General features: G+C 42.2%; 4 protein-coding genes, 1 long non-coding RNA gene and 1 pseudogene across 10 annotated transcripts in view; 3 read left to right on the forward strand and 3 right to left on the reverse strand.

Moving 5' to 3' along the window:
• Positions 1-57,598: 57,598 nt before the first annotated feature.
• Positions 57,599-163,783, forward strand: KCNK2 (potassium two pore domain channel subfamily K member 2). The gene is made up of 7 exons (XM_075863333.1): positions 57,599-57,952; positions 66,410-66,720; positions 109,930-110,047; positions 133,712-133,872; positions 144,285-144,471; positions 145,487-145,626; positions 160,761-163,783. The coding sequence occupies exons 1-7, from the start codon at positions 57,946-57,948 to the stop codon at positions 161,076-161,078; spliced, it is 1,242 nt and encodes a 413-aa protein (XP_075719448.1). The 5' UTR covers positions 57,599-57,945; the 3' UTR covers positions 161,079-163,783.
• A 103,412-nt stretch (positions 163,784-267,195) lies between these two features.
• Positions 267,196-315,369, forward strand: KCTD3 (potassium channel tetramerization domain containing 3). The gene is made up of 18 exons (XM_075863334.1): positions 267,196-267,895; positions 271,185-271,238; positions 272,553-272,598; positions 274,913-274,986; positions 277,365-277,423; positions 278,343-278,423; positions 283,113-283,250; positions 289,005-289,095; positions 295,350-295,540; positions 302,190-302,305; positions 304,197-304,284; positions 305,151-305,267; positions 307,416-307,586; positions 307,769-307,924; positions 309,204-309,300; positions 310,092-310,276; positions 310,361-310,499; positions 312,264-315,369. Exons 1-18 carry the CDS (start codon positions 267,825-267,827, stop codon positions 312,814-312,816), a joined length of 2,427 nt encoding a protein of 808 aa, XP_075719449.1. The 5' UTR covers positions 267,196-267,824; the 3' UTR covers positions 312,817-315,369.
• A 6,071-nt stretch (positions 315,370-321,440) lies between these two features.
• USH2A (usherin) lies at positions 321,441-914,924 on the reverse strand. The gene is made up of 73 exons (XM_075863335.1): positions 914,428-914,924; positions 900,083-900,248; positions 884,730-884,865; positions 881,637-881,700; positions 877,966-878,257; positions 873,841-874,025; positions 872,278-872,499; positions 869,906-869,999; positions 850,411-850,606; positions 848,125-848,255; positions 842,860-843,055; positions 827,066-827,704; positions 815,683-815,869; positions 805,982-806,145; positions 801,694-801,852; positions 798,089-798,583; positions 789,430-789,684; positions 788,701-788,873; positions 786,606-786,750; positions 746,895-747,128; positions 703,390-703,520; positions 696,384-696,510; positions 693,122-693,223; positions 692,436-692,621; positions 692,215-692,345; positions 688,699-688,972; positions 672,280-672,483; positions 667,089-667,169; positions 665,597-665,782; positions 648,223-648,336; positions 637,988-638,149; positions 621,298-621,457; positions 619,604-619,769; positions 615,699-615,846; positions 608,147-608,298; positions 603,831-603,993; positions 586,042-586,221; positions 562,548-562,698; positions 562,279-562,421; positions 547,584-548,212; positions 534,459-534,787; positions 531,661-531,783; positions 524,067-524,230; positions 523,095-523,304; positions 518,970-519,172; positions 516,558-516,670; positions 485,767-485,950; positions 479,222-479,390; positions 467,530-467,751; positions 425,710-425,933; positions 424,257-424,461; positions 422,277-422,474; positions 420,653-420,804; positions 419,671-419,869; positions 410,657-410,764; positions 408,782-408,965; positions 405,894-406,051; positions 400,942-401,100; positions 398,761-398,923; positions 385,967-386,321; positions 358,304-358,528; positions 354,918-356,431; positions 354,213-354,513; positions 348,164-348,373; positions 347,245-347,483; positions 343,735-343,952; positions 341,459-341,635; positions 340,691-340,774; positions 333,475-333,719; positions 330,416-330,511; positions 327,601-327,672; positions 326,381-326,593; positions 321,441-322,697 (listed from the first exon to the last, which is right to left on the reverse strand). Exons 1-73 carry the CDS (start codon positions 914,922-914,924, stop codon positions 322,608-322,610), a joined length of 15,726 nt encoding a protein of 5,241 aa, XP_075719450.1. The 3' UTR covers positions 321,441-322,607.
• Positions 646,263-646,381, reverse strand: LOC142761452 (5S ribosomal RNA; annotated as a pseudogene).
• A 4,517-nt stretch (positions 914,925-919,441) lies between the features above and the next one.
• LOC142761408 (uncharacterized) lies at positions 919,442-937,502 on the forward strand. Of its 2 annotated transcripts, none has more exons than XR_012883635.1 (3): positions 919,442-919,518; positions 919,614-919,720; positions 937,236-937,502. It is a non-coding gene; the product is annotated as an uncharacterized LOC142761408 (long non-coding RNA). The 2 variants fall into 2 exon arrangements; XR_012883634.1 differs by having other exon boundaries at positions 919,456-919,518; positions 919,611-919,720.
• A 31,546-nt stretch (positions 937,503-969,048) lies between these two features.
• The window catches only part of ESRRG (estrogen related receptor gamma), a 660,741-nt gene continuing 656,358 nt past the window's right edge, over positions 969,049-973,431 (reverse strand). For all 5 annotated transcript variants that reach the window (XM_075863340.1, XM_075863336.1, XM_075863337.1 and 2 more), the window contains one exon: positions 969,049-970,850. In XM_075863340.1, coding sequence (XP_075719455.1) covers positions 970,606-970,850 — 245 coding nt within the window. In that variant the 3' untranslated portion in view covers positions 969,049-970,605. The remainder of the gene's footprint in view (positions 970,851-973,431) is intronic.

The raw sequence follows: 973,431 nt of genomic DNA on the forward strand, positions 1-973,431 counted from the left end.
GAGACTCGGAAACACATTTGTCTCCATAAGCCTATGTAGCGGTTCGTTGAGTTAGAAAGCAAATTGAAGTAGGTCAGCACAGGCTCACAAGGTGTACGTCTCTGCAGAATTGTCCCTTGATGGCAGCTTAGCAGTGGCTACGGAGCGGATGCTTATTTATAATGCATGGAGAGAGTCCTGAACACACTCTGTGCTGACAGCAGCTATTTATGGCGGTCTGTAGTCATACATTTACATCTTAATGTTTGTACAGTGGAGGAATCTTGGTTGCTAAAAACAATAGGACATGCAGAAATCTAAAATGTCATCAATTAAGGGGTTGTCTCACGGAGACAACCACTATCTCTATGCCCTATTATGACATTATGGTTCCCTGCATCCAAATGTCTGGCTAGAGTAGACTTCCACCGGCTGTGATATGAAAGAAAGGGGCAAACGGGTGCGGCATAGTACAGGCCCGACCATGACAAGGTATGGAGGATAGCAGATAGTGAAGGGTTAAAATGGGAACGTAAAAGAGGGGGCTAGGGGCGGAACAGGGATCAGGAGATAAGCAGTGATTGGTCAGAAAAAAAAGAGGGAGGGGAAAAGTGAATGGTACCTGGTAGGAGGGGTGAGAGGGAGGAGCCGTTATTCCCACCAGGAGCCAAGACCTAAAGCAGTCCATCGTTCTACCAGGGATATACCGTTTTGCTGACATCTGTCGTGACAAGATGCGGAGAAGTCCTGGATGACACTTGGTGGTTTGGGCCAAACAGCGTAATGGTGACCCCCTTTAATGAAGTGTCGGCTGAATGGTTGGTGTTGGTGCTCCCAGGGAACAGGTTCCGAAATTAACTGGAAGGAATTATCCGGACAGATTTGTCACCTCGAGTCGGCATGGTGCGACTGGGGATTCCGCAATTAGGTACTGCCTGGAAATAGTCCTTGTAAGACCTCTTCTGGGTACAATACTTCTCACTGTATTGTGTGTTCATAATGTTTTGTGAATGTAACATTATGTTTTGTATGATGAATAGTTAAAGAGGCTTTGTCATCACATGCCTTATCTCCTACATAAGGAGTTTGGCGCTGTAATGTAGGTGACAGTAATGCTTTTTATTTAGAAAAACGATCTATTTTAAACCACTTTATGAGCGATTTTTAGCTTTATGCTAATGAGTTTCTTAATGCCCAAGTGGGCGTGTTTTACTTTAGACCAAGTGGGCGTTGTACAGAGGAGTGTATGATGCTGACCAATCAGCGTCATGAACTTCTCTCCATTCATTTACACTGCACTAGCGATATAGTTATATCGCTATGTGCAGCTACATACACAAGCCCTAACATTACTACAGTGTCCTGATAATGAATATACATCACTACCAGCCAGGACGTGATGTTTATTCAGAATCCTGACACTTCTGAATCTTTTCTGTGAGATTCCAGCAAGGCAAGCGTAATCTCGTTTGAAATGACAGGTTACATCGTAATCTATCGAGATTACGCTTGCCTTGCTGGAATCTCACAGAAAAGATTCAGAAGTGTCAGGATTCTGAATAAACATCACGTCCTGGCTGGTAGTGATGTGTATTCATTATCAGGACACTGTAGTAATGTTAGTGTTTGTGTATGTAGCTGCACATAGCGATATAACTATATCGCTAGTGCAGTGTAAATGAATGGAGAGAAGTGCATGACGCTGATTGGTCAGCGTCATACACTCTCTGTACAACGCCCACTTGGTCTAAAGTAAAACACGCCCACTTGGGCATTAAGAAACTCATTAGCATAAAGCTAAAAATCGCTCATAAAGTGGTTTAAAATAGATCGTTTTTCTAATTAAAAAGCATTACTGTCACCTACATTACAGCGCCAAACTCCTTATGTAGGAGACAGGGCACTTATAATGTGGTGACAGAGTCTCTTTAATAAAGATTCTGCTGTGGCGTTACTTTTCCATCATCACATTGCTTTGTGAAGTGGTTATTTATATTGGGAAGTGGTATCGTTTCAGGCCGTTGAGTTATGGCACACTATGGCACAACGCCAGTCGTTGTAAGGTCTCAACGACACAATTTTTACTCACTTGAGGCAAAACTCTTGATGGTTCACCAATGGGTACAGTTTGTTACGGTTACAGAGTACAATTCAACATGAGTAATGGTGCTCTATACAGAGGCACAACTCTTGATGATTACAATTTAAGATGGCGAACATCGTGATTGGGCCTTGATATCTCTATTTGATATCTGTATTTTTACTTCCTAATTGTCGGGGTGTGCCTTATTTCTCTGAGCCTTTCTAAACCCTCCAGTAAGTGCCACTCACTCTCAGTACTGACAATAGTTCAACTCCTAATCAGGACCACAGCTCTACTTTTTGCCAAGCTTGTTCACACTTTTTGCCACACTCACTAACCCTCTAGTCTGGTCAGCCGTCGTCTACCCATGTTTTGGTGCCAACCTATCTTTTATATCCCTTAGACTCCTACCTTAGAAGCATTGCGGCGTTGCGCAAGTGCCGAACCTTCTATTGATGCCCCCCCATATGGGTTACCATATAGTGCCCAAACAATACAATTATATTGACAGAGGGGACTTTGGACCCCCTGGCATCAGGGCCTGGGACGGCTTCAACTTCGGCAACCCCTATTGTTATTCTGTGCTTGGTCAGACCCGGCATACATTTACAAAAAGACACAGATTGAATATTTTACCGGGTTCTATGATCTAAGTTCCGTTAAGTAGAACCGAGGAAGGGGGAGGGGATAAATTTGGGTGCTGCAGCCTCAATACATACCCTAAACACTGTTCGCTGTAAGCTGTGCCCCCTATAAATTATAGAGCTAAAAATTCCAAACCCTGTAGACCGTTAAAGATTCTTTTGGGCTCATTGATCCTCCTTAGTATGTTGTTTTAAAGGGGTTTTCCCATTTAGGACAATTACGACATATCCATGGGATGTGCCATAAATGTATAATAGATACGGGTCCCAGCTCTGAATCCTGCACCTATCTCCAAAACCCATCCAGGTGGAGAATCAATGAAGAGGCGTGCAAGACTCCCTCGGCTGTTTTCGCATCTTCCATAGGAATCAATGGGAGAGCTGCGCCCTGTGCGCACATGCTTCCCGGAGTTCAGATCCGTATCTATCAGACATTTATGACGTAGCCCACGGATATGCCATAAATGTCTTAAATGGGTATAACCCTTTAAGTCTTTTTTTTTTCCAGAGATCACAGCTTAGAGGGATCACTGACCCTAAATTGTCCTATTACGGCCTTCTGAATCTCTCCTAAGCCTATCACTACCCCATAGGTTTAGACTAATTTACTAATACAATTGGATTCTATAAGATTTACTGTACATATTTCTAAGTTTCAGGAATGATGAAAGAAATAGCGCTAAATCCATTATATATATTAATGTTTTTTTTCCCGTGTCTCTACGGCCGTGCAGTAAACACTATTACAGATCACATAGGAAAAGCAGAAACTTGTGACATGTGCAGTTCTAGATAAGAATTATTATTCAGATCACCATGTTATTAGCAATATGAGGATATGGCTGTAATTACTGCAAATCAGCATGGATTTATCTTTCATTAACTAAAAACGTTAACCCTGCGTATGTCAGTATGAATTATGCTGTCTAAGGGGCATCATGGAAAAAGTTTTTTTGTTTTTTTTACTCTCTTGCCAGTTATGTTATTTGGGCACAATTGACAAACAGATGTAGCCAAGTTTATCTTGACTTTGATAACTTGCTGCAGCGTGACATTACACAACAAAAACCATTGAAAAGTCATTGAAAAAATGTATGTATTGAACCCGTTAAGGGTCAAGTTAAAGATGGCTACATCTGTCGTATTGATGATGTACAATAATAAATATAAAAAGTTGACATCTGGTTTATATATTGTACAGATAGGCCCCATAGTAAGTAACAAAATTGGGTTGCTTCATGTTGTTTAAAGTGTGACTAAACTTTAAAAAACTTTTCACATGTCAGAAGTTTTGATCAGTGGAGGTCTGAGCACTGAGACCCCCACCGATCACTAAAGGGAAGTGGCAGAAGTGCTCGGGTGAGTGCTGTGCCGCTTAGTTTCTAATCGGCTTTCATCATAGAGGTGTACGGGCTCAATAGAAAGTCTATGAGTCCGTACACCGATCAGAAACAAAGCGGCACAGCGCTCACCCGAGCACTTCTGGCACTTTGTTTTAGCGATCGGTGGGGGTCTCAGTGCTAAGGTCCCCAACGATCAAAACTTCTGACGTAACTATGTCGAATTTTTAAAAAAAGTTTAGCTACCCTTTAAAGAGTTTTCTTTTTAATAGAAAGTGATGACATATCTCTAGGATATGCCATGAATTTCTGATTGGTGGGGGTCTGACTACCAAGACCCCCACTGAACCTGAGATTGAAGGGGCTGCAGCACTAGTTTAGCGCTTCGTCCCCTTCAGTCTTTCCCTGCAGAGCAGCAAACTACAGCCCAGCCCCATTCAATGCTTTCTTTCTATTGACTTTATTCTTAGTAATAGTCTATTCAGACATATATGTGTGCCTCCTCCTGAGGTATCATCTGCGGGGTGGCAATCATTACGGTCCGATAAGGTGTGCCAACCAGCTTTCCTCCGACTCTGAATGGCATACAATGTCAATCTTCACTGTAATTATGGCATTCTATTCATGAACCAGGAAGAACTGGATGAACAGTTTCCTCCCAGATAACAATATTTTGTTCCCCAAAGATGTCATTATAATTAATAAGCAACGCTGCCTGTACTTATAGCTGCACACTTTGGGAGCCTCCTGGAATAGTTCCTTAATACACGAGCAATTCTGCCCCTTCGTTTTAGCGATTGGTGGGGGTCTCAGTGCTTGGACCCCCACCAATCAAAACTTCTGACGTCAAAAGTTTGTTGAACATTTAGTTACCTTTTAAGTGGTTTACATGAAAATCAATGCCCACTTGCTGATCGGCCTACATTAAGCGCAAGTCAGTTAAAAGTGGAAATATAGAACGCCATTTATTACCCACCTTCATGTATCGGTGACATCAGGTAAACACAAGACACAACGTATATGAAAAGCCTTTACTCCACGTGAACGGATTCCAGTGAGGAATAGCACAATGTAGTTCCAGCGCTGATTCCCGTATACACAGCTCGGGTGTGGTGATCCCCATAACAACTGAGAAATGACTCGATAAACATTCTGCACACTCAGGAAATCAGAAGAGCAAATATACAAAGACATGTCGAAAACACCTTGCACCATAATATGTGGAAATTCACATACACTTAAAGGGAATGTTTGATTATTTTATTGCTCCAATGCATCTGAAATTAAATAATAAAGCGACTTCGTAAACTTCGTGTTTTTTTTTGTTTTTTTTAAATCTACCGTTTCGAGTACACAGCTCCTGGGCTGACCAATGTATGTGGATGGAGATGGACTACAAACCAAACGTGTGCAGTCTGAACCTGCAGTCATACCCCTTCCATCCGTCCCCTACGTCTTGCTAATATATATTTGGTTAACAAGAAGTAGGGAAAAGATGGAATGGAGTAAAAAGGGTCCCATAGCAAATATAAAAATGCCCCGACCCCCCATTATGGTGCCATTCAATACAGGAGATTGTTTTCCCCTCTACGTCTTTTAATGACCCTTGGGCCAATTCACCCTCCCCTTGTTTGCTAACAATTCAGAGGGGGGTCCTGCACAGGTTCTCGCCACCCAGTAGCACAGTGGATGGGACAAATCAGGGCTGGGGCCCCTCTCTCCAAGGGCCCTATAGCAGTCGTGCGGTTTGTCTCTACTGTATCTTCACCATGCAAGATCAGATTACACTGTTTGTAGTCTGTACTGTAACCATGGAGACACATAGGTCTGCATAGGAGCTGTTCACACAAAACGGTATATTTTTAATTAAGATTATTTGCAAAGTTGCTTCATTTTTTTTATTATAGACGCAATATAGCAAAAAAAAATCAACAACATAAAAACGATTGTGAAGGAGCAATATACCCTTTAACCCCTTAACGACATGCCACGTACATGTACGTGGCAGCCATTAAGGGGAAGTGTGGAGCGGGCTCACGGACTGATGGCTGTGTAATACAATACTGTGTCGATTCTGCCCATTTAACCCCGTAGATGTCGCGGTCAAGCAAGACAGCGGTAACTAAAGCATTAGAATCAGGGGGGGGGGGGCTAGGTCTGCCACATTTGTACTCTTATGAAGGGCATCATAGGGGACTGTAAGAAACACGATATACTGCAATATATTAGTATTTCAGTATATCATGTAAGTGATCAAATGATCGCTGGTTCAAGTCCCCTAGGGGGACTAATAAAGAAAAAGTAAAAACCCGGTAAATAAAAAAAATTTTAATGTTCCAAAAAAAAAGGAAAAATATTTAAGTTAAAAAACAACTCTTTTTCACATTTTGTCCCTAAAGTAATGTTAAAAAAATAAAAAACTTAACATAACTGGTATCGCCCCGTCCGTAAAAGTCTGAACAATTACAATATAATGTTATTTAACCCGTTCAGTGAACACTATAAAAAATAAAATAAATAAATAAAAACATTTAAAACACCCAAATTGCTGTTTTTGGTCATCTTAGAACCCCCAAAAAATGAAATAAAAAAGTGATCAAAAAGTGGCATGTACCCCAAAATGGTACCAATAAAAACTAAAATAAAAAAGTTATGGATCTGAGAATATGGTGACACAAAACAATTTTTGTTTTAGCAAATAGTTTGTTTTTTTTATAAAAGTGGTAAAACATTTAAAAAAAACATAAATTTGGTATCGCCGTAATAGCATCAACCCATACAATAAAGTGAACATGTCGTTTTTACTACCTGATGGACACCATAAAAACGAAACCCACCAAAATATGGTGAAATCTTAGTTTTTTTGCCTAATTTACCCAACAAATAATTTACCTTCATTTTTCCATTACATTACGTGGTGCATTAAATTGTGCCATGAAAAACGACAACTTGTCCCACAAAAAAAAAGCCCTCATACGGCTATGTTGACGAAAAACTAAAAAAGTTATGGCTTTTGGAAGCCGGGAAGGAAAACAATGAAATTTAAAAAACTAAAATAGGCCTTGTCCTTAAGGGGTTAAATAATAAACTGAGCATTTTATTGATTTAAGACATTTATTGCATCCCACCTCTACATCCAAATGCCCTGCATTGACATAGAGTTAAATGATACAATTATTTTTATTGATATATCTATAAAAAGTCATTAAACATGAAGAAAATTCTGTCTGCTTGCAGCCACCACTAGGGGGAGCTTAGGAGCTCATTGCATACAGTTTTATTATTGAGTTCAATGTAGAAACAGTATACAGTAAGCTCCCTCTAGTGACGGCTGCAGGTAAACAAAATGTTAGAATATAATTCTATGTCTATACAGAGAATTTCAAGCTCTGTACCTAAAACAAATCAGCACAGAATCTTTGACATATTTCGATCCAAGGGTGGACATTCACTTTCATAGGTTTGTATGATATTAGAAAATAGGATCTGCTTATAATCCAGAAACAACGTCTCTCTTGTCCATGGGCTGGTACTGCAGTATGCATTCGAATAGGGCTGAGCTGCAATACTAGAAACAGCCATAGACAAGGGTGGCGCTGTTTCTGGAGAAAAAAAAGGTTTTTCCAATCTCATACAAACCTTATTCTTTAGACTTTTATTGATAACCTTTAAAGTATCGAAACCCATGTAAAATACGCTGTCAGGGATTTGTGCCGCATGCTTCTTTTTTTCCACGCATTATATGATGAAGACTAAAAATCTGATGTATTAATGTTCCAGGAGCTCATAACTACTAATGCCTAAACCGGGGCCGCGTACAATTTTTGCTGAATGTTCTGGACATATTTAGAATTATATTGTCAACTATTAATGTTTCATTTGTTTGTCTCATCCAAATCCTTGTTTTTCGTTCCCTGACGTGGAAGCTGCAATAATAATTTGTTTACTTTTGGCTAATGATTGGTTTTGATTGAGGCTGATGGAAAATGCAGACAGCACCAATATTTCGCCATAATCTCAAGAAAATGTCACAATTATTCAAAGCAGCAACAACCGCAGAACATTAAGACTTTACACATTGATGTCTCAGACAACAAGCACAAGCTGTGCAAAGATTGCTGCAATTTATTATCAAGTGACTTTGCTGGAAACATTTTAGGCAATTATAATATAGAACATTGATGCATCGGTGGAAGGAGGAGGATCTGCAGGACATCGGTAGTTACATTGTAACAAACTACTTTTCTTTACAAGGATTTGATACATCAAGAGCCGTTACAAACAACATTATTGGCATTGCTTCTTAGAGGGTGTGAACACTTTTGCAACAATTTGTTCTTTTGCTTAAATGTATCTAAAATAATAATAATAATAATAATAATAATAAAAAGCTTTGATAAAAAATCTCCTAATATGGTAGATTTTTACTAATATATTTTTTTTACGAAGGAATGACATCACCAATAATATAAACATGGTCTTATGTCCATGCCTTAACCCCTCCCCCCGCAGCCATTTTTAATTTTTTTAATTTTCGCTTTTTCCTCCCCTCCTTCTAAAATGTATAACTTTTTTTATTTTTCGGTCGGTACAGCCGTATGAGGGCTTGTTTTTTTTTTGTAGTTGTAGTTTTTTCACAGCACCAATTATTGTACCATATAATGTACTGGGAAACTGGAAAAAAATCTTTGTGGGGTTGAATAGGACAAAAACAGCGATTCCTCCATTGTTTTTTGGGTTTAGTTTTTACGGCGTTCACCGTTTAGTAATAACGACATGTCACACTTTATGCTGCGAGTCAATACGATTTCAGCGATACCAAATTTATGTCATTTTTATTTATGTTTTACTTCTTTTACAAGGAAAAAATAACATTTGTTTTGTGTCACCATATTCTAAAAGTCATAAGGCGGGATTCACACGACCGGGTCCCGCCCGAGCCCGAGTATCGGCCGGTAAAATCGCCCATTTTGCCCGGCCGGTTTGCGTAAAGTTTTGCATCCGTTCCGGGCCGGGCAGATCTGGACAGTGACATCAGCGGCAACTCCTGAAGGGGAATCCCCATGTGTTCGGGGATTCCGCTTCAGGAGTTTCCCCTGATGTCACTGCCCAGATATGGACAGAGACATCAAGCGCTCTGTCCAGGAGCGGAATCCCGGAAAACACGGGGATTCCGCTCCTTCAAGGAGCTAAAGTGGGGCTAGCACATAGACGAGCGGGGAGATACCTCACTGCTCTGCTATAGTGGCGTCGCTACAGTAGTAGCAGCCGCAGCAGCAGCAGCTGCTAGCGGCGCCATGGAAGGTGTCGCCGGGCCAGGGCGCTTTTAACAAGCAGGGGAAGGGAGCCAGCGCAGTGCTCCCTCCACCTGCTGTACACCCCGGCCCTGCCACACAGTGTACAGCGTAGCCATTCGTCCGAATGGCATCAACTCCTCCTCCTCACATGCACTCTGCGCTGTGAGGAGGAAGAGATAGAGCGCAAGCCACGGAAAACCCGGCCATCACTCGGGACACATCCCGGTGATGGCCGTTTAATACCCGGCCCCATAGACTTCTATGGGAGCCGGGCGGCCGGGTACCCAGCTGAAAATAGAGCATATCCTATTTTTTCCCAGCCGTCAAAAAATCGGTCGTGTGAATAGACCCATTAGGGGTCTATTATTCCTAATGCAGCCGGGTGCCGACCGATTTATGAACGGCCGGCACCCGGCCGGGAAACCCTGTCGTGTGAATGAGGCCTAACAGTTTTATTTTTTCCAGTCGATTGAGCTGTGGGAGGGCTTATATTTTGCGGGTCGAGCTGCAGTTTTTATTGGTATCATTTTGGGGTAAATTAGACTTTTTATCACTTTATTTAATTTTTTGAGGGAGATGAGATTACATAAAAATAGCGATTCTGGCATTTTAAATATACTTTTTTCGCGTTCACCGTGCAGGTTTAAAAATGTTATGTTGTAAAAGTTTGGACTTTTATGGACACGGCGATTCCAGTTATGTTAATTTTTTTTTTAATTATTTATATTTTTTTTATTTATAACTGAATTTATATTTAACTGTGTATTACTTTTTGTTTTTTATTAGTCCCCCTAGGGGACATGAACAAGCGATTGTTTTATATACTGCAATACTATTGACCTTGAGAAAGATCCTGGACAGAAGGACGTGGGCTTAGGAAATCGAAACTTTTTTTCACGTATGTTTGGAGTGCTGCCTATTTTCTCAATATTGTATACCCAAGGCCTGCAGGTTGCAGGCTGTGGGCTTTGCACCCACCATTGACTATTATTTGGTGCTTCTCTGATTTCTGTATATATATATATATACAGTATATATATATATATATATATATATATATATATATATATATATATTTAATTACATATATATATATATAAATATATATATATGTAGATAGATAGATATATATAGATAGATAGATATTTTATTTATTGATTTTTTATTATTTTCTTTAGAAAATCGAACCCATATACACCAAGTAAGAACTATTTCTGTAACTTCATTGAGATAAATATTGTATTTCAGTCTAAATGAAACCTGTCTTACCGATTTCATGATTTCATGTATAATGCCCAAAGTAAAAGGATAATATTAGTAGTACATAACAATTAATATTTTATGTTATGCTGTAAAGGGAGTTGACATTTAGTTATAACTTCAAGACAAAAAAATCCATAATCCATAAATAATTTGACAAATATCAGAAATACTGTGTAGCACAAAACTTTAAGAAAAAGAAAAGCATATTTCTGGCACATGGGCTTTTTCAGTCCTGAGTAGGCAGAGCAGAAAGTATATAGTAAAGTAAAGGGAGCTAAAATAGATATAAAATGTGAACTTCAGGAGTGGGCCACCTCGTCCCAGACACTGGGCCAGACGAGTAGAATTCTTTAGTTGTCCCTCTAAGTTTCGGTGCACGTTTTGAGGAATGAAGTGCCTGTCCTTCCCCTAAATGGAATGGGTAGTTGTGTATAACAGACTGTAAAAAAATTGACATCTCAGCTCCTATGCAGATCTATGTGTCTTCATGGTGACAGACTACAAACAAACCCTGTCTGTAGTCTGATCCTGCAGTCACATATTACTCTCTTCCCTCTGACCATCAGCTTTTCTCTTACCTACAGTATAGTCAAAGGGAGTAGATGGAACCAAATGCTGATTAGATCACGCTGGGATTTTCTGCTCTGAGAGAGAGAGACAGGACTGCTTTATTCAATGTCAGCGCAACAACCTGTTCACAGCACGCTGCAGTGAAAACAATTAGTGATAAATTGAAACTTGTGTACAATACATTGGAATTTTGTATTTTATTTTAATTTCAGGGCAGTTTCTGTGTTTATAGTCATGTGACTCTAGGATTTGTGTTAAGATTCACAATAAAAACATGGTGACTTAGGGATTCTAGGGATTCTCCTGAAGCCGGACATCACTGAAAATTAGCTTAGTTTGTTCCAAAAATAAAGTCACATAATCCAGGGCAATTTCTCTAGAAGAAACTGATACCAGCACTGTAAAGCATGGTGGTGGAGATATTATGGTTTGGGGCTACTTTGCTGCATGGGGGCCTCAGCAGCTCACCATCATAGGACCCTAATCATACCAGTAGCACCACCAAGGAATGGCCAAGTCAAGGGTTTGGTGAGGGTTTGAGTCGGGATGTGCATGCAAGAAAACCCTCAAATATCAGGGCATGACCACACATGGCGGAATTCCTCCGCAACTGTCCGCATCAATGCCGCACAGAATCTGCGTTGCAGATTCTGCAGCGGATCTGCACAAAATGTGCAGAAAATTGATGCGGACTGGCCGCTGCGGACTGCAGGAAAAGTGCTTCTCTTCTCCCTATTCAGTGCAGGATAGAGAGAAGGGACAGCACTTTCCCTAGTGAAAGTCAAAGAAATTCATACTTACCGCCCGTTGTCTTGGTGACGCGTCCCTCTTTCGGCATCCGGCCCGACCTCCCTGGATGACGCTCCAGTCCATGTGACCGCTGCAGCCTGTGCTTGGCCTGTGATTGGCTGCAGCCGTCACTTACACTGAAACGTCATCCTGGGAGGCCGGACTGGAGACAGACGCAGGGAGTTCTCGGTAAGTATGAACTTATATGTTTTTTTACAGATACATGTATATTGAGATCGGTAGTCACTGTCCCGGGTGCAGAAACAGTTACTGCCGATCGCGTAACTCTTTCAGCACCCTGGACAGTGACTATTTACAGACGTCTCCTAGCAACGCTCCCGTCATTACGGGAGCCCCATTGACTTCCTCAGTCTGGCTGTAGACCTAGAAATACATAGGTCCAGCCAGAATGAAGAAATGTCATGGTAGTAAAAACAATACGCTCCGCAGCACACATAAGATCTGCGGACTTCATTGCGGAATTTGGACTCTCCATTGAAGTCAATGGAGAAATTCCGCCATGAGTCCGCAACCAGTCCGCCACTGCTCCACAACAGACAGAGCATGCTGCGGACACCAAATTCCGCTCCGCAGCCTATGCTCCGCAGCGGAATTGTACGCATCGTGTAAACGAACACTGCTAAATTAAAGTGAAAGTCAATGGAGAAACGGCTCCGCTGCGGATTAACGCTGCGGAGTGTCCGCAGCGGAATTTAAGTGAAATTCCGCTATGTGTGAACCCGCCCTCACACAGCGGAGATAATTCCCCATGGAGGAGTGGGAAACAAGTTCTCTCAGCCGATGTTGGCGACAGTTATAAGAAGCGGCTGAAGGAGTTTGTTTCTGTGAAAGGCATGGCTCCCAGCAGTCACACTTTTCAGAATTGTCCCATAAAAAAGGACCACAAGGGGCAAGTCCAATGCAAATGTACCTTTAAAAGTGGGTGCTTCTGTTAGGGTTTGTAGGCGTTTCCTGACGGATCGGGCGGATCTTAAAGGGGTATTCATAGAATCGACAATTATCACCTATACAAAGGATAAGTGATAATTGTCTGATCGCTGGGGGTCCCACCGCTGGGACTCCCACAGATCATGGGGGTCCTGTTCCTCCTCACTGCTCAACCACAGTGAGGAGGACATTAAATGGAGCGGCTGCCGCTCCACTCAGAGTTTCCAGAATGACGGAAACTGTTGAGTACAGCGCTTGGCTGTTTCCGTCTGTCCCATAACATTCTTGCGATTGGTAGGGGTCCCAATTATCACCTATCCTGTGGATAGATGATAATTGTCGATTCTGGGCCAACCTCTTTAAATCTCCCGCGAATTGGAATTCAAATATGGAAGGTCTGCCAAATGGAGCAATACCAGGGATAAGAAGGAAAGGAATTGGCATATCTGTAAAAAAAAAAAATGTTCATAAATTATTGAAAAGTGAACTTATTATTATTAAAATAACTTACAAAATCAGGAAGAACCAAGGGAATCTCACACCCATGGAAACATCTCATTAGTCAAAGAAGTAAAAAATACATTCAGTAAATAAAAAGTCTACGAACCTAAATTGATGAGTTTCCCCCCAGATGGTATAAAGTCATTCCGTCATCACCGTATAAATATTTAGCTTCTATTTATAAGCATGTGTGAGATCATAAAGCATGTAAACAATCAAAGCAAGAAATCCACAAAGGAAGAGCTCGGTTTTCTAATCATATCTGAGTAATGGTAAATGTTTTAGCAGATCCTGGAACAACACACATGTGGGTATTGTGAGATCTGCAACATCATCTGTTATTAAACTCCACAGTACTATAAACGGACGGTAAACCTAAAGTTATCCTCCATTTCCTGTGATGTTAAATGGAATCTATTGCTCTCTGTTATCATCCATTTCAGGCTAGCGACGGTCTGACTAGTGTCCTTCAATATGATTCCTATTTTATCTCACGTGTCTCTATATATTACATATGTACAATTGATATCAGCCGCTTGTCCTAGAATTCTTCACTATTATAAATTATGGAGTTTATATTTACTAGCCCTTTAAATATTAATTAGACATTAGAGAGGAAGGATTCTCTGAAAATAAGCTGATCACATGGAGTACTGCTGCTGGTACCACCAGCGATCAGCTGTAATCTTTGGGTCAACCTGATAGCAAGTATTTCATTTCTCTGCAGCGCCACCACAGGGAAAATAAAGTATTACATGCTGCCCATTGACATCAATGAGCTCTCCTTCTAATGCACAGATATGAAATCCTCCAGAGCCAGAGACACTCTCTGTAGCCACTGTGGCCGATAAATGAGTTTCCAGAATGTGGGAGTCCCCTCTAATCACTACTATTTATTTTCTTCAGTGTGCAAAGGAAGTCCTGGGCAATTACTTTATATACTGTGACTGGCATAGTCTGAAACACTTCTCCTGTCTTTTCAGTGGCTTAGGCGACTTCTCTGTTGCGCCATGCTTAGTGGGCACAGGCTTGGCGAGTAACAGTCTCTTAGCAGGCAGAGATCTTGGCGGGTTACAGTGTCTTAGCGGGCACAGGTCCTGGCGAGTTACAGTCCCTTAGCGGGTACAGGCCTTGGCGAATTACAGTCTTTTGCTGGGCACAAGCCTTGGCGGTTACAGTCTCTTAGCAGGCATAGATCTTGGCGGGTTACAGTCTTAGCGGGCACAGGCCTTGGCGAATTACAGTCTTTTACTGGACACAAGCCTTGGCGGTTACAGTCTCTTAGTGGTCACAGGGCTTGGTGGTTACAGTATTAGTGGGCACTGGCCTTGACGGTTACAGCCTTAGTGGGCATAGGTTTTGGCGGTCACAATCTATTACTGGGCAAAGGGCTTGGCGGTTACAGTCTATTACTGGGCACAGGGCTTGGCGGTTACAGTCTATTATTGGGCAAAGGGTTTGGCGGTTACAGTCTATTACTGGGCACAGGGCTTGGCGGTCACAATCTATTACTGGACACAGGGCTTGGCGGTTACAGTCTATTACTGGGCACAGGGCTTGGCAGTTACAGTCTATTACTGGGCACAGGGCTTGGCGGTCACAATCTATTACTGGGCACAGGGCTTGGCGGTTACAGTCTATTACTGGGCACAGGGCTTGGCAGTTACAGTCTATTACTGGGCACAGGGCTTGGCGGTTATAGTCTATTATTGGGCACAGGGCTTGGCGGTTATAGTCTATTACTGGACACAGGGCTTGGCGGTTACAGTCTATTACTGGGCACAGGGCTTGGCAGTTACAGTCTATTACTGGGCACAGGGCTTGGCGGTCACAATCTATTACTGGGCACAGGGCTTGGCGGTTACAGTCTATTACTGGGCACAGGGCTTGGCAGTTACAGTCTATTACTGGGCACAGGGCTTGGCGGTTACAGTCTATTACTGGGCACAGGGCTTGGCAGTTACAGTCTATTACTGGGCACAGGGCTTGGCGGTTACAGTCTATTACTGGGCACAGGGCTTGGCGGTTACAGTCTATTACTGGGCACAGGGCTTGGCGGTTACAGTCTATTACTGGGCACAGGGCTTGGCGGCTACAGTTTCAAATGTGCTTAGAACAACTCACAGGGCCTACGTGGCCTTTCTCTGGCTGAGTCTCTGGTCTCTCTCTCTGGCATGAGTCCACAGGCTACACCTGCCTGGAAGTGGTCCGTAGCCAGTCGCAGCAGACACAGGGCCTCTTTTCATCAGTGTCACTCATAGCAGCCGGTTCAGATCAAATTACACTGGTGCATACCGCCCAGCATCATCCCCAGGGCCTGCACTGTCAGCGACAAACGCTAGCACAACCCAACTCCTCTCAACAGACCTTTCTCCGTTCCAGCTGCACTGCCAGTCCCATGCGGTATCGGTATCTTGCACCTGACAGCTCGCTCCACTGTAAACTCTTCTATCCGTCTTACACTCCTTCACAGATTCACTCACCATGAGGCGCACAACAGCACCCCCTCAAATAGACCTTCTCCACCTCTCAACGGCGGCATCCGCACACATCACCAGAGCCCACCAACATCTCCCATGTACACACTGTTTCTCCAGGATAAACATGGCTCCACAATTAAAGATACAGTGCCAACATTACAAACATATCAACAATACAGTATAACATGTGCAAACAGGTTTAAGTGTGAGAAGATAAGACAGTCTTAAGTTCCGCCTCTCATGTAAAGGTACTTGTCAACATAACTACTAGTTTGTGCGTTGGCACCTCCGCAGGCGCTAATAACAGGCAGTAGATTATATTTAAGTTACTGCACAGAAGATAGACTTAAGCGTTAGTGTCCCTTTAAGACATAAAAGAGGCAATATGATAAAAAAATCCGAATAGTAATACTACTACTACAGTGTAGAAGCTGCTGCATGTTCTTGTTACTATGGAGATAAAATGTCTGCACTTTCCAGCAGTAGTTGCCTTCAAGCAGAATTAACTGTTGGGTGCACAATACAATCACATTTAGGAAATATTTGTAATAAATGTTAAATGTGAAGGACTTTATCTGTTCCAGATCTTTCGGTTTTATTTATTGTAATGATTAAAAGTTCTCTATAATTATGATCAATGCTAGAAGGATCACAAAGTATTGCAGAATTAGGTATATTATGCAAAATATGTGAATGGTGCAAAGCTGCAATACCAGATACAGCCTCCGAACAAGAGTGGCGCTGTTTACGCAAAAATACCTGTCATATCTGCCCTTTAAGGTGCCTTCACACACAGTTTTTTTTAGAAAAAAAAAACGTTTTCTGCACTTTTTTACTGGCGGTTTTTACAGCAAAAAATGCTGCGACCAGATGAAGCAAGTTAATGGGTAAATCTAAAACACCCTACGTAGTGTTTTTTTAGGTGTCATTTTCTTTCTTTTGTTTTGCATTTTCTGGGTTAGTAGCATTTTTTTTTAAATTGCTACATGTTTAGATTTTTTTTTTTTCCGGAATTTATTGGCATTTTTTTCCCCATAAGCCTCCATAAGTTTTTTTCCCACTTTTTAGACAAAGTGAATGTGTCAATGTGTATTTTACGGCATTTTTTTGTGTGCAAAAAAATGCCATAGAAAAAGCATGTAGCATTTTACTAAAAAAAACTTGACTTGTATTAGATGCAATGTTTTTTTTTATTTTTTTGAAAAATATGTAAAGTGTATGTGAAGGAAGCCTTAAATAATTAAATTTTGGATACCTACAGCTGCCACTAGGGGGTGCTAAACGCATACCTTATTTTTACCGATCCTATTAAACTCAATACTAGCTATATTAACCCTTCCCGGCTCCATGCTATAAATGTATCTTACATTTACGACGTGACATGGTGCATAGCAGATGTGCTCGTGACATCAGCCATGAAGGGTTGGCTGTGATTGACACCCACTGCCCCGCAGCCGCTGAAATTGGCTAAAAATTTGTTAGAGTAGCTATTTAACCCTTTTGATGTTGTAATCAATAGTGATCATAGTATCAACTAGGGCATTAAAATTGCCAATGCTAACTTTTTTAGAGAACGACAGCCCTGGACCCAAAAAATTAGATAAAGTTTAATTTAAAAAAAGGTAAAAGTAATGGAATAAACGCGACTTTATTAAATACAACATAAAAACATATACATATTTGGTATCCCCCTTAATCGTAATAACCCATACAGTACAGGTAATATGTAACTCATTATTCAATGAATGACGTTTTAAAAACAAAACAAAAAAAAGGTAATTTTTTCTGCATATCACTTAAAAAAATGAATGCAAATTAAACGCTGTGCTACATGTACCGCAAAATATTGTCAGAGGCATAGCTAGGTTCTCCAGCACCCGGGGCAAAGATTCAGTTTGGCGCCCCCCCCCCATCCTCTTTCCCGACATCTCCTTCCCCCTCGCCGTGTTTGTTTTCTCTACCAATCGACGTGTCATTTATTTTTATGTAACGCGAGCATAAAATTATTTGTACATTTCACAAGCAATATGGTTCTATACACAACACCAGAACCAAGCTCGGTACATATATACAGCCCCAGAACAAATACAGCTCAATTTAGTGCAACCCCTGCCGTATAGGTGTGTACTGCGTAAAACTACAGCTCCCAGCATGGCCCGAACAATGGTAAGGATATGCTGGGAGATGCCGTTTCACAAAAAATAAATCATATTATAATCATGCAGCATCCCAGAAGATACCCTTCTGGTTCCCTGTTATTTGTATGTCATGCATTGTATGTGTTTTACATGTCTTTATTATTTTTCACACAGTGTGCTGTTCACCAGCTGAAGAGAAGGATGAAGGTATCAGTGGGGAGCCACTAGAGGGTGCATTGTACATCTAGCATTGTTTGAAAAGGGGGTGGAGCCTGGCTACAGCCCTAGAGCCTCACTCTGACTCTGTCTCACAGTCTACACAGAGGAGTCGGGTCGTGTCTGTGAGGAGACAGACATGTCTGCTAGCTGCTCTGACACAGCAGATTAATACAATCCTTTCAACTGGCAACAGGTCTCAGCACCTGCAGCCCAATGCAAGAGGAGGAACAGTAAGGAGATTGTAACCAGCATATCATCTCTATCATCACCACAGCAAGTATTATTTAGCTGAAAAGCTGTCTGTCTGTTTCTGAGGAGAAGTCTATATAATATTGGGCCTCAGAACTCCTGCTGGCGCTGTTACCGGTTCTGCCGCACGCCACAATTAATATAGGAAGTGTCTATCAAGTCACTCAACTACAACCCTCATCACTGAGAAAAGTGAGTTCATTTATTACACACGCTGCTGGAAAAGTGAATGATTTCTAGATATAGCTGGACAATTGAAACCCTCATTGGTCACCCACTGGTCCCTTCTTCCCCTCAACTGTTGAAGTGGACAGAAGATAACGTGCCTCCATTTTGGAAGACTGTATAAAGTTCTTCAGTAAACGTGAGTTATTCAAATCCCCTGTGTCGTCTGGTCCCTGCACTGCATAACATCAAGGGCACCCCACATACCACCTTGCCAGGCGCACACATACTACTACCACCATCACGGGAGTTGCTACGGGGGAAAAGACTAACACCACCATCATCCATAGTGCAGCCCCCCTGTCACTGTGCCAGCCCGAGAAGGAGCGAGGGAGGAGAGGTAGAGATTCCTACAGATACCTCAGGCCATACACCGTGCACTTCACTACTGCTCCCATCCTCCTGGGAAGCTCTTCCTCGTGGTTGCTGCATATAAACTTTGGCGTCACGAACAGGATACGTTTAAATCTCATGTGGGCCCCAAACCAGAGAGACTTTGTCCCAAAGCCCTGGTCCCCATCGTACAAAGCTGCAACCGCAGCTGCAAGAGACTATTTCAGCCCCAAAAGGGGTTAAAATCACTGTTTCCCGGCAGTTCCAGCCCAAAAGGGGTTAATCCGCCATTTTACCTCACAAACTGCTGCGTCACAGTTCCATTTACCCGCTCCAGACAGGTTAACCTGCGGCGCCAGTCTAGCGCCACCATCTGGATGATTATAGGAACTCACAATATCCAGCACAGGCAAGAGGGAACGGCCGAAAACTGCTAGGCGCCGCCATCTTGGATGAGTGAAGCCTCTGCACGGCACCTCCACCGCGGATCCCCTGCAACCAGCAACTCTCCCAAAAACATCACAGGAGAGCAACGGAACAGCCCGGTAACAAAGTACAGCCCAGAGGGAAGCAACAGCATACCATCGGTGAGTCCCGATTCAATTGGCCATCAAGTTAACCCCTGCTGTACCACCACCGGTGCCCAATAAAAAGCCCGGGAGCATCCTGGACATCACTCCGGACCCAATAAAAAGTCCGGGAGCACCTTTAACAAGACCCCCGACTCAGTTAAAAGTCCGGGAGCGCCAATAATAGACATTGGAAAAATTTAAAGGGACAGTAACAATGTCAGACTCAAGTGACACGGAAGAGCCCGGTCTCAGCACGGTCACTACACCGGCCATGACAGAAAGAACAACACCTGCTGCAGCACCCTGCATCATGCCGCTGTCCATGCCCTACTATGCAGGGGCCCCATGGCTGCCCCACTACAAAGGTGAACCACACACCTTAAAAGACTTTAGAAAAAAGATGCTTGCCATGTTCCGCCTCTACCCCATTCCAGAAGAACAGAAGGTAGAGATCTTAATGGGACAACTACAAGATGTGGCCCTAAAAGAAGTGGAGTCCTGGCCACGTATCCAAAAGAAGGCTGTGGATCAGATCCTGGTCCAGCTACGTACCACCTTTGAGCCCAAATCCATCTCTGAGCTCCGGATGAGGTTCATGGACAGAGTTCAGCAACCAGGTGAGACACTCCGAAATTTTGCTCTTTCCTTACAGGAGACCATGAGGGCCATGATACAAGCCGACCCCCATGAGGCTGAAAAAGCAGACAGAATCCTGAGGGAGCAGTTCATTGAAGGAGTCGCCTCAGATTCCATGAGTCATCAACTACAAATGATGTCCGTCCAGAACCCTGACAGCACCTTCCATGAGTTTAAAGAACTGGCCATAGAGGTACTAGAAAGAAGGCCCAGAAGAAGAACAGTCAGGGCTACCACCCCTCTTAAAGAGGCAGAAGAGGAACCTGCCCCAGTAGCACCACATCCAACACCTTGCAAGCCCATCACCTACCAGGCTACACAGGCTCAAATCACAGCTGGAGGAGATCAGTACCAAGATCAACTGAAACTCATTGCCAAAAGCCTGGAGCAAGTCTGCCAACGACTGGAGAATCTAGAAGCCAGCTCTCCAGTAAAATGTGAGCTGCCAACATCTAGAGACAGTTATCCAAATAGTCCTAGCAAGGGCTACCGCAATAGTCCCAACAAAACGTCGACAGATCGCTTTGATGAACATGGGAGACCTGCCTGCAGACACTGCCATAAGATAGGTCACCAAGAACGTCAATGCTGGGCGTTAAACGGACGTCTCCCGAGGCAGAGGACCATTCCTCGGGAGGAGAAATAATAGGTCCCAAAGATCCAAAATGGCTGCCACGGTTTGTCGGACCTCGTCCAGAAGTTACCATCCGCATCAATGGAGTAACATTTGCTGCCCTCCTGGATACGGGATCCCAAGTGACAACCATCCAGCAGGCCGCCTTTGAACAACACTGGAGTAGCGAGATCCTGATGCAACCTCCAGAAGCCTGGTTAGACGTCATCGCTACCAACGGCCAGTCCCTACCTCTGCACGGGTACTGGGAGCCTACTGTCCAAGTGGGAGGAGTGCACTTACCTCAGCAAGGAGTCCTCGTGATCAAAGTTAAAGATCAAGGACAACCCACAGTAATTCTGGGAATGAACATCCTAAAGCACTGCTATGGAGAAATGCTAGAGGCCCTACGACAATCCGTCCCCAAGGCTTCCCAGGCTGCCCAGAAGGTAATACACAAGACCATCCGTGTACTGGCTGCCCAACAGCGATTCACCAACGCCAGAGGAGAGATCTGCAGAGCTCGCATCAAGGACCACCATCCAGTAACCCTAAAACCTGGCACAGAAACACTGCTATGGTGTCGGGCCCGTTCAGGCCTACAAGGACTTGACTACCAAGCCCTAGTGGAACCAATACCACTAGATGAACATCCAATGGTTATGGCTGCCCGAAGTTTAGTGACTGTGGTCGAAGGGAAAGTACCCATCCGTCTTCTCAACTTAGGAGACCATTCAGTAACCCTGAGGAAGTACTACCCTGTAGCACAGCTGTCCCAACTCAGTGTGCAAGACCTGGTGGACATTCCAACTGTCACCGCTAAACAGGCTGCACAGCAACTAAAGACGTCAGAAGAAGCACCAGTAACACCCTGGTGGGGAGAAATCCATGTGGGAACTGCAACAACACCTGCCTACCAGATCCAAGGAGTACTTGAAGTGGCTCAGGATAACCATGAAGCCTTCAGTAAGCATCCTCTGGACCATGGGAGAGCAAAAGACATTGAGCACACTATTCCCACTGGTACTCATCCTCCCATTAAGGAAAGACACAGGCCTATACCACCTGCCCTATACCAAGACGTGAAGCAGATGGTCCACGACATGAAAGAGGCTAAAGTCATCCAAGAAAGTCACAGCCCCTGGGCTGCACCACTAGTTCTTGTCAGGAAGAAAGATGGCAACCTTCGCTTCTGTGTGGATTACAGAAAAATTAATAACATTACCCACAAGGATGCCTATCCTCTTCCAAGGATTGAAGAATCTCTGACAGCCCTGGGATCAGCTGCCTACTTCTCTACACTGGATCTCACAAGTGGTTACTGGCAAGTACCAATGTCTCCAGCTGATAGGGAGAAGACAGCCTTCACCACCCCAATGGGCTTATTCGAGTTCAATTGCATGCCCTTCGGACTGTGCAATGCTCCTGGAACATTCCAAAGGCTGATGGAAAGATGCCTAGGTCACAGGAACTTTGAGACTGTGCTCCTATACCTGGATGATGTCATAGTCTACTCCAAGTCCTATGAAGATCATCTCAAGCATCTAGCTGAAGTGTTCCAGGTCCTAACCAAAAATGGCTTAAAAATCAAACCCTCCAAGTGTCACCTCCTCCAACCTCAAGTCCAGTACTTGGGACATATAGTGAGCGCAGAAGGCATAAAGCCAGATCCTGAGAAGATAGCTGCTGTCCACAATTGGCCTACACCTACCACTGTGAAGGAAGTAAGAAGCTTTCTCGGATTTGCCGGGTACTACCGGAGATTCATTCCTCATTTTGCCCGCATCGCTGAACCGCTACAAGAACTCTTGAGGGGGCACCCTAAAGAACACTTGAAGAGGAGAATTCCCATTAACTGGAAAGAAGAACAAGAAATTGCCTTCCAGTTACTGAAAAGATTATTGACTGAACCACCCATTCTGGGCTACCCAGATTACAGCCTGCCCTTCCATCTTTACACAGATGCAAGCAACCAAGGACTTGGTGCAGTGCTGGCCCAACAACAAGGAGACAAAGAAAGAGTGATCGCCTATGCAAGTAGAGCACTCAAAGGAGCTGAAAGAAACGATCAGAACTATAGTTCCTTCAAGCTGGAGTTCCTTGCATTGGTCTGGGCCGTCACAGAGAAGTTTAAGGACTACCTTGCCGCTTCTTCCTTCACTGTCTTCACAGATAACAACCCGCTAGCACACCTGAACACCGCAAGGCTGGGAGCCTTAGAACAGAGATGGGCTTCACGATTAGCAAATTACAACTTCGTGGTCAAATACAGAACAGGCAAGTCCAACATCAATGCGGATGCCTTGTCCCGCCTGCCTACAGGAGAAGACCCGGAGAATCCTGATGATGACAACCACAAAGAGGAAGTAGAGATGCCTGCATTCTACAACCGCTTTGCAGATCCTGATGCTATCAACAACAAAACCCAGGTACATTGTTCTTCCCAACAGGCCAAGAAGCAGTCACCAGAACAAGAACAATGGGCCCTGTTGCAAGCTGAGAGCAGAGTGATTGGAGATATCCTAGACTACCTGGATACCAAAAAAATACCCATTAGAATCCGCCGAGGCAACACAAACCCAGAACTACTTCGCCTTTGGAGACAAAGGAAACGTCTCTTTGAAGAGAATGGTCTGCTGCTGAGGAGAGTGCTGGATCCCATCACCAGTAATCGGCTGCACCAAATTGTCATCCCAAGGAGAGATGCCAAAGTTGTCCTTGAGGCATACCACAACAAGTCTGGACACTTTGGAGTTCAAAAGACAGAAGCTACAATTCGCAGAAGATTCTATTGGATCGGAATTAGAGGTGATGTCGAGAAATGGTGTCAAGAATGTACTGCTTGTGCCTTAGCAAGAGGAGAGAAGCCAAACCAAAAGGCCCCTCTGCATCCTATCGTGAGTCATCGACCGCTGGAGATCGTGGCCATCGACCATGTGAAAATGGAACCAAGTAGAACAGGATACACTTATGCCATGACCATCATCGACCATTACACCAAATTCACAGTCGCAGTACCAGTAAAGGACTTGACAGCAAAGACCACCGCTGCAGTCTTCCTAAAAACGTTCCTTCTACCCTATGGCTGTCCTGAGAAGATCTTGACAGATAGAGGTTCTGCATTTGAATCCCAACTATTTCAGGAACTTTGTCAGCTGTACAACTGTAAGAAACTAAGAACAACCGCTTACCATCCCCAAGGAAATGGGTTGTGTGAGAAGATGAACCAGATTCTGATTGAGATGCTCAGAACTTTACCGCCTCATCAGAGAGCTGTCTGGCCAAATCATTTGCCTGAGTTGGTGTACATCTACAACAACACTATGCAAGCCTCCACAGGTTACACCCCATACTTCCTATTGTTCGGAAGACAAGGAAAGCTGCCTTCAGACATTTCATTGAATGTGTCCGTTCCAGATGACTTGAACCCTCTACCAACCACAGAGTGGGTGAGTGAACACCAAAGACGCATGGCTGATGCAAATGAAATTGTTGAAGCTAGGATGGAAGAAGCGAGAAAGAAGCAACAACATGATTATGACCAACATGCTAATGCTAAACCCTTTCAAGTTGGAGACCTTGTCTGGTTGAAAAACTTTCAAAGAACCAGCAAATTGGACACTAAGTGGGAAAGAATCCCTTATACCATCAAGGCTGTCCCATACCAAGGAACAGATATCTATGAGATCCAAAGAGATGGTAAACAACCGCAAATTGTCCACCGTAACAGGCTTAAACTGTGCCTACAAGATCAACAGTTGCCTACCATTGAACAGGAAATATCAATTGGAGAACCAGTTGCAATTGATCTACCAGAAGTAACTGAAGCTATTGAAGCAACAACTACTGAGTCCTCAACTCAAGAGCAACACTTGGACATAAAGAACCCACTGAGTTGGTGGTTTACCCCAATTTTGTCATTCCTTGCACCTGATCCTACACCTACAGTGTCTACAACTCACACAGAGGACAGATCACATCATGTACCTGCTGTTGTTGTACCTGAACCTGTCAGGAGATCAGAGAGAACCACTAAAGGAGTGAAACCAGTTCGCTATAGGGATTGAATATAATTGCAAGTAGGGAACAAGAAAGACTCTTATGTTCTAGAGCCCCTTCTTCATTTCTTCATTTATTCCTATCCAAGTTAGGCCGAAGCCTACCAACCCTTGTTACGTTCAAGAGGGAATATCCCCATAGACTCTGACGTACCAGAGCCCCTCATATCCTAAGTGCCATAAACTGTTGGACACTGCCGCTCATCTTGACTTGAGACTTCTGCCCCTCATCTTCCAACTGTTACAGAAGAAATCTTCGCCCCTATTCCCCCTTCGAGAGTCAAGAATACAGGAATACAATGTTATTAAGATGTTTGCATTTCATGTTAACCCTTTTTACATCTTTTAGGCTGTTCATATCCAAGAAAACGACGAGGACGTCTTGTCTTAAGTCCGGGAGTATGCAGCATCCCAGAAGATACCCTTCTGGTTCCCTGTTATTTGTATGTCATGCATTGTATGTGTTTTACATGTCTTTATTATTTTTCACACAGTGTGCTGTTCACCAGCTGAAGAGAAGGATGAAGGTATCAGTGGGGAGCCACTAGAGGGTGCATTGTACATCTAGCATTGTTTGAAAAGGGGGTGGAGCCTGGCTACAGCCCTAGAGCCTCACTCTGACTCTGTCTCACAGTCTACACAGAGGAGTCGGGTCGTGTCTGTGAGGAGACAGACATGTCTGCTAGCTGCTCTGACACAGCAGATTAATACAATCCTTTCAACTGGCAACAGGTCTCAGCACCTGCAGCCCAATGCAAGAGGAGGAACAGTAAGGAGATTGTAACCAGCATATCATCTCTATCATCACCACAGCAAGTATTATTTAGCTGAAAAGCTGTCTGTCTGTTTCTGAGGAGAAGTCTATATAATATTGGGCCTCAGAACTCCTGCTGGCGCTGTTACCGGTTCTGCCGCACGCCACAATTAATATAGGAAGTGTCTATCAAGTCACTCAACTACAACCCTCATCACTGAGAAAAGTGAGTTCATTTATTACACACGCTGCTGGAAAAGTGAATGATTTCTAGATATAGCTGGACAATTGAAACCCTCATTGGTCACCCACTGGTCCCTTCTTCCCCTCAACTGTTGAAGTGGACAGAAGATAACGTGCCTCCATTTTGGAAGACTGTATAAAGTTCTTCAGTAAACGTGAGTTATTCAAATCCCCTGTGTCGTCTGGTCCCTGCACTGCATAACATCAAGGGCACCCCACATACCACCTTGCCAGGCGCACACATACTACTACCACCATCACGGGAGTTGCTACGGGGGAAAAGACTAACACCACCATCATCCATAGTGCAGCCCCCCTGTCACTGTGCCAGCCCGAGAAGGAGCGAGGGAGGAGAGGTAGAGATTCCTACAGATACCTCAGGCCATACACCGTGCACTTCACTACTGCTCCCATCCTCCTGGGAAGCTCTTCCTCGTGGTTGCTGCAATCATACCACCCATCATCTCGCTGCAGATCATACAGTGACTACCGTGCTGATTAGAGGCAGAGTGAACATTTACATTAAGTGACTCACCGGTGACGTCTCAGATTCTAGTTATTTTTCTCCATTTGGTCCAGACCTCTATGATGACTTCTCCCGGTCCATTTCTGCAGTTTGCCGCTCACATGTCTTCAGCTTCTCACTTTTCCAACATTTCTGCACCTATAAATAAATATAAAGTTATCATTATACCACACACTACGCCCCTAAATATAATAGCGCCATACACTGCACCTCTAATTATAATAGCACCATACACCGTTTCCTACACACACACACACACTGTGCCCCCTTGTAGATAGTGCCTGCCATAGAGCCCCCTGTAGATAATGCCCCCATATAGACCACCCCTGTATATAGTGTCCCACAAATAACTCCCCCTACAGTGCTCTACAGATAGCCCACCCCTGTATATAGCCCCCTGTAGATATAGCCCACCCCTGTATATAGTGCTCCACATATAGTGTTTCACAGATAGCTCACCCCTGTATATAGCCCCCCTTCTACATATAGTCCACCCCTGTATATAGTGCTCCACTAGATAGCCCACCCCTGTATATACTATATATGTGGAGCACTATATACAGGGGTGGACTATATGTACAAGGGGGCTATATACAGGGGTGGGCTTTCTGTGGAGCACTATAGGGGGAGCTATTTGTGGGATACTATATACAGGGGTGGGCTATATCTACAGGGGGACTATATACAGGGGTGGGCTATATCTACAGGGGGACTATATCTACAGGGGGACTATATCTACAGGGGGACCATATCTACATGCGGACCATATCTACCGGGGGACCATATCTACAGGGCTGGGCTATACACCGGGGGCTATATCTACAAGGGTGTGCTATACACAGGGGGGCTATATCTACAGGGGTGGGATATACATAGGGGGGCTATATACAGGGGGAATATATCTACAGGGGGCTATATCTACAGGGCTGGGCTATATCTACAGGGCGACTATATCTACAGGGCGACTATATACTGGGGTGGGCTATCTATGGAGCACCATATACTATATAGCCCACCCCTGTATATGGTGCTCTATAGACAGCCCACTCCAGTATATAGCCCCCCTGTAGATATAGTCCCCCTGTATATAGCCCCCCTGTAGATATAGTCCCCCTGTATATAGCCCCCCTGTAGATATAGTCCCTCTGTATATAGCCCCCCTATAGATATAGTCCCCCTGTATATAGCCCAGCAGATATAGTCCCCCTGTATATAGCCCAGCAGATATAGTCCCCCTGTATATAGCCCAGCCCTGTAGATATAGTCCCCCTGTATATAGCCCAGCAGATATAGTCCCCCTGTATATAGTCCCCCTGTAGATATAGTCCCCCTGTATATAGCCCCCCTGTAGATATAGTCCCCCTGTATATAGCCCAGCAGATATAGTCCCCCTGTATATATAGTCCCCCTGTATATATAGTCCCCCTGTACCTGTATATAGCCCCCCTGTAGATATAGTCCCCCTGTATATAGCCCAGCAGATATAGTCCCCCTGTATATATAGTCCCCCTGTATATATAGTCCCCCTGTATATATAGTCCCCCTGTATATATAGTCCCCCTGTATATATAGTCCCCCTGTATATATAGTCCCCCTGTATATAGCCCAGCCCTGTAGATATAGTCCCCCTGTATATAGCCCAGCCCTATAGATATAGTCCCCCTGTAGATATAGTCCCCCTGTAGATAGACACCACCCGTAGACAAAGTCCCCCCCACAGATACAGCCACACGTCTATTACAATTTAAAAAAAAAATATTTCAAACTCACCTTATTCCCGCTCCCACGCCGTCCGGCATCCATGGAGACCTGCTCTCTTCTGCGCAGGTCTCCAGGGGGTTGAACGCAGCGTCTATGAAAGGCGCTGATTGGCTGGGCAGGATGACTTTCCCTGCCAGTCAGTCAGCGCCTTTCATCGACGGAAGCGTCACTGGTACAAAAGGTACCAGTCGCTTCATTCGTGGAGAGGCGCTGAATGGCCGGGCACGGAACGTGCCCGGTCATTCATTGCTTCTAATTGTACCTGTGTCCTTGCGACACAGGTACAATTATAGTGCAGGAGGAGGTGACGCTGGCGCCCCCCTCTGAACTGCGCCCGGGACATATGCCCCGCTTGCCCCCCCCTAGCTACGCCCCTGATATTGTAACAAAAAAATTTCTACTAAAATGCTATGACTTAGAATGCAGTGGGGCGGAACAAAAAACGGTGTCTCCTTAAGATGTTAATATGCATGTAAGGCACTCCCCCTAGTGGTGGCTGGAGGCCGAACATTTTTTATCTTTTAACTCTGTGTGGAAGCCTCTCATGGATTTCTCCCTATTGAAAACACATGCAGGCTTGGCTGAGCTGAGCACGCATGTATATGGGGGAGTCGGGAGGAATAGTTGTCGGCTAAATAATCGTTCGGTCAACAGCAATCTAAAGTGTATGACCAGCTTAACTTGAAGCTCCTGGGCACTAATGCAAAATCTTTAACAGAGCCCCCACCTAGCGTATCTCATCCATTATGCTGCCTCTTCATTCCCCATATCTACACAGCTGGTCACTTCCCTTTCTTCATTGCCCTTGACTGAACTTTTCTCTGCCTTTATGGCACCCCTATTGGCATTGGACAAATGAATACATCTCAGTAGGAAAGAATAGCATCAGTGCAATCCCATTCATGCTTCTATGGTTACATTGAATTTCCCAGAGATCAGTGGGGTTCTTTTCTTTATTAAGTGGACCATCCATTACAAAAAAATACTCTCCAAAAAACTTGAAAAAGGCTTTTATAGCCGAAATGTGGCATCACTGAAGTAAAGACACGCACTGTGAACTGGAACTGCTTATTTGTGCCATGCCACTCCTTGGCAAAGGAAACAAAAAATAAAGAAGGGGATATGGGCCTGAAATTTGCTCCAGTGAATGATGCCTTTGACCGACTTCAGACGCAATGAGTTTTTCTTTTGCTGACTTATCGCCAATTCTCTGCAAAATCTTTTTGCCATTGATGTCAAACTTTGCAGAGGCTGAAATCTGCAACACAAACCTGGGGCAAATATTAAAAATTCCCCACTGGCTTTCAAACTAGCCGACTTCTGGCTTTGATGCAGTGACTGATGGCCACCCTTGGGGGGCACCTATAAGACCCAACATACAACAAGCAATTTCGACCGACCCCAGGGGCGTAGCTAAAGGCTCATGGGCCCCGATGCAAAGGTCCTTCTTGGCCCCCCCACCTAAACTTTTCATGGCCGATGGCCCGCAGATTCCAGGTGCATTGCTGGGTCTCCTAAGTGACCCAACGATGCAGCACTAGCAGCCGGGGGCATCACTAAGGTCTTAAAACTTCAGGGGAAAAAGCCCCAATACATATACCACCCCAAAAAAATTTGTGCATGTATATATATGTGTATATAGGAGACAGAATATCTATAGCACTATGACCCTATAGCTATGGATAGGATTAGATATAGGGCCCAGCAGACAGTATCACACATGATAGGATTAGATACAGGACTCAGCTCGCTGACATTGCGGCTCCAGCGCTGGACCCAGGAAAGGTAAGAATAATAATTGTTTTGCTTTTTTATGTGTTACTAATTATTTTTGTGTTTGTGTTTTTTTTTACACGTTCGGTTGTTGGACTACGTCGATAACAGCATTTTTTGCCTTTCCGTTGAGGGGTTAACCTGACGGAAACATCCGACAGAACCCTTCAATGGAAGAGCAACGCTGATGTGAACAGCGCCTTAGATACAGGGCCCATGTGCATGTGTGATACTGTTTGTTGGACCCTGTATCTAAGCCTAGTCTAAAATTACTGTCTGCTGGGGCTCTGTATCTAAGCCTAACACACGGTAGGCTTAAAAGGGGTTGTCCAGTCCCTAAACATTGATGGCCTATCCTCATTGAAGGCCTATCCTCAATAGCTCCTGGGACCCTCGCCAATCAGCTGTTTTGAAGGGGGTGCAGCACTCGTACGAGTGCTGCTTCCCCTTCATTTCCCTTACTCGCTCACACTGAAAGGCCTCATGCACACGACCGTAAAAACACGCGTTATTGCGGGTTGTAATTATGACCCGCAATAACGGGCTCATAGACTTCTGTTAGCCACGGGTACCTTCCCGTTTTCTCACGAGAAGGTGCCCGTGCCGTTAAAAAAATAGAACATGTTCTATTTTTCTATTTCACGGGCCGTGCTGCTATACTTTATAATGGCAGCACGGCTCGCAAAAGCGGCCGGCTGCCCGTGGCCGGCCGCGCCCGGCCGTGCTCGTAATTACGAGTCGTAATTACGAGCACGGTCGTGTGCATGAACCCTAAATCATTGAGACGTCCGTGTTGGCAAGTGACCGGAATGAAGGGGAAGCAGTGCTCGTACTATCGCTGCACCCCCTTCAAAACAGCTGATTGGCGGGGGTCCCGGGAGTCGGAGCCCGACCCATCAGCTTCAGCAGACAGTGATATTATTCTTACCCTACTCATCAGCAGCAGCGGAGGTCCTCACTCAATCCATGGTCGGTATGTTGTGCACAGCGCTGTGACGTGAGGACCTCCGCTGTGCTCTGGAAAGAGGGGGCAAGTACTGGCAGTTACTATAGTAACAGGGACCCATGCAGTTTATTACATAGGCCCCAGTTACTATGCCCTTTAATACATTGATAAGAACAGATACTACACTTGATCTTAGCCAAATTCCGAGAAGCGATATCATCTATCTATCTATCTATCTATCTATCTATCTATCTATCTATCTATCTATCTATCTATCTATCTATCTATCTATCTATCTATCTATCTATCTATCTATCTATCTATCTATCTATCTATCTATCTATCTATCTATCTCTAGTTTACAACACATGAGTAACAAATATAAATAATGCAAATAATTTCCATATTTAACCCCTTCCCGCTCCTTGACGTACTATTACGTCATGGCAGCTGTATCGTTCGCGCTCCATGCCGTAATAGTACGTCTCGGGAGTAACGGCCGTTTCGGCCGTCCTCCCGACACATACAGGAGCTGTGACGCTGCTGTCTTGTTCAGCAGCTGTCACAGCTCCTACAGCGGGGACCGATCGCTGTGTCCCCGCTGATTAACCCCTTAAAAGCCGCGTTCTATAGAGATCGCGGCTTTTTAGGGGTTAAGCTGCCATCGCCGGCCTGCTACGCGATAGCGGCTGGCGATGGTGACTATGGCAACCGGACACCAAACAATGGCGTCCGGCTATGCCATAGACGGAAGCCTAGTGGGTCCTGACAACGTCAGGACCCACTATGCTTGCTGTCAGTGAGTAGCTGACAGTTCTAATACACTGCACTACGCATGTAGTGCAGTGTATTAGAATAGCGATCAGGGCCTCCTGCCCTCATGTCCCCTAGTGGGACAAAGTAATAAAGTAAAAAAAAAGTTAAAAAAATATGTGTAAAAATAAGAAAATAAAAGATTTAAAAGTATTAAAAGTAAAAATCCCCCTTTTTCCCTTATCAGTCATTTATTATTAATAAAAATATATAAACAAACAAATAAACTATACATAATTGGTATCGCCGCGTCCGTAATGGCCTGAACTACAAAATTATTTCATTATTTATCCCGCACGGTGAACGCCGTAAAATAAAATAATAATAAACCGAACCACAATCACAATTCTTTGGTCACTTCACCTCCCAAAAAATGGAATAAAAAGAGATCAAAAAGTCGCATGTACCTAAAAATGGTACTGATCGAAACTACAGTTCGTTACGCAAAAAATAAGTCCTCGCACGGCTTTATTGATTGAAAAATAAAAAAGTTATGGCTCTTAGAATAAGGTAACACAAAAAGTGAATGATTGTTTACAAAACGTATTTTATTGTGCAAACGCCATAAGACATAAAAAAAAACTATAAACATCTGGTATCGCCGTAATCGTATCGCCCCGTAGAATAAAGTGAATATGTCATTTATAGCGCACGGTGAACGCTGTAAAAAAAAACGAAAAAAAAAACAATCGTACAATTGCTGTTTTTTAGTCACCACGCCACCTAAAAATAGAATAAAAACTGATCAAAAAGTCACATGCACCCCATGAAAACTACAATGGATTCCTCAAGGGGTCTAGTTTCCAAATTGGGGTCACTTTTGGGGGGTTTCCACTGTTTTGGCACCACAAGACCTCTTCAAACCGGACATGGTGCTTAATAAAAAAGAGGCTTCAAAATCCACTAGGTGCTCCTTTTGCTTCGGAGGCCGGCGCTTCAGCCCATTACCGCCAGAGGGCCACATGTGGGATATTTCTCAAAACGGCAGAATCTGGGCAATACGTATTAAGTTGCGTTTCACTGATAAATCCTTTTGTGTTATAAAAAAAATGGTATAAAGAGGATTTTCTTACAAAAAAAAAATGTAAATTTCACCTCTACTTTGCTCTAAATTTTTGTGAAACACCTAAAGGGTTCATAAACTTTCTAAATGCTGTTGTGAATACTTTGAGGGGTCTAGTTTCTAAAATGGGGTATTTGATAGGGGTTTCTAATATATGTGCCCCTCAAAGCAACTTCAGAGCTGAACTGGAACCTAAAAAAATAAATAAATGAGGCAATACTTCGCTTCTTACATTATACTGATAATGAGCAGCGCCCACCCTGAGATGACCCCAGTTTTGACCGTTTGTATAAACGGAGACCCCTATTAGACCGTTCCAGTGCCCGGTTTTCCCAAGCATACACCCCCGAGAAGTGTATTTCTATTGATGAGTCCCTGGTACATTTTAAAGGGAGGGTTCAATTCCGCCAGTACCTGCCGGGTAAGAGGGCAAGGTATGGCGTGAAGATGTATAAGCTGTGAGAGTGCATCAGGGTATACCTACAGGTTTAGGATATATGAAGGAAAGGCCACCCCCAAACCAGACTGCATCCTGGACTACAATAGGTACATGGGAGTGATGGACTTGTAAGATCAAGCCCTGAAGCCCTACAGCGCCATGCGGTGTGGTATAAGAAGCTGGCCGGGCACATAATACAGATGGCATTGTACAATGCGTACATGCTACGTCGATGTGCAGGCCAGACGGGAACTTTCCTGGAATTTCAAGAGGTGATTATCAAGAACCTAATCTCTAGGGACCAAGAAGGGGGGGCACCCAGTACTTCTGGAAGCGAGACCACACGCATCGTACCAGGGCAACACTTTCCAGGAGAAGTTCCCCGAACTGGCAAGAAGGGAAAAAGTCAAAAGAGGTGCAAAGTCTGCTATAAGAGGGCGATAATGGATGACACAATATATCAATGTGACACGTGTCCCGAATAACCAGAGCTCTGTATGAAAGTGTTTTAAAATTTATCATACATCCCTTGGTTTATAATTTACCCCAATTTTACTTACCCTGATGCACTCCACACAGCTTATCCCCCTCGTCTTTCCCCTCTGGGCCCTGCAGTGTGTCCAGGCAGCTGATAACAGCCACATGTAGGGTATTGCCATACCCGGGAGAACCCACATTACAGTTTATGGGGTGTAGGTCTTCAGTCAAAATGCTCACTACACCTCTAGATGAATGCCTTAAGGGTGTAGTTTTTAAAACGGGGTCACTTCTTGCGGGTTTCAACTGTACTGGTACCTCAGGGGCTTCTGCATACATGACTTCGCACTAGAAAATCCCCAGTAGGCCAAATGGTGGTCCTTTCCTTCTGAGCCCTCCCATGGGCCCAAACGGCAGTTTATCACAACAAATGGGGTATTGCGGCACTCAGAACAAATTGCGCAACAGAATGGGGTATTTTGTTTCTTGTGAAAATAAGAAATTTTCAGCCAAAACTACATATTATTTGAAAAAAATAATTTTGTTTTCATTCCCAGCCCAATTCAAATAAGTTCTGTGAAAAAACTATGGGGTCAAAATGGTCACAACACCCATAAATGAATTCCTTGAGGGGTGTAGTTTCCAAAATGGGGTCATTTGTGGTGGGTTTCTATTGCTTTGATACCTCTGGGGCTCTGCAAATGCGACATGGCACCCGAAAACCAATCCAGCAAAATCTGTACTCCAAAGAACACACAGCGCTCCTTTCCTTCTGAGCCCTCCCATGGGCCCAAACGGCAGTTTATCACCACAAATGGGGTATTGCCGCACTCAGGACAAATTGGGCAACAAAATGGAGTATTTTATTTCTTGTGAAAATAAGAATTTTTGAGCTAAAATGACATATTATTGGAAAAAATAAAAATTTTTTTAATTCCCAGCCCAATTCAAATAAGTTCTGTGAAGAAACTATGGAGTCTAAATGGTCACATTACCCATAAATGAATTCCTTGAGGGGTGTAGTTTCCAAAATGGGGTCATTTGTGGTGGGTTTCTATTGCTTTGATACCTCTGGGGCTCTGCAAATGCGACATGGCACCCGAAAACCAATCCAGCAAAATCTGGGCTCCAAAGAACACACAGCGCTCCTTCCCTTCTGAGCCCTCCCATGGGCCCAAACGGCAGTTTATCACCACAAATGGGGTATTGCCGCACTCAGGACAAATTGGGCAACAAAATGGAGTATTTTATTTCTTGTGAAAATAAGAATGTTTGAGCTAAAATGACATATTATTGGGAAAAATATATATTTTTTTAATTCCCAGCCCAATTCAAATAAGTTCTGTGAAGAAACTATGGAGTCTAAATGGTCACATTACCCATAAATGAATTCCTTGAGGGGTGTAGTTTCCAAAATGGGGTCACTTCTGGTGGGTTTCCATTGCTTTCATACCTCTGGGGCTCTGCAAATGCGACATGGCACCCGAAAACCAAACCAGCAAAATCTGTACTCCAAAGAACACACAGCGCTTCTTCCTTTCTGAGGCCTCCCATGGGCCCAAACGGCAGTTTATTGCCACAAATGGGGTATTGATGCACTCAGGAGAAATTGGGCAACAAAATTGAGTATTTAGTTCCCTGTGAAAATAAGAAATTTTGGTAAAAAATTACATCTTATTGGAAAAAATGTCATTTTTTTAATGTCACAGCCCAATTGAAATAGGTGCTGTGAAAAAACTGTGTGGTCAAAATGCTAACAACAACCATAAATGAATTCCTTGAGGGGTGTAGTTTCCAAAATGGGGTCACTTTTAGTGGGTTTCCATTGCTTTGATACCTCTGAGGCTCTGCAAATGCGACATGGCACCCGAAAACCAATCCAACAAAATCTGGACTCCAACAAACATATAGCGCTCTTTTCCTTCTGAGCCCTCCCATGGGCCCAAACGGCAGTTTATCACCACAAATGGGGTATTGCCACACTAAGGACAAATTGGGCAACAAAATGGGGTATTTTGTTCCCTGTGAAAATAAGAAATATTGATCACAAATGACATTTTATTGGAATAAATGACATTTTTTTCATTTCAGAGCCCAATTCAAATACGTGCTGTGAAAAAACTGTGCGGTCAAAATGGTAACAACAACCATAAATTAATTCCTTGAGGGGTGTAGTTTCCAAAATGGGGTCACTATTGGGGGATTCCTACTGTTTTGACACCTCAACACCTCTTCAAACCTGGCATGCTGCCTAAAATATATTCTAATAAAAAAGAGGCCTCAAAATGCACTAGGTGCTTCTTTGCTTCTAGGGCTTGTGTTTTAGTCCACGAGCGCAGTAGGGCCACATGTGGGACATTTCTAAAAACTGCAGAATCTGGACAATACATATTTAGTAGTGTTTCTCTGGTAAAACCTTCTGTGTTACAGAAAAAAAAATGAATAAAATTGAAATTCAGCAAGAAAAATGAAATTTGCAAATTTCACCTCCACTTTGCTTTAATTCCTGTGAAATGCCTGAAGGGTTAAAAAACTTTCTAAATGCTGTTTTGAATACTTTGAGGGGTCTAGTTTTTAAAATGGGGTGTTTTATCAGGGTTTCTAATACATAGGCCCCAAAAAGCCACTTCAGAACTCAAGAGGTACCTTAAAAAAAAGGCTTTTGAAATTTTCTTAAAAATATGAGAAATTGCTGTTTATGTTCTAAGCCGTGTAACGTCCAAGAAAAATAAAATAATGTTCAAAAAACAATGCCAATCTAAAGTAGACATATGGGAAATGTGAACTAGTAACTATTTTGGGTGGTATAACCGTCTGTTTTACAAGCAGATGCATTTAAATTCTGAAAAATGCAATTTTTTCAAAATTTTCTCTACATTTTGCAAGTTTTCACCAATAAACACTGAATATATCGACCAAATTTTACCACGAACATGAAGCCCAATGTGTCACGAGAAAACAATCTCAGAATCGCTTGGGTAGGTTTAAGCATTCCGACGTTATTACCACATAAAGTGAAATATGTCAGATTTGAAAAATGGGCTCTGAGCCTTAAGGCCAAAACTAGGCTGCGTCCTTAAGGGGTTAACAACTGAGTATAACACAAAACACTCATGTAACTAACTTATATTGACTTTATCGTGCTGCGCTGCTTCCGTAACTGCCATTCACATTCACTTCTATGGGAGTCACGGAAATAGCGTAGCTCAGCGAGCTTTGCTGTTTCCATAACTCCCGACCATCTAATCCACAAGTGGTCGGAAACCAGCGGGAGCCGAGAAAGACAGAATGGAGTTTAGGGGGCCCCGTTCTAGAGATAGGCAGAGGTCCCAGGGGTGGGTACCCGCATCTTTCTGACATTTATGGCATATCCTGTGGAAAAAAGCAGTGCTGTATAATTGTTGTTGTGGGATCCTATTGTATAAAATAGCATAAACAACTCCACTATTCCATAGCTCAAAAAAAAGTTTACCGACCTATAAGGACACGTATAAGGACACTCTTCTTGCCTCCGTCGGGCCATTCAAACCCTATGGCCATCGCCATTGTACAGATTGGAAAAAGGAAGAGGGGCGAGACTTGGAGATAAAAAAAATACGATACTCCCCTGGTCTCCTGTAGTGACGCATCCCTGACGGCGTCCTGAGATGAAGTCATTTTGGCCCATGTGACCACTGCAGCCAATCACAGGCAGAGAGGCGTCAAGGGGAGGTGAGTATGGTATTTTTTTTATTTTAGTGGTGGAAATTGCAAGTGCCCCGATTGCCCTGTGACTCACGGATTCAGACACGACAATCTGGACATTTACGATTAGCGGCAAATTTTGGAAAATTTGTTAATCTCTAATTCTCACCTACCTAAACTTAGCCAAGTCAATAAAATAAAAAGTTAAAAGAAAAATCTTCCTGTGTACGGCATAGCTGAATATAACTGCATTACATTATAATATGTAAAGTACATAAAGTCTCTGTGTGAAGCATAAAAGCAATTTATAAGAGCTCCCGATTTTACACTTCTAAAAATTAATTTGTTTTTCAAAGCAAAATCATTGAACACGAAACAAACAACCAATAAATAACATCAGACGGGAGTCTAAGACGTTGTGCAACAGTAAGTAAACAAATTATAGAGCGCTACACGGAAGGTGAGTAATATATCTATCGACAATGCGTAATATCATTCCATTTTTTACTACTAGTACGAGCAGTTAATAATGTGCATATTAACATATCACATGATACAAACGAATGTAGCAAATGATTAAAGCGGTTGTCCGTATTTAGCAAGTAAATGTTTTTTTAGAATGACAAACTATACATCTTTCCAATATACATTCTGTATCAATTTCTTACCATTTTCAAAATCTTTGCTACGTGTCATTGAATAAGGACCTTTATTATAGATAAAAATTTGTCCATGGTCATGTGATGGACACACAGGTGCACAGCTCGTTACAATACACTTATCATAGTTGTGTCCTGTATCGAGCCGTCCACCACATGACCATGAACCTGGAAGTAAACAATAAAACAAGTTGCCATTGAATGAGCAAGCAGAGATCCTGAAAACCATTAAGAATTGATAGAGAAAGTATATTCAAAAATTGTATAACTTTTTATTATACAAAGAAAGATATTTATTTGCTGAAACCAGAATATCTCTTTAAGACATAGAAACTCTTGCAACTAGACATTTTTAAACTCGAAATAATTGCTACAGTATGCCAGAACAATAATATAGAATAAAGGCGTTGTGCTAGATAAGATCCAGAAACAGCACCACACCTGTCCATGAGATGCGTCTAGTATTGCAGCTCAAATCCATTCACTTTAATGGAGCTGAGCTGCAATACCTGACAGAACCCATGGACAGATGTGGCGCTGTTTCTGGAAGAAAGCAGCCATGTGTTTCTAATTCCTGTACAACCACTTTAAACATATACTAAGTAAGGAGTCTTGCCAGAACAAAATTGATTCTTTAGTGTACATTAAAAAAGTTAAAACCATGTTTTAGTATCTTAGCTGTGGCGCAACTACCGCTCTAGCAGTCATAGCAGCTGCTACGGGGCCCGCAGCATGAGGGGAACCGTGCTGCCTGCGTATCTCCCTGCTCTGCTATTTACTAGGCTATAGGCCACGGTTGGCCTGCAGCCTATCAGGCACAGGGACAGGATCACTGTGTGATGATGTCACTGGATCACTCAGGCCTACCCAAGGATCCCGTCGGCATTGATTCTTTGGACCAGCTCCGCTCATCGCGGGAACAGGGCCCAGGTGACTATAACGTTTTTTGGTTTTATTTGTTTGGGGGGGACGCTATCTATAAGGGGTGGCTTTATGGCATTATCTACAAGGGGGAGGTGGGGGCGCTATCTACAGATGGGCTGTATGGCACTATCTACAAGGGGGAGGTGAGGGGTGCTATCTACAAGGGGGCTGTATGGAACTATCTAAAAGTGAGTGGTGGGGGCACTATCTACAAGGGGGTGCTGTATGGCACTGTCTACAAGGGGAGGGGGCACTATCTACAGGGGGAGCGGCACTATCTACAAGGGGGTGTGACACTATCTACAGGGGGGCTGTATAGCACTGTCTACAGTGGGGGCTATATAGCACTGTCTACAGTGAGGGCTATATGGCAGAATCTACAGGGGGCACTATGTATAGGGGGCACTTGAAACAGAGAAGGAAGATTGGATCCAGCGCTGATGTAGGTAAAAAGGAAACTTTTTCCAAGTTTTATTAGGTCATTTTAAAAACAGAATCGGCAGGATGATATCCTGAAGTGCAGAGAGAGGTTTCAATGGTATGAATAGCCTACGCGTTTCAGACGCGTCCTGCGTCCTTATTCATGGCTTATGTTAGGGGCACTATCAACAAGGGCGGGGGGCTGTGTGTAGCACACAGGAAAGGAGGGGCCCAGTCAAAAGTTTGCCATGGGGCCCTGTCTTTCCTAGTTAGTATCTTAGTTCTATATTCTCTTGAAGTCACAGGCCCAAAGCCTGAGGCTGCACTTCTGAGAGAGTCTAAAACCACGTACTGTATCCCCTCTGATTTCTGTCTGGACTAGTATTGTTATGAAGACCTAAGCAAGGCCGGGACAAAGGGTAAGCGGAGTAGGCGGTCGTCGAAGGTGCCATTGAACAGGGAGACACAATTTATGGACTAAAGGGGAAAAAAAAGAACTGTGGACCTTGTGTCTGAGTAGCTCATAATTCTGAATGACATACAGGTAACTGTACATAGATATACATAGACATATGTTACCCGCAGAGACATGACATGCATGTGTGAATACGCGCTGATCTGACTTCTATCATGCTGAACTTCAGACTAAAAGATAACCTACAATGCTATAACAAAGCATGGAGCTCCATGATGACACTGCGTCGTGGCCCTGTATCACGTTAAAGATCACCAGTCTCAATGCTTTTCCTATAAGGGGAAAACACATGAAAATTCAATATTCAACTAAGGCTTTGTTCACATCTGCGTCAGGGTTCCGTTCTGGCGTTCCGTCTGACCTTCCTGTCAGAACGGAACCCTGACAGTCTTAATATAAAAGCCACTGGAGTAAAATACGTCTAATTTATTCAGTGGTGCACACCTCTTAATAAATTAGGTGCATCTCTGGCTGTCCGTGCGCCAGAATAGGGAATTCTACGCCAGCTAAGAGCTGGCATAGATTTCCGTTATAATTTACGCCATTATTTGGTATAAATTATAGTAGATTTGTCAGACCGTGTGTTACCCCACCCCCATACGCTAGATTCCATCTACTTTTTAAAAAGTAGCAGAGGCAATGTAAAACAATATTTGCACAAATTGCGACTATTGATGCATTTGCCACTTTATGCGCTAGAAAACTGCCTTAGAAAAGTTATAAACTCCCCGTCAAATGTTTAAAGACTTTGCAATTAGCTTTATTTAAAGAGGGCCTGTCAACTTTCCTGACTATTCTGTTTGGGTAAATAACTGTTTCTTCATAACATAACGATTCTGTAAAAAATGTTCTAAAAAATCTACTTTGTGCCATTCCTCTGTTAATCTTCTTAGAAATGTATGGATAAATTAACAGCTGGGTTTTACCAGTTGGGGGTGTGTCCCTACACAGTTTGACAATGTCCAATCACTGTTCACAGTATCAGACTGCGCAGGGACACGCCCCTTTGAGAAGGGAAATGGTAACACTCAGTGGTCAATTTATTCATACATTTCTAGGAGGAATAACAGAGGAATTGCACAAAGCAGAGTTCTAAGAAAAGATGCTCCAGAATTGTTATTTCATGGGGAATAAACCTATTTACTAAAACAGACATGTCAGGAGAGGTGACAGACCACCTTTAAAGATTTGGTCCCTGAGCCAAGATCTGGGAGATCTTGGGGGCTCACGGATGTCCACTCATACAGTTGTCATTATGGACCACTCACAGTAATTAATCTCTATGTTTGAGCCATGCATGAGAAGCATAAACAAAGATTATTGGGTTAGATAAGTAACCCTAGCACTGGGTACATAGGTCACATAGTGTCTGGTGGGAAGTGTGGTCAGGTACGTTACCCGGTGTTGGATGGTAGGTGACATGGTATCTGGTGGTGAAGGGTTACATGCTGTCTGATGATAGGGGATTACTCTAGGTCTTGAGAGGTGAGGTATGGTTGGGTAGGTAAGTTATCTTGGGTTCAATGGAGAGGGTCTGGTTATTTTGTGTCTGGTGGGGAGGGAGAGAGGTTATTTGAGGTCTAGTAAGGAGGTGGGTATGTAGGTAACATGGTTTCTGGTGAGCAAGTGGATCATCATAGGTGTGGTGATTTGGGGAATGGATTGGTTACCTTGGATTTATTGATGAGGGAGCTTGGTGCTAATAATTAAGAGACAGTTCTAATCAGATACATTGTACATTTAAAGTAACTGGTAAGTGGCCAACGAGTAGCCACTTGGGTGCCAGGTCCTCTCTCCGAAATCAATACTGAATAGAGTCTAATTCCAATCAGAATTGTAGACCATTGGATATGCAGGAACTTGCCTGCTCTGCTGGAAGTCCAGAACCTCTGATTTGGTGACATGCAAGAGTCGGAATGAATGCTTCATGCAATACCCGATTACTATTTCAGTTAAAGGCTACTGTATTCCACCTTCGCAACCATTTTTTTTTTATTGGCCCAACTCATCTAAAATAAAAATTCAAGCCACTTTGCAAATAGTCTTGATTAAAAAGCTTCCTATAGGTTTATGCATAGATTTCACATGCAAAACTATGGGTTTCCATGGTAACAGACTACAAACAAATTGTGTAGTCTGCTAATTCAGTCATACTCTTCTACACTTACTTAAACTCCTAGAAAATTAGGGGACAGATGGAAAAGAGTATGACTGCAGAATCCGACCACACAGTGTCTGTTTGTCGTTACCTTTTGCAAAGATCTTGTTTTTGCCTTAGCACATAATATACTTTAATATAATTCTTCCTTGTGAAGATGTGTCTACTTTACGATTAGTTCTTATACACCACAATACAATGGATTCTTCAATTTAGACTAGAAGCACTTAGCATTACTTTCACCTTCCATTAAAAATGGTAATGAGATGGAATGTGTTAATTACAGGGATTTACAGGTAACAGGGAAACTGAGATGTGTAGAGTAAATTCTGGATACCTGAGGTTCTTCATACAAAGAAGATTGGTTTGTATACTATCTATCTATCTATCTATCTATCTATCTATCTATCTATCTATCTATCTATCTATCTATCTATCTATCTATCTATCTATCTATCTATCTATCTATCTATCTATCTATCTATCTATCTATCTATCTATCTATCTATCTATCTATCTATCTATCTTACGCTAATGATATGAGCTGCACTTGGCCTTCTCTCTGCGCATTCCAGTCACAGATCTGACAAGATATACAGCCGCGTTATTTCACTGTACAGCTAACAACTTACAAACTCCATGCAGATGTTGCCCTTGGTCAGATTTGAACCCAGGACCATAGATACCTCTGCAGATGAATTCAGCCACTATGTTATGTAAAACAAGCCAAAATATGATTTGTCTCCTTTAAAATTTGTTTGCATCAACCAATGTGTCTTTACCACAAAATAAACCTTCTGATCATAAATCACAGCGAAGCTGCTATACGCTGACCGAAATTTTCAAACACTCGATTTGCTCACAAGTGGAAATAAGTCAGCTGTACAGTGAAATAACGCGGCTGTATATCTTCAGATCTGTGACTGGAATGGACTGGAATGCGCAGAGAGAAAGCAAAGTGCAGCTCATATCATTAGGGATTCACACGAGCACATTATGTCCGTAATGGACGGAACGTATTTCGGCCGCAAGTCCCGGACCGAACACACTGCAGGGAGCCGGGCTCCTAGCATCATAGTTATGTACGACGCTAGGAGTCCCTGCCTCGCTGCAGGACAACTGTCCCGTACTGAAAACATGAATATAGTACGGGACAGTTGTCCCGCAGCGAGGCAGGGACTCCTAGCGTCGTACATAACTATGATGCTAGGAGCCCGGCTCCCTGCACTGTGTTCGGTCCGGGACTTGCGGCCGAAATACGTTCCGTCCATTACGGACGTAACATGGTCGTGTGAATCCAGCCTTAGGCTTTATTCAGACGAACGGGAAAAACGTCCGTGCAACGCGCGTGATTTGCACGCGCGTTGCACGAACCTATATGTGTCTATGGGGCCGTACTGACATGTCCGTGATTTTTACTCAGCGTGAGTCCGCTGAAAAAAAGTCACGACATGTCCGTTCTTTTGCCATTTTGCGCGCATCACGCACCCATTGAAGTCAATGGGTGCGTGAAAACCACGCATGCCGCACGGAAGCATTTCCGTGCGAACTGCGTGATTCGCGCAAGAGCTGTCAAAAGGATGAATGTAAACAGAAGAGCACCAAGTGCTTTTCTGTTTACAAACATCCAAACGGAGTGTCTTTGAGATGAGCGAACCCAGACAACCGAACCGAACTTCACCGGGTTCGGCCGAACTCGTTTTGGCCGAACCCGGCAAAAACATTTCCGGTACGCGACGTCAGGAGATAGTCACTGTCCAGGGTGCTGAAAGAGTTAAACTGTTTCAGCACCCTGGACAGTGACTTCCGATCCCAATAAACATGAACGTGTAAAAAAAAAAAGAAGTTCTGACTTACCGATAACTCCCGGCTTCTTCCTCCAGTCTGACCTCCCGGGATGACAATTCAGTCCAAGTGAGAGCTCCAGCCAATCACAGGCCAAGCACAGGCTGCAGTGGTCATATGGACTGCGGCGTCATCCAGGGAGGTGGGGCCAGATGTCAAGAGAGGCGCGTCACCAAGGACGCGTCACCAAGGACGCGTCACCAAGGCAACGGCCGGGAGGGAAGTTCTCGGTAAGTACGAATGTGTTTTGTTTTTTTAAACAGGTTGCTCGATATTGTGATCGGAATTCACTGTCGAGGGTGCTGAAAGAGTTACTGCCGATCAGTTAACTCTTTCAGCACCCTGGATAGTGACTGAAATCGACTAGCCTCATCTCTATGATGGCGGCTGCGCGAAAATCACGCAGCCGCGCATCATACACGGATGACACACGAAGCTGTCAAGTGGTTTTTGCGCGCGCAACACGCCACGTTCGTGTGAATCCAGCCTTAGAGCTTCGCTGTGATTTATGATCAGAAGGTTTATTTTGTGGTAAAGACACATTGGTTGATGCAAACAAATTTTAAAGGAGACAAGTCATATGTTGGCTTGTTTTACATAACATAGTGGCTGAATTCATCTGCAGAGGTACCTATGGTCCTGGGTTCAAATCTGACCAAGGACAACATCTGCATGGAGTTCGTAAGGTCTCCAAAGACATAATAATATATGAATTTGTTTCCTATGGACTTGGCGTGGTTGCTTGAGATTAGTTTAGGGACTGATGGTAATCTCTGTACAGTACTGCAGGATATGTTAGCACTATATAAGCAACAGGAAATAAATACATTTTATGCCAGCACAATGATTTGGCCAAAAACAATAAATTGATTCAGGGATCACTATCCAACATTTGCAGTCATATTGTCATCATAGTTTTCTAGGAACCCCCTCAATAGGTAAGCTCCTGGGTTGATGGATTGAAACACTGAAGAATCAGGTCCACGTAAATGCCATTTAACCACATACTGGAAATAGCAAAACAAGAATAGGGTTTGTTTACAAGCAAGCTAAGCAGCTGTTCTCAATGCCAAGCAGCAGCAGCAAAAGGAATTTTAAGGTGTATAAATAAAAAAGAGGGAAAAACCTGTGATCCCAATGTAGAGTAATATTTCCCTTATATAAATCCCTTGTTAGACTTCGTTCACATCTGCGTCAGGGCTCCGTTCATGAGTTACGTCGGACCTTTCCATCAGGGGAACCCATGAACAGAATTCAAACTGAAACAAGTGCGTTGGAACTCCGTTCATGGGTTCCGTCAGACCTTTCTGTCAGGGGAATCCATACACGGAATCCAAACGGAAACCATAGGTTTCTGTTTGCATCACCATTGATTTCAATGGTGACGGATCCGGTGCAAATGGTTTTCGTTTGTCACCATTGTGTAAGGGTTCCTTCATTTTGATGGAATGAATAGCGCAGTCGACTACAGTATTGATTCCGTCAAAACGACGAACCCTTGCACAACGGAGACAAACGGAAACCATTTGCACCGGATCCGTCACCATTGAAATCAATGGTGATGCAAACAGAAACCTATGGTTTCCGTTTGTTTCAGTTTGGATTCCGTGTATGGATTCCCCTGACGGAAAGCTCCGACAGAACCCATGAACTGAGTTCCAACGCAGATGTGAACGAAGCCTAAGATCACATCTCGAATATGGCATTCTGTCTTGGAATACAAATTGTAAAAGGGATATAGGAGAGGGATCAGAGACAGACGATTAATAAATGGGAAGGGAGGTCTGTCTTATAAGTGGAGGCTGGAAAAATTGGACTTGTTCAGCTTGGAAAAAAAAGACACTTTCTACGTGAGCTTATTGAAGAGGTATAAATATATGTGTGGTCAATACAAAGAACTCGCACATGATTTATTCATTCCCAAAAGTGTGCAAAAGACCAGGGGACATTCTTTATGTGTGGAAGAAAGAGGATTCAGGCATCAATATAGGAAAGGGTTCTTTACAGTTAGAGTAGCAAAACTATAGAATGTCCTATCCCAAGAGGTATGATGGCAGATATTATGTCAGCATTCAAATGGGGCTAGATGATTATTTACCGACAAATGGCATTGAGGGTTATAAATAAATTGGACAGCAAGAGGGAATGGGTTTATGCAAATGTTCTGTCTATGGGTAGTTTGGGGGAAGGACTTAAAATATCCTATGATTTAGTCAAGAAGTCAAGTGGTGCGCTAGCCTAAAGACAGCTGTAAGTGGGGAGAGGGGGAGATCCATTGTGATCAGTCAAAAGTGTCTTCTCCACTGAAGTCAATAGAAACACATTGAAAATTGATTGAAAAACTGATGCAAATTGATGTAATTTTGTGCAGGAATTGTCCAATCCATCACCAGGTGACTTCAGTGATAAAAAAAAAAAACTAATCCTCAATGGGACCACAAACTACTGTTCTCCTAAGCATAAGTCATATTTTTTGTCAGCCATAATGTATATATTAAAAACTTTTGATTAGAAAGATAAAGAATATTTGGATTATCTTTGGACAATGGCAGATACAAAAATCATATGGCCCATAGCAAAGATCAGAATGGACCACAACCCCTACTGAGACCTCTACCAAATATATTACGCCTCTATTAGTATTATTGTCTACCATTCCTTTGTGAGATCCCAAATTATGTGCAGATTCATTTTTATAATATATCTGTATTGGGGAGCTCTGGTTTTCTTGACAAATCATATAATTCCAGCTTTATGGTGTTACCACTAGGGGGTGCTAACTGCATATGGATGGACTGAAGCAATAAAAAATGGTTAAACAGAAGGGGTATTCCCATTTCATAAATTGATGGCATATTGCAAAAATATGCCCAACACTTTCTGAATAGTGATAGCCGCGCCAATCATAAGAATGTTTCGCTAGGATTACGCCGTAAAAGTTGCAACACTTGGTTTTCTGTTGTGGGTTTTGCACCCCCATTGAATTCAATGGGGAAAACTCACAACAGAAAATCAACAAAAACCCAGCATAAATTGACATCCTGCGAAATTAAATTCTGCACCGCAGGTCAATTTATTTACATTTATGCTGCGTTTTTTTCCCGCAGTTTGGGCATGAGATTTACTAAATCGTATTCACTTTGCTGCTACTGTAAATGCTGCGGAATTTCTGCACACAGTTCCGTTGTGGAAATTCCACATCGTTTACGCTATGTGGGAACCCGGCCTTAGGTTGGATTCACACATTGTGTATTTGTTCCAGATTTTGTTGCAGATCTATATGATGTTTAAGCCAAAGCCAGAAGTGGATCCAGGTGGAAGGAGAAGTATAAATTCTTCCTTTATATTTCCCCTTCCTTTTGAATCCACTTCTGTCTTCGGCTCAAAACGTTGCATTAAAATCTGCAACACAGGATGTCTTACTACCAAAACCCCCAGCGATCAGCTAATCTGTAGGTAAAACCATCAGGAACTGTTTGTTTCTCCTGCAGCACCACCACAGGCGACATATAGTATTGCATGGTGCACATTGAAATAAATAAGCAGTCTATGTAATGGTTAAGCTGGGTCCTCCAAAGCGAGAAACGCTCTTCGTAGCCACTCTCCACGCTAGTTGATGGATGGAAAAGTTATACATGTCCGCAGAACACGGGGCTTTACAACCTTGAAAATATCACGTTCTTGAATCATATAAAAAGGTCGTATTCACATCTATGCAGTGAGTATGTAAATAGCTTGACAAGCCGTAAATCAGGGAACAAAAAAAAGGCGAAAGTATTTCAAGAGCTGCCTAGAAATGGATGTAAGAAGTAGGATTTACCGCTGCCGGTAATGCTGCAAGTGTCACAAATACGACACAATGGAAATAACTCCGTCATGTTACCAGAAAAGCAGCTGGAAGGAGCCGTATTCTGTACTCAGCCCGGATTATTCTGCACAGCTGTACTCAAGAACTATTTATAATCATTCTATAAACGTCTCATCTAATGCTCCAAGTGAACTCACACATTGATGATACGGGCGGCGTGACCTCTCCGCAAAGTTCAGTGTCATACAGGGACAGGGGTGGTTTGCAAATACTAACGCTAAAATGTTATTGTAATATAGCTGTTTAAAGATTACCAACTATTCTGGATTATTGGACTTTTATAGAAAAGTGTATAATGCCACTCGTAAGGATAGAGGATTTTCTGGAAGTAAACACAAAAGAAAGTGTTAGGATAGAATCTTAGTTGTGGTAGGCTAGGGCTCGATAGTAACACGAGGGTTCCCCCCAATTCGTGGTAAAACCATTACTGCTATGCAATTTCAATGTTTCCCTATAGGGAAAAAAGTCAGAAGCAACCTTGTAACCATTGCAAAAAAATTGCGGTGGGGTGGTGATAATCCTACGATGTTTCCACAACCTCAGGCCTCATGCCCACGAACGTGTTTTTGCATCCGTAATTCACCCGCAAAAATGCGGTTGAATTGCGGACCCATTTATTTCTATGTGCCCATGCACACAATCGTGGTTTCCACGGTCCGTGCATTGGCCGGGAAACCGGACCGCAAAAAAATAGGACAAGTCATTATACAGTCCGGATTTGCTGTCCGGGCTCATTGAAATCAATGTGTGCACGGTCCGTGAATTGCGGACGGACCACTGATGACACTCCGCGGACCGTGTACAGGGCTACGGCCGTGTGCATGAGGCCTACATAAGAGGAATTTCCTGATTGGTTCTCTCTGCTCAGTCTTATGCACCTGTTTTGTAAAATTCCACTTTATATTGTATTTATGTGCTGGAATCAGGCACCGGATTATCAGACTGCCGGGATTACTGGATGCCGGATTATAGGAATTTCACTGCATTGCATATAAAGCAATTCCCTAAAATATTCTTATTATGAGAATCATTCCCATTACAAGATAAAATAATTTGAGAGTAAGCTTGCAGGCAAATCTGTTATCAGAATATAAAGGAGTCCTTCAACTAAATGCAGTGTGGCTCGTGGGCTTCTTTTATGCAACTCCTGACACCAACCTCATGACAAACCAGATTCCAGGATTCAGAGAGATTGCCCCTGATACCTGGCACCATCCCCTGTTGGGAGAGGACCATGGGAGAGACAAATGTATGGGCACTGTGTCTGGTACATTTGTATGGGCACTGCATATAACTACTCTGTGGGCACTGTTATGTGCCAAGAAGACTTTTTTGGATATCTGTATACCAGCACAACTGTTCAGCCTTCACTACTATATGGACATGACAATGTTGAATATCTCCAAGGTGGCACCAATGTGTAGGTACTCAGTACAGTCGTCATCTGAGAATACTCCACTTTTGTACCATTCATGGTCATCATTGGCATCACCAGGTCGGGGCACTCAGAGAACATACTGCTGAGATTGTAATACTGCTTTTGGAGGTGTGACCAGGGGAAGCACCATCCAAGGTGAGAACTTTGCCTGAGGTGGTACCCTTTCCTAAATGACAGGGCAGAACTTTGGTAGATATAAAGTCCATTCCATCACTTTCCTATGTTTAATTTGGGGAAAGGGGGGACAACATTCCACCGCTGGTACTGGAAGGGGTATTCAAGAACTTGTTCAAGGGAAACCCTTTGAAATACTGTATATTTTTGGGACACAAAAGAAAAGTGGATATTCAAATGTAATCTACTTGAACATGAGAAAATTTGTAAGCACCGTTGGTGGTGGGTCTATGTTACGTAACCCACACAGGAAAATGTCATGCCGAATAGCTGCATTGGTTACACCAATAGCTGAAAATGTTGCAATGGGTATACCTGTGCAAGCCGTTGGCACCATTGGCTCATTCATGGGCTCTCTTGTAATTAGCTGTCCCAATGTCCTATCTCATAAGCCTTTTGGTTTGAACCTTTCCTAGGGTGAGCAAACCTCTGAGGGACTATATGAACAAGCACCAACCAAGCTACAGAGAAGAGAAATAATACTGAAATGTCCCATTTTCCGTGCCAGGCCTCTATAATACGCCTTACGCTGCACATGTTGCTCTATGTTTATGGACTTAATGATGTTCCCAAATGTCAAGCACTTGAGAAACTGTATATGAGAATGTCATACAACAGTATTTCTTCCCAGCAAGAAGCTATACAGCCGTGTTCAGACTATTTAAAGATACAACAGCTGGCAGCGGACTGTCTAGAAATTGTTCAATGGAAAATTTTTCTTGTATCTGCGCTGAAATATTATATGAAATATCACATATCCAATGAGGAGGCGACTCACTGAAGAGTAGGACTTGAGGGTCACATTTTAAAGATGCTTACCTGAAGATTCACGCAGCACGTCTCTTCTTGTACCAGTGTAGATACTCATACTTTTAGCCCCATAGGTCCATAATCTCCACTTTGTTGTACAAAAATGTTCATGGATTTTACATTCTATATTTTTCATGTCTCATTTTTCTCCATTGAAGTTGCGACTTTTGAAGCGGAAATGATGCGATTCCACCGTTTGGTTTAAAATTAATAAAAAGCTTATACTTACCCCCGGCCGTTGTCATAGCGACACATTCTTCTGTTCTCCATGCAGTCCAGCCTCCTAGGATGATGTTTCAATCATACAGCCCATGTTGCCAATCAAAGGCTGCAGCCATCACATGGGCTGTAGTGTCATCCCAGGAGGCTGGACTACATGAAGAACAGAAGAAAGTGTCGCTATGACAACGGCCGGGGGTAAGTATAAACTTTTTTTATCAATTTTAAACCAAACAAAAAGTAATTTTTTTCATTTGCCGTTTTTCACGTTTTGCAACACTTGCTATTTGCTGCATCTCAATTTGGTTCAGTTTTTCAGGTGGAATTGCCTGCGGTTTCTAGGTCAGATAGGCTGCGTACTTTTACAAAGCGTATCCAACCCGTTGGGAACCCAGCCTAAGGCACGTGACCGTGCCCCTAATCATGGTTCGTGCTCCCATTGCAAAGTATGGGAGCACGAGCTGTAAAATGAAAAAATAGGATACGTCCTATTTTTTTACAGATGCTTTCCACGGCCCGGACACCTTCCCGTAAATATAAATTCCCTCAGTTGGAACCACACGGCCAACGTCTTATTAACAGTAAGGACAGACATCACATATATTATACCCATCCAGCAAGCTTTATTACAGGTGGTAGCGCCCGATCTATGTGAACGAGTCCTTACAGAGAACAGCAGTCTCCTCAAAGTTAAATGTAAGTTTTTGGTCTATGTTTTTTATTATATAACTTGCCTGCAAACAATGTGATCATAGTGTAGGCTCTAGGTTCCCAACCTGTGATACGTGTACTCCAGGGGGTACATGCCATGTGTCTAGGGGGCACTCACGTCATGCTGTACTTTTAGGGCATGCCCCCACGTGGCGGATTTCCTCCGCAACTGTCCGCATCAATGCCGCACCTAATCCGGGTTGCGGATTACGGCTGCGGATCTGCCCAAAATGTGCAGTAAATTGATGCGGACTAGCTGCTGCGGACTGCGGGAAAAGTGTTTCCCTTCTCCCTATCAGTGCAGGATAGAGAGAAGGGACAGCACTTTCCCTAGTGAAAGTAAACGATTTTCATACTTACCGGCCGTTGTCTTGGTGACGCGTCCCTCTTTCGGCATCCAGCCCTATCTCCCTGGATGACGCGCCAGTCCATGTGACCGCTGCAGCCTGTGATTGGCTGCAGCCGTCACTTAGACTGAAACGTCATCCTGGAAAGCCGGACTGGAGACAGAAGCAGGGAGTTCTCGGTAAGTATGAACTTCTATTTTTTTTTACAGGTTGCTGTATATTGGGATCGGTAGTCACTGTCCAGGGTGCAGAAACAGTTACTGCCGATCGCTTAACTCTTTCAGCACCCTGGACAGTGACTATTTACTGACGTCTCCTAGCAACGCTCCCGTAATTCCGGGAGCCCCATTGACTTCCTCAGTCTGGCTGTAGACCTAGAAATACATAGGTCCAGCCAGAATGAAGAAATGTCATGTTAAAAAAGCAAGACGCATCCGCAGCACACATAACATGTGCATGACAGCTGCGGACTTCATTGCGGAATTTAGAATCTCCATTGAAGTCAATGGAGAAATTCCGCTATGAGTCCGCAACCAGTCCGCCACTGCTCCGCAACAGACAGAGCATGCAGCGGACACCAAATTCCGCTCCGCAGCCTATACTCCGCAGCGGAATTTTACGCATCGTCTAAACGAACACTTCTAAATTTAAGTGGAAGTCAATGGAGAAACGGCTCCGCTGCGGATTAACGCTGCGGAGTGTCCGCAGCGGAATTCAAGTGAAATTCCGCCACGTGTGAAACCAGCCTTAATGTGCAGCGCAGTGCATGATCATAGCTTTGGGGGTGCTTTGATGTAATTTACTTGAGTAGGGGGTACTTGGCTTAGAGACATTGAGAAACATTGGTGTAAACTTCTCTAGTCATGGAACAGGAAAATCAGCCAGAGAGAACTAGCAGTATTGGGGGGTCGATCAAAAATAATAAATAAAAATAATTCCATTTGTGGTTTATTCACAGAGTCACTTGAGCCCTTTGCTATGAGGTCCTGATATTTCTAGTACGACTATGATATAAATAGTACTGCAATAAATCTTGGTCATAACTGGGCTGTTATTGATCCTGGTAATACAGTATATGAGTTATATATAGTGAGCAAGAAAATGTGTCCCAGCGTATGGACTATGCGCTGCAGCGGTGGCGTCACTGTGTTCTATATACTCATCCAAAGATTATTATAAATGGCACATTGTAGGTGGGGGCCCTTTTACTAGTTTTGCTGGAGATTCAAATTACCCCTGATACTTTTCCATCAATCCATGTCTTTTGAGCTCATAGATTAACTCAGTATTTGAGAAAAAATGGCCCTTAAAGGAGTTGTCTGAGTTTAAAAAAAGAGGGTTTGCTTAATTTTCCCCAGGAACAGGGCCACCCTTGTTAATTGACTGTGTCTAGTATTGCAGATCAGCCCTATTCAAGTAAATGGAACTGATCTGCAATACCAGACAAAGCCATAGACAAGAGTGGCGCTGTTTCCGGAAAAATAAAAAAAAAGAAGACCAGTTTTTCTGACCTTACACGGAAACTGTCAGCAAGTCCCATACTTCTATTTTATTTGCTTTGTACAGTATATAGCGTATTATGTAGTTATGCAATGAAATGACACTTAAAAGAGCTATGTCATTAAAAAAAAGGAACACTCCACCCCCGTTTCTATGGCCGATGGACACTTTCCCGTATACTTACGGGAAGGTACTTACGGGAAGGTGTCCGTGCCGTATAAACTTTCCCAAAAAAATAGGACATGTTCTATTTTTTTTTATTTTTTACGAACCGTCCTCCCATACTTTATAATGGGAGCACGAACTGTAAATACGGATGGCTGTCCACGGCCGACCATGCCTGTAATTACGGCTCGTAATTACGGGCATGGTGGTGTGCATGGGGCCTTAGACATGAATTTTTAACCCTTTATTACTATCTTCTACATCTCTTTTTCTCTCCTGAAATTTCTCACTTGTAGCATATTGTCCTGGTAAGACTAGAAATTCTATGAACGTCTGATCGATAGCATCCCCAAATGTGGTAGAGGTAAGTAGGACATGGTAAGTAGGAGATATGAAAATATCTGGGAGCCAATCCTTCACCAGGATTGTGAACCAATAACCCCTATTCTCAGGATCATGGCAATCCCAGTTGACCGCCACCAATCAGATTTTTTTGGCATGTCTATGTCTAGTTCAATATGCCATAAAACACTTTGCAAATAGTGTATGGCGACCTATGCATCTCCATGGTTACAGACTACAAAGCCTGTATAGTGGGATCCTGTAGTCATAACCCCATCTTTCCCTTATGTCTTGCTAAAATATATTTTGCAGCTTGCCAAGAAATAAAGAATAGATCGAAGGCAGTGTGATTGCAAGATCAGACTACACAGGGTTTGTTTGTAGTCATGGAGACACATGGGTCTGCATAGGTGTTGTGTACACAAAACGGTAGGATAGTTTTTGTCAAGACTTGTAAAAGTTTCTTCATTTTTTTTCATTCTGGATGCATCTGGTTGCAAAGGAGGACATAGCGTTTAAGCCATGTGCCTATCAGGTTTAACTGTTCTTAATTGGTTTCTAAAGCTTTATCAATATCGGCCATATTCACTTTAGATCTGTGTGGTTGTTTGCAATAGTCAACTCTGAAGGGGCACGTACCGTAAAAATATCTTTTTTGGTGCTATACGTTGAAGGATGCCCAGCAGATTTGGACCCTGAGTAAATGGTCTACATTTTTGGTAGCTCATTTAGCGCACGTTCAGACGTGGCAGAGTTTTTCCGCTGCAAATGTTGGTGCAGATTTGGGGTATTTACGCAAGGAATCTGCAGCTTCATTTGCATATTTGACAGGTAATTCAGACGTTGCAGATATCACAGCGGACTTGCTGTAGATTTCAGTTTTTGCATTGCAAAGGCTGAAATCCGCAGTGAAATTCAGCTTCTTCTCCGCAACAGACAGTGCATGCTACGGACGGAAAATTCTGCACCGCAGCCTATGGTCCGCAGCGGAGTTTTCCGCAACGTCTGAACTAACTTGCCTAAAAATGGATAGAAACAAATGTAAAAAACGGCCGCTGGAGAATTCCACAGCAATTCCGCCACGTCTGGCCGTGCCCTTAAAGGCGCTCTATTCTAATGTCTATTGTAGGGACTATTTAGTGGGAGCACCTTATGAATGCCCTCATCTAAATAGTGATAGGGATATTTTAACCGGCATCCTGGCTAACTCAGCATGACCCTTAGGCCGAATTCAGATGACCGTAGTTTACATGTAAAACAACGGCCGTCACACGGACCTATGTATTTCAATGGGGATGTTAACACAGACATTGTTTCAATGGACCGTGTGAAGGGTTCGTTGAAAAATAGAACATGTCCTATTTTCTTCCATTTTCACTGATCCCTCGATAGACTCAAGTCCATGGGGATCCGTGACAACATACCCCGTACGGGTGCAACTCGGACATGAAAAACTGTATGGCCAGGGAATCCGGCCTTATAGTTATTGTTCAGCTCCGGTGAGGTAAAACATTTTGTGGTTGTATTCATGGCGGAGTCCATCTATCGAGCCCTAGGAGGCTGTCTAGGATACTTGTTGCTAATACTTGTGTCTAATATGATAGTGGAATTTAAATCCACAGGACAATAACTTTTGGAGTCCTAAAGCAATGGTCACATTGCTTGGAAACACAAACAGATGCATCTCTCCCAAAACGGGAGAATTTACGTTAATCCGGTATTACGCAAGTAATTACTTTCCTCTAGATCATTCATGTTTTTGTATCTTTTTACTAGTTGACCATGGCCACATTATGGTGACCAATCCAGGAACCCAGCAACCATGAGGCCCACTATACCCTATGTATGGTGACAGAAACCTGGCAGGGCGTATTTGATTCCTTTTCACCAGTTTAGAGTTAGCGCTGGCAATGTTGAGGCACGGAGTCCAACAGGCCATACAGTCTTCACCAGGGACCACCACAAAGCAGTACGGACTAGTAAGAACCTGCAGGTAGCGGCCCCCTAACTGCCTCCTTAACGTGGCTAGTTGGTGACAGACAGATGACGGTATAAAAATGAAGTGCCAAATCGAGAGCCAAGAGATTAGTCAAATGTAGTCTAGGTCAGAGTCACTGCCAGAGGTTTGGAAACGAACCATAAGCCAAGGTCAGGTACATTAATAGACAATCACAGGTACAAGAAGAAGCGTGCTGGCGTCAGGGTGGAGCGACCTAAAACTCTTGCACCTGTTGGTATATAAAGGTAGTTCAGCAGAATCATGTGACACCAAGGGGAGGTCTTTTAATTTGAAGGTAGTTCCTCCCATTGACCACTAGAGGGAGCTCTGGTATGTAGCTTATCAGACTGACCACTAGAGGGAGCTCCGGAATATAGCACCGCGCGCCGACTACTAAAAGGGAGCTACAGCGATGGAATCGACTGAAATAAGACGTCGGGGTGAAGACGTGGGTTTACCTAGAATTTGGTACCGTTGGACACAGTAAGTATGGGATTGGAGACATTTTTATTATCCCATATTTTTTGCCTATAGATTTAAAATCCTGACCATACATTTGAGAAGCCTGAAGACCCAGATAGAAGACTGGACATTCTGCGGAAATGCTGCTCATATGGTCAACAAGAGGCAAAATCAACTTGATTTACAATAAAATATGTCAGCAAACTTCTGGAACCAGCGCAAGTGATAATGATAGTCAACACTGTAATCATAGCATACGCTCCTTTCATCTACACAACTGGTGGGCCAGAGCTCATATACAGTAGGGAAATCTTAAAGGAGCTGTCCCTTCTCGCTATCCCCTTTTTAAGAATTAAGTCGGCCCGGCGATCAATTGATTACTGTGGATCTCGCTTCAGAAACCCCTGGTAATGAGCATTGCGGATGACGTTTCATCCCATGTGACTTCTGCAGCAGCCTGCGATTTGCTGCAGCGGTCACATGGGATGAAACGTCATCCCAGAAGGCTGGCCTGGAGGAAAAAGCACAGAATCCTGGGTAAGAATAAGATTTATTTATTTTTGCGATTTTTGTGGTGGATTTGCAGCTTTTCCGCCGCAGAAATCGCAACGTCTACTATTTGTTGCGGGTTTTACCTCCCCATTGAATTCAATGGGGAAAATCCAAAATAAATAAGCAGCATTTACGCAAATTAATGGACAGGCTGCAGGTTAACAAACTGCACCCCAGGTCAATTTCTTATTTCCGCTTATCATTTACGCAGGGTGTTCAAATCTCATCCACTTTGCTGCTACAGTATTACTGCCGATTTTCCGCAGCGAAATACAATCCACAGGATTTATGCTACATATGAACTTACCCTAAGGCTGGGTTCACACACCCTATTTACAGACATAATTTGGGCGTTTTAGCCTCGAATTACGTCCGAAAATACGGCTCCAAAGCGTCTGCAAACATCGGCCCATTCATTTGAATGGGTTTTACGATGTTCTGTGCCGACGGTCATTTTTTTACGCGCCGCTGTCAAAAGACGGTGCGTAAAAAAGACGCCCGCGTCAAAGAAGTGCCTGTCACTTCTTGAAACGTAATTGGAGCCATTTTCCATTGCCTCCATGGAAAAACAGCTCCAATTACGTCCGTAATGGACGCTGCGAAAAACGCCTGCACATGCCATTACGTCTGAAATTCCGGAGCTGTTTTCTCCTGAAAACAACTCCGTAATTTCAGCCGTATCGGACGCTGCCGTGTGAACATACCCGAATGGGGCATATGGAAAGGAATTGTCTTTGTCAGACCTATGAGCTCAAAGTCACCAGTAAATATAATAGTTCTGACCTAATACACCCCCCACTCCATATTACTGATAGATTTCTTGTTCAGGAAAGCTGGATGGCAGCACTTCCTAGTATGAACTTTCTAATACATTCCCAAGAGGAGAAGCCAGCCACACAGTCACTTTGCACCTTGTAGGAGAGTAGTCCCAGCACCCAGTAGAGTGGATTGCTCCAGTGGAGGGAGCGCTTAGGGAAGCAGGTGCTGCTTTCTCAGTTCTCCACTATTTCTTATCTTCTATAATGCCTCCCTCCACATTGCATGCCTTGGTCTCCCTGCACCTGACTACTCCCCCCTCTCTCTCCTCCTCAGCACAGGATTTGCTGTATACACAGCTTGCTCTTTGTAGTTTCATTCACACCAGCCTTTCCTCCAGTGCTTTCATTTCTAGCAAACCCTTGGATCCTGCCTCAAACCCTCCTCCACCATCATCATCATCATCATCATAGACATCCTCTGACTCTCCACAGTAGCTGCTCCTCTCTCTCTCTCTCTCTCTCTCCCTCTCTCTCTCTCTCCTCCAGCATCTCCCTCTTTTTTTGCATCACTCTGTGGACTCTTCTTTATATACAGTCTCTCCAGTTGGTGATTTATTTATACACTACTATTCTTGAATGCAACAGCAACCCACAATCAAACAATGCCTTGCTTCCCAGAGAAGAACCTGCAAAGAGCCTGGAAATGAAAAGTAAGTACTGTCTGGGCAATGTATTTTCAATCAGCAGGTCTATAGTAGCAGCTACTGGGGAAATACAAGTACCAGAAAGCCCAGCAGGACATGCTTGATCTGCAGCACTGAAAAAATCTGGAGCTACAGGTTGCCATATACTGTATACATTGTATCACATTGTTACTTTGTATCACAATTCATAATAGGAGGGTGGGGGCTGTATGTAAACATTTCCATAGACTAGAATGTAAACAATGCAACAATGTTTCCATAATACAATTCAACAGGCTTTAACCCCTCTCTGTCCCATTCACTGCCCCTTGCTTGATACATAGTCTACATCAGTTCTATTGATTTTGCGAGTGCAACAATGTTTCCATTTTCGAGCTGAACCGGATTTAACCCCTTCTTGCCTTTTCAGTGCCACCCTGTTTTATACATATTGTTCGCCAGTTCTATGGGGTTTTTCTTTAACTAGATTTTGGCTTCTTGCTTTGAATGGATTTGTCTTCCTCTGTAACCTGTTATTTGCTGAAGGTGTGGACAGATGATACTGCTCCACCAGCTGGACTGGCAGGGATGGGCAGAGTGCAGGATTTGCATTGTGTGAGGGGGTTTTGGAATAATGAGCATCTGGGGTACTGGCTAAAATATTCAGATTTAGGAGAACAAGGAGAAGCAGCAGATTTCAGCTCCGATAATAATGCAAAGTCGTGTGTAAAGGATTTGTAGCATTCATGTATTATGTGGAATCAGTCTCATACAAACACATTACAGAAGGATATTTCCCAGTGCACTGGATGCAGAGTAATGAAGCATGTGCTAATGATGAGCATCGTATGGTGCCAGGGGCTGACAGCTGGGAAGTAATGGGACTTCTAACTGGATTAATTGCTGTCTGTTACTTAAAGGAGCAGAAAGTTCATGACATGGTCTCCTCCAGTATGTGCATCTATCTATCTATCTATCTATCTATCTATCTATCTATCTATCTATCTATCTATCTATCTATCTATCTATCTATCTATCTATCTATCTATCTATCTATCTATCTATCGGTCTGTCTGTCCATCTATCTGTAAACTGTAACTGTATATACCACCTAGCATTGAGATCCTGTAGATACAGCATTTTACAAAGTATTCACTCAAATCACCAAAAGCAGAAAGGTGACAAAAGCAATTCTTCCACCAAACAAATGAATATCATATATGATGAGATGATAGACTATTTTATTTCCACATCATTGATCCTTTTCTAAATGTAGAACAAAACATCCTGAAAACGAAAAGACAAAACCAAATTTTCAGACAGTGCTTGTAAATAGTCCTCCTAACCAGGTCCAGAAGTCATCAGGTGTAGCACAGTGCAATTCTGAAAATGTTGTGTCTTTGTAAATGTCACACTATTGGGACACAAACAATCTTTGCCCCCTTTATATCTATCCTCTGTTGTGACTTCATGTGAAGGAGAAGGAAATTACATTTCCCTATTTCCCTGGTTACTTTCCTGATGGTGCCCTCTTCTTAGTGTCACCAGGATATATTCAGTAAATCATTTTATAACTTTATCTATCTATCTATCTATCTATCTATCTATCTATCTATCTATCTATCTATCTATCTATCTATCTATCTATCTATCTATCTATCTATCTATCTATCTATCTATCTATCTATCATCTATCTATCTATCTATCTATCTATCTATCTATCTATCTATCTATCTATCTATCTATCTATCTATCTATCTATCTATCTATCTATCTCATATCTATCTATCTCATATCTATCTATCTCACATCTATCTATCTATCTATCTATCTATCTATCTATCTATCTATCTATCTATCTATCTATCTATCTATCTATCTATCTATCTATCTATCTATCTATCTCTCTCTCTCTCTCTCTCTCTCTCTCTCTCTCTCTCTCTCTCTCTCTCTCTATCTATCTATCTATCTATCTATCTATCTATCTATCTATCTATCTCTTATCCATCTGTCTCTAGTGCAGTGATGCTTGTGATCTAATTTTCTAATTTACTAACATGCAGATGTTAAAGTCCAATTTTCTAAGAAGCCCAGTTACCATGCTAGTGTGTTTTTGCAGTATGAACTCTTCTGAGGAATCCTATGTGACCCCTTGGAGGGGATGCAAATTAGCACTTGCTGTCATCTCTATCACTGCTTTGCAATACTTGGTTACAGAGCGATGAAGTGGGTGCCACATTGCTATGACAGCAAGCTGGCAAACTGGCACCTGCTACATCTCATCCAATACCATGTGGAATATGCTGAAATCTATAACCAAAGAAATGCAAGTCTGCAATGCTAATCGCTCTGCCGCCATGTTGGTCTACCAGTATCAGTCTTGGAAAGTAAATAATTGACTAAGGCGCCATGGTGACTTTTGGTAGCGCAACAGTCGCGTTAATATCGCAGGTTGACTGTTGTGCGACCTCATTGTTTCCAATGACTGGAAAAATCACAAATGACTTACGATAATAATGGAAATTTTGCGATTTTCGTGTGACTCCTGCCCAATAGGGAAATATTGAGGTTGCGTGATGGTGGCGGTTGTACCAACAGTGCCATAGGATGCTGTGGAGCCCTAACCTTAGTGTGGTTATCATATTTATTTATTTCCTATTGCTCATATAGCACCTTCATATTCTGCAGCGCGGTACAGAGAGCATCATCAAGCTATGGGCAGCTTTACTGTTCCCAAAAGGAAGGACAATCTTAATTCCTTATCTTAAACACACGCTGGGGCTATTTTCATCCTGGAAAACCCCTTTAATATTAACTCTGACTAGAATTGTTTTAATGGACACCAATTCTTGAAGTGCCACCAGCATTGGAATACCCCTAGTACAGTCACCTCATCATTCAAGGTTTTTCGGCTTTGCTGTCGCTGCACTGATGGAGAACACGTGCAGAAGAACAATTGTGTCGTAGCTGACAGCTCAATGTGTTGTATCTTAGCAGTCACGATCAATGGTTGAGGCCAGGGCTCTGTGTGCCAAGATAGATCTGTACCCGTAGCGAAGAGCTGAAGAATAGTCCTGCCTGGGTCACTGCATGGGTGAGCAGGAGACGGTTCAGAGTCATGGTGATACTTATTAAGTTAAGCAGTGAATTTCCCTTCCTTAATAGAATTTCACATCAACAGTCCTGTCCAAACACAAGGGAAGTCAAGTCGCGTTTTTTTAATCCGCAGCCTGTCAATTGTATTTGCATAATCGCTGCTTTTTTGTTACCAGTTTTCCCAATTGAATTCAATGGGGAGGTAAAACCTGCAACAAATAGCAGATGGTACGATTTTTGCGGTTGAAAAGCTGCGAATCCGCCACTAAAATCGCAACTCAGAAAAAATTTAAAATCTTATACTTACCCAGAATTTTGTGCTTCTTCATCCAGGCAGGCCTCCTGGGATAACTTTTCATCATATGACTGCTGCAGCCAATCACAGGCTGCAGCGGTCACATGGGATGAAACGTCATCGCAGGAGGCTGCAGGACGACAGAGGGACGCATCTCCATGGCTACAAATAATTATGATTTTTTTTTCCATGCTATTTTCCACAGCGGACGTTCTGGCCGAACTGCACCGCAATTTGGTGCAAATTTTCGGCCGGAATTCCCTGTGGTGCCCATGGTGGATACGCTTTTACTCAGCGTATCCGCCGTGTGAACATAAACAGTTTTTCGTCAGGTCGTTTGCGCAGCGTGCGGATGAGATTTATTCATACCTCATCCACCCTGCTGCTACTGTAATACGCTGCAGATTTTTGGCAATAAAATCCGGTGCAATCACACCCTGCAGATTTTGTTGCAGAAATTTTCTACGGCTAAAAATCAGTTCCATTCATCTGCACTGGTTGTTTCTGCAGCAGGTACATGGCTTTCTGCAAGTTCCATTCAGATGAAGGAAAACTGATTTTTAGCTGTTGAAAATTTTTTGCAACAAAATCTGCCACGTGTGAATGCACCCTTATACTGCCGCTCCCTGACTCATAATAGGAATATCTCAGATCCATCTCATGACTCATTTATAGACATCTCTGCAGCTGTTACCCTTCATAGTTTTGCAGTGAGCAGCAGCATTTACTCCGCAAACTAACAGATGGTGGTGGCTCTCTAAAAAATTATATTGCAATGGAAGGGAATGGACAAAAGTAATGTCAGGTGGAGGTGTCCAAACTTTGTTTCCATCACTCCTATAGAGTTTAAATGGAGCACCAGCGAGCATGATTGAATGCTCATTGCCGCAGTCGTGCTCTGAGCATGGGGATGGCGGTATGAGGGTCCGGACTCGGAGTCCCCCGTTCTAGTGATTATTGCAGCTCCCAGCAGTCAGACCACCACCAATCTAAGGGTATGTTCACACGGCAGCGTCCATTACGGCTGAAATAACGGAGCTGTTTTCAGGAGAAAACAGCTCCTGAATTTCAGACGTAATGGCATGTGCGGGCGTTTTTCGCAGCGTCCATTACGGACATAATTGGAGCTGTTTTTCTATGGTGCCAATGGAAAACGGCTCCAATTACGTCCCAAGAAGTGACAGGCACTTCTTTGATGCGGAGCGTAAAAAAAATGACCGTCGGCACAGAACATCGTAAAACACATTCAAATGAATGGGCAGATGTTTGCCGGCGCTTTGGAGCCGTATTTTCTGACGTAATTCGAGGTTAAAACGCCCAAATTACGTCCGTAAATAGTGTGTGTGAACCCAGCCTAACAGTTATCATCTTTCAAGTGGACAGGTGATACAAGTTTTTGTCTGGAATACCCCTTTAAGTGCATCTGCCAATTTTTTTTTTTTACAAAGGGTTAAAGGAGTATTCTGGTTTTATCAAAAAAAGCTTAATGCTAATTTTTTATATACATTCTGTATCAATTCCTTATGGTTTTCAAGATCTCTGCTTGTAGAGAATGAATAGGAACCTTCATTGTTTACTTTCTGAAAATCCGTCCTGCTCATTTAATGATCACACAGGTGGACGGTTCGTTACAATAGAGAACTTTGATAACTGTACTGTAACGAGCCTTGCACCTGTGTGAGCTTCACATGACCAGGTCTGATGATTCCCATTCAATAACTGCAAGCAAAGATTGACACATATATCATGATGCATAAGCCTTGGTTCTTGAAACTCAGTTGGGCTTTCTTATGTGCAGAACGTCTCTACACTGATTGCCCAAGAAAGAGATCATCTGACAGGCTCCATGACTCCAGAAGGAAGAAAATTGTTTACACGACATCTCACATAAAAACCCTACTCTGTACTGTGATGTGTGAAGGCTCTTTAAGGCATCAGACTTTGATTTACAGGGTAGTCACCTATAGGTGTCACTGTAGAGGCAGTATTATTCCTTCTGGAGAAGAGCTATTTTACATATCTTCCCAGGAAACACTGCCTCAAAGTCTCCCTAACCTTTGCTGGTTCTAGGAGAATCAGTATCTTTCATGTTTAATTTTTTGGGTCACTGTTACGTGCAGTGCTTGGAAAGTTGTTCATGCCAAACTACAGATCTGCATCCCATCAAAAGAAGTCCAAACCAGCTCCCCAGAAGACAGCAACAGTAAGAGTTGTCACCATTACAGTAGGAATCGGGTAGGAATAGGGGTTCATCATGAGGGTCAAATTTTTATCAGGGGTTACTCCATGGAAAAAAGGTTGGGAATTACTAGTATAAGGGAACTGCTGACAGATTTTTGGTCAATTCCCATAAGGCTCAATAGGGCCAGATGCTCTGCTATTGATGACTATGAAAACCAGCGAAGACTTTGTAACAAAATTGGCCATAAAATTTTCCTTCAACGTTATCTGGACCTAAAATGTTATGTCTTAGGGCCAACAGAGGACCATGGATGAACCTCTGAAAATGAGTGCTGCAAAACATCAACCATATAATGCAACTCATAAGTCAACCTGTCACCAATACAACAATCATCCCTTAAGGGGACATAATAAAGAAGCACCACCAGTAATTACTTTGATGGATTGACCCCCTAGAAACAAAGATTTAGCCACTGTCAGCATAAGTGAAGTCATTAATATGTTCTGGTCCAGTGTCGTATTGTAAATCCATATAATGATTTGAAGGGAGACTCAAACTCTTGCTGAATGTTAATAAAGATTGGATGCTGTCATGTAGAAACACATAAAATTAAGTGAATACAGTTATTACATGGCAATTCATTACAATCAATGTGTTATATTAAACTTGTCTCTGTAATATTAAAGTCTGAACTAGTTATCACTCCAGTATGTTCTATGTGGCAGGGATGGACTAACTGATTGGGCATTAGGGCAATGTCTATGGCCCGAAACCTTCTGAGTCCAATTGTAGAGGACAGTACAGGATCTGCAGGAAACATACATGAGATAAATGTTATTCAAGACATTGTGTTAAACTGTGTCAAGCGTATTATGACTATGGTTGATAAGTGGCCCAACCATTATTACACAGGGGCCCAAAGCCGTTCTATAAGAGGATGTTTAAAGAGGTTCTGGTACCTAATTTGTTTAGTAAATGCTTGTATTCTCCAACAATTCTGGAACATCTTTTCTTAGAACTCTATGTTGTACCATTCCTCTGTTATTCCTCCTAGAAATTCATGAATAAATGAACTATTTATCACCTTGTCAAAGGGGCGTGTCCCTACACAGTCTCACTCTGTCAGCACTGATTGGACATTGTCAGTCTGTGTAGGGACACACCCCCCAAGTGGTAACACCCAGTTACCACTTTTTTCATAAATTTCTAGGAGGAATAACTGAGGGACGGCAAAATGTACGGTTCTAAGAAAAGGTGCTTACAGAATTGTTATTTCATGGGGAATACAAGTATTTACTAAATAGATATGTCAGGAGTGGAGACAGGTCCTCTTTAATGATCTGAAGAAATATGCCTTGTCACTATTAAGGGCATGACCACACATGGCGGAATTCCTCCGCAACTGTCCGCATCGATGCCGCACAGAATCTGCGTTGCAGATTCTGCAGCGGATCTGCACAAAATGTGCAGTACATTGATGCGGACTAGCTGCTGCAGACTGCGGGAAAAGTGCTTCCCTTCTCCCTATCAGTGCAGGATAGAGAGAAGGGACAGCACTTTCCCTAGTGAAAGTAAACGATTTTCATACTTACCGGCCGTTGTCTTGGTGACGCGTCCCTCTTTCGGCATCCAGCCCGACCTCCCTGGATGACGCGCCAGTCCATGTGACCGCTGCAGCCTGTGCTTGGCCTGTGATTGGCTGCAGCCGTCACTTACACTGAAACGTCATCCTGGGAGGCCGGACTGGAGACAGACGCAGGGAGTTCTCGGTAAGTATGAACTTATATGTTTTTTTACAGATACATGTATATTGGGATCGGAAGTCACTGTCCCGGGTGCAGAAACAGTTACTGCCGATCGCTTAACTCTTTCAGCACCCTGGACAGTGACTATTTACAGACGTCTCCTAGCAACGCTCCCGTCATTACGGGAGCCCCATTGACTTCCTCAGTCTGGCTGTAGACCTAGAAATACATAGGTCCAGCCAGAATGAAGAAATGTCAAGTTAAAAAAGCAAGACGCATCCGCATCACACATGACATGTGCATGACAGCTGCGGACTTCATTGCGGAACTTAGAATCTCCATTGAAGTCAATGGAGAAATTCCGCCATGAGTCCGCCACTGCTCCGCAACAGACAGAGCATGCTGCGGACACCAAATTCCGCTCCGCAGCCTATGCTCCGCAGCGGAATTGTACGCATCGTGTAAACGAACACTTCTAAATTAAAGTGAAAGTCAATGGAGAAACGGCTCCGCTGCGGATTAACGCTGCGGAGTGTCCGCAGCGGAATTTAAGTGAAATTCCGCTATGTGTGAACCCGCCCTTAGAATATAGCATGAAGGATATATAATTAACAATGCATAGAATATACACAGAGGCATACACTGAAACGTAGCACAGATCAGAATAGGCCCCACTCTTAGAGCTCTGCCAAATTTACTTTTTTTTTCTACCATTTAATTTTTAGGTCAATTTTGTGATGAGTTATGTCATAATATATATATATAGTTACAGGTGTCAGATCACTGACACAGAGCTCTAAATCCTCTGCTTCCCCTCATACAGCCATAGAGAAAAATAATAACATTCTAGCTGCATGCCGCCACGGCTAGGGGGAGCTAAAGTTATATGGATTTATACTAATATTAAACATCAATGGGAACTGTGAGAATTTTTATGCAGTGAGCTCCCTCTAGTGGTGGCTGTAGGCAGCTAGAATGTTATCATTTCTGTTTGAGGGAAATCAGAGGAATTGGAGCTCTGTGTAAGCAGGGGAGACAGTTCAGTGTCAGGCCACGCGATCCCCATAGGCACCATAGCAGTCACTGACTATACAGGATTTTATGAAGAGCCAAAAATTTAATTGGATCTTACAATAAACGATATATCTTATGTTTTTTTTCTTAGTGGCAGCTCCTGATTTACTGGACCCGAAAGCAGCTGCTCAAAACACCAAACCAAGGCTTTCCTTCTCATCTAAACCCCCCATATTGTCTACCCGGGAGGAGAGGGACATCACAGTGAATGTGATGAAATGGAAAACCGTATCTACAGTTTTTCTTGTGGTTGTCCTGTACTTAATCATTGGCGCCACGGTCTTCAAAGCTTTGGAACAGCCCTATGAGACTTCTCAGAGGACCACCATCTTGATACAGAAGAACAGCTTTGTATCAGAGCACTCGTGTGTCAATGCAACTGAGCTGGAAGAACTTATTCAGGTAATTTTCATGTGATTTCTGCTTATTAAATATTAATACTGTTGGGACAGTTAGAAAATGCACCCGATTTCTGCTCAAAAAATTAATGCAAATTTATGCTAATGTCAATATAATCTACACAAAATAAATGTTGGTGGGCTAAAGCACCTTGGTGACATCCCAGTCACATGACCATGAGTGCACTGTACCATTTACCCTTTCACATCCAGTTTTTGGCCTACCTATAACGTATACGACGAAAACATTAAGGATAAGCTGTGACGGATGCCTAACAGTGTCGTCCATCACCTATAGACAATAATGGGATACGATAAACGCATGCGCCATGAACTCTCATGACCCTTTTCATGTTAAATGGATCCCATTATAGCCCATGGGTGACGGATGCCACTGTTAGTCATCCATCACCCATGGGCTATTTAAATGCCCATGACATATATGTTAAATGTGTGTCTGAAACATATGCTATACATTACTTATAGGCACCCATGTTAAAAAAAACATACTGCACGGTATATATCAGTGTACTATGCTATCCCATACCTAAAAGAAAGGTATACCGACATATACCAGCCAGACGGAGGCCAAAAGGACACACTTTTTACTCCGTCAGGCTAATGGCGCCCTATGGACACGTTTAGCATGTGCGCAGATACCGTAGCTTTCCCGACGTACATGGTAAATTTACATCACAAACATGATGTGAACATGGCCGTAGAGACGTCCTATTAGAAGACACTGCCGACCAGTAGTAGGAGGAGCGTGCGTGCGTGTGTCTCTGTTTATATCTTTATATGTGTGCACATGGTTGAGTGAACGCCTAAGGCCTGGTTCACATCTGCGTTCGGCTTTCCGTTGTTCTGCTGTCAGAGGAGCAGAACAAAGGAAAAACCAGAAGCGCCGGTTCCATTGGACAGCAGACACCACCGTGTCTATGGTTTTGGCGGAAACAATATCAATATAATTTACTGCGCTATTGTTTACGGTATTCTCGGACAGATCTACGACAAAGGCCCCTAACGGAGTCTCCAACGCAGATGTGAACAAGGCCTTACCTTAAAGTACTGGATGAATGTGCATACTCCTGGTCCTGGATCTCCAGAAGAATGAATGAATATTTGGCTCTGGCCATCTGAGTGAGGGAGGGCGCACTAGTGTCTAAGTGGGCATTTGCATGAGAGCACCATCATTGCCCACAATATGGCACTTTTATTTGAAGATTGTTTGGCACTGCTATTTTCATATTTTATGGTAATGCTATTTGAACACTATATGGCTTGGTTATTCATACCATATATGACACTATTATTATTTGCACACTGTATGGCAGTATTATATGTGCAATTTTTGCCATTATTATTTGCCCATTATATGGAAATGCTATTAGTTCACTATTGGGCGCTATTATTTGACACAATTGATCCTACTGCAATTCGTGCACTGTTATATGTGTATTGTATGGAACTGTTATATGTGTATTGTATGGCACTGTTATATGTGTATTGTATGGCACTGTTATATGTGTATTGTATGGCATTGTTATATGTGTATTGTATGGCGCTGTTATATGTGTATTGTATGGCGCTGTTATATGTGTATTGCATGGCACTGTTATATGTGTATTGTATGGCACGGTTATATGTGTATTGTATGGCACTGTTATATGTGTATTGTATGGCACTGTTATATGTGTATTGTTTGGCATTGTTATATGTGTATTGTATGGCACTGTTATATGTGTATTGTATGGCAGTGTTATATGTGTATTGTTTGGCACTGTTATATGTGTATTGTATGGCACTGTTATATGTGTATTGTATGGCACTGTTATATGTGTATTGTATGGCACTGTTATATGTGTATTGTATGGCACTATTATATGTGTATTGTATGGCACTGTTATATGTGTATTGTATGGCGCTATTATATGTGTATTGTATGGCGCTGTTATATGTGTATTGTATGGCGCTGTTATATGTGTATTGTATGGCGCTGTTATATGTGTATTGTATGGAACTGTTATATGTGTATTGTATGGCACTGTTATATGTGTATTGTATGGCACTGTTATATATGTATTGTATGGCACTGTTATATGTGTATTGTATGGCACTGTTATATGTGTATTGTATGGCGCTGTTATATGTGTATTGTATGGCACTGTTATATGTGTATTGTATGGCACTGTTATATGTGTATTGTATGGCACTGTTATATGTGTATTGTATGGCGCTATTATATGTGTATTGTATGGAACTGTTATATGTGTATTGTATGGCACTGTAAGGCTGGATTCACACGAGGTCATTACGTCCGTAATTGACGGACGTATTTCGGCCGCAAGTCCCGGACCGAACACAGTGCAGGGAGCCGGGCTCCTAGCATCATACTTATGTACGATGCTAGGAGTCCCTGCCTCGCTGCCGGACAACTGTCCCGTACTGAAAACATGATTACAGTATGGGACAGTTGTTCGGTAGCGAGGCAGGGACTCCTAGCATTGTACATAACTATGATGCTAGGAGCCCTCCTCCCTGCACTGTGTTCGGTCTGGGACTTGCGGCTGAAATACGTCCGTCAATTACGGACGTAATGACCTCGTGTGAATCCAGCTTTATATGTGTATTGCATGGCACTGTTATATGTGTATTGCATGGCACTGTTATATGTGTATTGTATGGCACTGTTATATGTGTATTGTATGGCACTGTTATATGTGTATTGTATGACACTGTTATATGTGTATTGTATGGCACTGTTATATGTGTATTGCATGGCACTGTTATATGTGTATTGTATGGCGCTGTTATATGTGTATTGTATGGCGCTGTTATATGTGTATTGTATGGCACTGTTATATGTGTATTGTATGGCACTGTTATATGTGTATTGTATGGCACTGTTATATGTGTATTGTATGGCGCTGTTATATGTGTATTGTATGGCGCTGTTATATGTGTATTGTATGGTGCTGTTATATGTGTATTGTATTGCACTGTTATATGTGTATTGTATGGCACTGTTATATATGTATTGTATGGCACTGTTATATGTGTATTGTATGGCACTGTTATATGTGTATTGTATGGCACTGTTATATGTGTATTGTATGGCACTGTTATATGTGTATTGTATGGCGCTGTTATATGTGTATTGTATGGCACTGTTATATGTGTATTGTATGGCACTGTTATATGTGTATTGTATGGCACTGTTATATGTGTATTGTATGGCGCTGTTATATGTGTATTGTATGGCACTGTTATATGTGTATTGTATGGCACTGTTATATGTGTATTGTATGGCACTGTTATATGTGTATTGTATGGCGCTGTTATATGTGTATTGTATGGCGCTGTTATATGTGTATTGTATGGAACTGTTATATGTGTATTGTATGGCGCTGTTATATGTGTATTGTATGGCGCTGTTATATGTGTATTGTATGGCGCTGTTATATGTGTATTGTATGGCACTGTTATATGTGTATTGTACGGCACTGTTATATGTGTATTGTATGGCACTGTTATATGTGTATTGTATGGCGCTGTTATATGTGTATTGTATGGCGCTGTTATATGTGTATTGTATGGCACTGTTATATGTGTATTGTATGGCACTGTTATATGTGTATTGTATGGCACTGTTATATATGTATTGTATGGCACTGTTATATGTGTATTGTATGGCACTGTTATATGTGTATTGTATGGCGCTGTTATATGTGTATTGCATGGCACTGTTATATGTGTATTGTATGGCACTGTTATATGTGTATTGTATGGCATTGTTATATGTGTATTGTATGGCGCTGTTATATGTGTATTGTATGGCACTGTTATATGTGTATTGTATGGAACTGTTATATGTGTATTGTATGGCACTGTAAGGCTGGATTCACACGAGGTCATTACGTCCGTAATTGACGGACGTATTTTGGCCGCAAGTCCCGGACCGAACACAGTGCAGGGAGCCGGGCTCCTAGCATCATACTTATGTACGATGCTAGGAGTCCCTGCCTCGCTGCCGGACAACTGTCCCGTACTGAAAACATGATTACTGTTTGCCCCGCTGTTTGCCCTCTGCATTTCCCTGTTATTTGTTCTTTGCGTTACCTTGTTATTGCAGTCTTTATGACACTATAATTTTATGCTCATCTTTGCATATTTTGATACTCATTAAAGAAAAAAAAAATTGACGTTTTTCATATGGCAGCCAATCAGATGACAGCTTTAAGGTTTCCTGTAGGATTAAGGCTATGTTCACACGGATTATAATGGAAACCACAACGTATTGGCAAATTCATCATACAATGAAGGACGGACATACCATTGGTGCAACCTGTGCAGCTGTACAGGGGGCCCACAGTCACCTTATAGCAGCCTTCTTCTCTCTATTATGGCTTATTCAGACGAGCATGATTCTCGTCCGTTAAAACAACACACAGCACACGGACCCATTGATTTAAATGGGGCTATTTACACATGCATCGTTTTTTACGCAGCGTGTGTCCATTGCATGAAACTCAGTGCATGTCCTATATTAGTGCGTTTTCACGCACATAGTCGCCTGTTGATGTCACATCCTTGTTCTGTCCGTGTTTCACGCATTAATTACATTGAAAAATAATAAAAGTGCTTGCAAGTGTGTGAAAAACACATGCCACAAGCAAAGCACACTGATGCAAAGCGCAACGCACACGGACAGATTTAGGCGCGTTTTTTAAGAGCGTAAGGCCAACTTCACATCGTGTTTGTGCTATCCGCTGAACGCATATGTTTTTTTAATAAAAACGTGGACCATTTTCTTTTTACGTCTGTGTTGTTTATAGCGTGTACGTTTAGCGTATTCTCATACGTCGGTATACATTTCTGTCCGTTTTTTTACCTAAACAAGTATACTTTTTTTTAAAGTGAACACTGATAGAAAAAAAAACCAAAAAAATCAAAACGGATAGATTTACTGTATGTAAACAGATTCAAACATATAGCATTACATTTGCATACGTCGTTCATTGAAATCAAGGCTAAAAAAAAACGTTACGTCGCGTATACTTTTTTTGAAGTACAGAATAGTGTAGCAGTACCTTCAAAAAACAGTATCCCATTGTAAACCATGGCAAACCATGGACTTACACAGTACAGTGTGATCTTGCGAGATCACGCTGTGTTGTGATGAAGTCCCACAGATACTTTAACTAAGTGTCAGGAGTGTGAATAGACATCGCATCCTGGCTGAAAGCGATGTCTATTCACTCTCAAGACACTTCAGTAAAGTTAATGTGGGTGTATGTGACAGCACAGCGAGATCTCGCGAGATCACGATGTGCTGCGATTACAGCTAGAAATGAATGGAGAGAAGTTTATGACACTGATTGGTCACTGATTGGTCAGCGTCATACACTTCTCTTTACAACGCCCAGTTGGTAAAAAGGTAAAAAAACGCCAAGTTGTCTAATAAGAAACTAATTATCATAAATCTAAAATTGTTCATAACTTGCTCAAAATTGATTATTTTTCAAAATTAAAACCACTGTTATCTACATTACAGCGCCGATCAGATTATGTAGGCGATAGGACACTTATAATCTGGTGATAGAGCTTCTTGAAGAAATTGATCAGCACAGAATTTTGGACCTAAAATAAACATGGGGAGGGAATTTAAGGGTATGTTCACATGAGGTCATTACGTCCGTAATTGACGGACGTATTTCGGCCGCAAGTACCGGACCGAACACACTGCAGGGAGCCGGGCTCCTAGCATCATAGTTATGTACGACGCTAGGAGTCCCTGCCTCGCTGCCGGACAACTGTCCCGTACTGAAAACATGATTACAGTACGAGGCAGGGACTCCTAGCGTCGTACATAACTATGATGCTAGGAGCCCGGCTCCCTGCACTGTGTTCGGTCCGGGACTTGCGGCCGAAATACGTCCGTCAATTACGGACGTAATGACCTCGTGTGAACATACCCTAAGAATGACTGTATGCCAGTATTATGGTATTAAAAAGTAGCAAATGATAGCGCACACAACATTTGATTTTACGCTGCCCCTACCACTTTAAAATAAAGAGGGTGGGACTTAACATAATAGGCGGGGTCACTCGGGGGCTTAAAAATTCACTATAATTTACGCCAGAAACTGCCATTAATTATAGTGGAAATCTAGACCAATTTGTCGATGACGTAGATTTCCCTTTCTGGTACGAGGACAGTAGAAGAAACAACAAATTTATTAAGAGGCGTGCGTCTCTTAATAAATAAGTTGCATCTTACTCCTGCGGGCTAAGAGTAGCATATGAAACGCCAGTCTTTGTAAATCTGCCCCAAAGTGTTAAAGGTGGACATTCACTTTGAGTGATAGCATTCCCATTTACAGCCATGTTGGTTGTCGGTTGTTAGCACAAAGAAACGGTTCCACGTAATAATCAAGCGACATTTATCTTGCGTCTGTGGCCAGGGAAGCTGCAACATTTACTAGTCACGCAATACATTTTAAAGCCTCATGCACATGACCGTAGCCGTGTGCATGGTCCGTGATTAAGGCACGGATGGCCGGAGCAGTGTCATCCGCGGGCCGTCCGCAATCACGGCCCGTTCACACACAAGATGTGCATTGAGTTAAAGGAGCCCGCAAATGTGGTCTGTAAACTTACATGTCCTATGTTTTTTGCGGTCCAGGCTCCTGGCCAATGCATGGACCGTGGAAACCACGTTTGTGTTTATTGGCCCATAGGATATAATGTGCCCTATACTATCTGCAATTTCGGACCGTAATTCACAGTCGTGTGCATGAGGCCTAAAGGCCCATTTACACTGGCCATTTATCGGGCAAAGAAGTGTTCATATAACGCTCATTGCCAATAATTGTCCCGTGTAAACAGGGCAGCGATCAGCAGATGAACGAGCAAACGCTCGATCATCTGCTGATTGTATAGTTTTAAAAAAGTAAAATATTATCGTTGTCGGCAGCGCATCTTCCTGTGTAAATCGGGAGACGCGCTGCCGACATGATAATAATGGATGGGGACGAGCGATCGGAGTAACGAGTGCTCGTCCCCTTCCATAGCTCCGCGTGACAGGAGCAAACGAGCGCCGATCAGCGAGGAGCTATCTCGTTGATCGGCGCTCATTGCATCGGCCAAAATTTTGCCCGGTGTAAGAAGACCTTAGGCAAACCTTCTCCAGAGATAACTTATGAAGGTCTTGAGCTCCAGCAATGGCTTCTACATCACTTTGTAACAAAGGAAAGAAAGACTAAAAGATAAGATGAATAATGAAGCACAAAGTAAGAGAAACATTGTATCATTTCTCACTATAAGTTGTGAAGTTGTAAATTGATGAATACAGAAGAAATGGAATATGATAATTTATGCTCAGATTAATTAAAGGCATATTGATTGTCTTTAATGGTTTAATGTGGAGCTGGATTATGGAAACTGAAACATAAATCACGGCATTTAGTGCAGTAATGGTTTTATAATAGTCTTTATAACTGGACAGTTGCGAAGAAAATCAGAACTGAGGCCCTAAAAATGTTTATATACTCTATACCATCCACAGGGTTGTACAGGATTAAAAAAACATGACTGCTTTCTTTGAGAAACAGCGCCACACCTGTAAATGGGTTGTGTCTAGTATTGCAGCTGAATGAATGTGGCTGAGCTGCAATACCACACACAACCTGTGGACAGGTGTGGCACTGTATTTGGAAGAAAGAGGCCATGTTCTTTTAATCTTGTACAATCCCATTAATCTTGATTTTCTTCCTGTTATAATCAGACGCTGTCCTACCACCGCTGGGCTCTCCATAACAGCACATTTGCCAAGCGACATCTTAAAGGGCCAGGCACACGTCAGATATTTGGCGCTCAGCCTGCACGGGAGGGCCATGATATCTGGTACAAGCAATCATAATCTCCTATTTCTTAAAGGCCCTTTTGTTTCAATGACAGCTGATATGGGTTACTATGGGGCATTGCTTCACGTTTCCTTTGCACTAATTTTGATAAATCTCCCCCAGTATGACTTGTGTGTTCATTTGAGGCAACATCTGTCTAATATTATATTTAAAGAGAGTCTGTCACTAGAAAGTCCATATTAAACTAGTACCAGGGTATTGTAGAGGACACTAACCTGTTTCTAACGTTTATTTTCATTTTACTGCCTCCTTTGTAGAGAAATACGTTTTATTAAGTTTATGCTAATGAGCATGAAAATAAACATTAGAAATAAGTTAGTGTCCTCTACAATGTGACAAATCTGCAATAATTAGAGACAGCTGGAAAGGGTCAAATACTTTTTTATGATCCTGTACAGATGTGTGAAGTGATATGATAAAGAAACAAAACATGATTTTGCGATACTCTGTCACGAGATGTCTATGCTATAGGCGCCTATGTGTGGCCACCCAGTGGTTGTGATGTGAATTGCAGCCTGTCAAGATTTTACAAGCATGTTGTGATATTGTTTTGAATTTGTTTGATGATCCTTAACCAAATTCAAAAAATGGTAATGGTGGACACATCTGTATGTACAGCAATTTCGTAGAATGCTACATATCTTTAAGTTTACTGGGAAATGAATGTATGATAGATGAATAATTGTATGTGTTGACTGCTATTGACAGCAGTGCTGGTGAGAGGAGACATTTCGATAATTCTTCTGTGTGACAGTCACAAGATGGCTTTGTATATAAAGAAACAAGTGAAGACGGTTTTCATTACATTCTCTGTAAACTCCCTGTAGATACACCTCATGAGCACTCAATGTAGAAAATTCTGCAATGAAAAATAAGTCCTACAGGAAAACATTTTAGAAGGAGGAATATGAGACATTTCAGCGGGTTCTGTCAGCTTTTATATCCGAATCATCATGGTATTTGGGATAGTTTTTGTCTTAATCTCAATCATCAACCAGATGCCCATTAAACTACAGACATCTGAAAGATGTCCTAGAATGTACTATCTCATTTTGTTAAAAGGGTTGCTCAAAAATAAACTGATCACAGGAAATTCCGCTGCTGAGACCCCAGCGATCAGCTGTGATCTGCAGGGAAAGCTGGCAGCAACTATTCCATTTCTCTGCAGCGCCACCACAGGGAAAATGAAGCATTACATGGTCCACATTGTAATCAGTTGCTGACAGGACATATATATAAAATAAAACATGAGAACACAATTAATGTTAAGTAGCCAAGAACAGAAAGTCAGACTGGGTACTCTACTGCCCGGCTGATCAATTCCTGGAGTAGGTTAAAGAAGAGTAAAGACCCTTCCTGTACCACTTGTTTATGACAGGTGCACTTAAGGTATTAGAGGTCGATTTTGACTTTTGATAAAAAAAAGTTGCACGCAGCCGTGACAGAAATGTTGCAGTAGTAGTTGCAAATTTATATAAGGAAAAAATGAAAGAAAATTCTATCACCTCTCCTGACATGTCTGTTTTAGTAAATAATTGTTTTTGCCAGTAAATTACAATTTGAACCATCTTTTCTTAGAACACTACATTGTGCTGTTCCTCTGTTGTTCCTCCTAGAAGTGTATGAATAAATTTACAACTAGGTGTTATTAGTTGGGGGCGTGTTCCAACACAGACTGACAATGTCCAATCAGTGCTGACAGAGTGAGACTGTGTAGGGACACGCCCTTTGACGAGAGGAATGGTAAAACCCAGTTGTCAATTTGTTTGCAAATTTATAGGAGGAATAACAGAGGAACGGCACAATGTAAAGTTCTAAGAAAATACGTTCCAAAATTTATATTGAATGGGGAATAGAAGTATTTACTAACATAGAGATGTCAAGAGAGGTGACAGGTCCTCTTTATGTCGTGATATAATTGAAATTATATTGTGATTTTGCCATGATTTGAACTCAATTATACAAGTCCCTGTGTAGCCTGGACCTCTAGATATATTCATATTTGTCATTATAGATAGCACAAAAGATACCATGGATAGTGGTCCATAATCTGGAACCCTTACATATATCTAGAAGAAGGGGCTCTGTTAAGCATTAAGCCCCTTCTTCTCATAGATTGGAGATCTCCATCTCTCTCTACATAGATATATATATATATACCTCCAGTGAAGCACCACTAACATAGCTCCCCTGCATAGCTGGGAGGTACAGAAATCCCTGAAATAGGAGTTGAAGAAGCAAGTTTCTCCATAGATTAGCACAAACCCATTAATTCTTTAGATTATTGGGGGTCCCGTCTCTCTTACCACCACCAATGATATAATATGCCAGGAGATCTTTAAAACTGAACGAACGTTTGGAATGATGTATGTCATGTTGTTGATTTTCATGTAATGACTAGAGATGAGCGAAAATATTAGTCGGAAATCGGATTCGGCCCAAAACTTTCAAAAAACTTGGTTTCCGACTAAACTAGAAGTTTGAGATTAGTTTTGGACGAAACGGCAAAAGTGGCGTGAAACATGAAGGAGCAGAGAGCAGGAGGATCACACGACACCGAGGACCAGGCTGGCTGGCCCATAATTCTTCTGAGCCAATCATGAGGGACTGTGGGTGTGAGGTCACTGTGATGACATAGGCGCTATATAAGGGACGGTGCCCTTTTTGGGGAAGAAGAAAGAGACCAGACAGCATCATATATGTGCCACTCCGCTAGCAGAAAAAGTTTTAAAAAAAGTTAAATAAATCAAATCAATACGGAAAAAACAGATGTGGATAGTGTGAGAAATCGAGTGCGTGAGGAGAAGAGAATAGAGAGTTAGATTTAATTATTAGCGAGATAGATTTAGGGAGAGTGACAAATAGTGTGATTAGTCAGGGAGGGACTGTCTCAGTCTACCAGACAGCAGCCATTTACTCAGTCACTGTCACTACTGTGCTTTCTGCAGTGCTGATGTGCTGTTACAGTGTGCCAGGCAGGGTCATAGGAGCTATATACACAATCTGTCTGTGTCACTGACTCGACTGCATTCCATTTGCAATTTTCGTGAACAAATTCTCACACAATCTATCTGTGCCAGAGTGATTTGACAATTTAGTGACTCCGCACTTGCACTCTTTTTACAGTGCCAGTCAAAATTGTCATTTTTTTTTTTTGCGCCAAATCAGCATTTTTACACTGCTGGTAATCATCACACGGCATTAAGGCCATGTTCACATCTGCGTTGGGTATTCCTGTTGTTTTTCTCCGAGAGAGGAGCAGGTCAAGGGAATAACTGGAAGCGACGGTTCCGTTGCCACATGGACACCACCGGAGGCTGACAGAATACTTGATTTTAATGGGTTCCATTGGGGTGTCCGACAATAACGCAGCATGTTGCTCTATTGTTTCTGGTAATCTCTGCTGGATCTGCGGTCGAGGCCCCTAATGGAGCCTCTAACGCAGATGTAAACCGGGCCTTAGGCCTCAGGCACACGACCGTGCAGTATTTACGGTCAAAAAATACTGCACGTAAGGTTCACGGGCGGCCCGTGGACTGTCACCCGCATTTGTGGACAGTGCTCACACTAAAAATTATAAGAATCGCATGGTCCGTAAATGCAAAAAATGGGACATGTCCTATTTTTTACGGGCCATTTCTATGACCCGGTCACACATCCATAAATATACGGGAAGATGTCCGTGGCCGATAGAAATGAATGCGTCAGTATTTTATCCGCAATTACAGATCCGCAATTGTGCATAAAAATTACGATCGTGTCCATGAGGCTTTAGGTGTGTATTTGAAAAATTAACGTACATTTGAATATGGTATTTAGTGCGGCAAATTAATTTCTTGCATCACACTGTTCACTCGCGCCATTTAGGTGTGTATTTGGAAAAAAACGTACAGTTGTATGTAGAAGGGAGCATGGAAATTTCACAGCCAGGGGACTAGACTGACCCTTATTCTTTGGGGGCGATGATGATGATGATGATGACAACGTGGCTGGCCAAGACCAACCATGACAGGCAATTGAGTCCTTGCCCACGCTGGAAAGCTGCATTCTTTCTTGCTTACATCCTGATAAGCGTATCATTAACATAAAGCCAAGGGATAACTATTGGATAGCCATGTTGATAGACCCTCGATATAAAAGCAAAATGGCAGAGTTTTTTTCCTGCTTCCCAATGGGAGGCTCAATTGGAGTACAATCAGGAGAAGCTCAGAAACCAGCTTACCACAGCTTTTGTCGAGCATTTTGTCGTCCCCTGTCCGTTCACAGTCCTCACCTAGTCAATGCTCCACCGCCTCTGCCAGTGCCACCCCTACAAGTAGCAGAAGAAGCAGCAGCCAACAAAGTATTTTTAACATGATAAAGCAGAAATTTTTTACTTCACAGCGCCAACCTGACGAACAGCAACAGACGGATATGCAACACCTGAACGATCAGGCATACCTGCAGTGTTCACCAACTCCGGCAGATAACCTCCGGACCTCTGACCCCATGGACTTCTCGGTCAGCAGATTGGACCAGTGGCAGGAACCGGCCCAGTTTGCCATGGGTGTGCTGTCTTGTCCAGCATCCAGAGGGTATTTAGCATGGTCGCATTGTGACACCGAAGTGGACAAAATTGTCCACCACAAGTGTAGAAAACATTAAATTTGTGAAAATAAATCATGAGGATTTTCACACATCTCTGGCTGATGCCAATGAATAGATTTGCCATATCTGAGAGTAAGGCACGGTGACTGGCTATTTATTACTGGGCCAATGATGCCACTGCCACTGCCTGCCTGTCCATTATGTTCCATTTACTGTATTGCTGCTAATGTGCTGCCATTACTGCTACCCCTACACGGCCAGACATCTCCTGTGGCATTGTCCGCATTATGTTCCATGCTGTACTGCCACTGATGTTGCCACTTCCGCTACCTCCACCATCACACAGCCAGATGTCTCCTTGTGTAACTTTAATATTGGCCATACACGTTAGATAATTGGTAGAATCTGATGATGTCAACAGGACCTGATGAGATCCTCCAGTGTGTATGTGGGCAGTCCTACTGGCCCCTAGTGAGAAAAACAATGTTCACCACACCATGATGAATTTTTACATCCGCAACCAGGGGGATTTCTTTCAGTTAGTAATGCTGGCAGGAGAACGGAGCTCTGATCCCTAGTAAAAATAACAGTAAAAGCTGCATAATCACCTCTACTGCCACATGTCAAAGCTTTTATATTGTATTATTTGTGAAAGTCTCATGTCTTGCTGCTGAATGGGGCTAGAGGGACTAGAGGGAACTGGGTGATGGAGACCTCTAAGCAATAACCCCTTTTGCCCATTATCCAGTGCAGTAAACAGCTCAGCAATAGCAGACGGGGACAAGCAGAGGACATTGTGTTCTCCTGCCACCCCTGCTAGCATTTTTCTTAATGGATTTTATAAGCAGAAGCAATGATCTAACCTCCATTACTTATGATTTTTTTTTTACTTACCCCGCAAAACCTCATAATCTAGACATTTAATTAATCCTATACAATTGGGATAATTATAGTTTTTTCCATTGAGTTCAAAATGTTTTATTCTTCAGATGTTGAATCTCTTCCTACATAATAACTTTATGTTTGATAGCAGTTGTTTAAATCTGTGATCCATGCTGAGGCATTAAAGTAGGGACATTAAAAATAAATTACCTACTTAACAAAATTCCATATGACTTTTCCATGTACCTGTTTTCTTTTTTATGTTAAGGCGGTTTTCTAACAATTGGAAACCCCCAAATAGGCAAACGTCATAATATTAAAAATAATTCAGGCATAGCTCCCAACCGTCCCGATCCGACGGGACAGTCCCCGTTTTTCACCGCTATCCCGCTGTCCCGGGCGGTCTGAGCAATGTTCCGCTCTGCCCCGGACCCTTCCTGTTGCCAGCCATGCCCCCCTGCAACTATGCTGCCTGCGCAGCAGTCTGCCTGGAGCGAGGGAGCAGAGTGTAGCAGACACACCAGAGCAGAGCACTGCAGAGGAAAATAAGCTAACGGACAGTGGTGAGTACACAGTTTAAACAATTTAGTGCCTGGGAACACTAGCGTTTCCAAATTCATAAAATGTATCTATCTATCTATCTATCTATCTATCTATCTATCTATCTATCTATCTATCTATCTATCTACCTACCTACCTACCTACCTATCTATCTATCTATCTATCTATCTATCTATCTATCTATCTATCTATCTATCTATCTATCTATCTATCTATCTATCTATCTATCTATCTATCTATCTATCTATCTATCTATCTATCTATCTATATCTCATACCTCCCAACTGTTCCGCATTCAGCCAGACAGTCCCACATTCCGGGCGGCCGGGGGTATGTCCCGCTGTCAAACTAATTCTGAAGCACGGAACCATCAGTTCCCTGCTTCAGAATTAGTTCATAGCGGAGGAGCAATTGGAGCTCCTCCCCTCGCCGAGGGCTCCCCGGGCACAGCGCTACTTTAAGCGCTGTGCTCGGGGAAGCCCTTGACGGTACTGTCCATTTATGAGCGGAATCCCGGCTAGAGTCGGCAACTGGGATTCCGCTCAAGTATTAGCCACTGACGTCACTGTCCATATATGGACAGTACCGCCAAGGGCTTCCCCGAGCACAGCGCTTAAAGTAGCGCTGTTTCCGGGGAGTGTTCGGTGAGCGGAGGAGCTCTCCCCGCTCTGAACTAATTCTGAAGCAGGGAGCTGATAGTTCCCTGCTTCAGAATTAGTGGCTACTCCTTGAGCGGAATCCCCGTTGCCAATGTTCTGGCCGGGGATTCTGCTCCTAGAGGAAACCCCTGAGGACATTGACGTCAGTGGCTCCTCCTGGAGCGGAATCCCTCGGCCAGAGTTGGCAACGGGGACTCACTCAACGAGTAGCCACTGACGTCACTGTCCATATATGGACAGTGACATCAGGGCTTCCCTCTAGTACCGGAATCCCCGGCCTATGCTCTGGCTGGGGATTCCGCTCCTAGAGGGAGTCCCAATGATGCTATCTACAGGGGGGTAGCACTATCAACATGGAAACTGTGGCACTATGTACATGGGCACTGTGGCACTATCGAGAGGGCATTGGCACTTTATATATGGGCACTGGCACTAGGGGCAGCTTTGGGGGTATTATACTGTTTAAGGGCAGCTAGGGGGCATTATACTGTATGGGGGAGCTATGGGGCATTTAAGCTGTATGGGTCAGTTATGGGGCTTTATACTGTATGGGGCATTATACTGTATGGGGCAGCTATGGGGACATTATGCTGTATAGGGCAGCTATGGGGCATTATGCTGTATGGGGGAATTTGTTTGGGCATTATACTGCATGGGGGCATCTGTGTTGGCCTTATACTGTATGGTGGCAGCAAGAGGGCAAAATACTGTGGCACTACCTACATGGGCACTGTGTCACTATCTACAAGGGCACTGGCACTAGGGGCAGCTTTGGGGGTATTATACTGTATAAGGGCAGCTAGGGGGCATTATACTGTATGGGGCAGCTATGGGGGCATTATGCTGTATGGGGGAATTTGTTTTGGCATTATACTGCATGGGGGCATCTGTATGGGCATTATACTGCATGGGAGAATATGTGTGGGCATTATACTGCATCGGAGCATCTGTGTTGGCTTTATACTGTATGGGTGCATCTAAGGGGCATTATATTGTATGGTGACAGCTATGGGGGCATTATTCTGTATGGTGGCAGTTAGAGGGCATTATACTATGTAGGGGCAGCTATTTTGTATTTTACTGTGTCGGAGGCACTATGGGAGCATGATACTTTGTGGGCTGAATCGGGTGTGTATGGGCGGGGATTGGGTGGGATTAGAGGCGTGGCTTAAAAGAAAAAAAACTGTCCCTCTGTGATACTTGAAAGTTGGGAGGTATGATTCAGGTGCTTCAGCCAAACGTTTGCAGACAGGTGCATAAAATCAAGCACACAGCCATGCTGTCTCCATCGACAAATGTTTCTAGTGGTATGGGTCGTACTGAAGAGCTCAGTGAGTTTACACGTGGCACAGTCATAGGATACCACCCTTGCACAAGTCAGTTCATGAAATTTCAGATGTAATAGATCTGCCCCGGTCACGTGTAAGTGCTATTATTGTGAAGTTGAAGCTTCTAGAAGTAACAACAGTTCAGTCATGAAGCGGTAGACCATGCAAACTCAGAGAGCGGGGTCACGGAATACAAAAATAAAATTTTATACAATTTTAGCTTCCTGCTTTGTGGTAACAGTTTGGAGTTCGGACCTTTCTTGTTCCAATGCGATTGTGCCCCTGTGCACAGAGCAAGCTCCATAAAGGTATGGGGTGAGGAGTTTGGTGTGAAGAAAGTCAAGTGACTGCACAGAGCCCTGACCTCATCCCTATTCAACACCTTTTGGGTAAATTGGAACTCCAATCCTAGACCTTCTAATCCAACCCCACAAATGCAATTTTAACTGAATGGACACAAATTCTAACAGACCCACTCCACATTTTTGGAGCTTTCCCAGAAGAGCGGAGGTCGGTTTAGCTGTAAAAAGGGGCCAAACTCGATATTAACATCCATGGTTTTGGAATGAGCTGTCCAACAAGCTCATATACTAGTAGGTGTAATGGTCAGGTTGCCGCCTACTTTTGGGCAGATAGTGTACTCACCTTAAAATTCTCCTCCGGTCAGCCATCACTGTCTTATTTTGGGCCTTCAGAACGCAACTATTTTTTTTGTTTTATTTTTTAATTACTTCATCCTGAGAGCCATATCTTAAATAATTATTTTCAGTCAAATAACAGCATTTTTTTTTGTATGGCACCATTTTGAGGTACATACAATTTATTTATTAACTCAAGTTTCTTTTGGGAAATCTAGCAAAGGATATAAAAGAGGAATTCCGCCATTATTTTGGAGGTTTTTTTTACGCTGCTAAACATGTTTTCTACGGGTTTCCAATATTGTGGTTGAAAACAGATACATAGTGGTTCAAGTCGCAACAGACTTGGTAGGTGCACGAATAGGGTCCCAACCCAATCGGAACAGAAGTATTCGGCACACAAGTATGAAGCTGAAGAAATCTTGCTTTTATTTGAATTATAATGCCAGTGGCTTAGTGCAATGTTTCGGTCGTAAATGACCTTCATCAGGCAATGAGCCGGCTGGGAACTTGTATATCCTGTAGTCAGCGCTCTGTTCAGTATGGCGGCTTACCGCTAGTATAGCTTTATAATTAAAATAAAAACAAGATTTCTTCAGCTTCATAATTGTGTGCCGAATACTTATTTTTGTTATTGTGGTTGAAAAGTCAAACCTTAGAAGACGGGGCAATACAAACCATGAGACTTTGCCGCCTGTATGGACCCTGTACAGTAGCAGCCGATACCTATGGGTCTGTATTATGGAGCTGCAGTTGGCACTGCATCCTCTCATATAAACATTGCCTCCATAGTACCTTCATAATATTGCATGCACTAGTTTATCTTGCAGCACATTTAACTTTAGGCCCCATTTACACGGCCGTGTTCGGTCCATTATATACAGACCGTGCGTTGGCAGTATTTCCCGGATGAAGAAGTTCAAGGAGCCGGGCTTCTATTATCATAGTTATCCATGATGCTCGGAGTCCCTGTCTACCCGTGGGAATGCTGTCACGTACTGTAATCATGTTTTCAGTATGGCACAGTATTCCCGCGGGGAGGTAGGGACTCCTAGCGGACCGTATCTCACGGTCTGAACACAACCATCTGAATCTGTATCCTCAGGATAGGCCAGGGTCGGGGTCTGACTCCCGGGACCCCCGCCAATCAGCTGTTTTGAAGGGGCCGCAGCGCTCGTACAAGTGCTGTTACCCTTCATTCCGGTCACTGTTCACACTGTGAATCGACACAGCAGTAGTGGTGGTTCACAGAATTACAAACATCTTCCATTGAAGTGAATGGGAGAAGGTTGTAATACTGTGAACCACCGCTACGGCTGTGTCAGGGATTCACAGTGTGAGCACTGAGGGAAATGAAGGGGAAGTAGCACTCGTACCAGCCTTGCAGCCCCTTCAAAATAGCTGACCGGCAGGGTTCCTGGGTGTCAGACCCCGAACCATCATATATTGATGATCTATTCTTAGACAGGCCATCAATTTTTATTGGCTGGAAAACCCCCTTAATATGTTGCTATTTTACGCCAGATTATAAAGTTATTACGAGAAGTTTTTCTAACTTCGAAAGTGAATTTGTTTAATTTTATTCTGCTATAGGAGTCCCTAATAATATTACCAAACAATAACTACAACTGACCGTACAAGTATGCCTAGTCAGGGCCGGATTATAGGGAGATCAATGGTGGAAATGCCCCTCGCCTCCATTATGTAGAAGCTTCCCTATGGTCACTAGTACTATAGACACCACATGGTAGTTTTTGAAGGTCTACAGTTGTTTTTTTTAATATAAGCTAGTTCTCCTTCTAAAGACACATGGGGACCCCCATACAATGTTTTGCCCAGGGGTCTCCATGGACCTTGATCTGGCCCTCTGCATAGTGCAAAAATGGTCTATTGCAGGATATTAATGGAATAGAAAGATAACCGCTTACATTTGTATTCTTGTCCTGTGCATCTTTTTTACTTTCCCGGTCACCATCAAGGACACGTTTTGAACCTCCATTATTCTTCAGAGTTCATTGGATGCTCTCATTCCCTTCTCATATTCACATTATTACCATTCCTGTGTTTTGTTCTCTACAGCAGTGTACATTTGTCTTTCTCGTGTCGTCCTCGCAGCCTCGTGCCTTCTGTAACTATTCGCTTCACCAGAGGCGTTTCCCGGCTTCATCAAATTCTGTGTTAGCGGAGACTCGTCTTGAGCTTGTCTCCCAGCGTCTTACTTCTTGTACTGTAATCTGTCTCTGATGCTGGAACATTCATTACTTGTCAGCTTCTCCGTGCTGATTTGTGACTCCTTCTACACTCAATATAAATGGAAGGTCTAAAAAAAAATTTAGGTTAGTTTTTTCTCTTTAGTACCTGTTAAAAGCGTTAAAGTAAAGCTCCACTGTACAATCTCAAAGGGAATCTATTGTCAGAAAATGTCAATTGCTTGAATCAAGATTTTACGTTACGCATTTTTTTTTCTATATTTTTCTTTATTTTTGTTTTCATGTCACTACCTATATTTATATTTAAATTTTTTTTATAATGTTGCTGTTGTCACACTGGTCTCTAAGCCCCGACTGTTCAGCTGGCGCCATGTACAATAGGGGCTGGGTCAGTAGTCATTATAATCACAGGACGGGATGAATGGTAAAAACCTCTTCTAAAAAGCTGGAGGCATCACATAGGTTCTACTGGCTAACATGGTACCAGATTATTTGTTGCTGTACATGATATAGATGGAGGCAGATAACAGGATTAAACCATTGGAAATAGGTGATGGGACAGCTCAGGTCCTCCTCCCTTCTCCCCCTCTCTGAACTGTGACTATGTCACTGGAGCATGCCCACTACATTCTCCCATAGAAGTTAATAACTTGATTAAAGGGCCTGTCTCCTCTCCTGACATGTCAATTTTAGTAAAAACAGTAGTGTTAAAAAAAATATATGTAAGTTTAAAAAAGCAAATAAAGCGCAAAATTATTCTAATAACTTTTATTTGCCTAAATTTAAATGCACTGGAAATCGTACACATTCAATTCCAAATCAAAACAATAACAACTTTTATCCAGTTTGCGTTAATCCTTTACAGAAAGTAAAGAAAAAGTAATATGAGGTTGTTCCAAAAAAAAAAAAAATAGAAGTGCCGGTATTTTTCTTTAAAAACTCCAAAATGTAATGTATAAACTGAAATAATGTTTCAGATTTCACTTTTCTGAAGTAATATTTGGTGGCATAACCTTTGTTTCTGAGAATTGTTTGACATCTGTGTTGCATGGAGTCGACCAACTTCTGGCACCTCTGAACCTCCAGTCCAGGAAGATTGGACGACGTTCCACAGTTCTTCTGCATTTTTGGGTTTTGCCTCATAAACCGCATTTTTTATATCACCCCACAAATTCTCTATGGGATTGAGGTCGGGGGATTGGGCTGCGACCCCATTACCTCAATCCTGTTTGTCTGTAACCAAGATGCTCTTCACTTACTGCTGTGTTTTGGGTCATTGTCATGTTGAAACACCCATTTCAGGGACATTTCTTCTTCGGCATAGGGCAACAGGATCTCGTCAAGTATTTTGATATATTCAAACTGATCGATAATCCCTTGTATGCGATAAATAGGCCCAACACCAAGGTATGAGAAACCTCCCCGTATCATGATTTTTGCAGCACCTTGCTTTACTGTCTTCACAGTGTACTGTGGCGTGAATTCCGTGCTCGGAGGTCATCTGACAAACTGTCTGCAGCCACTAGACCCAAAAAGAACAATTTTGCTTTCATCAGTCCACAAAATGTTGCGCCATTTCTCTTTGGTCCAGTCAATGTCTTCCTTGGCAAATTTTAACCTATTCAGGACAAGTCTTTTTTTCAACAACGGGACTTTGCGAGGATCTTGCTGGTAACTCGGCTTCACTTAATCGTCTTGTGATTGTAGCAGATCACTGGTAACTTCAGATCTTCTCTGATCTTTCTGGAGGTGATCATTGGCTGAGCCTTTACCATTTTGGCTATTCTTCGATCCATTCGCACAGTAGTTCTCCGTTTCCTTGCGAATCTTTCAGGTTTTGGTCACCACTTCAAGGCATTTGAGATCATTTTAGCTGAGCAGCCTATAATTTGCTGCACTTTTATATATGTTTTTCCCTCTCCAATCAACTTTTTAGTCAAAGTCGGTTTTTCATCAGAACAATGTCTGGAACTACCTATTTCCCCTAGTATTTCAGAAGGAAATGCACTATAACCAACATTTGCAACATTTGCCACCCTCCTACCTTAAATAAGGGCCAAAATTGACCCCTGTTATTCTACAGAATGAAGGACTTCACCAATTTAACTCACTTGTAAGATTTTGAACAAGCCCCTTTCAATTAATGATTTAATTCCTCAGAATGAGCGGCATGCATGTCCTAATTGTTGGCTCTGATTTTTTTCTACTACTCTACGACACTTACAAGTAAATTCTTTGTTATGTAGAAATATCACTTCTACTAAAAACATTGATTTATCAGGTTAATGATGTTGGACTGCTATTTTTTGGAACACTACACTACTTGTATTCTCCATGAAATAACAATTCTGGAAAATGTTTTCTTAGAACTCTGTGTTCCTCTGTTATTCTTCCTAGAAATGTATGAATAAATTGACAACTCTGTGTTACTATTTCTTTTGTCTAAGGGGCGTGTCCTTACACAGTCTCACTCTGTCAGCGCTGATTGGACAGTGTCAGACTGTGTAGGGACACACTCCTAACTGGTAACACCCAGTTATCAATTTATTCATACATTTCCAGGAGGAATAACAGAGGAATGGCACAATGTAGAGTTCTAGGAAAAGATGCTCCAAAATTGTTAATTCATGGGGAATATAATTATTTACTAAAACTGACATTTCAGTAGAGGTAACAGATTCTCTTTACTGCAGTATTCAAGTGCATAACATCCGGTGCCCGGGGGCTGCCGGATCAGCTGATCGGTGTGGGGTCTGGGTGTCTGACCTCCACCGATCATATTCTGATGAACTATCCTGTGGATAGGTCATTAGTTGTTTGTGACTGGACAACCCCTTTAAGTGGTTGAGGTCCAAGGAGGCTTGGTCATGATTGGTATAAAGGGGTTGTCCAACTGTTGAAGAAAAATTCTCTCAGTTGAAAACGTTTAAAAATAACATCATGTGACCGCTGTAGCCAAATAGGTCCGATGTAAACAGGGCCTGGCGGGGGACACGGAATATTGGCGCTGGTGGGTATGGGCTGTTTTGTTATTTGTAACACATTCTGCGGCTAATTTTTTTTTTTAATGACTGGACAACCCCTTTTTAAATTTGAGTCCATTCTGTGTCGTATACTCATGACTATGCAGCCAATCGCTGGCCACATATTTGATGTGCTGTCTGGGACTGTTAGTTATTTTCCATGTTATTTTATTCGTAGGTACTTTCAAAAAGTCTTCTCCGACACACGGGTCGCCAATATTTCTACTGGATCTCATCTATCTAGAGCATCTGTACATTTCTGATTCTTTCTATTATAGACCTGGATTACATTTAAGATCTTCTCCACATCTCTCTGATACTGTGCTATGTCATGTTTCTTGACTGCCGGACAGTTTGTTAATAATTGATCTAAGAAGGTAAAAGCTGTCCGCCACTTCAACGTCTTCACGGCCAACTCTAAAATTAGCCGCCTCAGATTTTATATCAGGTGTCATACAGATACAAGAGGATTTTAAGAACTGGAAATAGTGATGCATTTATCCGACCATATTATATCTAGATGCCAAATATCAATACAGTTTGTTATATTCTCAAGCTGCCACGTAGAAGACATCGTGCCAAGGCTTACGGGGGGCACAGCTAATGTTACCTAGCAACCCGTTGGAATGGAGTGTAGAGAATTGTTGACTCCTTGTTTCTCATAATCTTAAGATTTAATGATGGATCGATTTTCTATTATTTTCCATTGACTGAGTACAATGACAATGAGACATGTATGTTGTCCAGAAGATCATGATGATATACTGTATGTATTGATCTCCACACATTGATATATTCCATTATGTTGATATATGAAATCTATTGTTCTGTTATATCGACTCAACAATATAACGTTAAACAGACATTGACTATTATGTTCATTGTGTATCCTTGTTTCCTAGAGACAGAGTCCATATCACGTCTCGCCTTTATATAAGAGTATATATATATTTGTCTGGATTGGATAATAATTTATTATATATTTGATAAGAAGATGTAATTTTTTTTATTTTAGAAAAAAGTCATCAAGTAATAGTCATTGGTAGTTACAAATATTTCTGGGGGGGAAAAAAACATTGATCTCCGATCCATAAGATAAGGTCATCAGTGTGCGATTGGTGGGGGTCCGACTTCTGAGTCCCATAAGATCAGCAGAACAGAATTTTGATCTAGGCACAGTGGTTTTGTAGCTCAGTCTCATTCATTTATTCCAGAGACCACCTCAGCCCCTTAAGGCCCTATTACACAGGCCAATGATCGGGCAAACAATATGAACGCTCGTTCCTCATCATTGCCCTGCATAATCATGGCAACGTCCATCGGCTGATCTGCTTTTTTATGCAGAATTAAAAATCATCGTTATCGGCAGCACATCTCCCTGATGCGCTGCCAACATGGGGAAAATGTATGGGGACGAGCGATCGGAGTAACGATCGCTCATCCCTATACACAAGCAATCAACGAGCGCTGATCAATAAGCTGTCTTGTTGATCGATGCTCATTTACACGGCCCACGTCGGGCCGTTTAATAGGACCCTTAGTTCTGCTGATCAGCGGGCGTCCCAGATTTCAGACCCCAGCAATCACACACTGATGACCTATCCTAAAAATAAGTCATCAATGTATATTTGTGGAATACCCTTTTAATAGGATTTTCCCACATACATGGACCTTCTAACACAATAGGCAAAATGCGCCGTGTAAGAATATAAGCCCAAGCGTGTACCCGGATGCCGGTCCCCGGCTAGCATAGTCTGAATTTGGACTCGAAGACGATAAAGCAGAGCAGCGTAGCATAGTGGGACGTTTTACGGACGGTGAAGCAGAGTAGCACAGCGTAGGAGAAGTTTGGCAGCTGGCAGAAAAATCAATGACTGGGACCGTTATTTAGTTGGCGCAGGCAAATCTGGTGTGTGGAGTCTAAGGAATATCCATTCTTTACCCTTAAACCCCACAAGAAGGTATGGACTTTGTTGGTAAGATTTCTAGACCCCGGTAGATGAATGGGCTGCAGATGGCAGGTGTTTAGGGGTCTGGTTCTGTAACAGGTGGGCAGTGTCAGGTCCAGTAATCAGTATCAGGAGTGAATTTTAAGATCATGGCAGAGGTCAGTACACGAATAAGATCAGATTAAGTCATGTCAAGATGTCAAGATGACAGCAGGGTCAAACACAGGAAACAACAGAAAATACTCCAGGAAACTCACAACCAGGGCTGATAACCAAGCGCTGCATCACCGGACCGGTTCCCCTATAAGGTCCAGGAGAAATTGCATCACACGCCGTGCAGGGGCTCAATCCTGCAGCTGGATTGGCACAGCACAAGCAGAGAAGATCCAACCGAGCGCGTTGGCCCGAGGCTGAAAATAGGCCTTATTCATATGCAGCCTTACGTCCTTAGTTCTATGCTGTTTTTGATAATAATCTGGTGTTATAATTATTAGACAGCAAAAAATAGCAAAAACAATAATCATAGTAATAATAATAATGGTGCAAATACATATTATGCGTTTTAAAACACAACTATATTTATAAACATGTAGTTACATCTTACAAACCTCTAGATAGTCTTGACATTTTGGCACTGTAATGGGGGCACTGTATGGTGGTATTATTTGAGTACTTTATAGTGGTATTTGTGCTAACAGAATTTTGGACGATTGCATTATCTGGAGGTACTTGATCAAATTAATGTAAGATTGTACATACTATTACTTGTAAAACTTTAGCAGTGATCTATTATGCCATGTGCTCATGTGGATTTCTCTCTCTCTCTCTCTCTCTATATATATATCAGATTGACATCCAGAGTTTTGGGTTTGTACTCTTGAATAGACATCATAACCGCATTTAACCTCAAAATTGTGAGGGTCTTTGAAAATTGAAGCCCATCCTTGGACACTTTAGTGAACACCATAACTACAGATGGATAGACCCCAAGATTGGAGGAATAGATCAGGTGTGTCTAGAATCCAGGGGAGGCAACATGATGTAAAGATTAGCGCAGGTATAATGCAAACGGATTTCTCTACTTTAGGCCCCATGCACACAACCGTGCCCATAATCACGGCCCGCGATTGTGTGCACGGCCAGCCACTGACGACCGCACCCATTTTCGGGCCGTGCTCCCATACAAAGTATAGCATGCTCCATAATTCCCGACACGGTTCTACGGCACGGACACCCATCCATAGCGATACGGAAAGGTGTCTACGGCCAATAGAACTGAATGGGTCGGTAAAACCATAGTACTGAGCTCCTTTGTTCCAACCATCTACTAACCTCCCTAAACCTCATGTCTCCATCTCAGTGTGTGGCACAATCATAACTCCTAAGCACAATGCCCGCTGTCTCGGGGTTATTTTTGACTCAGATCTTTCCTTTACTCCTCACATTCAATCACTTTCACGCTCTTGTCATTTTCACCTCAAAAACATCTCCAGAACCCGCCCTTTTCTTACAGAGGAAACCGCCAAAACTCTCATTGTTGCTCTGATTCACTCTCGTCTTGACTACTGTGACTCATTACTAGTCGGCCTTCCCCTCACTAAACTCTCCCCTCTCCGTTAATGCAGCAGCCAGGCTCATATTTATGACCAACCGCTACACCAACGCCTCTAATCTGTGCCAGTCACTGCACTGGTTGCCCATCCACTTCAGAATAAAATTCAAACGTATTACTCTCACCCACAAAGCTCTCCACAGTGCTGCACCTCCGTACATCTCCTCCCTCATCTCTGTCCACCCACCTACTCACGCTCTACGTTCTGCCAACGACCTTAGATTAAAATCCACCATAATCCGAACCTCCCACTCCCGTCTCCAAGATTTTTCTCGTGCTGCACCAGTCCTCTGTAATGTGCTACCCCAGACAATCAGATTAATTCCCAAGCTCCAATAAGAGTATACGTATGCAGTCCGCAGCCGCGCATGCGCAGTCCAAGTGCTAATGCCGGTTGCACACAACAGAGTGCCACTCAGGCCGTTTTTCACTGCATCGCATCCGAGTGGCACCCGATAGTTTTCACGTTTCCATTCACTTTATTGGATGAATCTGACCCGACTCTCCGATCTTTCCACGGATCGCAAGAGTCGGCTCAGATTCATCCGATAAAGTGAATGGGTCCGTGAAAACTATCGGGTGCCACTCGGATGCGATGCAGTGAAAACCGGCCTGAGTGGCACTCTGTTGTGTGCAACCGGCATTAGCACTTGGACTGCGCATGCGCGGCTGCGGACTGCATACGTATACTCTTATTGAAGCTTGCACAATGCAGACAAACTGTAGTACCCTCAACTCAGTACTCCCAGAGGAAACTGCGGTGAAACGCAGGTTGGGGTCTGAGTGGGTGGTCTGCAAGGTGGAAACGTGTCTGGTCCGGGTATGTACTATTGATTGTGCCGGTACTTCTTGCGCTTCTTTTGTTTCTTGCCCATTGTGGCTTACTACTAATTTGCGGGTAGAGGAAATAGCTGCAAATGTACCTGTATTATATTTTGACTTATTGTCACTATTAGTGCTTTACATTGTATCTTGATTTATGTCTTGTAATAATTTTGCACAGTACCATCAAGTTTTTTACGTGATTTTGGGTTTTAGGAATATTACGCTCTTTTTGTATTTGATGTAATAATAAAGATGACATATTTGCTGATTTCATTGTGTAGTCGATTAATTTGTGTATCAGTTGTGGGCGTTCAGGGTACAGAATACTGTCGGAAGTATTTGCAGTACAGGTGGATTGATCGGGATATTTAAGACCCTAGCAGCAGCCTATCCCCTTGACATGACATGTGCGTCCAAATGCTCTTTGCGGACACCGCCAAGACCACGGGTTCTCTGGTTTACAGCTACACGACCAAGGTAAAAAAAAAACTCTTCCTCCCTTAAAGGGCGAGTACACGCCAAATTCTACCCAGTTTTCCCAGGGTACCTCCCTTTCCAATCCTTTCCTGAGCAATACGATTTCTCCTAACTTGCGAGTGAAACCCTGCATTATCGTTTGGCTGGATTACCTGTGATTCACCTGTAATTTGACCATCCCTGCCTGCCCTGACCTCTTGCTTGTTACCCATGACAACCCTCTGCTGCCTGCCCTGACCTCTTGCTTGTTACCCACGACAACCCTCTGCCGCCTGCCTTGACCTTTGGCTCAGTTAACTGTGAGTGATCGTCTGCCGCCTGCCCTGACCTCCATTATACCAGACTCTGCGTTCAGTCAGCCGTTTCTATTCCTGTTACAGGTATGACATACGGCCCGGTGCATTACTCTCAATCACTAATCAATGTATATATATTATTAATTTACTAGATGTCTGTTAATTGATTGTGAAAGGAGTGCTCTGTTTGGACAGCCCCTTTTTGATAGAAGGGTCCCTCAACAATAATCTCATCACAGGGTGTCCTACTGCAGGGATACTCAGTTATAGTCCATGGGGGAACCTGGCAGCAAGTGCGCAATTATCCTGCAGCGCCACAACAGGAAAAATTAAATATTACACAGTTCAAAATCAATGAGCTGTCTATATAACTCACTGACATGGCTCCACCAAAATGGGAAAAGCTCTTTGTAGCCGCTTTCTCCGCTCCCGCTAAAAGATGAGGGCCATGATTAGTGGACCTCTGTCAATAAACTCAGAATTCCCTTATAGGATGCTTGGACATTGTGTTTCTAAACCAGACAACTAATTTAATATGTTGATAAAACACGTAGGCAATATGCCAGTGTATGTGTGTTGAGGTGAGTTGGCGATGGGTTTGTGTAGGTGTATTTGGAGTTGGAGATTGCGTTGGCCGAAAATTCCTGGAGTTTACTGCTTACCTCTCCTCCAAACTTCCCTCTTAAAGCATTTGACATAAGGCATTTGTTCCCCCTTGTCTTGCATGTTTTTTCCCTGAAGCAGCATAATTTTACATGAGATCTTCATTGTGTCCTGTTTGTCTGGAAGGAACTAAAACAAGCCTGTTCAGCATAGAGAGGCAGACTGTTGTACAGCAGATAGAACCTCCTGTGAGGGTGAAAGGAAATGAAAACCACTAAATTACCGAGTAACAAGAATCACCGAGCTTCAATCACAAAATATTACTTAATGGGTAACTAAACTTTCAAAAAAACTTCTGACATGTCACAGTGACATGTCAGAAGTTTTGATCGGTGGGGGTCTAAGCATTGAGACCCCCATCGGTCGCTAAAATGAAGCGGCAGAAGCTCTCGGTTGAGCGCTGAGCTGTTTTGTTTCTGTTTGTCTTTTCTCGGACAGACGCGTGAGCAGTTTACTGGGTCATAGACTTTTTATTGAGCCTGTAGACCAATTGCTTGACATTCCGAAAAAAGCAGATCAGAATCGAAGCGTCTCAGCGCTCACCCGAGAGCTTCTGCCGCTTCATTTTAGCGATCGATGGTGGTCTCAGTGCTCAGAGCCCCACCGATGAAAACTTCTGACATATGACTATGACATGTCAGAAGTTTTTTAAAAGTTTAGTTACTCTTTCAGTCTGAATGCTAATATTATATTAACAGAAAACGGGCAGGGGAGTTAGGAGTGATTTTGGGGTCTCTTGTCTGAGTGCTGTTTTGTGGTGCTTAGAGAGTTTTCTTTTCTTTACATTCCCATTCACAAAGCATTATGGTCCTGAATTTGAGGACTATAGAATAGAACATTTATTTACCTCAGGATTCCTGTTTTAATACATAGACACTGAGTGCAAGTTAGGTTGAAACTGTTGCTTGCTGTGATAAGATAATATGTCATTTGGCCAAAACTGTATATTGTTAAGCTTGAAGAATGTGAGTTCTATGGAATATTTGAAATAATTTATGTTGGAAGGAATGATGTCTCAGATACAGGATGTAGCTTATCAGTCCTCAGCAGTATGTGACATCTGGAATGCCTGTGATAGCACTACATTTCCCATCATTACTCACTCAAAAATAGTTAACTTTTTCTATATGAATCTATCTCTATCTATCTATCTATCTATCTATCTATCTATCTATCTATCTATCTATCTATCTATCTATCTATCTATCTATCTATCTATCTATCTATCTATCCATCCATCCATCCTTAATGCTTGCTATATAATTTTGTTAAAGATACATTTTCTAAGAAGCCAATTTATGTATCCTTACATTATCTATCTCTTCCATACTGTAATATTATTAAAGGGGTTATCCACTACCGGACAACTGATGAACTATCCCCCGGATAGGTCATCGGTATATCATCGGTGCGGGTCCGACACCTGGACCCTGCACTGATCAGCCACTCCGGTGGCCTGCGGGCACCGGATGTTATTGACCATTATGTGATGTACGGAGCAAGGAGCAGTTGGCTCGGTACATTGCATAGTGGCCGTGCTGCAGAACTGCAGCTCTGCTCCTATTCCCTTGAACAGTACTGTAGCTCGGCCGCTAGTCTGTGGCTGGAGCCAACTGCTTCCGGCATGTACGTCTTGTGCCCGGAGGCAGCCGTTGCGGCTGGGTGTTGGACCCCCACAGATCACTACCAGTTGTCCGGTAGTGGACAACTCCTTTAAGTTCAATGTATAAAAAGTATACTGAGTAAACTCCTTCTAGTGGCAGCTGCAGACACATAAAATGTTATCAATTAAAGAGGACCTGTCATCTCTCATGAAATGTCTGTTTTAGTAAATATTTGTCTTCCCCATTAAATCACAATTCACAGTTCCTGGGTGTTACCATTCCTCTTGTCTAGAGATGAGCGAACTTATGAAAAGTTCGGTTCGGCAAGTTCGCCGAATTTCGTGCAAAAGTTCGATTCGGACCGAACTAGTTCTGACCGAACCTGTAATACAAGAAAGCCCCTAAAAATCGTGTATAACACTGTTTTAAAGCCCTAGAAGCCCTGTATAACACTCTTAGGTCACCCATGAGTGTATCCAAGTACTTTTGAGCTGTCTTTAATGCAAAGTTGGTGTCAAAGTTACGCCAACATGTATGGCTCTAGGAAAACGGATGGGACACGGAGATAACTAACAGAAACCACTGCACTTGTGCATGTTGTATGCTTAATGCATTGTTAAAAAAGGTACAAAAATTTACCATTTTAGGCGGCTGATGCCTGCCAGGGTTCATACATATAAGGTGGTAAAAGAAGAAGCAATGGCTTTTGACAAGCCCTCCAAAAATTGACCCTTTTTATTGGCAGATGCCTGCCGGGGTTCATCCATACATGGATGTAAAAGCAACAAGCAATGGCTTTTCACAAGCCCTCCAAAAATTGACCCTTTTTATTGGCAGATGCCTGCCGAGGTTCTTCCATACATGGATGTAAAAGCAACAAGCAATGGCTTTTCACAAGCCCTCCAAAAATTGACCCTTTTTATTGGCAGATGCCTGCCGGGGTTCTTCCATACATTGATGTAAAAGCAACAAGCAATGGCTTTTGACAAGCCCTCCAAAAATTGACCCTTTTTATTGGCAGATGCCTGCCGGGGTTCTTCCATACATGGATGTAAAAGCATTAAAGCAACAAGCAATGGCTTTTCACAAGCCCTCCAAAAATTGACCCTTTTTATTGGCAGATGCCTGCCGGGGTTCTTCCATACATGGATGTAATAGCATTAAAGCAACAAGCAATGGCTTTTCACAAGCCCTCCAAAAATTGACCCTTTTTATTGGCAGATGCCTGCCGGGGTTCTTCCATACATGGATGTAAAAGCATTAAAGCAACAAGCAATGGCTTTTCACAAGCCCTCCAAAAATTGACCCTTTTTATTGGCAGATGCCTGCCGGGGTTCTTCCATACATGGATGTAAAAGCATTAAAGCAACAAGCAATGGCTTTTCACAAGCCCTCCAAAAATTGACCCTTTTTATTGGCAGATGCCTGCCGGGGTTCTTCCATACATTGATGTAAAAGCATTAAAGCAACAAGCAATGGCTTTTCACAAGCCCTCCAAAAATTGACCCTTTTTATTGGCAGATGCCTGCCGGGGTTCTTCCATACATGGATGTAAAAGCATTAAAGCAACAAGCAATGGCTTTTCACAAGCCCTCCAAAAATTGACCCTTTTTATTGGCAGATGCCTGCCGGGGTTCTTCCATACATGGATGTAAAAGCAACAAGCAATGGCTTTTCACAAGCCCTCCAAAAATTGACCCTTTTTATTGGCAAGGGTGAGTAGTAGCAGCACATTAAAAGACACTGGACGACAGTCACAGGACAAAGCCCTGTGGTGGGGCAGGCCTGCTTGTAGCAGACGGGCGGCAGTGGAGGTTTATTGGTGGTAGTAGTCGAGGTAGCCAACACAGACAGCAAGGGTGCAAGCAGTAGTAGCAGTAGTAGCAGCACATTAAAAAAAGAGACTGGACAGTCAGAGGAGGACAAAGCCCTGTGGTGGGGCAGGCCTCAGGCCTGCTTGTAGCAGACGGGCGGCAGTGGAGGTGTATTGGTGGTAGTAGTCGAGGTAGCCAACACAGACAGCAAGGGTGCAAGCAGTAGTAGCAGTAGTAGCAGCACATTAAAAAAAGAGACTGGACAGTCAGAGGAGGGCAAAGCCCTGTGGTGGGGCAGGCCTCAGGCCTGCTTGTAGCAGACGGCAGTGGAGGTGTATTGGTGGTAGTAGAGGTAGACTAGCCAACACAGACAGCAAGGGTGGTAGGACTGGTAGTAGCAGCAGCACATTAAAAAAAGAGACTGGACGACAGTCACAGGACATAGCCCTGTGGTGGGGTAGGCCTGCTTGTAGCAGACGGGCGGCAGTGTAGGTGTATTGGTGGTATTAGAGGTAGCCAACACAGACAGCAAGGGTGCAAGCAGTAGTAGCAGTAGTAGCAGCACATTAAAAAAAAGAGAGACTGGACAGTCACAGGAGGACAAAGCCCTGTGGTGGGGCAGGCCTCAGGCCTGCTTGTAGCAGACGGGCGGCAGTGGAGGTGTATTGGTGGTAGACTGGTAGTAGCCGAGGTAGCCAACACAGACAGCAAGGGTGCAAGCAGTAGTAGCAGTAGTAGCAGCACATTAAAAAAAGAGACTGGACAGTCAGAGGAGGGCAAAGCCCTGTGGTGGGGCAGGCCTCAGGCCTGCTTGTAGCAGACGGGCGGCAGTGGAGGTGTATTGGTGGTAGTAGTCGAGGTAGCCAACACAGACAGCAAGGGTGCAAGCAGTAGTAGCAGTAGTAGCAGCACATTAAAAAAAGAGACTGGACAGTCAGAGGAGGGCAAAGCCCTGTGGTGGGGCAGGCCTCAGGCCTGCTTGTAGCAGACGGGCGGCAGTGGAGGTGTATTGGTGGTAGTAGTCGAGGTAGCCAACACAGACAGCAAGGGTGCAAGCAGTAGTAGCAGTAGTAGCAGCACATTAAAAAAAGAGACTGGACAGTCAGAGGAGGGCAAAGCCCTGTGGTGGGGCAGGCCTCAGGCCTGCTTGTAGCAGACGGGCGGCAGTGGAGGTGTATTGGTGGTAGACTGGTAGTAGCCGAGGTAGCCAACACAGACAGCAAGGGTGCAAGCAGTAGTAGCAGTAGTAGCAGCACATTAAAAAAAGAGACTGGACAGTCAGAGGAGGGCAAAGCCCTGTGGTGGGGCAGGCCTCAGGCCTGCTTGTAGCAGACGGCAGTGGAGGTGTATTGGTGGTAGTAGAGGTAGACTAGCCAACACAGACAGCAAGGGTGGTAGGACTGGTAGTAGCAGCAGCACATTAAAAAAAGAGACTGGACGACAGTCACAGGACATAGCCCTGTGGTGGGGTAGGCCTGCTTGTAGCAGACGGGCGGCAGTGTAGGTGTATTGGTGGTATTAGAGGTAGCCAACACAGACAGCAAGGGTGCAAGCAGTAGTAGCAGTAGTAGCAGCACATTAAAAAAAAGAGAGACTGGACAGTCACAGGAGGACAAAGCCCTGTGGTGGGGCAGGCCTCAGGCCTGCTTGTAGCAGACGGGCGGCAGTGGAGGTGTATTGGTGGTAGTAGTCGAGGTAGCCAACACAGACAGCAAGGGTGCAAGCAGTAGTAGCAGTAGTAGCAGCACATTAAAAAAAGAGACTGGACAGTCACAGGAGGACAAAGCCCTGTAGTGGGGCAGGCCTCAGGCCTGCTTGTAGCAGATGGCAGTGTAGGTGTATTGGTGGTAGTAGAGGTACTAGCCAACACAGACAGCAAGGGTGCAAGCAGTAGTAGCAGTAGTAGCAGCACATTAAAAAAAGAGACTGGAGAGTCACAGGACAAAGCCCTCTGGTGGGGCAGGCCTGCTTGTAGCAGACGGCACTGGGGTGGATTGGTGGTAGAAGTAGTAGCAGCTGCAGCACCAACAGCGGCACATTAAAAAAAGAGTGGACAGGACAGAATCCCATAGTAGCAGGCGGCAGTAGCAGGCGGCAGCAGCAGCAGCAATGTAAGATCTAATCAGTGGCATCAGGCACAGGGGTTTTAAAATCCTCACCGATCCACGCTTGATTCATTTTCAGAAACGTGAGATTTTCCAAGCTGTTGGCGGACAATCTTGTTCGCTTAGGGGTGACGAAGCCCCCTGCTGCGCTGAATACCCTCTCTGACGCTACACTGGAGGGTGGACAAGACAGTACACCCATGGCAAACTGGGCCAGTTCTTGCCAATGATCCAATCTGCTGACCCAGAAGTCCATGGGGTCTGGGATCAGCATTTCTGACGGAGAAAGGGCACAGTCCAAGTACGAGTGAACCTGGTTGTTTAGGTGCTGCACCTGGAGATGGTGAACATCCCTTTGGTGACTAGTGCTACGATGTGTGTCAGGTCGGGGTATTGGATGTAAAAATGTTGTCATCATATTTTCCAAACTGAATTGGCTGCTGCTGCTGCTGCTGCTGCCGCTGCTGCCACGGCTGCCGCCTATTGCAGAGGTAGCTCTGCCAGAGGCGGTGGAACGATGAGACAGTGGGGAGCGGAGAGTGGCCCCCCGGTCAGACATGCTTGCAGCGGGTGTCTGCCGTTTGAAAGCCATGACAAGCTGGCTGCATAGCTTCTCTCTATAATAAGCCAATTTTGCCTCCCTCTCGGAAGGCGCAAAAAACTCCCCCATTCTGGCTTTATACCGAGGGTCTAAAAGTGTGGCTATCCAGTAGTCATCTCTTTGCTTCATGCTAACAATACGACAGTCAGCGCGCAAGTAACGAAGCATACAGCTCGCCATCCTGGCCAGCGTTTCAGAGGGCCCGGTTGGTTCCATCTCCGCCCCATACTGCCATGGTTGTCCATCATCAAGGTCGTCGTCAGACTCGTCATCACCACCATCACTGTCATGTTGTGCGGCTGCCTCGTCCCCTATCCCTTCCTGTGATTCCATCTCCAAATCCAGCTCCTCTTCAGGTCCTGTTTCCTCATCCTCCTCCTCCTCCTCAACATCCATAGCCAGATGTGATCCTTCCTCCATCCTTTGCTGAATCATCGCTGTGAGCGTTTGCTCCATAATGAATATCAGCGGCATAACATCGTTCATTCCGCTAGCGTCACGGCTCACAAATCGTGTGGCCTCTTCAAAGGGCCTCAAAACGCGACATGCGTCTCTAACCAGCTGCCAGTGCCTGAGCTCGAAATTACACTGGCTCCAAACGCTGCCCGTCTGCTGCATCAGGAAATCATTCACGGCTTTCCGCTGTTCGTACAGACGGTCCAACATGTGCAGGGTGGAATTCCATCGTGTTGGAACGTCGCAAATCAGGCTGTGTTCTGGGAGATTGTTTTGACGCTGCAAGTCCAGGAGGGCGTGCTTAAATGCATACGAACGTCTAAAGCGAACGCAAACCCTCCTGGACATGGCCAGCACACCCTTCAAACCAACATATGACTTTAAGAAGCGTGTTATGACCAGATTGATCACATGTGCCATGCAAGGAGCGTGTGTCAGGTGACCTAGACGCAGTGCAGCCACAACGTTCTTGCCGTTATCAGAGACAACATTGCCCAGTGTGAGTTTCAGAGGAGACAGCCAGCGTGCGATTTCCTCCTTGATGCACAGCAGCAGCTCCTGCCCTGTGTGGCTTTTCTCGCCCAGGCTCAGCAGGTGTAAGACAGCGTTGTGGCGCTTCACCTTGCACCTATGAAAAGAGGAGGGAGGAGGAGTGGAAGATACGCTGTGTCCTGTCGGGGACGGGAAGACCTCCAAGGAGGAAGGCAAGGAGGAGGAGGAGGAGTAGGAGGAGAAGGATGGTAGGCGCCTGGTGTCCGGAGTTGAACTAGAAACATACAAGCGTGGAGGTGGTAATGCCTGGCATTGCTGCGGTGGTGCATCGGACTGCAAAATATTGACCCAGTGGGCCGTGAAAGACATGTACTGTCCCTGCCCATAGTTGCTGCTCCACGTGTCGACGGTGGCATGTACCCTGCTGCACACGGATAATTGCAAGGACTTGGACACCTTTTCCTCCACATGCTTGTGCAAGGCAGGGACAGCTGTTTTGGAGAAGTAATGTCGGCTAGGTATTCGCCACCTAGGCTGAGCGCACGCCATCAATTGCTTGAAGCCGGCGGAGTCGACCAGGTGGTATGGCAGCGACTGCACCACCAACAACTTTGCCAGGTGTGAATTAAGCCGCACGACAAGTGGATGACTGGGTATATATTGTTGCTTATTGGACAACGATTCCGTAATGGATAACTGACGGGACATAGGAGGAGCACTAGATGACAGTGATGATGATGATGACAACGACATGGTGGATAAGGCCTGGCTACTACTTAGATGACAGGGACTCGGAGCAGCAGCAGCAGCGGAAGAGGGGTCTTCATTAGATGTACATGATGGTGGGGCATGTTGATTGTCCCACATGGCCTTGTGATGCCGTTCCATGTGTTTACGTAGAGCAGTAGTTCCTACATTGCTGCCCTGCCCACGCCTTACTTTCTGCTTGCAGATACGGCACTGTGCCATGTTTTCCTCCTCTGGGAAGGTACAGAAAAATTGCCACACGGCAGAGTACCGTAAAGAGGTAGTACCACGTCCACCACCACCACCACCACCACAACCACCCGAGCTTGCCCCTTGTCTGGCAGGCTTTTTTCGGGAACCTACACCAGCATCTGTGTCGCCGTCACCGGCTCCTGAGCTGACCCTACCGCTGCAACGTTTTGCAGATTGACTTCTGCCCCTACCTCGGCTTGGCTGTTTATCACATCCAGTGCCGCCACTACTACCCTCCTCCTCTGACGCCGTCATCACCTCGTCACCTGGTTCCCACGTCCTGTCTAAAACAACATCATCATCATAGCCTTCCTCATCATCCCCGCCACTTCTGTCACTGTGTTGTGAATGTGATGTGACATCATGGCGGGCTCCATGCCCCCCCTCATTACTGCGTCTGCCACCACGGCTACCACCACCAACACCCCCACTACCGCAGCTATGCGTCTCGGTCACCGCTTCCACCTCCACCACCGCCGCAACACACTCCGTTGGCTGACTCGCGGAAAACAAATCATCATCATCACTATGTTGTTCAGTATCTTCCTTCGCACCCGAGGAGATGTCTCTTAGGACTCTCAGGAAAGATGGCTTCCCGCTAGGAAGGGGGAGCGAAGACATAGATGATGGAATGGAAACGCTAGAAATACCTATATTACTACTGTCACCGTGCCAAGGAACTGTAGAGGATCTGGAATCCAACGAAACCTGGCTTGAAGCCAGATCGTCAGAGTCTTCCTGCTGAGATGACCGCGAGCCAGCCAACCAGTCCACAATGGCCGTATTGTCTAAAGTAACCCGCCCACCGGAGGAGATGGACAAGTCTGGCTTGCTGATACTACTACTAGCAGGCACATGGCAGCTGCTACTAGTGGAACTGGGCACATGTCTTGTGCCACAAATGCTGCTACTGGGTCTGGCACCAACAGATCCAACATTTGGACTGGAAGAGGAGACGGCATGGGTGTTTCTTCCTCTACCCCGTCCTTTCACAACCTTTTTTTTCCCAGACATTTCAGAGCCCCTTTTAAAAGCGTATTCACACACGGACACTGGCTTGGCAAATGGCAATGAATGAGAATTTCAATCAGCCTCGCTGCAGTGCACTCAGGGAATGCTGGGCCTTGTAGTACTACTAGGCTGCCTGTATGGCAAGTTGGATTGTTATTCCAGGGATGAGCCCCTTTTAAAAGCGTATTCACACACGGACACTGGCTTGGCAAATGGCAATGAATGAGAATTTCAATCAGCCTCGCTGCAGTGCACTCAGGGAATGCTGGGCGTTGTAGTACTTCTAGGCTGCCTGTATGGCAAGTTGGATTGTTATCCTGTTAATAACGGCCAGGGATGAGCCCCTTTTAAAAGCGTATTCACACACGGACACTGGCTTGGCAAATGGCAATGAATGAGAATTTCAATCAGCCTCGCTGCAGTGCACTCAGGGAATGCTGGGCCTTGTAGTACTACTACTACCACTACTACAAAGGCTGCCTGTATTGCAAGTTGGATGCAATGGGGATGAGCCCCTTCTAAAAGCGTATTCACACACGGACACTGGCTTGGCAAATGGCAATGAATGAGAATTTCAATCAGCCTCGCTGCAGTGCACTCAGGGAATGCTGGGCCTTGTAGTACTACTACTACCACTACTACAAAGGCTGCCTGTATTGCAAGTTGGATGCAATGGGGATGAGCCCCTTCTAAAAGCGTATTCACACACGGACACTGGCTTGGCAAATGGCAATGAATGAGAATTTCAATCAGCCTCGCTGCAGTGCACTCAGGGAATGCTGGGCCTTGTAGTACTACTAGGCTGCCTGTATGGCAAGTTGGATTGTTATTCCAGGGATGAGCCCCTTTTAAAAGCGTATTCACACACGGACACTGGCTTGGCAAATGGCAATGAATGAGAATTTCAATCAGCCTCGCTGCAGTGCACTCAGGGAATGCTGGGCCTTGTAGTACTACTAGGCTGCCTGTATGGCAAGTTGGATTGTTATTCCAGGGATGAGCCCCTTTTAAAAGCGTATTCACACACGGACACTGGCTTGGCAAATGGCAATGAATGAGAATTTCAATCAGCCTCGCTGCAGTGCACTCAGGGAATGCTGGGCGTTGTAGTACTTCTAGGCTGCCTGTATGGCAAGTTGGATTGTTATCCTGTTAATAACGGCCAGGGATGAGCCCCTTTTAAAAGCGTATTCACACACGGACACTGGCTTGGCAAATGGCAATGAATGAGAATTTCAATCAGCCTCGCTGCAGTGCACTCAGGGAATGCTGGGCCTTGTAGTACTACTACTACCACTACTACAAAGGCTGCCTGTATTGCAAGTTGGATGCAATGGGGATGAGCCCCTTCTAAAAGCGTATTCACACACGGACACTGGCTTGGCAAATGGCAATGAATGAGAATTTCAATCAGCCTCGCTGCAGTGCACTCAGGGAATGCTGGGCCTTGTAGTACTACTAGGCTGCCTGTATGGCAAGTTGGATTGTTATTCCAGGGATGAGCCCCTTTTAAAAGCGTATTCACACACGGACACTGGCTTGGCAAATGGCAATGAATGAGAATTTCAATCAGCCTCGCTGCAGTGCACTCAGGGAATGCTGGGCCTTGTAGTACTACTACTACCACTACTACAAAGGCTGCCTGTATTGCAAGTTGGATGCAATGGGGATGAGCCCCTTCTAAAAGCGTATTCACACACGGACACTGGCTTGGCAAATGGCAATGAATGAGAATTTCAATCAGCCTCGCTGCAGTGCACTCAGGGAATGCTGGGCCTTGTAGTACTACTAGGCTGCCTGTATGGCAAGTTGGATTGTTATTCCAGGGATGAGCCCCTTTTAAAAGCGTATTCACACACGGACACTGGCTTGGCAAATGGCAATGAATGAGAATTTCAATCAGCCTCGCTGCAGTGCACTCAGGGAATGCTGGGCCTTGTAGTACTACTACTACCACTACTACAAAGGCTGCCTGTATTGCAAGTTGGATGCAATGGGGATGAGCCCCTTCTAAAAGCGTATTCACACACGGACACTGGCTTGGCAAATGGCAATGAATGAGAATTTCAATCAGCCTCGCTGCAGTGCACTCAGGGAATGCTGGGCCTTGTAGTACTACTAGGCTGCCTGTATGGCAAGTTGGATTGTTATTCCAGGGATGAGCCCCTTTTAAAAGCGTATTCACACACGGACACTGGCTTGGCAAATGGCAATGAATGAGAATTTCAATCAGCCTCGCTGCAGTGCACTCAGGGAATGCTGGGCCTTGTAGTACTACTACTACCACTACTACAAAGGCTGCCTGTATTGCAAGTTGGATGCAATGGGGATGAGCCCCTTCTAAAAGCGTATTCACACACGGACACTGGCTTGGCAAATGGCAATGAATGAGAATTTCAATCAGCCTCGCTGCAGTGCACTCAGGGAATGCTGGGCCTTGTAGTACTACTACCACTACTACAAAGGCTGCCTGTATTGCAAGTTGGATGCAATGGGGATGAGCCCCTTCTAAAAGCGTATTCACACACGGACACTGGCTTGGCAAATGGCAATGAATGAGAATTTCAATCAGCCTCGCTGCAGTGCACTCAGGGAATGCTGGGCCTTGTAGTACTACTAGGCTGCCTGTATGGCAAGTTGGATTGTTATTCCAGGGATGAGCCCCTTTTAAAAGCGTATTCACACACGGACACTGGCTTGGCAAATGGCAATGAATGAGAATTTCAATCAGCCTCGCTGCAGTGCACTCAGGGAATGCTGGGCCTTGTAGTACTACTAGGCTGCCTGTATGGCAAGTTGGATTGTTATTCCAGGGATGAGCCCCTTTTAAAAGCGTATTCACACACGGACACTGGCTTGGCAAATGGCAATGAATGAGAATTTCAATCAGCCTCGCTGCAGTGCACTCAGGGAATGCTGGGCCTTGTAGTACTACTACTACCACTACTACAAAGGCTGCCTGTATTGCAAGTTGGATGCAATGGGGATGAGCCCCTTCTAAAAGCGTATTCACACACGGACACTGGCTTGGCAAATGGCAATGAATGAGAATTTCAATCAGCCTCGCTGCAGTGCACTCAGGGAATGCTGGGCGTTGTAGTACTTCTAGGCTGCCTGTATGGCAAGTTGGATTGTTATCCTGTTAATAACGGCCAGGGATGAGCCCCTTTTAAAAGCGTATTCACACACGGACACTGGCTTGGCAAATGGCAATGAATGAGAATTTCAATCAGCCTCGCTGCAGTGCACTCAGGGAATGCTGGGCCTTGTAGTACTACTACTACCACTACTACAAAGGCTGCCTGTATTGCAAGTTGGATGCAATGGGGATGAGCCCCTTCTAAAAGCGTATTCACACACGGACACTGGCTTGGCAAATGGCAATGAATGAGAATTTCAATCAGCCTCGCTGCAGTGCACTCAGGGAATGCTGGGCCTTGTAGTACTACTAGGCTGCCTGTATGGCAAGTTGGATTGTTATTCCAGGGATGAGCCCCTTTTAAAAGCGTATTCACACACGGACACTGGCTTGGCAAATGGCAATGAATGAGAATTTCAATCAGCCTCGCTGCAGTGCACTCAGGGAATGCTGGGCCTTGTAGTACTACTACTACCACTACTACAAAGGCTGCCTGTATTGCAAGTTGGATGCAATGGGGATGAGCCCCTTCTAAAAGCGTATTCACACACGGACACTGGCTTGGCAAATGGCAATGAATGAGAATTTCAATCAGCCTCGCTGCAGTGCACTCAGGGAATGCTGGGCGTTGTAGTACTTCTAGGCTGCCTGTATGGCAAGTTGGATTGTTATCCTGTTAATAACGGCCAGGGATGAGCCCCTTTTAAAAGCGTATTCACACACGGACACTGGCTTGGCAAATGGCAATGAATGAGAATTTCAATCAGCCTCGCTGCAGTGCACTCAGGGAATGCTGGGCCTTGTAGTACTACTACTACCACTACTACAAAGGCTGCCTGTATTGCAAGTTGGATGCAATGGGGATGAGCCCCTTCTAAAAGCGTATTCACACACGGACACTGGCTTGGCAAATGGCAATGAATGAGAATTTCAATCAGCCTCGCTGCAGTGCACTCAGGGAATGCTGGGCCTTGTAGTACTACTAGGCTGCCTGTATGGCAAGTTGGATTGTTATTCCAGGGATGAGCCCCTTTTAAAAGCGTATTCACACACGGACACTGGCTTGGCAAATGGCAATGAATGAGAATTTCAATCAGCCTCGCTGCAGTGCACTCAGGGAATGCTGGGCGTTGTAGTACTTCTAGGCTGCCTGTATGGCAAGTTGGATTGTTATTCCAGGGATGAGCCCCTTTTAAAAGCGTATTCACACACGGACACTGGCTTGGCAAATGGCAATGAATGAGAATTTCAATCAGCCTCGCTGCAGTGCACTCAGGGAATGCTGGGCGTTGTAGTACTTCTAGGCTGCCTGTATGGCAAGTTGGATTGTTATCCTGTTAATAACGGCCAGGGATGAGCCCCTTTTAAAAGCGTATTCACACACGGACACTGGCTTGGCAAATGGCAATGAATGAGAATTTCAATCAGCCTCGCTGCAGTGCACTCAGGGAATGCTGGGCCTTGTAGTACTACTACTACCACTACTACAAAGGCTGCCTGTATTGCAAGTTGGATGCAATGGGGATGAGCCCCTTCTAAAAGCGTATTCACACACGGACACTGGCTTGGCAAATGGCAATGAATGAGAATTTCAATCAGCCTCGCTGCAGTGCACTCAGGGAATGCTGGGCGTTGTAGTACTTCTAGGCTGCCTGTATGGCAAGTTGGATTGTTATTCCAGGGATGAGCCCCTTTTAAAAGCGTATTCACACACGGACACTGGCTTGGCAAATGGCAATGAATGAGAATTTCAATCAGCCTCGCTGCAGTGCACTCAGGGAATGCTGGGCCTTATAGTACTACTAGGCTGCCTGTATTGCAAGTTGGATGCAACGGGGATGAGCCCCTTATAAAAGCGTATTCACACACTGGCTGAGTAGTGAGTAGTGGATGAGCCCCTTCGATTTCTGAATTCCTGCCTTTTAGATTCCTAAAGCTTTCCCTTACTGCACAGAGATGCTATTCCTACAGCTCCTGTCTGTAAAATGGCCGCTGAGCTCCGTGCATAGACTTTTATTGCAGGCTTGAGCCCGCCCCTATGCTGCCTCCCGATAGGCTGGGAGAGCCGTTTGCAAGGCATTATGGGGTAGCCTGATGTCAGGTGATCTTCTGTAATCCTCCATTTTAGATGTAACATGTGGCAGGCGCCAAAATGTAGCCGGGTTCGGTCAAAACGGGTTCGGCCGAACCCGGTAAAGTTCGGATTCGCTGCGAACCGAACTTTTCCTGAAGTTCGGACCGAAACCGGGTTCGGTTGTCCCGGTTCGCTCATCTCTACTCTTGTCAATGGCACGTTTCCCTAAACTATCTGAGACTGTGAGCACTGATTGGACAGTGTCAAACTGTGTAAGAACACCCCCGAACTGGTAACACCTAATTGTCAAATTATTCAGAAATTTCTCATAGGAGTAACAGGGGAACGGTACAACACAGAGTTCTAAGTAAAGATGCACCAGAATTGTCTTATGGGGATTACAAAAATTAACAAAAACCAACATGTCAGGAGAGGTGACCGGTCCTTTTTAAAGTGTAGCTAAACGTTTGACAAACTTCTGACATGTCATAGTGACATGTCAGAAGTTTGGAGTGGTGGGGTCCGAGCACTGAGACCCCCACCAATCGCTAGAACTAAGCAGCTAAAGTGCTCGTGTGAGCACTCCGCCTCTTCGTGTCTGTTCGGCTTTTCCCGTAAATAAACGTATCGGTGTACGGACTCAATACAAAGTCTATGACCCCGTACTCCGATACATCGGCTTTCTGGAAAAAGCCGAACAGAAACGAAGCAGCTGAGAACTCACACAAGCGCTTCAGCTGCTTTGTTCTAGCGATCGGTGGGGGTCTCAGTGCTCGGACCCCCAAAAAAGCCAAACTTCTGACATGTCACTATGACATGTCAGAAGTTTGTGAAACGTTTAGCTACATTTTAACTTTGCAGGGGATTTGGAGCTCTGTTTCAGAGAAATTTAGCACCAATTCCTATGATGTTCATGTTCAGCACAGAATTTTTAACCTATTTAGAAAAAGAAAGCAAAATGGTATTTAAGGATGGATATTCACTTTAAAAGGGGCTTTCCCACCAGAAACTTTTATGATCTCCTAGATATTTTGCAAGAGTCGGTTTGGTCTGACGTGTGACCCTGGCACCATCCCTTGTGACCTTGGTGCCATCCCTGGTGACCTTGGTGCCATCCTTGGTGACCTTGGTGCCATCCCAGGTGACATTGGTGTACAATAGTTTGCAGCTATCACAGTCAGGAAGCCACATGTGATTATGACGCCAGTTTTCCTATATGTTCTCCAGTATCACCCGATATCATTTGTTTCATGTTTTCTAACAGCTTCCATTTCAACTTACAGCACATTATGGCGGCAATAAACGCAGGGATAATACCATTAGGAAACGCTTCAAGTCAGAACAGCCACTGGGATCTGGGCAGCTCATTCTTCTTTGCAGGAACTGTGATCACTACAATAGGTAAGAGCCTGTTTCATATATTTTATTATATCTTAAAGCCTATTCTCACCTTTGAAATCATTTTTTTTTTAATAAAAGTTTGTATTAGTCTGTTTGGTGCAACTTTCTAAATACTTTTTATTAAAAAAATAAATTATTTTGTTACATTCCGCCGCATTGTATACAGAGCAGCTGTATCGGGCGCTGAGACCTGAATCCGTCAGGTCCGCGTGAGCTACTGTTTAAAATACGTTTTTATGTCAAACTTTTCTGTATACATTTTTTTTATTTCATTTTAATTAAATCCTTAAATATTCCAGTTCAACTAATGCCATACAATTGGCTAACACTTCCTGTCACTTTTCAGCTTATGCTGTATACACTACGGGCAGGATTAGAATGAAATGTGACACCTAAAGCTGAAGGCAGATAACACAGGGTCACACTATTGACAAAAGGGGATGGTGGACCGCTTAACTCCTCCTCCCTTCTCCCCCTCCCTGCACAGGGACCTCTGCACATGGCATAGGAAGTCAAAAAGTCATTTTCACGCTTCAGCTGCTGTTGCAAAAAATGAGGCAAAATAGTTTCCAACTTAATTGGAAGATAAAATATAACCGATATACAGTCTAAAAATAAAAAGAGGTTTGGAAAATGGTTTTGGATCAGTCTAAATTTTTAATTACTAATATAATGAAGCGACGCATTCCCCTAAAGGCTGAATCCAGACTTCTTTTGCAGTGTCTAATTGGCATATACATACATAGGTCCTCCCATCCAGTGGAAGCAAAAAGAGTATCACTTTGACCTCCATTTTTTGGCGCTGTTCCTTACAGAGACATCCCGAAAAAAACGTATACCATACGGTATACTTTTTTTTTTAACATGGGAGCCCTTTGAGCAAAGGATGTCACTCTATGCCTATACAGCGGCATCCATAGGAGGTATACGTAGGGAAATACTCCCGGCGTATACCTCCAACGTACACTGCAAACTAATAGTCTCTGATAAAACGTGTTTATTTGGGTTATTTTATTAAATGGGGAAATTTACATGATTATTGAGTATTTTCTGGTGTAGCGATTATTCTGACATGACTGTTAGGGGGCTCAGTAGGGACACATTGATTATTTTTAATGCAAAGGGGATTTCCTTAATGACAGCGAGTAATTAGAGGTAGTTGATACCTTTATACCTTTTAGGCTCTGTTCACATCACGTTTCTGAACTACATTCGGCGTTTGAGTCAGGAAAGCTTCCAGCTCATACAATACGTATCCCGGACCCCATTCACCCTGCATATGCCAAGAGAGTTTACTTTTGCCGTGCCTGTATACTTTTTTAGTCTTTTTTTTTGCCTTTTCTTTTGCCTTTTTTTTTTTTTGCTTCACATTTTTTTGGGCTTATTTTTTTTGCTAAGGAAAAAAAAACCCTCAAAACTCAAACGTAATCCGGTCGTCACCATTCCGGCAGGTTTCCGGTTTTCTGACGGAATCAATAGCGCAGTCTACTCCGTTATTGATTCCGTCGGAAAACCGGAAACCTGCCAGAATGGTGACGAATGGAAACCATTATCGATGTTTCCGTCACCATTGATATCAATGATATCAATGGTGACTGAAACGGAAGCTGTGGTTTCACTTTCACTTTCCATTTTGGGGTTCACCCGACGGAAACCTCCGATGGAACCCCGGAACGGAAATGAACGGTGATGTGAACAGGCCCTTACTGATATTATATATGAGGAGGGGGTAGCTGAATTCCTAAAAAGGGAGATTAGAATTTCCAGACAGAGATTAAACTTCCAATTAGTATTGTTCTTAGGTGTCAAGTGTGATATATGAAGCAAAATATAATAGAACTAGTCCGGACACGTTTTTCTCAGAATATGTATAAAAACTCTGTCATTCAGGATAGATGCAGACATTTTGCCTTATTTGTCTCCTTATCGATAAGAATAAAAGACACGCATCTCTATTCAGAAGACTCCTCGATTCTATTTTGATAAGAATAGAAAGTTCTTCTAACAAAATACATTATATGTGTCCGTGTAAAACTTACAAAAAGTCTATTAGGCCAGGACCTAATAGGCTTCTGTGTATGGAAGACCTGGGGACCATTGTTAGGCCCCCGTTTGACACAGCAACCCATTGGTACGCCAAATTCGCGTTAGCGGTGTGCCAATGGTATAGCTGAGGGAGCAGAGTTGTATCCAATACTAAGCATTTTGAGCGAGGTGTCAGCTGTATAACACAGCCGGCAGTCGCAAGTAATGATGCCAACTCAGTTCCTAAGTCAGCGCCATCACAGCGTCGTCATGGTACTGCGACTCGTGTTAACTAACTAACATCGAGTCACGATGTATTATTACGGCGCAGAGTAAGAAGAGGTTAAAGGAGTTGTTAGATGGGTCAATTGACAAAATTATGATTGCAACGTTCTCCCCAGCGATCACTTCTAATCTGTGGGGAGACCTGGCAGGAAGTGTTTAATTTCTCTGCAGCACCACCACAGGAGAAATTAAGCAGTACACATTTCTCAGTCATATCAATGTGTTGTTTGTGTAAAACAGGACAGGACATGTCCCCCAGAGTGAGAGAAGCTCTTTGTAGCCGCTCTCCTCCCTGGCCAAGAGATGAGGATCTTGAACATGGGACTTCCTCCATTAAATTTAGAATTCCCTAATTGGGCACATGAAAATGGAAACTTTGTGCCCCCTCTGACACCAAGGCGCATGTGCGTCTGTTACCGCTGCACCCCTATTGCTTCACCCCCGGCTGATTACTCTTTAATAATTAATGTAGTGGAATTTCTACAAGTAATGTGGTCATTTTCCACACCGAGGAGAAGCAGAAGGGAAGTTTATGTGATAGTAGGGGAAGTAATGTGCTAGCGGTGGACTGAACTGCCATCCCGAGGTGCTGCTGTATTGTTTTCTTTAGAAAGGACAATCCATTCTGTAGACATACTGCGTCCATGGGAAGTCTGACATTTTTAGTAGAATAACACAGCACGAAGTTTCCAGAATCTAACGGTAACATTTAGTTTTTAGGATATAACGCTTTCAACTGGAAAAATCGTTAGTAAATAATTGATGGTTTTCCTCTATGGTATCTATGCCCTTGTTTCCTACCCGGTATCAGATTCTTGGAGTTATCACTTAATAGAGCTCCTAATTGTCGCTCCTGTTCCCTCTCTCTATTCCTCTACTAGTGTGCCAATCTTCACCGTAGTCCTGCTATACATGAACTAGGAAGAGCAGGATGAACATTGTTAAAGTTCTCACCCAGTTCACAAGGTTTATGATATTATACTGCCATACATTTGTGACTGAATCTACTAGATTTTTATGGAATAACTATTTATTATTAAACTCTACTATCAATAACTGAAAATTAAGTTTTGGCTGGAGAGTTGGCCGATACCTTCCCCCAATTAAATTTTACCTACTTAGGGTCCCCTGTTTGTGAAATGTGTATGGGAGGGTTTTGATTGTCTGCTGGGGTAGTCCTGTGGCTTTGTTCCATGTATAATAAAAAAAAAGAATTATTCGATTACTGCAATATTCACTATAATACTGTAAATACTGTGGATTTTTTTTTAACTGGACAATTTATATTTAGGTACACAAACATTTGTATTTCTCCATTATATCTAAAATGAAAACATGAAACAACTTTGCATATAGTCTTAAATATAAATATTCTGCCGTTTCAAGCATAGAGCTTCTATGCAGACCTATGTGTCTCCATGGTTACAGACTACAAGCAAACTCTGTGTAGTCTGTGCAGTCATGTGTTACAATCTTCTATCTTCCGCCCTCTTCTTCTGTCTGTAAGTTAACAAGAATGAGGGTCAGAGGAGGTGTTATTACAAATTCCTTTAACCAGAACTTGAGAAAGATACCGGGGATGCATCAACATCAATGATACAGTAAAGATTTCTAGGTTAGATAATAAATATAAAAAATATAATTTTTGTTATGAATGAGACTCCCATCATGGTTGAAGCATAGAATTCATATTCTCCTTACCCAGGGAAGAGCTCTCTCCTGTACTCACTGTTGTCCCCTGCTGAATAATACACATTGTATAAATACAATAATATCAGTACTATAATTCTGCCCCTATAGAGAAGAATATAACTACTATAATACTGCCCTCTATGTACAAGACTATAACTACTATAATACTGCCCCCTATATACAAGAATATAACTACTATAATACTGCCCCCTATGTAGAAGAATATACCTACTATAATACTGCTCCCTATATACAAGAATATAACTACTATAATACTGCCCCCTATGTACAAGAATATAACTACTATAATACTGCCCCCTATATATAAGACTATAACTACTATAATACTGCCACTATATACAAGAACATAACTACTATAATACTGCTCTATGTACAAGAACATAACTACTATAACACTGCTCCTATATACAGGAATATAACTACTATAATACTGCCCCCTATGTACAAGAATATAACTACTCTAATACTGCTTCTATATAGAAGAATATAACTAGTACAATACTGCCCCTATATACAAAAATATAACTACTATAATACTGCCCCTATGTACAGGAATATAACTACTATAATACTGTTCCCTATGTACAGGAATATAACTACTATAATACTGCCGCTATATACAAGAATATAACTACTATAATACTGCCCCTATATACAAGAATAGAACTACTATAATACTGCTCCTAGATACAAGAATATAACTACTATAGTACTGCCTCCTATATACAAGAATATAACTACTATAATCCTGCCCCTATATACATGAAAATATATCTACTATAATACTGCCCCTATATACAAGAATATAACTACTATAATACTGCTCCTATATACAAGAATATAACTACTATAATACTGCCCCTATATACAAGAATATATCTACTATAATACTGCCCCTATATACAAGAATATAACTACTATGATACTGCTCCTATGTACAAGAATATAACTACTATAATACTGCTCCTATATACAAGAATATAACTACTATAATACTGCTCCTATATACAAGAATATAACTACTATAATACTGCCCCTATATACAAGAATATATCTACTATAATACTGCTCCTATATACAAGAATGTAACTACTATGATACTGCTCCTATGTACAAGAATATAACTACTATAATACTGCTCCTATATACAAGAATATAACTACTATAATACTGCTCCTATATACAAGAATATAACTACTATAATACTGCTCCTATATACAAGAATATAACTACTATAATACTGCTCCTATATACAAGAATATAACTACTATAATACTGCCCCTATGTACAATAATATAACTACTATTATACTGCTCCTATATACAAGAATATAACTACTATAATACTGCTCCTATATACAAGAATATAACTACTATAATACTGCCCCTATGTACAATAATATAACTACTATTATACTGCCCCTATATGCAAGAATATAACTACTATAATACTGCCCCTATATACCAGAATATAACTACTATAATACTGCTCCTATATACAAGACTATAACTACTATAATACGGCTCCTATATACAAGACTATAACTACTATAATACTGCCCCTATATACAAGAATATAACTACTATAATACTGCTCCTATATACAAGAATAGAATTAATATAGTACTGCCCCCTATGTACAATAATATAACTACTATAATACTGCCCCTATATACAAACATGTAACTACTATAATACTGCTCCCTATATACAAGAATATAACTACTATAATACTGCCCCCTATGTACAATAATATAACTACTATAATACTGCCCCCTATATACAAGAATATAACTAATATAATATTGCCCCTATATACAAGAATATAACTACTATAATACTGTCCCCTATGTACAAGAATATAACTACTATAATACTGCTTCTATATAGAAGAATATAACTACTATAATACTGCCCCTATATACAAACATATAACTACTATAATACTGCCCCTATGTACAATAATATAACTACTATTATACTGCCCCTATATACAAGAATATAACTACTATAATACTGTCCCCTATATACAAGAATATAACTACTATAATACTGCTTCTATATAGAAGAATATAACTACTATAATACTGCCCCTATATACAAACATATAACTACTATAATACTGCCCCTATGTACAATAATATAACTACTATTATACTGCCCCTATATACAAGAATATAACTACTATAATACTGCTCCTATATACAAGAATATAACTACTATATTACTGCCCCCTATATACAAGAATATAACTACTATAATACTGCCCCCTATATACAAGAATATAACTACTATAATACTGCTCCTATATACAAGAATATAACTACTATAATACTGCCCCCTATGTACAAGAATATAACTACTATAATACTGCCCCTATATACTAGAATATAACTACTATAATACTGCCCCCTATATACAAGAATATAACTACTATAATACTGCTCCTATATACAAGAATAGAACTACTATAATACTGCCCCCTATGTACAAGAATATAACTAATATAATACTGCTGTCAACTGTACTCTAATTTATAGATAACAGCTGTCATCTTCTGGTCTTGTACATCTAGAAGCACACCAGTCCTTTTAATGTTATTAAGTGTCTTATGACGGTAATCGGGTGAACTATTGAGCACATTGATGATGTATACGGAGGAACCGGCTCATCTAATTGCAGTAGGCGCAAATCAATAACATTTGTTCCGCACTGTGATAAAAGCACAACCTCGTCATATTCCATTCATAAACCTGTGTGCGCTCCATAAATTATCAGACGAGTGTCGGACTTTAAAAACTAATAGATTTTCCTACTCTTACACTGCAATCAGCGCAGTAATCAATGTAATGCACATATGAGTCTTTAGTCACGAACATCTCAACAACTGTTCCCTGCCTTAATAAATCGTTTTGTCCCCATATTATTTTGTATCAGCAGAAAATTACAATTTTCATCAGGCTTTTATTATAAACATATTTTGGACGAAATGTTGATGATTTATTTTTTATGTTACAAGTCATATAAATGTTTTATAAATTATTACGGTTTTCACACTGGAAACCAGAGCACACAAAATAATCTGACATTTCCTGTTTTCTGCAGCTCACTTTCAGTTTTGCAGTGTAGACTGGGACAGAGTCAGCAGAGAGTGAGGATTTTTTGTACTTTTGGAGACCAAGGTTTGAAGAGATAGTAACACTATGCACATAGATATGGCCCTGTATGCAGTCCCCTGTTACTCCATGGTCTCTGGGGGAGAGCACTGTACTCCATCTCTAACAGGAAACCGTAATAGTACATGACATTTCTCTGTGACTGAACTTCCATTCATTGCAGCTGTCTAAAGCACATACTGTGTACCCTGGTGCACGGTCTACAAAGACCATAGAAGTCTTTTGGCATTTTCACAGGAAATTGGCATATCCACTGGAAATTTGGTATATTTGTGACAAATCCACAGGAAATGCCAAAAATGTCTGATAGATGCGGTTCCCAGCTCTGGGACCCTCACCTATTTCGAGAACTGGCCGCAGAATCCAGATGGAGACTAGTGACGAGAGAGTCGCTCATGCGCCCAGCTCTCTCCATTCTGTTCAATGGGAGTTACGGAAACATCCGAGCGAGACAGACCCGTTATCCACTAGTCTCCTCCTGGATTCTGCAAACAGTTCTTGATATAGGTGTGGGTACCAGAGCTGGGACCTGCATCTATCAGAAATTTTTGGCATTTCCTGTGGATATATCATAAATGTCTAAGATGAGAAACTCCTTTAATACAATACAGTGAAATCCAGTGACTCACCGGTGACGCCTTCTCAGATTGGAGAGGTTCACTTTTCCTTTTCTTCTTCATCCGGCCCAGATTTCCATGATGCCTCCTCCCAAATACGAATCGCCTCTTGCAAAATTGTATACAGAATACAAAGCAGCTGTATCTGAAAAAGTAAAAATTATTTTTAATAAAAACTAATTTGAAAGTTGCACAAAATACACTGACATACATTTTTATTAAAAAAGAAAAAAAAATCACTTTCAAAGGTTTACATAGCCTTTAAGTCTGTGACAAAGTTTATCTAGTGCATACCATTAACTCTCCGCTTTCCAGTGGTCACTTCCCTATTGAGTTTGACTTTTTTCTGACCTTTACATTTCACCCTTCAGGGTACTACTGCTCAAGTGAACGCATTGTGTGTGTGTGTGTGTGTGTGTGTGTGTGTGGGTGGGGGGGGGGGGATTTATAAAGCCCTCAACGCCAGTCCTCGCAGCTTCTAAAAAGTGGACGGGATCACCGCAGCAAAATAAATTGACTACAATTACATAATTGTAGCACAAATCTACTCCAGCTCATAGCAAATTAAGTGTATCTTACTCCATACTTCTTTAGATTAAAGAGGCTCTGTCACCACATTATAAGTGCCCTGTCTCCTATATAAGGAGATCGGCGCTGTAATGTAGGTGACAGTAATGCTTTTTATTTAGAAAAACAATCTATTTTAAACTACTTTATGATCGATTTTTAGCTTTATGCTAATGAGTTTCTTAATGCCCAAGTGGGCGTGTTTTACTTTAGACCAAGTGGGCGTTGTACAGAGGAGTGTATGATGCTGACCAATCAGCGTCATGCCCTTCTCTCCATTCATTTAAGGACAGAAGTTGTCAAACCAACCTGATTAGTTTTTATGAAGAGGTGAGCAGAAGCCTAGACAGAGGGGCCGCTGTGGATGTAGTGTTTTTAGACTTTGCATTTGACACTGTCCCTCATAGATGTGTAATGGGTAAATTAAGGACTATAGGTTTGGAAAGTATCGTTTGTAATTGGATTGAGAATTGGCTCAAGGTCTATATCCAGAGAGTTGTGGTCAATGATTCCTAATCTGAATGGTCCCCGGTTATGTGGTGACCCCAGGGTTCAGTGCTGGGACCACTATTATTCAACTTATTTATTAATGATGTAGAGGATGGGATTAATAGCACTATTTCTATTTTTGCAGATGACACCGAGCTATGTAGTAATGTTCAGTCTATGGAAGATGTTTGTAAATTACAAGCTGATTTGGACCCACTGAGTGTTTGGGCATCCACATGGCAAATTAGTTTTAATGTAGATAAATATAAAGTTATGCATCTGGGTAGCAACAACCTGCATGCATCATATGTCCTAGGGGGAGCTACACTTGGGGATTCACTTGTTGAGAAGGATCTGGGTGTACTTGTAAATCATAAACTAAATAACAGCATGCAATGTCAATCAGCTGCTTCAAAGGCCAGCAAGATATTGTCGTGTATTAAAAGAGGCATGGACTCGCGAGACAGGGATGTAATATTACCACTTTACAAAGCATTAGTGAGGCCTCATCTAGAATATGCAGTTCAGTTTTGGGCTCCATTTCATAGAAAGGATGCCCTGGAGTTTGAAAAAAATACAAAGAAGAGCAACGAAGCTAATAAGGGGACTCACCAAGGAGCAAATCGCCCAACAGGGCTCATTTACCGGTCCTCGGCGCAGGGTGACGAAGGGGAGAAGCCGCAAGAACCTCCCGGTCACTTCTGACACCTCATCTATCGGCAGGTACCTCCGGTCCGCGCTGGACGGAACCTCGCCGCGGAGCTCTTCTACTCCTCCTGCAGGCCACACCCAGACTCCGGCGCCTCATGGATACTTGCCGCCTCCTTCCTCCTCTGGTCAGGCACAGACCGGCAGCTGCTCTCGGGTACCTGGAGCCGTCATGGCGTCATCGGAGAAAGGTCAGTGCTCTGCAGACTTTCCAGGACCGGCTCCCCTGGTCCTGGTAGAAGACTTTCCCCCTATGCAGCCCCAGTCAGTACCCGGGCAGGGGGTGGATCATGTGGCACCGCCAGGCATGGCGGTTGAGGCGCCATCTTTTCCTGCCGTTCAGCGGCAGTCTCCCCCACAGGATTGGCTGCTGAGTCAGGGGACACCGGCCATTTTTAGGGGGTCACTCGCCCCATCAGTGGGACCAGGGGACCACCAGACAGGCCCGTCTCCGGGCCCCCCGCTATCTATGGAACGGACTCTGGCGGAGCTTTGGGAAATGGTGAAGGTGTTACCCACCAAATCCGATCTGGATGTACGCCTCTCCCGGCTGGAGGAGAAGCATGACAGGGCTATTGGCGCTGTTTCGTAGGAGGTGCGTGCTCTGACTGCGAGGGTGGAAACATTGGAGCGCCAGAACTCCATATCCTCTTTGGCCATCTCGGTCCTTTCACAGTCCTTGGCCACTCAAGCTTCGCAACTGCGGGACCTTTCTTTGCATTTGGATGATGTCGAAAACAGGGGGAGACGTAACAACCTGAAGCTGAGAGGTTTGTCGGAATCTATACCCCCAGATGGCCTTTATGATGCAGTGACGCATATTTTTAATAAACTCCTGGATCGACAACGTGATATGGCCATTGAAATGGACAAAGTTCATAGGCCGGCGGGTCCCCGGGCTAGAGATGGCAACCGACCGCGGGACGTTATATGTAGAATGCATTTCTATAAACAGAAAGAGGAGATTGCCCGGAGAGCCTGGGAGAAGGGGGCCGTTCCCTTCAATGGATCCGAGATTACCGTCCTGCCGGATGTCTCAAGACTGACACTCTCCATGCGCAGAATTGTCCGCCCGTTACTGGAGGCGACCAAGGCGGCGGGAGCTACCTACAGATGGGGCCACCCCTTCCACATCATCCTTCGCAGACAGGGGTAATCGTTTGCGGTTCGGTCGCCCAATGACCTAGAGGAGGCATTCCGTTTTTTGGAAATTTCACCGGTGCGGTTACCGGATTGGACTGAACCCCCGGCACCGTTCGCTATTAGAGGAGGACCATATCCCGATTTTGTTCATCATATCCCGCCTCGTCCCGGAGTTGAGATGCCCGAGTCCCGACCCTCAGGGCGGCATTCCCCACACAGAGTCTGTGGAGTCGGGCCAGTCAAACCTTTGCCCCCAGGGTGGCGATCCCCACGAAGAGATTGATCTACTACATCCTTCTTGTAGTTATTTGCACTTACCCCCCTTTTTTCGCAGGGTTCTTCGAGAGCAGAGAAGACGGCGCTGATGGTGTTATAGGGGACATTTGTACAAGATGCGGGTCAGAGGTTTTTTCCCCAGGGGGGGATGTTTCAACTGTTTAGTCACGTGGGGGAGGGTAGGTTCATGTGGTAGTTAACCTGGTGGGTCCGGGGTTTCAATGTACGCAATTTGTAATTTCTAGTTAATTACTGTATTCTGGTGACATTGTTTTACGCATCGCTGTCTCTCTTCGTTCCCCATTAGGGTTCTGTGTCGCTGTGTCGTGGTCGGAGGTATTCCTTCTGAGGACGACATAACTCACCTTGAGTAGTGGAGGAATTCTGTACTCCGAAATTAGAGGGATTGTGTTTTCTGGTAGCTCCGGTACTTCTGTTTCTGTACAGGGGCTTTTCTTTTTCTTTCTTTCTCCCCCTTACCACCTCTGTCTAGTCATCCGTCAACTATCATGACTGACTTTACCATTGTCTCACTGAATGCACAGGGTCTGAATATCCCGGAAAAGAGGTCCTCCATTCTCCGTCTTCTGTTGTAGAGGAGGGCGCACGTGGCATTCCTGCAGGAGACCCACTTTCTGGCGGACTGCATACCGAAGCTCACAGATTCTCATTATACGGAGGGGTATCATAGTGCGTCTCCTGATTCCAAGACTAAGGGGGTCTCCATCCTGATCTCACGCTCCCTCCATTGGGAACATGTCGAGACTCGCACAGATGTAGTAATGTTCAGTCTATGGAAGATGTTTGTAAATTACAAGCTGATTTGGACCCACTGAGTGTTTGGGCATCCACATTTTATGTCTGGAGCCCTTTTTGTGCCATATTTGTTCCAATCCAGATATTGCAAGTGTCGTTTTGGGAGGTAGGTCCCATAAGGTCGCTGCCTATGCAGATGACCTGCTCTTTTTTTATCACTGCTCCCAGGATATCCTTGCCCAACCTGATGGCGGAGTTGAGTGGATACTCAAAATTGTCCAACTTCAAGATCAACTACCAGAAGTCTGAGGCTCTCAATATCTCGTTGCCACAGACCCTGGTGACCGACCTGTCTGAGTCCTTCTCCTTTAAGTGGGCTAGAGATTCGCTTAAATATCTAATATCTGGGGGTCTGGCTTCCCGGTGATCTGTATCGCCTTTACGCGGTGAATTACCCTTCACTTCTTCAACGTGTGAAGAGCAATTTGGATTCTTGGACGTCGGGCACCTTTACCTGGTTTGGTAGGTGTGCCATATTTAAAATGAATATTTTACCATGGATCCTGTATCTCTTTCAGGCACTACCGATACATATCCCACGCCCGTTCTTTCAATCTCTGTTGTCCCTACTCCACAAGTTCATGTGGATCCATGCTTTTTCGTTCAAAGTGTGAGGGGGGTGTTGGTCTCACGGACTTTGTTTCTTACAATCAGGCCTCTCACTTGGCACGAATTTTGGAGTGGTTTAGGCACATCGAGATTAAAGAGTGGGTGTCCATGGAGCAGGTTTTTCTGGAAGTCCCTTTGCAGGCTTTACCTTGGTTGGGCAACCTCGTCCCCCTGGCGGCGCGGACACACCCGACGATCGGGCCCACCTTGGCGGTTGCGTCACGGCTCTTTCCCTGGAAAGAGATTTCTCTGTCTCCCTCCCCTCTGTTTCCGATTTTGGGCAATCCTGCATTCCCACCGGGGCGGGAAGGGGGCCCCTTCCAGCTCTGGTTGAGGGCAGGTAAGAGACATGCTGCACACTTTTTGCAGGATGAGATGTGGATGACTAGCGCTCAGTTGGAGTCTTTGTCTGACCCTGTCTCGTTTTCTACATGGCAGTCCACCCAATTGAGACACCTCCTTGCATCCTTATTTAATCCATCGGTGTACTCGCGAGATAGCTCCCCTTTCGAACTCCTGTGCACGGGTACGGGCACGGTGCGTCACTCGTTGTCCAGACTTTATGCTCTCCTGATCTCTCCCTCCAATCTGTCCACACCTTCTTATCTGCTTAGTTGGGAGAGGAACATAAGGATCGTCTGTTCATCATGACGCATAAATCCTCTATCGCTAGCAGATTTTAGGAAGCGGGGTTTAAAATTCTGTCACGATGGTATAGGGTGCCTTCCAGATTGCATGCGATGATACCGGCGGTCTCGCCGATGTGTTGGAGATGTGGTGACCATGTGGGTACAATTTTTGGGACTGCCCGCTTTTGACTGATTTCTGGTCTGAGGTATGGCGCATTTCCTCGAAATTTACGGATTTCCCCCTCCCGCGGTCCCCGGGCCTCTTCCTGCTCCATCTGTGTGAAGTGCCTCTGTCTACGTATCGACGCTAGGTTATTCGCCACCTGGTGAATGCAGCTAGAGCATGTGTCCCCGCACTGTGGAGACAGTCTCGTCCTCCGTCGGTGGGCATGTGGTTCGGTAAGATCCGGGAGATCATGAGAATGGAGGACCTCACGGCATCAATGAAAGGATCCCACGCCAACTTCCTCAAAACATGGCGTGAATGGATTCGATTTCAATCCTCTGTGGAATACAGGACCATCGTGGCCTCTTCAGCTTACTCATTAGGCCCAGGGTGCCAGGTCAGTTCTTTCCCCTTCCTCTCTTCTTTCTGTCCCTTCTTCTTTTTCGTTTCTCTTTACTGCTTTCCTGTTCTCTTACGGGTTATTATGCATGGCTGCGGGTTCAGGGTGCATACTAGAGTTTCTTTATCCTTATTGATTTAAGCGGTATATTGATCTTCTACAATCAATTCCTCAAGGGGTCTAGTTTCCAAAATAGGGTCATTTTTAAGGAGTTTCCCCTGTACTGGTACCTCAGAAGCTCTGCAAATGTGACATGGCGCACAGAAACCAATCCAGCAAAATCTACATGCCAAATAACGCTCCTGCCTTTCTGAGCTCCGACATTTGTCCTACCAGCAGTTTACGACCGCATATGGGGTATTGCCGTAATCGGAAGAAATTGCTTTTCAAATGTTGGGGTGTTTTTTCTTCTTTATTCCTTGTAAAAATTAAAAATTTGTACCATTTATTGTAAAAATATGTGATTTTCAATTGCATAGCCTAATTCCACAAAATATAGCAAAAAAACCTGTGGGGTCTAAATGCTCACTATACCCCTCGATAAATTCCTCGAGGGGTGTAGTTTCCAAAATGAGGTCACTTTTAGGAGGTTTCCACTGTTTTGGCCCCACAAGACCTCTTCATAGCTGACATGGTGCCTAAAATATATTCTAATAAAAATGAGGCCTCAATATCCTTTAGGTGCTCCTTTGCTGTGGAGGCCGGTGCTTCAGTCCATTACCGCACTAGGGCCACATGTGGGATATTTCTAAAAACTGCAGAATCTGGGCAATAAGTATTGAGTTGCGTTTCTCTGGTAAATCCTTCTGTCTTACAGAAAAAAATGGAATAAGAAGGATTTTCTGCATAAAAAATGAAATTTGTACCTTTCACCTCTATTTTACTTTAAATTCCTGTGAAAAGCCTAAAGTGTTAAGAAACTTTATAAATGCTGTTTTGAATACTTTGAGGGGTCTAGTTTTCAAAATGGGGGGTTTCTGGGGGTTTCTAACACATAAGGCCCCTCAAAGCCACTTCAGAACTGAACTGGTAGCTAAAAAAAAATTTTTGGACATTTTATTTAAAATATGAGAAATTGCTGCTTCTGTTCTAAGCCGTGTAACGTCCAAGAAAAAGAAAACAATGTTCAAAAAATGATGCCAACATAAAGTAGACATATGGGAAATGTGAACTAGTAACTATTTTCTGTGGAATTACTATCTGTCTTACCAGCAGATACATTTAAAATCAGAACCATGCTATTTTTTCAAAATTTTCTCTAAATTTTACTATTTTTCACAAATAAACACTGAATATATCGACCAAATTTTACCGCTAACATAAAGTCCAGCGTGTCACGAGAAAACAGTCTCAGAATTGCTTGGGTTGGTTTAAGCATTCCAGAGTTCTTAGCACAAAGTGAAATAGGTCAGATTGTCAAAACTAGGCTGCATTATTAAGGGGTTAATGCAATGCAGTTTTTGTTCCCCGGATAACCCCTTTAAGACTGGTGTATAAACGCCAGTCTTAATAAATTACCTCCATTGAGTGCTTCAAAATGTGCATTTATTACATCTTAAAGCTATATCATATGCCTAAAGAGGACTTGTCAGTTGTTTTAGTAAATAACGATTCATATTTTCTTAGAATGCTGCATTGGGCCATTCCTCTGTTATTCCTCTTACAAATGTATAAATAAATTGACAAGTGGGCGTTACCATTTCTCTTTTTCAAAGGGGAGTGTCCCTACCCAATATGATACTGTTAGAACTGATTGGACATTGTCAGTCTGTGTAAGGGCACACCCCCAACTGGTAACCCCAGTTGTCAATTTATTCATACATTTCTAGGAGGAATAACAGAGGAACGAAACAACGTAGAGTTCTAAGAAAATATGTTCCAGAATTGTTATTTCATGGAGAATACAAGTATTTTCTAAAACAGACATGTCAGGAGAGGTGATGGGTCCTCTTTAATCATGTACATAGTCAGTGTAGGACAAAAATATATATCGATGGGACCTGTAGAATGACTTTTATATGGACTTGAATCATTATGTCACGGAGATCACTGTATACGGTGCATCTGTTGGGTGTTAGTGTACACAGCGTGATAATGCTGACTGTGTATTGCTGGTTATATAACGTTTTTGGACGTTCTCGCTGTTTATATATCTCCCAAAGAAAAACACATGTGATTTATAATAAAATGTCCTGCATCTGTAATAACAGGTGAGTCATTGTGGCGTGATTCTGTATGTTTTACTTTATTCCTCATCGGAAATTGAGCTCGAAAATGCCTTACCCGCTTGTTACGGTCAGCCTGTCACATCAGTCAATCGCCATTAGTCAGAGGGCAAATCTGGTCTTTTCCAGTAATTTTCAACCCTGATAATGTATTTTTAAGGTAAAGTGCGTATTTTAACAAATGACAGGAACCAGGCTGGGAAAAATATTTTAGTATTTTTGGAAATGGTCGCTTTTTTTGGATACTCCCTTTACTAGCGTAAGCAATATTGTTAATAGGGAAGAGCAGGCATAGGTGAATTTAAAGGAATGTTTTGCTGGTCTATCAGGTGTTATCTGTGGGGGTCAAACCCCTGGGAACTCACACCAATCAGCAAAAAAAAAGGAGTCGGAGCTCTTGCTGGAGCACTGCGGTTCCTTCACTGCAGTACACAGCATAGCACCATCCATAAGCGTGTGGCTGTGTTTGGTACTGCAGCTTAATCCCACTCAAGTGAATAGGGATGAGCTAGGGTCCAGGTCCCATTGGTGAGAGAAGGGCCTCCACCAATCTTAATCCGGCTCTTGCTTGGAGTGGCAATGTGCTGGTGTTTAAAAGGTTTTGTGGGACTTTAATATTGATTGCCTATCCTTAGGATAGGCTATCAATAGTTGATTGGTGGGGGTCTGACTCTCGGGAGCCCCACCTATCAGCAGAATGAAGGGGTTGTACTATTGAGGTGTATGGACATCACTCTTGTATATTCAAAGCTGTTGAGCAGTTCATTATAGTTATATAAATTACCAGCGTAGACCTGTCTCTTTCTTTGGTTGAATCTTAAATTGATACCAATTTCCTAATGACATTTAAAATAATGGCTACTATTTCTGATACAATTATTTAAGGGATTAGTTATAGGAGAAGAAACTTAGGACTTAAAAGTTTCTTCCGGATTAAATGTTAGAAGAGTCGTCCTCCTGATTTCATGGCTTCTGAGGTTTTATATACAGGGAGTTGGTTTCCATTATTTTCGCTTCTTTAATGTTTAGTAAATTTCGTAAGAAAAATCCTACAGATCGGTAATAATATCCAGTAGAACGGATATGTAAGAAGGAGCGTGGACTGAGGAAATTAGGAATTGATGAATGGATAAGAAGCTCTGAGTCTTGGGATTGGAGAAGGGGAGACAATTTGGGATGACACACAAAGCTGAGGTCACAATTCTGGTTATGGAGGATCCGGACATTTTCTTCCATTTCGTTGGTGTCCCCTTGTAGATTAACAGTTTAATTATTATTTCATTGTATTATTTTGCACATGTCAGTAATCTTCTATTCATTACAGTACAACAATTCTATCATTCATGTGAACAGAATACTAATAAGAGGAAGAAATCATTTCATTAAAAATCATTCATGCAAATCAAATATTCACAGGCATGATGTGCGTAGAAAGAAAGAAAGAAAAATATAGTTTATATAGATATGAGACAGAAGGAAAGATAGATAGATAGATAGATAGATAGATAGATAGATAGATAGATAGATAGATAGATAGATAGATAGATAGATAGATAGATAGATAGATAGATAGATAGATAGATAGATAGATAGATAGATAGATATTAGATAGAGAGATAGATAGATAGATATGAGATAGATAGATAGATAGATAGATAGATAGATAGATAGATAGATAGATAGATAGATAGATAGATAGATAGATAGATAGATATTAGATAGATAGATAGATAGATAGATAGATAGATAGATAGATAGATAGATAGATAGATAGATAGATAGATAGATAGATGATAGATAGATAGATAGATAGATAGATAGATAGATAGATAGATAGATAGATAGATAGATAGATAGATATTAGATAGATAGATAGATAGATAGATATTAGATAGATAGATAGATAGATAGATAGATATTAGATAGATAGATAGATAGATATTAGATAGATAGATAGATAGATAGATAGATAGATAGATAGATAGATAGATAGATAGATAGATAGATAGATAGATAGATAGATATGAGATAGATAGATAGATAGATAGATAGATAGATAGATAGATAGATAGATAGATAGATAGATAGATAGATAGATATTAGATAGATAGATAGATAGATAGATAGATAGATATGAGATAGATAGATAGATAGATAGATAGATAGATAGATAGATAGATAGATAGATAGATAGATAGATAGATAGATAGATAGATAGATAGATAGATAGATAGATATGAGATAGATAGATAGATAGAAGACAGGCAGACAGATAGATAGATAGATAGATAGATAGATAGATAGAAGACAGGCAGACAGATAGATAGATAGATAGATAGATAGATAGATAGATAGATAGATAGATAGATAGATAGATAGATAGATAGATAGATAGATAGATAGATAGAGAGATAGATACTCGGAAAGCTGAGCAGTGTTGTACAAGCTCCTAGACTTTCTTTTGATTCCATACACCAATTGCTCAGCTTTCCGAGAAAAGCCGATCAGAAACGAAGCCGCACAGAACTCACTCGAGTGCTTCTGCTGCTTCGTTTTAGAAATCAGTGAGTGTCTCAGTGTGCGGACCATCACCGATCAAAACTTCTGACGTCACTATGACATGTCAGAAGTTTATTTGAAGGTTTAGTTACCCTTTAAATGCTGTAGTATGAGGTCATGTCCTAGATAAATGATTTGCTCGTTTGAAGCGGTTTTTTTGCAGCCATGGGGGAAAAAAAGCATCACATATCGCTGGCAATAGAAAATCTGGAGTTTCCCTTTAAATAATCTATTTGCAGTACATGTTTTATACATAATATGCATCGCTGGCTCGGATATTACACCAGAATAAAATGACAGCAGAAAGCACAGGCTGGAAAACTCAAACAAAATGGTCATCCCAGCGGGACAAATTCTTACAATGCAAAGAGAAAAGAGACATTTTACAAGTTGCTTCTATGAATATAAAGCAATAGAATTAAACAGATGTGAGAGCAAAATCTCCCATGAAGCCATAAAGTCATCAGGACTGTGGGATACACTGACAGAAACATATCATACATAAAATGATCAGAAAAAAGTGTTATATAAGTATATTCTCTCTGATATCTATCTATCTATCTATCTATCTATCTATCTATCTATCTATCTATCTATCTATCTATCTATCTATCTATCTATCTATCTATCCATCTATCTCATATCTTTCCACGCATCCATCCATCCATCTATTTGTCTATCTATCTCATATCTATCTTACAGGGCCGTATTTGCCACTGGGCACCCTACAGCAGTATGCATGGGCCCTTATTCTATATTCTTAGTTTGCTGGCCAAATCATAATGAGATATATATATATATATATATATATATATATATATATATATATATTAATATATATATATATATATATATATATATATATATATATATATATATATATATATATATATATATACAGTGAAGTAAATAAGTATTTGATCCCTTGCTGAGTTTGTAAGTTTGCCCACTGTCAAAGACATGAACAGTATAGAATTTTTAGGCTAGGTTAATTTTACCAGTGAGAGATAGATTATATATATATATATAAAAAAAAAAAAAAAATCACATTGTCAAAATTATATATATTTATTTGCATTGTGCACAGAGAAATAAGTATTTGATCCCTTTGACAAGCCAGACTTAATACTTGGTGGCAAAACCCTTGTTGGCAAGCACAGCAGTCAGACGTTTTTTGTAGTTGATGATGAGGTTTGCACACATGTTAGATGGAATTTTGGCCCACTCCTCTTTGCAGATCATCTGTAAATCATTAAGATTTCGAGGCTGTCGCTTGGCAACTCGGATCTTCAGCTCCCTCCATAAGTTTTCGATGGGATTAAGGTCTGGAGACTGGCTAGGCCACTCCATGACCTTAATGTGCTTCTTTTTGAGCCACTCCTTTGTTGCCTTGGCTGTATGTTTCGGGTCATTGTCGTGCTGGAAGACCCAGCCACGAGCCATTTTTAATGTCCTGGTGGAGGGAAGGAGGTTGTCACTCAGGATTTGACGATACATGGCTCCATCCATTATCCCATTGATGCGGTGAAGTAGTCCTGTGCCCTTAGCAGAGAAACACCCCCAAAACATAATGTTTCCACCTCCATGCTTGACAGTGGGGACGGTGTTCTTTGGGTCATAGGCAACATTTCTCTTCCTCCAAACACGGCGAGTAGAGTTAATGCCAAAAAGCTCAATTTTAGTCTCATCTGACCATAGCACCTTCTCCCAATCACTCTCAGAATCATCCAGATGTTCATTTGCAAACTTCAGACGGGCCTGTACATGTGCCTTCTTGAGCAGGGGGACCTTGCTGGCACTGCAGGATTTTAATCCATTACGGCGTAATGTGTTACCAATGGTTTTCTTGGTGACTGTGGTCCCAGCTGCCTTGAGATCATTAACAAGTTCCCCCCCGTATAATCTATCTCTCACTGGTAAAATTAACCTAGCCTAAAAATTCTAGACTGTTCATGTCTTTGACAGTGGGCAAACTTACAAAATCAGCAAGGGATCAAATACTTATTTCCTTCACTGTATAGCTTTTGTGCTCCCTGTGTGCGATAGAATATCAGTCAGCAAAGAATAACTTCAAATTGGAAGACTTTGCTTTGTCTAGGAATGATAAGCAGAGAAGATATTATTCTATGTTCATTGTAATTCATGAGTTTATAATGGAGTGATATAACAAGAAGATAGGGTCAGGACGTGTTATAGCTTCTTTTATGTTCGGTTGAAGAGATATGTTGACGATCGGTAACATTTCCTCGGTTCTGTAGTGGATTATGGGACTTGAGAACATATTTCCAGTTATTTGCTCAGAGATTCCCGTAGACGTGGCATGGAGAGCCCTCTTATAATGCTACACTCTTTATTTATCTATTGCATCTATTTCCTCATTATGCTGTATCTGTTCCCTGCCTGTTGTCTGTCTGGTCGCATCTTCCAGTGAAATGAATAGAAATAATGTTTTGCATTATTAGCATATTGGACGTCAAGTGGACATTACAACCTTAGGGTAGGCATGCCTTGCTATTGTGTAGGCAGGGCCGGATTATCATTGGTGCTCTTGGAGCTCCAGCTCCGGGCCCTACATTCCCCCTCGCTCAGGGGGGACCCCGGCCCCTGGCGACTTCCATATTCAATTGTACCTGCGTTCTTAGCATGCAGGTACAATTGAATACAATGACAGAGCTGCAGGGAGCTAGCGAACTTGTTCGCTATTCGCTGCAACCTACAGAACACAGGGATTGGATCCCTGCGCAGGCGCGATGACGTCATCGCTCTGGCGTACTCTTCAGGCCTAATGTAGGCTGGAGCTCGGTTCATCGCGGGAACTTCCCAGGCTCGGTGAGTACAGGTTTTTTTTTTTTTTCTTGGGGGCGCTATATGCAGGGAGGTGTGTGTTTCACTATCTACACCTAGAAGCATTGTCGTGGAGAACCCTGTGTTAGTTGGGTGGGGGGCCCCATCATAAATAACTGCTCAATACTGCTGCCAGTCTTAATCTGGCCCTGTGTGTAGGCATAGAAGGTACTGAGGCATTTCTATGGGAGTGACATACTGAACACAAGACTGAAAAACATAGAAAGAGAGGATTGAGCAAAAAGTGTTGGGGTCTACCATGATGGATTACTGTTTGACCAAATATAGCTTCCCATAACTTTTAACATGGCTGAGTATAGTTCAAACTTCTTCATTTTGTCCCATCTTACAATAAGAAGAGCAGCTCTGGAGGACAAACTTCTGATCTATCAAGTAGAATGTAAAGGGTGCACTTTAAAGGGTTATTCCCAACACAGAAAGTGAGGGCATATCACTAGGATATAACATAAATTTCTGATTGATTAACGTCTAACAGCCAGGACTCACAACGATCCTGAGATTGATGGGGCCTCAGCACTGAGCCCCTTAAAGGAACAGTGTCACCCCAAAAATTTTTTTAATATCAGTTAGATGTTAGCGTTTTATTAAAAACGTTTATATTTATTTGTGTGTTTGTGTGTTACTTTTTTTTATTTTTTTACTTTTTCTTCCCTATGGGGGCTGCCATTTTTTTTTCCATTTCTGTATGTGTCGATTAACGACACATACAGACATGGAATACGGCAGCTACAGTCCCATAGTGAATGCGAAGGGGGCCCGTTCCATCCACTATGGTGTACGCCGTCTGTGTGGGAACGGCGCATGCGCCGCTCCCACACAGTCCAAGTTGAACTGTGAGCCGTCCGGCGCCATTTTCCTGTGGCGGCTTCCGGCTTGTGCACTTGGAGCACTTGGAGCAGCGGCAGCAGACGGAGCGGACGGACCGGAGGGAGCGGCGGCGGCAGGAGCAGGTAAGTTAGGTCTGTGTATGTTCGTGTTTTACTGTGTGTTTACTAGTGTATGTAAACCTACTACACTGTGTGTTAGCTCAAAAAATGGCGACACACAGTGTAGGAGGTTTGACCGTTCAATCCCCTCGTTTCTCCCGGCACTAGCCAGGATAAAGGAGGGGGGGATTCTGAGAGCTCACTAGAGCGAGGGATTTTTTTCCAATTTTGCAGCATAAAGCAATGTGGTTGCTTTACCACATGCAATGCTGCAATTTTGGGAATTGCTCCATCTAGTGACCAGCACTGGGAAATATTATAAATTAGAATCTAATTTATAATATTTCCTTACTCGTGAAAAAAATACAAAAAATTAGAACAATGTTTAATCACCTATACACTAATTGTTTAACTAAAAAAAAAAATACATGTTTTGCTAGCAACACATTCCCTTTAAAGATTTTTTTCCTGCAGAGCAGTGCTCCCGGCCACCGGCTCTGCAGGGAACTGCAGCACGTCCCCGTTCACTTGGAAGGAGTTGTGCAGCAACTTTTAAGGGGACAAAGTGCTAAAGCTGCACTGAAGCCCCTTCAAAAAAACGTTGTGGGTTGGTTGAGCGCCTTCCCTCCGGGGAAAGCGGCATTTTCAGCTTTTTTCCGGAGGGTCACTTTAAGCAAGCCATAGACAGTCAAATGGGTCTGCCAATTTCCTGAACCTTTGTTGCAAAAGGGGCAGTGGCATAACTTCAGTATAGGAGGGGCATGGCATGGTCAGAAACATGTCACTGGCACGTGGCTGAAGATCGTATAACTGGCAATTGACTCTACAATACGCACAATAGGACTGGATTCTGGATGGGCACGAAAAGCCACCAGATATTTTTTATTATTTCTTATAGATTAATTTGTTATTATCAGTAATTGGCTGTAAATTATTACTATAAAATGGGGTTTATTTTATTTTGGTCTTTATATATGTTTGATGTTTTATGTCCATAATACTTATTGGTGATCTCAAGCAAAGCCAAAAAATAAGCAATGCCCTATGAGCTGAATAACCTGGGCTGCATACTGATACGATCGGCTTCGACATGCTATGATTTTTCTGCAGCGTCTGCCAATACCAGGTTGTGTGGAAGATCATTCCATAGTTCTCCAATGTTTATAATTTTCATATCTAGGGAATACATTCATTTTTTTTTCCAGCTGCAACGATTGACCTCGTGCCCTCTGTTATGAGCTGTCACATCATTTTGGTATGGACTATTCATGTATTTATGGATGGCCGTTTCCTTCATGTACTGATCTTCTAGCGTAAATAAATCTATTATGAACACTCTTCATGCCGATTAAAATGTGCTGGATCTGTCGCCGTTGACATAGAAAAAATCACGTGAACTTCTGATCGCCGTCCAAGCCCGAATTTAAATATTTTTTTAAAATTAATACATTTTTATTATTTCACTCTCCAGGTTTTGGGAACATCTCACCACGAACGAAAGGCGGAAAAATCTTCTGCATTATCTATGCTCTTCTTGGAATTCCTTTGTTTGGGTTCTTATTGGCTGGTGTTGGAGACCAACTAGGAACCATATTTGGCAAAGGGATAGCCCGAGTGGAAGATATTTTCGTAGTAAGTACAAACATTATTCTCTTATTGAAGTCTAAGGTTGGCTTCGCACACATTGATTTTGGGCAAAATGCCACGTTTTTTGTGACGTTTTATCCCCCTGGAAGTCAATTCTGCAATATAGAACGCACTATGTGTTTTTAGGTGCCATTTTTGGATTTTTTTAATTCTTAGTAAGCCCGGCTTTGGCATTTTTTTCCAGCAACTAGTTGCATTTTTCTCCCTCAGACCTCCATAGGTTTTTTTCTTTTCCTCTTGAATAAACACTCGTCAATGTGCGTTGAGTTTTTTAAGGTGTTTTTTTGTGGCGGTTTTCTAAAATATATTGTGTGTTGCAAAGCGGAATCTTTGCATCACATGATCTTTGAATCACATGATTTGCAAACGCCACATAAAAAAACCTTAATTCACTATTTGCAAAAAACACCACAAAAAAGCCATAAAAAAACACAAGTACAATTTTACTAAACAACTTTAGTTTTTTAAAGAGGTGTTTTTTTTTGTCCCAAAAAGCGTGGCACATAATATGTGTGTGAAGGAAGCCTTAATGAGTAGTATTTTATCTTTATGTGGATGACACCCAGCTATATACATCTTCTTGGGTTATTTCCTACTCCTAAGGCTTCATGCATATGACCATATTACGTCTCCTTTTCTCTTCTAGAAGCATTGCTACAGTGAACACACCTCTGTACATACAGCACCGAGCCTGTACAGCAGCATATGGAGGCTAATACGGCTCTGTACTAGGTAGCCAGTAGGTAGTGGCCTCCATCACTACCGTACCAGCTCCGTGTGCATGTCTCCGCTGTATGCATGAAGCCTTAAACACATTATTCAGTGTCTGTCATCTGTCTCTGCTGTCATGTCCTCTCTATATCTCAAACTTACCTCAACTTTACCTAAGTCTGATGTCTCCATCCTCATCTGTAACACCAACATCCTCCCTAGACATCCGGCCCGATACACAGGGCAGGAAATGGTGGATTGTCCACTTGTATGGGTCCTGATCAAGGGCTCCGAGTTGTAAGCCTGACCCTTAAACTTTAACTTTTAGTGCCATGAGTCGGTGACAGTGGAGTGGATCAGGATCCGCTCCACTGTCTGTACCGAGCCGACGAATCACTTCCTCTGTTGACCGCGCAATGAGTGACATCACTGTGCCAGCTGACAGCAACAAGGATGTGTGGAGTTTAGCCACGGTGGGACATAGCCTGCCAATCCACCGAGGCCGAGTAGAAGATCACCACCTCTTTTTCCATTTCATGGCCACTAGGTTATACAGCCAGAAAATGCCAGCAGGTAAGTGATTGTGTATACATGTCTTTGTATATACAGTAGGTATACACCATTTATCCATAACATTAAAACCACTAACAGCTGAATTTATTAGCATTGTCTGTACCTTTATAGGGGTGGAATATATTAGGTAGCAAGTCAACAGTCAGTTCTTGAAGTTGATGTGTTGGAAGAAGGAAAAATGGGCAAGCATAATGATCGGGCCAAATTGTGATATCTAGATGAATGGGTTAGAGCATCTCCAAAACGCCAGGTCTTGTGGGGTCTTCCCGGTAGGCAGTGGTTAGTACCTACCAAAAGTAGTCCAAAGACAGACCACCGGTGAACCCAACTATATACATCTTCTTGGGTTATTTCCTACTCTTAAAGCCTTGGGGGGTCCTGGAGGTGCATGAGAGAAGGCTAGACTTCTGTGGCACAAGCTTCGGAAAAAGTTACTGCTGGCTATGATACAAAGGTGGCAGAATACACAGTGCATCGTAGCCGCAGACCGGTCAGAGTGCCCATGCTGTCCACCATGAAAGTCTCAATGGGCACGTGAGCATCAGAACTGGACCATGGAGCAATGGCAGAAGGAGGCCTGGTCTGGTGAATCCCATTTAGTTTAACATCATGTGGACGGCCTGGTGCGTGTGCGCTGCTTACGTGGGGAGCAGATGGCACCAGGATGCAGTATGGGAAGAAGACAAGACGGCAGAGGCAGTGCAAAGCTCTGGGCAATGTTCTGCTGGGAAAACTTGGGTCCTGGCAGTGATGTGGATGATACTTTGACACGTATCACTTACCTAAACATTGTTAAAAACCAGGCACACCCCTTCATGGCAACGGTATTCCCTAACTGCAGTACCCTCTTTCAGCAGGATAATGCGGCATGCCACACTGCAAAATTTGGTCAGGAAGGGTTTAAAGAACATGACAAAATGTTCAAGGTGTTGACTTGGTCTCAGCATCTGTGGGATGTGCTTCAAAGACAAGTCTGATCCTCGGAGGCCGCACCTCCCAAATTACAGGACTTATAGTATCTGCTGTTAACATTCTGGTGCCAGATACCACAGGACATCTTCAGAGGTCTTGTGGTGTTCATGCCTCGATGGTTCAGAGTTGTTTTGGCGGCACGAGAGAACCTACACAATATTGAGCAGGTGGTTTTAATGTTATTTCTGATTGGTGTACAGTATATATCTATCTGTATATGTGTTTGTAGCCATAAACGGTATATGTTTGTATATGTGTATAATTCTGTGTATGTACTCATGTGTATATTTGTCTATATTGTCTTTAGACGAGATATGGCAGTATTATTTGAACAATATACATAGTAGTAATGTGCATGTGTATGTTTATATATATTTGGGCATGCATGGCGGTTTTAAGCTGGTTTATCATCACATTTGGAAAATCCGCTTTCTAAACATTTACTTAGAGAATGTTCCCGCTCTTTCTTGTGTTGGAGAAATTTTTTACTTTTGATTTAAAAAAACAATAAAAAAAAACAATAGAAAAGCAGATCTACCAAACATGATGTGATACCAGTCTTATGTGGTTATAATACGGCGATATTATTTACATGCGGTATTATTACAGCCATATCTATTGACACTATTGGGGTATGGTATGATTTTATTATTTGAGACATTTATGGCAGTATTATTTGGGCATAATATGATGCCATTTTATGAGCGGTGTATGGCATTATTATTTTAACATGGTAATCTATGGTGGTCTTATCTGGGTATATTATGACAGTATTATTTTAGCAGTAGATAGTGGTATCGTTTGAGCAGTGAATGGTGGTATTATTTAGGCAGGGTATGATGGTATTATTTAGCATGGTATGGCGATATTATTTGGGAACTGTTTGGTGATATTATTTAACCCCTTCAGGACTGAGCCTGTTTTGGCCTTCAGGACGAAGCCGATTTTTCAAATCTGACATGTGTCCCTTTATGTGGTGATAACTCCGGAATGCTTTTGCCTATCAAAGTGATTCTGAGATTGTTTTCTCGTGACATATTGTACTTTATGTTACGGAAAAAATTTGGTCGATAAATTCAATATTTATTTGTAAAAAACACCAAAATTTGAAGAAAATTTGCAAAAATTAGCATTTTTCTAAATTTAAATGTATCTGCTTGTAAAACAGATAGTAATACCACACAAAATAGTTACTAGTTAACATCCCCCATATGTCTACTTTAGTTTGGCATCGTTTTTTGAACATTCTTTTATTTTTCTAGGACGTTACAAGACTTAGAACTTTAGCAGCGATTTCTCATATTTTGAAGAAAATTTCAAAAGCCGATTTTTACAGGGGCCAGTTCAGTTCTGAAGTGGCTTTGAGGGTCTTATTTATTAGAAAGTCCCCATAAATCACCCCATTTTGAAAACTGCACCCCTCAAAGTATTCAAAACAGCATTCAAAAAGTGTTTTAACCCTTTAGGCGTTTCACAGGAATTAAAGCAAAGTAGAGGTGAAAGTTACAAATGTCATTTTTTTTTTACAAAATTCATTTGTAATAAAAAAAATTCTATACCACAGAAGTTTTTACCCGAGAAATGGAACTTATTATTTATTGCCCAGATTCTGCAGTTTTTAGAAATATCCCACATGTGGCCCTAGTGCGCTAATTTACTGAAATACAGGCCTCAGAAGCAAAGATTGTGGAAGATAGTGGATTTTGGGGCCTCCTTTTTTTTAGCATATATTTTAGGTACCATGTCAGGTTTGAAGAGGTCTTGTGGGCCAAAACAATAAAAACCCCCAAAAGTGACCTCATTTTGGAAACTACACCCCTCAAGGAATTTATCTATGGGTATAGTTAGCATTTTGAACCCACAGTTTTTTTGCAAAATGTATTTGAATTAGTATGTGAAGATGAAAATCTACTTTTTTTCTGAAAAAAACGTAGAATTTTTTTATTTTTTCAAGGAATAAAAGAGAAAAAACACCCCAACATATGTAAAGCAATTTCTCCCGATTACAGCAATACCCCATATGTGGTAATAAACTGCAGTTTGGACCCACAGCAAGACTCAGAAGGAAAGGAGCACCATTTGGATTTTGAAATTCTGATTTTGCTGGAATAGTTTTCAGTGCCGTGTCGCGTTTGAATTGCACTGGAGGGAACAAAATAGTGGAAACCCCCGGAAAGTGACCCCATTTTGGAAACTACACTCATCAAGGAATTTTTCTAGGGGTAAAGTTAGCATTTTGATGCCACAGTTGTTTTGCTGAATTCATTGGAATTATTCTGTAAAGGTAAAAATCTACTTTTTTTCTGAAAAAAGGTAGCCATTTTTAATTTTTACAAGGAATAAAGGAGAAAAAGCACCCCAACATTTGTAAAACAATTTCTCCCGATTACGGAAATATGCCATATGTGGTAATAAACGGCTGTTTGGACCCACAGCAGAGCTTAGAAGGGAAGGAGCGCTATTTGTCTTTTGGAGATCAAATTAAGCTGAAATGGTTTTTGGGTGCCATGTTGCATTTGCAAAGCCCCTGAGAGGCCAAACAGTGGAACCCCCCAAAAGTGGAAATTACACCACTTAAAGAATCTATCTAGGGATATAGTGGGCATTTAGACCCCACAAGTCTTTTGCAGGATTTATTAGAATTAGGCCGTGAAAATGAATATCAACATTTCTTCCACTAAAATGTTGTATTTTTTCAATTTCACAAAGGATAAAGGAGAAAATGCTGCCCAACATTTGTAAAGCAATTTCTCCCGAGTACGGCAATACCGCACATGTGGTCATAAATGGTTTTTCATTAGAAAGTAATTAACCCTTTCTGGACTGATCCATTTTTTTCTTTTCCTTTTTAGTTTTTTCCTCCCCGCGTTCCAAGAGCCACAACTTTTTTATTTTTCAGTCAATAGAGCGGTATGAGGGCTTATTTATTGAGGGACGAGCGGTCGTTTTTATTGGTACCATTTTTTGGTACATACAACTTTTTGAGCACTTTTTATTACATTTTTAGGTAGAGCCAAGGTGACCAAAAAACAGTGATTTTGCCGTTTTAAATGCTTTATTTTTCACGTGAGACGCTCCATGCATCACCCCCCCCCCCACACTACGACATGCTATGTTGTGGTGCGCGCAGGGGTTAATGTGCAGCGGATGGTGCAGAGTAAAAATTACAATTTTCCACTCATATGCCATTTTAGTGCACTACATGTTATGCCCAGTTTGTGCCACTGAAGACGAATACCTCATAAAATATTAAGGGGGTTCTCCTGGGTATGGCGATGCCATATCTATGGGCGTAAACTGGTGTTTGGGCACGCTGCAGGGCTCAGAAGGGAGGGAGCAGCATTTGGCTTTTGGGGCGCAGATGTAGCTTGGTAGTAGTTCTGTTTGGGGTTTTACTGGTGTCTCAATATATAATGTGGGGGCATATGTAATCTGTGCGGGGTACATCAGGGTACATGTTATCTGTGCGGAGTACATCAGGGTACATGTTATCTGTGCGGGGTACATCAGGGTATAATAAGAGGGTATAATAATGCAGTAAATAAATAATAATCCGCAGATATGTGGCCGGTGTCACACTGATAAATGGCGTCCGATCTTATCTGCTTTTGGAACACTGCACATTTTGCATCGCCATATTCTGAGAGCCAGAACGGTTTTATTTTTTTTCCACCGGAGCTGGGTGAGGGTTTATTCTTTGCGGGACAATCTGTAGTTTTCATTGGTACCATTTTGGGGTACTAGAAATTTTTTTGATCACGTTTTATTCAATTTTTTGGCAAGCAAGGTGACCAAAAACCATCAATTCTGAAACTGTTTTTTATGGCGTTCACCCTGGGCTATAAATTACCATTATATTTTATACTGCGGGTCGATACGATTACAGCGATACCATACGTATATAACTTTTTGATGTTTTGCAGCGTTTGTGCAATAAAATCACTTATTTATAAAATAAATTCTTTTTTGTGTCACCATATTCTGAGAGCGACAACTTTTTTTATTTTTCAGTCAAAATTGCGGTGTAAGGGCTTGTTTTTTGCGGGACGGGTTGTAGTTTGTATTGGTACCATTTTGGCGTACATGCGACTTTTTGATCACTTTTTATTGTCGATTTTGGGAGGGGTGGTAACCAAAAAATTGTGATTCGGGCAGTTTTTCGTTTATTTTTTTCGCGGTGTTCACCGTGCGGGAAAAATAATATTACAGTTTTATAGTCGGGGTCGTTACGAACGCGGTGATACCAAATATGTGTACTTTTTTTATCGTGTTAATTTTTTTCCTATAATAAAAGACTTATTATAGGAAAAAAAGCATTCTTTGTTTATGTCACTTCTAACTTTTATTTTTACACTTTTTCAAAACATTTTTATTATCTTTTTTTTACTTGTCCCACTAGGGGACACTTAGACTGGCAGCTCTGATCGCTGCTGGAACACATTACACTACACACGTAGTGTAATGTGTTGTAACTGTCATTGTGACGTAACTGTCACACTGACAGGAAGCAGAGGAGGAACGGCCGGAGGCTGATCCTCCGAGGCTTCCGTACATGGCAACCCGGAGGTCATTGTCTGGCCTCTGGTTGCCGTGAGAAGGATCGCCAGCCCCCGCAAATACATGTGGGGGGCTGCCGATCCGCTGTAAACCTCTTCAATGTGGGGATCGCAATCGACCACCGCATCGAAGGGGTTAATTGTCGATTTCAGCGGCGACAGGCCGCTGATCGGCAACAGGGAGAGCAGGGCTGACACCCTGCACAGTTAACCGCCGCTGCGGTGTAGCGCCGCGCGGCGGTTAACTGTCAAAGCACTGACGTTAGTGAACGTCAAGGTGCGCGAAGTTACTGCACACATTGACGTTCATTAACGTCAAGGTGCGGGAAGGGGTTAAACAGTGTTTGATACCATTATGTGAACAGGGTATTTTATTATTATTATTTTTTATTATTATTATTATTATTATTATTATTATAGTTTTTGGCCAGTGTATAGCAGTAGTGGTGTTTGAGTAGTAAATTATGTTATGATGAGCTCTTTATGACATATTATTTGGGCACTAGTGTTATAGGATATTTGGGAACTGTACAGAGATATTACTGGGGCACTGTACAGCAATATTTAGGTACTATAGGATACCTGTATATTATAGTGTTTGAGCACTCTATTGGTTTGGCATTGTTGGGTAGAGTTATAATATTTGATCTGGATATATGCTGTGTCCAGGGTGAGGACTGGACATGCCTCCTTCTCCTTGCTGAGCCCCACTACCTTCTCCTGTCTCCATATGCTATGAGAAGATGTGGACTGTGACGAGGACAGACACCTATCAGTGAAGGGTAGAAGTGATTTTATATTACTGTCAGTCAGTGAGAACCTGTGGGGGTGAGGTGACAGTGGGAGAAACCCAAGCTGAACTGCCACACCAGAGCCCATGAGTCTTTAGTTTCATCTCAGCTCACTCCCATTGTAGGACTTCTCCTGTGCTGCACCTATTCTGCGGAACTCACTGCCCCAGACCATAAGACTTGCTCCTAACAGTCCCAGTTTTAAGTGTGCCTTGAAAACTCATTTCTTCAAGAAGGCCCATGTCACAACGTCACAATGTCTAAACTTTATTTTGTCTACAACCATAATCCATGGCCCATACACAACCTGACCTAGTCCCAGATATCTCAACTTCACAATGCTGTATACTGAACTTGCTGCCCTTGTAATCACTCTGCACTTTATAACTGTGTTTGTTCAGATACTGGGTGGGTGCAATGTTTTTTATATTTTCATTACAAATACAAAGGGTTGGTCTTCTGGATAAAGTTAGCGCCATGTACCTATTGTGTTACACCTCCTGATCCATTTAGATTGTAAGTCCTGTCTCCTCTTGTCTCATTGTTTGTGCATTTGTTTTCCTTAGTGGTTAATTTACTTGTTTGTTGCTTCCCCAATTGCTAGGCGCTAAGGAATATGTTGGCGCTATATAAAGATTATTCTAATTTTTATTATTATTATTTTTATCTTTCTCGCTTACTCACTGAAAGAAAAAAAAGGTGGGTAATACATTTAGAAATTGCACTTCTACAGGCTGCATACAAAGCAGAGAAGAGTTTGGCTTCGGCCTTAGTACATCATAGCTGGCGGCTTATATATGTAGATGAGTGGTTGGGAAGGTTGTGCGAATATTTTTGGAATTGTTAAAGGGTGCGCTAATTATGTAAATGAAATTAATTATTAATCTTCTAGCAAATTTTGCCAATAAATACTTAAAATTTACTGCCCCCATTCTCTTGAAAGTGAACAGTTACAAAATAGCAGATAGTCCCACAAGATAAATGGTAGAAGGGTTAACTCAACCGTAAATCTTTCCTTATATCACGTATGGCCATCTACCTACAAAAGGTGGGGCACGCGCTCGCCATGGGTCTTCCCTGCTCCAGTTTTTGAGCTTTGGCAACTGGAGCTATTCTTCTGCCAAATCAATATCAGGGCAGGGGCTGACCTCATATAGAGACATACCATGTGAATGCTATGGGGCCCATGGTGAGAGAGACACCATACACATTATAAAGTTTATTTGCATCCACCTCTAGGGGGAGCCCACTGCATACAGATTTTCTCAGTTCCCATTAAGTTAAATTTTTGCTGTATAAATCCATTTGTTATTAGCACCCCCTAGTGGCACGTGCAAGCTGACAGAATTTAATAATTTAACTCTATTAGGGGAATGCATGAAGAGTGGTCTTTCATACCCCAGTCTTCAACTAAAGTTTATCGGCATGAAGTATGCCTCTTAATAAATTTGTCACATCTGTGGCTACCCGTGTGCCAGAAATTCAAATCTATGTCTGCTGTGAGCAAGCATAGATTTATGCTATAATTGACGCCAATTTCTGGCGTAACTTATAGTAGATAGACCCGTCCGATGGTGTACCATCCCCCTCCCACCTAACTCCGTCCACTGTTTAAAAGTAAAAAGTTCCCAATTTTAGCGTAAATGTGGTGTGAGCCAAAATGTGCAACTTTTTAATGTCACAAAAGTAGTGTAAATGGAAGCAGAAAATTTCGTAGCCCCGACCCTTATAAATAACTAATACCTTTGGCGAAGCTCTAAGTGGAGGGTGGGGTCCATTCTGAGTTTTATTATGGGACCCTATAATTTCTATGTATCAGGGAAATTAAGGTAATGGAATATAATAGCATATTAATCTGGGTATTACCAATATAGAGATATATTTAATCTTTACCCATAATGGACTCGGAGGCTTTGTATGCTAGTGTTGCTCTTTAAAGGCTACAAATTACAGAGGACCTGTCCCTAGGTCATATAAGTTGAACTGGTTAAATGACCTGAATAGCGCTGTGTCCCTGATTCCAGTGCAGTTTTTATTTTTTTCCTGGACTCCCTCGTTCCAGAGATATAGCCCACTGTTGTGTTGGCTCCATATGTGCTAATTTGCTGTAGTTAGCTAATGGGGTGGAGCTAGCTTCCCTGCCTCTGATGCTGACCAATCAGCACAAGGCAGCTTGAGGGTAGTTCACGCCCTGTTGGCTCTCTGGAACAGGGGGGGGGGGAGACAGAAAAACAGCGCTGGAATCAGGGAGACAGCACTATTCAGGTCTGTTAACCAGTTCAGCTTATATGACCTAGTGACAGGTCTCCTTTAATAGCCAACCAAAATCTATAATTCCCTTACTTTGCTGATTAATCCTTGGTTCGCCGGTGCAGACATTTCAAGTTTTAGCTGATGTCAGTATGATCTACCACATTATCCCGGTGATACTGTCTGAGTTCATATCCACATTCAACCCAAATCCATAGTACATATAAGTCCTCAAAGGGGATGTCTCTTCAGAGACAACCCCATAAAGTTTAGAGCCCCCGCGACGATAAGCTGACGTCTTGCCTGATGGAAGCCCCTTTTTCATGTCCATATGCCCTAATAGGACTTACGGACAGGGGTTGTCTTCTTTTTTATTTTGGTGAAATTTTTTTTTAGTGATTGACAGGGAAGAGTGATCCCAGTAGATGGACACATCTAACCAGCTGAGCATGGGTTGTACATTTAATATGACTTGGTGTTATGTAAGTGCCCCCATCACAATCTATGGTAAACGTTAACAGTTTTGTTTTATTTGTCTTCACAGAAGTGGAATGTAAGTCAAACAAAAATTCGTATCATCTCTACAGTCATCTTCATTTTGTTCGGCTGTATTCTGTTTGTTGCCATCCCGGCTATGATTTTCCAGCACATCGAGCACTGGCATACTTTAGACGCCTTCTACTTCGTGGTCATCACTCTAACCACAATTGGATTTGGAGATTATGTGGCTGGTAAGTTGTTGATATGTCATAAAGTCAAACTTTCCTGAGTGAAGACGCTATCCTCAATCCTTCTTTGGTCCATATCCGCTGAGAAAAAAAGAGTACGAGGCTGAGGAACTAACTTCCATGACCATTCTCTACATTAAAAGTAGACTTTGACAATCAGAACTAGTTTATGTTTTCTTATATACACTAGATTTATGTTACATTACGTTGATTTATGTTACATATGGGTTGTATGGCCTACATTAGACCAAATAACCTAAAATATAGGTGCCTTGGTTCCAAGAAAGGATGGGGTTGGTCCAATCCATTCAACTAAACCCCCATTGTTTCAAGCTACTTACCAGAGGAGCAATGGCCGTGTGCCCTAACCATACCCCCTACCCCCTAGAACAGATGTGTATACCCTTTTTTTATTTATTTTGAGCTCTGCTTTTATAGACACAGAACATATAATCAATAAGGACTAGTAATCCAAAATAGTAATAAACTCCAGAATCAAGTAGTATGGTCCAGCATCAGCTGAGACTCTGTTAACATTATGGAAGAGATTCTGCCAGAGGTATACCGCGGGAAATCCTCAAATGTATACCTCCGACGGAAGACTGGAGGTATACAGTGATATCTGTCGGCAATAGGCTCCCGTTTTCTTACTGTATAAAATGGCGTAATCTGCTGCTCTATTCTATACAGTGGAAAAAAACAAAACAAAGGTATGCTAGTGCTGGCTCGGCGTATGCCAATAGGACACTTTTTGGCATTAGCTAGATAAATTGGGCGCTATGGATACGTTTGGCGTATGCTGTGTGATCCTTCTGTACGTAGTTCACAAACATAATGTGAACACAGTCTGAGTTGTCCAGTTGGGGCATGACTCCTTCATCATTTTAAAGCATGGGACCACCGAAGGATCCTAAGGTTCTCTAGTGGGCCAGTCCAATGCTACCGACTACTGCTGTGTTCCACGGATGTGAACTTTTGCCTTCCTGTCTACTCACTTGGTTATCCAATCTTCTTCTAGGTGGTTCGGATATCGAGTACCTTGATTTCTACAAACCCGTGGTGTGGTTTTGGATCCTGGTCGGCCTTGCTTATTTTGCTGCTGTGCTTAGCATGATTGGCGACTGGCTGAGGGTGCTGTCAAAAAAGACGAAAGAAGAGGTGAGTTAATACCCAATAAGCAACATAAAACAATACAAAACCAAAGGGCAAGAGGGTCTAAAACCATTGAAGGAAATGAGGTTGAGTAGATGTCTTATACGTTAGATCCTCTTGTCTTCTTTGTAAATAGATACTTTGCCATAATAATCAATTTTACTTGTAGAATATTTGTCTCTTACTGATCTTTTATGATTTTCTACCTTACATGGGGCTTAACACACAATGGATTAGGGACGTCTGACTTGCTGATCCCATTGCTGCCTCCATCTGTGAATGAGAGGACGTGACCTTGAAATGTTATTTTATTTCCAGTATTCAATGGCATTGAAATTATTTTCATCTTAATTTCAAGGGGTTGAGATCGCTATTATGTACCACAAATGGAATGATGTTTCTTTGTTGCAAACCAATTTGAGGGAATAGCAATGTTAAGCCGTCCCTAGTGAGTGATAACAAGCATTGTAGGTATAGTACAGGATTATGTTTCTGTAAAATAGCAGGGGGTACGTTACAGATGAGGGAAGTGAATCTCCCGTTTCAGATAACATTTACAAGAAGCCACATCTTACAGCTGTAAAATCCGCCGTATACTTCATTACCCTTCTATGACCAGTCGTTTAGCTATAAACTGGGTTGGACTGGTCCTCCCATATGTATCGTCTGTGCTGCTGCATCGGGGCCCTATAGATAAGGGGCCCATGACCATACAAAAATGTAAATTCCTTTTGCTGTGTACCAGATTGCATGTAAGGAACTGTGTTAATGATTTATTTGGATCACAGTTACTGGGAAATTACAAAATAGCTTATAGATTGGCACATAAGTAAAGGGTTGGTTAATGAGGCATCGCTCTATGATGACCTTGTAGCTCATAGAGGGCAAAGGGCCCACACTTTGTTCTTGTACAGGGTCCCTCTTCTGTATATATCCACCTATGCCTCCAAGGGACCAAAGGGTCCTCAGCAGGTACTGTCACAACAGGGTCCATAATGTCCAGTAGCAGATAAACCCATCCAAAGATGTAAATAAAGAAGATCACTTGCTGATGGATATTTTACTGTTTGCTATCTCAGCTGCCTTACCTATCCTAATGGTGGTCATAGGACCCCAGTTCTCTAAAAGTGGGACCCAACCTATCAGGCATTTATGGCATATACTGTTGAATATATTAATGCCCCTTAAAGTGGTTGGCTGCTTTCAGACAGTCCCCTTTAAGATGCTGAGCCCCCATCATATAACTAATACAATCTGGTTCCGCGGTCAGGTCTCCGCCTGAATGGTTGTTTATCCTCTATGGAGCTCTATTGTTTCCATGGTTGAATTTATATAGGCTAAGCACAATCTAAGGTACACACAGTGGCATAAAGATCCCGGGTGCAGGATGTGCGGCCTTAACTGGGCCCTGAGGGGAAGGCGGCCTACAGGTGGTCATCCCGCATTCCCTCAGGCTGCCACATCAGGCGGCCTGTGCCATTGCGTTAGGACGTTATATGTGATGCAGCACACAACGTCCTGACACTGCCCTGCATCAGGACTTTAAATGCTCCGCGCCACAGACTAGGCTTGATGTGGCAGCCTGAGGGGATCCGTGACGGACCTCCTATTGTCGAGAAAAAAATAGAGTTACAGAGAGTAATGGCTTTTTATTTATATATGTATATATATAGCACACCAAAAAAATGTCACCTAAGCCGCTACATATAAATATGCATTACTGCTAAATCTACTTATAATAGGGAGGTTCTTAGCGCATATTTTGATCAAACTGTGTGAGCCCACCTGCCACATATATATATATATATACACTACCGTTCAAAAGTTTGGGGTCACCCAGACAATTTTGTGTTTTCCATGAAAACTCACACTTATATATATCAAATGAGTTGCAAAATGACTAGAAAATGTAGTCAAGACATTGACAAGGTTAGAAATAATGATTTTTGTTTGAAATAATAATTTTCTACTTCAAACTTTGCTTTCGTCAAAGAATGCTCCATTTGCAGCAATTACAGCATTGCAGACCTTTGGCATTCTAGCTGTTAATTTGCTGTGGTAATCGGGAGAAATTTCACCCCATGCTTCCAGAAGGCCCTCCCACAAGTTGGATTGGCTTGATGGGCACTTCTTGCGTACCATACGGTCAAGCTGCTCCCACAACAGCTCTATGGGGTTGAGATCTCGTGACTGCGCTGGCCACTCCATTACAGATAGAATACCAGCTGCCTGCTTCTTCCCTAAATAGTTCTTGCATAATTTGGAGGTGTGCTTTGGGTCATTGTCCTGTTGTAGGATGAAATTGGCTCCAATCAAGCTCTCCACAGGGTATGGCATGGCATTGCAAAATGGAGTGATAGCCTTCCTTATTCAAAATCCCTTTTACCTTGTTCAAATCTCCCACTTTACCAGCACGAAAGCAACCCCAGACCATCACATTACCTCCACCATGCTTGACAGATGGCGTCAGGCACTCTTCCAGCATCTTTTCAGTTGTTCTGCGTCTCACAAATGTTCTTCTGTGTGATCCAAACACCTCAAACTTTGATTCGTCTGTCCATAACACTTTTTTCCAATCTTCCTCTGTCCAATGTCTGTGTGCTTTTGCCCATATTAATCTTTTCCTTCTATTAGCCAGTCTCAGATATGGCTTTTTCTTTGCTGCCCTGAAGGCCAGCATCCCGGAGTCGCCTCTTCACTGTAGACGTTGACACTGGCGTTTTGCGGGTACTATTTAATGAAGCTGCCAGTTGAGGACCTGTGAGGCGTCTATTTCTCAAACTAGAGACTCTAATGTACTGGTCTTGTTGCTCAGTTGTGCAGCGGGGCCTCCCACTTCTCTTTCTACTCTGGTTAGAGCCTGTGTGTGCTGTCCTCTGAAGGGAGTAGTACACACCGTTGTAGGAAATCTTCAGTTTCTTGGCAATTTCTCGCATGGAATAGCTTTCATTTCTAAGAACAAGAATAGACTGTCGAGTTTCACATGAAAGCTCTCTTTTTCTAGTCATTTTGAGAGTTTAATCGAACCCACAAATGTAATGCTCCAGATTCTCAACTAGCTCAAAGGAAGGTCAGTTTTATAGCTCCTCTAAACAGAAAAACTGTTTACAGCGGTGCTAACATAATTGCACAAGGGTTTTCAAGTGTTTTCTAATCATCCATTACCTTCTAACACAGTTAGCAAACACAATGTACCATTAGAACACTGGAGTGATGGTTGCTGGAAATGGGCCTCTATACACCTATGTAGATATTGCATTAAAAACCAGACGTTTGCAGCTAGAATAGTCATTTACCACATTAACAATGTATAGAGTGTATTTCTGATTAATTTAATGTTATCTTCATTGAAAAAAACTGTGCTTTTCTTTCAAAAATAAGGAAATTTCTAAGTGACCCTAAACTTTTGAACGGTAGTGTATATATATATATATATATATATATATATATTCTGGGAGTGACTGATCTAGGAAGGGGTCTCATATGGGGGTGGGGGCTGATCTGAGAAGAGGCCTGGCACTCCCTGGTTACACTCCTGGGTGCAGAATTTATTGTTTTCCACTCTGCGTAAGTGCTACCAGTGGCGTACAGAAGAGAGGGGACCAGATAGCAATAATCAATACCGGCTGCCCATTATGGCGTCCCGGGTATTGCCTGATTCCTCACCCCCATGTTTGCTAACAATGTAGTTCCTCAGGAGAGTTCTGCACAGGTTCTTGCCACCCAGTAGCAAAGGGGATGGGACCAACCAAGGCTGTGCCCCCTCTCTCTATGGGTCCTATAGCAGCCGCATGCTCTTCCTCTATCATATGTACACCCTGGTGTGTTACCAAAGCGAGAATAAGCCAGTAGTAAACAATGAAGTAAGAACAGGAATGAACATCTTACGATGGATAACTTCTTGTCATGTAAGTTACTTATGAATACAGAATAAAAAACTGTATATGTTTTTGCCTATTATTTTCCTGTTTTGTACTGGCGGGTTTTCTAGCTCTTCCCTGGTTAATAATGGTCACATATGTATGAGGCAGCAGCTTTTTATACATGTTTTAGTTTGCAGTGTACAGTAAGTGCCAAGATGATTTGATGCGCTACATTTGCATTTCCACGGTGGCTGCTGTTCATCGCCTTATGTTATATATACACATTAACCGCTTCAGCTGGGAAATTAGCCTGAAATGACTTGATTGTAATAAAATGGGGTTGGCAGTGGCACAAATCTAAATGTGTGAATTAATTATGTTGCAACTCACACCAAATTGTGTTAATAAATGTGATGCTTGTTTTATAACTTTTTAAAGCTTTTTAAACATTTTCTATTGAGGGCTTAGGTAGTGTTATTAAATTACAAGATGAATAGATAAATTGGTGGTTAGATAGATAGATAGAGACAGACAGACAGACAGACAGACAGACAGACAGACAGACAGACAGATAGATAGATAGATAGATAGATAGATAGATAGATAGATAGATAGATAGATAGATAGATAGATAGATAGATAGATAGATAGATTAGATGATAGATAGATAGATAGATAGATAGATAGATAGATAGATAGATAGATAGATAGATAGATAGATAGATAGATAGATAGATAGATAGATAGATAGATATGAGATAGATAGATAGATATGAGATAGATAGATAGATAGATAGATATGAGATAGATAGATAGATAGATAGATAGATAGATAGATAGATAGATAGATAGATAGATAGATAGATAGATAGATAGATAGATATGAGATAGATAGATATGAGATAGATAGATAGATAGATAGATAGATAGATAGATAGATAGATAGATAGATAGATAGATAGATAGATAGATAGATAGATAGATAGATAGATAGATAGATAGATAGATAGATAGATTTTCTACCGTACTGTACACCACCCAAGTGAAGCTACAGAACAGGTGCATACCCCCTTTAATTCCATTGTAAACCCTGCTAGACCTCATGGGCCCTAACATTTTAGGGCCTGTTTCCACTAGATAATCCCCCTTTCATCTGGTGGGCGAGTCCGAGCCCTGGCCCAAGGTGGTGGTTTATGGTGTACAGCATGTTAGTTATCAGATGGACAATTTTTCATTTAATTGTCCCTGGTTGTACCTTTCCCCACCAATCCCTGGTGTTCTTATTCACAGGGAAACACTGGTAAAAAAAAATTCAATGCAGAAAGTTTCTTATTTTTTATATATATATTTTTTTTATTATCCACAAATTGCACCCACTCCCAAAATGGCACCCTAGCCAACCAACTACTGTGCCAAACCCACGTCCCACCTCTGCCCCTGTCCAACGAGAGGGGTCCACTGCAGAGCAAATGTAGGGGCAAATGTGGCTTCCCGTTGATACCTGATTACGGGGGGTTAGAGTCGAAAATCGGACTTAAAACAACCCCTTTATTGGGCAACACTAACATGAAACCTCAGGTTTTACTCAGTAGCAGTATCTTTTTGAACATGGACCATGGCGGCATCAGGCATAGAGTAGCACCACTAGGGACCACAGCCTTACCTGCAGGGACCAAACCCACATATCCCTTCATCTCAAGCAGTCTTGGAAACAGGGGACCTCAGTAAGGACAAATAAACTAGGTTAGCAAATCTCCAGCCAAACATGAAATTTCAGTTACACCATTCCCCATGTATTTGCTACCTACTTAGATGCTTATATTAAATTTCTCTCATTACTTTTGGGGGTCACTAATTACTTTATTATTATAATGACTTTCTACAGAACTACAACAAACAATAACTCATTGTAATCACTATTTTACATAGCTTTTTTATTCTACACGGTTGAGGCGAGCCACAGAAATGACCTTTCGGAATTGAATTAAATTTTTCGACTTTTTGTGACTTTTTCTGCCTTTTACTTAAATAATACAAGTCACATATTCTCTTAGTCTGAAAAGTGGAAGACAATCAGTTTGTGCTCCAGAGCTGCTCTTCCTGCTTTAATTGTGGACAGGAAGTTGCAACTATAGTCAACCATTTTGGAGGCTATCGGGGACTATTTTTGGTCACCCAGTCAAGTATACATAAACAGCTTTTTAACTTATAGTAGATTTTTCTGGTCACTGAGTCACCCAACTTTATACGGACATACACACACATTTCCCTGCTCTCCTCCCTCTGTCCTTTATCTATGTCTGTCAGACATACTAGTCCTTGACAATGAATTAGAATATCATTAAAAAGTAAATTTATTTCAGTAATTCAATTTACAAAATAAGTTATGAGCACAGAGGATGCAAAGAGGGAAAAAGAAAAAAAATTGTTCTGGTCCTCAAGGCAAAAATTGGCCTGGTCTTTAAGGGGTTAATAGGTTACCCTGAGTACAGGGTTGTCAGTTATACAACACGTATATCATAACATTGTAAAAATTCAGGCTGGTGAGACGCAGTCACAGTTTATTACAGCAATTCAGCCTGCTGTCACTCTTATGCCCCGCACTAGTCAGAGTCACATTGGGATCATACTGTATGTGCCTAATATCTGAAAGAATATACAGTCCACAAGAAATATTCAGTTCAGTGATTAATGTCCATCATGATCGAAATAGAACAGAAATCTTATGGTTTGTCCTTACAAATGTTACTGTATCAGTCTGGTCTCCATCACACAGCATGACACATCTGGTACCAGGCCTGGAGTGTATTGTGGCTCAGTGGCTCGGTGGTACTTCGGTTTCCTCCCACACCCCAAAAACATACCAATAGGGAATTTAGATTGTGAGCCGCCATGGGGACAATAAGTAAGGACCTCTGTAGCTGCAGAATATGTTGGCGCTATATAAGTAACAGAAATAATAAATAATTATCTAAAAACAACTAAAGAGGCAAGCCTGAAAGTGAAGGTCCACCTTTGATCATTATGCCTTATTGTTGGTCCAGAATTCTGTGGTGAATAATTTATTTTTATATATCTTTATAGTGGTCTGAGTTCCATTTTTCTGATATAGAGCTCCAAATCCTCTACATAGACATAGAGTTAAAATATAACATTCTATCTGCCTGTCCTCACCACTAGGTGGAGCATACTGTATTCTGTGTTATTATTGAGATCAGTATATATCAGTGTGCAGTTAGCTCCTAAGCTCCCTCTAGTGGTGGCTGCAGGCAGACAGAATGTTATGTTAAAGGGCAAATAAACATTCAACAAACTTCTGACATGTAATAGTAGCATGTCAGAAGTTTTGATTGGTGGGGGTCCCAGCACTGAGACCCCCACCAATCGCTCATGTTAGTTCTTAGCCACTTAGTTTATGTTCGGCTTTTTCCGGAAATCAATGTATTGGGGTACGGACTCAATGGAAAGTCTATGGGCCAGTACTCCGATACATCGGCTTTCCGGAAAAAGCCCAACAGAAACGAAGTGGCTGAGCGCCCACACGAGCACTTCTGCCGCTTCGTTCTGGAGATTGGTCTCAGTGCTCGGACCCCCACCAATCAAAACTTCTGACATGTTACTATGACATGTCAGAAGTTTGTTGAACGTTTAGTTACCTTTTAATAAAAGTGATTTGGAGCTTTGTTCTAGAAAAACAGAGCTTTGACCACTAGACATATTAGAATTTTTAGCCTATATAGATAAAAAAACAAAATTATATTTAAGGGTGAATCTTCCCTTTAGGGCTGCTATGCGGCTGGATAGAAGAAGGGTCCCAATTCAGGCTTTCCCCATGACTAGTGTGGACTTGTGCTATACCCCCCCATCTCGACAATCGAGGGAAATGTAAACCGGACCACACATTACATTGCCCTTCGCCCATTTAGATTTTTTTTTGCTATGATATATTTATGTTCCTTTATAAATATTTAGGTAAGTTATTATTCTCAGCAATTCTGCTAATATATATATATATATATATATATATATATATATTAGAGAATTGTATAAACAGTTGCATATGGATTTTTTACGTTTACCGTCACTGTAAGTAAAACAGACGTGTCCCTAATTACCAATTTTCCTTATTTTAAGGCTCAACAACAACAATTGAAGCATAGGGCCTATATCTATTAAAAACTGCTTGAGAGGTCATTGGTTATTCATTAGATTTTTAACTGCCATCTGGCATTGAGCTCTCACCTGCATAGGGGTCTATACACATTAGGGCGTCCATTGAACGTATAGATTGGGAAAAACTTCTGAAGTATTCAACTGTATGCCAACTTGGTCTCCAGGATCCCCATAGCAGCTGCGCGTTTTGCCTCTATGGTACATATGCCCTTGTTCTGCAGTCCGCACCTATCTTGCATTTCAGTCTCATACAATTTTTTTTTAATCGCATGTCACCTGATAATACAGAAACACCTGGAAAATAAAGTCACACCATTTTGACATTTGCCTGAGAGTCCATAATTTTGCGAGTATACTGAGATGTAATGTGTGTGTGTGTGTGTGTGTGTGGGGGGGGGGGGGGGGGTAGAAGGTTCCGGAATAGTAAAATTTCTGTTTCTATTAGAATGTTTCCAGTTTACTATGTAGTATTGTAGTAGATTATTATCACTATATTTTCTTAATTGGCCAGTGCAGTGATCCCATATTCTAGTATTAGGACGTTTTATTATAATACTGTACTTTTATCCTCTTATTATTTCCTCTACAAGACGTTGATGATGAGCTCGGCTGTTATCTCCTGATTAGCTGCCACTGATTTGAGACGATTATTACCATCATTCCACCCCACCTGTTGTGGTTTGGAGGTCTCAAGGCAATCTACTATCTTATTAAGTCTGAATGATGGACCCGGAAGATAATTATCACAGAAAGATCCAAAATGTAAATGCTCATCAGAAATGATGTCAGTAAATACTGTGACGTATTGCTGATAAAGTGGCTTATCCTATTTTTGAGAAATGTCTTCAGGGAGAAATTAGAAGTGGCATGAAAAGCCAAATTTTCAGATATATACCCTACCCTTTAATGTGAAAACCACATCTCCAACCGTAAGTAGTGCCACTCACCACTGCATAGCAGCACAACCTCTCAGGTATCTCCTCTGACTGCCCACGACACAGACTCTTCATTGCTGATTCTTTAGGATGACATGGCAAAGAGGAGTCTATAGGGCAGGCAATAGCGTGAGGCGCTGTATGGGATAAAACCCTACATCTCCAACAGCCCAGGAGCTCTCATCTTTTTCTAGGCGTTTCCTGGACGTTCCAAGAGAATAAGTAACACTGGTCTTGTTGCCCTAAGAAGCTATCTCTATCTATCTATCTATCTATCTATCTATCTATCTATCTATCTATCTATCTATCTATCTATCTATCTATCTATCTATCTATCTCTCCATCCAGTGTCAGACTGGAGTACCATGGGCCCACCAGAGGAAATAACTCTTGAGGCCCACGCGTCAGCTATATTGAAATAATGCGACCACACTTAATAGTGTAGTAAAACGTGTGTAGTAAACCAAAGACCAATATTACCACCACATAGTGACCAGGTAGTGGTAGACACCAGTCCTACATAAGCGCTCTGCAGACCATATAACTGAAAGGAGTTTTCCCATCTTAGACATTTATGGCATATCCACAAGAAATGCCAAAAACGTCTGATAGATGCGGGTCCCACCTCTGGTCCCCACAACTATCTAATTGGTGCCCGCTATTTCTTTATGGTTTTTTAAGGTGCGTGGATTCATGTCACAAATGTAAAAAACGTATTTAAGTGTGGAGTCATTGTAACCAGGGACAATATCTAGTCCTACAATGAAACAATATAAGTTTGGGTTGGAGTTCTCCTGTGCTGCCTCCTCAATATAACATATTTTTTTCTGTATTTTTTTCCGTATTTTTTTCCATCCGCATCTCAGGCACTTGTAGAATACTTAGTAAGGGCCATAAATGTATTTGTTTAAAGCATAATTTGATTTGATATATTCAGATACAAAAAAAAAAGTCGTTGTCATCAGCTGAGAGAACATTGGGTTCTATAAACAGAACGGCTTAAAATGAGCGAAGAGAACGTTTCAGAATTCATTACTATTAGAAAGCCGCTCTCTGTCTGCTCCGCACACTGAACGGCAATGCTGAAAACTCATTAGAGATCTGTAACTAAAGACGGCAGAATTTCTAATTGAAAGACTAATAGACTAGAAAATATAATGGATTCAAGTGCCACTACGTGGAGCGCATTTCACTTTATTGCAATATATTAAAAATTGTTTACAAAAATAGAAACCGTAGAATTTACAAAGATGTCAGCGATTGTTCCGAAACACGGTCTATGCCCACTGGCATTGTATAGTCCTTCTACCTTCTGGAGGCAAGGAGCCTTCTCCCTCCCTTCTTGCCCTTAGTTACGAGGCCTTTCATCCTTACAGGGACGTAGCTATAGGGGGTGCAGAGGTAGAAGTCGCACCCGGACCCTGATGCCAGAGGTGGCCCAAAGGTTTGTTTGCTGCATACGAAGACAACCAGGCCCTTTTACAGATTTTGCAAGGGGGCCCAGCAGCTTCCGGCTTCTCCTCTGCCTCCGTGTAACAGTTGTATTCATAGAAGGGATAACTTAAAGGGGATGTCCACTTTGAACCATCTTTTTTCGTTGGAAGGGTCCCCCCACAATATTTTAATCAGAGGGTGTGCCAGTGCTGGGAACCCGAGGTGTAATCTGTTGGGGAACTTGGTAGAAAGTGATCAATTACCCTGCAGTGCCACTACAGGAGACATGAAGCATTACACGTCTCCTATTGAAATAAATGCATTGTCTGTGTAATGACTGGGCGTGCTGAGTCCTCCAGAATGAGAGGCACCCTTTGTAGCCACTCTCTACTCTGGCTCAGAGATGTCCTGAAAGGGGCCTCTTTATATGAACTCAGAATTTCCGTGAAGGTTGTTTCTCACTATGAGACTTAAACAAGAATAAATGGAGCCATTGGGGTCTTGTATGCATTTTTGCGCTTGTCCATGTCCCGTGGGAATGGATTGACCATTGATTTACACAATGAATGTTCCTCAGTGACTCCACAGATTACCAGCCATGGAGGATTGGGTCATAATGTAACTATTGATAGTCACATTGATAGTGGTAGCCCAAAGACCATCACAATCATGATCTGCAATGACTGCAAGTGGCATCATACAGTCATAGCGTTACAATGCACTGCTGTATCGTGTCTGTATCTCTAGACGTAGCTCTATCCTGATGTGTAGAAAAGACAACAGACATTGGAAGAATATCAACTTTTATATCTCGATTAAAAACCCATTACTGCTGAGAAAGATACAAATAAATCTACCACAAGCAACAGTCTAGAAGAAAGGAAGCCTAAAGGACTTAACGCTAAAGCTTGCCGCGTGACAATTCAAATTAATGATCAGTATGCATGTTTTGACTGTATCATGGCAATTATTGAACGTTGGGCTTAGGTTTTTACATAGCAGCTGATCTAAACAAGCAGAGCTGCAGTATAAAGCATGAGGGATAAGGGCAGGGATGCATAACAGCTTGAACCTCTGATATCCCCACAATGAGACCTGGAGTAGATTTGTAACACCAGTAGAGCACACTGGGCACTGTGGTTTTCACCTGGAGTTACTGATTGGTGACTTTATGGGGTAGTGCCCTAATGGAACAACGCTAAAATGCAGCCGGGAGACGCAAGACTGAAGGAAGACTGATTGTAATATGTCCGTCATTCAACACTGATCTTTTGCTTATACATAGCAGCCATTCTGGGCTATCAGGGCTGCAGTGTAAAGCATTAGGGATAAAGGAATGTATAAGTTTGAGTCTCTGACATTATTAGACTGAGACTGGAATTGGATTTGTGACTTCAGTAGAGTATAGTGGACACTGTAATATAACTGGAATCACTGAATGGTGGCTTTATGGGGTTAACAGCCTAATGGAACAAGCCAAAAAGCACCTAAGAGTATATTGATGGTATTTTATATTGTTGTATTATTCCCGCATCACCGCCGGATCTCATATCGCAGGTGGATTAACATCCCACGAGGAATTATTTTACTGTACATAACGGATATGGAGGAACATTACATACGTGTTAATGAACCAAACTGTGAGCAAAATATGTACTGCTGACAATAAAAAATCTATTCTCTAGTGTAATACGCGTACGTTACCGGCACAGCTGATTTATGTCATTCTAATTCATTATATCATGTGCTTGAAGTTGCTGAAGTGCGGTTACATGAAGACCACATTTGTGTAGACACGCAGTTTACGGGGGCATCGATTTTATGAATGAATCTATAATGTGGTGTAATAAGGGGGATTCCAGCATGGTAACGCTATAGACCTCCTCCCTCTGGTGTATCGCCCCGATGGAGAATTGTTTGCTCCACAGCTCAGATATTACCGGCCTTTTCTCTGCTGACTTCTTCTTGGAATGACACTGGATACAGCTCTAGTGTAACTTTACGTTTTCTGGAAGCGATCAGATTATACTGTCCTGGCACAAGGAAGCACTCCTGGTCACTGTATCACACTAATTGGCAGTGTATACCATTAAAGGTTCGCCGTGTGGCACTCTCTAGGTGGAATGTATAGTCCTGTTTTAATGGACGCTGTGTGAGACTATTTTCTTGGCACTATTTAGCACTGTTTATCTGGGCATTGTAAAGTGATATCTGGGCATTGTACGGTGATATCTGGGCAGTGTATGGCACTCTTGATCTCGGCACTGTATACCGTATTTTTCAAGCATTGTTCCGAAAGAAAAAAATCTTGATGCGCCCCCTTAAATATTCAGTGTGGGTCCCTGTTGTTGACGTGAACTCATGATTTACTGTGACATTCATGTAGTATAATGTTGTGGCAACCTTGGAGGGTGGAGTAGCCAGGGAGCCCACTGTAAGGACCCCTTGACATGACCGTACCCATAATCATGGTCTGTGATTAGGGGCATGGACGGCCGTGGACAGTCACCCACCTTTGCGGGCCGTGCTCCCATTATAAAGTATAGGAGGACGGGCCGGAAAATAAAAAAATGGACATGTCCTATTTTTTACGGAAGCTTTCTACGGCCCGGACACCTTCTCGTAAATATACGGGAAGGTGTCCGTGGGTCATTGAAATGAATGGAACCGTATTTTGATCCGCAATTACGGTCCGTAATTGTGGACCAAAATTACGGTCGTGTGCATGGGGCCTTACTCTATTGTCCCCTTAAATGGGTACTCTGGTTTCTGCAAATGTTATCCGTAGTATATAAAATTTTTGAATATACTTTCTCTATCAATTCCTGATGGAGATCTCTGCTTGCTGTCATTCAATAGCAGCCGCCATGTTGTCTTACAAAGTGTTAGAAACGTGAGAAAACTGTACTTTATATCGTGGTTGTACTTCTTCTTTAAGAAATATGTTTTATTTTAATGGAAAAAAATGTAGATCCAATTTTGCAGTTATTTATCTTTATGTTCTGCGGAATATACATCAGTTTGTTTACCACTGTGTACGCAGAACAAATTAAATCCAATTTTCCCTAATGCATCAGTAATTCGCTTGATCAATCAGAATACAAAGTGCTCCCATAATGATGAAGTGGAGCAAGTGGTTAGAAAGGACGGAGAGAACTTCAATAAGACTTGATTTAATGTATTCCTGGATACAAAGTATTAGAAAAAATGATTTCGGATTACATCTGGCCTATGACTAAAACCTCTGCTGATCTTTACACTTCACTCATTAATGTACATTTACCCCGAAGGGCTAGCATGGAACGTAATACAAAGAACATGAATTTATTACATTTTGCAGTCATCTGCTCCAGGTCACCTTTCCAGAAATATGCAAATGCATTGATAGTTTTGCAGAAGACATTCAGGGTAACTTTACTTCTATAGAACTCGTGATCCAAAAAGTTGGAGGTCCCAGGAAGTGCCTAGAGGCAGCCGACCCATAAGTAAGGTCAGCACGGTGGTTAGCACTGGAGTCTTGCATCGCTGGGGTCTGGGCTTTGAATCCAACCAAGGACAACATCTCCGTGGAGTTTGTATGTTCACACCATATTTGGTGGGTTTTCTCCGGATTTTCAGGTTTCCTCCCACATTCCAAAAACATCCAGATAGGTTAATTAGCGTCCTAAGAAATTGCCACTTGTTCAGGTGCCTGGGAAATTAGATTGTGGACAAGGACTGATGTAAATGATGATGATCTCTGTGCAGCACTGTAGAATAACTTGCTTTACAGAGGGGCTATCAGTTATTTATTTATATTGCTTATATAGGACCATCTGAAGTTATATAGGGGACAATGTGCCGTTGATCTGAACAGTATTTGGGGCATACACTACAACTGTTAGAATGTAAAAATGTCAACTTTTTGCCCCATTGCAGCTACATTCCTATAAGATGAGAGATATTATTCCAAGCCGTGATATAGTGTATGGCCGGGACCTTAGGCACTGTCTAAATATAACATAATACACCATACCGTTTTATTCTAATAGAGGAAAAAATTTTGCATTTCCGTGATTGCTGACACCTTGACCCACTTGTCCTTTTTGGACAATCCCTTTTTTGTTAGTTTGGTCCCTCAACTATAACTTAGGCCCCATGCACAGGAACATGCTTTTGCGGCCGCAATTCCCCCGAAATTCCACAGGAGAATTGTGGCCCCATTCATTCCTATGGGGCCATGCACAAGACCGTGGTTTCCACGGTCCGTGCATGGCCCAGGAGCGCGGACCGCAGAAAGAACAGACATGACTTATTACGGCCAGGTTCATAGCAAATAATGGCCACGTCCATGTGCATGGCCTGCGATTTGCGGGCGGCTTGCGGGTGACACACTGCCCCCGGCCGACCCGAAAATCATGGCTGTGCACATGGCTACGGTCGTGGGCATGAGGCCTTAATCCTAAGGTGTCTTGCTTCTGGGATCACCAGTGATCAAATGGGTACCAGGAAAGAAGTGTTTAGTTCCCCTGCAGTGCCACCACAGGGGAAATTAAGCATTACTCAATTTCCTTTGAAATAATGGGCCATCTATGTATTGCATGCTCATACCAGGCCCTCCGGAGAGAGAAATGGGGTATCTAAACTAATAAGGTATTTGAAAATGGGTTTTCTAAACCAGGAAACCCATTTAATGACTCTTTTATGTTGATGAAACGAAACTCTTACACTTTCCACTATTTCTTTTTTGCTCCAGGTTGGCGAGTTCAGGGCGCATGCTGCTGAGTGGACAGCAAATGTCACAGCAGAGTTTAAAGAGACCCGGAGGCGTCTAAGTGTGGAGATCTATGACAAGTTTCAACGGGCTACCTCTATTAAGCGAAAGTTATCCGCGGAGCTTGGTATGAGTCCAAGTCAGGAAATGACGTCTTGCAAGAGAACCTTATCTGTCAACCACCTGACCAGCGAGAAAGAGGTGCTCTCCTCTATGACGAGAAGCGACAGCATGTATCTGAATGGTTTGACTCCGCACTGTGCTAACGAAGAGATCGCCATCATTGAAAACTTTAAGTAGCTCCGCCTACCGACTCCACTGTCGCCCAAATACTACATTTGCCATAAGTAAGACTACCAGCATTTTTAAAGCCTGCATGAGCTCGGAAAATGATATACAAAGATCAGTACTGTTAAAACTATCCAATATGTAGTTCAAAAAGACTCTAAACTCAACAACGTCTGATGCCTTTCGGTGCCCAGACTGTTTTCGTTTCTTTTCTAATGTGCCATAATACATGCAATGTTATATAATATAATCTTAATAATTTTGTTAAAAAAACCAAAAAGCTACAAATTTGGATCAGACTGGCAAATGGAATAGACAGTCCACGGACTATGTTTTTTGTAACTGGAGAAGTCGTTACGAGATACTGTACAGCCTTTAACCTAAGAAACTTTCGATCAGTGCCTTACTCCGCATAGACACACAACCTCCATAGCTGTTATTTTTTTAATTTAGGCCTGAGGAATGTATTTTATCGGCAAATCCATGTTGCTTGAAGAAGGCATACAATGGTGCCTCACTGCACTGGTCAGGAAAGGATGGAAGATGTCCGAAACTTTGAAGCCACAGCAGCCATTAGTGGAATGTTAAAGACCAGGAAACAATTTTTTTATTTTTTTTTATTTAATTATTTGGGAGGGGGTTATTGAAACCTCTATTTCTAAAATCAGTGTTGGACTTCAATGGGAAGCCATGGCAAGGAAACATGGTGTCATCATTGATCTCATGACCTAGACTTCTCCAGTGGTAGTCAAGGGTATGTATTACATAGGGGAGGCCAGAGGAAATTTAGACCCCCATATATTAGCCCCATACTCCTTCCCCATGGGTGTGGTATGAACCTTTGTTTTTTTGTTTTCACCCTCCTCTTCACGGGTATCCCAAAGGAAGGGAGAACCTTCTCGGACACTGTATTGCCTTTTTTTTTCCTACAAAGGGGTGAGGCAATGATTGCACCAGTCACCAGTAGGGGGGTCACATTTTATCTCTAGGGTCTCCTTTCTTCTATGTGTGCCCCTGGAAGTAGATTTTTTTTAGCAAGACAGGTTTATATAAAAATCATTGAAATTAATTTTATTTACTCTCAAGTGGCTTTCACAACCGACCAAAATCGAGATGTACATTTTTATTTTGATTGATCCAGTATAGTTATGCTGTTATGCCTCAATGTTTAGCCCACAGAAAGGGCTGCCTACATTAAGTTTAGGTGATGAAGGACCCACTTTTAGGCACAGAGAGGTCATGCTTATTGGTGTTTTCCTTTAATACCGGTAAATATTGTTTGCAACTCTGTGGTGCAATTTAAGCTTCGGCCTATGAATAAAAGGTCTTGACTAATAATAACAATTTATAAAAAAAATATTAAAATTTTCCAAAAAGTAATCAACAATACCGATGATGAAAGTATTCCTTATAAGCTGGTAAGTTTATAAGGAATATGTTACGTTTCAAGTTAGGAACATAAACTCAGTAATGTCATTTTTAAGGATATTATATTTAATCAGGGAAAACAATATAAAGGAGAACACAAACTGAACATTTTTGTAAGTTAAATGGAGCAAAAACCCCTAGGGTTTAATATAACATGTATTATGAACTCATTTTCCTATACTGTATTGCTGAATTCTGAGTTAATAGAGTGGGGGTCCTCTGTTCAGGATCTTCTTATCTTGTCCAGAGTGGAGAGCAGTTACAAAGATCGTCACTCGCTCTGGAGGACCTGTCCTGTTCTGCAATACACAGACGACACATTGATATGAATAGGCACTGTGTAATGCTTAATTTTCCCTCTGGGGGCGCTGTAGGGAAATTGAGCACTTATTGCCAGGTTTCTCCCCAGAATACAGCTGATCGCAGGGTTCAAGCAGGGGGAAACTTTGCAATCAGCATATTGTCAATGGTCTTCCTAACAAGTAGGGTTTGTCCAAAGTGGAGAACCACTTTAAGGAACACTTTGGCAATACTGATACACTGTATTATGCCTAGTGCAGGGACTGAGGGGGTGGTGTATGACTCAGGCACCGCATTGTATCCGTTTTGCCCGGAGTATTTTTTGTTTTTGTTTTGGATGACCCATTTTTATTTGCTCTCTTAGAGGTAATAGTGGAAAGGGGTCCCCTATTTGGGATCATTCTCTACTTGCCAGGATCCCTATGGAGGTAGGGGCCTAACTGTTGGGGGTGCAGAGGGAGCAGTTGCACCCTGAAACCTGGAGACTGAGGGAACCCAAAAGTACCCTGAAAAGTAACATTTTTGGGACCTTTTCTGTTTATATTATGCAAGTTTTTCTAATACATCCTGAAGAGATGATACTGATACTTTCACATGACAAGCAACAATGACGACAGACAAATGTATCCAACAGCTCCGAGTATGGACCGATGAGTCTCCGAGCAACAGCTTCATTGCAATAAGATGCAGTATGGGCTGTAGTATTAAGAACGAGCAATACCCACAGGGCAGAATACTGTTATTACCGCTTCTCTTTCTGTTTTGGCCATTTTTGTTTTCTAGCTCCTGTCTTTTAGAGTCAAGGCTTCCACGTACGAGGCTGAGCTAATAAGCACAAGGAACGTGTACAAATAGTAATGTAACTGCAGAGATTGTAACACACAGAATAAGAGCGCCTGTAGCTGGGACAATGTATTATTAGGAAATACAAAGTGGACATTGATATTTTCATGGAAGAGTTTTTAATTTTATTAAATTATATTTTACAAAAGAGATTATTTATGTTTCTGTTTCTTCATTTTATTATAGATACTGTAGTATTAGATATTATATTATTGTATTTTTTCCCCAGGAACAGCGCTCCTCCTGTCCATGGTCTGTGTCTAGTATTACAGCTCAGCCCCATCAACTAAAGCATAGATGTGAAGGCTGATGAGAAATATCTCTAAGGGCTCAATTATACTCACATATTCTTGGTCCATATTTTCTTCTGTAGTCATCAGAAATAAAAACAGATCTATCTATCTATCTATCTATCTATCTATCTATCTATCTATCTATCTATCTATCTATCTATCTATCTATCTATCTATCTATCTATCTATCTATCTATCTATCTCATATCTATCTATCTATCTATCTATCTATCTATCTATCTATCTATCTATCTATCTATCTATCTATCTATCTATCTATCTATCATCTATCTATCTATCTATCTATCTATCTATCTATCTATCTATCTATCTATCTATCTATCTATCTATCTATCTATCTATCTATCTATCTATCTATCTCATATCTATCTATCTATCTATCTATCTCATATCTATCTATCTATCTATCTATCTATCTATCTATCTATCTATCTATCTATCTATCTATCTATCTATCTATCTATCTATCTATCTATCTATCTATCTATCTATCTATCTATCTCATATCTATATATCTATCTATCTCATATCTATATATCTATCTATCTCATATCTATCTATCTATCTATCTATCTATCTATCTATCTATCTATCTATCTATCTATCTATCTATCTATCTATCTATCTATCTATCTATCTATCTATCTATCTATCTATCTATCTATCTATCTATCTATCTATCTATCTATCTATCTATCTATCTATCTATCTAATCTATCTCCAGCCAAACATGGCAAAGTTCCTGTTTACATCCAGACAGACCTAACACCTCTCACAGCTACGAATTTGTCACAATTGTATACAGTCTAGGTAATTATTTTGGAGTCATTCAGGCTGGAGATAGATTTATGCTGCGGATGTACTGTGTTTAGCTTACATAGAATTATCTTGACTGGAAATAATTGAAACAATCTGTAATACAATACAATACATACAGTTTTGGCCCATGTAAGCAAGAATTCACTGATAGCAAGCAAAGATCTTGCACGTTGCAGAATTTCCAAAAGACTTTCATCTAGACATAAATAAAACTTTATTGTGTAAAATCAGAAAATCCTTTTAGGCCTCTTTTACTCATAATTTTTTTTAAATGCTTGTAAAAAAAATACCCTAAATTTCAGCGTTTATCATTGCATTTTGTCCTTTTAAAATTATTTTAACATTTTGAACGTGTTGTTTTCTGTTCTGCAGTGAAGCCTATGGAAAAAAAATGGCGGGGAAAATTCCATACCTGTACATGCTGTTTTCTATATATCATTATAAACTATAAAGACGAAAATACCACAAATACCGCAGCCATATGCTGTGTGTGAATCCAGCCATAGGGGTAAATTCAGTCACATACACAGTGATTCTGCTTTGTAAATAATAGAATTAAAAATTCCAAACTCTGCAGACAGGTAGAGCTGTTAGGGATGTTCGTACACACAGCGGCCGTGCTCCATTAGTGTACGATGCAGTTTTCGGCCTTGCCTGCTTTATCTGTACGATCGGAGGAAAGGTGAGGAAACACGCAACAGCAGCAGTTGCATGTGGCCGAAAATCACACCCGTGCAGCTTTGCGGGTTAAACTCTGGTGGCCATTTACGTGGCCATCAATTAATAATTTATAATCTGCATCCACCGCATGTCGGCGTGGTTTTCGGCCACACGCGGCTGCCGCTATATGTGTCCTCACCCTTATTGGTGTAGTTGATCCTTATTGGTATGTTGATTTAACTCTTTCCTTTCTAGAGTGCACAGAATAGATAAAACACTGGATCCAGTATGTTGCTCTCTATGGCTGTCATGAAGTATATTACCCATGGTCGGCCTGAGATTCCTTGGGACCACCAAAGGTAATGATTTTGAAGACCCACCCTCCATCTATACAGAACATTTACACGTCTACTTTTACATTGTGAACTCTTATCATTGCACACACAGGACCTCAACCATAAGAAATAGACCCTTGGGGTAAGCGATCGGCTCAAGATAGGGTTGTCTTCTGCTGGACATTTGGGCCCATTATTATGTCAGAGCCTGGGACCTTCGGAGGATCCTCTGGTTCTGTAGTGGACCAGTCCAACCTGGATATTGCTGTCATAGTGTCGTTCATAGAGTCTTAATAGACTGAAAAGTTGGAGGCAAAAGCTTTCAATACATGTGTCGTATTTTTTGGCCGGGTTATGCTCCACCATTGTGACACATTGACCGCGGCCATGCGCCAAATATTACCCACATTCGGCCATAAAAACCCTACAAAAATACTCAAGTCAGCGCTCCTCTTCTCCCTTCTCCTGCTCCTTCAACCTTCTAGCGGCGCTCATACATGGACCTGACATCGAGCAGCGCCCTTAAATGCACCACGTCAATGTCATCAGTGATGCGTCGCATACAACGTCCTGATGCTGCCCGGCGTCAGGTCCTTATATGTGCTGCGCTGGAGTGATGAGGGAGCCGGATGGGAGAAGAAGAGTGGTTCGGTGAGTATATATATTTTTTTTCTATTTTATTTTAAAAATAATTTAACTGTGTAATGGGAGGGGCAGGGGTGGTAGTTTGGAGGGTAGCAAGGTAGAGGCCCAGAACAGGCCTGTACCATGCTACGTGCCATGGAGTGAAATTTATGCCAGTTAGGAGTTGGCGTAGATTTCCACTATAATTTACGTCAGTTTTCTGGGGTAAATTCTACAAAATTTGTCAGGCCGTGGTGGCCACGATCCCTTTCCTTAAAAGTGGCAAGAGTGGTGTAAAAAGGCTAAAAGTCGCAATTTGCACCGCCCTTTTGCAACAGAAAACTTGCATAGATGTGTAAATACATTGTGTGAGAGCATTGACGTGATTCTGGACACCTTAATTGCCCCCTCCCCCCCAATCATTATTTTCTTTGGACAAAACGTCATAGGGCAGGATGGGAAACAGAAATATTATTTTTCTTACATTACTTTTATGTATAAAAAAAACTTGAGCTGTTTTTTTTATTGTGCAAGCGATCCAACGATCGCTAGATCAAGTCACCTGATCTAGCGATCGTTGGATCGCTTGCACAATATTTTTGTTTTTTACTAGCTCCTATTAAATCTTTAATAGGAGAACAAACATGGCAGAACTGGGGGTCTTTTTCATCCCACATTCATGTCGAGAGGGGGGGCAATGTGCTGTCAGAGCGGACCGCACCCCTCTTTCTAATGGATTAGATGCTAGGGTTACTATTGACCTCGGCATCTTAATGGTTAATCGGCAGTGATCGGAGTTATGTTTGATCCTGGCCGTCGCATGAGTTGTCGAACATGGAGCCGATACACCCTGTGTATGGAGCGAGCCCTGGCAGTGTGCCCGCTCCATACTCCCCCTTACCGGCCCTGATGTAACCCTATGCCAAATTTCGGGAAGGGGTAAAAATGAATCAATATTCTGTGCTAAAATTGTCCTGATGTAAATAGAATTTGTATTAATAGTTTAAGAAATTGTCCGTAACTGGGAGTTACTCTGCCTGTAAAATAAGCTGAATTTTGCAGGAATTTGTGCACAATCAAAATACAAGCAGAAAACAAGTAATTTCTTATTTATGGCCTACGAGTCACAGCAGCTAAACAGGGACATATTAAGGCCTCAGCTTCTAAAAGTTTCATGTGGTTAATGTAGCATCCAGTTATATGAAAAATAAATACACACTGCAGAAATTGTAAAAAAAAATAGAGGAGCTTATTGAGCAACTAGAAAAGAATGGTTTCTTGAAGATAGACCAACAATGTAAAATCCTAGTAAACCCCTTAAAGGGGTTCTCTGCTTTTAACAAGCCCTACTTTTTAAGCTGGCCATACACTGTAGCTGTCAGCTGAACGATCCTTCAGCCAACAGCTATTCCTCCCGAGCCCGTACACATGAATGGTCGGCCAAGCGTGCATGTGTTTTCAATAGAGACTTCTCTGGCAGCGGCTTATCTTGTAGCGAATAAAATACTCAGACATGTTAAAATTCAACATGCCCGACCCTTCTGTCCCCCCAACATATGATGTCGGGGTAGAGTCGGGACGCAAATAAATGGTTGGCCAGATCGCCGGGTCCAGCCAACATACATATAATAAGTTTGGCCAGCCTTAGAAGTGTCCTTTGACAATAAGCTGATTACAAAGTCTCCCCCTGATGGGACACCCTGCGATCAGCTGTAATCTTTAAGGAAACCAGGCAGTAAAGGCCCTTTTACACTGGGCGATTATCCGGTAGACAAGCATTCATAGAACGCTCGTTGCCGATAATTGCCCTGTGTAAACACGGCAGCGATCAGCAGATGAAAGAGCAAACGTTCGATCATCTGCTGATCGTATCGTTTTAAAAAAAGTTAAATATTATCGTTGTCGGCAGCACATCTGTGTGAACAGGGAGACGCGCTGACGATATGATAATAAGGTATGGGGATGGCGATCGGAGTAACGGCTGCTCGTCCCCATACATGGTTCCGTGTGACAGGAGCAAACGAGCGCTTGTCTCGTTGATCGGCACTTGCTGCAGCGTAGAGAAGTCTATTAGCCCTCACAGTCATTGGGTATGAGATCACTGTCCTGCGCATATCTCGATTTTTCAGTCCACCATCTACAACCCCCAACATGAATCCAAAATAAATGGGATTCGATTGCACAAGATAAGACTTGGTAACTCGGTTGAGGAGAGATTGTTGGTATTTGTAATGATACTACGGATACATTTGCTGGCTTCGGCCTCCCCTGAGTATCAATTTATGGCTGAAGCTGAGACAATTCTATATTGGTAGGTGTAAAGTCTTCAGGCTAAAAGACAGACAGCTGAAGAGAACTGTCCATCCAGGCATCCAGTCATAAATAGTGAGAAGCAGGAAAGAACTAGCACAATACCATATCTGCGTCCACTGATAAAAAATACTTATTTGCAGAGTTTATACAACCAATGTAAGGCCCTGTTCACACGGAGAATGTAAGGCCCTGTTCACACAGAGAATGTAAGGCCCTGTTCACACAGAGTATTTTGCAGGCAGAAAAAATCTGACTCAAAATTCCTTCAGGAATTTTGAGGCAGATTTTGACCTGCCTTCACTGTCCTGCTGCAGTTTTCGCTGAGTTTTTTTCGTTGCGTTTTTCGGCCGTGGCCATTGAGCGCCTTGGGCAAAAAAATGCTAAAAAGATAGGAGACAGAATTGCGGGAAGAAAGAGCATGTCGCTAAACCCGCGAGCGGGAAGAAAAACGCCTCCGCCTCCCATTGAAATCAAAAGCAGGTTTTCAAACGAGGGTTAGTGGAAACGGCAAAATTGCGACTTTCTACATGCTTTAGGCCTTATTCACACGAGTGTGTCCCATTTGCATCGACCAAAAACGGGCCGTTTTTTATGCATATGACCGACTGTGTTCCGTCAGTATGGTTTCCGCGTGGCATCAGTTTTTCCCTGTTTTTTCTCTATGATCGCTTCCTGGTTTTAGTTTTTTCTTTCGGCAAATTTCTTTAGAAACCGATGCATGAAAAACGGAAAGCACACAGAAGTCGTTTGTGTGCTGTCTGTGTTTTTCAGGCACTCATAGACTTCAATGTTACACAAAAACAGACCAGGATAGGACATGCGGGGAGTTTCAGGCCACGGGCACACACACCATGAAGAAACAAGGACATGTGAACGGCCACATTGAATTGCATTGGTCAGCACACGGATGTGAAATACGTTTGTGTGAATAAGGCCTTACACATATTGTTACGTAAGGCAGGGGCGTAGCTAGGTTCTCCTGCACCCGGGGCAAAGATTCAGATTGGTGTCCCCCCCCAACTTCTTTCCCGACATTTACTTCTCCCTCAACATGTATGCTCTCTCTACCAATCAATATGGTGTCATTTTTTTTTTCCAACTTTTTTTTAATGTAACTCGAGCATAAAATAATTTGTACATTTTACAAGCAATATAGTTCTATAAGGGAGTTACCATAACAATAAATTAAAATAAAATTCATTAAAGAGGTCACACACAGCCCCCTTGTAGATAGCACCACATACAGCCCCCTTGTAGATAACGTCACACACAGCCCCTGTAGATAGAGCCACATACAGCACCCTTGTAGATAGCTCCACACACAGTTCCCTGTAAATAGCGTCACACACAGCCTCCTTGTAGTTAGCGCACACAGCACCCTCTTTTAGATGGTGCCACACAGCCCCCGTGTACTGTAGATAGGACAACACAGCTCCCCTTGTAGATGGTGCCACACACAGCCCTCCCTTGTAGATGGTGCAACACAGCCTCCCCTTTTAGATGGTGCCACACAGCCCCCCTGTAGTTAGGGCCACACAGCCCCCTTGTAGATGGTGCCACACACAGCCCTCCCTTGTAGATGGTGCCATACATCCCTCCATTTTAGATGGTGCCACACAGCCCCCCTTGTAGATGGTGCCACACACAACCCTCCCTTGTAGATAGCACCACACAACGCCCCCCTTGTAGATAGTGCCACACAGCCCCCCCCTTGTAGATAGTGACACACAGGCCCCTGCAGATGGTGCCACACAGCCCCCCTTGCAGGCGGTGCCACACAGCCCTCCCTTGTAGATGGTGCCATATAGCCTCCCCCTTACAGATGGTGCCACACAGCCCTCCCTTGTAGATGGTGCCATACAGCCCTCCTTGCAGATGGGGCCACATAGGCCCACTGTAGATGGTGCCACACAGCCCCCCTTGTAAATGTTTAACACAGCCCCCCCTTGCAGAGGGTGCCACACAGCCCCCCTGTAGATAGGGCCACACAGCCCCCTTGTAGATGGTGCCACACACAGCCCTCCCTTGTAGATGGTGCCACACAACGCCCCCCTTGTAGATAGTGCCACACAGCCCCCTACAGATGGTGCCACACAGCCCTCCCTTGTAAATGGTGCCACACAGCCCCCCTTGCAGGCAGTGCCACACAGCCCTCCCTTGTAGATGGTGCCATATAGCCTCCCCCTTACAGATGGTGCCACACAGCCCTCCTTTGTAGATGGTGCCATACAGCCCTCCTTGCAGATGGTGCCACACAGGCCCCTTGTAGATGGTGCCACACAGCCCCCCTTGTAAATGTGTAACACAGCCCCCCCTTGCAGAGGGTGCCACACAGCCCCCCTGTAGAAGGTGCCACACAGTCCTCCCTGTAGATGATGACACACACAGTCGTCCCTGTAGCTGGTGCCACACAGCCCCCCTGTAGATGGTGCCACACAGCCCCCCCTGTAGATGGTGCCACACAGCTCCCCCTGTATATGGTGACACACGTTCCCACCTGTAGATGGTGACACACAGCCCCCCTTGTAGATGATGCCACACAGCCCCCCTTGCAAACGGTGCCACACAGCCCCCCTTGCAGATGGTGCCACACAGCCCCCTGTAGATGGTGCCACACAGCCCCCCCTTGTAGATGATGCCACAGTGTCTTATAGGCTGCAGGCCTAATATGGCCTGTAGCCTAGTGATGGCAGAGCAGGGAGTTGCTCCGCCATAGTATTCAGTTGTATCTGCGTCCTGAGGACGCAGATACAATTGAACGTGGCAGTCGCTAGCACCGCACCCCCTGGTGCCAGCGACGACACCGGGCATGATGGGGGCCCGTGCAGCCCGGCCCATGAATGTAATGTGCCGGGCGGCGCTGGCCCCATAGCAGCAGGGAGCCCTGAGAGGATGGGACCGCTGCAGAGCAGCCATATCAAAACAGCTGATCGTTTTGATACAGCTGCTCTGCGGCACCTCCCTTCCCTACACATGCCCGGTCTGCCCCCCTAGCTACACCCCTGCGTAAGGTGGGTTAGAGGTTAGTCATAGTATTGCTGTAAAACTCTTGGCTGTCTAGTGGGGATAAGCAGTTAATATTTGGTATCTCTGGTGGCCTAGGTTGATGAAGGGGTTAACACTAAATATAATATAATAATAAAATATTATGGGGATTATTATATGGCTTCGGATGGTGACAGTTTTAAGAATGGTAGGCTTTTTATTTATTTTAAAAAGGTCCTCAATTCTTTACATTGGTTGTAGCTGCTTTTCTGATACATATCTTAATATCCCCTGCTTCCCTTCACACAACCATAGAATTAAAGTGGACCAGTCGTCTCTCCTGACATTTCTGTTTTAGTGAATACTTATATTCCCCCATAAAATAACAATTCTTTTCTTAGAACTCTGCGTTATGCCGTTCCTTTGTTATTCCTCCTAGAAATTTAGGAATAAATTGTCAGCGGGATGTTACCATTCCCCTTTACAAAGGGGTGTGTACCTACACTATCTGAGACTGTGAACCCTGATTGGACATTGTCAGTTTGTGTAGGGACACACCCCCAACTGGTAACAAGCAGTTGTCAATTAATTCATAAATTTGTAAGAGGAATAACAGAGGGACGGTTCAATGCAAAGTTGCTCCAGAATTGTTATTTCATGGATATACAAGTTTACTGTTTCTCTCTGGAGATTCAGTCATTATTTCTGGATAAAATAGTGAGCTCTCTGTAGTGGCATTTAACGCCACATGTTAGAGGTTTATGCCATAGTTTTCCGGGAAACCCCCCCCCCCCCCTATGTGTGCCCCTGACATTTAGTCATTTAGAGGTTACTCAAACAAATTATGTAGAACAGCAGCCTCCTATCTGTGGCTCTCCAGCTGTTGCAAAACTACAACTCCCAGCATTCCATCACAGCCACAAAGTGTCATGGCATGCTGGGAATTTCGCAACAAGTAAATAAGCAGATCACAAGGTATCCAACTACTGAGATCTCTAGTGATCAGCTGTAATCTGCGAGAAAACCCAGCAGGAAGTAGTCAATTTTCTTGCAGTGCCACCACAGGAGAAATGGAGCATTACATGGTTATTATTGGAATCAATGGTCTGCCCTGTGTAATGGAATCACTAGTTAAGCAACTCCCCAGAGTGCAAGTTATGGTATTGCTCTGTAAGCGATTCTCCAAAGGCAGCTGGAAACTGTCAGTGAGAAAGCATGAAAATAATCCGCTACCTCAAGTGCGTCACTACTCTGATCAGCATACGCTAAGGCTACACTATGGTCTTCACCAGAGCCCACTGCAAGGCAGGTTGGATTTGGCTGCATAGAACCCAGATTGCATTAACAGAATACGGTGTTGGACAGGAGGTGCAATGCAGGCAATACCAGAATGGAAAACCAGACAGCCAGAGGGTTAACAGCAGCAGAGTTCACAACCAAGAGGGAGTAAGTCCAAATCAGAAAACAGAAGAATGCCAGGAGTTGCAGGGGTCAAAACCAGCCGAGAGCAGAATGTCCAAATCAGTAAGCAAAGGGTTAATCTAAAGACAGAGCCGAGTCCAGTTCCAAGAAGCCAAATAGTCATGAGATACAGGGAGTAGCCAGGAGCTTGATCGGAAACTGCATACACAAAGAAATTCACAAGCAACAATGAAAGACCTGACCAGACTTAAATACTCCACCTTAGAATCTGATAGGATGAAAACAGAGAAATTAGATTGGCTCTGCAACCCAACCCAGAGTCGCCCAGAAGCTAGGCTAGTAGTCATGACAACCTTCAAGAAACAGACGTTTCCTAACACCCTGGTGATGGGCTGTCCTGGGTCCCCCAGAGAGAAAACCTCTTTGTTGCCGATCTCTGCTCTGACTAATTGGTAGAGGTCCTGATGGAGGAACCCTTCCTATTAACACAGAATGTCCTAATGGGGTATTTTAAAATGAGTTTCCTAAATCAGACAACCCCTTCCATGTGTATGTAAACCATCTTGTACTCTTTTGCTTTCTCCATAATCCAAATAATATACTTTCAGAGCACTCTTGTATATTTAGGGGCATTGCCTAGTGCAAATCTCTGCATTAATTGACCTAATTGTGCCAATGTGTAGGACTAACAATCATCTCCAAAATGAGCAAAAATACCCAAAAAATTGTTTGATGCCCACCAATACCTAGAATGAAAGGGCCGTGGCACCTTTGAATTTTCTCAGACAGTCAGGTGCACAGTTATAATGGATGCAGTAGTACCAATCACAGGGTCATGGTGCCTGAGGGGGCTCCAAGTCTGCCATACAAGAAGAAACCAGTATTATAAATGTCACAATGTAGGTTGGGGGTCCGGTTACAGATTTTGCATTAGCTGCTACAGTGAAAAACTAAACATCACAGGAAACCAATAACCCATTGAAATAACAATGGATGCACCCAGACATAAGCCCTGAGTAGGCAAGCCCTATCAAGCATGTATGTACCATAGAGGCATGTCATGTGGCTGTTATGAGGCCCTTGGAGAGTGGAGCCCAGTAGTGGTGTAATTGTTGGGGGTGCAGAGGTTGCAGTTGCACCAAGGTCCTGGAGCCCGAGGGGACCCAAAAGGTTCATTGCCACACATGAGAACACCAGAACTATAAATGACTGGTGATACTTCAGGGTACCTGTTTCAGATTTCCCATCAAAGCCCAGGAGCTTCAAGTTACGCCTATGTGGCCCAGTCTGGATGGCCCCATCAACGTTGATACTGGGTGGCAGGAACCTATGCAGGACCCTCTCCAAAAAAATAGCTTTCTTAGCAACCAATGGTAAGGGAAATTGACTAATGCATCATGGAAAGGGCATGGAGGGGAAAACAAATACAAGGCCCTTCAGTCCTGGGTGGAAAAACCTGGCCCCATAATGGGGACCCATTTTGTTATTTTCTATGGGGCCCCTTCTCTTCTAGGTATGATACTGACTAGAGTGTGTAACGTCCGCGGTCGCAGACCACACACTCCTATCATCCTGCAGACGTCTTCCTCCCAGAGATGCCAGCACATGCGGCCGTCCTGTCCTGCAGTGACCACTAGAGTGCGGACGTTATTTTACTGCAGCAGATACTTTTGACTTTTGCTTTCTGGCCGTCCTCTTCTCAAGGCAAATCAACTAAAAAAATAATAAAGGATATTTGAAATGTCTTTTACCCTAAAGGACTTTCTGAGTTTTCTTTGGGGATATTTCAAGTAGTTCTGGTACAAAACATGCTCAATTGTAACAGAATTATCCGTCTAAGATACAATATTACTGTGTCATGTAATAACAAAAGAGGAAACAAACAGCAGAGGAAGTGCCATATGGCCCGGATAATAAGAGAACACAGATGTCTGTAAATGCATTTCTCATTGAATGTTGCTGTTTATATCATTTTAAACTTAAAAATCACTTAGGAAAAGTTGAGAAAGTTTCTTTTGAGGTCATGAACTATTTGATTGGACAGGACACCTGTGATCTACAGACAATGGAAAAATTCCAAGTTTTTGCAAGAACTTCGCAATGAAAATTATTGGGTGGCACATTGTATTGCTTTATTACAGTACCAGGGCATAGGTTTTATGATCTGCATAGCCCCTGGTTATTCTATTAGGGTTACCATTTTTTAATTAAATTAACGGAATATAAGGTGTTTTAAAAAAAGTTGTTTTCTTTAGCAAACCCATTTGCAATAACCTATAAGGGAACTCTGAGTTAATAAAGAGGGGTCCCTGTGTCTCGTACTATCATCTGCGGCTACAAATAACATTTCTCTCCCTGGTGAACTCAGCATGTCCATGCATTACTTGGACAGCCCATTGTATTTGTATTCAATGGATACTGTGTAATGCTTAATATAACCTGTGGTGGCGCTGCAGGGAAATTAAACACTTGCTGCCAGGTTCCCCAAGAGATTACAGCTGATCGCTGCGGGTCCCGGCAGCAGGATACCCTGTGATCAGCTTATCATCGGGAAACATTTCAAACAAAAATGGGCTGTCCAAAACTGAAAACTCTTTTAACCCCTTCCCACATTGTCACGTACATGCACGTCATGGGACGGGTCACCTTCCCGCATTATGACGTGCATGTACGTGATGGTGATCGTGTGGCCACAGATGCTGTACCCGCATGATCACTGCGGGACTGCATGTACTAATGTTATCCCCATATTAAGTGTTGCTGATGCATCATTACCCAATTTAATAAACAAATAAAGCAACGAAACCTGTTTCTTGGAGGATGTGGGAATGGCCACAGCTTTATTTAACACAACCAAACATTTTTGTATCACATGGCCCTGAAGTAACCACTTAATTTATTCACATCTCCTGTGATGCTGCCCACTGTGAAGCGGCGCGCATGTAGGTTCTTCTCCGGATTTTACTCTTCAGAGCCTATCTCCGCCAAGAAGGATACCGCAAATACCTACGCGGTACTCCGACCACCCCACCACACAATGCCAAACCAGCCTCCACTCCATCTTGCAGACCCGACAGCATGATGTCGATCCCAATGTCATTTAAATGAACGCCGTCAGATAACAATAAGTCCCCATTGTCACCTTCCAACATCAAATGACGAATTGCTACCCCCCAATGGAACGAACAAACCTGGAAATACGAACATTCAACAGCCGTCTTGACCGCTCGATGGCCACAGCACTTCTAGCTCCTCGCCAATGAGTTCGTGCAATCACCTCGGACCAAACCATCACACAATCAGAAAAAAGCTGTTTGAAATGACCCAAATCAGCCTTGATAAGGGACAACAACTCAGACAATTTCACATTCCCCAAATCATTTCCCCCAACATGTATAACGAGCACAATTGGACCGCGGCATTCCCGACTAACTTCAACTATTAACGGCAACAGCTGAACCCACCTCAGCCCTCTGATACCTTTCCAGTGCACCTCGGCCGATGACACCCCAAGACTGAGGCCTAAAGGCCGATACTCAGCCCGACGAGCTGCCCAGAAAATAAAAGAATGGCCAATTAGCCATACTTGTGGCCGATGTTCTGAAATGACAAGGAAAGAATCAAAACAACACCAGATCAGGACGCACATAGGACCTATAACATGTTGAACTCCACCTACCCAGACGTTTAATATCTTCCTCCCCCATACCTAAAGCATTAGCCTCCGTGGCTGCCCCTATTCTAAACGAATGAGTCCAAAACTCAGAAGGATCAACGCCCAAATGCTCCAAACAAGACTTAAGAACGGCTCCAAATTGAAATCGAGTAAGCGGCAAAAAATTAGAATGTATCAAGAAAGGAACCCCATCAGCTCGAAAAGACAAAAACTCACGCACCAAACGAACTGGACAGAATTCACCACCCAATGAATTCACACACAACCAAACACCAACGCCCATCTGATCAGTCTTGGACCGTCTCACACAAACCCGAACCACTTTTTCCTCCAATAAAACATCCGCAAACAGAAGACCCCCAAACCGCTTTGCACTCGGTGACACCAATTCGCTCACCCGCAATGCTGCGAAAAAGGCCAAAGAAAAAGCAGTACGCAGCAAAACAGACTCATAAGGATCAAAGCAAACTGCCGGAACAACCGTCAGAATCCTTAGTAATAAAGCATACGTAATGGGCCTCCTAGCATCCTTCACAATATGCTCCTTCTTCCACCCCTTCAATGCCTGTCTAATAACAAACATTTTAGTCACATCAGTACAACCCCACAACTTCAACATAAACACAATACCAGTCAAACCTTTTGAAACCGTGTACACCGAAAAACCATTAGTACGCATCCGAGACAAATACTCCAACGTAACCTCATAATGCTGCTCATCATTTGTAGGAAAAACCCCGCCAGATAATTCCAACCACTCCGCCCAAGACTTATTATGGCTCCGCCATGTACCTGGTACCACAGAACCTTGAACTAGCCGGGCAAGTTCCCCTCGACCAGGGCCCCTAAGTGATCCGGGCAACGCTCCCCTTCCAGCCGTGCTCCCGGGTGAAGCTCTCGAAAGACCCCCATCTGCAAACGAGATAAGGCATCTGCGATTTTATTCTCAGCACCCGGCACATGTGTGGCCCGAAACCAAATGTTCCATTGCATGCAACGTAGAACTAGATGCCTAAGTAACGCCAAAACCGGCAATGATCCAGAAGACAAATTGTTAACAGCCTGCACCACTGCCATATTGTCCGTCCAAAAACGTATGCGACTATTCAACATCTTTGAACCCCACAATTCTACTGCAACCACAATGGGAAAGAGTTCTAAAAGTGTCAAATTCAATGTCAGACCCATACTACTCCAGCCCACAGGCCAACGTGCAAAACACCACTCCGCTCCGCTCCAAAAACCGCACCGAAACCGACACTGCCAGCAGCATCTGTGAACAGCTGTAACTCAAAACTGGAAACCTCCTCAGACTGACAAATCGCCCTACCATTAAAAGATTGCAAAAAAGTCTGCCACACACGCAAATCATCTTTCATATGCCTAGTGACACGAATGAAATGATGTGACCGCGAAATACCCCTAGTCGCCAATGATAGGCGTCTAGAGAAAACGCGACCCATGGGAACGATCCTGCAAGCAAAAACCAGCAACCCTAACAGTGACTGAAGATGCTTCAGGGTAACCTTTTTTGATAAAACGAATTCGTCAATGGTAGAAAGCAAACACGCAAGCTTGTCATCAGGTAATTTGAAAACCATCTCTTGCGTATCAATTTCAATACCCAGAAACGACAAAATTGAGGCCGGACCAACCGTCTTGTCCTCCGCTATCGGGACACCAAATTCGGACATTAAAATTCGAAAGGTTTTCAGCAAATAACCACATATTCCTGAATCACTTGGACCTACAAATAAAAAGTCGTCTAAATAATGAATGGCTGAAGAAATACCTGTCTTGAAACTAACTGTCCATTCCAGAAAGGAACCAAAAACTTCAAAATAGTAACATGAGATGGCACAACCCATAGGCAAACACATGTCTACAAAAAACTGCTCATCTAGACGACATCCCAACAAATGGAAACAGGCAGGATCCACAGGCAACAAACGAAAAGCTGACTCTATGTCCGATTTAGCAAGCAAGGCACCTACGCCTGCCTCCCGTACCAACCGCACAGCCACATCAAAAGACGTGTAAGACACTGCAGCCTCATCTCTGGAGATCCCATCGTTGACCGAATCCCCACGAGGGAAGGAAAGGTGATGAATCAACCTAAACTTCCCCGGTTCCTTTTTGGGGACCAAGCCAAGAGGAGAAACCCGTAAATTCATATAAGGTGGCTCCCCAAAGGGGCCCGCCATCCTGCCTAAAGACACTTCATTCAGCACTTTTTCCCGTGCCAAACACATGTTTTCTTTCACCGATTTTAAATTATCTGACAACATCAAAACCGAAGAAAAAACATGCGGAATGAAAAAACCTTCACTGAAGCCCCGACCTAACAGGTCTGCTTCCTGTCTCTTGGGATACCTGGCGAGCCACGGCTCCATCGCGAGAGCGCTCACCGGAGTTCTCCGCTGCACCGGCAGGACCCACCTTGGAAGGTTGTTTTGCCCGTCGGAAACAGCGAAGTGCGGAATGGGCACCCCCGCAGATGGAGCACTCATGACTAAACTTGCAGGAAGAATAGAACCTGCAATGTCCCTCATTGTAGAGCCAACATGCTCCTGTTGGGCGCTGCGCCGCAATACCGGGTGCTGAACCCGAAACTGCGACTCCTGCCTGAAAGGGCAGAGCCTGCTTTTGAGCCAAAATTAGCTGTAACCACACATCCGTTGCCTTTGACGCCCAACCAATGTCAGGCGTCAAAGCCAACCGACGGCGAAATTCCTCGTCATATCTCCACCAAGCTGCACCTCCGTGCAATTTGTGGGAAATGAATATAGTGTCTACATACACAAACAGTTCGGCCCCTTTTTCCGGAAAACGTTGACAAATGACATGAGCCAAGGTAGAAAAACCCTGGAGCCAATTGCCAAAAGTTTTCGCAACTTTTACCTTTTTCTCCCAACCTCTTTCGAAAACACGCTCCTTATCTATCGTCACATGATCGACCGACACCAAGGACCAAACATCCACAAAGTCATGTGCCCATATCTTGTCCTTGATCTCGGGCGACAGGTGAGTACCTAAAGGAGCAACACCACAAAACAGCGAATCACGGAATGTCAAGCCAGACATACTGGCCGCCCGCTCAGGCGGAGGCTGAGCCCCCCCTGGCGAAACCAACGGAACCGAAGCTCCGCCTTTTGTACACAAACCATCCAACAAGCTTTTTAATGCAGAAACTAAATCAATAGCAGATAAATCACCCTTAGGTAGCCATGCGTTCCCACATGGAGACTCACCGGAGAAGGGCGTCCTCGTCACTTCCGAGGGTGCATCAACTCTCCCAGACACCGGAACCACAGACAGATCCCCACCAGGTGGACAGGCTGAGGCGACTTCTGGAACTGGAACCAGCGAAGACGAATGACGATCCCTGTGCTCCCGACGACGACTCCTCGTGTATCTCCTTCCCGTGCGGCTGGGTGTACTGGCTCCCGACGACGACTGGGACGGCGAAGAAGATGCTGTACTGGAAGACACACTCCTACTCCGGGAACGGCGACGTCTCTCAACCTGATGGCATGGACGCCCGTGACCACCACGACGATGTCCTCTCCCATGCCGTCTCCTTCGCCGTCTGCGTCTCGCCGACACCGCACCTGGAAGAGAAAACTCCGAAAGAGAAACTGGCAAATCACGTTGCTCCGCAGACTGCCCGCACGGCAACAGATCACTGCTACCGCACGACAATCCACCCAGCGAACTCCTCTCATTCACAGTGCCTGTGCCTGGTAACCACAGGCCACTCATCGGCTCTCTCCCCAGCTCTGTGTCATTTCCAGAACCACCAGCAACTGCACACCTAACCTGCTGGTGCCTGAGGCCTGCGTCTCTGCTCTCCTGAGACCGCCCCCTCCAGCTCCCCTCTCAACCACGGCCTGCTGTGAGAGGGAGAAAGCTGTCGGGCCGGGAAGAAGAACCAGCGGTGCATTAATAACGGCCCCGGCTTCTGCGGCTGCTTGCGGCCTTGCACTGCCTGCAGCCCGGATGGGGAGAACTGCAGAAGCTCGCCCAGCCAGGGGAGTGGGTGGCACGACGTCGGGACCGGGTGAAGGGGAGAGCAGGCGACGGCGCCTCCGTCCCGCTCCTGAAGAGTGAACGGTGCCGGCCCGCCTCTGGGTGGCTGAAGGTGGACTGGGGCTCAAACGGTGAGGAGGCCGAGAAACCCGGCGCGGCCTACCTCTAACTGCTGACGCCGACAGGACTCCATCGCTGCTGACACCGACGACTGCCGCAGGTAACACCTCCTGCCTGCGATCCCCTGCCAGGAACACCTCCAGCCAGCTTGTACCCTCCGTGGCAACCCGCTGTGCCACCTGCCCCATCAGCTCATCCGCCATCTGCACTCCGGAAAACGCCCTGGACCCCAGAGGAAGATCTCTCACAGGACCAGACGTCTGACGTTTGCAGCTCCAGCAGGTAAGATGGTGAACTGCCCTTGACCTCAACTATTTATCTGCTCCTAACCCCTCCTCCATCCCCTTGTCCTACCAATCCCTGCTCCTGATTTTTCCCGCACTTTTCCCCCCCTTCTTTCCCCCTATCACATACAGTCCCAGGCACTTTCTCTATTTGATTTAGTGCCTCAAGACTCTGGCTGTTACTGACAGCCTGGCTCCCACTGCAATCTCGGCGGTTTAATCCCTTAAATGCTGTGGTCAATAGTGACCGCGGCATGTAAAGGGAACCTGTCACCAGCATTTCACCTATTGAACTTTACTTATCCCTCACTGGCCGCTGCTGTCAAAAGTTCATTGGCGTTATCCCCTCTCCTAAACTCCTCCTCTAACTGTAAATAACGGTCTGCAAACATTTTGCGCTTTTTATCATAATACTCCAGTGTGCCTTTGTGCGCACATACCAGGAGAGGACATCAATGCACAAGCGTAAGATTTTGTGTGCTGGGGGAAGGCAAGGAGCTGTCAATCAAAAGTAAGGAGGCGGGGTGAACTCGGAAAGACTAGAGGAATGAAGATATGACTCTTTTCAAACGAAGATAGAACTCTTTTATGCTCATTAGCATACGATGCGGGAACACAAAAAAACGGAATACTAAAGCTACGGAGTCGACTAAGAAGACAATTATGGTATGTTCACACTGCCTATTTTCGGACGTTTTTCGGGCCGTAAACGCCCGAAAAACGGCTGAGGAATCGGAAGCAGAATGCGTCCAAACATCTGCCCATTGATTTCAATGGGAAAAACTGCGTTCTGTCCCGACGGGCCGTTTTTTTACGTGGCCATTTTTCAAAACGGCCGCGTCAAAAAACGGCCACGAAAAAGAAGTGCAGGTCACTTCTTGGGACGTTTTTGGAGTCATTTTTCATTGACTCTATAGAAATCAGCTCCAAAAACGGGTGTAAAAAACAGCGAAAAACGCTTAAAAAACGGGCTTAAAAAACGTCTGAAAATCAAGAGCTGTTTTCCCTTGAAAACAGCTCCGTATTTTCAGACGTTTTTTGCTAAGCGCGTGAACATAACCTTATAGGTTATATAGAAATTATTTTTCACCCACTACCACCAGGTATTGCTGGTTTAATAGGTGAAATGCTGGTGACAGGTACCCTTTAAATATTTTTACAGAAGGAGGGGGCTCCCTGTGTCACCCATCGGCGATAGATGGGTGACAGATGCAGGGCTGATTCTAGGGGGTGGCAAACCAGGCAATTGCCCAAGGTCCTTGTTACTTTGAAGCCCCTGAGTCTGAACCCCCAGAAGCAACCTAAGAGTGGAGCAAAAAACCTTCTACTCCACTGTCAATTCCAGTAGTCGGCAGAATGTTCATTTACACTAAGCACTCTGCTCGACTATAGAGAGACTTGTGCGCTGTTAAATCACGACCGCACAGTGCTCTGCCGTCCCCTGCTTTGCACTGATCTGTATGAAGCATTATTAGCACACCACTGAATTGCTGTTTTCTTAGTGCATTGCATTGCAGGATTGTGTAGAAAATATATGGCAGTGTTTTGTAGGACCTGTATGGTAATATTATTTGTATACTGTACGCAGCTATTATTTAGGCATTGTATGGCGGGATTGTGTAGAAAATAAATGGCAGTGTTATGTGTGAACTGTATGGTAATATTATTTTTTTATACTATATGGAGGTATTATTTAGTCATTGTATGGCGGTGTTGTGTAGAAAATTTATAGCAGTGTTATGTGTGAACTGTATGGTAATATTATTTGTATACTGTATGGGGCATTATTTAGGCATTGTATGGTGGTTTTAATAGGACCATGAATGGCTGTATTGTGTGAGCATTGTATGGCACTATTCAGGTATAAACATCTATATGCAGCTTAGAAAATTAAGAAAAATACTTTCTATAAAATCAGCCTCTCACAGATGGCGCCAGTAATTTTTGTTGGTGGCCCTTCATAAATATGCTGGAATGAATACAAATATGCCAGAAAACTATTAGACTAGAAAAAGTACTAATTCACTTGGTAGATATCCCCCCTCATCCCTGGAAGATATATTACAGATTTTATTATATTCAAGTCATACTGCATATAATATGAGCCAATTATAACAGCTGATTTTTGCTTTTAAATTGGACATGGATTAAAACTGAGACATTGGTTAGAACAGGTGGCAACATTCACGCGATGATATCCTGTAATGGGATTTAATCTGTCACTTTCACGGATCACAGGAACAAACGCTCTGGAACAAAAGTGTTTAACACGGCTGATAAACGCTGTCTGAGTATATGGGAGTTATTACCAGAAAAAACCATTTCGAGGAAATCCTCCAGCTTCTGACCTCTAAATTGGTATAATAATAGTTTCTGATAAACTAATGCTTTGTTTTTATGAAGTCAGATGGGTCTTTCAAATACAAACACTCCATAGAGTTATAAAATAAAAGAATAGTGCTCAGATTTTCTCATCAAAGCCGTGCAACTCCTTGTTCCATTGGATTTTCCAAAAATAGATACATTTTGAATAACTTAGATAAAACATTCACCCCATTTTATAGGCCAAAGTCCTAAATTCTTAAAGACCTTGTTCACACAGAAAGGTTTTGGTTCCGTTTTTGATGCATTTTCTTTTATACAATACCTGAATTGGACCAAAAATAGAAAAACGATAAATTTTTTGGGATTCATTCGCATTTCACTTACGAAAATGTTACTAAAGCTGAGTAAAATTGGTCAAAGTAGTCACCCAAACAGCTGTAAAGGACTGTGTCTTCTATTACAACTCACTCTTATTCGATTTAATGGGGCTGAGCTGCAATACCAGACACATCCTAAAAACAAGAGTGGCGCTAATCCTGAATAAAAATTTTTTTTGTATAACCTCAGAATTCTTTGTAAAAATATTAATAATAATAATAAACTGGACTCCTACATAACTTACAACACGTACAACACTTTTACTATTTATTTATTTAGTTAGTTTTCTACATAGTTAGTTATTCAATATTGATATAAAAGTAGCACATTTAAGGGATTTTGTTATCATACAAAATCTTTTTAGATTTTGCAGAGGGTCATATATTTGCAGTGACCGCCATTTAAATTCATAGGTTACTATGCGTTACTTGGACAGGCTGGCTCTCCACTCTAGTTAATATGGGACTACCCCCCTATGACGTCCATGTGCCCTAATAGGACATATGCAATGGGGTTGTCCTCATGAGACAACTCCTTTAACCCTGGGCATTATGAGACCATATTAAATTTGAAATCCAAAGTTAATGAGACATTACATAGAAAAAAAATTCTATAAATTTGGTATATTTATTATTTAATTTAATCTTTTTAAATACAGATTCCCCGTAACATCGGATAAAATCTGTGATGATGAGTCCAGCCACTGGATCCATTTCTCTGTATAAGGACTTCTTCGATTTTGTGGCAACATTGGACCAGCTGAATGTGCCACTATTAGAATGCAGTGTCCCGGGCATTGTGACATCCTTGGAGCCCAGCCACCTTATGAAGACCAACTTGCTAATGGACCACCTGCATTGGCTGGGGGGACAGGACCTCATCAATGTGTTGAAATTCTTCTCAGTCATTGCATTTACAAGAACTGATGCTGTCGATTATCTGACTAACCTACTGATTGAGGATACCTGCAAACAAATGGTGTCGGCTAAGCATCGGAGTCATGGAGAAATTAACCTTTTGGTAAACATCGGCAAACATAGATTTGAATGCGTCATTCACTATCTCAAGACCCATCTGGAACGCCCAAGGTGTAGCACATTGAAGATACTGGCAGAAATATCATCTCAACATGCTGATAAATTTGTAAAACATCTCCCTGGGATTTTGACAAATGTGAAAACCATGACCGAGCTCACCATAGACAACAGCATTGAGATGGCCGTCTACAATCTCATGCGAAACTTCAGTGACTTCTTAGTGAACTACCTGAAGGAAAGAGAAGCGGAAAGAAAAGAATTTGCTCGCTGCATCATACTTATTTTTGATGTCATATGTGCCACATATCCGAGAGATCTTCATTCTTCAACAAGACCCAAAAAGAGCCCCCGACCAACCGGCATCCGTGATTGTGCGGAACCTGAAATCAGTGAAAGATTTGGTAAGACATAAGCCATGGCCAACCGTGAGATCCAATGACTTTGATTTCCACCATTCTAACCATATTCATCCAGATACCACTTACACCATCGAGGAAGGCCAGAATGCTATGTCCTACCATATCCAAGAGATCCTCACTGACAAGAAAAGACAAGAAGACATCATAAGTTACCTACTTCTACTTTTACAATCACCTTTCCGAGCAGCCAACTTTACCAGCACTTTGTTGTTCTCAGAGCTGCTCTACCACCCTGGGCTCACAGAGAAGAAAGTCATACAAAATGTAATGAAGACCATGATGGAGAAAACCAGAAGTTTAAGAGTCCTGTGTCAGAATCTCAACATTATACCACCAAAACCTATTAGTAAAATGGACGAGCATTGCTGCCCTGGACAGTTTATCCAACAAATGGAGGATTGTTGAATCACTGAGAGTGTACCCCGATCCAGAAATAAAGCGATTCCGGCATAAAGCATATCTAAGCTGTAAAAGATTTGAGAAAAAGACAGGTGACTTGAAAAGGAAATGACCAGACCCCAATCATAATTAGAGAGACATCAGTTTGAAAGTCCTTCAAGAGTTCTAAAGTAAGTCTGGTTTCATTTAATGGGTTTCACCATATACCTTTCATCCTGATTTCAGTGGCAGTGGCCAAATTACTTTCAGATTTAGGAATTTCTCAAGGACCATGTGTGTAGACCTTGTACTGAATGGCTACGGATCTGTATTGTGGACCCATCGGCACTCCGAGTGCTGCGATATGGTGCTTTTGATAGCTGCCTTGGTAGCATTGCTTCAAGGGAAAAATACTGCAGATTTTACGCAACAGATTTCATTTCAGAAAATCTGCAGCATTATTCAGTAGCAATGGAGCGGATAAGATTTGAGCAAAAAAGTTTGTCTTTAAATACGATGTGTACATTAAAGAGGCTCTGTCACCTCATTATAAGTGCCCTATCTTGTATATGATGTGATCGGCGCTGTAATGTAGATTACAACAGTGTTTTTTATTTAGAAAAACGATCATTTTTGACAGAGTTATGACCTATTTTAGCTTTATGCTAATGAGTTTCTTAATGGACAACTGGGCGTGTTTTAATTTTTCACCAAGTGGGCGTTGTACAGAGGAGAGTATGACGCTAACCAATCAGTGACCAATCGGCATCATACACTTCTCCCCATTCATTTACACAGCACATAGCAATATAGCTATATCGCTATGTGCAACCACATAAACACACATTAACGTTACTGCAGTGTCCTGACAGTGAATATACATTACCTCCAGCCAGGACGGGATGTCTATTCAGAATCCTGACACTCCTGTAGCGTTTCTGTGAGATTTACAGCAAGGCAAGCATAATCTCGTTTTAAATGTAATCTCGCGATTAGACATTCTGAATAGACATCACGTCCTGGCTGGAGGTAATGTATATTCATTGTCAGGACACTGCAGTAACGTTATAGTGTGTTTATGTGGCTGCACACAGTGATGTAATAAGATCATTATATGCCGTGTAAATGAATAGAGAGAAGTGTATGATGCTGATTGGTCACTGATTGGTCAGCGTCATACACTTCTCTCCCACTTGGTCAAAAAGTAAAACACGCCCAGTTGTCCATTAAGAAACTCATTAGCATAAAGCTAAAATAGGTCATAACTCCGTCAAAATTGATCGTATTTCTAAATAAAAAACACTGCTGTAATCTACATTACAGCGCCGATCACATTATGTACAAGATAGGCCACTTATAATGTGGTGACAGAGACTCTTTAAGTGTTTTTTTTCTAATTTCGAATTCAATTGGAAGTCCATCTTTGGTAATCTAAAATAAATCATTCTAAGTGTATTAAAAGAACAATAAACCTAAAGTCTATGTTGCTTGCATCTACAGTCAGAGGAGTGATATGAAGCTCCTGGGGCCCGAACTATTACATGCCGGGCTGAATTGGGCCTGGTCAAAACTGGCAAACACCATGAGGCTTCCCACTTTAAGGGTTCTACACCATCTCAATTATTAAATTCCCATTTCTTAAGCATCTTGTTTCTAAGGATGGGGATGGTACGTGTATCTTCTAGATATTCTTGGGATTTTTGGGGAGCCATTTATTGGCCACAACTAGACCTTCCTCTTCAGCTTTTATAGTATAGTACACATTCTCTAATTTATGCACCGTAGTATACATAGAAGAGAGGGAGCGCAAGAGAGGCTGCCCGATAGCAAAGATCAATCTGCCTCCCCTATGAAACTGTGTTTTTGCCATCACACACTTTTTATGACCCTTAGGCCAATTCCCAAACCGCTTGGTGCTAACACTGCTCCGGAGAGCGGAGTCCTTCATAGGATCTTGCCACCCAATGGGAAAGGTAATTGGATTAACTAGGACTGGGCCCCCTTTCTCCAAGAGCCCCATAGCCGCCACATGGTCTTCCTCTATGGTACGTACGCTCTCGACAAGCCATTATCCAACAACCATTATTCATATAAGAAGAAATATCCCATTCCTATGTAACAGGCCAGCTTTTTGTGACCCGTATCCTACACCAACTTTTTGCAACGTTTTTTCCAGCCATTGTATCACTAAGATTCAACAGATTGTGTCGGTGTAATGGATCATATTATTTTTTAAATTCAGCCATGACTGACTCCATTTACATTACAAGCACATTACCCCGTAAATATATTTTCAAAAATGTCAAGAGTTTTTTTTAGATAAACCTGATACCATCAATATATTTCAGGGAATTGTCTCAAGGCAAATACAACTCCATTTATAAAGTGCCAGGAAGAAAATGAAGCTATATATATGTCGTTTTATACAGTGGCGCTGTGGTAATGAAAATCGTTTACTTACAGTTAGGAATTGTTAATTTCACACTGTCGACATCACTATAGCAGCTGCGAGATCCATTATTACTCTATTTAAGCCGTGAAAGAGGAAACAGGGACCTGGAGGACATCCATCGTCTCGGGTAAAATGTTACTTAGGAGAAACTACTCAGATGTAGCTTGACTTTATTTCCCTGGGCTGTGATGTGAAAAACAGTTTTGTAGATTTTTTTTTAATTAAGTCGTATCCTATGGAATACCAATATTTGCTAAATTGCAGTAAAGCGTTCCATCAGGAGCTGACAAGGACACCCCCGGTTTGATTAAAACATAAATATCATTAAACATTTATACGTTGTTGCTCTGATATTCATTGATACTTTGTAGCAGCCTTCTCTGTTGGTAGCTAAGAAAATTGACTTCATTTGTAAGTCCATATTTGATAAACCTAGATCAAGGGCGTAGCAAGGGGGACTACCGAGGCATGTGCCCCGGATGCTGAGTGCCAAGGAAGGTGCCAACAGATCACTTTGCCGTAGCCAAGATATTTAGATACAGGGAAAGGGGCAACAAACTAAACCTTTGACCTGGTTAAAGGAACGACCAGCTCCAGCTCTGACTAAATGAATATATTAAGGAATATGTAAATAACACTTTCCTGATAGGTAAGTGTGTGTTTAAATCTGAACATACTAAGGGTCCTACTGCACGCCCCAATGTGAGCCGTGTAAACGAGCGCCGATCAACGAGACAGCTCATTGATCGGCGCTTGTTTGCTCCTTTCACATTGGGCTATGTATGGGGACGAGCGCTCCTTACTACGATCGCTTGTGCCTATACATTATTATAATGTTACTCCGACAACGATAATATTTTGGGCTGTATAAACCATACAATCAATGATCGGGAACGAGCGTTCTGTCAACGCTCATTTGCCCAATAATTGGCTCGCGTAAAAAGGGCCTTTAGTAAGATATTAAGGTGGAAAATAGACCTAAGTCAACCTATGTATTCTCCTGCAATGTTGATACAGAGGAAGCTAAAAAAAAAAAACATGAGGCAGTGGTCAGAATTCCCTCTCGACTCCGAATATGGCAATCAGAATAAATATCCGGATTAACTAAGTATTAGTTTCAAGAAAGGCACCCATAACCCTATTTAACTGTTTCAGTGACTTAAAGGGGTTATCCGGGGAGCAAATAAAAAAAATAAAACAAAAACAAACATGTCTAAAGTTATTTATATTACCACCTAATTACTTTCCCTGCAGTAATTCATATTTCAGCCTTACTCGCCCATCTCCAAAGTAATGCTGTAACATACAGACAGACTTCTAGATAGTAGTTTTTCAGTGCGCTCAGTAAACTACAGATCCCATCATGCACTCCGTTCCTCGATCTTATGTGTATCCCCGCCTACCGCAAGTACTGTTCACTAGCGCATGTGTGGGCTCTGTATTCCTGGTGCTCTCCACTCACATTGGCCACCATTGTCCCCAATGACAAAACTTTTTTCATTTGTGGATCAGTGAGTAACGTGCGCTATTGAATATAGCCAGCGACATTCTATAATTCCGGGTAATGCAGTCTAGGACACAGCTGTTGAAGAGGGGAGCAGTTTCCCCTTCAGATGTGTTGTTCCATCATCATCCCATGTGACCATTAGGGGGCTGGCACTATGATGTCCCTGTAGAAGTAATCCAGCCCTCTAGCCGTCAGAATCTGAAGGGAAGAATGTTTGCGGTCACGTGGGCAGTGTCGGTGGGTCATCACTGCATAGGGACTACAGAACTTCCGGTGACCCAGCAGTGTATTGCCAAACGGATAAACGTCATAGTAAAGCAAACACATGTACATTAGTAAGTGCGCCTATATTCAACATTTATTTCATTTTGAGAATATTTTTGCTCCCTGGAAAACCCCTTCATGACTTCATCTGGCAGAGAGTTTCATAGTCTCACTACTCTTACAGTAAAGAATCCACTTCTATGATTATGTAGAAACTGTATAAATAGATAAGAGAAATCTCTATATTGACCTGTGTTATATTTATACATATTATTAGGTCATCCGTAAGCTGTCTTTTTTACAAACAAAATAACCTGAATCTTGGGTGCTGCAGTACACCCAATACATTTATTACTTTGGTTGCCCAACTTTTATCCCGATCCAGCTCTACTATGTCTTTCTTGTGCACCGGTGCCCAAAACTGTACACAATTTTCCTCAGGCAGTCAGTCTAGTAGTTTATAAAGTGGTAAAATTATTTCCTTGTCATATGCAGCTTTCCTCTTTTCATCGATCCCATGATCTTATTTGCCTTGGCAGCAGCTGCCTGACACTGGTTTCTACAGTTAAGTTTACTGTCAACTAATATTCCCAATTTCTTTTCCATGTCAGTTTTACCCAGTGTTTTCCAATTTAGTGTGACATGTATTATTCCTTCCCTAGTGCATAACCTTACATTTATTGGTGTTAAACCTCATTTGCCACTTCTCTGTCCAAGTCTCTAGAGATCAGCACAAGAAGAGTTTTTTTGAAGGAACTACCAGTAACAGACCACTACACCGAGGAGAAAGATTTTTAGCACCCATGTAACACTGCTAAAGCACTTACTGATGTCAGAATTGATCAATTATACATATATTCACATAAAATGTTATTGAAAAATTCCAATGATGTGCATTATAAATAGAAAATTCTTTGCCTATAATTAAACTTTAATAATTTTCCCAGATCCCCAATTATTATTCTAAACTCTTACCTGTCATGCTCCCTTGTGGATAATGGAGGCAAAAAGGATAATGAGGCTATAGATGAAAATGAGAGGTAGGTATTTTTGTGGAAGCACTCCAATTGTTCCAATTGTTTTGTGGCTCAATGTGTGATCCAATAATCTTAAGTATACAATGGTCAAATTGCTGGATTCAAGAATTGACAAATTGTAAATTGGGAAGTTTTTTTTTATTTCTTATTACTCTTATAACCTATTGATTAAAATAACACTCATCTCTACTAAATACCCTTATTGCCCAGTGATGCAAATAAAAGGGGTGATGTCACGATGCGGGGTGTAGACCCACAGGACCGTACCGCGTAGCGTAACGGAAGCTGACCAAACAGGTAAGTACAGAGTCTATAGTCCAGAAAGGGTACCTGTGGCAACTTGGACAGCAGTAGGGAAGGCTCGACTGGGACCAGGCGGCAGGTAGACGTCAGGCGTGGCGTAGCAGAACAGGCGTGGTATGCCTCACAACACGACAACAGCTCAGCACGGTACTGGATCTGGATAGCACGGGAAACAGGATACAGGAACAGGGAACGCTTGGAAACTGGAAGACACTAGGGGACCATTAGCAAGACAAACTTTGGGAAATGAACAACGCTCAGGCGAAGAACAAGAGGGCAGGGCCCTTTTTATAGCCCATTAGCCTACTGAGCTAGATTGCAGACTTCCTGCAATATGGGCGCACTGGCCCTTTAAGGCCGTGCACGTGCGGGCACACGCCCTCCACGAGATGGTCTCTAAACCAGGAAGTGAGTGAAGGCGCCTCACAGGAGGATGACGCTGCAAGGAACTCAGATGTCCATGGCCACGGCCGTCGAGGGGTAAGTCAGAACGACGGGGGACGTGGCCATAGACGTTACAGGTGACATAACTTATTGATGTCCTATTGCTGTTTGGTTGATCTCAGTAATATTTAAAGAATTTTATTTTTTTTACATTTAGAGCTGAAACCAATAAAAATGGTAATTTCGAATATAAATTTCCTAGAAACCACATAGAACCCTAAGAGACAGAACAACTGGGACTGCTACTGGTAAAATATAGTTATTCCCTTGGCAAAAATACTGTTTAACCCAGTCATAAAAATAGGGACATAAGGGATGTATCTAAATGCTATAAGTAAGCATGCATGCTTATCAAACGATGCTATTTTTGGGCTTATACCTATTGGCCACTGCTTTCATTGCCAAAGTTAAAGGGGTTAAATGGGGACCAAAAATTATTATCAGTGTTCTCCCTGTAGTATATGAATACACCCGCTAATATACATTCAGGTGCCCCGCTGCGCTGATTCTGAGATTTTCATAGCGCTGCCGAGGGATCGGAAGTCTATTTGCACAGTCGTCTTCGATTATGATATGACTCTTCGTCATGTAACCGGCCCCACTGTACTCTATGTACAAGCAGGAGCAGTAGTACACCAAGTACATGGAGTACAGCGGGGCCGGTCACATGACAGAGTCGTATCGTCATCAAAGAAGACTGTACAACTAGACTTCCGGTCCCCCTAGAGCGCTATAAAAATCTAATAAAATCTCAGACCGGAATGTATATCAGCGCGTGTACTCACATACTGCAGTGACTACACTGATAATAATTTTTGCTCATAACCCGCATAACCTCTTTAACTATCTGGTCTTCCCTGGATACCTCCCTTGAATCCTAGGTTATGCCTAGTACAGGGCTCTCTGTGTCCTGCAACCGCCCCCTCTGGCCCTGAACTGGGCATAACATAGTGCATCAGTATTGCCCAGAGTGCTTCCGGGTTAAAAAGGATCTGTCAAATCTCCTGACATGTCTGTTTTAGTAAAGACTTATATTCCCCATAAAATAACAATTCTGCAGCATCTTTTCTTAGAGCTCTCCGTTGTACTGTTCCTCTGTTATTCCTCCTTGAAATTTATGAATAAATGAAAAACTATGTGTTATTATTCTCCTTGTCAATAGGGCGTGACCCTACACAGTCTGAGACTGTGAGCACTGATTGGACAGGGTCAGTCCGTGTAGGGACACACCCACAACTGGTAACACCTAGCTGTCAATTTATTCAACAATTTGTAGGAGGAATAACAGAGGAACGGCACAATGTAGAGTTCTAAGAAAAGATGCTCCAGAACTGTTATTTTATGGGAAATATAAAGTATTTACTAAAACAGACATGTCAGGAGAGGAGTCAGGTGAGGTCCTCTTTTAATAATGTACTATTGAGGAGCTAATTTTGCCTGAACATTTCATAAATTGTATTAATAATGACAATTCAGAAATCTCCTGGTTGGTTACAATGAGCCTTGATTTTTCTCTTGCTTCAAACATTTCCACGTTGTTTTTTACAATGAATCATTTACGTCATTTTAATTGGAAAATGCATATGAACAGATGCTTCGCTCTACAAGAATACCACAGGAGAAGCTCGTTCGCACTTGCCTACAGCCAATATCTGTTATCTATTGATTTAATGAGAAGTAACATTATGTTTACAGAACTTCTGAAATATTTCTTCATTGCTCTGGAGCAATCACGGAACAAGGTCTTACGACGTTGCCTAGAGCGCACGCTTGTTAATGAGCAGTGGTAGTACTATATGTCTGTATAGCCTCAGATACACCGCCATGATCCGCACTCACGCAGCTGAAAATGAAGTCTCATAAAGGGAGAAGTTTACGCTTATTTGATTGCCGCAAAACAAAATGGGTTTAGAAGAAATAGCCCATGGGGTTACGACAGTGGAAAAATTATATGAGACTCATGAAATCCATGTTACTAACACAATGTTGGTACCGGCGAGGTTTGGCATGAAATCTGCAGACTGCGTCATTAATGGAGTTGTCCGCATTGGACAATCCCTTTTAGTTAGAAGGGTCCCCTGATCACAGGGTTTTCCACTGCTGAAACCCCCAGCTATTGGATGTAATCTGTTGGTGAGCCCAACACAGCAAGTGTTCAATTTTTCTGCAGCGCCACCACAGGGGAAGTGAAGCATTGCACAATTCTCATTGAAATTAATGGACAGTTTGTGTAATGTGCGGACGTGCCGGGTCCTCCAGAGTGAGAGGTGCTCTTCGTAAGCGTTTTGTACTCTGGCTAAACAGGAACGGGAGGAATACCTCTAATAACTCTGAATTCTCTAATAGGGTATTAACAAATAGGTTTTTTTGAAACTAGAAAACCCCTGTAATCCTCTAAAGATGCACTGTAACACATTTTTGCCTTGGTATTCAAGTAAATGGGGCTGAACTGCAATACCAGACACAGCCCATAGACAAGAGTGGTGCTGTTTCTGGAAAAAAAGAAGATCTTTATTTCATATCTCAAAAAAACCTTTAAGGGTGGTCTCACACACAGCGTTTTTTGGAAAAACGCCACTGCAACTTTTTATGTCATTTTTTGAGACAAAGTAAGAAGTGGTTATAGCAGGAAGGAAAGTATATGTCTTTCCTTTATATTTCTCATAAATTTTGGATCCACTACTGGCTTTGGCTAAAAACTGCATGAAAACTCCTGTGTGCAAAAATCACCTTAAGGGTAAATTCACACGGGGCGGATACGCTGGGTAGAGGTACACAATGTATCCTCCCCGGCGGCCACAGGGGATTACGGACGAAAAACAGCACCAAATTGTGGTGCAGTTTTTCACCCGGAATGTGAGCAGCGGAAAACTGCATAATTAGCCGGTCTCTTGGAATAATGTTTCATCCAGGAGACTGCTGCAGCCTGTGATTGGCTTCAGCGGTCACATGGGATAAAATGTCATCCCAAGAGGCGACGTAATCGCTGCGATCCCGCCGCAAAAGTCGCAACACTTGACTATTTGTTGCGGGCTTTAGATCCCCATTGAAATCAATGGGGAAAACACTCAAAAATTTACCGGCGATTCCGCAACCACAATTGACATGCTGCGGCTTAAAAAAACACACCGCAGGTCATTTTGTGTGCGGAATCTCCACATATCACGTACACAGCGTGTGAATGAAATTTCTTGCTCTTTAAGATGTTTTGTATGTCGGATGTCTGCGTTTTGTTCTTTGTATAGAAAACATGAGTCTGCATTGCTCATTTAGGACGGATTCTTTGCAATATTATATATGTGGAAGCCAACAGAGGGTGATCTATATGTAGAAATGATAATTGAGAGAAAATAATAAATCTTAGGCACATTGTATCCATATGTTTTCATGTATATTTTAGGTTGCAGAAAATATGAGCTCATCAAATTGCAAAAGATCAACGTACAGCATTCAATCATTTTTAACGGGATATTTTTGTTTGTTCTTCAATACAGTAGGCCAAATGCTATCCCAGTTGATCTGCTACGACACGTTGGTACCACTCCCTATTAGAGTACCCCTTAAAGTATCCTCAGAATAGGTGATAATTGTCTGATTGCTGGGGGCCCCACCGCTGGGACCCCTACTGATTGCGAAAATGGGAGTCCCGACCCCCCCCCCCCCATTCCTTTTTACTGCTTGACCGTTGTGAGAATTACTTTGTTTATGGGAATGAGGGAAACAGTCAGGTACAGCTATTGAGTTCTATAGAAGAGTGGTGTAAGTATTCTCTGTGGTACGTGCAATAGTCGCTGTGCCGGGAGAGGGAGGAGGGAGGAGGAGGAGCTGTTCTCATTACCTATTGTCAACAGTGGATCCTGTGTTATCTGCCTCCAGCTTTATATTAGAAGCAACACCTTTCATTGTAATTCTACCCTCTGATGATTATGAGAGGACTAATGAGGTTGCTCCCAATCTTCACAGCAACAAGCTGAAAGTGAACGCTACAGAACAGGAAGTGTCCAACTTTCGTGAGAATTCAGTGACCAGTGTGCAATAATTATTCAGGATTTTAGTTATTATTGTGACATGGAGTGTAAGGGTGTGGGGAGAACCACAACCGAACCCTAACCCCTAAAGGTGACTTTGGTTTATATTTATATGTGTTCAGAAATGGTGGTGTTTTTTTTTTTGTGCACTGTGCCTATAATCTGTGGGCTATTGTTTCTGTTTTCATAGACAAACTTAGGTGGGTTTCTTAGTACCCAGATATCCCCTCTCTGCAGTTTGGGAGAAAAAATTTAATTAAATATATAATAATAAGTGTTACCCACTAAAGAACCCTAGACCTCCAAGGATATTAGATATGTACCCATAAAAACTGGACCTGCGTGAATAAAGCATTTCATTATTAATCCATTAGTCACCCCTAAACCACCAGGGAAACTAGTTATTAACTGTTAAGACACTAGACTCCCAGGGATATTACAGGAATACTATCACTAACCACTAAATCACCCAAAAATTTGTGAAGTAGAACTAAGTATAAGCGGGGGTGGAGGGGGAAGAAGGTGAGTATGGCCCTCTACTTTATGGAAGGTATGTTTTGCCATCTACTTTATGGAAGGTGAGTTTGGCAATCTACACTTGGAAACCCTTTTAAAAAATTCTGCATTTGGGTTTCCCTTTCCAAAGACAATGCAACATTAGCAAACATGGAAAGGATCTGAACGCCCTTCTTTCTTACAAGACAAGTAGGCCCTTCTATCTTGTGATGGAGGAGTGGTGGCCTGAACCGGCACCTCAAGGTTGCTTTGTTTTGATTTGTGCTATCGGAAGTCGTCACCTCCATGTACCCTGCTGGCTTCACGCATCCAATTTTATGGGAATTATGGTATTTCTCAAAAATATCACCATCGCAAATAAAAAAATAATCCTCTCCAGTAGTTTCATTCAAGAAAGAAATCCGCTTCTTGCAAGGTGGGTGGCAGCCTGACCCGATGTTACACTTCATGTCTCCGCTATATGCGGCTATTTTCTATGTTAGAGAAAGGTTTTAAGAGGCTGCTAACTACTTCTGACTGATTGTGACTCCCGATGAGTGGGACAAGGTGACACTACAAGCTTCATATTTCAGCTAATAGCAAAGTCCAGGTTTGAAAATGTATTTAGCCGGCCCGTGTGCGATATTTATTTGTACTTGAGACACAGAAAATGCTTTTGTCTGGCTCCTTAGGTTGCTGAAAGCTGTGAGACAATAACAGTACTTGAGATATTTTATGTTTTTTTTCAACAAAAGTAACTATAATACAAATATATGTGACTTCCTGGAAAAGCACATTGATGGCCCATAGAGCAAAAATGTGGGATTGATGGGAGTCTGACCCCCGGGACCCCACAAGTCAGCAGAATGAAGGGGTTGTGACCTCTCCAAAGTTTATCCAGATACGGTGGCCTGTCCGTACATGCGTCTGTGCCTGGTACTCCAATTCTGCAAGGAGTGTCTCTCCTTCTGGAGGACCAGGCCCGTCTGACCAGTTTACGAACAACCTATTATCTCCTAATAACTAGGCCTGAAAAGGCCTTAGAGGTCCTACGAATTACATTTATCACCTATCCACAGAACGGGGGTCCCGACCCCATGTTTTTCTCATTGCACGATCGCTGTAAGAAGGAGTTTGAATGAAGCAGTGGTCGCACATGTGCGCTGACGCTCCAATCAATGTATATGGGGATGTCGGAGACAGTCGGAGTACAGTCCTTGCCAAACCCAGACTCGTCCATCAGATTGCTAGACAGAAAAGTGTGACGCTGTTAATTATCTGTTTGTGCAGCGCAGCGATTCTAATACAAAGTGACGGTTAGTTTAGCACTCGCTACATCTGAGACCATGTGGATGCTATGAAGCCATGAGAGAGTGTGGGCCAAGCCTTGCTTAGTCCAATCCTATTCGCTACTGGCTGGTGCAGGATTCCCCACCCCTGAGGAACTGCATTGTTAGCACACAAGGGGGTGGGGAATTGGCATAAATAGTAATGGAAAGGGTGTGGATGGGGAAAAAAATACTAGGCTCTTCTGTCCTTAGGAGGGGGGGGGGTGGGACTGGTACCATAATATGGGGTTCATTTTGATCTTTGCTATTGGGCCTTTTCTCTGGGACATACGGCACTGGATTCAAGAAACTGTACAAAACCCTGGTTACAAAAAATTGGGTCAGGGAGAGGAGGTAAACCTGAGTTGGGGGAACCTGCTTCACCTGTCATTCAATCATTCCAGGGATAAAATATCCTCTTCTTCCACAGCAGCCGTCAGAAATCATTGTAAGCAGTGATAATACAGACAGAAGAGAACGGGCAATTGGTCTAAAATACTCCTGGGACTGCAGAAATTAACTTTCTCTGATAAAATGAATTATGTTCAAGAGCAGTACGATTATACTACAAGAATCCATATAAAGAAGCTGCTCAAGGGTAAATGAAGGTCATTGCAATGTGTGGAGGCACAAAAGAAGAAAAGCCCAAACGTAATGATATATTGGCTCCAATTTAATCAAGACATTACAGGGAGATTTTATATGGCTCCTGATTTATAGACATGATGGTTTAATAGTCACTTATTATTTTCTTTTCTTACCAGAACTCTGAACATCAAGTAATAGAAGCAGCAAATCTGTGACAGGGAGAATAGAAGGTCGGCTCTGTGACAATAGGAACACAATCTCCATTCCTTAACTTAATTTGATTTTTTTTCCTTCATCTCAAAGCATCTGATGTATTCCAAATTGCTCTCAATTCAAAGTCCTGTCCAAGTAACCATCAAAAATTTTAAAAAGATTTTAGAAAAAAATCTGGTGAAAACGCTGCTGGTTTTAGAGATTGTCTTCTAAGAAATATTTACCAAAGATGAGGTAAAAAAGACAAGTTCTGTGCCTTACACGTGACGTTGCTGACATTGGAGAATATTCAGGAGAAACGGAGCCACTCTACTCCATAGGCTATGCTGGGTATTGCATTCACTTGAATTGGGCTCAGCTGAAATACCAGACACAGCCATCGTTATTTCTGGAAATAATAAAGACCATTTTTTCTAATTTTATATAACCCATTTAGGTTTTTTTTGTTTTTTTTTATTCTTCCTTAAAGAGTATTGTTGCAATTGTTTACTGTGACCACGCGTTTTGAAGTCAGATTGACCAGACCAGCTGTGTACAGGTGTCCGGCCGCTGCGTGTTTTTAGCTCTCTGCTCCTTTGCTCGCAGCAATCACCCACCGGTGCCAATCTCACACCTGTCCTAGTCCTAACGTGGCTGATGATCCAAGGGAAGCCTTGCAAAAGAGGAATATACAAGTGACTAAATTCTGATTATGTAATATCACCGGCATTTACTGTTGCTGGTAAAATGTTTCGCATTTACGGGCTCACAACCATAAATACCGCAGGGCTAAGGGTCTACCGGCCTGAAGGCAACCATAACTACAGGTGATAAACAGGGTCAAAAAGAAAATTGACTACTCTCCCTACTGATGTGGTCAAAATATCAGTGATCGCAAAAGCAGACAAAACATATTTACATTGTCTAGTAGAGATAGTAACATATGTGTTTATATATATATATATATATATATATATATATATATGTACGCTTTATTCATAGTTTCAATCTCACATCACCATGAAGATGAATACTTTATTCTTATTTCATAGTCAACCCCAAAAAATGTGTAACTTTTTTTGCGGCACACGTTGACCTTTCTTATAGCATAAAAATGGCACCATTATTTTTCCATTTTGTCGCCATTATAAAGGGGAAAATATTGACAACATTTTAAAAAATAGCAAAGTTCCTTTTTTTTTATTTTTTACTTTCTATGCTAATGTTTTTGGTATAATCAATTACATTTACATGTGCACACGGGTGTAAAGAAGCCGGATACAAACATTAGGGAGAATATAGAGACCGCAAATAAAAATAAAGAGGGATGGGGTTATTTTTTGAGGGTTGGGGAAACATCCATTGTGCATGATGGGTGGGCATGTTATGGCATGGGACAGTGGCATTCTGGATATGGCTTCCAATTTATGATGAGTACCTGATAAAAGTGTGCTGGAAACTGGACTGGATATTGACTGGATATTATAATTATTAGTTATATATGATTAGAATATTATTATCACATGTATTATACGTTGTTGTTGTTGTTGTTGTTGTTGTTGTTGTAATTATTATTCATATTTTTATTATTATTCATGTATTATTGTATTACTATTTATTATTTTTATTATTATAATTATTTGTTATATTATATATGACTATATTATTATAATATGTATTATATGCTGTTATTATTATATTATATATTATTATATTGCTATTTGTTCTTTTTCATGGGAAGGAGAAAGTTGTTTATTTTTTTATATGGGAACAAGCCGCTTGAGTTTGGTGGTATATTAAGAGGTAGAAAACTCAATATTCATGAGCAGCTATTTAGATTAAGAATCAGAAATTAAATTCAGGGGAATAAAATATATTTATTATATTATCTGTGCAAACACAGCTGATAAAAACAATGCTAACCACTATGGATAATATATCTCATAACATTATCTAATATATGCTATCTAACTAATGGTAAATCGTTTCGCATGCTATACCCAAGTCCTCGGTGGAATGTGAGATAATATAGTGTTGAGCCCAATATGGTCACTGAGCGTGACAAACGTCTGGATGACAGAAGTAAATAAACATATTAATATGATATAACAGCTTAGCTCCGATGCGCCGGGCAGGGGGTTTTCCCATAGTAAAGGTTAAGCTCTTGTTGACCCCTCTTTTGTTAAGTGCCGGTTACTGGGGGATTCTTTTACTCCACAGTCCTATAAAATAAGCTTCCTCTACTGCGTGTGACCAGCACAGTCAGCTATTCCCACTTTACCGTTTATCCCTTCTGATTAATGTATCGAATGGAATTTCCCAGGATTGTAATGTCCCATAGTCCCGGGCATGGTCGGTCTCTCTCACCGATTCATGTATCCGTGTTGATGTTGCTCCTTTCCTTTCTAAGCAGCATGGCAGTGGAGGGATTAGTGGTTGCATGCCATGGGAAATTCCTTTATAGCAATGGGCTGGATAAGACGAATATTACAGTATACGTGTCAGGAATCTGCCTAAAATAGTCCTGGGGGTTTGTTTTGTAGAACATGAAAGACGGGTGTGTACATAGAGCAGAGTGGGCACCATCGCAAAACAAGAGGAAGCCTCCTGCTGGTGCTGGTTTATACAATATTCAAACACGAGGATTGTACTCAGACAATCCAAAGGATCTACCCCCCACTAACTGTGCAATTCTTCCTATATTTAATAGAAGAATTGATTATCAATCTTTATTCATATACATTAAAAGAATTATAACTAAACTATACCAAGAACATACAAAAGTGAATTAAAAAATTAATCCATGGACTCTCTTAATTTTGAAAACATGAATATTACATTTTGAATCTGATCGGCAGATATAGTTTATAGAGGAGAGAGGAGAAAGTGTTTACTTAAGTTTGTGGAATTAAAGTTAATGATCCACTTGGGAGGAATAACAGTCCATTTCAATGACGAGAGGCAGTCACTATATAATCTAAATATGAAAAAAAGATATACTAATAGTTGTCTGTTCGTTTGGGTACAACTGGAGGTATTCCTCCTAGAAGAATTCAGACACCATTTACTATGAATTATGTAAGTTAATGGATACTCTCAATATTGGAAAATGGAGGCATTCCTCCCAGTGTCACTAAATCATCAGTTGTAACAACCTCTTTGAGGCTTTATTCTTAACCTTCCACTGCTCATTCAGGCTAAAATAATCAATTTCAGCTGACTATCTAGGGTGTCCAAAGTGCTAGAGGAATTCCTCTTGAATTTATGAACATTGGAGATGTCTACTATGGTACATTACACACTCAGTATTAGAGGCATTCCTCTCAAAATCAACAAACACATGGAGGCATTCCTCCTATGGTATATTACACAATCAGTGCTAGAGGCATTCCTCTCAAAATCAACAAACACATGGAGGCATTCCTCCTATGGTATATTACACACTCAGTATTAGAGGCATTCATCTCAAAATCAACAAACACATGGAGGCATTCCTCCTATGGTATATTACACACTCAGTATTAGAGACATTCCTCTCAAAATCAACAAACACATGGAGGCATTCCTCCTATGGTATATTACACAATCAGTGCTAGAGGCATTCCTCTCAAAATCAACAAACACATGGAGGCATTCCTCCTATGGTATATTACACACTCAGTATTAGAGGCATTCCTCTCAAAATCAACAAACACATGGAGGCATTCCTCCTATGGTATATTACACAATCAGTATTAGAGACATTCCTCTCAGAATCAGCAGACACATGGAGGCATTCCTCCTATGGTATATTACACACTCAGTATTAGAGACATTCCTCTCAAAATCAACAAACACATGGAGGCATTCCTCCTATGGTATATTACACAATCAGTGCTAGAGGCATTCCTCTCAAAATCAACAAACACATGGAGGCATTCCTCCTATGGTATATTACACACTCAGTATTAGAGACATTCCTCTCAGAATCAGCAGACAGATGGAGGAATTCCTCCTATAGTAAATCACACACTCAGTAATGTTCCAATTAGAACAGCCATTCTCCCCTGATGATGCCATTGTATGTGGTGAAACATGTAGGGAGGCTTATTTGGGGACTGGCGCTTATAATACCAATGTAATACCAACACCATGGTTTAGCGACAATAGAGGGAGAGTCTGAATGTGTAGCTCTTTGGGAGGAATGCCTCCATGTTTGCTTATTCAGAGAGGAATATCTCTAATACTGAGTGAGAATTATTGGGGCAGCCTGAGCTCTGCCCCTGTCTTGTGTGCCCCATAGATACGACACGGGCTGCCTCTATGCGGTATATAGTCCTTTGATGAAAGAGAAAAGGCAAAAACAGAAAGCAAGGGGAAAATAATGGTATCCACACTCATTCACATCTGCGTCGTTCACAGTGGAAGCCATGAAGCAGTGCAGAATCCGTCATATGATAAATCCCAACTTCATCCAATGGACCCCATTACTCACAATGGGGACCCGCTGGGTTTTGTCATGGTGCAAGGTATAAGCTGTGGAGCAACATCTTTCACAATGAGGATACACTGTTATACCTTTGAAACATTGTACACTGACTGTGTCCACAACCTTGTACTTTATACCTATGTCTGTGATATCATACCCTAGCTCTACAGTTCATACAGATGGTCAGTATAAATTTCCACAGGATATAACATAAATGACCCATAGATGCGGGTCCCGTCTCTGGAACCTGCACCTACTGTATCTTTAGAATGAGAACCCCTTCCTACCTTGTCCTGCTGCTTCCATAGAAGTGAATGGGAGTTGCGGAAACAGTTTCCGCAATTGCGACTACTTCGTCGGACAGTGATCAGAGATCAGCGGAAGCAGGACAAGGTAGGGTTGAGGGTCAGAGGGCCTCGTTGTAGAGATGGGTGCAGATCCCAGAGGTGGGACCTGCATCTATCGAACATTTATGGCATATCCTGTGGATATGCCATAAATGTCCAAGATGGGAAAACCCCTTTAAAGGTGATAATCTAAATGTGACCATTGATCTTCCATGGGGGAAAATGGTCACGAAATGGAATTGGTCACGAAGAGCTACGGTATCATATCTCAACCCTTTGAAAATAATACCCGCCTCTAATACTTTTGCACTAGACGGGAAATACATTTCAGCTATAAAGTTCAACTGGTAAAGTGACACGGTTTTGATTTTAAGCTAATCGAAGGATGTCTAAAATGTCTTCACATCTATTAATGCTCTGCCAGTAGTGAAGATTTGCCTGTCGAGAGTCTAATCACTGTAAATTATTCATTACAAGCAAAAACTCAAGTGCCCTATAAATACAAAGCCGTTAACACGACCAGATTGTCCTGCAGTAGATTGGCAACGTATTTATTAAAACAAGCAGCATCTAAACCATCTTACCTTTACATTGGCTCATTTACCCCAAAATCAATGGTGCGGGGACGGTAAACAAACAGCAGAAGGCCTATGTACAAGAATTGTATATGGGTTCCCTCCTTGCATTACCATCAAAACCACGCAAAGGAATACTATATCATTTGTATTAAAAAATATATGTAATAAAATAAAACAAGCACACGCCACTCGCACATAGGATACATGCTGTACACGCCACTCGCACATAGGATACATGCTGCACACGCCACTCAACTCCACCCGCACACTGGACACATACCACACACACCATAGACACACTGGACACAAGTGCCACTCACACATGACATATACTCAACCACATTCACATACTTATACCGCACATCCACCACTCACACATACATGCTGCACACACCACTCACACATAGGATACATGCTGCACATGCCACTCACACATAGGATACATGCTGCACATGCCACTCACACATAGGATACATGCTGCACACACCACTCACACATAGGATACATGCTGTACACGCCACTCACACATAGGATACATGCTGCACATGCCACTCACACATAGGATACATGCTGCACACGCTACTCACACATAGGATACATGCTGCACACGCCACTCATACATAGGATACATGCTGCACGCCACTCACACATACATGCTGCACACACCACTCACACATAGGATACATGCTGTACATCCCACTCACACATAGGACACATTCTGTACACACCACTCACACATAGGACACACGCTGCACACGGCACTCACACATAGGATACATGCTGCACACGCCACTCACACATAGGACACATGCTGCACACGGTACTCACACATAGGACACATGCTGTACACGCCACTCACACATAGGACACATGCTGTACACGCCACTCACACATAGGATACATGCTGTACACGCCACTCACACATAGGACACATGCTGCACGCCACTCACACATAGGACACATGCTGTACACACCACTCACACATAGGACACATGCTGTACACGCCACTCACAAATAGGACACATGCTGCACACGCCACTCACACATAGGATACATGCTGCACACGCCACTCACACATATGATACATGCTGCACACGCCACTCACACATAGGACACATGCTGTACACGCCACTCACACATAGGATACATACTGTACACGCCACTTACACATAGGATACATGCTGTACTCGCCACTCAAACCTAGGATACATGCTGTACACGCCACTCACACATAGGATACATGCTGCACACGTCACTCACACATAGGATACATGCTGTACATGCCACTCACACATAGGATACATGCTGCACACGCCACTCACACATAGGATACATGCTGCACACGCTACTCACACATAGGATACATGCTGCATACACCACTCACACATAGGATACATGCTGCACATGCCACTCACACATAGGATACATGCTGCACACGCTACTCACACATAGGATACATGCTGCACACACCACTCACACATAGGATACATGCTGCACACGCCACTCACACATAGGATACATGCTGCACACGCTACTCACACATAGGATACATGCTGTACACGCTACTCACACATAGGATACATGCTGTACACACCACTCACACATAGGATACATGCTGCACACGCCACTCACACATAGGATATATGCTGTACACGCCACTCACATAGGATACATGCTGTACACCCCACTCACACATAGGCTACATGCTGTACACACCACTCACACATAGGATACTTGCTGCACACGCCACTCACACATAGGACACATGCTGTACACGCCACTCACACATAGGATACATACTGTACACACCACTTACACATAGGATACATGCTGTACTCGCCACACAAACCTAGGATACATGCTGTACACGCCACTCACACATAGGATACATGCTGCACACGTCACTCACACATAGGATACATGCTGTACATGCCACTCACACATAGGATACATGCTGCACACGCCACTCACACATAGGATACATGCTGCACACGCTACTCACACATAGGATACATGCTGCATACACCACTCACACATAGGATACATGCTGCACATGCCACTCACACATAGGATACATGCTGCACACGCTACTCACACATAGGATACATGCTGCACACACCACTCACACATAGGATACATGCTGCACACGCCACTCACACATAGGATACATGCTGCACACGCTACTCACACATAGGATACATGCTGTACACGCTACTCACACATAGGATACATGCTGTACACACCACTCACACATAGGATACATGCTGCACACGCCACTCACACATAGGATATATGCTGTACACGCCACTCACATAGGATACATGCTGTACACCCCACTCACACATAGGCTACATGCTGTACACGCCACTCACACATAGGATACTTGCTGCACACGCCACTCACACATAGGATACATGCTGTACACGCCACTCACACATAGGATACATGCTGTACACGCCACTCACACATAGGATACATGCTGTACACGCAACTCACACATAGGATACATGCTGTACACGCCACTCACACATAGGATACATGCTGTACACGCCACTCACACATTGGATACATGCTGTACACGCCACTCACACATAGGATACATGCTGTACACGCCACTCACACATAGGATACATGCTGTACACGCCACTCACACATAGGATACATGCTGTACACGGCACTCACACATAGGATACATGCTGTACACGCCACTCACACATAGGATACATGCTGCACACGCCACTCACACATAGGATACATGCTGTACACGCCACTCACACATAGGATACATGCTGCACACGCCACTCACACATAGGATACATGCTGCACACGCTACTCACACATAGGATACATGCTGCATACACCACTCACACATAGGATACATGCTGCACACGCTACTCACACATAGGATACATACTGTACACGCTACTCACACATAGGATACATGCTGTACACGCTACTCACACATAGGATACATGCTGTACACACCACTCACACATAGGATACATGCTGCACACGCCACTCACACATAGGATACATGCTGCACACACCACTCACACATAGGATACATGCTGCACACGCCACTCACACATAGGATACTTGCTGTACACGCCACTCACACATAGGATACATGCTGCACACGCCACTCACACATAGGATACATGCTGCACACGCTACTCACACATAGGCTACATGCTGCATACACCACTCACACATAGGATACATGCTGCACACGCCACTCACACATAGGATACATGCTGTACACGCTACTCACACATAGGCTACATGCTGCATACACCACTCACACATAGGATACATGCTGCACACGCCACTCACACATAGGATACATACTGTACACGCCACTCACACATAGGATACATGCTGTACACGCCACTCACACATAGGATACATGCTGTACACGCCACTCACATATAGGATACATGCAGCACACACCACTCACACATTAGACATATGCCGTACATCCAAAAGACCACTGCAGCCAGTCATTGACCTCAGCAGTGATGCTAGCATGTACAGCACATGACCGCTGAGACCAGTGATTGGCTGCAGTGTTCACATGGATGAACGGCATGTTTTCACTAGGTTCAGTAATGGAAAGAATTGGGTCTGGCAGAGGTTGACCATTCACAGAAGCGACAGCTGGAGGTTTCTCCAAAGGCGTCGTGGACAAATAGAGACGGTCTACTAAGGCCTGTTGGATGAAATTCGCAGCCGCTCCAGAATCCAGATAAACGGAAACAGAGTGTTCTCGCGAGATCACGCTATGACGTCACTTCCTCCCACAGGTCCTTCATCGCGTCGGACGAGCGAGGACACGCTGTGTGTCTGTGCACTGCCAGAAGCTGGGTGGTAACGAAGAGAAGTGGATGATGCTGATTCGTCAGCATCATACACTTCTATTCACAACGCCCAGCTAGTAAAACAAGTAAACACGCCCAGATGTTACAAACACAAGACACGCCCAGTTGGAAATAAGAGAAAACACGCCCAGTTGTCCATTAGAAAGGCTCATTTGCATAAATATAAAATTGCTCATAACTTGGCCAAAAATGATCGTTTAAAAAAAAAACAAAAAAAAAACGTTACTGTTCTCTACATTGCAGCACCAATCACATGCAATAGGAGATAGGGATTTGATAATCTAGTGACAGAGCCTCTTTAATAATATTTTGTATAAACGGAGATTGTTTCCCCCTCAAAATATTTCTCCACTGTCCTGACAAAAAATATATTCTCAAGTCAGGTACTGCCGGTCCACCCTCTTCTCCTCTATCCATCAAGTATTTTAACTTTATCCTGGGTTCCTTCCTCTCCAAATTAGCTCTCTCATTAAACTTTCTATGTCTTTTCTCTTATCCATATGGGACCGTTAATCAGTGGATACAACAACTGGGGTAATACTATCATTTTAATTACGGCCATTCGATCTGCCATAGAAGGGGGTAACCTATTCCATATCTTAATTTTTGGGTGAGCATTTTGTAGCGGGTGTCGATCCACGTAGGGTAGTCTCTTCAATCAACCCATCGGGTTGACCACCAGATCATAGGCGCAGAGGATTTAACAGGTGAGTAATGGCTGTTTTTTCATTTCTAAGCATTCCATGCAACTAGTTTAATTTCTCGGACAATCCTTGTAAGGAAATATTTATCGGGGCACAATGCACCATTTCTGGGCGCTGTATCCAATGTTTATCTGGACAGTCGTCTGGTTATTTTTCTGGACTTTGTATGCACTATTTACCTGGATACTGGGTAATAATTATGTGAGTTAGAAACAGGAGGACCTGCAATCTCATCAACATTGTCCTTTTCTCATAAAATATTCTTCTTGAGACATCTGATGGATTACTCTGAAAATATGGCGTAGGTGCCAATCAAGGTCCAAAGGTTGACATACTCAATGGCCTCCAGGATCTGAATTTTACCTTTTTCTTTCACTAACCCATTTCTCTAGGAGTCATATATAAAGGTTGGGTCTATGGAGCCCAGATGAGCTACATTAGCAACTTTGAAAGAGCAGCCTCAGAGACATTCAGCTCCAGGATGGTCTGTGCCTGATAAGTAGTGGTTCAGAACGCACTAGACGATGTAGGTGCACAAATATGGACCAAACCCAATCGTAGTCAAAATAAGTATTCGGCACACAAAGCTGAAGTTTAAGGAAGAAACCTTGATTTTATTTCAAGTGGTTGTAGATGCCAGAGGCTTAGTGCGACGCTTCGGTCATTCTGGTTGCTGGTACATCTAGTAGTTGGCGCTTTGTTCGGAATGGCGGCTGACCGCTGTAGTTGGCGCACTTGAAATAAAATGAAGATTTCTTCTTAAAACTCTAGATTTGAGTGCCGAATACTTGTTTTGGTCTGTGTCAGATGTTAGGGACGAAGTCTACAACTGGCCGGACCTATCTTTCCTTCGCTCTGGAAATATAGGACAGTCCACGAGGCAGCACATCATGTCTGGTCAATTCCCCTACTACTCAGTACACTAACATCTTCAAAAGAAAAGAAGAGGAAGGTGCAGATGTGACGTTCAGGTTAGGTATTTGCAGTATTGAAGTTGTATTGTGCTCTCCTTTGAGCACTGTGCAAAGGCAAACTCCTTTATTGGAATGATGTGTAGATGGTTGGTACTCTATTGGGGTGCGCAGGATTACTTTGTTGTGTGCTCACTTGGCTAGGTCAGCATTAATGAGTGAAATGTATACAGTACCTTAGGAAAATACAGTGTGAGAAAAAGATGATAACAGGAGCGCTCCCTAGAGTAATACCTTGAAAAAAAATGTAAACTAGTCTTCTCACCTTGTGAACCTCTTGGTTGATAAGAACATCGACTGGATGCAGTTGTCTCTCTTTTTGTAGATTATTGTTCTTCTGACACGGAGTACAGTATGTCTCAGGCTGGGGGATCTCTTTGCTGGACTTTGTTGTATGGTGGTGTACGTTCGTCCCGATTATGACCTCTGTTTTTGTAGCAGGAAGATGTCTTTCTTGTTTAGATGTTACTCCACGGGTTACCCAGCCTACTCAATCTTCAATGAATCAGTGACCATGTCCACAATTGATTACACAGGTATAATATAGATTTTATGAAAGTTCTTTGGAATTAAAACAAATTCTTTTTATGTATTTGTCTATCCATTTTTAGTAGAAATACAATAAATACATTGAGGTATGTTTTTATTGACATGTGTTGCTATCAGCCAGACAGGAAAAAAAATATAGATGGCCTTGGGAATCTGTAGGGGCAGCTGTTCTACAGGAAAGGGAGTGCAGAGACCCTACCAAACAGGACGAGGGGAGGAAGTCCATTGCCGGGCATCTGAAGGGACTTGCCATTAAACACCCAAAACCATTGTACTTCACCGCAGCGCTGCCAATCATGGACAAGGCTTCATTTTCAAGGACTTCTGGACAGTTGTCTTTTAATTGGATGGATCTTAAAAACCCCTTCTGGACAGTGGGGGATGGGAAGGAGGAGGTGTGGACGGATGACGTTCCGGCATTCTTAGATGGACATTAGTGGTTCATATCTGCTGCCTCTTTAGCTTCCAGACCTTAATCTGGCACATCCCTTTCCATGGCTGACGTTCTCGACACCAGGGCTTCCTCCTGCTGATGTTGTACGGTACATTCCCTTCAGTTCTGAAACAAGAATAAATAAAATGTCCTAGTGAAGAGTTGCTCTCTTGAAGATATTCCCCGTGACCCACACCAAGACCCTTTGTCTGCCAGGTAGGTAGATAGTGCGTTCTATGTTCAACTAAGTTAAATAAATTCACAAGTGAATCTGCTCAACTTTAAGATGCGGTTAACACAAATGTTTAAAAACGGGGACAGATAGGGCGCCAAGCGATGGTAGAATTTTATTTAAATACGCATTTCCGGCACGACTGGTCCCTTTATATGGTCTTAACCTGACGAAGGGACCAGTCAAGTTTAGTCCGGGACCAGTCCGGTCCAGAAACACAGTCAAAATAAAATGGGTTTTACTTTACCGTCCACGTGTGAAGTATTTGTGTTACCCGCCGCTTACCTATTTTTGAAGGGGAACTCCAAGAAAAATTTCTCATGCAATCAAAGGCGCAGTGCCCACCCAAACTACATCGCAGGATTTTATAAAAAAAACGTAGCTTTTATCTATTGGATTACTCCAATATGTAAAAGGCCAATATCACTAACAGCTCCGGGCTCAGCCAGCAGAGGTGGGGTCCGGAGCCGAATGGGACTCAAAGCTGCTGAAGGAGCAGGAAGTACATAAAGGGGATTTTCCGGGGGTCTGAATTCTGGGGTCTGAATACATTTTAGGGTTTGGTATTAAAGGGGTTTTCCAGGCTTTATAAAAATTGTAATTCAAACTGAAAATTGCACCATTTAGCAAATACCCACCTTCTAATTCTCTGCGGCTCCAGTGCCGGCGGTTCACAATCCCCTGCCGGCCTGTTTACATAGGCTGGACCAGTGATGTCCAGTATCGGCACATGATCGCACTAGTCAATCACTGGTCACAGTGGTCACGTGCCATACTTACTTAGATCACTTCTGCAGGCGATACCCTCCCTCTATACTATCCTTGCTGCAATGTTTTTATAGTGAGGACAGAATACAGGGAAAATCTGGTACACAAAGTGTATTCTGACTAACCCTGCCCCATGGCAAGCCATGCCCAATGAACCACGTTCTGTCAAAGGTACGCCCTGTCAAGTCCTGTCTCAATCCATCTGAAACCAAAGTGTCCCTAGAAAGAAATTCCAAATATTGTCAACTATGCTATATTAGGGTATAGTATGAAGAATCAGTGCAGTAGGGTCTATATACTACTATATACACAAAGCTGTAATGTGCCGAACATTGCAAAACACCCTTTTCATAAAAGAGCGTTAATTCCAGTCATGCAGTCACCCTGATGACCTTATACTGTGCCAATACTTGAGGTAGGTGTGCCCCTTTAAATTATTACTTGCAGCCAGAATTGGCACCGGGATCAGCTTATTGATGAATTCTTGAGGTCACATTTGTGTCTTGATGTCACCAGTCTGAACCAATCCCACGCCACTTGCTTCTTTATATAATTTTCAGGAAAAAAAAAATACCCCTAGCAATAAATACTGCATGTAAATAATATTCTCATTACAGTACAAAAACAAATAAATGGAAAAAGCGCCACATCCCTATTAGGTCCCGCGGACATCATAGAGGTGGTCCTTTAATTCCAGTCCTGCAGTCACCATGAAGACTTTGTGCTGTCAGTGCAGGCAGAATAAAGCTGACATGGTGACCATGTAATGTTTTATATGTACTACTACTCCCCGTACTGACTGATAGTGGAGAGAATGGACCAAGGTGAAGGATCCCCGATTCATCAATTCTTTAAATAGGGAATATGCCCTGAATACTAACCCCAAATTTATATGACATATATAGTAGGGCAGATTTACTATTCAAATTGAGCCAGAATTATGGGGTACATGTTGTGCGCCATATTTATTAATTGTTTTAGACACATGTTGCGGCGTGCTTGACAAGGGGCGTGGCCTAGAATAAAGGGGCGTGTCTTAAACTAAGCCAACCAAGAGGTGGTATAAGGAAGAGAAAAGTGTCTAACAAGTCTAGCAAAATCTATCATACAGCGTGCACCACTGTGATAAATTTGGCGCAGTTTCTGACTTCCTTGTATCAGTTTACACTGTGTAAAACTCAGATGGTTTTAGGCCCCATGCACACTAACTTATTTTTGCAGCCGCAATTCATTTCAATAGGCCCATGCACGCGACCGTGGTTTCCACGGTCCGTGCATTGCCCAGGAACCTGGACCGCAAAAACAACGGACATGTCTTATTACGGTCGTGTTTTGCGGTACAGGCTCATAGAAAATAATGCACACGGTCATATGCACGGCCCGCGATTTGCAGGCGGCCGCTGGTGACACTCCGTGGCCGTCCGAGCCACAAGTCACGGTCAATGCACCTCACTACGGTCGTGTGCATGAGGCCTTAGTAAATGTGCCCCATGGTAATACCAGTGACAGCTGCTCTTTCCCAGTGGGGTTCAGTCCTCCGCACATCTTCATCCAAGTCTCATCTTGTATGTGCCGGTTACTTTTCTCCTTATACCTGAGAAGTAACAAAAATAACATCAGAAACTAAAAAAACACAATTCTTGCAGACACTGAAGCGCCTAGGGAGAGTGTCAGGGACTGCAAGGGGTTAAGAAAGGATGGAACGGTTTAAAATAATGCCTAGGACCAGGATTGGTTAACAAGGGGTAAGAGGGGTGTGGTTAAGAAGATATAAGGCAGGGGTTTGGAGCAGAAAGCCCTCTTACCTTCAAGCTGCAGTGGAAGAAACACCTTTGCTGCTGCTGTGGAGATTCAGAGCGGGTTCCTTTCAAGAAGATGGCAGAAGAACTGTTGCGGAAGGTGGCACAGCGGGTAGCGTCGGAGGGACCTGCCTGGCTGGAATCCCTGCTGGAGGAAGGAGAAAAGCGAGGATCAGAGCGCGGCACGGAACAGTCGGGAGCGGCTACCCGAGGTAGGCCGCAGCGCGTTACACGCCCTCCGGTTCGACTGAGCCCTAGCCCCGTTGCTATGAGGGGTGCTGTGACTGCTGCAAAGTCATGTGGTGGTCCCAGCAGGTCCCCTAGGCCTAAGTCGACGGGCGCTTCGTCGGTCGACATAGTGCCCCCCTCCCCCCCCGCCCACTCGTCGCGCTGGCGTCCTTCCCCATGCCGGTAAGAGGGCGGCTGTTAAACCGGCACGGGCACGGTACAACCCGCCTCGAGCTGCTGATGCGGGCGCGGAGGCAGCGGTCGACTTTCGGGACAGTGAGGTGAATATGGTGGGCACAGGCGATTGGTCCGACATGGTCGCTTACCATGCGGCATGTTCACGGGAGCCGGGACTTGCTTCCGGTGCCTGGGTGCAGCCGGGGTCGGCGCCATCTTTCCCCGTGCTGTTCTCTGCGCAGCCAGAATTGGAGGCGGGGAGAACAGAGGCGGGACGTCCTGGCAGGCGCAGTGCGGCCAGGAAACAAGATGGCGGCTCACATAAAAAGAAGATGCCGGCGGGTTCGGGGAAGCGGGCGGTGAGCAAGCAGCCCAGCCAGGGGGCGGGGGCTTCTGCGGTGCCTGTCGCTTCTCCACCCCGGTCCCCCCCGGGCCCCTGTCAGCATGGGTCAAGGCCAGGGGGGAGTGTGCTAGGAAGGATAGGGTCGAGGGTGTTTTGGACTCTATTTGCCCTTCTCCTGCCTTGTCATCTTTTTCTCCTGCAGGTCCAAGGAGGGAGCGTTCCAGGCGAGGGAGGAAACGCCGGGCTGGAGGACATCGCCGGCACGGCCATCATAGACGTCGCAGATCAGGTGACGTGAAGAGGCGTGGTCGGCAGTATTCCTCGTCTTCCAGCGATGGATTCTCCTCCTCGTCGGCGACGACGTCTGCATCATCAGGATCGTGGAGGAGGTCGTCGCGGAGATCATCACGGCCGCAGAGACGCAGTCGACGCCGGGAGGTGCAGCGCTTGTCGGTGGATCGGGAGCAGCTGTCCCAGGTTGTCCCTCCCGCCGGGCCGGTGGAGGAGGTGCAGGCCGTGGTTCCAGTGCCGCGGCAAGTGGCTGAAGGACCCTCTGGAGTCGGTGGGACCTCTGGGAGCGGTGAGTCGGCCTGCGGTGACGCATGGCTTAATAAATCTAATGCATCGGGTGCGGATTTGATTTCTGTTTTAAAGGCCGTGGTGGCTGGGTTAAAAGTGAATGAGGGAACGTCGTGTCCCTCGGTGCCACCAGAGGGAGCTATGCCCCCGTCTGAGAAAGAGAATGCTTTAGCTAGTTTGACGTTTAGAGATTCATTGTTTTGCGGAGTCGCTCCTCTCGGGACTCATTTGTCAGCTGAGATCAAGGACAAGATTTTGAGGAATGAATTTGTGGATATTTGGTCCTTGGTCTCGGTGGAGCAGGTGACTGTCGACAAGGAGCGGGGTTTTGAGAGAGGTTCAGATAGGAAAGCAAAAGTCGCGAAAACGTTTGGCAACTGGGTACAGTGTTATGCTACACTGGCTCATGTTATTTGCCAACGCTATCCTGGGAAAGGGGCCGAGTTGTTTGTCTATTTTGACACAATTTTCAGCGCCCACAGGCTGCACGGTGGTGCGGCCTGGTGGCGATATGATGAAGAATTTCGGCGTCGTTTGGCTTTGTCGCCTGATATTAGTTGATCGACGAAGGCAACGGACGTGTGGTTGCAGCTTATCTTAGCGCAAGGGAGCAGGCAAAAACGCCCCTTTCCCAGTGCGGCCGCAGCGCCGGGCCCCGCCCCCGGAGTTGCGGCCGCTAGGCCCACGGGTGCCTGTTGGCTCTACAACAAGGGCCACTGTCGTTTCTTTGCCGCGTGCAAATTCCGACATGAATGCTCCATCTGTGGGGGCGCTCATGCGGCGCTCCGGTGTTTCCGGAGAGGTAAGCAGCCGGTTAAGGCACCTCCTTCCGGCGCAGCGGAGAACGCCGGTGAACGTGCTCGAGATGGGCCCATGGTTAGAGCGGTACCACAGGAGACGGGAAGCAGAGGTGCTCACTAGCGGGTTTTCGTTTGGTTTTGAGATTCCTTTTGAATATTCTGCGACATTGTCATTGGCTGACAATTTGAAGTCGATCAATGAGAATGTGGGCATTGCGCGGCTAAAATTGGCGAAAGAAGTGGAATTAGGGAGAATGGCAGGTCCATTCAGCGAGCCGCCGTATACGAATCTGCGAGTTTCCCCCCTTGGTTTAGTTCCAAAGAAGGAACGGGGAAAGTTTAGGCTGATTCATCACCTTTCCTTTCCTCGCGGTGGTTCTGTTAACGACGGTATTTCTAGGGCGGAGGCGGCGGTTTTGTATAAGTCTTTCGATGTTGCAGTAAGGCTGGTACAGGCGGCTGGACAGGGGGTGTTGTTAGCTAAATCTGATATTGAAGCGGCCTTTCGTTTGCTGCCGGTTCATCCGGAGTGTTTTCACCTGCTGGGTTGTTGTTAAGATAAAGGGTTTTACGTTGATATGTGCCTTCCCATGGGTTGTTCAATATCATGCAGTTACTTTGAGATGTTTGCGTCATTTCTAGAATGGGTAGTTCGTTTGGAGTCTGGTTGTGACTCGGTCATTCATTATCTGGATGATTTTCTTTTTGTAGGCCCGGGTGGCTCTGGGGTGTGCAGCACGTTGCTGAGAGTGTTTCGACAGGTGATGTCGCGTTTTGGTGTACCTATTTCCGAAGATAAGACGGAAGGTCCGTTAACTGTTTTGTCATTTTTGGGTATCGAAATAGATAGCGAGCGGATGATTTTTCGCTTGCCTGATGAAAAATTGGTAAGGCTAGTGACGCAAGTTGACCAGGTCATGGGGTCGAAAAAAGTGACGTTAAAACAGTTACAGTCGTTAATGGGACTGCTGGTGTTTGCTTGTCGGATAATTCCAATGGGTCGTGTTTTTTCTAGGCGTTTGTCTTTAGCCACTAGGGGTATCTTGAAGCCGAATCATTTTATCTGGGTAACCTCTTGGATGAAGAAGGATTTGTTTGTCTGGCATTCGTTTTTGAGTTCGTTTAATGGGAGGTCGGTATGTCAGGACGCGGAGTTGTCTAATGTAGACTTGGAATTGTTTACGGATGCAGCCGGAAGTGATGGTTTTGGAGCAATTTTGGGCCGAAGTTGGTGTAGGCCCCCTTGGCCCTCGCATTGGAGTGATTTGGGAGTTTTACGTAATTTGACGCTATTGGAATTGTTTCCTATTATAGTTGCAATAGAGTTGTGGGGTAGCGTGATGGTGAATAAGAGGATTGTATTTTGGACAGACAACATGGCGGTGGTGCATGCGGTGAACGGGTTGTCGTCTAGTTCATTGCCGGTATTAGCTTCATTAAGACGGTTGGTTTTGAAGTGTTTGGGTTTGAATGTGTGGTTTCGTGCAAAACATGTTCCGGGAGTCCGTAATGTGATGGCTGATGCTTTGTCTCGTTCACAGATGTCCCGGTTTCGGGAATTGCACCCGGCAGCTTTGGCAGAAGGGGAGTCCCCCCCCCCCTTCACTTATGGGCCCTGGTCGAGGACAACTTATGAGGCTGTTGAGGGGTTCGGTGGTACCGGCGACTTGGAAGAGTCATTGCAGAGCGTGGGATCGGTGGTTGGAGATTGCGGGGAATAACTTCCCATCACAGGATGGGTGTCACCTGGACGTCACGTTAGCAAGTTTGGTTCAATTACGTCAGGAAGGGGGTAGTGCGGCCACGGCGAGCAAGTTTTTAGCAGGGGTGGCCTTTATGTTAAAATTGTGGGGATGCAGAGATGTTACAAAAGAATTTGTAGTTCGGCAGTCTTTAAAAGGGTGGAAAAAAGAGGTGTGTTCCAGGGACACGAGGCGGCCAGTATCTTTTTCGCTTCTGGGTCGGCTTCTAGCCGTTTTATGTTTTGTGTGTCGGGATGAATATGAAGTGTCTTTGTTCGGCGCGGCGTTTTCTTTGGCTTTCTTTGCCGCATTACGGGTTAGTGAGCTGGTTCCGCACAGCGTGGGTGCAAGCGGTGGTCTTCTCGGATCTGATGTAGTGACGTTGGGAGATTCTCTCAGGGTCTGTGTGCGGAGGTCAAAGACTGACATGGTAGGGAGGGGTGCTTGGCTGTCGATTGGGAGGATTGGGGGGCAGGATTGCCCGGTAAAATGGGTCCAGGAATTCGTGTTGGTCCGAGTGCACGGGGCTCAATTCTTGATCCATTCAGGATGGATCCGCAATGTCGCGTTTTCAATTTGAGGCGATTTTTAAGGCCGGTTTGAAGTACCTGGGTTTGCCACCGGGCGAGTTTGGTACACATTCGTTTAGGATAGGGGCGGCAACTGAGGCGGATGCCTTGGGCTTGGATTCAGCGGCTATCATGCGTCTGGGTAGATGGCGTTCTAATAGCTATAAGTCATATGTGCGACCTGATTTGGTTTTAAAGAGTGTAAGCTGGAAGGTTTTCATAGTAAAAACGGTTCATTCGCTCTATAGGGGGGATCGGGTTGCGACACCAATCCCTGGAGGGGGATAATGCAGATTTGCTGGCGCCGGATGGAGTGCATCTGAATGATATCGGGCTCGATATCTTTTTATTGGACCTCTTGGATGGTGCCGAGAGAAGGGTTGGCGTTGCTTGGTGGGGGTGGTCGGGGGACTGAGTAGGTTTCTCAGTTCCCCCTTCTTGGCGGAAAGTACGGCAGATGAAGACGGACGTAGCACCCTACATGCCTGATGGAGACAGGGAGCATCGGCATTTCAGGAGAAGGAGAGACAAAGATATATATATATATATATATATGTCTTCATGCCGATGTTTGTAAATAAGAATAAAGCTGTGGCCACTTCCACATTTCCATAAAGAAGGTGTTGGTGTGTTAATTCAAAGAAGGATGGTTAAGGTCCTGGGCAGGTAAAGTGGATAATGGGTCCTTGCAGTCTTGCAGACACTGAAGCGCCTAGGGAGAGTGTCAGGGACTGCAAGGGGTTAAGAAAGGATGGAACGGTTTAAAATAATGCCTAGGACCAGGATTGGTTAACAAGGGGTAAGAGGGGTGTGGTTAAGAAGATATAAGGCAGGGGTTTGGAGCAGAAAGCCCTCTTACCTTCAAGCTGCAGTGGAAGAAACACCCGCCCTCCCTCCCCTGGTGGTGTTGGTTTTGTTTTTTGAAAAATTTTTCTACGGTTATATTCTTGTTCTGGCGTTTTTTCTGTTTTTTTCGTAGATGTCACAGCTGGCGGAAAGTACGGCAGATGAAGACGGAGGTAGCACCCTACATGCCTGATGGAGACAGGGAGCATCGGCATTTCAGGAGAAGGAGAGACAAAGATATATATATATATGTCTTCATGCCGATGTTTGTAAAGAATAAAGCTGTGGCCACTTCCACATTTCCATAAAGAAGGTGTTGGTGTGTTGATTCAAAGAAGGATGGTTAAGGTCCTGGGCAGGTAAAGTGGATAATGGGTCCTTGCAGTCCAAGTATTTCTCCCCATTTCTAAAAATAACATTTCCTGCAGGTGAATAATGAAAAATATAAAGCTATAAATATATTCAGGCCTATGTGTCTGTCCAGGGGGTCAGTGAGGGTCCTGCCTGTTATATGTGGGGAGGTCTTGCTGCACAATAATGGAGGGGAAAATGTCTGTACATCAATATAGATTTGTCTCTAGGAGCCCCTACAAAGTCTCAGTGAGGGCCCTGTCTGTTATACGTGGGGAGCCTGTATACAGCGATAGTAACACGCATGTCACTCAGTATAGATATTTTGGGTGCGGGTTCTTCGACCTCACTGTCCATAGTTTAATTAAACACCTTAAGAAAATGGATCATCACCAATAAGTTTTATATAAAGGGGTACTCCCATCTTACTATTTCTCTGGGACTCACACCTATGTGGAAAACGGAGGTCTCTCGCTGACCCTGTCCTGCTTTGTTCCCAGATCCCTGTCCCGTCTAATGGCTGCCGATTCCAGGTGGAGAATGACTTGGGAAAGGCCTCGCACGTCCCTCTCTCTATTCTGTTCTATGGAAGTTTCGGAAACAGCTGAGCGCTGTTGAACTGTTTGCGTGACTCCCATAGTACAGAACGGAGAGAGCTGCGTGCATGCGCATAGGTGGATATCACATAAACGTCTGAGATGGAAAAACCCTCTAAAGAGATTATTTAATTAAAGGGGTTGTACAGAATTAGAAAAATAGAGCTGCTGTCTTCCAAAAACAGTGCCACACCTGTCCACAGGTGATGTGCGGTGTGTGGACACCTTAGCCCTATACATTTCAATACAGAAAAGCTGCAATACCACACACAGCCTCTGGACAGAGGTGGCGCTTCCATTTGGGTCATAGAGAGAGTCTCCAGCGTGATACCCCCCTCTATGATATCTAAATACTCTTATAGGGCATTTCAGGTGTAACCAGAAGTTAAGGTGATACAAAAAAATATTCCATACATGAGATTTCCTTAATGGAGATATTGTAACAATAATTACTGAAAATATGTAACTGACTTTTTCCTCCATTGCAGGAATAGAACCCGAGAAGCGACGTTTTGGACTACGGAACAGTCGATCCTCCGGATGAAATGCTGTGTGGTTGGAGCGCAGTCCCAGGAGCGCTGGTGTTGATGTGCTGATCCATGTTCTTCTTATCTGGAGCTTGTATACAGAACACGCGATCCTTCTGGTCCGACCTACTAACATATATAAGCACAGCCTAAACACACACATAATGATATATAATAACATAACATTAACATAACATTACTATGTATCAGCCCTGATACGTCAGTCTCATCATATTTCTGGGGTCCCTGCACACAGGATATACGTTACCTCCTGTGATGATGTCACTTCCTGTATTTCCTGTATGACATGGCTGCTCTTCCTCTTCCCGTTTCCCTTTCTGATGTATTTCCTCTTCCTGTTTGATAAGATGTGTGCTGTCGCCTCCTGCTGTGTATAACACGAGATGCAACATGTCTTATAAAACATGTAAATAATATTCTCAGAAAGCGAAAAAGATTTTGTTCATTTCCATTCACATCAATGGTTATTTTTTTGCAGCCGTTTTTCTGAGCCGTACTTGTCTGTTTTTAGAATCAACTACAGGGAGATTTGAGATGTGGTTTGAGAATTTCTTTAATTTGTAAACCCCACCCATAAGGACAGCTATACTGATATACAGATAAAAAATGAGTCTCCAAGGCGCTGCTGCACGGGGAAGCAATGAGCATAAACGAAGTATCAGGTATAGGTGATTTATTAGAAACAGGGCTACGCGTTTCAATGCCGCACCGGCATCTTCATCAGGCCATAAAAGAAACATAACATCTGCACAGTTTAAATACACACTGAACAATTAAAAAACCCACCAATGTGACTGGGGTCAAAGTTCTCAGATGACGTCACGAATGAAAAGAAATGTAACAATTCACACGAGGCAATAGACGGTAAAACAGCGGTCAGGACCATGGACAGCAGCAATGTCAAACATACGCAACTGCATAGGAGGAAAACACATAGCCGACAAGACAATAATGGTACATAGGGTATAAAAATGTGAAATTGCAAAAGGGATAAATTATGATAAAATACACATAATGTTGGATTAAAAAATATATGACATTTATAAAAGAAAAACGAAGAAAGATCCAAATCTACAGTAAAACTTATATAAATATATGTGCGGCAATAAGATTACTTAGAAGAGAAGGCATCCAAATGGATGTTTAAATGATAGCATCCAAATGGATGTTGAAAAACATATGAATAATTTAGAAGGACAGAATGATGTTAACAGAATGATGTAGAAAAAGCTGAAAATAATAACATCCAAAAGAATGTTAAAAAAGACAGCGCATTTGTAGATAGAAAGACGGGCATAGAAAACTGTAATGGGAAAATGATAAACATAGCGATACAATAAGATACCATTAGAAACTGATGTTATGATGAGATACTATACAATTATGAAATACAATTATGTAATGATATACAGTTATGGAATCCAATGATGTAGATGCAGTACAATAAATAAATAAACGGATAATAGACATAAAAAACGGGATAAAAGGGAAAAGGATGTATAAACACCAACGTATAGATATATCATCAGGGGGCTGGGTAAGGAAAAAATAGAACCTAAATATAAGGGAGTAATAGGAAAAATAGGGTATCACGAAAATGAAGAGCAGGAAGGGAATAACCCTAATAATCTTTATTTAATTGCAAAAAAATGCCGCTGTATAGAAATGACCTAAAATTATGAGGCAAACGAATTTAAAGGAGTACATGGAGCTAGGAAGTGCAAAACACTCGCAAATGTGAGGAAAAAACGGACCCAAACGAACGGGCAAAGAAATTAATGTTGAATGGATAGACAAACTGTTTATAAATGATAATTAATCTAGGGAAGATTCAGTTAGATCATTTAGACCATATGGTTGTAGAGTCCTGAGTTTAAAAATCCAATAACAACATAAGGACAGCTAAGAAGCCTCAGTTATCAGCGAGCGACCCCATAATTAGACTAAGCAGAGTGCCCCCGCAGAGTATTGTCCCTTATACAGTGCCAGTATACTGCCCCCTCATAAACATCACTACCAGCAGAGACCCCTCAATAAACCATATTGCCAGCAAAGTGCCCCCAATAATTAGTGCCAGCAGACTGCCCCCAATAACTACTACAAGCAGAGTTCTCCCTCACAAATAGTCCCAGCAGAGCGCCTTCCTTTATGCAGCTACATCATGTAAGATCTTCCCTAGTTTGGAAGTCTCCAGGACAATCTGGGAGAGAAGACAAGTGTGATGTAACCTGGTTGCAGCGTGTAAATGTAGCCTGAAACATCACGTGCAGCTCCTAAGTCTATGTTCACATGTTACATATTTATTGCAGATGTCCATGGTCAAATTGACACAAAGTATGAATGTGAATAGGGTTATAGAAAACTCCATAATCTTGCAGCAGTAACAATCTGCAGTAGATTTTAATGCAAAGGAAGCACAGCCAAATATGCTGCAAAATCCACATGTAATATATGGAGAAATATTAGGCCTTGTTCACACAGAGTTTTTTTTTGGAGCGTTTTTTTGACGTGGATCGAAAACCGCACCAAAAAATGTCAGAAAACGAATCTTATTGATTTCAATGGGATGCAGAGGCGTTTTTCCCACGAGAAAAAAACACTCACAGGAAAAAGCAGCGTCAAGCCCTTTCTTCAAGCGTTTCCGTCTCTGGCCTCCTATTGACATCAATGGGAGGCAGAGAAAACGGTTTTCGCAGCGTTTTTTTGCCCGCGGTGCTCAATGGCCGTGGTCGAAAAATGCATCAAAAAAGCGTCAGAAGGAATTTTGAGGCAGAATTTTCCGCCTGCAAAAAACTTGTGTGTAAACAGGGACTTCGTGTCCACATGTGACCTACTGTATCCAATCACAGCTGTAATTCTACAGTCTATAGCTCTGTTCACATCTGCATTGGGGTCCCGTTCTGACGTTCCGTCAGAGGTTTCCGTCAGAACAGGACCCTGAGCAGACACAAACTGACACCGACGGAAACCAGGGGTTTCCGTTTCCATTACCATTGATATCAGTAGTCGACTACGCTATTGCTCCCGGCAAAACGACGGGTCCGGTGCACAAAAGAGTCAAACGGAAACCACGGGCAACGGCTCCGTCACCATTGAAATCGATGGTGATGGAAATGGAAACCGCTGGTTTTCGTCGGTGTCTGCTCAGGGTCCCGCTCTGACGGAAACCTCCGACGGAACGTCAGAACGGGACCCCAACGCAGATGTGAACAGAGCCCAATATGGATGAGAAAGGGGAGGTGGGACTACTCATTGTTTATTATGCCCTGATACTGAACTGGCATTACTAGTATTATACCCTGTTCTATGATCTTTACCCGCTGGAGTACCCCAAAGATGCTTGTACCACTGATCGAGGTGCCATGTGTTTTGTAGTAAAATTAAATTGGTATGTGATTATTTTTTTACGGTTAATATTTATTAAAAATTAGGTTTTAAAGTTTTTTGCCTGGCAGTGATAGTTTGATATTTGTCCAAAACCTATTTAGTTCCATTTTTCATGGATATTATGAGGTGGGACTACTAACCTGAGCAGTATGTACCTGCCGGGAGCTGCATGCGTCCATCTCATCAAGTCTCCGATCTCCTGGCAGCGCCACTTTGTACAGATCCTACAATGAAAATCTATGCAAAAAGTTTACACCAAAAAAACTGAAAATTCTACTGCGGAACCAGGATTGTTCTTTTGTGGCAGGGCTGCACCTCGCCCTTCTGCTGCCGGAGGTAAACAGTGAAATAGCGCCCCCACCATAGAGTGGCCATGTGGGGTAGAGAAAAGATAGCAAAGAAAATATAGAAAACCTTTATGTTTACATGTAGTAGAAATCTATTTAATACAAGTGAATAATATTTATAAAAATCTTGATCACATGCTGCGTTAATTCTGCAGTGTATTACTGATATACCTACCTACCTGCACTCATTATATTACACTCATATATTATATACCTACCTGCACTCATTATATTACACTCATCCATTATATACCTACCTGCACTCACTATATTACACTCATCCATTATATACCTACCTGCACTCATTATATTACACTCATCCATTATATACCTACCTGCACTCACTATATTACACTCATCCGTTATATACCTACCTGCACTCATTATATTACACTCATCCATTATATACCTACCTGTACTCACTATATTACACTCATCCATTATATACCTACCTGCACTCATTATATTACACTCATCCATTATATACCTACCTGCACTCATTATATTACACTCATCCATTATATACCTACCTGCACTCACTATATTACACTCATCCGTTATATACCTACCTGCACTCATTATATTACACTCATCCATTATATACCTACCTGCACTCATTATATTACACTCATCCATTATATACCTACCTGCACTCACTATATTACACTCATCCATTATATACCTACCTGCACTCATTATATTACACTCATCCATTATATACCTACCTGCACTCACTATATTACACTCATCCGTTATATACCTACCTGTACTCACTATATTACACTCATCCATTATATACCTACCTGCACTCATTATATTACACTCATCCATTATATACCTACCTGCACTCATTATATTACACTCATCCATTATATACCTACCTGCACTCATTATATTACACTCATCCATTATATACCTACCTGCACTCATTATATTACACTCATCCATTATATACCTACCTGCACTCATTATATTACACTCATCCATTATATACCTACCTGCACTCACTATCGTACACTCATACATTATATACTTACCTGCTGGCCCTTTAAGAAACGCCCTGGCCAGCGCGCACTTGGGATCTGGCTGCCGTGAGCAGGAGACATCAGTGGACGTTGGCGGCCTCGTGGGGGAGGAGGCTGTCAAGCAAGGTACAGGATGCAGCGACGGAGACCACTGGCAGGAGAGGGACCTGCCGCCAGCGTTACAATAACTTTACCCCAGTCCTCTGCAGTCCAATCAATATACTTAAAACAGGATGTCAGTCTGTCCTTGTTGTTTTTCTTGGAGAGAAGTGGCTTCTTTGCAGCTCTTCTTGACACCAGGCCAGCCTCCAAAAGCCTTCACCTCACTGTGCGTGCTGATGCACTGACAGATGTCTGAGGAAGCTCTGCACTGCTGTAGAACCGATCCCATAGCTGAATCCTCTTTAGGAGAAGGTCCTGGTACTTGCTGGAATTTCATGGACACCCTGAAGCCTTCTTCATAGCAAATGAACCTCTCTCCTTGAAGTACTGGATGATCCGATAAATGGTTCATTTTGGGGCAATCTTACAAGCAGCAATGTCCTTGCCTGTAAGGCCCTTTTGATGCAAAGCAATGATAAGCAAGTTAACGACATCTACCGGGATCCGTTATATGTCAATGTGGTGATGTATCTGGATGACATCAAGATTTTCTCACCCGCTTTGACTACACATTGGAAACGTGTTCGACAGGCCTTTCAACGGTTGCTGGAGAATAAGCTCTGTGCAAAGTTGGAGAAGTGGGTCTTCAAGAAATCTGCCCTTCCCTTTCTAGATTATATAGTCTCTGAAAAGGGATTGAAGATGGACACCAACAAAGTATCTGCTGTGTTGAACTGGCTTTGTTCTCAGGGTCTCCGTGCAATTCAACGTCTTCTGGGATTTGTAAATTTCTACCGGCAGTTTATTCCCCAATACACTTCATTACTGGCACCTATTTCAGCTCTTACAAAGAAAGGACTGAATGCCAAAAATGAGTCCCAAGAGACCAAATTGGCTTTTCTTCAACTCAAACAGTCTGTCTCTGCCGCCCCTATATTGCAGCATCCGGACGTCTCCAAGCAATTCTTCTTTGAGGTGGATGCCTCTACTATCGGTGCAGGTGCAAACCTGACGCAAAAAGGTCTTACCGGCAAGACTGTTACCTGCGGCTTCTTCTCCAAGTTATTTTCTCCTGCCGAGAAGAATTACTCTTAGAGATCTGGGGCTTCTGGCCATTAAATTTGCATTGGAAGAGTGGAAACATCTGCTAGAAGGGGTCATGCATCCTGTAATTATTTTCAAACCACGAATATTTGGTCTATCTACAGACCGCTCAGCGGTTGAATCCGCGCCAGGCCAGGTGGGCGCTCTTCTTTGCCTGATTTGAATTTCTGTTACATTTCCGTCCTGCCAAAAGGAATACTAAGGCTGACGCTCTGTCTCGGTGATTTGATGCCTCTGATCAAGTGAAACATATTATATCGATCCTTCTCGCATCATTCTGGTGGCTCCGGTCCTACTGAAGGATATCCATCCTCGTAAAACCTTTGTTCCCTCAGCCAGAAGAAGGACAGTGCATCCCTGGGGACATAACTCCAAACTGGCCGGTCACGCAGGAGTGCGTAAAACCAGAGAGCTCATTTCTCGTAAATTTTTGTAGCCAGCCATGGTCCAGGATGTTCAGGACTATGTCGCTTCCTGTTCCTTCTGCTCCCGGAACAAGACCTCCAAGTCCAGATCACCTGGCCTTCTTCTACCTCTTCCAGTCCCTGATTCTCTGTGGCAACATATTGCGATGGACATTGTGAGGGATCTACTCCTTTCACCCGAATGCAATACCATCTGGGTGGTGGTAGATCGCTTCTTCAAAATGGCACATTTTGATCTTTTGTCTGGTTTGCCTTCTGCTCCTCATCTTGCCGGTCTCTTTATACAGCATATATTTCGTCTGCATGTTCTTTCCCATCATATTGTTTCTGACCACGGTGTACAGTTCACCTAAAGATTTTGGAGAGCTCTGTGTGGCCTGCTGGAAGTCAAGTTAGATCTTTCTTCTGCATACCATCCACAGTTCAATGGCCAAGTGAAGAGGGTCAACCAGATCCTAGAGAACTTTCTACACCATTTCAGGCAATGTGTCCGCTAGTATCAATTGTATCAGTTATTACAAAATGTTTCTTCATATTTAAGTGTTTTATCTGCTCCTGGGGCGCAATCACCACCTCCTCAATTTGCTGCCTTCAGTCCTGGATTGCATCTACCAACTCCTCCACCTTACAAAGGCGACTCCAAGCCTTGTAGAGGATTAAATCAATGCACAATCCGTTTTGAGCTAGTAGCGCAGCAATTTGCTTCCGACCACGCTAAGGTAGCCAACATCTTGTCTCTACTGTCTGGTGAGGTGGCAGGCTTCACCTCTACGGAAAAGGACAGCCCCATCATGCTTGTTATCCAAGAATTTTTCACGACTTTTAAAAATGTCATCATCTGCTTCTTTGTCACTACTCCAGTAGGACAATATGCCATCCAGTTTTGCACATTATCCACAGAGTTACAGTGGAACATTGATTCTCTTGATGCTATGTTTTGGAAAGGTCTGGCAGACCGCATCAAGGATGAACAGGCCCTGTATTAACTACTGAGGTCTTAATGAAATCACGATAAAAAAAAAACACGTTCATTTCCAAGCTCTTTGACTAACTGCAAGGTGCTAAGATTTTCACCAAGCTAGACTTACGTGGTACTTACAATTTGATTCACATCTGTGAAGGGAATGAGGGGAAAATCATGTTTAACACTAGAGATGGAAACCATGAATATCTAATTGTGGCTTTTGGTCTCAGAAATCCCCCGGCTGTCTTTCAAGAACTTGTTAACAACATTTTGCAAGATCTATTATACATCTGTGTTTTGTTATATTTGGACGACATTTTTGTTTTCTCCCCAGACCACTATACTCATCGCAAGCAATAGAGTCTTGTTCTGCACCAACTTAGAGAGAATCATCTATATGCCAAGCTTAAAAAATTGCTTTTTGAGTGATCCAGACTGTCTTTTGTAGGATATATCTCTGATCAAGGAATTCAAATAGATCCAGCAGTACTTAAATTGCCTAGTCCCCATGGACTCAAAGCCATGCAATGACTTCCTGAAGTTACTAATTATGATCGACAATTAATTCCTAAATTTTCTTACCTGGTGGCACCCATCTCTGCTATCACCAAAAAGGGTTTCATTGCCAAAATTCGGACTTCTAAAGCTGATTCTGCTTTCCTCAGCCTTAAACAGGCCTTCTCCTCTGCCTTAGTTCTCCATCTTGGAGAAGCAGGTCTCATCTGTAAGGAGTGCGTGCTGTTCTTTTTCAAAAAAATTATAAAGCAAAAACGCTTTCCTGTGGATTCTTCTCTAATGCCTTGTCCCCTACCCAGAAAAATGATGGCATTGGAGATCAGGAACTCTTGGCCATAAAATTAGATCTCGAAGAATGGAGACGTTTGCTAGAAGGTGCTCATTATCCCATCACTGTCTACACTGACCACAAAAATGTATTGTATCTGCAAACGGCATATAGACTAAACCCTCATCAAGCAGGTTGGACTTGGCTTACCAAGTTGCTCTGGTTGTACGGTAATCTGGTTCGTAGTTGACTGTTTTTCGAAGATGGCACACTTTATTCCTCTGACCGGCCTCTCTTCTGCTAAACGTCTGTCTACTCTCTTCATTAAACACATTTTTCGTCTGCGATGACTCCCTAAGCATATCGTGTCCGATAGAGGAGTGACATTAACTTCAAAGTTCTAAAGGCCACTCTGCAAGTTGCTTGAAGTTAAGTTGGATTTTCTTTCCACCTACCACCATTAATATAATGGAGAATTGGAATGGTTCAACCAGGTTTTGGAAAACTTTTTCAGCAATTTTGTGTCCGCACTTCAAGATGACTGGACTAGTCTCCTTCCCTGGGCAGAGTTTGCTTATAATAACTACACCTGGGAATCCACACCTTTTTCCTTGATTTATGGACAGCATCCAAGAATCCCTCTGCCAGTTCCAACACTGTCCAAAGTTCCAGCAGCCAGTTTCACTCATGCTCAATTCTTGTACAAAGGGCAGGAGGCCAAGGAGTCTATAAGTAAAGGAGTAGGCCGATTGAAGGGAAATGCATACAAGAAGTATAGAGTTCCTCCACAATTCCACCCAGGAGACAAGGTCTAGTTATCCACCAAGTACATTTGTTTGAGGACCCACTGTTTTAAATTGGATCCTTGGTTTTCTACAAGCTCCGACTTTGAAAACTCCCAAATGTTTTCATGTGCCTCTTCCCAAGTCTCTGTTCCGGAATCACTTCTCCAAGAAGTTTCCTCGTTCTCCTGCTTCCTCCACTCCTGATAGAGAGTATGAAGTCAACGGGATTCTGGGCACCAAGAGGTCCAGAGGGAAGCTCCGGTACCTGGTCAATTAGAAAAACTTTGGTCTGAGGAGAAATCTTGGGAACCTGAGGAAAATGATCATACTTCATCTCTCCTCTGGAAATGTTGTCTTCACTTTCCCCACAAGGCTAAAAAGAGGGGGCATAAGGCTCTCTGCGGCTGCCATATACTTACCTCTACATGACGTCTTCTGGCTCCTGGCCACCACCACATACCTCCATCACTACGTGACATACACCTACTAACCCACACTTACTATATTACACTCATCCATTATATACCTACCTATCTGCACTCACTATATTACACTCATCCAATATATACCTACCTATCTGCACTCACTATATTACACTCATCCATTATATACCTACCCAAACTCACTAAGTTACACTCATCCATTATATACCTACCTTCCTATCTGCACTCACTATATTACACTCATCCATTATATACCTACCCAAACTCACTAAGTTACACTCATCCATTATATACCTACCTTCCTATCTGCACTCACTATATTACACTCATCCATTATATACCTACCCAAACTCACTAAGTTACACTCATCCATTATATACCTACCTTCCTATCTGCACTCACTATATTACACTCATCCATTATATACCTACCCAAACTCACTAAGTTACACTCATCCATTATATACCTACCTTCCTATCTGCACTCACTATATTACACTCATCCATTATATACCTACCTATCTGCACTCACTATATTACACTCATCTATTATATACCTACCTACCCAAACTCACTAAGTCACACTCATCTATTATTTACTTATTTGCACTCACTAAATAACACACTTCCATTTTACACAAACCTACCCACAACTCACTATATAATACTCATCCATTACAATTTATTTGGCCTCTTTAGGGCTCTCTTTGTTTTGGCCCTTTTCTAGGGCATCATCTCTTTTTGGCCACACGCAGGCACCATTTCAGTGGTCCTCGGGCACTATTTATACAGTCCTTACTCGGGAACCATTTCTATGGTCTTTTTCTAGGTACCATTTATTTTGGCCTCTTTAGGGCTCTATTTGTTTTGACCCTTTTCTAGGGCATCTGTTTTTGGCCACACGCAGGCACCATTTCAGTGGTCCTCGGGCACTATTTATACAGTCCTTACTCGGGAACCATTTCTATGGTCTTTTTCTAGGTACCATTTATTTTGGCCTCTTTAGGGCTCTATTTGTTTTGACCCTTTTCTAGGGCATCTGTTTTTGGCCACACGCAGGCACCATTTCAGTGGTCCTCGGGCACTATTTACATGGTCCTTCCTCGGGCACCATTTCTATGGTCCTCATTTGGGTACCATTTATTTTGGCCTCTTTAGGGCTCTATTTGTTTTGACCCTTTTCTAGGGCATCTGTTTTTGGCCACACGCAGGCACCATTTCAGTGTTCCTCGGGCACTATTTACATGGTCCTTCCTCGGGCACCATTTCTATGGTCCTCATTTGGGTACCATTTATTTTGGCCTCTTTAGGGCTCTATTTGTTTTGAACATTTTCTAGGGCATCTGTTTTTGGCCACACGCAGGCACCATTTCAGTGGTCCTCGGGCACTATTTACATGGTCCTTCCTCAGGCACCATTTCTATGGTCCTCATTTGGGTACCATTTATTTTGGCCTCTTTAGGGCTCTATTTGTTTTGACCCTTTTCTAGGGCATCTGTTTTTGGCCACACGCAGGCACCATTTCAGTGTTCCTCGGGCACTATTTACATGGTCCTTCCTCGGGCACCATTTCTATGGTCCTCATTTGGGTACCATTTATTTTGGCCTCTTTAGGGCTCTATTTGTTTTGACCATTTTCTAAGGCATCTGTTTTTGGCCACACGCAGGCACCATTTCAGTGTTCCTCGGGCACTATTTACATGGTCCTTCCTCGGGCACCATTTCTATGGTCCTCATTTGGGTACCATTTATTTTGGCCTCTTTAGGGCTCTATTTGTTTTGACCATTTTCTAGGGCATCTGTTTTTGGCCACACGCAGGCACCATTTCAGTGGTCCTCGGGCACTATTTACATGGTCCTTCCTCAGGCACCATTTCTATGGTCCTCATTTGGGTACCATTTATTTTGGCCTCTTTAGGGCTCTATTTGTTTTGACCCTTTTCTAGGGCATCTGTTTTTGGCCACACGCAGGCACCATTTCAGTGGTCCTCGGGCACTATTTATATAGTCCTTACTCAGAAACCATTTCTATGGTCTTCATCTAGGTACCATTTATTTGGCCTCTTTAGGGCTCTCTTTGTTTTGGCCCTTTTCCAGGGCAACATCTCGTTGTAACCTGTCATCTACAGCGTAATCTCGCGAGATTACGCTGTGCTCTGCTTTAAACCATAGACACATTAACGAAGTGCAGGGATTGTGAATAGACATCCCGTGGAATGTCTATTCACTGTCTAAACACTTCAGTATTGTTAATGTGTTAGTATAAGACAGCACATAAGGATCTAGCAGGATCCCTATGCGCTGCCTAAATGCCTAGCATGTTTCTCAATTTAAATGTATCTACTTGTAAGACAGGCAGTTATAACACACAAAAAATGTTGCTAATTAACATCCCCCATATGTCTACTTTAGATTGGCATCGTTTTTTGAACATCCTTTTATTTTTCTAGGACGTTACAAGGTTTAGAACTTTAGCAGCAATTTCTCACATTTACAAGAAAATTTCAAAAGGCTATTTTTGCAGGGGCCAAGTCATTTGTGAAGTGGCTTTGAGGTCCTTAGATATTAGAAACCACCAATAAGTCACCCCATTTTAAAAACTGCACACCTCAAAGTATTCAAAACAGCATTTAGAAAGTTTCTTAACCCTTTAGACATTTTGCAGGAATTAAGGCAAACTAGAGGTGAAATTTACAAAGTTCATTATTTTTTTCCAGAAATTCATTTTGAATCCATTTTTTTGTACCACAGAAGCTTTTACCAGATAAATGCAACTCAATATTTATTGCCCAGGTTCTGCAGTTTTAGGAAATATCCCACATGTGACTCTAGTGTGCTACTGGACTGAAGCACCGGCCTCCGAAGCAAAGGAGTACCTAGAGGATTTTGGGCCTCCTTTTTATTAGAATATATTTTAGGCACCATGTCAGCTTTGAAGAGGTCTTGTGGAACTAAAACAGTGGAAACCCCCAAAAAGTGACCCCATTTGGGAAACTACCCACCTCGAGGAATTTATTTAGGGGTGTAGCAAGCATTTTGACCGCCAGTTTTTTTGCAAAAATTTTTGGAACTAGGCCATGAAAATGAAAATCTACATTTTTTCAAATAAAATGTAGGTTTAGCTAATTTTTTTTCAATTCCAAAAGAACAAAAGTAGAAAAAGCACCACAACATTTGTAGAGCAATTTCTCCCGAGTAAAACAATACCCCACATGTGGTAATAAACGGTTGTTTGGACACACGGCAGGGCTGAGAAGGGAAAGAGCGCCATTTGGCTCTTGGAGCTCAAATTTAGCAGGAATGGTTTGAAGTGGCCATGTCGCATTTGCAAAGCCCCTGAGGGGACAAAACAGTGGAAACCTCAAACAAGTGACCCCATTTTGAAAACTATACCCCTTGAGGAAATTATCTAGGGGTATAGTGAGCATTTTGACCCCACAGGTTTTTTGCAGACATTTTTGGAACTAGGCTGTGAAAATGAAAATCTAAATTTTTTCAAATAAAATGTAGGCTTAGCTAATTTTTTTTCATTTCCACAAGGACTAAAGGAGAAAAAGCACCATAAAATTTGTAAAGAAATTTCTCCCGAGTAAAACAATACCCCACATGTGGTAATAAATGGCTGTTTGGACACACGGCGAGGCTGAGAAGGGAAAGAGCGCCATTTGGCTTTTGGAACTAAAATTTAGCAGGAATGGTTTGCGGAGGCCATGTCGCATTTGCAAAGCGCCTGAGGGGACAAAACAGTGGAAACCCCCCACAAGTGACCCCATTTTGGAAACTACACCCCATGAGAAAATTATCTAGGGGTACAGTGAGCAGTTTGACCCTACAGGTGTTTTACAGAAAATGTAGGTTTAGCTAATTTTTTTTTCATTTCCACAAAGACTGAAGGAGAAAAAGCACTGCAACATTTGTAAAGCAATTTCTCCCGAGTAAAACAATACCCCACATGTGGTCATAAACGTCTGTTTGGGCACACGGTAGGGTTCAGAATGGAAGGAGCACCATTTGGATTTTGGAATGGTTTCTGGGCCCCATGTCACATTTGCTGAGCCCCTGTAGTACTAGTAGTCATTTGTGTTTACGCCATTTTATGGGAGCAACACATCGGGCCATGTGTAGCAGTATACATATATACTCTATGTGAATAACGCAGACAATACATTCATATTAAATAGCCACCTACCTCTTGTAACTTACCTGTTCACCACATAGGAGTAGGACTGATGACATCATATGAAGACGCGTCATCTCTAAAAAGGGAAGAAAAAACAGTAAATAGATTGTAAATTTAAAAAGAATTATTCTCAGTTAGACCCCGTTTACACAGAGTTTTTTTGCAGGCAGAAAAATCTGCCTCAAAATTCATTCAGGAATGTAAAATCTTCCTGAAAATTCTTGCCGCTATTTTCGTGGCCTTTTTCGCTGCGTTTTTGGGTAAAAAACGGCTCAAAAAACGCTTTATTGGCCTTCCATCGATTTCAATGGGATGTCAGAGGCGGAACCGCGGCAAGAAAGAGCATGCCGCTTTTTTCTAATATGAGCCGCTGAAAGCCGCGGCGGAAAAAAACGCCTCTGCCTCCCATTGAAATCAATGGGAGGCGGTTTGGGACTTTTTTTGACACTAATTCTGATACGTTTCCGCACCAAAAAACTTTGTGTGAACTGGGCCTTACAGATGTGTTAACCCTTAACTTGCATCAAGTTATTCAATGTATCATAATACCAATTCAATACAATCTCGTGACATCCAGCAAAAAAAAGCAGACGTTAAACGTACACTTGTGTTTAACATGGGAGTCTTTGGGCGACATATGGCATCCGTCCGAGTAAATACTTTCTTTTACATCTTCGTTTAACATCTCGCGCCATAAATCTCGGTTTAGGCCCCATGCACATGACCGTATCTTCATCTATCCGTAAATACTGTCGGTAAATACGAATCCGTAGTCACCCGTAACTTATCCGTATATATATGGAACGATATCCGCAAATACGGTCTGTAGTGCATCCGTATTTGATCCGTATATACGGATACGTAAAAAAAAAGGGAGGCTGCAAATTATGTCACCAACATGTTGCTTAGGAACGCTTCTGTAAATACGGAACGGTTTACGGATACACATCCCTAGCCGTCCGTATATACGGAAGCGCCCATAGGCTTCTATGGGACAGTGGCAGGTTCTATCATTTTTTCAGCAAAAATACAGAAAGGTGTCCGTGGCCAATAGGAATGAATGGGTCCGTAATTACGGATGAAAAATACGGTGGTGTGCATGGGGCCGAAGACATAAGTTAAGGAAGGACACTTCTGTATTTATTTCCTGTTAACCCTTTCCTGTCGCTGCACTGGCTATTTATGTAAAGGAAAGGGTATTTAAATATGGCGCCTGCTCAGAAGCAGAGCGGGCGTCATAGCCGCTGGGTCTCTGCTGTGTAACACCGGCTCACACGCGGCAAGATGGCGGGAGCCGGTGTGTTCCTCTAGCAGCTGGCCGCATTGTGAACGCTCCCAGCCCCGCTATAGGAAGATTGCTATTAGGAGCTGCCTGTGGCCGGTCTCAATAACAAAGCACTGATTTCACCATAAACTGCAATACTGTGATATTGCAGTCTATGGCACAAGCGATCCAATGATCGCAGGTACAAGTCCCCTAGAGGGGCTAAAAAACAATTTAAAAAAATCCCTAGATCACAATATAAAAATAAACAAAAATAAACATAAACACATTAGGTATCCCTGCGTCCGAAAATACCCGAACTATAATAATATAAAAATATTTATCCAATACGGTGAACGCCGTAGCGTGAAAAAAGATTTAAAAATTCTGAATCGCTGTTTTTTTGCCACTGCAACCACCCACAAAATTGAATGAAGTGTTTGAAATGCCCGACATTCCCCAAAATGGTATCAATAAAAATCACATCTTTCCACGTACAAAAAGACGCCTTACGCAGCCCTGTACACAGAAATATAAAAAAGTGATTATGGGGGTCACAATATGGTGCAAATATTTTTTTTGAAATTAGATTTTTTTTTAAAGGTAATAAAACATAACAAAAATGATATAAATTTTGTATCACCGCGATCGTACCGACCCTCAGAATAAAGGTAACACATCACTTTCACTGTACAGTGAACACCGTAAAAACTAAATCCATAAGAAAATGGCGGACCTGCTTTTTTTCAATTCCACTCCATTCTGAATTTTTTTCCAGCTTCCCAGGACATCACACATAATATTAAATAGCACCATCAGAAAGTACAACTTGCCCCGTAAAAATGAAACCCACATATGGTCGTGTCAACGGAAAAATAAAAAAAGTTATGACTTTTTGAAGGCGGGGCGGAAAAAACATAAGTATAAAAACGAAAATCAGTCTGGTCCTTAAAACCCTTCCCGACATTTGACGTATCCATACGCCAAAGTTGGGTAGGGGAAGTAGGGAGCGGGCTAACGCAGTGAGCTCGCTCCATACGATGCGGGCGTCGGCTGTTTGTTACAGCCGACACTTCAGAGTAACTAGCGGCACCGCGCTCGAGCGCGATCCTGCTAGTTTAACTCATTAAATGCTGCGGTCAATACCAACCGCAGCATTAAAATCGTCAGAAAAAGGGGGGCGACCCCCTCTAACAACTCATCGCGCCCCCCGCAACGCAATCGCGGGGGGGGGGGTGGCGATGGTTGCTATGGCTGCCTGGGGGATTAATGAACGCCCCCAGGCCCGCCATCTTTGTACTCCTATTAAGACTTGCCTCCGGCCTGTCAGAATCACGATATACTGCAATACATTAGTATTGCAGTATATCGTGCAAGCGATCTAACGATCGCTGGTTGAAGTCCCCTAGGGGGACTAATAAAAAAAGTAAAAATGAGTTAGTTTTTTTTTGTGTAAAAAAAAATAAATTTAAATTAAAAGTTAAAAAAAAAAACCTTTTCCCATTTTCCCCCTAGAGCATAGTAAAAAAATAAATAAATAAACACAATTGGTATCGCCGCGTCCGTAAAAGTCTGAACTATTACAATATGTTATTATTTAACCCGCACGGTGAACGCCGTAAAAAAAATAAATTGTAAATGCCAGAATCTCTATTTTTTGGTCACCTCATCTCCCACACAAAATGAAATAAAAAGTGATCAAACCGTCGCATGTACCCCAAAATAGTATTATTGAAAACGACAGCTTATCCCGCAAAGAATAAGCCCTCATAACGCTTAATAGACGGAAAAATAAAAAAGTTATGGCTAAAATAAATTTTCTTTTTTACACTTAGGTTTTTACATGTAAAAGTAGTAAAATATAGAAAAAACAATATATATTTGGTTTCGCCGTAATCGTATTGATCCGCAGAATAAAGTTAACATGTTGTTTTAATTGCACAGTGAATTCCGTAAAAACGACGCGCAAAAAACAATGGAGGAATCGCTGTTTTTTTCATTTTCTACCCCACAAATAATTTTTTCCCCGTTTCCTAGTACATTATATGGCAAAATAAATGATGCTACGAAAAACTACAACTCGTCCCGCAAAAATCAAGCCCTCATAGGACTATATTGATGGAAAAATAAAGAAGTTATGGCTTCTGGAAGGTGGGGAGGAAAAAACTAAAATGAAAATCTGAAAGTTGTTTACGACGGGAAGGGGTTAAAGGGCTATTCCAGTTTCTGCAAATAAAAATTATTTTTTGTATAAAGGAAAGATATAACATTTTTCAATATACTTTCTGTATCCTTACGATTTTAAGATCTCTTCTTGCTGTCATTGAATAGTAATGTACATTTTTTTTTTACTTACTTTGGATAAAAATCTGTCAGATCCCAAAATTTAATTCAGACCCCAGACCAGAGCCCTAACTTAATTTAGACCCCTATATTAATCCCGTCTCTAGACCAGACACCTAAATATATTCAGACCCCTGACTAGACCCCAAATTCAATTAAGACACCCGACTCAGAGCGGCCATTAGTAGTATCTGGGCCCTACATATAAACACAACCTGTAGAGATATGAACATTATATACACAACATATATACAGCGTGGCTGCGGGGGGCGCTGCTCTGTGTAATGACGGCCATGTGGTGTAATAGAGTATATGGACAGGGGGTGTATAAAGCAGACAGACCCTATAAGTGAGCAGGTGAGAGGGGTAAAGACAAGGAGAATTGTGGGTAAACCAGTGGGCGGACAGGTGTGAAGCTCCACCCCCGCTCTCACCTGTCTTACAGGAAACCTCCGGCCACAGGTGAAGACTTCCCAGCGCTCCTGAATCCTCCGCTGCGGTATCTGGGTGACGTCTTTCTGTTCAGGGCTCGGCCGTTTGCTGTACTGACGTCTCCTGCCTCCTAATGCAGAAGCAGGAGGATCTGTCACACGGGAGGACTTGATGGAGGGGCTGCTCGGTCCTCTGGTCTGGACGCTGCTGCCGTCCCCTCGTCCTCGTTTCCATGGAGTGATTGTCACCCCCAGAGTCATGGAACTGCTGAATAGTGACGTCACTGGGAAGTCCTGAAGCTCCGGCGTCTGCAGAAATGGAGGGATCGCAGGTCCTTGTGCAGCTTCACTCAGATCCAGATAAGATAGAACCGCTCTCCTGCAGGAGTGTCCCCATAATCCAGCGCTTTTATTATCTCCCCTGTGGACATGTCCTGGCGTCTTCTTGTTATAGTCACCGGACGTCTGATTTACCCTCTAACGCCAGAAAACACTGAGATGTCGGCTTCTGATCAGAGTTATGGCGCTCTACCTGCCCCCGATATGTCACCTGAATGGCGCCGTTCTGGAGATCCCCCGCTGTCCTCTACTAGGCCGCAGCTGAAACCGGTAATAACCATGACAACAGAGCAGCTCTGCCATGAGCCACCCAGGAGCTCGTACAGGAAATATTACAACTGCCATTTGGTGTCCGCATGTAACACATAATAAAAAACACAACACCCTTTATTTTACATAAAACACAGCGTAGGAGGAGCCTGCCCTCAATCGCAACACGCCACTCACTGAGCTGAAGCCCGCCTGCCCCCCCCATTTCTCAACCTGTCACTAGGACAGCCGTGACCTCTGCCCAAAATTTATGACTGGCCAGCCCCTAAACATCCTGGTAACCTGCTGTCCAGCTAGTGCCCCCCCATGTGCCAGTTCACCCCACAGTGTAGCTAGTGGTAAACTCGCCGTGGTCCACCACTAAACCGCTCCCTGAGCTTTGGACAGCTGCGTGTATGGTAAAATAAAAAATCTCCTGTTAAATCCCCTGCTGCTCCAGCACCGATGACACTGTGGTCTCCCGCCATCCCTCGGCAGAGTCCTCATGCACACGACCGTATTCGTAAATACTGACCGTAAATACGGTTCCGTATTGCTTTATAGTAATCAGTAGAGATACGGAAAGGTGTCCGCGTTCAATGGAAGTGAATGGGTCTGTTTTTGCGGACCGCAAGGTTTTTACGGTCGTGTGTATGGGGCCTAAATCAGGAACTTACATTTATTTTTAGTCTACAATCATGTTGTTCATTTGCAGAATCCAAACACAAAACAAGAGCGGCATCTAGTGGACAAACAGCAGAATACAGGAACAGAATTCTCTGCTAATTTTTATGAGGGATAAGGCCCCAAGCACACGACCGCAAAAATCATCCGCAATTACGGACCCATTCACTTCTATTGTTCATGGACACCTTCCCGTATACTTTATATGGGAGAACCACCCGCAAACGCAAGAGCGGTTGTCCGCGGCCATCGGCCGTGTGCATGGTGCCTAATACAGTGGTCCCTCAACATGCAATATTAATTGGTTCTGGGACGACCATTGTATGTTGAAACCATAACTGTAATGGATCTGCCAGACACAGCTTCTGTGTCGACACCCGTGGTTAGTCAGTCTGTACCTGCTCCTAAGTCTGATAGATTGACTCCTTCTTCTACCACTCAGGCTGGGAGGCTGAGGAGTGGGAGAGCCTATCACAGCCTGGCCAGATGGAGCTAGCTCCCGCCCTCTGTCTATTTGTACCTTCATTTCCTGCTCCTCCTTTGCCTGTGATTCTGCTTGTTTCCTGGCTCTGCTGCTGCTGCTTGTACTTTTTGTCCTCCGCTTCATATTGACCCTGGCTTACTGACTACTCTCCTGCTCTGCGTTTGGTACCTCGTACACTCCTGGTTTGACTCGGCTTGTTCACTACTCTTGTAGCTCACGGTGTTGCCGTGGGCATCTGCCCCATTTCCCTTTGCTTCTATGTACCCTTGTCTGTTTGTCTGTCGTGCACATAGTGAGAGTAGGGAACGTCGCCCAGTTGTACGCCGTCACCTAGGACGGGCCGTGCAAGTAGGGAGGGACTGAGTGGCGGGTAGATTAGGGCTCACCTGTCTGTATCCCTACCCCGTCTTTACAATAACCCTATGGAAAACTGGTAATTGTTTCGAAGCCCCCAAAATGTCCTCCCGAAACAAGAAAAAAATGTGGATTGAAGATAAAATAAGCACAAAAATACAAATAAAGCATGAACTGTAAATCCAGTGGTCCCCCAAGTTACAATATTAATTGGTTCCGGGGCGACGATTGAAAATATTGTAACTTGAGACCATAAGGCCGGGTTCCCACGGGTCGGATACGATGCGTAAAAACTATGCAGCGTATGCTACCTGGAACTCGCAGCACATTCCGTCAAAAAAAAACGCAGCAAATTATGGTGCGGTTTTTCTGCCAGAATTTCCACTGTGGAGAGCAGCGTAGGAAAAACCCCAAAAACATTTATACTTATCCCCTTCCTCTCTTCTGTGCGTAGTCCAGCCTCCTAAGATGATGTTGCCGGCCATGTGACGCTGCAGCCTGTGTTTTTTTTTTCCTGAGTTGCGATTTTTGCGGTGAAATCTCTGTGATTCCACCGCAAATGTCGCAACACTTGGCTTTCTGTTGCAGGTTTTGCATCCCCATTGAATTCCCACCGCTGTCCCGCCGTCCCGGCCGCTCTGCAAAATGTCCCGCTCGCGCTGCATCAAAACAGCTGATCTCTGCTGACTGCAGCAGCGATCAGAAGAAGGCAGGAGTCTTGCGGCGGTGTTCTCACTGGTGTCGATGCTAGCCCAGGAGTGGACCAGTCCTGTCACCTGACCTGTCATCTGACCTCACCCACCGGTCAGGTGACTGGACTGGTCCACTCCCGGGCTAGCATCGACACCAGTGAGAACACCGCCGCAAGACTCCTGCCTTCTTCTGACGGTGAGTGAAAGCAGAGCGGAGAGTGGCAGCAGTAGGGGCGGCTACCTCTACTGCTCTCCGCAGAAAGTATAAGGGGCTGTGTGTTGCGCTGCCTACAGGGGGCTGTGTGTTGCGCTACCTACAGGGGGGCTGTATCTGGCGCTATCTACAGGGGGGGCTGTATCTGGCGCTATGTACCGGTGGGCTGTGTGTGGAGCAATCTACAGGGGGCTGTGTGCGGAGCTATCTACAGGAGGCTGTGTGTGGAGCTATCTACAGGGGGCTGTGTGTGGCGCTATCTACAGGGGGCTGTGTCTGGATCTATCTACAGTGGGGCTGTGTCTGGATCTATCTACAGTGGGGCTGTGTCTGGATCTATCTACAGGTGGGGCTGTATCTGGAGCTATCTACAGGGGGGCTGTATCTGGAGCTATCTACAGGGGGGCTGTGTCTGACGCTATCTACAGGGGGGCTGTGTGTGGCGCTATCTACAGGAGGCTGTGTGTGGAGCTATCTACAGGGGGCTGTGTGTGGCGCTATCTACAGGGGGCTGTGTCTGGATCTATCTACAGTGGGGCTGTGTCTGGATCTATCTACAGTGGGGCTGTGTCTGGATCTATCTACAGGTAGGGCTGTGTCTGGATCTATCTACAGTGGGGCTGTGTCTGGATCTATCTACAGTGGGGCTGTGTCTGGATCTATCTACAGGTAGGGCTGTATCTGGAGCTATCTACAGGGGGGCTGTGTGTGGAGCTATCTACAGGGGGGCTGTGTCTGACGCTATCTACAGGGGGGCTGTGTCTGACGCTATCTACAGGGGGGCTGTGTGTGGCACTATCTACAGGGGGCTGTGTCTGGATCTATCTACAGTGGGGCTGTGTCTGGATCTATCTACAGGTGGGGCTGTATCTGGAGCTATCTACAGGGGGGCTGTGTGTGGAGCTATCTACAGGGGGCTGTGTCTGACGCTATCTACAGGGGGGCTGTGTGTGGCGCTATCTACAGGGGGCTGTGTGTGGCGCTATCTACAGGGGGCTGTGTCTGGATCTATCTACAGAGGGGCTGTGTCTGGATCTATCTACAGGGGGCTGTATCTGGAGCTATCTACAAGGGGGCTGTGTCTGGAGCTATCTACAGGGGGGCTGTATCTGGAGCTATCTACAGGGGTCTGTTTCTGACGCTATCTACAGGGTGGCTGTGTATGGCACTATCTACAGGGGGCTGTGTGTGGCGCTATCTACAGGAGGGGGGCTGTGTGTGGAGATATGTACAGGGGGGCTGTATGTGGCACTATGTACAGGGGGGCTGTGTGTGGCACTATCTACAGGAGGGGGGCTGTGTGTGGAGATATGTACAGGGGGGCTGTGTGTGGCACTATGTACAGGGGGGCTGTGTGTGGCACTATGTACAGGGGGCTCTGTGTGGCACTATGTACAGGGGCTCTGTGTGGAGCAATCTACAGGGGGGCTGTGTGTGGCACTATGTACAGGGGGGCTGTGTGTGGCACTATGTACAGGGGGGCTGTATCTGGAGCTATCTACAGGGGGGCTGTGTGTGGAGCTATCTACAGGGGGCTGTATCTGGAGATATCTACAGGGGGGCTGTGTGTGGAGCTATCTACAGGGGGGCTGTATCTGGAGCTATCTACAGGGGGGCTGTGTGTGGAGCTATCTACAGGGGGGCGGTGTGTTGAGCTATCTACAGAGGGGCTGTGTCTGGCGCTATGTACAGGGGGGCTGTATCTGGAGCTATCTACAGGGGGGCTGTGTGTGGAGCTATCTACAGGGGGCTGTATCTGGAGATATCTACAGGGGGGCTGTGTGTGGAGCTATCTACAGGGGGGCTGTATCTGGAGCTATCTACAGGGGGGCTGTGTGTGGAGCTATCTACGGGGGGCTGTGTCTGGAGCTATCTGCAGGGGGCTGTGTGTGGCGCTAGCTATAGGGGGGCTGTGTCTGGCGCTATGTACAGGGGGGCTGTATCTGGAGCTATCTACAGGGGGCTGTGTGTGGCGCTAGCTACAGTGGGGCTGTATCTGGATCTATCTACATGGGGGCTGTGTGTGGCGCTATGTACTGGGGGGCTGTGTGTGGCACTATCTACAGGGGGGCTCTGGTGGATGATTTTTCCATTGACCGGTAGCAGAGTTACACAACTGGAAGAAAAAAAATCCCCATCAAGTAACTCTGCTACCTGTCAATTGAAAAGTCATCCACCACAGGGTCTCCCGCTTGACTTTCATTGTTCTCAGCCCTGTGGTTTGTCCTGCAGCCGCTGCCGCCGTGATGAGCAAATGTTATACCCAAGATAGGAAAAGTAACATAAAGACAATATAACCGGATCCATAATATCTGTGATATCCAGACAGTCTAGAGATCCGCAGTGAGAATGTGCGCGCGTTATTTGCAGAAGGATCTGGCCGTGATTTGATGTGTTGATGCCGGATATTGGGCGTGGTTAGGGGCGTGGATTAAAACGACCCTCTTTTCCGAATTCAAAAGTTGGAAGGTATGGCAGCTGTATCTCAAAAAGTAGAAAGTATTTTTAATAAAAACAAATTACAAAGTAAGGCCCCTTGCACACGACCGTGCCCGTAATCACGGGCCGCGATTGCGGGCACAGCCGGCTGCGGACAGCCACCTGCATTTTTGGCCCGTGCTCCCATACAAAGTAAGACATGTCCTATCTTTTGCGGTACACTTCTATGGCACGGACACCTACCCGTAGCGATACGTGTCCGTAATTGCGGCTAATTTTTATAGCCTTACACAATACACTCTAATACACTTTCTGTAAAAAAACAAACCTCTTCAGAAGATTACATAGCCTTTAACCCCTTAGCGCACCAGGACGCACCGGTACGTCCTGGTGCGGGGGGTAATGTTTGGAGCGCACTCTATATGCTGCGGGTGTCGGCTGTGTTTTACAGCCGACACTCAGGACTAACTGCAAGGAGCAGCGATCGCGCTGTTCCTGGATGTTTAACCCCTCAAATGCTGCTGTCAATCGCGACCACAGCATCTGAGGCGTTGGCCCCCTCCGACAGTTCATCGCCCCCCCCCCACCCGCAACAGATCGGGGGGTGACGATGGCTGATATGGCAGCCCAGGGGCCTAATGAAGGCCCCCAGGGCTGCCTTCACTCTGCCTCTGTTAAGCCCTGCCCGCGGCAGGGCTTAACAGATGCCTGTAAAAATTACGATATACTGCAATGAATTAGTATTGCAGTATATTGTACCAGTGATCTAGGAATGTTCACACGATTAACTAAATACGTCTGGAAATACGGAGCTGTTTTCAAGGGAAAACAGCTCCTGATTTTCAGGCGTTTTTTTAGCAACTCGCGTTTTTCACGGACGTTTTTGGAGCAGTTTTCAATAGAGTCTATGAGAAAACAGCTCCAAAAACGTCCCAAGAAGTGTCCTACACTTCTTTTGACGAGCCGTAATTTTACGCGCCGTATTTTGACAGCGACACGTAAAATGACAGCTCGTCTGCACAGAACATCGTAAGACCCAGTGCAAGCAATGGGCAGATGTTTGCCGACGTATTGGACGTAAAACGCCTCCATTACGTCTGAAAAGAGCTCGTGTGCACATACAATGTGGTAAAACAAAACTATTATTTTTTTAACAAAACGTTTTTTGTTTTTTTAAAGTAGTAAAATATAAAAAAATGTATAGAAATTTGATATCACCATAATCGTATTGAGCCACAGAATAAAGTTAAGTTGTTGTTTTTACCACACGGTGAAAGACGTAAAAATGGAACCCAAAAAATAATGGAGTATTCGCAGTTCTTCCCAATTTCAGCCCGCAAATAATTTTTTTTCTGTTTCCCAGTACATTATATGGTACTTTAAATGCTACCAATAGAAACTACAACGCCTCCCGCAAAATATAAGCCCCCACACCGCTCTATTGACGGAAAAATAAAGACGTTATGGCTCTTGGAATGCGGGAAGTGAAAAATTAAAATCAAAAATCAAAAAATGGCTCGGACTTTAAGGGGTTAAGGCAGACATGGGCAAACTACGGCCCGCGGGCCACATATGGCCCGTTAGGCTTTTTAATCCGGCCCGCCGAACTTGTCCAAATTATAGTAAAAACCTCCTTTTTTTCCCCCTTTCCCTGCAATGCCCACGTTTTCCCAATAGATGGCGCACTCAAAACACATTGACCGTTGTTAATGTGGCGCGTATTTCTCTTTATTTCACTTTAATTTTCACTTCGTTTCACGTCACCATTAAGCCCTTCAGCTGCAGGTAGGATATTTAATACAGCCTATGTCTGTGTGCTTGGCAACGATACACGTGTACTGTTTGCGCGTGAAGGCGAGGGTGTCCGTGGCGAGTTTGTAGAGCGCGCGGTCAGGACAATCCATCCATGATTTTGCGGAGTTTAACACAAGTAGATATTATTGAGCTTGAGTATTTCGTTGTGTAATAATATGTTTTGAATGTTGAAAGTGATTCCATTTTTCAATAAATGTTGATTTCTTTAACTTTGCACCTTCGATTGAAACTTATTAAAAACAGACGCAATCTTGATAAATCACAGTGCGTATGTTATTTTAATCTATTTACATTTCCTCCTCCCAGTATCTGCGAAATAGTATGTAAATGCCATATCTTGCATATTCCTTGAGACAAATTTATTAACTGATAAGGGCTATTTTTCACATTTGAAAGACAGTTAATAAATTGGGTTGTAGTGTTCTTACTGTGCTATGAGGTTTGCACACACTACATTTAATGCTTTAGTATATCCGGCCCAAACACTCCCTCCAAATGCTCCTGGCCCGGCCCCTCTGTCAAATTTTAGAACCCATTGTGGCCCGCGAGTCAAAAAGTTTGCCCACCCCTGGGTTAAGGCCTAAAATAGGCTGATAACAGAAATGAAACTACATATAAACACAACCTGTAGAGATATGAACATTATATACACAACATATATACAGCGTGGCTGCGGGGAGGGGGGGGGGCTGCTCTGTGTAATGACGGCCATGTGGTGTAATAGAGTATATGGACAGGGGGTGTATAAGTGAGCAGGTGAGAGGGGTAAAGACAAGGAGCATTGTGGGTAAACCAGTGGGCGGACAGGTGTGAAGCTCCACCCCGGCTCTCACCTGTCTTACAGGAAACCTCCGGCCACAGGTGAAGACTTCCCAGCGCTCCTGAATCCTCCGCTGCGGTATCTGGGTGACGTCTTTCTGTTCAGGGCTCGGCCGTTTGCAGCTTCACTCAGATCCAGATAAGATAGAACCGCTCTCCTGCAGGAGTGTCCCCATAATCCAGCGCTTTTATTATCTCCCCTGTGGACATGTCCTGGCGTCTTCTTGTTATAGTCACCGGACGTCTGATTTACCCTCTAACGCCAGAAAACACTGAGATGTCGGCTTCTGATCAGAGTTATGGCGCTCTACCTGCCCCCGATATGTCACCTGAATGGCGCCGTTCTGGAGATCCCCCGCTGTCCTCTACTAGGCCGCAGCTGAAGCCGGTAATAACCATGACAACAGAGCAGCTCTGCCATGAGCCACCCAGGAGCTCGTACAGGAAATATTACAACTGCCATTACCAGTGAGCGGAGATATTGGAGGAGATTTATTATTAGTGTCATGAGGAACATTGTACATAATAAACGACTTGTGACACGTTTCTCTTGTTTACGACACCTCATGACTGACATTTATAGGCACCCCAAAAAGTTGGACAGCTGCGTGTATGGTAAAAGAAAAAAGCCCATAGTCCCCTGGAAATTCCCCGCTGCTCCAGCGCCGATGACCCTGTGGTCTCCCACTAGTCTCTGTTTACTCAAAACCTGGACAACCCCTTTATTTGTGAGAATTGAGAACCTCCAAGAAAAAAGGCCGAAATAAATTATTTGTCTCATGAAGAACGGCCTCTTTTGCAATCAGGATATGATCACATGGAGTGTTTTCAAGCGTATTTTGGGGCGTTTACGCATCAAAAAACACCTGAAAAAACAGAACGCCTACAAACATCTGTCCATTGATTTCAATGGGAAATACGGAGTTCTGTTCCGATAGGGCGTATTTTTATGCCTCGTTTTCCAAAATAAGGGTATTCCTTTAATATGGAATATGCTGCGATCACTTTTTGTGTCATACCTGTTACCTCCGCTCTCTCCTAGTTCATTTCTATCCATGTTCAGTAGTGGGGAGACTCTGCAGCACCACTGCCGGAATTTTTTTTTTCTCCAAAAACCGCGCCATACCTGCCCACAGGTTGTGTGTGTCATTGCAGCCCTGCCTCTTTTACTACAATGAAGCTGAGCTGCAATACCAGGCACAACCCATGGACAAGTGTGGCGCTGTTTTTGGAAGAAAGCAGCCATGTTTTTCTAATCCTGGACAACGTCTTTAACCCTTCCCTGCCAAGATGGGAATCTCATACGTCCCGGCAGGAAGGCACCTTGGTAGACAAGGACATATCCTACGGCAGAGTAAATCAGGAACTAACAGAGTGAACCTGCTCCATACGATGCCGGTGTCAGCTGTATGTTGCAGCCGACACTTCAAAGTAACGAGCGGGATCGCGCTTGTTTAACTCGGTAAATGCCGCTGTCAATAGCGACCACAGCATTTAAATCGTTAGAAAGAGGGGGTGACCCCCTCTAACAGCTTATCGTGCCCCCGCAATGCAATCGCGGGGTGGCGATGGTTGCTATGGCTGCCTGGGGGCCTAATCTTTGTGCTCCTATTAAGCGCTGTCTCCGGCAGAATCACGATATACTGCAATACATTAGTATTGCAGTATATCGTGTAAGCGATCTAACGATCGCTGGTTGAAATCCCCTAGGGGGACTGATAAAAAAAGTAAAAGTTAGTAAAAATAAAGTTGTGTTTTTTATGTAAAAAAAAATATTTAATATTGAAAGTTAAAAAAAAAAACCTTTTCCCATTTTCCCCCTAGAGAATAGTAAAATAAATAAACATAATTGGTATCGCCGCATCCGTAAAAGTCTGAACTATTACAATATATCATTACACGGTGAACGGCGTAAAAAGAATTCAACTATTAATGTTTATGCTGCGGTTTTTTGCCGCAGCATGGGATTGAGATTTTCTAAATCTCATCCAATTTGCTGCTACTGTAAACGCTGCGAAATTTCCACACACAATTCCGTTGTGGGAACCCGGCCTAAGGCTATGTTCACATGGAGTATTTTGACGAGTTTTTTGACGTAGAAACCGCATCACAAAACTCGTCAAAAACGGCCCGAAAATGCCTCCCATTGATTTCAATGGGAGGCGTCGGCGTCTTTTTCCCGCGAGCAGTAAAACTGCATCGCGGGAAAAAGAAGCGACATGCCCTATCTTCGGGCGTTTCCGCCTCTGACCTCCCATTAACTTCAATGGGAGGCAGAGAAAGTGTACTTCACGGTGTTTTATGCCCGCGGCGCTCAATGGCCGCGGGCGAAAAACGCCGCGAAAAACTCCGCGAAAATCGGCGTGCATGGAGAGGAAAATCTGCCTCAAACTTCCAAACGGAATTTTGAGGCAGATATTCCTCCTGCAAAAAACTCTGTGTGAACATAGCCTAAGTCTACAATCATTTTGTACATTGAAAGAATCCAAAATCAAAACACAGAACTAGAGCGGCATCTAGTGGAGAAACAGCAGAGTGCAGGAACTCTCATATATATATATATGGGAGGAATGCATTAGGGAGTCTGAAAAAAGGCTGCTCTAGAAATATTATTTTATATATATATATATATATATATATATATATATATATATATATATATAAAAATAAAATAATATTTCTAGAGCAGCCTTTTTTCAGACTGTCCCTAATGCATTCCTCCCAAGTGCCCAATCACAATCCCGCATAGCCCCTGCCGACAGGGACGTAGCTAAAGGCTCATGGGCCCCGATGCAACAGTTCTAATTTGGCCCCCCCCCCCTGCAAACTCCTCATGGCCGACGGTCCGCAGCTTTCAGCTGCATCGCTGGGTCTCCTAAGTGACCCAACAATGCAGCACTAGCAGCCGGGGCGTCACTAAGGCTGGGTTCACACACCCTATTCACGGACGTAATTCGGGCGTTTTAGCATTGAATTACGTCCGAAAATGCGGCTCAAAAGCGTTGGCAAACATCTGCCCGTTCATTTGAATGGGTCTTACGATGTTCTGTGCGGACGGTCATTTTTTTTACGCGCCGCTGTCAAAAGGCGGCGCGTAAAAAAGACGCCCGCGTCAAAGAAGTGCTTGTCACTTCTTCAGACGTAAATGGAGCCGTTTTCCATGGACTCCAAGGAAAAACAGCTCCAATTTAGTCCGTAATGGACGCAGCGAAAGACGCCTGCACATGCCTTTACGGCTGAAATTACGGTGCTGTTTTCTCCTGAAAACAGCTCCGTAATCTCAGCCGTAACGGACGCTGCCGTGTGAACATACCCTCAGGGCTTAAAATGTCAGGGGAAATAGCCCCAATACATATGTGTCCGCCCAAAAAAAAAATGTGTGTATAGGAGACAGCATAGCATATCTATAGCACTACGACCCTAAAAACTATAGATAGGATTCGATACAGTGGATCAGCAGAGAGTATCACACATAATAGGATTAGATACAGTGGCTGAACAGACAGTATCACACATGATAGGATTAGATACAGTGGCTCAGAAGGCAGTATCACACATGATAGGATTAGATACAGTGGCTCAGCAGACAGTATCACACATGATAGGATTAGATACAGTGGCTGAGCAGACAGTATCACACATGATCGGATTAGATACAGTGTCTCGGAAGGCAGTATCACACATGATAGGATTAGATACAGCGGCTCAGCAGACAGTATCACACATGATAGGATTAGATACAGTGGCTCAGCAGACAGTATCACACATGATAGGATTAGATACAGTGGCTCAGCAGACAGTATCACACATGATAGGATTAGATATAGGGCCCAGCAGACAGTATTACACATGATACGATTAGATACAGGGCCCAGCAGACAGTATTACACATGATAGGATTAGATACAGGGCTCAGCAGATTGTATCACACATGATTGGATTAGATACAGGACTCAGCTCGCTGACATTGCGGCTCCAGCGCTGGACCCAGGAAAGGTAAGAATAATAATTTTGCTTCTTTATGTGTTACTGATTATTTTTGTGTGTTTGTGTTTTTTTACAGGTTCGGTTGTTGGACTTCGGATACGAGGACTTCAATGACGGCGTTTTTTTTATTCGTTTTTTATGGTCAAGTACTGGATCGTACCCGGCTCTTCCCAGCACCCCTGGTGGCGGTGGGTACCGGGGTAATAAAGGGGGTTAGTGTTAGCCTCTGCACCGGCTAACACTAAGCCCCGCCTTAGCAATGGATGCTGTCAATCAGCCGGCGGCCATTACTAAGGCGGTAGTAATATAGTTTAAAAAAAACACAAAGACATAGAAAAAATATTTTATTGAAATTAAAAAATACCCCACACAACCCTCATTAACCATTTTATTGATAATAAAAAAAAGCCATCATCGAAGTAGTCCTGGAATCCGACGTAGTCCAACGACCGAACCTGTAAGAAAACACACAAAAAATGATTAGTAACACATGTGGTAGGCTTAGATACAGGGCCCATGTGTGATACTGTCTGTGGGACCCTGTATCTAAGCCTACCACAAGGTAGGCTTAGATACAGGGTCCAGCAGACAGTAATCTTATACAGTATAAAATTGCTGTGTGCTGGGGCCCTGTATCTAAACCTACAGTGTGGTAGGCTTATATACAGGGCCCAGCAGACAGGCTCACGCATGGGCCATGTATCTAAGCCTACCATGCAATTGGCTTAGATACAGGGCCCAGCAGATAGGATCACACAATCTGTGATCCTGTCTCATGGGCCCTCTAAGCCTGCAAAATTGTAAGCTTAAAGGGGTTGTGCAGTCCCTAAACATTGATGGCCTATCCACAGGATAGGCCATCAATAGCTGATGTGTCTCCCGGGACCCGCAAACCAGCTGTTTTGAAGGGGCCGCAGCACTCGTACGAGAGCTGCTTCCCCTTCATTTCACTAGTGTGACCGGAATGAAGTGACCGGAATGAAGGGGAGCAGCTCTCGTACGAGTGCTGCAGCCCCTTCAAAACAGCTGATTGGCGGGTCCCGGGAGTCGGCCCCGCCAGTCAGGGCTAATCTTACCTTCCTCTTCAGCCGCGGCGGTAGTTCTGTCGTCTCGATGCTGTGCGCGGCGCATAGCGCTGTGACGTCATGCGCTGCACACAGCGCTTGACGTCAGGACCTCCGCTGCGACCTGAAACCAGGAAGGTAAGTACAGTCTGTTACTATAGTAACAGGGGCCCGCGGCCCGAGTTACTATAGTAACTTTTTATTGATGTGGTGCGGGGGGGCTGTGGGCACCCCTGGCTTCGGGGACGGTCGTAATTGCGACCGCTGCGACCCCTATAGCTACGCCAGTGCCTGCCGAATAGGAGCTCTTGCTACGTGAGAGTGACCATAGATTCATTGTGATTGGGGCACTGTGCTGGTGGTGTTGTGGGGGAACACTATTATTGGAGCATTGTGGGTGAAAACTGGGACTTGGCTATAAGAGTGCAGAGGTAGCAGTCGTATCTGGGTCCTGGTGCCTGCGGCGGCGCAAAGGCCCCTCTATCACATAAGAAGACACCAGTATTATAAATGGCACCTGGTAGGTGGGGGCCCTGTTACAGATCTTTCAATGGGGCCCATTACACCTGACTAGAACTGTTATTGCAGCTATCACAGTTTGGGTATGTGCACACGATAGCTGCCTTTTACGTATGAAATTACAGACTGTTTTCAGGAGAAAACAGCTCCGTCGTTTCAGACGTAAAAGCTCCTCCTCGCATTATGCGAGGCGTCATTGACTTCAATGAAGAACGGCTCAAATTACGTTGCAAAGAAGTGTCCTGCATATAATGTATATAAGTGTCCTGCATATAATGTATATAAGTGTCCTGCATATAATGTATATAAGTGTCCTGCATATAATGTATATAAATGTCCTGCATATAATGTATATAAGTGTCCCGCATATAATGTATATAAGTGTCCCGCATATAATGTATATAAGTGACCCGCATATAATGTATATAAGTGTCCCGCATATAATGTATATAAGTGTCCCGCATATAATGTATATAAGTGTCCCGCATATAATGTATATAAGTGTCCCGCATATAATGTATATAAGTGTCCCGCATATAATGTATATAAGTGTCCCGCACATAATGTATATACGTGTCCCGCACATAATGTATATAAGTGTCCTGCATATAATGTATATAAGTGTCCTGCATATAATGTATATAAGTGTCCCGCATATAATGTATATAAGTGTCCCGCATATAATGTATATAAGTGCCCCGCATATAATGTATATAAGTGTCCCGCATATAATGTATATAAGTGTCCCGCATATAATGTATATAAGTGTCCCGCATATAATGTATATAAGTGTCCCGCATATAATGTATAGAAGTGTCCCGCATATAATGTATATAAGTGTCCTGCATATAATGTATATAAGTGTCCCGCATATAATATATATAAGTGTCCCGCATATAATGTATATAAGTGTCCCGCATATAATGTATATAAGTGTCCCGCATATAATGTATACAAGTGTCCCGCATATAATGTATATAAGTGTCCCGCATATAATGTATATAAGTGTCCCGCATATAATGTATATAAGTGTCCCGCATATAATGTATGTAAGTGTGCCGCATATAATGTATATAAGTGTCCCGCATATAATGTATATAAGTGTCCCGCATATAATGTATAGAAGTGTCCTGCATATAATGTATAGAAGTGTCCCGCATATAATGTATAGAAGTGTCCCGCATATAATGTATATAAGTGTCCCGCATATAATGTATATAAGTGTCCTGCATATAATGTATATAAGTGTCCCGCATATAAGTGTCCCGCATATAATGTATATAAGTGTCCTGCATATAATGTATAGAAGTGTCCCGCATATAATGTATATAAGTGTCCTGCATATAATGTATATAAGTGTCCCGCATATAATGTATAGAAGTGTCCCGCATATAATGTATAGAAGTGTCCTGCATATAATATATATAAGTGTCCCGCATATAATGTATATAAGTGTCCCGCATATAATGTATATAAGTGTCCCGCATATAATGTATATAAGTGTCCCGCATATAATGTATATAAGTGTCCCGCATATAATGTATAGAAGTGTCCTGCATATAATGTATAGAAGTGTCCCGCATATAATGTATAGAAGTGTCCCGCATATAATGTATATAAGTGTCCCGCATATAATGTATATAAGTGTCCTGCATATAATGTATATAAGTGTCCCGCATATAAGTGTCCCGCATATAATGTATATAAGTGTCCTGCATATAATGTATAGAAGTGTCCCGCATATAATGTATATAAGTGTCCTGCATATAATGTATATAAGTGTCCCGCATATAATGTATAGAAGTGTCCCGCATATAATGTATATAAGTGTCCTGCATATAATGTATATAAGTGTCCTGCATATAATGTATATAAGTGTCCTGCATATAATGTATATAAGTGTCCTGCATATAATGTATATAAGTGTCCCGCATATAATGTATATAAGTGTCCTGCATATAATGTATATAAGTGTCCCGCATATAAGTGTCCCGCATATAATGTATATAAGTGTCCCGCATATAATGTATATAAGTGTCCCGCATATAATGTATATAAGTGTCCCGCATATAATGTATATAAGTGTCCTGCATATAATGTATATAAGTGCCCCGCATATAATGTATATAAGTGTCCCGCATATAATGTATATAAGTGTCCCGCATATAATGTATATAAGTGTCCCGCATATAATGTATATGTGTCCCGCATATAATGTATATGTGTCCCGCATATAATGTATATAAGTGTCCCGCATATAATGTATATAAGTGTCCCGCATATAATGTATATAAGTGTCCCGCATATAATGTATATAAGTGTCCCGCATATAATGTATATAAGTGTCCCGCATATAATGTATATAAGTGTCCCGCATATAATGTATATAAGTGTCCCGCATATAATGTATATAAGTGTCCCGCATATAATGTATATAAGTGTCCCGCATATAATGTATATAAGTGTCCCGCATATAATGTATATAAGTGTCCCGCATATAATGTATATAAGTGTCCCGCATATAATGTATATAAGTGTCCCGCATATAATGTATATAAGTGTCCCGCATATAATGTATATAAGTGTCCCGCATATAATGTATATAAGTGTCCTGCATATAATGTATATAAGTGTCCCGCATATAATGTATATAAGTGTCCTGCATATAATGTATATAAGTGTCCCGCATATAATGTATATAAGTGTCCCGCATATAATGTATATAAGTGTCCCGCATATAATGTATATAAGTGTCCCGCATATAATGTATATAAGTGTCCCGCATATAATGTATATAAGTGTCCCGCATATAATGTATATGTGTCCTGCACTTCTTTTGACGAGGCTGTATTTTTACGCGTCGTCGTTTGACAGCTGTCAAACGACGTCGCGTAAATGACAGGTCGGCGGCACAGTACGTCGGCAAACCCATTCAAATGAATTGTCAGATGTTTGCCGACGTATTGTAGCCCTATTTTCAGGTGTAAATCGAGGCATAATATGCCTCGTTTACACCTGAAAATAGGTTGTGTGAACCCAGCCTGACTGTGGCTGGCACTGTTATGGGAGTACCGTGGCTGGCACTGTTATGGGAGCACTGTAGCTGGCACTGTTATGGGAGCACTGTAGCTGGCACTGTTATGGGAGCACTGTAGCTGGCAGTTATGGGAGCACTGGTTGGCACTTTTATGGGAGCACTGGATGGCACTGTTATGGGAGCACTGTAGCTGGCACTGTTATGGGAGCACTGTAGCTAGCAGTTATGGGAGCACTGGTTGGCACTTTTATGGGAGCACTGGATGGCACTGTTATGGGAGCACTGTGGTTGGCACTGTTATGGGAGCACTGGATGGCAGTGTTATGGGAGCACTGGGTGGCAGTGTTATGGGAGCACTGGATGGCAGTGTTATGGGAGCACTGGTTGGCAGTTGGCACTGTTATGGAAGCACTGTGGTTGGTACTTTTATGGGAACGCTGTACCTGGCACTGCTGTGGTAGCACTGTGGTTGGCACTGTTATGGAGGCACTGTGGCTGTCATTTATTATGAGGGAAATGTCGTATTTAGTTGCACTGTGAATGTCCTTAAAGAAGTTGTATCATGAAGACAACCCATGTCCATGTTTTATTAGGGCATATGGACAATATAGAGGGTTCCCCACTCATGACCTCCTCAGTAAACACAACAGAAATCCGTTCTGAGTCGCTCCCACACTCATGGCCGTGTTGGGCTGGCGATGGCTTCACCCGCTAAAACCAGCTACTTGCCGAGGGTGCTGGGGGCTGGACTTGTGGTGAGAAAACCCCTTTATAAAAGCCCCGTAACCTCTCCTGACATCTCTGTCTTAGCAAATAATTGTATTCCCCATAAAATAATGATTCTGGAAAATCGTTTCTTAGAGCTCTGTGTTGTGCTGTTCCTCTTTTATTCCTTCTGGAAATTGACATGGGGAACGTTAACGTTATGCTTAATGCATTTCCAGGATGAATAACAGAGGAACGTTTTAAGGCAGAGTTAGAAAAAAGACGCTCTAGAATTGTTCTTTCATGAGGAATATAACAATTATGTCAACGTCTTGCCCCCTTTTGTCAAAATGTTATAGTTGAGACTTATAGAAAACTCCGTCATATGCAGCGTTTTATGAAAAACAACACTTTTTTTATTTTTTCAGACGTTTTTGTGGTAAAAAACAGTGCAGCCGGATGTGAGCTCAGAGTCAACGGGGAAATATAAAACACATCAAACACGGCGTTTATCTAATTGTGGCTCAATGGCAGCACGGCCGGCTTTGGCATTTTTTCCCAGCATTTCGCGCCATTTTTCTACCATGGACGTCCGTAGATTTTTGTTTTCCTCTACAACAAATACGCGTCAATGTGTATTGCGTCTTTTTATGCTGATTTGGTGGCGTCTTTTTGGAATAAATGATGTATTGCATAAAGGAATCTTTACATGATATTTTAATCACATGATTTGTAATGTAAAAAACGCCGCCTAAAAATACGCAGTTAGCAAAAAACGCCACCTAAAGCGCCATAAAAAACACAATCTACAATTTGGATTCACACACACAGTTTTGCTGCGCTTTTCATGGCGTTTTTCGTGGCATTTTTTGTGGGGTTTTGGTCAGGTGTTCCAGTAAAGTCTAGTCAAATATAAAATGTGCTACATACATCCGCGTTTTGGTTTGTGGCTTTTTTGAGGCAATATTGGGCTCAGTGGCGTTTTTTCCCCAAGCGCAGGTCGGATATGCTGTGTAAAAGTTGCGCAGGAACCCGCAATACATTCCGTTCGAAAAACCGCACCGCATTGTAGTGCGTTCTATCATACGGATTTTCCGCTGCAGAAAGCAGCGGTAAAAAACGCTCATACTTATCTAGGCTGTAGTTATGGCGACGCGTCCCTCCCGTGCAATCCGGTCTCCGTGGATGATGCTGCAGCCCATGTGAGCGCTGCAGCCTGTGATTGGCTGCAGCAGTCACATGTGATGCAACGACATCCCAGGAGGCAGGACTGGAGAAAGAAACAGAGACTTCTGGGTAAGTATGTTTTTTTTCTTTTCCCATAGTTGTGTAAACGCTGCGAATACGCCGCAAAAGTGGCAGCACTTGGCTTTCTGTTGCGGGATTTGAATCCCCATTGAATTCAATAGGGAAAACCCGCAACGGGAAAAAAGCAAAAACGCAGCATAAATTGACAAACTGCGGAATTAAATTTTGCACTGCAGCTTAATTTATTAACGATTACGCGGCAGGTTTTTTTCCGCAGAGTGTGCGTGACATATTCTAAATCTCATCCACTTTGCTGCTGCTGTAAACGCTGCTTAATTTCCACACACAATTCCGTGGTGGAAATTCTGCAGTGTTTACGTTACGTGGGAACCCGGCCAAGTCTACAATCATTTTGTACATTGAAAGAATCCAAAATCAAAACACAGAACTAGAGCGACATCTAGTGGAGAAACAGCAGAATGCAGGAATATATATATAGTCCTTTGTGGAAATTCTGCAGCGTTTACGCTACGTGGTAACCCGGCCTAAGAATTTTTTTGACAATTAAATTGCACCAAAAAAACGCTTCTAAAAATGCTGGCGTGTTTCAAATGTAAGGGTATGTGCACACACAAAATCAAAAGCGTCTGAAAATACGGAGCTGTTTACAGCTCCTAATTTTCAGAAGTTTTTTAAGCCACTCGCGTTTTTCGCTGCGTTTTTTACGGCCGTTTTTGGAGCTGTTTTTCTATGTAGTCAATGAAAAACGGCTCCAAAAACGTCTCAAGACTAGTGACATGCACTTCTTTTTCACGGCCGCTTTGTTACGTGGCCAATTTTCAATTCGGCCGCGTAAAAAACGGCCCATCGGAACAGAACGCTGTTTTTCCCATTGAAATCAATGGGCAGATGTTTGCAGGCGTTCTGCTTCCGATTTTTCAGCCGTTTTTCGGGACATTTACGGCCCGAAAATAGCCCGTGTGAACATACCCTTTGTATGATTTTATTTTTCTTCTGGCGTTGCAATTTTTGCGGAGTAAACGCTGTGATTCGGCCTGAAAAACGGCCGAAAATAAGCCGTGTGAACATACCCTCACATGTGATTTTAGTGCCATTTTTTACGTGGTCATTTTTTACATTCTTTTTTTATGGCGTTTTTGAAGTCCTATAGGGAAAAACTGCTGAAAAAAACACCGTACCCAGAGCACGCGGCGTTTCGAAAAAAATGCCACTGACCACAAAATTGCTTAAAAAACGGCACAAACCAAAACGCAGATGTATGTAGTGCATTTTATATTTTACTATAGACTTTAATGTAACATTTAAAACTGCATAAAAAAACGCAGCAAAAAACGCCATTAAAAACGGCACAAAAAATGCTGAAAAACGCTGTGTGTGAAACCGCCCTAATAACGCTGGTGTTTTGTTTTTTTAAATGCAGTTTAAATTGCCCGAAAAATTCTGTGTGAAGGAAGTCGAAGAAAACGATGTGTATTACGTGCGGACTTGATGCATATTTTTGTGCGGCAAATCCGCAGCATAATACAGGACCAACAAAGTAAATGAGGTTTCAGGAAATCTCATCTACACGTTGCCGGGTTTTTTTCTCCACGTAAATCGAACTGCGGTGCGTAATTTTAAATCCGCAGCATGTCAATTTATCTTGTGTTTCCGCTTGCGAATTGCTGAATTTGGTGCAGAAAATCCGCATAAAAACCGCAGGTAGAAGCAGGTAATTCCGCAAGTAAAATCCACACCTAATAGCACTGCTTTAGACGCGTTTTTAGGTGCGGTTTTTACATTTTGATGCGGAAATAGGTGCGTTTTTTTTTTTTTTTTTAGAAACCTGTAAGTTACAATTCGCAAGTGGAAATGCAAAATAAATTGACATGCTGCGGATTTTAAAATACAGAAAAAAAACCGCAATGTGTATATGAGATGACTTAAAAGCTCATTTACTGTATTACGCTGCGGATTTGGGAAATCCACGCGGTAAATCCGCACGTAATACGCATGGTGTGCATTTGGCCTTAAAGGGATCCTGTCATCAACATTTTACCTGTTAAACTCGCCGGACCCCTCAATGGCCGCAGCTGTCCAGAGTTCATTCCTGTTCTCTTCTTTCCTGAAGTCCTCCTCTGTCAGTAAATATAGTCGTTTAAACTTTTCCCGCCTTTTATGGTAATTATTTTTCCCTCTGGGATGCAGCTTCTTAACCACACCCACTGCCACCACCTGTCCGGCCCTGACTGGCTAAGGAGCTGTCAATCAAAAAGAAGGAGGTGGAGTCCACTCTGAGATGCTGGAGGAATGAAAACCTGACTCTTTTCAGATGAAGATATGACTCTTTTCTGCTCATTTGCATACGGCGTGGGACCACTGAAAAACGGAATACTAAAGCTACAGAGCTTACTTAGAACATATTTATAGCTTAGATGACAATGATTTTTCACCCACTTTCACCAGGTATTGCTGGCTTTATAGCTAAAATGCTGGTGACAGGTTCCCTTTAAGGGTTTTTTTTTAATGCGGTTTTTTTCTGCAAAAAAAAAAAAGTGTGTGTGAATGAGGCCTTAACATGTATACGCAACAGGTCTCCCATGTATACGCAATGATGAATGGAGGCTCCTGTACAGCCACTATTTCTCTATAGGGAATATATGGGCATTGTAAAAGTATACACCCCCCTACAGGGCCGGCCCTGGGATAGATGGCGCCCTGTGCGAAATTATCTTTCGGCGCCCCACCCCATCATTAAAAAAAAATGCCCCATAAAAAAATTATAATGCCCCTTTAGTGCCCCCATACAGTATAATAATAATATTTAATAATATAATATATTACAACCCCTTCAAGGACACAGTATTTTGTCCTCTAATTGTGCCCACAGTATTATGCCCCCTGTAGTACCCCTACATAGTATAATGTCAGCTTAGTGGCCCCCACACAGTATAATGTCCGCTTAGTGGCCCCCACACAGTATAGTGCCCCCCTGTAGTACCCCTACACAGTATAATGTCTGCTTAGTGGCCCCCACACAGTATAATGTCCGCTTAATGGCCCCCACACAGTATAGTGCCCCCTGTAGTACCCCTACACAGTATAATGTCCGCTTAGTGGCCCCCACACAGTATAATGTCCGCTTAGTGGCCCCCACACAGTATAGTGCCCCCCTGTAGTACCCCTACACAGTATAATGTCCGCTTAGTGGCCCCCACACAGTATAATGTCCGCTTAGTGGCCCCCACACAGTATAATGTCCGCTTAATGGCCCCCACACAGTATAGTGCCCCCTGTAGTACCCCTACACAGTATAATGTCCGCTTAGTGGCCCCCACACAGTATAATGTCCGCTTAGTGGCCCCCACACAGTATAATGTCCGCTTAGTGGCCCCCACACAGTATAGTGCCCCCTGTAGATTTTGCCATATAGCCTCCCTGTAGACAGTGCCATATTCTCCCACCTCCTTTTTGTAGATCGTGCCATACAGCACCCACACCTCCCCTTTGTAGGTAGCGCCACACAGCCCCCTTGTAGATAGCGCCACACAGCCCCCTTGTAGATAGCGCCACACAGCCCCCTTGTAGATAGCGTCGCACAGCCCCCTGTAGTGAGTGCCGCACAGCCCCCTGGTAGGGAGTGCCGCACAGCCCACAGCCCCCTGGTAGGGAGTGCCACACAGCCCCCTGGTTGGTAGTGCCCACAGCCCCCTGGTAGGTAGTGCCACACAGCCCCCTGGTTGGTAGAGCCACACAGCCCACAGCCCCCTGGTAGGTAGTGCCACACAGCCCACTGGTTGGTAGTCCAACACAGCCCACAGCCCCCTGGTTGGTAGAGCCACACAGCCCACAGCCCCCTGGTAGGTAGTGCCACACGGCCCCCTAGTAGGTAGTGCCACACAGCCCCCTGGTTGGTAGTGCCACACAGCCCACAGCCCCCTTGTAGGTAGTGCAAGGACTACAAAATGACCGATAGCTGGCGGGCAATAGACATTCAAAAAAGGACAACTGTGCAGGAGCACACAAAATACCCAGCTTTCCCAGATATCAATTAAATCTGTGGAAGTTAAGTTATAACTTTTATTTAGTCTGAGTAAAGGATTAATCCTTTTAGCTAGATTAAATAAAAGTTATATCTTAGTTTATTTCCACACTTTTTTTTGATACCCGGGAAAGCTGGGTATTTTGTGTGCTCTTGCACAGTTGTCCTTTGTAGGTAGTGCCACACAGCCCACAGCCCCCCTGTAGATAGCAACCCCCCCCTCCTTCCAGTAAAGATAGCGCCGGCGTAGCTCCCTGAAGGAGCGGAATCCCCGTGTGGCCGGGGATTCCGGTCCTGGAGCGCTGCTTGATGCCTCTGTCCATATATGGACAGTGACATCAGGAAAAACTCCTGAGGCGGAATCCCCGGTCACAGCGTTGCAGACGCTATGACCGTCGATTCCACTCCAGGAGAAGCTCCTGTCGTCTATGTCCATGACGTCATTGGCTACTCCTGGAATGGAATTCCCGATCATAGAGTCTGCAATGCTGTGACCGGGGATTCCGCTTCAGGAGTTTCCCCTGATGTCACTGTCCATATATGGACAGAGGCATCAAGCAGCGCTCCAGGAGCGGAATCCCCGGCCACACGGGGATTCCGCTCCTTCAGGGAGCTACGCCGGCGCTAGTAGACAGAAGAGCAGGGAGATACCTCCCTGCTCTGCTATAGTGCCTCCCTGTATAGAGATGAGCGAACTTATCAAAAGTTTGGTTCGGCTAGTTCGCCGAATTTCACAAAAAAGTTCGATTCGGACCGAACCTGTAATTTCCGTGCGCCGAGCATGCTACTGTCCAGGGTGCTGATAGAGTTAATGGGCTGCACTAACTCTTTCAGCAACCTTGACAGTACATGCTCGGCGCGCGGAAAATACAATTTTAATGTAATAAAAATAATACGTTCGTACTTACTTTCCTCCTGTCCGGCCTCCAGCGATGACGTTTCATCCCTTTCGCCGCTGCAGGCAATCACAGGCTGCAGCGGCGACATGGATGAAACGTCATCGCTGGAGGCCGGACAGGAGGAAAGTAAGTATGAACGTATTATTTTATTTTTTTTGGCATGTATGTATGTATGTATGTATGTATGTATATATGTGCATGTATGTTTGCATGTATGTTGGCATGTATGTATATATGTGCATGTTTGTATGTATATTTGCATGTATATATTTGCATGTATGTATGTATGTTTGCATGTGTGTATGTTTGCATGTGTGTATGTTTGCATGCATGTATGTTTGCATGTATGTATGTTGTCATGTATGTATGTATATATGTGCATGTATGTTTGCATGTATGTTTGCATGTATGTTGGCATGTATGTATATATGTGCATGTGTGTATGTATATTTGCATGTATGTATGTATGTTTGCATGAATGTATGTTTGTATGTATGTTTGCATGTATGTATGCATGAATGTATGTATGTTTGCATGTATGTATGTATGTATGTATGTATGTATGTATATATGTGCATGTATGTTGGCATGTATGTATATATGTGCATGTTTGTATGTATATTTGCATGTATATATATGTATATATGTATGTTTGCATGTATGTATGTTTGCATTTATGTATGTTTGTATGTATGTTGTCATGCATGTATGTATATATGTGCATGTATGTTTGCATGTATGTATGTTTGCATGAATGTATGTTTGCATGTATGTATGTCATGTATGTATGTTGTCATGTATGTATGTATGTATGTATATATGTGCATGTATGTATGTATATATGTGCATGTTTGTATGTATATTTGCATGCATATATTTGCATGTATGTATATATGTGTGTATGTTTGCATGTATGTATGTTTGCATGTATGTATGTATGCATGTATGTTTGTATGTATGTTTGCATGTATGTTGTTATGTATGTATGTTGTCATGTATGTATGTATGTATGTATGTATGTTTGCATGTATGTATGTTTGCATGTTTTTATTTTTGCATGTATGTTTGCATGCATGTTTATATATATATATATATGTGCATGTATGTAATTATGTTTGCATGTATTTATGTTTGCATGTATATTTGTGCATGCTTGTATGTATGTATGTATCTTTGCATGTTTGTTTGTATGTATGTTTTCATGTGTGTGTGTATGTATGTATGATAGTTTGCATGTATGTATGTATATATGTGTGTATATTTGCATGTATATATGTGCATGCTTGTATGTATGTTTGTATATATGTATGTATGTATGTTTGCATGTATGTTTGTTTGTATATATGTCTGTATGGCCATGTATGATACTGTCTGCTGGTGCCCTGTATCTAAGTCAACTTCGCGGCAGGCTTCTATACATGGTATAACAGTCAGTATCACACATTAAACTGAATCTAAGCCTACGACATGTTTTATTTCATTTTTTTTAAAGGTTTCGAGGACTACTTAGATGACGTTTTTTTTCCTACAATAAAATGGTTAATGAGGGTTGTGTTGGGGGTGCTTTATTTCAATAAAATATTTTATCTATATCTTTGTCTTTTTCTTTTCAAATTTTATTACTACTTTAGTAATGGCCGCTGTCTGAGTGACAACATCCATTACTAAGGCGAGGCTTAGTGTTAGCCGGTACAGAGGCTAACACTAACCACCATTATTACCCCGGTACCCACCACCACCAGGGGTGCCGGGAAGAGCCAGGTACGATCCAGTACCCGACCATCTGTTGTGATGGCCGGGCTCTGGGGCGGCCGCAGGCTGGTATTATGAGGCTGGGAAGAGCCAAAAACAGTGGACCTTCCCACCCTTGTAATGCTAGGCTGCTGCTGCTGTGTTGTATCTGGCTGGTTATAAAAATGGGGGGGACCCCACGTCATTTTTTTAATTTATTTTATTTTTTTTAAAAAGACATGGTGTTCCACCCAATTTATCATAACCAGCCACATACAACACAGTGTTATTAGCCTGGGAATGGACAAAACCAGTGGCCCTTCCCACCCATGTAATGCCAGACTGCTGCGGCCTTGTATATGGCTGGTTATTAAAAATGTGGGGGACCCGTCTATTGTTAAATTTTAAAAAAAAACGACGTGGGGGTCCTTCCCATTTTTATAACCAGCCCGATACAACACAGCAGCAGCAGCCTAGCATTACAAGGGTGGGAAGGTCCACTGTTTTTGGCCCTTCCCAGTCTCATAATACCAGCCTACGGCCGCCCCAGTACCCGACCATCACAACAGATGGTCGGGTACTGGATCGTACCAAGCTCTTCCCGGCACCCCTGGTGGTGGTGGGTACCGGGGTAATAATGGGTGGTTAGTGCTAGCCTCTGCACCGGCTAACACTAAGTACCGCCTTAATAATGGACGCTGTCAATCAGCCAACTGCCATTATCTAGGCACTAATAAAGCTTAAAAAAAAACACAAAGACAATTCTTTTTTATTGAAATAAGAAATCCCCAACAAAACCCTCGTTAACCATTTTATTAAAATTTGAAAAAACGTAGATCTACGCAGTAGTCCAACGAATCGAAGGCGTAGTCCAATCGGTACATCAAAATCTGCAACAACATAAAAAAACAGTTATCAATGTGAACAATACCAATACTTCTACTCACCTACACACATATATACACGCACACACAAACAAACAACCATACACAAACACACACATATATACACAAACACAACAAGATATACACAAACACACACATATACACAAACACACACATATACACAAACACACCCATATATACACAAACACACACACACATAAACACACACCCATATACACACATATACAAAAACACACACACACACAAACATCTACACACAAACATATACACAAATACACCCATATATACACACACATATACACAAACACATATACACAAACACACCCAAACACACACACACATAAAAACAAAAACAGACAAAGACACATACCCAAACACACATATATACACAAACACACACACATACACAAACACATACACTGTTTCTTTTAAATGCTGCTGGGGAACACGCTCGATCCACTATATAAGGCTGCGCTACAGTGCAGCATTTAAAAGAAACAGGATCCTGACCTGTCCATAGAGTTTAAAGCAGCACAGAGTATTTCAGGAGATGAGCGTGCGGATCTTGTGCGGGGTGGTGACTTGCCAATCATGTGAAGGTGTTATTGAGGACAGGAGTGGAGGAGAGGTAACAGACTGAGCTACGTAATTGTAAGAGCAGAGTTCACAGCAGCACAGAATCTGCACGCTCCTCTCCTGAAATATTCTGTGCTGCTGTGAACTCTGCTCTTACCATTACGTAGCTCTCAGTCTGTTACCTCTCCTCCACTCCTGTCCTCAAGAACACCTTCACATGATTGGCAAGTCACCACCCCGCACAAGATCCGCACGCTCATCTCCTGAAATACTCTGTGCTGCTGTGAACTCTGCTCTTACCATTACGTGGTGACTTGCCAATCATGTGAAGGTGTTATTGAGGACAGTAGTGGAGGAGAGGTAACAGACTGAGAGCTACGTAATGGTAAGAGCAGAGTTCACAGCAGCACTGAATCTGCACGCTCATCTCCTGAAATACTCTGTGCTGCCTTAAACTCTGTGGACAGGTCAGGATCCTGTTTCTTTTAAATGCTGCACTGTAGCGCAGCCTACACGACCGTAAAAACTCCCGTTATTACGGGTCGTAATTACGACCCCTAATAACGGGCTCATAGACTTCTATTGGCGACGGGTGCCTTCCCGTTTTCTCACGGGAAGGTGCCCGTGCCGTTGAAAAAGATAGAACATGTCCTATTTCAGGCCGTAATAACGGCACGGACAGTCCATAGAAGTCTATGGAGCTCTCGTAATGACGGGTGGCTACATGTGTGCACCCGTCATTACGGCAGCGTTGCTAAGCGACGTCAGTAAATAGTCACTGTCCAGGGAGCTGAAAGAGTTAACTGATCGGCAGTAACTCTTTCAGCACCCTGGACAGTGACTACCGATCAGTATAAACCTGTAAAAAATAAAAATAAAAGACGTTCATACTTACCGACAACTTCCTGCTTCCTCCAGTCCGGTCTCCCGCCCGTTGCCTTGGTGACGCGTCCCTCTCGACATCCGGCCTGACGTCCTGGATGACGTTTCAGGCCATGTGACCACTGCAGCCAATCACAGGTCAATCACAGGCTGCAGCGGTCACATGGACTGCCGCGTCATCCAGGGATGTCGGGCTGGATGTGAAGAGAGGGACGCGTTACCATGACAACGGCCGGGTAAGTATGAATTTCTTTAACTTTTATTACAGAAAAGGCTGTCCCTTCTCTCTATCCTGCACTGATAGAGAGAAGGGGCTGCCGATTAGTGCAGTGCTATTTTGCCGCCAAAAACGTGCCCGTAAATACGGGTGGAATACGTGTGACACCGGACCCGTATTTACGCCAGTATTTACGGGTGGGAAAAAATACGGTCGTGTGCATGAGGCCTTATATAGTGGATCGAGCGGGTTCCCTAGCAGCATTTAAAAGAAACAGGATCCTGACCTGTCCACAGAGTTTAAGGCAGCACAGAGTATTTCAGGAGATGAGCACGGCCGGCCACGGGCAGCCATTCGTTTTTCCGAGCCGTGCTCCCATTATGCACACGACCGTAAAAACACCCGTTATTGCGGGTCTTAATTACGACCCGCAATAACGGGCTCATAGACTTCTGTTACCCACGGGTACCTTTCCGTTTTCTCACGGGAAGGTGCCCGTGGCGTTAAAAAAATAGAACATGTTCTATTTTTCTATTTTACGGGCCGTGCTACTATAATTATAATGACAGCACGGTTCGCAAAAGCGGCCGGCTGCCCGCGACCGGCCGTGCTCGTAATTACGAGTCGTAATTACGAGCACGGCCCATAAAATAAAAAAATAGAAAATGTTCTATCTTTTTAACGGCACGGGCACCTTCCCGTGAGAAAACGGGAAGGTACTCGTGGCGTTATTGCGGGTCGTATTTACGACCCGTAATAACAGGTGTTTTTACGGTCGTGTGCATGAGGCCCCGTAATGACGGGTGGCTACATGTGTGTACCCGTCATTACAGCAGCGTTGCTAGGCGACGTCAGTAAAGGTCCAGGGTGCTGAAAGAGTTAACTGATCGGCAGTAACTGTTTCAGCACCCTGGACAGTGACTACCGATCACAATATAGAGTAACCTGTAAAAAAAAAAAGACGTTCATACTTACCGGGAACTCCCTGCTTCCTCCAGTCCGGTCTCCTGGCCGTTGCCTTGGTGACGCGTCCCTCTCGACATCCGGCCCGACATTCCTTGATGACGATGCAGCCCATGTGAGTGCTGCAGCCAATCACAGGCTGCAGAGGCCCTACAGCCAATCACAGGCTGCAGAGGCCTCTGCAGCCAATCACAGGCTGCTGCGTCAGAAAAGAAGGTCGGACTGGAGGAAGAAGAGGGACTCGTCACCAAGACAACGACCGGGTACGTATGAAATGCTTTTTATTTTATTTTTAATCAGCAGCCTCTTTTCTCTATCAGTGATTGATAGAGACAAGTGGCTGCCGATTTGTATAATATTTTTGACCGGTTTCGGTCAAAACGGATTCGGCCGAACCCGGTGAAGTTCGGATTTGCTTCGAACCGAACTTTTCCGGAAGTTCGGACCGAAACCAGGTTCGGTTGTCCCGGTTCGCTCATCTCTACCCCTGTAGATAGCAACCCCCCCTTCCAGTATAGATCGCGCCACTGTAGCTCCCTGAAGGAGCGGAATCCCCGTGTGTCCGGGGATTCCGGTCCTGGAGCGCTGCTTGATGCCTCTGTCCTTATATGGACAGTGACATCAGGGAAAACTCCTGAGGCGGAATCCCCAGTCACAGCGTTGCAGACGCTATGACCGTCGATTCTACTCCAGGAGAAGCTCCTGACGTCTGTGTCCATGACGTCATTGGCTTCTCCTGGAGTGGAATCCCCAATCATAGAGTCTGCAATGCTGTGACCGGGGATTCCGCTTCAGGAGTTTCCCCTGATGTCACTGTCCATATATGGACAGAAACATCAAGCAGCGCTCCAGGAGCGGAATCCCCGGTTGATATCTACAGGGGGGCACTATAGCAGAGCAGGGAGATACCTCCCTGCTCTGCCATAGTGCCGTCGCTACCGCTATAGCAGCTGCTAGCGGCGCCACCGCCCTCATGCCCGGTGCAACCGCTAGCAGCCGCTATGGCTGCTACAGCGGTAGCCACTAAGTGAAGAAGCGCCCGGGTGCGACTGCAGTTAGTGTGTGTATCCCCCGCTGGTAGTTGCAACGGCGCGGGAATACACACACCCGCTTGCCGTGCGACCGCACTGGCCCCCTATATATACATACATGACGTGATTATAGGTGTCTCACACCTGGCGGTCGGGAGCAGCGGTTACTATGGAGACAGCAGTGGCGGCCCAGGCTCAGGGATGATGGGAGAGGCCCGGCCTGTGGGTGACGCCGCCTCTTTCCAGCGCTGGATCCCGGAGCCGCCTCCTCCTCCACCTCCGGTGTTCTCCAGCCGGGACATGTCGTGCTCCGGGCGGCCTGACTGCTGGCTGTGCAGGAGCGGAGTCTCCATGGAGGAGTGAGCGGCGCTCCTGACAGACTTCCCGGGATAACCCTGCACCGCTAGTCCGGGGATCGCTGGGAGGAGACTGGAGGCCGCAAGTGACATGGCCGGGAACTGCAATAACTTCAACCCGGGCACCGGGGAGATCATCCAGCTCAATGTGGGGGGCACCAGGTACAGTCACGGGGGCCGGGATTATTATTATCCGGATTCATTCAGTGTCACACAGTGTTATATGATAGAAATACCTCACAAAGTAATGCCTGGCTACAATTGTAACAAACACTCAGCTGTGAGAAGTCTCAGGTCTCTAAAGATTCTCTATGTGAGCAAGAATGTTTCTATTCACTGACAGCTGGCAGACGTATCTAAATGTTGAGGAATTTAAACTCGAAGTCTGTTACAAAGTTGCACAACAGTCAATGTGGGGGGGGGGGGCTATTGCAAGGGCTTGTCCACACACAACGGAATTGCTGCAGAAAATGTCTGCATCAATTCCGTTGAAAAAATGCAGGCGTTCCGCTGCGGAGAAAAAACGCACCTTTTTATTGCATAAAATGGTGCGTATTTTGTTGCGTTTTCCCAATGCTGGAAGACGGTGACATCTCCTCTGAAAAACGCAGCAATTCTGGCCACTTTCCGCAGCAGGAATTGAAATGCAGCGGTACGAAAAATACGCATCGCAGGTGAATTTCTGCTCTGAGTTTTTGCGCAGCGTGCCGATGAGATTTGTTAAATCTCACCCACTTTGCTGCTACTGTATTCTGCTGCGTGCTTTTTCGCAATTCCGGATGTAAAATACGCAATTCCGCTTCGTGTGGACAAGCCCTAAAAGGGTTTTACGAGATCAGCCGCTCCGGCGCTCCCTGCTGCTCTTTGTAGATAACGCTGCGGCGATGACGTATAACCATGTGATTGCTGCATCCAATGACTGACCTCCGTGGTATACGGCACGTTATCGCTGCAGCACAGTAAACATTGAGCAGCGCCGGAGCCGCTGCGCTGGAACGACGGGGGATCTGTCCGGGGAGTAATGGATATTTTATTGTTTTATGACATTTATTCCCCGTCCCGCTCCACATTGGCCTGATTGGCAGAGACACCGCGTGGTTTTATCTGCGTTCTGTTTGTGTTTCTCAATCCACTCGGCCAGAAGCCGCCTTGGGCTACTTAGGCACGTTATGGAATTTGGTACAGAAAATCTGCACCGAGACCGCAGGTAAAATCCGTACTTAATATTGCGTTTTTAGGTGCCTATTTTACATTTTGATGTGGAAACCGGTGCAAATTTTGTGCTGCAGACTGTGATGCGTTTTTTTTTGTGAACTTTTCACATTTTCGATACGATTTTAAGTCCCAAATGCAAAATTAATTGACGTGTTGTAGATTTTTTAAAATCCGCTCTGCAGGTCAATTTACGTACAAAAAAATTCTGTAATGTGTAGAGAAGATTATTAGAAATCTTACGCACTTTTCCGGTACTGTATCACCATGCGGATTTCTGCAGCAAAAATCGCAACTAGAAGAAAAAGCCCGCGCTCCCCTCCCCATGCGCTCCCCTCCCCATGCGCTCCCGTCACCCTCCTGGGCTGGTCTGTGAAAAAGTTTTGTCCGATTTCTCCGCAGCAGCAAATGCAGCCTTAAAATATGCAGCAAATCAAGCACAATTTGGTATGGACTTTTAACCAAAATTGCCTGCGTAATCTGGGGTGGATTTCTTCGCAGCAAATCCGTCCTGTGTGAATTTACTGGGTTCCCGCGTAGCGTAAACGCTGCAGAAATTCCACAATGGAAGAGCCACAGCGGCGTTTACAGCAGCAGCAAAGCAACAACTCTCATCCACACGCGGCAGGAAAAATCTGCAGCTAAAACGTTCATAAATGGAATTTAACTCCGCAGCATCTCAATTTACGCTGCATATTCGTTGCTCTTCTGTTGTTTTTCCACATTGATTTGAATTGGGGGTAAAATCCGCAACAAATAGCCAAGTGTCTCGACTTTTGCGTCCGAAATGCTGCAATTCTGTTGCAAAAATAGCAAATAAGGAAAAAAAAAAAAATACAAGCCTTTTTTGTGTAAAATAAAGTCTATACTGTTGTCATAGCGACACTTTTGTTGTTCGTCCAGGCCGGCCCTTCTGGGGTGACGTTTCATCCCATGTGACTACTGCAGCGGTCATACGGGCTGCTGCGTCATCCAAGAGGCCGGACTGCAGGTCAACAGAGGGATGCATCGCCATGACAACGGCCTGGGGTAGGTATAGGTTTTTAGCGCTGGTTTCTGCAGCAGAGTTTCCGCCTGAAGATTTACACCACAATATAAAGTGTTTTTGTGACTTTTTGCGCTGCCCAATCCACTATTTGCCTGCGAACTTAAAGCGGTTTTCCATACGGTGTATAATACTAGACTTATAATCTTCCCTATGTACTTTACTGACAAGCTCCGCAACAATCCACGGTAAGGGCTTGTCCACACGTAACGGAATTGCTGCAGAAAGTTCCACAGAAACGAGCAAAAATTCAGCTCCGGAAAAAACGCACAATTTCCTGCATTTTTTACTGCAGAAAATGGTGCGGATTTTGCTGCGTTTTTTCACTCCACTTCAATTCAGTCCACTTTCCGCGCAGGAATTGACAGTCTAGTTTAAGAGTGTGTTCACACGGGCTATTTTCAGCCGTTTTTTGGGGTGTAAACGTGCTGAAAAATCAGAAGCGGAACACCTACAAACATCTGGCCATTGATTTCAATGGGAAATACGGCGTTCTGTTCCGACGGGGCATTTTTTTTATGCCTCATTTTAAAAAAACGCCCCGTAAAAAGAAGTGCATGTCACTTCTTGTGCTGTTTTTTGAGCCGTTTTTCATTGACTCAACAGCTCCAAAAACAGCCGTAAAAAACACTAGTTTGATTAAAAAAACGGCTGGAAATCAGGAGCTGTCTTCCCTAGAAAACAGTTCCCTTTTCTTCAGGTGCTTTTTGCTAAGCGTGTGAACATAGCCTAAATGCTAGGTGTAAATGCTGCCGCCGGTCAGTCCACGGTCTGGGGTAAACGCTGCCGCCGGTCAGTCCACAGTCTAGTGTAAACGCTGCCGCCGGTCAGTCCACGGTCTGGTGTACACGCTGCCGCCGGTCAGTCCACGGTCTGGTGTACACGCTGCCGCCGGTCAGTCCACGGTCTGGTGTACACGCTGCCGCCGGTCAGTCCACGGTCTGGTGTACACGCTGCCGCCGGTCAGTCCACGGTCTGGTGTAAACGCTGCCGCAATCTATTAGGATGTGAGATGACGGACCCCTCTGATTATCTGGAGAACGCGCTGTCCTCTGTACACGGCAATGTGTCGGATCAGTTTGATGCATTGGTTCTATATGTAAATTTAGGTCAATCCAGACTCTGAGAAGTCCCGGCCTTAGTTGGGCCTGAAATGTGTTTCTGTCGTGTTTAACCCTTTTATTTGTTCTTCAGATTCTGCACATCAAGACAAACCCTTATGTGGATCCCAGACTCCTTCTTCTCTAGGTCAGTAATCCCATGACTTCTAGCTCCTCCGGTAAATCTCACCTCTGTCATTCTCCAAGTATTTTTATACAATTTCTGCTGTTTGTATTGGAAATGACAGTAAACACACCTGACATGTAACGTTGTCCTGCGCTGCACGTGTTTCTGAGCACGTCGAGGACCTTCACCAACTGTGGAGGTGGATGTGGCTGCGCCCAGTACGTGGCCCTTCAACCAGACCTTTTGGGGGGGGGGGTCAAAAATAATTCTGCTATACTTGAAATCAAGGTTTCTTTTACCATCAATGACCCCTCCCTGACCGGCACAATAATTCTTATATAATGAAGGGGCCCTGAAGCTGGTAAGGTGGTGCTTTATAATGCTGCTGATTGGCCAGGAGGAGCTCACTATGGGGCCTATTCACACAGTGTAATCAAATTGCATTTTTTGCTGCTGTTTTTTTAAGAAATCACAGCACAGAACGTGATCTGACCGCACCGTGTGAACCAACACTAAGGGAAACCAAGCCCTGTGCATGTGAGGGAAGTGTGCCAGCAACCCATGCGCCATATGCTGGCTGTGGTACCGGTGCCATAGGTTGCTGACCCCCGGTGTAGCTTATAGTAATATATAAATGCCCTCCTTTGAATCGGTTTGGCATTGTTACAAATCCGCTTTATTGTTCTGGTATAATACCAGTATCGCCCACACAGGACACGTCCCCACTATCTGGGATTCATACTCCATTTCAAAGTTTAAAATGGCAAAAAATGTCCTAGTGTACATGTTGTTATTAGGCTATAATGCGAAAATCTAATCTGGCAATAGTGGTTTAGATCTAAAAAAGTGTCACGTTCTGGTTAGATGTAAAGATCGCTCTCGTTATAGCGGGAGCAAATTGCGCGCCAGTGTAGACGCCCGTCTGAATGTTGCGTTTGGAGGAACAAGAAAGTGACTTAACTCAGTTATTCGGGATAATTGTGCCCTGTTTACGCATCAGTTGTAGTTGGTTTAGGGGTTCCTGGCTTGGTTACTAGGACAGCGCCCCCTGTTGCTGAGTTTCCCTTTTCCATCATTTATCTGAATGGGACTTGCAGAAATCCAGCACAAGCTGCAGAAACAACATCCAAATGAATGGAACGGATTTTTAGTGGCAGAAATCTGCCGCGTGTGAATATACCCTTACTGGCTCAAGAAAAGTACAACGTCTTAGTGACGTGTTTGTGAGGAGGAGAACTAGACTTTCCGGGTGAGAATGTAAATGTTCTGACTGTGAACAATCGTTTTGTGTCTTGTCCGTATTGATGCAACTTTCTGTTATGATTTATTTTGCAGTCTGTTGAGTGGAAGGATTTCAACACTTCGGGATGAAACTGGAGCAGTGAGTAATATTCCTCCTTCTGGTCCCCCTTCTGGTCCCCCTTCTGGTCCCCCTTCTGGTCCCCCTTCTGGTCCCCCTTCTGGTCCCCCTTCTGGTCCCCCTTCTGTTCCCCCTTCTGTTCCCCCTTCTGTTCCCCCTTCTGTTCCCCCTTCTGTTCCCCCTTCTGTTCCCCCTTCTGTTCCCCCTTCTGTTCCCCCTTCTGTTCCCCCTTCTGTTCCCCCTTCTGTTCCCCCTTCTGTTCCCCCTTCTGTTCCCCCTTCTGTTCCCCCTTCTGTTCCCCCTTCTGTTCCCCCTTCTGTTCCCCCTTCTGTTCCCCCTTCTGTTCCCCCTTCTGTTCCCCCTTCTGTTCCCCCTTCTGTTCCCCCTTCTGTTCCCCCTTCTGTTCCCCCTTCTGTTCCCCCTTCTGTTCCCCCTTCTGTTCCCCCTTCTGTTCCCCCTTCTGTTCCCCCTTCTGTTCCCCCTTCTGTTCCCCCTTCTGTTCCCCCTTCTGTTCCCCCTTCTGTTCCCCCTTCTGTTCCCCCTTCTGTTCCCCCTTCTGTTCCCCCTTCTGTTCCCCCTTCTGTTCCCCCTTCTGTTCCCCCTTCTGTTCCCCCTTCTGTTCCCCCTTCTGTTCCCCCTTCTGTTCCCCCTTCTGTTCCCCCTTACGTTCCTCATCATACCTGTTTTCTGTCTTGCCGAGGACTGAGATGTCTAAGGCCATGTTCACATGGAGGAATTTGCAGGCAGAAAAAAATCTGCCTCAAAATTCCTTGACCTGCCTTCACTTTCTTTCCGCAGTTTTTGCGGCGTTTTTTGGACGCTGCCATTGAGTGCCACGGGCAAAAAACGCAGCAAGGAACGCTTTCTCTGCCTCCCATTGATTTGAATGGGAGGTCAGAGGCGGAACCGCGGCAAGAAATAGCATGCCGCTTTTTTTTTACTGTGAGCGGCTAAAGGCTGCCGCAGAAAAAGACTCCTCCGCCTCCCATTAAAATCTATGGGAGTCGGTTTCGGCCGCAGATTCCCAAGTCTCCGCGTCAACATCAGCGTAAAAAAACCTCAGTGTGAACTGGACCTTAGGATATTTTTACATGTGGCGGAAATGTCTGTGGCTGTTCCATAGATCTAAGTGAAGTCTGTAAAAATCCATGCACAAGCCGCCCATTCAGACGTATGGAACAGGATTTTAGTCGCAGAAATTTCTGCAGCAATATCTACCACGTGTGGACATTTCCTATATAGGGGTCGTCCATGACCATAAATAAAGATGACCTCCTTAGCGGTCACCTAATGTAATATTGCGCATGGTCAGTAAGGCCCAGGGACTGCAGGCGACAATGTCACATCATCGTATGATCTGACCGCTGGGGACCTGACGTCGTCTACAAAGCAGAAGTCTCCAGGATGATTTACAATTCCTTCAGAAGAGCATCCCGGCATAGCGATCAACTCATTATGGGCCCGGCTGCTCACCACAAGTCCAGTTGCTATTGGCGGCGAACATGGGGTCTATTCAAATGGGTAAAAGAGGGGGGTTCCCAAGTGGGGGAAACCCCTTTGTTGCCCATATCCCCTAATAGTTGGGACAACCCTTTTAAACCTGGCTTCACACAGAAACTACGATGGCAGCGTGAACAGAACCCCAGACATCCCCTTTGAATATATTAGATTTTTAAATCTATTCTAGGTTACTTTAGAAACATGAAAAACCCCTTTAAAGGTGTTATCTGGGTTATGATTTTTATTTTTTCTTAATGACATGTATTAACAAAAGGAGCAGCACTCACCTATCCTTTCCATAAGTGATCCAGCGCTGGCGCTCCGGCGGCACTCGGCAGTCATGTGGTGTTTTTCTGGCATTATGGCAGAAATACATTAGTCACCGCTGAGCCCTCTGATTGGCTGCAGCGGTCACATGGGAATGCCACCGCAGTGTCAGCGCTGGAACCCTGGCGGAGAGGACAGGTGAGTACTGATTCTTTTGTTACTTCATGTCATTTTCAGCCATTAATAAAATCTTTTCAGAACCTGGATATCTGTCCCCTTTCCAATTTACTTCTGTCACTTACACCGTGCCTTTCCCTTTCGGTAGACTGAGTAATAAAATAGAAAAAAATCTCCGGAGCAACGATTATATTGGAATGTATTGCCCTTTTACGTAAGGTTGTGAGCCCCCCTTTTTTTTTTTAACCTAAATATGTTAATAATCTATGAACTTTAAAGTCAATTTTAAAATGTAGATTCGGAAAAATTTAGATTGACTGAAAATTGCACTAAGAGCAGAGTCCTGGGGCTTCATCTTAATGAGTCTTTTCAATTTTTGTTCCTCTTATAGATATTTATTGATCGGGATCCAACCGCCTTTGCGCCCATTTTAAATTTCCTTCGAACAAAAGAACTTGACTTAAGGTGAGGCTACGATTACACTAGAGATTGTGTCTGGTCAGAACCGATGAAGAAAACTGATGCAAAAATTCTTTAGGCTTCATTCATATGGTCGCAATGTGGCCCCCGTTTGTTAGTCCATATTACAGCCTCGAGTCCTGGTTGGACTGCGGGTCTTATGACACGGACTAACAGCCTCATATGGACTTGAGGTCATTAGAATTGCGGTCAGGCCAGGACTGGCAGCGTAGTACAGAAACTTCAATGTGGCCGTCTGAATGAGGCCTACGTTTTTTAAAATCTATTTTTATAAATTTGTTGAGAAAAAAGGAATTTATTTAAAGTGTATCTCTGAAGTTTGGCCCCCAGAAAATAGAATATATGGCTTAACCATACAATTACAGCACTAAATTAAAGAGGCTCTGTCACCACATTATAAGTGGCCTATATTCTACATAAGGGGATCGGCGCTATAATGTAGGTGACAGCAGTGGTTATTATTTAGAAAAACGATCTGTTTTTACCACATTAGGAGCGATTTTAGCTTTATGCTAATTAGTTTCTTAATGCCCAACTGGGCGTGTTTTACTTTAGACCAAGTGGGCGTTGTACAGAGGAGTGTATGACGCTGACCAATCAGTGACCAATCAGCGTCATGCACTTCTCTCCATTCATTTAGTCAGCGCATAGTGACACTGCGTTGTTCACGATGTGCTGTCTTATACTGACATATTAACGTTACTGAAGTGCTTAGACAGTGAATAGACATTCCTTCCAGCCAGGACGGGATGTCTAGTCACAATCCCTGCACTTCGTTAACGTTTGTTTGGTACTTACAGCAGAGCAAGCGTTCTCTCGTGAGATCTCGCTGTAAATGACAGGTTACAGCGAGATTACGCTTTGCTCTGCTGTAAGTACCAAACAAACGTTAACAAAGGGCAGGGATTGTGACTAGACATCGCGTCCTGGCTGGAAGGAATGTCTATTCACTGTCTAAGCACTTCAGTAACGTTAATATGTTAGTATAAGACAGCGCATAGTGATCTTGCAGGATCCCTATGCGCTGTCTAAATTAATGGAGAGGAGTGCATGATGCTGATTGGTCACTGATTGGTCAGCGCCATACACTCCTCTGTACAATGCCCACTTGGTCTAAAGTAAAACACACCCAGTTGGGCATTAAGAAACAAATTAGCATAAAGCTAAAATCGCTCCTATCGTTGTAAAAATAGATAGTTTTTCTAAATAAAAAGCATTACTGTCACCTACATTATAGCGCCGATCACATCATGTAGGAGACAGGGCACTTATAATGTGGTGACAGAGTCTCTTTAACTTTGTTTCTACCGTTCTCCTGTCTGGAGTTCTCCCCATGGTCCTGTTGTACTAGTCATTTATGTTCATTCAGCCATGGCTGGCTGTGAATATGGGCGACGTAACTAAGGGAACTGTGGGCATAGCGGTGCCCGCGAGCCAGTCATACACTTGAGATGGCTGTCGAACGATCGCTCGACCGACCGCTATTCCTCCCGACTACCCCATGCATGATCGGCTTGACCAAGTGTGTATATCTTTTCAATAGGGAGAAGGGAGAGAGGATTCTGGCAGCGGCTTATCTACTAACAAACAAAATGATCGGGCATGTTAAGATTCAACATGCCCAAATAAAATTGGGGAACTAATAATAACGAAAAAACGAAATTCATTGCAGATAACAGACCTGATCTTGTGCATTTTTTTTCCCCCTATTTCAACTGTATCTGGGTGCTCAGGGGGCATGTACGGTTGAATTCAATGGTGGAGCAGGGAGCCGTCAGCCCCTGCTCCACCATTCACTATGTAGCATTCGCTGCTCATGGCTTGGCATAGACAGGCGCGTTGCAGTGACGTCATCACACCTGTCTGCGCCGAGCCGCACAGACCGGAGGAGCAGAGGGATCTCCTCCACTCTTTGTGGGAACAGGGATAGGGGAGTATTTTATTTTTATTAGGCACTATTGGGGCTGTGTGGGGCAGCTATGGGGGGCATTATACTGTGTGGGGGAAGCTATGGGGGATTTATACTGTGTGGCGGCAGCTATGGGGGCATTGTCGGTTGGATTTGCCGGGTCTCCTGAGGGGGATCTGATCCTTTGTACGGGGTCTTGACTGATAGAGGGGGGGGGGGATCAGACCGGGGAGACCCCTCCCTTTATTACATTAGACATAGGGATATTTATATACAAGGGTTTATGGATCTGGTTATTTGTTGAGGTCTTGGACCCTCCCCCACCAATCAGACTGATATATCTAACCGATGTTAACTGGTGGGAAAACCCATATTAAGCAATCTAAGGCGCCTCTAACCCCGGTGTACGGGAACTTCCTGTCAAACTTATCATATGTTCTCTATTGTTTTCCAGAGGAGTCAGTCTGAATGTTTTACGCCATGAAGCAGAATTCTATGGAATTACTCCACTGGGTAATTTTATTCATGTTATACTTTTAGGGGGGGGGGATCACTACCCTGTACAGATGTAGCAGAGTGGAATTTGTCATTTAACGTGTTATCCCCATCTTAGACAGACATTTAATGTCTGATAGATGTGGGTTCTGGTTCTGGCACCTGCACCAGGTAGAGGAGGAGTAGAGAGGTAGTAGCGGCTCTCCATTCACCTCTATGGGAGTTATAATAACAGCCGAGCACGCTTGCTCGGGTGCCCCTCTCCCCATTTTGGAGATCGGTGCGGGTCCCAGAGCTCGGACGCGCATCTATCAGACATTTTTCTGGCATATCCATTGTATAGGCCTTACATTTCTAAGATGGAAATAACAATTTTAGTGTTGTGTTCTGTGATAAATCACATAGTTTTAAGTTTACCGCAATCCTGTGCTGATTTAAAGTGATCGTCTCGCCACAGAATAGTCCTCTGGTCTGAGAGGCGGCTCCCGAGATCCCCAGAAGGTGCGGACCGCTGCTCATTTCACCTTCAGCGGCCGCTAGATTCTGTCTGCAATACTCACAGCCGTTGATGATGCCCATAAGCCCTAATAGAGCATATTGTAATTTCATAAAATATTTGCATTGGGGTTGCAGCTGCATTTTTCTGATTTTGAGTTCCCAATCTCTTCCTCCTCTTACATAGCCAGGAAGTTAAGTGATAAAATTCTGCCTGAGATCCGGGTAATCGGGGGGTGCAGTCACCAGCGGCCGTCACATTGAACCTCCTCACTCCTCATTGTCACTGATCTAGGAGAGGAAACTAAATGGCAAAATTATATTTATTAAGGGTTCCACATCGCCTGGATTGGATCTTGTATTTTAGATGGGTCGGATGCCAAATAAGTGACGTGAGTTGTGATCTTATATTTGTTACATTTCTTTGTCCTTTCCACCATAGTAAGAAGACTGCTGTTATGTGAAGAGCTGGAGCGCTCCTCGTGTGGCAGCGTGCTGTTTCATGGCTATTTACCTCCTCCGGGTAAGCGGATGTTTCTGTTGACTCTACTCTAAAAAGGATTTGTCTGCAATATAGATCTCTTTACAGTGAGGGCGTTTGTTAAATGTCTAAAAACACAATCTAATGTCACTTACTAAATTCCTCCTTGAATCACCTTTGTACGGCCTTGTTCACATCTGCGTTGGAGGCTCCGTCGCGGATCCGGCCGAAAATACCAGAAACAATAGAGCAGCATGATGTGCTATTGTTTCTGGTAAAATAATAGAAACCCAACGCAACCCATTAAAGTCAATGGCTTCCGTTGGCCGCCGGTGGTGTCCGTGGTACAATGGAAGCGGCGCTGCCGGTATTTCTAATGTTGTGCTCCTCTGACGGAGCAGAACAACGGAAAGCCTAACGCAGGTGTGAACCCAGCCTAAGGAAGGTGCTGTGGAGCCTGTCAGGGGACCCCTTTCTGCTTTTTTATATAGAACTCCCACCGCCCAAAGGAGACACAAATACTGGTCTTTTTTTGTTTTTTCTGAAAGATTTTTATAAAAATGTATTTTATTGAACAACATTTTTAATAGGGGAAAACCACATTCAAAACCCGGGTGTAGCGACTGGGCCCCCTGCACAGAACCTATAGCCGCACATCTCTGTATCATATGTGCATTCTGATTTATGAAAGCGAAGATTTTAGATTTGTTATTTACATTCAGTTCATTGGCTCAGGACTTCCCTGTACTCTGTATATTCTGTGTCCATCTTTTATTAAAGGTGTTTTCCAGCCAATAATTCAATGTCGCTTGTATGGGAGAAAAGGCTGCAATACCTGTGAATCACCACTAAATGCGTGTTGACGATTCACAGTGAGCAAGAAGAAATGAAGGGGATGCAGCGCCCGTACGAGCGCTGCGCCCCCTTCAAAACAGGTGATGGGCGGGGGTCCCCAATAAGTTCTAAGAAAAAAATCTCCAGAATTGTTATTTCATGGGAAATACAAGTATTTACTAAAAGGCCTTATTTACTTGTGTGTATGATTTGGGTCTGCAAAAAACCCAAAACCGACTTCTTATTTTGTGAATGTCCGTGTTGCGTCAGTGCGGTTTCCGTGTGGCATCCATTTTTCTCGTCCGTGTTTCTCCTCCACTTCCTTTTTTCACTTTTTTTTTTTTCTCTGCATTTCTTTAGCAACTGATCATTGAAAAACAGACCGCCCATGGATGCCGTCCGTGTGCTGTCTGTTTTTTTGTTTTTTTTGTTTCATGCCCCAAAAACTTCAATAGGCGAGTCTGGTTTGCCCAGATGAACCAGAATAGGACATGCTTTGAGTTTCTCACAAGGGACACCCTCTCTCTGAAAAAAAAACGGATGTGTGAATAGCCCCAATGAATCGCATGGATGTATTAAATTTAGCGTCTGCCTCGGCATCTTAACGTCATCCGAGACCGGCACTAAATTTGAGTACCGGAGGAACGGACGTCCTCGAGAATCCCTGCCACTGCAGAAAAACTACTTTATATACTGCTCCAATTTGATTTGAGTCTCCATGGGAAGAGACTTTGCGTTTTTTTCCGCTCGTGGTAAAAAAACTTGTCCGCCTCCCATTGAAATCACTGGGAGGCATTTTCGGGCGGTTTTTGATGAGCTTTGCGAAGCGGTTTCCGCGTAAAAAAAACTCGTCAAAAAACTCTGTGTGAACAGGGCCTAAAAGTTCTATTTTATGAAACTCTAGTCCTACTCCAGTGATTTAATTTCCTCAGGTCATCGACTGTAATCGGACCCGGTATACGGTCTTATTTCATATACAATAGTCATGTCTGCAGATCTTTTTTCCTCACATCTAGTGTATACGTTGGGACATTCTCCATTTGCTATATAATTGCATTGTAAAAAAAAAAAATCTATACTGTGGTACGTGTATTTATTATTTTTTTTTTTCTTTGCCGCAGCCATCTGTATGGAAGAGCGAGACAGGTTATTTTCCATACAGTAAAATAAATCAGACGCATACTGCCAGACTTGTTTGACGTACGGCGGTCCCATTATACCTTATAGTCACGTTTGGCGTATAGGTTTGAGCGTTCTACAATGTTTGCGCTGAGCGTCGGGGAAAAAAACAAGGAGTGAAGTTCCCACCAATAATCTAAAGTGTATGGTGGGCCGTCCGACTGTCCTGAGATGTTTGTGGTGAGGGAAACAACGGATTATTCATGTTGAATTTCAAATACCTTTGTTGAACCTGTGAGACAAGTTGGAGGTCCCTGTGAGACGCTTCTACCCCTTTCCCTACAGCATGTGTATGAGTACCCTGGTGACTGAGGGAGCCCCAAAGGCTCCTGTGCAACATGAGAAGCCTCCAGTGTTATATATGGCGCATGGTAGGGGGGGGTGTACCTGGTACAGATTTTGCATTGGGGCCCAGGAGTTCAAGTTATACCTCTCGGCCAAATGTTCGTTCTGCTGACAAATATTTCCTTTAGGCCAGGAGCGCACACACATGGTCGGAAGGGAATCACAAACTTCACGTGTGCATGCGTCCAATAAATAGTCATGTTTTGCAAATCATTCAGATAGATTCTCTGTATTGTCCTATTGTATTGACTACACCGCGTTCCAAATTATTATGCGAATTTTATTTTTCGCTGATTTTTCTAAATAGTCGATGCAAATGACAGTCAGTATAATCTTCAAGCCATCAACCGTTGGAGTATAATGCAAATTTTATTGAACAAATATCCTAATGATAACAGATTATTTTTAGAATTAAAAAACTCAAATTATTATGCACAACAGAAATCAAAACATTTTAAAGGTTGTAAAGAGAACTTTAATGGTAATTTGTTGAATTTGCAGCATCAGGAGGTCATATTTACAGAAATCAAAAGCTCTTTCAATCAAAAAAAACTGAACAGGCCAAGTTACATGTTAACATAGGACCCCTTCTCTGATATCACCTTCACAATTCTTGCATCCATTGAATTTGTGAGTATTTGGACAGTTTCTGCTTGAATATCTTTGCAGGATGTCAGAATAGCCTCCCAGAGCTTCTGTTTTGATGTGAACGGCCTCCCACCCTCATAGATATTTTGCTTGAGGATGCTCCAAAGGTTCTCAATAGGGTTGAGGTAAGGGGAACATGGGGGCCACATCATGAGTTTCTCTCCTTTTATGCCCATAGCAGCCAATGACACAGAGGTATTCTTTGCAGCATGAGATGGTGCATTGTCATGCATGAAGATCATTTTGCTACGGAAGGCACGGTTCTTCTTTTTGTACCACGGAAGAAAGTGGTCAGTCATAAACTCTACGTACTTTGCAGAGGTCATTTTCACACCGTTGGGGACCCTAAAGGGGCCTACCAGATCTCTCCCCATGATTCCAGCCCAAAACATGACTCCGCCACCTCCTTGCTGACGTCACAGCCTTGTTGGGACATGGTGGCCATTCACCAACCATCCACTACTCCATCCATCTGGACCATCCAGGGTAGCACGGCACTCATCAGTAAACAACACGGTTTGAAAATTAGTCTTCATGTATTTCTGAGCCCACTGCAACCGTTTCTGCTTGTGAGCATTGTTTAGGGGTGGCCGAATAATAGCTTTATGCACACTTGCAAACCTCTGGAGGATCCTACACCTTGAGGTTCGCGGGACTCCAGAGGCACCAGCGGCTTCAAATACCTGTTTGCTGCTTTGCAATGGCATTTTAGCAGCTGCTCTCCTAATCCTATTAATTTGTCTGGCAGAAACCTTCCTCATTATGCCTTTATCTGAATGAACCCGTCTGTGCTCTGAATCAGCCACAAATCTTTTCACAGTACGATGATCACGCTTAAGTTTTCTTGAAATATCCAATGTTTTCATACCTAGTGCAATACCTTGGTCTATTTCATGCTTTTCGGCAGCAGAGAGATCCTTTTTCTTTCCCATATTGCTTGAAACCTGTGGCCTGCTTAATAATGTGGAACGTCCTTCTTAAGTAGTTTTCCTTTGATTGGGCACACCTGGCAAACTAATTATCACAGGTGTCTGAGATTGCTTACAATGATCCAAAGAGCCCTAAGACACAATACCATCCATGAGTTTCATTGAAAAACAAATAATTAAATGCTTATGACACAAATCCAATGTGCATAATAATTTGGAACACGGTGTAAATGGACTTTCCTAAATGGAGTTGTGTATTAATTTGGATAAAATAGGAATTGAAGTATCGGTGCTCTTCGGTTCATGATCTGGTCCGGCCAATCTACTGCATAAAGTACAATAAGGGAGCATTCACACTGAACGCGTTCCTGGCGCATATGCTGAAAGTGTCCGTAGCACCCTATGGGAACGACAAATGACAAAGGAGCTGGCATGCGTTGGTATACCTTTTTTGTTTTCACTGTCTAAAAAAGCATTGCATATGTGGGGAGTATGTGTCCAACGCATGCCCTAAACGCAGTGCAAATAGACTCTAATCCTGCTGCCATTTTCTTCACTAGGTATAATCTATATTTAATCTGTATACAGAACCTCTTCAGAGACACGTACAGATTGAGTATAAATGTTGGCCCTTTTACGGAGCAAATGGCGATCTAAATTTGGAACTGGATTTTGTGACTAAGCCGGGGACACCAGCCTATTAAGAGGATATAGTAGTTATGTTCCAAAAGATGTAACTGTTGGGTGGCTTGAAGGTTAATGTTATCATTTTATATTTGTTCTTCTATGTTTTCAGCAATCCCCAGTAGGAAGTTGACTTGTGAAGCTGCTTTTTCAGCTGAGAATAAAGTGGCTCCGAGACCATGTGAGGTATCAGCCCCAGGAACTGCTGAACAGCCCACACTCTCTGGTGTAGAAGGAATGGTGAGACTTGGTAAGGGTTTTCCATTTCTCTATTCTTTATACTTGTTCCATGCCGTCTTTATGGTTCCTACTAAAGTGCAAGCGAATGAGACGGCATGAAGCCTCAATGGATTGTCCTGCCCGTGGGGCAGCATCACGTGCCGCTCAGGTTTTACAAAAACAGTTATGTAGAAATCTTTCATCTGATTTGCTGTTGATGATTTTGTGAAAACGAGATGTTAAAGGGGTTTTCCGAGCATTTTATATTGATAGCCTATCCTTTGGGATAGGTCCTCCATATCAGATCGGTGTGGGTCCGTCTCCCGGGACCCCTGCCGATCAGCTGACTGAAGGGGCCGCAGCGTTTGTCAATGTTTACCAGTCACAGCGCCATACACATTCGTAGCAGCTTTGCTTGGGATTTCAGCGCAGTCCAGTTTTCTTGAATGGGACCAGAATTACAATCCCAGGCACTAGGGAATGCCTGGGCCCCATCATTCAGCTGATCGGTGGGAGTCCCAGTAGTCGGACCCCCACCGATCCTAAGGATAGGCCATCAATATAAAATGCCCGCAGAACCCCTTTAAGAAACTCCTGTCTTAGTCTTTGGCACTCAAATATGGTCTACAATATTTAAAGTATAATTCTGCTTTTAAATAAAATTTGTCACCATTCGAGGCTGAATCAAATGTTTACTTGACTTATTTTGAGTTATTCAATGATGTGCTCTCCATTCATAGACATAATCCGGAACATGTGAACATGGCCTAACTGTAAGGCCCCATGCACACGACCGTAAAAATTCTCCGTAATTGTGGACCATAATTACGGGAATTATGGAGCATGTCCGTTTTTTTGTGTTTTACGGGCCGTCAGCAACCGGCCGTGTCTGCAATCGCGGGTCGTGATTACGGGCAAGGCCGTGTGCATGGGGCCTAAGCTGTGGCATCGCTGTGTGAGCGGTCCTGGGAGGGCTGTAGTGAAGCTTCTCTTATTACAGTTATAATATTGCAGAAATGGAGGAATCCCATGTCCTTGAGCAGCAATCAGATAAAAAAAGAACTGGTTTCCGTCAGGATTTTCACACCTAAGCACATAACCTTTATTATATACCCTGTGGCACAAGAATATTTTGAAATAGATAATGTTTTATATCACTGGGAAATCCATACTTGCAGGTTAAAATACCAGCTCCCATCAGACGACAGACAGCCCACAATGGCCGATATTTACTAATGCTGTCTAATAGTTAGGGCTCATGCACATGACCGTGTTTTTCTTCAGTGGGCTGTTTTTTGGTTTTTTTTCTACGTGGATAGCACTGATCCATTCATTTCTATGGGGGTCATGCACACCAGTGTTTTTTGCAGATTAGTCGTTCCGCAGATTACAGAAAATGTCCTATCCCTGTCTGTTTTTGTGGATTCTTGCCACCATTTAAGTCTATGGGTCTGCAAAAATAACGGACAGCGCACGGAAGCTGTCCTTCGGCTTTTCGCATTTTGCAGATACGTTGCTTGGAAACACTTGTAGGGTTCAACCACGTGACCTTACTATGGGTGCGGACTGCGGAAATACACTAATGTAAAATACGGACACCCGGGACGGTTGCGGAAGCAGCTCTGAGGCATTATGGACCCTAATCCAGACACTAGTAGCCATAGTTTGTGACCCAGTCAACGGCAACAGTGGTGTGCATGAGGACTTAGACTGTGTAAACTTAGACCAGGCAGTCACAAAATGTGCAAAATTTACCAGTGGTGCATGATGTATGATCATTTTGGAGCGTTTTGCGTGACCTGTTAGACACTTTTCACTTCCTGTGCCACCTTTTGATTTGGCGAATTTTGTGCCAGTTTTTGGAGCACTTTGTAAGCCAGTCCCCTTTCCCAAAAAGCCACGCCCACTTCCGGGACACTTTTTAATGAGGTGCAAACATCAAAATTGTGAGAATTTGCACAAACATTTTGCTATTTTTCGACACATTCTAGACCCAGACCGTAGTAAATCTGCCCCAATGTTTAACCCCTTGACGATTATCACGTACATTTATGTGATAAGCGTCATAGGGAAGTATGGAGCGTTCTCATGTGCTGAGCGCGCTCCATACGCTGCAGGTGTCAGCTGTGTTTTACAGCTGACACCCGGGACTAACGGCCAGGAACAGCTCTGTTCCTGGCCGTTTTACCCCTCAAATCATGCGGTCAATCACGTCTGCAGAATCTGAAACACTGAAAAGATGGGGGCGGTCCCCTCCGACAGCTCGTCGGCACCCCCACATCGTGGGGTTGTCATGGCAGCCTAGGGGCCTAATGAAGGCCCCCAGGTCTGCCTTTTGTCTGCCTCCTGTTAAAGAGGCTCTGTCACTACATTATAAGTGCCCTATCTCCCACATAATCTGATCGGTGCTGTAATGTAGATAACAGCAGTGGTTTTTATCTTGAAAAACAATAATTTTTGAGCAAGTTATGAGCATTTTTAGATTTATGCTAATTAGTTTCTTAATGACCAACTGGGCGGTTTTTTACTTTTTACCAACTGGGCGTTGTGAAGAGACATGTATGACGCTGACCAATCAGCGTCATACACTTCTCATCGTTCCACCCCAGCTTCTTTCACTGCACACACCGCGGGATCTCGCGAGATCACGCTGTGCGGTGAGTAAGTCCCACAGAAACTTTACCGAAGTTTTGGGAGTGGGAATAGACATCGCATCCTGGCTGAAAGCGATGTCTATTCACTCTCAAGACACTTCGGTAAAGTTACTGTGGAAGTATGTGACAGCACAGCGAGATCTCGCGAGATCATGTTGTGCTGTGAGTACAGCTAAACATGAATTAAGAGAAGTATATGACGCTGATTGGTCAGCGTCATACACTTCTCTTTACAACGCCCAGTTGTCTATTAAGAAACTAATTAGCATAAATCTAAAATTGTTTATAACTTGGTCAAAAATGATAGTTTTTCAAAATAAAAACCACTGCTGTTATCTACATTACAGGGCCAATCACATTATGTAGGAGACAGGACACTTATAATCTGGTGACAGAGCCTCCTTAATCCATGTCTCTAGCAGGGCTTAACAGAAGCCTGTGAAAATGATATACTGCAATACATTAGTATTGCAGTGTATTGTACCGGTGATATAACGATCGCTGGTTCAAGTCCCCTGGGGGGACTAATTCAATGTGTAAAAGTTTAATAAAGTTATTCGTAGTGAAAAAAAAAATAAGTTCTAAAAAAAAACAAACGCTTTTCCAATTTTTCCTCTAAAGTAATGTAAAATATTAACAAAATTTGGTATCCGTAAAAGTCTGAAGTATTACAATATAGCATTATTTAACTCGCACTGTGTACACCATAAAAAAACAAAAATGTAAAAGCCGGAAATCGCTGTTTTTTTGGGCACCTTAAAATGTGATCAAAAAGTTGTATGTATCAAAAAATGGTACCAATAACCACTACAAACTACAGCTCGTCCCGCAAAAAAAAAAAAGCCCTCACACTGCGCAATTGACGGAAAAATAAAGTTGTGGCTCTCAGAATGTGGTGAAACAAAACAATTTTTTTTAACAAAGTGTTTTTTTTGTAATAAAATATAAAAAACCTATATCTATTTACTATCACCGTAACCGTATTGAGCAGAGTTAAGTTGTCGTTTTTACCGCCCGGTGAAAGCCGTAAAAACGAAAACCAAAAAACGATGTAAGAATCACAGTTTTTTCCAATTTCAGCCCACCAATCATTTTTTTTTTTTCAGTTTCCCAGTACGTTATATGGTACTTTTAAATGCTGCCAATAGAAACGACAAATCCTCCCGCAAACAATAAGCCCTCACACCGCTCTATTGACCGAAAAATAAGAGTTATGGCTCTTGGAACACAGGAAAGTGAAAGACGAAAAAATAAAAAATGGCTCGGCCCTTAAGGGGTTAACAAGGGAAGTTTGACCGCATCATAAAACAGCCACTCTCACGCCGATCATCCAGGAGGGGAAGGGCTGCTTAGTTCTGTCATTCCACACAGATAAGACTCCTATAAGATGCCAGTCGCACGGTTGCATGTAGGGCACCATGCTGGCTTATAGCCCCTTAGACATGCCCAGCGCCTTCTAAGTGCTTTACACAAAGTACTGACAGAAAAGTATAAATGTTGCACATGTTTAAAGGGGTTCTCCAGGCTCAGCGTTGTTTTTTGTACTGATGACTTATCCACTGGATCGGTCATCGGTATATGATTGGAGGGAGTCTGACACCCGGACCCCGTACTGACCATCTGTTCCGGGGGCTGGATGCTATGCAGGGTCGGTTTCCGGAGGCAGATTGCTCCGTACACTGTATAGCGGCCTTGCGGGGTTACTCCAGCTCTGCTCCTATTCACATAGCTTGAGGGAGTCGGAATGGCTGACCAGTGCGGGGTCCGGGTGTTCGCCATCTGTATAAGAAAAACAGCCCCCAGCCTGGACAACCCCTTTAATGAGGGGGCACGCCTGCAGCATACGGTCAGCCAAGGGTGAAGCGAAAAATAGAAATATCATCACTGCTCCAAACTTTCTTGCACCCCGATTTCCTGACTGTGTGCGCGCCTAAACTCCATATGTCGTCGCACTCCGTCAGATGTTTCTGGTACTTTATGAACAGCTAAAATCCAGAGGCAGCCACTTCTTAAAATAGTTTTAAATTGACTCGTGTCTTTCCTGGAGATGCGCGACGCACGTCTGAATTATCCTGACGATTCTGTAGCACCCGATGATTTGATTTACCATGAAAAGAGATTGTGAAATTGACTGCAGTGTCTCCCTGCCCCGCTGGGTATTTAAACAGGTTTTGCCGTAGACCATATGTACAGCAGGGGCCAATGAAGCATTTGTATACAGAGCACAAGCCTCCGGTTATGTCGTCTCCGTCTTAAGACGTTTTACTTCCAGGAGAGAGATCGCTGCTCGCTCCATGACGCTTCTTCCTGCCGCCGACAAACAACTTTACATCTGCACATTGCACTTGTGACTGGTAATAACGATTCTTTCTAGCAAAATGCGGGCACCGCTGGCAGCAAACGAAGGGGCCCCCATTGTCAGCCTAATGAAGAGATCATGTTCCCTGTGACATTTGAGCACCGCCGTCACCGCAGCGACAGAATTCCGTTTTTTTTGTTTTTTTTTCATTCCTTTTATTACAGCGGAGGATAAATGCAGAAGCGACGTTTGTAAGAGCCGCACTTGTAGACATTGCCGTGTTTGAGCAAAACTCCGGTTATTAAGTATGGCTGGCAGTTTCTACTTAAGAGACTTATGATTTAGTGAGAGTGTCACTTTCAATAGCCCCATTTCACCGCAGGATGGTCTCATGAGTTCAGATTTGAGAAGCGGTGATGGATCAGTGATGGTGATGCAATTACAGGACTTGCCAGCCGCGTACCTGACCTGTAGATAAATGGAGGCAGCGTACACGCTCCCCTCCCCCTCCCCCACCCGCTCTGTACCTAGGTTGCATTCATTCCATAAAGCACGGCGTCCACCAATCTCATTTGGGAATCCAATTTCTTATCTATCTGGGGCATTCAATATGGCAACAGCACAAACAAACTATAACTTTACTTAATGAATGGGGGGGGCATAATGTAAAGTGCGAACTGCGCTGCTCATGATTAGGAGGCGGCAGCGAACTGCGCTGCTCATGATTAGGAGGCGGCAGGTAATATCATTTTTTCTTTGTGGATTTGCTGGGAAAATACTGCTGTGGCATTAAATATATATATATATATATTTTTTTTCCTGCCTTTTGTAGGATTCCCAGTGGATCCCCGGAAAGTACTAATAGTCGCAGGCCATCACAACTGGATTGTCGCTGCCTATGCTCATTTTGTGGTTTGCTACAGGTATGAATTATTCATTGCAATGCATTTTCTTCCATGTGTTTTATTTTTTTATTTTTATTTTTTTCTCGTCAGCCCCTGATTGTTTTTCCCAGAATGCACTGCGCTCCGTGGCTGCGCGGACCATTTCTCTTCTGAAATTAGCCGGTGTGACTGCGATCACCATGAACATAAAACGTGAGCAGGATCATCTGTTCAACTGCTTCACTTTTATATTAGATTGTAAAGAAGTCATCACTTTAAAATCTGTCTGCGGTGAGATAGAGGAATATGTACTTGTCCGGTTAATAATGTCATTTCCTACAGACGGGAAACAATCCCGCAGAATGATGAGCCTCCGTGCCCGGGGCTGCTGTATGATATTACCAACCGCAAAAAGTTACACGCTGGAAAAATACTTCCCCCTGTAGCTTCAATGTTCTTTTATATGTACAGTATGTAAATATCTTATTGGGTACTTAGAATTTGACACGTTTTCCCAACATTAGACTTTTATATCACCTGAAAGTTCCTATTGGGGTGCCCATTCTTGAGAAACGGCTAAGTAAGCTTATTCAGCTGTTTCTGCATATCCCATTGACTTTTATACACATGTCAAACTAAAACGGCCAATAGTCGAGTGGAAAAACTAATATAAGGCCCTGTTCACACAGGTTTTTTGCTAGGGAAACTGCGTCGAAAACCGCGGCAAAAAAAGCCGACATCAATGGGGGGCAGACAAAGCCTTTTTCGTGGCGTTTTTTGCCCAGGGCGCTCAATGGCCGCGGCCAAAAAACGCAGCGTAAAACGTGGCAAAAGGTGTGCAGGCAGGTCAAAATCTGCCGTAAAATTCCAGAACGCATTTTGAGGCACAGGCGTTTTTCTGCCTGCAAAAACTCTACGTGAACAGGGCCTAATCCTTATCCGTGATCTGCTGTACTATTACAGTGTTGGCACGTGAACCCTCCCCATGCCATCACTACCAGGTGTCGGTTGTGTATACATAATATGCCATTTAAGGCCCCTTGCACACGACCGTATTTTTCATCCATCCATCAAAGCTGTCCGTAAATACGGATCCGTAAGTCTTTTATAGTCCTCTGTAAATCACCCGCGTGTACGGAAGGGTGTCCGTAAATACGGTCTATAGTGCATCCGTAGTTACGGATCCACAAAAAAACAGGGAGGAATCTTGGGTGATCCCCTGGCGTCGCATAGCAACGCTTCCGTAGTCACGGACGGCTACGGGTGCACATCCGTAGCCGTCCATATTTACAGAAGCGCCCATAGACTTCTATGGGGAGTCCGTGCCGTAATTACGGACAAAAAAAGACGTTCTATCATTTCTAAGGCACGGACACCCATCCGTAAAAATACAGAAAGGTGTCCGTAGCTCATAGAAACGAATGGGTCCGTAATTACGGATGAAAAATACGGTTGTGTGCATGGGGCCTTACTCCTTGGATGTCGCAGTCCGTAGCAACTGTGTCACTTAAAGGGGATTTCTCATAATCATTCTTTATCAACTATCCACAAGATAGAGCAACCACTGGGACCACCACAGATTCTGAGAACGGCCTCACCTGGCCATTCCTGGGAGCCCCATAGGAATGGAGCGGTATTGCACATGCTCGGCCAACGCTTCATTCATTTCTATGGGGATGCCAAGCACTATCTTCCATCTGGGTGCTGATGGGTTGCCAAGGCAGCCAGGAGGACTAACAAAGGCCCCCAAGTTTGCCATGTCTCTATTTGCCTATTAGGCCTGGCCTAGAATAGGGTAATGGATCTCTGGTCAGTATTATACGGTCAGGCAAGATATAGTTCAATACAGTAGAATTGCAATGTATTATAGAAGCAATCACGGGTACAGCCCCTTTTTTTGTTTGTTTCCCTTATAAAGGTTGGATTCACCTACTCTGTTTTGCTGCTTTTTCGTGCGTATTTCGTGTTATTTTTTTTATGCTATTTTTAAAGAGTTTTTAATTTAATGAAATATAAAATATTACGCTGCGTTTTGGTCTGTGGTGTTTTTTGTTGCTTTTTTTATGATCGTTCGCTTTATTTTTTTTATTCAAAACACGGCATGCTCTGGGTGTGGTGTATTTTCTGGTGCAACATGCAGTATAAAAAGTCAGAATAAATCTGTGTGAAGGGGACCTTTATAAAGGGGTTATCTGGGATGTGAGCGTTGTTTTTTTTATTTTTATTAGGAGCTGGAAATGAAATAAATAAACCAAAAAGCAATACTTTTATATCCTTGCCCCGAAATCCAAAGCTGAGGCTCTGGCGGCACTCCCGGCGTTTTTTTAATTCACGTAGCATGTGACCGCTGTAGCCAATGAAAGGGCTGATTTTTATTTACTGGTGACAAATCTTATTTCAAGCATAACGCCAGAAATACAACATATTGCCACTGATCCCTCTGATTGGCTGCAGTGGTCACATGCTACGTGCATGTAAACTACCACTGGTAGTGCCGCCGGATCGTTAGCGCTGGATCGCCGCAGGCAAGGTAGGGAAGTATTGCTTTTTTGGTTTAATTAATTTCCAACACCAAATAAAAAAAAAAATACAATAATTCACATCCCGTATAACCCTTTTTCAAGTGCTTTTATTGTTAAAAAGCCGTAAAACAAATAATAAAAACGATACAGATCCAAAAAAAAAACAATGACAGAATTGACTATTTTATTTTTTTATTTTATAAGGCTCAGTTCACGTGTTGCGTAAATACTGCTGACTATCCACAACGTAATTAGTTGCGGAAAATCCGCAGCAAATATGGTAGCAGCAAAGTGGATGTGCTAAAACAAATCTCATCCACACGCTGCGTAAAAAACGCTCTGAAATTGACCTGCGGTGCGGAATTTCATTCATTCCGCAGCATGTCAATTGTATTTGCGTAAACGCTGATTATTTGTTGCAGGTTTTCTCCATTGAATTCAATGGGGAGGTAAAACCAGCAACAAATAGAAGTTGTTGCGTTTTTTTTGTGGAGGGCCCGCAGCGATCCTGCCGTAAATACCGCAACGAAAAAAAATAAATCTCATACTTACCCAGAAGTCTGTGTTTCTTCCTCCAGGCCGGACACCTTGGATGACGTTTCATTCCATGTAACCTCTGCAGCCAATCATAGGCTGTAGCGGCGGTCACATGGGATGACGTTTCCTCCCATGTGACCGCCGCTGCATCCAATCACAAGCTGTAGCGGTCTCCTGGGATGAAGCATCATCCCAAGAGGCCGGCTAAGTGCTACAGTTTTCCGCCCCGTGTGAACTCCGCCTAAAAGGGTGCTATTGAAACATACAACAAGCCCTCGTACTGCTACATTGATGGAAAAATAAAGTTATGGCTATCAGAATGTGACAATGCAAAAACTAGATAAAGATAAAACGCAATAATAGCGTTAGCACGTCATTTGTGCTGTGTGGCGAACAAAATAACTAAAAACTGGTGGAATAACTCCTCCCACAAGAACAAGCCCTCATTGCTATGTTAACGGGAAAATAACGTTTTATGGCTGGAGGAACGCATTCAGACTAAAATGTCCTGTCCTGCGTTACACAGACAGCCCATCAATTTGAATGAACACTGTGTAATGCTTTATTTCCCCTGTGGTGGCGCTGTCAGAAAATTCAACACGTACTGCCAGGTTTCGGCACAGATTACAGCTGATCTCTGGAGGTTACAGCAAGAAGATACTAGCGCGCTCCATACTGAGCGAGTATCGGCTGTATGTTATTGCAATGGGTGAATCTAAGATCGCTTCGATTTCACCCGTCTAACCACTACAATGCCCCGGTCAATAGCGACTGCGGCATCTAAACCGTTAGAATAAGGGGGCGGACCCCGTTACGGCCCTCTCTGACTGCTGACTGTTGTCATGGCAGCCTGGGAGCCTAATGTAGGCCCCCTGGTCTGCCATCTTTGCACCCCTATTAATCCCTGCCGGGGCATGTAAAAGTAACGATAGACCGTAGTATATTAGTATTGCAGTATATCGTGCAAGCGATTCAACGATCGCTGGTTCAAGTCCCCTAGAGGGACTTATAAATAAAATAAAAAAATTAATATATTTTTTTTGTACAAAAAAAATGAAAAAAAAATACATAAGTTCAAAAAAGCTTTTTGTTCCCTAAAGTAATGTTAAAAGAAATTAAAATTAATGTAACTGGTATTGCCGCGTCTGTAAAGTGTGAACTATGCTAATATAACATTATTTAACCCGCACAGTGAACATAAAAAGAAAAAAAATCATTTTAAATGCCAGAATTTTTGATCTCCGTAGCTCCCCAAAAAATGCGATCAAAAGTCTCATGCACCCCCTGAAAACGCTATCCATAAAAACAACAGCTCGCCCTTATACCGCTCAATCGACGCAAAAATGAAGTTATGGCTTTCAGGATATGGCGACACCAAAACGAATATTTTTATTTTATTTTTTTTGAACAAGTAGTTTTTTTTTCTTTATAAAAGTAGTAAGTTATAAAAAAAAAAAAAAGCTATATAAATGTGGTATCCACGGAATAATATCGACCCGTATAATAAAGTTAACATGTCGTTTTGACCGCACGATGAACGCTGTAAATACGAAACCCAAAAAGCAAAGGTGGAATCGCTGTTTTTTGCCCATATCACCCCACAAAGATTTTATTTATTTTTTTCTGTAAAAATGCATTGAAAAATTGCAACTCATCTCGCAAAAAAACAAGCCCTTACACGGCTGTTGACGGATAAATACAAAAATGATAACTTTTAGAAGGCGGGGAGGAAAAAACAAAAATTGGCTGCGTCTCCAAAGGTTAAAGTCATGGATTTATAGAGGACACGTTTATCAGACTCTTTATAAAGTGATGCCGCAAGTGTTATTGCACCTGCTGAATGGTGCCCAAATAGGAAATTATGGTGCCTTATGGCTGAGAGGCGCGGTACAGTTGCGGTCATGTTGCCTGTGTGCCATGTGGTGGATCTCTGCCATTTAGACCAGGAGGTGCTTTCTTTTATTTATTTATTTTTTACGGTGTCCCGGGGCACATCTGCATTGTGGGTTTTTCTCTTATTTCTGCCTCTGTTGCTTTTTTTCTGTGTGAACCTGGCCCCATAAAGGCGTCGGAAATGCTGCAATAACCGGTATGACATTGGTCTCAAGGACTAAACACATTCTCTATTTTGGGCGCATCGTCCGAGTTCAGTTTGGTAGTTTTGTCCCTCAACGATGTTTTCTATACGTTTTATATGTGGATGGGGTGAAGCCCTCGCTGCCCTTTTAATTCAGAAACATTACTGGCCAAAATATTTTATAAGTGTGAAATTGTCCGTTTTAGCATCAGTTTGACCGGCGGACGCGCACTTCTCATGTTCTTAACGGTGATAGAGTGAACACAGCGAGGTGTTTATTGAAATTTGTCAAAAATCCCGCTCTAATGCTTTTCAAATGGATTACCTGTCCGTCCACGCTCGCAGTTTCAAATTGTTTCAGTCACACTCAGGCACTCTCGTGGTGACTCAAAGAAAAATAGAAAACTTGGCACCTGACAAAACTTTTATTAATGGTCGGAACAGCATCGGGGCTAATGCAGCATCTCCATTTTTATTTTTTTTCTCTCTTTCTCTCTCCCCATATTCTTGACAGAAGGGACAAAATTGAGACGTCTTTGATTTGTGGCTAAAGAACAACATGTCTGGAGTCCTAAATAAAACGTAAAAACGTATCGATCCAGATGAGAAACTACACGAGCCTACTTTTTCAGCAAATTCATACTTTTGTGTCAGACCAAACTAGTTGCTGTAGCTGCTGTTCTATTGTCCACCGCCTTAAAGGGGTTGTCTCGCCACATGCAACCCCGTATAAATGGAGGTGTACCTGCTCCTGACACCCCCCGGCAAAATCTCTCTGGAACATCTTTTCTAAGAATTCTGCATTGTGCTGTTCCGCTGTTATTCCTCCTGGAAATGTATGAATAAATTGACAACTAGGAGTTACCATTCCTTTTTGTCTTTGGGTTGTGTGTCTGCACTGGGAGCACCGATTGGGCAGTGTCAGACTATTGGGAGGTATGATGTCATCACAATCTCTCAGTAGTGCAGCCCCGCTCTTTGGACCTGTAACGTCAATCAGTCATATCTCCGCATAGAAGTTTTGTTTTTTTTTGTTTGTTTGTTTTTTTGCTCCTTGTGTACAATGACTTAAGTTGTTCTGTTTCTGACTCTGTTTCGTCTGAAGAGAATTTCTCTTTTATAACGTGTAATGAACCTTTTTACTTTATCCTCTTCAGAATAAAGGAGTCCTCTGGCTGGCAGCAAGTTTTCTCAAGCCCCTATCTAGACTGGACTATTGAGAGGGTGGCGCTTAATGCAAAAGTTGTGGGAGGCCCCCATGGCGACAAAGACAAGATGGTGGCCATCGCCTCGGAAAGCAGCATCATTCTTTGGAGCATACAGGATGGAAGTAGTGGAAATGAAATCGGTGAGTCTTTTTACATGGCTGTTCAGATGCACGGCACTGTGCGTGCATCAAGAATTGGACTCTTCATTCATCTCCGGACACCTAAGTCAACACTGACGGGCATTCCGCTCATGTCGATAAATGACCAATAATGATTAAACTGGATCTAATAGACAGACTGGAGATGGGCTAATAAGACCCTGCTAACAGTACTATACATAAGATGTTGTCACCAGGGGCTTTTGTGTTGAATCTCTGTGTAGGGTGCTTTGTGTCAGTCCTTAAAAAAAAAAAAAAAAAAAAAAAGAGGTTCTACAGATGCTGTGGTATATATTATACAGTTGACTCGGCCTCTTTTAAAAAAGGAAAAGGGGGCATTGTCAATGACTGATGACCATCATGAAGCTCCCCGTGTAAAGGATGTACAGGCTGGATCAGGGAGGAAGAGTTTGCAGAGGAGCAGCTGAGGAAGAACAGATGAGAAACAGAAGGAGAGGGCTGTGGGACATTGCACTTCAGCAGTGATTATATAGATTTAGTGATTTAAATCCCCCGTCAACTTTCTCCGATTTCACTCAATGATTAGATAGAATGATGGACTGCACTCCTAGACAGGAATATTCAGGTGCTATTAGGCTGGGTTCACACGAGCATGTTACGTCCGTAATGGACGGAACGTATTTCGGCCGCAAGTCCCGGACCGAACACACTGCAGGGAGCCGGACTCCTAGCATCATAGTTAAAGAGGCTCTGTCACCACATTATAAGTGGCCTATCTCATACATAAGGAGATCGGCGCTATAATGTAGGTGACAGTAATGCTTTTTATTTAGAAAAACAATCTATTTTTACCACTTTATTAGCGATTTTTAGCTTTATGCTAATGAGTTTCTTAATGCCCAAGTGGGCGTGTTTTTACTTTCGACCAAGTGGGTGTTGTACAGAGGAGTGCATGACGCTGACCAATCAGCGACCAATCAGCGTCATGCACTCCTCTCCATTCATTTACACAGCAGCATCGCTTTCTTACTAGAACACGATGTGCAGCCACATACACAGACATTAACGTTAATCAAGTGTCCTGATAATGAATAAACATTACCTCCAGCCTGGACGTCATGTGTATTCAGAATCCTGACACTTCTGACTCTTTTCTGAGAGATTCCAGCAAGCCACGCGTAATCTCGCGAGATTACGATCTAAACGAGATTTCGTTTCCCTTGCTGGAAATCTCACAGAAAAGAGTCAGAAGTGTCAGGATTCTGAACACACATGACGTCCTGGCTGGAGGTCATGTATATTCATTATCAGGACACTTGATTAACGTTAATGTCTGTGTATGTGGCTGCACATCGTGTTCTAGTAAGAAAGCGATGCTGCTGTGTAAATGAATGGAGAGGAGTGCATGACGCTGATTGGTCGCTGATTGGTCAGCGTCATGCACTCCTCTGTACAACGCCCGCTTGGTCGAAAGTAAAAACACGCCCACTTGGGCATTTAGAAACTAATTAGCATAAATCTAAAAATCGCTAATAAAGTGGTGAAAATAGATCGTTTTTCTAAATAAAAAGCATTACTGTCACCTACATTCTAGCTCCGATCTCCTTATGTATGAGACAGGACACTTATAATGTGGTGACAGAGCCTCTAAGTACGACGCTAGGAGTCCCTGCCTCTCCGTGGAACTACTGTCCCGTACTGAAAACATGATTGCAGTACAGGACAGTTGTCCCGCAGCGAGGCAGGGACTCCTAGCATCGTACATAACTATGATGCTAGGAGCCTTCTCTTATACAGCGATTGTGGCAAAGGCCTGGGATGGGCCGAAACGTCTTTTGAAAATCGCCTGACAAAAAACAACATAACAAAGAGTTGAATTACTCTGAATAAAAAACAAATGATTTGAGAAAATCTATTTTCTACGTCCATCGTTTCTATAGAGTGCTTGGGTTTTTCTACTATACATCACTCAATGATTGACAGCCCTTTCTGTAAGTATGGCGCAGCAAGACCGCCTACCGGACTAGTCCGGCCAAATCCATGAGCGGCAAAGAGCCCTCGTGAGGGAGAGTCTTATGGATGTGGGTTGGTCCCTATTTTCGCATAAAGCAGCAGGGAGTAGGCGTGAGGTCTAATACTTTCCATAGCCAAGAGAACGATAGGAAATAAGAGCCAGGAAGGGAGTAAAGACCCTTTTTAGATCTCAGTTTTGGGGTCGTCCGGCCAATTAAAAATTGGACGAATATTATTAATTGGACATTGCCCTCAAAGCTTTAGAAGCAAGCCAAGCAACTCACTGCTCAGATAGGTATTGACCCTAGATGAGGGTTTGTTTACCAGCATTTACAGGATCCTGTCGTAGCTACTCAGTACATATCCCATCCATACAGAGCAGTCCACCCATGTAGCCACAGCCTGGTATAGGAAACGGATCAAAAACCCAAAAAGAAAAAAATATGTTTTCCAAAACAAACTCCTTGGCATAAGAATAATTATGTATAAATTGTATTAAATTTTATAAAAATCTATATTTTTTAAATATTTTTTGAAAGATTTCTTTTATATATCTCTTTCCTCTTTTCTTTAGAATATAATTTTTTTTTGAAAGAGGGGGGAAAAGGTTTGAATAAACAACATACTTTTTTCAAACCATTAAAATATCTCCTGGCCAGGATACCAACACATATGCTTATAACAATGTATATGGAAGTTTAAGCCTTAAGAATAAACATCGGGTTGGACACAAGAAATTTTTTTCTGTGAAAATCATGGACTCTCACTGAAAGATCGGAGGGGAAAACCTGACCGGTCTGGTTCAAAAATATGTTACTACTCATCACCATTCTAGGAAGAAGAACGCAATTGAAAGGAGGGAATCTCCAGTGTATCTCTACTCTGAATTACGAGAAACCAACATACAGATGAGTATAAAATGGATACAAAATCTACAATTTTGCTCACATTATGATTACCACCACATAAGAGGAACTGTTCTGAAGTGCTGAAGTGTTTAGACAGTGAATAGACATTCCACGGGATGTCTATTCACAATCTCTGCACTTCGTTACTGTTTCTGTGGTAGTTACAGCAGAGGAAGCGTAATTTCGTGAGATCTCGCTGTAAATGACAGGTTACAGCGAGATTACGCTTCTTCTGCTGTAACTACCACAGACAGAGTAACGAAGTGCAGAGATTGTGAATAGACATCCCGTGGAATGTCTATTCACTGTCTAAACACTTCAGTATTGTTAATGTGTTAGTATAAGACAGCACATAAGGATCTAGCAGGATCCCTATGCGCTGTGTAGATGAATGGAGAGGAGTGCATGATGCTGATTGGTCACGGATTGGTCAGCGTCATACACTCCTCTGTACAACGCCCACTTGGTCTAAAGTAAAAACACGCCCACTTGGGCATTCGGCAACTCATTAGCATAAATCTAAAATCGCTAATAAGATCGTTTTATTAAATAAAAAGCACTGCTGTCCCCTACATTACAGCGCCAATCTCCTTATGTAGGGGACAGGGCACTTATAATGTGGTGACAGAGCCTCTTAAGCATATGTGTTGGTATCCTGGCCAGGAGATATTTTAAACTGTGTACATCTTGTTTGAAAAAAGTATGTTGTTTATTCAAACCTTTTTCCTCCCTCTTTCAAAAAAAAAAGTATATTATAAAGAAAAGAGGAAAGAGATATATAAAAAAATCTGTAAAAATTTTTTATTTTTATAGAATTTAATAAAATGTATACATAATTATTCTTATCCCAAAGAGTGCCTGGTTTGTTTTGGAAAATATATATATATATATATATATATATATATATTTTTTTTTCTTGGTTTTTGAATTATTTTCTTCCGAAGCGGCACCGTGCTATATATTCATTGCATATATTGGGATTTCTATTAGGTATGGTTTATAACCATCTCTTGTTCTTAGCTCATAGGAAATGTATCACCTATAGTTTTTTTCCAAATTAAAACCAGACTGAAACATAATCCTTTTTTTATTTTTTTATTTTTTTTCTCCTCTGTTTTTTTTTTTTACATGATTACGGGGGCAGCCATCTTGCCTGAGCTGCTGTTAACTTCATTTAGAGATATGCTTTTCAGCAGCCACATGGACCATAGGAACCTGGGAACAGGAGGGGCCCATTGACTTCCATGGGAGAGTTTTCTCGGCATGTTCTGTGACCTGTACAGAGGCCACTGTGCAGGGAGGGGGAGGAGGGGAGCTGTGTCCATCACCTATTGTCAGTGGTGGATCCTGTGTTATCTATATAATATATAGTTATTACCTGTCAGTGTAATCCTGACTGTGATGATAATGAGAAGACTGCTGAGAAGTGATCTCTACAGAACAGGAAGGGTCAGTCTATTATGAATGGTGGATCCTATGTTACCTATATATAGGCGTTACCTGACAGTGTAATCCTGTCTGTGACCCTTCCTGTTCTGTAGAGATCACTTCTTAGCAGTCATCTCATTATCATCACAAGCAGGATTACACTGACAGGTAACACCTATATACAGATAACACAGGATCCACTATTTATAATATACTGACCCTTCCTGTTCTATAGAGATCACTTCTCAGCAGTCATCTCATTATCAGTCTGTTATGAATGGTGGATCCTGTGTTACCTATATATAGGCGTTACCTGTCAGTGTAATCCTGTCTGTGATAATGAGATGACTGCTGAGAAATGATCTCTACAGAACAGGAAGGGTCAGTATATTGTGAAGCTCTGTGGCCAGAGTGAGAACTGCAAGATTTTAGAATTATTTTTTTAATATAGATTATTACTTAGAAAATGTTTAAAAAAAAAAATCACTCAAAATTCTTAAAATATGTGTAACATAAATACTTGATTTAAACAATAGGTAATTTTCTGATGACACCTCTCCTTTAAAGGACCAAACAGTATTGGTAAGTTGCAGCAATGGAGATGCTAATCTCTTCTAGAGAACCCCTCTAATACTGATGATGTAAAGTCATCTAGTCGGGCTGAGTGTTGGCCGCACAGACTTGTAGACAGGCCGGTCACATTCATAACTGTAGTCAGAAGCGCCGTGTTTAGCAGAAGTTGTCTTCAGACGTTACCTGTGTGCCCTGAGGCCTTAGAGGATAAATTAATTCACCCGAACTAAAGCAGGCAGCTAAACAATGGAGCTAGCAAGCCGCAATAACTAAAGTCCTTTCAATATCTAAAAGTACATAAAAAAGAAATTGATCATCTGCTTTAATATCAGGTCCATTTCTCAGCGATGTAAAAGGGAATAAAGTTCTTTGGAGCTGGCAGAACAATCAGAACCGTGGGCACTGGGGTGAGATGCCGGGAAATTGCTTGTATCCACCGCAATTAGGTTTCCATTTTATTTAATAATGAAGTGCCTTTTTACTTGGATTTGATTGTGATGCTTGGAAATGATAGTTGTGGGGGCACAGAGGTGCTCTTCGCGACAACAAATCGTTTCTTTTACAGAATATGAACAAACACTTCAGACCTCGGTAACGGCATCTAAGGAAGATTACAAAGCCTGGCATCTCTGTGATCGAGCTGTCCCCTAGGCAGCCCGGCCCTTCAATATTACTTACTGAAGACACCACAAGCAGATTGCGGCTATAAGCAGTATTTTACGGAGAGGGCCCCTTAAGACAGGGACATGTCATTACTTATACAGTCTTCCTCCCTGCGGAGGGCAGTCAAGTTGGTTGAGACTAAGCAGGAGTGACACTTTAAATTCCTTCCGCCCATTCAAGCTGTCTCTCTTGATTTCCCTGAACTTCCTGCTTCTCTGGAGTAATCAATTTTACTTGTTTTCTCTGCTTTTTATTATTACTATTATTATTGTTTTTGTTTTTGCGGTTGCCGTCTGCACCTTCATGATACAATGGACACTTAATAATTCTCTATACTTAAGCCACGTGTTTGTATAGATAAACGTCTGTGAATGATATTGTGTCTTATGTGACGGTAATTGTATACAGGTTGACTTATATTGTGTGTGTGTGTGTGTGTGTGTGTGTGTATATAAATGTGTGTGTGTGTGTGTATATATATATATGTGTGTGTGTGTGTATATATATATATGTATGTATATAGATAGCTGGACTATCGTACAGAGCAAGCACCTTTTTGTGTCTCATTATTTCCTCATAGATTGTAAGCTCTTGCGAGCAGGGTCCTCACTCCTCTTGTTTGAACTGTAAGTTAGTTTTGTCACTCTGTAGTGTCTGATATGGTCTGTGCAATGTACCCTCTGAATTGTAAACTGCTGCCGAATATGTTGGCGCTATATAAAGATTTTTATTATTATTATTTATCTTTATATTTCGCTACACTGTTTCCGGAACTCAGGAGCTATGGAAACATCGCTCCCCTTCACTTCTATGGTCGGAAGTAGCCGGATCTGAGCGAGGTAGAACGGGGTTCAGGGGACCCCGTTCTAGAGGTAGGTGTGTGACCCGCATGTATGGCAAAGCCTGTGGTTATGCCATAAATGTCCAAGATGTAAAAATCCATTAATCTAGGTCAAACAAAAATCTGGTAGCCATGAGTCTGGCAAGGGACAAACCCTATCGCTCCTTGTTTCTTCTCTTATGTATTTTCCATGGGGTTTGTGTAATTGCTCGTGTATTGACCTTCTTCTTTTTTTTTTTTTCAGGTGTATTTAACCTTGGAGTGCCAGTGGATGCGCTGTTTTTTATTGGTAACCAGTTGGTTGCTACAAGCCATACAGGGAAGGTCGGAGTGTGGAACGCGGTCACCCAGCACTGGCAGGCGAGTACAATAACTACTGATACTATCCTGCACTTCTTCACACAATACTATAATGATTACATAATGAACAACTCTCCCCATAAATCGCTCTTCGTAAACATTTATTTAATACAGTCAAATTCCTGTAGACCCGCATCTGATAAACTAGAAAGTCTGATAACCCGGCACTCCCTTGCTCCACCCGTCCTCCCGTGACAGTTTTTTTAGTTATGATAAAGGTCAATGAGATACTTTCCAGTATTCTCAGTGGCCACCGGAAATAATGTGATAGCATTTGGTCCTTATGAATCCACGATCTCCAGTAGGGCTGGGCAATTATGACCTAAATCAAAATTACGATTAATTGAACATGTAACATCGATTACAATTATTTACCCACACCCCCTATTTGCAGGCTACGCCATTGAATTAATATGTATCCCCTGAGCCTGCTGTATACTACTGTATATAATATACCCCCTGACACTGCCCCCATACAGTATATTGCCCCATAGCTGCCTCCACACATTATAATGCCCCTATAGTAGCCCTCCACACAGTAATGTGCCCCCGCACAGTATAATGACCCCATAACTGCCCTCCACACAGTATAATTCCCCCATAGCTGCCCTCCACACAGTATAATGCCCCCATAGCTGCCCTCCACACAGTATAATGCCCCCATAGCTGCCCTCCACACAGTATAATGCCCCCATAGCTGCCCTCCACACAGTATAATGCCCCCATAGCTGCCCTCCACACAGTATAATGCCCCCATAGCTGCCCTCCACACAGTATAATGCCCCCATAGCTGCCCTCCACACAGTATAATGCCGGCCTTAACTACCCTCCACACAGTGTAATGCCCCCATAGCTGTCTACATAATATAATGTCCCCATAACTAACTTTCAAGCAGTATAATCCCCCTATAGCTGCCCCCTACACTGTATGATACCCCCAATAGTGCTTGATAAAAATACTAAAAAACATAACTCACCTAACGCAGTTCCAATGATGAGTGGAGGAGATCCCTCGGGTCTGTGCGGCACGGCGCAGACGGGCACAATGATGTCGCTGCCTCGTGTCCAGCGATACATAGTGATGGTAGAGCAGGGTCTTGAAGATGCAGATACAGTTTAAACCGGGAGAAAAATAATTGATAAAACCGAAATTCGCAAGATGACCGATTTTTTAATTGCGCTGAATATCGATTTATTATTAGATTAATTGTCCAGCCCTAATCTCCATCCACAATGTTCATGATTCCCCTCGTGTGGTGTCAGTCCCTTCTGCAGACTGAGGCCTCAGTGGTTGATTCCTGCCTCCCTTTAGGTGGTGGGATCACCGCATTACCCCACTTTTTAGGCCCCTTCACTCTTCTGGTACTTGTTTTCTTCTCCGTCTAAATCTTCTATGTATGATCTTCTGGCCTTGTTTACGGTGTAAATTTGGGGCTGTCCTGTGTCCCACTCTTTACCCAAGTAATGTTCATTGAGCCATTCGGGTAATCGATACATAACAGCGGATATTACAATTCAGTATAATCATCTTTGAAGATCGAGCTTTACTGTAATGTAATTTCACCTTTTAATGCTTTCGACCTGAAGAAACATCACCTCTTGTAGTAGCCAGGACACTATGAAAGAAACGCTTGCTTCAAATCTGCATCGTGGTTTCCATTCATTGAAACCATGACGCAGTGCTGGATCCAGTGTACGATAGAAACCACTGGCGCCTGACTAACCCCATTGACTTGGTTTCAAGTTTGACCAGAAGAATTGTGCTGCGTGAGGTGATATTCTTCCTATCCAATCTGGCAGAATCTGCGATGGAGGCTCCGAACAGAGCAACACACCATCCGTAATACCTGGACATGGAGTTATATGCAGATCCTTCCCTCTGTCTTCACAGGTACAAGATGTGGTTCCTATTACCAGCTATGACACTGCTGGATCATTTCTTCTCCTGGGATGTAACAACGGATCAATCTATTATATAGGTAAGAAAAGCAGTGTGTGTCTTCTTTCAATATAAAAAGTTCCATAACCCTTGTGTGGTATTTCTCTTTCGAACCCTTAATATCCCTCAGCTGGAATTGATGTTGCACCAATAGTCCCTAAATCTGGTCATACACTTAAGATGGCTGATGGTCGAACAGCTATTCCTCCCAACTTTCCCCAGGAAAGGTGTTTCGGACATCAATATAAGAAAGGGTTCTTTACAGTTAGAGTAGTAAAACTATGGACTGCCCTACCCCAAGAGCTAGTAACGGAAGACACGATGTCCGCATCTAATAAATGGGCTAGATGTTTGTTTACTGACTAATATTATTGACACTTATAACTAATCTGGCAATGAAAGACATGCATGTGTCTTTAATTGGTAGATGGGTGTAAACCTCTGGTAGTGACTTATCTCTTCCAGGAGCAAAGGATAGGGCTTGTTGAAATTCATTGACACCATCATAGATGTTTAGATAATTAACCGGTCGGGTTTGGCTGACATTCTTCTATGGGCACCTTTACATGCGTGGTCCTGGCTTGGGGGGTGGAGGGGTAGCTGATACTAGTTTATGGAACACTGGGTTTGCCTCTTTCATTCTCCGCCAGACACGTATGAATTGTAGAAGGCCCTGCCAAGGTAGAAGGCCCTGCCAAGGTAGAAGGCCCTGCCAAGGTAGAAGGTCCTGCCAAGGTAGAAGGTCCTGCCAAGGTAGAAGGCCCTGCCAAGGTAGAAGGCGCTGGGTGATGATTGAGACAAGAGAAGCATTTGGTGCCTCTATCAATGCCTTGGAGTACTAACTCATGTAATTAATTGGACATTAATTGGCTCCCCTGGTTATTTTATATTGTTCTCTCACGTCAGATATGCAGAAGTTTCCATTACGGATGAAGGATAATGATCTTCTAGTGACAGAATTGTATCACGATCCCTCCAATGATGCGATCACGGCTCTGAGTGTCTACCTCACCCCTAAAACAAGTGAGTATGATCTAAGCTGTGAAATACCCAGTAAACCTTCATGAAACACTCAAAGTTTAAAAATAGCCCTAATTTATAATGAGCCTTTTTTTCTGTGTAGAATTTACTATATGCATTTCATATTTTAGTCTTTTTATTAGCCCTGTATGTGCAGATTGTGGTTTGGATTTGTTGCGTGTTCCTTCTGATATAGACAGGCCACGTACTTTACAGATCTACTTCAATGAATGCTTAAAGGTGTTGTCCATTTTAGAAACTTTTTTTTTTTTTAATACACACTATTAGGGAATTCTGAGTTAATAGAGGGGGGGTCATATGTTCAGGATCCTCATCTCTTGGCTGAAGTGGAGAGCGGTTACGAAGAGCGTCTCTGGAGGACCTGTTCTGTATTATACAGACAACATATAGGTGTGAATGGGCACTAGGGCAGGGCAATTAATCGAAAAATAACTGAAATCGAAATTCATCGCAATTAACCGTTGTCATCTTGCGCATTTCTTTTTTTTTTTCCCTGGTTTCAACTGTATCCGCATCCTCAGGACGCAGATACATTTAAATCCAATTGTAGAGCAGGGAGCCGTAAGGTCCCTGCTCTACCATTCGCTATGCATCGCAGGACGCTCACAGGCATTATACAGTGTGGAGGGCAGCTATGAGGACATTATTCTGTGTAGCGGAAGCTATGGGGGCATTATACTGTGTGAAGGGCATTTATGGAGGGCATTATACTGTGTGTGGGTTATTATACTGTGTGGAGAGCAGTTATAGGGGCATTATAATGCGGAGGTCAGTTATAGGGGCATTATAATGCGGAGGTCAGTTATAGGGGCATTATAATGCGGAGGTCAGTTATAGGGGCATTATACTGTGTGCGGAGCACTATGGGGCAATATACTGTGTGGGAGCATGTCGGGATATATTATATACAGTAGTATACTGCAGGCTCGGAAAAAATATAAATTCTATGGTGTAGCATGCAAAAGGGGAGTGGCATTAAAAAAGGGGTGTGGCATAAATCACTGCTTAATCGTAATAGAGGTTACATGTTCAATTAATCATAATTTAGGTCATAATTGGCCAGCCCTAATGGGCGCTGTGTAATGCTTCATTTCCCCTGTGGTGGCGCTGCAGAGAAATCGAACACTTTCTCACAGATTTCCCCACAAATTACAGCTGATTGCTGGGAGTTTCAGTAGGGGGACGCTTTGTCATCTGCTTAATGTCAAGTGGCCCTTCTAACAAGAAGGGATTCTCCAAAGCAGAGAAGCCCTTAACTGGGCTAATGTATCAGCGCATATGGACAGAACTCCCCTCTGTAAGCCAGAGCAGCTCCCATGAGGTCGGACTTGACTTGGCTTATATTGCTATGTAATTCTACACTTCTTGCTGCATTGAATTGAGCTTCCACCCTTCTATAATCAGCCAATGGGGAAGCATCAATCTAATACAGATGGGACAACCCCTTTAATACCGAAGTCATACGACACGTTTAAAAAAAAAAAAAAAAAATGCATCCTTTCGTCTCACGGGAAGTTGATAGAAAAATAATTGACCACATACTGACAACCTATATGGTGTATTTGACTATATAGTCTGAGAAACTTTTAGTATTTGTCTACCCTGCTTCCAACACCCTGCAGCCAGAGTCCTGATGTCTGCGGCAGAGAGGAGCGTGCTAATATTGTTGGAGGCGGTGACCGGTCTTCTCTTGTGATAAGGGAACATGTCTGGAGATGCACATGACAGCAGCATCATTTCTGTGCTTGGGTAATGACTTCTCCACTGGTGATTGTGTCATTGGTGGATGGCATGTCATGGTGAGAAGAAATAGTGATGTTGAAAGTCGGGTATAAATCTAGCTTCATAATGTAGAATGCAAAAGATCCACACAGTTTGATCAAAATATGTTCCAAGAACATTTCGAAGCATAATAAATATAGCCGTGATGCAATATAAAATAATGTTTGCATATATCTCAGCGTCCGCAGGTCCGCAGGGTGCGGCTGTATATATGTTTATATTCTCCTCTATGATCTCCCTGATTGTAAAGTGATGATCATGTGAAGTATAGAACACTGTGGAGGAAACCGCAGCCATCTTAAAACATGTTACATCCCATAATGAATCTTTTTCTACTTTTCTGTATAGGTGTCAGCGGAAACTGGATCGAGATTGCTTACGGCACAAGTTCTGGAGCAGTCCGGGTGATTGTGCAGCATCCGGAGACTGTCGGCTCTGGACCACAGCTCTTCCAGACGTTTACTGTTCACCGGAGCCCGGTTACTAAAATCATGCTGTCCGAGAAACACCTGGTGTCAGGTACAGTGTCCAGTCCTCGTCCATTGTGCTGTATAATGTGCACAAAATCCAAGTATCCTGCCCATGTGAGCTTACAATCTGAAGACATTTCTATAATACATTACATGTGTGCGGAGTAAAGTTCCTGAGTAGTTTAACTACGGCAATTCAATGTTTCAATGTATTTTTGTGTTTTACTTTAGTTTGTGCTGACAATAACCATGTCCGAACCTGGACAGTTACTCGCTTCAGAGGGATGATCTCCACCCAGCCGGGGTCAACTCCACTCGCCTCCTTCAAAATCCTATCCCTGGAGGAGTCTGAGAGCCATGGCAGCTATTCTTCAGGCAACGATATCGGTATTATGCATATTTATATATTCGGGTATGTTCGCACTCGGCGTTTTCAGGTGTATTTCGGGGCGTAAACCCCTCAAAATACGCCGGCAAAAACGCTAGCTACACGCATACAAACATCTGCCCATTGAATTCAATGGGAAAAACTACGTTTAGTTCAGACAGGTTTTTTTTTTACGCCACTGTTTTAAAAAACGGCATCCAAAAAGTCGCCCTGTAAATAAGGAGCATGTCACTTCTTGAGACGCTTTTGGAGCGGTCTTTCATTAAGTCAATGGAAAAACATCTCCAAAAACGCCTCAAAAAAACCTTTTCGGCTACAAAAACGGCTGGAAATCAGAGGCTATTTTCCCTTGAAAACCGCTCCGTAATAGTCAGTAGTTTTTTATTGGACGTGTGAACATAGCCTTACACTAGCGGGTGGCAACGTTGTAGATGATCCTGTATAGTCACCTACTTATCGCTACACAATGCCCCAGGAAGATTCTGGTGCTGCCTAGCAAAAAGCAAATATTTATAAGGAAATGCAAAAGATTCCTCGTTTATAATAATGTGAAACTCCAATTACGATCCTCTACCTGATCCGACACGGGCGTGGAGAGGGGCTGGTGGACCCTTGAAGAGTGTGCGGGTCGTATTAATTACAATAGGAGCTGTGCACAATACTCTCCGGGCGTCGTACAGTTGTCTCGGTATCCGTGCCACCTATGGTGCACTAGAGTCTCTCTATGCCCGATGTCAAAACGGGTGGGAGATCGTAATTGGAGGTGCACTTTAAAGTTTTTCTTTACCCTTTCACTGCCAGGGGTTTTTTGAACATTTTGCACCTCTGGTAGCCAGGACACTTTTCACACTTTTGAAAAAAATAAAAAAATCTTATTAAACCCTCGTACCTATATATTTTCTCAATGTAGGCACCTGGCACATTGTCATAATGTGATCAGAAGCAGAAAAATGAACATAGCAAACTAATTAGGAAATTCCTGTACTCTTAACATCAAAGTGATCCCAGCAGATTATGTGGTAATATTTTATTTTGGGTTTACTCCCTGAAGGCTCTCTACCTGTGTAAGTGAGTTCTGTGTTGGCTCTTATGGCCATCTAATAGTCCAGATTATCTGCTAATCCTGCATTCATCTGGTCCCTATGATTCTGGAATAAAGGAAGTTCACTGTATGTAGAAAATGTGTGCACACGATTGCCCCGGGTTCATGCTGATTTAGAAAAGCATGCACATTTCATTTTGTATTTAAGGGAATTTAAAATAATAATTTTCTTCCAGGGCCATTTGGAGAAAGAGATGACCAGCAAGTGTTTATCCAGAAGGTGGTTCCCATCACGAATAAGTTGTTTGTTCGGCTTTCTTCAACTGGAAAAAGGTAACTGGCAGCGCGTGAGGTCGTTTTTTGTTTTTTCATAAACTAATAATAGAAGGAAAAAAAAATATTTTTCCCTTTTTGAAATCCCTACTTGTTGGGCTGAAATAAAAAATGACCGTCATATGGTCATCCGACGTTGCTTTTAGTATCAATTGTTTATTATATTTCCCATTTTTATATAGCACCAACATATTCCGCAGTGCTGTGCAGAGATTGTCCTCATTCATATCAGTCCCTATCCCTAATGGGGCTTACAATTGCATTTCCCTTATCTCCGATATAGGGCCAATTTCATAGGGAGTTATAAGTTTTTTGTTTTTTTAAATGTGGGAGGAAACTGGAGTATCCAGAGGAAACCCACCGAACACGGGGAGAACATACTCTACAGATTCGAACCCAGGAACCAAGTGCTGATCACGAAGTCCCCATCCTGCCGACAAACCTATACAACCATGCACAAAGATTGTCAAATGCAAAAAAAGTTAAACATTCAGGGGGCTCTTTTATGGTATCCAATTGGCCGACTGACGGCGGAAAAAAAAATCCAACATGTCAGATAATCTATGAGCAGTCAGTCTGTCGGATGAAAGAACATGGCGAATGCCTAGTAACGTGGATAAACCAATCCTACATTTGGCTGACAATTATTTTTTGTCTATGGCCAGCCTGTAAGATATTATCTGACTAGCGGATCAGTAGTAGGTGACTGGATAAAATCTGCCAGTCAGTCTATAGTTACCTATGAACAGACCAAAATATAAACATTTTGACCAAATATTCCCTTGTGCCAGAATCTGTGAAATCCAAGCAGTCGACTGCACAACCATCACGTGCTTTGCTGTCCGGGAATGTGAAGGATCCAGCCGGATGGGCTCCAGGCCGCGGCGCTATCTATTTACCGGACACTCAAATGGAAGTATTCAAATGTGGGACCTGACTACTGCAATGGATATGGTGACCAAGACTGAAGATAAAGGTACATTACAGAGCAGAAAAGGCAGCTTGGGCTGAAATCAATCTGCGGAAAGTCTTTTATTTTTATTTTTGTGCTTCTTTTTAGATGTCGGAGGCCCAACAGAGGAAGAGCTGCTAAAGTTATTAGACCAGTGTGACCTAAGTGCTTCCCGCTGTGCCACGCCGAACATCAGCCCAGCCACCTCTGTGGTTTACCAAAGTCGCCTTCGTGATTCTAGTTCCAGGTATTCTTGCTATTAATTTTTTTTTAATCCTATGTAGTCTTGCGGTGCAAAGCAGAACTGTGAATCGGTTTTTTAAGACCGTTATTATTACTATATTTTTAGTATATGTATCATTCTTAAACTCTGTTCACATCTGCGCTAGTACTCCCGTTATTCTGTTCCGTTAGAACAACAGAATAGCGGGAAAAACTGAAGAGCTGGTTCTGTCGAAAACTAAAACCAACAGCGCCCGACGGGACCCATTGACTGTTTGTCGGGCTTCGGTTCATTGTTTTGCTGAACAGAGTAGCGCAGCACGCTGTGCTATTTTGTCCATGAGAATTCTGTGATGGAGGCTCCTAATGGATCCTTTTTAGCACATTAGAAAACTCTTCTATAGTTTACAACTGGTCTGAAATGCAGCGGGTGACCTGGAGGTTTTCTTTTGCCACTAAAAATGTTTAATGCAGTAATAAAATGGACTACAACCGCAAACTGTTAACCATAGAAAAAACATGTAATATAAAAATAACCCCACTTTGTTTTTAGGTCCCCCCATTCTGTGATAATTTTATAATATATCTTTATAGCCGTTGAAGCGCCGTCCTTCTGACAGAGCTTCACATCACCTTATTCTCTTTGCAGCCATAGAGTGAAATGATAAAATTTGGGCTGCCTTCAGCCACCACTAGGAGGAGCTCATGAGTTAACCACATACGGATTTATTAAGGAGTTCAATGTATACATTATATCCAGTAAACTCCACCTAGTGGCTCAAGAGTAGAAATTCACATGCTCTGTAGATAAAATCTTTAGGAATTTCTACATAGCCCATCTGTCTGGGTTTCTATCATTTTTTTCTATTTTAAAGTAGTTAGTCTGGTTTAGGAAATCATTTTCAAATCCCTTATCTGGGAATTAATAGGAGTCCCCTGTTCAGGTCTGTCCTCTATAAACCAGGTTGCAGAGCAACAACATAGAGCATCTATCGCTCTGGAGGAACTGAAACATGTGGACATTACATGGAGAGCACATTGTTTTCAGTGGGCACCATGTAATTCTTTATTTCCCCTGTGGTGGTGCTGCAGGGAAATTGAACACTTACGGCCCTTTTACATTGGCCAATTATCGGGCAAAAAAAGTGTTCACAGAAAGCTCGTTCCCGATAATTGGCCTGTGTAAACAGGGCAGCGATCAGCCGATGAATGAGCAAACACTCGATCATCTGCTGATCGTATCGTTTTAAATACTGAAAATATTATAGTTGTCGGCATCCCTGTTTAAACTGGGAGACGCGCTGTCAACATGATGATAATGTATGTGGACGAGCGATCGGAGTAACGAGCGCCCGTCCCCATACGATCACCGAGCGGTCTCGTTAATCGGCGCTTGCTGCACTGGCCTAAATTGGCCGGTGTAAGAGGACATTTAATGTCCGGTTTCCCCACAGATTACAGCTCATCACTGGCTTTGTAATCCGTTTATTATCAAGGGACTCTTATAATAAGTAGGGATTGTCCAAAGTGACAACTCCTTAGAGGGAGAGAGATTTTCTCTGTTTTAGATGGGAGGATCATGTATAAGAAACTCCACAACGTATCCTTTATTTACTAATCTACATATGCACTAACTAAAAGGGTAAGTGCCTCGAGACCAGTGCCCATTGACTCGTACGGCTGGGATAAATCACAAAGTGCTAGATTTTGCCTTATTTGCTGCAGTTTTGTCCTCTATAACTAGATAGTTTATTTAGTTCTGATTAATTTTATTTTTTTGTGTCAATAGTTTACAACTTCAACATGAGACAATACATGAAGCTGCAACTTACGGCTCAGTGAGGCCTTACCGCGAGAGCCCTTTATTGGCACGAGCTCGACGTACAGAAAGCTTCCACAGCTACCGAGATTTTCAGGCCTTCAGTTTTAACAAAAATAACATTGAAAGAGTTCACCCTGAAAACGGGAATTTACCCATGAAAAATGAGATACGACAAAGCGATCATGAAAGCTGCTTATCTGAAAGTAAACCAACAACGGCTGAAAAACCATCCAAGTGTATGGAGAGCGCCGTAGAGTGCAACCGCAATCCTGAGAACACCGATGTCAGGAGGAGGATTGCGGAAGAAGAAACTGAACCCAAGTCTGAATCAAAGAAGAAAAGTGGGTTTGAAGGCGCGTTTCTCACCAGACGAAAAGTTTCTCAAGTTCCTCACTTAAGCTCATCACCCAGTGACGGCGGAAATGAGTCATCTGGTACTGCCTCACCGTCTCCTACCAAGTCCTCCACTTCACCACGCCGTAAAAAAAGCGACTCGTCATGCCAGGACTATGCAGTATAAAATCTTTAATGAGATATTTTTTTCACCAGGACAGGCCCTTTGCATTGATGATGACTTACCAATGATCTAATCATGCTGCACTAGTGGGTTAAACAATGACTACTAAACTGCTCGCAGAAAGCTAATCACGACCCCGCTCCACCATTAAGCTGAGTGGAAACGAGTCACTTGATGATATTCCCCGCAGCTCTCCTAAGAAACCAAAAATGCAGTCATTGACAATGGGGGGGTCTGTTAGTGGCTGCAATGGCTGGTTCTATTTAAAGGGGTTTTTCCAGGTTTAGATAAAGCTACTGTATGTGCACATACTTTATATACATACCCAGCATTGCTTTGGTCCATGAGGTCTTGAGGACTGTAATTGTATGTACTGGTCTGTTCGTTTATATACATTATGTCCATGTATGAGGTATGTATGTATGCCATAGAAGTTGGCATTATCAGTGCACGCGTTATATATGTTGAGAAATAGTGCTATTTGGGTAACCACGATGCCAGAGCTCTGAGTGACCAAATGAATGCAAGAGATATATTATTAATCGAGACAAGTGAAGCATGGAAAATTCATTCTATTGCCAATTGGCCCATTATCTCATTTTCTATTACGGGGCCATAATTCCCCTATTTAAGACATTGAAGGCTAAAGTACGGATCCATAATAGGAAAGAGAAAATGGCCAGTTGGCGAACTTGCTCATCTATTAATATAAAATGTCAGCCCATACCTCATCCCCTTTCTGAGGGCAGCATAGGTTAGAGGGGGAGAACAGGCTGAATTTAGGGATGTTGTTTCCTACAATTTGATTCAGCTGTTTAGATACTGCTGGAAAAAGCCTGTGCGTCCTGCCTCCCCCACCCACAGTCAGCTGAGTGACGGCGTTCCCTGTATGACTGTGTATATTGGATAAGCGTTCAGTCACGGGGGGGGGGGGGGAGAGCAGGGCTTTGAGGCTTTTTTTTTTTTTGTAATTTTTATTTTTTTTATGCGATACTGAATCAAATCATAGAAAACTATATACCCCCAATTTAAAGTGGTTTTCAATATTCATTACCTATCCACGGGATTGGTGATAAACATCTGATCGGTAGGGGTCTGACCGATGGGACCCCCACCGATCATGAGAACGGGCTTATTGTGCTGTTCTTAGGAGCCCCATACGAATGGAGTGGTAGTGCGCATGCTCGACCACCGATCCATTCGTTTCTTTGGGGCTGCCTAAGATGGCACTCGACAACCCCATAGAAATGAATGGAGCGTGGGTCAAGCGTGCGCACTGCCGTTCCATTCCTAAGGGGCTCCCAGGAACGGCAAGATAAGCCCTTTCTCGTGATCGGTGGGGGTACCACTACCGATCAGATATTTATCACCTATCCACAGGATTAATGATTATGGGAAAACCCCTTTAAGCGTCTTTAAAGCATCATAGAAGACCTGACAAATCCACTTTTAAAGGCAATATCACAACTGGACGGCCCCGGTCGATATGCAATATTGAGGTGTATAGACCTCCTAAATCTGGGTCCTATGCTCTGGACCACTTTCATTAAGCTATTTTCACATAGGTTATCACAGCCTCCCTCAGGGGTCCTGTCACTTTTCATGACAGCAACGCTAAAAACTATGACTTGTTTGACCGTGGGATCCGGCGTTCGACTGATCTTGCACTGCGGCATGGCTTCCGTTATAAACAAGCCATGACGCCAATTGCCTTCGCTAGATCTGGGAGCGGCTTCTGGAAAAACTTGGCCCTGTTATGTCTGACCTTGACTGTCTGTGCATTTAAATGGTTGCTATGTATTACTGCAATTCCCCATTAGTGTAGGGGAAATATATGGCTGCCCAAAGCTTTCCCTGGCCATATCGGAAACTTGGGTTAAGCACCCAGACCTGTGGCGCTCTGCAGATGTCTGGGGCGGCATCGAGCAGGAGTTATCCAGCTGAGACAAGACCTTTCAGGTTCACACTCCAGAGCACAGGTACACGGGCCGGATTATATTATAATACATTCTCGCTGACGGATTTCTGTCATCTTCTCGCTGACGGATTTCTGTCATCTTGCTGATGAAGCACGGCGGTATTCATACAACTTATATATTTATTCTATCGTTTGGAAACGGTTGTGATCATGTTATGATGGGCATGCTGCCTGGTTTGGGCTGGGCTGTCTTTTTGCAGCCGTGTAACTTTTCTAAGTATATACGTTTTTGTTTTTTTTTGTATACATATGCTAGTGAATAATTTATTGATCTATAGTTGTTTATCCTACTATTGGACACACTGACCGTACATAGGCATTTATCGGAAATATTTAAATATTTTTTTTTCTTTTATAGAAATCTATAGCAATATTTGCACGAGACGCGACATAGTCCTTTTATATTTCAGCAGCGTTCGCTCAGCGTGGCTTCTACAGAAACATTGCACTCTGGTGTTGTCATACACCGTCATCTTCAATGCACCCGATATCTTGTAAATGAACCATATAACATTTATTTTGACAGTATTTAATGTTCTAGATGAATGGAGCTGGAAAATAAAACAGACCAATGAGAATCTTTTTTTTTTTTTTGTTAAATTACCATAAAACCTTTATCTAATGGAGTGTGTATATAAATATATATATAATGTGTGAACATATTTTACAATGTGTTTGCGCTCGCTCTTTAACCATCCAGTAATGATATGATATATAAAAAGCTGTAAATGACTATTTCTTATCGTGCTCTTCTTTTTCCTTTCCAGGAGTTTATCAAGAAGAAGTGCTGATACGAGGCAGGTTAGAGATTTTTAGTGGTGATCGCGTTAAAGGCTTGTTTTGGGTTCTTAAAAGTTTTTACTAATGGCTGCAAATGTTCTGAAATAAAAAAAGCAACCAGTACTCACCTATGTTTTTCTTCAACGATCCAGCGCGGGCGCCCCCTAGTGATTGTTTACATTCAAGCAACATGTGAACCCTGCAGCCAATCGGAAGGCTCAGCAGTGACAAATCGGATTTCTGGTATCATGCCGGGAATAGAACACATGTCCACTAAGCCTTCTGATTGGCTGCATCATCGGGAGAACCAGAGGAGTGTCCGTGCTGGATTGCCAGGGGAAAAGGATAGATTAGTACTGGTTACTGTTTGTTTTTTTCGTTGTTTTTTTTTAAATTTCAGTCCATTAGCAGCCCTTGGTAAAAAATGATAAAAATCCGGATAACCTTTAAAAAAACGAAAACAAAAACGTGCAGATGAAGCAGAGCTGTATTTGTCATTTGGCCCAACTCCTAGTACAGTAAGATTCCTTGAATCCAGCGTCAATTGGCCTGAGGTGTCGGATAATCCGAAATTCTGAATCTTCAAACAGTCCTAGGATAGTATAAAAAATTTACTTAATGGAGTAGAGAAGTGAGCTCAAAAGAAAATCTTAACGGGGATGTGTGCGATTAGAAAAACTGGCTACTGTCTTCTAGAAACGTAGAAAGTGCGCCGCATGCTTTGTCTGCTACTGCAGCGTTGACTTAAATGGGGCTGAGCTGCAATACCACTCGCGGCTCATGGACGAGAGTGGCGCTGTTTCTGGAAGAAAGTAGCCATGTTTTTTTAAAATCTGATATAAAAAAAAATGACGACTGAACCAACAAATCAAAAGATACAGCAATCTGCTTCTGGTCTTGTGAAATTCAACTTATTGCTGTTCTCTGCTGGATTATCAGACTTTCTAGATGATCAGATGCAGAATGAAAAAATGTTTTGGTGTAATATTGTATTATCTGATATTTTACATAGGACTGCAGGCAAATAGCAACCAGTCAGAAGTCTGTAGTGGTTTGGAAAAAGGCACAGCCCGTGGATAGATCGCCTTCACGTGTCAGATTTTTGCGCGGGATGGATAGATCCGGCGGAGACGTTATTTATTGGATTCTGATACTACAGAGGCCTGATCTATATAAGATGGATAATTACCAGAAGCCCATTGTGAACGGTGGGGCAATAGGAGGGTAACCCCTTCAACCCGCAGATGATATTGGAAGAGGAGGGCACGGTCATTATAAATATAGATAGCGATTTAAAGGGAACCTGACATCACTGACCTCTTTAAATACAGACGTTAGCATGATGCCCTAAGAGTTATAATAATTGATATAATTGCACCCGCTAGTCACCCCCCAAAAGTGCAAAACGGGGGCTGAAAATAAGTACTTTTGGTTTCTTTTAAATTATAGAGTTCCATGATCTGTTAGTGGTTCTGATTTGCTGAAAAGGATCATGTGGTCAGGTCTCTGGAATCGTAAACCACGTCACATGGACTTTCTCTGGAGCACCGGCAGAGAACATGTGACAAGAAACGGTAAGTACGGCGCGGATGGGGGGGGGGGAGATTATTGGGTTCAATTGTGTCACCTAGTATAAAACCCTTAAAGGGTAACTAAGCTTTTAAAAAAAAAAAAATCTTTTGACATGTCAGAAGTTTTGCTCGCAAGCACTGAGACCCCCCACCGATCACTAAAACGAGGCGGCAAAACCGCTCAGGTGAGTGCTGTGCCTCTTCGTTTTGCTTTCCACCGAAAGCCGAATGAGCGGTGTAGCGACTCAGACTTTCTGTTGAGCCCATACGCTGCTCCGAGGAAAGCCGTTCAGAAGCGAAGCGGCACAGCGCTCACTTGAGCACTTTTTCCGTTTCGTTTTAGCGATCGTTGGGGGTATCGGACCCCCAAGGATCAAAAATTCTGACATGTCACTATGACGTGTCAAAAGTTTTTTAAAAGTTTAGTTACCCTTTAAGGTATCAAGATAATGGGGCAGATTTACTGCTGTGTCTAGAAAGTGTCAAATGCGTAAAATTTTGGCTCAGTTTGGCGCAACTTGGATGTTTGCACTTAACTAGACACTTTTTAAACGTGTTCCATATAGGGACGTAACTTAAAATATGCCAAAAAAAACTAGCACCAAATTTAAATAAGTGGAATAAGGAAGAGAAAAGGTCTAAGAGGTCATACAAAATGCGCAAAAGTTATCATGCAGCGCGCACCACTGTAATGAACTTGCCGCATTTTGTGCCTGCCTGGTCTAAGTTTACACGGTCTGACTAGTAGAGGGCACTAGTAAATGTGGGCAGTGTTATTATATGAAGAGGTCTGTCATTGTAAAAGGTTCCCCTTAAAGAAAAAGCAAGTGCGGGGAAAAAAATATCACATTTCTTCTACTTGTTTCAATTGCCGTCAGTATTAGGGTATGTGCACACACACTAATTACGTCCGTAATTGACGGACGTATTTCGGCCGCAAGTATCGGACCGAACACAGTGCAGGGAGCCGGGCTCCTAGCATCATACTTATGTACGACGCTAGGAGTCCCTGCCTCGCTGCAGGACAACTGTCCCGTACTGTAATCATGTTTTCAGTACGAGACAGTTGTCCTGCAGCGAGGCAGGGACTCCTAGCATCGTACATAACTATGATGCTAGGAGCCCGGCTTCCTGCACTGTGTTCGGTCCGATACTTGCGGCCGAAATACGTCCGTCAATTACGGACTTAATTGGTGTGTGTGCACATACCCTAAGGGTATGTTCACACGGCAGAACGCCTCCAAATATCTGCCCATTGATTTCAATGGAAAAAACTGCTTTTCGTTCCCATGGGGCGGTTTTTTTCATAACCGCGCGTAAAAAAAATGCCCCGTAAAAAAGTGCATGTCACTTCTTGAGACGTTTTTCATTGTCTCAATAGAAAAACAGCTGAAAATCAGAGGCCGTTTGCCCTTGAAAACAGCTCCGTATTTTACGGCCTTTTTTCGTTTGATCCCCTAAGGCCTGATCCACACGAGCGTATCCGATTCACACGCTTGAAAAAAGAGCGTGAATCTGGTCCGTGTGTTGCGTTATTCATCAGTGTGCTTTGCGTGTGGCATGCGTTATTCACGCACTCGCAAAGCGCGTCTTTTTAAAAAAAAATGTATATGTAGATTTTCAATTGAACTGACGCACAAATGCATGTGCATCCGTGTGTGGTGCATGTTTTCATGCACCCATTGACTTCATTGGGTGCGTAGGTTCGTGATAACACACAATATAGGACATGCAGTGAGTTTCACGCAGCGGAAAAATCATGCATGTGTGAATGGCCCCATTGAAATCAATGGGTCCGTGTGCTGTGCGTTGTTTCAACGCTCAGCACACGGACGTGATTCACGCTCATGTGAATGTGGCCTTAGGGTTTGTCCACACCTAGCGTAAATACTGCAGATTTTCCAAAACGTATTTCATTGTGGAAAATCTGCAGCGCACGGGCTTGTCCACACGTAACGGAATTCCGTTGAAAGTAGCAGACTTTCCGGTGCGGAAAAAAATGGTGCGTATTTTGCTGCGTTTTTTTCAATGCTGGGAGGTGGTGACATCTCCTCGGAAAAATACAGCAATTCAGTCCACTTTCTGCAGCAGGAATTGGCGGGCTGCGGGACGAGAAATACGCACCGCAGGTCAATTTCGGGTCGTAATTTTGAATGCGGCGTGTATGAGATTTGTTAAATGTCACCCACTTTGCGACAATTGTATTCTGTGTAATTTTCGATTTTCGTCCGCAATTCCGGATGGAAAATCTATGTGTGGACAAGCCCTAGTATGGTAGCAGCACTGTGGATGAGATTTAAACAAATCTTATCCACACGCTGCGTAAAAGAACTTTCATAAATTATCCTGCAGTGCGGTATGTTTTTTTTTTATTTAATCCACAGATTGTCCATTTCTGCTGCGGAATCGCTGGTTTTCTGTTATTGAATTCTGTGGGGAGATAAAACTTGCAACAAATAGATGTTGCGATTTTTGCGACAGAAAATCAAAACTCAGAAAAAAAAAAAGTTATACTTACTCAGACCTATGCTCCAGCCCGGCCTCCAGGGATGACTTTTCATCCCATGTGACTGCAGCAGCAGCAGTCACATGGGATGAAACATCCTCCCAGGGGGCCGGGCTGCAGGAAGTCACAGGGATGCTTCGCCATGACTACAAGCAAGCATAGGCTTTTTCTTTTTTACCTGCTGTTTTCCGCAGCGGACATTGGGGCCGAAAAACCGCACCACTATTTCCTGTCGGTCCAGGGCAGATACGCTGGGTACTTTTACGCAGCGTATCCGCCCTGTGTGAACTTACCCTTAAAGGATTTACTGCTGATGTAAAGATATCCAGTCTAGTTGCTCAGATCAAGTACTAAATGGGCTTTAGAGAAGGAATCACAAGAGTATCGCTCCCCCTCCCCCATGCTCTTCAGAATAGGACATAGAAATATCTTTTAGGTTTTTATTTATTTCGTTTGCACGTGTTTTGTGTTGAGGACAATATATAGTTAGGATGTCAATTATTTTAAAGGTTTTGTAATTGATAAAGTCAACTGCGTTTGTGTCACTGCCGGCCCAGTCTTCGTAGGGTTACATGTAATGCCTGTTGGGGCCACTGATTTTACTATAGACATTGAAGCATTGGTGTCATGGTGTGAAGAGATCAAGAACTTTCCAGACTGCACATTCGGAGATGATACGCAGGTAACTTTTCCCTATTGCGCTGAAGTGTCTTAAAATTTGAGAATGAAAGAAGGTTAAATGGTAACTAGAAATGTCCAGTGTCTTCTTACTGTATATCATTTTACTTTATACAAAACAATGACATAAATCATCGTTCTGAAATCTATGAATGTAAGGAGTGCTTGCTTTAAGTGAACATCCACCTTTTAACATCCGTATTCTGCGTTAAAGTGTAACTAAACGTTCAACAAACTTCTGACATGTTATAGTGACATGTCAGAAGTTTTGATCGTTGGGGGTCCAAGCAGTGAGACCCCCACCGATCGCCAAAACTAAGCGCCAGAAGTGCTTGTGTGAGCGCTGAGCCGCTTCGTTTCTGTTCGGCTTTTTCTGGAAATCAAGGTAGCGATGTACAGCCTCAAATACCTAAAAAAAAACGAACAGAAACTAAGTGGCTCAGCGCTTCTGCCGCTTCGTTATAGCGATTGGTGGTTGTCTCTGTGCTAGGAGTCCCACCAATCAAAACTTCTGACCTGTCACTATAACATGTCAGAAGTTTGAACGTTTAGTTATCCTTTAATTTCTTCATAGACTTAGAGATGAAAACATTTTGGCTACCTGCAGTCACCACTAGGAGCTTACTGCATATTGGTTATATAGCGAACTTATTAATAAAGCAGTATAAAATAAGCTCCCTCTAGTGGTGGTTGCAGACAGCCCAAATTTTATCATTCTCTATGTTTATGCAGGGAATTTGGAGCTCTGCATCAGAAGGAAAAAACGCTCTGGTTCCTATAAAAGTATGTGAAAGGGGTTGCCCCATGAAGGACGTTTACCATCTATCCACAGGATCGGTAATAAATGTCTGATCGCTGAGACCCCCACTGATCACACGAACGGTTCCTGTGCAGTCGTGCAATGAGAAGGGGTTTAAATGGAGGGGTGGCCATACATGTGCCCTGCTGCTCCATTTAATATCTTTCCATCAGCCCCATAGACATTGAATAGAGCGGCAGGGGGCAAGTGCGAACCCCGCTGCATTTAGTCGTCTCCTCACTGCGGTCATGCAATGAAGAGGAATGGGGGCTCAGGACCCCTGTTCTAGTGATCGATGGGGCCCAGCAATCCGATATTTATCACCTATTCTGTGGATAGGTGATAAATGTTTTTTGTGGGACAACCCTTTTAGAAATTTATCACCACAGAATTTTGGGCGTACTTGGGGTTTAAGGGTGGACGTTCTTTTTAAGTTAAAGGCTCAGTAAATACTCATGCTTATTTCCATAGTGATTTGGTTAAGTTCAAGCGTTCATCTAGGTTGTCTTGCCCAGGCCAGGAAGGATGGAGGTCATAATCTCTTGAGATTTATCTGCCTTCACATTAAAGTCCGATGTCTGAGGCGTCTCCTGTGGTTGTTTTTTCGTTATACTGGATCATAGTCTTTGGCAGCCACTATTGTGTTTGCCAGCATTATGTGTTGCTTCATTACTGCGTATTGCTTAGTCTCTGTGGTAATTTCTATGGTATCGTGGTGCATTGGTAAATTCCACTGTTGTTCGCACCATGTTCTGTACAGCGGTCACTATGGTTATCACCATGACACAGCGATGGATTGTTGAAGGCCGTTGTCGTGGGTTCATTCTGGAATAATGACGGATGGATCAAAGCCCTGCATTCCTTGGTCAGTGTGATCTATGTCATAGCACAATTATGTGTGGATAGGATATCTTCTGGGTAAAAACCACATGTTGGTAGTCGTTATGAATGGCTCCGTGCCAAATTATGTAATTTTCTTGTAATCAGCTGGTAAAGGCCATATTCACTTGGTTGCTATGCATCTTCTGGTAAAGGTCATATTCACTTGGTTGCTATGCATCTTCTGGTAAAGGCCATATCCACTTGGTTGCTATGCTTTCTGCTGGTAAAGGTCATATCCACTTGGTTGCTATGCTTTCTGCTGGTAAAGGTCATATTCACTTGGTTGCTATGCTTTCTGCTGGTAAAGGTCATATTCACTTGGTTGCTATGCTTTCTGCTGGTAAAGGTCATATTCACTTGGTTGCTATGCTTTCTGCTGGTAAAGGTCATTCACTTGGTTGCTATGCTTTCTGATGGTAAAGGCCATGTTCACTTGGTTGCTATGCTTTCTGATGGTAAAGGCCATGTTCACTTGGTTGCTATGTATTCTTCTGGTAAATCCTAAATTCACTTGGTTGCTATGCTTTCTGATGGTAAAGGCCATGTTCACTTGGTTGCTACGCGTGTTCTGGTAAAGGCCATATTCACTTGGTTGCTATGCTACAACGGTGTGTCGGTGAAGGCCGTGTGCTGCTTAGTCACAGTGCTGAAACTCTTTATAGTGCTGATAAGATCTTCATCGTCCATAAACTATGAATAAGAAAACCATCATTGGCTTATTGTTAAAACATGAAGGAAGACGCAATATGGATGTTTTTATAAAAACTAGGAATTTTATCATTTCAGTTATTTTTGGATAAACATTATTGACATACGGATGTAGCCATCTTTATCTTGACTGATAACTTGCTGCAGCGTGATATCACACAACAACAGCCATTGAAAAAGTCCAGATAAGGGCTCTTGCCACTGTGTATATAATGCGTTAAAAGTCAAGATAAAGACTGCTACATCTGTACGTGTATAACATTCTAATAATTTGCATGTCCTCCTCCTAAAAAGCAATCCGGTCAATACTTACATTTTGATCTGTGCTCAGTAATAACAGCCTGACACAATAGACCTATAAGCTTTAATGGTTCCCTTAAGGGTATGTTCACACGCAGTGAGCAAAAACGTCTGAAAATACGGAGCTGTTTTCAGGCGAAAACCGTTCCTGATTTTCAGAAGTTTTTTTTAACAACGCGTTTTTACGGACGTTTTTGGAGCGGACTTTCACTGGAGTCCATGAAAAATGGCTCCAAAAACGTCCCAAGATGTGACATGCCCTTCTTTGACGCGGGCGTCTTTTTACGTATCGTCTTTTGACAGCGACGCGTAAAATTACACCTTGTGGGAACAGAACATCGTAATTCCCATTGAAATCAATGGTCAGATGTTTGTAGGCGTAATGGAGCCGTTTTTTCATGCGTAATTCGAGGCGTAAAACGTCGAATTACGTCTGAAAACAGTGCGTGTGAACATACCCTCACTCTCGCTGCCAAGGACTTAAGTAATACGTCATGACTTTAAACGCTTGCTGCGACTAGAATATAGTGGCTATAGCTTAGATCCTGGCATCCTATTAAAGCCTTCGCTTTCAGATGATACCAAGCTGCAATATTCAAGGTGCAGCATTCGTTTGAAGTCAGGGAGCAGAATAAAAAGTTTTACCTCTTGTGCTGTGTCTGTGTGAGGGAGGTGGGAGGAGGCGCTGCAAGTCAGAGCAGGAAGAAAGATCACAGCCTGTCAGGCTGGGTTCACACACCCTATTTACGGACGTAATTCGGGCTTTACGATGTTCTGTGCTGACGGTCATTTTTTTTTACCCGCCGCTGTCAAAAGACGGCACGTAAGAAAGACGCCCGCGTCAAAGAAGTGCCTGTCACTTCTTGGGACGTAATTGGAGCCGTTTTCCATTGACTCCATAGAAAAACAGCTCCAATTACGTCCGTAATGGACGCTGCGAAAAACGCCTGCACATGCCATTACTTCTGAAATTCAGGAGCTGTTTTCTCCTGAAAACAGCTCCGTAATTTCAGGCGTATCGGACGCTGCCGTGTGAACATACCCTTACTGTCATCTCTCCCCCTGTGCTGCCTCCAGTGATGATACAGGAACCTTTCTTCATGTTCTCACCCCTCTTACCAAGGAGAGAGGAAATGTGCTCTCTAAGGGCTTATTAAGACGAACGGGATATACGTCCGTGCAACGCGCGTGATTTTGACGCGCGTCGAACGGACCTATATTAGTCTATGGGGCCGTGCAGACAGTTGCGTGATTTTTACGCAGCGTGAGTCCGCTGTGGAAAACTCACGACATGTCTGTTCTTTGTGCGTATTTCGCGCATCACGCACCCATTGAAGTCAATGGGTGCGTGAAAATCACGCGCGCCACACGGAAGCACTTCAGTGGGACGCGCGTGATTCGCGCAACAGCTGTCAAACTATGAATGTAAACAGAAAAGCACCACATGCTTTTCTGTTTACAAACATCCAAACGGAGTGTCGACAATAACGCAGCCGCGCATCATACGGGGCTGCCACACGGTGCTGTTAAGTGCCTTTTGCGCACGCAAAACGCCGCGTTTTTTGCGTGCGCAAAACGCACACGCTCGTGTGAATCCGGCCTAAATGTCACATTTAGTGGGGTTTGTTTTCCTACTAGAGGGGTGAGATGAGGAGTTACACATGTAATCGCATGTAGACATAAGTGATACGTATGAGCTCAGCACATCGTGTTCTTTTCTTTTTAGTAGGGGCTGTGGGTCTCCGGCTCTGCTTAGGTCAGTCGTTTAGCCACAAACGGAACTTTTTATGCATTTTTTACACAATGTTTCTGCAAAACTGCATGATGGCGCCCATGAGCGTAACGTGAATGGTGGCATTTTTAAAACGTGTAACGTGTCTACTTTCTTAAAATATATGGGTATGGTGTATATTATGGGTTTTTTTGTTTTGGTTTTTATAGTTCAGTCAAAAGTGTGAAAATTGTCGTGGCACGAAAGGTTTACATATTTTTTCTTATTATATACTTGACCGTCATCAAGCGTGCAGAGGTAGGCCTGATTTACACGAGCGTGTGCATATTGCGTGCGCAAAAGGCACTTAACAGCTCCGTTTTGACACTCCGTTTGGATGTTTGTAAACAGAAAAGCACGTGGTGCTTTTCTGTTTACATTCAGAGTTTGACAGCTGTTGCGCGAACCACGCAGTTCGCACTGAAGTGCTTCCGTGCGACCTGCGTGGTTTTCACGCACCCCTTGACGTCAATGGGTGCGTGATGCGCGGAAAACGCTGAAATATAGAACATGTCGTGAGTTTTACGCAGCGCACGCACGCTGCACAAAACCCACGGACTGTCTGCATGCCCCATAGACTAACATAGGTCCGTACGACACGCGTGAAAAGCACGCGCGTATATTACTCGTGTAAATGATGCCGTATTTTGTGATCGGAGTATGAAAACTAAGGTGAAATATCAATGGTGCTCCTAAAGAACGTACCTTGGTTTGTGTTTCGACCTTTTGTGCTTTTACATTTTCCAATGTGTGTATTGCAGATGTTTATTCTGTGATGGTTATAGTTGGCAATAAGGGTATGTTCACACGGCCTATTTACGGACGTAAATCGGGCGTTTTTGCCCCGAATTACGCCCGAAAATAGCGCCTCAATAGCGCTGACAAACATCTGCCCATTGAAAGTAATGGGCAGACGTTTGTCTGTTCACACGAGGCGTATATTTACGCGCCGCTGTCAAATGACGGCGCGTAAATAGACGCCCGCGTAGAAGAAGTGACCTGTCACTTCTTTGGCCGTAATTGGAGCCGTTATTCATTGACTCCAATGAATAGCAGCGCTAATTACGGCCGTAATGGACGCGGCGTTCAAGCGCCTGCACATGCCGTTACGGCTGAAATTACGGGGATGTTTTCAGGCTGAAACATCCCCGTAATTTCAGCCGTTACGGACCCCCGCCGTGTGAACATACCCTAAGGGTATGTTCACACGCTTAGCAAAAAGCGTCTGAAAATACAGAGCCGTTTCCAAGGGAAAACAGCTCCTGATTTTCAGCCATTTTTTAAGCAAACTCGTTTTTCGCTGCGTTTTTTTACGGACGCTTTTGGAGCTGTTTTTCAATGAAAAACAGCTCAATAAGTGACATGCGCTTCTTTTTCGTGTCCTGTCGGAACAGAATGCTGTTTTTCCCATTGAAATCAATGGGCAGATGTTTGGATGTGTTTTGCTCTCAATTTTTCAGCCGTTTACAGCCCGAAAAACGGCAGAAAATAAGCCGTGTGATCGTAGCCTAAAGTTTTCTATTCTTGACAATACGTTTTCTAAATGCATAAAGTTGAAACTCACTCGAAGGTCATGGAATAACCTCACACTTACCATTCCACTGTCATGGCCTTGAATGACACTATCCCATATGGAGCTGTCCACTATGGACTTCTTATCATGGGAAGCGATGAGTTGACTGGCACTACGGTACAAGGAATTCTCGGAGAAGCTGTGGCTGATCTGACTTTGGCTTGTCTTCCTAACCAGCATTGCATTGCGGCTTGTGTGACTCTCCACTCCGGAAATCTTTATGTCCGATATTCCCTAAATAGAGCATCAAAGTTTTAATAAAATGAATACAGCCCAGCCAATATAATAAGAGCGAGTACAGCGCAACAGGGTAGGAAAGGTCAGAGCCCAGATGAATTAGTGATGTCTCGGCCATGCAAAATAAACTTGTATTCCTTCTATCCGATGTGAGCGCCCCCAGACGGATTGTCCTCATCCGATCAGATGTTATGGCACATACTATTGTTAAGGGATTAGAAAACATAGCTACTTTCTTCCAAAAAGACTGCCACACTTGGCCGGAGATTGTCTGTGGTATTGCAGCTCAACCCCCATTCGCTTCAATGGGAATGAGCTGCACTACCAGGACTAACCCATGAACCGGTGTGCTATTTCTGAAAGAAAGCAGCCATGTTTTTCTAATCCTAATCGACCCCTTTAAAAGGATATTCCGACTATAAACCTCTATCTACAGGATAGATAATAAATGTATGACAGGGGTCCCAGGAAAAAAAAAATCCAACAGGAGTCCCATCACCAGTCCTCCCTGCGCAATCTTAGGGAGGAGGATTTTGAATGGAGCAGCCGTCGCGCGTCTCCTGCCGCTCCATTATGTGGGAATGGTGGAAATATCCCAACCCTCTACTCTACTGTCTCTGTCAGGCCCATAGACATTGAGTGGAGCTCCATTCAAAATCCTCCTGACTGCGATGGTGCAGTGGGGAGAGAACTCGGTTTCAAGAGATTGGTGGAGATCCAAGTGGTGGGGCCCCCTGCGATCATGTATTGATGACGCATCCTGTGGATAGGTAATAATGCATTAAGAGCCCATCAAACGTGGTGACCAAGTATCATGTTCATACGGTTCTGGTTGAAGGACATTAGTCCAACTGGTCAGGACAATATGTACAGTGCTAAGTTCTCCCTCGCCTTTTCCTGGTGCTGCTCACCCATGCATGGTCCTGCTTCACTTTGATCATAGAGAAAGGGGAAGGCAGAAATCACACAGTTCATGCGGAGTACAACACTGCACACGACTGTACCTCCAGGTGCATTGTGTAACTTTTTAGAGTAATTCGATTTGATGAACCAGATACATCGGCGACCAGATCACTCTAAGTGACGGAAGGACAGAACAAAGTTAATGACTAGACGTCACCATTGCAACACGATCATTATTTGCTCTACAACGTGCCACCAGCTCCGCCATCAAACTCCAGGATGGATAGAATTTTTTCCTCCTACATGACTTATTTGTGGGGCTTAGCACAGCTAATGATACAATCTTGCAAATAGACCGTTTCAGATAGGAATACAGTATCTGCAGGTAGCAAAGGCTGGGATTAAACACGAAAATTTTAGAACGATCCAGTTCACAAAGCAATTATTGAGAAGTTTGGATAAGTCTGTACACAGTACACCCAATTATTGTCTCTACATCTAAGTGGAGTCTGGGTTACAGAGTGAAGATCCTATAATATATTTGGGCCTATATTCTGCCATGGAATTTGACTGACCCCCCCCCAAGCTTTGCCAAACAAATTTCAGAAAAACATTCAATACACGTTTGATGGTCGGCTGAAATCGGTGAGTTTGGCCAGTGTGAATCTAATATGTATGGCCACCTTAGGACTTATTCACACATTTCGGATTTGGGCAGTACTTTGCATTAGGCTGGGTTCACACGAGCACATTATGTCCATAATGGACGGACGTATTTCGGCCGCAAGTCCCGGACCGAACACAGTGCAGGGAGCCGGACTCCTAGCATCATAGTCATGTACGACGCTCGGAGTCCCTGCCTCCCCGCGGATCTACTGTCCCGTACTGAAAACATGATTACAGTACGGGACAGTTGTCCTGCAGCGAGGCAGGGACTCCTAGCGTCGTACATAACTATGATGCTAGGAGCCCGGCTCCCTGCACTGTGTTCGGTCCGGGTCTTCCAGCTGGAAATACGTTCCGTCCATTACGGACGTAACATGGTCGTGTGAACTCAGCCTTAGTATTTTAAAGCCAACACCTGGACTGGATCCTAAACACAGAGAAAATAAAATAAAGATTTATACTTTTTCTCTTCTTTGCATCCGCTCCTGATTTTAAGTTCAAAATATTGATGCAAAATAGTGACCAAATCCGCAATGTGTGAATGAGGCCTTTTGATGTTCACACGCTGAGTCAAAAACGTCTGAAAATACGGAGCTGTTTTCAAGGGAAAACTGCTCCTGATTTTCAGAGGTTTTTTAAGCCATTTGCAGCGTTTTTCGCGCATGTTTTTGGAGCTGTTTTCAATAGTCAATGAAAAACGTCCCAAGAAGTGACATGCACTTCTTTTTCGCGGCCGTGTAAAAAAACGGCCCGTCGGAACAGAACACCATTTTTCCCATTGCATTCAATGGGCAGATGTTTGGAGGCATTCTGCTTCCGGTTTTTCGGGCGTTTACGGTCCGAAAAACGGCTGAAAATAAGCTGTGTGAACATTCCCTAAGGCCTCCTGCTCACGGCTGTTGTGTCTACGGTTTGTGATTATGGCAGGGACGGGCCGCGGAGTGTCAACCGGGGGGCATCCGCAATCACACACAAGATGAGCATTGATTTCAATGAGCCCGGACGTGCAGAATGTATAATGAATGACCTGTCCTAATTTTTTTTTGCGGTCCGGGCTCCGGGCAATGCACGGATCGTCGAAACCACGGTGGTGTGCATTGGGCCGTAGGAAAGCATGCAGTCTGTATTACATTGAGCTTATATGTTCCTGAGTTGTGTAAGTCCGTGCTGCTTATGTACAGATGCTTTAATAATCGTCTTATATTTCCTGACATGGAAATGATCTGAATTAGGGATAAATTGGATTCAAGGTGAGTGAATGTTTTCTCCAATATGCTTTTCGCCGGCCATTAGGATTTATTTGGTCAATCGATTTGCCCTGTTTGAGATTCACCAATGGCGATTTTAAAGGGAATGTGTCGCTAGTTAAACGGTTATTATATAAATGATTGGACATTGTTCTAATTTTTTCACAAGTCAGGAAATATTATAAATTAGATTCCAATTTATAACATTTCCCTGTGCTGGTCACTAGAGGGAGCAATTCCCAAAATTGCAGCATTGGCATGTGGTAAAGCAACCACATTGCTTTATGCTGCAAAATTTGAGAAGACACACTCGCTCTAGCGTCCTCAAACAATCCCCCCTCCTAGTGCCAGGAGAAAGGAGGGGATTGAATGTTCAAACCTCCTACACTGTGTGCCGCCATTTTTTGAGCGAATACACAGTGTAGTAGGCTTACATACAGTGGTAATCACACAGTATAACACGAACAAACACTGACATAACTTACCTGCCGCCGCCGCTCCTAGTCCTTGCTTCTAATCACATGTCCGGAAGCCGCGACTGGAAGTCGTCATCTAACTGTCCGGCCGCAGCTTCCGGTCCACAAGAAAATGGCGCTGGATGTCGCTTGGCCGTAAACCTTCCATTTGGACTGTGTGGGAGCAGCGCATGCGCCGTTCCCACACAGACTGAGTACACCATAGTGAATGGAACGGCTCCCGTTTGCATTCTCCATGGGACTGTATGCGCCGTATTCCATCTCTGTATGTGTCGTTAATTGACATACAGAGATGAAAAAAAATGGCAGCCCCCATAGAGAAGAAAAAGTTAGAAAAAAAAAAAGTAAAACACAAACACACAATTAAATAACATTTCTTTTAATAAAACACTAAAAGCAAATTAATATTAAAAAAAATTTTTTTCGCGACACCCAGAGAATAATATTGCTCCTCATTGTATGCTATGGCCGGTGAATTGTGAACTGTTCTCTCACCTCTACTGAGGATATTTTCTATCCTTCCTTACCTTTTCTGGATTGTTTTCAACACACATTGGTGGATTAGAGACTTGAGAAACAGGACATTTCAGAAGAGGTTGCTGACTACCAGAGACTGACCATTTCTAGGAACCAAGACAAGGCGAGAGACAGGAAGGAAAGAGACCAGAAGGGTTAAAGAAAGAGAAAAACAGCAAGAATTACTAGTGGAATTATCTCATAATGGAAGGATCCCCCAACCTGCCTCTTATGGGGACCTTGTATGTGACTCTACAATTGCTGGAAGCTTCACCCATCAGGTGCCAGGGAGTAGAGCCGCTCCAAAGTTTTCTGATCAAGATCCCGAATATAGGGCAGGATATAGTTAATCAGTCATTAGGCACTGAACATTGTCGCTGGTAATTGTCCCCATTGTGGGATTAACAACACAGGAATTTAATATTGCCACTTGGCACCAAATGTGGTAGTTGTATACCTGGCACCAGGTATATCAAGCATCACTAAGTGCACAGTATACAAAAAAACAACTTGACAAAAATATCAAATTAACAAGAGTCTACTTTAAAAGGACTTCACATGTCGCGTCATATTTCTAGCAGTATAGACAGTATCACTTTACGTCTGCGCCATACACATGGGCATATTACGGCTCATATTTAGCGCCAATGACGGAAACAGATCCTATTTTGTCATTGGCACTAAATCTACTGCTCTTGCACAGATCCTTAGACCACGTCCTATCATGCAAATATTTGAGGGTTACTCCACTTTCTCAATGCTTAGGCATACTCAGCAGGGGGCGACAATGAGCCCAGGAGAAAGTAATGAGAATATGAAATCTGTCACTTGAATGGGACAGGGCTGCAATACCAAACACAGCCCATGGACCAGAGGGGCGCGTTTTGTGGAAAAAAAAAATTGCTCTGTAAAGGACTACAGTGGAGGTAGTCATTTTGGTGCATTGCCTTTAATGTAAGTTAGATTTCTCCGCTGATTAAAGGAAAGCGCCGTGCAAAACTTGCATACAGGGAGATTCATGCAAACTCTCTTTGTTGACCATAGAAACCAATCACAGAGCAGCTTTCATTTTTTAAGAGCACTATAAGAAATTAAAGATGCGCTGTGATTGGTTTCTATAGAAACAAACCCAATTTTCTGTTAGGGAAATTGATAAAAAATTGTCTAATGGGTTAAGCCTAGTGCAGGGCCTCAGGGGGCGGAGCATGACAAGGCTTCTCTCTTTGCTATTCCTTCAATCCCTGTCATGCACCGCCCCCTTGGGCCCTACATTAGGAATAATACGTTTTGCCTAGAGAGTTCCTTTAATATAGAGCCTAGGGTTAAAGAGGATTAGTTACATAGTTTGTACGGTTGAAAAAAGACACATGTCCATCAAGTTCAACCAAGGGATGGGAAAGGGGAAGTAAAAAATTTCTACACATAGCAGTTAATATTTTTTTGTTCTAGGAAATTATCTAACCCTTTTTTAAAGCCCTCTACTGTCCCTGCTGTGACGGCTCCTGCGGTGACTATTCCATAGATTCACAGTTCTCACAGTAAAGAAGGTTTGTCGCCTCTGCAGGTTGAACCTTTTTTTCTCCAGACGGAGGGAGTGCCCCCTTGTTTTTTGAGGGGGTTTTACATGGAACAGGATTTCACCATATTTTTTGTATGTGCCATTCATATATTTATATAAGTTAATCATGTCCCCCCTTAGTCGTCTTTTCTCAAGGCTCAATAGGTTTAGTTCTTTTAATCTTTCCTCATAACTTAGATTCTCCATGCCCCTAATTAGCTTCGTTGCTCTTCTTTGTATTTTTTCCAACTCCAGGGCATCCTTTCTATGAACTGGAGCCCAGAACTGAACTGCATATTCTCGATGAGGCCTCACTAATGCTTTGTAAAGTGGTAATATTACATCCCTGTCCCGCGAGTCCAGGCCTCTTTTTATACACGACAATATTTTGCTGGCCTTTGAAGCAGCTGATTGACACTGCATGCTGAAATTTAGTTTATGATTTACAAGTACACTCAGATCCTTCTCAACAAGTGACTCCCCCAGTGTAGCTCCCCCTAGGACATATGATGCATGCAGGTTTTTCGTACCCAGATGCATAACTTTACATTTATCTACATTAAACTTCATCTGCCAAGTGGACACCCAAACACTTAGTTTGTTTAAATCAGCCTGCAATTCATGAACATCTTCCATAGTCTGAACTATATTACATAGCTTGGTGTCATCTGCAAAAATAGAAATAGTGCTATTAATCCCATCCTCTATATCATTAATAAATAAGTTGAATAATAGTGGTCCCAGCACTGAACCCTGGGGTACACCACTTATAACCGGGGACCATTCAGAGTAGGAATCATTGACCACAACTCTCTGGATACGGTTATCTGTCTTAATTCAAAAATAATCTGTCCCCGAAAAATAAATAATTATCTTATAAATTTAAAAAAAACGCACGCATTATGTAAATGGAACGACTTTCCAGAGGAGCTGGGTCAGTATTTTCTGACAAGGTGCTCCCGTCATGCCCAGCTCCTTCCCACAACATACAGTACAGACCCGCGAGATCTCGCTAGTTATCGGGATGACGTGTCTCTGATTATATAATTTATATAGGAGTTATCCATGTACAGTATATATAAGATATATATATCGATAACTGCTATATAAATACTTTAGACAGCTTTCGATTAGTCGGAGCTGCGTGTCGGGTCATTTACATTATGGTCGTCCATCTATTAAGAATTTAATTTTTTCTGTGGGCAAATTATTTTTCTCTAAAAACAGATAATGTAATCCTGGTGACAGGTCCTCTTTAAAGGGATCATACAGAAAAACATTTGCTTTCTTCCAAAAAGAGTGCCACTCCTATCCACAGGTTATGCGTGGAACTGCAGCTCAGCCCCATTCACTTCTATGGAGCTGAACTGCAATATCAGACGCCACCTACAAGCGTGCTGCTGATTTTAGAATAAAACATCCATGTTTATCTAATCTTGGACAACCCCTTTAAGGCCCCAATGCATTCTTACAAACCATGAGTAAACTCTCCAAAATTACTCAGTAACATACCGCGTATGTGTCACTTTCCGAGTAAGCACTGGCCGGGGACATCCGCTGTTGGAGTGGCACTAATGGCGGCCGCTCTCTTGGGAATGGCTGCTTGGTCAACTTCCTCTGCAGGATAAGTGACAGCAGAATGGCCAGCAGCACTAAGGCCAATGAAGCCATTAAGAGTATAAACCAGAGCTCGGTGTAGATGACATTCCCTCTCGCATCCATCCCATTTTTTGTGCTTGGATTTGATTGTTCAGGAGCTAAAGAAAGAAAGAGAGAGGAACGATCTTATACCCGTCACATTAAATTATATATATTTACTCTATGGACATTACCGACTTAGACTTTAATTAACTTGCAATGTCCATCGCACCAATCCAATTTATAGAACCAACGCAAAGCTAATTAAATATGTATTGGATAATCAAATACACATCGAAGCGTTCCGGTATTAAGGTGATATTGTTCTGTTTTGCGAAAAAGAAAAATCGTATTTAAATATTGAAACAGACCTTTTATTTACAAGAAATTTTTTTTTTTTTTTTCTTTTTTGATTTGCAGGGTTTGCTCTAATATTAGATTTGAATATTCTCAAATTTACATATAAAAGTTTAAAAAGCCAGGCAGTAATTCATATCAAATTAGAATTTCTTTGCCTTTATAAAAAAAAGAAAAAACTAATTGACAGGAAATTTGATAGAAATATTTTTGGGTCTTGGGTCTTCCAGCTGGACTCCATGCTCTGTTCCCCCCTCTACTATGAGCTCAGTTGCCACTTTCTGAAAGGAAGTCGGAAAAACGAATTTATAGATCATTTTTGAGTCTTCCAACTGGACTAAGGCTGTGCTTACATTCATTTTTTTCACTAAGATCGGCGTATTTGCCAGAAATGCTCTAGGCGATACACCAAACATATTCATAGGGCCCCGTGACCCAACGGATGCCAAAAGAGTGTACTTTTTGGTATTAACCGGGCCGCTATGCTTCAGCATAACTTTTATTTTACTGTACAGTAAAGCGTAGCCTAATGTGCTTCCCTATACAGAGGCATCCTGCAAAATGTATACTGCGTGGTACACGTTTTTTGATATGGGGTCCAATGGGTGACATATGCCACTGTATGCCTATACAGTGGCATACGTTGGAGGTATAGGTCAGTAAATACTCCTGATGGATTCCTCCGACAGAAGCCTCAAGCGCACTGTTATTTCTCTGCTCTGAACCTAATTGCCTGGGAAAAGATGAAGAGAACAGCTCCATAAGGGTATGTTCACACACAGAGTCAAAAACTTCTCAAAATACGAAGCTGTTTTCAAGAGAAAACCTCCTGATTTTCAGAAGTTTTTTTGTGCCACTCGCAATTTTCGCTGCATTTTTTACAGCCGTTTTTGGAGCTTTTTTCAATCGAGTCTATAGAAAACTTCTTTCGTGGCCGTTTTTTTACGCGTAAAAAAACGCTCCGTCGGAACAGAACTTCGTTTTCCCATTGAAATTAATGGGCAGATGTTTGGAGCCGTTCTGCTTCCGATTTTTCGGGCGTTTACACTGCCGAATATAGGCCGAGTGAACATACCCTAATAGGTTACATTGATATCACACAATCTGAACCAGCCCATGGTTGAGACTGTTTGGTATGATTTTACAAGCGGAGAAGGACATCACTCTTGTGGAATACACGTTGGCAGAGGTTCCCCAATTACTGCTTTTCGACAAAATATCTCCTGCTCTGTACGTTAAAATGATTGAAAAACGACATTTGTGCGACCATCGTACATTGTGAATAAACACAAAAAGGATGCAGAAAGGATGTGATATGTCACAAGTCCTCTGCAAAAGATAAAAGGATCTTGGACTTCCCCAACACTGTGCCATACGGCACCAGTGAGGGAAGGTTTTACATACTCTGGGGTCTGGGGGAAATGGCCGTCAAAAAGGATAAGTGATGATACTTTTGGCCACATCTTGTAAAGAAAAAGCGAACCTTAAAAAGAGTACATGGTGAATAAATAAATAGTGCCGGGGGGTGCGGCCCAACCTGGATGGAATTATAACAATTTTGAAAGTGATGAGGAAATATAACCGTATAATTATAAAAATGATTCATTCTCAGACCCTAACCAGAAGACCCAAGCAAAATAAAGTTGATCATGCTCAAAGTACAGTGCGAATGTGCCATATGTCAGTGCCCCCCCCCCCCGACACCTTCTCAGTCACCATTTCAGGAACTTGTGCCTTTACACTACCAAAACCTATGACTTCATGTGAGGGGACACCCAGTAACCTACAGTGGATGACTTTAAACTCACTGTATACAGATATCGGTGCCAGCCTCCACTTGTACCTGTAGCATCCATACCAGCGCCAGCCAACGACAGGAAGGCTTATAGTTACAAGCCAATCTTTTTCTTGTACATTTACATTCTCACATTTTCCTTAAAGGCTCTGTAAACCTTTTCGAACCTTTTTTTGTTTTTGTTTTTAAATAAAAATGGCTAACAGTGTGTTTGTTGCAACTTTCTAAATACTTTTTGTGACAAATTATTTAGACTTTTTGAGATACAGCTGCTTTGTATCCTGTACACAGAGCAGCTGTATCTTGCACTGAGACCTAAATCCGTCAGGTCAGCGGGTCTGACGGGTTCAGTAACAGGAGCCGCCTGTTATCGATCACATCTACGTTATGAACTCGTGGTGATGTGATCGGTAACCGCTCGATCTTGCGTGTCTCCTGCTGTCACTGAACCCATCAGTGCCGCTGACATGACTGATTCACGTCTCAGCGCAAGATACAGCTGCTCAGTATAGTATACAAAGCAGCTGTATCTAAAAATGTCAAAATAATGAAAAAAAAATATAAAGTATTTAGAAGGTTGCACCAAACACACTGACACACATTTTTATTTAAAAAAAATAATTCAAAAGTATACATAGCCTCTAACGTTATGTCATTACATCCTGTTGTTTCCTGAGTAACAAGTCTGTGCACCGTGGCGAGGCAGTCTATTGTATAGCAGATAGAATTTCATGTGACCACTTCAGTACATCTAGGTACATGCACCCCAGTAGTGGTCTCCCAGACAGGACGTTAATTGGTCTCACAGGCTGCATAAACCACTAATAGGGGAGCTGAGGGATGAGGAATCTATTCTGAATTGTACTTTCTATAATACTATATGTATGTAGTTACTGACTGCCAGCAATATACGGACCTATAGATGTCACTACAGCCGTATACAAAAGGTTCTAGAGAGTCTACACCATAGTCCTAAACTTTCTACTCAAAGTCCCGTTTCGTCATGACCCACAATTATTTTTATTATAATCCATAAAACTACTATGTCCCTATTCTTTCTGGTGCCCAAAGCTTAAATTCACGCTTACCCCTATTAGAAGCACTGGCAATTATCTCGAGTAATATTGCCATAGTATCACCTGCCTCTTAACACCGTAATGTCTGCCCTTGTCCTGCCCTATGCCGAGAAGTGCAAAATGTGAACAGCTGCCTGCCCCACAACCCCTTCTCCCTTATAAACTACTTATGAAATGTTCCGCATGAGCGGTCCCCTATTATTCTGGATTGCGGCCTGTCTCCTGTATGGCCTCAGATCCTATTATTTGTCGGTTATTAATCCGCACATATTTATTTTCTTTGGTTATGGCTCACTGCACATTTGCATCTCCATACATCGTCTTACTAATAGGTCATTATACCCCTCCTCACATCTCACCCAACATATGATTCTCCTCGTATTTGGACTGTAATCCGGATAATGTTAATACTGCTGATTCTTTACTGCTTTTAGGTTATTTTGTCAATCGAAAATCTACAGGTGTAATCGATGAGATTGGCATGTAAAGGGTTTACATAGAGTATAAAATAAACACCTTATATTTCGATATTGTACTTTATATTTGACTAAATTCTGCCCTCTATCCATATACAAAACCTGCCGATGCTGTATAATCACTAGGTCCTGCATTTGGGGCGACATTCCCCCAGTTGATTAGAAAAGGTAATAAGCAGATGTCCGTAATGTCACTTTCCCAGATTCCGTTAATTAATTCAGACCTCCAGACCAAGCCAAAAAAAATAAAAAATCAGATCCCAGACCAGGCCATATACTGTATTTAACTTTTCTCGCTCATGGCTTCTCTTCAGCTCCGGGTGCTGCTACACTGGATCCTGACACCATCCAGCGTCAGGACATTGTGGGCACCGCTACATCCTGATGGCGTCAGGACCCAGTGGAGCAGCGTCCGGAGCTGAAGAAGAGGGTAAAGGCCCTTTTGACCAATGATTGGAAAAACGAGTGCTCATATCACCAATTGCTTCAGATCATAGTCCTGTCCGCACTCAACCCACAACAAGCAAATGCTCGTCCGTTGACTGATCACGACTAATATGTGGCCAAAAAATGGAAGCGCATCTCCCCGTATAAACGCGATGTGTTGCCATCAGGACGCAAAATGTATAGGAACGAACGATCATATTTATGATCGCTCGCCCCCATATTTGCGATCATTGCTCCGCTTGAATGGAGCACTGATCAAGTCTAGTTTACCAGGTCAAGTATCTGCCCGTGTAAAAGGACATTTAGGGCCCTTTAACACGGGCCAATTATGGAACAATGAGTGCTCACAGAACGCTCATTCCCGATCATTGCCCTGTGTAAATAGGGAAACGATCAGCCGACGAACGAGCAAACCCTCGTTCATCGGCTGATCGTACCGTTTATGCAGCAAGAAATATTATCGTTGTGGGCACCACATCTCCCTATGTGAACAGGGAAACGTGCTGCGGACATGATGATAATGTATGGGGACGAGCGATCTGAGTAATGACCTCGTCTCCATACACAGCTGCTTGTGAAAGGAGCAAACGAGCGCCGATTAATGAACCGTCTCTATGATCGGCGCTCGTTCACACGGCCCGCGTAAGAGGACCCAAAGTCCACCGGCCAATATCTATAAAATTAATCCAAATTACAGATTTTTACTTTTTTTTTAAATGGGGATGGGGCTCCTGCTGTTACCCCTCCACATTCTGCGCCCAGGGAAAACGTCTCAGCAGACCCTCTCGCTACGTCTCCACAGAAAGAGATGGCATAACGCTAGGATCTGCCATTATTTTCTAGTCGGCGGGGCTCCAATTGACCAAACCCCCACAATCCTAGAAATGAAGATGCCAAAATACTAGTTTAGCGCTGCAGCCCCTGTACAGTTTTTCATTGCGCAGCGGCGCTCCCAGCCGTCCACTGTGCAGGGGACTGCAGCACGAGCCCATCCAGTGGGACAAACCACGGGGTGGAGAATTGACCCAAGTCTTACGGATAGGATTTGAAGGGAAGGAACAAACACCAGACCTGTTCTGGGAGGCAAAGTCCGGCACTATTACTGGGGCGGCCATTTTGATCTTTGCAAAGTGGACCCCTCTCTTCTATTTACGCCACTAGTACATCCCTGGGAGAATTTGTCAATCCTAAAGGCGAATATTGAACTAGAAGTGCTTATATTTTTTTTAATTTTAACGCTTTTACCCATTTTAACCTAGCGCCACCCCCCTTGGCATTCTCAGAATTTCGGAACATTCCCCGCTCATTTTTCTGGCCGGGTAGATCTGGGAGAAAAGCCTTTCATAACTGAGCGGCTGTAAAAGAGACTGATTCATGAGTCATGAAATGAGTACAGCTCAATCCTTACACTTAGTACAGAGGGATATGTCACACTCCCCCTACATGCCCACAAATAGAATGTGTCAGGCGCTGACTTACACACGCTCGCCCGCATCCTCTGGGTGAGTAATTTTAACCTTTATTTGGCATCTTCATTTACTAGAATAAACACCGGCTTCTACTACCGCACCGCACTTACTGATAGCACCACATAAAACAATGAATGAAGCCATAAAAAATAATGCAACTGGGCACGCACAACAGACGAAGGCCGATGTAATATCAGTCCGTGTCCTAAGATAGGATCTGTTAACCCCGTCAAGACCAACATATTATGACCCGTACCGGATTCAACTATTATTTTTTTTCCATTATGTTACGGCAAATTCCCATTTTTTTTCTTTTCTTTTTTATTTAATCACAGAGCAAATTTGTAGACGTTTATATAACTTAGTTTATCTTCGGTTATTTCTAACCTCCGCATTGTTATGGGGCACAGGGTGGGGTAAGGGCAGTGCTCCTTTTCAATGTGTGTATTCCCAATTATTTATTAAGATTTTGGATAGGGTGCCCCTTAAAAGAGAATCTCCACCTTTTAACACTGTGTCATGTGAAGGTCCAATATTATCCAGCATTATGTCCTGATTTATTTCTTAATATAACTTTATAGATGGCAGAATTTCTTTTCTGAAACAGAGCACCAAATCCACTGCAAAGTCACAGTTAAGCCAATATGCGTTTTTACGGTGTTGTAGAATAAGCCTTGCAAATGTGTCCCGTGCCACCCGGGGCGGCTGCGCAGGAGTGGGTGAGTTTGGGTAAATTCACACGTCTTTTTTTGGAAATCAGTAAAAAATCTGCTTTTGAAATGAAAGCGACACTTTTTTTTTTACACGTTTTTTTTAAGCGTTTTTAACACTTATTAGATGTTTTTTTTAATTAAGTAAATGCAAAAACTGCATAAAAAAGGGCACTTTTTTTATGCCTCCCATTTTAATGCAAGGTTCAGATGTAGAAACCGCTCCAAGATGGGACATGACGCTTGTTATTCCTGTGAGTGGACAAAAAACGCCTCTCCCTGCCATTGAAATCAATAGAGGGAGATTTGGTGCGTTTTTTGGCGCTGATTCAGACAAGGTTTCCAGGCACTTGGCGCATGATCCAGCTTAAGGTGTAAAGTTGTTAAGGCTCCACGTGTCACAACAACTTATTCAAGTCCCATCCCTTATTACCCTGTCCACATCTCCAGAACCAGCCCAAAACGATATTGTGTTCTATGAATGCCCAGACTAATGCCAACGGCAGCACTGACTTGTCCCTATATGTATTACTAACAACTGTCACCACATTAGGGTCACTCCATGTATGTAAATCAGAGGGGTCACATTATAGATATTCCACACCACAGGGCCACATCTGCCAGTCATGCAATTGGGGAGTCACCTAAAGGAGGCACGCGAGCTACGTGGGGGTCATACGTTAATAATCACGTGTCCAGTAAAATAGGAGCGATATGTAAGACATTCTTACACAACAGTCTAAGTGAATTGTAGAATTACCTAGTCCTGTGGCGGAGCTGTATTTCACTATTGGTGTGCTCACACTTCCCATGTCCGTTGTACATTTCACCTGAAAATAAAAAGCTGTAGAACAATAATACAAATGAAAAAAAAGTTAAATATATTTACCCAATTCTCCCATTTATGTGCAAATGTGCTAAAGTGGCAACTTCCATGGCTGAGGCCCCAGCTCCGGTCCCCCCGTATTCTCCATTATTATAGATATAGTATAGTATGAACCTGCGCTGCTTCTACAGGTATTGTAGCATTAAGTGCATCCGGGGGAGGGGGGGGGGGTCATGGGCAGTAGGGACAGGTTAAACATTGGGCCCTCTTAAGACTAGGGAGATTACCAACAAGCCACTATGCCTTGGCCAGGGTATTTAGATTCAGGACTAAGGCTAAGCAAAGTCCAGCTATGACTCTGCAGAAATCATAGGGCTTCATGGCAAAATTTAGAATGGGCCTCAATTCCCACTCAGAGCTTCACCAGATGGACATTAAACTTTAAAAAAAGGTGTAGTACACCATTACATTTTTAGGTCCATATTCTGTGCTGGTTGATTACATAATATATCTGTAAAGGGTAGCTCTGCTTTTCTGACTTCACAAATTATATAATTCTATCTGCCTGCAGCCACCACTAGGGGGAGCTACCTGCATATGGGTGTATACAGTTAGTATGAGTTGTATAAATCTGTATGCAGTGAGCTCCCCCTAGTGGTGGCTGCAGGTACCCACTATGACAGGGTCCACATAGACACTTACTTTTATCTGTGGTCTTCTGAATGTGAACACTGGAGTCCAGGCCACTGTAAACACGCTGCCCCCTCTCGGTTAAGACAAACTCTTTCAGCTGCCCATTAAGCTGGAAGCTTTGTTTCCAGTCCAAGAATATGGTGGTTACATTACTTAGAACATAAAAGTTTGTTTTGTAGACTGGTTCTAAAACAAATATCAAATCTAAGAATTAACAGTGAAAACACAATACAAAAAATAATTTCACATCGCCAACTGTTATTATTATAAGGCCTCTGGGTGGCGCTGTGCGATTTAGGAATGAACTGAAGCAAGCATGTCTCAGCACAGTGAAAGGAATTAGATGGTTCTGTTACTGTGACTGACTGCCAGGAGGATCTGAGAGAGGGAGGGTAAAATTTGTTGTCAGAAAATGCAGCCCCATGAGCGCTAATCCAGCAGTCAATGCAATGTACAAGTGAATGAATGGGTTAAATAGTTGCGACATGTATATAGTGTTTGGCAGTTCTGCACATTTTTCCTCTACATGAATGGGACGCTCATAGGGGAGTAGTAATGACAACTTGCATAGAGTCGACTCGCGGTGGAAGACTTCTCCCTTGAAGGCTATGTACACCTTTGAAAATATTATTTTTTATCAAAAAAAAAAAAAAGTCTATCAGTGTGATCGGTGCAACTTTCTAATTACTTTTTATTAAAAATTATTTTTACTTTTCCAGATACAGCGTCATTGTATCCTGTATGTATACGAGTGTACATTCTATCTATCTATCTATCTATCTATCTATCTATCTATCTATCTATCTATCTATCTATCTATCTATCTATCTATCTCATATCTATCTATCTCATATCTATCTATCTATCTATCTATCTGTCTGTCTGTCTGTCTGTCTATCTATCTCATATCTATCTATCTCATATCTATCTCATATCTATCTCATATCTATCTCATATCTATCTATCTATCTATCTATCTCATATCTATCTATCTCATATCTATCTCATATCTATCTCATATCTATCTCATATCTATCTCATATCTATCTATCTATCTATCTATCTATCTATCTATCTATCTATCTATCTATCTATCTATCTATCTATCTAATATCTATCTATCTATCTAATATCTATCTATCTATCTAATATCTATCTATCTATCTCATATCTATCTATCTATCTCATATCTATCTATCTCATATCTATCTATCTCATATCTATCTATCTCATATCTATCTATCTATCTATCTATCTATCTATCTATCTATCTATCTATCTATCTATCTATCTATCTATCTATCTCATATCTATCTATCTCATATCTATCTATCTATCTATCTCATATCTATCTATCTATCTATCTATCTATCTATCTATCTATCTATCTATCTATCTATCTATCTATCTATCTATCTATCTATCTAATATCTATCTATCTATCTAATATCTATCTATCTATCTATCTATCTATCTATCTATCTATCTATCTATCTATCTATCTATCTATCTATCTATCTATCTCATATGTGACCTGTCTATATGGATGCAATATTTTGGGTAATTAGTATGGCTGGCACTATTCCCTCAGATAAATGATGCCAGGCAGGTTCAGTATTTATGACTACAGCGCCCAGAGGACGGTACAAATTGATTAAATGTTTCTTTAAAGTGGGCTTCTAAGTAAGTCAATTATGCAGTTGTGTCACCCACTCATTTGTATCGCTTTTCTTTCAGCCATTAACTCGCTTCCCGATTGTTCCAAAGGAAAAAAAAATGTCGTCTAAAAAGCAATTTGTGAATAATATTTCATTTTACCAACTAATTAATCAATACTTCTGTAGACCGGTTCATTATCAAGGAGTGTTTCATTCATACCGTATCTCATGAAAGTAACTTTGTACTCATGCCAAGGACATGGCTATTTATCTCTCCAATCACAATACACATAGAAAATAATTACATGATCAATTATGGAAATAATAGTCCGATAAATACGAAACTTACATATCTTCATTCCAATGATCCGGTCACATACAGTGAGACCTCCCCGGAAGACCCCCAATAAAGACCAGATTTTTCTATGACTGATTTGCAATTACATTCTAGTCGAAGTACAGACTTCATTCAAAAGCCGAAAACCCACCGTGACCTGGTCCTGCTCGCACAGCTGAGAGCTTGTTACAGTGTATCAGTGTAGCCATCACAATCGCCATGTGCCCGACGCCTAAAATGACCCATCAAACACTCCTAAGGCTTTATAAGTTCTTACACTCTTGACATACTTTCTTTTAAGGTTGTAGATTTGACCCAGTCAGAACTGGTGCTCCCTTCTGCGTTGTAGCAAGTCACCCTCAGATTGTATGTGGTGAACGGCCGTAGAGCTAGCACTTCACAGGATTCCTCCTCTCCAGAATACTTCATTTCTAACTCTCCTTCAGCGCAAGATACTCCAACAGTTTGGTCCGACTGAGGACAGGTCTCTTGCGTGTGGACTTCATACCTGCAGCCAAAAATGGAAAAAAATATATAGTAATGGCGACATTCTTATCATAAACTACAATAACTTGATGGATAAACTTCATGCAATGATTTTATTTATCACCCATTCCCTATTGTCTAATATGGGCCATCCGATGCCTGGTCCCCAATGCCAGGAGGTGTAGTCCAGTGTTTTTTTGGATGCTTCGAAGCCAATTTCCTCCTTCGTAAGTGATTCTTTACCTTTTTAGCATTGGGGAACGCCTAAAGAAAAAAAATCTTAAAGGCTTATATACACCTTTAACCCCTTCCCGCTGCAGCCATTTTTCAATTTCATTTTTTTCTTCCCCACCTTCCAAAAGCCAGAACTTTTTCATTTTTCCGTCTATATAGTCCTACGAGGGATTGATTTTTGTAGAACGAGTTGTAGTTTTTCATAGTACCATTTATTCTACCAGATAATGTACTACAAAATGGGGGAAAAAATATATTTGTGGGGTATTTCTCCATTGTTTTTTGCGCTTAGTTTTTACGGAATTCACTGTACATTACAAACGACATGTTAACTTTCTTCTGTGGGTCAATATGATTAAGGTGATACTAAATTTATATCGGTTTTTTTTCCTATATTTTACTACTTTTACAAGGAAAAAACTAACTGTGAAAAATAAAATTTATTTTGTGTCGCCAAATTCGGAGTGCCATAACTTTTATATTTTCCGTCGATTTAACGGTATGAGGGCTTATTTTTTGCAGGGATAAGCTGTGGTTTTTAATTCTACCATTTTGGGGTACATGCGAGGTTTTGATTACTTTTTATTCCATTCTTTGTGGGAAATGAGGTGACTAAAAAATAGCGATGCTGGTGGTTTAATTTTTCTTTTTCTGACGGCGCACACCGTGCGGGTTAAATAATAATACATTGTAATAGTTCCGACTTTTACGAGTGCAGCGATACCAATTATGATTATTTATAAAAAAAAATTACTATGCCTTAGGGGGAAAATGGGAAAAGTTTTTTTGTTTTTTTAAACTTTTAATATTTATTTTTTTGCGCTCGAGCACGATCCCGCTTGTTACTGTGAAGTGTCAGCTGTAACATACAGCCGACACCCGCATTGTATGGAGCGGGCTCAGCTCTATACTTCATTCTTCAATAATAAAAACGTGTATCAGTGTGCTTTGTGCAACTTTCTAAATACTTTTTATTAAAAATTGTTTCTACTTTTTGAGATACAGCTGCTTTGTATCCTGTATACTGATCAGCTGTATCGTGCACTAAGACCTGAACCTGCCAGGACAGCGGCACTGGCAGTAGGTCCTGCGTGTCTCTGACACGCAGGATAGAGCTTCTATTGATCACATCTAAGTTCATAAGGATACAGTATACAAAGCAGCTGTATCTCAAAAATATTAGTCGTTTTTTTATTAATATTAATTAATATTAATTATTAATTATTTAGAAAATTGCGGAAAATGCACTGATAGAGATTTATATATATATATATATATATATATATATATATATACACACATACAACATAACAAAACACAAAAGTTTGAACAGCATGTTCCAACAAAATGAAACAAAACATGTATACAGGTGCAAAAAAGCCTGTGACTACAAATTTATGCAGCACACAAGAAAATGGTGACAGCACACTGCGAACACTATCGCCACCTAAACCACTAAATATAAATAAATAAATATGCATTACTGCTAAATCTACTTACAATAGGGAGGTTCTTAGCGCACATTTTGATCAAATTGTGTGAGCCCACCTGCCACGACAAGGCATCCTCTATTCAAGGGAACCTATGCTGCACATACACCCAGAACTAGGGCTAAGTCTACATATACTTGGAGATGGTAGGAACCAGCATTAAACTAATTAAAATCACCCAGGGCAGAATGGGAGGAGTGCAAGATCAAAAATGGAGGCAGTCACTGACCCCACATATATGGATCACAAACACAAAAGTTTGAACAACACATTCCAACAAAATGAAACAAAACATGTATACAAGAGCAAGAACACCTGTAACTGCAAATATACAGCACACAAGAAAATGGCGAGAGCACACTGCGAACACTAATGTAACCTAAGCCACTAAATATAAATAAATATGCACTACTGCTAAATCTACTTACAATAGGGAGGTTCATTTTGATCAAAATGTGCAATAAGAACCTCTCTACTGTAAGTAGATTTAGCAGTAATGCAAAATCTAGACAAGAACCCAAACCAGACCCCTAAATTAATTCAGACAAGCCATGGTGCTCAGCAATATGTACAATTCTTTGTGACAAGTGTGACGCTGTGTTTATTACCCTAGTATCCCGACCTGGTATATGAACCCTTGGTCCAAATCCCTGTACAGAATTAGAAAAAAGGGTCTAATTTATATTCAGAAACAGCACCACTCTTGTACATGGCCGTTGTCTGGTATTGCAGCTCAGCCCCCCTCACTTGAACGGAGCTCAGCTGCAATACCATACAGTGCCCATAAGAGCGGAGCTGTTTTTGGTAAAAGTTCCTACTCCCGTACAATTCTTGTATGGGCCCATGTTTATTGCTTTAGAATTCCTGATAGGTTCCTCGATGTTCACGGGCATAACTGTAGCCGTATAGCAGATACTAAGGGGTCCGCAGGCTGAAGGGCCCACCAAGGTGCAGGAACGTCATTCCTTATTGTGCAGAAAAATAAGGTTGTAGCTTTCTGCTACCTAGCACTCCTATGTGGGTTCTCCTTTGTGTAGAAGACCTGATATATGAATCCACGATCTGTCCCTTGATGGATTCTCAAGTAAAAATACGGTAGTTATGCTGCTGTTTGCATTACTACAGTTCAGCTACTGTCAACAAGGTGGGGGTGGGGCACTCCGGAGTTTGCAATCGGGCCCTATGAATTTTAGCTACACCTCTGACACTCGAGACAGAAGGAACTTGCAAGTTACCTACAAGTTTTAGCATTGATCATTGCATTAGGGCTTCTCTAATATTCTGTGTGTCTCCTTCGCAAATCTACCTAAATTCTAGAAAATTTTCCTTATGATCCCAAGGTTATCCACTCATGAAGATACAACTTTTTCATTGACTCCTTCCCCCCTCCCCTCCACATTATGAAAAATGTTCATAGTTCACCCTGTTTTAAAAATATATAGATTCCTTCACACATCCCAAAGACGAACAGCATGATATGATTAAAATCACCCTGCCAGCCGGTTAATATATCACGCGTTTGACTGAAATATGACATTTAGTTAATTAATTATAAGATATTTCTAAATGTCACAGAAATTAGGCACTTACCTTTGAATAATGCCATTAGGTGACCCCGGCGCGCTCCACTGCAGTGACACTGCCCTTGAAGTTTTGTGTGTTATGTGTGGAGGTCGCTGGTGGGAAGGTGAAGCTGAGAGAGTCGTCAGCCGAGATACGGGACCTTTACTACAACATGTCAGACATGTACAGGCCTCAACACCTATAGAGACATTAGTGAAGGGCTTCAGACCATGAATGGTCTGCTGGTTGGATGTTCCTTCAGACACCTATGGAAATAAGAATATGCGGCTGTTATTATCACTTATATAATGGATCAGAAGAAGATTGGATTGCTGGAGTGGCCGTGTAGGCTCAGGGGAAAGAATAATTATCATTAAAAGGGGTTCCCTATCTAAAAACATTACTATAGCGCTAGTATATATCTTCAATGTCCGATCAGTGGGGGTCTGGGACTCCCACCAATCACTAGAATGAAGTGGCAGTGGTGATAGGAAGGTGTCATGTCCATTAGGCCAAATGTTCAACCCATCATAGTCCATGGTCAGCCATGCTTTTTCCAGAGGCCACAAGGTCGGCCGTAGACTATAATGGGCCCGTCAATCGTCCTCCGGGAAAAACAAAGCAGAGACGTAAGGGGATGAAGTTGCACGGTTCTTTTCTATCGATCATTGGGGTCACATTGGTCAAACTCCCACTGATCATCACATTCTAGTGATATGTCATCAATTAAACACAACCCTTTTATGGAAATTTCTTACAAAATTAAGCAAAAAATAATGTCTCTATAAAACTTGCATCCCTTTTTTGGAGACTTTAAAATGGGACGGATAAAAGTTGACAGGGCTTCGGAGTGGAGCTGATGAAGGGATTTTTTCCTTTATTTTAGGGGTAATTGCCTTTGTATATGGATACAGTATCGGATAAATGATGAATGATACATGCTTACCACTGTGTCCTCTCCCATATCATTCCTATAGAACAGTCTGTAGAGAATAACCTCACCATTTGGCTTAGTTGGAGGGGTTATATTTGCAACTGCTAATGTTGAAGACACTTTGTGAAAAATGGGGGCCAGCAAGCCTTCCGGTGCAGCAGGGCCAGTCCTACAATGAACCCAGGAGCTGGCTGTTCTTCCAGCAGAATTCACAGCCCACACCTACAGCAGAAATACATTACATTACTTATAAAATAAGCTACAGCATGTATTATACTCCAGAGCTGTATTCACAATTCTGCAGGTCATCATTGGCAACAGACGACATACGCTATCAGACACACCCTTAACAGATTATTTAAAGGGGTTTTCCAGCCAATAAATATTGATGGCCTATCCTGAGAATAGGCTATCAATAGCTGATGGGTCGGGGTCCTACTCCCGGGACCCCCGCCGATCAGCTGTTTCGAAGGCGGTGCAGCACTCATATGAGAGCTGCTTCCCCCTAATTTCTATTTGCTCGTAGGAGCGCTGCACCCCCTTCAAAACAGCTGATTGGTGTGAGTCCCGGGAGTCAGACCCCGACCCATCAGCTATTGATGGCCTATCCTGAGGATAGGCAATCAATTTTTATTGACTAGAAAACCCCTTTAAGGTCATATAATGCAGGGGAACAGTTTGCTTATTCAACATCAGATTACTGTACAGTGCCTGGTGTAAAGACGTCAACTCCCAGAATGAAAATGACCACAGAAAGCTCTGTGCAGACAAGGAATTCTGGGAGATTTCAGCTCTGTAGTCTGTAGAATGTACAAAGGTATAAGGAAGCTTTCCTTCTAGGCGTGGAGCAGACTCAACTCTACTATATCAGTGCAGATGTAGCAGAACTGAGTTTTACCTCTTTACAGCTGCGTTGTTGGTACATTATGACATATTAGGCTTTCTTGGAGTCCTATGGAAAACCACATTGTAATATCACAATTAGTTGTGTCAAATGACAAAATCAGCTCTGCTACATCTGTACTCCATATGTGGGATTATTACACCGCATTGTATTGTACATACTAGTTGTATGTAAACTGGGGATCCCAGACAGCGTTTAAAAGATATTCAGTCATCAGAATTGTCTGCATTATCCTACCAATAGAAACCCAGTGATTTGCGGAGTAAATAAAACTCAGCACTTATTAAGCATATTTCCACCAAATCTGCATGAAAATTAAATTTTGCTTTCATCAAGGAGCGAATAAACATATGGAAGAAGGTGTAATCTTATTTATCAAAAATCATTTGTATAATTAAACACGAATATTGCAAAAGGTCAGATGGGGTCGGGATTTGCATGAGTAAGTTCTTTGTAGGATGTCACTTGCATTAGATGCAGTATATGGATGGGAAGGTTTATAGGGTTAAATTAGGCTCAATAATGGCCAATTACACAGTGATCAATCAGGAAGATTGATCTAAATGGCAATACAAAACGACTGCCTAAGCGATTTTCTGAGACATATTCCTTAGTAAGCTTTTGTGTTTCTGTAGTTTTTACAGCAGCTTGAATGGGTTTTATTTTCATTCCTAACTTTTTGTGTTACTTTGTTTTAACCTATATGTGATAGTCGCTACAAGTGCATTATACCAACAAGTGAAGACATAGTGGTGTCCGACATCATGATCTGTCATCACACCTATGCAAAAGTAGACACAAAAATCATAGGGTCCCAAAACAAAATTCAGAATGGGCCCCGCTCCCCAAGAGAGGTCCGTTAAATGTACTACACCTTTATTAAAGTTAATGTGCACAATTCTGTTTTTAGGTCCACAGTTCTCTGCTGATTAATATCTGATTTTATATGTTTTTTTCTGGCTTGATAAATTTAATTATTCAGGCTGCATAGAGCCACCACCAGGGGTAGCTACCTGCATATGAATGTATATAGCTGTTATTAAACTCAATGAGAGAGCTCCTACTAGTGGCATCTGCAGGTAGCTGCTATGACAGCGTAGGGGGACCCAGTTCAGTGCCAACTGACCTCCCTGGGCCTCATAGCATTCGCGTGCCTTGTACATATGGAAAGTATTGTACCTTAACTTATGCATTGCCCATTTATAGTACTTCTGCCCCCTTGTGTGGCACAGGGGCCTTTGGGCCGTCTCAGTCAGGATTGCCAGGTGTGACTGCAATCCCAACCCATAGCTTCACATATGCCTGTTAATTGTAAGGAGCAACTCCAGTCGCAGTTGTTATTAAAGGGGTTTCGTATTATAAGGATCGATGGCATAGTGCAAGGATATGTGATTTATGAGATCCCCATCTATCACAAAAACAAAGGTGCCCCTTCCCTTTTTCCCCAGACACAATGTCGACTTTGTCCATGCTCTAAAGGGGGGAATATATTAAGATTGGCATTTGAACCTCCAATCTTAAACTAATTTGCGTCGGCGGGAAATTCACCAAATTTATTAAGTACATTACACCTCCTAAGAAATTTGGCGTATGTTTGGCTGTCTGTGCGTCAGAAATGCAAATCTACATCTGCTTAAGGCAGGTGTAGATTTGCGCCATAACGAACATTAGTTATGCCCCGCCCCTCCTGCTAAACCCCACCTCCTTTTTCTCGCCACTTTTGTGAAGTGGCCAGAGAAGTAAAAAGTCAAAACTTTTAGCGCAAATAGGATTTGTGCAAAAATGTGCAACTTTTTAATGCTCGATAACAGGTGTAAAGCTTTTAATCTATTCCGCCCATAGTCTAGTATTGCAGGTCAGCTCGACTCTCTTGAATGGGCTGAGCTGTAATGCCAAACACAGCGTGACGTTGTCTAGTCCCTACATGTTCATGATTAATGGGGTCCTAGAAGTTGGATCCTCACCAATCACATATTAATGGCAAATCCTAGTAATATGTTCAGGTAGCTGACCTCCCTCTATTACGTCCATTCGTCAAAGGCTTATGTTACAGGTTTGTCTAGCTGGGGTAACCCTTTTAAAGGTTCTATAAACTCTAGAATATCTAGACCTACGGTAGTTTTTGCATTACGGGACTCTATTTCTTTAGGGCCCATTGTAACGAATGGCCCTATTACACCGGCCGATTTTGACCGATGCAGCGAGCACCGATCAACGAGACAGCTCGTTGATCGGTGCTCATTTGCTCCTGTCACAAGGAGCTATGGATGGGGACGCTTGTTACTCTGATCGCTCGCCCCCATACATTATTATCCTGTCGGCAGCGCGTCTCCCTGTTTACACACCAAGATGTGCTGCCGACAACGATAATATTTTACTTTTTTTTAAAACAATACGATCAGCAGATGAACGAGCGTTTGCTCGTTCATCTGCTGATCGCTGCCCTGTTTACACAGGGAAATTATCGGCATCGAGCGTTCTGCCTGATAATCGCCCAGTGTAAAACCCCATTAACCCAATCAGATCTGCAGCCCATTCATAGTAGGAAGCATGTACACAAAGTACTAAGTAGAGATATATAATAACAATACATTATCCATCAACAGCAGCTTGTTGACTGTCTCCATGTTACCACAGGAGATTGTTCTTTTATGCGGCATACGGCTTCATACAGAGTCCTTACGAGTCCGTATAACTGACTTATAAGCACTTGTGCCGCATTAAGTCCATAGCAGGTTGTTAGGGATCTATACAACGTAAATCATAATACTGTTGTGAACCCTGAGGCTCTACATTGGGTGCCTACGGCTCCGTACTAGGGATCTATAAGGACTCTACCATACAAGGTCCTTGGTTTTCGGTGTACATAAAACTTAAGAACATAAAAACTAAAAAGAGCAAAAGATACAAAAGTACAAAGATAGTAAATATTTACTATATGGCTCTATAACCAATGATAATCTAAGGAGGAGCTTCACTTAGATGAAATAAAACTACACATAATAGAAAATAAAGAATTTTACAATAAGTCGACATTCCCATTACTTAGCATTGTAAAACAAGTGAGCAACACAAAAAAAACTATAAAACCAGTACAAATAAGGGAATACAAAACACTTAAGGCAAGTCATTTAATAATCTGTTTCCTATGGGTGCGTAATGAAATAGTTATGGTTTTCCCACGAGAGCGATAAGGACATATTAAAAGGTCTTTCCAATATCTTTAATAGCTAAGGGCAACAGCTGATTCAATAGATTCGATCAAAATCACCAGTTCTTCAGCTGCCGGTGATTTATCTCCCCTGCTCCTTCCAGTCATCACTCATCTTAGTTTGCTTTTCACTGCTCATAAATTATGCCTCATAAATAAAAATACACAATCAAGGAAATCATATCAATTCATCCACAGTGAATAAATAGCTGCCCCATAGCACTTTCCCCGGTGTCTACTCAACAGACCTATTTTATATTTCATGCTAGCAGTTCCTAATGGCTCCGGCTGCGTCCGGAATATCTGTGTGCAGGGACAAAAGAAAATAATTTGTTCTTATGGATAATGATAAAATGTTCCAAATTAGTTAAAAGGTGGAGAAACATCCAACCTGTAAATGTAAATTTGCATAAAATTTGAATTTGAACAGGGTTTACCCCACCAATAAGATATTAGGTAAAGGTTTGGGGTCAGAATGACCAAACTGAAGACCAGAGGATCCTTTGGTGGTACAATCCAAAGCCGAGCCCATGAGGTCCAGCATTAGGCAAACTTGTAGCTGAAGACAGCAGAGAGGACGACTGGCTGATGGGGTTTACCACATATTTACAGAAGGTTATATCACAAATAATTTAGTCTTTGATAACATGAACATTCTACGTGCAATGATAAAAATATCATGGCTAGCACTTGTTCTGTATAGGTGGGTAGTGGTGGCCCCAAAACACCCCAGTCTGACACTGTACACTTCAGCCATACCATTAAAACCACTGATGGGTGAAGTGAATAGGAATGACTATCCCTTTATAGGGGTGACAATGGGTGAGATATATTAGGCAGCAAGTGATCACTCAGTTCTTGAAGTCGATGTGTTAGAAGCAGAAAAAATGGACAAGTGTCAGGATCTGAGCGACAAGGGCCAAATTGCGATTTCTAAACATCTAGGTCAGAGCATCTAAAAAATGACCGGTCTTCTGGGGTGTCCCTGGTATGCAGTGGTTAGTATCTACCAAAAGTGGTCCAAGAAAGGACAACCGGTGAACCGGAGACAGGATTATGGGCACCTAAGGCTCATTGATGCGCGTGGGGAGTGAAGGCTAACCCCTCTGGTCTGATCCCGCAGAAGAGCTATGGTAGTGTAGCAGAAATTGCTGAAAAAAACTCTGCTGGCTATGATAGAAAGGTGTCAGAACACGCAGAGCATCGCAGCTTGCGATGGGGCTGCGTAGCCACAAACAGGTCACATTGCCCATGCTGGCCCCTGCCCACCTTCAATAGCACCTACAATTGGCACGTGAGCATCAGAGCTAGACCATGGAGCAATGGAAGAAGGTGGCCTGGTCTGATGGATCTTGTTTTTCTTTTACATCATGTGGATGGCCGGGTGCGTCACTTACCTGGGCAAGAGATGGCACCAGGATGGACTATAGGAAGAAGATAAGCTGCCGGAGGCAGTGTGATGCTCTGGGCAATGTTCTGCTGGGAAAACTTGGGTCCCGACAGTCGCGTGGATGTTACGTTGACACTTTCTACCTACATAAACATTTCTGAACACCAAGTCCACCCCTTAATGGTATCGGTATTACCTAATAGCAGTGGCCTCTTTCAGCAGAATAATGTTCCCTCCCATACTGCAAATATTGCTCAGTAAATGGTTAGAGGAACATGACAAAGAGTTAAGGTGTTGACTTGGCCTCCGAATTCCCCAGATTTCACTCCGCTGGAGCATCTGTGGGATGTGCTGGAAAAACAAGTCTGACGGTTTCAATGTTATGGCTGAAAGATGTAGATGTCCTATATGTAAAGAGGTTGTCTTCTGTTGGTTGCCATTTGCCCTATTAAAGCAAATTTATTTACCGAGGGGAGATATCACATTCAAATTCCACTTAAATAAGCTAAATAGCTTAATTGCCCTCTCGACCATCTGAGAACAATGGACGTCATACCTGATACTCATACTCTGTGTATGGCAGCAAATCCGCATCCTGAAATGACAATGCGGACCCATTGAAGACCAAATCTGTGGTCATGATTTCCTTTATTCTCCTTCGATAGACATCATATCGTATGATTTTCCCATTTGGGTTTTTGGGACCATTCCAAGCCAGTAATGGAGCTTGGTTGTTTTTCTGTACATCAATTATTGGGGCAGGTTGTGATTCTGGCAGAGCGTCCAAGGTATGACCAGTCACCCACTCACTAACAGCACATCCAAGCAGAGTGCAGGCTTCAACTCTTGCCTCATACCTAAAAAACATAAAATTGATGTTGTGTTAATATATATATATATGCATCATTAAATATCAGGAGAAAGCAGAATGGGGACAATTAAAGTCATAGCTCTAGGTTTCCTCATATGGATGTTCTTGTGGACATGAAATAAAACTCTTTGCTTTCTTACTGCCCAGTCCTAATGTTTTCCAGATACTTATCTGAGGATAACCATAGAGTTGAAACATGAAGCTCCTGGGTCCCAATGTAAAATTTGTGATGGCGCCTTCCCTACCATGGGCCCATGGACGGGCAGATATCTCACTTTCAACAATGGTTTGGAAGACATCTGCCCATCCTTAAGCCCAACATGGACATCATGTTGGTCATTTCCACATGCTATCTATGTCTAAATCCATCAACAATATGTTTGAACTTACTGGGTATATGGTTTCAGGTCCTTTATCACAAATGAGTGGTCATTCTGAGAAATATAAGAGCTGTTAAATGTATACTGTATAGCCTTCATTTCAGCTGGGTGATGAACATGAAGAGTATAATTAAGTATGTGTCCATTAGGTTTCAGAGGAGCTTTCCAACTTATCAATATCTCTTGAGCACTTTTTCCATGAAGTCTAGGTGCTTCCATACCAGAAGGTGAGGACGAATGGGTCTTCATATTTGCAGGTGCGCTAATACAACTCCCCTGGCTATTGCTGGCTTGTATAGTGTAGGAATATTCTGTTCCTGGTTCCAACCCAAAGTCATGATAGTGGGTTTCCAAACCAACATAAGTCAGTTGACCATCTCTACGTAGCTCATAGTTTGTGATTTCACCATTAGGTTTATCTGGACTTTGCCATGAGATCTTAATGGACTGTGCACTGGTAACGGTAAAACTTGGTTCTCTTATGTGTGACGGAGGAGCTTCTTTTGTTCTGACCAATGTATTCGAGCTATTCGTACAGCCACCATTGGTGCAGGCAACCAGACTAATATTATAGCTTGTGAAGGGTTGAAGATTGGATATGACTATTGATAATCTTGTCCCAGCAAAGCATGTCTCATTATCAATTTTGGCAATGTATTTAGTGATTTCCCCATTCTGTATTGGTGGTGGAGACCAAGAGACGTTGACTTCTGTTGCACTAAGGGCCTCAATTCTCGGTGGATTTAGTGCACCTGGTGGACCTTCTAAGGTTCTCATATGTGTAGGATCACTAATGGTACAACCTCCTAATGTACAGGCTACTATGGAGTAAGTGTACTCGGAATAAGGAAACAAATCATCATCTGTATAATTCAATGTTGCATAGTCAAAATTAAAGGGTAACGTTATATTATTTTTCTGGAGCTTGTAATACAATATCTTCCCATTGTCTTCTTCTGGCTTGGTCCACTGTATAATGATATGGTTGGGATTTTGAGTACCATAGAATAACTTAGGCGGAAGAATAAAAGTGGGTGCTGCTTGACTGGTTTGACCAAGTGTCCATGTACTATCTGTGTATCCAACAGAGTTCCATGCACGGACTTTATATTCATAATCCGTCCAAGGTTTCAGTCCTCCATCTGTATAGGTAAACACCATAGGCTCCATGTTCACCTCACTAAAAACAACACTTTCAGCCAAGTTTTTGCGGGTCCCCAAAGCATTTTCCTGTGTGGACCTTTTAATGATATCATATTTTATGACTTTTCCATTTGGTTGTACTGGAGGTGACCAGTTTAGTTGAATGTGGGTAGCATTAAGTAATTTAATTTGGGGTGGAAGCTGAGATCCTGGAGAAGCTTCTTCTGTCTGGACACGATAAGGGAAAGTCTGGGTGCAACCGGCTGCGGTACATGATTCAAGTACCAAGGTGTAGACTGTAAAGGGTTCAAGGCGACTGAACAAATATTGTTGGGATAGGCCACTGTATTCGAGGTTGCCATCACTATATACGTTATACATCTGAAAAACAAAAACATTCATAATGTACAGGTAAGACTAGATCATGTTCCCCTACCGAAGTGGTCATTATTGTTCCATTGATGTATACACGACTTTATGTATGTCTTCCACTGACGAATCCATAAGCTAGGCATGGTTATGTTACCCTATTTTTGCACAATGTGCTGTGACTTCCACATCTAGTTAAAGTTGTTTTTTTCTAATATAAATGTCTAGCAGTGTGTTTGGTGCAACTTTATAATTACTTTTTATTAAAAATGATTTTTACTTTTTGAGATACAGCTGCTTTATATCCTGTATACAGAGCAGCTGTATCTTGTGCTAAGACCTGAACCCGTCAGGCCCGTGGGACTGACGGGTTAGGTCAACTTAGATGTGATCGGTAACAGCTCGACCCACTGACACTGAACCCGTCAGTCCCACTGACCTGACAGATACAGGTTTCAGCGCTCTATACAGTTTCTATCTTTACAGAATACAAAGCAGCTGTATCTGAAAGAGTCAAGATATTTTTAAATAAAAAGTAATTACAAAGTTGCACCAAACACACTGATCAATGGTACACTGTACACAACTTTAGTAAACAGACATCAATGATCATTTATACTCCTGATCGACTTTACATATCTGACTTAAGCTGGTGATAGATCATTGATAACTTCTGGATGAGAGAGAGCAACTCATCTAAGGGGACAAATGCATGAGCTGGTCATAAATTCTCCAATTGGTAAATTCTCTCCGTATAAGAGATCAAGGTTTTCCGACAGTCCTCATACACATGAGCTGGTTGGCATATCCAACCAAAAGCAACAGGATCCGCCAACATTAAAGTAATAGGGCACCAGCTAGTCACCTATGCAAATTACTCATTCGTTGTTGGACAATTGCAATTCTGGACTTGCTTCTTATTTTTATGAAAGATCAAAATTCCTGAGCTGGGAAAACGTCCTCAGAAGAGCCAGAATGATGGAAGTTAATCCAGCAAAGAAGCAAGAACAGTCTGGCAAAGTTATTTCTCAAGGGGGCACGAGACTGGAACAAGTCGCAATACACAAGGACTGTTTGGACTTCACCTCTCCTGACATGTTTGTTTAAGTAAATACTTGTATTTCCCAAAAAATAACAATTCTGGAGGATCTTTTCCTAGACCTCTGCGTTGTGCTGTTCCTCTGTTGTTCCTCCTGAAAATTGAATAAATTGACAACTCAGTGTTGTTATCCCTTTTGTCAAAGGGGCGTGTCCCTACAAATCTCACTCTGTCAGCACTGATTGGACATTGTCAGTGTAGGGTAACAACTGGTAACAACAGGAGGAATAATGGAGGAATGTAGAGTTCTAAGAAAATATGCTCAAGAATGACCATTTCATGTGGAATACAAGTATTTACTAAAACAAATATGTCTGGAGAAGTGACAGATCCTCTAAGTAGGCCCATCAAAAAACAAGATGGCTTCCATTAGCAACAACATTAACTATCTTGGGAAACGGGAAAAGTTTAAGGGCAAATAGCACCCTCCAATGGTCAAGTGTGGAAGTGCAGCATACATTGTTCACAGTGAAACAGCAGCCACTAGTGGTCAACTATGAGAAAAACATAAGGTTGACACAGGGAGATGGCATATGAAGAACAAGAGGAGATTGATAAGTCAAGTGGAAAAGTTTAGGAAACCGGAAAGATGGTAGGTTTCTTAAAAAAGGACGAATGTGGGAAATGTTTTAGAGTCGAGATGCCAATAATTGAAGGTTGTGGGACTTTTAATTGAGAGAGCAGAGTTATAAGTTACGTAATAAGCGGCACACTTTACAAGAAGGGGTTAATGATGTGTATCTACAGTTATGGGAACAATCTTCATTACAGAAATAATACTTTACCACCAATACTCCGTTTGTTCTGGCGGGCTGAGACCATCTGAGGAGTAATGCTCTGCCATTCTCTGTCTTGTCCACGGTGAAGTTAAGGGCATCCGGTGCGGCCTCCCACGTCTTGATGGATATCCACGTACTGGACACGGTCCCAGCGCTATTGGTCGCCTTAATACAGATGTGGTACAGTGAAGAAGGACGCAACCCAAAAACTTCAGCCTGATATGTCGTTCCCTAAAACAAAGACAGACACAACATATAGGGATTACACGCGGATCTAACAGTTCTTTACAATGTAAATGTTTAGCGAAATTGTAATTTATCAGTGGGATTATAAAAATGAAACTTTCTGCAAAATGTAAGGGCTAAGAAGGAAGAAGGGGCAAAGTGTCACCCAATAGGAAGCACTTCAACCAAAATGTGGATCTAGTAAATAGTCAAGAAAAACTATGAATTAGATAAGTAGAAGGTGTGGGTTATACCATGTATAAGAGGACGCCGGTCATAGCCCCTACATGTGTGAGCTCTGCTACATCTTAAAGGTACAGGCCTACATAGAACAACCACATATTGCCTGAGCAACAAGGTTCTTTGAATCCTGTTTATTTGTGTAGGTTTTTGTGGTTTGCTTTTTTTGGATGTGACCCGGACTGATTCTTGACTCTGTCTTGACATCGCTGCCTGCCCTAACCTGTATCTATCTTATTATGTTGTATGAACTCTGCCAGTCCTGACCTCGGATTTGTACAGCTACGAGTGTACTACCTCACCACGGAATTACTGTCTGCTAGCAGTCAGCGAGACTACTCCAGGGACATGACCTGGGGAATCCCTGCACAATATCCATACCGCTGTGAGTTGCGTTTTAAGGTGAAGATTGCAAAATCCCGTAGACGCCACTAGGGGGAGCTTACTGCTTACTGTCTTATTATTGAGTTCAATGTATAAATTGTATGCAGTAAGCTCCCCCTAGTGGTCGATGCAGGCAGACATAATTATATCATCTAACAATATGTCTATATAGTGGATTTGGAGGTATGTATCTGAAAACAATATTAAGAAATTAATTCAGCACAAAATTTCTAACCTATTTGCATTATTAAAAAAAATGGTGGACACATTAAGCTGATCAACGTGCCAGATTCCTTTTATCAGATCTCATCATTCATGCTGTGGTTCCTGTGGTTCTACTCCTGGTATGGACCCCTGGCCTCACACCGGAATATGGTTTTGTCTCATCCACCGGCTCGGTACTTCTTGATCAGTGGCTGATCATCATTAGGGCGAACCGCACATGACCGCACGGGCCCCCTCATGCCCGGTGGCATCGCTAGCACCGGAGGGGGCCCGGTGCTAGCGGCAGGCACATTAATTTGTATCTGAGTCCTCAGGACTCCGATACAAATTAATATTATAGGCTGCAGCCACGTTAGGCCTGCAGCCTATAAGGCGCTGGGAAGACTCCCTCCGCAGGCCGGCGTGATGAGGTAATGCATCACGTCGGTCTGCGCATGCGTCTAGTCTGGAGGATTCACATGCGTCCAGCTGGTGCGGCCGCCACGGGGTAAGGTAACTAAAATATATATTTTTTTTTTAGGTGGGGTAGCGCTTTGTATATATTCAAGGAGGGGGGGGGGAGTGCTCCGTGACACTATATACAAGGGGGGGGGGGTTCTCCGTTACACTATATACAAGGGGGTGGCCCTATATACACAAGGGGGAGGATAGCGCTGTGTGGGTCTATATACAAGGTTGAGGGTAGTGCTGTGTGGGCCTATATACAAGGGGGAGAGGAGCACTGTGTGACACTATATACAAAGGGGGGGAGTGCTCTGTGATACTATATCCAAGGGGGGGATTTCTCCGTTACACTATATACAAGGGGGGCAGTGCTGTGTGACCCAATATACAAGGGGGGAGGGGAGCGCTGTGTGGCACTATATACAAAGGGGGGAGCGCTGTGTGCACTATATACAAGGGGGAGCGCTATGTGGCCCTATATACAAAGGGGAGCGCTATGTGGCCCTATATGCAAGGGGGAGCGCTGTGTGGCCCTATATACAAAGGGGGGAGTGCTGTGTGACATGTACAAAGGGGGAGGGCTGTGTAGCACTATATACAAGGGGGCTGTGTAGCGCTATCCACAGCGGTATGTGTGTGGTGCTATTTACAGTGGGGGCTCTGTGGCGTTATTTACAAGATGGGGAGGGCTGTGTGGCGCTCTCTACAGGGGGGCTGTATGGCGCTATCTATAGGGGCTGTCTAACGCTCTCTACGGGGGGAAGTGTGTGGTGCTAGCTATAGGGGGAATGTGTGATATCTACAGGGGGCTGTGTGGCGCTATTTATGGGGGTGTGTAATATCTACAGGGGCTGTGTGTATGTGGTGTTACAGTGTATGGTATTATTATATTCAGGCGTGCAGTGTTTGGTGCTATTATATTTAGGGGCACAGTATGTGGCACCATGATAATTTTACTTTCGTTTATAGGTGTGGAAATGTTGGAAAACTGAGGAGCCGAAGACATCTGAGTGGCAAATTCTGCAGAAATGGGTCATGGGCGGGAGGAGTCGTCATGAGCTTTGGACCGGATGGAGAAGAAAAGAGGAAAAAAACTACTAGAATCTGAAACGTCGTCACCTGTGAGTCACTAGATTTATGGAGAATCTGTCACCTCTCCTGACATGTTTATTATAGGAAATCCTTGTATTTCACAAAAAGTCCTTCTGCAGTCCAGGACTGATAGACAATTCTCCTTGTCAGGAGGATGTGTCCCAGCACAGTGTGACACGGTCAGTATGTAGGGACACAGCCCTGTGACAAGGGGAATCGTAACACCCATTTGTTAATGCTTGCCCAAAAAGGTAGTGTTAAAAATAGTTACGGCGGGGCAGGGCCGCGGTGCGGAAGGGGGTCCCAAATTTGGGTAACAGCCCAGGGCCTATGATCTACTTAATCCGCCACTGTTCCCGACTACTAATCCGTTGATGACCCCTGGCTACATTCCTGCCTTCTCTATAAGTTCTTTTAGACAACGCGCTCCCTGCCAATCAGTGAATATTCTGAGGACTGCGACGTGGGAATCCGAGTGGAAAAGTCCATACTGTACCTCAATTAAAAGGGCTGTCTAGTCATAGGAAATTGATGGCTTGTCTTGTCCTTCATTACATGGACAAACCGGTAGCGCCTTAGGCCATCAACATCTGATCAGTAGAGTCCGACTCCCGGCACCCCTGCTGATCAGGTGTTTTGAATAGACCATGGCGGCGCTCGTACGAGCGCTGCTTCCTTTTCATTACTCTCACTGCTCATACTGTGAATCGCCAACACACTTGTAGCGGCGGTTCACAGTTTTACAGTCTTCTCGCATTCATTTAATTGGGAGAAGGCTGTAATACTGTGAACCGCCATTACCAGTGTGTCGGCAATTCACAGTACGAGTATATAAGGTGTTGAAGGGGAAGCAGCGCTCATACGAGCGGCCCGGCCCCTTCAAAACAGCTGATCGTCGGGGGTACCGGTAGTCTGACCCTCACCGATCCGATTTTAATGGCCTATCCTGACAGTAGGCCATTCATTTTTTTGGGACTGGACAACTTTAAGGGTGAAGACCGAAAGCGTGAAGACCGGGGAGATTCCTTAGACTCCGCACCCCAATCTACCCAGCACTAAACCGATAGTGTCTTAGAGGATCCACTTCTCCGGTGAGAAGCACAACAGGTCCTGTCAGCCAGAATTAAAATATGCCCAGAATTTAGAACTGGTGTATATATCATTATCCTGGACACAAGACAAGCCATGAGCCGGTCTCTTCACAGGCCTCATAACTCTGGCTATTCCGATGTAGCCAAGTTGATCTTGACTCCGATACCTTGCTGCAGCGTGATATCACACAACACAAGCCATGAGCCGGTCTCCTCACAGGCCTCATAACTCTGGCCATACAGATGTAGCCAAGTTGATCTGGACTCTGATACCTGGCTGCAGCGCGATATCACACAACAAAAGCCATTGAAAAAGTCAAGTTAAAGTTTCTTGACACAATGTATTTAATGCGTTAAAAGTCAAGATCAAGATGGCTACATCTGTACATCCATAGACTCGTACAAAGCAATAATTGCGAGACAAGGTCACTGTAAGGGACAATACAAACAATTATAGTTCTACAAATATGAAGAAATTGAAATCTCGCATCTCCTACAGTTCATCACTTAAGAAACGCTCCACTTTTTGCAGACATCTTAATCTTTCCGGTAATATGATTAGTAGCTTCATGAAAAATTAAAAATGTATTCTGTGCACATTGAAGGGAATAGCTCCGTATGATGAATGGTTTGTTTACAGTGGAAACTGGACAAACACATGGAAGATGAATAATGTACAAATCATATAGAAGGGGGTCTGGACGGGTCTACAGAGGAACAGCGGCCGCGACTGGGAGGCGTCTTCTGCAATGCAAATAGTAATCACCTCTAACAGATTATATATAAAGCTGCCAGTTGCCTGGGGAGATTTTAGAAGTATCTTTTACTAGAAGAAACATGGTTAGCATGTGGGCAATAAAGCAAAAACATATGCATATTGTCAATAGCAGCACCTGTTCAATTACGTTTTATTCCAGCGTGGAGAGTTCCTTTCGGCCCCTAGGTGGCAATACTATCAAATACTTTTTGCAACCCGAGTACTTAATGATTAACAACTCTCGCTCACTTATCTAACACACTCAAGGCAGCTATTAAAACACAACAAAACTGATTTCATTATAGATTCTTTTAATAAACATTTATGGCTTCTAATCTTCAAAAAAAAAAAAATATATATTTTTTCTGGAGCCTCGGTCACAATTCGCTTAAAATGTGTAATGAAGAGTTACGAAGAAGGGGTTCAAATTTAGAAAATTCATATTAGAAATCAAATTTTGGTGGCGAAAAATTAAGCTGTGCGCTGTTAGGAAGGAGAGAGGCTTTATGGTGATTAGACAAGGACTAAATTGATAGTTTTATGGGCGAGGGACATTTTATAGCTTGGTTTTTTAAAGGGCGTCTGTCAGCCGTTTTTAACCCCCCCCCCCCCTTCATTCCCAAATTGCTAACAACGCTATATGGGTAATGTAGAAAAAAGTTTAAACATATCTATATGGCTGATCATACTGCTGGTAGAACTGAGAAAACAAAGTTTTAATCGATGATACGCCGTATGCTAATTAGATGGCAAGTGTCCGCTGGGCGCTCCTTAACCATGGTCGTGTCCTGGTTTCCGCGACCGGTCTTCTCTGCTCTTGAGTGACGATCGCACGTCATGGGACGCAGGGGACTACTATAGCTAGAACAGCAATATCTACACACAGAAGGATTTCATTTGAAAAATTGTTCGGTTTTGAGTGATCTAATAGCAAAATGTTTTATTTAATTGTGGGACTAAACCTTGAAAGAAATTGTCTAGTTTTGAAAATCCATTTCCATATATAATATTAGGGAATTCTAAGTTAATAGGGGGGGGGGGGGTCTGATGTCCAGGATCCTCATCTCTTGGTCATAGTGGAAAACGGTAACAAAGAACATCTCTCTCTCTCTGGAGGACCTGTCCTGTTCTGTATTACACAGACCAACCATTGGTTTGAATGGACACTGTGTAATGCTTAATTTGCCCTGTGGTGGCGCTGCAGTTAAACACTTATTGCCAAGTTATTATTTTTTTTTACAGTTAACAGCTGATCACTAGGAACTCCAAGAGGGGGACGCTTTGTGATTATCTTATTGTCAAGTACCTGTTTATTATCTAGATATATCTATTTCACATCTATCTATCTATCTATCTATCTATCTATCTATCTTCATATCTATCCATCTATCTATCTATCTATCTATCTATCTATCTATCTATCTATCTATCTATCTATCTATCTATCTATCTATCTATCTATCTATCTATCTATCTATCTATCTTTTCCTTTCGCACTGGTAGTAAAGTGATTTTTTTCTTGACGTCCACACTGAATAATTTTTCTGTTCGTCACAGAGACAAGAACGGTGGAGAAATTTTATTAATGGTAAAATGAACTTGCTAGATAGAGAATGGCTTTGAAATGTCCATTTCTCCATATCACTGGCCATGTGTTTCTCCACTGTAGTTTTGGTTCCACTTTATTTTTATTAAAATGATTGCTCTGATTCCCCTCCAGATTACAGCTCCGGCATGAGTTGTGGGGGTTATGGTTTTAAGAGCCGGGAGAAGCTACTGGAACTGATCACAGTGTGAAGTGGAGCCAAGCCATTAACTTGCACGGGTCCTAATTCATGATGAGATACAAAGTGCCATCAAGGACTCCAACTTTGGATGATTATTTTACTTCTATGAAGAACAGAAATTCAATGTTTAATCACACCGGTACAGTTAAACTTGATAATCCACACAAATGTCGACTTAGGCCACATTCACACGAACGTGTTTTTGGGGCCGCAATTCCCCCGAAAATCCACGGGAGAATTGCGGCCCCATTCATTTCTATGGGGCCATGCACACGACCATAGTTTTTGCGGTCTTTGCATGGCCCGGGAACCCGCACCACAGAAAGAACGGGCATGTCCTATTACAGCCGTCTTCTGCGGTCCGGGCTCATTGAAAACAATGACGGCGGCCATGTGCATGTCCTACGATTTGCGGGCGGCCCACGGCTGACAGTCCGCAGCCGGCCGACCCGAAAATCACGGCCGTGCACATGGCTACAGTCGTGTGCATGAGGCCTTAGATGTGTAATACATATTAGAAATTGTCGCAAATAACCAGGTGGCCTATTTAGGAATCATTCCGAAATGTTTGTTCTTGTGACATGTACATCATGGGGCATGGCCAAACAACTCGCAATGGTTCCGCCAAATTTATTATGGACTGGCACCATTTTTTTGCTGCACAATACTGGCGTATGTGTACAACAGCCATGAGATAGTATGACATGAGACTTTTTTGTAGTATGCCGGGAGACGCCCCAGATGTATTAGGCTGGATTCACACGAGCACATTACGTCCGTAATGGACGGAACGTATTTCGGCCGCTAATCCCGGACCAAACACAGTGCGGGGAGCCGGGCTCCTAGCATCATAGTTATGTACGACGCTAGGAGTCCCTGCCTCGCTGCAGGACAACTGTCCCGTACTGAAAACATGATTACAGTACGGGACAGTTGTCCTGCAGCGAGGCAGGGACTCCTAGCGTCGTACATAACTATGATGCTAGGAGCCCGGCTCCCTGCAGTGTGTTCGGTCCGGGACTTCCGGCCGAAATACGTTCCGTCCATTACGGACGTAACATGCTCGTGTGAATCCAGCCTTATGCAGCAAGCGTCATCCTGATAACTATGGAGCATTTCACGCCAGATTGGATGATTCACTCTCCTTCCTACGACACTATTGATACATTTGCCATTTTTGTGAGAGAGTCTTGGCCCACCGGAGGATCCTCTGGGACTCTGGCGGGCCAGTCTAAATCTGAGTGAAGGTCACAATCATGAAGTTTGGCAGGACCACCCATGAAGATGCATGATGTAACCAAATAGGGATCTGCGGGGAGTATTGTCTACTGTTACAGGAGTTGTCTGGCTTAGAAAACCCATTGTCATACACCCTATTAGGGAAATCTGAGTTAATAGGGGGGGGGGCCTCATTTTAGGATCCTCATTTCTTGGTCAGGATGGAGATCAGTTACAAAAGTGGTAACAAAGAGTGTCTCTGGAGGATTTGTCTTGTCCTGTATTACACAGACAACCTATTGTTTTCAATGGGCATTGTGTAATATTTCATTTTCCCTCTGCGGGCGCTGCAGGGAAATTGAACACTTGCTACACGGTTTTGTCACCGATCACATCTGATCGTTAGGGCTCCCAGTAGGGGGAGACTTTGTCATCAGCTTATTGTCGAGGGACCTTTCTAACAAGTAGGGATTGTTCAAAGCGGAGAACCCATTTATTAAAACAAATTACAGTTAATACATTAGTAAACAACAATTCTACTTAGAAAGAACATAAGGATATAACTGTAAAATATGGTAGACAATGATAGCTTAGAGGAAGGCAATGTCCCTGGCTGCTCTGTTGTGGACATGAGTGGCGTTAGGTCAAAGAGTTTCTGTTCGCTGGAAATTATCAAAATGAGAATTGATCTCTAAATGTCAATAGAGCTCACGTTGGTGACTTACTACAGAAATTGGGCGCAGGGAGAGACCTGCCGAAAGTATTCTGGTCATTTTCAATTTATCCATCTGCTGGCACAGCATTCTTATTCAGCCTTATCAATGGCTTCACTTTCAATTATACAGCATAGAAACTTTCCTGTTATGTGAAGTTGTAGGAAGAGCAGTTTGGTTTAATATAATATAAATGGTTTATAAAACAGAATAGGCAGTGGCACAGCTCTTTTACAGGGAATGTCTCATCAAAAAATGACATATTATTTTAATTAAACATTTTGTTTTTAATTTTGGTGGTTGTCTATTTTTTATGTGAGTATCCATATAAAATATTACTAAAATATTCACATTTTTATACTAGTTACTGGAGCACACACAATAAGGGGAAGTTTCCTTTTCACTTGCCAGCTTTGCTGTGTAGACTGGGAGCTAATTAGAGGAGTCATCTCATTATCATTAGAAGGCCAGAGATTGAATGACAACTTTATTATATTACTGGGAGCCACGATAAGGCAGGATAATAACAAGATACACACAAATAAAGCTCTCTATGCAGCTCCCCTGTCACTCCCTGGTCTCTGGGAGAGGGGGCTAAACTCCATCACTTCTCTGACAATTAACTCCCATTCATTGCAGCTGCCATAAAGCGCACACATCCTGCTGCACTGTCTATATAATAAATACAGGAAGGAAGTGTGTGACTCAGATACCTCTCTCTCGGTTCTTACCCAGCTTTTCCAGAATCAGATATAAGTAAAAAAAAAAAAGGTCAACTCTCACTAGACAGACTAGGACAACCTAATACTATTTCATATATATGCCCATGTAAATGTGTGCAAGATCACGTGTAGATATACACACAGGCACATATAAAATAATACACACAGTCATAATAAATATAAAAGGTAAAAAAATATCTCAATATAAAATCTGGAGTCTGCAGCAGAAGTTTGGCCGTGATGTAATTAGGATAACGCGTTGATAAAGTACATGTGATCTAAAGCTTTTACCTGAACACATAGCCTAATGTCACCAGCATAATGTGATACTTCATTTAGAATATTATGTCGTAATTTTAGGCAAAGGCGGCTTTTTTTTTTAAGTAGGCACCAGCTGGAGAAACTTAAAAACCCCTCTAAATGCCCAGTCAGCAGCTCCCTGGAGGTCAACGCTGCTTAAGCTATTAGAAGGTCCTGCACATAACAAGTAGAAATAAAGTCAGACGTTCAAGTCTCGCAACTGCAGAGAACAGCAAAGGAGGCATCTCCAGCCGCAACAAGGTAATGTGGCCCAGGAGGACACCATGATAGAGGACGACCACTAGACAATTTAATAGATCCAACTGTTCATGGTATCAAATTGCTTTATATTGACAAACTGTCGTGTTGCTATGTGCTTATACGACACCACATCATAAAATAGTTATAAACTACAAAACGCATTACACATCATGTCCTTCGAGAACATTCCCCCGCCCCTTTCCAAAAATCACAATATCAAATGTAAATATATGTCTGGGTTCTCCGCTTTGGACGATTCCTACTTGTTAGAAGGTTCCTTTAAGAATAAGCTGATCACAAAGTGTTTCCCAGCTGGGAACCTCAGCGATCAGTTCTAATTTTTGTGGAAACCTGGCAGTAAGTTTTACATTTCCCTGCAGTGCCACCACAGGGGAAATTAAGTATTACATAGTGTCCATTCAAGCCAATGGATTGTCTTGTGTAATACAGGAAAGGACGAGAGAGAGGGAGGGAGAGAGAGAGAGAAAGAGAGACCATGCCTGCCGACCATCTCGTTTTTTTGCGGGATTGTCTTGCAAAACGGGCCTCAAAAGCGCTGGGCTTATGCAGATGAGTCCCAAAATGGGTGTTTGTGGGAGGTTTAGTGAACCATCTTTTGTGGTTAGGGGGTGGGGTTTATAATGTCCTGTAAATGGGGATTTTAATGTTAATAGATGTAGTTGTTCATACTTCTCAGAGTCCTGAAGAGTAATGCCTTGGTCCCTCATCATAGTCCAAACGGTGGGATTCTTCCATCACACGTAGGATTCTCTGGTAAGTCCATACTGAAGGTACGGAAGTTAACTGTAGTCCTAGTTTAGAGTAACATTTGGCTTAGTCCTTAGGCACGCAGAACGGGCAGAGCCGCGTACAGGAGGCTGTACAGCAGTTTACGGAGATACAGGGACCCGGTGTGCTGCCGCATGCTGCTCTGCGGGGCGCTGTATGTTCAGGATACCTCCGTAATACGCATCTGATAGGACATTACATCATTTTTTTAAATCGGAGGTATACCGGGGTACAGTAGGGCTCCATAGAGTTCTATAGGTGCCGTATTATACCTCGGAGGTAATTCAGTGTTGTGCATGAACCCTTATTCTTAGTCTAATAAATTCATAGGTTATTAGCACAGACCTGGCCATTCTTACATCCCGTTTAACTTCCCTCCATTACGTCTAATGCAAGTTTCCTGCCCTTGTTTCTAACCAGTATTCAACGTGCCAGCAAGCCAATTAAAGTGTTAATTCATACTTCACGTTCAGTGCGACGCTCTTTAATAAGCCGCTCTGTAAATTAAATTCTCATAAAACGACTTTGGCAATGGCTTTAAATTTTAATCCTAACGAGCGTTTTTTGCATTTCCGACGCCTTCCTCATCATCAACGATTTGGGTTCAAACATCCCTGACGATGAATCCCGACAGCGCTCAGCGACTCCTCCGATGGGTCTCTTGTATGTGGAGCATAATTATGTTTATGCAATTCTGACTGTACTTAATGACGGAGTAACAGATTGTAAAACACGCGGTTGGCTTGTGTGGTTTTCTTTTTTTTAAAGCGATGTCCTTCATGTAACAGTAGTTAAGCGTGGCAGAAGGACATCGTTAGGACTATGGTTAAACTGTAATTTACGCCATTAGGAAGGCAGGAGCAATTTTTATTGTCTGGCAATTTTCTTTGCTGAAATATTTGGACCATATGGTTTCATTTGTGTAATAACCTTAATTTCAGCACCCTTCAAATCAGCCTTCGTCTTGTTCGGAATGACAAAACATGGTCTGGCGGAAAAGGCAACTGTCTATACTTAGAGAGCGGAGATTAATAACGTGTCAGGTCCTGTTTTTGGTGAAGGAATTCGAACAGAAGCCAGATGGTATCTCCAGAAATAACTGTCAGGGGTCCCCAGCTTATCAATACAATATATTAATATATCTCCCTGTGTTGTTCCTCAAGGGGACAGCGTGCAACATCTGGAGAGATTGGGGGGACCGCCAAGAAGAGAGCGGATACCTTTCTATTCTTTCCAGAATCAAACAGAGCTCAATTAATTTTTCATGTAGACTTGATAAGTGTTTCATAATGAGCTGCCGGCCTTGACGGATTTAGGGCCCTGGCAGTTCGGGAAGCCTGGGCTATAGCTGTCCCCATTGAGTCCACTTTTTGAAACCAATCCATTCATCAAGTTTTTTGGCATCAACCTGAGATCTCGGCTCAGCAAGAGATCAATAACATCTGAAATATAGAAATATATAAACAGGGGAGGCTGCCACTAATGGGCATGGATTATCCGGCCGTGACGTTAGTAATTGCTTTAGGACAAGAAAAGTGTTCATTTCGTTGTTTTTTTACGAAAAATAATGAAATAAAATAACAATAATAAAAAAATAAAAAACACAGAAAATAATTTCCAAAAATACATTACCCGTCCTCCGAAAAAATATAAATGCTGATTATTATTTATTATAATTTATTTTTTAGGACAATAAATGCAAACAGTTTATTTTGCTAATTATTTTATGTGCTTATTTGTTTATTACAATTTTTTTTGGCTTTATTTTGTGATAATTATCAATGTACAATACATTTACTAATTGTATATATCTTTTTTTAATATTTGTAATATTTTTGCTGAGAAAAGTATATTTGTGTTAATTATTATGTTTTTTGAATTATAGCTTTTTTTTTTTACAGAAAACAGCAAATGTATTATACATGATATTATATTAAGGATACATGGAATGATATTTTATAACGATTTCACATATTTATGTGTCTAGTATGTTTATCATTTTATGCACAATATTTTGTGAATATTTGTGCGTGAACATTATTTTATTGTATCATAAATAAGCATTTCCCTTTAAATAAAAAAAACAAACAAAAAAACCCAGTACATATAAATTATTGAGTCAGTTCTTTGACCATGTACACATTTGCATAGAAAGCCCCATTTTAGTCTCCCCGCAGCAAAAACACCCCGCCCACCCCCTGCCACTGAGCGCCCTGACAACCGTACTACTTTTTATGAAAATTAAGGTTAGATGTAAATTTGTTGGAGTTGGAGCTCCATTTTTCCCACATAGAGCTCCAAATTCCATCACAATGTCATAATATTAAATGATAACACTCTGGCCTGCAGCCACCACTAGGGGGAGCTCATATGGATTACCACAGCTACTATTGAACTCTATGGGATCTATAATAATCTCTATGCAGTGAGCTCCCCCTAGTGGTGGCTACAGAAAAGAACTCTAGGTAACTTGTATAACAACCTCTATTGCAGCTGTAATGGTGGCCATTTTGTTTGTTACGCAACTTTCCGAGAATTAAAAATAAATAGAAAAGGCTGAATAGCATTTTTAAAACTGTTTTGCACGAGGACACATTATTACCTTCCCTGACATCACTTAGTGCTCTACAGGTATTGGCCCCCTTTTTTACGCATCCCTCCATTTTGAGAATATGCTGGGCGCGGCTTTAAAGTCCTAAAAGTTGTACATTTTTTAGCAAAACAGCCGTTGCATTTCCAGCATGTACAGTACTCCCGATACCTAAAATGCACCAGATTATCATTGGAGCTCCAGCCCCTTTGGCTAAAGGGGGGGGGCCCCCAGTAGTCCCCGCTAGCCCTCACATAGATCTGACTGCGCTGGTGAAGAAAGGTAACCATCAGTCCCCCCCATTAGGCGCTTTTCATGTAATGCAGTCGACATAATGACTTCATGCTGCCTGTGTTGTTGCGCTGGAGCCTGCCTGGTAAGAAGAGGCCAGGCCAGCATCACTAAAGGACAAAGTGGGAACAGGGAGAGGTGATTGTGCTTGTTGCGGTGTGGGGAACTATATATAGGGGGCACTGTGGCACTATTTGCATCTGTCGCATTATCTAAAGGGGCACTGTAGCTGTATCTACAGGGAGCATAGTGTGTGGCACTATCTACAGGGCGCACTGTGGCACTATCTACACCAGGCATTATGGCATTACCTACACAGGGCACTGTGGCATTATCTACACCAGGCATTACGGCATTACCTACACAGGGCACTGTGGCATTATCTACACAAGGGAATTGTGGCACTATCTACAGGGGGCACTGTGGCACTATCTACAGGGGGCACTGTGGCACTATCTACAGGGGGCACTTTCTACAGGTAGAACAGTATGTGGCACTATCTACAGGGGCAATTTCTACAGGTAGCACAGCGTGTGACACTATCTACGCTGGTTTTTAAGCTACGAGTATTGGTCAGCACATATCCACTAGCCTAGAGTCTGTAATATAAAGGGCTACGCTAGTGGGTACGTGCAGACCAATATTCGTAGCGTAAAAAGCAGAGGGTAGCGGGAGCGTAGGGAAAATACTGTAATTTAAAAAGTATGCATTTGGAAATCCTCCTTTAAAAATCCTACATTTGCCCCTGTATCTCTCTCTTCTATCTATCTATCTATCTATCTATCTATCTATCTATCTATCTATCTATCTATCTATCTATTAGAAAAAAAGAAGAGCAGCACATACAGTATAAACGCAAAATATGCGTAGTTGTGTGTGCACAAGCCTTAGGACCTCAGACACCAGTCCCAAATATGCATTTCCATATCTAATCTAATCTATCTAATATCTATCTATCTATCTATCTATCTATCTATCTCATATCTATCTATCTATCTATCTATCTATCTATCTATCTATCTATCTATCTATCTATCTATCTATCTATCTATCTATCTATCTATCTATCTATCTATCTATCTATCTATCTATCTATCTATCTATCTATCGAATATATTTATTGTGCATATACAAACATTTACGAGACACATTCCTCTTTCACACATATGTCAATGAGACCTGATAAGTGCCAGTTTACAAAATATTCTAGATGAACATTTGGTCATACATAAATATATAAAACTCACTTGAGAACCTTCAGAAACACAGCCCAAAATAAAACATTAACACAAAAATATCTGACAAGCTCTCATCAGAGGAGTTTTCCTAATCTCTGCTCCGTTTACTGCTTCAGGCCTCATGAAATTCTACATTATACTGCAGTCCTGTGCTGAAAACTAGTTCCGGATTATCAGATTTTCTGGATTAAAGGAGTTTTACATTTCACTAAATGACACTGCAGAATATTAGACATACACCCCTCCGCCATTGGCTATTATTACATCTGTAGTAATATAGGAATTCAGTATCTGGAAATGAACATTACAGTCAGATAAAGTCTTCGGACCTGGAAAGTTGACTTGCTTCCAACCTTATACAAATTCCCAATTTCGATACCAGTGAGCACCAAATCAGCTTTCTGAGCTATATGACCACTTGACCACTTGCTCAATAAGACTGGCACCGGGATGACACCTTATTTCACGTCCCGCTGCACAGCTATCAGCCGACGACAACTTTCAGCCACAAACGACCTAAACCTGATTTGAACCGGTGACCCCCAGGTGAAAGGCCCCCTCTCTCGGTGACAGACCTCTAAGTCATCCATCCTGCCTGCGAATTGTGCTTCTTAATTGTTTGCTTTAGTGGACATTATAACTACGCACGGCTGAACCTGTTGTGACCTAATCTGGGCCCAACATAATTGTTTTTTCAGAATGGATTTGATTTACTAGGTCCCTATGTGAAAGAATTCAGATCCTATGTAAGCTTCCAGCACGGGGTCAACATTTATCCCGGTTCTGTCAGAGGTCAGAAATGTAATATCTACAGTTTAGCAAGCTTAGCCCCAGTCAATAGATCGAGATTTATGACATTTATAACAGATTAGATTATTTCATGTGTTTTCTTGGAGTTGAACTTGTAGTTAGGATGTGATGAAGAGGTCAGAAGAGTCCCTTTTAGCAAATGAATGACATAACTCTCAGCAGCGTGCTCCAATTTAGTATATAATAAAGTACTTAAAGAGACAGTACACCTAGAAATGAATGAGAAGGGGAAAAACAGGCAGCAAACACCTATATGTTAGTCTATAAGAATTTCTATGAGCTCCTTAAAGTGTCTTGCAGTGGTTCAACATCTCTTGATATTCTCCTATAGTATCTTACAAGGTTTCCATTACAAACTAAACCAAGAAGAGGGGGGGGGGGGATTGTCAATGCAGGAAACGGTCTCCCAATATTCCCCTTTTAATTCTATGTCATTTTTAGGTCTAACATTCTGTGTTGAATATTTTTTTAATATGTCTTTAAAGCAGCCAGTGCTCCGTTTTCCTGATACAGAGCTCCAAATCTCTCTAGACTTAAAAGATATAATTATGACTACTTGGAGGCACCACTAGGGGGAGCTTATGAGTTTACTGCTTACTGTCTTATTATTGAGTACAATGTATATCAGTATGCAGTAAACTCCTACGCTCCCCTAGTGGTGGCTCCATGCAACTATAACTTTCTCATTTATCTCTATGGCCCACGTTTCAATATTGGCTTATTCTGTGTCATTCTTATTTTATTTTGCAACAAATGTATCAAATGTTGCAAGTTATTTGTTAGATTTGTCAGATTTTATATTGGAGAAGGTGTGGTGCCTTTGGTTTAATATTGTGGCTAACATTTTATGCCAACTTTTTCTGCCTCCTGGCTGTTTTTTTGTTACTTTTTAATAAACTACATTTTATAAATATGAACAATAAGTAACTCCGCCCATAACCACGCCTACTTGGCTAACATGAGTCATAAAATGGCAAATGTGGCGCAAAAAGTAGCTCTTTTTTAATGCAAATACAGTACTTAATAAATCAAGCGCACGCAGTATATGCCATTATGTCCACTGAAAATGTGCCAGAATTGGGGTGCACGGAGCTTGATACACGGGATTAGGTCTATGCTGAGGATTTGGAGCTCCGACCGCTGTGAAGTTTTAAGTAATTAATCAGTGCAGAATTTTGGATCTATTTAAATTGTGTTCCTTTAAGACCAAGAATCAAGATGAGAGGGAAGAAAATGTGTTTGAGTTTCCAGTGGAACGAAGCCAATTAACTATAAATGGATCAGTGTTAAATAATTATTAATTAAAACAAACATCATCTACACCTATCAATATGTTAGGAAAACAGAGAAGACAGCGTCTGATTTGACCCCGAGTTTCCCCTTGCATGCACGTCGATCATTTTAATAAATTACTTAATTCCCTGCGGGCCACAGTTCTCGGTGTTAACAGATGGTTCATATGAAATCATCAGCAATTTCTAAACAACCAGAACAAACATAAAATGATAACTGTGAACAGGGACACTGTCATAGGGATTGAAAAACATCTATCTATCTATCTATCTATATATCTATCTATCTATCTATCTATCTATCTATCTATCTATCTATCTATCTATCTATCTATCTATCTATCTATCTATCTATCTATCTATCTATCTCATATCTATCTCTCTCATATCTATCTTTCTCATATCTATCTCTCTCATATCTATCTATCTATCTATCTATCTATCTATCTATCTATCTATCTATCTATCTATCTATCTATCTATCTATCTATCTATCTATCTATCTATCTATCTATCTATCTATCTATCTATCTATCTAATCTATCTATCTAATCTATCTCATATCTATCTAAGGGTATGTGCACACGCTAGCTGGCTTTTACGGCTGAAATGACAGCCTGTTTTCAGAAGAAAACAGCTGCGTCGTTTCAGCCGTAAATGCTCCTCCTCGTATTATGCGAGGCGTCTGTGACGCTCGTATATCTTGAGCTGCTCTTCATTGAGTTCAATGAAGAACGGCTCAAATTACGTTGCAAAGAAGTGCCCTGCACTTCTTTGCCGAGGCAGTCAATTTACGCGTCGTCGTTTGACAGCTGTCAAACAATGACGTGTAAATGACAGGTCGTCTGCACAGTACGTCGGCAAACCCATTCAAATGAATGGGCAGATGTTTGCCGACGTATTGTAGCCGTATTTTCAGGCGTAAAACGAGGCATAATACGCCTCATTTACGTCTGAAAATAGGTCGTGTGAACCCAGCCTAACAGAAAAAAAATGGCGACAGCACCCTGCAACACTAATGCCACCTAAACCACTAAATATAAATAGATATGCACTAAAGCTAAATCTACTTACAAATAGGGAGGTTCTTAGTGCACATTTTGATCAAAAAGTGTTAGCCCACCTGCCACGACAAGGCGACCTCTGTAAGGTGGGAACCTACGCTGCACATACACCCAGAACTGGGACTAAGCCTACATATATACCTGGGGATGGTAGGATCCAGCATTGAACTGATTAAAATCACCCAGGGCAGAATGGGAGGAGTGCAAGAACAACAAGTGGAGGCAGTCACTAACCCCACATATATGGATCACATAAACAACAAAAATGTGAACAGCACATTCCAACTAAATGATACAAAATGTGTGCAGGTGCAAGAACACCTATGACTGCAAATATACAGCACACAAAAAATGGCGACAGCACACTGCGAACACTAATGCCACCTAAACCACTCTATCTATCTATCTATCTATCTATCTATCTATCTATCTATCTATCTATCTATCTATCTATCTATCTATCTATCTATCTATCTATCTATCTATCTATCTATCTATCTATCTATCTATCAATCATCAATAATCTATCTCTCAATTTCTTATCTACCAAGCTATTTCTTGCTTTTGTATTTCTCTTTCTGTTTGATATCTCTGAATAGATAATAAATAAATAGATAGATAGATAGATAGATAGATAGATATGAGATAGATATGAGATAGATATGAGATAGATATGAGATAGATAGATAGATAGATAGATAGATAGATAGATAGATAGATAGATAGATAGATAGATAGATAGATAGATATGAGGATAGATAGATAGATAGATATGAGGATAGATATGAGGATAGATATGAGGATAGATATGAGGATAGATAGATAGATAGATAGATAGATAGATAGATAGATAGATAGATAGATAGATAGATAGATAGATAGATAGAGAGATATGAGAGAGATAGATATGAGATAGATAGATATGAGATAGATAGATAGATATGAGATAGATAGATAGATATGAGATAGATAGATAGATAGATAGATAGATAGATAGATATGAGATACATAGATAGATAGATAGATATGAGATAGATAGATAGGTAGATAGATAGATAGATAGATAGATATGAGATAGATAGATAGATAGATAGATAGATATGAGATAGATAGATAAATAGATAGATAGATAGATAGATAGATAGATAGATAGATAGATAGATAGATAGATAGATAGATAGATAGATATGAGGATAGATAGATAGATATGAGATAGATAGATATGAGATAGATAGATAGATATGAGATAGATAGATATGAGATAGATAGATAGATATGAGATAGATAGATATGAGATAGATAGATAGATAGATATGAGATAGATAGATAGATAGATAGATAGATAGATAGATAGATAGATAGATAGATAGATAGATATGAGATAGATAGATATGAGATAGATAGATAGATAGATAGATAGATAGATAGATAGATAGATAGATAGATAGATATGAGATAGATAGATATGAGATAGATAGATAGATAGATAGATAGATAGATAGATAGATAGATAGATAGATATGAGATAGATAGATAGATAGATAGATAGGAGATAGATAGATATGAGATAGATAGATAGATAGATAGATAGATAGATAGATAGATAGATAGATAGATAGATAGATAGATAGATAGATAGATATGAGATAGATATATAGATAGATAGATATGAGATAGATAGATAGATAGATATGAGATAGATAGATATGAGATAGATAGATAGATAGATAGATAGATAGATAGATAGATAGATAGATAGATAGATAGATATGAGATAGATAGATATATATGAGAGAGATAGATAGATAGATAGATAGACATAAAAAAAATCATCAAAACCCAGACGCGCGGCTTAGATCTACAATAATAAAAAAACAATCGTGTATAAAATATTGATGTAAAACAGCCGCATCTTAAATAAATATTTTAAAATGGGTTTAACCGTCGCGCAAAATGTATAATAGGGAGAAACGCAGAAGGAAAATGCCGGATTTATGTTGTGAATAAAGTGGGAAATTAACTTTTGCTGAGGCTGAAATCATTTAATTTTTTTTACTGCACAGGATTCTTACAGGGTTTTACTAATTCACAGCCAGCAGTTTTGTTGTAATTTTTTTGTGTAAAGCACGTAGAACGGACACGGACGCGGGGCCCTCGCACCACGGAGCACTGAAGTGGTTATCACCCATCAAGGTAATTACTTTCAAGTTGAAATAATTACTCTATCAATGTTAATGGTTTTTCAACTTCAATAAAGCACTCACCTGCCGATAATCACGGCTAACCTCGTGCTCTAGCGCAATTCCCTCTCTATTAGGAGGTTATAATACAGCTGATAGAGTGGTCACTTGTCCTGAACAGCTGCTGAATTTCACTTTAGTCTTCTATGAACCATAAAAAAATGAGTCATCAGAGTATAATTTGCTTGTAACAAGCCCTTGAATGGCAAAAAATGCCATCCCTAAGCTGAGGTGGGCAAACCTGTTGTGTCTGGATGGGACCAAGTAAGGAGCGCTGTGTCCGTCAGTCCAATTGACTGTCTCCGTCAGTCCCTTGGTTGTTTCTGTCAGTCCTATAGACTTTGAATGGAGCGGCATCGGGGCATACTCAACCGCTGCTCCAATTAAACTTCTCCTCATTGCATTTGTGTAGTAATGATGAGTGGGGGGCTCAGGACCCCCATTAATGATCGGTGGTGCCTCCAGCAATCGGACATTTATCACCAATCCTGTGGGTCTTGGGACAACTTATTCAAGCTATTGAGTTGTTAAAAAATTCTATTGTTTGTTATGTCCGGGTGTAGAGGGTGCAGAGGTACCAGTTGCTCCTGGGTCCTGGACCCTGAGGGGGCCCATAGGTCCCTCTGCCATATAAGAAGACATCAGTATTATGACTGTGGAGGGCTACGGTACAGATTTTGCTTTGGTATCCTTCTCTAGGACAAATGAATAACAGTTATAACCGAGCTTTCACAAGGGTTGTCACCCAGCTTTACTAGGGTCCAGAACGGCAAGCCTGCAACGGTGAAGGGAAAAGGAGGGATCATTGAATAGTTCATCAGATTTGCTAATGAAAGTTTTGGAAAAGCTTGGTGGGAACCTTGTTAGGGGGCTGTAATCACTGCCAGATTTGCTATCACCCAGCTTTCCCACAAACAAGATAATATGGGTGCATTTTAGTTTTAGCCTGTATTCACACATCTTGTTTTTTCTGCTTTTTTTGATGCCGGTTTTGTAAAAAAATTACCGTAAAATATTTTATTAGAATTGTTACAAGAAAGCCTAAAAAAATCACAGCATAAACTCCATGTGTGAAATAACAGCTTGAGATAAGGGGACAATGTAAGCAGCTCTATTTTTTTTTTAAATTACGCATCATTTTCAAGATCTCTGTTTGCGGTCAGTGAATGTATAATTTCTTGTTTCCATTTAGAGGCTGTAAACCTAAACATACCTATTACTTGCTACAGCTGAGAGGTGGATATAATTGTATCCAGTCTACACAATGCTCTGTGAGCTAAATAGCCTGGACTCCAGACTGATACATTGCAGCAAACTACCAGGGAGATTAGTGCAGCAATTGCTCATGGATTTAGCTCACGGAGCATTGTATAGACTGGATTATCCACTTCTCAGCTGAGAGCAGAACTAGTTCTGTACAGGTTCTCAGCCTCTGAATGTAAACAAGACTGATCTTATTTACTGGCAGCAAGCAGAGATCTTACAAATTTTGTGGAATTGAAACGGATAGCAAATTAGAAAGTTGCAGAACTTTTAATTTTACAATGATTAATAGGGTATCATAAGCATTTATTGAATATCCACCAGATATTCCATGAAAGACTGATAGGTGTGATTGTTAGAGGTGGATCTCGCACCTATCAGGCATTTATGGCATATCCCGTGGATACGCCATAAATGCTTCCGCTCCATAAATATGTCATAACACTCTCCCCTCTCCTCTCTATGTTCCTCCTCCAGGTTTTTCCAGTGAATTAATTGCATCGCTTGATCTATGGCATCATGGGAGCGAAAAGCTAGATTTAGGTATAAACCCAATGAAACTCTATATAGGGGCAGATTTACTACTCAAAATACGTCAGACTTCTGGTTTAAATTGCGGCACAATTCTGGCGCTTATGTAGTTCGTCAAATTTATTTCCTGTTTTAGACACTTTTTAACCCTGCTAGAAAATGGGGCGTGGCTTAGGTGAAAAGAGATGGTCTAGCAGAAAGGGGTGTGGCTTAAAATGTGACACATTGCACCAAAATTAGAGGACAATACTGGAGGAGGCTCAGTTCTGTCCTACTCTCACCCCTCTAGCTCTCCTTATGGTTTCTCTACTGCAGTCCTGGGCTGTCTGTGTGATGTCCAGACTTGGTAAGCGTATGGGTATGTTCACACGGCCTATTTTCGGTCGTTTTTCGGGTCGTAAATGCCCGAAAAACTGTCAAAAAATCGGAAGCAGAACGCCTACAAACATCTGCCCATTGAAATCAATGGGAAAAACGGCATTCTGTACCGATGGGTCGTTTTTACGCGGCCGTTATAAAAAACGGGCGCGTAAAAAAACGGCTGTGAAAAAAAGTGCAGGACACTTCTTGGGACGTTTTTGGAGCTGTTTTTCATAGACTATTGAAAAAAGTTCCAAAAACGGCCGAAAAAACGCTGCGAATAATGCAGCGAAAATCGCAAGTGGCTTTAAGGATATGTTCACACAGAGTTTTTTGACAAGTTTTTTGGCGCGGAAACTGCGCCGCAAAACTCGTCATAAATGGCCTGAAAATGCCTCCCATTGATTTCAATGGGAGGCGGAGGCGTCTTTTTCCCACGAGCGGTAAAACCGTCTCGCGGGAGAAAGAAGGGACATGCCCTATCTTCGGGCATTTACGCCTCTGACATCCCATTGACATCAATGGGAGGATGGGAGGCAGAGAAAGCGTATTTCGCGGCGTTATATGTCCGCGGCGCTCAATGTTCGCGGGTGAAAAACGCCGTGCAGGGAGAGGAAAATCTGCCTCAAACTTCCAAACGGAATTTTGAGGCAGATTTTCAGCCTAAAAACGTCTGAAAATCAGGAGCTCTTTTCCCTTGAAAACAGCTCCGTATTTTCAGACGTTTTTGATTCAGTGTGTGAACATACCCTATGTGTGATGTCTGTGTAATGTGTGTATATACGGTTGTTTATGCGTGCAATGGGTAGATATGTATGTGTAAAGTGTGCATATGTCATTTGTGTGTAACATGTATATATATATATATATATATATATATATAAATCTCTGTGTGTGTGTAGTGTATATGTATACCGTATGTGTGTAATATTATTGGAATCGCATATATTCATGACCATGAGACCCCTACCTTGACAAAATCCTTCCCTCAACTCTGTTTGTGAGTACAGTATGTAGTGGTATTATTTATATGGACAGGATATACAGTAGCTGCATTATTATATACACAGTATATAGCAGCATTATTTATATGTACGGTACATGGTGGTATTATGTATATGTACAGCGTATTGCTGCATTATTTAGAAGTACAGTGTATAGCAGCATTATTTATAAGTCCAGTGTATAGCAGCATTATTTATATGTATAGTACATGGTGGCATTATTTATATGTACAGTATATAGTTGGCATATTTATATGTATAGTAAATGGTGGTATTATGTATATTTACAGTATATAGCAGCATTATATGTACAGCATATTTCTGCATTATTTATATGGACAGTATATGTCTGCATTATTTATATGTACAGTGTATAGCGACATTATTTATATGTACAGTATATGTCAGCATTATTTATATGTACAGTGTATAGCGGCATTATTTATATGTACAGTATATAGCAGCATTATTTATATGTACAGCATATTTCTGCATTATTTATATGTACAGTGTATAGCGACATTATTTATATGTACAGTATATGTCTGCATTATTTATATGTACAGTATATGTCTGCATTATTTATATGTACAGTATATGTCAGCATTATTTATATGTACAGTATATGTCAGCATTATTTATATGTACAGTATATGTCAGCATTATTTATATGTACAGTATATGTCAGCATTATTTATATGTACAGTGTATAGCGGCATTATTTATATGTACAGTATATAGCAGCATTATTTATATGTACAGCATATTTCTGCATTATTTATATGTACAGTGTATAGCGACATTATTTATATGTACAGTATATGTCTGCATTATTTATATGTACAGTGTATAGCGGCATTATTTATATGTACAGTACATAGAAGCATTATTTATATGTACAGTGTATAGCGACATTATTTATATGTACAGTATATGTCTGCATTATTTATATGTACAGTATATGTCAGCATTATTTATATGTACAGTATATGTCAGCATTATTTATATGTACAGTGTATAGCGACATTATTTATATGTACAGTATATGTCTGCATTATTTATATGTACAGTACATGGTGGCATGATTTATATGTACAGTATATAGCTGCATTATTTATATGTACAGTACATGGTGGCATTATTTATATGTACAGTATATAGCAGCATTATTTATATGTACAGCATATTTCTGCATTATTTATATGTACAGTGTATAGCGACATTATTTATATGTACAGTATATGTCTGCATTATTTATATGTACAGTATATGTCTGCATTATTTATATGTACAGTATATGTCAGCATTATTTATATGTACAGTATATGTCAGCATTATTTATATGTACAGTATATGTCAGCATTATTTATATGTACAGTATATGTCAGCATTATTTATATGTACAGTGTATAGCGGCATTATTTATATGTACAGTATATAGCAGCATTATTTATATGTACAGCATATTTCTGCATTATTTATATGTACAGTGTATAGCGACATTATTTATATGTACAGTATATGTCTGCATTATTTATATGTACAGTGTATAGCGGCATTATTTATATGTACAGTACATAGAAGCATTATTTATATGTACAGTGTATAGCGACATTATTTATATGTACAGTATATGTCTGCATTATTTATATGTACAGTATATGTCAGCATTATTTATATGTACAGTATATGTCAGCATTATTTATATGTACAGTGTATAGCGACATTATTTATATGTACAGTATATGTCTGCATTATTTATATGTACAGTACATGGTGGCATGATTTATATGTACAGTATATAGCTGCATTATTTATATGTACAGTACATGGTGGCATTATTTATATGTACAGTATATAGATGCATTATTTATATGTACAGTATATTGCTGCATTATTTATATGTACAGTATATGTTGACATTATTTATATGTACCATATAAAGCTGAATTACTTATATGTACAGTACATGGTGGCATTACTTATATGTTCAATTTATAGCTGCATTATTTATATGTACAGTACATAGAAGCATTATTTATACGCATGGTGGCATTATATATATGTACAGTATATAGCTGCATTATTTATATGTACAGTATATAGCTGCATTATTTATACGCATGGTGGCATTATTTATATGTACAGTATATAGCTGCATTATTTATATGTACAGTACATAGAAGCATTATTTATACGCATGGTGGCATTATTTATATGTACAGTATATAGCTGCATTATTTATATGTACAGTACATAGAAGCATTATTTATACGCATGGTGGCATTATATATATGTACAGTATATAGCTGCATTATTTATATGTACAGTACATAGAAGCATTATTTATACGCATGGTGGCATTATATATATGTACAGTATATAGCTGCATTATTTATATGTACAGTACATAGAAGCATTATTTATACGCATGGTGGCATTATTTATATGTACAGTATATAGATGCATTATTTATATGTACAGTATATAGATGCATTATTTATATGTACAGTACATAGAAGCATTATTTATACGCATGGTGGCATTATTTATATGTACAGTATATAGATGCATTATTTATATGTACAGTATATGTTGACATTATTTATTTGTACACTATATGGTGGCATTATTTATATGTACCATATAAAGCTGAATTACTTATATGTACAGTACATGGTGGCATTACTTATATGTTCAATTTATAGCTGCATTATTTATATGTACAGTACATAGAAGCATTATTTATACGCATGGTGGCATTATTTATATGTACAGTATATAGCTGCATTATTTATATGTATAGTACATAGAAGCATTATTTATACGCATGGTGGCATTATTTATATGTACAGTATATAGATGCATTATTTATATGTACAGTACATAGAAGCATTATTTATACGCATGGTGGCATTATTTATATGTACAGTATATAGCTGCATTATTTATATGTACAGTACATAGAAGCATTATTTATACGCATGGTGGCATTATTTATATGTACAGTATATAGATGCATTATTTATATGTACAGTACATAGAAGCATTATTTATACGCATGGTGGCATTATTTATATCTACAGTATATAGATGCATTATTTATATGTACAGTATATAGATGCATTATTTATATGTACAGTATATAGATGCATTATTTATATCTACAGTATATAGATGCATTATTTATATGTACAGTACATAGAAGCATTATTTATACTCAAGGTGGCATTATTTATATGTACAGTATATAGCTGCATTATTTATATGTACAGTACATAGAAGCATTATTTATACGCATGGTGGCATTATTTATATGTACAGTATATAGATGCATTATTTATATGTATAGTACATAGAAGCATTATTTATACGCATGGTGGCATTATTTATATGTACAGTATATAGATGCATTATTTATATGTACAGTATATAGATGCATTATTTATATGTATAGTACATAGAAGCATTATTTATACTCAAGGTGGCATTATTTATATGTACAGTATATAGCAGCATTATTTATATGTACAGTAAGTAGAAGCATTATTTATACGCATGGTGGCATTATTAATATGTACAGTATATAGCTGCATTATTTATATGTACAGTATATAGCAGCATTATTTATATGTACAGTGTATAGCAGCATTATTTATATGTACAGTATATAGCGGCATTATTTATATGTACAGTACATGGTGGCATTATTTATATGTACAGTACATGGTGGCATTATTTATATGTACAGTATATAGCAGCATTATTTATATGTACAGTAAGTAGAAGCATTATTTATACGCATGGTGGCATTATTAATATGTACAGTATATAGCTGCATTATTTATATGTACAGTATATAGCAGCATTATTTATATGTACAGTGTATAGCAGCATTATTTATATGTACAGTATATAGCGGCATTATTTATATGTACAGTACATGGTGGCATTATTTATATGTACAGTACATGGTGGCATTATTTATATGTACAGTATATAGCAGCATTATTTATATGTACAGTAAGTAGAAGCATTATTTATACGCATGGTGGCATTATTAATATGTACAGTATATAGCTGCATTATTTATATGTACAGTATATAGCAGCATTATTTATATGTACAGTGTATAGCAGCATTATTTATATGTACAGTACATGGTGGCATTATTTATATGTACAGTACATGGTGGCATTATTTATATGTACACTATATAGCTGCATTATTTATATGTACAGTAAGTAGAAGCATTATTTATAAGTACAATTAATAGCTGCATTACATGTGTGTATAGTATATTTGCACTTGATGTTTGATGCGGTTATTTGCATATTGCATAACACTTTAATGAATGCATTGTATGACCCTAACATTCTTGCAGTGCAGAGCACCATTATTTTATTTCTAGCAGGTCCCCATTCTCTTTCTGCTGCATTTCTTCTGCACTGCTTATATATTCCATAACAGCAGCGTAGAAGGAAAATGGCGCTTAGGGAACATTGAGAGCTGTCAATGTCAATCATAATTGAAAACCTAAACCGAACATGCATTGTTGTTGTATGGATGTAAGGTGGGCTCTCAAAAGCAATTCCTCTGGTGGGTACTATATATCACAGTCTGACACTGGATAGATAGATTAGGGGCCACTTTATCAAATCTCCAATGGCATCACTGCCACTTTTGGTGATATGTTGGCACCAAACCCACAGCCACATACATTAATGGCATAACTCACCGGCACTGTTAATGCTGACCCGGAGAATGTGGCTGGTGTCAGGTCACTTGTGCTCTCCTGATACATTATAAGATATTGTCTTATTATTCCATGAGGTCTTGAGGGAGCCGTCCAGTTAAGAAGCACAGAATATGCACTTGTTACTTCTGCAGTAGGTGGATCTAAATCTTCCGGAGCAGCCTCCACTGTGCGGACTATTGACCATGAACTTTGCAGAAAGCCCTCGCTGTTCTGTGCTGTGATGGAGTATTCATAATGTGTATAAGGTTGCAAGTCTTCTGAAGTATCGATGTATTCTAAACTGCCACCAGGCAAGGGGACTGCCGTCACGTTTCCATGGCCGCCAGAAAGAAACCTGCAAAGGAAATAAATGAATTTCAGGAGCAAAACTTTTCCAGAATTAAAGAAAATGAGAACTCGGGAGGTATGTATTCATTATTTACGGGATGACCATTATAGCTATAACGGAAAGAAGTGATTGGTTCTGAAGCCCCTAAAAGGTCAACCTGAAATAGGAAAAAAATTACATTAATATTTTTTTTTTAAATGCCTTCTCTAGGGAAACAATAAGGTTGCATCACCATCACAGTAATCTTGCAAATTTACGTTAAAGGGGTTTTCCAATTTGAACAACCCCTACTTGTTAGAAGGGTCCATTGCATACTTGCCGACAGTCCAGATTTTGGTGTGACAATCCTACAAACCGCACTGCAAAGGGATAGGGTTTATGTAAATTATCAGAAAAGTAATTTGGGGGTGTTCCCAAGTGAAATGTGGATGGAGATTAAATGTTCAGATTTTGGAGATTTAAATTTTGGGAAGTATGCCCTTAACAATAAGCAGATCACAAAGTAGTCCCTTGCTGGCACCCTGAGCGATCTGTGGGGAAATCTATGTATAATCTTTGGGGAAGTAAGTATTTAATTTACCTGCAGTGCCACCACAGGGGAAACCAAGTATTATACAGTGCCCATTCAAATCAATGTGTTGTCTGTGTAATGCAGGACAGGACAGGACAGGACAGGTATTCCAAAAGGACAGATACTCTTTGTAACCATTCTCCACTTTGGCCAAGAGATGAGGATCCTAAAAAGATGATTCCCCCTCTATTAACTGAGAAATCCCTAAAACGTTTAAAAAAAAAATGGGTTTTCTAAACCCCTTTAATTCACGGACAACATCAAAAGGGAGAGCTGGCGGAATATCACATACTGCGCAATATATGGTCTCAGAAACATCTCAAACATCATACATTGATGGTGTCTAGTGGAGATTCTTTTTACTTGTGACGTTGGTACAGTACCTCAGATATAACTAACTGTGGCACAAGATAAGCAAGAAGTTTATCCAGCTTCTCTGCAGTCCATTATGTCTCCATGGTAACAGACTACAAACAAACCCTGTGTATAGTCTGATCTTGCAGTCATGATACTCCACTCCCTCTTCTTGCTTATCTACAGACAATAGAACTACACATAACTGCAGGATCAGACTACAAATCGTTTGGCTGTAGTCTGTAACCACGGAGACACATAGGTCTTCAATGGAGCAGCATACACAAAACTATAGATTTTTTAAAATCAAGTCCATTTGCAAAGTTGTTTATTTTTCTGTTTTAGATGCATTGGTTGCAAATGTGTACATTTCCTTTAAAACCACACAACCACTTTAAAGATTCTTGACTTGATGCACGAGCTGTAACTAAACCCACAACCTAACGGCTGATGACAATGTACAGGAACTACAGTACATTGAAATATAGTGAGTGCGTTTCTAGAATTGTCCCACCACCACGTGTCATTATGCCTCCGCAATACCCACTGATGAAGCTACTGTTCTCTCATCTGGCAGTGCAGAGGGTCCTGGATGCAATCGCATTCAATCTAACAATCCAGAATTTTGACATGCATGCCAGATTATCACGGAGGATGTAGATGCATGATCTTAACTGCATGATAATAGCATCACTGGCTTGCAGGCATGTGAACAAAGAAAACATTTTCCTAGTAAGAGGTTATTTTATCTGTATTCGTGATTAAACGCCGGTCCTTTACTGCTGTGTATTGCGCCGCGGTTTATAATCAGAGCCGCAGACAAGGCTGGGAAAAGCTTTCATTTAACGTAACAGCCTAATATAATGGGGGAGACAAATGCAAGGGTGTATGAATATAATGAAACATTTTTTCCATCCTGCTTGACACAAAGCACTTTTTTGTCCTGATTTAAATAGGTCAAGTCTTGTGGCAAATACACAAGAACTGGGAGAGATTTTCAGGACCGCCACCGCTCCTTCAAGCTACTGTAGTTTGATTAGGAATAAAATGATGTGAAGAGAGGAGCGGGGAATAACACTGAACACAGATATGAAAAGCGAACTGTAGGCATTATATGAGTATTACACCAAGCAGATATTCCAGCATGGCTATAAAAATATTTTTATATATTTTTTAGATTTATTTGTCTCCCCCCCTTCTGTACACTTCTCAACTACAATGGCAAAAAGGAGGAATCTGTTTGTGGAGAAGCAATAACCTCTAGATACATCAACTATGAATTATTCATTATATCTTGCATTGAGGCACATGCTTTCTTAGGCAGTGCAGAACTTCTTGTTATTACTACGTTTTATCTGTCTTGTGTTTGCATCCTGGTCCACAGATCACAAATAGACATAGCAGAGGCTGTCTCAGATAGGAGTAGAGAAGAGTCTATCCTCATTCTGTGAGGACTTCTAGGTTCAGGAGGTTTTGTGACGCTTCTTCCGGCCACTGCCAATACTGCCTCTCCCTACAGAGTGACTACCATTGACACTTCAAACTCTTCCAGCTTGAATGAGTTCATCGGGGCCTCTATTTAAATCTGGCTGAACAGGTTATTGTTGCCTGAGTGTCTTTGGTCATTTACTCTAGCCTCTAGCTAAGACTACTTTGCCCATTATCCAGTTTCCTAATTTCTGACGTCTGTAGTCTCTGGATTGTCTTGTTCCTTGGTTGTTGCTTCAGTTTGCCTGGGTTCAACCTCTGGCTGTGTTCTCAGACTTCATTTTTGTCTGGTTCCTTCCACCAAATTCTGCACTTGTATTTCCGATCTTGGTTTCCATCTGACTACATCCATTTATTTTAGCCATCGAAAACCCCAAGAGGGTGTCAAGAGTAAAGACCAGGGAGTCCACACCTCAGTTTAGCTAGCATCAATCCTATCATTACACAAAGCATTCACTATATCCAGCTACCCTGGTGTGGTAGAGTGACAATGCGGTAGGGAGTATCTTCAGTTGCAATCTAGTCTTGGACGTAAGCTTGTTTCTAATGGGGATAATCCCTGGAGCTGAAATGTCTACCTTTGGTTGTTGGCAACATTGAAACTTTGGTCCAGAAGTGGCCAAACTTTTTCAGTATGGGATCAACTTTTTCAGTAGAGGTTCTACTGGCACCCTGTTCTGAGATCAACTGGTGGGTCACAATATTCACCACTAGAGAATATTGTATGACACCCAATATATACCTGGAGAGTAGAGTAGTGGTAGTAGTAGAGTATTTTCTCAGGTATTGGATGTGGGAGCAGGAGAAGACTCCCATGACAAATCCTTGTTGACTACTTAAATTTTTATTTAGAGGGGTTTGAGCTGGACTGTAGTGGTCTCAGAGAACATGAATGCCATAGATTTTTGGACCATGTTAATGTACGGTGGATTTAACTAATCTCTCGTGTGCACCTTTGTTGGACAAGATGTGGTCTTATTTTTACTTCTAAATTAAACTTATTAAACAATAATTGGAAAATGGTTTTGATGGTTGAATTTTAAGAAGACGTCTGAATTTGCCGCTCTGCCAGATGGTCAGGTTAAATGAGACTCCCAATCCCAGATCAGGGCCCCATCTGAGAGTATAAAAAGACATTTCAATTAGTTTAGAAAGTTTTCTCCTGCTCCATTTAATTATTTTTGTGATGAGACTCTATGGGAGCATAAATTAAGACTATTCTATAAAACGGTTCGCTTCACCTACAAATGTTGTGCAACTGACCAAAGCAGTAGATCGTTTCGCTGTCAGTTATCTGCACTTTTTACATGACTGTTCAGTTTAACCAAAAGGGGGGACTTCTGGAATTCATGGAGAGCTGAAGAACCACTTGCTCTCTCTATCAAGCTCTTTATTCAACCGCTTGCAGGAATAACAAAAAAATGTTAATGCATGACCTTCTACCGAGGCTAGGGGACCTCGACCTGCCGGAGAGTCCCACCGAGGTCCATGGCCAGTAGTAGCTAAGTGCCTCCTTGGGTAACAGTGGAGCCACATACTGTCAGGCAGGAAGCCACGAGGATGGAGCAGATGCCATTGCTCAACTGTTACATCACGCCTTCTATACTTTGCATTTCTAGGTCCTCACATTGGCTAACCACTTACCTTTCACAGACATGGACCAAGCTTACCTGGTCCCCACGTAGAACGCCAACATAGACAAAAGGAAGGAGGGTGGGCAACTAATGCTCCTCATGCCCTCTGCTGCATACTTCTCAAAAGACAATCTCAAGAGTTGACAAGTTATTTGTGTGGAGAGAGGTAGATAAGCAGCTTCCAGACACCTCTAGTGCTGCCCAACTTTATGAAAATGGCCCTATTTCTAGTGGCATCCATTTGGCACGGACTTTGGAGGTGCCAGGCCGTGCAGCACTTTCAGCGAATTTGATGCAAACATCCAGATTATAATAAGAGAATGGAGATCAGAATCTTTCAGATGGGTGGAAATCCAACATTTCTGGTCCCTGTTTTGCCGAATGAAGACATTGGGAACAATTGGGCTGTGCTCATAGATAATGGCTGAATTGGACAACATAGATCTCATGTCTAGGGCCAGTTTATGTTTACTGTACCTCTGGTCCTATGCATAAACACTAATAACACATAGTGATATCATGATAAGTTGTGGCAAATGACAAAGTCGGCCATGCTGTACCATCAAACTCAGCCATTCTATATAAGTAGCAAGAATACAGTGTGAATGCGGCAAAACGGAATAACTATCTCAATAGCTTCATAGCTGGGCTTGATCTAGTCCATGCATTTTTATATTTAGCGAAAGTTAAAATACTTGAACTTTCCCTTCTCAGAATATAAAAGATAAAAAATGTCTTATGTCATAAATCTCTAACTCTGCTCCGTACGTTAAACACACTTTGAAATGTCCCTTTCTACAATCGTACAGAACAATGGCTCATTTCTGTATGACAATGGCACAATTGACTTATACGCTGAATAGAAAGGAGATACATTTACAGATACGATCTGGGAAAGTAAACGGAGAGAAAAAAAATAACAATTTGTGAAAGCCAATGACTTTATCCTGTTCTCTGTGCACCGCCGCTTATACGGAAAAAGACCAATGAGCTAAAACTGCCTCGTTCTATCTATGAAGCAAACACTAAAAATGTAGAAATTTACTTTTGCAGCTAAGAATAGAAGTATCAGTAAAAGAATAAAACAATAGGACCAAGGACTGTGCATAGCCATGTATTCCCTGGCCTAGGGCGGCGTTATGCCAGGGGAGTGAAGCAGTCTTTGTTCTATTACCTTGATCTTGTTATATTTGCCTTCCAGGGGGTAATACTGGATAACTGTAGTTAGTTTTGAAAAAATTTTCCTTTTTGGCGTCCTAAAGCCAGACAGTTACAGTTCCACTAAAAGTACCAACTACTTTATTTAAAGGAGATCTCTGCTTTGGACAATACCTGCCTTGGCAATAATTTGATCATAAAATGCCCCCCCCCCCCCTGCTAGACCGACCAGCGATCAGCTGTAAACTGTGGGAAAACCTGGCAGTAAGTGTTCACTTTCCCTACAGCGCCACCACAGGGGAAACTAAGCATTACAGTGTCCATTTATATCATTGTGTTGTCTGTGTAAGGCAGGACAGGACAGGCCCTCCAGAGCAAGAGACGCTCTTTGTAACCGCTGTCCACTCAAGAGGTGAGGATCCTAAACAGGGGACCCCCTTTTATTAACCCAGAATTCCCTAACTGGCTATATGAAAATGTGATTTATAAACAGGACATCGTACCAGTGGAGTACCTCGACTCTAAGCAAAGTCGTGGGAAAGGGGTAGACAATGGGCTAAATTGTGTCACCTGGTTGTTTTTTCCCCATGTATAGCAGGAATTCGATTATTACTAAAAGAAAGTGTAGGAATCACAGTCTACTTAAAAATTTGACTGATGAAATATTAAATAAGTACATTTGTTAACAGAAAATTATTCCTACCCAACTGGCCTATGAAGGAGAAATGGAAAGTGGGTCTAGAAGTGGACCTGAAGGGCTTATCAAAGATTGGAAAAAAGGATCTTCTTTTTTTTCCCCAGATACAGCGCCACATCCATTCATGGGCTGCGTCTGGTATTACAGCTCATCCTCATTCAAGCTAATGAAGCGAAACTTCAGATATTTCTTTCCAATCCTGGTCAACCCTTTTAAAAAAAATTAAAAAAATCTATCTATCCATCCATCCATCTATCTTTTAGTTTCTTATATTGAAGAGAGCAAATGTGTTAGTGTGCAAATAAAACAAAAACCCCAACAAAAATAAGTGGTTAAAGGTAACATTTTTAAATATATTCTTAAACTTGTATATAATATTTTACTAGGTCAGGGATTATTGGAGTGTATGTAATATAATACATAGTAATATTCGGGATACTTATATATCTTAAGGTACGATGTGGGTTGTCAGATTAAATTGTACATTAGTAATAAGTGTGGGAGACAAGTATGAATTTTTAATTTGATGGAAGAGTATAAGCTGTCAAATGTCATTCACAATTCATATAGAAGAATTGACATTTTAATGTACTTTTTAACCCAGATTAGACTATGCGAGCTATAAATGACAAGATCTTAAGATGAAATCCATGTAGAAACTGCTGGATCTGTGTGCATAATATTATCATTATTATATTAGTATATTAATAATAATAATAATAATAATAATAATAATAATAATACTATTATTTGTTTTTTTATTATTTATTATCATTTTATTAGTACTATTTATATTTTATAATAACTTACTTTTACTGAATCTCCTACTTTTAACACCATGTCCTTTATTCTGTGCTGATTAGGGCTCTTCCACACACTCAGGAATTGACACACTTTTTCCGTCCGGAATTTCGGCCGGGAAAAAAAACGCAGTAGAATACAGTAACAGCATAGTGGATGACATTTAACAAATCTCATCCACACGCTGCGTAACATTTCCGAGCCAAAATTTATCTGCGGTGTGTATTTTACGGACCGCAGCTTGTCAATTCCTGCTACGGAAAGTGTCCAGAATTGCTGCGTTTTTCAGAGATGTCTCCATCTCCTAACATTGGGAAAAACGCAGCAATTTACGTACCATTTTCTGCCGAAAAAAACGCAGGAAATGTTGTGCATTTTTGCCGCAGCGGAAAGCCTTTGACTTTCAGCGGAATTGCTGCAGAAGTTCCGTTGTGTGTGGACAAGCCCCTAATTTCTTAATTAATCTTTATAGCTGTCAGAGCTCCTTTTTTTCTGATGCAGAGCTCCAAATCCCCTACGTAGACAGATTTAAATTGTGATATTCTGTCTGCCTGCAGCCACCACTAGGGGGAGCTTACTGCATACTGTGTTATTATTTAGATCAATGTATAAACAGTATGCAGTAAGCTCCCTCTAGTGGTGATTGCAGGCAGACAAAGTTTAATCATTTAACTGGTTTGTCTATGCAGATTCGGAGCTCTGTTTCAGAAAAATTAAGCTCTGACTATTATATATTGAATAAAATATATTAAAAAATATTAATTTGAACCTATTTAGATAAAAAAAAATGTTTTCGGATGGACGTTTACTTTGAAGCCATTCTTCTCATTTAAAAAAAAAATATTTTTTTCTGCACCTCATGGATTCAAAACTTTTTTTAGGATCTCTCATTTAAAAAATTAACGCATATCAAATTATTATTTTTTAACATGCATTTTTTCCCATTGCTAGTTACGAGGTGATAAATCTGACCTGGTTATGAGGCATTTTTTATATACGGAGATAGTCGGTGCTGAACGTCATCTAATCTACTGCGCTGGTAAATATGATGACAAATATCTGTTATCATCTCATTTATCTTACACATAATCCTCGTCATTAGCTGCTCTCCAGATCCTATGTATCAATCTGTGTCCTGTTATAGATGCTACTCAGCAATATGACATAGTGCTATAGATTTATTTATAATGTATGTAGCCCCAGGATATTACTCAGCACACATAACATTCATTCCCATTATTCCCTGCCCCTGTGAATAAACTATATTATTTTCCTACCAGTACAATACACTTCTATAAAAAAAAGAAGTATTTGCCCCCTTGCATATGTCACACTGAAACATTTCTGATCTTTAAACAATATGTAAATACATAACAGTGATATCACAAAATGAAAACGTATTGGCTGTACCACCTTTATAAGGCTGAATTCACGCTGCGTTTGCAGTGCCCACTTGGCGTATGCGCTGGGAACGCACCCGGTTGCTCATGCCATCAAGGAGAGTGGCGCCCCCTTCAGTAGTGACAAATGATACTGGAGACTGCTCAGGTCGCTCACCACTATGGTCAGTCCTAGTAGTTCTACACATAGGCTTGCTGTTATGTTTCGGATCATTGTCTTGCCACGTTTTTAATTGTGCTTAAACTCACAATGGGGTTTCTTAAAGGAGTATTCTGGGGTCAACAGATTATGACCTATCCACTAGATAGGTGATAACGGCTAGATCAGTGAGGGTCAAATCACTGGGACCCTCACCAATCGCCAGAACGGGTGTCCCATGTCCCCCATTCCCCCCAATCACAAGACCGCTGCCAGAAGGAGTTTAACGGAGAGGCAGTCGAGCCGCTACATTCTGTCTCTGTCAGTGCCATAGGCTTTGAATGGAGCGGCAGGGCACATTCTCGACCACCTCTCCATTCAACTTCTCCTGCCAGTGGTCTTGTGGCTGGGGGAAATTGGGAAAATGGGACCCCTGTTCTAGAAATTGATGGGGGTTCACATGGCCACTGACATAACAAATGATCACCTATGCACTGGTTAGGTGATAACTGCTACAACTGGGATACCCCTTTAAAAGGAGTTGTCTCGTTTACAAAACCCAATTGTATATACCCTTTTAGGGAATTCTAAATTTAATAGAGGGGGGTCCTCTGTTTAGGGACAACATCTCTTGGGCAGGGTGGAGAGCAGTTATAAAAAACGTCTCACGCTCTGGAGGACCTGCCCTGTCCTGTATTACACAGACAACACATTGATATGAATGGACTGTGTAATGCTTAATTTCCCCTGTGGTGGCGCTGCTGGTAAATTGAACACTTACTGACAGTTTACCTACAGATTACAGCTGATCGCTGGGGGTACCAGCAGGAGGACACTTTGTGATCAGATTATTGTCAAAGGATCCTTCTAATAAGTAGGGATTGTCCAAAGCAGAGAACCCCTTTATGAATTTTGTGGTACTTTACAGAGTTCATGGTTGCTTGTGACCTGAGAATCTCCTCACACAACCTCCACCATGATGTTCTTACTGTAGAATGCTATATCTGCTTTAAACCAGATATAATTGGACGCGCCTTTGTCAATAGAAATTTACTCCTTACCTTTCCTCCTATCTCAATAAATCCTGGGATGTGTGGCATGTGAAGACCAGCTTGAAAAAGAAATGATTGCGAGAATTTTTTTTATAAATTATGAAGCCCACAATACCAATTTTCTGCCATCAAAAATTTGCCTTTTGGGCAAAAGTTTTGCAATTTTTCTATTTTTACACTGCCTCCGCCACTTTTCAATAAAGTGGGCATGGTTTAGAAAAAAGGGGTGGAGCCACCAAACCCTTATCATTTTTCTATAATTTACGCGAAAAACAGGTGTAGATTATAGCGCAGATCTATGCCAGCTAGTAGCTGGCGTAGATTTAATTTTCTGCTGTACAGACGTCCAGAAATGCGCCTAATTTAATAAGAGGCATGCGCCTTGTAATACATTAGGCGTATCTTACTCCAACTTCCTTCAGATTAAGACTAACGTATGAAACTCCAGTCTTAGTAAATTCCCCCCTAACTGTATATATGCTACCTGTGCACCCCTACATCTGCGCCACTGGACACACCGAATGTATGGATTTTCCTCTCGTAGGAATCATATCCGGATGCGGCTACCGGCGACAGATATAAGATTGTTGTTGTCTAAGTACATTTAAACTTCAGGAGAAATAGCGTCCAGTGATTCATACTCATGTAGGTGAATATAACGATTGTATCTGAAGCCCCAGTGCGCCATTCTCATTTCACTCGAAATAAAAAACAAAATGTATCTGTGTCAGTCAGTGCCCTTCTGCTGTACTCAGAGGTATCAAACAGGCGACAATTATGATTGGGAGGTGATTGTGTCACATTGCTAGAAAGTTTATTGCTTGGCAGCGTGTTTGGCGGTAACGCATTCCCTTTCATATTACTCTTTATATCATTGTTTGCCTGTGACTGGAATAATCAAATGACATCAAACTCTGTCAAATTCAATTTACAGTATTTTCTCAGACGCCGGCGGCTCCTTGCTGTGTATTTGAGATTTGTAAATTATTCTGCTGCTGTGGAAGGCTTGTTCTGATTATTATTAGTAATACTAGACTACACAGGTAAGGCTATGATCACAACACGCTTTGCCGTAAACGCTGGGAATTTCTCCCACTGTATACACCGAATATTTCCATCTGACTGCTATACGTTGGTATATCTTTTATTTTATTGTATGGAAAAAAATCAATACAGGGGGATCCTATAATTTTTTCTTTTGCAACGGGAGTCAATGGGGGACATACGCAACTGTATAGTATGCAGTTGCATATGTAGGGGCTATATGTACGACGTGTATTTCGGAAGATTTTTCTGGCTCTATGGTGTTAATAGAGCTTACACCACATACAACTTTTCAAGGGACTTTTTATATGTGTGTACATGAGGAATTACACTATTTCAGGCCATTATATGACCTGTATGGGGCATTATTTAGCAGTTTTCCGCTCCATAGGCTCTCCTATCTCTATCACACATATCCGTACGTACATATAGGAGCTGCAGTAGCATGGAGGAGATTATACAGCAGTAATGAGCAGAGTAGCTGAGAATCCAGCACTGGGGTGACATAGAAATCTTACCAGCACATCTGTGTGTTTTTCTCTGCTCCTACTTCCTCCCCCTGCTCACCCCTCCCCTCCATAGACTTACATGCAGTGTGTGTTGCTGAGTCATACTCTCTCTCTCCCTCTCACTCCTCCTGCTCCCCTCTCCCCAATCAATAGTCTTGTATGCAGCATGTCTGTGTGACTTTCTCCACTTCCTCCTCCTGCTCCACCTCCCCTCTCCATAGGCTTGTATAGCAGGTAGTGAAGTGACAGATCCCCACCTTCTGCAGCCTTCTGTAACCAGGGACTGCCAATGCTTGACAACAGGATGTGGACGGCAGATAACAGGAGCACCTAGTGGCAGTGACTTCACACATAATTTGCATGGATAAAACAACTAAATTTTAACAGTAAGTAAATTACAAAGTTGATCTATATCAGGTATACTAGATCAGCATAAGTTGTTTGAAAAGTTAGTGTCTATTTAAAGTTGCTTTCACATGACTGTAATGTGGGCATATTATAACGGCCAGAACACCTAGACCTCCCACGGTGCAACTGAACCAAATTTAGACCACCATAGGGTTGTATGGTGATCGGTTTGGTTCTATTGTACATCAGGAGGACATATTCTTCCACTTCTGAAAATTGTTTGTAATTGTAATTTTATGATAAACCCCCAAACTAAAAAGAAATAAAACAAATTGGAAATTATATTTAACAAGACCTAAGGGCCTCATGGAAGCCACACTGCCAACTTAAAAGGGTCATTGTGACAAAAAAATAATAGCAGCAGTGGTCCATGAGCTTGGAGTCCCACCATCTCCCATTGAATTAAACGCCACTGTGTGTATGAAGAGCTATTGACTTATACAGCACTTTATAACACTTGCAGGGTAAAGGGACCTTTTATAATATAAAAAGTGTTGTCAGCGATCCTGCATTATGGAATTTACCATCCAGCCCCTAAGGAGCTCAGGTGCAATTCTAAGAGCCGTGGCCCTTTGTACTGGGCATTGGCAGATGGGGCCAGTTCACAGACCTCTGGTGAAGTCTTCATACATGTGTCAATCACATGTCAGAAGTTAAAGAAGTTGTCTACTTTTGAAAAGCCATTTCCATATACCCTAATAGGGAATTCTGAGGTAATAGAGGGGGGGTCCTCTGTTCAGAATCTTCATCTCTTAACCATAGTGGAGATCGGTTACAAAGAGCGTCTCTTGCTCTGGAGGACCTGTCCTGTTCTGCATTACACAGACAACCCATCGATATGAATGTGCTCTGTGTAATGCTTAATTTCTCCTGTGATGGCGCTGCAGAGAAATTGAACACTTGCTTTCCCCATAGAATAGAGCCGATAACTTGGGGGTCCCACTAGGAAGACACTTTGTGATCTGCTCAAGGGACCCTTCTAACAAGTATAGATTGACAATCCCTTTAAAGGCTATGTCCACGTTTGCAAAAATAATTTTTAGTGATCCAATACATCTAAAAAGAAAAACCAAAAACTTTATAAATAGTCCCAGTCTTTGAAGTTTAGTTTAAAGATCTTCCGTTTTGTGTTTACAGCTACTAAGCAGATCTAGGAGTCTCCATGGTTCATCTCTATTAAAACCATTTACCTGTGAATGATGTATCTTGTTATAATTCCATTTGGTTTCGTAGGTTCTTTCCATGTAATCTTAATGGCGTGTTGGCCAATTGCAAAAAGTATTGGAGGGTCAAGACCTTCTGGTGCTGCTTCTGTAGTTACCATGGATAAGGGACTGCCGACTCCACAGCTACCTAGAATATAAAAGGTATAACTATAAAACTGAAGACAACCACATATTACATAGCAAATTCTAAAAATTATTTTCAGGATCCCCTCCAGTGATGCAAATTATTTGAATGCTAATTTCGCCTGCTTGCCTGTGGGTAAGTAATTGTCTGGTGTATCTAAGCTATGCGAACAAGTCACATTATGTTCATTATTGACATCTACCCTATGGTGACCATATACATTTCTCTAGAACGTCTCTTTGGCTTATGTGATCTTCATCTTGTTTCTTTCGTCTTCTTTTCTCTTCAACACTTTCGAGCTTCATTGTCTCTTCCTTTGAGCTGGGTCTTCTCCTATGTTCAACATTACACATGGTTTCAGTGTGGCTATTTGTGCTTATATTAGGCTGTGTTCACATATATGAGTTGTGTTCGGCCAGTTTTTTTTTATGTCAATGCCGGACACAACTGATGACATATTTATGCACTTTGTCAATACTCTGACATACAGATGTGCCCTTCCTTACCTTTCCCCTTGGCACAACATATCCTGAGATTTGTGGCGCGAGATGACCAATTTTGAAAAAAAAATATGATTTTGCAATACCCTGTGACGACATGTCTATGTGATATGTGTCTGTGTGTGGCCACCCAGTGGTTGTGGTGTGAATTGCAGTTTGTAAAGGGTTTTGCTAGCATGTCGCGATATTATATTGAATGTAGGTCATGAGAAATTGGAGTCCTTAAGCAAATTCAGGTCAAGGTAAGGGTGGACACAACTGAAGCCAGATACAAAACACTGCCTTTAGCATTTTTCTGTCTGGCGCAGTCAAAACTGCTCCCATAGGAAAGTATGTGTTCAAGATTCCAGGACATATGTGAATAAGGCCTAAAAAGAACAGATGACTTTGATGTGGTCAAGGATCTACGTATTTGTTGTTCTTGTTAACAACTTTGAACAAAGTCCAAAGAAATGTGTTAGGAGACGTCTGTCACTTTTAGGTTGTCATGACTACTAGCCAAGCTTTTGGGTGCCTTGGTTTGAGATGCAAAGCAAATCTTTTTTCTCTGTCTGCAACCTATCAGGAACAAGGGTGAAGTACTTGAGTCTGTTTAGTGTATTCATTGTTGCTTGTGATTTTCTTGTGAATGCATGTGTCTGATCAAGCTCCTGGTTACACCCTGAATCACCTTGACTACTTGTCATAGAGTAGCCTTATTCACTGCTGACCAGATTGGTGACGGACTTGAGGTAGCTGATTTACTTGTATGCTTGATCCAGACAGTCTCCAGCTGCCTTTGGGGAATTGCTTATATAGCAATTCCATAAATGTTCACTCTGGGCAATTGCTCAAGTAGTGATTCCGTAAAAATGTATACTGTTTTTATTACTCTTTTTTGCTTTCCAGCTTTCACATCCATAAAACACTACAGACTATAGCCTGGACAATGAAGATATTAATTTTTATAGACATGCCATTATGTTAGACGATCATTAGTTAATGACCCTCGGCAGCATACCGTATATGATGTGTACCTGAGTTCTGTTCATTATTTGAATGTCCAACCTTGAACATCATTTTGGAGTAAATATATCCACAATTCTGTTTATAAGGGTCAAAGCCGGATAGACATAGAGTTACATTATATAATTCTGGCTCCCTGCAGCTTCCACTAGGGGGAGCTTGCTGCATACTGTTTTATTATTGAGTTCAATGTATGTAGTGAGTTCTTAAGCTCCCCCTAGTGTTGGCTTCATGCATTCAGATTTTTACTCTGCTGTATAGTAGCTCTGTACGGCATAATTTGACAGATATATTGTCCACTAGAAGTAATGGTTGAATCCCATAGAAAAATCATACAGAGGTATATTGAGGTACAGTAGGGCCCCATACATGTCTATGGCTGGCACATTACTTCTTCGTAACGTGGAGGTTGTATAGACCTGTAATATGATCATGTGCTTGACGTCTTAACCCAAAATGTCAACTGTATTAAAAACAACTAAAATCTGACAAAGCAAAATCATAATTCTCTCTTACCATGTTGACAAGCTTGTAGTCGCAGAGAAAACTCGGCGCCCGGAATCAAGTCTTCAAAAATTATAAAGCGTTTTTCTCCAGCTGAATGAATCTGCGCATCACTCCTTCCAGCGTTCAACAAAACATTGAACTCCAACGGGATGCTGGGGTCACACACTCCTGAAAATAAAGGTTTAGATAGAAGAAGCTGATTTGCTTTTGTATATTGACATATCGACAGCAGGTTTTTAAGGTCAAAAACATGAACTTTCCCACTACAGCAGACTCAGAGATTGGTAGCCTAGAAGACTGTTTTTCCTGGCCACTTTTGCAACCAGTTTAATTACTCCAATGTGTCTAAAATAAAAAAAAGGAAGCAGAGTCTGGAATAAAAAAAATAAAAAATAAAAAGTCTCTCGTTTTGTGTCTGCAGTTCCTATGCATACCTAGGTGTCTCCATGGTTAAAGACTACAATTAAATCCTGTGTGTAGTCTTGTCCTGCAAGCACGCAGAATTAAATTAGGCATTTACAGAAACCAGCAGAGTGAAAGAAACAGGCACAAAATATATATGTTTGACCCCATTCACATCACGTTGTTCCCTACGTTTAGTGTTCAGTATAAGCCGGAAAAAACTCCCAACGACTACTGTATATTAAACGGAGCCGGTGTTGTCTGCCTAAAGCCCTGTTCACAGGGAGTTTTTTTGTCCCATTTTTTTATGGGGAAACGGCATTGGAAATCGCACCAAAAAAAAGTCAGAAAACGCCTCTAATTGATTTAAATGGGAGTAGGATGAGTTTTTTTCCCGCAAGTGTTTTTTCCCGCGAGCATTTTTTTCCCGCACTTCAGGCATTTCCGTCTCTGACCTCTCATTGACATTTTAAAAAAACGCCGTGAAAAACGCAGCAAAGAGAGTGCAGGCAGGTCAAAATCTGCCTCAAAGTTCCTGAAGGAATTTTGAGGCAGATTTTTCTGCCTGCAAAAAACTTAGTGTGAACAGGGCCTAACAGTGGCATCCGTCACCCATACACTATTGTACCATCTGTTTAACGTACCCATCATATGCTTTTCACTCATAGGCTATTATAGCATCCCTTTAACGTAGAAGTCATGAAAATCTATTGAGAAGCTCTTAAGGTATTCGTGTAATGGATTCCTGTGACGTATGCCATACAGTGGCACCCATAGGCTCCCATGTTAAAAATGTGTGGTATAATGGAGTAGTGTATTCCACTATGCTCTTCCGTACCTTAAAAAAGGTTTACCAACATATACCAGACAGACAGAGGCCAAAAGGACACCCTTCTAGGGCTAATGGAGCCCTATGGTCACATTTAACATGTATGTCTGGAGTTCTCCTGGCGTAGACGCTAAACATAGGGCAAAATGTCATGTGAACAGAGCCTTAGATACAGCATTTATGGCTGCATTACATCCAGCCATGGGAGGGTGTAACACTGGCATCGGGCCCTGCATGTGCCAGCAGTCCCTACCGCCGGGTCTTGTGCCTCTCTTGGCGCTGTCCATCTTCTGCGGCTCACAGCCGCCGGATCCCTAGTGCGGGCGCGTTTTGGCCGCCTCTTAAAGTTCCAAAAGTTACCCAATCACCCCTGCTATGTCCCAGGACTATTTAAGGCACCTCCTCCATCTTCCAAGTGCCTGAGCAATGTTGTTTCTAGCCTTGTGTTAGTCTGCAAAGGTTCCATAGCCTGTTCCTGTATCGAGTGACAGTCTCCGTGTCAAGTCCGGTGTCCGTAACGAGTTCAGTATCCATGTCCGGTGTCCGTGACAGTCCAGTATCTGCATCCAGAACTGGTCTGAGACCAGTTCTGCCAGCTTCCGTTAATCCAGCACTGCCTTCCAGGTACGAGTGACTGTTCTATATTTGCCTGACCAGCTGCTACTCCATCACGGCGGAGTGGCCCAGTGGGTGCACAACCCCAGTGGACGTTACAGTTGGCTCTTCCTGGTGTTATGTAAGAGCTGTGCTGTGTGCTCTGAGCCAATCAAATGTCTCCACCTGCTGCCCCGCCTCCCCTCTCACAGCATGCAGTCTCAAATTCATACGAAGGGAGAGATACTGCAGCTGAATCCCCCTCCTCTCCTCTCCCCTCCTTCCTTTCTTTGTTTTATACTATATGGTTTTTTGGGAGACTGAGGAGGCTCCTGAACATTTGCATAAAGCAGGAATAGAGGAAGTGCAGACAGCTGGAAGACTAAGTAGATGCTATGTTTAACTTATACAATATATTACAAAATGTACTGCTGATGTATGCAAAAAGTTTTAAGTACACTTGAAAATGGCTGCAAAGTGGAGCTTGACTTTAAGAAATTGCAGAGCTGGTAACTTTGACTATCCATGAGCGGCACTCGCAGTGTCAAAGCAATTGCTCTTTGACCCATCTAGAAGAATATGGAGTGTTGACCCTTTACTATGTGTAAGTGTATGTACGGCTAGTAGCCTTTGTAATATTTTATGTTCCTCTATTGTAGTTGGGTGCGGAGGAAGGCCGATATGAACCAATTTATACTAAGTGTAAATGGCAGCTCTGTTATTTGGTGTCAGATTCACCATGAGTATAATGACAAGCTGCCAAAACAGATTTCCAAGCTCAGTAAAGAACAAGGTTTTTGTGCGTTAATATTCCCGGCACAGCGGCTTTCCATAATTTACAAGTGAACGCTGATAGTTTATTTAACATTTATGAACTTACAATGCAATCAGAAATTCATTATTATCCGTACAAATATATAGTTGATATTTCACGAGTTCTCGGCTGGAGAAACTGGGACACATGTCTCAATAAATGTTTTCTTCTGCAATAACTGGAGTATAATTTGTCAGCGCATCAGAGAGCTGAATAATTAAAGGGAAACTGTAAAGACTCTGATAAATACAATACATGGGTGGATTGCTGCTTGTTTTCCAGTATCAGGTCTCCTCTGATACGAGGCAGTGAGGGATTTCTAATACAATTAGTCAATGACTATAAAACATGTATTTTTTTCAGTTGTTACAATGTTGCTAAATATTATGAGGCTACAAATGTTTCACAGAAGCCAATAAAATATAACAATATTATTAAAAGATTTTGATACATTAAAATTTCTCGGACTTGATGCCAGTCAGTGGCGTACATAGAACTGGGCCTCCATTATGGTGCCAGGTTTTGCCACCCAGGAAAGAAGGGCCTGGCTGAGTCCCCCCCCCCTTTCACGAACCTGGGGCCATTTCCCGATCCCCTTGTTTAGTTTAAATAAAGTTATTTTGGAAAGGGGAGACCTGCACAAATTCTTACCACCCAATAGCCTAAGCAGATGTGACCAACCAAGACTGAGCACCCTCTCTCCACGGACCCCATAGTAGTCACTTGGTTGTCGTTATGGTATGTACAGATGTAGTCATCTTTATCTTGACTTTTAACGCATTAAATACACATTGGCAAGAAACTTTAACTTGACTTTTTCAATGGCTTTTGTTGTGTGACTTCACGCAAGATAAACGTCTATACATCTGTACTCTTTTTATAGCGTAATCGGGTTATGAGATGCTTATTGAACACTGCAATTTTGTTGCAAAATGTTTCCCCCCTTGAGTCCGAATCTAATAAAATACAATAGTAAATGTCATTTAACCATTTACACTCACTAACGTACATTTACTAAGCAGTTTATGTTGGTTTCTAGCACAAACTGTGACAAAAAAGGTCACAAATGGTGAAGTGCAACAAAATCTACGACTTTCCGTCACTCACTGAATTTGAAAACTGGGCGTGGTCTCCAAGGTGACGTAGTTTAGGCCACATCCATTAAAGGGGTTGACCACTTTAGCTCCACTATTCCCAAATGAGAGTCAAACATTAAAATAGGCAACTTTCTAATACATTCTTTTTAGAAGTTCTTCAGCGGTTTTGATATTTGTGAAGCCACGCCCCCTTGTTCTCGTATCTTTCTCCCCCGACATTGCATCGTTCAGTCCATAATATGGCCACCGAGACACATAACAAGAGACGTCAGCGTAAAATCTCTGATGAAACCCACTGCGCATGAGCTAGTTTCTCTTTCCGCTTGTACAGGTTCTGGACAGTCAGGAAATTCGCTCATCTTCACCTGTTTCCCATCATGAGTTAAATTAATAATTCTGGCTACCTGCAGCTGCCACTAGGGGGAGATCACTGCATACAGATTTATACAGATTCCATTGAAGTCAATAGTGTAATTCCCGATTACGGTTTACGGTGGGTCCCTACTTACACACTATTGATTTTCACAGATGCATTACATTCTCCACTATCATATAGAGTAGCACCTCATGGCATTTTATCTTCAGACATAATAGTTATTATGGTTCTCAAGGTGCTGAGTCTTTGCGGTCATCATCAATAGGATCTGATAGGTTATTTGTGAATTATCCCATGAGAAATAGACCCTGGAGCCAAGTGATTGGCTTCAAAGTCACCTCCAAATGGAGTAGTTTGCTGGACGTTTCTGACCCATTATTGTATCCAAGCTTGGGCCCACCAAAATATCCCCGGTACTCTGGCAGGCCAGTCTTACCCTGAGTATCGGTCAACTCTGTCTTTGAGGTGGACCCAGTTCATTGGAGACTGAACTGACATGATGATTTACTACGTTTCCAAAAACAAAAGTAGATATTTTTTAGTTACTATTTTACGTGCCATTTTTTATTATTGTATTTAGTTTTTTCATTATATGTTGTTTTTTATAACCTAAAAACAAAGATACCACACGGCGCTAAAGCAAAATGTTAATATAAAACAGGGAGAGATGCAGTAGCTTATAGTCAGAGTCCGAATGACTACCAAAGAAGAACTCACAAAATACACGTAAAAGCCCTGTTGTTGTATTTGGATACTATTTTGAGGGGGCGCCTGTCAGAGCTCGGGGCTTTAACATTAATTTATAACCTGTCCATATCAAAATGAATGATATATTCTGAACAGATTTACCTGGATCGTCCCAAGCCACGAATGCCGAGTATGGTCCCAGGACAGTGATATTATATGGAACAGGGATTTCCTGTGGAGTTTCAATAGGCGTTTCTACCACATAGACATGGCTGATGCTGCTCCCGGCTTCATTTTGGGCTTCCAGCTGGTAGAAATAACTAGATCGCATAAAAATATAATTAAAAAAATTGCACATGGATTGATAGTGTTAGACATAAACTTCTACCAGCAAAAAACGACCAAATTGAATCTTTATGTCAAAGCGGTGGAGAAAAGAGGAAGACAGAACAAGATGCTGGACACAAGCGCAAAAATCATTACCAAGGTTTTAAGACACCTGAAGAGCCAATCAGAAGACAACATTCTGGAGAAACAAAATTCATATGTCTGCCGAAATTGGCTTAAAACTCGAATTAAAGAGGTTTCCCAATTTATGTAAATAAAGCTTAGGCTTCGTTCACATCTGCGTCGGGGCTCCGTTCATGGTTTCCTTCTGAGTTTTCCGTCAGGGGAACCCATGAACGGAACCCTAACTGAAACAAATGGAAACCATAGGTTTCCGTTTGCATCACCGTTCATTTCAATGGTGACGGATCCGGTGAAAATGATTTCCGTTTGTCTCCATTGTGCAAGGGTTCCGTCATTGTGACAAAATCAATACCGCAGTTGACTGCGCTATTGATTCTGCCAAAATGACAGAACCGTTACGGAACGGAGACAAACAAAAAACATAAGCAACGGAAGCGTTACCAATGAAATCAATGGTAATGCAAACAGAAGCTATGGTTTGCATTTGCCTTTGAGTTGATGGGTTCCTCCGACGGAAAGCTCAGACGGAACCCATCAACGGAAAGCAAACACTGATGTGAACACTCCCTTAAAGGGTAACTAAACTTTCAAAAAACTTTCGACATGTTATAGTGACATGAGTTTTGATTGATGGAGGTCTGAGCAGTGAGACCCTCACCGATCGCTAAAACGAAGCGGCAGAAGGGCTCGGGTGAGCGCTGAGCCGCTTAGATTCTGATCAGCTTTTCTCAGAAACTCGAGCAGTTGGTGTACGGTTTATAGACTTTCGATTGAACCTGTACATCAATTGTTTGGCTTTCCGAGTAAAACCGATCAGAAACTAAGCAGCTCAGCGTTCAGACGCCCCCACCGATCAAAACTTCTGACATATCACTATGACATGTCAGAAGTTTTTTTGAAAGTTTAGTCACCCTTTAAGCAACAATAAAAATAATATTTAAATATCTCTCACTATACCGTGGTCGAGCAAGGACACACATCCGGAATACCAACTCCAGACCACAGATGAATGAATCTGGCCTAAAGGACAACACGGTGATTGTGTTCAACTTTAGCGCTTACACTGTCAACTAAAATCCAAAGGGCCAGGGAGTGGTACAGCCAGGTAGGTGGTCCACAGCAGGGGGCAATAGCCCAGACTGTCGGATCAGGTCCAGGTAGAGGAGGAGGAAACTGCTGCACAGATCTGAGCCGGCAGAGCACAGGTGACCCCACAACAAGTTGAAGAGAAGCGCCTGTACTGACAGAGGACGAAGTCTCTGGACATCCACAGTCTTGTGAGTAAACTGCCATTGACCATGACCATTCTTGGCAGTGCAGTGCGTCCACGGCGGACTCCCACGCCCCAGCACTGAAAGCAGCCCTATCCCCAGACAACCCCACCCCAGCTCTGAGACTCCCAGTCTTCCCAGCACCATCGCGGTGGCGTGGCCATAAAATCAGTCAGCGGATCGCTGCTTACATTGCCTCTGCAGCTCTGCCCTCACTGCCTCCCGGCTGTCCTCCCTCCAAAACAGCTAATCGCTGCTGCCACCTCCAGCATCGGACACACAGAGCGCTTCTCTGTTTGCAGACATTAGCGGTTTTATTTAACGGACAGCTGGTAGCAGAAAGGCGCTTTGCGTGCCCGGCACCGCTGTTGTCAGCAGTAGTCAGTTGGTGGGGATAGAGAATACGATTACTTAATATCGTCTTCTTCTCCGCACATTCTGCGTGTGGTCCGGACCGGCATCCCCCTACTCTCACTCTTAATTGAGCCCAGGGCACACGCCCTGTTTTCGTCCCATTTGACGCCCTTGGAGAGGTGGCCGCACGTGTGCACGTCTTTCTCATTCACTTGTATAAGAGTTACAGAAACATCCGAGTCCGCTTGCACCTGATAGACATTTATGGCCTATTCCATGGATAGACCATAAATGTCTAAGTTAGGAATACCCCGTTAATTGTCCCAGTATCAATGGGAAAGTTCAGTCTATGCTAATTTGATGTAGTTAGCCAACAGGGCGTGAACTACCCTCAAGATGCCCCGTGATGATTGGTCAGCATCACAGGCAGGGAAACTAGCTCTACCCTGTTGGCTAACTACAGCAGATTAGCATATAGGAAGCTGATGTGAGTGTATGCTCTGTACTGCGAAATGGAATATCTGTAGTCTATATATAAATACTAGATAATATAAACATAAATATACCACATATAATACATTATATTAACAGATATAGAATATCATAGATATAAACGGTGCTGTCCCTTTAAATATTGTCTGCAATGTGGATTTTTTTATACTTTAAATAGCGGCTAAACTTTTTGTACTAAAGTCTTTTCTTCATTTTTATGGACAATTTACTTTTATTTCTGAATTGCAGGGAAAGTAGCCGGCAGTCAATACCCGTCTCTTCAATATGTGCAATGACAAAAGTCCTGCAGGGGTTTTTGTCAATGTCTTTTAATGATTAAACAATAACGATTTTTCCCTTTTTAAAAGAGGAAGTAAAAGTCTTGTTTGTCCCGCACCCCAGATACAATATCATTGTTAATCATTGCCTGAAAGCTTAATATAGATCAGTGTTCAACATTACCTGCTGTTGGGCTGTAGGCCAACATCAGTATAATTCAGATATTCACCACTTCTTGTGGAAATGACTGTCCCGTTCCGTATCAGTCTATACTCAGAAATCATCCCATTGGGCTTCTCGGGTTCCCTCCAATATAGTTCCAACGCTGATGAATTGATTGTGACGTGGTGAGGATCCAGCCAAACTCCTAGACCATAAAAACAGCAAGAGACGTTGTCATTTTGCAATAGTTTAAATAGTATCTTCACTTTTTTTTGTGTTGCTTATTTTACTACATTTTTACATTCATTTTACACACTTTATAGGAAGTATTAAAAAGGGTACAGTGGTCCAACAAAAAACATTAAAGAACTTGTCCTATCTGCACACCCTCTTGATATATGACCTATTTTGAGTATATGAATGTCATCGAGGGGACGTCGCCTTCGATCTGGATCAGCTCTTATTCTGGAGGACTCAATACAGCCATGTTTTTCATGGTCACTCATTCATTTGAATAGGTACCGGGGAAATAAGCGGCTGGTTGTCGGGTGTTAGACAAAGCTGGACCCGAGGCAGCTTTATTGTTAGAAGGATTTGCCAAAAATGCATGATATCCCTATACCTATAAGAAAAATGGGGTCCCAAGACCCCTTTATTGGAATACAAGGCAATAACCACACAGAAGGGGAGAAACCAGGAAGAAGTATCCAGGTGCCACTCTCTTTACTGAAGTCTATATAAGTTACCGAAGCAAGCCATGCAATCGACTGTAAACTACTGTGGTTATGCCATAATTGCCTTTGGTCGGAATACCCTTTTGGCTTAATAGTCATGAGTAATGAACACCAACGTTATAGGGGTTTCACAATGAATGACTTTAGTCGGACATGTCACAAGCCACCTCAGTGAAGGTCTGGCTGCTGAGACCCAGAAACATCTTCAGAGGATCCTGACTCCTGTAATCCAATAGACGGGATCATACATGTGTGACTACCTCCCTACTAAAAACAGGAGAACTGTGATCTATCATTCCCAACATGGGTGTGTGGTCAAGCTGCTGAGACCTAAAAGATGGAATTCTAGAAACAGAGGACATTGATTGTCCATAGAATGTATCATCAGAAAACATCATATTATTTAGATCAGGTTTTTTTATGCACATTTTTTGGGGGGGAAAAATTGTGATCTTTTTTGATCTAGCCATGATTAAAAAAATCTTAAGAAATTGAAGTTTTCACACTGGTCGCTAGAGCACATACAATGAGATGACACTTCCTGTTTTATGTAGCTCACTTGTCAGCTTTGCTGTGTAGACTGTGACAGAATGAGAAGAGTTATCTCATTATCATAAGAGGGAGGACATGTTAATGACAGCTCTAATGTACTTCGAAGGGCCCCTAGATAAGGCATAATAGTAACTTTATACACTAAACACTGAGATACAGTTTGTATACAGTTCCTCTGTCACTCCCTGGGGAAGACCAGGAGGAAGTGTGTATCTCCAATATGGCCACCTTCCGGGAAATAAAAAAAATTAAAAAATATATATTTACATTTAAAAAACAAAACAAAACAACCACATTATTTCTTTTCTACAGACTTTACATCTAACAAATAAAACATAAAATGAAAAACATTAGGCATTTCCTTTAAGCTGATTATTAAATACTGACCCTGATACAGTATGTTGCTGAGTAACATTGGATGAGCCCTAAAGGTCCCCTGGAGATCTGGAGTTGTCACCCTCATTAAGTAGAAGCTCTGGTAGTGCTAATTTATAGGCACCATCAGAACATCTGGTGCCGGCTACCAGAGAGGGAGAGATCTTGGATTACATGGTAAAAACTATTACAATTTTGGGATGGGGGAGGGGATAATCATGGGAGGTCTCCTTACCCTGAGGAGGGTCTTGTGATGTGTAGCCTGAAGCCATCTCACTGCTATTGCATCCTACAGAAGTGCATACTGTGAGGAAGAAGGTATATTTTGTATACGGTTGAAGATCTAGAGGAACGAAATTAAGAGGAAAAAGTTTCAAAAATTCTTATTAATTTACAAGTCATAAAACATTATTCTGACCATGTAAACAAAATATGATCGAGAGGTTAAAAGGGACTTTACTGCATGGAGTTAAATGGTTCGAGATAGGAGAGAGAAGGAATAGATGAATGGGAACATCAGGGCAAATGAATGTCATTTCTCCTTCCCTTTCATTATGTCAAATGCAGCATCCATATTTAAAATATAATATATATTGCATACATAATACATAAGTATATTACACAAGATGTCTGCGCAGTGTAGTGTACAAATTACATTGTATAATATTAATACAGTTGGGAAGGAAGTCCCGGTCATGTGATGATCATACGCACGCTCGGCAGACCGCTACGTACTCCACCATAAACATGCAAGATTGGTTCGGCTGAGCGTGCATGTTTGTTACTATGGGGAGAGGCGTATAAGCCAATGCCGGACCACGCTGGCAGTGGCTTGTCCTCTGTGGGAACAAAGGATCAGGCATGTTGAAATCCAATGTTAGACCAATTTGGAATCACGTTTTTGTACTACGTTTCGTGTATACGTATGAAAGACTCCCGACATACAGTACACGCTAAACGTGTCCACAGGGCTCCATTAGAGGGCTCCAAAAGAGTAATTTTGGCCTCTGTTGGGCTGGTATATATGTCTGTATGAAATACGTCACAGGAATCCATTTAACGTATATGTCCTGGGCTTTTCAATAGCTTTGGATGATGTATACGTTAAACAGAAACCATAATAGCCTACGGGTGACGTCACCCAATAGACTATAATGGTATCCGTTTAGTGTATACGTCATGAAAATGGCCATGAATGCCAGGACCCAAGGTTTCCCAGCAGAACATTGCCCAGTTCATCACATGGTCTCCGCCGGCTTGTCTTGTCTTTCCTATGCGGCATCCTGGTGCCATGTCTTCACCAAGAAAGCGACGCACACGCACCCAGCCGGCCACATGATGTAAAATAAAACATGATTCATTAGACCAGGCCACCTTCTTCCATTGCTCCATGGTCCATTTCTGATGCTCACGTCTGATGCCTCGGCGGTGGACTGGGGTCATTATGGGTAGTCTAACCGGTCTGCGGCTACAAAACTCCATATGTTGCAAGCTGTGGTGCTCTGCATATTCTATCATAGCCAGCAGTAACTTTTCATCAATTTATGCTACGGTAGATCTTCTGTGGGATCAGACCAGAGGGGCTAGCCTTCACTCCCCACGTGAGCCTTGGGCGCCCATAACCCTGTCACCGGTTGTCCTTTTTTGTACCACTTTTGGTAGACATTAACCACTGCATACCTGGGACACCCCACAAGACCGGCCATTTTAGAAATGCTCTTACCCAGTCGTCTAACCATCACAATTTGGCCCTTATCGCTCAGATCCTTACACTTGTCCATTTTTCCTGCTTCCAACACATTAACTTCAAGAACTGACTTCTCACGTGCTGCCTAATATATATCACCCCCAGATAATCTATGTTCTTCACTTCATCCGTCAGTGGTTTTAATGTTATGGCTGTGATGTTGGGATATTGGGATTATCAGTATTGGTAATAAACATATTTTGCGCTAAATTATAGCACAAGTAATAAGATAAAAGAAACAGAGAGTTAAAAGAACAAAGGCAAAGAAGGAAACGAAGGAAAGTAAAAACTCCCCAGCAACCCCATCACAGCATTCCCTGCCCAATGTTACATTGTCTAACAGAAGATGACCCTTAATTCTATATGAGGCTACTAAATGAGTTTACTAAAAGCCCCTTATTGCTCATGACCCGTGTGCATTTACCAATAACTATAAATCTGCTCAGCCCTGTAGTTCGATAAATATAAATTGTATAATGTGAGAACCGCGTTGTGTAGAGCAGCAGAAGTAATGTCAAAAGGCAAACAAGAGATAGTAAATTAGCCGCATGAAATCAACACAAAAGCAACACTGCTGCCAAATCAGACTGGAATTGCCCTATGATTATAATGCCTCTTTTTCCATTTGAAGGATAGAAGGTGCTTAGAACTATGGACGCAATCTTTCCATGACCTTCGGGGAGAACTACCGCCGGCTGAGGAGAGTCTGTGAACCCATTTGCAAAGCGCAGCATTTTCTTCCAGGACAAAAACAGGCACCAATTAGTGACAGTCACATTTCTGCCAAAGTCCGTACACTAAATCAAAAGCCATGCACAACCACTCTAAAACCAGATAAATCAATTAGAGGAGGAAGACACACACAACAGAGGTAGTGGACAGGACTGGATTTATGCCGCACTACTTCATGTAGACAGGACTTCCAGGGATCCCAAAACAATAGAGACCGATGAGTGTGAGACATGAAATAGGAAGAGGTAATAGGATTTAGGTAAAAGCCTTCACGTGACTTGGGCTAATAAAATGGATCGAGAGGTTTTTTTTTTAACTCATAAAAGATTTTTATTTATTTCTGTAATATAATCACTAGTAATGGGTCATAAATGACAAAATATGAGATAGATATGGGATAGATAGACGGAAGGACACACAGACGGGCAGACAGAAAGATAACATATAGATGCATACATACTTAAAGAGAGAGATAGAGAGATAAAAAAAAGATATATAAACACAAAAGTTTGAACAGCACATTCCAACAAAATGAAAAAAAAAACATGTATACAGGTGCAAGAACACCTGTGACTGCAAATATACAGCACACAAGAAAATGGCGACAGCACACTGTGAACACTAATGTAACCTAAGCCACTAAATATAAATAAATATGCATTACTGCTAAATCTACTTATAATAGGAAGGTACTTAGCGCAGATTTCCATCAAATTGTGTGAGCCCACCTGCCACGACAAGGCGACCTCTGTAAGGTGGGTCCCTACACTGCGCATACACCCAGAACTGGGACTAAGCCTACATATATACCTGGGGATGGTAGGATCCAGCATTAAACTAATTCAAATCACCCAGGGCAGAATGGGAGGAGCGCAAGAACAAAAATGGGGGCAGTCACTAACCCCACATATATGAGTCACATAAGAAACACAAAAGATGGAACAGCACATTCCAGCAAAATGAAACAAAATGTGTATATAGTGTGACAACTTGGGGTAAGTTAGCTCACAGGATCGCCATCTCCAGGGTAAGATGGTTGGCACACTTAAGAATTTTTACTCCAGCGCAGTGGATTCGGTATGAAACTGTCCGCAACCAGCTTTATTGTCTTCATATAGGAAAAGCAGTTTTACAAAACAGTTGTTCAAACATAAACCCTAGGCCGTCCAGCCTCTAACTAAACATACAGCTTCCATAGCTATCAGGGTGAAAGGCCTTCTGTCCAGTACTTCACAACAAACACATGTTCTTACCAGAACTTCTGACTCCCACAGGCTGGGGACAATGCCTACTTTTAGGGAGGTCCAATGACAGTTGTTCACAAGGTGTCCCACCGTTGGGACCCCAAGTGATCAGCTGTAATCTGTGGGGAAACCTGGCAGTAAGTGTTAAACTTCCCTGCAGCGCCACTACTGGGGAAATTAAGTATTACACAGTGCCAATACAAATCAATGAGTTGTCTGGGTAATGCAGGACAGGACAGGTCCTCCAGAGCAAGAACCATTCTTCATTCTGGTCAATAGAAGAGGATGCCGAACAAAAGACCCCCCCCCCCCTCTACTTACTCAGAACTCCTTAATCGGGTGTTGATCATTGCGGAACTAATAACTTTTTTTTATTGTTTCATCAATTCAATTCAATATACTTCTGATTTCTTTTAACTGAATTTTAAACTTATAATATTCATGCTAATATATTACATTCTCTGCTACAATTACACAGGTAGTTGCTAGGGCACACCTTTGTATGCCCTAAAAACAGGTGATCTAGAAAGGAAGAATGTGGGTGTCTGGATCCTTCGGAATGGAAAACATGGGTGACTTAGTCCGATACAACTAAGACTCTGTTCACACTACCTTTAGAGTCGGTTCCATCGTTTCTGTAACTTTCGGATGACATGTAGACTGTTGCACAATTCATTTTTTTAAAAAGGGAAACCCGAAACAGAATACTGCGGCAACCAATTATTCTACTTCCCCTTAAGGGGGATTGTGTAAATTCCTCAAGAAAGGCACCATAATAAGCTAATCATTATAACTACAATCCTCCGAGTAATAAGCCCTGATCAGATTTCATATAAAATAGCTCCCAGCATCTATCATTCATGGTTCCCTCCACATGTCACACCTATATAAAGTGACATAAAGCGCTATGCTTGCGAATTATACTCAACAGTCAAAGCGTACCCCAGATAGTCCACTAATGTGCAGCATGTACCCTCATCATGTAAGGCGTTCCTCGGATAATTACTACAGGGGTAGGTTGTCTGGAGAAATTCTCAACTCTGTCATTCAAGAAGATCCAATTTTCTAAACTGCTGCCATGCTGGGATGTAGCAGATTTATATGTCTTATTGTGTGGCGGGGTTAAGGAAAGGACAAAAATATAATCCATATATAATATATACAATACATGTTATAGTGTATACTCTATGATATAAACAATAAATGGTGTATCCAGCACTCAGTATAAAATATTTTGGCTTTATTCGGTCATTTTAAAACAGAAAGATTAAAATTAAAATCCCGAGACCACGATAACGCGTTTCAGACCACTCAGGTCCTTAGTCATAGCTTTGTGTTCGACTTGCGGGTTCACATATATATACACCTTATATCCCAGGTCCTACATGTGTCATAAATTAACAGGAATAGCTAATGCAGTGTTCTAGTGGGAAGACCCTGACAACAGCACCAGAGATTTCAGCTTCCAAGAGGACACGTCCGCTCCCCTTACATCTCTGTTTTAGGAAGTACTTGTATTCCCAATAAAATAACAATTCTGAAGCATCTTTCCTTAGAACTCTACTAATTATTCCTCTATTACTCCTCCTGGAAATGTATGAATGAACTGACAACTGGGCGTTACTATTTCCTTTGTCAATAGGGCGTGTCCTTACATAGTCTGAAACCATATACTGTTAAACTGTATTTAGATGAAAAGTCTACACTGAACTATAACAATTATCCTGCAGAGACTCTCTTTAAATGCCATTTTAAAACTATTATTTAATTGAGATAAAGTACATAAAGTAAGATGGCAACAAAAATATATTACTGTATAATACATACACATTAGTCCAGCTCTACAGTGGTTCTATATTATAAGTAGCCAAAAGCACAACCGTGCTACTGACTTCTTCCACTTCTGAGTCCAGGAAGCAGCTTACAGCAGCCATTTTGAACAAATTGGGAGCTATAATTTAGATACAGAGTCACACTGGCTTTATAGAAGCAGGGGCGTAGCTAAAGGCTCATAGGCCCCGATGCAAAATTTCTTATTGGGGCCCCCCCCCCGCAAACTCCTCATGGCCGACGGTCCGCAGCTTTCAGCTGCATCGCTGGGTCTCCTAAGTGACCCAACAATGCAGCACTAGCAGCCGGGGCGTCACTAAGGCTGGGTTCACACACCCTATTTACGTACGTAATTCGGGCGTTTTAGCATTGAATTACGTCCGAAAATGCGGCTCAAAAGCGTTGGCAAACATCTGCCCATTCATTTGAATGGGTCTTACGATGTTCTGTGCCGACGGTCATAAAAAAGACGCCCGCGTCAAAGAAGTGCCTGTCACTTCTTCAGACGTAAATTGAGCCGTTTTCTATGGACTCCATGGAAAAACAGCTCTAATTACGTCCGTAATGGACGCAGTGAAAGACGCCTGCACATGCCATTACGTCTGAAATTACGGTGCTGTTTTCTCCTGAAAACAGCACCGTAATTTCAGCCGTAATGGACGCTGCCGTGTGAACATACCCTCAGGGCTTAAAATGTCAGGGGAAATAGCCCCAATACATATGTGTCCGCCCAAAAAAAATGTGTGTATAGGAGACAGCATAGCATATCTATAGCACTACGACCCTATAAACTATGGATAGGATTAGATACAGTGGCTCAGCAGACAGTATCACACATGATAGGATTAGATACAGTGGCTGAGCAGACAGTATTACACATGATAGGATTAGATACAGTGGCTGAGCAGACAGTATCACACATGATAGGATTAGATACACAGGCACAGCAGACAGTATCACACATGATAGGATTAGATACAGTGGCTCAGCAGACAGTATCACACATGATAGGATTAGATACACAGCTCAGCAGACAGTATCACACATGATTGGATTAGATATAGGGCCCAGCAGACAGTATCACACATGATGGGATTAGATACAGTGGCTCAGCAGACAGTATCACACATGATTGGATTAGATACAGTGGCTCAGCAGACAGTATCACACATGATACGATTAGATACAGGGCCCAGCAGACAGTATCACACATGATTGGATTAGATACAGGACTCAGCTCGCTGACATTGCGGATCCAGCGCTGGACCCAGGAAAGGTAATAATAATAATTTTGCTTCTTTATGTGTTACTGATTATTTTTGTGTGTTTGTGTTTTTTTACAGGTTCGGTTGTTGGACTTCGGATACGAGGACTTCAATGACGGCGTTTTTTTTATTCTCAATAAAATGGTTAATGAGGGTTGTGTTTTTTTATTTCAATAAAATATTTTTTCTATGTGCTTGTATCTTTTTAAACTTTATTATCACCGCCTTAGTAATGTCCGCTGGCTGATTGACAACCTCCATTACTAAGGCGGGGCTTAATGTCAGCAGGTGCAGAGGCTAACACTAACCCCCATTATTACCCCGGTACCCACCGCCACCCTGCAAAATCAGTTAATTGTCTCGGTGGCTACATTTTGGAAAAGGTTGTCCCATTAGAACAACCCCTATCCATATGCCTAGCCCCTTACAGAAGGGACCCGCTCTGTTAGCTAAAGTGGAGAGCCATGTAAAGACGGTCTCCCGCTCTGGAGGATTCAACTTGAACATAGATTACATATTCGTCCAATCATTTGAATGTAATATCACATTTCTAGTGATCACCAGGGGGTTCACATTTAGAGAAGAGGATGTCCCGTAAGGGACCACTGCTTCAAAAGGAGAAAAAACCTGGAGGAAACCCAATTTGAACCCCCGGGAAAATTACTAGCTACATTACCACCTTGTTAAAAGATTACAGGAATGTTACCCCCTGATGTTTTAGCCCTCTCGTCCCCCTCATTTGTAAGGTAATGGTAACACAAGGTGAAAGAAATAGTAGTGGATGTATCCTATAAAAATGATATAAAAGGTCGTCTATTGACAAGCTGCCAGGGGCTGTTTGCATTCTAGAATGTGAGAAGATGATAGTCACCGGCCGCGCGCTCCCGGATGCATTCAGCACAGCGAGATAGTAAACGGAGGCATCCTCTTCTAACACCTCTGAATAATTAACTCAGGACTTCCGTCTTCAATTACTTTACGCTTTTTTTTTTTTTTTAAACATCTTCAGGGGATAATAAGTAATATATGGATTTCACATGACAAGAAGATTTGCCACTATTCCCACACAGCATTCATGAGATAACAGAGCCGCAGCTTTCATGTAATTGAAAATAAGTAAAAAAGCAAAAAAAAATAAGCTGGTGATGTCCCGCGCCTCTCCCGGACTGCCGGAATGAAGTGACTACGAGGCAGACAACAAATAACAGGTGTCATAATCATGGCCGGACTTAGGTTATATGGTGATGTCCCTCCCATAATGTACCATATAGTGCCCAAATAATACAATCATACCTATAAAAATAACATTGCTCTACCCCAGGGGCACTGCCCTGTAGTTAAGGGGGGCCCACTGCCACCTTCAATGAGGGGAAAAAAACAGGAAAGGATACTAAATATAGTATTATATTTTTAGATTTTATGTTTGCTATATTTTACATTGTTATATTATGTTATTAGATTAGATGGTTTGTTATTCTTTAGTAAACTTCAGCCCTTTCACTGCCCGGGACGTATTCAATACATCATGATGTTAAATTATTTCCGCAGCTAGATCTCTATGGCAACAGACTACAAACAAACCCTATGTTCTAGGCTATTTCTTGATAATATTTGGTAAGTTAGCAAGAAGTAGGAGACAGATGGATGGCAATATGACTTCAGGATCAGACTACACATGGTGTGTTTGTAGTCTGTAATCATGGAGGTCTGCATAGGAGCTGCATACACAAAACGGTAGGAGAATTTTAGACAATGCTTTTTGCAATATTGCTTTAGTTTTTATTTGAAATGCAGTGGGACAGTAAAAAAAAATTGGCTGCAATGATGGACCTTCCCTTTAACATGCTTCCATTGTAGAAAGGACACTTAAAGGGGTTGTCTCATGATGTCCAGGGCATATGGACGTCATAGAGAAGGGGCCCCCGCTCGGGAACCCTCTCTATAAGCCAGAATAGGGAGCAGCTCCCATTCTGGCAGATTCCAGCCGTTCATGTATCATGCAATGGCGTACAAGAATAGGACATGTTCTATATTTTGTGGACCATTTCTACGGCACAGACACACATCCGTAAATATACGGAAAGATGTCCGTGACCAGTAGAAATTAATGGGTCCGCAATTTCATCCGTAATTATGGATGAAAACTATGGTCGTGTGCATGGGGCCTAAGGAGGGACTCCCAACATTTCCAGAGACCGCTAGCAATTGTTGACAAGGTCAGGAGAACCCCAAGGGATATATTATCACACAACCAGTAATATGGAACCTATAGAAGTGGATGGGGCTATGCTGTACCTTGGTATGTCTACGATTTCATACAGGGGCATACAGAGGTGGAATGTTTCATTGGATGCCGTATTACGCAGATATTCTTCCCTAGAATTGCTGTCCTAGTTCTACATTAACATACTTGTTAGTTTCTTGTACTTACCTGACACGGTAAATTGCTTCTTTCCCGAACTGCTCACATAGATAATTCCTTTTCCAACCTGGTGAATCTGATATTCTTTAATTTCACCATTTGGCTTTTTGGGAGAAGCCCAACTGAGTAGTAAAGCTGTGGAGTTCACGGTGACAATAACCGGTGGAGAAATATTCTCAGGGACTCCTTGTTTAATGGCTGCCGTCACCTTATAGATAGACACAAAATCTAGATTATATTTACAGTGAAGAAAATTAGATCTAAAGTGTGTAATTATCAGATCTATCTATCTATCTCGTATCTATCTATCTCATATCTATCTATCTATCTATCTATCTATCTCATATCTATCTATCTCATATCTATCTATCTATCTATCTATCTATCTATCTATCTATCTATCTATCTATCTATCTATCTATCTATCTATCTCATATCTATCTATCTCATATCTATCTATCTATCTATCTATCTATCTATCTATCTATCTATCTATCTATCTATCTATCTATCTATCTATCTATCTATCTATCTATCTATCTATCTATCTATCTATCTATCTATCTATCTATCTCAGGCTTCGTTGACATCTGGGTTGGGGTCCCGTTTTGACGTTCCGTTGGAGCTTTCCGTCAGAACGGGACCCTGAACAGACACAAACTGACACAAACGGAAACCAGAGGTTTCCGTTTCCATCACCATTGATTTCAATGGAGACGGATCCGGTGCCCATGGTTTCCGTTTGTCTCTGTTGTGCACCGGATCCGTCGTTTTACCAGAAGCAACAGAGTAGTCATCTATCTATGGGGAAATTGTTGCACCCGCAACAATTTGCATTAACGAGACTCATGTGCGTCCTCAATATTTCCCTAGCATATACAATTTGTGCGAGAACTATAAAAATGTATTGGAAGATCGCTTGACTTTGACATTTATTATATTTGTACAACTTATCATTAGTTCCAATTGTGTAGTTATAATTGAAGCCTACCTTAGCGCTGTGTAAACAGCCCGCAGCAGTACATGCCCTCAGCTGGTATGTGTACTCTTTATACGGTGCGATGCCACCCTGATCTTCATAGCGTTTCTCAGTCCCTTTATACCTCTCAACTCCATCACGTAGAAGTACATAATAAACTATACCTGTGGTAAGAGCAAATCACTGTGAGGTTCGGGTGCATCACTTGCCCCTATTCAAGGGGGCGCTACTGGTCCTAATGACCTGGACAACCAGAGCTTGCAGCCCCGATCCAACACTCGACTCCTAAACCTATGGAAAAGCAGCTTACATTTCATAGTGTAATGATTGGGCACTGTATATTAGGGTTACTTGTATACTGGAAGATTGTATTATTTGGGCACTATGTAGGACACTATAAGGGACGGGCTGGGGCATTAATAGATGATACTGCACGTGAGAATAGTATGTCGTCTTTCATGAACAAGTTGGTTAGTGTAAGTGTATAAATTTCAACAATCAGGTCTGGATTAAGGTTGGTGGAGTAAAAAAAATTGACCGGTAAAAATATTTGGCGGGAGCTCCATCCCCAGTGGTAGTATCCTATAAATCGTGTCTAATTTACATAACTCCATATAACCATTATATAATTGTCGGCAGGTTCTGCCGATGACAACAGGACCTGGTATATTTGATTTGAACATATCCGATCCTTTGGTAAAGATAAGCGTCACGAGGTATTCGGCAGCTGCTTATCTCGACTTTCTATGGCAGTAAACAAGCATGCTCGATCAAAGGATTTCTACTGGTTAGCACTACAGGCTGGAGAATGGAGTTCAGACCTTTAGTAGTAAATATTAGCAAAAACTGCCGAATCGCCACATATTAAAACATTCTTACGGCTGGGTGGTGGAGGGCAATTACCTCTTTTACCCAGTCTATAATCTGGTCATTTAGATTTAAAGCGTATCGAGAGCTGGAAGATATATTATTTCCTGTAGCGGAAAATCGGCTGCGGAATCTAAAAAAAAAAAAAGCCGTTAAATCATTCATAGAAATCTGCAGCAAATATTGCGTTTTTGCTGCGAATATTGCTGCAGAAATGCAAGGTAGCTGCGGAAATCATTGTGTATTTTCCGCAGCGGTCCCTGTTTCACGCCAACGTTGCTAAAGAAATGCAGAGAAAAAACAGGAAATGTTTGTAGAATAGAAACCCGGACGAGAAAATCGGATGCCTCACGGGTAAGGCCTTAAACTTGCCCTGCGTATTTATGCGTTAGAGAATTTTGATGCAACAGATGTTAAGGTATTAATGAGCTAATCAGACCCATAGTCCATTCACAATCAAACACCAGAATACACTAAAAGTATTGCAAGATACAAAAATCACAGATCCATCAATGGCAGCTTGCTGACGGTTTCCATACAGGATGCACAGAGGAAAACTTACATAAAAGAGTAAAGGCATGTCAGGAGAGCTAACGGTTTTTCTTTAATCACTTTTTTACATGAAAATCCTAGATCAAGTCATACAAAACTATATATCCCTGAGCTCAGCGCCACCCCTTTATTTTAGGATATCCTCAGATAGGAGAACTGATAGAAAAACATTATAACATTGGGAATTTTAACTTGCAATTTGGAGTATCATGTGTACCGTTTAATTTTCTGGGCTCCTGCCAGCTGAGGGAAATTACACCCTCACGCTTGTCCGCTATAGTCCATCGTGGAGGGCTTAATCCTTGAGGTATATCCTGATTGGTAGCGACTCTGCTAACATCACTGATACTGTGGCCAAAACTGTTCCAGGTTGCTATTCGATATTGATAGGATGTGAAAGGATGTAGTCCACTATCTAAAAGACAAAACAGTATTTAATATGTAAAAATTATATAAGTGGCATGCTTTCTGAATTGTTTGAATCAGTATGTCTAGCTGTTGGGACCAATAATTGGAGAGGTTTGGTCAGTCTTGGCAATTTATGGACCATGGCCTTCATAAAAATAAGGAGCAAAGACTTCATTATTAATGAGTTACGTTTTTGCATAGGGGTAATTCTTGCTTTAGTGCTGCTGCCTGATACTGACCTGAAATCTCAGACACCACCTCCTTATAAAGGAGAATACCGGCCAGGGTGTCCATATAAAAATTCTAACCATAGCCCATATAATAACGCTCCCTCCACTGTTGTCTGCTAGAAACCTTTGATTGACTGCTTGCATCCACCATTGCTCAGGCAAGTAGCAGCAGCAGGCTAGACGTTTACTGGGATAAAATTTTGGTAAAATTTCACTTTTATGTGCCACAATCTGCTCCATAATTCATAGCAGTAGCCAGGTTTTCCTGCACTCGGGCAAAGATTATGTTTGTTGCCCTAGCCCTGTGTACATATACCCTTGACAGGGCAGACAGCTTGATGGCGCACCTCTGGGATTTAGGGCAGATGCCCCGCCAGCTTCTCCCCCAGCTATGCCCCTAAATAGATAAATGCAAAATATTCAGTATTATAGTTCTAAAGAAGAGCTGTCATTCATTTCAGTAAAAATACTCGTATGCCCAATGAAATAACAATTCAGGGCATCTTTTTTGTGTTGTGTCTTTCCTCTGTTATTCCTCCTGGAAATGTATGAATAAATTGACAATTGGGCGTTATCATTCCCAGTTTTAATATGGTGTATCTCTACACTTTTAGGGTCAAAGCACATTATGTGCGGTTTTGCGTGCGGCAAAGCCGCAGTGTAATACGGTACCAGCATAGACAATGTGATTCCAGAGAAACTCATGTGCACGCTGCGGTATTTTTACGCACGTAAAATGACCTGTGGTGCAGATTTGAAAATACGCAGCGTGTCAATTTATCTTGCGTTTCCGCTTGCGAATTGTATCTGCCTAGTGCTGTGGAAAATCGCACCAAAACTCGCAGCATGAAAACGCGCCGAAAAACACATTAAAACTTGAAAACAGCACCGAAAAACGCACAATTAAGTTAGTCTTTTACCTACGAATTTCCTGCGTATTGCTGCAGTTTTGGTGCGTATTTTCCGCAGCAAAATACGCAATGTGTGAATGTAGTCTCAGCACGGATTCAATACGGTCAGAATGCCTTAGACTTCCCCTATTGACAAGGGGAATGGTAAAGGCCAGTTGTCAATTTATGTATATATTTCCAGGAGGAATAGCAGAGGAAAAGCACAATGAAGAATTCGAAGAAAAGATGCTCCACAAGTATTTTAAAGGGAATGCAAGTTATTACTAAAACAGACATAGCAGGAGAGCGGATGGGTCCTTTTTAAAGGAGTTGTCCCACAAAGTGAAATTTTTCACTCTAATTAACATGCCATTAAAGCGTGATTGCGCAGAGTGCGTTTTTTCTAGTCAGATAGGTGGCTATACATGTGGGGTCACTCTGCAAAGGAATGAATGGGTCAGCTAAAACATGTCCCGTCATAGGACAACCCCTTACTGAGTGGTTCTCTTCTGGGCTCAGGTTAATGAGTGGACTTCTTGCTGTCACTCCACTTTACCCACAGGAGTAAATGAGTAAAGTGCAGCTCCTAATATAAATTTGGCAATTTTTTTAATGGAATAAGGTCCGAATCTGGACAATGAAAATATGTCTTAATATAATTTTATTTACCAGTAAAAAAATATTGACGTGTAGTGTAAATAGTTTCCTCATCTGTCCAACAAACATGATCATCTTCCACCGCGATACGGTTACCGGTTATTACACCTCTGGCCGAGAAACAGGAATCAGAACTAGAATTAAAATGACACTGTCCACAATATGCAGCATCAGATGAGGACACGGGGCACACGGGCGCTGAACTGCAACTCTCTTCCTGAAACCAGAACAAACACAAAAATAAAATGAATAAAAGTCAAACTGGGAAAAACTTGTAAAAGCCTGAAAATTCTGTGAAAAATCTAGTAACTAGCAAATGGGACCTGATCTATCTATCTATCTATCTATCTATCTATCTATCTATCTATCTATCTATCTATCTATCTATCTATCTATCTATCTATCTATCTATCTCATATCTATCTATCTATCTATCTATCTATCTATCTATCTATCTATCTATCTATCTATCTATCTATCTATCTCATATCTATCTATCTCATATCTATCTATCTATCTCATATCTATCTCTCATATCTATCTATCTATCTATCTATCTATCTATCTATCTATCTATCTATCTATCTATCTATCTATCTATCTATCTATCTATCTATCTATCTATCTATCTATCTCATATCTATCTATCTCATATCTATCTATCTCATATCTATCTATCTATCTCATATCTATCTATCTATCTCATATCTATCTATCTATCTATCTCATATCTATCTATCTATCTATCTATCTATCTATCTATCTATCTATCTATCTATCTATCTATCTATCTATCTATCTAATATCTATCTATCTCATATCTATCTATCTCATATCTATCTATCTCATATCTATCTATCTATCTATCTATCTATCTATCTATCTATCTATCTATCTATCTATCTATCTATCTATCTATCTCATATCTATCTATCTCATATCTATCTATCTCATATCTATCTATCTCATATCTATCTATCTCATATCTATCTATCTATCTATCTATCTATCTATCTATCTATCTATCTATCTATCTATCTATCTATCTATCTATCTATCTATCTATCTATCTCATATCTATCTATCTATCTCATATCTATCTATCTCATATCTATCTCATATCTATCTCATATCTATCTATCTCATATCTATCTATCTCATATCTATCTATCTCATATCTATCTATCTCATATCTATCTATCTCATATCTATCTATCTATCTATCTATCTATCTATCTATCTATCTATCTATCTATCTATCTATCTATCTATCTATCTATCTATCTATCTATCTATCTATCTATCTATCTATCTATCTATCTGTCAGTGTATCTTATCTACTGTCGAATTTGTGTTACAATGCATTGGTCTCATCATGGAAACTTCTAATACTCCTTAAAAAAAAAATTAAAAAAAAAATCGCCTGGTATCTGAGCAGTGAGAAGACGTGGCTTTCTTTAATTACCGTGATAAAGCTTTCTGTCGATGGCTTGTCAGAACAAACATGAGTCACTGGATTATATCCAATTCCTTTACAGCATTCCTCCTCTTCAATAATGAGCTCAGTTTCACAGCATTTTAATGGAATTCCATTATTTAACTTTAGATGTGCTTTAAATTGTCCATTAGGCCCTGAACAGCAGGTTGTATCTGACACGTTCACAAAGTCTTGGCCGCAGCAGGACATCCCTACAAAATACAATCACTTATATATCCCCGCAGAAAATGTATTCACATGATAAAAGTGCTTATAATAATATCAACGTTCAATAGTTGTACATTCACCTGTCAAAGAACATTCTAGATTTGTTCTCGTTAAACGTCAGTGGATTTTGCACATTCTGTACCTCATACCACAAAGCCTGTGGACAGGGGAGCCCAAGCTTAGGTCGTCCCATCTCCCATCAGTAGCATGAACCTATGTAAGCAGTGGCGTAACTCGAATCATAATATTGGTGTCTTCCTATGGGGCAAAGGGGCTTTTGGACTTCCTAAGGCCCGGGTCCAACTGCAACCTCCGCACCCCCTATAGCTACACCCATGAATGTAAGACTCTGCGCTCCCACTTAAGGATGGAAGAACTTTCTGTAGGGTCTCTTCAACAAAGAATGGGAAGAGGTGCAGCTAGAACCTTCTTGGCCCCTTAACCATCATGGGCCATTAATAATACTGCTGTTATTTGGTACATGAGATATTATTTGACATATTCCACAGTGCTATACAGATTGTTGCCATTCACATCAGTCCCTGTCCCCCAATGCGGCTCACTATCTAAATTCTCTTTATCGGATACACCAATTAGGGTCATTTTCATAGGAGCCAATTAATATATCCAGAATGTTTTTGGAGGAGTGTGTGAGAAAATTGCAGAACATATAATGTCCATATAGATGTTGTACTTCCAACCTAGGACTCCAAGACAACTGTTCGGTCACTGAGCCCCTGTGATGCCCATTCCATGGTCCTTTTCAGGGACCAGATGTAGCTGCAGCCCTTGTACTCCTGTGCCACTGGTAGTGAACAAGTCAATACCCCCCGGTGTTATAATAACGGGTGTGCTAGTATGATCCAGCACGTCTAACCGGCCTCCTTTTTGATGTTCGTTATGACACCCCCCCCCCCCCAATTCCTCTATCCATTTTTTTTTACCCACTGTATGTTTTTAGTTTAATAATTCTAATTTATAAGATATAGTGTCATTCTCTAAGACAGGCAGCCTGATGACGGCCCACCTGAGCCGACAATATTATTTTTATTCTCAGATTTGATTACACTTATGACATATTTCAAGAAATAGATCATAGGCAAACAGCGACCTAATTTAAAAACTCATAAACGCGAGGCTGATAGCTCGAAGGGACCTCTGACAGGCAGACTCAAATTTTGATAATGAACTGTTGCAGCTTGGGAGAGAAAAAAAAAAAAAAAAAAAAAAAGAATAAAAGACGCGTCCAAGTCTTTTTACGGAAAATTCTATCTGTGACAGAATCGGAAACTTCAGCCAAGAACTCAGTCGCCGAACGCAAAACGACTACCTTTCTAGTTTCTTTAGTAAACCATTACTTTTTTTTTTTCTTTTTTTTAATTATTATCAACCTTGTTCCAGTGTGATAAATTGATAATTACTTAATACCCTAATCAGCGTTCATTCTTTGCAAAGATAAACTGTGACAGGGCCATTAATTTAAATAGTAATTTCACTTAATAGCCAGAACGGCACACCAGATTTTTATGCAGCATTTTCTGAAGACTGCATCCATCACGGAAATATTCTGACATAAAGATGTCTGACATGCACTAACTCACTTAGGGAGAGCAGATGTTGCGGAGCAGAGTTTGATCGTAATTCCCATAGTGCATCACTTCAGCATGAATGAACTGCAAATGCAGAGGTAGACAATTGTGTAGAACTGCATAGCGTAGCCTATGACCCCTGCCTAATTTATCACATGTACTGGAGCACTTGACTTTTGATCTGTAACATCAGAGGGGGATTTTTCGCTCAACCGCAACAAAAAAAACAAAATAAGTTCAGGACCCGGCGATTATTTCTTCGGCGCAAAGTTGAAGTGTAAAAAATATTTGTGCTGTACGGTATGTTATGTATGGCCGGCACTGGCAGTCTACAAAGATTTGCTAGTACAGATGATGGACCTCATGTATCAAAAATGTCAAAAAGAAAAACCGACCTTGTCGCCTATAATCAGAATTTAGCTTCTATCTTTTTTAATTTATTTTTTAAACAAGGTCACATGCATAAAATAAGTCGGTCAAATTCACCGATTTCGGCAGGATCGGTCCATAAACGAATGTATATGGGGGGCCTTCCAATTGTCCCCCAATGGCAGACATCAGGGAATGAAAAATCGGTCATGTTAGATTTCAACATGCCCGGTCCTCTGTTCCTATGGGAGATTAGAAAATGGCAGTGAGATCTAGCATCGTCTTATTGCCCTCTTCCCATTGAAATAAATATTTAAGCTCCACAGAGGGTGCATGATTATGGTGGAGTCGGGGTAAATAAATATTGGCCGGATGAGCTTTCCACCGATAGCTTTTTTTATGCGTTTGAACAGCTTTAGACAATTTTTAAAATGAGCCTCAGTGTCTTGATCTACATCCGTATACAACCATGACCCTATTCATAAAGACTTAATGGCCTGTACCTGTTCATGACTGCAAATTTTACAAAATTTTGGAAAGACTTGTTTCATGTTGTTGTTGTTAGTAACTATACCCCAAAAAAACAAAAAAAAACAAAAATAACAATATAAAAAAAGAAATAAAAAAAACGGAACGGAAAACCTGATTGTTTTAGCTGGGTTATAACATTTAAATACCCCCTGGCACCCGACAACCAGCACATGCCCAGCCAGTCCCCTCTTATGTACGTCCCTGGAAAAGACCAAACCAGACTAATATTGACCTGTCTATCAGGGACATCCATGAGGAGATGTGGGATATCACATTATTGTGGAAGTCAATTTAGGTCTATGACATGATGTCCATTGTGACGTGGTGCCATATGGTTAGTGATAGGCTACCTTGTTTATATGACATCTCATGGATATGACGTCATCATTTATAGATGGTAAACAGAAGGACCGAGGACAGGCAGGTACAGCAGCGTGGGAACGGCACAGAATTACTAAAATAATTACATTACAAGTTTTAGCCCTCTTAAAACTTTTTTCCCTAATTTTCCACCATTCGTCCCTTAGATTTAATTTTTTTCAGTTTTTAATCAAATTTTCAATAATTGGAAATTTTGTATGCCATTAAAATGATTGTTTCAAATGCTAAATTGTGCAAAGAGTTCGGGACAAATTATCTTCATCTCCATGGCCACCTTGATGTTGACCCCTTCCGTTTCTCATTATATATTTTGGCCAAGGCGAAGACTTTTACCATCCTACAATACTGCAGTAAATTATATACTGCCATTTACTGTCAACCCACGTTTTCTCCAAAAAGTCAAGGAGAAATGAAAAAAAAAAAAAAAAAAATCTGTTTTCATGAAATTCTGCCAACAATTATTTAATGTGCATCACAGAAGCGAAGGAATGTATAAACACAGCTGGCTGAAGAATTACTAATTCAATAAATCTGTAAAACCAATGGTTTACAGCGAGAATTAGAATTAAACGGCATAAGCTTTCGAGGCAGCAGATAAGCTATACGGAATATTAAGCCGGGCTCTAATATTCACGACTTTAAACATATTGGTTTGTGTTCCAAGTGTTGCTGATGTGGTGGGGATCACAGATGTGAGAAGAGCAAGTGTTCAGTAAAAATGATAATAAAATCCAAGAGATCTTTCTGGGCCAGGCTGTCCTTGTTCTAGATTACTGCAGATATTTTAGGTATTTCGGGGCTATGATGGAAACACCAGTTTATCTGAAGCAGTAGAAGCAACTTCTTGAATAGTAGTGACTGGATGCATAGTTGATAAAGGAACAATCCCAAATCCTCATCCAACTAATAGAAGCACTGGTAGTCAACCCCATCTGCCCCAGTATATATTGGAAAGTTCAAGCACTAGCTATAATATTTCAACCTTATTTATTCAAAGGTGTAGAACCAGGACCACTCGAAATGGAAACATCTACTAGTGACCACTGGTGTTTCAAGCTATTATAGTCAACTCAGCCTCCTCCTGACATCTCTTTCATAAGCTTTAACGTTCTCATGTAAGGCAATATATCGGACCCGGTATGTAGAATCTTGAGTAAGGCCACCATTGGAACCCAAAAGTTGTCTAATATGAGAACATTAAAAGTTTAATAAAGATATTGTGTCATGGAGTTGCTGTTGACTATCAGTGCTTGAAACATTAGTGGTCGCCAATAGATGTTTCCATTTAAAGAGGCTCTGTCACCAGATTTTGCAACCCCTATCTGCTATTGCAGCAGATCGGCGCTGCAATGTAGATTACAGTAACGTTTTTATTTTTAAAAAACGAGCATTTTTGGCCAAGTTATGACCATTTTTGTAGTTATGCAAATGAGGCTTGCAAAAATCCAAGTGGGTGTGTTTAAAAGTAAAAGTCCAAGTGGGCGTGTATTATGTGCGTACATCGGGGCGTTTTTAATACTTTTACTAGCTGGGCGCTGTGAAGAGAAGTAACATCCTCTTCTCTTCAGAACGCCCAGCTTCTGACAGTGCAGATCTGTGACGTCACTCACAGGTCCTGCATCGTGACGGCCACATCGGCACCAGAGTCTACAGTTGATTCTGCAGCAGCATCAGCGTTTGCAGGTAAGATCGACTTACCTGCAAACGCTGATGCTGCTGCAGAATCAACTGTAGCCTCTGGTGCCGATGTGGCCGTCACGATGCAGGACCTGTGAGTGACGTCACAGATCTGCACTGTCAGAAGCTGGGCGTTCTGAAGAGAAGAGGATGTTACTTCTCTTCAGAGCGCCCAGCTAGTGAAAGTATTAAAAACGCCCAGATGTACGCACATAATACACGCCCACTTGGACTTTTACTTTTAAACACACCCACTTGGACTTTTGCAAGCCTCATTTGCATAATTACAAAAATGGTCATAACTTGGCCAAAAAATGCTCGTTTTAAAAAAATAAAAACGTTACTGTAATCTACATTGCAGCGCCTATCTGCTGCAATAGCAGATAGGGGTTGCAAAATCTGGTGACAGAGCCTCTTTAAGGGGATTTTGACAGCAGTTTTTAGGCCTCAAAACTGCTGACTGGGTGATAAAGAGAGGGCATTGCAGACATACCATTTTTGGCCGCCATGCAACTTGGATGATTTTCCCAGTATGCCACTCTCTGCTATGAGTGATGGTTCTATCAAGCAATAAGGATACCGCTGGAGCCATCACTCAGAGCAGAGGGGCAGGGCTAGCAGCGAGCACATCAAGTCCCGCCTTAGTGGCACTTGTGATATCGGCGCCAGGGGAATTAAACATAGTTTTTCTCGGTCATGCAACTTGCATAAAAGAGACAAAGGGTATGTTTACAATGCTCTCCCCTCCCCTATATCACTCTGTCAGCAGTTTTGAGAACTCAATACTGCTGACAGATTCCCTTTTAAGTTGTTCTATACCTTGGAGTAGGTAAGCTCAAATACCGTAGGTCAGAGTTAGGCAACCTTTTCTGTATGGAGTGCCAATAAAGAAAATGATGAAATACTCAGTGTGCCAGGCAAACATGAAAGTCATATAACACAAACTGTTATCACTTATGTGACAAACCAATTATTCAGCTAATTAAACCAACATTTCAGTGTGACCGTTGTCCCTGACTTTCTTTGCAAAGATGATCCATCTGTGGTATATAAGAGGCTACTGAACACCAGCCGGGTGGGAGCAGTGCACACAGGAGAGACCACGGCTACTGAATACCAGCTTGGAGGAGCTGCACACAGAAAAGAGAGTGGCTACTGAATACTAGCTTAGGGGGGGGGGGGGGTGCACATAGGAGAGACCACGGCTGCCGAACACCAGCTTCGAGGGGGGACACACAGGAGAGGTCACGGCTCCTGAACACAGGCATGAAGGGTGGTATGCACATAGGTGCTCCACGGCTACTGAACACCAGCTTATGGTGGTGCACATAGGTGAGACCATGGCTACTGAACACCAGCTTGGGGGGATGCACATACGAGCGGCCAAGACTACAAGTTTGGGGGAGTGCACATAGGAGAGAGCTGCCAACTTTTGTTAACTTTTTCTTTTACAGAGCGGTAACTGAACTCCGTCCTTGCGGCGCAGGTCACCAGGAGAGAGCAGTGCTGCATTGTGTGCATGCAAAGTATTCAGCAGCGACAAACACAATGAAGCGCCGCTCTGTCTCTTGGTGATCAGCGCCGCCAAGCACATAATGAAGCGCCGCTCTATCACCCTTTGTTAAGTGCAACCAATGGCTCTGAAAACCGGGATAGTGAAGTGTGCCAGCAAACCATGCCCCACGTGCCGGCTGTGGCATTGGTGCCACAGGTTGCTGACCCCTGCCATAGCTAGTTCTCTAAACTTCTAATATATACAGGGGCAGATTTATAAGAGAAACAAGTTGTGGCGCTATATAAAAACTGTCCTTTAGGTTTGGTTCACATCATGCTTTGTCCACATAGTTGACAAGTTTGATACGTTTGTTAAAAAAAAAGTATAGTGTAAAAAGGGATGGAACAAGTATATGGAGGTCTAGTCTGTGGTCTAATATTATATAGCGATTTTGAATATATTTAGCCCAGTCCTGTTATATAAGCCATGCCCTCAAAAAGACCACTCCCATTTTTGCCGTGACCGCCTGTTCAAGAGTCATCCCGGGAAGGCCTCTCCCCGGTTGACACATGACCTTGGGGGCAGTAAATCTGGGAGAGTCACGTGTAGAGAAGGGGAAGAATAGACCTGCACAAAGGAAATAAGTGGCATAGATCACAGCACGACGCGTTTTGGCTTAATACAAGTCTCTCTCAAACCTGCACACAAAAGCAAAAGCCGTTTTATGTAATCATAATGTAAAATGGAGCTCTTACTTAAGCGATCAGAAGTAGCCAGGAGCTCTCCATTACATAGAAATGCCGTACAATACATTGAAGCAACAATAACTAAAGTACATTGTAGCAACTATGTACCAACTTTGTACGAATAAGGTGGAAGATATTTTGCATACGGGGATCGGACATCTCCCACAGCAGACCTTTTTTCGGGGAAGGAAAACCAGCAACGTCCGAAATCTACCAGATGAGCAGGACGCTATTATAGGAGAAGCGGAAGGACTTGGGCTCATGTACGGACAGTCGGTTAATAATTAATATATAGTTTATAGTTTAAGACTTTAAAACTATATAAAAGTATATGCACAGTTGACACAATTTCCAAAAGCGTCCATACATTAGCCCTAATGCTACGTTCAACAACTTTGAAATGGAGACGGATTTACAGAGGTTTATTCGGAATCGGAGATTGAAAGACCATTTCTCCTCATCCATCTCAGGAGATAGTGAACGGGATATTACATTTATTGACCATCAAGAGTCCCCTTGTAGTCCATTATCATTACACCAGCTTGGACCCAGGATTAAAAGTGTCGTCTCTCGCCCAAAGACTTACCATCCCACCCTCATATTAACTGAGTCCAATGGGATGTGGAGCCGACTTTACACTCCACTAGAAATGGTGAACTATTTGTTAATGAGAATATTTTCCAATGACGAAAAACTTGTTATGAATAACTTGTTGGAAGATGACACATTCATTTTTAACCAGATAACAAAGGTGGTGCACTTCTCATGTTGGATAAAAAAAATGCTACAGATGTAGCCAAGTTTATCTTGACTCTGATAACTTGCTGCAGCATGATATCACACAACAAAAGTCATTGAAAAAGTAAAATAATTTTTTTCTGACACTGTATTTAATGCGTTTTATAAAAGTCAAGATAAAGATGGCTACATCTGTAGGTCGCAGAAATTGTGACACAATATTCTAATACAGATGTGTCGTTCCTTATCTTTCCTCCTGGCTCGACATACGATGAGGTGAGTGGCAAGAGATGACCAGCTGGGGAAAAAAACATGATTTCACGAGATGCCTTTGCTATATGTGTCTGTACAGATGTGTCCTTCATTACCTTTTCTCTTATCGACATATCCTGAGATGGGTGGCGCGAGATGCCCAGCCTTAAAAAAAGGACCATGATTTTGTGATACTCTGTCACGAGATGTGTCCGCTATATGTGTCTATGTGTGGCCACCCAGTGGTTGGGATGTGAATTGCAGCCTGTCAAGGGTTTTGCTAGCATGTCACAAAATTTTAATTGAATTATTTACATAAGAAATTGGAGTACTTAGCCAAATTCAAGCAAAGGTAAGCATGGATACATCTGTATGTGGTCACCCAACGGTTCTGATGTGAATTGCAGAATTTCAAGGATTTTGCTAGCATGTCTAATGGGTAAATTAAGGACTATAGGTTTAGAAAGTATCGTTTGTAATTGGATTGAGAATTGGCTCAAGGACCGTATCCAGAGAGTTGTGGTCAATGATTCCTACTCTGAATGGTCCCCGGTTATAAGTGGTGTACCCCAGGGTTCAGTGCTGGGACCACTATTATTCAACTTATTTATTAATGATATAGAGGATGAGAATAATAGCACTATTTCTATTTTTGCAGATGACACCAAGCTATGTAGTAATGTTCAGTCTATGGAAGATGTTCGTAAATTACAAGCGGATTTAAACAAACAGTGTTTGGGCGTCCACTTGGCAAATTAAGTTTAATGTAGATAAATGTAAAGTTATGCATCTGGGTACCAACAATATGCATGCATCATATGTCCTAGGGGGAGCTACACTGGTGGAGTCACTTGTTGAGAAGGATCTGGGTGTACTTGTAAATCATAAACTCAATAACAGCATGCAGTGTCAATCAGCTGCTTCAAAGGCCAGCAAGATATTGCCGTGTATTAAAAGAGGCATGGACTCGCGGGACAGGGATGTAATATTACCACTTTACAAAGCATTAGTGAGGCCTCATCTAGAATATGCAGTTCAGTTCTGGGCTCCAGTTCATAGAAAGGATGAAAAAATACAAAGAAGAGCAACGAAGCTAATAAGGGGCATGGAGAATTTAAGTTATGAGGAAAGATTAAAAGAACTAAACCTATTTAGCCTTGAAAAAAGACGACTAAGGGGGGGACATGATTAACTTATATAAATATATTAATGGCACATACAAAAAATATGGTGAAATCCTGTTCCATGTAAAACCCCCTCAAAAAACAAGGGGGCGCTCCCTCCGTCTGGAAAAAGAAAGGTTCAACCTGCAGAGGCGACAAGGCTTCTTTACCGTGAGAACTGTGAATCTATGGAATAGCCTACCGCAGGAGCTGGTCACAGCAGGGACAGGAGATGCTGCAAAAAAAGGCTTAGGCCTCATGCACACGACCGTAGTGTTTTTCTGGTCCGCAAATTACAGGACCGTGTTCCGTGAAATGTCCTCCGCAGTTCATCCGTATGTAATCCGCAAAATGCGGATAAAAAAAAAAAGCCTAGGTAAAACAGGATGACGACAGAACTCATTCCCGGTCGTCGCCTAGCAACACTTCCGCAAATCCGCAAACTGCGGTTGACACACGGAGGTGTACCCGCATTTTCCACGGGCCCATTGACTTCTATGGGCATGTCCGCATCGAATTTGCGGGCCGTAATAAGACATGTCCTGAGTTTGTGCGGCACGGATTTGCAGACATGCGGGGACCCGTGAAAACACGGATAGTGTGTATGGGCCCATAGAAATGAATGGGTCCGCAATTCTCCCGTGGATTTTCGGGGGAATTGCGGACGCAAAAACACGTTCGTGTGCATGGGGCCTTAGATAATTTCCTAAAACACAATAATATAAGCTCCTATGTGTAGAAATTTTTTACTTCCCTTTTCCCGTCCCTTGGTTGAACTTGATGGACGTGTGTCTTTTTTCAACCGTACGAACTATGTAACTATGTAACTATGTCGCCGGATTGTATTAAATTTGTTTTGCAAGAAATTGGAATCCTTAACGAAATTTGTAGAAAGGTAACGGTGGACTTTATAAAAAAAGCGTACACTGTGTTAAATAACGATCCTGTAAATTGTATTAGTGCTGCTTTACAGAGGATATGCCATAAGTGTTTAAAGGGTAACTAAATGTTAAACAAACTTCTGACATGTTAGGCTGGATTCACACGAGGTCAATTACGGACGTATTTCGGCCGCAAGTCCCGGACCGAACACACTGCAGGGAGCCGGGCTCCTAGCATCATAGTTATGTACGATGCTAGGAGTCCCTGCCTCTCCGTGGAACTACTGTCCCGTACTGAAAACATGATTACAGTACGGGACAGTTGTCCTGCAGCGACGCAGGGACTCTTAGCGTCGTACATAACTATGATGCTAGGAGCCCGGCTCCCTGCACTGTGTTCGGTCCGGTACTTGCGGCCGAAATACGTCCGTCAATTACAGACGTAATAACCTTGTGTGAATCCAGCCTTATAGTGACATGTCAGAAGTTTTGATCGCTAGGGGTCTAAGCATTGGGATGCCCACTGATCGCTAAGACGAAGCAGCAGAAGCGCTCGGGTTCAATGGCGGATCATAATATGGGCGGCCCGAACCGCACATAATCTTAAAAAACTATGGTCCCGCTTCCAACTGAACCTGCGTCCGCAGGACGCAGATTCAGTTGGGTTGAATGCTGGAGCCCCGCTCCAGCATTCACTCTGCCGCGAGCTGCTCGGCGCAGGCAGACGCGATGTAGTGACGTCATCACGCCTGTCTGCACCGAGTCACTCACGGGACAGTGCAGAGGAGGAGAAGCATCCCCCACCGTTGTGGGAACGGGAATAGGCAAGTAATTATATTATTATTTTTCTATTATTTACATACATATGGGGCATTATACTGTATAGGACAGCTAAGGGGAATATTATACTGTATGGGGCAGCTATGGAGGGCATTATACTGTGTGACAGCTATGGAGAGCATTATACTGTATGGGGCAGCTATAGGGGGCATTATACTGTATGGGGCAGCTAAAGGGGGCATTATACTGTATGGGGCAGCTAAAGGGGGCATTATACTGTATGGGGCAGCTATGGAGAGCATTATACAGTATTGGGCAGCTATGGGGGCATTATACTGTATGGGGCATTATAGTGTATGGGGCAGCTATGTTGGGCATTATATTGCATGGGGGGCATTAAACTGTATGGGGCAGCTATGGGGGACATTATACTGTGGGGGCAGCTATGGGGGACATTATACTGAGTAATTACAAGAACTGCAGGTCCAAGGGGGGGGGGGCGCTGTGTAGAACTATATACAAGGAGGTGTGGCGCTGTGAGGCACTATATACAAGGGGGTGCGCTGTGTATCACTATATCTAAGGGGAGATTGCTGTGTAGCACTATATACAAGGGGGGGTTTTGTGGCACTATATACAAGAGGGGGAGGGCTGCGAGACACTATTTACAGCGGTCTGTGTGTAGCGCTATCTACAGGGGGCAGTGTGGCGCTATTTAAAGAGGGTGAGGGCCGTGTAGCGCTATTTACAGGGATCTGTGTGTATCGCTATCTACAGGGGGCTGTGTGTGTCTCTATCTACAGGGGGCTGTGTGTGGCTCTATCTACAGGGGGCTGTGTGTGTCTCTATCTACAGGGGGCTGTGTGTGGAACTATCTACATGGGGCTGTGTGTGACGCGATCTGCAGGGGGCTGTGTGTGGTGCTCTCTACACGGGGCTGTGTGTGGTGCTCTCTACAGGGGGTCTTTGTTGCACTATCTACATGGGGCTGTGTGTGACGCGATCTGCAGGGGGCTGTGTGTGGTGTTCTCTACAGGGGGCTGTGTGTGGTGTTCTCTACAGGGGGCTGTGTGTGGTGCTCTCTACAGGGGGCTGTGTGTGGTGCTCTCTACAGGGGGCTGTGTGTGGTGTTCTCTACAGGGGGTTGTGTGTGGTGCTCTCTACAGGGGGCTGTGTGTGGTGCTCTCTACAGGGGGCTGTGTGTGGTGCTCTCTACAGGGGGCTGTGTGTGGTGCTCTCTACAGGGGGCTGTGTGTTGTGCTCTCTACAGGGGGCTGTGTGTGGTGCTCTCTACAGGGGGTCTGTGTGGCGCTATCTACATGGGGCTGTGTGTGACGCTATCTGCAGGTGGGTGTGGCGCTATCTACAGGGGGTTATGTGTGGCGCGATCTATAGGTAGGGCTGTTTGTAATGCTATCTACAGGGGAATGTGTGTGGCGCTACCCACAGGGGGGTTGCGACACTATCCACGGGGGGTGGCGCTAGCCACAGGGGGATGTGTGTGGCGCTTTCTACAGGGAGGTGTGGCGCTATCCACCGGGGGTGGTGGCGCCATCTATAGGAGGGTGTGTGTAGCGCGATCTACAGGGGATGTGTGTGTGATGCTATCTACAGGGGCTGCGTGTGGCGCTATGTTCAGGGGGCTGTGTGTGGCGCTATCTACAGGGGCTGTGTGTATGTGGTGCTTTACTTTACAGTGTTTGACACAATTATATTCAGGGGTGCAGTCTATGGTGCTATAATATTTAGGCGCACAGCATTTGGTACTATTTTATTCAGGGGCGCAGTGTTTGGTTCTATTATATATAGGGGCACAGTGTGTGGCACCATGATAATTTTATCTTTGTTTATAGGTGTGGAAATGTTGGAAAAGTGAGGAGCCGAAGATATCAGAGTGCCAAATTGTTCAGAAATGGGTCATGGCCGGGAGAATTCGTCATGAAGTCTGGACCGGATGGAGTAGAAAAGAGGAAAAAAAACTACGTCGTCACCTGTGAGTCACTAGATTTATAGAGAATCTGTCATCTCTCCTGACATGTTTATTATAGGAAATGCTTGTGTTTCACAAAAAATCTTTGTGCAGTCCAGGACAGATAGACAAATAACTGTTACTAATCCCCTTGTCAGGAGAATGTGTCCCTACACGGTGCGATACTGTCAGCGATGGTTGGAGACTGTCAGTATGTAGGGACACAGCCTTCTGACAAGGGGAATAGTAATACCCATTTGTTAATATCTGGACAAAAAGGAAGAGTTAAAGAGGCTCTGTCACCAGATTTTGCAACCCCTATCTGCTATTGCAGCAGATCGGCGCTGCAATGTAGATTACAGTAACGTTTTTATTTTTAAAAAAACGAGCATTTTTGGCCAAGTTATGACCATTTTTGTATTTATGCAAATGAGGCTTGCAAAAGTACAACTGGGCGTGTTTACAGTAAAAGTACAACTGGGCGTGTATTATGTGCGTACATCGGGGCGTTTTTACTTCTTTTACTAGCTGGGCGTTAGGAATGGGAGTGTATGATGCTGACGAATCAGCATCATCCACTTCTGTTCGCTAACACCCAGCTTCTGGCAGTGCAGACACAGCCGTGTTCTCGAGAGATCAAGCTGTGACGTCACTCATAGGTCCTGCATCGTGTCGGACGAGCGAGGACACATCGGCACCAGAGGCTACAGTTGATTCTGCAGCAGCATCAGCGTTTGCAGGTAAGTAGCTACATCGACTTACCTGCAAACGCCGATGCTGCTGCAGAATCAACTGTAGCCTCTGGTGCCGATGTGTTCTCGCTCGTCCGACACGATGCAGGACCTGGGGCAGGAAGTGAGTGACGTCACAGCATGATCTCTCGAGAACACGCTGTGTCTGCACTGCCAGAAGCTGGGCGTTCTGAAGAGAAGTGGCTGATACTTCTCGTCAGAACGCCCAGCTAGTAAAAGTAGTAAACACGCCCCGATGTACGCACATAATACACGCCCAGTTGGACTTTTACTTTAAACACACCCAGTTGGACTTTTGCAAGCCTCATTTGCATAAATACAAAAATGGTCATAACTTGGCCAAAAATGCTCGTTTTTTTAAAATAAAAACGTTACTGTAATCTACATTGCAGCGCCGATCTGCTGCAATAGCAGATAGGGGCTGCAAAATCTGGTGACAGAGCCTCTTTAACAATAGTTACAGGGCGGCGGTGGAGAAGGGGGGCCCAATTTTAACAGAACAGGGCCTACAGTCTACTTAATCTTCTGGGTTTCTGTTCGGCTTTTCTCGAAAAACTGAGGTAACTGTGTATGGGCTCAGACTTTCTATGGAGTTCGTACACCAACTGCTTGGCTATCTGAGAAAATCTGAACAGAAAGCAAGCGGCTCAGCGCTCACACGAGCGCTTCTGTCGCTTTGTTTTAGCGATCGGTGGGGGTCTCAGTGCTCGGACCCCCACCGATCAAAACTTCTGACATGTTACTAAGGCATGTCAGAAGTTTGTTGAATGTTTAGTTACCCTTTAAATTAGGAATAACCATTTAACAGCAAAATAGAAATCCGGTACCACACGAAACGTCAGTAATGCAGTTTGTGCATCTGTACAGAATTCAGTATCATTTTTATATGGTTGTATGCATGAGGCTTTAATGACATGGAATGTGTTCCCCAGGTGCTAGCCAAGTACTGAACACATACACAATGAAGTAGAGTCATTTGGCACAATTCATTGTGAGGTCACTGATTTTCCACAAGACTGTAGTGACATCAACCATACTAGTTAGAACAAATCTCATCCACACGCTGCGTAAAAAACCCCTCTGAAAAACTGTTGATAAGTTGACCCACGGCACGTTTTTTTAATCCACAACATGTCAATTTATGCTGCAGAATCGCTGCGTTTCTGCAGCAGGTTAAAAGCCACAACAAATTGCAGATGTTGCGATTTTTGTTGCTGTGATTGTACAGAAAAAATTGCAACTCAGAAAAAAAAAATCTTATACTCACCCAGAACTCTCAGCTTCTCCATCCAGCCTTCTCCAGAGATGACGATTCATCCCATGTGACTGCTGCAGCCAATCACAGGCTGCAAAGATCACATGGGATGAAACGTCATCCCAGGAGGCCGCTCTGCAGGACATCAGAGGGTAAGTATAGATATTTTTTTATTTAACGTGCAGTTTTCCAGAGTGAACATTCCAGCCGAAAAACTGCACCACAATTTTGTGCGGTTTTTCAGATGGAATTCCCTGAGGGGACCAGTGCGGATACACTGTGTACTTTTACACACCATATCCGCCCTGTGTGAACATAGTCTTATCGCACGGAAAAGAAGCATTTAAAGAGGTTGTCTGATTAGAAAAACATGTCTGCGGTTTGTTTTTTCCAGATACAGCGCCACACCTGTTCATGTATTGCGTCTGTTGTACCTCAGCTCCATTGAACTGAATCAAGTTGAACAAATGGACAAGTGCGACATTGTTTTTAGAAGTAGCCATGTTGTTTTTGTTAATTCTGGACAACCCCTTTAAATGACAAATTCAGCACTGCTACATACAATACATAGCAGTTGCAGTATATCACCCACTGCTGCACTACAAAAAAGTGCAAGATCATTACGTCTTTAAGATCCAGATCCACCCAGTAATAAAGCGGTTGTGTTAATGTCGGAGTAAAGAGCCTGTTGTTTGTTTTATAAGTTTACACCAGTTTTTGGATCTCGTCTGTAAACCCATCAGAGGAATTTAATACAATGAATTAGGGAAATAAACACGAGCAATGAATTTAAGATTGTAAAAAATTTATAGGTGTAGTGAAACTTCTATGATTCTGCCTGGTACAATAAAATAAGTCACGCAGGATGCCGTTAATACGCCGTCCTTATAATAGAACTTCGTTATCTATGCGATGACCAATAATTTACCCGGGCGTCTTACCTTGTATCTTACCGTACTGCCAGTGGCATGCCGGACACAGAGGAAGCCCACCCATCAGCTAATATACCAAGGATTGGGCATGTGTGAGGGAAGTAGAAGGGGCAGGTGCAGATTTTGGAACCAGTACTTGGAGGAGACAATGCACCACCTCTCCTATATTCATACGCGGAAATTTTTGGGAAGGCACATCAGCGAGAATCTGAAAAATGGTGAATGAAGCGGTGTAGACAATCTTCCACCCATTTAAATAGGACATGCCCTCAACCTGCGGCATTTGAATGGAAAATAGTGCATATGACACCCCCTTCATCATACCCCAAAATGAATATAGACCTAGACCCCTAAACTAATACTGACCCCAGACCCGACACCCTAAATGTAGACTCCAGACCAGAACCCTTAAAGTAATACAGACCCTAGACACCCTAAAATAAGATAAACCCAAGACCAGATCTCCTAAATAAATACAGACCTCAGACCAGATCCCCTAAATACAGACCCCAGGACAGAACCTGCAGCTTGCAATAGTCTTTACTCCTAGATAACGCCACAGACAAACACACTGACATCAGGGAATTTGCCAGGACATTGTTTTTGGTGACACCCAGTAGCGAGGAGGATTGCAGGAGAGGTGAGATTATAGAGAGGACTGGAGAACCTGGGAGATTTGGCTGCTCTTTGGAGGCGTTAGCTGAGGAGGTGGTGGGCAGAGGTCAGGAGACGTGACAGAAGTCCTGTGTGAGGAGAGGTGACGTCTGCCAAGGGTGAATGAGTCTCTGAGCGGGGAGCAATATGGCTGCCATGCCCAAGCAAGGTCTGGAGGCTCCAGTGGCGTAGCTATAGGGGTCTCAGCGGTTGCAATTGTGACCGGGCCCCAAAGCCAGGGGGACCACGGCCCCCCGCATCACATCAATAAAATGTTACTATAGCAACTGGGGCCGCGGGCCCCTCTTACTATAGTAGCTACAGTACTTACCTTCTTGCTTCCGGAGCGCAGCGGAGGTCCTGACGTCACAGCGCTATGCGCCGCACAACATCCTGATCCCGGATAGAGTCAAGTCAGGACCTCCGCTGCGGCTGAAGAGGAGGGTAAGATTAATATCCCTGTCTGCTGAAACTAATTGGCGGGATCCGACTCCCGAGGAGACGGCCAATCAGCTGTTTTGAAGGGGCCACAGTGCTCGTACGACAGCTGCTTCTCCTTCATTCTGGTCACTTGTTCACACTGTGAATCTGTGTCAGCCATTCACAGTGTGAGCGAGTAAGGGAAATGAAGGGGAAGCAGCTCTCGTACGAGTGCTGCGGCCCCTTTTAAACAGCTGATTCACGGCTCCCGGGAGATGGACCCTGACACATCAGCTATTGATGGCCTATCCTGAGGATAGGCCATCAATGTTTAGGGACTGGACAACCCCTTTAAGCCTACGATGCAGCAGGCTTAGAGGGCCCATGAGACATGACCTGCCTAGGTAGAGTCGTGTGTTAACCTTAGACCTTACTATCCCCCCCACCCCCACTTAGTAAAGACACGTGACACCGAGGTTGGATGTGAAATGGCCACAGCAGCCGTTTATTAATTTCACAGTTTTATAAAAACAATTTAAATCCGAAACATTCGGATAACTAGTTAGGAATCCACCCGAGAATTCCTCCTAATAATTCACATGACCCAACATGGGTCAGAATCATAAATAACATTTAAACGTTAACATTAACCCGAGCAGAGGAAGTCCTTGAAGCCCCTTCAGATGTTCCTTATTAAGAACACACCGAATTAGCCATCTGCAAACCACCAATTACCTCCAGCCGTAAACCAGCTCGGAAGCACCGTTCACCTCTGCAGATGGCTCCAACCACTAGAAGTCCACTTCAAGGGGATAACACCCGATGAAGCCCTCAAGTGATATACCGACCACTAGAAGTCCACTTCAAAGGGATAACACCCGATGAAGCCTTCAAGTGATATACCTTCTACCAGAAGACCACTTCAAAGGGATAACACCCGATGAAGTCTTCAACCATGTACCTTTTTTGGGGGACGCATACCCCCGATGCGACCCCCCCACCATTTTGTACTGACTGGCCTCAAGGACTCCCCCCGCCAGCTGCCATGACAACAGAACCTACTCCGGAAAAAAGAAAAACATGTTAAATAAGCACACAAATAAAACACAACGCTCATAGACGGACGTACATAAGACCTAAGGAGTAACAAACCAAGGGTGGGAGGGTGGGAGCTTACTTGCTTCTATGTTACTCCTCCCGCTGCTTCCGGCTCAATGCCGAGAAACAGCGGGAAGCGCAGTAACGGCCCCCCGTCCCCCTTAACTCCTCCCCGTCCCTCCTTCAGCTCCTTCCAACTCTCCCTCCCTAATTAACCCTTTCCCTACCAGGACGGTCATGTCGGCTTCCCTTCACCCTGCAGCTGCGTCCAGCCTCTTCTTGACCTGCCTAGGTAGAGTCGTGTGTTAACCTTAGACCTTACTATCCCCCCACCCCCACTTAGTAAAGACACGTGACACCGAGGTTGGATGTGAAATGGCCACAGCAGCCGTTTATTAATTTCACAGTTTTATAAAAACAATTTAAATCCGAAACATTCGGATAACTAGTTAGGAATCCACCCGAGAATTCCTCCTAATAATTCACATGACCCAACATGGGTCAGAATCATAAATAACATTTAAACGTTAACATTAACCCGAGCAGAGGAAGTCCTTGAAGCCCCTTCAGATGTTCCTTATTAAGAACACACCGAATTAGCCATCTGCAAACCACCAATTACCTCCAGCCGTAAACCAGCTCGGAAGCACCGTTCACCTCTGCAGATGGCTCCAACCACTAGAAGTCCACTTCAAGGGGATAACACCCGATGAAGCCCTCAAGTGATATACCGACCACTAGAAGTCCACTTCAAAGGGATAACACCCGATGAAGCCTTCAAGTGATATACCTTCTACCAGAAGACCACTTCAAAGGGATAACACCCGATGAAGTCTTCAACCATGTACCTTTTTTGGGGGACGCATACCCCCGATGCGACCCCCCCACCATTTTGTACTGACTGGCCTCAAGGACTCCCCCCGCCACAGCGAAACAGGCCTTGACCCCCTTAAGCCTGTGAGTTCCTCCACACCACCACCGCCCTTTCTATGCCTTCTGCTATCGCCAAGCTCCAAAGATCAATGCCAACCTCGGTCAGATGAACCCCGTCACTTCTCCAGAAATTCCCCACTCCTGACTCCAAATCCCTATGCCTTACGCAAATGCCCCCGTTCTTTGCCACAAAACGGGACACCGCCCGGTTAACCTTTATGCGAGCCTTATTGACTCTCTCCACCGATCTAGCTAACCGCCAATGCTTTCTTGGGACTATGTCCGACCACACTACCACCAACTTGGGATAAGATACCCACAAACACAACATATCGTGTTTGATATCCCGCACCAACTCACGAAAAGGGCGGACTCCTAAGTCATTCCCACCCACGTGCAACACTAATACCTCCGGAACCCTATCAAGCCGCGCATATGTCTGGAATTCCGCCAACACCCTGTTCCACAACATACCTCTAAAACCCAGCCAATGCACAACCGCATCCTGTCGCGGAATGCGCAACTGGCGACCATCCGGGCGGACGTCCGCCCTCAAAGCCCCCCAGTGCACGTACGAATGACCCATCAACCACACCAGACAAGGAGGCGAATCTGAAACGGAAAAAACAATTAGGCACCACCATTATAACATTTGTAAAGCGTAAACAACCCCAATCATAACATATGGGGGCGGACATAGGACTTAAACCTTTTAGACTCCCAACGACCAATACGCCTCACCCCTTCATCATCCAACCCCCAGCGCCCCGCTTCCGTTGCTGCGCCAATCCTGAAGGAATGAGATGAATATGAGCCTGCCGCAACACCAACCGCCGTCAAACATTTTTTAAATACAGCTCCAAACTGAAACCTGGACAAAAACGACCCGTCCACATGACGTAACAAAGGCAAATCTGGAGACCCCCCGTTTTGCGTAAAACCCCGCATGCACTCTACCGGGCACATGACCGACCCCGGGAGAGCGAACAAAACTATCAGTTTTCCCTTCCCTACTTGGTCAGTTTTTGATCGACGCAACCATACCTCTAGCCGATCTGCAAATAGGCTCACCTCCCCAGATCTCAGCCCCCCTGCCCGTTTTGTACTTGGCGACACCAACTCACCTATTCTAAATGCTCCAAAAAACGCTAACGAAAAAGCCAATCGAAACAAATCCATTTCATCTGAAGAACGACATACCGATGCTAATGAACCGCCCAACGAGTTAAGCAAAGCAAACGACACCGGCCTTCTACTATCCGCCTCCACCCTACCTCGACGCAACCCCTTCAAAGCCTGCGATACCAGAAATTCCTTCGATACATCCCGAAAGCCCCGCAGCTTAAACCCAAACGCCACCGCAGATATGAACCGGTTCACCTTCGCTACTGAAAACCCCGACTCCCAGGCGTCCCCTAACCAGTACAAAAGTGCCACCAACCTGTCTCTATCCGTATTGACGTCACCCAACTCTCTTAACCACTCCTCCCACTGCCTCCAACAAGCAGCATACGCACTCCACGTCGCGCGCGCCAAAGACCTTTTTAACAGCTGCTCTACGGGACCGATACCAGATCCCACAGATGCTCCGGACACGCCAACCCGAGACGTTCCGCTCCCGGTGCCAATTGCCGAAACCGGTCCCACTGCGAGCGAGAAAGAGCATCAGCGATACAATTCTGAACACCCGGGACATGCACCGCCACCACCCACGCGTTCAATGACAAACACACCAACACTAAATGTCGCAACAATTGAACTACCGGAGGAGAGGACGCCGTGATGTTATTAATGGCCAGCACCACCCCCATGTTGTCGCAGTAAAAACGGACCTTCTTATCCCTGAGCCTGTCCCCCCAAATGGTAGCCGCCACCACGATGGGAAACAGCTCGAGCAGGGCCAGATTCCGCGTGAGTCCACTGGACACCCAGCTAGCCGGCCATTGACCCGCGCACCACGGACCACCCCCATAAGCTCCAAAACCACCCACCCCAGCCGCATCCGTAAAAATATTCAAATCACTCGTATCCTGCGCAGGAGCCATCCATAGCGAGCGACCATTGTACTGGCCCAAGAAGTCATCCCAAACCTGAAGATCAGCTCGGTGCTCCTCCTTGAGCCGCACAAAATGATGCGGCGCGCGCACTCCCGCCGTTGCCGCCGCCAACCTCCTACCAAACACCCTCCCCATCGGCATAATCCGGCAGGCGAAATTCAACTTCCCCAGCAGCGACTGAAGCTCCCTCAGCGCCATTTTCTTCATTCTACAAGCCCGTCGAACCTCCAGCCTCAAAGCACCCAACTTATCCGCCGGGAGCCGACACTCCATTGCCACCGAGTCAATTTCGATTCCCAAGAAACAAATCGTCGCTACCGGGCCCTCCGTTTTTTCCGGCGCCAAAGGGATCCCAAAATCCCTCGCCACCTTCTGTAGTGCATGAAGCAAATTACCGCAAACCGGCGAACCCCCCGGGCCAACGCACAAAAAATCATCTAAGTAATGGATCAACGAATCGACCCCGGATACTCCCCTCGTTACCCACTCCACGAAGCTACTAAACGCCTCGAAGTATGCACAAGAAAGAGAACACCCCATCGGAAGGCACCGATCCACGTAAAAGGCCCCATTCCAAAAACAACCCAACAGCCGTTGGCTTTCTGGATGAACCGGCAACAACCTGAACGCCGCCTCGATGTCGGTTTTTGCTAGCAGCGCCCCCGGACCCGCAGCCCGCACTAACCCCACCGCCTTATCGAATGAGGTATAAACTACGGAACACAACTCGTGATCAATCCCGTCATTTACCGACGAACCTTTGGGATACGATAAATGTTGAATCAAACGAAACTTTCCGGGCTCGCGTTTAGGGACAATACCCAAAGGGGACACAACTAAATCTTTTACCGGCGACTCAACAAATGGCCCCGACATGCGCCCCAACGAAACTTCTTTTTTCAACTTTTCCGACACGACTTCCGCATGCAAGTAAGCCGATTTTAAATTCCTCCGCGTAACCGGAACCTCATAAGGAGGCGGAGGAATAACAAAACCAACACGAAACCCTTCATAAAGCAACTTAGCTGCCGCCCTATCCGGATACTCACTTAGATAAGGGGCCATCCTTTCCACCCTCACCGGCGACACCCCCTTGACCAGCCCCGTGCTGGTTCCCTGACCTCTTTTTTCGCAGACATTTTGCCGCCCCGTGTGATGCACCATTACACTCGGAGCACACGTGCTTGAACTTGCACGTGGCCCCGAACTTGCACTGACCTTCATTGAATTGCCAGCAAAACCCCGCCTTTCCCCCGCCGCTTTGTCCACTCTGACTAGACTGGCCTCCCTGGCCACCGCTCCCGGGAAAGGGCTGCCTAACCGGAGCCGTAACCCGTAACCAGAGAGCAATATCCTTCTGGTCCCACCGAATCGCCGGCCGAACCGCCTTCCGCTGACGGAATTGCTCATCATATCGCAGCCACGCCTGACCCCCATACGCCCTATGAGCCTCCCCAATGGCATCAAAATAACAAAACAACGCCGAACAATTTTCCGGCGCCTTTTCCCCTATCACACTAGCCAATATGGCGAACGCCTGCGACCAATTAACGAACGTCTGCGGGATAAGCCTATACCGCCGCCGTTCCTCCTCGTCCTTTTTACTCTCATCCCGCTTGCTCTTATCCAAATTAAATTTAGCCAGCGGCAAGAGAGAAAAAATTTCAACATATTCGTCTTTCCAGATCCGATCACGCACCTCCTGCTTTAAATGCGCCCCCAACGGACCCTCAAAACAAACATACACCTCCCCCCGAGCACGATCGTCCATACGCACTCGATCGCCGTCCTTCTGTGCCTCGGTCTGTACCGACACCGCGACCGCCTCTCTAACCGCCACCACAGGACGCGCCTGTAACGATCCCACGTCCCTGGGGCCTTCCCAAACTACCGCAGGAGACACTTCCGTTACTACCGGCGCCGCGGCCCTATCCAGGCGCCCCACCAGCTCCCGTAAGCAACCCACTAAGTCTGCCAAACCCGCTCCGTCGCGTCCGCCCGCGCCACTACCGGCCCCCGATGCAATGCTAGCCGCCCCCCCGCCGACACCCGACATAAAAATCGCTGGATAAGACAATGATGGAGTTATACACTCACCGGGCTGCACAGGCGCTGTGTTCCCGTCAGCCGGACCATCCTGACCTCGACGATACATGTCCAGTTCACCTTCCTCCAGTTCTTCTCTCGCCGACGACTGTCCCTCCCAACGACATCTTCGGAACGGGGATGAGGACGCGCTGACCGATGGGCCGGCAACCTGCCGCCCGACCGCCGGGACCCAGACTTCCGACCGGACCTGTTGCCTCGACGTCGCTGCAGATCTAGGCGTCCGTCTAGACGATCCTGACGAAGCCTGCCCCCTGGCCGGAACATCACCATGCGGGGCGGCCGTACCTTGTCCTCCAAATCTTCCATCTGATGGGGGAGGGGTGACAGGGAGCCCAGCCTGCGACTCCCTGCTTACCGCCGGACCCCGTCGTGGCCTGGGATTCCTGCCAGGACGCAGGGCCTGGGAAGGGGCGGTCCTCCCAGCTGCCTGGCCTGCAGCGTCCGGGATCGGGCTCCCTCTGCGACGCCGTGTCCGCGGGACTACCTCCGGACTGAGGCGCTCTGGAGGTCGGGACCGCCGAGAGGGACGGGTCGACCCAGCCTGTGTCGCCGTCACCCCTGGCACCGCTCTCTGCCTGCCCAGCGCAGGAGCGGTTGTTGCCGACTCCCCCCCCGCCGCCATAGCCATGCTCGTAAGGGGGCCGGGGGAGGGGAGCCTGTCCTTTTCAACAGACCCCGAACGCCGTGCCCGACGTGGCGAAACGGCGTCCGGGATCCTCGTTATTGCAGCCACGGTCTCCTCTAGCCATCCGGGACCGTGGTGCACAGCAGCGGCACGCAGCCGCTCTAACATAAGGGCTTCTGACATTTCTAAAAAGCCGGGCAACGGGGAGCTTACTTGCTTCTATGTTACTCCTCCCGCTGCTTCCGGCTCAATGCCGAGAAACAGCGGGAAGCGCAGTAACGGCCCCCCGTCCCCCTTAACTCCTCCCCGTCCCTCCTTCAGCTCCTTCCAACTCTCCCTCCCTAATTAACCCTTTCCCTACCAGGACGGTCATGTCGGCTTCCCTTCACCCTGCAGCTGCGTCCAGCCTCTTCTGGATCACAGATTGTGTGATGCTGTCTGCTGGGCCCTGTGTCTAAGACAATCACATGGTAGGCTTAGATACATGGCCCATGTGTGATCCTGTCTGATGGGCCCTGTATATAAGCCTACCACACGGTAGGCTTATATACTGTATAAGATTACGGTCTGCTGGGGCCCTGTATCTAAGCATCTTACCATAACCACATGGTAAACTTAGATACAGGGCCCATATGTGAAACTGTCTGCTGGACCCTGTATCTAAGCCTACCTTGACAGACAGTATCACACATGAGCCCTGTATCTAAGCCTACCACATGTTTTACTAATAGTTTTTTTTGTGTTTGTGTTTTTTTTTATAGGTTCGGTCGTTGGACTACGTCGGATTCGAGGACTACTTTGATGATGGCTTTTTTTATTATCAATAAAATGGTTAATGAGGGCTGTGTGGGATTTTTTTTATTTCAATAAATTATTTTTTCTATGTCTGTGTTTTTTTTTTTTAAACTTTATTACTACCGCCTTAGTAATGGCCGCCGGCTGATTGACAACGTCCATTACTAAGGCGGGGCTTAGTGCTACATATACCCCCCAAAAAAAATGTGTGTATATATGTGTGTGTGTGTATATGTGTATGTGTGTGTATAGGAGACAGCATATCTATAGCACTACGACCCTATAAACTATGGATAGGATTAGATACATTGGCTCAGCAGACAGTATTACACATGATAGGATTAGATACAGCGGCTCAACAGACTGTATCGCACATGATAGGATTAGATACAGTGGCTCAGCAGACCGTATCACACATGATAGGATTAGATACAGTGGCTCAGCAGACAGTATCACACATGCTCTTTCTGAGCTTAGTGGTTTAAGTGGCTTGTGAACTAAGTAGAGTTCTAAAACCGGAGTTGAAAAGAGGAGTTGAAGCCCCAGTAAGTACTCTTCTTTTCTTTTACTTTGACAATTGTTCGCTGTTTTGGTGTAACTTGGATAATGGATAGCAAGATTGGAGGTTTTCTTCAGTGCACAGTTTGCCATATGTATACACGACTGGAGCCGGAGTTCCAGGGTGAATATCTCTGTTGCAGATGTGAGCATGTTGGTCACCTGGAAGCTCGTATTAGAGATCTGGAGGAGCAGAATGCAACACTGAGGAGGATAGACAATCTTGAGCTGAGCTTGCTGCTCACGGAGCATGCAGTTAGTGGGTTACAACTGGAGGGTGAAGACATGGGTGAGCAGGATCAGGTAAGTAGCTGGGTTAATGTAGTTAGGGGCAGTAGAAAGGGGTCAAAGACAAGGAAGGCCGATCCGGTTTCTGGCATTCCAAGCAAAATTGCCAGGTTGGGTGATGATGCGAGGGTGTCAGTCTCAGAAAAGGCAGCCCTAGTGGATACTGATCTCCCTAACAGCTGGGAGAACAGCCCAGCTAGTAGTCGGCGGGATGGTAATGCAGGTAAGCCAAGACAATTGATAGTTGTAGGGGATTCTATAATCAGGAAGACGGATAGAATAATTTGTCGCCAAGACCGCCTCAACCGAATGGTTTGCTGTCTCCCTGGTGCCAGGGTTCGGCATGTGGTGGAACGGGTGGACAAATTGCTGGGAGGGGCTGGTGATGATCCAGCTGTTGTGGTCCATGTCGGTACCAACGACAGAATAAATGGTAGGTGGAGGAGCCTTAAGAATAATTTTTAAAGAACTAGGCTACAAGCTGAAGGGAAGGACCTCCAAGGTTGTATTCTCAGGAATACTGCCTGTGCCATGCGCATCACAGGAAAGACAGCGGGAGCTCAGGGAGTTAAATGCATGGCTTAAGTCTTGGTGTAGAGGAGAAGGATTTGGGTTCCTAGAGCACTGGGCTGACTTTTCATTGGGGTACAAACTGTATTCTGCAGATGATTTGCACCTAAATGGAAGGGGGTCCGCTGTGCTGGGGGAGAGAATTCTAGCCGGGGTGGCGGAGTGTTTAAACTAGGGCTGAGGAGGGAGGCCAATGTAGGAAATAAAGGGGTAGTTAGGTTAGAGAGGGGTCAGACTATATTGGTGGGGGGAGAAACAGACGGTGGGGAGAGGACTAGGCAAGAAGATAAGGAGATCCTTTCGTTACAAAACAGCAGTGAAAATAAAAAGGCCCAAATGTCAAATAATCACATTTCTGATAGTGAAAGTGAAACATTTAAAGGCAAGTTAAAGTGTATGTTCACAAATGCCAGAAGTCTAGCAAGCAAAATGGGGGAGCTGGAGGCCTTAATACTGGAAGAAGATATAGATATAGTTGGTGTTGCTGAAACATGGCTGGACTCTTCACATGACTGGGCTGTAAATCTACAGGGTTTTACACTGTTTCGGAAAGACAGGGCAAATAGGAAAGGTGGTGGTGTATGTCTGTATGTGAGAAGCGATATGAAGGTGAGTGTAAATGAGACATTAGAGGGTGAAGATTGTGAGGAGGTTGAAACCTTGTGGGTGGAATTACAAAGGGAAGTAAACACTGAAAAAATTACTTTTGGTGTAATCTATAGACCCCCCAATATAACTGAAGAGATAGAAGGTCAAATATATAAACAAATGGAGCGGGCTGCACAGGCGGGTATTGTTGTGATAATGGGAGATTTTAATTATCGGGATATTAATTGGTGTCATGGTTCGGCTTCAACTGCAAAGGGGAGACATTTCCTCAACCTGTTGCAGGAAAATTTTATGGGCCAGTTTGTGGAAGACCCGACTAGAGGTGAAGCTCTGTTGGATCTGGTCATTTCTAATAATGCAGAGCTTGTTGGGAATGTCAATGTTCGTGAAAACCTTGGTAACAGTGATCATAATATAGTTACATTTTACCTATACTGTAAAAAACAAACGCAGGCTGGGAGGGCAAAAACATTTAATTTTAAGAAAGCCAATTTCCCCAGGATGAGGGCGGCAATTCAGGATATAGACTGGGAAGAACTAATGTCAAATAATGGGACAAATGATAAATGGGAGATTTTCAAATCTACTTTGGGTAATTATAGTGCAAAATGTATTCCTACAGGTAACAAGTATAAACGACTAAAATTAAACCCCACATGGCTTACACCTTCTGTGAAAGGGGCAATACATGACAAAAAAAGGGCATTTAAAAAATACAAATCTGAGGGTACATCTGCAGCCTTTGTAAAATATAAAGAGCTTAATAAAATCTGTAAAAATGTAATAAAATCAGCAAAAATACAAAATGAAAGGCAGGTGGCCAAGGATAGTAAAACAAATCCTAAAAAATTCTTCAAGCATATAAATGCAAAAAAAGCCCAGGTCTGAACATGTAGGACCCTTAGATAGTGGTAATGGGGAGTTGGTCACAGGGGATCAAGAGAAGGCAGAGTTACTAAATGGGTTCTTCCGCTCTGTATATACAACAGAAGAAGGAGCAGCTGATGTAGCCGCTGCCGGTGCTGTTAATATATCAGTTGATATACTGAATTGGATGAATGTAGATATGGTCCAAGCTAAATTAAATAAAATAAATGTACACTAGGCCCCGGGACCAGATGGGTTACACCCTAGAGTTCTTAAAGAGCTTAGTTCAGTTATTTCTGTCCCCCTCTTCATAATATTTAGAGAGTCTCTCATGAGTGGTATAGTGCCAAGGGACTGGCGCAGGGCAAATGTGGTGCCTATTTTCAAAAAGGGCTCTAGGTCTTCGCCGGGTAATTATAGACCAGTAAGCTTAACATCAATTGTGGGGAAAATGTTTGAGGGGCTATTGAGGGACTATATACAGAATTATGTGACAATAAATAGTATTATAAGTGACAGCCAGCATGGTTTTACAAAGGACAGAAGCTGTCAAACCAACCTGATTTGTTTTTATGAAGAGGTAAGCAGAAGCCTAGACAGAGGGGCCGCTGTGGATATAGTGTTTTTGGACTTTGCAAAGGCATTTGACACTGTCCCTCATAGAGATCTAATGGGTAAATTAAGGACTATAGGTTTAGAAAGTATAGTTTGTAATTGGATTGAGAATTGGCTCAAGGACCGTATCCAGAGAGTTGTGGTCAATGATTCCTACTCTGAATGGTCCCCGGTTATAAGTGGTGTACCCCAGGGTTCAGTGCTGGGACCACTATTATTCAACTTATTTATTAATGATATAGAGGATGGGATTAATAGCACTATTTCTATTTTTGCAGATGACACCAAGCTATGCAATATAGTTCAGACTATGGAAGATGTTTGTGAATTGCAGGCAGATTTAAACAAACTAAGTGTTTGGGCGTCCACTTGGCAAATGAAGTTTAATGTAGATAAATGTAAAGTTAAGCATCTGGGTACGAAAAACCTGCAAGCATCATATGTCCTAGGGGGAGCTACACTGGGGGAGTCAATTGTTGAGAAGGATCTGGGTGTACTTGTAAATCATAAACTAAATTTCAGCATGCAGTGTCAATCAGCTGCTTCAAAGGCCAGCAAAATATTGTCGTGTATAAAAAGAGGCATGGACTCGCGGGACAGGGATGTAATATTACCACTTTACAAAGCATTAGTGAGGCCTCATCTAGAATATGCAGTCCAGTTCTGGGCTCCAGTTCATAGAAAGGATGCCCTGGAGTTGGAAAAAATACAAAGAAGAGCAACGAAGCTAATAAGGGGCATGGAGAATCTAAGTTATGAGGAAAGATTAAAAGAACTAAACCTATTTAGCCTTGAGAAAAGACGACTAAGGGGGGACATGATTAACTTATATAAATATATGAATGGCGCATACAAAAAATATGGTGAAATCCTGTTCCATGTAAAACCCCCTCAAAAAACAAGGGGGCACTCCCTCCGTCTGGAGAAAAAAAGGTTCAACCTGCAGAGGCGACAAGGCTTCTTTACTGTGAGAACTGTGTATCTATGGAATAGCCTACCGCCGGAGCTGGTCGCAGCAGGGACAGTAGATGGCTTTAAAAAAGGCTTAGATAATTTCCTAGAACAAAAAAATATTAACTGCTATGTGTAGAAATTTTTTACTTCCCCTTTCCCATCCCTTGGTTGAACTTGATGGACATGTGTCTTTTTTCAACCGTACAAACTATGTAACTATGTAACATGATTGGATTAGATACAGGGCCCAGCTCGCTGACATTGCGGCTCCAGCGCTGGACCCAGGAAAGGTAAGAATAATAATTGTTTTGCTTCTTTATGTGTTACTAATTATTTTTGTGTGTTTGTGTTTTTTTACAAGTTCGGTTATTGGACTACGTCGGATTCGAGGACTACTTTAATTACAGCGTTTTTTTTATTCTCAATAAAAAAGTTAATGGGGGTTGTGTTTTTTTATTTCAATAAAATATTTTTTCTATGTGCTTGTATTTTTTTAAACTTTATTATTACTGACTTAGTAATGGCCGCTGGCTGATTGACAACCTCCATTACTAAGGCGGGGCTTAATGTTAGCAGGTGCAGAGGCGAACACTAACCCCCATTATTACCCTGGTACCCATAAAAAAAGCTAAATAATTATTATTCTTACCTTTCCTGTGTCCAGCGCTGGAACCGTAATGTCAGCGAGCTGGACCCCATATCTAATCCAATCATGTGTGATACTGTCTGCTGAGCCACTGTATATAATCCTATCCATAGTTTAAAGGGTCGTAGTGCTATAGATATGCTGTCTCCTATACACACACACAAACACACACACACACACACACACACACACACACAATTTTTTTTTGTGAGAACACATATGTATTGGGGCTATTTCCTCTGATATTTTAAGTCCTTAGTGAAGCCCCCGGCTGCTAGTGCTGCATTGTTGGGTCACTTAGGAGACCCAGCGATGCAGCTGAAAGCTGCGGGCCGTCGGCCATGAGAAGTTTGCAGGGGGGGCCCAATAAGAACTTTTGCATCGGGCCCATGAGCCTTTAGCTACGCCCCTGTCTGGAGCGTGTGTCACGAAGCAGATGTTGAGCTAACAAAGTGACCACTAGTGGTCTGTAGGCCGCTTGTCGATTTGTGCAAGCGGTAAGCCTTTAGGTGTATTGTGTCGGCTGCCACTGAAGCGGGGATGACTAAAAAGTACTGTCAGTCTAAAGTGGTCAGCTCTGGGGAGTCTGCTGGGGTAGTGGAAATAGTTAGCCTGGTAAGGGAACTATTAGTGGGGTGAGCAGTACTGTGCTCAATGCCGAAGAGAGGTGGAGTTAGGACCTGTTGGGGATCTGGAGGGATCTGCGACTTGGTGGGCTGGTGAGATAGCTGCAGCATGAAGGGTTTGTCCTGCAGGCCTGGAATGTGGCCTGGTAGTACAGTCCTGAACTAGACAGGACTGGGTGGAATAATCAGTAAGAGGGGCGGCATAGTAGGAGCTCTTAAGAGGCCAGGCAGTAATGAGAAGGCTGCCCTATTCATGTGGTGGCTGAATGCATGAGAAGTAGACCGGAGCAGTAGTCTGATTGTCCCTGAGTGAGATTATCTATTGGACATGACTAGTAAAGAACCCTTGAGATTCAGGGAACTCTTAGGATCAGTTCACACAAAGTTTTTTGACACGGAAACCACGTTGGAAAACGCCCCAAAAAACGTCTGAAAATGCCTCCCATTGATTTAAATGGGAGGCGGAAGCGTTTTTTCCCGTGAGCGGAAAAACCGTCTCGCGGGAAAAAGAAGCGATATGCCCTATCTTCGGGCATTTACATCTCTCACCTCCTATTGACATCAATGGGAGGCAGTGAAAGTGTATTTCGCTGCATTTTTGCTTGTGTCGCTCAATGCTCACGAGCGAAAAATTCAGCGAAAAAACGCCACAAAAAACGCGGCAAATGGCGTGCAGGCAGATCAAAATCTGCCTCAAAATTCTGCCTGCAAAAAACTTTGTGTGATCATACCCTTGGGGTAATAATACACACAACGTATTCAGGGCGGATACACGGTGTCAAGCTGCGCAGCGTATCCGCCCTGAACACCGCAGGGAATGCCGCCCGAAATCCCAGGCATACATTCCACTGTGTATATTATCGCATATACTTATTACCCCCTCCCTCCTCTGACGTCTGCTCCGGTCTCCCTGGGTGATGCTACAGGCCCATGAGACACTGCAGCCTGTGATTGGCTGCAGCGGTCACATGGCATGCTACGTCATCCAGGGAGGCCGGACTGGAGAAGAAGCAGGGAACTTTGGGTAAATTATAACTTTATTTTATTTAATTTTTTACTTGCGATCTTTGTGGCGGATTCGCTGTGATTCCACCGCAAATATCGCAAAACACACCACTTTCTTGCGGGTTTCATCACTCCATTGAATTCAATGGGTAAACCCGCAATAGAAGAGTTGCGTATGCGCAGAATTAATTAATATGCTGAGGTTGAAGTAACCGCACTGCAGGTAAATTCATGTGCGGTTCTCTCGGCGGAAATTTAGCGCAGTGTGGGGATGAGCTTTGTTGGAATCTCACCCACACTGCTGGTATTGTAAAATGCGGCGGATTTTCCGCAATTAATCCGTTGCAGAAAATCTGCAGTGGACACCACCAAACGCTGGGTTTCATTCCTTTGTGATGCTTTGCCCGGCCTTTACTGCCGCAGTCTTCAGTTGTTGCTTGTTTGTGGGTCTTTTTGCCTTAAGTTTTGTCTTAAGCAAGTGAAATGCTCGATCGGGCTGAGATCTGGTGATTGACTCGTCCATTGCAGAATATTCCACTTCTTTGCCTTAAAAACTCCTGGGTTGTTTCGCAGTACGTTTTGGGTCATTGTCCTCCTGTCCTGTGAAGCGAAGACCAATCAACCTTGCTGCATTTGGTTGAATCTGAGCAGAAAGTAAATCCCTGAACACTTCAGAATTCATCCGGCTGCTTCTGTCTTCAGTCACATCATCAATAAACACTAGAGACCCAGTGCCTTTGGCAGCCATGCATGCCCATGCCATCACACTGCCCCCACCATGCCATCACACTGCCTCCACCATGCCATCACACTGCCCCCACCATGCCATCACACTGCCTCCACCATGCCATCACACTGCCTCCACCATGCCATCACTCTGCCTCCACCATGCCATCACACTGCCCCCACTATGCCATCACACTGCCTCCACCATGTTTTACAGAGGATGCGGTGGCTTTGGATCATGAGCCGTTCCAAGCCTTCTCCATACTTTCTTCCTTCCATCATTCTGGTACAGGTTGATCTTAGCTTCATGATGTTCCGGAACTGGGCGGCTTCTTTACATGTTATTTGGCAAAGTCTAATCTGGCCTTTCTATATTTGAGGCTGATTAATGGTTTGCGCCTCGTGGTGAACCCTCTGTATTTGCTCTCATAAAGTCTTCTTTTTATGGTAGACTTAGATACTGATACACCTACTTCCAGGAGAGTGTTCTTCACTTGGGTAGATGTTGTGAAGGAGTTTTTGTTTACCATGGAAAGGATTCTGCGATCATCCACCACTGTAGTCTTTCGTGGACGTCCAGGCCTTTTGGAGTTCACGAGATCACCAGTGCGCTCTCTTTTTTCAAGAATGTACCAAACTGTTGATTTGGTCACTCCTAACATTTGTGCGATCTCTCTGATGGTTTTTGTTCATTTTTTTCAGCCTAACGATGATCTGTTTCACTTGCATTGAGAGCTCCTTTGACCTCATGTTGTGGGTTCACAGCAACAGCTTCCAAATGCAAATACCACACCTGGAAACAACTCCAGAGCTTTTACCTGCTTAATTGATAATGGATTAACGAGGGAATAGCCCATGCAGCCCATTAAATAGATTAAGATAATTGTCCAATTACCTTTGGTCCCTTGAAAAAGAGCCAGCTACATATTAAAGAACTATAATTCCTAAACCCTTCCTCAAATTAGGATGTGAATAACCTCAAATTAAAGCTGAGAGTCTGAACTTTAAGCCTATATTGATTATATAACTGTATATTCAATATGTTTTGGTAAACAGCTAAAATGCCAAAACTTGTGTCACTGTCCAAATAATTCTAGACCTAACTGTATATACAGTTGATATAAAAAGTCTACACACCCATGTTAAAATGCCAGGTTTTTGTAATGTCAAAAAATCAGCACTAGATGAATGATTTCAGAACTTTTTCCACCTTTAATGTGACCCATAATCTGTACAATTGTATTGAAAGACAAACTGCTTTAGTCACGGTGGAGGGAATTATGAACAGTTCCAAATACCGGTCAATATTGGCACAAAACCTGCAGCCTCTGCTAAAAAGCTGAAGATGAAGAGGAATTTCACCTTTCAGCACGACAACGACCCAAATCAAAACTTCCAAATCAACAAAAGAATGGCTTCAACAGAAGAAGATCAAAATTTTGGAACGGCCCAGCCAGAGCCCAGACCTGAATCCCATTGACAATCTGTGGGGTGACCTGGAGGAGGCTGTACACGGGAGATGCCCCCGCAATCTGACAGATTTGGAGCTTTTGCAAGGAAGAGTCGGCAACAATTGCCAAGTCAAGATGTGCCATGCTGATATTCTATCCAAAAAGACTGATTGCCGTCATAAAGTCAGAGGGTAATTCAACAAAGTATTCGTTAAGGGTGCTGTTAGGGATCTGCCAGGTACTTCATCTAGGTATACTCCTGGGATTAATCAATCCACACCTGAGGCCAGACCAGTTCGACTGACACCATCTCCCACCAACCAGGGTGGCAGGCTCAGGAGTGGGAGAGCCTATCGCGGCCTGGTCTGTCGGAGTTAGCTCCGCCCCCTGTCCTTTATTACCTGCCCTGTTCTCTCCCTCAGTGCTTGTAATTCTTTTGGATTCCTGGCCCCACTGCTGCTTGCTCCAGCCTGCTTCTGCCGTGCTTCTGCCTTGCTGCAGTTCTGCTTGACCTTCTTTGCTTTGCCCCTGGCTTGCTTCTGTCTCCTTGCCCGCTTGGGTGTACTCACTTCGTCCTGGTCCTGACTGTCCGTTCGCCGCTCCGTTTCCTCGTGGCGTTCCGTGGCTACTGCCCCTTCCCTTGCATGTTCCCTGTTTGTTTTCCTGTGCACTTAGACAGCGTAGGGACCGCCGCCCAGTTGTACCTCGTCGCCTAGGGCGAGTCGTTGCAAGTAGGCAGGGACAGGGCGGTGGGTAGATTAGGGCTCACTTTCCCTTCACCTCCTTCCGGCCATTACATAATTACAAGCCCTTACCTAGTCTACCATTTCTCCTACGCTGACGCTATCATGGACCCCCTTGAGACCCTGGCCCATCAGATGCAGGGCCTCTCCCTACAGGTCCAGGCCCTGGCCCAAAGGGTCAATCAGGGTGACGCTGCTTTAGTAGTACCCCTCACCTCACCTCTAGAACCCGACCTCAAATTACCTGACCGGTTCTCAGGGGACCGTAAGACGTTTCTCTCCTTCCGGGAGAGTTGCAGACTGTATTTCCGCCTAAAGCCCCACTCCTCAGGTTCCGAGAACCAGCGGGTGGGTATCATCATATCCCGACTCCAGGAAGGGCCCCAAGAGTGGGCCTTCTCCTTGGCTCCTGACACCCCTGAACTTTCCTCTGTTGATCGTTTTTTCTCTGCCCTCGGACTCATTTACGACGAGACTGACAGGACTGCCTTAGCCGAGAGTCAGCTGGTGACCTTACGTCAGGGTAGGAGACCGGTGGAGGAATACTGTTCTGATTTTAGGAAGTGGTGCGTAGCTTCTCAGTGGAACGATCCGGCCCTAAGGTGCCAGTTTAGGTTAGGATTATCTGACGCCCTGAAGGATCTGCTGGTTAGCTACCCCTCGTCTGACTCCCTTGACCAGGTTATGGCCCTAGCAGTACGACTTGACCGACGTCTCAGGGAACGTCAGCTAGAACGCTTCAGTGTGCTCCCCTCTGACTTTTCTGCGATCCCCCCCGAGGTCCCGTCTCCTCGCCCCTCCACGGAGGACTCGGAGGTACCTATGCAACTCGGGGCCTCCATGTCCCCTCGACAACGTAGGGAGTTTCGCAGAATGAATGGTCTCTGCTTCTACTGTGGGGACGACAAGCATCTACTGAACACCTGTCCCAGGCGCAAGAATAAGAAGCCGGAAAACTTCCGCGCCTAAGTGATCATCGGGGAGGTCACTTGGGCGCACAGGTATTTCCCGTTAATGTGAAACGCAATAAAATTTTGCTTCCCTTTCAGGTCTCGTTTGCTGGCCGGGCTGCCACGGGCAGTGCTTTCGTGGATTCAGGGTCATCTGCTAATATCATGTCTGCGGAATTTGCTATGTCTCTAAAGATGCCTTGTATTGATTTACCTTATCCTATCCCTGTAGTAGGAATCGACTCAACCCCCCTTGCTAATGGTTATTTTACTCAGCATACTCCTGTTTTTGAACTCCTGGTTGGCTCCATGCATTTGGAGCAGTGCTCTGTACTGGTGATGCAGGGATTATCGTCTGATCTGGTTTTAGGCCTTCCCTGGTTGCAGTTGCATAATCCCACGTTTGATTGGAATACTGGGGATCTCACCAAATGGGGTAATGAATGTCTTATGTCATGTCTTTCTGTTAACTCTATTTCTCCCCGGGAGGAGGTAAACACGCTTCCTGAGTTTGTTCAGGACTTCGCCGATGTGTTTTCTAAGGAGGCCTCCGAGGTGTTGCCCCCCCATAGAGATTACGATTGCGCCATCGATTTGGTGCCTGGTGCCAAGCTTCCTAAGGGGAGGATATTTAATCTTTCATGTCCTGAACGTAAAGCTATGAGGGAATATATCCAAGAATGCCTGGCCAAGGGTTTCATTCGCCCCTCGACTTCTCCTGTAGGTGCTGGCTTCTTCTTCGTGGGGAAGAAGGATGGTGGTCTTAGGCCGTGCATTGATTATCGTAACCTGAATAAGGTCACCGTAAGGAACCAGTACCCACTTCCTTTGATTCCGGATCTTTTTAATCAGGTTCAGGGAGCCCAATGGTTTTCTAAGTTCGATCTACGGGGGGCATATAACCTTATCCGCATCAAAGAGGGGGATGAGTGGAAAACTGCGTTCAACACACCCGAGGGTCATTTCGAATACCTGGTCATGCCCTTTGGGTTGTGTAATGCCCCTGCTGTCTTCCAGAATTTTATTAATGAAATCCTGAGAGAGTACCTGGGTAATTTTCTTGTTGTGTAACTTGATGACATACTGGTGTTTTCCAAGGACTGGTCCTCCCACGTGGAGCATGTCAGGAAGGTGCTCCAGGTCCTTCGGGAGAATAATCTGTTTGCTAAGACTGAAAAATGTGTCTTTGGGGTACAGGAGATACCATTTTTAGGGCAAATCCTCACTCCTCATGAATTCCGCATGGACCCTGCCAAGGTTCAGGCTGTGGCGGAATGGGTCCAACCTGCCTCCCTTAAGGCGTTACAGTGTTTTTTAGGGTTCGCCAACTATTACAGGAGATTTATTGCCAACTTCTCGGTCGTCGCTAAGCCTCTTACGGACCTTACCCGCAAGGGTGCTGATGTCTTCCATTGGCCCCCTGAGGCCGTCCAGGCCTTTGAGACCCTCAAGAAGTGCTTTATCTCGGCCCCCGTGCTGATTCAGCCCAACCAAGAGGAGCCATTTATTGTGGAGGTTGACGCTTCCGAGGTGGGAGTGGGGGCCGTCTTGTCCCAGGGTACCAGCTCCCTCACCCATCTCCGCCCCTGTGCTTACTTCTCTTGGAAGTTTTCGCCCACGGAGAGTAACTATGATATTGGCAACCGCGAACTTCTAGCCATTAAATGGGCTTTTGAGGAGTGGCGGCACTTCCTGGAGGGGGCCAGACACCAGGTAACGGTCCTTACGGATCACAAGAATCTGGTTTTCCTAGAATCGGCCCGGAGGCTTAATCCTAGACAAGCTCGGTGGGCACTATTCTTTACCAGATTTAATTTCTTGGTTACCTATAGGGCTGGGTCCAAGAATATTAAGGCTGATGCTCTGTCACGTAGTTTCATGGCCAATCCTCCTTCTGAGAAGGATCCTGCTTGTATTTTACCCCCTGGTATAATCGTCTCTGCCACGGATTCTGATTTAGCTTCTGATATCGCGGCTGATCAGGGTGCAGCTCCCGGGAACGTCCCTGGGGACAAACTGTTTGTTCCCCTGCAATACCGGCTGAGGGTACTCAGGGAAAACCATGACTCCGCTCTATCTGGTCATCCTGGCATCTTGGGCACCAAACACCTCATTACCAGAAACTATTGGTGGCCTGGGTTGCCTAAAGACGTTAGGGCTTACGTCGCCGCTTGTGAGGTTTGCGCTAGGTCCAAAACCCCTAGGTCCCGACCTGCGGGCCTACTACGTTCCTTGCCCATTCCCCAGAGACCTTGGACCCATATCTCCATGGATTTTATCACCGATTTGCCTCCATCTCAGGGCAAGTCGGTGGTGTGGGTGGTAGTCGACCGCTTCAGCAAGATGTGCCACTTTGTGCCCCTTAAGAAGCTACCTAACGCCAAGACGTTAGCTTCTTTGTTTGTGAAACACATCCTGCGTCTCCATGGGGCCCCAGTCAATATCGTTTCTGACAGAGGGGTACAATTTGTTTCCTTATTTTGGAGAGCTTTTTGTAAAAAGTTGGAGATTGATCTGTCCTTCTCCTCCGCCTTCCATCCCGAAACTAATGGCCAAACGGAAAGGACCAACCAATCCCTGGAACAATATTTAAGGTGTTTCATCTCTGACTGTCAATTCGATTGGGTCTCATTCCTTACCCTTGCTGAATTTTCCTTGAATAACCGGGTCAGTAACTCGTCAGGGGTCTCCCCGTTTTTCTGTAATTTCGGGTTTAACCCAAGATTCTCCTCCGTCTCCCCTGGTTGTTCCAATAATCCTGAGGTAGAGGATGTTCATCGGGAACTGTGCACCGTCTGGGCCCAGGTTCAGAAGAACCTAGAGGCGTCCCAGAGCGCACAAAAGATTCAGGCGGATAGTAGACGTTCTGCTAACCCCCGGTTTGTCGTCGGGGATTTGGTCTGGTTGTCGTCCAGGAACTTGCGCCTTAAGGTCCCGTCCAGGAAGTTTGCTCCCCGATTTATTGGACCTTATAAGATCATTGAAGTCCTCAACCCTGTATCCTTCCGTCTGGAGCTCCCCCCATCATTTTGCATACATGACGTCTTCCATGCCTCCCTCCTTAAACGCTGCTCCCCGTCCTGGTCCCCCTCGAGGATACCTCCTGTTCCCGTTCTCACCCCTGAGGGGGTGGAATTCGAGGTGGCCAAGATTATGGACAGTAGGATGGTCCAGGGCTCCCTCCAGTACCTGGTCCATTGGAGAGGATACGGGCCGGAGGAGAGGACTTGGGTACCTGCCCGTGATGTTCACGCTGGGGTATTGATCAGGAGGTTCCACCTTCTCTTCCCCACTAAACCGGGTCCCCTTAGTAAGGGTCCGGTGGCCCCTCATAAAAGGGGGAGTACTGTTAGGGATCTGCCAGGTACTTCATCTAGGTATACTCCTGGGATTAATCAATCCACACCTGAGGCCAGACCTGTTCGACTGACACCATCTCCCACCAACCAGGGTGGCAGGCTCAGGAGTGGGAGAGCCTATCGCGGCCTGGTCTGTCGGAGTTAGCTCCGCCCCCTGTCCTTTATTACCTGCCCTGTTCTCTCCCTCAGTGCTTGTAATTCTTTTGGATTCCTGGCCCCACTGCTGCTTGCTCCAGCCTGCTTCTGCCGTGCTTCTGCCTTGCTGCAGTTCTGCTTGACCTTCTTTGCTTTGCCCCTGGCTTGCTTCTGTCTCCTTGCCCGCTTGGGTGTACTCACTTCGTCCTGGTCCTGACTGTCCGTTCGCCGCTCCGTTTCCTCGTGGCGTTCCGTGGCTACTGCCCCTTCCCTTGCATGTTCCCTGTTTGTTTTCCTGTGCACTTAGACAGCGTAGGGACCGCCGCCCAGTTGTACCTCATCGCCTAGGGCGAGTCGTTGCAAGTAGGCAGGGACAGGGCGGTGGGTAGATTAGGGCTCACTTTCCCTTCACCTCCTTCCGGCCATTACAGGTGCGCAGATTTATGCAACCACATTATCTTTGTTCTTTATTTTTATTTTTCCACCCCAAAATATTTCAGTTTGTTTTTCAATACAATTGTACAGATTATGGGTGACATTAATGGTCAGTTCACACAGAGTTTTTCGACACATTTTTTGACGCAGAAACCGCCAAAAAATGGTCTAAATTGCCTCCCATTGATTTCAATGGGAGGCGGAGGCGTTTTTTTTCCACGAGCGGAAAACCCGTCTCGCAAAAAAGAAAAGCGACATGCCCTATCTTCGGGCGTTTACGTCTCTGACCTCCCATTGACATTAAAGAGGCTCTGTCACCAGATTTTGCAACCCCTATCTGCTATTGCAGCAGATCGGCGCTGCAATGTAGATTACAGTAACGTTTTTATTTTTAAAAAACGAGCATTTTTGGCCAAGTTATGACCATTTTTGTAGTTATGCAAATGAGGCTTGCAAAAGTCCAAGTGGGTGTGTTTAAAGGTAAAAGTCCAAGTGGGCGTGTATTATGTGCGTACATCGGGGCGTTTTTAATACTTTTACTAGCTGGGCGCTCTGATGAGAAGTATCATCCACTTCTCTTCAGAACGCCCAGCTTCTGCCAGATCACGCTGTGACGTCACTCACAGGTCCTGCATCGTGTCAGACGAGCGAGGACACATCGGCACCAGAGGCTACAGTTGATTCTGCAGCAGCATCGGCGTTAGCAGGTAAATCGATGTAGCTACTTACCTGCAAACGCTGATGCTGCTGCAGAATCAACTGTGAACAGGGACTAAAGGTGGAAAAAGTTCTGAAATGATTCATCTTGGACTGATTTTGCAACATGACAAAAACCCGGTATTTTAACAGGGGTGTGTAGACTTTTTATACCCACTGTATATAAATATATATATATATATATATATATATATATATATATATATATATATATATATATATAAATTCTCATGCTGAATTGCAAAGCATGCTCCTTCTCCCTGGATACTTGTATTACACTCGTACACGGCTCATCCGCCCGTGGAGAGCACTAAAACCTAAATGCTGCCCCAGCAATTCTGTTCCAGCAGCATCTGTTAATTCACTCCATTTATAAAATACATATTGACAAAGACAACTGAACTGGGAACAAAGGAGATTTGATTTGGTGTGAGAAAGTCAAATCAATGTTACTTTCTTAAAGGACTATCTTCAGCCCGGGGTTTAAACAATGCAGCACTAAGCTATTTCAGGCTCCTGGTCACCTATGATAATGATACCGGTAATTAATGATGACACAAGGAGTGTTATATAAAGATTTTAAAATACATTTAAAATCAAATAACGTTAATATAGCGATGGGCTTATTTAATATAGTCAGCAATTTTATTGTCTTTTTTTAAAATGTATATTTCATAGGGTGCAGGACTGATTTATAACCTATAGATGTCACTGTTGCAATTGCTTTCTATGGGCAATCTTAAGTGTTTGCTAGAACAATTTTTCACAATTTTTTTTAACGTTTTTATATTTCGCTGAGTTGTTTTGAAAGAAACTAGTAAACAACTAAGAATTACATTTCACACTTTTTTGCCGCATGGGAGCTCAGTGGTTTGCATTGTTGTCTTGCAGCACAGGAATTCTGGGTTTAAGTCCAACTAAGCACAACATCTGCATGGAATTTATATATTATCCCAATATTTAGGTGGGGAGAAACCATACCTCCCAAATTTGGTATAACCATTCGCCAGACATTTTTAAGACCTGCCTCTAATCTGCCCAGGAACGCACAACAAACTCTCCCAAAAGCACCCACTTGGTAATATTTGCATAAACCTCATTAAATTTAGCATTTTTAAAGGAATATTTTGGTATCTGCAAATAAAGGCTATTCTTTATATAATGAAAAGTTATACAAGTCTACAATATACTATCTACATCAAATCCTCAACATTTTCAAGGTCTCTGCTTGCTGTTATTTAGTAGGGTAAATATCTATTCATGGTCATGTGATGAACACACAGGTGCTGGGATCGTTACAGTTGCAGTACAGTTATCAGAGCTGTATCATGTAACGAGCCGTGCACCTGTGTGTCCATCACATGACCATGAACAGATATTTATCCCCTGAAAGGAAACGATACCGATGCTCATTGAATGACAGCAAGCAGATATTTTGAAAACTGTAAGGATTTGATAGAGATATAAGTATATTGGAAAATTATATAACTTTTCATGACGCAAAAATAACCTTTTTTGCTGAAACCATATTTAACTACAAACTTGTGTACATGACTGTAACATGGCTACGCACCAGTTATAAGTTGATAATATTGGTCTGCCTCCAATTTTATATGGAGGCATGTAAAGGTTTTTCTCTCAAGTTCATATTGAATCCAACAGAAAAAAATCATGCCATGTTCTATTGGATGCAGTATCACATACAGATATATCCACCCTTACCTTTGCCTGAATTTGGTGAACAACTCAAATTTATCATGAAACAAAAATTCAATACAATATCGCGACATGCTAGCAAAACTCTTGACAGACTGCAATTCCCATAACAACCACTGGGTGGCCACATATAGACATAAATAATATAGACATCTCGTGACATAGTATCACAAAATCATATATAATTTTTTTAAAGCTGATCATCTCGGGCCACACAACTCTGGGTATGTGGAGATAAGAGGAAAGGCAAGGAAGGACACATCTATCAGGGCAAGGGTAGAATGAGGTGCAATACTGAAGGCCCATACAGTGCCACTCCATACGAGTATCTAGTAATAAGGAACTGTATGAACCCTGTATGCGTGCATGATGCCTAACTCAACTACATAATGAAGAATGAATGACTTACCTAGTAATGGCCTATACAGCGATCCCTCCTGTTCATCACCGCAGCAGATAAAGTCGCGTGGCATTATTCTACCGCCACAGCAACGCTGAGTGAAGCCATCATAGAGTGATTCTCCGCAGCAGATCTGAAGTCCAGATGTTGAAAATGGGTTTTTCCCACAACACGAGTCTCCATTTCCGATAGACACTCTGTTCTGTGTTTTATCATAACAGCAGACTTCACCTGTTCATAGACATAAAATATACATGGAGGGTAATATACTGCAGATACGCAAAGATTATGTTTATTTTCACTTCTTGATCTCTAACCAATGACAGAAGTTTCCATTTAGGAAATTATAGGGGATTCTAAGGCTATGTTCACACGGAGTATTTTGGGGGAGGAATATCTGCCTCAAAATTCAGTTTGGAACTTTGAGGCAGATATTCCTCTCCCTGCACGCCGATTTTCGCGGCAATTATCGCGCCGTTTTTTGCCCGCGGCCATTGAGCGCCGCGGGCATAAAACAGCGAGATATACGCTTTCTCCTGCCTCCCATTGAAGTCAATGGGAGGTCCGAGGCGGAAGCGCCTGAAGATAGGGCATGTCGCTTCTTTTTCCCGCGAGGCAGTTTTACTGCTCGCGGGAAAAAGACGCCGACGCCTCCCATTGAAATCAATGGGAGGCGTTCTCGGGCCGTTTCTGCCGAGTTTTGCGACGCGGTTTCCGCGTCAAAAAACTCGGCAAAATACCCCGTGTGAACATAGCCTAAGAGATAAAAAAAAAAATGCATAGCGGCTTTCTTCCAGAAATAGCGCCACTCTTGTCCATGGACAATGTGTGGTATTGCAGCTTAGCCCCATTCAAGTGAACGTAGCACTCATGGACAAGAGTAGCGCTGTTTTGACACAAATGCAGTTCCCCTTTAAGATCCAGGAAGAGTGACATCATCACACAGCGTGATCGGTCTCAATCCTGTGGTCGGAGCAGCGCAACGTAAGCGGACGAGAGACGCGGCGTTCCATTGTCATGGTGAAGATACTGTATCATACATCGCCCCCTTAGGCCCTGCACTAGATATGACAGTGTATCAGTTTTTACCTAAGTGTTCCTTTTAGTTTATCAAAACCAATCATATTGTAATTCTCAACACAGTTTCTACAATTCAGAGGTGGCTAATATTATATCAGTCTGTATTATATGAACACCTCCATCAAAAAATAAACCCTCTGTGGTTGTCAGGAGATATATACGTCAATCCAAGTAGATAGGGAACAGCGGATCGCGGCAATTTACTATTTTACAGCACAGAATGATTAATTACACCTAATTATTAACATGATCGTGTTGACACTTCTAATTATTCCAGCAAAAAGTTTAATCAACATGAACATCCCCTTTAAGATCAAATTACCTGGTCAAGAATGATATTGTGTGATATGTTGTGTAGAACATGATAATTCGTACATTATGGAAGGTAGAAAAACAAGCTTCATTTCTGTTCGGCTTTTTCCGTAAAGCCGATGTATCGGAGTACGGGCTCATAGACTTTCTATTGACTCCGTACAGCGCTACATCGATTTCCGCATAAAGCCGAACAGAAACAAAGCGGCTCAGCCGCTTTGTTTTAGCGATCGGTGGGGGTCTCAGTGCTTGGACCCCCACAGATCAAAACTTCTGACACGTCTCTACGAAATTGGTTGGACATTTGCTCTCTTCATACTTGTGTTAGTTCCTTTCTGCCGTGTTTCTGTTGCTTTTCGGAGCTTAGAATATTCCACTATTATAGTAAAAAAACGGAAACCCGATAGACCCATTAAAAGTCAAACTCAATGGTGGTAGATAACCAGATCCTAAGTTTGCTATTTCACACAAATAAAAGGTGTATATAACTATTCACAACCATTGAAGTTCGCATTTTTATCTTTGACAGCTGTAGCATTGAGTCTTTGTGAAGACGACTCCATCAGCTTTTTACATGTGGATACATTTTCTCCATTGTGAGGATCCAGCTCATTTCAGGTCCAGCCACACATTCTTAATTGAACTTAGGTCATAAGGACAGGGGCTGTCTTCAGGAGACAACCTGTTCAATATTTCAGGTGGTTGTTTTGCTGGAAAAAAAATATTCTCCCAAATTGCAGTTCCCTTGCAGACTGCAGCAGGTTTTCCTCCAGCATTTCATTATATTTTGGTGCATTCATTTAACAGTTGACCCTCTTAAGCTTCCCAGGGCTTGATACAGCGAAGCATTCCCACCGCATGACGCTGCCTTCACCATTCTTTAGGCACTGTTCACATTACTATGACGGCTTCTGTTCTTAACGGAGCCATGACTGGTCTGATGGATCTGTTTTCTAATGGATCCCAATGAATCGTGACAAATCCCATTGACTTTTAATAGTTTCCCTTAGGGCTCTGGTGTTGCGTGATAGCGCTGTAGACAGAACGGGAAGAAAGGCCAATGTGAATGGATCCTCAGGTGGATTTTGTGATTTTTATTGATCCTTTTTTCTAACATATATATAGTACTGTAGCATTTCTTAGTGGGGAAGAAGCTCAATTGTGACCTCATCAGACCATAGAATCCTTCCCACTTGATTTTTTGGATTTCTCACACGTCTGTTATTCTCCCATTAGGCGGAAAATTTCACCTAGGCAGCAATTGTTGTACACAGTCTCTCCCATCTCAGCCATTGATTCTTGTGACTCCTTTCGTTCTCCCTTACATACTGTGATTTTTTTTTATGCTCTTTTTTAAATTACAGTAACATATTTTACTGCAATTTTTACAATAACCAAGGCAAAAACTGCAGCAAAAACGGTGGCATGTGTGAATACAGCCTTCAACCAACTGGCTGTTCCAATGATGATTTAGGTGTGTCACAGTAAGGGCTCATGTCCTACTGTATGGATCCATAATATGGCACCCATAGACATCTAGTGAGCCCATACTGTACCTTCATATGCCTCCAATTTCATACATAGAATTGTTTTAGTTCTATCCCATGCTGTGCTATGGAAGTATTCTTGTTGCTTCTAATGCAGTCCCATATGGCTCCATAATACTGAACCTTATGGACTATATGTGCCGCCATACAGCCTCCATGCATCAGTGAGGTCATTTCCCTTTAGCCTCTATCATTTCTGTATAAAAAAATATTCAATTATTAACTTACAATATTATACTGCCAAAATATAATGTATTCATTTTAATTAAATTAATAGCCGTGGTCCTCAGACAGCGCCAAGAATTTATCCACAAATCGGCCCTCGCTGTCTCTGTTAGGAACCGGCTGCTACCCCACAATAGCACCACCTTGGCCCTCTCTTATGCACTCGGTTTCCCTTTTTTTCAGAAAATGTATAGGGGTACCCACCCAAAGCTTTCGTCAGGGGCCTCCACAAGGCCCTGTGTGTGCATGAGATCTAACAAGGGTGAATAGTTACGTGTTCACTTCTTTTGTGTTTCATAATTGCATTAAATGTAGGTCACTTATTAGCCATTTATTTTTACATTGACAGTAAAAATATATTTATTCTATTGATCATTTTTCAAAAAGTCTCATTAATTCCAATGCAAATCATTGTTGTTACACAATAAACCATGAAAATTCCCAGAGGGTGAACACTTTTTCCAGGTACAGTATATATATATATTTTCTTTTAGAACTTGAGATTATGTCATAGCTCTTCTCTAGTCCACTGGTTTTCCTCTAGTTAGTACTGATTTACAGCAAGTCCAATAATTTCTTTTCCAAAGATGTAAACACAGATTAATTCTCACCGGCCACTGGATGGAGATAGAGGTTATTAAATAAATTCTTTCCATTACAGAGCATTGAGATTAATGAGACTATTTAACTGCCTTTGCTGGTTCTCCTGTGTGATAGAATTTTCTGATGACATCATCGGAGCATTCAGAATATTGTGATATATGAATTACTTTGCCAGGGTTTAAAGCTGGGAGATGTGCAGAGCGAAATTGGCAGAATTTCAAGTACCTTTGCACATAAAAAAAAAAGTATTATGCTGGAAGTAATGCCAACCAATCAGAAGAGAGTCTACATCTGTGATCTAAACTAATGGTTATTACAATTCAGGAAGATTGTGGGACTACCATGGTGACAGCGTAGAAGAAACGAAAAATAGCCAAGAAAACACGCCATAGGCCGGTTGTCTATTCATTACACATGCAAACTCCCAGTGAGGATACTTATTGTGCCAGATATGTTCTCCAGATAATTTTTGAGGACATCGAATTCTGATTTAATGGCATTTGTTAAATGCCGTGAGATTCTTGTTCACATCGTAATCTTCGTCAATGGACCCATCAGTATCAGTCATGAGTAATAATTCCCTAAGGCACGGCTGACCGTTATTGACCCTGACTGTTCAAGATGCAACAGGCATCATCTCAGGGACAAGGATTCTCAAGCCGTTTCTTATACTCTCAGGAGTACCTTGAAAGAATTGAAGGTGTACATAGTATGAATACATTCATCTGAAAGTTCCAGTTTACTCACTAAGGGTATAATAGAATATTAATATCAAATCCATGTTCCACATTTGGGGTTGATCTTAGGGGTGCTGCTCGTTCTACGTTATGGGTAGATATTCTATCTATTTGAGAAGTTCATGCAAAGATCCAAACTTCTTCAAGGACTGGACGTGAGGGAACCATTAAAGATGACTAATAAAACTTTATGAAATAGTTGATATATCTAGTAGCCATCAGCAATTACATTTTTACAGTTTTGTTAGAACAGATTCAGACGATCCCAAATCAAGGGGTATTCCTATTTAATAATATTATGGCATATCACTAGGATATGCTGTAACATTATGACTGGTGGTGGTCCAATCTCCGGGACTCCGACCAATCATGAGAATGAAGGCACTGTGTTCCCTAAGCCGAACAAATAAGAAAAAAGTTGGCCGCTATGGTCGATTTTCAACACAAATGACTTCTCGCGATGGCTGATGACCGAGCTCTGTTTGCCAAAAATTAGATCGGCCAGGTTGAAAAAGATTGTCTGATCATTTGCTATTGTGCGCAAGCCCTAGGAAGTAATTTTTTTTTTTCCTGTTCCTCCAGTTTTGTCTATTCTGTAGCTGGTGGGATCGTTTGTATGAATGATCCCACGGATGATTGATCGACCGCATTCCAGACGATCACTTTCTAAGGTGTATGGCCAGCTTTAGGCTTATTCCATGGACAGATGTGCTCCCAGTCACCCGTTGTGTAGGGAACGGCAACTCAGCCCAATTCAAGTAAATGGTTCTGTGTTGTAGTTCTCTGCACAGTCGGTAGCCGGGAGCATTGCTGTATAGAGAAAATTTGTAAAGGAGTAACACCCGACCGGGGCTGCTTCTCCTTCACTCTAAGGATCGGTTAGGGTCCCACCAAGTCGAACCCCGATTGCTCAGTAAGTGATGGCATATCCTAGCCATATTCCATCACTTAGTATAGTGGGAAAACCCCTTAAACGCCTCATGCACACGTCAAAGCCATATGCATATATGGTTCTTTATTATAGACCCATAGGCACCTCATGTGCCACCATATGGCACCTATTTCAGTCACCGTATTCTCTGATAGCAGCAATGCTTCTGTGGCAGAACAGCTTTATAATATGACATGCGATTAAATATTCTGCAATATTTTTCTTACATATTCCATGAATCCCTGAGAAAAAAAAACTCCCTATGTCCCAGTATGAAATTGGAGACACCAAGGTACAGTATGACCAAAAGATTTCTATGGGTGACCTATTACGGATCCGTACAACGCAGATCTGTACTACTGCCTTGTTTCTGAGGCCAAGGCAGCGCAACAAAATGTTTGCCACGGTTCCAAGGAGACTGGAAAACCTGGTTAATTATTTTTGAAGACATGATACCTCCTGAGGTTCTACTTGGCTCCTAGTAAATCATGTACCCCAACATTGTTAGCACTTTATAATACCCCAAAACGTTCTAGACATGCTTAACTGTGCTAGTACCAATAGTATCTGTGCTAGTACTAGTAGTATCTTTACATAAAATCTAGAGGTTATTGGGAATTCAACTTGGAGGTCCCAACAGTAACAATTGACCAAAAACTAAAATATGGACGAGAAAATTACAACATGACTTTTACTAAGTCTATTAATATAAACTCAATGCGTCACCAAAGTCAAGATACATAAAAACAAATATTTTCTAAAAATACTCTGCTTGGTCATGTTGGGACAGTGCCTGGTCATATAAGACAATGCCCTGTGATGTCCAGGTGGCCATATGTAAGCCAAGTGTGTCTTACATTTATATGGCCTCGACAATGCAGCACTAATACAGGTGAATTTCGGAGTGCAAGGCCATCCAATAGTGCTCAATGAATGAACAGTAATGCTCTTACCTAGTCTGATGGCTTAGTAAAAGTTTCCATATTGTGGATGGTAAAGCCATAAAATCAAGCAGGTATGTGCAGGGAGGGTGACAGTGTGTAGTGAGCCCAAGTGTGGGGCTAGACGTCCTTAAAGAAGCTGTGCTGGAGATGGGCAACAAATAATGTAGGGTTGATGCTATCTAGTGGCCAGTCTTCTATTTGGGGAACAGTAGTATCTTCAATTTAAAGAGGCTCCGTCACCAGATTATAAGTGCCCTATCTCCTGCATAATGTGATCGGCGCTGTAATGTAGAGAGCAACAGAGGTTTTTATTTAGAAAAATTATAATTTTTGAGCAAGTTATGAACAATTTGAAATTTATGCTAATTAGTTTCTTAATGACCAACTTGCCGTTTTTTAACTTTTGACCAAGTGGGCGTTGTAAAGAGAAGTGTATGACGCTGAACAATCAGTGACCAATCAGTGTCATGTACTTCTCTCCATTCATGTTCATTTGTACTCAGCACAGCGTGTGAGGGACTTAATCACAGCACAACGTGAATGACAGCACAACGTGAATGACAGCACAGCGTGATCTCGCGAGATCACACTGTGCTGTGTGAGTAACTCCCACAAAAACGTTACCGAAGTGTCGGGAGTGTGAATAGACATCGCGTTCTGGCTGGAGGCCAGAGTGTGAATATACTTCAGTAAAATCTCGCGAGATCACGCTGTGCTGAGTACAAATGGACATGAATGTCTCACTTAGTCAAAAGTTAAAAAACGCCCAGCTGTCTATTAAGAAACTAATTTGCATAAATATAAAATTGCTCATAGCTAGCTAAAAAATTATTGTTTTTTTTACATAAAATCCACTGTTATCTACATTACAGCGCCGATTAGATTATGTAGGAGATAGGGCACTTATAATCTGGTGACAGAGCCTCTTTAAAGGAGTGAATCATACACTATACAGACAAAAATATAGGAAAACCAACACATTACACCTGCAGGAGCTTTTATGACATCCAATTCTACATCCATAGGCAATACCATGGAGTTGGTCTCCATTTTGCAGCTAAAACATCTCCCACACTTCAGGGAAGGTTTTCTACATGATTTTGGAGTGTCTGTGGGAATTTTTGCCCATTCATTAAGAAGAGCATTTGTGAAGTCAGACACTGATGTTGGAGGAGGGGGCCTGGCTTACAATCTCCGTTCTAGTTCATCCCAAACGTGTTGGATGGGGTTGAGGTCAGGACTCTGTGTGGGCTAGTCAAGTTCTTCACACCAAGCTCATCCAACCATGTCTTTATGGACCTTGTGCACTGGGGCATAGTCATGCTGGAACAGAAAAGGGCTGAACCCCAAACTGTTCCCACACAGCTGGAAGCTACAATTGTCCAAAATGTCTTGGTATGCTGAAGAATTAAGATTTCCCTTCACTAGAACTAAGGGCATAGGCCGACCCCTGAAGAACGACCCCATATAATTATCCCCCTCCACCAAACTTTACAGTTGGCACGATGCAGTCAGGCAGGTAACATTCTCTTGGCATTCACCAAACCCAGACTCATCCATCAGACCGCCAGACAGAGAAGCGTGATTCATCACTCCACAGAACACGTTTCCACCGCCCCAGAGTCCAGTGGCGGCAGCTTTACACCACTCCATCCGACGCTTGGCATTGTGCTTGGTGATGTAAGGCTGGCATGCAGCTGCTTGGCCAGCACCCCGCCATGAAGCTTGGATGTTACTGCCAGAGGAGGTTTGGTACTCTGCAGTTATTGACTCAGCAGAGGGATGGTGACTTTTATGCAACACGCGTCCCAGCACTTGGCGACTCAAATCACAAAATCTTTATAGGGGTTGTATAATATTAGAATAAAGGGTCTGCTTTTTTTTTTCTTCATAGAATCAGCCCCACTCTTGGCCATAGGCTGTGTCTGGTATATCAGCTCAGCTGCATTTACTAGAATGGTGTCCAATTGCAATAGCAGAGTGTAAAGGGTTTGCCAGACACAGGTTCTGTGTCGACACTCGGGGTTAATCAGCCTTCATCAGCTCCAAGGTCTGCTAGAGTGACGAGATCTGTTACCACTCAGGCTGGCAGGCTGAGGAGAGGGAGAACCTATCATAGCCTGGCCTGACGATTCTAGCTCCAGCCCTTGGTCTATTTATACCCTCACTTGCAGCATGTTCCTTGCCTGTGATTGTCTGGTTTCCTGGCTCTGCGATTCCTGCTATTTACCTAATTGACCGCTGTTACTTTGACCCTGGCTTGACTGACTATTCTCCTGCTCTGATTTTGCTACTACGTACTCTCCTGGTTTGACTCGGCTCGTTCACCACTCCTGTTGCTCACGGTGTTTCCGTGGGCAACTGCCCCAGCTTCCCCATTTGCTTCTGTGTGCCCTTGTCTTGTGTTGTCCGTCTTGCACTTATTGAGCGTAGGGACTGTCGCCCAGTTGTATGCCGTCACTTAGGACAGGGACTGAGTTGCGGGTAGATTAGGGCTCACCTGTCCGTCTCCCTACCCCGATTCATTGCATAATCACAGGCCCATACCTTTTCTTACCCTGGTCCCTGACTCTACTATGGACCCCCTTGAGACCCTGGCTCAGCAAATGCAGGGTCTCTCCCTACAGGTCCAAGACTTGGCTCAGAGGTTCAACCAGCGTGATGCTACCCAGGTAGTGCCCTTTACCTCACCTCTTGAACCCCACCTCAAGTTGCCTGACCGGTTCTCAGGGGACCGGAAGACTTTTTTCTCTTTTCGGGAGAGTTGTAGACTCTATTTCCGATTAAGACCCCATTCCTCAGGCTCTGAGAGTCAGCGAGTGGGTATAATTAGGTCCTGGCTCCAGGATGGCCCCAAGGAATGGGCCTTCTCCTTGGCTCCTGATGCCCCTGAACTTTCTTCTGGTGACCTTTTTTTTTCTGCTCTCGGGTTCATCTATGACGAGACTGACAAGACTGCCTTTGCCGAGAGTCAGCTGGTGACCTTACGTCAGGGTAAGAGACCAGTTGAGGAGTACTGTTCTGACTTTAGGAAGTGGTGCGTAGCTTCTCGGTGGAATGACCCTGCCTTGAGGTGCCAGTTTAGATTGGGTCTGTTGAACGCCCTGAAAGACCTGTTAGTTAGCTATCCCACTTCAGACTCTCTAGATCAGGCTATGGCTTTAGCGGTATGTCTGGACCGACGTCTCAGAGAACGACGACTTGAACGTTCTGGTGCCTTCACCTTTGGCTCCCCTATGATGCCTCCAGTGGTTCCGTTGCTTCGTTCTTCCACGGAGAACTCGGATGAACAGATGCAACTCGGGGGCTCCGTGTCTCCCCAACAACGTAGAGAGTTCCACAGGAAGAATGGTCTCTGCTTCTACTGTGGGGATGACCAGCATCAATTGAACTCCTGTCCCAGGCGTAAGAATAAGCAGCCGGAAAAATTCCACGCCTAAGTGACCATCGGGGAGGTCGCTTGGGTGCACAGGTATTTCCCGTAAATATGAAGCCTAATAAAATCTTGCTTCCCTTTCAGGTCTCTTTTGATGGAAGGTCTGCCACCGGCAGTGCCTTTGTGGATTCAGGGTCTGCTGCTAATATTATGTCTGTGGAATTTGCTATGTCTCTAGCTTTGCCATTAATTGATTTGCCTAAACCTGTCCCGGTAGTGGGTATAGACTCCACTCCGCTTGCTAATGGTTATTTTATGCAGCATACCCCTGTTTTTGAAATCCTTGTTGGCTCCATTCATTCGGAGCAGTGTTCTGTGTTAGTGATGCAGGGGTTATCGTCCGATTTGATTTTAGGCCTTCCTTGGTTGCAGACGCATAATCCCACTTTTAACTGGAATACTGGTGATCTTACTAAATGGGGTAATGAATGTATGACGTCATGTTTTTCTATTAATTTGGTTTCTCTCGTTGAGGAGGTGAACACTCTACCTGAGTTTATTCAGGACTTCGCGGATGTCTTTTTTAAAAGGGCCTCTGAAGAGTTACCTCCTAATAGAGAGTACAATTGCGCAATCGATTTGGTACCAGGAGCTAAGGTCCCTAAAGGTAGGATATTTAATTTCTCTTGTCCTGAACGTGAAGCCATGAGAGAATATATCCAGGAAAGCCTGGCCAAGGGTTACATTCGCCCCTCTACTTCTCCGGTAGGTGCTGGCTTCTTCTTCGTAGGGAATAAGGATGGTGGTCTTAGACCGTGCATCGATTACCGAAATTTAAATAAGATCACTGTAAGGAACCTATATCCCCCTCCTTTGATTCCTGATCTCTTCAATCAGGTTCAGGGGGCCCAATGGTTCTCTAAGTTTGATCTTCAGGGGGCTTATAACCTTATCCCCTAAGGCCCCATGCACACGAACTTGTATTTGCGGTCACAATTCACCCTCAAATCTGCGGATGAATTGCGGACCTATTCATTTCTATGGGCCTATGCACACGACCGTGGTTTCCACGGTCCGTGCATTGGCTGGGAGCCCGGACCGCAAAAACATAGGACATGTCATTGTACGGGCCGCACGGTGTGCACGGGCCGCAATTTGCGGGCGCCCCATGGGATTCACTAAGATTCCCGTTAATTCTGCGCCAGTGTTAGGCCTTGTTCACACAGTGCAGATTTGCTGAAGATTTTCCATGTATTTTTAAGCCAAAACCAGGAATGAAAGCAAAACAGAAGAAATATATAGGAAGGCTTTATGGGTCTGCTCTCCTGAATTCAATTCTTGTTTTGGCTTAAAAAAATGCATGCAAAATCTGCATTGTGTGATGAAGGCCTTAAACAGAAACCTGGAGTAAGATTAACTAAATTTATTAGGAGTTGCATGCCTCTTAATTAATTTGGCGCACCTTCTGCTGTCTGTGGTCACAAACCGGAATCTATGCTAGCTATGAACTGGTGTAGATTGTCGCTAAACGTTTATGCTAATTTCTGGTGTAAATTATAGTAAATCCCCTCCCGCTAAGTCACTCCCACTTTTTTTTAAAGTGCCAAGAGTGGCGTAAAAAGTTGAATTGTTTTGGTGTGCACCAAAATTTGCTACGTTTTTCTGCCAGAAAACCGGTGCAAATCGCTTAATAAATCTCCCGCCCAGTGTATATGACTGTGCAGGTCTGAAGTATGGAGATTAGATTGTCACCTTCAGTGGTTACAGAGACTCATGTGAGTGAATACCTTCTGTCCAGTATACGGTGTCCTAAAACGGGACATTATAGGGAACAGTAAACAGGCCAGAGGATCGGTGACGAGAAAGAATGATGTCAACCTGGGCTGAGAATCATTTTTGCATTTAGTACTTGAACATCTAGAAAACAATAGGAAAATTTAATTTACCAGCATGAAGTTCGGTGTAATATCCTCCGCAGCACTGATGTTCGGACTTTACCCCATAAACTTGACCGGCACAACATATCTGTGATGCATTGGCCATGGAGGCAACGTAGTCCTGTTCACAGCATTCATATCCATCCTTTCTATCATGCAGAACATCACGGCAACACACCTGTTATAGGAAACATTATAAGTCAGTCCAATAAAATCATCCCTGCACAATAGTAGGACTGGTAATGTTACGGTCACACAAGTGTTGGTCTTGGGCAAAGATGAAGAAATGGGTCATTTGAAGGATTTCATACATTTCTATGACGTTCTATTCGGAATACATCCGTTTGCATTGCTCCAGTCCGGATCGATCGTTTTTACAGCCAGACGATCCAGAAAGATCAGTAATTTATCATTTACATTCAATCGGATTGATTCCCATGACGTGTCCAATAGTCATTGTCTTTCCTGCAGCTGGTAGTAGCATCACTTCTACTATATAACACATTATTTTATTTTAGTGAATCAAATGTTTTTCAGATTTTTCTCCCATGAGACGGTAACTCGAAAAATGGTAACAGATCCTCCTCAATGCTCTGTGTCAAAACTTTTAGTAGGATTGCAGAAAATAAGGCTCTTGTAATGATAGGGGTAGGGAAACGGACAAGTGAGCCCTAATCTACCCGCCACTCTGTCCCTGCCTACTTGCAACGACCCGCCCTAGGCGACGGGGTACAACTGGGCAGCGGTCCCTACGCTCAGTAAGTGCACGAGACAAACAGAGAAGGGTACACAAAGCTAAGGGAAATGGGGCAGTTGCCCACGGCAACACCGTGAGCAACAAGAGAGGTGAACGAGCCGAGTCAAACCAGGAGTGTACGAGGTACCAAACGCAGAGCAGAAGAGTAGTCAGAAAGCCAGGGTCAGAGTGGAGCAGGATCAAATAATCAGGAGCTGTAGCTGGGCCAGGAAACCACACGAGAAGAATCACAAGCACTGGAGGAACAGGAAAGGCAGGTATAAATAGACAGAGGGCGGGAGCTAGCTGAGTCTGGCCAGGCTGCGATAGGCTCTCCCGCTCCTAAGCCTGCCAGCCTGAGTGGTGGAAGCTGGAGTCAGTCTCAGAGACATAGACTCAGGTGCCGACTCATTACCTATGGGCGTTAACCCCGCTGTGCCTGGCAGATCCTTTACAGCTCTGTTCTCATTTTGTTTGGAGGTATACATCATGAGGATTTCCTGACGTATACGTACAAAAAAAAGGCTGCAACGTATGTCACAGTATAGGTATACAGTGGCATACGTCGCCAAGAGGCTCCCGTTTATATACTATGTGATATATGTTTTAAGCGGGAAGCCTCTGTATAGAAAAGCGTAGTTGATTATACATGCAGATGTACAGTACGCCAGCCCAACGGATGCAAACAGGATACCATTTTGGCAATCGTCAAGCGAATGGAGCCCTATGGATACGTGTGACCTATACGCCCAGAGCTTTTCCAATGCATATGTAAACGTAGGGCTCAAACATAAGGGAAACAGAGCCTAAGGATAGTTATATACAGTGATATCTAAAGGGCCTTGTAGACTAGCCAAGAAATTGTAACGATTGAATGATTAGCGATTCGTTAAAGAGTCGTTCCGTAGTGAACGATCGTTATTTAATTGCATCTATTATCGTTGAAATAGTCGTTATTGCGATCAGTGTTTAGGTCGCTTTTCTGGCATCTTTTGTGCATTTGCAACTCAACGATACCTGTTTAAACTTGCACATTTAGTGACGACAAAAAATAATATTTCTCTCATTCAAAACGATGCTATCAGCGATATACGAAGGATATATCGGTAATTGTTCAATTCGTTTGCAGTGTTTACACCTAGGCTGATTGATCACTTTTGCTCAATCGAATGATTATTCGAATGAGAATCGATTAGTTTAAAAGGCCCTTAAGTTATTTCTTATAAAAAATGGACATGGCATCTAAACAAACATCCTCAACTACAGTCTTTAAAATCCTTTTATGGGTCCCCAAAATCATCTTCAGGTTACCCATCAGTCACAATCTTCCAGATCCGTTCATGGGGAGATCCATTCTTCCTTCCTCATCTGGGGCCTCCAAAATTAATTTACAGGGACACCGCTTATAATTCAATGTGATAGTACTTCAAAAATACAGTGGATTAAGCCCATTGTGTTAAAAGTAGATTTCTCCTTTATCTTTTCCACTGTGTAATTATCTATTGCAGATCTATGGTGGCCGAAGAGCGCAGATCATCAAAGTAATCTTCTCATATGTACCTATGATGCCTAGAACATCATCCTAATTGGATTTCCTTCGTGTCTCCGATAATGTTATGACACATATCCCATGGCCCATTCGCCAACTGTTTTTTTTAAGTTTTTTATGCTACAGTGATTCTATTGTGAATCCGGACCTTTTTGGCTTGGTTATTGACTATTGACTATTTAATCTGTCTTTGTCTTCTATGGGTTCCATCTTGGCAACTTACTTCACAGTAACTTGTTGGCCCCAAGAACCTGATGAAGACCTTGGAAGTTACAATTCTCCTGTTCATCACCTCGGGATTGATATCTTTTTAGGGTTTTGAGGGTCACAACCTGCAGGATAGGTCACGACCATGTCCATTCTTTCTTGTGGACCGAGGTGAAAATGGGCTCCCTGTTTCCACCAATGCCAAGAATTGGTGTCATGTATGGATTTGATGACCCACCTGATGATAAGGATTGTAAATTCTCTCTTTCAATATTTATCTCTTTTTTACTATTTTTGTGTATTTATTTTCTTAATCAAAATTTCCCTAGGATTCTTACATCGTTGTACCGTACATTACTGTCTTGTACGTAACTTGAAGCGCCTGGACTCCAATGCAAAAGCTCTAACAGTGCTGTCCACCTACTATGTGCCCTCTATAATACTTTTGTATACTTCAGTACAAGAGGGCCCTTTGGGCCCCTTCATGTTCCAGGACCTGGATGCGACTTCTACTGCTGAACTCCCTCTCTACGACCCTGCTACCAGCCAGGTGGCCAAGCAGCCAAAGAGACCTCCACCAACAGGTGAGATCCTGTAATTGATAACAGTAGATAATGAAAGGAACGAGTAAAAGTGTAATGATGGGGTTAAGGAAACAGACAAGTGAGCCCTAATCTACCCGCCACTCAGTCCCTGCCTACTTGCAATGACCCGCCCTAGGCAACGGGGTACAACTGGGCGACGGTCCCTACGCTCAATAAGTGCAAGACAGACAAACGCAGAGCAGGAGAGTAGTGAACAAGCCGAGGTCAATATGAAGCAGGGTCAAGTAGTTCAAGAAGCTGCAGCAGGGCCAGGAAACCAAACGAGAAGAATCACAAGCAAGGAGGAACAGGAAAGGCAGATATAAATAGACAGAGGGTGGGAGCTAGCTCCGTCTGGCCAGGCTGTGATAGGCTCTCCCACTCCTAAGCCTGCCATCCTGAGTGGTGGAAGATGGAGTCAGTCTCACAGACATAGAAGCAGGTGCAGACTGATTACCTATGGGCGTAGACTCAGAAGCTGTGCCTGGCAGATCCTTAACAAAAAGGGGCCGAAAATATATGTCACTGAAAGACTAAGAAATTAAGAAAAAAGCACAGGGAACCACAAAATAAGAAGCATTCCATGTCCTGAACTTATATCTCCAGAAGAAGGTCATGGTAAAGTCAGGTCCCATTTTCGCTTTTGTTATAGGGCCCAATGGTCACTTGACAGAAAGTATAAATAATTAAAAAATTTTTGTTATGTGTGTGACCAAAAGCAGTTTTTTTCCTTCTAGAGGAGTGCTAATTTGCATATTTTTCCCATGGAGCATTTCCCGTAAGACTCCCTACACCAGCTGGATTTCCACAACCAGTACCTTCCATGTGCTGAATATAAGGTGGTAAAAACTAAATTTAGGGGCTACTTTGATGCATGGCCACCGGCAGGATCGTTTCTGCCACCGCACCCAATACTTACCTGTCATTTGTTGTCAGCAATTGGAACGAGTTTTATAAATAAATAAAATCTAACCGTAATAAAACAGCAGACATTGCAGTATATATATCTCCCCTCTCTACAGAATCCTCGCATCATCCATTTTCAATGTGAAAGGTACAGAAACAGAGAAAGCCAAGAAAAAAAAACAAAAAAAACAGGCAGCTGATGTATCCAAATTGAATTATAGGGGTTGACGCTGACTTGAGAAATTCAGTTTTATTAAATTAGTTATTCAGAGTAAACAGCTGTATTGGTCTGAATCAGACGACTCGGCTTTACTGGCAGCGAGGCCGCGCTAATGTTATATGCTCTTCATCCCATCATTATGCCTTTGTATTCTGTCCATCTGGCACTAAATTATACAATACGACTATACTGGCTGCTATGTGAGTGTTGCCTCCCAATGTAAACGGCTTGTGATTAGGCCCAAACGTGTCCAGTTAATCATCATATAGACGTAATAAACCCATAGAATACTTGTTGTCTAGCGGCAACGTCCGGCTATAAAAGGAGGCCTGATTGCGGCTGTAATAGAGTATAAAGAGACTAGTTCTGGGATTTTTCATTCTAAAAATGTTCATTTTACCCCCATTTGACACATCAGAATATCATTAAGAACCGCGGCTGAATAACATAATGCAAAAATCATAGAGTAGATCATGGAGCGATGACCATACAATGACATTTACTGCATTTTACGGCAACCGAAGGCTAAACTCGTACACTTCACAATCATTTATAATTCTCTCCCCAATCAGATTTTAATTACTATCTCCTATACGGGGCGTATTTTGTGAATTTACTAATAGCTCGGTCATTGGAGAACCGCTGTGTTGCCGTTGACAAATTGCTGCATTATTTCATTATAGCTCGTCAACGGAGAGTTTCCAGCGCAATTTGTCAATAAAAGCCATTTGGAATCTCCCGCCGTGCGGTTCCACATATTGATCCGGAGCCTGAACAGCAGTTAATAGAAGAATTAATCTGCAAAATACAATAATTCAAAGGAAAAAAAAAATAAACCTCCTAACAAATTATGGAAGGTCTTTTCACGGCTACTTGTCGGGCAAACAAGCGCCCACCACTTGTGACGGAAATGAAATTGATTTTCAATATGCACGATTTAACCAAGAAGTTTAATAAATTTGTCAACGCAGCCGATGGGATTTACTGAGGCCTTAGCTAGTGTTAAAGGGGAGGTATGAGATTAGACAAACATGGCTGCTTTCTTCCAGAAACAGCGCCTCTCTTGTCCACAGGCTGTGTTTGGTATTGCAGCTTAGTGCCATTCCAGTGAATGGGACTGGACTGCAATTCCAGAAACAGCCTATGGGCAAAAGTGGTGCAGTTTCTTGAAGAAATGAGCCATGTTTTTCCAATGTCATACAAGCCCTTTAACCTCTTGGCGCCATCTGCCATACTTTTAAGGTGCTGGTGCCATGTAAACACCATAAATTTACAGCACGGGGATGATGCAGGCTCAAAAGCTGTACCCGCACCATCCACAGTGATTGTCAGCTGTATATGTCAGCTCCCAGCCGTCTAAACCCTCAGATGCCGCGGTCAATAGTGACCGCGGTATCTGAGAGGTTAAACAAAGGGCGGGGGCTTCTTCTGTCAACCCATCCACGCCTAAAATTCAGCGCCTAATGGAAAGCCTGTCAGAAGTATTGCAGTTTATTATTGAAGTGATAAAGCTATTGTATAGTCTAGTCCTCTAGAGGGACTAAAAACATTGTAAAAAAAAGAAAAAAAGAAAAAAAAAAGTGTTCAGAAATATATTTAAAAAAACAAAAACACAAAAATATTTTTCCCCTACAAAATGCTTTATTATGTAAAAAAAGATATAAAAAAAGTGCATAAAATTGGTATCGCTGCAACAGTTACGACTGTACTATAAAAATACCATGTAACTTATCCTGCAAGGTGAAAGCTTTAAAAATACTCAAAAAAAACAAAACAATGGTGAAGGTGTTTTTTTGTTATCCCCCTCCCAAAGAATGGAATAAAAGTTTTTTTTTAATTGTTTCTCTAGTGCCAAAGTTTAAATATATATATATATATATATATATATATATATATATATATATATATATATATAAACTATAGAAATTTGGTATCTTCAGAATTGTACCGTCCCACAGAAAGAAGTAAAAATGACATTTATACCGCACGCTTCCATGGAAGAATTGCTATTTTTTTTTTCAACCCCCCTCCCCTGGTTCGACCGCTGGGACCCCCACCAATCCTGAGAAGGGCTGTCCCCGAGTGCCCTATGTGAATGTAGTGGTACTGAGAATGCTCGGCCACTTTCTATGGGGCTGCCTTAGATAGCCGAGCACTATATCTGGGAACTCAATAGAAAGTGAATGGAGCGGTGGCCGAGCTTTCCGAGTTCCGCACCTTTCACATAGGGCACTCGGTGACCCCCGTTCTCGGGATCGTTGAAGGTCCCAGTGGTCAGACCCCACCGATCAGACATTTATCATTAACTATGAAAATGACCAGTACAGTATTGCAATCTGTCCATAGTGTTACCTGCCGTTGCGGGTTGTAGCACTTCTGTCCACAAATGTCTTCTCCTTTCTTACATTTGATAAACAAGCACAAATGTCCATTCTTATCCATAGAAGTACAAGGATATGTGTGTTTTCTTCTCAGTTCATAGCCAAGAATAATTCCATTAGGTTCTTCTGGGGGACACCAAACAATTTCTGCTGATCTGTCAAAGGAAATAGTATTTTAATGGGAAGAAAATCAAATCACCACAAAATTCTCAATCCCAGTCAGAGTTAGAAAAACATGGCATCGTTCTACTAAAAACAGCGCCACACCTGGCCATAAGTTGTGTGTGGTATTGCAGCTCCGCTCTATTCACTTCAGTTGAGCTAAGCTGCATTACCAGACACAACCCATGGACAGATGTGGCGCTGCTTCTGGAAGGAGGCAGCTATGTTTATCAACCCCTGAATCACAATCACTGAATAGAACTGTTTAGATGTTCCCATCAAGGAAGATATCTACAGAAATATGTATGATAATAATAATAGTAATAATAATAATAATAATAATAGTAATAATAATAATAGTACTAATAATGAAATAATACTTATAGTAAGAAACAATAATAATACTACTAATAATAGTAATAATAATAAAATAATATTAATAATACTAATAAAACAATAATACCAATAGTACTACTTATAATAGTAATAATAATGAATTAATACTACTAATAATAATAAATAATTAAATAATAATAATGGTAATAATAATAATAATAATAATGATAATAAACAAAACTACTACTAATAATAATATTAAAATACTAAAAATAATAGTAAAATTAAACTAATACTAATAATCATAATAGTAGTAATAATAATAATAATAATAATAATAATAATAATAATAATAAATACTACTAATCATAGTAATAATAATAATAATAGTAATAATAATAATAAAAAAATACTAATAATAATATTAAAATACAAAAAATAGTAGTAAAATTAAACTAATACTAATAATAATAATAATAATAATAATAATAATAATAAAAAATACTACTAATAATAGTAATAATCATAATAGTAGTAATAATAATAATAATAAATACTGCTAATACTAGTAATAATAATCGTTGGAGTTGATAAAGAATGATTAACCTGAAATTCATAGCTTAAAAAAACAATTCCGAATTTTTCTTTAATTCAATAAGGTTGCCCTAGGCAGCATCATTTCAATATAATACATTTCCATAAAAGCCATATTCGGACGTCAGAACCTGACGATTATATAGAGATAAGTGGCATTAGATAAACACTGCTTATCTCTTCCTGCAGAGTTAAGGTCCTCTCAAGGGGGTTTTACACCTGCAGATTATCGTGCGGACAAGTGTTCATATACGCTCGTTCCTGATAATTGCCCTGTGTAAATAGGGGAACAATCAGCAGATGAACGTCTGCTGATCGTATCGTTTTAAAAAAGTTAAAAAGATTATCGTTGTCGGCAGCACCTCTCTCTGACGCGCTGCTGACATGATAATAATGGATCGGGACGAGTGATCGGAGTAACGACCGCTCGTCCCCATCTATAGCTCCGTGTGAAAAGAGCAAAGGAGCGCCGATCAACGATGTCTCTTGGCTGCACCGGCCGCTTATCGGCTGGTGTAAAAGGGCCTTTTCTATGCCCGTCCTGGGTCGTGTAAGCGAGCGCTGATCAACTAGACAGCTCGTTGATCTGCGCTCGTTTGCTCCTTTCACAAGGAGCTTTGTCTGGGGTTGATCGCTCGTTACTACGATCGCTCTTCCCCGTACATTTCTATCATGTGGGCAGCGCATCTCTCTCTGCTTACACAGGGTGATGCGATGCCAACAACGATAATACTTTACACATTTAATACGATACGATCAGCTGATGAAAGTATTGCTCGTTCATCTACTGATCGCTGCCGTGTTTACACAGGGCAATTATCGGGAACGGGCCTCTTTGAACACTCGTTTGCCCGATAATTGGCCAGTGTAAAATGACCTTTAGTCTCCCACAGATCACCCTACTCCTGTGTTGACAACTGATTGTAGTTCTCGGTCTAAGGCTATGTTCACACTTACGTTGTGGCTACCATTCATAGCAAAAAATCACAACACTGTGCTGGATCCGCCGGTGCACAAGACTAACACCGGCGCCTGGTGGATACTATTGACTTACAATGGAGTCCTTCGGGAGTTCCGAAAAAAAATAGATTTGCATGCAGAATTATTTTCCCTGTCAAATCTGACGGAGTCTGCAACCCTTGGCTAGTCTGACCTATCAGTACTCAACGCCACACCTTTGCCTGATAACTTTTAGGGCGGATTTACACGAGCGTGTGCGTTTTGCGCGCGCAAAAAACAAAAGGCACTTAACAGCTCCGTGTGTCACCACCATATGATGCGCGGCTGCGTGCTTTTCGCGCAGCCGCCATCATTATGACACTCTGTTTGTATGTTTGTAAACCGAAAAGCACATGGTGCTTTTCTGTTTCCAATCATACTTCTTACTGCTGTTGCGCAAATCACGCGCGTCCCACGCGCGTCCGTGTGCTGCGCGGGATTTTCACACATCCATTGACTTCAATGGGTGCGTGATGTGCGAACAGCGCACAAATATAGGACATGTCGTGCTTTCACGCAGCGGTCACACGCTGCGTGAAAATCGCGGACTGTCTGCACGGTCCCATAGACTAGCATAGGTCCGTGCGACGCGCGTGAAAATCACGGACGTTCGTGTAAATCCTCCCTTACAGTGTCGTAAAATGCTTCAAACTTAATGGCGTGTTCCTTTAATTTGGGCGCAAAATATTTGCATAAAGAAGAGAAAAGTGTTTAACATGTTTTGCAAGATCTGACAATTTTATCACATAGCGTGCTTTATTTGGCACAGTTTCTGCTTGTCTGGTCTAGTTTTATCTTGACTAACTTTAGGAAAATATTCAAGAGGATCCGTCCGCTCTCCTGACATGTTTATTTTAGTAAATAATTGTATTCCCATGAAATAACAATTCTGGAGCATATTTTCCTAGAACTCTACGTTGTACCGTTCCTCTGTTATTCCTCCTACAAATTTATGAATAAATTGACAGCTGGGTGTTGGGGGTGTGTCCCTACACAGACTGACTGTCCAATCAGCGCTGACAGAGTGAGACTATGTAGGGTAACGGTAACACCCACTTGTCAATTTATTCATATATTTCCAGGAGGAATAACTGAGGAACGATACAACATAGAGTTTTAAGAATAGACTCTCCAGAATTGTTATTAAATGGGAAACACAATCATTTATTAAAACAGACATGTCAGGAGAGGTGACAGCCAGTGTCCCCTATAAGGTGCATGGCTGTGCGGCCGCACACCTTCCACGGCCCGCCTGCTCACTAAAGTTTAAAGCCAGGGGGGCGTGGCCTAGCAGCGCATGTGAGAAGAAGCAGGATCCGGAGCTCCCGCTGCCATTATCCTTAAACTATATCCTGCAGTTGTTAATTTGCACGGTGAACCACTTAACACGAGAGGAGAAGTGGTGGAGAACCCGGGGACGATATTTCGGAACAAAACCGACACTCATAATGACCCGATCCCGGAAGTCAAAGGCGGCAGAGGACGAGGAGCTGAAGAAGCAAGATGGCGCCGACGCGGGCTCCTTCACGGAGCGCAGAGATGTGAGAGGGGCGGCAGCATCGAGGTTAGAGCGCTTTGCCCGGCACACACCTACGAAGCCTGCTGTAATCAGAGGGCAGATGAGTAGTAGGGAGAGGATGGCGGAGGGTTCAGGCTCCGGGTCCCGGTTTGAGCCACTGAGGACGCAGATGGAGTCGGATGAGGAGGAAAATGGAGAAGGGGTGCCGGATAACCACACAGACGGATCGGAAGGAGTCATACATGACAAGGCAGTGCCTGGATCTACCTTGGCAGACGTTTTTTTGGCGTTAAGCCAGTGCAATTCTACTCTAGCCAAACTTACCTGTCAGGTGGGGGGGATCAAAGAGGACATTTCTATTATACGACATGACCTGCAGAAGGTGTCTGAACGTACAACGGCGGTGGAGGGTCGGGTCAGTGAGCTGGAAGACAGAATGCTGCCCATGCGGAGAGATGTGAATGCAACGGCTGTGGATGTAAATTAACTTTTGTCCAAAACGGACGACTTGGAGAATCGTTTGCGCCGAAATAATGTGAGGATGGTGGGGATCCCGGAGAAAGTGGAAGGGGCCCATCCAGATTCTTATTTTGAAAAATGGCTGCTAGAAGTGTTTGCCAAAGAATCCTTGACGCCATTGTTTGCAGTGGAAAGAGCACATAGAGTTCCCACTCGACCTGGCCCACCTGGAAGACCGCCCAGGCCAGTTTTGGTGAAATTGCTCCATTACAAAGACCGAGATCTGATTCTTAGGCAAGCCCGGGAACGCCAAGATATTCGTGTGAACGGGGCGAAAATCTCCTTTTATCCAGATTTCTCAGCTGAGATTCAGAAGCGACGACTGCAGTTCCTAGATATAAAAAAACGGCTGAGGAGTCTTCGAGTCCAATACTCCATGTTATATCCAGCGAAGCTGCGGGTGGTGGCGCTGGGGACTGTCCAATTCTTTGAAAACCCAAAAGATGTGCTCAGATGGCTGGACAGCCATGAGGATCGTCTTCGTCAGGAGAGGGAAGAAGCTGCTGCGCGCACCTGAGATGGAAGGTTCCTGATGGGACTGTTGCTGGTGGGGGGAGAGGAGACAGAAATGCGGGTGTGCGTTGAAATGCTGAATTGTTGGAGGGGAGTTGAAATCCTTTTCTTTTAGAAATGGGGAAGGAAGGGGGGGGGGGGAATACTGGAAGGTTGACCGTGATATGATTACTTGAAATGTGAAGATAACATGTATATGCTGTATTCTGGTGGCGGGAGGATCGGAGCTTCTGAAGTACAATGCATAGAATATTTTATATGTATTTATACATTGTGAATAAGGTGCTGAAATGTCCTGATTCTTCGCCTGCCCTGGCCCTCTTAGGAGGGTAAGTTTATGGCAAGGTGGGGAGTTGAGGGATATAACAGGGGGGAAGGGGATGTGTTGCGGGGGGGGGGGGGGGTGGGAGGTTAAAGCGTGCCGTATTCAGAAGTGTATTGTACTATATGGTATATCTCAATGTCAAATCCAAGCCTTGATTAGATGGGAGGAAGGGTAAATTTTATGTCCTGGAATGTCAGGGGTATGGGGGAGGCTACAAAACGCAGGGCTATTTTTGATTCATTGAAAAGACAGTCTGCTGGGGTGATGGGATTGCAAGAGACTCAGCTGACCAAAGACACGGCTCATCAGGCGCATAGAACCTGGATTAGGCACAGTTTCCACTCCTTTTATTCCACATACTCAAGAGGGGTTAGTCTCTTGGTACATCGGAGCCTGCCGTTTAGTTGCCTGGACTCATTCAGTGATCAGGAAGGTAGATATGTAGGGGTACACTGTAAACTTTTTAACTGGGAATGTATTATAGTGATACTGTATGTGCCTCCCCATACTCTGTGGTCCCCATACGGGAAGTGTTAGAGAAATTGGCTGGTTGGCCGATGGTCCCCACTATACTAATGGGGGACTTTAACAATATAATGGATAAGGCGCGTGATAAGTTCCTGGGGAATGGAGGGGGAATGGAAGCCGGGTTGACATTGTTTGGAAAATATATGACGGAGGTGGGGTTTACGGATGTGTGGCGAGCTAAATGGCCATCTACTGTGCAATATTCCTGTGTCTCTTCTACATATGGGTCACTGTCCAGGTTGGATTTGATATTCAGTAATAGTCTGGGAGTTATGTGTGTTGAAGAGGTGGAATACTTGCCGCGCTCGCTGTCGGATCACTCTCCAATGCTAGTGAAAGTCAAAACCAGTCCTCAGGAGGGAGGACTTAGAATGCATTGGCGGCTAAATCCGTTCTGGATTCAATTGGTAGGGGGGGAAAAAATAGCCTCGAGTTTACAGGAATATTTTGAATTTAATTCTGGCACGGTGCCTGTAGACGTCTTGTGGGATGCGATGAAGGCGTATATTAGAGGGGTATATATACGAGAGATTACGGCCATTAAGAATAGGACTAAACAAATGGGTGTGGAATTGTCAAATAGGGTAACACTAACAGAAGAGAGTCATGTTACACATTGCACGGCAGATACGCTTGCTCAGTGGAAGAATGCCCAGAAACTATTGAGGGAACATGTGATGGAACAGGCGGCTAATAAACGACTTTTTATGCAACAGAAATATTATGAGGAGGGGGAAATGACAGGTAGATTATTGGCCACTATAGCTAGGCCTGCACATGACCTGCCTAAGTAGAGTCGTGTGTTAGTGCTCCTTCCCTTATCCCTACCAATCCCTTCACCCCCACCTTTAGGAAAAAGACACGTGACACCGAGGTTGGATGTGAAATGGCCACAGCAGCCGTTTTATTAATTTCACAGTTTTAAAACCAAATTAAATCCGAAACATTCGGATAACTAATTAGGAATCCACCAGAGAATTCCTCCTAATAATTCACATGACCCAACATGGGTCAGAATCATAAATAACAATTTAACGTTAACATTAGACCGAGCAGGGGCAGTCCTTGAAGCCATTTTAGATATTCCTTTTTTTACACACCTCGAGTTAGCCATCTGCAAACCACCAATTACCTCCAGCCGTAAACCAGCTCGGAGGCACCGCTCACCTCTGCAGATGGCTCCAACCACCAGAAGTCCACTTCAAGGGGATAACACCCGATGAAGCCCTCAAGTGCTATACCGACCACTAGAAGTCCACTTCAAAGGGATAACACCCGATGAAGCCTTCGAGTGATATACCTTCCACCAGAAGACCACTTCAAAGGGATAACACCCGATGAAGTCTTCAACCATGTACCTTTTTTGGGGGACGCATACCCCCGATGCGACCCCCCCACCAATTTTGTACTGACTGGCCTCAAGGACTCCCCCCGCCAGCTGCCATGACACCAGGACCTACTCCGAACGAAAAGAAAAAAAAAAAAACATGTTAAATAAGCACACAATAAAATTGCCACACTCATAAACAGACTTAATAAAGACCACAAGGGATAACACCAAATGGGAGGGAGGGTGGGAGCTTACTTGTGTGAGTGTTACTTCTCCCGCTGCTTCCGGCTCACTGCCGAAAAACAGCGGGAAGCTCCGTAACGGCCCCCTAACTCCTCCCTGTCCCTCCTCCACCTCTAACTTTCCCTACAAAGTTAACCCTTTCCCTCCTAGGGCTGTCATGGAGGCTTCCCTCCTAAGCCCTGCAGGCTGCGTCCAGCCTCGTCTTGACCTGCCTAAGTAGAGTCGTGTGTTAGTGCACCTTCCCTTATCCCTACCAATCCCTTCACCCCCACCTTTAGGAAAAAGACACGTGACACCGAGGTTGGATGTGAAATGGCCACAGCAGCCGTTTTATTAATTTCACAGTTTTAAAACCAAATTAAATCCGAAACATTCGGATAACTAATTAGGAATCCACCAGAGAATTCCTCCTAATAATTCACATGACCCAACATGGGTCAGAATCATAAATAACAATTTAACGTTAACATTAGACCGAGCAGGGGCAGTCCTTGAAGCCATTTTAGATATTCCTTTTTTTACACACCTCGAGTTAGCCATCTGCAAACCACCAATTACCTCCAGCCGTAAACCAGCTCGGAGGCACCGCTCACCTCTGCAGATGGCTCCAACCACCAGAAGTCCACTTCAAGGGGATAACACCCGATGAAGCCTTCAAGTGCTATACCGACCACTAGAAGTCCACTTCAAAGGGATAACACCCGATGAAGCCTTCGAGTGATATACCTTCCACCAGAAGACCACTTCAAAGGGATAACACCCGATGAAGTCTTCAACCATGTACCTTTTTTGGGGGACGCATACCCCCGATGCGACCCCCCCACCAATTTTGTACTGACTGGCCTCAAGGACTCCCCCCGCCACAGCGAAACAGGCCTTGACCACCTTAAGCCTGTGAGTTCCGCCACACCACCACCGCCCTTTCAATTCCTTCTGCTATTGCCAAGCTCCACAGATCAATCCCAACCTCGGTCAAATGAACCCCATCGCTCCTCCAGTAGTTCCCCACTCCTGACTCCAAGTCCCTGTGCCGAACACAAATGCCCCCGTTTTTGGCTACAAATCGGGACACCGCGCGATTAACCTTAATGCGAGCCTTATTGACTCTTTCCACTGACCTAGCCAGCCGCCAATGTTTTCTTGGGACAATGTCCGACCACACAATTACCAACCTGGGATAAGAAACCCACAAACACAACATATCGTGTTTAATATCCCGCACCAACTCACGAAAAGGGCGGACACCCAAATCGTTCCCACCCACGTGCAAGACCAAGATCTCCGGGACCCTATCAAGCCGGGCATATGTCTGGAATTCCGCTAACACCCTACTCCACGACATACCTCTAAATCCCAGCCAATGCAAAACCGCATCCTGTCGCGGAATGCGCAACTGGCGACCGTCCGGGCGGACGTCCGCCCTCAAAGCCCCCCAATGCACGTAAGAGTGGCCCAGCAACCACACCAAACACGGAGGCGGATCTGAAACGGAAAAGCAAGTTAAATACCACCACACAAAACATTCTTATAAGTGCAAACGGCAAAACTCATAACAGATGGGGGCGGACATAAGACCTAAATCTGTTGGACTCCCAACGACCGATGCGCCGCACCCCCTCATCATCCAACCCCCAGCGCCCTGCTTCCGTTGCTGCGCCAATCCTGAAGGAATGAGATGAGTACGCGTCCGCCGCAACACCGACCGCCGCCAAGCATTTTTTGAATACAGCTCTAAATTGAAATCTAGACAAAAATAACCCGTCCTCGTGACATAGCAATGGCAACTCCGGAGACCCCACTTGTGGCTTAAAACCCTGCCTGCACGCCACCGGGCACATAGCCGAACCCGGGAGAGCGAACAACACTATCAGCTTCCCCTTTCCTAATTGGTCAGTTTTTGACCGACGCAACCATACCTCCAACCGATCTGTATATAGGCTCACGTCTCTCAGTCTCAACCCCCCAGCTTGCTTGGTACTCGGCGAAACCAACTCGCCGATTCTAAATGCCCCAAAGAACGCCAAAGAAAAAGCTAACCGAAACAACCTCATCTCGGCCGAAGAACGACAGACCGATGCTAATGATCCGCCCAAAGAGCTCAGCAGAGAAAACGACACAGGCCTTCTACGATCCGCCTCGACCCTACCTCGGCGCAAACCCTTCAAAGCCTGCCCCACTAAGAATTCCTTAGACACATCCCTAAAGCCCCGTAACTTGAAACCAAACGCCACCGCCGACATGAAACGGTTAACCTTTGCCAATGAAAACCCCGCCTCCCAGGCGTCCCCTAACCAGTACAAAAGTGCCACCAACCTGTCTCTATCCGTGTTGACGTCACCCAACTCTCTTACCCACTCCTCCCACTGCCTCCAGCAAGCAGAATAAGCACTCCACGTTGAGCGCGCCAAAGACCTTTTCACCAATCGTTCTACGGGACCGAGACCAGATCCCAAAGATGTTCCGGGCAGACCAAACCGAGACGTTCCGCTCCCGGTGCCAATTGCCGAAACCGGTCCCACTGCGAGCGAGAAAGAGCATCAGCGATACAATTCCGTACCCCCGGCACGTGCACCGCCACCACCCACGCGTTCAATGACAAGCACACCAACACTAAATGTCGCAACAACTGAATTACCGGAGGAGAGGACGCCGTGATGTTGTTAATGGCCAGCACCACCCCCATGTTGTCGCAGTAAAAACGAACCTTCTTATCCCTGAGCCTGTCCCCCCAGATGGTCGCCGCAACCACGATGGGGAACAGCTCGAGCAGGGCCAGATTCCGCGTGAGTCCACTGGACACCCAGCTAGCCGGCCATTGACCCGCGCACCACGGACCCCCCCCATAAGCTCCAAAACCGCCCGCTCCAGCTGCATCCGTAAAAATATTCAAATCACTCGTATCCTGCGCTGGAGCCATCCATAGCGACCGACCGTTATACTGGCCCAAGAAGTCATCCCATACCTGCAAATCAGCCCGATGCTCCTCCTTGAGCCGTACGAAGTGATGTGCCGCACGCACTCCCGCCGTAGCCGCCGCCAACCGTCTACCGAACACCCTCCCCATTGGCATAATCCGGCAGGCGAAATTCAACTTCCCCAGCAACGACTGAATCTCCCGCAGCGTAATTTTCTTTAACTTGCAAGCCCGACGTACCTCCTGACTCAAAGCCCCCAACTTATCCATCGGAAGACGACACTCCATAGCCACCGAATCTATCTCAATTCCCAAAAAACAAATCGTCGTTACCGGGCCCTCAGTCTTTTCTGGCGCCAAAGGGATCCCAAAATCCCTCGCAACCTTCTGCAGTGCGTGAAGCAGATTACCGCAAACGGGCAAACCCCCCGGGCCGACGCACAAGAAATCGTCTAAGTAATGTATCAACGAATCGACCCCGGCTACACCCTTCGTCACCCACTCCACGAAGCTACTAAAAGCCTCGAAGTACGCGCAAGAAAGGGAACACCCCATCGGAAGGCACCGATCCACGTAAAAAGCCCCATTCCAAAAACAACCCAACAGCCGTTGGCTTTCTGGATGAACTGGCAACAACCTGAACGCCGCCTCGATGTCGGTTTTTGCGAGCAGCACGCCTGGACCCGCAGCACGAACTAACCCCACCGCTTTATCGAATGAGGTATACACTACGGAGCACAACTCATGATCAATCCCGTCATTTACCGACAAACCCTTGGGAAACGATAAGTGCTGAATCAACCGGAATTTTTGGGGCTCGCGCTTTGGAACAATACCCAATGGGGACACGACTAAATCCTTTATGGGCGGATCAATAAAAGGCCCCGCCATGCGGCCTAACGAAACTTCTTTAAACAACTTTTTTGACACGACCTCAGCATGCAAGTAGGCCGATTTAAGGTTCCTCCGCGTAACCGGGACCTCATAAGGAGGCGGAGGAATAATAAAACCAACACTAAACCCTTCGTAAAGCAACTTCGCCGCAGCCCTATCCGGATACTCATTTAGATAGGGGGCCATCCTTTCCACCCTCACCGGTGACAACCCCTTGACCAGCCGAGGAGGACTGGTTCCCTGACCTCTTTTTTCGCATACATTTTGCCGCCCCATGGGATGCACCATTACACTCCGAACACACGTGCTTGAACTTGCACGTGGCCCCAAACTTACACTGGCCATCGTTGAATTGCCAGCAGAATCCCAACTTTGCCCCACCGCCCTGTCCGACCTGACTGGACTGGCCCCCTTGGCCAACGCTCCCGGGAAAGGGCTGCCTAACCGGAGCCGTGACCCTTAACCAGAGAGCAATATCCTTCTGGTCCCACTGAATTGCCGGCCGAACCGCTTTACGCTGACGGAATTGCTCATCGTATCTGAGCCAAGCCTGCCCCCCGTACACCCGATGAGCCTCCCCAATGGCGTCAAAATAACAAAACAACGCCGAACAATTTTCCGGCGCCTTTTCTCCTATTACACTGGCTAAGATGGCGAACGCCTGCGACCAATTAACGAACGTCTGCGGGATAAGCCTATACCGCCGACGCTCCTCCTCGTCCTTCTTGCTCTCATCCCGCTTGCTCCTATCCAAATTGAATTTAGCAAGCGGCAGAAGAGAAAAAATCTCAACGTATTCGTCCTTCCAAATACGCTCACGCACCTCCTGCTTTAAGTGCGCCCCCAACGGACCTTCAAAGCAAACATACACCTCCCCGCGAGCACGATCATCAATACGCACCCGATCGCCGTCTTTTTGGGCCTCGGTCTGTACCGACACCGCGACCGCCTCCGTAGCCGCCATTACGGGACGCGCCTGTAACAGTCCCACTTCCCTGGGGCCTTCCCAAACTACCGCCGGGGACACCTCCGTAACTACTGGCGCCGCCGCCCTATCTAGACGCCCGACCAGCTCCCGCAAGCAACCCACCAAGTCCGCTAGACCCGCGCCGTCGCGCCCGCCCGCGCCACTACCGGCCACCGATGCGACGCTAGCAGCCCCCCTGCCGACACCCGACATAAAAATCGCTGGATACGACAAAGATGGAGTTATGCACTCACCGGGCTGCACAGGCGCTGTGTTCCCGTCAGCCGGACCATCCTGCCCTCGCCGATACACGTCTATTTCACCGTCTTCCAGCTCCTCTCTCGCCGACGACTGGCCATCCCACCGACATCTCCGAACCGGGGATGATGACGCGCTGGCAGATGGGCCGGCAACCTGCCGCCCGACCGCTGGGATCCAAACTTCCGACCGGACCTGTTGCCTCGACGTCGCTGCAGGTCTAGGCGTCCGTCTCGACGATCCTGATGAAGCCTGCCCCCTGGCCGGAGCATCACCAGGCGGGGCGGCCGTAACCAGTCTTCCCGATCTTGCATCTGATGGGGGGGGTGACAGGGAGCCCGGCCTGCGACTCCCTGAGAACCGCCGGACCCCGTCGCGGCCTGGGATTCCTGCCAGGACGCAGGGCCTGGGAAGGGACGGTCCTCCCAGCTGCCTGGCCTGCAGCGTCCATATTAGGGCTCCCCCTGCGACGCCGTGTCCGCGGGACCACCTCAGGGCTGAGGCGTTCTGGAGGTCGGGACCGCCGGGAGCGACGGGCAGACCCGGCCTGAGTCGCCGTCACCCCCGGCGACGCTCTCTGCCTCCTCTGAGCAGGAGCGGGTGTTGTAGACTCCCCCCCCCGCCGCCATATTACTGCCAGGAAGGGGGCCGGGGGAGGGGAGCCTGTCCCCCACTGCAACAGACCTCATATGCCGTGCCTGACGTGGCGAATCAGCGTCGGGGATCATTGTAAGTGCAGCCACGGTCTCCTCCAACCAACCGGGACCGTGGTGCACAGCAGCGGCACGCAGCCGCGCAAGAATCTCAGCCTCAGACATGCAGTACAGAGCGGGGCAACGGGAGCTTACTTGTGTGAGTGTTACTTCTCCCGCTGCTTCCGGCTCACTGCCGAAAAACAGCGGGAAGCTCCGTAACGGCCCCCTAACTCCTCCCTGTCCCTCCTCCACCTCTAACTTTCCCTACAAAGTTAACCCTTTCCCTCCTAGGGCTGTCATGGAGGCTTCCCTCCTAAGCCCTGCAGGCTGCGTCCAGCCTCGTCTAGATAGTACGTTTGTTCATTGCTTACAGGACGGGAAAGGGGGGGTGGCCAAAGACACAGGAAGTGTGCTGAAGGTGTTGAAATCTTACTATACTGAACTATATAGCTCTAAAGTTGACTATACGGGAGCGCTATTGGCAGACTATTTAGAGGGTATGACATGGGTCACACTGAAGGCAGAGGATAGGGAGGGGCTGGAGGCACCACTAACTCTGGAGGAAATACAACAAGCGGTGAGTTCAATGGCAAATGAAAAGGCACCAGGGCTAGATGGCATACCAGTGGAGCTGTATAAAACCTGCGGTGATGTACTTTTGCCAGAGTTATTGACAGTGTTTCAGGATGGTTTTGATAGGGGGTGTCTGCCCCGGTCAATGTCTGAGGCTGCCATAGTAGTTATTCCTAAGGAGGGGAAAGACAAGACTATGCCTGAATCTTATCGGCCAATCTCCCTGTTGACCTCAGATGTTAAAATTCTTGCAAAAATTCTTGCTAATAGGCTGACGAAAGTAGTGACCACCATTGTTGGCCCAGACCAGTCGGGGTTTATGCCATCAAAATCTACGGCAGTTAATCTGAGAAGGCTATTCCTGAATATTCAGGCAGATACTGAAGATGCTCGGTCTAGAGCAGTGTTATCCCTAGATGCTGCTAAAGCTTTTGATAGTGTAGAGTGGGGGTATATGTGGGCGGTGATGGAACGCATGGGGTTCGGGAACAACTTTATTACCTGGGTACGACTGTTATACAAACAGCCAATGGCAAGAATTCGAGCTAATGGAAGGATGTCTGAGATCTTTGCTCTGGAAAGGGGGACGCGTCAGGGATGCCCGTTATCCCCGTTGTTATTTGCTTTAGCAATTGAGCCCTTAGCGAATGTTGTGAGGCAGCATCCGGATATTGAAGGATTTCGGTATGGGGACTTAGAGGAACGTATAGCCTTATATGCGGATGATGTTTTGTTGTTTTTAAGGGGACTGCCGGTCGTTGCCGGCAGTTATGAATGTGCTGGAAAGCTTTGGTAAATTCTCGGGGTTGAGAATCAACTGGAATAAGTCAGTGCTACTGCCGCTTACCCCTCTGAGTCTGCCGGTGGTGGTGAGAGGGGTGAATATACCCTGTGTGAAGGAATTTAAGTACCTGGGGATTACAGTTTCGGCAAAGGTGCAGGACTTTGTTGCCCTAAATGTGAAACCCCTATTGGAGAAAATCCGAGATAGATCAAAAATTTGGTTGAAGTTACCGCTCTCAGCACTGGGACGAGCGAATTTAATTAAAATGATTTTAATGCCCCAGATCCTTTATGTGGTGCATAACGCTCCAGTGTGGTTGACTAAGTATTGGTTCAGGAGGATTCATAACCTGTTCAGGGACTTGGTGTGGAAAAGGGGGATTCCTCGAATTAAAATGGAAAAATTGCAGTTACCAAAGGAGCAAGGTGGGTTGGCTATCCCAAATGTGTGGGTATATTACTTGGCGGCGCAGTTGCAGCACTTTGCAGGATGGAAAGATAGAGAGGATTGGGATTCCAGGGGGAAGCTGCTATTCTACCTGGGGCAGCGCATGAGTATGCTAGAGGCCTTGGAATCCCATAAATTGAAGAGGGAGGCGAGAGGAAAACCTACCTTGTTATTGCTTCATAAGGTTTGGTGGGAATGTAAGGCCATACTGGGAGTCACGGGGTGCTCTAATTACATGCCCATCTGGAACAATCCATACCTTTGGGAGTTTAGCACACTGGAGGGATTTCAGGAGTGGGAGCAAAATGGAGTTTGAATGGTGAGTCAGCTATATGATGAGGGAATTTTTAAACCTTTCTCACAGCTTCAGGAAGAGTTTGGCCTCCCCCATAGGTTATTTTATCAATACCTTCAACTGCGGCATGCGGCACAAGCACAGGCAAGGGTGCTGGATATGGGTTGTTCCAGTATGGGAGTGGTGGAACAGATACTGGGGGCAAGAGACACAAAAGGGCTTATATCTCTAGTATATGGCACGCTGCTTCTCAAATTTCTAGGAGATCCGATGGCAGAAGTTAAAACAAAATGGGAAAGAGATGTGGGAACATTGACAGAGGACGAGTGGGGGGAAATATTAGAGTCACCGAAAGTCCTCTCCCTTAGTGTGGAGCATAGGAGGTCGCAACTTTTTCTCCTACACAGAGTATATAGAACACCTAAGGTGCTCTGGCAAATGCGGCTTAGATCTACAATGGAATGTCAAAGATGTTTATTGGATGGGGCAGATCTGAAACACATGTTCTGGAGCTGTCCGAGGCTGCACGGATACTGGGGAGAGATTAAAGAAATGGTGTCTCGGATATATGGCAGGGAATTCCCACTGGATCCTAAGATATACCTGCTGGGCTGCATGGGAGGGGTGGAAGAAGATAGGGCTGAACTGTTATCCATTAAAAAAGTACTATATCACGCAAGAAAATTGATTGCTAAATACTGGCTGCAGGGGGATCCCCCGGAGGTTTCTGAACTAGTGAGTTATGTTACTTGTACGGTGGCTTTGGAGCGAAGAATTTATATGAAACGTGGAGCGATTCATAAATATGATAAGCAATGGGGTAAATGGGCACAATACTATGGATCGGGAGGTCAATAAAAGTGGAGTGAGATATATCAAGGGATAGAGACATGGACGCGCAGGGGGGGAAGGGGTGTGGAAGGGAGTTAAGGTTGGGGGGTGGGGATGTTATTAAAGAACCATATGGGAAACATGTAATGTATACACAGAATTTATACGAAAAGATGATATGTGTAATGTAAATTTTATTTTTCTACTAAATGTGGATTTATAGCAGATGACAGATGTATATTGTGTATTTTCAATAAACAGTTGTTTGATTTTAAAAAAAGTTTAAAGCCAGCGCACTGTCACGGGCGGCGGGCGGATGCAGTGGCGTCGCTAGCACCTGTGGGGTCCTCGGTGCTAGCGACAGCCACATTCACTTGTATGTGCATCCTCAGGATGCAGATACAAATGAATACTATAGGCTGCAGGCCACGTTAGGCCTGCAACTTATAATGCACTGGGAAGACTCCCTGCGCAGGCTGGCGTGATGGTGTCCCGCCCGAGAGGCTGTGTCACACTCCGTCCGACGCGGGAGCGGGGCAAGGTGAATAGAATTTTTTTTTTTGAGGGGCTGTGTGTTCATATACAGGGGGGTAAGTGGGAATTGCTGTGTAGCAGTATATACAAGGGGAAGGGGGGCTGTGTAGCAGTATATACAAGGGGAGGGGTTATTGCTGTGTGGCAGTATATACAAGGGGAGAAGGGGGCTGTGTAGCACTATATACAAGGGGAGGGGGGCTTTGTGGCACTATATATAAGGGGAGGGGGGATTGCTGTGTGGCAGTATATAGAAGGGGAGGGGGATTGTTGTGTGGCAGTATCTACAGGGAGGGGGTGTAATGCTATCTACAGGAGGTCTGTGTGGCGCTATCTACAGGGGCAGTGGTGTAATGAAGGATTCTTTCACTGATGCCTATAATTGGTGTTGTCTATTTTACTGCTGTACTTGTAATATTATAGTATTTAAAATAATAATTAAAACTATTTTAACCCCTTCCCGACATTTGACGTATCCATACGCCAAAGTCGGGTAGGGGAAGTATGGAACGGGCTCACGGAGTGAACCTGCTCCATACGATCCCGCTGGTTTAACTAGTTAAATGCTGCGGTCAATACCGACTGCAGCAATTAAATCGTTAGGAAGAGGGGGGCGACCCCCTCTAACAGCTCATCGCGCCCCCCGCAAAGCAATCGCAGAGGGGGTGATGGTTGCTATGGCTGCCTGGGGCCTAATGAAGGCCCCCAGGTCCGCCATCTTTGTGCTCCTATTAAGCCCTTAATAGATGACTGTCAGAATCATGATATACTGTAATACATTAGTATTGCAGTATATCGTGCAAGCGATCTAATGATCGCTGGTTGAAGTCCCCAAGGGGGGCTAATAAAAAAAGTAAAAAAATAAATTTTAAATTAAAAGTTAAAAAAACCCACCTTTTCCCATTTCCCCCCTAGAGCATAGTAAAAAAATAAAATAAACATAATTGGCATCGCCGCGTCCGTAAAAGTCTGAACTATTACAATATATCATTATTTAACCCGCACGGTGAACGCCGTAAAAAAATAAATTGTAAACGCCAGAATCTCAATTTTTTTGGTCACCTCATCTCCCACATAAAATGAAATAAAAAGTTATCAAAATGTCGCATGTACCCCAAAATTGTATTATTAAAAACTACAGCTTATCGCGTAAAAAATAAGTCCTCATACCACTTAATCGACAGAAAAATAAAAAAGTTATGGCTCTCGGAATTTGGCGACACAAAATAAATGTTATTTTTTACACTTATGTTTTTACTTGTAAAAGTAGTAAAATATAGAAAAAACGATATATATTTGGTTTCGCCGTAATCGTATTGACCCGCAGAATAAAGTTAATATGTTGTTTTAATTGCACAGTGAATTCCGTAAAAACGGCGCGCAAAAAACAATGGAGGAATCGCTGTTTTTTTCATTTTCTACCCCACAAATAATTTTTTCCCCATTACCTAGTACATTATACGGCAAAATAAATGGTGCTACGAAAAACTACAACTCGTCCCGCAAAAATCAAGCCCTCATAGGACTAGATTGATGGAAAAATAAAAAAAGATATGACTTTTGAAGGTGGGGAGGATAAAACGAAAATTTGAAAAAGGGCTGCGGCGGGAAGGGGTTGAAATAAGTTTTCTTCTTCTCTTATTTAGTCGCTATATTAGCGGTTACTGGGGCGGTTACTGGGGGTATTACTTTTGGTCATCAGATCGCCCACCATTGATGGAGACTCGCCCTGCTCCCTAACTGCCCCGCTCAGGAGCCGCCAAGACTTAGGGTATGTGCACACACACTAATTACGTCCGTAATTGACGGACGTATTTCGGCCGCAAGTACCGGACCGAACACAGTGCAGGGAGCCGGGCTCCTAGCATCATACTTATGTACGACGCTAGGAGTCCCTGCCTCGCTGCAGGACAACTGTCCCGTACTGAAAACATGATTACAGTACGGGACAGTTGTCCTGCAGCGAGGCAGGGACTCCTAGCGTCGTACATAACTATGATGCTAGGAGCCCGGCTCCCTGCACTGTGTTCGGTCCGGTACTTGCGGCCGAAATACGTCCGTCAATTACGGACGTAATTAGTGTGTGTGCACATACCCTTAGAGGGAACATCGATAGCAGGTCCTCTGTAATAAATCTGCGCCACTGTGCGGATGACGCCATGTAACGCTATTTATTAATCGGCTGATGATTACGTTAACTATTGAAAGCCGAACTACAGGAAATCAATTCACACCATAGATATTGATCAAAGTCTTTACATGCTGTGAAGATTGTCAGTCAATAAACATTGAATAAAGCAACGGTACAACCACTAAGTATAATAGGAATCATTGAGAGGGTAATATATTCCTTCCAGACGTTCCCTTATATCACAAACACTGAAAGTCTATACAGATGTAGCAGCGCCCAATTTGTCTTTTAACAATTTCTATTGTGTTTGTTTATTATACAAAAGTCAAGTTATATCATTTACCAATATACTTTCTGTACAAGATACAGCTCTAATAAAGCAGCAGTTTGGCGTAGTAGCCGCCAATGACTGCATGATCTTCCGGGTATTACCGTCAAAATAGTGCAGCTATTGGCAATCGCGTGCGACCGTCGCTACGTAAGACTGTATCTATCTATCTAATATCTATCTATCATCTATCTACCTAATATCTATCTATCTATCTAATATCTATCTATCTATCTATCTATCTATCTATCTATCTATCTATCTATCTATCTATCTATCTATCTATCTATCTATCTATCTATCTATCTATCTATCTATCTATCTATCTCATATCTATCTATCTCATATCTATCTATCTATCTCATATCTATCTCATATCTATCTATCTATCTATCTATCTATCTATCTATCTATCTATCTATCTATCTATCTATCTATCTATCTATCTATCTATCTATCTATCTATCTATCTATCTCATATCTATCTATCTATCTATCTCATATCTATCTATCTATCTATCTATCTATCTATCTATCTATCTATCTATCTATCTATCTATCTATCTATCTATCTATCTATCTATCTATCTATCTATCTATCTATCTATCTATCTCATATCTATCTCTCTCATATCTATCTATCTCTCTCATATCTATCTATCTCTCTCATATCTATCTATCTCTCTCTCTCATATCTATCTATCTCTCTCTCTCTCTATCTATCTATCTATCTATCTATCTATCTATCTATCTATCTATCTATCTATCTATCTATCTATCTATTCATCTATCTCTCATCTATCTATTCATCTATCTCTCATCTATCTATTCATCTATCTCTCTATCTATCTATCTATCTCATATCTATCTATCTCATATCTATCTATCTCATATCTATCTATCTCATATCTATCTATCTATCTATCTATCTATCTATCTATCTATCTATCTATCTATCTATCTATCTATCTATCTATCTATCTATCTATCTATCTATCTATCTATCTATCTATCTATCTATCTATCTATCTATCTATCTATCTATCTATGTCCACAATCAAGATAATAATCTATATACAACACATCCGGCCACCTTGCATTTTTGAAGAGATTCACATGTACATAACCTCATATATAATGCATTACAGACAGTGTTATATTATTTTCAAAATTAAAGCAAGACAGTCATTTTTACACCACCCCGGCCCCGTCATACTTCAGGATCAGAATTAATGAATTATCTATTGATTAAATTCCACTCTAGCAAATCCACCATGGCAAATAAATGAACTATCCAGGGCACGTGTAGGCCACGGCCAGGCTTGTCAGGGCAATCGATCAGCAGTTAGTAATCTTTGGGGATATAAGAAGAGTTGATGGTAATATGACATGTGGGGAAAGAAATGCTAACAAAGCCACTGAATGAAGTCATCCAACACTCTCACACCTCATCCTTTATACTCCACTGCCAGACTCAATGCAAACTGGAAGACGCCAAGTCACATCTTTTCTCCCGCTACTCATATGTACATGGCATTGCGCTGGTCCAGTGAAAGATAAATGGAAAAGGGTGCTTATACTTTTGCAATGTACTACATACACGACTATCTAATGCATTCAGAAAGTCTTCAGGCCCTTTTACTAATTTCACATTTCGTTATGTTGAGGCCTTGTGCTAAAGAAAAAAAAAAAAAAAGAATACTTTTTCCCCATCATTCTGCACTCAATACCCCATAATAACAAAGCAAAAATTGCATTTTAGAAATTTTTGCAAATGTATTAAAATGGAAAAACTCATATTTCGCATTGGACATAAGTATTCAGACCCTTTGCTATGACACTTGAAATTTAGATCTGGGGGTCTCCCATTTCTCTAGATCATCTTTGAAATATTTCTAAACCTTGATTGGAGTGCACCTGTGGTAAATTCATTTGATTGGACATGATTTGGAAAGACACACCCCTGTCTATATAAGGTCTCACAGCTGACAATGTGTATCAGAGCAAAAACCAAGCCACGAGGATGAAAGCACTGCCTGTAGAGCTCAGAGACAGGGTTGTGTGGAGACACAGATCTGGAGAAGGGTACAAAAAAAATTCTGCTGTACTGAAAGTTCCCAAGAGCACAGTGGCCTCCATAATTCTTAAATGGAAGAAGTTTGGAACAACCAGGACTCCACCTAGAGCTGGCTGCCCCACCAAACTTAGTAATCGAGGGAGAAGGGCCTTGGTAAGAGAGGTGACAAAGAACCCAATGGTCACTGAGCTCCAAAGATCCTGTTTGCAGATGGGAGAAACTTCCAGAAAGTCGACCATCACTGCAGCACTCCACCAATCTTGGCTTTATGGCAAAGTGGCCAAAAATAAGCCTCTCCTTAGTAAAAGACACATGAAAGCCCATCTGGAGTTTGCAAAAAAAGTACCTAAAGGATGCTCAGACTGTGAGAAACAAGATTCTGTGCTCTGATGAAACCAAGATTGAACTTTTTGGCCTCAATTCTGTTGTGCCCGCGGTCGCTGACCGCCAGCACGTTATACTCACTGGCAGCCGTGACCGCAGGACACTGAGAGCTTGCTGGTGTCTTCCTTTCCAGAGACGCCAGCATACGCGGCTGCATTGTTCTTCTGTTTCCCCTAGCGTGCTTGTCCCTGGCCTTAAAGGGCCAGCGCGCACATGTAAAATGTTCCTTACTCAATCCTAACGCACCCTGGACTATAAAGAGGACTCTGCCCTGTTCCTCCTTGCCTGAGCATTGTTGTGTCTGCCCATATTCGTTATTGCAAATGGTCCTTTAGTTGTATCCTGTGTTCCCGTATGCTGTATCCAGTAATTGTGTTTGTACCAGTGCAAAGTCTAGTGTCAGAGTCAAGTATCATCTATGCCAAGTGTCATCTGTGCCACGCGTCATCTGTGCCAAGTGCCTGCCAGGCCTAGTGCCTGCCAAATCTTCTATCCAGGTACTCTTGTCCTAAAGACTATCATTGTCGGTTTGGCCAGCAGCAACTCCGCTACGGCAGAGCGGCCTAGTCGGTCCACATACCCCATAGCTGTGACAAATTCTAAGCGTAATGTCTGGAGGAAACCAGGCACTGCTCATCACCTGCCCAATACCAAGTCTATACAGTGAAGCATGGTGGTGGCAGCATCATGTTGTGGGGGTGTTTTTCAGCGGCTGGGACAGGGAGTCTGGTCATGGTTGAGGGAAAGATAAATGGAGCAAAGTACAGAGATATTCTTAATGAAAACCTGATCCAGAGTGCTGTGACCTCAGACTGGGCTGAAGATTCACCTTCCAACAAGACAATGACCCTAAGCACAGAGCCAAGACAACACAGGAGAAACTCAGGGACAACACCGTGAATGTCCTTGAGTGGTCCAGCCAGAGACCTGACTTAAACCCAATCGAACATCTCTGGAGAGACCTGAAAATGGCTGCCCACTGACTGTCCCCATCCAACCTGACAGAGCGTGAGAGAATCTGCAGAGGAGAATGGCAGAAAGTCCCCAAATCCAGGCATCATACCCAAGAAGACTGGAGGTTGTTATCGCTGCCAAAGGCGCTTCAACTAAATCCTGAGTAAAGGGTCTGAATACTTATGTCCATGCAAGATTTTAGTTTTTCCTTCTCAATAAATTAGCAAAGAACTAACATTCTGTATTCACTTTGTCATTATGGGGTATTGAGTGCAGAATGATGGGGGAAAAACGTCATTTTTATTTTATTTTAGCACAAGGCCTCAACATAACAAATGTGATGACTTTCCGAATGCATTGTATATAATGCAGTTATTTACATAGGACCTACCAGTCGCCAGGCAGGACTCACAATCTAATTTCCCTATATCTACTAAGATCACTATAATAGGAAAGCAGTTCACCGTTTAGGCCTTGTACACACAGCAGATTTGCGATGTGGATTCTGGATTGTAAAATCATTGCAATTTACGGTACAATACAGGTATTTTTAAAATCCCATCAAAATGTATCAGAAAGAGGGGGCGGAGTTACGACGCATCGTGATGGCAGCTTAATTCCTGAGCTCCTCACTTCACCTTCAGAAACTACAGCTTTATAGACGATATAACCAACCAAAATGGTGAGAACATCAAGGGACAAGAGCAGAGACTCACCTGGTCCTGCAAAACAGGGAAAAAGTCAATCCGAAATGGACAAATACTTGAAGAAAAAACTTTCCTCTCCTGCGGCCCGGGAAAAAATGGCGCCGGCACAGCATGCAGACGAAGCTGGAGATGATGACTCAGAGGAAGATAGCTCTGCAGCCTGTTCAGAACTGGTGAGGGACAGAGACACGCTATCACGCTCCTACTTTAAAAAGGTACTGACACAAGCAATCACCCCTGTAATGAAAGAGTTGGCGGATATAAAAGGGGATATTAAACAGATTGGGCAAAGGGTGGAATCCCTAGAAGAAACGCAAACCTCTATTTTAAGCCACAGTGCTGTCGTTTCCAACATGCTTGTCTCACATCAGACTCACATAAATAACGCTCATTTGATGATTGAGGACCAGGAAAATCGAAGCCGCCGCCGGAATATCAGAGTGCGGGGCCTCCCTGAAGCGGTAACAGGAGACACATTGCCCCAAGTAATCACACAGATCTTTGCTGACCTCGTGGGTGAAGAGAGAGCCGACAAGATGGTGGTGGAGAGGGTACACAGAGCGCTGAGACCAAAGCCTGCGCCGAACGAACCGCCGAGAGATGTGATTTGCGGCCTGCTGAGTTTCCTAGACACATCAAGCCTGCTGAAAGCGGCGAGGGAACGACAGGAGTATCTGTATGAAGGGTCACAAGTACTCTTTTTTCAAGATATAGCACCCAGTACCTTGGCTAAAAGGAGGATCTTAAAGCCAGTGACAGACATGCTTCGTGTCAAGAAATTGCCGGTGCGGTGGTTATTCCCGTTCGGTTTAGCGACCATGATAGAAGGGCGACAATGCATCATTCGTTCCCCAGATGACCTCCCTAAACTCTGGGAAAAGTTGGGCATTTCACCGCTTGACATCCCATCATGGCTGCCTGTACAAGCAACATCGGATATACCAGAACTTCCATACTTACCGTCGCCAACAGGTTGGCAGGTGGCGTCCAGGATGAAGTCTCCGCGATATCGGAAACACCCAACGCCAGCTTTGGCTGATTGAAATGCTCATCATGGACGATGAAAATATTCTCCATCACTACATAAGTGGTGAATTCTAGGGAGTGCGTGAGTGTTTACTGAAATGCTTTTGTTTAAAGCAGCAGATCCCTTTGTACCTTATATTACATATGTAAATGGTCTATTTCAAATGTCCTCATATAATATGTATACTATTATCTGCTATATAGGGGTAGATACAGTGGTATTAGATATTGCTATAGTATATTTGCTCACGATTAGACAGTGTTGAACATTGTTGAGCTGTTAGGAGTGATTATACTGTGATAAAATGAGATGCAATATGGATATACTGGTTTACACGAATATAGTGAGCTGAACGGAGAGAACAGCCCATTCTTACTTTAGTATTGTCGATGAGCTTAAAGTGGATACTTCAGTTTCTGGAGGTGGAACCTTGTTTCTGGCGTTCCAGTCTCCCCCTCCTCCCCGTCACCCCCGCCCTTATCCAGGGGCTTTCTCCGGGATGGAGATACTGATGGCAATTGTGGATACTAGAGGATGTGTGGGAATTTTTTCTGCCCTTCCTCTGGGATCTCTTCGCTGCGGGGTGGATAGTTCCACAGGAATATATGTATATAGTTTAAGTTTTTATGTTTACACCGTGACCGTGCTCAGACATCACTGCGTTTGTCTCACTGTATTACTTCATTATGGCTTCGCTTAAAACTTTATCATTTAATGTTAAAGGCATGAACGTCCCACAGAAACAAAGTCAGATTTTCAACATGTTGAGAAGAGAAAGTACTGATCTCATTTTCTTACAAGAAACACACTTTAAATCAAATAAGCTTCCTTCACTCCCTACTAAGCCGTATGACAAATGGTATCACAGTTCTTATAATAGTGCCTCGAGGGGGGTTTCAATAGCGATACGAGACACAATACCCTTTGTTCATGAAGCCACACAAAGTGATCCTAGTGGTCGTTATATATTTCTCAAAGGAACTATTTTGAACACGAAAATTACATTAGTTAATCTTTATGGACCAAATGTGAGACAGGCGCAGTGGTTGACGAAGGTATTGCATTCACTTCAGCCCTTCTTTGAAGGAATGGTTATAGTAGGAGGGGACTTTAACATGGTCTTAGATCCGAACTTAGATTCCACATCCAAAGCATCACATATTACCCATAAGACCCGCAGAAGATTAAAAATGCTGTTAACCAGGTTAAAATTGATCGATGTGTGGAGAGTACACCATCCGTCCGACCGGGATTATTCCTTTTATTCAGCCCCACATAAGTCATATCAACGCTTAGACCATTTGCTAATTTCAGAACGTTTCTTGCCGGCGGTCACATCTTCCGGAATCGGTAACATTACCATTTCAGACCATGCACCGATCTTTATCAAAATTAAGTTGACAGACCTCCCTATGAGAGGGTGGAACTGGAGGCTAAATGACACTTTACTAGAAAATTTAAAAGATTTTGACGCCTTAGAACTCCGGTTGAAGGAATTTTTTGTGGTTAATGATGATCCTCTTATTTCCCAGCCTATACTATGGGAGACGCATAAAGCTGTTATAAGAGGGGAACTCATTGCCTTGGGGTCTAGAGTTAAGAAAGAACGGATGAAAACTATCAACCAGGTGTTGGGTAAAATCTCCTCACTGGAAAATATACATAAATGTGCACAGTTGGAGTCAGCGCAAGATGAATTACGACACCTTAGGCAGGAATTAAAGAATATCCTTAATGTAAAATCGGCGAAAACCCTTCAACTATTAAAGTATAAAACCTATGCACACGGGGACAAGGGGAACAAAATAATGTCAAACCTCATTAAAAAACAAAGAGGGAAAACGTTCATTTCATCCATCAAAAACAAGGAAGGGCATAAACTCACCACAACAGATCTAATTGCCAGGGAATTTAGGAATTATTATCTGGAATTGTATAATATTAAAAAGGATCCTATACAGGCCAGTAGGACCCCACAGGCGGACGCCATACAAAAATTCTTAACATCTATTGTAGCGCCCTCCTTGTCAGAAGAAGAACGTGCCTCGCTGGTGGTTCCATTCACTATATCTGAAATTGAAAAGACTCTGATGTCCGTACCAAATGGGAAAAGCCCTGGGCCGGATGGACTGCCCATAATTTATTATAAAAAATTTAAAAATACATTAATGCCGTACTTTTTGTCACTATGTAATGCCCTGAGGGGAAGGATCTGGAAAGGTGCAGCAGTTACAGGCCTATTTCCCTATTAAATTCGGACCTGAAATGGTGGGCAAAAATTTTGTCAACACGCATTAATGGTTACCTTTCTAAATTGGTTGGAGCGGAACAGGTGGGATTTGTTCCGGGGAGGGAAGGGAAATTTAATACCATAAGAACGGTTCATGCTATTTATCACGCTAGACAACACAAAATTCCCTTGATCTTACTAGGGACAGACGCGGAGAAGGCCTTCGATCGCATAGATTGGGTATTCCTGAAAGCTGCTCTTACTAAATTTGGCTTCCCCCAAACACTTATAGACATGATTTTCTCCTTATATCAAAATCCTACAGCAAGAATACAGGTGAACGGCACCTTTTCAGATCCTTTCCCTATTCAAAATGGAACAAGGCAAGGCTGCCCTCTGTCCCCCACGTTATTAGTTTTGGTAATGGAAACACTCTTACTTAAAATTAGACAAACTCCCTCTATTAAGGGCCTGAAAGTAGGGCAATTCGAGCACAAAACAGCTGCATATGCGGATGATTTATTGGTCCTCATAACAAACCCTGTAGTGGCCCTCCCAAGTCTCATACAAATTTTTGAAGAATTCGGTTGGATTTCAAATTTCAAGATCAATTATGAGAAGTCAGAAGCATTAAATATAACCTTACCTAACAATATTTTATTGACAATTAGCTCATGTTCACCTTTTAAATGGCAAAAATCCGAACTGCAATATTTAGGACTGAAACTTACGGCTAGCCCAAACTTGCTTTTTGCCAGGAACTACGACCCATTGTACTACAAAATTAAAAATTACTTGAACAAACTACGCATCCCATATATGTCGTGGATAGGACGAAAAAATCTCCTTACTACATTCATTCTACCACAAGTTTTATACCTGTTTCAGACTTTGCTAATTGACATTCCGAAGTATTATTTCCTAAAATTTAGACGCTTATTCACGGAATTTATGTGGAATAATAAAAGGCCTAGAATCGCATATCAGCAATTGGTAAGGAAAAAAACTGAAGGAGGATTGGCATTGCCAGACCTAATTTCGTATTACAATGCAATACAATTGGGGAGATGGACACAACTGGCAAAGGCTGAAGGGGGATTGCCACATGTAGCTATAGAGAAGGGGTTATTGATACACAATCAGACTTCTGCTTTTTGGGTCGGAAATACGCTTCCTGCCAGAACATCGGTAGTGAGTGATATGACATGGGGGATGCTTAAAGAGGCTCTGTCACCAGATTTTGCAGCCCCTATCTGCTATTGCAGCAGATCGGCGCTGCAATGTAGATTACAGTAACGTTTTTATTTTAAAAAAACGAGCATTTTTGGCCAAGTTATGACCATTTTTGTAGTTATGCAAATGAGGCTTGCAAAAGTCCAACTGGGTGTGTTTAAAAGTAAAAGTCCAAGTGGGCGTGTATTATGTGCGTACATCGGGGCGTTTTTAATACTTTTACTAGCTGGGCGTTCTGAAGAGAAGTATCATCCACTTCTCTTCAGAACGCCCAGCTTCTGCCAGATCACGCTGTGACGTCACTCACAGGTCCTGCATCGTGTCAGACGAGCGAGGACACATCGGCACCAGAGGCTACAGTTGATTCTGCAGCAGCATCAACGTTTGCAGGTAAGTAGCTACATCGACTTACCTGCTAACGCTGATGCTGCTGCAGAATCAACTGTAGCCTCTGGTGCCGATGTGTCCTCGCTCGTCTGACACGATGCAGGACCTGTGAGTGACGTCACAGCGTGATCTGGCAGAAGCTGGGCGTTCTGAAGAGAAGTGGATGATACTTCTCTTCAGAACGCCCAGCTAGTAAAAGTATTAAAAACGCCCCGATGTACGCACATAATACACGCCCACTTGGACTTTTACTTTTAAACACACCCACTTGGACTTTTGCAAGCCTCATTTGCATAACTACAAAAATGGTCATAACTTGGCCAAAAATGCTCGTTTTTTAAAAATAAAAACGTTACTGTAATCTACATTGCAGCGCCTATCTGCTGCAATAGCAGATAGGGGCTGCAAAATCTGGTGACAGAGCCTCTTTAAGGTATGCCACACTTCCTCGGCACTACATCTACGTGACAGTAAGTTCTCAATGTTAGCGCCACTCTCTGTACTTCCATGTTTGGTGAACCCCACTTGCTCTAAGGCTCCAGATTCTTGGCTCATTTGAGGTCCTTAAAGATAGAAAGAGTTTTTGACTCAATGGGCCCACCTACACTTCATACCTTACATGAGGAACTGAAAATTCGTAGCCCTTCAAGCTTACAAGTGATAGACTTCACACACACATGTAAGAGGTTTCTCGCTTCTGTAGCTGCAAGCAAATCTGATCCCACATGGTTGGAAAACTACACTTTATGGGATGAGACCCCTAAAAAGTGTCTCTCTAAGATATACAAACAGTTGATAACAAATATGAGCAAGGACATGCCAGGTTTTATACCAGCATGGGAAAGGGAACTGGGTTGTTTGTTCGATGCAGAGGATAGATCTGACATTTTGCGCCATTCACATGGTTTTTCTAGATGTGTTAGAATGCAAGAAAATTCTTACAAGCTACTAACGAGATGGTACAGAACGCCGGATTACTTATACAGGATTCGGGCATCTACTTCAGATCAATGCTGGAGGTGTGAGAGGGAAGTGGGTAGCATTTCCCACATATGGTGGTCATGCAGGGAGATCCAACCCTTCTGGAAAGAAGTAGAAAATCTGATTGCAAGAATTTTTTCAAATCCAGTGATACTCACAAAATAATTGATTTTACTGTGGTTACCCACAAAAGAGTTCTCCCCATCCTCCAAAAACCTTCCCACATACATAATCTCAGCAGCTAAAATATTGATCCCTACCTTGTGGAGGAGCTCAACACCCCCATCATTGGACCAACTAGTGAACAAAATACACCAAATATGTCGGCTGGAGGAACTTGCAGGGTGGGAAAATAAAAACAGGAAATCATTTCTCAAAATCTGGCAGCCTTGGCTAGCGAATAGGGACAAGGCTTTAGGTAATCAAGGATAAGGAAAACATGAGTGGGACTCGTTGATAGAGAGGGGAGTCCAGGAAAATTTTTGATCAAGAGGGACAGTACAGAGTGTTTAGTACTGGATAGTACTTACAGTACGGGAAGAACATTGCATGAGTCACGGTTACGGTGATATGTTTACTTGTTTATTTGTGTATCTGGTTGTATGTCATATCGCAGTTGAGCATACAAGATAGACTGATTATATACATTAAACATCGGATTGCTATGGCATAAAATTTTAGATGTCATGGAGAGAAGATATTGTTCTCAAGCATAACATACTGATGTGCCAGGCATAAATGCTGCCTGTTATGGTTGTTGTAATTGACTAATGTATTTCTATGTAACTGCTTCAATAAAAAGAGTTTATACAAAAAAAAAAAATGTATCAGAAAAAAATTTGCATGAAAATCAGGGCATGATGTGGATTTTCACCACAGATTTAACCCTTTGCAATACACAGATTACAATCCGCAGCATATTTTACATGCGTATTTTGCGGCAAAATTGTGGAAAATATGACATGGAAAACAATCCGCAGAGGATTGTTTCTGCTGTGTCTGAACATAGCCCTTGTGTCACTGCTGGTTTTTATAAATGCAATTTCCCTCTTCAAGTCTATTGAGAGGTCCGGCTCTGGTTTGATACACGAGCTGTTCCAATCAGATGTTTCCTCCCTGATGCTCCCCCTCCCACTATCATGCTGTTTAATAAAACACGGACTGGGAAACTGCAGCTGCATCCCCCTCCTTTTCATCTTCTGTTTATTGTTTTACACCAGACAGATTTTTTTGGGGACTGAGGAGGTTTTTGAACAAGGTCAAAGGAACTACAGGCTATCGGGAGGTCAGGAAAATACCACATACCTCTTGTTATATAAATTACAATGTTTTTGATATTTACTTGATAAATGGGAAAAATAATAATAATAATAATTCTATATATATAAATATATATATATATATATATATATATATACACACACACACACACATACATACATACATACATACATACATACATACATACATACATACATACACACAGTATATACACACACACAACGGACAGCAAAAAAAGTATCTTATTTCCTTTTGCAGTGCATTTAAATGGGAGGGGCATAGTTAGGAGGGGGCTTAAGGGGGCTGGCTGCCAGTGGGGACACAACAACCTATTTTGCTTGAGGCAGCAAACTGAATTTTTGCCTTGGGTGAAAGAATGACTGGATTTAGTGTTCTTCAAAGTAATGACTGAGAGAAAGTCCAGAGAATTCCCTGCCCCCCACAATGACTATCTCACATATATCTATTACATAATATGTATGACTGATATCAGCAGCTCATCCGATAACGCTGCTTCACTTTATAAGTTATAGACTCCATTAAGAGTTGCCTATTTCACATCAGTAATATTTTCCAATGGGTTGCACTCCAGGAACATGCAACGACCTATTACCTTATAGAGGATTTACTAATTTGGGTAGGTGGGGGTATCTGTTCCAGGATACCAGAGAATCACATGGACATGGTACTTGAATCATCAACAAACCCACCCATGATTAAACATGGCAGGATTAAGCTCTGGTCTAACCATTTCCCATAATGCATTGCACCCCACCTCTTACCTTGTAGTGACGTTGGTTATTTTCGGAGAAGTTATCATTTTCGGTGATCCCTCAACTGTTGCTACTTGTGTCGCGTTGCTCTTTATACAAGAATATACAGTGCAAACTTCAACCTACAAGAAATATAAAGCACATCCTCATAACGGAACAAATACATATCAACCGTAGCGAAGGAACGGGACAAAAATGTATAATTAAAGCAGAAATCCGGAAAGATCTACTGACATGTCACTGATTGGGGAAGATTTACTGAGCAAAAAGTGCAGAAATTGCACTGAAGAAATATAGTACATGACCTGCGCCAAATTTATTATGTCTTTTTGACACGTTTTACGCCTTCCTCAATAAGTGTGAGGAAGAGGCGTGGCTTAGAGGAGTAATAACATGTGTCAATTTTTGGGGCAAGTCAATTAAACTAATCATTTGTGTATATGTCCAGCAGCCACGAGGTGGTATAAGAAAGAGAAATATGTCTGACACGTCTAGCAAGTTGCGCCACATGTGCCAACTTATTAGTTTCTGTGCAATGTGAGCCTTTTTTCGACAGTTGATAAATCTTCTCCAGTGCACCACAGTTACTAAGACTAAGGTATCCTATGCCAGCCTTAGTAAAGGCGGCAGTTTGTATGATGTGCGCCCAATTTATTAAAAGGCGCGTTTTGAACTCTCTGGCAGTCAGAAGATGAAATCTACGTCTCCTGGGGCAGGTGTAGATTTGTGACTTTTTTTTTTGCCATTTTTCACATAAATGTGGCCTAATCTATGACTTCTTGGAGACTACACCCACTTTTCTTGCCACTTTCTAAATTTGGCGTGACAAGAGAAGTTGCAAATTCTACCGCAAATTTGTTGCACGTTTCCAAAAAAATTGTCGTAAACTGCTTTGCAAATGTGGGTCACTGAGATCCTTGTGATCATTCAGATCAAATGGATTAAAGGGATTTAAGCTTATAGGGGTATTCCGGTCACATCAAACGTTCCCCTATACACTGGACAGGCAATAAATGTTGGATCAGTGGGGGTCCGACTGCCGGGAACGGGGGTCCCGTGTCAATCATTTCCCCTAGCCACAAGCCCGCTGCTAGAAGGCGCTGAAAGGAGCGCAGGTTGGGAATGCGCCCTGCTGCTCCATTCAAAGTCTATGGCACTGACGGAACCTGCCGAGCACTCAGCTTGATTGTGGCGACACATGACTCCTATTCTGGCAATCGGACGGGGTCCCGGCAGTTGAACCCCAACAAACTAACAGAGATCACTTATCCAGCGGATAGATGATAATTTTTTGTGACCTTTAATCAATGTGTAATAAATAGTTCTGCAGCTTTCTAATACACTTTGTTTCAATTTCTGACCGTTTTTAAGATCTCTGTTTGCTGTCAGTGATCGCAGACAATCCTGGGGATGAAAATCTAAGGGTATGTGCACACACACTAATTACGTCCGTAATTGACGGACGTATTTCGGCCGCAAGTCCCGGACCGAACACAGTGCAGGGAGCCGGGCTCCTAGTATCATACTTATGTACGATGCTAGGAGTCCCTGCCTCGCTGCAGGACAACTGTCCCGTACTGTAATCATGTTTTCAGTACGGGACAGTTGTCCTGCAGCGACGCAGGGACTCTTAGCGTCGTACATAACTATGATGCTAGGAGCCCGGCTCCCTGCACTGTGTTCGGTCCGGGACTTGCGGCCGAAATACGTCCGTCAATTACGGACGTAATTAGTGTGTGTGCACATACCCTAAACAGGCTAATTACTTCTCACAGCTGAGGGTTTTCAACAATTCTATCCAGTCTAGACAATCCTCTGTGATTAAACAGGCAGGACTTCAGGATGATACATATTATACACACTGATACATTGTAGCAAACTATTAGGCAGGCGAGGGATTTGTGTAGCTGATGTATTTAGCTCACAGAGGATTGTCTATACTGTATACAGTAGATTGTAGCAAACCCTCAGCTGTGAGAAGTATTAGGTTTCTACTGGTTTTCAGCCTCTTGATGTAAACAGGAATATTTTTATTTAATGACAGCAAAGAAAAATTCTGAAAATGGTGGGGAATCGAAACACAAAATATATTAAAAAGTTGATATATCAGAGCTGAGTTTGTCACTTTGTGGCACATATATTTTCTGGTGTAAAAACCATGAACAATATGGCTTTTGAGCCAAAATTTATATTTATGAAGCCCCTGTGCCCCTGTACAAAATATGCAAATTATATTATAAAAAGAGGGCGGGGCCACAGAGTTGGGCTGAGTGCAACAATTTTTTTTTACCTACTATATTATTTCAACTCATTGAATTATGGTGCGCAAAAGAAAGAATTGAACTCAGCTCTGCTACATCTGTGGAATACATTTTATGATATTCCCAGTGTACTGGTGGTGTCTTTCCCCCTTTTACACACCTGTATACTGTACACTCTATATGGACCCAGGTCTCCCAGTATAAAGACATAGGGTGTCTTGCTTTCCGTCTTGTAGACCTTATTATTCACATGGATGGAATATTCTGTGACAACGCCATTTGGATTTGAAGGGGATGACCAGATGACACGTACAGCTGTACTGTTGATTACCACAACCTCTGGAGGGAGCAAACCCTCAGGCTCTGGAAATAATGGAAGAATCTCAGTACACTCCAGCTGTCCGCAGGAAAGACCTTGTGTAACCAAATGCATATTAGTATTTAGGTTTCGAAAAATGTATAAAAATGGTGTTTGCAGTCCTACGATGAGACTCTCACACTGTGAACCGCTCACTAAATGGCCCTTAAGCCACATGACTATAATAACGCTTCATAATATCAGCACTGATGTGTGACCCATGGAAAATTCTCTATTAAAATCAGATTAACTATCAATTGTAGTATTGATCCCAATCACAATGAGGCAGCGCGGAAAGCCGTTATATTCACGTAATGGTGGAGCCGAATTGCGGATGACCTAAGGAGCATTAGATGTCTCACCCTGTAAATGACTTCCAGCAATAGTGCGGCATGATCGTTAGGTAAATGATGTAAAGTCTTGATTATCGCACAGTAGTAATTATGGTCATCCCATTTAATAATTACATTCCCATCGCTTCCACCAGAAAACTGTAAAATGCTTCATGTCAGCTGGGAATGAAATGATGGCTGTTTTATAAACAACAAAAAAAAAGATGGAGATACTAAGAGGAGATGAAGGTTCTTACTTGGAGGGTTTTTAGTGACCTGGAACACTTGCTTGGGAGGTAATGATATTATACCTGATGTAATGAGTTATTGTAAAGTCAGACGATTAGGCCGAGTCTTCTACTTATGTTAAGATTTAAAGAGAGACTAAGCCAAGCATATAATCTGAAAGGAAGCTCTATCTATCTATCTATCTATCTATCTATCTATCTATCTATCTATCTATCTATCTATCTATCTATCTATCTATCTATCTATCTATCTATCTATCTATCTATCTATCTATCTATCTATCTATCTATCTATCTATCTAAAACAGGGGTCTCAAACTCGGCCGGGTAAGTGGGCCGCATATAGAAAAAATGGGAAGTTGACGGGCCGCATTGCTTTCAAATTTGATACAATACAAAATTATTGTTAATCAATTATTTATTTGAACTATTACAACAATACTTCAGTACTATAATAATACCGCTAGGTTTAAAATTTGAGATATTTTTCCACGTGCTTATTTCAACAATCCAGTTTTCCAGTTTAAGTGTCGCTAAATGCAGTCCGGAGGCTCAGTTGGCAGCGTTTGGCACACACACATGTCAAGATTGGGCAGTCCCTTTTTAGATAGTACCGCAGTGCCCTCGGTGGATGCTGCCGCAGTGCCCTCCGTGGATGCTGCCGCAGTGCCCTCCGTGGATGCTGCCGCAGTGCCCTCCGTGGATGCTGCCGCAGTGCCCTCTGTAGATGCTACCACAGTGATGTCAAGGTCTTGCCCAGAGCTGGAGTCCCGGAGCAGAGCCGCTTCTAGCACTCGAACTACAGTAGAGTTGTGACTGCAGCTCTGGATTTGTTTGGAGTATGGGACCTGATGTCACAGTATAGTTGTGACTGCAGCACTGGATGTGACTGGAGTATAGGACATGATGTTACAGTAGAGTTGTGACTGGAGCTCTGGATTTGTTTGGAGTATAAGACAAGATGTTTGCATCTGCATCTACTGATCTTGCAGTAGAGTTGTGAGTGTAGCTGTGGATGTCTCTGGAGTATAGTACATGATGTTACAGTAGAGTTGTGAGTGCAGCTCTGGATGTGACTGGAGTATAACATGTTACAGTAGAGTGGTGACTGCAGCTCTGGATGTGACTGGAGTAAAGTACATGATATAATAGTAGAGTTGTAAGTGCAGCCTGGGATTCCAGGTCTGCTCCTGACATCACTGTCCATATATGGACAGAGGTGTCGGGGGCAACCCCAGAGCTGGAGTCCCAGGCAGAACGCTAGTAGGCTCTTCCTGGGACTCCAGCTGTGCTCCTGACATCACTGGGACTCCTGCTCTGGGGAAGACCCTGACACACTGTCCATATATGGGCAGCGATGTCAGGGAATTCCACAGAGTTCCGGAGCAGAGCCTGTACTAGCGCTCTGCCCGGGACTCCGCTCAGGGGAAGACCCAGACACACTGTCCATATATGGGCAGCGATGTCAGGGAATTCCACAGAGTCCCGGAGCAAAGCCTATACTAGCGCTCTGCCCGGGACTCCGCTCTGGGGAAGACCCTGACACACTGTCCATATGTTGACAGCGATGTCAGGGAATTCCACAGAGTCCCGGAGTAGAGCCTGTACTAGCGCTCTGCCCGGGACTCCGGCTCTGGGGAAGCCCCAGACATCGTTGTTCATATGTGGACAGCGATGTCAGGGAATTCCAGAGTCTCGGAGCAGAGCCGATACTAGCGGCTCTGTGTCCCGCGGGCCGCAGATGACAGCCCCAGGGGCCGCATGCGGCCCGCGGGCTGCGTGCTTGAGGCCCTTGATCTAATATCTATCTATCTATCGAAAAACACACCATTTCCTGCGGATTTTGCTGCGTTTTTCTTAACGATGGGAGATGGTGACATCTCCTTTGATAAATGCAGAAATTCATACTACTTTCCACAGCAGGAATTGACATGCTGTGGTACAAAAAATACACACCACAGGTCAATTCTGTTCGGAGATTTTACGCAGCGTGAGGATGAGGTTTGCTGCGACTGTATTCTGCTGCATATTTTCCGTCCGCAATTCCGGATGGAAAATACACATCAATTCTTCATAGACCCATAGACCGTGATTGCGGATAAGAATAGGACATGTTCTATATTTTGCAGATAATTTCTACGGCCCGTACACACATCTATAAATAAACGGAAAGGTGTCCATGGCCAATAGAAATGAATGGGTCTGCAATGTCATCCGTAATTACGGATCCGTAATTAGGGATGAAAAAGACGGTAATGTGCATGGGACCTTATAGAGTTATCCTGCGACATGCATCACATGCCATGTAAGGAGTCTTCTGATTGGTTAATATTATTGCAGGTTCTGTTCACATCTGTGTTGGAGGCTCCGTCCCAAATCTAGCAGATATTACCAAAAACAATAGCGCAGCATGCAGAACAACGGAAAGCCCCGATGCAGATGTGAACAGAGCCTATTCTCTACATACATATGTAACATTTTAGTGCAATATGTGTTTTCTTCTTTTGTTCTCTCTTATGGTCCACAAAATATGGTGCTAAAGCTTAGAGAATCCCTTTAAATAGAACCTGTCACCTCTCTTGACATAAAGTATCTGTTTTAATAAATACTTGTATTCCCCATGAAATAACAATTGTGGAGCATCTTTTCTTAGAACTCTGCGTTGTGCCGTTCCTCTTTTATTCCTCCTAGAAATGTATGAATGAACTGACAATTATTTCCCTTGTCAATAAAGTGTGTCTGACACTAGCACAACTTAAATGAAAAGTCAGGCCGTGTAGAGACACACCCTATTGTCAAGGGAAATGCTATCCCCCAGTTATCAGTTTGTATATACATTTCCAGGAGGAATAACAGAGGAACGACACAATGCAGAGTTCTAAGAAAAGATGCTCCAGAATTGTTATTTCATGGGGAATACAAATCTTCAGACATTTCAGAAGAGCGGATAGATCCTCCTTAAAAACTGAAAACCGTTAAACATAGAAAAATAAATCTGAAAGTGAACAATTTGATTATAAACCGTTCAATACAGAATTATTTCTGCTTTAACTGAGCACGGGAAGCAGAAAATGCTATTGAGTCTGTGTCCGCTTATTGACAGTCCTGCCGGCTCCATAGCCAGGCCGGCTACATGGGAGAACAGGTTCAGGCAGGGCTAATAGTCGCTATACACACAGATCCGCTCTCGTCTCTGCAGGCCGTTTTATTGATCTCTCTTCTGAACTGAATGATGCACTTAAGCATTTTAACATTTTAGCCCCTTTTTTCTGCTGGTTTAATAAAATGACTGGTTACAACCTTGCAAAATCAATCCATTTACTTCTCAGATTTAATAAAGTGCTAACCTCCATCTAAGGTGCTCACATGTTCCCAGCCACTGCTTATACTGTGAGGTCCGTTGGAGACCTCCACATAGAGGTGATACTCGGTGTTTGGGTGTAATCCACCAATCACTGCTTGGTTCACATCTGCGTGGAATATCAGCGATTTGTCATATTTGGTTGACTTTAGTATAACGGTGTAATGATCGACCGCACCTTGTAGATCTTGTATGGCTGGAAAGAAATGTATATGGTTTAACTTGAGATAGATAGATAGATAGATAGATAGATAGATAGATAGATAGATAGATAGATAGATAGATAGATAGATAGATAGATAGATAGATAGATAGATAGATAGATAGATAGATAGATAGATAGCAAACTTCCAATAATCCAGCCAGCATCCTTGAGACATTGAGTTTCCCGCTTTATCTAATATGCTGTACTATTGGATAATTGGGTGGTCCGGCTGGTCCTAATATTAACTGAATAAAAAACTTGCTGAAAATGTATTTAACTATCTATTGAATCTCCATGCAGGACCCTACACTAACTACTACAGGGCTCCCATAGTGAGCTGAAATTAAAGCATCTGAACGTTGTTGGTGAAGTGATCCCTCTCTGACTCCATGTTCCTGCCTCCCATAGGAGACCTGTAGTAGTCATTTTGCCATATTTGGAGTCAGGAAGCATTTTGCCCCTTAATATGGACAATAGATAAGGCAAGGATTAGTGGGTAGGAGGGGTTAGCGGGAAGGAGGAGATAGTGGGGAGGAGGGGTTACTGGGTGGGAGGGGTTAGTGGGTAGGAGGGGTTAGTGGGAAAGAGGTGGGTGTGAGGCGTTTGTGGGTGTTCGGCACATTAGTATTTTGAGATGCAATGTTTCAGGATTCCATTTTTTAGGTTTTTGATATTTTAACCATTTTGTTGTTTTTTTAATCTTAATTTCAAACTATAATATAACATTTTAAAGCAAAATTATGAATTACTTACTGGGTTTGGTCCAGAAAGCTTCTATAGCGGTGTGGTTTACGGCCTTCACAATAAGATCACTTCCCCTTAAAGGAGGACCTGGAAGTGTTGTTGAAAGTACTTCCGGGCTCGATGTATATCCTACAGAATTATACACAATCAGCTTGTATTCATAGAATGTGTATCTGAAAAATAGGAGATAGAAAATGATGTATTTCTTGTGAAAAATGGATCAATATCAAAATGTAAAATATCAAGACCCACTCATTACATTTGCTTGACTCATGTCTGTCTGTAAAAAATGTTTTTAATGCTTTTTATGTTTATAAATGTTTTGTATAGATTTTGTGTATTTCATCCTTTTCCCCAATGGAAAAATAAAAGTATCTCCCAAAAATAAAATAAATTAATAAAAAGTGATTTAAGTTAAAATTTGAAGAGTAGAAGGAAATAAGAAAATAAGGCTCACGTCTGCAAATCCCAAACCTCTTTTCTACTTGTGTTTGAAAACCAAGGAAAGGTTGGTGATCACAATTTAAGTAGCTCAATAGATTCTTTGGCGATCATAAGATATATTAACAGAAGGGGTTGTTTTATGAAACCCTCATAAATACCTCAGTCCTTAAAAGGTGTTGTCCAGTTTGGAAAGCCCATTTCCATACACTCTATTAGGGAATTCCGAGTTAATGGGGGGGGGGGGCGTCATTTGTTCTGGATCCTCATCTCTTGACCAAAGTGGGAAGCGTTTACAAAGAGCATCTCTCTATCTGGAGGACCTGTCCTGCGTTACAGAGACAACTGTAACGCGCATGGCCACGGACCGTCAGGATTCCTCGGCCCCAAGCCATAAATCTCTGAGCGCTGGCCTCATCTCCTCCTCAGGAGACGCCAGCGCTCTCTTCCGCTTCGTTCTGCTGTGTCTCGTATTATCCCATACACACCCTGGACTATAAGAAGAGCCATGCCCCTTCTTACATTGCCTGAGCATTGTTGTGTTTACCTGTGTCAGTCCTTGCAAATGGTCCCTTAGTGTTTTCCAGTTCCCAGTGTTCCCGTTCCTGCTACCTGTAGCCTGTGCTACCTTGTTCCTGTGCATTAGAGAGTTGGAGTCGTGTTGTGCCACCGATCACGTCTGCTGTGTTACACCATGCCAGGTGTCTGCTGCCAAGGTCCCATCCGAGCCTAACCATCGCTACTGTCTGAACTACCACAGGTACCCATACTCGGACTATAGACATTGACTTGGTACACTGTTTGGCCAGCTGCTATCCTGCTACGGTGGTATGGCCCAGTGGGTCCACATACTCACAGATCGTGACAACAACACATTGATATGAATAGACATTGTGTAATGCATTATTTCCCCTGTGGTGGAGCTGCAGGGAAATTGCACACTTACTGACAGGTTTCCCCAGAGATTACAGCTGATCACTGGGAGTTTCAGTAGGGGGACATTTTGTGATTAGATTATGGTCAAAGGATCCTTCTAAAAAGTAGGGATTGTTGAAAGTGGAGATTCCCTTTTTAACAAAAATATAAAACATGTTCTTTGCATCAATAATTACTTACTGGTTCCTATTGAGGAGTTTTCTGTGAAATTTTCTGCAAATTGCGGTATTTCCCACTGCGCCATTGTTTACATTCCCCATTACTTTGCATTGGGAAGTTTCTCCGTGCATGATTTCTTTTAAAAACTATATTTCCCATCATTCCTCATTCCCCCTATCTACTTAGCTATTGCCTCCCTTGTCTGAGTTCTTACCACAACCTGCCTCCTTGCAAATGTCCCTACTCCTGCCTCCATGCCAAGTTTCCTCCCAATGTAGCCTTTTTATAATCCTTCTTCGTGTAGCCTGTGACGTTTTGTTCAGGGGGTAGTGGTGGGGGGAAAGTCACATGACCTGAGTTTATAACAGGGGGTGTTTCTGAAAGAGGCAGAAAAGTCACTAGAGATGTGAAAATGTGAGAAAAGGAAATGTCACATGATCAGTGATGTTTCGTTTTCTCGGCGCTGTGAATGCCGGGAAAGCGTCACATGATGGAAAATATGAAATGTCACTAATCAGGTACCGAGACAGCGTGGAAGCTATGGCGTGACCGCCTTACAGAACATGAACATGGTGGATCTTCAAGACATGACATATATTATTAAGTGGAATATATGTGGGGGGGGGGGGGTATATGGACTTGAATGTACTTTTTTCAAATTGAATGACCCCTTTAAGGGTCAATAGAGTTTTACAGTATACATGACCACCTAAAATTGCAGTTAAAAAATATTCTTCTAGAAGGTGGTCTCTTTTCACAGGTGGTCTTTTGGAGAGGTTTCATTGTATTTATACAGCTGTACACACCTTTGCAGGTGTATGAGGCATCACAAAAAGCCTTTTTGTGTCCGTCAAAATTGTTAAATCTGGTCCCCTTTAGTTTATCCACCTTGTCAGCAATCCCATTTGGTGGAAATCTCAGCCTACAAATGTTCCCTTGAGCTAATGGTCTTCTAGCCCTTTCAAGAACTTGTACCCTGAATTATTTTGTTAGGTCTTCTTTTTCCACTGTATGTTTGGGATTTCCCCATAGATTTTTAATCATTGTCAAGTCCTGTCACTATGAAGGCCATTCCACAACCATTTTAGTTCCTAGATGTGCTTCTTGGTTGCCTTCATGTTTCCTTTCAGTCCCTAGAATACATTGATGTTGACATCTTACCTTATTTCCCATAAGTGATTTGAGTGTCTTCATCCTACCTTTACGATCATATAAGTGTTTCATGGCTGACTTCCTGCTTCCTGTTAGGTCATATCAGTGCTTCATGGTTGGATTCATTTTACTTTCTAGATCCTATAAGTGCTTCATGGTTGACCTCATCTTTCCTTTTAATTCCTTTATGATAGATCTTATGCTTTATTGTTCGCTTTGAGGTGTATTTTGGATGTATGCCTTGTTGAAATATCTAACTTGTGTTTTAGAAAGACTTTATGGCTGACACCATGCCTACGTCTAGTTCCTCCATGTGCTTCATGGTTGTCTTCCTCCTACTTTTTAACTCTTATAAGCCCTCCATGGCTTATTCTGAAATAGTTTATTTATGCTTCATTGTTTAATTTTTCTAAGTCTTCTGATTATAGTGTCACGTACTCCCTTCCTGTGGCTCCCTCGGTCTCCAGGACGTCGAGAGTTACTCGCACGGCCGTCGCCAGGCCTGGCAGACTGAGGCAGTCTTCAGCCAATAGGAGCTTAGGAGCTTCAGGCCAATCAAAGCCTGGTGTAAAGGATCTGCCAGACACAGCTTCTGTGTCGACGCCCGTGGGTAATCAGTCTGCACCTGCTCCTAAGTCTGAGAGAGTGACTCCATCTTCGACCAGTCAGGCTGGGAGGCTTAGGAGTGGGAGAGCCTATCACAGCCTGGCCAGATGGAGCAAGCTCCCGCCCTCTATCTATTTATACCTGCATTTCCTGCTCCTCCTTTGCCTGTGATTCTGCCTGTATCCTGGCTCTGCTGCTTGAACTATTTGTCCTCTGCTTCATTTTGACCCTGGCTTTACTGACTACCCTCCTGCTCTGCGTTTGGTACCTCGTACACTCCTGGTTTGACTCGGCTTGTTCACTACTCTCCTGCTCTACGTTTGGTACCTCGTACACTCCTGGTTTGACTCCGCTCGTTCACTACTCTCGTTGCTCACGGTGCTGCCGTGGGCAACTGCTCCATTTCCCTAGCTTCTGTGTACCCTTGTCTGTTTGTCTGTCGTGCACTTATTTAGCGTAGGAACCGTCGCCCAGTTGTACGCCGTCGCCTGGACGGGCCGTTGCAAGTAGGCAGGGACTGAGTGGCGGGTAGATTAGGGCTCACCTGTCTGTCTCCCTACCCCGTCATTACACCTGGCTGATGTTCCTGAGCTCCCACCCTCTCCTTATTTAGTTCAGACTGGGGTAGTAGGCCTTTGCCTGTAATTAGTGTTTCCTAGCCCTGTACTTTCCCTGGTTTCAGACTCATCCTGAGCGACTTGCATTTTGACTCCTTTGTGACCCCTGACCCCGGCTGGACTCCTGACTTTTCTTTGCCTTCTGACTCTTTTTCCGTGCTCTCCCGGTTTGACCCTGTGCACCTGTCTCCGCCTTTTGCACCCGGACTTGTCCGTGGCGCAATTGCCATGCCTCTCCCTCCGTGTACTTCCCAGGTGACCCTTTGTTATTTCGTACTGTCTCTGTCTTATCCTTTTGTCAGTTTCACTTGTACTAGTATAGGGAACGCCGCCCAGTTGTGCGCCGTCGTTTAGGTCGGTTCGTACAAGTAGGTAGGGACAGAGGTTTGGGAAGAACAGGAACCTCACTGTTTACCGTGTATTTGTTTGTGACATATAGTCTTTATGCTTTTGTTCCTTTAAGCGATTCATGGCTGGATTTGAGGTGAATTTTGGATTCCTGCCTTGTTAAAAACCCAACAACATCTGGAAGCTTCAGAAAATTTTGGTGTTTAGTTGAATTCTTTTTGGTTCTTTTTGGTCAACAGTTCACTCCAAGTTCTTGTCTTTTCCTTACACGTTTTTTTTGCTTTGTATTGTCATTATTAGATAAGTCTTCATCATGATGTTGTTTCCATTGGGACTATTCTTGTTTAAGCAACATTGTCCTGTAGACCTGCGGACTACTACTCTATTGCCAACTAAGAATTTCGACTAGTACTTTTGCAGAGATATCAGGGCTATGATTTATAAATGCAACTGATATAAGAGCAGCTCTTTCAGAAATGTTTCTGGCCCTTTCCTACCGATTGAAAAGCAGTCTGAGAAACGGTTTTGCTTCTATGCGGGTAGAACTGCTTTTTGTTCGTGGGACCCCCCTCTATGACAATCACATGCCATAATACGGCATGAGACAAACCTTTAAAGGGGTATTCCCATCTAAGAAATTCATGGCATATCCACAGGGTATGCCATAAATGTCTAAGATGTGTGCCCCCCCTTTGGGACCACACCTATTTCCACAACGGGGGTCATGCAGTAATCTTCCCCTTGCGGTGGTTGTAGGTCAAATCTGACCATAGGTCCCGCAGCCCCTTTTGATCACGTTCCAATCAAGAAGCTTGCAAGGTCATTTCTGAAATTCTATTTCTACACAAATTTTCCCCCATAGGGAAACATTGAGGTCTCCCAAAGGTCACAGTAAAATAACAGGTTACCGCCTATGGGGGAAAACTTGCGTACAATAATCACAAGAACTCTCATGTTGGAATTCTTACAATTGATGCATGACTTTCCTCCAACAGGGAAACATTGAGGTCATGTAGTGTTTATGCTAATACTGTGGGTTACTGCGACCATTGCACAACCTCAGTGTTTCCCTTTTGGGGAAAAATTTGCGGGCTATTTGCGACAATCACAAGAATTCTGATCATGTCCCAATTGTAATAATTATTGTGCTACTTTTCATCCATAGGAAAACATTGAGACAGTAAAATAGCGGGTAACTTTGACCATCGCGAGACCTAATTTTTATTTTATTTTGAACCATGTTGAGATTTTTTGCATTTGTTGTGTGACTATTTCACTCTTATGGAAACATTGTTATGTAACGACTATGATAAACTTGTGGGCTACTGCCACCGTTTCACCACCTCAATGTTTGGAAAAAGATGCAGGCTACTGGCAATTATTGCAAGAATTCCGACCACATTAAAATTCTGACAATTTTCGCACAACTTTTTTCCCTAGTAGGCAGTGGCGTAACCACCATGGCCGGAGGCTCCGCTAGCAGCCGCTATGGCTGCTACAGCGGGACACCACTGAACACTACGGCAGAGCAGGGAGGTATCTCCCCGCTCTGCCATTAAACAAAAGACATGTATCCCCTATCCACAGGATATACACAGGATAGGGGATACATGAGTGATCGCTGTCAGCGATAGGGAGAACGGGGGACTAAAAGTCCCCTGAAGTTCTCCATCACAAACCTCGGACTTCCGGGGTCTGTGTCGGCAGCTCCGTAGAAATGAATGGAGCGCCCGTCGCGCTTGTGCGCATGCGTGACCAGTGCTCCTTTCATTTTTATTGAGCTGCGCAGACGCCGGAAGTCAGAGGTTAGTCATGGAGAACTTCAGGGTACTTTCGGTCCACCGTTCTCCCTATCAATGCCAGCGATCGATCACACATGTATCCCCTATCCTGTGGATAGGGGATGCATGTTATTTGTAGGACACACTATAGGTCGCAATTTTTTGGGGGGTTGGGGACGCTGTATGGCGTTCCCTACAGGGGGGGCTGTATGGCGTTCCCTACGGGGGGGCTGTATGGCGTTCCCTACAGGGGGGGGGCGCTGTATGGCGTTCCCTGCAGGGGGTGGGGCTGTATGGCGTTCCCTGCAGGGGGGGGGGCTGTATGGCGTTCCCTGCAGGGGGGGGGGCTGTATGGCGTTCCCTGCAGGGGGGGGGCTGTATGGCGTTCCCTGCAGGGGGGGGGCTGTACGGCGTTCCCTGCAGGGGGGGGCTGTATGGTGTTCCCTGCAGGGGGGGCGGCTGTATGGCGTTCCCTACAGGGGGGGGGGCTGTATGGCGTTCCCTACAGGGGGGGACTGTATGGCGTTGCCTACAGGGGGGGGCTGTATGGCGTTTCCTACAGTGGGGGCTGTATGGCATTCCCTACAGTGGGGGCTGTATGGCGTTAGCACCATACAGCCCCCCTGTAGATAACGCCATACAGCCCCCCCTGTAGATAACGCCATACAGCCCCCCCTGTAGATAACGCCATACAGCCCCCCTTGTAGATAACGCCATACAGCCCCCTGTAGATAACGCCATACAGTCCTTCCTGTAGATAACACCATAAAGTCCTCCCTGTAGATAACGCCATACAGCCCCCCCCCCTTGCAGGGAACGCCATACAGTCCCCCCTGTAGATAACGCCATACAGCCCCCCCCTTGCAGGGAACGCCATACAGTCCCCCCTGTAGATAACGCCATACAGCCCCCCTGTAGACAACGCCATACAGCCCCCCCTGTAGATAACGCCATACACTCCTCCCTGTAGAGAACGCCATACAGTCCCCCTTGTAGAGAACGCCATACAGCCCCCTCTGTAGATATCTACAAAGGGGGCTGTATGGCATTATCTACAGGGGGGGGCTGTATGGCGCTATCTACAGTGGGGGCTGTATGGTGTTATCTACAGGGGGGGGGCTGTAAAAAAGGCACTATCTACACGGGGGTGGGGTTGTGTGACACCCAGGGGAGGGGGGGCCCCAGTCAAAAGTTTGCTATGGGGCCCAGTCTTTCCTAGTTACGCCCCTGCTAGTAGGGAAACATTGAGGTTGCGCAATAGTTGCGATAACCTGCAAAGGTCAATCATCTCTAAATTGATGATATTACATACCACTACTGTCGTATCTATATCACGTTTTTGTCTGTATCAATAAAAATTTTGTATTTACAATTTTTACGTCAATTTTGTTAAAAAAATGTTACATTTTTGTCCTTAACCTATCAAAAGCTAAATTTCACACGTTCTTTTTGTCATAATATTCCACTTTCTACAGAGCTCGGCTATAAAATTGGGTTCTACACAGACAACATGCGCTATAAAAAATGCCAGCACTTGTTTTTTTTACCGTTTTGTAATCTTACCTGCTAAGACCCTTATCTTCACAGAACCACTGAGTTCCTGAGTAAATATTCTGCCACAGATTTAAATCTTCAGGGGGATTTGATGTAAGTGGTTGCAGGATTGTGCGTCTCAGGAGTTCATATCTAACACAAAAGACAAGCAGAGCGTCTGGATTATCTCCACTAATATTATTAAACAAAAACAGGGGGTTTTCAAACATTATTTTGTTTTTACAGCTGGACAATTGCTCAGATAAACATGTTGCGGTTTCCAAACTTATTTTGCTACAGAAAAAAAAAAATTGCAGGAAAAACAAATTGTTATTTTTGAAGAAATCCCTTAACACAGAAAATCTACTAGAGGTCTTTATCAGGAGAATTACATCTACCGGTGCGATCACACCTCGGCTTGTATCTCATACGCTTCCGTTGTATCCGAGGCGGTGACGGTATTTTAATCTATGATAATAAATTGCGCTCTTAGCCCTGGTTAGGGTTAAATGATACTTTGTATCTTATTGCATTCTGCATTTTTTATGTGTCTATGTTATAGGGTGATTGAGGAGATATTTTTATCCTTTATATGCAATCATTCATTATTTAAGTTCCTACAGGATCTCTCAGAAAGTTCTCACTAATGACAATTTGCATTAATCTGAATATTAGGCTGGTTTGGCGCGATGTGCTGCAGAGACGTGGTCTCGTGTTTGGCACAAGAAGGAGAAATGTCATTTATTCTATGGACACTGTAGGTAATATAGACAAAATATAGGACATTTATATATGTATGTGTATATATATATATATATATATATATATATATATATAAATACATTAAATATTTATCTAATCAATTTGTCCATTTTCCAACTAGTACGTTAAGAAATATTACAATAAGTAAGCCTAAGATACGTGTAAGTAACGGTTTCAGCAAATTAATGTATTCATCATTGTATAATGGAAATATTTTCTTAGCAATTCCTCATGGTATCTCTGCTTGCAGTTACTCAATAGGAACCTTTAGGGTGTATTCACACGGTGCGGTTTTGCCAAGGTTTTTACCACGCGGCCGAAAACCGCACTGAAAAAAACCGCATACTTTTTACAGCGATTTTGGAAAATCGAGGCAAATCCCGGTAAAAACGCATGTTTTTTAATGAGGTTTTCCTCCACGCGGCAAAACCGCACCGTGTGAATAAACCCTTAAGCCTGATTCAGACGAGCGTATTTCACGTCCGAGTGCTGTCCGTTTTCTTCACGGACACCATAAGGACCTATAAAATTCAATAGGGCTTTTCAGACACGCGTTGTTTTTCATGCAGCGAGTGTCCGTTGCGTCAAACACATTGCATGTCCTATTTTGGTGCGTTTCTGCACACCACGCAGGCCATTGAAGTCAATGGGTGCGTGAAAAAAATGGACAGCACATGGACGTGTGCTGTCCGTGATTCACGCACCAGTTGCTAAAGAAATGAGAAAAAAATAAATATAAAAATGTGCACCAGCACGGACATTAAAAACGGATGCCACACGGAACACACACTGATGGCACACGAAACTGTAACGCAACAGTAACGCTGCATTTTTTGCGGATGCAAAATGGACACGCTCGTGTGAATCTAGCCTTAGGGTCAGTTCACACCATTTTTTTGGGCGCTGATTTTGATGCGGAAACCGCGTTGCAATCAGTGCCAAAAACGGTCGAAAACGTCCCCCTTTGATTTCAATGGGAGGGAGAGGAGATTTTCTTTCCTGAGCGGACATGGCAGCTTGCAGAAAAAAAAAGCGGCATGTTCTTTCTTGCTGTGGTTTCTGCCTCTGCCCTCCGATTGAAATAAATGGAAAGCAGAAAAAACCTGGGGCTAAAAGCCGGCCGAGAAAAAAAAACACCTCTGTCTCCCATTTTGGCACTGATTCCGAAGCAGTTTCCGCGTCAAAATCATTGCCAAAATACTCAGTGTGAACTGGGCCTTACATAGTTATTCAGGTTTAAAAAAATACATTTATCCATGAAGTGTAACCAGAGGAAGGGAGAGGAAGTTTCTTCTTTGGATTGTGATAATTTACTGGGCTAAGAAAACGTAGCAGGTTTGTAGCTGCTGTCAAAACAGCCAAAATATCAGCTCTGCTGCATCGACAAACACAGCTCTGCTACATCTATATCACTTAGTTGACATGTGGTTTATGCCAGCTGTCGGTGCCGTGAGCCTCACCCAGACCCATATTTAGCCAGTATAAGACGATGGACGCCTCAATTGTCCCCGCAATAGAAAATGCGTCCAAAATGCGGAAAAAGTTAATTTTTAAGATTCACTCATCTCTACTAACAAGTAGATAAAGAGTAGGAGAACCTCTCTATTACTTTAAATGCAGCCCAAACCTCTATTTCCCAAGAAGCATTGCGTTTTAAAGTGAATGTCATCTTCTTAACATCATTTCATTTTCTGGTCCAAATTTCTGTGCTGATCAATTGCATAAAATCTCTTTATAACAATCGGAGCTTGGTTTTTCTGAGACAGAACTCAAAATCCAATGTTTTTCTTCACACAGCCACAGAGTTAAGTGATACATATATGTCTATCTGTAGTTACCACCAGGGGGAGCTGAGGAGCGTACTCAAGTATATGCAGTGAGCTCCCTCTAGTGGTGACTGCAGGTAGACAGAATTTTATCATTTAACTCTATGTCTATACAGAAGACTTGGATCTCTGTGTCAGATAATTTGAGTTTTGATCAATAATAGGATATTAAATAGCACAAAATTCTAGACTCAACATTGTACTAAGGTTGATTTCACTCAGTAATATTTGTCACATTACCTTATATCTGGTCCATTAGGCCTTAAAGGAGGTTGCCATGAAATAGCAATGAATGTCTCGCTAACCGGTATCACTGACAATGGCCGAATGCCTTCAGGAGGTGCTGACTGTGTGGTCACGTATGTGGGCAAGCTCTCTGTACAACCTCCATGATATAACGCTCCTCCAGAACACGCCACTATGCATACAGAATAGTTGGTGTATGGGATTAGATTTGTCCTTATATAGCTTAAAACCGTAGGGTCAGTCAGGACGATGCGCGGTTCTGGCATGCGGATCTCGTAGCTTAATATATCTCCATTTGGTCTGAGTGGAGGATTCCAAGTGACCTGAAGAAAGAAGAAGAATTATAGAGAAAGTTAAATGGAACAATGAGAAAGAAAAAACACAACTCATCACTTTCCACGGAGATTGTTTTTATTCCTTTGTACTTAAAAGTAACCTCTGGTTTTGTAGCATCATTGGCAGCTTTTGATTTAGATATCGCTATACAGTGTATTATTTCATGTTCAAGAGCTTCATTCAAATCAGTCGTCATCCTTGGCCTACAGAAATAACTCAGCATTAGACAGAAATAGAGGATCGGGATATCTATGGAAAGAACAATTTCTTCTTCACTTAGCTAGAGCACTATAATTGTTTTCTGACAATATAAAAATGAAATAAATAGATAATTACTAGATTGTTATTAGATAATTACAGATAGATAAAAGCTAGATCGACAGATATGAGAAAAATAGATAGATAGATTGATACGCCATAGATAGATAGATATGTAGATAGATAGATAGATAGATAGATAGATAGATAGATAGAACCTTTCTATCTATCTCATATCTATCTATCTATCTATCTCATCTCTATCTATCTCTATCTATCTATCTATCTATCTATCTATCTATCTATCTATCTATCTATCTATCTATCTATCAAAAATTAGGCAGCACTCCGTTTGTTAGAGGTGAAAAAAAGAGGGTACTTTTATTGTCCCATAAGCAACGTTTCAGCTCCTTCCCCTAGAGCCTTTCTCAAGCGGAAAGGCTCCAGGGGAAGGAGCTGAAACGTTGCTTATGGGACAATAAAAGTACCCTCTTTTTTCACCTCTAACAAACGGAGTGCTGCCTAATTTTTGTACTATATACAATTGGGATCTTGGTCTACTCTCTTGGGCTTGCACCCACACTATACCGGTGCTGCTGGATCCTTTTGTTTATCTATCTATCTATCTATTTATCTATCTCATATCTATCTATCTCATATCTATCTATCTATCTATCTATCTATCTCATATCTATCTATCTCATATCTATCTATCTATCTATCTATCTATCTATCTATCTATCTATCTATCTATCTATCTATCTATCTATCTATCTATCTATCTATCTATCTATCTATCTATCTATCTATCTATCTATCTATCTATTCCCTAGTGGCTAGTGAGTCACAGGTTACAAACCTGCAATCCTTCACAGTGTAATATAAGGAGAAGTCTTGTGAGGTTTTCCTGCACTTTGCACCTCTCGAATTTCAAGGACAATGTTTAAAAGTGGCATGAATTGAATTGGTAAAGTACACAGCGCTACGCTCTCTAGTTTTCCTAAGGCTCGTGGGCTTTCAGACTGTATCTTGGCAATGTAAAGCGTGAAAGCATCAGAGCTCATAAGAGTGTATTCAGAGCAGCATAAGCAGTTTGCTCATTGATTTGGTGATCAGGATTTATGCTCTGGAGGCAGCTATTGTTGAGTGTAGAATCAGGCATCACACTGTCTTATTTTCTTGACAATAACATACAACGATACTTATGAGGCATTATTATCTATTATACATAAGTCATTGTATAGTAACCTTGGGAAGCATCGCTTTCAGTGATTAAGATGTTAACACAGACGCTCTGCCCTCTGGTGATTCACTGTCTAATAATATGTCTGGGCTCCTTCAGCTGTACAGATGTAGTACAAGGCACCGGCGTACAAATTCTGCAACGTGAGCATATTAATGACAGTAAATGGATGTAAATAAATGAGCGGAAAAAAACCATGTAAGGTCCATGTAAGTAAAATAAATAAAAATTTAGGTGGGAAAAATTTAGGTGGGAACTTAGGGCACGGCCAGACGTGGCGGAAATTGCTCAGGTATTCCACAGCGGACATTTTCTCCATTGGTTTCCACACCTTTTTAGTTAGGTTCGTGCAGACGTGGCGGAAAACTCCGCTGCGGACCATAGGCTGTGGTGCGGAATTTGGTGTCCGCAGCATACACTGGCTGTTGCGGACTTGTTGCGGACTTATTGCGGAATTTCTCCATTGACTTCAATGGAGATTTAAAATTCTGCAATTAAATCCGCAGATGTTATGTGTGTTGCGGATTGGTTTTACTAACAGGATATTTCTTCATTCTGGCTGGACCTATGTGTTTCGAGGTCTATAGCCAGACTGACATGGAATGTTTTAAAAGAGAGAAGGGAAGTACTCTTCACCTGAATACGCAATGGCTAATCCGCAGCAATTTACTGGACATTTTAGGCAAAGCCGCAACGGAATCTGCAACGCAGATTATGTGCGGCATTGATGCGGACAGTGTATACAGAAATACGCCACGTCTCTTGTATCGGGCAGCTGTATCAGGATGCAATTCTTGTGGGGCAGAAAAATTAGCCAATCTAGGCTCATAGCTAGGCCTTCATTCTCATGAGGCAAAGATTCAGTTTGCGGTCATTGTTCTGCCTCTAAAAACCCAGGCCAAGGCAGAGTGTATCAAAGCAGGGGCATAACTATAAGGGGTGCCTGATGCAGAGGTTGTGGTCGCACCAGGGCCTGTAGCCTAAGGCTGCCCTAAAGGTCCCATTGCCATACAGGAAAAGACCAGTACTATAGCTGGGGGGTGCCGTGTTACAGATTTAGCATTAAAGGGGTTTTCCCAGATCATAAATTATCATGTATCCACAGGATAGGTGATCATTTTGTGATCGCTGGTGGCCCCCCTGATCATGAGAGAACGGTGGTTCCGAACCCCCTTTCCTCCTCACCGCTAGACTGCAGTAAGGAGGACATTCAATGGAGCGGCGGTCAAGCATCTGCGCTGCTGCTCCATTCAAATTCTATGGGAATGATGGAAACATCCGAGTACAGCACTGAGTGGAGCGGCAGGCATACGCTCGACCGCCGCTCCATTCAAGCTCCTCCTTACTGCAGGGGGTGCAGTAAGATGAATATGGAGGTTGGGGCTCCTAGCAATCAAAAAAATTATCATCTCTCCTGTGGAGAGGTGATCATTTATGATTCTAGGAAAACCCCTTTAAAAGGCCCAGGAGCTTAAAATTACACTTCAGATATGCAAATAAGAGATGTTTTCCCCTCAAACTAGAAATAATGTTGTAGACACCAAGGACCCCACAATGAAGAGATTGCAAGAGATATTTTGCTAGCCCAGAAGTTCTCTTTGGCTGCCATGTTTGGGAACAGTCAGCCACACGAACGGATCCCTTCATGTCTAAATATTGGAGAAACCCTAAAAAAGCTGAATCATTGGGTACAATTGAATTTCTGCAGTCAAGGGGCTAAAATTAAGTGTGTCTTAATGAGATCCAGCTTCCTGTTGACCTTCTTGGGCAATAAAAAGCAATGAGAGGGCTCATGAGTTGGCGTTTCCCCATTCATCAGACTCTCAAAGTCTAATGGTGCCGAGTGAGCCATATGCTTCTGATTGGCCCAGAGAACTCACTAAGGATTAAGGGGCTGCATTAAATTACAGAGTGTGCTCTTTATTTTGGCTCCTCGAATGGCTGATTGGAGGATCATAAATGGTTCCAATCTGGAGATAGATAAATTGTCATTGCACCTCCATACTCCATTGTATTTCTTCGATGTGGTAGAGGACCCTTTGCCCTCTTCCTAAGCATTAAGGCCCAGGTGTACACTATGCACCCCTTATAGCGATGGGTTAAATCAACCTATTGGAACAACTTAACTTTGAGTACGCATGTGCTTAAGTTGGTTACCTCCAGGTACTCCGCTTTCCTCCAAAAACATTTTAGGCCAATTTAGCTTTTTATGAAACCAGTTCTAGAAGGTTTGTGAAACGGAAAAGTGCACCCCAATTGGAACAGGGACTGATTCATATAATGGCTACATAGAAATAATGGTAAATATATAAGAACAATATAAAATGACTAATAAATAAATAATGTTTTTGGAATATCCCTCTTTATTCTGTCTGAATTTGGGCCACTTTTCTTTATAGAACTCAAGTATTCTATGATGATCGATGTATGTGAATTTAATGTGTTTCCCCCAAGTGTTTTACTATCTTTATATATCTGGACTGGTGCCTACCTTTTCAATAAAGCTTTTGATGAAGTTCTAATGATGGCATGAAACACGTGGAGTTCGGTTTTAGTGCCTTTTCATTGATTTTTGTAATAATGAAAGCAGCTTTTAAAATCATTGAGATCATTATCTTTTTACTTTTGCAGCTTTTTATATTTGCATTACCCCTGTCTAAGGGTTTTGCTTGCTTTTAACCATTTTGTTGCCAGTTGGATTCGGAGTTGATGTTTTATTCCAGTGAGGGGGAGGGGCAAGCTCTTGTATTTAGTGAGGTCAATAAGGATATCTAATTAAATAATTTCTTTGATTTGCTTTTCAGCTATTAATTGATATCATCAGGCAGTTATATTTATGCCCTTTGGTTTTAATTTTCTAATTTTTGTTAGCTGTTTTTGAGTTGAGTTTTCATTTATGTTGGATCAAGAAAGTAGATAAAACATTTTTTGACAAAAATATTAAAGTATTTATTCAATTTGTGTTGAGCTTATTGTAAGAGCTGCTACTGTCATTTAAACATATGTATATGAATGTTTTTGGGGTTCTCTGAGTGGTCATGGGGAGCTGGAATTTTCAAAATTGATGGTCACTAATCTATTTTAGAATTACTATAGTCAGCCTCTCTGCATCCCGAAATGGCTTCTCCCAGGAACCAATAGATACAGTAACATGCAACTGCACAGTAAACAGAAATAAGCAAGACAAAGGCGTTGTCCACCGGATAGGTAATCAATACATGATCTGTGGGGGCCCGACACCCATACCCCGCACCATTAAGCCGCTCCGGCTGCCTCCGCTCTCCAGACGTACATGCTTCCGGACATACATTGGCTCCGGCCACTGAATAGCACCCGAGCTGCAGTATTCAAGTGAATAGGAGCAGAGCTGAAGTTCGGCAGCACGGCCGCTATGCTATGTACGGAGCCAACTGCTTCCGGCTCCATATATAGCATAATGGGCCATAACATCTGGTGCACAGAGGCAGCCGGAGCGGCTTAGAGGTGCGGGGTCCGGGTGTCAGACCAACACCGATGATATACTGATGACCTATATGGTGGATAGGTCATAAGTTGTTCAGATGTGGACAACACCTTTAATCTGGTTGTACATTTGAGATAGCTCATTATTCCTCTTAAACCCATGCACGCTGGGCTCGGCCGAGAGGGGAGAAAGTCGCTACCAGACTCTTCTGGCAGTGGCTTATCTCCTTACAAACAAAAGGCTTGGGCATGTTGAAATCCAACAGCCCGATCCTAATCAACCCCAACATTTGCCGTCGAGAGAGGTGGGACATCGCCATATATATGTTAGCTGGTATCGGCGGGTTTGGCCAACATTCATCTAATGTGTATGGCCATCTACAAGGTTTAGTGTACTTTTAAGTGGTCTTAGGTAACTGATGTGTAATGCATGTCATTAGATATTAATAAAGCAGACCATTTTTGGGATACCCCTTTTCATTACCAGGGTGCCTAAAGCCCAAAGGGTGCTCTATGCAGCCCTGGACCTGTCAAGAGAATGTTAGAATTAGGCCAGACATGGGCAAAGGTAGGAGGAAGCTAGTGTGGGATGTGCCCCGGGTGATGAGTGCCAGGGGGATGCCCATGAGCCAGTATGCCTTGGCCGGGGTATTCAGATACAGGGCTAATAATGTGACAAAATGGGTGCTGTAATGCTCTGCACTAAATTTACAATAATAACAAGTATTTTTGTGTACGAAATTAATCAGATGTCGGAATTGATGACCTTCACTACTAAAAGCTGAAGACGTAATTTTGGATTTAATAGGTGCCATTAAATGCATGAGGCAGGTCTATAGCTTTAGTGTTGGTACTGTACAGGATGTGTAAATACATAAAACAGAAACTGGGCCTCATTTATCAAAACTGTCTTTGTTGCCCATAGCAACCAATCAGAGCTCAGCTTTCATTTTCCTTCAGCAGTTTAAAAAAATGAAAGCTGAGCTTTGATTGGTTGCTATGGGCTTCAAAGACAGTTTTACTGTTATGGTAGTTAAGATAAATGAGGCCCAAAGACTATGTGTGGCGCAGATCTAAGGATCTGGGAATCTTTGGCAATTGTTTTAATTGAGTCACTATAACAGACCTATGTAAATTATATCATCAATGTGACAGCGGATAGAAACATACTAGTGAGTGTAACTGCATCCACTAAACAGTCCCCCAAAAGAGCTAAACAAGGGGGCTAAAATATAACACTTCCTGTTTCTGTGGAGTCACATGGTTCCCCCCCAGCCAGTCAGCAGCTCTGAAAAAGATCTTATGACATATACGGTCTATGAGGCGATTTATTATCTTTTCTACACCAGTTTTTTTTTGCGTAGGAAAGTCGCAAATGGCTCAAAAGTCGCATTTTGCAGGAAAAATTGCAACTTTTGGTCAATTTACGAAGACTTAAATAAAGCTTAGTTAAAGGGGCGGGCCAGACAAATTTACTATCATTTACAGCAGTAACGTTAACTTCGTGGCCAAGGGCGTTCCAGGTTGCAGGCAGGCCACATGTCGGGCCCCGTACTGGTCCCAGCCATGAAAATATAATAAAATAAATAAAATATTTTTTTTAAAATATGGAGTCACCTCATTGCTCCACTTCTCCCCTTCGGATGGCCTCCGACACCAACATCAGGCCATGGTGCACACAAGGTACTGATGCCAGGCAGCGTCCAGGCGTTATATGTGACGCAACACACACAACGTTCTGACGCTGGTTGTTGTGTGATGTGTTGTATACAACGTCCTGATGCTGCTCAGCGTCAGGACCTTCTATGTGACACAGACCTTTGCTGGAGTTTTTTCAATGCCGCTCCTCTATTTGCACTTTAAGGGGCTGTCTAGTGGGTGTAAACTCTATTAGCGTATCACAATGATGTCTTTATTTTGATAGGTCTGTAATAGGGACAGGTTTTCTTTGAGACTAAATTTCTTATATAGTAATGGCATAAAATAAATCAAAACTGTAGATCTGGAGACAGAAGTTGTCAGATTTGAAAAATTCTCTATGGTCTGAATTGCTATCAATATTCTAGGTTTTGATGTCTCCTTGGCTGGTCGTTTTATGTATGAGTAGATTTGCCTTTAGATAGATCTACGATTGTCAAAAAAGGTTTACATGGATTTATTGTGGTTTATTTCCCTCACTATATGCTGGAAGATCCACTATGCTTTCCACTATGCAGAGTGGATTATTAGGCCCAGTTCACACAGAGTTTTTTTGCAGGCAGAAAAACCTGCCTCAAAATTCCATCAGATTTTGACCTGCCTGCACACCGTTTGCCGCATTTTTGCAAAGTTTTTTTGCCCGCAACCATTGAGCGCCGCGGGCAAAAAACTACGCGGAAAACGCTTTCTCTTTTTCTTCCCGAAGATAGGGCATGCCGCTTCTTTTTCCCATGAGCAGTTTTACCACTTGCAGAAAAAAAAACGCCTCCGCCTTCCATTGAAATCAATGGGAGTCGTTTTCGGAAGTTTTTTGGCACGTTTTCCAGACGCGGTTTCCGGGTAAAAAAAACTCTGTGTGAACTCCCCCTAAGGGCCCTGGGCCCCTAAGTTTGCATTAGAGAGGTTACTGCATCAGCACAGAAAGTAGGTCCAATGATGAACCCCATCATTTGTGTTGTGGCAGAGGGGTTGGCTTTTGGGCTCTTTAGATATTTTATATCGATGGCCTATCCTTAGAAGGCAGACCCTCACCGATCTGATATTGATGACCTGTCCGAAAGATGGGCCAACAATATAAAATGTCCGGAGAACCCCTTGAACCCCAATTCTCAAACTATTTAGCTAAACCTGCATTTAAATATTACTGTTAATGGAATTTTGCCTGGAATTTTCTTCCGAACTATAAAGTGGTCGAACCCCCACCAAATTTTTTTTTATAGCATATCCAGTTGACATACGATAAAGGCCCATAGGCATAATCCTTGACTAACTAAATCACCACAGGATCGGATTGAAAGGAATTTGTCATGTATTTAATTTTAGTTTCATTAATTAGATTTATGTATAGTGTATAGATGATAAATAATGCAATATATATATATTTTTTAAATCTTGTAGCTATTATTTTATTTGTAAAACATTCCCTGGTGGGCGGCCATATTAGAGACACACGCTTCGTTGGTGTACTTCCTGTGTAGTCAGTGCAGCAGGGAGTGTGCACTTTATGGCAGCTGAAAAGAAGTCAATTAACAGAGAAATAGATTTTTACATTCTTCAGGAAATGATGGGGAGCCGGTGTACGTATATAGTGTATAGTGTTGCTATTCTACCTCTATCTAGGCCTGTCATTAACTGGTCCACTCTCTAATGAGAACAGGAAATATCAGCTTATCGTGACTGCTCTAGTGGCCAGTGTGAAAACCGCAAAATGTAAGGATTTTCTTTATGTGAATAGTCACACAAAAAAAATATATATTTTTATTTTTTTTACAAAATATGTGTATTAGAGAGACCTGATTTGAATAATATGTCATTTTCTGATGATACATTTCATTTAAAGTCGATGGAAAAAACTATTTGGTAAGGGTGTAGGTGGGTGCTGTGGTGGGCAATAGATAAGACACTGCAGTTGGGTTAACTGTTGTTTACTGTGGCGAATCGGATCTCTTCTTCCGTGGTTAAAACATTTAACTTCAGATAACAAACGTCCTCATAACTGGGCGCCGGAACACGGCAAGGAGGTAACCACAGGCGGAAGATTGGGACGTTGAAGTGCGCAGCTCAATGTCTGTTCCATCACCTCCGTGTGGAAAAGTCTCTGGTCCACTGTCGCGACTACGGGAGTCACGCTTCCTTGTCCTCGATTAGGGAAAAACAAATCCAGTACCTGTGCTCCTTAGCGTCATCTCCCTCATCCTTGGGGCTGTGTCCAAGGTCTGGCTGCTGCACCACTGAACGGCTGGACCTCTGCAAGGCTGGGCCCCTGCACGGCTGGACCTCTGCACGGCTGGACCTCCGCACGGCTGGACCTCCGCACAGCTGCTGGCTGGCTAGTGCTGCTGGGCGGCTAGTGCTGCTGGGTGGCTAGTGCTGCTGGCTGCTGGGGGGCTAATGCTGCTGGCTGCTGGGCGGCTAGTTCTGCTGACTGCCGGGCGGCTTGTGCTGATGGCTGTTGGGCGGATAGTGGTGACGGCTGCTAGTTTGGGGGGGGTTGGGTACTCACTGCGGCCTCTTCCTTGGACAACTCGTCTGGCAAAGGTCGTCTCTTTCTGCTCTGTCTCTCCCTTTTTTCCCCTCTCCGAGGCTGCCATCTTTGCTTCCTCCTCACACCCGCACACACACTCATCTCTCAGCTTCTTCTTTCTTCCGCCGCTTCTGTCTTCTCCCCGCTCTTGGCGCCCTTCTGAACACTTCCGGGTCGCGCGCCACTTCCGTCCTCCTCCTGGAGGCTTCACTCCTCTTCCGGTGCATGTGCGAGCGCATGACAGCCGACCCAGCCGCCGATGCCATGGCAACACCCTGCTCTGCGCTCGGGAGCTGAACTCCCTACTCCAGACAGGTAAGCACACAAATGGTGTTGACCACCCTTACAAGGGCCTCCTCCTCAGTAACAGTGTAATGGCTTAAAGGGATTTTCCAGGCTCGGGGCTGTTTTTTATACTGATGACCTGGACCCTGCAACGATCAGCTGTTTTGGCTGCAGAAAGCTATGCAGTGGTCAGTGTCGGAAGCAGATGGCTCCGGTCACAGTATAGAGTCCATGCTGGGTCACTGCAGTTCTGCTCCTATTCATGTGAATAGGAGCAGAGCTGCAGTACTGCAGCGCGGCCGCTATAATGTGACCGAAGCCATCTGCTTCCGGCACTGACCACTGCATAGCTTTCCGGTAACTGGAGGCAGCCGAAGCAGCTGATTGGTATGGGGTACGTGTGTTGGACTCCCACTGATCATATACTGTGGATAGGTCATCAGTATAAAAAACAGCCCCGAGCCTGGATAACCCCTCTAATTGACATAAAATAATTGCCAGCAGCCTATATGTCCCGTGATATCTACTTTCGGGATAACGCTTGACCACAGGATTTTTTTCTGGTTGCAGACAGATGGGGCATCAAAGCTCAAAACAAAGAGAAAGTCATAAGTTATATATTCGGCTGCTGGGAGTGTCTGGAAAGTACTTGAGGGATGTGGGTACTTGGGGTTTTTGGGTAATTGCCCCTTTTTCCCTCCCTATAATCTGTCTCCGATAACCACTATCATTTGATATAAATAAAATAGAGAGCAGTAAAGACATAATGAGAAGGGTAATGGTAAGAGAACATAAGCAGTCTTTTGCGGTGAGAGTGACAAATCCTCTCTATTAGGTGCTCCCATCCTACCTCTTTCTCTCTCTACCATGCTTTACACTGCAGCTCTGCCAAATACCTACCCTCTGTTTTAACACTGCCCAACAACTTGCATGATCCCAGCTGAAAGAGTGCACGTAGAACTGATTTCTATCACAGAAATGATCAAAAAAACGAAAAAAACAACTCAACCACCCATAAGAAAAATTTGATTTTTAGGTAATTGGTGCAGAAAAGGAGCCTTAATGAGGGTGTCAGAGTGATAAATCTAATACCTGTTAGATTTATATTGTATTAATATTATCAAAATAACTGCATTATATTGTTTGAGATATGTATTAGATATGTTTTTAATCTTCTCTTAAATGAATGTATTCCCTATCATCTAAGATAGGGTAAAGATGACATCATCTGGCATTCCAAACTGATGAGTACCAGGATTCATATATATTAGGAAGAAAATCATTACCTTATATGGAAGTATTTTTGGGTGTATACCTATATGTACTTGGCATCATCTGATTGGTTATTGTGTGTTAAGTGAAAGCATGAAGCTATAAATAAAGGCTCCGTCCACAGCCATTTTAGATTTCTGTACATCAAACCATCGTATGTGCAATCTCTCCCGATCGGTCATTTTTGTAAATATGAATGAATACTGGACAAATTCTGTTATGACGAAAAAGGAACTCAAGAGTGATGGGGATTATTCTCACAAGGGGGATCTAATTTGGTAACTTTATTTATTTCCAGGAAACATTAAGAACACATTACACACTAACCATCTGTGATTAAAACAAAAAGTTTCTAAATCACTTTTCTGTGCTTTGATATATAATTTGCATTTGGTCTATTTTGTATTAAATGGTAAAATCATAAAAAGCTTCACAGGCTGAACCTCTCGCACTGGTAGAAATACGCCGCGCTTTGTGTTCAGCTGATCAAACCAGTGTAGCAATACATTTGGCATATGTACAAGACTATATTCACAGAAGCATGTGTGTGTTTACACAAAAGACGCTTCAAAGCTACAAAAATCCCTCTTGTTTGGTTACACTAATTTCCCTTGAATGAAGTTTGTATGCAAGCCAAAACAATAGTAGTTATCCAGCCCTCCAGAGCTCGATCCCATATGAATTCTAGAAATAATTGAAAACTTCTTAGGTAGTCCTGGAAGCCTCGCTTCCTTTTTAATATAACTTTAAGGCTTTTTTAGTATGATTGAGGACAGATGATGGAGTCTATTATAGTTAATCAATCATTTACTCTTTATTCCCATTGGACTCCAAACAGAACTTTATCAATAAACAAATGCGTACGATGACTCAAAGAAAATGTCTGTTTTCTTGAAAACGTTTTACACGATTAAAATGGGAATAACTGGTGGCAGATGGGACTTCTAGCTGCTTATGTCCCTCTTTCCATAGAGAAACATTACCATAGGGTGGAACTGCACGTGCTAAAAGGGGGTTTTCCAAGAACATACATCGATGGTCTATTCTTAGGATAGACTAGCAATGTGTAAACGGTTGGAATCGCCACCGATCAGCCGAACGAAGGGCTCACGGCTCTCTCAGCCCCCTTCAAGTAAATGCAGATGAGCTGCGGTACCAGACAGACAAGCCACTGTGTATGAACATTAAAGAGTCCATGGCCCTCCAGAGGGCGCTGTGGCACTTCCATTCTGGTGAATGTAGCGATCAGACCCCTACGGATCACACATTGATCGCCTATCTTATGTATGTTCCTGATAATCCCCTTAACGGGGAAGTCTGGTGAGATAACTATGGTCAATTTAAGGACTATCTCACACAGGGAGATTATCCATTTTTATATTTTCTGTCTAGGGAGCCATTGATGACAGTAAAAAAAAAGTATTCCCAGAGGGCATTTACTCTAATGTAACAGGTACAAAAACTTCACACATTTGTATTGACTGCACTGAACAGGCCAACCTAGTTTATAACGCAAAGGTATTAGGTCTCATGCACACTAATGTGTGCATATCGGTCCGTAAAATTGTGTGCAATATGGAAACTGCATAGTTCTGTATGGACCACCATATCAAGTATTCCCATCAAACCACTGAATACCTTCTAGAGGAAAACGTGGTCCAATATATGGCATCTAATGGACCACGTTGCAACTTTTTGTTATGCAGACCCCACATGCATGGCCCTATAGAAATGCATTGCCACTGCATTTGGGATCTGTGGGTCTGTAATTGGATTAGACAACATTCCCATGTCTTACAGGACATTCAGTTAGTGTAGAAGATATTTCACGGGTTTACGATGAGTTAATGATGTATTAAATTATTCAGATCTACCAATAAAATTAGTTCTTTCGCTACGTGGGCTGGTTCGCCACTTGTTTGGTTATCATGTAGCGCTCTGAGCTATTAAACAATTGTTGTAGCTGTAACATAGTCACTACAGACATTGCTATACATCATTTATCAACAGTGGTTTACTTGCGTATCTCATTGAAACATACCTTTGCTGTATACGGACCTAAAATAGTCACTTCTGGTGGCTGTACTCCCACCGGTCTTGATGGTCTTGTTGTGACTTCCACCCAGTCACTGTAGTTTGTTCCGCCATTAACGGTTGTAGCGACCATTCTGTATTCATATGTCTTCCATGGGTTAAGGTCACTTGCTTGATCTGTATACTGCATTTGGTGATTCCCAGGCACTGTCACTATAATATCTACCTGTTCGGTGCCTTTGAGCCTTCGTTCAATACTGAAGCTTTCTATTAAACCATTTGGGTGGAGCGGAGGTTTCCATCTTATCAACACAGATGTGGGGTTATCAGAATGGAGATCTGGTGGTAGAACATCGCTTGGTGCATCTGGAAGGGTTTCTATGACATTTGACTCCTTTGACAGTGAACACCCGGCAGATGTGCATCCCTCCAGCTGATAGATGTAACTTGTGTAAGGAGTTAAGTCATGGAAGGTGTGACTTGATGTGTTCGCTGGAACAGTTATCTCTAGGCTTCCAAACTGGTAAATGTTATAATGGGTTATTATTCCATTGGGTTTTGTTGGTTGCTGCCAAGTAATAGTTATAGATCTTGATTTGACATGGGAGAGACGAGGTGGGTCAATGGATCCTGGTTCTGTTGAAAATAAAAATACACACACATTACATTATTATTTTGAAATGAGCTTACTGTATGTTTAAGAGGTGGGAAATTCATTTTTGGTGAAACAATTTTGAACTGACCATTTTGTCGTGAGGGCATTGCCCCAAGGACACAGGGGCAGGGGGGCAGTAACCCCTTGGCTTGTTATAGAACTCCTATGGCCTTATGCACACAGCAGTATTAGGGCTGAATTTCATACGGAGAAACACAGTATTTTTTTTATTGTTCAATTCTGTAAAAATCTGAGAAAAAAAATTGTGCCATGCTCCACCGGATACTGTGTTATAGAACAATGCTTTTAGGGAAGAATATTTCCGATATACAACACCCAAAAAAAAACAAACTTCTAGAACTCTGAAAGTAATGAATAAAGAAAGCTGCACAGCTGCCTTAGGTGGGACAGGGGATCAGGGGTTGGGTAACACTTGTTCTGGAGATTAGTGTGGGTCCCAGAGGTGGGACCCGCACCTATCAGACATTGTCTACGATAGGACTATCCCTTCAAGTCCTATCTCTGTCAACTATATCTCCTCTAAACTTCCATCTCAATACACAGATCGCACATTTCCTCTTATCCCGGCACTTTTTCATTTTAGACTTGTTTTATTTTCTGAAAACTTTATTCATTCTAATTTCTTTCTGTAATCTTCTACTTTTAACTATGTATTTGAGTGATCTAGATCAGTTTTCCAAACCCAGTCCTTAAGTACCTCCAACGGATTATGATTCAAGGATATCCCGTAGAGAAAAGACCTGTGGTGATTCCTGATACACTGACAATAATCCATAAATCATCTGTGAATTACTAAGAAAATCCTGAAAACATGACCATGAAAACAAGAGCACTGACTGGAGTTGAGAAACACTGACCTATAACAAGTCTGTGTAACATGGAGAGGCAGTCCTTTGTGCAGCTGAACTTCCTGTGACCACTTTATTACCATAGTTACATGTACTTTAGTGGTAGTCACCCAGACAGGAAGCCCAGTTGTTGCTAAGCAACTTGAATTGCTGCAGCCTGCAGAATACACTAGGAAGTATATAATACGAATTAAACTGTATTTACTGCAGTGGATTTAGGTTTTAACCAATCATAAGACACTAATCATCCAAGATCAGAATGGTTTATGCATCCCAAACAATAACATCCCAACCGTATGCTATAAAGCTTGCAAACATATGCATATATTTTATTTTTATGATAGTTTTCGTTGATACATTGTATCCGCCGAAGCTCCATTTTTACTATTTGTAATTCTAATCCATGTTTAGCAATTTATCTACTCCCTGTTAATATCGTAGGTGATTTTTTATTGTGACTGTGACAGAAGCTGCCGATTTAGCTCTTTTACCCACTGATAAATAAACAATGCACAGATCTGACCTTTGGGTTAACAGGTTTTTATGCCTCTTCCACTCAGCACTCTAACAGATTCAATTACCATAAAGGTTCAAGAGCTTGGATGAATACTGAAAAAGAGCGACCATATGCCTACCTAGGTGTTGTGCAATAGCAAATACTCTCCGGGGGCCCCCCAGAGAGACGGCTTAATTGTAAATAATTTCACCACGCGACACAATCAAGTCACCTTGAATGCAAAAGCCTCAGTCGGTGGAGGGAAAGTGTTATTTAAGCTTTACTGGGCTGCGTTAAATTCTGCAATTTGAAGGGCTGTTAAGTTTTTCAATTGAAATTTCATTTTAAATGCAGGTGCCTTTTATTATATCGAAGCTTTACTGCTCTCTAGGTACAAGCAAGAACACGGTGCAATAACACCAGTCTGCCTCAATCACTGATCAGCGGAACAGCTGTAATTCGAGGACATTTAGCATTCTTATAAACCACATCCTGATAAGTCAAAATTGCTACAGCAGATCCGGCAAATAGTATCGCCTTCATTTTTTTGCCCGGAGCAAGTTTTGACATTTATGTGAATTTTTTCTTTTTGCTTTTGCGCGGTGTGTGTGTGTGTCTGAGAGCAATAGATTTTATTATATATCTTAAAAAATAGATATACTTGCATTTCGTAATTGTTTAAAACAGCTTTCGTTTTTCTAAGCTTCAAATGTCAAGGGTTTAAAATGTAACAAAATATGTCAAATGGAGAATTTGGGAATGGGTATTATATATAGCGCACATATAATACAGAATGGGGCCGCGCGCTTCGAATAAAGGTTTCCTTATGACTTTTGGTCACAGTGTGACCTTCCTCGGGGACCGGCAGGATGACGGGCAATGATGAGGACTTGCAGTGCTAAAACTGAATAAACCAATACTGAATAAAACAGAATATTTCTGTAGTTATTTATCTAATAAAACAAATAAGAGATGACAGCCCCTCCCCCACCCAAATATTGATTGTTCGTCACCACATCCTTTCAACATGAGGGGTGTCCAGTGACCCATAGACCCGTTTCCCCTCCCTTATTTGTTTATATGGCAGTTGCCTTGTAACATGAATCCCTATTTAATTCCATACCACCTATGGGGAAGGGGAATGGGAATGGGGCTACTTTCAAAATATACACAAATTAATTTGGGGTTTACAAGGAAAACCATTGTATATTTTATACTCTAGATTTGTGGTCTGCAAACTGTGGCTCGCCAGTTATTGGGACACTACAACTCCTAGCATACCATGACAGCCATGGGCTAAAGTTCTAGTTTTATGACAAGTGGAGAGCCACAGGTTGCCGATCACTGCGGTAGATAATTTATTAAATGCAGTGAAGTATTGGTGTAGTAGTTCTAGAAATCAAATGTTATTCTAGGACTGCTCTGAACTGCGGTACGCTGCCCAATGGATGGAGGACATGATGCGCATGATGGAAATTTGTTGTAGATTCTACGCCGGCATGCAAATGTCTTTGGAGCCCAAACCCGCACATGTATATTTGCTAATATTCTTACATGCAGAACAAGAAGTATGGAATATGAGAGTAGTGCCCTAAAAATATCTAGTCACACAGTATAAATAGGGTACTAAGTTATGGGGAGGTATTATTTAACAACACCCATCGCAAATTTTTTGTAAACAAGTTTCCCTATGATCCTCCAGTACCTACTAGAAATGCACTGGTTGTGGCTCTTGGGTAGGGTTAGGCCTTGTTCACACTAAGTTTTTTTACGCGTTTTTTGATACGGAAACCGAGTCGGAAACCGTGCCAAAAAATGGCCGAAAATGCCTCCTATTGATTTCAATGGGTGGTGGAGTTGTTTTTTTCCCGCGAGCGGAAACAAACGCTCACGGGGAAAAAAAGCAACATTACGCCTCAAAAACACCATTGAAATCAACGGGAGATGGAAAAACAGCCGCAAATTAAATTTTGAAAAAACGCTTGCGGTTTCTGTCCTTTGCCTGTTGAAGAAAGGTAAAGAAACGCCTAAAAAAACCGCTGCAAAAAAACGCGTGGGGTGCAAAACCACTTAAAAAAAAAACGGAGCTGATTTTCCAAGGCAGAATTTTCTGCCTGCAAAAAACTCAGTGTGAACTTGGCCTTACGGGGGGAGGGGGCTGTTACAGAGGGTGGACACTATGCAGGGCCTGATCAAGTTGTGAGGCCACCCCTATTACATGGGAGCTCTCCCTTTCCTTTTTTTTTTTTTTGGACAAAGGGATAGAGGTCAAATATTTAATAAAACTGTGCAACTAAATTGTCTTACAAATCCCTTTGTATTGTGGTTTATTAGAATCAAATAGCATATAAAAATACTCCTGCCATTGCTGGCTGCAATAGGTACAGGCCTAGGTTTCCTATAGAAAAGATATAGACCCATATTTATTAATAATGGCGTATTTTCCACCAATGAAATTGGAGAGAGTGATTGGCGAGAACTGCACCTAATTGATTAAAAAACGCACGATTTTTAATAAATCTGGTCTGACTCAAATCGTCTGACTGTTTGAATCTCTTTTTTCACCTGCGGGCCACCGGTTTTTTTATTATTATCCGGAGTCTAGAACTATTCATTATTCTTATATTGTATACGCTACAGCGTTATATTTACTCTGTGCAGCTCTCCAGTCTACAGCTACAGTCAGCAATCCGGACGCATGGTATAGGGTGTCAAAAGGGTCATCACAATTATGTAAAACACAAGTAGCGCCTGTAATTGGGGTAGTTGGCTAATACAATGAGAAGCTTTGAACAAGAGAAAAGTTATGTTCACAGCTGTAGCTATCACTTTCTAAAGTAAGAATTCATGGCTCAGATGACATGAAAAAGATGGTTATAAAATTTTAATGGAATGATAAAAGGCAAAAGTCAGCCTCTCAGCTGAATTCTTAAAATCCCTATATATCACCATCAAGTCCTTAACTGTAAAATCAATGTAGAATATAACATGTTGTCAATGCTCTTGTCGCTGGATGGGAGACGGCTAACGATGACAGCTACACGGACAGCTTAGGAGGCGTGCAATGAGAAGAATAACAGATCTGTTGTGACTTCCGAGCAATTATTTGTACAAGTAATTATTGATAAAGGAGCCATACCTTCTTATCCTACCGCACCGGAGAGAAAAAAGAAGAATTACGATTCATATTCCAGCACCGCCATCATTAATAAAAGAAGATTGCTTCATTTCGGCAAATTAAATTATCTTTTTTATGGCAAGCTATTTTGTTCAACTACTTTAGAAGTCTGTACTTGAAATGAAGGGGAAAAATGCTATAAATATTTCCCAATTATCTGTCAGCAGGGAAATCGGCTTATTTACTTTCGGATTTCTGCATCCCTCTCTTGGTTTTTACAAATCCCGTTGGGAATGGCCAGGGATCCTACTTTCTGGAATGATTTGCTTTACTCTGTATGCTGATTGGTGCAACCCTGGATTACTTGTTAAGAGGCCGGTGGGTCAGTAATGATGACCATAGCCTTGGCCTTAACCGAACTTGCATGGTATATCATTAGCATAGCTGGGATCTAGAAGGTCTACCAGACTCAAACTCAGTAAATGTAGATGGATCATGTTAGAGGTGTAACTAACGTTAAGCTCCTGGGCCCCAATGCAAAATCTGGAACAGGTCCCCCCCCACTACAAGCTGTAATTTATAATACTAGTGTCTTTTTATGCAGCAGAGGGGCCAAGTTGCAACTGCTACCACTGCAACCCTTATGCCAGTTGCACACGACCGATGTGCAACTCCGGCCATTTTTAATGGCATCCGAGTGGAACCCGATAGTCTTCATGGGCCCATTCTCTTTAGCAGGTGAATTGGGTTTGTGGAAACTGACCCGATTCTCCGATCCATGGAAAGATAGGACATGTCCTATCTTTCCACAGATCACTGATGGGACTCAGCAAGGGGCATTATGGTTACACCCCTGGATCCTGTCACAATTGCTAAGAACCACCAACAAAAATCTAACATCTATAGCGAGTTTAATGTAACACTAAACATAGAAAATGCATAAAGAGATAAAAAAAATTCAAAACACTTTTTCCCTTCATCTGCAACTTTCCTTTGATCCTATTTTGTCTCATGTTACAATTAAAACTGAAAGATATATAAATAAATCCTTTATGTGTGACCCAGTAGCTCAGCTATTTCTCCCTCCTTCTCCTCCTCCTCCTCCTTCTCCTTCTCCTCCTTCTCCTCCTCTATCTTTCTGTAAGACAACTGGCTGCAACAGGAGCCTCCCCCTGTCTGCAGTAGGACCAAAAGATTATTAAGCCCCACCCCATTAATAAACCCAGCCCCTCAGTCATTCCCCAGCTGTAAATGGAACAGATCAGCAGGAGAGTAACTCCTGTGTTCTCTGCAGAATTTCTACAAGACTGTTTATGTCAAGAACATGCAGAAGATCTTGCAGAAAGACTAAAAGTCTGAGCAAGTTTATTTCCGGTTTACTTTCATTATTCATTTCTAGATTTAGCGTTGCATAAAAGGGGTTTTCCAGGTTGTTACTTTGATGGCCTATTAAAACAGACCACCAATGTGCGAGTGGCGGGGATCCGACCCCAGGCACACTCACAGATAAGCAGAATGTTAGCTGAATAGATTGACTGAAGAGTCCCTTCACTGCAGTATCCAACCTAGTGCCGTCCATGTGTGTTTAATCAAATTCAAATAAATAGGGCTGAGTTGTGCCTGGGCTGCAGTGCCAACATACTTACCAATATTGAATCCAACATCACGGGACATTTGAGCCCTGCCCCTGTTTTGTCAAGGAGTGCCTCCAAAATGTCTCAGAAATTTACCATTTTAATGAAAATATGGTAGATTACAACCTTTAATCCAAGGGTAAAGGGTAACTAAACGTTTCACAAACTTCTGACACGTCATAGTGACATGTCAGAGGTTTTGATTGGTGGTAGTCTGAGCACGGAGACCCCCAGCAATCGCTAAAACGAAGCGGCAGAAGAGCTTGTGTGAGCGCTCAGCCGCTTTGTTCCTGTTCGGCTTTTTCCAGAAAGCCGATGAATCGGAGTACGGGCTCATAGACTTTCTATTGAGCCCGTACTCTGATACTTTTATTTCCAGAAAAAGCCGAACAGACTTGAAGCGTGTTTTTTTTGTTTTCGTTGCTTAGGTCACATTATTTTTCTCTGTCACATTTTAGATCTTTCCTGCTCTTGGCAGAGTTTAGCTTTCACATATCTGTGTGCTTCTGAAAACTGACAGCTGTATAGAAAAAAGGTAACAAACAAACAGTTGACACATTTGTTGGGGTGGGAAAAACGTCTCATGGAAATAATAGCCAAGTGCTGCTACAATGTAGAAACCATGCTGTTCTGGTATGTTCACACGGCTTATTGTCGGCCGTTTTTCGGGCTGTAAACGCCCGAAAAACGGCAGAAAAATCAGAAGCAGAACGCCTCCAAACATCTGCCCATTGATTTCAATGGGAAAAATGGCGTTCTGTTCCGACGGGCCGTTTTTCTTAAAAACAGCCACGTAAAAAAACGGACGCGAAATAGAAGCGCTTGTCACTTCTTGGGATGTTTTTGGAGCGGTTTGTTTTTCATAGACTCTATTGAAAACAGCTCCAAAAACGGCCGTAAAAACAGCTCCGTTATTTTCAGACGTTTTTAGTCTAGCGTGTGAATATACCGTAACAGTCAATATGGGGAGCACAGAGCTTCCACCATGTACATAGAGATTACATTGTAGCGAGTACATACAAACACTATGGGCTTGTCCGCACATAACGGAATTGCTGCAGAAAATTTCTACAGCAATTCCGCATAAACTAGCAGACGTTCCGCTGTGGAAAAAATGCACCATTTCCTGCGGTTTTTACTGCAGAAAATGGTGCGTATTTTTATGCGTTTTTCTCAATGCTGGGAGGTGGTGACATCTTCTCTGAAAAACGCAGCAGTTCAGTCCACTCTCCGCAGCAGGAATTGACGTGCTTCAGTCCAAAAAATACGCGCCCTAGGTCAATTTCTGTTTGGAATTTTTACGCAGTGTGTGCATGAGAATTGCTAAATCTCACCCACATTGCTGCTACTGTATTCTGCTGCGTATTTTCCAGCCGCAATTACGGATGGAAAATACGCAGCAATTCTGCTATGTGTGGACTAGCCCTATATGATAGCCGACTTCTAGTGTACAGATGTGCCCAACCTTAACTTTTCTTGAATTGCGCTGTTATACAACTTGTCATTATATCAATTTAATACAATTTTACTCCATTCAGTAAAAAAAAAAAAAAAAGTATACGCTTTTTAATATCGGAGTTTATATGCGAGGGATGGCATCCGCCACAGCCAGTTCAATAAAAAACGTATACGTTAAATTATACATTTTTTGACATAGGAATCTATAGGCAACAGGTGGCTGACGCATTGAATCTGTCAGAGGCATCCGTCCTAGCCCTCCAGTAAGAAATATTATTAAACGTATACGTTTTTTAACTTGGGAGTCTACGGGTGACATGCGTCGGAGGTATACATTGTTTTACATGTTTGTTTAATCTCGCTCCTTAGGTCTCAGAATATGTCGGGTTTAGACATTAGTTAAGGAAGGACAATGTATGTCTTTGAGCGGTAAGGATCGCACATGAAAAGTGCGTTGTACCTTGTGTTACTCCATCTCTCTCTAATACAAGACTTGGCTGAGAATTTTTCCATGCGGGGCTCGAGTTGTCCGTTCTGTTTTATTCACTATTTTACGGATTGTTAAAATGGAAACCCAGCATTGACGACGATGGTTTGATTTGGCTGCCTCTAAATACGGCCAAAGATAAATAATAATCAACCACATGGGTCTCTATGGACTATTTATTAGGGTATGTTCACACGTAGTGACCAAAAAAGTTTGAAAATACGCAGATGTTTTTGTAGCAACTCACGTTTTTCGCTGCATTTTTTTATGGCCGTTTTTGGAGCTGTTTTTCAATGGAGTCAATGAAAAACGCCTCCAAAAACGTCCCAAGACACTTCTTTTGATGAGCTGTCATTTTAGGCGCCGTATTTTGATAGCGACGCGTAAAATAAAGGCTCGTGGGAACTAAACATCGTAATTCCCATTGCAAGCAATGGGCAGATGTTTGTAGGCGTAATGGAGCAGTTTTTTCAGGCATAATTCGAGGCGTAAAATACTCTAATTACGTCGGAAAACAGTGCGTGTCAACATACCCTCATACTGGACAGATTGAGAGGTTTCACATAAGACACATAAATTCAGCACCTGCTGAAAGTCCCCACAAGGGGTTACTCTTTGTGGTCTATCTCTACTCTGTTGTCTAGGATTAGAAAAAACATGCGGCTTTCTTCCAGAAACTTCAACACACCTGTCCGCTGGTTGTATCTGGTACTGCAGCTCAACTCAATTGAAATGAATGAGGCTGAGCTGCAATACCACACACAACCTGCTGACAGGTGTGGCACTGTTTTTGGAAGAAAGCAGCCACTGCACTTATATAGTCCAATTTCAAGACACTGTTTAATGTGATTCAATGTGATATTACTAGTGATTTTAATGAAGGGAATTTTCTTGGGATTTTATGGTTGCTCAGGATCTGACTAGTCCACAGAGAACTATAGGATTCGCCAATGGGTCCAGGCACTGAAATTATAATAGGGCTTAGTCATAACAGGGCCGATGATTTAGCAGAAGTCAACCCCAATTGAATCAGTGCTGGGTGCACCCACCTCCCAATGCACTAATTGTGACATCTCTTTGGTTCCCCTTTTCTCGATATATGGGGTTAATTTAAAGTAATACAGCGTGGCATCTATTCTTAGTGGTGTATGCACAACTGTTAAAACTTTTGCAAAGCTAAGGTTGGGAGATTGGCAAATGACCCTACCACTTTCAATGAATTCATCAGTGAACCCGTCAATCCCGCTGACCGGACAGGTTCAGGTCTCAGAGATAGATACAGCTGCTCTGTATACAGGATACAAAGCAGCTGTATATCAAAAAGTAAAAATCATGTTTAATAAAAAGTAATTACAAAGTTGCAACAATCACACTGATTAACCCCTTAATGACTGCCGATACGTCTTTTCACGGCCGCCTGAATGGGTGCCCCATGTGGGCTGGAGCGGGTGCTCGGCTGTCTGATGACAGCCGGGCTCCTGCTCCAACGGTAGCGATCAGCGTTTCTTTCGACTGCGACCGTTTAACACCTCAGATGCCGCAGTCATTTGCAACTGCTGCATCTGAGCAGTTTGCAGAGGGAGGTCGCCGATGTGTTGCCATGGCAGCCAGGGGCATAACAAATGCCCCCAGGCCTGCCCTGGCCACATGCCTATTACGATAACCGCAAGGTGAATGGCGTAAAAAATAAATGTAAAAAGAAACGGCAAAATTGCTATCCCCCCAAAAAAAATAAAGGTTAATCAATTAGTCCAATGTACTCCTAAATGGTAGAAAGTCCCGCAAAAAACAAGCACTCATATGGCGACATCGACGGAAAAATATAAAAGTTATGGCTCTTGGAAAGCAAGTGTTTCTACTCTGCAAAAGTAGTAAAACATATAAAAACTATACATGTTTGGTATCGCCGTAACCGTACCGACCCATAAAATAAAGGGCGCATAATATTTACGCTGCATGATGAACGACATAAATTTACAGTGCATAGAACAATGGCTAAATTGCTGTATTTTATATCCCCCCCCCAAAAAAAAAGTAATAAAAGTTAAAGAAAATTCTATATACCCCAAAATGGCACCATTGAAAAACACAACTTATCCCGCAAAAAACAAGTCCTCATACAGCCATGTCGACGGGAAAATAAAAAAAAGTTATAGCACTTTGAATGTGACGATGGAAAAACGGAAAAAAATAACAAAACATGCTTTGAGGTGGCCAGGAACGAACATAACATATGTGTAACCTGTGCAGGGGCCCAGTAGATAAGAGAGACCACTGCTATTTACTGTTTATTAGATGTCATGTAAGAGATTGAGCTAATGAATCTCATGGCTCACAGATACTGGTGGATTGTTCGAGAGGAATAGGGGGTGCTCTATGGGGAACTATTGGAGAGCCGGGGCCCTCTGCTGTGTGTGTGTCCGCCACTGTTAGAGAAACTATTAGATTTTTAGTGTTTTGGAGCCCCATATTTATATAATATTTAGGTTACATTTTTCTCTCTTGGCCAACAATTTTGCGTACATGTAGTTAATTTTCTACCCAAAAATACTGCCAAAAAGTTGTCCTGGTCTACATTGTAGAAGTTTTTTTTTCTATAGGATGGACTAATTCAATCACATTGTAAAATAGATTTGATATTTTTGTATGTTACCGCTGCCCTTTACTGTAATGCTGTAGTCCTATACCTCAATGGTCCAATGTCTAATCAAATTTGTAAAATTTTCGTAAATTGCTGAAAAAACTAGAATATAAAAAGATGAATGTACTCCAATAACCATTTTCCTCATGTCCTTGTTGTATAAACTTGTTTTACAATCCATATCCGACCGTCTAACTCTGTGTTTTCCCTAGAGCATGGAGAAATTGCCTATAAAAATATATTCTGAATGATAGCTTGAAAGTTAAACTTTATTTGTGATCAAATTGGGTAAAACCTCCAAAATAGAATAGATTTGACATTTGTCTATTACACATTGCTAGATTGTTCCAGAGCATCCAAAACCACCCATAACATATAGTTTATAGTCACAGGGTCAGTATTAATGTACTGAACAGACAGGAAGGAGCGCAGTGTTACAATGCAGAGTTTCATGTAGTGGTGTAGATTAATGGTAGTTTTAATTGAATTAATTGGACAAAACTTTTTTTTTTTTTTTAATGTTTTAGCTATTTATTTAGTAATGTTTTTAAAAATATCTGGGGCAATATTGGAGACACACTTTCTTCCTGTATTGTGAATGTGCAGCAGGGTATGTATGCTTTATGGTAGCTGAAATGAATGGAAGTTAATGGTCAGAGAAACGTCAATAGACTAATACAGTCTACATGAAGTTATTGAGTATAGCCTCCTCCATCAGGGTTATGGGTAGTTACAGGGAAGATGACTACAGAGCCTTGTCTGTGTGGACAGTGTTACTATACTGTATTATTAAGACCTTATCTAGGCCACCAGTAGTACAATACAGCTGTAATTATATACCCTCTCATAATGAGCTGACTCTGCTCATTCTCTCCTAGTCTACACAGCAAAACTGACAAGTGAGCTGCAAAACAACAGTAAAAAAATAAAAGTCTATTTTGACTGCTCTAATGGCCAGTGTGAAAACTAAAATATTTGAAGAAATGTTTAGGCCTAGTTAACACATGGTATTTTGCAGGCAGATAAAAATCTGCCTCAATATCCCTTCAGGAATTTCGAAGCAGATTTTGACCTGCCTGCACTTTCTTGCCTCTGTTTTTGCGGGGATTTTCGCCGTGTTTTATGCCCGCAGCCATTGAGCACTGTGGGCAAATAATGCCACGAAAAACACTTTCTCTGCCTCAAAGGAACTGCGGCAAGCCACCCGGTAAAAAACCCGCCTCCGCCTCCCACTTAAAGAGGCTCTGTCACCAGATTTTGCAACCCCTATCTGCTATTGGAGCAGATAGGCGCTGCAATGTAGATTACAGTAACGTTTTTATTTTTTAAAAACGAGCATTTTTGGCCAAGTTATGACCATTTTTGTATTTATGCAAATGAGGCTTGCAAAAGTCCAACTGGGCGTGTTTAAAAGTAAAAGTACAACTGGGCGTGTATTATGTGCATACATCGGGGCGTGTTTACATCTTTTACTAGCTGGGCATTCTGACGAGAAGTATCATCCACTTCTCTTCACAACGCCCAGCTTCTGGCAGATCACGCTGTGACGTCACTTCCCCGGGTCCTGCATCGTGTCAGACGAGCGAGGACACATCAGCACCAGAGGCTACAGATGATTCTGCAGCAGCATCGGCGTTTGCAGGTAAGTCGATGTAGCTACTTACCTGCAAACGCTGATGCTGCTGCAGAATCAACTGTAGCCTCTGGTGCCGACACGATGCAGGACCTGGGGAAGTGACGTCACAGCGTGATCTGCCAGAAGCTGGGCGTTGTGAAGAGAAGTGGATGATACTTCTCGTCAGAACGCCCAGCTAGTAAAAGAAGTAAAAACGCCCCGATGTACGCACATAATACACGCCCACTTGGACTTTTACTTTTCAACACGCCCAGTTGTACTTTTGTAAGCCTCATTTGCATAAATACAAAAATGGTCATAACTTGGCCAAAAATGCTCGTTTTTTTAAAAATAAAAACGTTACTGTAATCTACATTGCAGCGCCTATCTGCTGCAATAGGAGATAGGGGTTGCAAAATCTGGTGACAGAGCCTCTTTAAGTCAATGGGAGGCAGTTTCTGACTTTTTTTGGTGCTGATTCAGACGCGGTTTCTGCTGCAAAATCAGTGCCAAAAAAACTGTGTGTGAACTGGGCTTTAAAGTGGATAATCACACAAAAAAAAACACCAAAATTACATAAAAAGTTTATTAAAAAAAAACAAAAACCTGATTTTAATGATATGTAATTATTTTAAGATACAGTACATTCCCTTTAAATAAAATTTCCATGTAACTTAGGCCCCATGCACACTAACGTATTTTTGCGGCCGCAATTCACCCGCAAATCTGTGGGTGAATTGCGGCCCCATTAATTTCAATGGGCCCATGCACATGACCGTGGTTGTCCAGGCTCATAGAAAATAATGCACGGCCATGTGCACGGTCAATCAATATCTGATTGGTGGGGGTCCGACTGGGGATCAGCTGTTTAAAAGGGGCTGCGGCTCTCGTACGAGCGCTGCTTCCCCTTCATTCCTTATCTGCTTGTACTGTGAAACGCTGATACACTTGTAGAGGCAGTTCACATTATTACAGACGCCTTCTCCCATTTACTTGAATTGGAGAAGGTTGTAATACTGTGATCCACCGCTACTAGTGTGTCTGCAATTTACAGTACGAGCAGATAAGGAATGAATGTAGGCAGCGCTCATACATGTCGCGACCCCTTAAAAACAGCTTAACGGGAGTCGAACCCCCACCAATTTGATATTAATATCCAATCCTTAGGATAGCCCATCAATTTCTTATGACCGGACAACCCCTTTAAAAGGTCATTTTAAAAATAGCTATCCCTCTTTACATTTTTTTCATGGTCTCCAAATTCTAGGTCTCCAAATTCTAAACCATAATGTGCAGTATCACCCGGCCTACAAACTTTTCCTTGCCATACATACATGATATCCTTGTTGCCCAAAGCTTAGTACATATTCCCGAAATATGGCCAGAGCCAGGTCACCATGTCTTTCTGCCTTGGCATATTATCAATCCTACATCTATCCTACAATGGCAGCTTAATACACTTTTTGAGATTGACCCTCAGTTAGTCAGTAAAGGGTTATTCCTTGATCATGGTGTTATGCATAAAAAGTTTTGCATTTGCATGGCTGCTACTGCTTCGGTTCTTTACGATTGGTAAGTTTTATTGTGTTGGAGTTGGATAACCCTGTCTCTGTTATGTCTGTAGTGGGAATACCCCTTTAAGTTCTTTTTTTTTTTTACCCAAACGTACTTGATCCCGTCTGTAACTCTGAAATGCTAACTAAACATTTGACCTTGAGTTTTGACTTACTGTCTTGTTCTGTAGACACATTAGTCCATTTGCTGTAGGTATAGCCATATGCATTGGAGGCAATGATCCGGAGTTCGTATGTGGTATATGGTTGAAGATTCTTAATAGTATAAATGAAGGAGGCGCTGGGGCCCGAAAACACACTAGGAAGTCAAAAGAAAAAAAAAATATATTCTTTATACTCATAAAACACACCCCAAAAAAAAAAAAGCAAAAACATCTATTGAAGACAATATAAGAAAAAAAGAAAAATGTAAAATTTTGCTTACTCTGTGATTTTGTTGGTGGGATTTGTCAATCTCATCTGGAGTCGATAGTTGGGTAAGCCAGGAGCGTTATTTCGAACTGGTGAAGACCAGACAACCTGAAGACTGGTCGGGTTGGCAGATGAAAGCCTCGGAGGCAGGACACCATCTGGAGCTGTCGGAAAACATGGATGAATTAGAGCAGAGAAAACTGTGGGGAACATATGTTAGATAGAATTAAAATGCTCCATATACTGGAAAAAACTTTTCCTCGGGATCAACAGCGATGTTAATATGGACCATTTAATTTAATGTTTCACTGCTCAACTACCTCCGTACAAAATCTTATTTCAGCATTACCACCGGGCTAACAGGGTTAACATAACACTAAAATGTAGCTTCTTACCTATAGCAACAATTTTATTCTTCATGCAGATAAACCTTACTTTTATGGTACATTACATTTAAAAGGTAGCTTTTTAATGCAAACTAAGCAAACAGTAAATATATGATGTAAATTATGTGCCTGGAGAAAATCTGTTCCTTTTTTCTGTCCTTATGTTCTCAATTCATGACACAACCACCAAATGTATAATTACAGATAACATCTGTGTGACGGCCGTATAGAATGGACCATCGTGACTAAATAGCGAGGTGCAGAACAGGTAAAGTTTGGGGTTATTACTGTTCGTACTGGACTACAGTATGTACATGAAAAACATCTATTAGATCTAATAGCAAATAAAAGTATTACTGGGGCTATAATAGAAGGGTAATGCTGTAAAAAAAACCTTAAAGGCTATGGACACCTTTGCACTGATATTTTTTTTATTGTTCATTTGCTTCCTAAATGCAAAATGAAGCAACTTTCTAATTAGTCTTCATTAAAAATGTCCAATTATCTTGTTGCTGTAGGGTCTGTGCAACTGTAGTACACAGCTGGGTATGCTGATGCTTCTGACATAGATCTAACAGTGCACTGCTCATGGCTGGAGTCGGCTCAGGGCTGACAATCTTTTTGCTGTACTGGGAGCCTGCTCTCTCTGCTCTAGACAAAAGTAGAAAATAGTGATCCCCTCACCATGCACCAGGTACTTTGTAGACACCATGCTTGAAATCCAATACGGTGCTCTGGACAAATACACTGCATCGGTAGCGGACATATCAAATAAAGAAAATAGAGAAAATAACGTCCAGCACTCGATCCAGTATAAAAACTAAAAAGATTTCCTCTGAATAAAACAAGTAAAAAACTTTCCTAGGAAGGCTGCTTATGCGTTTCAAACATAATGTTCTTAGTCATAGCAATGACTAGGAACCTCAAGTTCGAGACAAGTAAGTGTCCTTTTTAGGAAAGTTTTTTACTTGTTTTAATCGGAGGAAATAATCCTTTTTGTTTTTATACTGGATCGAGTGCTGGACGTTATCTTCTCTATTTTCTTTTCTCTGCTCTACCATTACATTCTTGCAGAGTAGCACAGTGTCAAGAGATACCACTAAGGAGGGGGTTAAGGTAGAGAAAGCAGAATCAGAGTTTAGATAAAGAGGGGAATACCCACTGCAGTCTGCAGGGGAAGGTGGAATCATACAGGCTGTATCAGTATGGCGAAGAGAGAAACACAGTAGAATCTGCAAGGTCAGGGGTGAGATCACACACAAACACACAAGCAGCATTTGTGTCAATGTATGTACAGTAGAGAGATCACACAGGCTGTAAAAGATGGATGGAGAAAGCAGTACAGTAATGAAGCTGTGCTGATACATGGGAGCTAGTGAAGGAAGCAGCATCCTTGACACACAGAACTAGGAGCAGAATGTAAATTTTTTTTATTTACCATGTCACTATATTAATAGAGAACCCTGAACCCTCACAATAAATTGATACTGTCACTTTTCTGCTTATGTTGGGGTAGAGGTCAGTAGTTATCTCATTATCAGAATAAGAGAAGATTACAATGAAAGGTAACACCACCATTATAACACTGAAGGCAGATAACACATCACACCAATAATAATAATAGATGATAAGTTCAGTTTAGCTTCTCCTCCCCCTCCATACACAGTGACTGCTCCACTTGTCACAGAGCATGCTCACAACACTCTCCCAAAGACCAGCTGGGACTAAAAAAATTGTCACTGGCTGGTTTATTTTATTTTAAAGGTGAGTAAATCAGTATGTTTAATTTTACCACTTGCAAATTTTTTTGAAAGCCTGGAAAACCCCTTTTAAATGCAATTTATTGTATTGCAGGGGAAACGAAAACATTACACAGTGCCCATTGAAATGAATGGCTTTCCAAACCAGAAGGTCACATGTGCTATTTCTCTCTCATCTAATGCATAAAGTGCATTTATTGCCATAGATTCTTAAAACTTTTATAAAAATGTATGCTTTATCTAAAAACAAAAATATTTGCATATAACAAAAGCTCTAATGAACAGATCTATTCCATTCCTAATCAACACTGACAAATATGTTCAGAAATGCAAAAAAAAGTTGTAAATAAACAAAAAAAATTTCACTAAACTGAAACCTAAGAAATCCAAGCTTTGGCGAGTTTGTACCAGAAAAAAAAATAAAAATCTTTATAAGTGATATCTACTATAAAAGAAAGTTACAATTACTTGTAGAATTTTTTTTTTTTTTAGTTAGATTAGTTCTCCCAGGCTACAAATGGGCATTACTTTACCAGTGAAGATGGTTCTCAAGGTACTTTCCCCAGAGAAGGAAGAAAATGAGCTCCTGACATAGACTGTGTTTGAACTCTGTGTATTTCCCGATTATTTATTTTGTATCTCTAGCGTTCATGAAATATTATCCACACACAATTCCTCTGAGTAACCGTCAAGATGTTTTTGCATCTGCCAGAGTGGATACCGACATGATTCCCCTCTATCAATGTACAATGAAGAGCGTTGATGAGAAATGAAAGCCTACGAGGAGTAGCCCTAACGGGCGTACTTGAGAGATGCAGATACCAGGCAGACTATGAATACACATGAAATAAATGGCACCACAATGTGTGCTCTTGATAAACTGGGTCATTGCCGAATATCTTCCTTCAGAGTTTAATATAGGAATCAGTGTTGAAATTGAGTTGTGCCAACAAATAATTCAAGTCCTGGCTGGATATTGTTGCTACGGAGGCGCCGAGCATTTTTCACTAGATTCCCATCTGTAGTGATTCGGCTGTGTCATTACATGACTAGGGATTGAAAATGGCAAGAGATATGCCGGAGCGCAACTTATTTTTCCTGAAATTTATCAGTTTGCGAGGAGCAGGGATTTTTTTTTTTTTAAACTTTCATTGTACTATGTTTCGTATTGATCTGCCTTCCAGATAGATATGTTGACTTCACGTTCGAAGTTGGGAATAGCTCGGGCCATAATAATAGATCATTCATTGCTTTTTGTATTAGCTACTAAAGATAGAAGTTCATAGATATACTGGTGTGTTGTATTTAGGATTATTTATGTATAGTGCCTTATAGGGGTGAGTTGAAAAAGAAAAAAAAAAAAGTACAATAGCAAATAAAAGGAGGTAATGTAAAAATATCACACCTTGTGTAGAGTCCACACAGTTGTGTAGAGTTCACACAGTTGTGTAGAGTCCACACAGTTGTGTAGAGTTCACACAGTTGTATAGAGTCCACACAACAGGATCTTCGGTCCTTTATGGCAAAACCCAACTCCATAATAGTAGGCACGGTTTGATCTTTGCTATAACCGGACCCATTATGGTGTTGGGTTTTCCCATCTAGGACCGAAGGGCCTGTTAGTAGCCCCCTTTTCATGACCCTTGGGCCGATTCCTAATTCCCTTTCTTACTAATATTGAAGAAAATTACTGAAGAAAGGTCCTCTACTTAACAGCAAAGGGAATGGGACCAACCAGGACAGAAACCCTGTTATCCAAGGACCCCATAGCAGCCGCATATGTTATTTGCCAACATATACTTATTATCAACCTCATTCCTATACAAATTGGATAGGAAACTTAATGATAGTGACTTAATAATAAGTTCCTCACTGAAAATCCATGACAATTACAGTAAAATGCATGTGGATAGGGTTCTCAAAACCCCATCCAGATGTAGTGTATACAAAATCAAATCAGTGCCGAATTCAGGACATGCTGCGGACTTCCGAATTCACAGCATGTCAATTTTGTCACGAATATTCACCATTTGCAAGATCTGTTGCAAGTTTGAGACAAATGTTATAGTGGACAAATCCGTGTACCAATTTATTTATTTATTTTAAATTAAACTAGATCTACAATCCGTACTGATGATTTCCATAATTTATCTGTATAGGGGACAGAACTCCAATTCCTCTGACAAAGAGCTCCAAATCTCCTTCATCCCTTCAGTGCTAGAATTAAAGGGATTATCTGGGCTTTATTAAAAAAAATGGCGCTAGCGTAAAATCACTTTTACACTAAACTACACCATACAGCGGTAACAGTAATATATATATATATATATATATATATATAGTCTTTTTTTAAAAGATAACCCCTTTAAACTTTACAATTCCTACTAACTGTGGCCACCACTAGAGGGAGCTTACTCAAAGATAAAAGGGGGCATAGATATACTCAAAAAAACCCACTAAAACAGGCCCTACTTACTAAATGGGCAGGTAGACACCAGTTCCCAACAGGACGCGGACAAGTCAAAAATGCTACAGAGGGTGAGGACTCAGGTGCATTAAATAGTATTATACACTCCCCCTAGTCTTGACAGGAGTGGCTGCTCAGTGTTAGCACTGCACACAACCAAAGCTTCAATTAATGTGCCAGTCGCAATGCGTAGCGTATCTTGACGTGGGTTGCGAGCTTGCGTATTTTGGCCAAAATAACAACTAATACCTCATGTTTATCATGGATACTTTTTCTGTGTACACTTTTTTCAGGAAGCAGCCAGGCCTTATAATGATGGGAGAGCATGGTGTGCCAGTGTCTGGTGTGGCGTGCAGAGCAGCCCGTCTGATCTAATAGAATGGGCGTGACTAATAGGCTGTGATCTGACAAGATACGCTATGTCTTGCGACTGGCATGGATAGGGGATACATGTTTGATCGCTGGGTGTTCCGACCGCTGGGACCCCCAGCAATAAGGAGAAAGGGGAACTAAAAGTCCACCGAAGTGGACGCTTGTGCGCATGCGTGATCTGCACTCCATTCATTTCTATGGGGCTGCCGGACACACAAGCTGGACACTGAACCCGGTAGTCCCAAGCTTCTCATGGGGGCCTTTTGGTTCCCTGTTCTCCTTATCGCCGGGGGTCCCAGTGGTCGGACCCCCAGCGATCACACATGTATCCCCTATCCTCTGGATAGGGAATACGTGTGTTTTGTGGCACAACCCCTAGATGGAATTAACGTTGAACTTAATGGGAGAAATCTGTCTTCTTTAAACTCACCCTAGTGGTGTCTCAACACAGCCAGAAGATTAGCAACTAACTCTATAACTATGTAAAGTGAAGAAGGAGCTCTGTAACAGACAAACTGAGCTTCAACTACTGTAAAAATATATATTATAAAATGAATCAGCACTAAATTTTGGATCTACTTAGATTATAAAAAATGATACAGTTGGTAACTTTGAAGGAGTCGCTTACGATAAGTATCTTTTTTTTATTTATAGAATTCCCCAATATATGTGCATGTTAACCAAGGGTTAAACTACATATGCACGTATACGGTATGACTTATTACAACATTTTCTATTCCTGATAAGCTTTTTAAATGTAATCCATATCATAACAGATGAAACACACAACACTCAAGGAAAAATGTGATCCACTGTATCAAATATATCAATGAATGTGCTAAATATCCACACCTCAATATATCACAGGTAAAACTAATTGTACAACTAAGGTTAAGGGTATCTTCACACGACAAAACGAAAAACGGCTGTAAAATACAGAGGAAAAGGGAAAACAACCTCTGATTTTCAGCCGTTTTTTTAAGCATCAAGTTTTTTTTTATGCGTTTTTTTTACGGCTGTTTTTCTATTGAAACAACTAAAAAAGGCTCCAAAAAAAGCTCAAGAAGTGACATGCACTTTTTTACAAGGTGTTTTTTTAAGCGCCGTTTTTACCAACGGCCACGTTAAAAAAACGTCCTGTGGGAACGAAAAGCTGTTTTTCCCATTGAAATCAATGGGCAGACGTTTGGAGGCGTTCAGCTTCCGTATTTTCAGCCATTTTTCGGGGGGTTTACGGCCCGAAAAACAGCTGAAAATAAGCCGCGTGAACATACCCTTACTATTCATGTCATGGTTGGTATGGCTGATTACTTTTATATATCGTAGGTAAATACTGAACAAGTATATACAGTAATTTGCAAAACTAGTCAAACCCTTTAGAAATGAACCGATTTTTCTGGATTTCAAATACACAAATTGTTCCAGACTGAATTTTTATTGCAGATTAAAAAAAAAAATATATATATATATATATATATATATATATATATATATAGAATTAAAAACCTGAAAAAGGTTGCTATAGTTTTTTCTTAAATTATACACAAAATATGTTTTAAAGAAATTAGTTAAAATCAAAAGTTTTATATTTCCTGAAAAAAATCAGGCAAAAAATGATGCCTTATACAGTGTATGACCAAAACCACCCTGCTTTTTTCTCATTGACTTGCCCTCTGGTAACTCTAAAGACTTTACAGACAGTTCTTAGGATTTATTTTTTCCTAAATAAGCCCCTTGAGACTTTGTACACGTGTTGGGTAAGTTGGATTTTGCTGGAGGCTTGAATGCTTTAGTTCAACATGGAGAATTTTAGAGAAAGCTCAAAAATAACTAAACTTCTCTTCAACATCAGTACATTTTCAATATAAATGGTTGCAAATATAAAAATTACTATTTATGTTTTGTATTGTTTGTATTTATTGCTCTAGAAATTTAATAAATGAATACAACATTTGATAAATTCTCATATGAAAGTTTTTGTAAAACGATAGGTTTGGCGCTAGGTATGTAAATGATCCCACTCACAAAAAAGTCACATAGTCTCATATCTTTTTTATTTATGAACAAATTTTAATGCTATAATACACTAAATAGGTGCTCTTTTGGCCTCGTCGGGTGAATGCTGTGCCCTATGGACATGTTTAACGTATACGCCGGGATCCAGTATACGGTAGACAAGCACTGCAAATGCAGTGTGAAAAGGGCGTTACATGTAAGTAACTAGAGCCGTAAGAAAGAGGACATGTAAAAATAAAATAATCCTGCCCCATACACAATAATTGGTGGTTGGACCATAATGTAGCCATAATAAAAACCACCTGAAAATGAACTAAACAAAAACAAATGAGCAAATAAATTAGTTATATACAATCGAAGACAAAGTCGGACTGGCCCACCAGTCACTGGACTCTTCGGTGGACCCAGGCTCCAACACAATAATCAGTCCAAAAAGGTCCAGCAGAAGACAACCCCATTTGGATGTGACTTAGGAGCCAATCACTTACCACTAGGGTCTATTTCTTATGGCATAATTCACAAATAACCTATTAGATCTTATTGATTATATGTTGTGCATGTACAATGATAATAACAAAGATTACAATGAAATTAAAAGTTGACGTGCACATGTTCGGAGTAGATGGAGGGTGGTCCTTAATTTTGTTCTCTTGTGGGCCCAAAATTTTTTACCAAATAATTTTATAAAAAAATCCCTTAACATTCTCTTGGAATTACACAATAATAATTCTTTAGTCATTTTTTTATCATCTTGGAAAACAAAAACAACTATCTTTTTTAAAGGATATTGTACAACTTTGAACCTCATTTTTTGTAATAATTTTTTTTAACGTGATTTAAAGCAACTTTTACATTTTCTTAATTTATTTTTTTCTTTTTTAAGATACAGCTTCGGCGTATCCTATAGACAAGGAAGCTGTTTCGTTCCATCAAAGCCCACTCAGTTAGATCAACAGGACTGACGGCTCTAACATGCAGGATCCAGTTAGTAACGAACACAAGTTCATCAACTTGTTATTAGCTAGACCAGCTTTCAGTCGAACCGTCAATCTAGCTGACCTGACGGACTGTGACAGAATGATAGTGTCTATGTAAACAGGATACATAGAATCTGTAGCTTAAAAAGTAAAAAAATATTGAATTAAAATTAAATTTAAAAGTTGCTTTAAATCACCTTAAACATAGATTTACTAATTTTTTTAAATATATATATATATATATATATATATATATATATATATATATATATAAAATTGGGTTCAAAAGGTGTACATAGTCTTTAAAGAACAAAACACTAAAAAAAATTAAACATAATTACAAATATTAATATTTATTTTCTTCAATCTGATGGAGCATAAAACTTATACTTCTAGTTATAAAAGGCTATAGTCCTTCTACTAATGGTGCGTTGTCTTTTTTATATCTCTGATGTCTATTTTTTCCTTTGATGCTGTTTCAGAAAAAAACAAAAACACAGTTCACCTAAAAAATAAAAAAAAATAAAAGAAAAAGTCTGGAGGCAAAATAAAGTGTATTTAAAATTTATATAGTGTGGAATGCCTTTGTTTTGAACTTGAGCAGACAGGAAAACTTCACTATTTTCTATGCCATCTGACTCTATCCTCATTTGTTCTTCTGTGTTCTGCTGATTACTATGCAACAATGTCTTCTACTCGTGGTTCCATTATTTAACTACATGCACGGTCATAGTTGACCCTTTCTGATCAATTGCCAATCCATACAGGTTTGACTGATAAAAGAGCCAATTAGATTTAAGCAAATTAAGGGACATCACCAATGTCAACCGGTTATTAAACGGATACTGAATTCTGTGAATACCAAATACAAAAAAAACCAGACCTATTACCGGTATAAAAATATAATATAAACCTGTTGCTGGTGTTCTATGGATTTTATTGCATGAAGTATATGCATAATATACAGTACCTGTCCTAACTTGTCCAGAATAGAGTAGCATGATCATGTCTAAAAAATCCAATACATGGGTCTAAGCTGCAATACCAGATACAGCCTATATACAAGAATGGCGCTGTTTTTTTAAAATCATTTATTGTTTTCTTCCTGTTGCTTATATAGGCGCCTACATATTCTGGAATGCTGTAAAGGGATTATCATAAGTCTAATTTCACACAATACCATAGCAGCTGTCAAAAATAATTTAATATATTTATATGTGTGAACCTAAAAGTGCTTAATATCTACTGCTATGGACAGGTGTAACTGGAGCTCACAGAACTGCTGAAACAACAGCTTACAGGGGGGGGGGTGGCTATTCTTTTCTAAGTCTTCTAGTCTATGACTTTGCATTCAGCTGTTACAAAGGCGGACGTGACAAAACTTGATGACATTGTATTCCTTTTGGCTAAAGATACATACTAAGGATGAGCTTGGGATTCTGTATGTTACCATATGTAGAATGTTTATGTTTGCAAGTTTTGAGGGTAACAACTACTCTCATTTTCCTATAAATAAAGATGGATCCGCCCCCTAGGGCAGAGACTGTTTTGAACACCGACGGTGCGTGTCATGGTCTCTCCGGCCGGCCTCTCTCAGATCCACTAGGGTCTATTTCCAGTGAGAGAGCATTCATTAATTTGGAACTCGTAGACAAATGCAGATAATGTCCAAAGTTAACGGACAAAGTAAATTCTGCATCTAAATAACCTATCAATATATTGAGTGTGGGAGGAAACCGGAGATCCCCGGGGAAAGCCATAGAAATTCCATGCAGATGTTGCCCTTGGCTGGATTTGAAACCAGAACCCGGCGTTGCAAGGCAAGAGTCCTAGAGCTGAGAGACCATGGGTTATCATTCCGGCAGATCGCTACGCGCCTAGGCCGAGATGTCAGCACTGTTCAGCGTTGCATATCCCGGAGGTTAGGAGAACAACAACGAATGGGAGTGACAGCAGGAGGTGTACAGAGGTGAACCTCTGCATGGACGGATCATCTGATTGGAAGAATGGCGTATAGTGATCCATTCTGTACTGCAAGTGAAATTGGACGTCACATCCATAGCCTAGGACGGCAACAAGTGTCGACACAAAACATCAGAAGGCGTTTGCACGACATTGCGCTTCGAGCCAGATGTCCAGCTACAGGTGTTTCAGTAACCACAGGCCACCGCTCTTAAAGTGCATCATGGTGCACAGCAAGACAGCAATTGGGGCTGGAATGGAGATATATCCTCTTCAGCGATGAGTCCCGCTTTTGTCTCAGATGCAACGATAGCCGGAGATTGGTCTGGAGACCACGTGAGCAACGCCATGATGAGGTCTTCATAAGGGAACATCACACTGGTCCTACTCCCGGGATTATTTTGTGCGGTGGCATAATGTACGGCAGTCGGACCCCTCTAGTCTTCATTTGAGGTACACTAACCGCTCGGTGTTACATTGATTTGGTCGGGGAATCAGTGGTATGGCCATTTCTCCAAAGTGTCCCAGAAGATGTTTTTTTTTTTTTTAACAGGACAACACCAGGCCGCATGTTGCTCATGCTATTGTAAGCAGCCTGCGTGGCCTAAACGTGCTACTGTGGCCTGCAGCATCTCCGGACTTGTATGTATATATTTATAGTATTGTCAATCATTGCACCATATATATGATATAGTATTATTATAGTAATTTTTTTCTTGAAATAATTTGGATGCAATAAGACTATTTTACTACAAATTTTATGTTATTTTTAACTTGCTTGACATGAATCTTTGACACTACCTGCACAATAGAATAGGATTAAAATTCCCAATTTTCATCTGAATGATGATACAGGAAAGCTCTGTGCATGAATAAGAATGGTGTAGGTTTATTAGAAGGATTGTTCACTTCTTACAGATTCATTTATTATTCATTTTGATATGATCACGCTGGAAGAGAAGACATCATTGAGCATTTGTATTAATAACACTCAGCCATAATGTAAATCTAGTTATGAACACCTATTCACATTAATGCCACATGGTTTCTGCATGATTCCCTTAAATGATGATAATATACATCCAGGCCATTAAATAAAAGAAAGCATGAGCTGGAGCCAATTTACCTAATGATCTATACGATTAACTTATCGCAAGGTCATCAAATAAAAAATGTCATTCAGAAGTTATTTAACTTTATTAACGGCAATAAACAGCAATGCAAATATGTTGGCCGTCCTTATGATTTGTGCTTTATCCACAATTATTTCCTGTCTAGTATAGGAAACCCATTTTGAAATACCCTATGAGGGAATTCTGAGTTTATTCAGGGAAGTCCCTCATTCAGGCTCTCTAGCAATTAGCAGGAGCAAGATTGTGTACAATTGGTGCCTCTTTCTCTCTGGAGGACCCAGCACATCCATGCATTGCACAGAAAGCCCATTGACTTCAATGGACACGGTGTAATGCTTCATTTCTCCAGTGGTGGCACTGCAGGAGGACAAGCAAGCTTACTTCTGGGTTGGATCTGCAAATTACTATTGATTGCTTGGATCCAAGAGGCTAGAAACCATTTTTTTTTTTTAGGGGGACAAAAGGGGAATGTCCAAAACAGACAAACCTTTATTATATTGGAACAATTATAATATTGGACGGATCTCTATACAAAAAGACTTTGACAAAATCAATTACAAAAATAATAAAAAAATCTGTGGGTACAGTTCATTGAAAAAAAACTAGTATACAGGAATCAAAACCTACCCATACCTAGAGAGGTACTTTTACATTAGGGAAGATGCCCTAATCGTAGAACTAAGTGGGTATAACCCCCCTGAATTGGTGATAGATAAAACAATAGGGTAATAGTAAGGGGCTCCACTCCCACCCAATTGCTTCAGTTCATTCAGAATTGCTGAGACTATTTTAACACTTATTGTGATTGAATCAGCATGTTAAAGGGAAGGTGTCACGAAATTTTTTTTTTTATATAATATTGCTTTTAGTATGTTATTAAAATACATTTTATTTATTTTTGTTCTTCTGTTGTACTTTTTACTTTTTTCTTACTTTTTCTTCCCTATGGGGGCTGCCATTTTTTTTCATCTCTGTATGTGTCGATTAACGACACATACAGAGATGGAATATGGCACATACATCCCATAGAGAATGCAAACGGGAGCCGTTCCATTCACTATAGCGTACGCCGTCTTGTGGGAACAGCGCATGAGCCGCTCCCACACAGACCAAAAGGAAGGTCTTCGGCAGAGCGAAATCCGGCGCCATTTTCATGTGGACCAGAAGCCGCGGCCGGACAGTAAGATGACGACTTCCGGTCGCGGCTTCCGGTCCACAGCGAAAACGCAAGGTATAGGAGCGGAGGCGGCAGCGGCGGCAGGAGCAGGTAAGTTATGTTTGTGTATGTGATGTGTGTATTATGTGTTATACTGTCTGATTACCACTGTATTTAATTCTCCTACACTTTGCATTCGCTCAGAAAATGGCGGCACACAGTGTAGGAGGTTTGAAGATTCAACCCCCTCCTTCTCCTGGCACTAGCCAGGATAAGGGAGGAGGGATTGTGTGAGGACACTAGAGCGAGTGTTTCTACCCCAAATTTGCAGCATAAAGCAATGAGGTTGCTTTACCACATGCCAATGCTGCAATTTTGGGAATTGCTCCCTCTAGTGACCAGCACATGGAAATGTTATAAATTAGAATCTAATTTATAATATTTCCTGACTTGTGAAAAAATTAAAACAATGTGTAATCACTTATATACTAACTGTTTAACTGAAAAAAAACAAAAAACATTTCTAGCGACACATTCCCTTTAAGGTGTCTGCCCACATGAGAGAGCCCCTTTAATTTCCAGTTTAACATAGGACCACTCTTAATTCTGCAGGACTACCAGTTCCTAGAAAGGAAATGGGAGTGGCTGAGCAGACAAAGGGTGTGATCCTTGATAATGTACATGTGGGCACTTTGTTGGGTGTGATTTGGTAAATACTATATATTTTACTAGTTGACGTTGCAATTTTCTTTAGCATAAAACAAAGTTCTGTGTTATAAACTGCAACTGGACATGATGAGTTGATGGTATTTCATGTAGGTCGATATTTCCTTTGAAAAGGAATCTAGGACTGCGGGATTTGGATGGTGACTTTCCTACATTTTGACAAAAATGACTATATTTGCTGTTCAGGTGCATGTTTTTCTCCGTAGGGGGCAGTATTATAGTAGTTATTTCTGGTAGAGTAACGATATTTACCAAAGTAGGTCCGATGGCCTCGATAAGTCATAAATGTGCTTAGTCACTTCCTTCCTCCACTACTTTTGGTAGGTCATAGAAAGCACATTACCCAGTAGGGGGCAGCAATGAGCACAGGTGAAAGCTTCTCCCATTGTAAAGAGAATAAAAAATTAAATATATTCTGAGGTACGATGGATAGGTCACCTCTGGGACCCTCACCTTTAAGAACAGGAGTTCCATGACTCCCATTTACCGATTCTGGCTGGCCAAAGTAGATTGTGTGAGGCCATCTCTATTGAAGTTTTTGGGATTTACGGAAAGAGCCATAGACCAACATAGGGGGACGCACACAAGCACAACCTTTCCATTGACTTCTTTGGGGCTGGTGGAATCTGCAAACAGGGGTCATGGGACCTCTGTTCTCCAGATACATTACGGTCCCAGGGGTAGGGTCCTGAACTTATTAAGCATTTATAGCATATTGTTTCCTGTGGATATGTCAAATTGTTTAGGATGGGAATATCTTATTAATACCAGAAGTGACTGGAGCTGCCCTGATATTGTATACTATGTACTGTACAAAGCAAACACTATTACAGAATGATGCAAGCTTTATGTAAGGATTTTCTTTTTTTTTTTTTAACTTAGCCATGTTAAATAACACAGTAAAGTGATATTACCCTCAAATTATAGAGCTAATTGCTACTGGATGCTGATGGCTGCAAATTCTATTAACGCACTTTGTAAGGTGAGTAGATCTAATCAGCGGAAGTTCATAATTGTCTACAACCAAGGTTGGCACAAGTGCAACGCCTATGCGTTAAAGTTAATCATAGTGATAGTCTATGGAGTCAATAAATAACATTTTTCTTATACATTTACCCGAAGATAAAATGTTCCTTAAAAAAACTTTAATACTACATAGTGTCATAATAGGTTTAGATGTAGCAGAGCTGATTTTGGGGCATTTGTGCATTGTGAAAATGCTCAGTTAAGATAATGCGGTAGGTGTGGATATAGGTCTATGTATTACCACAAATAATATATCTATACTAGATAGCACAAAGATTACTCAGCTCTGCTACATCTCAGAAACTAACCTACACCAGAAGAACTCAAATGATTTGGAAAACTCACAATTGTAACGTCTATGGCCATGGACGAGCAAGTTCCCCGCGGCATCTCCCTCCTGGGAGATGCCGGCACTCACTTCCTGGTCCAGACACTGTCTCCCGCAGGACGAGCGTGCCCGCGCCTGCACGGCCTTGAAGGGCCAGTATGCGCACAGTTGCAGAATACTGCAATTAGCCCAGAATGCTTCGGGACTATAAAAGGGGCTCTGCCCTCTCGACCTTGCCTGAGCGTTGTTGTGTTACCTAAAGTTTGTCCTTGCAAATGGTCTCCTAGTGTTTTCCAGTTCCCAGTGTTACCAGTTCCTGCTGCCTGTACTCTGTATCCTGTGCTTTCGTGCCTCTGTGCCGTCAAGAGTTGGAGTAGTGTTGTGCCCTCCGCTGAATCCATTGTGTCGCACCCGGCCAGGTGTCTGTCTACTATCAGAGCCTCATCTTAGCCTGAATCTACGGCTAGTGTCTACATTGCCTCAGGTACCCTTTCTGAACTATAGACATTGCATTGTACCTGTTTCACCCTATGCTATCGCGCTACGCGGTACGGCCCAGTGGGTCCACACCCCGCGCCATGACAACAATATTATTTTTTATAAACTCAGCCCAGCTACATCTCCTTTTCTGTGTTTATTGTTTACTGGTGAGTTAGGAGTTATGCACATGACTGTATTTTGGGATCCGTATGGGGGGGCTATGTATGCCACGGTATAAAAATAAGGTGGTATACGCAGATTTGGAAACTTACATGGATGTAAGTGACCCAATATACGATATTGTGCAACGTATAATGAGCCGAAATGCATGCGTTCATGTACATGAGGTCTAAGATGGAATATGAAGAGCACATCTGTAAAGGATTTGCCTGACAGAGCTTCTGTGTTGACGCCCGTGGGCAATCAGTCTGCACCTGCTCCTATGTCTGTGAGACTGACTCCATCTTCCACCACTCAGGATGGCAGGCTTAGGTGTGGGAGAGCCTACCACAGCCTGGCCAGACGGAGCTAGCTCCCACCCACTGTCTATTAATACCTGCCTTTCCTGTTCCTCCTTTGCCTGTGATTCTTCTATGCTTGTTTCCTGGCTTGCTGCTGCTGCTTGTACTACTCATCCTCTGCTTATTATTGACCTTGGCTTTCTGACCACTCTCCTGCTCAGCGTTTTGTACTTCATCCTCTCCTGGTTTGACTCGGCTCGTTCACTACTTTTGTTGCTCGCGGTGTCTCCGTGGGCAGCTGCCCCGTTTCCCTAGCTTCTGTGTACCCTTGTCTGTTTGTTTGTCTTTCACTTACTGAGCATAGGGACCGTCCCCCAGTTGTACCCCGTCGCTTAGGACGGGTCTTTGCAAGTAGGCAGGGACTAGTGGCGGGTAGATTAGGGCTCACCTGTCTGTCTTCCTACCCTGTCATTACATAATCACAGGCCCATATACCTAGTCTACCCTGGTCCCTGACACATCTATGGACCCCCTTGAGACCCTGGCTCAGCAGATGCAGGGCCTCTCCCTACAGATCCAGGCCCTGGCTCACAGGGACAACCTGCGTGATGCTTCCCTGGTAGTGCCCCCCACCTCACCTCTTGAACCCCACCTCAAGTTGCCTGACCGGTTCTCAGGGGACCGGAAGACTTTTCTCTCCTTTCGGGAGAGTTGTAGGCTCTATTTTCGTTTAAAGCCCCACTCCTCAGGTTCTGAGAGCCAGCGAGTGGGTATAATTATGTCCCGGCTCCAGGACGGGCCCCAAGAATGGGCCTTCTCCTTGGCTCCTGACGCCCTTGAACTTTCCTCTGTTGACCTTTTTTTTTCTGCTCTCGGGCTCATATATGACGAGACTGACAAGACTGCCTTTGCCGAGAGTCAGCTGGTGACCTTACGTCAGGGTAAGAGACCTGTAGAGGAGTATTGTTCTGACTTTAGGAAGTGGTGTGTAGCTTCTCGGTGGAATGAACGTGTCTTGAGGTGCCAATTTAGATTGGGTCTGTCGAACGCCCTTAAAGACCTGCTAGTTAGCTATCTCTCTGCTGACTCCCTAGATCAGGTTATGGCTTTAGCGGTACGACTTGACCGACGTCTCAGGGAACGACGACTTGAACGTTTTTGTGCCTTCTCCTCTGACTCCCCCATGATGCCTCCCGAGGTTCCGTTGCTTCGTTCTTCCACGGAAGACTCGGATGTACCTATGCAACTCGGGGCCTCCGTGTCCCCCCAACAACGTAGAGAGTTCCGCAGGAAGAATGGTCTCTGCTTCTACTGTGGGGATGACAAGCATCAAGTGAACAACTGTCCTAGGCGTAAGAATAAGCAGCCGGAAAACTTCCGCACCTAAGTGATCATCGGGGACGTCACTTGGGCGCACAGGTACTTACCGTAAAGATGAAACCTAATAAAATCTTGCTTCCCTTTCACGTCTCTTTTGGTGGTAGGTCTGCTACCGGCAGTGCCTTCGTGGATTCAGGGTCTTCTGCTAATATTATGTCTGTGGAATTTGCTATGTCTCTAGCTATGTCATTGATTGATTTGCCTAAACCTGTCCCGGTAGTGGGTATCGACTCCACTCCTCTTGCTAATGGTTATTTTACACAGCATACCCCTGTTTTTGAACTCCTTGTTGGCTCCATGCATTTGGAGCAGTGCTCTGTACTGGTGATGCAGGGATTATCGTCTGATTTGGTTTTAGGCCTTCCCTGGTTGCAGTTGCATAATCCCACGTTTAACTGGAATACAGGGGATCTTACCAAATGGGGTAATGAATGCATGACGTCATGTTTTTCTGTTAATTCTATTTCTCTCCCTGAGGAGGTGAACACTCTACCTGAGTTTGTTCAGGACTTCGCTGATGTTTTCTCTAAAGAGGCCTCTGAAGTGTTACCTCCTCATAGAGAATACGATTGCGCAATCGAATTGGTACCAGGAGCTAAGCTCCCTAAGGGTAGGATATTCAATCTCTCTTGTACCGAACGTGAAGCCATGAGAGAGTATATCCAGGAATGCCTGGCCAAGGGTTACATTCGCCCCTCTACTTCTCCGGTAGGTGCTGGCTTCTTCTTCATAGGGAAGAAGGATGGTGGTCTTAGGCCGTGCATCGACTACCGGAACTTGAATAAGGTCACTGTAAGGAACCAGTACCCACTTCCTTTGATTCCTGATCTCTTTAATCAGGTTCAGGGGGCCCAATGGTTCTCTAAGTTTGATCTACCGGGGCTTATAACCTTATACGCATCAAAGTGGAAGACTGCGTTTAACACGCCAGAAGGTCATTTCGAATACCTCGTCATGTCCTTTGGGTTGTGTAATGCTCCCGCAGTCTTCCAGAATTTCATAAATGAGATTTTAAGAGACTACCTGGGGGTATTTCTTGTAGTGTACCTTGATGACATACTTGTGTTTTCCAAGGACTGGTCCTCCCACATTGAGCATGTCAGGAAGGTGCTCCAGGTCCTTCGGGAAAACAAACTGTTTGCTAAGACCGAAAAATGTGTGTTTGGGGTGCAAGAGATACCATTTTTGGGTCAAATCCTCACTCCTCATGAATTCCGCATGGACCCCGCCTGAAGGCGTTACAGTGCTTCCTGGGATTCGCTAATTATTACAGGAGATTTATTGCTAACTTCTCGGTCATCGCTAAGCCTCTTACGGATCTTACTCGCAAAGGTGCTGATCTCCTCCACTGTTCTCCTGAGGCTGTCCAGGCTTCTGAGGTCCTTAAGAAGTGCTTTATCTCGGCCCCAGTGCTGGTTCAGCCCAACCAAATGGAGCCATTCATCGTGGAGGTTGATGCCTCCGAGGTGGGAGTGGGTGCTGTCTTGTCCCAGGATACCAGGTCCCTCACCCATCTCCGTCCCTGTGCCTACTTCTCCAGGAAGTTTTCGCCCACTGAGAGTAACTATGATATTGGCAACCGCAAACTCTTAGCCATTAAATGGGCATTTGAAGAGTGGCGCCACTTCCTGGAGGGGGCTAGGCACCAGGTAACGGTCCTTACCGACCACAAGAATCTGGTTTTCTTAGGATCCGCTCAGAGGCTATACCCGAGACAAGCTCGATGGGCGTTATTTTTTACCAGATTCAACTTTTTGGTCACCTATAGGGCTGGGTCTAAAAATATTAAGGCTGATGCTCTGTCGCGTAGCTTCATGGCCAGCCCTCCTTCGGAGGAAGATCCTGCTTGTATTTTGCCTCCAGGTATAATCATTTCCTCTATTGATTCTGATTTAGGCTCCGAAATTGCGGCTGATCAAGGTTCAGCTCCCGGGAACCTTCCTGAGAACAAGCTGTTTGTTCCCCTGCAACTCCGGCTAAGGGTACTTAGGGAAAATCATGACTCTGCACTATCTGGCCATCCAGGCATCCTGGGTACCAAGCACCTCATTGCCAGAAACTACTGGTGGCCTGGGTTGCTTAAAGACGTTAAGGCCTACGTCGCCGCTTGTGTGGTTTGTGCTAGGTCCAAGACTCCCAGGTCCCGACCTGCGGGTTTACTATGTTCTTTGCCCATTCCCCAGAGACCTTGGACCCATATCTCCATGGATTTTATCACCGATTTGCCTCCATCTCAAGGCAAGTCGGTGGTGTGGGTTGTAGTAGACCGCTTCAGTAAGATGTGTCACTTTGTGCCCCTCAAGAAACTACCCAATGCTAAGACGTTAGCTACCTTGTTTGTCAAACACATCCTGCGTCTCCATGGGGTTCCTGTCAATATTGTTTCTGATAGAGGGGTACAATTTGTTTCATTGTTTTGGAGAGCCTTCTGTAAAAAGTTGGAGATTGATCTGTCCTTCTCCTCGGCTTTCCATCCTGAAACTAAATGGCCAAACGGAGAGGACTAATCAGTCTCTAGAACAATATTTAAGGTTTTTTATCTCTGACTGTCAACATGATTGGGTCTCATTCATTCCCCTCGCCGAATTTTCCCTTAATAACCGGGTCAGTAACTCGTCAGGGGTCTCCCCCTTTTTCTGTAATTTTGGGTTTAATCCACGGTTCTCCTCCGCTTCACCTGGTAGTTCCAACAATCCCGAGGTAGATGCCGTTCATCAGGAACTGTGCACAGTCTGGGCCCAGGTTCAGAAGAACCTAGAGGCATCCCAGAGCATACAAAAGACTCAGGCAGATAGAAGACGTCCTGCTAACCCCTTGTTAGTGATCGGGGATCTGGTGTGGCTATCTTCTAAAACTTTGCGCCTTAAAGTCCCGTCCAAGAAGTTTGCTCCCCGGTTTATAGGGCCGTACAAGGTCATTGAAGTCCTTAACCCTGTCTCCTTCCGACTGGACTTGCCCCCGTCTTTTCGAGTGCACGACGTCTTTCATGCCTCCCTCCTTAAACGCTGCTCCCCGTCCTTGGCTCCCACGAGGAAACCTCCGGTTCCTGTTCTCACCCCTGAGGGGGTAGAATTCAAGGTGGCCAAGATTGTGGACAGCAGGATGGTCCAAGGCTCCCTCCAGTACCTGGTCCATTGGAGAGGATACGGGCCTGAGGAGAAGACTTGGGTACCCGCCCGGGATGTTCACGCTGGGGTATTGCTCAGGAGGTTCCACCTTCGTTTCCCCAATAAACCAGGTCCACCTAGAAAGGGTCCGGTGGCCCCTCATAAAAGGGGGGGGGTACTGTAAAGGATTTGCCTGACACAGCTTCTGTGTCGACGCCCGTGGGCAATCAGTCTGCACCTGCTCCTATGTCTGTGAGACTGACTACATCTTCCACCACTCAGGATGACAGGCTTAGGAGTGGGAGAGCCTATCACAGCCTGGCCAGACGGAGCTAGCTCCCGCCCACTGTCTATTTATACCTGCCTTTCCTGTTCCTCATTTGCCTGTGATTCTTCTATGCTTGTTTCCTGGCTTGCTGCTGCTGCTTGTACTACTCATCCTCTGCTTATTATTGACCTTGGCTTTCTGACCACTCTCCTGCTCAGCGTTTTGTACTTCGTCCTCTCCTGGTTTGACTCGGCTCGTTCTCTACTCTTGTTGCTCGCGGTGTCTCCGTGGGCAGCTGCCCCGTTTCCCTAGCTTCTGTGTACCCTTGTCTGTTTGTCTGTCTTTCACTTACTGAGCGTAGGGACCGTCGCCCAGTTGTACCCCGTCGCTTAGGACGGGTCGTTGCAAGTAGGCAGGGACTAGTGGCGGGTAGATTAGGGCTCACCTGTCTGCCTTCCTACCCTGTCATTACAACATCAGTCCTTAGAATGCTCTTTGCGTTTATTGGTTAATAAAACTATAATGCCCCCCCCACACCCCGCCGTCATGTTCTTACCTGTCCATGGCGTCCTGGTCCACACTGCTTTCCTCCATGACATATGGCGGACACTCTCTCCGCCAACGCTCCATGCTAGGTCCTATTGCGTGCTGACCCTCTGTTTCCAAAGGGCCAGCACGCATAACAAATTCTCAACTGTCCCTGGTATAAAAGCCCTTCTTGCCAAAACAATTTGGTTCCTCAGGTGTTCCTTGTGTCTCAGCTATTTCTTCTTTTGACTCCATGTGTTCTGACCTCAGCCTGTACCTTTGACCATCTGTGCCTGCCGCCTGTTCTGACCATTTGCTACGATACCCATGACGAACTTCTGCCGCCTGTCCTGAACATTTGCTACATTACCAGTTACGAACTTCTGCTGCCTGCCTTGACCTTTTCTTCACCAGACCACGCTACACCTGTTACATCAGCCGTCACAAAGGGAGAGTAGGCTGGGGGTAGCGACCTGGGGTTCCCCTGCAGGAAAGTCCAGATCCCTGTACAGGGGTTAAAGGGTGAAGACCAGGGGTTCCCTTAGACTTCGCTCCCTGGAGTAGCCCAAGTCAAATCACAAGGTGACAAGGTGGGTTCACACCGCCCCCCTGCTGGGCCCAGTGACAGTCTATTCCACAGGCATCTTGACAAAGACTTGATTTGTAGAGTGGACCAGTCACTAAAATGTGCTCTGTATTAAATAAAGGACAATGGAATAATTGTTGGTGAAAAACATGTTGTCTTCTGAATCTGTCACTTGAATACTCTGGTTTTTCTAATTATTACAGGGCTCTATATATTGTTTATAACTCACTAAATATTTGGTATCAATCCCTTAATGAACACCGTATAATGGTTTTTACAGTGTCAGTTTAGGGGAGTTCTTCTCAAGGGCCGCTTTTTCACATCGGCGCCTCAGAAGATGTTTTCCCGCATCGGGGAGGGTGCTCCTGACGCCCAGGCTGTTGCCAACAGCCTTGGGCTACAGGGCATCAATCGGAGACCACTAGCAGTGGTCTCCGATCATGTTTAACCCCATAGACGTGGCAGTCAATAGTGACCACAGCATCTGAGTGGTTTTAGAGGGAGGAGGCTCCCTCTCTCACCCCACCAGCGATGCAATCACAGGGTGCCGATGGTTTTTATGGCAGCCTGGGGGCCTAACAAAGGCCCCCAGGTCTACCTTTAGTAAATGCCTGTTAGGCCATGCCAGACGCATGGCTAAACAGATGTCTGTCTGTTTTACACTGACAGGCATAACACACTGCAATACAGAAGTATTTCAGTGTATTATAAAAGCGATCAAAAGATTGCATAGTGTAAAGTCCCCTAGTGGGACTAAAAAAAATGTTTAAAAAAAAGTTTCATAACATTTGTAATAAATAAATAAATAAAAGTCCCAAGTAAAAAAAAATTAAAAACCACTTTTTTCCCTTACAAAATACTTTATTATGAAAAAAAGTTACACATATTTGGTATCTCCGTGTCCGTAACTACCACAGCTATAAAACGATTTCATCCTTTAACTCGCATGGTGAACGCCGTAAAAAATAAAATAAAAAACAATGCCAGACTTGCTATTTTCTCTTCATCCTGCCTTCAAAAACGATTGATAGAAAGTGATCAAAAAGTCGCATGTACTCGAAAATGGTACAAATAAAAACTACAAGTCGTCCTGCAAAAAAAAAAAAAGCCCTCATACAGCTACATCGGTGGAAAAAAAAGTGTTTTTACTATGTAAAAGTAGTAAAATATAAAAGAAAAAAAATAGAAAAATTTGGTATCGCCACAATTGTAATGACCCGCTGAATAAAGTTATGTTATTTATACCACACGGTAAATGGCGTAAATTTAAGACAGAGGAAAAAAAATAAAAAGTTCCAAAATTTTCGGTTTTTGTCCTATTGCCCCAAGAAAAAAGTTGAGTAAATTATAAGTACCCCAAAATTGTACTTATAAAAAATACAACTTGTCCTGCAAAAAACAAGTCCATATAAAGCTATGTCGATGCAAAAATAAAAAAGTTATAGCTCTTTTAATGCGACGATGGAAAAACTAAAAAAATTGCTTGGTCATTAAGGTTTAAAATACCTTCGGTATTAAGGGGTTAAATGGAATTGTTGTATATATTATGTACAGGTCACGAAGACATTATTGGTCAGTCACTAGAATGCTCTGTGTCTTGGTTGATAAGACTTGACTAGCAGAGTGGACTAGTCACTCGTGTGCACTCGGATTTGCAGAGGTATCTGGAATGACATCATCTGCAGAGTATCAGTAACTGGAATGCTCTCTGGATTTTATAGCTATTATTACAGTGCTCCATATATCATTGATAGGTCTTTAAGGTGTTTCTAGAGTGGGTCAGTCACTAGATCGTGCTCAGCATTGTATACAGGTAATTGTAATGCGCAATATATTGGATTGGTGAAAAAAATCTGCTAAGTGCGTCAGTCGATGTACTATTAGACCTTGTTCACACGGTGCAGATTTTGCACGTATTTGTCAAGCCAAAAATGGGAATTAAACCTAAACAGAAGAAATATATAAATTAAGGCCTTAAAGTTTCCCCACTCCTGCACTGTGTGAACAAGGCCGAATAGCACTTTGTGTGCATTTTTATTCAGTCCCTAAAATGCTGTGTGTATTATTTATGAAGCCATAAGTTGTAAAGTGAATTGGACACTAGAATGCGATCTGCATTGTGTAGAGTTACAGGTAATACATAGGTCATCTACAGAGTGTATCATTATTATTTGTATCATTTATAGATCACTAAGATGTTATTTCCAATGTGCATTAGTTACCAGAATGCTCTGTGACATTAGACATGACATTATCTTCAGAGTGCATCATTTATTAAATTGATCTTTCTATTCTACAGAAATCGCATGCTCCCAATATTCATTTAAAAATGTGGAATTTAAAAAAAAAATTATATATAAAGCAATAAATGTCTATTGTTGTACCTACCTCCAGGAGGCATTGAGATTATGATGGGGGCACTAGTCACATGACCTTGGCCATTAGAAGCATTTACCCTGACAGTGTATCTAGAGAAGGGAACCAGACCATCGACTAAGACCCATTCATCCTTCTCTTGACTTTGATACAGTATCCGGCTGGAATTGGTAATACTGTGGTTATCATCACCTGTTTAAGGAAGAACAATGTAATAAGGGTTTGGTAAAACAAACAAAAAAAAAAAAGAATATTAAAAAGATGTAACAGTAGCATCAGCTCTTGACAGCAAGATTTGTTGCCAGGATTGTGGGCCTCTTAAAAGCCCATGGGTGGCGTAGGAGCCCCATGATCAGCGGTTCTTGAGAGGGAATCAAAACTTATATGCATAGCAGTGTGACTATCGAAGTCAGTAGGCATCCATTGTGCTAATAGTTTCCAACAGGCGGTCCAGTCAGGGATAAACTGGCCCATCAGATTGACAGGATCCTCCGGCATGCCCAGGTTCTGACACAATAATGGGCGCCTAATGTAACAGGGCCCCGAAGGACCAGCAGAAGACAGAGACATGACTTGAAGCTCTTGTTCCCTAATCTGTAAAAAGATCTCCCAAATTTAATCTAAATTCAGGTGAGGACATACGGTAGCATATGAGCAATCTGTACAACTTCTTAGGGATCCGACAGACAAGGGGACCTGCTACTAATATAAAGTTTTATAATACTGCTCCCTACTCTCCATTAGATTGCATTAAAGAGACATCACTAATAAATTGTATTCAGAATACAATTACCAGGGAAGAACAATGCAGGATTTTCTGGATAGCCATTAAGGAGGTGACTAGTATCATTCGCTCATCAAATTACCAGTTGCAAATATAGGGGCCCTGTGTTGTTTGTGTTTGCCACTGGAACTGGTGTCCTCATATGGGGAAGAAGGAGAAAGTACCAGGGCCCAGGGACAACTGCTACCAGAGTACCCCCTATAGTTACATCCTTAGAAGAACATAACCACTTTTGGAGCCAATCACTCACCACTAGGGTCACTGGTTGATTCATAAATAATCTATTAGACCTTATTGATGATATATCCAGTGTGTACAATGATAATAAAAAAGTTTTTTAGGAATATAAAAGTGGACGTGCGCATATTCCGTATAGGTGGTGTGGCAGGTCCATTATCTTTGGTAGGCCCAGTTTGATGAGGAGTCCAGCCCTCCAGTACAGAAATCTGCAGCTCCTAGCCATAGCTAATAGAAATAGGTCCCAAAACAGAATCCTTTCTCCATTATCTTAATGTCCTAATTGGCAAAACTATATGACATTAAGCAGATTCTGAGTCCAGTGGTTGAAACAATCTGGAAGAAAGTTGATAACAGCAAGAGTAGGCAAATAAAAGTACAGATTCGGTAAACAGATAAGCAGCAACAGTTTTTAGCATAAGGCAGAGATATGGTCAGGAAACAATCCAAGTTCGGTACACAGACAAAACGGCAACAGTTTGTAGTGTAAAGCAGCAATGAGCTAGACTAAAGGCAGGAAGCTCAGTAGTCCAGCAAGGAGGAAGTGCAAGGGCCAGACATATAGGAAGACAAAAAGGTGAGACTAATCAGGTAATCAAGGCAAGGAATCTCAAGAGGCAAAAAATCAAGATAACCTAGACAATAGATTCAGCGTTGTACCTGTCCAGCATCCCTAGTAGCTCTGTGAACAGAGCTGCTGTCTAGAACACGAGAGTTTCTGGGTTCAAATCCTGACAAGTAGAAAACCCCTCTTAGTGACTGTCACTAGAACCTATGTTTTCTATGCACAAAATAATAATAGGTATCATTATCTACCATAGCTTCTACTGTATAAAGTTTTTATATGATACTGCAATTAAACTGTATTTGCATGTGGCTCAGTATCTGTGTGTCAGGTAGGGTGAACCCTCACAATTTACTATATTGAGCGGTTTTCAATGAGATTCTTGGTCCCTGAATCAAGGTTAGATCTACAACTCTTAGATCTACCCTTGATTCAATGAGATTCTTGGTCCCTGAATCAAGGTTAGATCTACAAGGTTAGATCTACCCTTCCCAGACGGCAAAAAAAGGCTAGAAGCACTCGCTGGGTCTCTACTTTACATTTGGCTTTAATAGTTTCCTCAACTATCCAATTCTTTATTCCTCTTTCATTTTTCCTCCCCAAATCTACATAAAGCACTCCTGGCAGGTCTATACAATCCACCCTTTACTTCACACATTGGCCAATTTGTTTCTTATACTTTATGAGTCCCATAATTTTGTTGATATTATGTGGTTATTATATTATATATGACTGGATTATACCTCCTTATAAAGTATTATATTAGTATATAAATGACATTAAAAAAAACTAACCCTATTCTGATCCTCTGCTAAGGGTTACGGCAAGTTTATCCAAGGCTTATCCTTAGCCGGAGTGGGGCCCCTCTAGAGCCATACTACTATACCGGCGGGAACAGAAGACCCGTCAATGTATTGTACGGAAAGCTCTACACCATCATTTTATATGACCCAGTAGCTAGTTGATTCTATGTATGTCTGCCGCCAAGCTTGTGATAGCATTGAATCATAGGATACATAGAAAATCCAGTTGAATATCTTAGACTAGTGTAAACTAGAAAATAGCTTAAGAGATCTAAGGGAATAACTATAAAAATCTTTGAAAATCACTGCTGTCAGAAAACGAAAATTGGGTATAAAAGGAAAGAAGTGACACTGGTTATCATCGTCTACGCAACACTGGTCCTGAATCCAGTCATATATACATTCTGAAGATAGTGGTATCTTGGCCACAGGTACGGTAACATTAACCAGTTCTCAGTTACACAAATGTTTCCAATTATTAATCATACATGGAGCGGTTTAATGCACCCGTTCCTCTCGTGGTCTTCTGCATCATCTAGCAATGACCAGACGTGATATTTTGGTACCCAATAAAACCCGGCAGGATATGTCTGACCAATTGAGCAAACTCTATACCTGTTGTTTAATTAAAAAGTTTAAAGCACACAAAACTTGACAAACCCCCCCCAAAAAGACAAAATAGCGACTCCACCAAAACTTCACCTATCACACCCCCACGCACAGTTTCCTGTACTGGTGACACCATTATACTCTGTGGCAGAAACTAGGAGATTCAGTAACAATCACTATTTCATATGTTTTTTATGACCCACCAAGATACTATGCAGACCCTGGTGAAGAAGGGCTTAATATTATGTTATCCTGTCCCACCGTTGTGTTGAATAATAAGTGATATCCAGTCCCTTGTGTCCATAGGTTACCTATCTCGCCCTATGATTCCAATTCTTCCATAGTACTTTTGTCTTCCATGCTGACAGAAAACTACATGCAGACAACTAATAACAGGCTGGGCCTCTTATTACTTCCCTAATCGACTTTAATTGTAGAAAAAATACAACAGAGCTGCTCTCAGATGGCAGCTGTTCTGTTCCCTTTGACTGTCATGAGCCAATCACATTGAAGATTCAGTGTACCGTCACAACTCACTGACATCTCCAAAAATGTCCTATCACAGTGCTATGTAAATTTTTCGTCCGTGGTGACCCAATGATATACTATGTGACAAAGACTCAGGAACTCGGTAACACCTCTCATAATCTCGATTCGAAGGTGTTCAGGCCGCAGTAGGTTTCGTATGAGTGCATGTGTAGGGACCCAACCCGTGTAGTATAAGAAAGGTACAATGCACATTCTTTTTTTTTTCGTTATCCAAAGATAGGTTTTTAATATTCGTAATTATGCCAGTTTAAGTGCGATGTTTCGGACATCTCTGACCTTCATCAGGCTGTATAGAAATAATATAGGATTTATATATCTTTGGATAACGAAAAAAATTGGTGTGCACTGTACCTTTCTTATACCGCTCATAATCTGCTACCACAGGGCCATGTAGAGATTCTCATACCTGGCGACCCAGAGATATACTAAGTGTCTAATAACCAGAATCTCAGTGACACTCATTATTTCAGATATTCAGTGATCTATTGGGATACTATCCAGTCCCTGTAGAATATCTTCCCTTGTATAGAGGACTTAGCCATCTTACTCTATGCTCCTATTTCTTCCATAGTACAGTTGTCTCCTGTGTGGACATACAAATAGACTCAATCAATCAATCAATCAACCAGCCAACCAACCAAATCACATTTAATTTCTTGTTCCTTCTCTAATATTCTTTAAGAGTACAGATCTGCTGTCACATGGCAGCTGTTCTACTCGATTAGCACACTTCCACCAATCACAATCAGGATGCATTGTAACATCCCCCTGCCTTGCATCTTCCAGTCAGTGGAGGAAGCTGTGTCCTAGACAGCTACCCCTCTTACCTATGGGCAGGGCTGAATTATAGGGCTTACAAAAGGGTCAAATGCCCCAGGGCCTCCACTATCTACGGCCTTCCACCACCCACTTTTTAAAGAGAATTGTTTTTTTTTATATCTTGTATATCATTTTCATCTTTCACTTGTAGCCTGCCTTTTCTGAGATATTCTCCCTGCCCTTCCTTCCAAAAAAGAGAAGTGGACCCTGTTATGCCCATGGGTAAATAGTATACTATATGGCATATCGTTTTTTATTGTTTGGTTAGTGTAAATCTACTACCCAAGGGGCATACTATAGAGGCAGACAATAGGGCTGTTATGGGACACTTGGATAGAAGTTACCCAGCCCTGTTTGGTCCCATTTGCTGGGTGGTGAGAAGACGCAGGTCTCCCCAGAGGAACTGTTAGCAAGTCATAGGATGCAGAATGGGATCAATTGTCATGAAAATGCCGTGAAGGGAGGACACAGACCATCCAGGACTTACTTTCTTGGATGGCAAAACCCAGCACTATAATAGGGGGCCCATTTTGATCCTTGCTATGGAACCACCTCTCTATGGGACCCCTTTTTTTAACCTTTCCGTATGCAATACAGAGGCTTTGCTGTCTACAATAAAGAAGCCATTGCATCCAGTATGTTCCTTGGTTATTCGGTTTCTAATGCCAACGGGTTAAACTAGCAAAGCAAACAAATCCAGTTGAAATCTTTCATGCCAAAGGTTTTAGATTAATGCCGTTTTTAGCAATACATATATTTTTTCATAAGATATAACACGCTTGAGACAATTTCATCTTAGAAAGTCTTGCAGCAATGCCCCGTTACTGAGCACACAGGCATTATGTAAATGAAGATTATCTCACTTTTCAATTGGTGTTCATCATTCATGGATGCCAACAGAGATTTTGGGCTCCCTGGGGAAGTTCTCCGAAAGGTAGCCAAGGCAGACTTAAAGGCGGAAATCCATAATCAAATATCTAGATTGATTGTGTCACTTGCACTTGTATTGATTTTAATTGGACTGGCCGACCTGAGAGAATAATATAAGTGTGTCTGCAACTGATTTATGGGAATAAAATACATCCTATTGTGAATGGTAAGCAGATGGTATAGTTTAACTCTTTCCCTGACCTAGTATGTTTTATTACAGATAAATTAAATGGATTACATTGAATTCCCTTGTGTTGATTTCATTTATTTGACGAACCATAGTGATTTACAATGAGACCTCCAAGTTTCATATAAATTATTGGTTACGTAAAGTTAACAATGGGATGACCTTCTATAGTAAAACTCATGTAATCTACAACCCAATGCGCCAGAATTTCTGCAAAACCAGGACATTAGCCCAAACTAGAATATAAATCATTATGATCCAGACCCAAAGATTATGTTCACATGGTACCAGAGGCGTCGATAGAGGCAGTGGCAGATCATCATTAGGGCGGTTCGGGCGACCACCCGGGGCCCGAGGCTCCCGGGGGGCCCATGGCCGCCCGAACCGCACGGACCCCCTCATGCCCAGTGGCGTTGCTAGCACCGGAGGGGGCCGCGGTGCTAACGGCAGTCACATTCATTTGTATCTGAGACCTCAGGACTCAGATACAAATGAATATTATAGCCTGCAGGACTGTTAGGCCTGCAGCCTATAAGGCGCTGGGAAGCCTCCCTGCTCAGGCTGGCGTGATGAGGTACTGCATCACGCCGGTCTGCGCATGCGTCTAGTCCGGAGGATTCACATGCGTCCAGCTGGAGCGGCCGCCACGGGGCAAGGTAAGTATATATTCAAGGAGGGGGGGTGCTCCGTTACACTATATACAAGGGGGAGTGTTGGGTGGCCCTATATACAAGGGGGAGGGGAGCGCTGTGTGACACTATATACAAAGGGGGGAGGGAGTACTCTGTGACACTATATACAAAGGGGAGAGTGCTCTGTGACACTATATACAAGGGGGGAGTACTGTGTGCACTATAAACAAAGGGGGGAGCGCTGTGTGCACTATAAACAAAGGTGGAGCGCTGTGTGCACTATATACAAAGGGGGAGCGCTGTGTGCACTATATACAAAGCGGGGAATGCTGTGTGCACTATATACAAAGCGGGGAGCGCTGTGTGCACTATATACAAAGCGGGGAGCGCTGTGTGCACTATATACAAAGCGGGGAGCGCTGTGTGTACTATATACAAAGCGGGGATTGCTGTGTGCACTATATACAAAGCGGGGATTGCTGTGTGCACGATATACAAAGGGGGAGTACTGTGTGCGCTATATATAAAGGGGGAGCACTGTGTGCACTATATATATAAAGGGGGAGCACTGTGTGCACTATATACAAAGCGGGGAGCGCTGTGTGCACTATACAAAGGGGGAGCGCTGTGTGCACTATATACAAAGGGAGCGCTGTGTGCACTATATACAAAGGGGAGTGCTGTGTGCACTATATACAAAGGGGAGTGCTGTGTGCACTATATACAAGGGGGAGCGCTATGTGGCCCTATATACAAGGGGGGAAGCGCTGTGTAGCCCTATATACAAAGGGGGAAGTGCTGTGTGACCCTATATACAAGGGGGGAGGGGAGCGCTGTGTGGCACTATATACAAAGGGGGGAGCAGTGTGAACCATATACAAGGGGAGAGCGCTATGTGGCCCTATATACAAGGGAGAGCGCTAAGTGGCCCTATATGCAAGTGGGAGCACTGTGTGTCCCTATATACAAAGTGGTAGCGCTGTGTGACACTATATATAAGGGGGGAGCGCTGTGTGACACTATGTACAAAGGGGGAGGGCTGTGTAGCACTATATACAAGGGGGTCTGTGTGGCGCTATCCACAGCGGTATGTGTGTTGCGCTCTTTACAGTGGGGGCTCTGTGGCGCTATTTACAAGAGGGGGAGGGCTGTATGGCGCTATCTATAGGGGGCTGTGTGTAACACTCTCTACGGGGGGGATGTGTGTGGTGCTAGCTATAGAGGTGATGTGTGATATATACAGTGGGCTGTGTGTGGCACTATGTACAGAGGGCTGTGTGTATGTGGTGTTTTACAGTGTATGGTATTATTATATTCAGGCGCGCAGTGTTTGGTGCTATTATATTTAGGGGCACAGTATGTGGTGCCATGATAATTTTATTTTCGTTTATAGGTGTGGAAATGTTGGAAAAGTGAGGAGCCGAAGACATCTGATATTCTGCAAATTCTGCAGAAATGGGTCATGGCCGGGAGAAGTCGTCATGAGCTCTGGACCGGATGGAGAAGAAAAGAGGAAAAAAACTACTAGAATCTGAGATGTCGTCACCTGTGAGTCACTAGATTTATAGAGAATCTATCACCTCTCCTGACATGTTTATTATAGGAAATCCTTGTATTTCACAAAAAGTATTTTTGCAGTCCAGGACTGATAGACAATTCCCCTTGTCAGGAGGATGTGTCCCTGCATAGTGTGATCCTGTCAGTATGTAGGGACACAGCCCTGTGACAAGGGGAATCGTAACACCCATTTGCTAATGCTTGCCCAAAAAGGTAGTGTTAACAATAGTTACGTCGCGACAGGGAGGCGGTGCGGAAGGGGGGCCCAAGTTTGGGTAACAGCCCAGGGCCTATAGTCTACTTAATCCGCCACTGGATAGAGCACAGGAGGTGGGAAAAACACATCTGAGTGGGCCCCAAACCAGAGGCGCATTCGGCCAGGTCAGGCTTACATAAACAGCATAGTTTACTGTGCTACTTTGTTTCTGTAAAACTCCATAGCAGTAAATGGGTGTTATGGAAAAAGCGTAGCATAGCGAACTACGTTATGTAATTTTTACGCTGTTTACATAACTTCCATTCACAGTAGTGTCTCTACTGTGACTGCCCCGCACAGTTTAATACCCCTATAGTGCCTACCCACACAGTATAATGCCCCTGTAGTGCCTACCCACACAGTATAATGCCCTTATTGTTGCCCCCAAAGTATTAATCCCGTATAGCTACCCGCTATACTGCTCCTATAGTGCCTACCCACACAGTTTATTGCCCCTATAGTGCCTACCCACACAGTATAATGCCCCTATAGTGCCTACCCACACAGTATAATGCCTTTATAGCTGCCCCACACAGTATAATACCTTTATAGCTGCCCCCACACAGAATAATGCCCCTAAAGCTGCCCACACAGTATAATACCCCTATAGTTCCTCCCACACAGTATAATGCCCCCATAGCTGCCCCACAACAGAATGACCCTATAGTGCCCCTCAAACAGTATAATGCCCACATAGCTGCCCCCCATACAGTATAATGCCACCATAGCTGACCCCATGCAATATAATGCCCACATACGGCATAACTCCCAGACAAGCAGAGGAGATCTCTCTGCCCCTCCAATCTGTGCAGTGTGTGTCTGGGCGCAGATCGGTGTGATGAAGTTACTGCATCGCGCTTGTCTGAGCGGAGACACTCAGTGCTGGCGTTACACAGTGAATGCTGGAGCAGGGAGCGGATGTCTCGGACGCAATGATAGCCGTTGAATGGTCTGGAGACCACGTGGGCAATGCCATGAAGAGGCCTTCATAAGGGAGCGTCACACTGGTCCTATTCCCGGGATTATGGTGTGGGGTGGCATAATGTACAGTAGCCGGAAACCCCTCTAGCCTTCATTTTATGTACACTAAGGCCTCATGCACATGACCGTAGCCATGTGCACGGCCGTGACTTTCGGGTCGGCCGGCCTCGGACTGTCAGCCGCGAGCCGCCCGCAAATCGCGTGCCATGCACATGGCCACGGCCATTATTTTCAATAAGCCCGGACCGCAGAAGACGGCCGTAATAAGACAGGTCCGTTCCTTCTGCGGTGCGGGCTCCCGGGCTATGCATGGATTGTAAAAACTACGGTCGTGAGCATGGCCCCATAGAAATGAATGGGGTCGCAATTCTCCCGTGGATTGTCGGGGGAATTGCGGCCGCAAAAGCACGTTCGTGTGCATGGGGCCTAACAGCTCGGCGTTACATTTATTTGGTCCTAGAACCAGTGGTTCGGCCGTTTCCCCAGAGTGTCCCAGAAGCCGTTTTTCAACAGGACAACACCAGGCCGCATGTTGCTCGTGCTACTGTGAGCAGCTTGCGTGGGCTAAACGTGCAACCATGGCCTGCAGCATCTCCATACTTGTCTCCCATTGAGCACATCTGGGACATCATTGGTGGGCAATTGCAAATGGAACTGGCAGCAGCCAATCTTGATGATTTGCATGCCCAAGTGCATTCAACGTGGCATAACATTCCTCATACAACATTAATAACCTCATTAATAGCATGCCAAGACGTGTAAGTGTGTGGATTTCTGTGCGTGGCGTTCCTACTCAATACTGAATAAATATACATGTTTGGAATATTTTGTTTCCATTTTTTTAGCAATTGCATATCATTAACATGTCTAGCGATCCTCTGATTTCCACAATTCCAAAACTCTTCCTTCTTGGTGTTGCAATTTCAATGTTGAGGTGTGTATATGTAAAAGCAATATTGCTATTGCATTGCTTTCCCGAACTGATACATTAAATCACTCAGTCATTGCTGTGTAAACAGCACTTAATGGGTTTCTTCAGTAATGTCTCTCGCATCCTATTTACACCCAGCATACCTGTACCTGTATAGAGAATGATGTAGAAGTGGTATTTTAGGAGTTATATGGTGAACCTACAATTATTGTATCCAAGAGTAAACCTCTTGTTTAGTGTAGATGTATGACAAAGACATACACTACCGTTCAAAAGTTTAGGGTCACTTAGAAATGTCCTTATTTTTTAAAGAAAAGCACAGTTTTTTTTCAATGAAGATAACATTAAATGAATCAGAAATACACTCTATACATTGTTAATGTGCTAAATGACTATTCTAGCTGCAAATGTCTGGTTTTTAATGCAATATCTACATAGGTGTATAGAGGCCCATTTCCAGCAACCATCACTCCAGTGTTCTAATGGTACATTGTGTTTGTTAACTATGTTAGAAGGCTAATGGATGATTAGAAAACACTTGAAAACCCTTGTGCAATTATGTTAGCACCGCTGTAAACAGTTTTGCTGTTTAGAGGAGCTATAAAACTGACCTTCCTTTGAGCTAGTTGAGAATCTGGAGCATTACATTTGTGGGTTCGATTAAACTCTCAAAATGGCTAGAAAAAGAGAGCTTTCATGTGAAACTCGACAGTCTATTCTTGTTCTTAGAAATTAAGGCTATTCCATGCGAGAAATTGCCAAGAAACTGAAGATTTCCTACAATGGTGTGTACTACTCCCTTCAGAGGACAGCACACACAGGCTCTAACCAGAGTAGAAAGAGAAGTGGGAGGCCCCGCTGCACAACTGAGCAACAAGACAAGTACATTAGTCTCTAGTTTGAGAAATAGACGCCTCACAGGCCCTCAACTGGCAGCTTCATTAAATAGTACCCGCAAAACGCCAGTGTCAACGTCTACAGTGAAGAGGCGACTCCGGGATGCTGGCCTTCAGGGCAGAGTGGCAAAGAAAAAGCCATATCTGAGACTGGCTAATAAAAGCACACAGACATTGGACAGAGGAAGATTGGAAAAAAGTGTTATGGACAGACGAATCGAAGTTTGAGGTGTTTGGATCACACAGAAGAACATTTGTGAGACGCAGAACAACTGAAAAGATGATGGAAGAGTGCCTGACGCCATCTGTCAAGCATGGTGGAGGTAATGTGATGGTCTGGGGTTGCTTTGGTGCTGGTAAAGTGGCAGATTTGTACAAGGTAAAAGGGATTTTGAATAAGGAAGGCTATCACTCCATTTTGCAACGCCATGCCATACCCTGTGGACAGCGCTTGATTGGAGCCAATTTCATCCTACAACAGGACAATGACTCAAAGCACACCTCCAAATGATGCAAGAACTATTTAGGGAAGAAGCAGGCTGCTGGTATTCTATCTGTAATGGAGTGGCCAGCGCAGTCACCAGATCTCAACCCCATAGAGCTGTTGTGGGAGCAGCTTGACCGTATGGTACGCAAGAAGTGGCCATCAAGCCAATCCAACTTGTGGGAGGGGCTTCTGGAAGCATGGGGTGAAATTTCTCCCGATTACCTCAGCAAATTAAGAGCTAGAATGCCAAAGATCTGCAATGCTGTAATAGCTGCAAATGGAGCATTCTTTGACAAATGCAAAGTTTGAAGGAGAAAATTATTATTTCAAATAAAAATCATTATTTCTAACCTTGTCAATGTCTTGACTATATTTTCTAGTCATTTTGCAACTCATTTGATAAATATAAGTGTGAGTTTTCATTGAAAACACAAAATTGTCTGGGTGACCCCAAACTTTTGAACGGTAGTGTATGAGCAAGGAATTCATTAAAGTGAACGTCCATCTTTTAACATCATATCATTCTGTGTTGATTAATTTCCTAATATATCTTTACAGATTTCAGAGCACAGTTTTTCTGACACAGAGCTCCTAATCTCTAGTATAACAACACAATTAAATGGTAAACTTTAGCCACCACTAGAGGGAGTTTAGAAGCTTATTGCATACTGTATTTACTCTCCATAATAAAACAATGAGCTCCTAAGCTCCCCCTAGTGGTGGCTGCGTACAGCTGAAACCTGTCACCTATCCTGACATATCTACTGTATTTTAGTCAAATTTTGTCCAAACTTGTACTTCCCATAAAATAACTGGAACATATTTTTTTAGAACTGTACTTTGTGCCGTTCCTCTGTTATTTCTCCTAGAATTTTATGAATAAATTGATAACTGTGTGTTTCCATCCCCTTTGACAAAAAGAGGCGTGTCCCTACACAGTCTCACTCTTCAGCACTGATTGGACATTGTCAGTCTGTGTAGGGTCACACCCCCAACTGGTTACACCCAGTTGTCCATTTAAACCTAAATTTCCAGGAGGAAGAATAGAGGAACGACACAATGTAGCATTCTAAGAAAAGATGCTCCAGAATTGTTAGTTCATGAGGAATACAATGATTTACTCAAATAGACAGCAGATGTGACAGATCCTCTTTAACATTATAGTTATGGAGAGAATTTGGAGCTCTGCACCAGAACAAGGGAGCTCCAACTACTAAAAGGGTGGACACTCGCTTTTTAAAGTCATGCTTACCCAGAACCGAAACGGAGGAGCGGAGAGAGAAAAGCTTTATACTTTTTCCTCTTTTTTGGATTTGATCCAAGTTCTGGCTGAAAAATATTTGTGACAAATGCGCTAATACCTTATGAAAGGAAAAACTCACAGTACAAGGCAGATTCAAAGGGAACCTTACATTACGGAGTCGGGGTCCCTTTAAAACCTTTTGCCAATTAATTTTCCCTTCCTGCTTCAGTACCTACCACCTGTCAGTTCCTGTCATTTATTTCCAGTTTACCTGCTGTAGAAATTAGCAAACTAGATTGTTAAGATGAAAGAACGCGCCTGATTCTTAAGATCAGCTTTTCCACCGCTAAAATATGCAGGGAGTCAGTTCTTTAGTGCCGTCAGGAGATAAATGGCTGGTTTTCCTTGCTGAAGAATATATAATAGTTAAAAAGTCACTTTTTTCTTCTAGCTGTACATAAATCACAGAACTAGTCAATATTTAATAATGCTTGCCTTGGATTGCAGTCCCTTGATCACCCCTGTCATGTGTAATAGCTCCCTCTTCGATATCTTTGACATAAAAGCCCGGCTTTACTGCAATACTAACATGTAGAGGGTCATTACAGATCGACATTTACCTTAATCTGTGACTGCCAACCATGAACCGATAAATTCCAGAAGATTCCACTGGGAGAAATCAGTATAGTTCTCAGTGGAAAGAAATGAAAGAAAATTCTGCCGAGAACGGAATACATTTTCTACAAGGGCTGTTTGGCAAATGGGTCCTGACTTTTTCAAAGTTCTCTCGCTGCAAAGACTTGCAACATTTAATGCCGATTTGACGGCTTGAACGACAGGCTGACAATCGCCGGTGATGCGATGTGAAGGAAGAGGCAGAATTTTCACAAAAAACAAAAGCAAGATGAAACATAAGACGTATCATTTGTGCATTATTCAACCTTCTGTCTGCGCGGGTAGTGCCGGACTTGTCACTCGTCCAGCAAAAATGTTTTTACTTTTTCAGATTTTTTTTTAAACCAAATCGATCATCAGTCCTACAACTCATAATGTTACAAGTGCTTCACAGCAGAAGACATCAAAGTGTTCATTGCATAAAAAAGGGGACAGAATAAGCTTTGAACGAGGTCAGTGGAGACTGCCTATCATATATTAAACGCTGCGGCACATATGCTTCACAAAACGGTACACAAAACAGGGCTTTTATATCATTCTTTGGGGATCGTAGCACGGGGGTTTTTTTTTTCTCTAACATAGAAGAAGCAAGAAATAAAATAATAGCGCTCTATACTGCTAGCAAATCTTTTTGTCTTGTTATAGGCAAGAGTTGTTTTTGAAATTTTGAAAATAATTTTTGTATATTGCTATTAAAATTCTGTTGGGTGGAAACGGACAGTAAAATTCTTTGTGATGATTTACCATCCTGCTAAAATGTGGGGTTATGTATTTAGATGTCCCCACTAGAACAAAAATTTACAAAAAAGGGAAACTCCGGATAACAACTGTAATTGTTCGTACATAGAAGGGAGGGATCATAACAAATATCAAAATGGGCTCCTCACTATTATGCTGGGTTTTGCCAACCTGGACAGAAGGTTCTGGTGTTTATTTCCCCCTTTATACCCCTTTTCATTACCGTTGGGCCAATTCCCCATCCCCGTGTTTGCTATGATTGTATTTACTCCGGAGAGGGAAGTCCTGCCATGAGACCAGGCAGGACAGGGTCCCCTATTTACAAGGGTCCCTTATCAGCCACATGCCCTTATTTATGAGAGAGTCTTTTTGATTCAAAATGATAATTTCTTTTAGGTAAGCCGTGTTACAGAGCATGTGGTTTCTCTTTATTAGGGTAAAATCTTTGGGTCTATAGACCTCTCCATATTCTAGACTGCTTTATAATTTGGTGAAGTAGCAAACTAAAACAAAATGACAAACAATTTTTGATAAAAAAAACCCATTTACAAATAGAAACAAAAAGAGGCGAGGAACCTGCCTGGAAGCTTACAATCTATAGGAGGTATAGGAAGTAAAACAATAGGTAAAATGTAATGTCTCTGCAGCAGGGCCAGACATAGATACAGTATATGGGACCTTCACTCTTCAGCCATAGATCACCCCCCCCCCCTTTTTATAGAGAATACCCCCTATGTCTCTCCAACAATTCACCGTAATTGTGAACTATAAAATGTATTAACTTACAATTTATTCCTTTACTTGCAATTTAATAGGCAGTAGGAGGCTACTTTTAAGGTGGCAGAGGGCTGGGCAGGTCGCACATATGGTATGCCCACCCCTGCTCTGCAGGGCTTCATACCTGTGGGCCTGGCTTCTCAGTGACTGGGTCTTTTCCCAATAGGATACAATATATCTCAGTTGTAGCTAAATACCTTGATCTTCGTATTCGTTCCTCATTACTGTCCCATGCAGTCGCTCTGGCTATATAAACCTGTTCTGTTAGCTCTGATTCTTGATCATTAGTTTCTATTTTGAATTCCTAATCCTGGTTACATCTAGCCTTTTGATCTTGACCTGGTTTTATGTAGATGCTAAGCTTGCCTGTCCTAGACTCTGATATTACCTCTTCATTGATGACCCGATTTTTTCACCTGCGGTTATCAAATACCACTTGTTTCATTGCTTGACCCAGAATGTTTCATGGCTGACCCTCGTTTCTCTGCACTTTCAGTGGTAAACTATATAAAGCCGACCTACCCCTATATAACCTATATACCCCTAACCCCTTACTGTGACCCACCTTCAGGGACTAAAAAGCAGCTTCAGAGACTTTTCTTGCCTGAGCAAGAAATATATTAGCTTGTCCCAGAATAATGACATATTGTAAAGTTACATATAAGACACATATTATTCAGGGGTGCTCAAAGTAACAAATCACCCAACCATCATCTATACAAACACATATATAAGTTAATCGAGGGCACCCTGACACTCAACTGCTCCATCATCCCCCCATTCCATTCTACTGCCTTTAGTCACCTGGAACCCTGATATTTGCAATTACACACAACTTTTTACAAACCCTTTTGTTTATAAGGGTTTTCTGAAAATAAGCACATAGCAAGTTGTCCCATTGCTGGGATGCCCAGTGATCTTCTGTATTCTGCTGGAAAATCTGGCAGCAAATGTTCAATTTACCTTCAGCGTCACCATAGGGGGAAAGTAGCATTACATGATGCCCACTGAACTCAATGGACTGCACTGTCATGGATCCCTCCATAGAGAGAGAGAGAGATGGTCTTCATAGCCGCTTTCTCCTACAGTTAATTGTTGATGGTCTGGAGTGAGGGATTCCTGATATTAAAGGGGTTGACCCACCATTTAATATTATAGTCAATGAATAGATCATAACAAAAAAAAATTAACACGGCTTGCCATTTACATGCCGATACAAAAACAATCCAGTGAAGACATATGACATTTACTTACATAGTATGGCACCACCTGGGGTTTAAAGTATATATCAATGTGAATGTCCACCTAATGAGCTCAGTGCTGCTGGAGACATATGCTCAGCCATTCCCCTCACAACCAGGTCTCTGCATAGTGATCCACTGATCACTGCAAAGCAGCCAATAGAAACAACCTTCTGCCTTGCTTGTCAGGGAAGGCGCAGAGCATCTGCAGTAGCATTACAGTAAAGCGGAGGAGATTCCTTCTTTTCAGCTTGTCAGGGAAGGAGCAGAGCCTCTGCAGTAGTATGGCAGTATAGCGGAGAAGACTTCTTCTCAGCTAGTTAGGACAGTAAAGCTCTGCATCCTGACAACAGAAATGAATCCTGCACAAGCCTTCCCAGTCTTTATTGTTTTATTTCACTATATTTTTGTTGGTTTCTAAGAGAGGTGCATGTTGTGAATGTCACACAGTATACGTCTTCATTACTCTGGATCCCTACAAGGCCGGCCTTAGGTTGGATGTCGCCCTGTGTGGGACACTCTATCACTGCTCTCCACAAAAATTAAACATATATATAGACACACACATACTGGAACATATATACAGTACGTACATAAAAGCACATATTTAGACAAACAGGAAAAAAAATAAATATATATTTTATATATATATATATATATATATATATATATATATATATATATACACACACACACACACTCTGGAATATATACATACGTAAATATATAGAGATACAGACACATATATATTTCCACACACACACACACAAATACATAAAGGCATATATATACAAGCACATAGATACATTCACAAATAGACCCATATATACCCACACAGGCACATACATACACAGTACAGATAATGTAGTCAATTTGACCTGCAGTCCTATGTAACACCACAGATAACACAGTGATAGATTATTTTCATACATTAATTGGCATTAATTGGTTAAAGTTTTATAGATTACCATATATGAAAATGTGGTGTTTCCCTTAAGGGGCAGCATAGTATATTAGGGTCAGCTTAGTATATAAGGGCAACATAGTATATAGGGGTAGCTTAATATATAAGGGGCAGCATAGTATATAATGGGCAGCATAGTATATAAGGGGCAGCTTAATATATAAGGGGCAACATAGTATGTAGGGGGCAGCATAGTATATAGGGGCAGCATAGTATATAAGGGGAAACATAGTATATAAGGGGCAACATAGTATATAAGGGGCAGCATAGTATATAAGGGGAAGCACAGACATCTTCAGTATTAAAGTAGAACAAATAAAATTAACATACACTTACAAAGAGACCTATAAACACATGCAGACACATGTATAGACACATATATAGACACACACACACACACACACACACACACACACACACACATACACACAGAGACTCTTACAATCTCTCCTTGCAGACAGGATCACAGGCTTCTTGCAGGACAGGCTGTGGGTGGAGCTTCCTCCTCTTCCCTTGCTCCTCTGCTCTTGTTTACTCCGTGTGTGTAACTAGGAGCAGAGCACAGAGTAGAGGCAGAGCCCTGTGCACTTGCACAGGTCGCACACCCCTAAGGCCAGCCCTGATTACCTATCTGTAGGGGAAGTAAGAAAGGATTATATTGTCTGCTGCTAGAGGGGGAAGGAGACTAATTCAGCTCAGAGCCCCTCCCCAGCAGCACAGATTAGCAGCACCAAGGGGTACACAGGGAAGCGGAAAAAGATGAGAAAGGCACTTATATGCTTAAAACACTAAGAATTACTTTTAAACAGCTATTAACAGAATTTCAGGGGACAACCTCTTTAACTCCCTAATAGAGTATTTGAAAATTGGTTTTATAAACCTGACAAACATTTTAAGGACAAAGACAATATAATGACGTAAGATACCACATATTAGTTACCTTTTTTTTCATAAAACAACCCAGTGAAGATGACATAATATGTAATATGACCATTGTGCTTTTCAGGTCCTTGCCATTTCAGCTGGACATCCTTTGGACCATTTGTGTGAACATTGACTGAAACATTTCCTTCTGGCTCAGATTCTTGAGTGTAGGCCTCAAACTGTTGAGAAAAAAATAGATACAGCATAAATCTCTGTTTGTCCTACGTAAACATCATATGTATCTATGGGAAGTGCATAGCCAGATACGTGCTCTTCAATGTAAGAAATGCTCCCAGGGGGAAAATAATAGTGAGAGCCATTCCTTGCAGTCACTCTCCACTTTGACTTACAGCAGGGGACTCCCCTCTATGACATCCAAATGGCCTTATAGGCACACAACCCTTTTAAGCTATTAACGACCTGGCCTGTTTGGACCTTAGCTACCAAAACATGTTATTCATTTTTTCAACCACACATTCTGAGAGTCGTAATTTTTTTTTTTATCGATGTAGATGTATGAGGGATAAAATTTGGGGGACAAGGTGGCACCATTTTGGGATACATCTAGTTGAAAAATTTTTCTTTTTTTTTACGCCATGCATCATGCACTATATGTAATAAGTATCTTTATTCTATGGGTCAATACGATTACAGCAGTACCTAAAATGTATATATATTTTTTTTAGAGGTAACCATTTTTGAAAAATAAATAAAAATTTATTTAATGAAAAAAGGGTTCACTTTAATAAATCTTTTTGGAGGGGGTACTTTTTACATTTTTTATTAAACTTTCTTAAAATCAATTTGTCAATTTTTATGGTCCTAAATAATATTCCAAAGCAATATTTCCATTCAGTGTATCACTGAATGGCAACCTGTTAGGCCATGCCCCTGGAATGTTAGAATAGTTTGCTGTATTTAGCTTATTCTCATGGCCTGATATGCCAGTGAAAAAGAATTTCTCTTCTTCTACTTGAGTGATGCAGTCACAACCTCAACACCAATCCCTCCTAAGTAACCCTCCTAAAAGAGTAGATTTAAAGGGATTTGTACGGGCTCATAGACTTTCTATTGAGCTCGTACACCAATTGCTCGACCCGACTGCTTCTGCAGCTTCGTTTTAGCGATAGGTGGGGGTCTCAGAGCTCTGACCCTCCCCAATTCAAAACTTCTGACATGTCACTATGACATATCAGAAGTTTTTTGAAAGTTTAGTTGCTCTTTTAAACCACTGATAACAAACTTGTGGGCCCAACGTAGACTCCAGTATGCCAAAGCTTGATAGGCGGGATGGCATGATGAAGAAAACCAAGAACCACTCATTAACAGCTCCGCATACAGGCCTGGCATTTCTGTCCTTTTTGGAAACCATAGCCCCTGAGCAATGCCAAGTAATAAGAGTATGTATCCTTAGAATAAGTCATTAATGATTGGTAAGGGTCCAATCCTGCCGATTAGCCGAAGGAAGACGCCCCAGTGCTCCAGCGTCTCCTTGTTTACACAGGCATAAGTGAATGGGACTAAGCTGCAGTACCAGGCACAGGCCGCCATACAGACGAGCAGCTATGCAAGTTCAAGCAATAAGGGGGCCAACTTTATGACAGCGGTGTGACCTCTTTATTATGCTGTTTTACCGGGTCCCGGAAAGGATAGGCCCTCAATGTTAGACTCCTAGAAAACCCCTTTAATGAGTCTGGATGTAATTCTTATTAAGGTGGAGGTTTGTTATTCAGATTCATACCCCATCCAATTCATCCTTGAGCACTCAAAGTACTAAATACACATAATACAGACAATAAGACAAATCAGCAGTAGCAGGTAACCTGCTTGGTGACAGTTTCTAGGAAGCAACAGGAGATTTTTTTTTATATTCTACAAAGTAAAAACAAACTAAAAAGTTAATGGAAAAAGAGGGAATAAATATATTCTGTCATCACCAATGTTAATCGAAGTCAGAGTTTAACTATATATATATATATTTATATTATACAGCTATAACAGACACTACACATTTTTTTTTTTCTTCCAGTCCGGAACATTTTTCTGACATTTATCTCATTTCCATTTTTTAAACCTACTTTTTTCTTAAAAAAAAAAAAATCTAAAAAAAAATCTTCTAACATACTTGAAGTTAAAAATGAAGACACTGATCTGGCAATGGGCCAGGCAAGCTTTTAAGAGTAAATATTCATCAAAGTAGTTGAAGCTATAAAATGTTTAATGGTAATAAACTGTGCATTTCTGTTCGACCATAGAGGCTGTGGGAAAAGTTGGAACCAATTCAAACAGTAAAACGGAACCTTCTAAGTAGACACAATTAGGATTTAGAATTTTCTTTCAGATTTCTATGTGTTCCATGCAGCTTATGACCAGAAAACATGACAGTAACCATTTCCTCACCCATAATCTACCAGAAAGAGAAACATCAGAAGATGAATAAAACACCTCCGTCTTAGGACTGGCTTATATTTGTCCGGTGGTCAGGCTGAAAAACAATGGTGGCACTGTAGGATGCAATTAGTAGAAAGTAGGGTCATAACTAAAGAGGGTCGATAAGTTGCAATATCACCTGGGCCCTGGCGCCTGAGGGGGTCCAATGACCCCCTATGCCACATATTATAGATCACATGTTACAATTGAGAGGGCACAATTATGGATTTTGCATTAAGGCGCAGGAGGAGTGGTCAATCAGATCAGGCTTTCTATATAAAACTTGGAGGGAAACTGATTGCACAATTGATTTCATTGTTATCAATGGGGTCAATTGTGCCCTTTTTCATAAAGTGTCTGCCAGAAGACTGGATGTCTTTTAAAACCACCAGTCCTGCCTGAAGGAACATTGCATGCCAACCTAGCCCACAAAACCTGAAAAATCACCGATGACGCCATAGCTTCCACAGCTTTCACCCGAATTTGGGAGAAATTTACTCTAGTGACATGGGACTGATTTGTGTCATCTCCATGTCACAATACATGGAGTGGTCTGTCACTGTGGCAGCCTGATCTGGATATGGACCATGCATGGTCATCAAATGGAGGATGTGAATTTATATTCATTGGAATGGAAGGTTTTAGGGGGTCTCTGCCACATCAGAAAACAACAGTATTATAATGCAATGGAAAGTGGACGCTATTCCACAAGATTTTGTAAAGGGGTCTACATTATGATGGGATAGACCATATTATGTCCTGTTTGTACAATGATTACACTGCAGTTAAGCCCTACGCCATACTTTTACGGTGCGAATGATTGGTACTTAACGCAAAGAACCGTAAATGTACAGCAGCAGGTGTCAGCTGTAACATACAGCTGACACCCTGCTGCAATGGCTGGAATTGGAGATAACTCTGATCCCAGCCGTTTAGCCCCTTAGATGTTGCAGTCAATAGTAACCACTGCATCTAAGAGGTTAAATAGAAGGAGGGGGATTCCTGTGTCAAACCATCAGCCCCGATGGGTTGTCATAGTCTTACAAAGGCCCGTGTGTATGCCAATTGCAGTTGCCGGTTAGGCCCTGCCATAGATTGCCTGTTGATAAGTTAACACCCCTCTGCAAAACAAAAGTATTGCAATTTATTATTAAGCTAGCATCACAAATTCAACTCCCATTGTGGAACAAAAAATAAATAAAAAAAATGTATATAAAAGTTTTAAAAGTTTATAAAATAAAAGGTAAAAAAAAAGTTTAAAGTAAAAGAAAAAGAATAATAACCATTTTTTCCCATTAAAAAATACACTTCTTGTGCAAGAATAGTGAAAGTAAAAAGTATACATATTTGATATTGTCGCATTTGTAACCACCTGTATAATAAAGTTACTTCACGGTGAACGACAAAAACAAAAAATCCCAATAAATAATGATAGAATAGCTGCTTTTACCCATTAACCCCCCATAAAATAAATAATAAAAGTTTATCAATGAGTTCAAAATAGCCCAAAATGTTACCATTCATAACTCGTCCCACAAGAAACAAGCCCCTTATAAAGCTACGTAGATAGAAAAATAAAAAAGTTATGGCTCTTGGAATATGATAATGGAAATCCTTAAGGGGTTAAAAATGAATGTGCACATATTCTGTATACATGGAGGGTGGACCCTCAGAAATATTTCCTCTGGTGGGCCCAAGGAACCCCAGTCCGACCTTGGATCTACACTTCTTATTGGGCTCATTTATATCAGACCATTAGTCCAGAACGCCTGTTAATCTGGTGCTTGCCTGACTCCATAGGTGCCAGTTTATTGGAAGTCACCAGTAACAAATATTCTAACAATTCAATATAAACTGGAGTTTTTAGGCATCCAAGAACCGGTTAACCTGCAAATGTCTTACCTTTTCACCTAAGGCACAGCCTTTTACATTACAAGCCTGGAGTCTAAAGGAGCGTTTACTCCAGGGAGCCAGGCCATCTACAAAATAACTTAGACGTGAAGAATTCTGCATTAAGATTCCATCCATGTACAGCCCATAAGATGTTATAACACCTAGAAAAATAACAGTAAAATTAAATCTTATAGTAAAGACAAAACAATAACATATCAGTATATAATAAAGGGAAGGCTAACTGCTCCTACGCGTTTTACTTCTGCTCATTAAAAACAACCTGCTCATTTCTAGTAGAGTCTTTGCTCTTTCCTTAATTCCTTGCAGTGATTGCAGAAAAATTGTCATCTTACATGACAGCAACATTACTGTGTATTTGTGCCCACTTCATGCAAGCAGCTGGATATAAAAAACATAAGACCCCGGGTGACACAGACATACATTTGGGTAAAACAATACAGGGCAATCATTCTGAAAAAATAACCATATATAAGTTAATACCGAATCGGAGGTATACAGTAGATTAAGATTTAGAAAATGTGCAATTGTAAAGATTTAGTATTTACTGTTTTCTTTTTATATTTTTTTTAGTGCTGTATACGCCAGGGAGTTTAAAAGGTAGTATAGATAGATGTATAACGTGTCAAATTTCAGATCAAGGTCTGTAGAGTCACCATGTTGGGTAAAGAAGAGTACAACTACAATAATACTGCCTCAATAGTGGCTAAATAATACCACCAAGCAGTGCCCATATATTACTGCCATACAGGGCATAAATGATAGCACTAATAGTGACATACAGTGAACACATAATACCTTGCTATGTAGTACTCAAATAATAACACTCCACACTCCCGAATGACACCACACATTTGCAGCAACATAAATGACTGCAATAAATATTACTACCGCTAGATAGTGCTTATACAGTCCTGGCCAAATTATTGAGACTGACAAATTTTGGTTTTCACAAAGTTTGCTGCTTTTGTTTTTATAGTGGCAATTTGCATTAACCCTTGATTGTTATGAAGAGTGATCAGATGAATCTTAATTAATCACAGTCATTCCTTGCCATGAAAATAACTTAATCACAAAAACCCCATTTCCACTGAATTTCAGCCCTGCCACAAAATGACTTGCTAATAAGTTCAGTGATCTTCTGGTTAGCTCAGGAGAAAGTGTTAACGAGGACAAGGCAGCTGATATCCCTCTGTCATACTGATTGAATTATAAGAGCAGATTGGATGTGTAACAGGGGGGTGGTGCTTGAAATCATAGTCTTCTTCTGTTAACCATGGTTACCTCCAAGGTAACATGCACAGTCATCATTGCTTTGCATCAAAAGGGCTTTACAGGCAAATACATTGCTGCTTGTAAAATTGTCCCTTTATTGGATCATCAGGTACTTCAAGGGGAGAAGTTCAATTGCTTTGAAGAAGGCTTCAGGGCGTCCAAGAAAGTCCAGCAAGTACCAGGACCTTCTCCTAAAAAGGATTCAGCTATGGGATCAGTTCACCAGCAGTGCAGAATTTGTTCAGGAATGGCAGCAGGCAGGTGTCAGTGCATCTGCAGTGAGGCGAAGGGTTTTGGAGGCTGGCCTGGTGTCAAGAAGGGTAGCAAAGAAGTCCCTTCTCTCCAAGAAAAACACCAAGGACAGACTGATATTCTGCAGGAAGTACAGGGATTGGACTGCAGGGGACTGGGGTAAGTCTGATGAAGCCCCTTTAAGACTGTTTGGGACATCTGGAAGAATGATTGCCAACAGTAAAACATTCATGTGTGGGGTTGATTTCAATCCAAGAGACTGGACTCACTCACAATTTTGATAAAGAACACTTCCATGAGTAAAGAATGGTATCTAAACATCCTCCAAGAGCAACTTCTCCCAACCATCCAGGAGCAATTTGATGATGAACAACGCTTTTTCCAGCATGATGGAGCACCATGTCACAAGGCAAAAGTGATAACTAGGTGGCTTGGTGAACAAAACTGTAATGATGGGGGTAAGGAAACCGACAAGTGAGCCCTAATCTACCCGCCACTCAGTCCCTGCCTACTTGCAACGACCCGCCCTAGGCGACGGGGTACAACTGGGCGACGGTCCCTACGCTCAATAAGTGCACGACAGACAAACAGACAACGGTACACAGAAGCAAGGGAAAAGGGGCAGTTGCCCACGGCAACACAGTGAGCAACAAGAGTGGTGAACGAGCCGAGTCAAACCAGGAGTGTACGAGGTACCAAACGCAGAGCAGGAGAGTAGTGAACAAGCCGAGTCAAACCAGGAGTGTACGAGGTACCAAACGCAGAGCAGGAGAGTAGTCAGTAAGCCAGGGTCAATATGAAGCAGGGTCAAATAGATCAAGAAGCTGCAGCAGGGCCAGGAAACAAAACGAGAAGAAGAATCACAAGCAAGGAGGAACAGGAAAGGCAAGTATAAATAGACAGAGGGCGGGAGCTAGCTCCGTCTTGCCAGGCTGTGATAGGCTCTCCCACTCCTAAGCCTGCCATCCTGAGTGGTGGAAGATGGAGTCAGTCTCACAGACATAGTAGCAGGTGCAGACTGATTACCTATTGGCGTAGATACAGAAGCTGTGCCTGGCAGATCCTTAACAAAAACATTGAATGTTTGGGTCCATGACCAGGAAACTCTCCAGATCTCAATCCCATTAAAAACCTGCGGTCAATCCTCAAAAAAACAGATGGACAAACAAAAACACAGAAATTGTGATAAACTCTGACACGGATTAGGTAAGAATGTGTTGCCATCAGTCAGGATTTGGCTCAGAAGCTGATATCCAGAATGCCAGGGCGAATTGCGTAAGTCTTGAAAAAGAAGGGTCAACAGTGTAAACATTGAGTCTTTGCATAAACTTAATGTATTTGTCAATAAAAGTTTAAAAACCTATAAAATGCTTATAACCGTACTTCAGTAACCATAAAAACATCTGACTAGAAGATCTAAAAACACTGAAGCAGCAAACTGTGAAAACCCAAATTTTTGTCAGTCTCAATACTTTTAGCCGGGACTGTAGTGTATTGTTCACATTCCAGACGTGCTCATTGTACATCATGAATAGGGTATTCAAATATCAACAACTAAAAGAGTGCTAGAAGGGCTCGAACTTTACTAAGTATGCTCTATTAACATTCAGTTTTTGACAACTTATCTAAAAGGATAGCCCTTTTTTCTTAGAAGGATCCCCTGACCGTAAGCACATCATACAGTGTCCGGGTGCTGAAATCCCCTGCGATCAGCTGTCACACTATTTGGGAGAACGTGGCAGCAACTATTACATTTTTCTGCAGTGCCACCACAGGACAAATGAAGCATTACATGCACAAACATACTGAATCCTCCAGAGTGAGAGGTGCTTTTTGTAGCCGTCCTCCACTATGCCTAATAGATGGAGGTCCTGAATGGGGGATCCTCTTCAATTAACTCAGATTTACCTAATAGGGTATTTGAAAAATAAGTATTCTAAATTAGACAACCCCTCTAAGGATTATCATTGATGGAAATACTGCGGCAACCTAAAAGGCTGTAGACTATAATATAAGCATGTCTTGTGGTCTTTAATTATATATAATAAACTGTATCATTATATATGTTTACACACAGAAGAAGCAATTCCGCCCAAAAAAGCATCAAATAAAATAATTATAAAGTAAAGCAATACATTTATTTGGTGCCTCGTAATCAATGCCAGCCTTGAGCTTCTGCCTAGGCGCCTCCTATAAGTACAACCCTGATTAGCGGCGCCTCCATGTGATTGCGATATAGTATATTTACTAAATTCCACTTGTTTCCATCCTGATTTTGAATGCATAGACTAGGACCCCATTATTATCCGGAGCAGCATATTTTCACAGAGCAATGATCCAGGGCTCTCGTTAACTTTCATCAAAAACACAAACCCTTTTTAGCCATTGAATAAAACAGTAATCCACACGCAGATAATTTCTCTTCCAGCAAAATGCATGTCCGTACTTCAATGTGTTTCAAGGGCACATGGGTTATATCAGTCATAGCAACCTTACAATATATTTGGGAAACTTGAACAGATTTTATTTCATAGCCTACTTTGTATGCGTATGCACATATGAATTAAGACAAGGACATACAAGATATATAGCAACCATTTCAAAGCCTCATATGCTAAAACTAAGAAAAATATCAATCTGCCTTTCACTCTCAAAATTACATTAAGTAGAACAATGAAACCGACTTCCTAAACTGTCCCTGAAAAACACATAGAACTTCAAAAACATCATAAATAATTCAATGGGGAACAATCCCTTGTCACATGTTTTTATTGGTTATTAATGAGTCAAGCCACATCACTGAAAAGTTATATAATACTCATTAAATACCTAAATAAACATACAAAAATATATATATTTTTTTTATTTATTTATGTGTAAATTAATGAAAAAAAAATACACAAGAAAAAAATCATGACAATGGTAAATATGAATCCATAGGTTAATATTTTATCTTGGTATACATCTATTTACACAGGTTTTATTTCTTTTTATTCAGTTAATTTAACTTTTACTCTTAAAGGGAACCAGTTACATTGAAAATGTCGTGCAATCTGCAGGTAGCATGTTATAGAGCAGGAGGAGCTGAGCAGATTATTGTATAATTGTGTTAGAAAAGGTTTAGTACAACTTTAAATTTATTCAGTTAAACCTCCTCTCATTCTTTGCTTAGTAGTCCAGTGGGCGGTCCTAATCAGTCATTGACAGCCTTTCCTGTAGGAGTATGAACTGAGATAGCTGTCAATCACTGAATAGGACCGCCCACTGGACTCCTAAGCCCAGAATGAGCAGAGGTTCAAATTAATAAAATGACAAGTTATACTGAATCTTTTGCTCCAAAAATATAAATCAATCTGCTCAGCTCCTCCTGCTCCATATCATGTTGACAGGTTCTCTTTAATTATATTTAAAAAAAAAAAATATTAAAAATGTATTGCATTTTAAATAAATTAGATTTGAATCACATAACATTTAAAAAAAATATAAAAATGTAAAATTCAAAAACTGTAAAACGTTAAACTGAGAAAATACAGCACCCAAATGTTAGCTGTGGGTTTAAGATTATTAATTTGTTTATACAAAATTCCTTTTTATATAATGTGTTTTATGGATGTTTTAGAGCCATTTTTTAAAGTGCATTTTTTGTGCATTCTTTCTACTGTATTTTAAAAATGCAAAAGGAAAAACCCTGTGTGAACAAGACCCTGAGGTCCAGACCTAGAGGAATTTTTTTTGCATGCAGATTTAGTTGTTGAATTTGCAGCGGATTTGCAGCAAATTTAACCGTTCTGCAATGAAAACCCAAGGCAAAAGAATTGACATACACATGTATTGTACTGTAAATTGTTGCCGATTTTCATAATCTATACCCAAAAATTGCAACGGCACCTTAACGTACCCTTAGGATATATGCACATATTTTTGCGGCATTTTTTTTTTTACTATTTTTATGTAATTTTATTATTTTCATGTATCTTTTTTTTCTTTTTTACTATTTTCATGTCATTTAAAAAAAATGGCAAAAAATGGAAATGCCGTTAAAAAGCCACTTGTTTCACTTATTCTACTGAATAAGCTGTGCAATAAAACAAAAAAGTTCAATATAATGATGTCTTTCCACAATTATAATTCATTTTACAAAAATAATGTAATATACAATTTTTTTTATGATCATATGTTTTTAATCTGAAGCTGTTGTGACTCGAGCTTGTCACTGCTGCATTATTTAAGATAAATGTTAAGCTTCTTGCAAATGGATTTTGTCACACTTTGCTCCTTAGAGACGCTGTCTTCAAAGAACATGGGCGTTTTTCTGCTCAATGCTTATTGCTACATAAGAAAAGATTTACGGCTAAACTCACTACATTTAATTTTGTTAAGCAGAATAAATCTTATTTTTGATAAATTTTTATAAAGAACTACTTTGGATGGAAAAATTCACAGTAATAAAAATAAAAAAAAGTGATAAAATAAAAAAAATAAGAGACAATTTTAGGCCCTGTTCACACTGAGTTTATTTTTGACACACGTAAAACGCGCCAAAGAACTGATGAAAACGCCTTCCATTGATGGCGGAGGCGGTTTTTTTGCCGGCTCGCGGGAAAAAGAAGCAACATGCCCCTATCTTCGGGCGTTTACATCTCTGACCTCCCATTGACATCAATGGGAGGCGGAGAAAGCGTTTTTCACAGCGTTTTTGCCCGCGGCGCTTAATGGGCGCAGGTAAAAAATGCAGCGAAAAACGCGGCAAACTGCGTGCAGGCAGAGCAAAATATGCCTCAAAATTCCAGACGGATTTTTGAGGCAGAATTTTCTGCCTGTAAAAAACTTAGTGTGAACAGGGCCTTAAACTTCCCTTGTTCACAATAACAAATATTTACTCCTGGGGAGCTTATATTTTTTAACGTCCATGAATTTTGGCCTTGTTCAAAAATGGCTTCCTAAATATTGTATTGAATTAGAACTCCACTATATTACTGATCTGTGTTGGATCTATTATACTACCGTAGACTACTATGGGCCCATACTGTACCAGCAAGTGCCTCCGATTTTATATAAAGAAAAAATAATAGTGGCATGCAGCATCACACACACCGTATTACGTAGGTATTTTCGCCTAGTAGTATTGTTTATATGGGAGAATTCAGTTCTTCATGGGGGCACCATAGTGTGGCATGTCTGGCCTCTATAGGTCCATAATATGAAATTGCAGGGACTCCGTGTGCTGCCGTACAAGGTCCATGCATGAGGCTTTGCTGTGTACATGGACCCTAAGGCTTTATGCACAAGACTGTATTAAAAATTCAGTCTCATATGGCACCGTCTACAGATGGGCAAACCATTCCATGTGGTACCATATTTGTTCAATTTTAGTTCCGTATGAGTTAAATATGGGTTGCGTATAAAAACAGACAAAGCTGTTTTTGAAATTGCTAAATCTGTATTTTGACGCACAAAAGGAGTTTTTTTTGCGTACACACGGATCTGATTTTTAGTCTTCATTGACTTCTAGAAGGGAGTGTTGGCATCCATACAGCATCTGATCGATCTTGCCCCAATTTTTTTACATGCGTTGGCACAGAGACTGCATATAAACAAACTTCCATGCAAAAATACAGGGTCCGTATACTGAGCCCTCAATAGGGTAACATTAGCAATGAAACTGATTGAATCTGTTATACAGTTACTTGCATGAGGCCTTATGGCGTTTTTACATGGGCCAATGATTGGACAAATGTATCATCATTTCCCTGTGTAAACAGGGCAACAATCAGCCAATGAATGAGCAAACTCTCATTCATTGGCTGATCAGATGATCGTTGATGCTTGCGAATGGAGCGAAGGTGTTGTATTGTCGATCAGTACTCCTTTTTTTCAGCCAGTATCGGGCCTCATAAAAGTAACTTTATACTGGTTCTTGAAGAAGTGGGACACTCTACATAAAGTGGCTGAGTTAGTCATTGGCAATAAACATTCATTGGTATAATCTTTTCTGCTTATCGAGATGTCGTCTTACCATTTGGATGTTGTGGTTTTAACCAGGAAATATTAAAAGATCCAGGAGAATGTGACTGGATACTCAGAGTTCCAATGCCTTCTGGTAGACTTTCTACTGTGGAAGCCTCAGTGATGTCACTCTCTGTACATCCTCCCCCGGAACAAGCCTGGAAATGAAAGACGAATACTTTAAAAGGTTACCTAAACAACAAAAAAACCATCAAAAATAATAGTGGCACACTGGTCAACCATTCCGGTCAACACCACCCACTGCTTCGGGTCTTATGATCATAGGGCGCACAAGGCCCATATACCAGGCAGTGGATGTACATGAAATATCACCCGCCAGTCAATTTTATTACATCCATTGCTAGAGTATGTAGCCCCACTACTGGCACCATTGATATGGCAGCTATAGTGTTTTTTTGCTATTTCTAGCGCTTCTTTTTGTGCAACCTCTCTAAGTGACTTATGACTTCTGTGACCCTTTGATCTCATTTTTTTCTCATCACTTGTGTCGTGAAGCATCCATGGAGGGTTAAATATTATTGGTCTGGACCTGACTTCGCCCTCATTTTATGATTTGGTGCCTCATCATCCTGCCGATCCCCACTTTTTGTTTGATAACCACTTACTTCTTTGCCTGCCAATTCCAGTACTACATGCCTCTTCATTTGAAGAACCAGCCTGGGCAATGACAAGACTTTATCTATTGCTACGCGCAACTTATTGGTCCAGTGATTTGACACTTTTACTCTGGTACAAAGCTATTGGCCCACATTATTTTGCTTACACCTGATTTGTCGGAAATTGCACAGGTTAAAAAGATGCATCCAAAATTGAGCCAAATTTGTGCAAAAATGTGCAATATGAGTTCTCTTATTCCAAAAAGGAAAAAGCAGGCGATAAAAGTGGGCATGGTCAAGCGGTTATTGTTCTTTAAGACCCATTTATGAAAAGAAGACGGTTAAAAAAGGCAAAGTTAGTGGCGCAATAGTATGGCTGCTCATAGCAGGTGTAAAAAGAAAGTTAAAGAGCCAGCAATTTTTTTTAATGTACCAGTTTTATTAAGAGGCCTTTTAATAAATTCGGTGTGATTTTAGCAAACTACCCTCTCTAATTTCATTAAGACAAAATACAACATTAATAATATACAGGGTGGGCCATTTATATGGATACACCTAAATAAAATGGGAATGGTTGGTGATATTAACTTCCTGTTTGTGGCACATTAGTATATGGGAGGGGGGAAACTTTTCAAGCTGGGTGTTGACCATGGCGGCCATTTTGTATCCAACTTTAGTTTTTTCAATGGGAAGAGGGTCATGTGACACATCAAACTTATCGAGAATTTCACAAGAAAAACAATGGTGTGCTTGGTTTTAATGTTACTTTATTCTTTCATGAGTTATTTACAAGTTTCTGACCACTTATAAAAACTAAAGTTGGATACAAAATGGCCAACTTCAAAATGGCCGCCATGGTCAACACCCAGCTTGAAAAGTTTCCCCCCTCCCATATACTAATGTGCCACAAACAGGAAGTTAATATCACCAACCATTCCCATTTTATTTAGGTGTATCCATATAAATGGCCCACCCTGTATGTGGGCCATTGAGTTTTCATGGACGTTTTCCGTATATGCTGCCCATTCACATGAAAGGGCAACCATTAAAAACAAGACTGGACCAAATCTGACAGAGCTGCTTTTTCTTAGTGGCTCTCCGAGTGGTGGACCCTCCATATGCCCTTTAATACAGTAGCCGGAAAACAGCGACGGTTCTTCATATTCCTTTTTGCCTAATTACTAGCGAAGGCAGCACTTGTATATTATAGATAAAAGATTTATTCTATGTCGTAACCTTGAGGTTTTTTGTCCTCACAAAACAAAAATATGAAAGATTTTTTAAATCGTTAAAATAGGATTCCAAAATTTTTAGATATTTTTTTTTCTACATGTTTTTTTATTGCATTTTATTTTAGAGATCTTTTAATATATATCACCTTAACAACTTATCTTGTTCATTCCTATACATCCCACTTTGGAAGTTGCCTCGCTGAATCAAGACATTGCTATGATCTTTAAATGACCCCACTGCATTTAAATTAATGAATGTAAACCAGGAGCTATCCAATATATTTTTAGACACAGACATAAGGTAAAATGCTAGATTGATTCATATTAAATCTTACCTTTGCAATCTCCAGATTAGGCACAAAGGATATGCAGATCATCTTGTGCACTGTATTGAATAATTTTTTTGCCTAATTTTTAATTGCCAGCAACAGTATTTTACAATTTAATGCTCAAATAATAATGGAGAATATATTTAGAAAATCCAAGTGCATACGGAGCAGGATAAATGTATGCATACTATCCACATCAATGTAAATTTATTCATAATCAAGGGCGGAATATTTCATATGGTATTCATCAAAACAAATATCCATATATAGAATTTTAAGTTAAGTAAAAAGTCTGAACAAAATAGGTAAACTTGGGCGCATTTGTTAAACTGATCAGCGCTGTGATAAAAGCTTAATATGTAAAAAGAAATTATATAAAATAAATCGAGAAAAAAGATTAAAAAAAATAGCAATAAAACATAATAAATGAAGGAGAAATTTTTGAAAGGATATCGGTCACAAAGCAGCCCATTATATGTTATTTAGTGTGATGCTATCGGTTACACTTTTCAGAAGAACCAAGGGGCAAATATTTCCATGGGCCTCATGCTAATAGAAGAGCCTGGTCCTTCTTGACAAATAAGAAGTGTCCGGAAGGATAATGTGCCAGCAGCTATTAGCTGCAAAAAAATTATTACACAGGTTGTCTGGTTTAGAAAAATAAATTTTAGATATCATAGTAGGGCATTCATGTATTCCCATCTTTTCTCATCTACGGAATATCTACAGCATATACTATACATTAAAACAAAATGAGGGTCCCAGCTTGCTTAGTTGATTCCGTAGAGATCAATAGAGGAAGCCGCTCAGCCACCTCTCCATTCATTCCCCGCCTGAATGCGGCGGCCAATGGTGGTCCCACTGGGCAGTGTGACCCAAATTCTCGGAAAAGGCGTGGGTCGCAGAGCTGAGACCTACATCTGTCAGACATTTATAGTATCCATATATGTCTAAGATGGAAATAACCTTTTAATAGAGGGGAGTCCCACATTCAGGACCTATATTTATTAGCTAGGGAAGAGCGTGTCTACATAGAGTATCCAACACAATCGTGTATACGTTGATCGTGACGAGTCCAGTTGCTGAAACCCCCAGCAAACAGCTGGCAGCGCTGGGAAACGTTGCAGCTGGTCACTCATTTCTCCCTGTAGCGGTTGTGGTATTATATAAACATGGATGAATGATTGATGGGCGATCATGCATATACATGGCTGGGCCAAGTATGTCAGAGCAGGAGTCAGCGTTGGACTAGGGTTCCTTGGGTCCACCAGAGGGGATAATTCTGGGTGCCCACCCTCCATCTATATAGAACATGTACATGTCCACTTTTAATTTTATCATAATCCTTGTTGTTATCAATGTACACAGGACATCGCATCATAAGGTCTAATAGGTAATTTGTGAATTATCCCAAAGGAAATAGACCCTAGTGGTAAGTGATTGGCTCCAAAGTCTTCTGCTGGACCTTTAGGGCCATTTTTGTGTCAGAGCCTGGGCCCACCGAAGGATTCTCTGGTGGGCCAGACCGACCCTGACAGGAGCTACCAACTCTTAACCGTTCTCTGCTCAGACTCTTGGGGTGTCCAAGGAGATCTGCGTAAATAGTCTCCATGTTTGTTAAGCAGGAGGTGGTAGACAAGGGGTCCATAGTGACTCTATTTTCCAAGGGCCCAAATACTCCTGGAACTAGCCCCAGCTTTAATCCTTCACCTTTATGTTTTAATCACAAATACTTACACTCAGTTTTATGAAGTAATTAGTTCCTGGTGTCAATCCCTGGATGGTGTAATCTAGGAACAGCTCTGTACAGTTATAGATGGTGTTCCAGCCGGTAGAGTTACTCTCCGAAATATGTAGCATATAGCGCTCAAGTATTCCATTAACCATGTCCGGCTCTTCCCACCTAGAAAAAGTTAATTGTGAGATTAACATAAGTATAACCTAATATAATATAATATAATATAAATGTTAGCATTAAGATTAGGACAGGGCTACTGTATATGAATACTGTATTTTTGATTATGCAGAATCGGTTACCAGATCTATTGACATTACAGGTTCAAGAACTATAGGATCAGGGCGCAATGTTATCCGATCCAAGAAGGGTCACAGAGCACCACCTGAATGACAGCTGTAGAACCACAGATACCAGGAGTACCGTTATCCGAAATTATGGCCACGGTGTGGAGTAGTGCCAACCATAAATTTTCTCATGGTTTGATCACACAATCCTCCTCCTTGCAGAAATAGTTAGTGTAACTAAACGTTCAGCAAACATCTGACTTGTCATAGTGACATCAGAAGTTTTGATTGGTTGGGGTCCGAGCACTGAGACCCCCACCAATTGCTAAAACGAAGCTGCAGAAGTGCTCGTGTGAGTGCTCAGCCACTTAGTTTCTGTTCGGCTTTTTCCGGAAATCTATGAAGCGGTGTATGGGCTCAATAGAACGTCTACGAGCCCGTACACTACTACACCGGCTTTCCGGAAAAAGCCAAACAGAAACAAAAGCAGCTCAGCGCTCACACGAGCCCTTCTGCCACTTCGTTTTAGCGATTAGTGGGGGTCTCAGTGCTCGAACCCCCACCAATCAAAACTTCTGACATGTCACTATGACATGTCAGAAGTTAGTCGAACATTTAGTTACCCTTTAAGAGTGCTATTGACAAGGTATTGAGGCTCGGGCTTATTGCTTGGGGCTAATGGCATCCACTATTCCACTATCTCAGTTTTCTTAGCATCGAACAGATTCCCATATCTACAGAGGGCGGTCATGATATTAAAAAATCTAAATAAAAACAAAAGTATTAAAGTGAAACAAAGGTCAAGATGGTGTTACATCTATTATGATGGTGGGGAAAGAGTGATATTTGCTGCATGATGCCCAGTGAAGCTTAAGTCCACGGCGTCCCCTCTTTTAAACAGAAAGTTTAAGGGACTGTTTTAATTTTTATCGACTTCTGTAGGGTTGGACTGTTGCTGATGTCTACTGCAACTGATGGGGTTCTTCTGCATCACCGACTTATTACATCCCACAGATTGCTTTGCGTCAACACCTCAGAAGTTGTCTTGATCCTCTAGCCTTACGGTGGCCATACACTTTCGATTATTGTCGGCCAAATCTGTCGATTTCTACATGATCGACCAACCATCTAATGTGTATGGGGGCCTCCCAACACACCCTTGACATCTACTTGGTCAGTTGGGTTTCAAGATTCCCGATCCTCTAGTTTTCAAGAGAGATAAGTCGCCGCCAGAGGTATGTGGCAGCAGCTTAGTCCCCTCTCCCCATTCAGGATACATGCATGGTGGCCGAGCTGAGCCGGCATGAGTATGCAGGGATCGGGAGGAGTAGCTTTCAGCCAAACAAGCATGCGGAGGACAGCTTATCTAAGGTGCATGGCTAATCTTGGTAGAAACAATGAATACATACTGGACATGGATCTTTGTAGTATCCAAGACCCTTAGCAATGGTGGAGCGACGTATTCGGGAGGCAGTTGTGCAGTAGTCAAGGTGACTCGGGAACTGTTTGTACAGCCGACCATTGTGCATGCAGACAATAGAAACAGGTGCGTGGTGAAAGCTGCTAATCCTGGAAAACAAATGAAATAAGAGGTCATGTCATAATAAGAAAATAATGACAAAGTTTCTAAATTATATGGGATCACCTCTTCACCTTTTAAAGTATTTCATCGCCTCTCATCTAAGGCCATTGGGATTATCAGAAGCTTTGCTCCCTTTTTACAATTGTTATCATCTCTGCCTAGGAGGGTGATGTACAGTACTGCAGATAAGAGATGTTTGTATTTCTTAATGATGATGAGATGTGAAGATATTGCACTCGGTACGTCAAGAAATCAAAACTTAAAGGGCCACTAAACTTAAGAACATTACTAAAGAAGTCAGGGATTTATACCGGTACAACATGAATTTTACATCTAGTTATAGACCCGCTCTGATATCCATTATACTGTAAAGATCTTTATGCAAAAACCAGTAATACATGTGAACATAAGAATTTTTTTTATATACATGTAATGACGTGGGTGGGGAGACAGACAAGTGAGCCCTAATCTACCCGCCACTCAGTCCCTGCCTACTTGCAACGACCCGCCCTAGGCGACGGGGTACAACTGGGCGGCGGTCCCTACGCTCAATAAGTGCACGACAGACAAACAGACAAGGGTACACAGAGCTAGGGGGAGAAAGGGGCAGTTGCCCACGGCAACACCGTGAGAAACAAGAGAAGTGAACAAGCCGAGTCAAACCAGGAGAGTACGAGGTACCAAACAAAGAGCAGGAGAGTAGTCAGTAAGCCAGGGTCAATATGAAGCAGGGACAATGGTACAAGAAGCTGCAGCAGGGCCAGGAAACCAAACTAGAAGAATCACAAGCAAAGGAGGAACAGGAAAGGCAGGTATAAATAGACAGAGGGCGGGAGCTAGCTCCGTCTGGCCAGGCTGTGATAGGTTCTCCCACTCCTAAGCCTGCCACCCTGAGTGGTAGAAGATGGAGTCAGTCTCACAGACATAGAAGCAGGTGCAAACTGATTATCTATGGGCGTTAACCCCGAAGCTGTGCCTGGCATATCCTTTACAATACATCTTATTATTGGAACATGGCAACTTCATCACCTTCCAGCAGACTGCACCTTTCCCTGCTTGCGAGCTCACCATAAATGTTCAAAAACTGCCTAAGTAACAATCAGAGGAGGGGGATGCAGCTGCAGAATCTCCCTCCTTCTTTAAAGAAGACCTGTCACCTCTCCTGACTTGTCTGTTTTAGTAAATAATTGTATTTCCCACAATTCTGGAGAATCTTTTTTTAGAAATCTGCATCATGCCATTTCTCTGTTATTCCTCCTGGAAATGAATGAATCAGCTGGTATTATCATTCCATTCACCTGGCCAATAGAGAGTGTCCTTACACAGTCTGTCATTGTCAACATTGATTGGACAGTGTCAGAATTTGTAGGGACATGCTCCATTGACAAGGGGAGTTGTAATACCCAGTAGTTAATGTATTTACGAATTTCCGGTAGGAATAAACAGAGGAATGGCATAATGCAGAGTTCTAAGAAAAGAGGTTTCAGAGTTTATCTTTCACAGGGAATACAAGTATTTACTAAAACAGACATGTCAAGAGAGCAGATAGGTCATGAAACAGCATGAGGGGGAGAAGGGAGAAGGAAAAACAGGGGGAGACATTTGATTGGCTCAGAACACATAGCTCAAAATTTAAACCAGGAAGAGCCCACCCACTCAAGTGAATGGGGCTGAGCCCCAATACCAGACTTAGCCTGTGGCGCCGTTTCTAAAAAAAACAAAAAAGATTTTCTTATTCAATTCTTGAACAACCATTTTAATTAGTAGGTTTGATCATCACAGATATGAGGTATTCATCCTTAGAAATTTGAACATTTAGTTACCCTTTTTTGACATGTCATAGTGACAAGTCAGAAGTTTTGATTGGTAGTGGGTCCGAGTACCGAGTCCCCCACCGATCACTAAAACGAATCGGCAGAAGTGCTCATGTGGGTGCTCAGTCGCTTCGTTTCTGTTCAGCTTTTTCTGGAAATAAAAGTATCGGAGTACGGGCTCAATAGGAAGTCTATGAGCCCGTACTCCGATACATCGGCTTTCCGGAAAAAGCCGAACAGACAGGAAGCGGCTGGGAACTCACACGAGCACGTTTGCCGCTTCGTTTTAGCGATCGGTGGAAGACTCAGTGCTCTGATCCCCACCAATCAAAACTTCTGACATGTCAGAAGTTTGTTGAACATTTAGTTACCCTTTAAAGTTTTCTCTGATCTAAACGAAGAGCCGATATTCGTGGCTTTATGGAGTTAAGTCTTTCCTTTATTGTTAGGAATAAATGTAAACCGGTAAACATTAGTTCTGTAGAGACGCGCTGTTGGAAAAGTCCAATTATTTAGCTTCAGTAAGGGATTACTAGTATGATATATGCTGAGCATGTGGCGAAAATGAACAATCATTATTTTATTAAAACAATGGCGTGTATGGAGGCAGATAAGAGGCACATTACTTATTAAATCCCCACTTTAATATTTAACACCAAAATAACAAGCATAGAGCTAACCTTGAAAAGATTGAACGAATGCTAATTTTTAAAGAAAAATAATTCACTAAATGATAAAATGTTTAATTATGTCAAGTAAAAAATGAATCTCCCAATCCGAAGCCATTGTACCAGAAGTCAAAGAGCATGAGATGCTGGGTAAAAACCACTAATGGTAAACCTTATAGTGCCCATAGGGGTCACACAGCTTCCAGTATAGCCCAAAAGCCTATAAATCTACATTGTTGTGGTCAGTTAAATTGCTCCTTGCTCCCGTTGTCCAATCGATCTATATTGGTGTCAGTATTCACTGACACTGTAGTTCTGGAATTTTATTCATGAACCAGGAGATGAGCAAAGCTTTAGGGCATGCACATATAGAAAAGGTAAATGTTATTATTGTGTGAGGCAGCGATTGGCAAACAAGCATCTATGACTGTAATGTAATCTATAATCTGCAATCTTTACCCATGTAGTGGGCATGCTCAGTACAGATACTGCCATCAGCAGGAGGAGGCACTGATAGCATGAGAGTGAAGAGGAAAATAGTAGATATTATTTCATTTACAGTGGTACTCCAGGAGCTTAACATATAAAAAATGTACTATACTGTAGCATACTGTTGAAACACTTTTGTATAGCCCCCAATGTTTACACTGCTGAGCAATTCATGCTTTCAAACAGAAATTTGTGCAAAAAAAAAAAAAAGTACTGTATGGTTGTCACTATTATGGGGGCACTATGGTTGTCACTATTATGGGGGCACTGTGACTGTTAGCTTCATGGGGACAATGTGGTTTATGTTATGGGGGTAGTGAAGCTGCCACCATCATGCCTTCACTAAGGTGGTCACCATAAAGCTATGTACAGATGGCTATGTTGCAGATTTGGCTGACTCTTGATTTCTGCCACGGATTTGCAGTTTTACTCCGCTGGTCTGCACGCGGTTCAGCCACATTCAATGAGTCAACTCCGCATGCAGCTGCCCGACACAACATGTCCTCTCTTTTTTATTTACAACACAGAACTTCCAACCTATGGTGGAAAAATCTGCCCTGCATGAACTACAGCATGGATTTCTCATTGACATGCGTTCAAATTCCATCGTATGAATGAAGCCCAACGAGGGCACTGTGGCTATGGCCATTATTATAGCGGCACGGTGGATGTACCCATTATGGTGGCACTGTGATTTTCTGTTATGGGAGCACTAAGTCTATCACCATCATGGAGGATGGTATGAGGTTTCCTCTTATGGGGGCACTGAGACAGTCACCATTATTGCAGAACTGCAGCTGTCACCATTATGGGGCTACTGAGTCCATCACCGCTATGGCGGATGGTATGTTTCTCTTATGGAGGCACTGAGTCACTATTCCGGAGCTGTTGTGGTGCGCTGCTTATGGTCATCCCTCTTTCCCACCCCCCGATAGTGTAAGGTATCAGTATACATGGGTGTTTATTCCAGAACTATTCCTTCCATAGAACTAGGACTTATTTTTCCCTTGAAAGATAAAACTATTGTGAAACAAGGGGATTAATAAATCTTCCAAAAGGCTGATATTATCAGATGAGCACAGATGTGGGGTGAGGGTCACGTCTGATATCGGAAGCCGCTCTATCTAATACTTATCTAACAATTTTATATCCTTGTTAAACAAGTCACATCCCATTTCCGGCTTTTTCAGAGAATTGTAAGACAGTAACAACGTTTTCTTTCATTCGAGGTGAAGAGTAGATGAAGTCAATGTAAGGTTATGTTCCTCGCCCTAAAGCCACATACTGGAGTCAACCTCTTCTATATTATGTCATTTCTTAGTTCTTTCTGTTCCTAGGAAAGTTGGGTGACTGTCAATATGGCCGCTATTTCAGTTACCACAGATTATATCCCTAAGATTTCCACTAGTCCTAAACAGACGTTCTCTCCAGCATTGCAGCAACATCAGAGTGCGGATACATCTCTGAATCACTAGGTGGATGGACCTTTCACAGAGAGATCTATCTATCTATCTATCTATCTATCTATCTATCTATCTATCTATCTATCTATCTATCTATCTATCTATCTCATATCTATCTATCTATCTATCTATCTATCTATCTATCTATCTATCTCATATCTATCTATCTCATATCTATCTATCTATCTCATATCTATCTATCTATCTCATATCTATCTATCTCATATCTATCTATCTCATATCTATCTATCTCATATCTATCTATCTCATATCTATCTATCTCATATCTATCTATCTCATATCTATCTATCTATCTATCTATCTATCTATCTATCTATCTATCTATCTATCTATCTATCTATCTATCTATCTATCTATCTATCTCATATCTATCTATCTCATATCTATCTATCTATCTATCTCATATCTATCTATCTATCTCATATCTATCTATCTATCTATCTATCTATCTATCTATCTATCTATCTATCTATCTATCTATCTATCTATCTATCTCATATCTATCTCATATCTATCTATCTATCTATCTATCTATCTATCTATCTATCTATCTATCTATCTATCTATCTATCTATCTATCTATCTATCTATCTATCTATCTATCTCATATCTATCTCATATCTATCTCATATCTATCTATCTATCTATCTATCTATCTATCTATCTATCTATCTATCTATCTATCTATCTATCTATCTATCTATCTATCTATCTATCTATCTATCTATCTATCTATCTATCTATCTATCTATCTATCTATCTATCTCATATCTATCTATCTATCTATCTCATATCTATCTATCTATCTATCTATCTCATATCTATCTATCTATCTCATATCTATCTATCTCATATCTATCTATCTATCTCATATCTATCTATCTATCTATCTCATATCTATCTATCTATCTATCTATCTATCTATCTATCTATCTATCTATCTATCTATCTATCTATCTATCTATCTATCTATCTATCTATCTATCTCTCATATCTATCTATCTATCTATCATATCTATCTATCTCATATCTATCTCATATCTATCTCATATCTATCTCATATCTATCTCATATCTATCTCATATCTATCTCATATCTATCCATCCATCTATCTCATATCTATCTCATATCTATCCATCCATCTATCTCATATCTATCTCATATCTATCTCATATCTATCTATCTATCTCATATCTATCTATCTATCTATCTATCTCATATCTATCTATCTATCTATCTATCTATCTATCTATCTATCTATCTATCTATCTATCTATCTATCTATCTATCTATCTATCTATCTATCTCATATCTATCTATCTATCTCATAATCTCATATCTATCTATCTATCTATCTATCTATCTATCTATCTATCTATCTATCTATCTATCTATCTATCTATCTATCTATCTATCTATCTATCTATCTATCTATCTATCTATCTATCTCATAACTATTCCTTCCATAGAACTAGGACTTATTTTTCCCTTGAAAGATAAAACTATTGTGAAACAAGGGGATTAATAAATCTTCCAAAAGGCTGATATTATCAGATGAGCACAGATGTGGGGTGAGGGTCACGTCTGATATCGGAAGCCGCTCTATCTAATACTTATCTAACAATTTTATATCCTTGTTAAACAAGTCACATCCCATTTCCGGCTTTTTCAGAGAATTGTAAGACAGTGACAACGTTTTCTTTCATTCGAGGTGAAGAGTAGATGAAGTCAATGTAAGGTTATGTTCCTCGCCCTAAAGCCACATACTGGAGTCAACCTCTTCTATATTATGTCATTTCTTAGTTCTTTCTGTTCCTAGGAAAGTTGGGTGACTGTCAATATGGCCGCTATTTCAGTTACCACAGATTATATCCCTAAGATTTCCACTAGTCCTAAACAGACGTTCTCTCCAGCATTGCAGCAACATCAGAGTGCGGATACATCTGTGAATCACTAGGTGGATGGACCTTTCACAGAGAGATCTATCTATCTATCTATCTATCTATCTATCTATCTATCTATCTATCTATCTATCTATCTATCTATCTATCTATCTATCTATCTATCTATCTATCTATCTATCTATCTATCTATCTATCTCATATCTATCTATCTATCTATCTATCTCATATCTATCTATCTATCTATCTATCTATCTATCTATCTATCTCATATCTATCTATCTATCTCATATCTATCTATCTCATATCTATCTATCTATCTCATATCTATCTATCTATCTCATATCTATCTATCTCATATCTATCTATCTCATATCTATCTATCTATCTATCTCGTATCTATCTATCTATCTATCTATCTCATATCTATCTATCTCATATCTATCTATCTATCTCATATCTATCTATCTATCTCATATCTATCTATCTATCTATCTATCTATCTATCTATCTATCTATCTATCTATCTATCTATCTATCTATCTATCTATCTATCTATCTATCTATCTATCTATCTCATATCTATCTATCTATCTCATATCTATCTATCTATCTATCTATCTCATATCTATCTATCTATCTCATATCTATCTATCTCATATCTATCTATCTATCTCATATCTATCTATCTATCTCATATCTATCTATCTATCTATCTATCTCATATCTATCTATCTCATATCTATCTATCTATCTATCTATCTATCTATCTATCTATCTATCTATCTATCTATCTATCTATCTATCTCATCTATCTATCTATCTATCTATCTATCTATCTATCTATCTATCTATCTATCTATCTATCTATCTATCTATCTATCTATCTATCTATCTATCTATCTATCTATCTATCTATCTATCTCTCATATCTATCTATCTATCTATCTATCATATCTATCTATCTCATATCTATCTCATATCTATCTCATATCTATCTCATATCTATCTCATATCTATCTCATATCTATCCATCCATCTATCTCATATCTATCCATCCATCTATCTCATATCTATCTCATATCTATCTCATATCTATCTATCTATCTCATATCTATCTATCTATCTATCTATCTATCTATCTCATATCTATCTATCTATCTCATATCTATCTATCTATCTCATAATCTCATATCTATCTATCTATCTATCTATCTATCTATCTATCTATCTATCTATCTATCTATCTATCTATCTATCTATCTATCTCATATCTATCTATCTATCTATCTATCTATCTATCTATCTATCTATCTATCTCATATCTATCTATCTATCTATCTATCTATCTATCTCTATCTATTTCTAGTTTATTATATTTTTTAAAGAGAGCCATTTGATATACATGACATTTCAGCCATAAAATTCAGTAGCAATCACCAATGGTAAATTGAAATCCATTGCAAGGGGGGAAAACCCCTCCCTCTTTAGTGTTTGACATTATGAAGATATGATACGCAGTGTGTTGTCTTCATGGTTCCTGCCTGGGTTATTACATGTGACACCGCCCCTTCACCATTTGCTTGATTACCTCATTTGCATAAAATCAAGCACAGACTTATATGGACGATAATAATAAAAAAAAAGCGCTGGTGATATTAGAAATGGATCCACAGGCGTTTCATCGGGGGATGTGATCTAAAATGTTATATTGCAGATTATAGACATTCAGATTACTGTCAGTGTGGGCATAAATGATGGGCTCTCTCCTATTGATTTCATGCTATTGTTGGAAGAACGTCATTGATCTCAATTTGCAAAAAAATGATTGGTTAAGGAGGAAAATGATTTTCTTCTCGCTTATGGCATTTAACTGAAGAACATTCACTCAATGATTTATCTGCAGATTAGAAAATTAAGAAACCATTTGTGTCGATCTACCGGTTTTCTTTAATTACTGTATATTCTCACGTTTGGTACTTTATTTCAGTTACTGGCCGGAGGACCAGGTTACCGTGATGGAGATAAAGTCCATAGAAATCTCTGCCCCTATCATCACCACATTATCCCACATAGAGAATAGTAGTGAACGGGCACCGCTAAATGCAATAATGTATCGGGGTGCAGCAAATGTGAAAACCACTAAAACTATTGTTAGAAAAAGAATACTTTAAAGGGTAACTAAACTTTCAGAAAACTTCTGACATGTCATAGTGACATGTCAGAAGTTTTGATCAGTGGGGGTCCAAGCACTGAGACCCCCACGATCGCTAAAGCGAAGCGGCAGAAGCGCACGGGTGGGCGCTGAGCCGCTTGGTTTCTGATCGGCATTTCTCTGAAAGCCGAGGTAACGGCGTACGAACTGAATAGAAAGTCTATGAGCCTGTACACCGACTGCTCAGCTTTCCGAGAAGAGCCTCTGCCGTTTTGTTTTAGCGATCGGTGGGGGTCTCAGTGCTCGGCCCCCACCAATCAAAACTTCTGACATATCACCATAGCATGTTAGAAGTTTTTTGAAAGTTTATTGAACCTTTAAAGAGAATGCGCTGACCCGTCTATCATAGTAATAAATGTAATAAATGTAGATTTTGTTAGATACAATGTTCCACACACGGATTAAAAAAACATTTCAAAACCAAACACATCCATTAACAACAATGACAGATCAGCCGCAGCATAAATCCATGATAATGTATAGAACACACAAGGGTCGGAAGCAAATATCATATGGCCGCTATACAGTGTACGGAGCCATCTGCTTCTGGCGCCGACCGTGCATAGCTTCTGGAGGCACCTGGAAAGACTGATCGGTGCGGGGCCTGGATTTCAGACGCCCACTGATAAAACACAGCCCCCAGCCTGAAGAGAGAGATAGAGAGAGAGATAGAGAGAGAGAGATAAAACTTTTACTTCCCTTCACACAGAAAGAGTTAAAGGGAACCTGTCACCAGCATTTCACCTATTAAACTTTACTTATCCCTCGCTGGCCGCTGCTATCAAAAGTTCATTACCGTTATCCCCTCTCCTAAACTCCTCCTCCGACCGTGAATAATGGTCTGCAAACATTTAGTGCCTTTTATCATAATAATCCGGTGTCCCGTTGTACGCACACACCAGAATAGGACATCAATGCACAAGCGCAGGGTTTTGTGTGCTGGGGAAGGCGAAGAGCTGTCAATCAAAAGTAAGGAGGCGGGGTCAACTCGGAAAGATTTGAGGAATGAAGATATGATTCTTTTCAAATGAAGATATGACTCTTATACTCATTAGAATACGGCACAGGAACACTAAAAAACTGATTACTCAAGCTACAGAGCCGACTTAGAAGACAATTATTATAGAATAATAGAAATATTATATATATACTGTATATAGAAATGATTTTTCACTACATCCAGGTATTGCTTGTTTAAAAAGGTGATATGCTGGTGACAGGTTCCCTTTAAATATTAAAATTCTGGCTACTTGCAGTCGCCACTAGGGGGAGCTTTTAATGTTTTTCTGTCCCATTGAACTGCAGCCAAAACTTTAAAATGTAACTCTATTGGTGGAAGGGGGAGCAGCGGATTTGGAACTCTGTGACAGAAAACCAGAGCTCCGATCATTATAAAGATATTTTTTGAAAACGGCCCCAAAACATAACATGTAGCAGAGAAACATTCAGCTGTATCGTCAGTTGCAATAGTCTGCAGACCGCCCATTTACAGTGTTAAATCACAGCTGAATAATCCCCTCTATCTCCTGCTCTGCCCTGATCTGTATGGCGGTATTATATGGACACTGTATAGGAGTATTGTTTAGACATTATTGGCTTTATTATTTATACACTGAATAGAAGTTTATTTCTGGCCATTATTCGGGAGTGTTGCGTGGGCGATATCTAACAGTTTTATGAGGGCACTATATGCTGGTTTATTTGGAAACTATAGGGTATTATTTAGGCATTGTATGACGGTATTATTTTATATATGCAGTTTTTGAGATCGTGAGAGCAGCTGTGAGCAGGGGGCCCTACTTTGCTTGGTGCCAAGACCGGCACCGAATTTGGACCAGTTAAAATCACAGCAATAGACCTGGACAGACAATAACGTATGGAATCTTTGCAGAACTTCTCAGTTATTTTTGTATAGGATTACCAAGAGAAAAAACTTGGCTTTCTGACTGCCACGCCATGCCTCGGGAAGACAGCGAGAAGAAGCGATTTGTCATTAATAATGTAGATGCGCCATGTAAACTTTTATCCAGCCTCCCTGTCTCCCCAGTCAACAATCTTCACCCCACAGTGTCATAGCGTCCCCTGACACGGATCCTACAGAGACGACTTATTCCTTAATGCTTCGCTGGTATTTCCACTTATCTTTTTTAGTAAGTTCACGGCCCAATAATAGCCTGAGAATCGTCAAGCATTTTGGAAATGAGGCAAAGTTAGCGCGGCACACACAATGACTCGATTTCAAGAGGAAGGCCAAGACATCCCAAGCTTGTTCAGCTGTGATTTTATACTGTAATGACACCACAGGGTTTTGCTTCATAATCAAAACCCTTTAAAGTCTGCATCGCTTCGGGCTTAGTGTCTGTGGCAAGGTTAACTGAAATCCACAGCAAGGATAACTGCTATCCTAAAGCAGATTGTAACAGCGGGAAACGTTGCAACACTATTTAAAAGGATTTTAAATAAGCAGATTTTATTTTAACACTACACTAATGCATCACAGTAGAAAATGATACAATAGGCTCGCTAGAAATAGACATAATGCGTTTTCCCCTGATCTGTGCTATTTAATCTAATGAATACACCATAGAACATCCTTCTGTTAGGAAGAAAAGGACATAAAAAAAAAAGAGAAGAGTTTTCTAAGCGCAGACAGCTTGGCCTGGCCTTCTGGAAATGCTGACTCGGCATTGCGACTTATACAGGTCACTGTACTTTGGATATCACATCCAGGAATATTGTGCATGAATACCAATGTCGGGTCTATACAAAATATCAGCATTTCAGATTAAGATTCGCTGGATAGTAAAGACAATATTTTCTGCGAACCTGTATAGGTGTTCCTAATAACGGACCAAGATCTGTGGAGGCGCATTGGCAAAACATAGTGTGAAGAAAAGGGAGAATGGCTCAGAAACCATAGGCAAACATGAAAATCTGACAGCGATAAGGACCAGTGTCATGTAGGGAACAGAAAATAGTGCCATATACTGTCCAAATGATACCATCATACAGTACCCAAATAATATTACCACATTGGCCAAATAAAAGCTCCCTAATATTATTTCATATAGTTCCCATATAATACTACCACAGTGCCAAATAACAGTAGCATAAAGTGCTCAAATAATACCATCACATAATACTCAAATAATATCATCACATAGTACCAAGATAATACTACCATAACTACCAAACAGTGCCATACAGTTCCCCAAAAATGCAGTCATAGCGTTCCCAAATAAAATAACCACACTGCTCAAACAACAGTGCAATAGAGTGCCCAAATAATACCTTACGAGCATAGTGCCCATACAACAGGACCATACAATGTTTTGAAGCTCCTGGGCCCAAGTGCAAAAATCTATAACAGCTACCATGTGCCATTTATAGTACTAGTGTCTTCCTATATGGCAGAGGGGACTTTGGGTCCCCTAAGGCACCTGAGCGAATGCTACCTCTGCACCCCCTTTTGCTACCCCTCTATACAATACCAAAATAATACCACAATACTGTGTCCAAATATTACCGCTGTAGAACGCCCAAATAGAACTGCTATAGAGTAACACAATAATACCGTCATACAGTGCCTAAATAACAGCGCCATAAATTGGCTAAATAATATCAACACACATGGCCCAAATAATAACATTGTACATCACATTGATAAAGTATTGAGTACGTTGAGTAATAATGATATATAGTGGCCACATAATGCCATAATATACTACTCAAATCACAATGCAAATACACTGGTCGAATAACAGTAACCACATCAACCCCAATGTGCATTTTGAGGAAATTCCTCATGAAGCAACTCCGGATGTATGATGTATGGACGATGCATCATTATGTTGCCAAAGTAAACAGCCAAATGGGGTAAGGGAGCAAAGTTTCCAAGGGGAATATACAGTATATACGCATGTTTATTGTATCCATGTGACATTTCCTCTATTACACTTCCGAAGTAAACAGGCAGAGCGGAGCAGGAACGGACCGTGGCAGTGGAGGAATGAAGTATCCTTTGAAATGTTTTAGGACGTTTTTGAAATACTTTGGCACTTCTGGAGAACCCCTTTAAAGGGGTTGTACAGGATTAGAAAAACACGGCTGCTTTCTTCCAGAAACCGTGCCACACCTGTCCATGGGCCCAGTTTGATATTGCCATTCAGTTCCATTGAAGTAAATAGGGCTGAACTGCAATACCTGTGAACAAGTGTGGCGCTATTTTTGAAAAGAAGCCATATTTTTCTAATTTTGGACAACTTCTTTAGGCAAGTTTTTCTGCTTCAACACCTTCCTGCACAGCGGCTGTACAGGGCCTAATACGCTGCCTGTCAGTACAGTACTGACAGGAATAATACACTGCACTACATGTTCAAGTCCCTTTTTGGGAGCAATAAATATTGTAAAAAAATAATTAAAAAAAAATAAAAAATGCTTTTATTACACAGAAAAATTTATTTTTATGGTATATAAAAAAAAAGAACAAATAAAAAATAAAATAAAAAAAGATACAAAATTTGCATTGCTGCACCCTTTACAAGCCGTACTATGAAATTATTATGTTATGAATATCATCCGAAAAAAAATAAATGATGAAAAACAATACCAGAATTGCTGTTTTTGGTTATTCCACCACACAAAAAAACTGTACAAAAAAAGTGATCAAAAAGTCCTATGTACCCCAAAATGGTACCAATTAAAATGACAGGTCTTCCTTCACAAAGAAGTCCTCAACAGAAAAATAAATGTTATGGGAGTTGCGGCAACACAAGTTTTTTTTTATCACAAGAAGTATTTTTATTGTGCAGAAGTAGTAAAACATAAAAAAAAACAATATACATTTGGTATCTCCGTAATTGTACTGACCCACAGAACAACATTAACTTGTCATTTGTTCCGCACAGTAAACACCGTAAAAAAAAAAAAACTATTTCAGGCTTTGCTTTTTATTTTTCATCCGTTTACAAAAAATGTTTTTCAAAAAGTAATAAATACATTACAAGTATCCAAAAATGGTGCCATTTACAAATTCAACTCATCCCACTAAAACAAGCGCTTATATGGCTATGCCAATGGAAAAATAAAAAAGTTATGTCGCTCAAAATGTGATAAAAAAAGAAAAACAAAAAACAAAAAATAAATTATAAAAAAAAATAAAAATAAAAACACAAAAAATAAAAATAAATTGCTAGTGCCTTAAGGGGTTAAGATAGTTGCCAATTAAACCTTATTGATCAGAAATCCTATACGGTGTGTGGCCGGTATTAGAAGATGACGGTGTCTAAACACAGAGACACTTTAGTGATCCTAGGTCTAACCTGTATGTGATTTCTTGTATTTCCTTGAGATACTAATAATACATAATATGGTCATTTATATTCACGCATAAATGTTCTCATCCCTTATGTATTCATCTAAAAAACAAAAAAAATTACAACAGGGTTTCTATGGTTACAAAAATCCATTACCTTTGAATAAAGAATGAAAAAAGTTTGACTTAAAATGTATGCTATTTATTATAGGAAGAATTGCATGGCCTTCAGGAGGTTTCATAACTGCAGTCATTTTTCAGTGTCACAACTGACCCGGTGCAGCACTAGCTCAAACCTGCGCGAGATGGAAATGGGAGATTTATGCAATTTTCTTTTTGCATGTTTTATATTACAAAAGGTATAACGGAAAAAAATGCGCCTGCTTGTACCGTGTGCGATTTGTTATTTTTTTATCACTTTTATGCATCAGGGTTGTAACTAGAAACAAAGTAAACTTGGAATGGGGCCCCCTTCCCGAAGGTGTGGGCAAACTTACCGCCCAAGTCACAGTAAGAAAAAAATAAAAATACCATAACTTCTGCGAAAGTCCCAGCACGACCTGACAAATGATCAGAGCGTGCTGGAACAATGGTACCACATACGTAGGTAGAAAATGCAGGCTAGGGGGATGAGAGGTATAAAAACTGGGGACCAGACCCCAAAATTAAATACAGACCCAAGACTAGACCCTAAATTGAATTCAGACTCCAGATCAGACCCCAAAATGAATTCTGACCCCAAATCCCTAAATTAATTCAGATCCCAAAATGTATTGAGGCCCAAGACCAAAGCCCTAAATGAATCAGACCCATGCCCAGACCAAACAAATTAAATACAGCCCTTAGTCTAGACCCCTCTCCTCGCTGCCTTTGTTTCTTTACTTCCAGCCAGCGTCCCGACCTTGTGCGAATCCTATAGCTTCGCCACTGATCAACATAGTGTGCAGCTCCACTGTGAAAATTGGTCCCTAACCCTACAAAGCGTACAATCTAATTTCCCAATATTAGCCAGTTGAAGACCGGCGCTATTCTGTCTGTTAAGATGATGGTAATATCGATGAAAACATCGATTTTAAGTTATAAACGTAATCGAAAGCGGAGTTGTCAGCATAGCCTAGTAACTTTTACACGGACCAATGATCGTTTGAGCGGCGGTTCATACGAGCGCTCGTTCCCGATCACTGCCCTGAGTAAACAGGGCAAAGATTAGTCGGTGAACGAGCAAACGATCGTTCTTGGTCTGATCGCATATTTTATGCAAACCCAAAAATTAGGTCCAGTCGGCAAACTGCCGACATGATGCAGCTGCAAAGGGACGAACGATTGCAGAAACGTTAGTTCTTTCCCATACATTGTCCTGCTGTTTTGCATTGTTGGAGATGTAGTGTTTAACGTAAGCGCAGTGGAGATTAAAGAAAAATCAACTTCTCCCAATCTTGATAACCCCTTACCAAACTAAGATCAATTTAAAGTGAAGGTTCAGTTTTCCACTCAACAATTTTATATTTGGATAGGAATTAGTGGGCGTTTATTTTCAGTGACATGTGCCACAAAAACTCCCCTCCCCCTGCTGTGTGATCACGGTCTCATCCCAAGACACTGCATTATGGCACAGACTAAACACTCTCTTCACTTACTTACCAACATTTAAATCCACAAAATTGGGACATTTAAGTTCTGCCCATGCCCCCTATTATCGCCCCAAAAATTACTAGAGACGCCCACACTATTGGCAAATTTGAATAAACCCCGCCTCTTTGTGGTTTGGTTCACTGAATAATCCCACCAAAATGTAGGACTGTTAGCAAGTACACCTCCCACCTGCTGTGTTAGGATCGTTCTCTACTACCTACACTGAGGAAGCTTCTTCTTCCTACCGCTCTCTCACCACTCTATGTTATAATGTCTGCTCAAAACTAACTTTTTTCTTGTTGCTGTGTATTGGTTCTTCTCAGTCACTGCAGCCTGCTGTGTGACGTCTGTGTATAGGGGAGGGCATTCTACTGATAGAACCTGACTACAAAGGAGACGAATTGTAGTCAGAATCCACTAGCAAACCACAGAATTTTGTACACCAAAAGAAAATACACCATGCCGGGAAACAGGACTATGGAGGCAAAATAGGTAATTACAATATTATAAAGTGGTCTTTTTTTTTTTAGCACCCGACTTATCTAAAGGTGAACTTGTGCTTTAATTAAAGTAACCTCTTAGTATAGCATGATTTCATTTGTAGAAAATGGGAAGATGTAACTCAATGCAGAATAAGTGCTGACATATATCCCATAACCACAGAAGCAGGCATGGGTCCAGGTGTATAATGGTAGATAGTTGTATCCTGCCTACCTGACCCATGGCTGGACAAGCATACAGCATGTTTAACATAGCGTAATGCCCCCTTCGCCAAGCCCAGTGCATCCTGGCATCTTCTCAGGTTTAACTGGTGTTGACACCAGCCCTACACGGAATGATGCCTACATATAGCACGATATGTATTAATATCTCTGTAACCCCAATGCAATGGAAATGGATTGGATATAATTCCAAACTACACGACGGTATCAATTAAGTATATGGAGTACGTGCAATAATTTCTCTAATTACCCCTTACATAGTAATTATTGTTACTTACCACTGACGTTGTATCCTGTCCCTTTCCCGGTATGAATCTGGACCTCATCCATGTATAGAATGTATCCTGTGATAATACCATTTGGGTTCCTCGGTGGAAACCAGTCTAGATGAATAGAAGAATGAAAACATTTTCCAGTTGGTGATTGGACGTCACTTGGAGCTGGAAAGAAATTATATAAAAGTACATGAGCAACGTGAACGAACCGACGTCTAAAGCAAATATGTGCCTATATACCACTCTGCCGTCACTAGAATAGAGCAGTGAAAGGATCTTAAGGGGATTTGCTTTTACGTCCATATCCCTGTCTATAATTGCAGTAGAATAGTAGTTATATTATATTCTTGTATATAGGGGCAGTATTATAGTAGTTATATTCTTGTACATAGGAGCAGTATTATAGTAGTTATATTCTTGTACATAGGGGCAGTATTATAGTAGTTATATTCTTGTATATACGGGGCAGTATTATAGTAGTTATATTCTTGTACATAGGAGCAGTATTATAGTAGTTATATTCTTGTACATAGGGGCAGTATTATAGTAGTTATATTCTTGTATATACGGGGCAGTATTATAGTAGTTATATTCTTGTATATAGGGGGTAGTATTACAGTAGTTATATTCTTGTACATAGGAGCAGTATTATAGTAGTTATATTCTTGTACATAGTGGCAGTATTATAGTAGTTATATTCCTCTATATAGGGAGCAGTATTATAGTAGTTATATTCTTGTATATAGGAGCAGTATTATAGTAGTTATATTCTTGTATATAGGGGGCAGTATTATAGTAGTTATATTCTTGTATATACGGGGCAGTATTATAGTAGTTATATTCTTGTACATAGGAGCAGTATTATAGTAGTTATATTCTTGTACATAGGGGCAGTATTATAGTAGTTATATTCTTGTATATACGGGGCAGTATTATAGTAGTTATATTCTTGTATATAGGGGGTAGTATTACAGTAGTTATATTCTTGTACATAGGGGCAGTATTATAGTAGTTATATTCTTGTACATAGTGGCAGTATTATAGTAGTTATATTCCTCTATATAGGGAGCAGTATTATAGTAGTTATATTCTTGTATATAGGGAGCAGTATTATAGTAGTTATATTCTTGTACATAGTGGCAGTATTATAGTAGTTATATTCTTGTATATAGGAGCAGTATTATAGTAGTTATATTCTTGTATATAGGGGGCATTATTATAGTAGATATATTCTTGTATATAGGAGCAGTATTATAGTAGTTATATTCTTGTACATAGGGGCAGTATTATAGTAGTTATATTCTTGTATATACGGGGCAGTATTATAGTAGTTATATTCTTGTATATAGGGGGTAGTATTACAGTAGTTATATTCTTGTACATAGGAGCAGTATTATAGTACCGTATATATCGGCGTACAAGACGACTTTTTACACCCTTAAAAAAATGTCAAAAGTGTGGGGTCGTCTTATATGCCGGATATTGTCTACATTAGGGATGCACGTTGCAGCCGCACAGCTCAGTATAGTGACACATGAATGTATGGGAGCGCGGCTGCGGCTGTGTAATTCAGCCACAGCCCCGCTCCTGAGTCATGATAAGTTCGCGGGGTCAGGATGATGCAATGCGGCCAGCGCTGCACTAATGAGCGGCGGCACTGGAGACAGAACATGGCGGGCGCGCTACAAAACACCCCCATGTTCTGTCTTCAGTGCCTGAACTGCCGCTCATTAGTGCAGCGCCGGCCGCATCACCTCATGCTGACCGCGCGCGCACTTCCTGTCAGGAGCGGGGCAATGGCTGTATTACACAGCCGCAGCCCCGCGCTATAACGGCGGAGATCAGAGAAACCTCTCATCTCCGCCGTTATTCCCCTGAATGCTGCGATCACAGCTGACTGCAGCATTCAGGGGAAAGTGAGAAGGGGGGATGCCCCTGGATCGCGTCACAGGGAATTCCTGTGACGCGATCGAGGGCCATACCATATATGGGCAGACAGCCCAGGGTCTATTGACGGACCCCAGGGCTGTCTTACCATATTTCATGTTGTTAGGACATACCCAAGTATGTCCTAACAACTGCCTGTGTATTATCCGTCCACAGGTTAATGTACTGGCACATATCTGATATATGTCAGTACATTAAAGTTTAAAAATAAAGTAAAAACAAAGTATTGTTAAATTTTAAAAAAAATACACCTTCACCTTTTTTACAATAAACATTAAAATAAAAAAATGAAATAAACACGGCTTTCATTCACTTATTAATGTGAGGCATGAGGTGCGATGAATTTACCCTCCATGTTCCTCACATTAATAGTAATTAACCCCATCATGTACCTCGCACATTAACCCAATATGACTGAGAAACATGATGGGATTAATTACTATTAATGTGAGGCGCGTTCAAAATTCATCACACGTCGCGCCTCACATCAGAAAACGGAAGAATTTTTTTTTTATTACTGTTGGCAAAAGTATCGAAATTGGTATCGAAATCGCAATACTAAACGAAGTATCGGTATCGAAGTCCAAATTCTGGTATCGTGACATCCCTAGTCTACATATTGTCTACACACAGGTTGTGTGTTACCTTGTGAGCCTGCAGTCCGGTACACAGGCTCCCGGGATGCACGGAATCCGCCACGGATCTGAGGGAAGCCGGTATTAGCCGCCAGGGAACATCTCTGTAAGATGCTCTGGCCCGCCCTTTCCTCTCATTCCCTGCCTCTCAGATCTCGCGCGATGAAGCAGCCTATCTGCGCATGCGCGAGTTCAAAGAGACAGAGAGTCCTGGGTCCTGCCGCCGATGGCCATAGTGAAGCGCTCCTGCACGAAATGGTGAGTATATCTTAAATTCTATATTTTAAGGGTAAAAGTTGGGGGTCGTCTTATACGCCCAGTCGTCTTATACGCCGACATATACGGTAGTTATATTCTTGTACATAGTGGCAGTATTATAGTAGTTATATTCCTCTATATAGGGAGCAGTATTATAGTAGTTTGATTCTTGTATATAGGAGCAGTATTATAGTAGTTATGTTCCTCTATATAGGGGGCAGTATTATAGTAGTTATATTCTTGTATATAGGAGCAGTATTATAGTAGTTATATTCTTGTACATAGGGGCAGTATTATAGTAGTTATATTCTAGTACATAAGGGACAGTATTGTAGTAGTTATATTCTTGTATGTAGGGGCAGTATTATAGCAGTTATATTATTGTATATAGGGGGCAGTCAGTACTTATATTCTTGTATATAGGGGGCAGTATTATAGTTGTTATATTCTTGTAAAAAGGGAGCAGTATTATAGTAGTTATATTCTTGTATATAGGGGCAGTATTATAGTAATTATATTCTTGTATATAGGGGCAGTATTATAGTAGTTATATACTTGTATATAGGGGCATTGTTATAGTAGGTATATTCTTGTATATGGGGCAGTATTATAGTAGGTATATTTTTGTATATAGGGACAGTATTATAGTAGTTATATACTTGTATATAGGGGCATTGTTATAGTAGGTATATTCTTGTATATAGGGGGCAGTATTATAGTAGTTATATTCTTGTATATAAGGTGCAGTATTATAGTAGTTATATTCTTGTATATAAGGTGCAGTATTAGGGGGGATTCACACGAGCGTGTATTCGGTCCGTGCGGGCCGCGTGGTTTTCACGCGGCACGCATGGACCAATACAAGTCTATGGGGCAGTACAGACAGTCCGTGCTTTTTGCGCAGCGTTTGTCTGCTGCGCAAAATGCGCGACAGGTTCAATAACTCTGCGTATTTCGCGCATCACGCACCCATTGAAGTCAATGGGTGTGTGAAAATCACGCGCACCACACGGAAGCACTTCCGTGGGACGAGCGTGATTCGCGCAACAGCAGTGAAAAGGATGAATGAAAACCGAAAAGCACCACGTGCTTTTCTGTTTCCGAACATCCAAACGGAGTGTCTTTGCGTACCGAACTTCACCGGGTTCGGCCAAACTCGTTTTGGCCGATCCCGGCAAAAAAATTATCGGTACGCGACGTCAGGAGATAGTCACTGTCCATGGTGCTGAAAGAGTTAAACTGTTTCAGCACCATGGACAGTGACTTGCGATCCCAAAATACATTAACCTGTAAAAAAAACCCGAAGTTCTAACTTACCGATTACTCCTGTCTCCTTCCTGCAGTCCGACCTCCCGGGATGACACTTCAGTTCAAGTGACAGCTCCAGCCAATCACAGGCCAAGCACAGGCTGCAGCCAATCACAGGCTGCAGCGGTCACTTGGACTGCTGCGTCATCCAGGGAGGTGGGGCCCGATGTCAAGAGAGGCGCGTCACCAAGGACGCGTCACCAAGGACGCGTCACCAAGGCAACGGCCGGGAAGTTCTCGGTAAGTAGGAACTTTATCTTTTTTTTGTACAGGTTTTTCGCTGTTGTGTTCGGCATTCACTGTCGAGGGTGCTGAAAGATTTAGCTCTTTCAGCACCTTGGACAGTGACGGGCGTTGACAAGCCTCATCTCTATGATGCCGGCTGCGCGAAAATCACGCAGCCGCGCATCAGACACGCATGACACACGCAGCTGTCAAATGGTTTTTGCGCTCGCAAAACGCTGCGTTGTTTGCGCGCGCAAAAACGCAACGTTCGTGTGAATCTCCCCTTATAGTAGTTATATTCTTGTATATAGGGGCAGTATTATAGTAAATATATTTTTTATATAGGGAGCAGTATTATAGTAGTTATATTCTTGTACATAGGAGCAGTATTGTAGTAGTTATATTCTTGTATATAGGGTGCAATATTATAGTAGTTATATTCTTGTACAAGGGGGCAGTATTATAGTAGTTATATTCTTGTATATAGGGGGCAGTATTATATTTGTTACATACTTGTATATAGGAGCAATATTATAGTAGTTATATTCTTGTACATAGGGGCAGTATTTTATTAGTTATATACTTGTATATAGGAGCAGTATTATAGTGGTTATATTCTTGCATATAGGAGCAGTATTATAGTAGATATATTCCTGTATATAGGGGGCAGTATTATAGTAGTTATATTCCTGTATATAGAGGGCAGTATTATAGTAGTTATATTCTTGTATATAGGATGCAGTATTATAAAGTTATAGTCTTGTACATAGGGGCAGTATTATAGTAGTTATATTCTTGTATATAGGAGCAGTATTATAGTAGTTATATTCTTGTATATAGGAAACAGTATTATAGTAGTTATATTCTTGTATGTAGGGGCAGTATTATAGCAGTTATATTATTGTATATAGGGGCAGTACTATAGTAGTTATATTCTTGTATATAGGGGCAGTATTATAATACTTATATTCTTGTATATAGGGGCAGTATTATAGTAGATATATTCTTGTATATAGGAAACAGTATTATAGTAGTTATATTCTTCTATATAGGGGACAGTAATATAGTAGTTATATTCTTCTATATAGGGGTAGTATTATAGTAGATATATTCTTGTATATAGGAGAAGTATTATAGTAGTTATATTCTTGTACATAGGTGACAGTATTATAGTAGTTATATTCCTGTATATAGGGGGCAGTATTATAGTAGTTATATTCTTGTACATAGGAGCAGTATTATAGTAGTTATATTCTTATCCATAGGGGGCAGTATTATAGTAGTTATATTCTTGTATATAGGAAACAGTATTATAGTAGTTATATTCTTGTATGTAGGGGCAGTATTATAGTAGTTATATTCTTGGATATAGGGGGCAGTATTATAGTAGGTATATTCTTGTATATAGGGGGCAGTATTATAGTAGGTATATTCTTGTATATAGAGGGCAGTAATATAGTATTTATATTATTATTATATATAGGAGCAGTATTATAATACTTATATTCTTGTATATAGGGGCAGTATTACAGTAGTTATATTCTTATCCATAGGGGGCAGTATTATAGTAGTTATATTCTTGTATATAGGGGGCAATATTATAGTAGTTATATTCTTGTATGTAGGGGCAGTATTATAGTAGTTATATTCTTGTATGTAGGGGCAGTATTATAGTAGTTATATTCTTGTATGTAGGGGCAGTATTATAGTAGTTATATTCTTGTATATAGGGGGCAGTATTATAGTAGTTATATTCTTGTATATAGTAGGCAGTATTATAGTAGTTATAGTCTTGTATATAGGGGGGCAGTATTATAGTAGTTATATTCTTGTATATAGTAGGCAGTATTATAGTAGTTATAGTCTTGTATATAGGGGCAGTATTATAGTAGTTATATTCTTGTATGTAGGGGCAGTATTATAGTAGTTATATACTTGTACATAGGGTTAGGATTTTGTTAGTTATATTCTTGGACATAGCAGGCAGTATTATAGTAGTTATATTCAGAATTTTTTAGTCACATTTTTGCTACAATTTTGCAGTGTGTATGGCTGGGATTAGATGATGTTTGGGATAATCCACCTAATACGGCACATTACCTGTACTAATATCTCATTTATCCATCAGCTAATCAAGCCACATTGCCTTCAAGAATAATCATAGTAGCCTCTTAAAATGCCATCATGCAAGTGAAAGATAAAGATATGCAGATTCTAGCGGTGCGTTACCATTTTGCATCCATTTTCTGCCTGTTAGTGCAATGGAATAAAATAGAAATTCATTCCATTGACTTTGTGTCCGCTTGTTGTAGAGGTAAAAACAGAAAGCTTTCAGTCGTGGTATTTGATTTCTGTACAAAAATCTATTCCTGCATAACGATGGCCTATTGGATAGTGCCGCTGCATTAATCTACGAGGGGTTTTTCTAATTTATTTGCAATTCAGATGCTGATTCCTTATTTCAGTATGCCTATTTGCATTAAAAGAAAGTGCATTAAGCAGCTCATTGTTGTGTGATTGTTTTGGGCCCCATTTGTACAGCGCAGAGTATCACATCTACTACAATAGTCTGCAACCCGTGATTCTCCAGCTGTTGTAAAGCAACTCTCAAAACAGCTAAAAAGCTGCCAGTCACTGGTCTACAATTATCAAATATGCTATTCTGTTCATAGTGATGCTCTATATTAGGGCTGTCATGGTGCCAGGGCGCACTAGGGCAACGACCTGGCATTTTTTGTAAATGGCAGGGTGGAGCAGACGATTTTAAGAGTACCTATGTGCCTTGTCACTTCTTCAGGATATGGATACAGTTTAATACTATGGCAGGGAGGCGTCAGCTGCCTGCCCGCCATTCCCTCTTGCAGACCACTAGCCAATTTAGGCCTGCGGCCTATGAGGTGCAAGGACCTTGTTGCAGTAGGCACAATGCCGCAACGTCACCATGACAGCCTAAGAGGCATTTAGCTTAAGCTGCTCTGTTTATTGTGGAAACAGGGTTAGGTGAGTATTCATTTGATTATTTTTAGCGTGGGCATTACTTTCACTGTGTTGGGAATTACTTATGGGGCACTAAGGGGCAGTAAGAGAGTAACATTACTGGGGGGAACTATTGCTGTGTTGGGGGCACACAAAAATGGAGCACTATTACTGTGTTAATACCCCTAAAGGGTCACTATAACTGCATGGGGCACAAAGACGGGAACATTACGGTGTGGTGAATTTTTACCGTCTGGGCCACTGTTTGGCATTATTATTTTTGGGGTAACTATAGTTATGACACCATTTGTGAAGTACAGTATTTAGGGGCAGCCTACCACACAGCAGGTTCAGTAATGTTGGCACTTGGGACAGCAGAAGGCACAATAATGGGGGAACCAGCAGGATAGCACTGTTAACTCCTTAAGGACGCAGCTATTTTGGTTTTTGAGGACACACCATTTTTGACAGGTTTTTTATCCCTTCGTTCCGAGAGCTGTAAAATTTAAAATGTTTCCATTGATATAGCCGGATGAGTTGTGTTTTTAATTGCACCATTTTGAGGTACATATAACATATTAAATAAATTTATTTTTGGGGTGGGTGAGATGGAAAAAAAAAAAGTCTGCAATACCGCCAGTGTTCTTGATGTTTTTTTTCACCATGTGGTATAATTGACATGTTAACTTTATTCTGCTGGTTGTTTCAATTATGACAAAAACAAATTTGTTTGCTCATTTTTAACTTTAACGGAGCCATGAAAGGGCTTATTTTTGGGGGGACAAGTTGCAGTTTTTATTGGTTCCATTTTGGGGGCCATTGGACTTATTTATTAACATTTATTCTTTTGTTTGGAAGGGGGTGGAGGAAAAAAATACAATAACATTTTTTGTTATTTTTTTTTTTTTTGGGGTTTTGTACTTTATTAAAGTCAACCGCACCACGGATTCCCAGACAGTCTCCCACACTGGTACTAGCGAGGCCTTAAGCTGTGTAACTTCTGCGATCTGACGAGAGCAGGGACATTCAGCTTAGAATGGCCATTGACTTTTGTTCTTTTTTAAGGCGTTTACTGTGCAGGATAAATAAAATGTACATTTTATAATACGGGTCGTTACACTTCCGGCAATATCAATTATGTGTATATTCTTATTATATTTCTATATGTTTCCATAATAAATATTTTTTTAAGAATTCTATTTTTATTTTTTTATATTATTAAATATATTAGTTATCTTTTGTTTCCATTTTTTTTTAGACTCACTAGGGGACTTGAGCCTGCGATCATTTGATCACTTACAAAACAGTAAGGTGCTGTGATTCCTCTGTATTGTAGTGTATTATACCGGTCAGTGTAAAACTTATAGGCAGCCTATTAGGCACACACACATGGCAGACCTGGGGGCCTTCTTCAGGGCCAAGGCTGCCGCGTGTGACTTCTTGAACCAGAGTTCCATCTATTTTGGCCTCTATTATATCTCTGCTTTCTTGAGGCCTGGCCTTGGCATCTCTTCTTTGCAATGTTTTGTTTGAAATACGGATCCACCTTTTTTTTTCCCGCAATTTGTTACCAGGTTCTGTATTCTGGCCCAGGGCTGCATCTGCCATAGGGTGAGATGAGTATCTCCCCTCTGGCAGCGACCTACAGTGTTTGTGAGGGGGCGGACTTAGCCAATTGCCGCTGCCCCCTCTGTACTCCAATTATATCTGCATCTATAGGACAATTGAATAGTGTAACCAGCGCTTGCGGGAGCAACGGTAGCATCAGTTCAAAACTTTTTCCACAGGTGGTGCAATGATGTTATTGCTGGACAGCAAGAGAACAGAAACAGGTTAGTATGTTTAATTGTTTTAAGCGGGCACTGTGTATGGTACTATATACAGGGGGCACTATCTTCAGAGGCACTGTGTATGTGGCACTCTATAAAGGGCACTGCCTGGAGCACTATCTACAGGAGGCATTCTAGGTGGTACTATCTACAGGGGGCACAATCTACAGGGCCACTGTATGTGGCACGCTAAAAAAATGCACTGTGTGTGGCACTATTTGCATGGGGCACTGTGTGTGGAACTATCCACAGGGGGCAATATCTACAAGGGGCACTGTATGTGGAACTCCCAGGCCTAAGCTCAAGAGGGGAGATCAGCTTTAAGGTGACTGTCCACTTGCCTGAATGGTTTCTATGGGAGAGTGTCTCTGAAATATGGCACCCAACAGAGCACCATATTAAGGAGCCACAGGGACTCTGCAAAACTGCCAAAGGAGCCGTTGACAGCAGCGTGAGCAGAGCCTTTTATAGCCATTTGCCAATTTCAAACTAAAAGGAACTTGTTGTTATTGCCGCCGCCAGACAGAAAGGAATGGGATCTGATTAATCGTGCACATACTAAAATGATTAATTCGACTTCCAATTGGCATTTGGTAGCTCCACTAAGTTGAAATAATTGTTGCCTGTACCAGTCTTTAGCACTTAAAAGAGACCATAGAAAGAGAGCATTGGATACTGGGTTTCATACTGTGCCATACAATCAATTCTTTTTAGTCAGACTGTCTGTAGATTTACTTCTCAGCCATAGTAAAACGAGGAAGCTTTCATTAATCTTTCAGATGCTTCGTATTAATGACAAGGCTCTTGCATGAACAATGTAACAGCAATTAAAAAGCCCATTAATCTGCATTACAGCTATTAAAGATGCATGTCATTAAAGGGTATGGAGTTTGATTCATTTTAGCACCCCCCAAAAAAATGAAGCAATTACGCTCTGGCAATGCACTTTGTCATCAAATTAGGTTCTGGTTCTCCAGCAAATGGCCAGGCAGCATTTAGATCCTCTGTTTTATTATTCATGACTCAAATGTAGAAGTCAAGACCTCTGGAATTACTTTACCTTCTTGGAGAGTGGTGATGTTCAGAACATGGGAGTTCTCGCTACATCCAGATAAAGTGCACACGGATAACGTTACCATGTATTTTGTAAAGGGCACTAAGCCTCTCAGGGTGCCTGGGGAAAAAAAAGACAATAAAATGTACGAGTAGCCCAGGCTGGTGTGGAGCATGGTCGATGGTGATACAGTAATATGGTGGCTACATAGACAACATTAGTGCTGCAGGTGGGATGATCTGGTTATTCATTCTTGTCTGAGAAAAAGAAAAAAGGGTCTGCTTTATTTCCAGAACCAGCGCCACTGTTCTCCACAGGCTTAAATATAAAGACTTGACAGGTTAAGTCACAAGTTAGGTGCCACTGGCAAGTATCTGAGCACCTCTAATATATACTTATAACATAGCAAACTTCATTGCATCATAGAAAACTTGGAGAAAAAGAAGCCATTACGCCACGAATATTATAGGAATTACAAATTTTATTGGGACATACAACATAAAATAACATGTGTATAAAAATTAAAGGGATCTGAAAAAAGAAACAGTTTGGTAGCTTAAAACAGGTTGAGTTTGGGGTATCCTGCACAAAAATTTCCCCAGCAATTGTGTATGCCCACCATAGACCAAAAATCAAGCATCTAAGTCGTATAGTAAGGGCGTATCTGCAGCCTATTAGTAACGACACACAGTGGCGGATTATCATATGGGCGTTTCGGGCGGCCGCCCGGGGCCCGAGGCTTCCAGGGGGCCCATGGCAGCCCGAAACGCACATTATCTCGTAAATCTATTCAGCGCGCTAGCGCTGCTAACGGCCGAAGATGGGGAGGAGCAGGGAATTCGCCGGGATCCAGGGGTAGGACACGCCTCCCTGACAGTGCGGGCCGCCGCCATTGAGTAACAGAACAGCGACGGACGGCTGTTCTGTTACTCCAAAGCAGCAAGAGAAGAGCCGGCGGGCGGTCACCGGCGCTGAGGTCAGTACAGGATTATCCTCCTGCCCAACTGGTTCCCGACCGCTGGCTGTATTTTTACGGCCAGCGGTCAGGGACGGGTGCTTAAAACCCGAGCCATAGACTTTCTACGGCTCGGGTTTTAACTTGCTGCCCGCGCGATCGGGCAGCTGAATGTCGGGTCTCCGGCTGTCAGTGACTGCCGGGGACCCTGAGGAGAAGACAGAAGCAGCTTTCGCTGCTTCTGTCTTCTCCGATGTCTTCTTACACAGCGTTCAATGAACGCTTGTGTACAGGAATAGAGACAGCAGCAGCGGCGCTGTCTCTATTCCTCCCGGTGATCATGTGACAGGTCACATGATCGCCGGGTGCCGTTAGTGGCAGACTGTTGCTGGGTCTTACTAGACCCAGCACAGCCCTATTAGTGACAATCGTCACTGTGAGAGGGCTGATTTCCCCTGTAACTGGGGCTGCTGTGCAGCTCCAGTTACAGTGGAAAAACATGGTGTAAAACAAAGAGAAAGTAGATATAAAGTTCCCCAAAGGTCTTTTTTGACCTTTGAGGATCAGAACATAGTAATAAAAAATAGTAAAGTGCAAAAAAAATAAATAATAATAAATACACATAAAATACCCACCCCAAAAAAAACGTTCCCCCCCCCCGCCAATCATTGTTGTAACGCTAGCGCTGACCCAATTACCCTAATATAGACATGTAATATATTAAAATTTATGGTAGACAATGACGATCACAGATAAAAGGTCTATTTTAGGGTAAAACAATGTTATTACCAAAAAAAAATAGCTGAAACGTAAAAAAGCTTCTTTTTTTACTATTATTTTCAAACTTTATGAATAAAAATTCTAAAATGGCAAAAAATGTGTGCATAAAAACGATAAAAAACGAAACCTGCATTGTCTACGGAAAAAACGTCGCAAAAATAACGTCGGTTTTATTTTTTTTTAATAAAAATGTGTGTTTGGTGCAACTTTGTAATTACGTTTTATTAAAAAATATTTTCACTTTTTGAGATACAGCTGCTTTGTATCCTGTATCCGTCAGGTCAGCAGGACTGACGGGATCAGTGAAACGGGCCCTGCGCTAAATTATAATCTTAGATGTGATAGATTTGAGGTGGATCCTGCGTGTCACTGATCCCGTCAGTCCTGCTGACCTGACGGATACAGGATACAAAGCAGCCGTATCTCAAAAAGTAAAAATATTTTTTAATAAAATCAATCAATCACACTGATACACAGACATACTATATATATATATATATAATTATAATATAAAGTTTTTAAATGTGTACATAACCTTGTGGCACTATATACAAGGGGGAGCGCTGTGTGGCACTATATACAAGGGGGAGCTCTGTGTGGCACTATATACAAGGGGGAGCGCTGTGTGACACTATATACAAGGGGGAGCGCTGTGATGCACTATATACAAGGGGGAGCGCTGTGAGGCACTATATACAAGGGTGAGCGCTGTGAGGCACTATATACAAGGGGGAGCGCTGTGAGGCACTATATACAAGGGGGAGCGCTGTGAGGCACTATATACAAGGGGGAGCGCTGTGAGGCACTATATACAAGGGGGAGCGCTGTGAGGCACTATATACAAGGGGGAGCGCTGTGAGGCACTATATACAAGGGGGAGCGCTGTGAGGCACTATATACAAGGGGGAGCGCTGTGAGGCAAGGGGGGGCTGTGTAGTGCTATCCACCGTGGTATGTGTGTGGCGCTCTTTATAGGGGGGGCTTTTTGGTGCTATTTACAAGAGGGGGAGGGCTGTGTGGCGCTCTCTACAGGGGGGCTGTATGGCACTATCTATAGGGGGCTGTGTGTAACGCTCTCTACGAGGGGGATGTGTGATATATAGAGGGGGCTGTGTATGGCGATATCTATGGGGGTGTGTAATATCTACAGGGGCTGTGTGTGGCACTATGTACAGGGGGCTGTGTGTATGGTGTTTTACAGTGTGTGGTATTATATTCAGGCGCGCAGTGTTTGGTGCTATTATATTTAGGGGTACACTATGTGGCACCATGATAACTTTATTTTCGTTTATAGGTGTGGAAATGTTGGAAAAGTGAGGAGACGTCTAAGTGGCAAATTCTGCAGAAATGAGTCATGGCCGGGAGAAGTCGTCATGAGCGCTGGACCGGATGGAGAAGAAAAGAGGAAAAAAACTACTAGAATCTGAGACGTCATCACCTGTGAGTCACTAGATTTATAGAGAATCTGTCACCTCTCCTGACATGTTTATTATAGGAAATCCTTGTATTTCACAAAAAGTCTTTCTGCGGTCCAGGACTGATAGACAATTCCCCTTGTCAGGAGGTTGTGTCCCTGCACAGTGTGATCCTGTCAGTATGTAGGGACACCGCGCTGTGACAAGGGGAATCGTAACACTGTTAATGCTTGCCCAAAAAGGTAGTGTTAAAAATAGTTACGGTGAGGAAGGGGGGCCCAAGTTTGGGTAACAGCCCAGGGCCCATGGTCTACTTAATCCGCCACTGACGACACAGGTACAATTTTACGGGAGACACAAGGTTCAACATAAAACCGTGTGTTCCAGGATGCCTGAAGTCAAAGGATTGCATAACAGATTACGCCATAATGAAAAGAATAGATCAGGGCAAGAGGGTCATAGTAAGGCAGAAACAGCCGGAAAGGAAGTCAAGTGTACAAAGTATATACAGATCATGAAGAGTCTGTTTGAAACACAGTGAATATTGTGGCAGGCTTACCCATAAGGATGAATCTTGTAATAGCCCCACACTGCAGCCTGAAATGGTAGCGCCCCGACGTGCGTTTCGCCAGTCTAGCTTCCTCAGGGGGTACCTGAGGCTGCGGTGTAGATTTTTCCCTCCGCAGCATGCTCATTATGTTGCGGAGAAGCAGCGGAATTTCACTGCGGATTTCAGCATTTGCATTGCAAAGGCTGAAATCTGCAGTAAGTCCGCTGTGATATCTGCAACGTCTGAATTACCTGTCAAATATGCAAATGTTGCTGCAAATTCGCAAAGAATCTGCAGCAACATTTTCAGCTGAAAAATTCCACCACGTCTGAACATGGCCTAACAGTTCACGCAGGACCTGCTGATACTCAACCCGTCAGTCCCGTGGACCTGACGGATTCAGGTTTCAGCACATGGTATATCTACTACCGGTAAGTATACAGGATACAAAGCAGCTGTATCTCAAAAAGTGAAAATATTTTTTATTAAAAAGTATTTTGAAAGTTGCACCAAACACGCTAATACACATTATTATTATTATTATTTTAAATAATGATTTCAAAGTCGTGCATTGCCTTTAATTTACATTCTTGTCTCTTTTTTTATCTCCTGGCTTTCAGACTTGGTGGAAACCGACCTTGCCTTGCAGTTAGGAACATACAGTGTGGGTCACTATAAGGGTATGTGCACACGATAACGTCAATTACGGCTGAAATTACGGAGCTGTTTTCAGGAGAAAACAGCTCCGTAATTTCAGACGTAATTGCATGTACTGGCGTTTTGCGAGGCGTCAATTACGGCCGTAATTTGGAGCTGTTCTTCAAGTCAATGAAAAACGGCTCAAATTTCGTCCCAAGAAGTGTCCTGCACTTCTTTGACGACGCTGTTATTTTACGCGCCGTCTTTTGACAGCGACACGTAAAATTACAGGTCGGCGGCACAGTACGTCGGCAAACCCATTCAAATGAATGGGCAGATGTTTGCCGACGTATTTGAGCCGTATTTTCAGGCGTAATTCGAGAAGTAAATTACAAAGTTGATCTGTATCAGGTATACTATTAGATTAGCATAAACTGTTTGAAAGTTAGTGTCTATTTAAAGAAATTTATAAAAGCCCTTTTTGTTGCATATTAATGATGTGCGGAGTTATCATTGATTGAAGTTAGACCTGGAGCCTTCATATTCTTTACTCCAATGTCTTTATAACACCCCTTCTAGCCATTTGCTCTAGCAGTTCAGTGTTGTCATATAGACAATGTGTGAATCTAACGAACCTTTCTACATGTCTAATATATAGATGTGGATGTAGGTGAATCACTCCAAAGACAGGATGTGTTGTCATAGGGATGCTGGAGCAGAGGAGCGGAAACTTTCAGGTCTATAGATTTGATACCTCAAATAGGAATAAGGTAATTATCCATTGTTCTTATATAAACAAAGGATACATTTAGTGAGTTTAGTTAATGGGACAATGCTCATATAGGTCCTTTGTGTTGCATGCATTTATCTCTGCTTGCATATACCCCGGTTATGGTGCGGTTGGTAAAATAGTCCTGCAAAAACAGGACTGTTGCCAAATATGCATCCATATGTGCTTGTTTGACATTTCATACACGAATAATGGTCATTATTACCGAGTTGGTCCCTACTTTGCTGCTCTTCTGGAAAAAATTTCCACTAGATTTTGGAACATGGCAGTGAGGATTTACGTCTGTTGATTTACAAAAGCATTAGTGATGTCCGGGGCAGATGATGGCCAATAATGCCCGGCTCATGGTTGGCAATCCGTTTAATCTTAGAGGGGTTGGATGTACCTGAGCTCAGGTCTTTGCGCAAGCTGTTAATTTTTTTTAAGGACCTTTGTTCATGGGATGATAGTCATGATGAGGCAGGAAAGAACCGGCACATATCTCTGATAAATTGCCCCTTTTACCCATGGCAACACTGAGTGATATGTGATCAGACAGCGTATCCCACACCTTATATACCCACCAAGCCAGCCTGCCACACATCACTTACTTCATGGGCTACGCAATGCCGACGCCGAAAGTAGGAGGTGGTCATAATAATGTGACTCGCTGTGTAAGTGAGGACGCATGTTGCACTTCTATTAGTTTTTACATATGTGGTTCGTTAGTAAGAGTGATTAAAACAATATGCCGTATTCTACTCATTACATTTATATTTTTTAGTTGATGTTAGGTTTCTCCAGAATATTGTTTTCTCATCTAGTTTTAGGATGTTTGAGATTTTTTTTACATTTATTTTTTATTCCTACTAGCAACGACTCCAACGTGAAAGAGCGGAAAATGTCGCTGATATTTACAGCCTGAAAAATGACCCTATTCACCTTGGAAATTCAAAAAATGTGACTAGTGCTCAGAAGTTTTGGGTTATTAAAGCGACAAGCTTCCTCCATGCTGCTGTCTTGTGTGAAGCAAGAAAACCAAAACTGAAAAACCCACGAGTAGATCATTAATGAAAACGTTTTGTATTCAGCTTTAGCATGGAAAATTTCCGTGCTCTAATATAGACTGAGCATAAAAAGGTTGTATGAAATTAGAAAAATATTATCTGTTCCCCCCCCCCCCACACAAACAGTGCCACTCTTGTCCAGGGGCTGTGTCTGGTATTGCAGCATGAGGGGCTTTTCTAGGGACATTTTTTTTTTCATGCCAGGCAGTGCACGAGCACTGAGGAGTTTTATTAATAAGAGGCAAATGGGGCGGGCATTGAGGTGTAATCAAAGAATTCAAAGGGGCGGGCATTGAGGAGACTGTGGACTAATAGGATGCCTCAAACTCAGGTATACATCCCGGGTTTGAGGCATCCTATTGGTCCACAGTCTCCTTGATGTCCACTCTGTTCATTCTTTGCTTGTACTTAAATAGCAGCACTATATATATATATATATATATATATATATATATATATATATATATATATATATATATATATATATATTTAGGGCTGATGGGGATCACATTAGATATCTGAGGTGCAGTCACAGGATTCTGCGGCCGCACCTCAGATAAAGCAGGTGGGCGGGATAAACGGACCGGAGAATTAACGGGGAGGGCCTATATACACAGAGGGGACGGATTAATTGGTAAAGAACAGCCCTGTGTCGTTACGTAGGTCAGTGAGGTATCCACACAGGTCTGTGGGTGTTCTAACTGTCGTGCTTGAGTCTGTGTCCAAAGAAAAAAGAGACTGATGAAAAGCAGATCTTCCGGCAGGGCAGAGGTAGGGAGAATAGGAAGGAAAGTGTTCAGATTTAATACAGACTCTCTATTAGCAACTTTATTAAATATTTACATAGAGTATTAGTTCAAAATGTTGTGTCCCTGGAAAACCCCTTTAACCCCTTAGTGACCAGCCTTTTTTAGGCCTTAATGACCAAGGTATTTTTTACGTTTTTCCATCATCGCATTCCAAGAGCTATAACTTCTTTATTTTTGCGTCTACATAGCTGTATAAGGCCTTGTTTTTCGTGGGACAAGTTTTATTTTTTAATAGCTCCATTTTGGGGTACATATAATTTATTGGTTAACTTTTAATTTTTTTTGAGGGGGGAATAGAAAAAAAACAGCAATTTTGTCACACTTTTTCGCATCCTAAATTTACGTGTGGCATAAATAACAAAATCACTTTATTCAGCGGGTTGTTACGATTGCAACGATACCAAATTTGTATAGATTCCGTGTTTTACTACTTTTACACAGTAAAAACAATTTTTGTTTCATAACTATTTGATTTTGTGTGTCCATATATGAAGAGCCATAACTTTTATTTTTCCGCAGATGCAGCAGTATGAGGGTTTTTTTTTGTGTGGAACGACTTGTTGTTTTTGTTGGTACTATTTTGGAGTACATGCAACTCCTTGATCACTTTTTATAAAAAAAATTTAAGGCAGGATTCACAGAAAACAGCAATTTTTGCATTGTTTTTTATTTTTTACGGCGCTCACTGTGTGGGTTAAATAATAACTTTAGGTTGTTACGGACGCAGCGATACCAAATATGTGTAACTTTTTTACTTTTTTAAAAAATAATAATAAAGCATTGTGTTACGGGGAAAATGTGGGTTTTTCATTTTTTATTTTTTTTTCACTTATTTTTTGAATTAACTTTATTAAACTTTTTTTTTGCTTTTTTACTAGTCCCACTAGGGGACTTCACTATGCAATCCTCTGATTGCTTTTATAATACACTGCAATACTTTTTTTATTGCAGTGTATTACTGCCTGTCTGTGTAAAACGGATGGGCATCGGCTAGGCAATGCATCTGGCCGGTGGGGTGAGATAGGGAGCTCCCTCTCTCCAAAACCACTCAGATGGGGTGTTCACTATTGAGCGCTGCATCGGAGGGGTTAAACTGGCGAGATTGGTACCAATATTGATCTCGCCCGTTCGAGTACGGATGCCCCCGACCTCAGCTACCTCCGGCAGCTGAGAGCAGGGAGATTTAACACCTCCCTGCTCTGTTTATTTATTCCGATGCAGCGTCGTGAAAAGGCGTATGCATCAGAATAAATCCTATTAGTGGCTGCCGTGAAAAGGCGTATTGGCGGTCACTAACGGGTCAACTGTACTCGAGAAAATGAGGCTCAGCTGCAATACCAGACACAACCTATAGACAAGACTGGAACAGTTTCAGAGGAAAAAAAAACAGACCCTTTATTTTAAATAGCATACAACCACTTTAATGGAAATGTATAATCAGAAAATGAAATATTATTCATATCAGGTTTTTATTATAAGCATTTAAAATAAATATATATATATATATATATATATATATACACTACCCTTCAAAAGTTTACTTTTGAAAGAAAAGCACAGTTTTTTTCAATGAAGATAACATTAAATTAATCAGAAATACACTCTATACATTGTTAATGTGCTAAATGACTATTCTAGCTGCAAACGTCTGGTTTTTAATGCAATATCTACATAGGTGTATAGAGGCCCATTTCCAGCAACCATCACTCCAGTGTTCTAATGGTACATTGTGTTTGCTAACTGTGTTAGAAGGCTAATGGATGATTAGAAAACACTTGAAAACCCTTGTGCAATTATGTTAGCACCGCTGTAAACAGTTTTGCTGTTTAGAGGAGCTATAAAATTGACCTTCCTTTGAGCTAGTTGAGAATCTGGAGCATTACATTTGTGGGTTTGATTAAACTCTCAAAATGACTAGAAAAAGAGAGCTTTCATGTGAAACTCGACAATATATTTTTGTTCTTAGAAATGAAGGCTATTCCATGCGAGAAATTGCCAAGAAACTGAAGATTTCCTACAACGGTGTGTACTACTCCCTTCAGAGGATATCACAAACCGGCTCTAACCAGAGTAGAAAAAGAAGTGAGAGGCCCCGCTGCACAACTGAGCAACAAGACAAGTACATTAGAGTCTCTAGTTTGAGAAATAGACGCCTCACAGGTCCTCAACTGGCAGCTTCATTAAATAGTACCCGCAAAACGCCAGTGTCAACGTCTACAGTGAAGAGGTGACTCCGGGATGCTGGCCTTCAGGGCAGAGTGGCAAAGAAAAAGCCATATCTGAGACTGGCTAATAAAAGGAAAAGATTAATATGGGCAAAAGCACACAGACATTGGACAGAGGAAGATTGGAAAAAAGTGTTATGGACAGACGAATTGAAGTTTAAGGTGTTTGGATCACACAGAAGAACATTTGTGAGACGCAGAACAACTGAAAAGATGCTGGAAGAGTGCCTGACGCCATCTGTCAAGCATGGTGGAGGTAATGTGATGGTCTGGGGTTGATTTGGTGCTGGTAAAGTGGGAGATTTGTACAAGGTAAAAGGGATTTTGAATAAGGAAGACTATCACTCCATTTTGCAACGCCATGCCATACCCTGTGGACAGCGCTTGATTGGAGCCAATTTCATCCTACAACAGGACAATGACCCAAAGCACACCTCCAAATTATGCAAGAACTTTTTAGGGAAGAAGCAGACAGCTGGTATTCTATCTGTAATGGAGTGGCCAGCGCAGTCACCAGATCTCAACCCCATAGAGCTGTTGTGGGAGCAGCTTGACCGTATGGTACGCAAGAAGTGCCCATCAAGCCAATCCAACTTGTGGGAGGGGCTTCTGGAAGCATGGGGTGAAATTTCTCCCGATTTACCTCAGCAAATTAACAGCTAGAATGCCAAAGGTCTTCAATGCTGTAATTGCTGCAAATGGAGCATTCTTTGACGAAAGCAAAGTTTGAAGGAGAAAATTATTATTTCAAATAAAAATCATTATTTCTAACCTTGTCAATGTCTTGACTATATTTTCTAGTCATTTTGCAACTCATTTGATAAATATACGTGTGAGTTTTCATGGAAAACACAAAATTGTCTGGGTGACCCCAAACTTTTGAACGGTAGTGTGTGTGTGTGTGTGCATATATATATATATATATATATATATATATATATATATATATATATATATATATAGCTGTTTTTTTAAAACTTTAACTATCCATAGAAAACAAATCTTGAAATATTCCAGTTTTCACACTGAGCACTACACCAAGTACAATAGGCTGACACTTCCTATTTTGTGACGCTCACTTTTCTGCTTTGCTGTTCAGACTGAGAAAAAAAGAGCAGAGTCATCTCATTATGAGAGGGCAGTGGTTTAATGACAGCTCTAGTGCACTGCTGAAGGCCTAAATAAGACCGGTAAATCCATGCACACAGACAAGGCTCTGTAAACATCCTCCCCTGACACTCCCTGTTTTTTGGGGACAAGGCGGCACTCCATCACTTCCTTGAGACTGCAATAATTAATCTATGACATTTCTCTATCAATGAACTTCCATTAATTCCAGCCGCCATAAAGCATACACACCCTGCTGTACAGTTTCTACAGCCAATACAGGAAGGAAATGTGTGGCACCAACATGGCCACACCATGGACATTTTTAAAAATACAAAATAAATAGCTACAAGACGCACGTAAAAAATAACAATTTCTCTTCTACAGACTTGCATCTAATTAATTAAACTAACATTAAATACATAAGACATTCCCTTTTAAGGACTGTAGGGAGACTCAAGCAATGCTACCTGGCAAACTTTTATCTTTTTAGAAACAGTCGTACATGCTCCATCCAAAGCACATACTCAGACTAGCACATATCTAAAACCAACCCTAGTCATGATCTCAACACAATTTTGAGTACCCCTAAATCTTTACAAAAAGTAGCACTCAGCACTGTCTGCACACTAGAGCCACCTTATTGTTTGTTTGTATCTATCTATCTATCTATCTATCTATCTGTCTGTCTCATATCTATCTGTCTCATGTCTGTCTGTCTGTCCATCATTGGCATTAAAAGGACATCACCATACACATAACTGGGGTACTATAATTTGACATTTATAAATGCAAACCTGTTCTTCTTTTACTAACAAGTACAAAAAGGTCAACTGCTGGATAACGGAGTGTGTACCATTTTTATTTACATATTTCAACAATCTACTTCTCTTTCCTAAGCTGCCAATGTAGCTGTTTGGCCGACATCCACTGTAATCTGTTCTCCTTCATTATGTTAATCTGTGGGCGGAAAGAATTCTGTCATCTTCAAATCGCTTGTACAGCAACGGTAAACACCTAGGCTTGTCTGTAATTGGACAGGTGTCTGCACCAGTGTCACCTAGGTTTTAATTCAATTAAAAAACTGGCTACTCCGCTCTCATTACCCACTGATTCCCTTTGATCTTATCGCCTGCCTGTGAAATTTACACTCAGCAAGTGTTCGCGTTGGACTACAAAGTCAGCACTTCCATAACAAAGATCAACACTGACCTAATGCAGATTTTTTTTTTTTTTTTTAGGTGGCCAGGGAGTTTTTAGTGGCAAAGTGCCAATAGAATAAATAGAAATTTCATATATTGTTATATTATTATTATTATTATTATTGCATTGTTTTTTTTTTTAATAATTTTTCTTTGTTTTTTTTTGTTTTTTTTTACTGGCTTGGAATGGCAATTAGCCAAATTGCAAAAGTTTTTGTGGTTTTACAGGCTATTAATAAATATGAAAGGGGACTGGAGCAGCTTCTAGGTCCTTGAGTGACATATTTTCCTTGACAGCTCAAGAACAATTTCTACATATCTAAACTGTAAGGTCATTTTTTTTGTTTTGAGGAAAAAAAGTTATCGGGGGAAAACATAGAACTTTAGAGGTGGGTAACAAGTAGAGGAGTTCACCAAGAAGATCCGTAGCGGGTTACTTTATATTAATATTACACATTCTGGCTGCAGAACCTGTTTTTGATCAAGACGTGGTAGATTCATTTCAATTGGTGGTTGTACACTATGAAGTTCGAAAAGATTGTGCCATCGGCCAATTGCCCTATTAGGATATATGGATGTCATAGAGTGCAGGTCCCTTTTTAGCCCCTCCTTTCCATTTGCCAAATCAGAAAGCTGGAAAGAGTGGCTTCTATTTTTGAGGTCTCTACAGTCAACAAGAAAAATCACAGATCTGCAATTTCCTTTTGTGGCTCTAAGACGTGCTAAGACCTAATAAATCGTTCCTCACGCCTCCATGGAAATGTTTTCCGATAGGTTTCTTGCATACACAGCCCGTTTTTAAATCCCCCCGCCAGCTTCTCGATGGGATTTAGATCTGGACTTTGACTTGGCCATTCCTTGGTGGAGCTACTGGTGTGATTAGGGCCCTTTTCTAATGTCCACTTTTGGTTGAGCTTCAAGGTCTCTCTATCTTCATACATCTTCTGGCACAATGAAGAATTCATACTGGATTCTATAATGTTGAGATGCCCAGGCCCTGATACAGCAAAGTTGCCCCAAACCATAATATCTCCAGCACCATGCTTTACGGCTGATATCAGGTTCTTCTGTTGAAATGCTATATTTGGTTTTTCGGCAAACAGGTCTTCTGCTCCTGTGCCCAAATATCTCTATCTTTGCCTCATCTATCTAGAGCTTGGTCTTGGTGTTTGCCTAGGTGTTCATGGGCAAACTTTATGCTCTATAATGGTAGACTCCACATCATTAGTGGTGAGAGCTTCTCGTAGGTCTTCTAATGAAATTCTAGAGTTCTTAGAGACTTCTCTCAGCTTCTTACATTATGTTCTCTGGCTGAACTTGCAGATGATCTTCTAGACAGTGGAAGGATTGATGTCCAATTGCCTAGTAATCTTTTTAAATATTTTTCCAGGTTTATAAATTAGTATAATTGTCTTTCTGAAGGCCTCAGAGAGCTCTTTGGATCTTGGTATGGAGCTATCACACTTCCTCCACCAAAGAGCAAACCAATAATTAGATTGAAGTTTTTTTTTTTTTTTTTTACATGGGATGTCCTTACTTTTTCCGATGACTGCACATTATGGGGAGTTTTTTGAATGTAATGACTTAACTATTGCAGTATATCATATCAACCATCTGTTTACAGCCATTCCACATCCTTAGGCCCCATGCACACGAACGTGCATTTGCGGCCGCAATTCCTCCGAAAATCCACGGGAGAATTGCGGCCCCATTCATCTCTATGGGGCCATGCACACGACCGTAGTTTTTACGGTCCGTGCATGGCCCGGGAGCCCGCACCGCAGAAAGAACGGACATGTCTTATTACGGCCGTCTTCTGTGGTCCGGGCTCATTGAAAATAATGGCCGCGGCTATGTACATGTCCCGCGATTTGCGGGCGGCTCGCGGCTGACCCGAAAATCACGGCCGTGCACATGGCTACGGTCGTGTACATGAGGCCTTAATCCAACTCTCTTATTTAACCTATGCAGTGCCAGAGACCTGTTAATCCGTCAACATCTATTGTCAAAAAGATTCCTTTTACCCCATCCCTTCACTTCCTACCCCCTTGGAGAATTAGAAAATCAATTCAGCATATGGTACTAGTTAAGCAGATTGATAGCAAGGTGTATTTGGACCATGAAAAATGTGTACTAAATTATTTTTGCCGGACAAGTTTAGTGATGTTGAGTCACCCTGTTTTTCTCTAAATCATAAATATATTTTATGTGAAAAAATTGTGGAGACGTAACCTGTATTTCATCTTTTACATGCGATAAAGTCCAAGGTTTGGACCTGTCAAGGACTAATACCACTATCATTTGCTATTGCAAAATGACCACATTTTTCATCCATACGGCTCGAGCCCAGCGCTTAAGTGCAGGAATCACCACACAGAGAGCACTTACACATGTCATATGCTGTTTGTTAAGGTCACATATAAAGAAGCCATAAATGTAATGACTTTAGAAAAAATCAAGACGCATTGCACTATTTCCCCAACTCGTTCTACTGAGATATGTAGGGATTTACTGTGACGCTTTGTTTATGGGTTTTGCTTATTGGCTAAATAGGCCGATACCAGTTTATTAATTTCTTCTCTGATGTATTTGAGCCCATAATGATGAGCCCATTAGATGGACATAGGATTTATACTGTGGATATATTTTTGCAATATGTTCTGCCGCTTAAAGTGTGCAGATCTAGAAGCCGCCAAATTATCTGCCGGCGTGCTACATTATTGGCTTATTGTGCTTTACGCTATTAGCGTAGCGTAGCTGTTCTCATTTAAAGTGAATGAGTGGCGCACTTCACAAATAGTGTAGGCACACTATGATACTGCCATATACGAGTTGACCCTTGTCCATCATTTTTCAGTATGTATGTACTGTAAAATTCTTAGAATCCAGCACTCTCAGAAGGATCATTCTGGACTATAGGATGTCTATCTATCTATCTATCTATCTATCTATCTATCTATCTATCTATCTATCTATCTATCTATCTATCTATCTATCTATCTATCTATCTATCTATCTATCTGTCTATTCAGAGCTTTATTCAGGTGATTTGGTTCCTGGGAAGTGTCAGCTAAGCTGTTAGTGGAGTGTCTTCAAAAAGCTGGTCGACCAGCAGAATTGTGAATGCAGCTCTGGAGTATAATACAGGATGTAACTAAGGATTAGAACAAGATTAGTAATGCAATGTATTTACAAAATTACTCAACTTTTATGCAGATTATTTTCACTATCTTGTTACTGAAATTTCGCATGATATAATGTACGTAATTAACAAAATGGTTTTACAAAGCACACATTGGCCCACATTTATTATTTAGTTTACGTCTGATTTGATCAGAAATTGCAAAAAACAAAACAGCAATTGCCCCGTTTAAAAAAGCGCATCTAAAATTGCAACAAATTTGCAACATATTCTGTACAAATAAAAAACAGGCGAGAAAAGTGGGTGAGGTTAAAGAGGCTCTGTCACCAGATTTTGCAACCCCTATCTGCTATTGCAGCAGATAGGCGCTGCAATGTAGATTACAGTAACGTTTTTATTTTTAAAAAACGAGCATTTTTGGCCAAGTTATGACCATTTTTGTAGTTATGCAAATGAGGCTTGCAAAAGTCCAAGTGGGTGTGTTTAAAAGTACAAGTCCAAGTGGGTGTGTATTATGTGCGTACATCGGGGCGTTTTTAATACTTGTACTAGCTGGGCGCTGTGAAGAGAAGTAACATCCTCTTCTCTTCAGAACGCCCAGCTTCTGACAGTGCAGACCTGTGACGTCACTCACAGGTCCTGCATCGTGACGGCCACATCGGCACCAGAGGCTACAGTTGATTCTGCAGCAGCATCAGCGTTTGCAGGTAAGTCGATCTTACCTGCAAACGCTGATGCTGCTGCAGAATCAGCTGTAGCCTCTGGTGCCGATGTGGCCGTCACGATGCAGGACCTGTGAGTGACGTCACAGATCTGCACTGTCACAAGCTGGGCGTTCTGAAGAGAAGAGGATGTTACTTCTCATCAGAGCGCCCAGCTAGTGAAAGTATTAAAAACGCCCCGATGTACGCACATAATACACACCCACTTGGACTTGTACTTTTAAACACACCCACTTGGACTTTTGCAAGCCTCATTTGCATAACTACAAAAATGGTCATAACTTGGCCAAAAATGCTCGTTTTTTTAAAATAAAAACGTTACTGTAATCTACATTGCAGCGCCTATCTGCTGCAATAGCAGATAGGGGTTGCAAAATCTGGTGACAGAGCCTCTTTAAGCTGTAAATGTATTTTAGACTAATTATTTAGACACATTTAGACTACTGTACAATCCGTTATCAAATGAAAAAGTTAAAAAAGGCTCAAATTAGTGAATCTTTTAATAAACTAGGCAAAATTCGTTCCAACTGTCCAATTTTATTGTTGCAAAATATGCCAAAATTAATGAAAGTGGATTATTGAACAGGCCATATATATTGTGGAAATGTCAAACACATAAAGTAATGGCAACCCCATGAAATTGTCCAAAAATAACAAAGATAAACAGCAAAAACATGCTGTAAAGTTGTGACAGGCGCTATCCGGTTAGCATCAGTATTAGTAAAAATAAATAAAAAGTCCCGATGTTGGTGAACTCAGACTTCATTAATAGTAATTACCGGATGCTCTATGAGTTTGCCAATAATGTGGAAAGATAAATTTATTGCAACAGCAACTATGGGAGAACTCCCAGACCTTTACTCAGAAAGAGCTGAAACATACACTATATGGACAAAAGTATTGGGACGCCTTCCCATTACACCTACAGGAGCTTTTATAACATCCAGCTCTAAATCCATAGACATTAATATGGAGTTGGTCCCTTTACAGCTTAAACATCTTCCACTCTTCTGGGAAGGCTTTCTACAAGATTTTAAAGTGTCTGTGGGAATTTTTGCCCATTAATCTAGAAGAGAATTTGTGAGGTCAGACACTGATATTGGAGGAGGGGGCCTGGTTTACAATCTCTGTTGTAGTTCATCCCAAAGGTGTTAGATGGGGTTGAGGTCAGGGCTCTGTTCGGCCAGTCAAGTTCTTCATCACCAAACTCACTCAACCAACCAACCAACCAACCATGTCTTTATGGACCTTATCCACTGGGGCGCAGTCATGCTGGAACAGAAAAGGGCCGAACCCCAAACTGTTCCCACAAAGTTGGAAGCTTACAACTGTCCAAAATGTCTTGGTCTGCTGAAGCATTAAGTTTTCCCTTACAGGAACTAAGGGGCCTAGGACAGCCCCAAAAAACAACCCCGTAGCATTACCCCTCCTCCACCAATCTTTACAGCTGGCACAATGCAGTCAGGCAGGTAACATTTTCCTGGCATTTCCCTAAGGATAGGTCATCAATAGAAAAGTCTGAAAAAATCCCTTTAACCTGTGCATCGTCTGTGAGAGAATTGACTGTAACTTTCATAGTGCAAGGAGTGGCACGCCAACTAAGTAAGTGCTCCATTCTTTGTGTGCCCATTGGTTCCATGTATAACACCAGAGAGGTTAGGAGGGTCCAGGATCATACATTAGAGGTATAGCCAAGAGTTAATTAAAAGGGCATTCCAGACAAAACATATACACTGTGTTATGCTTAGTAAGGGCATGAGGGGGCGGGGCATGACACAAGGGTTCAAAGCACACCAAAGAGAGATCCCTGTGTCATGCTCCGCCCCTCTCGGGTCTTGCATTAGGAATAACAGTGAATCAAGTTTTGCCTGCAGCGTTGTATGAGTATAACATCGCTCCAACCCCTAATAAAATATATTGCAATGACTTACTGTAAAATGTATGAATTTGTACAAAACTTAGCTGAAGTTACACTTTTACAATACTTTTTTGACTTACCATTGATTTGATTGGCATCTAGATACACAGCTTGAGTTGTAGATATACTTGGGTTGTTCTCAGGTTCTGCTGTCAGAATGTACTGTTCAATTATTCCTCTGACCCCAGTAGGTCTATCCCAGGTCACCTCCGCACTGGATCCACTTATTTGGAGAACTTTTAGAGGAATTTGTCCATTGGGTGGAACTATAAAATACAAGAAATTTATAATATTAGACAGATTGTTTGTTCTCTAGTAGAAGCATTCTCCTTTGCTCATTGTAATCTCCTGCGAAGTAATGTCTTTTGTTGGAGGCAGCCATCCTGGGAAAAAGGGAAATCACCAGGACACCATGTTACCCAGAGATACCAGCATCCAGGGCAGGGGTGTAGCAATAGAAGATGCAAAGGTAGAAGTCGTACCCAAACCCTGGTGCTTGAGTGGCCCAAAATCTTATCTACCACATAAAAATACTTCTCATCCTATGGCACACGGTCGGTGTGGGGGGGGGGTCCTGTTACAGAGTCTTGCATTGTGCCCTTGAACACGCACCCTGAGGTGGAGCAATAACTCTAAAACATGAACATTGTTATGTAACTGGAGCTATGAGCCTTTATGAAGTTTTCCACTATCGAGCTCGATCTAAATGAAATTCTAACTCTGGAAGTACAATAATATTTTTTTTTTATTCAGAATACATTCAGCTTCATAGTTTACATATAGAAATGAGCCTTTTAAAAAGTTGAGTAACTTTGTACATTTATTACATTATGTCTGCTGAGCTCGATTCCCTGATGGTTCATTGTCTATATTGAGCTTTCTCTTGTAATTTATATTCTAGAAAGTGTACTTTAATACCCACCATGGTACTGAATCTAAAGGTAGGAAAAACAACTGTCCCAGAATGCAATACAGCACAGTAAGTAGAATTATAGGAGCACAAAATAGCTGTTAGGGTATATTCACACTACAGCGTCCGTAACGGCCGAAATTACGGGGCTGTTTCCAGGAGAAAACAGCCCCGTCATTTCAGCCGTAACGGCATGTGCAGGCGCTTGAACGCCGCGTCCATTACGGACGTAATTGGCGCTGCTTTTCATTGGAGTCAATGAATAACGGCTCCAATTACGTCCCAAGAAGTGACATGACACTTCTTTGACGCGGGCGTCTTTTTTACGCCCCGCCTTTTGACAACGGGGCGTAAAAAAAATGACTGTCTGAACAGAACATCGTAAGACCCATTCAAATGAATGGGCAGATGTTTACCGACGCTATTGAGGCGCATTTTCGGACGTAATTGCTCGAATTACATCCGTAAATAGTGTGTGTGAACATACCCTTAGAGGTGTATCTGTCAACAAACTGTTGACTGACTCCAATAGCAACCAGTAGAAATTCATCTCTTAACTATACTACTTGATATAGAATAGTACAATAGAAATATTTAGATTTCTGTACAATAACTTGATAAAAACTGTAATAAAGTTTGTACTTATATAGACATTTACTTACATGCTGCTTTAGAACGACCTCGACTCCAAGGGCTATCTCCTGATCCTCCATCATTTGAAGCAATCACACGATATAAATATTCTGTAAAATTACAAGTATAACTATAGATATCATATAAAGGCATATTTTTGGCCTTATATTTTAGTCTTGTAACATGACTTAAAAATGCACCACATTGTCAGGATTATAAGCAGTTACTGATATCAAGCTTAATATAAAGATGCCTCTAATGTTCTGTAATAAAGCACTGATTTGTTGTAGAAACTAATGTCTCAAATGATTTTTCTAGATTTTCACTCCTGGGATGTCATGAATCAAGTACTATATTAAAATAAGCGTAAAACAGCAGAAGCCATAGAGAAAGGAATGAGCAGGGGCGATTAAATTATATGGAACCTGGGTGACTCTGTGACTAGAAAATAGCAATATAAGGTGCTGTTCACACCAGGTTTTTGTATCTTCTTGAAAGGTACTGGTTTTTTTTATTGTTTTTTAAATATAAGAAAGAAAGGTACTGTACCTTTAAAATGGGATACAACAATATACCTTTCCTGCATCCTGTTGTCATTGACTTTTGTTATAAAAACAGAATCTGTTTGGATCCTGTTTTCCAACAGGACAGGAAAAAAAACTGCCTGCATAATTTTTTTTTGTGTCCATTTACATCCTGTATTAATTATACATTTAAAAACAACAAAACCAAAACCAGAGCCTTACTGATACAAAAATGGCTGCTATAACTTAAAGGGGTTATCTGGGGACTGAAGAGTATTATCAGTGTAGTCACTGCAGTATGTGATCACACTCGCTAATATACATTTCGGTCCCCCCGTCGCGCTGATTCTGAGATTTTCATAGATTTTTTTATACATAGAGTACAGCGGGACCGGTCACATGACGAAGAGTCGTATCGTCATCAAAGAAGTGTAAAGGATCTGCCAGGCACAACTTCTGTGTATACGCCCATAGGTAATCAGTCTGCACCTGAGTCTATGTCTCTGAGACTGACTCCATCTTCCACCACTCAGGATGGCAGGCTTAGGAGTGGGAGAGCCTATCGCAGCCTGGCCAGACGGAGCTAGCTCCCGCCCTCTGCCTATTTATACCTGCCTTTCCTGTTCCTCCTTTGCTTGTGATTCTTCTCGTGTGGTTTCCTGGCCCAGCTACAGCTTCTAACTATTTGATCCTGCTCCATACTGACCCTGGCTTACTGACTACTCTCCTGCGCTGCGTTTGGTATCTCGTGCACTCCTGGTTTTGACTCGGCTCGTTCACCACTCTTGTTGCTCACGGTGTTGCCGTGGGCAACTGCCCCTTTCCCTTTGCTTTGTGTTCCCTTGTCTGTTTGTCTCGTGCACTTACTGAGCGTAGGGACCGCCGCCCAGTTGTACCCCGTCACCTAGGGCGGGTCGTTGCAAGTAGGCAGGTACAGAGTAGCGGGTAGAATAGGGCTCACTTGTCCGTTTCCCTACCCCCGTCATTACAAGAAGACTGTGCAACTAGACTTCTGGTCCCCCGCCAGCGCTTTAAAAATCTATGAAAATCACAGAATCAGCGCGACGAGGGACCAGAATGTATATTAGCGCATGTACTCACACACTGTATTAAGTACACTGATAATACTCTTCGGTCCCCACATAACCCCTTTAAGCTATTTTCTATGGGCCACAAAATAGCTTTTGTAGACACAAAGCAAGTGTAAATGTAATTATGTGACACAGAATATGATTTTGTCATACAGATAACACTGCTTTAATGCTATGTTCACACAAATTGAATTTACTACGGAACATTCCGCAGCAAACCAAACCCAGATTCTGCATAGAATTCCAACCAAAAGTCCATACCAATTTGTGTTTATTTTGGTGCCGATTTTTGGCCAAATTTACCGCAGCATAGAACAGTAAAGCAACAAATACGCAACAATTCCGCAGCAGAAATTGACATTGCTTCTGTAATACGCTGAATATTTTCCGCCAGCAAATCCAGATGGAAAGTCTGCAGCTATTCCGCTATGTGTGAAAGTAGCCTAACAGATAATATGCTTCTGTCTCACAGTTGACACAGACATTGTAGCCCACACAATAGTGTATTCAGTGTCACAAAAATACAGAGTTAGTACAGCAAAAAGGTGAGGGGATGGCGGCGCTCCTCCGAGACTCTTATGAGGTGGTGAAGTGTAGTTAGCCGGCTGCCACCCACTGCAGTCCCTTGGTGCTAAATCCTTAGTACCTGGGACAAGTTGAGAGTCAGACGGTGAAGAGAAAAAAAATGCAGTGTAATTACGGGTATCGGCGCCAGGCTGAAGAGGATCAGGAACGGAGTCAAGTGCATAGGATCTAGGAGATCTTTTATTGAGAAGACGACGCGTTTCTGGTCCGGACTGGTCCCTTATATATGTGCACACTACACGTGCAACTATTGTATACTGACCTAACGAAGGGACCAGTCCGGTCCAGAAACGCGTCGTCTTCTCAATAAAAGATCTCCTAGATCCTATGCACTTGACTCCGTTCCTGATCCTCTTCAGCCTGGTGCCGATACCCGTAATTACACGGAATTTTTTTTCTCTTCACCTTCTGACAAAAATACAGAAGTATATTCCACGTCACCAAATAGTATATGGTATAAAAATAAATGTAATTCAGTATCTGAAAATGCTTCTGTGTATCAAAAAATTAATTTTGTGACACAAAATACACAGTACGTAGATATTCACAAAATGTAATTCTGTGTCGCAGAATAATATTAGAGGAAGGAAAGGTCAGGAACATGAGAAGAAAGCACAGCACCAAGGGATCCAGTCTTGTTAACATTTGATTCTGGAGCAAAGATGTGCCTCTGAACCTCATTTCACAGAGAGAGGCGTGCTTTTTGTCCATCACTCATTAAACGACATGTATTAAGAAAATTGGTGTATCCTAATGTCTCGCAAAATGAGTACATTTCCTAGACAGTGAAAAATTTTGCAAATTGCATCAACTTTGAGATGATGCAAGCAGCATTATAAATAGGTAAGACGTATTTCACTTCCCTATGCCACCTCATGGCTGACGTACCCATACATCAATATTTTGGCACAACTTATGACTCATCTTTTTCTAGACACTTCTAAAATCGGTCACGGTTGGTATAAAAAGTGTCTAAAATATACAGTAAATTTGGTGTACGTCCTAAATTCAACTTTTTTTTGCTTAATTTCCTTGCTAAATCTCCCCCACTTTGCCATCTCTGTTGGGGAGATCAAGATGTGATATCCCTTAGACAGGGATTGCGTTGAAATGGAGCAGCTAGAACAAACCACTGCTCAAAAATTAGACATTAGCAAATATCATGGACTCCTATTAAATGAATAATTGCAATGAAAAAATGTGATTTTCTTAGGAATTTTAGAGCGTTCTGTAAAAACTGCTTTTTATTATAGTGTAACTTTGCAAATATTAATGTTTTGTGATTCGTTCCAATGCCTCTGAAATGAAAAATGAAGCAACTTTGCAATTAATCTTAATTTAAAATGTCTTGTTGTTTGGTGTCTATACCTTTTATAAAGGCCTAGAACATGTTTGCCTGGTAACAGACAACAAACAAACTCTGTGTAGTCTGATCCTGCAGTTATGTTGGCTTTTATTAGTCCCATTTATTTTTACTAACATACATTTAGTAGATATAATTATGTATAATGGAGCTATTTTTGCCTTAAAGCATTCCTCTCAGAGATACAGTTGCAAAGAAACCCTTTGGAATGACCTGGATTTCTACATTGATTACTAATAAAATGTGGTTTCATTATTATCTAAATCACAATTATAGAGAAACACAATCAAACTAAACTAATGACACACAAATAGTTATACTGTTCATGTCTTTTATTGAGCACATTACGCAAACATTCACAGTGCAGGAAAAAAAAGTAAGTGAACCTCTGTGTTAAAGGAACAGTGTCATCACAATTTTTTTTTTAATATGTTAAAGATGTTAGTGCTTTATTAAAAATGTTTATATTTATTTGTGTGTTTGTGTGTTACTTTTTCTTATTTTTACACTTTTTCTTCCCTATGGGGGCTGCCATTTTTTTTTCCATTTCTGTATGTGTCGATTAACGACACATACAGACATGGAATACGGCAGCTCCAGTCCCATAGGGACTGCGAACGGGTCCCGTCCCATCCACTTCTGTGTACGCCGTCTGTGTGGGAACGGCGCATTCGCCGCTCCCACACAGTCCAATTTGAAATGCGCGCCGTCCGGCGCCATTTTTCTGTGGACCGGAAGTCGCGGCCGGACAGTAAGATTACTACTTCCGGTCGCGGCTTCCGGACTTGTGCACTTGGACCAGCGGCAGCAGACGGAGCGGACGGGCCGGAGGGAGCCGCGGTGGCAGGAGCAGGTAAGAGATTTCTATGTATGTTCATGTTTTACTGTGTTTACTACTGTATGTTAACCTACTACACTGTGTGTTAGCTCAAAAAATGGCGACACACAGTGTAGGAGGTTAGACCGTTCAATCCCCTCGTTTATCCCGGCACTAGCCAGGATAAAGGAGGGGGGGATTCTCAGAGCTCACTAGAGCGAGTGCTTTTTTCCAAATTTTGCAGCAAAAAGCAATGTGGTTGCTTTACCACAAGCAACCATATGCAATGCTGCAATTTTGGGAATAGCTCCATCTAGTGACCAGTGCTGGGAAATATTATAAATTAGAATCTAATTTATAATATTTCCTGACTCGTGAAAAAAATAAAAAAAATTTGAACAATGTTTAATCACCTACACACTAAATGTTTAACTAAAAAAAAAAATACATGTTTTGCTGGCAACACATTCCCTTTAATGACTACTCCAAGAGAAAATTGGCAAAAAGTATTTCAATTAAGGAGATGAGATTGGAAGTGTAGGTTTCCCAGGTGCTTTGGAAATGAAATAAAGGCACTCAAAGCCTGGTTACTGACAAATCTCTTCTTCTCAAGAAAGATTGGTTAGTGTTAACAATGCCTCGCGGCAGACAACTTTCCAGAAGACCCCAGAAGACATATTACAGAGAATGTAGTGTTGTAGAGATTGTACCATCCAGCGGCCAACAGAATGCCTACCGCTAGCTAGTACAGAACTATACAGCCTGTGTCCACCATACATACATGCTTTGCCATGTCCTTATACTCTAATTTTTTTTATACATGGCCTACTTTCTTTGTACCTGTAAATGGAGGCACCCTGTGGTCATGAACTGTTTCTTCTTCCCCCCTGTAGATGATGGTCGAGTCATTTCCTCTACAGTTCACAGACCTGTCGGATGATGGACACCCATCCAGACTGACCCTGACAGCAGAGTTGGACTCTGATGCAATGTTAACAACTACATCTTGGATAAAACTAATGTCCTTCAAACACCCACCAAAACCTGGAATGAAGAAAAGAAAAATTATTTCCTGTATCAGTGACCGCACTGTCTATCCATGTAATAGACACAAATCTGTGGTCACCAGTAGTGGCAGAGTATTTCCTTTACAACAATTGGCTCCTGACAGCATTGTTTTATTGTCATGGCCAGCTCTGGCTTTATCTGTGGCCTAGTAGAGGACAACGGGGGACATTTCCAGGCAAAAAAAACTTTGGGGCAAGCTCCATAGGTCTGGTAAACAACTGGATTTTCAGTTCTTGCGCGGAGTTACACATTGAAGAACTCAATGTACATCCTTACATGGTGCCAAGAGAATTCTATCATAAAACGAAATGGGTTATCAGATCAGACAGGAAATTTAGATAGAAGGTTGATCCAAAAGAAAGAAAAAACAACCAATACAGGTTTGTTTGCGGCTATTTTAACTCTTTGCAACCAAGACCTTGCTCTTGCAGTACAGATTTGGCGCAGGTGTATAGGAGTTGTCCGCTTTGGACAACCTCTTTTTGTTGGAAGGATTCCCCAACATTAATCTGATCACCGGGAGTTCTGATGCTGGGACACCCAGTGATCCAGTGTAATCAGTGAGTAAATCAGCAGCAAGTGTATAATTCCCCTACAGGTGAAATGAAGCATTACACAGGTCTTATTGAAATCAATGGGCTATCTATGTAATTCACAGCTGTATCTGGTCCTCCAGAGTGAGAAAAGATCTTTATAACGTCTCTATATTTTTACTAATAGATAACTGTACTAAACAGGCAGGTAATTGAGTTCCATGCCTAATGTGTTTCCTCCCATGCATGGAATAAAGGGCAGAACCAAGGCAGCATGTTTATTATGCTCATAAACATACACAGTCAAGTCACATTATTATGACCACCTCCTAATTTCGACGCCGGCAGCACGCAGCCCATGCAAGCAGTGATGTGTCGTGGGCTGGCTTGGTGCGTATATAAGGTGGGCGATACACTGTCTGATTATATATCACTCATTGTTGCCATGGGTAAAAGGAGCGATTTATCAGAGCTGCAAAAAAGGGAGGATTATTGGCTTTCGGGCCAAGGGTGGCGGTATTTCTCGTACAGCGCTGAACTGTTCGCGTGCTGCTGTGGTGAAAATGTATCATGAGTGGACATATGGCACCGGAATAACTGACGTGGAAACTGCGGAGCACCACGTGCTATTGATGTGAGAGGTGAACGTCGGCTGCGAAGGTGCACGAGGGCCGAACGACACGCTACAGTGGAGCAGCTCACCGTGAAAATCAACCAGGGGGCTACCAGACGTGTGTCTAAAACAACAGTTTAGCAAACCCTACTGCATATGGGCTCCGAAGCAGACGGATGGTAGCCTCCAATGATGCAACAAAGATGCATCGGAAAAAAAGGCTTCAATTTGCACGCAGTATCAGAATTGGACCACCGAATTGGAGGCAAAGTGTTGCCTCCTCCGATGAGTCACCTTTTCTGCTTTATGGAACGGATGGACGTTGACGTGTCAGACGAGAAACATCAGAGCAAACACCCGGCAACCATTGCTGGAAGAACACAAGCCGGTGGCGGCAGCGTTATAGTCTGGAGAATTTTTTCATGGCGTTCTCTGGGCCACTCATCCATGTGGAAGGCTCTGAACCGATTTGGGTATGAATCCATCGATCATCCCCCCCCCTATACATGCTGTTTATCTTCCCTGGGGCAGGTGGAATCTTCCAGCAAGACAATGCGACATGTCACCCGGCTGGAAATGTCAGACAGTGGTTGGAAAAGCGCGACCAAGACATCCAAGTACTTCCCGGCCCCCTAATTCACCAGACTTTAACCCAATTGAGCATCTGTGGGACCGCGCTCGTCTTGTTCGCTCTATGGATCCTCCCCCCGCGCAACCTCCAGCAAATGTGGGATGTACTGCAGTCAGCACGGCTCCAGATACCGGAGACAGCCGACCAGCACCTTATTGATCACTCCCAGCCCGTCTAGCTGCTGTCCGTGCTGCACACGGCGGTTACTCTGGATATTAGCTCCTGAACATAATAATGGGACTCCACTGTGTATAAAGAAAATGGGCTAAGATGTAGCTGAGTTGAGTTTTTTCCTTTGCAGCAGAGTTAGGTTTGTCATTTGGCACAAATCATTGTGATGTAGTTTATGGTTTACATAGGACTGCAGGTAAACCCATTGCATTATCTTAACTCATTGAGTTATCATGGCATACAGAAGAAGTAGTCAAATTCAGGTAAATTCCCCACTGCTACATCTAAAAGTGTTAACCTAGTATGTCTCAAATACCCATCTGGTCATGTGTTTATCCTCTTCACCTTTACAGATAAATCAGATTGAAAACTCAGGACTAACCAGGGAGCCGTGCGCCATTCAATTATATCTTATACACAATGACAATGATCTGAAAAATATTATTGATGCATCCATCCCTTGTAATTAAATTTCATATACAGCTCCTTATATCATTGACGCCTTCCCTGTTTTATCTACTGGTCATATACTCCTCATTGTATGAATCATTCCTAATTAAGCCCAGAAATTAAAACGTCCCAACTTCATATAGATAAAAGCTGATCTCGTGAACTGTGGTGGGTGCATGGAGGAGGACATGACTGTGCATTCATTTAAATAGATTATTTGGTCTTGGATTTTGCAGTTTATTTGAAAAGATTAAGTGACAGAGGTTTGTGGGACACATAAAATAGAGATGTCACACAACACAAAGTCTAATGAAGCAGTCACACAACACGCCAAGGAACAACATAGAACACAGAACATATCGGGCAAATTCTGGGCTTCCGTATGTGTAATAGTTTCTAGTAGTTCTTATAGTTTTAAGATTAGGAGAATTAGAGCTGTAATAAAGTGTTTGAATGGAATGAGCACGTCTGTGGCAAATGTGAACAGACTGTAAACAAATGAAATAATCAAAATCTTCACAGGAGCTCAGAGTATTTCAGATACAGAGCACTGATGGGTGTAACAGAGTTCACTCTTATTTCCTAGCAGTTATTAAATAGATGAGTGGACTGATGGATAGATAGGCAACCAGAGATTAGAAAGTTATGTAGATAAAAAGGCTAGATAGAAATGAGGAATAGATAGATAGATAGATAGATAGATGATAGATAGATAGATAGATAGATAGATAGATAGATAGATAGATAGATAGATAGATAGATATTTAGTAAATGAATGCAGATTTGATTACTTAAGCAGATTCAGTGTATTTGTACATTAAAGAAGTTTTCATATTTCCTAAAGGGAATTACAAAGGGTTAAAGACAATTACATAGGGATAAATGAATGTTAAGAATATTCTCTTCTTCATTGATTCTTGTAGATGTAAATCATCTTGAAAAACTGCAAATCTCCGACCAGGTTTATAGATTCTTCCATCTGTAAATTTCTTACTAAATGTTAAATACCATAATATTCTTTTAGGTTTCCAAACAATGCAAAAATAACAATAAAGATTGACTTTCAAAATGCAGGAAAATCCTTCAAAGAGAGAAGAAATAATTGCCGGCTCAGCATTTTCTGTCTCTTTGAAAAGTTCTCAGGTCGTGAAGACTAAGTAATAAGAAGCAAATTATGATGTAGACAGAAGCCTCGGGGGAGCTGTATCGAGATCATGTATTTCAATAAGGCTCTCTGTAGTTTTCACATGATAACAGATTTTGGTAGTCATCCCTGGAGAATCTCCTCTCTAATAGCTTTCATTGTACATGCAGCCCTCACACTACATCACTCTGTATGCTGGATTAGGAGAATGGGCATCATTTTAGGAAACGTGTTACTCTGAAAATTAGAAACAGAGACAACCCCTTTAATATGAGCCAACCAAGACCCCCTAAAAAGGGCCGCTATAGGGAAAATATAATATTACATGCGATAATTCAAATCGCCCAAGGTCTCCAGAGGAAGAGCGGCTCTTTACTCTGCCTCAGAGGGGAAATCAAGCGGGGGACTATGACATCTATATGCCCTAACAGGGCATATGGGAAAGGGTTGTCAAGATGATAAAAGCCCTTTAACCCCTTCCCGACATTTGACGTAAATGTACGTCATGGAAAGCATTGACTTCCCGCAAAATGCCGTACATGTACGTCAAACGTTTGGCACCAGCTCAGAAGCTGAGTCGGTGCCATCATCGTCGGATCTCAGCTGTATCTTACAGCTGACATCCGACTGTAACGGCGGGGACCGAAATTAGCTTCGATCCCCGCCATTAACCCCTTAAGTGCAGCGCTCAAACGCGATCGCTGCACTTAAGGTGTTTGCAGCTCATCGGAGCCCCAGCAATTAAATTGCCGGGGTTCCGGTGGCTGCAATGGCAACCGGAGGCCTAATACTGGCCTCCCGGTCTGCCTAGCACCGAAGCCGGTCAAGATCCGCCCGGCGGCGGAGCCTGATCGGCTTCCGTAGCTGCCGGCAAGATGGCGCCGGGTCAGGAGCTGATCTGGCGTCATCAGCGGTGGAGGTCAGCTGTACTGTACAGCTGACATCCACCTGTAACGGCAGGAACCGGAGCTAGCTCCGATCCCTGCCATTAACCCCTTCGATGCAGCAATCGAAAGCGATTGCTGCATCGTAGCGGTTACTAGCAGATCGCCAGCCCTGACAGGCAATCGGGACTGGCGACTGCTGTTATGGCAACAGGAGACACAATGGTCTCCTGCTCTGCCATTACGGAAGCCGATTTAGGCCCCGCCGGGAGGCGAAGCCTAAACGGCTTGCTGTCAGTGAATGACTGACAGATCTAATACATTGCACTACATAGGTAGTGCAATGTATTAGAAAAAAAAAATCTGACCGTTGGACCTTCAAGTCCCCTAGTGGGACTTGAGAAAAAGTGTAAAAAAAGTGTAAAAAAAAGTGCAAAAAATAAAAGTTTGAAAACAATAAAAGTTTCAAGTAATCAAATAAAACACAATCCCCCTTTTACTCTTATCAAGTCCTTTATTATTGAAAAACAATAATAAACCATATGTATTTAGTATCGCCACGACCGTAGGTATCAAAATATTATATTATTTATTGCACGCGGTGAACAGCGTAAAAAAAACCCCGTAAAAAACGTTACCAGAGTTTCTGTTTTTTGGTCACTTTGCCCTACAAATATTACAATAAAAAGTGATCAAAAAGTCGCACGTATCCAAAAATGGTACCTATAAAAACTATAGCTCGTCCCGCAAAAAACAAGCCCTCATACACGTCCGTCGACAAAAAAATTAAAAAGTTATGGTTCTCACAACTTGGCGACAGAAAAAATACATTCTTTTTACAAAAGTAATTTTATTGTGCAAAAAGTTGTAAAACATAAAAAAGTGCTATAAATTAGGTATCGCCGGAATCGTACTGACCCGCAGAATAAAGGTAACATGTAGTTTATAATGCGTGGTGAACGCTGTATAAAAAAAACAAAAAAAGCTGTGCCAGAATTGCGTTTTTTTGTTTACCTGGCATCCCAAAAAATAGGATAAAAGGTGATCAAAAAGTCGCATGTACCCCAAAATGGTACCAATAATAACTACAGCTCGTCCCGCAACAAACCAGCCCTCATACCGCTACGTCTATGAAAAATAAAATTAGTTATGGCTCCAATAAGTCAGGAAATAAAAAAATATGCAGTTGTGCCCGAGGGGAACATTTCTTCAGTTTCAAGAGGCGATTTATCAAGGACCTAAAATTAGGGAACCAAGAAGGGGAGAGCCCAAACATATCCGCTGGAAGCGACGGTGCCCGTATTATACCAGGACAACACTTCCCAGCAAAATTCCCCAAACTACAAAGGCGCGGAGTGTGGACCAAAAGGGGGATAAGAAATGACACCATTTATCAGTGCGACACTGGCCTGTGCGGAAAGGATTGCTTCACAGCGTAACACACATCTATGGATTATTTTTATTTTTTTATACCACCTGACTATGCCCCTTATATACTCCGCCCCGCTTACATGTACCCCCACATTATAAAACACCAGCAATACTCAAACAAATATAGTACCAAGCAAAATCCGCTCTCCAAAAGCCAAATGGTGCTCCCTCGGCCCTGAACCCTGCAGCGTCCCCAAACAGCAGTTTCCTTCAACATATATGGCATCGTCATACCCGGGAGAACCCTTTTAACAATTTTTGGGGTGTGTGTCTCCAGCGTCATAAGCTGGGCATGACATATTTGCCACTGAATGGCATATCTAGGGAAAAATATAAATTTTTAATTTGCACCATCCACAGCGCATTCATTTATGGAAAAGACCTGTGGGTTGAAAATGCTCACTACACCCCTTAATAAATGCCTTGAGGGGTGCAGTTCCATAGTGGGGGTCACTTATCAGGGGTTTCTTTTTATTATTTCACATCTGAGCCTCTGCAGTTGTGAACCAATACTTTGTAAATCGCCAAATTAGGCCTCCACTCCGCATGGTACTCTTCACTTCTGAGCCCTGTCATATGTCCAGACAAAAGATTAGTGCCCCATGTAGGGTGTTTCTAAAACCGGGAAACACCGCGCATAATAATTAGAGAGCTGTCTTGTTATGGTGGCACAAGCCGGGCACCACATATTGGCATATCTATGGAAAAAAATCCCATTTTCACTCTGCAACATTGAGCGCACACTAATTTCTACAAAACACCTGCAGGGTTAAAATGCTTACTACACCCCTTGGTAAATGCATTGAGGGGTGTAGTTTCCAAAATGGGGTCACTTCTGGGGGGTTTCCACTGTTTTGGGCCCACAGGTGCCCAGAAACCAATCCAGCAACATCTGCACTCCAAATGGCGGTCCTTCCCATCTGAGCCCTGCGGTTTGCCCAAACAGCAGTTTATGACCACATATGGGGTATTGCCGTACTCGGGAGAAATAGCTTTACAAATGTTGGGTTCTTTTTTTCCTTTATTTGTTGAGAAAATGAAAAAAATTGCGCTAAAGCTACGTCTTATTGAAGAAAAAGGACTGTTTTTATTTTCACTGCCTAATTCTAATAAATTCTATGAAACATCTGTGGGGTCAAAATGCTCACTACACCCCTAGATGCATTCCTCAAGAGGTGTAGTTTCCTAAATGGAGTCCCTTTTTGGGCGTTTTCATTGTTTTGTCCCCTCAGGGGCTTTGCAAATGTGACCTGGCCTCCGCAAATCATTCCTGCTAAATGTGATCTCAAAAAGCCAAATAGTGCTCTTTCCCTTCTAAGCCCTGCCGTGTGTCTAAACAGCCGTTTATTACCACATGTGGGGTATTGTTTTACTCGGGAGAAATTGCTTTACAAATTTTGTGGTGCTTTTTCTCCTTCAGTCCTTCTGGAAATGAGAAAAAATTAGCTAAACCTACATTTTCTTTGAAAAAATGTAGATTATTATTTTCAGGGCCTACTTCCAATAATTTCTGCAAAAAAACTGTGGTGTCAAAATGCTCACTATACCCCTAGATAATTTCCTCAAGGGGTATAGTTTCCAAAATGGGGTCACTTGTTTGGGGTTTCCACTGTTTTGTCACCTCAGGGGCTTTGTAAATGTGACATGGCCTCCGCAAACCATTCCTGCTAAATGTGAACTCCAAAAGCCAAATAGCGCTCTTTCCCTTCTCAGCCACGCCGTGTCTCCAAACAACCGTTTATTACCACATGTGAGGTATTGTTTTACTCGGGAGAAATTGCTTTACAAATTTTGTGGTGCTTTTTCTCCTTTAGTCCTTGTGGAAATGAGAAAAAAAATCGCTAAACCTACATTTTCTTTGAAGAAATGTTGATTTTAATTTTCACGGCCTACTTCCAATAATTTCTGTAAAAAACCTGTGCGGTCAAAATGCTCACTACACCCCTAGATAATTTCCTTGAGGTGTCTAGTTTCACAGATGGGGTCACTTTTGGTTGATTTTGACTGTTTTGGCACCGCAAGAGCCCTTCAAACCTGACATGGTGCCTAAAATATATTCTAACAAAAATAAGGCCCCAAAATCCACTAGGTGCTCCTTTGCTTCTGAGGCCGGTGCTTCAGTCCAGTAGCACGCTACGGCCACATGTGGGATATTTCCTAAAACTGCAGAAACTGGGCAACAAATATTGAGTTGCATTTCTCTGGTAAAACCTTCTGTTTTATAAAAAAAATTGTATTAAAAATGTATTTCTGCAGAAAAATATGAAATTTGTAAATTTCACCTCTACTTTGCTTTAATTCCTGTGAAATGTGTAAAGGGTTAAGACATTTTCTAAATGCTGTTTTGAATACTTTGAGGGGTGAAGTTTTTAAAATGGGGTGACTTTTTGGGGGTTTCTAATATATAAGGCCCTCAAAACCACTTCACAACTGAACTGGCCCCTGTAAAAATAGCCTTTTGAAATTTTCTTGAAAATGTGAGAAATTGCTGCTAAAGTTCTAAGCCTTGTGAGGTCATAGAAAAATAAAAGGATGTTCAAAAAACGATGCCAATCTAAAGTAGACATATGGGTGATGTTAATTAGCAACAATTTTGTGTGGTATAACTGCCTGTCTTACAAGCAGATACATTTAAATTGAGAAAAATGCAAATTTTTGCAATTTTTCGCTAATTTTTGGTGTTTTTCACAATTAAATACTGAACATATCGAGCAAATTTTGCCAGTAACATAAAGTCCAATGTGTCACGAGAAAACAATCTCAGAATCGCTTGGATAGGTGAAAGCTTTCCGGAGTTATTACCACATAAAGTGACACATGTCAGATTTGAAAAATGAGGCTCTGTCAGGAAGGTCAAAAGTGGCTAAAGAGGGAAGGGGTTAAAGGTAGTGTATGAATTTATGTATTTTTTCACTAATTGCAATTATATACTGAAATATATATATTTTTCTAATCTACAGTATTTCATTTTCTGTTTTCATATTCTTTATTCCATATTATTTTTATGTAGCAGGCATCTTGCCTGAGCTGTTGCTCTGAGCTGTGAACAGCAGTTCAGAGATTTGCTTTCCAGCAGACAAATAGACATGAAAAGCCTTAGTAAAAAAAAAACATTAGAAGTCTATGAGAGAGTGTTGTGGGCATGCTCTGTGACATGTGCATATGCGGGGGAGGCTATGTCTATCACCAATTGTTAATGGCATTGTTATTTATACAGTATATGGTTGTTACCTGTCAGTGTAATCCGGCCTGTGATGATAATGAGATGACTGTTAAGCAATGATCTCTACAGAACAGGAAAGGTCAGTCTATTATGAATGATGGATCCTGTGTTATCTATATATATGTGTTACCAGTTGGTGTAATGCTGCATGTGATGATAATGTGATGATTGCTGAGCAGTGATCTCTACAGAATAGGAAGGATCAGTCTATTGTGAATGGTGGGTCCTGTGTTATCTATATAGGGGTGTTACCGGTCAGTGTAATCTTGCCTGTGATGATAATGAAATATCTGCTGAGAAGTGATCTCTTCAGAACAGGAAGGGTCAGTCTATTATGAATGGTGGATCCTGTGTTATTGTCACGGCGCGGGGTGTGGACTCACTGGACCGTACCACGTAGCGGGATGGCAGCTGACCAAACAGGTATAGTACAGAATCTATAGTCGAGAAAGGGTACCTGTGGCAACTTGGACAGTAGCAAGGCAGGCTAAGCTGGGACCAGGCGGCAGGTAGACATCAGGCGTGGAGTAGCGGAACAGGCGTGGCATGCGGAACAACACGACAACAGCTCAGCACAGTACTAGATCTGGATAGCACGGGAAACAGGATACAGGAATAGGGAACACTTGGAAACTGGAAGACACCATTGGCAAGGACCATTGGCAAGACAAACTTTGGGTAACGAACAGCGCTCAGGCAATTAACAAGAGGGCAGAGCCCCTTTTATAGTCCAGTAGCACTCTGGACTTGATTGCAGACTTCCTGCAATTATGCGCACACTGGCCCTTTAAGACCATGCACGCGTGGGCACGCGTGCCCTCCGGGAGACAGTCTCGATACAAGGAAGTGAGTGCCGGCACCTCACAGAGGGACGACGCAGCAGAGAACACACACGTCCATGGCCACGACGGGCCGTGGCCATAGACGTTGCAGTATCCCCCCTCTTACGCCCCCTCTTCTTAGGACCAGAGCTGGAGAGAAACTTCCTCACGAGGACATGGGCATCGATGTTCTCCTCTGGCTCCCAAGACCTCTCTCCTGGACTGAACCCACTCCAATCCACTAAATAAAACGTCCTTCCTCCCACCTTCTTGGTGGCCAGAATCTCCCTTACTTCGAAAGTCTCGGACGAGCCACCAGGGACCACTGCGGAACTGGGAGTCCTGGAGTAGCGGTTCAGAACCACGGCTTCAGCAAGCAGACATGGAAGGAGTTAGGGATCTTGAGGGTAGGAGGCAGCCGCAGCTTGTAAAACACCGGATTAATCTGTAGCAGGATTACGAAGGGTCCGAGGAACTTAGGGGCAAATTTTCAGGATGGCACCCTCAGCCAGATATTCTTTGAAGACAACCAGATCTTAGTACCTGGAAGAAACTGAGGAGGAGCCCGTCTTCTTGTATCTGCCTTTCTCTTCATGCGGTCCACCGCCAGCTGGATAGAAGATCGGGTCTATTGCCATATTTGCAGAAAGTCCCTGAAGGTAGAGTCAGCTGCAGGCACCTGGGACATAGTAGAGACAGGAAGAGGTATACGAGGATGTTGGCCGTAGACGATGAAGAAAGGACTGGAGGTGGTGGACTCACTAGTGTGGTTATTATAGGAGAACTCTGCCCACGGGAGCAGCTGCACCCAGTCATCATGCCGTCTGGAAACAAAGTGACGCAGATAGTTCTCCATAATCTGGTTAACCCTCTCGACTTGCCCATTGGACTGGGGATGATAGACCGAAGAGAAGTCCAACTTTCCACCGAGGAGACCGCAGAGTGCTCTCCAAAACTTTGAGGTGAACTGGACCCCTCGGTCCGAGACAATATGCAGGGGCCAGCCGTGCAGACGGAAAATGTGTTGAATGAAGAGGTCGGCCAATCGCGCAGCAGAAGGCAGAACAGTCAAGGGAACAAAATGAGCCATCTTAGAAAATCGATCCACCTCCACCCAGATCACACTGCAAACCGCAGAGGGAGGGAGATCTGTGACAAAGTCCATTGCAATATGCTGCCAGGGAGCAACGGGCACAGGCAGTGGTTGGAGCAGACCAGCTGGTCTGGAGTGGGCAACTTTATTTGCTGCGCATACCGTACATGAGGAGACAAAGTCCATGTCGTCTTTGGGCAGCGTGGGCCACCAGAACTGGCGGGCGATTAGATCCTGTGTCTTACGAGCACCCGTGTGACCTGCCAGCTTGGAACTGTGACCCCAGCGAAGGATTCTACGTCTGTCTGCCAGACGCACAAAAGTCCTTCCCAGAGGGATGTCTTAGTCTGCAGAGGGTTCACAGAGAAGATTCAGGAAGGATCAATAATATTCTGTGGGGACTCCACAGTGTCCTCTGTCTCAAAGGACCTGCACAAGGCATCGGCCCTCACATTCTTGTCGGCAGGTCGGTAGTGGAGTTCGAACCGGAACCGAGCAAAGAACAACGACCACCTGGCTTGACGAGGATTCAACCGCTGGGCTGTCTGTAGGTAGGTCAGCTTCTTGTGATCTGTGAAGACCAGGATAGGATGGACTGCGCCTTCCAGTAGCTGTCTCCACTCCTGCAGAGCCAGCTTGATGGCCAGTAACTCCCAATCCCCAATTGAGTAGTTGCGCTCTGCGGAAGAAAACAGCTTGGAATAGTAGCCACATACCACAGTCTTGCCCTTCGAACCATTTTGGAACAACAGTGCACCAGCACCAACAGAGGAAGCGTCCACCTCTAAAGAAAACTTTAGGGATACATCAGGGTGGTGAAGAATAGAGGCTGGTGTGAAGGCTTTGTTTAAGGATTCAAATGCGGCTTCTGCCTCTGGAGTCCATACGTTGGCATTCATGCCCTTTTTAGTGAGGGTAGAGATGGGAGCTGTCAAAGATGAGAAGTTGGGAATGAACAGCTGGTAGAAGTTGGCGAATCCCAGGAAGCGTTGTATGGCCCTGAAGCCTTGGGGGTGTGGGCACTCCAGGACAACCTTTACCTTCTCAGGGTCCATCTTGAGACCCTGATCTGAGATGATATAGCCCAGGAAGGAAAGAGACTTTTTTTCAAACACACACTTCTCTAGCTTGGCATACAGATGATTCTCTCTTAAACGAAGCAACACCTGGCGGACATGATTCTGTTGATTTACTGGATCTGGGGAAAATAATCAAAATGTCATCGAGATACACCACAACACAAACATAAAGGAGATCATGAAAAATGTCATTGACAAATTCTTGAAACACAGGCGTTACACAGGCCGAAGGGCATAACTAGGTATTCATAGTGCCCATCACGAGTATTAAAAGCAGTCTTCCACTCGTCACCTTGATGAATCCGAATCAGAATGTAGGCCCCCCGCAGGTCCAGTTTAAAAAACATTTTTCCCCGTATGCGATCAAACAGTTCTGAAATCAAAGGCAGTGGGTACCTGTTCTTCACCCCGTGATCTGGTTGAGGCCTCGGTAGTCAATGCAGGGTCGGAGGGATCCATCTTTCTTCTTGACAAAGAAAAACCCAGCTCCGGTCGGGGATGAGGATTTACGAATGAAGCCCCTCTCCAGATACTCTGTAATGTAGGCAGACATAGACTGGGTCTCTGGCAAGGAGAGAGGGTACACTCTACCGCAAGGAGGGGACGACTTACGAACCAAGTCGATCGGACAATCATATGCTCGATGTGGCGGCAAAGTCTCAGCTTCCTTCTTATCGAAAACATCAGAGAACATAGAGAAACAAGAAGGCAACCCTGCCAATGACTGAAGCGGAGGAGGCTGTGGTGGCTGGATATGACCCAGACAGTGGTCGAGACACTTGGGACCCCACTGGAGAACCTCTCCAGAGTTCCAATCCAGGACTGGGACGTGCAAATGGAGCCAAGGAAAACCCAGCAGCACGGGGTTGACGACCTTGGACAGGACAAACAGGCTCAGAATGAAGAGCTCCCACTTGAAGTCTTAATGGCTTGGTCACAGACAAAACTGGGTTAGGCAATGGCAGTCCATCTACCGAGGCAACGATCAACGGCCTTTCCAGCAGAACAGTGGGCAACTGAAGAAGATGCACAAGGTCTTGGCAGATTAAATTGGCTGCAGAGCCAGAGTCCAGGTAGGCAGAGACCGGATGGGGCCTCTCGCTAGCAATGATGGTTACGGGAATGAACAGTTTGGAGGAGAGTTCTTGATTAAATGCAGTAGCGCCCAGGGTTGTCTCTCCAACCAAACCTAGGTGCTAGGGTTTTTGGCTTCTGAGGACACAGACGAACGACATGGCCAGTGAGGTCGCAATATAAACTGAGTCCAGAGGTGCGCCTGCGCTGTTTCACCTGGATGGACAATTTTAGCCGATCCACTTGCATTTGAACCTCGGGCAAAGCAGTAGAAGGAGGCAAGAGGGGTTGCTGGAAGTTGGGCGCCAGTCTAGGAAGCCGTCTCTCCTGAAGAACCTCATAAAATCTCTCCCTCAGCCTTATGTCCACCTGAGTGGCAAACAGAATCAGGTCGTCCAAGGCAGATGGCAGATCTCGAGCAGCAAGTTCGTCCTTGATCTCGGGCGATAGACCATGCCACCAAGGCCTCATTGTTCCAGGATAATTCTCCTGCCAGGGTCCGGAACTGAATGGTGTATTCGCCCGCGGAGGTGTCCTCCTGGTGACTGTTAAATATAGCAGTGGCTGCCGATGAGACTCGTCCTACCTCCTCGAAAACAGTCCGGAATAACCGCACGAACCCCTGGAAGTCTTGGGTCTCGGGTCCCTGACGCTCCCAGATAGGGTTTGCCCATGCCAGGGCCTAGCCGGCAAGTAGAGACACGATGAAGGCGATCTTGGTTCCGTCCGACGGAAATGCTCGGGCGTGCAGGGTAAAATGGATATAGAATGGATATAGCATTGTTCAGAAACCCCCGGCACGTACTTGCATCTCCATAGAACCGAGAAGGTAATGGCAGTGAGAACCGAGGATCCGAGCCGGAACTTCCAGGAGGTGTAGCAGGAGGGTAGATCTGAGGAGCTTGCATAGAGGCAGGAAGGGAAGCAGCTAGTGTACCTAGCTGCTGTACCATGGAGTCCACTGCCACAAGAAGTTGATCCTGTCTTGCTCGGAGATCCTGCAGGTCTGCCTGCATCGCTTGGGAGGGTGACATGCCCTTGAATTAACCAGCGGGGTCCATGGCCTGAGCGTACTGTCACGTGCGGGGTGTGGACCCACTGTACCATACCGCATAGCGGGACGGCAGCTGACCAAACAGGTACAGTACAGAGTCTATAGTCCAGAAAGAGTATCTTTGGCAAAATGAACAGTAGCAAGGCAGGCTAGGCTGGGACCAGGCGGCAGGTAGACATCATGCGTGGAGTAGCGGAACAGGCATGAAATGCAGCACAACATGACAACAGCTCACGGTACTAGATCTGGATAGCATCGGAAACAGGATACAGGAACAGGGAACACTTGGAAACTGGAAGATACTAGGAGACCATTAGCAAGACAAAATTTTGGTAATGAACAACGCTCAGGCAGAGCCCCTTTTATAGTCCAGTAGCACTCTGGGCTTGATTGCAGACTTCCTGCAATTATGCGCGCACCGGCCCGTTAAGATCGTGCATGCACAGGCGCGCGCGCCCTCCTGGAGACAGTCTCGATACCAGGAAGTGAGTGCCGGCGCCTCACTGAGAGACGACGCAGCATCGAACACACATGTCCATGGCCACGGCCGCCGAGGGGTAAGTCAGAACGTCGGGCCGTGGCCATAGACGTTACAGTTATCTATATAGAGGTGTTACCTGTCAGTGTAATCCTGCCTGTGATGATAATGAGATGATTGCTGAGAAATTCCTTAACAGTTGCGTTCTGTCAGAACATTATAGGTGGTGTAGTTTTGCAACAGCTTAAAAAAACACAGGTTGGGGAACACTGTACTAGATGTTTAGAGGATAAATCCATCAATTTTGCACCACAAAGAGTTTCAGGTCATTCATTGAGATGATCACCCATTCAGAATCTGCATCTTCTGGGTGCAGGTCCAAGTACTAAAATTTAGACTACTATGCCAAGTGCCATTTTGTGCCACCCACTTGACTAGTGTTCTGTTTTTCACTAGTAGAAGGATAAGTCCACTATGGCAACCAAATTTTTTTTTATTTCTTTAATGCATCTAGCTACAATGAAGCAAATATGTAAATAGACTCAATGAAAAATGTACTGTTTTCAGTATACAGTTCCTTTGCAGACCTATGTGTCTCCATGAGTAGAGACTATAAACAAACATGGTATATAGATGTATGAAAACCAAAAAACTGTGGCATGTGTCTTTTTTATAAGTATGAAGTCATGCCCAGGTCACATAAGAGGTAGTTTTCTTTCAGGCAATCGGTTGCTAAAGTTGTCGAATATAACAAAGGACTCATTTAACACAGAAGACAAAAAAATAAAATAAGATAGGGACAATGAAGTAAAAGATTAAAACAAGGGAAAGGCGCAGGATCAGGATGGCGGTAACTGACAGAGCTGAGGGCCATCATGGTATTTCAAAGTCTAGTGGTCGAAAGATCTTTCCACTCTGAGAAGGCATTTATGTATCAGATCATGGGGTGGTGACGCACAGGGTCAATGGTTGTCCCATCTTGAAAACCCTTTCTTTAAATTAAGCCGCTGGTCCACCTTCTGAGACCCCCTGTGATCAGCTGACATAGCAAGGGGAAACTATAGTGGTTGCTTCAGGGGAAATTTATTGCCATATAGTATATGGATGGGCCGATTCCGCCAGAGTTTGAGCTGCACTATGATAGCAGCTCTCTGTTCTAATTTGACCACGCACCTGCTATCGGGCCCTTGGAGAGAGGGGTCCAGTTTTGGTAGGTCCTATATAATTTGCTACTGGGTGGAAAGAACCTGTGCAGGAGTCCTCTCTCCAGAGGGGGTAGGATATTGGCCCAAAGGTCATGAAAAGGGCTTAGAGGCTCTTCTGTCCTGGATGGGAAAAATTGGCGCCTAAATGGTAGGAGCATTTTAATCTTTGTTATGGTGACCTCACTTTTTTATGTACGCCACTGTATCCAGCAGAGGGGCCCTTGCTACGATGCCCATAATAGAGCATATGGAAAGGGATTCCCTTAACTATGACAGCCAAATTGTTTTCTAAATTTCATAGTCTTACCTTGTTGCATATTAAGTTCTGGAAATAAGTTTTGTACAGACTCTGGGACTCCTCCAATGAAGACAGGAGAGTTAACCTTTATCTCAAGAACTTCAGGCTCAACCATCTGTTCTATCAAGTTGTTGAGCTGTACACAAAAATGTCCTCCTTCTTTTCGTAACAACATGTGATTCCATCGTCCATCACAGTATGACAGACCGGCCCAAAGATTGACTTGTATCAGCGAGGAGTTACTTTTATAGTTTAAGGTTAGAATCCCACTATCTAACTGAACCTGTGAGACAAAAATGAATGCAAATTGAAATATGGAATACTGACTGTGAATCAAGATCTAAAACTATTGAAATAAGAAATAGTTAAAGAAAAATTTCCACTTAAAATGATAAAAAGTCTTCTATTCTTGTAAAGTCTTTTAAAGAGGTGTTCGTTTTTCATTTACCCTCCCTTGGTTTTAACCTAGTTTGAACCTTAAGGATGCAGCGATTATTTTATTTTTTTACATCTTTGCATTTCGAGAGCCATAACTTTTTATTTTTCCATCGACTTAGATGCAGGATTACTTGTTTGTTGTGGGATAGCTGTACTTTTTAATGGCACCATTTTGGGGTACATATAAAGAATGAAATACTTTTTATAAAATTTTGGGGGGTCATAATGGAAAAAAGAGCAACTTTTTTTTACAGCAAAGTAAAGACGTTGCTGTTAGATTAATTTGAATGTATTGCACATACAGCAAAGTTCTTTGTGTCGTAACATTCCAAGAACATAACTTTTTTTTTTTTTACCGACGATTGAGTATTAGGAGGGCTCATATTTGTGGGACGAGCTGGCGTGTTTATTTGTACCGTTTTGGGTTGCATATGACTTTTTGATTACTTTCATTCCTTATTTTCAGAGGCAAGAGGACCAAAAAAAAGCAAAAATTCTGCCATTAATTTATAGCTTTATTTTTACAGCGTTCCCCTTGTGCGGGATAAAAAAAAAGTTTTTTCTTTAAGGTACAGGTAGTTTTGGATACAAGAATTCCATGTACTTTTTTTTTTTAAAAATTCACAGGTAATAAAGCATTTTGTAAGGGAAAAGGAAGTTTTATTTTTGGGATTTTTTTGTACTTTTATGTTAGATTAATTTGAATGTATTGCACATACAGCAAAGTTCTTTGTGTCGTAACATTCCAAGAACATAACTTTTTTTTTTTTTTTACCGACGATTGAGTATTAGGAGGGCTCATATTTGTGGGACGAGCTGGCGTGTTTATTTGTACCGTTTTGGGTTACATATGACTTTTTGATTACTTTCATTCCTTATTTTCAGAGGCAAGAGGACCAAAAAAAAGCAAAAATTCTGCCATTAATTTATAGCTTTATTTTTACAGCGTTCCCCTTGTGCGGGATAAAAAAAAAGTTTTTTCTTTAAGGTACAGGTAGTTTTGGATACAAGAATTACATGTACTTTTTTTTTTTTTTAAATTCACAGGTAATAAAGCATTTTGTAAGGGAAAAGGAAATTTTATTTTTGGGATTTTTTTGTACTTTTATGTAGGCTTCATGAACGTTTTCAATTTTTTTTAGTACCTCTATGATTGTTTCTATAATACATTGCAATACTTCTGTATTTTAATTTATTATTATCGTCAGTGTGATGCCTATGCAGGCCCTAATAGCTCTCATATGTGGCAGACCGTTAGGCTCCTGGCTGCCATGGCAACCCATTGGTATCCAACAATTGCATTATAGGGTTGCCAATGGGCTTATAGAGGGAGTCCCCATAAAATGGCTAAAGTGTCCACATAATACTGGAAATACAGTTTTTATAATATCACCATATGTGCCCAAATGATATGCAATATCCAAATGATATTCCTTTACATAATACTGCCAGGAAGTTCACACATAATACAGCAATTCAATTTAACAAATTTTTTGGTATGCTCTGTGACCTGTGCAGAGGTCATTGTGGAATAAAGGGGAGGTGTGTCCATCACCTATTATGAATGGTGGATCCTGTGTTATCTATATAGAGATGTTACCTGTCATTGTAATCGTGTGTGTGATGATAATGAGATGACTGCTGATAAGTGATCACTACAGAACAGGAAGGATCAGTCTATTCTGAATGATGGATACTGTGTTATCTATATAGAGGTGCTACCTGTCAGTGTAATCCTGCCTGTGATAATAATGAGATGACTGCTGAGAAGTGATCTCTACAGAACAGGAAGGGTCAATCTATTATAAATGGTGGATCCTTTGTTATCTATATAGAGGTGTTACCGGTCAGGGTAATCCTCTCTGTGATGATACTGGGAAGACTGCTGAGTAGCGCTCTCTACAGAACAGGAAGGGTCAGTCTATTATGAACGGTGGATCCTTTGATATCTATATAGAGGTGTTATCTTTCATTATAATTCTGCCTGTGATGATAGATGACTACTAAGAAGTGATCTCTACAGAACAGGAAGGGTTAGTCTATTGGGAGGCTCAGTGGCCAGACTGAAAACGGAAAGATTTTACAATTAATAATATAATAAAAAAACATATAAATATAAATAATGACATATATGTTTAATTCAAAAACTGGATTTAAACAACGGGCCATTTTCTAATGAAACATTTCCTTCAATAGCCACACAGATCTCGTTTTTGTCTGGCAAAGAATTTATTTTTCTGTTCTACTCTCAGGCTGCTTCTGGGAGTCCCATCCTCAGAAGCACCCTAGGAAACAAGGCCACTAGACAATTGCCCAGTTTGCCACCCCCTAAACTAACCCTGCTCCTGTGTAAGACACATCAATGCTATAACTTCTACAATGGACCCAACTGTTATCTACAAGAAAGTTCTGTTGTCTTCCCAGAGAACTAAAGAACTGAAAGAGAAGCTTTATCTTCAAAATATGTATATGTATCAAATCAATGATCTAAGGGGAGAGTGCCTTTAACAAATCCATAGATTGGCCTTATTAATTAAATAAAGCGCTCATTGGAGCAATGACCATGAGGGCAAAGGTGATATTATTCGTGTTTATATCTAAGATTTACATCAGCGTGTATGTGCAATATATTCAAATTATTCTATAGCACTTAGTTTAATTAATAGGATGCAAAATCCAAAACTACAATAGCTGCTTCCTGGCAAAAAAATAACATTCTGGTTGGTTTGTTTTTTTGCTTGTTTTTTTTTAAATTCAGTTCTGGCACATCTATTTTTGCCTTCTAACTAATATAAATTAGTTTAACGTTTTTGTGGTTTCTTTCTCATGATGACAAGTATTTGACCAATTTAGGATAACCCCATCTTAAACTAGCCATCATCACTCCCTACAGTAGTGACAGATTATCCGTCCTGTGCCACCAAACAGGTTGTATGCCCCTAAGACTAGTCCTGCCCATATTGGAGACTTAAATAAAGTATGCACATGCCCGAAGAACAATCATTTGATATTAACATCATTTTACTAGATACTATGCGTTATTACTTGGTAATCGCACAAGAAGTTGGACAATACTAGTTGCATTACCAGGATATAATCCGATCCATCTGTGTTGTAAATAAAAAGTAGAAGTCCTCTCAACTGATCAGTTTTTAACATGAATGAAATTTCAATGTCTGCACCACCAGGAAATACAGAAGGAGCCAGTTCAATGAATCCTATAATAAAAATAATAATAAAAAGTTAGTAATATAATAGTAAAGCCCAGGATAAAGGTTCTAACATTCAGAATGTATCAACGGTATTACCAAAGCCTAGAAAATGTGCTCCTTCCTCAACAGACTCTGGACATCCCTCCCATTTCTCAAAAACATTGCTTCGTTCTTCAGCTGTATCCCAATCTAGTAACTGCCATTCCTTTTGACTGTCGCTTTTCTGTATGAATATGTCACCAAGGCAGCCAACAAAACTCTTCTGGATTATTTTTGTGTTACCTGTATTAAATTAAACAAATACTGAAATAACAACCAGAAGGCTATGTAAAGACAGATAAAAAGATATGAGATAGAGTAATGGAATAAGAGGGAGGAAGGAAGGAAGGAAGGGAAGAAGAAGGGAAGAAGAACGGAAGGGAAAAAGAAGGGAAGGGAAGAAGGAAGACAAGGAGGGAGGAATGAAGGAAGTAAATGAAGGAAGTAAATATGAAAGACAGGAAAAAAGGGAAAAAGGAAGAAAAGGGCATAGGAAATGAGGAACAAGTGAAGGACGGAGGAAGGAAGGAAGAGAAGAAAAAAGTATAGATGAAGGACAGAAAAGATGATGGAAAGAAAGAAAGAAAGAAAGAAAGAAAGAAAGCGGGCAGGAAGAAGAAAGTTAAGTAAGGAGTAAAGAGGGAGGGAGGAAAGAAATGAGGAAGGAAGCAAGCAAGAGAGGAAAGGAAGAGGGAAGGAAGAAAGGAGAGAGGACAGAAAGGAGGAAGAAATATTTTATTTACCAATGTCTTTTCTTTTCACAGAGAAGTTTGCAGGAAGGCCTCCAACAAGTACACCAGTGTTTTCACCAATAACTGTACTACTGCCTGTGGCTGATGCAAAACCTTGATAAAAGGGATTAAAACAATCAATAATACATTTTGCAAATCTGCAAAAATGATACAATAATGTCTAGAAAAGTATTCATTCTCAGTAAAGAAAGAGAGACTCTGGAGACACTGTTATACAGGATGGGTGTTATGATGGGGGTAGGGAGACAGACAAGTGAGCCCTAATCTACCCGCCACTCAGTCCCTGCCTACTTGCAACGACCCGCCCTAGGCGACGGGGTACAACTGGGCGACGGTCCCTACGCTCAATAAGTGCACGACAGACAAACAGACAAGGGTACACAGAAGCTAAGGGAAATGGGGCAGTTGCCCACGGCAACACCGTGAGCAACAAGAGTGGTGAACGAGCCGAGTCAAACCAGGAGTGTACGAGGTACCAAACGCAGAGCAGGAGAGTAGTGAACAAGTCGAGTCAAACCAGGAGTGTACGAGGTACCAAACGCAGAGCAGGACAGTAGTCAGTAAGCCAGGGTCAATATGAAGCAGGGTCAAATAGTTCAGAAGCTGCAGCAACGAGAAGAATCACAAGCAAGGAGGAACAGGAAAGGCAGGTATAAATAGACAGAGGGCGGGAGCTAGCTCCGTCTGGCCAGGCTGTGATAGGCTCTCCCACTCCTAAGCCTGCCATCCTGAGTGGTGGAGGATGGAGTTAGTCTCACAGACATAGAAGCAGGTGCAGACTGATTACCTGTGGGCGTTGATACAGAAGCTGTGCCTGGCAGATCCTTTACAATGGGCTACAAAAATACAACCCTCTTTCCCTTGTGTGGTTTGTACAGAATAATAGAAGAATGATGAACACTCGTTACAGGAGATGCTGGAAGTGGTTTCCGCCTGCGGCTATGCAAAGTTGTGCCCATCTTATCATCTCCAGGAACACCCTCGGCAAGGCTACGTGTTCTATAACCTCTACATGAAGTTTTATTTACTGTTTTAGTTCGGGCACTGTCTGGGTATTAGTGAAATAAACCTTACCCTTCAGGTAACCCTACAGATAAAAGTTGTACACCGTTAGGTCTCGTTGACCGTGGAGGCCACGACTCTTTGAATGTATGAATCTATTGTAACTTCCATGGCCGCTTACCATCGGGATTACTCACCCCTCAATGGCCACAGCCATGGTCTGGTGAACGCTGGCCCGCATCTCCTCTCCAGGAGACACCAGCACTCACTTCTGCTCTACTCTGCTGTGTACCGTAGGGTGCGTGCGCACACTCACGCCCGGCCTTATGTAAAACATCACTATTTAGCCCATGATCACCCTGGACTATAAGAAGGGCTCTGCCCTTTTACTCCTTGCCTGAGCGTTGTTTGTATTCCTTTGTTAGTCTTGAAAATGGTCCCTTAGTCGTATCCTGTTCCCTGTGTTCCCAAGCCCTGCTACCTGTATCCTGTATCCCATAGTGTATTTGTTCCTGTGCCATCTCTAGTGTTGGAGTCATGTTGTGCCGTCTACTACGCCTGCTGACTTACACCACGTCATCTGCCACGTTTTGCATCACCTGCCGCCAAAGTCCCATCTGTGCCTAAGCCGTGGCTGCAGTCTGGACTATTACAGGTACCCTTGTGCTTGGACTTTATATTGACTTGGTACACTGTTGTTTGGCTAGCTGCTACCCTGCTATGGTGGTGCAGCCTAGTAGTGGGTTTACACACCCACAGAACGTGACAATTATGAATGCCGCATGAACTCGGCACAGGAATGCGTGCGACGTATGGCAAGTCACCCCATCTTGTTGAAAGAAACAATACAGAAACTTGTGATGAGTTAACTGAGCATAGAATAGCTAAAAGATGTGTGCACATTTTTATCAAGAATATTGGACCCACAATCCGCTTATCAATAACCAATTGCCGCTTTCTGGATCATAAAGTCCTCTGGAATGCGCTACCCCACACAATCAGATTAATTCCCAATATCCACAGTTTTAAACGTGCCCTGAAAACACATCTATTTAGACCGGCCTATAACATTCCCTGATCTGACTTCTTTCCATGGCCCTCCTTTTAGATTAGTCATTAGAATAAGATTCCCTCACACTCCTTCTCTTCATGTCCGTCATACACAGATACTGGCTGGTGACCGGCTCATGCAGCTTTATGTTACCACCCCATATGTATAAAAAATGGCCGGACCATTGTACAGAACAAACACTGTTACACTTTGAGTCTCCCTTATTTCCTCATAGATTGTAAGCTCTGGCGAGCAGGGTCCTCAATCCTCTGGTTTGAATTGTAAATTAACTTTGTCACTATGTAATGTCTGATATTGTTTGTTTCATGTTCCCTCTAAATTGTAAAGTGCTGCGTAATGTGTTGGCGCTATATAAATAAAGATTATTATTATTATTAGCTGTTGGTGCAGCTCATGTGAATTATCTGTGCGCCAGTACCTATTGTTCTGTGACTTAACACTCCCGGTTAGATTGAACCACGATTAATCAGACCTGATGTATTGCAATGGGTTCAAATGGTTGTCTAAGCTCAAAACCAGCAGCCAATTGCACTACGTCGCACTCTTCTGTTTATCCCCCTCCTCTAACTCATACACAACTCCCACTTGGTATGGCTTCAGGTCAAGCGTTTTCAGTACACCTCAACATGTTCTGCGCCTCAATTTCCTCGGGTTTCTCATAATCTTCTCCTGGATGTCTGCAACAAGGACGGGTGTCCCACCAAGTGGTTGTCTATTTTTTTTTTGCCATCGACCACGGATCTGGTGTTACACCACAACCGAATTATGTATACTGCTTTTCACTGGAATGGGAAGGTCCGGAAATTGACCACCAGAGCAGTCCTGTGTTACTTTGAATGAGTGTGCGTACATAGGGCTCTCAAAATTCTTTGTTGAATCGAATACATCATGTTGGACATGCTCACGCACACACGACTGCCCTGTTGTGCGTGAGCATGTCCAACATGACGTATTCGACTGGCCTGGAAGGATACGATGGGCCTCATTTCAAATGAAAGCTGAGCTCTGATTGTTTGCTATGGATAACAAAGCAATTTTTGCTGTAAGAATGAGGTCCGAAGAGCGTTATCCTGTACAAACCACACAAGGGAAGCCGGGTTCTGTTTTTCATGGCCCACACTGTATAATATAATAATTTTGAAAATCCCTGATATATATTTAAAGTCTTGTCGTATCTACCTGAATATTTCCCATCCACAGTAAGCCTTCCTGAAGCTTGATTTCTTGTTACAATGATCTGATGCCACTGGTTATCATTGTAAAGTCTGTTGTCATCATTCGTGGGAGTTACAGCCACTGCCGAATCCTTAAAAAAAAGAAATATAAATTCTATTCTCATATTCTTTTCATATTTTTATATAGGCATTTCCAGGGGGATAAAGATCTGTTCTGGTGCACGTCTTGTTAGGGCCTGGCCAACATCTGCGTTGGAGGCTCTGTTAGAGACCTCGTCACAGATCCAACCACATACTGCGCTATTGTTTCTAGTAAAGCCACGGACACCCTGGCAGAAACCCGTTAAAGTCACTAAACTCAGTTGGGCGCCGATGGTGTTTATCATACAACAGAACCGGCGCTTCCACAATTTCCGTTGTTTTTCTCCCTTGGTGGAGCATAACAATAGAAGGACCGATGCAGATGTGAATGAGTCCTTACAGTTTTTTTGCACCTAACCAAGGACAGATTTTTATCCCCTGGAAGTAAACCATGAAGGCTTCCATTGAGAGACTGCAAACCAAGACCTTGAACACCATGGAGGAAGAAATACAGAAAGTATATTGAAATAATTTATGACTTTTAGTTATAAAAAAAATAAATGGTTGAAACGGGAATACCCCTTTACTGTATGTTACTGTATGTCCTTGTGGAAGTTTCACATATTATGCGGATAAAGTCAATATTCTCCAAATATTCACTTTTTCTGGGAGACTGGATATATTACCTCCCTTAAAATCTCTGTTATAAGTGTGGTACTGGGGGTAGAGTCAATGCAAATATGTCTGGCCTGAACTCATTGGCCTGCATTTACACCTCCGAACATGATCTTTAGGTCAATTTCCTCCTAGAATGTGTGAATAAAAGGTATAATCCATATATCGCTATCATTTTATATTCTTACATAGAGAACCTGGGGGGAAGGTGGAGGAGGAGGGGGATGCAGCTGCAGTTTTGATTCTTAATACTTAAAAGAGTTGTCCAGGATTAGGGTCTGTTTTTTGTTTTTTGTTACCAGAAACAGTGCCAGTCTTATCGATAGGCCAGGTCGGGCTTTGGGCTGGGTCGGGCTTTGCAGCTCAGCTTTATTCATTTGAATGCAGATAAGCTGCATTACCGGACACAGTCTATGGACAAGAGTGGCCCTGTTCCTAAAAAAAAATTAAAAAAGCAGACCCTTTTCTCTAATGCTGGACGAACCTTTTTAGTAGTAAATTTTTCATCTCATGAAAAAAACTTCACAATTCATTGCTTCCAAAATTAAAAATCAAACTAAATGACGTCTTTTCATTTACACTTTCCCTCTCTTTAGCTTTATTTAAACATTTAATATTTCACAAACATACATTTCATTATTGTAGTTTAATAATTAAAACCAGAACTGGTGTCATGGCCAATTAATGTGCCCTGGTATTATGCCCATTAGTTTCTCCATTAGTGAATTCAACAATACTAATGGGATTACGAGCATGAGATGCTAATTGGGCGTGACATAAGAAACTGGCGTACTTCTTGGCATACCCTTGCTAATGATGAAATTAATGAGCATTTTATTAAATGCTGTCTCATCAAAGTGTCTTTAGTTAGCGTTAAAATTGTTACAAATGATGCAGCATTCGAAATATTGTATTAGATACATGAAAAAGATCTCTCATCCTCCATTTGACGGCCATGTTTAGGATTCACTCGTCAAGACGTCTTATGGCTATTGCTTATGCCGGTTCAGTTCTCTCTTGTTCTCTCTCTTTCTCGCTCTCTCACCTGTCATGTCCATGCATTATAAAGACGGCAAACTGATTTCAATAGGCACCGGTTGCGCTAAGAGGGGGAATTGAACACTAGCTGCCATGTACCCCCACTGATTACAACTGATCACTAAGGATCCCAGCAGCAGGACAACTTGGGATCATCTTTTTCTAACAAAAAGGGATGGTTGAAAGCAGCCAACCCCAACAAAGTTACAAGTTGCTTTAATGAATACGACTTATCTTGGTGTTGATTGTATGCAGTGGTGTACATAGAAGAGGGGGCCCCCATAGCAAAGATCATATGGCCCCCATTGTTTCACCCAAGATAGAAAGACCTGGTATTGATTATTTCTCCCTCCACGCCCTTTCTGATTTCCCACCCACTTGTTTGCCAATAATGGACTTCTTTTGGGATTCTGCGCAAGTTCTCATCAATCAGATGGGACAAAATAGTGCTGGACCCCTCTCTCCAAGAGTTGCATTGTCTGCCACTATGGTATTTACACTCCTATTTTAAGACAAATACAGGAGCTGTATATAAGTATACACAGACACTTTCCTGCTGTACTCCTCCCTCTCCATCCACTCTCCATATTAGTCAATCTTGTGAATGTTACTCTCTTCAGGGGCGGGCATATCATATGTGCAGTCTATGAAGCCTCGCAGGGGCTCTGCAGGCAACGGAGCCTACCATGTTTGTTATTCCCAACATTTACTTCAGTTTTTTCCTTCAGGGTGCTATCCGTTTTTGTCACTGATAGCACCCTGAACCCATTCATTTCAATGGCCCCATGCACACTTCAGTTATTTAAACGGATCCGTTGTTCCGTTCCGTGCAAAGTAGAGCATGTCCTATTTTGCTCAGTGATTCAGTGACCGTGTGGCCCATAGAAGTCAATGGGTCAGTGAAAAAAACGGATGGCACACGGAAGGTTTCCGTGTGCCGTCCGTTTTTGACGAATCCGTTGCCATAGCAACGGCTGGGTGAGCAAAAGTTCACAGACTCACAGACTACAGTAAACATTCATTCCTGAAGATAGGCTCATATTTTCACTCCAAAACACCCAAAAAACCAAAGTAAGCCAAGCAGAGTAATCTCAAACTGTTCTCTATGCTCTGAAAGCTGCAGAAAACAGCACCAAAAACTTCTTGTAAACTTTCTATGGGTGTTTCCTGGGACATGTGACAAGTTAAAATGAAGTTCACATCCGTTTTTTAAACAGAAAAACGGAAGCCAAACGGAAGCAAAACGTCAGTGTAAAACGGAAACACGGAACGGAAATGGAGTGCACACGGAAACAAAAACGGACACACGGATCCGTCAAAAACGGCAGAGAAAACGGTGATGGAAGTGTGCATGAGGCCTTATTTACAGTCCACCCACATAACTCATGAGAGTTTTGCAAGAGATCCAGTAGGGGGTGATCAACAATGAGCACTTCACTCTTTGCCAATTAACTGTTGGAGACCAAGAGGCCCATATGCAGTTCTGCACCGGGGCCCTCTGCTGCCTATATCCGCCTATGACACCCATAGCACCATCTTCTTGGATTATTACGCAAGTGGAAGGCATAGCTACATCGAAGTAGGGATGATATTAAAAAGGCTCTGTCACCAGATTTTGCAACCCCTATCTGCTATTGCAGCAGATCGGCGCTGCAATGTAGATTACAGTAACGTTTTTATTTTTAAAAAACGAGCATTTTTGGCCAAGTTATGACCATTTTTGTAATTATGAAAATGAGGCTTGCAAAAGTCCAAGTGGGTGTGTTTAAAAGTAAAAGTCCAAGTGGGTGTGTATTATGTGCGTACATCGGGGCGTGTTTACTACTTTTACTAGCTGGGCGTTCTGACGAGAAGTATCATCCACTTCTCTTCAGAACGCCCAGCTTCTGCCTGATCACGCTGTGACGTCACTCACAGGTCCTGCATCGTGTCAGACGAGCGAGGACACATCGGCACCAGAGGCTACAGTTGATTCTGCAGCAGCATCAGCGTTTGCAGGTAAGTAGCTACATCGATTTACCTGCAAACGCTGATGCTGCTGCAGAATCAACTGAAGCCTCTGTTGCCGATGTGTCCGACACGATGCAGGACCTGTGAGTGACGTCACAACGTGATCTGGCAGAAGCTGGGCGTTGTGAAGAGAAGAGGATGTTACTTCTCATCAGAACGCCCAGCTAGTAAAAGTATTAAAAACGCCCGATGTACGCACATAATACACGCCCAGTTGGACTTTTACTTTAAACACACCCACTTAGACTTTTGCAAGCCTCATTTGCATAACTACAAAAATGGTCATAACTTGGCCAAAAATGCTCGTTTTTTAAAAATAAAAATGTCACTGTAATCTACATTGCAGCGCCGATCTGCTGCAATAGCAGATAGGGGCTGCAAAATATGGCGACAGAGCCTCTTTAACATGGCAGCAGTCATGTAACAAGGGATTTTGCAAGTCAAAATATTCCTTTTAGAGAGGACCTGTCATCTCCCTTGACATATCTATTTTAGTAAATACTTGTATATGAGAAAAACAATTCTTCAACATATTTTCTTTGAAGTCTGTGTTGTGCCACTCCTCTGTTATTCCTCCTACAAATATATGAATAAATTAACAACTGGGTGCTACCATACACAGTTTTACTCTGTAAGCAGTGATTGGACAGTGTTCAGTCTGTTTAGGGACACACCCCCAACTGAGAACACCCAGTTGTTTATTTATTCCTACATTTCTTGGAGGAATAACAGAGGAACAAGACAATGCAGAGTTCTAAGAAAAGATTATCCTACATTTTTTTATTTCATGGGTAATCGAAGTATTTACTAAAACAGACATTTTAGGAGAGGTGACAGATCCTCTTTAAGGTTTCCATTTATTACAATGAAGGCAACTGTCAACAGTCTGGATTTTTGTGGGACTGACCTGTGAACTGGACCATTACATGGATGTTATTTATGCTAATTTGCATTAAAAGTGGCATATATATATATATATATATATATATATGTTTACTTATTTTCTGTAATCTGCACATATGTTCTCTCTGCCCTTTCTTCCAGTGACCTTTATATTTTGTGTTCCATTTTCCTCTATGTAATCTCACATTTCTGTTCACCCTTCAATTCACTAAACATTAAGCATGTTGCTGGATTTTCTCACATTTCAACAGAATTTCAGAGCAAAAGTTGTGCATTTATTTGTCAGCTGATAACCCTAAGGCCGCAGTGTCCTGGAAGTGTGAGATAAGTGGTGGATACATTGATCAGCATCACAGCAATCCCAACAATAGAGCTGTGGTCCTACTGACTGCAGGCTAACAAAGACTTGAAGAGCTTTTTGTTTAGAGGTAGGAGTGCAAAATCTAGTAGAGAATTATTTTTGTAAGTAGTAGAAAGATCAGCAGCACCAAGATAAAGACGAAGCAAAAAAATAAAAAATCCATTGTCTGTTTTCCTCTTCTAAAAAAAATAATGGGAGGCCTCTTTATGGGACTGTTTTGGATTAAAAATGGACTTTCCTCATAATGTATGTTCCTAGAAATCTTCTGGCCCAATGTGTGAATAGAGCCTTACATGGTGCATTCAACGAAACAGTAGCAAATCAGCGCTTGGAAACTTATAGTACATTACATCGGACATTCCTATTAAATAAATGCAATAAATTTATGAATCCATCCAGAGGTGGGACAAGCTTTGTGGGTGCTTAAGGCCCGGGCTTCAGAATGCGCCCCCCACGCTTGGTCCCTAAAGTTTAGAATGAAGGCTGTGAAATAAACATTAATAACCTCCTGCTGCTTCCCACCAATCCCTATAGTTCTCATTTATAATACAAACTACACATTTCTGGCCCCCTTACAAAAGATATGTGGCTGCTGCATCTCCGCTCCTACCTCTCTCCTTCAACTTCCTCTCTCCCTGTAAGGATTTTTTATACTAAAGGGTTTTCTTAACGTAAACTTTTATGGCATATACACGGGATATGCCATAAATATCTAAAAGTTACAGGTGTCAGCTCTGGGACCCGCACCTATCTTTAGGTGCGGATAACTTGACCCCTGTCCCGCCTAACCTGGCATTATCTATCTATCTATCTATCTATCTATCTATCTATCTATCTATCTATCTATCTATCTATCTATCTATCTATCTATCTATCTATCTATCTATCTCATATCTATCTATCTATCTATCTATCTCATATCTATCTATCTATCTATCTATCTCATATCTATCTATCTATCTATCTATCTATCTATCTATCTATCTATCTATCTATCTATCTATCTATCTATCTATCTCATATCTATCTATCTATCTATCTATCTATCTATCTATCTATCTATCTATCTATCTATCTATCTATCTATCTATCTATCTATCTATCTATCTATCTCATATCTATCTATCTATCTCATATCTATCTATCTATCTCATATCTATCTATCTATCTATCTATCTATCTATCTATCTATCTATCTATCTATCTATCTATCTATCTATCTATCTATCTATCTATCTATCTATCTATCTATCTATCTATCTCATATCTATCTATCTATCTATCTATCTATCTATCTATCTATCTATCTATCTATCTATCTATCTATCTATCTATCTATCTATCTATCTATCTATCTATCTCATATCTATCTATCTAATCTATTTTTTTTGGCTCATGTTTTTCCACTTAGATTGTCATTTCAGGCATTCTCACAACAAAAATATTCATTATTTTAGTTATAGTGATCCGGACACAAGATGCAAAGACATTATACAATTATTATAACATGGTGACATCAATTGATCTTTCCTCCTTCAGAGATACATTTGAACCTTTCCTCATTAATATCTTTGATACATCATCTAGTAAAATGTTTACAGTTTAATAAAATCTATAAAAATAATAACCCCCGACTACAATGAAACACTTATAAACATAGAGATATTAGCAAGGTCAACATATTTCTAAACTAGCCGGAGTTATCCATAAATTGTGAAGTCGTAGTAAATAGATAACTAATTAAATTGGAAAGAGCCTAAGGTGTTTCAATAGTTCTTTCCCAAAGAACTTCAATCTTCAAAGGTTTTAAAGAACCCATTAACCTGGATCAATAGGAAAAATGGAAACAGCGAATGCCTCATCATCTTAAACCATTAAATGCACAAGATGCCTTTGGGATGGTTGATAGAGATCTTTTTCACCAGTTTGCTCATTACTCTACCTGTGGATCAAAAAGGAAGTAAGGACGTCCATTTCTTATTTGAAGTACAATGTATTCTTCCTGCGTTCCCGCTGACACAGCACACAGAATCAAACCCTCCGCTTCCTTTGTTCTGAATTGTATTTTAATACCTATGGAATATAAAGGGGCAACGGTTATATCAAAAATATTCAGTTGACCAACCAAAGAATTATAATGCTGGCGTAGCTTCATTGAGCTTATTGTATACAACAAATACTAAAACATAGTACATGAAAATCTGACATAAATGGAGATAGAATAGCAAAAAATATATATAGAAAAAAAAGAACTGTCTCATCATGGACAATAAAATTTTAACTAAAGGGGTTGTCTCATCATAGACAATCCCTTTCCTATAAGAACTGGTTACTGAGACTCTCAGCAAACAGCTGATTTTGCGGTGGGAAGCCGCGACCAACCAGGCTTTGTAGTATTTGGTGTATACATTGTAGTATTACATGGCGGTCATTCAAATAAATGGCCGTCTATGTAATACATGGATGGCTTTAGTCCACTAGAGAGTCCACCAGAGTCGAAGCCGTTCTTACAGAGTGGATCTCCGTTCTGGATCATGAAGACCTATCTCTATGATGTCCACTTGCCCTAATAGAGCATATAGATGGGTTTCAGGTACTAAATATTATTCATTGTTTATAAAAAAAATCTGTCCAGGTAATGTGATGGACACACAGGTGCACAGCTTCTCATAGTTACAGTATAGTTATCAGAGCTGTGTTTTGTAACAAGCCATGCAGCTGTGTGATCAACACATGAACAGGACAGATTTTCATTCTCTCAGAGTAAATAATGAAGGATCGTATTGAACGACAGCAAGCAGAAATCTTGAAAACTGGAATGAGTTGATACATAAAGTATGTTGAATTTTTTTTAAAAACATTTTTTATTATATAAAGAACAACATTTATTTACTAAAATTGGAATAACCCTTTAATTAAAGTATGGCCATAGTTACAAAAAAACTGATATCTCAATCTCTCCTTAGGCAGATGTAGAGGTAGCACAGACAAAAATAGTGTGTATAATCTGCATGTTTTAGGTTTTTTCCATCCCTTTGGTGGTTTCTGTGAATTCATATTTTCTCTCTCTATACTTGCTGAGTGTGCTGACTCTTCCTGGTGTGATGTCAGATTTGTGTTGTCTGCTTTAAGCCAATCAGATATTTCCTCCTTCATGCAATGAATGAATGCAGTCACACACACATTGAGGGAGAGAAACTGCAGCTGCATCCCCCTCCTCCCACCTACTCTGTCCTCCTTCCAGTTCTCATTCGCTCTTTTACACTACATGTATGTTTTGATGACTGAGGAAACTAATGAGAATTTACAGAAATCCTGCAGGTAGATTAAGGGGAACTACATCATTCTGGGAGTTGAGGAAGATGCTGATTTGCCCTAATAACATATAACATGTAATACTGATTTCTGGGGAAAAAACCTGCAAATGCATCCTCCTCCTCTCCCATTTTTCTGCCTAGTATTAATTGTTTTACTCTAGATGGATTTTTTGGTGACTGAGAAGGTTTATGAACATTATGTGGAAGCCTGCTGATGGGAAAGGGGATGACAAACTGCTGGAAGATGCCACATTCCCCTAAAACCATATATTATTACACAGCTTCATATATTCTAATTCAGAGTCAGACTAAGATTCTTTGGGCCCACCAGAAGCATTGATTTTCAGGGCCCATCCTTCGTCTCCACTTTAATTGACTTCATAATCTTTGTTGTTGTCATTGCACACACAGGACATCTTATCTCTAAAGTCTAAAAGGTTATTTGTGAGTTAACACATGAGAAATAGACCCTCATATATGGTCAAATGATTGAGATGCAAATATATGCAATAATATGTGACATCTGACAAATAAGTTTTAATTATTTTAAAGGGGTTGTCCAAGAATAGAATAAAGGTCTACTTTTTTCCAGAAACAGTACCACTCTTGTACATTGGCTGTTTTTAGTATTGCAACTTATCCTCATTCAAGTGAATGGGGTTGGCTGCAATACCAGATATAGCCCATAGACAAGGGTGGCGCTGTTTTTTGTTTTGTTTTTTAAAAATCAGATTTTTTTTAAATCCTGGAAACCCCTTTAAAGCTTTGAGAATATATACAGTAAAACCTGCAAAAATAGATTTTCTATTTGCATATATATAATTTTACTCAGCATTTGAGTGTTTATTTTGTGCAAAAACAAAGCAAAAACCACGACTGTGTTTTCTTCAAATGAAGTAATTTACTAAAGAGTAGAGCATATTGATTTTTAGCTGAAAGGCTGGAATTCTTGCTGAAATCTAAGTGATGTTTTGAATAAAGTGGTCTCATTCCAAGATCTAAATCCATAGAGACAAATTATACACTGTCACAGTCGATACATCTATGAGTGGCCCCTAAGAACATATCTACTGAGATAGAAAAAGACTCTGGATAGTGTACTGCATAGCTCCATATCTAGAACACAGGAAAATTATTGAATAACAATGCATATACAAAATGACTGATCTTAGCCTATCAATATGGTTGGTTTAAAGGAATGTTTATCATAGTCTGTCAAGTTCTAAATAATGATAAAAAAAAATAGTAAAAATAATACATACATAATAATAATAACAACAATATTACAATAATAATAATAATAATAATAATAATAATAATACTAATAATATAATACATACATAATAACTATTACAAAAATAAAAATAATACATAAAATAATAACAATAATACATAAATAATATCAATACAATAATAACAACAAAAGCATAACACATAAAGGATATTACATAAATAATAACAATAATGCTTTATTAATAATAATACTAATATGAATAAAACAATACTATTAATAATAATAATAATTATTATACTACTAATAATAATAATTATTATTAATATTATTTAAGATATTCTTTGTTGGTTACATGAAATAGTTGCTTAAACTAGCAATATACACTAAGGTATCATCAACAGTTCCTCATTGCATCTGCAATCTCCATTACTTTTATGCAGGAATTGACAATTATCAGCTAACCACAAAATAGGCGATAAGTGTTTGATCGCTGGGGGCCTCACCGCTAAAATCCCCACATATCCAAGAATGGGGTTCCTGAACTCTCCATTCCTCCTCACTTATCAACCGCAGTAAAGCGGCGGTCAAGCATACGCGCTACCACTCCAGACAAAGTCTATGGGACTGATGGAAACAGCCGAGTACAGCACTCAGCTATTTTTGTCAGTCCCATACACATTGAATGGAGGGGCGGGCACATGCATGTCCGCCGCTCAATTCAAACTCTTTCTCACTGCAGGGGGTGCAGTGAGAGGGAATGGTGGGTTCGGGACCCCCGTTCTAACAAATGGTGGGGGTCCCAGCTGTGGGGCTTTCAGCGATCAGACACTTATCCCCATCCTGTGAATAAGTGATCATTTTTGAATATGGGACAACCCCATGTTGTCCGTTTTGGACAATCGCATTTTGTTCCAATTCACCTCAATAATAAACTGATCACAGGGTTTTTCTGCCGCTGGGACCTTACCTTACTTTCCCATTACAAAAATATTAAATTAAAGCAAACCAAATATGGAGAAAATGAAGTCTCCCTATTCACCTGGAAAAATATTTTTTAGGGAAGGGTTTAAGACAACTACATAATAACTTAAGAAATTATTCTTGGCACACTGGATTATCGTGATGGTGCTAAGTGGTAGAGTTCCACCCCCATATCAGTATAAAAAGTAAAATAAAGTACTCAAAATTAAATAACAACTACATCAGCAAAAGGAAAAAAAGTTAGGAGATATATGAAGGTTTTTTCTTGTGAGAAAACAAATTGGAGCATGCTCCCTCGCATGTCGTATGACAGAGATATGCTCTCCTAGACACATTGATTGTAAGGTTCAATACCCTATATGGTGGCCCACAGAAGACTTTTGCTATTAGTCTCAGCCCTTAGCTTTGTTACCTAATAGAAGCTGGGAGACAACCACTTATATCAGCCATGAGGGTGACCCAGTTTTCAACAATGAAAATATAAAACTAAGATGGCCATACACATTGGTTGTATTTTGGACAAATCCACAATTTCGGCAGGACTGGTCGATCATCTAAAGTGTATGGCGGTGTCCCAACTTTTCCCCGGCGTCAGGCGAGAGAAAGATTGGGCTGTTAAGTTTTAACATGCCTGATCCTTTTGTTCGTTAGTAGATAATCCGCTGCCAGAGGAGTCTCTCAGCGGCATTCTACCTTCACCCTATTGAAAACATATGCCAAATTGAGTGTGTATGAGGGAGTCAGGAGGTGTAGCTGCCGGCCGAGTGGTCATCCGGCTGACAGCTATCTAAAGTGTATGGATGGCCAGCTTGAGACCCTGAATTGCATAGACATGGCCACTATCGTGCAAAGTTACAAAGTAGATTAATATGTCAATCAGGGTCTGTTGACCGGGGCCGATTATAATGGGGGCAATCTGGGCAAGTGTCCAGGGCCCGGGGTTAAAAGGAGCCCAGTTTGCCCTGCATCTCCTGAACTGATTGTTAAAATTACAGCCGGTTCGGAAAACTGGGGTAAAGTGGGACCCCTTACCCAATTGTATCCGCGTCCTTAGGATGCAGATACAATTGATTACTCTTGCACTGGTCAAACTGAGAACTAACAGTTCCCTGACTCGCTATTCGCCATTATGCTAGATGACGCCTGGTCTCAGACCAGTCCCGCGTCACTGGAGGACGGCGCATGCACAGGGACAGGTGAGCATGTACCCTCTGGGGGGCACTATATACAGGGGACCCTCTGGGGGGCACTATTTACAGGAGACCCTCTGGAGGAACTATATACAGGGGACCCAATAGGGGCACTATATACAGGGGGCCCTCTGGGGACACTACATACAGGGGACCCACTGGGGGGAACTATATACAGGGGATTATCTGGGAGATACTATCTACAGGGCACTTCAGAAGGAGCACTACATACAGGGGGCTCTATATAGGGCACTATGAACAGCAGGCATTGTGAATGCCACTACTTACAGGGGGCTTTGTGAGTGGCACTATCTACAGAGGGTTCTGTGAGTATGTGTGGTGTTTTACTTTACAGTGTTTGACACAATTTTATTCATGGGGGCAGTGTATGGTGCTATTATATTTAGGGGAACAGTGTATAGTACTATTGTATTCAGGGGTGCAGTGCATGATACTATTATATTTAGGGGCATAGAAAGTCGTGCAATGAGAATTTTATCATTGTTTATAGGTGCAGAAATGTTGGAAAAGTGAGGAGCCGAAGACATCTGAGTGGCAAAAGCTGCAGAAATGGGCCGTGACCGGGAGAAGTCATCATAAAGAGAAAAAAAATCTATGAAGACGTCACCTGTGAGTCAATAAATGTAAATGTTTATTCTCCCTCTGACTGATCAGTACTGTAGTCACTGTATGATCTGCAGCTAGATGACAGTGTAACGCCCATGGCCACGGACCGTCAGGATTATTCACCTCCCAACGGCCGCAGCCATAGATCTGTGAGCGCTAGCCCGCATCTCCTCCCCAGGAGACGCCAGCGCTCACTTCCGCTTCACTCTGCTGTGTCCCGGCCTTAAAGGGCCAGCGCGCACACCTGAAAAGTATGTCAAATTAGCCCACCATCATCATGGACTATATGAGGGGCTCTGCCCCTTCCTTCTTTGCCTGAGCATTGTTGTGTTTACCCGTGTTAGTCTTTGCAAATGGTCCCTTAGTGTTTTCCAGTTCCCAGTGTTCCCGTACCTGCTAACTGTATCCTGCATCCCGTGCTACCTTGTTCCTGTGCCATAGAGAGTTGGAGTCGTGTTGTGCCGTATACTACGCCCGCTGTGTTACACCGCGCCTGGTGTCTGCCTGCTGCCAAGGTCCCATCCGAGCTTACCATCACTACTGTCTGAATTTCCACAGGTACTCTTATTCGAACTATAGACATTGACTTGGTATCCTGTTGGCCAGCTGTTATCCCGCTACGGTGGTACGGCTCAGTGGGTCCACACACCCACCGTGACAGACAGTTGGTAGCATTTTTTTGTTTGTGAAACAACAACTCCCAGCATATCCTAACCATTGTTCAGTCTATACTGGGAAAAACTTAAAGATCCTGACCCCTTTAGGATCTCAAATAATTCTTCTTTTTCTCTTCTGTATGGCTCATTCTGCTATTACAGCAAGTTCTAAACCATGCCAGATCTGTGACCACCTAAACAGAAATCTGCAAATATACGGTACAGTGTCCTCAGAGTTGGGGGGGGGGCACACTTTGTGAACTGCCCGGGGCCCATGGTACCCTTAATCTGCCCCTGTCTGTTGATATCTAGGTGAAAGACCCTAGTTTATACCACTTGTGGTTACCTCCCAGTATATGTTACCTATGAAAAGACCATTAAACAGAAAACAACACAGGTACTTACATTTTTGGAATTTATATTTGTTACTTTATGTGGAAATGTCTTTTGATGAAATGTTCGTTTGTCAGACTGTGCACCGAGGCTGTTTCAGTGACAAGTGCACAATGACAAGGTAGTTTGCAAGTAACCTCTTGTGTATAATGTGATAATGATCAGTCTGACCCATAGGCTAAGTTTTGATAGTTTGTATGCAGGGCCACTGACAGTGGCTGCAAGTCAAACAGTTTGTCTACTTCTACTTTAACCAGCTGTCTCTCACAATTCTGACTGAGGCTTTGGATTTCTGCTATGAACAGCGGCTGCAATGTTGTCTCTGCCTCCTGTCTAAATTCTCCTCATCTCCTTTGTTGAGCGATTCCCACCTGAACAAGCATCTCAATCAGGTTGGAAATCCAGAAATTTAGCACGTTCTTTGTTCTAACAAGTAAAAAGTGTGGGGCACACGAGGGCATATACTCATATTGCGGATTCTACATGCCCTAGAGACATGAATGTGAAGAGATGATTGATTACTTTGGGTCCGTAAATATATCTATTTTTAATTAAAAATTTAAGGGAAAAGTTAGAGGTTTTCCAACCATATAGACCATGTATATGCCCTAAATGTTAAATCAGAGGGGGCCTCATCTGTCGGAGCACTGGGGGTCATGTGCTCATTACTGAACCCCTTGCAGTCAAGAGGAGAGAAATGAAGTTGGTAAACTCTCCATTATAGTCTTTGAGTACAGATGAGTGAATTCATTCTACACAAATCGAATTTAACAGAATTTTCTAAAAGTTTTGGAATCTCTGAAATCCGAAACTTTTGGAATTCGCGGCCCATAAATCATGGCAAAATTGTGCCCGCCGCCAGTTTACAAGTTAGAAAAAGGATCCCATGACCGGGGTCAGCCTTCCCAAAATGCATTGCGGTTACCCTTCGCTTTCTAACAGCCAATCCTGAGGGTTATAGGTGGGTGACTCATATCCATTTTAAAAAGATACAGTGCAAGAAGAAATCAAATAGTTAGATGCGAGTTTTCATGGTAACCAGAGCACTTGCGATCCGCAGTGAATTAATTCAGTCTGGATGGAATCGGATGGCCAATTTGATCGAATTGGACCCAAAACAAATTGTGAGAAATTTACTTATCTCTATCTATGAAACATCACAATATAATATTATATATATATATATATATATATATATATATATATATATATATATATATATATATTTATATATATCATATCTACTGTATATAACATTTGTGTAAATACAAATGATCCATATATAATAGATGTAATGAAAAGATATGATATAATGAGTCTAATTAAAAAATAGCGCATTCATTTCACTAGTCTATATATATATATATATATATATATATATATATACTGTACATATACTTATATATACACTTACATATTATTATTACACTTATATATACTTACATACATGCAGTTGAATTTCTTTAATCTTGCATCAATAGGACTGTATAGCTGCCAGATCATCAGATATTCTGGATTATTGGATAGTTATGGAAATTTATATGGAGCTACTATCATTTATTAGGGTAGGGAACATTTAGAAAGACAGCTCCAAATAAAATGTGAACACTAAATCTGCTACTCTTACTTAACTTATTTCATCCGACACTTTTCCACTGTTTTCTCTGCTCAGTTTTCTTCTTCTGGTGTAATGGAATTACACTTTATATCTCGGTCAGGTGCTAATTTTGGATTATTGGATGCCAATTTAAAAGATAATTCACAAAATGATAATAAAAAAATGTAAGAATAATAAAACAAACAAAAAAAATGGTAGGAAAATTGACAGTATTTTCAATCCATGTTCAGTACCTTGGACAGCATCGAATGAATGTGTTTCTGATTTATGGTAGTCACACACATGCATATTTAGTGCAAATTAAAAGCATTGTCAACTCATGTAGACAATATTTACAGCTCTTGCACACAACCGCAATCGGGCCATGAAAAACGGTCCGTGTGTCGGCTGGATTTCCCGGCCCAACTATGGTACAGGTGAATGGGACTCCTTGCATTATAGACATTTCTAATGCTAGGAGTCTCTGCCTCCCAACTGAACTGCTGTTCTGTACTGAACAAAATGATACAGTGCAGCAAGTTATCAGAGTCAAGATAAACCTGGCTACATATATATATATATATATATATATATATATATATACACATACAGTTAGGTCCAGAATTATTTATACAGTGACAAGTTTTGGCATTTTAGCTGTTTATTAAATTTGAGGGTATTCACATCCTAATTTGAGGAAGTGTTTAGGAATTACAGCTCTTTAATATGTAGCTGCCTCTTTTTCAAGAGACCAAAGGTAATTGGACAATTACCTCAAAAGCTATTTAATGGGCTGCATGGGCTATTCCCTCGTTAATCCATCATCAATTAAGCAGGTAAAAGGTCTGGAGTTGATTCCAGGTTTGGCATTTGCATTTGGAAGCTGTTGCTGTGAACCCACAACATGAGGTCAGAGGAGCTCACAATGCAAGTGAAACCGACCATCGTTCGGCTGAAAAAAATGAAGAAATTCATCAGAGAGATTGCACAAAAGTTAGGAGTGGCCAAATCAACAGCTTGGTACATTCTTGAAAAAAAAGAGCACACGGGTGATCTCGTGAACTCCCAAGTGAAGAACATTCTCCTGGAAGTAGGTGTATCAGTATCTAAGTGTACCATAAAGAGAAGACTTCATGAGGGCAAATACAAGGTGCAAACCATTAATAAGCCTCAAAAATAGAAAGGTCGGATTAGACTTTGCCAAACAACATGTAAAGAAGCCGACGAGTTCTGGAAAAGCATGAAACTAAGATCAACCTGTGCCAGAATGATGGGAGGAAGAAAGTATGGAGAAGGCTTGGAACGGCTCATGATCCAAAGCACACCACATTCCCTGGAAACATGGTGGAGGCAATGTGACGGCATGGTAGGGGCAGTGTGATGGCATGGTGGAGGCAGTGTGATGGCATGGTGGGGGCAGTGTGATGGCATGGTGGAGGCAGTGGATGGCATGGTGAGGGCAGTGTGATGGCATGGTGGGGGCAGTGTGATGGCATGGGCATGCATGGCTGCCAAAGGCACTGGGTCACTAGTGTTTATTGATGATGGGACTGAAGACAGAAGCAGCCGGCTGAATTCTGAAGTGTTCAGGGATTTACTTTCTGCTCGGATTCAACCAAATGCAGCAAGGATGATTGGATGTCGCTTCACAGTACAAATGGACAATGACCCAAAACATACTGCGAACGCAACCCAGGAGTTTATAAGGCAAAAAAGTGGAATATTCTGCAATGGCCGAGTCACCAGATCTCATCCCGATCGAGCTTCATTTCACTTGCTTAAGACAAAACTTAAAGAGGCTCTGTCACCAGATTATAAATGCCCTATGTCCTGCATAATCTGATTGGCGCTGTAATGTAGATAACAACAGTGTTTTTTATTTTGAAAAACTATCATTTTTGAGCAAGTTATGAACAATTTTAGATTTATCCTAATTAGTTCTTAATGACCAACTGGGTGCTTTTTTTACTTTTTACCAAGTGGGCGTTCTGAAGAGAAGTGTATGATGCTGACCAATCAGTGACCAATCAGCGTCATACACTTCTCTTCATTTATTCATGCACAGCTTAGCGTGAACTCGCGAGATCATGCTGTGATGGGACTTCCTCCCACAGGTCCTTCATCAGAGCCATGGCAGACTGAACAGACATCGCTTCCAGCCGCTGCAGATTCGGATAAACGTCCTGGCACGGCTGGAGGCGATGTCTGTTAACTCTTCCATCGCTCCAGTGAGGGACCTGTGGGAGGAAGTCCCGTCACAGCGTGATCTCGTGAGATCACGCTGTGCAGTGAAACAAGCTGTGCATGAATGAATGAAGTGAATTGTATGATGCTGATTGGTCACTGATTGGTCAGCATCATACACTTCTCTTTACTACGTCCACTTGGTAAAAAGTTAAAATACACCCAGTTAGTCATTAAGAACTAATTAGCATAAATCTAAAATTGTTCATAACTTGTTCAAAATGATCGTTTTTCTAAATAAAAACCACTGCTGTTATCTACATTACAGCTCCGATCAGATTATGTAGGAGATAGGGAATTTATAATCTGGTGACAGAGCCTCTTTAAAGAAGCTCTGTCACCACATTATAAGTGCCCTCTCTTGTACATGATGTGATCGGCGCTGTAATGTAGATTACAGCAGTGTTTTTTATTTAGAAAAACGATCATTTTTGACGGAGTTATGACCTATATTCGCTTTATGCTAATGAGTTTCTCAATGGACAACTGTGCGTGTTTTATTATATGGCCAAGTGGGCGTTGTGGAGAGAAGTGTATGACGCTGACCAATCAGTGACCAATCAGCGTCATACACTTCTCTGCATTCATTTACACTGCACATAGCGATATAGCTATATCGCTATGTGCAGCCACATAAACACACTATAACAGCACAGCACATGACAGTTTACAGCGTAATCTCGCGAGACTACGCCTTCTGTGCTGTAAATCACAGAGAAGTGCAGAGAAGTGGTCAGGATTCTGAATATACATCCCATCCTGGCTGGAGGTAATGTATATTCATTGTCAGGACACTGCAGTAACGTTATAGTGTGTTTATGTGGCAGCACATAGCGATATAGCTATATCGCTATGTGCTGTATAAATGAATGGAGAGAAGTGTATGACGCTGATTGGTCACTGATTGGTCAGCTTCATACACTTCTCTCCACAACGCCCACTTGGCCATATAGTAAAACACGCCCAGTTGTCCATTGAGAAACTCATTAGCATAAAGATAATATAGGTCATAACTCTGTCAAAAATGATCGTTTTTCTAAATAAAAAACACTGCTGTAATCTACATTACAACGCCGATCACATCATGTACAAGAGAGGGCACTTATAATGTGGTGACAGAGCCTCTTTAAGGCAGAAAGACCCACAAACAAGCAACAACTGAAGACAGCTGCAGTAAAGGATGGGCAAATCATCACAAAGGAGGAAACCCAGCGTCTGGTGATGTCCATGGGTTACAGACTTCAGGCCGTCATTGCCTGCACAGGATTCTCTACAAAGTATTAAAAAAACAATTTTATTTCTGGTAATGTTAATTTGTCCAATTACTTTTGAGCCCCTGGAATGAGGCGGCTGTGTAGAAAAATCGTTGCAATTCCTAAACGTTTCACAGGATATTTTTGTTCAACCCCTTGAATTAAACCTGAAAGTCTAAATTTCAATTGCATCTCAGTTGTTTATTTAAAATCCAATGTGGTGGCAGCAGAGCCCGAATCATGAAGATTGTGTCACTGTCCAAATAATTCTGGACCTAACCGTGTATATATATATATATATATATATATATATATATATATATATATTAGTCCTTCTCAATGAATTAGAATTTCATCAAGAAGCTAAATTTATTTCATTAATTCAATTCAAAAAGTGAAACTCGTATATTCTATAGATTCATTACACACAGAGGGATCTATTTCCAGCATTTTTTTCTCTTTTAATGTTGATGATTATGGTGACAGTTAATGAAAACCCCAAATTTAGTGTCTCAGAAAATTAGAATATTAAATAAGCCCAATTTCAAAAAATATTTTTAATACCGAAATGTTGGCCTACTGAAAAGTATGTACAGTGTATGCCCTCAATAGTTGGTTGGGGCTCCTGTGGCATGAATTACTGAATCAATGCGGTGTGGCATGGAGGCGATCAGCCTGTGGCACTGCTGAGGTGTTATCAGTGCAGCGTGGCATGGAGATGATCAGCCTGTGGCACTGCTGAGGTGTTATCAATGCAGCGTGGCATAGAGGTGGTCAGCCTGTGGCACTGCTGAGGTGTTATCAATGCGGTGTAGCATGGAGGCGATCAGCCTGTGGCGCTGCTGAGGTGTTATTAATGCGGTGTGGCATGGAGGCGATCAGCCTGTGGCACTGCTGAGGTGTTATCAATGCGGCGTGGCATGGAGGCGATCAGCCTGTGGCACTGCTGAGGTGTTATCAATGCGGCGTGGCATGGGGGCGATCAGTCTGTGGCACTGCTGAGGTGTTATCAATGCGGCGTGGCATGGGGCAATCAGCCTGTGGCACTGCTGAGGTGTTATGGAAGCCCAGGTTCTTTGATAGCATCCTCCAGCTCGTCTGCATTGTTGGGTCTGGTGTCTCCTCTTCCTCTTGACAAAACCCTATAGATTCTCTATGGGGTTTAGGTCAGGCGAGTTTGCTGGCCAATCAAGCGCAGTGATACTGTGGTTATTACACCAGGTATTGGTACTTTTGGCAGGGTGGGCACGTGCCGAGTCCTGCTGGAAAATGAAATCAGCATCTCCATAAAGCTTGTCAGCAGAGGGAAGCATGAAGTGCTGGCAAATTTCCTGGTAGACGCTGCGCTGACTCTGGACTTGATATAACACAGTGGACCAACACCAGCAGATGACATGGCACCCAAACCATCACTGACTGTGAAAACTTCACACTGGATTGCAAGCAACTTGGATTGACGCCTCTCCACTCTCCCTCCAGACTCTGGGACCGAGATTTCCAAATGAAATACAAAATTTACTTTCATTGGAAAACAGGACTTTGGACCAAGTCCTGAGTCAACAAATCGGCCATGAAAACTGCAATTTTTCATGGCCAAATTTGATACCCGTTCGTGCGAATACAGCCTTAGACTTTACTTTGATTTATACCTTACAATATACTGTTATCCCTCTGTATATCAGTGTACTGTATTATTGATGTTCAAAAAAGTAAGCATAGCAAAAACTAACCAACATTTACAAGAGACAGCACTGCTTGTCTGTCTCCATAGTTATGTTGCCACAGCCAGGGATTATGGGTACAAGAGGGGTCCCACGAGAAAACTCTGATCCCAGCAGTTGCGGCAGAAGGGCAGCTGCATATTACAGATGTTCTCCTGTTGGTGATCGCTTGGGCACAGTGGCAGTGTCCGCTCAATCACCTTGACGGAAAAGGATGACAAGGTGCCGAACTACCTCACGTCAAGGCGTGGGAAGGGGTTAATTATATCCAAGAATCACAATCAAGTCCATAGTCAACAAAAATATAATAAAAATAAATATAATGCCTAATAGTATGCATTTATATAAAACCTAAGGAGTCATTGCTTCTACGGGACAACACAATACCTCGAGGAGGCACCATATGGCGATGCTGTGTGCCACCATAAGCATGGACTCTGATGCTTCACAAATTATCAAAGGTATCAACTATGCCCAATCCGTAACCAGCAAAACAGGCAAATAAAAAATATTATTGGGTTGGATTATTGGATTTTTTTTAGAATATAATTCCAATTTTCGGTTCATTTTTATCCAAGTTTCATGCAACCTGAGACAGGAACTTTATTGAGTCGTCCTCTTCCTCACCAGCACAGGCCAGTCCTAAGCTTCCTCTCTTACCAGCTCAATCCCTGACCTCTTGTTCTAGTTCTTCTCTAATGCATATCATCCGGGAATGTACGCAGTCCAGAGAGAAGACATATATAAATGTGCAAGTCCTACACATTAGACTCTCTGTATTGTTACAAGGCTGCAACAACAGCGTATACTTTGTCATGCAGATGGACAATAAGATGTCAACATCTTATCTCGGCTACACAAGAAGAACAAGGATGGCAATTCTATGGAGGCAGGATGAAAAATATTAACATGGAAACAAATTAACTTCCAAAGCAGACAAATGATTCCGAGCAGTCACTTCCAGTCACAATCTAATACCAAGCAGAGGAACGCTGACCCAAGTTGCAGCAGATAGGAAAGTGAGATGTAGACATTTGTTTTCTAAGACCATTAGCTCCGCTATCGTGTGATGAACAGGGTATTCTAGCATTATTTATTGACGTGTAGAAATTTTTATACTTGGTTACTTATAGTTCGTGCAGGGGGCCATTTGTATGCAGTAAAAAAAATCTAGACTTAGTTAATAGGGTTTTCCAGGATTAGATTAAAGGGTCAACTTTTTTACAAAAACAACTCCACTCTTGTCAATTGGTTGTGTTTGGTATCACAGCTCAAGCAAATAGAGCTAAGATGTAGTACCAGACACATCCCATAAACAAGAGTGGTGCTGTTTCTGGGAAACGAAAAGTTAAACCCTTTACTCTAGTCTTGGACAACCCTTTTAAAGGGATGCAGCTAAAGGGGACAAATGTTCTTCTGAGAATGTAGATTGATTCTGATTAATAACACAAGAATAGGGAGTTTGGGGTTATTTTGGGTAAGGGTAAAGAACGGGTAGACTGCTTAGACTCCGCACCTCTGTTTAACCTTTGGTTCCCTAATCATGTACCACCACAAAGTGTCATGTGTCCTGTTATCCTCTGTATAAATAAGGGCCCCATCTACTGGCTGGTCTGTTATTGAAATATGTTTCCATAGATAAAGAGGACCTGTCACCTCTCCTGACTTGTCTGTTTTAGTAAATAATTAAATTTCCCTTTAAATAATTCTGGAGCATCTTTTCTTAAATTTCTAGGAGGAATAACAGAGGAATGGTACAATGTAGAATTCTATGAACAAATTGAAAACTGGGTGTTACCAGTGCGGGGTGTGTCCCTACACAGACTGACAAGGTCCTATTAGTGTTGGTCGAGTGAGACATATATGGAAGGTTTAGTTCTCAATCGTATCATATTGAGGTACATGGGACATATTGAGTAATTTTTATTCTTTCTTTTTTTTGGGGGGGTGAGATGGAAAAAAGCAATTCTGACATTGTTTTTTGCATATATTGTTCGGGTTGTTATGATTCCCACAATACTATATATGTATTTTTTTTGTGTTTTTTTTTTTTTTACACTTTTACAAAATGAAACGGTTTTATTTATTTTTATTTTTTGCACTTTTTTTATTCTTTATTAAACGTACATTGCGATTACAATACAATGCAATTTATAAAATCGCTTATATAACACTTTGGGTTACCAAAGCATTACTGCCTGTCAAGGTCTTTTAGGAACTGCCTCTGGCATGGCCTAATAGACATACAGTGATACATAGAAGCTGCAGAAGTGATACAGAGCAACATTTTTTTTTTTACTAAAGTATGTTACAAAGCTTATTTTTATGTTAAAACACTATTTATTTATATGCCAAAAATATAATAGGTTTCCATGTCACCCAGCAGAATATATTTATGGTGCAGGGGGGAAGGGGTTAATTCGTGTTCCTATGTCCCTAGACAATGCAGAAGAGCCAAGAGGGATCACATTATGGCTCAGACTGAGTATGTCTTCACTGTCAGGAAGAACCAACACAGGAACCCCCTAATTGTCCAAAAGGGCTCAAAGACAGGCATAAAATAGGTTGTCCCATTTGGTCAACCCCTGCCCATCTGCCTTAGCAGGGCATGTGGACATAATATAAGGGGGTCCCCTGCTCAGGACACCCGTCTGTGAGGCAGAGCAAAGAACAGCTCCCGCTGTAACAGACTCAAAATGACCATGTATTACAGCCGCATGGAGCCTACCCTGGAAATAACAATAAAAAGGGGCTAGTGGCCAGTGGATCACCATGGAGATTCCATTCTAAGTAGAAGTTGTATTATTCACCTTTGCACAATACAGCGGTGATGTAATGGATTTGCCTGACACAGATTCTTTGTCGACGCCCGTGGTTAATCAGCCTGCATCTGTGCCTAGATCTGTTAGAGTGACTCGATCTGCTACCACTCAGGCTGGGAGGCTGAGGAGTGGGAGAGCCTATCACAGCCTGGCCAGACGGAGCTAGCTCCCACCCTTGGTCTATTTATACCTTCATTTCCTGCTCCTCTTTTGCCTGTGATTCTTCTGTTTCCTAGCTCTGCTGCTCCTGCTTGTACTATTGTCCTCTGCTTCAATTGATCTGGATGATAAAGAAGCATCCTGTAATGATGGGGGTAGGGAAACAGACAAGTGAGCCCTAATCTACCCGCCACTCAGTCCCTGCCTACTTGCAACGACCCGCCCTAGGCGACGGGGTACAACTGGGCGACGGTCCCTACGCTCAATAAGTGCACGACAGACAAACAGACAAGGGTACAAAGAAGCAAGGGAAAAGGGGCAGTTGCCCACGGCAACACCGTGAGCAACAAGAGTGGTGAACGAGCCGAGTCAATCCAGGAGTGTACGAGGTACCAAACACAGAGCAGGAGAGTAGTGAACAAGCCGAGTCAAACCAGGAGTGTACGAGGTACCAAACGCAGAGCAGGAGAGTAGTCAGTAAGCCAGGGTCAATATGAAGCAGGGTCAAATAGATCAAGAAGCTGCAGTAGGCCAGGAAACCAAACGAAAAGAATCACAAGCAAGGAGGAACAGGAAAGGCAGGTATAAATAAACAGAGGGCTGGAGCTAGCTCCGTCTGGCCAGGCTGTGATAGGCTCTCCCACTCCTAAGCCTGCCATCCTGAGTGGTGGAAGATGGAGCCAGTCTCACAGACATAGAAGCAGGTGCAGACTGATTACATATGGGCGTTGACACAGAAGCTGTGCCTGGCAGATCCTTTACAGTACCCCCCCTTTTATGAGGGGTCCGGTGATGGACCTGGTTTATTGGGGAAACGAAGGTGGAACGTTCTGACCAATACCCCAGCGTGAACATCCCGGGCGGGTACCCAAGTCCTCACCTCAGGCCCGTATCCTCTCCAATGGACCAGGTACTGGAGGGAGCCTTGGACCATCTTGCTGTCCACAATCTTGGCCACCTCTAATTCTCCCCCCTCAGGGGTGAGAACACGGTCAGGAGGTTTCCTCGAGGGAGCCAAGGACGGGGAGCAGCGTTTAAGGAGGTAGGCATGAAACACGTCGTGTACTCGAAAAGATAGGGGCAACTCCAGTCGGAAGGAGACAGGATTGAGTACTTCAATGACCTTGTACGGCCCTATAAACCGGGGAGCAAATTACTTGGACAGGACTTTAAGGCGCAAGTTCTTTGACGATAGCCACACCAGATCCCCGACCATAAACAAGGGGTTAGCAGAACGTCTTCTATCTGCCTGAGTTTTTTGTATGCTCTGGGACGCCTCTAGGTTCTTATGAAAACCTGGGCCCAGACTGTGCACAGTTCCCGATGAACGACCTCTACCTCGGGATTGTTGGAACTACCAGGTGAAACGGAGGAGAACCGTGGATTAAACCCAAAATTACAGAAAAAGGGGGAGACCCCTGACGAGTTACTGACCCGGTTATTAAGGGAAAATTCGGCGAGGGGAATGAATGAGACCCAATCATATTGACAGTCAGAGATAAAACACCTTAAATATTGTTCTAGAGACTGATTAGTCCTCTCAGTTTGGCCATTAGTTTCAGGATGGAAGGCAGAGGAGAAGGACAGATCAATCTCCAACTTTTTACAGAAGGCTCTCCAAAACAAAGAAACAAATTGTACCCCTCTGTCAGAAACAATATTGACAGGGACCCCATCGAGACGCAGGATGTGTTTGACAAACAAGGTAGCTAACATCTTAGCATTGGGAAGTTTCTCGAGGGGCACAAAGTGGCACATCTTACTGAAGCGGTCTACTACAACCCACACCACCGACTTGCCTTGAGATGGAGGCAAATCGGTGATAAAATCCATGGAGATATGGGTCCAAGGTCTCTGGGGAATGGGCAAAGAACGTAGTAAGCCCGCTGGTCGGGACCTGGGAGTCTTGGACCTAGCACAAACCTCACAAGCGGCGACGTAGGCCTTAACGTCTTTAGGAACCCAGGCCACCAATAGTTTCTGGCAATGAGGTGCTTGGTACCCAGGATGCCTGGATGACCAGATAGTGCGGAGTCATGATTTTCCCTAAGTACCCTTAGCCAGAATTGCAGGGGAACAAACAGCTTGTTCTCAGGAAGGTTCCCGGGAGCTGAACCTTGATCAGCCGCAATTTCAGAGACTAAATCAGAATCAATAGAGGAAATGATTATACCTGGAGGCAAAATACAAGCAGGATCTTCCTCCGAAGGAGGGCTGGCCATGAAGCTACGCGACAGTGCATCAGCTTTAATATTTTTAGACCCAGCCCTATAGGTAACCAAAAAGTTGAATCTGGTAAAAAAATAACGCCCATCGAGCTTGTCTCGGGTTTAGCCTCCGGGCAGATTCTAGGAAAACCAGATTCTTGTGGTCGGTAAGGACCGTTACCTGGTGCCTAGCCCCCTCCAGGAAGTGGCGCCACTCTTCAAATGCCCATTTAATGGCTAAGATTTCGCGGTTGCCAATATCATAATTACTCTCAGTGGGCGAAAACTTCCTGGAGAAGTAGGCACAGGGACGGAGATGGGTGAGGGACCTGGTACCCTGGGACAAGACAGCCCCCACTCCCACCTCGGACGCGTCAACCTCCACGATAAATGGCTCCATTTGGTTGGGCTGGACCAGCACCGGGGCCGAGATAAAGAACTTCTTAAGGGCCTCAAAAGCCTGGACAGCCTCAGGAGGCCAGCGGAGGAGATCAGCACCTTTGCGAGTGAGATCCGTAAGAGGCTTAGCGATGACCGAGAAGTTAGCAATAAATCTCCTGTAATAATTAGCGAACCCCAAGAAGCACTGTAACGCCTTCAGGGAGGCAGGTTGGACCCATTCCGCCACAGCCTGGACCTTGGCGGGGTCCATGCGGAATTCATGAGGAGTGAGGATTTGACCCAAAAATTGTATCTCCTGCACCCCAAACACACATTTTTCGGTCTTCGCAAACAGTTTGTTTTCCCGAAGGACCTGGAGCACCTTCCTGACATGCTCAATGTGGGAGGACCAGTCCTTGGAAAACACAAGTATGTCATCAAGGTACACTACAAGAAATACCCCCAGGTAATCTCTTAAAATCTCATTTATGAAATTCTGGAAGACCACGGGGGCATTACACAACCCAAAGGGCATGACGAGGTATTCGAAATGACCTTCGGGCATGTTAAACGCAGTCTTCCACTCATCCCCCTCTTTGATGCGGATAAGGTTATACGCCCCCATAGATCAAACTTAGAGAACCATTGGGCCCCCTGAACCTGATTAAAGAGATCAGGAATCAAAGGAAGGGGATACTGGTTCCTTTCAGTGACCTTATATAAGTTACGGTAGTCAATGCATGGCCTAAGACCACCATCCTTCTTCCCTATGAAGAAGAAGCCAGCACCTACCGGAGAAGTAGAGGGGCGAATGTAACCCTTGGCCAGGCATTCCTGGATATACTCTCTCATGGCTTCACGTTCGGGACAAGAGAGATTAAATATCCTACCCTTAGGGAGCTTAGCTCCTGGTACCAAATCAATAGCGCAATCGTATTCTCTATGAGGAGGTAACACTTCGGAGGCCTCCTTAGAGAAAACATCAGCGAAGTCCTGAACAAACTCAGGTAGCGTGTTCACCTCCTCAGGGGGAGAAATAGAATTAACAGAAAAACATTACGTCAATCATTCATTACCCCATTTGGTAAGATCCCCAGTATTCCAGTCAAACGTGGGATTATGCAACTGCAACCAGGGGAGGCCTAAAACCAAATCGGACGATAATCCCTGCATCAACCGTACAGAGCACTGCTCCAAATGCATGGAGCCAACAAGGAGTTCAAAAACAGGGGTATGCTGTGTAAAATAACCATTAGCAAGAGGAGTGGAGTCGATACCCACTACCGGGACAGGTTTAGGCAAATCAATCAAAGGCATAGCTAGAGACATAGCAAATTTCACAGACATGATATTAGCAGAAGACCCTGGATCCACGAAGGCACTGCCGGTAGCAGACCTACCACCAAAAGAGACCTGAAAGGGAAGCAAGATTTTATTACATTTCATATTTACGGGAAATACCTGTGCGCCCAAGTGACCTCCCCGATGATCACTTAGGCGCGGAAGTTTTCCGGCTGCTTATTCTTACGCCTAGGACAGGTGCTCACTTGATGCTTGTCATCCCCACAATAGAAGCAGAGACCATTCTTCCGGCGGAACTCTCTACGTTGTTGGGGGGACACGGAGGCCCCGAGTTGCATAGGTACCTCCGAGTCTTCCGTGGAAGAACGAAGCAACGGAACCTCGGGAGGCATCATGGGCGAGTCAGAGGAGAAAACACAAAAACGTTCAAGTTGTCGTTCCCTGAGACGTCGGTCAAGTCGTACCGCTAAAGCCATAACCTGGTCTAGGGAGTCAGAAGAGGGATAGCTAACTAGCAGGTCTTTCAGGGCGTTCGACAGACCCAACCTAAACTGGCACCTTAAGGCAGGGTCATTCCACCGAGAAGCTACGCACCACTTCCTAAAGTCAGAGCAATACTCCTCAACAGGTCTCTTACCCTGACGTAAGGTCACCAGCTGACTCTCGGCAAAGGCAGTCCTGTCAGTCTCGTCATAAATGAGTCCGAGAGCATAAAAGAAAAGATCAACGGAGGAAAGTTCAGGGGCGTCAGGAGCCAAGGAGAAGGCCCATTCTTGGGGCCCTCCCTGGAGCCGGGACATAATTATACCCACCCGCTGGCTCTCAGAACCTGAGGAGTGGGGTTTTAAGCTAAAATAGAGCCTACAACTCTCCCAAAAGGAGAGAAAAGTCTTCCGGTCCCCTGAGAACCGGTCAGGCAACTTGAGGTGGGGTTCAAGAGGTGAGGTGAGGGGCACTACCATGGTAGCATCAGGCTGGTTGACCCTCTGAGACAGGGCCTGGACCTGTAGGGAGAGACCCTGCATTTGCTGAGCCAGGGTCTCAAGGGGGTCCATAGTAGTGTGAGGGACCAGGGTAGACTAGGTATATGGGCTTGTGATTATGTAATGATGGGGGTAGGGAAACAGACAAGTGAGCCCTAATCTACACGCCACTCAGTCCCTGCCTACTTGCAACGACCGGCCCTAGGCGACGGGGTACAACTGGACGACGGTCCCTACGCTCAATAAGTGCACGACAGACAAACAGACAAGGGTACAAAGAAGCAAGGGAAAAGGGGCAGTTGCCCACGGCAACACCGTGAGCAACAAGAGTGGTGAACGAGCCGAGTCAAACCAGGAGTGTACGAGGTACCAAACGCAGAGCAGGAGAGTAGTGAACAAGCCGAGTCAAACCAGGAGTGTACGAGGTACCAAACGCAGAGCAGGAGAGTAGTCAGTAAGCCAGGGTCAATATGAAGCAGGGTCAAATAGATCAAGAAGCCGCAGCAGGGCCAGGAAACCAAATGAGAAGAATCACAAGCAAGGAGGAACAGGAAAGGCAGGTATAAATAGACAGAGGGCGGGAGCTAGCTCCGTCTGGCCAGGCTGTGATAGGCTCTCCCACTCCTAAGCCTGCCATCCTGAGTGGTGGAAGATGGAGCCAGTCTCACAGACATAAAAGCAGGTGCAGACTGATTACCTATGGGCGTTGACACAGAAGCTGTGCCTGGCACATCCGTTACACATCCACTAGCATTTCTTTATTGGAGTATAGGTCCCCTAACCTAAAAGCATTTGTCTGAGGTAAGATGTGCTTTAAAGGGATTGTCCCATCAGGTCTACCGTTTTTGAATAATCCACGTAATAGATGTCCACTTGGAATAACTGTTCTTTATTATCAAAGAGGACATCAGGCTCAACACAACCATGTGATCACGATCTACCCAACCATGTCATCATGCACGACACAACCAAGTCATCACGCTCGACACAATCAAGTCATCACGCTCGACACAACCAAGTCATCACGCTCGACACAACCAAGTCATCACGCTCGACACAACCAAGTCATCGCGCTCGACACAACCAAGGCATCACGCTCGACACAAACAAGTCATCACACTCGACAAAACCAAGTCATCACGCTCGACAAAACCAAGTCATCACTCTTGACATAAACTAGTCATCACGCTCGACACAACCAAGTCATCACGCTCGACACAACCAAGTCATTATGTTCAACACAACAAAGTCATCCGGGGGCTTCAGCAACCTAACTAACAGTGACTAGCTGATCCTCAGGGGAGCTGTTTTTTAAGAAGGGGTTGTACTAACACAACCAAGTTATCACGTTCGACACAATCAAATCATCACGCTCGACACAACCAAGTCATCACGCTCGACACAAACAAGTCATCACGCTCGACACAACCAAGTCGTCACGCTCAACACAACCAAATCATCATGCTCGACACAACCAAATCATCACGCTCGATACAACCAAGTAAAGTCATCACGCTCGACACAACCAAGTAAAATCATCACGCTCGACACAACCAAGTCATCAGGCTCGACACAACCAAGTCATCATGCTCGACACAACCTAGTCATCATGCTCGACACAACCAAGTCATCACGCTCGACACAACCAAGTCATCACGCTCGACACAACCAAGTCGTCACGCTCGACACAACCAAGTCATCACGCTCGACACAACCAAGTCATCACGCTCGACACAACAAAGTCATCAGGCTCGACACAACCAAGTCATCAGGCTCGACACAACCAATTCATCATGCTCGACACAACCTAGTCATCATGCTCGACACAACCAAGTCATCATGCTCGACACAACCAAGTCCTCATGCTCGACACAACCAATTCATCATGCTCGACACAACCAAGTCATCATGTTCGACACAACCAAGTCATCGCGCTCGACACAAACTAAGTCATCATGCTCGACACAACCAAGTCATCATGCTCGACACAACCAAGTCATCATGCTCGACACAACCAAGTCATCATGCTCGACTCAACCAAGTCATCATGCTCGACACAACCGAATCATCATGCTTGACAAAACCAAGTCATCACGCTCGACACAACTAAGTCATCTGGGGCTTCAGCAAGCTAACTGGCGGTGACTAGCTGATCCTCAGGGGAGCTGTTTTGTAAGAAGGGGTTGTCCTGATTAAACTGCTCTGTTAAGGCTGATATTCTAACTTTTGTCTTAGTGGCTGGATTGTTTACACATCCTCTTTTCATCAGGCCATTATAGCCACCACTAGTAAAACAAACAGGATATTCTAACTTTAATCTCTTTACCACATAACCCAAATAAGTTCAGTCATGTTTGCATTAATGCTGCATTAATCATGTTGTTGCGTATTAATGAGTTTTCAGGCAATGCTAATTACTGTCATAGATTCTGCAGCAGCCCATTAAATATACAAATTACAGAATTAAAGAGCCAGAGCTCTTCATGATTAATCTCTAAATGGAGAAAAACTAATGATCTCTGTACAAAGTTTCTCTCTACTTTTGGCTGACTGAGCGCACGGAACAATCAATTAGAGTAATTGAAGAGTCCGAAATTTTTACATCTTAAAGATTTTATACGGTTATTCTGCGCAGACAATGAGCGAGCCTCCTTCTTATTTATTTGTTTAATGTCAGTCTCATTTATCCCTTTTTATTTGTAATAAATATGCTCATTTAAGGAGCACAATGGCTAATGATTATTAGGGCTGCGACAAAACGCAACAGTGAAAATAACATAATCAATATGGCGTTCGCTTCGTAGACGGCACACAGATCATGCTCAGTGGGATTCAGCGTAGCATTGCCAAACAAAGTCAAGTTTACGGCGTTCTATTTTATCCCTCGGTGACTAGACAGGTGTAAGAATGGGCAATAGCAGAACGAGTGACATATAACGGGCAGCCATGTAGAATGCATTATGTGTAACTCCTTGACAAATGTTTACACTTTGTAATAAAGCCCTTTAACACGCACGGAAAGACAATGAAATTAGTCATGATGGGAATGAAGGCAAACAACTAAAAAAAGGAAATTACAGATGAAGCAGACTAAGCTCATCAGATGTAGCAGAGCTGAGTTAACAGATGGTATTGCAATATGTTATCTGTGGTTTTACATGGGGCTTCAGGTAAACACTTTTTGAGTTATTACATTATACAATTAAAGCAAAAAGAGATTAAGAGGATGTCTCACAATGACAACCCCTTTTTAAGTGGAATATTAGGGCATAAAGACGTCATAGAGTGTGTTCCCTCACTCAGGAGACCGCTCTCTGTGCCAGAGTGGACACCTGCTAAGTAACAGCCATTTAAAAGATCGGAATGTAATACTGCATTTCCCCTGTAGTGGCCGCTGCAGAATAAATATATGGCTACTGGCAGATTCCCCAGCAAAAACAGCTAATCACTGGGGTTAGAAAAAACAGACCTACAGTGACTAGCTGATCGCTGGGGTGGTTTTTGGTTAAAACGGATTGTCTAGATGAAACAATCACCTACCCGAGTTCTCCACTTTGGACAATCCCTATTTATTAAAAGGGTCCCTTGACAATAAGCTCATAACAAAGTGTCCCCCTGCTGGGACCTCCAGCGATCAGCTGTAATCTGTGGGGAAACCTGCCAATAACTGTTTAATCTCTCTGAAGCGCCATCACAGGGGAAATTAAGCATTACACAGTGCCCATGCAATTCAGTGGGTTGTCAGTGTAATGCAGGTCAGGACAGGTCCTCCAGAGAGAGAGAGAGAGAGAGAGAGAGAGAGAGAGAGAGAGATGATCTTTGTAACCGCTCTCCATCCTTGCCAAGAGATCAGGATCCTAAACATGGTACCACCCTTTATTAACTCTGAATTTCCTAATAGGGTGTATGAAAATGGGTTTTCTAAACTGGACAACCCCTTTAAATCAAATCTTATTCTTGCTTAGTTCTCTTCATGTTCTATCATTATGGGCTTGGTTATGCCCATGCTCACTTATGCCTTTAACATCTTCCTTTTGTAGCAAGGTTGAGGAAATAGCTTTTCTGTTGCAGATTTTGAATTCAATGAGGAGGTGAAAACCCGCAACAAAGCCAAAAAGCTGTGATCCTGCCGCAAAAATCCCCCCCCCAAAAAAAGGTTAAACTTACCCAGATCTCTATGCTTCTCTGTTCAGGACGGCATCCAGTGATGACGTTTCATCCCATGTGACTGCTGCAGCCAATTACAGGCTGCAGCTGTCACATGGGATTAAACGTCATCCCAGGAGGCCCGACTGCAGGACATCAGAGGGACGCGCCGCCATAACTACAGGTAAGTATAAACTTTTTTTCGCTTTAACCTGCTGTTTTCCACAATTTGGTGTTGTTTTCTGGTCGGAATTTCCTGGGTCCAGGGCGGATACGCTCTGTACATTTACGCAGCGTATTCACCCGGTGTGAACAAACCCTACAGGTAACATTAATCAAGCCTCTTTGACTTATCTGCCCTTGTAAACACAGCATCTCAATAATTAACTGTATATGTTGCAATAGGGCAGGGTCCTCTGTAAAACATAGACTCTCAAATCGATTGTCAGAATCGGGCCTTCAAGACATCCATAATACTTCCTTAATTGAAGCCAACTTGAATGTGTTGTTTTAATAATACATGGTTCCCTCCCAGATAGCAAAAATGTATCCCTAGGCTTCTTCCCAATGTCTTCTCAGGTGTAGCGATGAAAAGAACTCCCCCAGTTTTGGAGTCAAGTTTATTCCTTCATAGCGCCATTAACAATGGTCCAGCATCAACGCTCCTCACACTGACTTTACCTTTTGAACAAGCCCATTCTTGAGGTCCTCTAACAACATCTGGAAACTGATCTCATAGAGATCAATTGGAAGATCCTGGAAAAACACATCAGCTGCTTTTCGATCTACTCAAAACAAGCATTCCTAAATCATGGATAATGACCATAACTCACATACTCAATTCAAAAGTTACCCTTAAAGAGGCTCTGTCACCACATTATAAGTGCCCTATCTTATACCCTAATGTGATCGGCGCTGTAATGTAGATAACAACAGTGGTTTTGATTTAGAAAACAATCAATTTTGACAGAGTTATGACCTATTTGAGATTTATGCTAATGAGTTTCTTAATAGAAAACTGGGCGTTTTTACTTTTTGACCAAGTGGGCATTGTGGTGAGAAGTGTATGACGCTGACCAATCAGTGACCAATCAGTGACCAATCAGTGACCAATCAGCGTCATACACTTCTCTCCATTCATGTACTCAGCACATAGTGATCTTGCGAGATCATGATGTGCTGTCACTTACTCACACATTAACTTTACTGAAGTGCCTTGAGAGTGAATAGACATCGCGTCCAACCAGGACACGATGTCTATTCACAATTCCAACACTTTGGTAACGTTTGTGCGGGACTTAAAGACAGCAAGCGTGAGCTCGCGAGATCACGCTGTAAATGACAGCACAGCGTGATCTCGATGTGCTGTGCTGTAAGTCCTACACAAACGTTACCGAAGTGTCGGGATTGTGAATAAACATCGCGTCCTGGCTGGAAGGGATGTCTATTCACTCTCAAGACACTTCAGTAACGTTAATGTTTGAGTGACAGCAAGCGTCTGAGTACATGAATGGAGAGAAGTGTATGACGCTGATTGGTCACTGATTGGTCACTGATTGGTCAGCGTCATATACTTCTCACCACAACGCCCACTTGGTCAAAAAGTAAAAACACGCCCAGTTGTCTATTAAAAAAGTCATTAGCTCAAATAGGTGATAACTCTGTCAAAATTGATTGTTTTTCTAAATAAAAACCACTGCTGTTATCTACATTACAGCGCCAATCACATTATGTTAGGCCTCATGCACACGACCGTATTTTTTCCCACCCGTAAATACTGGCGTAAATACGGGTCCGGTGTCACACGTATTCGACCCGTTTTGCACCAGTATTTACGGACCCGTGCCCGTAAATATGGGTCCGGTGTCACCCGTATTCCACCCGTATTTACGGGCACGTTTTTGGCAGCAAAATAGCACTGCACTAATCGGCAGCCCTTCTCTCTATCAGTGCAGGATAGAGAGAAGGGACAGCCCTTTCTGTAATAAAAGTTAAAGAAATTCATACTTACCAGCCGTTGTCTTGGTGACGCGTCCCTCTTTTCACATCCAGCCCGACCTCCCTGGATGACGCGGCAGTCCATGTGACCGCTGCAGCCTGTGATTGACCTGTGATTGGCTGCAGCGGTCACATGGGCTGAAACCTCATCCAGGGATGTCGGGCCGGATGTCGAGAGGGACGCGTCACCAAGGCAACGGCCGGGAGACCGGACTGGAGGAAGCAGGAAGTTCTCGGTAAGTATGAACGTCTTTTTTTTTACAGGTTGCTCTATATTCTGATCGGAATACACTGTCCAGGGTGCTGAAAGAGTTACTGCCGATCAGTTAACTGTTTCAGCACCCTGGACAGTGACTATTTACTGACGTCGCGTAGCAACGCTGCCGTAATGACGGGTGCACACATGTAGCCACCCGTCATTATGGGAGCTCCATAGACTTCTATGGGCTGCCCGTGCCATTATTACGGCCTGAAATAGGACATGTTCTATCTTTTTCAACGGCACAGGCACCTTCCCGTAAGAAAACGGGAAGGTACCCGTGGCCAATAGAAGTCTATGAGCCCGTTATTACGGGTCGTAATTACGACCCGTAATAACGGGAGTTTTTACGGTCGTGTGCATGAGGCCTAAGAGATAGGGCACTTATAATGTGGTGACAGAGCCTCTTTAAGGCATTGTTTCTTTACTCCAGTCCTCAAGTTACCTCCAACCAGTCATGGTTCTGTATTTACTTAGTATTGCACAGGTGATATAATTATTGTCAGTACATCAGGTATTACCACAGGTGGTTTCTATGGGAGATCCTCAAATCATCACCTGTTGGGGCAACTTGAGGACTGGAGTTGAGAAACACCACCTTAAAGGGGTAGTTCATGACATGCGAGTGCTGCAGCCAGTGGTGTTGACTGGTAAGCGCTAGAGCAGAAAGAACAGAGACCAATGGGGATCCATGGAAGCAGCGGCACGGGAGCTGCAAAGGACTAAAAAAGGTAAGTGTTACTTCTTTTGTTATTCTACACCATTGCAAGCAATTTTTGTAAACAAATTATGGGGTTATACAACCCCCTTAAAGCAAAGGTTTCTTTACTTTCGGCATCTACCGTATATGATGCCTTATCAGCGTTGAGTTAGTGAATGCAGCTAAACTGACTGAATGACCCATCAAGGTGCCAATAAGTGGACCAGAATAAGTGTATCTGCCTTTCTAAAAATATAATTGTCCCAGTTTTTATAACAACAGGAGGGAAAAGTGTCACTTGAGTGCTCTTATCTCTCCTAAGTAGTTAAAAGGACTCACAAAGGGGAGGAACACGTCTCAAGCCATTTTTCAGCTCCTGAATTGGACTTTTGTGTGTGCAGCAGCGCCCCCTAGATCAACATTATTAGCACATTGTAAAGATACCTGTCTCAGTGACACACAGGAATTTTTATTGCTTTAGATCTTATAATATGGTGTAGGATAACTTGAATTTCCTTCATTTTTTTTTGTCGTTAACTATTTAACAAATACAATATACATTATAATCAGATTAACAGTTATATACATTACTCAGTTTCCTTTCCACGTTGCAAGTATCAATCTGCCTGATTGTATTTGTAATTGAAGAGTTACAAGTTTTGTTGAAATAGTTAGTGAACGCTGGAGCAAAGGCCTTGGTTTAATCAATGGAGATAGCTGTATGGCATTGATTATAATCTTCAGCTATAAAAATCTAATTACTTACCTCGGGAATGATCAGTAGCGATGAGATGAAGGGGTCAAGGCGGGTCAATAATTATTTTAAATAAACTTATGTCTCCATTTTTCAAACCTGAACCACCTACCAGCCTTCTAAATGGTTGTATTTTACTAGTCCAAATGGACGTATTAATTTGTCATCAAATGGTTTAATAGTAATTGGGTCAGCAATTTTAAGAAGTCTAGTCTTCAGGTTGTCGGCATTACCATTTATATTCCAAATAAATCAATACCAGGTTCACGCTAGCTCTATCAGCAAGGACCTGCTCAACGTTAGCCAGACTCTATTCATTTTGGCCATTAAAGGGGTTGTCTGAGATTAGAAAAAAAGGGTCTGCTTTTCTTTTTTTTTTTTCCAGAAATAGCACCTCAATGGGTTGTGTCTGGTATTGCAATTCAACTCCATTGAATGAGACTCAATGAGGTGCAATACCGGACACAGCCCATGTACAAGAGTGGTGCTGTTTCTAGAAAATAAAGTAGACCCTCTTTTCAAGTTTCAGACAAACCTTTTTAATATTATATCTCCTGCTAATTAGGGAGGGGGCTAGAAGGGCTAAACAGCAGATATAGTGACAATATAATTTAAAGGGTGAAAAAAAAAACGGAATGAAAAGGAAACAAATACAATAAGGAGATTTTTTTCTATAGTCGCATTCAAAAAGCTATAACTTTTTTATTTTTCCGTCGACATAGCTGTACGAGGACTTGTTTTTTGCGGGATTAATTGTACTTTTAAATTGCACCCTTTTGGTGTACATTTTTTTTGGGGCGGAGTTAAAGAACCCTGAAATTCCGCCATTGTTCTATGCGTTTTAAATTTATGCCATTCACACCATAAAGACCCCTCCTTGTAGATAACGCCATACAGACACCCCCCTGTAGATAACGCCATACAGACCCCCCTGTAGATAACACCATACAGAGTCCCCCCTGTAGATAACGCCATACAGAGTCCCCCTGTAGATAACACCATACAGAGTCCCCCTTGTAGATAACGCCATACAGACCCCCCTGTAGATAACGCAATATAGCCCCACCTGTAGATAACGCTATACAGGCTCCCCTGTAGATAACGCCATACAGACCCCCTGTAGATAACACCATAAAGACCCCCCTGTAGATAACACCATACAGAGTCCCCCCTGTAGATAACGCCATACAGAGTCCCCCCTGTAGATAACACCATACAGAGTCCCCCCTGTAGATAACGCCATACAGACCCCCCCATGTAGATAACGCCATACAGACCCCCCCTGTAGATAACGCCATACAGACCCCCTGTAGATAACGCCATACAGACCCCCCCTGTAGATAACGCCGTACAGACCCCCCCTGTAGATAACGCCATATAGCCCCCCCCCCAAAAAAAAACGGCCTATAGTTTGTCCTACAAAAGATATGCATCCCCTATCCACAGGATAGGGGATACATGTGTGATCGCTGGCAGCGATAAGGAGAACGGGGGACCGAAAGTCCCCCGAAGTTCTCATGACAAACCTCGGACTTCCGGAGTCTGTTCAATAAAAAGGAAAGGAGCGCTGGTCACGCATGCGCACAAGCGTGACCGGTGTGCAAGTCATTTCTATGGAGCTGCAGACAGACCCCGGGAGTCCGAGGTTTGTCATGGAGAACTTTGGGGGACTTTCGGTCCCCCGTTCTCCTTATCGCTGGGCGTCCCAGCGATCACACATGTATCCCCTATCCTGTGGATAGGGGATGCATGTCTTTTGCAGAAACAACCCCTTCAGTGGCGTCGCGCTGTAGCAGCCATAGCGGCTGCTAGCGGAGCCTCCGGCCATATGGGGGGGGGCCGTGCCGGCAGGTGGCACGGCCCCCCGATGCTGCGGGCCCCGTAGCAGCCGCTACGGCTGCTATAGCGGTAGTTACGCCACTGAACACAGCGTTACCAGGACTGGAAATTATCAAACATTCTGGACAATCAGATGGTCATAGAATTATAAAATGTACTTGTAGAGATCAAGTAGCTTCAAGAACTTTAAAATAAAATGTAATCATGTCATAGGTCCAAATTCATAGAAGAACACTGAATTCCACAACGAGTGCTTCTGCAAAATATTTTTTTGCACTTCAACACTTTTGAAGCAACAGTTGCTAATATAGAGGGCAATGGTATGATGACATGGGCTATTTTCAGCTGTTTCTCGGGCCGTAAACGTCCCAAAAAACGACTGAAAAATCGAAAGCTGAACGCCCACAAACATCTGCTCATTGATTTCAATGGGAAATACGGTATTCTGTTCCGACGGGGCGTTATTTTAGGCCTCATTTTCAAATAACGGCGCGTAAAAATACGCCCCGTAAAAAGAAGTGCATGTCAATTCTTGAGCTGTTTTTGGAGCTATTTTTCATTGACTCAATAGAAAAACAACTCCAAAAACAGCCGTAAAAAATGCGGCAAAAACGCTAGTTGCTTAAAAAAACAACTGAAAATCAGGGTCTGTTTTCCCTTAAAAACAGCTCCTGATTTTCAGACGTTTTTGTAGCCACTCGCGTTTTTCGTGGCGTATTTTGCGGCCGTTATTGGAGCTGTTTTTCAATGGAATCAATGAAAAACGCCTCCAAAAACGTCCCAAGAAGGGACATGCACTTCTTTTTCGCGGGCGTCTTTTTACGCGCCGTATTTTGACAGCGATGCGTAAAATTACACCTCGTGGGAACAGAACACTGTAAAACCCATTGCAAGCAATGGGCAGATGTTTGTAGGCGTATTAGGGGCGTTTTTTCAGGCGTAATTTGAGGCGTAAATCACCCGAATTACGTCTGAAAACACTGCGTGTGAACATACCCTAACACTTCCAATGACTTTTATAGGGATAAGAACAATATCAAGAAACTCAAGTCATGACCAAGAGATGTAATTTAGCCCCAATCATACATGTACAGATTTGTGCAAAAGTTTTAGGCAGTTGTGGAAAAATGATGAAAAGTAAGAAAAATTTCAAAAATAGAAATGTTCGATTTTTTTATCAATTAACAAAGTGAATGAACAGAAGAGAAATCTAAATCAAATCAATATTTGGTGTGACCACCCTTGGCCTTCAAAACAGCATCAATTCTTCTAGTTACACTTGTACACAGTTTTTGAAGGAACTGTGGATGTCGCTTCTTCAAATACTTCTGTCTCTTCATGTAATCCTAGACAGACGCGATGATGTTGAGATCAGGGGGGCCCTCTGTGGGGGCCATATCATCACTTCCAGGGCTCCTTTTTCTTCTTTACGCTGAAGATAGTTCTTAATGACATTGGCTGTATGTTTGGGGTTGTTGTCCTGCTGCAGAATAAATGTAAAGCCAATCAGACGCCTCCCTGATGGTATTGCATGATGGATAAGTATCTGCCTGTATTTCTTAACATTGAGGACACCATTAATCCTGACCAAATCCCCAACTCCATTTGCTGAAATGCAGCCCCAAACTTGCAAGGAACATCCACCAGGACCCTCCACCATGCTTCACTGTTGCCAGCAGACACTCATTATTGTGGAGCTCTCTAGCCCTTCGGTGAACAAACTGCCTTCTGTTACAGTCTTCAGACTTGTTTTCACATCAAAGGTATGGCTTTTTGGATACAATTATTCCATGAAGACCACTTCTGGCCAGATTTCTCCGAACAGTACAGTAAAGTTCTGAGCTGATGGCACTGCTGGACATATTCCGATCTTGAAACCCCAGTATGCTTTGAAATCTTTGCTGATGCAGTATAACTACCTGTGTCTTGTTGCTGTGCTCAGTCTTGCCATGGCGGACATGTGACATGAAACTGTCTTCCACAACCTCACCTTTGTAGCAGAGTTTGGCTGTTCTCATCCAGTTTTAAGCTTCCTACTCAGCTGTTTCTGTTAAAGTCAATATTGTGTTTCAAACTACATATGAAAATGATGATCATAATCACCTGTTTGGTATAATTGATTAATCGTTCACTTTGTACCTAGAAGAATTGATGCTGTCTTGAAGGCAAAGGATGGTCACAGGAAATATAAATTTGATTTGGATTTCCCTTCTGTTCATTCACTTTGTATTTTGTTAATTGATTAAAAAAAACAAAAAACTATTAACACTTCTATTTTTGAAAGCATTCTTACTTTGCAACATTTTTCCACAACTGCCTGTATACTTTTACTATACATACTGTAACTATACAATACATTTCTTTACTATATTAATATTATTAGCTATATCTGATATATAGAATGAATTGGGTAAATAAGTTCAGTGAAGCCCTCTGGGAAATACATTTGGTTGGATCTTATCCTTCCTCAGAGACCTGACCCTTCTATCTTAGTCACATATAGGAGAGGTGGCACTGCATACACATTGCCCTCTCCACTGAGGAATATAGGAGTTATGAAGATAGTCGAGCCAACGACCCTCTTAGACTTTAAAAGAGAGAGCGACTTCTAAGAGTACTCACCTCTCAACCTCTTCCCAGCTGAACATAAAGGGATCCCTGTTTTTCTGAGAGGTGCGAGGTCCCAGAGTAAGCAGTGTACACACTACCCATATAACTGGTGACTAACAGGGGCACAAATCAAAAATGTTGGATGGGGCAGATCAGAAGAACCAGCCTGGACAAGGAGGGTGGTTAGTGGAAGCCCTCTAGGTGCTCAAGACGGTGGTGGGCTCAGGGCACATGCCCCAAGTACCCTTCATGCCTGACACCACTTATAGGAACATTTTAGAGTAAAAGAGAAAAACATAAATCAAGTAGACTAAAGCGAAATATAGAATAGCTGGCACTCAGGGTTTACGGGGGATGAAGATAAACCCCATCAAAATTTAAAGTGGGGTACCACCGTGGCTTGACTAATGTCTAAAGGAGCCTACTTGACAAAACATTGCTGGGGCCACACTACAATTTTTCTGGGAGTAGTAAATATGAGAATAGATTTAAAAAATCAGCCATGTTACTACGGCAAGCAATTCAGTGTTATCTGCAAGGCAACTACAATATCAATTATTGCTTTTCCAGCAGGGCCACTAGACATATTGGAGAGCCCACTGGCATCAATTGTTGTCCACTGCCACCCTAAATTTTGGTGCAATGGTGTAATTTGAAGCTTTCTAGGCCACAATTCAATATCTGTAACAGGGCCCCCAACTATTACAAATAATATATCATACTGTTCTCCTTATATGGGGCAGAAGGACCTTTTGGATCTCCTCAGGCCTCAAGGTCCAGGTGCGAGAGCAACCCCTGTACCCCCAACAGTTACACCAGTGTTTTTTTGATAGTTGAGCACTTCCAGTGGAAAATCCAGTGAAAACTATTATATAGTAGATATATGTAGACTTCACCAATGAGATCTTCTCACATGTATCTATGACATCTCAGAAAATACTTTTAACTGGATTACCCTTTTAACATTTGTATGGGGTCCTGAGTCGGAGACAAAACTTTTTATCCCCCTCTACGCTCATATATGGCATTTTACAAGATTACTGGACAAAGCATGAGACACAGGGAAGAGGACTGACATGTTCTGAACACTTATCTGAATGGTGGTACCCCCTGAATGGTAGAGACCGTGGGGCAATAATCCGTTTTGCCCAATTTAGAAATCAACCCAACAATATATAAAAGTTTAAGGGGAAAGGGGAGCTGATTGCTAAAGGTTCCAACAAAAACAAAATTTTCAGTACTTAGATGGATTTTCCCTATAAAGTAGTATGATTTATATTCTTCATTTATTTTTTATAGTGTTATACGACTTAAACACAACATTTTGTACTTTAAGGGGGTTGTCCACTTTCTACAATCCCTTTTAGCTAGAAGGGTCTACACAACTAAGTTTATCTCTGGTTGTCCCACTGCTGGAACCTTCAGTGATCAGCTGCAATCTAAAGAAGAATCTGCAACAAATGTTAATTTTTTTCCTGCAGCGCCACCACAGGGGAAATGCAGCATTACATGGTGCCCACTAAAATCAAAGTCCTGAGTTTATAATGCACAGAGATGTTGGGTCCTCCAGAAGATAGATGTCACGAAGCGGGTTAGTGGACCCACTAGGCCGTACCGCCGTAGCGGGAAGGCAGCTGGCCAAACCACAGGAAACCCCAGAAATACAATGTCCCGCACAAGGGTACCTGGATAGTCCAAACGGTGGCCGCAGCTCTGGCACAGATGAGATGGGTGCAGCAGATGGCGCCAAATGTCGCGGATGACACAGGATCCGCAAGTTGCACCAGACGTGGCGGATTCCTACGGACGTGGCAGATGACACAGGACGTGGCGGATTCCTCCGGAAGTGGCAGATGACACAGGATGTGGCAGATGACACAGGACGTGGCACGACTTGATACTAAGGCAAAGTACGGGAAACAGGAACGGGGAACAAAGCACGGGTAACAACAGGAACGGGAAACACTAAGGGACCATTTGCAAGACAGACTGGGAAAATTAACAACGCTAAGGCAAGGATTAGAAGGCCAGGGGCCTTCTTATAGACCAGGAAATCGTGGCAGTTGATGATGATGACGATTTCCTAATTGCGCGCGCTGGCCCTTTAAGGTCGGGCGCGAGCGTGCGCGCGCACCCTACGGGACACAGCCGAACGGAGCGGAAGTGAGCGCTGGTGTTTCCTAGGAGGGAGACGGGGACCAGCGCTCACAGATCCATGGCTGCGGGCGTCGGGAGGTGAGTAAACCCATGGACGCTACAGTATCCCCCCCCTCTTACGCCCCCTCTTCTTGGGGCCAGAGTGAGAGAGGAACTTTTTAATAAGAGCAGGAGCGCTGAGGTTCTCTTCTGGCTGCCAGGACCTCTCCTCAGGACCAAACCCTCTCCAATCCACCAAATAGAAAGTCCTTCGTCCTACCCTTTTGCAGTCCAGGATCTCCTTTACCTCGAATATATTATAAGGACCGCAGGAAGCAACTGTGGAACTAGAAGTCTTGCTGTAGCGGTACAGGACCACTGGTTTCAGGAGGGACACATGGAAGGAGTTAGGGATTCTGAGGGTAGGAGGCAGCCGCAGCTTATAGGAGTCAGGGTTGATTTGTTGCAGGATCTCGAAAGGACCAAGGGACCTGGGAGCAAACTTGTATGAAGTCACCCTCAAGCGAATGTTCCGAGAGGACAGCCAGACTTTAGTCCCAGGAAGAAACTGAGGCGGCTCTCTTCTATTAGTATCTGCCTTTCGCTTCCTGTGATCTACCGCCAGCAAAATAGAGGATCGGGTCTGTTGCCAGATTTGCAGGAAGTCCCCATATGCAGAGTCAGCGGTGGGTACCTGAGATGAAGTTGATACAGGAAGAGGGACTCTGGGATGTTGACTGTACACGATGTGAAACGGAGTGGAAGTGGTGGACTCACTTGTGTGGTTGTTGTAAGAAAACTCGGCCCATGGAGGAAGCTGTACCCAGTTATCGTGCTGTGAAGAGATGAAGTGGCGGAGATAATTTTCCATGATCTGGTTGATCCTCTTAACTTGCCCATTGGACTGGGGGTGATAGGCAGAGGAAAAGTCCAAACTCACATCCAGGAGTTTACAGAGGGCTCTCCAGAACTTAGAGGTAAACTGAACACCCCGATCTGACACGATGTGAAGAGGCAAGCCATGCAAGCGAAAGATCTGTAGAATGAAGAGACTCGCCAGGCGAGGAGCAGAAGGTAGGCCGGTCAGCAGGATAAAATGAGCCATCTTAGAGAACCGGTCCACCACCACCCTGATAGTGTTACATCCTGCTGAGGGGGGAAGGTCTGTGACGAAGTCCATCGCAATGTGCTGCCAGGGGGCATTGGGTACAGGCAGTGGTTGAAGCAGACCGGCAGGCTTGGAGTGAGTCACCTTGTTAGAGGCACACACCGTGCAAGAAGAGACAAAGTCCAGAACATCTTTAGGTAGCGTGGGCCACCAAAAGTGACGAGCAATCAGGTCTCGGGTTTTACGGACACCAGCGTGCCCAGCAAGTTTAGAACTATGTCCCCAGCGGAGAATTCTTCTTCTGTCTGCCAACTGAACAAAAGTCCTCTCAGGAGGGATGTCTCTAACCTGCAGAGGATTAGCAGTGACAATGCAGGACGGGTCTATGATGGTCTGAAGGGACTCCACCGTGTCTTCCATCTCAAACGATCTGGACAGGGCATCGGCCCTCACATTCTTGTCCGCGGGACGGTAGTGGAGCACAAACAGAAAATTGGTGAAGAACAGCGACCACCTGGCTTGATGAGGATTCAGTCTTTGAGCGGATTGAAGGTAAGTAAGATTCTTGTGGTCGGTGAAGATCAGGATGGGGTGAGCAGCGCCCTCAAGAAGATGTCTCCACTCCTCCAGAGCCAATTTGATGGCCAGCAGCTCCCGATCTCCAATGGAATAATTGCGCTCAGCAGAAGAAAACAGTCTAGAGTAGTAGCCACATACTACTGCCTTTCCTTTGGAGCTCCTCTGGAACAGAAGTGCACCTGCACCAACAGAGGAAGCGTCCACTTCCAGTGAGAACTGCCGAGATACGTCAGGATGATGGAGGATCGAGGCTTAAGTGAAGGCTCTCTTGAGGCGAATAAATGCGGACTCTGCCTCTGGAGTCCACACTTTGGCGTTCACACCCTTCTTGGTAAGGGTCGAGATGGGAGACGTCAGAGAAGAGAAGTCAGGTATAAACTGCCGGTAGAAATTGGCGAATCCCAGGAACCGCTGTATGGCCCTTAAGCCTTGGGGACGTGGCCACTCCAGGACAGCCTTCACTTTCTCAGGATCCATCTTGAGGCCTTAATCCGAGATGATGTAACCCAGGAAGGGCAGAGAACTCTTCTCAAAGACGCACTTCTCCAACTTGGCGTATAAATGATTCTCACTCAATCGTAGTAGAACATGACGGACATGCCTCCGATGAGTCGTCGGATCTGGGGAGAAAATCAAAATATCATCGAGATAAACAACAATACAGACATAGAGTAGATCCCGGAAGATATCGTTAACGAACTCCTGAAACACTGCGGGAGCGTTACACAGTCCGAAGGGCATCACTAGGTATTCGTAGTGCCCGTCCCGGGTGTTAAATGCCGTCTTCCATTCATCACCCCGGCGAATCCGGACTAGATTGTAAGCCCCACGCAGGTCTAGCTTAGAAAAATTTTTGGCCACTCGTATGCGATCAAATAGCTCAGAGATGAGTTGCAATGGGTATTTGTTCTTGACTGTGATCAGGTTGAGGCCCTGGTAGTCAATGCAGGGACTAAGGGATCCGTCCTTCTTTTTAACGAAGAAGAAACCAGCCCCGGCCGGGGAGGAAGATTTTCGTATGAAACCCCTCTCCAGATTCTCCTTGATATAGGCCGACATGGATAGAGACTCAGGCAAGGAGAGAGGATATACCCGTCCATGGGGGAGAGAGGCATTAGGAAACAGTTCAATGGGGCAGTCATAGGTCCGATGTGGAGGCAGTGTCTCAGCCTCCTTTTTGCTGAAAACATCTGCATACTGAGCAAAATGGGGAGGCAGTCCCGCCAACGACTGAGGCAGAGGAGGCTTGACAGGATGGATCTGCAACAAACAACGACCATGGCACTTGGAGCCCCATTGGAGAACCTCTCCAGAATTCCAGTCCAGGACTGGGGCATGTAGTCGAAGCCAAGGCAGGCCCAGCAGAACAGGATTGATGCCCTTGGGCAAAACAAGGAAAGAAAGAAATTCAGAATGAAGTACTCCAACCTGGAGCTTCAACGGCTTGGTTTTAGAGATGATGGGATCAGGCAGAGGCAGTCCATTAACTGAGGCAACAGCCAAAGATGTCTCCAGGGGAACTGTGGGCAACTGAAGATGATCCACCAGCTCTTTCTGGATGAAGTTTGCAGCAGAGCCAGAGTAAAGATAGGCAGAAACTTGATGCGTCCTCTCGCCGGATACCAGGGTCACAGGAATAGTCAATTTGGAAGCGAATGCTTTGTTAGATTCCGTTCCACCTAGGGTTGTCTCTCCAACCAATCCTAGGCAATGGGGTCTCTCCGGCCTCTGGGGACACAGACGCACAATATGGCCTCCATGGCCGCAATACAGACAAAGTCCAGAAGTGCGTCTGCGTTGTTTCTCCTGGGTAGATAATTTGACATAATTACCCTGCATCGGATCCTCTGGTGGGATGACTGAGGAGGATTGCGGGACAGCAGAATCCAGCCTGGGAAGTTCTCTCCCCCGGAGAAGCTCTTGGGAACGTTCCCGGATCCTCATGTCAACACGGGAGGCGAGTAGGATAAGATCGTCCAGGGTAGATGGCAGATCACGAGCAGCCAGCTCGTCCTTGATCCCTGAAGACAGTCCCTGCCAGAATGTAGCCACCAAAGCCTCGTTGTTGCAGGTCAATTCAGCAGCCAGGATACGGAACTGGATGGCATACTCGCCCACGGAGAGGTCTCCCTGGTGTAGGGTTAGCAAGGACGCAGCAGCCGAAGAAACTCTCCCAGGTTCCTCAAAGATCGAGCGGAAGGTCCGTAAGAAGCACTGCAAGTCCCGGGTCTCTGGTCCCTGATGTTCCCACAGAGGATTGGCCCATGCCAGGGCTTTGCCAGTAAGGAGAGAGATGATGAAGGCGATCCTGACGTCATCCGAACAGAAGGACCTGGCATGTAGTCTGAAATGGATCAGGCACTGATTCAAAAATCCCCTGCAGGACCTCGGATCTCCATCATAGTGTGGAGGTAGCGGCAAGAAACACAGGGGGTTGGTACAGACAGGAAGTGTAGCAGGAGGAACCGCAGGGACGGGTGTGGTGACGACTGTGGTTGGAGCAAGCAACCGATGGGCTATGGCGTTCACCGACAGAAGGAGCTGGTCTTGTCGTGACTGGAGATCCTCCATCTCAGCCAGCATGGCTTGTGTCGTCAAAGTCTTAGGTTGACCAGCGGGGTCAATGGCCTGAGCGTACTGTCAAGAAGCGGGTTAGTGGACTCACTAGGCCGTACCGCCGTAGCGGGAAGGCAGCTGGCCAAACCACAGGAAACCCCAGAAATACAATGTCCCGCACAAGGGTACCTGGATAGTCCAGACGGTGGCCGCAGCTCTGGCACAGATGAGATGGGTGCGGCAGATGGAGCCAAACGTGGCGGATGACACAGGAGCCGCAAGTTCGCAAGACGTGGCGGATTCCTCCGGAAGTGGCAGATGACACAGGACGTGGCGGATTCCTCCGGCAGTGGCAGATGACTCAGGAAGTGGCGCATTCGACCGGACGTGGCAGATGACAGAGGACGTGGCAGATGACAGAGGACGTGGCAGATTCCTCTGGACGTGGCAGATGACACAGGACGTGGCACGACTTGATACTAAGGCAAAGTACGGGAAACAGGAACGGGGAACAAAGCACGGGTAACAACGGGAAACACTAAGGGACCATTTGCAAGACAGACTGGGAAAACTAACAAAGCTCAGGCAAGGATTAGAAGGCCAGGGGCCTTCTTATAGACCAGGAAATCGTGGCAGTTGATGATGATGACGATTTCCTAATTGCGCGCGCTGGCCCTTTAAAGGCCGGGCGCGAGCGTGCGCGCGCACCCTACGGGACACAGCCGAACGGAGCGGAAGTGAGCGCTGGCGTCTCCTAGGAGGGAGACGGGGACCAGCGCTCACAGATCCATGGCTGCGGGCGTCGGGAGGTGAGTAAACCCGACGGCCCGCGGCCATGGACGATACAATAGACATGCTTTTTATAGCTATTCTCTGCTACATCTAATTGATAAAGGTCCCCTATGAGTAAGGAACCCTGGATATTAACTCAAAATGCACTATTAGACAATCCCTTTATTCTTTTCTGCTATGTAAGCAATACACTAGTGATACTGTGAATAACATTAGCATATATTATAAAGAGCCTACAATAAACTGGCCATCACCTATACGGCAGAAGTGGAAATGTGGAGGAAATACATATGTTTAAATGAACTTTGCATTAACTGCACATTGATTGTGATTAACTGTGATTCATAACAGGCAATTAGAATTCAAAGACATAATAAATCTTGATTACGTGCATCATTCATAGCCAAGCATGAAGAGTGCATCAGCCCCATATTTCATCAGATTACCTGCTCGGCAATCCCGGCGCGGTGATTAAAAAAGTTTCAGGTAAAAAAAATGTTTAAAGTTGAAGAATAAGATATTTAAAATAGAAGGACATTGTCTTACTTATATATTACAGTTACCAACCGTATATATATATATATATATATATATATATATATATATATATATACATACACACATATATATATATATATATATATATATATAAAACTATCTACTCATCATCAGTTATCATCATATTATATATTGTACGTAAATTGCACATACATTATATATACAAAAAAATGAATTTGCCTATCTATCTATCTATCTATCTATCTATCTATCTATCTATCTATCTATCTATCTATCTATCTATCTATCTATCTATCTATCTATCTATCTATCTATCTCATATCTATCTATCTATCTATCTATCTATCTATCTATCTATCTATCTATCTATCTATCTATCTATCTATCTATCTATCTATCTATCTATCTATCTATCTATCTATCTATCTCATATCTATCTATCTATCTATCTATCTATCTATCTATCTATCTATCTATCTATCTATCTATCTATCTATCTATCTATCTATCTATCTATCTATCTATCTATCTTTTTTTTTTATGTGCTGATCATACTTTCTTGTGTATTGTATATATGTGGGGGTAGTGACTGCCTCTATTTTTGATCTTGCACTCCTCCCATTCTGCCCTAGGGTGATTTTAATTATTTTAAAGCTGGTTCCTGCCTTCCCCAAGTATATTCTGCAGGCTCAGACCCAGAACAGTTCTGTATGTTCAGTGTAGGGATCCACGTTATAAGTGAGGGCGACTTGTCGTGGCAGGTGGGCTCACAAAATTTGATGTGCGCTAAGAACCTCACTATTGTAAGTAGAATCGGCAGCAATGCATATTTATTTATATTTAGTGTTTTAGGTGTCATTGGTGTTCGCAGTGTGCTGCCACCAATTTCTTGTGTATAGTTTTGCAGTCACAGGCGTACTTGCACATGTACACATCTTTTTTTTTTATTTTGATGGAATGTGCTGATCAAACTTGTATTGTATATATGTCGGATTAGTGACTGCTTCCATTTTTGTCAAACTTTCTATCTATTATTTATCTATCTATCTATCTATCTATCTATCTATCTATCTATCTATCTATCTATCTATCTATCTATCTATCTATCTATCTATCTACAGCACACAAAAAAAAAATGGCGACAACACACTGCGAACGGCAATGTCACCTAAACCGCTAAATATAAATAAATAATGTATATGTAATATGCATTACTGGTAAATCCACTTACAATAGGGAGGTTCTCAGCGCACATTTCATATCTATCTATCTATCTATCTATCTATCTATCTATCTATCTATCTATCTATCTATCTATCTATCATCTATCTATCTATCTATCTATCTATCTATCTATCTAAATCTATCTCATATCTATCTCATATCTATCTATCTATCTATCTATCTATCTATCTATCTATCTATCTATCTATCTCATATCTATCTATCTATCTATTTCATATCTATCTATCTATCTATCTATCTATCTATCTATCTATCTATCTATCTATCTATCTAATCTATCTATCTATCTATCTATCTATCTATCTATCTATCTATCTATCTATCTATCTATCTATCTATCTATCTATCATCTATCTATCTATCATCTATCTATCTATCATCTATCTATCTATCTATCTATCTATCTATCTATCTATCTATCTATCTATCTATCTATCTATCTATCTATCATCTATCTATCTATCATCTATCTATCTATCATCTATCTATCTATCTATCTATCTATCTATCTATCTATCTATCTATCTATCTATCTATCTATCTATCCATCCATCCATCCATCCATCCATCCATCCATCCATCCATCCATCCATCCATCCATCCATCCATCCATCTATCTATCTATCTATCTATCTATCTATCTATCTATCTATCTATCTATCTATCTATCTATCTATCTATCTATCTAATGGGATAAACCTTTAAACCTCCAGCATGTTAGCAGAGGTGAAGTGTACAAGAAAAAAATGTCTCAGAGTTCATAGTGGTGAACATTAATTTGGTCAATGTGGATAAATCTTCTTTCAGCACACGACCTTACTAACCACAAGGAGTGGTCTCTTGGTCAGCAATATGGCTACAGATATAACCTTACTTTCTATTTATACTTAATGGGGCTGTTAGAACCTTGTCCAAGGTCTACATTTGGGGAAGCATAAGAATAGGCAGTTGGATTTCTTCTGTATGATCTTAATTTTTTTTTCCCCCATGGGACATTGGCTCTAGAGGTGTTCGGCAGCCACTAATCTCACCTCTGGCTCCAAAGACTTTTTAATGGGGCAATTATTTTATGTCTATCATCAGCTTCAGTCATTTCCATGAGGAGATTTTTTTTCTACAAAAATAGAAAAGAATATTACCTGTGAAATACGTGTTTTCTGGCAAAGAGGATGGTGAAAATTTCAAGTAGCCGTGTCCTGGAAAGCGAACTCCTTTGATAAAGGTTGTCTTGTCTTGTATGGTCAGTGATGGCTCAATCCTCTCCAGCTGGTAGACTGGTGAAGGACCATTAAGCCTTACAGGAGCAGACCAAGAAATCTTCATGACAGTGCTATTGATTCCCTCTACAAGTGGTGGCTTTAATTCTTTTGGTGCTGAAAGAAAAAACAATTATGGTCAATGCCTTGTATATTCAAAGTAGAAAATGTAGACCCTCTCCCCCCCAAAAAAAAAACAAAAAAATCCCTTGTAATAGTGCCTTTGGATAAGCTGATGGACAACCAATATGGCCACCAGTAAATGCTCATTAGGGTTTGTCACTCATCATCTACAAGACTACTAAATGGAAAATCTGCTAAAGACAGTGAGTAACTCTTCCTTTATTGTCTGCATCTGATCATTCATCGATATGGAATATATCCACAGAAACATGAGAACTTACCTCATTTGTATAACAATCATATCAAATCAAAACATTGCACCAAATATTTACTGCCCAGCCAATGGCTGAGCATCTCCTGCTATGTGTACCTGTTTTTGCCACCTACACATTGTTTGAGCAAAAAGATTCAAAGGTTCTTGTTTAGTATTAAAGGTGTGATCGTTCATGATACCCACCCCCTGAAGTTCTGCCCGCTACAGCAGTGAGGTCATGTTCTCCACTGCTCCGATCCCGAAAGTTCCTTCAGCGATCACGTGCTCATTGGTCACGTGTCGCTCCAGCCAATCACCGGCCTCAACGATCATGTGACGTTCATGGCAGCATCCCCGCTGAGGCCAGCAATTGACTGCATCGGCATGTGACCAGATGAAGGGCGCATGACCGCTGCAGGAGCTTTAGGGACTGATGCAGAGGAGAATGAGACCTCAGCGCTGGAATGGGGGTACTTCAGGGGGTATCTGCTAGTTTATTGTGTTATATCAACCCCTGTCCTGATCATGATTTTAAAAGTCCTGGATAACCCCTATTTGTCTACATATATACTCCCTTATACCTTCTACTATCTAGGCCAACTTCACCCAACCATTTTCTTATGAACTACTCAACTAATAATACCCAGAGAAAGTGGTTTGTGTTTGGCCCCAGCTGCCACTTTATTAACAAAAATAACATGTTAAAAACCAATACGAAATACATAAACATTTCACTCAATTGCACAAATCACAACACACGCACGCAACCATCAGACAGAGAGATACAAAACACTGGAGCCAATTTGCCCAGAAACTGCATTTACTCCCAGCCGTCTACCAGGCTCAGGCGCACCATCGAAAACTGCGGATGGCTTTTTTAACCTCCACCAACTCCCAAGTACATCACCCTTCAGGAGCCCCAAATAAACCAGATCAGCCATGATAATTCCATAGAATTTGGAGGGGACCATAGCCACAATTAATCCCCCCACCACCAATCTAACACTAACTCCAAGAATCCCCAACCCGCCAACCCACTGCCATGACTCCGCAAAACCATCCACCAGCAATACCTGAAAAAAATAATTATAGAAAAATATACATAAAAAGGCAATAAACATAACAAAAAGAAACAACAAAACAATAGTAAATCGGGAGGGAGGGTAGAATAATCTGGGGCTGCCTCACTACACTGCTCTGCACCAGAAAGACAGGGAAGGAATATAAACCCCTCCTAGCCTAATCCCACCTACAAACTCTACCCCCTGTCTCCCTTTTCCACAAACTGTATCATGCTGGCCTTCACCCACAGCTTTGAGCTTGGGTCCGGGTTTCCTTTTGCTATATCTGGATCTTAGCCAGACTGTTAATTAACTTAGTTTTCTATCACTGCCGGCCCTGACCCATATCTGTGTACCCAGAAGGCGTCTCTTGAGAAAGGCAGCAAGTGGGGCATGTCCCCGGCTCCTGAGTGCAAGGGGGGTGGCGTCAATAAGCCACTTTGCCTTAGCCAGTGTATTTAGAGTCTGAATCTTTGCCCCAGGTGAAAGAAAGCCTAGCTATGGCTCTGTGTGTAACCGGACTGATTGAACTGTGCCCGTCCTTACCTCAGACTTGAATGGCCACACTTCTGATTTACAATTCTGTACTTTGCATCTGTATATCCCAGGGACTTAACCTGCTGATTTCCTGCGCAAAGTCCATAACCTCACGAGGGGCTTTTAAGGGGACAAGCAAAATTCCTTAGACTCTACCCCTAGGTTTAGCCCTCATACGGACCCTATTGCAACACAGTGGGTTCATTTCTTGACCTGAGATTAGTTCATGACACTTCTAATAGTCTCAATGCAAAAAACTTGAGGACAGCATCCGTATGGCAAAGGTGTAAAAGTGTTTTATTAAGACATCCCAATAACAAAGTGCTACGTTTCGACTACGCAGGAGTCTTTATCAAACATCTAATAGTCTTATCATTTACAGTATGAGGTACATTATCCTATATATTAGGATATTTTTTACCATTAGATGTGTCTTCTTATTATTAATATGTTTTCATTATTGTTATTATTTTTTATGTATGTTATTATCAATAATAAAAAGTTTATATTTTTTTGTAAAATATAATAATAATAATAATAATAACAATAATAATAATAATAATAATAATAATAATAATAATAATAATATAATTATTATTATTGTTATCAGTATGCATTATTTTTAATATGATTATTGGTATTGCTATTATTACATTCTATGTAGTATTATTATTATTATTATTATTATTATTATTTTTAATATTATGATTATTATTATTTTCTTTTTATTATGATTTTTATTATTATTATTAGGGTTGTTGTTGTTATTATTATTATTTGTATTGTTATTTTTGTGTTTATTATGATTATATGATTTTATATTGATACAGATATTATTACAACATTCTATATTACTGTGTAACCTGTTGTTTATTTCATGAGCAGTCGGTCAGATCCCACATAACAAAATTGCTAAATGGATAAAAGACGCAGACACAGTAAATAAAATATTTCTCTACTTGCACACTGTGGACTGGAAAATTAATTTATAGTGCAGCGGGGGAGATGCATGTATTTTCTTCTCAAGAGTCCAGATGGAGTATTTATTTTTGATGTTATTTAAGGCATTGGAAAGCTGAAGTGCATTGAGACTTATTACAAAATAAATCTCATTTGTTCTGTGACAGAAGAAGTGCTTAAATTGATTAGCAATTCACTTCAGCTTTATGATATCACATAACAAAAATGGCTACCTCAAAAATGCTAGACGTTATATATAACTATCCACAAAAGAATCTTTTTATGAGGGATTTGGTGTATTTTTCAGAATATTTCCCAGCTGGTTTATACCGTATATTCATGTATTAAAATAACTGTCAAAATATATTTTTAAAAAAAATTCCTTAAAAGTAATAATTTTAAATCATAAAAGGCAAACACATTGGAAGAAAACGAATGTGCTGGGCCTTATTTATCCAAACTGTCTGACAAAAAAAACAGGTCTTGTAGTCCATAGAAACCAATCAGAGCTCATCTTTTTTTTCTTAAACTACCAATCAGAGCTCAGCTTTTTTTTCTTAAACTACCAATCAGAGCTCAGCTTTCTTTTCTTAAACCACCAATCAGAGCTCAGCTTTTTTTTCTTAAACTACTAAAATGAAGGCTGCTCTGGAATTGATTACTATGGGCAACACGGACAATTTTTCTGTTACCTTTAATAAATGAGACCCATGTGTTCTACCTAGTGCAGGGCCTAGGGGGGCAGTGTATGACTTCTGTCTTTGGTGTTCTTTGAATCCCTGTGTCATGCACCACCTCAGGCCTTATACTAGTCATAACAGTGTTTTTCCTGGAATGCTACTTTAACCCCTTAACGCTCAGTGACGTACTATTACGTCATGGAAAGCGCCCTGTTCGCGCTCCATGACGGAATAGTACGTCACGGGAGTAACGGCCATTTCGGCAGTCCTCCCGACACATACAGGAGCTGTGACGCTGCTGTCCTGTTCAGCAGCTGTCACAGCTCCTACAGCGGGGACCGATCGCGATCACGGCTTTTTAGGGGTTAAGCTGCCATCGCCGGCCTGCTACACGATAGCGGCCGGCGATGGTGACTATGGGAACCGGACACCAAACAATGGCGTCCGGCTATGCCATAGACGGAAGCCTAGTGGGTTCTGACAACGTCAGGACCCACTATGGTTGCTGTCAGTGAGTAGCTGACAGTTCTAATACACTGCACTACGCATGTAGTGCATTAGAATAGCGATCAGGGCCTCCTGCCCTCAAGTCCCCTAGTGGGACAAAGTAAAAAAGTTTAAAAAAAGTTAAAAAAAGATGTGTAAAAATAAGAAAATAAAAGATTTTAAAGTATTAAAAGTAAAAATCCCCCCTTTTCCCTTATCAGTCCTTTATTATTAATAAAAATATATAAACAAACAAATAAACTATACATAATTGGTATCGCCGCGTCCGTAACGGCCTGAACTACAAAATTATTTTATTGTTTATCCCGCACGGTGAACGCCGTAAAAGAAAATAATAATAAACCGAACCACAATCACAATTGTTTGGTCACTTCACCTCCCAAAAAATGGAATAAAAAGAGATCAAAAAGTCGCATGTACCTAAAAATGGTACTGATTGAAACTACAGTTCGTTACGCAAAAAATAAGTCCTCGCACGGCTTTATTGATTGAAAAATAAAAACGTTCTGGCTCTTAGAATAAGGTAACACAAAAAGTGAATGATTTTTTACAAAACGTATTTTATTGTGCAAACGCCATAAGACATTAAAAAAAACTATAAACATCTGGTATCGCCGTAATCGTATCGCCCCGCAGAATAAAGTGAATATGTCATTTATAGCGCACGGTGAACGCTGTAAAAAAAACTGAATAAAAAAACAATAGTAGAATTGCTGTTTTTTAGTCACCGCGCCACTTAAAAATAGAATAAAAACTGATCAAAAAGCCACATGCACCCCATGAAAACTACAATGGATTCCTCAAGGGGTCTAGTTTCCAAAATGCTGTAACTTTTGGGGGTTTTCCACTGTTTTGGCACCACAAGACCTCTTCAAACCGGACATGGGGCCTAATAAAAAGGAGGGCTCAAAATCCACTAGGTGCTCCTTTGGTTCGGGGGCCGGCGCTTCATTCCATTACCGCACTAGCGCCACATGTGGGATATTTCTCAAGACTGCAGAATCTGGGCAATAAGTACTAAGTTACGTTTCTCTGGTAAAACCTTTTGTGTTATAAAAAAAAGTGGTATAAAAAGGATTTTCTGACAAAAAAAAAAGTAAATTTCACCTCTACTTTGCTCTAAATTCCTGTGAAACACCTAAAGGGTTCATAAACTTTCTACATGCTGTTGTGAATACTTTGAGGTTTCTAGTTTCTAAAATGGGGTGTTTGATAGGGGTGTCTAATATATGGGCCCCTCAAAGCAACTTCAGAACCGAACTGGAACCTAAAAAAATAAACAAATGAGGCAATACTTCGCTTCTTACATTATACTGATAATGAGCCGTGCCCACCCCGAGATGACCCCAGTTTTGGCCGTTTGTATAAATGGAGACCCCTATTAGACCGTTTCAGTGCCCGGTTTTCCCAAGAATACACCCCCGAGAAGTGTATTTCTATTGATGAGTCCCTGGTACATTTTAAAGGGAGGGTTCAATTCCGCCAGTACCTGCCGGGTAAGAGGGCAAGGTATGGTGTGAAGATGTGTAAGCTGTGCGAGAGAGCATCAGGGTATACTTACAAATTTAGGATATATGAAGGGAAGGACACCAGTATTCAGCCCCCAGAATGCCCCCCCCCCCCTTACTGGGAGTTAATGCAAAAATTGTGTGGGATTTGGTGCACCCACTGCTAGACCAGGGTTACCCCCTCTACCTGGATAATTTTTATACCAGCGTCCCACTCTTCAACTGCCTCACTCCCAGAAGTCCTGCGGCATGCAGCACTGCTAGAAGAAATCTGAGAGGCCTCCCTAAGACTCTGCAGGGCAAACGCTCAGAAGGGGTGAGAGCAGGGCACAATCTAGCAGCAACATATTGTGTGTCAAGGACAAGAGAGATGTCACACCAGTACCCATGTACCTGTACGAGGTACCAGTACAGAGACCCCCAAACCAGACTGCATCCTGGATTACAATATGTACATGGGAGGGGTGGACTTGTCAGATCAAGTCCTGAAGCCCTGCAGCGCCATGCGGTGTGGTATAAGAAGCTGGCCGGGCACATCATACAGATGGCATTGTACAATGCGTACGTGCTACGTCGATGTGCAGGCCAGACGGGAACTTTCCTGGAATTTCAAGAGGTGGTTATCAAGAAACAAATTTTTATGGACCAAGAAGGGGGGGCACCCTGTACTTCTGGAAGCGAGGCCACACGCATCGTACCAGGGCAACACTTTCCAGGAGAAGTTCCCCAAACTGGCAAGAAAGGAAAAAGTCAAAAGAGGTACAAAGTCTGCTATAAGAGGGGGATAAGGAAGGACACAATATATCAATGTGACACGTGTCCCGAAAAACTAAGGCTCCGTATGAAAGAGTGCTTCAAAATTTATCATACATCCCATGATTTTTAATCTACCCCAGTTTTACTTACCCTGATGCACTCCGCACAGCTTATCCCCCCTCGTCTTTCCCCTCTGAGCCCTGCTGCGTGCCTAGGCAGCTGATTACAGCCACATGTAGGGTATTGACGTACCCGTGACAACCCACATTACAGTTTATGGGGTGTATGTCTCCGGTCAAAATGCTCACTACACCTCTAGATGAATGCCTCAAGGGTGTAGTTTTTAAAACGGGGTCACTTCTTGCGGGTTTCAACTGTACTGGTACCTCAGGGGCTTCTGCATACATGACTTTGCACCAAAAAATCCCCAGTAGGCCAAATGGTGGTCCTTTCCTTCTGAGCCCTCCCATGGGCCCAAACTGCAGTTTATCACCACAAATGGGGTACTGCTGCACTCAGGACAAATTGGGCAACAGAATGGGGTATTTAATTTCTTGTGAAAATTACACATTTTCAGCCAAAACGACATATTATTGGAAAAAATAATTTTGTTTTAATTCCCAGCCCAATTCAAATAAGTTCTGTGAAAAAACTGTGGGGTCAAAATGGTCACAACACCCATAAATGAATTCCTTGAGGGGTGTAGTTTCCAAAATGGGGTCATTTCTGGTGGGTTTCCATTGCTTTGATACCTCTGGGGCTCTGCAAATGCGACATGGCACCCGAAAACCAATCCAGCAAAATCTGGACTCCAACAAACACATAGCACTCCTTTGCTTCTGAGCCCTCCCATGGGCCCAAATGGCAGTTTATCACCACAAATGGGGTATTGCCGCACTAAAGACAAATTGGGCAAGAAAATGGGGTATTTTGTTCCCTGTGAAAATAGGAAATTTTGATCATAAATGACATCTTATTGGAAAAAATTTCATTTTTTTAATTTCACAGCCCAATTAAAATAGGTGCTGTGAAAAAACTGTGTGGTCAAAATGATAACAACAACCATAAATGAATTCCTTGAGGGGTGTAGTTTCCAAAATGGGGTCACTATTGGGGGATTCCTACTGTTTTGGCACCTCAACACCTCTTCAAACCTGGCATGCTGCCTAAAATATATTCTAATAAAAAGGGGCCTCAAAATGCACTAGGTGCTTCTTTGCTTCTAGGGCTTGTGTTTTAGTCCACGAGCACACTAGAGCCACATGTGGGACATTTCTAAAAACTGCAGAATCTGGACAATACATATTTAGTAGTGTTTCTCTAGTAAAACCTTCCGTGTTACACAAAAAAATTTAATAAAATTGAAATTCAGCAAGAAAAATGAAATTTGCAAATTTCACCTCCACTTTGCTTTAATTCCTGTGAAATGCCTGAAGGGTTAAAAAACTTTCTAAATGCTGTTTTGAATACTTTGAGGGGTCTAGTTTTTAAAATGGGGTGTTTTATCAGTGTTTCTAATACATAGGCCCCTCAAAGCCACTTCAGAACTCAAGAGGTACCTTAAAAAAAAGGCTTTTGAAATTTTCTTAAAAAAAGAGAAATGACTGTTTATGTTCTAAGCCTTGTAACGTCCAAGAAAATTAAAATAATGTTCAAAAAACGATGCCAATCTAAAGTAGACATATGGGAAATGTGAACTAGTAACTATTTTGGGTGGTATAACCGTCTGTTTTACAAGCAGATACATTTAAATTCTGAAAAATGCTATTTTTTTATAAATTTTCCCTAAATTTTGCAAATTTTCACCAATAAACACTAAATATATCGTCCAAATTTTACCACTAACATAAAGCCCAATGTGTCACGAGAAAACAATCTCAGAATCGCTTGGATAGGTTTAAGCATTCCGACGCTATTACCACATAAAGTGAAATATGTCAGATTTGAAAAATGGGCTCTGAGCCTTAAGGCCAAAACAAGGCTGCGTCCTTAAGGGGTTAAAATTTAGATTTTTTTTTTTTTTACTATGTTTAGTAGAATTTCAAATGTAGTAATATGGCCTCAAAAAAGTCTACGGCCACACAGAAGAAAAAATGGTGCCACGTGCCATCCGATGCCGTAAAGGTGTATTAGCAACTTAGACATTTATGGAATATCCACGAGAAATGCCATAAATGTCTGATAGATGCAGAAAAAATGTCTGTTCGAGAATGGGGGTCACCCGGCCTCATTTTGAGCCAAATTCAGGCTGGGACTAGTGGAGAGCAGGCCGTGCGAAAGCGCGCGACTTTCTCCATTCTGTTCAATGTGAGTTACAGAAACAGTCGAGCAAGTGGTGCTTGGCTGTTTCCAAAACTCCCATACAACTGAATGGACTACTAGTTGGCAACTTGTGGCCACGGCACCAGGCAAAGTGAGGCTTGATTGACCCTCATTCTCGATATAGCTGCGGGACCCAGAGGTGGGACCCCCATTATTCAGACACTTATGGCGTAGCCTGTGGTTATGCCATAAATGTCCCTGTTGGGAATACCCCTTTAACAAGGTGTAAGAATTATTGCTGCTGTACATGGACTTTTTTCTTACTTGATTACTCCATGTTTGGGGTTAATGATCAGCCAGACCATTTAAAACGGTCCTCCGTGCCCGTAATCACAGTCTGTATAAAGTAGGGAAGCACGGTCCGTGAAAAGCAAAAAATAGGACATGTCCTATCTTTTGCGGAGCCTTTCTACGACATGGACACCTTCCTGTAAATATACGGGAAGGTGTCCGTCAGCCATAGAAATGAATGGGTCCGTAATTACAGACGGTTGTGTGCATGGGGCCTAAAAAATAAAATGCGGTACGGAGGCACTATACGGCAGCATATACAGTGTTTGTGGCTCCGTTGTATGGAGCAGTGGGTTCTCCGTGTTTCACACTACAGAGTCCATGCACATGCATGAGGCCTTAGAAAATAATATTACTTGTGCCAGGGTAAGTGTAGGGGCCTGTCTCGTCTTTACATTTTAAAAATTTTGAAGATAATTTATTTTATTTAAAATTATTATTATTATTTTTTTTGGGTGTTATATAATAAACATTAAAATAAAAAAAATAGTTTAAAGGCTTTGAAATTTGATACTATATAGCAGGTATCTCATAAAAATTCCACCAACCCTGGACAGGGCAGAGGTTGTCACCCCACCTAAGAAAGAAAAACATTCAACGTTCTGCATATATGCATTGAAATTTACCCGACGTATACGTTTAATATGCCAATAGGCTATCACTAGCCACACATAGGCCAAAAAGAGTGTCCTCCACTAGTGTCGATTACGCTATAGTCGACCCGTGGGTGGCCCCACCCCCTTTCACTAAGCTCCGTCCACTTTTTTAGAAACTGGCGTGGTAAGTTAATACATTTCCCCCATTGTCTTGTATTACCCTGAGGCACGGGCTGGTGCGGCTGTAATATGCTATAAGGTGCAATGGAGGCGCAGCCATATACCGTTCCTGTCCTACAGCTTCTGCCAGCGTCCCTGGCCTGCATGTCTTCAATCAGAGCCCAGCACCCAGCACAGGACGACGATAAGAAGCTGCTCTGACCTGCTGTCCACCCGCACTAGGTCTGAGGACTGTAGTAATTCCTTTTGAAGTCTGAAGTCTGGGGTCTATTTAATGCAATTTAAGGCCTGGGGTCAGTACTTATTCAATACGTGGTTAGATTTATTCATTTTGGGGTTTAAGGTCTGAGGTCTGTCTTAATTAATTCTAGGGTCTGTATTATTTTTGGGCTCTGAATTAATCTTTGGGGTCTTAAGTCTGGGGTCGGTCTTCATCAATTTTGGGTATCGGTAATCTATCTGAATTAAATCTGGGGTCTGTCCTGGGGTCTGAATTAATATTTGAGGGCTGAAGTCTGGGTTCTGTTTTCACAAATATTGAGATCTGTGGACTCTTAATTCGTGTGTCTGTCTTATTTTTGGAGTCCGAATTGGTGGCCATCTTAAAAAATTAGCATTGGAACTCTGGAGCTCTAAGTTATCGCGTATAGTCTTAAAGAAATTTTATTTTTGGAACATCTACAAAATTTTAAAAAAACTCCAGCTATTATGAAGAGTCAAGTGCAGTACCCCACCACTAGAGGGCAGCATAGTTTCTTTGGATAGGACTTGTCTGGTGTTGGGTAGTTGGATATGAAATAAATCTCTGATTTCTTATTCCGATAAGTTAAATAAGTGATAAAATCATGTTCTCTACTTGGCACAGTTCAAGACAATGAGAAATTGTGGTATAATACATAATTTAAATTGTGCTGAAATCTAATGTATTATGTAGAATAAACATTAATTTTAAGTGTATTTTTTTGTTCCACTTTATATGTTAAAAATTTTAAAGTGAAGCTCCGCATCCATAAAGCCTCATAATGAAAATATTCATACTGCTGCCAGAAAGAAAGGAAAAGCAAGGGAGTTAGTATAACGGCAGGCAGAGGAGATGGGGATAGAGAGGGCAGAGATTGGGGAATACTGCTACGAGCAGAGGGGGAGGGGAGAGTGGACTGCTGCGGGTAGAGGGGGAGGGGAGAGTGGACTGCTGCCAGAAGGGGGCAGTAGAGGAGAAGAGCAAAATGCTTTAACAGTGGGAGGGATGGTAGATAAAGGGAAGCAACATGCTGCTGCCTGAGGGGGATCAGAGAAGATTTTCTGGCAGAGAAGGGTGTGCTACAACCAGTGATATCCCCTAGGCAAACTTGAGAGGTGGGTCACAGCTAGGAGACGTTTCTGTGATGTTCTGGGCCATATAAAGAAGAAAGAGAACTGAAACGACTACAATTGGAGAAGATGTCAACTGTGATGTCATTGGTTTTATCGTTGGTCAAATTTGCAGTATTATTTGTGCACTATATGGCAGTTTGGGGACTGTATGGCAGTATTATTTGTGCACTGTATGGTGACATTATATGGGCTCTGTATGGTGGTGTTTATACTCTCTATGATGGTAATGCCTCGTGGCATTATTTGGGCTCTTTGTGTAAGGTAATATTATTTGTACACTGTATAACTGTATTCATTTTCCCCTGTAGAACGGCATTATTTGGGCACAAGGTGTCTACATAGTTTCAGCGTAAGATATGCGGTCTGTAAGACTTCTAAGAAATGCTGGCCCTTGCCTCATCCAATGTATTGAAAATGATGTACAATACACCTACAAGGACAAAAACACCTAAATAAAATATTTATTTTGTATTTTTTCATGATATCTAAATCAAATCGGGGAGATCAGACCCCAAAACAAAACAGAACCGCTGAAATTTTTTTTTAATCTAAACTAAATCAAAACACGGTGACACAATTAAAATCGCATGTGTATAAATGACTCAAATTTTTAACAACTAGCGGATAATATAATAGAAATAATAATTATAATAAAATAAATAAAATAATTTCATTTTATTTATTTTTTTATATTTTTATTACGTGAATCTTATATTTATTTGGCCTTTTATGTTGGTAAAATAAAATAAAAAATTGCCATGCCATCAAGCATGTTATTGGATCTATTGATATCATTCAAATTAGATGTGACACAAGCCGCGACTTCCTTCATGTGCCAGCGAGGTGACCTGTCAGTGCTATCATTTGATTGTCTCACTGTACAATAATTTAATAATACATAAAATTGTACAATCTGAAAAGTAAGCACAACGAGAACTTTACATCGGCTTGTAAAATGTTTTTAATATTTTTTTTACATTTTTATTTATTTTTTAGTAACATCTTGTTTTCCGTGACAATAGTCCGCAGTGTCAGCCAGGAATATTGAGTGTATCTAGAAGCATAATTAAGGGTCTCTACTACTCCAACTTGACGCTGTTATAAGACTTTAGCAATTAACTACCTAAATGCATCGTAACACTTACTTCCGTGACAGGGAACTATTGATTTTTTAATCATTTTCAAGTCTTCTCCCAGCACAAATAAATGTACTACAGTTACAGTTAATGCACTGTGTATATAAAACAGTGCCTGCACACAATTTATTATGCCGGGATAAATACATAGATGCACAGTCAAGGCTATTGATACAAAATCATTGAAATATTATTATTATATTTTTTTTCCGTTCATTTTTAATAGACATCAATGTGTGCAGGAGAAAGCTGAAACTGAATGTGGAAATATGTGTCTGAGACTGGATTCCAAAAGGTGTCACTGTAGCACCTTGGACTATGTGATCTTTCACGGAACTTTGATCTGGCAAAAGCTTCAGAGTTGAGATGTCTATTGTGTTTGTGCAGGGTATGCAAGATCCATAGAGGTAGCGTCCTGTCCCACGTCAAGCAATTTCCTATCAGTAGGTCATTTAGAAATGAACACATAAACTAATGTGAAAAAAAGGAAATGGTCATTATATTGTATAGGAGAAATACAAAGAAATGTCCAGCTTGTGGTGAAGAAATCCATAGAGATATGAGTGAAGATGATAGATAGACAGATATGATAGATAGATAGATAGATAGATAGATAGATAGATAGATAGATAGATAGATAGATAGATAGATAGATAGATAGATAGATAGATAGATAGATAGATAGATAGATAGATAGATAGATAGATAGATAGATAGATAGATAGACATGAAATATAGATAGATAGATAGATAGATAGATAGATAGATAGATAGATAGATAGATAGATAGATAGATAGATAGATAGATAGATAGATAGATAGATAGATAGACATGAAATAGATAGATAGATAGATAGATAGATAGATAGATAGATAGATAGATAGATAGATAGATAGATATGAGATAGATAGATAGATAGATATGAGATAGATAGATAGATAGATAGATAGATAGATAGATAGATAGATAGATAGATAGATAGATAGATAGATAGATAGTGTAATGACGGGGGGTAGGGAAACGGACAAGTGAGCCCTAGTCTACCCGCCACTCTGTCCCTGCCTACTTGCCACGACCCGCCCTAGGCGACGGGGTACAACTGGGCGGCGGTCCCTGCGCTCAGTAAGTGCACGACAAACACAACAAACATACAAGGGAATACAAGCAAGGGAAAGGGGCAGTTGCCCACGGCAACACCGTGAGCAACCAGAGTGGTGAACGAGCCGAGTCAAGCCAGGAGTGTGCGAGGTACCAAACGAAGAGCAGAAGAGTAGTCAGTAAGCCAGGGTCTGTATGGAGCAGGATCAAAATAGAAGGAGCTGTAGCTGGGCCAGGAAACCACACGAAAAGAATCACAAGCACCGAGGGACAGGAAGGGCAGGCTTAAATAGACCGAGGGCGGGAACTAGCTGAGTCTGGCCAGGTTGCGATAGGCTCTCCCACTCCTAAGCCTACCAGCCTGAGTGGTGGAAGCTGGAGTCAGTCTCAGGGATGTAGATTCAGGTGCTGACTGATTAATTATGGGAGTTAACTCCGAAGCTGTGCCTGGCAGATCCTTTACAGTACCCCCCCCCTTTTATGAGGGGCCACCGGACCCTTTCTAAGTGGACCTGGCTTACTGGGGAAACGCAGGTGGAACCTCCTGACCAATACCCCAGCGTGAACATCCCGGGCGGGTACCCAAGTCCTCTCCTCGGGCCCGTATCCTCTCCAATGGACCAGGTACTGGAGGGAGCCTTGGACCATCTTGCTGTCCACAATCTTGGCCACCTCGAATTCCACCCCCTCAGGGGTGAGGACGGGAACAGGAGGTCTCCTCGAGGGAGCCCAGGACGGGGAGCAGCGTTTAAGGAGAGAGGCATGAAACACGTCGTGTATACGAAAAGACGGGGGTAACTCCAGCCGGAAGGAGACAGGATTGAGGACCTCAATGACCTTATACGGCCCAATAAACCGGGGAGCAAACTTCTTGGACGGAACCTTGAGACGCAAGTTCCTAGACGACAACCACACCAGATCCCCGACCATAAACAGGGGGTTAGCAGAACGTTTTCTATCAGCCTGAGTTTTTTGTACGCTCTGGGACGCCTCTAGGTTCTTCTGAACCTGGGCCCAGACTGTGCACAGTTCCCGATGAACGACCTCTACCTCGGGATTGTTGGAACTACCAAGTGAAACGGAGGAGAACCGTGGATTAAACCCAAAATTACAGAAAAAGGGGGAGACCCGTGACGAGTTACTGACCCGGTTATTAAGGGAAAATTCGGCGAGGGGAATGAATGAGACCCAATCATATTGACAGTCAGAGACAAAACACCTTAAATATTGTTCTAGAGATTGATTAGTCCTCTCAGTTTGGCCATTGGTTTCAGGATGGAAGCCAGAGGAGAAGGACAGATCAATCTCCAACTTCATACAGAAGGCTCTCCAAAACAATGAAACAAATTGTACCCCTCTGTCCGAAACAATATTGACAGGGACCCCATGGAGACGCAGGATGTGTGTTGACAAACAAGGTAGCCAACGTCTTGGCGTTGGGTAGTTTCTTGAGGGGCACAAAGTGGCACATCTTACTGAAGCGGTCTACTACCACCCACACCACCGACTTGCCTTGGGATGGAGGCAAATCAGTGATAAAATCCATGGAGATATGTGTCCAAGGTCTCTGGGGAATGGGCAACGAACGCAGTAAGCCCGCTGGTCGGGACCTGGGAGTCTTGGACCTAGCACAAACCTCACAAGCGGCGACGTAGGCCTTAACGTCTTTAGGCAACCCAGGCCACCAATAGTTTCTAGTAATGAGGTGTTTGGTACCCAGGATGCCTGGATGACCAGATAGTGCAGAGTCATGATTTTCCCTAAGTACCCTTAGCCGGAATTGCAGGGGAACAAACAGCTTGTTCTCAGGAAGGTTCCCGGGAGCTGAACCTTGATCAGCAGCAATTTCAGAGACTAAATCAGAATCGATCGAGGAAATGATTACCTGGAGGCAAAATACAAGCAGGATCTTCCTCCGAAGGAGGGCTGGCCATGAAGCTACGCGACAGTGCATCAGCCTTAATATTATTAGACCCAGCCCTATAGGTAACCAAAAAATTGAATCTGGTAAAAAATAACGCCCATCGAGCTTGTCTCGGGTTTAGCCTCCGGGCAGATTCTAGGAAAACCAGATTCTTGTGGTCGGTAAGGACCATTACCTGGTGCCTAGCCCCCTCCAGGAAGTGGCGCCACTATTCAAATGCCCATTTAATGGCTAAGAGTTCGCGGTTGCCAATATCATAGTTACTCTCAGTTGGCGAAAACTTCCTGGAGAAGTAGGCACAGGGGCGGAGATGGGTGAGGGACCTGGTACCCTGGGACAAGACAGCCCCCACTCCCACCTCAGATGCGTCAACTTCCACGATAAATGGCTCCATTTGGTTGGGCTGAACCAGCACCGGGGCCGAGATAAAGCACTTCTTAAGGACCTCAAAAGCCTGGACAGCCTCAGGAGGCCAGTGGAGGAGATCAGCTCCTTTGCGAGTGAGGTCCGTAAGAGGCTTAGCAATGACCGAGAAGTTAGCAATAAATCTCCTGTAATAATTAGCGAACCCCAAAAAACACTGTAACGCCTTCAGGGAGGCAGGTTGGACCCATTACGCCACAGCCTGAACCTTGGCGGGGTCCATGCGGAATTCATGAGGAGTGAGGATTTGACCCAAAAATTGTATTTCCTGTACCCCAAACACACATTTTTCGGTTTTGGCAAACAGTTTGTTTTCCCGAAGGACCTGGAGCACCTTCCTGACATGCTCAATGTGGGAGGACCAGTCCTTGGAAAACACCAGTATGTCATCAAGGTACACTACAAGAAATATCCCCAGGTAATTTCTCAAAATCTCATTTATGAAATTCTGGAAGACCGCAGGGGCATTACACAACCCAAAGGGCATGACGAGGTATTCGAAATGGCCTTCGGGCGTGTTAAACGCAGTCTTCCACTCATCCCCCTCTTTGATGCGGATAAGGTTATACGCCCCCCGTAGGTCCAACTTAGAGAACCATTGGGCCCCCTGAACCTGATTGAAGAGATCAGGAATCAAAGGAAGGGGATACTGGTTCCTTACCGTGACCTTATTCAGGCTACGGTAGTCAATGCATGGCCTAAGACCACCATCCTTCTTCCCTACGAAGAAGAAGCCAGCACCTACCGGAGAAGTAGGGGGACGAATGTAACCCTTGGCCAGGCATTCCTGGATATACTCTCTCATGGCTTCACGTTCGGGACAAGAAAGATTAAATATCCTACCCTTAGGAAGCTTAGCTCCTGGTACCAATTCGATAGCGCAATCGTATTCTCTATGAGGAGGTAACACTTCGGAGGCCTCCTTAGAGAAAACATCACCGAAGTCCTGAACAAACTCGGGTAGCGTGTTCGCCTCCTCAGGGGGAGAAATAGAATTAACAGAAAAACATGACGTAAAACATTCATTACCCCATTTGGTTAGCTCCCCAGTATTCCAGTCAAACGTGGGATTATGCAACTGCAACCAGGGAAGGCCTAGAACCAAATCGTACGATAATCCCTGCATCAACAGTACAGAGCACTGCTCCAAATGCATGGAGCCAACAAGGAGTTCAAAAACAGGGGTATGCTGTGTAAAATAACCATTAGCAAGAGGAGTGGAGTCGATACCCACTACCGGGACAGGTTTAGGCAAATCAATCAGAGGCATAGCAAGAGACATAGCAAATTCCACAGACATGATATTAGTAGAGGACCCTGAATCCACGAAGGCACTGCCAGTAGCAGACCTACCACCAAAAGAGACCTAAAAGGGAAGCAAGATCTTAGTACGTTTCCTATTTACGGGAAATACCTGTGCGCCCAAGTGACCTCCCCGATGATCACTTAGGCGCGAAAGTTCTCTGGCTGCATTCTTACGCTTAGGACAGTTGTTCACTTGATGCTTGTCATCCCCACAGTAGAAGCAGAGACCATTCTTCCTGCAGAATTCTCTACGTTGTTGGGGGGACACGGAGGCCCCGAGTTGCATAGGTATCTCTGAGTCTTTCGGGGAGGAACGAAGCAACGGAACTTCGGGAGGCATCATGGGGGAGTCGGAGGAGAAAACACATAAACGTTCACGTTGTCGTTCCCTGAGACGTCGGTCAAGTCGTACCGCTAAAGCCATAACCTGGTCTAGGGAGTCAGAAGAGGGATAGCTAACTAGCAGGTCTTTCAGGGCATTCGACAGACCCAACCTAAACTGGCACCATAAGGCAGGGTCATTCCACCGAGAACCTACGCACCACTTCCTAAAGTCAGAACAATACTCCTCAACAGGTCTCTTACCCTGACGTAAGGTCACCAGCTGACTCTCGGCAAAGGCAGTCCTGTCAGTCTCGTCATAAATAAGTCAGAGAGCAGAAAATAAACAATCAACGGAGGAAAGTTCAGGGGCGTCAGGAGCCAAGGAGAAGGCCCACTCTTGGGGCCCTTCCTGGAGCCGGGACATAATTATACCCACCCGCTGGCTCTCAGAACCTGAGGAATGAGGCTTTAAACGAAAGTAAAGCCTACAACTCTCCCGAAAGGAGAGAAAAGCCCTCCGGTCCCCTGAGAACCGGTCGGGCAACTTGAGGTGGTGTTCAAGAGGTGAGGTGAGGGGAACTACCAAGGTAGCATCAGGCTGGTTGACCCTCTGAGCCAGGGCCTGGACCTGTAGGGAGAGACCCTGCATTTGCTGAGCCAGGGTCTCACGGGGGTCCATAGTGGTGTCAGGGACCAGGGTAGACTAGGTATGGGCTTGTGATTATGTAATGACGGGGGGTAGGGAAACGGACAAGTGAGCCCTAGTCTACCCGCCACTCTGTCCCTGCCTACATGCAACGACCCGCCCTAGTCGACGGGGTACAACTGGGCGGCGGTCCCTGTGCTCAGTAAGTGCACGACAAACACGACAAACATACAAGGGAATACAAGCAAGGGAAAGGGGCAGTTGCCCACGGCAACACCGTGAGCAACCAGAGTGGTGAACGAGCCGAGTCAAGCCAGGAGTGTGCGAGGTACCAAACGAAGAGCAGAAGAGTAGTCAGTAAGCCAGGGTCTGTATGGAGCAGGATCAAAATAGAAGGAGCTGTAGCTGGGCCAGGAAACCACACGAAAAGAATCACAAGCACCGAGGGACAGGAAGGGCAGGCTTAAATAGACCGAGGGCGGGAGCTAGCTGAGTCTGGCCAGGTTGCGATAGGCTCTCCCACTCCTAAGCCTGCCAGCCTGAGTGGTGGAAGCTGGAGTCAGTCTCAGGGATGTAGATTCAGGTGCTGACTGATTAATTATGGGAGTTAACCCCGAAGCTGTGCCTGGCAGATCCTTTACAGATAGATAGATAGATAGATAGATAGATAGATAGATAGATAGATAGATAGATAGATAGATAGATAGATAGATAGATAGATAGATAGATAGATAGATATGAGATAGATAGATAGATAGATAGATAGAAGATAGATAGATAGATAGATAGATAGATAGATAGATAGATAGATAGATAGATAGATAGATAGATAGATAGATAGATAGATAGATAGATAGATAGATATGAGATAGATAGATAGATAGATAGATAGATAGATAGATAGATAGATAGATAGATAGATAGATAGATAGATAGATAGATAGATAGATAGATAGATAGATAGATAATGAGATAGCTACTGTGGATAGATTAGATAGATTTCTATCATGTCGGTATCACGTCTCTCTGTTTACACAGGGGGATGTGCTGCCGACAATGATAATATTTTGTGCTGCATAAACGATACAATCAGCCAATAAAAGAGTGTTTGCTCGTCATTGGCTGATTGTTGCCCGGTTTACACAGAGCAATGATCGGGAACGAGCATTCACATGAACGCTCGTTTGCCTGATAATTGGCCCGTGTAAAATTCCTTTACTCTAGTTGGCGAACTTTTCACACAAAAAAACAAACAAACGCGTTAGGTTCCATGCACACGACCGTAATTTTTATCTGTACTTACGGATAATCTGCGGACACATTTATTTCTAGAGGCCATGGACACATTTCCATATGTTAAGGTGTAGAAGAATCACCAGTGGTTTAATCCAGTATACAGCGACGTTTCGGCATGTTTCATGCTTGATGAAGTCTTACACAAGCCGAAACGTCATTGTATATTGGAATAAACCACTGGTGATTCATCTACCCCTTAACTGAGTGCTGCCTACCGCTTCCATTTTTTCTGTAATATTGGGGAGGCTGGGACCAAGCCCCTGGTTTGGCGTGCATCACTATTCTACCAGGTAATATAAGGAGTGCCGTTCCCATCTCTACTTGTACCTTTCCGTATGTATCCGGGTCGTAGCAATTATCAGGGACATATAGAATATGTCCTATTCCTATCCACAATTGCGACATGGAAGTCTACGGGCTCGTGCAAAATTCCTGACGACTAAGGATGTGCATCAGTAACCGACCGTAAGTGTCTCTATGCGACAGCAGGGGATTCCCCAAGAAAATGACACCTGAGCGATCAAGTGACCATTTAAAAGGGTTGGGACATGTTGGTGACATCATTTGTGGCTTCCCTTTTTTTCTGCGGATCCGTAAATAGGGAACTTATCTGCGGACAGCGTGCCGGATATGCGGATGACTTGCGGATGACTACGGTTGTGTTCATGAGGCCTTAAATGTGTTACTTATTTGGTGGCCTGAGTACAGTAATCGAGCACCAGGGTCGGTATTTTAGAAGGTTAGACAGACATACTTCAAAATGCCATTGTGCGACAGAGGGAGGCAAAACCGGGGACAGATGGCCACATTCAGATGATGTTTAAGTCACAATTCTAAAAATAAGCGTTGCAGAGGTCATTGGGTATTCTACCAGTAAGCCATTTCATCTTAGGCACCAAATGAGGTTGGTAAGCAGAAAAAATGCAGTTAATTTTGTTTTGTTGAAATAATATCATTTTAGTTTTAGAATGGGAGGCAGATGCCAGCTTTTCACTCCGAACAGATGGCAATTCTATCTAATAGTGAATCTCTGTATTAGTAAGGTCTGTTGTGTATACAAACAGCCATAAACACTAGGTAAGAATCAAAATAAATTTTAATTGTCGACATTAAATTCTGGCAGGCGTTCTACCCAAGGATATAGGATTCCTTCTCTCTAAAGTCTGTTCTTTAACCAGGCTTATTGAAATAGCTGGGATGGCAGCCTTTGTAGTGTGCATGCAGTTAATTCCCCAAAATAGGTTTACCGAGAGGTGATCCCCCTGCTGATATTGTATTATAAAGGAATTTATAACCGGGGAATATTTAATATCACTGCTCGCATTGATGCTTGTGTAATGATCCCAGTGCAGGCCAATTTTACCAGTCTACAATATCTTCATGTTTCCGCTGGGAGCATTGCCTCTGTCGGGCACATTTGCTTGTACATAAACTATAACAGTACAGATCCACATTTTCATAATTGTTATGAGTCACAAGGCCATGGGGTTCCTTAGTTAATGCTCCCGGATTAAAGCTGCATTGGTTTCCTTGATTCATGCTATATCAGATACACTCGATCATTGATTTTTATCTAAAATGCAGTAGATAGATGAAAGGGAACGGCTACGTACTATAGGAGTGGATTGCAATTGCTATTGGGTCCATGGGGCATTTACCTACTTACGAAGGATGGCATACAAGGGTTAGACCGTCCTGTTCTGGGATGGCGAAAAGGGGCCAGGAAGATCCCATAGGGGAGGGGCGTGGCTATAAGTGGTGGAGAGGTAGTGGTCACACCCCACTAGTGCCTAAGGGGGTCCAAAGGCTCCTCTGCCGCAGAAGAAGACACCAGTCTTATAAATAACACATGGTAGGTGGGGTTCTCTGTTTTCATATTTGAGCTTCAAGTTGCGCCTCTGGCCCCAGAATGGGATCCTCCTATGGAGTTCCTCCTCTTCTATCCCTGTGCCAGATAGGCTACAAGAGTTGATCAAGGTTAGTCCCCTAATTTAGTCCCCTAATAATATAGCTTTTGTTAAAGGGATCTGTCATCACATGTTTGTCTCCTAAATAATACGGCTATATCGGGCAGGGTAATAGTTTTCCAAACATACCTATGGTGGCGAAGTCAGCCCATCGTGAACCATAAACAAAGTGCTTTAATTTCGCCGGGTGCCGTATGCAAATGAGCACGGAAGTGTCCTACAATCCAGGAAGTGTCCTGCCGTCTACGTGGCTTCCGGTTCGAAGGCAGGACACTTCCTGGATTGCAGGACACCTCCTGGATTGCAGGACTCCTCAGTGCTCATTTGCTTTCGGCGCCTGAAGCAATGAAAGCCCTTTTTTATGGTTCACAATGGGCTGACTTGGGCAGCATAAGAATGTTTACAAAAAAACGATCGTCCTTCCATCCTTCGTGGTTTGGGAGGCTAAATGTGATGACAGACTCCCTTTAAGAATCAGTCCCTAATAGCTGGTGTTGTGGTTTATGGAATTGAGAAATCCAATCTTACAATTTGGTGGTTGCTGGTAAAGATAAGTAAAACTCGAAAAATTAGCGGTATGTTCTTCTTAGAGGACAATGGAGGCTGATCCATATCTCAGCATTTTATTCTCCATCGTCTTTAATTTGGAATACATGTTCCATGATTTGAAACACTTAGGGTAGGGTCACACGGCTATAAACACCCGAAAAACGGCTGCAAAATCGGAAGCAGAACGCCTCCAAACAACTGCCCATTGATATCAATGGAAAAAACGGCATTCTGTTCCGACGGGCCGTTTTTTTATGCGGCCGTTTTGAAAAACAGCCGCGTAAAAAACAGCCTCGAAAAAGAAGTGGAGGTCACTTCTTGGGACGTTTTTGGAGCCGTTTTTCATTGACTATAGAAAACAGCTCCAAAAACGGCCGTAAAAAAACTCTGTATTTTTAGACGTTTTTTGCTAAGCGTGTGAACATACCAATGCACACGAATGTCAAATCGCTTGTAATTACGGACCAATTCATTTCTATGGCCGAAGGACACCTTCCCGTATGTCTACGGGAGGGTGTCCGTGCGGTAGAAACCTGCCAAAAAATAGGGCATGTCCTATTTTTTTATTTTACGGACCGTGATCCTATACTTTATAATGGGCGCACGTCTCTTAAAAACCACGGGTCGTAATTACGGGCACGGTCGTGTGCATGAAGCCTTAGAGGTGTTTTTTATATGGGTTCACTCTAATTTTCATGTTGTCCTTCAGTCCACCATGTGTCCTGGTCTAGAGCAGTGTTTCTTGTGTTTAAAGAAGACACTGGAACATCTTTTGACATGTACCAAACATAGGTTAGAAATACGTTGGAGCAAATTTACGATGGTGGCTGCTGCTGTTTTTTGTAGTATTTTGCACCTATAGGCAGCGTATTTTTGGCAAACTTTTCAAAAGTGTCTAGAAAAATAGATTCAAGCAAAAGTGGTGTGGCTTAAAAATGCACCAACGCGTGGCAAATTTCGGCACAAAAAAAATTGGCGAAAGCTAAGCCAACCAGGAAGTGGTATAAGGTAGAGAATAGTGTCTAGTGCCTAAAGTTCATTCTCTGTTGTTACTTTTGCATCTGTTTTCTGTCTTTGGTGGAGGCTTAATTCCTTGGGTTTAAATTATTGCCGAACAACAAATTAATTTATCCGGGGTTTCCTAATTATGAAAAACCATGTTCATATATCCTATTATGGCATATGGACATCATAGACGGGAGGTTCCTCCTTATGACCCTGCTCTATTAGCTAGAACGGGAAGAGCTGCTATAAAGCAACGCCTGCTCTGGAGGATCGGCAAAGCTATGTATTACAAGTTCACCCATGCCATATTATAGAAATATTTTTAACTGGTATTAATACTTCTAGGGTAAAAATCCTAGCGCAATACAACATCCGATGAAGCATGTCATGATTTTTTTTCTGCCCAAATCATAAAGAATGTGACAGCAAATGCCTGTGTATGAAATCAGAGGCAAACACAAGTACCATTGAGCTCTATAAAACCCTATACACCGCATTCCAAATTATTATGCAAATGTTATTTTTCGCTGATTTTCCTAAATAGTCGATGCAAATGACAGTCAGTATAATCTTCAAGCCATCAACCGTTGGAGTATAATGCAAATTTTATTGAACAAATCTCCTAATAATAGATTTTTTTTTAGAAGTAAAAAACTCAAAATGCACTGCTTCACATTATTATGCACAACAGAGATCAAAACATTTTAAAGGTTGTAAAGAGAACGAAAATGGTAATTTGTTGAATTTGCAGCATCAAGAGGTCATATTTACAGAAATCAAAAGCTCTTTCAATAAAAAAAAACGTAATAGGCCAAGTTACATGTTAACATAGGACCTCTTCTCTGATATCACCTTCACAATTCTTGCATCCATTGAATTTGTGAGTATTTGGACAGTTTCTGCTTTGCAGGATGTCAGAATAGCCTCCCAGAGCTTCGGTTTTGATGTGAACTGCCTCCCACCCTCATAGATATTTTGCTTGAGGCTGCTCCAAAGGTTCTCAATAGGGTTGAGGTAAGGGGAACATGGGGGCCACACCATGAGTTTCTCTCCTTTTATGCCCATAGCAGCCAATGACACAGAGGTATTCTTTGCAGCATGAGATGGTGCATTGTCATGCATGAAGATAATTTTGCTACGGAAGGCACGGATCTTCTTTTTGTACCACGTAAGAAAGTGGTCAGTCATAAACTCTACTTTGCAGAGGTCATTTTCACACCATCGGGGACCCTAAAGGGACCTACCAGTTCTCTCCCCATGATTCCAGCCCAAAACATGACTCCGCCACCTCCTTGCTGACGTCGCAGCCTTGTTGGGACATGGTGGCCATTCACCAACCATTCACTACTCCATCCATCTGGACCATCCAGGGTAGCACGGCACTCATCAGTAAACAACACGGTTTGAAAATTAGTCTTCATGTATTTCTGAGCCCACTGCAACCGTTTCTGCTTGTGAGCATTGTTTAGGTGTGTCCGAATAATAGCTTTATGCACACTTGCAAACCTCTGGAGGATCCTACACCTTGAGGTTCGCGGGACTCCAGAGGCACCAGTGGCTTCAAATACCTGTTTGCTGCTTTGCAATGGCATTTTAGCAGCTGCTCTCCTAAACCTATTAATTTGTCTGGCAGAAACCTTCCTCATTATGCCTTTATCTGAACGAACCCATCTGTTCTCTGAATCAGCCACAAATCTTTTCAAAGTACGATGATCACGCTTAAGTTTTCTTGAAATAGCCAATGTTTTTATACCTTGTCCAAGGTATTGCACTATTTCACGTTTTTCGACAGCAGAGAGATCCTTTTTCTTTCCCATATTGCTTGAAACCTGTGGCCTGCTTAATAATGTGGAACGTTCTACTTAAGTAGTTTTCCTTTGATTGGGCACACCTGGCAAACTAATTATCACAGGTGTCTGAGATTGATTACAATGATCCAAAGAGCCCTAAGACTCAATACCATCCATGAGTTTCATTGAAAAACTAATAATTAAATGCTTATGACACTTAAATCCAATGTGCATAATAATTTGGAACACGGTGTAGATACCCTATTATGGCTATATACAACAAGTTGTATGTAGACATAATACACCCCTGTGGATGAGCCCTAATATGATGTCATATGTGGAACATGCATAACGCCTCAGTATTACTGTTGATAATTTCCCAAAAATAATAATAAAAAATAAATATATAAAAAGTTAGGATAATACCAAAAATAATGTGAATAGTCCTAACATAAATGAATTGCATTGAAGGAATAAATATCTTCGACTGTGGCATTGACTAATGTTGATGTAGACAGGCAAGTGGTAAAGCCAGCGTGGTGTTTGGCTATCAAGAGAAATGGGATTGCTATGAGTTTAATGCTAATTTATGTGACAACTTGTATTATCATGCTGTTATCAATGCAGTGTGTCTATTTTGCCTTCAGCATTGGGGAATTTAATAAATGAGGCACTATTTTGGGTTTTCTTTTAGACTGTATAGATAAGCCTATCTCTTCAGCTTTTACTGACTTCTTGAATAAGTAGAAGAAAAGACAGAATATCTTATTGCCTTAGATTCATACTAAGTACATGGTCTGCATGATACACTGTATTCATGACTAAAATATATTCAACGTAAATGTTTCAATAAACGTGATTTTTTTTACTTGAATTCTTCACTTTATTTATTGAAAATGACTTAAAGATACAATTTCGACCAAACAATTAAAATTAATTCAGAATTGGGTTAAATAATTTATAAATGTTTGTTATATATTGTTATATTTTTCATTTTCTAATCTTTTATTTTTATAATTTTTTTTAGCAATTTTTAAATTTCTTTTAAATAAGTTTAGAAAACAAAGTATTGAAATGTATTATCTTTTCTAAGCCAGTTTTATGGGGTAGAGAAGTTGCAAATGCATCAAAAGTCACAATTTGCTTAAAAAAATGTGCAACTTTTGATGCATTTGCGCCACGCACGCCACTTTTCCAAAAACTGAGTGGGGCTTTGCAAAAGCAGGCGTGGCCTGTCACAGCCAGACCAATTAATTTACGCCTGAAATTGGCGTCAATTACAGCAAAAATCTATTTTTCAATTTTCCATTTCCATTTCAAGCATACGGACATCCAGAGATGCACCAAATTTAACAAGAGGTGTGCATCTCTTATTATATAGGCGCATCTTACTCCAGCTATCTTTTTATTGAGACGGGTGTATGAAATGCCAATCTTAATAAATCTCCCTGTTGATTTTTTTAGCACTTTTTATTATAGATGATACGTAATTGTGTTTTGTTTTATGATTATTATTTCTTGTGTTACAAATTATAAATCCATGCTAAATTAGAAAAGCAATTATTACAAATTATTCTGTAATCCAAGCTGCGAGAATACTGTATCTTTTATTTCTACTTTTTTTTTAACAATATTGGGACAAATTATTATTATTATTATTATGGCTCATGAATAGAGATGAGCGAACTTATGACAAGTTTGGTTCGACTAGTTCGCCGAATTTCACGAAAAAGTTCGATTCGGACCGAACTAGTTCTGACCGAACCTGTAATTTCCGTGCACCGAGCATGCTACTGTCCAGGGTGCTGATAGAGTTAATGGGCTGCACTAACTCTTTCAGCAACCTTGACAGTACATGCTCGGCGCGCGGAAAATAAAATTTTAATGTAATAAAAAAAAAAAAAAATACGTTCATACTTACATTCCTCCTGTCCGGCCACCAGCGATGACGTTTCATCCATGTCGCCGCTGCAGCCAATCACAGGCTGTAGCGGCGGTCACGCACGTCAGGATGACGTCAGAAGGCCGGCCTCCAGGGATGACGCTTCATCCCACGTGACCGCCTCTTCAGCCAATCACAGGCTGCAGCGGCTCTGCAGCCAATTACACGCTCCTCTCCTGAAATACTCTGTGCTGCCTTAAACTCTGTGGACAGGTCAGGATCCTGTTTCTTTTAAATGCTGCTGGGGAACCCGCTCGATCCACTATATAAGGCTGCGCTACAGTGCAGCATTTAAAAGAAACAGGATCCTGACCAGTCCACAGAGTTTAAGGCAGCACAGAGTATTTCAGGAGATGAGCGTGCAGATTCAGTGCTGCTGTGAACTCTGCTCTTACCATTACGTAGCTCTCAGTCTGTTACCTCTCCTCCACTCCTGTCCTCAGTAACACCTTCACATGATTAGCAAGTCACCACGTAATGGTAAGAGCAGAGTTCACAGCAGCACAGAGTATTTCAGGAGATGAGCGTGCGGATCTTGTGCGGGGTGGTGACTTGCCAATCATGTGAAGGTGTTAATGAGGACAGGAGTGGAGGAGAGGTAACAGACTGAGAGCTACGTAATGGTAAGAGCAGAGTTCAGGAGGGCTGGCCTCCTGGGTTGACGCTTCATCTCATGTGACCGCCGCTGCAGCCAATCACAGGCGGCAGCGGACTGCTGGGATGAGACGTCATCCCAGGAGGCCAGCCGTCTAGCAGGCCAGCTAAGTGCTGCAGTTTTCCGCAGCGGACATTGCGGACCAAAAACAGTTTGGTGCGGTTCTTCACCCAGAATACCCTGTAGCGCCCTGGGCGGATACGCTGCGTGCTTTTACGCAGCGTATCCGCCCCATGTAAACTCAGCCTAATAGTCTGAAAAATACAGCCATTATTTGTGCACATTTGTATTTATTCTAGCAGATCCCAAAACACCAGTGGCAGACATAGAAGAGTCCCACAGCAGAGCTTATACTGCATTAGCCCAGCAATGAATATCCATGAATATCATTGTGAAAAATCTGCAGCATATTTCAGTAGCAGCAAAGGGGACGACGCTTGAACTAATCTCATCCACACGCTGCAGAAAAAAATCCGCTGAGAAAACGTGCGTAAATTTACCTGCGGTAAATTTCCTGGTATTTTTCCCGCATTGCCATAGCGACGGCTTCCTGTTCCCCTGGCTGCTCTCCATGTTGCCGGCCTTCTGAGATTATGTTTCATCCCATGTGACTGCTGCAGCGTCGTTGCACGAGGTCGGGCTGCGCAGGGAACAGAGGTCGGGAGTAGGACGTGTTGCTATGGCAATGCCAGCGAGGTAAGTATTGCTTTTTTTTGTTTTTCTACTCTGATTTCCGCAGTGGCAATTACGGCCGAAAATCTGCATCACAATTTGGTGCAGTCTTTTGGCAGGAATTCCCCGCGGGTTCTATGTCTAATATACTGTGTACTTTTATGCAGTGTATTCGACTTGTGTTAACAAAAAGGCCCTAAATGCCCCTCACGGAATTATGGACTATGTGCAGGGAATCCCCGGGTCGCGTCTCCAGAGTACTCTCCAAAATCACCCACTGACGGCTTGCAGAATACAGATGGTATTTCTTAAGCGTTGGTAGTACAGTCATACATATCCAAAGTTAGGGCTGGGAGAGTTCATGCAACACAATAAGGCAGATGCAGGTCAGGGCAGGCAGCGATCCGAAAGAGCCAGGAAACAATCTGGATCACATAGACAGGATCCAACCTTGTTGCTCAGGCAAAATGTGATAGTTCTCAGCAGATTTATGTAATCAGAGGTGATCAACCACAGGCTGGGCACGACCAACGAACATAGGCCTGTCCCTTTAAGATGTAGCAGGGCGGATGGTGGAGGGATTAGGAGATGTACATCGACAGCACAGGTATCGGCCTGAGTCCCGTTTTATAAGTATCTAAACTTCTTGCTGCTTGATTTGTTATCTCCACGGGCATAGAGTAAGGCTCAGGTTCCGTCTGGAATTTTGAGGCAGATTTTGACCTGCCTATACGCCGTTTGCCGCGCTTTTACTTGCGTTTTTCATCCGCGGACATTAGAGGCCGCGGGCAAAAAATTCAGCAAAAAACGCTTTCTTTGCCTCCCATTGATGTCAATGGGAGGTCAGAGATGGAAACACCCGAAGATAGGGCATGTCGCTTCTTTTTCCCGCTAAATAATGGGAGGCGTTTCTGGCCGTTTTTTGGCACGGTTTCCGACGCGGTTTCCGCATAAAAAAACGTGCCAAAAAACTCTGTGTGAACGCCCCTTAAGTGTTTTCTTTGTGATACTGTGATCTCTAACCAGAAGCTTATATTATATTTATATTTATATAATAGGTATTTTACTACAAGAGCTGTTATTTTAGTGATACTATTATATACTGTAAGCACGGACCATACACAACTTTTTCTTTTTGATTGTCACTCCTCTGTATACATTTTATCTGATAAAACGAATAAAGATGAATTTTGAGATTATTTTTTTGTTGTTCGGAGAGTTTCTAGTTACTAGGTATCCCCCCTTCATCACCATAGACCACCAGACTTACTAGGTATCAACTGCATCATCACACTAGACCACCAGACTTACTAGGTATCAACCACTCCATCACCCGTGATCACCAGACTTACTAGGTATCAATCGCTTCATCACCCCAGACCACCAGACTTACTAGGTATCAACTACTTCATCACACTAGACCACCAGACTTACTAGGTATCAACCACTCCATCACCCGTGATCACCAGACTTACTAGTTATCAACCGCTTCATCACCCCAGACCACCAGACTTACTAGGTATCAACTACTTCATCACCCTAGACCACCAGACTTACTAGGTATCAACTACTTCATCACCCTAGACCACCAGACTTACTAGGTATCAACTACTTCATCACACTAGACCACCAGACTTACTAGTTATCAACCGCTTCATCACCCTATAGCACCAGACTTACTAGGTATCAACCGCTTCATCACCCCAGACCACCAGACTTACTATCAGTGACGTAGCAATAGGGGTCGCAGCGGTCGCACTTGCGAGTGTGCCCCTAAGCCTGGGGGGCCCACAGGGCCCCCGTTGCCACACAGCGCGCTAATGCTAATTCTGTATGTGCCGTGACGCCGACACTTCCTGGTTACTGGCAAGGCTCCTTTAGAAGTCACGGTAACATGGTACACTCAGTGTGGAAGAGCCGGTGCAGAAGAGCACGGAAGACTGCAGGTGAGCTGCTGTGGGGGCCGTAATGTATGTGTGTTGTATTGTGCTGTCTGTGTTTGCGGTGGAGAGAGGAGGGGGGGGCTTTAAATTACAGGCTCCCCCTCTCCTCGCCCTACCGCAATCTGCACGATACAATACATTACAAACTCTGGGTCGCGACCCCCTCAGGGTTTAAGTGAAGACCTACGGGGGGTCGCGACCTAATCATCGAGGTCCCGGTTCCAACTGTATATGCGTCCTCAGGACTCAGATACAGTTGAATTTCATGCTGGAGTAAGGAGTTGACGGCTCCTTGCTCCAGCATTCACTGTGCTGTAAGCCATTAGCGGCTCGGCACAGGCAGGCGTGATTTAGTGACGTCATTGCGCCTGTCTGCGCCAAGTCACTCATAGCACAGGGCAAAGGAGGAGAAGGATCTCCTCCATCCGTCGTGGGAATGGGGATAGGTAAGTAATTTTATTATTTTTCTATTATCCACATATGGGGGCATTACACTGTATAGGGGGCTGATATGGTGGCAGCTATGCGGGCATTACACTGTGGGGGATAGCTATTATATGTTATGGTGGGCTGATATATTGGCATTATATTGTGGGGGCATCATGGGGGCATTATACTGTATGGTGGCAGCTATGGGGGGCATTGTACTGTGTGGGGGCAGCTATGAGGGGCATTATACTGTATGGGGGCTGCTATGGGGGCATTATACTGTAGGGGGGCATTATACTGTGTTGGGCAGCTATGAGGGACATTATACTGTATGGGGTCTGATATGGGGGAATTATACTTTATGGGGTCTAATATGGTGGCATTATACTGTATGGAGCAGCTACGGGGGCATTACATTGTATGGGGGGCATTATACTGTATTGGGGCAACTATGGTGAGCATTATACTGTGTGGGGTGCATTATACGGTATGAGGGCAGCTATGGCGTATTATACTGTGTGGGCAGCTATGGGGGCATTATACTGTATGGGGGGCATTTTACTGTATGGGGCAGCTATGAGGAGCATTTTAATGTGTGGGGGCAGCTATGGGGGGAATTATTCTGTGTGGAGGGCAGCTATGGGGGGCATTATACTGTATGAGGGCAGCTATGGGGGTATTATACTGTATGGGGCAGCTACGGGGAGCATTATACTGTCTGGGGGCAGCTATGGGGAACATTATACTGTGTGGGGCGGCTATGGGAGCATTATACTGTGTGGGCATTCATGGGGGCTGTTGGGTAAGGCGGCTGGTCATAGGCGCGGGCAGGGGTCTTGTGTTGTTGGAGAGGGGTAGGGGGGCCCAAACTGAAAGAATAAAGTCACGTTAAAACCAAGCACACCATTGTTTTTCTGGTGAAATTCTCGATAAGTTTGATGTGTCACATGACCTTCTTCCCATTGAAAAAACTAAAGTTGGATACAAAATGGCCGACTTCAAAATGGCCACCATGGTCAACACCCAGTTTGAAAAGTTTCCCCCCTCCCTTATACTAATGTGCCACAAACAGGAAGTTAATATCACCAACCATTCCCATTTTATTTAGGTGTATCCATATAAATGGCCCACCCTGTACTGTAGAAAGTTGGCAAAAAAAGAAACTGGTGTAAATTTTGCCATCTTTGTTGTGGGCACCATCTCCCCTACATGCGTTTGCCCCTGGTTCTGGACATTGGAAAGTTCTGATTACAAATTGGGGAAAACAGTGCATTAAACTTCAACCGTTACCCACTATTTATTTTTTTGTTTTTAACTTTGGGGAAACATGTTAAAGCATTGGGAAAACTTTTTGGAACTAAAATAATTACAAATAATAATAATAATAGTAATAATAATAATAGTAATAATAATAATAATAATAATAATAACAACAATAATAATAATAATAATAATAATAGTAATAATAATAATAACAACAATAATAACAATAATAATAATAATAATAATAATAATAATAATAATATAAACATTTAGAAACCATCCTTCAAGTATTTGTCAGGTTGACCTTTTCATACTCAAGACCATTAACCAGGGTTATTTTTCTTCCTCCGTCAAACATCCCTATGTAATTCCCTCCCTATTACTGCTACAAACTTGATCCGCTAAAATTATAACAATAATAATAATATTTGCTGTCAGGTTTGTCAACTTTCCCTAATAAAAAATTAAAGCAAGTAAAAACTTACAAAAAAAAAAATATATTGCTCTTGCCATATGGGGCTACCAACGACTCACCAACCGATTTAAGATGCAGCATATTGAGGTGACCATATGTTACATTGCTGTTGAATGGCTGAGTGATTCATGCCCGTCACATTCTAGTATATCAATTAAAGCTCCTTGAAGTCTGCATGATTTGTGTCTCTGTTATTAAACCCTGCTAATTCATCCCACTTACACATCCGTTATAAATCTCTGGGAGAGCTGCTTGATTCATGGCAATCTGGGAGCATGCTACAGCAAATTCTTCTCCTTGTAATTAACAGTAAATTGTTTTACTGCCTTGCAATGAATTTTTCAGTTATATTGCAAATGAACTCCTAAATGCACGGTTATTTCCCAAGAACTGACTTATATCATTAGGTAATTAAAAAGTATTGCTTTAAACCAAAAGCTTTTAATCAAGAGAAATACAATGTAACCAAAAATTAAGGACAAGGGAATTGCAACACCATATTTGTCAGTAATTTAACTTACCTTACAAAAATTACACAAAAAAACAAAAAGAATATGCTCAGCCGGAGTCGCATGCGTGTGACTCTTCTGTCACTATGACTTGTGTATTGGTTGAACACTGGGAAAGTGTCTAGACTTGGCCACAGAATCTAGTACAGAAAAAGAGGGAGGGGCTGTCCATAGCAACCAATCAGATAACTGGATCATCCTAATCTGTAATATACTGTGTTACGTCTTGTGAAAGAACTGAGGGGGCGGTGCATGACACAGGGATTCAAAGAGTACCAAAGAGAGAATCATTGTGTCATGCACCGCCCCCGCAGAACCTGCACTAGGAATGACACAGTGTATCAGTTTTGTCCAGAGTGTTCCTTTAAGGCTTTTAAATGGGTATTCAAGTCATTAACATTTATTTTATATTAATGTTGGATTAAAGGGGGTATGTCTAGTGAAATGCGCTAGGGGGCGGTGCATGAGACAGGGATTCAAATAACTCTAAGATGAATCATTGTGTCATGCACCACCCCCGCAGAACCTGCACTAGAAATGACACAGTGTATCAGTTTTGTCCAGAATATTCCTTTAAGGCTTTTAAATGGGTATTCAAGTCATTAACATTTATTTTATATTAATGTTAGATTAAAGGGGGTATGTCTAGTGAAAGGCGTGAGGGGGCGGTGCATGAGACAGGGATTCAAAGAACTCTAAGAAGAATCATTGTGTCATGCACCACCCCCACAGTCCCTGCACTAGGAATGACACAGTGTATCAGTTTTGCACAGAGTGTTCCTTTAAGGCTAATAAACGGACATTGTAGTCAAAAACATTTATGTTATACTAATGTTAGTTCAATAGGAGTCTGACAGGTGGAACCCCAATGATCGCTAAGACAGGGGTACCCAGTCCGATTACACTAGTACCAGTATGGATAAGTTGTTTGGAAATGCAATGATGTTGTTTTTTTGTGGATGTGTTGTTTTAACTTGCAGGTCTCTGGAGGAGGGTGATACCCTGCAACGCTGCCTCTTGCATGATGCTGTCATCGGTTGAAGGAGTGATCGCTTCTAGGGAGCGGTGACTGAAAAAGTGGGAAGGACTGGCAGGCCTGGGAAGAGTCTGGTTTTGGCAAGAGGTGAACATTCGTGACGCTGATTCGTTGTGCCACCACACTGATAGGAGGAGGGACAGAGGGGAGTCAGTATATTTCAAAATCACGTGAGGAGCTGGATGGACTGCTGGAGTTGTGCAGTAGCGGGGGAACCTGGTGACCAGAGCGGGCTTGTCTTCCTGCAGTGAGGCAAGGAAAGGTTTGAGGCTGCAACTGCTGGGGTTGAGTAGAGGGATGACGCAGGCCTACGTGGAGCAGGAAGCAGAGACTGTTCTTTTTCCAAATAAAACAAAAAATAGGAGTCACGAAGCAGATGGTGAGTTATTGAGAGACTTGTACAGTCTGTGGGTGCCGGCTGTGGAGGAGGGTGGCCTGATTGAGTACTGTGTGGGACATCACTGAAGTGGTGCCAATGACAGGGTATTTGCCTGACAGAGTGGTAGCTCTGGGGAGTCTGCTGTGACTGTGCAGATAGTCAGTCTGGGATGTGGGAACCATTGGGTTAAGTAGTAGTTGTAGTGTGCTTATCCCCGGGGGAAGTGTGTAGTGAGGCCTAGAAGGGAACAAGGATTCCTGGATAGGTGGGCATGTGAGGAAGTTACAGTGGGGATTGGTCGCCCTGTAGCCCTGAGATAAGGGTGCGGTAAAAGGCTGAACTACTGGTATAGCCATTGGAAAAGGTAACAGTGGGTAACCCTTGAGATCTATAGCCCTAGTGGAAAGGCTACCTTCATCCTGGACTGACTGGAGGTGTGGAAGGACACTTAGGGTAGAATCTAGAGACCTCCTAGTAGAAGTACTTGTCGGGCGTGTTTGGGGTAGAATATTGGTTGGGAGATACTAAGGGTCTGTGACATTTAAAGAAACAGATCCCTAGAGGTTAGGGCCAGAAGGTCTAGCTGGAGCACCTAGAGGATATGAGAAGGAAGGGTTGGACATCTGACAAAAAGGCAGGAAAGCTGTGAAGAGGCGTGAGTCTGTGTGGAGTAAGACCGAGTGCGATTTTTGAAGACAAGTAGAGACCAGCAATAGGGAATAGTTCTGTTTGATAAAGTGTTTATCTGGTTAGACATTTTAGTAACGTTCAATAGACTGTGCACGCTATGTGTTGCAACCATTAAAGGGGTTGTCCAGTTCCTAAAAATTGATGGCCTATCCTCAGGATAGGCCAACAATATCTGATCGGTCGGGGTCCAACTGCCGGGACCCCTGCCGATCTGCTGTTTTAAAGGTGCCGCAGCGCTCGTACCCCTTTATTCCAGTCACTGTTCGTATTGTGAATCACTGACACAGCAGTAGCGGCGGTTCACAGTATTACAACCTTCACCCATTGAAGAGATAAGTAACCATATCCCGGTGTGCCACTGTAATAACAGTTGTGTTCAGTAAAGATAACTTGTTCAACATTTATTTCCTGATCCTGAAGGCCAAAAGACAAGATGGGACATTCTAGTGGACACTATTTCTATGGTCGTCATAAATAAAAAAGCTAATTATGGCAGAAGATAATATAAATAGTAATACACTCAATTTTCAATAGTCCACAAAGGAGCCGGGTAATCCAATATGCCGGACTAGTGGAATAATGATTTGAAAAAAAAAAAAAAAAAAGGTGGGCAGTCCAGTGAGTCCTAATAATAATAAAGAAAAGAGATCCGTAAAAATGGAATGGAATTATTTATCTAGTCCCCATGCAGGGTAATTCATGATTATTTAGTGATGGCATATCCCCAAACAATGGGACCCCTACCAATTAATGAGTTTGAAGGAGCTGCAGCGATGCGGCCCCTTCACAGTTTTTCCCTTAACATTGCGCAGGGAAGATTTTGAAGGGGATTCTGTGCCAAATCAGCGCTGAAGCCCCTTAATTTTCAGTGCTGGTGGGGGTCCCAGAGGTCGGATCCCCACTTATCGATATGCCATCAATTTATGAGATGGAATAAACCCTTTAACTACTACATGCCTCCTGTAGGTTGTAGAAATGCCTATATCAGGACATTGGTGCCGATGTGATGTCATGATATGGACATTCCTGCACTCCATAAGAAGCCTGTAGTAGTTAATATAGCACCATGCATTGTAAATACAAATATTACATGGATCTTTAATGTAAAAACCTATGTAGTTCCCATGCTGCGGCTACATTAACTACTACAGGCCTCTTATGGGGCTTGCAAATGTCCTCATCAGGACTTTGGCATCATGACGTCATAGTACTAAATACAGGTCCCTGCATAAGACAGCATAGATAATTACATTTATTTCACGGGGCCTCTTATTATTTATTATTAGACCCCCCCCCCCCTCCGTACCATCAGATTAGTTTTATGATATTCGACATGGGACTATTTTTAGCACATGCCAGATTTTCTGGATTCGTGGACCCTCAGGGGCAGGATTAATGGAATTTTACTTGGAATGGAATGAATGGAATTATTACTTCTAATATTAATCACAAAGTAACAGCTATCAGACACGTATATATATATTAATCAGAGGTTCCTTTTATAATTACCTTTTTAAAAAAATGAAACGTAACAAATAATAATAATAATAATAATAAAATAAAAATGGGATTGCCCGGGTTAAAGCCCCTCATTGTTTTCTGCGCCACTCTCTTAATTTTCCGCGTTTCATTCAGAAAAATGATCCTTTTTCAATTTGAATAAAACACATTGTGCGTCTTGCAGCGAGCGCAGCGGACTTTATTTTATAAGTGCAATATGTTAAGTGTAATATTTGAAAAGCCTCAGATCCTCGCTGAGATTACAGCTAGACAGCTGCGAGTAACCTAATGGGATCTAACATTCACCAACATACTGTATGCAGGCAGCAAAAACTATCAACATGACATCCTGTGCGTAATCTGACAAAAATGCACAATTTACTTAGCATCAAGTTGGGAATCCAAATCTACATCACATTGTAGTTTATAAGACAGACAAGACAGCCCATCAGCATCATTACCCCACAAGACCCAGAGGCAAATCCAAGTCAACCAATACAGCTGCTGTATGAATCTGCCAGGGAACCAGATGCAAAGGCTTCTGGAAAAATATCTTCCTCGGATTAGCATCTGTGTTCTTAATTGCCATGAAAAAAGGGAGAGAGAAGATGGCAGACTCCGAAGAAAACTGCAAGGCAAACTGCTCTTATGGCATCGCACAAAATGGGACAAATAACATTATATATGAGAGCGATGTATGTTAAAGGGCTTTTTCCATCCTGTGGATATGCCATAAATGTCCAAGGTGGGAATACCCCTTTAAGGGATTGTATGAAATGAGACAATAGAGTCAGTTTTTTTTTAGAAACAGCGCCACTCTTGTGCATGGGCAGTATCTGGTATTGCAATTGATATGATTAGGTCTGAGCTGCTATCATAGACATAGTCCTTGGTCATGAGTGCTGCTGTTACTCAAAAAGCCATAAGACCTTTTTTTCTAATCTCATTTGATTCATTTAAGCTAAATAAAAGTTTAAGTAACTATGTAAATATATTGAATAAATTGAATAGCTTGTACTGATCTTGAGTTTCAGACGGTATTATACTCCAGAGCTGCAGTCACAGTTCTTCAGGCATCAGAGCTAAAATCTCCCATAATTCCTTGCTTGCTCAGTGCCTGCACAGAGTTTTCTCTGATTATTTATAGTCTTTACACCAAGCTCAGCTAAACTGTTAGGGGTGGGTCTGTCTAAAAGATTACTGAATGTTTCCAATAGTAACCAGCAGAATTGTAAGTGCAGCTCTGGAGTATAATACAGACTGAAACTTTTGAACAGTTCAAAATATTGCAGATATTAAGATATTACGGGCTGTAACTGAGGATCAGTATAAGATAAACAATGTAATGTATTCACGAATTACATAACTTTTTATTTTGTTTGGGTCCATACAGTATATACACGATTTAGCAAGATGTGGCGAACTAGCCCTGTGATGACCAGGGCATAACAAGTGACCGTGGCGCCCCATAGCAAATCTTGGAAAGGGGTCCCACTCTACCATGGCCACCTTAAAAAGCGAGTTCACAACATCTTTTGATCATCACTCCCTGTCATGTGTCTTTTCATAAGGCAAAAAGTGATATCACAATCCAGGGATTAATAAGTACAATGATGTCACATCATAGAGATAATTCACATAGTGATGTCACAGAGCAAAGATGATCTACTCTTAACGTTATAATAGAGGAATTATAAAAGTGCTGCCACAATACAGGGATAATGCACACAGTGATAATACAGTAGCATGGGAATGACACGCAAACTTTTGACATCGCAGTGATCTCACAAAACAGGGGAAAGAAAAATCACAGAATGATGTCACCATGACAGATCTAATGCACACAATGATGTCACAGTAGAAATATAATTCAAAAAATGATGCAGGAGCAGATAGATAATGCACACAAGTTTTCTATTTCCTCCATCATCCGTAGGCAACACTAAGTGTATCTGTGTGGAGATGCGCTCCTTTAGTTATTGGGCCCCATAGCAGCTGCTATGCCCGCTATCCAGGTAATTATGCCCATGAGTGGCACGTCCCACATCAAATGACATTATTGCATTGATGACTTCTCAAGGCTTAGGTTAAAGAGTGAACTATATGGAGCAATATGTCAGAGATTTCCAGAGACAGAAATTACATAGCAAACCCAAAGAGGGTATAGGGATATGAGTTTGCCACTGATACGGAGCGCATATAACACAACATAATGTCCAAATAATATTGACACAGTATTGCTTTATCAAAAAAGCTTCATGGCTACTGCATCATGAATGTGTTACACCGCATCTATTGTGCAAGGGGTTCTCTAGGACTTTAGGATAGGCTATCAATATTTGATCTGTGGGGGTCCGCATCCCCTTCATAGTTTACATCAAAAGAAGCTCATCCATACGAGGAACTGAGCCTGGTAGCGCAGCTTGTCCCATTCTGTCCCATTCACGTAAATAAAACGGAACTGAAGTAGCAGGCACAGCAGTTCATATGAACGAGTCCCTGTGCCTCTGTAGACAATGGAGGCGACGCGGCGCTCAAAGGAGAACCGCGGTCCCTTGATTGTGCTGATCAGCCTGGGGTCATCTAAGGACAAGCAGCAATATTTTTTAATTCTAGAAGAAACCCTTTAATTAATTAAAATTACTTTCTTGGCTAAATCAATCGTATTGGATGTCCAATTCGATTCGTTCAGAATAAATTCGCTGCACATCGCAAGTGCCCTGTTTGCCCTGTCGTATTCTGTGATGTCTTAAAAGACTGTATCCAAGTTGGTTACAGTCCTAGAAGACATCAGAGAGTCAACCAGGGCAATCGGGGCACTTGCGATTTCACCCCTCAAATAAAAAAATACCGTACTCACCTTCCCTGGTCATCCTAAAATGATGTAGTTCGGCTGTAATTGGCTGTAGCGGTAACATGGGTTAAAACAACTTCATCTCAGTAGGCCGCCAGGGACATGCCGCTACGGGAGACCAGGTGAGAATGGTAATTTTTTTATCTCCTCTTCTCCCCTTCGTCTTTTTCTAATATTTTGCCGATTTTTTCACCGAAAACCCCAAAAGGTTGGATTTTGCCAAATCTGACATTTTTGGGAAATTAGGCCTGAACTTGTTTGGTTTAGAACCAATTTGCTCATCTTTACCTTTAATGGTTTCCTATTGGATTCCCATAAGGCAGTAATTTGTGCTACCTCCTAATCCGCAAGCCCAATCTCTATACCGTAGCAGAGCTGAGTATGCCATTTAGTACCTGTAAAAATGTAATGTGTTATCTGTGGTTTTACATAGGACTGTACAATATTTAAACATTACATAACATTGACAGTGAAGCCCAAAGATTCCTCGAGATTACAGCACCTTGACCGTTCTTCCTCTATTTTTCCTTGGCACATGGCTCACAATCAATGACACCACGAGTAGTACGCAGTACCTCGGGCCGTGTGTTTCTATTTCGTATATCTGTAATGGAGAGTTTATAAAAACCTCTTACCTGAAGCTAAAGTCTTTCCGAGGGCCGGGATACTTGTCACACAACCAATCTTATTGCAGAGGGTGACAGTGAAGGCATAATCATGATAGGCCTCTAGTCCTGACACCTCATAATATACTTCATGACTCTCCGCTACATATATCACCTGGAGGGAGGGAAATCCAACAGAATAAGATATTGATTACTGGATGCAACATATGGATCATCTAATATATTTCACGATCTTTACATTCCATACTAGAGTTGACTAATAGTTAGAGATGAGAAAAATTGATTCTGCACAAATCTAATTCGACCCGAATTTCCAAAAAGTTTTGGATTTGGTATGTGTCGCAGCAAATAAACGATCACATGCGGGATTACCCATAATGCATTGCAGACTACCTTACCAAAATGCCATGCAGTTTTTTTTACCCATATTCAGTATATCGTTGTCACTTTGACATTACTAATCCTGGCTTTGTGTTAAAGACCTTGAAAGGGGTTTGATACAGTCCTAGAAGGCATCAGATAGTCAGACACAATTTTCAGGACAATCGGGATACTTGAGATTCGCGACAAATTTATTCCGACCAAATCGGACCCAAAATGAATTTCATGAAATTCGCTAATTTCCCCAGATAGTGATAGCATTTGTATCTAGTCATAATAAAAATCTAATGAAATAATGTAATAAAAATAATATAATAATAATCTTAACAAATATACGACCAATGAGACAAATACTACTTATAGGGGAGCAATATTCTCTAGGAGCTGAATTTCTTTTAGAGCAATCACATACAGGGAGTTACTCTTTAGAGCAACTATTTTGAAATACTGCTGTCAACAGATGGGGGTCTCTGGTTGGGCTGATAACCCAAATCATGTTTAAGGCACTTTCAAGAGTCAGACATTGACTTACAGGAAAGACACGTTTAGGCACTTTACCTTCTAAGCTGTGCGTTTCGGAAATGATATAGTTTTACTGCCTCTAGGTCGCGCTTGAGAGACAATTTTCCTCCTTGAGGAGAGCTATTTGCATACTTTTTCCCAAAGTGCGCTGCCCTAATGATTTTCTAATAGCAGGATCTCATTAAGGAAAATTAGTGCCTTCTGAAAAATTATTAAAGTTTCAGCAAATAAATTGTATTCTTTATTTTAAATATTTAAAAAAAAGTTATACAATTTTCCAATATATATATTTTTTTTATCTCTGCTTGCTGTCATTCAACAGGAACTGTCATTATTTACTTTCAGGGAATAAAAATCGGTTCTGGTCATGTGATGGATACACAGGTGCACAGCTCGTTACAGTACAGTTATCAAAGATGTGTCTTGTAACGAACCATGCACCTGTGTGATTATGACATGACCAGGACAGACTTATATCAACTGGCAGTTAACAACAAAGATTGAATGACAGCAAGCAGGGATCTTGAAAATAATGAGGAATTGATACAGAAAGTATATTGGAAAATTGTATAAGTTTTCATTATACAGAAAATATTTATTTGCTGAAATAGTAATTCAATATTATTTCCAAGAGATTTTTTTCTAAAACCAAACATATGAACCTTACTGTTCACCAGGTAGAACAGTTTTAGGCCTTGTGCACATGGCAGAGTCCTGTGTACAGAGTTTGTAGGGTGGAACATGCCGCCATTTGGCACTCTGTATGGCAATGTATTATAAGTTATTCTCCCCTAGGTGTCTGGGGCTACTGTATTGGTATATAAGGTATATACTCAGAATATTAAAATATAAACTTTCATTAGACATGCATTAAAATTACATGAAAATAAAAAACTATAACTTTGGAACATAAAGAAGTCAAATGGTAACATACACAGGCAAACCACGAGACATCTGTATTCTTGAGGTAATCTGATTGGCCACATCTAGAGCTTCAACGTGAAAAGCTGTGACACCTAATAGTGACTCTGACTCAGAGATAAGCAACCAAAGTTAAAGATACTGCCCTGACAAGGCTGCCCCTGATGTTGGCAGATTATTCCTCTGGCAGTAAAGGGAAAATTAATTCCTGTTAATAATAAATTAGCTGATTGGGAAAAATTCTGATGGAGACAAGTACTGGGTAAGGCAGTGAATATACCTCAGAAGACGCTCTTCTTGTAGCAGATATCTCCAATTGATCCTTAGGTACCATGTTGATTGTATAGCCAGTAATATCTCCTCTTGCTACATTGTTGCTAGGCCTCACCCAGGACACATTAAGAGAGTTTGATGAAAGTGGAGTCAGAGACGGAGGCGACATGTAGATGGGTTCTGAGAATTTAAAAGTGTATTACTGTAATGAATTAGTATTAGGGGGGCATATATATGCCAGCATAAGATATTTTAAAAGGGTTGTCCACTTTAGATAAACCCTTTTTTGTTAGAAGGCTCCCCCAACAATAATCTGATCACAGGGTATCCTACTGCTTAGATCTTAGTGATCATCAGCAAGTGTTTAATTTCCCTGCAGCGCCACCACAGGAACAGTTAAGCATTACACATTTCCTAATTAAATAAACTTCTAATGAAATCATTTTCATGATCTCTGCTTACATTTGGAGCCTAAAAACCTGCACAGACCTTATAATTCTCATAGTTAAGAGTTTAATTCAATTACACCCAGTCTAGACAATCCTCTGTGAGATAAACAGTCTGGATTTCTAGTTAATAAATTTTACCTGCATTGATAAATTGGAGCAAACTATCAGGACAAGAGAGAAATTTATGCTGCAGATGTATAATAGATTAGATAGATAGATAGATAGATAGATAGATAGATAGATAGATAGATAGATAGATAGATAGATAGATAAATAGATATTCTCACCTGATTCTGCTGTTTTATATACCACCCATTCAGAAGCGACACTGCCAGCCATGTTAGTGGTTACAATACAAAACTCGTACTCAGTATTTGGTTCCAGGTTTGTTATCACTGCATGGGTTATTGGTGGCATTAATGCATTTTCATTCTTCGACCCCACCACTGGCTGAGGGTTAAGCCATCCACTTGCATGGAATACCCGCCTTTCAATTGTCTGGTGTAAGCCTCTCATATACAGTTCATGTCTGATAATGACTCCTGAAAAAAAGAATGGATAGATAAGATTTTATTTAGTTACATGATACAAAGTAACAGCAACTAGTGGCATCTAAATATAAATTAGTTGATGTCTATTTGGTTAATATAAATGAAAACCACTCACTGGTACGAGATGTAAATAATATTAAAGGGGTTCCATAGTTAAATAAGGAGACAACATTCTATCCCATGATTATCTATCTATCTATCTATCTATCTATCTATCTATCTATCTATCTATCTATCTATCTATCTATCTATCTATCTATCTATCTATATCGCCCATAATAGTTTTTCTAATCAGTGTTTATGCCAGGTGAACAAGACATTACAGAATGGCCATGAAAATCCATAGGTGTCCATAACATCTAATGCTTTTAATAAACCCCCTGTAAAGGATTCTACAGCTTTAGTTAGAGAGGCTCTGTCACCACATTATAAGTGCCCTATCTTGTACATGATGTGATTGGCGCTGTAATGTATATTACAGGAGTTTTTTATTTAGAAAAACGATCATTTTTGACGGAGTTATGACCTATTTTAGCTTTATGCTAATGAGTTTATCAATGGACAACTGGGCGTGTTTTACTATATGACCAAGTGGGCGTTGCACAGAGGAGTGTATGACGCTGACCAATCAGTGACCAATGAGCGTCATACACTTCTCTCCATTCATTTACACAGCACCAGCGATATAGCTATATCGCTATTTGCAGTCACATAAACACACTATAACGCTACTGCAGTGTCATGACAATGAATAGACATTACCTCCAGCCAGGACGTGATGTGTATGCATTCTCCTGACCACTTCTGTAGTGTCTCTGTGATTTACAACACAGCACAGCGAGATCTCGCTGTGAATGACAGTTTACAGCGTAATCTCGCGAGACTACGCCTGCTGTGCTGTAACTCACGGAGACGCTGCAGAAGTGCAGTGTAAATGAATGAAGAGAAGTGTATGACGCTGATTGGTCACTGATTGGTCAGCGTCATACACTCCTCTGTACAACGTCCACTTGGTCATATAGTAAAACACGCCCAGTTGTTCATTGAAAACTCATTAGCATAAAGCTAATATAGGTCATAACTCCGTCAATAATGATCGTTTTTCTAAATAAAAAAACTGCTGTAATCTACATTACAGCGCCGATCACATCATGTACAATATAGGCCACTTATAATGTGGTGACAGAGCCTCTTTAAAGAGAACCTTTCACCTCCCCATACATGTGCAGCTGAGTGCAGCATGTAATGGGCAGGTCTGCACAAACCCTGGGGCACTTTACCTTTTTTTCTACCCTCCTCCGTTATTTAGATATCGGTGCCGTTATATTTGGCACCCGATATTGAAATAACCCCCTGAACGGTCAATGGGGCGTGTAATGGCAAGGGGGCGTGTAAGATGGCTGTGACACTGTCCAATCAGCTACGGACAGTATCGCGCGCGCACACACTCTCCTCTCTCCAGCTCTTGCTGTGATACTGTTCGTAGCTAATTGGACAGTGTCACAGCCATGTTACACACCCCCTTGCCATTACACGCCCCATTGGCTGTTCAGGGGGTTATTTAAATATCGGGCGCCATATATAACGGCATTGATATCTAAATAATGGAGGGTCGAAAAATAATGTAAAGTGCCCCAGGGTTTGTGCAGCCCTGCCCATTACATGCTGCACATGTATGGGCAGGTGAAAGGTTCTCTGTGACACCCATCTATTGGGAGAACTGGTGTCCCTTGGCCCCATTTCTGCAAACAAACTCCTGTGAATGTGGCCAGTGCTTTGCTTGATGAGCAGGAGATCTCATTATAAATGGGGGTCCCAAAGGTGGGACCCCTACCTATCCAACATTTATGGCTTATCCTGCAAATATTAAATAAACGCGTAAATTAGAAAAACCCCTTTAAAAAAGTATGTCTCATGAAGACATCCCTTTTCATGATCCCTCCCAATGAGCAAGAGCGAAGGGCCTCTACCAAGGAGCGTCTTTCACTCTGGCGGACCTGGCTCGTCCATGTACTAAAAAAATCAACCAATTATTTACAACCGCTGCAGGGGAAATGTATGGCAAGATGCGGTTTCTAGAGTCGGACCTGCAACAATCAACGTAGAAAAAAGAGAGAAACAAATGGAAACAAAAGTGAAGTAAATTTATATGTATTAATACTTTAGAATTATTCTATTATTTAAGGAAATTGTCATATGTGACAAGAGGGATGACAAGAATTATCCACAATACAGAAACAGAGAAATTTGTTATTTTGATTTTGCATAAGAAACTGATTAACACAGGAAATGGATGATATGATATTATTTTACTGTGTCATCAGTAACTATTTTGGAAGTGTAGATTATCTGTCCTAAAACAATCCTAATTAGCATTGATCGTCACACTAAAAATAATTGTCCTTGACAACGAGGCAAAAAAAAAATATCATTATAAAGCTTTCTGGTATTGAAATAAAGGCCACCATAAGCAAAGGCAAAGAAGAATTTCCCTACAGGCCCCTGGCAACTAAACCTTTAAGGGTGACTAAATAAATCACCATGGACTCATTTATCTGTAAAAAGAGTTTAATTTGGGATTTTTTAATTAATTAGGGTTAAAAGTAAAAATGGTAAATTAAGAGAGAACAATGCAATTTGATGAAGGGGGTGGGGGTGCCCTCAGTACATTATAAATGACATGGACCTTAGATACATCTTCTCTTTCTCCCATTTGAGAAGGTCATTTGTGGATGTTCTGCATTTTGTTAATTATTCAGCTCATAATAAAGTGTTTTTATTTTATACTTTATTGAAAAGTTTAAAACGCGTCAAGCCAAATGTTGACTTTAACCGCTTTTTTGGGCCTTAAGGTGTTGTTCAGTTTAGAAAACCCATCATTATACACCCTATTAGGGAATTCAGAGTTAATAGGACGGGGGGAGGGAGTTCCACTGTTCAGGATCCTCATTTTTTGGCTAGAGTAATGAGCGGATACAAAGAGTGTCTCTCGCTCCGGAGGACCTGTCCTGCATTACACAGACAAACCATTGATCTGAAGGTGCACTGTGTAATATTTAATTTCCCCTGTGGTGGTGCTGCCAGAAAATGCAACACTTGCTGCCAGATTTTCACACAGATTACAGCCAATTACAAAGGGTCCCAGTTTGGGGACACTTTGTGATCAACTAGCAAGTAGAGGTTGTTCAAAGCGATGAATGCCTGGACACAACTATTTTTCTAACAAGGAAGGTTTGTCCAAAGCGGAAAACCCCTATAAGGATACAAACAATTTTTTTTTTCGTTTTCTTATTACTGCATTCTAAGAGCCATAATTTTTTATTTTTTCAGTTGGGGGTTTTTTTTGCGAAATGAGTTGTATTTTTTAATAGAACTATTTTAGGATAAAACCTAAAGCTGTCAAACCAACCTGATATGTTTTTATGAAGAGGTGAGCAGAAGCCTAGACAGAGGGGCCGCTGTGGATTTAGTGTTTTTGGACTTTGAAAAGGCATTTGACACTGTCCCTCATAGACGTCTAATGGGTAAATTAAGGACTATAGGTTTAGAAAGTATAGTTTGTAATTGGATTGAGAATTGGCTCAAGGACCGTATCCAGAGAGTTGTGGTCAATGATTCCTACTCTGAATGGTCCCTGGTTATAAGTGGTGACCCCAGGGTTCAGTGCTGGGACCACTATTATTCAACTTATTTATTCATGATATAGAGGATAGGATTAATAGCACTATTTCTATTTTTGCAGATGACACCAAGTATGTAGTAATGTTCAGTCTATGGAAGATGTTTGTAAATTACAAGATGATTTGAACACATCCACTTGGCAAATGAGGTTTAATGTAGATAAATGTAAAGTTATGCATCTGGGTACCAACAATCTACATGTATCATATGTCCTAGGGGGAGCTACACTGGGGGAGTCACTTGTTGAGAAGGATCTGGGTGTACTTGTAAATCATAAACTAAATAACAGCATGCAATGTCAATCAGCTGCTTCAAAGGCCAGCAAGATATTGTCGTGTATTAAAAGAGGCATGGACTCGCGGGACAGGGATGTAATATTACCACTTTACAAAGCATTAGTGAGGCCTCATCTAGAATATGCAGTTCAGTTCTGGGCTCCAGTTCATAGAAAGGATGAAAAATACAAAGAAGAGCAACGAAGCTAATAAGGGACATGGAGAATCTAAGTTATGAGGAAATATTAAAAGAACTAAACCAATTTAGCCTTGAAAAAACACGACTAAGGGGGGGACATGATTAACTTATATAAATATATTAATGGCAGATACAAAACATATGGTGAAATCCTGTTCCATGTAAAACCCCCTCAAAAAACAAGGGTGCACTCCCTCCGTCTGGAGAAAAAAAGGTTCAACCTGCAGAGGCGACAAGCCTTCTTTACTGTGAGAACTGTGAATCTATGGAATAGCCTACCGCAGGAGCCGTCACAGCAAGGACAGTAACTGGCTTTAAAAAAGGCTTAGATAATTTTCTAGAACACAATAATATAAGCTCCTATGTGTAGAAATTTTTTACTTCCCCTTTCCCATCCCTTGCTTGAACTTGATGGACATGTGTCTTTTTTCAACCGTACGAACTATGTAACTATTTTATGCCACATACTTCAAAAGGTTTTTCTATACTCACCTTGGCTCTCCTGATGCGTTTCTATGTCATCTTGTGATTGAGTTTCTCCTATTACTATGCCTTTTTTAATGTTTGTTATTGTGTATATTTAAATAAAGTTTTGTATTGATATCTTTCGATTATATACTGGCTACAGACTCTGTTCCTTCTAAGTATTAATATATGTATCATAGAGTTGCCTCAGTAATAGATGTGGGAGGATGTTCCTTGGAACAACACCTAGCCCAATAACACTGTATGTTTTGGAGACCATTAGTTATATGTAACTATGTAACATTGTATTGAAAAACATTATTCAATTTTTATGGCATTCACCGTGTGGTATAAATTACATGTTAACTTTATTCTGCGGGTCATTACAATTGCTGCAATATCAAATTTATAACGTTTTGCACTACTTTTGCACAATAAAAACACTATAATAAGAAAAAAAAATATTTTGAGTCGCCACATTCAGAGACCCATTGCTATTTTTTTCCATTTGAAGGATGAGCTTTAGTTTTCAATGGTATTATTTTGGGATACATAGGACTTTTATTCTTTTTTTGGGGGAAATTAGCAAAAAAATAATAATTTTACCAGAGTTTTTCTTTTTTTATGGCTTTCATGGTGCAGGACAAATAATATGTTCATTTTATAGTGCGGTATAGTTTACCATTTCCATAATAAATCATTTTGTAAGGGGAAAAAAAGTTGTTGTTTTTTTTTGTTTTTCTTTCGATTTTTTTACTATTTCTAATCATTTTTTTAAACTTTTTTGTACATTTTGTTTTTAGTCCCACTAGCTACAAGGGATCGTTTGATCACTTACATAATACACTGTAATACTTCTGCATTCTGTAAATGACAGGCAGCCTATTAGGTCTTTAGGGGCCTAAAAGGCATAAACACATGGCAGACCTGGATATCCCTCGAGCACGTCGCACATTTAATTTTGCTAAGGTGTTTTTTTAACCGGCACTGTATTATGGAGGAGAATACCTCTGTAACATGGGATATTTCTGTCATATGGCAATAGTAAAGGAATAAAAGTCACAGTGCAGTATGGTCACAGTCAGGGGCGTAACTAGGAAAGACTGGGCCCCATAACAAACTTTTGACTGGGGCCCCCCCTCCCCTGGGTGTCACACAACCCCCCTCCCCTTGTAGATAGTGCCTTTTTTACAGCCCCCCCTGTAGATAACGCCATACAGCCCCCCTCTGTAGATAGCGCCATACATCCCCCTGTAGAGAACACCATACAGCCCCCCCCTGTAGGGAACACCATACAGCTCCCCCCCTGTAGGGAACGCCACACAGCCACCCCCCTGTAGGGAACGCCATACAGCTCCCCCCCTGTAGGGAACGCCATACAGCGTCCCCCTCCCCAAAAAATGCGACCTACAGTGTGTCCTACAAAATACATGTATCCCCTCTCCACAGAATCTCCACAGGATAGGGAATACATGTGGGATCGCTGGCAGCGATAGGGAGAACGAGGAACTGAAAGTCCCCTGAACTTCTCCATGACAAACCTCTGACTTCCGGCGTCTGCGCAGCTCAATAATAATGAAAGGAGCGCTGGTCACGCATGCGCACAAGCACGACCGGCGCTCCATTCATTTCTACGGAGCTGCCGACACAGTCCGAGGTTTGTGATGGAGAACTTCAGGGGACTTTCAGTCCCTCGTTCTCCCTATCAATGCCAGCGATCACACATGTATCCCCTGTCCTGTGGAGATCCTGTGGAGAGGGGGGGGGGGGGATACATGTCTTTTGCTCTATTTTGCGCCTTCAGGACCAGACACCATTTAGCCCTTTTTAGCACGTGTTAGTTAAATGGCTATAACTTTTTTATTTGTTGGGCTAACGACGTGATTTTTGCGACATTTTTTCCGTAGACAATGCAGGTTTCATTTTTTATCGTTTTTATACACACCTTTTTTAGAATTTAGAATATTCATAAAGTTTGAAAATTATATTAAAAAAATAAGCTTTTTTACATTTCAGCTATTTTTTTTTTTGGTAATAACATAGTTTTACCCTAAAATATACCTTTTATTTGTGATCGTCATTGTCTACCGTAAATTTTTATATATTACATGTCTATATTAGGGTAATTGGGTCAGCGCTAGCGTTACAACAATGATTGGCGGGGGGAACATGTTTTTTTGGGGGTGGGTATTTTATGTGTATTTATTATTAAAATTTTTTTTGCACTTTACTTTATTATTTTTTTATTAATTGGTCTGTCCACCAAAGGTCAAAGAAGACCTTTGGGGAACTTTATATAATTTTTTTCTTTCTTTTACACCATGTTTTTCCACTGTAACTGGAGCTGCACAGCAGCCCCAGTTACAGGGGAAATCAGCCCTCTCATAGTGACGATTGTCACTAATAGGGCTGTGCTGGGTCTAGTAAGACCCAGCAACAGTCTGCCACTAACGGCACCCGGCGATCATGTGACCAGTCACATGATCACCGGGAGGAATAGAGACAGCGCCGCTGCTGCTGTCTCTATTCCTGTACACAGCGTTCATTGAGCGCTGTGTACAAGTGATCGGAGAAGACAGAAGCAGCGAAAGCTGCTTCTATCCTCTCCTCAGGGTCCCCGGCAGTCACTGACAGCCGGAGACCCGACATTCAGCTGCCCGATCGCGTGGGCAGCAAGTTAAAACCCGAGCCGTAGAAAGTCTATGGCTCGGGTTTTAAGGACCCTGACCGCTGGCCGTAAAAATACAGTCAGCGGTCGGGAACCAGTTAATGGCAGAGCGGGGAGATACCTCCCTGCTCTGCCGTAGTGTTCAGTGGCGTCCCGCTGTAGCAGCCATAGCGGCTGCTAGTGGAGCCTCCGGCCATGGTGGGGGCCCGTGCCGGCGGGCAACACGGGCCCCCTCATGCCGCGGGCCCCGTAGCAGCCGCTACTGCTGCTACGGCGGTAGTTACGCCACTGGTCACAGTATATCTTTATACAAGTATAATGCACAAAGCGATGACACAAAACAAGAATAATAGACAAAGCTATATTACTCTTTATTGATAATAAACTATGAAGTCATACTAAAGGGTAATTGCACATAGTGATGTCACATTATGAAATGTGCACAGTGATGTTATAGCACAGTAAGAATAAAGCTAAAAACTAAGAACCACAGTGATGTCACAGTATAGGGATAATAAACACAACATCATAATCCGAGGATAATGTGCAGAGTGATGTCACAGTACATGGATAATAAACAAAGTGATATCACAGTACAGAGGTAACAGTACAGGGATAATAAACAAAGTGATATCACAGTACAGAGGTAATGACTTTAGTGATGTCACAGTACAGGGATAATAAACAGTGATATCACAGTACAGAGGTAATGACTTTAGTGATATCACAGTGCAGACGTAATGACCTTAGTGATGTCATTATACAGAGGTAATGTACACAGTCATGTCACAGTACAGGGATAATAAACACAGTGATATAACAGTACAGAGGTAATGACTACAGTGATGTCACAAAACAAAGGGAATGTGCACAATGATGTCACAGTACTGAGAATAAATACTGGTATTTACATAAGTGGCCTTGGTGCTTGCTTTGGATCTAGGGCCCCAGTGCCACTGCACCAATCCCTACAGTTGCACCTTTGCTTTAAACCTATAGTATAGAATATTTAACACTAAAAGTTTTGAATGTCTACATTTTTTACATGACAACACTGGAAATGTAACCCAATGCAATATTTACACATATTAAGGAAGGAGCACTTACCATTTGGTTGTAGCGGTGGCGACCACTGTAGATAGAGATCTGTAGCACTTGAATTTTGGACCACTGGTGGACCCTGACCTGCAGGAGGCGCTTGGGCCGTTACGACTGTGATTGGTAAACTCTGTAGACAGCCCTCAGAATTACATGCGTGTACTGAAAAATTATACTTGGTAAAGGGTGTTAAATTATGAACAGTGACCTGTGTATCAAGGCCCTCATAAGCTATACTCATCTCGGATGGCCCTTGTGATGTGTATATTAGTCTGAATGTCTCAACAGGTCCAAGAACTTGTGGAATAATAGTCCAGTTTAATGAGGCAGAATACAGACTCACAGGATACACCAAGCTTAATTCTATTTCTCCAGATGGTGGCCCGGCACTTGTTTGATACGTCACTTTGGTACTGCTGACGGATCCATGTACATTTCTGGCATTGATGTGATAAGTGAAGGTAGTATATGGCAGAAGAGACTTATCCATGTAGCTCTGTATACCTAGTTCGAATTCATAAATGTGTTAAGGAGGCAATCTTAAGTTTGCACTAAAAATTACAAGCAACAATTTGACACATAAAGATTTATCATAAGGGTTAATTTTTTTATTTTATTTAGTTTTTGTATTTTTTGGTGCTTCCTTTATGGCAGACTGAAAACATCTAATGGGACTTTGACTTCAGGCTGCCATAAAATTGTATGTGTCCATAGCCGGCATGGGGTGAGTGCCACAGCAATTTAATGAAGTAACTAGGGGAGTGCAATTGCCAAAATCACTATATAGGCAAGGGACATTTTGGAGAGTGGTTAACTTAAACTATATATCGAATATACTTACCTAACTAATAACTCTACATTTTCCAACTCTTTCCCTGATCTATGCTTTTTCCTCTGTTCCCTGCCTCCTCTTTCCTTGTTTACATCGGTGCCCCATTTTGAAAGCTACTTTTTGAGGTACACTTAAAAAAATTTCAAGATTTCATGTCTTGTCTGTAAACCGCTGAAGGAAACTGGGAAGTGGAGGTCCTTGGCGGTGGGGGACCCCATTTGCCCTCCCTTTAATCCAGCCCTAGGGATGTGTGTCTGTGGATACCATGAACTACGATCTGATGGGTGCAGTTTTGGAGCCAATGGTGTTGGCCAAGGGAATGGCCACATTTTCATCTTGGAGGACTTCCCGGTAGAGTGTGCACCCATGATCATATTATTATACCTCAAGTTCCTGGAGTGGTAGTCCAGCAGCCACCATAAGCTGACATGAAGGAAAGTCATGAGAACGCAAGCCAATGGCACAGACTCAAAAGCCTACAACACCTACTTAAAATCCGCCAGAAAAACAGATATTCCATTCAAATTTTGTGAAAGCATGTAAGCAGATTAACAGCTCACCTTCCTAACCTTCCCCACCACTGTATTTAGATTAATTAAATTAACAAGTAATGCTAGATTTATATCTGAAATCTGTTTTAGTGTAAGTAGAAGGCTTTACCCAGTGGTTAAAGACCATTATGTCTATTACATTTGATACCATTTTTCAATCCATACAATTTAACAGGATTTACATTTACCATTCATTTTCTCTCAATGAACTCATACTCTGTTTTCAGGCCGTTTATAGAAATGAAGTGAATACTGGAGATAGATGGATTGCTCCATAACAAAAATCAAACCCTTTCGTGAAAAGTAAAACAAAAAATGTGGTAAATTTTGGTAGTAAGTGGCCCATGATGATTTCACGGTCCTATTTTTGCAAATATGTTCCCATATGTTTTGCAAATGATTCTCTAGGCTTATACCAAGAATATGATATACCATTATGATTGGTGGGAGTCGAACCACTGGGGCCCCCCATCACAAAAATGAAGGGACCAGGTTCCATTCTTTTCCTGAACAGTGCGATTGAAAATGAAGAAAAACGGGACCACCGGCGCTGCTTGGATAAAGATATTACACAACCATCATGGTAGGTAGGTAGATAGAGGACTTTGTTGTTTTAACAAGGCTACGCGTTTCGACGCCGAACTGACGTCTTCCTCAGGCCAATTGTGGCGCCGTGTCTCCTTTTTCTAATTTATCTAGCTTTCCTGAACAGTGACGCCCCCGCTCACCCTCTGTGAGGGGAACTGCAACACAAGCACATTCAAGATAATGGGGCTGTGTTGTAGTTCATTGCACAATGGGTGACCGCGAGCGTCACTATGTAGAAAAATCTGTGAAGGAGCATCAGGGCTGCGTGCATGTCCCGACAGTAAGGACACATATGTGGGACTATTGTGTTTATTGATATTAAATGTTTTTTTAAGATTTTTTATTTTTCAAGATGTATCTGGGGCTGCCATATTTAAGCCACATGTATTATTACTGCATATAGTATGGTATAGTCCGGCCTATCTTGTCTCCAGCATTCCTCCGACAATAATAAAGTAAATGTCAGACAACTTTTTTAGTACCATAGACATAACAATTAGGGTATGTTCACACGCTCTATTTATGGACGTAATTCAGGCATTTTACGCCTGGAATTACGCCTGAAAAAACGTCTCCAAACCGTGCATGTCACTTCTTGGGACGTAATTGGAGCCGTTTTTGATTGACTCCATGGAAAAACAGCTCCAATTACGTCCGTAATGGACGCCACGGAAATCGCGTGCACTAGTAAAAACGTCTGAAATTCAGGAGCTGTTTTCGCCTGAAAACAACTCTGTAATTTCAGACATAATTGGCGTTGCCGTGTGAACATACCCTTAATGTTAAAAGGGTTGTTCCATCAGGGCAAAGCTTTTTTTATATGCAGGGCCACTGGTGATCAGATGGTCCTTTAAGTGACGACCCGACAATAAGCTGTTATCACTGCGGGAAGATGTGGTTGGCTGCTGCAGGGGAAAAGTAGTATTACACAATCTCTAGTTAATATGAATAGGTGACCATATAATACATTGCAATGCCAAATACTCTAGATTTTAAGCTACCCTTCCGCCTAATAGGGCATATGGAAATAGATTGTCCTTATGGGACAACCCCTTTAAGTGCAATCATTTGGATTGTTAACAGTAATCTTTAAAGCATAACTAAAGTTTTAAACTTTCATCGGTGGGGGTCCCAGCACTGAGATCCAAATTGATTGCTAAAACAAAGCGGCAGAAGCGCTCGGGTGAGCGGTATACCACTTAATTTCTGAGCGCCTTTCTTCAGAAAGCCGAGCAAGCGGTGTACGGACTCATAGACTTTCTACGTACACCGCTCCAATGAAAGCCGAGGAAAGCTGATTAGAAACTAAGCAGCACAGCGCTCTCCCGGGCCCTTCTGCCGTGTTATTTTAGGTTGGTGGAGGTCTCAGTGATTGGACCCCCACCGATCAAATCTATGAAATGTCAAAAGTTTTTCAAAAGTTTAGTTACCCGTTAAGTCTGCAAAAAGTTTGAGAATAGAACACAAGAAAAAGGTATAAAAACCCCTTTAAAATATTGCCTTTGTTTTTCAGCGTTCTACTCGTTCGTACAATGTTTGAGAAAAGAAGCAGACACCGGAATTGCCTGCTTGGAGTACATGAGGACCTTTCTGTCTATGGAGAGCAAAATATTAAACAATAAGAAACAGACAGTACTACTTACTGTATGGATAATAGTCTGTGCATTGATAGATCCCTAGACCATCTCTGTATAGCACATAGTCAATCCAATTGGTATTTGGGGAATCTGGTGGACTCCAGGTAAGCATTATAGTGGTGCTGTTTACAATATGTCCTCTCGGGGGTGGTTGTTGGGAAGGAGCTGCAGAGTTGGAAATACATATTTTACTCCAAAGTCAAGTCCTTCTTAGAAACATTTTGTGTAATAGGTAGAATAGTATGAAAATAAAATCTAGTACAACTCATTGGTCACATACAGCATGGACACCTGAGGATTATCAGATGTATAATGTCCTGACATGATCTACATTACAGACTGCGGGTGCACATAAAGTCATCACAATCGAACCAAGGAAGCAATATTCAAAAAAAAAAAAAACTGCTGTACAATGCACCCAACAAAAAATGAGTTTCCACATTTAGAAATATGAGAGGGATGTTGGGGACTAATGGCCATGGAGGATAATAGCTGAAGGAGATCTAAATCTCTAGTCACATAAAATTATATGGTCGCATGTGCACACCATGTGCCATGAATTTATACAGTTGTCTTCTCCAGCTAGCCTTTCTGGTCTGATCTTAGGTCATGGCTCTCGAGCCATCACACAAAGTAAAGCCCCTATTATACCGGCCGATTTTGGCTGGTTGAGCGAGCGCCGATCAATGAGACATCGTTGATCGGCGCTCGTTTCCTCCTATCACAAGGAGCTATGGATGGGGATGAGCGGTCGATACTCCGATCACTCGTCCCCATTCATTATTATCATGTCGGCAGCGCGTTTACACAGGGTTTGCTACCGACAGCGATAATATTTTCTTTTTTAGAATGATATGATCAGCAGATGAACGAGCGTTTGCTTGTTCATCTGCTGATCGCTGCCCTGTTTACACAGGGTAATTATCGGAAACTAGCGTTCTATGAATGCCTGTCTGCCCGATAATCACCCAGAGTAAAAGGGCCTTAAGGGTATCTGCCACTCTTTACATTAGATATACATATTTACTGTGTCAACTATTTATCTGGAAAATGTATGACATTATATATCTGCACGCTGTAAACACTATTTATCTGGACACTATATGACACTATTTATCTTGATGCCCTAAACCCTATTTATATGGATGCTTCATGCATTTATCTGTACACTGAAAGGCAACAGTTATCTGGATGTTGTATTCGCTAGTTATCTGGTTACTGCATGGTACTATTTATCTGGGCACTTCATGACACTCATTATCTGGGAGTTGAATGGCAAAATGAATTTGTACACTGTATGTACTATTTATCTCTACAGTTTATGACACTATTTATCTAGACACTAGAAGACACTATTTATGTGACCGTTGTATTGTAGCGGCCACCGCCGCACCTCTCTCCTTCACTCATACTCAACTCTTTATGGTAACTCTCCATTCACTCCAGGCTGCGGTCTGCCCTCCGTCCACGCAGTGCCAGCTCCTCTACATCTACTACTCCTGGTACTACTGAGGACAGCTCACACTACTAGTTACTTGACTCTCTGCACCTGCTGTCCTTGGCTATGGATTAGCAGCATGCACTAATTGGTCATCTTCAAAACCTGTTGCTTTCCTATATAAAGCTCTCACTCGCAGTTTGACTGCTGTTTTTGATCTATTGGACTGTATCATTGATTATTCTTGTTTGCCCCTTACCGACTGAACCTGAAATGTCATCCCTACTATTCTTCAGTAACACTGTCTACAACTACCGCTATGGATCTGCACTCGAAACTGTACACCTAAATAGTAAGTGAGCCATTTGTCACTTCTATTCTGTTGGTTATCTATTGGCAGTTGTATCAGGAGACTATTTCGGGGGTTCAGCAATCAGGGGATTCCTTGCCCTGAAGACCAAGACCCCATATAAGGGTTCGAGGGTAAAAAGCTGAGGGTCCCGCAAAATTCGCTCCCCGGTCTAGCCACCAGAAATCCTGCATGATACGGTGGGTTCATTATAACCCCTGCCATCCAAACATATTATTACTACGCTATACTGGACGGATGGCGTCACATGTATGACCCTATCTATCCATTTATTGGACCTGTGTGTGTTTGTGTATACAGCCACATATATGTATATGCACATGTGAGTTTGTTTGTTTCAGCACGTGTATATTACAATAAATCTCTACATTTTGTGTGTGTTTATATACGTAGGGTAGTTTTTGTATATGGATGGACTCCTTTTCAGTCTTCACCTCAGGGGTCAGAAGGGCATGATTATCCGCTGATGGAGGAGGATCAGTTTTAGAAACTGGTTTGTTTTTTTCTTAAATTTAACCAGAAAAATGTTGAATGATTGTTTGACTGGAGCAGCAGGCTTATTGTAACCTTCTCTACTGCTCCTTCATTTCCATCTTCTTCTTCATCTCCTAATTTTTGTTCTCCTTTTCATCCCACGTCTACATTTTATTTTTTTTCCTTCCCTTGCCTTCTCATTTTTATTCTTCTACCTTGTCTTCTCATTATTCTCCTCCTTTCCCTACTCTTTGTTGCTCAGACAAAATGCCACAAAAGGATATTTATTGAGAAATATTTACACTTCTTATCGGCTGCCTTTCTCTTTAAATATGTACATATATTGTATATGTCTGTGTTCACTAAGATTTGTATCATCTTTCATTTTTTACATTTTTATAAAGACAGTGGTAGATGGGAACACAGAATTCAGGATCTTGGTTCATTTGCTCTTTAATATTAGTACAGATTTGTAAATAAAGAAGTAATATTATTATTATTTATTATTATTATTATTAATAAAAATAAAAATTCTCTGTTTATGCTTTTTATACTTTCAATAATTCCGTCAGTGTATTATGGAAGTTCACATGACAACGATTCCTTAAGAGGTTAAAGGGGTTGTCTGGGACTATAACATTGATGCCTGTCTTTAGAGTAGGCCAGTCGCGTACCTATATGGGGTGCAGATGAGGCAGTTACAACCTGACCCTTTTGCCAATGTCCCTCTGCCAAATAAGAAGACACTGGTATTATAAAAAAAAAGCATTCGATAGGTGGGGGACTGTAACGTCAGCGGTTGCAGACCGCAGACTCCTATCATCCTGCAGACGTCTTCCTCCCCAGAGATGCGGCCGTGACCACTAGGGTGCGCGCTCGAGCTCATTCCCGGCCTTAAAGAGCTAGAGCACGCACATGTTTTAGATTTGACTGATTGCTCCCAGATCACCCTGGACTATAAGAAGGCCCTGCCCCTTTACTCATTGCCTGAGCGTTGTTAGTTTATCCCATGTCAGTCTTGCAAATGGTCCCTTAGTGTTATCCTGTTCCTGTTACCCGTGCCCTGCTACCTGTATCCTGTATCCCGTGCTGTGTTCTTGTTCCTGAGCCTGTTAGTGTTAGAGTCGTGTCCTATTGCACCAGCTGTGATCTGCCACGTCCTGTGTCGTCTGCCACGTCTAGTGTTATCCGCCACATCTGGCATACCTGCTGCACCCACCTCCATCCGTGCTAAAGCCTCGGCCACTGTCTGAACTATTCAGGTACCCTAGTGCGGGACTTTGTATTGCTTGGGTGTTCTGTTGCTTGGCCAGCTGCCTCCCCGCTACGGCGGTGTGGCCTAGTGGGTCCACATACCCACAGACCATGACAGGGACCCTGTTACAAATTTTACTTTGTGGCCCATGAGTTTTAAGTTACGCCTTTGGAATAGGCCATCAATGTTTGGTCATTGGCCATTTGACCTTCGGGATCGCCACAGATCAGCACAATGAATCACCATCACAGCTGCTCTTCCATACAAGTGGCTTTGCCTGGCACTGCAGATCTTTCCATTCAAGTAAATGAGACAAGCTGCATTACCAGGTACAGCCATCCATACGGATGAGCCATGCTGCCCCTTTATTCTGATCGGAGGAGGTACCGGAGGTCGGAATCCCATCAATCAAACATGGATGGCCTATCCTGAGAATAGGCATCAATGATATCGTTTTGAAGAACCCCTTTTAAAGCTTAGCAGTATCTACAAAGTGCAGACAAACTGCAGATACCATTAAAGTAGTTAACTTATGCTTTGGATGTGAATAGAGAAGAGCACGTCATCAATACTATGTAACTAAAATATAAATTGTGTAATAAAAAGTAGCTTTAGGTTTTCACTTGAAATATATCATAACTATTTAGGTAAAATATACTTCCCTTCATATGCTCCTTTTTGGCAAACCAAAAACGTTATTTTATTGGTGACCGCCATTATCTTCTAAAAAATACAGGGAGCAGAGGGATTTACGTACTTGAACTGCACCCATATGGATTATCCACATCCAGACTGCTAGAATCTTCGACACAGTGTGAACAAGTAATACCGCTCACAAATTCTTTGCAAAAGCACTGACCAGTTATAGCGTGGCAGCTGGTATTGACAGCGCCTGCTGTGTGGCATGAACAGTGCTGGCATCTAAAACAAGAAAAAAATAGATAATTACATGTTTGCAAATCAACACGGATTTAACAAAATAATAATAATAAAACAAAAAACAAACAGTTACTGAAATAACGTAAATATGTAATTAATTAAAATTGAAACAAAAGTTCATAAAAGTGCATAAACGTAGTATTTTATTGTATTTAGCCGTTTCCATTTGGATGCCACCGTGATTAAATATGTGGGGGACGGCACTATATTGAAAAGGAGTTGTCTAAAAATGAACACGCTTATTAGGGCTCATTTGTTTTAGTATGTTTTTTTCAAAATCCCTTGATCATCTTCATATTCTCACTGGTGGTCTTGTTGCTGACTTGTAGTGTTGTGTTATTGGATAGGAAACAATCTGAATGAACCTAGATGCAGTATAAAGCATGGGGGACAGATAGCAAAGCAGCCTCTCGAATGAGCTAAGCTGCAGTTAATAGCCCTGCCCTAGAAAAGCAGAATAAATAACAGATCACACATGAACTGCATTAGGGCTCTACAGCAACATTTGGTCACCAGAGAAGCGTGGTACAACTGTGACCTCAATTTTTATTAGAAGAAAAAAAGTTGCATGTAGCTTGTGATCTGCAAAATTTCACCCATGTCGAAATACTTTTGATTGTTGTGCAACTTTTTCCCTAATAAAGAAAAAAAGACATCGTAGGAATCGCGGTAAAGCTGTTATTTTACAACCCCTCGAGTGACTGAATGTAGACCTATATATAAAATAAAAGAAGTATATAGATTATTACAATAGGGCCCTACTATCACTCCTATCTACGCCCTGTATGTATGTTAGTAACTGAGTAGTCTTGATTAAAAATCTCCTACTGTTTTGTGAATACAGCTCCAATTCAGACCCATGTGTCTCTATGGCAACAGACTACAAACAAAGTCAAAGTGAAGTCTGATCCTGCAGTCATGTCTTATTTCATTCTATTTGACCCCTCTCCTACTGTCTGTAGGTTAGCAAGAAGAGAGGGCATAAGGTGTAAGAGGTGACTGCAGGATCAGACCACACAAAGTGTATTTGCATTCTGTAAACATGGATATACATAGGTCTGCATAGGAGCTGTATACACAAATCAGTAGGATATTTTTAATCATGTCTATTGGCAAAGGAGCTTCTTTTTTTATCTTAGATGCACTAGAGCAATAAAAAAAAGGTGGTTGTAAAAGTATACATACCCTTTAATTTTTTTTTTCATTTTCAACATAGAATTTGATCCAGATATTTTTAATTTATTGAGATATAAATATTTCATCAATTTAGTAACACAATAGTTATGAATATTTTTGATTTACTCTTTTATTTTCCCTTAAGAATTGACAGGTCGATGTGGAATCCTCCATTATTGTCTTAAAGGCTGGAGGGTTTTAAATTCCACAGCGGTATCTGTACATTTTTCCATATGAGTAAGCTGATATTTCCGTTATTGACCTGCTTTGGCTTTCTAAGAGGCTTATCTTTAGATATCTTTATAACCAGCTGTATTGCTGATGGTGCAGTTGTTCTTATGGTGGTTAATAGGACAGCATCTGGAGCATTAGTCAAAATTAAAAAATGAATAATTCTATAAAATGATATAAACATCCAATAAGTATTAATTAGAATTAATTACTGAAATTGTGGCACCAGTCGAGGTTTATGGGATTTATTACACGCTTCTCAGATGGAAATGTGACAGGTACAATAGATTTCCCTGATTGAAATAGCCCAGTAGCCTCTAATACCCCATAATAACCAGTCAGGAATAGTTTAATCACATCTCACTGGTTTATTTTAGATTGAAAAACAATCATTATTATTTTAATAACGGCTCCTCATACTTTTCTGATTAATTCTAAATAGATGTAGCAGAGTTCAGTTTATTTAGCAGTGCACTGCTTGATCAACTATCTCAGCTAAAAGGTCTGGTTTAGAAAACATATTTTAAATACCCTGTTAGAAAATTGAGAGTTAATAGAGATGGTCCACCGTTAAAGACCCTCAACTATCAGCCAGAATGTGGATACTACTCTCTTTCAAAAAAATAAATATCCCAAAATTATTGTGACTTACACGAACAGGTAGTTGTTTTTAAATGGTACTGTGCAATGCTTCATTTCTCCTGCGGTGGTGCTGCAGGGAAATGATTACAGCTGATCATTGATTACAGCTGATCACTGAGGGTCCCAGCAGAAGAACACTTTATGATCAGCATATTTTTTGGGGGGACCCTTCTAACAAAAAGGGAATTTTAAGATAATGCAGTACGTTTTTACCGGTAATCCTTTATAAAGCCTCACTTAGTTATGCCATCACTTTAAGATCCCTGCCATGTGACCCTCTCCCATGAGGGGTTAAAAATGAAATGTATTAATAAATATGAGTATAGTAATTGATCATTTTTTGATTACTTTTTATGCTATAGGTAAGTTGAGGAGTCTGATAGTATTTATAGTATTTTTATTCCCAATTCTCCCGGGAATGGGTCCGATTGGTAAGGGTAAATTGTGAAATATGACTGCAAAAAATGTATAAACTAAAAGTGTGATTAGTGTGATTATTATATTATATGTCCCTTTGACCTATTACCTATACTCATTGGTTTTCTTTGAGGTTGGAACGTGATAACATGGCTTCACTGTGTCTCTGGGAAACGTTTGGTATGTAACCATGGAGCCGACGGCATGAACGTGATGATGTGACGCACTGGTCTATGGGCTCATGTGACCATGGTATCTAAGCAACGGAGAAGCTTTCCTGAAGGGCAGGATGTTCGCGCATGCGCAGTGGGACTTGTTGAACGCCGGCAGTCAGGAGTTGATCGTGTCTACGATCGTGAGCTGTATTTTGGAGTAGGAGTCCGGTCTTTCATCTGTTTGTGTAAGTGACTCCATACGATATTTATACCTTCAATACACGTGTGCTGCAGTTTTCCATCTCTTGATCACTTTATGATCAGTGGGGGTCTGACTGCCGGGAGCTGGACCTCTATTGATCAGAAGGTGAGGGCAATCCCTTTACGAGATGAGAAAACCACATAAATATCTTTGAACTTCCAAAATTAGAAGCCTCTACCACCTCATAAATACTTTATCTTTAACATGCCTTCCTAGAACTTCATCCTAAATATTTTCCAAGGTGCCCGCTATGGTATTATTTTGACACTTATATTTGGGCACTTGTTAGAACTTTTATTTGTTCACTTTATAGCACTGTTATGTTGGCAGTACATGGCGGTATTATATTTGCACTGTATATGATGCTATTATTAAGGCAGTGCAAGGTATTATTAGCAGACTATTATGGCAGTATTACTCACCATCTCCCATTTTTCCTTGCTCTGCCTATGCTGTTGCCATTGCACACTCCAGTCATATAATTGCTTACAACTAATAGCTTAACCTAAAAAGTATTAAACCCCAGCAGCAAATTATCTGCTCTGTAGTCCGGTTCAGATGTGGTTATCCTTTCCTGGAAACCATTGGCACGGTTGGTTTGGGTCATGTTACTGAGCTCCACCACTGGATTCCCTGCTCTTCTAGTCTTCTAGTCTTCTAGTAAGCCTGTCCGACCCTAGTTATGCAAAATATCCTAAATAAATTTGATATAGGAACAATTATCTTCTTTACTATTATTTATTTGCATATGTCCTTGGTTTAGCTATTATGTATTGTATATTATACTGATTTATTTTATTTTTATATATGTGATACATTGGATTTAAAAAATAAAAAAAATCACCATGGGTTATACAGCGAGCACATAAATCCTGTTTTCTGATGATTTACCCCAATGGAACTCTCACTATGTGGTCTCCTGAGTGACCCATTCAACACCCTTAAAAAGCATGATAAAAGCCAAAGCCGCAACACTGGCTGCAAATTTGTTTTATGGAATAATATTCCAACTGGGAATAAATAAAATGCATCATTTTGTTCGCCTCTGAATTTTATCTTCCGTTAAAGTCAAAAAGAACATGAAGAGGTTTTTTTTCTTTCTTATCATTTCTGCAATTCTATGAGCCGTCCCCGCAGTAAATAGTGTCATTACAGCCGCCACTAATTGGCATTGGCGTATTAGAATTAAAATACTGCACAGAGGTGATGAGAGAACTAGGGAAATGCAAAATGGCAAATCAACTAGGTTGTTTATATGTAGGTAAAGATGCACAAGTAAAGCCCAAACCCGACAAATCACATCATTCACAAATTTTCTTCAATCATTTTAGTTCAGCGGGTCATACACTACTTTTCAGGGCAATCGTGACACTTTAAATTTGCGGCGACCTTATTTGTACTGAATCAAATCTGATAGCCAGTTTGATGAAATGGGACTCGAAACAAATTTGGGGAATATCTATCTATCTATCTATCTATCTATCTATCTATCTATCTATCTATCTATCTATCTATCATCATTCACTACTGGTGGCTTTATTGAGTTGTGGCCACGATATATTTATTGCAGTAGACAGATCTTGCAAAAAAGCAATATGTGTGTGTCTTGGCAGTTGGCATTGTTTATAGATAGATATGAGACAGTGGCGTAACTACCACGGTAGCAGCAGTAGTGGCTGCTACGGGGCCCACGGCTTGAGGGGGCCCGTGCCACCAGCCGACGCCCTCCTATATGCCCAATGGCGCCGCTAACAGCCGTTATGGCTGTTACAGCAGTAGCGCCGCTACTACGGGGCCCGCACCGCCGAGCCATCAACAAGTATGGGCTGGGCAACACAGGCCCTCTCATGCCTGTAGGCATCGCTAGCACCGGAGGGGCCCCGGTGCTGAGGACGGCCACCCCGTCTTGCAGTAATTGTACCTGCGTCTATAGCACGCAGGTACAAATACATGCATTAGCGCTGAATGGCCTTACAATGACGCTGATTGGCGGGGCAAAATGACTTGGCCCGCCAATCAGCGCCTTTGAACGATGCTAACGGCGCGATGATGTCATTGCACCACTTCCGTGCTTGAAAGGCGCTGATTGACGGGGCAAGTCATTCTGCCCTGCCAATCAGTGCCTTTGAATAACGCTTCGTTCAGCTCCAGCAGACCTGCTCAGAAGAGAGCAGATCTGCATTGCCATCGGACAGCGAGGCAACGGGATATTGTTAGTATGTAACGTTGTTTGGTTTTTCCTAATAAAACTGTGAGGGGCTCTATCTACAGGGGGGGTCGTCTATGAGGGGATGTGGGCCACTATATACAGGGGGGTCTATATGTGGGGTACTATCTACAGGGGGGTCTATATGTGGGGATGTGGGGCACTATATACTGGGGAGCTATATGTGAAACACTATACAGGGATGTATTTTTAGGGCACTTTCTATAGGGGTGGGCTATATGTGGGACACTATATACAGGGGTGGGTTACCAGTGGGGCACTAGCTACAGGGGGGCTATATGTAGGGCACTGTATACAGGGGTGGGCTATATCTGCAACACTATATACAGAGGGAGCTATATGTGAGACACTATCTACAGAGGTGGGCTATACGTGGAGCAGTATCTATAGGGGAAGCTATATGTAGACCAGCACGGTGGCTCAGTGGTTAGCACTATTGCCTTGCAGCTCTGGAGTCCATATGTGGGCACTATCTACAGAGGGTGTATGTGGGACACTATCTACAGGGGCTTCTATGTAGGGCAATATCTACAGAGGCTCTATGGGGGTCACTATAGGGGCTATGGGGGCACTATCTACAGGGGGCACGGTGTGTGTGTGTGTGTGTGTGTGTGTGTGTGTGTGTGTGTGTGTGTGTGTGTGTGTGTGTGTGTGTGTGTGTGAGACAGTGTATGGTACTATTATAATCAGGGACACAGTGTATGGTGCTATTATAGTTAGAGGTGCAGTGTATGGCGCTTTATTATATTTAGAGGTGTTGAGAATTTTAACTTTGTTTATAGGTCCAGAAATGTTTTAAAAGTGAGAAGCTGAAGACATCTGAGCGGAAAACTGCAGAAGTGGGTCATGGCCAGTAGAAATTCATCATAGATGTCTGGAGCAGAGGAAGAAGAAAAGAGTCACTTAATGTATAAGTTTATTCTGCCTCTAATCAGCACTGTAGTCACTGTATGATCTGCAGCGAGATGATGGGTGGTGTGATTCTTTTTTGTGAAACCACATCTCCCAGCTTATCCTCACCATTGTTTGGGCCATGCTGGGAGCTGTAGTTTTACACAATACAAACCTATACGGCAGGGGTTGCACTAAATTGCGCTGTATTTGTTCTGGTGTTGTATATATGTATGAGATTGGTTTTGGGGCTGTATATATGTAATGAGCTTGGTTCTGGGGATGTATATATGTACTGAGCTTGGTTCTGGGGATGTATTTATGTACTGAGCTTAGTTCTGGGGATGTATTTATGTACTGAGCTTGGTTCTGGTATTGTATATATGTACTGAGCTTGGTTCTAGTGCTGTATTTATGTACTGAGGTTGGTTCTGGTGCTGTATATATATATGTATGGGCTTGGTTGTGGTGCTGTATATATGTGCTGAGCTTTGTTCTGGTGCTGTATATATGTACTGAGCTTGGTTCTGGGGATGTATATATGTACTGAGTTTGGTTCTAGTGCTGTATTTATGTACTGAGCTTTTTTCTGATACTGTATATATGTCAGGGCTTAGTTCTGGATCTGTAATTATATAGGATATATTTATAATAACAAAATTGCAGGGCAGATGGAATTTTTCTCAATTCATTGTATATTTAATTGGAATCGGTCAGGTAGTTTTAACCCCTTGAACCGCCACCATGCGGTAATACATGACCTGACAATATTTCCAAATATTCCCTTATATGTTTTTTTCAGATGCAGCTAAATCTTTAAAATCCACTTTTAAAACGGCTCACACTATATGCGAATTACTCATTAAAGGGTCATGGGGCGGTGCCGCTATCCTGAAGAATCACATAGTCCTGCCTCCAAACCCACCTTTCCATGTTTGAGTGACATCTCCCTGGCTAATACAACTTTCTCGGATGCGCCATTGCCTTGTGGCACTATATACAAGGGGGGGCTGTGTGGCACTATACACAAATGGGGGCTGTGTTGCACTATACACAAATGGGGGCTGTGTTGCACTATACACAAATGGGGGCTGTGTGGCACTATACACAAGGGGGAGCTGTGTGGCACTATACACAAAGGGGAGCTGTGTGACACTATACACACAGGGGAGCTGTGTGGCATTATACACATGGGGGAACTGTATGGCACTTTTTACAGGGGGTAGGGCTGTGGCTCTATCTACAGGGGACTGAGTGTGGCGCAATCTACTAAGGGGGGGTTGTGCTGCACGATCTACTAAGGGGGGCTGTGTGGCACTATATACAAGGGAGGGGGGCTGTGTGGCACTATTTACAGTGGGAGCTGTATAGCGCTATATACAGTGGGGGCTTTATGGCGATATCTACAGGGGGCTGTATGGCACTATCTACAAGGGGAGGTGGGGGTGCTATCTACATATGGGGTATGACACTGTCTATAGGTGGGGCTATATAGCACTGTCTACAGGGGGGCTGTATGACCCATTCTACAGGGGGCACTATTTATAAGGGGGGCTGCTTGTGGCACCCAGGGGGACCCCGGTCAAGAGTTTGCTATGGGGCCCAGTCTTTCCTAGTTACGCCCTTGATATTAGATAGATAGATAGATAGATAGATAGATAGATAGATAGATAGATAGATAGATAGATAGATAGATAGATAGATAGATAGATAGATAGATAGATAGATAGATACACAACAATGAATAACCTAGCTGCCAGTCTGTATTGTGCAGGTCCCTGGAGGAGAGTATTTAATAAGATCTCATTATATTTTTCCAAATGGGAAATATGAATAATAATTAGTAGACAATTGTGAGTTGAAAAGGGAAACCAAACTAAGATTTGTTATATTGATTCCTTTCCTGGGATAAATGGTTTCCGTACTATTATTACAGAGGGACCTTTATTGCATTAACTGTCCAGGTCTCTGTAAGATCAGACACCAATCAATTACAAAAATTTACGCATGAAGTGAATTTTATAAACACAAATCTGTCAAGGTTTCTATAAATTATCAATCTGTGATGCTCATTGATCAGGTCATTGCTGTTCACAAAAGAATTGTCTATAGGATGGGAAATCAGTGCACTATTCATCCAGTAGAGGGCCACAGACCTGCACAGCCTGACACCAGTGTCAACTGTGGGTTTAGTTTTGCAATTTCGTGTAATGTGAGAATAAGAAAAGAATAAAAGAGTTATGTTAAATTAATACCTCCTGTATTATAATATGAGGTAGAAAGATAGATAGATATGAGATAGATAGATAGATAGATAGATAGATAGATAGATAGATAGATAGATAGATAGATAGATAGATAGATAGATAGATAGATAGATAGATAGATAGATAGATAGAAGATAGATAGATAGATAGTTAGATATGAGATAGATAGATAGATAGTTAGATATGAGATAGATAGATAGATAGATATGAGATAGATAGATAGATATGAGATAGATAGATAGATAGATAGATAGATAGATAGATAGATAGATAGATAGATAGATAGATAGATAGATAGATAGATAGATAGATAGATAGATAGATAGATAGATAGATAGATATGAGATAGATAGATAGATATGAGATAGATAGATAGATAGATAGATAGATAGATAGATAGATAGATAGATAGATAGATAGATAGATAGATAGATAGATAGATAGATAGATAGATAGATAGATATGAGATAGATAGATAGATAGATAGATAGATAGATAGATAGATAGATAGATAGATAGATAGTAAGACTGCAACTTTAGTGAGGCAGTTCAGTTAAAGGGGTTGTCCAGGAATAGAAAAACATGACAGTTTTCTTGCATGAACAGCGCCACACCTGTCCATGTGTTGTGCGTGGTATTGCAGCTCAGCTCAATTGAACTGAATTTGGTTGTGCTGCAGTACCACACACAATCTGTGGATAGGTGTGGTGCTATGGAGCCATGTTTTTTTCCCAATTTTGGACAACTCCTTTAAACATTTGTTTGTATTTCACCTCCGTAACCAGTACGGTCATGTTCACATCATCACACAATCAAGATTTGATGAGGATATAGGTGCATATTCCATGCCTAAAACTGCATCCAAGGCAAGTGAATGGGGTTTTTGTCAAATCCACAGCATGCTCATTATTGCAGCGGATTAGATTCATTGAATAAAATGTGGATCCGCTGTCACATCCGCAACAGAAATCCAGTTTTCAGGCTCTGATTTCTGCCACGAATTTTCAGAAAAATTCTACATGTAAGTAGTTTGTTGGATTCTGCAGATGGAGAATTTTATTGGAGTGCCTGATATAGGATCTGCAGAGTAAGGAACTTTGGAAAGTAGATAAACGCTGAGCCCCCCCCCCCCTCCTGCCGCCGGTTCTGGCTAACAGTGGTAAGTCCTGAGGCGGTGGGGCAATAAGGCAGCAATCGAGATACAACAAATTGCAAATAATTATTATAAAATGAAATCCATTTTCTACCTACCTTCCAGTATCTGTATCAAATCCATAAAATTTCTCCCTACATCGATCACATTTTAGTCCAGACACAGAAGAGTCACGGCAATAACACTGCCCGTTTATATCATCACAGGTGGCATTAATGGAACCTTGGAGGTGGCAAAAACATGGCACACATCCCATATTATTACTGTCACTGGAGAAATGAAAGCCTAGGAAAAAAAAAAGATGCTTTAAAAAGTATCTGAATACCCCCTTTCCTGTTTTCAAAAACTTTTATTGAAAAAAAAAACAGAAAAATGGCAATGGTACTTCCACAATTAGTAAGCGATGAACTCATTTCTAATCTGAGCCAATTTCCATGTACTCTACAATAACAAAGATGGGGAAATTTTTTGTTTGATCGCAATAAATACAAATAAATATATAAGGGGGAGTGGGTAAAGTGGGTAGGGAAGAGAAAAAAAAAGTATGGAGGGAAACATTAGTTTGTAGGTCCGTAGAAGCGCTACATAGCGCGTAACATGCTGTAACCTTGTTGGCTGTCTGCTTTGTCCTCCCTTGCTTTGGCACATTAAAATAAGTTTTTACCATTGTGGATGAGTGCCGCTTTTTTCATCTTTTTCTTCAATTTTTGCAAACATTAGTTCATATATAGCCCGCTATTGAGTTTTTTTTAAGGGCTAGCTACTCCTAAATGAAGCAGATTCTCTGAACAGGAACGACTTTTGCCAAACTTTAAAGAATTTCTTCCATCAAGTCAACATCCTGCGCCATCAAATCTTCCATACATCTGATCTTCTCAAATTATTCCGTTCACGAGCAGAGGGAGCTATTTGAGATGTCTAGTGACTTGTCAAGACCAGCTTGTAAGATGAAGCGTAAAAGGTCCTTCTTCTAGGACGAGATGTTACTAGGAAGCATGGACAGAAGGTCCAATTCTAACATCCAACTCGTTTGAGAGCCACACATTCTATCATACAAGTCATTGATTTTGTTCCACCACCCGTGAGACATATCGCCAAACTCCACCCGGCTCCAACATAAGTCAGAACTGTCTGGGAATATGGAATGGAGGGCTGCAGGTGTTCTGTACCAGCGACATAAGATCTAAAAAATATTTTCTTGGAGCCTACGAGATATAGAGAAGTTATGTGTCAATGCAAAGGCCTTCGACCATATCTCAGGAGCAGAAGGAACGACCCAACTCCTTTTCCCATGAAGTCACAAACAGCCAGGGTGCTGTAATTGAGAAGTAAGTGGAACCGTTTAGGAACAGCTTCGTCACAAAGGGTCGTAGCACTATTCTGCCGAATGTGGAAGTGTGTAGCTCCAGCTACACATGGAGTTTAATGAATTGGGTTTCCATTGCCAAGCAGCCAGATTCAAGACTAACCAATATCAAGAGTTGGCTGTAGTGGAGTAAAGTATGCTGCAATACATTACACTACTACATTGGAGAAGTGTATGTGATCTTTGAAGTGATGGTCCCTGTTTAATCCCCTGACAATGCGATGGATGAATTAGGGTTTGCCAGATTCTAGGTAAACACTTTCTGCATGAAGATGTAGTACCAATTGTAAGGCTTGGTCAATTGTCTGGGGTCTTTGTCATAGTTTAAGCCCGACCCTTATAATTTGATAGCCATAAGTTACATTTATATGTCCAGGTTGTGGTGCAGCAGCTAAATAAACCATTATGGCACCCAACCTCACTTGACCTCACAATTGGATGCAAAATATAGTGGAAAAACCTTCCCAGACGAGTGGAGGTTGCAGGAGGTTTATTTAAGAAATTATATCCCCCACAAATACCTTCAGTTCAGGAAGGAATGACATGGGAGAGGTTTAGGACAAATATTCACAGTCAATGAGAGATCTGCCCAACAAGGACTCGCCTATTTTATAGAATCTTGTTTAAAAATGAGTGGACTGATCTCCCATCCGTGGGCACCTGAGATTCAGAAACCTTGGAGATTGTCCTTCTGCTTCCTACCACCAGGGTGTACATTCCATATAGATTGACCATGTGTCTGCTATAGGGCCACTAGAGAGAAGATATTCCCATCTTCTTTGCTACCAGTTGGCATAGATTCTCCAGAGAAACTGCATTGTTAGCAAACAGGATGTGGGAAATTGCCCAAAAGGTCATAGTTAGGGTGTGAAGGGCGATGAAAGTACCTAGATCCTTCTATTCTGGGTGTCAAAAGCTTACTGCCGAGACAACCTTACAGAGGACCTGTCACTAGGTCATATAAGTTGAACTGGTTTCTTTTTCCTTCCTGAAACCCCCCTCCCCGTTCCAGAGATATGGTCCACTGTTGTGTTGGCTCCCTATATGAAATTTTGCTGTAGTTAGCCAACAGGGCGTGAACAACCCTCAAGCTGTTTCGCACTGATTGGTTAGCATCAGAGGCAGGGAAGCTAGCTCCACCCCATCGGCTAACTACAGAAAATTTGCATATAGGAAGCCAACATAACAGGGGGCCATATCTCTGTAACAGGGGGGGGGGGCATCGCTATTCAGGTCAGTTAACCAGTTCAATTTGTATGGCCTAGTGACAGGTCCTCTTTTAGATCTTGAGATCTCATCAATAAAAATAAAGTTGGAGGTGTTACATTATTATATCCTTCTCCTTCCTTAGTGACGGGTCCAGGCGTAAGGGTTAGGCAGGAAAATCTTCCACCCATGGCAGAAGATGTGGTGGGTAATACTGTTGGAGACATAGTTGCTACTACAAGGTGTATTATGTGTTGAAATGGGCAGTGCCAACTACAAATATGGACGTCTATAAAGACAGACATAAAACCACATCATTTATTGTAAATCCAGTCAATGAATAAGTAATAAAGTTAACGCTGAAAATTGGAGAAATCAACACAGAATTATTACTTGGAAAGAAATATTTTGTAATCTAAGAATGTACAAATTCTGGAAGGCTAACTTCAGAAAATAGGTTTCTTTCTATTTTGGCTACTGTACAAGTCGACCAGAAAGCTCGGAGCGTGCCAGCATTTTCAAGAAAGTGACATCTTGCAAAGTCACTCAACAGGAGTTTATAATATCATCGCCAACAAAAATTGTTTGACAAAGCAGGTAATTTATTTTATTGGCTTCAAGATCCCAGTTTGTGTTTTGTTCTTCTGAAATTTATGTAGGGCACTCCAAAAAAAGTTATTTTGATCAATAGAAACTTTGAACATTCTTTTTGATGTAATATTTCCGTCATATTCAGGTTAGTAGAAAATTATTATTATTATTTTTATATTATGTTTATTTAGTATTTACTATTAGTATTTATTATGTATTATTATTGAATTATTATGTTTAGATATTTATCCATTATTTACTATTTATTATTTTATTAACAATTTTTTATGTATTTATTTACTATATTACATTTTATTTATTGTTTACTATTATTATTATTATTATAATAATAATTATTATTATTATTATTATTATTATTATTATTATTATTATTATTATTATTATTATTATTATTATCACTATCTTTATTACCACCTATTTCAAAAAGCTGTCATCTAGGCACATCTCTAGGCTAGCACAGCCATGGTGGAATATGGATTATACAAAATTTCTCAATAATACAAAAGTCATAGAGCTGCATCTGTCAATGTAGCAGAGCTGAATATGTAAATGTAGTAGAGGTGAGTTTCTTAATTGGCACAATTTCTAAGATCACAATTTGTTTCCTTAAAACCTAAACATACATCTGGTCTGGTTTAGAAAACCCATTATCAAAGACCCTATTAGGGAATAATTATTTAATAGAATGAGTTCCCCAGTTTCTTTCACGACCCTCTTCTATTACAAGTAGCAGAGAATGTTACAAAGAGCATCTCTTGCTCTGTAGGACCTAACACATCTGCACCTAACATGGACAGCCTATTGATTTCAATAAGAACTATGTAATGCTTAATTTCTCCTGTGGTGGCGCTGCAGGGGAATTGAATACTTGCTGCCAGGTTCCCTGCTGACAGATTACAACCGATCGCTGGGGGTTCAGCAGTGGGACACCCTGTGAGCGCCTTGCTGTCTGGTGGGCCTTAACTAATGGAGTTATCATGGTGCACATAAGAAACAATCCAATAACAAATTTAACTCTGCTTCATCTGTTTTGATCTGTTATGGAGAACAGCAATATTGATATTAGGATTATTAATCAATCAATCAATCAATCAATCAATCAATCACCAGGGCTGACATAAAGGCTTCCTTTATGTGGTGGTTTTATACATGCCATGAAAATTAAATACCCTTCTGAAAACTAAGGAGTTCCTAGACATAGACATTGACATCTGGTAGGAGGTCTGTTGGGTGACATACAGATACTTAATTTATTCCAGAAGATCATGTCTTTTGTGTGGTGACTCCTCCCGGGCACTAAATGTTTAACAACAGTTATAACCTTATTATAGATGTCAGGACCAACGTGTACATAGGGAATGTCCAGTCCATCAGTTCCAAAATCTCTGATCAGGGTGTATATGGGCCCATCAGATGATGGAGTCACATTGGGCCCCTCTGTCTACTTCACCACTGACTTTATAAGCATAGCGCATATGTACCAAGAACACCATGGGCCTCTCAAGCCCAAAGGGCTCTGTCATTTTGTATAACATGGGCTCGTGAATTTCTACTTTTTTTAAATTTGTCACGCGAGCCCTAATGTATTAACACCAAATACAAGATTACATGCCATCATGGCAAAGCCAGAAAACCTTTCTCAAAGAACTTTCTCCTTATTCCCCTGATCGGATTTGATCCCCCACATCACCACATGCCATAATATAGCCGTGTGAATAAAACCTAAAGGTATTGCATTGTAATATCACAATGAATTGAGCAAATGACCAACTCAGCTCTGCTACATCTGTAATAATTATGTGCTCGGCCAGCCTAAGGATGTGCCCTCCGCATATACAATCGACTGTGAATTTGCTGTAATTATTTCGGATCCCCCTTGCAACTTCTTCCACATTTAGATGAGAAGATTTTGCAGTACAGGCGACCGGGATAAACCTTTGTCTTCTGCTTTCAAGGGGGGGGGGGGACTGGACTGAGAAATCTGGACTCCACTTTCCTGCCTTCGTACAGTCTGTTCTGATTAAGTGCCTGCTTAAGATGTCAGTAGGTTACTTTGCACTGAGGGGGAAATTTCAAGGGAAAAAACAATCTGTTGTCATATTTATTAGTGTACACCCCAAATAATTTTAAATTAGAACATTTAAAAAATATTCTTAATGGAGGTTAAGCTGCATTTTTAACCTCTGTTCCAGTTATTGAGTGGCATATTAAAACCAATATGGCTTTAATGCACCTTCTAATGGGCGCTCCTACTTTAACAAATTGCCTATAAATTTCACTTGAACCAAATGTATTCCTTTAACATTTTTACTCATCGCAGGTTAGAAGTAGATGTGGGCCATTTTTTAAGTACAATTAATTTCGATTCCCTCGCCAGGAAAGCTGCAAAATTCTCTCTGTAGATTTCGAAATACAAAAAGGCTTAAAGCTCAATGCGTTATACGAATGTATCTGTTCTTCTTTGTCACCAGGATATTAACATAAAATCATGAGTTCCTAAGGTGACGGACGCATTGAAGAAATAGACAAATTATTCTTGAATTTTTTTTAAAATTTAATTAAAATTTGTTATACCCTATAGGAAAGTGGTTGCCTCTTTATCAGTTGGCTGAACAGAATCTCTGGAGAACTCCTTTAGGGTAGGAACAGACTAGGCGGATATGCTGCGTAAAAGTGCACGTCGTATCTGTCCTGGTAGCCGCAGGGAATTCTGTTTGAAAAAACTGTACCAAATTGTGGTGCAGTTTTGTAAGTCGGCATGTCCGCTGTGAAAATCCTGCAGCATACAAAAAAAAAAGTTTATACTTACTCCGGCCGTAGTCCTAGCGTCCCTCTCTTCTGAGCGTAGCCCGGCCTCCTGGAATGACCCTGTAGTCCATGTGACCGCTGCAGCCTTTGATTGGCTGCAGCGGTCACATGGGATGAAACGTCATTCCTAGAGGCCTACGCTCAGTAGAGAGGATCGCGTCAGGATTATGGCAGGAGATAAGCATAAGCTTTTTTTATTAATTAGAAATTAAAAAAAGCTTATTTAATTTTTTTATTTCACTTGCAATTTTTGGTGGCTCAGTGGCTTGCACTATTGCCTTGCAGCACCGGGGTCCTGGGTTCAAATCCAACCAAGGACAACATCTGCATGGAGTTTGTAGGCTCTCCCCGTGTTTGCATGGGTTTCATCTGGGTACTCCGGTTTCCTCCCACACCCCAAAAACATACTGGTAGGGAATTTAGATTGTGAGCCCTGATGGGGACAGTAAAAGAAGACCTCTGTACAGCGCTGCAGAATATGTTGGTGCTATATAAGTAAGTAAATACATAAATAAAGCCCCTACCCCTCTATTAATCCACAAAGTTGACATATTGAAATAAATTCATCTGCATAGAGTCAGATCATTGCTGTTGGTTTTTATTAACTAAGGACAACCATAGTAGCACAGATTATATTAGGAGATGCAAGTGCCATTTTAGGAGGGCAAGACCTACTTACTACTGTCGTAAAATGTGCAAAGAGCTTGACACAATTGGTGCAATATCATCATGCGGTAGAGGAGATTAAAAAAAAATCTAACACTGAACATTATGCGCACACACACACACACACACACACACACACATATATATCTTGTGGCAGGTGGGCTCACACAATTTGATCAAAATTTGCGCTAAGAACCCCCCTATTGTAAGTAGATTTAGCAATAATGCATATTTATTTATATTTAGTGGTTTAGGTGACATTAGTATTCGCAGTGTGCGGTCACCATTTTCTTGTGTGCTATCTATATATCTATATATATATAGATATATAAATTATTCTATTCACTATAATCTAGGTAACATATTACCAGACACCACGTGATTAAAGTGTACCTATCTTTCTAAAGGTTTTTCATAAATCAGTAATATTGTACATGTGAATACTTGAAACTTTATAATATAATTTCTATGGGGACAGTATTATATTCTTCACCATTCAGCAGCCTGTAGTTCCCTTTCCCTCTCTGCAAATTTTCACAAACCTTCTTAGTCCACCAAAAATCCATCCAGTATTAGGGTATGTTCACACGCAGTGACCAAAAACGCCTGAAATTACGGAGCTGTTTTCAAGCAAAAACAGCTCCTGATTTTCAGACGTTTTTGTAAGTTTTTTCAATGGAGTCAATGAAAAACGCCTCCAAAAACGTCCAAAGAAGTGACATGCACTTCTTTTTCGCGGGTGTCTTTTTACCCGCCGTCTTTTGACAGCGAAGCTTAAAATGACACCTCGCGGGAACAGTACACCGTATAACCCATTGAAAGCAATGGGCAAATGTTTGTAGGCGTAATGGAGCCGTTTCTTCAGGCGTAATTCGAGGCGTAAAACACCCAAATTACATCTGAAAACACTGCGTGTGAACATACCCTAAAACTTTAAAAACAAAACATAAAAGGAGAGAAGGAGGGGGATGCAGCTGCAGCAGTCTCCCTCCTATGTCTTTGTCACACTGCATGCTGTGAGAGGGGAGGGGGAGCAGCAGTGGGGAAACCTCTGATTGGCTCAGACCACACAGCAAAGCTACAGTTAAAGAAACCAGTAGAGAAAATGAAAGACCCCAAAATATGCAGACAACATTTCTGGCTGTACTACATCTATATATATATATATATATATATAATCATTAGATCGTCACACCAAAGCTAAATGAACATTAGGGTCTACTAGACGCGAAGGACCTCAGATGTTTGAGATCATGTCAGTAAATAGAACTGTAATTCACAATTCCTCGTCGGCTCTGCTACACCAGACGGGTCCTCTGTAGCTGCCGAAGTCATTTGCAGGAAGTGTCTTTGATGGTTAAATGTCCTGTATCATTAAAATGATACCAGTGTGGGGTGCAATTGCCCTTTCTGTAAACCAGGCCAGGCCGTCATTGATGGTGCTGAGGAGGTTAATGTGATAAGCATTTTAGTTTCCTGAAGCCATTACTTTATAGTGGACCATGGGGAAAATAAAATCAGCCTTGCATGATTAACACATGAGAGACACTTTTGTAAGATGATTTGCTCATGATCCATGAACTATGATGACTAAACTGCTTCTGTGAGGCTCGGAGATGGAAAAATATGGGGATCCGCTAAAGAGGACTTATTACCGTATGTGCGAGTTATACAAACACCCTCGATTGTATCGGCTGCGATTAACCAAGTACAGTACAGTGTATCTGACTGGGCCGAACATTGGCGTATTATTGTTCATATGGAAAAACGGAAATTAAAAACAGAGGTCACATGATCCCTTTTAGTTGTACTCTTACGGACTAACTCTGGTCGCTACGTGGAAATGTGCAGGTTCGCACATTAAAGGGGTTTTTGGAAATTACCTTATTTTCCAGAAACAGCGCCACTCTTGTTCATGGGCTGTGTTTGGTATAACAACTCGGCCCCATTCAAGTAAATATTTTCAATACCTGACAGCCTATGGACAGAAATGGTGCTGTTTCTTTAAAAAAAATAAGTTTTTTTTGTTTTTTTTCCTACACCTGACAACTCCTGTAAGGGTTTACAGTGTTCAGCGTATGCTGAATGTGTCTATAGACTTCTATGAGCCCGAGGGATGCCGAAAGAGTGTCGGTTTACCTTTTGTTTTAGTTTTCCTATGCAGCCGGGCACAGCCAAATAACATATACTGCACAGTATGGGTATTTTCACAATGGTGGTCTATGGGTGATGCATGTAACTGTATAGCATATGTTCGAGGCATCCATTAGCAGTATTTTCGGATGTATACCTTCATAGTTCATTCTGTCATTTTACCCAAAAAAAATTTGTGTTATTTTTTGTGCTTTAATTTATTTTCTGTATTTATTTTTCTGGCAGCAAAACATTTACGATTTCTCTAAGGCCTGGTTCACACCTGCATTCGGGTTTCCATTGTTCTGCTCCATCAGAGGAGTAGAACAATGAAAATACCGGAAGGGTCATTTCCGTTGAACGATAGACAACAGGCGCCGGAACCAATTAACTTTAATGGTTTCTGTCGAGGTGTCTGTGTTTTTTGTTTTTTTTTTCAGAAACAATGGTAAAGCATTATGCACTATTTTTTTCTGGTATTTTTGGCCAGATCTGTGAAGGAGGCCCCTAAGGGTATGTTCACACGCTGAGTCAAAAACATCTGAAAATCAGGCGCTGTTTTCAAGGGAAAACAGCTCCTGATTTTCAGACATTGTCTAAGCAACTCACGTTTTTGGCGGCGCTTTTTACGGCCGTTTTTGGAGCTTTTTTTTTTTTAAAAAAAAACGCTCCAAAAACATCCCAAGAAGTGTCCTGCACTTCTTCTTCGCAGCAATTTTTTTACGCGGCTGTTTTTCAAATCGGCCGCACGAAAAAACGGCCTGTCGAAACAGGACAACGTTTTTTCACATTGCAATCAATGGGCAGATGTTTGGAGGCGTTCTGCTTCCGATTTTTTGGCCGTTTGCGGCCCGAAAAATTGCCGAAAATGGGCCGTGTGAACATAGCCTCACAGAGTAGTTTCCAACGAAGATGTGAACAGGCCCTAAGGGGGAATTCCCACGCTGCCGAATTGCAGAACGTTTTTGGGGCGAATTTTGCACTGAAAATCTACATCATTTGACAGTACAATACACATAAATATCTACGCGGAATTGTAGGCATGCTGCGGATTTTCAAATTAGCAGCATTTAAATTCTGTTGTGGATTTTCAGTGCGGATTTTTGCAATGCATGGGTTGAAATCTATGCAAATCTGCAGCAAAATCTGCATGTAGCACATCGCGGTGGAAAAAATCTGCAGTGTGGACTTATATGAAGGCTATTTAGGGGTGTTATTGAGAAATGGCGCTGTTATGGAAGACATCACACTTCTCTTGCAGATTTACTGTACAATGCTAGTGAATGAAGTCTTACAAAACCCATTTACACTTGGCATACATTTCCGCTTCAGGTTTCATTGCATCCTGCAGATTTTCAAATTTGCTGCAAATTTTTGCAAGGCAAAGGCTAAAATCTGCAGCAAAATTTCCATGTAACACTTTTCCAATTTTGCTTGGAATTTGCCTAGGATTCGTGGGAGAATCCGCTGCTTCTGTACATACACTTATGTGATTTCCTACTATATCTGATAAAAATGTTGCATTTATGCCGCAATGGGAAATGAATCGATTCATGATTAAATTTAAGCACTAAACAATTCTCAGGAATTTATATCACAAATGCATGATTCACAATTTTTGATCATGACGCTACTAAAATATCATACCCATAGTTTGGCTTTAAGGCGTCAGAGCCATAGACACGAAGCCTATACAGCAGCACACCGTCTGTACTGCGGACTTCTTACCTTAGAACATTGCTCCAGATTAAAAGAAATCACTTGGACACCTTTGGCGCCTAAGTCTACAAATGAAGGTGCCAAATTATATTTTTTGTTGCCTATGCGAACATTTTTGTTGCCGTCTACAACCTTGTTAGGAGAGTTGCTTGTAGGGGAGAATATCTTAATAATATGGTATCCGATATGTGAATCCAAGAGAAAAATCCTCTGAAATCGGAGTTATACAGAGTTCCCTCATAAGGGTGCCCTGCCATGGGTGTTATATTACGGCTCCAAAGATCTTGTACAGAGATGTAATACAGTTGTGTTCATGAGGCCGAGGCAAAACTTAAAGGGATTGTCCAGGCATGGGGCGGTTTTTCATGCTAATGACCTATCCACGGGTTAGGTCATCAGTATATGATTGTGGGGGTCCGACACACTTACCCCGCACCGATCTGCTGTTTCGGCTGCCTCCGGGCACCGGATGTATTGCAGTGGTCAGTGCCGGTATCAGATGGCTCCATATACTGCATAGCGGCCGTACTGAAACACTGCAGCTCTGCTCCTATTCAAGTGAATTGGAACATAGTTGCAGCACGGCCGCTATACAGTATACGGAGGCATCTGTTTCCGGCACCGACAACTGCAATACATCCAATGCCCGGAGGAAGCCGAAACAGCGGATCAGTGCGGTTTGCATGGGTCGGACCCCCACGATCGTATACTGATGACCTAACCCGTGGATAGGTCATTAGTATGAAAAACTTTCCCCCAGGCCCCAATGCTACATTTTTAATAGGATCCCCCATCTTTCATGTGCCATTTATAATACTGGTGTCTTCTTACGTGACAGAGGGGTCTTTGGACCGGGTGCAGCTGCTACGTCTTCACCCCCTGGGCCTTGGTTCATTTTTACAAGCTGTAGACCTTCCTGCAGTCGGTCTGATATTAGGAATATGCTTCATGTATTATTGTATATTACTTACCAGGATTACACCGGCTGCATCTCCTTCCTTGATAATTTGGCAGACATTGACATTGCCCATTGATTCGGTCACACGTTGAGCCCGGTAATGTTCCATTAAGGTCACAGTCACAATCCTGACAGCCCCAAATATTTCCACTAGACAGATTGTAGGTACGGTCGATGCAGATATTACACTGCCGACCTGTTACCGAGGCTTTGCACACACATTGTCCTGTTAACTGGTCACAAGACTGAGAAGCGTTTATTGCCCCTGATCTATCACAGCGGCAGGGAGGACACGACATAGAACCATTTTGTGTGAATTTGTAGTAGCCCTCCAAGCATTCATCGCACTGCCTTCCACCAACATTAGGCTGACAAACACATTGTCCTGTCACAGCATCGCAAAGTGTTCCAGGGATAATCCCTTCCATGTGACACTTGCAGGGTTTACAACCGTCAGCATCCAACCCATAATAGTTGTCAATACAGGTGTCACAGTCAAGTCCGCTGACATTCTCTCTGCATTTACATTGTCCACTGGCTGGATTGCAAAATTGATTGATGGCGCCATAAGGACTGCACGTGCATTGTATACAGCTCTCTCGTCCTAATGTGTCTTGTTTGAAGCCTAGTTTGCAGCGATCACACCGAGGACCTGCAGAAATACAGATGAGAAGCTTTTATTACAGCAGTGATCACATATAGTGAACAATCAAATAACACATTGCACAAGTATTATTATTATTAGTAGTATTATATTATTATTATATTATTTTTGTATTTTATTAGTATTATATTATTATTATTGTAGTATTATTAGTATTATTGTATTTTTATTTTATTATTTCTTATGTCCAAGGTATCTTTAATTTTAATGACAACGCGATCATATACTGCTTGTTTTTAAAAGATAACAATAATAAAAATAAAATAATAAAATACGTAAAATGTTACATTGTAACAAACCTTGCTTACCACATAAAAGGCTGAGAGTTAATTGATTAATAAAGGTGCTTTCTAAATTTGATTAAGAGAATCCCTAACACAATTGAAGCTTGGCTTTTATTCAAAGTAGTATATTGTTAAAGGGGTTCATTCTTATTTTCATGTCTGAAATAAGTGAACGATAAATGTGCTCTAAATTATCTACCCATCTACCTATCATCTCATAATCCCAAAGTGGCTTTATACACATTATTATGACCACCAGCTAATATCCAGAGTAATCACCGTGTGCAGCACAGACTGCAGCTAGACGGGCTGGGGGTGACTCAATAAGGTGCTGGTCGGTGGTCTCTGGTGTCTGGAGCCGTGCTGACTGCAGATTATCTCACATTTGCTGGAGGGTGCATGGGAGAGGATCCATAGAGCGAACAAGACGATCGAGGTCCCACAGATGCTCAATTGGGTTCAAGTCTGGAGAATTAGGGGGCCAGGGAAGTACTTGTGAGTCTTGGTCGTGCTCTTCCAACCAGTCAGACATTTCTAGCCGGGTGACATGTCGCTGCTATACTTTCAAGTATCACAGAGGGACCATCTATGTGGCGCACAGCGGAAATGTTTTTTCTTCTAAGCTACGCCTCTAATTCCACCCAATCCCCACACATACACACCTGGTTCAGCCCTCACAGTATCATGCTCCCATAGTGCCCCCCACATAGTATAATGCCCACACAGATGCCCCATACAGTATAATGCACACACAGATACCCCCATAGCTGCCCCCACACAGTATAATGCCTCCCATAGCTGCCCCCCACAGTATAATGCCTCCCATAGCTGCCCCCCCACAGTATAATGCTCTCCATAGCTGCCCCCACAATATAATCCCCCCCCATAGCTGCCCCAACAGTATAATGCCCCCCATACCGTATAATGCCCCATAGCTGCCCCCACAGTATAATGCCGGCTATACAGTATAATGCCCCTCATATAGTAAAATGCTCCTATAACAGCCACCATATCAGCCCCCCTTCCCTACCCAGTATAATGCCCCATAGTGCCTAATACAAAAATAATAACATAATTACTTACCTATCCCCGTTCCCACGATGGGTGGTGGATGCTTCTCCTCCGGTCTGTGCTTTGAGTGACTCGGCGTAGACAGGTGCAATGATGTCACTACATCGCGCCTGCCTGCGCCGAGCCGCTCGCGGCAGACTGAATGCTGTAGCAAGGAGCCATTGCTCCAGCATTCAGGAAGCGGGACCAGCGCGGTCAGCGTTGTTTGGCTACGGGGGCACTGTGGGGCCCCCAGGCTTGGGGCCCGGGTCAAAATTGCAACCGTTGCGAACCCTAGACCTACGCCACTGGTGCCATTTGTCCCGTCATGATACACTTTCACCACAGCAGCACGCGAACAGTTCACAAACTGCGCTGTATGAGAAATACCACCACCCCGGGCCCAAGAGCCAATAATCAGCCCTTTTTGCAACTCTGATAAATCGACCCTTTTACCCATGGAAACAATAAGTGATGTGTGATCAAACAGCCTATTCCACACCTTATATACCCACCAAGCCAGCCCGCCACACATCACTGCCTTCATGGACTACGCGCTTCCGACGTCGATTGTAGGAGGTGGTCATAATGATTTGACTCGACTGAGTGTGTTCTCCATAAACTCTGCTAATAGACTATTTTTGACTATCTCTGCAGTTAAACCCAACTAAAGTGAGATCTAAGATGTAAATGCTATTGAAAAGTAAAATGTATTTAGAAATGCCTCATGACACTCCCGTAGTCTACACAATTCCAGACCACTGCCCTCTCCGGCAGGAAATGATAACCAGCAAACAAGATGAGACATAAATTCTTGGCCAAATAGTTTTTCGTTGACAATTAATGACGATATGGGAGATTCAGGCTGGGGCTACGCCTAGACTTATCTCTAACTACATAAAAACCCACTCCGTAATCATTGTCCATAGGAATGTATCGAGTAGCTTGAAAATCTCTTCACAATTCTCCAGTCTAGCGAAGCGCGAGCGATTTATTTTTAATCATGCTGGGATTTCTGAACGATTTTCTAAACGAGCAGCAATTTTTTTTCGCTCCAATGAGTAACATGAAAATCACTTGGAAAACCCTCAGTATTGTTACTAATGCTACAAAAATTCTCTGTGTAGTCTTAGCCTTAGGCCCATGCACACGACCGTATATTTCATCCATAATTACGAACCCATTCATTTCTATGAGCTATGGACACCTTTTTGTATTTTTCCGGATGGGTGTCCGCGCCGTATTAATGAATTGAACAAGTCCTTTTTTTTTAACGTAATTACGTTACGGACTACCCATAGAAGTCTATAGGCGCTTCCGTAATTACGGACGGCTATGGATGTGCATCGACAGGGGATTACCCTAGATTCCTCACTGTTTTTTTTAGTGGATCCGTAAATACGCATGCAATACTTCCTTGCCGTGGTTTCTGCCTCTGCCCCGCCCCCCCCCCCCCCCACCATTGAAATCAATGGGAGGAAGAAAAAACACGTGAAAATATGTGCAGGCAGTTAAAAATGCAAAAAAAAAAACTCTGTGTGAACAGGGCCTAATGCCACTTTATTAGCAATTGCTAATGGTCGGTTGCCACATGCACCTATGGGCAGGATAATTGCCTTATAAGTTCATTGGTTTATATGTTATAGTACTGAATTCAGAGGTTTAAAGCTTTACTTTATCTGTGCACCACAAAGATCTGGGGTCTACTCAGGGGTGTGGCCTGAATAAGTGCATAAGTGGCAGTCACCCTTGGGTCCTAGTGCCCTCTGCACATAAGACACTAGTATTATAAATAGCACATGATAAATGGGGCCGTTACAGATTTAGAATTAGGGCCCAGGAGCTTCAAGTTACGCCTCTGCTTAGGCCTCATGCCCATGGACGTATTATAGCTCCGTCCAAGCTCTAAGATGTATAGCCGTAATATAGCACCCATAGCAATACAAGGGGTCCTACTCTACCTCCGAGTCTGCTGTACCAAAAGTAATAAAGCATCTTGGTGAAAATGTAAAATTCATATATTGGATATTTTTTTTTATATTGTTTTTTCATCGTTTGCGTCATTTTAATCCCAATACTTGTCATTTTTCATTAGATGATCTCTATAGTTATAAGATCATTAGAACAGGACAAGGTCGCCACAGTACCAGCACATACGGGGTTAAATCTCAAGACTTTCTTTAATTCACAAATGTATCCTCTGTGGTTGCACACTTCAATTATTGTCCTGTAATTTGCATATTTCAAGACTAGGGGTGGAAACTTCTCTCAGTATCAATTTGCGGAAAATTAATGCTTTAATTCTGTATTTTCATGAGGACAAAAACATGGCTGCAGCGAGGCAGTGATTAATGACAACATTACTGGGCTTGGTCTGGAATTTATTCAGCATACATTATAATTATTTTCTATAACTATCTGCTAATTATCATTTCACTTTCTTCAAAGGATGTGATCAGTTAAAAATGTGATAACCACAAAAACATAAAGTAGAAATGTAAGGTAAGTCTTTTCTGTAATGTGAATGAGACAGAATCTGCGGACATTGTCGTAGCTGTAGGGGTCGCAGCGGTTGAATTTGTGACAGGGCACAAAAGCCAAGGGGCTCACATGCCAGCCACACCATCAGTGAGGCTGAAACCCGTCCTTAGGGCCAGGGCATAGCATTGCAGGGATGAAGGCACTTGCATCTATCAGCCTCTGCCACAAGAAAAAAAAAAGACCATGATTTAGGCCTATTGCACACGACCATTGTGATCTTGTGGTCCGCAAAACCACGATTCTGTTGCCTGCATTTGTGGTCCATTTATCTAGAAAAAATCTTCCGTAGTGCATTTGTGTGTCATCAGTATTCACGGATCCACAAACAAAAAGGACGGCTGGAATTGATGTCACCAGTTTGTCCCAACCCCCTGAGTAGGTCACTTGATCGCTGAATCACATGAATTCTCTGGCGTGACTTGGCAACGTATCCGTAATTGTGGATGACCCATAGACGGCAACCCGTATGCCGTTTGCAATGTTCACAGTCCCATACTCTTTTATGGACAGTAGAATTACATGTCTTGAGTTTTTCTGGCCCCCACATGGATCCGTGAACATCACGGTCGTGTGCATCGGTCCGCATAAATGAATAGGTCCGTGTGCTACCCGCAAAATTGATAATAGCACACGGACAAAAAACCGCAGTCGTGTGCACTAGGCCTAACTGATGCGACATAGATTAGGAGGCCCACCCTCCACAGCCTCTTTCCTCCTGCTTTGGTCTCCTCCTCTACACGTGCTGACACCACATGTTACGTCTTGTGAGATCCTCCATCCATCGTTCAGTTGAGTCTGATGTTTAAGCTCACTTTTCCTGCTTATGCACCATGGCAATTTTTTCCATCTGTGACACAGGCAATCTGTTCTACCAAAACATAATTTAGAGGATTTAATGCACTGATTTTGTAGTATTCCAGTTTTGTTCCATCTGTGACACAGGAAATCTGTTCTACCAAAACATAATTTAGAGGATTTAATGCACTGATTTTGTAGTATTCCAGTTTTTTTCCATCTGTGACGCAGGCAGAGAGTGGCACTGAATCGGGGAGAGGCGAGTAGCAATTGCTTCTAGAGGAGAATATCCCTGTAATATGACGATAGAACATGCTACATATGAAATCAAAGGCACGCAGGAGTACAGTGTGGGCCCAAAGGTCGCATGTATAAGGCCCAATTATGATATCCATTTATTACTATGAAATCCCCCCCCCCCCATTATATCACTGATTTACATATGCTTATATGGTCAGTTTTTTTCTTTTGATGATTGTTTAGAATCTGTTTGTGTGTTTCTTTATCTTTGGTTCATCTATTGATACTTTTGGTAAAATGTCATATAAAAGTAAGTTATATATTATATATAGTAAACTGTGTCTGATCAGGTTTTGTATAATCATATTAGTATCTTTCCCTTTAAATAACTGGACTCAAGACCTCTGATCAGAGCGCTCTCAGAAAAGCTCAATCTCACTTTTACCTCTCGTTGATTTTTTTCTTTTGGTGTCGGCAAAATTTTAAGACCCCTTTGCAATTTTTTTTTTTATTAGGTCTTAACTTTAAGTGCTTAACATTATCAGATTGATTTTTGTAAAAACACATGCTGAAAATCTTAACGAGGCACAATATAAGTGACACTATTTTATTGTCACCAAAGTGGCAAATATGCCGATGCAATCTGGTTCCAGTTCACATTACCCCAAGAAGATATTTTAAAACTGAAATGTTGATCTCTATAATCAATTTTATATCATATTACCCAGTGACATCACAGAGGCATAGTGGGCAGGAAATCTTAATCTTAATATAAGTGCTTCGGCTGCAGTTCAAAAAGGAACTTTCAGAATAAAAAAAGTTCATGTGACCCAAAAATGACCAAAACGTCGATATTGAAACTGGAACCCAAAAATTGCTGCTATACTAAATGCAATCATTCAGACCTCATGCACATGGCCATGTTATGGATCCGTGTGGTATGGATTTGTAATACAACATCCATAGCCAGCCATAGACTTATACTGTACCAACACACGTCCCTGATTGTATACAAAGACACACAAATATTTTTTCTCATGGATTTTGTAAAAATCCATTAGGAAAAAAAATAGTTCATGCTCCTTTTCATGATATATTACAAATGTATTGTCTAATAGAAGCTTTGGTCGTAGAGTAGAATATGGTGGCACCAGTGGCGTAGCTATAGGGGTCGCAGCGGTCGCAGTTGCGACCGGGCCCCTAAGCCTGGGGGGCCCACGGGCCCCCGTTGCCATACAGCATGTTTTCTGGCTAAATCTTCTGTGCCGTGAAGCCGGCACTTCCGGGTTACGGTCACATGGTACACTTAGTGTACCATGTGACCGTGTTGTCACGTGACACGGCTTCCAGACAGAGCAGAAGAGTCGGTGCGGAGGACTCCAGGTAAGCTGCAGTGTAATGTAATGTATTGTGTTGGAACGTTATGTATTGTAATGTAATGTATGTGATGCCTTGTAATGTATTGTGTTGTATGCGGTGGAGAGGGGGGGAGCGTTAAATCACAGCCCCCCCTCCTCCACCGCAAACTGCACAATACAGTATAGTACACATGAGTGTATGAGAGCGGGGCTGCGGCTGTGTAATACAGTCACTGCCCCGCTCCTGAGTCCTGACATGGATGTGCGCGCCGTCAGGATGAAGTGATGCGGCCGGCGCTGCACTAATGAGCGTCGGCACTGAAGACAGAACATGGTGGGCGCGCTACAAAACACCTCCATGTTCTGTCCTCAATGCCTGAACCGCCGCTCATTAGTGCAGCGCCGGCCGCATCTCCTCATGCTGACCGCGCGCGCACTTATATCAGGAGCGGGGCAATGGCTGTATTACACAGCTGCAGCCCCGCTCTATAACGGCGGAGATCAGAGAAACCGCTCATCTCCGCCGCTATTCTCCTAAATGCTGCGATCAAAGCTGACTGCAGCATTCAGGGGAAAATGAGAAGGGGGGATGCCCCTGGATCGCGTCACAGGGAATTCCTGTGACGCGATTAAGGGACATACCATATATGGGCAGACAGCCCAGGGTCTGTTGAAGGACCCCAGGGCTGTCCTACCATATTTCCTGTTGTTAGGGCATACTGAGGTATGTCCTAACAACTGCCTGTGTGCTATCAGCACATAGGCTAATGTACTGGCATATAGATATAGGCCAGTACATTGAAGTTTAAAAATAAAAACAAAGTAATGTTAAATAAAAAAAATACACATACACCTTTTTTATAATAAACATTAAAATAAGTCTCAATACATAAAACATACACATAATCGGTATTGGCGCGCCCGTAATAACCTGCACAACAATTTTTTTGCATCATTTATGATGTGTACTCTGTAAAAAAATAAAAATTGCTTTCAATCACTTAGGCCCCATTCACACGACCGTGCCCGCAATCAGGGCCCGCGATTGCGGGCACGGCCGGCCGCCGACTGCCACCCGCATTTTCGGGCCGTGCTCCCATACAAAGTATGGGAGAACGGCCCGCAAAATGCAAAAGGACGGACATGTTCCATAATTTTCGGAACATTTCTACGGCACGGACACCCATGAAAGTGAATGGAGATTATTTACGGCCGTGTGCATGGGGCCTAATTGTGAGGCACGAGGTGCGATGATGAATTTAACCTCCATGTGCCTCACATTAATAGTAATTAACACCATCATGTACCTTACACATTAATCCATTATGACTGAGAAACATGATGGGGTTAATTACTATTTATGTGAGGCACATTCAAAATTCATCATCACACCTCGTGCCTCACATCAGAAAATGGAAGAACTTTTTTTTATTTTTTTATTACTGTTGGCAAAGTAAACGAAGTATCGGTATCGAAGTCCAAATTTTGGTATCGGGACATCCCTACACTGTGGGTCGCGTCCCCCTGGGGGTTCGTGAGTCACTCACCGAGGTCCCGTTTCCAATCAATGCTGGAGCAAGGAGCTGACATCTCCTTGATCCAGCATTCCCTGTGCTGTGAGCGGCTCGACGCAAGCAGGCGGGATGTAGCGACATCATCGCGCCTGCCTGCGCTGAGTCACTCATAGCACACACCGGAGGAGGCGAAGGATCCTCCCCTCGACGTGGGAACGGGGATAGGTAAGTAATTATGCACATATGGGGGCATTATACTGTATGGGGGGGCTGATATTGCGGGGGGGGGGGGCCATTATACTGTATGGGGGGCTGATATGGGGAGCATTATACGGTATGGGGCTATTATGGGGGGGCAGTATACGTTATGGGGCATTATACTGTGTGGGGGCAGCTATGGGAGCATTAACTGTGTGGGGGCATTATACTATGGGGGCTGTTGGGCAAGGCGTCTGGGCATAGGAGCGCGCAGGGGCTGATGATGATGGTGGTGCTGCGGAGGGGTAGGGGGGCCCAAGCTGAATTCTTGCACCCGGGCCCATGAGCCTTTAGCTACGCCCCTGGGTGGCACTCCATATGGTGGGGCATCAAGGACCACGTTATGGTGTTAGCCAAAGCCTGAAATCCAAAGTTCATCTAGACTGGGTGGCCTTACTGTACCCTATAGGGGAAGGACTTGTTATTGGCAGGATCTTTAGACTCTAAAGTGGCTATAATATGTTAAAGGGTATGTACATTTTTGCAACCAAGTTTTTCTTTGCTCCAGTGCCTCAGAGATAGCTCTAGGGCGAGCCTAGTGTACGCTCTGTCAAATTAACAAAAAGAGGGGACAGCGGTATGGAAGTAATATAGTTCTACAGGATCCGACTACACAGTGCTTGCTCATTGTCTGTAACTATGAGACACATAGTTCTGCATAGGAGCTGTGTACACAAAACAATAATAATAATAATAATAATAATCAATACTAAGAGCAAAGTTGATTCCATTTTTATTGTAAATGCATTATTAGATTGTGTACACAGCCTTTAGGGTATTTATCATTATTATTGTATACTTACAATTGATTGTAATAATATTAGATGCAATGTTCCGAATTAGGCCCCATGCACACGACCGTAAAAAAACTCTGTAATTGCGGACCGCAATACGGTCCGCAATTACGGACCCGCCCGGTTCTATTGCCCTCTGACACATTTCTGTAGCGCTATGGAAAGGTGACCGTGCCGTAGAACCGTGCCTGGAAATATGGAGCATGTCCTACTTTTCGGATTTTGCGGGCCGTGCTCCCATACTTTGTGTTGTGATTACGGACACGGCCGTATGCATGAGGCCTTACTTTGAAATTTCATAGAACATTTCGCACACGACCGTCTTTTTAATCCGTAATTACAGACCGTAATTACGGACACATTAATTTCTATGGGCTACGGACATCTTTCCGTATTTACTCCATAGAAGTCTATGGGTGCTTCCGTAATTACCGACGACTACGGATGTGCATCCGTAGCCGACCGTAATTATGGAAGCGTTGCTATGAGACGCCAGGGGATGACCCTAGATTCCTCCCTGTTTTTTAGTGGATCTGTGCATACGGATGCAATACGGACCGTATACGGACACCCTTCCGTATATGCGGATAATTTACGGAAGACTATAAATGACTACGGATCCGTATTTACGGACAGTAATTACGGATGGATGTATAATATGGTCGTGTACATGGCGCCTCAAGGTCATACACATACATTAGAGCCAAACCATGCGACTGCTATGCGGCCCTTAGAGTCCAGCCCTAGTTAGTTCCATCCCCATAGGCCTTAGACTAATAAAAAAGGCATAAAGGGGAAGAAAAAAAAAAGAGTAAAAGAAAAAAAACAGGCCCTTATGTTCTGGGTGTAGAATCCAACACAATAATGGCGGTTGGGGGGGGGGGGGGGCATTTTGATATTTGCTAATGGGTCCCTTCTTTTCTATGTATACCACTGCATGCAGTGTTCAAATAAAATTCTAGGGTCTAACCCAAATCTATCTATTATTTCAGATCATATAAATAACACAAAGAAGGGACAGAAGCCGGCCTCATATAGGAAAGGGTAAAGGTGTTTTACCTAAAGCAAGCGTCCCTTCTGTTTTAAATAAAAGTACACGGCACAATAAGGCAGCTATAAATTGTAGCATACAGTGAAAAATTCACCCCCAGTTATAATAAAACATTTCTGACCTAAAGTATATGAACACGGCGCGAATGCATTAAAGAATGTCCATGGACAAAATGCATCTATTAAACTGGATGAAAATACATTATGTATAGGGATAAAAATTCAGGAACTCCGACAATAGGCAAGTTCTTTTAGCAATGATGAATGACCCACCTAAGGCATATAATTTAATTTCAATAAGGAAAATAAAAAAACAAGAAACATCGACTGCTGGAAATGTTAAAAATAACTGTATTGTTAACAAGAATTATGACTCATTTTGCACCATTAAATTTGGTCTAGGTGGATTCATAGGGTTTCGCTTTTATAAATATGCACGGAGCTTATTTGAATATGCCATACATATTTCTGACAGGTAATCTATTCTTAACGAGAACGACGAAGGCCCACAGGGCAGTCCATGGACTGTTCCGTTGCACTTACTTGTAGCCCAATATTTCTATAAATTTTGCCAATGTGTGGCAACTACTGGAAAGGAAGGTCCCCAATTCAAATTGGTCCCAATTCCCTTCCCCATGTGTGCTGTGAACCTATGAGCTCTTTCCCCCGCCACAGGCTTTACAACTGCTACATTATTAACAAACATGTGAAGGGACAAGGGCCCTGAGGGTCACAATGTACTTTTCCCTCTCAAGAAATGGGAAAAGTTGCGTTGAGTTGCAACTAGCTCCAGACCTGCCTGTCCTGGGGTAAAGAGGTACAGTGACATAAACCAACACCAGGATAAGGGTCCTATTTAGATTTGACCCCTGCTATTTATGTACATCTATCAGTCATTACTAGCACTGTGGCCCGTTTGTTCTAGTAATGAGGGGAATTCCAATTATATATCCTACTGAAATGCCATAACTTGTAGTGGGAAAATCCTTTCTATTGTGCCATGTTAAGGTTTCTTTAAATTCTCAAAGTTTGCCTTAACATGATAGTTGGGGGGTACTATGATGGGAAGTTGTGTTTCTGCTGGAGGTCTCTAAATTAGGCCCACAATGTTGTCCTTGTGGGCCTCATTTAAACAAAACCTAATGCAGAAACACAACTTTCCATCGTAGCACCCCCCCCCCCACCTGTTGGTCCATCACACTCTAAACTTATTTTATGCATATTGTAGAAACTACCCTGCAGTCCAGCCTTCTGTCTTCTTCTGGTCATACACCATCATGATTTCTAGATTTCACCCTGCTTTCTCTTCCTCTGTGCTATGATATCTATCCTATGATGCCTCATGACAGCATCACATGGGCAACTAGAGCCAATATCATCCTTGCCTGCTGGGAAGGACAGTGTGATTATTCTTACCTCAATATACTCCTTAAAAAGATAAGATATTATAAGGTTAGAGTCGGGGAGAGTGAACGGTGATCTTTTCCATTATAACAGTGTGACAGGAACCAGTCTAGTCCTAAGCAGTAACTGTGATAAGAGATTGTGCCCCTTCCTGGTGTGGAACAGTCCATGTAATGACATCATACAGGAAGTTATAGTGCCTGTATGAGTGACACAGGTTTATCCCTATTAACTCTAGTAGAAAAAGTGTCACCGGAGCCTGATTCAGACTGTTGCTATGCAACAGCCCCGGTGTAGTATATAGTGATAGAAGCAGCAAGAATAGGTATGAGACTGACAATGAAACACATGACAAACTTTTTGGGTGGAGTGTCCCTTAAAGAAAACTTTAGTTCATAATTAGATTAATATTTTATAAAATCCATTATTGAACAGCCACACCGTTGCCTAGTTTAGATAGCCCATTTCATACACCCCATTAGGGAATTCTGAGTTAATAGAGGGGGTCCCCTGTTCAGGGGTTAATACAGGGTGTTCCCCCACCAGAGTAGAGAGCGGTTACAAAGACCGTCTCTCGCTCTGGAGGACCTGTCTTGCATTACACAGACAACTCATTGATATGAATGGGCACTGTGTAATGCTTTATTTCTCCTGTGGTGGTGCTGCAGGGAAACATGTGCAGCCCATTTCCCCCACAGATTACAGATGATCGCTGGGGGTCCTAGCAGGTGGACACTTTGCGATCAACCTTCGAACAAGTAGAGATTTTCCAAAATGTGAAACCTCTTTAAAATCTGTATAAAGTGACACTGCACTTAAAGTGTTGGAACAGTTCTTTTATACCTGCATTTACAGTCATTCACCCTTACCTAATATTGCAAAGAGTAGCGGGTGGTGCTGATGGCACGAAGAACAATTATTAGAGAATATATAGGCCTTCTTTTTATGGTAAACTGCTACCGAGGAACCTAAACGGCGAAGGTCATTGGATAGCCTCCACGAGTCACCCAAAAAAGCAATCATAGTGCAGCGTACTAGCACGGTGCAACTGGTTACAGTTCAGTAAAGGTCGAATAACCAAAGACTGATGCCATTTGATCGCATTTATGTCCGATTTACAAATTTTGTTGTCAGATGTTTGTGTCTTTTTGAATATCAATTTTTTTAATATTTAATTCTTCGCCCCATTTCTTTATAATTAAGGTATGTTGACCCTATCTAAATAGTATATATTCTATATAAAGACTAATTATTATCAGGGGCGTAGCTTGGGGGGCTCCAATAAATCACGGTCTTGCCCCGGGTATATAGATACATGGCTTAGACAGCAAACTACGTATAGCTTTGTCCCGAATGAAGAAAAACAAAGCTACGACTAAAAAAATCATCCATGCAACGTCTCCACAATAGTAAATGATCACAATAACAAACGAATGATAGTGGATTTCTCTTCAGCCTTTAGAACATTAATTTAATTAATGAATCGACTAAAAATGTATTATCCTATGAAGGAACCATAATATTTTCCCCTATACATTACATTGTTATCAGGCAATTGAAATAATCTACTTCTGTATTAAATTTTTTATACCAGAAATCACATTAACAAAAAAATGTAGTGTAATTTAAAAGCGCTTAAACCGGTCATGTTTTTCCACTTCCTACAAAGATATTTAGACAGGTATGCCTGCAGTCCTGTGCTCACTTTATCATAATATTCCCATACATCAACATCTCAAAATGTATTATATGCACAGTGTATTTCAGGCACTTGATAAATTTTGTCCTTATGTAGCCGTAGCACCCCTCAAATATTTTGAAAGTAATAAATTGCTATAATCAAATCTAATTTTTGAAAAATACCTGTGGGAGCCACAAACAAAAAAGAGCCTCTTGTAAAAGAACATGATAAATAACACAGGAGGCAGCAGTTTATTATAATCAGTTTGGCATTGAATTACAAAATTAAAATTATATAGCCCTTGATAAGTAACCCTGCCTATGTACACGATCAGTGGAATTATGTTGACTTATTTTGCATTTCATAAGAACAGTTCAAAGAAATATAATGGGGAAAGGGAAAGATTTATCACAATGGACCCAGTAGAAAAAAAAAATTGGTAAAAAAAATAAATCCATTTATTTTGGTTTAATAAGAAACGTGGCATAAGAATGATTTGCTTAGAACTCATTAAGATGAAAACCGTTTTGAAATGTGTTAATGTACAGAAAGGGACGTATAGGGACGTACAGTGAGGAAATGAATGTCAGCAATATTGGTGGGATCCCAGGCTGGATGCAATGGAAATAGCAATATATATACTCTGTGTACGTATGTATATATATATATATATATATATATATTAGAGATAGAGAGAGAGATAGATGTGTGTGTGTGTGTATATATATATATATATATATATATATGTATGTATATACATACATACATACATACATACATACATACATACATACATACATACATACATACATAAAACAGTATCATACTTTTATAACTTTTGCATTTTCAGTTCATCTGGAATGTTGAGGTTCGGCCCTTATGTGCCTGATATGTGGCCCCCAGATGGTAAATTTATATGGTGCATCTACCTTTACCAGGATATGATCAGATATGAATGCTACTGTGCGCTGAGTGCTCTACCTGACCTTACAGAACAAAAGAAGTCCTCCACTGTTATAGGGATCTTTCCCATCTCCAAAAGTTGTGTCTACTGTATGTTTATAGCTTAGCTTACATGGCTCAGGGTCAGTGGCGTATCGATAGGGGTCACACTTATTGCAACTGACCCAAAGACCTTTCCACATCACTAACGGCAGGGACTAGAGAGGCCCATCAGCTACAGTTTACGTACAAAGCCTGCACTTAAATTTTAACTTTGATCTCATAGTATACAGTGAGAGAAAAATTATCCGCTTCGCTGTATTATATATAATAAGCTGCCAACTTACCTGTACTGCCGTGGCTAGCTTTAACCGTGTCAATCTACTGCAGGCTGGGGCAATGACTTACGTCACCATTCCGACCTGAAGCAACGTGATGGACGGAGACCATGCAGGAATAATCACTGCTTGGCAGTATTTTCCAGTCACTGATTAGAGCTATTATCCAGTCTCTGTATCTCCGTATTTTGTTTTAGGTGGTGTGGAAGAGGCCCAAGCTAAAATTTTGCATTAAGGCCAATGGGCCTTTAGCTACATCTCTGCTAAGGACAGCATGGTGGCTTAGTGGTTAGCACTGTTTTGCAGCACTAGGGTCCTGGATTAGAATCTGACCAAGGACAACATCTGCGTGGAGTTTGTATGTTTTCCTCATGTACCTGTTAATATTAGCAGTACAGATAAGAAAAATATTGAACGTTTTCAAGTTGTCCAATTAGCGAAATTGCTATTACGGAACAGGTTTCTCCCATTTAAGACAGTGAAGGCTTAAACAAGCCAGGAATCCATATTATGGCCTCCGTTTTCTTATACGATGGAGCTACGGCCCCTTAGCGAAGAACGCCTCAAACAGATGTACTTGCTAAACTCTGATTGTTAGAAGATCCCTAAATGTTATATTTAGTGTAAAAATGGAAAACTACTAGGGAGATTTATTAATAAAAATTGGTGCAAACCAGAAGCGGTGCAGATGCCCATAGCAGCCAATCAGATTCCAGATTTGTTTCTTTAAATTAATCAAGCAATCTTATTGTTAGCTATGGTCATGGTTTGCACTTTCCTTCGCGTCCTTTTGGAAAAATCTGGAGTTCTGCATTTATGTACAAAACGCAAAAATAACATCAGAGAAATTCTTCCACTAGTTGGAGTTTTGGGATGTTAGAAGTTGGTACTCACCAATGACATTGGTTTTGCATTGGCACTGGCCTGTGTTCTGATGACATGAAGGATTTCCGTTGATTGTTCCAGATATGTTGCAGTGACACGGTTGGCAGCCGTTGGGATTGGACTCCTGCAAATGGTAAAATCCATCATTGCACTGATCACATCTCCTGCCCCCAATGTTCAGCTTACATCTGCATTGACCTCCAAGCTGTGGATATAAAAACGTATTTAGAAGGTGGATACAAAAAAATTGTAATATCAACCAAAAAAAAAATATAGGAATCTAATTTCACACGGATATAACAGGCACCAGGGTATCATCTGGCACCGGTTAACAATACTGGCATAGCCTTAATAGGCAGAATTATATTAAAGGGGCTGTACAGGATTGAAAAAAAAAACATGGCTGCTTTCTTCTGACAACAGCACTACATCTGTTTACAGGTTATGGGTGGTACTGCAGCTAGACCCTATACATTTCAATAGAACTAAGCTGCAATACCAGACACAAACCAAAAATTTGTGATAAGGAAAGCAGCAATGTTTTTCTAATCTTGAACAAGGTATTAAATGCTATGATAGCTACTGGAAAAGGCAATTTTTTTTTCTCTAAAATTACTGCATGATACTACAGTGTCAACAGTATAACATAGAAATAATTTTTCACACCAGTTACTTAGAAAATTTCTTACAATGAAGAAGTAGATAGACCTGCAGAAGATGCCTTCTTCTGGGTCTGGGTGATTGGGTCTAGCCAGGGGTTGGACAAGCTCACTTGATGCCCAAGGTGGGGGTTTCAGAATGTGCCCCCCAAACACACACACTTTCAGTCCCAGAAATTCTACATGCTAGATATCAGAAGGACAATATTTTATTGCCCCCTGTATTCCCCCATCCCCATTCTACCCCACCAATCTGTGTATAGTGCTACCGTCAACTCGCTCTCTCCAATCATCGCCACCACATTAATTAAGATATATACTTTTCTTAATACATGGATTGTACCTCCCCCCCCCCCCCCCCCCCCGATGCCCCAATGTAGTCACCTAACACTAGTTCTCTCTTTGGGTGTCTCGGTAATGCACGACTACTCAATCAGAAGTTAACAATGCATCACCATCTTTAAAGTTCCTCAAGACAAATGCTCTAAAGAGCCATAGTTAGCAATTATTTGCACTGTCTGCTTAAATTTCTAAATACTGTGGGCTAAGGAGCGGCCATTCCTGAGAGTCTCACCATTTACCCTTTACCACACTCTTCTGGCCTTCTCCATATTGCCTGGAACTGCAGCTCAGCCTCAGTTAAGTCAAAGGGCTGATGTGCGGACACACAAATTTGTTTGGAACAATCATTTATTCTGATGATCGGTAGGGATCCCCGGGGATGGACGCCCACTTATTAGAAGGGATAGGCGATGAATGGATATTCCAGAAAAACACCTTGGATGATTATTTACAGACTCTATTTTCTCTAACAATCTATGCTCTGACCCACAAAGCTCTCCCCAGTGCTGCACCTCCTTACATCTCCTCCCTCATCTCTGTCTACCACCCTACTCCGGCTCCACATTCTGCCAACGACCTTAGATTAAAATCCTCCATAATCCGAACCTCCCACTCCCGTCTCCAAGATTTCTCTCGTGCTGCACCAGTCCTCTGGAATGTGCTACCCCAGACAATCAGATTAATTCCCAATATCCACAGTTTTAAACGTGCCCTGAAAACACATCTATTTAGACCGGCCTATAACATTCCCTGATCTGACTTCTTTCCATGGCCCTCCTTTTAGATTAGTCATCAGAGTAAGATTCCCTCACACTCCTTCTCTTCATGTCCGTCATACGCGGATACTGGCTGGTGACCGGCTCATGCAGCTTTATGTTAACACCCCATGTGTATAAAAATGGCCGGACCATTGTACAGAACAAACACTGTTACACTTTGTGTCTCCTTTATTTCCTCATAGATTGTAAGCTCTTGCGAGCAGGGTCCTCACTCCTCAGGTTGAATTATAAATTAACTTTGTCACTATGTAATGTCTGATATTGTTTGTTTCATGTTCCCTCTAAGTTGTAAAGTGCTGCGTAATATGTTGGTGCTATATAAATAAAGATTATTATTATTATGCTAAGGTGCTAAAAGAAAACACATAGTTATCTATGGCAGGCACTCTTATTTTATCTATCTATCTATCTATCTATCTATCTATCTATCTATCTATCTATCTATCTATCTATCTATCTATCTATCTATCTATCTATCTATCTATCTATCTATCTATCTACCTAATATCTATCTAATATCTATCTATCTATCTATCTATCTATCTATCTATCTATCTATCTATCTATCTATCTATCTATCTATCTATCTATCTATCTATCTATCTATCTATCTATCTATCTATCTACCTAATATCTATCTAATATCTATCTATCTATCTATCTATCTATCTATCTATCTATCTATCTATCTATCTATCTACCTAATATCTATCTATCTATCTATCTATCTATCTATCTATCTATCTATCTATCTATCTATCTATCTATCTATCTATCTCATATCTATCTCATATCTATCTATCTATCTATCTATCTATCTATCTATCTATCTATCTATCTATCTATCTATCTATCTATCTATCTATCTATCTATCTATCTATCTATCTATCTATCTATCTATCTATCTCATATCTGTCTATGCTCATATCTATCTATCATCTAGTGCACAAGAAAATGTCGACAGCACACTGCGAACACTAATGTCACCTAAGCCACTAAATATAAATAAATATGCATTACTGCTAAATCTACTTACAATAGGGAGGCTCTTAGCGCATATTTTGATCAAATTGTGTGAGTCCACCTGCCACGACAAGGCAGTGAGAACCTACGCTGCACATACACCCAGAACTGGGACTAAGCCTACATATATCTGGGGATGGTTGGAACTATCTTTCTATCTGTCCCTGCCAGGTACATTAGGATAATTTTTGTTAAATTGAAATAAAAAAAATGTATGAGAAATATAATCTATAAAGATATAATTAGCTATAAAGCTAATAGATGTATGTCCATGGTGCTAGTGGAACAAAGAATATTCTGTATACATACAGTCAAGATAAATACCAACATGCCAACAGTCCTGTTTATGTAGGTTTATCCCACAAAATATGTTAATTTACATAAATCAACATTTTTTGCACAAACAGGGGAGTTTTTAGGCTGTTTGAGGCACTCTTATTTTATCTATCTATCTCTCATATCTATCGATCTCTCATATCTATCTATCTCTCTCATATCTATCGATCTCTCATATCTATCGATCTCTCATATCTATCCACATATCTGCAGAAATATTGCATGATTAATTCAAGAATAAGAGGGTATATATTTCTATGGTCCCCAACCCTACAATTACTGGAATATCCTGCTGTCATTAGAGCCATTATAACAGCACAAAGGTGAGAAATCCCATAGACATAGACATTTTGCTTTTATTCCATATAATCCAATAAAAAAAATCAGTTCATGACTTTTTCTATTGTATTTAATAAAGAACGTGACCGTGACATCATTGGCTGAGAACAAGAATTCCTGGTTATTTCTAACCATTATATGTTGGATAGCCTATGGGTTAAACCGATGGTTCATAAACTGTTAAAACGTCCGATTCTCCTTTCTTATCTTAAATAACCCGTTTTTGAAGAGTTAGATCCATTTAGTGAAAATTGACTGTTCCTCTGTCAATTCAGCCTTCAGCCTAGCAGGTTCCTTTTCTCCATGTTTCTCCGGCTGGGAAATCACAGAGTTGTATCATAGAATCAACTATTGATTTCTCTTTGCTTCCCCCTTTCCTCCTTTGCTTCTTCTGTCTATTTAGCCGGTTTATGCCCCAGGCACAGACTTTTTTTTATTTTTTTAATGGTTAACTATTTACGACCTGCTTAAGATTAGATTAAAAAGGTTTCATGAAGTTAAAACTCAGCTGAATGCAACCGCAAAGGCAGGGGCGTAACTAGGAAAGACTGGGCCCCATAGCAAACTTTTGACTGGGGCCCCACCTCCCCTGGGTGTCACACAACCTCCGCTTGTAGATAGTGCCTTTTTTACAGCCCCCCCCTGTAGATAACGCCATACATCCCCCTGTAGATAACGCCATACAGCCCCCCCTGTAGAGAACGCCATACAGCCCCCACTGTAGAGAACGCCATACAGCCCCCACGGTAGAGAACGCCATACAGCCCCCACTGTAGAGAACGCCATACAGCCCCCACTGTAGAGAACGCCATACAGCCCCCACTGTAGAGAACGCCATACAGCCCCCCCTGTAGATAGCGCCATACAGCCCCCACTGTAGAGAACGCTATACAGCCCCCACTGTAGAGAACGCCATACAGCCCCCCCTGTAGGGAACGCCATACAGCCCCCCCTGTAGGGAACGCCATACAGCCCCCCCTGTAGGGAACGCCATACAGCCCCCACTGTAGGGAACGCCATACAGCCCCCCCCTGTAGAGAACGCCATACAGCCCCCCTGTAGGGAATAGGGGATACATGTGTGATCGCTGGCAGCGATAGGGAGAACGGGGGACTGAAAGTTCCCGGAAGTTCTCCATGACTAACCTCTGACTTCCGACGTCTGTGTCGGCAGCTCAATAAAAATGAAAGGAGCGCTGGTCACGCATGCGCACAAGCGTGACCGGCGCTTCATTCATTTCTACGGAGCTGCCGACACAGACCCCGGAAGTCCGAGGTTTGTGATGGAGAACTTCAGGGGACTTTCAGTCCCCCGTTCTCCCTATCGCTGCCAGCGATCACACATGTATCCCCTGTCCTGTGGATAGGGGGATACATGTCTTTTTTTTTAATGGCAGAACGGGGAGATACCTCCCTGCTCTGCCGTAGTGTTCAGTGGCGTCGCGCTGTAGTAGCCATAGTGGCTGCTAGGGGAGCCTACGGCCATGGTGGGGGCCCGTGCCGGCGGGCAACACGGGCCCCCTCATGCCGCGGGCCCCGTAGCAGCCGCGCAAAGGAACAACCACGTATGTTAACAGAGAAGAAATGCAGAACTATACCTAAAATTGGAGCGTTTCGACCCTTAAAGGGGTTTTTCAAGGTGTGGGTGAATTTTTTGAAACCACCTTTACTGTATCTATTATGTCCATTTAAAAAAAATAAAAAAAATGTCCCCTAATTGTAGACAACCCCTCTTACTCTTTAACAATATTACAAAGTTTAGAATTGTATCTGGCCAGGTAACTCGCCATTATTACCTTTTCACAATTCTGGCTTTTGTCAGCAGTGCCAGCCTCGTTGCAGTCGCAGGGTTGGCATACATCAATGGCTGATGGGTCAGCCCCAAATTTGCGGTAAAAGAAAATCTTGCAAACTTCACAGTTCGATCCTATAAGGAGCAAGGAGTGCATGTTTAACCTTAAAATGTATTATAATTATCTGCAGGAGTTTGTTAAAAGTCCATAGTCCTTTGAGAGAATGATCATTTTCTGAATGTCCATTTTAATGCCCCTTTCATCTCTGCCTGCCAATGTAGTGATCCAGAGCATATGAAATTATGAACCTGTTTCTAACGGTGTTTTACTTCATTTAACTTCCATCTGTTATACAACCCAAACTTGTGTCTCTGGAAAGAAATGCCTCATAACTGCAATTCCAGAGTCCAAAATTTTCTATTAAAACTAGTTTTTGCTTGCTTTTTTATTTTATTTTTTATTTTTACAAAAAATAAAAAAATGCTTTGCATTTGCAATCAGTAAAAACAACTACAAAGTAATAATATGCAGAACATAATGTGTTGAAATTTAGGGATCATTTTAAACAAAATGTCAAATAATTCATTAAGAACATAAAATATTGGCATTAAATTACCTTCTCTATATAAATGCAATATACTAGTTCATTATTTATTAATTAATTATTAAATGACCATAAATTTTAAAAAAAATTGTCTCAATTTACACCAAACACCAAATTGTGCAAAATAGCTGAAAAAAAACTCACTCTCCAGTGCCACCTATAGGTGGTACCCTGTCAGTGCTTTGCAAGCTGTGAGGTGGGCTTCACTGGGGAGGCTGTTTTGACTGTAGTGATTATTTGCTGCACAGGCCATTTATTTTTTTTGTTGCACCAATCTCTGGTTTAGCAGCATAACTTATTTTAATGTTATAATAGATTCAGGAGACACATTTTAATGTAGGTTAATGTACAGATATGTCCTTCCTTACCTTTCTTCTTATCTCAACATATACTGAGATGTGTGGCGCGAGATGGCCAGGTTTGAAAATATATAAATTTTGCGATACTCTGTCACGAGATGTCTCTGTGATATGTGTCTGTGTGGCCACCCAGTGGATGTGATGTGATGTGCAGTCTATCAAGGGTTTTGCTAGCATGTTGCGATATTGTATTGAAATGGTTTCATGAGAAATTGGAATCCTTAACCAAATTCAGTCAAAAGTAATGGTGGACACATCTGTAATGTTTAAAAATGTTGGCATGGACTTTGACCAATAGTGAGAGCCCAATACAAAAAGATTGAGAAGCCCACTGTATGTCGATGTCTGACCACTAAAGGAAGGTCTTATGCATACAACTGTATTTGAGATCCATATCACACAAATCATAGTGTTTAGGCATTTCAATGGGGCCATGCATTTTGCCATATAAAAATACGGCAATATATAGAGAGATTTGTGCAGCCACAATATGGTGCACAATTCGGTTCCACTTGCCAGAGAGAGAATTACTGTGTCATGCACTGCTCCTTCTGACCCCTCTTGTTGCCAAACTACAGATAATAAAAGAAAGGCCAATGTGAAGGAAGTAACATTTGACTGCAGGATCAGACTACACAGGGTTTATTTGTAGTCTGTAACCATGGAGACACATAGGTTGGCATAAGAGCTGTTGACAATAAATGGTAGGATATTAATCCAGACTATTTGCAAAGTTGCTTTGCGTTTTCATTTTAGATACATCAGAGCAATAAACAATAGTTACAAAAGTCTACATACCCTTTAGTAAACCTTTTTAATTTATTTTAATTATCTAACTATAACGTAAGCGCCTGTTACTCAAACAAATCTGTAGCTTTCAAGCACAGCATATTTTGCAACATTAAAGGACTTTTACATTGATGACCTAATCCATCGGATAGGCCATAAATATAAGATTGGAGAGGGTCCGACTACAGGCATTCCCGCCGATCACCTAACTGAAGGGGCCGCGGATCTCGGCGGCGCGGTTTCTTCAGTGTTTACTAGGCGCAGCGCCGTACACTTCCGTAGTGTCTCGAATTGAAGCTCAGTCGCATTCACTTGCTACGGAAGTTTACGGCGCTGTGTCTGTAAACTGGGAAAAAGCCACAGTGGGATTTGCGAGGGTGCCAGGAGTCAGGCCCCCACTGATTTTTTTTAGTGATGGCCTGTCCTTAGGAGAGGCCATAAATATAACAAGTCCTGGAAAACCGCTTTAATACACAACCCTATACTTCAACAAAGTCCTAGATATCCGAATCAATACTGTAATAGTGAACATCTTACCTGCAGTACTGTGCAAACAATAGTCACACACCCCTCCACCTCCTTGTTCGTGGTCATGAGGGTGGGGGTCCGCATTTGTATTATAGTGACAGCTGGATGAATGGTTGTTGCACCGGCACGGTACGCAGTTATAAGCATTCACATGGTCACCTTGATGAAACGGCTTGTTATTAAAGAGGGGCAAACAGCGATCACACTAGAGACGGAAATATAACAAAAAAAAGGAAATTCAGAGTCGTAGTTTCAGTTCCACATTCGTGTTCCATTTATAAGCTTATCAGCTTGCTTTCATGTGATAATTTTGGAAAATATGGATTAACCAATTCACACTCTTAGGAACAATTTAGTCACTGAACGAATTTGCCTGAGGCTCTTTATCCTTTTGAAAAATAGGGATTTATACCCTCCTATGTGCTGCACAATGACTTCGGTGGGTCACAGTAAGCACGCTCATACATATTCATGTGACCCTGTCCGTCTGTTGGCATCGCTTTTCTTTGAAGTTTGACCCCAGTAGATGCCTTCTTCTACCAAGAGGCTTCCTCGTAATGGCACAATAAATATTGTTCCACTTAAAGGGCTTAATTTTTAAGTTAAAGCTGTTAGCATGGCTAACTAAAAGTAATACAGCAGCAGTAAAATGTACTAACTACTGCAAATGTACCATAAATCAAACCATGCCTGAATTTCCCTCCAGGGCAATTCCCTGAGGCGCAGAAGCTTGCTGAAATTTGCATAAAAATACAGTGTATACTTAGTGGCAAAAGTTAACGAAAAAAACAATGTCAGAGCGGACGATGATACTTGAAGATTTAGAGAATTCAATTAAAATTGACTATAATTTTATAAGAAAAACAAGATGATAAATGGGATTTTTAAAGATTGGAAACATTACATTTGCAGACGATCTTGCTGAATATTTTATAACATAACTAATTTTTGTTTTATGTGTTTTTTATTATCAGCGTGGACTTCGAAGTCAAAAACTTATGGCATGCAGCATTTTGTAGCTCATTTCTGACATTATTAGGCCTCATGCACGCGGCCGTAGTGGTGTGCAGGGGCCGTGATTTGCAGCTCGGACGGCCGCGGAGTGTCACTCGCGGCCGCCCGCAAATAACGGGTCGTGCAAATTGCAGTGTGCATTCATTTCAACGAGCCTGGACCGCAAAATGCGGCCATAAAAAGACATGGCCTATCTTTTTGCGGTCCAGGCTCCCGGGCAATGTATGGACCGTGGAAACCACGGTCTTGTGGCTGGGCCCATTGAAATGAATGGGGCTGCAACTCACCCGCAGATTTGCGGGTGAATTGCGGTCTCAAAAATACATTAGTGTGCATGGGGCCTTAATTTATCTCCCTTATTCTCACGCATATCATGCGTGTGTTCACAAGTTAAATCATATTTTTGGCAGCAACTTTCGCAACGTTCGTGCAAAACCGCACCGTTTTGCAGCAATTTTGTCACAATTGCAGCAAAAAAGCAAATGACGGCAACATGTAAAAACAGTGTAATGATGGGGGTAAGGAAACAGACAAGTGAGCCCTTATCTACCCGCCACTCAGTCCCTGCCTACTTGCAACGACCCGCCCTAGGCGACGGGGTACAACTGGGCGACGGTCCCTACGCTCAGTAAGTGCACGACAGACAAGGGTACACAAAGCTAAGGGAAAAGGGGCAGTTGCCCACGGCAACACCGTGAGCAACAAGAGTGGTGAACGAGCCGAGTCAAACCAGGAGTGTACGAGGTACCAAACACAGAGTAGGAGAGTAGTGAACAAGCCGAGTCAAACCAGGAGTGTACGAGGTACCAAACGCAGAGCTGGAGAGTAGTCAGTAAGCCAGGGTCAAATGGTTCAAGAAGCTGCAGCAGGGCCATGAAACAAAACGAGAAGAATCACAAGCAAGGAGGAACAGGAAAGGCAGGTATAAATAGACAGAGGACGGGAGCTAGCTCCGTCTGGCCAGGCTGTGATAGGCTCTCCCACTCCTAAGCCTGCCATCCTGAGTGGTGGAAGATGGAGTCAGTCTCACAGACATAGAAGCAGGTGCAGACTGATTACCTATGGGCGTGGATACAGAAGCTGTGCCTGGCAGATCCATAACAAACAGTCTGGTTTCTTAAACCCTTATAGTTCAGCTGGCGTTAAAATACACCCATCGCAATGAATGGAGAACCAGGTAATCCATTGCGGCACGAGACGCCAGAGAGGGGGATGGTCTTTGTTAGCTTACAGAGTTGGAGAACTCCTAGGACATCCATATACCCTAGTAGGGCATATGAACAAGGTTGACATCTTTTTATAAGAAAGCCACCCCAGTCATGAGTTGATTCCCACAGCTCCCGATCCTGAAACCCTTGATTGATAGCGCTAGAGGAAGTTGAGGCCTGCCGCACACTTCTCCTGCCTCAGTCATGTAGTGTTATGGCACCCAATTAAATAGGTGAGCAGGAAATCCTTGGCAGGCCCACCAGATGCTCTCTGTTACCAGCTCTTTGCACTGGCCAACAAAGGGCAGTCTTGGGTGGGAGACCTTCTCTATAAAAATGGTCTCTTAGAGGGGTGGTCCTCTTGAGTTTTTTAGTTCCTTTATATTCTTTGTATATTGACCTCTTTATCATCAATTGATTGAAGATCTGGTCTAGATCAGTGGTGGTCTCCTCAAAGTGGCGGTCAATTGTAGTGGTTTCTCTGGGCGGAGCTCCCTCAATTCGATTGTCTAAGGTACAAACCATTACCCTTATGGAAATCTAGAGAAACCCGTTGGCCATATCAAAGATGAAAAGGGAGGTTTTATTAAATAATTTTTAAAACATTTGCGCCATTTTTATATTGAGTGTAATATTATAGAAAGCGTTTTTGAACTCTGAGGTCCTGCCCCGTGGTGTTCTTTTCCTTCTCTTGCACAGATGTGGATGTGATGCATTCAACCAGGTGGGTGAGGATTCAAAGAACGGTGGACGTGGACATAAGGCAATGCTGTTACCTTATGTGATATACAGGTAGTATTGGCGTCCATAGCGTCCTGATTGCGAGAAAGGATCAAACACACTAGCAGTTAACATAAGAAGACGCAGTACATGTGAACGAAGCCCCCAGTAAAGTTAAAGTTTGTACCTCAGACAATCTCATTGTGGTAGGCAGCTCCGAGACAACCCGGACTATACTTTATACATATGAGGGCAGGTGAACTACTGTGTCTGAATCTATAGTGTCGAAAAATATGCCCAATTTTGGGTACATTTTGGCGTCATTTTGATGTTTGCACCTCGCTAGACACTTTTTTATAGTGTTCTGAAAATGGGGCGTGACTAAACATGCACCAACTTGATCCAAAAATGCGCCAAAAAAACAGGCACCAGATTCTGATGCAAAATAAGCAAAATGAAAAGTGTTATAAGGAAGAGAATAAAGATGGACCAAAATTATCATGCAGTGCGCACCACTGTGATAAATCTGGCTCATTTTGTGCCTACCTGGTCTAAGTTTGCACGGTCTAACTATTAGGCTGGGTTCACAGAGTTTTTTGCAGTAGGAAAATCTGCCTCAACATTACGTTTGGAATCTACACGCCAATTTTCGCTGCGTTTTACGCCCAAGGCCATTGAGCGCTGCGGGCATAAAACACAGTGAAATACGCTTTCTCTGCCTCTCATCGATGTCAATGGTAGGTCAGAGGCGTAAACGCCTGAAGATAGGGCACGTCCCTTCTTTTTCCGGTGAGCCGGTTTTACCGCTCGCGGGACAAAAACGCCTCCGCCTCCCATTGAAATCAATGGGAGGCATTTTCAGCCATTTTTTGGCGCATTTTTTGGCGCATTTTGCGGCGCGGTTTACGCGTCAAATCACTCACCAATAGAGGGGGGCATTATTAAGAAATTTATTTATTGTTAACTAAAATGTGTAAAGTATTATTCTGGTACATACTCAAAGGCTATGTAAATCTTTGGACACTTAAAATTATGGGATTTTACCCCCTTAACGGGGCATGGCCTAATTGCCTGTCAGTTTTAACACTGAGGGTATGTTCACTCGTAGTTTTTTCAGGCGTATTTTGGGGCGTTTACTCCTCGAAAAACGCCTGAAAAAAGGAAGCAGAACGCCTACAAACATCTGCTTATTGATTTCAATGGGAAATACGACGTTCTGTTCAGACGGGGTGTTTTTGTACGCCTCATATTCAAAAAACGCAGTGTAAAAAGACGCCCACCAAAAAGTAGTGCATGTCACTTCTTGAGCCGTTTCTGGAGCCGTTTTTCATTGACTCTATAGAAAAACCGCTCCAAAAACGGCCGTAGAAAATGCCACGAAAACTGACAATGAAAACAGCTCCAAATTTTCAGACGTTTTTGAGTATGCGTGTGCACATACCCTGACAGGCAATAATGCTTTGGTATACTAAGTATACCAAAGCATTATATAAGCGCATGGTGAAGTCCCCTAGTGGGACAAAGAAAAAAGTTAAACGGCTAAAGTTTATGAAAAAAAATAAAAAAAGTTTACAGTAAAAATAAAATAAAACCACTTTTTCCCCCAAAAAGTAGTTTTTATTTTAAAAGTGTAAAAAAACAAGTAACACATACACATATATGGTATCACCGCAATCATAACGACTCAAACAATAAAGTTAGCCGGGTGAACGGCGTCCAAAAAAACGCAAAAAACAGTGGCAAAATTTATTTCTTTTTTCTCCCATTCCCACCATAAAAAATAAAATAAGTTAATCAATGCACTATATGCACCCAAAAATTATGCAATTGAAGAATACAACTCGTCCCGCAAAAAAACAAGCCCTTATACGGCTATGTCGACAGAATAAAAAAAAAGTTACGATTCTTAGAATGCAACCGTGAAAAAACAAAAAATTATCCCTGGTCATTAACACACAAAATGGCCTGGTCATTAATAGGTTAAACAACTTTTTAATTGTTTTTCAATTTTTTATACTTTTTGAGATACAGCTTCAGGCTTATTAAGGATTTATGTTGGATACATAGAAGCTTTATCTTACGCTCGAAGCCAAACCTGTCAGGTCAGTGGGACTGAAAGCTTTGGTGACAGCAGGTCCTACGTGTCTCTGACTTACAGGATCCAGCTGTTATCGCTCACATCTAAGTTGTTAACTGTGATCGATAATAGCTGCATCACGCAGGACCCGCTTTCACCGATGCCGTCAGTCCTGTTGACCTGACGGATTGAATTTTGAGCGCAAGATACAGCTTCGATGTATTCAAAATATATAGAAACTGTATCTAAAAAAAGTACCATTTTTATTTTTAGAAAAAAAAATTGAAACGTTTTTAAAAATCCTATAAAACGGTGTTTTATTTAAAAAAAAAAAAAAGTGAAAAATATCAGAGCTAAAAAAATTCCCAAATAGACTAATTGTAAAGATTCATCTTAGAAGTTTTTCTGTTATGATATGCTATTTGATACTATATATATACAGTGAAGGAAATAAGTATTTGATCCCTTGCTGATTTTGTAAGTTTGCCCACTGTCAAAGACATGAGCAGTCTAGAATTTTTAGGCTAGGTTAATTTTACCAGTGAGAGATAGATTATATAAATAAAAAAATAAAAAAAAAATCACAGAGTCAAAATTATATATAATTATTTGCATTGTGCACAGAGAAATAAGTATTTGATCCCTTTGGCAAACAAGGCTTAAGGCTGGGTTCACACGTGGCAGAATTTCACTTAAATTCCGCTGCGGACACTCCGCAGCGTTAATCCGCAGCGGAGCCGTTTTTTCCATTGACTTACACTTTAATTTAGCAGTGTTCGTTTAGACAAGGCGTAAAATTCCGCTGCGGAGCATAGGCTGCGGAGCGGAATTTGGTGTCCGCAGCATGATCTGTCTGTTGCGGAGCAGTGGCGGACTCATGGCGGAATTTCTCCATTGACTTCAATGGAGATTCTAATTTCCGCAATGAAGTCCGCAGCTGTCATGCACATGTTATGTGTGCTGCGGATCCGTCTTGCTTTTTTAACTTGACATTTCTTCATTCTGGCTGGACCTATGTATTTCTAGGTCTACAGCCAGACTGAGGAAGTCAATGGGGCTCCCGTAATGACGGGAGCGTTGCTAGGAGACGTCAGTAAATAGTCACTGTCCAGGGTGCTGAAAGAGTTAAGCGATCGGCAGTAACTGTTTCTGCACCCGGGACAGTGACTACCGATCCCAATATACAGCAACCTGTAAAAAAAAATGAAGTTCATACTTACCGAGAACTCCCTGCTTCTGTCTCCAGTCCGGCCTCCCAGGATGACGTTTCAGTCTAAATGACGGCTGCAGCCAATCACAGGCCAAGCACAGGCTGCAGCGGTCACATGGACTGCCGCGTCATCCAGGGAGGTCGGGCTGGATGCCGAAAGAGGGACGCGTCACCAAGACAACGGCCGGTAAGTATGAAATTCGTTTACTTTCACTAGGGAAAGTGCTGTCCCTTCTCTCTATCCTGCACTGATAGGGAGAAGGGAAGTACTTTTACCGCAGTCCGCAGCAGCTAGTCCGCATCAATTTACTGCACATTTTGTGCAGATCCGCAGCAGAATCTGCAACGCAGATTCTGTGCGGCATTGATGCGGACAGTTGCGGAGGAAATCCGCCACGTGTGGTCATGCCCTAATACTTGGTGGCAAAAGCCTTGTTGGCAAGCACAGCAGTCAGACGTTTTTGTAGTTGATGATGAGGTTTGCACACATGTTATATGGATTTTTGGCCCACTCCTCTTTGCAGATCATCTGTAAATCATTAAGATTTCAAGGCTGTCGCTTGGCAACTCGGATCTTCAGCTCCCTCCATAAGTTTTCGATGGGATTAAGGTCTGGAGACTGGCGAGGCCACTCCATGACCTTAATGTGCTTCTTTTTGAGCCACTCCTTTGTTGCCTTGGCTGTATGTTTCGGGTCATTGTCGTGCTGGAAGACCCAGCCACGAGCCATTTTTAATGTCCTGGTGGAGGGAACTAGGTTGTCACTCAGGATTTGACGGTACATGGCTCCATCCATTCTCCCATTGATGCGGTGAAGTAGTCCTGTGCCCTTAGCAGAGAAACACCCCCAAAACATAATGTTTCCACCTCCATGCTTGACAGTGGGGACGGTGTTCTTTGGGTCATAGGCAGCATTTCTCTTCCTCCAAACACGGCGAGTTGAGTTAATGCCAAAGAGCTCAATTTTAGTCTCATCTGACCACAGCACCTTCTCCCAATCACTCTCAGAATCATCCAGATGTTCATTTGCAAACTTCAGACGGGCCTGTACATGTGCCTTCTTGAGCAGGGGGACCTTGCGGGTACTGCAGGATTTTAATCCATTACGGCGTAATGTGTTACCAATGGTTTTCTTGGTGACTGTGGTCCCAGCTGCCTTGAGATCATTAACAAGTTCCCCCCGTGTAGTTTTCGGCTGAGCTCTCACCTTCCTCAGGATCAAGGATACCCCACGAGGTGAGATTTTGCATGGAGCCCCAGATCGATGTCGATTGACAGTCATTTTGTATGTCTTCCATTTTTTTACTATTGCACCAACAGTTGTCTCCTTCTCACCCAGAGTCTTACATATGGTTTTGTAGCCCATTCCAGCCTTGTGCAGGTCTATGATCTTGTCCCTGACATCCTTAGAAAGCTCTTTGGTCTTGCCCATGTTGTAGAGGTTAGAGTCAGACTGATTCATTGAGTCTGTGGACAGGAGTCTTTTATACAGGTGACCATGTAAGAGCTGTCTATAATGCAGGCACCAAGTTGATTTGGAGCGTGTAACTGGTCTGGAGGAGGCTGACCTCTTAATGGTTGGTAGGGGATCAAATACTTATTTCTCTGTGCACAATGCAAATAAATATATATAATTTTGACTATGTGATTTTCTGTTTTTTTAATTTTATATAATCTATCTCTCACTGGTAAAATTAACCTAGCCTAAAAATTCTAGACTGTTCATGACTTAGACAGTGGGCAAACTTACAAAATCAGCAAGGGATCAAATACTTATATATATATATATATATATATGTGTGTATATATATATATATATATATATATATATATATATATATATATATATATATATGCGTATGTATGTTTTTTAGGAAAAATAAAAACTCACAAATAAAAACTCATAAATAACAATACTTCACATTATTTAAAAAGAAAAAGGGAAAAACTAATATTGATTGACCACATACATTTTCTTACATTTTAGAAAAAGTAAATATTATCGACTATCTATCTCTATCTCTATCTATCTCTATCTATCTCTATCTATCTCTATCTATCTATCTCCATTGATAGCAAATCTATGAATGTCATCCACTTTCCTAATTTTCTTGAAAACCCCTACACATTTGTGGTCAGATGTAATGAATCCGTGTTCACTTTTTCTGTTGGGAAATATCGCTCAATATACTCTGTCTGAATCATTTCTGTTTTTTATTGCCTATCCAGTAATGAGCCAGACTTTCTTAAGATCTTTGAACTGAATACATTAAAACTTGCATGAAACTATCAGGGCAATCAAAAAAATACTAAAATGTTCCCATTTGATGTACTAAAGAATAATATCAAAGGACAGTCGCAATGCCAGCAGGAATAACAAGTAGGGTAGGATGTTTAAAACATCACCATAGGAAAGTAGAAATAAATAATTGACATCTACCTCGGAAATAAGGTCAGGGAAATGAACGTTGTAGAGGGGCTCTGCTTGGCCCACACAGGGCTGACATATTCCTCAACGCTATCAATCTTAAGCACTGCAGGATTTTATCATCAGCGGTAATTTGAGTTGATTATGGCGTCAATGTCAAGATAATGATATAGGTTCTGAGGATAATGAAAGAGTAATGGAGGAGAAGAGCTGGAACAATTACTTATGTGGTTACCATACTATAAAGTAATGGTCACCTCCATATTCGGGGTTCATTGCAAACTCCATAAATGGAGGTCATTTTTTGTATTCTTGAGGAAGAAATGAAATATTCGTGTACTATTCGCGTTGTATGATCCATTTGGAGACACTTTAACATACCTTACACCACCTCTTGGTTGAATTAGTTTTGGTGCATTTTAAGCCATGCCTGTTTTCATGAAGCCATGCCTGTTTTCATGAAGCCATGGCCGTTTTCATGAAGCCATGGCCGTTTTCATGAAGCCATGGCCGTTTTCATGAAGCCATGCCTGTTTTCATGAAACCATGGCCGTTTTCATGAAGCCATGGCCGTTTTCATGAAGCCATGGCCGTTTTCATGAAGCCATGCCCGTTTTCATGAAGCCATGCCCGTTTTCATGAAGCCATGGCCGTTTTCATGAAGCCATGGCCGTTTTCATGAAGCCATGGCCGTTTTCATGAAGCCATGCCCGTTTTCATGAAGCCATGGCCGTTTTCATGAAGCCATGGCCGTTTTCATGAAGCCATGGCCGTTTTCATGAAGCCATGCCCGTTTTCATGAAGCCGTGCCCGTTTTCGTGAAGCCGTGTCCGTTTTTGTGAAGCCGTGCCCGTTTTCGTGAAGCCGTGCCCGTTTTCGTGAAGCCATTCCCGTTTTCGTGAAGCCATTCCCGTTTTCGTGAAGCCATTCCCGTTTTCGTGAAGCCATGCCCGTTTTCGTGAAGCCATGCCCGTTTTCATGAAGCCATGCCCGTTTTTGAAATTTTTGAGTGTCCAATGAAGTCTAAACATTTGCTCTTTTTGACACATCTGCTTCATAAATGGGTCTAAAACTTGATGCGACATCACGCGCAACAAATTTTTTGATGTACACATGGATATGTTTAGATATAAGATAGTGATATGTGTATATCTACTGCTATAAAAAGTTTAAACACTGTTATACTGTTAAATAAGCCCAAACTTCAGCCCTCAGATAACAATTGCCGTCAATGTAACGTGGGGACTGGTGGGGAAATTGCCCTTCAGCGCACAGCTCAAAAGTTGTGTCCAAAGACAAAAGTATAGCGGCCTGGATTACCCAGGTGCTAGAAACTGGGGCAAAGACACTTCACAAAGACATTTCTGTTATGTATACGCTACAAAAAAAATTGCAAATTCAGGCTTATTAAGGATTTAAATTTCTGATTAATGGCGCAATTGTAAAAATAAATCATAGGAGTTCACATGTCTATTAGTTTAATTATATCCATTAATCTCCTTTGAGTCCTAATCTACAGTTCCTTTAACTGTTCATTCAAAATAATAGTTTTGTGTCCAGGACAGAAAATCCCCTAGAAGGTTGTCAGGTTTATTATCCAAAAATAAAGTGCATGGAGTTACTGTCCGCTATATATATTGTTTTTATAGGGTTTGTTTTGTAATATGGGATTTACAGCATTCTGTATCTTATGATAATGCTATGAAGACAAACTTCATTGTCCATACAAAGTTTAGTATGGATGAGATGTGGGAAACACGAGAAAAGAAACAACTGATCCCAAGAACAGCTCTCTGGGTCCAAATATTAAAAGCACAATGCATATCTGTACATTTGAGCGCTAAATACATTCTACCAAACACAGACAGACAGACGTGAGACAGACAGACGTGAGACAGACAGACGTGAGACAGACAGACGTGAGACAGACAGACGTGAGACAGACAGACGTGAGACAGACAGACGTGAGACAGACAGACAGACGTGAGACAGACAGACGTGAGATAGACAGACGTGAGATAGACAGACATGAGATAGATGGATGGATGGATGTCAGATAGATAGATGTTAGATAGATAGATAGATAGATAGATAGATAGATAGATAGATAGATAGATAGATAGATAGATAGATAGATAGATAGATAGATAGATAGATAGATATGAGATAGATAGATAGATAGATAGATAGATAGATAGATAGATAGATAGATAGATAGATAGATAGATAGATAGATAGATAGATAGATAGATAGATAGTGAGATAGATGTGAGATAGATGTGAGATAGATGTGAGATAGATGTGAGATAGATGTGAGATAGATATTAGATAGATAATAGATAGATAGATAGGACATAGATAGGACATAGATAGGACATAGATAGATAGATAGATAGATAGATAGATAGATAGATAGATAGATAGATAGATAGATAGATAGATAGATAGATAGATAGATAGATAGATAGATAGATAGATAGATAGGACATAGATAGGACATAGATAGGACATAGATAGGACATAGATAGGACATAGATAGATTAGATAGATAGGAATTAAGGCCATCAATGTTTGATTACCACCCATGGGACCCCGACCATTTATCAGAAAGGGCTGAGCTGCGGTACTAGCCACATGTACTGACGAGCTGCTGTGCCTGATAAAAAAATGTTATCGTCAAATTATCGTGTCGGGAAAAATAAGAAAACCCTAAAAGAAATCTGTTGGACTCAAATTTAAGTCAATGGGATCCATCAGGATTTCTTATAATATGTTTGAAAACGTCGGTCATAGATGTCATTGCTCTGTTATGAACAGACAGCCATTTAGGAAGGGGTAATCCTGATGGTACAACCGCTTTAATAACACGTTCACTGTACAATGATGTAATATCTGGGTAACTGAGCTGTATTTCATTTTTAGTGTTTTCTATACAGTCTGATGTGTATTTTCGCTAGTGACATCATTGATAGTTTATTAGCTGGACTACAGTAACTAAATTTGCATTAGGAGCTTCAAGCTATGTCTCTGTAGTAGTGATGCCCAACTGACGGCCCAGAGAAGGCCTCAGGCTGGGTTCACATGGAGTTTTTTGCAGGAGAAAAATCTGCCTCAAAATTCTGTGTCAATGGGAGGTCAGAAGCATAAACGGCCGAAGATAGGGCATGTCCCTACTTTTTCCCGCAAGCCGGTTTTTCCAGTCGTGGGAAAAAACACTTCCACTTCCCATTTAAATTAATGGGAGGCATTTTCGGCCGTTTTTTGGCGCGTTTTCCAACGTGGTTTTCCGCGTCGAAAAAAAGTGTCAAAAAACTCTGTGTGAACTGCCCCTAAAAGTTGTGCAAACTGTGCGGCCACACAGGACACCTCATCTGTCACGACCGAAGGGCGCACCAATGGCTCTGGTTGCGTGGGCACAAAACTTGTACCCCCGTTCCTATACTTCATGCCATGGATGCAACAACATTTCCTAGATTATGTATCGGACAGTGTTAGTTGGGCGCCTTATGGCAATGTAATTTGGGCCCTCTATCATTATATTATTTGGGCACTAAATGGAAAACCATAAGACAGGGGCATCAATAGAAGGTACTGCACATGGCACATGGCACAACCAACCTAAGACCTTGCCTGTGTATGTTTATATGTTCAGGCTTTTTATATGCCTGTTTTTTTAGTTTTTTTTTAAAAAAAACAATAAATTTTTGAAGAATTGTTTTTAAAAGTTTTTGGGTTTTTTTGTGGTCTTGCTGCTTTAGCAAAATAAAAAAAACGTAAAACATACATGCAATAAATAATGCTGAGTGAAAAAGTCTGTATGTGCCTATCCCTTGACTCAGTCCTGGTTGAATATTTGCGGCCCTTTGATGGAGTCAAGGGCCACATTTGGGGCCTCCACAATATGTCAGATTTAACAACACTGGTCTATACATTTAGAATACATGATTATATTTTGTGCCATGCGAACATAAGACCGTGGGCATAACTTGAACCTTCTGGGCCCCAGTACAAAATCTGTAACCGAGCCCCCCCATCTACTACTATATTGGGCTGTTTTGTGTTCTGCCACCTTAAGTGCCCTACAACAGACGATGTGAAATTCAATAACCCATCCATTTTGTGTTTTTTTTTGTACATTTTATTTGCATTTGTTAGGTTATGTTCTCACCATGTTTAGTGTGTATGTATGGCATATGTTTCAGGAAATGCTCCCGGCACATAAGCTGAACATGTCCATAGACGTCAATCAGCCCGACAGATGCCAAAATAGTGTCCTTTTGTCATCTGCTGGTCAGGTATATATTGGCAGTGTATACACTTTTCTATACAGTTAGCTACCAATTAAAAAAAATACAGTAAAAATACCCGATAATATTTTGTGCTATGCCAACACTGGCGTAGCTTGCAACTCCTGGGCACCAAAGCAAAATGTGTAACAGTCCCCACCTACAATGCGCAATTTATAAAACGGGTGTCTTATGTGGTAGAGGGAACATCGGACTCCCTTAGGCGCCAGGTCCTAGGTGCGACTGTAAATTCTGCACCCCATATATCTACACCCATGCCTAAGACACGTTTTGCGCTACATTTGTACAGCACAGAAATATCAGCTCGCAGTTCTTAAATACCAGATAGGACCAATATTCTGTCATATTCTCATTTACTTGGTAATTGAATCAGATTACTGTGTTTATGTTCTGAGACCCTCTAGCAAAATAAAATTAATAAAGTGGCTTCTCTCTCCTGTTGTGCAGGCGGAGAAAGGTCCTTTAAGAACATCTTAAAATCTGTTTTCTATTATGAAGATTCCGGCAGATTCGCAGTAAATTAGATTCCTAAGGAAGTGCAGGGGATACACTATACTGACATCATTAAGATACTTATCTATTAATAATTCATAAGATGATGATATATATCAATTATGCCCCAACTCCGTTTGTAGAAAAATGTTCTAATCCGTAATACCATATATATCAAACACAAAAAAATGTTAATATTCATGAGTAGCTTTAATATGAATGGCATGTGAACCTGACATTTCAACCAGTTGGCTAATGATTTACCGGCGAGTACCCCTGATATTAACTTTTCTTGCCAATTCATTTTCTATTCAATTTACAAAGCCTTACCAATGCATTGGCAATCAATTTCAAGAGAGACTGTGAATACAAATTGGTTATAAAGATAAGGCTTGTGAAAGAAAATTGGAAACTGGTCTGGAAATTTGTACCTTTCTCTGATTAGGTTAATGTCTTAAGGAGAAGTTATCTCATGGAATCTCTTTATAAGAAAATTATATTGGGCTACGTTTTGTGTTCTCCCACCTTAAAGAGTACGGTCAGCTGTGTGTGTGTGTGTGTGTGTGTGTGTGTGTGTGTGTGTGTGTGTGTGTGTGTGTGTGTGTGTGTGTGTGTGTGTGTGTGTGTGTGTGTGTTTTAGAAAATACTTATATTTCCCATAAAATAACAATTCTGGAGCATGTGTTGTGCCGTTCCTCCCTTATTCCTCCTGGAAATGCATGAATAAATTGACTACAGGGTGTTGACATCTGCCTTGTCAAAGGGGCGTGTCCCTACAACTTCTGACTCTGTTAGGACTCATTGGACAGTGTCAGATTGAGTAAGATACACCCCATTGACAAGAAGAATGGTAAGGCAAAATTGTCAATCTATTTATACATTTACAGGAGGAATAATAGAGGAATGACACCATGCAAAGTTGTAACAAAAGAGCCTTCGGTATTATTATTTTATGGGAATACAAGTATTTACTAAAGTGATCTGTCAGGAGAGCTGAAAGGTCCTTTTTTACTACACATCACAGGAGAGTTGTCTCATACCTTTTATGAGCCAGAAACCCGGCTATAACAGTTATTTGCTGAAGTGCCGGGAGCAGGACCCGAGTCGATCAATTGATCGCCCCAGGGGCCGCATTCTGAAAGGGGTTGTCTCTAAATAAGCCAACCCTTTTAAGTGTCCAACAAGAAAACATGTGAAGTTCAATGACCCTTCCATCTTTTTACTTTTTAACTTGTATATGTTAGGCTATGTTCTCACCACATTTGGTGTGGATATACCCCGGCGCATATGCTGAACATGCCCATAGAACTCTATAGGCCCAAAAGATGGGCAGGCTTATATTAACATGCCTTTTTTTTATACTTTATAGGAAACACTTTTCTTTATAGTTGGCCACCTAATAAAAATGTTTCATGTTTTTTTAACATGAGACTATGGATGGTGTATGCAACTTTATGGTATACGTCGGGGATTTACGCATGTTGCATATGTAGAGTGTTTCCATGGATATGTGCCGAACATAAACCTGAAACACAATATGAACAGAGCATACTGTATGTATTTAAGACTTTGATAAAGGAATGGGTAGAACCACAGGTGTTGTATTGTATAGAAGCCTATAATTGGTGTTTTATTTATTACGGCATTCAAATTTTAACAATTTTTATGCAACATCTTCCAAGACTTTTTTTCATGCTTCAAGATTTTTTTTTTCTTTTCTAAAAATTACATTTTTAGAAATGATAATTCAGCTTGTGCACAATATTGGGGGATGTATATGCTCTAGTTAAATAATTATTATTATTATTATTATTATTATTATTATTATTTGTATTATTATAAAAATTATGATTTATACAAATACAGTGCCTATAAAAGTCATCAGATTTGTCTTATTTTTCCCCTCTGTGAATTATTAAAAAAGATCAGAGTTTCTAGATAAAATACCCCTCAATTTAAGCAGGATAAACTTGTAGCTAATGGAAATCTGTATACATGAAGACCAAAGAGGATTCTAATAAAATTACCCCTTTCATGACCAAGGGTCATTAATGCCGGTGTCCAGGTCAAATTTTCCATTTTTGATATGCACTTCTTTAAATGATAATATCTTTGGAACCGCTTTGAATATCACAACTATTTTTACTTTGTTTTTTTTTACAAGACTTACGAGGCTTTCATTTTCTAGATTAGTTTAAGTAATTGCGGTTTTAATTTTTATTATTAGCAGACAAATCACTTGAAATGTAAAAAAAACTTTCTTGTAAATGTGTGTGTATATATATATATATATATATATATATATATATATATATATATATATATATACACTGTAGAGCTCTGTAACAATTAGTCCTCTTCTCTCTCCATCACCCTGGATCGCTGTGAGGGGAGAGTGAAGAGGGCTATAAGGCTATATACAAACGACCTTGAAAAAAAAATGGCTGTCAACAACGAATCTACTGTCAGTTTTTCATGGCTGTTTTGCATCAGTGTGTCAAAATTTTAATCCATTTCCCGGTCGTCTGACCGCTTTTAACCGCCATTTGCCATCCATTTTTCACATACATTAAAAAAATGGATGAATTTTATTTGTTAGGGTTTTTTGTCCCAACCCCCTGAAAGCACCACAGTGCCTATGTAGGTAGTGATGCAATACCAATATAGATAGCGCTAGATTGCCCTCATAGATAGTGCCCACTGTAAATAGTGCCACAGTGCCCACATAGTGCCACAGTTCTCCCTGTAGATAATGCCCACATAGTGCCACATGCCGTGCCTACGTAGATAGCGCCACAGTGTCCTCTGTAGATAGTGGCAATATAATGCCAAAGTACCCATGTAGATAGCGCCATTCCCCCTGTAGATAGCACCACCCCCTGTAGATAGCGCCACCCCCTGTAGATAGCAACATCCCCCCTGTATTTAGCAATATGCCCAGTGCAGATAGTGCCACTCCCCGTAAATGGCACCCCCTTCCTGTAAATAGCACCACTGTAGCTCCCTGTAGGAGCGGAATCCCTCTGGCCGAAGATCCCGCTCCTACAGGAAGCCCCTGATGTCTCTGTCCATATATGGACAGTGACGTCAGGGGTTAACTCTAAAAGGGGAATCCCCTGCCAGAGGGGGGATTCCGCTCCAGGAGTAGCCATATATGGATAGTGACACCAGGGGCTTCTCCAGTAGCGGAATCCCCGACACAGATCAATGTGGGAGATTGCTTCATGTCAGATATGACAAATGACATTTTTAGCAAAATTCTAAGTGTAAATCTAACATTGCCCATTCATCGGCAAACGAAAAAAAAAAAACGAGTGGGTGGAAGGCAAATCCTGGTAGATCTGTGATCTGTTAAAAAATTAAAGCTTGGGAGAAAACGTACCTGTCAGCTGGACAATGATCCCAAGTACAATGCCAAGCAACACAGTAGTGGTGAACAACGAGGTGAATACAATGGCTCAACCAAATCGAGTGGCTCTATTGAAAAATTGAAGCCTATACACGTCATCCAACCAACCAGAAAAATCTGGAGTAACTTTGCCAGGTAGGGTCGAAATGGAGAGAAATCTCTCTCAAACATGTGCAAATCTGGTAGAAACTGTTATTATAGGCAAAGAACAAGTCTAAATGGGGTTAAATACTTTTGAAAGCAGCAAAATATATGAAAGTATGTATGTGTGTATGTGTGTATGTGTAGATATATATATATATATCTACATATATATATCTACACATATATATATCTACACATATATATATATATATATATATATATATATATATATATATACACCTACACATATACACACACACATTTCGTACATTTTTTTTATTTTTGTTCAGTTTTATTTGATCAAAACGCAGTAATTTTCTCTTTTCACCTTTTATTACATGCACATAAAAAAAAATTATAAATCATTTAGAGGAAATGAATATGTAGAAGCTTTGAAGTCAGAATATTAAATAATAAAAAAGAGAAATCATTTCCTTCCAAAAGTAAAATTTAGTCAATACAAATTTGCCAAGTTATGCACCGTCCTGATAATTATATTATAAGAAGACATAAAAGAGTTCCAAGATAAGAAACAACATCAACCTGGAGGCCTGCAAAACAAGATATACCTGCCTGCAGAAAATCTAAAAGGCATGAAAAACATTAGCTACAGGAGGGCACAGTGTTTAAATGATTAAGGCAATTTTCCGAGCAGTAAAAAGATATGTCTTTCTATCAAAAGATTTATTTAATTTGCTTGCACAGAAAGAAGACACTGGAAACGTAATATTAAAATTTAATGCAACAATAAAACAATTTGCTTGTTATTTCCCGTAAGGGGCATGTGTAGGTTTAGGGGAAAATCTCTCTCAATTAATTTGATCTAGCCAGTCCTGCTAATGAAAGACTAGAATCCCACTTATTGTTATCAAGTCGGGAAAAGATTTCTTCTGGTGTTTGATGAGCAGGGGAGAATTTATGGCTACGGTGTGTCCTGTTTATCTGCAAAATTTTAATTTATTCTAGATAAAGGTGATATAAAGGGTTATTGAAAATCATTCGTACATAGAAGAATTTATTCACCGCAAGGTCCTAAATTTATTTTAATTGCTATCAAGGATCATTGTTCTCCTCTCATCTTTAGGGCTCATCCATGCGCCGCTCTAAGTTGTAATATGATGCCAATATAAGTGTTTGGGCCCTTACTGTACCTCTGCATGCACCTAATTTCAATCGGAGGCATATTGAGTTTTCCTTTGTGGGATTCCATGAGAAGCTCACAGAAAAAAGATAGTGACTTGCTTTTTGGAATTCTGTATGTACAGAGGTATTCTTCCCTAAAGCATCGCTCTTAGGTGAGAATATCTGGGCCTTTATGGCCACCCATAGAGGTTGTGCAGCTCCGGAATAGTGAGCAGTATGGCCTTTGTGCAATTGGCTAACAACGGGGGGTTACATAGGTAATTAGGCAAAAGAGAAAAAATACAAAAAATTATATCTAGTAAGTGCAGTATTTCGTAAATCCTACGTGAAATATGTTGAACCAGATCAATAAATAAAAAATAAAATATAAAAAAAAATGATTATTCTGGAGCATTACCCAACTATTTTTTCTCCTGGAACATTACCCAACTATTTTTTCAATACATTTAAAGGGGATTGTCTCACAAAGTCAACCCCTTTCTATATTCTCTTAATGGTATATATGGATGCCTTAGAGGTGTATCCCTTGCTTAAGACACTTCGATGAGCAAGAAGGGGTTAACTGTTAACAAAAAGAAGATCTCGCTATGGAGGACTCAAGTATTACATGGACGGCCATTCACTTGAAAGGCCGGTATGTAATACCACGCCTGTTTCCCCCTTGTTGCACCTGCTACAGGGATAATGTAAAGTCATCAGAAAATAGCACCGTAAAGGTGTAAGAAATGAGACCTGCGGTGAGCAGCTCATTACCGCAGTTGGCCACCCAACCGTGCAGGGCAGTGCAGCCGACCACATCCAGTGCACAGTGGGTGGCCAGGGCGCCGATGTGCAGAAAAAAAACAGTATACAGAAGAGGCCACAGCGCTATGGCAGTTAATGGGGTCAGCTGCAATTCCCCTGCACATCTGGGTTCCCGGAAGCGCCTCTGTGCTGGAAATACTTAGAAGAGGACGCATCCCCTTCATTCTCAGGATCGGTGTGGTTCCCAGAGGTTGGAATCCTACTTATCATAAAGTAATGGCATATCCCTATCACTTTATAAGATGGGAATAACCCTTTAATGTTTTATTTTGTTGGAAGATTTATTAAATAATAGCAGACACTAAAAAGGCGCAAAAACTTTTTTCCTATCGCCATAAAATAACTTCTTGACTTTTCTGTGAAAAAACACAAGTATAATTTTCTGAGGAGACGTGGAAACATCAAATGAATACCAATATCTGGTTTTATAGTGACAAATAGCTTTTGGGTCTTGAAAACGTTGAAAGTGCTGTTAATGGAAACTTTTCCAGTTCCCTCCTGTGTTACTAATTAAAAAAATGTTACAAAACAAGAATTGAAAGTCTTACATTATCCCCATCGGTGAAGCTCTTGGTGTCACATAGGCACTTGTAAGGTGAAACACTTGTATCACAAGAATTAGCATGCCCATGGCAATTACATCTGCAATAGAAAATGAAGTAGTTATCTGGAGTTAGTCCTGACATTTCCCTGACAATGACTGTGTAATCAAGCAACTTTTATGGAGACTGTAATGTGTTGAGAGTACAGGCTAAGTAAAACATCTATTATAGGAAAATATAATTAAAATAGCTGCAAAATGCTATTTTCGTTTAGAGAGGTGCGGATAATCTGTAATCCATGTCCTTCAGTCGATAATAAAATAATTTGCTAATTATTATCTTCAACTTCACTACAGTTTCCTGGTGAAATGAAGCACGTACCGCACAGTTCACCTCTCCTCTCGTGGAAATGTTATGTGATTTGTTGCTGCTCCCCTGACACATGCCCTGCCAGCTCCCCCCGGCTACTCTTCTGGATAGGTTCCGTTCAAAAGATAAAGGTTTAAACTCCCTTACCTACTATAGAGCACACAGCTGCTATGGGGCCCATGGTGAGAGGGGGGTTGGCACTAAACTGCTTCCATTCTTGCTTTGACTTAATCATATTGGCTATCTGCAGCCACCATTAGCGGGAGCTCTCTGCAGACAGATGTATACAGCTCCAATTGAGTTCAATACTAGCAGTAGAAATCCATATACATATAACTCCCCCTAGTGCTGGCCAAAATAATCAAATTTATCAAGTAATAAAAAACACAACACAGATATATTGTAAATAGAGAGGCTAATTTCCCAAAATTAGTTTCAGGTCTAACTCGGTAAAATCGTCTATTCTATTCTATTTGGTCTAAATTTATACACCGCAAATTGAAAAACGTGTCTGATTTTTTGTCTTCTGGAACTGCATCCAACCCCATTCAAGCCAGCATTAGTGGTGTCAAAGTAACAGGAACGGATAGAAGGAAGGCTGCCTGCATGGCATTATGGGGAAGCCCGTCTCAGGTCATTGGCGGACCAAATTTGCATTCTAGGAACTCTTCATGTTTTGCATTACAATTATTCACAACTACTATAGCAAAAGTCACTTTACATATAATGTAAACCTGAAAATTCTCTCTAAATTTTGAAAAATTACAGGTGTGATCGCAGCGAAAGTGATGACTTCAGGCTAGCATTTTTCAAACTTGGAGTCTGAGAAGTTTCCTTTATTCTGCTGATGACTGTTCATAGATATTAGCACAGTCTTTCCTATAACAGCAACTGGGGAAGGTAAGTATTTTTTATTTAACACAAAGCAATGTTGTTATTTTTAAATGGTTGCCCAGAACGACTGGGAGGTCAGAGGACTGGACAGTCGCTTTTAAAGGCTAAGTACACCTTTGAAAACATTTTTTTTTTTTAACTAAAATGTGTATTTGTATGTTTGGTGCACTTTTCTAATTACTTTTTATTACTAAAAATTATTTTTTCTTTTTGTGGTACAGCTGCTTTGTATCCTGTATACAGAACAGCTGTATCTAACACTGAATCCTGTATCCGTCAGGTCAGCGGGACTAATTTTATAACTTAGATGTTATTAATAACAGGTGGATTCAGGTCTCAGAGCAAGATACAGCTGCTCTGTATACAAGATACAAATCAGCTGTATCTCAAAAAGTAAAACACATTTTTAATAAAAAGTAATAAGAAATTTGCACCAAACATACTGATACACATTTTTATTAAAAAAAAAAAAACCCACAAAGTTTTCAAAGGTGTACATAGCCTTTATTGTTTTGCTTGCAATACCATGGCTAACCACCTGTAGTGCTATTGAGACTAAACATGTCCATGTTCAACAAAAATAACAAATTAGAGCACCACCTAGTGGTAAAATATTTTCAATACACAATGAACAGAATGGTAATATCCTGCAAGTGTGTGTGTGTGTGTGTGTGTGTGTGTGTGTGTGTGTGTGTGTGTGTGTGTGTGTGTGTGTGTGTGTGTGTGTGTGTGTGTGTCTATTTGCATGAATTCCAAGGTGGGAGATGCAGAACTTCGTACTTTATAATTGATATTATGCTTAGTCAGTTTCTAAGGACTTATTCATAGAATTTATTAATATAATGTGCTCAATATACTGATCTTAGCTTAATTAGCCCTACTCTCGCCTTGTCCATAGTCACCAATTCTACTAAATCTCTTCATATAACTTATATTATACCCAATTTAGCTGCCATGTTCTGTGCACGATACATATTTGTAACTACTTTTTTTTTTAAAAGTGAACCTCTCACTTATATCGGAAGAAGCCGCCACTGTATATGGATTAAGCAATATATAGTGCTGCTACTAAAGTGCTTATGGGCTGAGCAGATGCAATGATAACACGGTCTTACCTTCCGCTGATGGTAATTTCGCGAATTCCATAATACCGATGTCGTAAACTCACATTAGACTCCACCGTGTGATATTGACCAGTTAATTGAATCCGCACTAGAGACGCTTTAACAAACTCCTGAAGATCCCGGGTTTTATAAAAGTCGTTGTAACCTGGACGATGATTTGGTTCTGGTGTCAGAAGGCTTAGGGTCACATTTCCATTAGAGTATGGAGTATCTCTAAAAATAGACATTTCAATTAAAAATCATATCAAAATCAACTAAAAATCCACAAATTGCCCATAAAATCACTTTAATGGCCTATTCTTACAATACATTGAATATTTAGTGACACAAAAATGAAAGAATAACATAAGCAGCATTGAAATTTCTTTACTCCGGCATCCAATAATCCTGAAAGCCTGTTTATCCATTACTTGTTTCCAACACAAAATTGCAGTAAAATGTAGAATTTCCTAAAATCAGAAGGAGAAGATTCAGCGGAAAGAATCAAATGGTAAATTATCTGATGGAAAAAGAAAAGTGAAGTTGTCGATTTGATGTTAAAGGGAATGTGTCATGTATTTAATTTTAGTTTAATTAGAGTTAATGCGGTATGCCATAAATGTTCAGCAGCTTGCGATCCCACCTCTGGAACTTGCACCTATCTCTAGAATGGAGCCACTTGACCTAACCCCCCATCTTCTATTGCTGCTCTCTGGCCACTGAGCTACGAGGTGACCGGAAGTACAGAAAGAGCCGGGCTCTATGAGATACGCTGTTTCTGTAACTCCCATACAAGTGAATAGTCGTTACATGAAACGCGTAGCTCAGCGATCTTGTTTCTGTACTCCCAGCCACCTCGTAACTCAGTGCCCCGGAGCCCAGCAACAAAGGTAGGAGGGGGGTCAGGGGGTCCTTTCCTAGAGAACTGCAAACAGAGCATTGCCTGTGTGTGTAATGTATAGTGTTATTATCCTGCCTTATCTAATTTTCCAGCAGTACAATATAGCTGTCATTAAACCCCCTGTCCCTTTAATGATAGAGATGACTCTTCTATTTCTCTCCCAGTCTACACAGCAAAGCTGACAAGTGAGTTACAGAAAGCAGGAAGTGTCAACCTATTGTGACTTCTCTAGTGGCCATTTGGGGGAAAAAACACAATGTATAAAAATATATATTTATAATAAAAACCTGATTTACATAATGTCATTTTCTGATGATACATTCCCTTGAACATTTTCTTTGGGTCTCTGTCTGAAGATTGTTTGTTTGTCCTTACAAGTTTCTCTTAAACAAACATACATACGATATATATTTGGAATTTGTTATCCAGGAAATGTGTGTTAATATGGCTCTAAACACCAGACAAATATTTTTAAACCTATTGATTTTTAGTTGTAATGTTGACGGTTCTCCTCCTGGCTTTTTTTTTTAATCTTCTCTATGACAAGCTCTGCTAAACTGTATAATAGAGCAATGCCAGGTTCAAGTAGACTAAAAGTAGCATACAATAATGCATAAAACATAAAATTGTAAAAAAAATTGCCACATTTTCAAGTTATGCCATTGTAAATTTACCTGGGAAACTGAAGACAATTCGCAGAATCTGAGTGTTCTAAAAAGCCATTATTATCCATTCCAAAGTCTGTACAATCACTTGCAAAGTATTGCCAATCTTCCCAGGGCGAGTTTCTATTTTTTTTCCTTTGGGCTTTTAAAGCTGTTGGCATTGGGCTATAGAATTGAACAGTAACGTAAAAAATCTAGAAAAAAAGGTAAAAAAAATGAATTACTACAAAAATTAAATAAAATGGAAAAAAAAAATCTGAAGAAAGTCCTTAACAGACCCTAGTCCAAATTCTATCCCCGTGGCTGAATTAATTCTGTTATAGACGTAAAAAAAAAAATTTGTTCGATGTTTCAGACTTTTGAAAACTTTTTGAGCAGGAAATAAATGTAGTGCCTGGTAATAACGATTATTTTTTTAATAAAAAAATATGTTGCTTGGTCTGTGTGCAGATGTTCGTAATGCACTTCAAAGGCTGTTATTTTTGCTATTTTGAGTATATAAGGCATTAAGTGATCAACAGTGAATAATAAAGTATATTGTCCCAGTGGGTGATCAGGCTTGTATATATCTTGAACATAACCCAAGGCCTTTGGGATATTTAATTCACCATGTAATTGGAAATTACAAGAAAATAAAGTGAACTCCTTGTATCCAAATAGGAGGAATCAATGTTCTGCTCTAAAATCATGTAAAAACAAAAACAAAAAAAAAACATGATGGGAAATTCTAAAGAATCAATGGAAATCTTCCAATGATATTCCAAAATGTAAATCGCTTTAATTTGCTGCAAATCAATTCTACTATCTCTATGAATGAGCAAACATTTAAAAATTTGGTGCCCTATTGATTTTCCAAAATGCAAATATTTCTGTGAATCTCGAACCTGGTGAAACAATTCTACAATCTCTAGGGCTGTGGAATATGCTGGTGATCATATGAAATTTCACTAAAAAGCTAACAAGGTAACAGAGTTTCATCAAAAATCAGGTTCAGCTTCTAGATGGAATAGCATCAGTCATCAGATAACAAAATTTTTTTTACAAATTCAGAAATAAGAAACAAAAAAAACAAAATGCAGAGATAATTCTAAAGAAGTTCATGCACCGATATCTACTAACAGTATACTGGTAAAATGGTTTTACACAATTAGAAGCTGCTTTATTCCAGCAAAAAAGGGCCACACCTGTCAATGGACTGTGCCCGGTATTGATGTTCAGCTCCATTAAAATTAATAGGGCTGAGCTGCAATACTGCACACAACCTATGCACTGGTGTGGAAGAACAAAGCCATGCTATTGTGATCATGCCTTAAGTCATAAATGTAATCACGTAATGTAAAAATGTAATCATCCCTTTAAGTCATAAATGGCATACAGTATGAACCAAAGATGCAGCAACTATGGAGTCCGTGGAAAGAAATGGCTAAGCCCTGATTGGTCCCATGCTCTTTGCTTCTGGGTGGCGAGAGCATCCGTAAGATTTACCTCTCCAGAAGAACTGCATTATTACCAAAAACAGGGTGGGGAATTGACCCAATGGTAATGGAAATGGTGTTGAGGGGGAAACAAACAGACCCTTACAAGGGGACAAAACCCAGCACCATAATAAGGCCCTATTTTGATACCCACTAAGGGGGCCCTTCTCTTCTATGTATGTCACTGGTCCTCAATATTACTTTTTGATCCTTCTCACATCTTGGTCAAGCCGCTGCGACTATTATAAAGGCATACATTGACTTGTAGTATAAACTTAGATGCAGCACAAATATGAATTATTATTAAACCACTGCTCTCCCTAATTTGCCCCTGTAGTAGGCTCGATAGTAGTTACAACACTACTAGCTCTGCTAGTCTAAAATGGAGTAAGAATGAACTTGAGCTGTACAAGCGAAGTGCACCAAGGTAGCAGCCCATGCATCTGTGGTAATGGAGGGAGCCTATTCAGGTACCTCATGGGCGGTATGAACTTACATAAAGCTCCGCCTCTTCACAAAATCACAGGGTTCATTCTTTAACAGGAAAGGGTGTAGTGGTATGAGGGAGGAAATGGAAAACTTTGACTTTATTTGGGCCCTCTCCCCCTGGGTCTGTCCTTATGTTCCCATAATCATAAAGACTTTTTGACTATTTTTTCCCCATAGATTTCTGTAATAAATGTTCTCAGAGATCTCATCTATTTACTGTAATTTGTTTATGGCCAAAATATGTAGCAGCAGACGTAATCTGTAAACAGATGTTTATATGAAATCCTGTAGAGTAACTGGCACTGAATAGTTATACTGTGTATTCATAGGATGCAGGCTATAACCATTGTTGACTGTGCAGCATTCAGCGACACTAATTAGCTAAGAATTATAAGAACACTAGTCAAGATAATTATGAGCATACATCATAATCACTATAGGGATATATACAGAAGAAGAGGGAGTTGAAAGATAAAGTATTTAGCTTAGGAAGCTATTAATCTGCAGGAACCGTAAAAGGGAAGCCGAATTACAGAACAAGCACAGGAGGATATCGAATGTACAGTCTAGATGTAAGAAACTTCAAGAATTAAAGAAGACAAATAAGATATTGTTGCAATCCGTTTTTGGAACCCAAATATTTCAATATTAGCTGTAGAACCAGTTTGTTGGTTTGCCTTTTATTTAAGAGGGGGGCGGGGGTTATGCTATGATTTTATTGTTTCTACGGTTGACTAATTCAGAGAACCCAATTTTCAGATACCATTTGACGTGACATTTTCAGTTAATATAGGGGAAAGTAGCCAGAGCAGAGAGAAGCTACAAACAGCACCTCTTTCTCTGGAGGACCAGACATTTTCTGGTATTGCAAGGACAGACCATTGATTTTAGTGTGTATCATGTAATGCTTCATTTTACCTGTGGCTGTGCTGTAGGGAAATTGAACACTTGTGGCCAGGTTATCCTGTATATAGTATGATCCTACAATCATACATTACTCTATACCATCTACTTTATCTCCTACTGTCTATAGGTTAACTTAGGGGGCAGATATAAGAGCGTACTGCATGACTTTCGGATCAGACTACACACAGTGTGTTTTTGTAGTCTGTAACAATGGAGACACATTGGTAAGCATAGAAGTTGTATACACACAATTTTTATTTAAGACTGATTCTTTATCAATTTTAGATGCATTGAATCAATAAAGAAAAACAAATGGTGGCAAAAGTGGACAAACCCTTTAACTTAATATCCCAAAAGGTATTGGGGATTGTTAACAGCTGTGCTCATTACCCTTACAAATTGATTATAATTTTGGAGGTCATTCATGCCAGTCCAACCCTCTAGAACTTTCCTTCTAATTATTTTCACGTTCCCATAGTCACTGACTAGGCAAGAAGTACCTGGAACATTCCTTATGGTATATCCACATATGTCCTATTCTTGAGATGACTGTGTTTATTGACATCGATCCCCTTTTCCATAGGTCATCATTTCTTTTGTCATCATTACAATTATCCACATAGAATGCAGGTATTTACACATTGTACACCCCTGAACATTACTAAATATCAACATTTACTCTCCCAGTCGGCTAAAAGTGCCTAATCAAGATGGCAGACAGAAACTGGACTATTGTTTTTAAAAACAACTAGACAGAATTTTAGGGGGTGTAGAAAAACACTATTATACTGAGGGAGAGGTTAGGGTGTGAGGCATATGATGTAATGTGTCAGCTGGAGTTTTTCTTTACATTATACTGTAGATAAAAAAACATTTTAATGAAAATGAATGAGAGATTGTCAGAACTCATCCATAGTGCAAACATCACTGAAGTATAATCTCCAATTTCTGCCCTTCAGAGAGTAGTGATTCTCCTTGCTGAGATCCAGCAAATCAGGAATCTTTAGTGCAATGCTCCCTGGGAAAAATTATGCAAAATAGGTCTAGCTATTTTGCATAAAATTCATATCCAGTAATAGTATATATACCCTGATTGGGGTGCAACCGGGTTGTAATTTTTGCTTATTTTATAAAATGTATGCGAATATATTCCCACCCTCTGTTTTCTAGATAAATCTAGAATTCATACAAGAGCATTGTGCACTACAATATGCTGTATATAAAGTTATTTCGTGAGGTATATATTATGGGGTTGATATTTCACCTGATATTGTCCGTTGGTTAAATCCACTGTTATATTGAGGCCTTTGTCAAAGTCTGATGCAGATAAAACCGAAGAAATCCATGTGGTCTGAAGATCATTATCATTCATGTAAGACACTGGGTGCGCATCTCGATTTAGCCTTAGAACTTTATCCTTTGTTTTGTTGTAAACCCCATTCGGGAGGCAAGACCTTCCTTCCAAGGGGTGAAGACGTGGGTGGCTGCTAGGACACCTGCATTCTGACTGAATGGGCACGTGAAGAAACTTTTCGGAAAACACTTCCAGGATTTCTCTGTTGAATAGCAAAGCAAGGTTATCCAAGAAATGAATCTGCACTGATAAAAATGAACGGCTGATAAGAAGGCAAATTTAGATCAATGCATCTTGTAATTAAAGAACTCATGAGTTTAGAGGTGAAAGAAGAGATGGTGTTATAACTGGTGTGATACAGTAGATCAACCGCTGGGGTCTGTGAGGACAGGAAGAAGAAGTTAGCCCCAAGACGATTAAATCTTTACCATCTTTACATGGCTGCTCAGTGGTGGATTATCCACACTAGAGATTTTCATCACCAGAGACGAACAAATTTTGCAAAATTACTTTCGGGTCCAATTCATTTGAATCGGCCAACCGTTTCTATTTATTCTGAATAGATTTGACGCAAATCTCGTGTCTGACTCTTTGAAGTCTTCTAGCACTGTATCCAACCCCTTTCAAGCTCTTAACGCTAAGCCAACATTAGTAATTTCAAAGTGACAGCAACACATGGTTAGAGGGAGGGATAACCGCAGTGCATTTCGGGAAGGCTGCCTGTAATGTATTATGAGGAAACCAGCCCAAGGTCATGTGGTACTTAAATTACAATCTCTAAAATGGTGGCCAGTGCTCGCCAATGGCTGCCATTTTGATGCAATTCATGTGGCCCGAACAGCAAATGTTTCGAAATTTTCCAAATCTGAAACATTTGAGAAATTAAGACCAAATTTAATTCTTGTACAATCGATTCGCTCATCTCTAGTCACCATCTCATGAGAAACCCATTCAAATAAATGAATGTGGGAACTGACCTTTAACCCGTTAGTGACCGACCCATCGTGTTTTTACGTCGGTCACTAACGGGCCTTATTCCGATGCCATAGACTTTTTACGTCGCGGCATCGGAATAAGTAAACAGAGCAGGGAGCTGTCAAATATCCCTGCTCTCAGCTGCCAGAGGCAGCTGAGGGCTGGGAGCGTCCCTGCTCTGACGGGTGAGATCGATATTAGTATCGATCTCACCCGTTTAACCCCTCAGATGCGGTGCACATACGATCGCCAAGTGTCTGTGTCTCCCATGGCAGCCGGGGGCCTAATAAAGGTCCCCAAGTCTGCCTGGAGCGAATGCCTGCTAGATCATGCCGCAGGCATGACCTAGCAGATGCCTGTCCGTGTTAAACGGACAGGCAGTAATACAGTGCAATACAAAAGTATTGCAGTGTATTATAATAGCGATCGCAGAATCGCATATTATAGTCCCCTAATGGGACTAGTAAAAAAGTGAAAAAAAGTTTAATAAAGTTAATTTAAACAAAAATGTGAAAAAAATTAAAAACCCAGCTTTTCCCCTTACAAAATGCTTTACTATTAAAAAAACAAAATAAAGTTAAAAAGTTACACGTATTTGGTATCGCCGCGTCCGTAACGACCCCGACTATAAATCTATTACATTATTTAACCCGCACGGTGAACGCCGTACAAAATGTAATAAAAAAACTATGGAAATAATGCTGTTTTCTGTGAATCCTGACTTTAAAAAAATGTGAGAAAAAGTGATCAAAAAGTCGCATCTACTCCAAAATGGTACCAATAAAAACTACAAGTCTTCCCACAAAAAAAAAGCCCTCATACAACCGCATCGGCGAAAAAATAAAAACGTTACGGCTCTTCAAATATAGAGACACAAAAACAAATAATTTTGAAAAAAAAGCGTTTTTACTGTGTAAAAGTAGTAAAACATACAAAAACTATACAAATTTGGTATCGCTGCAATCGTAACAACCCGCTGAATAAAGTTATTGTGTTATTTATATCACACGGTAAACGGCGTAGATTTAAGACGCGAAAAAGTGTGGTGCAATTTCAGGTTTTTTTCTATTTCCCCCCAAATAAAAGTTAATAAAAGTTAATCAATAAATAATATGTCCCCCAAAATGGTGCTATTAAAAAATACAACTTGTCCCGCAAAAAACAAGACCTTATACAGCTATGTCGACGCAAAAATAAAAAGGTTATAGCTCTTGGAATGCGACGATGGAAAAACGTAAAAAATGGCTTGGTCATTAAGGTTTAAAATAGGCTGGTCATTAAGGGGTTAAGACACGTTGTATGATGTTTATATTGTATGACCATGACGTAATAATGGCAAGGAAAACTTAAAAATCTACCCAAAGGGGTGGTCCTCTTTGGATAGCCTTATACTACACAGGTCCCCGAAATGATTATCATCATAGGGTGCTGGGACCCAGTAGGGATTTGTTGTAGTTTGTGGGGGAGCCAGGAGCAGGTTTTCCATTTCTCCTCTGTGATAAAGCATTACATGGTGCCAATTAAATCAATGGGTCACTGATTGGTCACTGATTGGTCAGCGTCATACACTCCTCTGTACAATGCCCACTTGGTCAATAGTAAAACACGTCCAGTTGTCCATTAAGAAACTAATTAGCATAAAGCTAAAATCGCTAATAAAGTGGTGAAAACAGATAGTTTTTTTTTAAATAAAAAGCATTACTGTCACCTACATTATAGCGCCGATCTCCTTATGTATGAGATAGGGCACTTATAATGTGGTGACAGAGCCTCTTTAAGGAAATTTCTGTTTGGCTAATGTTATTAAAGGGATTTTGCAGGACTTTTATATTGATGGCATATCCTTAAGACAGGCCATCAATATCAGATTGGTTGGGGTGCCAAGAGTTGGATGGCCACCGATCAGTTAAGTGAAGGGGCCACGGTGCTTCGTGTTCCCCACATTGGCACAGTAGACGCTTTTTTTGTAGTTGGTACTGTAGCCTTTTGCAGCGCAATCACGTTCAAGCGTATGGGACTGAGCTGCAATACCAAGCACAGCCATTACCAAATGTACGGCGCTATGTCTGGTAAACATGTATGGGATGCAATACTCATCAGATCATCGGTGAGAACAGTGAGAATGTCAAAAGTCTGACCCCCACTGATCTAGTATTGATGGCCTACCCTAAAAGTAGGCCATCAATATCAAAGTAAAAAAAAACATAAAAACAGGCCATACTTACTAAATGGGCAACTTAACATCAGTTCCCAACAGGAGGCAGACAAACGACAAATGCTACATAGGGGGGAAAGTGCTCAGGTACAATATGCTAGTGATATTAGGGGAGCGGTTGCTCGGTGTCCATATCAAAGTCCCGGACAACCCCTTTAACAATTTGAAGCGGTTATTGCCGACTCTTGACCATCCAGATTTTCGAGAAGTAGCTAAACTGTTCACTCCTCTCTAATCATAAGATTTTCTTGACTAATATGTATATGGAAACCCATCTAATTATATCAATGAAGCACAGGTTTACCAAAAATTTCGAAGGTTTTATAGCGGGTGCCATCTTTGCACATGATAGGTCCATTTTAGCAAATATTTTGAAGAAATAAATTGTTACCTGTTTGTAAGTGCCTCTTGATACAACCGGAAATCTTGCATCCTTCCAATAAACTGATCGGAACCTGGAGACATACAAGACATGAACACGTTACTTGAGGTTCATCCAAGATTTAGTTGTCGAAAGCTCGAGGCTCGTACATGAGTAGTTTGTGTCACCAGTAACTAATGAGAACAGAGCCTCATTCTTTACTATAAAAGTAAGATTCCGATTTTCTGTGAAGAACGTTTTGTACTATTCTTTATTCTGATTAGCAAGGTGGTATGGCGGCTGCCTCATTAGGCTGAAGTAATGAGCCGATCTGGCTGCCACCTTTAATTAGTGAAGAGATAGGTACGATTGTTCTTTAAAGACGTAACGTAAAAACTAAAGTGTTCTTCAATTCTAAGGGCCAACATCATGTTTTAAAGCATTTTGAATTCAATTAATCATACACATTCAATAAAAATATTGTTGTGATACAAACACAAGAATTCTGAAGCCACCCTAAAATAAAGGACGTGTCCATTTTCAAATAAGTTCTGCCGCTTTAAAGTAATAGACCTGCACAAATATAAGTTCTAATACAATGCTATATACCTTAAACACTCTGTACACATGGGTAGCCACCATTAGGGAAGTACAGAAGGTATTGCAGTTAGGGGTTCAGGCTAATGATTTCAAAAGAGGGGCCACACTTGTCTGTGAGTTGCCACCTGTCTCCAAAGGGTCACTGCATGGGGGCCACAAAGTTATATTTGAATGGGCTAGATTATTGTGCAAAAATTACGCCCATCAAATACAGTATAGTATAGGCCGGAAAGAGTGCATATAGATATTATTCCCTCTTGCGTTCTCTCCAGAGGGGCCCTACGGTTTACGCAATGGTTGTATGAGAAGGGGGATAACCTGATCTTCACGCTGCATATCGGTCTCGTTTTCCCCCAAATCTTTCTTCTTCAGAAGCCAAGCAAATTTACAAAACGGTGTGCAAGTTGAAGGATGGGCGATGTTGAGTGGAGCCAGGGTCTCCATCAGGGCAGTACCGGGGCCCACCCTCTGGCACCGTCCACCGCTGATGTTGCCCAAAGTTAATTTGGAGAAAGGAACGGGCCCAAATTAATTGTAGGGCTCATTCCCTTCTCCAAAGTAACTAATGCTGGGCTCTTCTTCAAAAGACTTTATGGGGTACAGAAATTTCTAATGGCGGCACTGGGGGGAGCCACAGGGGCCACGACTATTTGACTGTATAGGACCCATATATTTTAATTGGTGGCCCTGGTAGAGCCCATATACAGTGTCAAAAACTTAGTTTTAGCCATCTTGATCTTGGAAATATTCATCCTCCATTGTAGGGATGAGGCGGCATTCTCCTAGGCTTCTCAACCTGTGGGATGTGCACATACCATGTCTCTAGTGATGGACTTCTCAATCTTTTTCTACTGAGCTCTCACCAGCCCAAATATGATAATGGCTTGGCCGCACCATTAATAGTAGTCTATGGCAAAATTTAAAGAAAGTATCTCAATTCTGTCTTTTGTCTCCTGAACCTAGAATAACATTAAGGGGGTTGTCTAGGATTTGGAAAAACATGACTGCTTTCTCTCAAAGATAGCACCACACCTGCCCATGGGTTGTGTCTGATATTGCAGCTCCACTCCATTGAGGTGAATGGCACTAAGCTGCAATACCACAAACACAGAAGGATGCAAATATTCAGCTAAATCAGAGATTGGTGAAACAAAGAAAGACCTGTACAGCTAATGATCACTTCTGTCGTCAATGCCTCCGCAGCCGTGTCTCCCCAACTGGTGGACGTCTCGGCTTTACGATTTGAGACGTACTGCTCTAGGAGTACTTGCACTGTCCCCATGAATGCTTTAAATGGTGTAGTACAGTGTATAGTCATAGCTTTTGGGGAACTTTGTTGTAGTAGGAAGTAATAAGAAATATATTTTATGTAAGGCTTTGTTCACATCTGGGCTCCGTTCATGGGTTCCGTCTGAGATTTCCGTCAGGGGAACCCATGAACGGAACCCTGACTGAAACAAACAGAAACCATAGGTTTCTGTTTGCATCACCATTGATTTCAGTGGTGACGGATCCGATGCAAACGGTTTCCGTTTGTCACCGTTGTTTCAGGGTTCCTTCGTTTTGACGGAACGAATAGCGCAGTCGACTACGTTATTGATTCCGTCAAAACTACGGAACCCTTAAACAAAGGTGACAAACGGAGACCATTTGCACCGGATCCGTCACCATTGAAATCTGTGGTGATGCAAACGGAAACCTATGGTTTCTGTTTGTTTCAGTCAGGGTTCCGTTCATGGGTTCCCCTGACGGAAAACTCAGACGGAACCCATGAACGGAGCCCTGACGCAGATGTGAACGAAGTCTAAAATATCACTGTAAAATAGTAAAGATAAATATTAGAACCGTGCATGGATGTCTATATGGTGTATGCCTAAAGCTGTCTATATGGGGTTTGAAGTTCTAAAACAATCAGAACTGAGAAGATCATTTACAGTTATATAGTGACAAAAGAAAAAGAAAAGAAAAAGCGTGAGGGAAAAAAACCAAAAACTGAATCAATTGACATTGAGATGATAACTGGACAGAGATAGTTAGATATGAGAAAGATAGATAGACAGACAGACAGACAGACAATGATAGATAGATAGATAGATAGATAGATAGATAGATAGATAGATAGATAGATAGATAGATAGATAGATAGATAGATAGATAGATAGATAGATAGATAGATAGATAGACAGACAGACAGACAGACAATGATAGATAGATAGATAGATAGATAGATAGATAGATAGATAGATAGATAGATAGATAGATAGATAGATAGATAGATAGATAGATAGATAGATAGATAGATAGATATGAGATAGATAGATAGACATGAGATAGATAGATATTAGATAGATAGATAGATAGATAGATAGATAGATAGATAGATAGATAGATATGAGAAAGTGATATAAAAGCTTGTAAGTGTTGTATGTTATATGTTGTAATCAGGACCTATGCAGAGGAATGCTTCCAGCACATGAATACAATATTAATGTCATCCTGTAGCAGATAGAAGTGTATGCGTACCATTTATACTTTGTCCAATTGTTAAAAAATTCTCTGTAGCCGGTTCATAAACAGGATCAATAAGAAATCTGGCGTCAAAGGGTGTTAGATCTTCTTCAGGTCCATTGATGAAGAAACCTACTTTGGTATAGTGCACCTGTCACAATAAAAAATAATCCAAAAAATATTAATATAGATATGCAACCATTAAACACTTCTTGATGCAAAATCTACTCACTAGGGTTTTCCAACTGTTACAATCACTTGCTGATTGGTGGGATCCTCCACCGATCCGCAGAACGAAGGGACTGCAGGGCTAGATCAGCGCTGTGGCTGGTTCAAAGCTTTTTCTGCCCAGCAACGCACAGCCCCATTTACTTGAATACAGTTGTGCATCGCTGTGCAGGAAAAAAATAATATTAGGCTACGTTCACATCTGCGTCTGGGCTTCGTTCCGACCTTCCGTCAATTTTCTGTGGGAACAGAGCCCTGACTGACATGAACAGAAACCAGGGGTTTCCATCACCATTGATTTCAATGGTGACGTATCCGGTGCCAATAGTTTCCGTTTCTCTACGTTCTGCAGGTGTTCCGTCATTTTGACGGAATCAATACCGTAGTGGACTACGCTATTGATTTCGTCAAAATGATGGAACCCCTGCGCCACGGTGACAAACGGAAACCGTTGGCACCTGATCTGTCACCATTGAAAAAAATGGTGATGGAAATGGAAACCTCTGGTTTCCGTTTGTGTCAGTTAGGGCTCCGTTCCGACGGAAAATTTCGACGGAACGTCGGAACGGAGCACTGACGCAAATGTGAACACAGCCTTAAGTGTTAACTAGGGTACAAATTATCTTTACATTTCTGGACAGTCAGTATAATGGGGACAGGAGGGCATTTTTCTGCCTCTATGTGGACCCCAATGTGTTTGGAAACCCCTTTTTAAATCTTGCATTTACCCCTGGATCTTAATGTTATGACTTATCCTAGCTATAGTCCATGACTTACTACTACTGACCCATATCTTCTATTTATTAAAATCTTGGCCTAAACTTAATAATTCTCTGTGGATAGTGATTTTTTTTCATGACGTCTTTGCATCAAAGCTATAGGGACAAACATCAAAAACTATCCGTGATACCAGTGGAAGAGACGTCTCTTTCCAGACCAATGTTATATCTCGGATCATGATAAAACACGTGAGCTTCAATGCTTCATGCATCTCTCAAAGATCAATCTTAGCTGCACATCAAAATTAACCCCTTGCCACTGCAGCCATTTTTTGTTTTTTTCATTTTTGTTTTTCTTCCCCGCCTATTTTGTGGGCTAGAAGGGAAAAATAAACTGCAATTTATATATGGTTTCTTGGGTTTTGATTTTACAGCATTCACCGAGAGGTACAAATGACATGTTAATTTTATTCTGTGAGTAAATACAAATATGGCGATACCAAATTTGTTTTTTTATCTTTTATTACGTAAACTACCTAAATTACAAAAAATTTGATTTTCTTTTGCCATATTTTGAGATTTAATAACTTTTTGTATTTGTCTATAGAGCTGTGTACGTTTTTTTTTTTTGAGAGGCGAGCTGTAGCTTTTATTGGTACCGTTTTGGGGCACATATGACTTTTTATTCCATTTTTTGGGGGAAGTAAGATGATCAAAAATCAGCAATTCTGGCTTTTTTTTTTTTCTTTACACCATTTGACAGGTTGTGGGCTAAATAATGTATAATTGTGATAGTTCATACTTTTACGGTAGTGGCAACATCAATTCTGTTACCCTTTTTTTTTTTTTTACATTACTTAAGGGGAACAATAGGAATACGGTGTGGTTTTTTTTAACTTTTTTTGTTTTACTAAACTTTTTTTTAACAATTTTTTTCAATTTTCTTTGTTCCATTAGGGAACATGAACATACACTACAATACTTATGCATTGCAGTGTATTGTGCTTTTAGCACCCTCCTAGGCTTCATTTGATCACCAACGTGGCATACCTAGTTCGTTTATTAGGCCTCCAGCCTGACATGACAACCATTGGCACCCTGCGATTGCCGGTCGGACGATGGGCTGGCAGAAAAGCCTCCCCTGTCTAATAGCTTAGATGATATGGTCACTATTGACCGCTGCATCTAAGCAGTTAGATGGCCGGGAGCAGAGTTATCTTCGATCCAGACCGTTAGTGCAAGGTGTCAGCTTTAATATACAGCTGACACCCGCGGCATATTCATAAGACTGAGCCTGTGAGCTCCTTACTCGCCATTTTACTGGGGGTCAAAGAGCAGTCCCAACTTTAAATATAATTCTGCTTTTAAGCCTAAAATTATGTACAGATGAATTTAATAATATGTTTTTTTATAGTTGTTGAAGTTCCAGTTCTGTGAAAGAACCCCAAGTCTCCTGTTACCCTTCTTAGCCAGAGAGTTAGAGGTTGTCTGGGCATGGGGTGGTTTTTCATACTGTTGACCTATCCTGTGAATAGGTCATCAGTATGAAAAACGGCCCCAGGCACAGACAACCCCTCTAAATTCTAATCTATCTGCTTGCAGCCACCACTAGGGGGAGCTTATGAGCTCACTGTATACTGTTTTATTAATAAGTTCAATGTATATGCAGTAAGCACCTAAGCTCAAGAAGGCACTGGGATGAGCTCACTAAAGACGGATTTGTTACTGAGTTCAATGAGAACTGTTGCATCAAGCTTCTTAGTAAAATGAAAATGAAAGGGGCGTGGTCATCGCAGGAGCGGCACAGCCCCTTTCATTGTGCGGATTTGCTGGGATTCTGGAGGTTGGACCTCGACCGCTTATCAATGTCTAAGTCCCGGCGAACCACAGCCAAATGTCAACTGCAAAGCGCAGTTATAAATGAGTTTTTATCTTTTATATAGTTTAATATACTTATTTATTGTTTTTGTTTTTTTTGTTATTAGATCTGCCTTTGCTTAAATGGGTACAATATTAAAAGAAAACACAAATTAGTGAACCCAATTTTTTTATCTTCTCTGACAACACTGAAAGTTGCATTTGGAAGTTTTATGGTTACAAACACAGCAAAACGATAATGGCTTTATAGTTTATTAGGCACTTATATTTTACAAGACTGCAAGCAATCAATGGAGAGTATGTGTCTATTAGAATAAAATAAATCTTGAGCAATAGCAAATTATATTTACATGATTGTCATATCCTGATTTTGCTCCTACAACACAGTCATTCAACAGCGTACATTTAACGGTTGGGTATATATTACCTTAAAAGAAACTTGAATTGTCTCCCATTCGTGATTGTTATCAGACAAGCGGGCGCCATGATCATGGATAAATACTGCAGATGTATTAGTTAAGGGGTGCAAAATTGCTTTAGAGGGTCATTATGTCGCTTGTAGATTACTTTCCAAACAACATTCTGGATACTACAAGCTACAATTTCTGTAAATTGAGCATTTTCAAAAACCATTTCAATACAGAAAATCACCTCTTTAAGTGAAAAATTAAATCCAGTACAGCTTGTAAATATTTGTTTAGAATTTTAAGCTCCCCTTATTTTCTTTTTCCCGTTTAACTCATTTTACAATGTCTATGCAGAAATTTCATTACAAAAAAATTTAAAAAAATATATAAAGAAAAATAAACAAATTCAAAATTACCAAATACTGCCAGAATTGTACTTTCTGTAATAAAAAAAAATAATAAAAAATATCAAGTGCTCCAAGAATTATATTATCTGTAATATTATTAAATTAAAAAAATAGAAAAATAAACATCATAGATTATTTTAAAAAATACATTCTCACAGAATTGTATTTTGGGTAATATTATTAAATACGAAATAAAATAGATAAGAGCTTGCGGAAATTTATTTAGTAATATTACAAAATAAGAGAATAAATAAAATAAATAATAAGTACTCCCAGTATTGTATTTTCTGTAATATTACAAAATAAAAAAATTTAATAAAATAAATAACAAGTACTCCTGGAATTCTATTTTCTGTAATATTATTAAATCTAAAATATAAATAAGCCAAATAAAAAAAATAACAAGTGCGCCCAGATTTGTGTTTTCTATAATATTATTAAATATCTATATTTTTTACAGCCTGTTACTGTCATTGAGCTCTCGACTGTTATCATTATGAAAGATACAGCCATCCTACTGTGTTATTTGCAACATTATCTCATGTTTTACAACATCTTTGTGCGGCGAAGAGACATGCAGTATGAAATATAACTCAAGCAAACTTCTCAGTGGTGTTAATGCATAAAAAGGATTGTGCTACCATCACCACTGTCTTTACCCAGCCAAATCCTGACGAAGAGCCAATTTTCTTTATCACATTAACACAGCCATGGGGGAAACACATTTGTTCAAGTCAACTACACTAAAGATACCATTACCAATGCAGCATATACATGTTTTATATCAGCTGTATTCTCAGAGTATGAGGGAGCAAACAATATATTAACACTACCATGACAGTTTATTTAAGAAAAGAAAATTGTCTCCGCAGAGAGACAGAAGTTAGCAATGTATTGCTAAAGCTCACTGTCACCAATCTAATAAAGGCAATAATTCTTTAGCAGGTTTCTTTATAGCGGGAAACACACTTGTGATAGTCCTGTCATATCATTCAAAATGAAAATGTTCTTTTAGAAGTTTAAGTATACCTTTGAAAAACAAATATTATTACTGATTTTGTATTTTTTTTATATAAGTAATAAAAAATATTTTTAACAAATAGCATACCAAATTTTGAAAAATTAAAAAAAATACTATATGAAATTCCAGTGGCCACTCTTGGTCAGTTCTTACAAATAATAAAAGGTTGGTGCTTTATGATGTTAAGAAGGTCTGGAACCCATGATCTATTGGGACATGTGCGGTGTTGCTGATAGAAGCATTTATATTAATGTTGGTAACCAAGAAAGGCTAGACTGCTCAATAATTCTACTTGAGAGATGAAGAAATGGACATAAGAAATTACTTATGATATCTATATCCACAGTGACTGTCCTATCGATCTCTGAAACACCATATCCAAGTGGCAGTAGCTGTTGCTTAACTGGTAGTAACCAAGAGGAAAGATATTCTTTTGGTTTTTAGAAGACGTTGTTGGACAGGAATGGATAGCTCTTTGTTAATACAAAAGACTACAACTAAAATAATATGGTACATTGGATTTATTGGTTTCTAGCATAGGTTTGGAATATAATCTATCTGTCTGCGCCTGTCTGTCTGTCCGTCTGTCTGTCCTATCTATCTCTGTCTGTCTGTCTGTCTATATTGATTTAGGGCTGGCCATGAGTCTATGTGGATTCTTTAGGTGACAAAGTCACAGTGGGCCCCCTGTCTACCCCCAATCTCAGTTTGGCAGGGGTAGAGCATGTTTACCCAGATTGCCTTGGGCCCCTCAATATTCAAGTAAGTCCTGGAATATTGACCAGGTTGGCCTGGTGATGATGGTCGCCCTGTATATACACCATTCATCCATAGTATTAAAACCACTGAAAGGTGAAGTGAATAACTTTGAGTGTTTCATTACAATGGTGCCTGACAAGGGTTGGGATATGTTAGGCAGCAAGTGAGAAGTCAGTTCTTGAAGTTGATGTGCTGGAAGAAGGAAAAATGGGCACGTGTAAGGATCTTAGCAACTTTGACAAGAGCCAAATTGTAATGACTAGAAGACTGGGTCCGAGCTTCTCCAAAACGTTAGGTCTTGTGGGGTGTTCCCGGTATGCTGTGGTTAGTACCTACCAAAAGTGGTCTATGTAAGGACAACCGGTGAACTGGAGACACGGTTATGAGCGTCAATGACTCATTGATGCGCATGAGGAGTAAAGCTTTGCCCGACTGGTCTGATTCAACATAAGAGCTACTGTAGTACAAATTGTTGAGAAAGTTACTGCTGGCTATGATAGAAAGGTGTCAGAATACAGAGAGCATCGCAGCTTGCTTAATTTGTGGCTGCTTAGCCACAGACCGATGAGAGTGCCAATGATAACCTCTTTCCCCTGCTTAAAGCGCCTACAATTGGCACGTGGGCATCAGATATGTACCTTGGAGCAATGGAAGAAGGTGGCCTGGTCTGATGAATAGCATTTTCTTTTACATCTTGTGGACAACCGGGTGCGTAGTTTACCTGGGAAATAGATGGCACCAGGGTGCATTATGAAAAGTAGACAAGCCAGCGAAGGCAGTGTGATGCTCTGGGCAATGTTCTGCTGGAAAACCTTGGGTCCTGGCATTCATGTGGATGTTGCATTGACATGTACCACCTACCTAAACATTGCTAAAGACCAAGTACACCCCTTCATGGTAATGGTATTCTCTAATATCAGTGAGCTTTTTCAGAAGGATAATGTGCCCTGCCACACTGCAAAAAGTGTTCAGGAATGGTTTGAGAAACATGACAAAGAGTTGAAGGTGTTGACTTGCCTTCTTTATTTCGCAGAACCTCAAGCCATTTGAGAATCTGTGGAATGTGCTGGAAAAACAAGTCCGATTCTCACAACTTACGGATCTTCTGCTAACGTCTTGGTGCCAGATACTACAGGACACAGTTCGGAGGTTTTGTGAAGTCCATGTCTCAATGGGTCAGCTGTTTTGGCAGCATGAGGGGGACCTACACAATATTAGGCAGGTGGTTTCATTTTATAGTAAGTAGTATGTCTCGCTTCAGGAAGAGTAAGAGCAGTGCTGCCATGAAATACTCGTTTTTGCAAGTAAAATGACTTGTGTGCATGAGGGAACATGTCTAAAAGTGTTTTGGTATTTTTTTATGTTTTTGCTCTTGGACAACCCCTTTAAAATCCATTTATTTTTCTAAACATTTTATTTTTGGTTGGTTAATTTTGAATTTTTTTATGTAAAAAAAATAATATATATATATATAATATATATATATATATATATATATATATATATATATATATATATATATATATATATATATATATATATAAATCTTTAAATATCATAGTTTTCACACTGACAACTAGAGCACACACAACAGGCTCACACTTCCTGTTTTCTACAGTTCATTTGCCAGCTTTGCTGTGTTGACTGGGACAGAATCTGCAGAGGACGTGAGATTTAAAGGGTTTTTCCCAACTGAGACATTAATGGCTTATTTATAAAATGTCTTAAATATGTGATAGGTGCAGGTCCCAGCTTTGTGACTGAATGAATGGAGAGGCTTGTAAGGTGCGGCCAGGAGAAACGGTCATGGACGCTTCTCAGAGTGTTTGAATTGTTGTGATTTTGGTATAACTGGTGCGCTCTTCAAGTAATGTTTTCTTTGCAGAAAAGAAGAGGAGTCCAGCTTGGAGCTTCCTATGTTAGTATTTGCTGTTTATCTGTTTTAAACTGTGTTATCCTGTTCACTGTAAGGTTGGCGACAGCAAGGCTGTTGACAACATGGCAGCAGGAGAATTGCTTCCTTTTGTATGCCATGTTACTCCATGTCGAAGCAGGGGGTCAGTATAGGAAGCCCTGTAGGTGTGGTAGATAGGTGGCCATCATGTGGATGGGAGAAGTTGGGAGTCAATAAAAATGGGTGGGGTCCCCCCCAGTGGTTGTTGAGCTCGTAAGTTGCAGAGACTTCTGTTGGAGGTGGAGACGTAAGAGCAGTTTCAGTTGGGACTTTCGCTGGTCCATGTTGCGTGCCTCCCAAAGTGAGAGGAGCAAACAAAGTCTGAGATTGCATGAAAGGCTGTAGCAGATGAGGGAGCCGCAGTGACTGGAGTACAACTTTAGTAGGACATGTATCCTACAGCAGGAGCCAGACTAAGGAAGGTCTCAAGGAGACAGAGCAGATACCACACCCACTGCCGTTCCATCGTGCAATTAAGTGTGAGCCTGTATGTGAGACCCGTCAAAAGTTTGGGAAAGATAATTGAACTATGTCTGTCTTTACTGCACCATTCCTCTGGTGGGACGATCACCATCAGACCCCATTGCCTGGCAAGGGGTTCCATGCCCCTTGTCCTCATGCCTGGTCCACTTCTTACAGGCTCTTCAAGGCCCTCCATTAATTTCTATACGAGCTACGGAAGAAGCCGAGACCACCTATCCTGTGATGTTAATAACAGCTCTATAGTATTGCTAGAGGTTTAGATGAGGCAAGATAGTAACACTATACACAGTAGACACAGAAAAAGCTCTGTATGTCACTCCCTGGCTTCTGGGGGAGAGGTCCTGGAGACTGTATTAGGATAAATTCACACATTGTGGACTTACCCATAGTCTATTGACTGTTTCTGACCATTAACTCCCATTCGTTGCCACAAAAACTGTATGTTTGATTCCAGTTTAAAGGAAGGAAATTTGTGCCTCCAATATGGCTGCCCCCTAGGAAGTTTTTTAAACATGAGAAATAAATACCTACAGCATTTAAAAAAAAAAAAAAAAGAACAACCGCATTATTTCTTTCCTACAAATACCTCCTATTACTAAAACTAAAATACATAGGACATTCCCTTTAAGTCATATGCAAATGAGTGGCGAAGCATCTGCTATTGGTAATGTGTAATGTATCATTAATAATACAAGAGATGGTTCCACCCACCGTATCCCGGTTTTAAAGGACAAGTTTTCACTTGATTGTCAAACAGTTATGATGTAAAGGAGTTTCATTAAATCATAAGCACCTTAACCTTTTCTTGAAAGAACCTCAGGATTTAAAGATTTATAAAGAAATTTTGCCTGAACTAGAAAATGACTCATATTTGACAAGTATTGGAATGATAATACTGATTTCAATAGGCATTCTGAGAGCATGCAGCTCTCTGGAGAGTAATACGGCCATGGTCTTCCCTTTACATTTTGATTTGGAACTTTCTAAAGCTTTTAACGTGCTCCTGACTGCCAGACTGCGGCAGAGTTACACTGATCCGAGCAGGCAAAAGAAAGCCTACAAAAAAGACAAACTTTTATAATTGTCGACAGTGAACCCAGAAAAGCCACATCAATCTGACACATCCCGGAAAACTTCTAAAACAGCTTGTGTTTAATCAGTTTTGTGTCTCTTCAATGGAAATTCATTAAGCCTTTACTTAATTTTCTAGATATAACCTGCATATTTCACTGACAAGACCCCCCCTCCCCCAGTCACTATGTAATAATGAATTGTTAATGTATAATGTACTCGTGTGATGAAGACGCTTTGAAAAGGTGGCTTAAAACACAGGATGCATAATTAATGAATGCAATTAAAGAGAAAAGTAGTAATTATCAATTTTCACTATAGTCAGTCTCTTTTTTTGGAAGAAGTGCATTAAGGTTGATGATTACTGTAATTTAATACATTTTTGTTTTTTTGTTAAATACTGGTATCACGATGAAAAGAATAAAAAGCATTAAATAGTCAAATGTGGATTCTATCTATCTATCTATCTATCTATCTATCTATCTATCTATCTATCTATCTATCTATCTCATATCTATCTATCTATCTATCTATCTATCTATCTATCTATCTATCTATCTCATATCTATCTATCTATCTATCTATCTATCTATCTATCTATCTATCTATCTATCTATCTATCTATCTATCTATCTATCTATCCCATATCTATCTATCTATCTATCTATCTATCTATCTATCTATCTATCTATCTATCTATCTATCTATCTATCTATCTATCTATCTATCTATCTATCTATCATCTATCTATCTATCTCTCTCATGTCCATCTATCTATCTATCTATCTATCTATCTATCTATCTATCTATCTATCTATCTATCTATCTATCTATCTATCTATCTATCTATCTATCTATCTATCTATCTATCTATCTATCTATCTATCTATCTACCATCTATCTAGTCCACCGTCCAGCAGCACCAGTCTGAAAATATGAATGGGTGCACGCCCTGGGAATTCAATCACGGTTTCAAATCCTCCAATATGTGTCCAAAAATAGGCAGCACTCCAAATCAAGGTGAAAAAAGTAGCTTTTAATAGCCCTCATGCAACGTTTCGGCTCAATACAAGGAGCATCTATCGATCGATCGATCTATCTATCTCCTTTTAATATCTTCTTTTATTATATATATATATTAACCACCAATCTAATATCGATACAATATCTATTTCTAGAGCTAAAGGAGCGACTAGAGTCACTTTTCTATAATTGTACACATTATGGTGGGAAGCCATGGTATTTTATTATTTATTTTATTAGAAGGGCACGATAAGGGGTCAATCAAATTAAAATTCCCTTTTGAAAATGTATTGAAGATAGACGAACCAGGCACTCACGAACCAAGTGCCTCTTCCTCCTCTGAGGCGCTGACATGCTGTACAATACATTTTCAGGGGCATTTCTATTATAATTTATTGTCGTATTATTTCACTTCCTACAATTCCAAACTATGAAAATGTTGTTTAAAAAAAAAATTATGAAGAGACTAAATTGATCTACTGGTCCTCTGTATAATCCGATCGGTAAAATCAACAATTTCTTAACGGTTTGAGGAAAAGCTGAGCTAATCACAACCAATATGGCCTCCATTACAGTTCCCAGAGTGGATGTCACGCACCTTTTCTAGTCCTGAATGGCAAATCTGCTACTGGTGATTTTTATTTTATTTTTTTAATATGTCTTAAGGAGACTGCGCCTTAATTACTTATAATGTGTTTGGGGCTCCAATGAAAGGGGCCCATCCTACGTGCCGTTAGTCATGCCCCTGTGCAGACACTATAATAGATTCTGAGCAGTTTGTGTATAAGAGGATAAGAATACACGGTCTGTGTTACAGCATTTCATAGAAATAGATATATTAAAAGGTGGCCGGTAATCCCTATGAAAGTCTCTACTCCCCGTGCGGATTACACGTATTCACCACCCTGGGAAATTGTAACACCGCAAGGTGGTTAAACCGTTCTGTATGTGGGAATAATAGATCATAAGCAGTTCAGTCTGGGTTTTATAACTGTGGATTTAAAAAAAGGATATTCTGTAAAATGATACAATAATAAGTGGATGTATGTGCAGTATATACTGTAAGTCTATCTCTATCTATCTATCTATCTATCTATCTATCTATCTATCTATCTATCTATCTATCTATCTATCTATCTATCTATCTATCTATCTATCTATCTATCTATCTATCATCTATCTATCTATCTATCTATCTATCTATCTATCTATCTATCTATCTATCTATCTATCTATCTATCTATCTATCTATCTATCTATCTATCTATCTATCTATCTATCTATCTATCTATCACACAAGAAAATGTCGACAGCACACTGCGAACACTAATGTCACCTAAGCCACAAAATATAAATAAATATGCATTACTGCTAAATCTACTTACAATAGGGAGGTTCTTAGCGCATATTTTGATCAAATTGTGTGAGCCCACCTGCCACGACAAGGCAGTGAGAATCTACGCTGCACATACACCCAGAACTGGGACTAAGCCTACTTATATCTGGGGATGGTTGGAACTATCTATCTATCTGTCCCTGCCAGGTACATTTGGATAATTTTTGTTAAATTGAAATAAAAAAAATGTACGAGAAATATAATCTATAAAGATATAATTAGCTATAAAGCTAATAGATGTATGTCCATGGTGCTAGTGGAACAAAGAATATTCTGTATACATACAGTCAAGATAAATACCAACATGCCAACAGTCCTGTTTATGTAGGTTTATCCCACAAAATATGTTAATTTACATAAGTCAACATTTTTTGCACAAACAGGGGAGTTTTTAGGCTGTTTGGGGGTGTTCCTGGGTGGAGCTTAAAGGGTAACTAAACATTCAACAAACTTCTGACATGTCATAGTGACATGTCAGAAGTTTTGATCGCTGGGGTTCTGATCACTGAGACCCCCACCAATCGCTAAAACAAAGGGGCAGGAGAGCTTGTGTGAGCGCAGAGCCACTTAATTTCTGTTCGGCTTTTCTCGTAAACCGATGTAGCAGTGTACGGGCTCATAGACTTTCTATTGAGTCCGTACACCAGCTGCTCGGCTTTCTGAGAAAAGCCGAACAGAAAGCAAGTGGCTCAGTGCTCACACTAGCGCTTCTGCCGCTTCGTTTTAGCGATTGGTGGGGGTCTCAGTGATCAGAACCCCAGCGATCAAAACTTCTGACATGTCACAAGATTGAACGTTTAGTTACCCTTTAAAATGTACCACTATTTGGGATAAAAATGTTAGGTGGTATGTAACATGCAGTAAATGCATATGCAACAACAGACCTGGTGCTATTGGATGAAGCAGACATGTGACAAGGTCATGAGGCTGCTGTACAGAGAGAGTAAAGGAAGCATGAGTGGGCTGAGCCACAGCTGCAAATTACCCATGCGACCTACATACCAATCTGGGGACTGTAGGAAGTAATAATGGGACATCATTTTTCATAAAGATAAATTAGAAGCTTATTTGATACATTAACAATATATTTTGACTACTACTACTAATAATACAATAATAACAATCATAATAATAATACAATAATAATCATAACATTAATAATAATAATAATAATCATAGTAATACATTGTTAATAAAACAACAATAATACTAATACCACTAGTAGTAGTAGTAGTAATAATAAATTCAATAGTATTATTAATAATAAAAATAACAACAATAAAATATATTAATAATACATATTTAACAAAAACGTAAAAAAATATATGTACTAATTATATATATATATATATATATATATATATATATATATATATATATATATATATATATATATATAAATAACATTCTATGGTTTTTTATATTGTGTATGCCTGTCACTTTGTTATTTATAACATCTTTTTCCCTAACCCCCAGTTGTTGGGATAGTCTCCATGATTATGCTGCCCCTCACTTCACGCTCCAGGCTCCACCTGCTTTGCCTTCACTGCTCTCCCTGTTTGCTGGTCTCAAACTGCCTGATATTATTACAGTCACCTCCTGATGCCAGCTGCCTCACAAGATGCCTCCTACCATCTGACAACTGATGTCACTCTATGTTTCATCAACCATTGCACCATTTCTGTGTAACTAGACCCGGCTTTAGGTTTACAAGACACTTGAGGAAGAGGCTATGGTTGGTGGTTGATTTCTTTTAAAATCGGAACCATTTGATTTGTGTATTTTATTAAATGTAATGTATAGACCAACCACTATAACAGGTTGGGCACCATCGATAGGCAAAGTCATGCAAATATGCAACACCTTTTGCATTGATTAAGCCAAAAATATTTTAGGCATATGTATGTAATAGATCCTTCTCTTCATTGACCCTCCCCATTCTTTTATCTAGTGGCGAGCCAGCCCAAACATTGACCTCAGGAACATACGGAAAAAAAAGCTGACAGCAAGGGAGCCTTAGGTTATCGTCAGGGAACCTTACAGATGGATGGGGTGGTTCAAACTGGATGACCTCTTTAGTGAGAAGGAAATCAGGTGTGCCAAATAAAGTGGTGTCGTGTGTGTGTGTGTGTGTGTGTGTGTGTGTGTGTGTGTGTGTGTGTGTGTGTGTGTATGTATGTATGTATGTATGTATGTATGTATGTATGTGTATATATATATATATATATATATATATATAGACTATAAGGACGAAAGTATGTGAACACTTCAACAAACATATATGTGCTTGTCAAATATCTCATTCTAAAACCATGAAAAATTATATGGGGTCGTTTCACCCAATTGCTTCCGTAATACCACTCGCTCTACTAGGAAGACTTTTCACTAGATTTGGTAACATCATTATAAAAGTTTACATGTTGGGTAATAAATACTATGCACAGTGTCGTGCCCAGAAGAGAGGAGCCCATAGCAAAGTTTGGAATGCACCCTTCTTATTATGATGCTGGGTTTTACATGGTGTTTATACCACCCCCAATGCCCTTTTTACAACCAGTGGGCCAATTCCCCACCCCCTTTTTTGCTAACAATACAGTTCCTCTGGGGAGGGTCATGTTCTTGCCACCTAGTAGCAAAAGTAATAAGACCAACCCTCTCTTTCCAAGGGCCACATAGTAGTTGCATAGTCTGCTTCTCTGCTTCTATGATATGTATTCCCTTGCCTATGCAGTTCAGTCAAGTTCTTCATGTGAAAAGTCATAAAGCTCTTGAACATGACCCATTATTTTGTCCATGGAGATTACATGACTGTATGCTGGATTTTTTTATGCTGACATAAACGTAGCTGAAATGGTTGAATCCACAAATTTTAAGGGTTGTCAACATTATTGGACTATAATTAGTGTTTGCTCGGGACTGTCTGTAGACGTATTGACTGATTTTAACTCGGTAAGTTATCACTGTGCACAATAGAGCAAGTAAAATAGATATAGATTCCCTAAATGCCTACTCCTAAAATATTTTTGCATAACTCAATAGTACATAAAACGTTGTATTGTATTCTAATAGGGGAATGGGACATCATCCTCACCTTCCGTCAGCCTATTGTTCTCATTCCCCTGCCTGCAGGCTCTATGTAAAAGTTTAGAAACTCCCCACTCTCAAAAAATCTGTCTAGTGTAAAAGAGTAAATATAAGATAGGGAAGTGGGGAAAGAGGGGGATGCAGCTGCAGCAACTCTCCCACTGTATGTGCAACATTGCATGCTGTGAGTGGGGAAGAGGAGATGAAGTAAAGAATCTAATTGGCTCAAAGACAGCACAGCACAGCTCTTACATCACAGCCGGAAGAGCCCGCCCACTTGCATTTATACGGGGAAAAAAAGACGCAAAATATAAACGTTAGACTTAACACAAAGCACTGTATCTAATACATCTGGAATTGCCTAAGGAGAGATTATGATTTTTTTTTATTGCCGAATAGGTGGGCTTTACTCCAATCTCCAATAGTCTGTAATTTCTAATAGTCCAATATTTGTTTTTGCCATAGAAATATAAATGAATCTATAATCTCACAAAATCAGATGCAGACAGAATTAAACCGAAATGAACAATTATTATCAAATATTCTGGATTATCGGAGCCCTAGGGTGATCTAAGGTCAGTTCATCAGAAACATGGGTAGTCTGTTGCGGCCATAATACGGATGCTAAAATGTGCTCATATTACTGCCACGTAAAATTGGTCTTACATGTGTTTCATATATTATATATCAGTTCAATAATCCAGAATGTTTTATAATCCGGTTCCCATCAAGTCCCATTCTTACCGGATTAAAGGCATTTTACTGTATATATTGAGAGAACAAGAATATTAGCTACATACAGTACATAGTATCTAACCCGGAATACACTCCATACACACACATTGGAGGATCTTGTTGCTTCAGCTCAGGAGCTCCTCTTCACACATCAGTTTAAAACACTTTTCATGTTTAACCAAATGTTATGTATTTTTACTCACCTGCACACTAAGATGAATCCATTTCTTCACAGGAAATCTCCCCAGTGTCATTACTTTTATAGGAGGCTGCAAACCATTTACTGTGCGATAATAAAACACGGTCTCTTTCTCGGAGATTGTGAGTTTGAACACAATCTGCCCATCAGCAGACTTTTCTATCACACACCTTGAGAAGTAAATAGAAAAAAGATCAAAATCGTCTTCAAGTAAACATATTCTGAGAATATAATGTAAGAAAAAGTAGACTAAGCCAATGCTCCTGTACAATGCTCCCGTACAATGCTCCCGTACAATGCTCCCGTACAATGCTCCCGTACAGTGCTCCCGTACAATGCTCCCGTACAATGCTCCCGTACAATGCTCCTGTACAATGCTCCCGTACAATGCTCCCGTACAATGCTCCCGTACAATGCTCCCGTACAATGCTCCCGTACAGTGCTCCCGTACAATGCTCCCGTACAATGCTCCCGTACAATGCTCCCGTACAATGCTCCCGTACAGTTCTCCCGTACAATGCTCCCGTACAATGCTCCCGTACAATGCTCACCACAATGCTCCCGTACAATGCTCACCACAATGCTCCCGTACAATGCTCCCGTACAATGCTCACCACAATGCTCCCGTACAATGCTCCCGTACAATGCTCACCACAATGCTCCCGTACAATGCTCCCATACAGTGCTCCCGTACAATGCTCACCACAATGCTCCCATACAATGCTCCCGTACAATGCTCCCGTACAATGCTCCCCACAATGCTCCCGTACAATGCTCCCATGCAATGCTCCCGTACAGTGCTCCCGTACAATGCTCCCCACAATGCTCCCGTACAATGCTCACCACAATGCTCCCGTACAATGCTCCCATACAGTGCTCCCGTACAATGCTCCCATACAATGCTCCCGTACAATGCTCCCGTACAGTGCTCCCGTACAGTGCTCCCGTACAGTGCTCCCGTACAGTGCTCACCACAATGCTCCCGTACAATGCTCACCACAATGCTCCCGTACAATGCTCCCATACAGTGCTCCCGTACAATGCTCACCACAATGCTCCCATACAATGCTCCCGTACAATGCTCACCACAATGCTCCCGTACAATGCTCCCATACAATGCTCCCGTACAGTGCTCCCATACAATGCTCCCCACAATGCTCTCGTACAATGCTCCCGTACAGTGCTCCCGTACAGTGCTCCCGTACAATGCTCCCGTACAGTGCTCCCGTACAGTGCTCCCGTACAGTGCTCCCGTACAATGCTCCCGTACAGTGTTCCCGTACAATGCTCCCCACAATGCTCCCGTACAATGCTCCCGTGCAATGCTCCCGTACAGTGCTCCCGTACAATGCTCCCGTACAGTGCTCCCGTACAATGCTCCCGTACAATGCTCCCGTACAATGCTCACCACAATGCTCCCGTACAGTGCTCCCGTACAGTGCTCCCGTACAATGCTCCCGTAAAGTGCTCCCGTACAATGCTCCCGTACAGTGCTCCCGTACAATGCTCCCGTACGATGCTCCCCTACAATGCTCCCGTACAGTGCTCCCGTACAGTGCTCCCGTACGATGCTCCCGTACAATGCTCCCGTACGATGCTCACTACAATGCTCCCGTACAATGCTCCCGTACAATGCTCTCGTACAATGCCCCCCTATGATGCTCCCGTACAATGCTCCCGTACAATGCTCCCGTACAATGCTCATGACAATGCTCCCGTACAATGCTCCCATACAGTGTTCATGACAATGCGCCCGTACAGTGCTCCCGTACAATACTCCCGTACAATGCCCCCCTATGATGCCCCCGTACAATGCTCTTGACAATGCCCCTATACAGTGCTCATGACAATGCTCCCATACAATGCGCCCGTACAGTGCTCCCGTACAATGCTCACTACAATGCTCCCGTACAATGCTCCTATATAATGCTCCCATACAATGCTCACGTACAATGCTCATGTACAATGCCCCCTATGATGCTCATTACAATGCTCCTGTACAATGCTCCCGTACAATGCTCATGACAATGCTCCCATACAATGCTCCCGTACAATACTTATGACAATGCTCCCGTACAATTCTCCCATACAATGCTCATGACAATGCTGCCGTACAATGCGCCTGTACAGTGCTCCCGTACAATGCTCCCGTACAATGCTCCCCTATGATGCTCACTACAATGCTCCTGTACAATGCTACCGTAAAATGCTCCTGTACAATGCTCCCGTATAATGCACCCCTTATAATGCTCCCGTACAATGCTCCCATACACTGGCGTAGCTATAGGGGTCGCAGCAATCGCAATTGCGACCGGGCCCCGAAGCCAGGGGGGCCCACTGTCCCCCGCACTACATCAATCAAAAGTTACTATAGTAACTCGGGCCGTGGGCCCCTGTTACTATAGTAACATACTTTACTTACTTCCTGGTTCCGGATGGCAGCGGAGGTCCTGACGTAAAGCGCTGTGCGCAGCGCATGACGTCACCACGCTATGCGCCGCGCACAGCATCGAGACGACAGAACTCCCGCCGCGGCCGAAGAGGAAGGTAAGGTTAGCCCTGACTGGCGGGGTCCGACTCCCGGGACCCGCCAATCAGCTGTTTTGAAGGGGCCGCAGCACTCGTACGAGAGCTGCTCCCCTTCATTCCTGTCACTTCATTCCGGTCACACTGTGAATCCGTGTTGGCGATTCACAGTGTGGGCGAGTAGTGAAATGAAGGGGAAGCAGCTCTCGTACGAGTGCTGCGGCTCCTTCAAAACAGCTGATTGGCGGGTCCCGGGAGACACATCAGCTATTGATGGCCTATCCTGAGGATAGGCCATCAATGTTTAGGGACTGTACAACCCCTAAGCCTACGATGTAGCAGGCTTAGGGGGCCCATGAGACAGGATCACAGATTGTGTGATCCTGTCTGCTGGGCCCTGTATCTAAGCCAATCACATGGTAGGCTTAGATACATGGCCCATGCGTGATCCTGTCTGCTGGGCCCTGTATCTAAGCCAATCACATGGTAGGCTTAGATACATGGCCCATGTGTGATCCTGTCTGATGGGCCCTGTATATAAGCCAATCACATGGTAGGCTTAGATACATGGCCCATGCATGATCCTGTCTGATGGGCCCTGTATGTAAGCCTACCACACTGTAGGTTTAGATACAGGGCCCCAGCACACAGTAATCTTATACTGTATAAGATTACTGTCTGCTGGACCCTGAATCTAAGCCTACGTTGTGGTAGGCTTAGATACAGGGTCCCACAGACAGTATCACACATGGGCCCTGTATCTAAGCCTAACACACGTGTTACTAATCATTTTGTGTGTGTTTTCTTACAGGTTCGGTCGTTGGACTACGGCGGATTCCAGGACTACTTCGATGACGGCTTTTTTTTTTATTAATAAAATGGTTAATGAGGGCTGTGTGGGGGTTTTTTATTTCAATAAAATATTTTTTCTATGTCTTTGTGTTTTTTTTAAAACTATATTACTACCGCCTTAGTAATGGCCGCCGGCTGATTGACAGTATCCATTGCTAAGGCGGGGCTTAGTGTTAGCCGGTGCAGAGGCTATCACTAACCCCCTTTATTACCCCGGTACCCACTGCCACCAGGGGTGCTGGGAAGGGCCGGGTACGATCCAGTACCTGACCATCTGTAGTGATGGTCGGCCCCTGGGGTGGCCGCAGGCTGGTATTATCAGGAGGGGAAAGGCTAAAAACAGTGGCCCTTCCTACCCTGGTAATGCTGCCTGCTGCTGCTTTATTGTATCTGGCTGGTTATGAAAAATGGGGGGGAACCCACGTTATTTAAAAAAAAAATTGGAAAGAACGATGTGGGGTTCCCCCCCAATTTTAATAACCAGCCAGATACAACACAGCAGCAGCAGGCAGCATTACAAGGGTGGGAAGGGCCACTGTTTTTGGCCTTCCCCAGCCTAATACTACCAGCCTGCGGCCACCCCGGTGCCTGCCCGTCACTACAGATGGTCGGCTACTGGTTTGTACCCGGCTCTTCCCAGTACTCCTGGTGGCGGTGGGTACCGGGGTAATAATGGGGGTTAGTGTGAGCCTCTGCACCTGCTAACATTAAGCCCCGCCTTAGTAATGGAGCTTGTCAATCAGCCAGCGGCCATTACTAAGGCGGTGATAATAAAGTTTAAAAAGATACAAGCGCATAGAAAAAATATTTTATTGAAATAAAAAAACACAACCCTCATTAACCATTTTATTGAGAATAAAAAAAACGCCGTAATTTAAGTCCTCGAATCCGAAGTCCAACAACCGAACCTGTAAAAAAAACACAAACACACAAAAATAATCAGTAACACATAAAAAAAAGCAAAATTATTATTCTTACCTATCCTGGGTCCAGGGCTGGAGCCGCAATGTCAGCGAGCTGAGCCCTGTATCTAATCCAATCATGTGTGATACTGTCTGCTGAGCTGTGTATCTAATCCAATTATGTGTGATACTGTCTGCTGGGGCCTATATCTAATCGTATCTTGTGTGATACTGTCTGCTGGGCCACTGTATCTAATCCAATCATGTGTGATACTGTCTGCTGGGCCCTATATCTAATCGTATCTTGTGTGATACTGTCTGCTGGGCCACTGTATCTAATCCTATCATGTGTGATACTGCCTTCTGAGCCACTGTATCTAATCCTATCATGTGTGGTACTGTCTGCTGAGCCACTGTATCTAATCCTATCATGTGTGGTACTGTCTGCTGAGCCACTGTATCTAATCCTATCATGTGTGATACTGTCTGCTGAGCCACTGTATCTAATCCTCTCATGTGTGATACTGTCTGCTGAGCCACTGTATCTAATCCTATCATGTGTGATACTGTCTGCTGGGCCACTGTATCTAATCCTATTATGTGTGATACTGCCTTCTGAGCCACTGTATCTAATCCTATCATGTGTGATACTGTCTGCTGAGCCACTGTATCTAATCCTATCCATAGTTTATAGGGTCGTAGTGCTATAGATATGCTATGCTGTCTCATATACACACTTTTTTTTGGGCGGACACATATGTATTGGGGCTATTTCCCTGACATTTTAAGCCCTGAGGGTATGTTCACACGGCAGCGTCTGTTACGGCTGAAATTACGGTGCTGTTTTCAGGAGAAAACAGCACCGTAATTTCAGCCGTAATGGCATGTGCAGGCGTCTTTCGCTGCGTCCATTACGGACGTAATTGGAGCTGTTTTTCTATGGAGTCCATGGAAAACGGCTCCATTTACGTCTGAAGAAGTGACAGGCACTTCTTTGACGCGGGCGTCTTTTTTACGCTCCGCCTTTTGACAGCGGCGCGTAAAAAAAAATGACCGTCGGCACAGAACATCGTAAGACCCATTCAAATGAATGGGCAGATGTTTGCCTATGCTATTGAGCCGCATTTTCGGACGTAATTCAATGCTAAAACGCCCGAATTACGTCCGTAAATAGGGTGTGTGAACCCAGCCTTAGTGACGCCCCCGGCTGTTAGTGCTGCATTGTTGGGTCACTTAGGAGACCCAGCGATGCAGCTGAAAGCTGCGGACCGTCGGCCATGAGAAGTTTGCGGGGGGGGGGGGCCCAGTAAGAATTTTTGCATCGGGGCCCATGAGCCTTTAGCTACGCCCCTGCTCCCATATAATGCTCCCGTACAATGCTCCCGTACAATGCTCATGAGTCATGACAATGCTCACGTACGATGCTCCCGTACAATACTTGACAATGCTCACGTACAATGCTTCCGTACAATGCTCCCGTACAATGCTCCCCTATGATGCTCACTACAATGCTCCTGTACAATGCTCCCATATAATGCTACCGTACAATGCTCCTGTACAATGCTCCCATATAATTCTCCCATATAATGCTCCCGTACAATGCTCAGGTACAATGCCCACGTGCAATGCTCCCTATGATGCTCACTACAATGCTCCTGTACCATGCTCATGACAATGCTCCCGTACAATGCTCCCATACAGTGCTCAGGACAATGCTACCGTACAATGCGCTCGTACATTGCTCCTGTACAATACTCCCGTAGAATGCTCCTGTACGATGCTCCCCTATGATGCTCAATACAATGCTCCCATACAATGCTCACGTAGAATGCTCACATACAATGCCCCCCTATGATGCTCATTACAATGTTCCTGTACAATGCTCCTGTACAATGCTCCCATACAATGCTCCCGACAATGCTCCCGTACAATGCACCCGTACAGTGCTCACGTACAATGCTCCCGTACAGTGCTCCCATACAATACTTGACAATGCTCATGACAATGCTCCCGTACAATGCGCCCGTACAATGCGCCCGTACAGTGCTCCCGTACAATGCTCCTGACAATGCTCACGTACGATGCTCACGTAAGATGCTACCGTACGATGCTCCCGTACGATGCTCACTACAATGCTCCCGTACAATACTTATGACAATGCTCCCTTACAATGCTCCCGTACAGTGCTCCCGTATGATGCTCACTACAATGCTCCTGTACAATGCTCCCATATAATGCTCCCGTACAATGCTCCTGTACAATGCTCCCATATAAATCTCCCGTACAATGCTCCCGTACAGTGCTCCCGTACAGTGCTCCCGTACAATGCTCCCGTACAATGCTCCCGTACAATGCTCAGGTACAATGCTCACGTGCAATGCCCCCTATGATGCTCACTACAATGCTCCTGTACAATGCTCCCGTACCATGCTCATGACAATGCTCCCATACAGTGCTCAGGACAATGCTCCCATACAATGCGCTCGTACATTGCTCCTGTATAATGCTCCCGTACAATGCTCCCGTACAATGCTCATGAGTCATGACAATGCTCACGTACGATGCTCCCGTACAATACTTGACAATGCTCACGTACAATGCTTCCGTACAATGCTCCCGTACAATGCTCCCCTATGATGCTCACTACAATGCTCCTGTACAATGCTCCCATATAATGCTACCGTACAATGCTCCTGTACAATTCTCCCATATAATTCTCCCATATAATGCTCCCGTACAATGCTCAGGTACAATGCTCACGTGCAATGCCCCCTATGATGCTCACTACAATGCTCCTGTAAAATGCTCCCGTACCATGCTCATGACAATGCTCCCGTACAATGCGCCTATACAGTGCTCATGACAATGCTCCCGTACAATGCGCTCGTACATTGCTCCTGTACAATACTCCCGTACAATGCTCCCGTAGAATGCTCCCGTACGATGCTCCCCTATGATGCTCAATACAATGCTCCTGTATAATGCTCCCATACAATGCCCCCCTATGATGCTCATTACAATGCTCCCGTACAATGCTCCCATACAATGCTCCCGTACAATGCTCCCGTACAATGCACCCATACAGTGCTCCCGTACAGTGCTCCCATACAATACTTGACAATGCTCATGACAATGCTCCTGTACAATGCGCCCGTACAGTGGTCCCGTACAATGCTCATGACAATGCTCACGTACAATGCTCACGTACGATGCTCACGTAAGATGCTCACGTACGATGCTCCCGTACGATGCTCACTACAATGCTCCCGTACAATGCTCCCGTACAATACTTATGACAATGCTCCCTTACAATGCTCCCGTATGATGCTCACTACAATGCTCCCATATAATGCTCCCGTACAGTGCTCCCATATAAAGCTCCTGTACAATGCTCACATACAATGCCCCCTATGATGCTCACTACAATGCTCCTCTACAATGCTCCCGTACAATGCTCCCGTACAGTGCTCATGACAATGCTCCTGTACAATGCGCCCGTACAGTGTTCCAGTACAATACTCCCCAATACTGCTCCCGTACAATGCTCCCCTATGATGCTCACTACAATGCTTCCGTATAATGCTCCCGTACAATGCTCCCGTACAATGCTCCCGTACAATGCTCACGTACAATGTTCCCGTACGATGCTCACTACAATGCTCCCGTACGATGCTCCCGTACAATGCTCCCGTACAATACTTATGACAATGCTCCCGTACAATGCTCCCGTACAATGCTCACGACAATTATCCCATACAATGCGCCCGTACAGTGCTCCCGTACAATGTTCCCGTACGATGCTCACTACAATGCTCCCGTACGATGCTCCCGTACAATGCTCCCGTACAATACTTATGACAATGCTCCCGTACAGTGCTCCCGTACAGTGCTCCCGACAATTATCCCATACAATGCGCCCGTACAGTGCTCCCGTACAGTGCTCCCGTACAATGCTCCCGTACAATGCTCACGTACAATACTGTACAATGCTCCCGTACAATGCTCACGTACAATGTTCCTGTACGATGCTCACTAAAATGCTCCTGTACGATGCTCCTGTACAATGCTCCCGTACAATACTTGACAATGTGCCCGTACAATGCTCCCATACAGTGCTCCCGTACAATGCTCACGTACGATGCTCCCGTATGATGCTCCTGTACAATGCTCCTGTACAATACTTGACAATGCTCCCATACGATGCTCACGGATGATGCTCGCGTACAATGCTCGCGTACAATGCTCACCACGATGCTCACGTACAATACTCATGACAATGCTCATGACACTGCTCCCGGACAATGCTCATGTGTAATGCTCACATATAATTCTAACGTATAATGCTCACATACAGTACTCACATATAATGCTGACTTATAATGCTCATGTATAATGCTCACATACAATACTCATATATAATGCTCATGTATTATTCTCACGTATAATGCTCATGTACATTACAAGTATAAGAATCAGGTACAATACTAACATTTAATACTTATGTACAATGCTGATGTATAATGCCTACATTTACTGCTGACGTACAATGTGACAAACTATTACAACAGGTTAGGCATTACGGATAGGCAAAATAGTCCAAATATGCAACAAATCCCTGAACAGTGTAAAGGGAGTTGAGCTCCATAAAGAGGCCTTATATTCTGTAAAGTCAGTGGTGATCAAAGAATCAATGTGATGTTCTCCATGAAGTAGTGTACATAGAAGAGAAGAGCCCATAGCAGAGATTACACCAGGCCTCCGTCATGGTGCCAAGTTTTACCACACAGGATAGAAGGGACAGGTGTTTATTTCCCTCTCAAACCTTTTCCATGACCCTTTGACCAATTCACCACCCTCTTGTTTGCAAACAATGGAGCTCTTCTGGAGAGGGGGAGTCCAAGTAGGGATCTTTATAATTTAGAGAAATTAAATAATGAAGCAGAGAATCTGTCGGGACTAGAAATTCCCTGTGGGTTTATTGACATCCTGTGTGATGACCTGCACCCCTTAGGTAGAGTATAACCTGTGTTCAGCTTGCCAGCATTGACAAAAGAAGAAGTTTGATAAGCTTGGGAAAAAAGACGTCTTAGGCCCCATGCACACGGCCGTGCCCGTAATCACGGCACACGATTGAGGGCACGGCCACATATTCGGGCCATGTTCCCATATAAAGTATGGGAGCAGGGCCCGTAAAACATGAAAAAACAGACATGCTCCATAATTCCAGGCACTGTTCTACGGCACGGACACCCATCCGTAGCGATACGGAAAGATGTCTGGTCAATAGAACTAAATGGGGCCGTAATTACGGAGGCATTTATGGTCGTGTGCATGGGGCCTTTGAGGTGATCTTATTAACATGTATAAATGTATGTGTGGTCAATACAAAGAAATAGCACCTAATCTGTCCTTTCCAATGACTCTACAAAGGACATGAATTGCGTGTGGAAGAAAGACGTTTCAGATATCAATATAGGAAAGGGTTCTTTACAGTTAGAGTAGTCAAACTATGAAATGCCCTACCCCAAGAGGTAGTACTGGATGATACTATGTCATCATTTAAAAAAAAGTCTAGATGATTATTTTCTAACAAATATCAAACAATGAATGATGGGTAATTTATTGGGAAAGGTTGGACTTGATGGACCGGTTTCTTTTTTTCAACCTATGTAACTATATAACTATATTCAGAAAGTTCCTGAGAGATTATTTCTCTCATACTGCATATAGGTTAAGCTAAAATTTTAAAGAAATCTAAATGTCGAAAAATCTACAAAAGAAAAATCCCAGTTCTTCGCTAGCATACTTTTTCCTTTAGATCCTATCCTGCAATATAAACTGAGAAATATATAAAGATTTCTCCTATTTATGTATTTCAGGACATCAGCTATTTTTCCTTCTCTGACTGTAAGGCAACCGTCAACAGTAAGAGCCCTCCCCCACCACTCTGTCTGCAGTAGGTGACCGAGTATGCTAAACCCTGCCCCTTTTATGAAGACATCAAAGTGCCTCTCGGCCAATTTAGTTAGAAAGGTGTTATAATCAACAGAAGATTTTCAGCAGTAGTTCCCCTAAAGCACATCTCTTGATTAGTTTTTTAGGCCAGACCTGAATAAGCGAAATTAAATCTTTTTAAGCCCAGGCAGTCACTACCACGTGGGCAAATGTTATTGACATCTACTATGAGCCCCATTTGATCTTTAGGTCTGTATCTATTATGTTTATAACCTCTTAGGGTATGTTCACACTGTAAACGCCCCGAAAAATGGCTAAAAATACAAGTGCTGAACACCTCTAAACATCTGCCCATTGATTTGAATGGGAAAAACAGCGTTCCGTTCCCACGGGGCGTTTTTTACGCGGTTGTTTTTAAAAACGACCGCGTAAAAAGACCCCTCCTAAAAATAAGTGCATGTCACTTCTTGAGACGTTTTTTTAAGCCGTTTTTCATTGATTCAATAGAAAAACAGCTCGAAAAAGGCCGTAAAAAACGTCGCAATAAACGCAAGTTGCTTAAAAAACGGCTGAAAAACAGCTCTGTATTTTATAGCCATCTTTTGTTTGCCGTGCGAGCATAGCCTTACTCAGGGGCGGAGACTGTGCTTACTTGGGGGAGGGCCTTCACACCACATTTTTATTACTGCAAGCTTTTAAAAACAAGTGGAATTTTGTTTTTCAATTGTAAGGCGAATTCAGCAACTGAGTTTCTATGATTTTCATTACAGTGCTAAAGTCTACCAAGAACAATTGGAGGGTCAGATTTGGTCCTAGTGCCAACGGGGTCATTAGATTTGTAGCCACAGCCTATAGAAAATGAAGTAAGTTTCAGCTAAGGAAGTCTAAGAACTGAAGTCTCATTTATCATTCCCTCTTTATAGGATTTAAATTTTACAGCTACTTGCCCCATTGTTTTTTCGATACATATACCTTGAGGCTACCGTTCATCATTACTTTTGCTGCATGTTATACTGTGTGGTACCTTTTTGTTACATGGAGAGGTAGGATTGCTTGCACAAGCAGGCGGCAGGAACAATGATGAGGAATGCTCTTTGCCCATTGTCTGGTGTTCATCTTTAAACTCCTGCCTCATTAGTTACTATGCAAGCCGTGCTAAACAAAGCTGAATAACACTATTCATGTTAATTCGATGCCATGGGCTGGAATTCCTCTAAGATTATATGCATTGTGTATCTAATGATAGCAGCTATTTTTAAGAGTTGCCTCAGGTGAGTAGTGGAAATTCAAAGACATTATTGCACATTATATCTTAACACACATGTGGATATATTCAAAGGATATTTCAGCGGCGGTCGCTCTGTTGGGAGCAAGATTTTAGAGACAAATAGGTTTTCATTATTCCGCCAATTAGGACATTAGATATTCTCTCGGTATATGTGAATAATCAACTAATTATTAAAAGAAAGCCGTATACCGGGACAGGCAAGAAAAATGAAATATCTAAATTACAGATAATATTTTTTAAGGAGGCTTTTTAAAGTGGATAGTTAAAAGAAATGTCAGAAGTAATTTGTAATTTTTTTTAGTGATGGGTTTTCTTTAACCTTTTAGAGGTTTGCACATAGGTCCCTCTTTCATTTGAATGGCCACATGTAATACTACATTTGCCCTGAAGTGGCCGCTGCAGGGGAAATGAGCAACTGAACGTAACTTCCCTGTTTACCTGGAGCCCTGGAAGCCGTAGTGTGACGATCACTTGATCACCATGGTATTTTTCGTATTAAAGGGGTTATCTGGGATATGACAACCCATAAGGACATTATTTAAGGGAACTTTTTTTAAATCCTGACCTATTATTTATTATTATTAATAATAATAATAATAATAATATGAATTTCCTAGTATTGCTAAATAATATATATTAATGTAAATGTAATAATATGTCTGTAAATCATATTTGTAAAATAAAACACGCTGAAATGAGCAGCACTACATAGTCTCAGCTTATCTTTCTAGGCAGAAGTGATACAAAACATTTCTGCTGGGAGTTATTATGTGTCGATCTCTGGCACAGAAAAGGGAAATTACATCTGGATAACCCCCAGGCTAAGAGGCTACTAAGTAACTAGAAGTAGAAGGGAACTGCAGCTTCGAGGGGACGAGACTTAAACCCTGGGCTGCATGTTGTTCATTTGAGCTATAGCAAGACCCACAATGTAAGAAGACCTCTTGAAATAGCCTTTTTCTTTATCCTTAAAGTGTAGCTAAACGTTCGACAAACTATGACATGTCAGAAGTTTGGATTGGTGGGGGTCCGAGCACGGAGACCCCCACCAATCGCTAGAACGAAGCAGCTGAAGCGTGCGAGCGCTCCGCCGCTTCGTGTCTGTTCGGCTATTTCCGGAAATAAATGTATCGGTGTACGGAGTCACTAGAAAGTCTATGAGCCCGTACTCCGATACATCGGCTTTCCCTAAAAGGCCGAACAGACACGAAGCGGCGGAGCGCTCACACGAGCGCTTCAGCTGCTTCGTTCTAGCGATTGGAGGGGGTCTCAGTGCTCGGACCCCCAACAATCCAAACTTCTGACATGTCACTATGACATGTCAGAAGTTTGTTGAACGTTTAGCTACACTTTAAGCAATAATGCCTCACCCTATCTGAAAGGAACTTATATCCAGTGTTCATACAGAGCTTCCTGGTTCATTAATAGAATGCCAGAACTACAGAACCATCATAACTAGTGAGACTGAGGAAAAAAGAGGATGCATATAAGGAATGTAACTGTATAAAAATGTTTATTAGTATGTCAGTCAGGGTCCTTGGAAAGCTGGATGACAAGCTGGATAATGCAACATCAGAATAAGAATAATAATAATAATTGTAAAAATGACTATAAGGCCCTGTTCACACAGTTTTTTGCAGGCAGAAAAAATATGCCTCAGAATTCCTTCAGGATTTTTGAGGTAGATCTTGAACTGCCTGCACTTTTTTTTTTTCCTATGGTGTTTCTCAGCGTTTTTCGCCCGCAACTATTAAAGCAAATGCATGGACCACGGGAACAAAAGGCAGCGAAAAATGCTCAGAAACGAGCGCAACCTCTTATTGCTTACAATGGAAAGTCACAGGCAGAAACCGCAGCAGGAAAGGACATGCCGTCCGGGAAAAAAAAACGCCTCTGCCTCCCATTGAAATCAATGGAGGGCCACTGGCAATTTTTTGGTGCTGATTCCGATGCGGTTTCTGCGTCAAAATCAGCACCAAAAAACTGTGTGTGCACTAACCCTAAGGGTATGTTCACACGGCCTATTTACGGACGTAAATCGGGCGTTTTTGCCCCGAATTACGTCTGAAAATAGCGCCTCAATAGCGCTGACAAACATCTGCCCATTGAAAGCAATGGGCAGACGTTTGTCTGTTCACACGAGGCGTATATTTACGCGCCGCTGTCAAATGACGGCGCGTAAATAGACGCCCGCGTAGAAGATGTGACCTGTCACTTCTTTGGCCGTAATTGGAGCCGTTATTCATTGACTCCAATGAATAGCAGCGCTAATTACGGCCGTAATTGACGCGGCGTTCAAGTGCCTGCACATGCCGGTACGGCTGAAATTACGGGGATGTTTTCAGGCTGAAACATCCCCGTAATTTCAGCCGTTACGGACCCCCGCCGTGTGAACATACCCTAAGACATTGTACAATATTGAAACTAAACGGGCTGCTATAAAGATAATATATTATGCCGTTCAGTTTTCTTCTATAATCGGAGAGCAGTTTAGACAAGCTCCGAGGTCTTAGTGCATCTTGGGTAATTTGGTCATGCAGTATACTGTAGGTCAGGTGGATAAAACACTAAATAATGTAAACCATTCCTATAACCTCTTTTTTTGGGCTGTTGTCCAACTGCATCAACTTAGAGAGCGTCACATTACAACTTTTACAAAGAAATGCCGCCACTTTACTATTTTATCAAAAGTCTAAAACGAAATAAACATCAGTTCTATAGGAAGTTTTACCGTAGATGTTTGAAGAGTTTTTTTTTTTTTATTGCTTATTATCTCTGAATTGGTTCTTTTGTATATAAGGAAAGTAACAGATGCCTAGTACTTACATTTCACCATCCTGCTCAGGTTTCAACCACACTGTTAGTGTGAATGAGCTCCCAATTCTTAAAGGAGAAGCAGCAACAAAACAGTCTTTATGATCATAAAATATAAAGCTATTGGAATTGTTACTGGACATAGGACGTAAGTCCATCTTATCCTTTCTGACACAGATGCCAAGATCATCCTTAAGAAGCTGACGGAAGCCGGGAGCAGCCACTCCGTAGGGGCAGTCTTGGATACATAGGCGTTGAGTGCAGGTTTGGATACTTTGCAAATTGACATCACTTTGACAAAAAACACTTCTTTTTGGAATTCCGCAGGTTGCATCAGGGGGATCTGTATATATAGGTTTATAGGCTGCTATATTCTCCAGTTCAGGGAAAAGGCCTTGTGCATTGAGCAAAGGAAGACCAAAAAATAATGCTTCAAATATATGAAGAAAAGCGCCAAGTTTTCTTATCAAAAGAAAAAAATGCATCTTGTAACAAAATGATACTTTCATAAAATCTTTAAATATATTGTAATAATTGTATTATAAATTATCATCATGAATGGTTTTGCGGACAGGCATGGGTGCTTTACTGTGTTATATAATCCATCATCGATCACCTAAAAGAAAAAAACAATACAAAGACATTTAAAAAAAAATGCATAGTAGTGTCTACAATTTTTACAACATGTGACTATTAAAGGGGTCGTAGAGGATCAAAAAAACAGCTGGGTTTCTTCCAGAAACAATGTTGCACCTGTCCATGAGTTGTGGTTGGTATTGCAGCTCATCTCCATCGAAGTGAATGGGGCTGACATGCAATACCACACACAACCCATGGACAGGTGTGGCGCTGTTTATGGAATAAATAGGCCATTTTTTTTTCTTCTGTACATCCCCTTTAAAGCCTAACTTTACTTCCAACACTACATATAAACAGTGTTCCCTCTAAGCCGTGCACTCTGAAAAGGAAAGAGGGTGTATTCACACATGCAGGTTTTGAACAGGTTTTTTTTATGCAGTTTATGAAGCCAAAACCAGTAGTGAATTTAAATAAGAGAAGTAGTATCTGTCCTTCACACTTTCTCTCGCTTTATGGTCCACATCTGGTTTAAATGGTCACTAACTGTCCAAACAACTTATGAGAATCTAATAGTATACCTGAGATAAAACAACTTGAAACCTAATGTTAAAATTGAGTTTTTATCCATGCAAATTCTGTATAAAGTTACTGCCACTATGTGTCTCCCTTCCCGTGATTTGCTGTCCACCTCCTGTTGTCAAGCATTTGCAATCCCTGGTTACAGAGCAGAATTGACGGGCTGCAGAAGGTGGGGGTGTGACTCTTCACTGCCTGCCAATACATGTCTATGGAGAGGGGAGGTTGGAGCAAGAGGAGGGAGCAGTGAGAGTCAGCAACAGATACACTAAATGTAGGTCTATGGAGGGGGGAGGAGTGAGCAGGGGGAGAGACACAGTGACATAGAAATTCTGATAAGATTTCTATGTCACCCCAGTGCTGGATTCTCAGCTACACTGCTCATTACTACTGTATATTGTCCTTCATGCTGCTGCAGCTTCTATATATATGTGATAGATAGAGATAGGAGAGCAGGATTCTCATCTGCTATGTGTGGAGTGTATAGTGCTCCACCCAATAGATAAGAGAAAACTGAGAATTAGTAATAGAACCTACAGAGGAAAAAGCTGCTAAAAATGTCATATACAAGTCATATAAAAGCCAGAAATAGTGTTATTCCTCATGTTCCCACATATGACCTCTAATTCTGAAAATCTCCTGATAAGTTAGGTATGCTTTAAGCTACAAAAACTGCATTAAAAAAACCTGAGCAAAACCTGAACGGGTGAATACACCCTTAAAAAACACAATAATGAGGGTCAACGAGCCCAATCTGTAGGGTTTGCAAGTTTTAATACTTTAATCTTATAATCTGCAGAGCGCAGAGCTTAAAGGTAAATATGCATATGTGGTATAATTACTATGACATATATTATGTTAGAATAACAGCACAGGGGTCAGGATTGTGCCGCAAATCCACGTTACACATGCAGATTTTGTTGCGGAATTTGTTGCGGATTTCACCCCTCTCGTTGAAGGGAGTGAAATCCATAGGGAAACTCCACAACATAGATTGACATGCTGTGTATTTTAAACTTTGCACCGCAGGTCAATTTATGTGTGAAAAGTTTATGCAGCGTGTAAATGGGATCTGTTGAAATCCTATTTACTGTGCTTGTACTGTCTTACGTTGTAGATTTTGCGTCGCTATTTCAGCACGGAAAATACGCCCCAAGTACAGGCACACTAAAACCAAACCTATTTTTATAAAGTTTTGTTTGCATAAGGCTTCGTTTACATCTGTGTCAGGGCTCTGTTCATGGGTTTCGTCTGAGCTTTCCGTCAGGGGAACCCATGAAGGGAACCCTGACTGAAACAAAGGGAAACCATGGTTTCCGTTTGTCACCGTTGTTTAAGGGTTCCGTAGTTTTGACGGAATGAATAGCGCAGTCGACTACGGTATTGTTTCCGTCAAAATGATGGAACCCTTAAACTACGGTGACAAATGGAAACCATTTAGACCGGATCCGTCACCACTGAAATCAATGGTGATGCAAACGGAAACCTATGGTTTCCGTTTGTTTCAGTCAGGGTTCCGTTCATGGGTTCCCCTGAGGGAAAGGTCTGATGGAACCCATGAACAGAGCCCTGACGAAGATGTGAACAAAGCCTAAATCAGTAGTTCCCCTTTCCAGCCTCCAGGCTCGGTGTAAATGTTCAGAAACCTCCACAGTGCCGATAAAAATCTGTCTAGAGTACGGCCTATTTTCAGGCGTAAATAAGGCGTATTATGCCTCGATTTACGCCTGAAAATACGACTCCAATACGTCGGCAAACATCAGCCCATTCATTTGAATGGGTTTGCCGACGTACTGTGCCGACGACCTGTAATTTACGCGTTGTCGTTTGACAGCTGTCAAACGACGACGCGTAAAATGACTGCCTCGTCAAAGAAGTGCAGGACACTTATATACATTATATGCAGGACACTTCTTTGGACGTAATTTGAGCCGTTTTTCATTGAATCCAATGAAGAACAGCTCTAAATTACGGCCGTCAATGACGCCTCGCAAAATGCGAGGAGGAGCAATTACGTCTGAAATTACGGAGCTGTTTTCTTCTGAAAACAGCTCCGTAATTTCAGCCGTATCGGACGCTGCCGTGTGCACATACCCTAACACAGTAAACCGAAGACAGGGAGGAGGGAGATTCAGCTACTCTCTGTGACAGGGAAGGGCGAGCAGCAAGTAAAGACATCTGATTGGTCTATAGCACACAGCATAGTTCTTACATCATACCAGGAAGGACCCGCCAACTCATTAAGCAGAGAGAAAGAAAATGTGCATTTACAGAAACCAGCAGAGCAAAACAAAAAGTCTTAAAATATGAAGATTAAATAAAGTCGGCACTAAATCTAATATACATCTACAGCTGCCTAAGGAGTGATTTTGTTTTTGTTGTATGTGCCAAAAGGTCCACAGTTTATTGTAATGATGTGCTGGTTTTTAGTTGTCTAGTACTTCTGTCTGTGTAACTATTGTTGTTTACCTACATGTACAAAAGAGGCCTTTGGAAGTTTTAGCTGCTATATACTAGACTGCCTCTACATTATTTTTTTGCCTTCCATCAGAAGTATACATCGGAAGGAGTCCCAACCTTTACCTCTGACAGAAGGCACCGCCGTAACACACTGTACTGGCATACAGTGGGATACGTTACCCGAACTCCCTGGGCACAGCACTAGTTTAAGCGTTGAGCCCGGGGAAGCCCCTAAAGTTGCTGTTCATATATGGACAATTATGTTAGGAGCTTTGAGATGCCGAAATCACCGTCCATAGCATCCGCAATGCTCCAGACAGGAATTCGGCTCCTGGAGGAGGCCCTGACGTCACTGTCCATATACGGACAGACATTACAGGTTTTGAGATGCCGAAATCACCGGCCAAAGCGTCGTCAACTCTCTGGCTGGGGATTCCGCTCCTAGAGGAATCCCCATAAATACAGTATATGAATAACGCCATACATACGGTATATGGACAGTGGTGTCAGGGGCTTTAAATTATGTAGTCCCCGGACAGAGCACCGGAAACACTCTAGCCGGGGACCCCAGTGCTGGAGGAGACCCTGATGTTGCTGTCCATATATGGACAGTAACTACACAGACTTCTCCAGTCCCGAAGACCTTGTTCAGTGCACTACAGACGCTCTGGCCGGGAACTCCATAGTAAAAAGCCCCTGACATCACTGTTCATATATAGACAGTGACAATCGGGATTTTGCCAAGTCCGGAGTCCCCGGCCAGAGCGCTACCGATGCTCTGGCTGGGGACTCCCTAGTTGAAAGTCCCTGACATCACTGTCCATACATGAACCGGGACGTCAGGAGCTTCCCCAGGGTCAGAATCCCTGAGCCAAGCGCTACCTGATTCTCTTCCCGGAGATTCCAGCCCTGGAAATGCTGTCTAAGGTATATGTTTTACGTATAACTGTGATGGATGCCATACAATAGCATCCGTCACACATAGGTTCCTATGTACAAAAAGGTATACCACACAGTATACGTTTTTTTTTCTGGATCCCTCAGGATGGAATAGCGTAGTCTATTACGTTATTCCAGCCTTTAAATAAAGGTATAGCAGCCCGAGAAAGTCCAAAGGGATAGTCTTTTGGACTCCGTCGGACTAATGGAGCCCTATGGACACTTTTAGCATGTACGTAGGGAGCTTCTCTCAACGTGTACACTGAACGTAGGGCCAAAATGAGATGTGAGCAGAGCCTTAGGAGGGACTCTGAGTAGGATAGGGCATGGCATTCGCCATTGAATAAAATCACATATAAACTATAAGGGCTTATAATAAATAATGGTTATATAAGATGACTCACAAATGATAAATTATACATAGTATAGTCATTACACAATATAATTTCTGTAGAACATTATAACCAGCTATGACATCATACAATGATGTGATCCATGGAAACACCGGCAATTATGGTACCAGGTTTACCAGCATGTCAGCCCACATAGGTTACAGTAATATTTCATAGAAAAAGTTACAAATATAACCAAAAATAATGGCCAGTATGGAAACATTCACACGTCTTTGCATCTTTCCCCAGCAGCATCACTAAACCAGAGAACAGACAGGGATAAAGCACTCGCTTATACTGGGCGGATGAGCAGGGCTATAACCCGGAGCAGTGCCAGAGGAGGTGTCCAGCGGGGATAGGTGAACTGTAAATTAACTTATCTTTTCAAGTGTAATTCCTTTATTTCTTTTTCTACAAGACTTAGGCCTTTCTGAAGTTTGCACCATCCTCATTGTATTGGATAACGGTTCAGTTTTGCAGCATTGTTATAAGGGCTGATTCAGACGAACGTTGCGTTTTTGCGCGCGCAAAAAACACTTGACAGCTCCGTGTGTCATCCGTGTATGATACGCGGCTGCGTGATTTTCGCGCAGCCGCCATCATAGAGATGAGTCTAGTCGACGTCAGTCACTGTCCAGGGTGCTGAAAGAGTTAACTGATCGGCAGTTAACTCTTTCAGCACCCTCGACAGTGAATGCCGAACACAATATCGAGAAACCTGTTAAAAAAAAAGAAAAAGTTCGTACTTACCGAGAACTTCCCTTGGTGACGCGTCCTTGGTGACGCGCCTCTCTTGACATCGGGCCCCACCTCCCTGGATGACACCGCAGTCCATGTGACCGCTGCAGCCTGTGCTTGGCCTGTGATTGGCTGCAGCTGTCACTTGGACTGAATTGTCATCCCGGGAGGTCAGACTTTAGGAAGAAGCCGGGAGTTATCGGTAAGTCAGAACGTTTTTTTTTTTTTACACGTTCATGTATATTGGGATCGGAAGTCACTGTCCAGGGTGCTGAAACAGTTTAACTCTTTCAGCACCCTGGACAGTGACTATCTCCTGACGTCGCGTACCGGACAAACGCTGCGCAAAAAGCACGGACTGTCTGTACTGCCCCATAGACTTGTATTGGTCTGTGCGTGGCGCGTGAAAACCAAGCGGCCCGCACGGACCCAATACACATTCGTGTGAATCCACCCTAAGAGTAACCTCACATAGGAACACTCCACATACGTCCTTAGCGCGTAGGACAATCATTCATAAATTTTTTTCATGGTAACCACTTGGACTCCGCTTTGGAACCATGTCGCAGTTAAGAAAGGAATGTGACTCATCTGGGCACCTCAATAGGGCACCCTAAGGTGTTGTGGGTTATTGGCCATCTCCTGGTAATTACCTGGGTGGATAAGCCCCATGGATCATTCTGTGAATTTAGGTTATTGGCTTGTTAACACAACCACTCTCCTAAGTAAATGTGTATTACTGGAAAATCCATACTATCTATCTATCTATCTATCTATCTATCTATCTATCTATCTCTCTCATATCTATCTATCTATCTATCTATCTATCTATCTATCTATCTATCTATCTATCTATCTATCTATCTATCTATCTATCTCTCTCATATCTATCTATCTATCTATCTATCTATCTATCTATCTATCTATCTATCTATCTATCTATCTATCTATCTATCTATCTATCTATCTATCTATCTATCTATCTATCTATCAAATCTATCTCTCTCATATCTATCTATCTATCTATCTATCTATCTATCTATCTATCTATCTATCTATCTATCTATCTATCTATCTATCTATCTATCTATCTATCTATCTATCTATCTATCTATCTATCTATCTATCTATCTCATATCTATCCATCTATCTCATGTCTTCTATGCACAGATGTAGATTATGTAAATTTGTCTTTACTTTGTGTTTTCTTTCTGTAACTAAGGCTAAGTTCACATCTCGTTTTTACGGTGCGTCTGACGTGCACATTTTGACATGAAACAGTGTCAAACCGCGTACCACAGCGTGTGTATTGATTTCTATGGTCTGGACGGGCGCCCTAATGGTGTAGTTTGTGCATACGTTTTGTGTGCTTACATTCTATCCTCTTTTTTTCCATGTCCTGATAAGTGTAGTCTACTACGCTTTTCAGTACTTTTACAAAACGCATACCACACGTATAATTTTTTTCTGGATTGAAGTCAATGACAACGTATGGACGACATATCGGATCTTAAACCTTACGTTTTCATACGTAAAATGTATACGTTATTGTCACTATGTATGGGAAATCTTGACTTTACAAAGTTTGATTTAGCTCAAGAACAAAATAACTTATACGTTTTTAGAAGTAAGAACGGACACAAACTTATAAAAATGTATACGACGTATACTACAAAAAAGTAAGCGTATGTTACAAATGCATACGTTTTTGTAACTTTAAAAATGTATACGTCGTCGTATGCCACAAAAGTGTGCACAAAACGAGATGTGAACTGAGCCGGAGTAACGTTTTTAACTTATAGAAAACCACAGTTAACATAACGATATATCACCATGACTTGTACTAAGTGGAAAACTTCTATCTATCAATCAATCTATCTATCTATCTATCTATCTATCTATCTATCTAATCTATCTCATATCTATCTATCTCATATCTATCTATCTATCTATCTATCTATCTATCTATCTATCTATCTATCTATCTATCTATCTATCTATCTCTCTCTCTCTCTCTCTCTCTCTCTCTCTCTCTCTCTCTCTCTCTCTCTCTCTATCTATCTATCTATCTATATCTTTTCTGACTATTACTGCTACATTTGTTACAATTGTCTATGCCTCAATAACATGCAAAATATTGCTGTTCCTTTCACATTACCACTTGACCATGTGACTGGCAGACATTACACAATATAAGTCCATATACCACCCCCCCCCCCTTACCTGTGTATGGCGGAACAGACATCATAGGGTGCAGGCCTGTAGTATGAAGCCGGGGCATGTGCTGTATGAATGAGTACACGCAGGTTGGTGAATTGCTGCTCCTCACCATCATCCTCCTCCTGCTTTGTTGTGCCTCAGGAAAGCTGATTAAACTTCTCCAGCCACTGCCATCTGTCTTTCCCTTTGTCTCAGGTCTTAGGTTTTACTTCATTATCTAGTTTCACTCTATGCAAATGAAAAGCTGTTTTTTTTTTTGCCTGAACCCAGAAAACCTTGTGCAGGTGCTTGTCGTGCTTTTTATGTATGGAAGTGAACGCTCGTCTAGCACCTTGACTCCAGGCTGCAGGACGGCGCACGTGTCATGTTCCCAAGCAACAATGTATCAGTCCAGAGTTCTTACCACTACATCCACCTGCTGGCCACATGGACCATGGTCAATTTCATTATTAGCATTTTTTTATTGTTTTTGTTTCATGTTTTATACCATATCTTTATAAAATGGCCACAAACTATCCAATTTGCTTCAAGTAAGCAAAAATAATTAAAAGTATACCATAGGCTCTGCTCACATTTGCGTTCGGGTTTTCTGTTATTCCATTCCATCATAGGAGCAGAACAATGAAAAACTGGAGCTACTGATGGGCTTTCGCCATGGTGCCGGACAGAATAGCGCCCTACCAGAGCCTCTAACGCAGATGTGAATGTAAATGGGCTCTGTGCTCTCAACATTGATAGCATATTACTAGACGATGCCATCAATGAGTGATGGGAGGGATCCCACAACTGAGACCCACCCACCACAAGCACAAAGGGGCACCATATGAATTTTGGCATTGCTGGAAGCTCATTGGCTCAATGATTATGAATGAAGTTTTCGCCTTTATATAGATTGTATTTTATGTAATACAGAGTTTTTATACGTTTTGTGCACGTTTTTTGTGATTCATAAAATGTTCAATGTCCGTGATTGTGTTAAAGCTCATTGTTCTGTTCATTACGTGAGATGTCTTAATGAATGGCGCATTATTCGTAGTGATGACTTTGTGTTAACGGCCTAAACCCCCTAACCATGAGTGACAGATATATCCATCTCAAACAGGAGCTAGTTCCCGCAAGGCGAGGATATATCCATCGCTCAGATCTCGTGGGTACTGCCACTGTACCCACAAGATCAGAGTTAGGCCCCATGCACACGAACGTAAAAACGCCCGTAATAATGGCCCGTAATTATGGACCCATAGACTTCTATTGGGCACGGGTACCTTCCCGTTTGCTTACGGGAAGGTGCCTAATAAATAAAATAAAAGTTAATCAATAAGTCCCATGTACCCCAAAATAGTACCAATGAAAACAACACCTTGTCCCGCAAAAAACAAGCCCAAGTATGGCTACATCGACTGATGGAATGCAGCGCCGCAAAAACAAGCCATTTTTTTTTTAAATGGTTTTCATTGTGCAAACGTAGGAAAACATATAAAACCTTTACATATTTGGGATCTTCATAAATCGAGCCGAGCCATAGAATAAAGGTAACATATAAATTTACGCTGTTCACTATGCGGTGTAAATAACAACCCGAACAATAGTGTTGGAATAGCTGCTTAGTTTTAATTCTCTCCTAAAATAAATGTAATAAAAGTTAATTGATACATTATAAGCATCCAAAAATGGTGCAATTCAAAAATACAACTCGTCCCTCAACAAAGTCCTTATACGGCAATGTCAACGAAAAAATTAAAACTTCGGACTCTTGGAATGCGACAGTGAAAAAACAAAAAATAATCCTTGGTCATTAACGCACAAAAAGGCCTGGTCATTAAGTGGTTAAAGGGGTTATGTGGGGACCAAATATTATCAGTGTAGTCACTGCAGTATGTAAGTACACTCGCTAATATACATTCTGGTCCCCCGCCGCGCTGGTTCTGAGATTTTGATAGATTTTTATAGCGCTGCCGAGGGACCGGAAGTCTAGTTGCACAGTTTTCTTTGATGATACGACTCTTCGTCATGTGATCGATCCCGCTGTACTCCATGTAATCAGTTCATTGGACCCCTGTAAGTGTGACATCGGGCAGGACAGAGATATTACGGTTGACTCATAGGCAGATTGATACTTGTCTGTACCCCCCAGCACTTACCCGATGCCTTAGCTATGACACACTTGGCTTGGGTTAGTTAATTGCATTTAAGGATCAGTCATCACTTCCTTTTTTTTTTTTTTTTGCATCCCCTGCACTAAGATTTTAGGAATTTAGTAACCATGGGCAGGGCAAGCCTTCCTGGTGCTCATCCCAGAATGCACCCACCACCCTTGGTCCTTGAAGTTCAGCATAATAGACGTTGAATGGACAATCATTCATTTAATTAAAGGGTGTTGCTCATCAGACCCCAGAACTTACATTATTATCAACTACTTGGACACGGCATCCAATTCCTTGAACAAAGCCGTTTAAAAAGCCATAAATTGGGGCCCCTTAATAGCGCCTTAGACCTTGTCCCCGCCATGGCTGCAACTAACTAATGGCTCATGGGCCCACGGTCACAGCAATAACGTCCGAATGGTCAGTCTGCCCCACGGTTGACTTTAATCACACATACATTTTAGGTTTCTTAGCAGAGTTAGGACTTCATTTCTTAAAATTGCTCTTTATACATTTATAGTAATTAGTTTTTGAAGATGCTTGGTAACTTTTTGTTTTCTATTGAATCCCTTAGTCTTTGAGCGTTTATATTGCACCATCAAATACTATTATCCTTTCAAATTCTTTTATAAAATGGAAAATAGATTAATTTGAGAATATAATTTGCCTAATTAAAGTAATGCACCTCCAAGGCGGTCACATATCTTAAAGTTACAATGCCCTATTACTTGTAAAACTATTTACAAAAGATGGAAATTAACCTCATTGTGTTAACCTTATTAATTGAAATTTGGGTCTATTAAAATGAGGATTTTTGCCACCAGATATATTACTATAACACCCTAAGGAAATTTATACTATTGACTAGCTAAAAAGAAATGATTTTTGAATAGTTATCTCGACCAGTGCTTAATGCGGGAGATAATTCTTAAAACAATATTCAAATTTCCCTTTACTGAGGATTACAATATTATATTTTGCATACGTAGCTCCCCACGCAGTGGGAGAATGCGTCCAGTTGACTGATGTCTTTGAAATACATTGTAATACAAGTCCAATGTCAGGAAGAATTGATTAGCGCCTTAAAATGATAATTCATAGCACATGTTCATTGTTCAGAAATTCCCCTCTAATGAGTAAGTGTGGGTAGTGGTCTTTCTTTAGATAAGAGATGAATACAAAAGGTATAGAGAGAAGGAGACAGACGGTTAGAGCAGCACGGCAGGCATATTAAATGACAACATTTACTCCTAATATATTCATTTTCATATAAAAGGTACTTCTTCTAGTTACCATATTAATCTGCTAAAAGAATATCTAAAAGCAAGTTCATCAAATGGGAGAGGTGATAGAAAGCTGCACTGGGTAGTAAGGGAAAGATATAAAATAAATAAACTTATGTTTGGCCGGATTGTTATTACCATTATTGTTATTATTAGTAATTGTAGTGGTGGTAGTAGTATTAGTAGTAGTAGTAGTAGTAGTACTAGTAGTAGAAGTAGTAGTAGTAGTAGTAGTAGTAGTAGTAGTAGTAGTAGTAGAAGTAGAAGTATTAGTAGTAGTAGTAGTAGCGGCAGTGGTAGTAGTAGAAGTAGTAGTAGAAGTATTAGTAGTAGTAGTAGTAGTAGTAGAAGTATTAGTAGTAGAAGTAGTAGTAGTAGTAGTAGTAGTAGTAGTAGTAGTAGAAGTAGAAGTATTAGTAGTAGTAGTAGCGGTAGTGGTAGTAGTAGTAGTAGAAGTATTAGTAGTAGTAGTAGTAGTAGAAGTATTAGTAGTAGAAGTAGTAGTAGTAGTAGTAGTAGAAGTATTAGTAGTAGTAGTAGTAGTAGTAGAAGTAGAAGTAGTAGTAGTATTAGTAGAAGTAGTAGTAGTAGTAGTAGAAGTAGAAGTAGTAGCAGTAGTAGTAGTAGTAGCAGTAGTAGTAGTAGTAGTAGTAGTAGTAGTAGTAGTAGTAGTAGTAGTAGTAGTAGAAGTAGAAGTATTAGTAGTAGTAGTAGTAGCGGTAGTGGTAGTAGTAGAAGTAGTAGTAGTAGTAGTAGTAGTAGTAGAAGTATTAGTAGTAGAAGTAGTAGTAGTAGTAGTAGTAGTAGTAGTAGAAGTAGAAGTATTAGTAGTAGTAGTAGTAGCGGTAGTGGTAGTAGTAGAAGTAGTAGTAGTAGTAGTAGAAGTATTAGTAGTAGAAGTAGTAGTAGTAGTAGTAGAAGTATTAGTAGTAGTAGTAGTAGTAGTAGTAGAAGTAGAAGTAGTAGTAGTATTAGTAGAAGTAGTAGTAGTAGAAGTAGAAGTAGTAGCAGTAGTAGTAGTAGTAGTAGTAGTAGTAGTGGTGGACGTAGCAGCAGCAGTTACTACAACAACAAATAATTATAATAGTAGCAGCAGCACCAGTAGTAGTTATAATAGTAGTATCATTAACACGTATTACTATTAGTTGTTGTCGTAGCAGCACCATTTAGTACTATCAATATAAATAGTTGTTTTTGTAATAGTAGTACTAGTGGTGGTAGTAGGATTAGTAGTTGTGGTGATAGTACTAGTGGTGGTGGTTGTAGTAGTAGTAATTATTATTATTAGTTGTAGCAGAAGTACTACTGGTGGTGGTAGAAGTAGTAGCACTATTTTTCGTAGTAGTAGCATTATCTGTAGTACTAGTGATGGTGGTACAAGTAGTAGCAGTATTTATTATTCGTAGTAGTATTAGTAGTAGCAGCAGCAGCATCTGTAGTACTTGGTATAGTAGTGAAGTAGTAGCAGTATTTCTTATTTATTACTATTATTATTATTATTAGTAGTAGTAGTAGTAGTAGCAGCCCCATTAGCTGTAGTACTAGTGGTGGTGGTACGAGTAGTAGCAGTATTTATTATTCTAATTATTATTAGTATTCGTAATAGTAGTAGTAGCACCTTTCATATTACCAGTGGTGGTCGTACAAGTAGTAGCAGTATTTATTATTCTAAGTAGTAGTAGTAGTAGTAGTAGTAGTAGTAGTAGTAGTAGCAGTCGTAGCAGCAGCAGCACCATTAGCTGCAGTACTAGTGGTTTGGTACAAGTAGTAGTAATAATAACAGTAAATACTGCTACTACTTGTACCAAACCACTAGTACTACAGCTAATGGTGATAGTAATAATAACAGTAAATACTGCTATCACCATTAGCTGTAGTACTAGTGGGGGTGGTACGAGTAGTAGCAGTATTTATTATTATTATTATTATTAGTAGTAGTAGTAGTAGTAGCACCACCATTAGCTGTAGCACTAGTGGTGGTGGTACAAGTAGTAGCAGTATTTATTATTATTTGTATTATTATTATTAGAAGTAGTAGTAGTATCACCATTAGCTGTAGTACTAGTGGTGGTGGTGGTGGTTTTGGTGGTGAGTAGTAGCAGTATTTAATATTCTTAGTAGTAGTAGTAGTAATAGCAACAGCTTCAGTACTAGTGGTGGTCGTAGAAGTAGTAACAGTATTTATTATTATTATTATTATTATTATTATAATTAGTAGTAGTAGTAATAGAAGCAGCTGAAGTACTAATGGTGGTGTTAGCAGTATTTATTAGTAACTATTAGGCTGGGTTCACACGACCTATTTTCAGACGTAAACGAGGCGTATTATGCCTCGTTTTACGTCTGAAAATAGGGCTACAATACGTTGGCAAACATCTGCCCATTCATTTGAATGGGTTTGCCGACGTACCGTGCAGACGACCTGTTATTTACGCGTCGTCGTTTGACAGCTGTCAAACGACGACGCGTAAAAATACAGCCTCGTCAAAAGAAGTGCAGGACACTTCTTTGGACTTTTTGGAGCTGTTTTCTCATAGACTCCAATGAAAACAGCTCCAAAAACGGACGTAAATACGCTGCGAAAACGGCGCGAAAAACGCCACAAAAAACGCGAGTTGCTCAAAAAATGTCTGAAAATCAGGGGCTGTTTTCCCTTGAAAACAGCTCTGTATTTTCAGACGTTTTTGGTCACTACGTGTGCACATACCCTTACTATTAAATCAGTTGTAGTAGTAACAGCAGCAGTAGTAGAAGTAGTAGTAATAGTAGTATATGAACATGTCAGGCTTAGATATGACACACAGAAAACAGAGAAGATCAAGAATTTGCATGAAGGCAATCGAATAATAAATAATAGGAAATATTACGTAAAGAGGATCTATCACCAGATTTTTACAGTACAAACTGCATACATTATTAAATAGATCTCTTAGACCTGATTAAGCTGGTGTACTTACTTTGAAACTCCATGTCCGAATGGCTCTATAATCCCTTCTCAATGTTTTCCCACCTTATAAAATGCTAATTTTAATATGAGTCCTGGACGAGGGGTTCTCCGTTGTGGACAAATCCTACTTGTTAAAACAGTCCCTTGACAATAAGAAGATCACAAAGTAAGCAATCAGCTGTAAACTGTGGGGAAACCTGGCAGTAACTTCCCTGCAGAGACACTACAGGGGAAATTAAGCATTGCACCATGCCCATTCAAATCAATAAGATATCTGTGTAATGCAGGACAGGACATGACCTCCAGAGCGAGAGAGACTCTCTTTGTAACCGCTCTCCACTCTACCCAAGAAACAATGATCCTGAATACTACATTAAATCAGAGTTTTCTAATAAGTTATATATAAAAAATTCGTTTTTGAACCGGGACAACCCCTTTAAGTGGATATAAAAAAGAGATCGATAAGGATTTTGCTTCCCTCTATGAGCAGTCCCTTGGTTTTGCATATGTAAGTCTGTATTTTTCTTCAATGTAGCAGACATACATACAATGGGGGGGGGGGGGGGGTAGGTTTTATGAGATCCATTCAGTGTGGATACACGAACTGAAGGTATTCTAATCTTCATTACCCATCGGTCACTTAAAAAACAAAAGAGGCAAAGCAGCCTAAGGTTATGGGATTGAAGAATTAACAAATTAATTCTGATCCCTCCTGTCCCAGGATAGAAACCCGAAATTGGATTGGGGTGCGGCATTGGTATTTGTAATGGAAGCCCCTGTTCTTTGTACTCCCCTGATATCAAGACTCCTATACACACAAGCCTGGACCTTTGTGACCCGGCCCCTTCTCTGCACGAAAACAACATATTTATCCCATTCTACCCATTACTAACTACTGTATATAACTGGCTAACCTCTTGGTAATGTCTTTGCATTGCTCCTCTCCTAAATATACTTTGCAGGTGTTTCATAACAGGTTAAGTAAGTATTTATACAAGTGATCGATCAAAGTTAAAAAGAAATGGGGTTAATATATTAACCTGGTAGAAGTATTTATATCATGGATTTGGCGCTGGTGGACGCCGCTCTCACAGCTTACCTTCACTAATTGATTGAAATGCCTTTTTCCACTGTGAGACCTATGATTGACCTGTGCCCTCGCTCAGTCCTACGGGGCCAATTTATCAAGTAATCATGACAATTATGCTGAAGGGTGATCTAGATGCCGGTGCTACGACAAAACTATGAGACGCATCCAAATACAGATTATTCTCTATGAAAAGCCACTTTTTAACAGGTATAAGCTCTTGACTTATGGCTGCCATTAATATGCAGAACTATTTGCTCTACATTTGTTGTTGTGATATGAAAGCTAAAAACCAGGTTAGCAATAAAATGATTATAGAGTTATAATATCAGCATCTAATAACCCAAAACAATATCCGTTTGTCTAGATGTCTAGAACTCTTGCCTGAATGCCCAACCTTCAATCCAGGGTTTTTTTTCTGTGCATATTGCGACTTTTCATGCATATGTCCGGCATAGAAAAGTTTATAAATTCTCTCCACTGTCTGTAAATAAAGTCGTTTATATATGTTCAATGATCCAAATACTAAGATCTGCAATTCATAAAAAAAAGTCATAACCCCAGTGTTACCCAATATCCAGGACTCATAGATGAAACTCCAAACTACAGAAGCTTTCGGGGCTACTTGAAATAATGTAATGTATGTGTCCTCTATGTGTTTGATTATTGGGATTTTGCTGTACAATAAAATATATCAGTAAAGCTCACATTAGATGAGCATGTAAGGCTCCGTTCACATCTGCGTCAGGGCTCCATTCTTGGGTTCCGTTGGAGCTTTCCGTCAGGGGAACCCATGAACAGAACACTGACTGAAACAAACAGAAACCATAGGTTTCCGTTTGCATCACCATTGATTTCAATGGTGACAGATCCAGTGCAAATGGTTTCCGTTTGCCACCGTTGTTAAAGGGTTCCGTCGTTTTGACGGAATCAATACTATAGTCGACTGCACCATTCATTCTGTCAAGACAACAGAATCCTTAAACAACGTGACAAACGAAAACCATTTGCGCCGGATCCGTCACCATTGAAATCAATGGTGATGCAAACGGAAACCTATGGTTTCCGTTTGTTTAAGTCAGGCTTCTGTTCATGAGTTCCCCTAATGGAAAGCTCCAACGGAACCCATGAACGGAGCCCTGACGCAGATGTCAATGAAGCCTTAGATGTTGTCAATGGCTCTAAAACCATTGGGCAATACATTTAAAGTTTCTGTAGCTCTTACATACCCTGTTAAGCTCTAATCATGGAATCCCTAAGGGTTCCAAAAAAAAAAAAAAAGTCAGAGTTAAATTTATGCAAAGTACTCTACACAGTATTGAATGTACTCAAGGACCAATAGTTCCAGAAGTCACAATCCCTCGTAGGTTCCTGTGCATGGGGGCCACTGGCCCTACTGGTTTATAAGACTGTGTTCACGACTGCATTCAGCTTTCTGTTGTTCTGCTCCATTAGAATAAAATACCGGAAGAGCCGGTTCTGTTGTACGATGGACACCACCAGCTGCCGACGGAACCCACAGGCTTTAATGGGTTCCATCAAGGTGTCAATGGTTTTACCGGAAACAAAAGCACGCTATTGTTTTCAGTATTTTCAGCCGGATCTATGACGGAGGCCTCTAATGAAGCGTACAAATCAAGATGTGTGATACTTAAAAGAACAGCAGGCTATAAGCGGCTCTCTCTTGGTTTTCCTCCTATCTCTCTGACCGCTCGTTCAGTGTGTCATTTGCTGGTTCCACTTCTTCTCCTCTTCCCCTTGCTATCGGGGTTCCTCAGGGATCAGTCCTAGGTCCGCTGCTCTTTTCTCTCTACACAGCTCCTATTGGACAAACCATCAGCAGATTTGGCTTCCAGTACCATCTCTTCGCTGATGACACCCAATTATATACCTCTTCCCTTGACATCACCCCTGCTCTAATACAGAACACCAGTGATTGTCTGTCCGCTGTCTCTAACATCATGTCCTCTCTCTATCTGAAACTGAATCTTTCTAAAACTGAGCTCGTTGTGTTCCCACCATCTACTAACCTCCCTAAACCTGATGTCTCCATCTCTGTGTGTGGCACTATCATCACTCCTAAGCAGCACGCCCGCTGTCTCGGGGTTATTTTTGACTCAGATCTTTCCTTTACTCCTCACATACAATCACTTTCACGCTCCTGTCATTTTCACCTCAAAAACATCTCCAGAATCCGCTCTTTTCTTACGGAGCAAACCGCCAAAACTCTCATTGTTGCTCTGATTCACTCTCGTCTTGACTACTGTAACTCATTACTAGTCGGTCTTCCCCTCGCCAAACTCTCCCCTCTCCAATCTATCCTCAATGCAGCAGCCAGGCTCATCTTTATGACCAACCGCTACACCAACGCCTCTAATCTGTGCCAGTCACTGCACTGGTTGCCCATCCCCTTCCGAATAAAATTCAAACTTATTACTCTCACCCACAAAGCTTTCCACAGTGCTGCACCTCCTTACATCTCCTCCCTCATCTCTGTCTACCGCCCTGCTCGGGCTCTACGTTCTGCCAACGACCTTAGATTAAAATCCTCCATAATCCGAACCTCCCACTCCCGTCTCCAAGATTTCTCTCGTGCTGCACCCGTCCTCTGGAATGCGCTACCCCAGACAATCCGATTAATTCCCAATATCCACAGTTTTAAACGTGCCCTGAAAACACATCTATTTAGACCGGCCTATAACATTCCCTGATCTGACTCCTTTCCATGGCCCTCCTTTTAGATTAGTCATCAGAATAAGATTCCCTCACACTCCTTCTCTTCATGTCCGTCATACACGGATACTGGCTGGTGACCGGCTCATGCAGCTTTATGTTACCACCCCATGTGTATAAAAATGGCCGGACCATTGTACAGAACAAACACTATTACACTTTGTGTCTCCCTTATGTCCTCATAGATTGTAAGCTCTTGCGAGCAGGGTCCTCACTCCCCAGGTTTGAATTGTAAATGAACTTTGTCACTATGTAATGTCTGATATTGTTTGTTTCATGTCCCCTCTAAATTGTAAAGTGCTGCGTAATATGTTGGCGCTATATAAATAAAGATTATTATTATTATTATTATTATTATTATTATTATAACTAGACCATGGAGTAATGGAAGAAGGTGGCCTGGTCTGAAGAATCACGTTTAATTTACATCATGTTGATGGCCGGGTGCCTGTGTGCAGCGCTTACCTGGGGAAGAGATGGCACCAGGATGGATTTTGGGAAGAAGACAAGCCGGCGGAGGCAGTGTGATGCTCTTGGCAATCTTCTGCTGGGAAATCTTGGGTTCTGACATTCATGTGGATGATACTTTGACATGTACCACCTACCTAAACATTGTTACAGACCAAGTCCACCCCTTCAGGGTAACCGTTTTCCCTAATAGCGGTGGTCTCTTTCAGCAGGATAATTTGCCTGCCACACTGCAAAAATTGTTCAGATATGGATAGAGGAACATGACAAAGAGTTCAAGGTGTCGACTCCAAATACATTATGATAGGGCAGAACTTCTCATTATTTGATGTGTGATCACTGGCGTAGCTATAGGGGTCGCAGCGGTCGCAATTGCGACCGGGCCCCGAAGCCAGGGGAGCCCACGGCCCCCCGCACCACATCAATAAAAAGTTACTATAGTAACTCGGGCCGCGGGCCCCTGTTACTATAGTAACATACTTTACTTACCTTCCTGGTTCCGGATCGCAGCGGAGGTCCTGACGTCAAGCGCTGTGCGCAGCGCATGACGTCACAGCGCTATGTGCCGCGCACAGCATCGAGACGACAGAACTCCCGCCGCGGCCGAAGAGGAAGGTAAGGTTAGCCCTGACTGGCTTGGTCCGACTCCCGGGACCCGCCAATCAGCTGTTTTGAAGGGGCCGCAGCACTCGTACAAGAGCTGCTCCCCTTCATTCCTGTCACTTAATTCCGGTCACACTGTGAATCGGTGTCGGCGATTCACAGTGTGAGCGAGTAGTGAAATGAAGGGGAAGCAGCTCTCGTACGAGTGCTGCGGCCCCTTCAAAACAGCTGATTTGCGGGTTCCGGGAGACACATCAGCTATTGATGGCCTATCCTGAGGATAGGCCATCAATATTTAGGGACTGTACAACCCCTAAGCCTACGATGTAGCAGGCTTAGGGGGCCCATGAGACAGGATCACAGATTGTGTGATCCTGTCTGCTGGGCCCTGTATCTAAGCCAATCACATGGTAGGCTTAGATACATGGCCCATGCGTGATCCTGTCTGTTGGGCCCTGTATCTAAGCCAATCACATGGTAGGCTTAGATACATGGCCCATGTGTGATCCTGTCTGATGGGCCCTGTATATAAGCCTACCACACTGTAGGTTTAGATACAGGGCCCCAGCACACAGTAATCTTATACTGTATAAGATTACTGTCTGCTGGACCCTGTATCTAAGCCTACGTTGTGGTAGGCTTAGATACAGGGCCCCACAGACAGTATCACACATGGGCCCTGTATCTAAGCCTAACACACGTGTTACTAATCATTTTTAGTGTGTTTTCTTACAGGTTCGGTCGTTGGACTACGTCGGATTCCAGGACTACTTCGATGACAGCATTTTTTTTTTTATTAATAAAATGGTTAATGAGGGTTGTGGGTTTTTTTTTTATTTCAATAAAATATTTTTTCTATGTCTTTGTGTTTTTTTTTAAACTATATTACTACCGCCTTAGTAATGGCCGCCGGCTGATTGACAGCATCCATTGCTAAGGCGGGGCTTAGTGTTAGCCGGTGCAGAGGCGAACACTAACCCCCTTTATTACCCCGGTACCCACCGCCACCAGGGGTGCTGGGAAGAGCCGGGTACCATCCAGTACTCGACCATCTATAGTGATGGTCGGCCACTGGGGTGGCCGCAGGCTGGTATTATCAGGAGGGGAAAGGCCAAAAACAGTGGCCCTTCCCACCCTGGTGATGCTAGGCTGCTGCTGCTTTATTGTATCTGGCTGGTTATGAAAAATGGGGGGGTCCCCACGTCATTTTAAAAAAAATAAAATAAAAAATAATTGGAAAGAACAATGTGGGGTCCCCCCCAATTTTCATAACCAGCCAGATACAACACAGCAGCAGCAGGCAGCATTACAAGGGTGGGAAGGGCCACTGTTTTTGGCCTTCCCCAGCCTAATACTACCAGCCTGCGGCCACCCCGGTGCCTGCCCGTCACTACAGATGGTCGGGTACTGGTTCGTACCTGGCTCTTCCCAGTACCCCTGGTGGCGGTGGGTACCGGGGTAAAAATGGGGGTTAGTGTAGCCTCTGCACCGGCTAACATTAAGCCCCGCCTTAGTAATGGAGGTTGTCAATCAGCCAGCGGCCATTACTAAGGCGGTAGTAATAAAGTTTAAAAAGATACAAGCACATAGAAAAAATATTTTATTGAAATAAAAAAACACAACCCTCATTAACCATTTTATTGAGAATAAAAAAAACGCCGTCATTGAAGTCCTCGAATCCGAAGTCCAACAACCGAACCTGTAAAAAAAACACAAACACACAAGTCTGCTGAGCTGTGTATCTAATCCAATCATGTGTGATACTGTCTGCTGGACCCTGTATCTAATCCTATCATGTGTGATACTGTCTGCTGGGCCCTATATCTAATCCGATCATGTGTGATACTGTCTGCTGAGCCACTGTATCTAATCCTATCATGTGTGATACTGCCTTCTGAGCCACTGTATCTAATCCTATCATGTGTGGTACTGTCTGCTGAGCCACTGTATCTAATCCTATCATGTGTGATACTGTCTGCTGGGCCACTATATCTAATCCTATCATGTGTGATACTGTCTGCTCAGACATTGTATCTAATCCTATCATGTGTGATACTGTCTGCCCAGCCACTGTATCTAATCCTATCATGTGTGATACTGTACGCTCAGCCACTGTATCTAATCCTATCATGTGTGATACTGTCTGCTGAGCCACTGTATCTAATCCTATCATGTGTGATACTGTCTGCTGAGCCACTGTGTCTAATCCTATCATGTGTGATACTGTCTGCTGAACCACTGTATCTAATCCTATCATGTGTGATACTGTCTGCTGAGCCAATGTATCTAATCCTATCCATAGTTTATAGGGTCGTAGTGCTATAGATATGCTCTGCTGTCTCCTATACACACATTTGTTTTTGGGCGGACACATATGTATTGGGTCTATTTCCCCTGACATTTTAAGCCCTGAGGGTATGTTCACACGGCAGCGTCTGTTACGGCTGAAATTACGGTGCTGTTTTCAGGAGAAAACAGCACCGTAATTTCAGCCGTAATGGCATGTGCAGGCGTCTTTCGCTTCGCTGCGTCCATTACGGACGTAATTGGAGCTGTTTTTCTATGGAGTCCATGGAAAACGGCTCCATTTACGTCTGAAGAAGTGACAGGCACTTCTTTGACGCGGGCGTCTTTTTTACGCGCCGCCTTTTGACAGCGGCGCGTAAAAAGAAATGACCGTCGGCACAGAACATCAACATACCCATTCAAATGAATGGGCAGATGTTTGCCAACGCTTTTGAGCCGCATTTTCGGACGTAATTTAATGCTAAAACTCCCGAATTACGTCCGTAAATAGGGTGTGTGAACCCAGCCTTAGTGACGCTCCGGCTGCTAGTGCTGCATTGTTGGGTCACTTAGGAGACCCAGCGATGCAGCTGAAAGCTGCGGAGCGTCGGCCATGAGAAGTTTGCGGGGGGGGGGGGCCCAGTAAGAATTTTTGCATCGGGGCCCATGAGCCTTTAGCTATGCCCCTGTGTGTGATCGTATATATTCTTGGTACCTGGGACCAGATATATCCTTTTACGTCTGTATGGTCTGATATAACAAAAGATGAAAGAGTCCTTCTGGACAACCCCCTGTACTAAAACAGCGCCCCTAATAATGGGATGAATGTCAATGGCCCAGAGGAAGCTGCCAGTGCTTACAAGTAAGAAAAGCATTATCACATATCACCTATTGAAATTGACGGTAATACATGAATATTCTGCGTCCTACAGAGTGAGAACTGCTCTTGGTTGGGGACCCCCTGTATGTCGTCTATATACCCTATTGGGGCATATGGTAATGGTTTGACCTATGGGACAACCCCTTTAAAGTTTGCAACATGCAAGAGTGGCATTAAATACCTTGCACCTCATTGTGGTTCTTGCACATCATTTTACTCAATAAGTTACTTAAACATATCTTCAAGTATGAGGTGTCAGTTCATATTAAATATACGAATCTTCCATTTGTAGGATAATACAGATTTAGGAAAAATCCTGAGCTGTAAACTCTGCAAAACTAAATATGATCATTTCCAATTTCCTTTTTAATAGAGTTTTCACTATACTTGTTATTCTTTACCTGTGTTAATATTTCATCTGTAATACCGTAAATGATTCAGTTTAAAGATCCCATAAATAAAGTGTCTTTTTTTTTTCTCACTAGAGATTTGAGAAATTAATGAGCTCCAATTGAAAGCGGAAAATCCCACCCAGCTCCGGTTCATCCACACACCCTTCAAACACTTCTCTCAAGAGAAAAACACAGCAATTTCTACTGACAAGCTACAAAGTACTTTCAAATTGCCTAAGGGGTAAAAAATTTGCTTTGCACTGCAGGCCCCAAGAGGAAGCTAAGTAATAACCAATGCTAAAATTCTCTCTCTGAACAATAACAAAATCTGTATAACATCTGCAGGCAGAGTATGATTAAAAGGCTGCATAGAAATGAATGTACTATTATGTTATGAAGGTGCCAACTCCATATGAACAAAAATGTGTTTACAAAGTAAACTTTATGTTCCATCCGTAAGTGGGTCCAGTGCGGGCGATGCTCTCAGAATCCCCTGGAATATATATGTAAATGCTTATAATAATACTTATCATATCATCACGGAGGAGAGCGGAAGCTGATGGGTAACACTCAGGACTAATCCATTATCTGCTCCTGTATGAAGTCATATTATTGTACATGATAAATCAGAATAGGGATTATTTACCGCTCAGATCCTTTTGGTCAGTTTTATTGCTAGTTGTAACAGAAATGACATACAGTCAATGTTTGATACGTTGTTGCAGGGTGGTACTGTATTTCAATGTAGCTCGAATCTTCTGGCCTCTAGCGCCCTCTACTTAACTGCAGAGGCACATGCCGCTGTATACATTAACTTCATTGTATGATCTATATACACAGTAAAAGTGTTCATTTTCTCAAGGGGTTGTCCAGTTTAGAAAATTTCTGAATTAGTAGAGGGGGTCCTCTCTTCAGGATTCTCATCTCTTGGCCAGAGTGGAGAGCGGTTACAAAGAGCATCTCTTGCTCTGGAGGACCTGTCCTGTATTACAAAGACTATCCATTGATATGAATGGGCACTGTGTAATACTTAATTTCCCCTGTGGTGGCACTGCAGGGAAATTGAACACTTACTGACAGGATTTCACACAGATTATAGCTGATCACTGGGGGTCTCAGCCGGAGGACACTTTATGACCAGCTTTAGGGAAGTTTCTAAAAAGTAGTGATTGTCCAAAGAGGAGAACTCCTATAATGAGAACATTGTTTTGTACATTCACAATGGGAGAGAAGAAAACCTAGACCGCACATCCACTATGGATGGGTGCTTGCCTCTGGGTTTCTCCCTCTGCAGGAGCCGTGCAGTGCTGTGGCGGTGGCCGCCATGTGGTTCTTCAACCGATAGAGTAGGGGCCCACTTTAAAGAGGTCGCCGTGAAGTGGCAAGTGGCTTATACAATTTGATCAAAATGTTAACAATGTTCATGTTTATAAATTTTTGCCTAGCGGCTATAGATCAAGGTGTATATAGTGGATGAGCGGCCCATGTCTAGTCTCACAATACTGATATTGCTTTGTACATATCTAGTCCTGCTCTCAGCTGAGATGTGGATTCATTTATATCTAGTCTACACTATGCTCTGTAAACATAATACTTCATCATCAGCTGCACAAATCTCACTGATAGTTTGCTACAGTCAGGGACATATTTAGTCCTAGGCACAAGTTGATGCGGTTGGGGGTCTGTTTTAATCTGAGAATTGATGTAATTGTGGGGAGGGGTGTGGATGCTGCCTAACGGCTTCTGTATTTCATTAATGCCCAGCAGCTTTGAGCTTTTTGGGGTAGGGGTCAGGGGTTAGATGTCCAGATGGGTTTATATTAATGTCTTCTTCTTAAAAATAAAATATGCCTATGAGGTTACCAAATTTGCATGCATTAACCCCTTAAAGACGCAGCCTAGTTTTGGCCTTAAGGCTCAGAGCCCATTTTTCAAATCTGACATATTTCACTTTATGTGGTAATAACGTCGGAATGCTTAAACCTACCCAAGCGATTCTGAGATTGTTTTCTCGTGACACATTGGGCTTCATGTTCGTGGTAAAATTTGGTCGATATATTCAGTGTTTATTGGTGAAAATTTGCCAAATTTAGAGAAAATTTTGAAAAAATTGCATTTTTCAGAATTTAAATGCATCTGCTTGTAAAACAGACGGTTATACCACCCAAAATAGTTACTAGTTCACATTTCCCATATGTCTACTTTAGATTGCCATCGTTTTTTGAACATTATTTTATTTTTCTTAGACGTTACAAGGCTTAGAACATAAACAGCAATTTCTCATATTTTTAAGAAAATTTCAAAAGCCTTTTTTTTAAGGTACCTCTTGAGTTCTGAAGTGGCTTTGTGGGGCCTATGTATTAGAAACCCTGATAAAACACCACATTTTAAAAACTAGACCCCTCAAAGTATTCAAAACAGCATTTAGAAAGTTTTTTAACCCTTCAGGCATTTCACAGGAATTAAAGCAAAGTGGAGGTGAAATTTGCAAATTTCATTTTTCTTGCTGAATTTCAATTTTATTCATTTTTTTTTCTGTAACACAGAAGGTTTTACCAGAGAAACACTACTAAATATGTATTGTCCAGATTCTGCAGTTTTTAGAAATGTCCCACATGTGGCCCTACTGCGCTCGTGGACTAAAACACAAGCCCTAGAAGCAAAGAAGCACCTAGTGCATTTTGAGTCCTCTTTTTTATTAGAATATATTTTAGGCAGCATGCCAGGTTTGAAGAGGTGTTGAGGTGCCAAAACAGTAGGAATCCCCCAATAGTGACCCCATTTTGGAAACTACACCCCTCAAGGAATTAATTTAGGGTTGTTGTTACCATTTTTACCGCACAGTTTTTTCACAGCACGTATTTGAATTGGGCTGTGAAATGAAAAAAATGTCATTTTTTCCAATAAAATGTCATTTGTGATCAAAATTTCTTATTTTCACAGGGAACAAAATACCCCATTTTGTTGCCCAATTTGTCCTTAGTGTGGCAATACCCCATTTGTGGTGATAAACTGCCGTTTGGGCCCATGGGAGGGCTCAGAAGGAAAGGAGCGCTATATGTTTGTTGGAGTCCAGATTTTGTTGGATTGGTTTTCGGGTGCCATGTCGCATTTGCAGAGCCTCAGAGGTATCAAAGCAATGGAACCCACCAAAAGTGACCCCATTTTGGAAACTACACCCCTCAAGGAATTCATTTATGGTTGTTGTTAGTATTTTGACCACACAGTTTTTTCACAGCACCTATTTCAATTGGGCTGTGACATTAAAAAAAATGAAATTTTTTCCAATAAGATGTAATTTTTTACCAAAGTTTCTTATTTTCACAGGGAACAAAATACTCAATTTTGTTGCCCAATTTCTCCTGAGTGCATCAATACCCCATTTGTGGCAATAAACTGCCGTTTGGGCCCATGGGAGGCCTCAGAAAGGAAGGAGCGCTGTGTGTTCTTTGGAGTCCAGATTTTGCTGGATTGGTTTTCGGGTGCCATGTCGCATTTTCAGAGCCCCAGAGGTATCAAAGCAATGGAAACCCAGCAGAAGTGACCCCATTTTGGAAACTACACCCCTCAAGGAATTCATTTATGGGTAATGTGACGATTTAGACTCCATAGTTTCTTCACAGAACTTATTTGAATTGGGCTGGGAATTAAAAAAAATATATATTTTTTCAAATAATATGTCATTTTAGCTCAAAAATTCTTATTTTCACAAGAAATAAAATACTTCATTTTGTTGCCCAATTTGTCCTGAGTGCGGCAATACCCCATTTGTGGTGATAAACTGCCGTTTGGGCCCATGGGAGGGCTCAGAAGGAAAGGAGCGCTGTGTGTTCTTTGGAGTCCAGATTTTGCTGGATTGGTTTTCGGGTGCCATGTCGCATTTGCAGAGCCCCAGAGGTATCAAAGCAATAGAAACCAACCACAAATGACCCCATTTTGGAAACTACACCCCTCAAGGAATTCATTTATGGGTGTTGTGACCCCATAGTTTTTTCACAGAACTTATTTGAATTGGGCTGGGAATGAAAACAAAATTATTTTTTTCAAATAATATGTCGTTTTGGCCCATTCTGTTGCGCAATTTGTCCTGAGTGCCGCAATAACCCATTTGTTGTGATAAACTGCCGTTTGGGCCCATGGGAGGGCTCAGAAGGAAAGGACCACCATTTGGCCTACTGGGGATTTTCTAGTGCAAAGTCATGTATGCAGAAGCCCCTGAGGTACCAGTACAGTTGAAACCCGCAAGAAGTGACCCCGTTTTAAAAACTACACCCTTAAGGCATTCATCTAGAGGTGTAGTGAGCATTTTGACCGGAGACCTACACCCCATAAACTGTAATGTGGGTTCTCCCGGGTATGGCAATACCCTACATGTGGCTGTTATCAGCTGCCTGGACACACAGCAGGGCTCAGAGGGGAAAGACGAGGGGGGATAAGCTGTGTGGAGTGCATCAGGGTAAGTAAAATTGGGGTAAATTATAAACCAAGGGATGTATGATAAATTTTAAAACACTCTTTCATACAGAGCTCTGGTTATTCGGGACACGCGTCACATTGATATATTGTGTCATCCCTTATAGCCCTCTTATAGCAGACTTTGCACCTCTTTTGACTTTTTCCCTTCTTGCCAGTTTGGGGAACTTCTCCTGGAAAGTGTTGCCCTGGTACGATGCGTGTGGCCTCGCTTCCAGAAGTACTGGGTGCCCCCCCTTCTTGGTCCCTAAAGATTAGGTTCTTGATAATCACCTCTTGAAATTCCAGGAAAGTTCCCGTCTGGCCTGCACATCGATGTAGCGCGTACACATTGTACAATGCCATCTGTATGATGTGCTTCTTATACCACACCGCATGGCGCTGTAGGGCTTCAGGGCTTGATCTTACAAGTCCATCCCTCCCATGTACCTATTGTAGTCCAGGATGCAGTCTGGTTTGGGGGTGGCCTTTCCTTCATATATCCTAAACCTGTAGGTATACCCTGATGCACTCTCGCAGCTTATACATCTTCACGCCATACCTTGCCCTCTTACCCGGCAGGTACTGGCGGAATTGAACCCTCCCTTTAAAATGTACCAGGGACTCATCAATAGAAATACACTTCTCGGGGGTGTATGCTTGGGAAAACCGGGCACTGGAACGGTCTAATAGGGGTCTCCGTTTATACAAACGGTCAAAACTGGGGTCATCTCGGGGTGGGCACGGCTCATTATCAGTATAATGTAAGAAGCGAAGTATTGCCTCATTTATTTATTTTTTTAGGTTCCAGTTCAGTTCTGAAGTTGCTTTGAGGGGCCCATATATTAGAAACCCCTATGAAATACCCCATTTTAGAAACTAGACCCCTCAAAGTATTCACAACAGCATTTAGAAAGTTTATGAACCCTTTAGGTGTTTCACAAAAATTTAGAGCAAAGTAGAGGTGAAATTTACATTTTTTTTTTGTCAGAAAATCCACTTTATACCATTTTTTTTATAACACAAAAGGATTTATCAGTGAAACGCAACTTAATACGTATTGCCCACATTCTGCAGTTTTGAGAAATATCCCACATGTGGCCCTAGTGCGGTAATGGACTGAAGCACCGGCCTCTGAAGCAAAGGAGCACCTAGGGGATTATGAGACCTCCTTTTTATTAGGCACCATGTCTGGTTTGAAGAGGTCTTGTGGTGCCAAAACATTGGGAACCCCCCAAAAGTGACCCCATTTTGGAAACTAGACCCCTTGAGGAATCCAATGTAGTTTTCTTGGGGTGCATGCAGCTTTTTAATCAGTTTTTATTCTATTTTTAGGTGGCGTGGTGACTAAAAAACAGCAATTCTACTATTGGTTTTTTCTTTTTCGTTTTTTTTTTACAGCGTGCACCGTGCGCTATAAATAACATATTCACTTTATTCTGCGGGGCGATACGATTACGGCGATACCAGATGTTTATAGTTTTTTTTTATGTCTTATGGCGTTTGCACAATAAAATACGTTTTGTAATAAATCATTCACTTTTGGTGTTACCTTATTCTAAGAGCCAGAACGTTTTTATTTTTCAATCAATAAAGCCGTGCGAGGACTTATTTTTTGCGTAACGAACTGTAGTTTCCATTAGTACCATTTTTAGGTACATGCGACTTTTTGATCTCTTTTTATTCCATTTTTTGGGAGGTGAAGTGACCAAAGAATTGTGATTGTGGTTCGGTTTATTATTATTTTATTTTACGGCGTTCACCGTGCGGGATAAAGATTTAAATAATTTTGTAGTTCAGGCCGTTACGGACGCGGCGATACCAATTATGTATAGTTTATTTGTTTGTTTATATATTTTTATTAATAATAAAGGACTGATAAGGGAAAAAGGGGGATTTTTACTTTTATTACTTTTAAATCTTTTATTTTCTTATTTTTACACATCTTTTTTTAACATTTTTTTTACTGTATTACTTTGTCCCACTAGGGGACTTGAGGGCAGGAGGCCCTGATCGCTATTCTAATACGCTGCACTACATGCGTAGTGCAGTGTATTAGAACTGTCAGCTACTCACTGACAGCAAGCATAGTGGGTCCTGACGTTGTCAGGACCCACTAGGCTTCCGTCTATGGCATCGCCGGACGCCATTGTTTGGTGTCCGGTTGCCATAGTCACCATCGCCGGCCGCTATCGCGTAGCAGGCCGGCGATGGCAGCTTAACCCCTAAAAATCCGCGATCTCTATAGAACGCGGCTTTTAAGGGGTTAATCAGCGGGGACACAGCGATCGGTCCCCGCTGTAGGAGCTGTGACAGATGCTGAACAAGACAGCAGCGTCACAGCTCCTGTATGTGTCGGGAGGACGGCCGAAACGGCCGTTACTCCCGAGACGTACTATTACATCATGGAGCGCAAACGATACAGCTGCCATGACGTAATAGTACGTCAAGGAGCGGGAAGGGGTTAACATGTAGTTATTTTACAGTTGTTCAGTGCAGTTACATAAAGTTACATAGTTGATAAGGTTGAAAAAAGAAACAAGTTCAACCTATAATCCTACCGTGTTGATCCAGAGGAAGGCCAAACCCCCATGAGAAAAATACCAATTGCCCCACATTGGAAGGAAACATTCATTCCTGACATTAATTATGGCAATCAGAATAATTTCCCAGATCACCGACCCACCTCCAGAATCTAGTACATATACCTTGGCTTGGTCAGTTCGATGTCATAACGCGTAGCCTATCTATTATTAAAACATATTGATTTATTTATATACTTCGATGTTTTCAACTTCATCTTAGCAGCGCCGTTATAGATCCAATTTTGGTCTTTTTCTCACCTCCAGAAACTGAGATTTCCAGCAAGGGAAACGAAATCTAGTTTACCTCGTAATCTCGCAAGATTACGCGTGGCTTGCCGGAATCTCACAGAAAAGATTCAGAAGTGTCAGGATTCTGAATACACATGACGTCCAAGCTGGAGGTCATGTGTATTCATTATCAGGACACTTGTGTATGTGGCTGCACATCGTTCTAGTAAGAACACTATGCTGCTGTGTAAATGAATGGAGAGGAGTGCATGATGCTGATTGGTCACTTATTCGTCAGCATCATACACTTCTATTCACAACGCCCAGTTAGTAAAACAAGTAAACACGCCCAGTTAAAAACACAATACACGCCCAGTTGGACATACGAAAAAAAACACGCCGAGTTGTCCATTTCAAAGCTCATTTGCATATATATAAAATAGCTCATAACTTGGCCAAAAATGAATGTTTTTTTTAAAAAACAACAACGTTACTGTTCTCTACATTGCAGCGCCGATCACATGCAATAGGAGATAGGGGTTTGAGAATCTGGTGACAGAGCCTCTTTAAACAGTGTTGGTGTTATTTCTGATCCCAGCTGTTAGTGCAGGGTAAGGGTATGTTCAAACGCAGTGTTTTCAGACGTCACTCGGGCATTTTACGCCTCGAATTACGCCTGAAAAACACCCCTAATACGCCTATAAACATCTGCCCATTGCTTTCAATTGGATTTACGATGTTCTGTTCTCACGAGCCTTAATTTTACGCGTCGCTGTCAAAATACAGCGCGTAAAAAGATGCCCACGAAAAATAAGTGCATGTCACTTCTTGGGACATTTTTGGAGCCGTTTTTCATTGACTCCATTGAAAAACAGCTCCAATAACGGCCATAAAATACGCCACGAAAAACGCGAGTTGTTACAAAAACGTCTGAAAATCAGGAGTTGTTTTTGCCTGAAAATGGCTCCGTATTTTCAGACGTTTTTGGTCACTGCGTGTGAACATACCCTCCGGGTGTAAGATTTTGTTCATAGAGTGCAGATTTGCTGCATATTTTGTATGTAGTTTTTTAAGTCAAAACCAGGAGCGGAACTTAAGGAGAAGAGATATATAAAGGACGACCTTATAGGTCTGTTCCCATGGATCCAATTCCGTTTATGGCTTAAAAATTTGTGCAAAATCTGCAGCAAATCTGCACTGTGTGAACAAGGCCTTAAAGAGGATCTGTCATCGTTTATCAATGGCCTATCTCCTAACTAATCTAATAGGTACTATGATGCTGATAACTACAGTGTTTTGCTTTTTCTTTCAAAAAACATTATTTGTAAAGTTATGTGCATTTTTCTAAAAATGCTAATGTGGCTATAATTGCCAAATAGGAGGTGCCTCCTTCTTTTCACTCTGGGCGGTGTAATGTTTTCTGTATGACACTATCCAATCAGAGTCATACAGTTCTCCTCTTCCCAGCCCAATGACACAGAGTGAACATATAGTATACAGCTTCCATTCTTGACTGTGTTTTTAACTGGTGACAACTCCGTTTTTTTCACAGCTAGAACTGTTAGAATCTCATCTTTGATATGCCACCAGCACCGTTGTTCTAGGTGGTCCACAGCCGGGGATATGGCTATTTGAAGTGATCCCCCTTCCCCCCAGCCTCTGTCTCTCACACTGTGTGAAGCAGCTTTGTGCTGATTGGACAGCGTCAGAGGCAGTGAGGAGGCTCCACCTCAGGAGAATCGCTGGTGATGACACCCACTTGTCTAGTATAGCCTCATTCGCATATTTAGAGAAAGCTCCTAACTTTTAAAATGATAAATGTTTTGGGATACAATTTTTACTAGAATTATCAGTGTGACAGCGCCTATTAGATTAGCTAGGAGATTGGGCATTCCTAAACTAGTGACAGATCCTCTTTAAGGTGCAGTCACACGTGGCAGATTTTGTTGCACAAAGTTCCTATTCTTGTCTGTATTTGCAGTTAGTCTCACCCATTCTAGAGTATGGGTCCGAAAGAAAAACAGCAGATGGAAGCCACTAGGATCCGTCTTTTGCAGTCTGCAAAATGGAAATGGCGAGCTCTTAACACCACTAGTCAATAACATCTCTGGTAATCTAGGGTCATAAAGGGGTTAATGATATCTTTCTCTGGAAGCCAAGGGTAATGAAGGAATTAATGGTAACATCCCTGGGGGGTCTAGAGTGGTGATGGGATTTCATGCCTCGTGTCCAGTGGATTTCATATTTCTCTGGACTCCAGCTGCAAAGATATCCCTATGATCAGGCGGAGCACTTAATAAGCACCCTGCCTGATAATTTTGTGGTTTGGGGTCCAGCCCTGGTATCTAGTGATGCATTGTTAATAACAGGGGTGAGGCTGTGACAACTTGAAGTACAGACTTGGACAGAAAATTGGACCCAAGGCTGCCAACCCAACACTATGCCAGAGTTTAGATTATAAAGATAAATCCATAACTATAGAGATGTCCTTTCCATGGGTATGAAAGTGGCGTTCACAGTTAATAAGAGAAATGGCTGTTAGCACAGTATAATTGGTGTGGGAATATGGCAGATCTCAACAACGCTGATCACAATTTAGAATGGCTCCTCAGGTACACCAAAGACAAACTAACAAAGTAAGCGGGGAATTATGAGTTATATTTCCTGCAGGAACCCAACATTTTTCTTATATGAGGATCGAAACGCAAAACTCAAAACTTTTGAAGAACAATTTATAACATTTCTCTTTTGCAATCTACATACAATTGTGAGTAAATTTGTAATGACTTTACTTATGATTTTACAAGTTGTTTTCTCATCGCTCATGTCGAAATCCAGAATCTGCGGATTTTTTGTTACCAAAGTGCAGAGAATTGTGGGAGCTCAGGTGATATGCACATAGAGATAAGCTGTCAGCAGAGAGGAGATACATCTCAGTGGGGAAACTTTTTAAGACTTAATATAAAATATATTAAGTCTTAAACTAATGGACGTTAGCGGAAAAAACACCAAAAATATTAAGACCTCTTTATATATTTGCCACATCTTTGGCTGTCCATGCAACAGAAATGCAAATCTAAGCCTGCTATGACCAGTTTCATTCGTAAGTTATAATAAATTTGTAATTCCGGTGGAGGCATCACCTCCTTTGGCTAAAACCCGACCCTTCTCTCGCTACTTTAGTTTTCTCGCCACCTAGTAAAAACTTTACAAAAATTTTCAGGGATTTTGACCCATCTTGAGATTGTTGGTATAAGGGACAGTGGAGCAGTGATTTGGAAATGTGGAATTTGTTGTGTTCAGATTCTTTTTCCATGCTATAATATAAGATGGTGAAGGTATGTGCGAATTTGTAGTCAGGAGGTTATAAATCATAGAGATATTTTTAGGAGGGAATTTTTAGACCAGAACCATTTTCTCAAATAAAATGGGTTCTTAATTTATACCTATAAAATTGGGTAATCGTTTCAGGTCCCTCCGTAATTATGTGTTTGCATAACTATCGATCCGATATATATGGGATTCGTCACTGAGTTCTTGGACAGTTGGTATTGATCTCTCTGAGTATCAATTTGATGTGAGTCAAGTTTTGGTTGACTCTCTCAGACCGGAAATGGAAGGAATTTAATAAGGCATCTCTGTCTTGTAAAAGTCGAGACGTTGAGGGATCAAACATTCTTGAAGGTGCGAGAAATGCCACATCTGTAGTGCGGTTTTAGTCAAAATATTGTTGTTGAGATTTACATCTTTTAAATGGGTCTTACCCATAAAAACGAATGATATTAATAGAACAGGCGATATGTAATTTATTACCTCCAAATACAATTTATCAGAGGGGAAACTCAGTCACCCCAATGCTCTGATGCCTTGAATCACTATATACACTCCTCAATTTTGAAATTGCAACACCAAGAAGAACAAGCCATAAGGTTATGCAAATCGAGGAAGCAGCAGGTGTCGCTCAGATCTGCAAATGATCACATTTTAAAGCGTTTAGCTCCAATCTGTGGCACGTGGAAGGGCCTAAAAACCAGATTAAAAGCAAAGTTTTTGAGCCACATGAAACCTCAAAAATCGTTTTAAATGGTTTGGGATGGTTGTGCGATGCCTCCTGTTAGCCGACGTGACAGTTATAGCCACTTGTTGCAAACTGACAGTGACAGAATCCTTGAACTGAGAGACCTTGGTTTATCACTCCGGCAGATCACTACGCGCCTAGTTCGAGATGTCAGCACTGTTTAACCGGTAACCCTCTATAGGTTCTGTAGTCTAGAATGCTACTTCTATCTCTTAATATTGTATTGTCTGTTGCCATTCCTGCTCGAACTTGACCTTGTCCTTTCTGATTCATCCTAGAACCCCCACCGATCAACTGTTATCACTGTAGAAATCTTCGCTCACCCATGTATGTAGTATTACATGCCGACCAGGGCCAGATTATAGGCCCTTCACTTAGGGCACATACCCTATGATCTCTGTTCAGTGATCCTATCCAGCCCAGAAGGGGAAGAGAGGTGGCCACACATGTTTGGCTCTCTCTTTTATTGTCTGAGGGAATCACTGGCTTGGCTATCTCAAAGTGTCTCCATATCTATATATACTACTCTTATATGTGTCTGTGATAGATTCTACCTGACCTCCTGAGTCCCAGAGGTGGGATGGGGTGCCACCAATTTTTTTGCTTATGGGCTTCTACCAAAATTATTCCAACCCTAATGCCAGACATACTTGGATGGGCAAGGTTCACAAAATCGGCAGCTGGTCTTTTTTGGTTGCAGGACTCTAGTCTATGATGTCCCTATAGCCTAATAGAACATATTTACATTATTTTTTTTTTGATCAGATAACCCCTTTAACATTTTATATGAAAGGTTAATAACTGCATATCTATTTTAGTTGTTTGTGTGGGGACAAAACAGGACTTGTTTTAACACCTACTTCAGTTACATATAAATCATTGGGAACGGCCGTAATTATTTTAGTATAGACATTTGTTAACTGCTATTTAATTAAGTACTTTAAGGACCAGTAGGGGATTAGTAGTCTTGTCTGATAATCAATAAGTGAGGCAAGATTGCTGCATAAACCGGGCCAGAGAAGAAAATTAATCTGTTCAGATTACATCGACTTGTTTGCTGCAGAAAATTAAGAAAATTTGCTCCCCTTTCATGTGCTGTCACAATTAGCAGAGTTTGGCCTGCATACATTATGGTAATATTGATTCCCATTTGTCCCCGTAAAGCTCAATCTTTAAACAGATTGAAAATGTCTCAAAAACACAGAATGTAGGCCATTATTTTTTCTCTCTACATTTTCATCTTCTAATTCCCTTCTGATATTTAAGCACCTTGTACCAAGATACAAAGTCTACTAAATTAATAAAATACATCTTGTAAAATTCCCGCTTTGAATGTTAATGCTCACCATGAAGCTGGGTTACATTGCTCTGAAATGATAATTTCACTTGCTTAAAAAAACATGTAAACTGAATATAAAAACTCTGTTCAACAGCAGAGAAAATGTCTTTATTTAATTAGAAATCATACGGTGTATCCATTCCACAATGTGATGTTCTGTCTCACTCTTCTAGTTAACGAGTTGCAATTTTTTAAAGTTTTTAATTTTTTTATTTTTTTTAAAGGGGTCAGATGAGATGATGGACAGAACTTTGGAATGAATGACATTAGTAATTTTTAGTCTGACAGCACAAATTTCCATATGAAAGCACCAGCTCAGTCACATAGATTAACTGCACAAAATGTAAGGGTGCTTTACTTTTTTTCTAAATGTGGCTCCGTTGCAGCGCATGAGTGATATTCTGCTTATGCAAATGAGCTGTTTGCTGCAACCGTGATGCCCTCATTGCTCCAAACGGCTCTAGTTCCCCTCCCTCCTTCCCTCCCTCCCTTACACCTTTGATTGACAGGGCCAGACAGCGATGATGAAGTTATCACGCCTGGCCCCTGTGTTATCGGGAATGCGCTTCCCATTGTAATCGGCGCATGCAAAGTACCAGACTACAGTTTTCATGTTCAAACAGGATGTACTGCGCATGTGCCTTCCCTCTTCGCCATGTCGGTCTCTTCCAGGTGTACTGCGACCTAATCGGCGCATGCGCAGTACCTCCTATTTGATCGTGAAAATTGTAGGCCGGTACTGCGCATACGCCGATTACAATGATGGAGTACAACCTCTCCCCCAGGGACCAAGGGGTGACAGGAGAGCTGCATACCAAACCTTATCTGTGTATATCGTGTATAGTGTTAGTATCCTGCCTAATTTAGCAGTTCAATAGGGATCTTATCATATTCCCGGCGCTCAAATAATAATGAGATTCACCATACACCTCCACTTCGCCAGTATTATATGACTTTGTAACGTGAGGTTGCTTTAGTGGTTCCCCTTTAAGAAAACATAACTACAGACCAAATGATAGTTGAACAGGTTGTCTTTACTGAACACAACTATAAGAGTGGCACTTAAGCATATAGTTACTTTCCCTTTATGAGGCACAGCAAGATTTATGGTTACTACAGTTCCTTAAATGTTCCAAAAATGCCAAAGCCTCTATTCAGGGGCGTAACTAGGAAAGACTGGGCCCCATAGCAAACTTTTGACTGGGCCCCCCCTCCCCTGGGTATCACACAACCCCCCCTTGTAGATAGTGCCTCCCTGTAGATTCCGCCACACAGCGCCCCCTGTAGATAGCACCATACAGACCCCCTGTAGATAACGCCATATAGCCTCCCCACTGCAGATAACGCCATACAGCCCCCTGTAGATAACGCCATACAGCCCCCTGTAGATAACGCCATACAGCCCCCTGTAGATAACGCCATACAGCCCCCCTGTAGATAACGCCATACAGCCCCAAACCCCCCTGTAGATAACGCCATACAGCCCCCTGTAGATAACGCCATACAGCCCCCTGTAGATAACGCCATACAGCCCCCCTGTAGATAACGCCATACATCCCCCTGTAGATAACGCCATACAGCCCCCCTGTAGATAACGCCATACAGCCCCAAACCCCCCTGTAGATAACGCCATACAGCCCCCCCCCTGTAGATAACGCCATAGAGCCCCAAACCCCCTGTAGATAATGCCATACAGCCCCAAACCCCCCTGTAGATAATGCCATACAGCCCCCCCTGTAGAAAACGCCATACAGCCCCAAATACTCCCTGTAGATAACGCCATACAGCCCCCCCTCCCTGTAGATAATGGCATACAGCCCCCTCTGTATATAATGCCATACAGCCCCAAACCCTCCCTGTAGATAACGCCATACAGCCCTAAACCCCCCTGTAGATAACGCCATATAGCCCCACCTGTAGATAACGCCATACAGTCCCCCCTGTAGATAACGCCATACAGCCCCCCTGTAGATAATGCCATACAGCCCCCCTGTACATAATTCCATACAGCCCCAAACTCCCCATGAAGATAACGCCATACAGCCCCCCCCTGTAGATAACGCCATACAGTCCCCCCTGTAGATAACGCCATACAGTCCCCCCTGTAGATAACGCCATACAGCCCCCCCTATAGATAACGCCATACAGCCCCCCTGTAGTTAACGCCATACAGTCCCCCCCTGTAGATAACGCCATACAGCCCCCTGTAGATAACGCCATACAGCCCCCCCCTGTAGATAACGCCATACTGCCCCCAACCCCCCCAAAAAAAAACGGCCTATAGTTTGTCCTAAAAAAGAGATGTATCCCCTAGAGATTAGGAGAACAGGGGACCGAAAGTCCCCCGAAGTTCTTCCATGACAAACCTCAGACTTCCGGAGTCTGCGCAGTTCAATAAAAATGAAAGGAGCGCTGGTCACGCATGCACACAGGCACGACCGGTGCACAAGTAATTTCTATGGAGCTGCCGACAGACCCCGGAAGTCCGAGGTTTGTCATGGAGAACTTTGGGGGTCTTTCGGTCCCCTGTTCTCCTTATCGCTGCCAGCGATCACACATGTATCCCCTATCCGGGATGCATGTATTTTGTAGGAACAAACCCTTCAGTGGTGTCGCACTGTAGCAGCCATAGCACTGTAGCAGCCATGTGGGGGGCCCGTGCCGGCGGGTCCCCTCATGCTGCGGGCACCGTAGCACCCGATACGGCTGCTACAGCGGTAGTTACGTTTGAGGTACGTCAGAGGTATAAGTCGGGTATTCTTCAGAAGGCTGCGACGTATCCCACTGTATAGGCGTAAATTGGGATACACGTAAACTCCCATTGTATAAAAACATACACTGCACCGTATACTTTATTTTTACAATCTGCAAAGAGCAGAGTGCCAGTGACAGACAGCCATGTTTTTGGTGACATGGGGCTTCAGGCCTTTACCAATGATGTGCGGCCAGGACAATTATTCTCCACTGCTTCGTGTCGCTTCTCATGAGAAAAAGTGCTCATTATATCTTACTGACACCGCCAAGAAGATAAAGCCAGACATAGGTAAACATTATTTGTATCCCCTGCTGTACTGCTGCCTGTATGCTCATAACGCTGCCTCTCCCCCCGCCCCCACCCTATACTGGCAGTTCGGGCGGTCTTGCCAGTGCCTGCAGGTCTGCAGAGCTGGGAGCAGAACAGCCGTGGTGGAGAGCAACAAGCTGGAAGTTGAGCAATTTTGTTTCCTCTCCTCTGCGGAGGATTGTATAGGCGTACAATCGGATAAGTCACCCATAGGGTCCCACTGTAGGAAAAAGTATTCCTTGCAGTATACTTATTTTACTGGATATTGCTTCATAGAATAGCGTAGTCTACTACTCTAGCTCATAATTTTTTTTGTGGTATACTTACATATACTGCCCCGATGGAGGTCAAAAGGACACTCTTTTGGACTCCGTCCAGGGAATGGGGGCATATGAATAGGTTTAACGTATACACCTGGAGCTTTTTCAGCATATACCATTAAACACACACTTCAAACGCAGTGTGAACATAGCCAAACCAAATAAACACTTTATAAACTATCTCCTGTTCTAGGTCTCTACTTGTCTTCCAGAAACCACACCTAGACTGAGTTACTACACACAGCCTTATGCTTCTTTCACAGATGTCCTGCCTTTTTGTTAGACATCTCTCTTTCCTCCCTCTTTTATCCTTTAGGTGCTCTGTTTCGACCTTCCTGGTCCTCTAAGCCTCTATGTCGTCCTATGACACTGATTCTACACTTCAAGGGTTAGTCTTCCAAATCAGGGTTCCCTGCCTCTAAATACTCTAGGCACCGCCAGCCAATGTTTTTTCTCAGTCACGCCTGACTTCCACTTGGAGGTCTCCAGATCCTATCCTAGATCTCTACCTATACTCCCAGTCAGCACTAGATCAAGGTAGCTTTTCCTCTTGTACTCTGACTCTCAAAGGTTACCAACCACTACCTCTCCCTCTAACTACTCCAGTAGTCCAGACTTTCCCAGGATTACAATCACCAGGCCACATCTCTGGCCTACAGCAGGCCAACCGGCCCCCACTGTAGCTTTCTCACAGACCCACTAATCCAGGAATCTCTGTAATTGTCCTACTAGGCCTTACCACAGACTTCTCCAGGGCTTGAGCACAGTGCCGCTCACAACCCCCCCCCCCCCCCACCGGTTCCCTCTCCTGGGCTGACTAACTGCACAGCCCCAGCAAAATTCCCAGAGCTACCCCTCCAGCTCTGCCACCGGAACTGCTACAGCGATTGCCCACGAAAAACTTTGCTGTGCCACCTTCCTCCATGGCCTGCCTGTCAACCCAACACTCTAAAAGCGTCCCAAAATCTTACCGTCTGCTCCGTGACACCTATTTTTTGTCTTCACTTGGCAAAGCAGCTTCACTGCTTTTCCCTCCATGCAACCAATCACTGCAATCAGCAATCTGTGCTTCCAGCTCCGCTTTGGCCTGTCACCCCTTTGGTTCTCTATGCTAGAAGCTGCAGCCACCAGCCTTTACCTGCCTCACCGCAGGCAGAGAAGCCCGCTCTAGTCACCAGGTTCCTTCATTGCTGTACCTCTTTAGCAGGCAATCCAGCACCTCACACGGTTCACCCGCTCACTCTTCTCTAGGTGCCAAAACCTTCCCTTATATGGACCCCTCCTCTGTCCCTCCTAGCAGCGCGCTGGAGCAGCGTATTAGTGCCACCACGCGACACATTTTACTAGCGCCAGGTTCTTCCGGGGCCTGATGGTCCTCCACACTTCCCCTGTAAACGTTGCCCTGAAGCCTTCACTCCTCCTCATGGTGAAAGCACCAGCATCACGGACTGCCCACCTCCAAGGACTTCCAAGACAAAAGCAATGTATCTATGACAGACATCACATCTGGTGCTGGAACAGTTTCTCAGCAGCTTTACAGTCCACGTACCTATATATACACAAAGAATACATAGGCAGTCCATCAGCTTCAAATTGGGGTTAGTTAGACCACCCTCTTTACAAGTTCATTACTATATATTGAAAATATAATCCCTTTGTAATTACCCTACTGTTTTTTTTCTGATACAAAAGGGAAGGGTGGAAACTGCTATGTGTAGCTGGTGCTGGTCTTAGTTGGGGCCAAAACTGGTTTAAATATGTTACTAAATCTGCAGGCGTTGCAGCTTCCTTTTCTGACACAGAGATCCAAATCCTCTGCTTCTATACACATATGTTATAAAATACTGTCTGCCTGCATCCACCACTAGGAGAGTTTACTGCATATGGATTTATAGAGTTAATAATAAACTCATGGAAAGCTGTATAAATCTCTAGTGGTAAATGCAGATAACCAGTGTTTTACTATTTAACTATGAACTTGTAAAGAGAAGCAGCAGAAGCACTTCAGCGCCATAACCCCTCTCATGACAGGACCCGCGGCCTGGCCTGCCTCTACCTCTGCCTCTGCCACTGCTGTCATAGGTTAGGTACTATCTGTAAATCAGAATAAAACCTAATCGTAGTAACCACAGAAGAGAGATAAGAAGGAAAGAGCAAGGAGAGGGCAGGGGCTATGTATTTATATGAAGCATGGGTGACTCTGTGACAAAAGTCTAGCCCTCAAACTGTAATTTAGCTACTTCCTGCACTCATCTACAAGCGGTAAAGGAACAAGAGTTTTTAGCGGTTTCCAGCAAAGTTGTTCTAAACAAAATTTGTAATATTTCTTTCTCTGTGACATTTTCTTAAAAATCTATTTGGTTCTGTATGTCTTGTTTATCATCTTCTCCTTACAATATATATTTTTGTTGCCTACGTGCTAATCCTCACTGCAGCGAATAGTTAAGAGTTGTTGAGAAAATGCTTTTTTCTCCATTTCACAGTCTTTAGAGATTAAAGCAGAATCTCAGCAAATCTCCTCCGGTAAATAACGTAAAACAATAAGTTATAGCTTGAAGCCTGCTATATCATAAGTTACTGCCCTATGGAGCCGCTGCTGTTTGAGTAGCATTTAACTAGGCTTCTCGTAGTGGAATAAATCTATCTTGGCATCCTCTTCCTATTCGTTATTTTTTATTAAAGGGATTCTGTGCTATTGTTAACACATCTAAAATGTTGCTTGAGAGCCTTTTAACGCAGGCTTTAATATTTCTTTTACAACTCATCGTGTTTATCGACTTATTGAATTGCATTGTTCTACAGTGTGTCTATTTTTTAAACATGAATCAACACTTTTTTAAGCTTGCAGAAAATGCAGTCGACAGGAAAGTCTGCACTCGGCCAACACATTTCAAGCCTGACTGCATTCTCTCCCAAGGCTAGAACAAGATTTACTGTTACTGTAATTGCCAAAAAATAGTACTGTTTCTTTACATCAAATAATTACCGAGGATTGTCATAGTGGGATGTACTGGGTTGGTAACAGAAACCACGCTTATCAACTCTTTGGTTAGGAAGTAAACTATTTTATATAAATACATTATTTATTTCTTTAATTTTTTAATTTTGTTATTTTTTTTATCTATTTTATTTTAATTTTTTTTGGTTGTTTATTTATTTTTACTTACCAGTAGCTACAGAGCAGCATAAGAAAACTGTGTTGGTTTTTTTTTTTTTTTGGTTTTTTTTAAAGTTTTGTTTCATTTAGCTGTTTAATTTGTTTTAATTTACCAGCGAGTTACATCACAAAAATACAGGATATTATTTTATTTATTTTGAGTTTGGTTTAAACTAACGTTTCAGCAGAAAATTATATATTATTTAAATTAGGTTTTTATTAACATATTACATTTTAAATGTTTTGTGTTTTTTTTTTGTTTTTTTAAGTGACGTCCATATAAAAAAAAAATCTTGAAGCTTTTCTGCAGCTAACTTCTCAGTTTTGCTGTGTAGACTGGGACAGATTGAGCAGAGGGCAGGATAATTTAACCCCTTCCCATCACAGTTTCTGGATTTTCATTTTTTCCTCCCTACCTTCCCAAAGCCATAACTTTTTTTCTTTGTCCGTCGATAAAGCCACATGAGGGCTTGTTTTTTGCGGGACGAATTGCGGTTTTTCACTGCACCATATATTATACCATATAATGTATTTGGGAACCTGGAAAAAAAATCTTTGTGGGGTGGAATAGGAAAAAAACTGTGATTCCTCAATATTTTGAGGGGTTTCATTTTTACGGCTTTTACCATACGGTAAAAATGGCATGTTAGCTTTATTTTACCGGTCAATACGATTAAGGTGATACCAAATGTATTTATTTTTTTAATGTTTTATTGCTTTTACAAGGAAGAAACGAATTGTCAAAAATACAATTTGTGTTTTGTCGCCACATTCTGAGAGCCAGAACTTTTTTTATTTTTCCTTAGATTGAGCGGCATTAAGACTTATTTTTTGCAGGGCAAGCTGTAGTTTCTATTGGTACCATTTTGGGCTACATGAGACTTTTTGATCACTTTTTATTTAATTTTTACCAAAAATCAGCAATTCTGGATTTTTTTTTTTTTATGGCGTTCACTGTGCAGGTTAAATAATGGTTTATTGTAATAGTTTGAACTTTTACGGATGTAGCGATGCCAATTTTGTTTATTGTTCTATTCTTTACATTACTTTAGAGGAAAAATAGGAAAAGGTTTTTTCTTTAACCTTCAATATTGTTTTTTTCTTTACATTACTAAAAACTTTATCAAACTTAGTTTTAAATATTTTATTAGTCCCCCTAGGTGACTTGAACCAGCAAATGTATTGCAGTATATTGTCATTTTTACAGGTTCCTGTTAAGCCGTGCCAGAGACATGGCTTAACAGGAGATGAAGAAAGGCAGCCCTGGAGCCTTCATAACAACCATTGGCGCCCACCGATTGCGTTGTGGGGGGGGGGGCGATGAGCTGTCAGAGGGGGGCGCCCCTGTTTCTAACATCTTAGATGCTGCGATCGTGCTTGATCGCATAATCTAAGGGGTTAAAGAACCAGGAACAGCGCCATCGCTGTTCCTGGCCTTTAGTCCTGGGTGTCAGCGGGTGAGCCCGCTCCAAACATCATCTCCCCCACCACGACGCAATAGTACGTCGTGGTGCGGGAACAGGTTAATAACCGCTTTATTGTACCGCTGGAGGCCTGGATGAGGCTGGATGGTAACACTATACACAGAGATAAGGCTCGGTCATTATTTTTCTTACATATACTGAAATACATGATACATCCTCTCATTTACTATGTTTAATTTGTTTTATTTTCCAGTGAGCTACAGGACATCACCAACATACAGGATTTTACATTTGTTTGTTGGGGATTTTTTTTTTATCAGTTATTTTATAGTGATTGGTATCGGTTCTTTCTTTGAAGCCATTTTCCTTCATTTTAAATAAACGAGGTGTTATATAAAAGGGATTAATGAGAGATTAACAAATATCCCGTGGTTACTAACGATACTTTGACTAATTTTAGTATTTTCAAATTTATTCATGAATCCGCAAAAGATGATTCTTAGAGAATTAAAGACACTGTGATGGTAAATGAAATGTTTATAATGAAAAAGCAATTTATTAGATTTTAATAAAATAATTAGTTGTAATGAAATGGCATTTACATGATTTTAACATCTTTACTTTTTAAGGAGGAAATTCTAATTAACTGATTGAGATCATGGAGCAGTACCAAGGTGTAGGTGATAAAAAGTTACAACCCCTTAGAAAGCAAAAAATTTCGGGAATCAAAGTTTTCATTCTACTTCCCTAAATAGAAGTAAGTGGCGAAGTGGAGCTGCAAATCATGACCAGTCCTGACCAGTCTTCAAGAAAAAATAACACCTAAAGAGGCTCTGTCACCAGTTTATAACTCCCTAATCTAATAGGCGCTTTGATGTAGCGAACTACTGTTTTTTTGTTTGTTTTATTAAATGTTTATTATTGAACGGTTATGAACATTTTTCGATTTATGCAATTTTTGTCTAAGTGCTCAACTGGGCGTCTTTGTTTTTATTCACCAAGTGGGAGTTGTATAGAAAAGCGCATGACGCTGACCAATCGGCGCCATACACTTCTCTTCATTCATGCCCAGCTTGTTTAACGGCACAGCGTGATCTCGCAAGAACACGGTGTGACGTGACTTCCTCCCGCAGGTCCTTCACCGGAGCGACGGAAGACTGAACAGACATCGCCTCCAGCCACTGCAGATTTGGATAAACATCCCAGCACGGCTGGAGGCGACGTCTGCTAAGTCTTCTGTCGCTCCGGTGAAGGACCTGCGGGAGGAAGTGTCAACAAAAAAAAAAAAGAAGCAAAAAGTAGGATAGTGTGTAAAGTTTTAAAAAAAACAAAAAACTATACTCACCTGTTCAATCCTCCACCGCTCCAGGATTGTCAGTCTGTGTTATTGCTTCTTATCAGTACAGAGTAAGGATCCGGTTGGCTGAATGAGATGCCTTTGATGCAGCTCTTGGAAGGTACTGACTCTCCTTGCAGCGATTCAGCTGGGAGCAAAGCTCCCTGGGAAGAAATATGCAAAATAGCGATCCTCCAAAAGGAAGAAACTGTCACTCTAGTACCACCTATAGGTTACTACCCTGTACCCTGACTACCCTATAGGTGACTACACTGTAAGTCAATGTCCTTCTGCAGAAGAGCTATTTTGCATCATTTAGATGTATGATGGTGTAAAGGGTAGCACACAATTTGTTTTTGTGATGTAAAAATCCTATAATAATTCTATACTATTTAGATTTAAAAAAAAATCAATTATAGGAACACTTTCCTGCCATAGAACACCATCATTAATCTTTTCACCATTCTAAAACATATAATAATAAACTATATATTTATATTATTAGATATTATTATTATTATATATATATATATTATATTATATTATATTATTATTATTATTATTATTATATTATATTATTATTATTATTATTATTATTATATATATATTAAAGGCTTTTGTTTAATGAAGACAACCACTGTCTATAGACCCTATTAGGACGGAGCCATAATACAATCATGTGCATGTGGCCTTATGGGCATTTCCAATTAATGTATTCAAACATGGATGCCAATTGCTTTCCTGTAGAAATAAACTTTAAGAACAAATATTTATGAGTTTTTTTTTTTTACCCTTTAAGGCTATGTTCACACGGAGTATTTTGGGGGAGGAATATCTGCCTCAAAGCTCCAAACGGAATTTTGAGGCAGATATTCCTCCCCCAAAATACTCCGTGTGAATAGCAATGATCGCGCCGTTTTTCGCCCGCGGCCATTGAGCGCCGCGGGCAGAAAACACGCTTTCTCCTGCCTCCCATTGAAGTCAATGGGAGGTCGGAGGCGGAAGCGCCCGAAGATAGGGCATGTCGCTTCTTTTTCCCGCGAGGCAGTTTTACTGCTCGCGGGAAAAAGACGCCGACGCCTCCCATTGAAATCAATGGGAGGCGTTCTCGGGGAGTTTCTGCCGAGTTTTGCGACGCGGTTTCCGCGTCAATAAACTCGGCAAAAGACCCCGTGTGAACATAGCCTAATAATATCATGAACAAAATAAAACTTGCTGCGACTTTAAGTAAAGCAATCTATTTGGTTAGCACAAGCAACGTAGCTGGGGGGGGCAGGACTGGCAGGGTGAGCCCTAGCTTGCTGGGTGCCCAAGAATTGTTATTTTTGTTATTATTATTATTATTACCTGTAATAGTTTTGTTTGGAAACATTTTTTATTTTTAGCTTTCAATATTTACTGATTAACTTAAATATTTTATGGATTTGTATTTGTGTCTTTTTTCCATCTACAGACGATGGTCCCTCGGCTCCTCCGATCTTCCAGTATATGGATTTTTTTTTAGAAGCAGTAAAAGCAGTTTGCTATCTTAGCTCTCAATCCCAGATTGGTATCTGAAATGCACTCTGGAGCCTCAATAATGTGCTTGTGAATTTAATTTAAAAGAAACAAGCAAAACAAATCTCTTAGGGAGGAAAGTGAAAATAATGAAATATTTTCCCAGCAGGTGATCTCAGGCAATTGTATTGTTACCATAGGAAATCACATCCCATCAGGTCATTACCACCGTAACAAGCCTTTGGATCAACTGTTATGGACATAGAAGAGTGAACTTCTGCTGTGTGAATCGAGATATCAACTTCACTGAAAATGAAGAAATTATTTTGAATTATTTTGTAGTTCAAATTTTCGTTTTTGATCTGGAATTGTATAAAGAAAATGTTGACAAGTAGAACTAGACATTCAGTTTTTTATTTTATTATAGTTGTGTATAGATAATATTGAACATAAGAAGGATATTACAGGATGAAAAAAGGATTTCTGGCTTCATATTGATGGCTTATCTCTTAATGTGTGATCAGTAGGGGTCTGACACCCAGGACCCCCACTGATCAGCAGAATGAAGGACATGTGCAGAATAAAGTAGCCCTACAGCCCCATGTGGCTATGCAGGATACTGCAGTTCAGCCCTTTTCACTTGACTACCACCGATCACACATTGATTGCCTATCATATGCATAGGCCTATCGATGTGTTTTCCTGGAAAATTCCGATTAATGCAAGACCCAATGATCCAAAAAATATCCTGTCCGTTTGACATCATTAAAAATAAAACCCAAGGGCATGTTAATTCAGAATAGTCCAAAGGTCCAAATGTTGAAATAAAAGTGGGCCACCAACTTAACATGTCTTCACAAAAATTAAAATAGTAGGGCTAGAGGTGAGCTGTGATGGACTCTCTGCAAAGTCATAATTAAAGTCGTATCTTGAAGCTCCTGGGCCCCAATGCTCCCACCTATCATATGTTTTTTTTATAAGACTGGTGTCTTCTTATGTGGCATTGGGGCCTTTGGGCGACTACACCCTTCATCATAATCACAAATTTTCTAAACCATACACATTGATTGGTTATAATTTTAAAATAGAAAGGCCCTTAGCTGGTTTCAAAAAGTGAAAAAAAAAAAGAAAGTTGTGAGTTTAAGAGGGTGCAGCAATGGTGCAAGGTATGAGTATAGTATAATGTATCTCAAGATAAGAAAAACAGAGTTATTTACAAAATTACTCAGGTCATAGTCAATAGTCCCCATGCCACATGCCTATATAGTTAACAGAAACCGTACAAAAATGTTGGGTGAGATTATGTCACATGACCAGAACTTTCTGTGAGGGCTACAGAGATAGCAGATGGTAGCAGTACAGAAAGAAAACTATGCTCCAGGGTGTCAGCTGTGCACAGCCATGGAAAAATTGAGGAGGAGGAGGAGGCGGTATCATAGGTGTTAAAGTTCATTCAGTAGTCAGGGGAGGGTTTATCCTAAAACCTACCCTTTTATAAGCCATTGATCCCAGGATCTGGGCCAAAAACGTAGTTTTGTGCCCCTTCCCCACAAAGTATTACATACAAATCCCAGTGGTCAGATAATCGCCTTGCCCTGTCCCAGCCTGGCTAATACCTCGACCATCTAAAGCGAGTCAGCAAACAAAATAGTGCCCCTACCCATAACCTACACCAGTGGGAAATGCCCTGCTAGCATGCCTCTTAGCTACACCTCTACTTTCTTGATGTATTAATTTTACTTTTCCCTTTTGTCATTTTGAACATATTAACAATTGGGTCAGATGGTGTTTCATTATATTTTTCAGCCATTAAATATTAAAAAAATTGAATGCTTAAAAAATAAAATACAAAAATATTCCGAAAGTTACCCAAGGTGAATTGCTATGTATTATCCCTTGTGGTTTAGATTTAAAGAAAAAAACTGTGGCAGTTAATATGGTTTTGTTCTGCGGGTCTCTGGACAGCATTTAGCATGGTATCTTGTGTGTCATCACTCGAACTCTGTAGAGGATTTCCACGGCTTGAGGTGAGAAGTGTTTTTGTATATACGAATCCTGATACTGGGAACGTAGCTGAGAAGCACATTAGCACTTTTTATGATGGGCCTTTAGGATGAGACGCTTAGGGTGACCCTTGGATCAGTGCTACAATCCCTTTAGCCAGAAAGCTAAAGATTGGCTTTTTAATTTGTATAGATGATATATTTCCAGATTTATAGGTTGCCGCTTTTAAAAATTGTTTAGGGCTCATTTGTGGTGTTAGATTGTTCAATATATTGTACATTGGATATAAGTAACCATGATGAACAAAAACATTTTTCCTACCCACCTTCCTTTTTTATATTTTTCCCTTATGAACGTTTTTTTTGTGGGACAAGTTGTAGATTTTAATGGCACCACATAATGTACTGGGACACCGAAAGAAAACTCTTTCTGGGGTGGCATGGGGGAAAAAAACGACGATTTCTCCACGGTTTCTGTGTTTTCCTTTTTACGGCGTACGCCGTGCGGTAAAACCAACATGTTAATTTTATTATACTATTACGGCGGTACAAAGGGTTTTTTTCCATGAATTTCTTTTAATTGAACGTCCTTTAATTGAACGTCCTTTAAGGGTATGTTCACACGCAGTGTTTTCAGATGTTTTTTGGGGCGTGGAAAAACGCCTGAAAAAATGGAAGCTGAACACCTCCAAACATCTGCCTATTGATTTCAATGGGAAAAACGCCGTTTGGAAAAAAAATGCGTAAAAGAACGCCCAGTAAAAAGAAGTACATGTCACTTCTTGAGCCGTTCTTCATTGTGTGAAAAACGGCTCCAGAAAAACACATAAAAAAACTTTTGATGCTTAAAAAACGGCTGAAAATCAGAGGAGGTTTTTCCTTGAAAACAGCTCAATATTTTAGAGCCGTTTTTACTTTAGCGTGTGAACAAAGCCTAACGCCTCATGCACATGACCGAATGAGGCGTCTGAGTCCCGTCAGTGATCCGAGGAAAGATAGAACATGTTCTATCTTTCCTGGGATCGGAGACTCGGACCATTTTTCACGGACCCGCTGAAGTGAATGGGTCCGTGAAGACGATCGGTTACCACTCGAATGCCGTCAAAAACGGCCCGAGTGGCACAAAGGTCGCGTGCATGAGGCATTAGGGGACAATCTATCAAAGAAAATCCCTTTTCAGATTGACGCTAGCCCAGTGGTCACTGGGGCTCTACCTTCAGAAACCCCCTGGTCAGCCGTCAGGGGTGGGGGGAGCTATGAATCTGATTAAAAACGAGCAGATTCTGTGTAAATTTTTTTTTTGTTTACTCTATTTTCCAGAAGTTTCGGCACCTACAAAGCTTTATATGTTTTTTATGATCATCTGATCATCAGTTCAGAATACTTGAAAGTCTGGAATTTTTAAGATCCCATTATTGTCGTGTCAGGGGACTTTTACTGTAATGGGTTATGGAACATTTCTATCATGATGCATTTTCCTATATTTTAGCAAATCATTTTATTCTTTTCAGTTCATTTTTACTCTCCTGATACTACCTGGAAACTGTCAACAAGTAGGCTCGACACCGCTCACTGATCTTACTTTATTCTGGGATATGGCTCATGACACACTCTGCAGCAGTCTGAGAAACATATGGATAAGGCTGTGCTTAGACATGGTGTTTTTCTGCAGTTTTTTGCCCCCCACCCCCCAAAAAAAAAACTATGCAAACAAATGCAACTTTTATCATCTTCTTATAGCCCCAAGAGTCAATGGTGTTAATGTTGGTGTAGATCAGGGGTCCCCAAATCGTGGCTCTCTACGTCCTGCTGTGTGGCTCATGGGCTATTTCCGGATCAGTAGCGGAGGTTTTCTGTAGTTCAGGGGAATTGGAGGAGAAGGTGCCAAGAAGCAACCAATAAAGCATTATAGGGGGCACCACAGCGCCATAATAATGTTTAATGGCTCTTTCTTCTCCTCCTCTCATGTCCACCACGGCCATAAAGTAAGAGCCATTAAACATTGTTACGCTGCTGCATCTGTCACCATCTCTTCAGTCCTGCGCTGAGGGGGCCACACTCACCACCGTTGGGTAGATGCAGCTGCAGCATCTTTTTTGGGGGAGCTTCCCATCGCTCCCCTAAACCCATTACGTCCTCCACAATCTTGGAAGGTCAGAATGAGGGCAGATAATAGGTTTTAACAGGACCTCTCATTAGGTTACATAAACTGGTTAACTGACCTAAATAGCACAGTCTCAATGATTCAAGCGCGGTTTTTATTTTTTTCCTGGACACCCCCCTGCCATTCCAGAGATATGGCCAACTGTTGTGTTGGCTCCCTATATACAAATTTGCTGTAGTTAGCCAACAGGGTGGAGCCATCTTCCCTGCCTCTGATGCTGACCAGCTGTGGCAGCTTGATGGTAGTTCACGCCCTGTTGGCTAACTACAGCATATAGGGAGCCAACACAACAGTGGGTCATATCTCTGGAATGGGTTGTCCAGGAAAAAAAAAAAACAGCGCTGGAATCAGGTCCGTTAACCAGTTCTACTTATATGACCTAATGACAGGTCCTCTCTATGGGTGAGGTGAGGAGCCATGTACCTATTACCGGTTGTATGTAAGTATAGCGAATTGACGGCAGATGTTCCCCTCCAGATTGTCCAACGGAAAATCTACAGCCTATAATATTAGAAGCAAATTGAATGCGATTTTTTGCATTTTGTGTGTGTTGAATGTGGCTCACAAATATCTCTTAGTGCTTAATGTGACTCTCAAGGTAAGAAGGATTGGGGACCACTGGTGTAGGTCATGCAGTATAAATGTTACCAGCACTGTTGTTCCTTAAAGGGATTGTCTAATTTAGACAATCTTTCTTTAATAAAAAATAAAAATAGGTTCTCTAAACCATATGATCCCTTTAACTGCAGAGACCCTTCCACATTATTTTTTTATTATTGGATTAGAAGTTTAATGTAGATTAGATTGAAGTTTAACTTTTTGGGGGATCTTAATGCTAATTGCAATTCTTATTAGATATAGTAGACAATTTCAATTTTGTAGGCCGACAGGGATGCTTCGCTACAGAAGACCAGGGAGGGAGAGTATGATATTTTTTTTTCTTTAAGGGATGTAATCGCAAGTTCCCCGAAAGCCCTGCTTGACTATCTGATGTCTTCTAGGACTGTATCCAACTTGGATGCAGTCCTAGAAAACATCAGAGAGTCAGACAGGGAAATCGGGGCCCTTACAATTTGTAGCAAATTTATTCGCACCGAAACAAATTTTGGGACCAATTCTATCCGAATTTTGGGACATTTGCTCATCTTTAATTATTAGGAGCATGTACCTAAAGCTCTAGTTTACTCCTTTGTAAGTCCCATAGCTAGGAACTAATCAATAATGGACTGGGGTTCGCTGTGCCAACCAGAGAAAACTGGTCTGGGTCCTACCGTCAATCTATACAGAACATGTGCACATTTTTTATTTATATAAATCTCTGTGATTAGCTGTTTCTGTAAATACATCTATACAGGGAAGACTGTCAATCGCTGGTTGAGATCGCCCACTAGACTCTTAAGACAATAAGGATTTAAACCAATAATTTCCAGGTTTTCTTTGAATCTTTTGGCACAAATCTATATATCAATCTGCTCAGTTCCTCTTGCTCTATAACATGCTGCCTGCTGATCAGACTGAATGTTGAACATTTCAGTTTTTTTCTGGACCTTTGGGCCCATTATTATGACCGGTCCCATCGGAGGATCATCTGGCACCCTGGTGCTCCAGTTCGACTCTGGAACTAATCGATAAACAATGTGTCCTCTTTTGAGGTTTGGAATACAATTGCAACTTTTTGCCAAACATTTTGCTTCATTATAAATCTGGACATACACCATTGGGTTTTATTAACTCATAGCTTAAAATCAAGCTGTACAGGTGAGAACACTTGAAGCTCCCAAATTTCGCAAAAATATGTTTCCAATATCTAATAAGGGAAGGATTGTGTAGACTTTTCTGGGGGCTCTGAAGTTGGGCATATGCTTTGACATACATAGAGTACTGATGCCCCATATCAAATATAAAAATAGGTAGCTTTCAGGGGCTACTTGACACTAGCACACTTCTAACCACCAGTACATCACCCCAGGAGGTCCAGATGCTCCTATTTTCATGACATTTTTGGCAATCTTAATGTATCTCCTATGCAGGTTCTCCCTTCCTATAAACATGTTGAGAAAATTAACCTGAAAGGTGATCCCTCTCTCCAGGTGCCCCATAACAGCAACATTGGCTGCCCTTGGGCACCTGTCTTAGCAATGGTAGTTGTTATGGTTTGACTTTGGGAAAAATGTTATGTTTTAGACACAAAAAAAGAAAAAACAACACAAAAACATTCAAAAAGTGGAAGCTTTTTTTTTTAATATTGCTCTACCATCATCCTGAAAGGCATAATAATTTGACTTACACATCTGAACTGATTGAAGTTACAGAATCATGTCTCCTTTTTGCATTTAACAATATATACAATATAAAATAAATACATTTACACAAATGGACATATTTCTGGAGCACATGGTATGATACACAGCACAAAAATATACAGTTGATTGTTTTACAGATGTGAAGCCCATCGATAACTATAGACATGGTTGTATTTGAGATAGTGTTTATGTTGCAACTCCTGGAGTATTATAATCATCTTATATTATTATTATTATTATTCCTTATTATTATTCCTATTTTTATTTTGCTCTTTTATCAATTCTTGCACATTAGACTGTCAACGAATGCTTTGCTAAGCAAGGTAAACCAAGAAGATTAACTCACTAAATACACTCACCATTATCCACTTTTTCCTTAAGAAAAATAGCAGTTTACCCTTTTTATACTTTTTTTGATATCATTTAAATGCAAAATAGTCTCATAAATACAACTTTCCAATTTGATTGAGAAATCGAGTGCAACTTTTCAGACATTTAATCATATGGCTTTAAATAAAGAAAAAATAAAATAATAATTTAATTTAAAAATTAAAACTCTAAATAATAATTTACATTTTAAAATCATACACCCTTTATATTTTCTGCACCTCATGCTATTTATATAACATTAACAGAAATATAAATAAACACCGTCCACACAAGATTTTATTATAAAATAATATATTTTGCCCGTTCAGATGACTAAATCCGCTGCTCAAATAGCTCGAAATTTTGTCAGATAAAATGCAGCATTAAAACAATCTTCAATTGTTTGGCTGATTTTTTAATGAGCACGGCAGTATCTAGTGTCTAAATTGCCTGACCACAATACTGAACAGAGCCTAAATTAGTGCATTCAAATTTCCCAATTTTTGGATATTTGCAATTCTAATCTTAACGGCTTGCTTGGAAATACCCATTTGAGCATGCCGCTATACCCCAGTACAGTAAAATAGATGCAAACAGCTAAGTTGTTTTCATTTTCTCATACATATATATTTATATATATATATATATATAGTAAAAACCTAAAAACCTAAACCAGTAAAAATACAATAATATAAATTAAAAAAAATTAAAAAATAAATAATCACATTCAATCAGCACCTTTTTTTTTCCTCCAAGGAGTAGTCAAATTTGACATACTTGTACAGGGACGTGCCAATTTCTGAATACCTATCAGAGCTATATTTAAAGGTACTCGCCCTCTGAATGAATTGCTAATGATGAGTAATCTAAAACCACACTACAGTCACTTCTCTACTGAGAAACCACAATCTACAATATAATCCTTATATAGCTAATGGTAGATACACAGTATTTATAGGATCAGGCTGCTGTGTTTCATCAACCCGTTGTATTCTGTTTAAAGCACACAGAGTAGCAATAGTGTTGGGAATTTTTTTGCACAAAAAAAAAAAAAATTAATGGTTTGCAACAACACCGAGCGAGTTATTAACGGTTGAGATGATTCAGAAGAAGCCATATTTACAGCACTTGAAAATTAAGCTTACAGTAGTTAAATGTAGAAGTAGAAGATATATTTGGTGTTCTTTTAAGAACCAATTAAAAAGTTTTTTTTTTTTTTTTTTTTTTTTTTTTTTAATTATATATTTTTTTTTTGTTTCGTTTTTGTATTTTATTTTTTGAAAGCCTCAAGGTTTCTTACGTGATTTCTCAATTGGAGTTCTGATCTGCCAAGGTACTGTATAGGATTTTTGAAGACTATGACCAGGAAACTACAGATTAAACTACTGTAGGCTCCTGAGGAATTGTACATCCAATATTGCCTCTAATTCTACCCTGTGTCTAAAAGCGCACATTACAAGAATCGAACAGCCACAAGGCGAACAAGACAACAGGTTCGGAAATGCTGAGAAATTAGAAAAAGTAAAAAATAAAACATTTGGGGATAAAACACGGCAAATTGGAAACATTGAAAAGCCGAACTATGAATTTTTTTGTTGATTAAGGTTACAATTTTAATCACATTGGTGTACATATAATATGGGCGTTCACATGATACAGGGAGCAACTATTAACACTGATATATTGGCAGAGCATGTAGATGTATTGTAGGTAGCTGGAAAATTTGTCAGCGGGATAGGTGTGGGATTACATTAGATTACACCTTTTAACAGTCTCATACAGAAACAGATATCATGCAGTAACAATAAGGGTTAAAAAAAAAACACACTGACTGCTTTAGCCCAAAAAAAAAATTTATGTAAAAAAAAAAAAAAAATTAAATTAAAAATTTGACAATTTCTTATATTATTTTTTTTAACTCCGCTGCTTAAATATATATACATACATACGTATATATCATTTTTTCCAGAGAGTTTATTGCTGGCCTTTGCATTACCTGCAATATTAATATATTATTTTACATTTTGATTTTTTTCTTTACAATTTTTTATCGCAATTTCACACTAAAGTTACCTATTTTTAAGACACTGTAGCAATTTCCAAGCGTCCTCATAGGGAGTGGTAAGCGGATAAGACTATTTATATACATTGCAGGTGTAATCTAATATTGTATTCAACAGAACAGGTATGCTAGGCTTTACATAATAAGAAACGGGATTTTTTTTTGAATGTTTTTTTTTTTTTTTTTTAACCAGACTGGCACACAAACATTAATTGCATCCGTGGTAATATGCACCATCCTTCAACTATTGCTTGAATAAGAGACATATCCACATAATAATCAGTAAATGGCTGAAAAGTGATAAAGCTGGTACAAAATAATCTTCATTTTATAACAATAAACCAAAAAATTGTCATAATTATATTTAAAAAAAACCTTCCTTTAAGGATTTCGATGTCCTTATTTATTGTTCATTGTAGCTCGGACCAATATGCAGTTTGCATTATATCATCATTTTTTAATTAATAATATTTGTTAATTAATATTGCATGGATGAATAAAGCTTAAAACTATTCCCTGAAAAAAGTCACATAGTACCTAATCGAGAAATTTTTGGAAGACTTCAAAAAACAAAAGGAATCAAATGGCTGAGTGACCTAGATGGAAAATTAAACCGAATGAAGCAGCCAATGACATGTCGCTCAGGGTGTCAAATTAGAGATCGCTCCCAAGGAATCCCAAAAGTCACTTTTTAGAATTTACGCAGGATATGATAATTTTATCACGGATTCCATTTGTTATTGGGGGCCTTGTGGTCCATATTAAATTCAGTAGCATCCTATGGATTTCTGTCCTTTGGCAGGGCTGGCTTCCATCTCTCTTAATTAAAGACTTTTTTTATTTTTTGACTTCTTATTTTAAGTTCAGCAGCAAAAAAAAAACAAAAAAAAAAACAGGAGAGGAAAATATCTGCACCATTACAACGCAGAATTAAAAGTTGAAAGCTGCTCCAGTCTTGCTGCTATGTACGTCAGTGCAGTCACTTGCTTGGATTCAGTACATTATTTGCAATAATAATTCGACGTATTTTCCCTTCTTTTCTTTTATCGGTGGTGCTATCCGGTCACCAAAGATTCTTTTAGTCAGACCTTGGCCTCAAGCATTTCCAAAAAAAGTTTATGCATAGGAACTTTCCCCTCCAGTTTGATGTTGTAGAAGTGTTGGACGGCCTTGGTGGACGTTTGTCGAAGTAGTGGCAAAGTCATCAGCATCTTGCCAGCTCGGCGAGGGTCTTCAATGTGTTGGCCAGCTTCGTAATCTTGCAAAGCCTCGTGTAAGACGTCTTGAAGTTTTTGAACAGCTTCAACATCTTCTATATGCATGGAGTCTAAAAAATACAAAAAATAAAAATAATTTAATACTGAGCATTACCATAAATATCATAGATATAAAAAATTTGTTTTAATATATATATAAAAAAATAGGGCGTGGCCGGTGTCTCTTTGGTTTCGATGTGTTTTCTTTGCAACACCCTTCATCGGCCCAGCTTTTTGCTCACAATTGCCATTTTCAACCTCCTATTTGCCTCTGTTGATACCCATACGGTCTGCCTAATAACCTCTGACCACTCTGACAATGCTTTCTAAGGAGAAAAAAAATGTGCCTCTCCTGGAAAGACCGTTTCATGCTGCCGACTGTGGACCACCACGCTTGCAATCCGCTATCTTATCTGCAGCATAGAAAATGTTGTGCATACTGAAGCCGCGGTGCTTCCTGCCCCATCTTTTTCACTCAATCGAATGAATAGGGCAGCAATCCAATACCATCTGCACCAGCCAAGATCAAGATAGCTCTCTAAGACTTCTATTAACTACAGTTCCCGATCCAGCGGAGTTCTTTATCCCGCCTGCATACCCATAATATTTGGCTGCTACTATGTCACATACATGCAATGTTGTATATTGTTACGCTTCTGTTGCATTTGCTACCTTCTGTTTAACTGGCATATGTACGGAAACTATCTTACTACAGTACACCACCCTCCAACTGTACTTCTATGGTCATCTGCGTTTTACATGGCTTTTGGTTACGTATACTTGCTATAAAAAAAAACAACCCAGTAATAATAAATATATTTCACTATTTTTATTTTAATATATGTGTATAAAAACCTGAGTTAAAGTGTAACTCCAGTTGTACTCTCCCGCCTGAAATGACATTGGGCGTGGAGAGACGCTGCTGCATGCTGGGCGATACGTTTTTATGCACTTTTTTGGGGGGGTCAAAAATGCTGCAGCCAGATGTTAGTTTAATGTCTACATACACAGCATTTTAAGCTTTTTCGTAGCGTCTTTGGAGTCCGTAGTGTTTTTTTTTAAATTAAAAACACCACCAAAAAGGTATGTAAAAAAAAACATAAAAAACGCTTGGACGACATGGTCGTTTTTACATTTTATAAAAATGAGAAAAAAGGGTCGGTCAAAAAGGCCTTTGACCTCATTCAATAAAAAATGTTTTCCTGCTTTTTGGATATGTTTTTTATTTAGTGACCTGTTCCATTGGATGCCATATTATACAGGTACTGCATACTCTCCTTAAAGCTTTGCTTCTAGAGAAGAACAACCCCAACATACCGCGCTATACGCCAGCATTAGTAGTTTCTACGGCTTGGTAGTATGGAGACACATATGTAGAGTGTATGTACAGTATACACCACGTAGAGACTCCTGCACATGGCTATGTGTGCGTGACGCCTTATCCTACAATGCACAAACAATGCAAACCCGAAGAGTTAACTTACAAAGTCAGCTCTGCTACATCGGTATAAAATCATGTCGAATCAATACATTATAAAAAGACTACTCTAGTGTCTATCTATTCCAGCCCTTGCTAAACCAGTGATAGAACAACTAAAAACAGGTTTTGCGTCCCTGCTGAAAGTAAAAGTGTGAAGATTTTAAAAATTTACATAGGAAAATAACCTTATTGCCGTGTCTTCATTTAAAGTCACAGCAACAATATTGCAAACTGCTAATTGCAAAATCAATTAGAAAAAAAAAAAATATTTCTAAAACCGGTCACGCATCTCGTGTCTCTCAGGGGGGCAATTTGGGCAGAAGGTCTCATTTCACTTGAGCCGCGCCAAATCACGAGTCGTCATCCACAAGTAAGCAATAGCAATCTGGTTTTTCATTTTTCAGAGCGGCTGAGCCCAGCCTGAGATTGATCGTCGCATATGGCCCCAGAAAACAAACTGTCAATACCTTGAATGCTTCAGAATTTGAACAAATAGCCGTCTACCCATTGAAGCCGCTCATTGCATCCCATTTAACAGATTTTATTGACAGTTTCCTCCTTGTAATTAAAGGGAAAACTACTGGCCAGAAACCAAGATAAAGTTCAAAGAAAGGGTCAAAACAAAAGCAGATGGAGGGGCACGGCGTGCCTGTCAATGGTACACGGCCTCAGAGCGGGTTATCGACATACAGGTATCTACTGATCAGCGTGTGATTAAACACAGATCTATAGGCAATTATATGCAAATGTTAAAAAGGACTTAAAGGGCCATAGGAAAAGCATTAGGGTTGCACAGAGGAGAAGGCCGAAAGCCCAATGATATGTTACTTATCTCCTACTCATGACTGCTTCATAACTTCCGAGTATCTCCCGTAAGTGAATGCTTTGTTAACCCTTCGTCGTTGTACCGATCTCCAACATTCAGCTGAGCCTCGATCAGATCGGCTTTCTTAAATGATGTCGTCAATAGATCCATACCCTCTAATTTTTTTTAACAGCAGTTTGCTTTGCTTAGATTGATCGCCCGGATGGTAGAAAGGAGACCGTCTTTTTGTAGTTCTCGGTCTAAATCGTTGGGCAGCCAATTGAAGTGTGACAATTCCCTTATTAGATCACATAGGTGTCAAAGAGATAGGCAGGAGGTCAACTGTTCAGTATCTCCCGCTATTAGC

This window comes from Rhinoderma darwinii, chromosome 4 (assembly GCF_050947455.1).
Source record: "Rhinoderma darwinii isolate aRhiDar2 chromosome 4, aRhiDar2.hap1, whole genome shotgun sequence".
Lineage (NCBI taxonomy): Eukaryota > Metazoa > Chordata > Amphibia > Anura > Rhinodermatidae > Rhinoderma > Rhinoderma darwinii.

What these genes read in the sequence shown, in the direction of transcription:
- KCTD3 (XM_075863334.1), top strand. Translation starts at nt 267,825, where the DNA reads ATGGCCGGGAACTGCAATAACTTCAACCCGGGCACCGGGGAGATCATC. An exon ending in TTCTTCAGGCAACGATATCG is followed by an intron (nt 307,925 to 309,203) that starts GTATTATGCATA and finishes ATTTTCTTCCAG; the next exon opens with GGCCATTTGGAGAAAGAGAT. An exon ending in CTTCGTGATTCTAGTTCCAG is followed by an intron (nt 310,500 to 312,263) that starts GTATTCTTGCTA and finishes TTGTGTCAATAG; the next exon opens with TTTACAACTTCAACATGAGA.
- USH2A (XM_075863335.1), bottom strand. Translation starts at nt 914,924, where the DNA reads ATGAAAGTATCATTTTGTTACAAGATGCATTTTTTTCTTTTGATAAGA. An exon ending in GAACAAACGGAGTATTGGTG is followed by an intron (nt 356,432 to 358,303) that starts GTAAAGTATTAT and finishes TTTGTTTTTCAG; the next exon opens with ATGTATAACGTATATAGTGA. An exon ending in CAGCTCCGCCACAGGACTAG is followed by an intron (nt 333,720 to 340,690) that starts GTAATTCTACAA and finishes TTCTTTCTTTAG; the next exon opens with CTCCTGAACAATCAAATCCA.
- KCNK2 (XM_075863333.1), top strand. An exon ending in ATTTGGAGATTATGTGGCTG is followed by an intron (nt 144,472 to 145,486) that starts GTAAGTTGTTGA and finishes ATCTTCTTCTAG; the next exon opens with GTGGTTCGGATATCGAGTAC. An exon ending in CAAAAAAGACGAAAGAAGAG is followed by an intron (nt 145,627 to 160,760) that starts GTGAGTTAATAC and finishes TTTTTGCTCCAG; the next exon opens with GTTGGCGAGTTCAGGGCGCA.